Genomic DNA, 1,051,941 nt, shown 5'->3' with positions numbered 1-1,051,941 from the left:
CCAGATTCTTTGTTGCAGGAAGCCGTTTTGTGCATCGTAAGATGTTTAACAGCATCCATGGCCTCTTATTTCTCAATGCCAGTACCGGCCCAGCTATTGTAACAACCACAAATATCTCCAGACTTTGCCAAATGTCTCCTAGGGGACAAAATTGCCCACAGTTAAAAATGACTGCTCTAGATTGATGGGAGTCTCCAGGAAGTAATCACTACCACCACCACATTCACCCACCCCAGGCCCACAACCATGAGGACTGGTATGGGTTACAGAAGACTGCCTTAAAGGGGCAGATGACTCCAGTGTGGCTTATGCTCCAAAGTTCCTTAAGGGATCAGGTCAAGAGTAGATTTTCCCTGAGCCCACATCCGCACTCAGCTTTTCCCCTTTCCCTGTCCTTCACTTCCTCCTTTACAGGTTTCTGCTTAGTAACACCCCACAATAAATCACATGCATCCAAATCCTTGTCTCAGGCTCTGCTTCTAGGGAGTAGGTCTAGGGCACCTAAACTCTGTACACATTTTAAGGAACCTCTTAACATTCCTTATGCTCCTGCAAAACTGCTGGAGAAAAGTATCTACAACATCCAAGGCGAATACATGACAAGTTTTTATGTTACTTTTTTTAAAGTTCTTATAATCTGATTATCCTTAACATAAATAATCTTTTTTTTAATTCACATTACTATATATAAAACAGATTAAACAAAAAGGACCTACCATACAGCACAGGGAACTCTATTCAATATCTTCTAATAACCTATAATGGAACAAAGTCTGAAAGAGAATACACACACACACACACACACACACACACACATCTATATCTAAATCACTTTGCTGTACACCAGAAACTAACACAGCATTATGAATCAACTATACTTCAATTTTAAAAAATAGTGAAAAGTTAAAAAAAATCCCAAAACCAGATACCCTCTGCCTTTCGAAGTGATAAAACCACTCAGATAAGAGAGTTACCTAAGAACTTCTATGTGTCAAAAGAAAATAAAGCCAATCCAGAAGAGTTCATACTAGATGGTTAATGCAGGTTACAAAGCCCCACCTCCCTGCCTCAGATAGGACAACTCTGCAAACCATCCCAGCTCCAAAGCTCCCTGTAGTACTGGTGGAGGCTTTGGGTGCCAGTGCCACTTCCTCTTGGGAGGTGTATCTCCCAAGAGCATCCCCCACAAAACCATCTGCACTCAATAGTCCTTCTTAGAGTCTGTTTCCAGGAGCCCCAGTCTAAGATGCCATCCATGCTACAGGTCTACCCTTCTAAATAGACTAGAATACCTGTCTTGCTTCCAATATTGAAATGCCCAAAATTAACTCTACAGCCTCCTAATTTTTCTGCAGTGTCATTTCCGGGCATTTCTAAACCAAGGGGGCTTAAATCCATGATTTTGCCTGTATTTTTTTTAAAGCTATTGTCAGGATTCTATCTTCCTGAATGCCTTTTGATTTTTGCAGCCACTCAGAAGAAAACCAACCTTGTAGAGAAAATACTCAACAAAACTATGAGGTCTAAGGAGGAGAAAAATAGGTCCCTTTGCAATTTGAAACAATTTCTGTTGATTATGTGTATTGTAAACTCATTATAAGTACTTCTCTCTAAAGTTGAAATAAAATTTGGGAGTGGGGGGTTGAAATGCAGTAATGGATAAATGGAATAGCAGTGAAAGACAGTAGAGTGTAGGAATTAAGTCAGAGAGATCCAAAGATAGACAAATGATGGTTGGGGAGGGTTGGAACAATTAGAAAAATCTCATCTCTGTTAAGTCTGGGGCCTGAGCAAAGGCTCACAGGAAAAAAAGTACAGATAAGTGGAGTGAAACCAGTTTACCTTATCTGATATGGAAGATACAAGAAATAAAGCAACAAGCAATGGGATTGGAAAAGAGTCTAGGGCAAACTGGTGAGCGTGATGAATGCCAAGGGAAAGAATTCTGCATCTGAACAGGATTATAAAAACCATCTAGTACAACCAACTTTTTCTTTAAAGATAAAGAAATTAAAACCCAGAGAAATGGAGTGATTTGGGGATGGTCACATAGCAGGTGGGTGGCAAAAGTTAATACTCGAGGCTAAGACTTAGTTTCTTATCTCCAGGAACCCCCAGTTGGTTAAAGAAATAGAATCACCATTCCATGTCTAAATCTAGATAAGCTTTCTCCTTTGGCATCAAAAATACCATGATATGTACACCCTAAATATCTGGGCAGATACTATGGTGTTTAAAGCCAGATTCTTTCCTTCGGAGAAAACTTGTCACTTCTGTCCAGATAGCATTCTCTCTCTGTCTCTTCTGATGTGCTTATCCTGATTAGAGAGGGCCACCTGGCAAGCATGGAGGGCAGCCTCTGGCCAAAAGTCAGCAAAGACCAGAAACCCTCAGTCCAATGACCTGAAAGAAACCAGTCCTTCTAACAAGCATGTGAGTGAGCTTAGAACCAGACCCTCCACCAGTTGAATCTTCAGATGAGACCACCAGATGTGGGCCAACATTTTGATTACAGCCTTTTGTGAGCCTGTGAAACAGAGGATCCAGCTAAACTGTGCTGGATTCTTGACTCACAGGAAGCATGAGACTCTGTATGTATTATCTTAAACCACCAAATTTGGGGGTAGTTTGTTATGCAACCATAGATAACTAACAGATGAAGTGAAGAAAACGGAAATTGAGGATAGCTTCTATCTGATTTCTGGCTTGAGCAACTGACTATCTAGATGTGTCAAAATTCCAGGGGGAGAAATAGATTTCTGGGGTAGGGGACACATAAGCCAGAATTTGGTATATTAGACACCCAAGTGAGAAATTGGGTGAATCATAGATATGGTATCCGGAACCCTTTTTCCATGATGTTAGATACCACAGTAGTAACCAAAACATGAGTTTGGACTCAGGGGAAAGAGGTAAATCAGGCCTTTCCTTTGCTTCAGCAAAGTTTAAGAACACAGAGTCCTCTGTTGAGTCAAACCTAGCTGTCCCAAGTTACCCTTTGGTGTTTGAGGTCAAAACCCTGGCTACTAATCAAGTGTTACTTTACCTTATTTTATCCTTGTTGCATGTGTCTCCTTGAGGAAGAGGGGAGGTGGCAAGACAGAGTTTGGGAATTCTTGCTTGACTGGGCCATATAACAGCATAATAATGGCCATTTCTAAACTTGGAAGGTCAGAATATCAGGCCTTAGCCAGTGTTTCTCCACCAGGCCCCCAAGTTGGCAGTTGGTCCAGGACAATTCTTTGTAGTGCTGGAGTGTCCAGAGCATTGTAGGAGGTCTAGCAGACGCCAGCAGAACCTGCCAGTTATTGTCACAACCCAAACATCCTTCCCACAATTCCAAGTGCATCCTAGTGGGACGGTACCTCGCCCTCAGTGAGAATTAATGGATTTTTTTTTTTTGTGCTAGCTCACCTACAGCACCTGCCATTACACTTGAGCCTGCACCCTGACAGTTCCTAGGTGCCTGCTTGGTGAAAGGTTTGTGGCATTTAAATATTCTCATTCTTAGAACTTTAAATACGTAATGCTAAGAATTAAAACGTAATGCTAATATGAGAACAATTTGGAATTTTAGATGATTTATACGGCAACATGGAATCTTGCAGAAAATCAGAAACATTGTCATAACTGGTGTTCTTTGTTTCGTGGCTATGCTCAAAAGAGAGTCAATAGAATGCCACTGCCAGTTCATGGTGAATAATAAGAGGAGGTGTCCTTATGCTTCAGATTTATGACTGAGGATGCTCTGGAAGAATACTTCGGAAATTCTGGAAACTTGATCTGATGATTGTGGCTGTTAAAGTCTCAGGAGAATCTATTTCTACACTGGCTGGTGAAGTTATTATCTCAAATCTATGTCAGAAAGAAAAAAATGTGCACTTACCATATATATGACAAGCTATGTTTTATTGTCCTATTATGACAGAGCTTTTATTGGGCACCAATTATGAACCAGGCACCATGCTAGTTTCTTTGAATGCTTTGTTTAATGTAATGCCCACAAACCGTCTCTGTGGAGAGCAGCAATATAATCCCAGTTTGCTAACTGAAGGCAGAAGAAAGTTGCTCAACTTGCTCAGGACCACCTAGCCTGTGAGTGGCAGAGTCAGATTTCAAACCTGGACTAAAGTTCACTTTAACTTGTTTAGACTACATGGATCTGGAGTGACGTTATCCTACAGATATCACCAAGTGCTAGGCCCTGCACGGGGCAAACGAGGTGGAGATGTCCCTGACTGATTGGGTGTATGGATAGGTGCGTGAGTGCGTGGATAGATGGATAAAAATAAATGATGGGGACATGGCAAGGAATAATGAGGGAATCTGATGAAGAGGGGATGGAATGGGACCCTAAGTGAATCAAAGACTGAATTGAGGAAATAAACTAGGGAATGGAAAGGAGTGGGGGAGAATGAATGAATGAATAAAGGAATGAATGAATGCATGCATGCATGAATTAGAGGTTTTGAGGCTGGAGCGCCTGGCGGCTGGCGGGTGGGCAGACGGGCGGCTACTCCACACAGTACGGTAGGCGCGGGCTGCTCCTCCTCAGGCCCCGCTCACGCCTCCCCCTCCCTCCCCCTCTTCCTCCTCGGTTGCCCGCCCGTCGGCCGCCCGGACCCCAGTCCTCCGCGGGCGGGCGGAGGAGGCGGCCGCCGCGCGCCGCTGCCCTCTCCCCGCCGCCGCCCGGCGCGCCGCGATGCGCAGAGGGGCCGCGCCGCCCGGGGGCCGCTGCCGCCGCGCCGCACCATGAAGCTCCGCAACAAGGCGGCGGCGCTGCTCCTGCTCGCGCTGGCCGGGCTGCTGCTCGTGCTGCTGTCCCTGCGCGCCGGCCGCGCCGCACCCCCCGCGCCACTCGCGCGCCCCGCGTCTGCCCCGCCGCGCCGCCCAGCGCCGGCCCTCGCGCGCCTACCCGGCCCCGGAGCCCTCCCGGGGGCCGGCCAGGGTGCTCGTCGGCGCCGGCCCCCGCGTCCGCGCCCCAGAGCCGGGCGTCGGGGCGCCGCGAGCCTGAAGAAGTTGTCAAGGTGAGTCGTGGCGGCTTCAGAATCCGTCTGCGGACCCATGTCTCCCTCCCTCCCCCCGTGTCAAGTCCAGGAGGCTTTGGGCTGGAGGGACAAACTCCAGGTTCACCCACGAGCTGCCCACTTCTATTTCTTACCCTGCTAGAAATGAACCGACTTCGTGGAGTCCTCTTAACAGCGGGTGCTGATTATCACACACCTCTTTGAAAGAGAAGTGTCAGGCAAAGTGTTTGCATAGTACGTTTTTAACTGTCAGGGCAAAGCGTGTTTTTGCATTCTTGCAAACATGCGCCCTTTGTTTAATTTCTCAAAAGCCATCACGATGCTTTATCTAATTCTCATGTTTCACTGGAGTTTTTGTTTGTTTGTTTGTTTGTTTGTTTACCAAAAACTCAGATATGACTGAGTTGGAAAAGTTAGATGTTTACTCAGGAGTGGCTGTCTCTCATCGAACCTCGAATGGCCCTGTGCTTAGAACAGAAGAGGCACTCGACCTAAGTTTATTAAAAGGAAGTTTTCTCCTTGGGAGGAACGATGCGTGGCACGGGGAAGACAGAAGGGGGTTACCCTGCTTCTCCCCCTGTTTCAGACTCATGTATGGTCAGAGTCCCGCAAGGAAAACATCTTAGGCTTCGACATGAGGTTTGATATCCTCCTTCTCTACTCGAAGCTTAACCCGCCACAGTTTTTCGTCAGTGTTTCATCTTTGGCCTTAGGGTTGCTGGAACGCCTGCAGGTTAGGGATTTACGTTCATTTCCTTTGTTGTGGAGATTTTTTTAACAATCCGCTTGTCTTGTAGCTGGTCTGTTTCCTCTACTCTTTCGAAGTTGTTGATGTTTCTAACTGCCAGTTGCAACGTCCACGTTTGCTAAGCTCCTTAATTACTCGAAAGGAGTGGAAGAATTCTTTTTGACCGTAATGACTAAATCTGGTTTGGCGCTTTTACTGTAAGAGAAAAGTCAGGAAACGTTAGTAAGTAGCTGTGTCAGCGTTTGTTTCTCTTCTGCCTGGTAATAAATGTACAGCTGGGTACGGACTAGTTTTAGGGAAACCCCCCTAGCAATGATCTATATAATTGCTTTTAAGTATTTAGAACCATCTACAACATCTTATGAATGTATTCACTCTGTAAAATAAGGGTATTTCTGTTAGGAACTTAATAGGGTTTTCCCTCCTATGTACTGAAGTTTCTTGTAATGGATTCTATTACGATGTTATCAACCCATTTGTTGTGATTTGTAAATTGGTGGGACAATGTTAAAGATAATAATAATGGATGCCATTTATCATAGCTAACTTTTCACCAGGCATAGTGTTAAGGGCAGTGCATTAACATACTCATTGTTAACACTTAGGTTACATTTATTAACTACGCCATTAGCACCATAACCCTAAGATGGTGCTTCTCATAAAGTGCTCTTTGAACCAGAAGCACCAGCATTACCTGGGGCTTTGTTAGAAATGCAGAGTCTCAGCCCTCCCCTCCCCTCCTCATCCCTACCAAATCAGAAATCAGGAGGGTGAGGTCAGTCATCTGTGTTTTAACAAGCCCTCCTATTGTTTCTGAGCCACATCCAAACTTTGAGAGCCTGCTCTGTGATAAGTACTAAATAAGCACTAATATTATCCCCATTTTACAGATGAGGAAAATATTACACAAGGTTTAGCAATTTGTCCAAGGTTCATAGATAAGGATACAAATCCAGGCTGTCTGGTCCCAGGTGGAACCCTTCCCTGCTATGCAGACGTCATACACTAGGCTTGCCTGCATTTCATAATTTTACTGAAATTCTTCTAAAGAAACATCAGTTTTTGGTTTTTTTTTTTGAACTGTCTTCATTCTTCAAGGTGTTGGGAACATTGGGGCAGCATCTTCTTGTCTCTAGTTGAACAAATTGGCTCTGACTAGGGAGAGATCATGAACAGAATCCAAATGGATGTTTTAGGGAAGGATTATTTCCATGAGCCATTTTTCTTTTGAACATATCTCTTAGATTATCGTGGAAATCATGGCCAACACCAAGAATAAAAAACAAAATTTTCAAACTCAGGGAAGAGCGAGAAGCAAAAATGCCATCAGAAGTCACAGGCTCAAATGCATAAACATGAAAGTCTAGCATCCTCTGGAGAAGTTGACATTTTCAAGGACTTATTAATGTTTCTTTTGCTACCTGGACAGAAATGGCAACAGAAGATTCTGAGGCAGTAAGAGAGCAGGGGGACGATCTCTGCATGGACTTCTTTATTGCTTTCCTAATCCTGCCTGGGTTAAATTTTTGTGGTTTAGGAGGAATTTCATTTGAGGGAGGGAAAAGAAAGCCTCATGTTTTCAGAAAATGAGTGCTTTAATCTCTTAACGTGGCTCAAATCCAGAGGAGATGATGGCTATGTAAACTCTCTTATCTCGGGCGTGGGGAGTCATCAGCAGGACGCGTGGAGCTGGATGAGACACAGACCACCACCTGCTGACCATCCATAGACCGGGCTGCCTTGCTTCCCCTAGGGTCCTGCTGTAAGTGAAACCCTGCCACGTCAGCGCAGGAAAACATGGCACTCTCCTTCCACATCTTGTTTTCATTTCGGAGAAGTTTCCAGGGACTTGCCTAGTTAGCAGGCAGACCCTCCAATTTTATAACTAGTCATTTGTATGCAATCTGTCCTGTGGTGGCCTCCCCTTTCTATAAATATGAGGCTGGGAGGTAAAGTCTGAGCTTTTAGGTCAAGGGTGGGATCTGAAAATGGACACCACACTATAAGTAGTGGTTCCAGTGGACAAGAAAAATGAAATCTTCCTTCTATTTTGGTTTATTGGTGATTTACACCTGGCTGACTTCCAAAAAAAAATTTGAGACAACTTACAGTGAAAGACACATATACAATAAGGCCATTGAAATACTTATAAAAAATGAAAAGTCATAAAGAGTAGGGGGAAATAAGTACCTTTTGTCCAAAGCTAAGGCTGCAATTGTTATGAGGATTAAGTGTTAAATTTAGTTTAAGCTTCCTGGCAGCCATGTCAAAAAGGGAACCATAATGGACTCCCTTATTTTCTTTGAATGATAAGAGAAGTTTATCAAGAGAAGTGATTTGTTTTTCATGGAACTGAATTCTAAAATGAGAATTTTACATTAGAATCAACTTCAGACTTCAGAAGACTATCTCTCCAGCTTGTTTCTGAAAACTCCTCTTTGAACCTATATACAGAAAAGGCAGTTTAATATAACTTCCCAATCAGCATAATATAAAAAAAGAATTTGGCGTCTGGAGTCTAGAGAAGTGGGTTCTAGTCCTGAGCCATGTCACCTTAATTTCCTACTCTGTAAAAATGAGTGAGTCGATCCAAAAATTGTCTAAGATCTCTTCCAGCTCTGACGTTTGATGGTCCTGTGATGAGATCATCAAGTTTAGCTGCAAAATCCCAACAAAGACTATTGCTTAGCCCTTTGTGCTGTCTCTTGCAAAATTATTGCATTTCTCATTTGTTGGCTCTAGCCTAGAACTCTTACCGATTACTCAATGTCGATCCTCTCCTGAACTTTATTCTTTTTCTTCTGTGTTAGCCTGGGTATTGCTGTTTTCTCTTAAAATCTGGTTTCTAAGGGAGACTTAGGCTACCTCTAAGCCCCTCTGTCATTTTCTTCCACAGTCATTCAGCAAATGTTTACTGCACATGTATTCTGGGCCAGGTATTCATTGTGCAGTGGTGAATGGAGTTGCTTTCCTCCCAGAATTTGGGGGAGGGGAGGAGGGGAGACAATGCAGAAACACAGCACACACTTGGCAGCCTCCCCAGCTGCCCCAGTGAGAGGAAGCGTGCCTATTTGCTCATCAGGAGACAGCACTTCCTGCAGTTCCCTTTGGTCTCTGAGATAAGTCTTCTCAGCTCCCTGAATAAAGAAAGGGCTCACTAAAGAGGGACGATGTTGTAAAGCAGAATGCCAAGCCGGGGACCATCCTATAATTAGCTGGTAGCCCCAGAGCGCATTAAAGATCTCTAGGTCTCGGGGACCATCTGTGATATTTTGTCACTATGAGTCTTGACCCTAATCACTTTCTTTTTTGTTGGTCGGACCATGAGACCCCTCTTTCACCTTCACCACATTTCAGTTAGTAAACTCTACTGGTTTTGTCTCAAAATATAACCCCAATCCCACCATTTCACCACTTCCATGGTTACCACCAGGCTTCACACCTTAGTTTGGCACCTGGACACTGTCGCCCCTGACTATCTAGTTTGGGGTTTCCACTCTATCGCCCTCTACAGTCCATTTTCTGTGCAGCTGCTGGAATAATCTTAACTGTTTAGCCGAGATCCAGTCACTTTGCTGGTTCCAGTGACTCATTTCCCATCACACAGTATAAAACTCAATTTCTTAGTGTGGCCTTTGAACCCTTGCCTGGATCTCAACTCATTTACCTCTCTGAGCTTGTCCCCTCCCCCTCCCCACTTCCCTCACTCTGCTTCAGCCACACTGGCCTTCAGATACATTCATTCCTACCTCAGCACGGCTTACTTGCTCCTTGCTGGAATGTTCTTCGCTCACATCCTTGTGTGGCTAACTCCCTCACTTCTTTCAAGTATGTGTTTTCTGACCCCCTCAGAGGGGGTCTTCCCAGCTTCCCTAGAAGAAAGGACCCTGCCCATCATCCTCTGCCTCCCTACCCTAGGATTTTTTTAAAAACTTTTTTTTTTACTGCATTTTAGTCATTTTACAATGTTGTGTCAAATTCCAGTGTAGAGCACAATTTTTCAGTTATACATGAACATGCATATATTCATTGTCACATTCTTTTTTTCGCTGTGCCTATCCTAGGATTTTTAATACCACTCATCATTATATGAAAATTCCACTGTGTTTGCTCCTCCCCCCTTCATGCACACTTCATGTCTTCTTTAAATCATTGTACTGCAGGCCCCTAGAACAGAGATGATCTCACAGTAGGTACTCAAGAAATATTTGTCAAAGGAACTAATGAATGAATTCAGCACCCTCCTTATGCCAGCACTATGCTAAGACTTATATTATTAAATTGCATGTTATCTAATCTTCAAAACAATCCCACACCCTCTGGGAGAATAGTGAGGATCTTTAATAGTAACATCCTGACAAGAGAGGGAGTATTTTTCTTTTTAGTAGGTTTTACTTTTTAGAACACTTTTGAATTTATGGGAAAATTGGAAAGTAGATAATGCAGAGAGTTTCCATATACCCTGCAACCAGTTTCCTCTATGATTAAAATCTTACACTTATAGATTTGTTATAACTTATCAAGTAATACTGATATATTATTACTAATATTTAGTCTATTAGGTTTCCTTAGTTTTTATCTAATGCTCTTTTTCTGTTCCAGGATTCTGTTCATGATACCAAATTACATTTAACTGTCATGTCTCTTTAAGCTCCTCTAGGCTTTGGCAGTTTCTCAGTCTTTCCTCTTTTCCGATGACCTTGTGAGTTTTGAAGAGCGCTGGTCAGATATTTTGTAAGATGCTCCACTATTGGAATGTGTCTGGCATTTTAATTGATGATGCTGGTGTTATAGGTTATTGGGAGGGAAACTGTAGGGTAAAGTGCTATTTTCATCACCTTATATCCAGTGTACATACTGTTGACCTGGTTTCATGTTGGCCTTGGTCACCTGGCTGAGGGAGTGTTTGTCAGGTGTCTCCACTCTAAACTTTCCCCTCCTCACCTACTGTACACATTAGCAGGAAGTCACTGCGCAGCCCACACTTAAGGGCTACAAAGTTCTGTTCTCCCTCCATGAAAGTGGAGTATCTCTGTATAAATTATTTGAAATTATTTGAAATTCTTCTGCATGGGAAATGTTTCTTCTCCTCCATTTATTGATTTATTCAGCCACAAACCAGTATGAACCCATCGATATTTATTTCGTAGTTTGAGTTACGATCCAATATGACTATTTTGTTGCTGAAAGGGTTCCGTTTCGGTCAGTAGTAGGTCTTTCAGTTGGCTGCTGTGCTCCTTTGACAGACCCCCATCAATGTGTTTTTGGTTTTCGTTTTCATCTTTGTTTTTCTGAGCACTTCCTTACTCTCCGGCACTACAAGATGCTCCGGGCTCATCTTGTAGATTTCCTGCTCCAGTCCTAGAATTGGCCGTTTCTTCAAGGAACCCTGATTTCTCTTACTGGAATATGATTTTAAAGACCAAGATTTGAGCAAGGCCTGCTTATGGGTGCTAGGGTGTCATTTCTTTTAGCTTTCACAGCTGACAGAGCAAAACATATACGTGTGTATACTAACCTGTGTACATATACATATCTATAAATATTTCCATATGTAACCATCTCTGTCTATGTAAAGTTAAACGTGGGTTTATACTGATGTCTCCAACTGTAACCCATTACCAGATAGATCATTCTAGCCTCTTTTCCTTGCTTCTTTTGGAGAGGGAATGTTTGTATTTGCTAGAAGCCCCAGCAAAGGTGTTCTCCCATCTCACTGGCTTGGTTGGTTTAATGCCTACAGTATGGATGAGGAAGTGGGAAGGAATAGAGGGGTGGGATGGGATCAGCTAATTGACATGAACCCAGAAAGGCCCACCCCTTGAGTAAGGGATGAGGCCAAGACCACCCAAACCACTGAGTTGGGGGGAGGGTGATGTAATAGATGTTGTGGCTGGCCCCTGACGTCTATTCTTTCACCCCTTCCCCCAGTTTGTCAGTGGACTGTACCTCCAAGAAACCATCTGAGCCTGCCATGATAGTCCTATCCCTTTCATAGTGTAAACTTTGTATATCCAGGTCTAAGACATTCGATGATTTTGTTTCCCTGACAACAGTTACTGGTCCACAGGTGTTACATGACCCAAGCTGGCCCAGTCAGCCAGAAGGGAAGGACTTATTTTACATTACTGGACAAAAGACTTTATCTTCTAGATAGGAACAGAGAAATAAATAGTACCAGTTGTCACCATGATCCTTAGAGAACCAGCTGTCGCTGAAGTCATCACCACAGTCAGTAGCGTAGAGACCTTGAGGACCTGCTGAGCCCTGGGATGAACAAATCCAGAGACCTGCCCCATCTGGGGCCCACCTGTTCCATCCTCATTGGGGTTGAGGTTTCTGTTATTTTCATCCAAAATCCTCTTAACAGAACCAGATGGTTCTTTAAATCAGAACCTGAGTGCTGCTGTTGGAGAGAAAGGGGAATGGTTGCAGGGGACACACAGGAAATGAAGGTCCGTTGTACCCTGGAGCAGCCATTCTGTGTGCTTGACTGTGTCCCAGGCAGCAGATGATTCAGGGATAGATTCCTGAGCCAAGTTAGAGACTTCTTAGGGGTTTTAAAAATTGGCATCAGAGACAGTATAAGAAACTACTTCTAGTGGCTGAAACTAAAAGATATGAAATTCAGGAATTGGCAGCCATGTCTCAGCCAGGTGGGGAAAACTGGACTCGAGACTATGTGGAGGGATGAGAAGCAATGCAGGGCAGCTGGGGTAGGGGTAGGTCCTAGGGTTGTTCCCAAGGCCAGCTTCTGCCCTTGCCGGCTATGCTGTTCCATCCCTGTCCGAGCTTCCGTGAATTGAGTTTCTGTCACTCACCACTGAAGAGTTCTGACTGATTTGGATAAGTAGCACCTGCATTTAGCACCTTTAGAAAGTTCAGAATATTGCAGCCATGTTGACACACATCACCCTACAAAATCACAAGTGAGATTACTTAGAAGAAAACTTAAGAACAGATTTGTTTTCCTTGGAAATACTTCTCTTCTTGTAATAATTCACTGTAAGAGAAAAAGAGATAAAGTTTTATGTTATATCTATTTAACCACCATTTAAAGTATTAAAGAAGAAGAAAAGAAGAGGCTTCAGTTGAAGACAGAATTCATTTTATGTTCCTCTTAAAATCTCCCCCAGCACTTGATTTATTTCATATTATGAAAAAGGAGTTTCTTGACTTGATGCTCTTATTGGGATTCTGTAATTTTTTTTGTATTTATATATTTTTATTGAAGTATAGTCAGTTTACAATGTTGTATCAATTTCTGATATACAGCATACTGTTTCAGTCGTACATGAACATACATATATTCATTTTCATATTCTTTTTCACTATAAGTTACAAGATACTGAATATAGTTCCCTGTACAATACAGTATGAACTTGTTATTTATCCATTTTATATATATTAGTTAGTATCTGCAAATATCAAACTCCCAATTTATCCCTTCCCACCCCTTCCCTCCAACCCTGGTAATCATAAGTTTGTTTTCAATGTCTGTGAGTCTGTTTCTGTTTTGTAAATAAGTTCGTTTGTCGTTTTTTTTTTTTTTTTTGGATTCCATGTGTGAGTGATATCATACGGTTTTTTTTTTTCTTTCTGGCTTACTTCACTTAGAATGACAATCTCCAGGTCCATCCATGTTGCTGCAAATGGCATTATTTTATTCTTTTTTATGGCTGAGTAGTATTGCATTGTATAAATATACCACAACTTCTTTATCCTGTCATCTGTTGATGGACATTTAGGTTGTTTCCATGTCTTGGCTATTGTATATAGTGCTGCTGTAAACATTGGGGTGCATGTATTTTTTTTAATTAGAATTCCCTCCAGATATATATATCCAGAAGTGGGATTGCTGGATCATATGGTAGGTCTATTTCTAGTTTTTTGAGAAATCTCCATGCTGTTTTCCATAATGGCTACACCAAACCACATTCTCACCAGCAGTGTAGGAGGATTCTCTTATAATCATGGCCATTCTGACTGGTTGAAGTGATAATTCATTGTAGTTTTGGTTTACATTTCTCTAATAATTAGCAGTACTGAGCATTTTTTTCATGTTCCTATTGGCCATTTGTATGTCTTCACTGGAGAATTGCTTGTTTAGGTCTTCTGCCCATTTTTGGATTGGATTTTTTATTATTATTATTATTAAGTGGTATGAGCTGTTTATATATTCTGGAAATTAAACCCTTATCAGTCTCATCTTTTGCAAATGTTTTCTCCCATTCTGCAGGTTGTCTTTTGTTTTGCTTTATGGTTTCCTTTGCTGTGTAAAAGCTTGTAAGTTTAATTGGGTGTGATTTGTTTATTTTTGCTTTTATTTCTATTGCCTGGGTAGACTGCCCTAGGAGAACACTGCTAAGATTTATGTCAGATAATGTTTTGCCTATGTTTTCTTCTAAGAGGTTTATAGTGTCTTGTCTTATGTTTAAGTGTTTAAGCCATGTTGTTTATTTTTGTGTATGGTGTGAGGGAGTGTTCTAACTTCACTGATTTACATGCTGCTGTCCAGTTTTCCCAATACCACTTGCTGAAGAGAATGTCTTTTCTCCATTGTGTATTCTTGCCTCCTTTGTCAAAGATTAATAGAACAAAAGTTTGTGGGTTTATTTCTGGGCTCTCTATTCTATGCCATTAATTCATATTTCTGTTTTTATACCAAAACCATGCTGTTTTGATGACTATAGCTCTGTGGGATTCCATGACTTTTTGACAGTCAAGAATGACTATGATGTACTTGAGGGTTATGTTTTGATGCCCACCCATGCCCCCTTCCCCTGACCTTTTTTTGCAAAATGGAAGACTGTAATCTTCTGGTAAAAATTCATCATGGTACAATTTAGAATCCAAGCTTTACAGAAGTAAGAGGTGATACAGAACACATAATCAAAGATGTGGTTTCCTTTTATAGGAGAGGAAACATGTCCAAAGAGCTAAAATAATACTGATGCACATAAAGCACCACACATAGGGCTAGCTCACAATGATCACTCAGCAAATGATTAGCTGTTCTGAATACTGTTACAGTCCATGGTTGCTTTGTTATTTAGGAACTGAATCCTAAGTAGATCCAGCTGACTGGCTGTGCGGCTTTGAATGAGTCAGGACTCCTCAGCCAATCTAGGCTTTCTCATAAGTTCAAGGAGGAAATGAAACAGTGCGAGTCAAATGCTGGCACAGCCCGTGCAGCACGAGAAGCTCTCAGCCTGTGTTAGCAGTGGCCACGATGCGGATTCAGGCCGGCCTTTCGCTGGATTGTGTCCTGAGGAAATGATGGCTCAGCTTCCGTGTATAATGAATGCTGCCCCAACCCCAGTGTCCTGGTCCTCAATAAAAGCTGGAGGAATCGATGAGACAGGACCCTTTTCACTGCCTCTGGTAGAGCTGGGCGATGGTTCTGGAGACTTTCAGCCGTGGAAGTCGGGCTATCTGTAGCTTTGATTTTTACTCAAGGGCAGAGAGCTTTTTCCCAGCTTAGAAAAGCAGAGAGTGAGCAAGGAGTTTGCGGGAATTAGGGCATGTCCTCAGGGACCAAAATGCAGAATTTTGTTCACAGACAGTGCTCTTTAGGGGCCTGTGCCTCTGGTTGGCCTTGAAGCCTCACTCTGCATTTCCTTTCTCCCAGTTTTGTAGGAATTACTAGAACCCCCATCGTCTGACCACTGGTCCCAAAGTAACAAGCCTTAGTGTTCAAGTATCAAATTTTATCCTTCAGGAGGAGTGGGTTAACAGACAGAGATGTTAAAGTCTGAAGTTTAAAAAGTGCACAAAAACTTCACGTCTTAAAATAACAAGTTTTTTGTTTCTTTGCGTAGCCCATTTTGGGCATACATAGAAAATATTTGGAGAAAAATGAAGGCTTCTGATGCATCTAAGTTAATATTTAATAATAATAATGATGATAACAACTAATATTTAATGATGACTTAAAACATGCCCAGTTCTGTGTAAAGCACTTCACTGCATTATTTCATTTAATCTTCATAACAACATAAGAGGTGGGTACTGTTAATAGACAGGTCAGATTCTTCCAGTTGCATATGATAGAATCTCAGCTCATAGGCTTACATCACTTAATCATAAAAAGGGATTTACTAGCCTGTAAAGCTGTGAAGTGCAAAGGAGAGAAAGCTTCAGTCACAGGGCTGCCCAGGATTTCTAACCATCTTGCCTTCATCTTCGTGCTCGGCTTCCTTCTGTGTGGGCCACACTCTCAGGGAAGTTTTCTCCCTGTGAAAGTTCCAACAGGTCTGGGCTTTCGTCTTCCTCCTTCAGTTACCTTGAAGGAAAAGACTTCATCTAGCAAGAGTCCCAGGGCTGCCTCTGTTGCCCTGACTTGGCTCACACGCACACCCAGTCACTGATGGGCACAGCTGAGGGAGGATGATTCAGCCCCTCCCAAAACCTCATGGACTGAGAACAGTGGTTTCCCCTAAAGGAAACTGAAGTGCTCTTACCAGAAACTCCTGGAAATGGATGCTAGTAAGAAATACCAGAACCAAAAGCAGATAGCCACTACAATCAATAAGCCCATTTTGCAGATGGGGAAACTGAGGGTTAGAGGTGGTTAAAGCATTTACCCACGAAGGGACAGCCAAGTGGCCGACTTAGAATTTGAAGCCAGGTCCATGTGCATATAGAGCCTACAACCGCACTGTACTTGGGAACAAATCTTGAAATTTGAACTGTTTGATTTTTTTCTAGAATCTCTTTGAAGATGATTCCTTTAATAAAATCTGTTTTTTTGATTTGAAAATTGACATATCTGTAAGGGAAAAACATTATAAAATTTTTATCCCATTCTTTAAAAGTGTTTATATATTTACATATTTATATGGACACACACATATATTAGGTATAATTCTAGAAGACGGTATACCAAAATGTTAACAGAGTTTATGAAACTGGGTGCCCCCCACTTGCTTGTCTGTATTTTATGTTTTTTTCTATGATAAAGATATGCATTATGTGTGTAGTTTACAAAACAAGTTAAAGTATATAAATTATCATAAAAACTAAAGATCCCTTATTGGCCTGAGGCGTAAGAGGATGGAAATTAGTTGGGGAGATCATTTTTCCTCCCTTTAAAGTTGATAAATCATACATGCTCTTTTTCTGGAAATGAGATAGACCTGCCCATTTGCAGAACATATAATCCTTGTACTTCTCCCTCATATGTCACCAGACATTTATTTCAAACTAGCACTGCTGGTTCATATTTTTAAAATCCCAATAACATCTTAATTTGAAAAGAAGAGGGAGATGGAGAAATAGAATCCTCTATGTATCAGGAACAATCATAAGGGGAAAAATGAAATGAGAATTAGTCCAGACAGCATCCCAGCATTTGGGAAGGAGAAGAGTTATAAATGCAATTGTGCATGACCTCAGCTTGGGGCGAATGGATGGATTACGGAGGTAAGGTTGGTGCAGGTGTGCTGTGGGAGTCGCACCTGGCAAGGCTGTGGGAGGGGAGGCTGAAATCCAGTCCACACTTGAATCACTGAGTCAGGAGCTCTGAGTAGAGATAAAGGCTTCGTCTGTCTAGAGGGGGTTCCTTTTCTGAGTCGTCTGTGACCCCAAATATAGTTTAATAAGTAAAAGGAGGGCCACAAGTACAATTCCCTGAGTTTGAATCCTTGCTCTGCTACTTACTAATCATAGAGCATGTGTCTGTGTACAGTGATGGCTCAAAGCTGACACACACGCATACACATAGACTTCAGGCATCGAACACCTACTGTGCATTAGATCTTGACTTGTTTAGAAGCACAGCCATGTGTCCCATCATGATCCAAACTAAATACAAACTATTAATAATTGAATGCACTTATCAAATAGTTTTATTCAGCCTACCCCTCGTGGCAGAATTTTTGGCATTCTGTTAACACTATTCATAAAATATCGGGACTTCAAGGCAAATGTCAGCTTTTCTGTCTGTCTTGGAAGATTAACGACAGTTGGTTTAACTCCAAACCATGGGTCATTAAAAGTGATTTAACTGTTAGCACAGTCCTTAGCGTCATGTCTGGGTTTCTAAGTGAAGGCTCGACTCACAGCTTCAGTGGGGAAATTTTTTGTCAAAGGTTTCATGTGTTCCCAAACCTGCGGTTTGCAGGGAACTTCATTAGCGCCTCTCGCTGCCAGCACTTACCGTGGATATAATCACCCATCACCAGACTCTGCTCCTACAGGCTGAATCAGGGTGTTTCCACTTCTTAAACGGCCATTCTGACCTCATTTACAAACCTCTCCACGTTCAAATAGCCATTGCTTCATCTTGTAAAAGATTCCACTAGGGAAGGACATTCTGCTAATCTAGTCTTCCCCTAAGGTAAACGTATTCAGTCTCTTAAAATTTATCTTCTGCCATTTTCCTCCAATATTTCTGTGCTTCCTTCTCTATTAAAACTAGTCACCAGCAGCACTGTTTCAGGCTATCTTTAAAGAACTGTGATTTTCCATCAGGCTCACACTGCCTGCCCAGATCGGAGCATCAGGTTTACCTGAGTTAATTTAGCCTGTCAGTTAAGGAGAAGCCCTGATAAGAGGTAGCGGGAGACGATGGAAAAGAGGGTCTGAGAAGAACCAATTACTCGCTTTAATAATTCAGTGTGTTTTGCAGTAATAGGCTCCAGAGTAAATAGCACTACACATAAATGCCATATTGCATTATTTATACACTCCAGAAATTGAAGTTTAATTAAGTCACACACTTGAGACTTTTAAGCAATTAAGGAGACGCTTCATCTCAGGCAGCATGGAAGTGGTGAGGCTGCTTCTGCTTTGAGCCTTCTCTGTTATTCTGAGCATCATTTCTCATCCGAGCACAGGGCGAGTTTAAGCCAGGACAGCTGGGGCAGCGTTTTCCAAACCTCAGTCATTCCCATGTCAGCGTCCTAAGTCTTATAATATGACCACACTACCATTGCTAACTTTAAGAGAAAAAAATTTAAATCTATTCTTGTTATTAAAAAAAGTGCCTTTTATTGATTTAATAACAGCTTTATTGCAATATAATTCAAATAGCCTTGAAAGGTGTACAGTGCAGTGGTTTTTATTTTGTTCACAGAGTGGTGCAGCCATTTCCACTCTCTAATTTCAGGACATTTTCATCCCCCGAAAAGGAAACCCTATACCCATGAAGCAATCACTCCCCATTTGCCCCTTCTGTGAGTCCCAGGTAACCATTAATCTGCCTATGTCTCCATGGCTTTTCCTATCCTGGGCTTTTCCTATATATGGAATTATAAAATATGTGGTCTTTTATATTTTCACAAGGTTCATAGTTCATGGTTTTAAAGGTTGATACATTTTGTAGCATGTATCAATCCTTCCTTCCTTTTTATTGCCAAATAATATTCCATGGTATGGATGTACCGCATTTTGTTTATCTGCTCATCAGTTGATGGACATTTGGGTTGGAATTCTGGGCTATTGTGAATAATGCTGCTATGAGCATTTCTAAATGTACAAGTTTTTGTGAGGACACATGTTCTCATTTTTCTTGGGTGTACACCTAGGAGTGGAATTGCTGGGTCATATAGTAGTTCTGTATTTAAAATTTTGAGGAAATGAAGAACTCTTTTCCAAAGTGGCTGCATCATTTTAATCCCACCAGCAATGTTTGAGGTTGCTAATTTCTCCACATCCTAAGTATATTGATTTTTAAAGGAAACTTGATGTCATTGCCATAATTGTCAGCAATAACATAAATAGAAGGTAATTGTCAAATCAAACACTAAGAAAATGAAAGAAACAATGTTCATTTCTAACTTGGTACTCCTGCCCACTGAAGGTTCTATATCTGAGGTGTGCTGTCTTTTCAGTTGAAAGGGAGGATTAGGCAACATTAGGAAGGCATTAAAGACATACTAGCACCAGCCGAGACTTTCTTATTGACATTATTGAAAAAGAACTGAAAATGGAGTAACTTCCTCACTATGAGACTCAATGTTATTTGATGCAGTATGTAAGTGATAACGAATTACTGCTTTGGAACACAAGGAATTTGGAGTCACTGATGCCGTATGCAAACCTGTTTCGTCTTGTTTCAGCAGCCAGCTCCACGGTTACCTCATTCCAGGAGCTCAGACGTGGCTGGGCTAGTGTTTGTTATATGTTTTATTTTTCTTTTCATGGCCTGGTGTTTTCCAAGAACTCTTGGGTAAATTTGAAAAACTATCACATTCTTGACAGGATAACAGCTATTAACCTGGTATATCCATTTCAGGAACTTTAGTGTAAGGAAATTATGCAAAAGAAGAAAAAATGTGTATCAGCCCACACAGGTTTAGTATAAGATTTTTTTAAATAACTGAGAACAATTGGACACAACCAACAAAAAAGAAATGATGATAAGCGATGGTGTTTTAAGTGGACAGATTGGTAGATAGCCAGTTAAAATGATGGTCATGAAGACTTAGAAGTAACAAGAAAAATAAAAGAATCAGATGAAAAAAGGAGAATATAAAATTATATGTCCACCGTTAGCACAGCTGTGAAAGTATATGTTCAATGGAATAAAGACTAGAATGTAGCATGCAAAATTTTTTTCACGTACCAACTTTACTATTTCAACACATAATGTTTTATATTTTTAAATTGAAAATTTAAACTGAAATGTATTGATTGTAAGTAATGTTGTATACTAGATATAAATTACAATGAAAGAATATGTAATCAGCAGCTGAGGTAAGTTTTTGGTAGGAAATAAACTAAGACTATGACAGAATAAGAAGGAGAGTTCTCCTTCAATGAGGTGGTCAGGGAGGCCCATTCTGCTGTCCCAAGAGAAGGATGTAGCTGTGCAAAGAGCTAGGGAAGAACATTCCAGTTTGTGTGACAGTTCAGGATATGAGCACAGCCCCCGATGTGTCTCAGAAAGTGAGAAGGAAAAGGTGGAGGGTGTTCAGCTGACAAAACTAAAGGGTCAGGATGCTGGAACCATCTTCTAAACAGCAGTCAAAGTCCCTAAGAATGATGACAGGAACTGGGGTGGGGAGGGGCACTGTGAGCAAGAATGAATGTGACTCTTCAGTGAATGAGGAGGAGTAACTAGGAGGTGACACCAACAAGGAAGTTGGAATAGTTGCGTCCACAGACTTCACCGTGAAGACGTGTCCTGAGTCTGGGTGTGGCAGTGAGGGGCAGTGAGGACACCAGCCCCATGCACTGCCCCTGAGGCTCCTGGGACAGGGGAGGAAAGGCAGCCTCCACTTGAGGGATCTGCTGGGGAGGAGGCATCCTCCCAAGGCAGCCATGTTTTCATTGAGTCAAGAGGTGAAGAGAAGACCCTTAGAAAAGGCTGAGGACAGGGTGGACATTCCTGAGGCCACGGGGGAAGAGTTTGGGAGAGAGACGGGAGGTGAGAGGACAGCTCAGATGATTAGTTCCTGGCTGGAGATGAACTATGGGTGGTTTTCATACAAGTGTGTTCCAGGGCCTCACCCAAGACCCACTGAATCAGAATCTCTGTGGGCTGGGGGTTCCCATGTGAACAGACACCTCCGGGCGTCATGAGATGCAGCCAGGTTGGGAGCCTCCTGCACTAGAAGGTACCTGTGAAACTAGTAGAATGATGGGGATTTGGATCAGGGTCCCAGCACTGAGCAACAGGAAAGGAATGGATTCCACGAGCATTTTAAGGATGACTCAAGGCAAGGCTGAGAGGCAGAGTGAGTCAAAGGTGATTGGAAGCCTATTGTAAAGACCTAAGTTATGACTCTGTTTTGATTGCTAAGTTGTAACTGCATTTCAAACTGACTTATGCAAAGGAGAATTTATTGACTTGATAAATGAACTGTCCAAGGTGAAGGTCAGGGAAACTGGGTTCAGGTGCTCTAGTGTTGCCACCTGAGATCTGACCCGCCACCTTTTGGCTCTGATTTCTACTCCCTTGACTCCCATTCAGTCTCTACCAGTATGGTGGCCAAGGTGGTTGCCATCAGCTCCAGCCTTAGCAACAGGTCCTTAAAAGTCCTGGACAGCAAATGTCTACTCCAGTCTTCTTTTATAAAAGATAAATGAGAACATAGTTAGCCATCGGTCAGAGCAGGGGAAGTACAATTCCCCATCATCCATTCCCCTCCAAAGCCTGGTCATTCACGGGGTAAAGGAGTCTTCGGTTCATTGACTGGACTTCCCTTGATCCTTGCAGAGTCTTCAGGTGACATTTGAGAGGGGCTGAGTGTGGCACTGGTAGGAGTTGGTGAAAGGCACACCACTTCAGCGCCCTTAAACTTGATTATTCATTGTGACCACACAACACAAACGCTTACTACCTGAAGCCTGAGACTTTGAGTGTAACGTGAGAGGAAATAGAGTGAGGGCGCAGAGGTCTCGCTAAACCCCAGCCACTGATACTTTAACTGCCACCAGGAGAGGCTTTTCTTTTTCTTTTTTTAAGTACCTGTCACCAGACACCAAAAAAGATTGCGGGCCCCAGCCCCTGCTCTTTGTACCATGCAGTCCCAAATCACTGAAGCCTGCAGAGAAGAGAAGTGGCCTGCTGTGCCGCAGGGAAGGGCAAGCTTTTTTAATTAAAAAGAGAAAGAGCCATGAGGGTATAGCTCAGTGATAGAGTGCATGCTAAGTTCAATTACTTAGTACCCGGGTCCAATTCCCAGTACCTCCATTTAAAAAATAAATAAACCTAATTACCTCCCCCCACCAAAAAAGAAAAAAAGTATTTGTCAAATAGTTGGATACACAAATAATACCAACAATTACATCATAATTTCTCTGTATCCTGCACTCATCTTAAGAAATAGAAACATATGTCCCCAGAGATATCCATTGCCCTGCCTTTGATGGTTCTCATCCTCATGCAAGATTACTTCATACATCTTGGAACAACACGCAGGGCTATTTTGCTGGTTTTTAAGCTTCATCAAAATAGTATCATCAATCACTGTCCTTCTACAAATTGCTATTTTTCCTCTGTCGTTAGGTTGATACGTGACTTTCTGGTTTGTTCATTTTTCACTGCTATGTAGTATTCCGCTTAAACCTGTCAGATATATTCATGATTCTCCTATGCCTGGACAGGAAAGTTATTTCCAACTTTTCAGTTTTTATAAACAGGGCTGCTGTGAACGTTCTTGCCTGGGTCCTGTGCAAATGTGCAAGAGCTTCTTCAGGTCATATGTGCAGGAGTGGAACTGGAAGAGTGATGGTGTATATATATATATATCTTCACTCCTGCTCAATGTTGTCAAACGGCTCTCCAAAGTGTGTGGGGCAACTTACACCACTTCCAGCAGTGTCTGAGCTTTCCCTCCAGATGCACTCCATAACACACATGGTCCATCTTTTATTTCTAAATTTTTGACAATCCGAAAATAAAATGGAACCTCTTTATTGTTTTAGTTACTGAGGTTCACACTTTTTATTCATAAATTGTGCTCTACACTGGAATTTGACACGACATTGTAAAATGATTATAAATCAATAAAAAATGTTAAAAAAAAAGATAAATATAAACTAAAAAAAAAACTTTTTATTCATGTAGAAGCCCAGTATGTAAAGCTAAACTAGGCAGAGTTATTCAACTTGGGGGTAGGGTAATGGCTTACATTTAAAATAGCTAAGATATTGCATTATTTATTTTAGTACCTTTTGATACCTATATTCCTAAATATTGAGCATAATTTTAAGCAAATGAGCTTGCATTAAATCTCTTTTGTAGCATGTTTTGGCTGATATTTTGAGTGTCATTCTTTTTAATTGACTGTGATTTTAGCATTATTTGAGACACATCTTTCCCTTCCCTTCACATAAGTTAATTGGCTTTAATAGTGGGTTATGAAAACCCAGCCATGAAGCTGAGGGAGAGAAAGCATCTGAGTCCTGAAGGCAGGGGTCCTCAGTTTCACCAGGCATGCTCCTGATTTAGCGCCTTGGCTCTGACTGTTCTCCTGCATGGAACCCTCCACACGCAAAAATGCACGTGACTCATTCCCTCCCAACTTTCAGACTGTCGTCCAATCTCACCTTCTTAGTGAGGACTTTCCTAACTTTGCACTGTATAATATGTTCCAGCCCATCAGTCGCTCCAGGATCCTTCCTGGCTCAACTCTGTATTTCCTCCTAGCACTTATCACTGGATAACTTTCTATGTAAAGTTTCTTAGTTATATGCTTTGACTGTTAATTATTTCTTGGTCTTTCCCCCACCACCTGTAAAATGTGACTTCTGCAAGGGCAGGCATGTTGGTCTGTTTTGTTCACTACTGTCTTCCTGGCACCTGCAACAGTGCCTGGCACATAGTAGGTCCTCAGTATAGAGTTGTTGGCTAATAAATGGGCTGGAATTAGCAAGGAAAAGAGAGAAGAGAAGAGCATTTCTGAGAGAGAGACAGTACATGTGCCAAGACCTGGAGACAACCCAGCCTGGTCTCATGACTAGAAATGAGATGGTGAATATGAATGTAGGTGTGACTATGACAGTGGTTATGAATGAATGTCCAGCCAGGCTGGGGGTGTGGGAGGCAGTTAAAGGAGATCTAAGTAAGAGCCACAATCAGCAGTTTGGACTTGATCTTGTAAGTAGGAAGCCCTTACATGATTTTTATCAAGGGAATAACACGATCCTTTTTGCATTTAAGAAGAATACCACTCTGGCAGCAACAAGAAGAAATCATAGGGTGGGGGCTAAGGACAAGACTGGAGACAGGTGGACCATCCAGGGGCTATCACGATGATCCAGGTGAGGGAAGATGGTGGCCTCATCAAGTAGCAGCAGCGGGGTGACAAGAAGTGGACAATTTCGGGAGATACATAGGACGTCTCTACTGTCTGAGTAACTGCATCTGGGCCTAACTAAGCCAAGAGGCCATGCTTCTACTAAGCATGCTCTTAAGTAATCAAACTGGAAGCTATCCAAAGTGCTCCACCCACATCTTCAACTTTTCTCTTGGTGAAAGAAATCTGGAGCAAGACTGCCTTTATTCAACAGAGCAGTGAATAATGGAGCAGCACGCTGATTGAACTCGAAGTTTTTGGAAGGAAGGTAGCATTCCACGTCCAAGTTCCCCTGGTCTCCAGATCTTTTGTGCAAGTAAATTAGTTTCATTTGTCTCAGGGCACCTTTTCCAGGCCAACTTCTTCCAACTTGCCTGCAAATGTTTCTCAGTGGTGTGTTTGAGGCTTGGCTGTGTCTCCTTGTCTGGAACAAATCTTTTATTACGAGGAAATAGCTGGATGATGATTCTGGACTCTTGGACCCTGTTCCCCTCTCAGCTGTTGACTGGGTATTTGATACCTTGGTAATTTTCAGCTTAACCTGCCCCCTCTCCTGCCTGCTTCTCATTAAGAGGAATTTCATACTGGAAGCTGAATTTCATACCTGCCAGCTCAGCAGTCTTGAGTGAGACTGTTAGGATTAACACCTGTTTCTTCAAGACTCTCCCAGGATGTAATGGAGGCCCATGGGTTGTTTTCTTTGCTCACCTCCCGGGTTTGCATGGTTTTCCTTTGGTCCAGTGGTCATGCATTCCACTGCAACCTAAAACCAACCAGATGATGGGAGTATCGTGTTGCTTGTTTCACATGGGAAAGCCACCGCCCACCCTCCTCTTGTTCAAGTTGCATTCAAATCTAATTTCCATGGCCTGTGTGAGTGGGAGCGCCACAGCCCTGTGTCAGCTGTCAGAGTTTAGCAATCCCATTTCCAAACATGGGCCAGGAGGCAGCCAGCAGGCACTAGACAGCTGAATGCTGGCAGAAAAAAGCCTCAGACACCTATAGTAGGCCAAACAGTGACTCATCCTGCTATTGCCAGGATAAATATGGGAATAAATGGTATTTTTCTCCAAGCAGGAAGAATTGTCAAAATGCTTATCACTTTATAAAATATAACAGATTGTGCCTGTTCGTGTCTTGAAATGTTCCAACCATACACTAGCTGGGTTTTTTAATATATATATATAATGAGTTTAGAAATAGCTTTAACCTGTTCCTCTTCTTTCTAGGAGGCCCGGGGAACCCAGGAGTTTCCAAGCTGTGCTGCCACCCGAGCTCTGGATCCACCTTGCTGTGGTGGCCTGTGGCAATCGGCTGGAGGAGACACTGGTCATGCTCAAATCGGCCGTGCTCTTTAGCCACAGGAAGATGCAGTTTCACATCTTCACGGAAGACTCTCTGAAGCCTGAGTTTGACAAGCAGGTGAGTGTGCAGAAACTGTGGCCCGGTATTTACTGAGTGCAGACAGACCGCATTGTGGAAGATGCATATCCTGTTTCCCACTGGAGTTTGCCACATACTCAGCTGTGTGCTGGTGAACCCTTGACCCCGAGCCTTTCTGTTCTCCTCTATACTGTATGGGGATAATGACACCTCCCTTAGAGAGAGATGGTGAGGATGAAATGAGATGATGCACTTAAAGCACTTGACCCAGGGCCCCATCCCTCCTGGTGTAACTGACATTGTTCTCAGTGGGAGTCAGGCAGCTTATTTTTATCTCCGTATGTGTGTTTTCTGCATGACAAATAACACATGCTCATCAAAATAAATTCAAACAGTACAGAAGGTATAAATTAAAAGGTAGAAGTCCTTGTTACCCTTCTTTCCCACACCAGAAACTATCACAGTCAACACTTTTGAGTGATTCTTCTACATATAGAGGTGTGTGTGTTTACATATCTGTGTGATTGCATATGTATGTATGTATACATGTATATTTAAGTAGACATACGTGTATAACACATACGTGCATTATTCTAATATATATTTGTAAATATATGTAATAAATATATTATACATTTATTAAAACATATTTCTTTTCCAAAATCAGGATTATTCTCTATGTGTTATTCTGGAACTTGCTTTTCCTCACTTAAAAGCTTATCATCAGCATCGTTCCAGGTCAGGACTCACACATTCTCACCTTGTCCCTTTTTGTTGACTGTATAATCTTTTATTCTGTGGCTGGGTCATCGTTTATTCGCCTCTTCCTATCCTGAGGAACAAGCAATGGTTTCCTACCAGGGCAGGAGAAGAGCTCCAGAAGTGCCTCTTCTCTCCAGGCTTGGTACACAAGTGACTGCAGACTGAGCTTTGTTCTCCTTGAGAGTCTTCTCCTGCCACCAGGATAGTCATGCTAGTGAGAAAAGGCACAGAAGCATGTTGGGCAGAGGAAGACTGATAACAGAAAGCTAGAAGATGTGTTATGTTTTCTAAAGGAAAAAATCACCTTGACATCCTCACTAAGAGAAGCCAAGAAGTAAACAGTCTTGGGGCTTTGAAATTGATTGGAAAATGCCTGGAAAAAGATCTGAATCAGGAATGGGCAAGGAAAAACATTGCAACACACATAGGTAGCTGTTCTGAAGCTGTGGTGTAAGGGGAATTATAATTAATAATCATAAGAGTAGTCGTCATAATAGTAATAATTGAAAAAGTAAAATAGCCTTTATAAAGGACTTACTTATGGTTTATGATTTACTCTTATTTAATCCTCACCGCAGTCCTTTGAAGATGGTAACAACCATGTCCCTATTTCACTGAGATCATGAGGCTCTCTAAAGAGCCTTAGTAATTAGCTAATCAGGTGTCAGTTCAAGGTTACTGACTCAAACCTCCACGAACTCAACCACTCTATCGTACTACCTCTCGACCTAGTAGACAGAACACTCGAATTCAGAGCTCAACTCCCCCGTTCACTTGCTGTGTGATCTCTGGCAAAGCGTGTGGGCTTTTTGGGTGTTGGTTTCCCTGTCTGCAGCTTGGGGCCAGCAGGAGTGATAAAGGAGATAGTGATAAAGGAGATAGTCAAGATAGGCTAGGTCAGGCTGCAGTCACTACTCCCAGAAAGCTCAGAGACTTTCCACACACCTGCTGCATGTTTGGAGGCACCAGGGTCCCTGTCCACATGGCAACCCCCAGGTCTGGGACTGCAGTTGACAGAAACCGTCAACTGCACCTCCTGGAACATTTGGCCCCTACAGTTCTTGAGATGCCACTACAGGAAAGAGAGGGACTGTCAATCACCACTGTGCTTTTCACTCCCTTGCCTAGACAGTGACATTTCTGCTCATATTTAACTGTCCAGAAGCAGTCACAAGGCCCTTTCTTGGGCTGCCTCCCCCTGGAACAGTGAGGAAGTGAGGAAGTCCAAACTAGCCCATCCGAAGAGGCCCACACAGAGAGGAGCTGAGGTCCCCAGCCGGTAACTAGCCTCCACCACCAGTCTTGTGAGAAGGAGCCTTCTGATGACCCAGCCTCCAGCCTCCAGCCTTTCAGGCTTCCAGCTGAGGCTCCAGACAGCGTGGGGCAGAGTCATGCCGTCCTTTCTGTGCCTTGTCTGAATTCCCGGTCCATGGCATATGTGAGCATAATAAATGGTCATTTTAGAGTACTAAGTTTTGGGGTGATTCGTTATGAGCCATAGTACCTGAGACATTATGAATTAGGAGCTAAAGGATGGGGGAATTATTGTAGATACTTGTGAAGTTGTGCCACGTTTTGCATTGCTCTGATGACTTTATCTCTGATGGCTTATTTCCTCGGGTCTTTATTAGACCAATGAAGCTCACTGACAACGGAAATTATGGTAGGGTGTTAAAAATCTCAGTAGGGTGTATGGTTTCACCCCTTGTCCATGCTGGGATCATAGTGCCAGTTTAGATGTAAAACACTGGCTCTTAGATACGTCACAGAACTTCTCTCAGCCCCAATTTCGTCAACTGTACCAAGCAAAAACCTGAAGTAGATACACAAAAGGGATAAATGATTCTTGCTCTGCTTGCTGCAGAATATAATTGTGAGGCTGCATCAGATCATCTATTTATTCCTCCATTTCACAAAGATTCCCTGGAACATCTCCCTATGGTGGGCACTGTGCTATCCCTCAAGCAGCAGATCAGCAGCTGTGGGTTCCCGTGCAGCCACATGAGATGCTAGTGTGGAGGGACAGGTTATTCCACCTTTCTCAAGGCTGTCGGTTTCAACACTGAGGCATTGTGGGAATATCCAGAGTTTCTTGTGATAACTTCCTGGGAGGTTCAGAACCGCATACCTCAGGGTCAAAACAAAACAAAACAAAACAAAATACTAATCGCCATCATGATCCCTCTGGACACTGCATTGTGGGCAAGTTCTGTCAGATTTAAGGAAAATTTTTTAAAAGCTGTCTGAGTACAATATGTCTGGTGATATTTTCCATCTACATTGTTGATATTTCGTATTTGAAAGTTTTCATTTATTTTTGTCATCTCCCAATATAGAAGCTGAACATGCCAGCTGGTTGATTTCCTAACCTCTCCAGGTAGTTCATAGTCAAACATGTGATTTAAGTTTGGCTAATCTGTATTCCTGCCGCAGACTCAGAATCAGGAAATAGTAGGGCACAGAAGTGGGAATGGCCACCCATCCCTTCTGGAGTTAGGTGGCACCTATGAGGCTTCAATATCGTGTGTGTCTGTGTGTGTGTCTCTGTGTGTGTGTGTGTGTGTGTGTGTGTGTGTGTGTGTGTGTGTGTGTAGCTCTGCCATGGGAAGGAGTGTCAAGAGGAATTTCCAATGGCTGGAGTCAGTATACTGTTCAAACATAGGCAGAGGAACAAATGTAAATGGACTGAAAATTCCATTTAAAAGACATAGATTGGCAAGGGCGTATAAATCTTACTGGAAGATAGGATTTTTTTTTTTTTTTTGCAATTGTTGACATTTTAAAGCAAACAAACAGGATCAAAGAGTCAAGGAAATCCTATAAAATACGTAAGCGTGTATTTTCCCATGTAAGATAGAATCATATTATAAATTTCTTTTTGCTCTTTACTTTTTCCAAAATCTCACTATATATCATAAACATTTTTTCATGCCAGGACATATAGATCTACTTAATTTTAACTGTACATTAGTCCATTGTGTAGTTATATCATAATGCATTTTCCCGTTTCTTTATTATTGATCATTTAATTTGTTCCAAAGTTTTTTGTTTTTTTTTAAATTACAAACTAGGTTTTGGTGGAAGTCCTTGTACCTCTGTCTTAGAGTTTGTTGTTACCAGTTTCTAAATTGTCCTCTTGGAAGTTTGTTCAAATTTACCCTTACAGTGTTTAGGTGCCAGTTTTCCATCATCCTTGCCAACTCTGGATGTTATTTTTAAAAATCTTAGCAATGATCTTCCATTCAGTGAGCATGGTAGTGGCAATAAAGTTAGACTTTCTGTGTAAGCTGCCTGAATAATTCCCACCTGAACACCCAGAAGCTTTAGGTGTTTTCCGTATTTCTGGTGTCTAATCACCCTCCTCTTACCTTCCATGTTTTTCAGCTACGACAGTGGCCTGACTCTTACACAAAGAAGTTTGAGCACAGAATCTACCCTATCACATTTTCAGTTGGAAACCCTCAGGAATGGAAGAAATTATTCAAACCCTGTGCTGCCCAGAGACTTTTTCTTCCGGTAAAAACACCTGCTTTTAATAAGATGCTGCTTGGGAGAGACTTGCTCTTGGAAACATCATGGAATTAACTGGGGTATATTTAGAGAACTTTGACTTACAGTTGAAAATATGTTCCTCTTGGATTCTGTAGTTGATGCTCTTAGTTTTCAGGGTGTAGAGAAAGTATCCTTGTGTTTGAGAAGCTGTCTTTCCCAAGGATTGAGGGACAGAGAACATCCAAAGCATGTCTTGGATTATGGGTCTTTGTGACTATGGCTCCACCATTTACTAGGTGTGTGAACCTCATTAAATCTCCCAACTTCTCTAAGCCTCAGTTTTCTCCATAAGCTTGGCATGTAATTGGCCCTCAATAAGTGTTGGCTTAGATTATTATTTTTCTTACAACAATAACTACTACTGAATGAAGCCGTGCTAGGGGATGATTCAGAAAAGGTCCAGAGTTCTGGTGAGCCTTTTCAGTTCTGAATTTTCATATTGAATGTTTTTGTTTCCTTTGGTAAAATAACCCTAAATAAAAATATCACTGAAGATATAACGAAAGTGAGAATACCACTGAACAAAGATGGCAGCTTTGAATTGTGAATTGCAACCTTGACATTTGTGAGAGCTCATGCCTTCAGTAAACATTTACTGAGTGCCCATTAGGTGCTAAGCCCTGGCTTAGTGATGGTGATAAGGCGGTGAACAAAACAGCTATGGTCCTGCCCCCTTGGAGTTTGAGTCTAGCAAGGCATTGAACAGGTAGAAGTGGGATCCGTGCTGAGGTGGAGAACAGAGTCTCATGGATGTGTATACCATGGGGTTCCACTCCATCTGGACATGTATAGGTTCTCTTGAGGCATGGCTTTTATGCTGAGATGTGAATGAAGGAGTAGTAGGGGTCACTGAGTGACAAGGACATGGAAGGTAATGAGAGAGAAGAGGGTTTCCAGGCAGACAGAATAGTAAGTACAAAGGCTCTGAGACAGGAAGGAACATGTTTGAGAAAAAAGAAGGTCACAGTAACCAGAAGGTAGAGTGTGGTGGGACAAAGACGTCAGCAGGGGCTGGAGCTTGCCAAGCCCCGCAGGCCATGTTGGAGTGTCTGGTCTTTGTGTTAAGGGCAGTAAAAAGCCATGGAATGAATTCTAGCGTGGAAGTGAGATGACTGGACTTGGGTTTTAAAGAGGACTCACAGGTTCACTGCAGTGTGGACGGTGGAATTGCTGAGGCCAGTTTATGATGACTTCAGCTCTGGTGGTTGCCTTAGAGATGGATGCAGAACATGCCTGAGAAATAGAATTACCAGTCCTCGTGATTGGCTGGCTGTAGAGTTGAAGGGAAGTGGAGGTGATAAAGATTTCACCTCGGTTTCTGACCTGAACAACTATTAAGGTTGATCTGTTTGAAATTGCCAATATTTAGCTATTTATGACCTACAAAAAAAAGGCGGTTTCTTATAGTTCAACCTACGGAATGGATGGCAGTGCTATTCAAAGATGGAGAAGACTGAACACATTATTTGTAAGTGAGGAGTTGAGCTTAATTTGAGACATATTTTGATTTTGAGGTACCTGAGAAGCATCCACATAGGGAAGTCTTACCATCTGTTGGTCTGAAACCCCAAATGGGAAGTGGCATTTTTAGCATTGCCTACAAAGAACCTGTGAAAAAAACAAGGATGTATTATCGGTGCTGATTTGGTTCACAAGCCCACTCACTATTAAATGACCTACTTTTCACCAGCCACAGACTTTCATACATGTCGTGAGATGAGATTCATTGTGTAAAAACGGGGGTAAGAAAAGACTACCTCAGATCAGAACTAAAATCTCTAGATATAGAAACTAATTACCATTTAAGGAGAGGACAGAAAAATCTCAGATTTCTGCTTCTCATCTCTGTTTTAGGGGAAAAAAAAATTAGAAAGCCCAAGTTATTGTTGGAAAATTATCACCCCGCCCCCAGCCCATCCAGAAAAGTGTTAGCAACCCAGGAGAACACAATTTGAATTTTCCCTGACCTTGAATTGTGACTTCATTGCCACTGTTTAAAAAAAACACATGATGGTTTTCATTCATTAATCCCCAGCTAAACAAGTATATTCCATTTTGAATGACAAATGAGTGCTGGCATTCCTTATCTGCTTTTGATAATGGAAACTAGCCCTCCTTAAAAATAATAAAGAGAGATTGCCGTTGACAGGACATTTACCTTCTCTGAGTTGTATATCATAATGGCAGATTATAAACATGGAGTTTCTGGACATCAGTGAGATATATTGATCCTCAGGGTAATTTGAAATAAAGTCTAAGTGACATTTCTCCTGAAATTCGTCTCTATAAAACCAAACCAGGGGTGGTGCTGAAGCACCACAGAGAGGATGGAGATTCTCAACTACAGATATTCGAGCCCTGGTCAGTCAGTTGACTGAGAATCAAAGTCTTACCTTTTTATATGAGAGGGTGGCATCTACCCCAAACCTGGAGATGAAACCCTTTCTCAGGTAAGATTTTATTAATCAGAATAAGGTCAAAGCACAAGCCTTTGCGACTCAAGCTTACTAGGTTCTCAAGTACAGTTAGTGGAATTCAGATCTCACCGACCCAAGATTTCCAAAGTCCTGAAAATCAGTGGATGTTTACATTTCTGTATCTGTGAATAGTGGATCTAAGAGCAGGACCATTATTAGTGCAAACCAAACGGCAGATGGCTCGATTAAGCTTTCTAGGCTGCATACTGCTTTCAGGTAGAAGCTCAAAGTACTGAAAATAATATGCCAATCACGAAGAAGTCAGATCTGTCCATTAAAACTGATCCTGAAGGACTTTCCCCTTTTTCCTTAGTAAAGGCCAGAAAGCCTTTACTTCTGTAAGAATAACTGAGTTTCATGAATTCACATCATCTTTCCCTCATTTAATAGGAATCAATGAAATTTTATAATGGATCTCTGTATTTTGTTATACACTGTGCCTTTTTGATTATAAAGACCTATGTCCTCAATAATGTGATCCTCTGGAGATCCTGGAAGTGTTTAAAATATGACAAGGGGTCCCTGGATTGCAGGATCTTCAGGGACTTTATTGACAAGTAGCACTGAACATGGTAATATGAGGTAAGTTACGGTGCGATCCAGGCTTCACCCAGAAAAAGGTTTTTTTAACCGAGATTTAATAAGTTGCAAGATTGTAATAATGTCTAATGTCTTTCTTGCTCAAAACACTTGCCATAAGCATCTACATTCAAGGAAGGAGTTATGGAGGAATATCGTCAAGAGAGACAGGGATAACACTGCTTACAGTCTTAACTTGTAAATAAGTCCTGAGAGTTTTTGTAACTCTGTATTTCTAACAAGTTTGTCCTCTTCTTTAATATTTCAAAGTAATACCATACCAAATAAACAAAAATCTTACTTAACTAGATTTTCTATGTCGCATCAAGGGCAACAACATATAATCTTCCCCATTTCCACTTCTAATTTGTTAAAGAGGTCTTTAACTGGTTCCAATACTTGGAAAACCGTATGCTTATCCGAAATGCCGGAGGCTGATGGAACAGAGAAGTTTACGTGATACACTAAAATTTTTTATAATTAAGATCAGGCTTCTGTTTTATTAGTAGTATTATACCTCAGAACCAGCGATTAACATTGAGACTTCCTTGGAAACAACCCTTTGAATATCAACAAATATTGACAGGTGAATAGGAATATATTAAAAATCCTTGTTAAGAGGACCTTCAACTAGAAGGACCATAAATGATGTCTATTTATTTTATCAAGCACTCAGAGGCCTTAAATTATCAGGATGACATTAGCTTCCTAAAAGATCACATGAAAATGACTCTGGATACCAATTTTGTTGAACAAGCTTTCCACAGTACTTATCATTTACTCACACATTATTTAAAAGTTTGACATTCAGGATATTAGTTACAACTCTTGGTTACATGTGAGAGAAACTCAATTTCAACTAGCTAAGCAAAGAAGGAAATGTATTCACTTATCTGACTGTGGAGTCCAGATGATAGGGCTAATCTCAAGCATGGCTAGATCCAAAGGCTCCTATAATGTCACCAGGGCTCCGTCTGTCTCTCTCCCGGTCAGAATGATGATTGCTTGAAGCAGCCTGAGATCTACGTTCTAGAAGCTTAGCTACTGCAGCAGAAAAAGAGCCTGGCAGGGTGGTGACATCTAAAACGGTGGCATAAGAAGCTCTGTGAATTTCTCCCCCATGGAACAAGCATCCTTGGTAAAAATTATTTTTAAAACATCTAGAGTTTTTGGAAATTGTCCAAAGGGCCTAAGCAAATGAAGAAACAGATTTCTTTCTCATGAAAATCTACTATAGCTCAGTGAAGAGTGAGAATCTGTGATGTTTGAACCATGACCTACTCCTACCCCACCCTGCTCCCCTTATACCTCCGCGTCATGGAAACCCATCTCTAGACAACTCAGTCAAGGACGCTGGGATCCTTTCCTCCACAGCTCCCAGTTGAGGGATGTGATGTTTCCTTGGGAAAAGGCAGGTCATTAGTGTTTCTCATCTCTACTAGCTATGTGTCGCAAAGCTTAAATTCCAGAGGCAAGTGTGGCCATGGGTTCAGAGGCTCCCTACATTAAGAGGAAGCTGGTAACTTCATGAGAGCAACAAGCTAAACTCTAGTCCAGTTAGTTTACAAGGGAAGCACCAAGGAAAGAGGCAAATAAAAAGTGCCCTCCTAGTCTCAGAACAAAGCCCAAACGCTGTCCTCCAGAAAGCTCCCTGCAGGTGGGCCTGCCTTTAATTGGACCAGACTGCAGGGCGATTTGTGCCTCAGGTCAGGCCATTGTCAAAAACAATAGAGCCATCAGCTGGCAATTAGTGGAGGCTAATAGCTGGGTGTAATACCAACAGAGGTGGACAGCTTAAGAGAATGATTCGCGGAAGAGTCAGTCAGAGAGAGCCCTGATAAATCCACTGTCATCCCGGGTGACTGTGGGCATGCGCCGAATTGCACCCACTGAGGAACAACATCATAGGTTTCACACAGTGGGTGAAGTGGACTTCACTGAAGTACTCCGGTCAACATACTAAACAAATGAGCAAGCAAAGACCAACAAGCCCTGCAGGTTGGGTTGGGGTGTGCAGTGGGGGGGGAGAGGATCGGTATCCAGAGTTGCTACTATATATTATCTAAAACATCCTAAAGTAGTACTATCATGCTACAATATGGTTTTCAACAACAACAAAAAAAAAAATGAGGCATACAAACAAACAGGAAGATGTGATTCGTTCACAGGAAGAAATGCAGGCCGTGGAACTGCCTGGTGAGAGGACCCAGCTGACAGATTTGGTAGAAAAAGACTTTAAAAGCCGCCATTATAAATATGTTCAGGCAACAAAAGGAACCTGTGCTTAAAGAAGTAAAATAAAATATGATGACAGTTTCATAAAATCAAGACTATCAATAAGGAATTATTTTTTATTTTAAAAAGAGCCTTATGGAAGTTCTGGGGTTGAAAAGTAAAATAACTGAAAAGGAAAAATCATTAGGGGGGCGCACTGTATGTCTGAATTTAAAGTAGAAAGAGTCAGTAAACTTGAAGATAATCAATAGAGATTATATAACCTGAAGAACAGAGAAAAATAGTGAATAAAATTGAACAGAGACTCAGAGATGTGAAACACTATCAGACCCACCAGAACCTGCATGATGGGAACATCAGAAGGAGAGGAGAGAAAAGAGAATAGAAAAAATTTTGAAGAAATAATGGTTGAAAATTTGCAAATTTGATGCAAAACAATTTACATATCAAACATGAATGAACCAAGTAAGATTAACTCAAAGAGATCCACACACAGATAAATCATAGTAAAAATCCTGAAAGACAAAGTCTTATAAGCAGCAAGAGAAAAATAACTTGCCATATATAAGGAAACTCCAATAACATTAATAGCTGACTTCTCATTAGAAACTGTGGAGGACATAAGACCATGGGATGACATTATTTAAAGTGCTGAAAGGTGGAGGGGAACTGTCAATCAAAAATCTTATATCCAGTAAACTTATTTTTTAAATGAAGGTAAAATAAAGTCACTCCTAGATAAGTAGAATCTGAGACAATTCATTTATAGCAGAACCCACAATAATAAAGGAAGTTCTTTAGGCTGAAAGGAAGTGACTCCAGACAGTAACTCAAAATTACACTTAAAAAAAAGAGCACTAGTAAAGGCATTTATGCAAAAGACAATATAAATGAACATTTCTTACTCTTTCTTCTTTTGATTTCTTTTAAAAAACAGTTGTACAAGATGACCAACAGGCACGTGAAAAGATGTTCAACATTGCTAATTATTAGAGAAATGTAAATCAAAACTACAATGAGGTATCACTTCACATCAGTCAGAATGGCCATCATCAAAAAGTCTACAAATAATAAATATTGGAGAGGGTATGGAGCTAAGGGAACCCTTCTAACAACTGTTGGTAGGAATGTAAATTGGTGCAGCCACTATGGAGAACAGCTTAGAGTTTCCTTAAAAAATTAAAAATAGAGTTACCATATGATCCAGCGATCACACTCCTGAGTATATATCCAGAGAAAACTCTAACTCAAAAAGATATATGCATCCCAATGTTCATAGCAGCATTATTTACTATAGCCAAAACACAGAAGCAACCTAAATGTCCATTGACAGATGAATAAATAAAGAAGTTGTGGTAGATTTATACAATGGAATATTACTCAGCCATTAAAAATAATGAAATAATGCCATTTGCAGCAACATGGATGGACCTAGAGATTATCATGCTAAATGAAGTCAGACAGAGAAAAATAAATATTATATAATATCACTTATATTTGGAATCTAAAAAAATTATACAAATGAACTTATTTACAAACCAGAAATAGACTCACAGAAGTAGAAAATAAACTTATGGTTACCAAAGGGGAAGGAGGAAGAGAGAAAAATTTGGGACTAACAGATACACACTATTATATATAAAATGAACAAGAAGGACCTGTTTTACAGCACAGGGAACTATATTCAATATCTTGTAATAACCTATAATGGAAAAGAATCTGAAAAAAGAATACATTTATGTGTGTGTGGAGGGGGGTGTATATACACATATCTACACTTATAACTGAATCACTTAGCTGTATACCGGAAACATTGTAAAGCAACTATACTTCAATAAAAAAATTAAAAAATAAAAAGCAATTGTATAAGACATGTATATAATTACATGTTGGGCCTATACCGTATTTAACAATAATAGCACAAAGGAGGTTGGAATGGAGAAAAATTATGTGAAATAAGAAAATGACATGAGATAGTAACTTGAATTCACAGGAAAAAATGGAGAAAACAAAAAATGGTATATGAGAAAGTTAATGTAACAAACTCCATAAACATATACTTGCTCGTCTTCCTCTCTCAGCTTCTTTAAAACACATTAAGTTGTATGAAGTAGCAATTATATTGTTGGGTAACAGTATAGATGTAATATGTACAACAGTGATGTCATGAAATGGAGAAGACGGAATAGAGTTATAGGATTAACATTAGTGTATTTCACTGGAATTAAGCTAGTATAAATCTGAAGTGTTTTCTGATAAGATGTATGTGGCAATCCTTAGACCAGTCATGAGGAAACAGCTCAAAAAATATATGAAAAAAATGTATTAAAATGCTACGTTAGAAAATACTCAGTGCAAAGAAAGCAGTAACAGAAGACTAGAGGAATGAAAAAGATGTGAGTCATATTGAAAACAACCAGCGAAGCAGCAGACATAAACTGAACTGTATAATAACATTAAATGAAGGATAAAAGATCCAATCAAAAGACAGAGATAGATGATAAAGAATACAATCCAACTATGTGCTGTTTACAGGAGATACACTTAAGGTTCACAATATATTGGTTGGAAGCAAAGAGATGGAAAAAGATATGTCAATCAAACAGCAACCACAAGAAAGCTGGAGAGGCTGTACTAATATCAGATAAAATAGATTTTAAATGGAAACATTACTGGAGAAAAACAGGCACATTTTATAATGAAAAATGTGTTAATCCAAAAAGAAAATATAAGAGTTACAAACACACAGGCACCTAAAAAATGGAGCCCCCAAAATACATGAAGCAAAAACTGACAGAATTGGAGGCTTCTGTGCCCCACATTCAATGGTGGGTTAAACAGTAGACAGAACATCAAAGAAATGGGAGACTTGAACAATGCTGTAAACCAGCTGGACCAACAGACATCTCTAAAACACTCCACCCAACACCAGCAGACTACGCTTTCTTCTGAGTGCATATTGGGCATTCTCCAGGACAGACCATCTATTTGGCCATAAAAACTCCTTAATAAACTTAAAATGATTTAAGTCATTCAAAGTATATTCTCCAACCACAATGGAATGATATTAGAAGTCAATAACAGAAAGAAATTTGGGAAGTTCACAAATATGTGAAAATTAAACAACACACTCCTAAACAATCAATAGGGAAAAGGAAAAATTACAAAGGAAATTATAAAATACTTTCAAATGAATGAAAATGAAGACATAACATACCAAAACTTATTAGAAGTAGCTAAGGCAGTATTTAGAGTGAAATGTATCATTGTAAACTGCTACTTTACAAATGAAAAAAGATTTCAAATTAATAAACTTCTACAAGCAAAAGCTCAGAACTAGGTGGCTTTATTGATGAATTCTACGAAACATTTAAAGAATTAATATCAATTCTTCCCAGTCTCTTTCAAAAAAAAAAAAAAAACGGAAGAGACAGGAACATTTCTCAACTCATTCTTTGAGGCCAGATTTTAACCTGATACAAAAACCAGACAATGACATCACAAGAAAAGAAAACTACAGACCATTACTCATGAATGTAGATGGAAAATTTTTCAACAAAAAGTAGCAAATAGAATCCAAAAAGATTATAAACCATTACCAAGTTAAGTTCTAGACCAGGAATGCAAAGTTGATTTAACATCTGAAAATCCATTAATATAATACAGTACATAAGTAAAATACAGAAACCACATGATCATCTCAATATGCAAGAAAAAAATTTGACAAAATTCAGTTTCCTTTCATGATAAAAACATGCAACAAACTAGAAATAAAAGGGAACTTTTTTAACCTGATGGAAGTCATCTACAAAACCCCCACAATTAACATCATACCTAATAGTAAAAGACTGAATGTTTTCCCTCTAAGATCAAGAAAAGGAAAAAGATATATGATCTCACAATTTCTGTTCAGCATTGTACTGGAGGGTCTAGCCAGGGCAATTAGGCAAAAAAAATGAAATAAAATAAACTCTGACTTGAAAGAGAGAAGTAAAACTGTCTCTATCTTCAGATGACGTCATCTCATATATGAAAAATCCTAAAAGGCGTCCAGTTTAAAAATGTTTAGAACTAATAAACAAATTCAGTAAGATTACAAGATTTAAGACACAGAAACAGTTGGACTTCTAAACACTTGCAGTGAACAACCCAAAAGTAAAATTGAGGAAACAATTCCATTTACAATAACATGAAAATAATAAAATAGTTAAAAATAAGTTTAACAAAACAAGTGCAAAACCCGTAATATGAAAAGTACAAAAGACGCTGGAAGAAATTAAAGAGTTCAATAACGGAAAGACACCCTTGTTTATGGGTTGGTAGACTTAATATTGCTAAGCTGGCAGTAGTCCACAAAATGACCTACACATTCAGTGCATTCCCTAGCAAATCTCTGCTGGCTTCGTTGAAGAAATTGACAAGCTAATTATAAAATCCATGTGGAAATTCAAGGGCCTATAAAATCAATAAACCTCCAGCCAGGTTACAAATAAACAAGAGAGAACATCATTACCAGTATCAGAAATGAAAGAAGGCATCACTGCAGATTCCTTTTAATGGACATTGAAAGTATGATTAAAAAAAAAATGACTGTGAACAACTCTATGATCACAAATTTGGTAACCTAAATGAAATGGATCAATTCCTTGAAAGACACAAATCTGTCAAAAGTCACACAAGAAGAAATAGATGATCTTAATAGGTCTATATCTACTAAGGAAATTGAATCAATAATTAATAACCTTCCAAATAGAAAGCACCAGGCTTTGCTGGTTAATTCTGCCAAACATTTAAGAAATAAGTTATACTGGTTCTTATTTAAGAAATAAGTGACACCAGTTCTCTACAATCTCTTTCAGAGGATAGAAGACAAGGGAATACTTCTTAACTCATTCTATGTAGCCAGCATTACCCTAATACCAAAATCAGACAAAGACATAAGAAAAGTAGACCCATGTTTTTAATGAACATAGATGCCAAAATCCTCAAAAAAAAAAAATAGCAAATAAAATTTTTAAAAAGCGTAAAAAAATTTTTTAACATTTTTTATTGATTTATAATCATTTTACAATGTTGTGTCAAATTCCAGTGTTCAGCACAATTTTTCAGTTATTCATGGACATATACACACTCATTGTCACATTTTTTTCTCTGTGAGTTATCATTAAAAAAGCATAAAAAATTTAATCCATGACCAAGTGAGATTTATCCTAGGTATGCAAGTTTCAATATTTAAAAATCAGTTAATGTAATTTATTACATCAACAATCTAACAGAGAAAAATCACATGATTATGGCAAAGTTGCAGGGTACAAGATTAATATACAAAAGTTAATCACTTTCCTATATGCCAGCAATGAACAAGCAGAATTTGAAATTTAAAAACACAGTACCATTTATACTAGTACTCCCCAAAATGAAATACTTAGACCTAAATCTAACAAAATATCTACAAGATATATAGGTGGAAAACTACAAAATTCTGATGAACAAAATCAAAGAAGAACCAAGTAAATGAAGAAATCTTACATGTTCATGGATAGGAAGACCCAATATTGTTAAGATGTCAGTTCTTCCCAACTTGAACTACAGATGCAATGCAATCCTAATCACAATCCCAGTAAGTTTGTTTTATGAATATTAACAAACTGATTCTAAAGTGTATATGGAGAGGCTTAGGACTCAGAATAGCCAACACAACATTGAAGAAGAACGAAGTTGGAGGACTGATACTACCCAACTTCAAAACTTACTATAAAGCCTTAGTAATTAAGAATTCTGAGTGATATTGGAGAAAGAATAGATTAATGGAACAGAATAGAGGGACCAGAAATAGACCCCCATAAATATAGCCAACTGATCGTTGACAGAGGAGAAAAGGTAGTACAATTGAGCAAAGATACTCTCTTCAACAAATGGTGCTGGATATCCATGGACGAAGTAATGAATATAGACACAGATCTTACACACTTTACAAAAATTAACTCAAAGTGGATCACAGACTGAAATGTAGAATCCAAAACTGTAAAACTCCTAGAAGATAACATAGGAGAAAACCTAAATGACCTTGTGTATGGTGATGTCTTGTTAGATATAACACCAAGGACACGATCCATGAGAGAAATGATTGATAAACTCGACTTGATTATGATTAAAAATTTCTGCTCTGTGAAAGACAATATCAAGAGATTGAGAAGACAAGCTACAGACTGCGACAAAATATTTACAAAAGACACGCCTGATAAAGGACTGTTACCTAAAATACACAAAGAACTCTCAGCAATAAGAAAGCAAATAACTTGATTTTAAAATGGGCAAAAGACCTTAACAGACACATCATCAAAGGAGATATACAGGTGGCAATTAAGTGTAGGAAAAGATGCTCCACATCATATATCATCAGGGAAATACAAATTAAAACAACAGGGAGATACCACTCCATATTTATCAGAATGACCACAGTCTGGAACACTGACAACACCAAATGCTGTCAAGGTTGTGGGCCAACAGGCATTGTCATACGTTGCTGGTGGGAATGCAAAATAGTACACCCACTTTGGAAGACAGTTTGGCAGTTCCTTACAAAACTGAATATATGCTTACCATATGACCCAGCAGTTGTGCTCCTTGGTGTTTATCCAAAGGAGCTGAAAACTTATGTCTACACAGTAACCTGCACTCGGATCTTTATAGCAGCTTTATTTATAATTGTGAAAACTCAGATGCAACTAAGATATCCCTCAGTGGGTGAATGGTTAAATAAACTGTGGTGCATCCAGACAGTGGAATATTATTCAGTGCTAAAATGAAATGAGCTATTGGACCATAAAGAGTCACGGAGGAATCTTAAATGCATATTACTAAGTAAAAGAAGCCAGTTTGAAAACGCTGCATACTCTGTGATTCCAACTAGATAACATTCTGGAAAAGGCACATCTACGGAGACAGTAAAAAGTGTTTGCCTGGATTTGGGAGAGGGGAATGGATTTATAGGCATTGCACAGAGGATTTTTAAGGCAGTGATAATACTCTGTATGAAGTTATAATGGTGGGTATATGTCATTATACATTTGTCCAAACCCATAGAATGTGTAACACTAAGAGTGAACTCTAATATAAAGTATGAACTTTGGGTGATTATGATGTGTCGATGTAGGTTCATCCTTGGTAACAAATATACCACTCTGGTGAGTGATGTTCATAACAGGGGAGATTATGCACATATGGAGGCGCAGGGTGTATGGGAAATCTCTGTACCTTCCTCTCAACTTTATTGTGAACCCAACACCGCTAAAAATAAAGTCTTAAGAAAAAATTCAAGACACCCACAATATCCAAAACAATCTTGAAAAGGAAGAACAAAGTTGGAAGACTGTCACATCCAGATTTCAGAATTTACAGCAAAGTTATAGTCACCAAGCCAGTGTAGTATTGCCATAAAGATAGAGGTATAGATTAATGGGAGAAAGCTGAGAGCTCTTATATTAAGTCTTTTATCCATCTGAGTTAATTTCTATATACAATATACAGTATGGCTAGCCAGTTGTTCCAACACCATTTGTTGAAAACATTACTCTTTCCCCAGTTGAATTGCCTTGGCACCCGTGTCTAAAATAAATGAACTGAGAATATGAGGGTTTTCTCCTGCATTTGTAGAAAATATTCCCCAAATGCCTCCTTTTGAAGATTCCCCTGAACCTTCCATTCTTCATCTGTTAAATGGGTATAAAAATAGCACACATGTCTTTGTTCAGACTCACTTGATCAGTGAGGCTGTTGTATGTAAAATTGCTCCTCTCCTTCACTTTATTTTTTCTTCTAGCCTACTATCTTCAAAGTTAGAATACTACCTAATTTACTTATTGGTTTTATTTTTTAGTTTCTCCCACTAGCATGTAGTCCTCTCAGGGGAAAGGTCATTGATCTTCAACACCTAGAGAAGTGCACTACACGTATTAACAGAAGGCACTCTGTAAAACTATTTGGATGGTTGGATAATAAGGAAGGAAGGAAGGAAGGAAGGAAGGAAGGAAGGAAGGAAGGAAGGAAGGGGGGTGATGGATGAATGGACGCATGAATGAATGGACTTATAGCAAGGGCTTTACCAAGTTCATCAAAGGGCAGTAGAGAGGATTCGAAGATTTAACACTTATAAAGTGCCCAGACTTGAACCCAGTATACACTCTGTAAATGTTAGTTGGATTTGATTCTCAAATACAAGAAGAAGGACAACATTCTTTGAAAACCAATCCAGTTAGAGTGAAGAGCTACAGCTCCTTGTGGCCCATTGATCCTGTTTCCAGCAACTCCCTAGCAGAGAGCACGTTCTCTGGAGAGGCACCATCAGACTAAGAAATTGGACTCTGCTTTAAATGACAGTTGCCATGGCTAACAGAATGTCTACAGCCAACAGGAGAAGATAGTGTGTATTTGCTGGCTGGGATTGCAACATCTGATAAGAGGAGGAAGCAAGCCAAAAGGGGTGGAAGCAGATGGAAGATCTAAGAGAGCCATTATCCCAGAGCACGCCAGAGACACCAGACACCTTCAGTAACGCAAGTCCTGTGGAAAATGTTCTGCGTGCAGCTATAACAGTTGGCCCCACAGCTGAGATGATGAAGTCAACGACCAAACACAAGCTCGATGAGCCAGAATTTTAGGAAAACTGTCCCGAACAAAGCCATCATTGATTTACCCAACTCACTGGCAATCTGAATCTTATTTGCATGGAAATCAAAGATTACACTGATCGGAAGAGTCTACTTCGTTGATGGAACAGGGGTGAATGTAGCCATGACATGGGTACAATCCGCTCTTTGTTAAAACGTCACAAAAATGAATATGTAAGTTATACGTCATTCCACAAGAGGGCACAATAGAAGCAAAAATAAAGACTGATATACTTTAATTTTTTCCTGTGCCACTGCATTTTAAGCTAACAATTTCATGACTCTTAAAATCTCAAAACAGTTTAAATGGTGGGTCCTAATCAAGAGTGGATATTTACTTTTGTACACATTCTCAATGTATTTAAGAAAAAAAAAAAACAGGAAAAAAACACTATATAGGAGTAATACTTTTCAAGTGTTAATAATTCCCCTGTCTTAAACAATTTTAACATTATAAAGGATACTTGAGAATATATAGCATCGAACAGAAAGTTCCTTGTTCTCTGCACATCCAAAACGAAAGGAAAATATCTCAAAGTTAGGTGATTAGAAAGTACGTATAGGTGAATCTATTGGTATTTTTAAAAATCCAAAAGTGTATACATTTGTGTGTGTGTGTGTATACACAGAAACATTCATATACACAAACATTCATTCAACACTGCTTTTTGAACGAGGAGGGGATAGCTCAGTGGTAGAGTGCTCGCCCAACTTGTACAAGGTCCTGGGTTCAATCCCCAGTCCCTCCATGAAAATAAATAAATACCTAATTACCTCCCCCCAAACAAAAAAACAACAAAAAACAAAGAACCAAAAAATTTAAATAAATTACTTCCCCTGGCCAAAAAAAAGGGGGAAAAAAAGGAAATAAGTAAAAATAAATCTAACTACCACCACTCCCCTCCCCCCAAAAAACAATGTTTATTGAGCCCCAGCTATGTGACTGGCCCTAGAAATATAATTGCGAACAAGATATCCAAATTTCCTGCTTTCATGGAGCTTATATCCAAGTCAGGAAAGAATGACATAAATACTTAAATTATTAGTTAATTTCCCTTACTAATAAGAATGATGGGAAAAAAAAACGAACGTTTAGAGAGTGATGAGTGGAGCTCTCTGAGGAGGTAGCAGCTGAGGAGATCTGAATTCCTGGCCATATAGAAATCACACATAAAGATAAATGTGTACAAACAATCTGGGGTGATTTTCACTAAACTGTTAAGGTTGGTTAACTCTAAAAAGAGGTGAGAGGGTTGCGGGAGCTTGGAGTCATGGTGTGGTGGGGATAGGCACAAAAACAACAATTTGAATTTCTTATTCTCTGCATTGCTGAATTTGTACTTTTATAACACCCAAGCATGAATTTGTGTATTGTGTAATTTAGACAATTTTTTAATGGCAAAGCAATAAGAAAGAAAAAATAAGAGCATTAAAGCTTTTCGTAATGTGTGAAAACTGTCTATTCCCGTTTACAATGACATAGAGGCAGGCCAGAATTACAGAGAATTAGGGAAGGTATTGGCCTCTTTCTGGCCAGGTATTCTGGTTCTCAGTGTATTTACATTAATACAAACAGTAAACATGGCAATGATAATAGAGAAAAGGATGATTGTACTGATCTACTTACTTATCTGTCTGCCATCTGCGTCCCTTCCCTCCTGCATGCCACTCCTGGAGTTTTGGTTTTTGAATGCTAGTCTCGTGTGGATTTTCAGCCCAGAGCCTTCCTAGACTCCCTGTTGTCTTGTAGGATCAAGCCGAAACCCCTCAGCCTGGTGTTCACGACCCTTTGCATTCTGAGTTCACCCATTAACTTTTTAGCATTATTCTAAATCATGAATTCCCATTCCACCAGGCTGGTCTGCCATTGTCCTTCCAAGATGCTGTGCATATTACCCTACTCCATACTGTTGCTTGAGGACCAAGCTTGTCCCCTCCCCCTCTTCCAGCCTCACTTATTAAAATCATGCCCAGTAATTCAAAACTCAGCCCAATAATCTAAGCTCAAAATTGTCTTTCCCTTTAACCAATTGCTTCTCATAGACACACACATAGGTTTCTGAGATCAGATATCGATGTGAATTCATGTTTTTTTAAGTAGATAGATAGATAGATAGATAGATAAATAGATAGATAAATTCTAGATCTGTATGTATGCATTGGTGAATATCCATACATGTATTTCCTAGCAATCCACTGAGAGAGGCTAGAAGCAGTGACATCCCAGTAGCAATGAGCATACCTTGCACTCAGATCTTGGCTTCTAAATTCCATCCTTGAATAAAAGGAACCAGGGCTCCTTGGAGAACTTGTTGATTCTAGAGCTGAAGGCAGGGAAAGTGCAAAACAAATCTGAAGTGTCTTGCGGTGCTAGAAAGTAAGGATGTGCAAAAAAAAAAAAAGAAATAAAAGGACGGGCATACATATTGAAAGAGCACAGGAGCCAGTCTAAAAGAGCTCCTAATGACCAGAGTTGAAACAGCTTGAGTAACAAGATAAATAATGATAGTATCAAATTATAATCCCCCAAATAAAATAATTTTCACAAGTCCATACTAATAAAAATAAATAGATGAACAAATAAATGAATGGGAAGAAATGACAACTCTTTTCTTACAGAAGAATTCAATTACTACATGTAGAAAGAAATGTGGGGAGAAAAAAAAGAAGTGTGGGAAATAGGAAACCACCATTAGAACCCCACAGTACTAATTACTGCAGGTAAGATCTACCAGTGAATACTAAAATTAGGGGGTTTAAGTTTAACCAGAAATAGGATATTTTCATGGTTTCAAAGGTCCTCCATTACAATATTTCATAATTACAAAGGGTACTGTGAAGAATACTGGCACCTTAGCCAAGTGATCGAGGGTCACATCACTACTAAGACCTACCAGTGTGATGCCCACCCAGAGAAGGGTGCACACGGAGAAGGACACTTCACCTCTGCAGTATTTTTCCTGACAGTGCATGACTTCAGTCTAACCATAAGAAAATACCCAGATTGAGAGGCTTTGTACAAAATAGCTGACCAGTATTCTTCAAAGGAGTCAAGCTCGTGAATAGGCAAGGAAAGATTAAGGAATTGTCACAGATTGGAGGAGAGTAAGGATTTAGGACAGTTCAATGCAATGTGATATCCTTGGTTGGATTTTGAAACAGAAAAAAAGACATTAGTGGGAAAACTGGTAAAATCAGAGTCATTCTATAATTAACAGTATTGTGCCAAGGTTAGTTTATTAGTTTTAATAAATGTGGGATTGCTATGTAAGATATGAACAGAAGAGAGTCTCGGTGAAGAGTACATGGGAACTCTCTGGACCTTATGCAACTCTTCTGTAAGCCTAAAGTAATCTCAGAATAAAAAATTTAAACACACACACATACATACTTACATGCACATTCCAGGGGCCCATGTCAGACCTAATAATTCAGAATCTGGAGGTAGGGCCTGGGAATCTGTATCTTAAACAAACTTCTTAGATGATGTTCAAGTTAGAGTAATTGTTCTCTAACACCAGCTTCGTCCATCATTCCCGTTGTTAACATGTACAGTTACTGCTTTTGTTAGATGAAAACAACATGGTAAAGCGAAATGAGTGTGGGCTTTGGTGTCAGGGAGCGCTCATTTCACCCAGGTGCTGCCATTTACTAGTGCCAACCTTAGGTAAGCTATTTAAGCTCATCTGTTAAATATGAGTAATAATACCACCCTGGCCGAGTTGTTGAGGCACATACAATAATGCAGCGTGTGTATGAAATGGCCAGGATGATGCTTAGTGCTTAACAGGTGCTAAATAAACAAAAGGATTATTATTCCTTTATATTTGTAAGTTACTTTATTGACAAAAATATCTGCTGATTGAATATTTAGTATAGCTGTGTGACTTTGGACGAGTAACTTAACCTTTCTGTGTTTCCTCATCCATAAAATGGGGGCCATAATAGTACTACCTCATTAGATTGTTGTGAGGATTAAATGAACTAATGTGGGAAAGCTTGTTGAGCAGTACCTAGAACAAATTAAATGCTATGTAAGTGGTTAGAATTATTATAATTATTTAGTCAAATAGAATCTTATCTGTCTAATTATTTTATGAGATTATTGCTTACATTGAAGTCTTAGGCTGTTGCCTCTTTTAATTAGTTTTGATTCTTTCAGATTTCCACCTCTGTTTACTAGAGGATCTCTCAGAGGCCACTTAGCTATCAGTGGAAATGTTTAATATTATCTGGCTTTCTCCCTTTCCTCAGTAATTATTTTCTCTGTAATAGCTTGAAGATAGGTCCAGTGTGTATTTTTTGAAAAAGAATGTAACAGAATGGTGGTGGAAATTGATCAAATTGTAGTATGTAATAAAATGTGGAATTTCCCTTTTGTTCTGATTTTGGCTTGAAGGCTTAGGAATTTTGGTCCCAAGGGATAAAGTTCAACTAGCCCTAGAAATCCTCCTATTCCATCCAGTTCATCTTTGTGAAGAATGGGAAGGGGTGGGGGATTCCAACATATTCCCCAGAATCTACCCCCTTAGGAGAGAGCTCTCTGTTACAGAGAAGGAGGCAGGTAGCGGAGGGGACATTGTCTGTGCTCCTTCCTTGGCAAAAGTGGGCTTGGTCAGCTTTGAAAGACATCTCACCTGGAGAAGTGTATGCTCTAGGAACGAATCATCCTCCAAAACAGGAAAAGAAAGAAAAAGGACAGGGACCTGATAGAATTGTGAAAATTACAGATTATCTTACAGTAACTCCTAGAAGGTATTTTGTTTAGGGAAATAAAAATTCACAAAGGTAGAAATAGGTGCATGAACACCAATGAGTACATTGTGTAAAACCACTTTATTTGAGATGAAAAATATAATAATGGTATACATACTTAATTTTTCCCATTTTTATTGTGGTAAGATATGCATAACATGAAATGTATTAGCCATTTTTAATTGGACAGCTCACCAGCACTAAGTACATTCACGTTGTTGTGCATACCACCGCCACCATCCATCTCCAGAACTTTTTCATCTTCCCAAACTGAAGCAGTATCTGTAGTTCTTGTGTCTTTCCATGGGGACAGTCATTTCTTCAGCCATAATCTGATTCAGTGTATATGGAGACCGGGACTTTATGACTGTAGAGATGAATGATTGCTATTCTAGGTATATTCAACTTTCTTTGTTTTTTCTGTATATAGGAGATGTCTTCACTTGGCAAAAAAAAAAAGTTTCTTTTTTTTAAGTTCTTGAAATCTGTACTTTCTTCCTCTCTGTTTCCACCTCCTGCTCTAACCCTCTTTAAATATTTCTTCCTTCTCCTGATGATCACTAATGTCATTTAGCAAAGATCCCTGCTCTGGAATTCAGTCCTACTTGAATCTAAATGGCTTTTTTGTCTTTGCTCCTGTTCTGTCCTTTCCCTCCTCCAGCTCCCTTTCCATTCCTTCAGTTTTTAGGTAAAGAGATGGAGTGATATACATAATTAGCAACTTAGCTGTGCCATCAAGAGAAGCCTGGAGGCTGAGGGACTGGACCATACCAGCAAACAAATGACGTTCAGTGTAGTAAGGTGTTATGTTGGTTTTCTCTTCAGAAACTTGGGTCTTCTATTTTTCAGTTATTCACAGACCTTCTTGTTTCTCAGGACCTGTCCTTTCTTCTATGATTAGCCTTGAAGCGTGTCTGAAGTTACATTGATTCTGAGATAGTTCAGCAGTTGAATTCCCTACTTTGAGTAAATATTTAGTGGGTGCCTAACTCATCTACTTGGCATTGCACGAGGCACATAAACGTTAAGAGTTTAAGTAGACACAGAGGGGCCCTGTCCTCATGGAGCCTCTATTCTAATTAGGTAAGGCAAACAATAGACAAGAAAATAATTTAACAAGAGGCTACTGGTCGTGGACAGAGATAACTAGGGTGGTGTGATGGAGAGACTGGAGAGAGAGAGGAAGGAGGCTCTTGGGGAAGCCTTTCTGAGGAGGTAACACCTCAGCTCAGGTCTGCACGATGGGTTAAGGCTGGACGTTCAAGAATGGTCAGTGGAGAGCTCTGCCTCACATCTGGGAAGCCATTGGTAGCACTTCACCGAGAGGCCTGGGAAGTTGCTTGTCATGTATCCCAGGAGCTCTCAGGAGCTTCATCTCCAGACCCAAGGAACAGGGAGAGATGTGAAGTTACGGCTACTTGATTTCTATCAGCAGATATGATTTCAGGACATCATTAATTTTCACCCTAATCATAGTTCTTGATAATTTCAGCAGTTATCTAAAGTGATAACTCACAAGCCTTGAAACTGACTAAACCATCAGGGCTGCACATGTATTTCATAATCAGTAAATATTACTGTTTTTCAGAAAATTTGAGTACCTTATCTTCTTCATCTTAGATGCACTGAACCTAGGGAATGAAGTGAAAGAGAACATCCCAAAAGACTAATCCTTTGTTAAATAAGAGAGCTTTAACTTTTATCTTTTCTTTCTGAATGGGGAGACAGGGGGACTTACGTGTTAGTTTCTACCTAAGCAAAGACTTAAGAGCATCTCTGACAGAGGAAGCCCTGGCCATTGGCAAGAAGAGAGGTGAGAGATCATTGGCTCCCTACTAAGTTTATTTTGCTCCCTGCCCTCTGTTGACTTTGACAGTAACTGAGCCATAATGAAAAGTTGGAGGTCCTGAAGCCAAGAAAAACCTTAGGCTGTGCTAGGAGGTAAAAGATCACCACTGATAGGAACTTGGTCCCCCTTAGAGACAGAATGTGTCCATCCTACAGAGCTTTTTACGGATCACGGTTCATGTGTAATAAAATTGCAGTGAAAAGTCTTAAAGAGGTTTAAAGATGAAAATGGCATCCTCTAATGTAAGTTTTTTTAAAAGCTCTCTGGATGTATCATCATGATTAAGGCTCAATCCATCAGAAGGATATATCCACTCTAAATGAGTATGTACCTAGTAACAGAGCTTTCAAATCTACAAAGCAAAACCATGATTAGACAAATAGAGAAACAGACAAATCCACCATCAGAGTTGGAGACATCAGTGCTCCTCTTTTAAAATTGTCTATTAGTCTGAAAATTAATGATGGCTCCCAAATAATACATGTTGATGTAAATGAATCTGCAGTAACTTCATATTTCTCCCCTCCTTCTTTGTGTCTGAAGATAAAACTCCATAAAGCTCCTGTGGTTATAATAAACAAACAGAAAGTCAGTTAGGACCCAGAAACCCTTGACAGCACTGTCAACCAGGTGACCTAATTGGCAGCTATAGAATTTATAGAATGTTCCACCCAACAACTGCAGAATAAACATTCAGCATTCACCAAGATAGACCATATGCTGGGCCATAAAGCAAGTGTCAGTGAATTTGAGAGGATTGGAATCACGCAGAGTATGCTTCCTGACTACAAGGAAATGAAATTAGAAATAAATAATAAAAAGACATCTGGAAAATCCCAAATTTTTGGAAATTAAACAACACTCTTGTAAATATCCCATGGGCCAAAGAAGAAATCACACTGGAGATTGAAAATCCCTCTGGCTGCTCTGTGAGGAATAGATTGGAGGTGGTGAGTGTGTATACAGGGAGGCCAGTGAATGGACCATCCAGAACTCTAGGGGAGCTGTAATGGTGCCTTAGACTCAGGGTGAGGCAGTGGAAAGGGAGAGAAATGGGAAGATTCAGATGTATTTTGGAGGAAGAGCTTTTGGGACTTGCTGCCGATTGGATGTGAGTGATGTGGGTAGGAGAGAGAGCATCAGACCTCAAGGTTCATAGTTCAAATCATTTCACAGCTCCCCAAAGTTCTTGGGATCAAGTCCAAATCTGTCAGCACAGCTGACGGGGCTCCTGCCCACTTGGCCAGCCTAATCTCTCACCAGCCCTGGCTCTCCGCATGTAAGCTCCAGCCCCACCAACCAACTTGCCATCCTCCCCCGTGTGTTGCTGTCTCCTGGTCACTGGGCCTTTTCACATGCTGTTCCATTTATCTTCAACACTCATTGCCCTGCTCTCCACTTACTTACCTTTTGGCTTAGATGTTGCTTCCTCTGGGAAGCCTTCCCTGATTTCACTCTAGACTGGTTCAGGAGCCCTGCTGTGTGCTTCTGTGCTACCCCTACCATCACCCACGCCTTACTTTGCTTTGCCTCTTGTCTGTCTCCCTGACTAAAGCTCCTTGAGAACAGAGAACATGTCTCATTCTTTTACTATGACTACAACTATGACTAGTACTTCAGCCACCGCCACCACCACCACAGGCAGTTACTGGGCTCAGAGAGTGAGACAATAAGAATGTCACATAGCAGTTACTGAGTCCTCACTGTGTGTGCCGGGGGCTTCACACGCATTATCTCATTTGATCATCCTGGTAGCCCTCCAAAGCACATGACCAATCCCTCTTACAAAATGAAGAAACTAAGGCTTAGAAGGCTTCAAGCAGCTTGCCCAAGACCGCACGGTTAGAAGTGGAAACAGAATCTGAACACAGGTGGTTTGATTTCAAACCCCAGACTTTCAACCACCAGGTTGTACTGTCAGAGTCAGAACAAAGTTGAAGCAAAATGAACTTAAGGGAGAGCCAGCGGCCCCTGATCACCTTGCTGCCCGTGGCCAGCCTTGGGTCCTTCCCCAGCGCAAAGAGCCAGCGGAGTTCCCGGAGGCAGCTACCCAGGTTGGGGTGGTGAAGGGAGTGAAGGCAACATCGGGGACAAACAGCTATTGTGCGCTGCCTCTTTTTCCCTTTCTCTGTGAAAACAAAGGCCTCGTTTCTAGTGCTGAGTAATTTCCATAAGGGAATTAGAATGGCTAATTTTATATCCCTTTGGTAAATATTCCTCTGTCCATTATAACGTGGCCACAATGATCCTCTTCAAATTAATGCCAGCAATAACTGCTGCAGAATTAGCCTCCAGAGACACGATGCTATAGAAAGAGTTGGTTTTTTTCTCCTGGTCTTTTGTTTTTTCAGATAAAGAGTAAAAACGCCTTATGCTCTTGTTTGCAGTCAAGGTAATAAGTGGATTATGATATTAGAAAGGTTCAAAAACTTCAACTCTTCTCTGCTTGACTTTGACTATATAAAAGACGATTTGTGGTCGACACATGCTTTGACGTTCGGTTGCTCATTGATGCAAATGGCAACTAATTACACTTTACAAGGAAAAACACAGAGACTGATTACAGTAGCAACATGGCTATTTACTGAGTACTGACTGTGCACCAGCCACTGTACTGACTTTCTTGTGTGTTTTATTTCACTGGATGATTGTGACCACTTGGGAACTAGGATGGTGGTGGTGGTCTTGCTTCCCACTTTACACAAATGGGAAGCTGGGAACTAGAAACAAAGGAACTTGTCCAAAGTCAACAGCTCATGATGCCAGGATTTGAACTCAGGAATGCCAGACTTAACATTCCTAAGGACTATCCTCTACCTGATCTCTGAGATGTACCATTAGGGCTACTTTTGTGTGTCTGTTTTAAAATATGATTTACATACAAAAAGAGCACACCCTAGCGGGGAGCGTATAGTTCAAGTGGTAGAGCACGTGCTTAGCATGCGTGAGGTCCTAGGTTCAATCCCCAGTACTTTCATTTTAAAAAGTAATAATAATAATTAAATAAATAAACCTAATTACTCCTCCCCCCCCCAAAATAGCCCATCCAGACACTATGTGTGTAGTTTAACAAGCTCACACCTGTGTAACCACTATTGTGGTCAAGAACTAGGCATACAACTGTCACCCTGGAAAGCTGCTGTCAATGCTTCCCTTCCCAGGACCACCACAGGCATCTTTATATTTCAGGGAGGACAGCTGCAGAGAAAGAGGGAGGGAGCTAGGCTTCAGCAGCTGCAAACTCCAATACATATGTGCAAGGGCCAGACAGGTGACTAGGGAACGACACACATTGGGTGCAGTCTCAGTTAAAGGTGACTCCATCTTACCTGTTGCTTAGGTTAAAATCCTTGCGGCTGCCCTTGACTCTTCTGTTACTCTCACATCCCAAATCCAGTCTGCTGGGGAAATCCTATTAGCTGTATTTCAAGCCATATTAAGGATTCAGCCTCTTCTCACTCCCTGGGTTGTTACCACCTGAGCCAAGCCAGCACCGATCTCCCCTGAATTATTGAAATAGCATCCTAACTGGTCTCCCTGCTTCCCCTGGGTGCCCCAGTCGTCTGTTCTCAGCGCAGCATCCAAAGTGATTCTTTAATCTTAGTCAGACCTAGTCACTCCTCTGGTAAAAGCATTTCAATGGATTCTGTCTAAAAACTGAAATTCTTCCAAGGGCAGACAAAGCCCTCAGTGAAGTGACTGGCCCACTCACCTGTCCTCATCTCTGGCTCTTCTCTTGGTAGCTCACTGTGGTCCAGCCGCCCCAGCCCTCTGATGTTCTGAGAGTGGGCCAGCCATTCCCCCACTATGTATACTTACCACCTCCTTCTCAATGAGGCCTTCCCAATGGCCCCACTTAAAATTGCAAACCCCACCCCATGTGGGTCCCCTGTCCCTTTCCCTGCTTTATTTTTAACCTGCTTATATGCTATAGAATCAATATATTTATCTTGCTTATTATCTGACTCCCTCATGAGGACAGAGATTGTCTGTCTTTGTCACTGCTGGTCACATCTAGTACCTAGTGGACCCTAGAATGCAGTGAGGGGCGGCTGAGGCCAAGCACCAGCAGATTTTTCCCATATAGGATGTAGGCTGTTCTTGCCTGAGCTGTAGATTTTTCAAAAGAAGACAGAAATTCAATTATTTTTGTGATATCGCAGTTTTTTTTAAATGTGGCAACCAATTCAAAAATTTTAAATAACTACATATTTTAAAAATCCATCCATGGGCTGAATTTGACCTGCAGGCCCCACTCTGCGTTCCCTAGTTTAGACTGAACTGGATTTGCCACCTTAACTAAAGATTTGCAAGCTTACTAAAAGCAGTAGCTGTAAATTTACTGATAAGTTTTTCTTCCTTGTCCTTCAATCCCAGTCCAGAAAATGTGTCTCAGAGTCAAACCACAGGGACCCAGGGTATAGCTCAGTGGTAAAGCGCATGCTTAGCATGCAAGAGGTCCTGGGTTCAATCCCCATTACCTCCAGTAAAAAAATAAATAAACCTAATTACTGCTCCCCCACCAAAAAAAATAAATTAATTAAATAAAAATAAAATAGTTGGACAAAAAAAAAAAAAAAAGAAACCGCATCAGAGGAGGGATGAGGGGTGGTTCTGGAGAAGGACTGTGCAGGGGGGGCCTCCCACCCCTGAGGAGACCAATCAGGGGCCTGTGTGGTTGCACCTGGTGGGATCCAGGCTGTTATTCACGTGTCCCTCAATGCTTATTGCTTGTCTTCCAGACATTTGTCACCTCCTGCCACAGTGCTAGCTCCCAGGCCAGCCCCCCAGGGTGAGACTAGCAGGAAATTAGGAATGAAAATGAGCTGTTAGACCAGGACCCTGTGAAGTGCACCTCCTCCTCCGCCAGCCGAGCCCCTGCAGTCTGATCATGCGCTGTGCTGGTGAGGATGAGGGGAAGGAGGCGCCCTCTTACCTTGCTGGCAGGAGCCTGAATGTATCCACTTCTAGGCATGTCGTTTGGGAATAGCTATCAAATTTCCAAATGCACGTATTCTTTGACCAAGGAATTATATTTTAATTAATTTATTCTATAGAGACACTCATGTGTGCTGAAATGAATTAAGATGAGGATTTTTTCACTGTAACATTGTTTATAATAACAAAAGCTTGATAAAAGCCTAAATGTTCTACAGTAGGTGACATAAATTATGCTAGATCCATGCAATGAAGCATGAATGAAATGCACAGACATAAAAAATAATAAACAAAATCTGTGCGTGCCCTCCCACATTTATTGATTTGGTTATTTAAAAAGCACTCAGGCTGGTGACACGGTGTGTGCTATGCTATCATTAGGTTTTTTGTTTGTTAGTTTGTTTTTTATTGAATGTTACAATGTGTCAATTTCTGGTTTACAGCACAATGTCCAGTCATTATGCTATCATTTGTGACATAAAAGAGGAAGTTGTACATGTGTGGCTACTTTTTCTTTTGTTTTTTTCTTCTCCTCACCTTTTTATTTTATTTTATTTTTTAATTGACTATAGTCAGTTTACAATGTTGCATCAATTTCTGGTGTACAGCATAATGTTTCAGTCATACTTATAAATACATGTATTCATTTTCAGATTCTTTTTCATTATGGATTACTACAAGATACTGAATACAGTTCCCTGTGCTGCACAGAAGAAACTTGTGGCTATTTTTTCTTACGTGCATAAAATATCTCTGGCATAACAGAGAGTAATCCAGTAATGTGGTTAGGAAGTGGTGGAAGGGAAGTGGTGACGAAAGTACAAGGAGGAATAACTTGTCAATGAGTTTACTTTAATATGTTTTTATTTTTGAACCATGTAAATATTTACTAAATTTAAAGGAGAAAGAAATGCCATATTATGTGCTTAGAAATTTCTCTGAAAATACACCCATGGTAGTGTTGTTTACAACATTAAAAAACGAAAAAAAGTGGGAGCAATTCACATGTCAAATAATAGGATACTGGTTAAATAAAAATTTAGGTGAATTTAAGATTTTTCTGATTTTAAAAATTTCTGATACAGTTTTCATTTGCCTCTTTCTCTCCTGATTAAAGATACTGCCTGTAGCTTCATGATGGAATGCCTCCATCCTTCAGATCTTTTTAGTTTTCCCTTTTCAGACCTTCAAGCCTTTTTGTTTTTTGTTTGTTTGTTTTGACAAAGTGGTAACACTTTTATTTTACTGAAGTGATGATAACTTTAACAATAATATTTATCTAAGACCAAGAAAAGGACTAAAGTAATCAGTGAGCTTGAATTTGGGGGCTAGATATATACATAACCCTTAATCGATTAAAACATTAATATTATATGATTTTATTCAGGCCTTAATAGACAATCAGCCATGAAGAGAAATCTGCTCTCTTTCAGGTGAATTTGAAGTAGCTTTCTCTGCCTCTCTGATTCTGTAGTTCTGAAGTAGCTTTTTAGTGGAACACTGTGCGGTCTCTTATTTCCTTAAACACATTCTAGAAAGTGACTTTATTGTGTGGTAACCTTGTTAGCCAAAATCCAACAAGTTTATCATTATTTGAAACATTAACTTAGATGGAACCCTTTTCTGTGCGTTAGTTTTCCTTCCCAGTAAAATAAGATTTTTGCACGAGATACATCTTATGCCGTAATTGTATAGTTTACTCATTCTTTTGTGGAGGGTTTGCCCTTCCTCCAATGTACCCTGGAGCTGTGATTTAAAACATAAAATCAGCAGGCTAGTGCTCATCTGTGGTGCAGCTTTTACCTTTCCATGGCTAAATAAGAAAAAAATAAGTATAATGTGGTAGATTATTATAAATGTATTCAATTTAAAGAATTCATCCTAATTCTGAAATTAGGATCTTCAAATTGCTAAATGGATGTCAAGATAATCTTCTTTTATGAAGTGGTAGGTGATCATTATCTTTAATTTTATTTTATTGATTTGTAAATTTATTCCTCCAGCAGATGAGGAAGGAAAGATAAATCCAGCTGATCATGTAAGTTTTGAAATTATTCAAGACTGAAATCTCCATGATGCTTGTATCATACAGTGCCCAGTTATTGAGTTTTAAATACTAGGATCCCAATGGAGTGTTGTCTTGGTTTGCCATAACAAAATACCATAACTGGGTGGCTAAGACCACAGAAATTTATTTTCTCATAGCTCTGGAGGCTAGAGGTCTGAGATCAGGGAGACAGTATGGTTGGGTTCTGGTGAGAACCCTCTCCCTGACGTGCAGACTGCTGCCTTCTCACTGTCTCCTCGTATGGCAGAGAGAGAAACCTGGTGTCTCTTCAAATAAGGACAAGAATCTCATCTCGAGAGTTTCACCCTCAGGACCTCTTCTAACCCTAATTACCTCCCAAAGACCCCCATCTCCAAAAACCATCACATTGGGGGTTAGGGCTTCAACATAATGAATTTTGGAAAGACACATTCAGTCCATAACAAGTGTTGTTATGGGGTCAGGATGATGATCCTTCCTTGGTTAAACTACCTCTAAATTTGGAAAACGATGCCAAAACAAAGCAAGTAACACGATTACTAACTACAGCTTTGAAGTCTCAAACTCAGGGCAAAATTCTGGTAAACTAAGCACTTAGCCAAGGAGAACTTAAGATGGCTGGCTTGAATGATCTACAACAGAGGTTGACAATGCCTGAGTCAAGAATGGTTTTTACTTTTCAAATGGTTGAAAAAAATCAAAAGAATAAGGCTCTCTGATATCTGAAATGTATATGAAATTCGAATTTTAGTGTCCCTAAATAAAGTTTTATTGGAACCCTGCCATGCTCATTTGTTTATATGTTGTCCGTGGCTGCTTTTATGCTACAACAGCAGAGTTGAGTAGTTGCAACAGAGCCTAAAATATTTACTCTCTGACCCTTTAGAGAAAAACAGTTGCCAATCCCTGCAGGCAAAGCTGGCCAATAACTTGCTTTGCCTATTCCCAAGTCTAAATCTTAGCTGAAAATATGGTTTCAAAAAGATGCAGAACCTTACCCATCATCACTAGAAGAAATGGATCCAGGGACAGAGTATCTACCATAAAGCCTGCCGTGAGCTCGTCTAGAGGTTGCCCACTTCAAGCAGTCTAATGCTGCCCTAGCTGTTCCAAGGAAAAACTAAGAGTGAAAGACAGAAGGCCTTATTGGAAGGTGGAAGAAGAAGAAAGCCAGAAAAATTTGCTGATGTCTTCGTTCCTTGGGAGGTCCAACCCCAGCCAAACAGAATCCAGGATCCTGGAATTGGACCAGTCTGGATCAAGACTGGTCTTCCTTTGAGTTTCTACCCTTTATTGACACTTGTCCCTCAAGCCCAAGGAGAAGGTAGGAATGGGAGCTAAGAATGGTACCCTTTCTAGAATTAACATTAACCAATGAAATTGGTGGTGGTGTTGATCTATCAGGCCACTTCCTTTGTTTCTGACTTACTGTTTTGTGTTCTCCCTCCTTGCCCAATACACACAAAGGTGATTTTAAAGGATGTGGACTCCCTTCTCTACGTGGACACCGATGTTCTCTTTCTGAGACCTGTCGATGACATCTGGAAGCTTCTGAGGCAGTTTAATTCCACGCAACTTGCAGCCATGGCCCCCGAGCATGAAATCCCCAAGATAGGCTGGTACAGCCGCTTCGCTCGGCACCCTTTCTATGGCTCCGCAGGAGTGAACTCAGGAGTCATGCTAATGAACTTAACTCGGATAAGAAGCACCCAGTTCAAGGTAAGGAAGTATTTTGAATATCCTTGTTTAAACATCAGGACTTTGTCTTCTCAACAGTGACTTTCCTGGAGTGTTAGTGTAATATTTTGGAAGCAGGTGGCTTGTCGGTGAGGATGGAAGAAGCCATTAAAGAGGAATGTATTTGGAAAGTGATGGAATATTTGTTGGTTAAGGAAAATCCCAGGAGATTATGGAATTTAAAGATATTCAGCTGAGTTACTATTCAGGAATATTATGTTGCACTTCTGAATTACATATTTGAACCCTGTGTGTATCCCAAGCTTCAAAAACCATGGAAAACTTCTTGGAATTACCCTACGGATATATTTACATAAGTATACAGAGAAAAATGTACAAGTCTGTTCATGGCCTCATCTTTTATCCCAGCGAAGACCTGGGAGAACCTAAATGAACGTCAGTAAAGAACAAGTCAAAAAAAAAATTATCCTCCAATTAAAAAGAATTAGGTAAATCTATAAGTGAGATAAACAAGATCTCTACAAAAATATTAGATGGAAAAAATTAAAATGCATTGAAGGCTGATACTACAGAGTGTGATCCCTTTTATGCCTTAGAAATTCCCAGAAGAATGCCTAAGAGCCTGGTAACTAATAGTGGATACATCTAGGGAAGGTAGAAATAGGAACTGAGGGAGGCCGGAGGAAAAATACTTTTACATTTTTTTTTCCCACATCTTTGTATGCTGTTTGACTATTTAGTCTGAATATGTTGCTTTTATCTTAAATAATTACTGTAAGATAAGGAAAGGGTATTTTTCCTTAAGATACCTTAATTCTGCTGTCTGTCTTTTGTTCCTTCACTTCCAAGGTAAGAGTTAAGCATACCAAAGGGAAGTTCAAACTGAGGCATGTTTTTCAGGGTAGAAACCACAGACCCAACCAGTTCCTGGTCCATTGTATCCATGTGTACATCTGTCATCTATAGCCCTAGTTTTGCTTTGTCCTATGCCTTGAGGCTAGCAGGACTCTCCTCTTATTTATTTCATTTTCATTCTGGGGTCAGGGGTGCAGGGGAGAACCAGTCCATCTACACTGATTCTCAGTGGACAGGATGTGTTTTCTGTGCCTCAGCTGCTCTCATGTTTTTTCTCTTTTCCAGAACAGCATGATTCCAACAGGCTTGGCTTGGGAGGACATGCTGTACCCTCTGTACCAGAAGTACAAGAATGCCATCACGTGGGGAGACCAGGACTTATTAAATATTATTTTTTATTTCAACCCAGGTAGGTTCTCTTTCGAAAATGCCATTTGTGTAGGAATCCACCCACATCGCCCAACAGAGCACATTCCAGCCTGGCTGGCCACTGATGAAGCTTGAATTGTGCCTGTGTCCCCTGCAAAGTGTGCCCTTTCATCCACCCCCAGTGTTTCACGGAGGCGGTCCTCGTGCTGCTGACACAAAAGGCCAAATGTTGAAACCTCCAACACTGGACTCCATTTTTCAAGAATATCTTTGAGATTTTGTCACACCATTCTTCTAAGAAGTACTGGCAGAATCAATGGGTGGCACAGAACTAAAGGAAAACATTATAATCTAGGCACGAGGCCCTGCATAGCCTGAACAATTGCTAGACTGAAGGGAATTGGTTCTTGGGATCCTTATAGTTAAGTGAGTTGTTGGGGGTTAAAAGGGTATAGAATAAGGATTCTGATTCCACATTCCTCTTTCTTTTCATCCAAGGCAAAAGTCTTCTTATGTTGTTAAGTCAGTGATATGATAGAGTTGGGGGAGGAAGGGAGGTGGAAATTTCTGGTCTGTTTTTATATTGACACCTAAAGCTAAACATTTTCCTTCTTTTCTTTCATCCTTGCTAAAACCTTGTTTAATGTTGTTAAAATCAAAACCATGTTTTCTCTTTAAGAAAGATCTTTGGACAAAAAAAAAAAAGCACACCTCACTCCAACTACTCAGGCCTCTCCTTTGTCTTTAAATATCCTGAAATAGACTCCTGTTTATAAAGACTTCTGCCTGTGGAATCCTGTCACCCTAGAAGCACCTACTATATACCTTTATTTGCTTGTTAACAAAATTCTGAAATGAAACTTAATCCCATATGCCTTTGGATTAAAAAGGAGCAATCCTGGGGAGAAAAAAAAAAAAGCAGGTTGAGATGGAGTTTGTTGCTGGGAAAGATTCCCCAATACTCACTCATTAGATGAAGAGGATGCCTTGGCTGTTTGCTCGTGGCATGTTTTAATCCATTTCAGTCTGATCGCAACAGGGATTTTAAAGTCTGCCCCTCCTGCTTTTTCTTCTTAATCACACTGCATCTTTTTTTCTAGGTGTAGTTGTTATTCATTAGGACTCTTGGTTGCAAATAAAAGATCCCTGGAGTTGGCCTAAGCACAAAGGATACTTTTTTGGTAAGCAAACAGGTGTCACATAGAAACCGAGGGCAGGAAGGCCAGCAGGCCAGGACCCGAAGCAGGAAAGGGAAAAGGATGAGGACCCCAGGTTGGACTTCCCTTTTCCCACTGAGGCTGTTTGTTCCTCTCTCAGAAGATTCTCATTCTCTGCTCAAAGCAAAGTACCAAGGTTTCATCCTCCAGGTCCAGCCACACAGAAGGAGAAGGCAGATGTTGAGAGCATGGGTCTGCTAGGCCAGGAGTGTGGAGCTAGGGAGTAGTGCCTGACGTTGATTATTTACTAAGGGCCAAATGCTGTTCTGAGTGTTCTCTTGTTTAATCCTCACAACAACCCTAAGAATAAAGTCCCCATTTTATAGACAGAGGTACTAAGGGAAAGAGAGTTAAACAATTTGCGGCAGAGCTAATAAGTGCCAGAGCAGGGATCCAAGTCCAGGCCACGCCCACTCCAGCCTGCACATTTTGGGGAAAGAGGAAATTTCAGAGGGAGAATCCTCGAGAGCTGGGCAGGTGTCCCAGAATGTGTCTCTCTCTCCTGCATTATTTCTGACCTTTAAATATTACATTTTTTCTCTCTGTTGTGTGGCTCAAACTATCTTCCATCAGTCTATTGTCCATATTCCCAGACTGAGGAATTCAAAAGGTTCGCCCAGTTGCCTCCCCAGAAATCCTCTCAGCCTGTTGCAGATTGTCTGAGGACGTGATCAGTGAGTAAATAACACTCAAAGGCAGTCACAAGCAGCTCTGCAATTAGGCGCTAGCCCCTGGTCTCTAATTAGGGCTGAAAACCACCTGAGTTCAGTGGCTTCCCACTGCCCCTCTCAGATCCCTTGAGCACAAGGATATTAGAAAATAATGATGAAGTTGTTCTGACTGCTGAATCTGAGCAGCAGCGAGTAAATACCCGAGTTTCCTAACTTGAGGTCAGTATTAGGTAACTCCTCGGTTGTTCTTTGTATGCCCTTCCTTTGATCTTGCATACTTCATCCAGGTACTTTATCAAACATGAGAGCTTTGACCTGCAATCCAGTGATAATCATTGCATTGAAAGGTTTTCTTTGTTTATATTGATTGTGAGCACTTTCTATACACCAGAACAAACTATATTTGAAAAAAAAAGTTGTCACCTTTATCCTTGGAAAGGAGAGAAGGAGAGATTGGCCCCAGCCCAGGAGGTAAACATGCTTATTTGTTATGATTCTGTGTGTTGCCATGGGTGAAGCAGTGCACACAAACCTGGGCACATACCTACGTTGTTTTCATTTTTATAGCCTCCCCTAGCCAATAACAGGGCTTTTAAAATGTGTTTAAAAGTCATTAGCTAAAAAATGTTGTAGAACTCTTGCTATAATTAGATCGTAAATGCTTGCAGGTATGTAATTGCTGTGCTGGGTAATAGACTGACTCAGGAAAAGGCAGCTGAGGCCCAGGGTGGCCCTGCAGGTAGCTCATCCCATGGGACATTTCCTTGCAGGTGAGCCAAGGTAGCTTCTTCAAGAGATGGAAGACTGAACTCATCTTTACAGGTGAATCTGAGTCAAGAACAGAGTGCTGTAGAAAGGGTAAATTTGGCAAGGGTGAAAAGAGAACCCTAGGCAGAAAAATGTGCTTGGATGAACGCACTTAGGTTGCAGGGAGTAAAACTCCACTCACACCAGTTACATCAGGGGCCAGGTACCAGTTGCATGAACACGTGGATCAGATCATGCCAGGCCTCATGAGAAGTAGCTCTGAGCAGCTGCTAAGGGCCAAAGCTGAACTTTTTCATCCCTCAGAGGCCTCATGGTGTCTGTCGCATTTTTTCTCTCCACGCCCATTCAATTCCATACCATCTCTTAGATGGTATTCTCTACTAGCACGTGGCCCAGCCTCGAGTCAACACAACCTCACAAGCCCGTACCAATGATGATGGGTTTTCTGTATTTCCTAATTCAAATTCTTGAAGGGAAAAAGAGACAGAGAGAGATTGGCCTGGCCTGGCCTGGCCTGTGAACGTATTCCCAGCCCTGCTGTGTAGCGGTTCTCTTTGCATAGGGAGAGGAGCAAGATCAAGTGGCATTTTCCTCTCTCAAACATGGCCACCTAAGTCTGTCCCTTGTTCTGAAGCAATTTCTAGAAAAGTAGGCTGCGGGCAGGGAAGGAAATGAAACCTGCCAAGTACAGATGACAGGGCAGGGCGTCCAGCCGGAGTGGAAGCAGTGGAGTCCTGTCCCCGAAGAGGAAGAAGTGCTGAAACGCCCATGAAATGTCTGTAGATTGTCCGTGAGTTGAATGTGTTACTAGGAAGTCAGGAGAGTCTGCTGGGGCCACATCATCACATGGAACAAGCCTCTGCAGTGGCCCTGTCAGGCTGTGTTCCTGAGTGTGCAACCACGCTGTGTACTCACCCCACCAAAAGCACCCAGAAACTGGCAGTTATGAGTGTGTTTTGGAGTGGACAGGCCCAGTTATTTAGCTTTATGACTGTCCTGGAAAACTGGTAACAAGTCATTGTTTGAGGAGGCTGGGAAGCTCACGAGCTCTGATACTAAGCCCAGAAATGAACATCATGGGGTCTTTGTGAGAAGGAGTTGTGTCTACCTTTTGTCTTTCATTAAGTGCTTCCCATGTGCAGCTTAGTTAAGCTTTAACTGGAGTTGGTCTTCAGGTATGTTGGCTGGTTGGATGGATGGGATTCAGAGAGTGGAGGGAAAGAGGGAAAGAGATAAAAGAGAAAGATCCTAGCAAGGAAAGTGAGAGGAAAGGAGGGTGGGGAGAAGGGAGAGGGAGAAAGCAGGAGAAAGATGCAGATGGTAGAGGAAGGTGCACGCTTTTGTCCTCTTGTTCATTCTGCAGATGTCTTTTGAGCACCTGCTAGGTGCCAGCTGCAGGGCTAGGCATTGGGGATATGGCAGCAGACAGGGGACAGAGTTCCTACTTTCATGAAACCCCCCTTTTATTGGAAGAGGTAAACTTCCAAAGAATAGCAACTAGTCGTTCAAAATCACAAATTGTGGAAAAGTGCTGTGAAAGAAACAAATGAGGGGTTAGAGAGAGTCTGTCAAAACTAAGGAGAGAATCGCTTCTTTAGATTGTGTGATCAGAGACGTTTTCTTGAGGAATGAGTTGCCCTTTCCTGGAACAAGATACATTCTGGAAGAAGGAAGAAGAGGAGGCGGGGAAAGCTGAGTTCCAGAATGAGACATGAAAAAAAGCAAAAGGGAACAAACAAAACGCTATGAATAGGGCAAACAGCCTCCATTCTGTTGATACAGTATAGTAAGTAGCAAATCTATTTTACCTTGAAGTTAAAATGATCAGGCATAAGCTAGTCCATAATCTTAAAGTCCCCAAGAATATGAAGTGATCAGAAATGGAAGCAGCAATCAGTTCACACAGTACTTTGCAAGTAGTTAGGAGGCTCTGGAAATAAATGTAGACTCCTGAAGGGATCACTAAGGGATTTCAGTCTCATAAATAATCAGTTAATGAGCTTCTTTTTGTATGCAGAATGAAGAGAAAAATTGGAAAGACCCAGGGTTGGAAGAGAGGTTGGCTTGGAAAAAAAAAATTTTTTTTTAAATAAATTGCAGCGGTTTGAGGCTTTGGAGATTTGGAATTTAAAAACCATTCACTGTATTATTTCTTCAGCAGTGGAAAAAAATAACTGGCACATTTCACCATGCTGTCATTTTTAAACATTACATTTTGACGGCCGTCATCATCTTCCTTAAACTAGATCCATTTCGGAATAATTATTGATCATGTACCACATAAACACCATTAACCCCCTCTACGTGTTCATCAGCTGATCTACAGAGGTTTTCCATCCTCAGCCCACTCCAGGATGCTGGTGTAGCCCCTCTCCTCCTCCTTCCCCTGTTAACCACATGGAGATTTCAAAATGTAACCCAGGCAAGGTGTATCTGTGCAGAAAAAGGCACCTCTGTTATTTTGACCTGTGCACTCTTGATTTCCCTTCCTTTTAGTAACAGCACCCAGGTTTCTCAGGGGAATTGCTCTTGCCCCATTTCATGCAATCTCAGAGTCCCGCCCACCCCTGACTCGCACTGAACCAGTCAGACTATCTCCTGGGAACCTGTGTCTGGGAGTCCAAGAGCAGGAAGTAGCCACAGCTGGTTCGTCCTGGCGGCAGTGCCGGGAAGCTGACATGAATTCATCCCCATACGCAGCTCCCAGGCACAGCCCTTGTTCCGCCCACCAATTCAGCTTTCCCTCTGATTTTATGAACTACCTCCTCTCTTTCCAAAGGAAAAAAAAAATTTTTTTTCTCACTAGCTAGAATCACAGTTAGTTACTTGCAACCTAATATATATTCAGATTTCTTGAATATTTTAGGTCAAAGCAGTCTTTTTATGTGACAGCTTTCCTACCATTATCTTACCCTTTGAAGAAATCGAGTTTGCCCCAGAAAAATTAAATAACTGATCTTTTCTAAAACACACTCTAATTTCCAAACTCCTCACCTTGATCAGACCATTTTCTCCTCCTCAAATGCTCGTCCAGGCTTCTATTTCTAACTGTCAATCAAATCCTATCCTCACTATGTAAGTCTAAGTTTAAATAAAGCTTAACTGAAATGCCGTCCTTTCTGTGAACTCTGACGAAACGTGTTCATTTTGATGACGCTAGACTATCTCCCTTACGAGAGTATAAATTTCCTGAGGGAAAAGCAGTGCCTTATCACTCAGTGGCACCAGTGCCTGGCACTGTGATGAACAAATATTTACTTCAACTATATTCTCAATGTAGTTTGTGTTTCTTCCTCTGGAAAATTCTGCAGGGAAGGTTAGCATGTGAACTGAATTCTGTCCGGAACCCAGTTTCACATGTGACATTTAATAGCTGGGGTTCTTAGCAGGTTTTGAGGAGATCTACAAACCCCTAAACTTGTAAGCAAATATTCTTTCTTCATACATTTTTCCAAAGACAGAATCTAAAGCTTTCATTAGATTCCCAGAGAGATCTGTGACTCATAAAAAGTTAAGAATGACTGGCCACCTGTATGTCTAGTGGCAATTTGGAGTAAAACATTTACCACCGAAGTACTATGTGTCAGAAACTATGCTAGGCTCGTTCAATTTAAGTTATCTTGTTTCACCCTTCTAGCAGCCTAATGCAACAGTTCTCGTTGTAGCAATAACAATGATAAGAGTAATCATGACGGCTTAGATTTACTGTGTGCCTTCTATGTGCCAAGCACTGTTCCAAGTTCTTATACATGTATATGAACTCAGTTAATACTTCCCACAATCCTGCTGGACAAGTGATATTTACAATTCTTCCCCCTTTTACAGATGATGAAACTGAGGCCCAGAAAACAATTGTGTCATTTGCTTGCGTTCCTGCAGCTAGTGGCAGAGTTGTGTATTCAGACACAACAGGTTGACTCCTCGCCAGGTGTGCAGAGGAGAGCTGGCACTGACTGTGCACACGTCTTTATCTTGTCACCACCAGAGTGTCTCTACGTGTTCCCCTGCCAGTGGAACTACCGTCCTGATCACTGCATGTACGGAAGCAACTGCAAAGAGGCAGAGCGGGAAGGTGTGTCTGTCCTGCACGGGAACCGTGGCGTCTACCATGACGAGAAGCAGCCGACGTTCAAAGCTCTCTATGAAGCCATCCGGGATGTAAGTGTGTGCTCGCCACCATTCAGCCAGCGAAAGGCAGTGCCGGTGATTTGGTCACGGGTCCTTTTCAAGGTCAAATAATCCCCCAGAAGCACTGAGTTACACCACTTCTCCCCAGCCTCAGTCACTCTCAGTCACTCCATCCACTTGCCACCTGATACTCTACTCTCTCCACTCTTTACTTCATAGTTCCAAGTAAGTCACTCATTTTTTCCCCCTTAAATAAATTCACAGAGGGAGGCAATTTCCTGTCAGAGAGAGAAACCCTGTGCCATTTGCCATAGCAAAGGGTCGTGGATTAAGGTATAGATAGTACAATGAAAATAAAATTGTATTATTCAGCACGAACTAGGTGTGTTGCCTCGTTGACAGCTCCACCCTGTTAAACAAGCAGGTGTCAAGGTGGTCAGTTAGGACAGGGGCCAAACCAAAATAGCAATCATGTCTTTGTTTTATGGATGTATAGTTGATTTTTAATATTTTGTTAGTTTTAAGTATACAGCAAAGTGATTCAGTTAGGTATAGGTATAGATGTTCTTTTTCAGATTCTTTTTCATTATAGGTTATTATAAGATATTGAGATATTGAATGTAGTTCCCTGTGCTATACAGTAGGTCCCTGTTTATCTTATTTTATGTATAATAGTATATTTATATCTGTTAATCCCAAACTCCTAATTTATCCCTCTCCCCTCCTTTTCCTCTTTGGTAATCATAGTTTGTTTTCTATGTCGATCAAGTCTTTATTTATATACTGTGACAGTGCAAGCAAGAGGCAAAAAGAGGCCCCAGCTCCCAGTGGTCTATTGTTTGTGCACCAAAGTGTGCTGGGCGAGGGTCAGGTCCATACAGCACAGAGGCAGGAATATCTCCTGAACAAGAGGCTCCTGCATCTTTATGGACCCATGAACCGTGGGAAGAGAGAGGGGAGGAGAGGAAAGGCACACCCCCCCACCCTACCCCCAGTACCTCGAAAAGGAGTCCTGTGAATGGAGGTGCCTGGGGCAGGGATGCAGATGTGCATATGAGCCAGGCTGGCCTGGGACGGGGGCCTGAGTCCTCGACTGCAGCTGTCGGGAAAACTAAGCTCACTGCCCGTGCACCAAGTCCAAGGTTTGGGAAGGGCAGTTTCCATGAGATCTGCCAGGCAGCCTTTTAATTGCCTCTAGTTGAGTGTGAAGATGACACTAGGATTTTGTCCTGGAGCTGAGGCTCCCTCTTACTACCCTGTAGAAATTGAGTTGCAATGTTAAGGAGGAGTTGAAGACGAAAGTGAACTGTCCTCTTGCAGTAAATGGGAAGGTCGAAAGGACCTTGCTTTGCAGTTCACCACCTAAAATCCTGTCCAGGACTGCCTGCTCTTGCTTCCGTCCCACACTTCAGGAAATGCTGCTTTCCACATTGCCTTTTACCTTGACATTGCTGAGGGGAAGCCAGCAACAGCTGCTTTCAGAGATTTCCTTTTTGAAATGATATTTCCAAAACAGCAGAGGTCAGCCAACTTAAGCCAAGTCTGGGTTGCTGCCTGTTTTTGTAAGATGTGTGGGGTAAGGATGGTTTCTTAAATAGTTGGGGGGAAAAAATGAAAAGAAGAGTATTCTATGACATGAGGAAATTTTATGAAATTCAGATCTCACCATTCATAAACACAGTCTTATCAGGACCTGAGGACAGCCTTTCATGTATGTACTGTCTGTGGCCACTTTTATGCTACAGCAGCAGAGATGTGGCTGTGACAGACTGTATATATGGCCCACAAAATCTAGAATATTCACTATCTAGCCCTTTACAGAAAAAGTTTGCCTAACCCTGGCATAGAGCATGTAAATGTTATTAGAGAGTTTTTTCTTGAGGATCTGGGAACTTTCATGATTCATGAATGAGTTTTGACAGGAGTGAGGTGGGGGTGAATCCTGCAATATAGTAATACATTCTTGCACATATGAAAATATGCATTTTGCTAAGGAGAATCCCAGAGAATTCCAATTCTGGAATTCCCAGAATTGTCTCCTGTGTAGGGAAAGAGATTTGCAAGCTTTTAAACTAACATCTCTTTCTTCCCCTGCGTTTCCCTGCTGCTGGTTCTCAAAGGCCAAGTGATTTAATTACAAAGAAAACCTGTTCTGTACTTAGCGATATCATCACATTTAGATATTCCAACACCGACTCTAGGGGTAAACCCACTCAGGAGTACAAATGGAAGTTCAGTAAGATTGCAGCAGACTGTGTACATCAGAGCCACGCTTGGATTCTTCTGTGATCTGCCCCCCTGTTCTGGGATTGAGCAACTGCAGTTCTTGAGTCACAGTTCATCCTGTTTGCTTTCTGGGTAGATCAGAAAGAAGGCCGAATAACTGTTTCATAAATGATCCTGCCCAATACACTCAATGATTTTCCCCAGTTGGGCCTAAAAAGACCATTTTTAATTTTCATTCAGGCACTTCTATCAGGACTATCACTAACCCCACCCTGAAACGTGAGTAAATACAGTCAGACTCCATCATCAGAGGTGCATTTCCCACTCTCCACTGTGCACCCTAGCGTAGCAGGGTCAAGGCTTGGCTTTGGGCATCGACTGACCTGGGTTCGAGTCCCAATTTTGTCACTTTCTGGCAATTAGTCATTAACTCTGTGTTCTTGCCTTACTGGGCCTCAGTTTCCTCACCTGTGAAATGGTCATAATATTATTTACCACATAGAAAGTATTGTGAGAATTCAGCAAAATGATGGGTTTTGAACTTGTAGTTCAGCACCTGACATAGAGTTGTGCTCAGTAATTAGTAGAAGTTGTTGTGATGATAACAGTGTCACACTTACCTCTTTCCCTACCTTGTGCACATTTTCTCTCCTGCTCTCTCTCTTCCTCTCTGTAAATAGTTTCTCTGTCTCACTGCATTTCTCTTTGTCCCTGTGTGTCTCTCTGAAAGTGTCTTCCCTCTCTCTCCCTCTTCCTTTTTCCCTCCCCTTCTCCATCTCTTCCCTCTCCTCCCCTCCTGTCTTCTCTCTCTCTCATGTGCTCGCACACTTCAGCCCTGTGTGTAGTTTGTGTGAAGGGGAAGTGTGATCCCCCTCGTCCTGACCCAAGGCAAATCACCTCCCAGGCAGACATTCTTTCTATCATTCTTTCAGCAATCATCTATGAAGAGCCTATTTTATGCAGGAACAATTCGAGGTTCTGGGAACTCAGAAGTCAACAAAGCTGAAGCCCAGCCCTCGTGAAGTGTATATTCTGGGTGAAGGCAGCCTGACAGTACTCACAGAATCCGAGGGATGATCCAAGTCCTATTAGACAGTGAAAGGTTAGAGGGGAAACAGAGCAGGGTGATGGGGCTAGAGTCCTGGGTGGAGAGGAGTGTTCCCGAGCTCAGGTCCTCAGGGAGGCCTCTGTGAGCCTGAGCCTTGATCCACTGAGGCAGCCCTGGGAAATCTGAGGGGGAGCAGGGGGATCCTGCTACGCAGAAGACAGAACCCAGGAAAGGTCCCTGAGGCAGGAATAAGTTTGTGTGCCCGCAGGACAGAGAAGAGACCACGGTGACCAGAATGACCAGAGAAAGGGAGAGAGGAGGAGATGAGGTGGAGAGTTCAAGGTCACATGAGCTTTTGGGGTGAGAGAGGCTTGCAATCTTATTCTGATTGCAGTGGGAAGCCCCTGCAGGGAAATGATGTGCTCTGATTTATCCTTTAAAAAGATCACCTCGGTAACTCAGGGAAAGGAGTGCAAGAGTGAAAACCCGAAGGCTGTTTATGAGACTTACTGCAGCCATCCAGGTGAGAGATGGGATGGGCATGCGCTCGTGTGGTATCAGGAGGATGCGAGGAAGTAGCTGTGTTGCGGATACGTCGTAGAGATGGAGTCTACAGCACTTGCTGATGGACTGGGTGAAGAATGTGGGGGAAACAGGATTCCAGGATGGCTCCAATGTTTTCACCTGCTCTGCTCCTGTCACTGAGGATACAGTGGTGAAAAGGATTTTGTCAATGGTCTAAACTGTGCTATGAAAGGAAAAATGTCCCCAACGTGGTCTCGGACAGAACCTTTTTACATTACCTAGCATATAATCTCCTTCTGGGAAGAAATTCACATTTCTGGTAAACATGCTTAAGCAATATTTCTGGTGAACTTTAAAGGGGTTAGGACTTGTAGGAAAATAAGCACACACCCACTCCGCTGTCAGGCAATAGTACACTGACTTTTCATCATTCTTATTTTCCTTTTTTTTCCCTCTAGTCTTTGTTTGAAATGTCCTTGCCAACAATGAATCCTTGATTTGAACCTACTGGAGGCCTTTCCCTTTCGACAAAATTGTGATAAAACTTTGACTCGTGCTCATAACTAGGTGGTCTGAAAGACGTATTTTGGAAAATACAGACACATCCCATAGGAAAACAATATATTTTTTTAAGCCCAATATTAAGTGGGAAAAAAACAGCAACCAATATTCGGTACCTGAATTATTAAAATAAAGTTCACTGATGATACATTTTACTGGTAGTTGTTAAACTCTGGGCTTCATGGGATTACCATAGTTGCTTCGTTAAGACTGCTACAAAGGCAAAAAATAAGAATTCAGTGTTTCATTCTGTTAGATTTCAAGTGTCTGCTCAGCAAGAGCATACTATATGTAGAATATCCTATCCTGGGAGATATACCTCACTCTTAGATTTTAGGAGCTTTTAACCCAAATAAAAAAAAAATTTTTTTAAGAAGGGAAGAAACTGGGGCCAAGAGAGGGTAAGTGATTGCCTGGAATTGCACAGAATGGAATCAGGATTTGAACCTGGGTCCTCGGAAGTCATTTCCATATATCTAGGAATGTACCAATCTGCCTGTGGGCTTCCAGTCATTGCCTGTGTCATTTCTCAGTAAAAGTGATTTGCATTTTAAATGGCCTTTCAGTAACTAAAGTAAACTTTTTCTTTCTTTCTTTCTTTTTTTAATCATCTTTCAGTTTCCCTTTGAAGACAATCTCTTTCAATCCATGTATTACCCTCTTCAGCTGAAGTTTTTAGAAACTGTGCACACTCTATGTGGACGAATCCCACAAGTTTTTCTGAAGCAAATTGAGAAAACAATGAAAAGGGCTTATGAGAAACATGTCATCATCCGTGTCGGCCCCAACCAGATGCACTGAGGGTTTCACATTGTTGCCAATCAATTAGGCTTCTCATGAACGAGGAGACATCCGTCTGCAAGCCGCCTAGGTCTCTTTTATGTGAATATTTAGTGGTGCTCTAAGACAATTGAGTTTAAAAAGCCTTGTTAAATGTTGCTAAATTAATTGCCCCTCAAAGGAAATATGCTTTAATTTTTCCTAAAATGCTATTTGTCTCTCTGTTGTTGCTTTTTTTTTTTTTTTTAAGTGGTGTTATTGCTCATTGAACATTGTTGCAGCAGTGAGCTGGCTGTGGAAAGTTCTGTGAGCCTTCCAATTCCTAAGTGTCTGAGACAATGTCAGTGGCATCCAAAGTGACAGCTTTTATCCACTTTTTCTGAGACTCTTTCAATGCAGTTGTTTCCCCCATCCCTTGTTATCAAAGTAATACGTGCTTCTGGTAAATCAAACAAATTTTTAAAATGTATAGAGAATATATAGGCAAGTGGACCAAAGTCAGAATGAGACTAGCCATAATCCTATCAACCAGGGGAAAAGATTTTGATTTTAGAGTAGTCCTAAGTCTTTTTCCCTACTTCTGTATTTATTTGCTGGTTGTCTTTTCCATCGTAACACATATCTAAAACCGGTAGTCTAAATAAAAGTTGGCCCTTATGCTGAGATTTTTATGTAGGAGACTAAAAATTTAGGCAAAATGATTATGTTTATGGTGCTCTGCTTAAAAATCCACCTGGGAGAAGCATTCAGATTTTAGCTAATTGGGCAGGTGGTAAAGGATGAAGCGTAACTGGGGTTTTTTTTAAGAAAAATTATTTAGATTTTCCAAATCATAAGAAATGTCTATGCAGCCACAGCTTCCGAAAGGAAATTCAGTAATTGAGTTAAACCTAAGAGGTTTACTTAGCAAAGAGATGTGATTTTGTGTTTACCCACAGACAAAAGCAGTTTATCTCTTACGTTAGTAGATGTGGTCTTCTCTCTTTAAACTTGTGGGCAGTAGGTGGAAATTAAAGGCCAACTTGGAAGATAATGGGTACAAATAAATAGTTCAGCTGATTCCATTGGCAAAAAAATGCAACTTCCTACCAGCCTTAGAAAGTTCTCGCAAACGTTCATTTTTCTTTTCTAGGGTTATCCAACTATTAGCCAAGGAACCGGGCAGGTCTTCTCACCTGGCTACAGTAGAGGAAGTTCTATATTCTTTCCCCAAAGGGATCTAACTTAATCCCTAGTTACTCAAGTAGCTGGTATTAGCATGAGGGAGTTTTGCATGATGCTTTATTTATCTCAAAATAACTTGTGCATAAATGATCTCTTTGATGTCTGCAACAGCCTAATGAACTTAGTGGGAGCCTGTGTCATCTCCACTGGGCAAATCACGCAATTGTAACACAAAGAAACAAACACGTTCAATGTAATTCCTGTTCTCTGAGACATACAGATGTGTATAAAATGCAACGTATTTTACAGAGAAATTTTTGGAAACAAATATATTAAATACTTTTCAACATATATAGACAGCGATCTGAAAATATAAAATGAAAGTTTTTTATTTTGGTAATGCAAACGTAGTATCCTACATACCGGAATCCAGTAGGATATTAGAGGTTCAGAAGAAAGTCTTACCCTGAAAAAAAAATACATGAAAATGTCAGCATTACCAAAAAATATATGTATGTCAATCAATCTTAGTGTGCAGCATCTTTATGGCAGTAACAAATTTAAATCTAAAATGGTTGAGTAATAACCCATACTTTTCCTTTGATAAGTCAAGTGGCCTGTGGTTTGTTATTTTTGTTTTAAGGGAAATTACCATGATGATGTGAAACTCTTATCTTTGCTGGTATAGTTTATGTTTCCTCATTTTGCCACCCAAGGTGACATTGTCTGATATTTTATATCTGAATATAAAGTGAGGACATTTCTAGACTGTCTCTTGGATGGGGAAGATGTGCCCTGTATACCCACAAATGGGGTTTTGGTGAAGGAGCCAAGCTGTGAAGACGACTCCCTGACTTCCATTCCAGTTTTCTTTCTGCTTGTTCAGCACAGTCAATAAACGCCACAAACGTCACTCAGGTTTGTTAGTGGCTCACAGATCTAAAGAAGTTCCTTTCATCCTTTGACAAGTCCCACCAAAAAAAAAAAAAAAAAAAAAAATCTGCTTGTGAAGACTTGGACTACAGCAGTGTCTTTTCTTTTGTGACAGCCAGGTTTACCCACAACCCTCAATTATTGGTTCCAGGCTGAATGTGCAAAAGAGGATTTCCATTAACGGTTAATGACAAAACTCTAGAACATTCTAGAACGATGCATTATAAGATTGTGAAAACTTAGAATTTGGTGCGATCTTCTGCCTTGGAGTTCCTCTGCTGTATCTTGAAGTGTTAGTTTGGTGGAAAATTCAGAACAAAATTGATCTTCCAGTTCCCACTGCCTGAAAGTGCTAATTATTTTCTATGGTTAGGCTGTTACCATGAGGCAGTATTTTCTCTGCTTTTGATAATTTCCAGAAAACTATTACATTAGCGCCTTTGAAATATGATAACCACATATTGTAATTCAGTGGACTCCTAAAACATTGCGGTGTGTGGTCTGAAGTTTGCCAAAGGTTATGTTGCCCCATACGGCACGTTGAATTTGTATGGGACAAGCGTGAGACTGGGTCGCTTCTGTCTTCCTGTCTGGTCCTGTCCTCTCCCTTTTCCTTTAAACTTCTGTTTAATGCATGGCTATGGAGTTCCATTGCAGAATGAAAGAACACTTTCTAAGAGCAAAATGTGATCATGTTTTTGTGTATGTGGATATTGAGACTTCCAATGGCAGGGGCAGTCACTAGGTATGCTGCCCATGTTTTTCTTGCTGTTTTTTTTCCCCCAATATAAATCTCCAAAATTGTGACCTACATTGGAAATTTCAGTCTTTGAAAATTTTAACTGGCTAGAAACTCTGTTTAAGTTTTCCTTCCACTTCCAAAATAACTATTTATTTGAAACGTCTTTTACATACTCAGTGCTTCCATTGCAAATTGTTGTGACTTTTACTGAATTTATTATTGAAACAATATTTATACGGATTCGTAGAGGTTTGTATTTATTTCATTGCAATTACGGTGTTTATAAAACGAGCAAACCATATAAAACCTTTTTCACAGTCACAAAATAGTGATCCAGTAATGGAATAATCACTTCAACCCACCCTGAAGACAGCACAACATTCATACAAATTTAGGGTTGTATATAAATATTGCCTGGTACTTACACAGAAAAAAATTGCCTAAGTTGGATAAGTCAAAATGAGCATGATTTCACGACTGAATTCAGAAATATGTTGTGTTCAGAAGTATGTTTAATGCCACATGAGTACAGATCATTATATTCTCATTTATTAGTATGGTAAGCAAGCTTTCTTATGTTTTTCTGTTTCTCTCCTACTTCTTCATCTTCCTTTTGTTCATTTTTGCCTTTCCCTTCCCGTCTTTGATGTTAGCTTCTGAGTAGTAACAAGAGGCTTGGCGTTAGTGACAGAGCCATGGCACTTGGGTTCCCTGTGCAGGCAGAACTAAGTTCTAATCCTTAGATCAAATCTTTATGATGAGAATTTTCCAAAAGTTAAAAAAAAATTCACACAGTACTTGTATACACACACACGCACGGGCGCACACCTTTTAAACAAAGACCCAGCGTTTCTTGTGCTCTGTGAATTGAAAAATCGTAGATAGTGACACCTTAGGTGAAATCGCTTCACAGTTGCAGTGCTAGTCTTTAAAGCTGATGAGATTTCTCTGGCAAACAGAGATTTTCACAGGTCGAAACTGGAAATACTCTCTTGAGTCTTCAAGATGAAGCACTTGTGTTTGTATCACCATATGCATGACCTTGTAAGAATCAGGTGCAATTTCTGCTTCATTGGTTTTACATGTTTGTGTTGTCACTAAAAAGTGTCCCCATTGTTGATAGCTCCCAAGGAGAACCTGAGTGCATTTTTTTTATGTTGGAAAACTAATTTTTTAGTGATTTTTTTTCTTTGGGATGAAATGAGCATAAGAAGGAACTCTCCAAAGAAAAGGAATTATTATAGCAAATTAAAAAGAACATAAGTATTATGACTTAACTACTATATTGTCTTTTTAAATGCCATTTCCTGTTTTACTTTTTTTTAATTAAAAGCCTTTTTACAAAGTTCTGTCTTTTGGTGTTATTTTGGAAGTGTGTTTCTTTTGTTTTATAAGATTTCAAGGTTAAGATTTTATCATCTTAAATAGTAATATTTAGGTCATTCCAACTATTAAAGAAATGCTTGGTTTAACGAGTAGCTTAGCCTATTTTTAAAAATCATTAAAAATCTTTGTTTATAAAAATACCACACTATAAATTATGTTATTTGGTCTTAAAGATGTTTGGTGTTTGAGATGCAAAGAAGAAAATTTAGAAAATGTGAAATTAGTTCTTGTGTTCCTACATTTTATTTAGCATAACTAAACCTGACTTGTTAGCTAGTAACATGTCAAAAATAGCATACCAAGAGTTTTGAGTTGATATAAAGTTGATTTGAGTTTTGAGTTGATTTTCCTCCAATCCCTAAGACTCTTTTTAAAGCCAGCACAAGGTATTCAGTTCATCTACGGAGTTCTGTCTTTATGTTTTAAAACATTTTAAAATGCTAAGGTATTTGTGTATGGTTTTCTGGAATAACTGGGAACCCACATCAAATGATTATGTGAAATATAAGATTCAGGTACTATTTAAACAGCATTGCGTTTAAGTCCTAGTCCTGCCGGTTTCTGACTGTGTGTGACCCAGACAAGCTTTTTGATAGTCTTCACGCTTCAGACTTTTCACTGACTAGAACAGGGCCAACGATTCCTCACAGACTCTTGTGAGGAATAAAGACAAAACCATGAAATTTCAAAGTTCTTAGAATTCCTTGTTTGTGACCCCCTTACCTCCGCTAATAAATAAATGGCTAATGGCTTTTTTTTTTTTTTTTGCTAATGGTTTTTTAAAGCGTTATCAGATTGAAAAAGTGGTATTTTATTTATTACTCTGCCATTGTGTCAGATGTTTACTTACCAGAGGGTCACATGCTAAAGTCTGCCTTCTTTGTTTTTTTAGAGGGACAAAGGTGGAAGTTTGAGAGTCTCTCGTTTCAGTTTTACCATTCTGAAAGCAATCCTGTTTCTGTCTGGTTCCTATATGTCCTTTAGGTCTTCTGTTGCTCAGAAGTAGCCCTCCTGTCCTTCATCATGATCTCATAACGTTCCCCTTCCTTCTCCTCCTTCATTGTCCCATAAGTCAGTAAATGTCACCAACATCCTACCCCTGTCTTACCCTAGAAGCCTGGTCATTACTGGTCTCCTCCCCCTCTCTGTTTTCACATCCTCTTCATCGCTAAATCATTACATCCCCACTGAGACACCCCACTCCTGGTACCAGTTTCTCTAAATCTTTTCAACTGCAAGTGACAGCACAAACAACTCAAACTCATATGGAAAACAGAGAGTATTGCTTTTCCCTCCAGAATGTTCACTGAGTCAACTTCCTCTGTTTATCTTCACTGTTGTCTCCACTCCACCCATTACTCTCTGGGTTCCTGTCCTGTCCTGCCTGGATTGTTCTAATGTCTTTCTAATTTCTCTGCACTCAGTGCCCCCAGACCATAACCCACCCTCACGCTGTACAAAGCTCCTCAGTGTTTCCTCTTTGCTCCTGGAATAGCATCCAAGCTCCTTTCCAAAGTTCTCAGAAGGTGCCTGTGTGATCTACCCCCTACCTAGCTCTCTGGCTTCTTTTGAGTTCTTCCTCCCTCGCTAATGTCGCTTATGCTGGCTTGTTTTCTGTTCCTTTAAGAAGCCAGGCTTTTTCTCATCCAGGGGCTTTGCACATGCTTGGAATCATCTACCCTACAAATTCACCTGGCAAATTCTCCTACCTTTCAGGTATCGATTCAATTCAGGTATCGATTCAAGTATCATTTCCTTGTGGAAGCCTCTTTGGATCCCCCACGCAAAAGCAGTTCTCTCTCTTACATTCCCTCACGTAATCCTACACTTCTTCTTTGCAGTATGTGTTGTAACAGCAACAATACTTATTTGGGTAAAACTGTTGGTTTTTTGACTGCCTTCCCACTTAGATACAAAGTTCTTCGAGGGTTTAGTCCTTGCTCATCTCGCTCCGTGCTCTCTGTGCACCTCACTCAATGATTAATATATTTCTGCTGCTCAAAAAATATCTGCTGAGAGTAAATGAATTGATTCTGCTGCACCATGAATTGGGTCCAGTTCCTATCAGTGAAGCTTTGTAACACACTTTTGAGTAATGTTTTCAAAAACTACTTCTGCAAATAAATGTTCAGAGTGCTGGGTTGTAATAACTTATTCTCTAACGTCTCATTCACTGAAAGTATATTGATCTATTGAATTTCTTGGAGATTTATTTACTTGTCCATAAAATGACTTGGTTGGGTCAGATGATGTTTAAGTTCTTTTCTACTTGGATGCTCTGTGTTTCCATAACCTCTTTTTAATGTCTCTGTTGTGGGATATTGGTGGGATTTTGGCTGCCTGGAAATAACCCCAATCTTGATACCAATTTCTGTATTAGTTGAAACTCTTTCGATTGCAAGTGACAAGAAACACAACTCAAACTAATACAGGGGGAGAGAGGGAGAGAGAATGTATTGGCTCATGTAAATGAAAAATCTAGAAATAGCTCTGGACTCAAAGGCTTAAACAGTGCCAAGGGAAATGTGTCAATCTAACAATGCTTTTTTTTAATTAATGTTTTATTGAAAACCACACATCCTTCTAGGATTCCAGCCATAGAATTTTCATGTCATTTCAATGGAATCATTCCATCTTTGGAAAAAATACATTGTCTTTGTGTCCAGCTGAAAAATGGTACTGTCAGCTTGGGTCAAAACATCAAGAAAATTGTTCTTTTGGTGTGTATTTTAAAGTAACTATAATATATCTTCTCCCCTCATTGAGAACTACCATTAATGAAATAAAGCCTTCTACCAGGAATGATTCACAATCTAATAAGAATGGATGGTTTGGGGTGTTTTTTGGCAGGGAGGGAGCGGGTATGATGCATTCTCACAAACTGTTGGACAAGAGGAATTTATCACCATTCCTCCACTCCAGTGTCCCAATAGACTTGTGCAGGTGATAAGCAAAATCATGAGTGTAAATGTATCTTCTTAGGCTATGACTATAAAGAGACCCCTGGGAATGCCTGTGCCTGTCACTTTACTGAGCATTTAGGTCTTATCAAAATAATAGCACTTCCTTTTTTACGATTGCTACTTTGGGTCTAGTGACAGAGTGAGTCTAAATATCATACTAGGAAATTGAGTTCTCTTACATCTAAATTATTGATATTAGAAATGATGGCAAGCACACAGAGTTGAAGGCAAAATGAAAGGGCTGATACCAGCTTTGGTATATTAAATGTTTAGAACTTGATAGTTATTTCTAATGGTTCCCCTGATTGTCTGCTACTATTCACATTTGCATGGTGGTTTAGGAGAAAGCTGACATAAAATTAAGAGGTCCTGTTCAAATGAGAGGAAGGTGGATAAGGTCAAGAACTGATTAAGAAAATAACTGGTGTATTACATGTTGAGATTTAAGCTTCTTAAGGTTACCATCTATTTAGATGCCACGGTATCTGGCATGCAAAGGATGACCATCAGAGCATGCCCTGCCTTATTTCTTTAACACACATTATTTCCACAAATGCCAGCTCAAAATCTATTTTCCAGCCCCTGTATCTCTGTCTGAAGAGTCTTTTTCCACTGCTGCCTGCTCTGCTTGCCTATGGGCAGGCTGGAGTGTTGGAAAATTAAAATGTCTGGGAGTAGCCCTCAATCACTGACTGACAAATATTGGTGGGTAAATACCCCAGCTCCCTCTCCTCTCAACTCTTTGTTGTCTATTCTAGAATTCCATCCCAGGATTCTACCATGGGAGCAGACTCAAACTGCCCACACTAGTAAATTCCTTGATATTATGTTCTTTATTGGCTTCCTTCCTTCTCTATCTCACTTATGCACCCTTCTACCAGCATTTCCTTGGATTTGGGCCCCAAATAAACCACTTGTACTCAAATCTATGTTTCATCATCTGCAACTGATAATTTTCTGACATCAGTAAAAAAACTGAATTTAAATAATACTTAATGGTTTTAGTTATTATGAGAATTCTTCCTCCTCCTCTCCTTCTCCTCTTCTTTTCCTTCTCCTCTTCCTCCTCCCCCCTCCTCCCCCTCCTCTCCTTCCTCTCCTTCTCCTCCTTCTTCTCCTTCTCCTCCTTCTTCTCTTTCTCCTTCTTTTTCTTCTTCTTTTCCTTCTCCTCCGTCTCCTCTTTCTTTTCCATCTTCATTTCCTTTTTGGAAAATTTGACTTAACTCCCAGCAAAAAATATTTGGAAATTTGCATTCTCATACATCCTCCTATTTACACTTCTCCCATCACTAGATTTTTATTAACTATTATTATCTGATGTATTCAAAGTTTATAACATTTACACTCCAGTCTGTAGCATGGCTACTATTTTAATTCTATTATGAATGACACCATAGTTGAGTGATCTAGTTTTTAGATCTCCAAAGATCCGCAAAAGCTCTTATCCTTTATTTTCCTTTTTAAGGTATGCCTTTTAAATGCATTTTATTTTAGACCAGGATTTTTTTTTTGTTTTTGCATTTATGACTTGTGTTTAACTTGTCACTAATATTGTTATACAACTTTGTTAAGGTATAATTGAAAATACCATAAACTAATCACTTTTAAATTTTCAATTTATTTTTATGGAAGTATAGTTGGTTTAAAATGTATTAATTTCTGATGTACAACATAGTGATTCATTTATACGTATATATATTCCTTTTTTTATTAGTAGACTTTATTTTTTTAGAGCAATTTCAGGTTCATAGCAGAATTGAGCAGAAATACAGAAATAAACTACTCATATTTAAAAGTACAATTTGATTGGTTGCAACTTATGTATGCTCCCTTGAAACTATTTCCACAATCACCGTAACAAATATTTCCACCACCCGTAATAGTCTCTTCATGCCCCTTTCAATCCATCCCTTCTCTTACCCCTGTCCCCAGTTAACCATTAATCCACTTCCTTTTACTATGCATGAGTTTTACTACACATGAGCACATTCTAGGATTTATATAAATGGAATCATACATTATGTACTCTATTTTACTTGGCTGTATCACTCAGCATAATTGAGATTCATCCAGATTGTTGCATGTATCAATAATTCATTCTTTCTTATTGTTGAGTAATATTTCCTTCTTTGGATTAACCTTAGCTGGTTTATTCATCTTCCTGTTGATGGATTTGCTTGTCTCCAGTTTTTGGCCATTAAAAATAAAGCTATTATGGACGTTCATGAACACATCTTGGACATATTTTTCCATTTCTTTGGGTAAGATCTAGGACTGGAATGACTGGGCTCTATGGTAAATGTATGTTTAACTTTTCAAGAAATTGCTAAACTGTTTTCCTAGTTGGTTGTACCACTTACATTCCCACTAGCAGTTCATGTTGCTCTATATCCTTGCCAAGATTATACGAACAGTCTTTTTAGTTTTAGCCAATCTAGCGAGTATGAAATGGTATCTCATTGTGGTTTTCAGCTGCCTTTTCCTAGTGACTAATGATGTTGAACATCCTCTCATTTGCTCATTTGACATTCATATGTTTTCACTGGTGAAATATCTATTCAGACCTTTTGCCCATTTTATTAAAAATTGGATTGTTCATAGCTTATTCTTAAATTTTAGGAGTCATTACATATTCTGGATATAAATCCTTTGATGTACATGTTGCTAATATTTTTCATTAGTCTGCCTCTTGCCTTCTCTTTTTCTCAATTTGTCTTTCCAAGATCAAAAGATTTTATGATGGTAAGGTTCAATTTCTCAACTTTTTGGGGGTTTGTTTTATGCTTTGTGTTTTAAGAAATGATTGGCTGTCTCAAGTTGCAAAGATTTTTTTCCAGAAATTTTATAGTTTTAGGTTTTATACTGTTATAGACTGAATATTTGTGTCCCACCAGAATTCATATGTTGAAATCCTAAACCCCTATGATTGCACTTGGAGGTGGGGCCTTTGGGAGGTTATTAGGTCATGAGGGTAGATTAATGCCTTTATAAGAAGAAACACGAGAGACATTATTTTTCAGCCATGTGAGGACACACAATCCATTTTGAGTTAATTTTTATGTTCGGCAAGAGATAAGGGTTGACATTCATTGATTTCTGTATGTTTATCAGTTGATTCAACAGTTGACCCAACTGACTTGTGTCTAGCTGAATATTAATGTGTGGATCAATACTGAATAAGGGCAATTAAAGGCAATAGGCCTTTGTATCCATTCATTCACTCATTGATTCACTTAATATCTACCAACTAACTATTAAGTGCTAAAGTCCCTAGTAGGCTTTGAGATGCATGATGAATAAGATACAATGCCAACCTTCAAATAGATATACTTTAATTCAGGAGATAAATATAAAAATAATTATAGTGTGGTATGAGAAAGGTATACTAGAGCTGTGTTTCATACTACAATTTAAAAAGTCACAGCCAGCTTTTGAGGGGAGGGTAGAGCTCAATGGTAGAGTGCGTGCCTACCATGCACAAAGCCCTGGGTTCAATCCCCAGTACCTCCATTAAAAAAGTAAATAAATAAGTAAACCTATTCACCTCCCTCTGCAAAAACAACAACGACAAAACAAACAATAACCTAAGAAAAAATGTTCCAACTAACATCTTGGAAATGAAAATCAAAACAATACAGAGATATTATTTTTTTTTTCTCATCAGATTGACAAAAATTACTGAGTCCACAAGAGTGTGTGCATGCACATAATTTTGGAAGGTGACAGTGCTGTTTGAGGAAGTCGATTGCCAGGGTCGATGAAAAATGTGCCCATCCAAGAACTGCTCTCCTGGAAAAATGGTCACATAGTCACAGAGACACTTGCAGTAGGAGCACAGGTAATAATAATAGCGTAAAGGGGGTGGGGGTATAGCTCAGTTGGTAGAGCGCATGCTGAGCATGCATGAAGTACTTGGTTCAATTCCCAGTACCTCCATTTGAAAAAAAAAAAAAAAAGAAACCAAAATGAATAAAAACAGCATAAAAACATAATCAAAGATTTGCCAGGCACTACTCTGGATCTCTTTTAATCCTCAGTCTTTTATGAAGTGAATACTGTCTCTAGTTTATAAAAGAGGACACTGAGATTTGACTTATGCGAGGCTTGTTTTTAACAGAGAAAAAAAATGGATAGCCCTCTATGTCATTCACAGGCGACTGGTTAAATAATAATATTCCATCCATACTTCAAAGTACTAAGCAAACTAATAATTTAATTAGTATCTCTAAAAATAAAACAGAAAGATCCCAAGACATATTGTTAAGTAGAAAACCAAAAATCAAATTGCAGAAGAATATGTTCCCCTTTGAGAGAAAGAGAGAAATTTAAGCCCAAAATGACTGATTTCAATATATGTTTATGCAACAAATAGGCACTTATCGAGCCCCCCAACAGTATACAGACACTGCACAAGGCTTCAAGGCACTTGGGAAAAACTAGTGAACAAAACGATTTTCTGTCCTTGGGTGTTTATGTTCTAGTAATGCAGACATAGGCAATAAACATATTTTAAAAAGGAAATGACAATATGTTACGAGATGAACAGGGCCATGAGCAAAAGAAACAAACAGAGCAGGGTATGGGGTTGGGGGTGGGTCAGGGGTGCAGGAGAAGGTGAGGGTGCCAAGTCACTAAGTGTGGCCTGAGTAGGAGACATCATTGAGAGGCTGGGACTCAAGCAGATGAAGAGGTCCTGTGGATATCCTGGGGAAAAGGGATCCAGGCAGGAGGAGGAGCTAGGGCATCTTCTAGGTGGGGCGCATACTCACAGCTTAAGGATCCACCCTGGAGGCCAATGAGCAGCTTGAAGAAGGGTTGCAGAGAGGGGCGGTGGTAGGAGATGAAGTTGGGGGAGGGGAGTGGCACACTGTGTCTGTAGGACCAAAGTATGGCCACGGTAAGGACTGTGGCTTTTATTCTGAGCGAAATGAGGAGTAAGTGCAGGGTTGGAGCAGAGGCACGGCATGATCTGATCTCCTTATTAAAAATCCGTGTTGAAAATCAATTATGGGAAGGCAAGGATAGAAGGCAGAACAGTTGGAGGCTGCTGTGGTAATACAGGTGAGACACGTAAACCCCTAACAAACATCTGGAAAGACTCCACAAACTCATAAAGCTCCAGCTAGCAGTGGTGGGTATCGGGTTGGGGGACAGCATCTCAAGAGGCTTTTGTTTGCTCTGTATTCTTTGAATTGCTTTATAAAACATTTTTTATCAGTTATTTGGAAAATTTAAAATTATTATTATTGTTATTATAAATACTAATCATTTTTACCCTTCCTTCTGGAATAATTCAGTCTCAAACCAGTTAAGTGTGGCCAAGAAAAGTAGGAATCTGCAAGGGAGGGTGGAGAAGGTGGCCTGGTGCTGAGTGTCAGAGCCCAAGAGAGATGTGAAGGGCAGCTGTTAAAAAGGGACTGGCAGTGGTGACAGGTCGCATGTGCACCCAGGAGGTTGATAGAATAAATGTATATATTGAGGAGAATGGCAGCCAGATTGTTTAATGTTGGAGAGTTTTATATATATATGGAAAGGGAGAAAGCTGGAATGAATCCTCTAGTGTTGGACTGGAACTGGAAGCTGTGAACTCAGAGTTTATATGTATATAAAAAAAAAATCTATATATATTTATATAGACAGATACAGAAATAAATATATGCATGGATATATCTGTCTGCCAATAGGGCCTGGGAGCAATGCTACCCCAATGGCGATGAACACCCTAGCAGCCTCACCTACATTCCTGTATAGCATTCCTCACCTAAAAGGACGTCTTGAAGAAATGGCTAATTCCAGGCTGGGAAAGGAAGATACAAGATGAGCCTGGAATAACCTTTTAGTACCAGAAAATAAAGAAGTGCTCCATGTGTGATGCGGACATGTCAAAAGGATGCAGAAGTCAGCTTGAAGAAGGTCTCACTGGCCAAATTTAGGAAAATTGAGGTATCAAAACAAGCAATGATCTCAATGAATCCTAACCCATTGAATAAAATAGGAATCAGTGAGTCTAAATTATTTATAAATAAAAAATGAATAAATGAGAGAAGATGACACTTCCCTTATGGTAGGATGTAAAAGGTATGATGGCGTTAGAAGACACCTTTGGCAACCATCATAGTAATAATTAATTCAACCAAGCAACATCAATGGATGTGAAAACTCCAAGAGTGAAAATTTAATGAGAAATGGGATATTTACAAAGTTTCAAAGTCCCTTCCCACAAAACACTTTTAATTACTATAGTGGGCTGGATGGTAGCTCTCGGAATGGTATGTCCACATCCTAATCCCTGGAACCAATGACTGTTGCCTTCTCCGGAAAAAGAGTGTTTGTAGATGTGATTTATGTTAAGAATCTTGAGCCGAGGAGATCAGCCTGGATCATCCAGATGGGCTATTAATCCAGCATCTAATGTCCTTTTAAGGGTAAGATCAAGGGAAATTTGACAGACAAGGCTGTGTGACGGCAGGGGCAGAGACTGGTGTGATGCACGCGTAAGTCAAGGAATGCAGAAGCTGGGAGAAGTAAAGAACGCACTCTCCCCTAGAGCCCCCAGGGAGGGTGTGGCCCTCCTGACATCTTCGTGTCCAACCCTGGCCTCCAGGACTGCCAGAGAACAGATCTCTCTGTTGTTTTAAGCTGCCCATTTTGTGTAACTTGTTAAAGCAGCCACAGGAAACCAATACAATTACAAAGGGGAAAAGCGTGATCTGAAGAGAAATCTGGCAGGCACTGCCTTTGTTACATGTTCAAAGTGAACATCACTGGTAATGGGACAAGGTAAAGAAAGTCAAGGGAAGACAGGAATCCTCTCAGCCTGGAGGAGACCAAAGCAATGTAACTACTGAATGCAACCTGCGACCCAGGACTGGATCCTTCTCATAGAAAGGATATTATTGAGTCAATTGGTACAACTTAAATAGGTCTGAGGATCAGACAGAGGTAACATATCAATGCTAATTTCCTTATCTTGCTAGAATTGTGGTCAAGTAGCAGAGCATCCCCAGATTTGCATACTAAAAGAGCATGAAATTTTGGGGATTTCACGATATGTATTCAATAACTTGAACTCTCAAATGGCTCAGAAAAAAAATGTTCTTTGTGCTGTACTTGCAACTTTTGGGGGGAAGTTTGAAATTATTTCCAAAAAAAAAAAAAGTAAACCAAATCACAAATATTATTTTGATTTTATTCTTGACCTAAGTAACAACAATAGTTAATTTTGGTCGAGTCAGATGACTTGCTTAATTCTCATGCAAACCTAGGAGTCAAGTACCACTATTAATTCCAATCTGCAGATGAGGAAACTAGGGCATTTTGATGTTAATCATTCACCAGAGTTCACACAGCTAGGGCATGATAAGCCAGGGATTAAATCCAGATCTGTTTGATTTTAGACTTTTTTCTCTTAAGCAGTACTATTCAATTTTGCCATATTCAGTTATTAAATATTGTGGGTGTACATGTATGTGTCCATATATGTGTATATATATGTATTTGTCAGGATTTGGCAGAGAAACAGAATAGAGAGAGAGAGAGAGTATGTGTGTGCCTGTGTGCATAGGTATGCATTTATTATAAAGAATTGGCTTATAATAATCAGTGATTATGGAGGCTGGCAAGCCCCAAGATCTGCAGGGTCAGTCTGCAAGCTGGAGGCCCGGGGGAATCAATAGTTTAATTTCAGTCCGAGTCTAAAGCCCCAGGAGAGCTAATGCTGTAGTTCTAGTCTGAAGGCCAGTAGCCTGGAGACCCAGGAAGAGCCAAAGTTTCCATTTGAGTCCGAAGGCAGGCAAAAAAGCCAATGTCCCAGTTTGAAAGCCATCAGGTGGGAAGAATTCTCTCACAGTCAGGGAGAGGGGATGTCAGACTTTTGTTCTATTCAGGCCTTCAACTGATTGGATGAGGCTCACCCATGTTAAGGAGAGCACTTTGCTTTACTTACTTTACTGATTTAAAAGTTACTCATTTGAATGTACTGATTTAAATGTAGCTCAAAGAACACCAAGAATAATGTTTGACTGTGACTGAATATCTGGGCACTCTATGGCCCAGTCAAGTTGACACATATAATTAACCATAATGGTTTATATTTGCGTCTTTGTCTATGAGTCTGTGTATAGAGAGAGACCAGGCTAAAAATGGATATCTGATAGCGAAGAATTAAGTGCTACCCAGTCTTGCCTGAGGGAGAGCGAGAAATGGTGTTTCTTGCACACTCTGGAAGAGTGGAGGAGTGTACTCCTCACAAGGAGTGTGTGTGTCTGTTTGTGTGTGTGTGTCTGTGTGTGGATGGATTTGGGATGGTGTTTGCAAACAACACCCACAGTCTGGATGAACTGTCTCTCAGATTAGTCATTTGGTTGAACTCCATATGGCACCATCTGGCCTCCTGTGTGAGTTGGTTTGGGCCAGTCAGGCCTTGTTGTACTCATCTTTTGGGGGTCCCTGGTCACTGCTCCTCCTCCTTCTCTGGAAACTCTCCAGTGCCTGGCCTCTCTGTCCCCACATCCACGGCCAGAGTACTCAAGTTCACCCTGGGAGACTCTGTGTTCCAGGCCACAGTTGAGTGGACACTTGGTCCAAGTTGGGTCAGATAGTCTGGTTGTGACTGAGAGATGCTGATCAGCTGTCTTAGCAAGTCATTGGAAACAACATCTACCTGTGAGCAGTAAACAGTGATTCAGAGAGAGAGAGAGAGAAATGTGCCCGGCTGAAGAGAAGGACTATTGGGTTCACGAGAGTCCTGGATCTCATGGAGCACCCTACTCTCCTCATAAATTCCCATTTTCTTTCACACGGTTTGAAGTGAGCCCCCTGACTGCAGTAAAACTTAATGAAGGCCTCCACCTAGGCAGAACTGACTACTCTTTGCAGCCTCCTCTCCAACTCTGCTCTTCGACCCCGCATCGCCGCCAGCAGCAGCCACACCGCAGTGGCACCACAGAAAACAACCCCGGGTCTTTTGGAGCAGACCTTTGGTTGCCCTTATTTCCAGTAAAAAACTATTAGCTTTTGGAAACCTCTGGAAAAAAAAAAATTTACACAGTTGATATGTGAAGCTACCCTTTCATTTGTTTAGAAAATTGTATTCACCTTAATTTGTCCACTTTCCTACCTCAGCTTCCTCCTGGTACCTGTTGCGATTACAGATAAGGACTCAAAAGCATGAATTAAAGACCATGAATCTCAAAAGAGCCTCCAAGTCTTTCTGTAGGTGTTTTAACTCAGCCTATTCCATGTTCTTCAGCCCTTGTAGACGGTGTGTGGGTCTTCCTAGACCTTTCCTCAATCCTTCTTCCTGCCCCTTCCCACAGACTCATCTCAGAGTGATGGCCCAGCTCTGGTCATTCTCCCTGGGGTTACAAGAAGATCCTTGCATATTTCTTCTGACATAGTCCCAGCTCGTTTCTCTTTCCCCCTTTCTTTCTGTCTGCATTGTCTACTTCCTACTCTCCGTCTTCAAGCTTTTCCCCTCCTGCCCACCCTGAGAGCAATGGGCTGGTCTTCTTGCAAGTCCACATTTGTTTAAGGTCCATCTCCTCCATTACACCATGACTCTGTGGGGGAAAGAGATCCCAGACTTGTCTTGTCCCCACACCAAGAAGGCCCTCATGGACTGTTTGCCTGGTAAATACCATTTCCTCTGCCTGGAAGCCTCTTCTCTTTCGGTGCAAATCTTTTCCAGTCTTTAAGTGAGTTCCTTCCAAAAAGCAACTTCCATCCTAGCCTAGAAGAGATTTCACTGGCCTCTGACCACCCGCTTTGCATACTTGCCTTCTACTTTGCATTGGAGTCTATACTTATGTCTTATCTCTCCTGGTGGTTTGCAAACTTCTTGAGGACATGAAAAAGCCTGGGGCTCTGATATCAGTTTAGGTTTGAATCATGGATCTGTCACTTGCCTGTGTAGTTGTGTGACCTTGGACAAGTTAGTTCACTTCTTTACATCTCAGTTTCCTCTTCTTTTAAGTGGGGATAATAATATCCCTTATCTCATAGGCTATTTGCAAGGATTAAATTGGATATTTTTATAAAGTGCTTAGAAGAAGGCTAGACACATGGAGAATACTTAATAAATCCTAGCTGTTACAATTAGTATTCTCATTTGTTGCATTAGTTACCTATTGCTGTGTAACAAATTATCTCAGAATTTAGAAGCTGAGCACAATTATAAACATTTGTCATTTTCATAGTTTCTGTGCATCAGGAATTGAGCCGCAGCTTAGAGCAGTGGTTTTGGCTTGGGATCCCTTATAAAGGTGTAGTCCAAATGCCAGTTGGGGCTGCGGCCATCCGAAGGATTTCCTGGGGCTGGAGCACCCATGTTAAAGGCATCAATTCTCCCTTTGGGCAATTCCCCAGGACTGCTCCGATGTTCTCGTGACATGGCAGCTGGCTTCGTCTAGAGAGAGCAGTCCAAGAGCCCAGAGCAGAAGCCTCAGCACCTTTTATGACTTAACCTCAGAAGTCAAGTGTCATCCCTTCTACCATGCTTATTGTTCACACAGACCTGCTCTGGTTCACATGAAAGGAAACTACACTGGTGTATGAACCCCAGGAGGCAAGGATGATTGAGGGCAATCATGGAGCCTGGAGGTCATATTGTATTCTGTTTTGCTCTAAGGGAACTTGTACCAGTAGGAGGCTCTAGCAATCGCAGACATTGGGTTGCATGCTGGCTAGAAAAGAATTCCAAGGCAGAAGGAAGAAACGAACCAAACAAAATAATTCTTCAGCCTTATCCCTTGCCTCTTCTCATGGTGCACTCTTAAGCCAGGTTGAATTTCTTGTGGCTCTTCAGAAGCCACTTGGCTCTGCTCTCTCATTTCAAGGCCGGTGCACTTACAGTTTTTCTCTTTGAAAGATTCTCCTCTTCAGTTGGCTACTTTCTTCTCTTAATTCAGGTCTCAGTTGAAACGCTACTACTTCCTCTAGGGAAACTTTCCCTGATTCCCTTGGGCTGCCACTACTGTGTGTACTTTGTCTCCTTTCATGGACCTTATCCAGTTTCCAGAAGTCGACGCATCTCCAAGTGAGGGGAACTGCTGACGAAAAAGGACAAAGCAAGGTGTGGAAGAAATGGGGATGGTATGGTCTCTAATGGAGAATTTCGAAAGAACTTTTGGCGATCATGGAATTTTCTCTCTGTGGGCTGTACAATATGAAAGTCACTAGCCATGTGGGGCTACTGAGTGCAGGAAATGTGGCTAGTGTGACTGAGAGCGGAATTTTATTGAAGGACTCAGGAACTGAATTTTTAATTTATTTGATTTTAATTAGTTCAGAATTAAACACCCATACATGGCTAGTAGTAACTGTATTGTCCCCCACAGTTCTTACAGGAAGACACCTGCCAGAAGAAACTACAGGGTGGCATAGAGAGTGGAGGCCAAGCTTTGCTATGTAGAGGACAGGCCCCTTCGGACTGGAAGGGACAACAATAAACTAAATGCAGTGGGAAGAAAGTGCTGGCCAGGTGTGATGATACCACCCTTATACATCCCCCTGTAAGGCTATTTGTAATTGAGTGGGATGCTTGGACTAATGAAAGGGTCTAAAGACACTAGGGACTGGTCCTCTAATGGCAAAATTGAGAAAAGTATTTTGGGCTGGTGGGGGCTTTTGCCTACACCTCCCACCTAGGGTCAAGGTCAGAGCCACTGTCTTGTAAGAGGGTCAGTAGTTGAGATGACTGTATCCAAATTTGCACCTTCTAACACCAGTCAAGGAGAAGTCTACTGTGCTCCTCCTACCCTTTCTCCCTTCCTTTCATGGCTTTAAGCTAAGCTTTGAGAAGAGAAGGTGGAACAATTCAGTATCTTTTCCTTGAAAAGTTCACAGACAAGGAAAGCTAATAAAAATGTCCACACACTAGCTGGTTGCCAGGTGTTTTGGGTTCTGCTGCTGTTTTGTCAGACTAGTTCTCTACGGCTCAGCGATACCACTTGTAGTGTCAGGGCGGGAGAGGACTTCTGAGGTCTCCGCCCTCTCTAACTTCCTGGGCGCTTATGTAATGTAATCAAAATCATAATGATAATAAAAACAGCAGCCACCATAACAGAATGCTTACGAGTTCTAGGCACTGCGCTCAAGGCTTCATCGTCACCATTTCACTTAAGCCTAGGGGCTGTTTTGCAAACTGCCATTTCGTAGATGAGGAAACTGAGGCTAGGTGAGTTTTAAGTAACTAGGTCACCTAGGGAGTAGTTGAGTTGGGCTTTAAATCCAGCTGGTTCCATTACCTAAGCTTTTAATCCCTTTGCTGTGTGCATTGTTTCTCTTCAAGGGTGGGTCAGTGACGAGCTTTGGGTTCAGGCAGTGAGGTATTTTAGCTACAATTATTAATAATATTGAGAGTCTTTTAATGCATACTGTAAGCGCTATGCGTACACACAATTTTCACAGCAACTATATAGGGTGGTCCACCCTAGTGCCCTTATTCTACAGATGGGGAAAGGGAGGCTCAGAGAGACTCCGTAAATTGCTCAAGGTCACACAAGTAGCAAATGACACGGATTCACATCCAGGGGGCCTGGCCCCACCCCCTGCCTGGGCCACTCTTCCTCCAGCTCCGCGCAGGCACCTCCAGCCACCCCCCAGGGGAGAGGCGGGGCGGCTGCGCCTGGCGGGTCAGGGGCGGGCCCGGACGGCACGCCTCCGCCGCGCACGCGCTCTCGGGCTCCGGGTAGGGGCGAGCCGCGGGCGCGAGGACGGTGGCGGGGAGCGTGCGCGCGGTGACGTGCCGGGCGCCATGTTGGAGGGCTGGTGGTAGCGGCTCCGGGAGGTGCTCGCTCTCTCGGTCTCGCTCTCTCGCTCGCTTCCCCCGGCTCCCTTCGGTGCCCCCCCCGGTCGCCTGCGTGCCGGAGTGTGTGCAAGGGAGGGGGAGGGCGGCGGGGGGGTGGGGGGAGGCCATCCGGTCCCCGGGAGACCCACGGAAGGAGGCGGAGGCTGCGAGGGACTTCGGGAAGCCATGGACGTCGAGAGGCTGCAGGAGGCGCTGAAAGGTGGGGGTAGCTGCCCTCACTCCCTTCCTCACCCGCCGCGGTCCTCCTCTCTCTTCGGGGCGGGTGGCTCCGCGGGCCCAGGCCGGGCCGGGCTGTGGGGGGCGGCGCGCTTCTCCAGCTCCCATCCCCCTCCCACCTCCCCAGGGGCGGGGAGACCCGTGGGCAGCTCCCTCCCGCCCGGCTCTGGGCTTTGTGTCGGCCGCCGGCGTCTGGGCTGGGGGAGGGGAGCCAGGAAGCTCTCGTAGGGGCCCCGGCCTCTCCCCCCCCCCCCCCCCGGGGTCAGGTTGTGGGCCCGCAGCCCCCTCCCAGGCAGGTTTCGTTCTCCTTCAGGCACCCGCACGCCGACCTCGGGGGGAGAGAAAAAGTCAAAGGTTTCGGGAGGAGACTGAGTGGCAAAGCAACTTACTTGAAAGTGTCTCAGGAAGCCTTTTTCAGTGCTTCTGAAGTCTCTCCACGCGACCTGATTCTAAGGTGGTCGCCTTCCAAGCAACAGGCTTTGAGACCAGTGGTTCTCAAACTTAGCGTAGCATGATTTCAGCGGTTTGAGAATTAGGCTTTGACACCCAGGATCACTGGGGACTGTTACAAGACTGTTGGCTGGTGTTTCTTAAAACGCAGATTTATGAACCTAACGTAAAAAAACAATTGGTAGGAATCAGGGCCTGGGATTTGTTAACTGGTCTCGCTGATGAATCTGGTCCTGGTGTTCCCCCGGACCACACTTTGAGAAGCAGTGCAGTAAGGATGGTTTGTAGAGAAGTTGAGTATCCTCTTTAGAAGGATTCTTGTTACCTGTGACGAGAGTGACTTTCGAAGTCGAACATAGAGAGTCAGAGGTGGATAGTTGGTTGAAAGACTGATTTTTAAATTTTTTGTTTTTTATTTGCTGGATATGAGGAAGGACTGGGGGGAAAGTTTGTTTTTGGAGGGCATTGGAAATGGTTGGTGGACTTTGAGAAATACTGATAACTTTTCTTTCTTCCCTTATCTAGATTTTGAGAAGAGGGGGAAAAAAGAAGTTTGTCCGGTCCTGGATCAGTTTCTTTGTCATGTTGCCAAGACTGGAGAAACAATGTGAGTTGAAAATTTGTAATCGTTGTTACAGACTTGTGTATCCTTCGTAATTGCTTAGGAACTGGACAAAAGTGTATTCAGAAGCATTGAATGATCCATCTGTCTAAACCCTACAAGCCCTGGTGATTTAAAGCATTTACTAAATGTGTGGTTTTATTTACTTCATACATGCACTGAAATGAGTTTTAAAAATTTGTTAAGGTTTTATTTTTATGTATGCTTTTGCACATTTAGAATTTATTAGTCTGGAAGAGCCAGAGAAAGGAAGAATGCATGTTCCATTATGACCCTTTTTGGCCCTGACAAACAGGCCTGTTTCCAGAATTTTGTGGCTTAGATTCTGTTTCAGATTCTTTTGTTAGTGTTATTTTCTCATATTGTCCTGTATCCAACCTTTTGTTGTCATATTTATATATGTGGGTGCTTGAAGTGTCACTTCTGTTTATTCTCTTGAGAACTCAGGATGATTATCTGACAAATTCCAGATGCTGCAGTTTTGACTGTCCTGTAAACTTTCTAGGATAGCTGACTTGTTAACATATGCTCAGCATTTTATTAGGCTTGTTTCCAAACCTTGTGAATCTGAAACTTAAACTATGAAGTTAGAACTGTTTTCAAAGGAACATTTCAGTTCATTGTTGTGTGTGTAGTTTGTTTGGCAGGAATTGTTTCCACTCAGGCTAAGTTTATTTGTAGAGGGCAGTACAGATTTGGTGACTTAGTGTGGTCTTTGTGTAGGGAGTAGGGAGCAGGAAGGGGAGAGGCTTCTTTATGGGTAGTGTTAAAAGGTGGGCTTTCTTTTGGCTCCTCTACTTCAGGCCTAGTTTGTAAAATTCTTTTTGAGGCCCAATAAAGGAGTGTAAGCTTCAGCAAGTGATGTATACTTTCTTTGGCTTTATTAACAAATGTTCATTTCTCAAAAGATTTGCTTATGGTTGTAGCATAGCCTTTTGATGACTAGCTCGATTTTAGAAAGGAGAAAAAAAAAACTCTTCAATGGTTGTGCAAACAAGCTGGAACTCCTTAGTGCTTATTAAAATTACCAGCTAACTTTATGACTGTGATGTCTTCAATCTTAAATTTCTATTTAGTACACTTAAAAGGTGGGACCCTTTAGGGAAAAAAGGTCATTTCTGCCTCTGAATTATAGTCTCTTAGAACATCTTGATTGTTCAAAAATTTATGCAAAGTAATTTGTGCTTAAATTGATTGCTGGTTTGTCCAAACTTATACCTCTCTACAGTATCAAGAGGAAAAGCATTTTACTTTCAGAGTTTTGGTAAAAAAGATTTTTTGGAGTTAAATACTTAAAACCTCTTACCAAGCCTGTGCAAACTGCCCTCCCATTTTGATAAAATACATTGGCTGTAAATGTATAAATAGTTAAAAGTTTCTGCAAGAAAGCTTTTTAATATCCTGTCTGACTGGATCACCAGGTGGCTAGGGAAATTTAACCTGATTTTTCTGGACAGTAACTTGTCCTGATAGAGGACTTTGAGAAAAGGTCGTCAATTGTTCCCCTCCCTCTCCCCCTTCGGTTTTTGTACACTTACTAAGAATAGTTTGTATTAAAATGATTGGTTGTCAGTTCTTTATGAAGTTTGGAAAATATTTTTAAATTTATGATTCAAACAGCTGGTGTTTTCACATTTACCTTTATTTAGCCTGTTTGTTTTTTTTTTTTTTTAATCAACATGGGCATGCCTTAACTTTGGTGCTGAAATTTATAGTTTCTGTAATTATTTTTGGCTAAACTGAGCTTTAACTGCTTAGATTGTAAACATGGGGATGAAAATCTGAAGAATAGCTGTTTAGATCTTTTTGGTGTTTTAGAATGGATAGCTTTCTTAAGATGAGAATTCCATAGTTCTCTTTCTATTTTCATTGATGCAATATAGTAAAGTATCACTAAGAAGAAATATGGAAACCTTTGTGGATGAAAATCAGTGACAGCTTAGGGTGTTTATCTTTTATTTGAAAAAACAACTGATTTGACACTTGTGTTTTTAGCTTTAGAGGGTTTCTAGAATTATAGGTTCTTATTCAGGAGGAGGTTATAGGGAAAATTAAGAGCACTGGAACAATTTTCTTTTTTAGTCTATTAAAAATTACCTGTAAACGTCTAATATAGGAAATTTGGAGAGATGCCAAGACATGGGTTACTAAGCTGTTACGAAGGAGATTATTTGAAACAGTTAATCCCCAAATTAGTTGTTTTTGGCCACTTGAAAAAATTATCTTTGTGTTGGCAAGGTTACTTTCTCCTAAAAATGGGAATTTTCCTTGAGCAACAGTTTCCTGAAGGTAACAGTTTCTTTCTTAATGTCAAGTATAAATTATGTGCTGAATAAATGGAAACATATGCGGTAGGTTTCAATCATAAATTTGAACATTTGATGGGTTTTGGTTGTAATTATTCTTCTTGATGGTCAAATTGCCTCATCTTTGGCCAGTGGGAGCCTCTTCCAGTTGTTTCCCAGAGTCCTTTTGGCTTGATCCTAGTAGGCTTTGATGGCATCCTTATTCTCTGTTATGAGAATATATTCTAAGCTCACTCCTGTCCCTGACCTGAAATCAAACCATTTTTCAAGAAGCCGTGTCTTTTTTTAGTGGGTTATGGTGTTCAAAGACTACAACCTGGGTACTAGAGAAACTTATTACTGAGTTGGTCATTGTTTCTAGCTTCTTCAGGGGGCAGAACTAGATAAAATATTTCATGATTCATACTGATACTTCCAGTTCAAAATCAGGACTATAGGGTCTTTAACTTAACTTCTTCCACATCCAAAATTCTGGCTCTCAGGGACTCAGGGGTTGGTAGAATTAGAGTATCCTGTAATTGTTGATTATATTTAACAGTACACACCAAAAAGTCTGAGAATCAGGATACCTGATTAGTAAGAACATAAAATTTTTTTACTTATCTCCCGATTTCTAGTTCCCATTTAAAAAAACTACTTGCGTCTACGTTATCTGAGCATATAGCTGTTATATAACTCTCCCTTTTAACTGTCATTTAGTCTTAGTTTTGCAGTAGCTAAGTAGCTAATACCACCAGTCCTTTTGTCAGTGTCCTTTAGTCAGTTTGGTTGCCTGAAGCTCATTCTTTCATAGATTGTTTTGGCAGGGCTCGTGGGAACAATATTCCTTGAGTTCTTGTATGGTGTTAACAGTTTGTTTCCTTTATTCTTGAAGGTCAGTTTGGCTGGAAATAAAATCTGAAGATCTGCTTTTTGTCACTGTAGATGAATTTCTGTGTTCTAGAATTTTATATAAATGGAATCATACAGTGTGAATTCTTTGCCTTTTTTTTCCCTCAGTATAATTTGAGGTTGACTCATGTTGTTCACTTATCAACAATTCATTCCTTTTTATTTCTGAGTAGTATTCATTACATGAATATCCTACAATTTTTAATACATTTCACCTGTTGATGGAAATTTGAGTTATTTTCATTTTTTCCTTTATTTAAAAAAAAGCTGCTATGAACATTTGTGTACGTGTCTTTGTATAGACATATGCATTCTTTTCTCTTGGATAAAAACCCAGCAGTGGAATGGTTGGATCATATGGTGAGTGTATGTTTAACTTAAGAAACTGCCAAACTGTTTTTCCAGAATGATTGTACCAGTTTGCTTTTCCACCAGTATTAAGGGAGTTTAGATCAGTTTCTCCACATCCTTTCCAATGCTTAGTATGGTCAGTCTTTCTCACTTTAGGTAGTCTAATAGGTGCATATTGCATAGTGGTTTTAATTTGTATTTGCCTAATGTTTAATGATGAGGATCTTCTCGTGTCTTGATTTGCCATTTGTATATCTATAGTAAATTGATTCCTCACAGTCTGCCCATTTTAAAATGAGGTTTTCTTATTGGGTTTTGAGAGTTCGATGGATACAGTTTCTTTATCTAATGTGGTTTGCAAATGCTTGTTACCACTGTGTAGCTTATCTTTTCATTCTCTTAATGGTGTCTTTCAAAGTGAAATTTTAAATTTAATTCCATTTTGACTTTTAAAAATTTCCTCCTTTTAAAGACTTCCTGCACTATCATTGTGATCATTTGTTCTTGTGTGCTTCCTAGATTAGTCTTTATTTCCTGAAATTATTTTTTCTCTTTTAATTCTTTGCTGAATTCTGTTGCTTCATTTTCTGAGTTTCTTCAATTCTGACTTATATAATTTTTCTCAACGTCTTTAGCTCTTTTGAACTGGTACATGGTTTTGATCTGTTTTTAAGCAAGTCTTTCTAGCTTCCCTTCACTATCTTTAGGGATTTTACTTTGCTCCTTATTCTCATTTTCTCTTAAGACGATTTCCTATTAGATTTGACCTTGATATTTTTCTGTTGTGCATTTTTATGTGAAATTAATTTTCCCGAACTTTGAAGAGGAGACATGGTTCAGAGTAGCTGTTCTAATTTCACAGAGCTTGTTGTTTTTGCGAAGTGATAAGAACATGGAGCTTGCTTTCTGAAATTTCTAGGCTCTGTTCTCCACTGTTACTTTTATTTTGACCTTGTCTTTTCCTTCATCTCTGTTCTCCCTTCCTCTTGTCTGTGGGGTCTCCTCTGGATGGGACTTGATGGGTTACCTTCAAGAGCTGGTGGGAGCATGACTCCTTCTCCCTTTCAGCTCTCTGGAGGTCTCTGATTCACTTAGTACTGGAGTGGCAGTGGCAAAACCCATCTCAGTTTCAGTTGCTGCTGTCAGATTGATCTGTTATGATTTCTTATGAATACCTGTTGGCTATTTTGTGGTTTTCCTATTCTTAGGCCCTTTGGGTGCACTATGACTTCTTTTTTCTCTTGTATACGTTCTGATAATTTACAGGTCGTGTGACCATCAGTCTGTCCTCATCCACTTATTTTTTGAGGTTTATGAGACAACCTTATCAGCTAGTTTTGTTGTAAATTTTTTTTTTTTTAATTGGCTTTGGGTTTTTCTGTCTAGTTATGTCTGACGTATGGGGTTTTGGAGAGATGAAAAACTACCACCTCTGCCGTGCTCTCAGAATTTCACTTTTTAGGAGAACTTTTTAAGTCAGTCCCTATTAAGTTAGTTTCATCATCTATAAAATAGGGATGGTAATAGTACCTCATAGTATGAGTACATAGTACATGGGAAGCTTAGGGCAGTGCGTGGTAAACAGTAAATGCTCAGTAAATAGTAGTTGTTATTGTGTTGATAATGCTTATATTGAGTCTACTTTTTTTCCCCTGTGGTTTCTGTGTTCAACAATTTTGACGTATCAGTAAAAAAAGAAAAGTTAAGTTACTTAAAAAGTAGTAGTAATCAACAACTGAGATCTGCATTATTTTAAATGAAGTCTCCTGAAGTCTTTCTGTTAGATCCTTCTGTGGTTTTCGTTAGGGATGAATTTTGTTTTATCTAACAGTATGTATTGAACACTTGAACATTATTTCTAAAATGTCATTTCACATACTACTTTCATGATTTTTGCCACAACCTTCTAACATCTGTATAATTCTTTCCTTAATGCTCTTTTTTAGGTCAGCTTACTTTTTTTGTTCATTTTTTTTTAAGATGGAAAAACACTACAGATAGAGGTTAATCTCTCATTTTACCCCTCCCTAGAGGTATAATCAATATGTTAATTTTTCCCCTTATTCTTGTGAGAAGTAGGTCTGAAACCATTGGTTTGTTTCATTAGTTGTATCTTTCTACATCATTTTAAAATCTGTAAATACCAAAATAATTAATATAAATTATCCATGTGTTACCTAAATTTCTCTCATGTACTATTATCACAATGTACGCAAAGGAAGCACAGTAGATTTTCAGAAAATTTTAAAGTAACTGCATATAAATATTTTAGTAACTGCAGTGATTAAGATGGGAACATGAAGAAAATTATAGTTGCTTTCTTTTGTTTCATCACATGCTGTAAACCTGATGTGTCTTGTATGCTGCACAAAATCTACTGAATGATGCACTGGAAGCTAGACATGCCAGCTTTGTTTTCTGACTGGAATTAACTTCAAGTCTTCAATCTTTTTAGTGTGCAAGTGAGTTCATATTTTCCATGTTCAGTCCAGATTTTTACCAGTAGTTGGCCAGTTCCCTAATTTTATGAAAGTTAGCATGTGGTAATGTCATTCTTGGAAGGCGCATGGCTTGATTCTGAATTTAGCTTGGCAGCTTCTCTGTGTGAATTAGGGCAAATCACTTGTGAGCTTGGTTCCTCACTTGAAAAATGGGGTTTATACTGGGTAGTTGCCTCAGGTATTGTGAGGATTTAAATAAATGAAAATAAACTTTGGGAGAGAATAAATATTAGAATTGTCTCTGTGTTGGGCATACATAGAATGCCTTTACCTTGTGAAAGAAGTTTGAAGTACTTAATCTTATGGAAAGAGCTCTGGTTTGAGAGTTAGGAGAGCCCCAAGACTGACCAGGGTTTGAATTACCAGCTCTACCACCTAGTTATTCTGTCACCAAGGCTAACTTCTGTGTGCCTTAATTTCCTAATCTATAAAATATGGGTAATAAAGTAAATCTTCCTCAAGGGATGTGATGGGGATTCACTGAGTTTGTACTTTATAAGCGCATAACACAATAACTATAGTGCATAGAGACCCACCCCCAGCTCCTATTTTGGTCTCCATTATTAAGTCACTGAAATTACTGTGGGCCACGTTTCCCTCAGGTACTAAATGAGGAGCTTGTAAAAGATGATTTCCAAGTTCCATTCCAGCTCAAAAGCCCAGAGGAGTCTGTAATTACCAGGGGGTGTTAGTGCAGCAGCAGTGATTAAGGGTGGGGCACAGTGATGGTGGTGGTTGTTAAAAATGTCTGCTGATGGTGAAGATGTTAATTATTGGAACTCTGTTGCATGAGTGAGTGGTTTGGAGACATTCAAAAAAAAATTGAGAATCATTTGTCTATACTTGGACAAGAGAGACCAGTCAGTGTTAACTACTAACTCATGAGAGCCGCAAAGAGTTTCTGCAAATGCTGATCATTGTTACCTGTATGTGTATGTGTGGCTTTTATCTACATCCAGAGATCCTCTTTGTGCCTGCCAATGAGTGTGAGTTCACTGTGCTTATGGACTATTACTGGAAACCTATCACCAACTTCATGTTGTTTCAAAACATCTTATTACTAAGAAGATAAAGAATTTATGGTCCTTGTGGGAGGTTATATAGCTCAGTGGTAAAGTGCATACTTAGCATACACAAGGTCCTAGGTTCAATCTCTAGTACCCTCATTTTAAATAAATGAATGAATGAATCTATAATAACACCTCCCTCAAAAAAAAGAATTTATGGTTCATAATTTAAAAACGGTTTCCCTCTGTTCTGTGGACTGTAGGTCTTTTACCTTTCTGATATGAAAGTTTGCTTTTGGGGTGGGTAGGTGAGTGAATGAATGTGTGTATTTATGTCTGTCTACATAAATCAGTTTTCATTGTCGATAGCAAAAAAAAAAAAACTTTAATCAAAGACTGAAACTGAGTATACACTGTTGAAGAAGAGAATGTTGAATCAGGCTGCCTGGGTTTGACACTGCTTGTATGGAATCTACCTTGTGTAAAAGGCACTTTTGTAACCACCCTCCAAACTCCATTCCTGCCAAAATACGTTGAATATTATTGAGAACTTACACCACTGAATGTAAACTGTATAATAGCTAATTTAAGTCTCAGATTAATAGATATAAAATAATAGTGACCCATTGCTTTTAAAAGTTGTGCTGTGTATGTGACAGTTCAAGTAGGTCTTTTTTGTTATCACTTACCAGTTTGACTTTGTGGGGAGGGGAAATGTTTTATTGAGTATCTGCTGTAGAGTGAACACTCACTTGGAGTTGTTTATGTCAGAATATCTCCGTTGGCTCTGCTTACAATCTGCTTGATCCTAAGTTAGCAGGCAATCCTGGTTATAACCTATCTTAATGACTGTGACGGAACAAGTTAGTCACCTAAGCCCTCTTTCTTTGTCCCCCAACTGAAAATGTAACACCTAGGTCACTATATAGCAGACATTCAGCAAATCTTAGATTCCTTACTTTGTTTACACACTGTGATATGAAAAATAAAAATTAGTAGTAAGAATAATTTTTAATACCACTGATTTTGATATCTAAAAGTTTTACAGTTTACTAATCCTAAGAATGAAAACACACTGACCACTAAGAGTGATCTGTCTCCAGGTCCAGGAGTTCCGTAATCTCATCAAGCTTCTTTATACTTACAACTGAGCTAGCCCTTCATTTTGCTTGCCGAAACTTTGGTTCACCTGTTAACATTTTCCTTCTTTCTTATAACGATGTCTGACTTAGACTCAGATGTGCGGTGCCTGTACTTGTACTACCTCCTTGTGATTTGTCTGGTCCCTGCGGGGGCTGGGGCCCCTTGATGATTCTTGACTCTTTAAGTCTTATTCTCCTAATGTTATTTTTTGTTGTCTGTGGTTCTTGTCAGTACTCCTACCTAGAGTCTTTGGTTGATTTTAAAATGATTAGCCAGAGATCTTTAAGGGACTAGGATTTTCGCACAAGAACTTCAGTTTTGAGTTACCATCGTTCTTTTTCTTCCTGAAAGGCAAACTTTTAAAGAACATTTTTTTTTTTTTGCCAGACAGTAGCAAATGTTTCATATGCCTATCCGATTTTAATCTTCACTACTACTCTGAAGTAGATACCTCTCCTTTTTAAAAAAAGGGTACTGAGGCTTGCAGAACTTAAAAAAGTTGAAGATTGTGCAACTGGTGAGTGACAGAATTGAGATTTAAACTCAAGCATTCTGATTTCAGATACTCCCATAACCTGTACTTTATACCACTTGTTACTTTTTCAGTTGTCTTCTCACATTCTTTCCTCTTTACTGTAGCTATCTGAGAATCCTTTAGAACTGCTTAGAATTTGAAGCTACACATCTGGTAGGGATCTGTCATCACTGTTGTTTTTTGTAATTTCTGAGACTTTGATGCTGCTTACCTAAGCCAGACCCCACGTACCTGTCCAGCCCTCCTTTCCTTGTGGTACATCATAATATGACCTTCTGAGCACTGATACCACAGATAGTTTCCTTGGTAAAGGGATTGTGGCAGGTATGGGAGGGTTGGGTCTGGTGGTTTGTGATTTAAGAAAGACTATGTTAAGGGATATTTACTGAAAGGGTAGGTAACTTGATGTACCCTAACTATTGTAATTTTGACCATTTTCTGGTGACCGCAAAGATGGAAAACTTTCAATAATTGTAATTTTGCAGAGGTATAAATTTGAAGCATATAGGTGGTGAAACCGATGTATTTTAGCTGGAATGTGTAAACCTCTTTAATATATGCATCTTGGATTTATTCTCAGTCACCCAAAAATCTTGGCTCTGCATTGTCGGGAGGTAGATAATAATATTTACTGGTGATGAAACTGGAGAAAATATATGCAGTAGAAAGATTTGAAATTTGAGCAATGTAGAAGTTCTTACAAGTGTTTTTGTAATTTTTGCACTATTGTGTATTGCTGGGAAGGAGGGTGCTTTTTGTTAACAAAATATTTCTATTCAGAATTGTTTGTACTAAAGTGAATTTAGTATTTTTGGAGATTGTTTTTATACTGGTCTTATTTTAAGACTAGTGTCCATGAGGACTTCAGGGTAACTTTTGAGATTGTGGCTATTTTTGTCTCAAAGTGGTTCTTTAATTGGAGACTAGTCCACCTTTTGTAGGGCCTTTGTGCACTAACGTAGTTCTGCAAGGCATAATATTTTTTTTGTTGTTTAATTGAAGTACAGTCAGTTACAGTGTTTCAGTTTCTGGTGTACAGCATAATGTCCCAGTCATACACATACATACGTATATTTGTTTTCATATTCTTTTTCGTTAAAAGATTATTATAAGATTTTGAACATAATTCCCTGTGCTATACAGAAGAAACTTTTTAAAAATCTATTTTTGTATATAGTGGTTAACATTTGTAAATCTCAAACTCCCAAATTTATCCCTCCTCACCCCCTTTCCCTGGTAACCATAAGATTGTTTACTATGTCTGCAAGTCTGTTTCTGTAGATGAGTTCATAATGTCCTTTTTTTTTTCTTTTTTTCCCCCTTAGATTCCTCATATAAGTGATATATGGTATTTTTCTTAATGTTTCTGGCTTACTTAGAATGACAATCTCCAGGCCTATCCATGTTGCTGCAAATGGCATTATTTTATGGCTGAGTAGTATTCCATTGTATAAATATACCACAACTGCTTTATCCAGTCATCAGTTGATGGGCATTTAGGTTGCTTTCATGTCTTGGCTATTATATATAGTGTTGCTGTGAACATTGGGGTGCATGTATCTTTTCGAATTGGAGTTCTCTCCAGATACATACCCAAGAGTGGGATTACTGGTAAGTGGGATTTTATGGTAAGTCTTTTTTCAGTTTTTTGAGGAATCTCCATACTGTTTTCCATAATGGCTGTACCAGACTACATTCCCACCAGCAGTGTGGGAGGGTTTCCTTTTCTCCACGTGCTTTCCAGCATTTAGCATTCGTGGACTTCTGATGATGGCCATTCTGATTGGTGTGAGGTGAGACTTCATTGCAGTTTTGATTTACATTTCTCTGATAATTAGTGATATTGAGCATCTTTTCATGTGCCTGTTGGCCATCTGTATGTCTTCATTGGAGAATTGCTTGTTTAGGCCATCTGCCCATTTTTGGATTGGGTTGTATTTTTTTGTTATTAAGTTGTATGAGCTGTTTTATATATTCTGGAAATTAAGTCCTTGTCAGTCACATCATTTGCAAATATTTTCTCCCATTCCATAGTTGGTCTTGCATTTTGTTTTGCTTATGGTTTCCTTTGCTGTTCAAAAGCTTGTAAGTTTAATTAGGTCCCATTTGTTTATTTTTGCTTAATTTCTGTTGTCTGGGTAGACTGCCGTAGGAGAACGTTGCTAAGATTTATGTCAGAATGTTTTGCCTATGTTTTCTTTGAGGAGATTTATTGTTGTCTTGTCTTAAATTTAAGTCTTTAAGTCATTTTGAGTTTATTTTTGTGTATGGAGTGAGGGAGTGTTCTAACTTCATTGATTTACATGCTGCTATCCAGTTTTCCCAACGCCAGTTGCTGAAGAGACTGTCTTTTCTCCATTGTATATTCTTGTGTGAGGCGTAATCTTGAATATGGGTAGAATGTGATCTGTTCTCTCCTGGTGAGAATTGTTGGTGAACTCCGGGTTTTCATGTTCATAGGCTGTTAGACAAGTTGTCTTTCTCTTCTTCCTGTATAGATGTTAATACTTCTCTAATCTTGAGAAGGTTCATGGGGATAATACCTTATCACCTTGCCATCCACTTTTCTTGTAAATGTTGTTCATAGCATTCGGTTTTGCCATCTTAGTTGCTCTAGCATATGGCAGAAGTGAATGCCATAGCTAGGATGTGGCCAGTTTGAAAAAATTTCAAAATTTATTAGGTGAGTATATGGACAGATGGTAAATATTAAGTACTTGTTTTAGAGCTTTCAGTCTTTCTTAAAGTATCTTTAAGATGGAGAATACCATATACATGTTTTTAAATTTCTTTCTCCATATTGGTTAACAAGAAGTTGGGTGAGAATAACTGCATTTTGAGTTTAGTGGATCACATAAACTAAATAATTATTATTGTGTCCGTAATATGAAAAAACTCGTATACAAAGATTATAGAAATTAATTTAAAAAGTTTTTGTATTATAAAAGTGCTCATAGGAAAAAAGAATTCAAGCTTTACTGTTAACCAATTCTGTGTATATTCTTAATAGAATTTATGCATATATGTGTATATATGTTAATTTTTTAAAAAAAATATAGTATCAAACTGCAGTTTGCCTTTGATTACCTGAACATCTTGTCAAAATACATCAATTTTGGGGGGTTGCATAGTATTCCATTGTTTCGAGTATATTGTAAGTTATTTAACCTGTCCTCTTTGATGGTCTTTGTTATTTACAGGTAGAACAATTGAAATAATGCTTATGTGTACCTGATTATGTCGGCATAGGTGCAAGGATGGGATTTATGGGTTGAAGTTTATGTGCATTATCATCTTGACAGATAATGCCAGCTGGCCTTAAAAATTTTTTTTCAACATATACCAACAGTATATGAAAGTTACCTGTCCGATGTCAGTAATGAGCATTATTAGGCTTTTAAATCTGAAAATCTGATATATGAAAAATACTATCTCATTTTAATTTGCTTTCTTTTGTTCTATGCCAGCATCTTTCCATTTGTTTATAGTCATTTGTAGTTTTCTTCCCCCCTCATTTATTAAGCTATGATTCTTTCCTTTTTGAGTTTTTTTTGCTAGATTTTTATTGATAAAAATAATAGAGTAGCTTGATAAAGTTACTAAATAAATTATTCTTTTGTTGTGTTAAGAATAATTTGAGTTTAAGACAATCTCAGGCAAGCAAGTTATTTAAAAAGGATGGTCTTGACTGTATAGCAAAGGACAATCTTTGTAATGATGGGTGAATTGAATTGTTACTTCTGGCATGTATCTTTCTTCGCTCACATTCCAGAGACAGGTAGTTGTATGTATTTGAAGTTTTTCTTACTGATAAAAAGTATGAGTAATGTCTTTAATTTCTGTGACTGTATATGAAATTTTGTCCTGCTAATTTCTTTTTTTGCAGTGTGGTCCTGATCTATTTATTTATAAATAGGTCAAAACAAGCATAGTTTGAGAGAAAAAAACCCCCACAAAACTACATTCTGCCCTTAGGTTGACTGAATACTGAGAACATGCTGAGATCTCACAAATGTCATAAAGTCCTAATTAAGCAGAAGAAGTGAAAACACTACCCACAAAAATATCTTGACACGTCTTTTGATTGTTCTCTACTATCTTAAAATTAGCTCTCAATAAATACATACTTTATTTAAATGTAAGTAAAATACTTGACTTACAGTGTATATTTAAACAATAAGCCTTGGTGGTAAACTGGAAATAAAAGTAATCAAAGATGTGCAAGATTTTTGAGATGTGGGACTTATCTTCAAATTTGCATTTAATTCTATATTTGTTTTTACTTTCCTTTTCAGCACTTAATAACAGTGGTCCTCAACCAAGGGTAACAACATCTGGAGACATTTTTGGTTGTTTGGCGGGGGGGGGGGGGGGGGGGGTGCAACTAGCGTGTAGTTTGTGGCCAAAAATGCTACTAACAACCTGCATTACACAGGATAACCCATAACAGCAAAGGGTTGTCAGACCCAAAATGACAGTAGTGCTGAGATTGGGAGGTTTTCTGCTTCATAGGAAAAGGAATACTTTAAGCTTTAAAAAGTGTTTTGTAGTTGTGTTCCGTGATCTGTGAAGTGAAACACTGATGGGTATAAGACCATCAAGGTCTTTAACCAAAGCTTCTAGTTTTACCTTTCACAGTTCTATTTGAGAACTTAGGAAAGTCTAATTTTGAGAAATAAATACTACTTGTCAAAGATTGATAGTTTAATTAAAGTGTTCCCTTTCTAGTTTTCAGTTAAGGTGAAAGTTCCAAATGTTTTGCCTTTTATCTAATCAAATATTGTGTAGAAATCTTTTTCTCCTTGATGCTCACACTCAACATCACTTCTGATACTACATTGTGGGGAGGGTTTTTCCACACCAAGCAATTCTGTGACATCACCTGAGTGTCCTACAATTCAGTTCTGACATTTTTCTGTCAGATCTCAGAAGTTAAGGGCTTAGTCCCACAATACTGCCCCTTGACCCCCTTTAGATGCCAGTCACAAGTCCAAGTTGTTACCGTGCTTCTGACCAATAGGCTACAAATCAGAGGTTTCTAGGACCCCTTCCTCGGGTTCTTGTTAATTTGCTAAAATGGCTCACAAAGCTCAGGAAAACAGTTTACTTTCTAGATTACTGGTTTATTACACAGGGTATTAAAGATTATGAATAAACAGCTAGATGAAGAGATTTGTAGGGCAAGGTCTGGAAGGGTTCGAGCATAGACACCTCTGACCTTGAGGAGTTTGGGGTGCACCACTCTCAGCATGTGGATACATTCTGGTTTACTGACCTCGAAGTTCTCTGAGCCCCTACTTTACAGATTTTTATGGAGGCTTCATCATGTTGGCATGATGGGTTAACTCTGCTTATAGCCTCTCTCCAGCGAATGGCAGTGGGAAGTGGGGCTGAAAGTTCCAAGCTTCTAATGGTGATGTGGTCTTTCTGGTGACCAGCCCCTATCTAGGAGCTTGCCAAGAGGGCCTTCATTAGAATAAAAGACATTTCTATCACCCAGGAAATTGCAAGGCATTTAGTAGCTGTGTATCAGGAACTTGGGATAGGGACTAAATATTAAAACAAAAGATTGTCCTGGCACTTTTGTTTTCAAGGATTTTAGGAGCTCTCTTAGGACCTGGGAGCAGAAAGCAAATGCATATTTCTTATTACTTGACAAATATATCCATCAGCTTGCTTCATTGGATCATTCTTATGCATAGGAGAGAGAGAACCTTTAATTCCTCATTTCATTGATGGACTGATAGCTTTATGTTTTCATTAACTGCTCTGCATATACCTAATCTATGATTACCCATGAACTCTACTGACTGGTAGCTTAGCAGCTATGTGTATCTCACAAAGTCACAGGCCACTACATACACATTTGGCCAGTATGCCATTGGAACATTATTGGCAGCAATGTTGACCACTTCTACTCCAGAGGAGTTAGCTGCCTTAGCCACCCCGTGCATACTGTCTTTGAAAGGGAAGGGTTAGATAAATTGAGCCTGGAATGGGTGAGACAGAGATTGGCTATTTCTGTCATCTTTCAGATTTAACTGCATGTTAAACTGAGGACTCTCTTCATTGCACTGCATATCATGAACAATCTGACAAGATCATAGAAATTGGAAGTACAAAGTAGAGAGCTCCACCAAACCTGCATATTTTATTGTAATTATTGATAACACTTAATTAAGTATGATACACATGGTAACTGGGTAGAACACCAGGAACAGATGTAGACCAGTAGGAAGTATGGTCGCTCTACTCTGTTTCCTTTGAAGTTTCCCTGGTATAGCATTACTAGTTTGTATCATTCTTATGCTTTTATCCTATTAGTGAAGCAAATACTGTTTTATTCTCTAAAATTAATACTTGATCTGGATTCTTTTTACCTTTCCAGCTTTGTCTCTTGCCACCGTATGTAACTTTGCCACGACTTGTAGTTCACTGAATATTCAGTTCTCTGTTTTGCTAGTATTAAATTCTAATAGCATCTTTCTGTTGGTTGCCTCTGACGTTTTTCCTTATGGGATAACTTGAGCTTGTCTTTTAAGACTGTTCAGACAGCTCCATTCAAATGCATACTAATCTACTGAAAAGCCCTCTTGGATCCAATCCTTTTCTCCATAGAAACTGCCATATTTCTGACATGCATTGATCATGTTTTCTGTTAGTCTGTTTCTACTTGTGATTCTGTAAGCTTTGAGGGGACTGAAATTGCCTTGCTGAAAATACGGTGCAAAGTAGGAGCTGGATTAAATGTGTAAATGGGAGAAAAACAAATCAAAACCTTGCCTTCATCTATTAAATATTTTAACTTTAGAAAATAATAGAAAATATTATTGATATCAGAATTTTGAGCTTTGTGTGTGTGAAAATTGATTGCTTTCTTCCCTTTCAGTTTCCGTATGTGCAGGTTGTACTTACCCTTTCTCACAAAACAGTAATCTTGCCTTTCTAAAGTTTTCATTTTACCATTTTCTATTCTGTGTGGGTATTTTAATATAAATACCACTTTTCTTACCAAGCTAGGCCCTTAGAGTGCATGATTTGTTTTTTGATCAATGTACTCTGTATCATGTGTTTGTTCTTTGAAATAGTAGACTTGCTGTCTTAGCTTGGGCTACTATAAGAAAATATGGTAGACTGGGTGGCTTAAACAACAGAAATTATTTCCTTACAGTTATGGATGCTGGAAATCTGAGATCACAGTGCTGGCATGGTTGGATTCTGTTGAGAACTCTCTTCCTGGCTTGCAGAATGCCACCTTCTTGCTGTGTCCTTATGGAGGGGATAGGGGCTTGGGGATTGCTCTCCTGCCTGCCCTCCCTCTTATTTCTAATAAAAGTAGTAGTCCCATTGTGGGTTTAGAGGCTTCGACATAAGAAATTTGGGTGGACACAAACACAATCCATAACATTTGGCAGTGAATTGTATGTCTTTTTATATTTACTGATTACATTCAGCTATGGGTTGTTTTATGCAGATACATTCATAAAGTTTGATATTAATTGAGTTCTGTGAAGTAAACATTTTAGGTGTACACTGTTTAAAAGAAAATGGGAAGAAGAGGCTGGGATTTATTGAATGAATACTATGTGATAGTAAATGCGTATTATGTGACATTTTATGTAAAAAATGCTGGTGTGAAAGTTTTCTGAATACAGAGATTCCCTTGTTATGCAGTGTTCGCCAAGTTAGATTTTGTGTAGTTTCTGTGCATTGTTTGCTTAAGTTCTTTCACATCTTTATTGAGATGACAACAAATACTTGCTGTGCATATATTTTGTGCCAGTTACTGTGCTAGGTACCTTTGGATGCAGTGACCACACAACCACAGTCCCTTAGAGTATTTATTATTTTAAAAGTGTTATATTGTATTTAATATTTTGCTCACTGCTTTTGTCAGTATTTGCCTGTATCAACTATGTTAACTTCATATTTTAAATTAGGACAGGGGAACCTTAACAATGTAATTCTTTAAGAGTAATACTTTTTTCCAGTTGTTCCTTAAGTCAGCATATGCTGTGAGCCTAAGACTAGTCAGACATAGAAGAGATCAACCAATAATAATTATTATTTTTGATATACATTTCTGTTTTTAAATTTTGGGTGGGGAGGTGAAAGCTTTAGTGTCTAATACAGCTTCATAATGTATGAAGTGGGATATAGCTTGGTTAGATTAGGTGGGAATAAAATTGAAATTGCTTTAAATTTTTACTACTTGAATTTTTCTGCTTATGTATGTATAAATTCCAGATATTCCCAAAATTTTGACATAATTACAAATTTTATTAAAATAAAGGTTTAACTGTAGAATTTCTTTGCTACCCGGAAAGACATTTTAAAATTAAACTTCTATAAATATTCCTCACCAGTGTGTTTTTTTCTTGTTTTAATGTCTCTGAAATTCAGTGTCTTTCAAACATCAGTAGTGTCCTAGAATTCTTAAAAAAGTAATGGAGAGACTTACAGTTGATACTGAGTTAGATTTGATGAATATAGTGTTGTTAGCTCTTTAAAGTTTAGGAAAAGCACATATTTAAGTGTTAGATGGCTAGTACAGGCATTTTGGAAGAATTATTTTGAAAGAAAGGCTTCTGAATATACAGTGTAAGACTGATTTAAGTGTTGGTGCATTTCAAGTAAGAAAAGGTTTTAAACATTTTTGTATTCCTTTTATATTTAGTTGGTAGGCTTTAAAAGTTAAGGTTGATATGAGGATTTGTGGGTACAATCATAAAATTGTATTTTTTTTAAAGTTTTTTTTGGGGGTAATTAGGTTTATTTATTTATTTATTTTTTAGAGGAGGCACTGGGGGATTGAACCCAGGACCTCCTGCATGCTAAGCATGGGCTCTACCACTTTGAGCCGTACCCTCCCCCTTTAAAGTCGTATCCTAATTTGCGATTTGCAGGTTTTGCTTTTAAAACATTTTTAGTTGAACTACAAAAATTTCAAATTACAGAGTCACATTAATGGGATCAAGTTTTCTTAAGTGTGCTCATTTTTAAGATTATTAAATTTAGTCTTTAAAAAAATTTTTATTGAAGTGTAGTTGATTTACAATGTTAGTTTCAGGTGTACAGCAAAGTGATTCAGTTATATATATACATACATATAGACATTTTCTTTACAGATTCCTTTCCATTATATGTTATTACAAGAAATTGAATATAGTTCCCTGTGCTATACAGTAGGTCCTTGTTTATTTTTTTCATTTTTCAGTTTTATTAGGTAGAATTGTTAGTTTGACTACACATACATAATGTATTGCATGTAAATACATATACACAATATACTGCACATATTTTTAAAATTTACATATATGTACTGTCCATTGTTTCTAAGAACATTTAGAGCTTTAGCTTTTTAAACTTACATAGTTATCAAAGGAATAAAGCCAACCACAAAATAAGAATTAATTAAAAAAGATACATACACCCCACTATTAACAGCAACATTATTTATAATTGCCAAGATATAGAAGCATCCTAAGTGTGCATCAATAGATGAATAGATAAAGGAGATGTCGCATATATGTAATGGAATACAACTCATCCATAAGAAAGAAGGATATTTTGCCATTTGAGGCCCTTCATTCACTTTTTTTTTTCCACTTCAAAAACCAGAATTTTATAACTGGCATAAACATTTCCATTGCATCAAAAACAACAAAATACCTAGAAATAAACTTAACCGAGGAGGTTACCTGTACTATGAAAATTGTAAAACACTGATGAAGGAAATTGAAGATGATACAAAGAAATGGAAAGATATCTTGTGCTCTTGGATTGGAAGAATCAACCTTATCAAAATGGCCGTACTACCCAAAGCACTCTACAGATCCAGTGTAACCTCTGTGAAAATACTCACGACATTCATCACAGAACTAGAACAAACAGTTCCAGGATTTTATGGAACCTAAAAAACCCCAAACTGCCATAGTATTCATGTGTAGGTCTTTTTTTTCCCCTCTTTTTGTTCTCTTTTCTTATAGTTTGATGACTAGAGAAGTTCCTTTAACATTTGTTGTAAAGCTGGTGGTGCTGAAAATTTTATCTTTTGTTTATCTGTGAAGCTTTTGATTTCTCCATCAGATTTGGTCTTGATGTGATAATTAAGAAATGTGGCTGAGTTTTTAAATGTATTTTTTAATTATAAGAGTAGGATATTATACCTTATTCAGAACAGTTTGAACAGTGCACTATTTCATAAAAGAAGTAACAGTCACTCCCATTCCTGTGCCCCCAAATTTATTTAATATTTATATGCTCTCAGTAAAATAAAAAGGGAAGTGAGAATTTAGTTAGTAACTAGCTTTAAAAAAAAGTCTTCAGAAAAAGCTAAAGTATACTTGATCAAACCTTTGTGTTCTAAGGAATTAAGTTCAGATTTTTCAGGCATACTTGAAAAAAAAAATGCCAGTAGCTCTTTACAAATATAATTGGATCAACTTTGCTTTTTAGAATTCAGTTTGAATGCTTTTTCTTCCTGAATTACAAAGTTTCACCATTTGTAGCTTAATTTTTCTAAATTTGTAATTTCACTGACTTTAGGCAATTAATTACCTTTTTTCCACTTTTAAAAGGTGAGGAAAATTCACATTAAAAAGAAACTTCATAGATATGATTGGTTGAAATGTACAGTCTTTAGTCTTTCAACTTTATAAATAACATACATTTTATAAATTCAAATCTCATTTGTAATGTAGGAACATCAAGCTTTAGGGCTGATGCAGGAGCATTTATGTATTTTGAAGGGCCAAGGTATTTATACTGGAAAAAAAGATAAAATTCACTGAACTATAGTCAAGGATAGAGTTCTCATAAAGAAGAAGATGGCCATTAAGTGATACGTCGTAAAAGAGATTATCAGTGTGTATGCACAATCTTTGACATACCTGCAGAGAGATTTAAAACCCCAATTCTCTGAATACTGTGAGTATTCTGCTAGACCAAATATTCAAATGGCTCACTTGTGAAGGTGCACTCAGACTTGAATTAATTTACTAGTGTCACAGCATTTTAAATACTAAAATATAAGAAACTTTTAAGTTGTTTTTGAATTTTTTTTTTTAAGGAAAAGCAAATTTGATACCCAGAAGAGACTTTTTTCACAGCTCAGATTTCTGCTTGAACTAGAGCATTAAAGATTTAATCCTGAAAGAATCTTTAGCTTTTTGGAAGCATCAAATTAATTGAAAACTTTTGCTTGCAAGAATCACAAACTGCTTTTAGTTCATGTAAGCCCAAAAGAAAATAAGAGAAAGATTTTTTAGAAGGATATTGAGACAGTGCTTAGAATCAAAGATTAAGCTATACCACCAAGCCAGGGATATGAGGATGGGGTATTTCAGGGCATCAGCAGTAGAAGTTGCTTTCCTCCCTCCCTCCCTCCCTCCCTTCCTCCCTCCCTCCCTCCCTCCCTTCCTTCCCCCCTCCCTTCCTCCCTTCCTTCCCCCCTCCCTTCCTTCCTTCCCTCCCTCCCTCCCTCCCTCCCTTCCTTCCTTCCTTCCTTCCTTCCTTCCTTCCTTCCATCCTTCCTTCCATCCTTCCTTCCATCCTTCCTTACTTCCCCTGCCAAAGGGGTAACTTAGCTCCAATAAATTCCTGTCTCTGGGCTATCCCTATTTCATATTTTGGGGGGAGAATGTCTAATTGGCCTAACCCAGGATTAATTCAGTTTTAGCAGGGGAGTAGATGGTGTGGTCAGGGAAACATCTGGCTACTGTAGGCCCATCCTTGTATTATATCCTTTTCCAGGAAAGTGAAAACCATGAGCTGGGGAGCCAACTCATTGATATATGTTGTAATCACCACTTACGCATATACAGTACCCCCAGTTCATCATACAGGTAGTGTATTCAAGTTGTCTTAAAACTGCTGTGAAGTTACAACTGTGACTTATATGTCAGCAGGAAATTACCTTGACCTATATAAGGATCTAGATAAAGTTGGTGTGAACCCCTGTTTTGTTATTGTGAGAAATTCGGTGTTCTTACCAACCTCTCTGAATTGCTGAAATGCTTAATCATGATTTAAAGCTGTAGCTTTTGTTAAATTAGTATCAGAGTGTTTTCATGACAAAGACAGTTCCCTCCCAAAAGAGAAATTTTGTAGCATGATTCTTAGCCTCCTAAGATTCCTAACCTGATCTTGTAAGGAAAAAAAAAGACACAGAACTAGTAACTTTAATTATGGTCTGGGGCAAAAAATACAATTGTTGTTTCAAAATGCTTTGGGAGCATTAGAGTAAGAAGCTGATTTCCGGCTGGGAGGATTAGGGGGAGCTTTGTAGTGTGAGAGACACGCTTAGTCCATCTAAAAGGAACAGTGAGCAAAGAAATAGTCAGGAGAAATGTAGGGCTATGAAGGTAAATTTGGGATAGATCAGAGTTAATACATAGGGTTTTGCATTTAGAAAGACTTGACAAGTTATTGATGATTTTTGAGCGAGAGAGAGTGAGAGAGAGCGAGAGAGCGAGAGAGCGAGAGCGAGAGCGAGAGCGAGAGCGAGAGCGAGAGCGAGAGAGAGAGAGAGAGAGAGAGAGAGAGAGAGAGAAATGCGAGCTTTGCCCTGAGGGGCTTGAGTCTAATTCAGAGGCGTTAGGGCAGTCACTCAGTAGGCTATTACAGGAGTTTAAGCTTTACAGATGGCTTCACTGTACTCACAAATCAACCTTACTGGGTAAAACACAACCCCCACCAAATCTGTGCCTATACAGCAGCGTACATGGGTACAAAAGTTATAGAAAAATGCACTGCCATGCTGGCTGGTCTCAAGTACACAACTAATGCTACCAAATTAATAGTTTATTTCCCTAGTTTATTCACTCCCAGACTCTTACAGATTTCCCATTTTCTCTCTCCTCAAACCCCCATTGAGTTCTTCCTCACTCTCACTATTAATGACCTTGAATTTCCAGAGTCCCACATTTACTAGTATGCTCATGCACACACTCTGAATTCCCACCTATTATAAACTATTCATGCATCTATTTACATTCCAGATTCTCCATTTGTGTACCTCCTCAGACACGTTATTGGTACTTGAGATATATATTGCTCACACATATTTGTTCACCAATATATCACAAGTACCAATAATATGTCTGACATATTGTGCATAAGTGCTCAATAATTATTTGGTGAATATCCTGAACCTTACTTTGGATCTCAACCCAGGCATTTTGGCTTCAGAATCCACATTCATAGTTAAGTCAATAAATTTAATTATAGGAAAAGTATAAGCCCCCCTCCATCAAAAAAAGCCAATGCAGTTATGCATCTCTAAGCTATTCTGTAGTAGGAAAAGATAAAAAGAGAGTCTACTTGCCTTCAGGGAATTCACAATCTAAACAAAAAATAACAAAATATACATATAATGATAGAAGCAATCATGAAATATTTTAAGTGGGCACACCTACCCCAGAGTCAGAAAGTTTTCCTGACCCTTAGTATGTATGTTAAAAGATGAACACAAAGGAAAACAAAGGTCCTTGTTCTAGGGAGAGGAAACAACATATGCCTGGGTACTAAGATGAGGGAGTGTGATCCACCACTTTAGTTCATCCACTTTTTCCTTTGTATGACCTAAGAGAGAGAACTCTAGTCTCCCTGTGTTTCCCATCTGTGAAAATGGGGTAACACTGAACTATGAGGATTACATTAGTGTAAGCAGACGGCTGACACCTAGTAAGCACTCAGTGGCTGTTTGTCCTCAAGAAACTCAGGATGTGGAGAAAATCTGAGTAATGCCGTATATATGCTGAGAGCTTTACAGATCGCTTTCCAGGTGTTAAGAAAGAACTGAAACTGTGAGAAAGCCCTCCGTTAGATAAGATGGTTGGGTTTATCTTATGTACTGTCATGTAACAGATAAGTAACAACTTGAGGCAATCTCTCCAGCCTAAGAGCACTTCTAGAACGTCTCTATTCCCTTTTGCAGAGAAAGGAAAAAATTAATTTACCCAATATCCCTTCTTCACCCATTCACAAAACTTACTTCCTTTAATAAAAAATAAAGAAATGCAGTATTTTAGCTAACAGATAAGAATAGAGGAAAGGAAAAAACAACTATACATCACTCAGCTTTGTCAAACCTTACCTAGTCTTTATATATATATATATATATATATATATATATATACATAGTTCTGGATGAACTAGAAGATATTTAAGTGTATTGCACTTACCCTAAAAATTCTTTGACTCTACCAGGATCTCCAGTCCATTGATCCTATCACCTTTTTACTGTTCCTCACCACCTTCATTATTCAGACTAATCATAATAATCATCAGTGACCCCCTTGCATTGATGATAAAAAGGATGAAATAATACTACCTAACTCATGGGGTTGTTGTGAGGACTGAGTATAAAATGCTTAGAACAGTGTCTGTCATTAGTGGTAATGTGTTTGCTGCTATCACTCTTATGTGTTGTAGTTCAAATATGAATCTATGCTCCTATTGCTAAAACAGTTGCTTGTATGTACTTCCTAGATCTGCTTGGAAAGTGCGCAGCCCCTGGCAACTACCATTGTACTTCTCTGTCTCTGTGAACTTGGCATATTTCACTTAGCATAACATTTTTGAGATTCATCCATATTATAGTATGTGTCAGAATTTCCTTTTTTAAGGCTGAACATTTATTTTATATATATGTATACACACACATAAACATGTATATACACATCCCATTTTGTTTATCCATTCATCTGTAAATGGACATTTGGATTGTTTCCACTTTTTGGCTATTGTAGATAGATCATGTTGCTTTGAACATTGGTGATCAAGTATCTGAGTCCTTGCTCCAGTTCTTTTGGGTGTATACTTGGGAGTGGAGTTGCTGGATTTTACTGTATTTCTGTGTTTTAACTATTTGAGGCACTGTTACAAGTGGCTGTACCATTTTACATTTCCACTAACAGTGCTCAAAGGCTTCCAGTTTCTCTACATCCTTGCCAGTGGTTGTTATTTTCTGTTTTGGGAAATGTTTCTGATTTAAAGTAATTGGTGATTCTTTCTCCATTTTCTACATCCTTATCTGTTTGAACTCTGGTCATTTAGACCTTGAACTTCTCATGCTACCCTGATTTGCTGATTGCTTGCTTCTTTTCTGTTTCTTAAAGAGTATACCCTCTTTTCTAAAAAGTGTGCTAAATGGTGCCATTATTGAATCAGTACTTTTGTGCAGAATTATGCAGATACTGAGAAGATTTAGTAGACATTTCTGTTCCTCTAATTGTTTCATCTTAAAAAAAAAATCCTAATCCTACTTGATAACTGTCACTAGTTTTTTTCTCCCTGAAACATTAACCGTTTTATTGAGCTCAGTGCATTCCTTTTTTCCCCTCAAGCTTTGTTAAGGTATCATTGACAAATCAAATTTTAAGATAGTTGAAGTGTATGTTGTGGTTTGATATTCATATATATTGTATATTTTGATGTATATTTGATATACTATATAGTATATATTGTATATTTGATATACATATATATTGTGAAAGGATTCCTTCTATTTAGTTAATTAGCACATCTGCAATCTCACATTTGTATATTTACTTATTTTGGATGAGAATTGTTAAGCTCTACTCTCAGCAAATCTCAGTTATATAATAGTGTTATGAACTGTAGTCATCTTGTCATATATGAGATCCTCAGACTTTCTTCATCTCAGAGTTTCACATTTGTACCCTTTACCTGCCTCTCCCTGTTTCCCTAACTGCCAGCCCCTGGCCACCACTTTTCTGCTCTCTGTTTCTATGAGTTTGATTTTTTTTTTAAGATTGCACATACAAGTGATGCCATTGATGACTTAAAAAATGCAAAATGTTAAAGTTGAGAGTTATGTTTTATTCTGCGAACATTTCTGAGGACTTAAGCATGGGATATAGCCTCTCTGATATCTCTGAGAGACTGCTTCAGAGAGGGGAGAGGATGCCAGGGGAGGAGCCAGGATATATAGGAGTTTTTGCAGCAAAGGCCAGGTAGTTGTAACATTAAAAAGAATACTGTTTAATAAAGAAAACTAGATATCTCAAGTTAAGGAATTTAGTGCTTTTCTATGTGTAGGAAGGTACAAAAGTTTGGGCTCATTGATATCATTCCTTTGACATCCACTAGCTGTCTAGGTGGGTATGCTAGCCAGTATCCCTAGCCCATCAGTTCTTTACCATCCTGAGTTCCCTCATGGTTCACTGTTGCGGGTGGCAGCAGAGGCCAGGCTGTCTGCTTGTCTCTATTCTGAGTTCCCAGTAGCTGATGACTTGATGGCTGCAGCATCCTTTGTTTACTGATATGGCAGGCAATATTTTTCTTTGTTTTTTTTTTTTAAATTATTTTATTTATTTTGTGGGAGTGGTAGTTAGGTTTATTTATTTAATTTTAGAGGAGATACTGGGGGTTGAACCCAGGACCTCACGCATGCTAAGCAAGCATGCATTTTACCAGTTGAGCTATACCCTCCCCCCCAATATTTTTCACTCACACCTTGCAGTATTTGTCTTTCTCTGCCTGGCTTATTTCACTTAGAATAGAATAATGCCCTCCAGGTTCATTCATGTTGTAGCAAATGACAGAATTCTGTCTTTTTAAAAGCTGAATAATATTCCATTATTTACATACACTACATTTCTTGATCCATTCTTCTATTGTCTTGGTAGTTCTATTTTTAATATTTTGAGATCTTCCTACCAATTAAAACAAAAAGTTCAAGAAATAGTGTGTTCTGATTAACTTGATTTATGCTTAACTCTTAGCTAACTTTTGACCCTTTATTGAAAATCATTCTCAAGTTTATTAATACCAACATGAACCCTTCCCTTCCGCATAGACGGCTGAACCAAACAAAGATGAACCAAAGATACATCTCCTCTAATAGTATGACTCAAGCTGAAGACAGCCAATTTAGAATTCAAGGGTCCTGGTTTTATTTTAATTGGTAGAGAGAGATGGATTGAGTGGAGGAATGTAACTTGACTCTTCAGACATGTTAGAATCCTTATCATCAGTATACAAGTTGCTCAAGAAGAAACCCAGGTTTACAGTGCAGTTACTATCTGAATGTTAGTGTTACCTGTTGAAGCTTTCTTTTTCATCTGATTGGATCCTTTATGTGTACAATCATCAGATATTTTAGCACTCTTAATTTGAAAAATTCACTTTTAGTGGCAGATACTTTCCCTTCAGAATTTGTGTCATAATTTTACTGCTTTGGAGCAGGTACCATGCCATCCTCAGATAGGAGTCTCTGAGCAAGGAAATGTATAACATTTCAAAGATAATTTCAAAATAGGAACAATTAGATAGATGTTTCAGTGTCACTTCAACCTTTATATAAAAACAATAATTTTTATTTTTGCAGCAGTCGGTACAAAATGAGAACCTGAAAGTTATGTTCATACCTGTGTTAGTAGTAATTTTTGTTTTTCCATGATACCTTGAGGGTAAGAAAAAGACCATTTTAAAGGGGTGGAGTAGGGCAGTGGTTTTTAACTGGGGATGCTGTTTGTCTCCCAGGGGAACATTTATAGACGTTTATTATTGCCACAACCTTTTGCGGAGTGAGGGTTGGCCACTACTGATTTCTAGGTAGAGATCAGGGGTGCCATTCAACTTTCTATATACAGTTCACGGGACATCACCCTCTGACAGAATTACCAGGCTTACAACGTCAGTGGTGCCAAAATTGAGGAACCCCAGAATAAGGGATTGCAAAGGACCTATTCAAAACCAAAAGAAGTGTCTTGTGGCCAGTAAACATAGGTAAAAATAATCAGTTTCGCTAGCAATGAATGAAAGGCAAATTAAAGTGTTTTTGTACTATTAAATATACAAGAGTTTTGAAAGCACGTAATAGTGGAATGAAATAGGTATTTCTATAATGATAGCACTATGAAGTGGTATAGCATTTCTTGAGGGGCTTTTGAAAATATGTATCAAAAGTCTTAATATTTATACTTCTTACGTTTGCCTCAGTAGTTGTACTTACAGGACACTATCCTAAGATAATAAACAGATGTCTACAAAGTTTATTATTGAGATATTAACCACAGTTATTTCTAATTGTAATGAACAGGAAGCAAGCCTACATTCTTTTTTAAGATAGTGGTTATTAAATAATGGCATAATATGTGATACACATTTTTAAAATCTTACTTTCAAAGACTCCTTTCCCATGACAAAATACACACAGTGAATGAGGTGGGGAAACGTAGGGAATTAATCTAGGATGCCAAATTTTAATTAATAAATATACATTAATGAAAAATGTACCAGAAAATGGACTTTAGTAATGATTACTGGGCACATTGTGGACAGTTCTCATTTTGTTTCTGTGTTTTGTAATTTTTATAATGACTATCCTAATTATATAACTAGAAAAGGAAAAAACAGACATCTTTAAAATTTTTAAACTCTAATGAAGTTTGGTAGTAGTACTACTGTCATTTCTTGGACTATCTACTGAAAAGTCTATCCTTTCTCATATATCAAGTTTCTATTTATGTATGGGTCTTTTTCTGGGCTCTCTTTTCCACTGATACATTTTAATGTTTGCTCAGTTAATTGATAAAATACAGTATGATGTATTATAAGGTATTTTTACACAAAAGGAATGTCCTGATTGGGACCTCACTTGTAGAGGTTTTCTAAGCTAGTAATTTGTATTTTAAAGTTAGTTCTTAAATATGTTGTCATGATTTTATGTAATCAATTGTATTCTTATTTTTGCCCATCTTTCACTTCACCATTCAGGTTAAATTTACTTGTCTTTGCTCTAGTCACATAGCTAAGACTGAATTCTGTGACACAGTCTCCTGATTCAACGCCTGTCACCTTCTGTCAACAGTCAGCCCCATTAAATGTCTTTTTGTTTTTATTAATTCATTGTTTCCATATTCCCCCTTGTTTACAAATGGTGCAGTATCTGCTATCCCTTAGGGCCCTACTGTGTTAGTTTCTCGCACTGATTTTATGTGGAAAGCAATGAAGCTGAGTAGAAAGTAATCTTAATAGAATTTGGAACTGTAAGAGGCAACAAGTTGAGATTGTGGCTATTGGCCACTAAAATGTTTTAGAACCAGCTGGGAAATAAGGGATGGGTTTTCTGCCCTTGAGCCTCTGAAAATACCTTTAACCTGATAATTGTCAGGGAAACATGTTTGTTTTAATGTGAACTTCTGAGTTCCTATGGAGAAAAAAGGTCAGTACGGTGTTTAGTAGGAGGATATATTTATTAGTGATAGGAATTGTTTTGCCTTCCTAGAGGATAAACTGCGTAAATTGGAAAATGGAAGGGAAAGAGAAGAAAAAAGCGAAGGGAAGTGAAGTTAACTTTAAAAAAAAATTAATGGGTAATGAATTTCAGTAAATTCTTGTTAATTTTAGCAAAGCAGATTTAAAGTCTGACTATGTATTTTAATTGGGGAGGAAGTTTTAACGTGGAGGAATTGATCCTTAAGTTGAAAACGTTTTTGTTTCATGAGCATCTGTTCAGAGTAATTTAATTTTCATTTGAAAAATAAGGGGTTTTTTGGTTTTCTTCCTTGTTTCTATTCATCCAATGAGTACATTCATAGGAAAATTATTTTTGTTGCCAAATTTTTAGTTGGTTTACTCATGGCTTGTTTTTGTGTTCAAATTACATAATTTTCAGGGAAGTTTTTTGCTTTTGTTTTTACCAAATAGTTGTGTTGTATCAGAAAGCATTATCTTTTGACATTTTATAGAAGTGTGTTTTTCTTCAATCATACATATGACATAGTAATTTTCAAATTACATCTCTTAGATCTGATTTAGAGTAACTACTTGATACTTTTAAACTTAAAAATATAAATTGTACACAATTCATTTCATTTTATGGGACTTAATTCCTGTCTGACCTGAAGCTAGTTGACCTAGATAGAGTCTGAAGCTCCCCCTAGTTTGCTTTACCTAGTTTCCATCACTTCTTGTCTCACCATTCCCATTAGTATGTTGTTGTTTGGATGTCACGGGTGGATTTGCAAGCAGTTAATGGAAAGATGGGTTTAAAAAAAAAAAACCTCTGTGTATGTGGAAATCCTAATTAGTAAAACGGGTTACGACTTAGTGGGTGATTATTAAAACTACAAGAAGAATTCTTAATTTAAGAAATCAAAAGTGTAAGACTCCTATTACATTAATTTTCCCTGATGTGTTTATGTATTAAATGCCTGTAGGGAGTCTAGTGAAGTCTAAAGATAAATTTTAGTAACCATTGACAATTGTATATTACTTAAACTAATATTAGGCATGTCATAAATTATAATGTGCTGCCTCTGCTTGTTAAACATTAAATCCCCTTCCCATAATAGACTAGGGAAAGGAGGGAAAAGGTAATCATGCACATAGCTTTAATTAATCACCCTCACCCAATTTTAAAAATAATAGTAATAAAATTTATTTGCCTTATAATTTACTCATTTAACAGAATGCAATAGTATCATACACATCAATTCTTTTTTAACTTTTTGAGGAACTGCCAACCCAAACTATTTTCCAAAATGGCTACATCTTTCTGCATTCCCATCAACAATGTATAGGTTTCCAGTTGCCCTACATCCTCCCCAACACTTGTTACTGTCTGTCATTTTTTATTAGAACCTTCATGGGTGTGAAATGGTGTCTTGTGGTTTTGATGTGCATTTGTCTAATGGCTAAATGACTAACAGTGTTAACCATTTTTTTATGGACTTATTGGCCATTTATATGTTTTCTGAAACTCTGTACCCATTAAACATCTCACGCATCCCTTCTCCAAGCCCCTGGCAAGAGCCTTTCTGCTCTTTGGATTTGACTATTCCAAGTATCTCATACAAATAGAATCACAATATTCGTTCTTTTGTGTCTGCCTTATTTCATTTAGCATAATGTGTTCAAGATTAATCATTGTTGTAGTATGTGTCAGAATTTCCTTTCTCTTTAAGGCTACATCCCATTGTGTATATATAGATACAGATATATCTGTATATCTCTACCACATTTTGTGTATCCATTTATCTGTTGATGGACATTGAGGTAGTTCCCACCATTGCATATAAGTATTTGATTGAGTTTCTATTTTCACATCTTTTGGGTATCCAGGAATGGAATTGCTAGATCATATAGTAATTCTTTGATTTTTTTTTCTTTTTTTGAGGATCCTGCATACTGTTTTCTACAGTGGCCCCACCATTTTATGTTCCCACAAGCAATACATGAGGGTTTCAGTTTCTCTATATCCTTTCCAGCCAGTAGTGGTTTGGTTTGGTTTGGTTTTGGGGTTTTTTCGGGGGTAGGGGGTGGATAACCATCAATTTAATGGATGTGGAGTTCTATCTTATTGTGATTTTGATACTCATTTCCCTAATGATTAGTGATGTTGAACGTATTTCCATTTGCTTGTTGGCCACATGTATATCTTTGAAGAAATGTCTATTTATGTACCTTGCCCATTTTTAAACAGGGTTGTTTCGTTTGTTTGTTGTGGGAGTTCTTTATGTATGCTGGATATTTAACATCTTACCAGATAGATGATTTGTAAATAGTTTCTCCCACTCTTGGGGTTGCCTTTTCACTCTTTGCTGATAGTGTACTTTGATACACAAGTTTTTTATTTTGATGAAGTTCTGTTTCTTTTCTTCCCTGTACTTTTTTGGGGAGGGGTCACGCAGTATCTTTTATATCAACAATGATAGGTTTTAAAATGTGTTGGAAATTTATGAGGAACCTTTCAGGTTCACGGTGAGGAGTAAACATTGCTAGACTTCAAATTTTTTATTTTGAAGTTCAAATTTTATCAGTGGCCACAAATATTTCAGTCGATTTTCTTGAAGTGATAGACTCACTTATTCATATTTGATCAAATGTCTACCAAATTCTCCTGGTCTACCAAATTCTCCTTTTCTGAATTAGCGTTATTTGTGTGACATTTTTTTCAAGTGAAGATGGCTTTCTATGAAAAATAGCTGGCAGCAATATTTAACTTATAATTACATGAGATGTCCGTAGTATTTTGTTATGCAGCAGAAGTCCTTTAGATGTACATCTCATCTTGTTACACAGGCTATTAAAGTAGTGTTTGTATTCAAAGGTCGAGATTTAATTAAATTAGTAAATTTGTTTTGTTCTATTTAACTTTCAAGTGACACAGGTTTTTAAAAACTGAGTTTGTGGTGATAAAGAAGGCAATAATGACTACTATATAGTTTGGTACTGCTGCCTTGATTTATGCAGAAGTGTCATCGTTTTTACCCACTGCTGTTTTTGCACCTACAGTCTTTGCAAATGTCAACTCGGTGAAAAAGTCAACTCTGTTCTTAGGAAGATAGCTTTGATCTCTTGAGCCACACTTTGAGAACTGCTGCCTTAGTTTTTATAGGGTTGCTGGATGGGATGGAAGAGTGATTGCAGATGAGCAGTCTTATCTTGCTTAGGTAGTTTTCCTCTGTAAGAGATCTGCTCCCACTAACAAGTGTAGTGTTTAGAGAAATGGCATTCTTGAATTTAGGCTATTCAGGCAGGTATCACAAAATGTTATGTTAGTGGTAAAATATGAGGAGACAGGGTTAAAAAGATGTTTATATTGAGTTCATGAACATATATGAAAATACCTAAGGATGTTATGTATTTTTACTTTGCAAGATATATCTTGGGTAGATCCTATGATATATACCTTTTAAATGACAAAATACTAAAAATTTTAGTTGAAAGTAAAAGAAAAAGGAGAGATTGAAGTTTATTTTGCTTAAAGATAAAGACAAGAAACATTTACTAGTCTACATAAGTATTATAGCTTGGATATTAAGAGCTTAGGGTATGAAGTCATTCTGATTTGTCCCCTTAAAATTATAAAAATAAAGTTGGGCCAGTTTCTAATAACATGTTTTTAAATGTGGGCAGTAACACATTCCCTGGTTAGGTTTGTTGTGAAGGACAGAGTCAAAACAAAATAATGTTTTAAATATATGGAAAATGGCATTTAGTAAACTTTCTGCCAGAGTAGTTAATTTTAAAGATTTTAGTCTGAGATTTAGGTTTTGTTTGGGTCAGGTGTTGGGAGAATTGGATAGAACCAGCTTGGAACTTGTGAGTCAGATTGATCACGTGTGGTGCAGGCTGCTGAACAAAGATATTTTCACTACTACTTTTCCAGATCTTAATTTTGTTAGTGTAGTTTCATGGTAAATTCTGTATTTTTGTGCTTTATGCTGAAGAATTGTAAAGCTACATGGTATATTAAAAAAAATTTTTTTTTGCTTATAGGATTCAGTGGTCCCAATTCAAAGGCTATTTTATTTTCAAACTGGAGAAAGTGATGGATGATTTCAGAACTTCAGCTCCTGAACCAAGAGGTCCTCCCAACCCTAATGTCGAATATATTCCCTTTGATGAAATGAAGGAAAGAATACTGAAAATTGTCACTGGATTTAATGGGTATGCATTTAATACTACTTTAAAGGTTTAATTTTTAGCAGAGTATTACAGATTTTTCTGTTTTGATGTGTCTTGTTTGATAACTGATTATCCATTAGAATAAGTTCTATGTCTTGTATATTGATTTCCAACTTACAAGTATTCAAAAATACATATGGCTTAAAAAATTTTTTTTTTAAACTTGAACCACCTATATGGCTCAGTGGCATTTAGACTTTAAATGTGTATAACAATGGAAACTTGAATCAGAAAATATTTTTTAAATTTTCTTTCCATTTTATGTTTGATATTATACATCTTTATATTTTGTTTAGAACCTGTATATTGTTGATATAAATAACTTTTTTTTTAATGAAAAATAACAATTTATGAAAGGATTCTACTTAATGACTCTTTATTTAAAAACTTTTTTTTGGAGTACCTTTTTCCTCCAACAAGAAACCATTTTAATCCTTTGTAAAGCATTGCACAGAAAAGTTTCTCTCCACAAAAATGGAACTGACCTTTGAAAACATATTGCTGTGTGTCATACTCTGTTATTTTAAATACTTTCTTAAGACTGTGTTTTTAGGGTTCCCTTTATTGAAGGGAAGAACTATTCGTGAAGTTGTTCAGTATTTAGATTGGCATTAAAAATTTGTAGTGTTGGGTGACTATCTAATTTAATGAATTGTGGATATGTTAACATGAATTCACATTTAGGGGAAGTTTTTATTTGTGAATATTTTTAGGTAGCATAAATGGTCTCATTTTTTTCTTCAGCTACTTAATCACATGGGATTTGCAACAAGATAGTGTAATTCAGTTAACCTTTTGTTACATGCCACATTCCCCTGCTTTTATAAACAGTTTGGCTTAAAATATCAAATCTTTAAGCTTTGGTTTTAGGTATGTTGCTGAAATACTTTTATTTGGGGACAGTTTAAAGCCTTACCTTTGACCTGCCCTGGGACACTTGGGATGGGTAGGAGACTTATTTTCACTGTGTACTCTGTTGTGCTGTTGAAAATTATTTAACCATATTGCATATATTTTCTTATCAATACTAATTTTTTTTAAAGCCCGTGCCTAGATGAAGCCATGTGCTGTGTATTAGAAGTATGTTACTTATGTTAATAATTACTGTTGAATTGAATTTGCATTAAGAATACTTGGGGGTATTTCTAAACAGTGCAGAGGTAGATACTTAGATGTTATGGTAACTCTTCTTTTATTTCAGTAAATTATGACTGTCATTTAAAAGTAAGACTTACAGTGAAATAAGGCAAACTGTACTACTGCTTTGTGAATGTGAAGCTACTTCACTGGTGATTCTGAATTACTAATGCCATTTCCATTTCTTTCAAATTAAGTTGGATGAAACATAGTTATGTAGGTGTTAAATCTAAATATTCATAATTTCTTAATTTGTAAAACAAGTAATTGACCTACCGCTGAAATGACTTGAACGATAATTAAATGCCTAAATACTTAAACATAATCACTTGTAAAACATTTTTCATCTTTGAACTATAGATATTTTGAATTTATGTTTTTTAATTTGATTTTTCAGAGGTAGTTTTTGAATTATTTTCCTTAAGCAGAATCCAAGTCTTAATCAGTGATAAATTAATATTTTTAATTTACTCATTTTTGTCTATCATTATATAGTGATACATGGTACTTTGAAACATGTCTATAGTATTTTTCAGTTTTACTGTTGTATTTTGAATATACATAAATTGCATTTGAAAAAATGTTTTGTGAAGAGTGATGAGTAGAAGTAGCATTTTGTTCTTTTTCAGTTCTAATTTGAGGGTTTCTCCTTGGGAGTATACCTCTCCCGCTATTTGTAATAGATCATCTTTTAAATTGTAAAAGTGACATAAGTACATTTGTAGTTTTAAAAAGATCCCCAACTGTCCTAGGTATATATATAAAGAAGAGAAAGTAGGATAATGTTATATGCTACTTGTATTTTACCTTTAGAAGAGCTTTGAAATCTTTATATCGGTACATGTATAGCTTTGTCTTTTCTTTGTCTATTTATTTGAAATGGCTACATTATTTTCTGTTATATGAACAGATTATATAATTCATTTTCTCTGTTCCCACTGGTGGTGGGCGTTTATTTTTTTGGCTGTTACAAGTTGTGCTTGTAGTGAGCATCTTTGTACATACCTTCTTGTGTTGATAAATGTCATATGTTGAATATGGGTATAGATTGCCTTCTTTTTTTTTTAATTTGAAAAAAAGGAGTTGCTAGGTCATAGTGTATGCATACGTTACTGCCAAATTGACCTCACAAAATGTGTTCATTTGTGCTTCTGTGTGTATCTAAATGCAGGTAGTTTATTTTTTCAATATTTTTCTGGGTATGTACGTGAATTTCTCTGATTGCAAGTGAAATTGAACATCCATTTTCTTATTGGCTCTTTTATGAATTGTGGTTTCGTATCTTTGGTTTTCTTTTGGTGATTTTGGTAAGTTCATTTAGTTTTTGTTTTTGCTTTTAATTAGTGAAAGCTCTATATTAAATGCTTCATAGTATTCTAGCATGAAAAGCTTTCTGTTTCCTAAAATTAGAATTGTCAGCATATAAATTTTCTTTCTTTGAAGTGGAAATTGTTCATTCGTTTGCTTGATTTCCTGAACTGTAAGATTTTGGAGAGCAGGGGTGACTTTTCCTTACCAGGCCTACAACAGTGAATGCCTGAACACAGTAGGTTCTCAAACAGGTATTGAATGAGTGAATGAAAGGAATAAAACCACATTTCTGTATCTATTTTTGGTTTAATGGGGCATGGTAAGTAGATAGAATTACATTGTTGAATACTTAAGTTCTTTCTAAAAAATTTTATGTTTTCTTGTCCTTTAAAAATTATTTTTGAACTTTAAAGTTTTATAGAAGATGGATTATAGCTACTCTCCAGAACTAAAGTTATACTTTCTTAGGTGAGAAACACCAAAAATTGAAAATTAACGAAATTAGAAACTTTGATGAATTGTCATTTAAAAGGCATTTGTTGCCCTCAATGTGGGATTATAATGAACAAAAGTTTATGGGCTTACTCAAACTGGGGCCATTTATGAAAATCCTTTTTCTGTCATAGACAACATGAATATACTTCAGAAACCAATTGTAGCTAGTAGTTCATTCCTGTAATGGTACACAAAGAGATTCTGAGAAGTAGAGAGAATATAACTTAACATTCCTTGTAGTTTTAAAAAAATCATTTTATATCCTCTGAATTTTTGAAATCGGAAAATAATGAATGTAAATTACTTAAGTCTTTCTGCTCTTTTGACAGTGCTATTAGACCCAAGACCTTTGTAAAATAAGCAGTACGTTTCACTTATTGTGGGTAGTTGACCACAATGGCATGGCTCTGTATTTATGAGGGGATCTAGGAAAGGTGCAGAACCATTTGGTACCTAAAAATCTTTCACTGTTAACATTTCTAAGGCAGATACAGTCAGTCACAACTGAGGAGTGCTTATCTTTTGGCATGATAGTCTGGCCAGTTATTTTAATGTGCATAAGTAACTGGATTTTGCTCAGTCCTGGAAACTTTACTTGATTGTTTTGTCTGCACGTGTGCACAAATGCAGGTGTTTTTAAAGTTTCTACACCTGAGACTTTACCATTTAATACTGTTAAAAAAGAGGATCATATACAAGGTTTTTTAAATACTTTTAAATCTATAAAACATTTACTCCTTTTTTGATTTTGTGTTGTGTGCAGTTAGCTCGACGTTATTCGGGGATAAGAGAATGGATTCTAACCTTTTGTTACTTTGTTCTTTTACTCCTTTGACCCATTTTATTGCTAGCTGGACTTTCTGCTCCTCTGTTGGGGAAAATAGAATTTTTGCATGTTTTGTTAATTATTAGTGTCAGTATTTTTTGAGCATACTGAATCAGCTGAAAGATGTTTTGTTTTTCTCACTCCTTTTTCTTAGCACAACTAGTTGAGAATCAGGAATTATTTAGTAACCTTCCCTCCGTATTCTGCTTTCGCCTTTCCTTGTCTGGGGGTAATACGGTTTGATGTGATGTTCTTTCTAATAAAATTAGATAATTGAAAGAGAGGAAATAGCAGAAATCTAATTAACCTTAGTATTTTTATTTGATGCAAGTAAAATAATTCAGGTATTACAGAAGGTGGTTAACTTAATTAAAAATGTTGACAATTGCTGTAGATTTGTTCTAGAGAAGGGAATATGGTACAGATACTAATTTAGGGCTACTTACCATTATTGGAAGAGCCTAATTCTTCCATTTTCTTAATTTTTTCTACTCATCATTTTCCAGTGCTGTTTTCAGTAAATCTCAGAATTTCTTAACGTTTGATTTGAGGTGTAAAATACATGCATATGAATATTTATGATATGTATATTTATACAAATGTTAAATAAAACTTGATACAGAAAGATCATATTGCTCTAAGTAATATCACAAGGTTCCAGTGCTATTTCTGACTTCTGTAAGACTTGAGTAAATAAAATTCCATCCATTTAACCTTTGATATATAAGAGAAATTTCCGTTAGTTTCCACTTGAATAGTTCATGTCAAACTCAAGTAATTCTGTAAACAACTAAGACATAGTATAATTGTGGCCATTAATAGTCAGAAAATAAAAACATAATAAAAATCACATCTTTATACATAAACAAAAGTGAACTGGCTATTTTAGCATTTTTTAAATAGAATGATTTTATGGTTATCTCTTTTGGCCTTTTACTTTAATGGCCTTTCATTTCTATTTTATACTCCTTTTATCATTTTTTTATAAGAAACATTGCTTACATAACAGAGGTAAGGTATAGGTTTTCTGATTTTTAAAAAAAAATCTTAGACTCTAAATGAAATGTGCATTTCTTCTTTTCCTTCTTCCTCCTTCTTCATGCCTTCTTTCCAGCTGAATACCTTACTTTATATCTAGAATTACTGGCACATCTTGATCACATCTTTAAACAGATAAGATAAATTAAAAACATAATAAAATTTTAAGTCACTATAATCCTTCTTGGGTTAAAATACAAAATGTAGGAAATTGTACCTTTAGGGCTTTATTTTTTAAAATTTCTTTCTCTGATTTTCAGCTTTCTTTGTATTTGAATTCCCATAGCTCTTAGGTATGCAAGATGATTTTTGTTTTTTTAATCAGTAGATGGGGACAGATTGCAGTCAGATTCAGACAAATAACTAATGTAAAAATTCGTGATGCTGTTTCATTAGGGTTAACTACTTTCCTTGGAATTGAATATTTTTTAAAAGATTTTTTTGTTTGTTTTGTTTCATTGTAGTTGGTCTTTCAGGGGTTTGTGCCTTCTCACAGTCTACATTAAACATCAGATGGGATCAGGATGATGAGAGGAACTAAGATTTATCGAACACTTTATAAAATGTTTCAGGCCCTAAGTGATTTATATGCATGATTTATATGTATTTAGTGCTTGTGATAACCACATGAGAAGTGCGCTTTCAGAATCCCTGTTTCCCAGAAAAGGACATGGAGACTTAAGGGAGGTAAACTTGGGGGAGGTCTCCCAGTGGGCTAGCTAGTATTAGCGCACTACCTCGTAGGTGACGTGTGCATTAAAAGTGGACTCATTGACTGTGTGCTGTAGTGTTTCTGAGTAAGACCATTTGAAATACTTAATTTTTTTAAAAAAATTTTATTGGATATTGTAGACATACTTTCTTGTTTGCTTATATCCTTTAAAAAAATTTTTTTCAGTTGCTTATGTGATCTCAGTTTTCATCTTACAGTGTGGGCAGATAAGGTAATGTATAGGTAATATATTGCAGAGTACCTCAATGCATTTTATTTGAAATAAACAAAAATATTTTTCTACTAAATTACTTTACTGTACACATGCTAATGAACATCTCCCCCACCCCCTAGCCATTCTCCAAAATTTAAGGGTTCTGGTTCACATTTTTTATTGAGAGTTAGTAGCATGCTTTTTTTTTTTTTTTTTCTTAGCACATGTCTTAATTTAGCTAGTGATGTTTTTGGGGGGAAACATTAACATTTTCAGGAGTTAGAATAAACTATCTTGTGTGCTTAATGTGTAACTGAAGAGTAACAGAAAGCAGACCTTTCATATAGTTATACCAAGTATTCATTTCAGATTTATCTGGTTTATTCTTAAACCTGTTTTAAAGACCCACCTCAGATTAAGTGTTCCCACGTTTATGCTTGATTCCCTGGCACACAGTTTTTTCTGTCTCCATAGCCCTGTATACACAACTTTATTAACATTTATTATTGTAATTGGGTTTTTTATTCTAATTATTTACATGTCTGTCAGGTCTGCTATTGAGTAAATATTTCTAGCTTACAGTAGGCTCTCACGTTTATTTAAAAGGTTAAAAAGTACAAACTGTATGAAGACGCCTTCAATCCAGTTGTCAAAATTAAAACGTTTCCAGTGGATCCTTTCACTTATAAGAAATGCTTGCATTTTAAGCCTATTCACTTGAGGACGGGGAGAGTTGTATAACATTTTGGTGCCATCTGTTGGACACTTGGTAAAATGACTTTAAAAGCTTCTGAAAGTGTCTTAAGAATGTAAACTCATTTTATCATAGGCTATTATTGCTGACATTGTTATCCAAACATAATACATTTTTCCTCCTAAAGCAGTGTTAATATTCACCTGCACGTACAATGTTAATAATTGACTACAATTCTACCTACCTTCCTAAAGAAAATTAGCCAAAACACTTAGTGTAAAAACACTGTTAAGCTGAAATTTGGAAGATACTTATGTTTTAAAGTTAATTTTAAGATAAAATACTAGTTATTGGTGTGTGAGAGAAATTAGTTGAAGGAAAAGACATAACAAGACAGTATCTGTTTTAAGTATCTATTAAATATTTGTGCTTAACATGGGTGCTATTTTGCTTATTTGTTTTGATTACACTATCAGCCTGAGATCATTAATGAGAGAATAGCATTGGAGAGAGTGTGTGTGTGTGTGATTTGTAAAGTAGTTAACTCAAAAGAGGGTCTAAGGTGCAGGTATACCATGAATACTCTGAAATCCATGATGGCGCTGCATTTCAGTTGTAGGTGTATATAAATTGTATATTGAGTATCGTGTGTGAAGAGATCCTGCCATTAAGAAGCTTTTAGTCAAATATGAAAAAAGATACAATTTGGAGAAACAAAGATACTAGTTATGGCAGCATCCTTTATTTTGAATTTCGAGTAAAAAGTACCAAAAAGTATTATTCTTTCTCAAAAACAGAAGAACTTTCCTTATAGCAGTTACGATGAATATCAGAAGTTTGTATTTCTATCTGCTTCTGAATATTCAGAATATCAGACACACATTTTGTCTTTTAGTTAATGCCTAGTCTTTAGGCAGAACTGTAGTTTTCTGACCTTTAGGCTTTGATACTACTTGAGAGAAGATTGATTCTTGGCCTCTCAAATAGCTAACATGTTTGTTTATGAGAACTAAACATCGTTTGTCCAGTTAGAAAATAGTATTTTAAGTATGTGTGTTATAATAGTAGAGAGGGCGTGGGATTTGCAGTTAGAGAAACCGAATTTGAGTCCTGCACTATTAATCAGTAGCTGCCTTACCTTGTGGGCAAGAGGGAATTTTGTGTAGAACTGCCTGTAAACTATAAATAACTTTGTGAATGATAACTATTAATTTGAGACTTTGTAATTGTATTTTATGAGGAGAATAAATAGATTTATATGGCAAATACTGAAGTCTGAAGTTTTGTTTGCACTTTTTAGCTGCATTTGTCATGTCTATGCTCAGATGTTTGCTATTCATATTGTAATTCTGAGGAATGCTCGTAGTATGAGAGATCAAAACTTTATTTTGCATGTATAAAATGATCTCAGGTTCAATTTATGTCAGTTTTGTATTTGCTATGATCAAGTGAAAATTTGATTCTGGTTGAAGTATTTGGTAAAGTTAACAAGTACTTAACAAAATACAGAGTGTATTTGTACAAAATATATGTGTTTTAAGTTTGATGAAACATGTTGGTCGTATATAAAATTATAATTATGGAGCAGAACCGTATTTATAATAACTTTTTCAGTGGAATCGTTTGTCTTATAATGTCTGATAACAAAACATTTGTAATTTGAACACTGTAAAGAAGAAATCTTTGTGTGCAAAAGAATACTTGAGAAAGTTTCTGTATTCAAATAAAGTCTGATTTGATTATTATTTGTGTTGCCTGTCTTGTAAACTTAAAACTGAATTACTAGAATTAAGAATTAAAGTTTTTTCTAAGTTTTGAAGCTTTCTGTTAACTTTGGATGTTTTTTTAAATTGCTTTTTAAGGTAAGAGAGGGACATTGTTTTCTTGTTAAGAGGACAGGTGTGCCTATTGTCTCTTCTGTTTTTAAGTGATTTATTCCACTGTGGTAGCATTTTCTTTTGTAGTTTAACACACGAATGACTAGATAAAACTTTAACTAGCAAGAGTAATAATGTTCCTAATTTTCTTGATAATGAATCACCTCAAACTATAAAATTATATTCTTTTGCAGTATACCTTTTACTATTCAGCGACTATGTGAATTGCTGACAGATCCAAGGAGAAACTATACAGGAACAGACAAATTTCTCAGAGGAGTAGAAAAGGTATTTATTTTATTATTGGAATTCTATTAAACTGTAGCATAATAGGTTTCAGAAAAGAGCATTGAGTGGGCTCTGTTTCAGGCACCTTTTCTTGAAATCGGTTTCTCAGTCTACCTGAAGTTTTTCCAAAATGATTTTTGAGTTGTGTTTGAAGTTTCAGAGAAAGGTTTCATAAGAGAGAGAGAGAGAGGAATGCTTGAGATTAATTAAGTTTGGGAAAAGCAATTTATTACTGTCCCTTGGAAATTCTTAGTATACCTCAACATATTAACAGTTCTGAGAAGTTCTATAATCGATATCTTAATAATAGAGGGTTTTGCAAACTTGTTAGCAGAATTTATTTTTTCATTTCTGGAGTTCAGGAGTACACAACTTGGAAAAATTGCTGACAAAAAGCATTTAAGTTAGATGTTGAGAAAGATGTAGATCATGTTTAAGAATGAGAGAAGCATTAAGTTTTTTTGTGGGATAGAGAATGCTAAAAGGGGAGGCCATGCTGGACAGAGGAAACTGTGGGAAACAAAGATGTTAAAATGTTTGAAGGAAGGAAAAGCAAGAAATTGACTTGTCTGGAGTGAAGAATGAATGGAGGAGCCCTGTGGGAACCCAGATTGGACCATTGGTTTTGTAAATTCCTTTGGTGATTGATTCTAGAACATAGTCCAGTGTTCACTTTTAGGTTCTAATTCAAATTCAGTTTCCTTTATACTTGGAAAAGAAATCCAAAATCATTACTTAGTGATTTACAATGGATCTTTAGGACTGGATTAATACGTTTTATTGAGCTTCTGTGCCTTCAAGTTAGTAAGATTCCTGAAGGACAGGAAACAGATTATTCTTCACCACTTATTTTCAGCTCACAGACTTTTAAATGGCAATCTTTGGATGAAGAGGCAGTGCCATAATAGTCATAGTTGTGTGACCGTGGACCAGTTACATAACCTAAGTCTCAAGTTTCCTCATCTGTGAAGTGTGAATCATATCAGGGCTGTGAGGAGAATTCAATGTAAAGCATTTACTTTGGCTCAGTAAATTTTCAATGAGCGCTGACTATTAACAAAGTTATTATTACCAGGAAGATTAATACTAGTAAAAAGGTTTGATTCTCTTAGGTATATGATGCTGCATATCACACTTGATTGGACTACTTTATAAGAAAATTCATTATAGCTGGCCTAAATAAATCTCTGAATATCTTGGTATGATTCTATTTTAAATAAGAGAGTATAGTTTCATTGTATCCTAAATAATACATAAAATAATGTCAGGACTCCAAAGTAACTAGAGTGAAGTTAAAAGAAAAAAAACCCAAAACAAAATGAATAGTTCAGGTATTAGATTTTTGGTCTTTTGCTATTTTAGTTTTTTTTTTTTTTTTTTTTTTTGCTGTTTGATTTTCATTTTTAACCATTTCCTTTATTAGTAAAATTGGAATAAATGTTAACTTAATACCAAGGTGATTTTGAGAAATTGAAAACAAATAATTACACTTGCACGTTATAGTACTTTTCCTCATATCAATCACCAGTTTTTGTTATTGCAGAATGTGATGGTTGTTAGCTGTGTTTATCCTTCTTCAGAGTAAGTATAGAGATTTTTCTGTTTCTCTATTTCTATTATATTCTAATTATATCATTTCTAATATATTAAGCTTAAAAATAGGTTGCATTTATTTTATATGTAATTAAGCATTAACATTTATTAATACTTGTGAACCTACCGGCCAGTCCCCAAAGTAGAATGTTACCAACAACCTTACCTGTATGTTTTTCCAGTGAAGAGATTCGGATTAAAGAGCTTCATGATTTACTACAGTCTTAACATTGTTGTGTTATGTACTGTCAGGGCACTCAGTGCCCTGGGATCCCATGCTAGCTACCTTTACAGGGCATTTCAAGGGCATAACTCCTAGGTTTGTAATAGCTACTTGATAACAACGTGATGTCATGATGGAAAAAGTATTTCCAGTTGTCAAGGTTTCTATAGTAAATTAAGGTAGCACTTTAGGGCACACTCCTTGGCACTACTGATACTTTATTATGAGTGAATGTCCTGGGATTACAGGAGGTTTGGCAGTGGCTTTGGCTTCCACGGAAAGCCAGTAATGTCCCCCAGTTGCCCCCAAAATGTCTTCAGACATTGCTAAATGTCCCCTGGGGATGTGGCCTGAGGTAAGGGGGGTTGTAGGAGGATGTTGCCCCCTGTTGAGAAACATTCGTTTAATGGTTAATATATCTCTGATTTGATAGAAAAGTAATGATGAATTTGTTTTTAGACTTGTATTAAATAAGATACTAAGATAATCCTGTAATTATGTTATTTCTGTTAGAAGTCTTTCATTTGGTTTTGTGACAGGTCTTAACAAAAGATCATTTAGACCCATGATTCTCATCGGAATTAAAGAACTGAACTATCCATAAAAGTGTTTTTTTTTTCTTTTCTCATAGGAAGAACAATTCCAATAGTTTAAATCGAATGAATGGTGTTATGTTTCCTGGAAATTCACCAAGTTACACTGAGAGGTGAGATTGTTGATTTTTATTATTCAAAGAGTTTGTGGTTTCTTAATTTTGAGTAGGAAGTTCAATATACTTTTTTAAAAAATTGGGCATTTGATGGAGGATATGTGATTTACCAAACAAAATTAATTAACTTGGTAAACCCATGGTTCTGAAAGTCAAAACTATAGCAGATAGTTCTGTGTTGTGTTCATATAAACAACCTTTGGGAGGGATGACTTTTTACAAACATGGGAAAACGATGTTCATTTATTTTACCATAGGTCTAATATAAATGGACCTGGAACACCCAGGCCACTTAATCGACCAAAGGTTTCTTTGTCAGTCCCCATGACAACAAATGGCTTGCCTGAGAGCACAGACAGCAAAGAGTCAAACTTAAAGCAAAATGAGGACAAAAATCACAGGTTTGTATGTGATTTATATTTAAAAACAAAAAATGTTTTCATGAACAGTTAACATTTATTGATGGGGTTTTTTTAGCACTCATTTACTTACAATTTACTGTTTTGAGGGATGGAAAAGGAGTTAAAGGAGCTGAGGCTTCTGTTTGCAGCATTAGCACATGCTGACGATGGTCAGAGGAAAGGCTTAAAACGGCTGGTTTGAGCGGTTCTATTTATAATAGGGTCTTAAGAAAGTAAAGTGGTCATGATACCTTTTTTCCCTTATTTTTGAAAGTTACTTAAAAAGAGAAGATATTTGTAAGTGAGTTGAAATTTTGGGAATAATTTTTTAATTTATATCCCATCTCAAATTTTCTGCATCACATTAAGAGAAAGAAAACTGAGTGAGAGGACTTAGAGTATGTCCCTATGGACGACTTGTAGTTTTATTATAGGAGGACATTTAACTTACTTGGAGAATTGACCAGAAAGGTTGTGTAACTTACTGACTAGCTCCTAGTGAGAAATACTTATTTAACAGTTTAGGTCTCCTTGAAATTATTCTCTTGTGTTTTTCTTTGCCCAGATGTTATTATTTAACTTTGATACTGAAATACAGTTAAAACTTTATTAGTCCTTAAAAATGAAAATGTAGAAGATGAAGAAAGCAATCATTAATGACACTTTAAAAAAACATTTACAGTGACTCTTCAACATCTGAATCAGAAGGTTCCTCAGTGAGCCCTATAAAAAATAAACATCCAGACGAAGATGCTGTGGAAGCTGAGGGACACGAAGTAAAAAGACTCAGGTTTGACAAAGAAAGTGAAGTCAGAGAGATGGCCAGTCAGACATCTTCCAGTGAAATTTCTTCAGTTACGGTAGAGCAAACAGCAGCTCCGTCTTCATCTCAGGACAAAGACAAAGAAAGCAGTTGTTCCAGGCAGCACCGTACAGAAGAGGAGGAAGAGGAGGAGGAAGAGGAGGAAGAAGGTATTTAGAGGCCATCTGTAAAAGGGTGGAGTAAGGAGATCCTCACATTCTTGTACTTCATTTTGCCTGAGAGAGTGTGACGTAGTGGAACTCCTTATGAGGCTGATGTCGGGCTTTTCTCCCACCTGTGTGTAGTTGCTGCTGTTTCAGGGGATGTTATTTGAACTGTAGAATATCAGAGTTCGTGAAACTTAACTGTGGAGGTATTTTGAAAATCAAATTTAACTACAACAACGTTTGCTTATTTTTAGAGTCTTTTATGACATCAAGAGAAATGATCCCAGAAAGGAAAAATCAAGAAAAAGAATCTGATGATGCCTTAACTGTGAATGAAGAGACTTCTGAGGAAAATAATCAAATGGAGGAATCTGATCTGACTCAAGTTGAGAGAGATTTACATTCTGAAGGTAGTGAAAATACAGGCCCTGTAAGTAGTGGTTCCGACTGCCATGAAGCAGAGGAATTAGTAGGATCCAATTCCAGTAAAACTGGAGAGATTCTCTCAGAATCATCCATGGAAAATGACGAAGCCCCGGAAGTCACAGATGAACCAATGGAACAAGACTAACTATTTAGAAACATTTAGATGCAGTATTTTACATACAGTTCTGGTTTTACACTGTATAAAACTTTTATGTAATAAAGTGGACCTTTAGTTTTACAAGAGAAGCAGGTTGTAAAATAAAGTACTTTATGGGGTAAATCCTGAAAGAGTTGTACATGTAAGAACTGTGAATATCAGCTCCTCTGGGTCCTGCTTACCGCTGACTTTTTTTTTTTTGGTCTGGTCAAATCAGTGGTTTGTGTATAGATTTTTTTTTTTTAATTTAGAATTAAAAATTTTAAACTGGAAGATAATTATAATTTTGAAAACTTTTTTGAAGATTATCATATTTAGTTAATACATATGCAAGAAAGCTTTTTGTCTTGTCTCTTTCTGACAGCTCTAGCAGTTTTCATATTTTGGTCATAGTTTCCACATTTTAACATGTGAATTATAGGGTTTCATGTTGGTTTCCAGATTTTATTGTTTGACTATGTACAATGGAACTTTAAGTCATATATACATATAAATATATATTATTCTAAGGGGGGAAATGTTCTATTTTTCTGTTTCTATAAGAGATGAATACAGTGGATACTTTTTCTATTGGTAATTGAGTTCACCTCTTTCAGAAGACAGTTTCTTTCTCTCCTGAGTAATTCAGATAAAATCTGGCCCTTGTGAAACCCTGGAAATCTTAAGTCTGTTGAAATACCAGGTTAAACACATTCCAAGAGATCTGTTCAAACTAAAATTCTTTTGTATACTTCTGAGGTGCCTGAGAAAAAGACTTCATTATTTATGAGAAAATGTGCTTTATCTTGGAAATTGTGTTCAAACATTAGCTCACTGTTTTGTAGAATGAATGCTTATAAAGCTGACATGAGACCATCTCAGAAGAACCGGGCAGGTTCCTTTACCTTTTGCTTGCTTTTCTGAACATTGTGAATATTACACATTTCTTTCTAAATTATTCTAGAGTATGCAAATGTCAATGGTATGAAACACCACTGTACTGGAAGAATTAATATATTACTTTAGTAATGTACCGGAGCTAAATGACTAAAGCTTTAGAGGTGCATAGAAACCACCATAATTTGTATGACATTTTGAAGTGAATTAAATATTTTTGAACATGCTTCTTCGACAGCCAGTGTTATATTTTTCAGATCAACACAAAGCACAATGATTACTCCTAAACTCAATATTTTCAAATTCACATATTTAAAGTCATGCAAGCTGCAACTTCCCTGTCTAAATTACTGGCTGCCAAATTTATACCTGTTTCTTCAGCTGTACCTTTTGATATTTAGAATTTTTAAATTTCTGTAAAGTAGGTTTTGTAGAATGTAATGTGTTCACTGCCTTTGTGAAGCGGTATATAATTGTATAATTTCCTGTGTGTAAACTGAATGCTTGGGCTTTCAATACAGTATTCATATAAAGCAATAAATATTAATGTTATGAAATATTTGAGTACATTTTTATCAAAATATACAAGAATCCCTTTTTTAATTTCAGATACCTGAAGTACACAGATGAACTTATAAAAACTGATGCAAACATTTTCTGACACTGTATCATATGCTCTGGGGTGATTTGGGCAGCAGCCACAAGTTTTGCATTTTGACTACTTCAATTGCTATGACTAAAAATACCAAAATGGGTTGGCTCCATTTCTGTCTCTAGGGTATTAATACTACTGACTGACTTGACTGTCAGGTTCACAGCAGCTAGGTGATATATTTGTGAATATGTCTAATAGTTGAAGTAAAACTGTATCCAAGAGAGGAAAGAAATCACATGTTGTAAATTTTTTAAAAAATTTTACAGAAATGTTAAAATGAAGCAAATTTTAAATGTGACATTCATTTGTAGTGACCTAGTCTTTTATTTTGTTGAGGGATTTTTGCCAATAAGAACAGATTTTAAACATTTTAAGTTTAGAAATTTTGAAATTTTCTTTAGACTATTTATGAAATTATTGTCAATAAACCTGTTCTTTAAGATCCTGTGACCTTTTGATATTTTTTATTTTAATTGTGCCATGGACCATTTGTAAACGGATTTACTTTTTGTTGGATATAAGTTGAAGATTTAGCATCATGACTTTGAGGTCTGTGGTTTTATTTGTAAACTTGCAATTGCTATTTTTGCAAGAGCAAATGTATTTCTTTATTAAATAAAGTACAATGATGAATGTACCAAAATGCCATCACTCAACTCTATGAGAGATCTGCATTTTAATCTATAGTTTAATAGTTTTAATATTTATTAGATATTATGTTGATCATAGATCAGACTTGTTGCTGTTTATACAGATAATGTAGAATGCTCATGGAATATTTTCTTTAGGATAGGTGGAGTACTTCGGTAGTTAAACTGGGAAACCTTGTTCAGCTGGTTTAAGATGTTGATGCCCGTTGGGAAGTAAATTTCCTTAAGTATGCATAGGTGCACTTACACAGACTGTGCTTCTTGAAAATGTCAGTTCTAATAGTAACTGATTCAGATGTGTATTTTTAAAAGGCTAATTTTAGGCACATTTTCTTAACACACATACAAAGTCATGTTAAAAAATCTAAAGGAAGAATTGACCTCAATAATTAAAAATAACTGTTTTCTTTCTTGGCCTTGAGCAGATTGGTTTACCTGTTAGACTTTAGACTCTGAACCCAACATGTAAAAAGAACTTGAAATGCTGATGAGGAAAGAGAAATCATATGTAATGTGTTTTTCGCACTTTTCCCTTTTAAGAAAATGAAAACAACCTTGTACATTTAAAAGTATATAAATCTTTTCAGTTCTGAAAATGTAGGAGAACAGAAATGAGTAGTGGAAAATGTCATATTTTAAATGTTGATTACTAGATAAATTTAATCCACTTAGGGTTTATTGTAACTCCACCTTTCAAAAGTATGGATGGAGCAATGGAATTGCTCGTCAGAGCTGTAAACTCTGACTTGGAAAGGTAGCCCAGAAATCCTGGGTCAGAGATGTAGCCTATTAAAGCATGGAGGTTCAGAGTATTTTGTTTTGCTGGTGTAGATAGGCATGTACTAATGCATTTTTGCATTTGTAAAATCAGCAATTTTTCAAATAATGTAATTGTAATATGCTAGTTTACTTATAAAGGTACTTGGGGCAGAACCTAAAGCTGCTAAGATGTTTGATTATGAGAAATGTAACTTGTAAGGATGAAAATGCAACTTGTAGAACCAAAGGAAATAAAAATTTTGGATAGTGTTTCAAAATGTCTTAAACAGGAGTTTCTTAATTACATTGGTTTTGATTAAGTGAAGCTCAGTTCTCTCTTGAGATTTGTGCTTATCATAAAATGGATGAATGCAAAAACACCTTGTAATTTCATATGCAATTATGATTAGGTTTACTGGATTATTGGCCTAATAATGCTAGTATGTATTGGTTAGAATACATCTAATATTTCACATTTAAAAAATAATCAGTACACTTTCTTCAGAATTTTATTTCAACCTGGAGCCTAGATTACTTTGCCAAATAAATGTATTATTTTCATAATGCAATAAAATATAAATTAGAAGAATACTTTTATGTGTGGAATTACTTTATTTGCCATGACAGTTCACACCCCCTCCCTCCACCGTCCCCTCCTCGCCTTAGGTCCGGATCCACAAGCATTTCCTGATCTATAGGGAGAAGAGCTTAATGCATGACTTCATTACATCTCTGTTGAAGTGGTAACAGGGTATTTCTGCAGAGATAGTGCATCATTGTTCTTTGCTGGGCAACTCAAACCTGATACTGAGAAATCCAGATTTATCAAGGAAAAATTCCTCTTGGCACAACTGGGCATTAGCTGGCGTGCACAGGTGTACAACATTTGTATTAGATTCATTTTAGAAGTGTCAGTTTCAGAGAACTACATGGTAAGAAGTGTAGAGTTGCCCTAAGAGAAGAGGATGGATTTCATTTTCTGGGTTCCCATGTCTTCATGCATGTTGCTGCATAGTAGGTGATGGTAAATAGTGACACCTTAGGCTGTGAACTCAGGAGTACTGATCAGCATATTTCTGAATTTAAATATTTTTTGAGTTTCAACTTGCTCATATTTGATCTTTACCTCACTTCATTATTTATGAAATGTATAGTTAGTGCAGAGTTTTCAGTTAATGATAGACTGATTCTTCCAGTGACTAGGAATAAGATGCGTCATCTCTGGCCACTTGCGCATCTAGAATAAAGAGTACACTATTATATTTTAACAGTGATAGAGCCACGGATTTGTCGGGGTTTTTTGTTTTGTTTAAAGTTTAAAATACAGCAGTAGAGTATGTGGTCTTTGGACTTACTTGTAAGCTTTCTGTTTTCCTTCCCAAAGGCAGTGCATTTTTGTAAACTAAAAGTAATGACAAATACACAAAAATGCCAGCAGTTGCCTCTGCCCTAGTGCATATACTCGACTGTTCTACTCACTTCAATAATCTCAGCTGGTCCTATGCTTGGCAAGTGATAACAGTTCAAATCAGGTGGGCTTTGTGATAACGTGTACACAGACACTTGGTTCCTGGGAACACTTTCTGCCCACTTCAAGGGTTCCAAGTCCATCCCTGAAGCTTTCCATTGCTGCTAGGTTTGTGGAGTTGGGAGCAGTACACATCCTGGATGTCCTTGCCAGGGAGTCCCTGGGCAGTTAAGATTGTGAATCACAGAAAATGTGCATCCCAGTAACAGACTTCTGACTGTATGACCAGCTCCCCCTGGCCCATAGAAAGGCACAATACCACACCCTTGCCTGATAGGAGGCAGGTGTTTCTGAAAGTGGGAAGTTGTGTCATTAAACTAGTGAAGTCCCTCTTTAATGTGGTACAATGGGACTTGATACTCGGTCAATAATGCTTTGCTTCAAGAAATCTTTGCAGTTGAGGTTTGCAAGTCTTTTAATGGTATCTATGTTTGCTGAGACTTTGAGGGATAAATACATGGTCAGTATTTCACTGTCTTCATTTTGGATTGTTTTCCTTTCCATTGCTTGCAGTGCTACAGAATGGAAGAGTAAGCTTAATTGATGGTGACTAACAATTCCCATACGCATTTAGGGATGCACAGGATATATCCCACTTTGAATCTGGGCACCTAGAATTCTCAGGTGGCAACTTGTATGAATTGCTGTGTATTTGGAGGGGGCTACAAGAGTAGACTCAGTCTACTGAGTCATCTGGAGAACAATTAACTATGCAAGTTTTTAGCTCAAGGTGGCTTGTGACTTGAAGAGATGCACAGGACATACAGGAGTGCCGTCGTGGCAGTCCGGGGAGGCTTCTCAGATGAGGTGGGATTCATTCTGGCCTTGAGAGGTGAGCAGAACAATCAGGGAGGTAGCATGGTATAATGGGCAGAGTACAGAGGCGTGGGAGCTGGCGATATGGGTTAAGTCACAACTTCACCATCCCCACTTGAGGTTCCTGGGTAAGTTACAGTAATTCTTTGAGCCTCAGTTTCCTCATTTATAAGAGAAAATGATAGTATCTACCTGGTAGGATTGTTGGGAGCATTCAAGGTAATTATGGGTAGAAAGCTAGATCTAGTCCAGGACCTGACATTTTTTTAAGGAGGAAAGTCATGGAGGGGGAAAATATGGATTGTCCCTGGGGAATGCAACAGCTTTACTGGAATCAAATTCAAGGTTTCAATCCTGGTCAATACCTGGGGTAATAACAGCAAGCACCAACTGATCACTTCATATTCCACGTATCCTTAGCACATGGGATGCATTCTCATGTAACCCATCAACCCTGTGAGATGCTTAATATCATCCCCATTTTACAGATGAAGTATTAGATGTAAAGAAAGGCAACTTGCCCTGGGACTCTTTGAAAGTAGACAGTCAAAACTCCAAAGCTCAATGGTTTTTATCCATTATGCTTAGGTGCCGTCTAGTCTTGGAAGGCCTGTAGACTTAGTGTGAGGGCAGGAGAGGAAGCCATTCCAGGTATCTGAAGGTTCTCAGAGAATCTGGCCTGATTTCCCTGGCCTACCCAAAGGTGTCCTGCTAAATGCACGTGTGCTCCTTGCTTTTTTCACTTTATCGATCCTGGTGCGCGCCCCATGCTTGACACCGAGATCGTCCTCCTCTTCACTGCATCCCGGAGGGCAATGGACCCTTGTTTCCAGTCTTTTTTTCCTTCTACCATAATGCCTCAGTGAATCACCTTGCAAATAAGCCATCTGATTCATGCCCAGCGGTGTCTGAGAGGTGGATTCCCAGAAGTGGGATCTTGAGTCAAATGGTAACTGTGTGGAAATTTGGGTAGTTCCCGGCAAGTTCCCCTCCCCAGGGCTTATGCCCTTCCGTCCTCTCACCAGCAGTGAGGGACGGAATCCGCTTCCCAAGGCCTCCCCAACCATGTGGGTTTCTTATGTGTTCTCTGACACCCGTTCTCCCATTTTCCTATGGGGTGGTTGGTCTTCTTTCTTTTTTCCTTTTTTTTTTTTTTTTTGAATCTCCAGAATCTCTTTATATATTATGGGAATTAAGCCTTACTCTAATGATACGAGTTACAATCTCTTTTTTATTTTGCCCCCAAGTTTATCTTTTTCCTTTGATCTCTGCTTGGAAAAAAAAAATCGTAAGCCAAACATTGTTTTACGCAGCTGAATTTATGAGTTTTTTTCTTTTAATATTTTCTGGATTTAAACTCTTTCAAAATTGATTTTTAGAAAGGCTTCCCCCATTGGAAGTTACATGGCTTCATTTCTTACATGGAGTATTTGGTCCACCTGGTGTTTATACTGGTGTGCTGCGTGAAGTCTGAATCTGAGTGTGTCTTCATGGCCTCACGTCATGTATCAAAACGTTCACCTTTATCACATTGATTTGATATGCTGCCTTTATCACATAGTAAATCCCTGGGTGCATTTGGGTGTATTTCTGGACCTTCGCTTTGTTCTGTCTGTCCACATGTGAGCCGATACCACGTTGGCTTAACTGCTGATATTTGTAGTGTATTTTACTTTCTAGAAAAGCTGATTCCTCCTCACTGCTCTTTTCCTGGGTTTTCCAGACCTAATCTTGCTTGTTTGTTTTTTCATGTGAACTTAATTTTTTTCCCAAGCTTTACTGAGATACAACTGACGTATGACATTGTGGATGTTTAAGGTGTACAGTGTGTTGATTTAATACATTTACATATTGCAAAAATGAAATGATTATCACCGTAGTGTATTAGCTAACATCTCATTACCACGTCTTTTTTTGTGGTGAGAACATTCGTGATCTACTCTCTTAGCAACTTTCCAGTATACAACACAGTATTTTCAGCTACATCGTATGAACTTCAGAATCAGGTTGTATAATTCCAGAAAAATAATCTGTTGGTATTTTAATTTGATCATAATACATTTTTAAATTAACTATGGAAGAATGGGCATCTTTATGATGTTGAATCTTTCTAATCAAGTACATGATATCTCTCTGTTCAACTTTACTTTTGTGACTTCAAAATTTAAAAAAATTTCCTCATGTGGGTTTTGCATGTTTTTCTTGTTAAGTTTGCTTCTGAATGCATTATCTGTTTTGTTTTTCTAACCCAGGGGTGGGCAGACCTCAAGCCCACTGCCTGTTTTGGTGTGTCCCGTGAGGTAAAAATAGTTTTTACATTTTAAATGGTTGGGGGGAAAAAACAGAAAGAAAAGCAATATTTTGTGATGCATGAAATATTACTTGAAATGCAACAAAGGGCCATAAAGACACACTTAGATCCAGTTTCAGTGTCTGTAATAAAGTTTTGCTGGAACACAGCCACACCCCTTCTTTTATGTCCTGGCTCCTGTCTTGCAGAGTTACGACTAAGACCATATGGCCCACTGAGCCCGAAATAGTTACCCTTTGACCCTCTACAGAGAACGTCTGCCAAGCTCTGTTCTGTGTAAACGTCTGTCTTCCAAGTTTGTAATCACTCATGACTAGCCCAATCCTACATTGAAGACAATTAATAACCTAACCGAAGTTGAAGAAAAAATTGCAGAAAAACAGCCTTGAAGGGCTACAATGGATAACTGAAACACTTAGAATGTATCCAGTGGAGAAATAATTTCTACAACCATTGACAAAAGATTTAAAGTCTATTTTCTCTTCCAAGTGAAATTTGCTTTCTTCCTTTACATGGGATTCCTTCTTGTGAGAGGTACAGTCAGTCTTCTTTGGGGAAAGAGATGAGGGTCAAACTACCTGGTCACAGAAGAGAAATGACAACTCACCCCCTAGGACCTACCATCCCACCGTGGTTTCCCGGGGCCCCCGTGGAGGTGGAGCCATCCCAGTTGGCATCAGATGCCTCGAGTCAGGGGTTCCCATCCTGGGAGGACCAGCTCTGTGTCTTCACTCTCTGTCAAGACTTTGCCCAGTCACTCTCCCCTTTGTGAAGGCCTTTGGACTTGGGTGAGCGACAGCTGGCTGCTCTGTGTCCTTCTTCTCATTCAGAAGTTGGAAGCCCAGGTCCCAGCCTGGTTTCTATTAAAAGAATATCAATCATGCTGTGGAACAGGAACAGACAGATGCATTAGTTTGGCTCAGTAAGGTACATCCCCACTTACGACAGCTCGTGAATAAGTCTGGAATAAGACTTAATTCCACTAGGATTTATTCCATGGTCACGAGAATGAATGGATCTGGAAAAAAAAATATTTTTCTGTGTCATGTCTCCAAAAACCACAGGTTCCTTAGTGTTGTGGCTTCCAGGTCTCCCTTCAGAGACACAGGGCAGCCCCTCCTCACACCGTTTCCAGGATGGGCGCCAACCTGTGTGGAAGTTTTCACTGGGTTTTGAAGAAATGCAGAAACTCAGGATGGTGTGGAGAATTTCTCACCTAAGTGCGTGGAGGCAATGTATGGAGCAGATCATTATTCTGATATTGTCTTTCCTCCTTTTAAAGTGTTCAGATCTCTCTTTTATGGAATGATGGGGATAGCAGGTGAGAGTTGGTTCTGTGTCAGTGTCTTTAGTTGATAAGTACAATAATGGAAACCTTTGGAGACTTGGTCAGTCTGTGGATGGGTACACACAAAGCCATGACCATCCACCTCCCCCTTGTCTGCCTTTACTGTGGAGGCTGGAAAGGTGACTCCTGGCTCCCAGGTCCCAGGAGCAGCCGCATCATACAGCTCTGGCCAGTGATGTGAAGGCAGAAGTCTGCAGGGAGCATTTCCTCACTAGGAGAATGGCTTTGTTCTTTGCCTCTGTACCCTTTGCCCTTTGTCCTTTTCTTCCCTCCCCCGGGCTCCTCTTCCTACATGTAACTCAGACCCATGTCTTGAAGAGAACAGTCGTATTCTCCTTTGAGGCTGAGGCCAGCGTGAGGGTGAAAACCAACACGTGAGGCATGGCTGAACAGAAATCAGAAATGACCTAGTTAATAAAACCCCAAAGTCTGGGAACCCCATCTTGGTGTTTGCTAAGTAGCATCTCATAAGCCTTGGTTACAAACTCTTACGGTCGCTAGAAACCTAAAATTAAAGTTTGCTGCTGTGATCGTCCAGTGAACTCTTCAGGTGTCTGTTGTTATTGAAACTCCTGTCTTCTTTATGAAGAGAGACTCCTTTAAAACAGAGTGTGGGCTTTCTGAGTTCCCGCCTTCCCTGCTCCTCCCCCCACCCTCCCATTCCGCACCCCGCCCCAACTTTGTGCTAAGCAGGCTTTTGATGTTCTGTGAAACCCTTGTCATTCAAATGCTTTCTAAAGTATTTTGAAGACGGTTTTATTTCAGTCATTGACCAGATGTTGTTGTCAAAAAGATCTAAAAGTAGGTCCTTAAATACCTCTCTATCTGCTGTGGTAGGAAGGTCTGAAACAAATGGCAGTTATCAAGGAGTGGTAGTATTCAGACGGTGGGTATAGCTCAGTGGCAGAGTGCATGCTTAGCGTGAACAATGTCCTGGGTTCAACCCCCAGTGCTTCCATTAAAAAAAAAAGTGACAATTTTCATGAATTTTTTTTGAATTTAAAAGTCCTGATATCTTTCCTGGTACCTTGTGTTGAATTTCAAAGGGGACCCAATTCATAACCCATAGCCACATAGACATGCTTCTTTTATGGCCGCCCGGAGATAGCATATTTCCAGCCATACCACCTGTCCAGACTGAGCATGTGAAATAAACAGTAATTTAGCATAGCCTTTCGGCATCCGTTATGCATCAGGTAATTTAGATTTACTTTTTCTGACCCTCACAACCTGGCTCATTGTTTTGTTGTAGAAATTAAAAAAAAAAATGTTGGCTCAGAGAGGCTAATTAATCTCTCTAATGACACACAGTTAAATATCAAAAGGGGTTCTCTAATGTCAGTTTTTCCTTTTGCCTCAACCCTATGTCAGGGCATCTGATAACGTCTACTTGCATATTTAAAACCTTTTCCCATCCCCTCCTTCTCCTCACTTCTTCCAAATCCATGAAACCATCCTGTTTACAGAATCACTGAAGGTCAGAAGTTCCCTGTGAGGGTGTTACTATCTAAGAAATAGATGGAGGAGGATTGGCCCTCTTCATGATAAGATTGTTCAGGTCCCCTTTATCCTTTTCAACTACTCTATCAGTCTTGTTTGGAGATTCTATCATGGAGGAAATTTTCGTGAAGGCTGTAATTTACAGGAGTTTCAGATTTCTTTGCCTTACACTTCTAGCTGTTGCTCTGTGTGCTTTCACTCAACCCTGCTAAAAGAACTTAGGAGCATATTCGAGTAAATATGGTACTTTTAATTTCCTATTATCTGGATGAAGTTCTGCAGTTTGTTGTTATTGTTATTAATGTTGACCCAGTATTTAGTTTTCCAAGCCTGCTCCCCGAAGGGTGTATTATCACTGAGAGATGCCTATCTTGGAATGAAGAAAGATTAGGAATAAGGGTCCCTGTGTTTCACACCGTCGTCCCCACCGTCTCTCAATTTTCCATTTGGTTTACACGAAGCAAAGCACGGCCTCAGGGGGCCCTCTTGTGGTCATGTGTTTAGTTGCAGTACAGTGATGGAGTTTTTCTTAAAAATTAAAATAAAGAAAAAAGAGAAGGAAAAAAGAGGTCCTGCATATGTTTTTAGTCAGCAGTAAGTTTTGAGATGTGACAGTCCTGTCAAAACAGAACAATTCAACAAACTTCAAAGTAACCACAACAGTAGATATGTAGACACATGGAGGGAGGCTTGGTGACAGAGCCTGGCAGTGAAACGTGCCAAAAACTTTTTGAAGGACAAATTATAAGATCTGAAAGGGCAGTGGGGTAAGTCACACTTAGGTGTGTGAGAATTAGGACAGGGACCCAAAAGAACACTCGCTGAGAAGCAGAGGCAGGGCCTCAGTGAAAAGGCAGAGCAGAACTTCAATTTCCAATTTTCTGGCGCTGGAAGCTAAGTTTGCTGCCTGTTTTTAAAGAACACAAGTTCTCCGGTTCCTTTATTTATTCATCTCTCCAGTTGTGAACAGGACAGGGTCCTTGTCTTCATGGAGCTTACACTTGTGGAGTGGGGTGTGGTGGGGAGACAAGATAAACACGTAAAGAAACAAGATAATTTCAGAAAACAAAAAGTCGTTTGGAGAAAATAAAACTGCATGTTGAGATGACAATAGAAATTGAGACTGATGAAAAGAAATGGGAGAGAGAGAGGGAGAGGAAAGCTCTCAAAGAAAGAAGGGGTGAAATAATGGGTACGTCTAGAAGGTGGGCCTGACAAGGTTTGTCGACAGGTTGGCTATGGATGGTGAGAAAAAAATGAGCCAGGGTGATGCCAACGTTTTTGACTTGAGCAACGACCGTCTCCTGAGATGGGGACAGTCCAGATGGGGCCGCCCTAGGGAGGCAGGTCCTAGGGACACTGAATTTGCAGTACCTGCTGGACAGGTGTGCAAGTTGTGTTGAGCAGTGCGGTGGGGCAGACAGTGATTACCTGAGCTGCGCTCCACCTCCTGGCTCACCTGTGCGCACTGAGTGGTGAAACCAGTCACGGAGCTAAATCCTTCCTGTTAAAGGAGAGACTTGGGAAGGCCCCGTCTCCAGGGCAGGCGGAGGTGAGAGACAATAGCCCATTTAAGAGCTTCACGGAAAACAAAGAGCTCCTTGGTGAGTTTAGACCAAGTCCCTTCAGGGGACTGAGCTTTGAGCCTGAAGATCTTGGAGCTAGAAGCCTCTTGGCAGGAGGGAAGTCCCCGGGCTGCTGGTTCTGGACCAGGGACCGGCAGTGTAGGAGGGTGAGCAGGGTTGCGGGGGTGTCATTTCAAAACAAGCCTTCTGCTCTCTGCTCTGCAGTCTCCGAAGGGCCACACGCCTGCAGAGGGGTTTGCTGCATAGCTGACACAGAGGCCTTCCTGCTGACCCTCCCCAAGGTCACACAGGAGGAAAGAGCACCTCTATCAGCCAAGGGAGGCTGAAGAGGGATTTGAGGAGGTGAGCAGCCCAACTGGAAGAAAGTGCGAGGAGCCGGCATACTGCCTGAGGAGCGGACATGGAGCAAAACAGCACTTTATTGCAGTACAAGCAGGTGGCGCACGTGCTAAGGTGTATGCACTTGTCCTTTGCTAATGCCCGAGTATGTGTAGCGTTCATAATGCTGACTCATGCTGCTGGCGCATGCGAACATTTATTTCTTACCTCATATACATGCAAATTACTGTGAACTTTGACCTGGGTCCTATGACCTACTCACTTAAGACTGCCTCCTTCCTGGAAGCCATGACTCCAGGTGCCACACCCTGTCCTGGGCCCTGGGGAGGCGAGGTCTGAATAGCAGGTTCTATTGGTTTCCAGGGGAGGCTTAATGGTTCAGGCTGTTGCATGGAGTTGGGTTTAATTGCATTGGATTGGATTAATTAAAGACCTACCATGAGCCCACTGCTGTGCGTGGTCCTGGGGGAACTGGGTGCAAAGCCGGAGCCATGCCCTGTGGGAGCCCACATTCTCAAGAATAGGAGCATCAGGGTGGAGGCCACTGTGCCCACTTGGGCAAGTTCCTCACGTCGCCAAGCCGCAGCTTCCCAATCTCTAAGATGGGTAGGGAAGCAGAACCTACTTTTGAAAGGATTAAATGACAAGAGGCATGAAAACAACAGCTGGTGAGGCACCGGCTGCATATAAACCTCAGTGCATGTTAATGTCAGTGAGCCATCAGTTAAACGGGAATAAGAATAGTTTCTACTTCCCAGGGTTGATCTGATGCTTAAATACGTTACTCTCAGATACGTTCAACCCAGAATCTCACAGGTACCCTTAGCTCTTAGGGGCCCAGAGGCAGCAGCCATGTTGTGCCTTAGTTCTGCCTGAGCCCAGCCAAATCAGGTGTCTGCTCAAGGTCTCTATTTCTCAATCTATGAAGTGGGCACAATCACAGTTTTGCCCCTTGTGAGGATTCAAAGAGGCAAAGTGTATTGGAATAGCGCGGCCTGCCCCCAAGGTCTAGTGGCCTTTATCATTCCAGCCTCAAAGTGTGTTACTGTTGTTCATTTATTTTAAACAACTCAGCCTGATAAACTGACAGTGTGAGAGAACACGATGATGCAGAGGAAAGTTGCTTTAAGGAATTCCTGGGGAGGCTGCTGGGTTGGGAGGTCCCACCTGTGAGTCGCTGCCCCAACCCTGTCATCATCTGTTGGGTCACTTGCTCCCTGGTCTTGGTTTCCCAGCGGTAGGATGCAGGGGGTTAGACCAGAGCAGCGGTTTTTACCCAGGGGTGGGCATCAGACTCACTAGGAGAGCTTTGAATACACATGCCCAGGCCCCAGCCTGGGGGTTCTGAGGCTCTTGTGGGGGTTCCTGGGAATGTGAATTTTAAATAAGGGTCCTGGGGACTCTGATGCTGATGACAGTCATAGAAGCACTGGACCAGGGCGTCTCCAGGGTCCCTCCCACCATCCCCACCCAGCAATCCCTGCAACTCAACTTCTGGACTGGAGCACAGGCTCCAGAAGAAACCTTGCCACGTGACCTGCCCGTGGTTGGCCTGTTCTCGCCACGTGGGGACGCGGAAGGTTATTATTTCTGCTCCTCATGTTGTGGGTCTGGGAGAGGGAAGGAGAAATGCTGGTGAACCTGGACAGTCTTGGATCTGAGGCCATGACTTCCACTTGAAGAGCAGAAATAACAACCCTCCAGCAGGTCTGGAGCGGAGGGAAGCGGGTAGAGAGCTGCACAGAGCAAGTCCCTCCCCCGCCCCTGCCCCCTCCCCGCAGTTAAGTTAGACTAATAATTTAAAAAACACACGAAAAGCCCTCACGTGTTTAGAAATGTAAAACTGTCTCTAAGTAACTTACGGGCCAAAGAAGAAATCACAATGGAAACGTCAGAGCTTAGCACCTCACTGAAGTGCTTGGCAAGACCCAGAGCAGATCTGTCTCTAAGCTGAGGGGAGGAGTGGGTGTCTGCTTTTGGAGGGGGTTGAAGGGGCCTCCAGCCAGTTACTCACAAGCCGAGCTCTATGCCCCTTGAGGCCTGGGGAGGCAGGCAAATAGGGCTGCCAGGGAAAACACAGGACCAAGTGGAATTTCACAGACACAATAACTTTTTAGTGTATGTCTCATGCACTGTTTGGGATATACTTAAGCTAAAAGAATTTTGTTGTGTATCTGACATGCACATTGAACTGGGCATGCTGTACGTGTACGCGTGCGCGTGCGTGTGTATGTGCGCAGTTTTTACTCGGTCACCCTAGCAGGACACCGCACAGGTGTGACAGAGGGATGCAGAGGGGGTCTGAGCCACTTCGGCCCCAGGCAGCCCTGGGGGCCCAGGCGGAGGGGGCTGTTTTTCCCAGGCCTTCCCTCCTGCTTCCAATCAGCCTCGCCGTGAGCCACAGCGCTCAGGAGGCCCACCTGTGCGGCAGAGGGCGGAGGGCGGAGGGCAGGGCCCGCCCCTTCCCAGGGGCCTGCGGGGCTGTGTGCCCCGCGTGCTCCAGACCGCGGCCGCCGAGCAGACCCAGCCTCCTGCCCAGACGTCGGGGGCCTGCGACTCCTCCCCGCTGCTCCCCCTCCCCCGGGGCCGACCCCGGCCTGGAGCCTCGACTGTGGGGGCCCTTCCCTGCTGCTCCCCGCCCTTCCCCACCCCGGGGCGACCTCGGCCTGCTGCTCCCCCTCAGCCCCGGGGGGCCGACCGGGCCTGGAGCCCGACCGTGAGGACCGCTCCCTGCTGCTCCCCGCCCCCCTCCTCGGGGCGACCCCGGCCTGGCGCGACTCATGGGGAGCTGGGAAGACTCCAGACAGGAAACTGTAGTCACCTGGCTTGAAGCCGCACCTTCTGTTTTGGAAAACAGCCTGGACTCCCGGAATCCCGTGTGCCCTCAGGTAAATCGAGCCACTTTTTGGACTTTGGTTTTCTTGTCTGTGAAGTGGGGATCACTGTACACGCTCATGGATGCATTAGGAGGTCAGGTGAGGGGCCCATACCTGGGCCAAGAAATGGCGTCTGTCTGGGTTTGATTTACTGCTGGCTTGGAGGGTCTTCAGGGGGCATTCTAGGGGCTGGGCCTTGAAGCCGCCCTTACACTGGACTTCACATGAACTAGAAAGTGTCATTTTTAAAGAATGGTGGTGGAGTGAGATGCTTATGAAAACTTTGAGAGCCCCAAACTTCCTTTTGTCTCTGCCACTGATACTGTTGAAACTTTTCTGCGCCTGGGAGTCCTCATGTAAAGTAAAAAGGACTTCCTCACAGGAGTTAAATGAGAACGAACCTAAGCTTTTGCTGCTACCCTGACTGACTTAGGGCGGGAACTTGCTGTTCCTGATGCTGTTCGGATGGCTGTTGCCGCCCCTTCTCTTCTCAGGTGGCCTGGGAACCCTGCAGGGCTTTTCTCAGAGCTGGATGGATGGAAACAAGCTGGGGAAACAACCTTTTTCTCTAAAACCTCCCCTCTGGGCGCATGAGATCCACAGGAGGGAAGCAAAGGGAATTATTTGATCAGAGAGGTTGCCTGCACAGAGTTCCAGAGTTCGAGAGGGCTCTGATGGACAATTGCTTTGGTGGCTTTGAACGGTCTTTTCAAGTCTTTATCTGTTTAACTACTGGGGATTTGAAGTTTTTCTTGAACATTTGAACCACCTGTCTGTCTAGATTGCAGTCACTTAACCTTCTACCCTACTCCTTGCAAATCCTACCTTTTTTTCCCCTAGTCTAGTGTTATTTTTCATCCTGTGAAGTTTTATAACATGTACAGGTAAATTCAGCCGCTTCCAAATCTGGCTGAGCCTTAGACTCTCCTGGAGGAATTTGTTTCCAAAAATGCGGATATTTGGGCTCTACCCTCAGCTTTAGGTGGTCACAGGCCTGGGACTATGTATTTCAGGAAACTGAAGGCAGGGGTGTAATTCTGACGAGTAACCACGCCTGGGAACCGCAGGTCCAATCTCACTTCTCTGTAATTTCTTCCTTTGCTGAAAAGGGAGTAGCTTTTCCTATTGTCATAGAGTGGCGTTCTCTGTGTGGGGCTGTGTGGTCCCTGGGCTCGCAGCATCAGTGTCACCTGGGAACTTGTTAGACCTGCAGGCGCTCAGGTCTCACTGCAGACCTGCCCAGTCAGAAACTTGGGGTGGGGCTCAGGACACGTGTTTTCACAAGCCCTCCAGGTGGTGCTGATACTCGCCTAATGTTTGGGAACCTCTGCAGCTGACTGAATAGTTGGTCCTTTAAATCGAGTTGTTTAATTCACCTGGAGTTTAGTTTCTGCGCATTTCTAGTCATTTCTCCCAGTTGTTAGGACTTTATCCCCAAATGATTTATTGAATGATTCTTCCTATTCCTGAGCTTTGGAAGCATTTATTGAGCACCCATTGCAGGCCAGGCTGGTCCAGGTGTAGGGGCTCAAATGTTCAAAACCTAGGGGCAGAGAAGGCCTGTCTGAGTCCTAAAATCAGCCAGAGAAAACTAGCAGCAGCTCCATGGGGGAAATATAGGAGAGAGAGAGGGAAAGGCTTCTCTGAAGGGCCTTTGGGCTCCACCTGACATGGGAAAAATGCCTGTGGAAGGGACTGGATCACCTTAAACTAATGAGATCCAGAGGAGGAGGAAACTGCTCCCCTCCCCATTCCCCATCCTGCCCCCTTGAAGTAGCCATCTCAGCTCTATGTAGACTACTGTTTTTAAAAAAAAATTTTTTTTTTTAAATTGAAGTAAGTCAATTACAATGTGTCTATCTCTGGTATACAGCACAATGTCCCAGTCTTGCATATACACACACATTAATTTTCATATTCTTCTTCATTAAAGGTTATTACAATATACTGAACACAGTTCCCTGTGCTATACAGAAGAAACTGATATATGGTATTTTTCTTTCTCTTTCTGGCTTACTTCACTTACAGTGATGACCTCCAAGTCCATCCATGTTGCTGTAAATGGCATTATTTTATTCTTTTTTATGGCTGAGTAGTATTCCATTGTATAAATATACCACAACTTCTTTATCCAGTCATCAATTGATGGACATTTAGGTTACTTCCATGTCTTGGCTATTGTATATAGGGTTGCTATGAACATTGGGGTGCATTTATCTTTTTGAATTAGAGTTCTCTCCAGATATATACCCAGGAGTGGGATTGCTGGATTATATGGTTAAGTCTGTTTTTAGTTTTTTGAGGAATCTCCATACTGTTTTCCATAATGGCTGCATCAAACTACATTCCCACCAGCAGTGTAGGAGGGTTCCCTTTTCTTCACACCCTCTCCAGCATTTATTGTTTGTGGACTTTTTTTTCTTTTAACAGTTTTTACTTTTATAAGTTTTTAAATGTCAGTTTCCACTTACAGTTATTAAAAAATATTGTTATATTCTCCGTGTTGTACAATACATTCTTGAGCCTATCTTACACCCAATAGTTTATACCTCCCACTTCCCCAAAACTATATTGCCTCTCCCCACCCACTGGAAAGCACTAGTTTGTTTTCTGTGAGTCTGCTTCTTTTTTGTTATATTCACTGGTTTGTTGTACTTTTCAGATTCCACATGTAAGTGATATCATACAGTATTTGTATTTCTCTGATTTATTTCACTTGGCAAAATACCGTCCAAGTCCATCCATATTGCTGCAAATGGCAAAATTTCATTCTTTTTATGGCTGGGTAGTATTCCTTTGTGTATATATACCAAATCTTATTTATCTGTTCATCCACTGATGGACATTTAGGTTGTTTTCAAATCTTGGCAACTGTAAGTAATGCCACTATGAACATTGGGGTGCATGTATCTTTTCAAATTACTGGATTTTTTTCATATATATGCCCAGGAGTGGGATTGCTTGGCTATATGGTAATTCTATTTTTAGTTTTTTTGAGAAACATCCATACTGCTTTCCACAATGATTGCACCGATTTACATTCCCATCAACAGTGTACAAGGGTTCCCTTTTCTCCACATCCTCACCAACACTTGTTATTTGTGTTCTTTTTGATGATGACCATACAGACTGGTGTGAGGTGATACCTCATTGTGGTTTTGATTTGCATTTCTCTGATAATTAGTGATATTGAGCATTTTTTCATAAGCTGATTGGCCATTTGTGTATCTTCATTGGAGAACTTCTTGTTGAGGTCCGTCTTCTGCCCATTTTTGGATTGGGTTTTTTTTGTTGTTGTTATTAAGTTGTATGAGCTGTTTATGTATTCTGGAAATTAAGCCTTCGTCAGTTGCACCATTTGCAAATATTTTCTCCCATTCCATAGGTTGTCATTTTGTTTTGCTAATGGTTTTCTTTGCTGTGCAAAAGCTTATGAATTAATTAGGTCCCATTTGTTTATTTTTGCTTTTATTTCTATTTCCTGGGTAGACTGCCCTAGGAGAACATTGCTAAGATTTATGTCGGAGAATGTTTTGCCTATGTTTTTTTCTAGGAGATTTATTGTGTCTTGTCTTATATTTAAGTCTTTAAGCCATTTTGAGTTTATTTTTGTGTATGGAGTGAGGGAGTGTTCTACCTTCGTTGATTTACAAGCTGCTGTCCAGTTTTCCCAACAGCACTTGTTGAAGGGACTGTCTTTTCTCCATTGTATATTCTTGCCTCCTTTGTTGAAGATTAATTGACCATAGGTCTGTGGATTTATTTCTGGACTCTCTGTGTCGTTCCATTGATCCACATTTCTGTTTTTATGCCAATACCATGCTGTTTTGACAACTGTAGCTCAGCAATATTGTCTGAAGTCTGGGAGGGTTATTCCTCCAGCTTCATTCTTTTTCTTCAATATTGCTTTGGCAATTCTGGGTCTTCTGTGATTCCATATAAATCTTAGGATCATTTGTTCCAGTTCTGTAAAAACAAAAACAAAACAATGTCCTGGGTAATTTGATAGGGACCACATTAAATCTGTAGATTGCCTTGGGCAGTATGGCCATTTTAACAATATTGTATTTTGCAATCCAAGAGCATGGGATATCTTCCTATTTCTTTAATTCTTCTTTAATTTCCTTAATCAGTGCTGTGTAGTTATTCATGTATAAGTCTTTCACCTCCTTGGTCATATTTATTCCTAAGTATTTTATTGTTTGGATACAATTTTAAAAGGGATTGTTTCTTTACTTTCTTTTCTGTTGATTCATTGTTAGTGTAAAGAAATGCAACTAATTTTTTGTACATTAATCTTGTATTCTGCTACCTTGCTGAATTCTTTTATTAGCACTAGTATTTTTTTTGTGGAGCTTTTAGGGTTTTCTATATATGGTATCATATGTCCACATACAGTGACAATTTTACCTCTTCTTTTATGATTGGATCCCTTTTATTTCTTTTTCTTGCCTTTTTGCTGTGGCTAGGACTTCCAAGACTATGTTGAATAGAAATGGTGAGAGTGGGCAACCTTGTTCCAGATTTTAGTGGGAAGGTTTTCAGTTTTTCACTGTTGAGTACTATGCTGGCTGTAGGTTTGTCATAAATAGCTTTTATTATGTTGAGATACATCACCTCTATACCCACTTTGGTAAGGATTTTTATCGTAAACGGGTGTTGAATTTTATCAAATGCTTTTTCTGCATCTATTGAGATGATCATGTAGTTTTTGTCCTTTCTTTTGTGGATGTGGTGTATCACATTGATTGATTGGCATATGTTGAATCATCCTTGTGTCCCTGGGATGAATCCAGTTTGGTAATGGTGTATGATCTTTTTTATGTGCTGTTGGATTCTGTTTGCTAATATTTTGTTGAGGATTTTTGCATCTATGTTCATCAGTGATGTTGGCCCGTAATTTTCTGTTTTTTGTAGTGTCTTTGGTTTTGGTTATCAGGGTGAGTTTGGGAGTACTCCCTCCTTTTCAATCTTTTGGAAAAGTGAGGAGGACCAGTATGAGTTCTTTGTATGTTTGGTAGAATTCCCCAGTGAAGCCCTCTGGTCCTGGACTTTTGTCTTCTGTTTGCAGGGAGGTTTTTTTTTAATCACTAGTTCTATTTTTTTAAAATATATTTTTATTGAAGTATAGTCAGTTTACAATGTTGTGTCAATTTCTGTTGTCCAGCACAATACTTCAGTCATATAGGAACATACATATATTTGTTTTCATATTCTTTTTCACCATAAGTTACTACAAGATATTGAACATGGTTCCCTGTGCTATACAGTATAAACTTGTTCATCTATTTTATATATATTGGTTAGTATTTGCAGCTAAATTCTATTTCATTTCTAGTGATCCACCTGTTCAAGTGATCTGTTTCTTCTTGATTCAGTCTTGGTGGACTGTATGTTTCCAGAAACTTGTCCATTTCTTCTAGTTTATCCAGTTTGTTTCCATATAGTTGTTCATAGTATTCTCTTATGATATTTTGTATTTCTGTGGCATTGGTTGTAACATGTATCCTACTGTTGTTTGTACAAATACATCACAAACATAGATGCCCACTTACGGCAGGTCCTGCGCAGAACTCCACAGCTTTTCTCCCTCAGTACATAGCCACCCTGCACATGATCAGTGGACAGAGTTTACACTCATTTCTTCTAATAGTACAGAGTTGTTCAGAGAGTGGAAGACATACTTGAGTCAGCTGGTCTCCCCTTGATGGACTTCAGACACGTGTCTAGTTTTTGGACGCTTAGAATGAACAAGGGGGAATTTCGATAGGTAGGGATGATGAGGAGTTGGAAGGAGTCTAGCTATTGTTCAGAACAGGGTAAGAAAGAGAACTGGGCATTTTTCAACTTTACCAGCAGAAAACCCATATCAAGAAGGTGGGGAGAGGTACTGATTTCTGGTTGGGAAACAAATGCACATTTAGCAAGTTGTTAAGAGGAGTGAACTGGGTGGGGTTTTTCTGTGATCTGACTTCCAGCAATGCTGGAGCCTCCTCTGCACCACACCCCCAATTCAAACAGTCTAGAATCTGCCTTTGAGTGGATGGTCCAGGCAACCATTGCTCAGCCACCATCTGTCTCCTGCTTGGCAGGACCCAGCCCCAGCTTTCTGCCCCAAGCCTCAATTTCCCTTCATTCTCCGCCCAGGTGAATTTCCAGGGAAATCACCTCCACGTAGTTCCATGAGTTTGCACCAGTCATCAAAAGGGATTGCGTAAAAAATGTTGGCGGCCCAACGAAGCTCTGAGCCCTTCAGATCTGGTCTTTGCAACAGGAAGCCCTTTCTTTTCAGCATAAACAAACCTGAATCCTCCCCCTACACCCCCTACCCCTCAAGGTTCAAGTCGGCTTTGACATTCACAGCAATACATTTGATTTGAGGTGTGGCCTCATCTTGGCAACAGCCTTAATTGCCATTATCTCAAGAGTGTGTCCCCATTACCCTCCATCCTCTCACTTATAACTTAATAAAAGACCCATGTGAGAGGAGATTATCCTTCATTCAGCTGGAGCAAAAGGTCTTTTCTGTGTCCCCAAGGCCAGTTCCCGTAGTTTCCTGGGAGCAGGCGCTTGAGGTGTGAGTGGTGTGGATACTAGTGTTGCAGTTTGAGTAATGACCACCAGAGGGAGCACTATGCCTTGAAAACTACGTGGTTCCTCTTTTCCATTCTGGAAAAAGGGAGGCCTTTTTGCTACCCACCCTGTGTAACAGAGGAGTTGTCACCTGACTTCCATTCATGGAGCAGCTAATGAGATAAGGCGAGAGGCTTCTTGCTGGGAGTTTGAGAATTCAAGGAGAGACACGTCCAATAATGCAAATATTAAGCTCTGTAAATAATTCGCAGCACTGGGCAGCCCGTGGGTGTGGACTCACTGGCTGTTCTCATCGGCATTTACAGCTCTACGAAACGGTGGATAGAAGCTTGTTTCCTGCCTTAATGAGTAAGTCAGAACCTGCCTTGGAGGCCCTGTTAGTTTTTGAAGACACATCTTTGAGCAGTTGTAAACAAGTGACAGTTAACAATACTTTGGTCCCCGGAACCTGTTTGATAATTACCTTCAACTGTCCATCTCAGCCATAAAGAGACCTGTGCTGTACCTGTTCGGGGTAAAATTATGGATCTGGAAGTTCAGGGAGGAACGGAAGGCAGCAGCAGAGCCTGATGTCTCTGGCTTTGCTCTGGAAAGACTCCTCTGCTTCCCTGGATACTTGCTGTGCCCGGTACTGGGCTCAGGTTCACAGGCGGCATCTCCCTTCACCCTAGTGACAACCTAGTGCAGTGGGAGCTTTTCTCATACCTGCTAAAAAAATAAAAGGAACTGACTTAGAATACTTAACCGTTTATGCCAGGTTGTGGCCCAGCTGGAATTTGAACCCAGGGCTGTGTGACTCCACTCTTTCATTCATTCATTCATCAGACACACACTGTGTGCTCTTTGGTCTAGGCAGTGGGCTGAGTGATGGGGATGTAAGAAGGAAGAAGGACTATGAGAGCCTTGCCTTTTTTTTTTTTTAACTGAAGTATGGTCAGTTATAATGTGTCAGTTTCTGGTGTACAGCATAATGTCCCAGTCATACATATACATACATACGTACGTTTGTTTTCATACTCTTTTCATTAAAAGGTTATTACAAGATATTGAATATAGTTCCTTGTGCTATACAGAAGAAACTTGTTTATTTTTGTATATAATAGTTAATATTTGCAAATCTCAAACTCCCACTTTATCCCTTCCCACTCTGCTTCCCCAACCCCATAACCATAAAATTGTTTACTATGTCTGAGAGTCTGTTTCTGTTTTATAGACGAATTCATTAGTGTCTTCTTTTTTCTTTTTTTAGATTCCACATATGGGTGGTATCATACGGTATTTTTCTTTTTCTCTCTGGCTTGCTTCACTTAGAATGATGATCTCCAGGTCCATCTATATTGCTGCAAATGGCATTGTTTTATTCTTTTCTATGGCTGAGTAGTATTCCTTCGTATACATATACCACAGCTTCATTGTCCAGTCATCTGTTGATAGACATTTAGGTGCTGCTATGAACCTGGGGGTGCATGTATCTTTTCAAATTTGAGATCCCTATTGAGATCCTTGTCTTCATAGAGATTACATTCTAGAAGGACTATAGACCCTAAACAAGTCAAACAAAACACAAGATGCTTTTGATGGGTGCTCTGGAGAACATCAAGAGGAAGATTTGATAGACAGTCCTGGGGGTGGTGCTGGGATGAAGGACTGCTTTTGTTTTACTTTCTTTCTTTTGTTTTTAATGGAGTTCAGTCCCCAGTACCTTGTGCATGCTAAGCATGTGCTCTACTACTGAACTGTTTTCCCCCCACCTTTTTTTTTTAATGGAGGTATTGGGGGTTGAACCCAGGACCCTGTGTGTGCTAAGCATGCATTCTACCACTGAGATATCCCCACCCCTCAGGAAGGACTACTTTAAGCAGGATGTTTGGTGGTGGCTTCCTGGAGAGAGGACAGAGGAACAAAACCTGAATGGTGAGAAGTTTCCATCCAGGGGAAGATACGGGGAGGAGCATTCCATGAGGAGGGCCCAGCCAGTGCAGAGGTCCTTGGATGGGCCCGGTGGAGTCGGGTAAGAGCCAAGAGGCCAGGGAGGCTGGAGCACAGTAAGCATGGGTGAGAGATGGGGGACGAGGTGGGCAGGAGGGCTGGGCCTGTAGATCCTGTTTCTCAGCCCCACAGCATGGCTCCCCTGAACTCTCCCTCTGAGAGTCCAGCTCCTGGACATATGTGCTGCTGTCAAATGCGAGACGAGCCTGTGGCTGGATTCCAGCTCATTTCACCTTTTTTTTTTTTTTTTTTGGTTTAACATTTAATTCATCCTTACTGGCCTCCCTGATTCCCACAGGAAGACCCAGCTGCCAGTTCCCTCTTTATTCTAATATCTCTCTGGGTTCCACCATCTGCTTTGGGTCAGGGTAGAAACTGCCAGCTTTGCCCCTGCCAAAACAAGCCCGACATCTTTTTTAACCCAACTGGCTCTCAGATGCCAAACCTTCAGAGCAAGGGCAAGCCAGGCCTCTGGGACGACCAAAGAGTTGACGAGATGAGAATTCAGCCGTGCTGAGCTGGAAGGGAAAATCCGGGGTGATGTTCGCTCCAGGATGGTCATTGTGGTTTGTCTACAAAAGGAGGAAAATTGTAACAACGTAGCTGTCTATCAACAGAAGCTGTCTGTCAACTAAATTTTGGCCTCTTAATAAAATGGTCTGCTCAGCTGCCACTTAGATAATGCCGCAGAGCCACTTTCATTGACCTAAAATGATGACCACCCCAGAATGTGAAGAGGGAAAAGCAAACTAGGATAGGGACTGTGTGGTCTGGTTCCCCACCTGGAAGGGTTGTAAGTCTGTGCTTGTGAACACAGGTGCCTGGACAAAAGTTCTCAAGGAACCACAGCAGGGCATTGACAGTTGTCATGTCCGATGATGGGATTCGGGTGGTTTTATACTTTCATTCTCTTGTTGAAAACCCTTCAGTGGTGCTCACTCTTCCAAGGCTGAAGTTTTCCAGTCCTGACACAACACGCTCACAATACCTTGCATTGTTTGACCCCATCCCACCTGCCTGATCTGTTCTCTCGTGGAGCCCACAGGCCGTCTCTCCTTTCGTCCAGCCAGCTTTGTCCCCTCCTGCCCCAGGACCTTTGCACAGACTTCTTAACTTTCCAAGAATCTTCTTTCCTGGTGGCCAGCCCCACTCACTTTGCAGCCTCTGCTTCCTTCACCAGCTTAATCTTCCCTTCCCTAGAGACCCTGCCTTGCCCTGCCTCCCCCAGGCCAGGCTGCCCTCGCTGCCTCCCTCCTAGGGATGGGGTGCCTGCCTTTCTCTCCTGCCAGGATATCAGTTCCAGGAAGGCAGGCGTGGTGTCTGTCACTCCTCTCTGCTGTATGTTCCTTGCAGCCGCTGCTCAGAATGAATGACATAAAAACCCTTCTGTACTTTGTGCGTTTATTTTTTATTTTTAAAAATTTATTTAGTGGTTTTTTTGTGGGGGGAGTGGTTAGGTTTTTTTTAAATTTTTTTTTTTTAATGGAGGTACTGGGGATTGAACCTAAGATCTCATGCATGCTAGTCGTGCACTGTAACACTGAGCTATAGCCTCCTGCCACTTTGTGCATTTCTATAACTAGCTTTTTTCCTATATTTGGGGAAAAATAATGAAAAATAAACAAAATTTTCTGACAATACATGCTCATTCCAAGAACGTGAGATAATTTAGAGAATGTTAAATTACCTCAATTATATCATGTTTTTGAATCAGAATGCAAACTATTATCATTTGTGGGGGAGGGAGAAAGGAAAGATGTGGCAGTAAAACATTTCGATATCTCTTTTTCTCTTGAAAAGTGTGGTGTAAGTTGAATGTGGCTTCTGGAATCAGACTGCCTAAAATCAATACCTACCCAGCACCAGTCTTGACTGGCTGTGTGACTTTGGGCAAGAGGCTGTGCCTCTCTGAGTCTTAATTGACATCTATTAAAGGGAGAAAATAGTAATGCTTGCCTAGGGTTGTTGTAAAGATTCAGTACAGTCGTGGATGTGAAGTGCTTAGTACGGCAGTTCAATAGTGAATATGCACCCAGCCCCATCCATCTCTCCTTGGCTAACCTGGAGCCCAAAGTGGGTCATTTGAAAGCTCCAGAAAGACAGGTTTTCCTTCCTGCCATAACCCCAGTCCTAGGATGGCACATAACACATCATAAAAGTTCAATCAATATTTTTGAATGAATATGAAGTTGTTCAGGAGCCTCATGAGATGCTTGTCAGCATGACTCAGTTTTCTTAGGCTGCAGAATTGGTAAAAACCACTCCTGTTGGTTTTCTCTGCTTCTCTGAGATGTAGCAACCTCCGGAGGTCACAAAGCGTGAAAGCAGAAAGTGAACTTTGGGACTTGAGGTTTGGAGAGCAGGGCCTTGATGGTAAAGAGCGTAAATCACCCCAGGTTGTTTGCCTGGAGTGATGCTCCCTGTGGCCCCTTGGGATGAAGCCTCATTTGACCGGTGCTTGGGTGTTGCTAAGGCCCGTTCTCCTGTTGTTCAAGGCCAGGGCACGGAGCTTGGCTGCTGTGTTGTGGCCAGATCCCTGGGAGTTCATCCGATCCCACTGGCTGTGAGTAGACCTCATAGGGGGACCTTGTCTCATTCTCTTTGCGTAATGAGTTCGATTTAAAATCTTCGTTGAAAGTCTCCCTCCTTAGTTTCCTCTCTTTGGCTTCTCTTTGCGCATCTAGAGATCATTCCAAGGGGAATCCATACACATCTTTTATGGAGAATGTGGAGAATGAACATGTAGGTGAAGGGCTCCAACCAGAATTCTGAATACACAGTCACTGGCTAGTCTCCTCTTTGTCTTTTAAAGTGACAATCAGGTTCTAAGTTTTTTCTTGTTCATCAGGCAAAGTTCACTGTCCTTTGCTTTGCTTTGTAGACCAAGGTAAGGCCATAGCTCTTAAATTTCCTAAATTGTGCCCAGGGGAACTAGGTTTCTGCAAGATGTTGTATTAAACCAGGTAAGTAATTTAAAACTGTGTGTGTACATACATGGAACATTTACTGAATCTGCTCTAAGTGACATAAGGCACAACTGAATTTGCTTTACCTCTGTTAACTCAGTGGATCCCCATCAACACCTCTGTGAATGTGGTCAGTTTTCCCTTTTGTCAGTGAAGACCAGAGAGTGACTAACTTCTGAGATGTCACACAGCCAAGGGCTGAGTCAGGATGTGAACCCAGACACTGGTTCTAGAGGTTCACTTAACCTCTGTGGTCTGCCACCTCTTAACATAGGTCTGGGGTTTGGGACAGCCTGGGTTACACAGCAGGATTTTGTGTCAGGAGGTCTGGGGTGGGGCCTTGGAATGTGCATTTTTAACAAGGTCCCAGGTGCTGCTGCTAATGCCGGTCCAGGGGCCACACTTGCAGAATCACTGTTGTAAGAAGAGCCTCTTGGTCGGAGTCCTTGGTTTAAACTCCCAGCTCTGCTATTTAAAAAAAATATGGAGGAGAAATTCACCTTTTTAAAAAGTGAATGATTCAGTGGCATTTGGTTTATTTACAATGATTTGCAATCACTGCTTCTACCTTTTTTTTTTTTTCTTTTTAAATGATTTAACTCATCTACAAAACAGAAACAGACTTGCAGACATAGTAAACAACCTTACAGTTTTACAGGGGGAAGGGGGTGGAAAGGGATAAATTCGGCAGTTTGAGATTTGTGAATGTTAACCGCTGCTTCTATCTCTTTTCAAAACATTTCTGTCATTCCATACTAAATCTTGTACTCATTATGAAATTTCTCCCATTCCCTTCCTCCCCACCGCCCCTGGCAATTACTGATTTCAATTGGAGTTTTGTTCCTCTGGATTCATTTCTTCTGGGTATTTCATATAAATGGAATTGTACTATATGTGGCCTTTTCACTTAGCATGATGTTTTTGAGGTTCAGCATGTTGTAGCATGTATCAGTACTCCATTCCTTTTTCTGGCTGAATAATACTCCATTTTGTGGATCTAGTACAGTTTGTTCATCTGCTGATGTCTGCCATTTTTTGAGCTGTGTATTGTTGAATAAGTTACTTAACCTCTCTGAGCCTCAGCTTTTTATCTGATCACCATAACAGTAGTTCCTACTTTGTGGAATTATTGTGAAGGTGGGTGAGACATTGCACATAAGCTGTCTGACACAATTCCAGGCACATATTTGAAGCCTGTGAATGGAATGGACACTATTATTAATAGCCTTTGTCTTAATTTGTTATTTCTCACATCTTGTGATAGGGATTTGAGTGCAAGTAGCTTACTTGGGAGGTAATCCCAAGAAACATCTTGAGGGGGAGTTGAGAAGAGAGACAGGGCAGGGCAAGAGTCATTCTAAATTGTGCTATCACGCCGGCTGCCACTGTGGGCACCTGGGACTTAATCCTGCTGGAATCTCTGAGAATGATATAGGGCACACTTGCAGCATGAGCCCACCACGGGGCAAGGGAGCTGGAGCATTGATAACACCAGCTCCTGCCAGCCACCCAGGAATTCTCCAGCATTTTGGGCCAGAGATAGGTGTGGTAATCAAAGAGAGCTCCAGGGAAAGAGATGCAGGTGCTGGCCACTGGCGGTCCAGTCTGTGTGCACTGAAGTGGTGAGATCGAGAGGATGTGGGCTGGTCCTGGCAGCATCCTTCCTCCTCTTCTGCGTGGATGGTTCCCGGGACTTCTCTCCCACCTTCCTTGTCACCCGAGCCCATCTATGTGTGCTCCATGTCCCCTGTGAGATAGATGGGCAGTGCTGTTAGGAGGATCTAAATTGCACTTGTATCTGAATTTCTCAGAGCCTAGCGTGGTGCTTGCTCAGTAAAAGTTCTCACAAGTGACCCAGTTAACATCCCCATCAGTTGATGGTGTTCATCCCTCAGTAAATTGTTCTAAGTGGGGCCCTTGACTTGTCTGCTGGGCACTTCTCAGCTGACGGAGCTGAATGTCTTCACCCCCCCCAACCCCTCTCACCCCCTTGGACCAGATTAGGTCCCCAACCTGTTTATGTCGGTTGTGTTGTAATTGAGAATAAATCAATTCAATAAAATGGATTAACTAATAAAGAAATGAATTAAACTGAATAGCATGTAATCCAATTAGATAAAAGTGAAAAAGTGGTCATTTCTATGAAACCTAAGATGAACGTTTTGGAAAGATAATTTGTTGGAAAAAATGCTGTTGAATTTGTTGGAAAAAATGCTGTTGAACTAGATATGTGCAAGCAAACTAGAAAATACTGAAAAAGTTTTGTTAAAATCTAGAAGTCTGCATTCAGATGGCTTTGAAATGCTGATAGGTTTTCTCTCTTCCGGCAGACACTGTTGACTGGGTACCTCAACATCTGTTTCCAGCCTTGTTCTTCCTGGTCTGCCTCTCTGTGCTATGAATTATTTTTTGTTTTTCAGTGTCCTCACTTGGACAGACTCTCGATTAACTCACCAAGTACCAGCCTTTCAAAATGAGACGTGAGGGCTTTGACTGCCCTGGGGGGAATTCACTCATGCTTCCTCCCTTGGTGCCATGGGAAGATTTTACAAGTGACTTTCTCTCCCTTCCTGATCTGTACTTCTCAGCCACCCTATCATAGGGCTGCTCATGGTTTCAAATTTTTTTAAATATTCATTTTAATACATGAATTTATATTATTATTTTAAATTTATGGCTTATATGTGGAATCTAAAAAAGTGAGACAAATGAACTTATTTACAAAATAGAAACAGACTCTCAGACATAGAAAACAAACTTGTGGTTACCAGAGGGGGAAAGGAGGGGTGGAGGGATAAATTGGGAGCTCGGGATTTGAAGATACCAACTAATATATATAGAATAGATAAACTGCGGGGTCCTACTGGAACACAGGGGACTATATTCAATACCTTGTAATAGCCTACCATGAAAAATAATGTAAAGGGGAATATATATATGTATAGCTGAATCATTATGCTGTATGTCAGAAATTAACGCAACATTGTGAACCGACTATACCTCAATAAGAAAAAATTATGTGTTTCACTAATTTGTAACAGTTATTTTTACTAATCCAATGTTACATATTTTGTTTTTCTATTTTTGTTGTATTGTGCTGGAACAGCAGATGAACATTGCAGTCAGAGGTGACGTCTGCTGACCTGCAGTGATTGGTTTAGGGATAAGTGCAGGGCTCAGGATGTCTCTGGCTTTCCTGGGAATGATGCCCTGTCTTTTGGCTGGGGATGCTCAGCTGATGGATGTCTGCCTGGAGCGAGTGACATCTGTGCCATCATTGGTGCAGAGCCCTGCACAGCAACGAGCCCAGAGGAAAGCAGAGCCCACACTTAGAGACGAGCCTTGCTGGCGTTGCTCGAGCCACTGGGATCCAGCCATGTTCAAATCCCTGGACTTTTCCATTTAACGAGCCAATGAATTTCCTTGTTCTCTTCTTAAAGCCACCTGGAGTTGGATTTCTATTTCTGTCACTTGCAACGGCAGGAGATTTGTTGAAACAGTAGCTGTCCCTGTTCCTCTGATTTACAGTTCTGTCCTTTTCCTCTGCCCTCCCACAGTCCTTAGCATGCAGCCATCCACTGCCTTGTCTTGCCCAATATTCCTAACTCAGTGGGGTTAGCATCCTTGCGCTGCCCCTTCATAGCTGTGAGCACGTTAAACTGGGGTGAACTCCTTACCTTTTCAGAGCCTCAGTGTCTGTAAAATGGGAATAAAAACCCAGCCTGAAAGGCTTGTTGGAAGAACAAAATGGGGCAACACCTGTGAGGCATTAATAAGGTTCCACATTAAATATTTAAAGGTTAGTTATTTTTATCTTAAATGGGAAGGTTATACAGGTAGCAATCCTATCTTATTTTTCTTTGGATCTTCCACCGTACCTGGCATATATTTGAAGGCTAAAAAAATTAAAAAATTGTTAAGGACCTCTGTGCTGGTTGCTAGGAATGTTACTGAGTCCAAACTCGTTCTGCTTGCTGCATCACAGGCCAGTACATCGGGAGATGAGGTGTTGGGGCAAATAACGACTTTATTTGGAAAGCCGGCAGACCGAGAAGATGGCAGACTAATGTCCTGGAGAACCATCTTCCCCAAGTCAGAATTCAGGCTCCTTTTATATTAAAAAGGGAAGGAATGTGGCTGGTTGTTGCAAACTTCTTGGTGTAGGAATTCTTTGTTCTTGCAGCTGTCCATGTGGGTCAGGTCATGGTGTCCCTGTAAACCTCCAACAAAACAAATGTTGTTTTCTATTCTGCAACTTTTAATTTTTATATGAATGGAAAAGCCTTAATAGTCGGAGCCTTGAGAATAGGCTATTTTGTATATTTCAGGCTCTAGGCAACATTCTTTTACAAAAGGTGAGAACCAGCATGACTGAGCACAGGAAAAGAGCCCAGGGTTAGAGCTAAAGAAACAGGTCTAATATGGAGTCAAACTTAGTCTTCCTTATTACAGGAATAAAAAGATGAGTAAGACACAGTCTGTCCTGTTTAGTTCTTCAAGGCTCGTGAGAGCCATAGCTTGGGGGAATGCGGATCAAGAACCAAGAGGGAACATACTTAAGTTACCACGGGGTCAGTTCACTACAGCAGCACAAATTTACAGTGCTGGGCTCTGTGCTAGCAGAGCAGCTGTGAAGGGAGACAGGTGAGCCGCTGCTCCCATGGGGGGCTGGTGAGAGGGATGGAGAACGCGCCCAGTTTTCAGAACAGGTGAAGAGGTACAGCCTACACAGCCTACGCTCCTGAGTCTGGAGTCCACTTGTCCAGGAAGGATCTAAATCTTATAGAATGTTGGATAGATGGCCCCAAAGTAAAGCTTTCTCAAAACACAGGATGGGTCACTACAAAAGAAACAGACTCACTGTAAATAATCTTATGGTTACCGGGGAAAAGGGGTGGGAAGGGATAATTTTGGGAGTTTGAGATTTGCAAATATTAGCCATTATAGATAAAAAAACAAATTTGTTTTGTCCACAATGAAAAAAGAAGTGGCCTAAAATTCATGATTCCTGTGCTCAATTCTGGCTGGCCCAACTACCTCCAAATAACCTTGTGTATTTCAGTCTATCAAAGAGCTAGCCATACTTAATGACAGAAAATATATCATGGTAACAAACGGTGTAGTCACATATAACAGAAATATGTAGTACCCTTAAACTCCAAAAACAAAGAAACAAACAAACCAAAAAACTAGGATGAGTCATATGTCCTCTCTCATACAGGTAGCTGCCATTTTTAAATTTAAATGAAAGAAACTGGCACCAAACTTGTCATGATTTAAAAAAATATATATTAAAAATATGTATTTTTTAATTGAAGTACCATCAGTTACAATGTGTCAATTTCTGGTATGCAGCACAATGTTCCAGTCATACATATACATACATGTATTTGTTAAAAGAAATTATTGATGCAGGATTTTGTAAATATGAATACAGAGAAAAACAATGTCTCTTGCCACCCCTTCTAGAACTTGCCTAAACGTGGGTTTCTTTTTGCCTCTGTTCTTTCTGAAACAAAATCACTTAAGCCAAATTTAAGCCATTTCAGAATTGCAGACGTGCAAAAATCTTTATGAGAAACGTTTGACTTGATTTGTTTTGCTCATTAACAAAGAACCCTCCCCTGAATGGCATGTTTCACCCGACAGCACATTTTTAATCAAGGCATAAATTGTAGCAAAGCAAGGTTTCAGAGAAAACGATGAAAGGCCACCTCGCACCGGAAGGACGGGAGCGCGTAGCGCATCGCAGCAATAACACAGCGGGAACCTGGATGAAAGGGGCGGGGAGGTAATTTGTGGTGGGAATGAATAGTCTGCGATGGAATAACAGCTTCCTGCCCGCTCTTGACATGCGGCGAACGGCCACGAGGAGACGGTGGGGGAAGTCTCCCATTGTAGTTCACGGTGAGGTCCAGCTGTGTCATCAGAGGGCTGATAGATAACGTCCGTTGGCATCCGGAACAGTCAAAGGAGAAATAATTCGGAGGAAAAAAGACACCAAGAAGTGCATTTCCATGTGAGCAATAGTATTTGGACCACATACCCGCCCTGCCTCGTCCAAGGCTGAGCAGTTAAAAGTGCTAGGGTTGTAGAGAGAGACGTCACTGTTGTCCCCGGGGAACTGAGGTGCTGCAGAGCTGTGTGCTCTGCGTGGGGCTCAGCCGAACCCTGGTGCCGGAGAGTGGATTGCGACAGACTGCAGGGGAAGCTGACCAGCCTCATGCTGTAGACGTGGGAGGCTGATCCAGGTATACAGTCCCCACCCTGGCATTTAGAGAGAGGCTGCATCTGGTTTTCAGGGTGTTTATATTTTGAGGTGTTGCTGTGTTTCATTTCAAACTTTAAAAAGTTAGCCTTTGATTATTCCTGTTTATACAGTAGTTGAAAATAACCTTCTAGGGCTCACTGTGGTTAACATCCTGCATTAAAGGAGGAACTGAGTTTCTCTCTTTCTCTCTCAGTCTCTCCCTTTTCTTCTCCTTTCTCCCTTCCTTTCCAAGAGAAGTTGTCACTGGAATCCTTAAATCTCAATGACAGCTAAAATGTTATGAAGTAGATTAAGAAAACACAGTACATCCTATTGACAGAAATTCAATCATTATAGAAATACAAAACCTCAAAAATGAATGCCTCTCTTGATCCCGTTTCTCAAGGAAAACGACTTAGCACAGGGTGGTGTATGTTCTTCCAAATTTATTTTTAATGTAAAAATGAACCTATCTGGTTGTTTTAACAGAAATGGGACCATTCATACATCTTTGCTCACTGTTGGGGGCTGTTTGTATCGTGGCTGCCCGATAGCTTTGAATGCCCTCATGATGTTTCGCCAGTTTTCTCCATGCTGGTCTGCTTTGCTTGCTTAATAATCTGTCATGGAGATTCTTCCATGTTGGGACTTAATGATGCACTGCTTCACTGCTGCCTTTGTTTAATGACTATGGCTGCGTGGTATCCCATTCTGTGGATGGATCACTGGTGGACTGGAGCAGAATGTATGAATTTGGAAACTCTGTCTCTACACATATGCACACAGCCAGTTGGAGTTTATAGCACTTCTCCATAGGGTTAAGGAAGAGAAAAATAAGATTGATGTGTGTATGTGCATATTGGTACCTACATGCGGGATCTTTATACCCATGTGTGTATTCAGAGGCAATGGAATCTCTCTGTGTATGAATTACTTATATACGATTATGTATATTGCATGGGCGATGAGAAAGTTGTGCCAGTGGAGATGGTGAAGATTCTGTTCTTCCTACAAAGCCTTGATAAATAAGAAAGAGACTAGCCTGCAGATGCATGCTTTGAGCTACGCAGGTTGCTAGATGTGCAAAGAATGTCAGATCCCTGCTTGGAAAAGAGAAGCAGAGTGGCCACAAAACCCTGATACTGAAGACCAGTGCATAGAAATGGGATGTTAATAAATAATGTTTCAACTGTGGCAACATCCCAGGGACTTTAGCTATGGAGGAAGACAGATGCCAAGAGAGAAAGCACTGTTATTCTGAAGTATTTTGAAAGGCAAGTTGGATAGAGATAAAAAATGAAAAACAGGCTTAAAGTCAAAAGAATGAGGGTTGATGCTCCCTTGTCTAGGAATTCTGGGGGTAAAAGTAACAAGCACGTAGCACTCTATGGTAACTTTTATGTACTTTGCCCATGCGGACATTGTGAATCAGTGACAGCATCCTTTTCCCTTTGAGCCCAAGGCAGTTTCAAAAGTCTCTCTGTGTTGTTTTTGACCGGTCTGCGGCAGAGTTGAACAGCAAGATGCAATCTGTTTGGCAGCCCAAATCTAAAGGGACCTTGTCTATGTGAGAGGCTGGGTGTCTGGGTAGTGGGGCTTAGCAATGCCCTCAATGGATTTTCCTGCTGTCTCCAAACCTTTTTCATCCCAGAAGGAAAACAATAACAAAAACCTCAGTATGGAATAGTGGGACAAACTAGGACTTTGGAGTTATTCAGAACAGAAGTAAAGCCACTTGTTAATTTGGGAACCTTGGATATGTTAGTTAATTTATCTTTGACTTAGTTTCTTCACTTGTAAAGAATAACTACCCGTCAAGACCGTAAGAGACATTAAACAGTGAATGGTGCAGTATTTGAAACAATGTAAGTGCTTGATAAGCATTGTCATTTCTTTATCATCTTCTTGTTTTTATCTCTTCTGTAATTACGTTTCTTAGAGATTAGGTTAATTCACACCCTGGTGGGGCTGCAGAGCTCACAGTGGCCGGTTCGTGCTGGTTTCCTCCTCCTGTCGCTCCTCTGGGCCTTTTGATCTGAAGGGCAGAACTGTACCTCTCAGACCAGAGTCACTGGTGGAAGGGTGTGTCCTAACCCAAGTGGGCCAAAGTATCCCTTCCCCTCCCTGCCTGCTGTGATTGGTCCATGAGAGAACATAGCCCCCAAGCTGGTCCAATCAGAGTCCTTCCCTGGGCTTTCTTCCATTGGAGCCGGGAAGGAAAAGCCCCAGTTCTCTTTGGCTAAGGATACAGGGATGTGAGTCTGGAAGTTGTGTGTCGTGTCCCTGTGACTCTGGCATGTGACACAGACAGGTTTATGGGAAGAGGGGCTAAACAGATGTGCAGAGACAGGAGTGGGTGGGCAGTCTGAGAGTGCCTCCCTTTGTGACTTCAGCCATCTCAGTGGCCCTGTGGTTGGGAATATGAGCTAGAAAATCTCCCCTTTTGCCTGAGCTGTTTGGGTCAAGGTTTCTACATTTGTAACCAAGGGAGTGCTGCTAATAGAATGGCCAAGGTGCCGATCTCTGTTTTGTTTTGGTTTTTTTTTTAAGTTCGTCTCTGTGTTTGAATGTAGTTGTTGGGGCAGGGCTGAGCCAGGGGTTTGGTCCTGAACCCACTGCCCCTGCCTGCTGCTTCTGCCCACTTGTGAAGGCCACACTGGCACCAGCCCAATGCAGGGCAGGAATGAGTGGAGACACTGCCCCTTCCAGAAAGTGCCTGAGTGGGGAGGAAGAGGCCTCAGACCTCGGAGGTTATGTCTCTTCTCAGGTTATGTTCTCTTTAAGGGTCTACCCAAGAGAAAACATCCCCCATGAATTCTACTGGGAGTGTGTAGGCTATAAACAATAGATTCAGTTTACCACAAAGAGAGGATTTTTTGTAAAGGTAAAAGCACACTGCCCAGCGCTTGACATGGGTTATGTAATGTGGTCCTTGCAGCTGCAGTCATCCCATTTAACAGATGGGGAAATTGAGGCCCAGAGAGGGTGAGGAGCTTTCCCAAGAGTATGCAGCCTGTCAGAGAAACTCTTTTTAAAGTGGCTACTCTCTCTCCTCCTTACTTGTAGCTGACAGGGTCATACTTGGGGAAATCTTTGCCCATTTGTATCTCTCGGCTCCCTTCCTTTTCTGTCCAAGTCAGGGTTTGGTGGGCGTGTTAGTTTTCCAGGGCTGCTGTAACAGTACCACAGGCGGGGTAGCTTAACGCAACAGAAGTTTAATTTTCATTGTTCTGAAGGCTCGGAGTCTGAGATCAAGGTGTTGGCAGAGAGCAAGGCCTCTCTCCTTGGCTTGTAGATGGCTGTCTTCTCCCTGTGTCTTCTCATGGTCTTTCTTCTGTGTGTATCTGTGTCCTAGTCTCCTCTTCTTATAAGGACAACAGTCATGTTGGGTTGGGGCCCACCCTAATGGCCTCATTTTAATTTAGTGACCTCTTTAAAGAACCCTTGTCTCCAAATATGGTCACACTCTAAGGGACTGGGGATTAAGACTTCAACATATGAATTTCTCAACTCTGGGAAGTGTAATGCCTTCAATGGTGGTGGGGCAAGGGGACAGTTCAGCCCAAGCTGTGGCGGAAAAGAGAAATCACTCTCGGTACCATAAACAGGTAGGGGAACAGGTACTTACAAAGCACAGGAAGGGGTGAAGGAGCAGGCTCCAGGAATGACTCCCTTAGAACTCTGCAAAACCCACCCACCAAGGGAGCTGCCACCTCCTCCAGTCAGGGAAGAGGTGACTGGGGACCCTGTCATTGGAACTGTAGATTCTGGCATTACTACCATGGGGGCTGCTCTGTGTGCTGGCTCCAGAGCCACACTCTGCACCAGAAGAAGCAGATGCCCACGAGACTTCAGCTCACTGGGACTGGCTGCACTGGAGCCCAACCCCATCTTCACCATCATGCTTGCCTGCCACATGGCAGGAACATCTGCATCATTTTTCACATGGACCTGACTGGTGGAATGTAGTTTATATGACTAGTCCTCACTACCGGGCACTCTGGGAAGGACAGTGCCTTCAAGGGGAAGGCATGCTGGCAAGAGGGCAGAGTGCATGCTGCGCACCAACTCTGTCTCTCGAGCGCATTTTTTTTTTTTTTGGTATATGTATTTTTTTTTATTGAGCATAGGGAACTATACTCAATATCTTGTAGTAACTTATGGTGAAGAAGAATATGGAAATGAATATATGTATGTTCATGTCTGATTCCAGCACATTCTTTATATGCCTGTTGGAGCAGCTCCTTGTGCTAACTCAGTTTCTGCTCCTTCATAACCTCAGCTTATAAACAACCTTGGCTAGTCATTCCTTCATGCAGCTTTCACGGCTCTGTTTCCGTGTTTCTCAGGTCACCTGTGTGTACAGATGAGTCTGTTGGCTCTGCTCAGGCTCACGTGCTAGGCCATGTCACTGATCACTGGGCAACTCCTGGGTTGACTGGCGGCCCTTGGGTGTAGCGTCCCTTCTTCATCCCGTCAATTTAGTCCAGGAAAGGAGGGCAGGTGGTGGGGGGTAGAGTGTGGCTGCCTGGACTCCCGTGGCTGTGGGTGGAGGGTTTCCCTTGGGAAGGTGTGTGAGCGTGAGGGGCAGTCACTGGTGGTTCCAGCACATTTGACATTCATGATTCAGCTCAGGTCCAACCTCTCCTGTGACTTGAGCGCTGCAGCTTCTTTTTCTGACTCCTGGGTGTCACGTTCCAGTTTCCGTGGCCCTTGCTTCAGCTTTAGCACCTCTGTTTTGTCGTACATGTCTCCCCTGACCGTCTTACCCAAAGTGCCCCCTCCCATCCCTCTCTGCACCCTCACCAAGTTTTGTTTCCGTTACATCACTGTATATCTGACAGGTTTTCACCTGTCTTTTTCTCTCTCTCTACGTCCCACTAGAATGTCGACTCCACAAGGGGAGGGACTGGTTTTGCTTTCTGCTGCATCCGCAGGACCTCAGACTGTGCTCAGTGTGTATTTCTGACTGTATTGAATGTTTACTGCTGTCGAGGGCAGAAGGGATGAGTGGCCTAGTCTAGGGGGGTGACACACAAGCAGTGTGGCAGGGTGATCAGGAGCACACACTTGAAATGAGGCAGAACTGGGCTTAAAGCACATTTCCACTAAATTCTAGCCATGCATCTTGGGGCAGTTATTTTTACTCTGAGCCTCAGTGGTCTTTTCTGTAAAATGGGGCAAATAGTGACTGGAGATGTCTTCAGTACAGCCAGGGCTAACCTCTAAATATGTAGAGGTTTCTTCATGGGGACAGTGATGGATGAGCACGATGAACTGGACAGTACTTGCCTGGCTAAAGCAGTCGCCTCGGCTCAGTTCCTACAGATCATGTAAAAAAAATGACCTTGTATGGTTAGTCCTTCAAATATTTTTGGAGATGCTGGAAATCTGGATTTTTAATTGTTGGATCCATGAAAAGAAAATCACTCTGGGCCAATGAAAAGTTTTGCCCACTCCTACACTGTTGGACTGTTTGGTTGGAGAGTTTGTGACTTTTGATAAAAGTAAATAGGCAGCCTTTATCAAATTTGTGAGTGATCCCAAAGCCTCTTGTTTTCCTATCTTCTCTTTGGCTTTGCCATTTAAAAGGAATCACCAACCAAAAGTGCAAGCAACATAAGAAAAATTAAATGAACTGAAATGAACTGTTTTCATCAAAACAAAAATAATTTTGGTTCAAAAGATACCATCAAGAAACTGAAAAGGAGTTCACAGGCTGGGAGGAAGTATTTGCAAATCATACATTTCATAAAGGACTGGTATCTAGAATAAATAAAAACTCTTGCAATTCAACCATAAAGACAACTCAATAAATGGGCAAAATTTATGGTTAGACATTTCTCCAAGAGACATATAAATGGCCAGTAAGCACATGAAAGATGTTTAACAAATCAAAACCACAGTGTGTCACCACTCCACATCCACCAGGATGTCGATAATAAAACAGGTGAATAACAAGTATTAGTGCGAATGTGGAGAAATGGGAACTCATACACTGCTGGTGGGAATGTAAAATGGTGCAGATACATTGAAAAACAGCCTGTAATTGCCTCAGACAGTTAAACATTAGAGTTGCCACATGACCCAGAAATTCCACTCCAGGTATATGCACAACAGTATTAGAAACATGTGTGCACACAAAAGCTTGTACATGAATTTTCATAGCAGCATTATTCATAGTAGCCAAAACATAGAAGCAACCCAAATGTCCATCAGTTGATGAACAGGTAAACAAAACATGGTATATACATGCAGTGGAATATTATTCAGCTATAAAAAGGAATTAACTTCTTTTACATGGATGCATCTTAAAAACTTTATGCTAAGTGAAAGAAGCCAGACACAGAAGGCGATATATTGTATGATTCCATTTATGTTAAATGCCCAATTGGCAAATCTCTGGAGACACATTGTAGATAGATGGTTGCCAGGGGCTGGAGGAGGGGGAGGTGGGCACCAACAATGTTATCATTTGTCCTTTTATCCACCTTTGAGCCTGTGTCCTAGAATCCATTTCTAACGAGGTTGATATTGTCAACTGTAATCTCTTAGCTTCCCCACATGCCATCAATCCTATGCTATGATGACTCCACTTTCTTTGATTAATGGCCTTCAGGAAGGATTTTGCTCCTTCTGGATGTTGACAAATTATGGGATGGACTGAGGCCACAAAACCTGTTTTCTCTTGTGGCTTCAGTGAGGTTTGAATCCAGGTCTCCAGAGATGAAAAATTACTTCTTTAACCCACTACATCAGGAGCGTCCCCTTAATCTGATTCCATTGGGGGCCTGATGCAAGCTGGCCACACCGCCGTTGTGACGATCGGCTATTAATCAGAACGCCTGCAAATGGAGGGAGAGCCGCTCTGAGCTGCTGAAAAGACTCAGTTGGCTCAGCTGTGCCATGTCAATAAGCCATGTGATCAATGAAGGAATGGCCGTAAAGCATCCTTTTGAAAGCTTGGAAGGAATGGGACATTTACAACAGTGAAATGGGATGTTGGGTATCAAAGGATCAGTCACTACAGCCATTAAAATAAAGCTTCAGGGATTTATGACGGCTCTTTAGTTACTCCCTCCGATTGCTGAGGGGTGAAGTTTGACTTATGGCCTTTCCTGTTGTTAAAACCCACAGGTCAAATGTTATAAATTGTCTTCTCCCTCCAGGAGGAGTGATAAAGCAAGGGGCTTCTGTATTCAAAGAAAGAATGAGAGAGTTTGTTACGTCTGCGTGACACTGTTGTTGAGAACAGGCACCACTCTAAATGCTTTACAGGTGCATCCATTCAGTCTGAACAGCAGCCCTACGAGACGGGTGATGTTATTATCCCCATTTTACAGATGAAGACACTGACGCACAGAGGGGTTAAGTGACTTACTCAAGGCTACACAGGTAATGGTAGAGTCAGGATATAAACTGAGCCTGCACTTGACTCTGCTGTACTGACTTGCAGTGAAGTGCTGGGTTATTCCCACTTAGGGAGGTTTCTGTGCTTCTCGTTTTTCAGAACTTTTAATATGGTAGTAAGCATTATAAATCTTTAATATCTGGGTGTAGGATATGGCATTTTTCACATTAATTAATTCCCCAAAGTCAGGACGTTTGTAATTTTGCTGAAGAGCTGAATTCAAGCCCATACAATCTGGTTCCAGGGTCCAAATGTTTATTAAACCATTCTGTCACACTGTCTCTTAATGTGGCCTACTTTCTCAAAGCTGTTTTCCCCTAAAATGATAAAAATAAGAATTGTGAACTCTACATCTATTTTAGAAGCTGATCATCACCCTAGTGTAACTAAACCTGTTTATCTTGGCAGAGGACATCTGTCATTTTTGTCTGGCTAGCATCCATTATCCTTTCTTTTTTCTTGTACCGCACTTTTCCTCTCTCACTGCATGCAGTCAAGGTGTCCCGCTGTTTCCCGCAAAGAGATGAGCACAGGAGTCAAGCTAAGGCAGGCAGACATTCGCCTGGGAATTTGAATCTTTTGTATTTGAGCCAAAGGACTCAAGGACAAAAAATGATGGGAGCAGCTGTGTCCCTGTATTGCGGGAGTCTTGGTGTAGCTGGGCCGCCTACATCTCTCAGTTACCTTGAGTGTGTCTTTTCTGAGGCTTGGCTATTGCTTGTTATCCATTGCGATTACAATGCTGCATGACAAACAGCCACTCCACCTTCAGTGGCACCCAGCAATAAGCCTTAGTCCTGTGCATGGCTGGAGTCAGCTGACATTTGGCTCTACTGTGAGCCTGGGTTGCTCACATGGCTGAGGAATGGCTGCCTGTTGGCCCATCTAGGATGGCTTGGCTGGGGCGAATGGGGTGACTGACTCAGCTCTGCATGTCTCTCATCCTACAGCAAGCCTGGCGTGCTAATCCTCGCATGTTTTTATGGCGATGGTGTAGACATAAGAGAGAAAGTCCTATACACGAGTCCATTTAAAAACAAAATTCTAAATTTTTTTTTTTTTACTGTTAAAAAGAACTATTTTGAGGTGATTATAGATTCACACGAAGTTGTAAGATCCCATGTACCCTTTCCCAATTTCCTTCAGTGACGATGACTTGCAAAACTACAGTATCACAACTAGGAGGCTGACATTGGTATAACCCACTGATCGTGTTTAGATTTTCCCAGTTTACTTGCACTCACTTATGTGTGTGCGTATATATGTAGTTCTCTGCAATTTTATCACATGTATGGATTTGAGTATCTACCATTACATCAAGATACAGTACAGTTCCATCACCACAATGATCTCTTCCTGTAACCACACTTTCCTTTCTTTATCCCCGACCCCCAACCCTACACCCTAACCCCTGAAAACCACTGATCTTGTATCCATTTCTATAATTTTGCGATTTCAAGAGTATTATATAAATGGAATCATACCGTATATAATTTGGGGGATTGGCTTTTTCACAGCATAATTCTATGGGCATGTATCCCAATTGTTGAGATTTCAGTGGTTTGTTCTTTTTTGTTTCTGAGTAGTATTTCACAGTGTTTGTTGATGTACCATTCACTGACAGAGAAATACCTGGTTTGTTTCTAGCTTTGGGCTGTTATGGGCAAAGCTGCTATTAACAGTTGCTTTTTTGTTGTGTACAAGTTTTTGTGTGACTCTAAGTTGCCATTTCTCTGGATAAATGCCTAAAAGTGCAAATTGCTAGAGGCAAATTGTAGTTGCATGTTTAGTTAAACGATTGACCTTTGAACAATGTCAGGATTAGGGGTGCTGACCTTCATAGTTGAAAATCTGCCAATAACTTTATAGTTGGTTCTCTGTATCTGTGGTTCATGGTTTCTGTGATTCGGCCAACCACAGATGGTGTCGTGCCTTACTATTTACTGTTGAAGAAAAAATCCATGTTTAAGTGGACTAGAGCAGTTCAAACCCATGTTGTTCAAGGTCAACTGTATAAGAGACTACCAAACTCAGTGTGGCTTTATTGTGGCATTCCCATTAGCATCATATGACTGATATAGTTTCTCTGCATCATTTGTTTTTTGCTATTTTTTCTTTTCACAGTTTTGATAGGTGTACAGTGATATCTCATTGAGGTGTTAATTTGCATTTTCCTAATGGCTTAATAAAGTTGAAAATCTTTCAGTGCCCTAACTTGCCACCTGTATATTATCTTCAGTGAAATGTCTATTCATATCTTTTGCTCATTTTTGAATTGGATTGCTTTTTTACTGTTGAGAGTTCTCTGAATATGCTATATATCTTTTGTTGGAGGTGTTGTCTCCTACTGTCTCCTGCAGCTTGTCTTTCTATACTCTTAACAAGGTCTTCTGAAGAGCAGAAGGTTTTAATTTTGACGCTGTCCAATTTCTCAATTTTTCCTAGTGTGCATTGTGCTTTTGGTGTTAAATCTGTATATTCTTTTCCTAGCCTAAAGGACCTAAACATTTTCTCCTATGTTTGTTTTAAATGTTTTATAGTTTTACATTTTGCTTTTATGTTCCTGATTCATTTTGAGTTGATTTTTGCATAATGTGTAAGGTTTTAAGTCCTGGCTTATTTTTAGCCTATGGATGTTCATTTGCTCCGTTGCCAGTTGTTGAAAAGGCCATCTGTCATTGAAATGCTTTTGTACCTTTGTGAAAAATAAGTTGGACACATTTGTGTGTCTCTTTCTGGGTTCCTTATTCTGCTCTATTCATCAATGTGTCTCTCCCTCCACCAATACCATATTGTCTTGATCACTGTAGTCATGTGGTAAGCCTTAATATCAAGTACAGTGAATCCTCACACTTCATTCTTTTTCAAGACTATTTTAGCTATTTTAAGTCTTACGCCTTTCTATGTAAATATTGGAATAAGATTGTCTATATCTATAAAAAGCTTTATTGGGATTTTGATAGAGATGACATAAAACCTATACATCAGTTTGGAAAGAATAGACATCATTAGTGTGTTGAATCTGAAAATCCTTGAATGTTGTATAGCTCTCCAATTATTTAGGTCTCCTTTGGTTTCTTTAATCAGAATTTTGTGATTTTCAGCATATAGATCCTATGTCTATTTTGTTGTATTTATATTTGAGCATTTTATTTCCTTTTGTCCAATTGTAAATACTACCATGCTTTTAATTTCAGTTACCACATGTTCATTTTTAATGTATAGAAGAAATGTGATTGATTTTTTGTGTGTTGGTTTACTCTGTTTCCTGATACCTTGCTGAACTTACCTATTAGAAGTTTGTTTTTTTCCCCCTAATTTTTTTTTGGTAGATACCTTGAGGTTTTCTTTGTAGATGGTTATAGTATCTGCAAATAGGGACAGTTTTATTCCTTCCTTTACAATCTGTATATCTTTCACTTCCTTTTCTTGCTTTATTGCAGTGGCTAGAAATTTCAGTACTGTGTTAAATAATAATTGTGAGAGAGGACACCTTACCCTTTTCCAGTATTAGGGGGGATGCAGTCAACTTTTTCATCATGAAGTATGACATTAGCTGTAGGTTTTTTTTTTTATCAAGTGGAGGAATTCCACTCTATTCCCGGGTTGCTGAAGGTTTTCTTTTTTTGGTTTTAATCATAAATAAGTGTTGGATTTTGTCTAATACTTTTATTGCAATCAGTTGACGTGGTCATATGATTTTTGTCCTGTAGCCTTTCGATATGGTGGATTACATTGAGAGATTTTCAAATGTTGAGCCAACCTTGTATACCTAGAATAAATCTCACTTAATTGTAGTGTATAATTCTTTCTGTACATTATTAGATTCTATTTGTAATATGTTGTTAGAGATTTTTGCATCTAGGTTGTATGAGAGATACTCTGTAATTTTCCTTTTTTAGTTCTGTCTTTTTCTGGTTTTAGTATCAAGGTAATACTGGCCTCATAAAATGAATAGAGAAGCATCTCCTCCTCCTCTATTTTCTGGAAGAAGAGATTGTGTAAAGTTGGTGTTCATTCTTCTTTAAAATCTCCAGTGAAGCTGTCTAGTCCAGATTATTTCTTTTGTAGGTAGCTTTTAAATTATATATTCAGTTTCTTTAATGATTATAGGAGTATTCAAGTTACCTGTTTTATCTTGGTTGGTTTTATTAGTTTGTGGTTTGGAAGAAATTGATCCATTTCTTCTAAGTTGTTGGATTTATGTGTCAAGTTGTTTTTACTATACTTATGATTCTCCTTTTTATGGCTTCTGAATCTGTACTGATTTACCTGTTGCATTCCTGATACTGGTGGTTTGTATCTTTTTTCTTTTCTTTTTGGTCAGTGCTGCTTGAGTTTTATTAATTTTGTTGATTTTTTCCCCTCCAGGTAACCAGTTTCAGTTTCACTGATTTTCTCTGTTCTTTTCACTTTCAGTTTCATTGATCTTTGCACTTATTATTTCCTTCTTCCTGCATGCCTTGGCTTTATTTTTCTTTTCTTTTTCTAGTTTTTTGATGTAGTAACTTAGATGATTACTTTGAGACTTTTTCTCTTTTCTAATGTAAGCAGTTCGTGTTATAAAATTTTGTCTCAGTATTGCTTTAACTGTGCCCCACATATTTAGAAATGTTATGAGTTAGTTTTCATTCAGTTCTTGTCTTTAAAATATTTCCTCTGAGGCTTTCCATTTGACCCATGAATTGTTTAGAAGCATGCTATTTAATCTCCAAGTGTTTGAAGATTTTCCTTTTGCCTTTCTGTTACTGATTTCTAGTGTGATTTCATTTTGGTTGAAAAACAAACTGCATGATTTTAATTCTTTTAACTTTGTTGGGGTTTGTTTTATGTTCCTGGAAATGATTTAAGTTGGTAAATGTTCCATGGGCATTTGAAAAATACATTCTGCTGTTGTTGAGTGTTCTATAAATATCAATTAGTTCCTATTGGTTGATGGCATTATTTAATTATTCTATATTTTTGCCTAATTTCTATCTAATAGATATATCCATTATTCAGGGTAGAGTGTTGACATCCCCAGTGATCATTGTAAACTTATCTATTTCTCCTTTCAGTTTTTGTTTCATGTGTTTTGAAGCTTTGCTTTTTGGTGCATCCACATTTAGGTTCACATATGGCTTCTTAATGAATTGGTTGTTTTGTCATTATGTAATATCCTTCTTAATTAATTGGTTGTTTTGTCATTATGTAGTATCCTTCTTTGTTCCCTGCAATTTTCTTCACTCTGAAGTCTACTTGAAATTAATATAGCCAGTTCTGCTTCTTATAATTATTTGTTAGCATGATAGATGCTTTTCTGTTCTTGTACTTTCAAACTGTGCCATTTGTTTGAAGTGAATTTCTTGTAGGTCATGTATCTTTATCCGTTCTGTGAATCCCTATCTTTCAATTGGTATATTAGCTACTTACATTTATAATTATTGATATGTTAGGGCTTGAGTCTGTCATTTTATTATTTTCTGTTTGTTTCCTCTGTTTCTCATTTCTCTGTTCCTCTTTTTCCTTCCTATGATTACTTGAATATTTTCAATTATTTTCAATAATTCTTTTTGTAAATTATATTTCTGTTTTGTTGTTTGTACTATCTTTTATATTGTAACTTGTGTGTATGCTTTAATGGTCGCCCTAGATAGTACAGTGCATGTCTGGAGTTTATCACTGTCCATACCTGTCACTGGTATTGATGTTTTGTCGTGTTGAATGAAGTATTGGAACCTTCGTTCTGTGTAGGTCTCTGTACCCTCCCTACTTTTTAAATACCAATGTTTCAAGTATTTCCTCTGCGTACATTAAACATCACAACACATCATGTTATAGTGTTTGCTTCAACCATAAAATATGGTTTAAACAATTTATAAGTATGAGAATGGTCTATTATTTTAACCTATTCCTTTGTTCACTTTTTTCCCATGAAGTTCTAATCCTTCTGTTATCATTGTCATTCTGATCTGAGAACTTCCTTTAGCCATTTTTTAAGGTTACGTCTGCTAGCAATAAATTCTCAGTTTTTTCTCATTTGGAAATGTCTTTATTTTCCTTTTCTTCTTGAACAAGTTTCACCAAATCCAGAACTCATGATTGACATGTGTTCTTTTATCTGTTGAAAAATGTGCCTCTTTTTTCTGGCCCCTGTGGTTTCTGATGAGAAATAAATGGTTAAAATTGGCATTCCCTTGTAAGTAATGTTAAGTAACCAGTTTCTTTCTGGTTACTTTTAGGATTTTTCTTTGTCTTTAGTTTTCAAGAGTTTAATTTTAATGTGTCTTTTTGTTGATTACTTTATCATATTTGCAGTTTACTCAACTCTTTGAATCTGTAGATTTATCTTTTGTAAAATTTGGGAAGTTTTCAGCCATTATTACTTTTTTTTGTTTTGTTTTTTGCTCCATGCTCCTTTCTTTCAGGGATTCCAAAGATAGAAATGTTTGCTACTGTCCCATAGGTCCCTGAGGTGCTGTTCACATTTTTCTTTCCATTTTCTCTCTTTTGCTCAGGTTGAACAAATTCTGTTTATCTCTCCTCAAGTTAACTATGTCTTTTGTCATTTCCATGCTCCTCTTGAGCTCATGCATTTAATTTTTAATTTCAGCTACTATATTTTCCAGTTCTGTAATTCCCATTTAAAACGTTTTATTTGCTGAAGTTTGAATTTAAGAATATTTTACTTAAGAGAATTCATAATTGTTGAAGCAGCTTTATGACAGCTGCTTCAAAATCTTTGCCAGATAGTTCCAACGTCTGATTAATCTCAGTATTGTTACCAGTCGATTGTCTTTTCTCATTCAAGTTGAGATTCTCCTGGTTCTTAATCCTGCTCAAGTCTTCTTAATTTCAGCAGGTAGTCATTTTGGTTTAGTGTGCAGGTTCTGGCCTACTTCTGAGGGCTGTAGTTTCAGTGACAGTTTAGTTTCCCCCGTCTTTGCAGTGCTGCTCTGCTTTGCTTTGTTCTTCTGGCTCCCTCCTGGTGCCGCCCAGGGTTGGGGGATTGAAGGTGGGTCCTTGGCTGGGCCATCTGGTGTTGCTTGGTGGGACCTGACGGTTTCTGGACCTACAGGACAGAGGGTGTTTGTCCTGGTCTGTTCTTTGGCCACCTGGTGCAAGGGGGCTTCTCACTCCATCTCTGCCAGTGCCTCTGTGGAAGGAAAGTGCCCACCTAGGCCCTTTATAGCTGGGGGGATGGCCCAGAGTTGCAAGCTCTGATGGTTCTCTGCTGCTGGGTGGGGAACCAGGAGGCTCTGGGCCTAGTTCACCTGCTGCTGCTGGGTGAAGGACCGGCAGTGCCAGATCTAGGTTGCCTTTTGCGTGGAGTGCCAGAGATGCTGGTTCTGCTGGGGTGCCCTGGTGCGGGACGTGGGATGATTCCACCTAGCCAGGTTTATCTGCTGTTGATGCTGTGGGAAGATTAAAATGGCTTGTTCCCTGGGCTCTGCTCGTGCTGATGTTGCAGATCCACTAGGTTATCACTGTCACTGGATACGGGTCTCCTTTCTAGTTCCCTGATGGGGACTTGGGCCAGAGTACAGCAGACTTTCTTGCGGCTTTTGTTTTTGTTCTTTTTTTTTAAATGCCTGTTGGTGGTTCTGGGTTATAGGCTGTCTGATAACCTGGTCTGGGATATGTGGGAGATAAAAAGAAAATCCTGCGAACTCACTGTGGTTTTGTTCCTCAAGTTCCTGAGGTCCCTAACCAGTCCACCTGTTATGGTCATCTGTTGAATTTTTTCCATGGTATTTAGTTGTACTTAGAGGGCAGGTATGAGAAAAGAGTTGATACCATCTTACTGCCCCCGAGTCCATTTTTGGCCTCTGTTTATATCACGTATGCTAACATCCCTTTGACCAAAGTAAATTACACAGTTGAGCCTACTGTCAAAGGGAGGAGCAAGTCAGCCATCTATGCTAGGTGGGCACTGCAAGGTTACATACAGAGTGCATGGAGATTGGGAGGGTAAGAAATTAGGGCTGCCTTTGCAAACTGCCACTGTTGTCGTTCAAATTAACTCTTCTTTCCGTTGGAGTTTGTCCTGCTGGTAGGCAAAGAACATAGATCATGCAGTTTTCCATGTTAGGTAAAAAGTTGATGTGTCTGTGGGCTGTGAAGCCTCATGGGGTTTGGGACCATGTCCCCAGTTAGGTGCTCTGTCCTCAGTGTCTAGGGGAGGCATTTCAGCAAAGTACGTTGAATCAGGCAGCACTGGGGTGTGGCAACAATCATCTCTTTCAGGATGCACAGTCCACGTGATGCAGCTTTGGTCTTCTTCACTGTAGGTGTCTTGCTGGGTGTCTCCAAGCCCAGACTTGGACCCAGATAGCCCATGGGGCCGTATTTTAATGGCCAGGCAGTAATTGTGGTCCAGATGTATGCTTCTTTCTTTACTGTGTAGTATTGTTGAGTGTGTTGGTGTTGCAGTTTCTGTTAAAATTGCTACCACAGACCCTGGATCCCAGTGCTGAGAAGTCTGGTAAACTGGGCCGGTGCATGGAGAGTTCCCTATTCCTCTTAGGTCATTTGGACCCATATCAAAGAAGATGAAGAGTCTTAATTTGATCTCTCCAGCACCCTAGACTTGGATTTCACAGCTCTCCAGGCAGCTGCATAGAGAGAAGACAGAAGAGAGAACTGCGTCACAAGTTCCTAACACACAGTGACCCTCCTGAAAGGGGCTGTGCCTGTGGAAAGGGAGTATGGTTGGTGGACGTTTTGCCGTGCTGCTGGGCCAGGCACGTGGAAGTACTGTGTATGTTAGCTTCTTTTATTATTGTTTTATTGTCTGCATTTTAAACTTCCTCAGTAATGAAGCTGATACTGCTGTGAGTAGTAATGATAGCAACTAACATTTATTTATTTATGCAACAAATATTTATACAAACTTATTAGGTCATAATAACCACCCTAACAAGTAGGCACTATAACTCTTCCCATTTTACAGGTGAGGAAACTGAGGCCCAGAGAATGTAGGTCATTTGAATACATAAATTTGTACCTAGTGAGGAGTGGAGGCTGAAAAATGCTCTCCTAGTTCCCTGCTGCTCCATATAACCTGAGTCTTTAGAGAGGAGGGTGACAGGCGACTGAATTCTCAGAGAAATGACTGCTTCTTTTGGTGCTGAGGGACCCACACCCAGCATTTTTTCTTCTCTAGCAGTTCACAAGATCAGAGGGTGGCCTCTGGTTTATCTGGTGTATCTAAATGCCAATTCTGAGCTGCGTATCAATTTCCTCGTAAGTTTTGCTTTTACCACACGCTCTCAGTGCACAGCCTGTCCCCTATAAGTCACTGTCATCCACCTGTCCCTTTAATCAGTACCCCACCCAGTCCTAATGGGGAAGTGGAAGTGGTCACAGAGCAGCTGTGCCGTTACTGTTGGGAGTGCTGAGGAAATTAATTGAGAAGCAAATATTTGCCTACTCCAGAGTGATTTATCACAATTAAAAGGAATAATTATTTGCCCTTTGGGTCAAGTCAGAGATTCCAAGGGTTTGACTGCTGTAACGTGTAAATAAATCAAGCTGCAGTAGAAGAGTCTCCCGGATTTGTTAGGCACAGCAGAACTTTCCAGTTGCGATGCTCATGGGTGCTCAGAGGAGTTAATTCTTGCACCAAGGAAGATTCTAAAGGCAGTGCATCAGGAGTATGTGGAGGGCCATCCAAATAATTTATGAAAATTCTTCAGGAAGGCCCTGTTTTGGAAACCGAGGTTCCATCTCACAGTGAATCCAACATGGTGAACTTCTCTCCCTGAACTGGAACTCACTGTGGTTTCTTCAGTTGAGACCAGATGTCATTAAGAGTTGGCTCAGGCTTAGAATGACTGTGAGGACAGCTGAGTCATATTCCCAGTCTCATGTTCTCTGTAGGACATATGCTCATCAAGTGGATGGAGGGCGAAGTTGTGTGTACTATTTCCATTATTTTCCTTTCCCTGTCTTTTTTTTTTTTTTTTTTTGACCAGTGCATGTAATTGAATTTGCAAAAGCCAAACCCACAAACATATAGCTTACCCTAGCCAGTTACCAAGAAGCTGTGACTCTGTAAAATCAGAAAGCCCTTTGGTGGCAGTTCTGCAAGAGTCCATCCTAGAAGCCGTGATGACAGCTGGAATTAATTAACTTTCAGTAATGGTTTCAGTCAAGCCCCAGGCTGGACCGTGTGATCAAAGCATGCGTAGGAGTTAAAAAGTCACCATGTCTTGATGGTGTAGACTTGTGTGTTTGATGAGGCTCTGACAGATCAACTTTTATGGACGTTATTTTATTAAGCAGGAAAAAGTTGGGTTGTGCTGAAGCTTTTTCAGTGAGAAGGGGCTTTTCCTCATGTGTGCCCATGAGGCATAAAGCTGCCCAGATGAACTGTTTAGAGGCAAGAGCTTGCAGCTCCAGGATGTCACAGGCTTGTGGAGAGCGGAGGGGGTTTGATTCTGAGGGAACTGGGGTGCGTGCACAGCGGTCTGTGTGTCTAGAGGGGGCTGGTCTCTGCAAATTAACACAAACAGCTCTCACCTGCCTTCAGGCTCTCAAGGCCTTTTCCATCACGGTAACCTGAGCTTCGGCCGCTTCTCCTCCCCTGGGGACAGCTGGATGGCGCTTTCTCCAGTCTGAGCGCAAAGGGAACCGCCAGCAGCTGCCCTCGGATGCCCTGAGCCATGGAGGGCCACAGTCTTGTCATTTTCTTCCTGACTTGTTCCCTTTTCTGTTTTCATAACTGAGGCTACCTTTTGGACCAGCCATTTCTTAATGCCGCCTGTAATTGAGACTCAAATCGTCAGATATACATAACTGGCCGTTTTACCCAGTCATCATTTATGAATATAGCTCGATTAATTTGTTTAGTCAAATGTAGAGGAGCAATAAAAAGTGATTGACTAAAAACAATTAAAACAGTAAAAGTAAATTGTTTGTGTCCATTAAAACCTGCTGAGGCCATCAGTTGAAAATTGTGGGCCTCAATGTGAAAATTAAAACTATTGATTTTCCCCCTGTATGTATGTGAAGATCAGAGTTCTAATTTGTTTTGCTTTTACTAGCTGAAAGCCCCTGAGGTGAAAAGGAAGGTGGGCTTTCAATAAGCTCTTTTGGTGGAGTTCATAAAGATTTGGAACACAAATATGATAAGAAATGGCCGAGATGTTTTAGGGGAGAATTATGTGTCTGATCGGCACCCAGTTGCCCTGCTGCATGCTAATACTTTGTAATTTATTACATTTTGGAGGAGAAAATGGAAAATCAACTGCAAAATATACAATATTCATAGTTTGACTTTTTAGGGCTTTGCCTTAATTTATGTGAGCGAGATGGATTTTTTTTTTTATTATTGTCATTTTATTTTTTTTATGTGCTACACTAAATCTTGTATTTCATGAACTATTATTTTTTAGTGTTCAATTAAAATACTGACATAAAAGGAATTTTGCATGGACAGATCGTGACTCGTAAGAAGAAAAACTTGGGGGGAAAAACCCTTTGGATCAGATGAGGTTTTCAGTCAAGATGTAAAACTGTGTAACATGCTTGGAGTCCGAAGTATTAGGCCATGTATCATTGTACCAGGTTGCGTGTGAGTTAGTATCAGGTTTATATTCTTAATAAATCATTTACTGAGAATGCAAACTGTTATATTTGGTAATTAAGTTAATGATCAGTAAATAAGTCAGACTTTTAATCTTTATAAGTCAGGCATGTGTTTTGAAGAAGGGTTTATAAGGCTAGAGCTTCAGCCCTTTGAATATAGCATTTAAAAAGCTATTATAAATGTGGTATTCTCTGAATTTGAGTCTCACAATCTAATTTTTAGAGGAAAAAGATTTACATAGCTAATTTTCCCTTCTTGGGGAAATTTTGTTTCATTCTCCACCCCCATCCCACCCTGCAGAGTTTTCTAATTCTTCGTCATTCTTCTGAATCATCCTTTTTTTTAAAAAATTTTTTCCAGCATTATTGAGGTATTCTTGATAAATAAGAAATGGATATGTTTAGGGTGTAAAAAGTGATGGTTTGATATCCATATACATTTGAAATGATTACCACAATCAAGCTAATTAATGCATCCACCACCATAAGTAGTTAACTATTTTTTGTGTATGGTAATAACGCTTAAAATCTGCTCTTAGCAAATTTTAAGCATACAATGCAATATTTTTAACTGTAGTCACTGTGCTATACATTAACTCTCCAGAACTTACTCATCTTGCATAACTGAAACTTTGTGCCCTTTGCCCAGCATCTCTCCACCCCCTGTCCACCTCCCAACTCCTACCCAGGCCCTGGTAGCCACCATTCTACTCTCTGCTTCTCTGATTGGACTTCTTTTCAGATTCCACATAAAACAAGATCATTCAGTATTTATCTTTCTGTGTCTGGCTTGTTTCATTTAGCATCATATCCTCCAGGAAGGTGGGATCGAATACTATTCCATTGTCTGTATAAACCACATTGTGTTTACCATTTATCTGGTAACAAACACGTAGGTTGTTTCCCTGCTGCAGCATTAGTCACAGTATCCAAGACACAGAGACAACCTAAATACTTCTCGTAGCAGTGACTCTAAAGTGTGAGCCAGCTGGAGACCCCTCTTTGTTTTACTGGCAGATCCCCTAGGCACTGCTTGCAGATAGTGTGTTGCAAGAGGTCACCAGGTGGTCGGAATATGCATTTTTAAAAAATGTTCCAATGGCCCTGATATGGAAAGTCTTGGGAACACACTTGGAGTTGCATGCTCTGGAACAACGATGCTTAAATCTTTTGGGGTCAGAAATCCTTAAGAATCTTCTTAGAGCAATACACATCATTTTTTTCCCCCTGAGAATGCCTGAATTTTATGGTCTTATATTACGAACTTCTGCTACAAATTTTTTTTTATGAGGTAGGTAAATAGTTGTACCAGGAAGAATTGTGCAGAGGAATTCGCAGGCTTTGGTTGGTTTTTATTCTAGGTCATCTCGTGGTCCTCAAGGGTTTACTTGTCTGTGAGCTGAGGGTCTTGTGATTTGGTGGCTTCTGGCTGGTGTCTGGATGCCAGAGATGCCAGGTGACTGGTGCCAGGTATGCAGTCTGTGTCCTCGTCAGTCCCTCTCCTTACTATGCAGGTACTCCTGTGGCCATATTTCTGAAGTTATCTAGGAAAACTAAATCCTGTGCAGTTTAAGTTGGTGAATGGTGAATAGAGGTTGGGGCGTGCTTGGCATGGAGGGGTTTATCCCATGCCCAGTGCAGAGACCACACCACATGAACTGGCCCAGCTCTTTCTTGGTGCCAGCAAGGGGGCCACACAGAAGGACTGGGCTGGTCCTGCTGAGTCACAGGGTTGTGCTGGATGCACAATAGCTTTTGCTACAGATTAACTACAAACTTTGCAACATTTAATGTCACCTTTTCTTAAAAACAGAAGCTGAAAGCCTTCTTGCTAAATTCAAGAACAAGCTAAGGATGCCCACGTTCACCCCTTATATCTCAACATAATGCTGGAAGTCCCAGCCACAGCACTCAGACAAGAAGAAGAAATAAAAGATGCTCATATTGGAAAGGAAGAGGTAAAACTGTCACTATCTGCAGATGACATGATACTCAATATAGAGAACCCTAAAGTCTCCACACAAAAAAACTTAGAGCTAACAAATGAATTTAGCAAGGTAGCAGGATACAAGACTAATACATAAAAATCTGTTGTATGTCTTTACACTAATAATGAAATAACAGAAAGAGAAAGTAAAAAAACCAAAATTCCCACTTAAAATCATGTCAAAAAAAACCCCTAGGAATAAACTTAACTAAGGAGGTGAAAGACTTATATACTGAAAACTATAAAACATCGGTAAAGGAAACTGAAGATAATTCAAAGAAATGGAAGGATATCCCATGCTCTTGGATTGCAAGAATTAATATTGTTAAAATGACCACACTACCCAAAGCAACCTATAGATGTAATGTGATCCCTGTCAAAACATCCATGGCATTTTTCACAAAACTACAACAAATAATCCTAAAATTTATATGGAGCTACAAAAGACCCAGAATTGCCAAAGCAAACCTCAGGAAAAAGAACCGAGTTGGAGGCATAACTCTTCCAGACTTAAGACTATACTACAAAGCTAGAGTAGTCAAGACAGTGCACTATTAGCACAAAAAAGACGTGTAAATCAATGGAATAGAACAGAGAGCCCAGAAATAAACCCATGCACCTATGGTCAGTTAATCTTTGACAAAGGAGACAAGAATATACAATTGAGAAAAAACAATCTCTTTAACAAGTGGTGTTGGGAAAGCTGGACTACTACATATAAATCCATAAAATTAGAACACACCCTCATATGGTATACAAAAATAAACTCAAAATGATTTAAAGACCAAAATATAAGCATAACATCATAAAATTCCTAGAAGAGAACATAGACAAAACATTCTGTGACATAAATCGTAGCAGTATTTTCTTAGCTCTATCTTCCAAGGAAAAAGAAATAAAAGCAAAAATAAACAAATGGGACTTAATCAAACTTAAAAGGCACAGCAAAGGAAAACCATGAACAAAATGAGAAGACAGCCTGTGGAATAGAAGATACTTGCAAATGATGTGACTGACAGGGTTAATATCCAAAATACACAAACAGCTCATACAATTCAATATTGAAAAAACAACCCAATCAAAAAATGAGAAGAGGACCTAAACACAATTTTCCAAAGAAGACATACAGCCAACAGGCACATGAAAAGATGCTCAACATCACTAATTTAGAGAAATATAAGTCAAAACCACAATAAGGTATCACCTCACATTGGTCAGAATGGCCATCATCAAAAAGTCTATGAATAATAAATAGTGGAGAAGATGTGGAGAACAGAGAACCCTTGTACTCTGTTGATGGGGGTGTAAATTGGTGCAGCCACCGTGGAGAACAGTACAGAGGACCCTTAGCCGACCAAAAACACAGCTGCCGTATGATCCAGCAGTCCCACTCATGGGTATACATCCAGGAAAAAAAGAAAACTCTAGTTCAAAAAGATACACGCACCTCGGTGTTCATACTAGTACTCTTTACGTTAACCAAGACATGGAAACATCCCAAGTTCCCATCACCAGGTGATTGGCTTAAGAGGTGATACGTATGTAAAGGATGATGACTCAGACGTAAAAAAGTATGAAATATTACCATTTGCACCATCACGGACGGAAATATTACCATTTGCACCATCACGGACGAAACAAGAGAATACTATACTTCGTGAAGTAAGTCAGAGGAAGACAGATATTACATAGTATCACTTATGTGGAATCTAAAAAATATAAATCAGATAAATCTATATACAAAACAGAAACAGAGTCACAGACATAGAAAACAAACTTATGGTTACCAAAAGGGAGAGGGAGGGGCGAGGAATAAGTTAGGAGCGTGGGATTAACAGATACAAACTGCTACGCATGAAATAGATGAGCAACAAGGATTTACTGTATAGCACAGGGAATTGTATTCAGCATCTTGTAATAACCTATAATGGAAAATAATTAGAAATATATATGTGTGTGTGTATATATATAAAACTGAATCACTTGGCTGTACACCTGAAATTAACACAATATTGTAAATCACCTATACTTCAATGAAATAAGTAAAACTGAATTTAATGATTTAGGTAGGCAGTACAGTTCCAAGTTTCATGACTTTAAAAGTATAAAAGATAGCACAATGAGTAATCGTCTTCCATCACATGTGTCTAGTTTGTTGTGTGACTTAGGGGAAATTTTATGCAAATGAGAGCAGATATATATGTATATGTAATTATCCTCCTTTTTGTTTTAACACAAATGGTAGTGGATGAAACACATTGTTTTTTATTTCAAAAATCTATGTCTGTATTCTTTTCTGGAGCAAAATTTAGAAAGAGAATGTGGTAATGTCTGTGTAAATTTTATTGCTCCTTTTCTCATACTAAGCACTGCATAATCCCAGACAGATGTGGAGCGGGTACCAATAACAGCTTTTTTCTTGAGGGCAGACTCTTCAGTGTGGAGCCATGCTCTGGGGTAAGGCCAGAGACATTGGATTGTATAACATGCTGCATTTTAAGTATCCACCAAGGATTCAGTGGGTAGGGGTGGTTGTAACAGTTAATAATAAGGAGGGGTATCTGGCTATGACTGGCACAAAGTCCCCTCAAATGGGTGCTTTGTGCTTCTGGTTCCCAGGATGGCCCCAGGGGCAGAGGTGTTTGGGTAGCTAACATCCCCCCCAGAAGAGCACTCAGTGGGTAATCAGGGCTGAGGGATATGGGCATGTCCCTTTGTTTCCCTCATCCTGAAGATGAAGTTTTTGTGGTTCTCAAATCCAATGCTTGCCAGAACCCCGTGGGGGCTTTTTAACAGCATGAATGCCAGAGTCTGCCTCTGGGAGTTGGGCAGTGGTCCTGGTATGGGGGCCTAGGACGGTGCATGATTAACAAGCCCCCCAACCAGGTGATTCTGATGCAGGTGGTCCAAATCTTGCCAACCTTAAATTGAAGTAATTCCATCAGTATCTGTAAGAATTTGTCTTACCTGGATCAGTAAGAGTTAACGTAGATTTGACTACCCACCTTCAGGCTGAATCTGCAACAGATCCATTGTAGTCAACTGTCTTAGACTAAACAGAACTCCCTAAACCATGAACCACAGAGTCCAAAACTTTCCGACCAATTAACTGCACCAGCTGTGGTTCAGACGCCCCTCCTTTCCTCGTAGCAACAGATCTAATCCTGACCAGCCATCTTATAAACAACGCCGATCACTCCTGGGAATCCCACACTAGCACATACATAGATGTTCTGGGGGTGTGTGTGTGAGAGAGAGAGAGAGAGATTTAGGAGCAGACAGGGTTCGCATCTTGTCCATCTTCACCCCACAGTCCTGATATCTCCCCTGCCAGCTGCCTGGGAGAAGCATTTCTAACATCAACATCATTTTCTTTTGAAGACACAGTGTCATGGTTAAACCCTAAGGTATTTATTACAGTATGTTTTGGGACCATCAGCTTCAGAATCACCTGGGGAGCGTGTTACAACAGGCAGGTTTCTAGGTCTCAGCGAAGCCCATTGAATCTGAGTGTCTGGTGGCAGGGCTGTGGAATTGGAACTTTAACATGTTCTGGAGGGGACAGTCACAGCACCAGGGCCAGCACTTCACACAGGCTAGATCCTGTTCTGCTGTGATAGGCCAGTGACTGGAGACTCCTGAAGCTTAGCTTTCTGATCATTTTAATCAAGGGCTCCTTGCGAACCAGATGAACAGCCATTTCTCGCTATTGGATTTGTTGCTGATGAAACGTTTACTGTGAGACTGATTTCCTAGCACAGTATTCCTCAAACTTCACAATGCTTGTGAATCCCTTGGGGATTGTAAAAATGCACATTCTGATGCAGTAGGTCTAGGGTGAGGCCTGAGACCCTGCATCTCTCAGAGGCTGCCACGTGGTGCTGACACACTGGCGGTCCCTGGATGACCCTGGGAGTCACTCCATTAGCAGGCAGCGGTCTCCCCCCTCTGACTAGGGTGCCATCCCTCCTGGTGAAGGTGCGTTAATTTCATAGAGCTCAGGCTTGTCACATGCAGCTGCCAGGTCACCTGAGTGTCCTGGTACCGCCTCTGAACTCCTCTGGTTTTATTCTTTTTGTAAATGAAGGAACCCCTAGGAGAGGGGCCTGGCTCTGTCCTCACCCACCTGTACCTGCGGGGAAGAAGGCAGTCCCTGCCATCAGGAGCCAAAGGGCCTGTTGAGCTGGTGCAGTGAGACTAGGATTGAATTGGAAACATCTGGCTCCTGTGTTTCAAAGAGAACCTCCGCAGAGCAGAGACCTTTGCTTTAGTTTATTTTGTAATTAAGGGGAAAGGAGCCCAATCTAAAACCTTGCTTGAGGGCCCTGGCTTTTAAATTTATGTCATTGAACAGCCTATAAATCAAGGCACTCCTGGTGAAGCTGTCACTTCTGATAGCAGTTTAGTTTTCTCAGTGGCTTTATGCAAATGCTTTGAGCTCTCTGGGTGTTAAGCTTAGTGGAGAGGCCAGACCCAGCCTGGCCTAAACTGGATGTGTGTCACTGGCTGTGCACTGGTGTCTGATTGTGGAATTCTTCCCACTTTGTCTCCTCAGCCTGGGATGTGAAGGTGACATCACTTACTTCAGAGGCCTGTTCTAGGGCAGTGACTTGGAAGTTCTTAGAAGTGTGCAGATTTATAAGCCTTAAGTCAGGCCCCTGGACAAAGCAATTTCACGTCAGTAAAAACATTTCTTGTGCCATTTTTTTTTCCTTTTAGAGATCAACAAAGTCAAATAACTCTAAAAGATACCTTAGTTAAAACATATAAAATGGTTGGTTCCTTTGTGTGGTGTATTAAGTTCAGTGATGGAGGGTTTGCTTTTATCATCTGAATGATGGCTCACTTAGTCCTTCTTAATTTGTCACCTACCAAGTTCTAGGCATTTTGCTGAGCCCTGGAAACAACAGCAAAAAACTGGTCAAGACACTGTTGAGCCATTACAGGATTTATAGCAATCGTAGGCATGCCTTTCTGTTTACAAAGCAATTTTGTGAGATTTAAATGTTGTTTTTGGGGATAGACATTTGGAGATTCTGGTGTTGTGATTGAATTGTTTGGTCTCGTGTGTGCAAACATAGGTAAACTGATTCCAAGTGAGTGCAGGTGTTGGATGTGCAGCCCAGATGTCAGCTGCTTGCTCTTTGAAGGTCTGATTAACCCTGACAAGGACGTTTAATTTCTCAGCCTTCTGAAAGTCTAGAGCCTTGCTCACTCTTCCCTAGAGACCTAAAACTTCCTGGACCTTTTATCTCATTGCTTCTCTCCGTCCTCCATTCCAGTTTTCCAAGTGTTCTGCTTTAGTTTATGTGTGTGTTTATTTAGTCTTTGCAACGAGACTATCGGGAATTTGAGATCAGAAACTGCGGCTACTTCCAGGGAATTGCTCCCAGTTCTTAGGCCAGTGTGTGTTGTGCAGTCCCTCCCGAGCTGGACGGAGGAGGCACGGCTGCGTCGAGACTCTCAGAGCTCATGACTTCACCTCTGTTGCCCCAAGGCCAGCAGTAAGGGGTCCTGAGTTCTGTTCAAAACCCCTGGTGGTTGGGGTCATGGGGCAGAGCTCTTGCCCCTGCCTTTCAAAGTCACTTCTCTGTTCGCTGCCTCTTCCTTTGCCTTCTCTGTTTTATTGTGCCGAGTGAAACCGAGTGGTTATTTTACCATTTTGTAATTTCTGAGATCAAAGGACGTTAAGTAGTCGTTTCTGCTCTTACTAATTAGTCTTTTCTTTCTCCAATTAGTTTTCCATTGATCTTCTCAGTGGATAAATGTAATGTCATTTATTCCTCTCCATGAAGGCCATTTTAATTCTTAGCGGATTTAGCTTTTAATGTAATCTTCAATTTTAAATAAGAAAAATAGGGAAAAAATGTGAATGTAAGTTAGAACAGATATGTTTAAAAGGACACGTAAGCTACTTTCCTCCTCTTGTGTTCTCATCTGTCTTTAGCAAGCATGCTGTGCAAACGCTCGAGAATTAGGCCTTATGGTACCTCCGTGTCCCACCTGTAGTTTGTCGTTGGGGGCTGGAGAGGACAGCCCGGCCAGGTAGTGAAATAATTAAATCTAATGATTTTCTAATCTTCGTGGCAGATGTTCTAATGGTGTGTTTATTCTAGTGAGTAGTGCTTTATCCCAGAAAATTTTTTGGCAGTCTTAAGCTTCAGAACCTCAGGTGTTTCCATTATCACAGAAGGCACCTACTTTTAGGGAAACAAAAGCTCTGGGGAGGTCCCCAGAAGTGTCACACTCCCGAGTGGGGACTGAGGCATTCACAGCTCCAGCTCCGGGGGGACCCATGGAAAGGCACCATCGTAGCAGAGTCTGAGCACTTGTGAGCCTCAGTTATGTTCTCGGACTGTGCTGGGCAGCTTCACCAAAGCCGGAGCCAATGTTACCTCTGGTTTTGGAAGAAAAATGTTCTGCTTTGCTTTCCCATAAACAGGATTGGCGGGCAGGCCCATATATCAAGGGGAGGGTGGTTTGCATGGCTTTCTAATCTTATTAGTTTACCTGCTAATTAGAAATTTGAAAACCTGGGACTCCCTTGAACATGAATAAATAAACCTCTCAGGTCAGAATGGGAAAGTTGTCACACTGCATGTTACATGAAAGTCTTCTTCAGCTGTTTGGGGTTCGCTTCTGTAGTTAAAACAATGCTTGAAAAAGTTGAGAACGTTCAGTGGTATCAACATGCAAATATTTGTAGGAAAACAGCAGGCCGTATCTTCAAGAACTTGAAAGGATGCTTGGCAGGTGTTATACTCCCAGGAGCTAAAGGCTTACAGCCAAGCAGGGCAGAACCTCCCGGTCTGAGCCACCACCTCCTCTTGGAAGAGGCTCACAACAACAAATGTGTCCAGATTCTTATTTTCCCTTTGATTTTTTTTAACTGCAGTTTTGATTAATGACAAACATATTGATGTTTGGCTATGAGGTGTAGCTGCTTCTCTGCTCTTTCTCAGTGAAAGCTGGACCACGATGGCAAACAAAATTTAATTAGTCCTTTTGAAGTCCCCTCCAAACTCTGTTTCTTTCCAAGCCACTCCCTTTGATAGTCTGACATTAAGTGTGTGGTCCCTTCTGGTGTGTGAGTTTTCATTATTTATGTGCTTAAAAGCAGTTTGCATGCTGCACATATGGAAATATTTAAGGGAAAATATACTTGCATCTGCAGCCTTCTTTGAAATAAATAAAAAAATTAAGATGGATTGATGGAGGACTAGAGCAGTGGACAGATACGTGATAAAACAAGAACAGCAAAATGTGGATTGTAGAATTATATAGTGGACATATAGAGATTCATTATAAAATTCAACTTTTAGGTATGGATGAAAATTTTTCTAAGAAAATACTGGGAGGGAAAATGATCAAGGTGCTGGTGGATCCTGTGACTGGTGAGCATTCTCTTCCTGGTTCGTGAGCAGCTGCCTTTTGCTGTGTCCCCACATGGCCTTTCCTCTGTGCATCGTGGAAGGAGAGATCGCTGGTGTCTCTTCCTCTTCTTATAAAGACACCAGCCCTAAAGGATCAAGGTCCTACCCTTACGACCTTACTTAACCTTTACTGCCTCTTTACAGGCACTAATTCTAAATGCAGCGACATTAGGCTTAAGGCTTCAACATATGAATTTTGGGGGGCAACAATTCAGTCCGTAACAGTAGACATTAAAGTTGTTTCAAATTTGGGGCTACTGTGAGCAAATCTGAAATGAATTTACATGTACAATGGAAGTGGAGTTGCTGGCTTATAGATTAGACACACTGAACGGGTTGTGCTAATTTACCTGTTTGAACTAACTTCTGTGATCATTTCTGTGTTTTCTGCACATTGCCCACAGCCTCATCTACCCAGATCAGTCTTTTCAATACGTGTCAGTGTGATAAGTGAAATACATTGTGTTCTTTGGTTTTTCTTGGATAATTAGTGATTACACATTATTATATGTAACTGTCTTTTGTTTTCTTCTGGACTTCCCTGTTCATATCTTTAAGTATGTTTCTACAGGGTCATCTGACTTTTTTTTTTATTGATTTAAAAGATTCTCCACATTAAAGAATGAACTCTGTATTGGTAACAAAGTTTGCAGGCATTTCTCTTCAAGTTCTGTTTTTGTTTTTTTTTTTGGTTTTTTTTGTCTTTTAATCTTGTTTTTATACTTTCTTATACTAAAGCCTGTTCATCTTCTTCAGGCAATTTTAGTGTATTTATCAGAATACAATTTTGCTTTTTTGTAAATTGACAATGTCCATTTGTCTGACTGCGTCTCCACCTCATCCTCTGTAATGGGGTGAATTGTGCTCCCTCAAATTCCTGTGTGGAAGCTTTAACTTTCAGGACCTCAGAAAGTGACTGTTTTTGGAGATAAGGCCTTTAGGGAAGTCATTAAGGAAGAGTGAGGTCTTTAGGGTGGGCCCTAATCCAAATGACTGGTGTCCTTACAAGGAGATTAGGACACAGACAACCTAGGCTAAGGGGTGAAAGGGTAAGGACACAGTGAGATGGGAACCATCTGCAAGCCAAGGAGAGAGGCCTCAGAAGAAATCAACCCTGCTACACTTTGATCTTGGATTTCCAGCATTCAGGACTGTGAGAAAATAAGTCTTTGTTGTTTCGGTCTGTTATTTGTCAGGGCAGCCCTAGCAGACTCACACCCAGCCCTCACCACTAATTATCTCCTACATTAGGGCAAGGATTCCTTCTCTCATTCTTTCCCCCTCCCTTCCTCTCCCTAACTACCTGGAACAAGGTCTGACACATAGTCAGTACCCAGATATTTGCTAAATGAATGAAGAGAATTTGAGCCCTTCTATTTTGGTTTTAATGTAAGAATGTGTGCTAGGGTATACCTAAGTTATGGTATCAAAGAGGCATAAACAGGACAAAGTTTATCTCTCAAGTAGCGACTTCTAGTAGAGAAGTTCTATTTTACTTGATATATTCTTCCATTTCTGATTCATAGTGGCTGCTCTTGCTCCTGCCATCACATCTGCATCCTAACCAGTAGGAAGAAGGGAATGACTATTAAAGTTTCATTTGTATCTTTTAAAAATACAATGTGAGTTGGCATGCATAATTTCCCATCACATTCTATTTGTCGGACCTTGTAAAACTGTGAGAGAGGCTGGGAAATGTAGTTTGGGGGCAAGTGGCTGAGCTAAAACTAGTAAAGGAAGGAGGAGATTATGGGTACTGGACAGTTAGCTACTCTGTCATGGGGAGCATAGAAAGAAATTACATTTCAAGTTGTCTAAATGCTGCCTTTTAAAATATTTTACTTGAAAAATTGAAAGAAATGATAACAAAAGTTACTTTCCTGTGCATCTCTGAGTTTTAGGGGATGAGAGGATTTTGTCCATATTCCAGAAACAGTATTCCTAAAATTTTTAAGGTTATATTCCAATTTAATGTGTGGATTTCTTTTTATTTGTTGATGAGAAAAAAATGGATATATATAAGGAATAAAAAATATTAGTAAATTACACATGTTAGTAACCACTAGAAGAACTAGAAATAAAATAGTTTAAAATGGTTGCCTTTGGGAGTAAAAGAGATGTGACATAGAATATTTTATTATGTGCCCTTCTTTACTGTGACTTTTTAAAAAATCATTTGCCTGAACTGTTTTAATTCAAAACGTTTAAAGAATGAGATTTTATAAAAATAAAGACTGAAAGTATAAATTAAGGCAATGAGTAGGGTACTTTAAATCAATAAAATGACAAGTTCAAAAAGTCTGTTATTCACTTTGCTTTTTCTACCTTTGCCTTGGTTTTAAGGAGAAAAAAAAAAAAGCCTACAGGCAGCGCTAAGAACCAGAGGCTTTTAATAAAAGATGTGCCGTGGGGACTATGAATGTCACATTATGAATGTAGTTCATTCCTGTGGTAGCTAAGCCAGGGTAGACTTTCTCAGGGAGCTGGGAGCTGGAGCTACTTTTGTTCATAGCAACTTTCAAAAGGTTTCTATACCCATTTCCTCCATTTTAAGAGTTATGCATGGAAAAATAAATCAGTGTGTGACATCTTCCTTTTTGACAAAGTAGTTAGATCAAAGTGATAAGGTACTTCGAATTTAAGAACTTGATCTTGGTCACATGTCAGCCAGAAAATCAAATGTGTTCGTAAGCAGGCATGGTAGTGGGTAATTGTAAATTCGTTCCTGTAGGCTGGTGACGTCTGCTCCCTACTGTAAGCCCTTTGCATCGTTGACTCATTCTGAGGTCAATGTCATGATATTCCAAGGTCAAGAGCAGCCTATCTTTTAGTTTGTTCATGGAACAGAGCCTTCATTAAATGTGTTTTTTTGTGGGGAGACACAGGAACATGTGGTTTTAGATCCTAAGCATGAATCAAGGCCTTTAGGATGCTGCACTAGCCAGGTTTTTATTTTTCTTTCACATAAAAGTTGAGACCCCATTCAGGTATTTCTAGTCAGCCACCTAATTCGGGTTCTCGTCATTTCTTCAGTGGTAAATTAGATCTAATAGCACAAATTTTCCATTGGCGAAATGAGTGACTTTTTTGAGCCTGGTCAGATATTTCTAGTCAGCCACCTAATTCAGATTCTCGTCATTTCTCCAGTGGTAAATTAGATCTAATAGCACAAATTTGCCATTGGTGAAATGAGTGACTTTTTTGAGCCTGGATTGGATGGAAGTACCACTTTGGCACTCCTGCCTTGTGTTAACAGGCTATTACAAGGGTTGGCAAACTTTTCTGTAAAGGGTCAGGTAGTAACTGTTTTAGGGCTGTACAGTTCATGTTGCAACTATTCAACTCTACTGTGATAGCGTGAGGGTCGCCACAGACAACATGTAAATGGCTGTGTTCTCAACGTTTTCATGACGTGAGGTTACCCGTCCCTGGTGTAGAAAACTCTAGCAAACTCAGGATCGTGTTCACTCTGGACCAGCCAAAACCGGTGATTTTCTCTGTCCCTGTGCACAGCCTTAAGCATGGGATTCTGTCCTGTGATCTCAGACTAGAAGGGTGTCTGTAGAAGATTGTTGCATTTTCCATGAGCGTAATTTTCCTCTGAGGACAGAACTGGGACCTCTCTCTTTGAGTGAACAATAGCAAGTTGTAGGACTGTGGGTGGTGGTGGTTCCTCCCAGTGCACCGTGTAATGACAAAGACTGCAGAGGAGAGCAGACTTCTCTCCTGTTTAATTATCCGAATCTGCCGCCATCTGCCAAAAAGAACACCATGAGCGCCAGTGACCCAGTTGGCTTTAGTCTCAAAGCCAAGCTGACATGGCATTCATCTAAGCTTGTCCTCAAGCTGGCCTCCCTCCATTCATCCTACATGGATTAAAAGTTCTTTAAATTATATATGAAACATTGTGCATGTGTATGTGTGTTTACATATATAACAAAAATGACTATTTTACTTTTTCATTTTTAATTGTGGTCAAATGTACACAACATAAAATTTACTGTCTTAACCATTCTAAGTGTGCAATTCAGTAGTTTTAAGTATATTTACACTGTTGTGCAATCGATCTCCAGAACTTTATCATCTTGCAAAACTGGAACTCTGTGCCTATGACACACTAACTCCTCATTCTCCCCTCCCTCCAGCTCCTGGCAGTGACCATTCTACTTCCTGTTTCCATGTATCTGACTGCTCTAGGTACTCAGATAAGTGGAATTATGCAGTATTTGTCTTTTTGTGACTGAAATATTTCCCTTAGCATGTCTTCAGGGTCCATCCACATCAAAGCATGTGTCAGAATCTCCATCCTCTTTAAGGCTGAATAATATTCCTTTGTGTGTATTTGGGTATCATCTTTTGTTTATCGACTCATTTGTGCACAGTCATTTGGGTTGTTTCTACCTTTTGACTGTTGTGAATAATGCTCCTATGAATATTGCTGATCAAGTATCTGTCTCAGTGGCTGCTTTCCATACTTTTGGGTGTATTCCCAAAAGTAGAATTGCTGGATCATATGGTAATTCTATGTTTAAACTTTTGAGGAACCACCATATTTTTTTCTGTAGTGGCCACATCATTTTTTTAAAAACTTTTTTTTAATTGAGTTATAGTCATTTTACAATGTTGTGTCAAATTCCAGTGTAGAGCATAATTTTTCAGTTATATATGAACATACATACATTCATTGTCACATTCTCTTTTGTTGTGAGAGTGGTCACATCATTTTACTTTCCCACCGGTAATGCACAAGGGTTCCAATTTCTCCCAATTTCTCCACCTTCTCTCCAACACTTATTATTTTCTTTATTTTTCTTTTTTCTTTCTTTTCTTTTTTTTTTTTTTTGCTTTGTTTTATTTTGCTTGATGATAGCCTTCCTAATGTGTATGAAGTGGTATCTGAAGCAGTTGTGATTTGCATTTACCTTTTCCCTAATGACTGAAGAGTTTGAGGATCTTTTCATGTGCTTAGTTACCATCTGTATATCTTCTTGAAAGAACCATCTATTTAAGTGCTTTGCCCATTTTTTAACTGGATTTTTTGTATCATGGAGTTGTAGGAGTTCTACATGGATTTTGAACTCTGGTTCCCAGGTGTGTTCCTTGGAACACTGGTTCTGCAGGTCTTTGGAGGGGGGCGCTTTGAGTAAAAAGGATTTTGGGGCCAAATACTTATGGTGTACTATGGGTTAAAGTTTAAATTGGTTTCTCACTAATGTGTACAGTGAGTCTCCAAGTGGGGAGAGTATAAAATATTTCTCAAACTTAATGACCACAGAACCCTTTTTGTGTAGGACATTTGGCAGGTTTCAAGTTTTGGAGAACACGGTCTAGGGAATGCTGTCTTAGCTGATCCACGGTTACCAATTTTGTAAATTTCCTTCTTTAACCTTATGGCTACATTATATTCTCTCTCACCATCTGTTTGCTTATGACTTCCCAGTCTCCTCTCCCCACCTTTTCTCACTCCTTTTAGTAAAGGGGCAGAAAATCTTGTTGACCCTTCCTCCCTAATGGTGTCTTTAATCCCCCAACTTGACTGTTCCCCAGTCCTCAGTATCGGTTGCTTGGACTTCTGCAAAAGTCCAAACTGGTCCTGCTTTACATCAGGCTATCAGGATGACCTTTTAAAAATGTAAATTAGGTAAAGTCATGCCCCTACTTAAATTCTATATTAACAGTTAGCAGGGGTGTGTCACAGTCATTTTGGGCTGTGTTGGAAAATGTTATTCAGATACCACATTTGGTGGTATCTACTTAAAAAAAATAAACTAGAACAGAGTCAGTTATCTCTGATCCTTTACTCTCAGTCATTTGCATTCCTCTTCAAAAGAGACAGAACAAGCCTTTTGTTGAGGGGCAGTTAGAGGCGGGTGATATAAATTGTACATGGTCCACAAACTAATATCTCTACCCCACAGTAACCAACTGCTCCTGCTGTATAGTGTATATTTTGTGGCAGTTGTGTATTGCAGTGATTTATTTCTTCTTGGCATTTCTTTAGTTTTGTCAAAATGTGATTATACTTCCTGCGTCTTAGGAGAAACTTTAAGTAAATCTGACTTATCAGTGGTTCTCAACAGAGGTGGTATTCCTTCCAGTCCTGGGGGGTTTGAAAATGTGTATAGGAGCTGGGGATGTCATCATTACAGGGGGTGCCATGGCCATTGAGTGTCTACTTCCCAGGGTGTTAACTATCCTGCAATGTATTGAACAGATCCACATGCAAAGAATTGTCCCACCCCAAACGTCCTCATTATGAAACACCGTTGGTCATCAAAGCACAAACTTTAGCCGTAGATGTGGCACCTCATCCAACCTAGCCCCTGACTGTATTTTCAGCCTAACACACACACCCTCCACTTCTGCTCCCTGTTCTCTAACACACGCTCACTTACTGGGGAAATGAACCGTTTATGTGTTGATTCCTTGACTGATTAATCAGCTCTTGTTACTTAGCATTTGTTTCTCTGCAGAGCCAGCTCTGATCCTTTGTACTCAGAGGGGAAGTTAGTTGCCCTTTCCTCTGTGACCTCATAGCAGCTGGCATATCTCTGGTAGTCCCTGGGAATGTTCATAAATATTGTATATCCCCTAGTCTGGGTACATGGCACCATTATATTTCCCTGTCCCTCCTTAAACTTTAGCACAGTCAAATGAATGTGTAACTTCCAGGCAGAAGCTTCAAGGGGCATGGCTTACCATTTTCTCTTTATTTCTGCTGTAACAAACAGAGAAGTAAACTAGTTGGTGGCTGCTCTGACTCTAGGTCCTGGGTCTAGGATGGCAGGGGCTCCACCACAATTGACATGTCACCCGAACAAGGAACAAGCTGTGTCATTTTAAGCCCCTGAAATGTTTAGGTTGCTTGTTACTACAGCATAACATGCTCATACTGACAGATACCTCTCTGCTATGGCTCTCATCACTGGTGGTGTTATTTTTGGTTTTACCCAGCTGAATCATCACAGTCAATCGTGGAGATTTGCTCTGGTAGAGGTGATGTTGTTTTGCTCCTGTGTTGCTGAAATTCTGCAAAGTAACCAGCTGTATTAGTTATTTATGGCCACATGACAAATTCTCCCCAAACTTAGTAGCTTAGTACAACAATTATCCTCCTGTTTCCTGTGGGTGGTTCTGGCTCAGAGTCACTGGATGAGGTTGTGGTCAAGATGTCAGTGGGGCTCCTGTCCTCTGAAGGCTGGACGGGGCCTCAAGGATCCAAGGTTGCCCTCTCACATGGCTGGCAGGCTGGTGCCCATTGTTGTGAAAGGCTTCAGCTCTTGGCCGCCGGGGCCTCTCCACTGGCTGTTTAATGTCCTCCCAGCATGGCAGCTGGCAGAGCAGTGCTCCAAGAGCCCGTGAGAGGGAAGTGATAATGTCTTTTATGACTTAGCCTCAGAAGTCACACACAATCACACCTGTCACATTCTGTTGGTTAGAAGTGATTTCTAAGTCCAGCCACGATCCAGAGAGGGAGAATTAGGTTCTATTTTTCAAAGGGAAGAGTGTTGCTAAGGTCTGAACATGTGTGCCTCCCCAAATTCATGCACTGAAATTCTGACCCCTGCAGATTGTGGGATTAGGGTGTGGGGCCTTTGGGAAGTGATCAGGTCGTGAGGGTGAAGCCCCCAAGAATGGGATTCGTGCTCTTATAAGAGACCCCGCTGAGATCCCTTGCCCCTTCCGCCATGTGAGAGTTGGGTGAGAGGCTTCAGCCATGAACCAGGAAGAGGGTGCTCAGTGCTGCTCCCTTCACAGTGGACTTTCTAGTCTACAGGACTGTAAGAAATAAATTTCTGTTTATGCCAAATTAAGCTAAGCAGCAGTAGATTTAGGTGATCTGTTGCTTTTAGGTGGTGTGACAGTATAGTGTAAGGGTTAAGGGTACAGATTCTCCCCAGCTCTGACTGGGAGTGCGTCCTGGCTCTACCTTTTAATAGTTATGTGACCTGGGGACATAGCATCCTCATTTACAAAAGACAGGACCCACTGAAGAAGTTGGGGGGAGTGAGGGCTAGCTACTCTCCCGTAACAGCTTTATTAGGGTTTACTGTATAACAAAATGGACTCAGACAAAACTCCACCACGTATACAGCCATTTGTTGGTTAGACAGTAACGAGTGAAGAGAAAGCATCCATACCCCCTGTTTTGTAAGTGTGAGCCCTGCTCTGTCATTTTTAGCTGTTCTGGCCAGCACCTTTCCTGCAAGGTGGACTGGAGGCACTCCTATAGGTAGCATCAAGCAGATTCTATAACAGTGCACAAACACAGGACCATTTAGGAATTGAGATTTGGGTGCTATTCCCAGGGATGCAGGTCGTAGACCTTGCTAGATTCTTACACCCTGTTGAAGGGGGGAGGATATCCTGAAAGTATTTTAATCAGACTTCCTTGATGTTGCCTGTAAGAGTCTTTCTTGAACATTTATCATGCTGTTTAGAAAGCCATTAATTTCGCCAATAAAAGTCTATTTCTGACATTAATGATGCTAATTAACCCAACCTTGAGTGTTGATGGAAATATAGATAACAGAAACTTAGTAGTTGCTGCCTCTGGAGTGTGGTCCTTCTATGACAGTAGTTCATCATTCTGAAGTATTGACTTTTTATTAGCGCAGTGAATTGGCCTTAGTGTTTGAGCTTAGACCTAGCTAGGGCATATTTATGTGGGAGCATTTTAGAGTAAATTACAGACCTGGTACCACCTGTTGGGGGGGGTGTTGTAATGCTTAAATGAGTTACTATATGTGAAGTGCTCAGAAGAGTTCAAGCTACATCGTATGTGCTATATAAGTACAGTTGACCCTTGAACAACCTGGGTTTGAACTGCATAGGTCCAGTTATATGCGGGTTTTTTTTTTCCAATAGTAAATGCTACAGTTCTGCATGGTCTGCAGTTGGTTACATCTGCAGGCAAGGAGGATCCACCAGAAGTTATATGTGGATTTTCAACTGTGGAGAGTTTGAGCCCCTAACCCTCACATTATTCAAAGGTCAACTGTGTTGGCAGTACTGTAATTATTAGTAGTAGCATTTGAAGTGCTTTGACCTATGTTACCACTTTGGGATCCTCACATGGTCATGTATCTTATTTTCCCACCAATTATCTGGGCTCCCATATAGCCGACTGGATAAAAAAAGTACAATGTAGTCCATCCTCAATATTCATGAACTGTGTGTTTGCAAGTTCACCTACTTGCTAAAATGTGCTGGTAACTCCCAAATCAACACAGCAGCACTTTTGGGTGTCTGTGAGCACGCACAGAGTGGCGAAAAGTGAGTCTTCCAGCGTGCACGTTCCCAGGTGGGATGGAACGAACTGAGGCTCTGTCTCCCCCTTTCAGCTTTCACGCTGTAAACAACTGTCCTCCTCATGGGCCATTCAGAGGCAAGTTTTTGCAGTTTTGCATTTGTTGTTTTTGATGGATGATTTCAGTGTTGAAAACAACTCCCACACATAGTGCTGAAGTATTGTCTAGTGTTCCTAAGCGCAAGAAGGCTGTCAAGGGTCTTACGAAGAAAATATACATGTTAGATAAGCTTCATTCAGGCATGAGGTACAGTGATTTTGGCCATAAGTTCGATGTTAATGAATCGACAGTGTATTTTAAATAAGATGTCTTTAAGCAGAAATGCACATAATACATTGATCCGTTGATGAAAATGTTGTGACCAGAAGTGCACAGGAACCCAAGCCTGTATTTCTCCTAGGAGCATGGTTCAGGATTCACTAACTCAGTGTGCGTGGCAACTTGATAGAACATAACTACCGTGAGTAGTGAGAATTGACTGTACCACCTTCTTGAGACATCCCGCTTCCCTTCAGTAGCGCTCCTCTGCAATTATTCAAGAACCTCCCGGGCAAGACTAGTTCCCAAAATTTGTGGGCTCAGTGTGAGATAAAAATGCAAGACCTCTGGTTGAAAATTCAAGAATTTCAAGATGAGCTTTAAACCAAGTAAGCTGAGCATCTAGGGTCCTCTATGATGACTGCACACCTCACAGGCCCACAGAGATGGCCCTGCTCATGAGCTTACTTGATCTGAAAGACTGAACCTCTCAGCATCTGGTAGGGAGAGAAGGGGCAATTCTGACGAGCCCACAATGGCTATTGCTTTTGGTGGCCGGTGTTGAAGGCGTCACAGTTGAAAGTGGAGGCTCACAGTTCAATGCACATGGCTTGTCCACTAGTGTATGATGTTCTTCCTGGTCCAGGCCCTGCCCAGCGTGCTGTGTTCCTATTCTGAAAGCTGCCATTACGTGATGAGTTACCCGTCCCCGAAGCACAAATACCACGGGAGGCAGCCAGCTCTTGGCAGAGTGTGGAGCGAAGCCCAGACATCTCCCGCCTTTTTCTGAAGCTCCCTTTGGAGGACGTAGTTGGCAGCTCATCCCAGGCCACCCTGAAGGTTTTCTAAAATTTTGATTTTGAGGGAGTAGAAGTTCTTAGTATTTTTACCCAGGAAGTTCCTAGAACTTGATGCTGATTGGACTTTTCTTACCCCAGACGTCTGCCCAGCAAGGGGAAGAGGGGACAGCTTTGCTCAATTGAAGGACCAACAGATTCCTCCTCTCAGAGTGTGAAAGCCTAGAGCCCATGGCCACGTAGGAGGGGGCCACTCAAGTTCCCCTACGCAGAGCAGTGACAGTTTGCTCCAAGGGACCGTCGGGGCCTGCCTTTGGAGCAGCAGCAAAGAATGGACACAAAGAGGTCATATTTGTTTATTTGGTTTGGCCTGCCAAGAGTTTGTGACATTTCAAACAAGTTGTGAATATTTAAATCAGAAAATTTTGCAAAGAAATTGATTGTAGAATCTCTAGGGGGAAAACCTGTGTGTTTGAAAACACGTGGCTTACATTCTCACATCTGTCACTGTTTAGAGCTCATAGCAGCTTCCCCCGCACAGCAAGCCTGAGCTTTCCTCTTCCACAGCCCAGTTTGCCCACGCCTTTCCTTAACCTGCCTGGGCCCATCTGGGCAGCGCTGCTGTTGGCTGATGGGGCCTGTTCTGAATGCATTGGTACCCAGGTGGTTACCAGTTGTTAAATATTTTGAATATCACCCATGCCTGCAGCCATTTGAGTTGCTAACCTTGCATTGCAGAGAAGCAGCTGTCAGCTTCTTGCTAAAAAAGTGAATTTAAATTCTGACTCCAGGGTCACTCAGTTACACTGATTAATCTGTTAGATTGTCAGTGTTCTTCACTATTTCATTTATCGGGAGCAGAGCTTCTGGTTGCGTCTAAGAGGAATTCAGAAGGTCTGGCCTTGTCTGTGCTGATGGAGAGGGCACCCTGGGAAGCCAATTTGCATGAGGGCTGAGACCCTTCCTAGGGGATAATTCATCCTGATGAAATGAGGAGCCAGGTAGGGAGAACCTGACCCTGTTACAGGAAGCTCAGTTGTCAGATAACGGTGTGGAGTCTGACATCTTGATTTCTCTCTGCATCCGGCCCTCACTGGCTCCCGTCTGCATCCTTGGAGAGCTGAGCAACAAGCAAGAAAAGGGACAGTGTTTCTCTACAAACTCTGGAGTATCCCTCTAACAGAGTTGAACATAAAAGGGATAAAGAGACATTCTCCCATCACTTCCCCATGGGCACTTTCAACGCTGAACACACCTATACACCTGGAGACACCGTGCTGTGTGGGAGAAGACATATGCGTCCCTGATGGTGGTTTGGGGTTTTGACTAACCATCCTCACCCCCTTCCAGGCCCTTAAACTGTTGCAGACAGACAGAAGGAGCCAAATGGTTTCAAATCAGAAATTAAGAATATTACAGGGTGGTTATATTGTCTGTAATTTACTTAAAATCTTTCAGTGTAGTTGGTGCTGTGTGGGTGCATGTTGAATTCCATATATACCCTAGGAACTGTTGGCTAACATTTCAGTTATTCTTAGTCTGGTTACCTATTGCTGCCTAACCCGCCCCCAAACTTCCTAGGTTAGCAAGTGGTATATTAGTGTTGCTCATGGTTCTGTGGTTGGACTGGTGTAGGGTGGGCATTTCTCACTTGGAGCTTTTCACATGGCTGCAGCCTGATGGCAGCTGGGACTGGAGTCATCTGGAGTCTTATTTGGGCTGGATGTCAAGACAGTTTCTTGCCTCCCACCTGGGCTGGGACACCTGGAACAGCTGGGGCCTGGCTGAGCATCTCCTCCGTGTGGCCCCTCCATGTGGCTCGCTTGGGCTTATGGCGTCTCAGGGTAGCTAGACTTCCACGAGACCCTGCAAGGGTTCTTGTCACTTATCCTCGGATGCCATGCTACATCACTTCTGTCACCAAAGCTGGCTGTGATGGTCCACTCTGTGTCAGCTTGGCTAGCCTGTGGTACCTGGGTGCTTGGCTAAACATCATTCTTGATGTTTCTGTGAAGGTTTCTTTTTAAAGATAATTTTAAATCAGTAGACTCTGAGTAAAGCAGATTCTCTTGCTTAATGTGGGCGGGTCTCATACCATCAGTTGAAGGTCCTACTACAGAAAGACTGTCCTCCCACGAAGAAGAGGGAATTCTGTCAGCAGACAGTCTGTGGACTCTAGCTTCAACACCAACTTTTCCCTGGGTCTCCAGCCTACTCTGCAGATTCGGGATTGGCTAGCCATCGCAGAAAGAAAGAGAAAACGATGAATTGTGAGCCAATTCTTTAAAATCTCTTTCTCTCTAGATATAACTATTTGTAAGTATAGGTGTGGATTGATAGATTTACATCTTTCTGTGTCTGTATGGAGAGAACCAGTAGGATGTCTCCTTCCAAGCCCAGACAAACACATCACACACCTCTTGGTTCTCTTTCACACCCTTGACTGATGCGCTGTCCCGGTTTCAGAGCAAGGGGGACGGCTTAGACTCTGAATGAGAGAAGCATTCGAAAAGCTTTTCAGCCATCTCTGATTTCTCACAGTTCTTATCTGAAATTCCCATGCTAGGGGTGGCTAGTTATCTCCACAGGTGACTGTGCATTAGCTTCAAATATCATGATCTGAAATCTCCAAGGGAGGGTTTTTTCCCATTAGTCTAAGGAATGTGCAGAAGTCATAATTTCTCATTGGTGGAATGAATGGTGTTAAAAATACTTGATTGGCTAAAGAAAGGGTCTTCAGGCAACCCCACTCCTTAGACAAGGAGATGTAAGAACCTGGCAAGCACATGCCTGGTGTCTAGAAAGTCACTTAGCCTTGTGCCTCCACTTAGCAGAGCCATCTGTAGCTTGGTCTAATGAGAAGGTGGCTGATGACAAATGAATGCAATTCTCTTATAAGCTTGTGGGGGAACCCAAGGGTGGAGAACCAGATGTCCCTGAGCCTTAAGAAATGATTGCATGAATGGAAACATTGGATGTGAAGACTTGCTTTTGTTATGGCATGCTGTTGAGCAGTGAGCCGTGGGGGAGCAACCACATAGCTCCCACCTCCCTTCAGTTGTTGGCTGTGACTGAGATTGGCCCCCTACGTCTGTCGATGTTGAGTAGCCAAATGCGTGGAGGTCGGTTTGCACCAGGAACTATTCTCTCCCTCTCTAAACCTCGACCTTGGGTTTCACATGACTTTGATTTGCATATTGAGTTGCAGGCTGAAAAACTGAGAAATTGCAGACTTGGCTAGCCTGGACGATGGCAGCCTTGCTTCATCTGCTGTCTGGCAGGGGCAAGTGACACAAACACCATGCTTCAAAAGAGCAGGCAGCTCTTGCTGTCCTTTCTGAGTGCTGTGGCCCTGCCCCAGGTGAAGGTGGCCCAGTGGATGTCAGCTGGCCGCATCTCACCCATCACATTGGTTACTCCTTCCAAGGTGAGGCTCTAAGGAGGGCTGCAGGAACTCACTCTGCTGCTTCTCCCTTCCAGGGAACGAGGGAGAGGTCTCCTTGTGGAAATAGGACACAGAAAGGGATACCCCAACCAAGATGTTAAGACTCTGGCTGATCCGAGACACAACTGCAGGAACAGTGATGGGGTCCCGCGTGAGCAGTGTGGTCAGGAGCCACTGGCATCCATCGAGGTAGTTGTGATGCTGTCTTCCAGCTGGTGATGGCTAGGGAGAGCCCGATTCCATCCATGGGCATTAGTTTTTCCCTAGGTAGACACGAGGCTCATGTCTAATATTTCTTATGAGCTGCTCTTTCTTCAGCCACTTAAAGCAGTATGGTGCTCTGACCACAGTACTGGTTCAGTTAATGAGCCCAGCAATAAGCAGCCAGGGCAGACTGTGGGTGGGTCTGGCATAAACATTAGGAAGGTTCCAGGTCATCGTTTATAAACTTAAATAACGTACAGATGGGCAAGCTCCATATATTTTAAAAATGATTTATTTAAAAATGAAATTATATAATGATTTGATACACATAGTAGAATGATTCCTATCATCCGGCTAATTAACACATCATCTCCTCACATAGTTACCATTGGTGCGTGTGTGTGGTGAGAGCACCTGAAATCTTTTAGCAAATGTCCATCATTCAACATGGTATTACAAACTAGAGTCACCATGTACATGAGATCTCTAGACTCATTTCTCCTATGTACCTCCAACTTTGTACCCTTTGACCCACATGTCCCCATTTCCCCCACCTCCCCGTCACTGGTACCAGCATTCCCTACTCATATGTATTCAGCTTTTTTGGATTCCATCTCTAAGTGAGATCTTGCAGGTTTTCTTCTTTCTGTGTCTGGCTTATCTCACTCCACTTAACAATCTCCTTCAAGTTCATCTGCATTATTTTCAATCACACAGAGGAAACTCCTAAACAGAAGACAACTTACGACTTTTAGAGTTGATTTAACAGCTTTATGTTTATCTTAAACTCTCTGAATTAGGGATAGTGTGGTGGATCCTTTCTTTTTGCCTTCTAGGCATGCACAGCCCTCCTCTCCACTCTGCGTCCCTGGAGGCTGACCTGTGTGAACCACAGCACTGGGCTCCCTTGACTTAACGGCCTCTGGTTGGGTTCAGCTTGGGGGTGAGGGGGCCCACAGTGAATTCTGGGTGTTTATTTCTGATGGCACCCTGTGCCTGTGGCTCTCAGCTTCTGACAGGACGCCCTCGTTACAGGGTTTGTGACCCCCTCATCTTTCTCCCCTTTCCCCATGTCGCCCCTCTTACCCCCACTATGTGCTGCTCTCTTACTTTGCCCCTTTAGTCCTTGGGTAAAGGCCCTTCCCTGCCCGCTCCCCGCACCTTTGTGAACAGTTTTCACATCAGACTCCTCTTGCATCATCCAGTCTGTGTATATTGTCTTTTTTTCTGCCTGGAGCCTGATTCATACTCAAGGCCAGTGGTTCTCAACTGAGGACCACTTTGTCCTTCAGGGGACATTTGGGATGTCTGGACACATTTTTGGCTGTCACAGTTTATGGAGGGATGCCATTGACATTGACTGGGTAGATGCTAGGGATGCTCTTCAACATCCTATGACGCACAGGATGGCCCCATGATAGAGACTTACCTGGCCCTCAATGTCAGTGTGGAGGCTGGGAAACTACACTCCAGGTGGTAACTCACACGTCTGCTATACAACTATAAAACAAACAGAAATTTACAAACCGCATATGAATAAAGTTATAAAATCAATGAAAGTCAAATTAATATTGTTAACTGAAAGTTAAAGATGTCGTCATTTTGCTGGAATTAAACTGCTGTCACAGCATGAGGTGGTCCTGACTGCTTAGTGTGTTGGTCTTGGGTGAGTTTGGCAGATACAGATTCCTAAACTGGGGTGATTGCTTTCTCTCAGGATGCCTTTGCTCCTAGGGCACAGAGGGCTTTTGTTATTTGGTGCCAATATAATTTTCATCTAAAGTCCACCGTTATTATTTCCCTCATTAACGTGTGTCAGTGGAAGTTATGCTACTTGATACCAATATAAACATGACTTCAAAGGAGAACCTTATGGCAATACTCAATCCTTCAGGTGCTTTTAAAGATATCATAGAAATTAAGGCAGGAGACTGAAATAGAATGTTTACAGAGAACACGTGGAACCCTGAGAAGCTATCCTTAGAGTCCTGTGAGAGAAACACTCTTCTGGTATTCAGTGGAGAATGGAAACAGACCCCTGTTCCTTCTCATGGTTTGATGATGGAAAAACAGAAAGCTTCCACTGTGGGCGGAAGGCTTTGCTAATGGACAACTACAGCTTTCCTCTTGGCTCTTTTTGCAGTGCCTCAGAGATAAAGTAAGGGCTTTCTAATGAAAGCTTTATCCCCGGGCCTCACAGTGGGAAGTTCTCACACATTCCAATCAACGTGTTTTGCTTTCTCAGCTCAGGTTCTGCAAATGGACTTCCCGTGTGACGGGAGGAATAGCGACGTGAGATCTTTTCTCTTCATGAAAGAGATTTGTTGCATTTCCTCCTTTCTCCCCTGGCTGGGGAAGCGTGTAAACTTCTGAGGGCTGTTGAGTTTGCAGTGTATAGACCGGCTCTGTAAAGAGCCTGTATCCTAAATTCCACCCGGACCACGCAAGCCTTATTCCTGTATCTTTAATAACGCATCCGGCCGACCACATCAATCACGAACTCTTGTGTTGCTCTTTATTTTGTTCATGTGTTAGCGCCTTTTGCAAATCTGAAACAATTATGAAACCATTTAAAAACAATAATGCTTAAATGCAAATACTTACATGTTATTAAACTGTTAGCATCTTGCTGAATGATTTCCTTATGGTTAATTACTTCATTTCTTTATAGCTAGCCATGATTGATTGCTGGTTAGAGCTGTTTCTACTCTGTAACAAAATACAGTATGTGCATTGAAACTGTTAGGGATGCCCAGCACCACTTTCAAAACCATCTCAAAGCGCACACACACACACACACACATACACATACACACACATATATATATGTGTGTGTGTGTGTGTGTGTATGTATATATATATATATATATTTTGGCCATGGGACTTCTTCATTTTAATTTAGTTTTTATTTTTAAATAAATATTTAGCTACAGTGATTTTGATGAAAAGCTCTTTACTAGCTTAATGAAGGATTTTTATGGGTCTATATAACATCAGTGCCTTAATTACTACAAATGGATAATAAACCCTTTCTCATATATGGGAATGGGAAACACTCAGTGAGCGCCATTAGGAACAATTGGATTTTCACTTGATAATTCAGTAAAAAAAAAAAAAAAAAGTAAATACTGCAAATAACAGCCCCAAGGGGTAGTCTTCACAGCTCTGCCAGAAACCGTAAGCATAACCAATTTTTACAGAGATTTTCTCCGTGTTTTTTGGGCTGTGACAAAAGCAAAACATAAATTCATGCAGGGAATGAAATAGTTCTTCATTTGGTGGGTGCTAATTAATTTCTCTCTGTATGCTGGAGACATTTAATTCCTCACCATAAAAGGTCCTTGGATTTAGGAGGACTCCCAGAGAGGAACCCAGTAGCTGCAGTTTACTAGGAGGAGGCGTGTGGGTTCTTACAAATGCGTGTGTGGCTTTAAGAAATTCACTTGATTTTAGAAGCTGTCACTTACTGCTGATGGAGAGTGGTCTTTGCTTGGTTAGCAGAAGGCCAGTCGGAAAATAAACTCAGAGGTAGTAGTGTCAGTCCTTCAGATGAGAAAATGAAGAACCATTTAGTAGATCTTGAATGAACTATTGAATTATCTCAGTCTTGTTTTTTTTGCTACTATTGTTGCATTTGTTAATATAATGTATAATCACAAATAGCTATAATGATATTCTATTGGAAGAGATATTTACTCAATAAGCATTATATGCAAAGCACCGTTCTAGGTGGTGAACATTTAGGAGGGGAAGAAACACATATCTTTTCCCTCAGGACTTTTTATTTAGTAAATTGTATCATATAGTAGTATTCTTGCCAGTTTTTGAATAGATAGATATTATCTCACTTAATTCCTTAATCAGAGATTTTCGGAGCATGTCTGTGAAGATCTGGGAGCTGTCCTCCAAGATACTGATTAAGCAGGTTTGAGTGAAGTCTAGGGACCTTTTATTTATATGGATCTCATGAATGGACCGTGTTTTGACCACACTGGTTTCCTTTGGGAGGTTAAATATTCCTCTTGAAATTACTCCTTCTAATTTTCCCCCCATTACATAAAATTACTTACTTTTACTCAGTCCCTAATGAAATGGGCCCAAATTTCAAGTTAAAAATCTTAAAGCCTGCCTATATACAGAAGGTGTATTCCTCCCACTCCCTTCCTTGGCCATCCAGTGTGTTTATGGTCTTTGGTTTATAGCAGTCTGGAGATTGTTCTAGAAAATGGAAAAAAGTCTCTGAAAATTGAGGTATATAACTGTCTCTCTCTCTCTCCCTTTTGTCATAGCTCTGGTTTGAATTAAGTTAGGGGCCTAGGGATTCCACAGTCCGGGTCTGAAGAAAGATTATGCCCCCAGTTCCAAAAACCTAATTTGTAGGCATTTTATAACAAGATTTTGGTTGTACCTATGTTTACAGTGATATTTGGTTAAGGATTTATCACTTGAATTTTAGCATTTATTTCCAATAGTTTAGAACATTTCCTTTGTCCTACACCCACCCCCACCCTCAATTCTAATTTCTCAGTGTTCTGTAATGCCTTGTTTATTTTCAAATGAACTGGTTACAAAACCAGAACATTTGCCTCTTCTTAAATTTTAGGATCTAGAAAAGATTCCTTTGAAGAAATGGGTCCACCATATCTAACCCAAGAGGACCACTTGGGTCCTAGGTCATTCTTAAAGTTCACTTGTCAGTTCAAACACTGAGGCTTAAGTTTTGATTAAAAAAGTAACAGCCAATTCTTAAAAGACTTTAAAAGTACAAAGGAGAACATTAAAGTTGCTTAATTGTGCTATGCTGATGTAACTGGGTTAGTAACTGGCCTAGTTGATGTTCTGTCTTCCAAGTCTGGATTTTGGTTAGAGTTTACATTTTATAGTACTCTGAGAAATTGATGAAAAACCCCTGACCTGTATTGTCATATTTTGTCTTGTGTTTCAGAGCATCTCCTAAGAGGAGAGAGAATACACCGTGGGCTTCTTGGAGATATTTCGCAGGCTCCTTTCCAAACTGGTTCTGTCTTCTAATCCTCTTGGAGTTTATGAGGTCCAATTTGAGGACCAGTGGTAAAAATTTCTCTATTCCTCCACGTCCTGCCTTCTCCCCGCTCCTTGCTTTCCTCAGCTGGCCCATGGCTGGGTGCAAACACAAAGCTTCCCATGGGGGTCTAATTAATCAATATCCACATGACACACTAGAGAGGTAGGTTTTTCTCTCTGTTGTGACTGCTGTAATTTGATATTTGCCATGCCAGTAGCCACCACGTGCTTTCTTGTGGTTAAATGACATTTATTTGACAGCCTTTGTCACATGAGTAATCTTTATCCTATACAGCCCATTTATCTTCTTCCAGTCATTTGGCGACAGTCTTTGTTCATGTAATAACAGTGTCATGTACCCGTCAGTTGACCGTTTACAGCATGCCGGGTGCTGGGGTGAGTGCTTAAAATGGACCTACTCATGGAATCCTTGCACCCCTGTCTGAGCCCAGTGGTGGCATCATGATTTGACAGGTAAGGCAGTGAAGCTCGGAGAGTTAAGGAATTTGCCTTGGCGTGGCAGAGCCCAGCCCTGGTTCCTTCCTGCTCAAGTCAGTGAGTTACTCAGATGTGTTCCCAACAGTGGAAGGAACTTTACAGAATGGCGTTAAGATGTCTGCTGGATGAGTGACCTCATAGAACAGAATAGATTCATTCCACCAGGAGGTCTAGTGAAATGAAAAGAATCCCCTAGACTCACAGATCGTTTCTCATGGAGTTACTTTCTCTCAAGGTCCTGACCACCAAGTTTCTCACAGTCAGGGTTCACTCTTGATGCTCTGTCTGCACTCAGTGTTGCCTAAGGCTCTAACCTGACGTCTTGAACAGAGCCCTTGAGGACTCCACAGTACAGGGTTTCTTGTTACAGCCGTAGGAAGTCTTACCAGGAACTGTTGTCTGACGGAGTGAGTCATGAAGCAGACAAGACCGGGTAGGTTATGAAGACGCACCGTCTGCCTGAGAGGGTAGTCCTGGAATGAGAACTGGTGACGTGAGACCTGGTGTCTGTCTCACATGGAGAGAGGATGAGTCTTTAGGCAAAGGAAGGTGAGAACTGAGTTGGAGTCTGGAAAGTCCATCCTGGGAGGCAGGACATGGATGCCGTTGGTACCTCAGAATAAGCACCACTAGGTGACCCTCAAACCCTGTCAGACCTGAGTTTGCTTTCAGTCAAATTCAGGAGATAGTTTCTCGAGGAAAAAAAAAAATCAAGAATCCAAGCTTCTGTTCAGGTTATTTGGAGACTGATGGTGGAGGGGAAAAAACGGAATGTTTTTTTCCTTCAATAAAGACTTACCTGTGGAACCACCTATTGTATCTGACCTTCCCTTCTCTGTGCAACAGAATTATTTTTGTAACAGAAAATGAAACAGATAATAGTAATGGATAGAAAAGAAATGCGGACAGCCCAATAAAATTTCTTGACTTAATATATAATCCTGGTATTAAAAAATAGAAATATTACTGCACCAAAGAGGGAAAAAGTAGTAGATTAAAATGTTAGATTATATTGATGCATTTTTTTCATAAAAGGGAGAGAATCCTCATATTCTTCTGCAGTAATAATTACAAAATTTCTTTTTAAGGCTTCTGTGAATTTGTCAATTACTTCAGCAAAGTTAATTTTCACATATTCAGATTCAGTGGATGATATAGACAGTGTTTTCAATCTATCTTTGCTCATGGTTGATTGAAGAATGGTTTTTTAAAATTAATTTTAAGACATTTCTTTCACATGAAACAACAGATACACAAGTAGTTGGGAAAAGTCTTAAACATATGGCTAAATTGGACAGGGAGCCACAAAAATCTTGTTTCACCACAAAATCCAGCAGTCACAACACTGTTTATTCAGGATGGATTCCAGTGGCTTTCAAATGTCTTTGTAGTTGGACAAATTTAAGCACACACACCCAAGTGGTCACACTGAATGATGCAATTGAAGTGACTCAAATTCTGTTTCTTGGTTTTTAGGACCACGGTGTTGTCTCTTTTTATTTTGAAGCTCCTGTTTAAACAGAGATACGTTGTACTAGAGGGATTGGAATTAGGGACTGTACCCCATACCAGCTCAAACTGTTAAGAACTTAGTGTTGAAACCAACACGTGCAGCTGAGCCCCAGTGTGTTGGCCAACTGTACAGTTCTTAGAATCTACTTTCATGTAGAATATGATGTTTCTTAAAGGATCAATAGCAAAACCATGTTAATTTGAAGGTTACATATATATTACTAAAGCCAACTTGAGTAACTAGTAATTGATTAGAACCTTGACCAATGAAAGTGTTTTTTCCCCTCTTAGGGAGAGGTTGTTCTTTTTTTTTCCATCAGCTTTCTTCAGAATCAACAGCTTAATACACGGAGACTGATGACTAGGCGGTATTAATTCTGTTTTAAAATTCTATACAATCAGTGCACTTCCTTATTTCCTGTACTTGGGGAGAATCACACCGTTCACCTCACCCCCTGGTGCACTCCTGCTTGAAAGATTGCTTTGGCTTCAGGTGTGCTTTGAGCTATTTCTAACCATTTCTTGATTCTCTTTTCCCATCATTTTTCTCAAATGAAAGATCCTGGTGGACAGTCTGGGCCAGGGTTAGTATTCTTTGATGGAGGACATCACTAGTCCTGAGTATGTGAGTCCACTGACCCACCACCATGAAAACAGAAGCATGGCATTGCTCACTGGCGGGGTGAGTTTGCCTCAGTCATTGGCATGCTCACTCTCAGTCCCCAGGGAGACCCCTGACCAGGTGTCTCACCATGGCTGGAATGCCCCATGACCCTGGTACAGAGAGAAAATCAGGGGTCTGCATCGAGACTGAATGTCTTTCTAACTTGTCTTCTTTAGGAGGGTGCTCAGGTATACCAGTTCTCCCCATTTCTACTAGAGGTGGAAGGAGTACCAACCTAGCTCTCTGGGCTATACCAACCAGTTGTGTTCACCAGCTGTGTTTACCCCCCTCCCCTAGTTACGTTTTCTTTTTAAATGGCTGCTTAACAGCACAATGCAATCTTGATCAGCTAATCCCATTAGGAGATGGTCCCTTTGCAGGACAATCTTGTCAGAAATTCCCCTGGAGAAAAATTATATTAAATTTGGTCGAGGGAATCCTAATTCCATCCAATGCAGCCTCTGTAAAATATATCCCTCTTGCGATGAGACCAGAAAGGCCTATGCATTCGTCCTTATTTTGCTGGTACTTGCTTCTTAGAGATTTTATTTACTAGCAGATACAGCAAGTGTGTTCCATTTGACTTTCAGTGTGAGATAAAATACTTACTGAGATAAGGAGTGTTGGGAGCCTCTGAGACTAGTAAGTCTGTAGAACGTTTGGAGGGGAGGCCAAGAAAATGTTTTTGTTGGTTTTTGTTGGCGGGAGACTTGGGTTGTAGGAGGTAGATGACTGACAGTGATTTTCTCATTTGGAAAGATGGAACATGATTAGGCCTGGAGGTTCCCAAGAAGCTATGAATCACGTGAACCAAAGCCTATTTTAGCTTTGTGTGTGAGAGTGTGTTTGCCAGTTTTGAGACTGTTGGCCTGGGATCCAGTCTGTGGGAGGAGGGGTTGCCCCCCGTAGGTTCCCGTATCAGCTGACTCAGTTGGGCCAATGGGATGGGGAGGGAGGGGTAAGCCAGGGTACGTTTCCTCCCATCCCCCGCTTTCTGCCTTGAGCAGTGGCTCTGGCAGCAGCTGTGATGCCCCTGTGTCTCACGCATGCAGGCAGCAGCTTCTGCTGGTGGCCCCATCCCTGTGCTTGGATAAGCCTAATCCTTCCCTCTGCTGCTTCACAGCTGTAATGACTTTCTGCTGTTGCCTGTTTCTGGGACTGCCTCACTGTCCCTTACTGGCTTCTTAGCTCTTTCCTCCTGTGAGTAATCCGTTCCCTGCTTTAAATTTCGTGTGCTTCAAATACAGAGGCGTTTCCATTTTTCTGGCAGGATCGTGAAGGGCACAATATGAATTCTTTTGTTTCTAGAAGTAGCCCCATGAGAACTGCACATGAGGCAGATGTTTGGTTTAGTCTTTATTTCTAGATGTTCCTGTCCTTCTCATTTTCCTCCTTGGATTCCATCAAGGACCAGACCTAGATTGTTCTAGACTTTTATCTCTGCTGATCTGAGCACTGTTGGAAAAGCATGTTGGTTTCATACTGGTAAAGTTAATTGATTCGATGGATTTTGGGGGTTCAGTAAATTGGCTGAATGCTACAGCCCCAGAGTTGGGAGTAGGTAGGAAGCTCAGCACAGCCCTGATCTTAGAAACACTCCAACTGCCAACACCATTGCTGACCTCTTACCCGACTTTCCGTCCTGGTGACTCTGGAGACTCAGGGTCCTGGTGGAGAGAATGCTGTTGGCTCAGCTGATGTCCCGAGGCCCCCTCCATCTGTAGTAGAGGACATGGGAATGGGGAGGAAGGAGGTCCATGCTTAGACTTCCATCATGGGCATGATTCTCTGCAGTTATCATCCCACTAAGACCACACACAAAGGAGAAGAGATGACTCCCCAGGGGGAACTGGGCCATTACTGGGAAGGGGGGTATGGAAGCTGGGCAGCCTCAGTGGGGCAGATATTCACCGCATGCTCAATGAAGGATCGTTCTTGTTGGTTTCTGTTCTTATTCTGGCTTCCCTCAGAGGAGAAATTACCATTTTTGACATTCAGCTAAAAGCATCATCTGATTTGTCAGTTTACAGGGAAGAAAAGTGGCCCAGGATGCTGAAGTAAATGCCAAAGGGCACATGACTGGAAAAGTAGCACAGCTGGGTTCTGGTTCAGGTGTGTCTGCACACAAAGCTGAGGGTGGCACTCATGAAGCCTCCTGCTAGAGAAGCCAGTTATGTTCACCCTCCCCATCTGGCCATTTTACACCTGGGATGATTCCAGCTCTCGGAGAGTCACTTGCTCAAGGGCATACATGGTAGGAAATAGAGATGGAGGCTGTATCCCGTGTCTTTGTGCTTCCAGAGACTTTCCTTTATTCTCTCATTTCCCAAGGTATTTTCTTGAGAACCCTAGTCTTGTGAGGCATTCTGCAGAAAAGAAACAAACAAAAGACTTGTGTGGTTGCATCCACCTAGAAGGGGCTCCGTAGGATTATCCCCCTTCAAGGACTCATGGTATACCGTGTCCTGGAGGCTTTGAGAAGTCCTGAGAGGATAAACCCTGTACAGCTTTGTTCAACTTGGAGTTTACTAGCTTAATTTGACCTTGGAACACATTATACTCATTAAGATCTCTATTCGGTAGGATTCTTCAGAGAACCAGAACCAGGAGGATACGTATACTAAGCTGGAGATGCAGGGAAGAAAGTGGTGTAATTCCAGTTTGAATCTGAAGGCCTGAGAATCAGGGGAGCCGATGGTGTGAGTCCCTGTCCAATGACAGGAGGAGGTGAGATGTCCCAGCTCTGGCAGGCAGGAAGGAAAAGGGGCCAATTCCTCCCTCCTCATCGTTTGTTCTATTTAGGCCCTCAATGAATTGAGTCCAGCCTACATTGGACATTACTGAATCCACCAAGTCAAATGCTAATCTCACCTGGAAAGACCTTTGTAGACAAACCTAGAAATAATGTCTATCCTGGGTACCCCATGGCCAGTCAAGGCGGCACATGAAATCAAGCACCACAGAGGAAAATTTGACTGCACTGCTGTCTTCCTTTCTAAGTGAATCGATGAGGATGCTCCTGGCTGAGGATGACCAGCCCAGGGGCTGCAGCTGTTTTGAGGTTATGGGGGGAGAGATCCCTGTAACTCGATGTGCCTTGCCACACCAGTGGGGGCCATGCTGTGCAGTTTCAGTGCCAGTCCAGAAATTCTGAACTTTTTCTTCTCCTCCCCAAATACACAGGCATGCCACCTTGCTATGCCACCTCCTAAAATTGTTAAAATGGATTTAACTAGCTTTGGGGACTGATAGAACATCAGTTAAGGTAACTATAGGTCTCCTAGCTATTTCAAAATTGCATTTGGAGACAGTGCTGATTTCAGTGTTTAGTTAATAGATTGTTGTATTGTGGGATTTGAGGCACTGAAGCCGTCTAGTCTTTCCCCAACAAAGAAAGACACATAGGAAAAAGGATTCTATCATCTCATTGATGCATTTTTATTAGAAATGAACATCACAGCGATCTTTGCAAATGGAATTTGCTAGCATGCACAGTTGTGGGTGTTAACGGTGGCAGCAGTGGTGGTCATTCCGTGGTATCCTGATTAATTAAAGGGTAAGGTCTCTGCACAATTACAGTGACTGTATTTGAACTGTCAGCCATCTTCCCAAGATACATTGCAGCTTGCATCTTTTGGCTGTAAAGCTGCAATGCTATAAATCTGGAAAGAGACAGGCAAATTACAAATTAGGCATATTGTGCTATTAGCTGCAGATTTCATGATAAATTCTGCACATAAAATTTTCCCTGCAATGCTTCTATCTATGAGAATTTGTATTCCATATATATCTTTCAAAAAGAAGATCAATGAATAATGGTTTGGCCAAGCAATAAATACATAATGAAGCATCACCTTTGATCTTTCTTGCTTTCTATGAGGTCAAAGTTGGGATGGGTTATAAATCATGATTTATGCCTTTAAATCTCTAGTGTTTTGTTTCTTTTTAAAGTAGCCTTCCTCCCACAACCCCTGCACTGGCTTGATTTTGAGTTGTTTAATTATTCATCGACCTGCAGCCCCTGCACTTCCTCAATGTTAGGTATATTTGTTTAGTTTTGGATACAGTTTGGTTTTCTAGATATGTCTTTGTTTTTCCGTCTCCATTCAATGCCTTTGTTTTTAATCTGTTGTATTTTAATAACAGTGTGAGGATTTAGTTGCAGTAAATAAAAACCTAAGACACGTCTGTCTCCCCATGGGATCAACTGCAATGGAAGGGAGAGATTTTTAAATAGCATTTTTAGGCATTTTGTTTACAAATCTCTTTTAAAAATTTTCTTCAAAATTCATAGGAACTGTGCAGACTCAAAAACATTAAATACTTCACACAGAATTATAATAAACTTTAAAATACGGCTCAACTTGATGGTGTAGACATTGGATGAGAAATAATTTTTAAAAAATGATATTCCTTTATAAGATAATTGGTTAATAGTAAGAGAAAACTTGAGGTGGTTTTACAATCCTGGGGAAGGGAGGTAGGGGAGGTACCCATTCTTTCCAAACTAGAAAGATAGCATGCAAATTCCTTTTTATCTTAGTGACTGTTTTAAATTTTAGCGTTGATGGATGGACAAGGCTGGACTGTATCTAGCCCCTACACTCTCTGCTATCTGATGTTAATCAACCTTTTAGCATAACTGGATGCTCTAGTTGGAGACTGGCAAAAGCTTATTTCATACATTACTTCTGTTAATTTCTTTTTATGTCCCAGTTAAATTTCCCTGCCACTTAGTACCTCATGGGGGAAGAAACAGTTGGCAACCTATTTAAGAAAAAACCCCGGAGTGCCTCGCAGACAGGGTGAAGTATCTCTTTTCTCCCTGGTATTGTCTTTGTACCTTGAGAGTGAGTTCTCTTGACGATGCGATTGTTGAAACAGCACAGAATATTTTAGAGAAACCAGCATCACCTCATTAAGCATCCTTAGCAAGGATTGCATGTGGCCTTGTGGCCACTCTGGTGAATAAAGTCCCCGCACTAAAAAACATTTATCGCCACCATTAAAAAAGGAACTTTTAAAATGAGTTTGAAAGAAAGCCATTACCTCCTTAACTACCAAATAAACTCAGTGGTCTATGCAGATTATGATGAAATATCTCCGGTGCTTCCATCTTACTCTCTTTGTTCCATGAGCTGTAATTCATGCTGCGTTTTGCTGGCAGTCGGGGAGCTCTGCTCTCCGGGTTCCAACCCACTCCTGCCAGCGGCCTTTGCTCATGTACGGTTTTTGCTTTGTTTGCTTTATGCTCTTCTTTTCATCTTGGAATAAACTTAGTAATTCCTTATTTTCTTTGTAGGGGTGTGTGTGTATAGCCTAAGGCATAGAAACTTTAAAGAAAACTTTGTCGCTTTGGGAGGTGGTAGAAGCGGGCTATTACTATTACGGCAGTGTTACTTTCAGATTTCTGGGACTGCTTCTTGCAAACACTGTACTGATAAGTAAAGTCTGCAGCATAGTTGGGAAAACTTAAATGACTTGGCCTAGATCATCAGGAATAGAGAAGTGCTCGGTTTCTCTGCCATCAAAGTGACCAAATTCAGTTTCTGGAAAGCTCCGTGAATCCTAAGAAGACACACACACTCTATACTTTTCCATTCCGAGGGGGTACAGCACAAAAGCTTTTTCTTCTCCCCGTTTTCTCCTGCCTGCCTTGCAGCGCCTCCTGAATGTGGCTGTGCTCTGTCTCTAACCACGATACAGGAGTGGAGTTGGGCCACGTCTGTCATAGGAGCAATATAGTCCCGGGACTGGGAGGTGGGGGCTGGTGGTGTCTCAACCAATATGCCAGTCAGCCATCTTCTTAGCCTTATTCCTAACATTTTCCCAGTGACATCCAAGGTGCTTTGGGCAAGAGTTGGCTACATCTTCCTCTTGAACTGGCCATTCTTTAAGGATTCATTGCCAATCATTGGTACCATTTTTTTGTTTGTTTAAAGTTGAGAGTTCGGTTTTATTCATCAGACTTTCTGAGGACTCGACCCCAGGGTGGGCAGCCACTCAGGTTACTCTGAAAGACTGTTCTTTTGTACCATTTTATGCCTGGTGGTTTCCTGAAATTAAACCCAAGTCTTCCAGTGAAACAGGGGGTTACAAAAACAGTTAACTGACAAGCGAACAAACACCATAATCAAAGTGTGTGAATGTCCCAGTTTATTTTAAGCTGGTGATCTCTATAGTAGGGCTGAGGCTCCAGACTGTGAATTCCCACCCACTACTTCTGGGGCTGGCGGGGACGACAAGGGACGGAAGCCGTGGTGGTTGCAGAACGGCATGTGGGGTAGGGAACAAGCCAGGAGGCCTGGTTCTCATTCCCTCCCTCCCTCCCTCCCTTCTTCCTTCCTAGATGTTGCATTACACCCCTCTAAGGTTCACTTTCTCATCTCGGAAGTCAGCACAAGGCAAAGGTTGTGAGATCAAACAAAATAACAGATGTGGAAATACTTGTTAATAACACAGATTTCTTAATGACTTTTATTTGGCTTGATTTGTGGCAGGACCAGTGTCCTGGGATCGTGACCAACGCAGTCCCACCGGACTTGTGCTCAGAAGGGCCCCGAGCTTGGTTTAAGGCTTTCCTGTTGCCATCTTAAAATTCTTTGCCATTTTTGAATAAGGGTCCCACATTTTCATCTTGTGCTGGGTCCCCCAGTTATGTAGCCAGTCCTGATTGTGGGCCCACAGGTGGTCTGTACCATTGGATTTGTTCACCCGGTGGATGTTACTGGGCCCTGCTCTGGGCAAGTGTGATTCTTGGTCTCATGTGTGTCTCTAGCCTCACACCAATGCAGAGAGAGGTTGAACGGGAAGCCAATGGTACTGAAGCCTCCGGGCCCCTCCCTTGCAGGTCCCCCTCCAAGGCTTTGGGAGGACTTTGGAAATTTTAAAAGTGTATTTATGTGAAGTTGTATGACCTTCCACTGTATCCCTAGACCCACCTCTGGTGTCAGGGGGCGCTGTTCTGAGACTCGTGGGAGTGTTTCTGGTTGTCACAGTAATTGGAAGGAGGCCAACACTGGCCCTTGGTGGGCAGGGTGAAGGAACTCTTGACTTCCTGGCCTGCACAGACAGCCCACATGCTGGAGGATTTCTCTCCTTCCTGCATGACACTCCACGTGACATTCAAATGGCTTGACATTCTTGTTGGGCTTCCATGTATAGAAGGCAGGATCTTAATGCCATTTTCTACATAAGGACGATAAATTTTTTGCAAGGTTTTAATATACACTGAATCATCCAGGAATACAAGTGGAGTGAAAACAGAGAGTGTATTATAGTGTGTTTCGTCCAGAGCTTCACTAAGAACTATTCCCCAGTTTTGAAGGCACTGAGGGCAACAATGCTAGTGGTACTTAACCTCTGGTACAGTAGTCTTGTGTGAGCCTACACTGGCTGAAGCATTCAGGGGCTTTGACGCACATGTATACTCATTGAGGCTTTATCTCAACGTGGCCAGTGCAGACCTACTGAGGATAAGTAGTTCAAGCATGTGACCTCTCGTCACAGGTCTAGTTAGTGTAGAGGTCAGCAAACTGGGTCTCTTGGGCCAAGTCCATCCTGTGGCCTGTTTTTGTATAGCCCATGTGCTAAGATTGATTCTTACCTTTTTAAAGGGGTGTGTGTTTGTGTGTGTATGTGTGTGTGTGTGTAATTTTTTTTTATGTGTATGTAACAGACTCTATGTGGCCCACAAAGCCTTCATTGTTTACTAAATGATCATTTACAGGAAAAGTTTGCTGACTCCTCAGCTACCTTAGTAATGCTCAAGTTGCTATGTATCAAAGCACATAGTTCATTTTAATTATTTTCTTTCTTAAATTTTTCCTTTAGATTCAAGTAGGGACAATATATTGATTTAAGCAGTTTGTCAGCTGGCATGATATTGACTGCTTTCTTTTGGAACAGTAAATGGTGTTATCAGAGACTTATTCATCTCTGGGCTCGAGGTGACCTTCGTTCTCAAGCTGGCTTTTCCTATTTGGGAGCAATGCTTGGTATCTTCCCATTCCTCCTGCTTTCAGAGAAGCAGGAACTTCTATTCCCCTCTCTTGACCTTTACAAGGGAGAAAGAACAACGTCTAATGATGTTTGGGAAAAGGAACGGGGCACGTACAAGTCAGTGGCCTTCTCTTTTTTGGGCTGATCTGTCTTCAAGATGCTCATATTATGGACCATTCATGTGGTAAGCTTACCAGGGCAGGCCCTGCCCCTGTAAGGCAGATGCCTGCAGTTTTTAAGGGTGAAGTTAGGGAGCACAATGGTGACTTTGAGTCAAGCTTCATGCTCCAGTAATAAAGCTGATACTGTTTACCTCTATCATTCTGACTTCTGTGTCAATCACTCTTAATTAGTTGTATATTAAAGTAGAGAAAGAGTGACATTTGAACATCAACTTCCAAACCCCATCAAAGACCACAATTTGGGGTTTCATCTCACCAGCTTAACAACCCAGTAAGAGAAGTTTCCTTTCTCTGTATTGTGTTAGCAGAAGTCTCTGTCTGACCCTCATGGGGCAGGCCTGAGTCACATGTCTAACCTTGAACCAGTCTTTATTACAGACTGGCCTTGCCTGCTGAGGGTCAGCCCCACTGGGGTCACATAGACAGTGAGCAGAGAATGGATAGGTGTCTTAAAACAGTGCTTCCCAAACTAGAACATACAAACCGATTACGCAGGGATCTTTTAAAAATGCAGATTTTGATTCCGTGGGCTCCTAGGGTGTGGCCTGAGATTCTGCATTTTCTGACAAGCTCCCAGGTGATGCTGATGCTGCCGGTCCCTGGACCATCCCTTGAGTAACAAGATCTTTAGGGACATTTTAGTGTGGTGGCCATAGTGGTCATGATGCTGAGCAGGGGAGAGAAAACACGGATGGTCATCGTGCTTCTTTTCTGTCCACCTCTTCTGCTCAGTGAACGCAAGTCCCAAATTTCCCATGAATCTTTCCTCAGCGACTACAATCCACAGGGGTCTGTTCCCCATTCTTCTCTTTCACTTTTCCTGTATGAAGTTAATCCAGTAGTTTATGATGGGAAGGCATACAGGCATGAAAAAAATCCTTGAGGAGAAATACATCCTTGAAAACCCAAAGGAAAGGAGGAAACATTGTTCTCCGTGTTGGGGGACCATCCTGTAGAGCTCTTACTAGAAGGCCATCCATTCCATGGGGAGACTGGGAGCGAGAGGCTTCCGTGGCCTGACCCACAGAATAGGTAACTTGCTGGAGAAAATTGGTTCTATATTCCAAGTTGATAATTTGTAAAACCAGTCATCTGGGACAAAATGTTGGGTTGAGCAGGTTTTTCCTTTGCTTGGGAATAAGCAAGAAATCCACTTACCACTTGAGAGGAGTACATGCCAACGTGGTAACAGTGGTTTCTCTGAAGTTGATGAGGTTGTTCATTGGTTACCTAATGCTGGATAACAAACCATTCTGAAAATGTAGTGGCTCAAAACAACAAGCTTTTTTTTTTTTTTTTTTTTTTTAATTCAGGAGCCTGCGATCTGGGCAGGGTTTGGCAAGGATAACTCTTCTTTGTTCTACTTGGCATCGGTTGGTGGGGATAGAAGGCTGGAATCATGTGAAGAGACGCTTGTAGGTCTGGGGGAGACTCAAACAGCTGGGGGCTGCACAGCTGGAGCATGGGGGGTATCTTCTGTTTGATGTGATATCTTCAGCCTGGAGACTTCCTTCGTGTTGGTACAGGGCTCCCAAAGCCCATGGTGAGAGAGACCGAAAGGGGAGAGAGATGGGAAGCCAAGATGAAGCCACATCATCTTTTATGACCAATCCTTGGAAATTATACTGCATCACTTCCATTGAATTCTAGTTGGTCAATGCAATTTCAAAGACGCACATAGTTTCAAAGGGAGGAAGCACGGATTCTCAACATAGAACGTCTGTATCACAGTGTAAGAAGAACTTGAGGGTGTGTGTTTGTGTGCGCGCGCGCGCGTGTGTGTGTGTGTATAACCATCTTTAGAAAACAAGAACTTCCACAGGGGCTATGGGTGACATTATAGCCTTAAAAATATATATACCTTTTTGATTTTTTTTCAAGGACAACATATTGTTTTCATAACCAGAAAAAATGACAGTAGAGCAACTTTGAGGAAAAGGATTTTGTACAGCATTGTAGAACCACAGACTGGACTGCTGTCTAGCGTGTTCCTTGGCCCTCCTCTGGCCACTCTGATCACTGGTTATGACTGAATCAAGTCTGTTCGACACAGAACAAGGCATTGGTACCCTGGCTGGCCAAATCACAAGCAGATTGACTTCTTCTCAATACTTCTTGATAGTTCAGACCAGCAGCAAGTGAAAAGCTGAGGATTCTCCAGGTCAGATTAGAGACACCCCCTGAAGGGAGCGCCAGTGCTTTCTGGCGAGTGGAGCTGGGTACTCGCCGAGAACACTGCTGGGCCCAGCAGCAACCCTCGCTCCGGGCGTGGCGGCAGACGGCGCTTGGCCTCCAGTCAGCTCCGACTCCCCATCGCAGCCAAGCCTGTCGCCGCATAAGGAGAGCAACAGTGACACTCCCAGAATGAAAGCATCCATCAAAGGCTGACAGACCTCTGACATAGATTTTCTTTATGTTACTGAGGGAGCTAGTTAAATGTGATGGAACTGCTAATAAAAATTCTTTGATGGGCCTAGTGAAACAGCTTTGTATGCCCCCATCTCCTTTCTTGCTCGGTGAGCAGGGGGGCATCATTAGAATTCACAGTGTCTGAGGAAACAGCAGGCAACCAGACCAGTGCGGCTCCACTCAGTTGTCTTTTGGAATTGGTGATCACTGAGCGGTGAGTTGTTTTAACGGTGGTCTTCTCCACTGAGGGGCTTGCTTTGTCATCGTAGCCCGAGAGGAGATGCTTCAAAGCCAGAAGGTGAGGGGGACAGGGTCCGCTTTTTCCTCGGTGCTTGTAACATGTTGCTTTTTGCTAACATCAAAGATGGTCCCTTGAGGCGAGTGAGCTATTTCTTCTAGGACTCAACAGGAACGAGAGGGATCTGTTGCTCCCTGCTGGAGGGAAAACTGGTTGCAGAGGAATCAGTGAGTAAGATACTTTAGTTGCAACATGGTGCCTCGGCCATTCTTAGGTTGTGTCCCCTTCTCACCCGAACTTCACTGACCCTGAAACACCTGCAGTGAAGAGTACTGCCCTGGTCCACGTTGATTACTCCCTGTTTTCCGGTGTCCACTGCCAGAACCTTTGATTCTGGTGTCTCCCTCCTTTCCTGCCACTTAAGGGGGTGGCGTCTTTGGCCAAGTAAGAGACCGGAAGTCTGTGGGCTCCTGACCTCCTGTGCTCTACACAGCCATCCCCTCTGAGAGCTGACCACCTGCCAGAGCACAGTCAAGGAGCAGGGACTACCCACTGCAATACAGAGTGTGATTCTTCTCAAGCCCCAAAGACCCCAGGTGTCTTCCCAGTCTGGGGGAGTTCCTCCTCGTCTTCCTTCTCCTTCTTTTCCAAAGCCATTCATGGAATTGGGCTTTTACAAAACACAGAGAAGTTGACAACATCAGCCTGCTTCTCCTTTCTCCCCTGTGAAAAAAACCCTGAAGCAGTGTGGAAGGTACTGTCTACCTTGCAGGAGGGGAAAACAGGGGCAAAAACATATAAAGCTTCTTCTTAAAAACATCCTTCGGTATTACCAATTTTGGCCTGGCATGCTGATTCTGCAGGTGAACAAACCAAGGTCTGGGCAGAAGAAGGGATGTGGACACAGTGACGTCATTAAAGGCTGATCTAGGCCAGCGTGCTGCCAGCTGAAGTCTGGTATGTCTGAGAAGGTCTCCATCAGTTGGAACCCATTCTGCTCGTCAAGTAGGTGATATATTTCTGAGGGTTTATTCTGGGCACAGTGATGACTTCTGTTCTCTAGACAGATCGGGAGACTGTCACAGCACCTTGGAATTCCAGCTTTCAAGCTACCGTGGCTCTGTGATCTTGGGCAAGTCACCAGACTTTCCTTGATCTCCAATTTTTAAAATCTCAAAAGCTTGCTTGCTCAACTTCACAAGATGGGGAGGTTTAGATGAAAATACTGGAAGTCTGCAGTGCGTTACAAGCACCACACGGATGGAATGGAAATGGTCATGATAGCTCTGATCTGCTTTTACTTGCCTCAGCCTTCAAAGGATCATATCCTCCGCCTCTTCTAGTCTTGAAACTCTCCACGGGGTCATGACGTCACAGTGTGCATTAGAGGGCTTTATTTGCCTGTTATGGTTTTTTATGACCTGTGAGTATCTCTTGTCTCACTGGGATTTAACTCCTCCTGCACATGAGTAGTTTGGAATGTCATCATGTTGACAGAAGTCACTGAACAATTAACCTGTGTCCTTAACAGTTTGTTACAAGTCTCTTTGCTTGGCTGATGTGTGGCCCCGGGCATCTCAATTAACCATTGTTCCTCCTTGGTCTGTTGTGAAAGGAGTTGACTGTGCTGTAGGGCAGTTCTGTCGTGGAGGAAGTTCTCCTGCTCTAAAATAAAAGGCTCCTCTCACATCTGCTTTGCAAATGCAGCCCCTTCCATTGCTCAAGACCTGTAGGTCTTAGGTGCCAAGTAAAGCAGAATGGTGCTACTGTAGTTCATTGTTACCATCTGCATAATGGAACTCTTGTTTATGTAACTGACTTCTTCTGTGACCAGACTGAGTTGCCAGGGGTCAGGGCCCTTCCATTCCTTATGGTATCACCAACACCATGTAGTGAGACACTTCGAATATTATATTGGCCAGATGAAGCTTGTTTGAGTTGAATTTTACTACTGAGTTGCCTTCTCTAAAGAGAGTGGCTGGTAGACTGTTACGGGCTGTTGGTGTTCATACAGCAAGTTTATTTTTGGGTAAATTGCTTGTTTAACTGCAGGGAGTGAGCACAGAGACTCATCTTGTGCCACGTATGATTGTACCAAACAGTATGCAGAAGCAGGTGAAATCATGGCTTTGGCAGGCCCGAATGTCTTACTACTGCAGCTGCCAGAATGCCTCTGATTTTTTCGGAAATTGCCTTGAAAACCAGCAGGTTCTGAATTTAGGAAGGTTATGAGACCAGAATGTATATACACTGGGGTTGAGAGGCGTGTTGAAAAATACATGTGTCTAGGTCCTGCCGTGAGAGATCAGTATCCAATGGGTTTAAGGCGGGGCCTAGGAATCTGTATATTTGACAACCCCAGCTGTTCAGGTGAAGGTGATCCTCAGAAGATCCTACTTTCTCCCAATCCCTTAACAGAAAGAAAACTGAACTTTAGAGGCTTTGGTGGCATTGAGATTTCCGAAATACTGGAAAGTTTCGTGACTCAAGATATCAGAGAAGGATGAAATCCTTAGAATTCAACTTGGGCAAAAGACAGGTGAAGTCCAAGTGTGCAGTATTGATGTTCTGGTTATCTGTTTCTGGCTAGACAACTATCTAATTTGTAGCTTAAAATCACCCTTTTATTTTGCTTTCAGTCTTTTGGATCAGGAATTTGATTTTGTTTCTAATTTATTCTTTTGCCCCTTTATGGAGACACTGGGGATTGAACCCAGGGCCTCATGCATGCCAATCACATGCTCTACCACTGAGCTACACCTGCCACTCCCTGGATCAGGAACTTGGGAAGGACTTGGTGGGGCATTTGGAGTCTGACTCACAGGCCATCAGCTGGGCCCATGGAGCCAAATGGTCCACTCCCAAGATGGCCTTTTCAGTTACATGTCTGGTGCCAACGTGCTCCTTGGCTTCCCTCTGTCTGTATCCTGCAGGGCCTCTCTGTCCATATCCTGCAAGACCTGTCTTGTGTGGCTCGGCTTTTCTGAGCATAATTGAACCTTTTCGTGGTGGCTGACTTTCAAGGAGCAGAAACTGGGAACCACCAGGCCAGTGAAGCTCTGAGTGTGTAATTGGTGTGGTGTTGCCTCCCCTGCATTGCACTGGTAAAAGTGTTCCTGGGCCTGCCCAGGTTTAAGGGGACAAAGGAATAAACTCCACCACACGATAGGGTGTTGGGAGGTCTCATTGCAAAAAGAGCCCGTGGGATGGGGGATGCTACTGACGCCATCCTTGGGAAACACAGTCTGCCACGGGTAACTGCGGGTTTAGGCAAAGCAGAGGTCTTCTGGAGGACGTGTGCTTAGGGAGGGGGTCCTCTGATGTGTATCATTTAGAAATAAGTGCGTGTATTCGTGATGAAAACGGTGGTGGTAGACTATCCTAGCACGTGCTTAATAATCCCCATCTTTATAGAATGTTGACTCTATTTCTTTGCACATTTTCTGGGCACTTTTGAAAAATGTGAATTCCCACCACAAACACATTTTCACATTTGTTCTCTTTGTCCCGCATACCTTCTTGAAGAGTGAGACTCCACGTATGTGCCTCTAACTTCCAGCATGGCTTTGGAATGTTCACATGTACTCATGGGTCAGTTTTAAACTGATATATCCTCTGACCTGTTTTTAGCTAAGAAAATTCATACCCTGATGTCTTTGCTCCTTAGTGATATTTCCTCTTTCCCAGTAATACTTTAAAATCCAATTTCATTGCTCCATTAGATGCGGTTCTTCTATTTTGATTTCTGCTTTTCCACTCTTTTGCAATTGGTGCCATCATATCAATGACACTAACTAGTGGTTTCATTACACTTGAGTGCAAAAGAATTTCATTTCCTCTACTTTTATCAGTGTTGCAGCCACATTTGGGCTGTGCATAGATTTCACTGAAATGCTCTGAACTTGTTAGTTGTTCCACAAATAGCTCCCCTCTATGTATTCATGATAATACTTTATGCTGAACAACAATTTCACACTTAGAACTGTCCCTGTTGGTTTGTCTGTTTTAAATGTCATCTGCTCATATTTATAAATGTGGAATGAGCTTGCTTAAATTGGATTTCTTGGGTCCAAGACACTTTTGATTTTCCTAATGACCAAATAACCAAAAAGCAGAACAGATTAAGAAGAAAAAAGAAATCTCGGGCATACACAATTTACAAGCAGTCAGGGTTTGTTTAAAGCTGCTTTGTTCGGCAGGAATGGCTAATAAAAGAAACATTTCCCCAAAGAATTGTTGTGGTCTTTAATTAAACCCCTTTCCCATAGGTTTGTAATATAGCGTTGAACAATATTTGGTCAGTTTCTCTGCCTCTCTCAGTCACAGGCTGAACTTTATTGGATCCCAGGTCCTGAGGGAACATTAGGAACAGAGAGAGGCAGCCTGCATCGGATGAAAAGTTAATTGTGTTTAAGCTGCACTGGAAACCAGCCTCCTGTGTGCCTTAGCCGAGAGCCAAGCTCCAGGGACAGGTACTCTGGCTCTCAGGCTGGGTCCACAGTGGAGAGGTCACCTGACACAGAGACAGCGTAGCAGCACAGAGGAGAGGGACCCTGGAAAAGGCCAGTCCTGAACCTCACCTTTCAGCCCCCATGGGCTCTGGGACAGTGGACAAAGAGGCAATTCATTCTGCTGGTGAGGCTGGCAATTGGGGTTTTTTCTGAGAAAAGAGTGCTCTTGGGCAGCTGTTCCCACCTATAGTTCATTAAGACTCAGAACTGTCTCAGGAAAATTGCTCAACATGGTCTGGAAGCTAATCACTGTTGGATTGTGGAAGAACTGTTCTGTCTGGCTTTCTTCCTGCCCTTGAGTTGAGAATCACCGTATCAGAGCAGGCATGTGGAGTGGTGTGCCCAGCGTACCTGTAGCAGGCCACTTTGTAGCAGAAGTGCCCCCTTTCTTTCTTGTCTGCTCCTAGGGTGGACCACTCCCGTCTCCCCCAGCCTTGGGACATCCCTGGGCAGGGATGCTCAGAAGTCTTCTGGGGCACTGTGCGCATTCTGTTTCTTCATCTGGATGGTGATGTCATACCTACACATTTTGTGACGACTTATTCAACAATTTACATGGTTTTCTTACATTAGGGTATGAATTAAGTTAAAATATAAAGTTACTGATAGTTGATTATTTTTCAATTCTTAAAAGGCAATTTTATAAGGTTTAATATATTTTACAAGAAAATCATAAAATAAGATAGTATAAATACTATCAGATTATTGATCACGAGACGTGTATATAGGCCCAAAAGAGGCATTTTCTGCCATCTAGGTGCTGGTGGTAATTAAAGAAGCTTTTCCGTTAAATAATGGTCCCTATTTTCTTTTGCTCTGAGAGAAAATGTGGTGTGGTGTCTCCATGGGCACAGTGCAGACTGGCCTCTAAGGCCAGACGTGCTTGGGTTTGTTCCTCTGCTCTGTTGTCTGTCAGCTGGTTGGCCTTGGGGAAAGTTCCAGGCCCCAGAAGCTGGTAATCGTACCTACTTCCTAGGGTTGCTAAGCAGATCACCTTAAATAATGCAGGCGATCCTTGGACCACTGGGGTTGGCACTGTGTGGGTCTGCTCATGTGCAGACCGTGTTCAGCGAGTACATGCTGTGGTTCTAGGTGATCCAAGGCTGATTGGATCCGCTGTGGGTTTAAATCACAGATGCGGGGGCTGACTGTCAAGTTATACTGGGATTTTCCATGGTACGGGGTTCGGGCCTTGAATCCCTGTGCTGTTCAAGGGTCACTTGTACCTTTCTTGCCAGTTGCATCTCCCACCCCATCCCTTTGGCATTTGATGCTCTTGAGGCTCTGGGCTGCATTTCGTTTGGGTCTGCTGGACCTTCCCTTGTGCCAGTGAATCTCTGCATGGGCTGTTGTTCTGCTCTCTGAATGTTCTTCTCCCATGCCTTTGCCTACATGATTCCCCCTCCTGCTTGAGATCTCAGCTCACTTCTTAGTGAATTTTTCTTAGCTTCTTCCCTTGACATCTCTGACTAGGTCGTGATGATTGACTCCTAAGCTCTCGTGGAACCCTGCAGCTTTCCTTTGTCCTACCAATGACAGCTGTGATTTCAGAGTAAGATATGTGATAGTTTGACCCATCTGTGATCCTCATTTGACTGTGACCTCTCCATCTGGGCAGGAAACGAGATGTTTTTGCTCATTGTGGCACTCTAGGGGTAGTGGCTTGTAGTTGGGTTTCCAGAAACACTTAATTGAATGAAGGGGTTTACATTCTAGCAATTCTTACTATTTAAGATTGTCTGATATTTCTGATAAAATCATGGAAAACTGTGCACATAAGCCTTGTGTATATATGTTTGCATAACAATAATTAATCAACCCAGCAGCTTTCAAAAAGTCACTCTTGACATTTTGTGCAAAGTATTAGTTGGGCAGTGAAGTGCAAGGTTTAAGAGCAAAGCCTTTGTCAGAAGTCTAGGTTCAAGCTTAATCCATCATTTGTGTGCTCTGTGATCTTGGAAAAGACACTTTTTCTGAAACTCAATTTTTTAAATCTGTAGGTAGTACCTATGGGCTGCAAGTTGAATTATGTCCCCTCAAAATTTGTATGTTGAAGTCCTAACCCCCAGCTATCTCAGCATGTGACCTTATTTGGAGGCAGGGTCTTTACAGAGGCCATCAGGCAAGGTCGTTAGGGTGGGCCCTAATCCAGTATGACTGGTGTCCTTATAAAAAGGGGAAAATTGGACATAGAAACACAGAGGGAGCATGATTAAAGAGATACAGACAGAAGATGGCCATCTATGAGCTAAGGAGAGAGGCCCCATAGCCTTCAGATGGAGCCAATCCCATCAACCCCTTGAACTGGGACTTCTAGTCACCAGAAGTGTGAGATGATAAACTTGTTATTCAAGCTACCTAATTTGTGGTCCTTAGTTTGCTCAGGCTACTGAAACAAACACACTGAATGAGTTTAATATACAGTAATGCTGTGTGTTGAACAATCCACAAATCTCAGTGACGTGTAGCAGAGAACATTGGAGTTTTTTTGCTTGTCGATCTGTGGGTGGGTTGCAGTTCACCCAAACTCTAGACTAGTTGGGTTCAGATCCTTGTGCATTTATCGTTCTGACTGGCAGCTCCCTGGGGTGTGTTCTTTCATGGAAGAAGCTAAGAGAAATGCCCACCACAGATGATGCAAACCCACCAGAAGTCTTCTGTGGCGTCATCATGCTGGCAGCATTCCACTGGCCAAAGCAAAGCACCCGGCTAAACCTACTGCAAGTCGGTAGAAATATTTACACTCTGTCTGCTGTCGTGGGAAGCATTGAAAGTCACACAGAAAAGGGAGAGAGGGAATAATCTGATTGACCACAGTACCTACACATCACAGGGTTGTCTTCAATAAACAAGATTTTGCAGGTAAAGCTCTTAGCATGGTGCCTGCCACCTGGTCGGTTCTTGATGAATGATCTTTGCTATTGTTGCTGTTCTTATTCTTGAATGGATTCTAGTGTTCCTCTTCAGTTGCAAGTCTACATGGACATCTTCCTTTCAAATACGTAGAATTAGCTGAGTAAATTGCATTAATACTTGGTTAAGTAAAAGTCTCTGTAGACCGCCTTCTTGCAGCTGTGATTAATTCTTTAAAATTGCATGTCTGCTTGAGTGGATTGAAACAGAGATATGACTTCAAGCTTATGTTTCTCATTAGGACATTGAGGCCACAATTAAACGTCCTCTCCTTCTTTGAGAAAATCAAAGACTCTTAAAATGGATTGTGGTGGAAGGACACATAAATATGTTTTAATCAATAGCTGAATTCTCCAAAGCACCATCAAGACAACGTGTTACATGTTCTGATTAAATTTGTGATTGGTTAAGCTAGAAATCCATAGAGTTGCATGTCACACAATATTTAATAAATTGTGTGTAGAGTATCTTAATTGTACCCATTTATCACTTCCCTCTGTTTCTAACTGCATAAAGTTATCAAAATCTGGATACTCAGACATTTTTATTTCCACTTGCTTGGTTGGGCTTTGTTCTCTGTATTTCTTGCTGTATTGGGTCTGGTTTTGAGTTAAATATTTCTGACATAACCTTCATGACTCATTTACATTTAAATAGTAACAGGAAATCTCTTTGCCAAGAAAGCTGTTGGAATCAAATTGTACACCAGATCTTTTCTTTTATAGATGTTATTATCGATTATTTTGTACATCAAAGTGCTTTTCTTGCTTTCCTTTTTGTAAATCTAAGTGTTAGAGGCTGTGTACAAGTTTTTCATTTTTCATCATGATGATTGCTTCTGATGCTCATAATTTATGCCAGTTGCTATAATATTAATAATTAGAAATGGACTTTTGAGATGTTCATTGTTACTGAAGTTTCGTTAAAGAGAGTTTAAAGTATAATGCGTGCCCTTGAACTTGTTATTTCATGTTGAATGAGATCTGCTTAGAGGATGGGGGGTGTATAATTATAGGAAAGGTGATGAAATCAAATAGATTCCTAATCAGCAAATTGAGGTGTGATTTACAGACATCCAAACGATGAGAAGATTTAATGGAACCTGATGTTAGTTGGAGATGATCAAGAGTAAATCTCTCTGGCTGGGAAAACAAGCATCTTCAATAGAGGATCAGAGAACAGAAATTCCCAGGCTTCTAAATGGATTTTGGCTATGTCATATCCCCAGGAATTCTTTTAAGGAGGTATTAGATTCACAAGAAGGCTTCCAAGCTTGTAAACCAATGTCAGTGGCATCAGCTTCATTAGACGTTGTTATTCTAGTCTGTAGGAGGAAGAACCAATTCATTGTGCTGAGATCTTATCATGATTCTCCCTAAGTTACATTTTTAAAGAAGGCTAAGTAAAGCCTTGTTTAATAAAAACTTAAATTCATTGCTTGCTTACTCTGTACCAGGCATTGAATCTTAAATGTATCTGTTTGTCTTCTTCCTCCTCAAAGTCTTTTGTTTTTCTTTCTTTCTTCTTTTTTTTTTTTTTTTTTTTTTTTGGAGCCAATGGGTATGTTTGTTACCTTGATTACAGTAATGGTTTCATGGGTGTAAGTCCATGTCCACATTTATCAAATTGTATGCATTAAATATGTGCAGTTTTTAAATATATCACTTACCCCTCAGTAAAGCTAAAATAAAGTGAGAAGTTACAGATTTCTAGAGCTTGACAATCTCCTTCTTTTCCTGCTGCACTTTATTAAGAAGGAGAACTTTGATGCCCACTTTTCTCCACTGTACATACTCCTTCATTCAGAATTCAGCAGAAATCTTGTGGGAAATCCTCGTGTCTCAGACTTACTGGGACAGGCAGGAGTTGGGGGTGTGTCCTCCCCAAAGTGTTTTCAAGTAGGTTGTATTATTCCCATTTTCAGAAGACAAAACTGAGGTCTCAGGAGGACGGGCAGCACGCCACATGGTGGACTCGGGGTAGCACCTTGGCTGTCGACCTGGAGTGCCCCCAGTCCTAATGACCATGCCTGCCCTCAAAACCTCTTGCTGCCCTTCCTGCAGCTCCCCCGTCTTCCCCTCCAGTATTTATGTAGACACTCTGTACACCGTGCTCTGTTCTGGGCACTGGGGATGAGATATATTTACAAGAGAAGTGATGCTTGTCTTCGAGGAGTTGATAGTCTACTGGGGGAAACAGACAACGAACAAGTAGGCAAATAAATAAAAAGTCAAATAGGAAAATAAATACATACTGCGGTTTCAGATTGGGCAAAATGCTATGGAAATAAAGCCAAGTGTGGGGCTAGAAATGCTGGGGAGGAGAGGTGCTGTCATAAAGATGCGGACTGACATTTGAGAGATTTCCAGCAAAGGTTCTCAAGATGCTGAAAAAGTCATTGACTCTCTTGTTGGAAAGGGAAGAAGCCCCCTGTTACCGGTGTAACTAAGGCCGTGACCTGGGAGGTCCAGGAGGCTCTTCGTGGGTCTTTCACCGTACTGGACCACAGATGGAGCCTGTAGGCAGCATTTCTAATGATCTCAGGACGAATCTGGGACTTATTTATTTTGCCCTACTCACTGCCCTTCTCCCCGCTTTGATCCCCAGGATCTCCCCTTTGAAAATCCAGGCTAGAAGCAGCAGCAAATCAACTGTTTTCCCTTAATTGGGAAGGCACCACAACTGGAACTGTTCTCTATGTTATAGACCTAATTGGGGAGTATTGCCATTTAAGAAGATTAGTTGAGGGATTTTAAAAAAATTGTAGAGTGAACGTTGGAAACTTAGGGTCAGAGTATAAATGTTGAAAAATACGACATAAAAACAGCCCCTAACTGCCTGCTTATTACTTCCTTTCTTCATTTAACCACGTCAGTTCATGTTGAGGACTACTGGTGTCCTGGGATGGGGATGAACTAGAAGAGGAACCAGCAGTAGGCTGCATCTCAAGTGCCTGCTCTGACCCTTACTGGAGGCGTCAATGGAGCGCAGTGTTGAGAAGGATTCTGAGGTTACCATTGGGCTTGGTGGTAAGAATGCCATAGCCAGGAGTGTTATCTGCAGGGCACCCAGGTGGGAGGAGTGGTTCTGTCTGTGCAGAGCGGTGTCGGAACCAGGCTGTGGAAACCATTGTTCTCTGACTTATGTGTCCTGATTAAGGTTAAGAAACACAGTGAGGAAATACAGTGGGTGGATGTTAATTAAGGTTGACTTCCTTCTTCCCTCCCCCCTTTCCTTCCTTCCTTCCTTCTCCTCCCCACCCCTCTCTTCCCTCTCCTCCTCCCCTCCCCCCTTCTCCTTCTCAGCCAAACAGCGCAATGTGACAGAGCCTACAGTAACGAAGATCCCAGGTTCTGCAGCTGGACCCCGACTACTAAGTCTGGTTCCATCACCTACTTGTGTGACCTTGTACAAGGCACTTCCACTTCCTCAGCTGCGATCTGAAGGAATGACGCCTCCTTCCTCCCAGCTCATTTTTGGTCTTTTGTAATACCACTTTGAGGACTGTTTCTCAGTATGTGACACACACACCCAAATTGGTGGTCTACTTGAGATGATTTCAGGTGTTTTGTAGACAAGATGTTAAATACTGCTGTCTTACCGAGGGAGAAGTTAGTCCTCTTTTGCTTCTCTTTGAAGCCTTCTAAGAGCTCAAGGATAAAGTCACTGTGGAGTTCTTTCCTCTAACGCTTTTCTAACACTTGCTCATCTGCCTTATTCGCCAAGAGAGCAGACCTGAGGCTCAGAGCTTTCTGTTGGGACCATCTCTAGCCTGAAATTAATAATGTTACTTGCACTGGATTGCATTTTGGAGTTCCATTTCTTCTTGACAAGGGATAACTAGCTTTCTGCTGAGGGAGAGGTCACAAAATTTCTGTTTACATTTTTGTGCAAATAGAAAGTCTCCTTAAAGAAAAAAATTCCAGATATACAGAATGGGATAAAGTCATGACTGCAGTGTGACATGCAAATGACTCATCTTCTGGGGTGTGCAATGGGGTACATGGAGGAAAACAGAGGTGGGGCAGCCAGTCGGGACTAAGTTTGCACAGGGTTCTCTGTGCAAGTCAAGTCACACTAGCCTCCCCTCTGTCCTGCCACCAGCTCTTTATAGGCCACTTTATTCCCCCTGCCCCTCTTTCTACTCCTCTTCTCCTGGTATTTTTAATCTTTCAGATTTCTGCTCATTTATCACATTCTCTAAAAAAACCTTCCTTGATTCCCCAAGCAGGGCCATATTCTTTGTTATTTGTCCTCCTAAAAGGGTGTTCAGCTCTTGTGACCACACATCTCCAGCTAACTGTGTATTTAATAGCAGATTGTGTGGGTGCTGTCTGCCTGTGCTGTTGAATTATAGGCTTTATGTGGACAGGGTTCATGTCTGTCTTAGCTCATCCATTATCCCCAGGACCTACTGGCATATAGAAGTTATATCTCTTGTTTACTGTAAATACATCAACATTGATAATTTGATACGTTTCTCTGTGGGGGAGGGTATAAGTCAGCTTTAAATTCTACTTAAGGGGTAGTTAACATGTGGATTAATCTAAGCCTGGACCCACACTCCAGGGCTGCCATCAGATCTCTCTGTCTGAATCTTCACTCTAGGGTCTGCTAATTTACATAAAGGATGTTAGAAATAAATTTTATTGGTGAAATAAATGGTGTTCAAGATATCCAATTGGTTAGAATCTGTTCTGGCACAAATGAGGTTGTTGAAGAAAACGTTATGACATTGGTTACAGATGGTAAGGCAGGCTTTATTCAGGACCATCATGGGGGGTGGTGGCAGATATTAGGGTGATCAGTTATTGAAGGTGTGTATGGGGAGGGGGTGGTTCTGATTAAACTGAGTCAGCAAGATTCTTGCTAAAACTGGATCTTATGAGAAAGTGCCCAGAGGAGCCTAGAGAAGGATCAGGAGCCTGACTAATGTGTGGTCAATATAGAGGCTTTGTTTGGGTTTAAGAATAAATTTAACACAAGTCTAGAACTTGGGAAGGTTCTAGTCCTCTGCTCAAGGGAGAATTTTTCTGCCTGAATTAATTACATGGGAGTTGAACGTGCTGTTAAAACACTGTTGTATTTAGCTCAGGCTGAATCTATGCAAAGTGCTTTATAAAGCACCTGAAAAGCTGGAGAATAGGGACTCAGTTTGCTCTGCATTGGCTCAGGTGGCTTGCTTCTCTGGGGACCTGCTTGCTCATAAACAGTTGTAGGTGTGGTGGAATTTAGCATGAGATTTGCTTTAATTATGACCTATCATCTGGGTGGGAACAGGTGGTTGAGGAGACTTACAGCTCTCAATCATCTCTAAACACTGGAGGTTCACCATAGTCACTGAGAGCCTGGCAACACTGAATGGCCAATTGGCTTTGGTCATCCTTCAGCAAGACAGCAATAGAGCATTGTTGAAGGAAGACCTGAATGGCAGAGACGGCGGTGGGTTGAACAATGTTGAGATGGAGTCAAGAGCTATTGATGACTGATTTACGTGGATACAAGGAGGAGGCGAAGATGACTGAGTCGCTGGTCCTGGGAGCAGGTTTCGAGGTGTGGGTTGGTTGAAGGAGGGTTATTATTCCATCTTGTAAACTGGGCTGGTCCCTGGCTCTAATAGGAAGCAGACAATGTTGGTCTTTGATAACCTCTCACCTGTCTTTCACTGTGGCCCATTGTGACGTATTTCTTCCCCCAGCACTCTGTCTTAAATAACATCTTACCTGTCTGCAGTGCTGTGACGGCAGGCTCCCAGTCTCTGTTTCCCAGAAAAGGCCCTCTGGAGTCATCTGTTTACCCAGTCTGTGTTGTGATGATTATGGCTGGCGATTCCATGGGACTCCAGCCCATGTAAATAAATCTATGGTTTCAGAAAAATCTTTTATCTTCAACTCATTTTAGATTTACTGAAAAGTTGCAAAAATACTATGGAGAACTCTCTCATATTACTCACTTCCTTTGCCCTAATCATAACGTCTTGTAGAACCACACTGTTATTATCAAGAATAAGATTTTGATGTCGGTGTGGTTTTATTTACTAAACTGCAGACCTGATTGGAAATTCACCAACTTTTCTTCTAATGCTCTCGTTCTATTTCAGGAGCCTGTCTAGTGTCCCCTGTTGCATTTAGTTGTTATTTCTCCTTAGTTTCCTCCAGTCTGGGACATTTCCTTGATCCTTCCTTGTCCTCATGGCCTTGACATTTTTGCAGAGTGTTGGTCAGTTATTTTATAAATAGACCTCAGTTTGGGTTTGTTCGATGTTTTCTCCTGGTTGAATTGAGGTTATGCATTTTGGGCACGAACTTAACAAAGATATTGTGCCCTTCTCAGTGAATTAGATGCAGGGGTTCATGATGTTAATATACCTTGTTACAGGTGATACTCTCCTTCATCACAACTTGGGATGTTAGTGTTTGCCAAATTTCTTCCATGTAAAGTTACTGTCTCTCCTTTTGTAATTGACAGGCACATCTGTGATTTTAAACCTGGTAGCAAACCAGTGAGGGCAGTGAAACTGTGGGCAGGAGAAATGGTCCTCGTCCCCTCAACCTTCATTTAAAAAACATTCACTTGAACACTGGCTCGTCCTGGAAACCTCACGCAGAAGGGTTAATATCGCTCAAATAAAGCAGTTTTTTGGCGGCTTTGGTGGCAATTTTTAAAGTTGTAAATGGTGACACTTCCTTTCTCCCTACCTGCCATCAGTGTAAAACTTATCTTAGGTTATCTTTCTTTCCTGATTAGAAATGTTTGGTGGGTTCCAAATGACTACAGGAAAATGCTCTGACTTCCCAGTGTGCCCCCAGGACCCTCCACAATAGGACTGCAGCCTACTTTTCCATTTTCTTTCTTACTGTCTCTCTCCTCTGCCCTCCATGGCCACAAATCCCATATGTCAGCCACGTTCAACCAATAACTGTCTCCAGGTCTCTGTGGTTAAGCTGTTCTCTCAGCCAGAATGTCTCTTCTTTTCTCACCGCTACCTCTTAAAACCCTTGTTCTGTGTAGATAAACATAATTACATCATTAGTAATTAAGCTGTTGTCTTTCAGCTCCAAACCCACCTTTCTATGCTCTGCATTGTGAGGCTTGGGGTACTACAAAGCATTTTCCGCGTATGCCAGCTGCTTCCTAGAAGGCTCTGCCGGCATGGGGGTGCTGGAGGGCGCTACAAGACATTTTATTCCTGCAGCGTCACCCCAGTCATGATTCTTCATCTGGGTAGTGGATTTCCTTCTCGTAGCAGCACTGGAATTCATCTGCCATTTTCCCAGCATCATCAAAATCAGCCACTGTGCCTTCTCAGACACTGGGGCTAGCTAGCCAGTACCCTCTCCTTGGAGATCTGAGTCCCAGCCCCAGGGAAGTCCCTCCTCTAAGTGCAGAGTTAACAGCACCAGCCTGGCCGTACCTCCTCCTCAGAGGTCTGCATTTCAGCTCTATAAGGAACCTTCCCTAAGTTCTTAAGTTCTCATAATTCCAACCTCTTCCCTTTGTTCTGGCAGTTGTAGGAGTGGTAGCTTTCTCCTTAAGTGATAGCTCAATGTTTTCTTTTTGCTCTCTATACAGTTAACAATTTTATCCTTAGGTGATAATATTTTTATTAAATTCTCTGTTATAAAACCAACCAGCCAAACACTGGCATAGTTTCTGTCCCCTGAATGATACGAACGTTGGTACCAGGAGCAGTCCTATGAAACTGTTGCCCCAAGATGGGTTTGGGGATTTGTTTCATGGGACCCCAAGGTTTGAGCATGGCCGAGTCTTGCCAATGGAAAATGTGGTGCTGGGACTGCCAGTGGCATCATGATAAATCAGGTTTGTGGCGCCCACTGAAGCAAGGATTGGGGTTCCAGTGACTCCTGCCCTTGACTGTGATGGCAGTCATGGTGACTGTTCAGGTGACAAACTCAGGTATTTAAGCTCTCAGCTCATGTCATAGTCAGAGAACCAGAGAGCTTCCCTGGCAGTCTTAAAACAAAACAAAACAAAACTTACTTGAAGCTGTAGTTGGGGATGATGATGGGGGTGATTATCATCAGCATCTTGTCTCCCTGGTTTGAGAGAAGGGGAAAGAATATGAACAAACCCAGCTTGGCTCAGAAGTCTTCCCCAGTGCAGTCGGCTGTGGCCAGGCAGGAAATGCCACACAATGGGAATAGGGCTGCCGCCTCTGGGCAGCTGTTTCCCCCAGCAGAGGGCGGGGGCAATATACCAATAGTTGTCTTTTTAAGAAATTGAGATATAATTGACATGTAACATTGTGTAAGTTTAAGGGGTTCAACATACTGATCTGATACACTTACCTTGCAGTATGATTGCCGCTGTAGCGACAGCTAACACCTCTGTCATGTCACCTAATTATCATTTCTTCTAGTAATGAAAACAGTTAAGATCTGGCCTCTGAGGAAGTTTAATATTTTGTTGTCTATGATCACTATACTCTGTATTCAGTCTCCAGGATTTACTTGTCTACCAGTTGCAAGTATGTACCCTTAAACAACATCTCCCCAGTTTCCCTGCCCCGCAGCCCCTGGTAACCCATTCTTCTCTCTGCTTTTTTTTTTAGATTCCACATATATGAGATATACAGTATTTGTCTTTCTCTGCTTGACAGATCTCACTTAGCATAATGTCCTTTCGGTCCATCCATCCATATTGTTGCAAACGATGGGATCTCCTCTGTCATGGCTGAGTTACATTCCATTGTGTATATATACCACGTCTTCTTGATCCTATTCATCAGTTGATAGGCACTTAGGTTGTTTACATATCTTGGCTATTGTAAATGATGCTTCAGTAAACTTCAGAGTGCTTGTATCTCTTTGATAACCTATTCTTATTTCCCTTGGATATATATGTAGAAGAAGAGTTGTTGAGTTGTATGGTGGTTCTGTTTTTAGTTTTTCGAGGAGCCTCCACACCGTTCTCCGTTGTGGCTGCACCAGTTGACATCCCCACTACCAGATGTTGTCTTTGAAATACGCATGAGGGTGTAGACCATGGCCCAGGGGTGGTAATCTAGTGCCTGGTCACCTTGAGGGTGGAGAGAATTCTTTTCCAGCTCGGTCTCAAATTCAAAGCCTGACCTTTAAACTCGCAGGGCATCTGGCAGATACCTGAAGTAGTTGTCTTCCTGGACTTTGAGGTTGAGGGCAGAAGCTTGCTACTCTGCACGTTGGTAACAGAGCAGGACTCAGAGTGAGGGAAAGGGACACTCTTTTTCTGCATGGAACTCAGTGTGGCTTCAGGACAGCAAAGACCCAGGGGTGCTCAGTGCTGTGTGCACCTTGAAAACTGTGCGGGTTTCATCTTTGGGAGCCTTAGGGTGACTGCACCCCCGGTAGAGAGAAAAGCCTCCTCGAAGAGGGGAAGTGGTGGACACCATGGGGCTTTTTCACCCAGCAGGTGCCAACCAGGATGCCAGAGAGAAAGATACATCAAAAGGGCTCCCCTAAATGGTGAGAGCTTTTCAAGTGGGGGCTGCAGCGCCAGTGTCACTCAGATAGAAATGTAATTTCATTTGTGCTCTCATGCTGGTGAGACTCGGCATTACTCAGGTTACATTAAAACCTGCCTAAATGACTTCAAAAAAAACAAAACAAAACACCACCAAACAGAACAGTATTGTTATTCTGTACCCTTAGCCTATGCCAGGCTCTTTTCTTCCTGAAGACTTAAGCATTTGAAACTCAGGCCAAGAGAATGACAAAGAAAGCCATGGACATTAATCCCCTGGTTTCCATTCACATGTCTTTTTCACTGACTTCTTTTCAGGATTTCCAGGAGAATGAAGCTGACTGGCCAGGGGCTTTGGAGACTGTCAGTTCCCCAGAGGCAGTTTGGGGCTTGTCAGTTAGCAGACCTGGCCAAGCACACTTTGAAATAACTCATTACTTGTTCAACCTGTTGTTTTGAAAGGGCAGCTTTGAGACACGTTGAATTTTTGCTGTGGGGGTTTTAGCAGAACATATTTCAATTGAGGGGCGGACATAACAAACAGTGGGAAAGAGCGAAAGATTTTCCTATGAAGGATGGCCAGTTAGGACACATGTGTATGTTGCTTGTGGATGTAAATTGGAATATTTGGAGACTCCGTGGTATTATTTCGGAAGCCCTTTACTTATTATTCATGGTTTCATTAGAGCCCCTTTTTATTCACACACACGCGCGCGCACACACACACACACACACACACACACACACACATCTGGGAGCAGGGTAAGGGAAGGGGCAGGTGCTGGGGTTAGCCTTAAAAAAATATAAAACTAAACATAAAACTTGCCATATATTTTAGAGTTATAGGTGCATGCATTTTTTTTTCCTCCCATCAAATCTTGCTTTTCCATTTTACCACATAAATGGTTGTCATAGTGACATTTGCTTCCAGCCTCTGTGGCTTTGATATGGAGCAGAGAGCTCAGATAGTATCCAGTGCCCATAAATTCAGTTCTCACCGTCCCCTTAGCTCTCAGAAACTAATCAGAAATGAGGTCTGCCAGTGAGGTCTCCTGCTATCCCAGAACAAGTGGAAATTATGTTGAAATTAGGCTACAACAAACCCTTTGTCTGAGTTAGTCAGAATGGTGTTATTCATTTTTAGGGAGAAGTTTGCAAGTACAGCATTTCAGAGAACATTTAGGCAGCAAAAGCCATGATTTCTGTGATCCGGCGGTCAAGTAGGACGTTTAATTCCTTCTAACAGTCTGCATATCTTGGGTCTGGAGTTGACTCTGGAAAGTTGTGAGATGGTTCAAAGAAAAACTCTTCAAAATTTCTTCAAGCAGACTTCAGACTCTCCTTTTTTTGTAATAGTTGCTAATGTTATTTTATAATGTTATTGCTATTTTGTATATATTCAGACTGAGTATCATCTTTAAAGACGCTTTCTTAAGAATTTTTTTTTAGTTGAAAGATTTGACTATAATCCAGAGGCAAAGACTACAAGCTGAATTTGGCAGTTGGAGGTTGGAAGTTGTTGAGCAGACTGTGTAAGACCACAGAGGTGGAACTAATTGGCAGCAGAGGGGGAAGGAAAAGTAACTTCCTGGTCTTCATTTAGGATGAGGGTCCATGGAGGACTGGGTGTTTACCCCAAGCCCTTCGTGGCAGTCATGTGGGCCTCTTGCTGTAGCCAGTCTAACGTCCATCAGAGAAGGGCACACAGCTTTCATCAGCGGCACAAAATATGGGGAAAAAAAAGGCAACACTAACCTGGGGTAATAAGTCATTTGGCATGCTTTTGGCGCAGGAAAGAATATAGTACCTAAAAGTGGCTTAATTAGTTTGGACTTAAGTTTCTTCTTATAACAAGAAGTCAGGAGGTAGAGAATTCCTGGGTTGATTCAGCAGATCCATAATGCTGTGGGTCTTGGTCATGGTCTCTGCAGTTATCTTACCCTCCCCCTCCTGCTGCCACTTCAGATTCACACCCTAAATTGGCATCATCCCATGTTGAAGGAGGGGGAAGACAAGCACACTCTCCTTCCTCTCCTCTCTCCCCCTCTCTCTTTCTCACTCTTTTTCAATCTGAGATACCTCCCTACTCTTGCAGATGTCCACTTCTGTTTCACTGGTAAATAGAACCAAATCATGTGAACTCCCTCCCCCTGTTGCCAGGAAGGCTGGGGAAGTGAATATCTGGCATTTTCTGTCTCTCTTGGGGGAGATAGAGTAGAAGGGAGACGCGAACAGTTGGGTTGAGTGTTGACAAGCAATAACGTCAGCTGTAGATGGAGTTTGGAAACTGAAAAAACAAAATCGCTTTGCAACCTCTAGCCTTACTTAGTGTGGAAACTGGCACCAGAAGAGAGTAGATGACCTGCCCACACAGCGTGGGGTCAGATCCAAAATTTGAGTCTAGGTCTTCTGGCTTGCAACGTAGAACTGAGGTTGACAGTGACTAACATCTGCCTTGCATATTCCAGCTGGCCCAGCGAGGGCTTTGTTCAGCCTTGCTTCATTTCCGCCTTTAGCACTGGGGGGCCTGCAGGCTTCTTGGAGCAGAGGGCACATGTGCTGCTGCGTTTCTCTTCTCCTGCTGAAACGTGGCCAATCATTGCGTCCTAATTAAAGATCAAACATTACTTCAGATGGTCCCCTTCCTAAGATGTCACGAGAGATGTTGCTTGTATCTGTCATTGGCACTGATCATGTTGTCATTCTTGGCAACTAATTCCTGGGATGAATAATAAAATTATAATAATCTCGCACTGGAGGAAGGATGACCAATTTGTAAAGTCCATTAAGAATTGAGCAAAGGATTGTCCTCTAATGAGACAGAGCGCGTCAGGGAGACCGTACATCAAGCTGCTCTGTCACCAGTGCACAAAGGGACCCTGGAGGGAGGGGCTCCTATAATGCCGCAGACGGGGCAGGTTGTCTTGGATGCACATTTGCATATTGTCATTGATCAGCTGCTGGAGAAGGGATGACAAGCAGAACACCAGGGTTCTCCATTGTGAGGCCTGGGGAGGGTTGATGCCACCGGTGATTCATTCCCCACAGGGCAAGAAGCATTACTCACCATTTCCTCATGTGCCAGAAAGAGAAATGGAACCATCAGGCGTATCATCTCCTTGTTGGCAAGTGACAGCTCCCTTATTATAAATCCCCAATAAACTGATGGAAGGGCCATTCAAGCTTCATAGATATAAATGTTTCCTGGGATTAATGGGAAGTCACTCCTAAAAACGACTGACAGTTTAGGAGCCAATCTTTGAATTTTGAGGTATTGTATTTTGGTTTTGTTTTTCCTCCAGACGTCGCGATACTTACTGCTCAAAGCAGCTGAGCACAGACGACAGCGTTTTTCCATTTACTCCATTCTTGTATCCCTCATTTCTCCACTTCCTGTTACCAAACATTTATAGCTTAAGGAAAGTTACATTACACCTGCCTTTTGGTTTTTAATTTTGTTTGTTTGTTTTTATTTTGGGGGGGAGTTCATTATGTTTACTTATTTATTTCAATGGAGGTACCGGGGATTGAACCGAGTACCTCATGTGTGCTAGACATGTACTCTGTCCTCCCCCCTTCACACACCTGCCTTTTGGAGGAACTCATCTTTCTTTTGAAACTCTTCTGTAGGGGAATTTAAAAACTACAGATCTACTTGAGAGGATTAACCCCTACCTGGTAGCATGGAATCTAGGCTACTGCTTGCTTTTGTATTTGGGAAAGTTAAAGCATTTTATTCAATAGATACCTTAGCATTTTTGCTTTCTAGTGTCCTTTGTAAACCAGGATATTAAGTCACTTGACTGTCACATTGGGAGGGGATTATGCCAACAATGGCTTGTTTTCCGAATCATCAGAGTTCTTCAATGTGGCCAGCTAAGGGTCATTTTGGGACTGTCCCTTTGTATTGATATTAACATTGATACTCTTTTTAAGTGAGTACTTTTTACAAATGGATGTGGATATTTTGTCCAGCGCCAGGAGCATGTGGGCACTTAATAAGTACTGATCAATAGCTTTTGCTGATATTGACATGGAGACCCATCCACTTCCCAGATGGCTCCACGGGGAGAGATGCATTGACAGCTTGTGGTTTTTTCTAAAGAAGGATGTTAAGGGCCTCCCACGATACTGCCTCTGTTGAACCTACGTGGGGTCTGACGTTTACGTGGGTGATGCCGTTTCTGTCTGCTGTTGGCTGGGGAGCTGGGACTCCAGTTGCTCTCCCACCTGACTTGCTGTATTTCTGATTTGACCCAGGGCAGCTCTCTTAGGGGTGAGGGTGTTGTCTGTAAGCCTGCCAGCCTTCTGAATGGCCTTGAGCCCACACCTCAGCCTCCTCCCTAGGTTTCCAAGGAGTCAGAGGGGGCCATTCCACACTTAATCTCGCTTCTCCAAAGCTGGTAGAATTCCGGTGACTACTGTCTTTTTGCTATTTCTACAGGAATTGATTAATTCCACCTCTTCTATCCCCTACTGAAGTCCCAAAATCCCAATACTGTATGGATGTTGTGTAGAACAGCGTTCCACAGTGTCTGAGGATAATGGAGCCAGAGAAGAGCATGGGGAACAAGTTAAATCTGAGAAGTAGATGTCACTTTTTTTGTTATCCAGTGCCTTGCTTTCCCTCACTAGAGGACCCCACTAATGGTCTTGAGTCCTCACTTTCTGGGCTCCCACTCTGCTTCTGCCCCTTCTCTCCCCTTTGCTTATTCATTCAACAAACTTGGAATATCTACTCTGTGTCAGGTGCTAGACCAGATGCTTGGACACAGAACAGTAAATGCAAAACAGACACCAGCCATGATGAGAAGGGGCTCTTAGTCCACGGCAGAGGGTTAGAGAGTGAAGGAGAGGCTGGCCACACAACACACAAGTAAATTCTAGCTGAGATAAACTGTGATAGGGGCTGAAGGAAGAGCTGGGCTCTGGGTGCTGATGGGACTTGGTTATTTCTCCCTCTGAGCCCCTAATGAGCAGCCCTGGGCTCACAAGCTCTGGCATTCAGTGAGACTTACAGAACTGTTCAGTTTTGTTTCGTTTTACTATCTTATTTTAAAGGTTGCCTTCTACCTCTGCCAGTTGACTCCAAGTTTAAGAGAAATTATATATAGTGGATAAATATATTGGGGTTAGTAGTACCGGAATGTAACAAAATCATGGAGCTGACCAGGTTGTCTACAGCTTGAATGTCCTTAGTACCGTGCGTCAGCAGAGGAGGCGGTAGGCAAACTGAGCAAGTGTGGAGAAGGATGCTGGGTTAGAGGCAGAAGACCCGGAGCGAGTCCGAGTTTTGCCCACCTTGTCTCCGTGGCCTTCGCTCAGGTCACTCTTCTCTCTCAGCTTCAGTTTCCTCTCCTTGCAAATGAGGATGTCAGGCTGCTGTGAGGATTAAGTGGGAAAAAGCTTGAGGAAATTCTTGGCCTGGTGTCTGGCGAGTAGTTGATGTAGAATAAATGTTTGTTTTTAAGGGGGAATTGCAGCATTTTATTAAGAACTAATTATTAAAAAAACTTATAAAGTCATCATTATGGAAAGCTGCCAGATTCCAGGTCCGGGGTTGCCAGTGATGGAGAAGGCGGATGGGGACCCATGCTCACGGAACCTCAGTGAGGTGAGACAGACAAGGCACATTTCACAGTGATTCTTGAGATGAGAGTTGTGACCATATCGAGGAAGAAGAGAGAGGTGAGTGCTACAGGACTGTCTGACAAGCAGGCCTCACATTTACTAGGGGATGGGAAAGGTGTAGCAGAACAACAGTGACAAGAAATTGCTTAAACTGAGACACTCAAAATGTGTAGATGTCAGCCAGACAAAGAGGGCAAGAGAAGAATGTTTTAAAAAAATTCTATTTTGACCTTTTTTTTTTTTTTAAATGGAAGTACTGGGGATTGAACCCAGGACCTCACAGTGTGTAAACCCGTACTCTGCCACTCAGCTACACCCCCACCCTCGAGAGGATAACACTTCAGATGATCAGCCAGCTCTCACTTCTTCCTGAGAAGCTCACTCTGACCGATGTGCAAGGAGCAGATAAACTCATCCCATAGGCAAGCTCAGTTTATGGCCCCCATAAAAGGGTTTCATCCATCCCCTGTTCTCAAGGCAGTCCCTTCACAGGGGTGATCTGTCTTCCTGTTTTATATTACTACCAAAGCTGTTCCTTTTCCAAATTGCCTGGCAGCCTGGGGAGTTTTACACATACTTGGGTCTCTAGAAACAAGCCATGGTTGCAAGTCCTCGATTTCTCCACCCCCACTGGCCTGTAACACTCATCTTCTACAGGCACCTCTTGTCCTCCAATGAGCTCATTCTGTGATCACGGATTTTCAGTTTTCCCGAAGGTCTTCTTTGATGAGGACAAGAAGACCAGGTTAAATGCTGTGTGAGATGACATCTCCCTTTATATTTCTGGTTTGCTTCAAAAGGAGGGCCTGTGTCACTGTTCACCACCGTATGCCCTGTAAAGAGAAGAGCATGTCAGAAGCCAGGCTTGAATTAGGATGCAGGGAATTCAAATGTTCCTATTTATTGTCTAAAAAAAATCCCTCTTCCTGTAAAGGCAACTTGACCAGAAAGGAGTGATTTCAGTGGCTTTCTGCTTCTCACTTGCTTCTTATTCTAAGACGGGGACTCCTTCTGGTTATGCAGGTTCGCATTTCTACTTTCATTGCTGTAAAACACAGCTCCAGTTTCGTCTAGTCTAATGTCATCTCTTGCTGCTAAGCCTCGGCTGCACCACACTTTTTAGTTTCTCGAGTAATCCTTGTCCCTACTCACCTCTTGGATTTGCTCACAAAGCACCTGTTTTCTCAAAGCTTCCTCTGACTGTAACACTGCCCGCCACCCCCTGTTCACCTGGGCGGCTCCTTCTGGTCTCAGCTGCCAGTAAAACGCTGGGGACCTCTCTCTGAAAGTGCAAGATGAGGTTGGAGCCCCTTCCCTCCACATATTATCATATGAGACCCTATAATTCTCCTACTGGGGCACTGATGGTGACTGACGCTATTAGCCTGATTACTTACTAGTTTAACCCCCACTTTCTGTTGGGGTTTGGACAAGCCACCATGTTTGCACCTGTATCCCCCAAGTCCAGCAAAATCCCCTGTTGGTGTTTAATATACATTTAAACGAATGAATGAATAAAGTAATGGGTGAATACTCCGAGTGTTATCATAGCAGCTTGGTTTTGAATTCAAAACCATTAAAAGTCAGTATTCTCCCCAGTCCCTTGATATGTTTATTTTCTCCCAAGACCATATCCCTTTTAAAAATATGTTAAAGGTAAAATACTAGCTTGGGTTTCGTATCATCTCCATCACTCAAGGCAGTCCTTTTAGAGTATTGTATACTCTAAATATAAATATAAAATAAACGTAAAATTCCTGTTTTATATTAGAGCTGTCCTAATTCAAAGCAGCAGTGCAGGAGTGCTTGTCTCATAGACTCCCAGTAGTCGATTTAGTGGCTGAAGCAGGAATTTTGAGGGTAGAAAAAAATGAGTCCAACCCTGACTTAGCACTGGCCAAGTGACTTATTATGTCTTGAATTCTTGGTTCCTCATCTGCAAAATGGGGGTATTTGTAGAGCCCACTTTAAAGAATTGGCATGAAGAGTGCTATCTGAACGAAGCGTGACTGACAGAGGCAGAAGTGACTGCACACTGGTCCCTGCAGCAATGGCCTTTCTCAGCAGCGCATGTCGTGTGTCACACAGTAACTAAAAGCTCACGTTAATTTTAAACATCTGGGATACAACGCCAGGCCCTGGGCGAGTCCCCAGTAAACAGGAGCTGCTACGGTGGTGCTCATTCGTACTAGCTTATGAATACATGTCAGTGCTTGTCTCGACATGGAGTACCCTGGAAAGTGAAAGGGGGTTCCAGACTTATGAGAGTGGAAGCAAACGAGCCCTCACCTCTGTCATCTTGAGAAGTCCTCGTCAAAAGATATTTCAAGCATCTCGCAGATCAGCCTCCCTGTCACCATCACCTCTTTCCCTCTTGCATATGGTAACCCCAGTGACTAAAGTCGCCCTGTAACGGGGAAGATGGTGACAGGTGGCAAATGACTGTGAAGCAAAACTCTTGGGTAGAGGTTGAAGATTAACGCGTGCTTTATGAATTTCCCTAGAGGCACTCATCAGGGAGTTTCAGCCAGCTGACATTATTCATGATCTAGTGTGAAAAACTGGTACTGAAGCCACTTTGAGCTTTTTATTTTCTTCTGTGGACTTCAGAAACTGACCACTGTAGGGATGATTTGAATGACAAGGCTAGCCTCTTTCACCCCCAAAGCAGTGTTCATTCAACCAAACAATCAGATTGTTTTGGTTAATTAAATACTGCTGACATTTTTTTGCTGCTGCAGTAGAAGGGGCTTGTGTGATTTCGGAGCAGTGGATGACACAGTGGTTTTTGGTGGAAGTGATGATCTCGGTGACCAGCAAGTGGAGACATCTTTTTGGACATCACCTTCAGACTTAATAAAATGGTTTTATGCTTAATTTTCATGGACTTGGGCTCACATTAGCATTTGATACTTCTGTCTAATATGCTCTTCTGCCTTGAAGTAGAGGACAGCATACCTGGAATATCTTTTCTGCCTCTGTAGATGAGAGTATACCTAGAATTTCTGGGATTTGACCAGATTTGGATTAATAATAAATCTGGAGTTGGTATAACTTAATTATAACCATCACAGTGATGGGTGTGAAAGGGAGACTAAAGCTGTTTTAGTGTGCATGTTTGTATTTATATCTCTATGTGAACGTGTTTGTATTCTGAGATATATGTGTATGTAGGTACACACACATGTGTACATACACAGGCAGACTTGCAATTCAGAGCTTTGAAACACCTGTCACTTGCCAAGATATATACGTGACGTAGAACAACCCTTTCAACTTGTAAATTATGCTTGGGACTGATAGTAATGTGAATGTGATCAGCCATTTTTACCTGTCCCATTCTCCCCCAGTTGATGGATCAGTCTATCATGACATCACCCTTGAGACAGTCACAGCCTTGCAAATCATTCTATCACTACACTCTGTGTGTTATTTACAGTGGTGTGATTTTAAAAATTGAATTATTGGCAGGACTTCCAGATATGGCTGAATAAGGAAGTTAGTAAGTCCTTTCCGCCAAAAGCATCTATAAAGCTGGCCGAAATTGACAAAGCAAGCATTTCAGCATTCTGGAAATTAACGAGTGGCATACAGCAGTCTAAGAAGTGTTTGTGCCCGAAACATTGCTGAAATTCAGTAAGAACATTGGGAGAGTGTGAGGCGTGCTGGTCTGGAGCTGCTCCCCTTCCCGGCTCCGTTGGTGCTGCTGCAGTAGGAGGGGCTTGTGTGATTTGGAGCAGTGGGTAACCTTGTGGTTTTTTGGTGAAAGTGATGATCTTGGTGACCAGCAAGTGGAGAGAATCAGTAGCTCTCCTACTGATGTTTGGAGCAAGTTCTGAGGTTGTGTATGTGTACAGCTGAGACCAGAGAGAGTGTAAGCTGTTTACATGTGTAACTTCATGTGTAACACATGTCCACAGAATACATGAAAGGGCCTAGCAGGATGCAGAAGCTGGGGTAGACTTAAGAATAGCCTGACCTTCTAATGTCGACTTCTATCCTCTACCATCAGCAGAGGATAGTAGACTTATTGGTTCAGGTGTTTGAGTACAACCTCTTTCCACTCACCTGACTGCTGAGCTCTGCTGATACAGGAGCAGCCCGTACGAAGCCAGGCTTAAAAGTAAGATCAAATACTTAAAATCACCCGAGCAGAGACATCAGCCGCTACACACTATGCAGGAGACAGTTTTCGAAGTTTAGTCAAGGAAAGTTTCTAGATAAATAGAATCAATGAAATAGAAACAATTGCCATCAAGGAGGAAAAGAAATCAGAATCTAGAGTTGCTACAATATGTTACCCAGAATGTTCAGTGTTTGACAAAGCATATGAGACATACAAAAAAGCAGGAAAATATGACCTGTAACTGGAAGAAACTGCATTTGATAGAATTTTCTCTGAATGTCCCCAGATGTTGGATTTATCAGACAAAGCTTTCAAAACAGCTATTATAAATATGTTCAAGGAACTAAAAGAACGTGTATTAATCGTGGTTCTCCAAAGAAACAGGACCACTAGGATTTTATATCTGTATATAAATTATGTACATACACACAAACAAAGGAGAAGGGAGTGGGGCCAACCTGGGGAAAAATTTCTATATTTTATCAGGATCATATTAGTATTAATCTGAAGTAGGTTGCAATAAACTAAGACACACATTGTAATCCCTAGAGTAGCCAGTAAGAAGAGAACAACATTAAAATAACAGTGGTATTAAAATGATACACTAAGGAGTATTTAATACAGGAGAAGGCAATCAAGGAGGGACAAAGGAACAAAAAGATGTAGAAAACAAAATGAAAAATGTAAATCTAACCGTATCAATAATTCCAGTAACCGAGAATGATCTAAATGTTCTAATCGGAAAGCAGAGGGTATGAAACTAGATTTTTTAAGAAGCAAGATAATCCCTGAGAGACAACATAAAGAGCACCATCTGAAAAAGAAAAAAAACTACACATTTGTGTAATCAACACGAAAAATTAAAAAAATGCCCACTTAGGATAAACAGAAAAAAACCTTTTAGCCGAGAGATGCCACATCTTCAAGGAATGACGAAATGGAAGTTACTGTGTGTTTACCTCCACAGGGGTTTTCTGTGACATCCACATCTGGCACAGAATCGGGTAGTGTCCCTGTTTCTAACAAAGCCTCCCAACTCCCACCCCTGCTTAATGACTGAGGGGTGGGGTCATAATGCTTATACTTTACAAAGATAAGCATCTAGTCTTTGAATCCTCAGTGATACCACGTTGGCTTCCTTGTGTCAAGTCTTGTACCCCCACTGGAAGGGTGCACCACATTGCAGCTGGGGTGATATTTTAAAATGGATGTTCTGATAGTATCAATTCCCTGTTTTAAACCTTTTGAAGACTCCCCCTTACCCTCAGGATAATAACCAAATATCACTAATATGAACTGCAACGCCCTACCTGCCCATCCTTCCTCATCCTTCGCTGCTCCCTGCTCCCCCCATTCTAGCCTTTGTACATGTGTTTTCTTCTGCTTGGACCATTTTCTTACTGATCCCACACCCATCCCACTGCTGTTAAATACAGACACATGGTAGGTAACTCTTCCTCATTTTCAAGTCTCTGTTTACATTTCTGGGAGACTCCCCTCTCCTCTTACTGCTCAAAGGTGACTGAGGTGCCTCTCCCAAGTGTTTCCTTAGCATTTCCTAAATCGTGCTTTCTTGCACTTACCACACTTAATGGCTGCTACTGCTAATTACCTCCCTAGTATCCATTCTACCTTTCTTATTCCCAGAACCCTGGTGTTTCTCAGGGTAACAATGTGCCCAGTTGAAAATACTTAGCCTCCCAGGCTCCCTTGCAGACGTGTGTGGTCGTGTGACCCCGTAATAGCCAGTGAGATGGAAGGGCAAGTCCCCTGGAGAAAATTTCCAGGCAGTCGTTTCCATTTAAAAGAGAGATCAGCTTAACTGGTCTGTAGTATTTCGCCCTTGTCCTTCGCTAGGTCTCCTCTGTCCATTTGGAATTCAGCTTTGAGCCATGAGAAGAGTAGGCTTCTTGTGAGAACAGAAACGAGGCAAAACATTGAGGAGGGCAGAGCAGGAGAATGGACTGTGGCGTGGTCTTTGTCACCAGAGGGACTGCCTGCTCGTGGATTTCTTCTCACGTGACAACCTATCTGGCCAAGTCAAGTCCTTGTTTAAGTATTACATCCTTCCTAACTGACAGCATAGTCTTTTAATGGCTCTTTACTTACCTGGTTTTATTTCTAGGGGGTAACTTCCACAGAAGGCTGGAAGCCGTTCTCGTTCATTTCTGTATTCCCAGTGACTTGCTAATGATACTTGGCACAGAGTAGGTGTTTAGTAAAAGTTTGTTGACCAGATAATTGATTGAATGAATGAGGCAGGTGAAAGTTGTATGGATCTCCCCATAATTTGTATTACTTTCATAGGGTCTATTCTCATACGGAACAGGGTCTCCATATTCAGTAAGAATTTTCAGTAAGAATTTGCTCCCTAGAGCAGGATTTCTCAGCCTTGACACAGATGACATTTTGGGCCGATAGTTCTTCATTGTGGGAACCCGTACTGGGCAGGTTTAAAAGCATCCCTGGCCTCTGCCCACTAGATTTTGGCAGTACCCAGCCCTCTCCAGCTGTGGCAACCAACAGTGACTCCAGACATGGCCCGGTGTCCCCTGGAGGGCAAAGTTGCCACCGGTGTGGAGAAGGGATTCTGAAGTTGAGTTCTGTGAAGTACTGGGTAGCATGTGCATGTGTGAAGCCCATAAAGAACACAAAATTTGTTACGTGCATGTGTGCATTGCTTTGGGGAGAAGGTCTGCACCTTTTATATATCCTCAAGAGGACCAACGGTCCAGCAAAGATGAGAGCCATTGCTCTAGAATTTTCAAGCTGTTTCTAAACTTTCCACCATGTTCTTTTAACCTCCTTTACACCATTGAACTTAATAGGTCAAGAGGCTGATTAAGCCCCCTGCTTAATGACTATGCAAATTTGAATCACATGTTAAAGTCTAATAAACTGGAATGGCTTTGGGACCCACCAAACAAGCCATTGGAAATATTCTGGAGAGCTGCTATAAATATGGAACTCGAGGACAGCATTCTTGTGCTTTATAACATAATGGTCAGTCCACTTAACAGAGGAGAATCAAATTACAGTTCTGAAACTCTAAATGCAGCAGTAATTGGATAAAAAGTAAGAAGAGGAACTCTCATAAACAGATTACTTAAAAATGGTCTCAGGTGAATATATACTGGCCGGAAAATTTAAATAATAAAAAAGAAATAAGATGGATGTAAGCATAACTGAACTGAATTTAATGGTTGGTGTTCTTGCTTACTTAATCACATAATGCCACTACTTGGGACTCTATTACTGAAGCAAATCATTTGTTGCATCCAAAGGGAGCTGTAATAATGCAAAATGTGCCATGAAATACCCAATTAAATTATTTTAACACGTTGGAGATGGTGGGCTGGTGCACGTGTCCTAGTCATTCCTCTGCCTGACAGTCTGGAGAGTATGATCTGTGTTTAATATCTGATTTGTATTTCTTCGCTCTGGCATGTGTGTGTGTGTGCGTGTCTGTGTGTGTCTGTGTGTGTAGGCACTGCTCTCCTCTAGCTATGAAAATGTTAGAGCACAGCACAGCCAGAAACAGAAGGAATAAAAATAATCTGTAAATAAGACAGTTGCCTCCCAGAGCACTCCTAGGGGAAGCTGGGGATGTGACATACCAGGAACTTGGAAATGAGGTTTCCTAAACTTCATAGCACGACAGAAACTTATTGCAGTGAATGTGCCAGAGGCACGTTCCTTGCTAACTGATAAAATAGAGTTATTGGCTGGGAACATCAGCTTCACTTGCTTGCCTTGGTTTTGGGGAGTTGGAGTGTAGAGACTGCACAGAACTCCCCTTTCCACCTGTAAAATGTTCTTATAAATGTAACTTTTCATCGTTCAAGTTATTTTTGACTGTAACTAAGCAAGTAGATGACCCATGTATAGTTTAAATATATATTCTGTGTATAAAAGCTATAGAAAAGGATAAAAAAGAAAATGAGAATTTCCATATTACCACTGAAAGACAACTGCTCAGTATATTTCCTTTTCAAGTGTATCAAAATCTAAAGAGCTTTTTTAGAAGAAATATTAATACACAAATTGGGGAAATAGCCTGTAATACTTGGGCCCAGAGATAGCAGTTGCTCATTTTTGCGTATAAATGTTTCATTTTCTTCCCCCAAAGACTCTTGCACCCACATATTTCCATAGATGTTACCGACCGAACAGTCCATCATAAGTATCTTTCCAAGCCAATAGATCTACGTTGCACATAAAGCTTTATTGTTTTTATACAAAAAGATGCGTTCTGGGGGATAGGAGGAGAGGGGAACTATAGAAAGGTTCAGAAAAGAGAGTAATAATACCCCAAGCCCACCATCCTGATAAAACTTACGTTAATGTGGGTGGACATTTAAAAACACTTAACCGTCCATTTACTCAGCTTTACATCATATTCTAGGAAGCAGCTCTCATCTACAAAGTGCTTTTGTGCAAACTGTAGAAGGTGCTCCCTTCCTGATGGGTACAGCTCCCGTTCGTCCTGTTGGGTACGTAGAGGGCTCAAAGTGCCCCAACACAGGGGGCAAACCTGGATTCTTTGGCTCAGCAGTATGCGTGTGTATTACCACACCGAGATGTACCACCACCACAGCAGCATCCCCTCTAAGAGACTGAACCCCACGTACAGTGCCTACTGCATCCCAGCGCTCTTCTGGAGGAATGTCACAGGTTACCACCCTGTGTCACCCTTTAGCAGCTGCATAGTAGGTGCTCTCATTTTCTCCATTTTGTTGATGAGAAAATGAGGCACAGAGACATTAAACCACTTGTCCGGAGCCATCCAGCTAGTGAGTGGCTGGGCTGGGATTTGAACACTGCTAGTCTGCTCCCTAAGCCTGTGCTTTAACCACTCTGCCATTCTAATGAATCTCTTGTTGGCAATTATCTCTTCTTCTTTTCTTTTTTTTTCCCTATTAAAACAATGTTGCAGTGAACATTTTAATATAATTATTTCCTTAGGATATTTTTCTGCCTCATTTTTGTTTAATACACCATTAAATAACAGTAAATGCCTGGCAGTATTCTAAACATTTTACAAAAATTAACTCACTTGATTGTCCTCCTAAGCCTAGGAGTCAGCATTTATTATAAACTTCATATCATAGGTGAGGCAGAGAGAGATTAACTTAAGTGAGAGCTGGGATTCCACCCCAGGCAATCTGGCTCCAGGTTCCTTAACCATGAAGTTGTGTAGACTCTTCAGGAAGCAAGCAAGCATCTTGGGCCACAAATTGGCTTCAGTACTACCCGATTGCACTGAGTAGAGAACATCCCAATGGATGATTCCCATATTAGGGAATTTTATTCTAACCACCTATTTAAATGCACATCAGAATAGAATTTAGATTATACTGTATATCCAAATTTATCCAGTAGTTGATTTTTATTAAAAGAAATTTAGAAAACCAAAAATATAAATAAAAGATTAAATTTGCCGAGGACAAACCATGCAGAGATAATCATTGACATGTGCTACATATAGGCTATAGTCTTTTTTAAATGGAAGTACAACTACACATATTAAAAATAAAATTGCTATCCTCTTTTTGCAATGAAAGTGATTTTTTAAAAATTGAATACCGTCATTTACAATGTATCAGTTTCTGGTGTGCAGCACAATGTCCCAGTCTTGCATATATAGACATATTTTCGTATGAAAATGATTTTTCACATGAATAGTTTTTAGTTTAGTTTTTTTTTTTTTTGGTGGGGCAGGTAATTGGGTTTATTTATTTATTTGTAGAGGCAGTACTGGGAACTGAACCCAGGACTTTGTGTGTGCTAAGCATGCGCTCTACCACCTAAGCAGTATATCCTCCCCCTGGCATGAAAAATTTTTTAAACTAGTTTTTATTGCTTGTATCACAGTGAATTGTAAAAATGTAGTATAATATATTTAACAAGTCTTTTATTGAAACAGATGACATCAAATTTTGGGGTTTTTGCAGGAAAAAGATCACATTGATGAACATCTTCTTGTTATTCTTGGTGTGATTTTCTGTCCTCTCACGATAGGTTCCCAGGAGAGGAATAATTAAGTAACTGAAATTTTTAAGGCTTTATAGATACACTTTTAGCTAACTTGTAACAGGCACTTTTCTAAGTTACAAAAAACTGTTCATAAGGACCCTTTCACTCTGTGAGTAATGTGCAGTTATATACCGAGACCATACTTAACCATTTCAGTCTAGCCTGATGACGCCTATTTAGAGTGGTGTTATTCAACCATTTAAAGTCGTCTTTTGGTAAACATTAATACCTCAAACCTCTAGAAATGCAATTGTTAGACAATTTTAGGAATCATTGACAATTTTAGAAATAAAATTCCATTTTGATTTTGCAAAGTTAATTTTCCTTTAATCTGAAAAATCTTTTAACATTTCTTTGAGTTCAGGTCTGATAGTGACCAATTCTTTTACTTTTCTTTCATCTGAAAATGTTTTTAGTTTTGCTTTCCTTCTGAAGGACATTTTAGTGTCGTATAGAATTCCCTCAACGTGACGTTTCTCTTCAGGACTTTACAGATGTTGTTCCCTATCTTCTGGTCTCCACAGTTTCTGATCAGAAGTCTGTGATGATTTAAATGATTGCTCCCTTGAATTTAACTTCTCATTTTTCTGTAGCTGCTTCTAAGATTTTTTGTTTACTTTTAGCTTTCATCCATTTGGCTATGATTTGCTAGGCATGATTTTCTTTACCTTTATTCTGCTTGAGGTTGGGTGACTTTTGTAAATCTATAAATGTGAGGTTTTTTTTTTTTTACTAAATTGTAGAAATCTTGGATTTTATATATTCAAATATTTTTCTGCTCTTCTCTCTTCCTTATAGGACAACAGTTATATAAAAGCTAGTCCATATATCACCCCAAAGTTCTCTGATGCTCTGTATGTTTTTCTCAATCTTTTCTTTCTTTTGTATTAGATTTGGTAACTTCTATTTGTTTAGCTTCAATTTTACTTTATTTTTTTTCTGTCATCTCCATTCTTCTGCTAAGCTCATCCTCTGACTTAAATTTCAGATATTTAAATTTTCAGTTTGAAAGTTTCCATTGGGGCCTTTTTTCATAGTTTCTATTTCTCTTCTCTTTCACCATGAGAAATTTTAAAGTTTGCTTTATTAAACATTAGTTGGAGCAGCTGTTTCAAAAGCCAACATTGGATCATTTTAGAATCAGTCTCTATTTATGGTCTCTAGTCTTGTAACTTTGTCACAGATTTTGGTTCTTTGAACATGGAGTATTTTTGGATTGTAGCCACAATATTGTGAGTTAAATTGTAGCAACTCTGAAGTCCACGTTATCCCTCTGAAGAGTATTGATGTGTTTGTTTTATCAGGCAGTGGACTTGGTTAAACTCAAATGGTAAACTATGATTTTTGAGCAGCAGAAGTTCTTTTAACTTTAGCTGAACTGCTTTGAAGTCTGCCAGACACTGGGGCAGAGATCATATGTAGAAATTAGAGTTCTCTCCCTTTGGCTTTCTCTCTCTCTCTCCTTCTCTCTAGTGGCAGTGGTTGACCCAGACTCTACCCTCTTGGTCTTTAGGTCAGAAAGACTGGAGTGTCTTGCAGAGGTTCAGTCACCCCATATGGAGCTGGCTTCAGTCTGCCTTCAGGCTTCAAGCTATAGAGACAGGTAACTCATTGTATGCCTTTCTTCAAGGTTTTGACTGCCCTTCAGAATGTCTTCTTTTGTTCACGCTCTAGTACCTTCGGGTGTTTGTGTGTGTGTGTATTTTGTCCAGAGTGTAGAGCTATCATGTGTGGGACCCCTGGGCTCTGTAGGCACCTCCTTGGCTGTACCAGAAGCTGGACTTAGCCAGATGTTCTAAAGATGCAGTAATCATCTGTTTCAACAGTTGAACATCAAAGACAGTTACACCCACTCCCAAGTTAAATAGCACCTTTGGGGTGGTACTTAACGATATTTGTTATTAAACAACTATTTGCATACTTATTTGTTTAACGTTTCTTTTCCATGAAAGCACATGGCCTGTGATCTTAGCACGTAGGCCTGGTCCATAGTAGCACCTCCTGAAATATTTGTTGAACAACCAAGGCACAGGCACTGAGGTTAGAGAGAATAGGGTTATGTAAGAGAAACCTCGTGGGCAGCTTTCAGGGAAGGATTTGCTTATTGGCTAGATTGGTGGGGAGAGTTGTGGAAGATGGAGGAGTTTAGGTAAAACCTCAAGGCCTCTAGCTGGGATTACCTGGTGGATGATTACGTAGGGCCAGTGGATGGGCGGTTCGACGGAGACTGGACTTCTGAGCATTGATAAAAATGATTCTTTGGTCTTTGCATGTTGATGGTCAATCCTAATGTTTGATTAGCATTTATCTTGCCCTTGGCTCATCCTTGACTGGAACAGAGATTAAAGAAGGAGCTATAGCCAAATTTCTAATTCTTTAGTCCTGTTCAGGTGCCCCTGGCTCTGCTGAGGGAGAAACGAGCAAATCTGGAACCCAGGGCATCTCTAAGGAAGGGTGTTTCTCCGTGATAAGAAGCTGAGTGTTGAAATGTAACCCTCTAGGCCCCTGCCTCCCCAGGACCCCACTGAATTGTTTCCATGAGCGTGGTTGCGCCGAGATACCCAAAGAGCAAGGGAAATATTAGAAAGCCTGCAAATGAGGGGAGAGCTGTTGGAGGCTGTGGCTCAGTCATGATTTAGGAGCCTCGCTAAATTCTTAAGTGGAAATGTCTGACAGCCTCGGAACCTGAAATCTTTCATCTTCCTGGTGGAATATGAGTTCGCTTGTGCAGTAAAATGAAAACTGGTGGTGAGCACTGCAGTCAAGTTCATGTTCCCTTAGTAACAGGGTTTGGGATGAGAGTATAATTACATGGAGAAGTGCCCTGGGGTTCCTTTTCTGCATTTAGCCACGATAAAGGCTGCGCACACGATAAAGGCAGCGTCTATTACCTGATTCCAGGGCAACCTGCACTTCCCGGAGGTTTCTCATTAGCACCTCTGATTTCATCTCGAGTCACAGGCCTTCAGCTAATCCTTCAGTGGAGAGCGGCTGTTCTTGCCAGCCTCAGTCAAGGCATTTAGCACCAGGAATGCCTCTCCTGATGGACTCCCCCTGCAATTAAGAAAAACAAGTTTCCAAGGGGAGGAACTTGTGGAGGGCTGTGGCTTTCAGCAGGGTTTCTGTTGCTAGTTCTGTTTGGAGGCGGGGCTCGCCAGGATGCCTGGTTCTCTGCCATCCCCACAGGCCATGCACTGGGGGACTGATTACCTCGTCCTTGTTGTCAGGGGGAGTTTTATGCTCTTGTTGTCCTGCAGCGGAGACTGGGAGCTGATGAAGGTAGAAGCAAGCCCAGTGATTGGACGGGACTTGCAGAAATACAGCTTTGAGTGCATTCATGGTATTTGCACAACAGAACACCATTGCTAACCAAATGTCAATGACCTTCATCTGTGGGCTCCCTCCCACACAAGCCCCAGTGGCTAATTCTGGGGGACCCCAGGGCTGTCTTGCGAGTACTCAAAACACATCTCCTCTATTTTTCATGGCATCCCACTGCCCTGAAGCTGCATGGCCATGCCTCCACGGCACCAGCTTGGTCCAGCTGCACTGATGCTGCTGCCACTGTGCTCCAGCGTCCCTTTGCTGCTTCCTTTGCATGTTAATTTCCCCATCGCTGCCTGCCTAAGGCCACAGGGTCCTAAGGCCGGCCTGGGGTGGTGGGTGAAGGGCTCCCTCTCAGTTCCCTCCAGGGAATGAGTGAGCTTGTGTGTGTCCAGAGCTTCATGATAATCTTCTGGAAAACAGCCCTTGCGTTTCTTCCCTGCTATCCCTCTGTCTGCAGCTGTGGGTCTCACCTCTGGCTGCACAGTGGAGTCACCCATGCAGCTTTTGATAGATGCTTTTGTCCAGATCCCAGCCCAGAGCTTTGAAATTTGGCATTTCATGTGGTGAGTCCTGATGCTGTTGTTTGTAAGTTCCCCAGGGGACCAGTGTGCTGCTGGGGCTGAGAACCACAGCTCTGCAGGAAGCAGGAGAGAACCTGACCTCAGTCTGGGCTGACCCAAGGATTGCTATCCATGGCTCTGTCTCCTCCTCCCCTGCCTGGGAGGCCTGCAGGCCTGTCTCCCTCTGCACGGATAGATGTCTGTCCTTGGAGTGCACTGCCGGTGGCCCACCAGTTTGGCTAGAAGCCAGGCTTTGGATCCCAGTTCACTCTTCAACATTTTTAAGTAGTCGTTTCAAATACTACTTTTGCTTAGCTCACATAAATCTGATCTGAATCTGGGGGCTCAGCGTCATGTAGATGGGGAAAAAAATGTGTGGTAGGAGGCTTCAGGTAGCCACAGAATCCATTTGTATCTTTGTGATCTTCAACAAGTGACTCAGACTCTCTGAATCTTAGTTTCCCTACCTGTGAAATGGAAATAGAAGCTACCTGTGGAGTTGTTGCTGTGTACAAATTAGATGATGTGTGTGAAAGCATCTTGTAAGAGTAAGGCCCTCTGGGAAAGCAACGCCTTGATATGTGACGATTAACCAGCCATCTTGCCGTGAGCGTGAGAGGTTCAAAGGAGATTCAGTACCACTGTTGGGAAAGCCATTCTAAGCACACATTCTGGGGGTGAAAACTTGATGTCTTACAGTTGCTCCCCATTTACAAGAGGATCACTATGTTTTAATTCTGTGATCCTCTGTAAAGAGTATCACTTCCTAGGGCAGATTTATCCATTTTTCCCAGTACTGGGAATTCTGGCCCTGAAATATTTTGACATTTTTAGAATGATCCCTTGTAGCCCAGAGGTTCTTAAATATTAGAGGCTTCAGAATCACCTGGAAGGCTTGTTAAAACTGATTGCCAGGCGCTACTGCCACCCCAAGTTTTTAATTCACTAGGTCTGGGGTGGGATTCAAGAATTTGCATTTCTAACAAGCCGCCAGGTGATGCTTCTGGTTCCGAGAGCACATCTGGAGAACCACTGGGCAGACTTCTACAGTGTCACAGCGTCTCCTCTAGAGCTGTGGTTCTGATCCTTAACTGTGCATTAGAATTAGGGAACTTTAAAAAATATTGATCCCTGGGCTCCACCCCACAGCACCTGAATTGGTCTCCGTGGGTGGGGCCAGGGTATTATTATTTAAAAAATGCTCTGTGTGTCATTCTCGTCCGCAGCCAGAGGTGAGAACCACTGGCTTGGCTTAAATCCCGTTTCTCTGCTGCCTGTCTTATGTCCTATAACACATTCGCTGCTCATCAGCAGAGCCCAAGATACAAATCAGATTATCTCACAGCATTTCTCTGCTTAAAACCCCTCACTTACTCTTCCACTGTGCTTAGGAGAAAGTCCTGACTCTGTACCACACCTCCAAAGCCCGCCAGACCTGCTCCCTCCGGGGTCCACCACCTCACGCTGCCGTTTCCACATCTCACCCGCGGGCCAGCACACACTCTTCCTTTTTTTCCTCTGATGCACCAAGCCCTGCCCTGTCCCAGGGCCTGGCTCCTGTCCTCCGGCTGCGATGCCCACCCCCAACTCCCAGCACTGCTGTCTCCTTTTACCCTGCCCGCCTCAGCTGCAGAGTCCCTTCCTCCCACAGGCCTGCCTTGGCCATGCTGTTAACAGCTAATGGTGGTGCCATCACTTAAATAAGTCCTTTCCGGTCCCCCAGTTCATGCGCTCCTATCTGCTTGACCCTGTTTTAGTATCTTACTGATTTATGTGATCGCTTCTATATCATTTGTCTCTAGAAATCGTTTTCATGAGGGCAGGGACCTTGTCCACTTTGTTCACAGCTGTTTCAGGTGCTTGCCAGGTAGAAGGGCCGTAGATATATTTATCAAATGAATGAATGAAACCTCCGAATTATGGGCTATAGGAACCTACTCTGTTCTCGACTGTCACTACAAGACACCATCAACTCCAGGCGAATGGACAGTAGACTCTTCCAGACTGCTGAGCTACAGTTGGCTTCTCTGGAGGCTGTGTGCCCGGCGTGTCGTCTCTTGAGCTGGGTGACTGCTCACTGACTGCCCGGCACAGCGTAGCTCAGACGGGGGTGAAGAGGCCGGGGCAGACCAGCACCGCATCTGCATCTGGCAGGGAGATTGAGGGGCTTGGAATCCTTCACAGCACGGTTCCCTTACAGAGGGGTGGAGCTGTGCAAGTGTCAGTAATCGGTAAGTGCCTGTTTTATATGGACGGTTTATAGGCTAATCTCAATTAATTGTTTCTGGAAGAGTAGTAAAATGAGGCAGGGAGGCCATCGGCGATGATGGCCTGTGAGGGGCGGCTGCACAGACAGGCTATTAGCATTGCGGAGGGCAGAGCAGGCTCTAAGTCAAGGGCATCCTGCGTCCGGAATGACATATCCTAGGCCGAAGTGAGATCTTCCCGGGAGCTTAAATGGCCCCTAAAAGGTTCAGCTTCCTGCAGAAGAAAAGGCTGAGAGGACAGTCTGTGCTGTGGAGCAGGGAGGTCAAGTCGAGAAGGGTCAGATGGAAAATCTGGTGATCAGAGCAGGCAGATCTCTGTCTGAAGTTGTGGTTATTTTTTTTTCCTCCTTATACATGGAAGGTTTTCATAGTCAGTGCAACTCCCTAATCTGTTTGCAGCTGCAATATTTTCTCCTCATACAAAATGATGCAAAGTGTGCAATTCCTCATGATACTGAGATGAGGTGTGGGAAATAATTGTGCTTTTTGAATTCCAGGATAATTGGCAGGGTAGTCCAAAATGTAGCCACTCTTACTTTGTATCAGTGAGAGGGTGTTAGGCATATGTGTGTGTGTTTATCCTTAAAAAATGTAATAATGTAGGAGAAGATCTGTAACCAGACATCATACCTCTGTGCTTTCCTTTGTATCGTGGTTTGAAGTCATTCATACAAATCAATTTAGCTTAAAATGTAAGAGTTGGTTTTGAAGAAAACTATTAAGGAGCTATCAAGAAGAAGTAAGGAGATAAAGCAACAATTATTTGGGGTTTGAGAATTCCTGGGAACCAGGACCAAGGTACCCAGATCTAAGCGAATGATTAAGCAAATTTTTTCTTTGTTTATTGGATAGAAATGTGAGAAAAATTGGCTTTGCTCATCATCATCAGCATAAGCATTTGAGGAGAAGAGCAAGGTGAACCAGCACCTTTGACCACCTATTTATTCGTTGTCTGAGCTGGAAGTTCCCAAGGTGGGCCCGCTGCGCAGAGGAGGAGTATGAGGAGACAGAATTTAGCTGCATTCGCCAGATTTGTGTTGTTTTTTTTTAGTCAGTGGAAGGTGGACGCTGCCATCAGATGATGCTAGCTTCCTCCAGAAACTTGCACTGGCTCTGGACACGAGAACTCATCAATCTTTTCTAGCAGCCCTTGACCCCAGCAGGAAGATAAAGTCGGGCAAGGCTTAGCAAACTTGGATCTCTTCCTGACTCAATTACTAGAGAGGGACCAGTTTGCATTGCTGGCCACACTAAAATACCAAAAATTGCCTGTCTTGTGGGAATGCCCTGAGCACCAAATTTAGCACGGCAGTATTTTTAGGTGATTAAAATGTGGGTTTTCCACTGTCAACCGCTGCTAGTCATTTTGGACACATCAGTAGGTGCTGACAACTGCTCTTAACCCCTTTCTCTTGATGATTTTATTCTAATTGAAAAGAGGCTTGGGTGGGAAAATTTCTAAATATGTAAGCACTTTGTTATTGTTAGTCTGCACTGTCCACTATGGTAAGCACTAGCCACTGGGGCCATTTAAATCTACCTTAATTAAAATTAAATACAATTTAAAATTCACTTTCAATGTAAAGAGTTAAAGTTCAGCTTAGAAGTCGCCTTGGCACTTGCCGTATTCCCAATGCTTTGCAGCATGAATGGCTGTTAATACTGGGTATCATATTGAATAGCACAAGTATACGGATTATTCATTCAGGACAGAAAGTTCTTTGGACAGTGTCACATGATGAATCCTTTCTGAAACTTTGGATCAAATCAGTCTCTTTTCAAGGAGGATCATGCCACCCTGGGGGATTTAGATGTGTGGGGATGGGGTGGAGGGTGGCAATCGGCCATTAGTGACATTTTTTCAATGTTCCAATTCTTAGCCATTTCTTAGTGTACTTGCATCACCCCAGGATGTGCCTCTTGTCAACATACCTGCCCTATCTGAGGTTGATTGGCTTCTCCACATGAGTGTGTTGTCTATTCCGGGCTTACTATTTCAAAGGATTTCTTGCCATTTCTGGAGAGAGTTAATAGGCGGTGAATCAAGAAGGAAGAGTCACAAATAAATCCATTCTTAAGAATTTCACTCTCTTGATTGTCTTGCCCTTAAGGTGGTGAAATGGTCCATGGACAACACTTAATCTTTTTGGTAGAGAGTATGTTTAAAAAGAATAAGCAAAGGGGTGATCTGGAGGTGGGAGGAAATTTATTTTGGAATTTCTCTAGGTGGAGTCGGGACGTTAGCTTTTCTAAAAGCCAGAACTGGATGTCAAAAACTCTGGGTGTTTTTGTTGAGTGAGTCTTGTCCCCTGCAGCACAGACTCCCTGCTGCCCTTTGAGTGATGCAGAAGAGACATCGATTGAGCCTCTGCTAAGAAAACAAGTGTCTCCCCTCGATTCGAGAAAATACAATGTGTCACACACTTAGTGAAAATCAATAATGCAGGGAAATTTATTGGCTGCTGTTCAAATCTCCATTCCTCTAATTGTAAGGGCTGGCAAAGTCCTTGGTTTTTGAGGTTTAGAGGTTTCGCAGTAAGTACCAATCACTTGCTCTTTGGGTGACCTGAAAAGAGTCCCAGTTGAGTTGTTTTTTGTGATAAATGACATGGGAAGCAGGTGGAGGAGGCTGACGACACAGACTAGATGCGCCTGTACTTAGAGTGGCTCCTGAGGGCCGGATGCTCACTGGTGGGAAAGGGTGAGAAAACCATGCTTCTGGTGGGGCTTCTTAAAGCAGGGATCCTCACCGGACTCCCTTCACCCACTTATGTTGTCTGCCTGGCACTGGTTGGGGAAACCTGCTTTAGGGAAACCTAGACTTTGCTTATAAAGCGATGGGTTTGAAGGCAAAGAGGGAAGGGAAGGGGAGATCTCAAAGAGACCTGCAATTGAGGAGTTGTCTGTTGTGGTCAGCACTGACGCAAATGTCACTTACCATGCTCCATCCATTCCACCACAAAAAGAAATTTAGAAACAGAATCAGAGAGTTGCAGATAGAATGCAGGGTCGGGGAGGGCTGGAAGATGCAGATGCAGAAGGACCGAGGAGAAATTGGAACAGAGTATTGAACTGTCGGCAGTAATATGGTGAATTATAGCCCCATGCCTTGAATGATGGCTGGAAGTCATCAAGTCTCTGGATTTTACTAAGTTGTCATTCGCATGTTATATTAGCTGCAACGGTAACGACTGCCTCCCTCTCGGGAGGGGAAGTGGCTCTCCATCCTGTAACCACCTCCGTGGTATTGATTTTGTGTGGGTGGGCAGTGATTCATGGGACCCTCCCGCCACCTTTTTTTTTCCCCCAGCTCCAGATTTTCAAGAGTCTTGTGTGAATTGCACTAGCCTCCTAGTCAACCTAGCAGGAAATCTCATTGAATTTGCAGGAGAGAGGAGGACAAGTGAAACAGTCACCCAATATAAGGTGAAATCATTAAGGCCAGGAACCAGGTGACATTTAAAGAGCTATCAGGGACAGAAGGGAACAGTTCTCCTTGAAGTTCTCACCCTTTAACTCTGTGGCATCCCTGGGGAAGAAGAGAGGGGAAGGTAAATATTTGGACTATTGCTGTTTCTATGTTTTATTAACAGTTCCCAAACCACTCACTCCCTTTTATTGCTGAAAAAAATTTCCCAAAGCTCTGCCCCAGACAAAAGAAGAATTAAATGTTTATGAAGACAGTAGGTGACGGCTCTCAGTGAGACAGAACCAGTTTTGCCCATCTGTGGTACTTAGGTTCTTTTCTGCCTCTCCATTCTCAGCTGGGATTTGGGATCCGAAGTAGGCTTCTGCTGACTCTCAGTGTTCATCCAGACACGGCTCTGGAGCCTTGATTCCATTCCCCACCATGCCTTGCCCCCAAACTTGGCCAAGGTCAAAGGGTGACGTTCAGTCTTAAAATCTGAAGGTTTTTTTTTTTTTTTTCCTGCATGAGTGATGCTTTGACCTTGATCTTTGACCTAAAAATCCACAGCTTCATTCTGGGTATATTTTCACTATAATTCTGTTCTGTTTCATTCCATTCTGTGTCCTTGATTTTAGGAAACATATAGCTGGTATTTCTCATGTGAGATATAATATAATACTGAAAATATATATTATACTTTTAGTAATGTACTACATACTAGTTAAACCAACATGTGCTAATTGTTATAATTGTATATATAATTTTTTATTACTGTTGCTATAATAATTTTTTCTTTGTCACTGCTAACATTTATTGAGCTCTTACTATGAGTCAGGTGATGTGCTTGGTACTTTTCATGTATTATCTGATTTAATCTTCACAAAAACTTGTAGGTGAGTTTTCAGTCATTTTACTCAGTTCATAGATGAGGGAGCTGAGACAGAATTTAAGAGACCTGTCCCAGGACACATAGCAAGATGATGGCAGAGTTAGGCATTCTGCCTCCTTTGTCCTCATTTGTCACCCCTGTAAACACTGCTCTGTGATTTGGTGTGGCAAGACAGGTGCCTCCAGGCCCAGGTGTCTGGCCCTCCTTCAAGCCTCTGTTCTCAGAATGATGGAGAAGCCAATTTCAGCCTCCAGGAAGATGTCATTTTCCAGTGAACTGATGATGGCCCCAAGCCCCATTAGTTGGCTGGTGTGGTAGTTTCAAGGCGGCTGTTTAATGGATCGCGGGGCTGGTTCACTTCTGGGTCACCCCATCCTCGCTGACCCCTGGTGATGTGTCGGTGGATGGGTGTGGGGCTCCATCCAGCAGTGGGTGCATTCTGCAGGGTGCAGCCCGGCGGGCAGTGCAGCAAATCTGATCTGTAGATGAGCAGGATCTCTCCTCCCACTGCTGGCTGCCTCCTCTAAGTAATGTGTGGGGAGCAGTGCAGGGAGCCGTGTGATGATGAATTACAGCCAGCCACGGGGCTGGGAAGTGGGCGAAAGCCACCCCGTCTTGTCTTTGTTCTCATTGACAAGAATAACAGATCCCAGCTGCTGAAGGTGGAACCTTCCACCCCATCCCATGCAATGAAAAGGGCCTGAGTTTATCATTCATTCTGCTCTGGGGTACCCGAATCAGGGCACAGTGCTGGTTTGGGCAGTCGCAGGCTGGTATCTATCTTGGGAGCACCAAGAAACAAGCTTCTGTAATTTGTCCTGTCAAAATACCAGGGAATTTACAGCAGTGTTGTCCTTGCAGCCCGTCCTGGGGGCTCCCGGCTGGTCCAAAGGCCCACCTCATGGATCTTCCTGCTAGAGAACATTGCGGAGAGGCCGTGTGTCTTGGTGGCGCGGGGCTGCCTGCGACAGTCACAGTTCACACCTATCGTCCTAGAATAATTATTAGTAGTTCCCCTTTCACTCTCAAAAGTTCCTGTTGGAACATAAATTATATGGTCATTTTATGACCTTGTATAGAACGAGGGCACTGGAGTCCACAGCCTAAGTGAGAATCTTGGGTTTTCATATCACAGCCCTGTGGCCTTGGACAGTTAGCTTTCTGAGCTTCAACTGCTTCATCTCTAAGATGGGAGAATAATGGCGAGTGGTTCTGACGATTAAATGAGATAATCCCTGTGAGGGGCTTAGTGTGATGGGCCTACATGTTAAGCTTTCAGGGCAAACTGCATCTTTTTAACAGGGCGTATGTGAGTCTTGTACATTCTGGAATGTCAGTTGAATTTCTGGTTTGGACCTTCTTCTTCTTCTTCTTTCTTTTTTTTTTTTTTGAGGCTGGCAACAGCAACCTATGAGCCTCTGCTCAGATTTTGACCCTGCTGGTTGTTAGCTGCACGCCCTGCGTAGACTAACCTGCACTTCCTCACTCAGTATCCTCTTCTGTAAGTTGAGCTTATGGTTTCAGCTTGAAGTCTGAGACCCTGGATGCTGAAGCCAAGGGTCTGCTTTCAAATCCTGGCTCTTGTACCCATGGCTGTGTGACCTAAGGGGACTTCCCTCAGCATTTTGTTTCTGTTTCCCGTCTATATTATGGGGGTAGAATCTACCCCTATACAGTGCTGGGAAGATTAAAGCTGTGAGCACAGGTAAGCCTCTTTGAACTGTGTCCATCTAATAGTGAGCACTCAGTCAATGTTAAATACAGTGTTATTTTCCAGGGAAATGTGAAGAAAAAAAATTTGTATCTTGTAATTTCATCATCTAGAGATAATTCAGTGTATTTTCTTTCATTATATTTTCATACATAATTAAAAAAAAATAGAGTAATGATACTTAGACATTACTTGGTTCTGCTTTTCCTTTACTATGTGTCAGTTATTCCCCCATTTCATTGGTCTTAAGCTCAATTTTTTTTAGCAGCATTATATTCCATCATATGATGAAAATTATTTTTTATTCTCCTGCTCTTATATATTCACATGATTTCTGACTTTGTTCTGTACCAAGTAATTGTTCATCAGATAGCTTGAATGAAAAAGGCATAAGTTTCTGGACCACATCTTTCGTTACTGCCTTTGGATACAATCCTCTCTGCAGAAATACTGGGCTGAAGAATATTGATTGTTTTTAAGGTTCTTGATCTATATTGTCAAGTTACCCTCTAGAAATGTACCAAATTTATGTTCTCAACAGTAGAGTGTAACAGTGGCATTTTATCACACCGTTACCAGCTGTGAGTATTCTTTTTTCTTTGTCTTCCTCACTCATTGGCTTTTGTAAACAGTCTACTCTGTTACCTCTAGACCAGTGCTGTGTCACAGAAAGAACTTTCTGGGATGGTGGAAATTGTTCCATGTCAGCACTGTCCAGTATGGTAGCCACTAATCTCATGGGGCCATTGAGCCCATGAAGTGTGGCTAGTAACCAAGGAAGTGAATTTAAATAGCCACACGTGGCTGGTGCCTGTGGTGTTGGGACATGCAGTTCTGAACTCCACCATGATCACGGCAGAACACAGGGTGCATTATCACCCTGGAGCTCATTTCGTGTTCTCTTCTGGTCCACACGGAGGGCAGGTTACTCACCAGACTGTTGAGAGTGTTGGGGAAACAATCTGCTTTTCCTTCCATGTCACTCAGCAGCCTTCCCAGAAGGCCACCAGCCCCAAGAGTTGAGGATACTACTCCCATTAAAGGAGGTCCAAGTTGTGTACCAAATCGTTGGCCATTTTCTTTTCCCTTTTGTCCGAGGTTGCTGCCTCTCCAACCCTGTTATTTCTAGACCTATTTCCAGGGTGATCTAGAGGCCCCGGGGTAGTCGTCTCTCTGCTGCTTTGGTACCGGCTCATATTGGTTTGGAAAGTGATGCGTTGGTTCTCTGCTTCCTGCTGCCCCTTCCACAGAAGACGCCTGTCATGGCTCAGAATTGAGGGTTTCAGTTTCTCACTCCTCAAAACGTCTTTCTTTATTGTTTGTCCCAGTCGTGTGAGTAGGAACACGGCGCGGTTCACTGCAGGCCTGAGCTCAGGACCTCTGTGATGGAGAGACAGCCGGGCCCCCTGCGATGTGTGACTCCGTCTGCCCAGCTCTGACCAGTGGGGCCAGAGTCGAACGAGTCCAAACCGCCCAAGGAAGCAGCTGCCAAATGGCTCTTGGCAGATGTGGAGATGCCCTATGGCTTCCTCCTGCCCACATCAGAAGAGAAATTAATGTCATGCCGTACCTTCTCGTTGTTTGATTCTTGGCAAGCCCCCGCTACAGATAATCTCATTTGTAAATAGATGGACTCATATTTCAAAACCCTAAAAGGAATAAGCAGCAGGAAGTGGTTAAAAAAAAAAGTCTTAAAAATCTGCTTTTAAGTAACACTGTCCACTGTTCTCAGGTAAGGGTTCACTTTCAAGATTCCCCTGGGTCTGTCTTTGCCTTTTATTTTTTAATTGTAACTTCTAATTCCACTAATGGAAGCAAAGACCAGGACTTTACACAGGTAAACTATTATATATGAATTCTCTCCAAGGCAAATTCTTTCCAAAATAGCTGGGATGGGAAGAGACAGCCCTTTTAGATTGTGCCTATGTGTTTGCTGAGTGTCGGGCACATGCTCCATGCTTCATGAGGATTCTTGCATTTAATCCTTACATTATCCTCCTAGAGGCAGTGACATTTTCAATTCCCATTTGCAGATGAAGCAGTTTTAAGAGTAGAGAGGGTAGACAGCTTGCCTCATATTATCCGTTTAGTAGGTGCTAATGCTGGGATTGCAGTCCAAGCAAATGGGCTCAAGGTTCTGTCTTCCTACTCTTGGTAAATCATATTTACCATGTGGAACATGTGTGCTAGGCATTTGATGAGGATTCTTCTTTGTCTATTTTTTTTTTTTTAAACTTTCACAACAATCTTACAGGCTGTGGTTACTACTCTTGCCCCCAATGTACAGATGAGCAAACAGGCTTACAGACTTCAGGGAGGGGGACTCAGGTCACATAGGAAGGAAAGTGGTGGAACCAGGATGGACCATAGGTTGGCTCTCCCGAGACCCCATGTTCTCAGCTACCTGGTTGTGTTCCCACCTTACCACTTGGAAGATTTGTCCTGGGAGTTGGCCAGTGTCATTTCTTAGAGATTTCCAACTGATAACAGTTTCCTGCTTTTCAATTAAACTAGGTCTGTGGTGATTGGTGGGAGAGGTTTAACGGTACAGATTATTACTTCTTAAGCTAGTCGTCATGGTGACGGACCAGGCTTCGAGAAAATTTCCAATCCATCATGATCCCACTGTGCATGGATAATGATGGAGCCTGGGCCACACACAATTTGCTAGGGAGCTGGAAAGACCCAAAGTTCAGAGAGACTGGACCATGGACCTATGCTTGGATGTCAGCATTGTCAAATTGCTATAAAGTTTTCTCAATTCTCATTCTCAATTTCTGTCATTGCAGAAAGGCAACAAAGAGTTCGTGGATCAATGTTGGCTGTGAACCACACTTTGAGAATCATTACCAAAAATGGTATTTCAGGCTCAGACTTCAGAAATTACTCATTCTAGCTCTGCTTCTACCTTGCTGTGTGGCCCTAGGAAAGACCCTAGAGAAACTCATCTCTCTGAGTTTAGCTCAGTGGATAGATTTGGAGCAAATACAAGATCCCCACCAGATCCAGGGCACTGTGATTCTATGTGGATTTTAAGGGTTTTCTGTACTAGAGAGACCAGCGATCAAAAAAGTAAGAACAACACCCTTTTAGAATGTACTGAAAACGGTCTGTTTCTTAACAGTGCCTGGCAGAGGCAACTTGGGAGCTTTGCCTAATAAAGGGCTCTTGTGATTTACAGTCCGACATCCCTTTGTTTGACAAATGAATTTCAAGGGCATGGGAGTAGGTTGAATTTGCTGAAAATCAAAGCATGCCCAGCGTGCCCAAATGAGTTGTATGTGGTAAATCTTTGAGTTTAATTACAGTGATAGTTAAAATAACAGGAAATATAATGAGGTTTGTAAAGTACAGTTCCCTTGCTGGTTGTTAAATTTGGTTTCTTTCAACATCAGTCAAGAAGCTGGAGCCGGTGTCCTGGGTTTCTTTATCAAAAGTATTTTAGAAAGTGAGTCCAGGGCCTCTGTGTATAATGTAGCTTCAGCAAGATTCCTTTGTTCTGTGTTTTCTAAATCCTCGCCATCGTGTCGTGTGGTCCACGGAGCAGCAGCCTCGACATCTCCTAGGAGCTTGTTAGAAATGCAGGGTCTCGGGTCTTACCCCAGACTGAATGAGTCAGAATCTGCTTCCCAGCAGGATCCCCAAGTGAACCTTATGTGTTAAAGTGTGAGAAGGGAAGCCAGAGGGCCCCGGAATTAGTCTTGAAAAGGGGGAAATGAAAGACCTAAGTTGTTCAGTAAGGAGCGCACTCGGTGGCCCACTGGATGGCAGGCCCTCTCCCGGGCACTGGAGTGGCATTTAAAGGGGACATATCTGGTCTCCTTCTCACAGAGAGACAACCACACAGTCATGCATGTCACACTGAACTCCGCTCTGTTAGGGCCCGAGAATGGGTCCAGATGCGTACAGAGGCGAGATGCCCACCCAGCCCATGGAGGGCAGGGAAGCCTTCCTGGGGGTGTAGCCAAGACAAGAAAGTGTAACTAAAAATAATGGGGGAAATGCTACTGTTTCTAGTTAAGGCAGAGAAGCTCACTTTGCTTTCTGTCCTGGAAGGCTCCTGATGGCCCCAGACCTGGTGATTCTGATGCGCAGAAAGTTAGAGACACACTGCCTCAGACCCCAGTCCCCTGTGCTTTGGGACTTTTCACATAATCATGTCCCCTCCCGAGACCCGGAGGTCCTTGTGTGCCTGGCTCCTTCTGTCCTCCAGACTCCAGCTCAGATGGTGCCCTTCAGAAAGCCCTTCCCTGAACCAGTCTAAAGGGGACTCCTTGGCCAGGCTGTCTCATCACCTGTTCCTGTATTTCTCATGGCACACACTCTCTTTCCTCCTCTTACTATCCACCAGCCCCCTTTGCAACCTGCGAAGACATTCTCTCTTTGCTTCAGTTTTCTCATCTGTAAAATGGGGATGCTGACAGTACCAATGCTGTCAGGTTCTTGTGGGGAGTAAGTCAGTGAATGTGTGGGTGTTAGCGTAAGAGATGCCCCCAGGGCTCTCTAGAAGGACCCTGGGTTCCTCAACAGGAGTCACTTGCCATAGTGAGTAAGCGGGTCTCGGTTTTGGAACCCACATCTGCTGGACTTGGAATTAAAGTTACTTTCACTGGGCTCCCTGGTTCTCTGTTCCGTAACTGGACCAGTGGAATGTGGAGCTGACGAAGCTCGGAGATCATCAGTTCTACCCCTCTTGTTTACAAGGGAGCCGGACCCTGGTAGTCAGTCCTGTCTGCTCTCTAGCTGTGGAATGCTAACTAAGTGCTTTATGTGTCTTGTCTCTTTAGTCCTCACAACCGCTCCTCCTTACCCCCAAGTTGGGGTGAAATAGTCTTGGCTCAAAGAATGTCACTAAGTTGGCTAAGATCATAGCTGGAAAAAAAACAGTGCCTCAGCCGCAGAGGTCTGTGTTCTTAACAGATTCATCAACTTGTCCTTTAGGGTCACAAGCAAGCATGACTTCCAACTCTGGTGGCTTCTTTGGAGGTGGCATTTTTCTGGAAGAGTGGGATCGCAGCTCCCAGTGTTGACATAGAACTCGCCGGCACCCCGACTGCTCTCTGCTGGCGTGGCTTTGACGGTCTCTTCTCCACCGACACGCGATCCAGGGAAGTCTGGATGGAGGAGGCGCCAATCAGACCAGGTAGGCTCCTTTCCCTTATATGCTTCGCTTCTTTCATGATGTTTGAGGTTGTCGGCACTGAACTCAGCACTGCTGGAGTAGCCTTTCGCACTTCAGCAACCAGTGAGCATGAGATCTGGTTAGAGGTGGGGTGTTGGGGACAAAAAAAAAAAAAGACACTACGTGGGAAATTAAGTTGTCAGGGTTACTTACAAAGGTAAGGACAGTAAAATATCCACTTACCTGCAGGAAAGTTCCCCTGTGATGTCTGCGGAAAAATACTAACATGCAATGAAGAATTGCTGGTAAAAAACAAATACGTACTTTCTGATACTTTGTATGTTTTAAGGGAGAGGCCCTTTGAAATGAGGCAGGCATATGCCAGGTCCTCCTTGTTCAAAGAATTAAACCATAATAAGGGATGCTGGCTTCCCCAGACAGCTCAGTTCAGGACTTCACAATTACTTTCATCCTGATAACATCCCAGGCCAGGATATTTTTATTGCTTGCAAAGGAGAAGTGCCCTCAAGTTATCTAAGAAAAAGCCAGTCAAAGGCACGTTTATAAAGGTGTTGACCTTAAGATCGTAATAAAGTGTGTGGTTGAGGGAGTGTGGAAGCATATTGGGTTTGTGCGGGATTCTGAGGGAACGGGGTTGTCACTGGGGAGTGGAAGTGTGAGAGAGCTGGAGAGCTGGAAGCTAACAGGTGATGGACATGTGTTGAGAGTCTTTTATTTCATTCTGCCTTGGAGAGGCCAGAAGTAGTGAGAAAACGTAGAGAACCATGGTGCCTGTGAGCCTCTGCTTCTCTTGAGGCAGTTTCCATGTTTAGAAAGTGCAGGAGGAAAAGAAAGGGATTTAAAGTTAAAAACACTCTTTGAGGGCTGACATCTGAGATACCCGGAGTACAGCTCAGTAATCAGAGCTGAAGTCCGGATTTGGGGGAAGTGCTGTGGAACACAGAAAGCCTCTTTCCTCTTCCTCTGAAATAATATTGTGAAAATTGAGCCAGCTCTGGTCCTCGAATGTGGACATGAGCCCACATTGTAGGATCCAGATGCTCAAAACATTTCTGAGTCCTGCTCCAAGATCGTAACCCAAGATGGCAGGCAGCTTGCCTTCTCTGAAAAATGGATTTATCGATAGGAGGTGACTGAAGGGCTGAGTTGAGGAGAATTCTGTGCTTACATCTGGCCTCAGTGAGAAATGGTGCCACGACTAATGAGCAATGTTTGCCAAGGGGATGAGAGAGGGGTGTGGTTTCCTGTGTGCCAAGCAGTGGATGTCACTGTGTTAGTGTTCACCTAAGACGCTGTCCCAGAGAGACATTGTGCTGTGCAAACGTATTATACAGGTGGAGCAATAGCCACACACTCTCTCTTTTTTTAAACTATTTTTTTTATTGAAATGTAGTTGATTTACAATGTTAGTTTCAGGTATACAGCAAAGCAATTCAGTTATACATATATACATATGTATTTTTTCTTTTCGTATTGTTTTCCATTATATGTTATCACAGGAAATTGAATGTAGTTCCCTGTGCTATATAGTAGGCCCTTGCTGTTTATCTATTTTATGTATAGTAATGTGTATCTGTTAATTCCAAACTCCTAATTTATCCCTCCCCTGACCTTTCCCCTTTGGTAATCATAATTTGTTTTCTATGTCCATGAGTCTTTTTTTGGTTTGTAAACAGAATTTGTATCATTTTTTTCTAAGTTCCATATGTAAGTGATATCATATGATATTTGTCTTTGTCTGACGTATTTCACTTAATATGGTTATCTCTTGGTCCATCCATGTTGCTGCAAATGAGATTATTTCATTCTCTTTTTAATGGCTGAGTAATATTCCATTGTGTCTGTCTGTCTGCCTATCTATCTATCTATCTATCTATCTAACTATCTATCTATCTACACACCACAAATTCTTTATCCATTCACCTTTTGATGGACATTTAGGTTGTTTCCATGTGTTGGCTATTGTAAGTAGTGCTGCTTTGAACATTGGAGTGTTGATGGACAGGTTGCTTCCATGTCTTAGCTGTTGTACATAGTGCTGCTGTGAACATTGAGGTGCGTGTGTCTTTTCGAATTACAGTTTTCTCTGGATGTATGCCTAGGAGTGGGATTGCTGGATCACATGGTAATGCTATTTTTAGTTTTCTAAGGAACCTCCATATTGTCCTCTATAGTGGCTGCACCAATTTACATTCCTACCAACAATGTAGGAGTGTAAAGACAATTTTTTAAGAGCAGTTTAAGTTTACAGAAAAATTGAGAGGAAGGTATGGAGATTTCCCATAATGTCCTGTCCCCAAAAAGGCATAGCCGCCTCTGTTATTAACAACCCCCCTCCCACACCAGAGGGGTACATTTGTTACAGTTAATAAATCTACACTGTCATGATGTTATCATTCAAACTCAGTAGTTGACATGAGGGTCCGCTCAGTGTATATTCTGCAGATCTGGGTAAGTGCCTAACGGCATTTGTATCGTGTGCCCATCCTGCAGTATCACACGGAACACTTTTACTGCCCTAAACATCTTCTGTGCTCTGCCTTGTTATCCCTCCTCACCCTCTGGCAACCACTGATCTTCTTATTGTCTCCATACTGTCTCCTTTTCCAGAATGTCTTAGAGCTGGAGTCACACAAGCCTTTTCAGATTGAATAACCACATTCTCAATGAGTGATTTGGAGGCATTTAATAAACAGATAGGTTTATTGATTATGTTCCACAGGTGGATATGTTCAGTTTTTCTGGTGGCTCATGTGACATTGTAAAGTAAGAGTTGGTAAAGTTTTTCTGTAAAGGCCAGATAGAAACTGTTTTAGGATTGATGGGTCCAGGGGCAACATGGAGGATATTATGCTGATGTTGATATAACCATTTAAAATACAGCGATTTAAAAATGTAAAAGCCATTCTTAGCTCATGAGCCATACAAAAATAGACAGTGTGCTGAATTTGGCCCATGGGCTAAATTTTGCTGACCTCTGATACTGTAGATTTAGAGAGAGAGAGAGAGAGACCTCACCATCCAGCCAGCCATCCTCTCTTGAGTTTCTCAAGACCAATCTCTTCCCATAAACTGGTTGCTTCCATTATTTACCTAGCTGACCTGTTTAGGTAAGTTTGCAACTCCTGGGCTGTAGGAATGAACTCTAAAGCCTGAAATTGTCCCTCAAATACTTTATATGTCATGCCTTCAAAGAGCTGATGTCAGTGTTGATGTGGGTGTGAGGGGGGCCAGGAGGGGCAGTTGAGGGTGGGACAGTGTTATGCGCTAAGGGAATGAGGGCTAGTGGGCTCCTATGGAGGGCTCTCTTGGGTTGGTGTAAATCATTAGAACAAAGGCCAGGCCTGGCTCTGCCATCTACAAGCTGTCTGGCCTTGGACCAGCCACCTCTCCGAGCCTCAGTGTCTTCATCCATAAGCTTGGATGATGCTACCTGTCTACTGGCTGAATAGGCTTCTTGCAAGACTCACGTCATATTCTTTTATTATGTGAAGCTGTGTTGGAGAGTGTAGTGTTTAGTATTTCTTTCTCTCCTGTATTTAATAGTTTTGACTTTGGATCATGGAAGATTGAATGAAGGTGAGCTTGAAGGGTGGTTTGATGGGCCTGGGAACCAGTCTAAGAGACGAGAATTGGAGACTCTTGAATGGTTTCATTTTAGATATGAGAGGAGGAAATGTCACCATTTGGCAGACGATTCTTGAGTAGCTCCTACTGTGTAAAGCCCGATGAATGGGAAGTATGCATTTAGAGACTTAATCAGGACAAATATAGTAACTCTCTTTGGTCCAGATGCTAGCCCTTAGCCTGGTGGCGTCGGACACATGACTGTCCCCATTGTCGTGACCATGTTCATCTCTCAGGGAAGGACGCAGCCTGGGCAGACTTCCGTCACCAGTGCCCTAGGACCAGACTATTAATTTATTCATTTCTAGTGAAAAGTTCAAGAGCCAAAGGGATCAAAATGCTGATGCCTGGTCTTCACCTGCTTCTCTCCCTCTTGGCAGCACCATGTGGGAAGCGCAGCCTTACCCAGAAGGTTGCTTGGGGAGTGGGCCCGGGGTACCAGGGATGGAGTGAAGTGAGTCCACAGATCCGAGGCAGGGGCAGATGCTTGTGTCATCTCCCAAGGACCCGTGGATGGCTTTGCCCAGGAGACTGGAAAACTCAGTCTTTTGCCTGAAATTTCCTGTATTTTGCTACATAAAGATGTATCTGTCTCTGATGACAACACCATTTGGAAAGTGCAGGGACACACACAAAATAAAATAGCCATCATCTGTAATCCCATCACTCAGTTCTAACCACAGTTAATATGTAATGGTAAGTTTCTTTCTGTGTAGATACACATTTTTAATAAGAATGTCGTTATCTAATATAATACTGAATTAGTCAGGGTTCTCAAGAACAAATGTGGGGAGGGGAGAGGAATACACAGGGAACTGGCTCTGGCTCACATGATTATGGAGGCTGAGAAGTCCCAAGATCTGGGTCACCAGACTGCAGACCCAGGAGAGCTGATGACGTAGTTCCAGTCCCAAAGCCAGCAGCCCCAAGACCCAGGAAGAGCCGATGTTTCAGTTCTAACCTGAGAGCAGGGCAAGACTGATGCCCCAGCTCATGGCAGTCAGGCAGGAGCGTCCTCTTATTCTAGGGAAGGTCAGCCTTTCTGCGTATTCAGGCCTTCAGGGCACTGGGTGGGGTCACCCACCTCAGGGAGGGCCATCTGCTTTGCTCAGTCCATGGGTTCAAGTGTAAACTTATCTGGAAAACACCCTCATGGCCCACTCAGAATAACATTTCGCCAAATATTTGGACACCCCATGGCCCAGTCAGGTAGACATATAGAAGTTATCTATGACAAATACTGCTCTAGAAACTACCTTTTCCGTTTAATATATTGGGAACATTGTCCCATTTCTTTACATAATCTTCCATGACACCTTTCTAATGATACCACGTTTTAATGAACCATTTCATCATCATTGTACATTTACATGACATTCCTAGGTTTTGATGCACTTCCAGAAAATCTTTTTGAAACAAGAATGGTATAAATACAGATGTAGTATACTATATAAATAAAAGGGTAATATAGTTGACCCTTTAACAACACGGGAGTTAGGGGCATCGATCCTCCACACATTCAGAAATCCACACATAAATTCTGGTAAGCCCTCTGTATCCTTGGTTCCTCTGAATCCAAAGATCCCCATCTGCAGATTCAAGCAACCTAGAACCGTGTAGTAGTGTAATATTTACTGTTGAAAAAAATCCACATGTAAGTGGATCCACGCAGTTCAAACCTGTGTTGTTCAAAGTCAACAGTATACATCATAGGGGATAAAATGCCTCCCCAGGAAATGATTTGTTGTGCCACCATCAAAGATGGCCCGTGGGTCTGGCTCAGTACAACTGTTGCATTGCCTGAAAGCCCTTTACGTAGATTTGATGTTTAATTTTTCCCTTTACTCTCTGGTCAGCATTTCCCCACCCTTTCCCCAATGGTGAGCGCAGTTCCTGGCATATAGTTGGTGTATGCCTCCGTGTTTCTTGTCTAAAATCATCTCCCCAACCCCTTTTCTGTTCTGCTATTGTAACCTTCGTAGCATCTACCTCTGTCTAAAATATTCTTGTTTATTTGTTTCTTATTTATACGTCTTCCCAACTAGAATGGAAACTCTCTGAGCACAGCTACTGTTGTATCCTGTGCACTTGAAACATAGGCACATAGTAAGTGTTCAATGATGTCTGCTAAAAGAAAGATGAATTTGTGGGTAACTCTTCTATGAAACATCTCTGAATTTCCAGAATCTAATTCGTTGGTCTGGGAGGAAAAGGTATACGATTCTCTTCTATAGTTAAAAATGGGGCAGATGTAAACCATGTATTGGTCAGCTTTTGCCACAATTAGACTGGGAAATTTTGATCATTTTCATGGTCTACTTTAAGACACTGGCCTTTATTTCTGGTGGTATCCTCTCAAATCAGATTTTGAGAAGCATGTCCTCCAGGGTTGTCCCTTCCTTCAGTTTTGTCACTTGGCATCTCCATTGGTTAAGCTTCTCCATCCCCAGGAAAAGACTATCCCTGAAGAGCTGGCAGATAGTGTTTGGAACACCCATGAGTCCATTCACCCATGGAAGGCATGGGCCTTGCTAACGCCACCTGCTGGGGGTGTGTGTCTGTGTGTGTGTGTCTGTGTGTGTGTGTGAGAGAGAGAGGTGTGTGTGTGTGTGTGTGTGTGTGTGTGTGTGTCTGTGTCTGTGTGTGTGTCTGTGTGTGTGTGAGAGAGAGAGCAGTGACAGGAAAGGGGAGGAGATGTGTACCTGGTTCAGAAAGAGCTTCTAGGCCTTCTCACCTTTGACCTCCATGCAGCCTCCTGATTCCAGTAAGCAGGAGCCTTATTGCATGTCAGGGGCCAAAATGTAGCCTGCAGAATAGCAGGCATGGTTGCATAAGGCTGTGCCATCATCACGGCACAGAAGGCGGCCAGGTGGGCTTGGTATCTGCTACACTTGGTATCTGTCTGCAATGGACATGATCAGTTGTGGATTTCGGTCTCCTGTGATACAGAGCTGAGCTCTACTTCTCTAATTAACCAGGGTATTATAATGCATTAGGGGTCAGCCAACTTTTTCCGGTAAAGGGTCAGATAGTAGGTTGGTTTGGTTTTGTGAGCCATGTGGTCTTGGCTCCCACGACTCAGCTTTCCTGCTGTAGCATGAAAGCAGCCCTGGACAGTACATGTGTGAATGGCATGGCTGTATTCTAATAAAACTTTGTTTACAGAAACAGGCAGCAGGCCGGGTTTGGCCCGTGGGCCATAGTTTGTGCACCCCTGCCTTTTAGCATGTGATTGCAGGTGTGGATTCTGGAATCCAATGTGCCTGGTTTCAGAAGCCAGCCCGTGTGACCTGGGGGAGGACAGCTAACTACCTTGCATTCCGTCTCCTTGTTAGGGGAGCTGTGGTTAGAAGAGGGCTCGGCACAGGGCCTTCATATTAGTTTTATTTTCCTCAAAGAAATTACATCAGGAACGTTTTACCTTTTGTTTAGAATTTATTCAGCAGGAAAGAAAAAAAAAAACCCCTCCATTCTAAGGCAAAAATGAGACCCTTCTTTACTTTGGCAGAATATGATTCTGTGACCACCTGAGGCACCCAGTAGCTAAGGGCATCAGAAAGGAAACTGAGCCTCTAAAGAACCTTTGGCTTTTAGAGGCATAGAATAAGCCAGACCACTACTGGCATCCTTTAAAGATGTTAACCTTTTTTTCCCTAGGAAAAAGAAAAATAGGTTTCTAAAATCAAATTTTCCTTACAAATGTACTTAGAATAGTTGGAGCGGTCCCAACTTGCCTGTGAGACCCCCTCCACGGGGTCCAGCCGGAGCTGCCCAGCCTCTCCCGGCAGTGGCTGCTCAGCGAAATCCAGGGGGGCTGCTTAATGAGGGGTGAAGACAATATGGACTCAGGGATGCGGCCAGTTGCTTTTTCACAGTTGGTAGGCAGTGTTGCAGGTGCGGGCTCTTAATGAGGGTTAATTTGTCTCATATTTTAATCTGACAGAATCTGGCCATGTTGCTGCGTATTCCTCGGAGGTGACCTGGTTGCTTTTTGGTTGGCATAAAGAGAGAAAAATGGAGTGTAATTTGGGGGTTACTCGAATGATAAAGCAGAAAACTGGAATTTGTAAGAAATCCTGCCTTTTGGGGGCCCAGAGTAACAATTACATGGAGGAAGAGCATTTTGGCAGAAACGGCCAATACAGAGGAGGCCTGAATTATGTTTCTGGAAGTCTCCAGTTTGTAATGGCTCGCTCGCTGTACAATGAACTGAATCAGCAAATGAACCAGAGGCGTATTGTGCACTACGTGTGCAAATTTCCCGGTTTCAGTTATTGCTACCTGTGGGGTATTCAGTGGCTGCTGCTCAAAGATGAACACAGATTCTTCTCTGCCTTAACTGGAGGCAAAGGTGTTTCTGAAGAACACTATGCTTTCACTAAAAGAAGGAAATTACAAAAGAAATAGGTACCTATGGAAAAAATTAAAGTAAGTGAATAAAATGGAACTTTTTTTTTTTTAATCTATGTTAAATTTCAATCATGGATTTTCAGACATGCCGTGAAACTGCTTGGATGTGTTTTGAATTGGGTGGGCAGGCTTACAAAAGCATGCTTGTATACACTGATGGTATTTGGGAGAGTTCTTTAATTTGCACGTGACAGAAAGCATACTCAGGCTGGCTTCCGCCAAAAGTGAAATGAATAGCTGTGTTATTGGGAAGCTCAGGAGTGGGTCCAGATTCCAGTATGACTGGATCTGGGGATTCATTTGAAATCTTCCCTCCTCCCTTCTCTCCCTTTCTCGTTTTCCATCATCCAGTACTTTGCTCTTCATGCCAATCCACTCCGGGTAGATCTCCTTCCCTTGACAGGAAAGATGCTCACCTGTAACCACAGGCTTATAACACACCAGCTCAGTGACCCCCTTAAAAAGGGGAACTTCTTCATTCCTGGACTATAGATCAGCCCCAGGGAAGGATGGTGACGGCTCTGCGAGGGCCAGTCCTGTGGACAGTGGGGGCTATAATCGGACACGGTCCCCTCTGTCTTTGTGACCAAGAGGGAGGTGTTATTATTTCACACTGCAAATGACAGAACCACAGGAACTCAAAGCAGAGGGAGTTTCTGATACCAGAAAAAGCTGGTGTGCCAGCTAAGTAAACACATATGTATGTGTGTGCACACACACATGCGCATCTTAATTTAAACACCAAAAAGGGGAATAGAGAATCCTTGTTCTCCTATAGCTGTATTTTTCACTTGGTGTATACCTTTGTGTGTGTGTATGTGTGTCCTAGCTTTCTTTTTAAAAGTTAAATGATTCGTAACTGGCATGCATTCTATGTTACTAAAGCCAAAGGAATAGTCATTTAATGAAAAACAATCATAGCACATCCATCTTCGAGCTCATCACAATTTATATTTCGGTATTTCCTTGTGTGTCTTCGACAGTGATCCCCAAACTCCTAATTTCATTAAATAGATTTAAAACCAGAAAGACGGCATATTATGTGTAGGACTGGCCTTTCTCAGCAGGAAAGAAAGCAGAGATTTCTGAGTCTTCAGAGAAGCCCCTGATTTGTTCCTTATTGCCTGGCATTTTACTTCTGCAGCACCTTTTGGCCTGAAAAGCCAAAACCTTAGTCCTGGAGGGGTGATGATTTTAGCAATGAATCGTTTTTAACCCCTTAAGGTAAATGAATTTGTCAGAGACTTTCTCTGCATAGAGGGTTTTTTTTTTTTTTTTTGAAGTATAGTCAGTTTACAGTGAGTCAATTTCTGGTGTACAGCACAATGCTTCAACTGTGCATAGAGGTTTTGATTGGAGACGAGAGGGAATCCTGGACTCCTGGGAGCTAGTATTCCTTGGGCTGGTAGACTGTACAGGGAAGAGGTGGGGAGAGAAATAGAGGGGTGGGAATGACACGAGATACATGGGTGCTTCTGGGGACATGTCATTGCTCAGTGCATCATTAGATAGAAGATGGAAAACTCCCACCCCTTGGGGATTTGGCTCCATATTTGCCAAGATCTGGAAGAGTAAGGGGTCACCCCACCTCCATTTCTGCCTGTGTCCTTCTCTGTAAGCCCCCACCTGTGTGTGCCTCTTCAATTCCACCCTTGTTAGTATCTGAACAAAGCCCAGGCCCTTCCTGGTTTGTACAAAACACCTACTTACACCCCAACCATATTGAAATCTTTGGGGAATTCATGGAAAGGAATAACATCAGACTTCGTGTGACTCTTTCTACCACTCGTGACAGCAACATGTTTTTTTCTTTATTGCTGTCTGCCTTTCTGGGATAAAAGGAAATTTGTCCCATGCTTCCTATAGAATAGTTCCATGTGAAGTTCTGGAATTCTTATAAGCCCAGCACTTCTCAAGACATCAAATACTGTTCTCCACCTGATGGAAACAGTGTAGGAGAAAGAACAGATGTGTTGGAATCAGGCAGCTTAATTTCACATTCTTGCCCTTCTGCTTACTGACTGTGTAACCTTGGGCCGGTCAATGGAACCTCTCCAGGCTCAGTTTCCTCCACTGCCAGTGGCGGTAATAGCACGCCCACCTGAAAGCATTGCTGTGAGCATGAAATGGTGCTGCCCAGGCAGAAAGCCCAGCTGCCTGGATGCTTGTGGGGCAGGAGGGTAGGGACAGGCAGCTCTGTAAGAGGTGGGGCTGAAAAGATGAGCAGAGGCTGCATCATGGAACCTTCTAAATGTCAACCCAGTTTTTGACTTTATTTTAAACCCAGTTGGGAGCCATTAAAGGTAAGTTAATAGAGCTGGACCTTAGGGATATGATTCTGGGAGCACGGAGGAAGATGGGTGGTCCAGGAAGGCACAGGAAGCACTGGTGGCGCTAGGATGACAGCAGATTTGAGCCATGTTTGAGGTGGTGTCAACAGAATTTGATAACTTACTATTGTCTACCTTGGAGTCAACTTCCATTCATCCCTTTCCCTCTGTGTTGAGTTTTGTGATTGGCTCTTACTCATTCATTATGCATGTTATGGATTTTTCTAATCATTTACTTTAATTTTTCTGATGGCAGCCAAGAGAATGCCTTGCAAGACGTGTAGCCTTTGTAGCCTCTGGTTCCCAAGCATGGCAGCTACTTCTTGTACCATGGTGCCCTGGAGAACTTGGCACGCAGCACAGTGGGGTCCTTCAGTAAATAGTAAATGAGCCATCGTCTTTGTACATGTTCGCAGTGGAAGCATGAATTGTAGGGGTCTTTGATGGACAATTTGAAAGGAAAAGGCTCTCCCAGGCAAAATGGCAAACACTTCTCTACAAATGGTATTGTCAGTGCTTATGAGTATCGTCCAAAGGATACATCCCCACAGAATTCTGTTGCTGCAGTGTTAGACCAGGTCCTCAGCGCAGGCGTGAGAGATGGTGCTTTAGGCATCTCTGATGCTGTTCTCTGGGTGGGATGGGTGAAGGAGAGGCAGCGGGGCTATCCGAGGGAAAGGGATAGGACAATACCCCAGGGAATCTATGTATTCAGACAAAGCAAAAAGCTGTCGGTAATGAGATGTTTCCTGTGCTGGCAAAGCCACAAGGGCTTCAGAATTTCCCCACATCTCAAGTGTGGAAGCTAAAATTACCACTAGGCTGTTTCAACTAAATTGCATGATTGGTGATTCTTTGATAAAACCAAGTCTCTGAAGGCTTGGCAGCCAGTAAGGCTGATCTTTTCATAAGGTTGAACAGTTCTCAAGCAACTTCCCTGGCATTTGAGGCATGAACCAGGCTTTCCCCCACCTCCACCCCAGTCCTACTGGTGATGCCTCCCATCTTGTTCTCCTCGTGGGTTTATTTACCGTGGGATAGGTGTAGCCTGAAATTCCCAATTTGTTTACGTCTGACATGTGCCATGTTTATCAGGCGCATCTCTCCTTGATTATGAAACACTGCGATGGACCTTTGAAATGGAAGCCAAATCTTATTAAAGACTTAATCATAGGTCTTCAAGCTGTATAATTGCTTGTGATCTCTCTCTCAGTCCCTCTTAAACAAATTGAGTTTGATATCTAAATTTCTGAAAGATCATTGAGCTAGAAGAGGCTGCATCCAGTAAAAGTCTATCCAAAGTGTACAGAAAATTGTGCGTGTGTGTAGGGAGAATGGATTCTTGTTACGTATACTGCTTGTTCACTTAGTCTTTTTAGATGCGTGTCCTTGTTACTGCATCTAAAATCATGTTGTCTCCCCTGGCTGAGCCCTGGAAAAGGGAGGCTTGCAAGCCAGATTTGCTCAGCAGAATGATCAGCCTTGATTCATGGCCTGAATCACTGAGGGCTACCTGAAAGTCTGGTGCTGGAGCCTATGTCTGGATTTTTCTTTCAGTAGGATCTAGGAGCCTTCAAATCTCACTCCCAGAGGTCCATGAAACAAGAATTAAGAAACTTCTCTGAGTTAGATAACGTTTGGGTGTGCCTGAAGGGACGAGAAAACAGTGGGAGACCTTGCTTATTGAACAGAGCTGCCCATCTGCAGTTCACCCAACCAAGGCTGAAATCAAATGGGTAAAAAAAAGTGAAACGGGAGACTCTGCTTACTTTTGTTTCATTTCTTGCCTGCTGTGACCAGAACTTTCCATCGCCCATTTGCTGGATAATATGCAAGTTACCCCCTGTTATCCTCAGCTCTACTTTATAGCTCTTGAAAAATCAAACTGCCCTTTATTTTGACTGTTTTTCATCAAATACGAATGCTTACAAATACACCAAGGCATAAGGTCAGAAATCAATTCCATCTTCCTAAAATTACTTGCGTGCGGGAGACGGCTGCTCCAGGGAACCTAGTTCAATATCTCATATTTTACTCTTAGAGATTACTTGTTTAGCTTCCTAATATCTGGGACATGCTATGGGACATTTTCTCTTATTTTCTTTTAAAGCAAAGAATTCAAAAGTGCTTGATGAAAGGAGACTAGCTAGAGGAGGAGGGGGCAGCATTTAAAACCCAGCACGCGGCAGTGCTGGAGAAGCAGTTGGTCCGGGCATACTGAGTGGTGGCTCCGCTGGGTCCTCGAGCAGCTGAGGGTAGTGTTTTGTCATGAGGGTCAAGGAGTCCCTACCCCCACCCCCACCCCCGCCCCGAATTTTATTAGAGCACCTCATTAGTGGTATTATTTCTTCTCAAAGTGGGTAGGCATGTCTTCTCATGAAAAAATTGAAACATTTGTCATAAAGATTCTTTTGTCCTACCAATAGATGAATCTCCATCCATTGTGAACTGTCTTGCAAGTAATTTGATCCTCGTGGTTATGTAATATATCAAAGCCCTTCAGTTATAAATTATTTTTCAAAGGAAATCAGTGTTTTCAAGGTCATTTCTCTTATAGCACCTCTCACACCTGAGTCCTGACAGTTTTCTTGAGTGGGACAAAAAGGAGTGGAGTTACATTCATTAAAACTTGCATGTATCCTTCCATCTTTCCTACTGTCTGTCTGTCCATCCATCCAGTGCTCACCAAACACTGCTCTGTGCTAGGCACTGTCATAGGAGCTTGGGACAAGCGGTGAACAAGGAAGACAGGATTCCTAACCTCATTCAGCTCTTAATTTATTGAGAGAAACAGAATAAAAAGGTGAATGAAATAATAATAAAAATAATTTAAAAAAATAAAACAATTCAGATAGTAGTAACTGCCATGAAAGAAATGAAAGAGAGAGAGAGTGTGGTAGAGGAACCGAGATGGAGCAGAGCTCTGCACGTGAGATGCTCAGGGGACATTTTCCTGGGGACTCAACGTTTGAGCCCAGACTTGACTCATTAGAAATGTTGTCCATGCCAAAATCTGGGGAAGAGCATCTTAAGAAGAGGGAACAGCCAGCGCAAAGGCCATGACGTGGGAATGAACGTGATTGATTGGAAGAACAGACAAGGAGGCTAGGAGGGAGGAATATGAGGTAAGGAGAGGCAACACGGGGTTGTGTTACAATAGCGTGGACTTGTGAGCCGTGTCTGCTTCACTGGGGTGCCTGTTGCCTCACTTATTAGCTGTACAGCCAGTAATAAGTTTCTTAACCTCTTGACTGGTGCCTAGTTATTGCAGTTAATTCCAAAGACACAAATCTACAATGTCTTGGTTTAAAAAAAAAAAAAGGTTGAATTGTGGACCTCATTTAATACCCTCCTTTTGGAGAAGAAACTGAACCTTATTTGCAGATTTCATTTAAATGATTTCTTAAGTATAGTATGTAGGATTGTGTTCTTGTTATAAGATGTTCATACAAAGCTGCCAAAGTTAAATTCTGCTCTATCCTCACCCTTAATCCTGGGCCCTTCCCTGGAGGTCAGTATTTGGTCCTCTCTGACATTTATCTCTACATTTATGTGCTTAAGTCATAAGTATGAAAAAACATGCTTTTGTTTTTGTAGATGATAGTAAGAACATTTTTTTTTAATGTGACAAGATACATGCCACATAAAATTTACCATCTGAAACATTTTTAAGCACACAGTTCAGTGACATTAAACACATTCCCATTGTTGGGCTGGAATATCTTGTTTTTAAACTTGTCTATTGTGGATTTCACTTTGAATTTTAAATTTTTTTCTACTTAGCACATCTTAAAGATTTTTCTTCAACATTTTGTAGCTTTTCCTCATTCCTTTTAACCTCAGCTCAGCATTTCACGATGTTGTAAATAGTTCTTTGAAACCTTTCCATATTAGCAGACATAAAATTGCTTTCAAGTTTTTGCAGTTGCAGGAAAACTGAGTCTTTAAAATATCTCCCCTCTTTCCTGCTAAATAATAAAACACAGTCCAGAGCCCTATTGGGTAAAAGCAGAACTTTCCAATATTTCCTCATTGGTTATAAAGCAGAATGACCTCTTCCTGTTTGGCAGAAAGACATCTTTAAGTCAAAAAGCCAGTGATGGACAGTCACTTTGTAATGATTATCTAAGATTCCAAGCTGGTCCAAGTGGAGCTTTAGCTAATGAACTATGGGGGTGAGGTGCCTTTTAAATAAAGCCCTGCCAGAGAGAATTGCAGTCTGCTTTGTCTGCTATTTGTTTTCCTCCCTTCGTAATTTGAGCGCTGCTCAGATGCAGCCTGGTAAATAATGGCAGTGTGATTTGTAATCAGACACCTGTCCATCCCATCACAACTGTCAGGATTCACAAGGGTCCTGTCACATATGTGGCGGTGCTGGCAGCTCCATGCAGAGCTGAGCAACCCTTTAATGGCTGAGAGAGTGTCAGAAGGCTGGGCTTTCCAGCAGGTGCCAGCTGCTGAATCCCGGGACTGAAGCTCTCAGTCCCCCATTATCCCCACCCCTCTGTGGGTTGGTAATCATTCCCCAGAATTTCTCTCTTGGCCCAACTTGGGAGTGGAGTGTCCTGTGTGATGTTGTCAAGGATCAGTTGTGAGGCTGCATTTGCATAGCTAGGATTGCTGCAAAGAAGGTACATGAAATAGATGAAATTAAACTAGTAAGGGTTTTATTTTCCCACCATGCTGTACGTTACATCTCCAGGACTTACTTGTCTTATAACTGGAAGTTTGTACCTTTTGCAAACCTTTAACCATTTTGCCCAGCCTACCACCTCACTTCTGGCAAGTACCAATCTGTTCTCTGTATCTATGTATCTGTGAATCCTCTGTGTGTGTGTGTGTGTGTGTGTGTGTGTGTTAAAATTTCACATATAAGTGAGATCATGCAGTATTTGTCTTTTTCTGTCTGATTTAGTTCACTTAGCATGGTGCCCTCTAAGTTCATCCATGTTGGTGCAAATGGCAGGATTTCTTCCTTTTTTATGGCTGAATAATATTCCATTGCGTGTGCGTGTGTGTATGTGTGTATGACATCTTTTTTATCCGTTTATCCACTGACGACTAGCCAGTGTCTTTGGCTGTTGTCAGTAGGGTTGCACTGAATGTGGGGGTGTATTTATCTTTTCAAGGTAGTGTTCATGCTTCCTTCAGATAAGTACCCAGAAGTGGAATTGCTGAATTATGTGGTAGTCTTATTTTTAATTTTTTGAGGAAATCCCATACTGTTTTCCATAGTGGCTGCACCAAAAAAAAAGTGAGGGTTTGAAAAGATGCTTTTATTCACATTCTGTATAATATTTATAGATGTCGATTGTCCACATCCAGCACTATCATTGTTGCTCTCTTGTTGTTACTACCTTTATTACTACTTCCTGGAGTGGCTTTGGGAAGAGGAGAGATTATTCAAAGAGTCTCAAGCCTCTGTTGAAATAATCCCTCTGCAGAGCTGCTCTTGCCTTCACCCTTGCCTGTTTGTTTGCAAGTGATTCTCTCTCTGCCACTGGTTTCTAGTAAGGAGGGTTCATGGATCAGATTTCCACAAACTGCTCCCTCTGACCTACTTCCTCAGATCAGCTAATCATCTTAATGTTAGCACATCTTGAAATAGTAGAGTTTAGTCTTGAAAGGTTTTTTTTTTTTTTAAGTCATGAATTTCTCTGCCTGACACTAATGTTTTGTGGGTATTATATTAAAGAATGAAATTGTTTGGGCATCTTAAAGAGTCAGGGAAGTCATGGTATGTATGCAGTAGGGTTCACCTGTCTCATTAATACTGTGATAAGCTGGATTTTGCTATACTCTTTCTAAGAAAAAAAAAAAAAAGAGAACAAAACAAACTAATGTTACCAACAAAAATAGAAAAACAGCCCCAAGCACCCCTATCCTAAAGAACAAACTGAAATAGACCTTTTCGGTGAAACAGGGAATGGAATCTGGCTGATGAGGCTATTTTGGTATTTTGAGTGGAGTGTGCACAGTTTGGTATATGAGGAACTCCACGTTGCCCCTAAGAGTGGAGGAACAGAAAGGTCCAGAGCTCAAGGGACTTTTGTCACCTTCATCACCTGCAGACCGTTAACATCCCCAGTGATGATTTGTGCTATCTGCTGGGGGCATATACCATGTACTTTGTCACTGGCCAGTTTCAGAGGGTCTAAGGGAAAGTGTTACATATCATGGACCCCCAGACTCCCTTTCATTCAGGGATGTTAAGTCATCCATTGCCATGGCATTTGGGTGAAAGTCTCCAACACCAGTGGTGCCAACTGGCAGAGTCTTTGTCCAGGTCTCGTGCGGAGACTGGTGTCCCGGCATTGCTAGTAAGAAAGTGGCCTTGGCGCTCAGGTTCAATCTGGTTAATGGGTTTGTGCCTAGTGAGACTCGGCATTCATTGAGCATTTACTACGTGCCAGACCTTGTGATGAGTTCTTTACATACTTTAGATCATTTAATCTTTACAGCACCTCCAGGAGGTGGGTGGTATTATGATCCCATTTAAAGCTAAGGAAACTGACACTTAGAGGGGTTAGCGTACCCAAGGTCACATAACAGGCGTCGCTCCGAAGCTGTCACTCTTAATCAGGGCTCAGCCAACTGTAGCTTAGAGGCCACATTTGGAGGGCTCACATCTAAGAATAGTTTTTATGTTTTTGACATGGCTTGAAAAAAATCAAACGAAGCATATTTGGTGACAGGTGACAGTTACATGAAATTCAAATCTTGGTGACCAAAAGCAAAGTTTTAGAAGAACAAAACCTCCGTCGTTCCTTTACTTACTGTCAAGGGCAGCTTTTGCTAGATGGTAGCCAGGCTGAGGAGTTGAGACAGAAACCACATGGCTTGCAAAGCCTAAGGTGTCTGCTCTTTGGCCATTTTCAGAAAAAGCCTGACCCTCCCCCCCCCTTAATCATCACACAATCCCCACTGCTGATCATCACTGACAATACTAGTCCCACTTCTGTCACGCTTCTGTGTACCAGGCACTCCTTTTGAATCTGATGTCATCATTACCCCCTGTTCACACGTGAGGAAACTGAGGCCTCAAGAAGCATGTTCTAGGCACTTGACATCTGAACACAGATCTGTGCCTGTATTTGACAGTGGAGGAAAATGTGAGATAGAAAAGTTGAGTGGCTTCTCCTCGGTTGCCCAGGATGCTGGGGGCAGACGTGTTCCAGCCCCATGCTCCTGAACTCGGTGGTCAGAGCACAGCAGGGCTGCCGCAGTTTTACAGAGCTGCCATTGCCCCGTGTCCCACAGGTGGGGTTGTGGCCGTCAGTGACCCTGAAGGTCTGTTTCAGGCTTCCTGCGCTGTCTTTCATCCTTTGAGAGCTGGCTCCCCTCCCCTGCTCTGCACCTTCCATCCCATCCATCCATCCTGGCTCATCCGAGCCTCAGTAATGATCTCATTTACATCTGGGAGGGAAGGGAAGATTTAGTTCAAAACCGCATGGGCAAAGGCGTATTCCAGTTGTGCGCCTTTTAAGCTGCGCGCTGAAGCAGGGCTTGGTAATTCCTTCTATACCTTCTCTCCTGGGAACCAGAGGATTCAAATCCCAGCAGGCCAGCAGCAGCCCCTTCTCCTTTCAAGTCGGCTAAGTGGAGGCTCACGTGGCATCCGTGGGAATGGTTTTGATGGTCTCACAAGGTGGGAGCCTTTCCCTTTCCTTTGAAGGCATTGCTTTCTAGGCGTTACTGCTGAGTCCCTGTTAGAATAAATGTATGTGGTTATTTCTTGCAAGCTCCTGTGCTCACAGCGCAGATGCGTAAGTAGGGCATCTCTTTTGGACGTGTGAGAAGAGAAAGGTATTCTTTATGTCCTTAAAACAGCTTTCCTTCCAGGTCTCTTTCCATCTCATGCTAAACCACCCTCCTCTGCCCCCACTTCCACACACACACACGCATGCACGCACGCACACACACACATACACACAGCTTGCATCGTTTCCAAGAAAATACTCATTAAGCACCCCACGCCAAAAACAACCTTGTTTAGTTTTTTTTGTGATTTGTGTTTATTCTGAGAAATATTCATCTCCTTTAAAAAACTGAACAAAACAGAGAATGGCACAGGTATCTGAATTTACTGTGAGAAAACTCGTGTGTGTGTGAAGGCGTGGGCGACAGGGAGGAGAGAGACACGTGCATTTAAAATAGAAAACAAAATATTTTAATTATTTCAATATTTTAAAATCCACAAGGGAGAGTATGAAGTAACACAGTTTATGCTGACCGACATCAGCTCGTGAGTGTGAGACCCACTCACAGTGTGTGGCTGGGACAGTTTTAGAATGCTCCCTGGTCGCGGTAGGATTTGAAATCAGCTCTGCAGTGAGAATAAGATTTACAGAAGAATGTCGGTGGTGGATTAGCAACAGGAAATGGGCAACATCATTCCAGAAGTGGGAGGAAAAGAAACATGCTTGAATTCGTTAACGTAGCCACAGAAAGCACAGGCCAAGGACTGGCGAACTACATCCCGGGGGCCAAACCTGGTCCACTGCCTGTTTTTGTAAATAAAGTTTTTCTGGGGCACAGCTCTCCCCATCTGTTTGCATCTCATTTCTGATTGCTTTGGCCATGCCACGGCGGAGTGGACTAGTTACACCAGGATCGAATGGCCGTGCAAAGCCTAGAATATTTACTACCAGTCCTTTCACGAAAAAGGAAGATGTTCTAGGTAAATAGAATGGAAGAAAAGGGAGATAAAGAGGAATGTTTAGAAGAAGAGTAAGGGAAAAAAGTAAAGTAGATGGGGAGAGGCAGAAGGCAAGAGCATATGAGGTTTTCTTAGTGTGAATGTGAACCTCTCGTTCAACCAAATGTTCACCGTATTTGTCAGCGCCGCTCCCTGTGGGACTGTGGAATCACAGTGTAATCACTATTGGCCAAAGGAGCCTTGCGATAACCACTTTCCCTGAAGAGTTCAGTGTCACATAAAATCTGAAAGTAAAAATTCAAATCGCCAGAGAGCTCTAGGATTCGTGGGTAAGAGCCACATGAGGCCTGAAGGCAAAAGCATTAATACCCTGCTTTAGAAGTTCCACTCTAAATATGACAACCAGAGCAGCTCACCAGGGTGAATGTAGCATTTCCCTCATTTCTAGAACATTCTCAATGGTATTACATGTTTGGTCAGATTAGTTAGGGAAATGCTGGGTGAAATACAATGAAGCATATTTACTTGCTGCAGGACTTCTCAGAGCCTTTAATATGTCTCATGAAGCTCTGGGAGCAGAAGAAAAGGTATAGTGCTTCCCAAATGTATTTGATGTCTGACTTTTAAAATAAAGCCCATTTTGGGATGCAATGGCCTAGGCATTATTTTGAGATTAATATGTTCTTATACAGACAGAATCTTAAAGGTCATGTAGCGTCATATCTTCATTATAATGTTATGGATCTTCTTCCCAGAAACTTTATAAAATCAAATTTAGGCCTGAGAGTCTGTGCTATTGATTTTAATATTGCTCTTGGAAATTTGTTTATGATGTTTGTGTTAAGAGATTTCTGTAATTGCGATTTCTAATCAAATTCCAACCTCAGTTGATACTTTCCTCTTAGCCCTTGAATTCTCTCCTTCCTGAGGTGGTAATGGTCAAAGGTGGGGGGGCTGCTGAAAATTATAAAACTTTGTAATTGGACACTTAAAGGTCAGTCACTGGAAGAAAATGAGCCAGCATGTTGCCTCAGTGGTGTGGTTGATGAGTTTTGGGTTAAAAAAAAATCCTGTATTTCAAATACGGCACAGAATCAGCCCTAATTGCCCGAACTGTGGGCTTCCAAATGAGTGTCTGGAAATTGGCAATCAGCACAGTCCACATCTGCCGTGATCAACTCCTGACTCCACTGTGTCCTCGGTCACGTGAAGTAGCCTTACTCATTTTCCCAGTAATGCCCTCACCTCAATGCAGATTTTGCTTCCTCTGTGACTTGCTTTACAAACAAGGGAGGGCCACCCTGGGAGCTCGTGGAAGTGTGCAGGGTTTACACAAATCTCTAGGATAAACTCAGTGTATTTTCTTTGAGAGTCTTCTAAAGTAACTTTTTACTGAAGCATAATAAATACACACACACAGAAAAGTACACATGTCTGGATGGTATAACCCAGATTTTCAGCATTTGAACATATCCATATAGCCAACACTCCTGGAGTATCAGTTTTAATCACATATTTTATATTAAATCAAGTATGGATACACTATCAAGTCATATACCTGATATTAAAAAATGAAACATAAGATATGAGGTTTCAAATAACTTTGAGAGCTGTGCATGGATCCCTTCAGGCTCTGTCCTCAGAAGAGCTGGTGTCCACTCCTCTAAGGGAACATATGGATTTTGCTTTGTTGTTTGGTATAAAAGTTTAGTTGCTGTTTGGTGAAAAAGTTCCAGAAGTGACTAGGCAGGTATCAGAAGTAGTCAGCATTACACTGAGTCCTCACCCTCTGTTAAACATTGGACGTGTGTTTTCGTAAATGTTCACACCATGCCTAGAGTGCACAGCACACTTGAACCAGCTGAAGCTTCAAGGCACAGTGTGAGTTCCAGAGCCAGGATCCCAGATCCGTCCGACCCTGAACGTCCATTCTCTTAATCGCTCTGTTCAACTGCCTCTGTGACATTTCCCTGTTTCCTTTTGTTTGGAGCCAAGGGATCATACAAAGGAATATTGTTATCATTTTTTCTTAATGAATTGAACATCCTGACGTCTTCTTGTAGCACGCTGGAAGCAGAAAACTCATTTTTAGGATGGAGACACACACCGATGGTCTTGTAACGTAGCCCCCTGTCAGTTTTAGAGGAAAAGCAATCCAAGTCGAATTTGGAATGAATTACCTTCAAATGGCCATGCTTTGCAATGTACTACTGTAATCGGGGATATTGCAAGGCAGCTTAATGGGCTGGGTGATGACACGTATGACCATTATGTGGCTCTCCCTCATTGAATGCGTTGGGCGCAACCCAAATCATAAATCTGCCAGCAGACAAAACATAAAATTTACATGCAAGATCAAATCTCCTCTGTCCTGATTTTTACACAAGGGTCACTAGTGGGTAGTAAATTAAGATTCAGAATAAAAGTTACCTGCAGGTGCTAAATCACCAGACCATGTCAGGATCATAGAATTTTCTTTTGTTAATAACATCACTGTTTGTTATCAGACCCTGTGCTTACAGAAAGCACGGGTCACTGTTTGTAGAAGGAAAGGTGCCCTTTGTCCCTCAGAGATTTTGGATTTCTTTTGTCAGATGTCCTCACATTGTTCCCTCGAACAGCAGGATATCTGGTACCAGGATCTGGGTTTGAAAGCTAAACGTAGGAGAGCAGACATGCTTGAACGGTCTGTCATACTAATAAATCTCTGGTTGCCAAGAAATTACACATATATTTTAATTTCATTAGCTTTCAAGAAATATTTATTGAGCACCTGCTGCCAGATACTGTGTTTGGCCCTGAGTGTGCAAATGTGAGTAAGACAGTTCCTCTGAGAAATGGTCAATCGGGGATCAGTGCAAGAAAATACCACCCTAGGTATTTTAAGCTGATAGAGATTTAATGTTGGAAGGCAGATGCTTAGAAAATTGCAGGAAGCATTGAAGGAGTACCTTCAGCTCTGGTCTCCAGGAATGATTCCCTGAATACCTCCAGTCAGCAGGAAGGAGGTACCAGGAACCCATTGTCACCAGCACTGCCACTTCAACTACCCCTTGCCACCTAAAGAGTGACGAAGGCAGGCTGACTGCTGCTATGCAAAAACCTCTCATGTCTGAGCCTTTACGTGGTAACACGAAGCATCCTGCAAAGGCAGGAACATGGTCTCTGCCTCACTTCTGCCTTCCAAAGCTTTCATGAGTGCAGTTAAGTTGCTGAGTCTAAGTTATATCCAGCTGCAAAGGAGTCTGGGAAAAGTCACTCAAAACTCTCCCACTGGGAGAAAGATGGCCCGGAGAACAGAAGAGTGGGTCTATCTATAGTATCTCCCACTGGAAGTAGGGCAGGGGACAGATGTAAACAAGCGTAATTTCAAAATACTCTGTTAAGAATAGTCAGTGTCCTTTGCATCACGTGTTGCAGGAATAGAGGGGACCAATGCTTATCTTAGGCTGAGTGATGTCTGACCCTCTCAGGGTGAGTAAGAGTAATCCAGGTGGAGAGGTAAAGGGACAGCCATGGGGACGGCAGGAGCAAAAGTGGAGGGGTGTGTGTGTGTGCACACATGCGTGTCTGCCTCTGCCTACACACATGCAAACCGCAGAAAATTCAGGGTTGATAAACAGTAAAGTATGAAGTGGGTTTTACTAGGAGATGAGGTTGCAGAGAGATAGACGAAGGAGTGGTTTAAAGCCTTGTTTCCCGTACCAAGGAACATGGGTAATCTGTAAAATGAGAATATGTTACAAACATTTATTGTTTTTGCATTGTTATTTCTTCCCTATACCTTGTGGACTATCCCTTAATTCTGCTGGGGGACTTCTCCCCAGTCTCAGTCAACATGGCTCAAATGAGGTTGACCCTACCTCCTGACCGCAGCGGAAGGCGTGAGGCCCAGGCCTGCCCAGTGAGGATACAGTCGATTCCCTGCCGTGTGAATAGAAGATTTCGGTCTAGTCAGAGACAATAGGCATCAGATCTTAGACTCTTCCTGCATTTATTAGTAAACAGAAGCGTTTTAAAACCCTCTTGGAGGTGCTCAGTTGAGGTGCTAAGTTTCCTTGGGAGGATAGCTGAGACTGAGATCAACAGACAGGAAAGCAGAGTCCAGAGATGGAGAGAGACCAGCTGCTAGTGATTCTTTCTGGACCTGTGAACCTCTGGCCATGCTGGTAACCGGCCTAACGGCCTCCCCAGTTCCCTGAGCCAGTAAACTCCCCATTTCCATTCCAGCCATTGTGCATTTGTTGTTACTTTCAATGGAAGGATTCTTGAGGATTACTCAGGACCACTGATAGGTTTTAAGACAGGTATCAATATGATCAGACAGAATTAATGGGTCTAAGACTGGAAGCAGGAAGACAAGTCTGGAGGCCTCTGTACTTGTCTCAAGGGAATACTGTGCAAGCTGGGCTTGGTAGGGGGCAGTGGTGGAAGGGACAGATTTGAGAAATGGTTAGGAGCTGAAGTCAGCAGTGCCTACGATTGCTAATTTTATCTGGGCTAATGGCCACATTCCACGGCCTGACTTGCTGCTTGGATAGTCATGTGACTTGTAGCCCATGGGACGTGTGCAGAAGTGATCTGTCCAACACCCTGGTCATGTCTTTGCAACGAAGCTGCTTATCCTCTACTTCTGCGTGTCCTCCCCTTCCTCGTCCTGCCCTCTGATGGACTGAAATGCGGACCTGGGGATCGTAGGCACGCTCAGTCACGCAGATCAGACCAGTGCGCTAAGAATGGCAGGGCTGCAAGACCCTGGATTCCGGTGGCCTCATGGAGCAAAACTTCCTGTACCACTCACCACTTTTACCTGTTACCGAGAGGGAAAGGAAATGTCTTTCTTGTTTAAGTCCCTGGCTCTTAGTCTGTCAAGGCAGCCGACCCGTTATGCTAACTAATATTTGTATTTAAATACAGAGCATGAGGGCGAGGAAAGAATCCAGGGGGAATGCTTTCTAGGCAGGTTTGTGTTTTAGAAAGATTGCTCTGCTGGAGGGTAGATTTGGAGGATGGCATCCACTGAGGACATGGACGCCAGTGCAGTTGCCCAAACGGGGAGAGAATGATGTTTGGGACCAGGGGGTTAGTGGTGGAACAGAAGAAGAGAAATGGATGGACTAAATATATATTTAAGAGCTGGAACCAACAGGACATGATGGATGACTGACTATGAGGGTGAGAGGAAAGAAAGAATCAAAGCACCTTAGGCTGTTGGGTAGAAGATGGTACCACTTGTTGAGTTTGGACAGGTTTGCAGGGAGAGAGAAGGAAGTCAGGTTGGGGCATGCTGAGTTTGAAGTGTGACACCCAAGAGGGGATGTCTAGTAGGTTGTAGTGTACAGAGGCCTAAAGGTGAGTAGAGAAGGTGGGACTAGAGGTAAAGATCTGAAACTCAGCAGTAGATAAATGGTCTTGAATTCATAAGAATGGATGGAGCTGCCCGAGAAGGGAACAAGGTCTAGAACAGAATTCCAGGGGTGTGATATTCATGAAAAGGAAGAGAAGAGTCCATGGAAGAGGCAGAGAAGGAGCGCTCAGAGAGGAGGAGAGGTGGGGATAGGAAGGGGTGGGTGTTGAGAGGAGGAGGGTTAGAGGAGAGGGCTGCTGAGAGGCTGGAAGAGGAAAGGTTCTGGAAAGTGTCTATTGGCTTGGTGACAGATAGGTTGATGACCTTGACAAGGGAAGTTCTGGGGGAGAAGTTGGGGCAGAAACTAACTGGGAAGGATTTGAAGAGTGAGTGGGAGTAAGGTAGGGAAGATGGGGTGCAGACAACTCCTTCAAGAAATCAGTTATAAAGGAAAAGCCAGGATTCTGTGGCATTTGGAGAATGACATTAGACTCAATGTGATACTGTATTTGTGACTTCTTCCTTCCTTGCTTCTAACTCACAGCAGTCTGTGAATTAGTGGGTCTGCATAAAGGATGTCTCAGTTTTCCTGAAAAGACTTGGAAATGACTTATTTCAGTTTCTAAATACATATAACAGGGCCATGTTAAGGTCTTTGCATCTGCCAGTGGGCCCATAATGTGCATAATGGACACACTCTGTGTTTTCAGCCAGATGGCCTTTATTGAGTACCTACTATGTGCTTAGCACTGTACTAAATGCTGCAAGGGCTGCAGAAGGCTTGTAAGATACAATTTCTGTTCTCCAGGGGTTTGCAGTCATCACATCGGGCCCAGCATTTTAAAATAAAACGACAAAGTGCTCTTGAATACATTTTCTCATCATGAGCCTGATAAATGGACACTGGACGTGTGAAGTCCTGGTACCCACGGGGGCAGAGCAGCAGTAAGGGATCCACGTGTTCCCTCTCCCCAGCCGTCAGACCACCTCCTCTTCACCGGCAGCGTTTCCCACCTCCTGCAACATGGACCCCAGAATGGAGAGTCGGTGGGAAACGGAGCCCTCCCCTTCCACACCCTGTTGCCCAGCCTTCTGGAAGGACATCCAGCCTGTGCACAGGATGAGTGGTGTGCTGGCAGAGGGACACGTCAGGGGAAAGAAGTTTGTCGTTCAGGGCCCTAGAGGTGGGTTGAGGTGGCTTTGGGTGACAGAGGACCCTGGGACTGTGCATTTCATCGTCCTGTGCTTGTCAGCCTCCCTAAATCAACCTTTCGTAGCTGGAAGGCTCTTTCCCGTTCCGAGGAACAGTGATGCGCTGTCTTCCTCAGGAGATGTTAAGGTGGAGGGAGGGGAGGGCATGGCTGGGAAGAAGTCAGGTAAGGACAGAGTGTAAGGAATAGAGGAACATTTGGCCTGGTCCCAGGAGTCCAAGGTCGCCGTGGAGAACACAGCACGAGTTCTGTGTCCGATTAGGGCTCCCAGGACAATAATAATGATATATAATCATAAGCAAAGCCACTAATAGTTACTGAGCTTATTGCATTTTAGGCACTGTTGCTAAGACCTGTATATAATTACCTTTTTTTGTTTAGTTTCTTTATAAAATTTCATTTTTGAATAGATAATAGAGTCACAATTCAGTAAAGCATACAAGGGTCTTCCTGTTCCCGGGACAACGATGCTGTTAATAATTTTGGTCCACCCTTTCAGAGATTCTTCATGTATATGTAGCAGATATGTCTATTTATTCTTTACCCTTATCTTAAGTTTTTTTTTTTTTTAACACAAACAGAAGCTTTCTGTACACCTGTTCCATACTCAGCATTTTCACTTAAAAATACTCTATAACTTGTGATTCTTTCCAGGTCAGAAATAAAAGAGCCCATTTATTTTTTTGTTTATTTGGAGAAAAACAGCATTATATCCCATTGTTAGGATTAATATAGTTTGTTTAGTCCTGTATTAAGTTGTTTCCATTCATTTGCAAATATAAATAATGCTGCAATGAAAAACCTTGCGTCTAAGTCATTTTCCACGCAAGTATGTATCTGGAGGGTAAATGCCTAGAGCTGTAATTGACACGTCAAGGGATATGTGCCTTTGCAGTTTTGGTAGATGATCTCTAAGTGCCCTGCGTGGTCATCACATCTATTCACACAGCCTGCAGCCCTGTGTCTGTTCCCCACAGCACAAAGGGTTATTCAGCTTTTGCATTGTCGTCGAAAAGCTCGGTAAAAATACCATCTTGGTGTAGTTACAGTAGACATTGCTCTTACTGTGAGTGAGCATCTTTCTGTGTTTGGCCATTTGCTGTTTGGGTGTATGTGTTGTTTCTCTTTTGGGTTCTCTGACTGCCATTTCTAGACATTCTTATATATGGAAAAGATTAATTTTTTTGTCTGTGATGTGAGTTGCTGGTATCCGCACCCCCCACCCCAATTTGTCAGTTGGTCTTTTCAACTTTATGTATGTGGTTTTGGCATGCTGATTAAAAACCTTTTTGTCTAACTGGATTTATCAGTCTTCTGTGTTTTGTACTGTATCAGAAGGGTGTCGCCATTGTGATGTTATAAAAACATACTCCCACATTTTTTCCCCAGGACTTCTGTGGCTTGATTTTCATATTTCTGTCTTTGACCCACTACAGTTTACTCTGGTGTAAGATGTAGGTATGTGGTATTGCTCTGTGTATTTCTGATGGCTACCTTGTTATCCCAGCACCATTTATTGAAAACCCATCTTTTCTTGCTGATTTGAGATGCTTCATTAAAAAAATTTTTTTTAATTTTATTGAAGTATAGTTGATTTATAATGTTGTATTTCAGGTTGTGTACAGCAAACTGATTCAGTTATATATATATATATTCTTTTTCAGATTCTTTTCTATTATAGGTTTTTATGATATAGAATATAGTTCCCTATATTATTCAGTAGGTCTTTGTTGTTTATTTGATATATAGTGGTGTATATATGTTAATTCCAAACTCCTGATTTATCCCTCCCCTCCCCCCTCTTCCTGGTTTGTAAATAAATTAATTTGTATCATTTTTAAAAGATTCTACATATAAGTGATATCATATGATATTTGTCTTTGTCTGTCTGACTTCACTTAATATGATTACTCTCTAGGTCTATCCAAATTGCTGCAAATGGCATTATTTTATTCTTTTTTATGGCTGAGTAATATTCCATTATATGTATACACCAAGGATGTTTCATTTTTCATATGCCATATTTCATTCAATTCTCATCACAGTCCTTTGAAGTTAGTGTTGTGCTCCTGTTTTACAGATTTGGAAACTTAGGCTGGGGTGAGGCTACATAACTTGAGTCACACATCTAGAAGCAGTCACCAGGGTTTGAGCCCAAGTTGCTGCTCCCCTGTATTGTTCCTCAAAACAGCAATTGTAGAAGTTTCTGGGTCAGGAGCTTGTGCCTCTGCTTGACCTCTGTGCCCTCATGTCATTGTGGCTCTGTGCTTATCTGTCTCTGTTCCTGCTGTCCCTGCCACCATCTCCGGAAGTCCTATTTCTGCAGCTTTTGGGCCCAAATGCTTTAAAGAGGAGACTGACTGTGTCAGCCTCCAGCATCTACTCTTGGTGGGCATGGCTCTCAGGCAAGACTGCCTTCTTGGCCATGACCAGTTGGCTGTTTGTAGATCCACTACCCACTCCATTGGTAGCCACAGCCAAGGTCAAGGGGCCAAACTATGTAGTGTCAGCCACTGACAGTGGAGGTGTCCTTCAGCCTGCAGCTTTCCCAAATGGAGTGCTATGCTTGGCTGTCTGCATGAGCAGTATGAGCAGTCTTCAACCTTCTTGGTGCAAATGAAGTCTTGTCCCCTCTGTACAGATTGGGACTCTTTGGGACTCTTTGGGTTGTGACAGAAACCCAACTTGAACTAATTTAGGCAAAAGACAAGTTTCTCTTTTAATCATACCACAGAAAAGGCTGTGATCTTGCTGGCCTGGGATGCCAGGATTTAGGAACATTAAAGCCATCAAGTATCTATCTGTCTTCTCACCTTGTCCCGCCTTCTCTTTCTATGACTCCATAATTCCAGAAGAGGCACTTTAGAGCTTACAACACTCACGAAGCCACAGGGGAAGATTCTGATTGGCTGGCCTTGGGTCACAGGTCCTTCCTGAAACAATCACTATGGCCAGGTAATGGAGGCATGGGATTTATGACTGGCTCAGCTGGCCAGGTGACCACCACCTGGGTGAGGGTAGATGGGTACAGTCACCGGAAGAGCCAGTAGTCATGTGGTTGGAAAGGAGAGGGTCAGGAAGGGGCTGACTTGCCTGAAGGCCACCAAGCAGAGCAGAAGAACAGACTGGCTCCATTTTATTCTGCCCTTTGGGTCAGAGCCAAAGCAAAGTACTTTGCCTGATGTGATCTCATTTTGGCACCAAATACTGCCTCCTTTTCTCCCTCCGATTTCTGGAAAGAGGCTCATTCTACTTAGAGGTTCCCATACATTTTAAATGAACAATTCTCTTCTTGGTTTGTGGCTGCTAATCAGTTTGCCTCAGATAAGTGTATTCACCTATTTACAGATTCTCTCACCCCACAAACATTTATTGAATTCTCCTCTGTGCTGGTGGATCTGCTCTGTCCCCATTAATGTGGGATTGGAGAGTCAAGATCTATAAGTGTTCAGTATTGGCGATATTAGGAGAAAAAGAAATCCCCAGGAACTAGCTCAGGCAGAATGGTGGGACTCCATGAAGGTACACTTTTGACCAAAACTGCAGCAAGGGAGCAGAAGCAGGCCTAGAAAGCATTCAGGAGTTCTGCGCGCCTCCTGTGTGCTTCTGCCCAGAGCTTCCTCCTCGGGCTCAGCTCACTGACTCTGCCACTGGCCACGTGTCCCCTCCGGCCCCCGTCTCTGGAGTCTAGGCCTTGTAGTTTGGGACACCCACAGAGACCAGTTCTATCAGTTTGCTGGGGCTGCCGTAATGAAGTATCATAAACTGGGGGCTTAAACAACAGAGAGGTATCATCTCACAGTTCTGGAGGCTAGACGTCCAAAGCCAAGGTGTTCGCAGGGCGGGTTCCTTCTGACAGCCGAGAGGGAGGAAGTGTGCCAGGCCTCGCTCCTGGCTTCCGTGGCTTGCTGGCAGCCTGTGTGTTCTGTGGCTTGTAGAAGCATCACTCCAATCTCTGTCTTCCTTTTAACCTGCTGGTGTCCTGTGTGTCATGCCCGTGTGCCCAGATTCCCCTTTTTTATAAGGACACCAGTCCTATTGGATTAGGGCCCACCCTGATGACCTCGTTTTACCATTTACATCTGCAGTGGCCCTAATTCCAGTAACGAACGTTCTGAGGTACTGGGGTTAGGACTTCAACGAGTGAATCGGGGGAGGAGATGGCAGTTCGACCCATAACAACAATTGATTTTCTGTCCATATGCTGAACCTTTAGAAGAAGAGAGCTGACGGCCCCATCTGGAGTCAGGTGGCAGGTGTCCACCCCTAATAGAATCACTGTGGTGGTTTAGGGCATTGGTAGGTGGCACCTACCCCCATGGATTGGGGAGGTTTCCAGAAGGCACCACAGAAAAGGGTCTTGTCTGTTAGCTCTATGTACTGACATCTCTCATCCACTTCTGAACTGCAAATGCCCCTCAGTGCTCACTCATTATTGGGGGACGTCTTGGTGATGAACTAGCAGAGAGCTGTTAAGACTGTCCCTGTCAATCTGGTAACCAAAATCAGGCTGGCCCTGGCCAAACTGGGGCCCCCGCCACATGCCCTGAGCTTTGTCATGCCTGGAAAAATGTGCTTCATTTATTCAAATATCTGTTTTCTTTGGGAAAGAAAGGAATGTACTTTGTTTCAGGTTATAATTTTTTTTTAAGAAAAATGGGTAACACAGAATCTTAAGAAGAAAGTAGGAAGCACTGCCCATCCCTCCTGCCTGAAGTAAACACTGCTAATAGTTTAAACCTTCTTCCAGACGGTGATTTGCCATTTACAAATAGATGCATATACAAACGCATACACATGTGTGTTGATATGCTCATGGGACTGCAGTATATATACATTTACCTTTTTTACTAAAATGTTGTTAGTGCCATTCCATGATCTGTATGGACCTACAGCAGCTTCGTCACATAGCTGCAAAGCATTTCATAAGATGTTTACTCCATCTGTTAATGGATATTTTAGGTTATTTTCAAATTTCTGTTAGTGATCATCCTTATCCGTATGTCTTTATGAATTCCTGGAAGGAGAATTGCCAGGTCAGAGGGGGGTGCTCTGCCTTAGATGGAAAAATGGTAGAACAGGAATGCTAGTAGCCTGATAATCACCGCCCTCCCTGACTCCTGAAACACACACAGGCGTTTAGAGAAAAATGTGCCTCAGAGTAGCGTCTAGTGTCTGAGAGGACGTGGTTTTCCTGGTAGCATTCTCTCTTGGCTGGAGCCTGCATCAGGCTGCTTACATTACTGGGCACGGTTTCCTTTGCTCTCATGTGTCGGTTTCCAGCCCCAAGCCCTGGACTCGCTTCTGCGGCAGCGGGCGGAGACCCAGTGACCAGGCCCCCTCCCACCAGAGAGCGTGCTGGTGAGTTTTCCTGTTCCATTCACAATCTCGTTGTGGATGTCTTCTCTTCCTGTGTCTGGGTTGAAATCTTGCCTGTGAGATGGCTTGATGCCTGCTGAGCCTAAACTGGATGCCAAGCAGAGCAGGTGGTGGGCCTGCTGTGGCCACAGAGGCTGGGGAGGACGGGTGTTGTGTTGACTGGAGTGGCCAGGTGGTTTCCTCCTTTACGCCACCCATGAACCTACAAAACAGCAATCAGAAACAAGTCAAGTGGCCCCTTGCTCTCCAGGAAAACGTCTTGGTGTCCCCCCGATTTTCAAGGCCTCTGGGTTAAACAGAGGGCTTGCTGTGTGGCCTTTTATTTAAGCTGGTGTTACTCATTATACTGCCAGTCTGTTTTCAAAGCACCTGCACATGACAGATTGTTAAAAATCAGGCCGCGAGGGCATCTGGATTGAGAGACAGTCCCCTGTAGGCCTTTGTCTCCTGGGATGTTTATAGACCTCTAATTCTCAGCTTGTTTGTCTTGGGGTTTTTGGAGCCTGCCGAGGAAGTCTGCAGGGATGGCAGGGGACACCCCCCCCCCACACACACACAGACTGTTAGTGCGTCAGGAGAGTTCCACCGGGCATGGTTGCACAGCTTCTTGAAAGCTTCACACAAAAACACATTTTTAAAACTTGCCTCCTCGCTCACGCATTGTACTCCTTGTAATTCATCCTGACTTTATTGCGATTACTGGCAGGTTTTGTTTTATAACAACTATTCATCAGCCCATGGCCCACAGTGACAGTGCTGCGGTGGAGTGATGGAGAAGGACCGAAGGAGATGTGGGTCCATCAGACACTGGACACAGGGTCTGAGGTGGATGAGGAAGTGCTAGCTTGTTTTTAAGGAAACTTGTGACATAGGATGTGACATAAGAGAAATAGGTGAAGAGAATCCAGAGATTCTTAAAAATGCACATCCAAGGTGTGTTTGGAGAGATCAGACTGTGCTAATTGTATAGTCTGTAACATAAATGATATCCATACCCAGAGCTTACTACGCATCAGGCACCAGTGCAGAATATGTTACAGACTCATTTAATTAAATACCCATAAAAACAATCTGTGCATTATTATTATGCCCATTTTACAGACGGGCAAGCCGAGTCTGGGAGAAGTTACATCATGAGCCCAGGATCACACAGTGAACGCACAGCCCAGCTGTGATTTCACCCCCATCTCTCAGATTTCAGAGCCCCCTGTGCCCTCAGGCACAGTCCTATATGGTCCCACAAATTCACGTGCAACTTTTGGTTTTGGGGAGAATGGTTTTCTGAGACAATAAATGAAATCGAAGGGGCTGTCATCTCATCAGCAACATAATTCCTTTCAACACTGGGAAGAGGGTTCTTTCCTTCCTGGGATGAAGTGATAACAATAATTATTTATAATAATAGTTTGAGTTGACTGAGCATGGACTGGGGGCCAGCTGTTGCACTAAGGCCTGGACATGGATTATATGCTTTAATCCCTTAGAATAACCCTGTGAAGTAGATACAGTTATGATCCCACAATTTCCAGAAACATTGCCTATTTACTTCTGTTTTGTTCCGATCCCCTCTCTGCAAGTAGAGTCTGAGCTTCATGAGGGAAGGGGCCTTTTCTGCTGGTTCTCCTGGTAGTCTCTGGTATCTAACCCGGCACCAAGCACATGATTAGGACTCAGTAAATCATCATCAAATCTGAGAATAAGTCAGCATTACAGGGGCAGTATAGTGAAGCTGGAGAGGTTGGGTGACTCGCCCAAGCTGCAGGGCCGGCTAGTGAGCAGGATGCCAGGACCACTTTGGCGGGTCGTCTACTCCAAGTTAGAGTTAAGGACTTTACTTGCTACAGGAGGACGATACAGATGGTTATCATTATGGGAAATCAGAATTTTCGGCAAGTTTTTAGAAAGTAAAAATCCGACCCATTCCACCTTGGGTAGGCAGTACAAGTCAGCCGTGAAGATCTTCCTAGCCAAAGGCCCTTCCAGAGAGCCTGGCTACCCACCTGTGGGCACGGTGGCCTCCCGAGGTCCATGCTGCCTATGGTCGGGGTACCAGGATCCCAGCCAAGGAGTTAGAACAAGCTGCACTTTAAAATTCTTTATCCAAATAGGGGAACATCAAGGCTCCTCTGTGGAAACTGTATAAACTTTTTGGAAGAAGGGCCCAGCGTCCCTGGCACTTTTTGCTCTGAAGTTGGTCTTCATGGAAAATCGTGCCTGAGGCTCTACAGGTGAGAGCACTGTGTCCCAGGCACTTCTTTTTCCAAAGCCAGCAGGGGAAACCTCAAGGATGGCATGTTTAACAAGAAGCTACTGACTTACTGCAACATGGAGCCCAGAGACAGGTCTGTTTCCACTGCTGAGGCCTGAGCAGTTACCTGGCTTCTGGACACAGGCTGCTGAGACTAGTCCAGGGAGGGCCACGAAGACACTAAGCTGGGCTTCAAAAAAAGAAACAGCTCGTTTGCAAATAAGTACCAGTTTCTTTTTTCCTCGTCTATTTTAGTCATTTTTTTTTAACCTAAACATCTTAAGCCCTCACTGAGTTCTTTCTCTGATCTTCGATGTGGTGCTAAGTCAGAATTTCTCAGCCTGGGCACGCTTGGCAGTTGGGCTGGAACATTCTGTGCTGTGGGGCTGCCCTGAGTACTAGAGAACCTGTAGCAGCATCCTTGGTCCCTCACGAGAGGCTAACAGCATCGCCGGGGAGAGCCACCGTGCTGAGTGATTCACGTACACTGTCGCTCTTACTCCCAGTTCTGCAGGGTTGGAGTCTGAGATGCAGGGAAGTTAAATGTTGCGCCCAGCGTCTGGGCCCTGGAGGGCAGGAATGTCTTTGCCCAGAGCTGAGGTTGGTTTGTTTACTTATTGACGTACAGTTGATTTACAATAGTGTGTTAGTTTCAGGTGTGCAGCATAGTGATTCAGTACTTTTGCAGAGTGTATTCCATTATAGGTTCTTACAGAATAGTGGCTGTAATTCCCTGTGCTATACAGTATATCCTTGTGGCTTATTTATTTTATACACAGTAGTTTGTATCTGTTAATCCCATACACCTAATTTGTTCCCCCCTCTTCCATCTCTTTCATTGTAACCACAAATTTGTGTTCTATATCTATGAGTCTGTTTCTGTTTTACATATACATTGATTTGTAGTATTTTTTAGATTTTCAGCTGTGATGTTCTCTGTCGCCTGAGAAGTGCAGTGGGGTCTTACTAGAAACCCAGATTGCCTACCTGAGCTGAGCAATTTCTGTTGAAGAAAAGGCCTCTGACTGGTTCCTTCATTTGTTGAGCACATATTTTTTGGAGGACCTGCAACGTGGCAGCACCACTCTTGGTGCCAGATGGGATACGGCAGTGAATGAAATCCTACACACCCCTGCCTAGTGGGGTTTAGAATGTACAGAAATGCAGCATCTCATTGAGTGCAGGGTGCTCACCTCATCGTGTAGGTGGTACCTTAGCATCTTGCTTTTTTCCCTATTATTATTACTGATGTCATTTTACTAATAGTGGCCTCAGTTTAAGAGCTTTATTCCAGCCAAGATGTGAATTCCTGAGCACTGCAATTCACCTTTTAAAACTAAACTCTACACGGCTTTAGTTGAAATTGAAATAAGGCTCAGGATCAGAAAGTATATGTATTTTTGATGTGGTTTTGCAAAGTAGCTCCTCAATATTTTTTTTCCAAGTCCAATCAGTTAAATTTTTTTCTGACTTCTCTCCCTTCCTGGCTAGATGATGAGGTTTTGATGTCCTTGTGAGTCATTTAATAAAAAAAGGCGTCTTATCTCGTCCATTCAGACCCCCTTGTAATGGGCTCGACTTGAGGTTGTCATTTTTTTTCTCCAAAAAGGAGAATTTTGTTTCATTTTAGGTTCAGTGTGAATTCTTACCATAAGAGCACAGACATAAGTTTCTAACAGTTATGGAAGTTTTCTGATAAATGGTACCATAAACACGGGCAATTTTCTGCATCATGTTCATAGGCTTTCGAAATTTACAAGGTTTCTCTTTAACGCAATTGTCTCTGCCAGCTAACAGGCAGTTTTGTGGCCTGTCCATATGTATCATTAGAAAAAAAAAAATACCCTCACCTTAGATTCTTTATTCTCACAGGAACATAAATAATCCCAAATAACCAGCAATATCTGGGCCACAATTTGATTTGGTAGCTCTGGGGGAAATAGCTCCTATTTTGCTAACTATTAAACCTCTTTTCTACCGCCTGCATTTGAGTTTTGAAAGGCCTGGGCGAATTCTAAAATGTGTGCTATGCATCTGATTAATGTATGTACAAAAATGTCAAAATGTGGTTTTGAAACAATAGTCATGTGATTGCTTGAAATTCCTGAGAACCCTTTTCACACCTTTATCTTATTCTACTTTAGGAAAGGGCAGAGAAATGTGTTTAGAGTGGGCAGAAACTTTCAGGTGCCATTTGAAACTTTCACAGCTCAAAATTTACAGGATTGTTCAAAGTCAGTGATGTTTCTATTATTTTGGTCCAGTCAGTCAAACAGTTTGTCATCCTATTAAGTGATAAGATCAAATCAATTTTTCCTCCCAGATGCATAAATTAACCTGTTTCACTAGTTCTTAATAGTTATTTTAGAAATAGATTTTGGCCCCTACTCTATATACATCTAACTAACTGCTACAAACACGTTATAAAAATGTAACTAGAGTAGTGTGTGTGTAGCAGGAGATACATTGTATCTTAGGTATATAAAAAATGATCTTTCCTTATTTGCTGTTATTTATTGTCTATTGCTCACCAGCCACTGTTATCAAGATGGTTTCAGCTGTATACTACTACAGCAGATAAAGGGAAAATGACAGAGAATTAAACAAAATTAACCTTTTCCCCCCATAAAAACAAGTCTGGAGGTAGGAGATGGAGGGCTGCTAGGGCAGCACCCCAATGTCATAAGTTGTGATGACTGCTTCTGGCCATTTGTTCTTCTTCCTTAGAGTGTGACCATTGACTCATGGTCCAGAATAGTTGCTGGGGTACCAGGCATCACAGCTAGGTTCTAGGCGGCCGAATAGAGGAAGGAGAGAAGTCTTTGCTCACATCCTTTTAAGGAGACTTTGTGGGAATCTCATACAACATTCTATTTATATCTTATTAGCCCAAACTTAATTACATGGTTACATCTACTTGGAAGGGGCAGGGAGGGTGGGAAATAGATTTTTTTAGTCCATTAGCAATGTACACAGCTGAAAATCAGGATCCTCCTACTGAGAAAGTTGGACAAAAAACCCACACGTTCATTCTGCTAGGAGAGAGAAACTTAGTCTTGCCGACTAAAAGGAGTTAGGACTTTCCCTGTTTAAGCTCTCTCTCCTGTTTCTCCTTCTCTTCTCCCTGGGTTGAGAAGTTTCACCGCCTCGCAGGAGGACAGTAGGGTGGAAAGAGGGGACTCCTGTTTGTGCTGACCCTCTGGGCCTGAATGGCTCCTGCTGTGTGTGGCAGTATGGCCCAGGACATCAGGCCGGCAAGTGCTACCCTGTGCTGGGTCTTGTTCTGTCTCGGGGGGGGTTGCACTGGCCCCCTGTCGCTGCTGACCACAGACATGGTCATACGTTCTGTTCACGAGGTCTCTCCTGGCCTCTCCTGATCTCTCAGAACCTCCACAGCCATGTCCTGGAGCACCCGGGAGCTTTCCATCTTAGTACACGAGGCAGAGGGGAGCCTGGGCCAGGGGGTCAGGCCCATGTCTTTTACCTGAAATGTCATCTTACCTCACATGCTTATCTCAAAATGGGTGCGGCCTCCCCACAGCTCTTCTAGGGAAGGAGGATGCCAACCCCCAGATTTCTACCATCTCCTTCTCTCAAGGCCCAACCCTGCTGGTGGAGGACAGAGAAAATAGGAGGCTCTGAGGTCTTAGGTCTTTGTACTGTTTTTCTCTTTTCTTACGTCCTCCCTGCTCTGTGGATTTAATTTTTGGGGGGTAGACTGCCTTTTCCTTTCCCAGTAAGCTTCCTGGCCAAGCCTCAGTGGTGAAGGAACTGCAGGGGAATTAAAAAGAAAAACAAAATTATCATTAAGGGAAAATACTTTATGAAATGTTTTTTGACACATGGCAAAAGCTGTTTATTTTCTGGGTTAAGTCAGAAACAGCACTGCAGTATCCTGTGTTCATGTGTGTGTTTTATTGTGGATGGCATAAAACCGCCTTTAATCCTGCCCCGGTCCAATTATCAACAGCATCACGTTAACGAGAATCCTAGTCACAAGTTGTTTATAATACTATGAATATGTGATAAGACTAGAATATACACCATCTGAATGAATATCGAGTGATTTGGACTTTTAAAAAAGGTATTATTATTATTTTTTACTACTCTGAGTGTTTCCAGTTCCTGGCATGTCTTTGTTGAATGAATGAATAAATGAATGAATGAACAACAGATACATCTGAAATTAAATGCATACGGAAAAAAAAAACTGAAAAGAGTTCTTGGTTTTCAAGCTTAATTTTTTATTTTAACTTTAGATATCCTTTCCCCTTTGGCATGTTGATTGTCTTAATTCAAACTCAGATGCCCCTCGGCACATTTTTTATCCAGCTCAGAGGCAATATGAAATTTACGCTGTCTGTCACGGGCAGTAATTGCTTTAGGGAGCCTCATCAACACACGCCTCCCTCCAGCCCCCTGCTTGGGGCTGTACCTCCCGCCACACATCAGCTTATCTCTGTCGAAATGCATGGCACCCACATTAAGAACATGTTTTATTCTGCCTCCCTTAGTCACTGACGCTGAGAAAGGAGGATCGTTACCAAGCTGCGAGGGGAGCACCACTGTTTCTAAAGCAATAAACATTTTCTCTCTCTTTTTCCCTTCTTTCATGTTGGTGGCTATTAATTGTGAACTTTCATGATACCAGGAGCAGTAAAAAGGGCAATAAAATTGTTCCTGTGAATTGTGGGGCTTTGGGTCTGTGGCGTTTATTTATTTAGATATTTATTTATTACTTAAAATAGTTTTCTTTTCTTTAAAGATCTAATAAGTCTGCTTGAGAGACCCAGGGTAGCCACTTTTTTTTTTAATAAGGTGACCATATATTAATCTAAAGATTAATAAAGTTCTGCCGGTTTCCTGGGGCTATACAAGGTACTATGACTTTTGGTCATACTTACCTTTCTTTCTTTGCTTTTTTTTTTTTTTTTTTCATTCCTTTGAGAGATGAAAATGCCTTATGATTTCAGGGGGACTTTATTGAACTGTAAGTGGAAGTATGAGGCTTTGTAATTTATCTAAGAGAAACGGCCATCTCTTTGTTACTGGTATATCTGCGGGGTGTTTTATTCCTGGCAAACGTTTGCTTTGGAAGGAGACGGCAGATTTTTCATTCCCCTCAGTGGGATATTGGAATGATTCCTCTGGGTCAACTTGCATTTTTTGCGAAATTTAAACCAGTGAAATCCCAAAGTCCTAAACCACGTTCTGAAGCAAAACCTAAAGAGATAGCAGCATGGGTTTCTCAGCACTCCTGTGGCACATGGGAGGCTGTCTGCTTCACCTACATGGAGGGAAAAGCTGCCCCCTATCCCTGGTCCCCATCACTGGTCCCCTGAAAACTAAGCTAAGTATTTATGTCTCTTTTCTCTTGTGGCCAAATAGTACTGAAACATACACACGTACAAAATCAAATAATACAGAAATAGAAGAAGCAGACAGTGCAAGTCTCTGGGTAAACCACTTTTAGAAATAACTATTACTTGGTGCATAAATTACATAGGCTCTAAAAGACGGCAAGCATAGGAAACGAGGCAAAGCAGAGGAAATGTGGCCATGACAGAGATGCCCAGTCATACCCTGTTGCCCATCTGAGGAGGAGGTATCACCAATTTCTAGTGAGATGGGAAATAAGAATTAGGTAAGTTCTAGTCCTCCTACTTTTTTGTGATGTTTAAGTATCACTAGTGCAATAGTAATAGATGTTAGTTAACATTACTTTCTTAAGTTCTTTCTCGAAGTTATAGATTGGGTTGTTAATTTTGTATTTGCTATACAGGAACTATAAATATATAGTCTCCCACTCTGGCCCCGAGACAGCAGACTTGGCCACGTGACTTGCTTTGGCTATTCCACTGGCCAGCTGTGTCATTTCCTACCAGAATCTGAGAGAGACAGTGTATGCTTCTCCATTATTCTCCTTCTTCTATAATGTATGATCTCCTCCATCTTCCTGGGTCTCAGGGTGAAGGTGACATGGAGCAGGGTGGCAGGCAGTTCATACTGGGCATGTTGAATGGGGAGGAAATAAAACTTTGTTGCTCGAGCCACAGAGATTTGGGGCTGCTTGTTACTGTAGCATGACTTTGCCTAAGCAAACAAATACACTTGCCAAAATTAAACATAGTCATCCCTTAGGGACTCACCATGTGTTTAAAATTTTATGTCTTTGAACTTCAAGCATCTGGACCTCGTTGCTGTATGTTAAAATAAAATGGTAGGTAGCAAATTTGACTATTACTGTAGGTTTATGCTGTCTAATACAATGGCCACTAGCTACATGTAGCTACTGAATACTTGAAATGTGGCTAATCTGAATTAAGATGTGGTAGAAGTGTGACCTACACACTGATTTCAAAAACAGTACAAAAGAATGTGAAGAATCTTAGTTTTTTTTTTTTTAGTATTGATTACATATTGAAATGATAATGTTCTGAATCTGTTGGGTTAGAATCAAATATAGCTGTAGCATTAAATTTGCCTCTTTTTATTTTATTTTGTTAATTAATTTTTTTTCTTTCTACTTTTTTAATGTGGCTACTACTAAAGATTTTGAAATTGCGTGTGCGTCACGTTAGCTTTTTACAGACACCTCTGCTCTAGGTTATGGAGTGAGACAGACCTTGGTTTCTATACTAGCTCTGCCAGGGTCCTCCGGTGAGACCTTGTAGAAGTTGCTTCATTTCTGATACTTCCCATCTGTAAACAGGGAGAACATCTGTCTATCGAGGGTGTTATGAGGACCAAGTAAGATAGTGAACATAGTAAATGGCCGCCTTCTCTCTTCTGCCTTTCTCAACAGGGTATCTTTTTAGAGGCTTCCTTGTGCATTACAACTTGCTCATATTTTCTTGGTGAGGGTGGGGCAGTTAATGTCATAACTTCCAAGTGCTTCTAGAATTTGGAACCTTGGAATAATGAGCGAGATGAACTGGTTGGGCCAAAGTTTTGCTCTCGGTAACATGAGCGAGGCCTTCTCCTTCTGTTTGCATGCTTTGGCTTCTCTGGAGGGTGGAGAATTGTCTTGGATTACTGTTCACCCAGATTTCATTATTCATCTCTTTAGAAAATGCAGATGGCCTGGGCACTCTAATGGATTATATTGGGATGTTCATCTTGAAATCATTCATCTTTATTGATTCTTTTGATACAATACATTTGAGGGGTATGAAAAGCAAATTCCCTGTGGGCTACAAATTAATTTCATTCATCAATCTGCTCAAAGAAGCCAGGTTAGTGTATTTATCCTGATGGCTTAGCCATGAGACAGGTTGAGTCATTGGAAAAATACTAGTATTACTGGTTTAAACATTTTTATAAAAAGACTTTCCTATATTTTAGTTAGATATTCAAAGTAACTTATATATATATATTTGTTTTACAAATATCTGGAATCCTTTTGAGAGTCTTTTGCACATTTGTATAGCCATCTGCAATAGTTTTAAAGCTTCATTAGTATTATGGACCTGTTGATCAAAGAGCCTTGTGATGAGTTGCTCGGTGCTGTGAATAGCAAATTATGAAGCTGGAAACTTGACGCTTTATGACCAAAGTGTCAGGCATCATGCTTCTTTGTGGACCTCATGCTAATTTCCAAAAAGGGTTTCTCCTTATTTCTATCAGCAAGCCCTGGGTTAGAAGAGTGGAGATTGGATCCAGCCTCGTGGAAGCAGATAAAAGATCCGGGGTTGAGGCACTGTGACTGACATTCCCTGTACCATCGCCACCATCAGCAGCCTGCGCTGCTGGGTTCTGATATACACCAGGCATCATACTGAGGGTTTTCCTGAGCTTCTAATCTCCCATGATCCTTGTTAGCCTGCCTCATTGCTTAGGCAACCGTTCTGTCCAGAAAGGGATTCTAGGTCTCCTTAATCATCTTGATTATTGAACTTCAGGTTCAGCTACAAATGAGGGATGACTCAAAATAACAGTGATTTAAATAAGATTAAAGTTTATTTCTCTCCTATGTAAACAAAGACTTGAATTAGGCATCCAGGGCTGCTAGTGTGACCTTCCAAATTCCCAGGGACTCAGCATCCTTCTATCCTGCTGCTCTGCCATTCTCCACCTCATTGTCCAGAATGGCCACTCGGACTCCTGCCATCATGCCCACCTGCCACTCAGCAGAAAAGGATGAATAAAAGGGTCCACACATAGCCTTTTAAGATGGATTTCTACAAGTTACACATAACACTTCTGCTTACATAAGATTGGCCAATACTTAGTCACTTGCTGCCAGGGAGAATGGGCGATCCTGTCTGGATTCTGAGCCACCAGTGTCCCTGGTAAAAATTAGTTTTATTAATAAGGAAGAAGGGGAGAGAAGAATTGAGGTAAAGAACCTGTATTCGCTTATCATCTTTCATTTAATAATCCTTAAAGAATTTTGTGGATTCTATTTTATAACACCTGATTAGTCCTTGCTCCCAGCCAAATGAAGGAAGTGGAATTACCTCCATTTTTTCAGATAAGAAATTAAAGTTCAGAAAGTTTGCCTTTCTATTATATTAAGGTCACAATAATAATGGCTACTGTTCTTACTGTGAGCAGTTTATGTGCGTTACTGCCATTAATAAACCCAATGAGTTGGCTCTTTTATACCACAGTTGTACATAGGAAGAAGTGCTGGATAACTCGTCCAAGGTCACAGGATACTCAGTAAAAGGAGAACTGGTAGAACACAGCTATCTGCTTCAAACTTTTGTACATCTTTTTTTCAGTTTCTTTTTTTTTTTTTTCCAATTGAGATATAATCAGTTTACAATGTTGTGTCAATTTCTGGTGTACAGCATAATTCTTCCATCATACCTGAATATACATGTATTCATTTTCATATTCTTAGTTTTCTATTGCTATCATAAAAAATTACCACAAATTTAGGGGCTTGAAGCTACACTCACTTTTGACCTCACAGTTCTATAGGTCTGAAGTCCAGTGGGCTTGGCTGGTTTCTCGGTTCCAGGTCCCACAAGTCTGAAATTACTGGGCCCCATAATCTGGGAAAATCTCCTAATTTTAAGAGCCACTGAGTAGTAATTTAAATTCCATCTGTAAAATTCTTTTGCCTTGTAATGTCACCTATTCACAAATTTAGGGGGTTAGGGCCTGGAATCTTTGGGGGTGGGCATTATTCAGCCAACCACAGACTGTAACCCATAATAAAACGTACCTTTTACTCTGCACCCCAGCATATACACGTTATAGAGAGCGGAGATGAATTTCACCCACAGTACTGACACATTCATTTCTTTTACTTCAGTATTAAGAAAGTGGAGCACAGCCCAGCAAATTGTTTTCATGAACCACAGTTTGAAAAACAGTGCCTAAGCTCCTCCCATTTCCAAGGCCATTCCTCTGTCTGCTCACCTGCCTCTTTAGTCTGGACCGTCAGGAGCAGGAGCCTCCCAGGTGCTCTCCGTGCTTCTTGGCCTCCCCCTTCCAGAGAACCCACCCCGCCCAGCACTTTGACCCTCACTGCTCGTGTGCTGCTCTCACCCAGATGCCTGCATTGCCCACCACGACCAAGCTAAGAACCCCGGTGGGCATTTCTAAGAGGGTCCCCGAGTGAGGTGATTGCTGATTTTCCTAACCAGGGCCTTGGAAAACACTATAACCTCAGCAATTGCAAATGAGTTTAAATTTGATCTGTTTGTAATGCCTAAGAGTGGAGCGAGGTGAAGAGCACTGTGAAGTCTCGCGAAGCACCGGCAGAGAGCACTGGAATCAATCAGGGATGTCCGCTGTGGACATAGGAGGGGAGAGAGATGGCTTAACGGCCAGGCATTTGCTGTCTCTGGGGTTAGCGGATGTCTGTCACACTGTCCTTCCAATCAGCAAAACCGAAATAAACAATCCTTCGAAAAACAAAACCAAAATGAAAGAGGAGGAACTTTAAGCAGGACTAGACCTGAATTTTAAGAAGAAAAATGTCTCCTGTGTTTGTATGGAGCACAAGATAAGTAAGATAGAGCAATTTGTTGGAGGCTGGGGATTGTAATTTTTGTAATTTGGGCGTGTAGAGCAGGGAAGGATACAAATCACTCTCTTAGGCTGAAAGAATTCTTAGTTTATTAAAGCCTATTGCTGCTTTTACAACCATCTTTGCATCATAAATCTGCACTTTGTCAGTTTGAGAGGTCTTTGTATTTTCCTTGGTGGTTTTTCTGTCTCCCCGAACCAGAGGCCAGAGCTTCACGGCCTTCATAGGAGACATTTGAAGCCAACGTCATGACCTGATTCAGAGCCCTACTCTGGAGCCAGGCTGCCTGGGTTCAAATCCCAGCTCTGCCACTGACAGCGAGCTGGAATTTCAGCACGTTGCTTAACTTCCTGGGGCCTCAGTTTGTCTTTTTATGCTGTTGACAACCAGGGTTGCTGGGAAAGAGAGTGGCAATTGCTGACTGATAGTCTGTGGATCAAGCGTCCTGCCCGTAGGAAGCTTTCGTGGAATAAACCAGAACGTGAAGCCTGTCGTCTGTGGCTGATAAATGGCAGTTATTTTTGTTGCTTGGTTGGAGCTGATGGCTCTTGTTTGTACCATTGCTTAGCCATGTTTTAGTCATTTATGTCCCTGCTTCTTTGCCCTGGAGAGGCTCCATCAAAGGCAGCATCATCTTCTGTCCCTCTTAGTCTCTAACAGAATGGGCTGAATTTCAGTCATGTTCTGTGTCCACACTTGGTCCCCACAGACCCCTCTTCCCACAGTGGCCAGATGGCTGTTGAGGACACCTGCATCTGATCCTGCGTCCCCTGGTCAGACTCTCCGATGGCTCCAGTGGTCTGCTGGGTCGTCGTGATCTTCTCCCTCCACCTGTACCTCTCTAACCTCATCACCTGTCCTGCCTCATTCCAGGCCAGCACATGGGCTCCCTATGTTCCTTGCACATGCCAAGCAGGTGCCCACCTTCACTGTTGTACTGGCTGTTTCTGCCTTCTTGAACATCCTTCCCATAGAGATCTTCATGGCTGTGCTTTTTTTTTTTTTTTTTAAGTATAGTTGATTTGCAATATTATGTTAGTTTCAGGTTTATAGCAAAGTGATTCAGGTAGATAGATAGATAGATAGATAGATAGATAGATAGATAGATAGATAGATAGTTTTCCATTACAGGTTATCATAAAATATGAAATATAGTTCCCGTGTGCTGTACAGTAAATCCTTGTTGCTTATCTATTTTGTGTGTAGTAGTTTGTATTAGTTAATCCCATACTCCTAATTTATCCCTTCCCTCTCCTGAAATTGGTCCCACTGATGCCTTTTTATCCCCCCTCCATTTTTACCATTGATGGAGCACTTACCAGGTGTTGGCATCTCACCGTGAGCTTTGCCTACATTCTCTTATTTAACCCTTTCATCATTCCCTTGAAATGGGTTTTATTATTTCCCCTTATTTTCAAATGAGAAAACTGAGGGTCAGCGAGGGTAAGTAAGGTTACTAAGATCACACAGCTTCTCAGTGGCAAAGTCTAAGTAGCTACACTTTTGGCTGCACTCCGAGGAGCTGTCCAGAGATAGAGGCAGGAACGGGAGAGGGGAGAGTGCGGAGGGTGTAACCCAGGGATTCTCCAGCTTTAGTGGGCATGCAAATCACATGCAGATTTTGGTAAAATGTAACTGCTGATTCAGGAGGTCTGGACTGGGGCCCTGGAATCTGCATTTCTAAAGCATCCAGGCTGTGCCACTGGGTCTAGCCCCAGATCCCACTGTGATGAGCGTGGGTGTGGAAGACTTGAGAAGGGAGGTAAAACCACCGAGGGGACCCTCTGGCCCCAACCCCCGCCATGTTACAACGTGTGGGAGATGAGGTTTCTTGGAGCAGTGAGTGCTGGGAAAGCTATAAAAGGACCGGCACGCGGGAGTTTCACCGCATTTTGGAAGCAGTTAGCCAATGGCTCTGGTGTAATCATCACAGGAAAACACAAACAGAAAGGGGAAGGCACGTAGCCCTCACCCACCGCATTGTGTTTCAGGCTGCCAGACCTTTGGACGCTGGGTTTTTGCTGATACCACATGAAGGATTTACATGTGGAATAAATATTCTTGAATCTTCATAAGATGCCTAAAATATTTATGGTTGTTTTAGTTTCGTTTGCATGCCATATTGTGCTCTTACATTAAGCAGTTTTTATACCATTGAGCTCTCCCATTAATCATTTCGGGCCTGTTCCCAGCTTTCTTAACCGAGGGGAGATCTATTACATTCCACAACCAGAGCCAAATGATCTAATTTCTCCTTTGGCTGTTTCATCGAATGGTTCATAAACCGATGGCTATTATTGTGTTAGGAAGACACATTGTGGTCCTTGAGTGTCATGTTGACATGTTTACATTTCTTTTTCTTAGGAGAAATCATGATTAAAACAGAATATTCTTTCACAGGAGGACGTTTTATAACAATTTCAGTCTGATGAAATTAAAAAATGGGGACCATTCAGTCTCCACCAGATGCTGAATTGCTCATATGGTTGTTGTTGGAAGATCACAACAGCCGCCCTCCTCTCCCTTCAGTACACAGAACTCATCCAGTGGGGCTTTAAAGAAGAGAGAGATTTGCTGGGCGAGGACGACTGCTGTCCTGGGAAGACAGAAGTGGTGGTGGTATTTTTTAGGAGGAGACCTGGGGGCTTGGGATGGGAGCACGTGATGGTCTCACTACTTCCCTGTCAACTGGGTGTTTATATATTCTTGAAAAATTATTTTCTATCGGATATCTGGGTGTCTGCTTTGACTTCTGTGAAATTGGTCTTATAATAGGTAAGAGCTGAGGATGACAAATGCCATCTTATTTCTTTTCGTTGAAATATATACAGTTACTGTACGATATTGCATAAGTTACAGCACAATATAGTGATTCACAGTCTTTCAAGGTTATACTCAACTTACACAGTTACTATAAAATGTTGGCTACATAGACAAATGCCACTCAAAATTTAATGTTAAAGAATAGAGAAAGCAAAAGTGCCTCAGCCAGTTAAATTTGGTTTCCATTTATTTCTTTGGGATTTGTGTGTACATGTGCTTTATTTAAAAAAAAAATTCTTTTTAAATTTTATTTAGTGGAAGTACTGGGGATTGAACCGAGGACTTCATGCATGCTAAGCAGGCACTCTACCACTGAGCCAGTACCGTCCCCACTGTGCACTTCATTTTTGAATGGAGGATAAATGGACATGATCTTCTTGCACCTAAGCCATATTTGGACATCTTTATAGTCACACTAATGTTAAACAAGCACCACCAGAAAAATAAACCATTGGCCTAACCTCTTAAATTGTTGGATAGATTTTTTAGGAGAGAAAGCAAAGCCTGCAGTCTATTTAAGTTATAAAATTGCTTTCAGTTTTTAAACTTCCCTGTTGTATGAATATACACATCCAAAGTTAGAGTGCTCTGAAAAGAAATGTGTTATTTTTTGCTCCCTCAATAAGAGAGTTTATAGATAAAATATGTGGAAGTTCAAATATCATTTTTGTTAACAGTGCCTCTCATTCACTAAGTCATCATTCACAGAAGATGACACTCCGGCTGCCACATTCTTTTGACAACCACACTCCCTGTCAGCAGTTCCCACAAGGGTCCCTCTTTGCTTTTGGCTGTCATTTTGCCTGTTTCACAGACAGATATGAACTACCCGTGTCACTATCTGCCATGTCAACCTGATTAATTTGCTGCAGAGTCCAAAACTACACACGGCAGTCAGGGAGGGAAAGTCACATGTCATCAAAACCAGCCCAAAGCCTCCATTCATGAGCTGAACCACAAACCCCTGAGACCCTCACCCATCCATCCACGATCACGGCCGCTTTTGTGAAGTAAGCTGTAAGATTCAGTGTTTCTCTTGTTTTGCATACAACTTATCATTTCTTTAATAATTCTTGCTGGAGTAGTACACTGATCAGGAGAACTGACAAAGGGTGAGAATTCAGTATTGTTGACCAGGATTCAAAACCTAACCTGAGTTTTGTGTGCAGGTTGACGGTCTCCAACAGTCCATTAAAAATACATGAATGCAGATGGCTGTACGCAGGAAAGTCACAGCTGTTCAGCCCAGCGCGAGTCACATGCACGTGCTCTCAGCCGAGGTGTTTAAAGCGTTAAGCGCAAAGGCACAGTAGGGGGTGTCCCTGTTTTGATATAATCACCTCTTTCCTCTGTCCTTGCTTGCTCCCCACCCCCACCTCCAGCATTATGAGCCCTGAAACACAGCCAGGCTCCCTGAGCCCCACGGGGCCATGATTATTTCATGACAACAACGCTCCCTGGAGTGGTCTTATTGGTATTATAAAAAGTGTTTATTGTGGAGAAAGCCTATATTTTCCGTGCCGGCAGTAAAGGCTGTTGCGCTGTAAGCACATCTGTGGTTAAGATTCGAACTGATAAATCTCATGCTTTTGACATCTCATTAGCCAATCAAAGTCATGCTGAAATAAGAAGGGAACTGGTAGAGCGAGGCAGAGCACTTGGAGCACGAGGCTGTCACTCTCCCTGCTGCAAATGGCAGCCACACTGCTCACCCCACGCAGGAGAAGCACTGCATATCCTCCCCTCCCACAAGCAAATTTAGGCGTCTCACTGGCTCTCTCAGTATTTCCTAAGCCATGAGGTATGGGTCATTTTTTATGCTCTGAGAGATTTGGAGCTAAATAATTGGGGGTCGAAAGTCACTTGAAGACTGCTATAGGTGAGGGGATATTTGCACCCTGACAGCTGGGGGGATAGGGGGCAGTGGCAGTTCTCGGGCTTTCTGGAGGGAATGGAACATGTCACTTGTCCAGTCATCACCATCATAATCACAGCCGGGTGGAGTCCGCAGTGTAGGTTGTGGAAAGGGATCTCACGGGAGACCTCGTGTCTTGCTGTTGGAGGGCGAGCACGTGCTACCTGACATGCCAAAACTGGTGCAGCACAGGCCCAGATGGGCAGGGAGGGGTGACCTTGGAGCCTCCAGGGTTGGGGTGAAGGTAGAGGCATTTGGTTCTCTCAAGCATGAGAATAGCTTAAAAACCCCACTTGGGTCTGTCTTCAAAACGCAGCCTTATTCTCCGGCCTCAGTGGCCAAAACCTCATTGTATGATGCTAGCAGAGACTCAAGGAGCATTTTACTAGGGGCTGTTTACTGAGCATCTGTTGTGTGCGCTCTGCTGTGTTTGGGTGTCGGGGCAGTGGGTGGGATCTTAAAGGTGCATGAGGCCAGGGCTGTGCCCTGGGGTCAAGGAGCTCAGAGTCTGGGCCTTAGGGGTACTTCTTAAGCAGTTGTAGGCTGTGACCCCTTTTACCCATCTGGTGAAACTTCAGGCTCCCTTCTCAAAATATTGTTTTTAAATTCAGTGAATAAGTAATATAGGATCACAAAGGACATCAGTGATACTGAGTTAATAAAAATATTTTTAAATATCTGTAATATAGTTCTAAATATGGCTCTTTGTGAGTGCATTATGTAACCACAGCTGGCAGTGGGTCTAATAAGAAACTTATAGCTGGGAATCTGAAGTAGAATAATAACTATGACGTGATTTGGAAATATTTGCGTTTTCTATGAACGGCAAACTCATGGGTACTTGTCGCCTTAATAATTGAAGGATAAGCACAGTTTCAGGGAGATGTCAGTGAAAATGGAGGTGTGGGTTTTTTTCCTTGTGGAAGTTCAGGGACAGTTGAGTTCTCTCCTAAGGACCCAGGTTAAAAGCTGAGACCAGGGTCGGGACGGAAGTTCACCTACGGCAGTCCCATGTGATGTGCCCTGGGTGGTGGCAGCAGGGAGAGGGGAGATTACCTGTCTGAGGGAGTCCGGAAACCTTGTGGAGGCGCTAATGTTTGGGTGAAGCACAGAGCTTCCCAGGAATGGGAGTGAGGAGGGGACGGAGGGAAACTCCTGGCCGGTCTGGGATCCTCTTCCAGCAAAAACCCCTTCTTTCTGAGTCTCAGAGCTTCAGCCTCCTGAGGGTCCACAGCCCAGATGCTGCCCCTCTGTAGTCCCATGCCCAGGGCAGACGTAACCAGTCACTCGGAGCCCTAAACACAGGTGTGGTCCCACAGATCTGAAGAAGAGTTTCAAATAGCTTTGCCAATTCATGTGCATTCTGAGAGTATACACATTGGCCATTTCAGCCCTAAGCACAATAGTGTCCTAAGCAATGTTATTTAGACGGATGACAGTTTATAAGACCATAAACCGAGTACCTGCTCCGGCTGTGCTGAGCTCATGCGCAGTCTGGTGGCTTGGTCTTCCTGTGTTCCCTCCATTCATGAGACTTCCGCTCAATGAAATGAATGTCGGTCGCCCTCAGCAGGGCTACCGACTAGAGTGTTAGGGTTTGTCTTTTTTCCTGTATCCGCTTGCCACCGCTGCCATGATTTACATCCTATTTTTGAAATTTCACTTTAAAAACTTCAAGGAGCATACACAACAAGAAAACTTCAATTTGAAACTGTAACTAGACAGTAGAAGTTAAGTGCCACGAACAGGAGGTGATTGTGAAGGGAAGTACTGTGTCATGGAAAGCAAACACTGATCTTCAGTTCCATTTAAATACTGTTGCCTTGACGGCTCTGAGCGCAAGGCCTCTCCTCTGCCTGGTCGCAGAAGAAGTAAATATTACAGAAGTTTTACAGACCCGTTTTACCAATATGAGGTGTTCTCTTAAGAAGTAGTGAAAGAAAATCTAAGAGGAAATAGCTTTCTCTCTGTTTTTTAAAATCTTATGTTACTTGAAGCCCCAGACAGAGGGACCTGTGTTCCAACCTCCCTTGTCCTACGAAGGAAATCAGAGGGATGAGGTATCTGTTTCCATGGGATTAGAGAGGAAGCTCATTTCACAGGATGGGAGGAAACGGTTTATTCCAGCCAACTCATCCCCACTGACATGTGGATGAGCACTTCCCACATTTCATCACCTACTTCCGTTGTTATTTCCAGAGCCTGATTTGAGTGGGTCTTGAAGAGGCAGCTGGCATGGTTGGGGGTGGGGCTGCTCATTACCGAGGCAGTCCTTTGCCTTCATCAGTCTCCAGTGCGTATCCCTGGGATGGAGCCGAGCACAGCCTCACAATCAGCCCCACAGGTACAAGCAGTCAGCTGCCAGGTCCCCCAGGAGCACGTCGTTTGATGAGGAAACAGCACGACAGAGTTGTGGTTGTTTATGGGACTGGTTCCCGTGGCTTTGTCACCATAGTTGCCTGGACTGCTTCCCCACTGCCTTCCTGTGCTGAAGCAGGGAGTTCTGTTGTTCTGCAGCAGGGTTTCTCAGCATCAGCCATGATTGACATTTTAGGTGGGATGATTCTTTTGTGTGCATGTGTGTGTTACGGGGCTGTCTTGTGTATTGTAGGATGTTCAGCAGCATCCTTGGTTTCCTTCCCACTAGGTGACAGTAGCACCTCCCCCTTCCCATCCTCTGTGACACCAAAAATATCTCTAGACGTTGCCCAATATTCCTTAGGGGGCAAAACCCACCGCCTACCCCTGTTGAGAATCACTGGCTTAAAGGCATAGAATTTCTTGGTACACTTTGGGATATAAACAGACCAAGCACTGAGGGACTCAACACCTCCTTGGTGTTCTCCCCATTCAGATGTTTCCAGTCCCCTCTAACACTACCTAGCTGCTGGATGGGCACTGTGGGGGAGTGGGTGATGGCTGGTGAGGAGACACGGTGTGGTGTTGCTCTGAAACTCCAGCACATGACGTAGCCCATGGCTGATAATCGCACTCTGCTTGTGGGATGAACGGGTCTGACAGGCTGCAAGAACCATTTTTGGTACTCAGGACATTAGTGGTTTTAAAGATCCAATGTCATGTTGTCTACAAGAGACACTTTAGCTTTAAAGACACACATATCTTAGAGTGAAGGGATGGAAAAAGATTTTCTAAGTAAACAGTTATCAAAGAAAGCAGAGGTAGCTATACATACATCAGACAAAATGGACTTTAAAATGGTTACAAGAGACAGAGATCATTATATAGTGATAAAGCGGTCAATTCATCAAGAAGATATGATATTTGTAAATATTTAAGCATCCCACCATCAGAACATGTAAATATATAAGCAAATACTAACAGAACTAATAGTTGGGGACTTTAACACCCCGCTCTCAACGACGGATAGATCACCCAGGCAGACAGCCGACAAGGAGACAGTGAATTGGAACACTTGAGACCAAGCAGATCTTACAGACGCGTACAGAGCATTTCATCCATCAGCAGCTGAATGTTTCTAAAGCACAACATGCAACACTTTCTAGGATAGATCGTATGTTAAGCCACAAAACAAGCCTCGAATTCAAGAAGAGAGAAATTATATCAAGTACCTTTTTGGGTCAGAATGATATGAAACTGGAAATGAGTAAGAGGAAGAAAGAAAGTTCACAAACATGTGGAAATTAAACAGACTTCTGAACAAAGAAGAAATCAGAAGGGAAATAAAATATCTTCAGACAGGTGAACGTAGAAACATATCAACACTTATGAAAAGTAGCAAAAGCAAAAACACATACATCAAGGAAAAAGAATGATCTTAAACAACCTAACATTACACCTCAAGAAACTAGAAAAAGACAAACTAAGCCCAAATGTAGCAGAAGAAAGGAAATAATTAAGATTAGAGTAGAAATAAATAAAATATAGAATAGGGAGACAGTAGAAAAGATTAACGAAAGTGAGAGTTCTTTGAGACGATAAACGAATGACAAATCTCTAGCTGTAGTCACCCACCACGGGAAGAAAGAGAATGGACTCCAATAAAATTATGAATTAAAGAGGAAACATTAAGCGACATCACAGAGATACAAAGAATAGTAAGAGCCAACCACAAGCAATTCTATGCCAGCATGTTGGTCAATCTAGAAGGAATGGATACATTTCTAGAAACGTACAGCCACTGGGACTGAATCATTAAGACCGAAAATCTGAAAAGAATCAGTAATGAGTAAGGAGGCTACATCAGTAACCAAAACTTCCCCAGCACAGAAATGCCCAAAGAAAAGACGGTTTCACTGGTGAATGCTACCAAATACTTAAAGAAGAATTAACATCATTTCTTCTCAAACTCCTTCAAAAAATTGAAGAAGAGAAACCACCACCAAACTCACTTTATGAGGCCAGTATTACACTGACCAAAGCCACATAAGGACACTACAAGAAAAGCAAATGGCAGGCCAATATCCCTGATGAATACAGATGCAAAAGTGTTCAAGAAAATACTAGCAAACTAAATTCAACAGGGCACTGAAAACATCATACACCACGATCAAGTGGGATTCATCACTGAGATGCAAGGCATCGTTCAGCATATGCCAATCAATATATATGATATATCGCGTTAATAGAATGAAAGATAAAATATCACGTGATCGTCTTAATAAATGCATAAAAAGTTTTGACAACATTCAATATCCTTTCATGATGAAAACTCTAAATAAACTGGGTGTACAAAAAACATACCTCAATATGAGAAAGGCCATTATGTGACAAGCTCACAGATGACATCATATGCAGTGGTGAAAGTTTGAAAAGTTCTTCTCTAACCAGAAATAAGACAGGGGTGCCCACTTACACTGCTTCTAATCAGCATAGTACTGGAATTCCTAGCCAGAGCAACCATGAAAGAAAAAGAAAAGGCATCTGATTTGGAAAGAAAGAAGTAAAATACTCTTTGTTTTCAGATGACATAATTTGATACATAGAAAACCTTAAAGACTCCACCGAAAACAGTTAAAACTGATTAACAAATTCAGTAACATTGCAGGGCACAAAAGTAACATATAAAAATTAGTTGCATTTCTATACACTAACAGCAAACTATCTGAAAAAGAAATTTTTAAAATGCCATTCATAGTATCATCAAACATAATAAAATACTTAGGGATAAATTTAAGGAAGTTAAAGATTGCTACACTGAAAACTGTAAGATATTGATGGAAGAAACTGAAGAAGACATGAATAAATGGAAAGTTATCTCACGGCCATGGATTGGAAGAATTAATATTGTTAAAATGTCTATGCTATCTAAAGCCATCTATAGGTTAAATGCAGCTCCTATCAAAATTCTAATATTTGTCACGGAAATAGAAAAATCTTAGAATTCACAAACCCACAAAGGACCCTGAGTAGCTGAAACAATTCTAACGAAGAAATCCCCCAAAGGTATCACACTTCCTGATTTCAAACTATACTAAAAAGCTAGAGCAATGAAGACAACATGAGACCAGCATCAAAACAGACACACAAACCAATGGAACAGAATTGAGAGCCCAAAATAAACCCACGTATTTACAGTCAACTAATATTTGATAAGGTACCATGAATACTCAATGGGGAAAAGATAGTGTTTTCCAGAAATGGTGTTAGGAAAATTGGGTAGCCACATGTAAAAGAATGAAATGGGACCTCTCTTTCATTAATTTTTAATCTAAGAAAAAAAATCAACTCATAGAAACAGAGAATAAATTGGTGGTTGCTAGGGGTGGAAGGGTGGGAGAAATGGGTGAAGGTGATCAAAAGGTACAAACTTCCAGTTATAAGATGAATGAGTTCTGGGGATCTAATGTGCAGGGTGGTGACTATAATTAACATCACTGTATTGTATATTTGAAAGTTGCTAAGAGGGTGGATCTTAAAAGTTCTCACCACACACAAACACACACACACACACACACAACTGTGTATATAGATCAGGTGATGATACCATCATGTACTCTGGGCCAGGCACCACGATATGGTTTTATGTCTTTTCTGTCTTTTGATCATGATGACAACTGTATTAAGCAGGTGTTATCTAGATGAGAACCTTGTAGGTTAACTAATTCACCTAAAGTCAAAAAGGTCCATTCTCCACCACCAAGAAGCTGTGTGACCTTTAGGAGGCCACACTTCCTGTTCCTCTTTCCCCTCATTTCTAAAAACAGGCAACTAGAGCAGCTGTTTTGAGCTGTAAAACTCTACCACAAACCGGGTGGCCTAAAACAGCAGATGTGTAATCTTTCACAGTTCTGGAGGCTCGAAGCCCAAACTCAAGGTGTCAGCGGGGCCACACTCCCTCCACACGCTCTAGGGGCAAACCCTGTGTTGCTTCTTGTCGCTTCTCATGGCTCCAAGGCATTCCTTGTCCAGTCTCTGTCTCCATCATCACATGGCCTTCTCCTCGTCTCTCTGTTCTTCTTTCTGTCTCTAATAAGGTTGCTTATTGGATTTAGGGCCTTCCTGGATAATTTATAATGATCTCGTCTTGAGACCCTTAATGACAACCTTGAGGACTCTTTTTCTAGGTAAGGTCACAATCACTGGTTTGGAGGGTTGGACACGGATACATTTTTGAGGGGCCTACCTTTCACCCCACCCCACCGGGTCCCTGTCTCCCCATTGGAAAAGGAAGAAACTCAACAACACGGAGGATTCCAGTCAGTCCTGAGATGTTGCAACCCTCTGCCCTGCAGTGAAGTGGTGGCAGTGGGAAAGGTGGGAGAGAAAGAAATCTGAGAGACCCCAACATGTAGGAAAGAACCTGTCTCAGTCGTGGCTTTAACAGTCATGCACTTTCCCTGACTACATTTAGGGACGGTCCCCAAGCCAAGTCACCGGATGGCCCGCCTGCCTTTTGTGGCCAGGGGACAAGAGTTTCTTAGGAAAGCTACCCTGGAACTGCTCTGACACATGGCTCACCCCACAGCCTGAGAATCCTCCTCAGGTTTTTCAGCTGTGTCCCAGGAAGGTCCGTGCCTCCAAAATGAACCAAGCTATCATTCAGAGGAGGCCTGCTGCTGTCCTCAAATTTGCATACCCCAGCTGAGGCTGCAAAGCCATTTATCTCTCGAGAGCAGCCTGCTGTGGTCCCTTTTATTTTTTTTATGGGATTGTCCTTAAATGGCTGATTAGTTTGAGGTGATTTATAAATGCTTCAAGCCTAGCAATTTCCTCCTTAATGGCCGGACAGATTTGTGTCTGGCTTTAAGCAGCCTTGGTTTTTTGTTGTTTTAGCTTGTCTCCCACTGCCCGCCACCCGCTACCTACCACTCCCATTCTGAGTCGACTTCAGTCTAAGGCAGCTTTATCTTTCACCAAGTTTTCCCAGCATTGAAAACTGGCCCTGTCTTTGCTCATCTAATTTTTGGCAAGGGAGGCCACCAGGTACAAGTAGTTTCTTCTCCTCCTGCTCTTCTATTCAGGCACCAGAGAGCATTGCCCTGACCTTGGATTACTTATCTTTTTTGAGCCTTGGTAACTTACTGGAAAATGGGAAAATGATAGAATCTTGTTCTACCTCAGGGGTTGTTTGAGAATGGAATTAGCTAATGTTTGGAAACTGCTTAGCACTGTTTTCTGTTCACAGTTAGCCCTTGATAAATGTTAGCTGCTACTTTTACTGTTACAGTATGGCAGGAGGCAGGCATGAAGAGAGAGGACACTTAGAGCTTTATCCTCTTAAATGCATCTCGTCTTTTCACAATTATTTACGCTTGGTCTCTTCCCAGTGAAACTTAGCAACGGTGAGTCCTGCTTTCCACCTCTTTGTGATAATAGCCCCTCACTTGTTCAGTAACTCCTCTATGTTTTGCCTTTTTTCTATTTATAATTTAATTTTTGGTCTTACTCAAGTAATACTGTGTACACCAGAAGTCACTTTCCCATTCCTGGGTCTCTTTCTCTGGAGTCAAACCACGTCCATCTCTTTTAGCTCTCTCTTATGCTGGTTACTTTTATGTTTTTAAGAAATATGTTTATATCGCTATTTCTTGACTTATGTATTTTAGATGATTTATAGTCTTCCTAAAATGGAAGATGATCGATTCACTTTCTCATGTACTCTCCTGCAGAGACACAAACCCCTATACAGATTTCCCCTTTGCACATTTCTTCCATTATTGCTGTCGTAAGTTTTGGTTAAATTAGTGTTCTCTAATCATACTATTTTTATTATATAAATATTGTTCACTACTGAACCATGAAGTATACTATGTAGTTAATTTTTCCTTCCCTACACCGACTTTCGTTTTTCCCAGAGTTAATAATTGCTTTGATTATTTCAGTTTGCTTAATTTTCTATATACTTGTCACTCATTTTTTCTCAAATATTCTGATAAAATTGTAAGTCTCTTCTGAGTATAGACTAGCACCTCAGGTAAGTCATAGTTTCATTTCCTGCGTGGCATTCCTTCTGTATTACCCTGAGCTGGTTGTCCTGTAGGCCAGCTGCACCACTGTCTTCCTAGGATTTCCCTTCACCATCAAACAGACTTTCCTTTTCTTGTGACTGGTGTTCTGTTTTGCTGCATCTCTCAGGAATTATTCTTGGTCTGCTCAGTCATTTAACTGACACAAATCCCTAGTAACTTGCCGAGAAAGGATACATGGAATCCTGAAAAAAAATGAAGATTGTACATGTCTGAAAATAGAAAGACATTTTATTATTACATCTGACTAATTTATTTGGATGTGTAATTCTGAGTTGGAAGTAATTATTTCTCAGAACATTTCTCAGAATAGAAGGCTCTATTGCCTTCTAGTTTTCAGGTTTGCTGTTAAGGAATCTAATGCTCATTCCTGATCTTTTCCAGGTGGTGTGCTGTGTAGATTTGCCTCTCAGGAAGCCCTTAGCTCTCTGTTCATAGAGTTCTGACATGTTCTAAGGATCACAGTAGACTTTTAACAGTTGCCTCTGCTGGACATCTGCTGGGTCGTTTCATTCTAGAAATTCATTTTCTGGGGCTCTGGCACTTCTGAGCCTTCCATTTTGGACTCAGGATTAGGCCTATAATTTTGTCTAGTTCTCTTGTACTTTCCATGTGTTTTGTCTTTTTGTTATACAGAAGATAGATTTATTCAACTATTTCTACTGTTACTTGAACAGATTTTTTTCCAGTATCATCTTTTAAACTTCTAGATGCTCTTTCTTACTTTCCAGATGTTTCCTTTTGTGGAAGTTTAATTTTATTTCATGGATGCAATATCTTTTTATCTCTCTAATAATTGTGATTATGCAGTTTAGAAATTTTATTCTGTTCCCTGTATTATCTTATTTTTTTTTTCAATTCTGAACTCTCCTCCTTGCCCAAACTCAGCCCAATCTATTATTTATTTATTTATTTATTTGGTCTTTTACTTCAGAAGATTTATTTAACTATCTGGTTGTCTTTGCCCATTTATACTTTAAGAATCAGGTGGAAAGCTGCTTGAAAGTTGAGTGTGAATGTTTGGAGTATGTGTATATATGTTTGAAATGCGCTTGTCTGAGATACTTGTGTAGTGTTAGGTGTCTGTGGTGTGTGTGTATGATATGCGTGTAAGTGTGTTTGGGATGTGGGTTTGTATGTATTTGGGACATGTATGTATATATATCTCTGGGATGTGTATGTGTGTGTCTGAGATACGTGTATATAAGTCTTTGGGATACGTGTGTGGGGTCAAGTATTTGCATGGAGTATATGTGTCTGGAGTGTGTGTATGTGTGTGCATACATGCTTTTCTGTTTGGAGTGGGTAAGTTTGGTGGGAGGAGATTGATGGCTTCAGCTGTCAGATAAGCAGGTGCATTCCAGCCATTTTGTCATGATATTCCTTAAATGGCAGTATCTGGATACTGGATAAATCAGTTTCACAAGCTAGAATCTTTCATCTCTTGCCTCCCAGGATGGTGCTAGGAGTTACAACAGACAGAAGGGGCCAGGTTCTCACTTTGGTATACAGACTTTTACCACATCCCCATTTTCAGTTTGATGCCTCACTTGAATCTTTACTCTGCCTTGAATTTTCATGTTTGGCAAACGTGTCTGGTTTGATATCTCCAGCTTTAAAAATCTCACCAACTCTTAGGGTCAGGAAAGGTTCTGACCTAGCTGTGTGGTGTTAGGGGAGGGCTCCTGGTGGTTTAAATACCCCTGTCATGGACTTTGAGCCTCTTCTCTTTTTAGCCGTATCCGTTGCCCCCTCCCTTTAAAGATACCTGGTGCCTCTGATTCCCAGATCTTTCTGTGGTTTGTTCAGTAGCACAAGTTGGCATCCTCTTCACCTTCCCCCCACCCACGCGCACTTAGGGGCCAGCTTTCTTTGTTTAGAGAGACTGTGCTGATGTCTTTCAACTATTGGCATCTTACATGCTATTCTCTTTGTTTCTTTGTGAGTTGATGCCTTTTTGTACCTTTATAGTATTTAGTGGGATTTTTGGAAAGAAGCAGAGCCAACTCCATGTGTTCCGTCAGTCAGGGCTTTCCAGGAATCTCAGGTCTTTTTGCTGGCGTATCATAAGGTCCCTACATCTATGAGCAGTGTGATGGAAAGTGGGAGTGACACACACAGACACACATATATTTACATCTATATGTACATGTTTCCCAGGATAGGTTCTGTGCATTATGCTGTACAAATCCATCTGGCCAGGCAGTGGTGGGTGGGTGGGGACGCACAGGCCAACAGACATCTCTGGGGAAACTTGTCTTCTAGGTGGCAGTAGGAGTCAGGCTACGAAAAATGGGCAAAGTCAGCATTGTCAGCTGGTCTTAAGAGAGAGAGGTGAGTGCGGGAAAGGTACGAGGGGCCTAGTTTAGACGGGGTGGTAATAAGACATTTGAAGTGACCTCTGCGTGACCAGAGGGAGCCAGCTCTGCCGCGGCCAGGGAGGGGGCAGCAGAAACATGGGGAGCAGCTGGAGCAGAAGCTCGAGGTGAAAACTGATGTCACCCGGCAGCATAAGGAAGGATGGATGGTTGGGGCCCCCTGAGTGACGGGCGAGCAGTTTGGAAGAGGTTGGAGACTCAGCGGGATGGGACTGTGGGGTCCTCCGGGTCAGGTGAGGTGGCAGAGTCTTATCCTAGGTGCCGTGGGGAGCCTTTGGCCAGGTTTCATCTCTGCGAGGGGGGAGTAGGCGGGGGCGGCGTGATCTGCTGACAGCTTTGTCCGCCCACTCTGGATGCTCATTCTGGGGTGGAAGGAAAGATAGGATGGGGCCACAGAGCCTGCTGGAAACCCCCAGATGCTGATGTCACATGGCGGGACGGGGCTGAGAGGGGCTGTGTTCTGGCAGCTGAGGCGGCAGGCCGTGCAGCTGAACTGGATGTGGGAAGGAAATAATGAAGGATGATGTCAGGGCTTGGGGTTTCTGTGGGAGAGTCTGTGGAGCAAGTTAAAGGAAACGAGCAGCTGAGAGCATGGCTCCAGGATGTTAATTTGAGAAGAAAACACTTAATTAAAAAATTATTTATTTATTTTATTTAAAAAATATTTATTATTGTATTATTTAATTACTTTTATTTTGGCAGGGGGGGGGTAATTAGGTTTATTTATTTTTAGAGGCGGTACTAGGGATTGAACCCAGGACCTTGTGCATGCTAAGCATGTGCTCTACCACTTGAGCTATACCCTCCCCCTGTTAATTTTTTTTAATTGAATTATAATCAGTTTACAATGTTGTGTCAATTTCTGGAGTGCAGCATAATGTTGCAGTCATACATATACATACATACATTCCTTTTCACATTCTTTTTCATCATAGTTACCACAAGATATTGAATATAGTTCCCTGTGCTCTACAGTAGAAACTTGTTTATTTTATACATAGTAGGTAGTATCTGTAAATCTCCAACTCCCAATTTATCCCTTCCCACCCCCTTCCCCCATCCTCCCACCATCCGGTAGCCATAAGCTTGTTTTCTGTCAGAGAAGACACTTTTTACTTCTGTATAAGCTCCATACAGAAAAACAAAACCGTCATCCGGGAAGAAGTTTTACCACATGAGTACATTCACGTAAGCACCGTGGAGATCAAGACAGAGCCTTCTCACCCCTTCCCGGTGTGCTGCGATTTGGATGTCTTCCATGCACAAGCAGTGAGATAAGTAGATGTCTGGAGGACAGGGTACAGGTAAAAGTCTGGGAGCCACTGGTGTACAAATGAGACTTAAATCCATGGAAGTGGATGACATGAACTAGAAGAGAGTATGGGAGGATACAGAAGGTCTTTCTGCTGCCACAGCATGGGTCGTGTGGGCTCACACTGGGAGCCCCAGGTGTGGGATGACCTTGGGACACTGAGCAGCTGTCAGGTAGGACAGACAGGGGACCATGATGGGCTGGATATCAGGAGACGGTCTAACGGAGTGCACGGTCGGATACACGGAAAGGTGCTGAGAGATTGGGGAAAATGAGGTCCGACGTGAGTTCTCTGCTCTGGTTAGCATGAGGGGGGGCCCTGTGATGCTGAGGGCTAGTTTCACTCATGGGGACGGATGTCCAGCTGGAGTCAGTGCAGAAGGAAACAGGCTTTGAGGAAGTAGAAACAGCACGTGGACACAGAATGAGATCACTGATGTGGAGGGAAACAGTGAGATGCTGTGGTGTCTGCAGGGGGTCCCAGGATGAAGCAGGAGGATTTTTCTTTTAAGACGAGAGATGGTTTTTTTTTTTTTTTTTTTTTTTTTTGAAGATATGTGCTCTTGGGAACGATGCAGTAGCAGAGAAATAATGATGGCACAGGAAAGAGCGAGTCTAAGCTCTAAGGAATGGAAGGTGTCCAGAAGATAGTTTATTTGAGGAATAACAGTATTTCCCTGATTAGAACAGAAATGGCAAGCAGAAAAGGGCATGTCCTTGCAGGTCAGGCGGTAGACATCATGGTGGATTTCTCCCCATACTGCTGCTCCCAGTTTCCTGCTGCCACATCAGGGAAGGAGATCCTAGAAAGGGCAGTGAGGAGACAAGTACGGGAGTCAGAGGAAACTGAAGAAGATGCGTGTCATCGAGCATCCGGGGAAGTAAACTCAGCAGAGGGGTGCAGTTGGTCTGGAAATTTTCAGTGCCTTCTGAGATTCGTGAGCGTGAATCGTAGATGCGGTCAGCCAGCCCTGTGGCAACTTTATTTCCTGCTACCACATTAAAATGTTGAGGTGCCAGCATGGACTAGGGGTGGTGCGCCATCAGTGCCATCACTTCGTCCTGCAACAACCCCACAAGGGGTGAGGTGAGCTGCCCATTGACGACAGCTTGTCAGTGCTGGAGCCAGAGCCTCTCTGACTCTCTACGCGGTGTTGCTTTGTCCTGCAGAGCCACTGTCAGGGTGTGGACACAGACGGCAAGAGGGGAGGGGAAATGGGGACTTCCTCAAGTTGGGTGCTTTGGGGTTTTTAACCTGAGGAGGGGCCCTCGTGATTTCCGCATCCCCAGGGCTCCTGGTGCGGGTTCCTCACCCACTGCACTTTGAGCACATGCAGCACCCAGGGTGCGGGGAGACCCGGAGAACCTGCTTTGCCACCTACTAACACCTCAGTCAGTGTTAGTGGTGAGGATGATAATGAGGGCTTATAATAATTGTTCCTCAGGCGCCACTAGTAATTACTGTGCTGAGCCCATTGCCGACAACCTTCCTTACTCAGAAAAGGGACAGGAATTGGAAGAGCAGGTAGTGTCTGTGGCATCCACTCAAGGAGAGAGGGGATACCTGCGTGACCCTGGGCAGCCAGTTCCCATGGTTCAGTGTCTGTGGGCGAGACAAGAACACTGGGGTTTAAACAAAGGAAAAGAGTCAGTAGTGCGTGCCATTGGACCCTGAGCATCCCGGAAAGGGGGTGCTGGGTGCCTTACCAGCCAGCCCGAGTAGGGACAGCCACTCTACCCTGCCAATGTGCTGGGGTTGCTCTTAGCACAATATTTATCTCACCACGTAAACCAATCTAGCTGGTTAGAAAAACAAGTTTTATTGCATTCTTAGGCAGTGCACTTAGCTGGCTGGTCTCCTATAAAGCCATCTGTGTCTGACAGTAGAAATAACTTATCAGCATAAAGGCTGGGTAAATTGGATTAAGAAATCACTGTGTGCTGAGACAGTGGACAGAATAAATTTAGAAATGGAAAAAGAGGAGAACCAGAAAGAAAAAATCAGGGAGGAAGAATGGACCTGGTGGCTAAGCCAAGCTGCAGAGCTGGATTGCCTGCGTTCAAATCACAGCTCCTCTACCAGCTGTGTGACCAGGGGCCAGTTACTTGGCTTCTCTGTGTCTCCGTTGACACACACAATGGGGAATTCAATGAGCCAATGTATGTATTAACAAAGTCCTTTGAGCAGTGCTTGGTAATATCAAGTTATAACAGAGCAGAGCTCTGGAAAAGTTGGGATGTGGGCTCCACGAGGCTCAGACGAGGTTGTGGAGTATGAAGACATCACTTGCCGTATAAAATTTTAGGAGTGCCCAAAGCTCAGCAACCACGATGTAAATAGTACTGTGGTGTAATATTTTTAGAACATCAAAATCCATGATTAAAAAAAAAAATCAAAATTAAAAAATAAAGACAGGATGTGACCCTGCAGTTGTTCCCTCCTGACTCGCTTCCCTTACTGTAACCCTGGCCCTGGACTTACGTTAAAACTTCATCTATAAAAATCGGGGCCAGAGGTTGACTCCTAGATCTTTTTTTTTTTTTTTTTTGGAAAGACTGCATTAAAATCGTATTTATCCTTATTATTGAGGGTTTTGACCCCCCCCCCCTTAAATTTTGCACCCAAGGTCAGTGCCTCACCCTGGTCCCAAATCTGGATTTTCCTCAGAGACTCTCAGGGAAATTCTACATCTTGCACTGACCTCAGAGCTCTCAGGGCCAAATGGGAGATCCCCCCACTTGGCTGGACGCCGCAGACAATTAATTGATGACAGGTGTGTGGCAGGCACTTTGCAGTGGAGTGAGGCTGTAGGAACTGCGCTGAGGTCACCTTAAGGTTGAACTGCAGATCCAGAAAGAAGAAAAAAAATCTGATTTTGCATATTTTCCTTCTGCCCACAGAAGATATTTTTGAGATTAAACTAAATGTGTGGGTGGAGGGAGAGGGGAGGGAAGGGCCACAGCAGGGGGAAGGCTGGCTGACGACTTCCAGGGCCAGGAGCAGGCTGCCTTTCTCTTTGCTGTTGTAACCTTCTTGGCACTCTTCAAAAGGAGGCGTTTGTCAGCGCCGCCATCGACTTTAGTGCCCTCTGTGTTTATAGCTTTGAATTTAATAGAAAGGACATAAACATATACTTTTCATCCATTTTCACTGTTACCCGCTCAGCTCAGACAACAGTGGGGATTATCATAGCCCTTTGGAGGGAGCTGTTATGGGCCTGTGGTTTATCCCGGCCGAGCACAGCCATAAAGATGGTGCCTCCGTGCGCAGAGACACACCGTTAATGCCGCCCCGTCATCGACAGGGCCCCCCTCCCCACCACCACATTTCTTAGGACGAATCCCCTCTTTTTAAGGCTTAAAGTCAACCAGCGTTTAGCTCTCCCCTGACGGTCGCTAGGATGCTCAGATGTTACAGTGGATGTGTGTAAAACACAGGTTGTGCACTGACCTTTCTCGAGGGCACATAACTTAGCGTTTGAAGTTTTTGCTGCTTTGACCCACCAGCTAGAGCGGCGGCGCTTGTGCGGCATCCAGACCTATGATGCTGCCAACACAGCCACGCACTCCCGGGAGCCCGGGAGGGGATGTGCTTTCTCGCTGCCCTAGCTGCGGGCTGCCGGTGCCATGTGAGCCAGGCCGCTTAACTGGGGGCCCTGCGGGTGGAAGCCGAGGGGGTGAGGGGGTGCTGCGTCAACCCGGGGGAGAGCAGGGCCGGTGGCAGGCGGTGGTGTGAATGCCACATCCCCAATCCGGAGCGTGGCAGTTGTGATTTTTGTAGCTTTTTAAAAAAACTTCTTTTTAACTAATTAATTTAATTTGCAGGGATTTTTGTTTGTTTTTAGAGGGGAGGTAGTTAGGTTTGTTTGTTAATTTATTTATTGATGGAGGTACTGGGATGTGAACCCAGGACCTCGTGCATGCTAAGCACACACTCTACCACTGAGCTATACCCTCCCTACTGTAGCCTTTTTTTTTTTTTTTAAACTTCCTTTACTAGTGGTCAAAGAAATGGAAATTAAGGTAACTGGATAACTAATATTTTAAAATTATAATAATCTTTGCTGCTGAGCGTATGAAGAGGGAGTTTCTTATGCTCTGCTGGTCAGATTTTGTAGCTTTGCAGAGAATCCAGCCATGGAAAGCATCCTTCAACTATTTGGACTGATGTGACGCAAAATGCATAAGAAATCACTCAAAAGAAATCAAAATGTGTACGCACGCACACAATACCAAGCAAACATCCAGTTCTAGTGAGGAAATCCTGACACAGCAAAAGGAGGAGTAATCTTTTATCCTTTCAATACCAATCTTTGGCTTGGGGGCAGGAGGTTGTTTCTTTGTGTGAATGTGAGTTTTGTGATATCGTGGATGATATAAAAACTAGTAGTTCTTAGAAACATTCAGTTTGTTACAGTCATACTCTAATTTTTCCTCAAACTTTTGATTCCAGTTTCTAAATCTCATTATCTTATTTATAAATTTCACATTTCAGCAATCTCATTAAAGGAGATTCTGTTTATTATTTGAGACAAATCATTATTAAACTTAGTTAATTAAGCCTTTTAAAATATTTTACATTTATTAGCTGACCGTATTTAATTTCCTTTTTAAGGACTTAAGTCTATTCAATTGTGTGTTTCCAAAACTTAGCAAGTACTTAAGTTATTCAGATAATTCTAATAAATTAAACTTATGTAAATGTGGTGAGTCTTAAGGTCGCTTAAGTGCTGCAATATTTTTTTAAAAGTAGATTGTAGCTTAATGATTGCAAGCTTATGTCAGGTACTCAAGAATATATCTCAAATGGGAATTTGTAAGGGTGATTAACTCCATCATACCAATTTCTCGTAAAAATATATAAGAAAAGAAATGAGCACAGATTCTCTAATGAAAAAAGATGGTATGGGTTTGTTGTCACAAACATTCTTTTACTTCTAGATCTTTATGTAGAAGATTCTTACCCAGGATACATGTCATTTCCAAAACTTGGGGACTACCTTTTTCCATGTAGATTTGAATCCATTTTCTCAGATTGCTAGTTTCCTAATGACCCAGGTTACCAGCTGGAATGTAGGTGAGACTCATGTCATGCCTCTGGTGGGCACCATCTGCTTACCTGTTAGACTATATGAGGGTCTCCGTAACTCAGCCCAGTGACTGTTGGATTTTGCAGTTCTCTGATCGTAAAGATATTTGAACTTAGTACAGCTCTGCACTTAAAATCATACATATTTTTCTGGTTTGTTGAGTCAAATCGTTACCCATATTAAAGTTATATCTGATTGGCTTCTGTACATCACGAGGCTGTATTGGACTCATGAATACTGTCATGGGTTGAATTGTGTCCCCCACAAAAGACAGGCTGAAGTCCTAACTCCCAGTATATCAGAATGTGACCTTATCTGGAGAGAGGGTCTTTACAGAGGTAATCAAGGCAAACTGAGGTCACTGGGGTGGGCTCTCAGCCTATACAACGGGTGTCCTTTCCCTCATTGGGAAATTAGGACAGAGAGACAGACATGCACACAGGGAACGCCATATGAAGATGCTCATGTGACACTGGTGTCGATGGGGGTGATGCATCTCCAAGCCAGGAAACACCTGGGGCTTCCAGGAGAGGCATGAAACGTCTTCCCTGGAGCCTTCACAGGGAGCAAGGTGTGCCCTCTCCTGGAATTCAAGCTTCCAGTCTCCACAACTATAAGACACAAAATGACTTGTTTTATGCCACTCAAGTTTGTGGTACGTTATTATAATGGCCCTGGGAAACTAGTCCACATACCAAGGATGTCGTTTGATTTCAGCCAGTTGGAAAGGTTTATCTCATCGCTAGAGTAGGTTGACTCCATCTCATTTTTATTCAGACCACCTCTGCTTTGCCCTGGCCTCTGTTCTTGTTGCCAGCTCCTCACACGTCACCTCCTCCGAGAGGCCTTCTCTGACCCCCTTGTCGGAAGTGTTAGTCTATTGGTGTCGTGGAAATGGACATTATTTCCAAAGTCATTTCATTAAATATGAAAACTTTAATTTTCGCTGTGATGTGTACTTACCTAAATTTAAATTGAGCTCATCACAAAGAAGAACATGCCTTCAGACAGAGGCTCTGTAAGTCAGAGGGAGCCACAGCCGTTGCCCTGGTGATGGAAAAGATCCTAATGTGATTTTTTAGGGGAATTCTTTGATATATGTCTTGCACATGGTCAGCTATAGGGCTTTCGTTCATTCATGGAAAGGGGAAATGTTTGAGTATTTTGAGCTTCTATGAAATATGATTAATTAAACCAAGATAGTCAATTACTCAAACAACAAACAAACAAACAAACAAACAAACCCTCATTCTTCACTACTTACCTGTGTTACAGGCTTCTTCAGCCCAAAGTTGTCCTGGAGAGGAGGAGCGACCAGGGAGAGAGGCAAGGATTCTAGAAAACAAAACAGTGTGTGCCAAGGTCCTGATTGGGAAAGAATGCTCTGCCCTGGAAGAAACAAAAGAAGGCAAGTGTGGCTGGAACACCAGTCAGGCTGGAGAGGGAGGCTGGGGGGGTCATGCTCAGGATCCAGGGGCTTTTCATAAGATCATTGAGAAGTGTAGGAGATAGGCGAAGGGGAGACGTGATCAAATTTGTATTTAAAAGAGATCATTTTGACTATGTTGCAGAAGCACACGTGGGGCGGGCAGGACTGCATTGGGGAGACCAGTTAAAAGACGATAGTCATGACCCTGATGACAAATACTGGTGGCCGTTTGTGGGGATGCCGTTTCTCTGGTCGTATAGCGAGGGGATCGGCTACCACACTCCACACAGCTGGGCAGTGGGGGCGCTGGCACAGCCTTCCTGGAAGCAGTGTCTCTCAGAATGAAAAAGGATATTGCAGTTGCACTTGTGGGATTGCTGAATAATGAAACAGTGGAACAGAGGTGCAGAGATGGTTCCGCTAGCAAGTGTACCTGCAGAGCTGGTTCGGAGAGTTAGATGTTGGTGACAGTGTGAAAGTCCCGTCTCAGTGGCCTGATTGAAGACGTATGTGTGTACCCATGTGATGGCCCACCATACACTTATGAAAGCAAAGATGCAGGTGGTTATTCATTGACATGGGAACATGTCTACAGTGTCTTTTTAAGGGGAAAAAGAAGGTTACAGAAATTATCCTGCTTTTGTAAATAAGCAGACAAGTGTGCTCCAGCAGTGTGGAAAAGCCTCTTTGAGTATTTTCTTGTGCAAAACTCTGCAGGCTTGCTCTCACTCAGACATGAGAAAAAGAAAAGACTGGGGAAGGGTTTTGGTGGTCACTTGTGGAGACATGTGGACAGAGCCAAAGTGACCTCGGGGGGGTCACTGTCATTCAGGCTACTGGTTTTATGACTGTCCTTGCACTTTACAAGACATCCTGAAAACATATTCTTGTTTATGTAGAGTGGTGCTGTGGATTTCATGAGCACTCAGAGGGCCATGTGCAGCGGTTAAGAGTGCTGGCCCTGGAGTGAGCCCTGAGGGTGCCCCTGCTGCTTGCCGCAAGCATGGCTTTGAACAGATCACTGCGCCTTGTGGAAGGCTGGCATCCTCACTGATACAAAGGCACATATTTCAGGGGTTTTTCTAAGAGCCAGTTGAGATTTAAGAGCTTAGCTCAGCACCTGGCACACAGTAGGTGCTCAATAAATATTAGGAACTTGTTACTGCTGCTCTTTGATAGCACCTGCCTGCTCCCAGACACCTGACAGGCTCTCCTCAATGTTACTTGAATTCTGCGGTTCTTGGGGACACAGTAAAAAGCAGATGATCTAGTGATAAAGGTGCTGAAGTGTAAACACGAAGCCTGAGGTTTTCTACTCTTGGGTTTCCAGGAACCCAGTAGGGGACCTTTGGTACCACTCAGTCCCACTGAGCTAAGTTTCTTTACGTTTGAAGTGAGAAGGTTAGACTGAGAAAGCTTCCAGTTCTCTAATTCTGTGACCCTGTAGCCTGCAGATAAGACCTGTTTGACTGGCTTGTTGAGGCTTCCAGGTGGAGGCAGCTATCAGTGTGCCCCGGGCTAGAAGGGGCCTCTCGCAGACCAACAGCAAAGAATTCAGCGTGGTTGCTTTCTGACGCCTGCAGGCGGCTGTTATCAACGGTGTATGGTCACCTCCGAGCCTTGCCCTTATCAGCAAAGCTAATCACATTTTAAGCTTTTTGAGTTTTTCTGCTTGGAGTGATTGCTGGCTTTTTCTGCCTAGCAGATCTTTAAATGATAGTTTGACTCATTAGTGCAGGAGAAACGGAGGATGGTTCTTACAAACTCCAGCTCTTTCTGCCCGAAGTAGGGACTTACGAGGGGAAACCGGCAGAGACAGACTCTTCCTCTCTCTGCAGGGGTGTCTGCTGCTTGTCTGGAGGCCTGACACGACCAGTCTCCACCCCATCCTTGTGCCGCATGTTGACCCAGGGGTGATGCCTCTACCCAGCTCTTTGGAGACTAGCTCTGATTTTACATAGCACCAGCAGCCTCACATACTTTGGACCTAGCATTCATTTAATGCTTACAGAGCATCAGTCAGGTTTGCTTAAATCATCTCATCAAATCCCACTTCCCTGTAGACACCTGCAAGGCTCCTCTCAGATGCCTCTCTTCACCTTTCTGACCAAATCTCCTGTCATTTCCCTCTAGTTTTCCTGTTCCAGCCTGCAGGTGTTGTTTACTTAAGAGGAATCCAGTGTCAGGAAGGCAGGCAGAGGCCGATAGAAAAATCAACGGCAAATGCATCTGCTGCCTCTTAAGCAGAAGCTCTTACACATCAAAGTCAGGGCATGCCATGTGCTGGGAGCTGATGGATTGTTGAGGGAGCTCCTCAGAGCAATTAGGGTAGGAAATACAGAAGGGCTTGTACTGGGCAAAAGTCAGAGAGAAAGCCTGAAGACATTTCTGTATGTACTCTCCACTCAGAAAGTTGTTTTCCAACCAGGGATTGAAGGAAGGGGGCTTTGGGGAAGGGGAATGCCCCTTAGGGATTCTAGGAGACACACGTGTGCCTGAGGATGGCTTGGATGCAGGCAACTGTGGCATCACTAGGGACATTTTGGGTCCCCGTTGGACAAAGCCAGCCCCTCCACCTGCATTATGGAGCTGTAACTGCCCAGATACTATACCTGGCCACACACACTCTCAGAGTCTTAGAAAAGAAAGCAGGTTGTGTTGTATTCATGGCACTTTTCCAGGATGCTTGTTGGCAGCTGGGGCTGCAGGGAGGGAGAGGGAGGCTTGATATTTTGAAACTGTGGTCCCATGAGGAGTCCTAAAATTTGGATGGTGATGGTCTGTGATGGTCAACTTTATGTGCTAACTTGCCTGGCCATGGGGTGCCCAGTTATTTGTTCAAACCTTATACTGGGTATTCCTGTGAAGGTGTTTTTGGATGAGATAAACATTGAAATCAATAGACTGAATAAAGCAAATTGCTCTCCCCAGTGTGGGTGGGCCTTGTCTAATCAGTTGATGTCCTGAAGAGAACAGAAAGATTGCTATGCTTTCCAAGTAAGAGCAAGTTCTTTCTGCCTGATGGCCTTTGGACCGGCACATCAGCTTTCTTCCTGCCTTTGGACTCGAATGGAAACAGTGATTCCTGGGTCCTGCTGGCCTTCAGATTGGAACAACACCATTGGCTCTCATGGGTCTCCAGCTTGCTGACTCACTGGCACATCTTGGGACTTGCCTGCCTCCATAACTGTGTGAGAGCCAGTTCCTTGTTATAAATGCCCTTCTGTCTACATACATACAATCATACATACATATGCATGTGTACACACACACACACACACACACAGAGTGGTTCTCTTTCTCTAGAGAATCTTGACTAATACAGGGTCTAAGCTAGAAGTTAGCCAACCCAGGCCCATGAGTTAAATCCAGTCTGCCACCTGGTTTTGTACAGCCTATGAGCAAAGAATGGCTTTTACTGATGAATATATGTAATCAGTTTGATGATAGGAAAATTTAACTTTGATTCCCAAGTAAGCAAACTGTTACCCACCCCTAGATTCTAGTCTTCTCATTAGTACACTATTATTACTAAAAATTGTACTCAAGGACTTGGAAATTCATAAAAAGAAGAGCTGTGGAAATTTTTTTCTGTCTCTTCTTGTACAAGTACCTAACATCCTAAAATACTTACTGTAAAGTTTGTTGGCCTGTCATTTAAGTTCTGACTGTCTGCTCTTAGTGAAAAAAATATTGTGGGTGTCTTAAAGACATGTACAGCACATTTTTCCCCTTTTATGATTTTAAAAAATATCTGTGTTAATATTCTGCAGGTATTTTTTGACATTAAAAGACAAAAGGAAAATTTCCCAGTGGATGTAATTAGAGCAAAGACTGCATCTTTTTTTCTGGATGAGGCTAGAGGCAGGGGAGGAGGACAGCCCCTCTGGCCAGCTGGCTTTGTGCGCTCTGCGGGCCAGAACCTGCTCTTCACAGTGTCGTGAGTATCAGCCTAGACTTGGCCTCCACCCCCGCCTCTGGCTGCAGGCGCCCTGAGTCACTGCGCTTGTCTTTGTCATTGCCTCCTTTCATTTGCTGCTGTTCATCTCCTTTTTATGAAGCCATCTTGAATTTGTCCTGGAGCATTCTTTGTTTATTGCCTTGAAATGATGAGGACTAGGCTCACTTCAGAATACATCACAGAAAGTCACACGACCCAGGGGTCTCCTGCCTTGCTCACTGGGTGCACCTGGGAGCCCCTTTGTCTAAGATCACCGAGAGTTCATCCTGATGGGAGAGCCAGCCAGGCTCTGTAAATGATGGTCTCAGCTGCATTGGTGGTTTTACATGCACAGCCAAACAAGAAAGGCAGGCAGCTGTGCTCACAGAGAGGGTAGGTTTTCACCTGCTAGTTAAGCTAAGAGGAGACCTACCTTTGTGTTCCTTGAGAATATAAGACTTTGGATCCCAGTGTCAGAGATGGGAAAGCTGCAAAGCATGGCCGGTCAGTCAGTCTGATGCCAAGAAAGTTTTTTCCTACCCCAGGGCTTTTGCACTTGTACTTCTAGTTGGCTTGGAACGTTCTTCCCCACAACTCTGCATGGCTATCTCTTTCTCAAACTAGATGTCAGCTTAGATATTTAGAGTGGTCTTTGCTGATAACCCAGTTTAATTTACAGTAGCCCAATTGACTGTTCATTCAACATATTTTATAAAGTGCCTATTATGTCTAGGAACTGTTGTAAGAATTAGGGGTCAAAACAAACACCCACAACCAAAACAGTCAAAGTTTGTTTATTTGCAGTATTTCTCAAACTTTGGCATGCATCTAAGTCATCTGGAGGGCGTGGTAACACAGACTGCTTGAGTCCTGAGTGTCTGAATCAGTTGGTCTGGGGTGGGGTGGGGTCCAAGAAATTTGCATTTCCAACAATATCCCAGATGATGCTGGAGTTGCTGGTCGAGGGACCCCAGTTTGAGAACCTCTGGTTTGGTGGGTCATGCCTCTCAGACCTGTGCTTGTTTCCTGAACGTGATTTGCAAGTCTTCTTTGTTTACTTGTCCTTCTTTTTCTTTCTCCCCCTATCAGAATGGGTACTCTTTGAGGGGCGATTGTCTCTGCCTGGTCTCCAGTGTGTCCTTGGTCCCTGCAGAGTGATCAGCACATAGTAGATACCTGACAGCCAAGAAGGGGTGAGGGCTAGCAGACAGCAGTGAGGAGCATCTCTTTGCTACAAGGAGAACCTGGATTTGCTTCTTATCCCCAGTGAAAACCTCTCGTATTCAATCAGATTACCAAAGCGAAAACAAGGCATTAAGCCACGAGAGGGTAAGACTGGAGCAGGCGAGCGAACAGAAGAGAGCATGCGAGTGAGAGAGAGTCCATCCTGGAGGGTGTCCGCACGGCTGGGCGGGGCGGGCGGGGCAGGATGAGGGAGGCCACTGCAATCAGATGTTTAAGTAACCAGTTTGTTCAGAGTTCCCAGAATTTGGGCAGTGAGATAACTCTTGTTGAGGGCTATCTTCATGCCTCTGTTTTTTAGATTAGAGAGGACTCTATGCTATATCTCCCCGTAAAGGCAACAAGGGGCAAGCCAGTCAGCTGGCCGTCGTGCATTGACTATACGCAAAATTTTGTGCTGTTCTCTGGCACTGTACAGGTGTTTCTTTGTTTAAAAAAAAAAAAAGAACAAGGAAGCATTTTGGTATAACATGAGTCACATGCTGATTGCTGTGTTGGTTCGACTGCTGACATCTTCCCAAGCATTACCTTGAGAGGCAGGTGTCCTGGCTGACCACGTGGCGAGGTCTTGAACGTGCTCACTGAGCCGGCTAGTGGATCTCTCATCCTGGCAGGTCTTTTCTCCTTATATAGGCTGAGTAGTCCCTGACCTCTCATGGGTTTTAGGAAACATTTAATATTTGGTCTTGTTTCGAAACATAAAATTACACACCAACGTGTATACTTCTTTTGGAATTATGCTTGATGCTACCTGAAGGAATGAATTCCAGGCTTGGATTACAAGTTGTCCTTGTTGTTCCTAAGGAAAATCAGATCATGGTGCCTTAGGCAGGTATTAAAGAAGTGACTGATAAGGAAGAAGGCAAAAGCAAAAGGGTCAGGGGAGTAGCGAACAGAAGCAGGTCACATTCCTGAAAAGACTGGGTTAAAAAGAGATGGAAGATGTAAAAGTCAGTTAAAAATTGGCCAGATATAAGTCTCCCTCGAAAGTACCACCTAAATTGTTGGCTTGGAACTCAGTGAGTGGCTGTGTCCATCTACTTAAGGTAACAAAGTCCATAAAGACTGGCAACAGGGCTCAAGTCCTACCAAAAGTGGTTCTTAGAAACTCATTTTTCTGTCAGCACCCAGTACCACTCGTCTCTAAGATGCAGCTGTAAAACCATATGTGCAGGTTTTGTTTGTCCATTGTGGGTAAATGTTAGGCATTTGCAAAGTCCACATTCCTTGTCTTAAATGCTCTGCTTCTTAGAAAATGGAAAAGCTTAAATCATATTTAATTAGGGTTTATTTAGCTCCTGTGTGCTTCCAGTCCATCGGCACCAGGACACTTCTTTATGGAAGTGGATGTTTAGTTGCCTTTGGAACCTTGTGTCCTCTCCTCACAACACTTTGGAGATCGTTTACGGAAGAGCTGATTGGGTGGCAGCAGGGGTTGGAAAACCTCCCTCTTGCACTGGAGTCACCGACATTAGTTTACACAGCAGGGGGCCACTCAGGAGAGGTGTTTCAGAAGGCTGGCTAATTAGAGAAGCGGTGTGGCCCTAAAAGTAAACTGCCTTCTTCAATATGCATTTGCTGGGACTGTTTCATCAGATCAGGTACTCCTCTGGATGGTGGTAAAAACTGGTAGGAAAAGCTCTAGCTGGAAGGGAAGGGAGGAGGAAACTCACTTAAGCTCCTCATCCGGGTATTCATGATGGGTGATGGAAGATGGAGCCTTGGAGAGAGAGATGTGTTCTAGCCAGAGGTCACTGTCCACTTTGTGGAAGTGAATTGACCGAGCTTCTTAAGTTGATCATCTGCGGAGTCATAGAAGTGGGTAGCGACAAGGTTATAAGCAGGTTTATCGCTGAGCTGGAAAAAGGCAGGGCATGAAATGGGGGGCAGGTTACCTAGACTCGTAATGACTAAGTGTTGTGTTCCCCCAAATTCCTATGTTGAAGCCCTAACGCTCAAATGTGATTGTATCTGGAGGTGGGACAGTTGGGAGGTTGTTAGGTTTAGATGCAGTCATGGGGGTGGGGCCCCAAGAATGGGATTAGTATAGTTGAAAGAAGAGAGAGACCAGAGCTTTCTCTCTCTCTGCCCTGTGAACAAGAGAGCCACCTACAAGCCAGAGCGTTGTCACCACCACCCAGCCGGGCCAGTACCCTGACCTTGGACTTTGTCTCCAGGAGTGTGAGAAGGCAGTTGATGTTGCTTAAACCCCTCAGTCGACGTGCTTTTGTTATGGTAGCTTGAGCCAGGACGCAGCCCCCTGGTCCTGGAGACACTGCTCCCCAGCACAGTGGTTAAGTGTGGGTGGAAGAAGCAGGTCTCTCTTTGCTTTTTGGCCTGTCCAGCCCTTTCACTTGGAGTGAATTGCTTCCCTAAGTCATCTTTGTTTTCTTATCTGCAAAATAAGGATACTGAATCCACCCATCTCATAGGCTATTTATGGTTAAGCAAGTTAGTACATGTAAAATATTTAGCATAGTTTCTAGCATAATTATTGGGTGCTCAGTAAATGTTTGCCATATTGAATGTGGATTTATGGTCCAGTATTTGGCTCCTTCCTGTCTCCCCACTCTTACCACACACCATCCTCTCTTCCATTGCTTTATGAGCTCAAGCCACACTGGTTATCTTTTCAGTTCGTTTTAAGTAAACCATGTCTCTCCCAACTCAGGGCCTTTGCATGTACTGTTTCCTCTGCCTGGAGTAAAACTCCTGTCTGTGCCTAGTTACATTCATCCGTTGGCTCTCAGCCAGAACTGTTTTGAGAGACCCTCCTTGAAATTGGTGGCACTAGCTCTCCTGTCCACCCCTGACTCTAACCTTGTTGACATTTTAAAAGTATTTGTGTGAAGACTGGATTTTAATTGTCTTTCCCACTAGACTGTAAGCTCCATGAGAATTCATTATGGCCCTAAACCCAGTAGGCACAAAAGCCTCTGGCTGAACAAATGCAGTCTGCCTTCTGACACAGCTCTTAGAGCATAGAAGTGGTAATGATTCCTCAGACCTGGAAGTGCTAAATCAAACCCATAGTGTCTGGGATGGCAGTTAAGGAGGAGGAATGAATGCATGAGTCAACGTAATATATTTTTGAGAGACCCTGATGTCTAGGGAGTTTCATTTGGCTTTTGAGGATTTTGATAAGAACCACTGAATCGGTAAGCAAGTTTAACTTTGCAATAGCCGCACTGAAGTAAGGATCATTAATTCCTCATTTTTCATTTTAAAAAGATGCTGAGTGCACTCAGGTCAGCGCTCCACCATTGAAAGGCAAAACCGTGTTAACAACAAATCACATGCCCCCATGGACTGTGTCCTTTCAGGATTAGTTGAAACTGGGAGCTGAAGAAAAATGGATCATTTAAGCAGAAAAACTCATCTGAATGAAACCCAAAGAACCTCACTTTGTTTTGTAACTGCTTTAGGGAATTCACATTTAATCACAATAGAAGAGTTCAGCATTTTCCATGAGAATTCTCACATCTTATCTCCATTTCAGTGATTTCTTTTTGATTAGTTGATGCTCTGCAGAAATCCTAACATGCCTAATATGGCCAGAAAATAGAAATGACAGTGGGAATTGCAGTTGCTTCTGGAATAAATTTGTTTGCTTCCTTGGTTTTGAGCTATCTTGCTAACAAGTAACCTGTAACCTTCGCAGGCTACAACTAGATAATTATTTGGTTAGTTTTCATTTTAGTTTATAATCCAAATTAGTTCTCCAACTAGTATTCCCTAGGCGATGTGTAGTCCAACTTCACAAGTGTGATTCTTGGTTTTCAATCTCCTGTTTTCATTTTTTAAAATATATTTTTATAGGAATATAGTCCATTTACAATACTGTGTCAATTTCTGGTGTATGGCACAATATTTCAGTCATATAGGAACATACATATATTCATTTTCATATTCCTTTTAACCATAAGTTACTACAAGATATTGAATATACTTCCCTGTGCTGTACAGTATAAACTTGTTTATCTATTTTATATATAGTAGTCAGTATCTGCAAATTTTGACCTCCCAATTTATCCCTTCCCACCCACTTTCTCTCCTGGTAACCTTAAGTTTGTTTTCTACGTCTGTCATTCTGTTTCTCTTTTGTAAATAAGTTTATCTTTTTTTTTTTTTTTTGATTCCACATATAAGTGGTATCATGTGGTATTTTTCTTTCTCTTACTGGGTTACTTTACTTAGAATGACATTCTCCAGATCCATCCATATGGCTGCAAATGGCGTTATTGTAGTGTTTTGTATGGCTGAGTAGTATTCCATTGTGTGTATGTATACATATATTTGCATCTTCTTTATCCAGTCATCTGTCAGTGGACATTTAGTTTGTTTCTATGTGTTGGCTGTTGTAAACAGTGCCACTATGAACATAGGGGTGCATATATCTTTTTCAATTAAGGTTCCCTCTGGATATATGCCCAGTAGTGGGTTTGCTGGATCATATGGTAAGTATATTTTTAGTTTTGAGGAATCTCCATACTGTTTTCCCTAACAGCTGCACCAAACTACATTCCCACCAGCAGTGCAGGAGGGTTCCTGTTTTTCCACAGCCTCTCCAGCATTTATTGTTCATGGACTTCTGAATGACGGCCATCCTGACTGGTGTGAGGTGATACCGCATTGTAGTTTTGATTTGCATTTCTCTGATCATTAGTGATATTGAGCATTTTTTCACATGCCTATTGGCCATTTGTCTTCACTGGAGAATTGCTTGTTTAGGTCTTCTGCCCATTTTCAGATTGGGTTGTTTCTGTTTTCATTTAAAAGATGTAAAGCTTAATTTGTGCCCCAAATTCCTGTATTTTTATACGTTGTCATGTTTTTGCCAGGAGAGTTACAATACTCTGTCATTTAAAACTCAAAGGGAACTGAGTGAAATACCTGTCACTTTGAAGCAGTTTATTTTGTCATAGTCATGACTAGGTTACAAATAGTAGCGTAACGTGAACAGAGTTAGCATTACTTCTTCAGAAGTCCGTGCAGGCATAGTGGTGAGAGGTAAAGGGCTTGGTGTCAAGTTGATGCAAATTCAGATCACATCTCTGCACTCATCTGGACGAGGTCCTTCATCTGAATCTGAACTGTCTATGAGGCCATCTGCCCAGCAGAACTGCCTTTTAGATTTGGTGAGATCATGAGGTCAAATGTTTCACACATACATGCCTGACAGTCTCTGTATTCGTGCTACCCAGTAGGAATAAAGTGTGCATCACATGTGTGATTTAAATGTTTCTAGTAGCTACATTAAAAAGTAAAAAGGTGAAATTTATTGTAACTGGTTTACTTAATCCAAGACATGCACTTTCCTTTTTTTTAAGTACCAAGTCTTTGAGATCTATTTTCTCAGAACACTTCAGTTTAGACTAACAAACTGTTTAACAGCCAGATGTGGCTGGTGGCTACTGTATTGGACAGTGTAGCCTGGATGGTCAGTATATTCTCATTTCTTTTCCTTTATGTTTTTGGAATATGGTGCTGTCATCCATCCAGCAGAGGGGCTGTTATGGAGAATCAGAAATCAGTCCTCGTAGTTCCAAAATTTATTTAGTTATGGGAGAAACAACCATTAGCATAATGACTGGAAGAGTGTAAGTGTCAGTGGTTTGTTGAATTTCAGTGGCTTTATTAGGGTTCTAATGGGGAAAAATGTATTCTTTGATATTTAAAATAATCACTGAAATCAAAGAGTGCTAGAAAATGCAACTGGAAAAATAGTTTGAAAAATAAGAGCACTGTTCAATTCAGCTGGTCTAAGCTTGTATTTCTTTGCACCTTTAGGGGAGATCCATGAATAGACTTGGGAGGCACAGAAAGTCTCCAAAATTATATGCCATGTATTTGTGTTGTTTATTATACATATGTTTTCCTGTGGAGAGAATCCATAGCTTCCATCAGAATCTTAAATGGACCCAAAAATTAAAAATGTGCAAGCAGCTGTGGCAGCAGAAAGGCCTGTTGGGTACAGGGGTCTTTCTGTTTACAGGGGAACTAGGGTTTCACATCTGGGAGAACAGAAGTTATAAATTGTCTCCTGTCACCATTGCCCAGGAAAATTCTCCAGCTCGGCCACCGGCTGGAAAATGCCTGCACTCAGAGGCACTCGGGAGCTCAGGCTCAATGAAAAATGGCAAATTCATGTCTCCTAGCTTGTGTTCACTCCAGGGCATCCACTGGTGAAATGTGTTTATGTTTCGGTTGAGGGCACAGGACTGAGTGCGCCTGAGTTAAGTGTGTACACTGACAGTGACCTCTCTCCTCTGTGGATGTGGTGATGAGAGCTGTGGAGAGCAGGTTCTAAATTCATATCCTAGTTTGTTTATTAATGAGACAAATTTGTCTCCTTGAGTCTCCTGCTCATTGACAAATGGATGATTTCCAAGGTCTCTTGCAATACCTTTTAGGAGTTGATCTGCCAAATTTGATTTGGGAAATCTTGTATTACATTGCACATTATGACTAAGTGTATCCATATGGAAAAGTGATCTAAAAAATAAGTTGTAATTGACGGATCTGGAATTGGATTTGAACGTATGTTACTGTTTAAATTCCCCTCCACTTTTTCACACATGGCACAGGCTGACCCCTAAATTCACAGGTGCCCGGGGAGCGCTGATTAGAAACCTTCTCAGCTTAACTCTGATGTCACCTCGACTGTTTAGGTTGGAGTTGTTTGTTCTTGTGGCCACGTGCACCCCTCTGGCCTTTCATGAGAACACAAGGTAGGTGAGCTATTTCGCCAAAGAAACCCACATACTTACATGGAACCTGTGTATGTCTTGCAGCAATTTGTATTTCATGTGAGTGGTGTTTGTTCTCGGTGACACATTAACAAGAAGGGCTGTGAGGTGAGAGAGCTGGAGATGGGGAGCTGCTCCTGGGAGCCAAGGATCCAATTCTGTTGGATGGTGACCTTGGAGAGAATTGGAAAACCGTGGCGCTAATAGTCCACCTTTTGTAAAAATGAATGTAGCAGGTTTAATTATCTTTGCAATGCCTGGTCTGGAAGAGGTAATGAACAGAAATATTAGTAGTGAGGAATAACTATACCCGTGTCTTCATTAAGTTGTCGCATTGGCAGCATGACTGCTAGTTAGGCTCAAGATTTGGGCCACAAGGGAGGAATTCTGGTTTGAATAGGTTGAGTGGGAGGAATGTATGTCTGAGGTGCCAAAACACCTGGTCATTTCAATCAAAATTTCAGTGAGAAACCAGACATCTAGGATCATGGCAAATGAAAATGATGTCCTTCCTGATCATTCATTCACTTATGTGGGTATGAGGTGTTTCAGTAGATGTTAAAGCCGAGATTTGTGTGATCAGGGAACAATCTGCAGCAAATTCATTCTGTAGGATTCTGCGGGTTGTTGGAGTCTGAAAGATACCAGTTTTGAAGCTCTTCCACTTTGGTGATCCTTGTTATTCTATGAAAATACTGCGGAGTCTCGAGGTGCATCTTAGACATGGAAAATTGGGCCGGGCCACTCAGATGTTAGGTATTACTGATAGGAATGGTTGCAATGAACCAAAGAGGTCTCATTGCAAACATGATGTTGGTTGATACACTTGCTCAGTTATTCTAGTGTATAGGATGTTGGGCCAAGTTGAGGCTTTCTGCAAGACAGAGTCAGAATCCAAGATTAAACGGTGAGTTCAGTTTTTTTCCCCCCAATAGACTGTGGTTTTACAGCTCTCTTTGGGTTCCTGGCAGAATGAAGGCACTGGATGATGTGAAAGACTCAAATTCTTCTAAGGTGGCAGGTAATACAATGAAGGAAAAAATACACTGCAAAAGGCTTTTATTTTATAGGCACTGCAAAAAGAGGAATCACTTCAAAACATATCAAATAGAAAATAATAATTTATTTTAACTTCATTTTACTTCATGTATGCAACTAATCATGATTTCATGAATCTGCTTGTAAAAGTCTGTCCCCTCAAATCTACAAAGCAAAGGTTTACTACAATGAGCACTTAAAACTCCACAAACCGTCTCCATCCACAACTTTCCTGTACATGCAAATTCTTCCAACAGGTTGCAGTATCTGCAAACATGCTTTAAACTTCCACAAAGCTGCATGATATTTTGCTTTCTGTTAAAACCCTTCCACTCTGGGGAACTTTAACCAGAAAAAAAATGTTTAAATGTGTATCCCAGTTCTAAAAACTGCTGGTTTGATTATTGGTGTATTAAGTCGTTAACCACTGAGTTTGGTGGTTTTGAGTTGAAACTTTGACCTAAGTATGAAACACATTTAGCAAAGTAACATTATAAAATAGGGTTCCATTAAAAATGCACACTGGCAGTTGTATCTGTTTTCGGCAGGAAAAGAAAAGCGTGTGTAACTCTCATATATGAATATAGTTTAAACAAATTATTCTGTGAAAGTATGCTTAAAAACACTTTATGTAAAAGGTAACGAGTAAAAAAGTACCATTGCTATCTGAAAAAAAAGCTCTGTTAATATTGCCTTCCAAGATAGTTTAAGGGTGGGTTTTTTTCCCCACTTAAAATACCTCCCCAACGTCCACCTCCAAATAACAGAGTTGTAAGGGTCGCCAATTTCGACTATGAACATGAAGACGGTATTTATCTTATATACAAAAACTTGCCGCATTGAACGAGGCAGGAATTTCTACCCCAATGGTAGTGGTGGTCTCTTTTCTGTACATAACGCACAAGTGAAAATTATACAGTAGTCACCGAGAGGAACGAATTGTATACTCTAGTGCCGTCGGGGGATTTCGTGCCGTGGGTTAAGAGTTCTTGGATGGTCATCCAGTTATCGAAGATCTTTTTATTCCTCTTCTTCATCATCTTTTTGTGGCTGAGTTCGAGGATGTTCATCTCCTTCCTGTCGTCGGCCCCCTGCTGCTCCTTCAGGCAGTCGAGCCGGCTCTGCATCATGAACTCGCGCCTCCGCCTCTGCTCCTTGGCCTTCACCACGTGCTGCTTCCTCTCCTCCTTGCTCCAGTACCGGCCCAGCTTCAGCTCGCTGACCGCGTCGTCGTCCGTGGTCATGCCGCTGCGCTCCTCGCGGATCTTGAGCGCGCGCTCCCGCAGCAGGCGGTCCCGCACCGGCCGCTTGGTGATGTAGCGCGTCCCGTCGCTCCGGATCTTCACTTTCCACTCCATTCGGGGCTCCGCCTGGTTGGCCGAGGTCAGGTCCTTGCACATGCTCACCAGGCTCATCTGGCTCTGCGCGTACTCCACGGCCGACTTCTGCTGGATCAGCTGCATGTAGCTCTGGTAGTGCTGCGCGTGCGCCGGGATGTGGGCGTGCTTGTAGGGCGAGTGCGGGAAGGGCGCCAGGTAGGAGCCGCCCGGCTTCGGGCTGGCCGTGGGGCTGCCGCCGCCGTCGCTGGCTCTCCGCTCCTTGCTCTCCGGGGCCTGGCTGGGGTCCGGCTCTTTAGGACTGTAGTTCGGGGCGCCCACTTCGGGATCTTCCGTGATGGCGAGCAGATTCTTTGGGGATGGCGCGTAAGCTTCCGCGGGCCCCGTGGCGCCTTCGCCGCCAGGACCGCCGCCCTCGGCCGCTCTCCTCAGGGAGTTATCGGGGGACAGCTCCAAGGTGAGCGGGGTGCTCCGGCAGCTCTCCCCGGTGTTGTAGGCGCTCGAGCTGTCCTTGTCGGACTTCTCGGGCAGCTCGGTGATGTCGGAGAGCTCGTGCCTGCGCACGTCCACGCTGGTGTTGTAGTTGCGGAAGCCGCTGTTGTGCAGCATCCAGGACTCGCGGTACTGCTCCCTGAGCTGCTGCATCTTGTGCGCGCGCACGATGCTCAGGCACTCCAGCTCGATGCTGCGCAGCTCCTCGTTCAGCAGCTCCAGCTCCTTGTCCACGCTCTCGGGGTCGCTCTTGCCGGCGTCCAGGGGCCCGCTGGGGTAGCACAGGCCGTAGGGGCCCGCGCTCTTCACCTGGCACTTGAGCTCCAGCAGCTCCCGGAAGCGCTCGCACTCGTCCGCCGGGATGCCCAGGTAGTCGGCGTCGGCGCAGTCGGCCGAGATGAAGGACTCGTTGCTGAAGGGCAGGTCCCCGCTGCCCAGCGTGTCCTGGCTGCACGTGAGCTTCCGCTGCCCCGCCAGCGGCGGGGGCGCCGCGGGCGCGTCGTCGCCGTTGTTCTCCTGCTCCGAGCTCTCGTCGTTGCGCGTGCTCTCGTCCGTCCGCCCCACGCCGCTGTCCTTCTCATGCTGGTTGGACAGGATGGTGGCCGTGTCCGTCGTTCCCCCGTCTTCCTCGTGCTTCTTCTAGACGACAGGAAACAAGAACAGACGCGCAGAGTGAGGGAGGCTGGAGGGGTAGCTCCCAGGAGTGACCCTTCCTCTAGGACCAGGGTCTGGGAATCAGCTCCCAGCCAGCTACCTGGGCAGCCGCTTAACCTCGTTCTCATCCTGTGTCCCCATGTAAGAAATGAGGGTAACAGTCACCTTCCCTCAGTGGATGGGTCTAGGTGTTCCAGGACCCCATGCAGGGGAAGCAGGAGGCACAGAGGGCTTCCTTTAGCTCATAAAGAACTCAACAGTGGGTCATTCATGGAGGGGAGCAAAAGGGTGCCAGGCAGCTCAGGTTAGACAGAAGGACTTGGTTTACTTTTGGAAACAGGGCTGTATTTTCTCTGATCTACATTACTCCTGGCACTTGTGTTTTCCAAACAGGCATCAGGTGGTTGGTCAGTGGGACCTCGGCATTACTGCTGTTTAGTAGGTCAAGGCGCACTCTCTTGGCCTGGGAGAATATCAGCGTGCGTTTCACTCGTGGGCAAAGAGAAAAAAACACGTAGCTCATTTTCCCTGCCATCTTCCAGGAGGGGAGGTTTCTCACGGTCTAGCATCATGATGGGAGAGGCAGGGAGCGGATGGCCCCACCGCTCAGAGGGGCCACGGCATTACCTGCTGCAGCACGCAGGCTGTGAACTGCATGGCCTGGTGGTGTTGCTCCTCCAGCATGTCCATGTGCAGGTCGTCCAGAAAGTCATTTCTGTCGTCATCCATCCAGCCCTCGTCCAGCTGGGAAGAGAAAGCCACCAACACATGTTTCGTAACGGTTTGCTTTTGTTTTCGTTTCATTCATTTCTAAGAAAGGACAGTATCTTGGAGGAAAAGATTTCTAGGGTTCCTTCTAGGAGCCATCAAAATGCAACCTGCCCATTGTTTGGCTGTAATCCTTGCAGTAACCACAAGCCCAGCCTACACCACACTTCTGGGGACGTGTTGTGTTGTCTGGTTTTTGCAGGGATGAAGCAATTTGAGCCATGATAGCGGCTTTCAGTGAAGGAGGCTACTGAGTAGGGGGTCAGGGACACTAAGCCCTGCCTCTTCCTTGTCCCCCCACCCGCAAGTTCAGCATGCCCCAAAGAGAAAGTGTATTGTGTGTTAGATGTGCATCATGATGATGATGTACATATACACAGTGAAGTGGTTAGTCAAGCTAACATGCCATCTCCACACAGAGTTACTATTTTTTTGGTTGATGAGAGCACCGTAAATTTACTTCTAGCACATTTCCAATAGAGTAGTCAATATGGTATCATTAATACAGTCTGTGCGCTGTGCAGGCCTTGCATTTATAAATGAGACCCACACAGATCTAGGCCGGAATATTTGTCAGGCCTTAGGAAGTCACACATCTTGCTGGGCATAACCCTGGTCGTGTTTACTCCTCTTTTCCTTCATGATGATCCCTGCAGTGTAACTGCCCGGGTGGATGGCAGCAGCATCCTGAAAGGATCAAAAATTCAATAGATTCGAAGTCACAGGCAAATCAGATGAACTTCTCAGGGTACGCTGGCCTTCATGTTCAGAGTCCACGCCTAGGCAGTGTTCTGCAGGGCGAGTGACTCGGTCACTGACTCAGACCTACGGACCCAGCTTCACAGGGTGCTGACTCACCTGGAGTTCCGGCCTTGCAATTAGCAAAGAAAAGTTCTTGTTTTCTTCACTGGTTAGAAGAGCCACAGCCTCCTCGCGGTTCTGTACCTCTATCCCATTAATCTTAAAAGAAAAAAAAGGAAAGGACGTGGTGGAGGGGTGGGCAACAGCATGATTAGAGGGTGGACAATCATCCTCCACTGCTTCTGGTTGGCACCTGTCACCCACTTACACCTGGAAAACAGGCCTTACGTACAGCTTGAAAAGAACTCTGACTTTCAGAAGGAAAGGCCTTGCTCCAGCTGATGCAACGTCTCGGTCTAGGAGCCAGCCTCCGTGGGTGTGGTGCACAAGATGAAGCTATGTGAGCTGCAGTGGCTGGGACTCCAGCAGGTGGCACTGAGAACCACCACAGTGGTGTGAAGAGGGAAAACAGAAGCAATCCAAGCAGACATAACTCAGTATATTGAGGCGGGAGCATAGGGGGAATATACTGAAGCATTACTCTAGGTATTTTTGAATAACAGGGGAGAAAAAGAGGCAGTGTGGGTCTGATGTGAAGATTATGGAACTAGACAGGGTGTTCTTCGTCCCCAGTTTGACACTGTATAATTTCTTTAGGTGGGACAGAATGTCAAATGGGACCGACTCGCTCCCTGTCACACCTGGTAACTGTCAGGATTTTTGCTCCCCGCCTTGGCGGCTTCAAGCTTTGCTGGTCTGGAGGTCTCTGCTCTGGGGACACAGCAGTGACCCCCGCCAAGCTGGAAGGTGAGTCTTCTGTCTGACTCTCTATGTCAGTGGAGCAACAGGCAGCAAAGGGGGTGGTGCTCCTCGCCCGGGTGATGGGGCTGGGTTACCTCGGGGAAGTGGGGTTCCCACGACACAGTGAGGGCCAGGCAAGGAACCCAGGACTTGCGTGCACAATGGTAGGTGCTCCTGGAAAACTGAAGCAACAAAAGTGGCACTACTGCTGGGCAGGCAGACCCTGTGGGGATGAAGGTGGGGGCTGAGGGCTGGGGAAGTGCAGAACCAGCAGTGGAAAATGAACAGTACTACTCATGGGGAGGTTGTAAGGGTAGCTGTAAACACAGCAGACTAGGAATGAGAAGACACCAATGAGACGAGGTCGGTAAGCCGTTTACCCACGAACCAAACAATCTCAGCTTCTGTGAGACTAAGAAAGACGGCAGCCCAGAGAGAACCCAGTGGTCTCATCTTGACTCGAAAGAGCAACAAGCAGTAAAGATAAACTGACTACTTCTAAGAGCCATTCTGTGCCTAGTAGTTAAATGATGAGCCCTGAAGTGTAAAAGACTTTTCTTAACTTGAAACGCTCGGTCTGAAGTGAATCTGTCAGAGAAAGCTAAAAGGAGCATTATTATTTCACAAGACCTGGTCTGATTTGGCCCACTGACGTGTCGTCTCTGCGTCTGTGGCCCAAAGAGAATGAAAGGAAACTGAAGGGAAATGAGGCGAGCTGACTCACCTCCTGGCAGGTGCTGGGCAGCTGTTCTCTTTGGATGGGGCGTCCTCTCTCCAGTTTGTCACAGTCCTCACGACTCCCTGTCACCTGCTATTTTCCTAGTGTGCGCTTCAGTCATTAATTGAACTCATCTGGTCTCGCTGCATATCTGAGTTTGTAATCCCGGATCGTAAACCTCTGCCTTTTCAGCCCTAGAGCTATTGTTAGCACCAGCCTGTTCTTCAGTGACAGGCAGAGAAGGAGGCTGCTGGTGGGGAGGCGACCTACCTGGATAATGCGGTCTCCTTCACGGATGCGCCCATCTTTGGCCGCGATGCTGTTGGGGTCGATCTGAAACACACAGCAGACACCTCGGCTCTGAGTTGGTAACTCAGACATGCGTGAAAGTAAACAACCGCCCTGTCCCAAGTCTGTCTCTAACATTCAGTCGTGCTCACGCCTCTGTTTTTCATTTTGCACAGAAATAAACAAGACTGACTTTCATGCAAGGAGAGACAAATGTAGACTCATCTGTTTCCAAGCCCTTTCCAGGCCGTGTTCCTGGATCCTACGTGGCAACCCTGCTGACCTGAGGGGATGGGGAGGCACAGCTGAAGTGTGCTCCACACACAGGAGTGAAAATCCAGTGTGATGTACAACAGGTTAAGAGGTACCCTTCGTCATGTTGACTAGCAACCATGTCTCAATTATTTTACCAAATGTGTATATTACATTTTGGAAAATAACTTTAAAAGTGAAATGCCCTTGAGATAAATGGGACTGAATATGAGAGAGTAATGATGGACCAACTGAAGGTTGGTGGACGACGTACACCCAAAGGGATAATCATTAAGTCTAGCAGGCACAGCCCTTGGTTTATCCCAGCAAAGTAGTAGGTTTTATTTCCTGACCAAATTGGGTTTCTGTGCTTGCAAAGATGGGAGAGCAAGGTAAAGTATCCACACTGAACTCAGCCCTCTGCACCGTCTTCTCTGGGAAGATCAAACTAGCGTCCATCTTGGAATTGCACATTCCACCGAAAGGAAAAAGCAAAAAAATCAGAAAGTGTAAATGACTCCCTCCACCATGCCGTTCAGTGACACGAGCTGGGAAATGTGTCTGCTCTTCCCTGGGGGTTGAACACACAGAACCATGTAAACGGCTCCCTTTTATGGCCGATTTGCAGGCTTCTGAAGGGTAATTTTGCCTTTTGTGCTCACATTAGAACTTAACCCCTGTGTAAAGACAGAACTCCACGGTGTGTGATAAAGGGGACCAAGAAGCTTGTGTCTTTCCAAAGACATCTCAGTGAGCCAGAGGTAAGGTTGGTTAACACACAGAAGCAAGAGAAGAGACTCTGGGTCTTGCTTTGGCTGTTACAAAAAAATGAGCCTCAGTACCTCGCTTATGTAAATCCCAATGTCCTCCTCGTCGTCCGTCCGGTAGCACACCGTGAGGCCCAGCTTGTCCTGGCTGTTGACCCTGTAGAGGTCCACCTCCTAGACAGAGAAGGGGCAGTCCCAGTGAAAACGTTTTCTTTAAATGATGAACTGGACTGCTTTGCATCTGGCTGTGCAGAGAGGTTAACTTACTAAACAAAAAGTGATGATGGACATGGGATCAATGCTCAGGGCATTTCTGACCTTTCAGTCAATATAAAGTCATTTAGAAAATAGTTATTTTATTGATTCCTCCCCAAAGAAAAATGACCCATATTTCACTCGGCATCAAGACTTCTGGGGTAGGGCTTTTAAAAAGTATTCTTTCCAGTGTCTGCCACAAACAAGAATATTTCCAAACCCCAAACCATCCAGCCATTTCAGTACAAATGTTTCCAATGTGCTGGGTGAGATTATTTCACGTTGTGTTCCCTTAATATGCACAGTAAGAGAACATGCAAACAGATTACACAGAAATGGATCCAAGAACAGAGGGTAACGTGATAGCACACAGTTAATGCTTTCCACAACAGCTGTGATATTTACAGTCGAGAAGTTAGTTTCAGCCGCTATTACAGCAAAGTAAATAAGATAAAAGCAAAGTGAGTCCAAATGTGAGACACATGAGCACAGAGAACACCACACTGTATTTGCCAGTGAGTCTGCGTTTCGGAATGAAGTCAGAACTTTGAAAATTGTTGGAGCCTTGGGAGGAAGAGGTGTGTGTCTCTGGAAGTGCCCTTGCGTCAAGTCTCCCCTTCTACCCACACTGCCCACCACCCACATGAGACTCTGCCGCAGTGAACTACTGGTCTGATTGACGGGTCCCCTGAGGGTGAGTTCTCAGGCAGGTCCCCTGGTCTGGTGGTTAGTGTTATCTGCTTGCCAACCCGGAGGGCAGAGGGGCTCTGAGATGGGATCTGTCTCTGGGACCATTCCCCCTCTTCTGGCTCTTCTTGGATGGTGGTGAGGACAAGTGTTTCTGTGGTGAAGCTCAGAGCAATACTGGAGCCGATACTTCGTGACCCCTCCCCTGGGAGCAGCAGAGCACCTAACACCATGGACACTTTCAGGCAGAAGAACAGCAGGCGCAAAAGGTCCTGGGCCAACAGGGCCCAAGCCCTATGAGCAAGGAAAAGAGAGGTGGGCTGAGCGTGGCCAGGCCGTGGGGCCCACAGGCCAGCATGGGGAGTTCGGATTTTATTTCAACTTCATGGGAACCTTTGGGAAACTTTCAAGAGAGGACTGCCGTGATCTGGTTGATGGCTTCAGCAGTCTCTCTGGCTGATGTGGAGGATAAGGTGGTGGGGAAGAGTTTGGGCTTGGAGGACAGGCAGACCCCAACCCCAGCTCTTTCTAGCAGCTTCCACATGGGGTTTCATGGGCTCGTTACTAAGTCTCAGCCTGTTTCCTCACCGCTTGGACAGGCTGAACAGTCCCTGAGATGAGGCCTGCAGAGCTCCCAGCACTGCGCTGGGCCCCGGAAAAGGCCACTACAAATGGTACTGTCCTAACTATGTGCAGGTACGGTTACTTGCCTGAAGTCACAGAAGTTGTTTGTAGCCAAATGCGTGTCTCTCTTTCACACCTCCCTTCCTCCCCAGAAGATAACTTAATTTTCTGAACATTGATATGTTAATTAATTCAGTGACTTCCTAATGATAGCTTTAGCAATCTGGCATATTTTTCTTCAATCAAATCCCATGAATTGCTGACAATTTAGTTGAGTTGGATGAAAATTTCTCATCTCCTATAACGGAGGGAGCAGTTTACCCACAAGGGCAGATGCTTTCCAAACACTTGGGAATAACCCATTTGCAGACCACCGGTATACTAGTCCCACATCACCCTGTGTCACACACAGCCGCAAGTCTCTGTCTCAGGTGCCACGTCACCTGGGCACGGGCGGAAGGGAAGACTCTCTGGGGTTCGGCGCTTCCTCACAGGAAGTGTGACTCTGGGATTTTGTGATTACTTGTTTGGGTCTAATGCCCTGGCTTTAGGGGGGAAGCCGGCTGGTTCTAGATCAGATTCACATGCATCCAAAGCAGAGAAAAGGATAATTGGAGAGGTTGTTGGGAGAAAAAAGGAGACGACAGTAAATGTTGTGAGATGACTTTTCCCAGAAGAGAAATAGTAACACAGGTCAGTTTTCTCTGCATGAGTGGCCGCCAAGGTGAGTATCTCTTTAAAAAGTTCAGAAGCTGTCACAGCTCCACTGGGCTTCATTCTAACACCAAAGCCTGCTTCAAGGTCACGATGAGGTAAGTGCAGAAACTGACAGGTGTGTTGAGAAACTTGTACAGTAATTAGACAGTGCTGTGCTAACTAACCAACACGATGAGCAGACCTGTCTAACTGGCCGAGGCGTGGACGGGCTGAGGCAGTACGGAACTGAAGTGGCCAGGGGTGTGCTATAGCGTCACTGTGCAGAGGACAATCTTGTACTGGTCAGTGCCATGTTAAATATTACACCAACTGGCCCACCTGGTCTCCATGGTCTTTCAGAGTGAGAAGTGTGACCCTGTAATACACACCTAGAGCTGAGGACTACATTTAAGTACCCAGGGAAGTGAAAGGTCTGGAAATCATGCTATTCAGGTAGGAAAGAGGAGGGTTCACAGGAATGTGGTGGCTGAAGGGCTGATGTATAAAAAAAAAGATTACACTGATTTGGCCTTGTACCAAAAATGTAAGTAGTCCGGTATCTCCAATCAACATGATTTAAAGCATTTCTACTGTATTTGGGGGTCACTATTCTGACTAACAGGTATGTGGAGAACTACTCAGCGATTAAAGTAGACATTAGTTCATGTGGGATGATTTTTCTTCCCCTGTACTTTTTCCCTTCTGAATTTTCTAATTTCTTCCAATGGATCTGTTACTTTTTACAACTAGGGAGAAAACTTTCTGAGAACAAAATGACAGGTTGGCATTTGTTGCTTCAAAATATTTTCACCGGAATCACTGATAATTAATCTAGGACCATATCTTACACTTTTCCATACTTAACCACTTTAGATACTGCCATCAACCCACATGTGGTTAGCAAATTAGTCAGAGATTCCCCATATTGCTTGGAATTACGTTACATACAACACATGATGGCGAACAGATGTTTTTGCTTGGTCGAGGAGAGGTTCTGTTACTAAGATGCTGAGAATGATGCTTCCTCACTGTAGCGGAATGCTACAGAGCCCAGCGCGGCACTGAGCCACTGAAAAATTTCCCACAACAGGCTGTCATTCTCACTTTGGCTAGACTAGATTTAAAAACTACAAAGGCCAAGTTCTGTCCTTGATCTGAGAAGCCCAGGCCTGGCTGCACACTGTGTCAGGGCACGGGAGGAGCGGACTCCCATCTGGAACACTTGCCTGAGGAGGTCAGAGCTCTCTCCTCCTCCTCCACCTCCAATTCCAGCTGGTTGTGAAGCACAACTTCAGGACTTGATCTTTTAAAACAGACTCAAGAAGGAGGGTGTGATTCTAGTTTAAGGGCAGTCCTCTGGGGGTCACTTCCTATCCTGGAAACGGTCTGCTTCTAAAAAGGATGAGTAGTACTGAATGAACACATGCTGGCAAAGCATACTGCAAGTAATGAGAAAGCCCAGGGCATTCTGGGGTTGACTCTAGGTGTGTCCTGGACATTGCTGTTGGATGGGATGGCGTGGGCGGTAATACTTCCTTGTTCCCTGGATTTTCTTAGGAACACTAAACAAAAGCTGGAAAAATTGTGATTTAGAAAAGCACATGATAGACTTAGCTGTGGTCACTCCATCTCCAGGGGGTGGTTCGACATCACAGAGAAGAGCCCCGTTGCTAACAGTTAAGCAGACTGAACCATGAGAGGTTTTCAGTTCTTGAAACACAACAGTGTAAGAGCTGCAACTGTCTTGGGATCTGCATAGATGTGGGTTTTACCTTGGCTGCTCAGAAGGAAGATTACAGTAACGCAGCGGTAGCTGAATACTGAATTGTGCAGCGAAAGCAGCATCTAGCCATATATACTGTGCACGGTAGGCACTCAATAAAATGGACTGAATTAGTGTGAGATTCCAAGGCCGACTAAAGATCCAAAGGACAGATAAGCTTGGCTCTGCCAATGACCAGCCAGGTTGCCCTGGGAAACTCACTTCACTTCTCTGAAACTTCTCAGTTGTTCTACAGTTTTATAACCAGAGACAGTTTGGGGGCTCAGTGGAAACTGCAGTTCCTCTAACTTACTGGGGTGGTTTGTAAATTCTCAATATTTCATTCTGACCCTGAGCTACAGGTAGAGCCTTACACGCTGGCGCCCGTCACCGGAAGTATAGAAGTTACCAGCACATAGCTGCCTGTGACGAGGGACACAGGACTGCAGAGAAGACCATTCATCAGACTGGTAGGAATAATGTACTAGCATTATCTGGATGACGGCTCCCCCACCGCTGGTGTCCTGTTGCTTACTGGTCTATCTAGATGGACTGCGGGATAAAAATGAACCACGCGGTCTGACATTGTAGATGAGACTGAAACGCAAGCTCAATTAACAGAATTAAGGGGGCCGCTCCACCGTGGTGAGTCGAGCTTTCTGTTTCAATGACAGCCACTTTAATCAGAGGGGATCCCAAAGACTAATTCAGAGGCTTATTCACCTCTAGCAAGACTGGTCACTGAAGCATAACTCTTAAGACCTGGTCGATCCAGAAGTGCTGGGCGCATTTGTCTGTGCCTGGTGCTGTGGGTGGGGGAGGGAGAGATGCCTCTAAAATGACGGCATTTTCCTTCAGGGACCTTACATTTGAGATTGGGTGACAAGGCATTTATTCCTTCATTCAACAAGTGTTTCGTGGTTCACTACTGTATGCCAGGCACCGTCTGGGCAGGAGTGTAAGTAGGAAATGGCCCCGCTGGCGTCAGGGTGCTTTAGACAGAGCGGGAGGGGAGCTTCTCTGCTGAGGACCAGTGGACAAAGGATTGAGCTAGGCTGGGATCTGGGCGAGTGCTGTACAGGCCAGGAGAAGAGCAGAGGGAAGGACAAGACGTCAGGTGCTGGTGAAACAGGGCGAGTGTGAGGAGGCTGACTCAGTGAGGGCGCGGCGGACCCAGGAAGGCTCCCAGGAGGAGCCCTGGGGCTGTGGCTTAAAGGCTAAGAAAAATGTAAAGGCTGGTGGGGGCAGCCGGCAGCATCTCCAGGACAGTCTCAGTTCCCTAGTGTCTACCGAGGTCACGCTACGAAGCCAGGTGTGGGGATCATTCCAGTCTCCCTGCGCAAACTGTGGCTTTCCTTTCCTTTCTGGTCTCAGTTACATCATCAGGACACAACACAGGTGACAGCAGCGTGACAGCCTGGGGAGGATACTACTGATGAATCAACTGGGAAATTAAGGAAACAGACTAAGAAAAAAAGCCGTCTTCAGACGTCTGTTGTCTTTCATAATTGCCTACAGGAGGATCTAGAGCAGGTGTTCAGTACCTGAAAATCTACGGGTAATTATTTGGCGGCTCAACCCTTGGGTATGCTTGGGTGTAATCCTTTTAACTCTAAGCAGTTTCACAATAACAGGGATTTGACACTTACCTAAATATGATCATTTTGTGTGCTTTAAAGGAGAGAACATCTGTTTTTCTCTGTGCGTTTGCTTCCATAATATCCCCAAACACTCCTGTACTTTCCTCCTATGTAATATCCCCGGAACTAGCGATTTTTCAAAAGGTGCAGACGTTGATCTGCTCAGCTGATGAGCGGTGTGCTGAGACGGGCCCCCTTACACAAAACACGCTGACGGGGCCTCGCAGAGACAGGCTGTTGACTATTCTAAGAAATCTTGGGAGGAGGCAGGGAAGATGGGGACGTGCCATTCCCCCCCAAAACCGGGGCTGCCTTAGAGGGCCACTGTTCATTAAGCTTCTCGAACTGACCAAAACCGGGCATTCCTGGAGGTGCTCACACTGGTCTCCCCAGGGAGATCCCTCCTGGTGAGTGGCCGCGGGCAGCACTGGGAAGAATCTGCCCGACTTAGGAGAAGCCATTCATCCAAAAACACCAGGTTCACTTTAGGAACAGTTAACAGAAATACCCTGGTGACATCTCAGCTGCTGTGAACAGAAGTCCAAAGGTAAAGCAGCCTTCCTGAGTGGTGTGCACCCACCGTACTTCGTGATAACCGCCCAAAGGAGCTACAGGTGGAGAATGGCCACAGTTTGGTTTTCTAGGGGCTGAGAAGCTCATGTCTAAGCTGATGGCTTATGAACCAAAAGGAATATGGGCTCCTTAAGGGGGCAGGCAGGGTGCTGACTTCCTGATTTTGTATTTCTAGTGCTTAACAGGATTTTTACTGTAACAGATGCTCAGGAAAAGCAAGGGGGTAGACGTGAATATAAGCATGCAGGTAGAGAGTCTCTGATTTCTATTTGTGAAAGGAAGATGTCTAAACAGAGTCTTGAAGCCCCACAAAGGGCTTAATCATTCCTAGTCCGTGTGACTTCACTCTGCACGGACAGTGGGGGTGATACCGGAGGCTCAGAGTCACAGCTCCACACTCCAGCGAAGGAAACGCACGAAGCCTCGCTGGTGGGACGCAGGATGAGAACTGATGGAAGCTTGGACTTCCTTACCTGGGCTTGTGGCCTCCAGGTCGGGGCTTCTAGGACTTTAGTGTGTGCACTGAAGCACCCAGGGGTCTGGGTAAAATGCAGATTCTGGCTTTGTAGATCTGGGGGCTGCATTCTCACCATCTCCCAGGGGATGCTGCTTCAGTCCTGGTACTGCACCTTGAATAACAAGGTTCTAGGAAAGCCTTTCAGAGTGACGCGCTTCTACCAAAAGCAAGATGCTCTTAGATGGGTCACAAGGAGAAAGGGACTTCCTTTAGGAAGGAAGACTCAGTTTGGGCTAGTCTAACACTTCTTAAACACTAGCCCATCTCCTCAGAGAAAGAGGGAGCAGGAGGTAGTGGAGGGAGTGGGCCCCTAGCCCTCAGCAGGCAACATGGACAAGCACTGGGACCTAGTAACACGGCCTTGTGTCCTCTGCATTTACTGTGTGGCACTGTCTGTCCATGGCGATTGACACTGCTTTCTGCCCAAGCCACTGGAACAGCATTTCCTTTAAAATAAATTTACCGTAATTTGGATGAGTTAAAGGGAAAGTAATAATGTTTTGGGTAGTGTTCAGATGTAAGAAATAACTGGGCAGATATTCTGGGAGCCCATGACCTTCCAGAAATTATATGGAAGCTCTTAAGACAGTGGAGCATTTTTCCAGGAAGAGACCACAACTTCCATCAGATTCTCAGAGGTGTCAGACACTAAGATAAAACTAAGGTCCACTCGCATAAAGTTAAGTTTAACTAAATACCAAAGACTTGTTGACACCCTACTCCCTAAATCTAGCTCCTGACATACTTGATAGCTTTTTCAAGACCTCTACTTTGTCACGGTTACAATGATCATCAACAAGTGGTAGTATCCTTAGAATCCCTCACACCACACAGGAACATGAACTCAAAATGGCTTCAACATAAGATAAGCCACTATAAACCTCTTACGAGAAAACACAGGCAAAACGTTCTCTGACATAAATCTCAGCAATGTTCCCCTAGGGCAGTCTGCCCAGGCAATAGAAATAAAAGCAAAAGTAAACAAATGGGACCTAATTAAGCTTATAAGCGTCTGCAAAGCAAAGGAAACCATAAGCAAAAAGACAACCTATGAAATGGGAGAAAATATTTGTAAAAGATGAGACTAACAAGGACTTAATTTCCAGAATATATAAACAGCTCATACAACTTAACAAGAAAAAAACCACCCAATCCAAAAATGGGCAGAAGACCTCAACAAGCAATTCTCCAATGAAAACATACAAATGGCTAACAGGCACAGGAAAAAAATGCTCATTATCACCAATTATCAGAGAAAGGCAAATCAGAATTACAATGAGGTATCACCTCACACCAGTCAGAACGGTCATCATTCAAAAGTCCACAAATGATAAATGCTGGAGAGGGTGTGGAGAAAAGGGAGCCCTCCTACACTGTTGGTGGGAATGGAGTTTGGTGCAGCCGTTATGGAAAACAGTATGGAGATTCCTCAAAAGACTGAAAATAGACTTACCTTATGATCCAGCAATCCCACTCCTGGGTATATTTCCAGAGGGAACCTTCATTTAAAAAGATACATGCACCCCAATGTTCACAGCAGCACTATTTGTAATAGCCAGCACAGGTAAACAACCTAAATGTCCATGGACAGATGACCGGATAAAGAAGCTATGGTGTATTTATACATTGGAATACTACTCAGCCATAAAAAATAATGAAATAATGCCATTTGCAGCCACATGGATGGACCTGGAGATTGCCATTCTAAGTGAAGTAAGCCAGAAAGAGAAAGAAAAATACCATATGATATCACTTATATGTGGAATCTAAAAAAAAAAAAAAAAAGACAAACTTGCTTACAAAACAGAAACAGACTCACAGACATAGACAACAAACTTACAGTTACCAGCAGGGGAAGGGGGTGGGAAAGAATACATTGGGAGTTCAAGATTCACAGATACTACCTAATATATGTAAAATAGATAAACAAGTTCATACTGTATAGTATTTAGTATCTCGTAGTAACGTATGGTTAAAAAGAATATGAAAACAAATATATGTATGTTCATGTATGACTGAAGCATTGTGCTGTACACCAGAAACTGACACACTGCTAAGTGACTATACTTCAATTAAAAAATTAAAAATACATACATAAATAGCACCGTTGTCCTATAAACATTATTAAATAGCCATTCTCCTTGCAAAGCAGTGTTCCAGAGAACTTACGAATCTTAATAATGACTGTTAGAAAGAGACCAGGACGGTCCTCATACCTCCAGCTCCAGTTCCTCCCTGTCCATCTCCTGATGGATGCCTCCCATGTAGTCATTTGGATCGTAGTACTCGTGGGCTGAGGGATGCCTGCGAGAGATGAAAGATCTTTAAGGCCCAGCTTCCAGTGAAAAATACCTCTTCTCATCACCCATCACAAGGCCTGCTTTTAGAGCCTAAGGTTCTAAGTTCTCTTCTCTCCAGTGGTGCTTCCCAGCACAGTCAGACCTCCCTTCTAACAGTTCCATCATTTTCACCAAAGTCCTTTCCCTGGAAGAAGGAGTTAAGATGCCGGGTGAGAATGGGGCTAGTTCTTCGAGTCTATATGACTAATTTCTAGCTCAGTCTCTAGGAAGGAGACAGACTCCTGTTACTACGCATGCCTTGAGTGTTAGATTGTTCTCTCTGGGGAGAAAAAGGCTCTACTTTAGGCAACACGTAAAGATGGGTGCTGGCCTCTGAGACAGGTTCAGAGGGCTGTGACTGCCACTGGTATGCTATCATGTAGGAGAGTGTCTTTCCTGAATTTTTTGTCTCTTAGCAAGAAATATGTCTGACATCACAACCCAGTATGCATGTATGTGTAGGTAATATATGTGCATACGTGCATAAAATGCGTGTGTTTGTGTGTATGGCACACCACACACAGACACATTGCTAGGAGAATAGAAGCCTGCCATTTCTCTAGGTTAACATGTGTAAAACACAGTTCACAGAACCCACCACCTCTTTGGAAACACCATTAATGGAATCCCTAGGAGCAAAGGCAGTGGGAATGTAACACGCTTGGTCAGGTCAGCAGCTCTGAAAGGTGCCAGATGCAGACGGAAAACTTCAGCCTGACTGTTGGCTTGGGACCCAAACCTTCACGTTCTCAAAGCTCAGTGCAGCAATCCACAGGCCCTGGTCTTCCCAGCCAGGCACTTAATTTTGAAACAGCAGACCGTATATGAGTGGTCACTGAAACGGGGGATGGCTTTCAATTTACTGGACCCATTGGGCAAACACACAGCCTGCACTTAAGGGGCTGTGAGCACAGCAGAGGCTGCTGGAAGGCCTGGGCTCACGGTAACACTCTACGTTCAGTCTGGATGTGCGCCCCTGCGATCCTCTGACCCTGCAGCCAGGACCCAGACGGGGCTGACCTCTGGGGTCTTCTGACATTTCTCAAATCGCCCCCTGGGGCTGAGTCATGTCATATTAACTAGACTGAAGAGGAAATGGAAGGGTTTGGCTTCTAAAAAGCCTGTCACCATGACAGTTCAACATTTTAGAGTCAGGAGTAGCTTTAAAGGCCTCATCTATATGAGCCGCAGTTTGGGTCTACAACGTCAAGTAACTGGTTTGAATGACCGTAGCCAGTGAACTGTCTGGTGGTTTTGTAGCGACTGGGATGCTACAGAGTACTGCAGTGAGGATCTGTGAGTTGAGATGAGGCAGACCTGCATTCAGTCCAGCTGCCAACCTGTGCTGAGCAGCGCCGCTGAGCCTGCAGGTCCTGGTTGCACAGAAGGGATAGTCGTGAGAAATGGCTAAGAGGACAGAGCCTGCACACAGCCTTGTGCCTTCTGAGTGTCAGACGGGTACCCTTCCTCTACTGTTACACGCTGTCATCTGCAGCCAAATTCACTTTGTCAAGCCTGGGGGTTTGCCCCGGGTTCTGCTAACAGCAAACCATCAATCCATCAAACCATGGGATGAAAGGCCAGCCTCTGTCTGGAGTCTGACAGAACAATGGGAAATGTGCACTCACTCCAGCTACTGAGTTACTAATAGAAATCCGACAGGTATCACCCAGCTTTTCTCTAGAAGAGGTGAGAAGCCCACTGAAATAAGGTATCAGGGCAATGATCTGAACCAGGAGCAAGACAGGAAGAGACAGGAGGGACTCTAACGTCAGCTAGAGAGGCTAAGCTGGGGAAGCAGACCCCCTGCCCACAGATGTGCAAAATCACCTGCCAACAGCCACGTTCAGCTGGACATCTTTTAAGCCACTGGTCCGCCTTAGAAAATTTCTTGCTCTTCATTTTTTTCCCCTACATATTTTACATCAGGCACTAAGCTAATGATGGTTACTGCTGTCATTTTCAAGTGCTTGCCATATGCCAGGCTGAGAACTTTCCATATGCATTTCATTCAGTCCTTCAACAACCCAGCGAGATAAGTATTCTTACTATGGCTAGCCCTATTTTAATATATGGAAAAGTAAGCTCAGAGAAATAAAGTAAATGACCCAAGCTGCACAGCTAGAGATTAGTTTGAGAGTCAGGTTTGTCCACCTTGAAGGCTCTGAACTACTCGATGTCTCCGCTCGATCACACAGGTGAGAGGAGAGTCGCATGTGAAGCAGGGGACGTGGTGCACGGGATCAGGCTGCTACTGACTCGGGAAGTGCTGTACTTAGGAGGCAAGCGTGGACTTACTGCACGGAGCTAGGCTGCGAAACAAGACCAAAGAAAGCCGGCGCTCAACCTCCAGGGCTCTTTCCTCACAACTTACCTTGTTGTCTGTTTAAAAGAACCATCAGTGTTCCCTCGCGTCATAACCACCCAACCTCCCCACTGCCATTTGTGGTGATTAAATTTCATTCTGAAACAACTTTTACGACATTTGTAAGTAATTTTGTTCTTAGAATATAATTTGAGAAACTCCGCTCCAGGGTTGTAATAAAGTAATTAATATGTCGGAGCGGTTTTGAGCAGGATTCAATTTATTGCCTCCATAAACAATAAAGTGGAACACGGGCAACTTGGAGGGAAATTGTAAGATGTGTTCATTTTGTTTTCACCACGTGGAACGGGAAAAAAGCCAACTTCCCCGTACTTCTGTGCCCCACTTAAGACATTCCCCACGCACCAGACTGTTACTTACTCCTCAGGCAGGAGGTAGGGGTCCAGCACAGGCGGGGTGGGCGACGACATCTTAGTAAGAGCCATGATGTGCTCAAAGGTGATGTCGGTCTGGGTTCCCGTGTCCACCATCTGTGACTCTGATGGAGCCGTGAACATTTTGGTTCGAGGCGTTCTCCTCAACACCTGTACCACGATGGGTTCTTTGGCCGTCTTGAAAGCTTCCACAGCCTGGTCATGAGTTGCTCTGGATAAGTCTTTGCCGTTGACCTGTGCAAAAATATTTAGAGTGACAGAGGATTATAGTTAAGCAGAAGTGGAAAGAAGTTTTCGTGTGCAAGTAGCAGAAAGGAAAACTTGGGGGTGTCAGAGAATTTCACTTCTTTCTCTGAGGTTTCCCAAGGATTGCCTGGTGGGGAGTGGGTGAGTCTGGGGGAGCAGATCTGACATGAAATAATAAATCATGGTGGGGAAGTCTTGGCTTCCTACTGGAATGTCTGAAACAACTTCATCACCCCCTCATCTTGTCTGCGAGAGAACAGAGCAGCCTCAGGCTCAAAGCCTTCATCAGGCAGTAAGTGCTGGCCAGAACTTAATGACGTTGCTGTGCTTTAATGGTGTGTATTTTCCTGGTTCGTGTCAGGTGACATTAGTTTTCCTTCTATGGAAGAGACATGATGTTTCCTTCTAAAATGAATGCCTTTGCTTTTCGTTAAATAAGTCAGTGGAAAACACGAAGTAAATGATCACACAGGCCATAGGTGGACAGGGCAGGCGGACAGGAGGAACTCACATGCCCGCCATGTTGGCCGCTGTTTGGGAAACAACCTCTAGCTTCACTGCTGTGCTGTTTCCCACCGCGTGTGGTGAGTTCCTTGCCACTGCTGTGCCCCCGGTGCCTGTACTGACTGCCCACTGCCCACTCGTGACTTAAATCATGATACCTCTTAAGAGTTCTCTCATCACAGTCCTGGGAAGTCAGCGGGGCCACGAGCGCATTCATCTCCCTCCCCTCCCAGCCACAAATAAACCACATGAGATCACCCTGCTAGTTACTGGTGGGTCAGAATATTGGATGCTGCATCCAGGATTCTTTCCAATGGTAGACTCCAAGCTAACTGAACACAGCTATCTTTAGAATGGCTTACACAAGAGGAAATAGAAGGCAGAACCTTATTTCTAGACAAGGAAGTCATTCCAAGCAACACGGAAGCCCAACTATATAATTTACCTTTCCTGTCCCATCTCCCACAGCAAAGGAACATGACATGGTGTTCCAATAGCTTGATGGTGTCTAATGATTGCACTTGCTTGAGAGTTACCAGGCTGTGAAATATTTTCATATTATTCCCCACGTGGTGGGTCTACTTTTTAAAGTCAAATACAAAATGATGGTATAGGAATCATATTCTGCACAATGTATGTTTGCTGAAGTTCCTCAGCTTCTCAAATCTTCTCTGGACAGGCACAATGACAAAATCATGTCATTTGCTTATAAATGCCAAAGCGAATACTGACCCTTTTCCTGTCTGGCATCTACATTTCCCGCCTTAGCATCGTGTACTTTGAAGCACACTGACGATTTGGTCCATCCACTGAGGTAGGGCACTTCTGTCCAAGCAGAACCCAAGTACTGATTATGCAGCTGTATCTCTATTTTTTCTAAACCCTTTCACTCTGGCCCTACAGGGACAAGCACTCTCAGGTTGGAGTGCCTTGTAAACTACTGTCGGGTTGAGGAATAGATGTCAGATTCTTTCCTTGTAAGGAGGCCTGAATGAATCATGCCAGCGGAGATTATTAATGATCTGGATTCCATCCACTTAAGTAATTTACTGTCATCATGAAGGAGTTAGGCAGAACAAGAACTCTGGGCTGCAAACCGACTCAAGTGTGCCAGTTAATAAGTGAGTGGCTGAACCATCAAACTCTTAAAATTGCTCACCCAGGAGGACTGGGAACACCAGGATTCAACACCACCGCTGTCTTCCCTTTCCTTCCATTGAGGAAAGAATGAAAGGACACAAAGGAATTCTTTTCTAGCTGTCCAAATCAGCTGAGCATCCTGACTTCTTCCCTGCCCAGAGCCTAGAGCGCTGAGGGCTTGAGAATGAGGTGGGGACAAGGCAACGGAGCACAAGATGGAGCGCAGTGAGTTCACGCTGCGGCCGAGCTACCTGAGCCTGACTTTCTATTACTGCGTCTCCCCAAGAGTCATACCCTATAGGAATTCATGATGCAACAGTAAATTTCTCCCTGGATTAAATTAATGCTACAGATAGCATCCTTAGGGGATGTCAGTTTGGCCAATGCCAGGTCATCACTCTCGGAATGGCTTGCACTAAAGGTAGGTTTACCCACAGTGAACTCAGACACGAAGACTTTTGAATCGGTTGTGTCAAATCTGTGTTTTCTTTCTATAAATACAAGGCCTTTTGCAAAAAGGGAGTGAACATGGGATTTTCCTCTAGGAGTCTTTTAACAATTGTGTCTAAAAAAAAAAAAAATCCATCCTAGGAGTCTCTCCTTTTATCCACACAATTAGGTCTTGGAAATATCACAGCAGAAAGGTCAGCTGCCGGATAAAAAGCTTCCCTCCTCGTTCCTCCTGCTTCCTCTCTGCTAAGTAAGAGAGCTTGGATTTTGTTTTCTTTCCACCAAACCAGAGAGCGTTCCCTCTGGGGGAGACCCGAGGTATGGATTTAACTGGCTTTCGCCTCTCACGGCGGTCTGGTTTCTATCACTCAGCGATCAATTTAGGCGTGGCTGTGCGCCGTACTTCTGGTGGACAGGAAGGGGCATATGTCAGATTTGTTCATTCTTAACAGGACACGAGATACGACTGGCCCTTCTCTGCCTCTGGGCAAGCTGTCTGCGTGTGTTGCTTGGACTCACAGGAGCATCTTGGTACCATGTTGGGAGCCGGGTCTCTGAGGCCAGGTTAATACACAGAGGGATGCGGGGCAGAAAACTGGAGAACTGGGGTCTCTTGATGATTATCACTGAGCAGATGAACTGACTATGCTTAGAACCTCTTAACCCCAAACTTCTTGTCACATTTGGTAATACAATCTGCAATACTTTAGGCCACTGTAACTTGGATCTTAACTGCCTGTAGCCCAAAACATCCTGACAGGTGTAGGCATCACACAGATGTAAAGTTAGGCAGGAATGTATTATTTGTTTCTATAGACACTGATCTGTAAAAAAACGAGTGAAAATGCTTTTTTGACTAGGAGTATATCTTACCTATTGCTTTACTTGTAAAGGTGTTACAACCAATGCTAGAACCACTGAGATGCTCATATGGTACCTAGAAAATTAAACAGCAAGGACCTGCCTGCATCAGTCTAAGCTGAGATGATTCTCAAGGGCAGAGGCTCCCCTGTGTCTTGGTGCACACAATTACGAACGCAGGACTGCTTTTCTGAATCAGTCCAACTGTGGGAACTGTTACTAAAAGACGTCAACGCGGCAATATCCATAACATCCCTATGGCCTCAGATGCAGAGACAGAGTAGAGGGAAACCCAAGAGGAGGCCCGAGACTTCAGGGAGGCTGTGAAATGCCTGCCAAACCCCCGCCAGAACATCAACCCTGCTTAAGGTTCCACAGGAAGGCATATCTGACTGTTGGGCCCGAGGGAGCAATTTCAGAAGCCCAGTGCCACATGCATGTTAATCAGACCCGTTCAGACATGCCCCTCCACGGGCCAGGTGACCTCCTCCTTTCTTACAGCTCAGGAGTGGAGTGCCCAGGGGCTGCTACAGTGATCAGACCACTGTTCGTTTTGGGCCATTTATTCTCCGAGTCTCAAGTTTCCTCATGTGCAAAATAAATGTAATTATAGTGTCAGGCCTCTTAGGGTTATTATAAAGTTTAATGAGATAATCTACTTTATAGCCTAGCATGCAAATAATAAGGATTTACTAAGATACCAGTGCCACTGGGGCTCCTACCCCAAAATAGTCACATTTTCCCAGGAGAAGACAGTCTCCACATCAAAGAAGCAAAATGCAGCCTAGTTATGTGGTCTTAAGAGACATTTGCGCACTGAAAGGTGTCTTTTATTTCTCAGGGAGGTTCCCAGCCCAAATGTTCCTGGGCGACCTACCAACATATACATTACTATTTTCAGCCCGCAGGTTGGGATTCTCCGAGGGGGGTGCAATAGATAAATTTTCCGGGACTTGACCCCTGCCACACAAGCTTCTTGACAAGGTATTTTAGGCATCATTACATTCTCTTAAAAGATGATGAGACAAAGCAAGGAGTTTACTATCCAGACAATCCATTTTTGCAGCCAAATTTGTTTTGAATTACCTTGTGCACATAACACTTATTACACTGTCATCCTGGAATCACATCACTGAGAGAGTTAGCGAGGTGATGACTCCGGTGCACGCCGTCAGCCAGCCGAGAATGACAACCTTTATTCCCGGGATTAGCATTACATGTACATTACACAAAACGGCGCTGATGATGGCTGCAATTACAGGAGGGATGTTCATCCCGTGACGTTTGGCCCAGTCAAATTAAATATCATTAACTCGCCCAATTGAGCAGATTGCTTTTAAAACAGTTTATGCAGCTCTAAAACCAAGTAAATGGAATGTTTTGGAAGAAGAAATGCTGATTGCAAACTTTATTATAAATTAAATGCTTTAGTTATTCACCTAAGGCTCTGGATGGTCCCCTGGGACGTAGGTGCAATTAGGGTGGAAAATCCAACCAGTTTGTCTCAGGGCACACATCGCTGCTGCAAATATGACTGGACACTAAAGAAGTCCTTTAGTGTAAGGTCTGCAGTGACAAGACAGACCATGATGCTGAGGGCGTGGACTGATTCCTTCCTGGTTGTCTTTAAGCCTGGGTACCAGGACTGTGGCTCTTTGTATGAAGTGCTCATGACGACGTTTTCCACAGTCCTGAGAACTAAGCAAAGCTTGTGTGTTTTTCCACTTTGGGGTAGATTTCATTGAACATCCATCTGTCCATCTTTCACTCATTCACCATTTACTGAGGTTATTTAGTGAGACTTATTCCCCTCCTGGCTGATGAGATGCCACTTGGAAACATTTCTTGGGGAAAAAATGAGGCCATAGCACGTGGGAGCCACTTAAGAAATGGTCAGATGGAGCGCACTGTGGGTAGCACTTCACTGGGGCATCTTACTGAGGGATTTGATAGGGTCAAGGAGGCCAGGTTGATCTGAGACTGTGCACACTGGAACACTAATTGAGCCCATGACCTAGAAACAGTCTTGGTTTTCACTGTCTACCAATAAATTCCATTGATAAAACTATTGTCATACACTTAAAAAAAAATCTCCTTTCGGAACAAGAGCCAGAAAGCTTTTAAAATTCCCTACAACATAATTGTAAGCAGTTCAGGATATTTTAAAATATAGTTGGAAAAGTCATACCATACTCTCTCCGTATTAGAAAGCAAGTTTCTGTTTATGGGAAGACGAGGATCAGCGTACCACCATCACCTCGATTTCTATTACATGTGCAAATGACCTCGGTATGAAGTGCTAATGCAATTTTAAAACCAGCCTACTATAAATTATGCCCCAGGCTAAAACCCAACTTTTATAGGGTTCATTTAATTAAATACAGGGGCAGTGATTTCATTCTGTAAAATATCACACCTCTGTTTTCAAACTTATTAAAACTTAGATTCCACTGGAAGCAATAGACGATACTAAACCACATACGGAAAAGTGAAAGGTTTCAAGCCCTGACTTAGGCTGGATTTTAAAAAGATCTTTTTTCATTCAGGGAACTCCTGTCTGTCTTAATTTATCTCAAATTCATAGTCTGCTCTGGGCCTTATAAAGGGAAGGCCAGCCTGCCTAAAATGCAGGTATTATGGCACTTAGGAAGGAATATGAGTCTTAATGAATGAATGTATCTCAAATTAATGTCCTTCTGCAGAAAGCGCTCACTGTAGAGATCTGTATGGATAAACAGACTCTGCTCACATAGACCTGAAATCCTACGTGGTAAAACTTCCATCTGTACGGGTGCGCTTGGTTTGCAGTAGGGACCGCGGTGGGGTTTGTCCACAGTCATTTCTAAACAGGTCCTGATGTTATGTCCCTAGGTTTAGTGTTTCTTTAACTGGAAGATTCCCCCCTAATTACACTCTGAGCATCCTGCATGGATGAATTTAGAGCCTGGGAAATTGTCGTATTAGAGAAGTCTTCCTTGTGTCTAACTGAAACCAGTCAGGTTTTAAAGTCCTTTACTTATTTTCCCTAAATCCTGGTGTCCCAGTGATGAAAGAGACGACATGTCTTAAAGACAGAGGCTAAAAATCATGTATGTATTCAGATTAAAAAATACTAGTCATGAAATATTGTAAGATGCTTAAGGTAAAAATCCTACCTTTATCAACAAAATCTTGCTTATCTATGTCGGAAGCCTTGATAGCATCACCCTCAAATCCCACTGTAAACGAGAGTGCAGAAATCCATCAAATTATAGTATATTTGAACCACTTCTGGTGGGGTGAGACACACAGGGGTCTGAATCCCTGCTCTACCAATTTACCAGGTATGTGACTTCAGGTAAATTATTCTACCCTGTGTGCCCCAGTGTCCTCCGCTGGAAATGGGGGATATTAAAGGAATTACCTCCTTTTGTGACAATTAAAGATCTTAGCACAGGGCCCAGTGTTAGCTGTGGTTACAGCCCTATGAACCTGGACCAGCTACCCACCTCGCCTTGTCTCTCATCTATAAGTGGAGGTGTGAAGACGGGTTGAAAGGACTTAGAAAGGAGTTGGGTTCATAGTCACCACTTTTCCAGGAGATGCTGGCCCACATGTGGCTCCTAAAAATCCCAGCTGCCAAATTTCCATAAAAACTTTACTGCAAATAAATCACATAAGAATACCCATAAAAAAGATTCTATAGTCTACTCATTTATGGGGAAAAGGAGGCCTTTTCAGGACCCCGGCATCCATCTCAAGGATGTCACACACTGAACTCTAAGTACTGGGTGTCAGCGCTGGGCCAGGCACTGTGCTCAGTACTTTTTTTTTTTTTTTAAATTGAAGTATAGTCAGTTTAAAATGTTTTGTTAACTTCTGGTGTACAGCATAGTGATTCATTTATGTGTATATCTTCATTTTAATATTCTTTTTCATTCCAGGTTATTACAAGATATTGAATAAAGGTCCCTGTGCTATACAGTAGAACCTTGTTATTTAAATATTTTATATATGCTAAGTATTTTATATGGACAGTCTCATCCCATTTCACAATAAGAAGGTCACTGGTGAGGTAAGTGGTATTACCTCTCCTTTTACAGACAAAGAAATAAAAGCCCGGTGAGGAGTTTAAGCAGCTTCCTACAAGTTGTGCAGCTCACGAGCAGGAGAGGTGGGACTGGAACCAGGTCTGCCCACCTGCGCATGCGCGCTCTCACCCCTGGGCAGCACAGCTGGCGTGCTCTGACCTGGCCTCAGCCCCACAGCAGAGGAAGTGTGAACAGCTGATTACGCTGATCCCAAGAAGGGAGGGTGGGGTGAAAAAGCGTCATCAGCAAGAGTGGGGTGGACCCCAGACAAGGACAGTGAGTCTCCAGTGGGAAGAACACAGATCCTCCCCAGAGGAGGACACTCACTGGACGTGCCCTGGGGGTATGGCGCTGCTGGAGGGGTGGGCCTCCGTCAGCTGAGCTTACCCAGGAGCTCACCGTGGTGTTGGGACCATGCTTAATGAGCAGAGAGGAAAGAACACTAGTTTTAGATGTTCACTAACCCACCCCCTTCCTAATTACTTGCAGAGAAGCTGAAAGCAGAGGGGAACCTATTTCTTCTCTTAATCCCTTTCTTACTAACATGTCTCATCAAATTTTAGCACATCTCGTCCTACGAACATGAACATCCACGTCCCAGGGCATTTTGTGAAGTCCTGGCAGTGGAACACTATTTGAAATAGTCCAATTAGGGCAAAAGGAGTCTTTTGTTAAAAGAGAAAACTCGAGCAGTAATGAAATCTGTAGCATCAGGCTTTTGGAAGCTTTTGAATCTTAAAGAGGAGTCAGGCCAAGAAAGCTAATTTTGAAAAATGCTTACTGGCCTTAATGGCCGCCCCTTTATTTGCTTCTCTTAACAGGATTGTGAAATTTCCTGACTATCTCTACACAACACAAAGGTCAGGTAACAAACTAGTGAACGTCAGAAAGAAAATTAAAGCTAAAGTTGATTTCACTTCAAATAGAATTTCCTGGCGCTCATGGACCTGTGTAGCCTCAAATAGTGGTTGGGAATCTCTCTTTGTTCTTTTTTTGTTTTCCATTTTCTATCCAAAGACATAAAATTATGATGTGTATCACTTAGACGAAAACTAATTCTGACTCCTGCATCGCCAGCTATAGTTCATCTAGTGAGTTTCAGACAGATTAGTAAAATTTCCATTAAAGTGACAGTGACAGGCTCCTCGAATAAAACGACATAAAGATTAAATGTAGTCTTAGGGGTTTAAAAAAAATCAACTGGAAAGGGCCTGGTGTCAGAATAAAAATAAAACTACCACCGAATGTGGAGAGAATGGCTAGTTTTTCTTTTGTCTCCCTACTGTAGTAATTATTAGTTGACTTGTCCACAATCACCCTTCTAAATAAATTATGATCTATCTTCTCAAATACCTCCAATTTCCAAAGAAGCATATTTAGAAGTTCTACATTGGCGGAAAACTAGAAAGTATGGCTGGAATTCAAAGTGTCATGCAAAGACCACAGCTAGGGGGGAGGGTCTAGCTCAAGTGGTAGAGCATATGCTTAGCATGCACGAGGTCCTGGGTTCAATCCCCAGTACCTCCTCTAAAGTAAATAAATACATAAGTAAACCTAATCACCCCCAACAACAAAAACAACAAAAAAACAAAGACCACAGCTACTTGACAGTACACATCCTTTTACTTCTTTGAGCGATAAATGTCTAATACTTCTGATTATTTTCTCTGGACCACACACCATGGGTAGGCAATGTACATTCAATCACTCATTTGTGTGCATTCAGCACATGAATAATAAATACTGAGAATGACTATGTTGCCCAATACCATTATTGAAACCTCACTGCATTAGTGAGCAAAACCAGTAATGGGAGCTGCCCCCAGGAAGTTCCTAGTCTGGTTAAAGAGACATGCTGACAATCCCCTAACTCAGGGAAGGAAATAGAACCTGGCAGAGATAGAGGGGCAGGTGTTAGGAAGAGGGAGCTCCACTGAGGAAGACATGTTGAAGACAAATCAGAAGACATGTTAAAGATAAATCAGGATTTATGTGGGGAGGAAGAGAGGAGAGAGTATTCCAGACAGAGGGAGCATCATGTGCAAAGGCCCTGTGGCAGGAAGAAACCTGGTCCACATGAGCGTCAGGACAGGAGGAACAGAGATGCTTATGTGATGAGACTGGAGGGGTGGGCAGGCACAGACCATGCTGACTCTCAGGGGCTATAGGTAGGACTTTGGTTTTGAGATGACTTAAGAGGGGGTAGAGAATTGACAGGAAAGGATACGTGTTCAGATTTGCATCTGAGAGACACAGTCACAGCACTGGCTGCTGTGTGAAGAATGGACTGGAAGAGGCTAGGAAGAAAGTGGCGGAAGTGGCCCAAGCAGACCAAAGAGATACTTAGGAATGGAGCCCTCCCCACCCCCATGTTATTTCCATTTTGACAGGAAGCTGAGACTCTAAGGGACTTGCCTCAGGGTTCCAGAGCTATTAACTCATTTCAAAAACTTGAAATGAGTAAGGACCTAGGCAGGTTCTGGGTTTCTAGAGAACTTGTGCGGTTCTGCTGCTGGATTCCTCCCTAAACACAGGCTCCCTGTAATGGCCAGGGCCCTAAGTCCCCACTCCTTCTTGGGGGCTTTCCTCACAAGTTCCTGTGGATGTTCACTACTTGCTGTCCTTGCCCCGACCTCAGCTACCCATCATTGCTGGACACTTTGCTTCCTAAGACTCTGGAATCCTACATCTCCACCCCTTTGCTGGAAAACCACAACAAGGTTAGATTACAGGAGGAAGAATGGTTTATTGTGATGGCTGATTAATAAAGCTACTCAGTCTCCTATCCCAACAGTCCCCTGCGAAATGTGACACGTTCCTCACCTTCAAAGAGGGCAGCTCCACCCACTGGCTCCTGAAACTCTGTTCTTCGCATAAAGTATCCCACATTATTGGTGTTTAAGAACTGTATTAAAAACCCAAACCATGTCCACTTACAGATTTCCTGGATTCTTAGTTTTGACCCTTCTTGGGCATCAGGAGTTCCAAGTGGTATTATGCTGGGTAATTGTTGGCATTTACATTATGAAATTTTCTCTAATCTGCTCATGATCAGAACTAGGAAGGAAAAGAAAAATTGCAGAATTGGAGCCTGCGGTTAGCAGGGCAGCCCTTGTTGCTCAGATGTGCTCAGAGTGGGAGCAGGTCTCCATATTTCATTCTGACACCATCACTGTGGACAGTGATGCTGTGTGGCTGGGGACAGGCACCATTTCACTGCTTATCTAGTTGACATAATTAAAGCACAGAAACTAACCTTGTATTCATCCTGAGCCTTGACAAAATTCTAAATTTTTAATTGCAAACTGCTGCTCAGCTTGTTGCAGAAATGTAGGTTAGAGGAGAAAATAGTTGCCTCTTTTCTGTGGGGCTGAAATCTATTTCTAAATTTGAATCAAATGTCCAAAAAAAAGCCAACCTTCTATATATAAGATCTTATGGTAGCCCACAGAGAAAAAAATGTGACAATGAATATATATATGTTCATGTATAACTGACAAATTGTGCTCTATACTGGAATTTGACACAACATTGTAAAATTATTATAAATCAATAAAAAAATGTTAAAAAAAAAAAGCCAACCTTCACCCCACCAGCTCATGTTCCATCTGTAAGACGCATAAATATCCCCTCTAGGAGTGCTTTCAAGCAATAATGAATCCAGACCTAACTTTACTGGATTGACAAAATGTTCATACTTTGCTGAGACCCTCTCTTACAACTGGAGACCAGGAACAACTTTACATCAATAGATTGTATAAATTCTAAGTTCTTGCCACTCGGATATGCAGTTACCTGACAGTGGCTGTGAGGAATTAATGCAGACTTCTGAAAATGCTGGGTTTGAAAGAAGAACCAATGAAAATAAGTGAGAATAACTGACTCTGGAGGCATCTACGGTGGAAGAAACAGAAACCGGGAAGATTTAGAACCTTTATGAATCAAAAATAAACTTATGTTGGGACTTCTTTCTCAAAGATTTATAACTGTGATTTATAAATGGCACAAAAAGAATAATGATGACATCCTTGGATATTAATCAGCTCTAAAATAGGAAATAAAATGACTCACCCTCTTGACTTCACAGGCACCGAAGGGCTTAAAATATGACCACATTATAATAATTGATCCTCGCTTTTTTGGTGATTAAACTCTGGGAAATAAGAATGGCCAAATAATCGTGTATGTCAGCTGCACAGGACACCTAGCATATAGGAGGCCTGTGATAAGTTTGTGGAACCGAAGAGAAATAAAAAATAAAATTCAAGATAATCGTAGAAACTATGAACTGGATTAAAAACACTAAATCACAAACACATGAATTTTGTAACTGGTAGATGATGGGACAGTAAGATAAAGTAGACAAAATATAATACTTTTTTCAAAAGAAACCATGAGTCCTTTCTGGGCTTCAGTTTCCTCAACTGTAAAAGGGGGGCTTAAAAGGGGGGCTTACTCTAGACTGATGATGATTTATACTGCTGGGTGAATCTCACGGGACCCTGAGGTCCTCCTTGATCATTTCAGATTGCCCATCACCTGGCTGGGTGCCTGCCTGCCTCTCTAGACACAGTTCCACTGTCCCCTGCTCCAACAATCCTGTCACATCCCGGGAGCAAGACTTGTGCCCCCAAATACTTTCACATCCTCTGGATACTCAGTTAAAACCTCTTGATTTCATTTTCCTGCTGTCTGTTTTGATTACACAGAACTATCCCATCAGGGTAGCAGGTCCTTTCAAACATCCCCCCAACTCTCAGGTCCAGCAGGGGGCAGAGAGGAGATGAACTCCTCTGCCTACGGCCACCTGGAGAAACTGTTTAGATGACAAAATGACCTTGAGTATGTTCCAGCACAGAGAGCAGTGGAGTTCTCCAGCGAGGGGCTGGCCAGCGCCCCCTTCTGAAATCTCTCCTCTGCTGTTACATCGGTAGAGAGTTTTAATAACGAAACAGAAGATGGTAATTTTCTGAGAGGAGGGCGAATACAACTATTTGCAGGGGCACAGGAATTGGTGTGAGGACTCTAGTCCCCAGGACGGAGAAGAACGTGCAGCATTTTCTAAGATGATTTATGAGACGTGGGCGGAACTTGCTAGAAACCTACTAGGAGCAAATCACTTGGGAAGGAATTAATGAAGCAAACAAAACACTTGATAATGCAATGAGAATAGGAGGAAATGTAGGGTTTTTCCAGAGAGAGAGAAAGGCCAGTCTGTGTACATGATTTTGATTATGTCAAATTAGAGCTGGAAGTAATAATATGGGCTCCTATTTATTGATATGAGTGTGTAACTCTAAAAGCCTTTTAAAAAATCTGTAATTACAAAACACATATCCCCTCACTCCTGGCATTAGCTTTTTAGTTTGGCAGGGATATGGCTAACATTTTTAATGCCTTCCCTGAACATTTCTTCTTTCAAACACATGTTGTAGAATCACACCACCACCGAAACAGCACTTTTATGCTTTTGAAAGTGTTTTCACTGGCTGCAGTTCAACGAGCATGTCTCCAACTTGACACAGCACCCTGGAAACAAAGCCCTCTCCGGGTACGAGAGCATATGGGACGCATGCACACACAAGTATTACTAATGAAAGGCTTTTCCTAGAAACCCCGGGATCCTCCTGCCCCAGAGCCTCTGCCTGGCTTCTGCCGATGGCCCCACGCTCCCATGACCAGGAGGCTCGGCCTGGCCGCCCCGTGACTGGGTCCTAACCCAGGGCCCCTAGTGCTTGCAACCGGCCACCACAGTGCTGGCCACAGGGGCGCTTTCACCCGAGCAGCAACCTGGTGACATCCTCCTCCATCTCTGGGTGGTAAGAACTGTGAGGACCAGGAACATTTTAATTTGCAACCACTGCAGCACGGCCAGTGGCTGTCCTCACTTGGCACCCTGTAGGTGTTCAAAACATACTCGACGGTACCTTAAAGCCAAAAACTTAGAAGTGAGTCACAAAAACTAAATAAAATCCAAGATAATACAAAGGAAAAGTACCAAACCACGAAAGGAAGAAGAAAGGAACAAAGAGGAAATACCAAATCAACTGCAAAAATAAGTTTAAAATGGCAATAAACACATATATATCATTAATTACTGTCAATGTTAATACACTAAATGCTCCAATCAAAAGACACAGAGTGGCAGACTGGATAATAAAGCAAGAACCTTCAATATGCTGCATACAAAAGACCCACTTTAGGGAGAAGGACACATATAGATTGAGAGTGAAAGGATGGAAAAGGATATTCCATGCAAATGGAAAAGCCAAAAAAGCAGGTTTAGCAGTACTGATTTCAGACAAAATAGACTTTAAAACAAAGGCCATAAAGAAAGATAAAGAAGGACATTTTATACTGATTAAAGGAATAATACAAGATGAGGATATTACACTTGTTAATATATATGCACCCAATATAGAAACACCTAAGTACATAAAAGAATTACTAACAGAGATACAGGGGGATATTGATGGGAATACAATCACTGTTGGAGATTTTAACACCACATTAACATCACTAGACAGATCTTCCAGAAAGAAAATAAATAAGGCAACAGAGAAATTAAATGATACAATAGAAAAATTAGATTTGGTGGATATTTTCAGAGCATTACACCCCCCTAGAATAAGATATACATTCTTTTCAAGTGCACTGGAACATTTTCTAGGATTGATCATGTACTTGGGCACAAAAGAAGCCTGAACAATTTTAGGAAGAAAGAAATTATCTCAAGCATCTTACTGACCACAATGCCATGAAACTAGAAATCAACTATAGAGAAACAAAGGAGAAAAAAAGGAAAGCATGGAGATTAAATGACATGCTATTAAAAAACCAATGGGTCAATGATGAAATCAAAACTGAAATTAAAAAATACCTTGAGACAAATGAAAATGAAAACACAACCACAGAAAAATTTATGGGACGCAGCAAAGGCAGTACTAAGAGGGAAGTTTATAGTGCTACAGGTCTTCCTCAAAAAAGAAGAACAATCTCAAACAATCTAACCCACCAGCTAAAAGAATTAGAAAAAGAAGAGCAAAAAACCCCAAAAAGTCAGCAGAAGGAAAGAAATAATAAAGATCAGGGAGGAAATAAAATAGAGATTAAAAAAAAAAAAAAAAAACAGAAAAAAAATCAATCAAACCAAAAGCTGTTTTTTTAAAAAAGCAAATAAAATCGACAAGCCTCTGTCACAAAGAAGAAAAAAGAGCACAAATAAGCAAAATAAGAAAGGAAAAATGGAGAAATTATAACAAATAACATAGAAATACAGAATATCATATGAGAAGATTATGAAAAACTATATGGAAGCAAAATGGATAACCTAGAGGAGATGGACAAGTTTCTGGAAACATACAGTCCACCAAGACTGAATCAAGAAGAAACTGACCACTTGAACAAACAGATCACCAGAAATGAAATCGAATTAGCAATAAAAAACCTCCCTACAAATAAAAGTCCAGGACCAGACGGCTTCACTGGGGAATTCTACCAAACATACAAAGAAGAACTCATATCAGTCCTTCTCAAACTCTTCCAGAAGATTGAAAATGAGGGAATACTCCCAAACCCATTCTATGAAGCCACCATCACCCTGATACCAAAACCAGGCAAAGACACCACCAAAAAAGAGAATTACAGACCACTATCACTGATGAACATAGATGCAAAAATCCTAACCAAAATATTATCAAATAGAATCCAACAGTACATACAAAGATTATATATCACGATCAAGTGGGGTTCATCCCAGGGACACAAGGGTGGTTCAACATACGCAAATCAATCAATGTAATACATCATGTCAACAAGAGAAAGGACAAAAACCACATGATCATCTCAAAAGATGCAGAAAAAGCATCTGATAAAGTTCAACACCCATTTATGATAAAAAAAGTCTCACCAAAGTGGGTATAGAGGGAACATATCTCAACATAATAAAAGCTATATATGACAAACATACAGCCAGCATAGTACTCAACGGTGAAAAACTCAAAAGCTTCCCACTAAAATCTGGGACAAGACAAGGCTGCCCACTATCACCACTTGTATTCAACATAGTCTTGGAAGTCCTAGCCACAGCAATCAGGCAAGAGAGAAATAAAAGAGATCCAAATTGGAAAAGAAGAGGTAAAAGTGTCACTATATGCAGATGACATGATACCATATATAGAAAACCCTAAAAGGTCTGCACAAAAACTACTAGAAGTAATCGAAGAATTCAGCAACGTAGCAGGTTACAAGATTAACGTTCAAAAGTCAGTTGCATTTCTTTACACTAATGATGAATCAACAGAAAAAGAAAATAAAGAAACAATCCCCTTTAAAATAGCACCCAAAGTAATAAAATACCTAGGAATAAATCTAACCAAGGAGGTGAAAGACTTATACATGGAAAACTATAAACCATTGATGAAGGAAATTAAAGAAGACTTTAAAAAGTGGAAAGACATCCCATGCTCCTGGATTGGAAGAATCAATACTGTTAAAATGGTCACACTGCCCAAGGCAATTTACAGCTTAAATGCAATCCCTATCAGATTACCGAGGACATATTTCACAGAACTAGAACAAATCACAGTAAAATTTATATGGAACCTCAAAAGACCTAGAATTGCCAAAGCATTACTGAAGAAAAAGAAATAGGCTGGAGGAATAACTCTCCCAGACTTCAGACAATACTATAGAGCTACAGTCATCAAGACAGCATGGTATTGGTACAAAAACAGACATATGGACCAATGGAACAGAGCAGAGAGCCCCGAAATGAACCCACAAACTTTCGGTCAACTAATCTTCGACAAAGGAGGCAAGAACATACAAATGGTGTTGGGAAAACTGGACAGCAGCATGTAAAGCAATGAAGCTAGAGCACTCCCTTACACCATACAGAAAAATAAACTCAAAATGGATCAAAGACTTAAACATAAGACAAGATACAGTAAACCTTCTAGAAGAAAATATAGGCAAAACATTATCTCACATACATCTCAAAAATGTTCTCCTAGGGCAGTCTACCCAAGCAATAGAAATAAAAGCAAGAATAAACAAGTGGGACCTAAAACTTACAAGCTTCTGCACAGCAAAGGAAATCATAAGTAAAACAAAACTACAATGCAGTGGGAGAAAATTTTTGCAAACGATGAAACCGACAAAGGCTTGATCTCCAGAATATATAAGCAGCTCATAATAAGAAAAAAAAACCAAACAACCCAATCCAAAAATGTGCAGAAGACCTAAACAAGCAATTCTTCAAGGAAGAAATACAAATGATCAATAGGCACATGAAAAAATGCTCAACATCACTAATTATCAGAGAAATGCAAATCAAAACTACAATGAGGTATCACCTCACACCAGCCAGAATGGCCATCATTCAAAAGTCCACAAATGACAAATGCTGGAGAGGCTATGGAGAAAAGGGGACCCTCCTACACTGCTGGTGGGAATGCAGTTTGGTGCAGCCACTATGGAAAACAGGATGGAGATTCCTCAAAAGACTAGGAATAGACTTACCATATGACCCAGGAATCCCGCTCCTGGGCATATATCCAGAAGGAACCCTACTTCAGGATGACACCTGCACCCCAATGTTCATAGCAGCACTATTTACTATAGCCAAAACATGGAAACAGCCTAAATGTCCATCAACAGGTGACTGGATAAAGAAGTGGTATATTTATACAATGAAATACTATTCAGCCATAGAAAAGACAACATAACACCATTTGCAGCAACACTGATGTCCCTGGAGAATGTCATTCTATGTGAAGTAAGCCAGAAAGAGAAAGAAAAATACCATATGAGATCACTCATATGTGGAATCTAAAAAAAAGAAAAAAAATGAACATAAATACAAAACAGAAACAGACTCATAGACACAGAATTACAAACTTGTGGTTGCCAAGGTGGGTGGGAAGGGACAGACTGGGATTTCAAAATTTGTAGATACTGACAGGCATATGCAGAATAGATAAACAAGATTATACTGTATAGCACAGGGAAATATATACAAGATCTTGGGGTAGCTCACAGCAAAAAAAAAAAATGTGACAATGAATATATGTTATGTTCATGCATAACTGAAAAACTGTGCTCTACACTGGAATTTGACACAACACTGTAAAATAGCTAAAACTCAATAAAAAATGTAAAAAAAAAAAACAAAAAAAACCCTATGGAACAAAGGACCGAATCTGAGCATCTCCTCCAAACATACTGTGTAGTTCCACTTCTGTGTATTATTCTGGGGAAGCCTTGACTTTACATGTATCTTTTAAAAACCTCAATCTCCACTGTTCCTTTAACAGACATTTCGTAGCAACAACGGTACCCAAGGATGTCTAGGGAAGTTGGCTTTTCTGGCTCCATTCCCCCGGAGACCTACGACTCATAATGACAATCCTCTTTGACCCAATTCTGGAGACCTGGCTGCCCCCAGCTCCTCTAGAAATGCCAGCTTTCTCCCTTGGTCCCTTACCACCTTTCATTGGCTCGCTTGACAACGTGTAACAGCATTCAGTGCAGTATCGTGCCATTTGTGTTCCAGGCATGCACTCTGACATCTCAGAGCTCACCAGCACACTCCCAACACCCTAGGAGGAGGAGGAGTTTGCATTCCTGTGCTTCAGAGGATGAGTCTAAGGCTCAGAGAGGCTCAGAGAACTTTCCACATCACAAAGCTACTTGCGGCACAGCCATGAGCCTCCCCCTTTCATACACTGACCCTGAGGAAAAGGAGGTCTCCGCTTTGTCTCCTCAAATGAACGCTGTGAGCACAGGGGCTGTTTTCAGTCTTTCAGCCTGTGGCCCAGAGAACACAGTCGGCACTCAATAAATGCTGGCCTCAGGACAACCAGAGGGTGACTCTCATGTGGGATAACGTGCAGATGGAATCTCTCTCCTACCTTAATAAAACAAGGTGAACTCCCACCTGGGGAACACATGCTACATCTTGTCACCTCTACCTCTGTAGACCTACCTCACTTGACAGAGGAGAAAAGCAAGCACGGTTTCCCGGTCAGGTCTTTCTATGATGCTGTTGTACGAGACCCACGTTCCTTTGCAGTTTACCTTACACTGTAACCGTAAGCTCACTGGTGTAAGATTTAGTTTCCGACTCCCCTTCCCTCTCTTCCTCACGCATGCCAGCCCCACAGGGCAGGGACTCTGCTTCCATCGTGGCGAGATGCCAGATACTCAGCACGATACCTGGACCACAGAGGGACGTCTAAGTGTGTGTGGCAGGAATGAGAGCGGGACCTGCCCACTGTCAGGCCTGTGCCTGAGTCAGACAGTCCTGCGTTGGGATAACCGGCCGTGCTCCCCCTTACCACCTGACTGATGCCAGGCAAGTCAGTGAGCACCTCCAACGAACCCTCAGTTCTCTCACCTGGAAAGTGGAAACAGCAGTAGTACCTGGACTATAAGGGGCGATGTGAGAGTTCCACGTGTATAACACATGGACAGAGACCACGAGCACAGGAAATACACTCAATAAGGTAGTCGTCACTGCTATTCTTAGCTTAGCTTATGCTAATAAACATACAGCTCCAAATCACTGGAATAGATTAACCCTGGGCCTTTACTGCTAACTCAAGGATAAATAATACAATGCTGGAATGCCTCCTCCTTTGTCTGGACATTACTTCACTGTGGCTGGATACGGAATAGAGTTGCTTCTCAAACTTCATGGCCAAGTGCGAAAAAAGATGCACTAACTCTTCACATTGATTTCCCCACGGTGCCTGCCTCCCTCCCTTCACTCTTAGGGTGACAACCACTGGCTCCCAGGCCCCACTCTTGCACAGAAACTTCATCGGAGTGGGACAGATCAGACAGGCCAAACAACCTCAACTTTAATTCCTGTGAAGTCTCCAGATACCTAGCCCTATACGACAAATCTTAGGCTGAGGAAGTTGCTAGAGTGAGAACTAGAGAGGGGAAAATGCCAGGCTGGGGGAAGACAGGTACCTCCGGCTAAGGAACTACTCCATCCGGGACCACGTCAGTACACACAGGTAAGTGCAGCCTGGGGTAGCTGGTATCTAAGGTGGAAAGGATGTGCTTTTCACCTCCTGATGCCAAATGCTATACTGTTATGAAGGATGGTAATTTCCCTTGAGGTTTTTCCGACTCCCCAAATAGTAAACAGCCCCCTGATAACAGAAAATCGGTCCCTATCCTTTAGAATTTTTTATTAAAATGCACGTCACTTTTAATGTCATGGGCCCCAACCACTGACACTTTGAGCAGGTGAGGGGAATAATTAATTGCCACGTATGGCAAAACAGGAATGTATCTGGTAATTTTATGGTAAATTGCTTAACACACGGTAAGGAAATTGTCATCTTCCCAGATGTCTGGCACATTAACTCTTTTTTCATTGGTTTAATGCTTTGAATAGTAAGTGTCTGCATTATTTGGTTTATGCACTGTTTGTTCACAAAAAGGGCCAACATTTTTGCTGAAGACTTCTTTATACAGAAACATGCAGACGTGCACACTGTCAGGAAACGTGTTTATAAAGACGCTAGCGCTAACTCTAGTCTTACAGATATTTTCTCTTCTGTTACAACAAATGTTACGAGTTAAGAAGATTCTTCTGTGGATGCAGAATGTTTAATGTTAAGAAAAAAATAAAGCAGTATTCTACACTTTATAAAGATCTTTATAGCTTATCAACTGCTTCTCCCCCATTACTATTTGTGACTTCCTTTCCTTCCAAATTGGGGGAAGGGAGAGGCTTTAAAATATTTCTTCTTGGGTCTTCTATTAATATTTTAATTTTTATTAAATATTGAATTTAAAAATATGTAAGATATATGTAGTTACAAACAATGCTACAATGAACACGTGTGAATTCACCACCCACTTTGAGAAGACCACCACCAACATGTCACCTTGACAAGCTGAACATCCATGTCCATGAGTGACCAGAGCACCATAGACAGCCAAGAAGAATGCACCAAGGAGGCTCTGGGAAGGGCCCTGCTCTGCCAGGGACCGAGAATTACTGCACACTAGAGCAAGAGATATTAGACGCCCTCAGTGCCATTCTGGTGCTGGGAGAATAAATGGACGAGAACAGAACAGCCAGGAACAGTCCCAACCACACAGGAAAACTGGCCCTGCCCCTGCTTGGGGAAGAGATGGGCTTTTCTGCAAGTGGTACTGGAAAATCCATATGACAAAATGAAGTTGGACTCCAGCCTTACACCATATATAAAAAAGGTAACTGTGAAAGGCAAAGCCTACATAAAACTTTTAGAAGAAAACACAGGAGAGAAGCTCTATGACTTGAAGGTAAAGATCATACTCCCCAGCAAAGACTAAAAGCACAAACCATAATAAAAGACTGATATGCTCAATGACATTCAGTTAAGGGATCTGGCTCATCAAGACACTGTAAAGAAGAGGGAAAGGGAAGTCACCAGCTGGAAGAAAATGTAACTCGTAACTGATGAGGAACTTGTATGCAGACTATCATTTTAAAAATCCTACAAACCAAGAAAAGAAGAAGAAAAATCCGATAGAGAACTGGGCAAACCCTCAACAGGCACTTCACACGCACAAAAAGAAACTCAAATACGAGGAGTATATATGTTGAGTATTACACAGAGAGGCTTATTTGGGGGGTAATTTTGCAAGACTTAGTGAGAACTCTACAAATGCTGATCCTCTGACAAACAAAGAGAGATGTATCCTGAAAGAATTGTTTAAGTATTATCAAATGGCCAGTGATGTTGTATAACAGACAGAACAGTCAGATGGAGCCCTGCCACCGTGACGTCCCTCAAAACCAAGGCCTGCATGGCATGAGCTGTCATTACGGTGACAGTTACATGGCTCATCCCAAAGACGTCTCTGATCCAACTTCCTGAAAATCCTGAACATTAGGATTCGCTTGGGTGACAAGGTCCTTTCTAAAAACACATTCTCTTCTGGCAGGAGGTTCACATTATTCAGAATTACTTTTATTAGATTATTTTCCCATTTACTGTTGAGAAGGGAGTGCGAGTGTCTGTAGAACAGGACAGTAAGTAGTTTAGGAGGACACAGGATAGTTTTGGAATCTGGGGTGATTCTGAGAAGGACAGCCGTTGGAAAAAAAAAAACAAAACTGATGGTCAGTGCAGTTTTATCTGTAAAAGATACACACATACACACACACACCCCCGCGGTGTATCTTCTACAGACAAAACTTTACTAACCTACAGTTTTTCACTTGCAAACTAGACAGCACACAACAGTTTACTTGAAAACTCTGCTTAAGCAAAATAAAATAATGTCTTTGGTATTAACTAACAGATGGTGAGTTTCTGATCTGCATATAAGTGTCTGAAATAAGAGCCTGTTTTGCCACCTACTCATCTAAAGGAAGACTTAAGAAAACCTGCCAGAAAGTTTAGGTAGCCTGTGGGTCCTCCCTCTTCCAGGATTTTCAGTTTAAACTAGAAAAGAGGTTCTCAAACTTGAATGTGCACCACACTCATCCAGAGAGCTTGTTAAACACAGACTGCAGGCACCACTTAGATTCTGGCTCAGCAGGGCTGGAGGAAATGCCCTTCTAACTAGCTCCCAGCTGGTGGGGATGGTGCTGGACCAGGCCCACACTCCGAGAACAAATGACTTAGAAGAAACTTCGGGAGATGCTTCAATTGTCAGAGAATCTCTCCTTGATCCCTCCTGCCACTCAGGTCAAGACCCGTGTTCTCCACAACTGAACATCGGTGCCACTAACTTTCTTTCACTTCTCCACTATTTCAAATTATTCTTTATTACAAGCTGATGAGTCTTGTCAAACGGATTGGAAAAAAACATGATCTTGCCAGGCAGGGGACCAGAAGACTGGGAAAGGGACCCCTTCTCCAAAGTTCCCCAACAGACACACACAATATGCCCTTGGTGAAGAAACAGGAAAGCCAGCCATTCAGAGCAGACAAAGTCACTCTTGACCATTTCGTGCCTGCCTCTTGGCCTGGCGGCATCTCACTGATATGACGACACTGGCCATCGCACCGCAGGTGACGCTGCCAGGAACACGGCTTTTTGGGCCCCTGAGAGTGGATGCTGTGTCTTCCGCTGCTTCCCACACCGCTGAGACTGCAGGGGCACTATTTTGGCTCTGCTGGGTGTGCTCCCGGAGCTGCTGACAGTATTCTTTTGTGCCTCCCCCTCCTCATTTTAGCCATGGCCTCTCCCCGTGTTATTGATGTGCATAAGAAAAGTCATTTATTAAAGCTATATTTTTTCCACTGTTCTGTGTGTTTGTTTCTGCCTGCTGTGGCAGGCAAGTGACAGGAGCTCAGAGACGGGGTGGTCCCCTCCCTGTGACTCCGTCCCGCCTGCCTCACGGCGACATGCATCTGTATCTGTGGGAGCCATGGGAGTCCTGGGACCCAGGCTCATCTGTCATCATGTAAACCCTCCCAGACCAAAGTGGGGCCCACGTGGTCCATTCGTCATGCGGAAGTTACTTTAGTAAGCATGTCCTGATTAGTTACTGGTTATGCGTCAGGACCAGCGGCGCCACAGAGAACAAGGCGAAGTGCCCACCTTCACGTTTTCCTGGGGGTTGGGGGCTGGAGACAGACGGCAAGCAAGGTAGTAAGTGCTTGATTTGTGATAAGAGCAAGGAAGGAATAAACTGCACAGAGAGGTCACTGCTTGTGGGGGTGGGGGAACTCTAAGATTGGGGGGCTCTCTAGGGAGCAGGATGTTGAAGCTGAGTTCTCCAAACTGAGTTAGTGCAGGGGAACGGTAGTGTGGAAGTCTTTGGAGGGAAGGAGTCAGGTAGGTTCCGGGTACCGAAAGAAGCCCTGAGGGACCAGGGCAGATGAGGAGGAGGGAAATGTGCAGCATGGGGCCATGGAGAGGTACGAGGAGGCCAGATCACACAGGGCCCTGCAGCTAGAGTTAAACGGTTCCTTTTATTCTAAGGGCATGGGGGAGCCAGTGAGCCAGGTGCTGAGATGCTCAGGTCTCAGCTGTAGTTGGCTGGCTGAACGTGCTAGGTGCATGAAGGAAAAATAAATGTCTCGTAAATCCTCTGTTCTCCCTCCCTCACCTCCTTGGTTCAAATCACGGTCATCTAATCCAGCAGCTAGTTCTCTGTTGGGGTTCCTAACTGGTTTCTTTTCTTGCTCGTCACCCCCCAAAGACACATACAAAATCCAACATGTTCTACCAGCCATGTGCTGAGGGTGAGTGTGGTGAAGAGACCTCTCAGGCGGTCAGTGTAATAGAGGAGGCGGAGTGAACAGAGGACATGGAAATGAGGTAGGAGAAACTACAGGGACACAGGGATGTGCACGGTATTAAAGGAAGGCTCAGTGCAGGGGTCCAGGGGTGCACAGGGGATCATGGGAAGGCTCAGTGCAGGGGTCCAGGGGCGTGTAGGGCATCATGGGAAGGCTCAGAAGGGCATCTAACTTGGGTGGTAGCTAACTGGCCTCAGTCCTGGGAAAAGCAGGTAAATTTTTTGGACACCCTCCCCCAAAAGCTTTGTACCTAAAGAGACAGGTAGAAAAGGGGGAGTAAGCCTTGGTCTAACCCTAAGCTATTCCTTCTCATTTCTTAACATAAAAGTGGCTTATGAACCATCATCAATTGAAGAGAAATCAACAGTGATGACAGTAAATGTTCATGTTGAAAACAGTGACTAAAACAAAGCTTTTAGAATCTATCGATAGATTGTTTAAGTAAACACAATCCCACTTGCAGAAGGATGCCAGGCTCAACACTGCTGTGTAGAGGTCAAGTTTGTGTTCATCTAATTAACCACCATTAACTCTGTCCATATGTAACTGTACCATGACTGCACTGATTCTCAGCAGACTCATAGTTGCTTTGCTCTAAAGAAGTAAACTCATCTAATTGAGTTTTGCATGTAGCTAACTCAATATGAAAATAAGATTGTGTACTGTCAGGTTTCCAGGATATTCCTTAAACTTGTTGATTCTGATTAGCATTTATTGTAGAAATCTGTATTTTTCTAGCCCACTGTCTAATTAATAGGTTGATGTAGAAAGGGTCACAAATTCAATTCTCTCCAGTTTTCTGGCAAATTACAGTTACTGGGTGACGTTTTTGCTTTTCAAAACCAACAACATTGCGGGGGTGGGTACTGCTCAGTGGTTCAATCCCTAGCACCTCCATTAAGAAAAAAATGCCTAAAACAAAAGCAAAACTTAAAACACTAAAGGGCATAAAAAGGCACAAGTTTCTCTTGGTTGATTTTTTTTTTGTTATTCAGAGGCAAAAGAACATGAGCTTTCTCAAATCATCCATTCTCACAGCTGCCTGTGAGGTTAATGGGAACTCTGTACACCTCTCCAGCCCATTTGTCTCCCCAGAACAGACAGCAGGCACCAGAGGCTCTCCAGAAACCCCACTCATTTGTAAGAGAACCGAGACAAGTAACAGCAGACTAACAGAGGGGCCAAGAGGCACGTGGCCCTGTTTGAGAATGTGGCGTCTGCATGTTACTCTCACAAAGGCAAGGGCAAATTTGAAAAACCAACCCAAGTGTTCCATATAACATGGTGATCTAGTCACTGACATAGATGTAAGTCATTTACACAGGAGAAAAATTCACCAACTGTGGAATTACAGCGCCGGTGTGGCTCCCAGCCAGATTGGTAATCCCTTTGTGTTTCAGTTCCTACATCTCTGAAATGGGGATACTAACATCACCTGTCTCTTGGTGCTGCTGGGGGGATGTGATACGGAAATGCACCGTCACATAGTAACTGCTCAATAAATAATACTGTAGTTGTTGAAAAGCATGCAGATTTTCGTGAATGTGTTAGTTGTTGTAATTTCTTGTTTGAAGCCTGCGTCCCATCCAGAATTAGTTCCGTTGCATAATCAAATCAGCAAAGGTTACTGTTCTACCAAGAGTCTCTGGCCGACCTCAGAGGAGGTGGAAGGAATGAATGAGACTGCCCACTGTGTCACTCACTCCTTGACCCTCCGCCAGGGCTTCCATCCATGAGAGACCCTTCTCAAAGTATCCACAGGCTGGCTGTCCCCTGGTTTTGAAGGGACATAACTGGGTGCAGGGCTGGTCCTGGGCCTACGATGGGGTCACCGGCAGCAATCCAGCTGAGCCACCGACCCCCCCCTCCCCGCACACGTCCCCTCCCTTCCCCCACAGAGGTGACCAGCTGGAAGCTGGATTCCAGCCACAGCTCTAGAGCAGTTCGGCTCCCTCTCTAATTGCCCTGGGAATATGAGATCTCCCGGGCCGATGACTTTAGCCAAGTAGAAGACTGCGGCCCTTGATAAGCTGAAAGCATCTTCATTTCCTACGTCCCCATCCTTTCATTTTAACAGTGCTCCTGAATAGTCTAAGTCACCCGAGATGACAGAAAGCTTTCCAAAGTATGAAGCAGCTGCTAAGTTAAATATTAAACCTCTTACAGGCACCGGCCCTGTCGTCATGCTCCGCAGGCCACTACAGTCACCAGAAAAGCACCAAGAACTACTGTAACTCAACCCCAGGGTGGGCAGGAAGACAATCTTATGCTCTCCCTAGAAGGATTCCATTTATCCCCCAAGAGCTCAGCGCACCCTGGAACAGACGGCGCACATCACTGGGATGTGCGCACTCTCCGCAGAGTCCCGTAACGACCAGGCACCTTTGTGTGCTGTCGGTGTTTTTCCATTGTGATTAAAGGTACAATAAGGTATGTGTGCAACAAGAGGCAAAGCCATTGTTCTGCATCATTAAGCTCCCAGCAGCCCCCCAAAAGAAACTGCAGGCAGCTTGCCAAAGGCCCTAATGAAGAGCATCGCTTTGAATTATCTTTGGATGAGGGACGGATCAAGTCTGAGCCCCAGAATATTTGATCCTCTTTGTGCTGCGGGTACAAGGGCTTACTGAAGCCAGACACACCGGACCTTCTGGAACTGTAATTTATGGAAACCTTAATTTCTCTGCTCTAATAAGGCTTTGCATAATAAGAGCGGGAGTGCGATGATTAATTCCTCCAAGTGTTTTGTGAATTCCTTTATGTTACGGTTCAGGACTCTCGAAGAATAGGAGAAAGGGGGATTTTACTTAGTTGGCACAAGGGTAATGGGTCTGAAAAGTAGTCTGAGTTCCCTGAAAATAAATCTGCATGGCTTTCTAAATTGCTGACAAAAGTATATTCCAGATGGAAGTCATTTATCAGCTATTTACTGTACGATGCTTTGGCCAGAAATATTTCCATATAAATTTGCGTAGTAAAAAACAAACAAACAAAACTGAGATTTCCTCTTTTTGGGGAGCTGAGGTGGGGAGGAGCCTAAATAATACAGCTGGATAAAGCCCAAGTTAACGCAGATTTCCAGGCAATGTGGTAGGGTCACCTTTTGGAGGATGACAGTTTAATTATTACAACTACAGCAGTGAATGCGAAATAATATTTCCATGCATGCATAGTTAAAAGGAAAACCTGCCAGCAAGTTATTAAAACACTTTTACGCACAGTGTTTATTTTATACGCAGTGGTGAGAGTCTGTGTACACCTGCCGTGGTGCTGGCTTTGTGGTATTGCTTCCTTCACTTCTGAGTGCCTGACCCACTGAGAAGTGGGGCTTGATGCACACGATAACTTGGCAAATTTAGGATTACAACGTCACCATATGGTCACGTAAGGGATAGAGGCCAGATCTCCGGTGGCAATGGCACTTCTGCCCAGACCTCCAATGTGCCCACAGATGCTGTGAAAGGATGAGGAGTCTAGCAGAGTCCTGAGCGTGAAGTCATAAGTCAGAAGTGTTATTTCTAATACCTATTTAAGATGCTTGTTTTCTGTAAGGTATGTGCCATCTGCACAAGGAGGATGGTGGGGGTGCCTAGGCCCCAACATATTTGTTTTGACCCTCTCTGTGCCTTATGGCAGACACACACACACAGAGCCCCTTTTATTCACCCAGGCACTCTATCATTAGATTGTCCACAGAGGCAAACTCACCAGCACAGCTGCCTCGCTGTATTTTTAATGCTAAACGCCCTCTGCTGGCTTGTGCGAAAATGGCACCCAACTGACAGCTACTCAAATTCCTTTTTAAGCCAAGTGTAGCCCCTTTAAAGAATGTATTAATATACCATTTATAGTGATAAATTAAGGAAGAAACACCTTTTTTTCCTTCACTGTAACAACCTTCTTCTAGTTTGCTAATGTTAAAATTCCTTTTTTGACAGGATTACAATTTTTTGATTACTGGAGAAAAATTTGAAGGAGTTTGAATGATCTAAGGGGAAAATCTTTAACTGCCAGAAACAGCAGTGTGGACATGTTCTAGTTCAGGATAAGTCTTGAATATTTAAAAATAAAATGCCCCACACAAATGTATGATTAAGTTTTCTGGGTCATACCTTAAAAAAAACCCATTTCACCTCCAGTGAAATTTCCTGTTAGTAATGCTGCAGAAGTTTAGAGAAGTCATCAACTGTGGGTGACAGAACCTGAGATCAAGCCTCTTGCTCTGGAAGTTCTTAACATTTTCTCAGGGGGAAGCACAGAAATGGCAAGTGCGAAGCCTAAATCTGAACCACATGTCCTGTTACAAGAAGTTGCTGAGAGACTGAAGTCTGTACTGGACACTGTGCTCTCCTGAAAGGAGCGCCTTACAACTACTTGTAAACAGAGACAAAACCATGCCAGCATTAATCATCGTCCATGTCTTCTCCAACTTGTTCAAAGGCTGTGTGACCAGAAGCTGACCCTGCCTAGGACACTCATCAGCTACTCTGGGGAGAGTGGGCAGGTTATGTAAAGGAGCTTTGTGACGTTACTGCTTGAAATGCACTTTATGATCCTCACCTTCTGTTGAAATATTCAAACACAGGCACCTAAGTGCCACTGTAAGGGAAATCACCTAAGAGGCTTAAAAGGACATGTACAGAAATGTCAGAAAGGTTGTCTCATTCCAGATAAAATATGCACAGAAATCCCCACTGCCTTTGCCAGTAGTTAAGCTCAGCCAGGTGAGTGCCCGGCCACTCCCCCAGGATAAAACGCGGCTCGTTACCTGACAAACTTCGTAGAGTAATTTGTACTGCTCCTCTTGCTTCTGCAGGCTGCACAGACTGCATCCCATGTTTGGAGAGCCGGCAGAGAAAGGCTGCGGACTCGCCAGCGCCCAAGAGGAGCAGCGCCCTCAGTGTGCCGGCATGAAGGTGTCCTCAAAGCGCCCCAGGTGCTGCGACACTTCACTCCGGCGCTGCTCCCAGAGGCTGCAAACAACTCTCCCGCTTCCTTCCACGCTCCCCTTCCTTCCCTCGCAGCATGCATGCGCGAGCACACAGACACACATACACACACACCGCTCCCTCCTCTGAGTGACTCTGGCAGCTGGATTGTGGTCCAATGCACACGCTATATATACTGCCGCTCATGCATATTAATCAGCTCTCATTGACTATTCATACCAGACAATGATACAGAAGCTATAATTGCCAACTATGACAGTTGAAATTTCTCTAATTAACAAGCAAGTTCTCCAGTGGTAGGGAATAATAAAAGACACTGACAATTTTGCAAGCCATTTTCTGGCAGTTACAAGTAAATATGACTGCATTTTCAGCCAGCTCTCTTAGGATAATCCCTAATGCATTTAAGCTAAGCAGAAATTCATTTTTTAATATATCATAAAATTCCTGATGACATAAAATGTATTTAATGCTGCAGATAATGACGGCATATAAACGGGTTTTATGGAATGGACATGTTTTGAATAACGTTCATATAATATTTAGTGCTTTACTAAACTGCAGGAAAAATCCTCCACATATGAATAAAATATAAAAATTTAAATTGCAAGATATATGTGTGCATATGTAAAATAACCAGGGGGTGTAAGGAGAGAGGCTGCCCTAAAGGTAAGCAAGCAGATAATCATCGCTAAGGTGCATTTTCAATTCCCAAAGCACAAAGTGATTTGTGAAAGGGCTGCTGGGCTCTCTGGAAGGAAGAGCAGCAGGCAGCCTCGCAGCCCATCTCAGAGCCCAGGCCACTGAGCGACGTGTCACTGGCTCCTACACATCTATTCCCAATATTCTGTACCTGCCAAGACCTTCCTAGCTTTACCCTGTGTTGAGTGTCAAAGAAGCAGGGAGTTGCAATTAGCCACAGAAGGTGAGCGCAGACAGGACTGAAGAATTCTGGTCTGTGCTGCATTGCTTCTGGCCTCCCTTTCATTCAGCCTCTGTACTGCCAAGTAAGTTTGATGGCTTAAAACCCCACCGCTAGAACAAAATGCACAGGTACCATCTTCTCAACCCAAATGGTTGATGTTTAGAATTCTCCCAACTGCTTCCACAGCCTTGGCTCCATTTTATAAAGGTTGAACTGTTTCTCAGTAGGACTCCCACGTCTCCTGTCAAGGGGCATCACGGGCCTGAAGAATAATGCTCCCTTTCTCTGGGAACCAAGACACACCTGCACCATGAGTAAACCTGTCCCAATAAACTTGGGTGTGGGCTGGCGGCCAGAGGCCACAGCTGGTCCCATTTCTTGGACCTAAAAGAGGAGGCATGGTGGCGGGGCTGGGGTCAGCTAATGGTCCTGGCTCCTTAGAGGGGGAGGAAGGGAGCCACTGTCTCAGGCCCTCACCTGGAATCACCACCTGGGCTGGAGCAGAGTGCTGACATGTGCCACGGGGGAAAGGAAGACACACAGGGAGTCTAGTAGAGGCAGTGACCTCTGACTTGCTGTGATGCTGGAAAGGGCCCAGTGGACCCATGAGTGAGTTACTGAGACCTCAGTTTCCTCATCTTCAAATGGGTATGATGCTAACTACCTTGCAGAGTTTTGTCGCCATGATGTGAGGAAACAGGTGGTTCAAGCCAAAACCAGAGGCTGAGTTTGTCAGCTCGCCAAGCCTCAGTCCCGGAGCCTTCGGTCAGTAAGACTGCTCTCTCCTACTCCAGACGAGATCTCAGATCTGCTCGCTGCTCTGGGGCCACTGGCTCTCACCTGGACGACGTCAGGAGCCTCCTGACACTCTCTGTACTGCACCTCCTCTCGTCTACCCACTGACTCCCACTCCCCCTCGTCCTCGAGCCAGGCTGTTCTTTACCAAGCAGAAATCAGGTAACTCCTTTGACTTGCTTAAAGACCCTCCAATGACATCTCGTCACAATTGGATTAAACTCACCATCTCCACCAGAGCCTCCAATGTCCTGTAAAGTCTGTTCCTCAACCAACGATTCCCCCACACCCATCACTACCCCCTTCACTCCCCTCAAGCCACATCCTTCCTTGGGGCCTCTGCGGTCCCCTCTGTCAGAGCTGCCCCTTCCCTTGTCCTTCCTCCCCACTCAGCACCCATCTCATCTCAAATGAAGACTCCTTAGAAAAGCTTTGGCTAGGCACCTTGTCTGAATTTATTTCTCAGTCTTCCAAATTGCTATGTCATTTCAACCCATTCATTTCCTCGGCATCAGTCTTCAAAATGAGTAATGAGCCTGTCCCTCCATGCTTTTTTGTTTACTGCCTGTCTCCTTGTCTAGGAATTTCATCATCTAGAGGGCAGGTACTGGCTCTGAATTTCCTCCACGGTCCAGCCCCGTGAAGGTGCTCGGGAAACACAAATCCTTGGGACTGAATGAATAGATAAAGCTGGCCCGGCAGTCTCACCACTCATCAGTCACAGTGCACACAGGAAGAGATACCTAAGTGCGCCTGGGTCCCCACAAGGGCATCATGGTTGGTTTCCCTCCCCCCAGTGTTGTGGGCCTTTAAGTTTTTTTTTTTCCCCAGCAAGGTTTTGTGTTTAACAGTTAGCTTTTCTCACCTTTTCCCTGCACATCGCCAAATCAGTGTAGAAATGGGCCCTGATGAAATGGAGAGGGAACTTAAACCCGTCCTTCTCCTCTTTGCTAGAAAACTTTCAAATCTCAACCACAACCCACGAGAGTTTTACTGCATATTGTCCTGTACTGCAGAGCAGTGGTTTCTCAAACTTGGAGGCTTACGAGCCCTTCACACTCCTAAAAATCACCCAGAACCCCCCTCAAAGGGCCATTATACGTGGATTATGTCTACTGGTATTTATCATGTTACAAGTAACCAGAAATTCAGAAATGTTTATTCCCTAATTCATTAAAAATAGCAGTAACAAACCCACTGCATGTTAATATGAATAATTTTTTAATGAAAAGTGACCGTATTTTCCAAAACAAAAGTTTTCAAGAAGAATGGCCCTGTTTTATATTTTTGCAAAACTCATGTCTCGCTTGATTGGAGACAGCTGTGGCTGCCACAGTGGCATCTGCATTCAATCCTTTGTGATACCCATAGAGGAGATTCTAGAAAATTCCACCATACTATACACGCATAGAAGAATGAGAGTGAAAGAAAGAGGAAGATAACATCTTGGTATTTTTATGAAAATAGTTTTGAACTCGCAGATGCCCTGAGACAGTGTCAAGGACCCTCTCTGGGGCCGGGTCATTCTGGGAACTGCTGCTCTAGAAAGATGCACCCGTGAGTTGGGTGTCAGCCTCCTGCTGGGAGGGAAGAGCAAAGAAGGAAAAAAAAAAGAAAAAGAAAACAAAACAAAACAGGTCAGGTCCTTTAAAGTTGAATTCTCCACATTTTGGGGTATTACTGGCTCTCATCTAAAATTCATTCAATATGCTTTTATAGCTCTATCTGAAAAAAATTAAAAATTTCCATGACACAATTAAAACATAAATATACTCTCCTTTAAAAAGCCCTGACCAATAAATTTAAACTCCTTGTACTTCAAAAAAAAAAAAAAAAAAAAAAAGGAGGATACTCATTCAGGTTCAACTCCTGGTTAGTTTTCCACTTGCTCTTGTGATGATGTAGCATTTGGAATCAACAATGCAAAATCCTCATGTACGCATTACATCCAAAACAAGACTTTCCAAAGTGATTATCTGCCTGAAAACTACTCTTTGGAAAATCACCTGGTGCATCTAGAATACAGTCCCACTTTGAAAGGGTTGCTTTCACAGAGTACGTACGAAACACAGCTGTGTAAAATGAGGTTCACCCAACTTGGGCTCTACACGAGGCACTCCACGCCGCAGATGCAAGAAGACACAAGTTATTTACAACAGAACTGTTTTTCAGACAACAGCTATCCCAGGAAAAATGAAAACCACTGGCTGCACACCGTTTGCGGAAGACACCGAACATCCTTTTCAAGTTAGTTATCACATCATTGGGACGTCCTTCAGAAGCTCACCAAAGCCAGAGCCCACGGCACTCACTTCCGTGTGTGTCAGGCCCCTGCCTTCGTGGAAGTGAACACGACAGTGCAAAACAGGGTCACCGAGGAATACACCCTGAGATGGAGGATAGAAGGGGCACAGAGAGTGGGGGCTGAAGGTGCCCGGGGCACATCCTTTACAACCATCCTCTCAACTTCCGTAAGTCACCCGGGATGCCACAAGTCAGCAGATGCAGACTCCAGCTCATGTGCACTCAGCTGTGGAATCGTCTATCTAATTCAAGCCTATTATTTTCAGCACACAGGCTGGGTGTCTATCTGACACCTGGAATATGACCTTCTCGTCTTTCCCCGTGTGTGATAAGCACAGGTCTCATCCAACTAGACGCTCAGCAGAACTCTGTGTTCTCCTGGGAAGAGCCATGGTGACAAAGAGGAAGGTCGGTGGGGCCAAGGAGGAAACAAGTCCACATGGAGCAAAGAAGTCCCTGCAGGACCAGCACCAGCCAGTCAGGGGATGAAGCCCGTCTCCCCCAGGTCTCTGAGAGAACTGCCCACTGGCTCTGCCTTGTCTTGAGCTTTTAGCAGCGTTTTTCCCGCATCACACTGATTCACCAGCTTGGCTTCTTCCTGGTTTGAAACTCATCCCTACCGTACACGGCAGCTAGAATAATTCTCCACACACAGCTCATATACTCACCCCCCTCAAGACGCAGTCCAAGCCCCGAGTGTGGATCTGTCCTCGACCTCCTCTGTCCCCTCTCTGCTGTCCGGCACACTTCCTGCACGATGTCCCTGCACATCTCCGTGTCTGCATATGCTGGGCCCTTGGCCTGGACTGCCCACTCCACTGCCTTCAATGTGCTCCTTACATCTCCCCACCTGTGTCCCCAGCCACAGGGACCCTCCTCAGCCCGCACTGTGCTTCTGCTGCCTCCCAACGGCAGGTGTCACACTATGTGGTCCTTTTGTGTCTGTGTCCCTCTTGTCCTCACTGGAGAAGGCTCTTCCAGGGCAAGGACCAGGCCTACCCAGCGATGTGTGCCCATCTCCCTCCCCCAAACATAGATGCTCAACAAATACCTGATGAATAAATTCAGTATCTGATCTTTACCGAGAGCCTGCTGTGTGCCTGACAGTCTCCTGTCTTCTGAGAATGTAACAGTGACCCAAGCAGACAAAGAAGTCTGCTCTCACCTGAAAAAAGATCAAGGCCATAAACCTGGAAAAAGCACTTTTCATGCTTGCTAGGGTCTGAGTGTCTGTCTTCCCCCCAAATTCACATGTTGAAATCCTAATGCCACAGGTGTTAGAAGGTGGAGCCTTGGGGAGGTGCTGAGGTCATGAGGGTGGAGCCCTCCTGAATGGGATTAGTGCCCTTATAAAAGTGACCCCATAGAGCTCCCAGTCCCCTCCACCAAGGGATGATGCAACTCGAAGTCTGTGACCCAGAAGCAAGCCCTCACCCATCATGCTAGTTCCCTGATCTTGGACTTCCAGTCTCCAGGACTATGAGCAAAAAATGTCTGCTGCTTATAAGCCACAGAGTCTAGGCTGCCCTGACACAGGAGCCTGAAGAGACTAAGATAGCAACCCTTCTAGGCATGGCCAGAGGTTCAAAACCTCAATCTGTTGAGAAAATGGGTTAGTACCTTCCAGGTAACCCTCATCTTTGTCAATGTGACTCTTCCAAGCTTGTCTGAACCGCGTTTAGTGAGTTCTCCAACTGAACAGAGAGTAAGACTTGCTAGAAAGCCAATTGCGGGTGAAAACGGCACCACTGCAGCAAAGAGGAAAAGCAACTTCAAAGATGTCAGAACACACACACAAAAAATGTCAGATGAGTTGAAAAAATACAGCTGCTCGGAGTGCTGTTTCATTTCTGAACAGTGACAGAAGCTCAGAACATCTGCTCAGGACCTCAAATCTTATTTTTCACGATGAAAGGGTATGATTCCCTTGGTAAGCTGGTGAGGTGCTGCTGTCCTGAGGGCACTCTGTCTGGGTTCCAGGTACCTGATGAGCACCCCGGCTGCTGCAGACGGAGAGCTCACTGTTCCACTCAGAGCGATGGAGGGGATGGAGGGGAAGGCGCCCGCCGAGCCCCTGCGGGGGGAGTGGAGGAGGTGGGTGGAGGAGGGCAGTGGTCATGATCTCTGAGAGTTGCTCAATGAACCACAAAACAAGCTGCCGGACACGAGTGCAACAAAAGCAACAGGGACCGGCCACGGGGAGGCCGGCACACAGGCATTGAGGTTGAAGGCAGCAGAAAACTCAATTATTCTGATGAGCCTGAAGCCCCAGAGATGCCCCTGGGGATGCTCTTATTCCCTGGAGGCCTCACTGCACGCTGTGTGTTTCTGGGAGTGCCACTGTCTCCATTTATCCAACTCGTTTTGTAATTCCTGGAGAATGGATTCCTGAATGCGTCATCTCTGGGACCCCCTCAAATGCCTAGAATGACACTGACCTCCGGGAGGCTTTCTCTTAGCATTTGGGATCAGCCAGGGTGAGCTCCTCCCAGAGAGAAGGGAGCACCAGGGCCCTGGCTTGGGATCTGAGCGGGATAGGGAAGGGCAGCAGGGCAACTCGGTCCAGCCCAGCAGAACCACCCTCTGACTCTGGAAAGTTCACAGCCTCCCGGGACCCGATTTCCCCACTGTACAGGGTGGTGTCCCTTAGACTTCTCGGGGAGGGATTATTAACAGCGGTAAAGCCTGTAGAAGTTCTTGGAACGCAGCCTGCATGAGGTGTGCAATAAACCAAAAGCAAGTGACAAACTAGGGGGACCCAAAGGCCCTTCCAGCAGGTCCCAGTGTGGGGGTTGGCAAACTTACATCATACAGGGCCAGAGAGTAAGTATTTTACCTTTTGTGGGCCCAGAGGCAAAAATCAAGAATACCACATAGGAACTTATATAAAGCCATTAAAAATGTAAAAAAAAAAATTCTTAGTTTGCAGACTGTACCAAAAATAGGGTATGGGCCGGATCTGGCCTTTAGATCGGAGTTTGCTGACCAGACTGTAACAGACTCAACGAGGTCCTTGATGCTCCAAGATGATGAGGCAGTGGCCTCTCTTATCCCTGTTTTATGCCGGGGGACTGAGGCTCGGGCTGCAGAAGGGATTCACCTAGGAGCACACAGCCAGCAAACGGCAGAGATGCGATCAGAATTCAGAGCCGGCGACCGCAAAGCAAGTCAAAGGCCGCGTATCTATTTGCTTCCTAACACCTTACACTCGCACTCGGGACACTGGTGCCTGAAAACAGGCTTTAAAAGCTGCTCCTATTGAGAAATGGCAGGAGGTGCAAAAGAAAACCACCTAAGAAAACACCACGTACTCATGATACTCTTGGTCAAGATGTTCAATCTCCAAATAATTCATCTGCTGACCAGGACAAGGTGGGGCTTGCTGATACTCTGCTGTGTTCCTATTTCCTTCTGGATATTATTTTCCCTTTTCATATTTACAGTCACCCAGCAGCCTGACCCAGGGGTCCTTGCTGAGCCTGGGGGTCACTAAGTGTCTCACCCACACAGTAATCTCTTTGCTCACATGAATGCGATGGATGCATCAAAGGCTTCACTCTGAAAGGCGTGTGGAAGTGATGAATGTTGTAGCCCTGTGACCCTGACCAGACTCCCAGCGACCCTGGTGGTTACCTCTGTCCTGCCAGGACCCTTGTGGGTCTGCTCCAGCCACTGCATGTGAGACCCCACCTGACAGCAGCAAAGAAGATTTGAGGCCAGGAGTCCAGGCAGGAGAGATGGAAGACAAGGAGATGTGACAGAGATGTGTGGACACGGAGATGGAGGGGAAAGGACAATGCCCAGAAAGGGTGTCAGGACAAAAGAAGGGGAATGAGGATGGAATCACGCACATCCTTCAGTCTGGATGGCTCAAACCCTCGCTTAGCTGCGAGGACAGAGACTCGCACAAGAGAGAAGGAAAGGAAGTGACAGCAGATAATAGCCAGGACCAAGGCAACTCGGGGGGAGGAAAAGGGGAGAGATTCGGAACTGGAGCTGAGGGACACAGTGAAAATAGCCTTCCTCGTGCCATTCTGGATTCAGAGAAATGACTAGAATCACAGGCTGGAAAAAACTGCACATAAAGGGAAAACTGAACATTACAAAACCTTAGAGGAACAGGAGAGGAGATATGATCTCATAGAGTTAAAAATTTCTAAATTAAGTTGGAGTTTGCCACTTGCCTGCTGGACCAGTGTGGCTTCTCCAACATTTTGGATCAGGTCTCATTCAGTCTATCATGAGCTTTCACCTAAATGTGGAGAGCTTTTGTTTCTTTTCCTACATCTTTAGATAAATTTCCTAGATGTGACACACAGGGCCTTGCATCCCCATGTGACAAACACAAGCAGGTGAAGAGTCAAGGCTGTGGCCTTGAGACGGGCGGTGTGGCCCCTGTGTCTCTCCTGGGCCTCCTCACCAGCAGTTTAAGCGGGAGTGCACAAGGCGCCCTGGTCCCTGGGGTGTTGGCTCAAACTATAAAACCTAAGTGTCTCGGTGGAGGACCACAGGCGGATACTGCAGGCCTGGCCGCTTGGCCCACCCTCTCCTCCATCTGGGGAGGCTGTGCTGACCAAGGCTGGCTCTCCCCACGCTCACTCCAGGAGTGGGTGTGGGAATCGGGCTGCTCCCAGCTCAGCAGCTCCAGCCCAGTGGTGGTGGGAGGACAGTAGAGGCAGGAGTCACTGCCATGAGTGGAAATAAAAGTCTCACTTCTTATCTTCCACCTACTGATTCATTACCTCCTTATTAACCGCCTCCTGGGAGCTGGCACTGCCCTTGAGTAATAAACAAAACACAAAATCCCTGCCCTCGTGGAACAGCCATCTTGCACTTGACTGTGGCCTCCCCAGGACTACAGCTGCTTCGAGTTCACTGACGGCTTCCCGGCTGCCAAACTGCAACCATCCCTTAGTCCCTGGCCTGGGTAACCTTTCTGCAGTAACTTTCCACTTGGGCATCTTCCCGTGTCTGTATCTGCACGTTCCAAAATTCCAGGGAGCTGGAAGGGAGCTGCCATGATTCAGAGCTATAAGCCTCAACACTATTTACTTGAAACTTTTTTAAAGCGACTCACTTGGTCTTATTTACATACACGCATTTTAAAGTGAAATCTAATGCTGATTGTAAATGGGGAACCATTATCATTGGCTATGTAAAAAAAATTTACAATAAAAACTGTCACATAAATTTCAAAATTAAAAAGGGGTTCATTCCCATGCCACAAATTCTTCTGCTACCCCACCATGTTTACCACATTGTCTGGAATGTACATCCATTTGGTGCTCAATTTCAGCCTCACTGCGCCCTTTCCCACTCCTATCTTGCCAGCCTTCTCTACCTCCTCTTAACCCCCAGTCTTTCCACTCCATTATGCTTTCATTATGCCTGGTTGCTCCAACTAGAATACCCTCTGCACAATCCTTTGCTGGTCGATTTTGAACTCCATCCTTCAAATTCCATTCACATTAGAGGCCAACTCCAATTTCCCCATCCAAAGTCCTCTCTAGCTCCTGGGTGCTCTGCCCAGAGCATCTGCTGCATTCCGCACTGTGCTGGCTTCTTGGGGCCACAGCTGTCTGTTTTCCCCAGCGCTTCATTCAAACTGGCAAATGTTATGCTAAGTGTCTGGAGCAGAATGGTAATCGTGACCACCTTCTCCCTCCTAAGAGGAAAGCTACAAACTCCTGGAGACATAAACGCCTCTGTGTTTTATGACCAATGAATAGCTTCATTACAGTGATTAATCAATAAGCAAGCATTTACTGAGCATCTGTGCCCCACCTTGCATCAGCTGAGGGGACACAGAAAAACTGTCAACCTTGTCTCTCTACTTAGGGAGCTACAGCCGCCTCTGGAAGACAGGACTGAACTGTGAAGTGGGGGAAAGGGGAAATCAGGGCTGCAGACAAGAGACTGAAGAACATTTCTGCTGAGGATCCACTGAGACAACTACAACGAAGACCCCCGGGACTGTGCTTCCAGGTTGGCTTTGATCACTGTGGCCTCTCGGCGGAGCAGCTGCGATCTGAGCTGGCTGCTGTAGGACAGGGGAATGTGGACGTGAACAATCCAGGCCGGAGTGTGCACACATGGGGAGCACGTCTTGCTGGCTGTGAAACTGGGTGCCCGGGAAAGGTAAGCCGATAGGAATGGTGGACTTGTAGGCAATGGAATCCTGGGACACAAGTGACATCTGAGAACGTGGCCAGGGATGGTGTGCACATTGGTGTGAAGGGGGGACAGTATAAGATGGCACAAGGGTATAACACTAGGGGAGAGCAGGGAGCCAAGAGAAGAAGCTCACGTCTGAACTCAGAACTAGGGTCCCAACTGGCCAGTTACCTTCGTACTTTGCCTGGCAGATGTCAGCTTGAACCCCAGCCCGAAGCGGATTTGAGTAACGCAGCTTCTCCTGTTCAATCCCAGCCAAATCCTAGGACTCAGGACATGCCCCTGTCATAGACTGTTCTGACAGCCTGTAATTGAGTTACAGGCTACCCGACTATTCACATCGGAAGGAATGTGGAGGACAGCAGAAACATGGCCTGGATGGATGACTCGGGCACTAAGCAGAAGCTTGCTCCATATTTTAAAATCACTCAGAAGATAAACAAGGAGTTGTGACCAAGATACTTACTGGAGGGGGAAAAAAAGCATTGCAAAGTGAGGCTTCATAATTCACGTGAACCTATAAGGTTCATGTGCCATCAAGTCTGAAATTACTTACCAAGCTTCTATTCCGGATTTACTTTCTTTATAAAACAGCACTTCGGAGAATAAGTAAGTAAACACTATTATGACCAATGGTTGGTTTTAAGAGAAGAATGCTCTCACCAATGGCAATACTAATTTTTTTTTAACATTCTCAAGGAAAATATAACAACTCGATATACTTGAGAACTGGGTAAGAACTACTGACGTTGTACTTAATCTTTAAAACTGATGTATGTGTGTCCAAAAGCTAATAAAGTTCCCTCTAATATAAATTGGGGGAGAAGTAAAACACTAGATCACAGGCAGCACTCATGCTTCGGAGTCTGGTCTTATGGGCAGAGCCCAAGGGCAGGGAAAATTGAAGTGATTTAAAATAGTCCCCGATAGGATATATCTGATATTAGTGGGTTTGCTGAAGCGCAACAGTAATAGCAGAGAAAGGCACAGGCGTAAAACCCATTAATGTGCGTCCGTATGTTTTGATGGCTGGACCACCACATCTTTCAGGGGATCCGCCCACGGGATAGGCAGCCTTGTGCTAGGTCATAGCAGCGAGAAAGCCGGTAAGTGGGTGCTCTGAAATGACGATTTATTTTATGGGAATAAGCGAGAAGCGCTAACCACTTCTTTTGCTTTGCACCTTTCAGTGCAGAGGTGTCCCCGTCAGCATTCTGAGTTCTGCCCATCTTGTTTTTGTGTCCATCCACCATAACCTACCTTGAGGCAAGGCATTTATTACAGAAAAGGAACAAATACATGGTAACATAGACACTGAGCGTTCTTTCAAAGCTTTGCTTGACCTAGCCACACTTTGGTCTCACTCTGCACACCAGCTCATCCTTAATTGTACAGTGTACACCACAGACCAACACTTCTCCAACACTGAGAGTGCAGGGACCAGTAAAATTAAAGGAGCAAAATATCTAAGGCCCAAGAGAGCGGCCAAATACATATTGTCTTGTAAGGACCTTGAAAAAAAATTCATTTGTTAGTACTTTAATTGGGGAAAAAAACCCCAAAGAATCATCGGACTTAATATAAGAATTTTAAAAATAGAATACATTTGTATTTCCAAAAGACCACACTGTCACAGATGACTCTCTTGATGACAGGTATTTGGTCATGGAAGGCACAGACAGCCTACATTCCAGGGACGCTGGAGAAGAACACGGAAATCAGGCTGCTTCTGGTGACAGGGAATTTCCCTGACTTTAGGAAGAAGGGTTAACAAGGGCGCACAAAAGGACAGAGGATGGAGCACATTTTCTGCTCAAGTCCTTCTTTCAAATACTGAACTGTAATGCGCCACGCCTGTCAGTGTCATCTGTCCTGCCATCTGGACTGGGGCATTTAGCGTCCCCCACCTCCCCAGTGTCCGGCGGGCTGACTCCCACCGCTCCTGCTCCCGCTCCCAGACTGCTCCACCCTCTGCGGCCAGTCTGAGAACAGCACAGAAGGATTCCTGACCAAATCAGACTGATGTGGGCAGACTCTTCCCTGCTTCTTTCTAACTCCTTAAAATACACGTATTTAGCAATCCATGTATTTATCTGTTACCTCCCTTCCCCCAATTATTTCCACTGGGGGAGAAACAAACTTTTTGCATCTTCTCTAAATGCACATCTTTGCCCTACCCACCCTTCTGCTGTTCCTCTCCCATCGCTGGTACAGGAAACGGAGGCCTCTCTCCCTCTGAGCTCAGGCTCTCCGTGCTTACAGCCACAGTGTCCCAGACTGTGATTCCTGCCACTGTGCTGTCTAGTCCAGCGCCTGCTACCCTGCCTCTCCCCTCTCTAGGCCTGCAGAAGTCTCCCCTCTCTAAAGACCTTTAAATCTGCCACACTTCATCTCCTTCTCCTGTTCGCTGCCACACTTCTTGACAGCAATAGGCTACAAGGATCGCCTCTTCTCACCTCAACACTGGGTGGTTTGGTTTGCCCTCCCTACTCTTCCTCCCACAGCCAGCACATTCTACTAAAACTGTCCCATCTTGGGTCACAATGACTTCTCAACTGTCACAGCTGAGAACCTTTTGCAAGTCCTAGATTCGTACTATCTGAGCAGGAGGACTCAGAGAGCCACAGTCCAAGTTTCACCTCCACCAACGTTAAAGATACTTAAGTTGCTGTCCAAAAAGACTGGGGACCTGAGGCCAAGGTCACCCAGCTACTTAGTGGTAGAACTGGGACGTGACCTCAGCCTTTCGGCCATGTTAGTATTGTTTTTTCCTAAAGACCACCACCTGCCCGGTCTTCTCTAGTAAGGTCTGACCCTGCAGACCAGCCACTCTTTCTTAACTCCTCCTTAGTCCTCCCGACAGCATATTCCTGGTCTCCATGGAGCCCTCTGGTGACTTGTGCTGGTTCCTCTTCCTCCTCCAATCTCATAAATAAATGTAGATACATTTGAAAGTCATGGCCTCTCCAGGGGTAAGCAGAACATCGAGCACAGACACTCATTTCCTCTTACATCTACAAATATCCTTCCCTCTCATCACTTGTAAGCATGCATGGACCGAATGAGGTTCAGCAGAGAGGAGTGTAGAGTCAGGGCTCAGGGCTCAGACCTGCCACATTTGTAATCCCAGCTCAGCCTTTAACTTTGCACAGACATAGGGACTTGGCAAATTTCTTCCTAAGCCTCCATTTCCTTGACTGACACACAGGATTGTTGTGAAGACTAACAATAAAACTTTTTTTGATTTACTCAGTAGAGTGGCTGGCTCACAGCATTCATGGCTAAGTTCTCGGTAGATTTTGTTTTCTCCTTTTTATTTGAATTTTCATTAGTAATGTCTGCCAGAGACGATGCTAAACCTGAGTTCCTTCTCTCCAGTAGCTCAGTGTCTTTTAAGGCCTACAGATGCGTCAACTAAATGGTGCGATCCATTCAGATATGCTATGACAGGTGTGTGCAGAGGCGGTGTGGGGACAAGGGAGAAAAGTTAATTCTACTGAGGGCATCAGAAAAAGCTTCACTCGAACACTTGAGCACTAATCCGAATCTTGTTTTCTATGCTGGGAATTAAGCTCCTTTGTGGACCACATACAGATGTCATAAGAAAGGAAGCTTTGCAAAAGAGAAATAATATCATGGCAAGGAAACACCTCCAAAGCATTTAGAGCAGAATTACTCAGGCTTTGGGGTGCATCAGAATCCTCCCTCTTGGGAGGTGAGGTGCTGGTGGTCCTAAATCATATGCTGAGTGTGCTGATCGTGGGGAAGAGTGGAAGCAATGAGAGACATGAACCAGAGTCACTTCTGAGGATCATTACCTACTTTGGTCTCTTTGGAGGAGTGAGCTCTGTGGCTTGGGTGGCAAACACGCATTCCTTTTTCAGAAGGAAAAAGCTGAATTTCGCAAATGTCACGGTTTAGTAAACAGCAAACTAGTTTGATGGTTCATCCCATGTAATGGTTTGGGAAGTGGGAGGAAACCCTGTGGCCTTCCAGTCCCTGGTCTCTTCTTCAGAAGGAAACCAGTTTACAATTTCCTGCTTCATTTTAGCTGCCAGCGTTGGGCAGAAAACACAGGCCAGTATAATTCACGGCCACCCCCTGGGGGCATTCACAGTAACTAACACTTCAAGCCAGAGAAACCATGGAATCACTTGGAAGGACAGATCCACACCTGCAGCACCAAAATCAGAACAGGGTCTTTATATTCAAAACCAGTCACCATGACTACCACAACGCAGTTTCCAATGCTGTTAAGACCCTTCGTTTTCTCGCTGCATTGTGGTGGGTAGTGTTGTTGGGGTCATAAGGCTGATTTTCATGGGCCTTTGAACCTCCAATTCTTGTGTGTTTCTTTGAGTTTCATTTAGAGCCTGGTCTGTGAGAGATCGGGGGAAGAAATCATGGATAATTAAAGCTTAAAATATTCTCACTTCGTGGTGAGGCTAACAAGTGAAACTACCAGTAATGATGTAATCTGACTTGTCAAAAAGGGAAATGAAAAGAGGAGACAGAAGGCAGGTCAGAGCCCTGGGACCCGGCGGGCCATGTCATCTTCTAATTAACTAACTGATACTTTAAACTGTCAAACTCAGAGAGGAACTCCCTGGCTTGGCGTCTGATTAATATTCATATTTGGGCACTGGATGCTCTGATTTAGGTCCCAGTGGTTGTAGTTAAACATCAGTCTTTCTACAAAAGAAAATGAGAGGAATAAAAACCTGCCTGGCCAGCCAAAGTCTCCAGGTCTCACATTCACAGGGAAATGAGGGGAGGCCACCCCGGTGCCTGTAATCCCCAACGAGCACCAGTCCTCCACGGATGCACATTGATTTCTGAATCATGATGAGGACTTGTATATTGAAAAAATAATTATTTTGCTTCTTCCTCCTGGCAGCCACATTGTTAATCACACTCTCTGTCTCACTGGTAGGTAAGGGAACAACATGTGTAAAATTACACGGCATTTGGTAATATAATCAGGCATTTAATTTTCAAACAAAAATAATTGAATATGTAATTTAATCATAGCAAGCTAGACTCGATCATTTCAGTCTACACTAAACTACAGTAAGTGGCAACCTGGACTTTTATGCTTAAGGCACAGGCTGCAGAAGAACAGAGTCCCTCCCTTGGACACTGACGGCTCTTGATTAGAAGATATTTCAGTCTAGGGTATGAGAAGTGCCTGTTCTAATCACATGCTTTTTGTGGAAAAGGCAGTTGGTTTAAAAAAAAAAAAATAAAACCAGCAGCCCAGATGGTGTCTGAGTCCAGTGCCTGTGTTCAGCCACCAACAGCCGGGAGGACACCCATGGTTTGGTCCTCTGGAAGATGGTGACTTGAGGAAGAGTCCTTCAGAAGCACTGGACGGACCAGGCATTTCCCTTTACTTTCAATTCACAATTTATGAGTTAAAGACCTCCAAGGGAAGAATAGAATTCAATCCAGTTCCATGCAAGTTCTAACAGCACTGGCTTTTAGAAAGTATTTCCCGATTTATAATTTGAGCCTCAGCTCTCACGGTGTAATCTGCCCCACGTTACCCTAACGTGGACTGAGATGCCACATATCCCATCAGCCTTCCCCCCATGGCCATTTGTCTTTATCCTGTGGAGCTCATTAAATATTCTTTAGCCCTTGCTAAACCTACTACTGAGCTATTTCCACTCATATTAAAGATGGGTGACACTGCTAATGAATGCACAAATTGGGATCAGAATTCCCATGCATATGGAATACAAGCAGATCAATTCAACCAACAGACACTGAGGCCTACCATGTCATCAGACACATTAACACGTCACAATCCAGCTCCTTTTTGGGGGAGAGGGAAGAGGACATGTCATGTATACAATCAATACAGTTTTAATAGAGGAATAGCCTCCTCTTAGTAAATAAAAGTAGACATTCCAAATGACTTGTAGGGTTTTCCAGACTGAGAAGAAACTCATGGTCAAGCTGGTTCAAGGTACAAGTTCACATTCCAGGAGGCAGTCGTATTCCTGTGAGAGTAGGAGAAGGATGGAAACCATCTCCCGGCACCAAGCTGGGTCAGGCCCACCTGTGAAAGATGGAAACTAAAAAGCTAAAGAGGAAAAAGTTTGGCCCACCAGGAGCCTCAGTTCTTTTGGCCCCTCTGGATAAGATCATCAAAATTAATGGTCAACAACCTTCTTCCTCTTAATTATTGTTTCTAGGATGACTTGGAACATTTCTCATGCTCTTGGGAATAAAAAAAAAAGCTGAGACACTCCCGATTCACACACGCTCACCTCTAGGTGGCATCTGGACCACTGGGGAAACCCACCACCACCGCCAAGCCTGACCTGTGCGTCCTGTGTTGGAGAAGCCCAACATCGAGGCAGGGAGAGTCTTAACGTCTCACTTCGAAAGCCAATGCACAGCGTCGCGCTTGGACTGCCAGGCAACATCCTGAGTGGTGTCCCTCGGAGTTGCAAATACTCCTTCGGGTGGGGAGCCGGCGTGACGGACACCGAAACTGGCTCCAATCCACAGGCAGTAAAGTAATTAGTGGTGTCTTTCGGGGCAAGCGCAGTAAAAAATAATTGCTCTCAAATTTTTACTGCTAATGAGTGATTGGGACAGTCAATATTTGTGTTGTTGGGAGTGGAGACGTGAGAGAGAGGACCCCAGGAGGAAAGGAATGTCTTGGAGGCGAATGCCCAAACCAGTTCATCAGCCTGAGTAACCACGCTGAACCACCAGACCGCGAATGCTGAATATGTTGACTTCAGACGTCTATGGGGAACATGTGGCACGGATCAAAGAACACATTGATTAATCCAACAGAGACCAAAGCCTGTCACTTTGGTCATGATACAAAGAGGCACCAAACAGGGTCACTAAAGGGAGTTAACGAATGGGCGAAAAATACCAAAGCAAAACTGGGTTCAAAGAGGGCTGAACTGCCTACTACCTGTCTACATGCGACTTGATTAGGCAAACCTCTTTCCTGCCCTAGCACACCTGCCCACTTCTGTTAGAAATAAAGAAGGGAAAGTGCTGTTTTAACACCTTTTTTGTGGCATGATTCCTGTGCAGAAAACTACACATTTCAGATGTACAACTTGATGAATTTTGATAGATGTATACACCCATGAAACCACCACCAAAATCTAGAAAGCTAACATCTCCATCACTCCCCAAGAGGTGCAAATTTCAAATTCCCAATTTATCCCTTCCCACTCCCTTTACACCCCTGGTAACCGTAAGTTTGTTCTCTACGTCTGTGAGTCTGTTTCTGTTTTGTGGATAAGTTCATGTGTCCTTTTTTTTTTTTTTTTTTAAAGATTCCACGTATATACAATGGAATACGACTCAGACATAACAAAGGCTACAATAATCCCCTGAAAACAACAACCAGCTGGACGATGCCAGGTAAGCCTCGCTCATGCCCTAGTCATTTACTATCACATTAGGTCATCCGCCTTCCCTGCTGAATCCCCCACACGCGAGCTTCTCTCTCATCCTACACACAGCCCTGTCAACATAGATTTCAAGATAACTCTGCTCACATTCTTTACTGGGAAGTCAGTTCTCATAAGTAACAAGGAATCCATCCAAGGATGAGCAGTGAACACAGAAAGTTGTGAGAGCCTAACCCGACTGGGGCTCTCCCAGTTCGTCTAAGAAATAAGCTGCCATGTTTTTATGCGCCAGGTTGCAGGGCTGGTTGGAACACGGATGCAGCTGAGGTCACAGGGATGAGCTCTGAATCCCATGTGACAAGGACAAATGTCCTTACGGCTACAGAATGAATCCTCCAACTCCACCCATCATCCCACAAACATACACTCTTGGGGTGGGGGTGATGAACACGACTAAAACAAAGCCAACGGGGAGATTAGTGGTGGGGTCTCAAGTAGAGGAGTGGCAGGAGGTGGGGGGTAGATTTAGATTTGAGCAACAAACACATTTCTTTTCTGTGCTACCAACATGATGACATCATTTGTTATTTTTCTCCCCAAAAGACCACTAAATGTCTGCCACAGAGAGTTCTCCAAAATTGATACAGGAATATACACTTTGGGTAATTCTATTTAAATTTTCTCCCCTCTAACTTCACGGAAGGCAGGGCCATGTGGCAGGAGCTCCATGCTCACTGGGAACAAAATGTAAGAACCTGGGCCAGGCTTCTAGGACCATCTCACCGCCACCCCCATTTGGTGCTGTTATTCATGCATTGATTTAATACTTGGAATTCCAGAGCACACTCTCTTTTGAGGGCATCATATTTTATCTGGTTTCAAGTTTTGAGTTCCTCCAATGCCATCCCCAACACCATGTGGAACACTTTACTAAAAGGACACAGTGGGATCAATTTCTGTTATTCATGAAGTCACAACTGGTGTCGACCAAGCGCGCTTTCCACAGGAAATTCTTTTACACTGCCCCATAGTTGTTTTCTTGAAAGTCCACTGCAGTTGTCCTTAACTTGTGCCTCTGCGTAATTTATCGGGCAGCTGTCAAACATACATGTTCTCTCGTCTCATATCTGACATTTGTACGGAGAGGAATGACATTGGAACCGGGTGACAAACAAAAGGACACTCTGAGATTGACTAAAGGAGAAAGAAAATCAGTGTCATGATGAGAGAAAACAGTTGGGAGAAAGTATGCTACTTCCTTCTGCAGCAGGGCAGGCCTGTGGCCACCTTCACTGTGATTCTGGAAGAGTCCACGGAAAGGGACTTCACCTTCAGAGAAGCATTTATTTCACAATGGCTTTTTTTTTTTAAAGCATAGTAATTTCAATACATATAAAGCTATTTTCTCCCCATTTTAAGTACATATAAATCTCTATACACATAGCTTTATATAATCTTATAATTTTGTACAATGATTTTCTAAAGTTAACAATCTTGATGTTATAATGAAAAACAGTTTGAAAAACCCTCTTAAATTTCTCAGACGAGAATGCCCAATTCCACCAAGTGGGCCCAGTACTGCAACTCTGAAAAACCTCATGTGCGCGGACAACGGATCTCCCTGTTAACCTACGAAGCATTGTTACTAAGCTAACATTCATTCTTTTTGATCTCTTTCCATTTCCTGCATTGTATTCAGTGTCTCTTATCCCTGTCCAACATCAACAGGTCATATCACAGAGCGGTCAGAGTTGGCCAATATAAATAACCATTATAAAACCTCTAGCATGCTTTAAGTCAACATCCAAAGTGGCCTACACTGTTTAAAGAATAAATTCCAAATATTTCCATGGCAGAGCATAGCCAAGGCCTGTGAAAAGGACAGGTACAGATTATAGTTAAGTCATCAGTACTCAGCGAGCTATTCTAGGACAAGCTTCCCTATTTTTAAACCAGCTTGAAAACACATGTAGATGACAGTGCCCCTTGGGCAGGACTATAAACCTGGGCTCCGTACCACAGGTAGGTATGTTTCAGGAGAGTTTCATGCACCTGGCTGAAATGCCCGCCACACACATAAACACAAGGGGTCTCAGCCAAACCTATTAAGAGCCAGTTAATTAGAGCCCAGACAACTCAGAGCAGGGAGAGACAGTGAGTCTTTTAGTCTCTACCTGCCTCTTTCGTGTGTCCCCTGCAACACCCATTAGCAAAGACCCTCCCAACACACACAACTGAGCAAGGTGACGCATTCCAACATCAATGTGGTACCAAACTCTCCTTAGAAAGAGGTGAAAGAAAGGCGCTGATGTGAATAGTCCAAGAGTCATTGCTTTATGGCTTTGGAAAGCACTGCGTGCATCCTGACTCCATCCTGATTCTGTCCGCTTTCCCTAGGTTGTTATTGGAATTACATGCCTTACCTAAGAACACAGTCATTAAGCTTGGTGGAGTAGTATCTATGAACACTGAAGACCAAGCAGGCCAAGAGTAATAGTGACCATGACCAGGCTGAAGAGCTACGTTTATTGCCATAGAGAGATGGCTAGACCATGGTGCTGACTGAGAAACAGGAGGTTCTAGAATGGTGCATGAATGCTGTGGAATTATTTTACATCGAACTAAATAGGTGGATTAAAAAATGCTCGAGGGATCCAAATTGGAAAAGAAGAGGTAAAAGTGTCATTATATGCTGATGACATGTTACTATATATAGAAAACCCTAAAAGGTCCACACAAAAACTACTAGAGCTGATTGAAGAATTCAGCAAGGTAGCAGGTTACAAAATCAACGTTCAAAAATCAGTTGCATTTCTTTACACTATCGATAAATCAACAGAAGAAGAAAGTAAGGAAACAATCCCCTTTAAAATAGCACCCAAAGTAATAAAATATCTGGGAATAAATCTAACCAAGGAGGTGAAAGAATTATACACAGAAAACTATAAACCACTGATGAAGGAAATTAAAGAAGACTTTAAAAAATGGAAAGATATTCCATGCTTTTGGATTGGAAGAATCAATATTGTTAAAATGGTCACACTGCCCAAGGCAATCTACAGATTTAATGCAATCCCTATCCAATTACCCAGGACGTATTTCACAGAACTAGAACAAATCATAATAAAATTTATATGGAACCATTAAAGACCTAGAATTGCCAAAGCATTACTGAAGAGAAAGAAAGAGGCTGGAGGAATAACTCTCCCAGACTTCAGACAATATTATAGAGCTACAGTCATCAAGACAGCATGGTATTGGTACCAAAACAGACATATGGACCAATGGAACAGAATACAGAGCCCAGAAATGAACCCGCAAACTTTTGGTCAACTCATCTTCGACAAAGGAGGCAAGAATATACAATGGAATAAAGACAGTCTATTCAGCAAATGGTGTTGGGAAAACTGGACAGCAGCATGTAAAACAATGAAGCTAGAACACTCCCTTACACCATATACAAAAATCAACTCAAAATGGATTAAAGACTTAAACATAAGACAAGATACAATAAACCTCCTAGAGGAAAACATAAGCAAAACATTATCTGACATACATTTCAAAAATTTTCTCCTAGAAATAAAAGCAAGAATAAACAAATGGGACCTAATGAAACTTACAAGCTTCTGCACAGCAAGGGAAACCAAAAGTAAAAGAAGAAGAAAACCTACGGAATGGGAGAAAATTTTTGCAAGTGAAACCGACAAAGGCTTGATCTCCAGAATATATAAGCAGCTCATACGACTCAATAAGAAAAAAATAAACAACCCAATCCAAAAATGGGCAGAAGACCTAAACAAGCAATTCTCCAAGGAAGACATACAAATGATCAAAAAGCACATGAAAAAATGCTCAATATCACTAATTATCAGAGAAATGCAAATCAAAACTACAATGAGGTATCACCTCACACCAGTCAGAATGGCCGTCATTCAAAAATCTACAAATGACAAATGCTGGAGAGGCTGTGGAGAAAGGGGAACCCTCCTACACTGCTGGTGGGAATGCAGTTTGGTGCAGCCACTATGGAAAACAGTGTGGAGATTCCTCAAAAGACTAGGAATAGACTTACCATATGACCCAGGAATCCCACTCCTGGGCTTGTATCCAGAAGGAACCCTACTTCAGGATGACATCTGCACCCCAATGTTCACAGAAGCACTATTTACAATAGCCAAAACATGGAAACAGCCTAAATGTCCATCAACAGGTGACTGGATAAAGAAGATGTGGTATATTTATACAATGGAATACTACTCAGCCATAAAAACCGACAACATAATGCCAATTGCAGCAACATGGATGCTCCTGGAGAATGTCATTCTAAGTGAAGTAAGCCAGAAAGAGAAAGAAAAATACCATATGAGATTGCTCATATGTGGAATCTAAAAAACAAAAACAAAAACAAACAAAAACAAAGCGTAAATACAGGACAGAAATAGACTCACAGACAGAGAATACAGACTTGTGGTTACCAGGGGGGTGGAGGGTGGGAAGGGATAGACTGGGATTTCAAAATTGTAGAATAGATAAACAAGATTACACTGTATAGCACAGGGAAATATACACAAAATGTTATGATAACTCACAGAGAAAAAAATGTGACAATGAGTGTGTATATGTCCATGAATGACTGAAAAATTGTGCTTAACACTGGAATTTGACACAACATTGTAAAATGATTATAAATCAATAAAAAATGTTACAAAAAAATGCTCGAATAAGTAAATGAATATATAACATCTAGAGGATGTTTATATGTTTATTCAAATCTCATCTCTGTGTCCTGGAGTAACAGCTGACGTTAAGTCTTTTCATTACTACTATGATGATAATGATAGTGTTATTTATTGGTGCATTGATGTTTTTTCAGTCTGACTGACTTATCCCTAGGAGATATGTCTGAATTCCTACACGTTCTTGTGCAGTGGCTGGTTTCTCCAGGAGTTCCATCCAATTTTGCACTTCCTGTTTCAAGCTGTTGTTTAGGTATGTGCGCATACTCCTACTGGCTTGAACCCTTATCCTTTGCGAGTACCCCTCTAACTTTTCACAGTAAGTTTAAAGTTTTTATAATTGGGAGAAAAGCTGTTTTCATATTAGAGAAACAATCACCATGAGTAATGACCAAAGACTTCTCAAATCACCAACATCATCGATACAATTTAAAAATTACTCTGTACCACGGTGTTATTTTATTGAATCCTTAGAGTAACTCCACAACGTAGAGACTCTTGCCTAGAATATTCTTTCTAGTTTGTGGACAAAAAAGGTGAGGTCAGGAAGGTTAGGTAACTTATTCAGAATCACACAGTAAGTGCTGGAACCACAATTACACTTCGGTTGATCCAACCATAGAACTTTTGTTCTTAATGATGACACGATGCTGTGCTGACATTAAGAAACAGCTACATTCTTATCCCCACAGTTGCAGAAAAAGACATTTCAGATCCAAGAAGTCAAGCCATAGGCTACCACATGCCATCTACAGAAATCTGCTTTCTTAGCCTGGAGAGACTTTCAGCAGCAAGGCATGTATCATTTCTCAGCTTCTATTTTTCTCACCTGCAAAACAGGTATTATAATAAATCTTGTCCTAAAGATGAAAAAGCCTTATTTGTTTCCAAAAATCCTCTGAGAGGGTGGGATGCATTATGCCAGTTTAAACAATGATGGATCGTTTTTTTCCAGTATTGAGTAAACAAAAGCATAAAACTGCATTTAGGTTTTTCAAACACAGATTCAGACAAGTCAAAACATACATCCTCTTCACAAGGCCAACTGTCCTCCTCTGACCCTCTGCTAATTTTCCTGATGATGTCTGAACAGAGCAGGCTGATTTGGGTAACTCCATGTCTGTGCTCAAAATTAATCGATGACATCAGCATAGTTATGGGAATTAGACTTATTAGTTAATTACAGAACCAGCAGAGGGAGCACAAAGCCTGCATAAATAATAACCATTTCTTCTGAGCTTCTTAAAAAGCAGGAGTAAGGACAGTAGTGAGAAGAACATTTAAAACTCCACTGTCAGTAGTCAGAAGATGGTCTTTGCTTTATTGGAACAGTGTTAGGTCAAAAATTCAATACAGTGTCCATAAAGGCAGCATAAACATTGGCTTCCTTGTTAACCTAAGAGGAAGAAATCTCTGAGTGTGTGTGTGTTTCCCGAGTGTGTGTGTGTTTCCCTTGGTATCATGGTGATACCCTCGCCACTGGTGCTGGTCAGATAGTGAGATTTGCCTAAAGGTAGCAAATATTTACTTCACCCTGGTATCTGAGCAGCTTTCATTTTAGCTTTGTTCATCCTAACAGAGTCCTAAGTGAACAGGTTTACATTTATAGTTGAATAAATATTTGACCCAGGTAAAGCAAAATGATGTCTATTGGTTAAAAAAAAAAGATAATTAGATTTTTAAAAATATCTGCCTTAATTACTGCTAACACTGTAAACAAATGTTTTTGATTTTGAATTTGAAGCAAATGATAGTGACCTTTTCCTCTGGAAGAATACTGACAGGCAGTAAAGAGACAGACTTTCAACCAAAATAATGCTCTCATGTATACATGAAGTTAAGAGAAAGGGCATCCATTTATCCAGCCTTTGATAGGTTAGGCTGATTGCTTTCAAGACTGTTATGTCCATCAAACTACTACCACACAGCAGACGTAAAATTTAGTCACAGAGATGAGAAAATAAAGGACTTGGTTTCTATGCCATGAATTTCTTTTGTTGATTGAGAAGATGATCATTTTTGAGAAATGAAAAAGGAAATAATGGTAATTATATACTAACGTTTAAGTTATATGCATCACAATAGCACACTAAAAGTGCTTATCTTGAAGAAGGCTCTGGGGAGGAGGGTGGTGGGCAGAAATGTCAGCTTTAGCTCATATTCAGAGATAGCCAGGGCTCCCAAGTGGAGAAACGGTGCTGGTGAAAGCCCCCAGCCAGGCCTGCCTGGCTCAAACCAGAAGCAACTCAGGGGTGTGGGGACAGTCATGCCGTCAGACCGCCTGCTCTTCCCGTGCGTCCCCTTGGGGTCTGCTGACCTCGTCTTCCACGTCAGGCCCCTGTCCTGTGGGCACCATGACCCTTCATCCTGCTAAGCCAGCGCCTGCCGGCCCAGGGACGTGCCATGAACACCGGGGAGGCAACTCAGGTGCAGAGACCTGGGGTTTGGGTACCAATGTGGAAGATCACATTGCGCCCTTGCTTTTTATCCTTTTTCTTGGTTGAAGGTCTCCCCACACAGCGGATACTCCTGATGTAGCCCTCATCCACCAGCTGCTGTTTACCTCGGTGGAGGGGCTTTGCTTTATCAACATAATCAGAAAACAGGAGGCACCAGCTGGTCCTAGCAGGTGGATTCACCCCTGTGCCCACTGGGTGTCCATAACTGCTGTTACCTGATGGCTCCCAAATCAGAGGTGAACACCTCTCCTTCAGAGATGGCCACCTCGAAGGGTTAGTTTCATTCACCGCTTTGAGAAAATTCAAATGAGTTTATCTTACAGGGTCAGGTAACTCCCTATGCCTCGGTGCTGATACTTTGAAATCTTTTTTCCATTTAAAGTAATTCTCCTCCACCTTTTGTGCATATGTGAGGTTTGAATATAAACCTAGGATGTCCTGGACACCCATCATACCCGAGCACAGTGTTAGACTCTTGGCTATGTGACCGCACTCAGTCCTCATAATAACTTTATGACTTAAGTACTCTCTGCTATTTCAAGTTCATAGATGGGGAACGGGCTCGAAGCAGTGAAGTAACTTGCCCAAGGCCACCCTGCCAGTATGGGGTGGTCAGGAGTCATGTCCAGATGTCTGTCTGTGAATTCCATCCCTGCCTTTTCTCCCGGAGCTCCCACATCTCCTATTTCAAGTGACAGAAGGAAATGACAATGTTTATGGAAGATGGTAAAATCTATTATTAAAATTCTCATACATACTTTGTGGGGCTTTTGAGGTTGTTTTATACAACTGAAAGTTTGCTGGTTTTGAGAATTTATAGCAAAAGAATCTTGTCACAGGAAACAATACCAATTGGTGAGAGAACAATGACTGGGACAATAATGAGCAAGCTAACATTCTCTCCTGTGAGCCTCGGTTCTCTGCCTTTTGCGTTGTGTTCACCACAGGAAGGAGCTTTTTGAAATTTCCATCCTGAGTGGTTGAAGGTCATGAAAGACCCAATCAGCAAGCCAACTAGCCCCTCATCTGTCAGAGTCATTAAGACCGAAATAAATGGGACCAACAGTCTGAGGCCTCAAATTCTGATTTATCCTGACAATCCACTGGAAACTAGGTTTCTTATGAATTAAATTTTTTAATTCTCTTCCAGGAGCATATTAGAAATCTGGCAAGTATAGCCCAATTGTTCTGTTTATGATGCCACACTTTCTACATGAAGAGTTTTAGCACTGGATGGGATATGAGTGTACTCCTAGTAAGCTTTCGTAATCGATCAAGAACAAAGAAATAAATTAACAAAGCTTATTTTCATCCAGGAAATGGGGTTAGCACAGCTCGTCCATGGATTAGACATGAATACAAGGATTCAAGTTGTATTTCCTCTTACTTGTTATAATTTGTGTCCACTGGTCTCAGAATGAATGAATCAACAGACACCAGCACTGGGTCTCACCCGATCATGTTAGCAAATGGTTGAAAATCTAAACCCTGTAATTTATTTCAGTGAAAAAAGCCGAGGCTTAAAAAGAGCTAACTGTTCCATCAGGCCTATGGCATGTGTGTATGCTTTTATTTTTAATATCTTACACCCACTCTCAGCCAATTTTGCAGACAATGCAGGAAGCTGTATATCTTAGGGTATAGTTGCATGAATCTGGAGACCCCAGAAATCTTAAAGGGAATCCTTTGGACACTCTCCCCTCCACCATTTAACTGAATAAACACCAGAAAGATCCTTGTGAGTGGAACCCATCTTAGGAATATGTGAAGCCTTGATCACAACAAGTGTGTTTATGTTAAAAATCGGTGGTTTTCTTCATTCATCTGTTTAGAGACATTGGCTCCTTGCCCCACCTTGGCACCCCCAAGCATAAAGTTTCTATGCTAAACTGGAAAAGAAACCCCAAACTTTTCACTTAGATTACTGATTTGCATTTTCAAAGAGAGATCTGGAGATGGTATTAAGTCATCTGGATGGTTGTGAAGCCAGTGGACATATCCTGTCACGGCCATGTCACACAAGCGTGAGAAAGTACATGTCACCGCAGCTGCCAAGCCATCGACAGCCCGAGGTTCCCCAAGGACAGGGGTTCAGCCCTGGGTTGGCCAGAGAAAGGGCCATGATTCATGCTGGCAGGGCCAGGGCCTGGACAGAGCTGTCTTTAATTGCCTGGTTGTCATCTCTGAGATACTCTTGGGTGACATTGTGGCTAGAGTAATGAAGAAAATAAAAACACAGGATCCAATATATTGCAGGATCCTGCAATGCTTTATTTATTTGCTCAATATTCATTAACAAGGAAAAAAAATTAGAGTTCATCTTTCACGTTTCACATCGATACCGTATATCATTTTTGCTCGAGCGTAAACCAGGATGTGTGTTCTTTCAATTACATAAAAAGCAAGGTGTCAAAATAGATGATGCACTTGAAATGATGCTGTCTTTATCCTTGCATTTTTTATTGTGAAGGTCTGTCGTTGGAAGGCAAGGGTAATTAGCTCAGAACAATCTGAAGGGTACATTTGCTCGAGAGGTGGAAAATCATAATTCCGTCACTAAAGTGTCACCTGGCTTGTGAACCTTTAAAAAGGAACCTGATTCCATTTAAGATGTAGAAGTTTTCCACCTATTGTGTAATGTAGGGAGAAGTCAAGCATTTCAGTTTGGGTATAATGCATGTCAAGGGAAAACCGAGCTCTTGTATGTGCCCCTCTGCATGTGCCATCAGGGGGAGCCCCATTCTCTCAGGGCAGCAGCCACAGATGTTTTCAGTGGCCACCACCAGATACCAGGTCCCGTGCTAAGCACTTTGCACACTTCATTGCAAACTTCTGATAAGCAATGCTGGTCACGCTTATACAAACAAGAACACGAGGTTCAAAGGGACTAAACATTATGCCCCAAATCAGGATTCACATCCAGGTCTGTCCTGCTTCCTAGCCTGTGTTCCCGACCACCGAAATACTCCATCGCCTTTAGTTGCTCCGCTTGCTCTGAGACTACTCACTGTTGAGAACACCAACGACGGAAAGGAAAAGGCCAAGAGAGGTGTGAGGATGAAGTTTTAGCCTTGCAAGGAAGCTCTGCACACATGAAAGGAGAAGGCAAACAGCAAAAAGAGGTGGTCATCCTACTGGGGGAGCCGCGGGCAGAATCCCTGCTCCCCTGGGACTCCCCGCCCTGTGACCTCAAGCAGAGCCCAGCCTTACCCTGTCAGACTTGGGAAGGAAAGGACTAGCCAAATCAGGAAGCAGACAGCTGAGACCCTCAGACAGCAGAGGATGATTCCTATCACATTTGGGAGCTGGGCAGTTACTGTGTCAAGACGCTCCAGGAGACTAAGAAGCATGGGAAGCCGTGTTCTCATCCATGGGATTCTACTTACTACAGATAGTCCTCATTCTTGGAAACTTTCTACACAGATGTTTATGCTAAGAGGATTTTGAACTTAGAAATAGGTGGTGGTTTTCTTTTTTTTTTTTTTTAAACTATGGAACCAGATTCTGCTCTACTAGATTTTAGACACTCGTGGCTAAGCTGTTCCTGGGTTGATTGCCTATAATGTAATGAGTTTAATTATCCTAGGACAGAGCACACCTCCCCGCTTTCCCTGGTGGAACAGAGATGCTCGCTGGACGGATTGCTGCAGTCTTCACTGCTTCACCCCCAAGCCTAGCCTGGCACCTGGTACATACTAGGTACTCACTGAGTATCTGATGAATGATGAAGTGCACTTTCTCTTGTTTTTTCGTTTTTGCATTTTGAATCTGATCTTCTCCTCTTTTTCCTTCTATTTCCCTTCCTTCACTTCAGATCACTCATCCTCCTTCTAAAACAAATCGCCTTCCTTAGGTGTGATGGTTGAAGATGTGGTCCCAACACCCACTGAGTGACTTGTTTCCAGGCTGCAAAATGCAAGGAGATTTGGAAAACCAAACCCAAAATAAAACAAAATATCCCTTTCTGATTCCTTAAGGGAAACCTCTAAAGGGCCTGGAGTTGATGAACAAGACCACACCTCTATATGAGGAGGAAGCAAAGCACTGAGGATTAGGGAATGGCTCCCTGGGAAGTCACGGTTATTGTCACACATTATTTGTGTTCAGTGCCAGAGAAACGATTTTCCTTTTGCAATATCTTTGTCCCAATAAAATTAAGAACTTAGTGCTGGATCCAAATTCCCCCCAAAGGAGTCAGCAGGCAAAAATTTACTAGCCCTACTGCCACAGAGATTGATGGTTTCTTTTTTAACAGTTACAGTCTGATATGCCATAAGTTTCTTGGGTCACGAGGTAGATTCATTTATCTTTCTTTTGAACCTTTAAAGCACATTCTGGCCCGCAAATTGACTGAATTTTACATGGAGGAATAAATGGTAGAAATGGGGCTGGAACATGTCTCCAAAGCAAGAAGACCTTCAAATAAAAACAGATACTGAAGTCTGTATCTTCCTGATTGTCAGTCAAGCTAATTACGCCCTACTCCGAAGCTTTGTCTATCAGGCAAGAAAGGAAAAGGCAACTGGGGGCTCTCTGCCTGCACAGCCTGATGGCTGGGAACATAGCACCAGTTTATTCACAGCAGGAACCTGCTGTTAATTGGCAGCTCTGTTTCCTCCTACTAGACGGTAATTCTCTAGTGAAGAAAACACAATGTTAACAAGATTTTACAAATTTGACATATGGTATCTTATCTGCAATGACCAACAAAAGCTCCTTCTCTCCCTAAGCAAATGGTTATCGCTGGTTAGGATTACAAGAGACTGTGTGATGAAAGGAAGTAAAGGCCCCTGGAGTTCTTTTAGGGGGGACAGTATCGCAAGAAAAAGGCCAATTAATAACAAAAGGCGAGACACTCAGGGTGGCTGTGTCTCTGAGAGTGGGAGATGACATGACAGTGAAAACCTCACCTGGATTCATTAATGACATCTGATCATGCCTAAGGCACTCAAGAAAAGGATCTGGACCCAGGACAGAATCCTTAGGGAGGCCATTACGGCGGGGTTGAGCAGGACTGGTCCACCAAGTGAGTAAGAGCAGGTTCTAAAAGATGCACCAGGCCTAGCAACAGCTCTTGTCTTATTTTCATCCCCGCCCTAAACATACAGAAATATTGGAATAAACTTTTAGGGAGGGTCAAATTGCTCTGATGTGACTCCAAAAACTTAGTCACAACATTAATTCTTATTTAAAATCATACACCTCCAATGAAGTCTCTGTACTTTGTTTTTGTTTTAACTAACAAAGAAATGGAAGAAAGAATATTCTAGTACAATAGAAAAAAATAGGCAGAAATGTATGTAGACTTTCCAGGAAAAGAGGAACAAGAATTTTTCCCTTTCCTCTCGAGCCTGTTAAGTGATGCATCATTTCATTCTTTCTTGGTAGGACATTGGGTAGATTCTAAAGAAGGGCAGAAATGGGTCCCCAAGAAGTTATCCTGGATTCACTAACGTACCCACAGTTTATTGCCTACAGCCAGACCCCATCTGATGTTCCATCTGACCCCAGCTGCAGAGAGGGTACACAGACTGCAGATTCATTTTAAGGCTGGTGAGCGCAAGGGGATTACACGAAGGGATTAATGAGCAGCTTCCAAGCACCAGGTACTTGGAGAAAAGGCACAGAGTCAGGCCAAGCCCTAATTTTCATGGGGAATTAAACTGCCTTTTCTTACCTCCCAGTGACACGTAATTGACAATCAACCGGGATGTGCCCAGGTGAAGGAAGGTGGGATGGGAGGGCCCCTCTTTGGCTTCAGTGTACCCAATGGCACAGACACTCCAAATACGCCAACAATAGTATTTGCTTCTTCACTGAGATCATCTGCCCATTTCTTCTCCCCTCCCTGGATGTTCTACAGTGGTGATTCCTAGTACCTGAACTATTTTTAAGCAGTCCAGGGACAAGCCTGGAATTAACACTGAATCACGTAACAAGAAAGTTTTGCTTTCCCAAATGCTTTGCTATACCCCAGATTACGAAAATGTGAGAGTCTCGGCTTGGTGCCAATACATCCTGTATCTCACTAATGCCTGCTAATCTCAGAGACAAGAATATCACAGTGTCTAACACAGAGCAGAACCCAGTTAACATCTAATAATGGGCTATTTCAAGGACCTACTGCTTAAGACACTGAATATATTTAATACCTTGTTATAGCCTATAATGAAAAAGAATCTCTATGCTGTACACCACAGAGTGACACAACATTATGAACCAACTATACTTAAGTTAAAAAATCAAAAAAAAATCAATGAAAGAAATGGCCCAGGCCAATAATGATTAAAAATAATGGGCTGTTTTCACTGTATTCACTTTAGGATTATTCCTTCTTTTATCACAACTGTTACTGATTTTCCATGACCATAGAAGTTAGAGAAAATTTTCATTTAAAATACAATTAAGTGAAATAAGCCAGGCACAAAAAGACAACTATTGTATGACTGTACTTACATGAAGTATCTAAAATAGTCAAAATAGAAACTAGGATGGTGGATGCCAGCAGCTGTGGGAATGAGGAGTTAGCTAACGAGTACAGAGTTTCAGTTTTGCACGATGAAAGGGTCCTGAAGACTGGTTGCACAACCATGTGAGTATATGTCACACTACTGAACCGCACTTGTAAAAATGGTTGAAATGGTAAATTTTCTGTTATGTGTATTTTATTGCAACAGAATAAAAAGTGGAAGACAGAGGTAGAGGAAGAATTGGCTACAGAAGAGAGATGTAACACTGCTGGCTATGAACATGGAACAAGGGGCCATGAGCCAAGGGGAGCAGGCAGCCTGTAGCAGCAGGAAAAGGCAGGGAAACAGATTCTCCTCTAGAGCCTCCAGAAAGGAATGCAGCTCTGCCAACACCTGGATTATAACCCAGCAAGACACAGTTCAGACTTCTGGCTACCAGAACTGTAAGATAATAAATGTGCGTTGCTTTAAGGGCCCCTTCTCTCCCCATCACCATGAAAAATACCACTACTCAATGTTTCTTACTTGAAATCAATGAAAACATTTGGAAATGATGGTGATGAGGTACATGCTTATGGGAAAACCATGAAGATGGCAATGTGAACACCTGGTATTTGGTGAAAGCATCCCCTATCCTCTGGGCTGTAAAAGGCGAACCGACTTTCCCAAGACTTATTATACATAACAGGCATCATGACCGTCGAAATGGATTGAAAACAGGTGTCTAACATTCCTGACATACAACTCAATGGCAGGCAGAGGTCTTGAATTATTTACAGCCACCCCTTCCCAAACTCTATTACTGCGGTGATTGATGCAAATATGAACCCGGAGTTAAGCTGGTGATCTGGAGGCAGCAATCCTAGATTCAACTCTGGCTTTGACACTGCATAAACTTGAACTTGTCAACCTCATCTCAGAGCCTCAGTTTCTGCAACTATAAAATGGGATAATAAGTACTTCCCTCAAGAGGTGCTGTGAGAATCAAATAAGGAGGCATGTCAACTCTTGGCTGAGGCCAGATTCCTATTATGATTGTCATTACCAGCTGTTATGATTCTACCAAATATTATCTTTCTGGAAAAAAAATAGGATTCAGCCCTTTTATATAAATTAAGTCTGAGCAACTCCAGCCTTCTGATATTGTGAAGGTCATGGTATTTGGAGGCATGGTGTCCTTGGATTCCTCCAGCACGTTGGGGCAGGTGTGTTCTCAGGGATGGCTCTACAGTTTGGTGGGCTCTGAGTGAAACTCACCACTGCTGTCTGCTTGCTTACAGTGCAATCGCAGAGAATGCAGGGGCCAGCCCCAAAGCCTTAGCCATTTAGTGTGAAAAGCCTGGCCTGAGCGCCAGGTTCACCCACTGCTGTCATTTATCAGCACCACAATACCCCCAGGGGTATGTATTCATCAAATGCTTATTGACTTGAGCTGCAAGGTTTTTTATTTTTCTTCCTTTCATAACATTAGAAAATATTGCTTCTGATTTAAATAGTTTTCTTTGCTGGATGGAAACAAAAAACAAAGTGCTATTACATAGCACCCATGTTCTGACTGGAGGTGCTGATTGAAGGTGAGCACTTACTTATGAAAATTCGTCGGGGGCTTAAGGCAGGGTTTCTCAGGCTTGGCACTACAGGCATCTTGGGCCAGACAATTCTATGTGGGAGGGGCCGTCCTGCACTTTGCAGGATGCTTAGCAGCACCTTTTGCCTCTACCTATGAAATGCCTGTCGTACTGCACCCCTGGCTTTGACAACCCAAAATGTCCCCAGACAGGGCTAAATGGCCCCTGGTGACAAAAATCCCCTTCAGCTGAGAACCACTGTATTGCAGTATGATATCAGCGCTGAGATTCCTAACTGCTCCTGTTGGCTAAAAAGATAACTAAAATATTTAACGTCGGAAGAGTCAATTATCGCTACCAGTTGTGAATCATTTAAAAGAAGCATTTTTGTATTTTTAATAGTGTCCATCCATTTAATAAATAGAAATTAAATGTAATAATACATAAAACTGCATTATAAATATACTGTATAGTGTCAGTGATTATTACTGTCATCTTGGTGTGCCTTGGGACTCAACAAAGGATGGGCTGCTTGAGGAACTAACTCTGTATTAATTAAGCCTGTGCTATGTGCTAAGTGCTCTGCTCATACCATCTCATCTGAGCTGCATTCTCTGGTTTTTATGGATGAGGGAACATGGCCAAAGTCATTCAGCAATAATAGGACCAAGGTCACTCAGCTGATAAGAGCGGTGGCAGGAAGTGAATATAGGTCTGTAACTCCCCAGACTCACGCACTCCTATGCCACCAACCGCCTGCTGTACATTGTGGATGCCACTCAGAAACAGGAGGGAGATACTCATGTGCTCTCTGACAAGCCTTTCTGGAAGCAAGGCACCTGATTCTAGGGAACCCAGCAGCGCAGAGTGAATGTGTAACCCGGAGCTAAAGCCATCTGAACTGCTTAACTTTGGGTTAAATTCAGGACCCAAGACTCTGTGAGCCAATCATCCAAACCGATTTGTCACAAACTGACATTTTGAGGGTCAATTGTTAAACTTGCTATTCGTTCTTTCTCCCTTAAATATCCAGAAAAATTCAGCTTCAATGGAAATACCTAGGAGAAATAAATTCCAAACTGGCCTAGATAACAAGATGAATCTAGATTCTGTCTTGCAATTTATACACTTAGTACTGATAACAGGCTGCAATGTGTTCTCTAAAAAAGATTATGTTGAACTCCTAATTCCAAGACTGGGAAAGAGGGTCTTTTCACAGATAATCAAGTTAAAATGAGGTCACCGGAGTGGGCCCTATTCCAATATGACTGGTGTCTTTATGACAAAGGGAAATTTGGACAGAGAGGGAAGACAGTGTGGAGAGACACAGGGAGGAACACCTGGCGAAGACAGAGGATTGGAAGGATGCTTCTACGAGTCATGGAAAGCCAAAGACGGCAGGCAGACCACCAGAAACCAGAAAGAGGCAAGGAGGAGTCGCCTACAGCTTTCTCAGAGGGAGCACGGCCCTGCCAGCACTTTGATTTCTGACTAACAGCCTCCAGAACTTTGAGTCCATCAATTTCTCTTTTTTAAGTCACCTGGTATGTGACTTGACAGAAAAAGGGCACAGATGCTTTAGCAGCCGTTGGAAACTTTATAACAGAGTGTTTATGTTTCACAAATTAATCCACCGACAGACGTGGGGAAATGCCTATGGCGGGTTTGGGGGGTTGGCGGTTCTAGAATACTGTATTCCTAATGAAAGTAAAATAGACTGAGTTTTCTGAGGTGGCTTGTCACTGAGTTGTGCTCGCCATATGCACGTGTTGGCCCCCTGCCCTGTGGTCACAGGGCCCTCCCCGTGCCAGGCAGCAGCTGGGCCCCATCAGCCTTCCCCTTGGGTTTTACTCCCGAGGAGGCGGGGACTCCCTCTATCACTGGCTTCCTGACATCTTCTGCCCACATCCTCAAGATGTGTCTTCTAAGTCCCAGGCAAAATGGTCTTCTGGCTTTAGCCCCAAAGGTTTAGAAAAATGAACTCTAAGGGATCTGTAAAAATAACATCTTACAGTAAAACTTCTATTATATGGCAGCTATATAAATAGGTTCAGAGAAAAAGGAAGCCTATTTAATAAAGACGGAAACACAAGGGGCATCTGTGGGCACGTGGGCAAAAACAGGGATCATTATACGGGCTACAGGGAAGGAAAAAACCAAAAAAGCTTTTCTCAGGTTTTCTTGAACTGGAGCATAACACAAATCTGTTGTCTCTGAGAGTGTTGGGGAGGGAAAACTATGGGGAAAGTTAAGAAGCTCACATCTGGCATTAGTGAGCGATGCATAAAGCAACACAGCTCCTCGCTGTGGTGGGTGAGGCCGGGGCGGTTATTGAATTATTTTGGTTCCAGCTTTGTCGGGGCTGCCAGCACTGGCTTTGTTTATAGGTGGCCTTTTCTTCAAATCTGCCCGCAGGGGCTCACCCACATCATTTGTCAGGGGCTAAACAGCCCGAGGCCAGGAGTAGACATTTACTTACAGCATCTTCAGACTCCTCTAAATAGGCCTTTGGGATGTTGCCGCTGACCACTCTGTAGCCTGCGGCTTTGGGATGCCTGGAGCTGGGCGTTTCTTTTAATTGACTCACCTCAGTGGTGTGGCTCAAAACTGCTGTAACCCACACATGCCCTCGGTCTGAAGCTTCTAACGACCTTGCTCTGGCCCTCAACACATATGGCTGAGACAATGCAAACATCATTTGGAAGATGAGTAAATTCAATAACGCAATTACAGCTACACCAAAGCACCATTTATCAAACTCGGACCACAGCATTTTGTCTCTCTTAGCCCTCTGGTTTTCCACAGCCAGGCATTTGGGGGAAAGTCACTAATCAATTTAGCAATGATTAAATTGGAATTTGTAACACTTCCCATTATTAAACCTTCAATCTTCATTACGGCAACTTAATGATTACATCACGGCAGAGAAAAACAAATTATGGGTAGCTGGCATCATTCAGAAAGCTGCAGTAGCAAGAAAATTGTCAAAAACACCAAATGTCTGCTACATGTGGGTACATAAGCGATGGTTTGATGTGTGCAAGGAACACCAAACTGCTATTCGCTCTAGATAAAAATATGCATTAAAATGGGACATACGACATTGGCCTTTACTGCAGTCTTGCTCTTTTTATATAGTTTGAGTTGATATACCTGGAGTGAATGGGTGGGAGGCGGGAACGTCACAGAATCCTACGCCAAGCTGCATGTGTGCACGTGAGCTTTATTCCAGGAAGAAGGTCCAAAGATCTTATCAGATCCTTAAAGGGACCCATGAATGGAGATGGTCTCTGCGAGTAAGGAGAGGCATGTTCTAGTTTTTCACTATTACTTCCCTTCTATGTCCCTTGTCCTCTTTTTCGCAAACTCCAGGATTAGTTTTCTGACAAAAACTCTTTGGCAGAAAATTTCTTCTCATATTTTAACAACATGGCCAACGTTCTATATAGGTTCTCTGCAGATTACTCCGTTAACCATGCCCTCCAGGTTCTGATAGCCGGCAAAGACTCATCAGACTTTAGGGACTGATGTTCTGGTGGGTTCTCACCATGACCAGCCAAGAAAGAGTGTGAAATTTAAGGAAGTGGGAGGATTATTCATGGCAAAGAATTAAAACAAACAAACAAACAAAAAAACAAGAAACCGCCAGAAATTGGAGATACATGGGCCCATTTAAACCCTGGAGAAATTCATAGGGTAGAAATTGACGATGATGATGATGAAAAAGATAAGTAATAATGAGAGTTTACTGGCAGTTCGATGATGGACTAAACATTTTCATTAAAATTCAATCTTTACTATAATCCTTGGAAGTAAATCTTACTTTTCATTTTACTGATGAAGAAATGGAGGCTCAGAGAAGTTAGGACACTGGCCAGGGGCCCCAGTGGGCTGTCTGGTATTCAGTCCTGTAGTCCTCTCCTGTCAAGTACCAGGGCTGGTCTGTGTGATCAACAGAATATGGCAGAAGTGATTGGATGTCCCTGCAAGATGAGGGCATAAAAGATACCAAGGCATCTGTCTTAGGCACTCTGTCTCTCTCTCTCTTTCTTGGGTTACCTGCTCTCCAGGAAGCCGGCTGTAACATCACGAGCAGACCCAGTGATAAGGAACTGAGGCTTCTTGCCAGAAGCCACGGGTGTGAACTCAGAGGTGGAACCTCCAGCCCCAGCCAAGTCTCAGATGTCTGCTGCTCTTGCCAACCAACTGACTCCAGCTCGAACCAGAGCCACTCAGACCTAAGCCACTGTTCCTGACGTTCAGAAACTGTGTGACATAACAAAGTTTGTTGGTTGAAGCTGCTAGGCGTGGGGGCAATTTAGTACTGCCCGGTCACATACCTACTAAGCAGCTGAGCCCACATTCAAACCCAAGCCTGCCTGGCTCTCAAGCTCCAGCTCTTCACCACGATGCTACCCTGTCTCCTCAGAGCTTCTAAATCATATGTTTATGCACCAAGTACCTCTTTTAGGGGAAAACAAACTTCACTTCCGCTTTTGCTGCCACCTTAGAAGGCACTTTTAAGATGTAGCTATGGTCTACCCCAGCCTGCCAGTCACCAAAGAAAAAGGTCAAAGGTAACAGCTTGTCATCCAGTCAGATGGGAGAAATCCCAGTGCTTTGCAGGTGTGCCCTGTCCCTGGTTCTATCAGCTTTGCAAGTTTATTTTGTACACACCGGATTTCTAAGGCAGACTGCTATCCATGGTGTTCAATGGGAAAATATAATCGCATCTCATAATTACCTTATTTATGAAAAAAGGTGGAACAGATTACAGTCACCAAATACCACCTTCCGCCATGGAGTTTACACGAGAGTAAATTTACAGAATAATAAGGTCATCCTCTTGTGTTCCATCTTCATTTAAAATCTGCCTACATTAAAACACCACAGGTCCATAATTTCTTTGCAATCCAAACTTCATTTATGGTGAGAGCACAGAGCAAATGCTACTATTATGGTGATGATGTCCACTTTTAAGCTCAGAGAATAGAGGGGCATTAAACAAAAGAGGACCAGCAGGAGACCCATCCATTTCAAGCCCTGGAAAAGATCCCTCTCGCCAAGTGAAGGGGGGGAAAATGAGCTGTAAGGCATGAAGAAAGGAGCAAGCTGTGAAATGAACCAAGGGTAGACGGTGCGGTTCATGACCCTGAAGCCTCGTAATACAGTCCTGCAGCCGTGGGGTCGCTAATGAAGCACCATGCCTGGAAATTAACGGAGTGATGTCGGGTGTGAGGGTGAAAATGGGAGCATGGCGATTTTTCCAGTCCTTTCTGCTCAAAGAGTCAGGGCGGAATGGTTATTAAAGCTTCCAGCACTTTGGTAAGTTAATATTTCACCATTATGCTATCAGAATGAACACGCCCAGGCTTCGAGCATTCAAGCATCTTCTTTTTGAACGACAGAAGGGAGCACTAGCCCTAGAAAGAAGAAAGAGAATAAAGACAAGCCCGTCTGATTCCAAGCCCTGATGTTCTGATGAGGCAAGAGGCTTTCCCTATTGTTTTAACTCAAAAGGCCCCTTCAGCCCAGCGGATCCTGTGAAAACCCACTACTGGAGCTCACACCCTCATCATGTCCTTCCAAAGCCTCCCAAATAGATATTTATTGCAAATACACAACACCGAGTGTGCTGACTTATGAAAGGCGATTTGTTCCATCTGTGAATTGAGACCTGAAACCTTTCTACTTTCATGTGAGCTGTCATTTTTCTCCTACAAATGAAATGAATAATTCCTCCTCATGGCAGTCAATTTCAAATTCACAGGGTTTTTCCCCCGCTCTGAACCCATTATATTTTGTTGCATAAAACCCATCTCATAAAATAAACCTCTCAAAGTTGTAAATTAAAAAATAAACATTCTTGAGAAAATGTCAAATGCAGGCCTGAGAGAAAGGCCAAAAAATCCATTTAAGGGAATACTGCAGTGAATCCATCCTCAGAAAACTGGGGTGAAACACTCTGACCGGTGATTGAATATAAATTCACTGCCTTCAGCCAGTTTGTAATGAAATGAACCTTTAGCTAGGGGTTGCTATATACTTTTAGAACTGACTGTAAGATGAGCTGTGCCTGCAGAGGATGGAGATAAAAAAAAAAAAAAACCGTACCAGAATATTAAAATAAAAGCTAGGGTGAACGAATGGCACAGGGACAAACACAAGTGTCTGGCACTATCTTTGGGTATGCAAATAACAAGTTACAGAAAATACTCCCTGCACATGCATGGGGTTTGCACTGAACCTATAAAAGCTACCCATATACCAAATGGTCAGGCTTGTTGTCCTTCAGTGGCCAATGCTGAATTCCAGGGAAGTTTTCCTCGGGTCTCTGGTCAACTTTCCACCTTCATAGTTTGGCAAGTGATTTACTATGGTACTTAAAAATACACAAGCATCACTGTGGCAGTCACCCTGCACGGTGGCCCGAATCATCCCTGCCTTGTGGTATTCACACCCCTGGAGCGTCCCCCTCCCACATCATGCCAGACTTGTTTTGTGTGACTAACAGAATATGCTAGAAGTGATGGTTTGTCAATTCCAAGACTGGGTGAGAAAAGACACTGCACTTACTTTTTTGTTCACTCTCTCTCGTTCTCTTTCTCAACATTTGCTCTAGAGGGAGCCACCTGGCCTGTCTGGAGTAGTCTTCTGGGGAAGCCCAGATGCTGCTGAGGGAATGAGGCCTCCTGCCCACAGCCGGTTAAGACCTAAGGAAGCCTCACCAACAGCCCCATAAGAGAACCACTGTGGACATGGACCCTTAGTTGAGCCTTCAGATGACCACTGTCCATGTTGACATCTGGACTACAACCTCGCGGGAGACCCTGAACCTGAAACACCTGGCTAAGTTTCCCCCAGATTCTTGACCCTCAGAAACTATGTGAGATAATGTTTTTGTTTCTTATTTAAGCAGTAAATTTGGGGGCAATTTGTTATAGAGCAGAAGATAACTATTACAACCACCAGCGACATCATGTATTTGAATTGTCGTAAGGTACCAGGCAGTATGTGAAAGGTTTTCCATGAGCCATCTGACTCAACAGTACATCACACCCTAAGATGCAGGTCCCATTTTATTATTCACAGGTATACCTCGTGGAGTTGCCGTGAGGATTCAGTAAAGCGCTCAGAACAGTGCCTGGCACATAGCAAGCACTTACTCAATGTTAGCTATCAAGATTGTTATTATTCCCATTAGACAGAGGAGGAAATCAAGGCCTGGCAAGAGAAAGTGCTCTGTTCTAGGCCATACAGCTGAGAGGCAGCAAACATGGTTAGATTTCAAATCTCTCTCATTCCAAGGCCCGTATTCTTAACCCAGGTTGCTGCTGCTAACTGAGCAGTCTTTGATAAACAAAATAAAATGCGTACTAAAAGCCAAAGTAAGCAATTCCTGGACTGTCTACAGTCTTGGATTATTCACACTAAAACCCCCTTCATGGAGGCCACTGACGGAGCCAATAGTTTTCCTAATGCTCCAAAAGTATTCTCAAACAGTAAGAAAACTATGAAAACAAGGACACACCAAAAAAAGAAAAAAAGCCTGTAACAAACGAACGTTTTTATTTGGTGTAAAAACTGATTGAAAACCCATGATATTCAGTGCATGGAATTGGCTGAAGGCTGCTGTGAGTCACTAAATTAAGGCTCTCTTTAAGATGAATCAAAGCACAGAGAGTTGGACACTCAGTACTCTGGCCACATCCCGAACCTGCAGAGAAACTGAAACCTGCAGAGCTTCTGTTACCGGGTTCAGCAGGAGAGGCAGAATTTTAAATGGCCAAAGACAGGTCCAGCCCTCTGATCAGTGTTGCCTTTTTCCTTCAGTGCATCCCAGGTGGGGTTATAATCACTACAGATTAACAGAATTAAGAGAAACTGCTGCTGATTTTGTTTCATAATCTCACTTGGACAAAGTCTTCCAGAACTGACTAATCAATGGACAGTGTGTATCCTTACAGCAAAACATTAGATTCTGTATAATTCACCACTGGATGAGCATCTGTTTATTATGGAGACTTACTTGTCATCAGCATTTGTGGAGTCAAAAAAGAAATGTAGCCTGAATCCTACTCAACCTTCAAGAATTCTCTGCTCCTTGGAGCTCAGGCAGCTTGAAAAAGGCCCTGGCTTTTTAAGATCTCATTTCTTTATGAAATGATCATCCTCAAGGAAGTCACCCAGCAAATTCAAATAAAACCGCTGCTCAGAGAGCACCAGAGCTCTTTCGGGCCCCCAAGGAGGAGCTCAAGTCCTTCTGTTTACCAATGATTTCAACTTGGGGAGGGAGCAATTAGCAGAACCCAAAGACGAGTGAGAGCCTCTCCTTCGCGGAGGGACTCCTTTCTGCCAGCAGACACTTCCCCACAGCTGACGCCTGAGCTCCCTTTCCACTGCGAATCCACAGCTCAGCCAAATGCAGGGGCTCTCTGCAACCACCGCAGGAGAGTCATCGCTCAGCCTGCCACAGCCCAGGGTAGACAGACACCTGTTGGAACCGTTCAAACCCTAGATCTGAGATCCGTGCATGGGCTCCTTTGGAGAAGCGGATCCCCATCTGTGTGGCCACCAGGGAGTGCTCTGAAACTCTCTTTTTGATGAGAACTTGGACCAGCAGGGCCAGCCCTTTCCCTTTCCCCTCCTCACCCAGCATCACCGGGTGGCACCACCCAAAGCAACCCTGTCTCCCCTCCCTCAATCTGCCCTGCACCCAAGCTCCTGGGTCATTATGTGGGGAGCTCAACTCAAGATTCACAAATGTTGCGGACTCTCACATATTCGCTCAAAAACCAGAGCTGAGATTCATACCTGGCTGTGCGCGGCATTACTGGGCCACTCTTGAGGGACTTCCTGAGCAGGAGGGGGAGAGTGAGGGGCTGAAGCGAAGGAAATCAGGTTAGGTGCGAGGGACAGCGCAGCGCGTGCAATACAATTTTCAACAGCGATGCTGGCACCAGGTGTTCCAGTAAACCCTTTGTTTGTAATGTGATTTTACTGGGGGCAATCCAATTACTGAGAAGTTCAAACTACCATCCTTGGGGTGAGACCTGAGGCCAGTGTCTAAGTATTAATAACCCTATTAATACTCCTCCTCACCAAACCATGTCTGCCCTTGGCCACTATGACTGCCCATCAGAGAGTGTCCTGTCCTTGAAATCATTGGGGCATGAAGGCCAGCCTGAGGTCTGGCAGGACTGCAGCCACTGCTGCCAAAACTGTGGCCAACCGGCTCTCAGGTCTGGAAGCATCTCAACCTCCCGGAGCTGAGCAGTGGGTGAGCCCTTGGTGACCTGGTGTTTACTAGCAGCCCGCACCCCACTTGGCCCTCCCTCTTCTGCCTCTGTCAGAATGGTGTCGAGCTGAGCTGCAGGCAAAGCAGGCTACAGGCTTCGGTCCTCGGCATGTGTGGGGCTCTCTGCTCCAAAAGGCTTCCAGATGTCAGTGCGACTTCTTTGTCCAGCTCCCTTCTGAACCACAAATAAAGCATCCTCTCTGTTCTCTCCAGGAACCTGTTTCTAGTCAACTTTTCAAGTCTGATGGGAAAACTCTCCCTAGACCTCCTTGCCACCCTGTTATGCAAGGTGGCTTCTGTAAGAGCACTGGGTTCCCTGTGAAGGAAGGTGCTATTTCCACTTCTTTCCCCTCTGCACTGTGTGGTCCTTTAGAGTGGGCATTCTTCCTTCATCCATCTGCACGCCCTGCACCCTGCACAGCAGGGCACCCAGACCGAGGATCAGCCTGCAGGACCCCTGTCGGAGGGCACGCCCCTGCCCCTAGCTCAGGTGTGTCTAGTGGCTGCTTCCCCTGGACACACACTGCTTTCTTAACCTCACAGGCATTTTTCTCCCCATCACGAAAAGATGACAAGCAGCTCCGGCACCTCACTTTCTCGGGGTCACTGATTGCTTATCTACACGTACCAGCTCACTCACCTCTAACACGCCTGGGGATCAGGTACTTGTATTCTTATTGATTTACAGCTGGGTAACAGGTTGTGGGTAAGTGACCTGCCTAAGGTCACAACAGTCTAGTAATGGCGGAGCTGGGATTTGGCCCCAGTCTGTCCCGACCTTGAAACCTGTCCCATTCACCACTATGTCGACAGAGCTGTTGTTTGTACAGGGCTTCTTCCCAGCTTCCGAACCCTCTGACACTGACTGCGTGTGGTGATTAGACGTGCCAGAGGCTAAGCAAATCATGGTGCCCACCCAGGAGTTTGTCACTTTGGGGAATAACCTTCTCCTCTTTCCTTAAAATAACAAAGGACAAAGAGAATACAATTAATTAAACTTAACAAAAAGGTCTGATTGATAGGAGTCTATCTCCTAAAAGACACATGGACACCCACTGAGCTCGGGAGCAGCAAACTGCTTCCTATTTCTCATCCTTGGAAAAAAGGGAGTAAAATATTCAAATTTATGAACAGATTGTTCATAAAATTTAGAGTATAATTTTTAAAATATATAGGATATTAGAGATTATCCAACCCACCTCACTCACTATATAGAGAACAGAAACGCCCAAGAAAAGTATAAAAGATGACCAAAACCACAAAGCTAGCTAGTGGGAGCCTCAGGGACATACACAGGTGTCCTGAATCCCAGCCCAGTGTTCATTCTAACCTCCAAGCATGGCAAAAATGTTTTCAACATAAGGGCATCGCTGCCTGACTGCCAGTGGCTACAATGGGCTCTGAGGATAAGAAGGTGGTGATTGACTAGTCATGCCTGATGCAGGTATGGGCTGAGGACACAGAAGAGGAGGCTGTTCACTTCTCAAGTTCATTTGTCAAAGACATGTCTCTATTTAATTGCAGTAAATTCATAATTTATCTCAAGAGCTATTGTACTAATACCATCACAAGTCTAGTTCACTAGATTGTTACAACTCTGCTTCCAAGAGAATACATTTACTGAGTTGCAACCCAGACTCCCAGAGCCATTCTTAGAGGCAAGCCATCAGAAAGGGAGATGAAGCTGAAACTCACTGGAGATTAATCCACTGGAGAGTATCAACTCCTCATTCTCTTAAAAAAAAAAAAAAGGTGACTACTTTAGATAGATACACCCTTTCCCATGTGGCTACAGGGCTGGCCAACACTCATCTAGGCTGTGTTATAATGGCCAAATAACACACTTACCAGCTAGTTCTTTAAAGCATTTGAAATTTCTTTAATAACATCTCTGTCACTTTTTGACTCCTTTTTAAAAAACATCATGCATCCTGAAGTACTCATGGAACATGCTAAGAGAAGACTTGTGAATTTTGGGATTGCCTCAGGCAAGTTCAATTAAGTACCTACAAACACCCCAGGGAGTGGGGCAGTACACTGAGATACCCACAGGGCTAGTCTGGGAAGCCCTTCAACAGTAAGAATAAAGGACCCTGGGTTGCCACCAGATATCATTACATAGTAATCCAGCATTTAAGGGGTCTTGAATTTACACAGTTTCTAAGGACAGACTATATCCTGTCTCTTTACAGGATAGATTCAGAAGCTATCCTACATACCCTGGGTCAATTCAAAATAAGCACCATTCTTCAACTTTCCTCATTACACCTGCATGATTTTTCTCTGGACACCACAGGGCCTAGAGAATTGCCATTGATGGTTTCTTGTTTTATAGTAAATTAAGCTCTGCTGCATCAGAGAACAGACCAAACATGCACACCTTGCCTTCGCACCATAACTCAGAGTGGAAGATGAAACTCTCTCTCGACTTGAGAGCAGGCCAATGAAAGAAGAAAAGATGACTCTGTCACAGAGACATCTGGCAACTGAGAGACTGCTCAGAGCCCTCTGAAGAAAGAATGTCACCAGGAAAAATCTACTATGAATAAGGGAAGAGCCTCATTTGGAAGCGGTCCTGAGAAACCAGAGATGTTGTGTCTTCTTGAACCCACTTCTTCCCTGCATGGACAGTCAACACAGTGAAGATGCGAAAAAGAGCAGTTAACATAAAGCATTTCAGCTAGGTGCATGTTTGCAAGCAGCATGCTCTGTCAACCGTGTCTTCACCACGCTGTCAGTTGTCCTAGGGAAGAAATACGCCCCGGGTTCACGATGCTGAAGTGTTTATAGAGTAGGAGAAATTGACTTTTACTTCACCAGATGCTATCATGCTAGCTATCACGATGCTATTTCAAGGTTCCTGCCACTGTCTCTTGACCAGACAGTGCAGGTGCTGTGTAATGAAGCCAATATGTACCTATTCTCTAACAGGCAAATGTGGAGCTGATGTAAGTTAAATGCATATGCTATAAACTAAGGGTGATAATCTGGTTGATCATGTTATTCACAACACAGAGCCATTTAAAAGAACCATGTGGGAGGATTTAGGAGGAAGCTACAAATCTAACTGTTTACTAACCACTGGGGTCTGCTGACTCAGAACAATGGCCTAATCAATAATCTGGTGGAAAAGGTAACAGCAAATGCTATTTGCAAACTATGACCCACGAATGCTTCAGTTATCAGTGAAACAACTCTCCGTTGCTGCTTTTCCCTGATTTGTTTTTGGAGAATGGACAGAGAGTCAAATCTCTTAGTCCCTTTTCTAGAAATGCAAAGTGCAACCCCATCGGCTGAAAGACGAGCTGGATACCTAGATGGAGAAGACAGTGGATACAAAGGCAGGGAAGCAGGACATTCTGGAGACACAGGACGGCAGGTGTGGAAGGTTTGGTTGGAGCAGCTAGAGAGGTACGTAGGGGCTGAGAGAGGCAGGGGGAGGGCCCTGGAGGGCAGACTAAGTAACTGGATCTCCATGGCAGCCAGTAAAACTTTTTTTTCAAAAGGAAAAGATACGTCACATAAGGCTTTTAGAAAAATTTTAACACTTGGAGGTAGCACATTAAAAAAAAAAAAGAACTGGAGGAAGGAGAAGAGAGAGGGGAGGGAGGAAAAAAGGAAAGAGGTATAGCAGACCCCACAAAGGTGATGGGGGGGGTGCTGGGCTGAACATGGAGAGGAGGAGACAGAGATGAGACATAATGTGAAGTTAGAACTGGCAGGAACTGACAAGCGGGTGAGCAAAGAGAGCCCAGAATATCTCCCAAATTTCTACCTTTAGCAGCTGGGTGGACGATGGTGATGTTATGTAAGACTGGGGAGGCGAGGAGGAGGAGGAGGAGGAGGAGGAGGAGGAGGAGGAGGAGGAGGAGGAGGAGGAAGAGGAAGAGGAGGAGAGGAGGAGAGAGCAGAAGGGTCTGGATTTATATACTTGAAGTTCAAGGTACATGGACATTTGAGCAGAGATGTCCCAGAGACAAGTGGAAATCGAGACATGGGTTCTGGAGACAGGGCTCGGTTGATCTAAGCTGTCTTAGTCATGACTGCCCAGAGCACACACAAGAGAGGTGAGGTCAGAGGATCATCTTCCAATGAAGGAGAACGGTTGGTCAGATGCCCCAGAGGGCCCAGCGTACGGTAAGAAGTGACAGGACTTGCTGGGTATGATGCCAGAAAGGCCTAGCAATGTCCTTTGCCAGAAAAACTTCCACAGATTGCTGGAGGAAGACCCAGGTTGTGACACAGGAAGTCAGGAAGGCAGGTGGGGATCGACTGTCTTCTCAAGATGGCTGGGAAGTAAACAGAGAGAGCGAGGGGGAGAGGAGGCAGGGCCTCCCAGGGGAGGAAGGTGTGGCCGGCAAGGGAGTGAAGCTCAGAGCCCTGCTGTGTGAGGTATGGTCCCTGCAGCAGCGGCAGCAGCAGCCACCATGAGCTTCTTAGAAACGCAGCATCTCAGGCCCCTCTCCAAAGTGAATCGGAATCAGCACTTCAGCAAGATCCTTGGTTGACATGTTGGCATATTAAAGACTAAGAAGTGAATATAAAGGAAGCTTGGGCTTTCTTTGTGAGCAGAATGGGAGGTACCTGGGAAGAGGGAGCACAAACGTTCTCTTAGAGGAATGGAGATAAGGCTATAGGAGTAGGAGTGAATTTTAACCTTAAAATGAAGCCAGAAGGGGCATATATTCTAACCTTTCTTCCTTTTCTCAGTTTCCAACAAATACACATGAGAGGTGAAGATAAGCTTTTCCCTGTGACTTATAAAACAAGGACGATGAAGAATTATTTAATCTAATGATCAAATTTTGAACATCATCATGGAATGAGAAACACTTTTCTCAAACTCTCAACCTCTTTGCAGAATCAGACTCTTATGGAATTTAAACCAATGCCAGAAGGATGTCTCAGTGGTTCAGATGCTGCTCATGACTCAGATCCTTCATAGGAGAAGTCATTTTCCTACCACTATTACCTACTAACCATCTGGCAGCTTCAAAGTCAAATATAGTTTGACTGCATCACAAAGAATTAGACTCTAATTTTAGGATAGGTGGTAGTATTTTAAATCTTCCACCAACTTCCTGAATAAGATCTTTATCAAGTCCAAACTTACAAGCAGGAAATGTTTGTTCATTTTAGGTATAAGCCCATGAAAAATGTTTTTTTTTCCAAGGCAGCCACTCAAAGAAACATAGCTAGTGTGCAAAGGATGACAATTAAATAAGTTAAGTCAATTTCAGGGAAATTAGCACATAATCCGATGTGTGTTATTAACCTATCTGTCTCCACTTGTACTCTTCAGAAAGAAATGTGGAAAAACTTACAGGCAAGGCAGGGATGATAAAAAAAAAAACACTGTAATTACAACCAAAAGGCAGCCCCTGTAGCATCTCTGTCAGGTAATTAACAACATGTCTGGCAATGATTGCCCATGACTCACTGTTTCCAATTTCTTTAAGTGAATTTTAAAGCTATTACCAATGCCCTTGCCAACACACAGCATGCGATGTGGCCGAGCAGCTTTTGTGCAAAAAAACTTTATCTTCATCAGCGGAAGGTAAGTGGATCAAGCTGACAGGAAGCTGGGAAACAGCACACCACAAGGACAGACGAGCACGGCAAGGGAAACGGAAAAATAATACGCACATCACCAGACGGTGAGGTCTGGGAGATGCCAGTGGCTGGGAATGGCTTGCTTTTAGGTCAACAGCTTGAATCTGACTCTGGTGAGCAATAACTCCAAATTCTATGGCCTGTGTAAGGGCTCGTGGATGCGAGAGGTGGGATTACAATCCAGGCGCAAGTATACAGCTGGGAATTTCCAGGGCTTGAGAGTTGGCAAGGCACTCAGACTGGGGAGGAGCATGAGGTAAAAGACAAAAGATCACTGGGCCAATCGATACATTGTTTCAAAATCCACAAACAACCCTATTAAACCAAACAACAAATAAAGCCATCCATTTACTTATTGGTTACAGAGTTTCTATTTGGGGTAATGGGAGTGGGAAATAGTGGTGATACTTGTACAACACTGGGAGTCTAATTTAGGTCACTGAATTGTACATTTAAACATGGTTAAAATGGTAAGCCTTAAGTTGTATTTGGCCACAATAAAAAAAGAAGAAAAAGCCACACATTTTATTTGTCTAGTCCTTGGAAGTTTCCTCAGTGTAGCACTGGCTCAGTTGGGGGGCAGATCTGGGAGATACTTTGTTTTGTGACTATCTGTCAGGTTGCCAGAAGCAGACTGTGACAGGGGTAACATCTAAGCATGATGATGCGACATGTCCGAGGGCTGCTGCTTCATTTCATAACAGGCAAATTAAATATTCTGAAGGAAAGATAGGAATAAACCAACCTAAGAAATAGCCTTAAATCTATTATAAGCTAAATGTGCCTTGCCTGGTTAAAATGATTTTTGCTCCACAGTTGGTGGCCGTTGTTTTTTATACTATGGCCCCCTCCCCATAAATTGGTCAAAACATACAAATTTAAAAATTTTCCTTCTAGAGGGGAATCAAATGGATTTTCATACTGAATATAATACACAAATTCTACAATAGTAATTGACTTTCAAAAGCTAGAAATCTACATGTCAACTTGCTATGCTTTTCCCCCAATAACTTCAGTATCTCTAAATTTATAGAGATCTTTCCTAAGTTTCAGATTTTAAAAATGAAAGCAATTTAATTTTTTAACTGAATTTAAGTAGTGTTTAATTCTCTTATTATTAGAAGGTCATGTTCTTCCTAAAAAAGGAAATGATTTTTTTTAAACCACTGGGAAAATATTGCCAATACAATAAATACTTAAACTAATAAATTGCAGTAGAGGGACCAAAATTGTCATTTTATGAATTCTCTGTACAACTCCCAGGAGGAGGCTGTCTTCTCTTTCTATGTTTTCTGAGAGGTGAGCTAATCAGTTCATTATAAGACACAGGATGAAGACATCACAATGACCTGATCTCAGCTAATTACTGCTCATTCTGTCTGGGCCATTTCAGAGCCCTGCTCTCCTGTGACATAAGCTTTCTGAATGAAAACAAAAGTTTTTTTTTTTTTGGGGTGCAAATCCAGAACAAATGTGTCCCAATAAATAGCCAAAACATTCGCTATCCTGAATTCTGCAAGTGTCTAAAAACAGCTCTTGTGTAAGCAGAGTCCTTTCTGTGTTGCTGTTTGAGGCAAGTGCAGACCATTTTTGGAAATCATCTGACTCTCCTTTATGGCCAGCAGTGGGGCTTTTTACTGCTCACTACTTAAAACATTCACCTTTGAGGCCATTTCACAATAGGGTAAGGCTCCCCCAGAAATATCACCTAATGAGAACCCTAGAAATCATTTTCTTATCTGACAGCAGTGCATAGAAAAAACCCCATCAGATACACAGCAGATACTACTCCTCCCTGCCTCTGCTGCTCACCTCCATCCTTGGTAGGGACTGAGCAAAAGGACGGGTGGAGTCAGGCATGTGTGCCTGTGACATCTTGGGGCAGAGCATGCTGGTGGCTGTCTCTGCCTCAGGCTCCACGGTATGTTTAGGGGGCCAAGCACGCCATGGCATGTTTGTTGTAATACTCGTAGGGCTCATCCACCTCAGTGTGGATTTGGGCTGCAGGTTTATGTGATGGGGAGGATGCTTGGCTCATCCCCTCCCATTCTCCCGCCCCCAGCAGAGAAAGTGTACCGGGCAGGTGACTGCAGGGAGGGGACCCAGCTGGTGACTGTGCATGTGCCATGTGGCAGGGCAAGGCCTCAAGAGGCTTGGGAGGGTCTGCACTGCACTTGGCCCACCAGTAGCTCCACATAAGAGGGAGTACAGCATTAAACAGCAAATAAAAACATCAGGACAGGCTGACAGAGACCGTGGAAGAAAAGACAAAGCTTCATGTTTTACTATTTCTAGTGACCCTTTATTCCCCCTGAACAGTGGGGCCCCACATTTTCACTCTGCACTGGTCTCTGCAAATTATGAGGCTGATCCTGTTTACCACAGTCTCCCAGTCCTCTAGCCCAGAGGAAATCCTCAAGCTTCTGTTGAATAAAACTCTACCCCATTCTGTTACAGGGGGTGAGAGGACTTTCATGGAGGTTTACTACATAAGAGCAAATACAGTGTCTGAGGTTGTAAATACAGCATCTGAGGTTACTCCAGCTGGGCTTGGGGCAGTTTCCAATATTCCTACTGGCACCTGAGGCGGCAATGGTTCAGACTGTGTCCCCAGTATCTAAACACACAAATCTGATTACAAGGTAATGATCCGACTTCCTGAGCAGCGTGTGGAATCAGCCACGTTACTCATAATCACATCTCCTCATATGTGAACCTAGGGACTGACTAAAAATTGTTTGATGAACAGATTTTAATTGGCACTGTCTGCCCTGCAGAACCTTACAGACTATTTTTTTTCCCAAACAACTAATTTCAACTTCCTGCCCCAGCACACCTGCAGCCCTAGGGGGGCAAAGCCCCCCTTCCCGGAGGATGCACAGGCAGCAAAGCCTGTCTTCCTCCCCTGGGCTTGAAGGGAGAGGCCCACGGAAGGCGCTGTGTGGCTGAAGTAACCCATCTCAGGGCCACTCTCACCACTGCACACACACTCCCCAGGCCCTCCAACCCACTCAGGAGAGAGAAAACACCAGGCCCTGCTGGATTCTTGCTGTTCAGGGACAACCGTCATATCTTGAAGGTTTTCAGTTCCCCGCTAGGCTCGGCTAAGAGACTCCAAGCCTCTCCCATTACTGCAAGACTGGCTCTTGCTTCTTTGGGCCTGAGCACCTGGGTCCTCCAAAGAGGCCGGTGTGGGAAAACCCTCATTGTCACATTTGCACCACTGGCTGAACAAGGTGTTTTCCCTTCACCCTGTGAGCAGAACCAGCAAAAACTGGGGACGCGTCTTTATTGCTGAATCACCATGAAATACCACTTAAGTGGGGAAATGGGGATGTGACGCTACATTCAGACCAAAATGACCTTCCAGTGAAGGACGAGCTCCCTGGCAGGCAAGCCACCGCAGAGCCCAGGCCTGCCTCTCTGAGGAAGGGATGCAGGCGGTGGCTGCTGTTCTCTGGACCCCTGAACTTTTAAAGGAATCCAAGTCACATGCCCCAGCTGGCTGCCAAAGAAAACAGTGTCTGAGGACCTCTTGCCAGAGGTAACTGCGGGTACGGCAGTCCTTAAATGCACAGGATCTCTCTTTCCTGCCCCTCTTAGGCTGAAACTGCAGTATCAGGAGTCAATAAAAACCTGCCAGGGAAACCTTCCAAGTTCAGAGTAAGTTCAGCAAACTCCAGGAAAGCTCAAGGAGGCGGCTGGGATTCCCAACAGCCCGTTTTGCTCATGCTCACATACGATGACCCTCTGGCCTCCTGGCAGGCAGGCTGCATCCGCTGGTGCGCCATGCGGGCTCCTGCTCATACAGAAACTCATAATTTCAAGCAGTGAAATGATCTCTGAGGTGCTTAGGAGGAAATTCCTGCAGTCCATGCCATTCTCTACTAAGATTAGCCTATAAATGACTCAATGGTTCACAGGGGCCTCTCTCCCAGGCTCCCCCATGGAACGAGCAGCAGGGAGAGGGATGGTGATGTCTGAACGCCTTTCACCCCATGCCCAGTGCAGAGCTGCTTCTCCCTGCCACACACTTGCTTCTCGGAGCCTGTTCACGAGGATGCAAGGTGATACTGCTGGTTGGGCTTGACACTAGTTGCTCCAACACAGATTTAAAGTGTGAGTGTGAGGTCATGAGGGAAGTGTGGTATGTGTGTGTGTCTGTGTCAGGGTGTGTGTGTTAATTCAGATGAGGAGACTTTCCAGTCACTGGAAAGAACGAAAGAAGACTCTCACATGGAAGATTCTTGAATGGACCAGAGGTCCAGTGTTCCAAGTGTCTCGCAAGAGGCGCTGCCACTCTAGCAGCAAAGGAATCTGAGGACCCCTGCATCCACTCTGCGCTTCTCCAGAACCCTGCCCACCAAAGAAACCTACACAAACCACTGAAAAGAAGTCTTCAAGACTGCAGTGAAGAAACCTTCAGCCGGCGTTTCTCACACTCACGACTCCTAGAATCCCCATCCCAGGCCCTGTCAGGCCCCTATACCAATTTTAAAAATTGGTTTCTAACACTGTATCACCAAAATATCTCAGCAGAAAAGTCCAGTTTCTCTTTTCTCTTGCAAAAGCCTAGAAGCACATGCAGCCAGACTCACATCTCCTCGTGGTGGTCACTGGCCAGCTCTGAACAGTGGCTTCTGTCCGAGGCCGGGCTGTGTGCCCACCAGCACCCTCCCTGTCACCAGCACCCTTCTGCCCTCACCACTGCCCTGTGCCTCCCAGGTAGAAGGCATGTATGTTTATGGACCTTGTCTAATCTGACAAATGTGGATTTACCGTGTGTCCAGAGCCCGAGTGAAGGATCCTCACTGAGCCCCTATATACACCGTTCTTAGTGATCTGAGACTGCAGAAGTGTTGAAGGAAGCTCCCCTCCAAGGGGCTTAGAGCAAGGTGAAAGGATGAATGGACTTAAGAACAGAGCACTGAGGATGCAGTGTGGGCCTGAGACTCTGCTGCCCACACTCAGCCAGCCACCTGGCCTTTCTCAGTCTCCTTAACACTGAGCATTTCCCTTTCTTTTTAACTTAAATTTTGAAACAAACTTCTCATGCCAAATTATACACAGGATGAAAGCTGAAAGGAATGGGTGAGGGTATGTCTGGGGCCCCCATCACCTTGGCCTTTCCTTCGTACTTCTCCTCCTTGACCTTAGAGGGATCTCGATACTGGAATTCAAGGCTCCTGAAAGCCCAGGTTGGGCCTCAATGCCTGCATAATGCCTGGGGTCTCTCCACAGCCTCCGGTTCTGCTGGTCTTTCACTGAAGCCCCACGGAAGTGCACGGGTGAGAGTGACATGGGAGAATTCCCAAGAACGTGATGGAAGAAACTAACTGGGAAGAGAGACAGTGACAGCACTCATGACCTCGCATACACAGAGCACGTGACCCTGAACCTGTAACATGAAAGGTCAAGTACCATCTCAGCAGCGCCTCCAAACCTGGTGGAGTGGGACTCAGGACACCACTCAAAAACAGCACCCTGCTAGATGAAGGGTGTGTGTGCGTGTGTGTGTGCGCGCATACACAGAGACACATGTACACACAAGAATATGAGCCCTTGGAGAAATAGATGCCGACTGCAGAACCAGGAGCTAGCATCTCTGGAACACACATCTCTCTCTGTACACACGTGTCCACTCTTGGTAAGAGCTCCTCAGTTTTCCCTCAGGCAACTATCTCTCCTCCTTTTCTCAACACGGTTCAGCTGAAGTGGACTCTATCACTCATTTCAGTGATGAGCATGTGCCTGAGGCCTGCAAACCTTGGGCATCAGTGACTGGTTCAGGGATGGCACTTGACCTAACCTGGGGCAATGAGAAACTACCCTAGGATTCTTATGGGAATTCTCAAGAAAAGAACGTGCTGGGTTGCTGGGTTGCTAGGACTGATGTTGGCGATGCGGAGGGCCACTCTGACCACGTGTGGGAAACACACAGCCCAAAATGAAGCCAACGGAGTTAGGCACAGCTAAGAAATGCAAAGAGGTCCATGTTGGATGACAAGATTGGAACAGCCAGATGGAGCTTAGCTGAGAGCTAAAGGTGCTTGTATTTTTCCATCGCTTGAGTCAATGACCTGCCCTTTGTTCTTGGTTTTGTTTTGCTTACTGCTATGGCCAGCTTGGGCTGGGGTTCTGACATGTGCATTCCAAAGAATCCTGACCAGTATACGCTTTCATCACTGACCACCACTGTACTTTAAGCTATGTTAATACCTTAAATGCACACCAAGGCTTCCTTACAGTAAAACCAAAAGATCAAATCAGAGAAGTAAACAGTATAAGGCTATTCTTGTTATCTCTAACATTACTTACAAGAAAACTAATTTTGACCAGATGTCCAAATCCAACCCTTCCCTAAAATAACATACTTTCCTTGGTTAACTCTGAGGCTGAGAACAGGATAGTCCTGACACAATGACTTAAAGCTACTCGTGGGAAGATGTGTCAGTAAAATCCATGTCTGCCTTATGCAAGGTCATTCGCTCTCATCTAGACACCAACAAAGGAACTCAAATACCTCATGGAACACTTTTCCATGGAAATATTTATAACCTATGAAACAGTATTTGCAAAAAGTTTCATGGCAACTGTAAGTTGTACTACTGAAATGCAGTATTTAAAAGCTGTTGGTTTTGGACATAATTCTTTAGCTTCTTTAAGAAGCTTAATTTATAAAGTAACTTTTGCCTGTCCATGACCTTTTCTTCTGGACCATTTTTAAGAACACTTATGTAACCTCATGTATTTACTTAGTTCTATGCACCATTCAGTGCCCAAAGGCAACATCTAAAGCGTACAATAGATTTTTTTTTAATGAAGAACACGATTTCTGGTTCCTTAGTATGCCACAATATAGAAGATACAGCTTACTTTTCTAAAGTCAAACAAAAATCCAGTATTATGAAACAAGCAAAGAAAATCAATCCCTTTAGACGGGGGAGGTAATTACATTGATTGACTGACTGGTTGACTGATTTAAATGGCAGGACTGGGGACTGAACCCAGGACCTCATGCATGCTAAGCACGCATTCTACCACTGATTTATACACACTCCTGCCTCAGAGAAATCTTTTCAATGCGAGATGCACTTAGCAAGCGGCCTGCCTTTCACATAATTTTTAATTGTAGAAGTAATACACAATTAGACTTGTAAAAGAACTAAAGCATGCCCAATATAGCTAAAATTCCTCTGATCATTTCCAAGAAGGAACCACAGTCACCTGGCTGGGTATGCCCTCCCTGAGTATCTTACTTACAGATCTATATTGGTACATATGCTCCTTTCCATAAACGCTATCAAGCATTGTGTAGTATTTTGTAACTTCATTTTTCTCTCTCATTAGTATTTCTTCGAGATCTTTCCCTGTTAGCACACATATGTTTATTTCATTATTTTTAACTCCATACTTTAACAATTCTGTTGTTCGTGGACATTCAAGATGTCTCTGTGTTTTTGCCCTATTACCTACAACACCGCAACGCACAGCCAGGTATGAATCTCTGAACACAAGGCAAGGGCTTCTCTCGGGCTGCTGCACTCACTTCTTCAAGTGGAGGCTGTTACAGTCAAACAAGACAGACTTTGCGAAAGTACTGACAACCAACAAAAACCAGCTCTAAAGAAAGACTATCATGAACCAAAGTTCAGATTTTTCCCCCTAGTTTTTAAGGATCAGTTCACTTTCTTTTGCTTTTCAAAAACTGTTGTAGCTTTAAGAAAAACTGCCCAATTCAGACAGAAACCACAGCCGGTACTCAAAAGCAGTTGTTTTCGTGATCAAATACCCTGTTCTGTCCCCTCCCAAGAATTTCAGGACTGTATATCCACTTTTAGTGGACGTGTTAATTGTAAGGACTGTTGTTTCATCAAAATACAGTCCTCAAGGCTTTCACTAAGTCACAGTCAAGATACGTATTTGAAAAAAGAAAACTTTTCCACACAGATCAACTCCATTTTAAAGACGGATTGTATAATACATACAAGGTAATGTGCACAGTGTATGTAGTCCAAACGGTAGTCAATTAAATAGCCGGGTCCCCACCATTCATCTAAACAACATTCTCCCAACCGTTGATGCCTCCTGAGGATTCCAAACCAATTTCCCTATTCTACTTCTTCCTAGGGTAAACATTATTCTGATTTTTTTTCTGTTTATCCTTCCCTTGTTTTGTTATTAACTTTTTATTGTGGAAATCTTTAAATAAATGCAAATTGAAAGAGACTAACTTAACGAACCCTAATGTATCCAAGACAACTTGAATGATTATCAACTTTTTGACACTTCTGTTTCCTCTATTCAACTCCTCCTGCCCCATTTTTTTTTTTAAATTTCCTGGGAATTTTTAAAGCAGATCCCAGAGAACAAGTTATTTCATACATAAATACTTCATAATGCCATCTCTAAATAAAGAGTAACTAAAATAAAAACTACCGTGCCAATATCACACCCAACACAACAGTACTTTCCTAATTTTATCGAACATCCACCCATATTCACACTTTCTCAACACACAAAGGTATCTTAGTAAAAAAGTTAGGATCCAAATGAAATAACACTCCCCATCACTCGTAAACATTTTACTTCAAGCAACTAACTAAATGGCCAATCTTTCCTTCAAATTAACATGCAACAATGAGGTCTTACTGTATAATCAACAACTCAGTGCACATCACCGAGTATATTCAAGGAAGCAAAGCAAGGAGATCGCCCTCCCTGCGCCCCTGGCCCATATCCGCCCCAGTACGCTGCAGAGTCATTAACGTAAGGGCCAAGCAGTTGGTAGAGTTTTAAGATTCACCAGTGTATTGATGCGGGTAACAAATGACTAAATTATATGGTGACTACAGTGTTACAGTGTGACCATTATACACTCTGGGCCTTATTTTCCAAGCTTAAAAATAATTGGGTAGATACCACAGAGTATTTGGGTCAGGAGCTTGTTTATTTTGCTTCCTTTAAGGCAGCATATGATTAATTTAAACATGGCTATTCAGAAACATTTGCTTCCCTGTTCTGTTGGCTCTTTGTATGCAAAACAACAAAAAAGTATGTTTGGAAAGCAGTCACATACATGCATTTGACAAGAAAACTGTCAGGGGAAATGTTGAAACTGCTTCTGTGGGGTTTGGGTCCTGCCTTCTTTGGTGTATTTATCAACAATGAGGAAATACATGAAAATCCATCTTTAAACTGAATGACAGAATTTTGTACATTCAGCTATTTTTCTAAAGCAAATGTTTCGTTTTCACTCCTGATATTATACATGCATCTTGATTTAAGAAAACTCAAAAGCCAAAAGGCGCAAGAGGGTGGGTGATTACTCATGTTACAAAAAATATTTTATAAACCTGTGGATGTGGGGGCCACCGACTGTATTTACTAAAAAGAAATCTGTGTCTGTGTGGACCCACGAGCTCAAACCCGTATTGTTCAGGGGTCACCTGTACCTCCTAGACCCGTACCCCTATCTCTATCCCCCTGACCCCACTATTTCTTTCTTTCGGGTCCATCAATGGGTGACTCCATCTGTAGCCTAGCTTGAAAAGAGCCTCATCTTTGTGGCTGGGCTTAGTTTGGCCAGGGCAGCTGGGAGGACACTGTTCCAGACTTCTTACTGGCATCAAGGTATCAACTGAGAACACAGGAGTTTAAACACTGTTCTCACTCAAAACTTAAATAACAAAACCTAGCTGTTGGAGAAGTGGGTGAGAATGTGTGAGTACTTTTTCCTAATTGCTACATCTCAAACAATGAATGATCTGCTCTTAACTTGAACCCAACTCTCTACCTTTCCACGTCAGCAGTAGAAAGGGAGTGGGTCAAATGCTCCCAAACTGTCATGATTCAAACAACTTTTTTTTTTTTTTTTTGACAGTACATACTGGGTAGGGCCAGATGCTGGTCATGTGACTCACCAGTCAGGCTTGCTCTTTTCTGAGGCAAAAGCGCTGCCTCTGACATCACGGAAACCCTGCCTGCTCCTGTATGAGGAGGAGGGGCCACAAGCAGGCAACTCCTAGGGGCCCTTGACACCACATGAAGGGGATGAATGACCACATGGCTGACTCTTATGCTCAGTAAGACTGAGCTTTCTGGACCCCTTTAAGTAACCCGCCAATGGCACACTTGCTGCCTTACTCGCTTCAACATCTCCCAGGTCCCAGGCGCTGTTCCAGGCACTGGAAGAGAGCCGTGGAGAAGACTGATGCTCCCTGATCTCATGGAACTTGCCTTCAAAACCTCCAGAGTCTGATGAGGTACCACTCATAACCACAACCAAGGCATGGACCTACCCAGCCCAGGACCGCCCAAGAGATGCTGGGGCTGCCCCCCTCCATAGGCTACTGTTTCCACCTGGAACCTGAGCCACAAGCCACCATCCTCCCGGGCCCAGGCCTGACCTGCAGTCACAGCCTCCCTGCTGCATCCTCATGCCAACTCTTCCCCTAACACATTCCGGAGGCATCTATTACTATTAGCTTAAGGCTCTGGGGTGGGTGCCAGAGATATGAATGACAAGTGTTAGATTTTCTGGATGTATCCTAATTCCAACGACTATGGATGGTAAGAAACCACTGAAATTTCAACATCGTGGCGTCCAAGTGACCTCCTTCAAAACGCCTGTGCCTGGGATGGGGTAGGATGAAGGGCAGAGATCTTCTGTTCAATTACAAAATGAAGCAGGGGATCTGGGAAGGCTGCCTCACTCATATTTGGGTTCGCTACTTATTAGCTGCATCTTCTTGGGCAAATTACAGAACCTTCAATATCACAGATTTCTTTGCCTGTAAAATGAACATCATGACAACATCTACCTCTATGTTGTTGTGATGCTTAAATGAATTAATACATGTTCGGTGCCTAGACAGACTCAGCCACATAGCAAGCTGGATGGGTATCAACTAACATGTTGTGACTGTTATTAACTATCAGAGATTTCTTTTCCTGTTTGGAAAACCCAGTCTCCATAGGGTGTGGAGTTACAAACAATACCAGGGGAAGCCCTAGCTTTTTCCCAAGCCTGTTACTAAGACTGAACTTGCACTTGGCTGGGTAAATTTGTTTCTATCCCCTCCACATTTCCACAGAAGGTGTGCCACCCTTCAGTTTGGTCCCTGAATACCTCTGAGCTGGATTACTAGGACTGTGGAACGTTAATCACTGTGGCTCCAGCCTCTCCCAGTGCCACTGCTGGAGTAATCCTCCTAAAACACAGCCTTGACCTGCTCTTCCCAGCCCACAATAGTTCCCTGTTGTAGCCTGGATTAAGGGCTGGCTCCTCAGCCTTTTATTCCGACATCTTACTAACCCTGCCCAGCCCACCTGCCAGATCCCCCCTGCACCCACAGTGGGCCACTCCCTTTACATGACCTACGTGTGTCCCAGGCCACACCTACCTCTATCCGCCACAGCCACAGCTTCTCCATTTCTCCTCCTCTAAGTCTATCCTCATGCTTTGCTTTCTTCCTGACATCTCACCTACCCACGTAGCCCTTGAGAATCTCGCCATCGTCTCTTCTGCTCATTTTGAGTGTGTCATTTCTTTTTTGGCTGAGTGTAGTTGGGTTTTGCCTCCTTGATGCAAGTCTGGTCTCCCAAGACAGACTAAATTTCGCCAGAACAAGCTTGGTGTCATGCATTCTTTTTGTATTCCCACAAAAGTCCAGGCAGGTGATTCAGAAATCTTGTAATCCTTGAAACTATCTGAACGGGTTCTCATTACAAACTCCCATTGAAACTCTGCTATGACTTCATGAACCTGATTCGAGTTGCAAAATCCAAACACAAAACCACAGCTGCCTTGGTTTCCCTTGGGGCTTTTCATAAGCGGACTCATTTCTCCACTTGATTTCCATCTCTGATTGAAATCATGCCAATTCCTGTCCTGAGCTAAGGGTATCTTTCCAAGTCCTTTCCACTCTCAACTGGGAAGTGGATTTCGGAGGTGATGCCCTCTCTCAAGGTCCCACCTACTCTTTTTTTTTTTAAATTTATTTATTTTATTTTGTGGGGGAGGTAATTAGGATTTTATTTACTTATCCTTAAGGGAGGTACTGAGGATTGAACCCAGGACCTTGTGCATGCTAGGCACCCACCCTGCCGCTGAGTTAGCCCCTCCCCCACCATCTATTCTTAATAAATATATTTCTCTCCTTTGTTTCTGGGCTGTATGCAATCTGCCTCCCAAACAGGGCTCATCCATCCTGTCTCCAGCTTCCCCAACAATTCTCCATACAGGCCATCATCACTGCTCCCTTGATGACTGCAGAAGACTCTCGACTATCCCCTCTACCTCGTCTCATCCACTTCTATTCCAGCAGTAATTCATTCAAACCTATCCATTTTGTGCCTCTTATATAAAGAGCAGAAACAATGACAGCGGAAACAGAGAAGGCTACGGCCCTAGGCTTGCAGGGTGTCAAAAGGAAGCCTTGTTAAATTTGACCCTTGGGTTCCACATTTACTGGGAACAAAGTGGGTGACACTGTCCTCTAAACTGCAAAACAAGCCTTCAGAAAATGAAGTTCTTTGAATTGTCTCCAGCTCTTAGAATAAAGGAGACCCTTTTCTTAGAGCTGTGATATTAAGCAAAGAGAAAAACACAACAGCCGGCAATATGAGAGAAATAAGGGGCGACTGCGCAGGGGTCTTGACTTAATTGGCCCATGAATGCAGAGAATCAAGTGTAAAACCTATTGTCTGTGGTAATTACTATATTTTCAGTCAAAATTACAACTTGGTTGTGGCCCAAATGATAGGTTTTTACAGAGAAGATTCCATTTCCATAATGGTGCTCTTTAGTGTCTAAATAAATGGCTTCCCATAAGAGAGAATGTCAGATGGATCAAAAATGAGAAAAAGATGGTGCTTTGTTCTTCCTAAGTTGAGGCCCCCAATGAATAAAATTATTTTCTTCAATATTTATCAGTTCTATTAATATTCATCTTTCTGAACGTTCTTTTATCTCCCTCCACACATACATATATGTAAGGCTGCTTGATCAGAGTTCCTATTCTGTGGTATATTACGGTCTGGAACTGACATCGTGAAACCAGGAAAATGTAAGAAATGACAACTTTCAATGTACAACTACAGAGAAGGCAGCTTGGTCAAGGAGTGGTCAGAGGGAAGGAAAATCCCTTAGGGATCCAGGTATTTCTAAAGATAAGCTATGTGGCATCTTACAGAAAATCCTGAAGTGTGGTGTGTATATATTGACGGCGAGTCCTCAGAGGAAAGGATGCCTGCAGAGGTGTGGTATCATAGCGCCACCTTCTGGCAGAGCTGTGCCAATGTTTCGCACACAACATTTCCTAAAGGACAGTCATATTCATTCTGTTTAAAATTTTAAAAGAAGAAAAAAAGAAACTCTTCCTATGAGCAGAGGAGGCAGACACAAAAACACAACTGTGGTTTTAGCATTATCGGGGCTGGGTGTATGGCTGTTATCGGTCAGAGAACATTACACTACCAGGGCTACCTGTTCTGTCATTTCAGGTAAGGCAATTTTATTCCAATGTTTTCTTGATCTCAACTTTAAAACTTTACCATTTTATTATAAACATAGACTATCACTATGAAGAACTTTGGTAACTCAGTCTTATTAAAAAGAAACTGAACAAGTTTTACATAGCTGTGTTTCCTTCCTAGGCTAAATCTAAACTTATTTTAATGTTTCCTTCAAATATTTTTCTAGTAGGTGCTACTTTTACAAGCAAATGTGCAAGTAGTCTATTATTTACCTAAAAGATTCCACCGAGGTCATAAATCTGATGTTAGTTCCATTTACAAGTGACAGACACGTTAAACATGTGGGACTGCATAACCAAATTCTAACATTGCACATGGATAATTCTTTATTCTTAAACCTCAAGGAAGTATGATTTCATAGGTTAAATACCAGACTTGAAAAGAACCAAAAAAGCAGTTTCTTCATTTTAAGTCAATCTTTTATCCATAACACTTTATTCTAAATATTATTCCCACTGTGGTCTACTCAGCCCCAGCCAATGAACAATGAAAAATCCTTCTTTTGCTTAGTTTGGTAGTTTTTGATTATAGAGGACATCATCTAATGCTTTCCCCCCACACACTTTGCAAAGTCTTAAATGACAGAATACATGTCCAAAAATATAACGCAACATTTATTGTGTCTGAACTCAACTGTCTCTGTGCAACCCTCAATGTGTCTCGAGAAACTTGGTCAAAAAGCTTTGAACTTCTTTGGGGCAGAAAGGCATCCCAGACTGAAATTAAAAACCTTCAATTAAAGCTTTTCTACAAAATTTATATGTAGATCAAGTTTTGCTCTCTGACACACAAGCAAAAAAGCAAGGCGAGTAGCAAGAGAGCCTGGACAGATGCGTTTTTGTATTATGTAGACAACCCCCACATATGAAGCAGAACTCAGTGAAAAGAAACCCCAGCTGTGTTATTCCTCTTCCAAGGAGAATGGAGATGCAAACACGGTATCCCCAAGTCATAGCACATAGGCTAGATGTTCACTTACTCACGCATTGGAAAGATACACGCACCTCAACGTTCACAGGAGCGTAATTTACAGTAGCCTTATTACATGGAAATTAATATTACACTACTGGCTGTGTACATGAATCTCTCTTTCGTGGGTACATTATTATTCTCTCCAGATGACCACCCAATGCCCCTCATTCTCACCATTAATTTAAACAGTTATATGGTTCAACACAGGAATATGCCAGTACTTAGCAAGTGCTGTGTAACAAATGAATTCACATAAAATTTACATGGGATTTAATTAGCTGATAATGGGTCATTAATTGGAGGGCCAAAGAAAGGAAACATATTCTTTTGGACACATAAAGGCGCCATTCAGGAAGAATAGGTTTGTTTTTACTCAGCCTTCTCAGCTAAGAGAACCACCTGTACAAATATAGGGCTCAAGGCAGATGACAAGCCGAGTTTTTACGGTACCAGGAAGATTTCCATCTCCATGACGACTTTCCTGGTTCCAAACAGAGAACGTTGTTTGTGGAGTCAACATCTCAGCCATGCTAGAGGACACAGTTTGGGACTGGAGTGCATCTGAACCCTCTTTCTTGGGCAGCCATTACGAACTGGGGCTGCTTCTGCCAAATCATTATCGGTGGGTGATTACAGAGCTGACCTGTTTTATAATGACTCCTGTTTTACGACTTTCTGAGTACCTCATTGTCAAGGAATGAAGTAATGCTCTGACCCAACAACTCCACTGGAACTACAAACCACTTTCCCATCTCCACAGAGTATGCCCACTTAGTATTAGGTAGTTCTATACCCATGTAAGTCATTAGGTTTCAAATATAAAGATCACTGTGTTAGTATCACTTACGTGCATGCATGTAAGTTAATTGTTCAGACAGTAATTAACATGACTGGCTGATATGTGGGTGGGTGGGAATACACAAAAAGGCTTTTTGGGAAATTCTTTCAAAGCAAGTACAGTAAAAATCAAAACCACCATGTTCTTATAGGACTGTGCTTGTGATGCAAAAGGCCAGTTTTTGCAGCAACTCCAATGAGCACTCGTGGCTCTCTGGAAATGCCAATCTCTTAAGTTTTTTATTTTCAGCCAAATCTCATTCCTATTCTAAAACAGCCCCACACACCACGGAGGTAGAAGAGTTTCAGATTATAGAACTGAGAGCCAGAAGTTTACTCTTTTCATTAAGGGCCACAATGTCGTTTTATGTACCTAGTTGTCTGTAAGTCATCATTTTGGGCACTTTGGGTAGGAAGTTCCTCTCTGACAGCTCTTTTCTAATAAACCCAGGTCCCTTAAAATTATAGCCTTTGATTCAGGATTCAAGGCATAGATTTTGGCTCAGAATTAAAAGTTACAGAATTTAATCCATGTAACTGCCATCTCTGTTTCAGGCAAGCTGTTGTTGGTTTTAATAGAATTGGACAATGATGCACTGGGTAGCAACAGCATCACACAAAAACCAACCAAACAAAAATTTCAGAACACCGATTAACCAGATTAGAAACACATATCATATTGGCCACACCAGGAGACCTAACAGCCTAACAATCAGAGTTTTCAAATTGTTCATCTTGTGAAAGATAGTCTATAAAACTGATCAAATAATTGAAGCTTGGAACTTTATGTATTAACATATTATTTATTAAATAAACAACTTGTTTATTAACTAAAGGCTGTTTAGTTGTAACTCTCAAATCTCAGGAAAAGGCACACCAAATGGGAATAAAAGTTTGCAACCCAGATACAAACGTTGCCATCTCTCCTATGAATGAAGCTTGATTCTACATCAACAGGATAAAAGATGACCATTCCAACCAGAACCCATGGAAGGCAACAAACCTTGCACCAAAGATGAAATAAAACTGGCTAATGAAGAAATGGAACAAGGTCCAACCCAATTAGATGTAAAACAAATACTAATTTAAACAACAAGGTGTTCTTTTTCACGTGTCCCATAGCAAAAGTTAAAAATGACCCAGTACTGGGGGGTACAGCTCACAGGGAGACCATGCTCTTGGCATGCACAAGGTCCTGGGTTCAACCCCTAGTGCCTCCATTAAGGAGGGGATAAAAGACCCAGTACTAGCGAAAAGGACTGGGAAAAGACCTGCTCAGACACCACCTGTGAGGAAATAGCAGTCTCCATATTTCTAAGGAAATCTCTACAATGGCACAAACACTTCAAATTCTGGAAACTTTTTAAAAAAATATATATAAGCATCTTCAATATAGCACTGTTCATAATGGTAAAAATGACAATAACAACATGTAAAGGAAATTACAGTACAGCCACATGTTGAAAACTACACAGCCATTGAAAGCACAGAGGCCAAAAACTATCCAATGATAAAGGATATTGTTTATGGTACGCTGCTAAGTAAAAACAGGCTACAGTCCTCCAGGAAAAAGACCATCTCTTAAAAATTCTGTGTGTGTATATAAACACACATTTTTAGCCTCCCTTTCTAACATACTTACACATACACACCCACACCATCAGGTATAAAGAAGGCATAAAGTAAAAGAGTAACAGCTTTTTTTCCTGCATTATTAGACAACAGGTGACTTCTTCTTACTCTTGGTTTTTCGGTGCTTTTTAGAAGCAAGTTTGTATTACCTCAGTAACTAGGAGACATTACGGAGTTTGATAATGTCAGGTCTAAACAGAATCAGCCAAATGAGAAACCACTACTGACGGACGAACCCTTGGCAAAGGAAAGATGGATTTGAAGGAAGCTTTAACCAATTTCGAAAACTGTATACGGGAAGGAGGGCTCAGGCATTTGCAATGTAAGTCAGACTTTAACAGAATTTTGTAATTAAATTGCAGCTATTGCTTGTCCCATTCTTCATTCTGAACGCGTGTGGCTATCAATTAGACACTTGCTTGAAAAAACCTCTCTTCCCCTGCATGCTGGACACTCCAGCTGAGCAGCAGTCACCTCCAAACAAGGCCTCTCATCACGCAGCCTCTGACAGGTAAGGCCTTGGACAGAGTAACTGCCCAGGAAGGCTTCCCTCTCACAGGTTATAAGAGCCTTGAGCATAAAACCAGCCTTGCATCATCTCTAGGGCTCAGAGGACAGCAGCACAGAAGGAAAGGAAAAACCATGGGAATGAAAGCAGAAAAGGCAACCAGCCTCTCCGTGCAGAAGTCTGTCACTGTGGTGGCCAATTTCACCTCTGAGCAACCCAAGAGGCTGATGGTGCTTCCAACAGTGACCCACCCCATCTCCCAGCTTCTTTTGAACGAGACCATCCATGACCCATGGAACCACTAGGGGGCGATCGAGGAGCGAACAGTTTTCCATCCTTAGGACAGACCAGCAAGAGAGCCTCTAATTTCCAACCATGAGTCTCTTGAAGGGAATTAACTCCCAGGTGAGGCTGGTTTTAAATTTTAATTATAAATACAAGCAAAGTCTTTCTTCTTAATGTCTCTGGAAATGTAAGCATAAAGGGCTTTGTGCTACAGACTGGAGGAAAGCAGAGCGAACGGCACACAAAATTGGTAAGTTCAGAAATAAGTTATTTTTTTTTCCTCTCCCCTGTCTACTTCCGGAAGCCATACCCAAAGCTTCCTCTTCCAAAAGACAAAACAAATAAATAAGCCTCTGGCAACGGAGCCTCTAGTGTCCCTTTGAGGTTCTATTTCTATATAACGACTGTGGTTTATACAGACTTGCAAACATTCTTTGGCAGTAAAGATAACTCTACCCCCGCCCTCAGCACGTGTGATCTGTGAGCCTCAAGCGGCCCTGCTACTAGCGTTTAACGCTCGTAAGCTGCTTCAAATCCTTTGTGGAAGGAGGCAGGGTATAAATAGTAATTTTAAGAACAGGCGGGCTTACTCCGCCGTTTACATTTTTTATGCGTTTGACTTTTTCTTTTTCTCCAAGACTTGAGAAGTGAGGAAGTGACTTCGCCTTCATCTGCACGTCAGCAACCAGCCACCCCCTGCACGACGCGAGGATGAAACGGACACTAAACACCTACCTCGTGAGAGGCGCTGGATGGGTGCTGGAGGTGGGTCCAGCAGGACACAGGTCCCGGTGGGGTGGTCCCCGTCCTCGGAAAGCGGAGGAGCTGGCCCTCTGCACTGTCTGTCTCCTGACTCCTCCAACGTGTGTGAACCAGGCTGGTCATTTCACTCCCTGTGCCTCAGTTTCCTCCTCTGTCATATCCAAGTGGTTGAACTAGATGACACCTCATGTCCCTTCTGGCTCCCCCAAAGCTAACGGCATCTGTCAATAAACTTGCTGATAAACCGGGCTTTGAATATCTCATCGGGATAGTCACCGCAAAATTCTTTTTAGTTGGTGTCTCAGGCTTTGAGGCCTTCGGAGGAAAATCGACGTCTTCCCTCAAGGCCTAAGCAACTGCAACCAGCCACTTTTGGCTCTGGCTGAATAACCAATGCGCCGGAAGATGCCCGAATAAATAGCAAACAGACAACTTCCGGCGCTGAGTTGTGACGCAAGGCGGCGCTAGTCTATGACGTCACGGCAAACGGCTGCAAACGTTTCCACCTGGGGGAACGACGGGCCGGGGCCTCCTGCCTCCTGTTCCTTGAAAGCAATAGTTGAAAATGTTTTGAAAACGACACATGATCTTGAAAGAAGCAGCAGCAGCAACAAAAAGCCATTTGTTTCTTCCACCGGGACAGATTCATCTGTTGTACAATGGGGGGTATGGGTGGGGAGGAGAGGCCCGCCACCACGTTTCCTACCAGAGGCAACTATTTAAACTGTAAGGAAAACACCAGGTAGATGTGGCAGCAGCCTGGTAACCTGAACCTGAGGATTCCATAGCATCCCTCCTGCATTTTTTCCATCTCCTGCCTCTGTCCATTTTCTTGTTGCTTAATGCACTGGCTGAAAATCAAGCGCGACAATAAGTGGACTGAGTGGGACATAAAGTTAGCGTCTCGCCCACAATGTTGAAAGTCTGGTCTTGCTCAGGAACCACAACTCCATTCCTAGGACTCCACCACAGAAGAAATGCCAGCATGTGTGCCCTAGGAAAAATGTGCAAGAAAGCCCACGGCAGCATTGCTGAGAAAAGCAAAAATACAACATCCAGTAATAGGGGAATAGATAAAGTGTGTGCTCTAGGCTAGTGAAGAGGCTTGAACCAAAGGGAAATCTAAAAGGCCCAGAAGTAGAAAATACAGCTGGAAAGAACACATATTAAATTCACATTGGGGACTGCCATCTGCACTGAGGAGGGGTCCAGCTTGGGAGGGGGGTGGTTAGACCTAAGGAGGGCTTTAGCTGTATAGGTAACATCCTACAACTCTAACGTGAGAATACGAAGGAAGCTATATTCCAGTATTCCCCATATATAAACAAGAAGGAAAAAAACCTCTGAAAGCTGGTGTGGCGAATGGGGCTGCTTGGAGGTGGCCAGAGTACAGGTGACTCAATTTCTCCTTTGTGCTTTTCTCGATTTTTCCCCCATTCACTGCCCTCGATAAAAAACAAACAGGCCTTTCTCCTTCTGTGGCCTCCTGGACGCCACCATTAGGGAGAATAATGTCTGCAGTGCAAAAACGCAGGGCCAAAGCAGGAAGCAGGTACCACTCTCATTCCTTGTGGTTTGTGCCAGAAAAATGGTCCTGCTTTCCAAACCCCACCCATCCCCACCCTGGATTCCCTGTACCCCCTTCCGCAGCCAGGGGCCCCCAGAGCTGGCTTTCAGTTGGGTAATCTGGTTGGATTCCAAACTCCGTCTTGCTTCTGTCTCTGGACATTCTTTGTGGGGCAAATTCTCCATTCTCACGTTCCTAGTGCTCCAAGAGGCAACGGCTTTGCTGCCGGCCCGGGGCAGCTCAGGGTTGGAAGGGCAGAATGGCAGGCGTTCGCAGCACCCTGAAGGCCCGTCTGCCGCTTCGGCACACAAAGCAGGGCATGTTGTAAAAAAGCAGTTCTCCTGGCACAGGGAAAACAAATCCATGGAGTATTTGGACCAAGGCTTGGCGGCTGCATCTAAAACAGACATCTCATTGTGCTCGGTTTTAAAAGGAGCCCTTCCGAAGCAGGGGCCTTTCGGGCTGACAGTTAAATCACAACGGCCGGTATTTACACAAACGGCTTCCAACTGTCTGAGCGAATACATAATATTTCTATTTCACAGAAACCAGGGATGATTAACAACACAGAAGCTGGAGCGGCCATAAAGTAAACCTCTGATTAGTAAGAATGTGTGTAAGAACCAGACCTTACATACCTGCAGGAGTTAACACACTCCTCTTGTAAACAAGTTTGTTGTTGTTGTTGATTTAAATCAAGTGACAAATGGAATAGATCAGAATACACCCATACATGCATGTCTAAAGACGGCTTTACGCTCATTAAATCAAGTCTGTTCCTGGGAGCGCTTTTAGCCATCCGGGCATTAGCAGGGAAGCTGTGTGATGCTGAGTTTCTTATTAAAAAGCTAGGAAAGCACAGCCCCTTGGCCAGCCCAGAGCAGCAGCTAACCACTCCAAATGCAGACAGGAAACACCTGGAACTCTCTGCGCCACTCGGCCCGCACTTTACATTTCAAAACAGAGGATTCTGAATTGTTCATAAATATTTGTCTTGTTTCAATAAAACACTCTTCAACCAGTTGCATAAACCCTTGGTTCAGGAGGCTAAAACGTACACGCTACCAGCCATCCACATTCCTTTAACATTGCATATATTTATGTGGACAATATCCTGGAACCATAAAACCCAAAGGAAGGCATTTAATAGCGTCATAAGGGAATTTCAGGGGTTTTTTTTTTTGGGGGGGGGACAACTCCCCCCATAGATAAAGCCCAAATCATGCTTGCTTTCTAACAAGATTCAAAAATACGGAATTGAAACATAAATTAAACCCAAGTTTCCCTAACTTGCCTATTATAGTAAATAAGACCCAGGGAAACTTTTCTAGAGACTTAGAAAAGCTTTAATATAATTGATCATTAACCCTCCAGCTATAGGGTAGTCATACCAAAGGCCCTGTAGCCAAATTCATTCCTGCACATACCTGGACATGTTGAACCCTTTAAAGGGTTTTAAAAAGCTGCTTTTAGACACTGAAATGAAAATTAGCTCAGCTTTCTTGTTGAAAATTAGATCTTTGAAAACTATTTTCTTCATATTTTTAGACTCTTCCTGATTTTCCACCAAGTACATGGACACGTATTACTTTCATTTATTAAAACAGATACTTTGATAGTCAGAAAAATGAAAATGTCACACACACATTTCGACACACAAAGAGGGAAGGAGGAAGGAGAAAAGAAAAAAGATGGGACTTGTTCAGAGCAGCTTTGGCAGGCTGTGTGTCCCCTGAGGGAGGCTGGAGTGCTGAGATCGCCTGTGAAAATGACCAGGGCTGGTTCCAGCAGGGACTCTGCCAGGAGCACAGCCAACGCTTGGAGCAGAGGGGTGTGAGATGCGGCTCCGATGAGGCACCAGCCTGAGCCTCGAACCCAGCCGGCTTGCCAGGGCACCCTGACTTTTCCCACTAACACAGTCCTCCAAAGTCCAAAAGAAAAAGGAGAGACCCAGGGTTATGAAGAGTTAAGTGGAAAAGTAGGTCATGAGAATATGAACTTCTAAGCATGGTCCAAGGACTGCAATGAGTGAGCTGCTGTTCTTTCTTTTTCTTTTCTTTCTCTCTTTCTTTTTTCTCTAAGCAGTTGTGATTAAAAATTCTTCAGGAGGCCATAAACTGCTTACTCGGGTCCAACTCAGAAATATCAGCGCGCTGCCCCTCAGTTAATGAAGATTAGGCTTGGTGGTGATAAGAGATTTCATAGAAGCTCTTCGGAACCATAAAAGGCAGTAGTTAGAGGTAATGATAAACTAATTCTGAATGCAGGGGGCAGCAGACGCTCAGGCCCAGGTTAACCATTAACATGCTGGACTCTGGCCAGTTAAGAAGTTGTTTAACCAGCGCCCCTGAGAAGCAAACCTGTTAACATTCACGTGTCCGTTAACGACAGCCACTATTTTTTCCCTCCATCTACACAGAGCTGAACTGAAAGGGAGTTTTCACGTTTCCCTGCCTCTAACCAGGACATTTAGCATCCAGGTCCTGAACTAAGACCCGAGAAGGAGGCATCTGCAGTTTTCTAGGATCCCTACACCTTGACTGAAAAAAATCCACTGAAGTCTTGGTCTCCCCTTAAAAATTATTCTGACCCACAGTTGAATGGTAACTGGTAACAGCTTAATTGTTGTTCTTCAATGAACTAATCTGTATTACTCCTAAAAATGGACACCCACAAAATTTAGGCATGTGGGTGAGATTATATTTAAGATAAAGGATGGCAAAGAAGAATCCCCTTTGTTTCTACATACAAAACTTCCCTGACCTTCTTGTTGGTACTTTCACAGAGGCCAACCCATACTGAAGGGTCAGATTGCCTCTGTCAACACAAGGGAACTATTTAGGGACATTTAATCTAATTTTAGGAATAACGCATCTGAAGAGGGTGATTAGTGATGCAAATGAAAAATCACTGTTGGCTGGGGATAAGCAGGACAAACAAAGGATTCTTAGAAGACGGGTGCTGTCTTCTGGGGCAGGGAATGCGCTTTGATCATGTTGAAAGGCAGACTGAAAAAAAGACTGAAGAGCTCAGGTCTCCAGGGTTGGAGGTCTGGGGTCTGTCTGTCTGACTTAGTTCAAGTTGGAATTAATGCACTGAAAGGTTTGGGATGACCCTGAACTACTCTTCCTCTGGGCAGGCCTGAGGCGAGCGGTTGATTTAGGCAAATAAACAATAATGAAAATCTGGGTAAGCATGTAACAATGAAATATGGTCCTTTCAAGATTCTGGCTGAAAAAAGATAGGACCAAAGGGGGAGGCTGGAAGACTGGTGTGGCTGGGGAGAAGGGGGTGATGGTACTTAGGAGTTTACTTAGGCCGTTTGTATCTGGGCAAATTCTCTGGTCTTGATTTGGGGTATGAGGGTCATGAAGACACATTATACTGGCATTCCTACACTTCCGCTAAGTCTCTGACCTAAAAAATGTCAACCAACAGGTCTGGACTGGGTATATTCTGCACTTCACATCTGTAACTAGCCAACAGTTCTCAGTTCTGGTCCTCTGACCTGCTCTCCTGGTTATCGGGGCTGGTCTGCAATCCAATTAACAAACTGTCAGACTCCCAAGCCAATGACCTCTCTGAACCCATTTGGGCAGAACTGTACAAACTCTTGAGTTAAGATTGTAGAGCTCTGGTTCTCCAGTAATGACAGGAACCAACAAAGGCTAGCTGGATGCGGCCACATGCAGCATTTCACCTCTATTATCCTGCTGAATGCTTAACAATTCCGCAAGCCAGTCATCACTCACAAACCCATTTTACAGATGAGGAGACAAGCTCTGCTCGGTTACAAAGTGAGAAAGCAATGGAAGCCCATTTACATCTGGTGTATCTGCCTGTAAAGCAAAATCCCCCCATATGTTTCCCAACATGAAAAATCAACCCCTCAGAACAGAGTCTACCCCTACATGCTCATTAGTGGTCTGGCACAGAAAGATACAACAGCCTTGGTGTTCTTTTCTGTTTGGGCAATCTAGTGAGCCTCTTTTTCTACCAAAAATCAGCCCTGCTTAAAGCCTAGAGCAAATGTGCTTTCCTCCCACCCTAGAAAAGTTTCTATAAGGAAATGACCTCACCTCTACATTCTGTTTCCAATGTAACTCCATCCAAGATTTTTAAAAAATGGATTTTCACAGAAGAGCAGAGCCCAGGATATATGCAGATCATAGTCTACTTTGGAAAATAGCTCAGCCCCCAAATAGATATCCTTGTATTTTTTTCTCCCCAAAGAATAGCTCTGGACAATTGTATTGCATTGATTAGATCAAGACAAAGCTAATTTTGGTTATCTATGTGTTAGAACCATTTTCAAATGGATTTCAATCAAATTTTATTTTTTTAAAAATAAACAGACTATATTGCGGAAAACTTTTTTTTTTTTTTTTTACAAAATATAAAATGAAAACCCAAAAGCTTACCCACATCCCTAAAACAGTAGTCCCCAAACTTTAACTGCTGGTAATAATTTCTCGGGTATCCTTTTAGGTAAAAGCATATATGTACAAACAGCAGGCCTTCCATATCCGCCAGTTTCACATCTGCAGATTCAACCGATTATGGATTTTCAACCACGCAATTTTGGCCAGCAGATATGAAGTGCCTACTGGATTCATTGTACCATGCCGCTTTCATAAGGGACTCGAGCACCTGTGGATGTTGGTATCCGAGGGGAATCCTGGAACCAATCCCCTTGGGGACACTGTACCAGTATGTAGGTACCATTTTAAGAAATGATCTATACAAATACTTGATGTTTCACTTGATGACAAAGCTTGAAAATCTGTCAGATTGAACACTTGCAAATCTACTTCATTCTTTTTAATAGTGATTGTCATTAATGTAATATCCAGCTTGTCTGTAGTTTGGGAGGAAGGGCTATCTTGTTTGTGGTGTTGCTTTTCCATTTCATAATGTTACAAGCAGCATCTCTGCCTATGTGAGTATGCACGTGTGCGCATGCACACAAATCTTGGCATACTCTTGTGATTGTATCCACAGTATAGATGCCTAATAACGGAATTTACGAGCCAGCTGGAATGCATAGTTTAATAGATATTGCCAAAATCTGCACCAATTTAAACTCCCACCAACAGTTTATGAGTGCTGATGTCAACACCCTCATCAATGCTGCATGTTATCAGACCATTCCATCTCTGCCAACATCATCTCGTTTTGCGTTTTCTTAATTGTGAATGAAGTTGAGCCCCTTTTCATACGTTTATTGATGGCACTGTTGGCTCACTTTTCCACTGAGTATAGTCTGTCTTGGTCCTATGGACATGTAGGAGCACATCAGGGAAACAGGAAATCAGCCCGTCATTTGCTCCTGCCAGGTTAGTTTTTATTCTATTTCTGCCACCGTATGTAAGCTCTATGTTTTATACAGTCAAATTATCAGTCTTTTTCTTTATGGCTTCTGGGTTAAAAAAAACAGATTTAGATTCAGACCTATAAATAGGTACCCGTGAAAAATGTAAAACCAAGCCTGGCCAAAATTATCCTTGAGTTCTGACATTTAAAACAAACACTCCAGAAAGAGGTCTACACTTGTTACAGTACGAAGAGTTCTGGACACCTGCCCAACCCTTCCAGAGCAGAGCTCTAAAAATCCATTTATGGTCTTGACCTGCTGCTGGTTGTGCTCATTTGCCTACAGACTTTGAAGATTCTTTCAGGTCAAAGCAAACACCACAAACTATAGGTAACTGGGCTCAGGTTGCTGAGCTGAGCTGTTGCTGCAGCTGTGCTGGGGTTCTTGTAGTTCTTCCATCCATCCTGGTTCCTCAAATTCCATCCCCATGGGAAAGATACCAAGGACTTATTTTATTTAATATTTGTGAGCAATATTCATTGGCTGCCGCAAAGGAGGTGCTGAAGGAGTCCAGATGTCTGAGGGGAGGGGTTATGTGTTTGTCTTCTATCACAGGTGGTATTTGTGGAAAAACAGAAAATGTGGATGTAGGGAAGAGACCAGATTTAAGATCTGTAACCTCCATTTATTAGCTGTGACTTCAGGTAACTTAGGTTTTAACCTCTCTGAATCTCAATTTCCTTATCTAGTAAATGAAGATGATAATTCTATTATCTTTCAGGGTTATGAAAGCAATAAAAACATCTGAAATGCAGGTTTAACTGCTAACTGCTTGGGCTAAGGTAAGTTCTTAATAAGTGTTACCTGCTATCATTATATAAAATAATTCACTTGTGACTAACTTTTGGCAGAGGTATAATACAATTCCAAACAAATCACAGCTTCTGTTAAATTTATAATAAATTTATAATCTTGGTGTACCAAGGATTTTCCAAATAGGTATCTTTCCTACATGAAAAGAATTCTTAACCTGACCACTATATAACATGCTATTACAGGTACCTAAAATTTAGTTATTAAATAATAGATATTAGATAGATAATCAAAAAAAAAAAACAAAAACCCAAACTTAATATCACAGCTAAATTTAGGTGCAAGAGGATGCTGAGAGACTCTGTATAAGACTGGACAGGTTGGACGATTGAGGAGAATACAAGAGGATACTCCCAAATCGACAGGGAGGAAACTTAGAGAATATCTGTCGAATCTGTAGCCATGGCAATCAAAATACTCAATATGCCATATAATTGAATCCATATCTGTAATTTACACATCTGCTTTGAAAATTGGCTTCACATTTCACAAGCAAGATGATGTAAAGTTTCTGCAATGCACTTTGCTAAAACTTTCTGTGGACCAAAATATTTGCCAGCATCAAAATGATAAATGGGTTATGACAAAAGCAGTTGACCTCAAAGATGTGACTAAAATAAGTTTCTTTGATGTGGGATACCATATAGATACAGAAACTATAAGAGTCAGCTTTTCAGGTCAAAGCAAATAAAATAAATAAGTGAAGATGAAAATAGTAGAGTGGATCCTCAAAAAATTAGAAATAGAATTGCCATATGATCTGGCAATCCTACTTCTGGCTACACAACCAAAAGAACTGAAAGCACAGTCTTGAAAAGATTCTCGTAGATCCATGTTCATAGCAGCATTATTCACAATAGCCAAAAGGTGGAAGCAACCCTAGTGTCCACTGGTGGATGAATGGATAAATGGAATGCAGTATGTAAGTACAATGGAATATTACTCAGCCTGAAAAAAGAAGGAAATTCTGACATGTCCTACAACATGGATGAACCCTGAGGACATGATGCTAAGTGAAAGAAGCCAGTCAGAAAAGGACAAATAATACGGTATGATTCCACTTCTATAAAGTATCTAGAGTAGTCAAAATCACAGAGACAGAAAGTAGAACAGTGGCTGCCAGTGGCTTGGGTGTGGAGGGACAGGAAATTGATGTTTAATGAGTTTCAGTTTGGGATGATGAAAAACTTCTGGAGATGGACAGTGGTGATAGCTGTAAAACAGCATGAAACTCACTTAATGCCATTGAATTGCACTTAAAAATGGTTAAGATGGTAAATCTTACGCTATGTAAATTTTGCCACAATTAAAAGAAAAATAGAGTGAGGTCTACGTGTGCAGTAAGGTTCCCAGCAGAAAAAGGATGACATACTTAAGACAAACCAGGTTGACCTGAAGAGTAGGTATGAGGGACCAAAGGACCAACAGCAGTGACTCGGTCCAAAGGAGAGCACATCCTATGGGACAGAGCATGCCTGGAGAGATGCAGGGAGCTGCCCTCTACAGCTGTAGCCAGCCTGATCACCTCGCACAGGGAGGGTGAGGAATGAGTCCCCTACCCCATTTTCCTTCCTCACTCTGACATCCCGCAGAGCTCCCCATGGCCAAACCCACCTAGAATCCAGGGAGCACTGGAACTATTGAAAGCGGTCCCTGATCAGAGAGGGGGGTTGGGATGGGGGGAGAAGGGTTGATAAGAGACATCTGGGGTGGAGATGAGGGGCAGTCAAAGGGACTTTAGACTGATGCGTATTGTTTCCAAAATATTCAGAAAGAATGGGAGCATGTGCTACTGGTACAGTTCAACACTAATATGAAAGTAGGTAAATGTCATCATTTAACTTGATTTTATAAAATGGAGATACCTCTAGCTCTTACAAAACTGAACTAGGCAGCCCATACCCAGGCATGTCCTTGAAGCCCTGAGTGAGTGAAGTGTTATAAGAGAAAAAGTTCTGAGTCAGGTTAAGCTGTGTCTGTATCAGTGGTTCTCAAAGTGTGGTTCCTGGACAAGTAGCATCATGTTACCTAGGAACCTAACAGAAAGACTTTTCAGACTTGACCCCAGACCTACTGCATCAGAAACTTTGGGGTTGGGTTTCAGGGAGAGAGTTGTATGGCATGTGGTAAGACAGGAGTTCAGGAATAGACGCTGCTGGACCCTGTGAACCAGAGCTGCCATGTACAGTAGTATGAGCTGTACACTGCACAACTGAAGGAGATGCTATTCACACAGACTAGGATGAGAGTGGTGCCTCCTTGGGCTGTGCAGTAAGAAACCTGCATGCCATGTGTGGCAATACTCAGAATGGTGGAAACCCCACAGAAGGGTTTTAAACAGAGGGAAGACACGATCAGGTGTACATTTGAAGAGGTACTACTACTGGAACTGGAGTTGTACAGGAGACAGGCAGTGGGGGAGCTACATTTAGCCACTTGGTCCCGTGTATATCATTAGGGCTGTTCATGAGCTGCATTAAGAGTGAACTAAAGTAAATGACCCCTTAAATGGAATTCAACTTGCCTTTATAGCCAAACCTCAAAATCAGACTACCAGGTACTTGGGTCTAGATTAGCAGAGGGAGACGGGAAGGAAAGAGGAAGACTATGAAAGACTTGCAGGTTAATTTAGCAGAGAGAGAGAGAGAGAGACATGCAGGGGTGAAAAATGGGTGGAGAGAGTTAGGGGAAGGAGGGGAAAGAGGGAAAGGAAGGAAGAATGAGGGAGAGAGAGAAAGAAATAGGGGTAGAGAAGAGGCAAATGGGTCTTGGTGAGGAAGACATGAGCTATTGGATAGGCAGTTTCGGGAAGAAGCCAGAAGCTGGGGTGCAGGGCAGGGGTTTGGGGGGCAGGTCTAGCTGGAGATATTGATCTGAAAGCCATCAGCACCCAGATGGAAGTGAAACTCCAAGCAAAGATCGATCACTCGCAGGGCATCTGTGAACACTGGAAAAGCTGTGCTGGGGATGGAGCCCTGGAGACCCTCTACACTTAAGAAGAATAGGGGCTGGTGAAGGAGCGTGTTGCACTTGGTCTGGAAGCTAGGGGACTGGAAAAAGTCAGCAGGGACACAACCAAAGGACTTCTGATATGGAAAAGTCAAGAACTTAATTCAAATGAGACGTGTCAACAAGAATACAAAGGAGGAGACAAACGCAGGGCAGTAGTGTCCACATACTTTGTCCCTTCGGAGCATTCTGCCACAGTGGAATCTCAAACCCGTCAGTGTGCATGCAACTCCAACAGGCCCCCTCAGCCCTGTTCAGTCTCCAGGAAGACTTCGTGCTTTTGGACCATCTCTTCTGGGGCCCATGCATACACTTCATTCTCCATTAATTCTCATTTTTGAGGAGCCAGATCAGCTGAGGAAAGCTTCGCCAGGCTTCAGAGCATCAAAATGTGCATCTGAGAAGGGTGGAGGGCAGATGGCACTGGATTAGAAAGACACTGCGTTCACTCACTGCTCTGCAGTCTCCAAATGGCCCCCAGCACAGCGGTGTGGAATCAGGAACTCTAGCATATGACCTAAAAACATGCATGTCTCTCCAAAAAGACTTCACGTGCCCTACAAGGCACCGAGGGGGAAGTCGAGCAGTTCCAGAGGGTCTGGGATTCTCTAAAGCCCACGGTTCACCAGGAGCTTGCAGGAATCCATGATCATGTGCATACTCTGTTGTTAAGTCAGAAGTAGTTTGCATATTGCGTTGCCACTGTTCACATTTTACCACTTCTACCCTGCTGCCCTACCCTTCTCTCCAACCAGACTATAAACTCTTTGGAAACAAAGATCGTCTTACTCATCTCTGTATCCTTACTGCCCAAGTCCTGGCTGCTATGCAGTAGTCGACCCTCAAAAAGGTCTGCTAAATAAAGGTGACAGGAAGAACGCTTTGGAGAAGCGCTGAGCGAATGTACACCCCTTCATTTATCCAAGGTTTTAAGACTGAAGTGTATAGAGCAGGGCTGACAGATTATATAGCCTATGAGCCAACTTCGGCCCATGTGTTATTTTTGTAAAGCTTTCAAGCTTTTAAATGATTGGGGAAAAAAACTTTTTGTGATGTATGAAATTACATGTAATTGAAATTTTTGGGCCATCAATAAAATTTTATTGGTATAACAGCCTTTTGTACTGTCAACAGCTGCTGTGGGGCTATTTCAGTATCATTAAATAGTTGCTACAGAAACGGCATGGCCCAAAAGGCCTGAAATATTTACTCTCTGGCTCTTCATAGAAAAAGTTTGCTGACCTCAGATATCAAGTAACACTAAATGAAGAGATAAACATAATATATTCATCAGAATATGATCTTCTTCACAAGTAGAGTTCTTTTTACTTTGGGACTTTCCAGTCGCTGGTATGAAAAAAAAAAAAAGACCTTTAATATCGGGCCTGAACATCAAAATAGCTTAGCAGTGTGAGGCATTAGCCTCTGGACTCGGAAGGGCCTGCACTTAAACACTATGTTATGAGAATGTTTAACAGGTTACCTTCTTTCTAAATCTCAGTCTCCTCCACAGCAGAACAGGCACAATAAGACCTTTTCTCAGAAAGTTGTTGAAGAATCTAATGCAGCATATTCTTATCTGTTGACCTGGTATCTAACATTTAGTAAGCATCTGATAAAAGGAACTATAATAATTCTCCTCATTGTCTCTGGAGGAATGTTTCACTTTGTGGAAGATATGCTCTTTGATATTCATCTCTGAAGTGAATTATTTATATCAGACTGCACTTTTATGTTTAATGATAAAAATGTTAATTACTACTCTAGGACTTAGTTGCTAACTGAGTTCACAAAAACCTCATGTGCCTAAATAAAAAGATTCTTATGACAGGGTAAGATGTTCTAGCCAATGAAATATGACAAGAAAAAAGCAATAAAAGGCAATAGATTCTTTGAAAGAGAGAAAGGATTTTCATTATTTAGAGATGACATGGTAGATGATCTCAAAAAAGCCTTAGAATAAACTATAATACTATATAAATAGTTTTATATAGTATGTTACATAAACAAATGCTATTATGTCTGTATATGTGGATACATATGCATATGCATGTGTATAGACATGCATACAGATATGCATACTTACACACATAGAAACATTATAAAATATCAAACAGCGAAAGACAAAAGATGTGTAGTAATTCTCTGCAAAAACAAAAAACACAATGTTTTCCTGAGGCAGACAAAAGAATGTTATGGAAGAATATGGATTATAACACTTGAAACAAGTGAAAAATAAGACCACAAGAAACAGAACAGTTGGTTAAAGGTCCAAAGTGAAATCTGGTGGCATATCTACAGGGATAAATCGGGCTTAAAACAAACCTCAACCTCAGGATTACACAGCGGGACAACACACAGCCCTCCCATTGCTCAGATGTTGGCCAGTGCTTCCTTGAAGCTGCTTTCATTTAGGAGTGAGCAGATGCAACTGGCAGAAGGGAAGCAGGAGGCTTTTCAAAAAGCAGCAGGAAATGAACAAGCAGGGAACACATTCCCTGAGATTCTGGCAAAGGATCCAACGTGTTCTGTAAGATGAGTTTGGAGCCTGTGAGTTGATTCACTGGATTTACAAATCAGGAAGGAATTTCAGTATTGTGGAACAGTTCTTACATGCAGATACCAGAGGGCATGCTTACCCTTCCCTGGCACCTCCTGGTTCACCAGACACTTGTATTTTGGGTGTCTGGGAAACATTTTTGGACTAGAAGGGCTGATTTTTACTTTAACATAAAATACTGCAGAAGGAAGACAGGGCTGGATACCACCAACCTTTCTTATAGACAAGGATGCAAATGTATCAAAAAATTTGGAAAGTAGAAAACAGTCAAGTTGGGTGACCTAAAAAAATGGAAATTTAATTTCAGTAAAAGTAGAAGTATGTATATATTTTAACTTCTTGGAAAATAGAACTTCCTTCTACGGGTATTCAAAATCACTCTTTCAAAAAAGCTTAAAAGCTGCAGTGATGCATAGCACCGCCAGTAGCCTAAAAGAAATCAGAAGGAGATTTCAAGTTTTCTCTGATTAACAAATTAGCCCCTCTAAACACATCAAGTTCAGAGAAAGCAGTGACCTTTGAAAGTAGGCTACTATGACCTCCACGGGCCACTCATCGCAGGCTGCCAGTGCTGGAAGCAGTGTGGTCAGGTTTGCCCTGGGAGATCAGAAAACCTCTTCATTAAAAATGAAACAGAACTTGATCTTTTCTTGCTGCTTTGATGTGAGATCAACAATTTCTAATAAAAAGTATTTTTTTTTCCCGGATAGATCTACAGAACCGAAATCTATATTTAGAAGGGTATGTTTTCACTGGCAAGCTCTAGTTTAATTAATTTCAATTTATAAAGGAATAGCAGAGGTGAGCGATCCTGTTACCCAGGCATGCAAATTGAAAGTGAACATAATCCTAGTTTACATTTTGGGAAAATGGCCAGCGTGTCTTGGGAGGTGAAACGTACCACAGAGGGACAAGAGATAATGTGATTTTTGTTCAATTAAAAAAAATTTTTTAAACAAATGTTGCCTCCTGAGGCAATATCAAAAGGTATGGGTAGGCACTAGCAGAAAGGTTTTTCGTGAAACCTTTTTGGTGGTCTGCATGATGTCACTCTGTTAAAAGCAGAGCAAATAAATTAGCATTCATTAATTTTATGCATAGCATATTTAAGCATTTACAATTACTGTGTTCTTTCGAGGACCTCCTGGCTCAGAGTTATGACTCTGTTAAATCTTTTTTGTTTTTTAAGAAAAAGAATGTATATAAAGGCAGAGGAACATCATGTTTTATGAACACACGTCAGGTTCTAAGGAACCAGACCCCATAAAAGACCACTAAGGAAATATTTGGAGGCCTAACTTCAAAACTTCTTCCTTCTGTTTCCCCACATTTGGAAGAAGGGAGGGGACTGTGAAATGTGGTCAGTTATAGGCATTCATGAAAAGGTCGAATCTCTTTCATGTTTATAAAATCGAACATACATAATAAAAAGAGAGAAAATACTAAAGCCACAGAGGCAGCTGCAGGATCTTTTTTCAACAGATTGCAAATAGATTTTAACCTCCAAGTATTCTTTACCAATAACATCGGTAACTCACTTTGAGCTGCTTCTCTGTGTGAGCCCTTGGTATCCAGAGTTTTCCCACTTCTAGACTTAATGTTCCCTCCTCTGCTCCCTACTTGTCACTTGGCTAACTGCAATTCACTTCGAGATTTAGACTTAAACGACACCCCCTCAGAGAGACCTTCCCAGATTTGCCCATCTCACTTAGCTCCCCTGCAAATCTCCTTCCTCTCAGGCTATTTCTTCATGGTGCTGAGCAGAGTGTGTTGCCTTTATGTTCACTTAATTTCATCCTTTCTCTATGGGACTCTGGGCTTCCTGAGGGCAGAGACCCTCTATGCCAGGAGAGCACAAATATTATTATGTCATGGTTACAATGCAGCTTTTAGACATGGACTGTTGGGTTACAATCCCAACTCCACCATGCACTAGCTGTGCAACCTCACCAAGTTACTTCGCCTCTCTGGGCGATGCTTTCTTCCTCTTATGTGGAGGTAGGGTTAAGAGGACCTACTGCATGTTTCCGATGGTTAAAATCAAATGTGACTGTAAAGCTCTTAAAATGACTCCTCGCACACAATAAGCACTTTACAAATGCCAAACACAGCTCTCACACTAAAAGATGCTGAAGAAATACCTCCCAAATTGATATACTTTAATATAATCATATCAGAGTATTCTCACAACAACCCATGAAGTTTTTCTAGACCTACTTCACAGATGAGGGACTGCAGAGATTGCTAATGCCTTCCTCGAAGTCTCACAGCACTCGGAAACTTCAGTTCCCTGAGCCCCAGCCCAACCAGCATAAACTGAGGACATGATTTCCACTACCTTTCTCCTGAGCGGGGTTCACGTCAACTTGCTGTGGGCAGGAGTGGTCGGAAACAAAGTCCATATACAGTTACTCCAGTAAGAACACATCTATGCTCATGACACAAGGCTGATTTGAGCATAAATATGGTGTGACGTGGATGTTCTCCTGCCCAGTCCTATGAATCCTTTGAGTCTCAGTTTGAACCTTCTGTGAAATGGGGATAATGAAGATGAAAGGAGGTAATATATGCAGAAGGCCTTGCATAGGGCTTGGTAGTAAACAGGTGTTCAAAAGGGGGCAGCTTCTGTTACTCACTTCCTTCTCCTTTCCAGAGAATGTGAACCGGGAAATTATTTTTAAGGCTGTTAAGTTACACTTTTTTCTTGGATCTCATTAATTCAATGTTGAGAAACCATTAGCTATTTTCCTTTCAAAGCACAGGGCAGCTAGAATGCTGAGGTCCTTGAATTTGCAAATTGCAACAGATGCTATATGATGATTGGCCACTCTTCCTATAAGCTTCTAAATTCTCTTCAGACACAATATGAAGAATCAAAAACCCCACCTCTAGGCCATGACAAAAAAATCAAACATTCTGAGACAGTCCTAGAATTCTCAGACTCATGAATGAAGTTGATCCAGGGAAGGTGGCTGTCTTTCTTTGAGCTATTTAAAGAATCTGCCCACTCCTAATATTAGAAAGATTCATTTACCAGAATGCTAGTTAGTGAGGCCTCAGCACTGGTGCAAAAAGGACAAGGGAAATCCTAAAAAACCATGTTTCCGGTCAGCTTCCAGACCATCCAAAAAGACCACCTGACCTAAAAACCAAATGAGGGAAATAAACTCCTGTTGCCATGGACTGTTCCCCCATGATGAGCGGATGGCTGAGCCTCCACTCCTGAGCCCTCCCTGCAGGCAGGGTCCAAAGCCCACAGGCTGATGTCCACACACAATGGACTTGGACAAATCACTCATGCTGACGCTCAGAGCTCTGAAGGTCAAGGTCAAAGGGCAGCGGGCTCTGGGGTCAAGAGCCACCCACCACAGATGAGAGAGGCTGAGGAGCAAGATCACTCCTAATTAGTGATGTCGCCTTGGATCCCTCTTGGTCTGGACTTGCCTGACAGTCGAGTATTCCCTTGCAGCTGGTTTAAAACCCTGCTGGTTAATTCTGCAAATGCCCATTCCTGTCTTTCTCCAGTGTGTTGAGAAGGTTAAACTAAATGACCTCCCTTCTGAAGGTCAGGGAAACTTGTTGGAAGTTTTAAGACTACTGCTGTACAGAAAAATATTTCAATGGGAGTATTGGCCAAAAGCAACCAATTACCAATGAGGATGAGAGAAATAAAATATGCAGCGGAGCTCTGTTACAGTCAGATGAACACCACAAAGAGACAGCGTCACCCCCATTTTCACCCAAAGAAGAGCAGAAGCTCTTGGAGTCAGGAATAAACAGATGACTCCGAAAGCTGACTATCTTTTACATGTAATTATGAAGTAATGTGGATGACTGCAAATCCTGCTGACTTAAACATTACATGCCATTCCTCACTCTCTTTCTGGCTTATATTCATAGCATAAGAGGGCCATGTAGCAAGAATCAAAACAGAAAAAGTAACAGAACGAACCCACTGTCACAGGCTAGTGAAACAGCATGAAACAGAAGGAGGATTTCACACGGGACTGGGGACCGTAAAAGGATTTTGTCTTGCACATGATCTAACGTTGAGGTCTGTGCATTGGTGCGTCCTGGGAGAGAGAAGGGGGATGGCCACTAGAAAGAGTGGGTATTTTTAGACTCAAGAAACTTTGAGGAAAAAAAATAGCTAATAGAAACTGCTTTAAAACCTTGAAAGAACGAAATAGCAAAGGGAGATCAAAATTGGTGACCAACCTATGTTCACTAAAAGAGCTCTGGGAAGAGTAATATACACTTATAAATATATAAGAGGTTTTTGTTTTGTTTTATGACCCTATGGCTAGGGCTGAGGAATGAGGATATGGAGCTGGGGTCTGTGAGTGCAAACACAAATCAAGCACCTCTGCTGGGATGAATTTTACACCCTTGGCCTCTTTACGTAAGCTGGGCTTCATTCATTACCTTATGAAAGGAGGACGTATGAAAGGAGGACGTGGAAACCTCAAACACATGACCTGACAGGGCAGGCGGCTGCGAGCTCTGACTCCTTGTTCAGGATCTGTAAGGCAGAGACCTTGGAAGTGCTCTGATGGTCCCTCTGGCCCTCACCATCAGCAGGTCAAAGTGCTCAGCCAAGACACGAAGGTGAAACGGATCCGCGGCCGGGGATGCAGACAGCTGGCTCGTGGTCTCTGCTTCATGCTCTTCACGACACCAGGGTCCCCACCTCTCCCTGTTATTTCACACCCTGGTCACCTGCACTGCCACCTCTGGTGCCCGTCCGCTCTTCCTTCACCCAGTATGGCCCAGATTGTCCATTTCCAATTCAAGCCAGCAAATGCCGACTCTGTCATCTGCAAAGCACTTTGTTAATAAGCAAGAGGGCTTCAGGGTGGGCAGTGGGAGAGGAAGATACAGAAACAGTAAGACAGAGCCTGTCCTCAAGGGGATGGCAAGGTGTTAGCCAGGAAAATAAGAAACCTTTCTTTTTAAAAATGCCTGGGTCTGACTGTATCATCCTGATGGTCTTATTCATTCTCAAAAAAAAAAAAAAAAAAAAAAAAGAAAGAAAGAAAGAAAGAAAAAGAAAAGGAGGGAGAAAAGTGGAAAGGAAAAAGCAAGAAATGAAATAAACAAATAAATGGGGCCTGACTTAGCCTTTCCTTAGGAAACCTGGGCTGCTTCCTGGTGATCACTTCACTCTTTTCTTGAGGCAGCTGGTCTGCCTTCCTGTCTGCGTCAAGGGAAAAATCAGAAGCAGGAAGAGAGAGGAAGGGAAGAGGGAGATTTGCACTCAAAATCCAACAGTAGGGAGAAGACTGAAAAAGACACAAAACAGAAAACCGTAGACCTGGGAGCTCCCAAGTACAGGGTGGGGCTCTAAAGTGTCAAAGAGAAGCGCCTGATGCATAAACTCCGGCAGAAGAACAGCATCGCCACTGTCCTTCCCGGGGGCTTGCAGTCCTCGAGAAAGGTGTGCGTTATACCTGCTCTCTGCTCTTCAAGTCAACAGGAAGTGCTAACATACTATGTAAAGAGCTTCATCAAACTGTCAGGTTTCAATGTACTCTGGGAGGAAGTTTCCGTTAATTTGCTGACAGTACAATAATGGCCATACTGCCCCAAGAACCATCAGGCCAGAGTAAATTAACCAACAGGTAAAAAGAAATGTTTCCCTTCATGTGTTGCTTTTCTCCAGCTGCTCTTAACAGGAGACACAGGAGTTAAGAACACCAGCCAGGCTGGGTTGTGTAAATTCTGCTGCTTCACTAAATGCACTTCATCTGCCTGTGCCTCGGGCTCTTATGTGTAAACAGGAGAGAGTAATGATATCCTCCTCATAGGACTGTTGTAGAAACTAAGTGAATTCATGCCCAGAAAGCCCTTACACCAAAGTCTGGCACATGCAGGCACTGTGTAAATGTTAGCTGTCAACATCACCATCGTCATTATTAGTGTGATTTTACCTCTTACCCATTCACTTAACCATAATTCCTTAAATGTCTGATAACTACTGTAAAAGCCTAATGCAAAGCTGCCAAACACAGCTTCTCTTTACGCTCTGGGGGTCAAATTTTGGCCTCAATGCAGTGGTTCTGCTCAACCACACCCCCTCCCTACCAGCTTGAAGTCAACTTGGGAATGCTGGAACAATGACCACAAAGATGTCTAGAGAGGTCTGGTTCTTTTACCGGGCACAGTGTAGACACTTTTTACGACTTAATACTCACGCAGTAAAAATTAAGTGGTTACATAAGACCACTACCAAATGACAAAAACACGATGATGTATTGGTTCACTACAAAATCCTTCAGAGAATGTTGTGTCAAATTCCAGTGTTCAGCACAATTTTTCAGTTATTCATGGACATATACACACTCATTGTCACATTTTTGTTAAAAAAAAAAAAAATCCTTCAGAGAAGTGGATGCTTTAATTGAGAACTAGTTACTAAGATCAATAACCTCCAGATGAACGCCAACATATTCATGTTTTTATGAAAACCAAGGTAATTCTAGGTTCCTTAAGAATTAAAAAAAAAAAAAAAAGCAAAGTAATCGTCAAAGGGATCGTGTAGAATGTCCCAATATACCAAGTTCCGCAAAATCTGGGTCAAATGCAAGAATCAAATGGGCTACAAACTTGTAGCTGTCATTCAGAGCAGAATATAGCCCCTTAAATTGTAGTGAGAACAATACAGATTAGATGTTATTTTAAATGAATTTCAGCCAGAAGTTTTGAATTTATTTCTTGGGGAAAAAAATCATCAATATCGTTGGTTTATATTTATTTCTTATGTACCTCAAAATGTAATCAATCAAAACTTTGGAATTTCAAGGAAGAAATGTCACAAATTTACTGACTGGATGGTGCATCAACTGACAACTCTTTCGTCACCTTATTGTGAAAAATTTGGCAGGTTGTGATGAAGACCAGATAAGGGATATAGCTTTGAAGAGAAACAAGCCAGGGAAATGCAAGTTTTCATTCCTGGACTATAATTTTTAGTTATCCTAACTTGCTCAAGAGTGCTGATTCTGTCCCAGAATACGTTTGTTAATGAACTATCCTGTTTGTTTTGGATCAACTGAATCCTGCCATTTCTCCTGGTGTCTTCATTCTAAGTCGTATTCCCTATTCTCTTCATGGTATTGCTATAATTTCCCCCACCCATGATCTCTACCATTACTACGAGTGCCTCTGTTATACTGAGGATGACTTGGGTGGGTATCTATCACCCACCTAATGGCTGGTTGCCTGACCGAGTGTGCCAGCCCCCTTCCTGAAAGCTATTCTGATTAGCTGAGGCAAAGCTGCACTGTCAGTCAGATAGCCTCCCTGGAAGGAGGTACCTCTCTTCCTCAGTCAGGAGTGTGCCAGGGATCACCATTCCTTGCTGGAGCCAAACACATCTCAAGGCCCATATCTAGCCTCCAAACTTCTCAAAGCCACACACAGAAAATACACACACTGGCTCACTGAGTCCAATCAGCCTAATTTCTAGACTGGGTGATGTTAACACTCAAGGGCCCCTCGGGGAGCAGACAGAAACAAGAAGGAGAGAAGGGAGGTCGGTGCACACACTCTCCCTGAGGGAAGCGACCACCCCTCAGCTCCCGCTCATTGCTGCCCAGGCAGGGAAGAGCGGGCGGAGTACCCTGTTGCCAGACAGTCTCGATTTTCAAGTAAAGCAGAAAGCCAGACTTCTCTATAAAAATATCTTGATTTTTCAACATTGGCAACAAATTCCAAACATTTTAAAACACAGTGGTCATTCAACCAAACGCTTGTTTTAGCCACGTCGCGCCTACAGGCTGCCAATTATGGAGATGACTCCCCTGAAAGGTCAGGCAGCCTAAGTAATGCTTTCCATCTGCATGGTGTTTGCAAAAGACCAATAATGAGCACCTACCCCAGGCCAGGCACTGTGCTAACTGCTTTCTGTGAGTCATCTCATTTTGATCCTCATTACGAACGGACTGTAATATCGTTACCCAGGTTGAAGAGATAAAGACAGGCTCTCCGGAGAGTCCAGACCTTGTCTGAGTTTGGATAGCCAGGTCGCAGCAGGATTTGAACTTGTCTGACTGACTTTCAGTCCCACCTCTGTCTGACTTTCAATCCCACCTGTTTGCCACTAACCCACAGGACCCACCTAGAAACAAGAGGAGGAGAAAGCAGACCTTGCAGGAGGGGCTTGTTACATCCTGGGAAAAGAGCTGAGGTGGCACACAATCTCCTGTTATTTGTTGGGTATACCTGCCATTTGGGGTCAGTAGTTTCACGCGGTCACTATATAGTGAGAAATAACAGTGTATCTGACCACGTTTCAAATTTATGATTCAGCCCTTCAGTTTGATGACTGCTAGCTGGTGTGCTACCTGCCAGGAGAGGCCAGAGATCAGGCCACTAACTGTATTTGTAAGTGACATTGCTCTCAAAAATAACAAGAGCAACAAGAACAATGGTAACTTTTAAAAGGGCAAACTGGAAACTTTTTTTAGAAGCCTTGACTCAATGCATTTTCCCTACATCTATAGGTTTCACATTTAACAAGTTGATTTTAATCTTCTTATTTCAACATCAAAGAGAGAGAAAAAAGGTTCAAGATCAAATGGATCAGAAATGCAGTATTTTACAAAACCGTTCCAATAACTTCATCCAGCACTCCTTCCTAATTAAGTTAACTTAATCAAGTTTCCATAATCCTTGATACTTATTTTTGGCAAAAATTAAAGCAAAAGCAAAAGCAACCAAATCCAAAGTTACTGCACAGGCCAGTTGTGATTTTTATTCACCTTAATGTGACTTGACAACAGAGCTATTGTGAAGGCTGCAGCTTCCTCACAAGTCTTCCACCTACACCCTCCAACTCTAAGCATTCTCAGAACACACTTCTAATTATTTACATAGGGCTGCATGGCTATTTCAATCCATTACCTATCTGCAACTCCAAACCCCCCAAAATTAAATGACAAAACATCTATCCATGAGAGTATAAGCTTAAAGGGCAATTTTTCACTTAAAAAAACAGAACCTGGAATTGCATGGGCTACATTTCTGCATGTCTGTAACAGGAGTGGCTGACCGGAACTGTCGAGGTGACATACACCAAGTAGCAGAGAGAACAGGCAAGAAACATCCACGGGGACCACAGCTTTCTCCATGAGAGGCATGGCTGCCTCTGCACGAGAGGATGGAAGTCCTGATAAAGGTGTAAGACACAAAGTGAGAACCCCAGGCTAGAGACAGCCAAGGAAACCAGCTATGGATGGAAGGTACTGCTGGGTGTTCCACTCCGTACTTTCTGTTCCCTCGCCCTGGAACACCCATCATCAAATATCACCTTCATTTATTTCCCCCAGCTCTCTGCTCCATGTTACCTCATGGAGGTGGCCTAACCTGCCTGCCCTGTTTCAAACCCCCACTCCCAATCCCCTGACCCCACTCACCTTCATGTCTGTCATAGCACTTAGCACCACCTCGTATTTTATGTATCAATTCACAGTTTATGTACTGTTACCTCCAGGAGAATAGGATGGCCATGATGGCTGGGCCTCTGCCTGTCTCATATACTGGTGAGTCCACAGTGTCTAAGCCTTAATAGATATCTTTTCAAATAAGGTAATTAATATACAAGTGATAGATCATTAACAACCACACTCACTAGAATGTAATTTGGTGCAGCCACTATGGAAAACAGCATGCAAGTTCCTTAAAAAAACTGAAAATAGACTTAACATATGATCCAGGAATCCTATTCCAGGACATACATCCAGAGGAAATGCTAACTAGAAAAGATACATTCACTGTTCACAGCAGCACTATTTACAATAGCCAAGACATGGAAGCAACCTAAATGTCCACTGCAGACAATTATATAAAGTTGTTTGTATACAAATACAAAGGAATATTACTCAACCATAAAAAATGAAATAATGCCATTTGTAGCAACATGGATGGACCTAGAGATTATCACACTAAGTGAAGCAGTAGACAGAGAAAGGCTAACATCCTATATCACTAATACACAGAATGTAAAAATATGCCACAAATGAACTTATTTACAAAACAGAAACAGACTTACAAACACAGAAAACAAACTGGTTACCAAAGGGGGAAGGGGAAGGATACATTGCGAGTATGGGGTTAGCAGATAGACTCTACTCTATATAAAACAGATTAACAACAAGGTACTACTGTATAGCACAGGGAACTATATTCAGTAAATTGAAATAACTTATACTGAAAAAGAATATGAGAAAGAATATATACATGCATAACTGAATTACTATACACCAGAACTAACACAATATTGTAACTCAACTATAATTCAATTAAAAATAAAAAAACCCCAATCACACCCACTAAAATGTAAATGCTCCCAAAGCAGTGCTCCTGTTTGTCTTTGTCCCTCTAGCAGCAGCTTCCCCAATACCTACAGCAATGTCTGGCACATAGTAGCCAATGCCTGAATCAGTGCATGGATGAATGGCACTCCTTAGTTCATTGTGCAGCTAAGCCAGTCTCACAGGCCAGGCTGCCATATTCTTCCAAGTTCAGCCAAGTCTCCAGTGGAGGTTCAAGGTCTGTTTCTCCTTTTTTGGATTCCTGGCGGTGAATTCTGCAGCTAGTTAATCTGATCTCTTATGGACTCATTTTTATTATTTTAACTCTTCAAAGAGCACTGGTAAAAGGATCAAACTGACTCCCATGGCCTCACGAGAAGGGATGCTTTGGGAAAGGTATATGTTTATGGGAACCAAGGAGAAACGACAGACGCAGGTGGTTCAGAAAATCTGGGTCCAGATTTACAGGGAGTCTGTGAACCACCAAGCAGGCGCTCTGAGGCCCTCTCTTGTAAGCTCCCACCCACCACACCTCTCAGTTGTCTGCTATTGTTCTCTCACTTCTTAGAGGGAACAACTTTGGAGAGCGGAGATTCTTAGTCGCCTTACGGCAGTGAGGATCAGCAAAGAGCGATGATTCCATCTCTGTCTTTCCCATGTCAGTCAGTCCCACTGGCCAGTACGAGACAAAGGGCAGCACTGAGAAAATCGAGTTTGCCTTGCCCAGTGGAGTAGGCTCTATTATTGCTCAGAATTTCTGCTGCCCTTGCTTGTGGCAGGATTACACTTCCCTGTCCTGGTGATGGCAGACTTGCTCCTGTCACTTCCTGTCGTGTGGCTGAGAGCGAGCGTGCCTCTTCTAAGCAGAAGACTAAGGACCATCACCACGTTCTGCCCTGGGGTCTTTCCCTTCTCCCTTGAGGGCGGCCGTGTCCCAGGTTGGCGGCCACTCCTTCAGCCGGCTTTCTGGAAGGCTGATGAAATGGACACAGAGTGGTTGGGGGGCCGAGAGGACATGCAACAAGAGTATGAAATAAACCACTGCTGCTATAAGCGACTGAGATTCTCAAAGGTCGTTATGTAGCAGAACTCAGCCTAAGCAGAAGGATGTACATTTAAGGGTTTCACAGTAATAATTCATTTCCTCGCACTCCAATCCCTTATTATGACACGTAAATAAGGACTCGGTAATGCCTTAACAGTAACCAGGCTCTCTCTCTACATGGAAGCAAGACCAACAGAAGCATCAGTAACGCACATGCCCAGTAACAGCAAAGACCCACATAGTCACAGACTCTCTGTGTCCCAACTCCACTCCCAGTGCTTAAAATAAGTGTGCTCAGAAAAATAACAACAGGCACACATCCATACAGCTGGCTTTGTGGGAGAGAGTGTCTTGTGAAAGTTTCACTTGCCAATTCACATGGGCAGACGGTTCCAGGTCAGTCCACAATTAGAGTAATTGCACGCTCATAATCTGTATTTCCTAAACTGTCATCTGTTACATGCGGTGAAGCCCTCACACCTAATGGACACCTTGAAGGTGATTACGGAAGAGTATTTACTGTGCACCCACATGTGTGGGGCAGGGCACAAACAAGCAAAGCAGACTCCAGCTACGCCCTGGAGTAACTCCATTTAGGACTTAACTGTAGGTACAGGGAGAATTTACAAGGATATGGACAGGGGGGTTCTCCATAATTGTGTATTATGTAACATCAATGTAAAAGGAAAAATTATATGATCTAGACAGACTCCTTTAAACACACACACAATTTAATAAATGTGACTGAGAAATAAAAGCTAAAAATTTCTGATGCTAATTTGACTTGAAAAACATGCAAGGAAAGTCAATGTAATTTCTTTCTTGGGGTTCACAACTTTTGCTCACGGTAACCAATATAAATGTATCCATCACTGCACTTCACAGTAAGCCACTTCTGACAGATCACGGCATCTTCTATTTTTAACGACTCACAGGCACCGAGTGTGTGTCCTGTGGATGTTGAAAGTTTCGTTAAAGCGAACTGGTTAATACAATCTCAGGATCCAGTGCACCCTGTCAAATTCTGCTGGAGTCCTTTTGCTGTGCTTGCAAGCACAGCTGACTGGATGGAAATGGAGGAGCGGTTTCCACGACGGGACCACAGAAGTGAACTCTGGTGGTCCAGAGCCGCTGGGACAGCCGGGCATCACTGCTGCTGGGACAGACACCCTGAGGATGTGGCTTTGCCGATATGACAGACATGTGTGTCATTTCGGCTCATCTGCCATGCCCGCTGAAAAAATACTCAGACACATCTGAAACCTCTGCCCTTTTACAAAGATTTCCAGCTGCTTCTAATCCTGAGCACTGAGAACTTATTTTCAGAGACAAAGGTTTCTTTAAGCCAATATCCATAATTTAGAGACAGGAAGGAGGTCTGTGTCTAGAATGTCACATGTGTTCTTCAGCTGTCCCTGTCCTTAAATCCCTCACAATGGCAGGTCTCTATACAAGGAAAACATGTTTTCCACACTCAAGAACCACTGCATCGGAGACAAGAAAGGGAATGTATTCGGAGGGAAACAGGACCATGTGGCCCTGCTTCCGCTGGGTGGCAAGGGTAGTGGACGTGGGGGTCTGGATCGCTCCAGGAAACATATTATGCTTACAGAGACTTTCTCCTGTATTGTAAGAGTCATTTTCATTGCATATCCTCCCAGGACCATTGGAGAGGCCCCCCGTTGTTGGTGCTAAGACTGGTAACTACATCTGAAAGCCTCTGGTGCAATGACCCTCCCCCTAGTCCACAGCTGGAAAGGCAGGGCCAGGGCTGCCAGTGCTCCCTGACGTTGCCCATGCCCTCAGCTCACCACTCCTGGCACCCTCTCCTGCAGTTACCTGAGGTCATGTAACAGAGGCCTGGGCAGCAGAGTGTGAGAAGTCATGAGCATCACCTCCTGAGTCTGGCCCATTGACACCCACCCTGTCCCATCCTCACCCGCTTTCCCAGGGGAGAGATTCGTGGGTCCTAGAGAAGGTGGGGCTACAAGACAGGAGAAGCTTGAGCCCCTGAACCACTGCAAAGAACAGAGTCCCTAGTCCCTGCCAAGCTGCATCTGGCCCCTCACTTGAGTAAGTAATACATAATTATTGTGTGGACCCTCTAAAGTTTTGGTGTGGTCTGTTTCAACAGCCATCTATGTGAATACAGTGATAAATTTGCTTTAATTGGCCAAATTGCTTTAATTGGCCAACCAACAATGCTGAACTGGCTAATATTTGGAAATGTGTTGGTACTTGGCACCAACACACCTCGGTGCTGGTCTTGACTTTCCATCTTCTAGAGCACTGTGGAATCTGGACAGGACTAGTCAAAGGATGGCCAACAGTACCCAACTCTTCCCTTCTCCCAGAGATGTCAGGAGGCCCTTCTTTCATGTTCTCCTTGTGGAGTGACTTGGTTTAAGGAAACTTTGTCTCTTAATGTGTTCAACATCAGCACCCAATTCACTCTTCTAACCAGGGCTTCTGGACCAGAATGACTTCCTAACGTTCCAACACATCTCAAGGGAGCATGGGATCCATGAAGCACACAGGTGGAAATGCGCACACTGTCAGATGTCCCAGGCCTGGGCCGTTACCTGAACATCTACGACAGGCAGTGATGCTACCAACTTTAATTTTCCAGTGTCATGTTACTCTTCAGACTTCCAGGAGTCTTGCATCTGTTTTCCACTGGCCACAAAAGACATCCTCTAACTACTTCTGAGTGAAAAGCGGAGACTTTTAATTTCCTTGCAGAGAATGCGCATGTATCACACATGCTTCTAGCACAATGTGGGGTGTCTCCTTTTCAGTAAATACAGTGCTTCATCTCATGGCAACGAAGGGCGTTTTCAAATCAAAATAATACTCCTAAGAAAAGCAATCTAGTTTTCTTAAGGTCCTCAAAATGAGCTTAGTCAGAACACCAGGGACTCCAATTACATATATTTACCTGATGTTCTTTTACAGGAAACATAATTCAAAAATTGCAGCCTGCCTTTTACACTCTGTTCTATGCATTTTAAAAATGTACTTATGATGTCGAGCCCTTTCTTTTGTGGTTTCTTGATGCTACCATTCATTCAGAGCAGTTTCCTGGTCTTTCCTTATGTGAGGCAATGCAGTTAATCTCCAGCAATATAAAGCACTTAAGGGTTTTACAAGCCTTGTTTTGCATCCATTTTTCTCTTGCATGGAACATTTGCTTTTTCATCTGGTTTTAATCTCATACAACGATGTAGGTAGAGGCAAACTCCAAGACCTGGTAATTAGGCCCTCACGGCGGCCCAGCAGATGCCCAGGAGATGTTCGCTAGCTGGAGGGACACAATGGCTTTACTCCTCTGAAGGGCTCACCGTGTTTCTTAAGATCTGTGCAAAGTTCCTTATCTTGTTACTTCCACAAAGACACACAATGGCCAAACTGCTCCCTAGTAACAAAGCATATTCTCAAAGAGATGCTATTTTTATAAAATATTTCCATGGGCTTTGACAATAATAGTATACAGCTTTTTTCTTCTATGGGAACACCACCATGTCCCCAAATCTGCCCCATCCTTCAAGGCTAAGAATGGACTTGTATTTGGCTAAGGGTCGGCTTCACTGACTACCATACTGAGTAAAATAAAACATAAGGGACTTATTCCTCAGATGAGCAGTCTCATCACATTTGGGTCCTCAGACAGGTTGTCCTATTATAGGTCACTCTCTCAACTACTTAGTTTTGAGCCACAAAACAAAGTTTAGGGAAGATACACTGGCTTGAAACATTTTTGATCAAAGGAACTGTGGGACGACCACAGGGTCACTAGAGAGAAAAATGAGGGTGTGCATCAGACTGTCACTAAAATTCATAAATAAATTGTTCCATATTTAAGAATGGGATTCTATATAGTAATGATCAGGAATCATTTATAACTACATATGGCAATAGAAGTGATTCTCACAAACAGAATGTTGAGTGATACAAGCTATATTCAAAAGGGTTTATCCTCTCTGACTCTATCCTATTACAGCACAAGCACAGGCGAAACATTGTCAGTGCGGCTGCAAGTAGGGGTGGCGGTCATCCTTGTGGAAGTGTTGGCAACAGGAAGAAAACACACAATGTTGACCATGTTCTGTCTCTTTATCTGGGTGCCATTTACATGAGTCTGTTCAGTTCGTGAAAATACAGCAGGCGGTATAGTTATTAGGCGTGCACTTTTCCGTATGCGTCTCACACTTCGATAAAAGGTAAACCAACCCCCCCCTCCAAAATGAGGGTGTGGTGGGTTAAAAATAAAATGGTCACACATTCCCCAAGAAGTGGAACCGACTTCTTCCCTTCAAATCTGGGCTGGCTTTCTGCCTAATTCTGACCAGTCGAAAGCTGGGGAGATGACACGGGGCAACTTCTGAGTGAGGTCTCCTGGACCTCTTGCCTTCTACTCTTCCCTCCCGCTGCTCCAAGTCTAACATACCAAGAAGCCTGCGTTAGCCTCATGGAGCAGGAGAGCCTACATGGAGAGAGGGGCCCAACCAACGCCCAGCACAAAGGGCTGGACACGTGGGTGGGAACATCTTAGACAACCCAGCTGTCACGTGAGTGACTGCAAGTGAGACCTAGCCGAAGAATAGGCCACTTAATTGAAAGAACCACGAGGAATTATGAATCATTGCTCTAACAACGAATCTGGAGATGGTTTGATACACAGCAACAGATAAATGAAATCAAAGGGAAAAAAATGGACAGACTTTTTATTTATTCCTGGTGGAATATACTGTATCTATATAAATTCCAAGTGTCAGATGTCACTGGAAAGAAGTCTTGTAAAGATTAATTTGAAAGATATCAACAAGGGGTTAACTGTGGAGAGCACAAATATACTGTTATAGGAGGAATGGGAAAATAAGCTGAAATGCTGCGGGGTTGAGGATTTATGCCTTGGGAAGAAACTTCCTGGGACACACTCATCATACAGGAAATGCTGTGCCTCCAGTAAAAGTGAGGATGGTGTGCTTTGAAAAACTGCTGGATGAAAAAAACTGGCATTAAATATGCAAGTGAAGCTTTAATAAAACTGCTTTAGGAAATATGACAGTAAAAACGCAGTATTTCTAATTTAGCACACTGCTTTATATTTGAGATTCATCCCAAATCCTAAATATATATAGCAGAAAAAATGTGTATTATTAGTTGACATTTGACTATTTCAACTGCATCTATAAAAGTTTACATATTGCTGTTGGCCTCATCCAAAGCAACACAAAACAGGTTTTTGAATTTTCTCATTGGGGAAATGAGGGACTCGTCCTATACGTGGGTGCATATGGTATTTAATAAAATGATAAAGCACAAAAGTCTAATAAATGACTGGAGACGACACTGTGGCAAAAGCTACTTTGAGGAGGTACAAAAACTATGTATATTTTCTGGAAAAAATTGCAGCTAATTAAATTACTGACTGAGATGCCTTTGTATCCAACTCTGAAAATAGACTTTACCATTACAAGTGATAAATGGAATGAAACAGTTTATCCTGATGTACACGAAGACTTCCTGAGAAGAAAGAGGTTCTGGGAACTTGTGGGAAACTTTTAATTCCATTTATGGAGGTTAAAAAGGAATGTGAGTTGAATGTTAGCAAAAACTGTTGCCTACCCTAATGAAAATATGCTCTAAATGGCTTTTTAGTCATCTAAATATGACTCACCTGTGGTATACATGTTTAAAACCCTACCAAGAGGCCCTACTTTAAATACATTTTTCTTCTATGAAAGGCACACGTGTTCACTGAATAAGAACGAAATACCATCATAATCTCATCATTCTAATATGCCCAATTAGCTAATACTAGCTAAACAATCAGCTGAATGATCACTGTAGGTCAGTGGTCTAAATTCGTTACATACATTAATTTATTTGTCTGCCTACGCCTTTGAGTTATGTACCAGAATGATCCCCTTTTTACAAAAGAGGAAACTGAGGCAGAGACAGAGGTTAAGAAGCTTTAGGCACGTGGTCCGAGAGCCAGTAAAAGGAAGACCTGGGTGTTCTGGCTCAAGACTGAGGCTCTGAACCAGCACATGCGCTCTTGCCGCTGGGCTGTCATTCTACTACTTTCAGTCTCTGTCCTACATTTTTTCTATGATGTACACACACTGGACTTGTATCGAGATTTTTGTTGTTGTTGAGACACCCAATAAACATCATACAAAGTCCCTTTTGCAGCAGAGGCTTTCCAGGTGTCTCCAAACCCACACTGATTTCTCCTCCGTGGCTAATGAAGCTATTTCACCCAGCTAGTATTTTCGTGGCATTTAGTTCAATGCGTCCCGCAGGTCAGTGAGTGCAGGGACCACATCTTACTGTATTCTCATCTCCCAACTCTTTGATACCATCTAAAATTATGTAAATGCTAGAAACACTTGGGTGCTCGACATATTTCCGGCAGAGAGGTATCCCAGAAGGGTAGTATTTGAGGAAATAATTTTCAAAACCCCTTTGGAAATATTCTAGATCCTAAGCTACTGATGAAAGAGATGCCATCAGAAACTCATGTTGAGGGAAAAACAAATAGAAGATAAGAATAATCTACAGTTTCTCTGGAGCAGGAACTATTAACAATGGGGTCAGTGTCAGAACAAGTCTTCCAAGTTTTATAAATGACCTGGGGAAACAAGTACAAATAAAATTCCCACCTTGATAGCATTATTAAATAATTATGAACAGAGAAATGCAAAGCAAGAGAGACATCAGCAAAAATATTGTCCAGGTCTCTCTGGATGACCAGATAGCAGTGGGTCAGTAGTGTCTGGGCAGGAACACACTGGTGTGTTTGTGTTGCTAACAGCAACAGCCCCGCCATCACACCATCACTGCCTGGGTTTCAGTCCCAGCCCAATCACACCGTATAAGTCAATCTCCAGCAACCAATTTTTCTAGCAGATTTGTGAGTTAAATGTAAACCAATCTTTCATTAGATCAAGGCACAGTAAAAGGACCTAAGATTTCCTTGCTGATGACCACTATGTAAAAACACACAAACATACTAACTTAGTACCGTTATGTGCAACGTCATCAAAACTGGTACTTCATGAACCCCACACACTCACGTGACTTGCCAAACAAAACTGAAGTCAGCCACAGAAAATGATGCCTTCCTGCTCTGTGCCCTACAAGTGTCTAGCACTTTTGGCCACACCGAGTTCTCTGTGGGGATTCCTATTCTACCTGTAATAAATGCAAATATGCACAGTTCATAGTCATGGACAGCTGTCAGGAGGGAAAGAGGCCATCCGGAAAGAATCTCCAAAGGCTCAGAGCTGCTTTCCACTTCCAGCCATCTCTAGCAGCGGTGTGCCGGAACAAACAGCGTCCAGAGCTGAGGGGGGACCAGGCATCTGACTTCAGTGCACAAGCAAGTTCACAGCCCCACACCTGGGAGGCCAGCACCCAGCCTGTGGCATCTCCCAGGAGCCCCTCGTAGGCCCAGAAGGGCAGCTTTTGCAGTGAGACGGGTGCAGAGTCTAAGAAGGGAGAGAGTTTCTTCTGCCACAAACTAGGCAAAACTGAATCCTGCATTGAAAAGAAAAGATGCATCTCATCCAGACTGAAGATTTTTCTCACAACCTTCCAGATGCTGTTTGGCTATATTTACATATATATATATACATACACATTTTTTTTTCAGTCTTCACTGAAATGGAGGCATTTCTGACAGATAACAGATATAGTCTTACCTTCCAGCTTTTTGCTTCCTCCACAGTTATTTCCAGGGGAAGCTCTCAAAGCAGCTGGCACTGGGAGATGCCACCTGTGTATTTCATAAAAGCAGATCCACTATTCAACTTAGAAATGAAGTTGACTGTAGGGAGCGGGCTCAGTATAGTCAGTCCTTGTGGCTGTAACACAGGATTTCTGACACTTTCACTTCTAAAAGAGACTATTCAAACCTGGAGACCAACGAGCACACAGAAAGGAAAGAGCATTCACCTGACCAACTCAGACTCCGTACTTTTGGTTGTTATTATCAAAACACACACATTTATTATCTTAAAATTGGAAGAATAAAGCATGTATAATGAACGAGTCCATTTCCTACGCTCACCCACCGCAACCTCCGACCAGCAGTTAACCATGTGCTCCTCCAAACTGCTGTTCTCACCACCCACCTCGATGTGTGTTACCATTTTACACAGAGAAGGCACTCACACCTGCTGAACTAATGAGCAAATCAGTGAATGGATGACACTGGGCAAAATTCATTGGATGAGCATGAACTTTTATTTCTCCATGTGAAATGACACTACTGAGAGATCCAGGGGAATTAAAGGGACAATGTGTATAGTGCTCCTTTAACTGTAAACCTGAGGTCGGACCTATTACTGGGGAATAAGGACCAGCTGGAGGTAGAGCAGAATGAAGCACATCACATCCACGCTCATGTAACTGGTGGTCCCAACTATCTAGCAAATTTCAAGCCAGTGGAAGGTACCCTCGCAATGGACTGACAGTTGCCTGTCCTCGGATCACAAAGGTGCTGGCTTATTCACTTTGAGAAATAACTAACCAGGTAAACCCAACATACTTGTACCCTGTCCTTCCACCCTTGAGGAAACAGCTCCGGCACAAGCATTCTTGGTCATGGTTTTCCCCACTGTGGGATTTCAGGTGAAGCTCCAATTTCAAGGTTTCCACAAGCTGGAATTCTGACTCTTTTTCCCACTTGCCTAAAACATTCTACAACTGCTGTTAAATATTTTAAAAATTCTTCTGAGAATGGTTCTTCCACATATGCACACACCAAATGGATACGTATATATTTAATTAGATTGTCTCTGTGTTGGAGCGAAGCAGGGACGTGATCAAATTCTACAAACTGGGAGACGAAGCATCCTTCCGCAGGTGCGTATCTTTGGACTCGATGTCATTTACGCATGAGTGGATGACTGTGATCACACTGTATGCGTCCACATGAAGAAATAAACACACTTTGGAAAGAGCCTGAGTGCAGCAGCTGGAAGGCGGGGTGAGAACACCCGGGCCCAGCTCTGCTCCCCACTCCCTGCCTCTGCATTTCCAAGCGCCTGGGTTTTGGCCCCGGAAAGGCCCGGCGCCATCCTGAATCAGGGAAACAAGCCAGGATGTGCACAGACAAGGGCAGAATTCCTTCCACCCCTCTCACGACAACAGCCCAGGTGAGGAATCCTGAGCTCTCGAACAGCTTTCCAGTAATTCATCATCTTCAGGGTTGAAGAGAAAAATTCCCCACCGCCTCACACTAACCAAACTCTGGAAACAGGTTGACTCATTTCACTTCTGTGGTTTTAGAGTAAAAGCTCTGGAGTCTTCATGGCAGTGAGGAGTTTTGTCCTTAAAGCTTATAAGCCTTTCTTGATGAGGAAAAGTGAAACACTCGAAACTGTCATAAAATGACGGCACGGCTGCCCTGCAGCCTGGTTTACAGCTGTGGGTGCTTCTGCCACCATCCCGGCAAAAAGACAGCAGTCCCTGGTGCAGAGTAAACCGCCTGGTAAGAATCTGTAGTCCAGAAGAGTCTGAGAGCTGTAACTTGGGGAGTGGTGAGTGGATGGAGGTGGGGAATCGCTGACAGAAACTGCACAGTGCTGCTGGTCCACACAGCGGCCATCAGCTCTCCTCTCTGCCCTTCCCCACCCCGGGGCTGGAGGGAAGGGGCTCGGCTGCAGAACAACTGTGAATAGACAATCAGCTGCCTCCACGAGAAGCTGGGGGTGAGACCAAACTCACTGCCACGTGGGGTGTCAGTGGGATGACGGCCACTGCCCTGGCACCCTAGAAACGGGGGGAGAGGCTTTTCTGTTGTTGCTGAAGCTGTGCTAAAGTCTGGTGGGTCAGACCAGAGACAGAGTCAACCCTCAAGCTTGGTTTTATTTATTCTTGGCAAGTCCCAACTTCCTGGTTCTAAGGGGATAAAGGGGTGGGGGCGGGGCGGGGAGTTAAAAGTCTCATAAAAAGGCTCCAAATGCTTCTTGGACACCAAAGAGCTCTTACAAAACTACATTTTGATGAGCTACATGTAAATGAATCAGAAACATATGGATTTCATTTCCTTCATAATACACAGGGGTTTGGGAATGAAGAGGTGGGGGAGTACTTGGCAAGATGAGTCCGGGCTCTGGCGAACTGTTACAGAAAGGGGGGCTTCAGACATTCGCTAAATCTAAATTAAGACTAGAGCGACAATCACCCCACCCCTTCCTCTGTGGGCCTTTGGTACCCACCAGACAACCTTAGATGCTAGTGAGAGAGGAAAAGGACTGCACACCCCAAAGTGACAAGCACTGGGGTCTGGGGCACTCTCTGATGATGGCGGGGACTTGGAAGGGTTTTGTAACCAGCTGAAAAACACTGGATATTTTGGGATTGCTGGGAATCTTGAAGCAGAACAGAGAAACGTTTTATGTCCCTAGGAGCCCACTAAGGGGAATGCAGGCGGTGATTCCCTAAGAGGTGTATCATCAAGGTACCGCGGCAGAGAAGGAATCCTACTTTTGAACACTCACCAATTCCAACCTGAGGCTCTTCACGGCACCACATCTTGGCTATCCTGCAGGGAGCTCGAACCCCTCAAATCCCCGGGATGGAGGCAGGGGAGGGGGTGGGCTGACATCCACACTGCAGAGCCAGGCTTCCCGCCGCTGCCTTTCACACGTGCGTTTTATGAAGCTAATGAATTATGAGGGGGTCATAAAGAAGCCAGGAGTAAATGAGGTTTCTGGAGGGAGCCACTTGATAGGGTCAATCACTCAACACCTGTTTTGGCTAAAAATTCAATGGACTGTTTTAATTTTACCTGTCAGAACCCTAGTGGTGCGTCCAAGTGGAGAAAAGTGAGCCTCGCTAAAGAAGAAAAGTAAGTAAGCAAAACAAAAAAAGCAGGAAAGCAGATGCAGGTGAAGGAGGACATACAGGCAGATGTTAGAGACAGTCCCGAGAACCGATGAGAAAAAACTTCAAAACATCTGGAAAAGAGAGAAAAATGGGATGGAAAATAGCACCTGCCCTCCCCCACCCCCTCCCCGCGGCAGGCCCAGAGCTGGCTGTCTGGGGGTGTAGCAGACATCCCCAGAACCATTCACTTGCGGAGGTCACATGCCTGGTGGCTTATCTCTTCTCGCCTCTGAACACAAGTACAATCACTTTCTGTTGATAATAATGTTCAGCTTAATTACACAGAGGTTGCACTTGGACATTTCCTTCCTCGAGGCTGAAGTGATGCCATTATTTTTCATTTAATCACAGAATAAGGGGCGCTCTGTTCGTGCCGTCCAGGAACTGCTCCCACAACAATGGTGAATGCCACGGCGGCGCACAACTTCCAATTGCATGATTACTATTAATTAAGGGTCTGTCCAAGGGACAGAATGGGCTCTTTTCTTCTCTCTCGGCCGGCATAGCACTTTCCCTGAGAGAAGCTGCACGGCAGGGAGGGAGGGTGAGTCAGGCCCCACCATCGCTTGGGTTCAAAGCCCAGTCAATTCCACCAGGCCGAGGAGACAGACACGTCAGCTGCTTTAACAGGTTCGCTCTTCCATCAAGGTCCGGTGAAGACAAATGGGAGGCGACGCAGCCAGCGCACTCCGGGGACAGGGTAGAGACCTGAACACCTAGAACACCGGACGTTTCATTGCAGGCTGTTCACTACAGACTGAGGGCAGTGTTTGGAAAAAGGAAACAGGGGAAGTCCTAAAAACTGGATAAAGAGAAACTTACGATGTCCACCTAAATCAGAAATACACATGTCTAGCCGTAGACGGTACATTCTGCAGCTAAAATGTCCTCTTTTGGGGGCCAAGTACCATGCTTTTATTCAGCTCTGCCCTTCTGTGCCATTTCACACTGTCGACAGAACATTAGAATTGTTTCCATTTCATCTTTTCCCAAGCTCTATGTCTCAGTAAAGCTGGGGAATTTGCCAGCCTGTGCAATGATTCTACAGACGCCTGCAACCTTTTCTATTAAAAAAAAACTTGGACTCTTCCTCTAATCCAGCTCCTTTTAGATCCTGGGTCTCAAGTTGCCTGCTAGTGAGCATACTGGTTTAAAGAAAAAAATCGAATGGCCCAGCTCCCCTAAGAACAGGGAAATATATTTTAATGGTTGTGCCTAGAGCGGCAGTTTTAACTAAAGCAATGCTGGGTATGTGGGTTGGCATCCCTCCTCTTTTTTTCTGTAACAGAATCATATAAAGCTCTTGGAAAGAGCCCTCTAGGCCAGAGGTTCTCAAAGTGGGTTCCTAGAACCAACACATCAGCAATGTCCAGGAACCTGTAAGAAATGCAGACTCTCGGGCCCCACCTCAGACCTACTGCACGAGAAATTCTGGGGGTGTGTCCTGGCTGTTTTCACAAGCTGTTCAGGACATTCTGCTGTGCATTCAAGTTTGAGAATCGCTGCTCTGGGGTGCTGGTCTCCATCCTGGCTGTGCATTATAAACACCCAGAGTGCTTTTAAAACCATCAATACTTGATCCCACCCCAGATCAATTAAACCAGAAATCTCTGAAGATGGGGCCTGAGCTTTAGTCTTCAAAAGTTCCCCAGCTAATTCAGTGCACGGTCAAAAGCAAAACCCACCATTGCTGGTGAGCACATGTGCCCCGTGCAGTTTCAAGGTAAATCTCACTGCAGCAGACATTTCAGTGACACCAACGCAACTTTATTTTTGTGGATTAAGTACTGCCTTCTATAAATTAAGGCCCATTTATGTACTTTGACTTCTACCCAAACATATCTTTCTCTAATATCAAGTTTGTGCATCAGAACGAAATACAAGCACCAGGGATCAGGGCAAGGAGGGGATGGATGAACGAATGTTCAGGAAAATAAATGACCTCTGGGCCTCCATTAGAAGTGCAAAGACTTGTCAGGACAACAGTCATACGCACAGTGATGCTCCCAACTGTCCCTGCCCTGGGGAAGCAGAATGTTACAGAATGTTCTTTTTAATGTTTATAATAAGAGTATCAGAAAGAAAACTAGTGAAGGCTGAATAGGTCAGAAAACAGTTCTGGATGCTCTCAAGGAAATACATTTTATTTCTCTGCATCTGTCATCATCCCGGTTCACGTTGAAAGTGACAAATGGTAACGTCATTCACTTAAGTTCAAGTGAAAGCAGATGACTTGGGACGACTAAGCCGGTCAGACATCACTGAGTGTGCGGCGTTTCCATCCGGCTGCCACTTTCAGAGAGGTTGGTTCATGCTGAGTCTCGGGCAGCTGAGAGCAGACAGGGCTCCAGCCACGCCCCACCTGCTCAGGGGCGCACAGCGGGAGTGTCCCTGGTGCAGCGGGCTGCACGTTAGTTACAACCCACGCCGGTCACAACCCAGGAAGGAAGTGCTCCAGTCTGACTCTGCCTCCTCGTCTGTACACTGGGATGTCCACCTCATTTCACGCTCCCTTCAAGAAGATCATGCATGGGAAGCCCTGCTCCATGCAGTAAAGTTTTCATCTTCAAATTGTTTCAAAATGAAAAAGGTTCAAGTATGCACTTCCGCATAACAGCTCCTTCCCTTATTTCTCAATATTGCTCTTTACCAATGCCCCCGGCTCCATGCTGAATATTCCACTCCCATAAACATACTGTATTTTCTAGATTGCAGATAGTAAACTTGCCACTATGCACTCTTCAGCCTGAGTTCCAGTATAATGTTCATCCCAACGTGACAGTTCCCAAGGGGGAGAAATAGCACCGCACTGTACCTGGAACACAGACTCTTAAGTCAGACCCACAGGGCCCCACACTCCACTTACAAGCTTTGTAACCTTACTCAAGACCATTCTGACTTGAAGTCTCAGTTCCTGCATCTGTAAATGGGGAAAGTAATGTTCCCTACCTGAGGGTAATTCTAAGGAATTAAAGAATCTGTTTTTCACATCTGATTCTTCATCTAAGAAAACATCTGTCTTAATTCCAGGAGTAGTATCTAAAATTCAAAGTCAAACACCAACTTTACAAGAGTCCTTATATACCTGGGGAGGGAAGGGCTGGGATCAACCAGAACTGGAAATTGAGTGTTATCTTCCTCCACAGTATTTACCCCTCAAAAAAACCTCCAAGGCACTAAGGTAAAGTGTCAGCAATTATTAGATTATGTCCACAATGATACTTCAGTCACTCTTCACTGAATTTGAGTATATTTAAATCTTGAGTATAAAATCTGATGAAAAATAAATTTAAGGAAAGCAAGCAAACCCCAAAGCATGCACAAATCCTTTATATTTGAACACACACACACAAAACCACTAACTCATAAAATATACAGAAATTATGTTTTTAATTATTTTCCAAACTGACGGTATTGCCAATTTTCAGCTTAGGTTTAATTCTGTCACTTGCATTGTGGCTAGGTGAGGAAATGTTTATGTGTCCCTAGAGATGGGTATTCAAGTATACATTTCAGAAGAGAAAGAAAAAAGAGGGAAGGAGGGAGGGAAGGAAGAAGGAAGTAAAGAAAAGCAAATGTTGCAAAAACCACAATCTGTGCTGGATGTAAGTAACAGTTCCAGCTGTTCTTACAGTTGTGCAGTGTTCCTTTGGCTACATTTGAAACTTACATCATTATTTTTCCTAACTCTAATATTAGAAACCCACAGATAAAATCCTGAAAGTGGTAAAGGAACATATTTTTGGGGTGCTGCAACCATGAAGCTGTAGACTAAAAATTTTTCTGTTATGCATTATATTCTGATTTTTCATGGCGACACAATGGCCATTCTCTTTACCTGGATGCACCGGGGAAGAACCTGAGGCCCAGAGATGGTTGGTTAGTAACTCGCTGAAGGCCAACTGCTAGCAGGAAGCTGAGCTGAAAACCCATCCATGTCTGAGAGACCCCTGATGCCTGTGGTCTTCCAGGCCCCTTCCCTGCCACCCCTTCCTGCGGACTGTCCCCTCTACTTCAGTTCAGGGACAATGTCTGCAAAGGGAAGCACTCCAGTCCCCGGAGCACAGTCACTTTCTGACTTCCTTCTCACGCCTCCTCTTCTGTTCCCATAGCCACCCATATACTCTAGACTTCGGTGTCCTTATCTAAATAAACACTGCCTCTTGGACTTCTTGAAGGAATTAAAGGAGTAAATGTGTGCATATATACCTACAAGCCGCAGTGCAGTCCTTGAACATAGGAAGTGCTATATAATCACTATTATATTCACGACGAGGTACTAGTTGCCCCAGTAACTTCCCACCATTCAAAATTCCCCCCCCATGAGGTATCTTAATGACTAACTTTAATTGGATAATAACTGTATCTAGATAGGAGGCTTATTGAGAAATTTACAGTTATCTCACTTATTCCTCATGCTCCTATAAAGTTAGGGTATTTTCTTCCCAGGTTAAAATATGAACTCTAAAGAGCAGGTATTTTTGGTGTGTGTGCGTGTATGTGCATGCATGATGGTTTTCAAAAGGACAGCTCACTTTGTTATCAACTAGATTCTGCAGAAACTAAGAGAAAGATTATATAAAAGATTACTGCCAAGACATCACTATTTGTGTCGTCTGGCAAATTCTAATTGGGCTGATCTACATGTGTTCCTGTGGACTATCTGCCCAGAGAAAATAGGTGCAATTGCCTGGAAGAAGTCTGACTGATAAACTGTTTGGAATCTGAAGATACTCAGCTATGGTAGCTGGAAACCAGCGCTTCAGAATTAAGGTAAATGTTTCTGTTCTTGGATAAACACAGCGCAGTCCTGCAGAGCACAGTCGCTCAGCACGATTCACGCATTCTCAGCAACGCGCTACTCAGGAATAAACAAACTCTCCTCACTGTTCACCACTCTGGTGGAAAGAGAAGTATCCGGTGACCCTACCCGAGTAATCTAAAGAGGCAAAACTAACATGCAAAGTAGGATAATTTAGGACTAAGGCAGAGGCTACAAACAGAGGAAGGCATTCAGAGAATGTAAATGGTGGTGAGAAGACATTCGGCATTCTTTACGATAGTATCTCATTTATTCTTAACGACTGAAGTAGTAAGATACTCTCCCCATTTTATAGATGAGGAAGCTAAAGATCAGCAAACCTAAGTTACCCAGATCCAGTATTTGAATCCAGGCCCTCTGATTTCACAGTTCTCACACTAAAGCTTTCCAGCATATGCTTTTAGGACACAGAATGAGAAACGTCTGTACAGGCTGGAGTGGCTGGCTGGCAAAGGTGACACTGAAGATGGAGGAGACCATCTTCAGTCTGGCAGAGGACTGGCAGAACGCGGGCAAATGAGAAGGGCGTGGACCAGGGTGAGGAGCGATGCAGAAATATGCAAGGCACACACGTGATGGGAGCTCATTCCGACCACAGCCTGTACCAGGGTTATAAGGAAAATGACAAGGAGAAAGAATGGAGCTGGAGGGCAAGCAGCCTACAACTGTACGCAGGTGCCTCACTGGCAGCTGGAGATGCAAAGCAGAGGCTAATGAAGCCCAGAAACCTGGGCAGCACAGGCACAGAGCTGCTGCCTAGAGCATACGGAGGTTTGAGACGGAAGAACAGCGTCAACGTCTGGGTCTGAGTAATGGCATCGTTAGGGCGGGAGAAAAAATCAGGGAAGAGGAACACGTATTTTAACGGGTTTATGTACGCCCGTAAGGTTCTACCTGTATCAAATCCCAGCTAGGAAACTTACTAGCTCTGTTACCTTGGTCAAGTTAGAAAACTTCTCTGGGCCTAATTTTACTCAAACATAAAATGAGAATAGTAAGTACTTATCTCACAGGATTGTTGTGAGGACACACACACACACCCAGTGACAAATAACAAGGCTGGGCACATAGTAAGTAGTTCCTAAGTGTCTGCTCATTGTTGTTGTTACTGTTGTCATCATCATCACTGTTCAGACAAGCATGGTCTGTAGCACTGCGAATTATATGGAGAAAGCAGAAACAACCTTAATGCACATTCACTGAGAAATGGCTGCCCCATGAAATACCAGGCAGCAGTTTAAAAACTGGAGAACAGTTCTGTATATCCCAACCTGGAAAGGCCTTCAGGATGTAAAGTAACAGAAATAAGTAAGCCAGATTCCACACTTCCCATCCACATTCACTAACTGTGATAAGGCAGTGATCATGATGTCTGTCGTACAAATATCTCAGTAATTTTTCAGTACACTCTTTGCAGACCTGTGTGGTGGGGAGAGCAGTCTTCTATACAGATGCATTTAGCAGGGCCAAGCACACTACTGTGACGCCTGAGCCAAAGCCCTCAGTGGCAGGGAAAGAACGAGATTCCAACAAGCCTGACTGGCTGTCTCCCGCTTGAATCACCAGACGAAGCAGATAAGTTGCACAGGGGACAGAAAAATTAAGCATGTCTGTTTTTGCTTCTTAGACACAATTAGGGATTTATAGCCAAAGTGTTGTAATTTTTTGGATCACAGCCAATGATTTTTTTTTCTTTCAAGGAAGATGATTGTACCATAATCATTGACATTTTAAAGGAACATTTTAGAGTCACCACTTTATTCCCCTAGAATGAGCACTAGTTACTAAAACCTAGCCATGTCCCTTGGGACAATGAAGCATATTTCTGAGTATGAGATTTTGGAAAAGCTCTTAGAAGGAGCACCTTTGTTCTCAGAGTAAAACAACAAAACAGCTGCAATGGTTACTGAAAGGCAGAGCCAAACTCTGGATCCACAAACCCACAGAGAGAAGACTAATTTGCAGAGATTCCTACAGTCCAGGATATTTAGAAACAATTCAATTCTCTAAAGTAATTAAAATTTTCCCACTGACATTTTGTAAAAATGATTGTTCTCCTTGGCATTGCCTTTGCTTATGAAAAATAAGAGGTGTCTTCAGACTGGCTTTGGCATGATGACCTCCAGTCCCATATTACATGAGTCTGAATCAGTGCCACATCTCAAAGTCCTAAACTTTGGAAAGATAAGACTGACAGAAAATAGACACAGTGAGTTTACATCCTAGGAGAAGGGGAAACTGTATGACAAGAACAAGGTTCAGGATGTGGAGAGATGACAGGGAGGGGGTGATGGTAACTCTGGTTCTCCATTTCTGAATGTAAAGCAACTATTGTTTAAAACGTATAAAGGCAAAAAGAATAGGCTTAAACTCAAGACTGGTTCTAGCTGGATCTATGTTTTCCTTTCATGTCCTTACCCATAACTAAACACATACATAAATTCAAACATAAACCTGATACTTAACACATGCAGGGAGCTGTGCTAATTACTGAAGAGGGCAAAGAGATTCTGCAAAGACCATATTTACAAAAAAGGATTCATAAGAGAAATTTTCTCAAAATGCCCCCAACTGCCCAATTTTCTTTCTCAAGTCTACCACTGATTTGAGAAATTCTTTCAGCTTTCAAAATCCTTATCTTAAAAAGATCATAATCATTATAAACTCACTCTTTACTGTTTGAAATTTTTATAATGACATCAAGGAAATCTCAGATATAATAAGAAATAATCAGTCACAATCTATGTTTATCATGTCAAAAAAATCTGAATAAAAAGGTAAGACTTTGCTAAACATCATTTCAGACATTAATAATATAAAACATAAAATAACATAGCATTATTTTAGAATAATGTAAAATTATATGAAAATATAATAAATATCTAATATAAGGAATACTATAATTTTGTCCTTTTCCTGTTGGTGAATGTAATGCTATGCCACCGAAAAAGAGCTTTCAAAATTTACATAAATATTTTCATCAAGAGATTTTAGGTATTTAAATTAAGCAGAGAGGTAAATGATCAGTCAAAAGGTCTTTTTTTTTTTTTTCTTCCCCTATGACAAATATTTACACCAGGCTTCTGGTGGACCAGGGATGGTTCCTGGTGCTGGGGATAAACCAGTTGTCAAAATAGAGAGAAGATGACGGTAATCAAATAACCCTGATAGAACTACAAACTGCGCTTGGAGACAATTTTGTGCCAGGAATCAAAGGCAACCCTAAAGAAATGAGATCTGAGAGGCTCTCCAAGGAACGCTGAGGTCACAAGGCAGGTTTGTGGAAGCAGCCCAGAAACTGGGGAAACGTCCAGCCCCAAGGGTCTTCCCCACTCGACCCCATGGAGGATGCTGGGGGCAGGGATTCAAGTGCCACGTGTGGACCGCACTGTGGACGTGTGTGAGGACTAGCTGCCCAAGGACCCGCGCCCTCCTCCCCTCGGACTCTGCCCCCTGCTTCTCTTCCCCAAGGGCCTGCCGGGCTGCTCTCCATGCTGCTCCTCACACACAGATGTGTGGGGCACGGCTGATGGTGGTGAGACCCAGAAAGGGGGCTGGTGTTGTCAAGGTGAGAACTGGACAGAGGGAAGGAGGGCTTGTCTGCCCCTCTTCCCTCTGGTCCCCTTGCTGCGGGGGGGGGGGGGGGACCCTGGACAGGACGGTGGATGCCTGCTCCCTCTCCCCTCCCTTCCTCCCAGCTCCTTCACCAGGAAAACATCCAGAGCCTGGGGTTTCTGAACTCAAAAACAGCTCAACGATGGGAGGCCAGCTGCTTTTAAAAAGAAACAACACAAGTATTCTTTGTTTTACAAGATCTTTTCCATTTCCGGGGGGAATAAAAGGAGCATATTAAAGACAACAGCTGCTTCAAGTTAATAAAATCTGAATTATCTTTGCTTGGAAACTCATCACTAGTTTTCAGTTAGGAAGCTAGATTTCTGTGACTGTTTCTCATCTTGTGATTTGAGTCCTTCGTTCTTGTGGTGGTAATAAAATCGAATGTGTGGTGATCCTTTATTCTTAATTTAGGTTCATAATGATACATTTTACGTCTAAGGCCTCATATTAGAAACTATGCAATCAAACTAGTGGTGGTAAATGAAAGTAATTACAAATCTGGAATGTATCTCAGCATTGTTAATCAATCTCTTTGGCTATTTTCTTCTATTTAACATTTAAATGTCACATCTTATGTCTAAAGATTAACATTATACTTCTGAAGAATATTTAAAGATACAAGGGACTATGCTGTCATAATGATTCAAATGGCAGGCAATTTAATAAGGTTTTAAAACATCATTTCCAATCATTTAATTAACTCTCTAAGTACTGAGTTGTAGAACATGAGCACCACTTACTTCAACTTGTGTCCTGCACACAAGCAGGAACAAAAATAAGAAAACTCAGTAAGTTACTGGTTTAATCTCAGCTTTTTAAATGCATAAAAATAAAGAGTAGAGGAAGCACCAAAATGTTAACAGTGTTTATCTCTAGTTGGCGGGATATCACCCTGTCACATATTTTTCCGTATGTTCTATAAAATGAAAAGATATTTCTTTCATAATTTGAAAAAAGAAGTCTCTATTTTTCATGTGTTTTTTGTCTTTAGGACTGAAGAAGTCAAATACAGAGACTGCTTCCAAAAATAGCCCTCTGCAATGTAACCATGATTTTTATATAATAAAAATAAAATCCATGGCTAGCTGTGTAATAGAGGAAAGCTCCATGGGTAAAAACCCAATCAACCAACCAAGAAACCCTCCACGAGCGTATCCGGAAAGCTAGGAGGCAGATTATTTTAAAAAGTAACTACGAAATATTAGTTTAAATGCCCTAATTTTTTCACAGTATGACAGATCTTTCTAAGATATAAGCATCACAGCACAACACTTCAAAAATGTTATTATTTTGAAAACGAATGTTTTTACTGTAGGATTCTCAGTTTACAATGCTGTGTCAGTTTCTGGTGTACAGTGTAATGTTTCCGTCATACACACACATACATATATTCCCTTTTATATTCTTTTTCATTATGGGTTACAAGATATTGAATATAGCGCTCCTTGTGCTATACAGTATGAACTTGTTTATCTATTTTATATATATTAGTATCTGCAAATCTTGAACTCCCAATGTATCCCTCCCCACCCTGTTTCCCCACTAGTAACCATGTTTGTTTTCTATGTCTGTGAGTCTGTTTCTGTTTTATAAATAAGATCATTTGTCATTTTTTAAGATTCCACATATAAGTGATATCATACGGTATTTTTCTTTCTCTTTCTGGCTTCCTTTACTTAGTATGACAATCTCCAGATCCATCCATGTTCCTGCAAATGGCATTATTTTATTCTGAAAACTAATTTTTTTTTCACTCTAACACACGAAAACCCCCCACCCCCCAAATATAATACACTTAGAGTATTGACTCAATCAAAACAGAAAAATAGGCAAAAATAAACGAAATGCTTCATCCCTCATTGGCCTTTGCCCAGTCTGAGGCACATCCAGCACCCAGGCTCAGAACTGTGAACATGCAGACTCTCCTTACTGTTGCTTTTCCTGTCCAACCTCCCTCTTGGTCAGGGGCTGCCACCCCAGGACTGATAAGATGGGGTGAGAGGTAGGTGGCTCCAAGCCTGCAGAGTTTCCATTCCACGACCCCTGTAAATGGCAGGGAGGGGTAGGCTTAACTTGTAATCATGGTGGCAGCTTTCCATTAGCCTCTTACATCGTGCATGCTGTGAGCCTTGAGTTGCATCCCTGCTCCCTCAAGCCAGGAATACCTGAGATCCCTACTGTTTGCAGCCTCTGCCAGAGGAACACTAAAGCTTCCAAGGACAGGGGTCTGATATGCTCAGCAGGCTGCCAGATGCTCCCAGTTTACCCAACTACTGACCACGGAGTCCACAGTATGCACGGCACCAGGTGTAGAATACAAAAGAAAAGCTACACTTGTGTCGAGACAGGGCTCCTGTCCTCAGGAAGTGCCCAGGTACCCCCAGCCATCAGGACACCCAGGTGACCTCTGTATAGGGCAGTTTTCCGGCTCATGTCTTTCAGTGGATTTGGATTTGCTACATTCTGCCTGGTTGACAAGATCCTTTCCAATCTGAGGCGTAACGGAGGAAGAGCTACTCAGATCTGTGTTTCTTAAAAGGACAGGTGCAGCCCAGCAACATGCTGAACCTTGTTTCCAGGGGAGGAAGGAAAGGGAACCCCTCATGATAATGGAGTTAACAAAAGAAGAAGGGACAGCATTAAATGGGGTCTAATCTACAAAATACGTTGACACAGGAATCCAAACAAAAAACCCTCAGAACTTGTCTGAGGAGTTCACATTAAGGAGAAACTCTCTGACGCTAACACATCTGAAACATCTCTCTCACCCACTTGTTAATTTCCTTTTGCATCAGGGTCACAGGCCTTAAACTTGGTGCCTTCGGCTGATCTGAAGACACTGTTTTCCCCTGCACATTAAAGCACATTCTAGTGATTGCATGTGGTAGTTGTCCACTTATGTAAGAAGACTGTTTCCTTTTAAAATAAATTCACATTTTTAAAGAGTGAACTTAAATAAAAATATTAAACAAATAACAACATGGATCACAGAAGAACTGATGGTGGTATCCGGATGACTGAAGTCTCGCCAAGGCTGGGGTTCAGTTTCAATGTGCATGCAATTAAATAAAACAAAACAAAACCCTAAACAACTAGAAAATTACCCCGGCACAATATTATTTTAGTCCTTCCTTAGAATCAATATTTATACTTACAGAGAGTACATGAGCATCCAGTTCATTTAGAAATCACAGATAATATTTTCTGTCGAGGGCAGAGGCAGCAGCACTGCCCGCAGTCCCTAATATGATCTAATTAGCACGGGCAATGTTAAAACTTCTCTGTGCATGGGGCATCTCCCCAGAGTCTGCACGAGACAGTCAAGATAACTAACACACTGTAGATATTTACATGGCTTTAATCCAAGAAGGCTTAAAATCTTGTTCCTTGAAGCTTTGAGATGTTTTCCCTTAAGGCCTCAAGAAAGCCTCTTTTATGTGCCCAGTGCTATGCTACGCAATTTATACATAACTTCCTAATTTGATTATCACAAGGATCCTATTACTTATCATTAGTAATGTACCCATTTTACAGATGAAAAAACAGAGATAACAAAGATGGAATAACTAGAATAATCTTGAAGCTGAGTATTCTCCTTCTCCCCAACCCCTTCCATAAAAGGATGTGTTTGAGAATACAATCTCCAGAGTCTGGTTTATACACACATATTGAGAAACAGGATACTTGTATAAAACATGGATTTTGTCTGACAACTGACTTCTCTGCAAGCAGGATCACGTTTAGTTTTTACATCTGCTCAACTACTCTCTCGGAGCTGTTTCAAAAGTGGCAAACATTCTGAAAGTGGTCCACCTTTGAACTAGGAGGGTTAATCCCCATATAGACAAGCTCCTACACCTTCTCTCAGCTTCTTACCTGCTGTGACCGGTGCGGGTGGCCCTCTGTCCAGTGGCTGCGACAGAGGGAGTGTCCTGGCTCTGATCACTCAGCCTTCCCAGAAGGAAAGGCTGCTGCACACACCAGAGGCAAGGGCTTCCCAGACAACAGACACTGCTTCTATTCACTGACAGAGACCACCCCCCACCACGTGTGTCCTTAAATGTGTGGGTGCTGAGGCTGAAAGTTTCCTTTCTCCGCATCTGACATGACTATCCTGCTCCCTTGCCAGGACACCAGTGTTCTTTGAGAAGCACTGAATTGAACGGGTGCTGAAAACCACTGCTGTTCCCATCCCGGACCCGGGGGAGGCAGCTGTGGTCAGTCTTCACACGCAGAGCCTGGTGCACATGTTAGCTACCACGTGGGAGGGCTGCGTTTGGGAAATGTCACCCCGAACTCAAGGCCTGTGTCTCCATTCCTAGACAAACTTTTAAAAAGAGTTCTCTTTCCTCATTTCTTGGTGTGATTGTAAACAAATAACCATAACTTGGTACAGTTAATAGCTCACAGCAACCCAAATTATCTTTTATGTTGGAAAAACAGAAAAACTCTTTTTTTTTTTTTTCTCATTAGGAATCCATCTGAGCCTGCTGGATTTCAAGAAGATATACTCTGCCCAACTCCACTGCCAATATCCTCTGGGAGAATTATAAATTTTGGTAAAAAACAAACAAACAAACAAACAAAACAACCCTTCTGATCTGAGTGGATCTCTAATCCCAAAGCAGCACAGGAAAGCCTGCATCCTTGTGACTCGAACAATCACAGGGATACACGGTCCCTCCTGTCTCTGGACGCTGCGCAGAGTAGGAGCTGACTGACACTTAATAAATTAATGTCAAACTGACACAAAATGGCAAGAGAACTTCATTATAACACTCAGGGTTAAACTAATAAAATAAGTCTAACAGGTGATGTAATGCAGGGTGTATGTGAACATAGGACACCCTGTTACAGGAAGATTATGAGATGCGATTCTTATAAAACACCGACCCCAGAAAGCCCTGATGTTAGGAGGTGTTTCATTAGATTGAAATTAGCCATGGTTTCCAGAGTCTCTTTGAAAAAGTAAACAAAAAAGGCCCCATTCCTTGTCAACTACAGACAAAACGTGTCATTACTCAGACCTCAATTTGCTTTTGGAGAACCATGTTACAAAACCATCCTCCAGCCCCACAAGCCCCTGTGCACCCAGGTCAGCCCCATCCCAGGCGCTCTGTGTACCTTTTCTGGCCTCCATTTAGTGCAATAGCAACTAAAATGTACAAAATCCATCTGGGGGCAGAATGGATACACATGGGCCTTTTTTTTCCCTCCCCCAAATCAGAGCTCAAATAGACAGCACCATGAAACAGCTTTTTGTGCTTTTTAAAAAACTTTTCTCCTCTTTTTAACTTGAAGAGGGGAAGAAAATTCTTTGGCAAAGGTTGCTAGATACACCTCTCACCTTCAGAATGAAGTGTCATCTCCTTTAAGTGGCACTGTTAGCATACAACATTTCCAAGGAAGCTGAATTCCTTTTTCTATAAATGGAAAACATGTTTTTAGACTTTTATGCTTATCCTTACTTAGCCAAAGGCAGCAATGTGCCAAATTATATTTCTATTTAAAAAAGGTAGATGAGCCGGATAAACCAAAAGCAGTGTTTAGGAGAAAGCTGAAGAGACCTGCAGAAAGAACATGCTTTCTATCACATTTACACAGACTATGGGGTGTGTGCCACAGGGAGCTGGACCCCAACCCCAGCCCCGTCTACACTCCATCAGCTCCCCCGAGCCCCTGCAGCCGACTTCTCATGTCAAAGCTTGAACCCCTGGTTGAAGTTTCCCCTCTACCCTGCCCTTCCTCTGGTGGGGTGAAAAGGAGTTCTAGTTTCAACCTGATCTGAACAGCACCCTGTGCCCACTGGGTGATCTGGTCTTTCCTAGGGCTGGTCATGCCTGAAGCCATGCAGAACCTTTCTCAGAGTCATAACCATCACCCCGTTCCCTGCCATGATTCATGGTAAACCTCTTCATTAAGAACCCACACTCTAAAACCAGCCAAATATGGGCTGGACTCCTACCTCTGCTACTTACCAGCTGTGTGACACTGGGCTAGTCTAACCTACAAACTGCATGCTTTTCATTTGTAAATGGGAATAACATGCTTATTGTGAGACTGGACTGAGATCACACCAGTAGAGCTGTATGCACGCTGCCTAGTACACAGTAAGTGCTCAATAACCATTAAGTAGGTGCCACCTTGGTTTTATTATTCTCATCATCACTACTACTGCCACTCCCAATTGCTCATTTTACAACAAATATCGAAGTTACCCAAGTAAAGAATTGTTAAAGTAACTGTATATACAGCCTGATACAGTATCGTATGTGCTCTGTGTTCTCTGGGGCTAGAAGGAAATAATGTATCCCTCAAAATTAACAGGGGTGAACAAGTCAGTTAATCTCGTTAAGCCTTATTTCCTCAACTGGAAAGGAGAAAAGCTGGATGCACTGACAGTTCATGTTTGTGAATGGTGTCTCTAAGAATAAGGCTGATAAACCTGTATGCTGATTTCAACTCCCACAATGCCCCATGAAGACAGGACCAATCCCACAGGTTTCCGAACTGGCGCTGTTTGTTGAAAACTATGTTTCCAGTGAAAAGCATCCCTGTTCTCATAAAAGCCAGGTTTGTCTTCACTCCTCAACCCATTTCCTGAAGCTTACCCTGTGAGATAAGGATTTTTATGTCAAAGAAGTAAGCGACATCTGAGAAAATGAAAAATAAACTCGATACCTTTCCTCAACTTCAGAATAGTCAAACATTTGAAAGCCTAAATGTTCCAAGTATTAACACAATTAGGGGAAAAGGCAAGGAAGGGAGTACAAGCCTGAAATTTCCAGAGACCACATGATGACTGTTCGACAACTGTGAGCTGTATTATAATTTTTTATTGTAAGAGAGAGACGAAGGGAGGGTTTGACTCTGCAACTCTGCAGTCAGACTTACTCGATCCAACTTCCTTTTCTGGTTTACACAAAATGAAATCTTTTCTAGGACAAGGAATGCAGTAAAACCTCCGTTGGTAAACAGCATGCTCACCGAACACATCTGGATGAAAATGCTATTTTAAAATCTCACTGGAAGAGTCACATGACCTGTGAGCACAGCATTCATCTCACAAGAGAAAATAATGCAAGAGTAGCTTTCACTGCAGAATTCCCAGGAGGAAACTCCAATGTGAAGGTAGGAATGCTCCACCCAAAGAACTGCCACTTTGTTTCCCATCTGTAAAATGTTTATTATCAGAGAGCAATAAACACACCCATGCAGGGAGCTTCCAGGATAAATCTGGAATGGCAGTGACCACTCACTGCCTGTTCATCTCTTTCTCACCTTTTCTTTGACAGAACAGTCCATGTTTTAATCACCCTCAGAGAAAGTGAATAGATCACACCTAATTCAAGTCTCAGAACTGGGTTAGGGGTGTGACCCATTCTGTCCAGCAAGCCACTGTCAAGGTGCAGTCTCCTCTTGAGCTTCGAGGAAAGCATCTTTCACACTTATACAGAGAGACAAGGAAATTTTGTCTTGCTGCTGTCTCTGGAGGCTGTCATGTCTAGATGTGATGCCAGGATGGCCAAGAAGAACCCAGGACCTTGACAAGATCACTGAGCTGCTCAACTCACTGGCCTGGGAATTACCCAGTCCTCATATCTAAGACGATATGTTTAAGCTGTTTTGATTTGAAAGTTCCACAAAGTTCAGCTATAGCTGAAAATACCTAAAGTAATAGAGTTGGACTAGTGGAAAAATATGAGACAAAAATCTAGTTGTTCATTAGACACGTTCTCCACCAGTCATCCAGAACTGGATTGTTCTGCCTCACCCAAATGGCAAGATGTAAAAGGAACAAGTTTTAAGAATCAGGTAGTTAGAACAACGTGGACACCTATCATTGAGGAGGGAGTTTTCCTCAGCTTACCTGGATCCTTCCATATCGGATGAACAATGCCTGAATCATGTGCTGGACTCTTCGATCTTTAAGACAAATATTTATGAATAAGCCTTCTAAACTACATGCAGATATGCTAAAGGTCAAAAACCAATCAGTAACTATATAATCTGTAAAAAATTGCCAGGTACAATTGCTATTAGAAATATAAGTTCAAGATGATGGCCTGGGTTTCCAACGTTTAAAAATTCCTCAGGTGTTTAAAGCAAAACTGATGATTAACAGATTTTATCAATTCTACTCAAGTATAGCAAGCATTGCAACTTCTTCTAACTTGAAGTCCGTTGTATTAAAAAAAAAAAAATCCCCCGAAGCAAGTCTTATGTATCTACCAGACATTATTCAGAAACCTACACATATTAAAATCTAAACCTGGTTCATTTGTGAAAATATGCTTTCATAACAATTTTCACACTTCACTCAACCTTCCATCAGTCTGCTTTCTGCCTTTTGAACATAAACATTCAACGAACAGCTTAGCCTTTAAAAACCTCAGCTATTTCCCTCCTCAATTAAATATTAACAAAGGGCCTCCCTCACAGGTGTCAGGCACTGGACTGGGGCAGCAAGTACAAAGATGGAAGCCTGGCCTTTACAGAATGCATGTTTTTACGGTGGAGACAGACTAATAAACTCAATTAAATCATAAACGCTAAAAACAAACTAAAAGAAAGAAATAAAATTCATGCTCGTGACTGATGCCAGTGAAGGAAGAAGAGGCGAAAGGAGACAAGGAGTGGGAAGGCAATATTACTTGCAATGAGAATTAAACAAGGTCTCTTGGACAGGCAACATCCAGGCTGAGATCTTAGAGAGAAGAAACCATCCAAGGAAAGAGCCAAGCGAAGCCAGGCATCCAAGAGAAATGGACGCTGGTCCTAAAGCCACAGACCTCAGTGATCTCATCTGTAAAATGGTACAGATCATCAGTAACCTGCCTATCTCCTGGGAGCTGATTGTGAGTACTGGAAAAAAAAAAGTCTTCCTTTTAAATTCTGGGTTAAAAGTCTTACAAGCAATAAAGCATCCTTAATATTAATCTTTCCCTGGAAAGGCATGAGGTTTTTTTTGCTCTAAAATACACTCATTGCTGTCTTAAGTTTCACAGTGCATCTCTGAAAGCATCACATTTAAACCAGTTTTGACCTGAGAAGTTTTATAGCTTCTGAGATACCCAAGCATCCACAGGGCTCCCTGCATGCTGAGATACGAATCACTCTCCTACAGAACTCTGGTAAATGCACATCATTACTATAATGAGCAACACCATTACACTGCAGAGCTGCCTTCCACACAGTCACCCAAGTGAGCGAGAGCCATCAACGGCAGGCGGTGTGTCCCTGGGCAACTCACTGGATGTAGTAACATGTGGCAGCAAAGGCAGCTTGGAATTTGCTGGCGGAAGACCAGACCCTGTGTGCGGCGTACTCTCTTTATAGCCCTACCTCCTAACGCATGATGTTTGCCATGCAATTACATAAAAATTAAATCATCAGCCACAGCGCTGAGTGGAAGTAAAATCCTATGATTAAAATGAGTGACAAAACTATTAACAAGCACAGAGCATTATGCTGAGACTGTTCCTATTTGATTAGGGTAAGCTAGACCTGCAGTTTTTAAAAGATTTTAATCTATAATGGAAAAGAATAGGAAAAGGAATATATGTATATATATGTATCACTGAAGCATTATGCTGTACACCAGAAACTGACACACTGTAACTGACTATACTCCAATAAAACAAAACAAAGAAAAAGAGATTTGCACTGCCACGGGGGAAAGGTAACGGCAATTAGAGAGCACTGCTGGAATTCCTGTTCAGCCCCCAGATCCCTGAGGATGTAGGTATCATTATTCCCACTTCCAGATGAAAACGTGAGATCCTGCGAAGTAAAAGAATTTGCCCAAGGTATGTGCTGTGGCTGAGTCAAGCTCATTTCTGATTCCAAATCACGGGCCATTTTTCATTGTCACGTTTCCTCACCTGGTAAATTGTGTTCAAGTTTTCTTTATTCCTTGATTAATCAGGAGTAAGAAGTTTTTTTGCAGGTCCTTCATAAAAATTTCAGTCCCTCAAGATGAACAAGAGGAACCTGGAGAACGTTTTATGAAGGCTGAGTTTCTCTCAAAACAGCCTCTGGTTAACATCAGAACAAGCAGGTTACTGGTTCTTCGTGCAGAGGGAGGGGCTGTGTGAGCACCTCATACCTGTCTGATGGGACATACGCCTGCCTCTTGGATGTCACACTTTTTCAAGCCTCTTGGCTTCTACCCTGACAAGTCCTGCTGCTCAAAATACAGTGCCTTGTAAATACAACTTTTTGGAAGACAGCAGAGAAATTTTATGAGCATGTGCCTATTAACCAAAACAGATGCCAAACAGTTATAGTTGTACTGAACAGGTAACCACTTGACCTTATCCATGTCAGAGATCCATGGCTTCCTGCCTCTGGTGTTTCAAGTGCGGGTCTTCTGAAGACAAGTTCGCGAGGTTTTCCCCTAGTGCTACTTGCTGGCTTTACACCTTGGGCGATTTACTCTTCTCTTCTCTGCTTTCTACCAAGACTGGTCCCTCTTCAGTGAAGCCTTCTAAGTGCCCCCGCTCCCCCAGGGGCCACCATACTCGGGAACAGACCCCACCCAGCACTGCAGCCTGGGGCCCACAGTGCTCAGGCTAGGACCCTCACAGCATGGTGGCAGTGTCCCAGCGGCCATCCTCACTGGGCTGGGACGTCTACAGGCAGGACCTGAGATTCCCTTTCTTTTCCTGCCTACCACTGAGCATGGTGCCCTTGAGCACCAAGTTCCAACTGATACTCATTGAGCCGTCACCTGCCAAGTGGGCCCAGAGACGGCTGGGGGTGGCAGTGATGCAGATGAGGGACTCTGAGAGATTGAGAGAAGTGTCTCTGGGTGAACTGACATCTACCCTCTGGGTCACCTCACTCACCTCTTCAACACTGTGCCCTGGTTTCCTCATCTGGAAAAGGGATGACAGAGCTGCAGTCAGGGTGACAAGCAGAGAAGGTTGGGAGTCACTGTCTCCTGGAGGGGCTGAGGATATAACGGACACTATCTTAGCCTCCTGTCACTTTCTGTCCCCCTACCCACCTTGCTTCATTTACTTCCAGGCACTTAAGACCCAGCGGACATGTTATTTGTCTGGCTCTGCCCACTGCCAGGCTCCGCCTGACGAGGATGGAAGCCCCTGGAGGACAGGACTCCGGTTGTCTTCTCCACTGGGCACCAAGGACAGGAGAGACAGGTAGAAGGACTCAAGTATTTCTTGAATGAATGAGCAAATGAACAACTGAATGAAAGACTAGACAAATACTAACTAACCAGCTCATGGAGCATATACTGTCTAAAAGAGACGAGGAACGTTAACACAACGGGAAGAGACTGAAGCGATATTTTATGGCAATAATTACAGGGCTATTTCCGCCTTTGTGTTAGTCACAAAGTAAAGGCTGCACACGCATTAAATTCTTAGAAATGAACCGATGGTTGATTTTATGTGACGTGGCACAGGAGACCTCACACCTGTACCTCACCTGTCCTGGACTCTCCATTATATAACGAATGCTGCATGAACCCACGCACTCATTTCCAACAGAATGATGCTTTAACAAAGCACTCTGGAAAGAATGAGTCCTCTGTCAGAAAACCTCCTGCTCCGGGAGGCCACCTGCTTACACTCAGGTTTCCTCAGAGGCTAGTCTTTGAATGACCAGATCCTTTCTGTCCACAAGGAAGCACCACTGGGGCCCAGCAGGAGCCTCCATCCACCCCAGGGGCCATGGGATCAGGCTCCACCAGCACCGGGAATGGAGGAGGAAGAGCAAGAGGAAGGACAGGGGCTGAGGATGCCCAGGAAAGAGGACCTCAAGCTCCAGAACCCCTCTCTAGACTCACACCTGCCAAGACGTTCCTAAAAAGTCTTTCAAGATCTTTGCTTCATTCTCACCTTCAACATCTTATAAATGCCCATGTGCCTGTTTTTCCAGATCCGTGTGGCTGTGGGCAGTCAGAAAACTTATGCAGAAGATCAAGACAAAGGTCCTGATTTTTATCATCATCACAGTTACCTGTTCAACTTGCACGAAAGCCCTAAATTAAAAAGCATCATTGCCTCCATCCAGCACTGAGTTCTCCAAGATACCATGTGATAAAAGTGGATCCTAACTATCCCTTTCCTCACGTTTCACTTAACAACGTGCATACACACAATCTCAGTTCTCCCGCAAACTTTCTACACTACATCATGTGCAAACTAAAATACTCTGGAGTGCTTTTACTTCTCCCATTTTTAAAAGGTCTCTGTATCCCTTTCTTAATATCCAATGGTGAGAAAAGTGATTTATCACCTGCCACGGTAACTATTCAGCATTCCCACCATAAATTGTACCTTTGGGACAAAACCCTTATCTTCAAAAACAGATAGCATCAACCATTACTGCTTTCGGTGTCAATGTCCTTATATTTAAGAACAACTCTGTTTTCCTTCTAAAGCCTTAAACATATTAGTAGAAGACTCACTCGGAGCAAATGCCTTCGGTGAGGGGCAAGCCAGCTGAAGCAGCCTTCTCACTTCTGAGCAAGGGCAGGATCCCTGAGTAAACACGTTCCGCAGGGGCTGTGCCCAAGTGCATTTTTCAAAGACCACTGCCATTTGGCTGAAGTCAGCTCTGGAGGGCTGCATACCTTTTCAATCAAAGCCACAGGTGCCGGAGCGAGAGCCCTGCCCTGGGAGAGGGCCCCGAGAAGCCTCTCTCCACGAGCAGGCGGGCCTCACCTCATCAAAGACTCTGCCCCCAGAGTTCATCTCTGCTCAGGACCCAGAGAGCAGGGGGAGCGCTGGGAAAGCTGAGAGGGTCACACAGGCTTCCCAGAAAGACAGTAATGGACCGTCCTGGACTGAGACAAAGAACAGCACAGGGCGTTAGGCTGGGGGAAAGTGTCCCAGGCAGTATGGTGCCTAAAGTGAGCAAGGGACAGCCAGATGGCTTTCAGAAAATTAATCAGGTTTCTGTCAACAGAATTTGGACTCATACCAAAAAGTGATCTCGAAAATCACCTCATTTAGTGTCTTCCTTCTGCAGGGAAGCGAGCTGGGGTGCTGAGCTAGGGTTTGGGCCTCTCAAGTCATTCTTTCCAAACCCAATAATAAAATAAATAAACGAAACACCAAATCTGTTTGCTCACAGCTGTGCGTCTTCTAACTGTTGTGACCCAGTTTAAAGGGTCACGTGGCTTACCTTCCTCGACCTCTTACCCCACCTTCAAAGATTTTAATCAGTTCTTCCCAGGAATCAAAGTTCACGTGGTCAAACTGCTAGTTTTGCTAACTCCTAACTCTGCTGGGTGGGAATCCAATGCTATGTTCTATTCTAGGAGACTGGTTATTAGAGAAAAGAAATGAAGCCCTGGATCAATTCATTACAATAGGGAGAAATACCACAAGCGTTCCTCTGTTCCTTGGAGTGTGTTCCTCTTCCAGGGCCTCAAGACTTTGCATGGATGTCAGGGAATCAAGCTATCTGGTGATCTCTGTGTGAACAACCCCTATAAATCATGCTGTACATTCCAGCTGTCACAGTGCATTTAACTCAACCACAGCTGGCTAAGTCCCAGTTACAGGCACACCTGAGTCACTGTAAGCAGTGGGACACCAGTACTAAATGGAACCACTAGCCGGGTGTAATGAAAACAATCACACCAATCCGAGGGGGCTGGGCAAAGAGCGAGAAGCTTGATTTTGCAAAAGACCCCCTCCCCAGCTTTCTAATACAAAACACACTTTCCTCCCTGCATTTGAGGAAACAATATGGATATTTCACTACTGGATTTCAATAGTTTAAGGAGAAACTTGGAAAAAACTTCTGGAGTTTTAGAAAGACAGTTACTGGAGCGGTCATCCTGGAGACCTTGTATCAACCAAGCAAAAGGGAGATGTTTCAGCTCTCCTTCGGCATCCCACAGTGTGCCCTGGGACTGTGGCTTATCTCAAAGCCTGCAGTAAGATACGGGGCTTGCTGATAGTTGGCTGGAAACCAGCGGCGGCTTGTACAAACGCTGAGCTGTCTCACTTGCCCCAAAGGCCTCTCTGAGGTTCAAAGGTGACCATCTCTGGCAGTACAAGGGCCCAGAGCAGACAACTAGGCATGATCTCCACGGCCTTCAGTTGCCAGGGAAGGACAGAGTGTGTACCATGCACCCCAGGACTGACTGCTTTTATTACAAGGTGCAGCAAATGACAATCTGGAAAGTCGGTGCCCTGGAGGACCGGAGAGCATTTAAGGGACAGACTGGCTTCTGAGATGAAATTGAGCCCCTAAGCCAGACCTATAAATCAGAAGTACTTTCTAGCAGAGTTTGGCAAACCACAGCCTGCAAGCCAAATTTGGCCCATCACCTGTTTCGTTTTTTTATAAATAAAGTTTTATTGAAACATAGCCATGCTCATTGGTTTACATACTGTTGATGGCTGTTTAAACACTACAATGGCAGTACTGATTAGTTGCAACAGACACTAGATAGCCCCCAAAGCTGAAAATATTTACTATCTGGCCCTTCACAGAGTGTAAACCCCTGTTCAATGGTGAAATGTCAGTGTTATTGGCCATTTTCACTTCCAAATCTACATAAGCCCTCCAAAAACACCTTTTATAAGGCTTTAAAAAGAGCCAAAAATATATGTCTAATTTACCCCTTCCTCCCCTGAGGGCTGTTACCACAGTAGGTCCTAAAATTAACCTGTGCTGTAACACGTTCAGAACATCACGGGAAACATCGAAGGGTGTTTCCACCCCACTCAAGACAAGCTGTTCACTTCTGCTTTGCCACAAATGCAAATTTTCAGCTGCCCGGAAGAGTATGTAGCTGGACTCTTAGCACATCCTCCAGACATGAGGGTGCAATGACAGGCAGGAAGGCCTGAAATTAAAAGGGCAAATACCCTTTACTCTAATATCACAGAGAAGTAACAGTTGTCAGGATTAATGGGCTGGCCCTAACCCTGTCCGATACTTGACACTCAGCCCGTAAAGGAAAAAATGTCCAACATTAATTACGTTCTGGGCTTAGGGGCTGCCCTCTAAGTACATTCTAACCCCCTGCACTCAGAGCCTCTTGACTGCTAATCTCACCATCAAGAAAACCCGCCCCAGGGGAGAAGCGCCTTCTCGGCCAAGGCTGCATAAAGCTGCTTCTAAAACCCAACTGAGCATGTACTTGACCGTGAGAATGAGGCAGTGGGAGCCTGGGGAGCTGACAAATCCTTCTTAGCTCAGCCTCCTTCCCCAGCACTTCTCTAAGAACAGAAATGAAATCAGTGGTTTCAGTTAAAAAAGCACACTTATTGCTGCAAAACAGCCAAAAGGGAAAAACCAACATCAACTCAACATGAAAGACAGGAAGGTGATTTTTAAAACAAATTCAGGTTTTTCCTCCTCATGGAGCCCGTTTCTATCTCTGGCAGTTCTGTCCTGGGCTGAACAGTCGCTTCATCTACAACACAAGTCCGACTAGGGCAGACTGTCAAACACAACTGAGTTTCCCACCTCTCAGCTTCCCAAAAAGCTGTGATAAGTTCTCACTCCTTTGAAGTGGGGTATACAAAAGCAAAGTGATGGTTTTTAAAAGAGAAAACATTATTAAGTTAACACAGAAAATCTCCAAGCTCTGGAGGATTTCATCTTGTTTGCACAAACTAGTACTCCTGCAATTCAACATGATCGCCTCTAAAAACAATGATCACCAACAGCACTGCACTCTACTTACAAGGAAGAACAGGGGTTTATAATTACGCAGCTAATTCTTGAGCTAGCTCACAAACCACTACAGGGCAAACACAACATGTCTGCTGCTCACAGATCACAAAGGTGCCTGGAACCTTCTGGAAAAGCCATCCCTGCAAGACCTTACAGTTCTATGACAGCTTGGAGATCCCATCTCTAAGGCAAGCTGTCTTTCCAAACTAACATCTGTGACAAGCTCAGGGAAATGCCACGCAAGAGAAAGTGGCTCCTAGAATGTTCATCTTACCTTTTTCTCCCAGAAATCTAACCGAGTGACTTTCTCAAGCAGAAACCTGAGAAATGGCAGTCAGGTCAAATGGAAAACTAATGCTCAAACTTGACAATGTTGACAGTGGAACCAAAAATGGGACGTGCGTTTAAAAGACAAAATGCCTAGAGAAGCATAAGAACTTCATAAGAAGTTCAGAAAGAAGAAACACATAAGCTCTTGACAAAATACACACTGTGTCGTAGGTGTGCACCTTGGCCGTGAAGCCTGATTCTGTCCCAGCTCTGCCAGCCATCAGATGACAGGGCGGGAACAGGTCTCCAGCGCGACGTGTCCCTGCTTTCTCACCACATCAGCAGGAGACAGAGTGAACTGATCTCTAAAGATCATGCAACTGCTTCCACAATTCTCCACTTATGTTGATCAAAATCAATTTTTGTATTATAATTCAGCGGTAACCCTGTTAAGCAAATCTACATTTGACTGCCAAGAGGGGCAGCAGGAGGAGGAAGAAAGGAAGGGAGGGAAGAAAAGGAGAGAAAATGCATGTGTGCACAACCGCATACACATAAACACAAGGATATACATTGAAGTAGGGGGCTGCCTATTTCCTGCCAAAATCTTTCCTCTAGCCTTCTCCACTCCAAACTAGGCACTGAGCTTTATTGGGTGATATGGATGGGTGAACAGAGTCCAAACAAAATGATTAAAATAATGCAGTTAACATGCCTGACAAGAGGTGTTACCAGAGCCAATGAAAAATAAAGCCAATCTAAAAAGACAGTCACCTGCCTAAGTAAGCGACAGAGGCTGAACCAAACTCAAGATCTGAGCTGCATTCTGCCCCCATCCCACCGCGGCCAGAAAAGACAGCTGCATTTTTTTTTCCAGCTGCAGTGAGCCCAACAAGGATGCCACAGCCCCGACTTCTGGTGCAGACTTCTCATGTGCCTTTCTCTGGATGTAAAAATGAATAAATGATCTAAACTACAAAAATGCAGAGAAACAAGTTTTCAGGGTGATACAAGGAGAATTCTAAGGCTCCCCCCACCAAACACTAAGAAAATTAATTTTTTGAAGATGATTTGTCAGAAGACAAGCACTGACACCAAACACAGGTTCCCTGAAAAGCCTGCTGAAATCATCAACCTTTAGCATTTTACTGTTTTGCTTGATTAAACTCAATGACTTGTTAATAGAAACCAATACCTGTTTATTCTGGTTCCTGCAAAAGGGGACTTAACAAAATTGCCATCTTATTGGTGTGGGTTACTATGCATTTAGAGTGATAGCTTTCAGCACCATAAATAAAGAAGTCAAGGTCCTAGAGATAAGTAAAATTTCTAGAGAAGCAATCATGGAACTGAATTGTGAATAAAAACAAAAATCAGGAGGGAGAGGGGCAATATAAGAGTAGTGGGGGAAAAGGTACAAACTGTTATGTATAAAATAAGCTAAAAGGATATATTGTACAACCCAGGGAACAGACCCAAAGTTTTATAATAACTATAAATGGAGTATAACCTTTAAAATTATGAATCACTTGTATACCTGTAATTTATATAATATTGTACATCAACTATACCTCAATAAAAATAAATTAAAAATGTTAAAAAGAGAACCAAACACAACATACATTCTCAAGGCACCTATATTCAATGCATCTATGTGTGAGGATTGCAAGGTTATCAAGACATTCATTTTGCTGGCCTCACTTTAAAGTATGATGTGATGCTTTGGGACGTGACTCAATACATCCCTTAAATGGAAGCACTTGCTCACGCGCTGGTGAGGCTTCATTCTATAAAAGGCCAATTTTCATTCATTCATTCTGGCAAACACGGTTTCCCTGCTTTCAAATCCCAACTGAGAGCTTAGTATAACGTCTTTCCAAAAACATCCTTGCCGAAAGAAAATTCTGGAGGAACACGTGATGGGCCCAAGGGGTTAGAAGCCATTACATGACAAACCTCTGCACTGAGTAGGTCTCTGTGGAGCATTTTGCTCATTCTCTCTTTACTCACTCTTTAGACTGTCAAGTGAAAGGATTCATGTAAACCCTACATGTCATCAGAGATGCCGATGTCTATGATGTCCTGGATTGATAAACAACAACAGGAAAACAATGTTTACAGAGCCCTTGGTGCTGGAGGCATCCAGGCCAAGTGCGGTGGGTGCCATATTCCATTAACTCCACCTGCCAGAGCTGCCTTTTCCCACCCTGCTCTTTGCTCCCAGAGAGGACACGCTTTACCGAACAGGCCAATGGGCTCCCTTACTTGGCTGGCTTCTAGCTGGTTTCAGTCACAGGGGTACACCAGAGGAGAAGCAAAAGACAGAGGAGAAACGAGACCTGGATATTTCTCCCCCAGCTCCCTCCTTGTGCACTGGCTTAGTGACACCAGAGTCCTTCCAGAAACCATGGCTCCAGTCTGGGCACTCCGCTCCACAGCGCCCCCTCCTGGTAACTCCTTCTTACCCTTCAAGCCAAAAGCGGTCATAGCACTGCTCCTAGTCCAGGTTACCACCCCAGCACTACACTAGGGGTGGACGAACCATAGCCCATGAGCCAGACCCAGCCCAAAGCCTGTTTCTGTTATAAGTTTTATTGGAAGCCACGTCTGTTCATGTATGTGATCTCCACAGCTGCTTTCACACTAGCACAGCAGAGTTAAGCACCTAAAACAGAGGCCAAGTGGCCCCAAAGCTGAAAATACATACTACCTGGCCCTTTATGGAAAAAGTTTGCTCACCCCTGCCCTACACTCTTCCCAAACCCTTGAAAAGACTTCTTTTACTAACCTCTCCTATTAATCCTCCTGCAGGTGTGCCACTGTTCACTTCTGGGACCCTGAATGACACAGTCCTCAACTGCTCCTAGGAAGTACCTTTGGTCACTACCATCATTCCCATTTCAGAGAGGACAAGGGAACGTAAGATTCCCTTAGGAGGGAATATCTAGGTGAAAAGAGAGAATGACTTGCCAAAAAAAGACAAAAATGAACAAACAAACAAACAAAGCAAGCCAAAAAGAAGTTCACAGAGAGAGAGAGAGTGATTGACTGATTGGTAAAGTGGGAAAAAGATGTCAATTCTTTAAGGATCTGGAGGATTTTTCTCTCTTATTTAAAAGACAACATAATAGTAGCCAAGAATCCAAGCTGCTGTGGCGACTGATGAGAAGCCTGCCTCCCCTGCCATCTTTTGCGCTTTCTACTTGGAGAGAACTGTGAGCACTGCAGCGAGGAAAAGGGAAGAGTCTGCTCAGAATTCTGCCTTCACCCATGAACGGTGGGAAACAGCTGCAGGGCAAACAGAGAACGCACAGTTAAACACAGTTCCTCTTAGCCAGTCTCTGCTTCCTGGATCTTGCAAATTAACTGAGGAATATCTGAGTCACCTCTGAAGACCAAAATCCTCCGAGGCACACTGATTCTGGAAGGTCCCATTCTGTGGGGTCTGAGACCAATCAACAGCTACTACCAGATAATAATAAAATGATCATCAATTCCAGTTGTCAGTTAGATGTGCCAAGATCTATGCCAAGAATTTTGGTTCTTTTTTTTTTCTCCCTATTTACTGACTCCAACAAACGTATTTTTAAAAGCACTACTGTAACTTTATTTTTTTGGATGAGAAAATGAAGGTGAACAGGGATTGAAAACTGCCCCAAATTTATACAGAGCCTAAACTCTCACCCGCCTTCCTGAATGAGGCACGCAGAAGACTGCCCCAGGGCAGCATGAGAGTAACTGTCACTCCTCAGAAATAAGCTACCTGCCACTGACGTTCTGACTCCAATCAGAGCACAACTCAAATGTTATTTCATCAATCGCTGCACCACTGCTCTTGGTGCTCCTGGTGTTTTGAAACTATTACTGTGGTCTCAGCCCTAAATGGACAGGTAGGATGTTTGGCTCATGGGATCTATGCTATTAGGTGGAAAGTGTGTGTGTGGGGGTGGGCATGTTTACATCATCATATTAGACTAAGTTCCTTCAGACCCACACAAAAAATGTTACGTGTCAGACCCCACCAGAGGAGCAATGATGAACTCATTCCAAGAAAGGAAGGTCTTTTCCTTCGCTCTAAGTCACCATCTACCACACTGCATGCGAAGTGGCCCCTCAATACCCCCAAGCCCACATTTTGGGAAGGGCTCTTGTGCATGTTCATTTCTCCAGCTGGAAAATGGAAAGATCTTTTGAGGATTGAGGTGATTGTGGTTGATGGAGAATGATTTTCAGAGCCTGTCTTGAATCCTGCAAACTTAAGAATCCCCAACAGGAGGTCCGTGTACGGGTCCCAAGGAGCCTCTGCGTCCCGTCCCGTGAAACTGCATGTGTGCACATGTAGGGGAGGGAGAGGGAATGAGAGAAGATGAGAGGATGGGTTTTTTGGCAAGACCCAGAATTCTCATCAGATCCTTGCGGAGAGCGGGGCTCATCTCCCCAAACCACAAAGAACCGCGGAGATGAGGACTAAGGCGGGCCCCTCCTCTTCACGCCCTTGGCTCTCACAGCCGCAGGGGCTCAGGCAGAGGCAGGCGGGGCAGCATCAGCTTGTTCCTCTCCTCGGAGCCTACGGCGCCGCTGTCCATCGCTGTGGACTCGGCCTTCCTGACCGTGGCTCAGCGGGAGCCTCTGACGTCACCAGTTCCTGCGGAGTGCAATTCGAGCAAAGAGGAGATGGCTGGACGGGACCCCATCCAGAGGGTGGAGTGACTCAAGTAACACCGAGGTCTCTCCTGTGGCTGTTCACCTGGGAGGCAGTTTCTTGACATTCAGCCTGAGACTCCAAATAGGGCTTTTCTTTCATCCAGACCTCAGTCTGATGACCAAAAATGCACATGGACCTCCTCGAATCCCATCTCTGTGGTTTGGTAATTCTCCATAAATGACTATGTTCTGTTACGGTTGTTATTTTTCCAGAGACTGGCTTGAATTATACTTTGCCTCATAACAGTAAAATTTACCTCAAATGAATTCTGAAATACAATACATCCACCTTTACAGCATCCAGTCAACAACTTCCACGTAATTCACCAGAAACAACCAGTGACTGTTTTGATTTTAGTAAAATGCCTTTTTCTGTGTGTGTGGAAAGGTGATGAATTCTGCAGTTGAGGTTTACTCAAGTATAAAATGTCAAGGTTCAATGTCTACAGAAGAACAGACCTATGCAAAAACATAAGCAACGTTCCTTCTGGGTTCTTCTTCATAGAAAGAACCACAGTGTATATGCTCCTGAGTATGAGTGAGAGAGAGAGAGAGAGAGAGAGAGAGAGAGAGAGAGAGAGACTGAGACTGTCTCCCAGGCAGTGGAGGAGGCAAAGAGAACTGATGGTTTGCTCAGTGTGTTTACTGTTTTCCCCCTATTTTAAATTAAAAAAAAAACTCCCCGTGCCAGGACCATGTCCTTAAATATTATCTTTTACTACAGGACCCCACAATATCACCAGTGAACACCCAACTACGTTACATCAGTCTTTGAATTAATGTGACTCGGCTTTTGGAAGCTACATCTTCCCACACCAGCCATGAAGTGTGTGAATGTGTCCACAGCTGGTTCCACATACTTCATGTGAAATTTTACCTCTGATTACAGAGAAACATTTGCTCATTGTGGAAAATAAAATTTGAAAAATTGTATGAACGGACAATACACACTCAGCTTCTTGGAGTCCAAGAATCAGGTCCAAAGGGAATCTTCACAGGGATGTTACGACAGCAATGTCAAAAATGCAAAATGACTGGAGGCTGTGGCATCAAATAAGCTGGGGTCACACCCATGTGATGGAACTAGTATGCACTTACTAAAACCGGTGAGTTGTATCTTTACCTGCCAGAAGCACACGTATAACACTACAGTTAAAGAAAGCAAGTCAGAGAATGACTCCAGTATCGTCCCACTGTGTAAAGACAACACGTCTGACGTCCCACACGTGTGCATGTGTTTCTACGTCCAACTACTCACATTCTGAAGGATGCATTCTAGGCGGAAACACTGCTTACCTCCAAACACAGGAGGGAACGGGGAGGATAGTAGGTGGAAATCTGCCTTTTTTGTTTTAAAACTTCTGTTTCAATGATTGTGGCAACTACACAGAACTTTACAACCTGGGCGGCGGTACAAGAAACAAAAGATGCTTAAAAAAAAAAAAAAAAGAGAGAGATAACTGTATGTTATAATACATTTAAAGGTCTCAGAACACAATCCCTCCCACCCTTCAAGTAAGGTCACTGTTGGCAACTTGCTGTGTGCAAATTCCTATTATTTCCTATACCTACATTACCTAAAATAACTTTTCAAAGTAAAATATAAGTACTGTACATGTATATATAACACACACACACACACACACACACACACACAAACAGTTTCGTAGTGTGCTTGTTCACATCTTAAGGCTTCTACCCTCTTTCCAGGGGCATGGGTCTGGCTGGATAGAAACGTGACCTGGTATGAAGGAGAGCACGCAGAGAGGCAGACTAGGGACTTGTACCATGTCATCCTCAATTTCCAGCTGTGAGACCCCAGACCAGGCCCTTAACCCGAGTCTCAATGGTGTCAGTTCTCCAGGGGGAACAAAGCTACCAGCTATTGCAGGGTTGTGGCAAGAATTTTATGAAATAACACATCTGGATAATGTAGGTCCCTGCTTGACACACAGTAGCTACTCAACAAATAGAAATCACCACTAAGAATGATGCAGTATTAAAAATGTCACTGAATACTTGCTATGCACTAAAAACTCTCCTAATAGCTTCTAAAATCTTGAGACATATTAACTCATTTAATCTGCACACGACTCATGAGAGATGCTATCATCCTCATTGTTCAGACGAGAAAACAAAGGTCCAGAGAAGCTAGGTAACTAGCCCAAGGCTGCACAGCTAGCAGTATCAGAGCTGGGATTCCAACCCCAGCAGCTGGCTTCCTCTTATTCACTCCACACACTGCTGCTCAGTACTGTGACCGTGGCGGGAGCTGATGGAAGTTAGTTCTTCTCTGGGAGCATGTTTGTGGACCATGTCACAACAGATGAAACATACAAGCTAAAACAGCCTCAGGCTTGCCGGTGATTTCCTCAGCACTGCTTCCCCGACTTTCCCATTTGGGGACATATGTGCACACTCACCCTGACATCACAAAGTAGCCCACCTAAGATGTTTAGCACCCTCTCCCTGTCTCTCCCTGCCATGTGTCTGTCCGGTTACACTCTGCAAAGGAAACTCATCACCCAGGAGATTCTCTCTCCCCCACTGGTACTCCAGCACCCCAAAGAAATTTAACCAAAGGAAGGGAAAAATGGCACATGGTAAAAAGGACAAAGTGGCCTCAAGTCTGCACCCACCCAAAACGTGGTCCTTCACTGGGTCACCCCAGAAGCCTGCACCTCAAGCAGGCAGCCCAGGACTGTGAACATCTATCTCATCAGCTGATGATGGAGTGAAGGGTCCCGCGAGGCTCTAATCAGGGGAATCCCATGGTTGGCTTATTAAACACACAGGTGACCCTAATGTCATGCAGAAATAACTTATTCCCAATTTACAGAAACCAGAGACATTTAGCAGTGTGTCTACCACTTCTAGTACTCTCCTAAATTAAATCAAAATGGCATTTCTGCTCCTTAAAGGTCAAAAAGCCTTCAAAAGCTCGAGCTTCGTCTCAAAGGTGGTCTGCAACATTACGACCATTAACAATTAGCTTTATGCTTTCACTTCCAATGCCACAGTAGCTCTTTTCTCTCTCTGACAAGGCCGGGACATTCCCTCTGTCTGATGTGGCAAATGAGAGAAGAAAGAAAGAAAAAGAAAAGAGCAGGCCATTTATAACCCAAGAGTTTGCTTCAAAGCTGTTAATGGGCAGAATCCGCATCCTTGATACAGAAGCATCTTCTGTGATGGCTACTGATCCTCACATGCTGTGGGGTGAAGCGAGGAAGGAGGGAAAAAAGAAGGAACAGAGAAAAAGAGCCACTTCTGCCCAGGGAACAAGATAATGGCAGACAGACTCTTTCCAGTTTGGAGTTGAACTTGAGTGCTAACAACATGTTTTGCTCTATTAAGACAACAGCTACACTTTTAGCAGCAGAAGTTACCAATTTTGATTTCTTACTTGGATGCTCCATTGAATAGTGTGTGTCTGTTGTGTGTGTGTGTATTCGTAAGGAAATAATGAAAATTGGTTTAGGAATAGAAAAAACTATTACTAAGAAAACAACCTCGTTTTAAAAAATATCTTCTTACAGTTCCTTGAAACACCTATTTTGGTTCCACTAGAGTTATTTTGGTTTGGATTCTAGTGTTACTTATGGGATGTCCTTTTGAAGAAAAGCATGTCACCGCCATTTCTTTAAAGTAAATGCAAACATTGTATTGCATTTTTATTAATATTGTTTATTCTTGTCTGGGTACTGAGCTAAGCAGAATGTCACACTAACCGCATTCAAAATCACTGACACATGTTAACAAAAGCAGCGAATTATGCTTAAGCTTCCCACCATCCTTGCAACTTCTGTAACAGAAAGAGCACTGATTTTTTCAAATGTCCACTGAATGAATTCCGCTATCCCACAAATTGAAAGGCGAGAGAAAATGCACTGTTTTTGTTTTATCTCATCCTTTTGACAACTTAAACAAAATAATTTTTTTTTTCAAAAGAAACTTCTTTTAAAGAAAGAAACACTTCCAGTTTGGAGCGGGCTGCCACAGAGAACACAGAAGCCAATGCCCAACTCTGAATCATTTTCTTTTCCTTTCTTGGCTCAAGTGTTTAAAGGAAAAATCAAGATACTGGTTGTTTATCAGTCTTCCCATTTGAGAGCTTAGGAATTCTAGTTTCAAAGTTTGTGTTAGCAAACGGTATTAGAAAACAGAGCAGGAATTGCCTGTGGGGTTATTTCTACCTGACTGCTTCCTTTTTATTCACATCTGCATTGCTTTTAGCTTAATATTAATTCTATGACGACATTCATCTCTTTTCAGCTTGTCACCTTTTCTAAGACAGCAGAGACTCTCAAACATCTGAGCAGAAAGTTAACAGTAAAAAGGTAAAATGAATCTGTTTACTATGTTAGGCTGTATACATCATCCCATGCATCATCTGGGGTGTGATCTGGGGGGCAGGAGGCAGTGAAGACCTTTCCCCAAGGCCACTGTTTAATGCTCTAATTTGCGTCCCCTCTCCAAAGAAGCCCTCAGAAAGTTCTACCAAGGTTTATGGCTTCACTGACAACTGGGTTTGATAAAGCAATGGAGGCAACAGAATTCTTTCCTGGAACATGTATAAAAGCTCCATGGCAACAACAGTGGCTAAACTTACATCTAAAAAAATGACATGTTCAAAATAAAAAGGAGTGAAGGCATCTCCCAGAACTCAGCTGTCATTGATTTAACGTTGCTAAAACTGGGCCTACAGGTGCTAAGATTGAAGTCAGTGGGAGGACAGAGGTGACCAATGCTAAATATTTTCCAAATATGGTGGCAAAGCCTGTAGCTTCCTGAGCAAAGAACACAACTGCGAAAGGAAATTCATACTCTATCTCCCATAAACAGAGTTAACCAGAGAGCACACAATTTCCTATATAGTATTGCTAAACATGACTAAGAATAATATTTACTTAAAATATAAAGCCTGGAATTTATAAATGTAGCAGACTTTTTGTTCCTTTTTAAAGTTTAGTTCATAACACCCAAAGTGGTATACCAAAAACTGAGCTCCAGATTTTCTTATGAAACTATTATATTTATCTTTTTTTAAAAAGCAAAAAAAAGCAAAAATGAGGCTTCCTCACACAGTGATTTCTGATAGACCCATTTACTCCCTTGCTTCCAAATAAAGGAACTCCACTCCTGAATCCCTCGGCACTGGGAGACAGGTCTATTTTAAGCCGATGCTATTCCTGTATGGACAGCTGGCAGATTCCACCTGTCTCCAGGAGGTGTTGTCAAAGGATCAAATGTCCCCAAGACCTCATGACACACTGTCACCTGCCTGTACGACTTCTAATGTTAGACTTCCTGCCGTTTCACACTCAGAAGCTGGTCATGTGATTTGAACATCTTTCCCCCAGTCATCGGGCGCCATGCCAGGTCCTGAGAACACTGCAAATACAGAGCTCAGCCAAGGCACCCCTGCTCTCAGGAGCTTACGCTCAAGCAGGCCCCTCATTAGTCCTGCCTTAGCGAACTGCCAATTCCACAGGGAGACCTCCTCCCCTGCAGGGTCCAACAGATGTTGAACTCAGAAGCCTGTGTGGATCTAACTCACAAGCTCTCCCAAAGACTCTGGAAGTCAGTCACAACACAGGGCGCACACAGCACCCACACCAAACATCAGGCAGACACACATTTCCTCAACGAGAGAAGAGTTCTTCCTGCACACCAAAGTTTTACGCATAGAAACAAGTTCAGCTTCCAAAGGCTGGACACAGTTTCCCTCTGTAGCTAGTCCGTTATGATACACATGACTGCTAACTAATGCCCTCCCATCTGCTGGTGGCCTGCAGAGTCCATGAACTTCACCTCAGGCAAGAAGTTCCTAAGTGGAAAGGTGACAGGTAGTGGAGCTCAGTTTTTGTAAATACGCTCATATATTCTGATGCATCTGACTTGCTTCTTTGGCAAGAGGCTGGGACTTCGGTGTACCATCAGCAGATCCAACAGACTCCGTGGTGTAATATCAGAAACAGACATCTGCTGTCAACATGGAAGGTACAGCTCTTTCCTTCAAAGCAGAATGTTTCCAAACTGTTGGCCACCGCCTTTTAGTGAGCCATGAAGTCAACTCAGTGGGTGGCAAACAGCATTGAAAGAAAATGAATAAAACAGAAAGACTAGAATGCTCTGCATGTAGTAAGAAAATATCTCTCATGAACCATTTTTTTTTCAAGTTTTATATATATATACCAGGGCCCGCTCACATCAGTGAGTGCTGCACTGGGCTGCATATAAAACGTATTTCTTACCAAAAAAAGTTTGCAAAGTGCTGTTTCAAAGGGCAGTGTAGCAGGAGGAGCTATTGGAATGGCACTTACATATCTATGTTTGGGCTGCATCAATTAACAAATACGCATACTATAAACAGCTACAACTGGCATGCATAAAGATAGCAGAGTTTTTCAAAAATTTATGAAAACAAAACCTTATCAAAGATGGATTCTCTGATGTCTCGCCTATTACGCTAAGAGTCACCTTTTTGTCTCTGAAATTCGTTAACAGTGATGGAATCTTTCCTCTCTTTGGTGGACTCTACTCTCTAAAAGCACATTCATTCCTCCATCAACCCAACTCAAGTGCCCTCACAAAATGCTTAGTTCAGACTGGCACAGGGCAGCAGCGGGCAAGATGAAGTCCGGGCACGTGACTTACTGGCGGTGGTGCTGGGCTATGCTGGCAAAGGACCTGGATGACATGATGAGCAAGTCACTCCACTGTGACTCTCCAACCTGTCTGACTGCATCTGGGGGGCAGAGTCAATTCAGGCCTAAGAGTGTGCAACATGGTTTTGTAAGAGAAATGCTGTCTACATGTAACATATGTATAGGAAGGGACTAAATCTTCAGCATGCATCTTGATGCATTTTCACAGCAGCAGCACACTGGCTGGCCATTAAGAACAGAAGAGGGACCAGCATTCCAGAAGCTCTCCAAGGGCCTAGGGCTCCCAGTCACCATCCTTACTTCTAATCCTGCAGAATAATTTTGCTCTTAAACAAAGAGAAAACAAGGCTCAGGATGGGAGTCTTCAGCGAGCAACAGCATCTGGATGGTTTTTGCCAACTCTATACTTCCACTGTGTTGATTTTCACTGTTACTTTCCACTTACAGCAAGTGAAAATGGCTTTCTACTTGCAAGCATGGCATACAATTTCCTTCTAAAGTAAATCTAGGTGAAACAAAACACTGCTGCTTCAAGAAAAAAATGTTAACTGTTTAACCAAACAGGTGGTGTACATAAGGCAGAAACTGAGCAGGTCGCATACGACGGACTGGTTTGAGAAGCGCGTGTTTATGTTGGCACATCAGCCTGAAATGCTAAACTGGCTTAACTGACTATCCTGCACTCTGATTTTCCAAGGATGATGGTGGACCCTCTCTCCTGCCCCAGTGTGTGTCAGAAGGACTCATTTCCTCTCTTGCTATTTTCATGTCTTTCTGGCTGATAATTCTCACAGGCATCATGCTTCAACAACAAAAGACACCTGCACCCCAATGTTCACAGAAGCACTATTTACAGTAGCCAACACATGGAAACAACCTAAATGTCCACCAACAGATGACTGGATAAAGAAGCTATGGTATATTTATACAGTGGAATACTACTCAGCTGTAAAAAAAAAAAAAAAAGAATAAAATAGTCCCATTTGCAGCAACATGGATGGACCCGGAGAATGTCATTCTAAGTGAAGCAAGCCAGAAAGAGAAAGAAAAATATCATATGATATCACTTATATGTGGAATCTAAAAAAAGACAGATGAACTTACTTACAAAACAGAAACAGATTCACAGACATAGAAAACAAACTTGTGGTTATGGGGGAAGGGGGTGGGAAGGGATACACTGGGAGTCCGAGAAATTTGCAGATACTAACTAATCTATATAAAATAGATAAACAACTTTCTACTGTATAGCACAAGGAACTATAGTCAATATCTTGTAGTGACCTATGGTGAAAAAGAATATGAAAATGAATATATGTATGTTCATGATGACTGAAGCATTATGCTGTACACCAGAAATTGACACAATGTTGTAAATGGACTATACTTCAATAAAAATATATATACATTAAAAAATAAAAAGATTGGAACAAGCTGATTCTGAATGAAAAACACATCCCTCTTTCTCTTCTTAAATCTCTACTATTTTAAGTTTTAAAAGATCACTTAGAACTGGGATCAATTTTAACAGAAGGTTACAAACAGATCATACTGAATGCCTTTAATGTTCTAACTGTGGCAAAAAAACAACAAACCCTTACTTGGCCTTAACTTTCAATCAAACTGAAGGAGAAAGAAAAATATCACTTCAATAGAATTAGTAACTTCCTTCCTTGTCTTACTCTCTCTGAATTAGTGTAATTCCCTGTATGGTCTGTTAAATCTAGGAAGTTTAGCAGATGAGACTTTCCACATTTCACTTCTAAGATGTACTTAACATAACAAGCAAATTATCTAAACTCACCTATGAATAGGCTTTGCAGGCAATTAAGTAACCTTGTCAAAACAAAGATTTCCCTGCCTGCACTTTACATAACACCACCTGCCCAAAGGAGTCTCCTTTCATCTCTCACAACTTATAAATAGAGGTTATTAAACAGGGACTATGTTCAAAACAGCTTAACACTTCATCTAATTTGTCTTCAGTTTCCAATGAGCAACTCATACAAAATAAAAGCAAAATCTCACAAGTTACTAATGTGCAGTCATTGAGGGGCTTATGCATTCAGGCATATACATTCACTCTCATGTTCATATATAGGTATATTTATACATTGAGTCATACATATATGTAGTTTTTACAAGCTCTTTAGGCAATCCTAAAAAAAATCTTGTATGTCAAAACACAGAAAATGAAAGGTCTGTGGCTAATAAAAGTTAAAATGTGGTTTAAAACTTGATTAAAATGCAGATACCAAGGTCAAGGGAACATTTCTCTGTAAAGGATTCAGCCAAATGTGGCATTTAATGTCCTGCCTCTGATCATGTTTCCCTCTGCTGTTTCCTACACCAAAGGCAATTAGCCCTTCAGATACCAAGATGCTGATGTGGACAGCTGAACGAAGAAATTGTAAACCTCACCAACTTTGTTACCATTATCATTAGTCCTTTAAAAAGAAAGGGGAAAGTAGTTCTCTATTCTGGTTTTTCAATCTTACCTTTTAGCCACCAAAGAAAATTAGGACGTTGCTCCACTGATAGTATAAGTGTCGAGCTTTCAATAAAAACATGACATATTTTTTTCTTGATTCCCTCTCATCTAAAATTCCTTTATCATGAGCAGTTCGATTCCAACTCTCTGACATATGTTAGTATCACCTCACCCATGGTTCCTATAAGCGTATCTGACTCTCAGATATTTCAGAGAGTGATACAAAGTATTAGAACCCAGTAACATGGTTGCAAAAATCATACTTCATCCTATTTCTCTTGTGCTCCTCCCATTTCATTTCAGCTAGAGTTTAGAACAAGTGATGAAAAGACGACGTCTTCCACATGCAATTTCCACACCTCATCAGATTCCAGCACACAGGCCACTGTACCCAGTGACTGAGCAAACTGATTAAATTTTTTTGGCAAAATAATGTTTATGATCAGTAAGGTTTTCTATTTTCATCTTTACTCCTTTTTGGATTTTTTTTCCAATTTTTCTACATTGGTGTACTGCATGCATATCTAGATATAAAAATGTTACCTTGCAAAGAATTCAATGTAACTTGCAATCTTAAGGGAAGATTTTGTTCAAAGAAATACAAACTCCACAATTTAAAGAAAATCCCAACACTCCTCATGAGTCAATAAAAAAAAGGGAAATCTTCATCTGTTCAGGCACTTTCAAAATAGCTGATAGTGAACATGCAATTGTTTTACTTTATTTTTAGAACACGGAAGTCAGCACATATGCAATGAATTACCAGGCTGTTCACACTAAGATGTAAACTAATAATTATTCCTGATTGATCAATTACTGTGATTTATATGGCATTAGGAAGGGACAGTTCTTTCTTAATCCAGATTCAAAGGGTCACTAATTAAAAAAAAAACTAAACCAAATTAAAATGATCTATTCAGAACTGTAATTTCAGGTTTATGAAGCTGAGTCATACAAACGTTATCAAAGCACTGGCTTGCTGGAAGGTCCCTCCTGCCCATCCTCTACAGAACTACAGGAAACAACACAGCAAAGCTAACCACCAGGGGAGTGTTTATTCTGGAGCCAAAGTTACAGTTTTCAGACACATGCATTATACTGTTTATTGCAGCAACCTCATGGTATCCGTACAGGCAGGCCTCGCTCTATTGCGCTTTGAGGACTATTGCATTTTTTCACAAATGGAAGGTTCGTGGCAACCCCGTGTCGGGGAAGTCTATCAGCCCCATCTTCAACAGCATTTGCTAGCTTTGTGTTTCTGTGTCACATTTTGATAATCCTCTCAATTTTTCGAATTTTTTCATGAATATTGTATTTGTCATGGTGATTTGTAATCAGTGATGTTTGGCATTTATTTTAGTAATGAAGTATTTTTTGATTAAGGTATGTCCACTGGTTTTTTAGACATAATGCTATTGCACACTTAATAGACTACAGTACAGGATAAACATAACATTCATATGCACTGGGAAATCAAAAAAATTCACGTGGCTCGCTTTATTGCAATATTTGCTTTACTGCAGTGGTCTGAAACTGGACCCGCAGTTATCTCCAAGGTATGTCTAAATGGGGACCATATTTTACAGAAGAAAGCAATGCTCATAGATGAGAAGAGGCTTCTCCAAGGTCGCAAGGCTAGCAATGACAGAATCAGACTTCAATATCTGGTCTGACTCCAGAGTCCATGACTCTCAACAACTCTATACTCTGACTGCCTTTCTGAGGACCCCAGGATCAGTTACGTGCCTCTGTACATAGATCTTACGTGGAAACTCCCCAGAGCAGGGACCACGTGTTAGCTAAGCAACCTGAGCTATCTATCCCACATGAGGGGCTACATAGCGCACCTCCAACAAGTGAACATACGCCTGCTGATGGTCTCTCTTCCACTGCTGGTCTAAAAACTCACACAATGCAAAGATTTTCAACAAGCCATGACCAGGAGATCATTCTCTGTAATTCACCCCCCTCCCAATTTTTAAAATCAACACCTAATAATGAGTTGCACGTGTCTGGAAACATGAATGTCTTAGCAACAGTCATTCCAGGTCAAGAACAAAACCTGTCTCCTTTGATTACTGACTGCCAGTATCTTCCATTCAACCCCAGAGTTTCTACAGATATTTAAAAAATAAATATATTCACCTCATTTTAAAAAAAACTGTCTGGCATGTCTCTTTTGGGAAGTGGGGGAGTGGCTAAGAAACCAAACACTGCTAGGCTTCTGGTTCTTTCGTTCCCCGAGAGCTGTCAAATGACCCACGGACTAGCAGGAGAACAGGAAGTGATGAAACATGGAAATTAAGAGAATCAAAAGAGCCAAAAAGGAAGTGGGGAGTGCCCCCTACAGGAGAAAAGGGGCAGGACCCAGACTCTCTATGTTGATAGTCATTTGACCTGCAAAGACCAACAAAGAGAAAAGCTCAAGGTCTTCCTGGAGGAGCGTGGTGCTGGGTGTGGCAGGGAACTCCATTCCCGCTGCCCTCCTGGGAGGGCATCGTACTTACACGAAGTCTTGCTGCTACACCTGCTCACCCGGGGGGACTCAGAGTTTTCAGTCAAAGTGGCATAACTGCAAATCAGTGCTTGCAGCCACCAATCTGCCCTGAGTCTTCCATGGGCAGCGTGCACTGAAATTCCTCATTCCCCTCCCCCTGCTCACAGCACCCTCAGCCACATGCCCTGGGCTGAGTTTTTGTTTCCAAAATGATGTTGACATACTGCTTTGAAGGCTTCCCCCAGGGCCCTTCCCACAAAGCTGATTTCACATACACTTCAGGGTAGATCACTTAAGCCAGCCCATCACAAATGCACCTTCCAAATTCGCTAAAAGTGCACCTAGCTTTGTGTCTTCTCCTAATAGACTGAAAGACAAAAACAATTTTTAAAATAAGTTGCTATGGGTTATGGTTCTCAAAACCTCCATACTCAAAGAGAAATGTCTAGATAAGACGTATAAAGAAGATAACTCAATATAAAATGCATCTTTTCTGTACTGTTGTCCAGGATTTGCAGTTTTGTTGTTCTCAGGAAATTGCCAAGATTACATTTTTTGGCCCTAATCTTTATTTGAAAAAAATTAATGGGGACACGAGTCCCTTCTGATTTATTCTTGATTTTAAAACTCTCTGTGGATGATCTAATTAACCCTTTTTATGAAGGGATGACCACAAGGGATAGTTTAAAAACCTCTGTGGAGCCAGAATGCCCACAAAAGTACACAGTGTCAACAGAAGTGAACTCTGCTAAGATGGGCAGAGAACAGAAGGGAGGTGCTCTGTGCTTCACTAAATGGAGTTAGAGCTACTTGGAAAAACAGCTGATTCTAGGCCTGGGGGCAAGGAATGAACAAGATGAGCCTGGACCATATTGTGTTGCCAGAAAGAAAGTGCTCAAAAAGTGATGGAAACATGTAAAAAAGACAGAGGCACCAGTTTGCAAGAGCTGCTTCTGGTGAACACTGGCCAGTGTGACCACCAAATTATAAGAATCCAAGAGTCCCTACTGAAAGGGACAGACAGACTGCTAAGTAGAAAAAACAGGAAGGAAAGGAACACTTTTCCTTATAGGCAACTAATAAACAGAGAAGGAATGTAGTTAGTAAATCACCATTTGTCAACCCTCACCATAATAATCAATTCAAGTAAAATCTGTAAGTGGACGCTAAAACCAGTGGATGAAAGTTTGAGTCCCAGTAGGATATTTACACAGCCTCAAAGCATGTCCCCTACAAGATACAAGACAAAGAAGAAAACAGTCACTTTATTATAGCAGAGAAACCTGGCAGACAGGACTTCGACCAAGGGGTCCAAATCATCAATAAGGAGACAAAGGGACATCATGTGACGCCCAACAGGGTACACTGAGAAGGACACACTATCTTTCCTCTGGTATTCCTGCCCAAAATGTGGGACCTGAACCCACACTCGAGGAAACATCAAACTCAAATTGAAAGATGTGATACAAAAGACTTGGTTTGTACTCTTCAAAAATTTCAGGAGCCTGTGAGACAAAACCTGAAGACTTGCTCTAAAGGAAAGGAAACTAAAGAAATATGACAACTAAATAAAACCTATGGTCTGGGATTTTCCCTTGCTATCAAAGATATTACAGGGATTATTAGAAATCTGAATAATTTCTGTACATGAGATAATGGTGCCCTACTGATGTTAATATCCTGGTTTAGATCAACTGGACTGTAGCTATGGAAGAATGTCTTATTCTTAAAAAAAAACCCTGATAGATTTAGGAAAAGGGAGTACAGAGAGGCAAGAATAAAGTAAACAAAGTAGATGTTAATATTGGGGGAATCTAGGTAAAGACTGCAGAAATTCATTAACTCTGAAATTGTGTCAAAATGAAAAGTTAGGAAAAAAGAGCCTTCTTTTTTCTAAAAAATAAATCCTTTTCCAGGAGAATTCACATGCTATTCTGCGATTTTAATTGGTCTGAGAACATTTCTCTTCCTGCCTAACACTAAGAAATAGTGAAATCTCACTTGACCAGGCAGCCTGGCTCTGGAAGGGAAGGCACTGTTAATCTACTCTAGCCAACCCTGTAACTCAGTCTTTTCAGCAATGACAGATCAACTAAACCTAGAGCAAACAAAACAGAGAATGATTTACACAAAAGCCGCCGAGGTTACACAGCTTCTGTGACCACATCCTTGGGTCTTCAAATCCTAACACTCCCAAGATGAACACGTATTTACAGAAGACTGCCCAAAATAACGGTGATTGCCAACAGAGGGCTTAAGTCCCCCACTCTCACTGCACTTGGAGAATCACGTTTACTACCTCAAAGCAGAACAGGATGTTGCATTTAACTCAGGCGACTGTTACAGAAATTCCCTTACCGCCAAGCAGAAGACACAAAGCACTACAGAGCTCAACACCAACCCAGGAAACTTGAAGCCTGGCAAAAACGTAAGTGTGGATGGCCTCTAGAAGTCTTTGACAACGAACCTCAGTGCAGTGGTATCACATGGTCGTTCAAGTTATATGCAAGCCATGTGAGTTAAAAAAAAAAAAAAAAAAACAAACAAGGTTCAAGAGAGAAATTAACATACGGTTAGCACATGTCTCAACAGGATTTTGGTTTCTTAGTAGGCCTTGGTTTCCCTGTGCTCTCCTTGTATTTCGCCAAGTGAGGTATTTGCATGACAAGTCCTATAGCTCCTGGGGCAGTGAGCAGAGGCGCCAGTGAGGGGCTCCAGTGCTGGGGAGCCAGCTGGCTGGACAGGAGGAGAGATGCTATGGTCCCCACATGGCACCTCCCAAAGGGATCTTTCAGGGTAATAGTGACCGTATGTGATTTTTCACCTTTGGTTCTCTCTTAAATGACTTACAGTAGGACAGAGCAGAATGTGATTTGTCCAAAAGAGACTCTAAAGTTCACAGGAAAAGGTGTTATATTTGTGATGAAACCTGCTTCTGTGGGTGACTCCACACCCTGGGGACACTGGGAAGATCTTTCCAAAGATTTCAAACTGTCAGGAAGAACACAGCACAGTTCCTTTAAAAATCTGGTGGTGAGTGTGAAGGTCTAGGAGCCTTGTGCTCTGTTCACGAGGGAGATTAGAAAGCAGGTTCTGAGGCAGAAAAACTAAAACCGCTGGGGTATTTATGGTTTAGAATGAATAGAAAAGGTACTGCGGAGAGAAATCGAATTTTGTTTTCTACAAAGGAGCTGAGTCTAATCAGCCAGAGGTGGGATCAGAGCAAAGAGCCTGGGGGTGCCTGTAAGAAAGGGCAGGGAGGAGACAGGAAAACTCAGGGGTGGACACTACGTCTCAGCACCAGATGACGGAGGACGGGCAAGACAGTCTTTATGTCCCAATCCGGGCAGGTGGGGGACACGAGAGGCCAGAGGAGAGCGTGGCCTCCAGGGTCAGCTGGGCAGCAAAGCTGCAGCCACGTGGGCTGGCAGGGCACGTGACCTAGGAGGGTCCAGGACTCCCAGGCCCAGCACCAGGAGGGGCCGCTCGGGCTTCTTATCAAGCCCTTGGAGCCCGTGGCCGGGAAGCCAGCTCTCTCTCTTCCAGTCAAGCTGGAAGGGGAAGTGTTGAACAACTCCGTTTCTGAACCAGCCACCCTGCAGCATTGGTTTGGGAATAAGACCAATCTCGACCCCAGTAGTTCTCCCTGGGGTCCCTGTTACATGCCGAGGTAGTGCTGGAAATCTACAGGAGCATTCTTCATTGTCACAAGGGCTGTGGTGGGGACCAGGGGTGCCAGAAGTCCTGCAATGCAGAGTCCCATGCAATAAAGAATTATTCTGGGAGGAGGGTGTAGCTCAGTGGTAGAGCACATGCTTAGCATGCATGAGGTCCTGGGTTCAATCCCTAGTACCTCCTCTAAAAATAAATAAATCTAATTATGCACCCCTCCAAGAAAAAAAAGAATTATTCTGCACCCATCACAACTTTCATAGACACTGTCAGACATGAGTAAAGGTGAAATAACAAACTTTTTTTTTATAATTACCTAACTATAGACCCTAATTCTGTTTTATATATAAACACTAAGGATTTGAGGGGGCGGTTTAAATTTATACAGATTACACACCCATGTTCACAGCAGCATTATTCACCACAGCCTAAAAGTGGAAGTAACTCAAGCATTCATCAATGGATGAATGGATAAACAAAGTGTGGTACATACCTCTATACATACATGGGACTAGTATTCAGCTTTAAAAAGGAAGGAATTCTGCAGAGAGGGCACAGCTCAGTGGTAGAGTGCAGTGCTTAGCATGCACAAGGTCCTGGGTTCAATCCCCGGTACCTCCATTAAAAAATAAAAACAGTAATAAGTAAATGAACATAATTACCTTCCCCCAAAATAAAAAATAAAAAGGAAGGAATTCTGACACATGCTACAACACATGATCCCGGAGGATGGCGCGTTAAATGAAATGAGCCAGACAAAAAAAGGTAAATATCACTTAGATGGGGTACCTGGAGTAGTCAAACTCACAGAGACAGAAAGTAGAAGAGTGACAGCCAGGAGCTGGAAGAGGAGGAGGGGGAGCAGGAAGGGAGCTTGTTTAATGGCTTCAGTTTCAGTTTGGGAAGATGAACAGTGTCTGTAGACAGATAGTGGGGATGGTTGCACAGCAATGTACAGTGGACTTCACGCCACAAAAAAAGTACACTCAAAATGGTTAAAATGGTAAATCTTATGCTATGTATGTTTCACCACAATTAAAAATACACACGCACACAGACATGTGTAAATCAAAGGAAGACTGGACTCTGCTGTGTCATAGCTTAATCACAATCTGTTCACCACCGCGGAAAATCCAATCATGGACGATGATGCTATTCACAGTGCCTGAGTCCACAGCACCACCCTCCTGTGCCTGGCAGCACCTGCAGCTGGTCCACAGGGAGGTACAAGTACCTGGCAATAAACATCAAGGCACCAAGGCATCTTCTAATGTCCCTGTGCCCAAGCATTTACATACCGATAGTTTATTCCAAATTCTCTTCCTTTTATCTTTCTACTACTTTCTAGTATATAGATCTTACAATTAGGGGTGTACATACATAAATATTTATGAATTTCGTTTCACGACACTATTGATGACATTTCAAAATATCTGTTACAAAAACGAGGCGAGGGGGCCTGATTCTGATATTGGTGGGAGCTACGGCTCAGGTCTCAGGGAACAAAGAGCAGTAGGAACTGAGTTACTGATGCAGATTCTGCACTGAGGACAGGACTTGCTCAGCTGCTATGGATTTAACAGAAGCATCCTTCTGCCAGAATTCAAGTTCTTCTGGTGAAAGTCTGGGGGTAGTTGGCCCACTCCTCTGGAAAGGGAGAAATCTGGGGGAAAACTAGAAAGCCCCTGACTCCTCTTGGTGATGAAACCCACACGCCACTTAAAATAATCAAATTCATGCCTGGTAATAAACTCAGACACAGACGAGGTGAACTGGAGAATACAGTTCCCAGTCGAGGGAATCACTGTATTATGTCAAAAGAGATTAGAATTTGACTGAGAAGGGCACGGGGTGTCAATTGTAATCACACATGTATTGTTTTCTATTCTGAGCATCCTTCATTCCATCTCAACCCTGGGACATGATTAATATTTTACACACTGTCCAAAGGGGAATGTGACTTACCAGAAACCGTACTGAATGTTTCAAATACAGATCACTCTTTGCCAAGAGAAAATCCTGCCCAGCTGTACATTTCTCATTTGCAAAACATAAGAGCGATGAAATTCCATTACTGAGAGAAACTGGCTGTTCCACCAAACCCTTGGCAACGGAAGCTCTACTTATCTTTTTGAACAATAGTCTCAGAAAGTGTATTCTCCCTCTCTTAAAAAAAAGGCAAGTATGCATTTGAGCCCTTGAAAATGTGCTCTTGCCCAAGCAAATTCCTGGTAGGGAAAATCCACTCCCCTGACCTGGGAAGTACAAAGAGTGACCCTAAAATATGAAGCAAAAAAGAGCTCCCAGTTTAAGAACCCTTCAAAAACTGAAGGGGGAATGTAACAACATTAATAATGTCCTTAAAACAAAATCAAGCATCCTTTTCATAGGTAAGTAGCCATCCTGCCCCCATTTCTTCAGGAAAGTCACTCTGACACCCTAACTCGCTCAGTGTGTTTTCCTGGGGAGACAGAACCGTCTATCTTCCCGAGGATGTAAATTAACCTGAAGTGTACTGCTTTGCACATTGCAGAATTCATCCAAACGAGACTAGAAAAGCAAGATTTTGTCCTCCGTCTTCCCAAAGCTCCTTTCCCCAGAAGCACATGGCCACATTCGAGTGGGTTATGCGAACTTCCTCGTGGCTCATCTCACGGTCAGAGTTCCCCCTTGGTCCAGGGTTTGAAATAGGCCATGAATATACTCAAGAAATACAGACAGCTATTGCAAATGCGTTTGGAGCAAAAAACATCCAGAGGTAACAGCGCCATTTTTCCAGTTTCCCATTTAACGTGCTCTATCATGGTAACAGCCCATGGCTGTTTCCTGTGGGATTCAACATATCACATTGGATATCACGTTTAATGTTTTTCCTCCTAAGAGATCTAACAAATTGAAGCCCATGTATTTACCCATTAAAAGCCATTAAAATGGTCAAGACGGCCAGCAAAAAAGAGTCATTTGTATCAAACTTTGCAACAAGAGCCCATACAAGGAAGTCAGGAACAATTCTTTCTCTTTCAGCATCTGGGAGCCTGCTAGGACACTGTGTGATCCTCTCCCAAAGAGTCCTAGGGTGAGGCTGAGGGCGCTACCTCCCCCAGCGGAAATCAGTAAACCTCCTAGATGGAAATTTTAAATGACGAGTGAAGAACTGAAACTGAAGTCGGCGATGAGATGAGTGACCATCCTGAATATCGACCTTTGCCAGCACATCCCTGGACAGTCCACTGGTCCTACTGACCACAGGCGAAGACAGACATAAAAGAGGGAACAACACATTTGCAGAAATAATTGTGTGCTGTGAGCTCCAAGGACATTAGAATGCTTCCAAGGCTGACACACTTCTACACTGGTCCCCAGTCTGAACAGACTCACCATTTGCACACCAGGGACCACTCATCTGGTTCTAACTAGTGTACAACTCACCAATGGTTCTCACACAAAGCTATGACTAAAGCATACAAAACAGATGCAGGGCCGCATGGAAAGAGCCAAATCGTGAACAAATCACTCATAATTTGGCTTCTCTATATTTAATATAAACAAAAACTTAACACCAAGTCAATCAACATCCAATCTGGTCGCATACAGTCGGCGAATTCTGCCTCCTGCCCAAGTACCCACCAGTTGAGGCCTCCCTCCCCCACCAAGCATCTTGCCTTGAGCCGGATGAAAACGGGACGGCATTCAGCCCGCACAAGACACTGGCAGTGTTCACATACCTCAATAATCCTGTCATGAATCTGCAGGCCTCCGTCCTTGGCTGCCGGCCCACTGTCAACTATTTTGGACACAAAGATTCCTTCACTGGACGATCCATCTTGGTTGTCCTTTGGGTTAAAAAAACACATGCGTGAATGCTAGGCATTAAGTTGGTCATGAAAATAAAGCCCACACTCTTAAAACAGTAATGGACTCATGCTGGGGTCACAAGTGGCAACAGGCTAAAAGCCAGCTGCTTCCCCTAATTTCTGTTTTAAACTAAAATTAACATGTGGTAAAATAATGCAAGGCCTGCCAAAAGGTATACAATGCTAAGCCCCTGCCACCTCTAATCCACTGTCCTTCCACCCCTTGGTAGCACTTATCTGCCGCACAGGCATCCTTTCCAAAACGTTTTAGTGCATCCCCTTCCTAAGCACGTATCTCTTCCTTTTTACACACAGAAGTGAAATTATGCTTCCCGCGTTCTTGGGTACCTTGCCCCTTTCACTTAACTTTAACAATTGTGGAGATGTTTTACCACCCAGCCCACTGCCTGCTTCACTTCCTTAAGTGCCTGGATGGCATCCCCGCAAAGGGATAATCAGCACTGTTTCCAGCTGTTTTTACTAGAAATGGTGTTGCTTCTAATACCTTCCTATCTATATTTTGAAGTATCTTTGCTAGTATATATGGGGGCAAATCCCTAGCAATGAAACTGTTGGGTCAAAGGGTACACATAATTGATTGGTATTGCCAAATTACCCTTCAGAGAGTTTCCACTAACAGCTCTTTAGACAGAGTGTTTTCTCACATCCTCAGAAGCACAGAGTATTATCAAACTTTTAAACATGCCATAATCTGATGATAAAAATAGGCATTTTATTTTTGTTCTGATTTGCATCAGAAAAGCCCACCATGACCGCTCCCACCACAATCCTAATAAATTCTGATCTCCAATCTCCTTGAATCCCTTCAGATCTTTCAAAGTCTAGACTGAAACTTTCTAGAAAGGAAGGCAGCTCACTGCTCAAACTCCTTCCTTTATTTAAAATCAAAAGGCTCCAACAAGCTCATAAAAACCCTCACTGCTTGTTCATGAACTTCTTTCCAAACAGCGCTGGGATGAATGCTTTCCAAGTGTGTGGATTAAATTTCTCGTGATTAACAGATGGATTTATAAATGAAATGGCAAAAGCATGTGTTGTTTCTAAACAAAAGCATTTGAAAAGTAGGTTCAGGATGTTCCACAAAAACTCCAGAATCTACCATCGTGGTAATTACCCTGCCATAATGCCGTAAGATTTGTTTCAATAATAATTTTTCTACATACAAATACATCAGAGTTCCACTTGTTAAAAAATAACTAGGAAAAAAACATTTTCCTCTTTAAACTGCAACCACCCTCCCTCCGAATTCTAAAGAGGGAAACATGATTGAACGCGGTTCAACCTATCCCTTGAAGCACAACTGCAGTGACCATGGTCGGGGGACAATGCACACTCCCCATCACTTCTCCCTCTCTCCCCCTGCCCCTTCTCACAAAGACACACCCACACTATGTAGTGTTGTAAGTATGATTCAAAAGAAACCAAGATCATAATCTAAAACAAGCATTAAGTGTTCTTCCCAACGTTTATCACCACATGACAAAGCTGGGTCTCTAAATGTCATCTGGATTCTATCAACACTCTTCCAAGAGAAAACGGTCAGCAGGGCTGTGGGTGCTGGGCTACATCAGCTGTCCCCCAAAGGCACCTCTGCCCAGCTCCCCAGCACTCTGCTCAGGCCGACTGCACACCAATCCTTTCCCGCCTGAATGTCTCTATGCCTCCTTTCTCTCTCCCGGCCACCATACTAATAATGCACTAACCCCAGCACATCCGTGTAGTTCCCTTATCCCAGGTGTAAGTACAAAGCAGTGTGACAGCTTCCACGTACTGAACACATACTGGGTACCACGTATGCAGCAAGTGCTCTTTGCCCACCATTTAATCTTCAAATAACCACAAGTGGTAAGTACTATTAGTATCCATTTCGTTGATGAAAAACCTGAGACAGAGAGGTTAAGTACCTTACTCAAGGTCACACAGCCAAAAAGTGGCATAGGTCAGTTTCAAACTAAGGATAGGTTGTCTCTTACACAAGCTCTAGTGCAATGTTGTCTCCCACTGAAACAATCTCAAAAATATACAATAATTTATAAATCGAACATTCCATTCTATAGAATATTAACTTAAAGACTCTCAATGGACCACAAAGCATTTATGGACAGGCCTGAGTTCCCTAAAAGGTGATGTCAACATATTGAATGAAAAGAAATCTGTGTTTACTCTGACTTAATTGCTTTGCATTTCTTGGCTGGGGAGGAAGGGGTAAATGAGGGCTGGGATTTGGATTTTGGTTCATGTTTCAGAATAACACATCGTATGCAAGTAGTTTTTCTTAAGGAACATCAGACAGTCCAAGCAAAAATCAGAGAGGAGAAGGCAAGAGCAAATACCACTGTTTAGGTTACCTGAGGACAGTGGTAGGTGATGGGAACAGAATGCCAAAACGACAGCACAAGGTCAAAGAAACCCAAATCAAGTCCATCTCTGATAGCTAGACTCTTCTCTTAAAAGACATCTCTTTCTTCTTTGCTGGCTCATCTCCTAACACATTTTAAGGTAGAGCTATTAATCAAGGTGAACCAACATGACTTAGGATTTGTCTTGTTTTGCCAGCTTAAGAAACAGAAAAATGAAAGGGATTATTTTCATCCCAGGGGTGCCTGACAATGAACTACACTTGCCAAAGGCTGAAGTGAAAGGTCTGATACATGAAACTGGCTGCTGTTTCTTTAAGTTGATGAGCACTGATGAATGGGAGATGTGATTCTGCTGAGAGCATTACGAACTGCATCATGCAATGAAAGGCCTTATGTCAGAGGCCCCTGGCTGGGCTTATGTCATAACCCAAGCAAGCAACCAACACAGGAACTCCGTGGGAAACACACACGTCATTTGCACTGTGCTCCACTTTCAGTAACTAACAATGAGTGTGCACTGTTGCTCATCTTGGCTTTTTAGTGTGTTCTCAACGACCTGCCAAATTTCCAGGCAACAGTGTAGAATCTTTAGGTTTCATTATGCTACTTCTACTCAGCAGGACAAGGCTTTGAAAACACCATAGCAAACACAGGCATATGGAATTTAAGTTTCCTCCCCAGGGACATGCATGTAGTTCTTGCAAAAAGACCACATGCACTGAGAATGCCTGTGAACGCTACAAAATTCAGTCCAGTTTGTGCTTAAGCCATTTTTTTTTAAGGAAAAAGAAAATAACCTAAAACAAGTTCTTTGATAAGTATAAGAACAAAACTGTATTCTAGTGAGGCTGCAAGTATCCTTTCAGCCCTGGGGGGCTACAGAATCTAAACACCATCTTTGCTGGTGGCCCAACAACTGCTAAGCCATAGCACGCCTCTCTGTTTCAGGCCTTTTTCAAACATTAGGTTCCCTTTTCCTATGTACGTGTGGGTGTGCAGAGAACAGATCTTCCCAGTTTGGGCTCTATGGGCTGTAGAAGCTTCTAGAACATCTAACAGCAAAGTGTGTCTTCCTTTACTGTAGCTGTTGCTTGAAACTGGTAAGGATGGGTAGGGAGGGGAGGAATAATAATCATGACTGTAAACCAAGTGCAGCTAACTCCATTATTTGTGACAAACGGCAAAACGCGTTCTCCACTGGGAAATTAGAGAATTTGGGTCGGTCCAGTCCTGGTGTTTCCTGGGACAATGACTGAGACCGTCAAGCCCCAGCTGGCTCCCTCCCAGAGCTGGAGAGCACTGACCCCGGCGGCAAGGACTAAATCAGAGCAGCACGATGACATGCAGTCCAGGATCTCCAGGAAAAGCAAAAAAAAAAGTACCAACCTGACCTAATCTGAGTTTCTTGAGAATCCCACTGGGGCAACGGGAGAAACACAGCACATCCCCAGCAGCTCGGCCAGGCGGGCGGGCCCCTTGCCCCCACTCACCTTCACTCTCCTACTTTCACCTCATCGTCTCCAAGTGCTCTTTTTTATGTATGTTTTGTAAGGCAGATAATGCACTAGTTCATCATTTTCATGACGACGTATCACCTACAACTAAGCTGTCACTTCTTGCAATAAACCATGTTCATCTGTTTTGGAAACTGCAGCTTTGGCCAAAAGCAAAGGGAATTTTAATCATAACCCTCCTCACGTTACGTCCCTGTCTTCTTCTCCAACCTCTTTCTGGCCACTTCCTGCCCACCTCTCAACTTGAGCCATAGTCTGCAACTTGCAGTTCCCCAATACCCAATTCTGTCCCTGTCCTTGGCCTTATCTGGGCTTTCCTGGGCCTGTCCACTTTCTTTTAGCTCAGAGGTCTTCACAGATGGGTACACGCAATGCAATGCACTGGAATGATGAAAGAGCACATTAGACACTTACTCATATTTTAATTTCATCATTTAAAATGTCTCTTTGCATGTAACTTTTGTAAGACAGGTAACATTAGTTCAGTAGTATATATACATTATAATTTATATCTAAAAATGCTCAATTGTTTTTTTCCAGTTAAGAGTGCTCAACTAAATATGTTCTATATGGGCCTCTGATCTAGCAAACTCCTACACATCCTTCATAACCCAACTCCAATGTACCTGCCCCCAGGACGCCTCTTTCCCTAGGGTTAACTGCCTCCCAAAGCATCTTCAGCTGGACCCAGGCACAGAATATCAATGAGAACAGGGCTTTCCTCTCCTAACCTGTGCGTCTCCCCATCACTCCGTGAGCTCCATGGATGCAGGGCAAACATTAGCCACATCTGGATGGCTGACATCTTATCCTTTGGGATTCAGCTCAATAGCTCCTTCTCTCTTTCCTGATTATGCTAGCCAATGATGACCCTTGCTTCTTGGTCCTACCATATGCCATCCTCCCACTTTTTTTCCTTCGTCACAGTTCTCCCAACCTGTAATTATTACACTCTCTTGTTTCTTGTCTGATGGTCCCCAGGACATAAACTCAGTGACCACAAGGACTCAGTCTCCCTGGCCTACACCATATCTCCCGACCCCCAGCCAACAGCCTGTGTTCAGCACTTATTTGTTGAATGAGTGAATTTGATTCTCCTTTTTCTTTGACGACTTTCCTTTTAAGCTAACAGATAAGGAAAGAGTCAGCAGAAGAAAACAGCAAGAGATGATACATATTCAGGTAATCCTGCTTGAAAGGTGAGACCCCACCACCATCTTCTGCCAGATCCCCAGAGCCCTATCAGCAGACTGTTTCCTCACAGTTAAACTGACAGATGTGAAGTCGGCCTTTCTTTTCTGGAGGTGGGGGATCATGATGAATGGGGTGGACCAAGAGCTGCAGTGGGAGGAAAAAGCAAAGGCTGCACCAGCCCCACGAATAAGGGACTCGCCCCTGACTGATGCACGGCGTACGGGGCAGAACTCTAGATCAGACCGCCAGTCTCGGAGCCCATGTGACTGCACAGTCACTCAGCTCCTTAAGATGTGACTGCACAGTCACTCAGCTCACGTAAGATGCACACATCTTACGTGACTCTCTTCAGCTCAGCTGCTCCACAGCCAGACATGCACCCCCAAAGTGAAATGGCTTGGATTAGCTGTTGTATTACTAGGCAATAATGTATTAGGAGACCACAGCTAAATAAAAATCCCAGTGTGAAGACATTAGACACACAACAAACTCTTTAATCAGAGCAGGATAAGGTGAACAAGGGTTCCTACCCTTCACCCCCCAAACCCTGACCCCTCTTCTGGCTCTATTAGGGACAAAAAAACACATTTCAGCAATGAACGTACCACACATGGCCGGCCACCAATAATATTGAATCCCAGTGAGCCAGAGTCTCGGTGCAGGACAAGAGTCAAGCTTTTTGTTTCTTCACCCTGTAGGGAACAAATGAGTTCGAAATTTTATTTATAAACACGAAAAAAGATGGGAGAAATTTTCTTTCTGTGGACTCCTGGCCTGCTGAGCTGAACATTAAAAATTCCATGTCTCTCGGGGAAGTTTAACCCAGGAAACTCTGTCATGTGTTGAGGAGGTTACAGATGTTTCAAGATACCATCTTACCCTGGAGTGACCACATAAGAATGTTCAGAGATGTCCAGACAGGCTTAATGAACATTTTCTCTCAGTGATAATGTGGTCTGCAAATGCATCTTTCCTCTGCCCAACCCATCGAAGGCCTGGCTGTCTAGACAGCTACTCTCTGTCTGTTTCTCAACCATTCCAAACAGCAGACTTCACGTTATGTCAAGGAAAGTTCAAACAGCAAAACTGTCAGGAAGTCTGAATGGATGCCGTACGGTCTGTCAGTGGTCATCTGTGTTTGTGAGACTTGGGGAAAGGCAGCACTTGAAAAGTCAGATGCAAACACGGGTGGGAAAAAGAAAAATCCTGAATTTTACTGACAGGAGGCGGCGGGGGCATTTTCACAAAGTAATTACTGTCCAGTCTTGAGGAGATGCAGAGCTGTTCCACAGAAAACACTCTGTCTAAGGTAGGTGGGTCCCTGTGAATTCCTTTAAATCAAACAAGTAGAAGTCACCCAGGCAGGACTGAGAGGCGTGATGTTCAACAGTCAAACGGGCTGCGGGTGCCAGGGCACCTCAAGTAACACTGTCAAGTAACAGACAATGAATAAAAATAGCTTTAACCTTATGTGCAAACTATCACTTAATAGGCTCTGACATAAATATGAAACTTGCTGATGCATCTCTGAAATGGTTCCAACTACAGGGATGGTATGCACCACCTCACGTGTTCTGGCCACAAATTTGCTAGTGCTTTACTCACGTTTTCCGTTCAAACATGGTATCATCCTAATGCGGTATTTTTAAAAAATATGAAATACTTCATTACCAGCTTTCTCAAAAAAAGCATTGACACCTTCTACTTTTACTGGGGAAATAAATGGCAACATTTCACTGATACAAATGCAAATTATCTGACTGGACCACACTGGCAAAGAAAACCAATCTTTCAGACCTGCAGTGCCCAGTGGTTTTTTGGAAGCACTGCTTTCATTTACGGCTAGTGTTGTTGATGTAAAATGCTGTTTCATATTTGGCCAGGAACAGAGTCACACACACACACATATGTTAAAGACTAATAGGTCTCAATGTATAAAATTATCTCCATGCTTAAAGTTCTTAGTAACCACAGCTGTTTCTCTTGACCAGTTAGTATACAGTAGAATTCAAAATACTTTCAAAAATTTCATGTAATCCTTAGTATCAATTACTAAGACCCTAGAAAAGCAAAAATGATAATCTGTCATTAGAAGAAAGCAGTTTCTGATGAAAGAATTAGGCATCCTCTAAGAACACCACATCAAAGTCTTCATTCCTACAGGGTCACTTACTTGATACAGAAGACAGAGTATTTAAATATAAACGGGAAGCAAATCTCTATCAAGCTACTGTGCTTAACAAAAAACAGTAGACTCTCATGAATGACAATTTATCAACATTAAAAAAATAATGTCCAATTCATAGCATCTATCCATGCTATCAACCTTTATCATTAATCTCACCTGCAAGAAACTAACAGGCAACAGCTTTCACGGATGTAAGAGAATAAAAATTCAGAATTTACCACATTGTTTTGAGATATAAACACAATGATGTGCAAACTGAAACAGTGTATATCTTTCTGCCTTGGAAATGGGAAACACTGGTTAAGTCCATTTCTTGCTTTGTTATCTTAGAAAGGTGAAAAAATTAGAGATACATGGGAATTGGAGCAAGTCATCACACATGTCTTACATTTCTGGCTTTCATAACTTATCAGTGTTGGAAACTGCACACTTACATAGACATCCAAGGCAGATGGCTCTGGTTTGACAATCTCAAATGATGAGTAAAGGAGAATGCACAGCCAAATGATTAAAATAGACTAGTTTTAAATCTACTGTGTGATAACCATTTATTCTTTTAAAAATGAAAGAAAAATAAAGAACTCTTACTGCATTAACAATGATGACAGCTAACATTTATCGTGCCAGAAATTATACTGAGCATTTAAGTGCTTTATTTGATAAGACAATCCAACCAATCTTATCAACTGGCACTATTACCATCCTCAAGACACAGGTGGGAAGACTGGGAGAGAATGTTTAAGAAAGTTGTCCCATTTCAAGGAGCTAGTAAGAGCTCAAGCTGGGATTTAAACCCGTGATCTCCAATTCTAGACCTTAATGACTCTCTATTACTCCTCTTTTTCAGTGTGGAACGTAGAAACGGGTGCTGTGTAGCCCAGAATCTTAGGTCCCTCTGAAGATGGTTCACTTGCTAGAGCTGCAAAAAGTTCCATAAAGGAACTTATCATAGGAGGTCTTACCCAGGAAACCAGTGTTAGAACAAAACTCCAAACTGTTTACTGAACTACTTATCTCCAAAAGACCCAACCTGAGATGCCCAAAGACATGTAGGTCTGGTCCCAAACTCAGCGATCTCCTTCAAGTGACAATGAGACAAACTGGGCCAACACCCGAAACAACATTCCTCAGCCAAAGAGCAATTTACAAAGAACGCTTTGGAACAATCAAGTTGACTGTCTACACCTCCTTGCCAGATGCACTCAATCACAGGGGAGAAAGAAAGGGTGTTCTCATTTTCTGGAAGCACTGGGACCTAGTCTTATCCAGAAGGTCTAGATGTTGGCTTCAGGTGGCAGTGCCTATTTTAGGACTATTTACAGGACTGAGACACCAGATGGAAGATTCAACACAAAACACTGGGAGTGATGGTGTAAGAGAAGACAAAAGCTCTTTCTAGGCTGAATTCCTTTCATTTCCCCATCTAACTACCAAGGGTCATCTCTTTTTCTCTGACACCCTGAGCTTGATTCTGATTTTTCCTTTCCACTCTCCTCCCCTCAAGCAAACTTAACTCTTTCCTTTAATTTTTCATTCTCAGGAGAAATACTAATACAGAATTTAAACACTCGGCTTCACCTTCACACAGCACGTCTAACATGTTAACCACCCTAATTTCTGCTTAACCATGTAACTTGTTTCTGGTCTTAAAATTCATCTGGATAGAGGTCATTTAAATGATTCTCATTCAATCATTTTCCACCAGGTGAAGAGATATATGAATGGAATAAAGGCAAAGGCTCCCATTAGTGCTGCAATCCTGGCTGTTCACAGACAGTGTTAACAAGCGACGTTGTTCATCTAAAGAAAAACTTAACCAATATCGGTCTGTTTGGTAGTTTATCATAACTCATGGATGGAAGTTTTCTCAATGGCTTGGTATAATAAAACAAAGAAGGGAAAGAGCTCTTTGTTTCACATAAACAAGTGAATAACCAAAACATCAGCCTTTTGAAGCAGGTATGCTATCAATCCTTATACCTGAGAAACCGAGGCTCTGAGAAATTCTTCCACTGGCTTAAGATCACATAGCTGCGAGGGTGGGGGGGGGGCAGGACTGGAACCCAGGTCCACGGGACTCCAACACCCATGCTCTTTGTGCTACACTGGTAAACTCGTGCACCCTACCCTACACCCCTCTGCCTCAAAAGAGAAGCCTCCACATGAAAATGTCATGAGGGATTAGACATCTAATTGGTTTTGTAATTAGAGTTTTAAGCAAGGCTTTTTAGACTATGTAGCAATAGTGGCAAAGATTAATCCTGTCTGTTGTATCCCGAAGAATGTCATAAGGATACTATGACCTTGATAGGAGTAGGGTAATGGCGAAGATCTGGGACTTCAGAGTCAGAACCTGAGTTCAGTCTCCTCGTTTGTAGAACAGGGATAACACTGGGTTCCTCTTACGTCACAGTTACTATGAAGCATGAATGAGATGAACCATCACTGCCCTGCGTCTCCACACTGTGCCTGGCCAAGAGCAAGGGCTCCCAATACAAGCAGAGCACAGGGTGCGATGGACACCAGCACAGCTCAGCATGGAGGCCATGGAACTCTTCCACCACGTAAATGACTCTGCTGCAAAATCCAAGAAATGGAGAATGTCGAATCCTCAATCTAAAGCAAGTTTGGGAGAGCAGAGGCCTGCAGTTACTAAGCACAGAAAGATCGTGACGTGTTCATCATGACACCCGGCCATCTGATGGGAGCTACTTCTGCGTGCATGTTTCTCCTCTTCCCAAGTCTAGAGAAAGACTGGCATTTTCTGGAAGGACTGCTGAAGTCCCAGGAGACAGTTCTGATCCTGGAGGTGGTGGGAGAGACACGAAAGAAACGAGGGGAGAAGCTTGGCCTGGACCTGCAGCATCCCAGAGATGGGATGGGCAAATGGTACCGACTAGGGGGCTGCGAGGCACGAGGAGGAGAAATCAGACATATGACATCCCAGGCTTGGCGGGAGACGGGGGAGCAGGGAGCATATGTTGGCTCACAACAGGATGGGAGAAACGGCAAGTCCAAGTAAGTGTGGACTTGAGTTGGATACAGACAGTGGAGGGAGGAGCTGGGCGTACAGGCTGCTTGGGGATTGCTGAGACCTGGGACCGTTCCAACTTCTGTCAGAGGAGTGAGTAGTGACCGCCTGGGAAGAAAAGAAAGGTGAAGAAGAGCGGGAAAACCAACAACAAAAGTGGAAATGAGATGATACCTCCCTGACAGCCTTACCTCGAGCTGCCCCCATTCTGTCACTCTTTCTCAATGGCAGGGTCCCCTACCTTCCCCAGCCAGGACTCAGGAGGGGAGGAGCTCTCACCAAGAGCTGGGGTGGGGGATGGAGGAGGAAGACGCCTGCAGCTTCGGGACTTGGGGACGGCACTGACTCCCTGGGGGCGGGGCGTGAAGCACTATCAGATGCTCAGCACCCTTTCTCCCCCCTGGAACCCACCTCAGGTGGGGAGCTTGGCCCCTAGTGCAGTGGAGGGTCTACTCGGGAGGTGCTTAGGTCTTTAGGATTGAGGAAGGGCAGAGATACAGTAACCCTGGAGGAGGGAGCAGGCATGAGCCATCCACAGCCAGGAAGTCATCATCAGCAATGGAAGCTCTGTGTTCAGGAACAGACAGTCCGTTCTGCCTAAAATAGGCTTGGCATCCGTATTCGAATGTGTAACTACAGGATCAATGTTACCATCATCCCCCACCTCGACTCATCATCTGTTCAACTCAAGGGCTAACTGGACAAGAATCTGGGGGAGGAAATAAAAGTCACAGCGAAAAACCAAAAGTCAAATGTACTTTTTCAAAAAGACACCTCATGGTGTGAGTGTCTAGGAAAGAATGCAAACTGTCCTCTTCGGACAGAGTCCCTCTTCCTCGTAGCATTACTCTGTAATTGTTCTCCTCCAAACAGTCTGGCCTCAGAAGCTTGGATGCCGGCCATCTCTTAATCACCGTGACGGCCCCCGAAGTCCATCCATACCACTGTCAATGTGGATTCTTTCTACAAACCCCTTTCCGCTCAATGACGGGTGTTCCTTGATTATCGCTGTTGTGGGACTGGCAGCCGAGAACTGGCTAGACTGGCAAGCTGCCCAGTGGGTTTTGAGAACTGTAATTGACTGACCGCTAGTCTGGGGTGACACAACACCTCTCAGCCTCAGATTATGCAAAGCTCCCAGAGACTCACACAGCTGGGAAACAGCTCTGTCTGTTGACTAGTGACAAGAAAGCGCAAAAAAAATGTGGAGGGGTGGGGGCTGCGGGGGAGGGGGCCAGGAGGCAGAGCTGGCTGCCAGAAATCATGTAGTAAAGACATGAGGATGTCTTCACTCCCTGCACCAAGATGTTTCTGTCCTTTTCGTCAGTCAAACTATGTTTTTAATGGAGAGGCAGCTTGGATCAACCCCTTCCTGTAATTCCCCCTTCAGTTCTAAAGAAGGGATTCTTGGAGGAAGAACGGAAGGGGAAACTGATCAAGGCGAAGACTGAAGACAGTTGTGGGGGTGATGCTTGAACATGGATTGGAAATGGATGAGACCGTCAACGGAAGTATTAGCAGCGTGTATCTGTCACCAAAACAGATGTAGAGAGGATGAAAAGAGACAAAGGGCATGGGAAAACAGGTGGAAAGAAGCAAAGATGTAGCATTTCCAGACCCATAATATCCAGAGGGTAGTATATATTCATCCATTAGCCAAATAAGATGCTTCTGAAAAATGACATAACATAATGAATTAGGTAAAGACTGTCAGTGTTACCCTAAGCCAAAATATTTATATATATTTAGTCTGTTACTATATTTAAATAACACACGAAATCCCTAAATGTCTACGCCTGTATTTTCGTGAGTTTGATTTCAAGTCTGTACCTCTAATTTTTATCATACAGCCATCTGCTTTTCTGGTGAACATCCACAAGCAACGCTTTCACCAACAAACAACAACAAACTTATTTAAACTTCTACAGTGTTTTTACATTTCCACTTGTTGGATTACAAGGTTTTTGAAATGTGCACATCCAATTACCCAGTCTGGAGAATTTCCCTCTCCAAATCAGAAAGAAAGCAAAGGCTACCCTGCTGTAAGTCCCTAAATTCTCACTTATAGGAGGGGAGGAGCTTTGCCTCGCTTTGTTAATTTCAGTGGGCCAAATACAAATATACCCCACAACCCAGTAACCTCCTCTCATTCACAGCTTTAGCCTCGTCATTTACATCGCAGCCCAGAGCTGCCACCCAGATGCAGTGAAACTGACTTGAACATCCCTATTTCACAAAGTTTCCACCCCTGACAAGCAGAGAACAGAAATCCAGAGACCGTGTCACTCAGGGGCAGCCCCAGGCTCACAATACACCTGTGACCCTTTTGAGTAAAAATCGTTTCCTTCTTCTCCATTAAACCATTTCGAATTTCTAGTGCTTCTCCAGCCGTTGATTTGAAAAAGATCTTAAAACCTACAGGCACTTAATAAATGTTCACTTAACATATGTTCAGTAAATGCTTGGTAAGCCTTCCTGTGCCCTTTATGTACATCAGATCCTTTAATCCTAATGCCCATCCTATCAGCAAGCATATCATTATCTCATTGTGGAGATGAGGCTACTAAGGCTTAGAGGAGGTTAGAAAACCTTCCCAGAGACCCTCAGCAATGAGGCAGAAGGAGCACATGACCCTGGGTACCTCCGATTCCAGGGTCTGATACACATCATACAACAGCTCAATTCAGGGTACCCTGGAGATGCTGGTGACATAGTCCTGCATCCAACCTTGACCCACAACATGAAAGACACTGTACCCTTTCCTGATCAATGTACAGCAAAGACACGGGGCACTTGAAAACAGCTTCTAGCAAAATTCTGCGGGTGACCTCTCTGTCCAGGACTCATTTCTGCATGCCTGCTGCCCTCTGCCAGGGGAAAAGCTTATCCCCCAATCCACTCCCAGAGAAAGGGCTGCTACAGGGCTCAGGCACACACAGTCTGCACCATGGCTCTACCCAAGTCCCTGTAAACAGACATACAGAATCGGGGGAGAAGGCACCATTCCATCCAGGACACCATCTCTTTCTTTTCTTTATATTTATTTTGTGTAACTCTCTTTTACAACCAGGACCCTGTTCTGTTTTATATGCCATGTGCCCCACGCCAGACCTCTGAAACTGGGCATTACAGCATGGGATGAACAGACCTCACTGCCATGGACCAGAAGCCATCACATTGACTACATGGAGCCAGAAGATGATGCTGGGGAAGTTATTTAACCTTCCAAGTCTCTGTTTTCCCATCTGTAACAGGAAGGGTAATGGGTTGTGGGTACCTACCTCCCAGGATCTTTCTGAAGATGCACCTACGTCTCTAATCCACATAGTGCTTCCAGGTATAGTAATCATCCATTGGAAACCTGTGTAAGACTTTGGAGGGGACACTGCCTCAGGAGAAAATACTTTTATTTTGGTAACAGCCTGGAGTCAGGTGCTGGGTTCAAATCTCAGCTCTACACTTAGAATCCATGTAACTTTTGGCCTTAACCAAGCTGTTTTACAATTTTTTTTTTCAGAATCTGCCTCTCTTACCAAAAAAAGAGGGTCTTCCTAATGAAAAGGATGCAGAAGCTAATGTGTGCACACACATAATGTGCCCTAAGTATACACCACCCAGTAAAACTCAGTATTATTTCCTTTCAAGCTCCTTGGTCCACAACCAACACACAACCACCTTATGAATAGGCTCCCTCTTATTAAATATTTTTACAGAGAGGCTAGCATCATTTCTGAACTCAGAAAAGAACCACTTACACATAAATGGCAACTGAATTCCCAATTCAAGCTATTCACTTATGATCATTTAAGCCAGTGTAGCTGGGTAACATCTTTTTAAGACAAATCCTAATTTTCTTTACAAATTACTGAAATGAAATGGGTGTTAGCAGCCCAAATTTCCTTTAGCTGAACTGGGCTGTTCTGTTAAATACACTATGGAAAGGCTATCTGTCGAAGCTTTTCAGAAACAGAATACATGGAACAGTGAACACTGACAGACACATCTCAAAGTGCCTGGACATCTGCAGCACCTTTTGATACAACTGTCTATTAGATTCACTCATTTCCAGGAGTTCTAAAACAGACAAAATCATTTCTGGGATTTGGAGTTTTATACAATTTGATCGGGTGGATCTCCTGGACCAAAAAAACCACCTCCCCACAAACCTGGGAACAATTTTGTTAACTTGCAGGTCAAGGAAAAATTCATTCTTTTTAAAGAGTGAACTAACGAACTCACTCTTGGTTAGCAATCTGAAAAGTTTCCATGGCTGACAAGACAGCCCTTTCAATTCTGAATTTATTCACTGAACAAATACACATCGAAGAGTTTATAGGGCACCTGATAATCACACTGGTGCTGGGACACAGCCTGGAAGAACACACATGGTCCCTCCTGGGGAGACAGACAAAAAACAGCCCTTCCCATGATTCAGTTACAGCTGTGATGAAGGCCATGCAGGCCGAGCACCAAAGTGAGTGTCCTGGACATCAGACCTAGTCGAGGTCAGAGAGGGCTTCCTGGAGGCAGTGATGCTAGAGAGCTGGGGTGGAAAGGATAGAAAGGTTATCTAGTAATGAGCAAACCCTAAGTGCTGACAGAAAGGCAGGAGGAAGTAGGGGAGAACTGGAAAACTTGTTGGTTACTTAGCTATGAGTAACCAGAAAGACTACTCCAACTAGAAAAAAGAACAAGTGCAAAGGCCCAGGGGCAGGAAGGAGCTCAGAGGCATAGACACAGAACTGCCAGAGATCAGAGACCCTGGGAATAGAGACTAAAGAGGGGAAGAGTATAGGCAGGTGGAGGCCAGCAGGATCCAGAGTGACCTTATATCCACCCAAGAGAAATTCAAGGCATAGCAGGGTTTAAGGAAGAGTGGTATCAGATTTACATTTCTAAGAGGTTATTCCCAGCACTAAGTAATTGGAGGGGAGCAAGAAAATATGTGGAGGGAGCAGCTGTGGTCTAGGCAAGAGATGACGGAGGTTTGGATCAAGGCTGATTTCGTCCTGCAGGTGACAGTGGCAGTGTGGAGATTTCTGTGACTGTCACATCATGGGAGGCGCTTCTGGCATCCAATAGGTAGAGGTTAGGGATGCTGCCAAACATCCCATAATGCACACAACATCCTCCCCACAACACACACATACACAACCAAGAATTACCCAGTCCAATATGTTAACAGTGCTGTGGTCAGGAAACCCTGGTTTGGACCAAGGTGATCATCTGATGGGGCTGGAGAGCAAGCAGTGAACAGATTCAGGAAGTGTTCAGGAGGTAAAATCAACAAGATTTAATGACAGACTAGATGTAGGGATAAAAGAGCAGAAGCGATCAAGGCTGGGTCGCAAATTTCTCAACAATTCCAAGGAAAGTTCTGCCCAGAACTTTCCCTTTCCCAGAAAGCCAGGTAAGTTTTTTGCTATGAAATGCTTTTGTTCTCAGAATCAGGTGGAAAAGTCAGGATGGGAAACTGAGGCTGGAAGGAAAACTCTTTAACATATTCAAAATAGCGTCACCAAGTGTGCTGTAGCCTGGGTGGGGCTTCAGATGGGTTAAAGATGGCCTTTCTGGGCTGTAGTTACCTATAACATGACTGCTGGGCAGGCTGGTTTTAGAACTTTGCCCTGGGCTTTCCTAAAATGTTCAGGAAGGGATGTTTAGACAACAGTCAGTAAAATCGTAACTGTGTGGAGAAGACCAACACGTGTTTGTCTACGTCTGTGCTTGAGCCTAAACTCTTTGTCTAGCTGAGGAGCTACCCAAAATGTGACAGGCGGCCCAGCATCACCTGGAGCTTGTTAGAAATGCAGACTCTCACGCCCCACACCAGCCCCCAAAAGGTCAGAATCCGTAAGGGTAAGAGTCAGGAATCCGTGGTTTAACAAGCTCTCCAGGTGATTCCAATCATGTGTGAAAAGACCTGTTCCAGCTCCCATTTTAGAACAAGATTAGCAATGCCTGTGTAGGTACAAGCCCTGAATGCTCAGTTGGTATCAAAAACCCGAAACCTAAGATTTTTTTTTAATTTTAATTTTTTTCTATTTTAAACAGTTTTTTATTGAGTTATAGCCATTCTACAATGTTGTGTCAAATTCCAAGATTATTTAAATAAGGCCACATCACTGTATGGAACAAGGTCTAGGACTTGAAGACGGGGTATCGAAAATCTCCTGAATGTTTCCTATCTACTTTAGCCAGTAACAGAGAGGTAAACGTTAGGGTTTTTTTTTAAAAAGTAATAAAAGTGTTGTGCCTATGAGTTTCCAAGCAATGTAAATCCTTCTGCCTTGTAGAATAAACAGTACCCAGCGGGAGCAGAGAGTCCATCCAATGAAATAAACAAGTTCTTAAACAGCTTGCAGTGGGAGGGGCCTGTCTGGCAGATGCAGGAGCAGCAAAAGCTTTCTGCAAGGGCAACTGAGGGTTAAATTCGAGAAAAAAGTAGGGAGCTTCCCTAAGGCCTGTGCTGAGGCCGGCCAGGGTCTGAGGCCAGAGAAATGAACTAGTGCAGCTTTCAGGCCAGGCCATTCTTGGCTGTCCTCAAGCTCAGCTCTGAGGTCCATAAAAGTCCCGAGCAGGGCTCCAACTCCAGAAGGAAACTTTTTCTGTAAGCTCAAAAAGCAACATCTTGTTCCTAAGCTTAATACCCCTGATTATCCTACTGACTCACCCAAAAGAGCTTCAAAAACATCCACAGTTTTGATTCAAGTATCATATTTTTGATTCTGAGAGAGAGTTTACCCAAACACTCCAGAAAGAAAACAGAAAGGCAAGAAGAAATAATAAACTAGCTTAACAATGAATGATGTATAAACTCTGGGGGACTGAGTGGCTTATTTATAAATAAGCATCACTTAAAACTACGCAGGAAGTCCAGATGACAGCATACATGGGAGAAGCGCCGGGAACTCCTTTGCCCCCAATCCCGGCGCCTGCTAGCAGACCAAGCTCTGCCCTCTTTCTACTCTGGTGACTCGCAGGCTCACGCCAGGCTTTTGTACGCCTGTGCGGTCCCGGGTGAGCCTCAGAGCTGTAAATATTTGCCCTTCGCCCAGAGCCGGCCAGCTGCTGAGGCTGCAGCTGACAGACAGGCCGGGAGGCCAGGATGGGGTGGAGGCGGGGAGGGGAGTCGGAAAACTTGCAGGTCTGGCGTGCACTGTGGAAGAGGGGGCTGGGAGAGGGCAGGGAGCGGCAAGGCAGGCAAGCAGACACAGGCCCCTGGGGGCCCCTCAGGCACACATATGCGCCTCTGCTGCGCAGTGCTGAACCACAGAGCGGTGGTAGCGTGGCCAGTGCCCTCCCCAGTTGTTGAAAATGTGGCCTTTGCAATCAGGGAAACCCTGGTTCCCTGAGAGTGATTTTGCCCACTCAGGGAACACTTGACAAAATGTGAAGTCACTGGGGGAGTGCTTGCTACGGGCATCCAGGGGGAGAGGCCAGAGATGTTGCTGAACATCGTCCAATGCACACGATAGCCTCCCATAACCAAGAATTTGGGGGCCCAAAATGTCACAACATCCCAAGGTGGACAACTGAGGCAGACCCTGAATCCCAGCTCTGTCCCAAGTCACTGTTTGACTTGGGACAAGTTCTGTGACCTGAGCCCGCTTCCTCATCTCGGAGGATCAAATAGATACTGCATCTGTAGTGCTTGCCACAGTTGCTGGCACCTAATAAACCCTCAGTAAGTGGCACTTGCGGTTACACTGAGCGGCAACACAACAGTGGTTAAGAGCTTGGGCTGGAGAGACCAACACATGTGAACCAACTCAGGCACTAAAAGCCGTGATTCAGGCACATGACTGCCCCTTGCTGGGCCTGTTTTCTTCATCTACAAAATGAGAAGCATCACACCTCCCTTACTAGATTAAAAGGGAAACAACTGAGAAGTGCTGAGAATAGGGCCTAGAGCAAAGGAAGCCTCCTGAAGTAGCTGTTAGAATGACATAAACAATCAGGACCAGGGGCTGGCTTACAAGGGGAGGATGTTAAAGATAACTGCAGCCAACGAGCATCTACTCTCCACCAGGCACCGTGCCAGGTGATTTTCACATATTCTCTCCCTGAAGGGTGATAACCTATTTTACATTGAGGGAAACCAAGGCACCTGGAGGTCAGTTAAGCCACGAAGTGGTGAGCCAAAAGCCCAGATTCTCGAACAGTTCTAATTCCAGAGAACTCTCTTTCAGTTATTGTTATATTTGATGGCGGTTCCTTGAATTCTTTCTGGAATTCTTTCAATCCCGGGTGGAATACCACAGAGGGGGCCTCCTGTGTTCTATCCCCTGTGTCACGTCTCCAGGGCCATACTTTCCAACTTTAGAGCTTAAGCGGCTTGCTCAAGGTCAGCAAGATAGTTGGCAGCAAAGCCCACATTTGAATCCAGTTTTTACTCCAGAGGCCTCTCCTCTGGCAACTGTCTTCGCTTACTCTACACTGACTGTGGGTTCTTTTTATTCTTTCTGGAGCTCCTGAGGGTGCGTGGCTCTAGTCCACAACGTGTGTTAGTATCTGCTCCTGTGTCACGTGTATAGGGACCATGTTTCCCAACCTTCAGAGAGGTTAAGCGATTCCCCAAGATCACACAGCTGGTCTGCAGCAAAGCCTCGGTAGTTCTGACTCCACAGTCACACTCATTTTTACTCAGTGGATCGCAGATTCCCTTTAGCCTTTCCAGAACCCCTGAGGCTGCTAGAGCTATATTCCACCCTGAGTCTAATCTGTAGGGATCACGTTTTCCAAGTTTAGACTGATTCCCCGACCTGCTCACGGTGATATATCTGGAAAGCAGTGTCAGAAGAAAGAGGCAGGGATGCTCCTGGCAAGCTCCCGGTATCCCTGGGCCCCATGGGACTGGGAGGTGCCCTGGGTACCCTGGGGCCCGGCAGGGGGTCGGGGCGGGCGACGGGCGCCTACCTTGCCGCCGGGCGGCGTGGCCACGCAGCGGCTGAGCGAGTCGAGGCGCGCGCTGTACTCGGTGAACTTCTTCTGGTAGCGCAGAGCGGTCATCTGCAGCTCCAGCTGTGCGGCGGCCAGCTGCGCCACCAGCGACTTTTCGCGCTTGCCCGCGCGCAGCGCCTCCTTCTTGAGCGCCTTGTGCAGCGCGCCCAGGCGGGCCTGCAGCGCGCCGTTGTGCGCCCGCAGGGCTCGCGCGCAGCAGTGGCCGCCCGCCCGCTGCTCGCCGTGCGTCAGGGGCAGCCCGCAGCCTTCCTGGCAGCGGCCCACCGGCCGCGCATCGCACGCATCGCGCATGTGCGCCTCCACGTCGCGCCGCAGCAGCACCTGGCCGCAGCCCGCGTGGCGGCAGCGCGCGGGCGCGAACTCGCAGCGCTCGAGGTGCTCGGGCAGCTGCTGCAGCTTGACCACCTGGCCGCAGCCGCGCGCCGCGTGAGCGCACTTGATGTCCAGCTTGAGAATCAGGCGTTTGAGCGGCAGGACGTGGTTGAGCTCCTTGGCCGAGAGGCGACCGCGGCAACGCGCGGGGCAACTGCCCTCCTGTACCACCCAGGGCAGCACGCAGCCGGCGCAGAAGACGTGGCCGCACGGCGTGGTCAGAGGGTCCTCCAGGACCTTGTGGCACAGCGCGCACTTCAGGTCCGGGTCCACGTCCCCGTCGAAGCGGTCCAGCTCGAAGCCCATGGTGGCGGCCGGGGCCCGGAGTCGCCGCCGGGCGGCCGGCCGCCCCCTCCCTCCCAGCGAGGCTGCCCAGACGCGCCGGCTGCGCCGCCCGCTCGCTCGCTGGCTGGCTCTCCCCGGACTGAGCCTAATTGCTCCAGACTTCCTCGGAAAAAGCCCGAGGAACAGAACTCCTCCTGCCGTATTTGCGCGAGCGCGTGCGCACCAACATCCTAACTCGGTTGCTTCCCGCTGGTCCCCTGCCAAAAAGAGGAGGTCGAGAGGCAGAGGCGGGTGGGGAGACCCAGAGGCTTGCCGAGGGGACTGGCTCGCCCAGGATGGCAGCCTGAGTCTTGCACTCCGGAAACTCCTCTCCGCTCCCTTGCAGTTTTCGCTGTAAGAGATAAACGCCAGCCGAGAAAAGCTAAATTAGGAGCTGAAGCTGCTGCTGTCGCCCAAACGGGTTTTCCTGGAGCCTGTTACAGTTTTCACTCTCCAATTCTGCCACCTCTTTTCCTGGCTGATTGTTGAGAGCGAAAAATATCTTGGGGTCCGCTATCTCAGCACTTACGGCCTTCGTTTATTTATTTAATTTTGCAGGGAAAGTTACAGAGCCTTCGGGACTCTCCTGCAACTACAGTTCCGACCAGAGGTTCCGCGGACCCCGAGGTTTGCCAGGACAAGGTTTCCAGGTCCCGGGGGAGAATTTGCGGGGACAAGAACTGCTCGCTGGCTGCCGAGGCGGGAGACTGCCGGGCTGGCTCCGTCCACTTCACCTAACACCTCTGAAGTGGCTGCAGTGCGGTGTGGCATACGTTGTGCTGGGCCCTGCCAAATCGGTCCCTTTAAAAACCATCAGTAAGATATTGTGAGAGAGTGTTAGCTGTATTTTAAAATTATTTGCCCCCATTACAAAAGAAGTAACGCTGGTCGTACAGTGTTACATAAAAAAAAAAAAAAACTGCACAGGTATAGACGTTGGAGAAGTTCCCCATAATCCCCTGCAATCATGTGAATTGCGATCCTTCAGTTTTGTTTTTCCATATGTGTGCACTCTGTTATATTTCCATTTTCCAATTGAGGAAACTCAGGCTGAGAGGAGACAAAAAATGAAATAAAATACTCTTGCAAGGCCCTGTAGAGCAATTTTTCTCAAATTTTCATGTGGGTGCAGATTCTAATCCGGTAGGTCTAGGGTGGAACCTGAGAATCTCCGTGTTGAAAGAGCCTCCGAGTGGTGCCTGCTGATGCCACTGGTCCATGAGTTTCCACTTGACTCGGAAGTGGCCACCCATGAATCTGGACTTTTTTCTTCTGCTGAGGGGCAGATTTTCAAGTAGGGCACTTTTCAGCAAAACTTCTGATTGTTGAAGGAGTACTTTGAGATTCCAGTCTAAGTGATCAATTCATAGCATCATCCATGGATTTGGTGATTATTTCTCTTTTTTTCTCCCCAAACTATAGACATTGCTAAGAAACACAATAGCCAGTATTGGTAGGAAAAACAACAACAACAACAACAACCCAAGCTATGGAATTCTCCTTTGGAATATGCTGCCGGTTCCTGAATAGTAAAGAGGAAAAGTTGGATCTCTGTGTTGAGTGTGGCTCTGAGGCCTGGAAACTGGGATTACAACATCCATTTTGTCTAATTGCTTTTACTTCTCTCCTTTTTGTGGCTGCGAAAGCCCTGTGACCTTCAGTGCTTAACTGCTTCACCAGTGAAAGGGTTGCCTTGATGTCCACAAGGATTACTTGTTTTGAACTGACCTTTAGAAAGCTGTCACTGCCTAGATTTTTCAGTGCCTTGTTGGGGTCACTGGACAGTGTTCTTTCATCAGTGTTGGTGGCATTTGTTGTCTGTTTGTGGTAGGGACTTTCTTTTAATTGCTTTAATCAATTAATGCATTTCTTTCCTAGTACGTGGGGTGGAATATAATTGGCCTTTGTTCAGATAAGCATGTGCCAGAAATCCTCCATCAGTATATTAAGCTGCTCACAGGTTCTCAGATAATGGGCAAGAAACACAGTCTTTCAACAAAGGTGTGTAGGCTTGTCAGTTTCACAGGGTGGGCTAGTGTCAACAGGGTGATGATAATCTTCAAACCAAACTGGTTTTGAGAAATAGAGAGAGCTCGTCATATGCCATAAACGGGAAAGGAGGGCTTACTTTGGGTGTATGCTTCTCTCAAAAGCTGTCCCACCCCCACCCCACTGCCGACTGAGAAATTGCTGATGAAATGCTACAGCTGAGGCCACACAGAAGCTCTAGCCGACCGTGGGTCAGTCTCTGTAGGCAAAAGAAAAGTTTGAGCCATTCCTAGCTTAATTTTACAATCAAAATTCTTGGAGGTCAGGAAAAAAACAAAAAACCCTCCTAGAATGTCACAGTTGATGGATCATGCATATTATTTAGCAACTGAATTTAACAGACAGGGGCGTTGAGAACCAGAAAGGTTAAAAAAAGAAAAGAGTTTAGGGCAGGGTTTCTCAATTTCTATTTCCAGTCAAATAATTTTTTTGTTGTGGGAGCTTGCCCTGTGCATTGTGGGGTTTATAGCAGCATCTCTGGTTACTACCCACTAGATGCCAGTGGGACTCTCCCCACCCAGTTGTGACAACCAGACATTGCAAGTGTCCTGGTGGGATGGGGGAGGAGATTGAGAGACACTGGTTTAGGGCAACCTTTCATTCATTGCTAACATCAGGCAGTGCTGGCAGCCCGCATCCAATGCTGGCTGTGGAATGACCTAGAGAATGCAGCCGAGCGAGAGAAAGGTATTCAGTTGAAAAGCTGAGGTACCACGTTAGTAAACACGAGTACAAACTAGGAAGGTGAATGTTTGGCAGACAAGTCATCTGAGAAAAGTCTCTGGTTGTTCCAACATGGATTAGATACTTAAGCATCTTGGAAGCATCTGAATGTTTGAAGGGTGGATTCCTTGTAGACAGGAGCACTGGTCACTTTGCAAACAATTCTTACGGCTTCCACCATCTCTGCCATCACTCCTTCCTTTTACAGTCTGATTTTGCACTTTCTAATCAAAACCTAAGAATCTGATTCTGCATTTCTAATCGAAGCCTAAGAGAAATGCGATATTCACCATCACTTTGATTTAGATTCTGTTCTTATTGTCCTTTCCATCAACATGTTTAATCAGATGAGGATGACAATAATTATCTACCGCTTTTGAGCTGCTACTCAGTGCCAAACATTGTGTTCACCAGTTGATTTTCATTATTTCATGAATCCTCAAAGCACATCAAAATGTAGATATGTTGTTAGCCCCATTTTACAGATGAAGAAACCGAGGTTTACAGAGGTTATATCAGTTATCAAGATGGCAGTCAAGAATGTAGATAGGAGGATTCCACAACACCCACTCTTAACCTCTATGAGCATATACTTCCTCCTCCACAACCCCTAACTCAGGAGTTATGACCTTACAAATGCTGTCATCACTCCACACCTCCAACATTGCTTTCCCTCTATCAGTCCTCAGCTTCCCCTAGGCTTTAGATAATCTGTGGGTTTTGTACTGGAGAAAGCAAAACAAACAAACAAACAAAACCAAGATTTTTCTTGTTTTTGGTGGCTTCCCTTAAATATTTGTACTTTGCTAGCTGAAATAGCCCCAGACAGTAAGATTAACAAGCTTTTTTTTTTTTTAAAACCAAATAGAAATATCACCTCACAGCAGTCAGAATGGCCATCATTAAAAAGTCTATAAATGTTGGCAAGGATGTGGAGAAAAGGGAATCCTCCTACACTGTTGGTAGGAATGTGAGTTGGTACAGCCCCTAAGGAGAACAATATGGAGGTTCCTTAAGAGTTACTATATGATGCAGCAATCCCACCCCTGGGCATATATCCAAAGGAAATGCTAACTCGAAAAGATACATGCACCCCAATGTTCATAGCAGCACTATTTACAATAGCCAAGACATGGAAGCAACCTAAATGTCCATTGACAGATGACTGGATAAAGAGGTTGTGATATACATATACAATGGAATATTACTTCGCCATAAAAAAGAATGAAATAATGCCATTTGAAGCCACATGGATGGCCCTAGAGATTATCATATTAAGTGAACTAAGTCAGAGACAAAGATAAGTATCATTTGATATCTCTTATATGTGGAATCTAAAAAAATGATACAAATAAACTTATTTATAAACTAGAAATAGACTCACAGACATAGAAAATAAACTGGTTACCAAAGGGGAACGGGGTGGGGGAGGGATAAACTAGCAGTTTGGGATAAATATATATACACTACTATACATAAAACCAACAAAGACCTACTGTATAGCACAGGGAACTATATGCAGTATCTTGTAATAACCTATAATGGAAAAGAATCTGAAAAATAATATGTGTAATTGAATTGCTTTGTATACATATCACTGAATCACTTTGCTATACACCTGCAACTAACACAACACTGTAAATCAACTATAGTTCAATAAAAAAGAAAGAAATAGTGCCAGAGAGTAATAAGGCATAGCTGTCATCCACAAACAAGTGTGAAATGTCTCAGTCAGATTGCTTGCCTCCTACCATAACTCGTGTCAGCTGTCCTGGGGCCAGGGAGATCCATTTGGCCTTGGATGGGGAGAAGAATAGGGCCTTTTTCACCCTGGAAGACTTGGGTAAGTCAGGAGGAGCTCCCCCAGTGGGAGCACTGGATGAGAACAGCAAGAGGTGGGAAAATGCTTCTTACAAGTTTATGCAAAAGTGTGGTGTTCGATGTGGGCAAGGCCTCCATCCCTGTCTCTCCAGGTGGGATTAGCTTCTACTGCACCACGCATGGACCCTTGTGTAACACTCATCGCACTTGAGATGTCTACATTTACCCAGTAAGTATTTATAGAGTAGACATGTATGCTAGGAAGGTGCCATTCTAGCACTGGGACTACAGAGGGGAACACGATGGGCGATGCTGCCTTACTGAGCCCTCCTTCCAGGGTGAGGAGAGACAAGCATCCAGAAACAAACAGTCAGGAGACAATGTGGCATGGGATAAGTTCTCTAAAGCAGGGCTGCTCCAAGTGTAGTCAGAGTCACGGGTATAACCTGGGAGCTTGTTGGAAATACACAACCTCAGGCCTCACCCTGGACCGACTGAGTCAGGACCTGCATTTTAACAATATCCCCAAGGGATTGGTGTGCAGTTAAAGCCTGATAAGCACTGCTATAAAGACTATAAACCAAGCCGATGTGCTGCAGAGAAATTAGAGGAGCCCATACCACAGAGGGGAGTTAGATGAGAAGAAATGAGTGGTTGCTGGAAGGATGAGAATGGGCCAGCAATAGTCAGCAGGAGAGGATTCCAGGCAGAGAAGCAGCAGACAGTGCAGCGGGCTGGAGGCAGTCCAGTGCTTGGTTTATGTCAGTTGGACAGAGTATGCCTAGAACTTACAGCTGGGTGAAAAATGAGGAGAACAGAATCAAACAAGAGTAGAAAAATATGCAGCAGTGAGACATCCAGGGCCTTGCAGGACATAGATTGTAAGGAGTGTGAACTGCTTTTGCGAGTGCTGAATGGATGGCACTGAAGGGTTTTGGGCAGTGAAGGGGAATCAGTGTCTAGTTCTCACCCAACAATCTATTAGAGAGTCAGGGCCTCATGTCCACATTATATCTCAAGTGTAACACTTGGTAGAGACCTAATTTATGTTGAACTTGGTAGAGACCTAATGCATGTTGGACAAAAAAGTGTTCCCTCTCTCTGCTCCAGGGAAGTTCCTGCTTCTAGGATCCTAAGCACAGGTCAAATGCTTAGAGCATGGCTTATCTATGTCACAGTAGGGGTTAACCAGGCCTCTGCGACCTATTTGGAGTACAAGCCATCATTTAGAACATGGTTGCCAGAACAAAATATATTCTGAATTGGAAACAACCAACTCCCTTAGGAAAAGCTAGATCACTGGTTGTGAATTGGCAGACTTTGTGCAGAAAAAAGTGTGTTTGTGACAAATGTGCTTCTGAAGACTCATAGCATTGTAGACATTTGGAGCTGACAGAGGACTTCTCTTTTATTCTACAAATACTTACGGAACCACTATCATCTTAGAAAGTAAGAATATGAAAAAAGACACAAGACCTAACTCTTAACCTTTAGAGAGCTTACAGGGCTCCCAAGGTTGCCGACTGAGTGAAAGTACAAATAGTTATAATACAAAAACAAATGTGTTAAGTATCTTATCAGGAAATGGAAGCTCAAAGAAGAGAGATGACCTTTGAAATAGTTATGATGAAAAATCCTATAATATTGGTACACCCAGATACCCTGCAACTCAGTACAGTAGAGAAAGGACTGGACTAAATGTCAGGAGGTGTGTGTGACACTGTTCGCTGAGTGAACTTGGGTAAATTATGTGATTGTATGTAAATATGAATGAGTATGTATATGCAACTTAATTAGGGGAAGCAAACTCCAACTTCGCAGAGACCTAACCATAAGGAATGTTTTTTTCACTCTTGTCCCCTGGTGTGGGTATCCATGGGGTCACCCCAAGCCTGGGCTCCTTCTGCCTCCTGGCTCTGCCCTCCTCAAGTCCTCTCCTCAAGTCATCTCAATTTAGTTAGTGGATGGGGAAAAAGAATGAAAGACAGTTCCACTGACCAGGCCTGGGAATGGCCTACATTACTTCCAGTACATTCTTCTGGCTATAGTCCAGTCACAGAGCCCCACTGATAGAAGGGAATCTGGGAGATGTGGTCTAGCTTTGTTCTCAGGACAAAGAAGAAGTAGACTTGGTGAGCATCTAGCCAATATATCTGTATGTGTGTGTATGTATGTGTGCACGCCCATGTATGTACATATGTAGTTACGTGTGTACATATACACATATGTACGTACACACATACATACGTATGTGAAAAAAGATAATGTTTAGCTAATATAACAGAACATCTAAATAACCATGGAATAAACAGCTAGAAATGGATTTCTCTCTTAAGTAAAAACATATGGTTCATAGTTAGCAGCTCAAGGCTGATACAGTGGCTTCGAAGGCACAAGGACTCAGGACTCATTTATCTTCCTGCTCTGCCATCTATAGGACCTGGTCTCTACACTGACTTCATGGACCAGGATACCTGCGGCAGAGCCAACAATTCAAGGCAGAAAATGGAGGAAGGAAGGAAAGGCCAAAACTTACTGGCTCTAAACTTAGCCTTCTTTAAGAGCTTTTCTGGAAGCCCCATCCAACTACTTTCTCTTACAGCTTAACAGCAACCCCTAAATGCAAGGAAGGGAATTTGTGAGAGTGTTTTATGAGGGCACATTGGAATTTTTAATCATGGAATGTTAATCAGGTTCTACCACAAGATATCAAGTCACACTCAGTAGGATGGCTAATGTCAAAAAGACAGATCATAACAAGGGTTTGCAAGGATATGGAGAAAGTGCAACCCTCATATATTGCTAGTGGGATTGTAAAATGGGACAGCCACTTTGGAAAAGTTGGACAGTTTCCGAAAATGTCAAACATTGAGTGACCATGTGACCTAGCAATTCCACTCCTAGGTATATACCCAAGAGAACTGAAAACATATGTCAACACAAAAACTTACACACGAATGTTCACAGCAGCATCCTGTGATAGGCAAAATGTTTAAACAACCCAAATATCCATCAACTGATAAACATATAAACAAACTATGGTATATCCATACGATAGAATATCCTTTGCCAGGCAGAGGAATGAAGTATTGATTCGTGCTATCATATGGATTGACAATGAAAACATTATTCTAAGTGAAAGAAGCCAAACACAAAAGGCCACATATTGTATGATTCCATTTATATGATATCTATGAAGACAGAAATTAGCTTAGTGCTTGTCATAAGCCAGAGGAAGAAGGGGGAGTTTCTGTAATAGATACGGGATTTCTCTTTGAGGTGATGAAAATGTTCTAAAATTAATCATGCTGATGGTTATGTAACTATGACTATACTAAAAGGTACTGAGTTGTATAATTTAGAAGGCTGAATTTCAGGTATCTGAATAATATCTCAATAAAGCTATTATAAAAACACAAAAATATTAATAGAGTTCTGTTAATAAGGGGGAAGGGAATGATGGATATTAGATACACAGATAGCATTCTGCTTGTATCCATCAAACATATGAGCTCTCTTTTTCAAAATTACATCTATTAAACTAGGGTTTCTTTTCTTGTTCATGCCAAAGGCTATATTTTAAAAAATAATTGATTTGAATTGCATTAGAACTCTTTTTGCCTGCAAGTTTCTGACATCAAATTTAAAGTGACTCTGGCATTTGGAAAAACAAAAACAAAAAGACAATAATAAAAAAAACCATTAGGCCACATCACTGAAAAGTCCAGGAGGTAAAAATGGCTTCAGGCATGGCTGAATCCAGGTGTTCACATGAACACATGACGAATCTGCCCTGCATTCCTCTGGGTTGGCTTGCTTTTCAGGCAGGCTCTTCCCACGTGGTTATACAGACAGCCCCTGCAGTCCAGGTTTGCATCTCACAAGCTTATCAACCCCAGCAGAAGGAGCATCCTTTTCCTAATAGTTCCAGTAAATGTCCTAGGCATGATTCTTGGCCTGCCTCAGGACACAGTGCTCATTCCTGAATCAGTGAGTAGGGAGAATCATACTCAGACCACAAGAAATGAAGGTAGGAGAGGGAGTGGTTTCCCAGAGAGATGCTGGAAAGGCAAAAAATGTATGTACACTACAGTCTTATTACAGAAGTCATCACCAGCCCTAAAGGGGCAAGAAGCATTTCCTGTAAAATATATGTATACCTGTTGTCTAGGAATGAAATTTAAAAACACCATCGGCCTCCCTAACACCCTGATTTGAAGCAATCATCTGGGAAGGGAAGGCTGATACACGTAATAAGGCAACGTCATGTTCTTTTTAATACATTCAAGTACATTCAAAATGAGGTGTTTTTTTTTTTTCAACAGTAAACCCTTTCCTTCAGCTAAAATCACATGAAGACCGAGTTTCTACAGTCAAATTTAAACTCTTAAAGTTTAAAAGCTACCTGTCTCATCAGCCAGTGCTGGATCCCTGGGCTCCGGGGCGGCGTTCAGCTCACAGTCGACACTCTCTTCACATGTTGATTGCCTCTGTAACTTGCTCAGATATTTACTGGTCCAAACATTTTTTTCTGGTTTCTAAAATCTTGATTATTCCTAAAGAGTGAAAAATCAAGGAATGCAATTTGAAGAATGAGACCTACAATTACATGGAATCCCCCATCAAAAATAAGATCACCCACCAATGTATGGGGAGATATAAAATCATACAAGAAATACCCAGGAAAAAAAAACAGAACCCCAGCACTGGTTTTATTGAGAAATAGGACTGCTTAAAAAAATGTGGACAATCTTCTCCAATGATTTAAGTTTCACTTTAAGGAGTGTTCTTTAAAATGAGCAGGCTCTTTATAGTCCTTGCAGCTCAGGCCTGTGATCTAGGAACTCATTAATTTTAATTTTTCTCCTGGCACCTCCAATAATCTCACCTACACTGTCTGTAAAATTATGATAATAATAATCCATGCTTACCTAACATGCGGTAATAATTGCTAATTAACTAATTTTTATATATAGAAACCTGTGAAGAATTTATACAGGTGTTAAGCATTATTATTTTAGGCTGAGGGAGAAGACAGGGCTTTCTGTTGTCAAGAAGGCTGTCCACCCCGCAGGGGTGGACTACCATCAGCTGCTTCCATGTGTCGTCCGTGGCTGATGAATTTGACAAGCAAAACCCTGCCGCCTGATATTCCTTTCTCTCGTCACAGAGGACCTCAAATAGCCAGAGCTGTGCTTGGTGTTTCATTAGTGGGGGCCTCTTTGCAGCAAAATATAAACCACTTTGGGAATGGCAGCAATCAACAGAGGTCTGAGCTCAAATGATGCAGAGAAGCAGCTCTCAAACTAGTAGATTAGAAATCTACTAGTCCCCTCTCCCCCATAACGTGTAACAAGCAATCGCTTTCATTTAAATACCATTCGATTACATTAACAAAGAGGCTTGCCCATGGTTTGGGGATTTTTTTTTCCTTGTCTTTTCTTTTTATAATTTTTACAACCAAAGAATAACTTCTTTTCTTCTGGGAGGGCTTCACGCAAAACATTTCTGAGATGTCAGTCAACCAAGAGAAATATGACATCACTGTTCTTTGAACTCTTGTCCTGAAACTGTGGTTTTGGTACCCAGATCAAGCGGGCACTTGGCAATGAAAAAGCTAAAACAAAACAAGAAGGAAAGTAGTCCTATGATAGTATGGTGTTTCTAGGATAATCATTTCTTATATTTTAACAATCAAAAGTCACGTTAACCTTTCATTTCATTTTTTTGTCACTGCACAGGAATAGACACGAAGCATTTCACAAAGCTGGCCCTGGGCTGCTTTTTACAGGGGCAAAAAGCAATCATGGAAAAAACCTCAGCAATGGTAACATTTTTTGATACAGGTAAAATGGAAAATATGTCCCAATCCTGGCGGACTCTCTGTCATGTTGGCAAACAGCACGCTCCGTTTTGACAGAATATAAAGAGGCTTAGAAGTGGAATCCAGACAGATGAAAGGACTTGGAGGACAGTGAGTCAGTTTGCCATTGGTGGGAATCTTTGTCATAATGTATAATTTCTCTGTGGGTTGTGCAAGCTTGAAGATGAAGATAAAGCTGGAGCCAAAGAGCTCATACTGGTTTTCTTTCTATTCCAGAACTGCTGGGTGTCTGATGGTTCTGTAAATTGTAGCAGACAAGTCAAAATGTGCTTCTAACTTCTGTATGACGTGCTTTGTTTTTATTTTTGTTTTCCAGAAGGGCGGCAATCAATCAGCCAGGATGGGCGCTACCCAGTTTGTCAATGGAATCGTGGGGTGATGGTCTCAGAAGTGCACACCATTCCAGACAGCAGCAAAAACTTAGGAGTGCCTTTTGGGAAAAATCAAAAGATGTTCCACATTTCACAGCCTAATTGGGAATGGTGCATTTTCTTCTCCATACAGAAGTCCTCCATGAATGGGACTTCTGATCTTTTTTGTTGCGGGGGAGGGCATTTGATAAAAATGTACTGAATTGAACAAATAATATATACATGCGAATTTACCAGTTAAACTGACCCTAAGCCATTGAATACCACCAGTCTGTTAGAAAGAATTTATTCAAAGAAACAATATCCGTGATTGTGCTCTGAATCAGGGTTTGGCAAAATTTTTTTTGTCAAGAACCACATAGTAAATATTTCAGCTTTGTGGGCCACATTATCTCTGTCACAACTATTCATCTCTAACACTGGGGCACAAAAGCAGCCCTAGACAACATGTGAATGAATGACTACAGCTGTGTTTTGATACAGCTGTGCTTTCAAAGGGGCTGGACTGGGCCCATGGGCCTTCGTTTGCCGACCGCTGTCGTATACGAATACACTTCCTTTTTGATGAGACAAAATCAGCTGAACTGGAGACCATCAAGACCATTGTGGTGAGACACCCATATCCTCAGAGTGATGTGGAGGTTATGATACACACCTGCTCGATGAATAATAATGTGAACAAAGGAGATAGTGGAGTATCATGAACTTGGGAGTCAGAGAAACCAATTTCAAATCCTGGGTCTCCCACGTATTGGCTGTATGACATTTGCAAGTTCCCTCACCTGTAAAAGGGAGAGGTTATTAGTGCCTACTTCATAATTGATGTAGATTAAATAGGATAACATTTAAATTAGGAAACCCACATGAAGTGAAGTGCTTGGCACAGGGCCAGGTGTACAGTGAACCAAACGACATTCCATCTGAATTAATGGCCACAAGCGGGGTGAGCGCTGTAGTGGCCTGGCGTGGCTTATGCTTGAAGTTATCACCTATGGACGGAGCCCAGGCTCTCCGCCCTAGAGCCCTGGAATTCCAGGATCCTAATGCATTTGTAGACAGACTATGGATATAGGGCGACAGATGAAGTGACACTAAGAAGCAATCTGCCAGCCAACATCATCAGGAAGGAGTTAGAGGAAGAAGAGACTGCACTGGAACCACCCATGAATCATCTCCTTCTTTTGAAGTTATTTATTATTCTGCGAATTAGCTGGTTAGTCACCGTAACAATGCTGACAAATCAAAAACGCAAAGCAAGACAGGAAGAATGGGATGTCCTGTCTATTTAGGGGAAAAAAAATGATGCTGGCAGTCATTCACAGAATTCCTTGAAAGTGAACTACTGAGTGACTCTGTCATTTGAAGTCAAATGTGTCCACCAAGCTAAGTGTAAAAACCAAAGGATTTTTTTTCAGGAGTTCTATAGTTTAGATGGCCAGTAAAGATGCCTTCATCACTGGAAACCCATTTTAAACAAATGAGGGAAATATTTACTCATCCTTTGTTTACAGGGACTGGAAGCAGAAACTGGAGAGTTGTTGAGTTGAGGAAGTCACAAGGTCATTTCGTATTCACCTCTATTTCCCCAGGATTGAGCATGGTCCTTGGCATACAGTAGGTGCTAAGTAGATGCCCATAGCATTGCTGACTGGAAGAAGGGTACCATGGCTTTCTCAGGCTTCCGATGGCAAAGGTTCACAGGTCTGGAACATTCTCCTATTCAAAGCCCTTGCACTGCACCGCAGGGCACTGGAGACAGAAACTGATTGCATCATATTATATGCTTGGCATAATTATACTGTGGGCTTTTGTCTCCTTTGGTGCCAGCCAGTCTCAAAAGACATGCTGTTTCCTTGCTTTGCTTATGTCAAGCTCTCGGGTTGCCCACTCACTGTATTTGGGGCTTGTGAACGCTGTGTCCACATCCTGAGTGATTTCAGCCCAGAGTCTCATACTTGGGAGAACCAGGATGGCTTTTTTCCAGAAAAGATGATGAACAATGGGCATGAGGGTCCCGAAGGAAAAAGGAAAGTAGCAGACAAGGACCAGCTGGGGCTGGGTCAGATGCCCACAGTGCACAATGGTGACCGAGTCTTCTTTTCTGTTTTAAAAACTTATTAACAATGAAACTGCTTTTTCTTAATTCCTAAAAAGGGAGTTTAATCTCTAGGTTTAATCTCTCTTCTCTAAACTCTCTCCCATCCATTTACTTCACGTCTTCATCACCATCCACATTCAAGCCACCATCTCTCTGACCCGGATGATAGCAATATTTTCCACAGTCCTTTCCCCACATCCCTGCGTACCGCTTCCATTTCCACAATGCTGCCAGAATGATCTTTTTAAAATAGAAAGAAGGTGCTGAACCACTGCTACTTAAAAACATTCAATAGCTTCCTGTTTCTCTTCAGAGAAGAACGGTAATCTTACACTTCACTTAACCTCTACGGCTGGCGTGAGCTCGCTCTGACTCTCTTGCCAGCCTCACTTTGTGCTTCTCTCTTAGCTCTCTGCTTCAGCAATGGAAGAACTGCCAATTGTCCTCCGGTATCCATTCTCCCTTGAGTTTACAAAAAAAACCCTGAGGCTCCCCCAGGTCCATGATTACACAGCCAAGAACTGCACTTCTAGCCTTTCGAGTTCTGGACAATAGGATGTGATCAGAAGTCATGCAGTCCCTCGAAAGGAAATAAACACCCCCCTTCCCCCTGGTCAGCATGCAGACCAAACACAAGTGACCAGGCAGGGGCCAAAGCTCCATACCACAGGCTAAACACAGTTCATCACGTTTATGTCAATAAAGTTTGACCGGAGCACGGCCACCCATTCACTAAGGCATTATCTGTGGCTGCTTTTATACAGTGTCAGAGTTGAAAAGTTGTAACAGACACCACGGGACCTGCAAAGCCAACATATTGCCAGTCTGGTCCTTCATGGAGAAGTTTGCCAACTTGTGCCCTAGAGGACACAGGACAACAAGGGAGAAGGAGCCTGGGTTCATGGCACTCTAGAGCTGCTCAGATCAGCCGCCCTGGTCCATTCGGGCTGTTAAATATTAAAAAATAAACCTATCTGGTTTAAACCTGTGTTTGGACCTTCCATTGAATGGTTTCTCAACCTTGACATTAATGACGTTTGGGGTGAGTTAAGTTTTTGTTCGTGGGGGCTGTGCTGTGCATCGGAGGATGGTAAACCGTATCCCTGGCAATCTGCTCATTAGATGTCAGTAGCCTCCACCCGCCAAGCAGTGATGGGTAAAAATATCTGTGGACATTGCCAACTATCTCCTGGGGGACAGAATTACTCCCGGTTGAGAACCACTGTGTTTGGGCAGCTTACGCATCTACGCTAAGCATTTCTCTCCTCTTCAATGTGTCAGGACCTCTCCCTCATTGCTAGGGACATGCACGTGCTGTTTCTTCTTGCTCTTACCCGTCCTCACTTTGTTACCCGTATTTAACTTTCACGTGCCAACTTCTGCACCACCTCCGCAAGGAAACCTCCACTAATCCTCCTGCAAAATAAATGCTCTGATAGTCACCTGTAGTTTTCCTGAGCAGCAATAGTGTGATTATTGATCGTTGTTCACCATTCAGAGACTCAAAAAATAGTTCCTGACTGGCTTAGTAATGTGACGTTGGAATTTTGAGGGGAAAGCAAGAGACTTGTGATGCTAAAGAAGGCAAACATGGGTCTTGCTATGGTCCTGATGGGGCAGAGGGGTCCATATGGCTGATTATAGAAGGATGGAGAAGCAGCCAGCAAGAATTGAGGACTCCTTACCTCCCGACCTCGTAACCAATTCCTGTAAACCAAGAAACCTGCCTTCCTTCCACAGCAGCCAAAACATCTGCTAAAGTGGGCGCTTTTCTGTACTTCAGAGCAACATATGGATTTGTACTTTGTCTTTGGTTTTGAAATTGGTTGCATTTTAACTCTGTACTTTTCAGGCTAAGTTGGATGTGATAGGATTTACTAACCCTGCACTACCCTCTTTGAAGTAAAGGTAAAAATAATCCCTCGGATCACATTTTAAATTCATACACACATAACTCTGTGCTCCCTCCGCTGTCCAGCCCCACCATGATCTGAACTAAGAGGCTAAACATTCAGACCCGTCTAGATGCTTCCTTCGTGCAAGGCCATAAAGGGAGATGTGTGTGGTCTACTTAATTCCTCTAGTTTTCTCTCTGATGAGTCTGTCTTCTCTTCAGTCCCTCTCTTTACATTTCTATACCTTGAAAGCCAAAATCTCCTCAAGATTCATAGCATTCAGCAAGTGAACCTAGGTATGTTTCTGATAAAGGCACCCTTCATACCCTCCCACAGTCAATCATACACGAGGTGTGTGCACGCGTGTGCACGTGCGTAATGGCTGCAAGAGATATTTTACTAACAGACCAAGAGCATGTACTCTGCTGTCAGATACGGTGTTAAGACTTAGTTCAACCAATTACTAGGATGCTGTGATGACTGTGAGCAACTGCATCATCTCTCTGAGCCTTAGTTTGTTCCCCTTTATAAAAGGACTAATAACGCTTACTCAGGGTAACGTTGTGTGGACTGAGTAATACAAACACAAAACCTTGCAGATAACAGCCATTTGATGAATGTTTCTGTGATCCATTTACCTAGTCTTTCCTAGGACCCCCACGATAGGTCACAGACCTTCCTGAGATGACCAGCTGATGCACGGGACAGACAGTGACCATGTTCTGCTAATCATCCAAAGGGGACTTCACCAATTCTCTTTGACCCAGCCCGACCTGTGACATAGCTTCTGGAAGACATTACAAAGGACAGAATATCTTTCTCATTTTAATTCCAGGACACATGAGGTGAGCAAGACCCTCCTGTCCTGACACTTGCACTGGGGCAGAGCTTCACTGGATGCATGTGTGTGTCCACAAGTACATGTGGGCAAGCTCATGTCCATGCTTGTGTGCACACAAAATACCACCTGCACCATCCCACCCCAGAACCTTCGTGTCCTACTCAACTAACCTTTACCTTGTGACTTTTCTGGGGAAAACACTGTGCTAAGCTCTATCAGTTTTTAAAAGATCTGCCCAGCTTCACATTTGGGCTCCTCTTTCTCTCCCTCTCCCCACCCCCCGCTCCTCATCCCTCCCCTAAGGTGTGTAGCATCATGGATCTGTGGTTGCAAGGTGTCCATAATTGCTTAGGAGAGCCTTGAATAAGAAGAGGGCAGGACAGAGTATGATTTCCCATGAGTGAGGATGGTCTGGGAAGACAAGAAGAAGAAGACAGTGTCAAGACAGATTAAACTTAAGTTATCAAGCTAAGTAGAACTAAGCATCCAGAAATTTTCTCCTCACTTGGATCATAATAATAAGAGCTGTCACTCACTTTGCACTTACTCTAGGACAAAAGCTTAACAAAGAAGATATGAATGACTTCATTTAATGCTCACAAGCATCCTACTGTGGTAGCTACTCTCACCTGCATTTGACAGATGAGGAAAATGAGGCCCTGACTTGCCAAGAATTCCTGCAGACTTGCGAGTGACCCAGCCAGAATTTCAAGCTCCTGGGTGCTTGATGCCAGACCTTAACTCACTGTGCCACAGAGTGGGGTCCCTGGGATTCCACATAGTGGGAAGGATGAAGATTTCTGGGGTGGAGGATGCAGGTGGCCACCCCAAGTCCATTCTCCCCACCTACAGCATGATGATGCTCCTTTGCCACAGCTGCCTGGGCAGGGACAGCACGTGTCCCCCTCCTTGCAGGGAGGTGTACCCTGTAACTCACATTCACTGATGGAGCATGGAGCAGGTGCCACTGCAGACCCGATGCTTTTAAGAGGCAGGCAGGCCTCTCCCAAGTTGGTTTTCCCTTTCCACTGGCTGGATTCACAAGACCACCAAGAACTAAACTACAATTGAACTTGGAGATGAAAGGAACCTGGGTCTCTGAATTAATGTGCAGAAGTGAGTAAGGCTCATTAGCAACACTCTGTGGGGACACTTGCACGAGGAAGACATGAACTGTGATTGGGATGATGCCATCATCATTTTTAGGTCTTCTCTGTTACAGCCATCAGGCTACCCTAACTGATACAACTTCCCTCTCTGCTTTAAGGAACAAAAATGGTGCCTTACTTGTCTAGCCAGCTAAAAGGATGCCCCCACCACCCCCGCCCCCAACAGCACAAGTGGAAAATGAATTGCAACTCCATAAAATAAACATCTCCATAATTTGGAGACAAAATTAATTCAAACATGACTTATTTGACATAATTATTATTTAAAACTGTTTATATCCTATCTCCTCCCTTTCAAGTAAAGCAAGACAGCAGTTTGATAGACAAAATGGGAAAAGGCAATGCTAATAATATTTCACACTCTGAAAAGTGTTCTGACTATTAAATTATTTCAAATTAATAACAGGAGAAGAGAATAAAGGAGAAAGCAATTTCTTTCTTTCTTTTTCCTTTTTTCTTTTTTTTTTTTTAAGTATTAGCTTCTTTTTCCTTTGGCCTGGAATTGTCTCTCCTCATTTTCTTCAGTCACACTTGATTCAGTTGAGTGTCTGGCTTTCTGAGCCAGCTTGTCTTTTATGAATTTTCCAGGTGCTTTGAAACCTTGAGTAATTAAGTGACTTCTGCAAGGTTACAAAGAGCTGTCAGATCTGTAGCCTGCTTCCCTCACCTCTAGCAACCCTCCTCGGCATCTTCCTTCCCGTCTCCATGCCCAGAACCAAACAGAAATGAGTTGCTTTTCTTAAGAAAGGGCCATAAAAGCCTCTTTTCACCTTAAAATGAACTTACCTACTTACCATTTCTAAACCAGTGCATTTTATGTTTGGGAAGTCATATTTGAGATGCCAAATCTGGAAACCATAAAGATTTAGAACTATCTTTGCTGACGTTGGTGCCTGATGGATATTCCCAGACAATTGGAGACCAACTCTCCGCTTTTCTCTCTGCTCTGTACTTGGTGCTTTCATGGAAAAAGGGAAAGCGCCTGGAATTAAAAGGCAGACGTGGTCCCCAGTTACAACCCCCTGTGGTCTGGCTTTCTGCTTTTAGACAACAGGCTCGGAACAGAGACAATACCTGGTTCATAAGCCTAATTACTTTGTGTGCGCAACTTGCAAGCTGCAGTCGGGACCTGGGTCTGATTTAGAGTTTCTGAATAGAACACTGAGGGGACGGCTCAGGCTCATCACCGCCTTTGTGGTTTCCAAGCTGTCACACACCCACGCAGAAAGCTCGGGTCAGGCTCCACGTCTAAGAGCTACAAATATTTCACCTGGCTTCACACCCTCTCCCGCCAAGTTTAGAAATGGGTCTGGAAGCTTTGTCTTGTAACCTTACCCCTGAGGTACCTTCCTCACATACAAAAGTTTCTTATTAGGTCCCTGGCCCCTGACCCTGATAGAATTCCCAGCTATCAGCCTCGGGGTAAGGGAAACACGGAAAGGTGGCTTTACCTAACATGATGTCACCCAGTTCCTGTTGGACTCCTGAATCTGGCCACTTCCACAAACAGCCACCTTCATTTCTGTGACTTCCCCTGTATCTGTCCATTTGGATTCTTATTTTTGAGGGTAGGAATGTGACCTTTTTATTTTGACCTCTTAATTTTGGAATCATCTTGTAACAGCCCATCCCAAACCTACCCCCAGCTACCTCCAGAGTTTGGCACATAACGGCCACGCACTAAAGGTCAGGCGACTTTTATGTCAATTGCCTGTTGGAACAAACAGAAATTTTCAGATGCTTCCATGTCGTCAGTGTATTTGAGAGACAGAAGTGATCTCTAAGCATGGCTGTTTTTCCTGGCCCAGAATCAGTATTCTTTTCTTCTGGAAGTGACACTCTGAGTTTTCCTTTGAGGTATTACACCTACACCTCCTGTTTTCAGGCCAGGTTGTTGCCCACATCTCTTGGATCTAGATGTGGGCAGGGGACCTAGTTTGGCCAAACAGCATCTTCTGGGCACAGTGATTCGCCATGAGATTGGACACATGACCCAAATACCACAGACCAAATGTTCGTGTCCCCCACTAAATCCATGTTAAATACTTATATCCAGTGTGACAGAATTAGGAGCTGGGGCCTTTGGAAGGTGAAGAGGTCAGAAGGGCAGAGCCCTCATGAATGGGATTAGTAAAAAGGCCCAAGAGAGCACCCTTGTCCCTTGTGCCATATGAGGTTATAGCAAAAAGATGGCTGCCTAGGAAGCTGGCCTTCATCAGACGCCAAATCTGCCAGTGCCATGATCTAGGACTTCTCAGCCTCCGGAACTGTGAGAAGTAAATGTTTGTTGTTTATAAGCCACACAGTTTGTGGTATTTTGTTGTAGCAACCCAAATGGACTAAGACATCAAGGTAGTACAATCAGAAGAAATCCACACATTTTTCTAGAACTATTAGAATAGAAAGCTCTCTTTAACTTTGGTTTGCTAATAGAAGAACTCAAGTCTGGCCCCGTGGCACACCATGAAGAGAGATCTGGCCTGGAATGAAGCCAACACAGAGAAAAAGAGAGCCAAGAAATAATAAGTGACTAAGTCTTGGTGATGTATATGATCTCCTGGATCCAACTGTGCCTGAAGGCAAACTGGAATACTAGGGTTGAACAAATTTGAACCTTTCTTGCTTAATATGACTTGATGGGCGTTTCTGTCACGGGTCACCAAAAGAGTTGATTATTATAAAGCCAATGTAACTATATTCAATAAGTGTCAACATGTGGCTGTGGAGAGACTTCAAATTGCTAAGTCTCCTTTCTCAAGTCTTTCTATGTTGCCTCACTTGCTCACTTGACTTGAAGTATCTTTCATACTGTACTGACTCCAACATTTATATGTGCTGCCCACATTTCTCCTTGGTGCCCCAGTTTATCTAAATTGTTTTTTAATGTGTTTACCAGGACACTCAGAATCCCCTCAAATGTTACGTTTCTGAACTCTTGATTTCTTCTCCCAGACACACTCTTCCCTTGGTGGCTCTCACATCAGTAAGGGCCATCGCCATCTATTCAGTTGTCCAGGTCAGAAACTGGAGACACAGCTTTGATTCCTCCCTCTCCATCATCTCCCACCTGCAAGCCATCAGCATGTCCTGTGTGATCTACCTCCTGAATCTATCTCCAGTCTGCAGACTTCGCTCCATCCTTACTATCTCCGCTCCAGTTCAAGGATCACCAGCTCTCCCCAGGGTTACAGCCTAAGTCTGTTTTCAGATTCTTGTACAGTCACTTTCAAATCCATTCTCCACATGACAGTCATTCAAAATAGATTTCATTGTATCATGGCGTACCCCTGCCTAAAGCACGGTACTTCACGGTGCAGGTAGGATTAACTTCTCACCATGGCCTAAAGCAGCTCTGTGTACTCTGACTCCACCTGCAGCTCTGACATCATTTTGTACCAACTCGTTTACCATGTACCAGCCCTGCAAGGCTCTTCTCACTGATGAGGACATCTGCAGGGTCAGCTCCAGGTGTTGTCCCCTCTACTAAGCATGCTCGCCCTTCGCTGCCAGCTCTTCCCCTGAATGTGACTTTTTGTCCTTCAGGAGACTCTCTGTGCAGGTCATTCTCCATCTGAAACTCCTTTCATTTCCTTCACATACTTCCACATCGTGAAGCCACATATTTATTGGTTTACCTGTTTACTATCTGTCTCGCCACTAGACCAAACTCCATGCGGGCACGTGGTGAGCACCTGATAAACAGAATTGAAGGAAAAGGAGTTCTGTGAGTCCATGTGCAGACAAGGCACTTTCCACGGACAGAATAAATAACATATGTTGCCCATACACAGGCTCTTTGTAAAATGTTTGCAGATGCTATCGTGTGTACCAAAACACAAGTTCGTTTACAACATTAATGAATTCATGTTTTCTTTTTGTCTTTAGGTATTTTCTTAATCCAGGCTTTCTTTACATGGTATTTCCCCCAGTTCCACCTCCTGACTACCAGGCACTGGTAATTTGTTCAGGCCTATCCCCTAGTATTCCCCCCACCCCTCTTTTAATGTTAAAAATTGGTCCTTATTAGGGTCTTCAGGCTGAGAAATTCTAATTTTGGATTTTACAAAAATGAGGGAGATGTATCCTTGGGAAATTAAAAAAAATATATAGATTCGATGTAAGAGTATGATAGGCCATAAACCTGAGTGGAGGCTATGGGATGTTTCAGCACTAATGCAATTACATCCCTCCCCACTGCCTTCGGCAGGTGGTGGGACTTATTCAAAGATATGAATAAGAAAAGCATCAACATGAAGCTTATGTATAAAAATACAGGCAACAAAGTTATATATTATCTCTCTCTCTCTTTCTCAAGGTAACAAGAAGAAATACACAAAATATGACAGAAACCATCTCAAAGGAATTATATACAATACCATCTCACTAAGAAAATATTTTACATAAAAGATACAAAGATTCAAAGAAGAGGCTATAAGGCAATTGAAGACGACAAAAGTGAGTTGGCAAAGCTGGGGAAAGAAATGAAAGAGGAAAAAAAAAACAAAGTGAATTTCATAATTGAACGAACAGAAAGATCATTACTCCATATAACTCCAAACTGATAACAGACTTGAAGAAATCCTGAAAAACACAATGAAGACTAATAAAGATATAAAAATGATTGCAGAAGAGATGATAGGTATGGAAGGTAAACAAAACTGGTACAACTTATGTACAACTGGGGTTGCTAAAAGCGACAATGCAGCAGCAGATTATGTTCAAGGAGAAAATGGAGGAGAGTTTCTTGAAATACACACTTTAACTTGAAGAGTGAGGGCCACACCACATTCTTGGAAAAAGTGATGTATTACAATGAGCAAAGCTTATCTCCTGGAAGAGGTTAATGTCATTTCATTTTTAAAAAAGACTATTTTGAATATTCCTCAGAAAGAACATTCTCTTGTTGTTTTTGGTTTTTTGTTTGTTTTTTTTAGACAAGAAGAATGGAGAATTCAGGGGGATAATCAAATAACCTACAAGGGGGAAAGATGTTTCAGTTGGGATGCTCTTGCCTCTAAGAAACTCTGACTCAGGTTGGCTCACAACCTCCTACTCCAGATGGGATCCCTCAGCAGTAGCATCATCTCACCTGGGAGCTTGTTAGACATGCAGAGTCTCAGGACTTTTTTCAGACTAACTGAATCAGAACTCCGTATTTTAACAAGATCCCATAGTGATTCAGATGTATGTTACAGTTTGAGAGACACTGGCTTAAACGACAGGATTTATTTTTAGCAGTGTTCTTATCTTGGCTATACATTAGAATTTCCTTAGTAGCTTTAAGCAATCTTGCCACAGAGGCTATACCTCATACTGATTCAATTAAAAAATATGGGATTCAGGCTACTATATTTTATGTTATTTTTTAACATTCCAGGAAATTCCAGGGTAAAGCCATAGTTGAGAACTACTGCACTGGAAGTCTAGAAGTAGGCAGGATTTTAAGGTTGGCCAATTCCACAGTTCAGCAGAATCGTGATGGATCTAGGATCTTTCTATATCTCTGCTTTGCCATCGTCAGGACTGGCTTTCAAATGTTTTGTCTCCTTCCCTCCTTCCTGCTTTAATTTTCTCCATTTTCCCTGTCCTTCTGCTTTCCTGTCCTCCTTTTCTCCTTAGACACTTAGAGTAATTTTGAATGCAATTATCAACAAATGTTAAGATGGTTATTTCTTGGAATTGTGAGTGATTCGAGGTATAACTTAAAATTTTTTTATGTAACTATATTATATTCCTCAAAATTATTTTTTTAACGTGGGCTGAGTCCCCACCATTAAACATATTGAGAACCGTTGGCTTAGTCCAACAGTTCTCATCTTCCAGATGAGGCAACAGGCCCTGGGGCACAGCATCAGGTACATCAGGGGAGGGAAATTGAGGAGAGTCCTTGTGCTGCTCTGTATAGTCCACGATTATCAGTAATGTCCATGGTGTCAGGGATGCCTCTTGGGATTAAGTGGTTCTTCCAATCTTCTAAGCATCTGGGGTCAGGGGAGGAAAGGGGTTGGGAAGGGAAGGATGGGGTCTAGAATAGGATTTAGCCAATGACTGGTGCCTTGGTGAGGCACAACTCCTGACAGGTTGCCAGAAAGAAAAAGAGAGGCTTCTGTTTCCATGGCATCTTGAGCTGGCTAACAGTTAGCAAGAAAAAACCACACCACTGAAATCACAAATGACAGGGAGGAAGATGTTTGTGTGCCAAGCCATGCAGAGTTGTGACAGTGTGGGGTGGTCACCTCTCTGAAGAGGTGACGTGAGAGTCGACACGTAAATGAGGTGAAGAGGTGAGATTTAAGGGTCCCTTTCAGGCAAGTTATACCAGACTCAGAGCTTTCATTTGTTGGTTATTTGTTCATATATCTGGATGGGTGAAAGAAAGACAAACTTTTCCACTATTAAAGAACAGAACTGCTTCCTATGTCTATAATATATATATAGCTAATATTGACTTCTTTTGACCATTTTGCTATGTTTCTAAAAATTGCAATTTTTTTCCCCTGTGCATTTGGGAACGTGTAAACCGTGCAAGCAAACTTCTCTGACATTGTAATTTTAGTCACATGAAATATATTGTTATTACTTAAAATGCTGCTGTCCAAAATGCTGGCCACTAGCCACGTCCACCTCTTAAGCCCTTTAAATGTATCTAGACTGAAATTAGATGTGCTGTTAGTACAAAACACACATTTCATTTTGAAGACAATATAAAAGTCTCAGCAATAATTTCCTTTACAATGATTACACATCAAAATTATATTTTAGATATATTTGCTTACAGAAAAAAGAATTGTTAATTGATCACACCCATTTTTACTTTTTAAAACATGATCACTAGAAAATTTTAACTTAACACACGTGGCTTGCACTGTATTTATGGCTTGCTTTGTATTTCTGTTGGACAGTGCGGTTCTCTTTTGGACACATTCCAAAGCTCAAGTCACTTCCCAATAGCAACAGGTGACCGCTGGTATTTTACATGGGTGCAAGATTATTGTGCACCCTTTAGGGCCTAGTCTGTTACCAGAATGACCAAGGCACAGGCAGATGGCAATAACAGTATCAGTTCTCACTAGAGGCCCTTGCTATTACTCTGTTGCTACTGCACACCCTCTCACTCTGCAATTACTGGCGTCTGTTATAACTGCCACTGCCACGCAAGCTCTTGTTTTGAGAGTTTCAGATACAGAGGCAGGTCCTCTTTACACACGTTCTTTCTGATCCTCACAGCAGCCTGCAAGTATAATCAGTTTTCTCATCATCAACAGAGGAGGAAACAGAGGTTCAAAGAGATGAGCTCCCTTCCCCAGGATACAGGGATTCTGTGGCACAACAGGGAATCAAACCCACGTCAGCACTCTCCACCTTCTCCCTGACAGCCGCCTCCCCGATACTGGGCTTGGCGCCATCCACAGTCTCCCATTGTTGAGGGTGGTTTGCCCAGAGTTAGTCTCACAGGCCACACCTGTTAACTCCAGTTAACAGTGGTCATGCAGCCAGGGTGAACCAGCTGAGCTTTTCCAGAGGACCCTCCAAGAATAAGAAAAATGCTGGATATTTCGGTCAAAGGCCCAGGCTGGTGGGGTGATAGAAATGTTTGTCTAAGCACTATTGACAGCCCTGAAATTCTATCTCAAATACCATCATCTGCTCTGCTTCCAAAAAGGTTGGCTCCTATATATAGGCCACCTGAAACCAGATTTCTGAATTCTACTTTCCCTGTGAAGGGTGGCCTTCAGGTTCTGGTTCCTGAAGTACATTTTCTCACCACCCCCAGACCCCCTTAGTTCTCACTTAGTGTCCTCCTGTCCGCAGCCTTCTCTGCTCTACAGAAGGCCCATTCTGAGTCTCCCTTGTTCATGTTATTCAAAGCAATTACAGCCATTATAATTAGTTTCTTTTCTCTTGTTCATCCTCCTGTTCAAAGTTAAGTTCCAGGAGGAGCTCACTGTCATATCTAGAGCCTTTATCCCAGCACCTGAAACAAAGTAGGAGCTTGGTAAAGATTTGTCATATGAATAAAGGATTTTAACGCATTTCATTTTTAAGAAATTTTTTTCCTTTGACTAAAAGAGAGACTATATTTTTATCTGAGAAAATACCCTATGGCAATTTAATTTTTTTAATTTATTTTTCAGTGGAGGTCCTGGGGGTTGAACCCTGGAGCAATTGAATTTTAAATAATGGTCATTCACAGTAATTTGGGGACTCCAGGGTTCCTACCCTAGGTGCAGGAGGACCAGGCTCTGTTAATTCCCATCCGTGTGACTTTGGGTAAACTGTTTACCCTCTCTGACCGTTGGTTTCTTCACCTGTATGATGAAGGTAATCATATTAGTTTGAAGGATTACATAGATACTGCTCTAAAAGCATTTGGAAAACTCTTTTCAGCTCTGCAAAGGAACAGGTTTCTATTGCAACATACCGTGTACCAGAAGGCAGAACTGAGGATGCTTGTTGTAACCCATGGCTAAAGTGGGTTCCCAGTAGTGGAGCCTTAGATGAGGATTTGCGTGGTAGCGATTTACTAGGAAGTATTCCTGGGAAAAATGAGTGGCTGAGAAGGAGGGTGAACCAGAGAAGAGAAGGAGATCAAGCAAGGATGCTCTGTCTTACTGACGGTGACTCAGTCCCACGGGGGAGGACACAGCAAGCCTCATGCTGCAGGTGTCCCAAGCAGGAGCGAAGGAGCAGGAGTGTTTAGAGCCCTACAACCATCAGTCATTGGTTAAGAGCTGCTCCCAGCGGTGGGGGTGTATGAATTCCCAGGTACTTCTATTTCAGGGGGACAAAGCCGGCTCCGGTAGCCCCAGGGCAGCCCTCTGACAGAGAATCACGTGCGCTGGCTATTGGGCAGGATAGTATTCCAAGAGCTAGTGTGCACAGAAACAGTAAAGGGATGGATTAAAGGGAGAGGAATCAAGGACAGAGCATCCATCAGGAAATTCCTGTCTCAATCAGAGATGATTATACTTGGCAATAGGGTTCAAGTTGAATTAAGATTAGCTTTGAGTTCCCTACTACCTTGTCTTTAGGTAGCATTTCTCTTTTCTCTTTGAAGTGCTTCTCCATGTAACTCACGCGAAAGGACTGCTGAGAGCAGACGGGGTTGGATCATGTGTGAACCATAAAAAAGCACATTTTCTGGGGCAATAGGTTAAATAAAGGAAAGAGGTTCACTGGTTTTACAGCCATGAGTGGTTTCTATTTTTCAATAAGTCAAACCCCTTAGAAGACATGGCTGAATGGGCAAAGAGCCCTCTCGGGGAAATGCATGCTTTTACAGTTTGATTTTCTTTGGGGGAAAGGGGAAAATGCAAGCCATGGTTCAGAACAATTTATTTCATCATGATCCTGAAAAAAAGTTTGCGGTATTTTTGTGACAGACAGAACGTTTGATAAAATGTGCTCTAAAAGTATTACTTTTACATTTTAAGTGTTGCTTTTCACAATCAACGCTTTCTTTCCACCCACCAGGATGCTCCAACTTTACTGACTGTCAAGAGCCGACCTGCAGGGACGCCATGGGCCAGGAGGGAGCTGTCACTGTATTAGCCTCTGGCTTGTCCCTGGCGTGGGAGAGCCCTTCTCTTTTTCCTCTCTCTGTTTGGAAGCTTCACGGCTCAGTGGAAGGAGACCCGCTTTGGAATCAGACACCGTTTGGTGATGTGACCTAGGCCAAGGGTTGGCAAACAATGACCTGTGGAGAAATCCCGCCTGCTGCCTGCTTTTGCTTGGCCCATGAACAAATACATCTTCTACGTTTAAATGGTTGAAAAGAAGTCAAAAGAAGAAGTGTAATCCGTGTCATATGAAAACGATGTGAAATTCACACTTCGGTGTCTATACGGAACATTTTATTGGAACACAGCCGCCCCACCATTCCTTTGTGTCATGTCTATGACTGCTTTGTGCTACAAGAGAAGAGTTACAAAGTGGCGACAGAGGTAAAGATGCTCACTAGCTAGCCACTCACTTGTCTGAGCCTCACTTTCCTCACCTGGAAAATGGGATAATAATGGTACCTACCTCCCAGGCTGGCAGCTTGATGAGGCAAAATAATGCATAGGCAAGAAGAGACATTTCGAGGCTAAGTAACGAGGTAATTTCGGGAAAGCAACCACCTCTCAGTGCCTCAGTTTCTGTTTCTAATGGGTATAATGGAGCCTCTGCCTCCTCGTTATGAGTTTATCACGCATGAATCACCTGGAAGAGTACCCGGCACAGACTAAGCGGTCTGAGTGATGTTAGCTATTGCTTCCCTTACAGGGTTGCGGTGGAAGGAAACTTTCACGTTCATTAAAAAGAAGAAAAGAAAAGTCATCTTCTTTGTTCAGCCGGCCCAGCAGGTGCTCATCTCACAGTAAAGACCCTCGCCTTGGCGGCCAGAGATCAAGGACTATGCAGGCAGGCTGCCTGAGTGTAAACCCGGCTCCTGCACTCACTAGCCATGTGACCTGGAGCACGTTCATTACTCTTTCTGGGCCTGTCGGGTTTTATCACCTGTAAACGGTGGGTAACAACAGTAATAATCATGATCACCTCCTTGGATTTTTGTGAGGATTAAATGAATTGGAATGTATGAAAAGGACTTGGAACAGAGTAAGAAAATTTTCCTTTTCAGTTCATATTTCTGAATATCATGAGCATATATGCAGAATAATGGGGGGAAAGTCTACTCAGTGGCCACCTAAAAAAAATCCCCTCTCACGCACTAACAGTGCCTGCACCACGTTTTGGGAAAATGAACCTGCTGACAGATGGATGGTAGAAATTTGGGGAGGCAAAGGGGAGCAGGTAACAACTTGCCTCTGCCCTTCTGAGCATCAGGATTTATCCCCAAATACCTGCGAACAGGAGAAGCACTACATGTAAGCATGGGTTACCTGCCTCCAGATTTTGGCCTCCAGTGTATCCCATTCACTGCAGTGACCCACTGGTCCCTGATTATCTTTCTTGGTTATCTGGCCTGACTGCAAACCACTTCTCCCATTTCTCAGCTACTGTCAATGCTGATTCATTCATTCATCCTGGGGAAGACTCTCTGGCTTACCTTCTGCCCTCTCTCAGACACAATCCTGGCCCTGGACCCAGCCTGCTGGCCAGAGGGAGTGGACCTCTGACATTCTGGCTACATGACATCTGAATATTCTATTTGGAGGGATCCCAAGATAAGAGCAAAACAAAGCCCGCCTCTCACTACAAAACCTAAGAGGGTTGGATCCGTGTTCCCTCTCCTGCTCCCCGGCAGCAGAGTCCCCAGGGTACCGAAGCCCAGGCCTCTGAATCTCGGTGGAGGGACACAAAGGCAAGGATCAGATAGAAGGGATGTGCTGTAGCACTGAGAGCCCAGGGCCACGCACGGAGCCATCGGGGCAATGGCTCCATGCCACAGTGGCCCTGGGGGAGCACACTAAGTGGATCATTCCTGTGGCTAAACTTGGCTTTGTAGTGCCTGCCCTGGTTCCTGCCTGAGCTCAGCCTCTGCTTTCACTGATTCTATGTGCTATATCTGATGTATTTCCAATAAATTTCTTCTCTCAATAAACCAATCAGGGATGTTTCCATTGTTTATAACCAAAACCCTGACCAGTGCACCAGGGTCGGGGGGTACTGGATTGCAATTGACCATCTATGTTTACACTCAAGCCCAGCCTGGTGGCTCTCCCATCACTGAGCCAGAATCTCTCCTGGGAGGCTCCCCATGGAGTGCAGACAATGATCTACATTTCTTCTCTAGCTGTCTTATTGTTTTAGTATCATCATTGCCACATGAATCATTTTCTGCTATTTGCCATGCTTTTCAGGCATGCCGCATTCTTTTCTGACCATACAGCTTTCATCTGGTTTATGAAATCTAAAAATATTGGAAGACTAGGAATAAACCAGCAAGAAGGGGGAAAAACTTTTATTAAAAGTATAAGTCAAACTTCTTCAGATGAAGCCAAGTAACAATACTGGGAAAGAGTCCTGTCCTATTTTCTTTATTGAATTTTCAGTGATTTGGTCACATTGTGTCATCTCTTCCATGCAGGGTTTTTAACTTTTAATTTTCATTATTGTCAGATTTTTAAAACTGCACGCAGAAAGCACATTCTTTGTGGCTCTTGAGGGTGATATCTGGAGAAGACATGAGGATAAAGCTCTTGTCTCATGAAATATTGAAGCAACACCAAGAAAATACAAAATATGCACAGATCAACTTCCTCACATCAAGTGGTTTAGACTCTTCACCTAACTCCAAAGGACAGACGCAAGTGCATCCTAGTGTGACCCAATCATTTAGATTTCTTTCTTTCCAATGGCTTCTCCTACTGGGTGTATTTAGAGCCTAACTTATGTCCTCTTTCAACATAGATATTTGCTTAGCAAATATTTTTCACGAGCCCGTCCTCTTCCAGGCACATAAAGACATGAAGAGAAAACATCTTTCCTTTTTATTTTTGTTTTCCCAGATGAAGATCTCACTGAGAAAAACCCATGGTCCATGTCTTACTCATCTGCCTATCCCTGTGTTTGGTACATAGCAAGTGTTCACAAAATGTTCACTGAATAAATGAATAATCCCACTCTTGGAGAACTCATGACATGGTGGCATAGACCAATGTGTACGGGTGCAATGCTGCACCAGGGGATGGGTGGCATTAATGGAGGCAGAAAAATAAAGTACTGGGTATACAAGAGAGGGGGATACTGGTCTCTTTAGGGGGGTCAGGACCAATATCTTATTATTTCTGCATCTCAATGTAATGCAATCATCCTACCACTTTCGAATAGCCCTTTTAAAGTAAATTGATGGAAAAGAGGGGGGTCTCCTGCTGTGGCCTCTCTGTATAGCCTCTGGTCTTGTCTTTCCACACTGCCATCCCTCTCACCACCTCTATCCTGGACTGGACAGCCATGACATTCCATGATGGGAAACACCCTTGCAGATCACTTAGTTCCACACCTTCTCCTTCCTTTCCCCAAAGCACTGTTAACAAATGTTACAGGGAGCAGTAGCTTTTACTGAATTTTTGGGTCATCGTAGACCACAGCCAGGTATGACTGATGTCAGATTCAGGGTTTGACATCCCTGTTCCTACAGTCAAGTGGACCACTCCTCAGTCCCAGGACTTTTCTTCCTGCTCATCAGCACACACCCCATCCCACCACCGACTTCCCAGCTGCTCACAAATTTTGGTGAGTTTTTCATGATGAGCAGGTTAGCTTTTCTTCACCTACTCCTGACTCATCCCTTGGCATTTCCAAGTCGCCTTGGCACTGCCCTGCTACACAAGGACCATCAACACTGGTGTCCAGCCTTAGCACTCCCAAGAGCAGGACGGCGCTCCGGACTTAGAGGTCTCACAGTCAAGCAGGAAGCCCTTCCCCACGGATCGGAACGAGAGTGCTGGGTGAGGATGGAGAGGTGCGTTTCCTGTTGCCCACCCTAGCATGCTGTCCACCAGGAAGAGGCACCCCGAGGGGTTTAATAGCAGCATGAATGGAATGGGAAGGAGACAGAAAGAGTGGGTGACTAGGGAGGCGAGTTCCCAGAGGAGTTAAGCACAGAAAAACACAGGCTCTCAGGTTAGTCCTGGCAAAGAAAGGGGAATGATCTTTCTCAGAAACAAACCAAGGCGGGGAGGGTATAGCTGAAGTGGTAGAGAGCATGCTTAGCAGGCACGAGGTCCTGGGTTCAATCCCCAGTACTGCCTCTAAATATAAAGGAATAAATAAACCTAATTACCTCCCACCTCCTCCAAAAAAGGAAATACCCACCTAAATAAATAAACAAGTCAGCATACAAAAACAAACAAAAAACAAGGCAAGAAAGACAGGAGAGGTAAGATACAAAATTAAATAAATCGTGGTGTGGTTCCCCCTTGATTTCGTATGAACTAGACATGAATGGGAAAGGACTGGGGAGCATTTTCAACTCTTGAGATTTGTCCCCAGCCTCTTCCACTGGGAGTAGGACATGTGACCTGTCCAGGAAAGGAACTTTAAATTTGGGAAAAGAGATCAAGGGAAACAAAGAGTTTGGCTCTGTGGACTCAGCTTTAAGTGTGCCTTACAGAACTCTAGGTGCCCTTCTGTTGAATCTATAGGAGTTATTTCTCTTTAAAAAAGTCAGCAAGCCTGGCTCTTATTTCCTCCCTTTGGCTTGTCTGGGGTGCCCTTCTAATCTCCATCAGTTCCAGGGATGGCTCACACACGGGGTAAAGAGCGACAGGATCCCAGCCCACGCTGGTACTGTCTGCTACCTTCCCAGATACACAGATGCACAGAATTTTCCAGCTTTACAACTGAGAAAAGAAAAGGAAAGAGAAACAATAACAAACCACACCCTGTTGTCCTCCCAGGACATTCTGACTTTGAAAAGGGATTGTCTGACGCTGAAGTAATGGACAGTGTGTCATGGGATACAGAAACCAATCCTCGCTCTCCCTCATTTGCCCCAGCTTGAAACAAGTAAAATGCAATGTGACTGTGTGTTTTTATTCCCTTTTACCCATATGAACGGTCATAGGTAATGAGTTACTTTTCAATTCTTTAAACCTCATAGTTGATGAAATTTCATGATAGGAGAGACCCTTGTAGATCACTTAGTTCCACACCTTATTGGCATTCGAGTCCTGTCACAAAGCCTCCGCCAAACAGGTGTTCCCCTTACCTGTGCCAACCTCCAGTGTGGAAAACTCATCATCTTTAAAGACACCTCATTCCTTCCTTTGCCAGATATGACTGCTGGAAAATCCTTTTTATACAGCATCCCAGCCAACCCACCACCAGTCCTTTTTCTACCCTATGAGGACAAAGAGTAAACAGAATCTTCACTTATCTAGTTGCTCAGGTCACAAATCTGAGAGTTACTCTTCACTCTTTCCCGTCTTTTATACTTGCTATTCAGTCCGTCCGCAAACTCCATCAGATCTACCCTCTAGTCTATACCAAGCTTCATCGCTTTTCATCTGGACTTCCACGATCCTATTGTGAGTCCCATCATTTTCCAGCCTGGACTACGACAAAAATTTGCTAACTCCTTTCCATGCTCTTATATTTGCCTGCCTTCCTCTGTTGTCTATACAATCACCTACAGGGGATGCTTTTTTAAAAAACACATTCGATCATGTTAACTCCCTTGGTCAAAACTTGCTGGCAACTCTACAAAGCATCTATACTGTAACCATACAGAACTCGATGTGATCAGACCCCTGGCTCTCTTTCTCTCGTTCTGATCTATTCTCCTGCCTCTTTCCCTCATTCCCTGCTCCCTACCCATTCCCGCCCATCCCCTGAAGAAACACGAGGCCTTTCCATCTGCTGTTCCCTCTGCCCAGAACACTCTGCCTTCAGGTGGCCCTGCAAATGGCTCCTTCACTTCATTTCTGCTCACGTGTTACCACCTCAGGCTCAGATGTGACCCCCAGTCTTCACAGTATTTGCCATCTCCTGTCATTTGTTCTATTCATTTCTAAAATGTCTTTACTGTCTGTTAGCCCTAACTAGACCGCGAGCTCCCTGAGAACACAGACACTACGTTCGTTCACTTCTGTGACCCCAGAGCCTGAGACAGTGCAACAAAGTTGTGTTGTGAGAAGGATTCTATCTTCTAACAAAACCTTTCAGTTTTATGTCTCCTGCACCCTCCAGGGGAGCAGAAACAAGAGAAAGTGTGTACGAAATTCTTTGCAAATATGCAGCACAGCTTGTGCTTGATTCCCTTTTTTCCTAGTTTCAGGACCATGAGATGAAATAATGCCACGTGCCTTCCCAAGGCAAGCGAATTTAACTACACGCCTAGAAAGAATATGTGGGTTTTTTCCATTAGCATACTCTTCTAGATAGCTGCAAGGAATTTATGTTTTAAACAGACAGCAATCTAGTTCTTAAACCACATGGGTATATGTTCTCCATCTGGTAAGTCTGACCTTGGCTGGCTTCAAAAGCAACAGCCAGCGCTATTTCAGAGCAAATGTAATTTACATTATCTGATTGTCAACAATGCAGTATCTCTCCTCTACATGGTCATGGTCATGGAGATAGCTACAATAAAGACTTTATATGAATAGCTCTGGTTAGCGATTTAGGGTAATGTTATTTACATAACTTCGGCTTCTTCCGTGGAAACCATGCAGAGCACTGAGATTCTGTGAAGAAGATACTAATAACACATGCCTCCTGGGTGTACATCTTTCACCTTTTTACAAATTTACTTAGATGCCAAACAAAACTCCTTAGCGCTACTGTTCTTTTGACAGGAATTGAATCTACTTCACCATACTGAAACAAAATAACGACGTATTCACGTACAAAGATACTATACATCCACGTGCTTTAAGCCATGGTCCACACACCTAGGTGCCTCGTGTTGTCTGATACTAATGTTATCATTTTACATTTTATTTCCTGTGGCATTATAAATGTTCATGCCTTTCCTATTAATCCTTCATATTTTACATTTATTATGTTTATATGAGGGAAGTAAATGCCTTTTTTGTTCTGTTCAAAAATGAACATTTCCAAGTCACCAAACCATTGGATTATAGTTTTTTGGCCTTCCAAATCCAGGCGTCTCTAAAGCATGTTGTGAGGCCTTTGAAAAGTGATTAAGGGTCTTTGTCCCTCAAACCAGCCCTTGGTCCACAAAGGAAGATGATCACAGCCATAACTAAGGTTTAATGGAATAAGGCAGAGTGAACAGCTGAAAGCAACAGCGACTGCTTAGGGCAAATGCCAAACGTTAGTAGATAATTTTCTTCAAATTCCGTAGGTCTGATTAAGCTAAATTTCTGCTATTCTTAAACATTCCCTGGGCCCTTTGAGGGCGCTCTGGTTTTAATCCTCTGGAGATAAGAAATGTTCAGTTGTGACAGGAGGCATTTTCAGGGAAGAGCGTGTATGTTACAGCAGAGGGCCGGAGAGGATGGTGAGCTCTGCTGAGCTGGGGCCAGGAGGCTTCTAAACAAAGACCTTTGAAAGTGAGAGTCCCCTGTGGAGAGACATGGTGTTTCCACGTTAGTTCCCCCTCCTTGGGCAGGCAAGGGATTCCACATCTTCTCGGAGCTTTGATGTTCTGAATGCTAATTGGAAAATGTAAACCTGAGAATCCTTCTCTCTCATCTATTTATTATTTGTACTTGGATGAATTCTGACCTCACAAGGCAAACTCATGATCTTTGGTGTAAGATTCTTTCTATGGGCAATGTTTTTACTTTTTCCTCCATGCTATTTTTTTAAACATCCCGAGGCCAGATTCCATTATTTCATCTCTCTCTTCTGACTTCACAAGGCACATGATAATTCTAGTAACTGGCCTCCTCCTTTATTTTCATTTTTTTATCCGTAAGAGGTGATCAAAACCTGCATAAGTTTCTGTAGGAGACCCAAGTGAACCTACAAGGTGAATATATGCATGAAATGTTGTAAGTACTTAAAGCAGAACACAGTTCCAATAACATGACTTCATGACTTGGTATCTGGAAAGCAAATACAGGCTGGAATTCAAGGCTAGAGTATGAACGAGGTGGAGGAAAATATAGGCTGAGGGGTTACGTAGTAAGACTTTGCCATCTCCTTTAGTGGCGGGATCTCAAAGCTCAGGATACCTTAGGGAATTTAGTGCTGATCATGCAGTCTTGTGAATGGCCTTAGGTCATCGTGGACGGCTCTTATCTCAGGGCCTGTGTTGTATCAGCCTCTGATTCACTCTTCCACGCAGCTGAGGATCTTCAGAGCCTTGGGGGCTGCACTGGGGAATGTCACATGTATCATAACAAACGACCTTCCTGGCAGGGAGGCAGATGCAAAGTGCACATCATAGCATGAAGGACCCTGCTTTGCACATCTTATTTCGTATCATGTGCGCGAAAGTGATCTGCTTTTGGGTTTGTGTGATGAGATGACTTAACTTTGCTGACTCTGTCTGGTTGAATTGCAGAGCCTACTGGCATTTAAAACACGCTACACTATGCTAAGTTCTAGCACATCATTTAGCTAAAAAGGGAGAAGGGCCAGGGTGCTCAAATGCCTCCAGATGAGGGAATAGAGTTGAGGTACACTTTTGGCAGCCAAGCCAACAAGATTAAAGTTTAACAACAAAAACGAAAAGGTGTTGATGTTATAAACGTCTCCCATCAGCAAGGTGGCGTCTTCTCAAGCCGGGGGAGTGCTCGTGGGACCACACTGGTGGGAACAGTAGGCTGTTCAGGAGATTTTTAACTCTTATCCTGACAGCTTTCAGACCTGTAGTCTAATGACCAAGCCGAATGAGTGCTCTCCAGAGCCGGTTTCAGGCTGATCAAGGTCACCCGCAGCCAACCTTGTGGATGGGGTCAGAGGAAGATCCCAACTTGCAGCTGTGACCCAAAGCTACCCATGACAGCAGTTATTGACAGCTGCCCTTTTGTCCTGACTTGGTGGCAGTCAGCTGACAATAAACATAAGCTGAATGAAGAGGCTAACATTGGAATGGATATGTGAATACATGCTTGTTAAGAGGAGAAAGCAGAAAAAAACCCAAACATTTGTTAAATGGTTCTTTTTAAAGCCCCAACGTTGTCTCGACTAGAGAGGGTGGCATTTAAATATTTCAAGTCATTTCTTCTTTATTGCACTTTACTTTATTTGGCCTTTGGAAAATATTAAAAAGATGAATTTTATTGTTGTTACTGATGATTAAATTCCATAATTAATTTTAAACTCAACATGACCTACTACTATTTCTTTAATTTAACTAATGAGACTTCTTGGAATTTACATTAACCAATTAATCAATATGACTATGGGGAATATACTATGGCTGCATGTTCTCATGGCCATAAAGTCAACAGTCCATTCAAATTTAGAAACCTCAGAGACCCAAGCTTATTTTATCCCCACCTACATCGACTTTAATTATGTCTACAAAGTGCATTGAGCTACCATTACTTTTCTTTAATTTCTTTAGCTTGTTCTGATGATGAAGCTGAAGATGTCACATGGTTTTGAGATAATGAGCTCCTTTTGTAGTAGCCCCATGACAGGCTTTTGTGTTTGCTCCATTAAAAAAAAAAAAAAAAGCTAGGTTGGCCATTCTTAAATGAAAAATGATTCTCCAAGTCTGTGCGACGCTTTGGGTTAACAAGTCTATAATCCTGCATTAAAATGCAAATAGAACCCTAAAAATGTCTCACTTCCCACCAATCCATTTTTCTTCAGAAACAACTGAAACACAACCTGAAGCTTTTCAAATCACATCTGCTTTGCACCGTATTTTGCTGTCTGGGTTTTTGCTAACAACGGAGTATTCCCATTTGACAAAATGAATGAAAAAGGAAGGAAGGAGAATAAATTTCTTTCAAAAACAAGATAACAGAATCAAACGAAACTCTCTTTTTATCAGGATAAAAACTTTAAGCCTGTTTTCATGTGTAAAGCACAACGGGGGCCTCAGAGAGGCACTGGCCAGCAGGCAAATATATTTGTTTTAATTTGTGTGCTCAATTGGTCTTAGAATCCACTTTAAAAATACATAAATATTTTCCTTGGAAATGCAGATACTTCCTGCATTTATGAAGGGAAAAATAAATGAAAGCTCTGTTTGTTTTGCATGACCAGATGTGGGCTGCATACAAAGTGAGATGGAGGAAAAAAAAAAAAAAAAAAAAAGGGCCCCACATTGTCACCAACTACGACCTTGGGTGAGTCCCGTACTCCCTTCCCCCAGCCCAGCCTCAGGGACAACTGTAAAATGTCAATCAAATAGTGAAGTGAAGGCTAAGGTTTCTTTTAGTTCTACAGTTTGTCACCACCCGGAACCACATGCTTTTCTTTTTTCATTTCTGCATTTTCAATAATTTCAGGGGGATTCTTAAAATTTGAAACTTTGTTCAGGATTTTTTCTATATTCTCACTTCTCCCCCATTAAATTTTTCTTTCTTTTACCCTCTGGTGCACCTCAAGGCAAAACATCTTTCCAGAGAGATTTAATTAGAGGTTTATTGATTTTCCTCACATTGGTCCATTGTCTTTTGGTTTTCTGGTTGTTTATAAACACACAAACTTGTATTTAAGTGTTTATAGGCACCGATTATGTAAACTATTATTGTAGAATCAAGAAACCATATAATCACAGAATGAGTTGGTTGTTGATACATTTTAAATGTTTGACGTTTCTCTTGGAAGAACAAAAAACAGGGTGAAGAAATGTGGACAGCCTGAAGCCTGCGTATATATTATATAAACTTAGACCTAGTCTAATCCATCCATCCATCCACTCTTCCTTCTTCCGAGCAGGAAACTCTGTGTATGTAGTAGAACGGCATCATCACTCATCTTGGGAATAATCTGAACTTCAATACTGTAAATGTTAGATATAATTTCACTGTTTCACTGAGTAATGACACTTTCCTCTATCAAACCAGTGAACTGAACATACTCCAAGCATTAAGACACAATTTTGAAACGCCCAATAAGCTACATATTTGACAGAACTGTCCCAGGTTTCAGGAATGATTTCCTCAAGTCCCTCGTAAATTATTCTAACATCACCCTCATATTTCCTTGCAGAGCTGCAAGCATTTTTCTGACTTTAACTTAATTTTCCCTTAGGAAAATGAAGCTTCACAGGAATTGATCACTGCAAAGTGTTAATCAAAGTACATTTTTTTCTTTCCTCTGAATAGTTAATGTTCTCATGGGATGGGATAAAACTTTGAAATATATTACTAGAAGATACAATTAAAACTTTCATAGACATAAAAAGACAAATATTGTACGATTTCCACTTATATGAGGTATTTACATGAGTCAAATTTATAGAGACAGAAATTAGAATGGTGATTGTAGGAGGCTGGAGGAAGGGGAAATTAGGAGTTAGTGTTTCATGGGTACAGATTTTCGTTTTGGAACCCCTGTCAACCAGTGATCTTTTCATTGTCTCTACAGTTTTGCTTTTTCACAATATCACAGAGTTGGAGTCATACAGTATGTTGCCTTCTCAGACTGACTTTATCATCTAGTCATATGCATTTAAGTTCCCTCTGTATCTATTCATGGCTTGATAGCTTATTTCTTTTTAGTACTGAATAATATTCCATTGGCTGGATGTCCCACACTTATCTATCCATTCATCTTCTGAAGGACATCTTGGTTGCATCCAAGTTTCGGCAATTATGCATAAAGCTACCATGAAAATCTCTGTGCAGGTTTTTGTGTGGACATAAGTTTCCAACTTCTCTGTGTAAATACCAAGGGGCACAATTGTCGGATTACGTGGTAAGAGTGTGTTTAGTTTGTAGGAAACCGCTGAGCTGTTCTCCAAAGTGGCTGTATGTATCACTTTGCACTTCCACCAGCAGCGTCTGAGAGTTCCTGTTGCTCCAGGTCCTCACTAGTACTTGGTGGTGTCAGTTCTGGCCGTTCTCATAGGTGTGCACTGGTATCTCCTCGCTTTCATTTGCATTTCCCTGAAGACATATGATGTGGAGCATCTTTTCCTATGCTTATTTGACATCTGTGTATTTCCTTTGGTAAAGTATCTGTTAAGGTCTTTGGTCCATTTTAATAAGAAGAAAACAAACAACCTGATTTTTAAGTTTTAAGAGTTCTTGGTATCTTTTAGACAACAATCTTTTATCAGATGTGTCTTTTGCAAATATATTTTCCTACTCTACAGCTTGTCTTCTAATTCTCTTTCAAAGAGCAGAAGTTTTTAATTTTAATGAAGTCCAGCTTTCAGTTATTTCTTTCACGGGTCATGTCTTCAGTCTTTTATCTAAAAAGGCATAACTATACCCAAGGTCATTTAGGTTTTCTCCTATGTTACCTTCTATGAGTTTTACAGGTTTGCCTTTTACACATTTATGTCTCTGACTCATTTTGAATTCTTTTTTTGTAAAAGGTATAAGCTCTGTGTCTACTATGTCTAGATTTATTTTTTTGCACATGGATATCTCATTCTAGCACCACTGGTTAAAGAGACTGTATTTGCTCCGCTATATTGCCTTTGCTCCTTTGTCAAAGGTCACTCGACTTCATTTATGCAGGACTATTTCTGGGATTTCTATTTTGTCACATTAATCTATTTGTTCATTCTTTCACCAATACCACACTCTCTTAAGCCAGAAAATATAGGGAAGAAAAAGAAACAAAAGGCAGTCAAATTGGAAAGGAAGCAGTGAAACTGTTATTATTTGAAGATGACATTATATTATATATAGAAAACCTTAAAACTCTACATCTTTTTAGAATGAATGAGTTCAGTAAAGTTGCAGGATATAAAAATCAATATACAAGTATCAGTTGCATTTCTATATACTAACAACAAACTATCAGAAAGAGAAGTTAAGGACATGATCTTATTTACAATTGCATTGAAAAGAATAAAATACCTAAGAATGAATTTAACCAAGGGGATGAAACATCTGTACAATAAAAACTAGAAGACACTGATGAAAGAAATTTTAAAAAGGCAATAAAAATATACTCTGTGCTCCTGGATTGCAAGAATTAAGATTGTTAAAATGTCCATGTTATCCAAAGAAATCTACTGGTTCAATGCACTCCCTATCAAAATTCTAGTAACAGTTTTCACAGAAATAGAACACACAATCTTAAAATTAGTATGAAACCTCACAAGATCCCTAATAGCCAAAGCAATCTTGAAAAAGAAGCACAAACTAGAGGCATCACATGCCAATTTCAAACTGCAATAGAAAGCTATAATAATCAAAAGTGTGTAATTGGCATAAAAACAGACATACAGATCAATGGAACAGAATGGAGAGCCCAGAAATAAACCCATGCATACATGGTGAGTTAATTGACAACAAAAGAGGCAAGAACATACAATGGGGAAAGGACAGTCTCTTCAATAAATGATCTTGGGAAAACTGGACAATCACATTTTAAAGAATGAAACTATTATTTTACACCATACACAAAAATTAACTTAGAATGGAATTAAAAACTTGACTGTAAGGCCTGAAATCACAAAACTCCAGGAAAAAAATGTAGATGGTAAGCTCCTTGACATCAGTCTTAGCAATATTGTTTTGGATCTCACTGCAAAAGCAACTGAAATGAAATAAAAAATAAACAAATGGTACTACATCAAACTAAAAAGCCTCTGCACAATAAAGGAAACCATCAACAAAATAAAAAGGTAAGCTACTGAATGGGAGAAGATAACATATATCCAGTAAGGGAGTTAATATCTAAATAGAAGAACTCATACAACTTAATTAACAGCAACAACAAAACCCAATCTGATTAAAAAATGGTCAGAATATCTAAATAGACATTTTCCAAAGGAGACATAAAGATGGCCATCAGGTACATGAAAAGACACTCAATATCAAAATCATTAGATAAATACAAATCAAAATCACAAAGAATATATGTATATTCATCTATGACTGAAAAATTGTGCTCTACACCAAACACTGACACATTATAAACTGACTATAACTCAAAAATTATATATATACATATATAAAAACCAGGAAGAATGGAAACAATGAGCAAACTGATTCTCTAATCCAACTCCATCACGACTGTTGACCCAACTCAGCACCAATTCTTATCCCCAACTCCACCCATTGAAATCCTATGACAGCAATAACAACCATAATGACAATGACAGCTAATATTTGTTGAATGACTGCTTGGTGCCAGGTACTGTTCTAACTAAGGCACAAACCTTCCGTTTCCTTATTTACCATGTTGCTGAGCAGCCGCTGTCTCCTCTGGGCGAGGCCCACTCCCCACAGAGCCTGCCAGGTGCCATTGTCCTTCCCACGCCAAAGGGCCAGCGGCCATTTGTCACTGAGTTTGCGCAAGCGCCTTACACAGAAGAAATCTCTGTATCCGTGACTCAGAAATGTGAAAACAAATACAGATGACCACATCTTTCAAGAAAGATAGGAAAGAGCATATTTCTTAGAAGTAAAGAACACTTCTATGTGTTTAATGTGGAAATATCTGACCTGTTTCACTAATTTATATTCTATTGGCATTCCCATGAGCATCAGAGTGTGAGGTTCTATTTCTGGAGGCAAGACAGTCCCCTCAACGAATAGTGAAATAAAAGACAATCAGTTTCATAGTAAAAAATCTGCTGTCCATAGGAAGTCCACAGTTTTAAAATGGGTCCAAAAATGTTCACATCAGCATGGGAACTTGGTATGCAACAAAATAGTTGTGAGGCAGGCTCTCTGTACAGGAGTTTGGATCAATTAGGATGAAGGGAAGATAAAGAGAGACCTGATTTTGTTCCTTCTGCCAGTTGCCCTTACATCTCATCTCTTTGGAAGCAATCCTATTTATCGGAATTTCAGGTTAAGAAAGATGAGAAACAGGAAATAAGGGAAAACAAAAGTAAGATGAAAGATATTTCAAATTTGGCAAGACCAGTAATTCTGTGTTTATTTGGAGATCCATTTATTTTTGTAAAGTTCACCTGTGCTCAACTTGGAGGAAACGTATACTTAGGGAGAAGCAATATTTATGGCTCAAGTTTAAAATTTGTTTTTTAAGGACAGATAAAATGTACATATGGAAGGGAAGCAAGAGCACACATGAGAACACTTGTAAAGATTACATATCATGCTTCTTATAGGAACCAGTGTTCACTGAAGAACTCTATAGCTTGAGACACTTCAGGGACACAAAACAACTTGTTAATTACATAGATAAAATGTGAGTATGTGCGTGTATATATCCATGCAGAGAAGGGGGATTAACCAAATGATGCTTTCTTAGAATTTATTTGGCTTGCCTCTACAGAACATCCAAAAGGCGAATAGTCTTTCTCTTCTCCAGAAAGATTTGAATTACATCAACATTATTTTCATATTAACGATAAGCCCAGTTGTTTGCTGAGGGTAACATAAGGAACGTGGCTTTAGAATAACCAACCATCCCTACCTTTACTAGTAAACAACTTTAGTGAACTCAGTTTTCTCTAATTCATGTCAGCCTGTTTAAATGACTGTTCTTTGGCTAGCATTATTTCATAGGGATTTAATTGTGCCTGTAAACTGAGTTTCTTTCAAATTCACCTCTTTATTCACTTTATTTCCCTCCCCCATGTCTCATTTTGCATATGCTCCAAAACATATCAATAATTTATGCCACAAAGCCTTGTTTTCATCTTTGTAACAACACATATGTTCTGCATTGTGTAGTGATGTCAAAGGAAATGTGTACATTGTGCAAAGGTCTTGAATTTTTCATGAAAGCTGGTGGGGGCCAAATGGCTATATGTAGCTCTTCGGGAGAAGGACAAATTCTAGTTTTTGAAAGGGTTTCAGAATTGAGTAAGAGCACCGAAGATAATATTTGCTGAGCATTTTTTTCATTAACAAACCTAAGAATTTACACACTCTATCTAATCCTAATAACTACATTGAAAGGAGAGTGTGTCTTATTATCTCCATTTTACAGATCAGGAAAGTGAAGCTCAGTCATAAGAAGTCACTGGCTCAACATCACACAGCCAGGGAGGGACAGAAGAGGGACTTAAACTCAGGCGTTCTGGACCTCAAAGCCCAAGTGGTCTTCTCATAAAGTCACAAAGTCAGTTATGTAACTTTCTTATATTGGGACCACCAGAGTTCAGACAGATTGGTTTTGCTTTAGTTCCAGATCTAAAACTTGAATCCCCAAGTCTTCTTTTCTTAAAAAAAAAAAAAAGTTTGTTTTTTTGTTTCTTCATCTTATCTGTCCCACTCTCTTCTGGTTGCCTCTTAACTGACCACTGAATCAAGTGAACAAAGCCTGATGGAATTTTCAGCAGAAGTCAAGGGAATGACATCACCTCCACTGATGTCTGTAGGGCACAGACAGTATGAGGTCATCCTGAGCTGATATTAAGTTGATGTAGAATAGTCACTATTCAGTATTTAATGAACTTCAACTACGTGCTAGATCAGGGGTCAGCAAACTGTGGCCCATGAAGCAATATACCCTGCCTCCTGTCATCACGAGCAAAGTTTTCTTGGAACACAGCCATACCCATTCAGTATACATGGTCTACAGCTACTTTTGTGTTACGGTAGCAGCATTAGTTGCGACGGAAACTGTATGTCCTATAATGATGAGAATATTTACTCTTGCCCTTTTCAGAAAACGTTTGTTGATCTTGTGCCAGATAATGATCACAACAGACACAAGCTATACTCTTAAGAAATTTCTTATCTCATGAGACACATTAATCAAAGAATCACTGTACTATTAAAAACGGTGATACGTGCTATGGGAGCAAGCATAGTAGAGTGGGCAGTGGGTTTTATGTGTGCTCATCACTGGCCATTGGTTCTTGCTATTCAATTATTTGCGCCTTACTCTTTGACAAGAAAAAGTACTTCTTGCCTGGGCTGACCAAAAATGTCATTCATTTATTCAAATTCAATGTATATGTACCGAACGCTAGCCAGTTCCTGGACACTGTGTTTTGTTCCTGGATATTGGAATGAACAAACGTTGAGAGTTGGGTCTTCCATTTGGCCTTCATCCTCACTTGGCACAGGACTCAGGAAATGAAGAGGAGTTCTATCTATTGGACCCCATCAGCGCCCCAACAGAGTCCTCTCTGAGATCTGGCTCCTTCTGATCCCTGAATTCTCTGAAATGGCCTTGTGTCCTTTTAGTACATTCTTTTTTTTAAAACTGAAGCTACTCTGAGTGGGTTTCCATTACCTAGATCTGCCAGTATTTGGGGTTTTGTGACCAAGTCAGCTGGGTGAGCACTTGGCCTCACAGACTCCACGGTGGCAGGAAGCAGTGGAATGTGGTGTTGGCGTGGCCTCTGTTGACAACCGTGTCTGTGGCAGCTCTATTCCTGGCTTTCATTTCTTCCTTCCCTCTGTCATTCTTATTCATTTCAGCCTTGAGGCCTTAAATTACCACAGCTCTCCCAGCGGCTTCCAGGCCATGGCTCTGTCTCGAGTCCTCTTTTCCAGATGCCTGCCGCTCAACTGGACTGGAACGTCCCACTGGTCCCTCAAACCTAACAGGACACACCAAATTCCTCCATCCCTCTCTCTTTGTTCATCATCTTGACTACACCCTTGGAGATAAACCTGGATCATAGAAACAGCTGAAACCACAAGCACATGTCACACCCCACTGGGGAAACAGCTGCAGGCTGAGGTGGAGGCCATGCTGGTAGGAACATCCAGGTGAACTGTGTCTCCTTCTCCTGAGCCAGGCTCAGTTTACCATCTTGAAAACATGCTTTCCTGTCCTTCCTCACTTGGACCTCTGTCTCTCCTGAATTTTCACTTAGTTCTTCAATTCTCAGACCTGAGTTCCTGAACTTGATCTTGTATTTTCCAGTTCTGTGTCATCCTTGACCTTTGAATACTTACGGGATATTCAATATGTTACATACATTATCTAATAAAATCCTTAAAAAATTTTGTGAGAAAGGTAGAATTATTATTATAATCTATTCCCAGATGAGGAGGCTGGCCACCAACAGGTTGAAGTGATCTGTCCAAGGTTACACAAGGTTACACAAGATGTAAGTGTTTGAAGCTAGAATTCCAACCACACCTATTGTGCTCCAAAGTACACACTACCCTAAATTCTGTCTTCTTATTACTGGGAATTGATTTCTGTTCCCTTTTTCCTTAATTATACTACTTAGGGAGTCCTTATCTTATAACTGAGTTTAACATCTCTACCTGGGGTTAGCAAACTTTTCCTATAAAGGGCTAGACAGTAAATATTGTTGGTTTTGCAGGACATACAGTGTTTGTCACAACTATTTAGCTCTGCCACAGACAATGGCATAGACACTGCCATGTTTAGTGTGGCCAGAGGTCACACATGAATGATGGGTGTGGCTCTGTTCAAATGCAATCCTATTTTGGACACTGAAATTTGAATTTTGTATAATTTTCACATGTTGCTAAGTATTCTTATTCTCTCTCTTGTGTTTTTTTTTTTGGAAAAAGAATGTAAAACTATTCTTAGCTTGTGAGCCAGACAACAGTAGGCAGTGGCCTATACTAGGCCCCTGGGCCGTAGTTTACCACCTCCTGTTCGATATCCCATTACTTGGATTGATAATTTTTCTGAACCCCTCACCCATTAGTAACCATTTATGGTGAACTTAATATTTACCAGTGTTCTAAGTAGTTCACAGATATTCACTAACGTATGTGAAATACGTAGATACTCCCTAGCTACCCTATGAGGAAAGTGCTATTACCACCTCAGTTGTACACTAGGAAACAGTGGAGTTGAGACTGGAACCCAGGTGGTCCCACCCCAGGGCTGGCATCTTAAGCACGAACCTTTGCTTCCTCTCTGGTGCCTATGAGATAATATACTACACAGAGTTTTGAAAACTCTAAAGGGTTATATAAATATAAGTTAATAACCATCCCTAATTATTAGTGTTACATCTTTATCTAGGTTTCTGAAGGGACTGGATAGCAATCAAATTGATGCTAATCAAAACAAAAACACTCAGGCATGTGGTGGGATGGTATCTATTTTTCTGTCCATCTTAGCAGTAAACATTTGTAAGCTTTGAATTCCCATCTCAAATAAACAATGGAGGAGACTTCTCATGTGTACTTCACTCTTTGCTCCCATCTCCCCTGAACTTGGCATTATGCCTCAGTCCTGATTAAAACCAAAACGAAGCTGCATATATGAGAGAAGTTGCCTATCAATAAGGATTGTGATTAAGTGTTCCCCCTCCACCCACAACGCTTTCATTTCTTTCAGGTTCTTAAATTAGATAGCAGGAGAGACATGACTTAATTATTGAGAATACTTTGGAGCCAAATGGAAAATTATACTACTACTTACTCAGATGCCAGGGTAATTAGAGCCCAATTATTCCTCTCATTTGGCACTAATGAATGAAGATCAATTAAAAAAATAATGTAACTGTGAACTGCTTTTATTGAGCAGAGAACTCTAAGCAGCTGAAACTGTCTGCTCTCTAATTGAAAATACTAAATGAAGGCAACCCCAAATGTGATTGTCTCCATGTAATTTTAGAGCAGTTTGATTTTCAAAATTCATGCAGATGTCCAAAGCCTTGTATTAGCATCATTTCCTGGGTACAGCATGCTGCTCTTTCTTCCATAAGGAGAGTCTAAAACAGGGCTCAAGAAATTCCTATTTCCCTCGTGATAACATCAGGTTTGCTGGCAGGACTTTATTGTTGCTCCTGGGCTGGTCGTGCTTGCGCTGAGATGGAATGTCTGATTTGCTTGGCTATTTCACTATTCTCCTGATTACTATATCCATTTCATCAAATGTATTAAGAAAACAGCATTTATTTTACTGTAAAAATCTGATTGAAAAAGGCATCTCCTTGATTAAAATTTGAGACTCAGTTTATGTGGCTATGAATTTACCTGCTCAAAGATCACCTTGGAGTTGTTTGCCTTTTAGCATAATGGTTAAGCAGCATCCACTTAAAAAAAAAAAAACAACCCACAACAAGACTGTGCTGTTGTATGTTACTTTACCTAGCATATAGTTTTTTTGAGGGGGTGGTGTAAGAAATTCTTGAAGTTTGTTTGTGGTCTGAATAAACATTCCCATAAAGGAATAAGAGGGCAGTCTTAGGAGCTGCATTCTATGGATAAAGGAATGGAGTCATTTATAACAAAGGGATTCTTCTTGTGCAGAGGTAGCTAGTCAGTTGCCTATTACCCATTCCCAGCACACACATCACACATGCTCTAAAGAACTTTGCAATTCATGAGGGGTTTGCCTCTACTGGTTCATTACTCTCTCCAACAACTTTAGGAATAAGGCAGGTTTTTATTCTCCATTTACAAAGGAAAAAGATAAAGCTTCAGAGAGCATGAAGATCACCAAAGCATTATAACCAGAGCCATTGAGTCCCACTGTGGTCTCTGGGAATGGTGACCCCAGGGTTGTGCAGTATGTAACCTGCATACTCTACTGGCACCCTGGTTTGACCCCTCGTTCGGCTTTAGAGAAAGTGCAAAAGAAAAGCAAAAGAAAATCCTATGACGCTTGAGTCACAATGAAGGCGAACCTGAGAACATCTGTGCCCTGAGTGTTTCCCCAATGAAAAAGGACTGGGTATGACCAAAGTTTGACTCAGCTTCTGTCATCTGGGCTTGGCTACTTGGCTGAGCAAAGGGGAACTCAGAAGAATCAATCCTCTTTATCCAAGAATGCAGTCAGACGGTACCCACGTGCCATGTTAGAGTTGTGGAGTTACACAGGCACAGAAGGATGGCGATTCTGAACTCAACCATCAAGGTTTGGCTTTTGACTTTCTGGGAGCCCCAGCTGTCATGCTCTTCCTGGTTAAGTTCACTCCAGCACTTCCATATCCTCCCACGAGGCGGGGAGCAGGTGCAGGGGAGCTGCTTAGCCTCCCAGCAACCAGGGACCTCAGGTTCCCGCTGCCGAATGAGGTCACGCACGTGGTCCCAGCAGGGTAGTGACAGGATTAGAAGAAGATGCCATTTTTGTGTAACAGCATCTCCTTACCTGAAGTTCATTATGAATTACCATTTTCTTTTTTTAATAATCTCATTATCACCTTGTAAATAGTACTCTTATAGCTCACTGTGGTTCAGTGTGTCTTGGATGTTACAAGTGAACACATTTAAAATGTTCCACAATTTTTTCATCCCATTTTGACATGTCTTCTTAAAAACAAAACAAACAATATCAAGAGCTTAAAAAATAGGAAATAATCTCCCCCCCCCCCCAACTATGAGACACTTGTTCAGTGTCTTGGGGATAAAGGAGGGATGCAGAGAGACTAGAGTGTAACTGAGGAAAGATCGCTTTGGACCAATTCTGGCTCTTTCACATCTAGGCCTTTCACATCTAGGAGTTATGCAAAAACTCCTTGCATAAACTCCTCCTTTTTAAATCTGAGTTTCTTCATCATTAGAAGGAGGACAATTAAAATTAAGTTCCTCACAGCATTGTTCTGAGAATTAATGAGATCTTGCAGGTCAAGGGCTTGGCATAATACCTGCCACACAGAGATGCTCACTAAATGTGAGATCTAATTATTTTTCTCTTTAACTAAGATGCACACACCTAACTGTGGGGAGATTCCTGTTGAGTGGTGTATCTTCCCGAAGGCACGGAGAAGCGGCGGGGGGAGGGAGGAGGGATCTGAGGGTGCTGCAGCAAAAGCAGATGCTAGGTGGTAAATTAATTAATTCAACAAACGTTTACCAAGTTCTACTAAGGGGAGATCCCTACAAGGCACGGGAGATACAGTAGTGAACCAAACAACTGTCTGCCCTCCCAAAGCAGCATCCTAGTGAGGAAAACAGATAAACAGCTCTTAAACACGTAGTATGTGCTACAAACAAGGGGGAATCAAGGTCATGGTAGGGAAAGGGAATGATTAGGTTTGGGCACAGCAGGTGTGAGTTCTGAGGGCGCTATGCTGTTTAACTCGTATGGACAAGGAACTCCTCTCTGATGAGGTGACATCTGAACAAAGCCCTGGAGAAAGGGAGAAAGTCAGTCACGTGAGTAAGGGGGGAGTTGATTTCCAGGAAGAGGGAAGAACACGTGCAAAGTCCCTGAGGCATGAATAAACAGCCTATTCAAGCAGTAAGACATCTGAATGTCTAGAGCAGAGGTAGCGCACTGGTTGTAGGCAGTGGTAGGGATGAGGTCAATAAAAGCAGGCAAGGCACAGAGATCTATGTGGACCAAGTTAACGACTTTGGATTTTGTTTTGGGGATGTGGTGAAAAACAAATGGGTCAGATGCAAGAGAGAAATCATCTGATTTGTACTTTTGAAAGATCTCTTTGATTTCTGGATAAGTATTGAGCCTAGGAGACACGAGAAGAAGCAGAGAAGATAGGAGGCTACTGTAGTTGTCTGAAAGAAATGATGGTGGTTTAGAAATGAGTAGCTGCCAAGAAGGGTATGAGGGGTGGACCAATTAAAGATAAACTTGGAAAGTTTCATGGAAGGATTTTCCATTGGACTGGATATGGGTGTGAGGCAAAAAGAAGAGTCAATGATTTATGACTTCAAGATTTCTGGCCTGAACGAACAGGTGCATAATGATATTCTTTACCAATGTGGCGAAGACTGGATCACAAGTGGGTATGGATGATGAATTCAAGAATTCTGTCTGAGACACCTTACTCAAATGATGTCAAGTAGACAGTTGGATATATGAGTCTGAAGTTTAGAGGTGGTTCTGATCTGGTGATATTAATTTGGGAGTCATTAGTTTGCAGTTGGTGTTCCAGGTTCCATAATATATCTTAATCCTTATTAACTCAAACATGAAGGTTCACCATGAGTATCTTTTCTCATATATTCAGTCACTGTGATTTTTATAGCTCAAAATCATCTAGGAGGGTTTATAAAAACCGCAATTTGCTCAAAGCTGTATTTTTAGAAAATTATACCTGCAATAATGACTTTATCAGTTTCAGTTTTGTGTAATAAAGGTACACTATGTCTACTTTCCATTCTCTTCCCTGCCTCTTCCAACATTTGAGAACAGGACTTATAGTAATGATGGCTATCCACATTGAGCACATTCCATACACCAGCCCTTAATTCTCAGAACAATAAGAAGAATTTCAGGGGGACAGACAGGGGTGGGGGATCTGGTTACCAACCCAGAATCCTGCCTGTGTCATGCCTAGCAGAGCACTCTCTACGTAGTAACCACTCAATAAAGGTTACAATTCCTCCTCCTCCTCTGCATCGTTACTGCTCTTATTTAGGCTAAAGTGGACTCACAGTGAGTGACAAAATGCACATAAGGTCGACTGAAGACATTTTATTATTTGCTTAGGCTCAAAAGGATTGTGTCTTGCCTAGAAATCCAGTTTGGGGGGTGGCTAATTGTTTGGCTTTGGGTACAGAAAGTCTGAGTTATTTTATCTGGGACCAGGTAAGCCTAATGGTTAACCTTCCTGAGCCTCAGTTTCCCCATAGGGTGGTGAGTAATAGCACAAATAATCCATCTGCCATGCTTAGCACAGTGCCTGGACCTTGTGAGAATTCAACAAATAAATAATAACAGTAATAATATCTACTATTATTATTTTATAGCAGTTTCTGCAAGGCAACCTTGGGCCTCATGAAGAGAAGGGTTCTGACAGACAGAGCTTCCCTTGAGGACGATGCAACAGTCATGTGGTCAACCTTCTCCACCACATGGATTATCCCCCTGAGTCATCCCCATTCTAGTCGGCTTGAGTGTGATATCTGAGTGGATTCGCCTGCTGGGTGCCTCTCAAGGAGGGGTACCTTGACTCTAGTCCCTGGATGATTTATTTAGCAATGTCTGGGGGCAGAGAGACAGAATGTTCTGAACAGTCAGTGTGTGCACCTTGTCCCAGGGTGATTTCATGACTGTTCATTTGCTGTTTACAGGCTTAACTCTCTAATTTATAGACTCAGAGAGTGCCAGTGAAAGCAACAAACTAGCTTTGGATCGTCAAATATAGTTTATAGTGCAATCATAAATTTGGAACCATTTATGGAACATTATGACTTGCAAACATCTCCCCCAGTTTTATGACTCAGGAAAAAAAATGTGGAGCTCACAATTGCTCCAAAAACTGTAAAAGCATTAAAAAAAAAAAAAAAAAAAACAAAAACCTTCAAATGGCACTTACAGACTACCCAGTGCTGAATGCAAGCTTTTATCTTGAGTCGTAGATGGAAAGCCCAATTTTTTACTAAAATGTCAGCTTGTTTCAAAACACACAAGATGACTGGCTTGAAATCCTTACTGAAAAGAACCTGTCTTTGCTCTTTCCTCTTTCAAAAAGGAAAAAAAAAATCGTGCTGTGCTTAAGGAGGAATTTAGCAATTAGGTGATTGCTGTAAAATAGCAATTGACATGTGCCCTATTTTTTTTCCCTACCATCAAAGAAGTTTAATTTGAATAAAAGCTTTCTCCTCCACAATATGACATTCTCCCTGAGTTTTATCTTTCTCTAAGTCATTATCTTACAATTAGGTCTGAACTTAGGGATAAAACAGCAATAACACAGACCAGGAACTTCAACACAGAGATCTCACTTGGGCTGCTGTTGGTGATGCTATCTGGGTTAAGCTCTTTTTATCCCCCTGGTGTTTAAAGGGAAAGGTCTCTGTTCTATTGCCTTCCACCCCTGCCCCCCACACTATCATTCTTTTCAGTCAAACCTGCTGAGTAGTCCCAGGCCTGTGTGTGTCAGGGCTAGATACGCTTATCATCAAAATGAACATGGAGGTCATGCGTTTATCTTTGTCTGTTTTTCTCCCCTGCAGGATCCAGAGAAAGAAAAATTATGGATGAGGTGCTTTTATCCAAGCAAAGTTCAGATAGAGATAAACAGTTGGTGTGGCAAGCAAAGAGAAACAGAGCTGGGCTAGGGAGGGTCTTGCGGGATAAGATTTTGGGCCACTGAGTCCTGAAGTTGGTGCCGCGGAAGGGACCTTGGAGACCATCCAGTGTGACTCCAGTAAGGCCCACAAAGCCGTGCAGCCTGGGAGGTTTGGGAAAGTGTAAATTCCTTCTGTGTTCTTGTTACATTAGGAATTTAAGGGTCCAAGAGGGTACAGGTTAAGTGTATGGGGTTTAGGGTCAGACAGTTTGGACTGAATCTTGCCTGAGTCACTCTTGGCTCTGGATGGGCAAGAAATATAACTTGTCTAAGGTGAGGTGTGGGTCACGTGCAACTTCTCATGACAACAGGCTAGAAGGCAAAGGGAAGAAATAGTGTGACAGTAAGTGTAACTGACACTCATTAGCAGGAGAAGCCAGAGGCGCTGCTACCTGATAGTGGCAGTGAGACGTAAGCCTGAGACCCAGGGCGTTCGGCAGGGTGTCCCTTGCTGGTTCATGTCTGTTGATAATGGTACATGGGGAAGTGTGAGAACCACAGCCCCACAATGGCAAGGAAACCAAGGCTCAGACCTTCAGAAAGTGAATATCTGAATCATTACTAGGCAAGCATCTCAGCTGACATGTGAGCCAAGGGTGAAGGGAATCTAGAACGGTTGGTGGTAGAGAGGCCTCTGGAACAGCAGTGACAGTCTCAGGACTGGCTGCAGTCACTTAGCCTGGTTCACTCACCCCCTTACATTAAGTCTTTGCACAGACAGTGGCGGCGGCTACGTTACAGATACTGTGTAACTGTTTGGACGGAGAGGGCAAAAGCACAGCTGAGTAGACCAAAGAGCAGCCTGTACCACACACCTTAGGTACCACCTCAGAGCTCTTATCTGCTCTTATCTTCACCTCTTATTCTAGCCAGCCTGAAAGAACTGGCTCCACTCGTCCTTTAACCAGCTTCATGCAGGTGCAACCCCAACAGTGCTTTATCTCAGGATTCCACTGCACATCTCCTGCTTTCTGCTGTAGGATTTCTCTCATGTAGAGTGTGGGATGCCCTTGGGAATCCATGTGGCGCTCCCTTAGGCACACAGTCCATGGGGCAACAACTGATCCAGAGAATAGGAGCCAGTGGTAAGAGCTTCCTCCTTCGTTCCTCTGGGCTGGACAGACCTGAGAAGCATTGCATTCATCTAACTTCTCTGAAAGTCTCAGGGCATTCAGCATCCAGGCTTCTCTTGCACTTATCAACCCTAAAATGTATCTGTGTATTTGGTCTCAGTACCTCCCTGGGTTGAGCTATCTGACATAGCAAGCAAACTACTTGCACGTAAGTCTTTTCCTTAGGGGTTGCTTTTGGGGAAGCCTACAACTAATCAAAACTGAAGCTGATTAGGAAAAATAATTTTTATATGGGGACAGTGAACATTTTCTCAAAGAATAAATGCTGGAAAGGGTGTGGAGAAAAGGAAACCCTCCTACACTATTAATGGGAATGTAGTTTGGTGTAGCCATTCTGGAAAATGGTATGGAGATTCCTCAAAAAACTAAAAATAGACTTTGTATGATCCAGCAATCCTACTCCTGGGCATACATCCAGAAAGAACCTTAATTCAAAAAGATATATGCACCCCAATATTCACTGCAGCACTATTTACAATAGCCAAGACATGGAAGCAACCTAAAAATCCATCAACAGATGACTGGATACAGAAGTTGTGGTATAGTTATACAATGGAATACTACTCAGCCATAAACAATAATAAACTAATGCCATTTACAGCAACATGGATGGACCTGGAGATCACTATTCTAAGTGAAGTAAGCCAGAAAGAGAAATAAAAATACTATATATTATTCATATGTGAAGTCTAAATAAAACGCACAAATGAACTTATTTACAAAACAGAAACAGACTCACAGACATAGAAAATAAACGTAAGGTTACCAAGAGGGAAAGAGGGTAGTAAGGGATAAATTGGGAGTTTGAGACATTCAGATAGTAACTATTATATATAAATCAGATAAACAACAAGTTCATACTGTATAGAACAGGGAACTATATTCAATATCTTGCAGTAATCTATAATGAAGAAGAATATGAATAGGAATATATGTATGTATATGTATGACTGAAGCTGTACACCAGAAATTGACACAACACTGTAAACTCACTATACTTCAATTAAAAAAAAGAATAAAAGCATCTTAGGAATCTTTGTCATTTGACCATCACATATAATTATTAATAGTGCCAAGGGTCCTATGCAGACACAGAACCAAGATGAGTCCTCTTACAAACAGACTGTAACCCCTTTAAGGAATTTTCAAGCTGCCATTCCTGACATGGGGGAAGCAAGCACAAAAAGTATTGCCATTTTAGAGCCACTGAGAGCAGGGCTGGGGGAAGGGGGGGTGGTCTGCAATTGGATGGTGGAGGTGGTTGCCATTTCTACAAGTGCATTACCATTCTCCTACTCTGTGTCTCATGTTCTCACTAGTTATGTTTCAGTTTGGTACTGAAGACAATGACCCTTGTGCTTCCTTAGAAATTCACCCAAGATATTTCATTAAAAATGCGTTGCTTTTTCAGAATGTGTGTGTTCCAATGATCTATTTATCTATAAGAAGCCACCTCAAATATAGTGGTTTAAAACAACAAAATCATTTGGCTCCTGAGTTGGCAATTTAGGCAGGGTAGAGTGGGGACATCTTGTCTCTGCCCCACCTGGTGTGAACTGGGGTGACTCAAAGGCTGGAATCCTCAGAAGGCTCCCATGTCTCAAGTTGAAAGCTCGCGGTCCGCTGTGGCTGTGGTGACTGGCCGACGCAGCCACATGTGGGCTTTCCGTGCGGCCTGGGCTTCCTCACAGCATGGTGGCTGGAGTTTCAAGGTGAGCATTTCAGGAGAGAGCGAGCCAAGCAGAAGCCCTGTCAGCTTTTCTAACATAACATTTTCAGAAATTCCACAGCTTCACTTCCGTCTCTCTCTACTTAACAGAAGCAAGTCACTAGTGGCCCATGTTCAAGAAGAGGGGAATTAGAGTCCATATTTTCATGGTCAGAGTGTTAATGACATGCTTTAAAATCACCACAGTGTGCGTGAGAAATAACAGCCCCTGTTGCTAATGATCTAGCTGTGACACTATTTTTCCTGGGAAGCACTTACTCCATGATGCTGGAGGCTATTTTGTAGAGCCACACTGTCCAACAGAACTTTCTGTGATAAGGTGAATGTTTTTTATTTGCTCTGTCCAATACAACAGTCAGTAGCTACATGTGGCTACTGCGCACCGGTAATATGGCTCATGAGAGTGAATTTTAAATTTTACTTAATTCTAATTAATTTAAATTTAAATGGGTGCCTGAGTATAGTAGCTACTCTATTGGGCAGCTCAGCTCTAGAAAAAGAAGAAAAGGAATAAGAGTTCATATTCCAGCTGTGATGTAAGTGTCGGGCAGGCTTTCTAGGACAACCCTAGCACATTCCAATTACAAGCGAAATGCTTCCAGGCCTGACTGAATTCAAAGATACCAGTGGAGATGATCTGGCCTAGGATGTCCTAGAGAGGAGAAATTTCCTAATGTGTGGGTGTGGAAAAGCAGAATAATCGCTGGTGAGAAGAGTTGGGACAACTCCTCAGGTGGGCAAGATGCTGGAATCGTTAAGACACGCAGAGCCTTGCTCAACAATCCATCTCTTCACACGGAGATGCTAGCCAACTTATTTTGGCATGAAGTGTGAACACTGTTCATGGCTGGATCTCACAGGATGATGACTTCTGAAATTCCTGTGTGCACCCGTCTCCCATGCCCACTTCCCTTGGCCTCTCTGCCCTCCTTCCCTGCATACTTCCTGATCCTTCGTCTTGAAACTTGTGATTTTTGAAGTCACAATGTTGAGAAGATCATCACTACCCCATCCAAATAAGGAGCAATCATTATCCAAAAAGATTTCTTGCTCATCTCCTGTGTGTCAGGCTCTTTGCTAGGAAAGTTAAGAAAAATGACTCCCCACCTTTGGAATGCTCTTCTCCAGTTAGTAAGATTTAATAGAACAACTAATATTTATAGAGAGCTTACTGTGTGCCAAATACCATGGTAATATTCTTCTGAATATGATCTCATTTATCGTTTTAAAACCCTATGACACAGAAACTTCTTAACCCATACTTTACAGATGAAGAAACTGATGTCCAGTGCAGTTAAAATAGCTCATCCAAAGTGAAAAATCTATTAAGTGGCTGAGTAAAATTGAACCCAGGCTGAGTGAACGCCAAAACCCGTGCTCGTAGCTACTGAACTATGCTTACATCCCATTATTCTGAACGGCATTTCACACTTCTTTGGGGACTGATGTTTGACAAAGCTAAGTCACTAACAGTTGGGGAGATTTAGCAGAGTTACTGAAAGATGGCGAAATATTGATCTCTGGGGCACACCAAAGAGCGAAGGTGGTAAAATTTGCTCATCTATTCCAAAGACATGATAATAGGTTGAGGAAAGAGCGAGACAGGCTGTGAGAAAATTTTGTTTTTAGCATTTGCCATTGGAAGAAAACATTTTTAGAACAACAATGAAGTAACTGGGAAGGGATAGTTTGAGAGGCTTTTTTTTTTTTTTTTTTTTTTTGGACAATCACGGCCTTTCTATGAAAAGGTGAGTCCTGCCAACTTACTCTACCTGGGAAGGAATGTGACATTGGGTATGCAGGTTTCAACTTACTTAGCTCATCCGAAAGCCTGGAGGAATTGCATTCAAATGCCAGTGAACGGATCCATATCACTAGGAAATCCAATTTGAAGGACTTTGATTAGCTATAGGGAGGGGGAAATATCTCTGCTGAGCACACACAGGAAGATCAAGAATTTAATGGGATGATCATTTGTCTAAAACTAAGTATGTGATAGAGATTACCTGCTGAAGCCCTGGATTCAGAGACTTGGGAGTCCAGTCCCAGCTCTGTCATTTACTAGCTAAGTAACCCTGGATAATATACTAAACTTCTGTCTGTATTCCTTGTTAGAAAAGTATGCACAAGAACAACAATGATCTTGCAGTTCAGTTGTGAGAATTAGATGAAATAATTTATGTAAAATGCTTAGCATAGTGCCTGGCACATAATAAAAGTTCATTAAAAGGTAGCTGCTCTGAGCTTAAAAAGGTCTGTGCAGAACAGTATGGATTTTGGAGCTGCACCACTTGGGTGTGAATCCCAATTCTACTGTGACATAATAAACAAAGAACCCTGGGCAGGTTATTTTCTCTCTCTGTGCCTCAGTTTCCTCACTTCCAAAATGGATGGAGATAAAAATAGCCCCTCATGCCTCATACCCATTAAGATGGCTATTATTTAAAAAAAAAAAAAAACAAAATAAATATTGGCGAGGATGTGGAGAAACTGGAACGCTTGTGCACTGTCTGTGGGAATGTAAAATGGTGCAGACACTATGGAAAACAGAATGGTGGTTCTTTAAAGCATTATACATAGAATTATTATATGATCAATCAGTTCTATTTCTGAGTAAATACTCAAAATAATTGTAATCAGGGACCTGAAAAGACAATTTTACACCCATGTTCATAGCAGCATTACTCACAATAGCCAAAAAGTGAAAGCAACATCTGTCCGTTGACAGATGAATGGATAAACAAAACGTGGTGCATACATACGATGTAATGTTATTTGGCCTTAAAAATTAAGTGACTTTTGGCACATGCTACAACATGGACAAATCCTGAGGACGTTATGCTAAGTGAAAATAAGCCAGTCACGAAAGACAAATACTGTTTGATTCCTCTTATATATGGTTTCTAGAGTAGCCAAATTTGTGGAGACAGGAAGGAGAATGGTAGTTGCTAGGGGGCGGGGGAGGGAGGAATGGGGAGTCAGTGTTTCATGGGTACAGGATTTCAGTTTGAGAAGATGCAGAAGTCCTGAAGGTAGATGGTGGTGATTGTTGCACCACAGTGTGAACGTATTCAGTGCTATGGAGCTGTACACTTAGAAGTGGTGAAGATGATGAATTTTACATTATGTGCATTTCATCACAATAGAAAAGAGTTAATGCATCTCCAGTGCGTGCAGTGCCAGCTGGCACTTAGTAGAAGGCTTTGCGATGATGAAGATGACAATGACAATGATGGCTATCAGTATTATTTATTTTACATCTTTGTGCACGAGCCCGGTGTAATGCTGCATAAATTAGGACTCCCTTTCTGTCTCCATATGACAAAGATAATAATCAGCCAAGAGAGAAACAGAAGTTTAGCACTCAGCTTGATCTACCTGCCAGATTCCTCAGAACACTGATTTTTTTAATGTATGAGAAAAAAAGAATATTAACGACTTTTGATTTCTTTCTTTTATCTTCACAACCAACCTTGCAGTACCAAAGTAAAGACGATACGGACACAGGAAGACTAAACTTATGAGGTTTTTTTTGTTCCTAGTAACAATTTTGTAAATTCAGGTGTCTGATTCTTCAGAGGGTGCAGGGGGAAATCTGAACACAAATGAAATGTGTCATCCCACCATGAGTTAAAAGATTAAAAACAAACTCTGCAAACTGGGAGGCTGGAAGAAATTGCTCACGTGCTACAACTAATAATGGTAATTTTCAAATGCCAAACCAGCTGAACCGTCAACTTCTGGGAAACAGTGCGTTTGCACTGACAGTAATTCCTAATGCTGAGGAATAAAAGGAAACTATGTGACAGGCTTGTTCAACTTGGCTCATTTCAAGGGCTGAGACTTGTTTCTGGGATGTGTCTGAGGACCAGGGGCGCTGTGGCCAAAGCTACCGCTCAAGACAGTCCCTGAGATTCAGTTTCCTAACCCAAAAGTGACGATAATAGCTCCTGCCTCAGAGTTGTTGTGATATTAGATACTACATAGATGATTAATAATTAGATAATATTAGACAATAATTTTGTTTATCAAAAATTATTAGACAATGAATTAAATAAGGACTGATAAACAGACAAGTAGCTAATAAAGAAATAAGATAATACATGTAAATGTTCAATAAACATTTGTGGCAGTGGTGGTGACAATGGTGAGGTTGACAAAGAAGCCCAGGACTGTTCATCTCACTTCAGTTCTGTCACAAACTCCTGTCCTCTGGGTAGAACACTAAACCATACTTTATCAGAAGTGATTTTACCAACGACTAAGAGAAAAACCCAACTTAAACTGGCCTACAACATAAGTAAAAGTTTGCGAAGAAAGGTTTGTGCTCACAGTGGCTCTGAGCCTCAGTGATCTAAGAGCCAGCTTATCTGTGAGTCCCTTGGTCCTTTTTTTCATTCTGATTACCGCATAGTCACAAAATAGTTGCAGCAGCCCCAGACACCATGCCTGAATGCCAGCAGGAACCATGGCCGATGTGTGGCACCAGATGTTTATGTCCTCTTTCACCAGGAAAGCAAACATTTACCCAGAAACACTAGCACAACTTTGCCTACATCCTATTGAACAGAACTATGACAAAGGCGATTTCTTGCAACAAGTAAACCTAGGAAGTAAGTCCTGAGCTGGGCACATCCTTGCTTTGAACAAAGTGGGATTATGATTGCAAGGAAGGAGGAAGCAGATCGAATCATCACACTGGCACTTGCTCTCATGTTTTCCCTCTAAAAAGGGGGTGAGATGCCGGATGCTAACTTACAGGATTTTTCTATGAGAATTACATTAGAAAGTAGACAATAATGACAGCACAGACCTTGGTTTCAGTGCATATTAGGCTGTAGTTGTTATCCTGTCACTCTTCCAGATCAGGGTTGGCCACTTATACCACATGGGCCAAATCCAACACGTGGGCTGTTTCTGTAAGGACCCTGAGTTAAAAGGATAGAGGGTACATCCCTAAAGGGTTGCAAAAGCAAACAAGCAAACAAACAAGAAAGCCTATGCCACAAATATGCTAAGTGATGAAGCTTACATCTATTTACTTTCTGGCCCTTTACAGGAAACCTCTGCTGATGCTACCTGGTCTGGGGACAACTTGAGAGCATCACTGTCAATCTCTTTATCTTTGGGTCTCTCTGACAGGGTCTGGCATGCATGAGGTGCTCAATGGAAGTCCGATAAATGAATGAAGAGTGTCAGGAATGACTGAATAAACTACACCCATACTTCATCGAGTGTTTTAGATGAATAAAGAGCTTCCCCATAATTTCACGTAATCTTTATCATAGCCCTGCTGATGCCTAAGTTTCTTCAGCTAAGGAAGCCTGCCCAGGACTTCAAACCATGAGCGCCTTCTCTCCCACCGCTCTCCTGGGACCTGGTATCATACAGGGACATCTGACCTTGAATCATCTTGTGTACTTATTTCCCTTGTTTACATTCACTCTGTAAGCCCTATGAGGGCAGGGCTCCGGTCTGTCTTATTCACAGAATCCTCAGTCTCAAAAATTACTTGTCCAATAAATGAGTAAATGAATTTGAGACACACTAGAAAATGCAGAATCATGTTTTAACATGCTCATCATAATCTTTGTCCTCATTGGTCTGTTTTCCTAAGGAGAGAATTCTTCCTCATATTCTTTATGCTGTGTGGACTCATTCATCTCTGAATGCCCATTCACAGCTCAGGCCACTGGGAACCACATTCCCTAATTCTTATGGGAAATATACACATGGCACAAGAGTTCTATTTCCGCCGGGTATACAGAGGTATCTGATCTTCTATCTCCTGCAAGACTCCTCTCATATAAATGCCAGCTAGTTAATTCATGAACTCACCCATCATCAAACGGAGTTCGAGTCCCCACTGTGTCAGGCAAGGTGCTGGGGTTCATTGGTTCCCGCCTGAGAAAGACGCACAGTCTAGATGGGGAGACAGAGGACAGACAAATGCATAACAAGTGGTTCTACGTATATAGACTATGAGGTGACATTCTGAGGCTGAGTTTTGTTTGTGTCTTTCTTTTGAATGGCACCTTGTGTAAGGAGGTGGTGTCCACAGGGAGCCAGTTCTTTTCTGAAGAAGCTGATCAGGATAAAATAATTTGGTAAAACAAACCAACCATTGCCTTAGGAGTGTCGATCACAGGGCATTTTATTGCTTTGCTAATTGGCTTTGTTTTCCTGGTTAGACACCTGCTTGATCTCGGTATCTAAGAAGAGGCAGTGGAGATGGGGAGAGCGGAATGTTAGCTCTCAAAGTCATTGGTGCCTTGGGTGGAGGGTGTGAAGGGAAAGACTGGGATTTCAAAATTGTAGAATAGATAAACAAGATTATACTGTATAGCAGAGGGAAATATATACAAGATCTTATGGTAGCTCACAGAGAAAAAAATGTGACAATGAATATATACATGTTCATCTATAACTGAAAAATTGTGCTCTACACTGGAGTTTGATACAACATTGTAAAGTGATTATAAATCAATAAAAAATGTTAAAAAAAAAAGTCATTGGTGCCCGAGTCTGTACACTCAAGTCTGTACATGCATCATTAAACTCATAGAATCTAACGTGGGTGACACTCTTCAATTTTTAAATTATGCTTTCTATTTTCAGATAATGTCAGATTTACAGAAAAGATGCAAAGACAGTAAGTTCCAGTGTAGCCTTTATATAGTTCTCCTAACATTAACCTCTGATCTAACTGTGGCACGTTTGTCAAAACTAGGAAATTAACATTAGTATGTTACTATTAACTAAACTCCAGATGATGTTAAGATTTCTCCAGTTTTCCTACTAAGGTCTTTTTCCCATGTCAGAACTAAATATTGTATTTAATGTTCTTCATTTTGGGGATAAAGACTGATAGATAGAAGTGCTTTTTTCCATTTAAAGTGTATAAGCACACGAGGTTACATTTTGAAATTGCTTTGTCTCTGTATAAATTTGTATTAAAACAGTAAAATATAGCCATTAATTTAAAATTGGCTGTAGGTTCATGAGAACCAATGCAGGTCAAAATAATTCATCATATTTCACATAAAGACTGACAAACACAGACAAATTATTTAGAAAAATTAAAGGCACAAACTTTTCGGTAGTAATCACTAAAGGAGTTGAAGTACATTTCAATAAACTATTCCAGCAAAGGGTAGTATTTGCCTACTGAAATATGTACCTAAAACACAAAAAGTGCCTTATGAAGACTATTTTTAAGTGATTAACTTAATTTAGAAAAAAAAATCTTCAAATTCTGCTGCATGAAACTCTCTCTTCTGTAAATTCCCAAACATGATATATAATTAGGATTTCCTGTAAAAACATTTTCCACCTAACAGCCTGTGATTTTCTTTGCTAGTTTTAGCCAATAATTAATTTTTATGGACAAATCAGGGAAATGCTGACAGGTTTGCGATGTCTGAATGGTCTCTCTCTACTGAATTATATATTTTTTTCTATCTTTTTAAATTGAAGTATAGTTGGTTTACAATGTTGTGTTAACTTCTGGTATACAGCAGTTATATTTCAGTGTACTGACCCTACATGGCCATGACACATCCCTACACTTCAGCTACTTCATATCCGAAAGCTGCTCCTTCTTGGAAAGGAAGTTCGCCTTACCTTGCACACATTCCAGAGGCATAATTACCTTCAAACCAAAGTGCAAGAGATTTCCATGCTGCACTTGGCCCTGAGATTAGCAACGAGATTAACACTGACTATTTAAAACTATGAGAAGAGACGCATTTGGTATTTGTAAAGATGTTAGACATCATGCATTAGTGTCTTCAATTTAGCCATAAGGAAGCCTGAGTCTATTTAGTGTATCTCAAAAGGTATTTCTCAAGAAGAGACAGTGGAGTGGAGGGCTGAAATACAGCTGTTGAAATTAGGCAATGTTTCAAATCTGAGCTCTGCCACTAACCATGTGGCCACGAACCAAATTACTTCACATTTTTGACCTTCGGTTTATCACTCTGTAAAATGAGAATAGTAACGACCTCCTAAGGCTTTGGGGGGAGTGTGATGATGTTTAAAGCATGTAACACAGTTTCTGGCACGTAGTTAGCATCCCATAATGTTAAATGCCATTATTATTATCACTATGCTGTCGTATGTTAATAAGTCTTCCTAGAGAAAAGTTTGGGAAGCAGTGGGTTTCAGAGTTCAAAATGGTTCTTTGGTGCAATATTTCTTATGGGATAGTATGAAGGATTTCCTAAACTTATCTGATCAAGACACCTGTTTTCTATAAGCTACTTGTATTAGTTTTCTCTTGCTGCTGTAACAAATGATCATAAACTTAGTGACTCAAAACAACACAAACGTATTCTTAACAGTTTTGGAAGTCAGAGTCTGTAATGAGTCTTACGAGTCATATTATCAAGGTGTTTGCAAGGCTTCATTCCTTCTGGAGGCTCTAGGGGAGAATCTGTTCCCTTGCCTTTTCCAGTTTCCATAGACGGCTACACTCCTTGGTTCATAGGCCCTTTCCCCATCTTCAAAGCCAACGGCATCACATCCTCAAATCTCTCTTCCTCTACTTTTCCTTGTCATATCTCCCTCTTGGCTTTTGATCCTCTGGTCTTCCTTTCATAAGGACCCTTGTGATTAGATTAAGCTCTTGGGGAGAGTCCAGATCTCTTCACGGCAAGATCTTTGAGGTCAGCAAAGCCTTTTTTGCCACAAAAGGTAACGTATTTACAGGTTCTGGGGATGAGGATGTGGACACCTTTGCGAGACCATTATTTTGTCACACTGCTCTTAAGAGGTCTAGGGTTCTGAGGATATAATTACGACAAACAGGACTGCGTTTTTGAACAATTTAGGGGATGGGAGGCAGGCAGGGAAGGATAAAAAAAAAAGAATATAACAGGGACATTTCATTTGTATTGATTTTAAATTAATATGGATGACATTGGATCCTGTCAGGGTCCCAAAAGACGGTGGATAACACAGGGGGTTCGGATGAGTGAAGGAAGGCTAAATAAAGAATAAAGTATCAAAAGGTGTGTGCCGGGATAGGGGAGAGTAGTCCTTCAATCTGCCCTCCACGTGATCTCCTGCTGGGGCTTCCCATTGACTAAGCCCAACCACAAAGCCAAAGAACAGGAGGACTTTCAATATAGACCAGAGGATCTCAAACTTGAGCACGCGTCAGAAATGGCGGGAAGGCTTCCTGAAGCATGGACTGCGGCAGCCCATCCCGAGTCTCTGGTTCAGCAGGTTCCCAGGTGAGTCTGATGCTGCAGTCTTGGGTTACATGTTGAGAACTGCTAGAGTAGACTGAACAGGTCAGACTCCAGGGGCACAGAGCAGGTGGCAGAGGGATGAAGAATGGACCTGGAGGGACAAACTGAAGATATCTGGCCCAGGAGGCACAAGAACAACAGGTTCTGAACTAAAAAGTGTCGATCCCAAGTGCAACAGGAGTCCTGGCAGAGTTAAAGCCAGAAGGGCTGGAGGAATTGAGGAAGGTTTCGTGGAGGTGGGATTTCATTGAAGAGATGATCAGGATTTCAAAAGGAGGAGAGGAGAGAGCAGGGCACTCAGGTGATGAGAAGCCCACGGACTAGGGTACATTGGTATGGTGCCTTTTAGGAGATTCAGCTGCCTAAAGAAAGCAATCTTGTTTATTGAGAAAGTCAGTATTTAACAGCATTTGGAAAATAGATGGATAACAGCACCTAAGATTGACGGGAGTGGCAAAACGGAGTCAGTGAAGGTTCTTGAGGGAGGGAATAATGTTATGAATGACCAGGATGACTGGAAGGGAAGAGGGGAGTGACTTGGTGACATCAGTTAAGAAAGTTGTTAAAATACTTGCATTGTAGTAAAGACAAACACACACACATAAACAAACAAACAAACAAACAAACTCCAGTAGGTTTGGGAACGAGAGACCAGGTTTCTAGTTCTAGCTCTGTTATTAACTAAGCTGGGTAAGTTTGGTTCAACTACTGAATCACTCTGAAAGGAGTGGTTTTATTGTATCACAAGAGTGAGTTTATTGCTAGTAGAGGAAAGAGCACATAGGAGAGAAATTTCAACTGCTACCCACATCCACACCTAGAAAACCACGCTACCTGACAACTAGGCTGAAAACTCTGTCGATCTTTGGTAAAAACAAACTACTCCTTGCTGGTGGTGACTTGTTGCTGACCATGGGAGGAACATGGCTCATACTTCAAGGAGATGAAACATTGTTAATTTGAAAAGAAAAAGAAACAAATTATGCCACTGAACTTAATTTACTTTGATTGACTGATTTGATGGATACGACTGATAAATGAATGAATTGCTGCTATACATGAGCACACCATGCCCTGAGGACTCTGAGGATGTGCCTCAGTACATAATAGCTCCTGATGGAGAAATTTACTCTCTTCAGAGGAATAAACATTGACATTAGCCATCTGCTCTCCTGTGATGTTGGGGGTTTTGTATATGCACCAAGCAAGGTGTCCACACTGTTGAAAGGAGTATTATTTTCTTGAAACAATTTTTATTACTATTCAAACATTTTTTCCCCCCAGATTTATTTGCTTCTGCATTGTACTCTATGCCTTTCTTCCTTGGAATGTTTGGGAAACAGAGCTTTTTAAGATAATCCAGCTTAAAAAGATAAAGTTTTGACATATTTCAGAATCATACACACACATACACACAAAGAAAAGCATCAAAATTTTTTTTTTTTCTGAAAAGAGTGGCAATACCAGATGTGAAAAAGAAATGAGGTTTGCCTTCAGTGATACGATCTATAATAACTTAAACCCATAGAGTGTTTACTATGTGCCAAGTAAGAAAGTTCATGGGAATTCTGTCTTTTAATCTACACAATAATGGTTTGAAGTAGTTACTATGACTTTGAGAACATAGGAAAAAGAAGGAATAAAATCTTAGAGATGTTAAGGGTTTGCCTGAGGTCACACAGCATTCACACAGGTGTGTGCGTGCTGGGTTTCAAATCCATGTTTGATTTATTTTAAAAGTCCATGCTCTCACCTTGTGCTGTTCTCTTCCAATACCCACCCCACCAGCTGCCATCTCTCCCTCTCCCTATTTCTTTAGATTCTGCTGCTTTATACTCAAGGTCTCTATTTTTCCTACTGTAGAACTTATCTATTGCTGCATAACAAATTACCCCAACGCTTAGCAGATTAAAACAGCAAATATACATTATCTCTCAGTTTCTCTGGGTCAGAAACTCAGGAATGGCTTAGCTGGGTGATTCTGCCCCAGGGTCTCCTGTGTCAGCTGGGCTACAGTCATCTAAACACTTGACTGGGGCTGCAGGATCTACTTTCAAGGTGGCCCACTCATGTGTCTACTACCAGGGGGACTCAGTTCCCTACTGGCCGATGGCAAGAGGCCTCAGTCCCTCGCCACATGGACCTCTCATAGTACTTCTTGAGTGGCCTCATGTCACGGCAGCTGGGTTACCCAGAGTGAACGATCTAACAGAGCAAGACAGAAGCCAGAATGCCTTTTATGACCGATCTGTGAAAGTTACACTCATTATTTCAGCAATATCCTGTCGGTTACACAGGCCAACTCTGCCCAGCAATGGAGGGAACCGGGTGAGGGTGTGCATACGAGAAGGTGAGAATACTTGGAGCCCACCTACCACACTCACTATTTGGGAAGTTGGCTACCACACTACTATTCCCTTTTTTCTTAACTCTCAGCACTTTAATTTTTCTTCTCCTTGCTTGGGTTTTTAGAGACTTCCTCCCAACAGACTTTATCATCTCCTTCTTAATTATAATATTTTAAAAAAATTTTTGGCTGGATTTAATAATCCCTCCTCATCCTCTACTTCTTTTCTTGGTTTTCATTGAGATCTAGTGCTTAGCACAGCCCCGGGCACACACGGGGGCCACTTCACATCTACTTGTTACGTGAGTGAACACATGCACTGAATGAACCTTTGATTTCCTTCCCCTGCAGCTCTGCTCCCTCTTCACTACAGCTGTCGAAGTCTGGGCATATTTGGGCCAACGGATGTGTTTTATTTGGCTCGTACACACATTTAATAATTGAGCCAACATCTGAAAGTGAGGAGGTTTCACACAAAAATATGAGTTTCTGCTTTTCTTGAAACATGAGCTCTGGCACGGAAATAGTTACTGCAGCTAAGACAAGAGGTTCCCATTACAGATGGCAGGTGCCCTTGGTTCCCCAATGTCCCCAGCATTCCTCCTTCTCTCTTCCTGACAATGAGATTCTTGCAGCTTGTCATTTATTACTGTGCTTACAGTGTTATTTTCTTAGAGTACAGAAGGGTCCCTAAAACTTAGGCCTCTATCAAAGTGGGAAAATGAAAGATAATCCAAGCACTCATGTGACTTTTTCTTATACCCACCTGGCTGAAGGAGGCAACAGAGTTTCTGACCTATGTTCTCTGCTCCCTAGTTCAGGAAAGTAACCTCATCCTGTATTTTCTTCATCAGGACTCCTGCATCTTTGTCTTTGGTATCTTTCCTTTCCTGTTAGTCCAGTTTTGAAACGGAGAGTGAAATCCATGCTCAACTGCAAGAAAAACTAACTTTTCTATTAGTACTTGGTGGATAGAAACTGCCATGGAGAGAAGCCACTGCCTTCCTTGTCTTGCAGTAAAACTACATCTCCACAAGCTAGAATCATTTTGTTTTGCTCTAGAAATGCATTTGACCATGGCTTCATTTCTACTCTTTGAAACCGTTCTCCAGTTTCTACTTACCTCCCTGTTTAAGACATCCTAGCATGTCTAGATCAGAGCCCAGGTTTCTATGTGCATATATGTGGAGGAATGGAAGAATGGAAAGAGGAGGGTGCCTTATTCAATGGGCAAAGTTGTAGGTAACTGAAAGATGCTCATTTCCCCAAAGGCAAAGTGAAGTCTAGGCTGAACAGAAGGACCAGTTTGTCACCACAGAGACAGGGGATGGAAAGGGAGACAAACTAGTTCCAGTGTCTGTTGGCAGATCCGCAGGAAAGTAAATGAAAATTCAGAAGATCTTCAAGTTTACTTATTTGAAATATTAGTTGGGAATTGCTTTTTGCTCTCAATAATAGAGACCCAACAAAGTGACTCAAATTAATTAGGGATTTACTTTCTCTCATGTAAAAGAACATTGAGGACATTCATCCAAGACTGCTATGGGGGCTCCTTAGAATCCTTGTGGATGCAGCTTTCTACTGTCTTTTTGTTCTGCCAGCCTCAATGCATGGCTTCCAACCTTAGGTCACTAGACGGCTGCTGGAGTTCCAGTCATCATGTCAGCTTGCTGGTAGGAGGGAGGAGGAGAATAAGGGTGAAAGGGCTCTCCCAGATACCCCAAGTCCAATATTTCTGTATATATCTCATTGGCCAACCCTATGTGTAAGGGAGGGTGGAACTGTAGCTCAGCTGGACACATTGCTTACAGTTCTGGTACTAAGGACCAAAGAATGAAAAAATGTCAGAAACTATGCCAAATCTATTTAAGAAAAAAAATCATCATTTGCTGACCATCTAATATGTGCTGGCACCATGCTATAGTCTTATTAGATAGTCAAACAACCGTATTAAATAAGAAGTAGTATGTCATATTGTGTTATAGATAAGGGAACTGAGGTTCAGAGAGGTTAAGTAACTTGCCTAAGGTCACAGAGTAAGTTGGTTAGCATTTCCATAAGCTGTTGATTTGTCCTTGGAAATTTGTAAGAGATGAGATATCCTTCCTTGGTAAACTCTTGGAGTTTCCCATTTCTCTCAGTGTAGGTAGATTTCCTAGCAATATGAACTCCTACCATGAACTGTCCTGCTCTTTATTATTGAGATTTAAAGCCATAATAAAACAGCAGTTAAAAGCCTTTTAGAACATTAAGGAAGTGATAAGCTATCCTGAGATTTTCTCCATTCCTGGATATTTAACGATTACTGAAGCCCTGCAATGGACAAGGTGTTTTCCTTGAAGCTGTGTTCCCATACACATATTTTGCCCATGAAAATCAAGATTTCCCAGGTGAATATTCCTTGCTCCTGTTGATGCATTTTGTCATCTCAGGATGAGAAATAAGCTGTATTATTCTACTCAAAGCAGGTATAAATTTTGAACAAAATCGTGAATTGTGAATTGCCTACTGTCAAAATCAGAACATAGTTCCATTGTCCTAATACACCAGTTGTTATTCATAGTTAAACTCAGCGATTTATGAGTGAGTTTTTCAAAGAAAGCATATTACTCATAAAGTTCATGATGGGAAATGTGGAAGTCTAGCTAGACTAAGCACAGTGTCATGGGCTTTGTTTTCTAGAGAGAACAAAAGAGGGGATTTTCTCAAACTCAGGAAGGAAATAAGTCGCACCTCACAGACTGAGCAGTGGATCAAATGTTCAAAGCTTGGATCACATAATATAAGTCACTGTCCTCTCAACTGTGCTCCAAATGCTGTGATTGCCAGCTCCTCCAGTATCTTTCTCAGTCTCTTCCAGAAAGAAAATTCTAAGCTTGCTGTGTAAGCATATCTTTTGAGGAGCCTGAATGGCAGTTGGCAGAAAATACTAGGACTGAAACTTTCCAGGGGCAGTGATCATGGTTTCCTTGTTCACTGTGTATCTGCTGCACCAAGCACACAGTAGACACACATATTTCCTCCATCAATGGGTGAAAGAGTATCAAATTTCTTAGTTCCACTCAAAGTTTGAGGATCTGATTAGGATCACGCCTGCATCTTCCAGACCTAGACGCCACCTCCACTGCTACCTCACTACTTCTACTCTTTTGATGTCTGGCCTCTATCTACTTTGGTCTCATGAAAGGGTCTTGAAAACCAGCTTCGTGTTACTCATCAGCTCCTCTAACCTTCTTTCCATCCTCTTTCTAGCTGGTCCATCAACAGCGTTGGTCAAGGTTGGCTTGATCTTGGCGTGGTCTCAGACCTCTCTTAGTTTCTGTGATGCTACATGATCTTGACTCTCCTTTTCTCTCTGTGACCTTATCTCTGTCACTCTGTGAATTTTCTTCCATTGTTGTATGAAAAGTCACTGATACTCCGTTGTGTACTTAGATCTCCTCATATGTTTCTAAATCCTCTCTGTGGGGATCATGTTTCTATATTTGTCCTCAAATATTCTCTGCAGTTTACCCCTAAACTCATTTCTCTGCCTTGCTTTTTCTCTATGCTCACCTAACACTTTCGTTATCCAGCTGTCTGGAGGACTCTGGTGCCCATGTCTAGAGGGGGAGAGAATACCTAGTCTCTCATACACACACACACTCTCTCTCTCTCACTCAAACACCCGCACCATCATGCACACTCATATATACACTCACTGTGATGGTTAATTTCATGTATCAACTCAACTGAGGCATGGGGTGCCCAGCTTTTTGGCTAAACATTATTCTGGGATTGTTTGTGAGGGTGTTTTTGGCTGGGGTTAATGTGGAATCTGTAAACTATATAAAGCAAAGTGCCCTCCCCTGGGTGGTAAGGTATCACTCAATCCCTTGAGGGCTTAATTAGAATAAAAGGCTGAGTGAGAAAGAATGCTCTCTCTACTTGATGGTCTTGGAGCCGGATTAACATTTTACACAACCACTGTATGATCATCACAGCTAGGAAATCTGCATTAGTACATAGCACTGACTCAACTACAAGCTTTATTCAAATTTCACTGGTTCCCCCTCCTCCCCTTTTTGTTTTCAGTTCCAGAATCCTATATTACATTTAGTTGTCATTTTTTGTTAAGTTTCCTCCAATCTGTGAAAATGGCAATATTCATCTTAATCACTTGGATAATATGACATCTTTGGGGCTTCTTCACTGTAAACTTACTACCCTTTGTAATCAATAAATATCTTGAAGGAGATGCTATGAGACTGTACAGATATACCATTTCTCCTCAGGCTTTTTGCCCAGTAACTTTAGCATTTATAGTTCGGTATTGGATGGAATAATTATTGAGGTGGTGTTCTAATGATGATTTTCTATTTTCTTCCTTCTTTTGACCTTTATTAATTCATTCCATTTCATTTGAAATTAAAAATATTAGCAACAGTCACTAATAGTATTTGGGGTATTTGCTTTGTGCCAGGTGTTGGATAAAGCACTTAACATTCACTGTGTCATTTAAGGCTCATGGTAACCCAGGTATAGTCTTTTGAATCAGGTCTAGTCTTACATTTTAAGTTGACCACTGCAAATAGAATGGGGCCAGGATGCCACCTATGTTCATCTGATGCTAAAACCTGTTCTCCCATAATGCTGTTGTGACTTTAGTTCACGTGCTCGTTTCATTACAACCTCTAGGAGAGGGCTCCCTGCCGCCAGAAGCTTCCCCTCTGGTGGGTCCCACTCACATCCTTAAACCATAATTCTAGTGTAGCATTTATTCTTCTCCTCCACATACTTCAGTTTCTCCCAGAAAAGATAAGATGAGGTCTGAAATTTGTAACCTGCACTGATGGCATCTAACATTTGACCCCAAGCTGAACTTCCACTCCCTGCCTGTATCTATCTTCCACCCCAGTCAAATTTTCTCCTTACAATTACCTGCCCATTCACTGTGTTTCTCTCTCTTTGCTTTGCCTCGTAGTTCGTCAGCACGGAATGCTCTTTCTCCTTCTCTTCCTGCTAATCCTGCCCATCTCTAAAAGCTCACGTCCCATGTGAGGCACACGTGCTCTGTCTTCCAAACATGCTCAGAATCTGGTTCAGTCCCCCTTCCCCTGCTAATCCCTAGGTCCCAGCGTCCATCCCCTCACCTTTGCATCTCTGCAGCAACTGCCTTACTGTTTTACTTTCCACTGTTCTCCCCGCTGCACCCTACCGTCCACACAGCAGCTAGAGGGACCTTCTAACATGCACATTCAGAGAGGTCACTCCTCTGCCAGACCCTATGATGCCTCCACTTCATAAAGCTTATAAATCAAAGTGCTCAGGAACCCCCCCCAACAACAGGATCTGCTCTGCCTCCCCCCTGGCACCCCCGCCCTTTCAACCTGATCTCTTCCTGCTTTCATCTTGGCTCACTCCCCTCCAGCTACACTGACGTCTGTGTTGTTGCTGGAATATTCCAGGCACAGTGAGGCTGCAGGGCCTTAGGCTCGGCTGGGTCCTCTGCCAGTAATGCTCTTTCCCCATTCATGTGGCAAATTCTCTCAGCCCCTTCAAGTGTTTACCTAAATGTCACCTTCTCAAGGATGCCCAGTCTACTCTTGAAGAATCTCCATCCTCCCTTATCTGACCCTGCTTTCCCTGCTTCCACAGTACCCATCCCCTCCTGGTAAACTCTTCTCCTTTACATCTATGATACACTGTCTCTCTGGAATGGGAGGACCAGGAAAGCAGGAGTCTTTGTCTGTTTTGCTCACTGACCTATTCTGAGCACTGAGGAGAGAGCCTCGATCACAGAAGGTCTTCAGAACGTCTGTGTGGACTGACTGGAGTGGCTCATTCACCATGACCTCCCGCTGCTGGGACGTCCTATGACACATACAATGTCCAAACCATTCTTTTGGCTGGTATCATGTATGTGCTCCCTCACTGCATTTCTGTACCCATGACCTGTCTCCCTGGCTAGCTTCTAAGTATGGAGATGTGACATCTCTGATTTTGTCTTGCTGGGTATCCAGCCCACCTTCCTTGGTTTAGCACTCTATTTTCCCCTGTGAAAGCTATCTTTTCCCCAGCTATCAATCTAAGCGGTTCTGGGTGGGCTAACATTACTCCCCACCTCAGAGATGGATGTGTGACCCATACCCACCTAAGGAGAACATGGCATTGTCCTAGCAACACAGACTGGCTTGAGGATGTCTACTGACTCAAGCCAGGTACTGCTGGGGAAAAATTTCAGGTACCATTTCTGTTGAGATGGCCAGAAACTACCAGTGTTTCTCTTTGCCACTATTTTTTTTCAGTTCCTGCCTGAAAATAAAACCTATACAGAGGAAAAAAGAGTCCAGAGATGGAGAATGGCAGATCTGTGGCATCATTCTCCAAGCACCTAGATCTGGTTGTGTCTGAAATCCAACACTAGAGTTTCCCAGTTACACTAGCCAACATGTCCTTTTTCACTCAAACCAACTTTACTAAAGTCAATAGTACAGTGCCCTATAATATTTACTTATTCCTAATCTTCTTTCACAGAGGATTTAAAGAGGCTTACAAAGATATAACAGTAAGATTAAAAATATTTCAGGAAACAAGACAAAAAAGCAAACAAGTAGACCAAAAAAAAAAAAAAAAAAAGAGAGAGAGAGGGAACAAAAGGTAAACATGTAAGAGCTTAGTCCATAAACATCTACCAGAACATCTTGTACATTTTTAGTAATTGGTCACACATTTACCTCTGGTCTTTGTAGAGCCAAGGTGTAAAGGAAAATACAAGAATCGATTATGAGCGACAGTGTATGTAAGCTAAAGGACATGAAATCGTGAGGTTTCAGAGTAGAGCAACTGATCTTAGTCATCACCTGTTTCTGGAACTTTGTTTAGCGAAAGCACTGAATAAAATAATGCAAACAAGTTGTACAAAGATGCCCAGCTAGTCCTGCTATTGAGGCTACAGGGAATGATCTGTAATAATCTATCCTAATACTGAGTTTCATACAATTACTCAGAATCACAAAAATCACCCATCCAGGCTCCTTCTATGGTTGTAAACATTATACAGATACAAATATTTATGGATACTTTTTGCCCCCAAGTGAAGAAAACAACCCTTCAATTTTTATTCAGTTTAAAGCTATGTTTTATTCAAAAAATGTGCTGTTGACAAAAGCGGATTCCGTTTGCCCTTAGAAACTATTTTTTATGCCCTGACATTTATATGTTCCTTGAGGCAAGGAGATAAACCTTATTTGTTTTCCTCTTTTGTACACAGCTTTGAAATTGTAGGTGATTACTGGTTATACACTGAATGATAACCTCTCTTTACTTGAGTATTTTGTCCTTGTCAGCGTCCATCAGCTCTGTGATGTAGCCAACACATGGCCCCTCTGTTCATTGACCTCTTCACTCCCCCCTGAATCTTCTCTGCTGTCTCACCTCAGCCAACCCACTCCAAGCCCAACACTAGAACTGTGTCATCATCACCAAGAACGATACTTCCTCCTCGTCTTCCAATTCACTCCCCAAGTGCAACAACCCATCCACCCTTGCCAGACTTCCAAGCTTGACTTTGCCACCCTGTCTCCCACTGAGAATGCTCACACCCTCCCTCCTTACCCAGGTGAATGTCCACGATCTGTCGTTAGACTACTCTCTTGTATATATTATCCTCAGACTCCTCACCCTTCACCAGGCACAATTCATTCTTGGTTATACCCCAAGCCCAACCCTCTGCCTACTCCATGCTTGGTCCCCAGCAGGGAAATATAACTTGGGGAAACACGTAATGACACTGATGGGCTTCGCATTACCTTCAGAGCCGTGAGTATCAAGTGGGACGCAGCATAGCTCTGCAACTTGGTTACATTTCCTTAGTTTATTCTCTTACTCATCTAGGTGACTCTTCCATGCTCATTAAACTTTTATCTTTCCCTGATACTGATGTGGCAGAGAATTCTCCAGTCTTCCTCCTCACTGCATCTGTGTCCTCATGCTCAGTCTCAGTCTCAGCCTGTCATCCTGTTCCTATTCAGGCTGATCCTCCACCTGCGTGTTGGGTCCTTTCCCTTCCCACCTACTCAAGCGCTTTGAGACTGCAGTTGACTCTGCTCTTTGCTGCATAATCAGTTTCTCCCTCTCTCCTGGATCATCCCTACCAGAATGAACGCTCTCCCTTCTTTAAAAACCCTCCTAAGTTTCCACTTCGATTTTCTGTTATTATCTCCTTTATCTTCTCTTTTACTCAGACTGCTCATTGGAACAGTGATCTCTACTCACTGTGTTTCCTCCTTCTCACACCACTTTTCCCTCCCCTATTCCAGTTGGGTTTCCCTTACCAACACTTCATTGAAGCTGCTCTTGTCAAGGGACCTCCGTTTTGCCAACTCCAAGGTCAATTCTCAGTCTGTCTTACTTGATCACTGAACACAGCTGAACACCCCTTCCTTCTGGAAACACTTGTCTGCTGGCTCCTCCTTCTCTTCCGATCATTAAAGTGCTGGAACCTCAGGGCTCAGCCTTTGATCCTCTCTTTTTCTCTCTGCATGCACATCCTAGATGGTCTTAGCTTTGGGCAGTCTCTCCACTGATGATTCCCCAATTTATATTCCAGCATGGACCTCTCCTTTAAGTTTCAGACTTGCAGAGTCACTCAAAATCCCCACTTGGAAGTCTAATGGCAGCCCACGACTTGTACCAAGTAGAACTAATCATGTCCTGCTCCTCCCGATCTTAGCAAATATGACCCCCACTCATTAAGAAAAATGTAACTATAAATTATCCTTGATTTCTTCCTTTATTTCACACTTTATATTCAATTTAACAGCAACTACAGTTGGATCTACTTTCAAAATGTATCTCAAATCTCATCACTTATTTCATTTACCATCAGCATCCTAGTCTAAATATCATCACTCTGTGTCTGGAAGACTGCAGTTGCCTCTGCCTGGTCTCCTCACTTCTGTTATTTCCTCCAACACAATCTTTAAACACACACACAGATACACACACACACACACACACACACACACACACACACACACACACGTTTCCCCAATCAAAACCCTTCAGGATTCTCCCATCACACTGAAGATAAAATCCAAACTCCCTACCATCCTTTTAAGGCTCCACAGGAGCCTTCCTGTTACCTCTCTGATTCTACCATCAACCATTCTCCCTTTAAATCACTTGCTTCTAGCCACCCTGGACTTCTTGTGCTATCGTGAAAATGCCAAGCCTATTCCTGCCTCAGGACCTTTGTACTTACTTGCTACCTGAATTCTTCCTTCTCAAAATCTTCACATGCCTTGCTCACTTATTTCATTCATTTTTCTACAAATGTCTTCCTCAGGGAGGCCTTCCCTGACACCCTACCTGGTTACCTCTTACCTCCATGACTCTCTGACCTCCTATCCTGCTTTCATTTCCTTCCTAGCACTTACGGACCAGTTGAAATCATTTTTAGAAAGGTGTTTCTTCCATAACTCCCTACTAGAATGGAAACTGAGCACATGAAAATTCTTTGTCTTATTCACTGTGGAATTCCTAGTGTCTAGAACAGTTTTGAATGCAGTGGATGCTAAGTAAATACTAGCTGAACGAATGGATAGAGCTGACCGTTTATTGGAATATGTCTCTGTTCCAGACATATTGGTGTTATGAAGAAAATGTGGGTGAGACAATTCCTGTTCTGAAGAAGCTCATAGCTGGTACAGTAAGCGCTTCTTGACATGTCCTCCTTGGACCAGCAGCCCCAGTACCATCTAGGAACTTATCGGAGAGGCAGATTCTCAGGACCCACCTGGTGCTAGTGAATTCACAGCGCTTGGGGTGGGCAGCCGTCTGCGTTTCAGCAAGTCCTCCCGGCAATTCTGATGTGCTGTGGAGTTCCAGGGAGGAACTCCGTCCTAAACAAGTGATTATGGTTTAGTGGGGGCCAGGGCCGTTCACAGACGCTTGACATTTTAGAGAAATTCTTTGTTGCCAGCAAGACTGCTGTGTGCCAGGACAAATAAATCCCCCCAATCTACTTGTCACTTTCCATCTTCTTATCCTTTTCATGTCTCTAAAGGGAGTGAACTTAAACTCCAAACAGAGGGGAAAGAAAAACAAAAACAAAAATAAAACACAAACAGCAAGTCTCAGACCAGGGAGCCATAGCCTTGTTTAACCAGTTTTCTAAATCCAGTTAAACGAGGCTCTGACCCTCGGGGCTGGCCCACGCTCTGTGTTGTTTCAAGGACAGAATCTCCAAGCAAATTGGAACAACAGGGCCAGTGTTGCCTGGTGTGAGCCAGCAGAACACCCAGACAATAGAAGTCACTCACAAAACAAGGAATTCATACAGAGCGGAGGATCCAAACCTCAGTGGAAAGTTAGCCTTGGTCCAAGAAAGTGGGCCAGCCTGATTTCGGGCCCCCTCTGTCTCCACTGACCACTGCTGGAGCGTCTCAAGATTTCTGTCTGCCCATGAGAGCTGTTGTCAGTACCGTTTTTAGTGAACACCAGTGGGCAGTTTCCTTACCACCCAGACAAACTCCAATCAAACTCCTCCGCAGCTCCCTCTGATTTTAGCTCCAGATAAAAGAAGACCCCCCCCAAGACCTTTCCATCTCCCATTTATGCATGGAGCAATACTTTGTGAGCCAGTTTAATTGGCCTGAATACCACAGACTTGCTATCAGCTGATAAATCAGCAGGAGACACTTAGAAAATTAGCTAGGCCTTAATCTTATTTTAAAACTTGGAATTGTAGCAAAAAAAGAAAAGAAAAAGATAGTTTGACTAGGTTTTGATGCAGTGGAACTATTGGCCATTTCAAATTTTCTAAGATGTCAGCTGAAGCCCATATGAAAACAGTTAAATGCTATTCTAAGAGAATCCAATATGCTAGGAATATGATAGGGGACATTGAATGGAAAATTCTGTAATTACTATGTTCATATTTCATGGTAAAATATATTCAAGATCAACTGTATTCTAATGGAACAGTACATGTATCCAAAACATTTGGGGGCAGCTTGGTTGGTGGGGAAGGAGGAATAATTTAATGAGGCCACAGATAAGTTTTCGTAGAATTCTCTGTTGTACAGAACCTGTTTTGAATTTCTTCTTTCACAACTTTGAGCCACAGGTCATGTAAGCGGCATTGTTAGGAAATAAAGCTGGTGAGCAGCCTGATCTCAGCATTGCAAGGGGCGGGGCTGTACTGGATGCGGCGGGAGTGGGGAGGGTCAGGACAGATGTTCAGGGTACGGTGCGTATACATCAAGCCCTGTATGGGTTTCACAGTCGTCCACTGACTTTGGAAACCAGTCAGTTTTTTTCTGAAAATATATACAACGTTAAACCACAGGCTGAGTTTTCAGTATGTTGTAAACATTCTCCCAGCAAGAGCAAAAATAGCCCACTTTGATTCATGGCCTGCCAGCATTTGCTCTTAAGAGTGGCCAAGAGGAGCAGAGAAGTTGGGAAAGGGAAAAAACCGAAAGAGACAGAGACACAGAGAGAGACAAGAGCGAGGAGGGAGGAAGGAGTGCAGGACTGAGAGAGAGACATACAGAGAGAGAGAGACAGAGAGAAAGATACAGAGAGAAAGGAGAGATTTCAAAGTAAACCAGTAGTTCCTACTACCCCAGAATTTTCAACTTGCTAAAAACTTCAGTTGAACAATTCAAGGGCAAACCTGACTTGGAGGCTCCTTGGGTAATAATTAGGCACCTTGATTGTGTGCGGGTAGCTGGCGTTTGCAGAGCCGTTGTCTGCCTGCACCTGTGAATTTAGAACTTCACTTCGATTTTGGATTCATGAAAACATGAGCACAGAAGGAGACAGTCTCCACTGACATCCAGAATGAATTTCTCCACAGGGCTCATCAGTACATTATTATTGTGAAGCAATCAGGGGTTTTCCAGCCTGTCCCAATTTTCCACGTATCTTGCACTTAGAGACAAAATAATAACCAGAGTCCATTCATAGATTGCAGAGAGAGGGGAAAAAAATGCAAGGAGAAATGGTGTTCATGAGATTTATAGTAGCACAGAGAAAAGGCTATTCAAAAGAAACAATGCTGATTATGTTAATATTTTACAGGTTTTTAAAAATTTAATGTTATTTTTGTTTCATTGTTCTCTATATATTTCATCACAAATTCACAGTTTTTAACAGTCAGTTTTTTAATAGGGACGTTTAACTGAGTTTTAAAAATTGTAATACCTATTTGGACTCACTGCACTTTCACGTCATGCAAAGGAGCTGGCTCCTGGATCTCACTGACTCTGTTTCAGGACTGATGTTCACCATTTCGTCCCACAGTGTTGGCTCAATTTAATGATATATCTGATTCCAGTGACTTTATAGATTACCAAGAAAGCTCCAGTTTTCTGCTTTAGCCAGATACTGGCATTCAAATCCCAATTTTACAACTTAATTGTGTAACTGTGGCCGAGTTAAATATTTCCTCAGTAATTCAGTTTCTTTATTAGTAAAATGGAGATAATAATAATACGTACTACATAGGGTTGTTGTGGAAGTTAAATGGGTTGATATAAATTAAACATTTAACTCACAGACATAGAAAACAAACTTACGGTTACCAGGGGGGAAAGGGGTGGGGAGGGATAAATTGGGAGTTAAGGATTTGCAGCTACTAATTACTATACATAAAATAAAAACAAGTTCCTACTGTACAGCACAGGGAACTATATTCAATACCTCGTAATAACCTATAATGATATTTATTCTCATATCCAATTTTTACTGACCAACTCCTCTGTGCCATACTTCCTCCGAACACCGAGTCTTTGCAACTATAGTCCCCTTTGCCTGGAATGTTTTTCTCCTTTTTATTTGATTAAACCTTATCAATCTTTCAGATCTTAGCTCAAATGTCAATTTCTGTTGGAAGCTTTCCCTGAACCTCCAGAAGAGATCAGATTCTTAATGTCCTGAGTTCCCTTCCTTCATAGCATTGATCAGAGTTTGTAATATGCTTTTGGCTTTTATTACATGATTACTGTATGCCTTTTACTAGGCCATGTATTCCTTAAAGGCATGGACCATGCAGAATTTTGTTCATCATTATGTTCTCAATGAGGAGCAGAGAGATGCTCACTAAGTGATGGTGGCCTGAACCGGTGGGTAGGGGTGCCACCGCTGTGCTGAGCATTAATAATGAGAGTATCAACAGTCCCTGCCGTCAAGGAGCCAACAGTCAACTGTTGGAGACTGGAGGCCAGTCTGGAATCAATGTCAACTGTCCAAGTGTATATGAGCAAGGCCTGACCAAAGGCAGCAACAAGGTACTGGCTTGACTTGGCTCACAGGCCTAGTTACCTGCGCTGGCAGCCTCCAGAGCAACTGAGGACACGGTCCCAAGGACCAATGAGAATCTTGCTAGTAAAGCAGAATAATGTGTCCCTTCAGAAAGCTGCATTTGGGAATTCTCAATTCATATTTACTCTCTGCTCAGTTGCTAGCTGGAAACTCCAAGAAGCTTCTCTTTATTTTTGTGTCCAGATAACTAACAGTATTTCTGCAAAACTTTCTTCTTGCAAAGTAATTTTACATTTTAGTTGTGTGTTCAGCACTATTTGTGATTCTCCAAGGCCTACTCTTTTTGGAATCTGGCCTGAGTCTACTGTTCTATGCATACCGCGTGACTGTATCTCCAAACCAAGCTTGGTGTTTCACTTCCAGGCATACTCAATCCATCTATGTAGGATGGAGGGAAATAGAGACGGAAGGACTTCACCTAAGTCAGCTGAGCCTGTATCTTTATTTCTACTTTTTTTTTTTTTAACTTTTAAGAACAATAGCTTTACAGTGATAAACACTGTCAACATGCATTTACTAATGACTTCTGACTATCTTTGTGGGCTCTGAAATAGAGGACTTAAGGTTTTAGACTTTAGAACCTCTGTCACCAGCTGGCAATCTGACCTTGGGTTAATTAATTTCTTAATGTATTGAACCATAGCTTTCTCTCTGTACTCTGGGCATGGTTTTAATACCTGCATCATCAGACTTCTACGAAGTTTAACTGTGGTCATTCATGTGACATGCTTAGAATCATGCATGTATAGAATCAGTGCATAATAATGGTAGAAATAAAGATACTGATGTTGATGACATGCTCCTCAATTGTGAAGTTCATTATTACTCAATCTAGGAATTCAAGGTTTTCCTGGACTGACAATGTATCTAGATATGCGGTAGAGGCAACTTGATTTATCTCTGGAGGAAGGCAGTTTCAACTTAAGGCATATATAATTCCTACAAACACTTTTTGAGGACAATGACTAACATATAGTTAAAAATGATCAAGCACACAAGGAAACAAGGCAGCAGGAATGAGAACCAGCAGAAACAACAAAAAGCAAAAACAAAATTAAAAAGACTTCAGATACTGAACTCATCAATAAAGTATTATAAAATGACAATTTTGAAATGTTTAAATAAATAAAAGGCAAGCTTCAGAATGTCTACAAGTTACTATATACACCTACAGAAAATGGCAGAGATGAACTCTGAGTATCTTTTCTTTAGCTGCCCCATTCACCTTGGCCATCTAATCAGCCTGTTCTGCCAAGTTCTAATTTTAGGTCTAGGCCTGGCCTTGAACACTAGTCCTTATGGACCGGGGTCCTAAAACATGCTCTTTGGTATTTGCCTTTCCTTGAGGAGGAGGGTTGATTCTACTTCCTGTACTTCCTAGACAGAGTTGGAAATCTTCCCATGAAGCGACAGATGTCCTGGGACCTCAGCTTGTTTTACGGTAGTAGCAAATCTCATTCCCTGCCTGCAGTCCACTTAGGTTCCTATTTCACAGAAAACATGCCTCCAACTGGTTACAAACATAAAGGAATGTATTATTTCACTTAACATAAAATCAAAAGGGAGTCTAGGCTTCAGGGTGCGTCAAGTAGCAGTTCAGCAACAGATCCAGGTTCTTTCTTTCTGCCTCACTATCCAAACCGCTGGCTTCATTCTATAGCTAGTTCTACTCATCATCTCAGGATGACTGTCAAAGGCAACCAGACTTATGTGTGTGTTTGTTCAAGCCCCATCAGAGAGTGTAAAAAAGGCTCTTTCCTAAGCCAGTGGATAAAAGTCTTCCCTACGGTCTGATTGGGCCAACACAGAACATAAAAACCCAAGGGTCTAAAAAGATTTATTGATTGGCTTAACTCGGAACTCCTGAACCAATCACTGGCAAGGAAGAATTCATTTACATAAACTGTTAGCCCATTGACTGGTCCGTGGCTCTCCAAGGGGCTGAAACTAGCTCTGTGAGGAAATGTAAGGGGCTCTTCTTGTCTTCATGATGATCTGAGGGGAACAAGTGGATGAGAAGCTAAAGGTCTTGGAAAGCATAAAGAGGACTGTGATATAGCTTCACACAATGCATTGTCCTCTGATCTGTAGGACATTAAAAGATAGCTTTATTGAGATATAATTCATATACCACAGAACTCACCTATTTAAAGCATACAACCCTTTTTTTGGTAGCTTATTCAAAGTTGTGCAACTATGACCAAAACCAATTTCAGACCCCATGGCAATCACTCAGCCTCATTCCCACCTGCACCCCAAACACACACAACCTAGAAACCTAATCTATCTTCTGTCTCTCTAGATTTGCCTATTCTGGATATTTTATATAAATGGAATAAAACAGTATGTGGCCTTTGGTGACTGACTTCTTTCACTTAGTATAATGTTTTCAAATTTCGTCCACGTTGTACCATGCATCAGTACTTCTTTTTTTTTTTTTAAGTGCAAAAAATACTTCATGATACAGATATACCACATTTTATTTATCCATATGCCAGTTGATGGACGTGTTGGTTCCACTCTTTGACTGTCATCAGTAATGCTGCTTTGGGCATTCATGTATGTGTTTTTGCCTGAACACAGGTTTACATTTCTCTTGGTCATTTCCCTAGGAAGGGAATTGCTGGATCATATGGTAACTCTTTGTTTAAACTTTTGAAGAATTGCCAGATTGTCCAAAGCATTTTATACTTTACCTTATCTGCAGATGGAAATGTCTCTGTTCCTAATTATTTGAGTACATTATATGACCCTGATTTACACGTAAACATAAAGCATTATTTCGCAAGGTACTTCTGTACACTGAATTTTCTAAAAATGCAGCCCTTGTGTGAACTGAGGGGATGAATTCACTATGCTTTCTTTGGACTTTTACTAGGAGTTGGTTACCATTTCAGAAAAATCACTTCACTGACAACTACACCGTTTGTTATATTTGAGTTACCAACCCAACACACCTTTTATCAGTCTACACCAGTGGTTCTTAACCAGAGGCGATCTCGCCCACTGCCCCAGGGGTCAGCGGTAACCACTGGAGACATTTTTGGTTGTCTGCGAGATGGGCGAGAGGTGCTACTGGCATCTAGTGGGGAGAGTCCAGGGATACTGCTAAACATACTGTTGTGGGCAGCCCCACAACAAAGAATTGTGCAGCCCAAAATGTCAACAGTGCTGAGGTTGAGAAACCCTGGTGAACACTCACAGTTCTCAAATTCACAGTGTGTCTTCCCTCAAGCACAACCTTCCCACTGCTTATTATGTACTTTAGTGGAGACTTGCCTGGGCATTTTCTGATTGAAATGCATATCATTTTATTATACAAAATATTTATGTATCTGCTGTGTGTCAGTTGGGGAGTTATATTAATTTTATAAAATATGCATATCTGAATTTCATTTCATGATGCCACAAATTACATCAATCTGCTAAATTAGGAGCCAGTGGTTTGGACCTCACTGAAAGCTGGGCTGGACTTTCTCTGTGACCACTGGGCCCTGGGAGAGAGGGATGGACATCAAGGGGCACTGGAACTTGATGAGGAAGGAGGAAGAGAATTCTAGGAAGACAGTCAGCCGTGGGCACTGCAGTTTCCAGTGTTTGCCAAGATTCTGGTTTTAGATCTCTGGGAAGACTGAATGTATCCTGAATGCTTAAGATACCCTGATCATTTCATAACTCCTTTTCTGTTTTTGCTTAAATTCATTTCAGTAGATTCCATTATTTGCAACCAAAAAAGGCCAGAAGTAAAACAAAGGCAGGTGGGAAAGCATAACTGGGAAAACACTGTACAGCATTCTCAGAAGCATGAAGAGGAACTGTCATTGATATGATTTAAACCTGGTTTTCCCAACGGGTCTTATCAACAGCAGATGTTGCTGAGGAACGTCTCCATCTACGAATAAGACCAGAGATGGAGAAACTGAACTTTGATACTGAGAATGGTGCAAAGCCTACATGTGGTCAGCAGCGACCCCATGACAAAGGATCTGTCATGGGATGGATAAGAATTGAACATATTTCCTGCCCAAGGGGAGTGGGCACTCTGAAACTTTCTGCTACTCAGCAGTCAAGCCACACATTTCTCAGCTGATCTCTGAAGAACGAGGTAGTTCTGTGGTTGACTCATTAACCTTTTCCTTGCAGTTAAAGAATTTAGTGTCTGTGAGAATCTCAGCGTGTGGTGCACATGCCTGTACATGCTTGCTTTGGTTAAAAATCAGATTCCTGGATTCCGCCCTGAAAGATCATTATCTTGGTAGGCCTGGTGGGCCCCTAGGAACCTGCATTTTAAATAAGATGCTTTCCTTCCCTTTGACTCCAGCTCTGAGACTACTGCTGTAGACATAATGATTCTGGTCTTCGTTCTTGTCTGAGGCAAAAGCTGAGAAAGAAAACATTGCCAGAGTTTTTCCTGCTGCACGGAGCTTACTCAGCAACGTTTGTCAGCCTGGCTGTTTGGCCATGTACAGAGGGCTAGAGAGTCTCTTCTGGGGCTGCCTGACACTCCCGCTGCAATGGAATTTCCTTTGCTGCACAACCTGTGGCCTGCCTCACGCTGTGTGCAGATTTTGCTGCTACACAGTAAGATTTCCCTGAAGTGCCCTCAATCCACCAATGGTCAGGAATGGGGCCTGTGGGGCCCCGGGGTCACATGATGCTCATGCCTGGTTTGGCCATAGAGGGGGAAGTGCCCATTGTCACCCCTCAAGGAGCTGGCCACTGATGATGTCAACTGCCTTATGAAATATGCTACTCATGCCTTGTGCAGGACTTACTCCTGATAAAGACCAGGGTTACAGGAATGGATAGACGTATTTCTGTACGTACACAACCCCTGATGGGCTGAGGTTTCTGTGTTTCCCATGGACTCTGATGTGGAGGAGAAAATACATTTCAGCAAGAAATTCTTGTTGGAGAGAAGTCTGCATGCCCTCCCCCCACCTTCCAAAGGCTCCCGAATCAAGACAGAAAGCAGGCCCCAAGGAGGTGAAGGGCTGAAGTGCTGTGGAAAATGGTCATTTCAGTGGTGGGGGTGGAGCGATGACTCATTCATGAAAGAGAATCAAAGAGAGGCTGGAAAGGAGAAATGTATTTGGTAGCATATGGTTGTTTTGCCTTTTTCTTTCATGGAATGGGAGCAGGGGCTTCAAGAAGAGGGAGCGCAGGACATAGAGTTGTATTTGGGTAAGTGTCTCCTGCCAAGGCCAAGCATGTCCTTAAAAAGAATTACAGACCATCTTGGTAACAGAAGTGGTTCCAGCTCTTTGTGAATAGAAAATGCCAGGCACTCATGTCACCACTCCTGCCTGTGACAGACACTGCCAATGGGTCACTGCACACAGTCTCATTCGAGGCAGCCATTAGTAATCAGTTAGTAGATGAGCTAGAAGATAATTAAATATTCCCCCAAGGAAGATCTAAGAGAATATCTCACACTAGATAAGAAGTAGGAACAAGACTAATGTCCAGGTTCCAAAGCTTCCTGAATCTTGGAAGAATCCTCTGACTCCCTTCTAAGGACTGTGGGAACCCTGGGATAGTTTAAATCAATGATACTAAGAACAACCGTTACTTATTAACCCTTTCCAATGTACACTGAACTATTTTTCTGTCATTTCATCCTCACATCAGTGCTGTGAGACGGTGGCATTCTCATTTTGTAGACGAGGGAACTGAGGCTCAGAGAAGTTAGTAAACTTGCCTGAAGTCACACAGCTAGGAAATGACTGAGCTGATATTCAGATACAAGACATCTGAGCACAGAGTATCACCTTTAAGCTGACACTCAAAATCCAGAGCCCTTGTGTCCCAGATGATCTCCCTCGGTCTGGGTGAAGATGGGGTGTTACAAAGGCACAGCCCAAGACAGACTTTTGGCCAGCTCCTTCAGATCTGTTTATCTCCAAAATCACCTGTGTAGAGATCTCTGCCATTCACCAGCACTCTTCCCTGTGGCAGGCGGGCCCTTAGGAAGGAGAAGCATGCAGAGATTGTAAGCTGACACCTCGCCCCGGTCATTTCCATGACTTATGAGCACAGAGCCAACACGCAGTTGCCAAACACTCTTGCGAGATACTAATTTTCCTCGGGTCCCAGCTGCCTGTGAGTCCAGAAAGAAAGCTGGGGCCAGCCCCAGGGTCAGCTGAAGGAACAGATGGGATGAGCAGAGGTGACACCCGATCACTCCTCGGCATCTGCTGGGCGGGTGGTGGCTGCTTCGCCTGGCCGATGCCTTGACCCAGCTAAGCCTCTTGGTCAGCCTGGTGCCGGCTGTGTGGTGTCACTCATCCCAGCCCTTGGGGTGACTTCTGCTTGCAGAGGGTTTCCTTCAGAAAGTCAAGCTGAGGGTGCTTCAATTTTGACCGTGTGTTGGCCTTGAGCAGGCAAACCCCCTGGGCTAAAGGAGCATCCAAGATGCCCAATCCCAGGCGGTTTCCTGCTAGCACCAGTCTATCTCCAGGTACTTCCTTTCTGGACGTTTGTCATCTGACACCAACAAAACTTATATACTCACTATGGCTGGTGAGCTTTTTTAGAATATCATGCTAAAAGAATGAAGGAAACTGGCCTGTTTGGATCCAGGGCCATGTATCTCATTCATCGTCAATCTTGCCAATAGTTACTGAGCACCTATTATGTGCCAGTCAACCTTACTGGGGCATCGTCAAATCAGCGATGAAAAAGTCAGCTTCATGAGCACCACTGTGGAATTTCCAGTCTCCTGGAAGAGGTGGAACCATACGCTAGTGAGAAACAGGTTGGTATAATTATGATTCGAGCAGAGCTAGAAAGGAAAAGAGCCTTTCCGAGACTGATGTGTGAAGACCCAGAAGCAGGAAAAAGCTTGGCTTGTTCTAGAAACGGAAAGGTGGCCACGGGGTTCTGGAGTGTAGTGGGCAGTGGGGGTGGGTGGGAGGCCCGACTGGGAGAGACAGGGACGGTTAGACGGTGCAGTGTCATGCTAGGGAGTTTCAATTTTATTTGAGGTTCACAGGAACCCACTGAAGGGTTTTAAGCAGGAAAACAGAAAAATCTGGGCAATGTTTTAAAATAAACTTTGTCTGTAATGTAGAGGATACTTTGGACAAAGCTAGAGCAGAAGAAGTAATGCAATTTAGGAGACTATCCCAATGGCCTTGGGCTAGCTAAGATGTCTGTCATGGGAATGGAGAAAAGTTGGCGATCTCTCCAACCAATTGATTCTTGCTGGTCATGAGGGAACAAAACGACAATAGGTGTACAGCCTGGGTGATTTGACTTCTCCCTTCAGAGTTTAAAAATTCTTAAACTAAAACCTAATTAAACTTGCACATCTAATAATGTATTACGTGGAAGTAATCAGCAATAGGACACAGATTTTCTACAAGAACGTCCACCACAACACTGTTTATAGTAGCAAAAAATTTTAGTCTGAATGTCCCAAATATTCAGCCCAGGAATTTGTTTAACATATCATAATTCATCTATAGAATGAAATTTATGAAACAATTATCACATATATAAAAAAAATCTATTTAACGATGAGGACAGATGTCCATAGTGGAGAAATTGAGTGAATAAGGCATATCTGAGATCAACATAAACAAAAGGATGCCATTTTGGGGTCACATGTGCAAAGAAAAAAAAATCTCTCAAATAACTTCCAAGCAAATATTAACAATGATGAACATTAGGTGCTAGACATTATGGGCCATGATAAATTTTTTTTCTCATGTAATTTTCTGTTTATTCTACTATATATTAGAGTAGTATTTTATATGATTTTAAGAAGGCAATTTAAATAATTTCCTATATGTAGGTAGTGGATTGGTGGGTAATAAACTTCATGTAAAACTATGTTTGTACATTACAGTGTTATAGCTAAACACATGGATTTACTCACTGAGCCTTGGCACGTGACTTATATCTTATTTTCTCTTCGATCTTGCTTAGAATGTCCATTTCCTGCCTTCTGGAATATCCTTCCCACTCTCCCTTCTTTGTATCTAAATTCCCTCTTCCATAAATAGGGTGACATCAAAATTTCTCATATAAACTAGGACACTTTTGAGAATGAAAGGGGTCAGTATTATTCCAGGACAAGGGGTATGAACTAGAGTTGTCACAGCCAAATCAGTACATGTGGTCAACCTCTTACAAGTCCTTGTTCATTTTGCATCTCTTCTGTAATACTCTCTTTCCCATTTTGAACTCTCATCATTTACTTCATCCTCTGGCAAGAGTTACACGCATACCATTGGTTTTATGTTATTTTCTATAGAGTTCTTTACATCTGCGATTGTTATTGACCATTTCACCTGCTTGTTTTGTCCTTCTCAACTGGACACTGAGATCAGTGATGGCAGGCACTGCACTGTCCAGCCACCCTCCCTCACTTCAATACTAGTACAGTGTCTCATGCCTAATAAATGCTCAATAAATGTTTTCTTTATTTAATAGTAAAGTTATTACATCATTCCAGGCAAAGGGGAAAAAAATTTACTCAGGTCAGAAAGAGAGTGAAGGCAACCCTCTTGGGAAGGTGCAGCTAGCAGACACACTGCCAAATCAAACCAAGTTTCTAGTTTTCCAAGAGTCGGGGAGCCCTATCGAGGTACTCTAACCCAAACTGTGGAAATTGGGAACAAATGCTTTTGGAGACTTCACATGTTTGGGGGTGGGAGATGCTTTGCAGGCTTGTTGGCCACATGGCAGTTTCAAGTTTTGGTACACAAGGCTTGGGAGTGAAAGTCAGATGTGATTAAAAATACAAGTCTTACAGATGTCTGGATGCTGTTCAAATTCCCAAATGTGTGATAGAAAACCCAGTTGCTTTCCAGATTTTTAGGATGGAAAAAAAGGCCATTGTGGCCCCTTTGTCTCTTTATTGAATGGGAATGTTCAAGTGACGTTTTAAATTTGTAGTGTTATGTCAGCTGCTTGTTTACGTTTTTAGCGGCCCTGCTCACTGCCTTGAAACCGAAAGCAAGGTAATTGGAGGAACATGTGACATGTCCCAGGAGATGAAAAGTCCTTATTATTTTTAGCATATGTTAAGCAAGCCTAGGTAAGTGCAACACACATATAAACATAATTTATGAAAGTGAAAAAAATATAAAATCCTGGATATTGCCTCCTTCGTACCAAAACAGAGCAAAATTATTTTCTTTCAACATTTTCCTATATTCCCGTTTTTTATAAAAGAGAATTTAAATTTTATTTATTCTACATATTTTTTTTAACAAACATTCTCTAACCATGTCCAGCTGTGTGGCTTTGTTTATCATAACCTGTTTACTCATCATCCATTTAAACATACTATTTGGATGGCTGTCTCCTTCTTCCCCAGCTGATTTGCTTTCAGTCTTCATTTTAGCTTGAACTTGAAGTCCACCTCTTTTTCTCTGGGGCTCAAAGGAGTTGCAAAGACCCTAGAGATGTTTCCTTGCAGTGGGTTTGAGAGAGATGTCTAATTTAAAAATTCACACCCTGCCCCCCCCCCCAAAGAAGAGAAGGAAAAAAAATTGGTCTTTGTTCCACAGGCAGAGAACAAAATGGGAAAGAAAGGCACTCTGTTTTGCCAGACAAAGACAGGCTATCGATTTTCATAAATCTGCATTCCCAAGACAACTGCTCATGTCTGGTAAGAGGTCTATTTCTTTGAACTTACATACCAGAAAGTATTTTCTCCCTTGTCTCAGAAACTGAAGAATACAGTTAATAATAGTAAAAACTTAAGTAATGTAATGTAGATAATTTTGTTAATTTCAACAAGCCTATTTTATAAGGATGGGAGTCCTGGGGGTGGGAAAGTGGCCCCTCGTCAAATAGAAAACATCATAAACACAACTTCTGCAAATATCCTTTCTGGTTTTCTAGGAAGCATTACTTGCAACCATAATATATGTATGTGTTTATGTATCATTTTGCTAATTATAAGATGGATATTTAAATGTTTTAATTAAACAGTGAGAATCTGGAACATCTCAAACAGGACTGATAATCTATGATTAAAACTATTTTGCATCATAAAGTCAACTATTACCAACTTTTACTGGTTTTCAAGTCTAATGTTTTTTCTTGTTCTGTTCTTTCTTCTCCTCCAGTTTCAACCACCAACCAACATTCCTGTACAAATAAAACCCTAGCCATATACACATACCAACACCAAGCAGCCCTAGGGACAGTTTCTGTTAATTTTAATCCATTTCTTAGTGCAGTTTTATAGCTGGCTCTTTGAGACAGACTGGACTTACGTTACTAAAATTGCTTAATCTACACACACCCCTTATAGAATGAGGTCCCATGAATCATGAAGCAGAAATGGCATGGATCAGTTCAAACAACACACCGAAAGAGGCCAAGACTTCACGTTTAAAAGCTGACAGTTATTCTTGTACATTCATAGACTGACAGAGTCCCAGGGTTGAAGTTTTGGGGTCACCTCGTCCAGGAATTCCAACCCGGCCGATGATCTGTCACTTTACATGTCTGATAGACATTTAATATTCTTGACCTCTCTTCTAGAGATTTTGACTCAGCAGGATTGGGTGATTCCTGGGGGTGCATTTTTATTGGTGCTTCAATAATCCTTGTGATGGGGCAACACAGACAACACTCTAGACTCCACTGCTCAGAGTGTGGTCCATGGAACGGCAGCATTAGCATCACCGGGAAGCTGGTTAGAAGCATAGAATTCCAGGTGTCACCCCAGGGTCACCAAGTCAGCATCTGTGGTTTAGCAACATCCCTAAATGATTCACGTGCACACTGAACATTTGAGAAGCACAGTGTAGCCACTTCATCATATTTCTGCAGCCCCAAACACGATTTCATTTTGTTTTATTTTTATTGAACTTTTGGGCAGCTAAATATGTCCTATGAGTTTGTGTTTTAAATCTCAGTTCAAGGGGCTGTCATTTCATGATGCTGAACTTACTGGCTGAACTAATGAGTCTGGTCAAGTGCGTGGTTAGTCCTGTTGCAAAAAATGGGCTCTCATAAACCTCCCCCCAAATCATTAGCCAAGACAATTATTCATTACAGTGTCAACCAAAATACCTACTTGTGTGATGGAATTACTCCCGTTGTAAAGCCATGTTCAGATGGGAAGCTGGGTTGACTTGCAGTGACTTAAGAGCCGGCTGCGCCTCTTACATCTTCACTGAAGTCATGGTGCATTGGGTAAAAGCCTGGGTTTTGGAAAGAAAAAGAACTGGATTTGAGTCCCGGTTCTTCTGCTTATTACCGAAATGTTCTTGGGCATTATTTTTTTAACTCTTTGAACCTCAGTTTCCTCCTGGGTTAAATGAAAATAATTAAGAGGCCCTCCCTGTAGTGCATCTGATGGAACGGCTTTAGGGAGTAGTTATTTTTGTTTTCTTTTTAATTGAGATACATACAACACATCTATTATAGAATTCACTTTTTAAAAATGTGTTGGGAATAGTTTTGTTTTGGGGCTGGTTTTGTTGGATTTTGAGGACTGTGTTGGTAGGTTTTTTTGTTTCGTTTTTTATTGAAGTATAGCTGATTCACAGTTTTGCACTGATTTCTGGTGTACAGCATAGTGACTCACTAACACACATACATATATATTCTTTTTCATATTCTTCTCCATTGTGGTTTATTACAAGCTCTTGAAAAGAGTTCCCTGTGCTATACAGTAGGACTTGTTGTTTGTTTATTTTGTATATAGTGGTATGTATCTGCAAATTCTAAACCCCTAATTCATCCCTCCTCCCTAACCTCCCAAGGGCCAGGAAACTTTACCAATGGGCAGTCTATGTACATACAAGCAAATTAAGAAGACTTAAGTGGATCTCATTAATTTCCAGATCCTTGTGGTCCTATTAGAGATACCAAGGACATTAGTCATGCATATGTGTTTCGTTTAGAATGAATCCTCTTTGCTTCAACTCTGAAGCTGGTTCTTGTATACCTGACTTCATTTAGTACTCATTATTGAGCTTCCAAGAGCCACAGGACTTTTGAGTGACATTGGCTTTCTCCGAAAATCATTTATTGAACAAGGCCAGTCCAAGGGGGATTGGAGTAGGTGGCAAATCACAGTGTAGGTGGCCTTGCCTCCAGCCCAACATTTTAATTCAGTGATTTCAGGTTAAAACAAAATTTTAGGGCAGGGGCATAAAAGTCACCAAAAACTAAACACATAGCCTGGAGTTTAGTAGTTGGGGGAGAAGGAGCATGGATGGTTCCTTTGGGGACTGGTTAACTACGCACGTGAGTCTTACATCCTGTTCAATTCCACCCCATCTTATGTCTTCACCTACTGCTCCCAGAGGCATTGCCCACTGCTTGGTGTCCTCAGTATCAAAAAAAATCCCACTGGTATTTGCTCAAGCACTGATCTGCTAATTATATACAAGCCAATTCACAGCAAATATTCACAGCAAAATTATTTTTCCTCCAATAGTAACTTGCATTAGCAATAAAAGAAATTGATAATAGTAACATTTTCTTCATTTACCCAAAGAGTTAATTTTTTGGAATGATTATATTCAGCGTTGGGTGTTTCTATCAATCACTTGCTCTTAATTTCTGCTGTTAAGAGTAGAAATAAATTTGACAGTACATAGTGAGAAACTTCAAATATTTCTATTTTTTTGAACATGGTATTTGGACTGTCAACCCTTAGGTGGAATACAAAAACATTATTTAAAAATCCTTACTTCTACCTAACAGATTTTCTTTTTCCCATGGAGTTGTGGGTTAGCAATTTTGAAACTGCTTTCTGTGTAAACTAAGATTGAGCAAATAAGTAAACAGATTGTGGATAGTAGTAGCCATGTTTCTGATTATTGGAGAACGTGGTTACACACATGAAAAAGGGTTAGAAGAAATACCATTCTGTTTAATTAGATTTGGAGGTCATTCCAACTAGAGGTCATAATACACTCATTATTTTAATATATATAGCTATGAATACAGTTATAGATATGGATACAAACAGAGATGGGTGTATGTATATACGTATTTGGATTCTCTAGCTCTGTAGGTTGAGAGGATCTAGAAGCAATAACACGTTGGTAGCCACAAGCACACCTATTCAAAATACCATTTCCCTCTTAAAGCAATTGGGGCCCTTCTGAGAAATAGCCGACTTCAGGAGAGAGGCAAAAACAAACACAAACAAAACCAACATGGACCTGGAACTTCGTATTTTTCAATAAAGTATGAAGTGCTCCAAGAATTTGGGGACGTGCCAGGAGAACACAGGAGCCAACGTGAAGGAGTCCCCACTGGCTAAATGTGAGCATCAAAATAGTGATAACAACAGATTATGAGCTACTGAATAAAACAGGAAACCACAAGTCCATATGGATATAAGTAAGTTAATGAGTAAAAGAAAAGCGAAGTTTCTCCTTACAGGAGAATGAGCGTAACAAATGCAGAAGGAATGATGGAATTGGAAAATCATTTGGCAACCATCACAATAACTATTCAAGCTACAATAGTCAACAGTCAATAACACCAGAGGGTCAAAGGCTGATGAGTAATGTGATACTTACAAGCTTTTACAAAATACATATTAATTATAAAGGGGGAAAAGGTATCTTTATAGCAAAGAAATTGGCAGATAACACCTTAACCAAGTGATCAAAGTCAACATCATGAGTCATGGGGCCTTAGGAAGAAAACAGTATCATATCCAGAGTATTCCTGTCCCAAATGAATAATCTGAAATTACTCATGAGGACATATCCAAGAAACCCAAAGCAAAGGACATCTTATAACATAACTGTCCTTTACTTTTCAAAGATGTCAATGTCATGAAAGACAAAGAACCTTTGAGGATTGTTCTAGTTTATAGAAAAACCAGAGACACATGATAACTGAAAACAACATATAATGCAGAATTTTCTTTTGCTGTAAAGATTATTGTTAGGACAATTGGAGGAATCTGCATAAACTCTGTAGATTAGGTAATATATACTCCCAGTGTTAATTTTCTACCTTAATTCTTACACATGGTTATGTAGGAGAATATCCTTAATTGTATGAAGTATGTAAAGATGTCTCATGTCTGCAAGAAATTCTACAATGCGAGAGGGAGAGAGAGGGAAGGAGGGAGAGTGTATCATAAAGCAAATGGAGTGAAGTGTTAAAATTCGGGAAATCTAGGTGAAAGCATATATGGTAATTTTTTATACTATCCTTCCAACTTGTCTATAAGTTTTAAACTAGGTCAAAATAAACAGTTTAAAAAATGTACCATGGCTAGATAATTGCACTTACAAAAAATCTCTCTTAGGGATATAAGAGTACAGATTACTATTTATGTACAGATATGTTTATCAAAGCATTAATTACAATAATGAAAAATTAGAGAAAGGTACATGTTGAATAGGAAGAGAATGACTAACTTATTATACATAGCAGTTCAAAATATGTAGCTAGTAAAGTGGAGTTTTTCAAATTGATATAACTGGGAAATGCTGTAATAATAATTATAAATATGAACTCAATTATACAAAATACATATAAAGAGGAAGCACACTAATGTGTTAGTGGATTATTTCTTTAAAGAGACGTGAAGAGGTAAAGTTTTTTTCTTAGTTTGTGTTAATTTGTTCACATCTAATGTATTTCTAGTGAAAAAGGAAAAAAATTGTCTTATTTTTATATCTCCTAATTAGAGAGTCTCTTTAATTTATGCAACAGCTAGGTTTTCAGTAAGAGAATTTCTTAGTCAAAAAGGAGAAAAACTATTTCACCCACAAAATTATTTAAACTGTTGGGCACTTTAGAGACCTCAATTTATAAACAATTAGTATGCAAATTATGAATTGCAAATGGTCAACACTTTGGTGGTTTAATGAGTTTTTTACTGACTGTATTTCAAAGTAATATGATTACACTTATATGTCCTGAAATATGCATTTATTCTAGTTCAGATTTGCCCTTCTTCTAATAAACGCAAATTCTACACATCATACACTCTTCCAAAACGTGAGTGCTGACCATGGGAGGTGGCTTCTGGTAAACCAGCAGGTGCTTTCTGTAGAGAAAGGAAGACAGCACCAGAGGGGTGGGAGCAATGACTTCCCTCTCATTTAAAGAGTTTATAAAATGTTGTCAAGGCAAGAACTTGACTGAAGATGACATAAGAATATTTTAAATTGTTGATAATCATGGGTAGTTGTATACATTTTTTTAACATAAAAATCTCCATGGTTATATGAATGCCTAGAGAAGATCCACTGGTAATTTGAAACTTTAACAAGGGACGTGAAGGATGCTGTACCAACGTTTCTGTGGTGGAGAGTCTTCTTTGGAATCAGACACACATGGTGTTTACTGAGGATTTCTCTTTTGGAGACGGTTGGTTTAGGGACCTTGACATTTTTGAAATAACGGAGATTGTGCAGAATATACCTTCTTACTGAAAGAAGGTATCAGAAGAAGAATTCACATAGGAAACATCTGTTAAGCAAAATTTAAAAAATTCTTGAAGTTGGGGTGTACCAAAACCAAGATTGTAAATGAAAGCCAGTAATCAATGAGTATTTATTGAGCATCTTCTGTTTGCTTAGTCCTTGCCTGCCCTTTATTGCTAGTTTCTAAACTGGAAAGCCTGAAAAATACAAAAATAAACGTTGTCTTGCAATGCCTTAGTATCATCTTCTAGGCTTAGTGTCCCAACTGCTCAAGGAAGACAGCTCAGGTGATTTGTTTATGAGAGATAGGAATTGAGTTTGAGCAAGAAATCCCGGAAGCTGGGCTGCAGGTAAGCTGGAGGGCTTGGCAAAGGCAGATATGAGACAATGTTTCCATTAGGGATGATTGGAAAAAGAAAGAGGCTGGAAAGGAAATATGCATGTGCTGTTGGATTGCCAAGAAGAACATGACTCACCAATGAGAGATTTGTTATCTGAGCCTCTAAGTCCCTTCTTGAAAAGTGATACTTTTCCTGAGGTGGACTGGATTCAGGAAGAATGAGATGTGGGAACCTGGATGGGTTCCATTCCGAGGGGGAGGGATACGAGACTGCACTCTGCTGCCAGTACCTCAGAGGTAAGATATTGAGTTTCCCCTGGACCGCATTACAGACATAGAAGCCTGATGGGCAGTTGGAGCTCAGGAGCCCAACCAACTCAAACTAGCAAATCTCTTGCACTGAGCCTGCAATCTATCATTTCTTCCTTCTCCTCCTCCTCCACATTTTCCCCACATGTTGAAATTCTGCTTTACTTTAAAGGTTAAGGCATAAACAGTCTCCACTGAGGAATCTTCCCTGATCTTTTAAGTAGGAACGAATTGCTCCCTTATTGGTGCTTTCATAGAACTTCGTTTCTTCTTCTTTTTGTCAGATCATGTCTTGGGTTGTCATACCATGCCTTCTACTGAAGCAACTGGTATAGATGTTGGTCTTCTCTGCTACTGTGAAAGTTCTTTGAGAGCAGGGACCAAGTTTTATCTTGTTGTCCCAAGACTTTCACTAAATGCTTTACCCAAAGAGAAGATCAGTAAGTATTTATTTTTGGGGTTGCACGGAAGAGGTCTCTCTGTGTGAGGTGCATGCATATAGTGAAGACTGTGAGAAGACAGTAAGAGCTCTAATTGGGTGGGGGGTGTAGGTGGATGTGATGCAGGAGAGAAGGGATCCGGAGTTGTCAGAAAGCAAAGTCAGCTCTATCCTTTACTTTTTCTTCTGAAATGAACCTGTGTATTGATCTGAAGTCAATAACGATGCTCAAGGCACTGAAGATGAAAGTGAGGGCAGCATGGTGCTGCTGGAAGAATGCCGATTCAGGCTCTGGATGTCTACCCATGTGACTTGAAAACTCCATTTAACCTCCATGCAACTTAGTTTCCTCCCCTGAGAAACTGAGACAAAACAATTGCCCGCCCTCTCCACTGGTTCATTGTCAAGATCCATGAGGTCACTGTGAAAATGAGGTCACGGTGAAAATGACTTCTCTGTGAAAAGGACTCCTTATGATTACTGGACCAGTATCACTGGCATCAGCTGGGAGCTGGTGAGAAATGCAGAATCTCAGGCCCCACCCTAGACTTCTGAATCAGAATTTACATTTTAACAAGGTCTCAGGCAATTTGTATGCACCTAAACAGTTTCAGAATACGATTCTAAAGGGCTATAGAATATAAGTGTGATTGTTACAAAGTTCATGTGTGTCACGGAAAAGAAACATGGGCTCAGTCCTGAGGACTCAGGATTGGAAGGGGAACCAGACTGGTGAGTGAAAGGATGCTGGCATGCTTGGGTCCTACCAGTCAGGCAGGAGGCAAGGGTCTTCCTCTGGTGCATATAAAGTGGTCGATTTGACAATCCCTCAGACATGTGTTCCTCAGATGCCACCTTTGCTTAGTACATTTTCCTATCCTTTTCCCTCAAGAAAACTCATTTGTCCTATATTTATCTTTCTCAAGAATCCTTGCCGTAAGAGCTGCAGGTAACCTAAAGAACTGATTCAGCATTAATGAGTGCTAAGTTTGTATCTCAGATATTTGCATTATATTAGAGACCTTCCCAGGACAGTATTTTTATCCCAAAGAGTTGAGTATATGGTGGAACATGTGGAGCATCAAGTAGGACCCAAGGGGCTCATTAAATAACACCATGTAGATCATGGCGGCTAGTGATGACCGTAACTTTGCATATCCCTGAGTGGCAGGGCTATCGCAGGACTACAGACGTTGCATTCATCTTTGCTCTGTAAGATACTTGCCAAGAGGCTAGAAAAAGGTTGGAAATAGTAATGAAAGCTACTATACATGAAGCACTTACTGTGTGCCAGGTATCATGTTGGACATTCTAACTCTATAGATATCATCCCATCCATTCCACACTTCATAATTATACTATTTTATAAGCACAGCAAGTGAGTTAATGAAACTTGCGCGAGGTCACACAGTATACAACGGAGCTGATACTGGAACCCAAGTTGGAGCAATGGCAGAGCTATCTACTGAAAAGAATGCAAGACATAGAAAACAGACTTATGGCTACTGGGGGTAAAGGGGGTGGGGAGGGACAAATTGGGAGTTCAGGATTTGTAGGTACTAACTAATATATATAAAATAGATAAACAACAAGGTCGATTGTATAGCATAGAGAACTATACTCAATATCTTCTAATAGTCTATAATGAAAAAGAATATGAAAAGAAATATATATAGTATGTATAAATGGATCACTATGCTATACACCAGAAATTAACACAACATTGTAAACTGACTCTACTTCAATTAAAAAAAAAAAACAACACAACGGAAAATAAAAAGTACCTGCAGATATCTTAACTTTTAATGCTATAAAAAAGATGTTATAAAATTTAGGGGAACTCGTTAGAACACAAAAAAGAATTTATCTCTTCATAATTTACTTCTGATGGAGATAATATGTTATCCTGTAAGTCAAGACTTTGGATAGTAACTAGAATATTCTTTAAACTTTATCCTCAATTTTATACTTGGAAAATTAAACAAAAAAATGCTCACCACTTTAATTACATCTTTATTTTGCTTGTTGCTAAATTGCAAACAGTTTTAATATGAGAACATGATGAAGGTACATCTTTATTTTGCTTGTTGCTAAATTGCAAACAGTTTTAATACGAGAACATGATGAAGGTTAATTGAATTTGACCTGGAACAAATTCCACATGTTACTGTGGAAAGATGAGAAATTTTGTGCCCAAATTATATATTCTTCCTTTATATTTTTCAACAATAGATTCTAAAGGACAAATAATTTTAAAGATATTTTTGAGCTTATACAGTTAAGAAAGGACAGAGTGAGTATTAGTATATATTTTCTATTGAATTTTTTAAGAAAATCACAATTTTGTGCTCTTGTCTAGGTAAACAGTCCCCTGGTCCTGGGGCAAGGTCCCCCTCTTTCCCCCCGATACCAAAATCTGAAGACGCTTAAGTTCTTTACAGATGGAATGATAAATCTGATCCATGTTTTGCTGAATCCACAGATGCAGAATAAGTGGCTATGGAGGCTCACTGTATACACATTCTACCAGACACGGAATATCACAATTTTAATTTCAGAAGACCAGGACTTTGTAATGATATAATATTAATACAGTTCATAATAATGGTCCCTGAATTGATCCTACTTCTTTTCTATTAGTTATAATGTTTCGGGCTGAAACACAAGTGATGGGGTCCTTCTCAGACATTTGGGAACACAGATGTTTAACTGCTAACTAAAAGAAGTCATTTAAAAAAAAAATAGCTGGACCACAACAACAAAAAACCTTTTTGCAAATATGTAATATTAGTGCATCTGTTCTAAGGATGCCATGGAATTCTCTCTAGCTCTATGCTGACATGAAGGCAGAGAAGACTTAAACGTACAGGGAAGCAGGAGGCTGTCGGGGGTTAGAAGCATGGGTCTGATGTCAGTCATGGCTTCAAGTGCAGCCTCTACCACTTTCTGTGCGAATGTGAACAGGTTTTTAACCCCTAGTTCACAGTTTTCCAATAAAAAGATGATACAAGCCATATCTGCAGGATGTAGACAGGATTATTGGGAGAACCGGATGGGATAATCCATGTTAACCTTGAGCACAGGACCTGCCATACTGCAGTTAAGAGAAAGCTATTGTTATTGCAACTCACAAATGTTACCTCTCATTATTTACAAAAAGAAAAGGGTTTCTGATTTCAGTTATACATGGGGGCTCTGGATGAAACTGGGGTGAATTTGAATTGAAATTGTTGGAATTTGCTTTAGATCTTGGCCATTCCTGTCCCCTTCCTGTCTTCTGCTAAACTGCCAAGAACTGTGGCTTCACAACGGGTCCTGTGATTTAAGTCCCAGAAGACAACAGTTTGGACTCCTTAAGAAAATGGAGTCCTGGTGGACATATGTATTTGTGTTTGTGCCAGGCCCCTTAAGATGCCCTAAAATTGTGCCAGGCATTGGGTTTTCAGAGTCCTACCAGATCTGAGAATTTGAAAACCAATGTCTAGTACATGATGGAGAATTTGATAAGTAGACCAATGTGCACTAGATAATATTCCCCAAAGATCAGCAAAGAACTCTTAGTTCAGGCTGTGGTTGACACTTCTGTTCTTAATCGAAATGTTTCTCTAAAGGCTAGAGAGGGTCTTTGCTAGAGACTGAAAGAGTATCTTGAGGGAAAATAATAAATTACATGTGAACTTTTTCATTTTTACGTGATTATGGTTTAAATTTTATTGTTGATGTGTAACAGTGTGGATGAAATTCTCAGCAGCTGGTTTGAGGATTTTGTTAACTGAGGAAATGTAGCCTTTGCTGAGAAGTGACAATCAGCTAGCTGTGGGATTGGAGAGAGTGTTGGATGGGAAGTTCTCATGGAGAAGAAGGTAATGATTTGATAAGAATCAGAGGCTGGAGTGGAGACAAGGGGCTAATGGAGATTGACCTGCTACATGAGGAAAGAGAGAAGATAGAGAAACCCACTGGTTTCTTGGAAAATAGCCCTGATACAAGAGAATGTCCTGTGGAGACCTTGTTGACATCAACATTGTGGGCTCTGAGAAAGCATCCTCTTTCTCTTACTTAGAAGCTTCCACAGAATTTAAATGGCTCAGCAGAGCTTATGGTTTCAGATTCGTTCTGAAAAAGGAAGAAAGGTGCTGAGCCCGCCCCACGCTAGGCATGAGGAACAAGTCAAGACTGTGTGGGAGAAAACCAACAGATGGTCCACACAAGTGGCGCATGCTAACTGTGGAAAAGTGAGAAAATGTGGGTGAGCAAGAGGAAGGAAAGAAGCCATCCAGATTTATATCACCCCAAGATAGCTGTTGGTAATGCACTGATGCCTTCTGGCCCTTGTTCTAGATTATTGTGCCAACTTGTGTTGTTCCCTTATCCTTTTTTTTCTTCCTAAAGAAAGTAGGATCCACATAGTATATGCTGCTTTGTAAGTTTTTTCATTTGTTAAACCACATGGGGCCATCTCTCTACCTGTAAGATGTTACTGGTGGGAGCTATGTAGAATACTGATACTAGAGACACCGATTTCCTGGCTTTTGCTATTATAATTACAGCTCTGATAAATATCCTGAGAGCTAAATCTTGCACACTTATCTGGTTATTTCCTTCAGATAAATTTTCCCCCCTCCCTTCCTTCCTCCCTCTTACCCTTTCATTTATCTGCTGATCAGCAAATAGTTGCTGTTTTAGTGTGGGCTGCTATACCAAATTATATTATAGACTGGGTGGCTTAAACAACAGACATTTATTCCACAGTTCCGGAGACTGGGAAATTCAGAATCAAAGTGATGGCACGTTCAGTTCTTGGTGAGCGCCCTCTTCCAGATTTGCACATAAGCATCTTCTCTCTGTGTCCTCACATGGCAGAGAGAGGAGGTGGGGAGGGAGGAAGCTGTCCTTCCTCCGCTTATCAGGACACTAATCCCATCATGGGGACCCCACTTTCTTGACCTCATCAAATCTAGTTATCTCCCAAAGGACTCACCCCAAAATACCATCACATTATGGGGTAGAGTTTTAACACGTGAACTTCAGGAGGGACACAAAACATTCAGTCCATAACAATTGCTGAATGTTTCCTCAGCATTGGGGGATTTTGATGAGATTCTGGAGACACAGATCTGTTGACCTTCATGCGAAAGATACAGGCATTAATCAAACAGCCCTATGGAAAAAATATTCAATAACTACTGAAGCAAGGGTGAGGCCAAGGTGATTCATGGTTCCATGGAGACCTAGAGTAGAGATTTGGCTAACTGAGGGAAGTCATGGAAGACTTTACTGAAAAGGTTAACACTTGAGATGGAATATGAAAAATGAATGGGAATTAATCAGGGCAAGAGAGAACGGAAGAAGATCACAGGGAGAGGGAAGAGTAGGTGCAGAGGCTTCAGAGCAGAAAGGAATACTCTAGAACAAAGGATTAAAGGAAGATCAGTATTATGAAAGTTGATGTAGCCAGGAGGCTGCAAGGAACTGCTAACTGAAAAGAATATGGTATTTCCAGGCCTTATTTTAAGTCAAATTGCTGAGTGAACCTAAGAGAATTTGAAAAAAAAGCATATAAGAAATACCACTTTCATAGTGTTTGTGACTCTTTTCAACAGCCCATATACCTGAATGCTCACCTGGGCTGGGCGCGAAGAAGACGCACACATCACCAGCACAACACATCAGCAGAGAAATGAGGTGGGCCCAATCACATTGGGTAGGCTCCATCAAAGGACCACTTCCCCAGTCACTAATCCTGGGCCCTATCTTTTCTCACCCAGGAGAAGTATGGTATCTACAGAGCAGAACAACGTGGACTCAAGGCAAGAATGCTATTGCTCCATGATATTCTTGGACAAGGAACAGAATTAGAACACAATTTCATGAAAATGTGCAACATTTTCCCACATGCCTATTTGTAGCTAACACTGGTGAGGCTTCGAAGGAAAGGCGCATTTATGACCCAAATGTGATATTTGGCAATCACTTCTGCTTCATTTCCCCCCTCGCCTGGGTACCTCTGTGTCTGCTGCAATCAACAAGACCGTGCCAGTGGTCCTGCTTTGCCTGATGCTCATTCTGATGCAAGACAAGGTGGTGAGGTTGCATGTCTCATCTTGAATTTGGTGATTTTTCACAGGAAAAGTGAAAAATGAAAAAAAAAAAAAAAACAGGAAAAGAAAAAAAAATTGAAAATCTACTCTTGTTTTATTTGCTTTCCCAATATTTGATCCAATATGTAACCTGGCCTTATTTTCATACTGATGAAAATTAGACCACATTGCATAATTGGTGTCTTTTTTCCACAGGGAAACTTGGCAAATTTTATCCATCTTTAGTTATGTTTAAGGAGATGGTTCATTTTAAAATCTGTTCTTGTCTTAAAATATTCACTTACACTATGCTATAACTTTTCTAACTTCTCTTTCAGAGGATTTTCTTGCTTTTGTTCTCTTTATTAGTGGTCTAGAAGGACCCCAGTTTAAAGCTCTTAATTTATACTTTCAGAAGGACCAAGCTGGTAGCAGTTTAAAGTGAATATGCTTAGTTTCAAAGCATGTTTTTTTCATTTAAAACACAAATGATTTAATTGCTAAAGAACTGAGGGGAAACAAACAAAGTGGATTGCTAGGAAAGTGCTCCCCTCAAACCACTACACCCAGTGAAAATAATTACAGTAATACCCCTTATTCACAGGGAATATGTCCCAAGACCTCACAGTAGATGCCTGAAACCATGTATAGAACCAAATTCTCTATATACCAGGTTTTTCCCTATACATACATAACTATGATAAAGTTTAATTATAAACTAGACAGAGTAAGAGATTAACAACCAAAATAATAAAACAGAACAATTATAACAGTATACTATAATGAAAGTTATGTAAATGTGGTCTCTCTCTCTCTCTCAAAATATCTTATTGTACAAATTTAATGCCTTTTCCATCTTAACTAAGCACTCAGCAGGCAATGTGGCCATAACTTTTGCAGTTTGAGGTAAAAAAAAGCACAATTAGCATGAGTTTCTTTTTCCTTCTTCACAATTTTATGGGTAGAAAATTCATTCTTACTACAGATTTCAGCAACAGCAGCATACAAGTTTTTTCTATCATTATTAAGTCAAGAACTTTCACCTTTTCACTTAAAGTAAGCACGTTATGCCTTCTCTTTGGCATATCCAACTTACCAACGTCACAACTTTTGTGCTTTGGGTCACTCTTAAGTAAAGCAAGCTTACTTGAACACAAGCACTGTGATACTATGACAGTAAATCTGATAACCAAGATGGTTGGATTATCAGGCCAACCAAGACCATCCTGGGTGGGACAGAGTGGGACGGCAAGAGATTTCATCACCCTACTCAGAAAGGCGTACATTTCACAACTTATAAACTCTGTATTTCTGGAATTTTCCATTTAATATTTTAAGACCATGGTTGACTACGGGTAAATGAAAACTGGAAAGCAAAACTGGACATAAGGGGGGGACTACTGTAATGGCAATAGAGAGTGCTCCATCGAATCCCTTTTATTTCTAAATTGTCCTTTTTAAGTACATATTCAGTATGCCAAATATTGACCCATTTAGGCCAACCATTACATGGAGCCTGGCACCTACTTTTTAACAATGGTTCAATAAAACACAGCTAACTGGCTCTGTGCAATCGGAATATGTGGATAAGATCTCAAAAATTTTCCAACAAACACAATTCCATGGAAGCTTAGTCCACTCAAGGGTTTCTTTTGAGGTCTTAGATGCTACTTGAATCACTTTTTAGCAACTGAAATTTCTATTCTCCTCTATTTATAACATTGTCTTTTCCACTTAGAGGAAACATGATCTTGTTCTTTCAAATCCATCTTCAAGATAAACAGAACGAGATTTCTGTCTCACAGTGTGCCAAGCTTCATTGGGAATAAAAACAAAGAAAGAGAGAAAGAAAAATAAATATAGCGACAATTATTCAAAGCAGGATGAATGAAATACATGAAGCAAACTGTGTCAGAGGCGCTGCCAGTGGCAGACTAGGGTAGCTCTTAAGTGTCACCGAGAATTAGGGTTCATCAATAATTTCACCCCAGATACACCTTGTCTCCTATCTTTTTCCAGAAATTGTGATTATGAGGCCACATTGATAGGATATTCCACCCCTGAGAGTTGCTTTATTCAAATTTCTTTTTCTTTTTGTAGTTTAGTGGCAAGTGAAGCAGGTTGGGTTAGGAAATTTGGGGTTTTGGCCCAGCTCTGCCATTAGTCAGCTGTTGTCTTAATTATGTCGCAAAACAAAACACCCCCAATCTCGGTGGAATGCAACAAGAAATGTTTATTTCTTGCTCAACGGACCGTGGGTTGCCAGGTGCGGCTCTGTTCTGGTTATGAGTCCACAGGGAAGTTACTGATCTACTCCAGGTTGGGCCGACTTCAAGGACTGCTCGTGCCTGGGTCAGGGTGAAGGGGCAGCAGCTACCTGGGGAATATTTCTCTCATGGAGGAGGTGAGGAACTCCTGAAGGGCAACTGGAAACATGTAATTCCTCTGAAGGCCTACACTGTCACTCCTATCCTCATCGACCTTCCTTCCTTCATTGGCCAAATGAAGTCACCTGGCCAAACCTAAGATCAAACAAGGGGGAAGGAATGAGAGAAGAATATTCCTCCCGGGGAGAGGGCTGAGGACTGGATTTTGGCCGAAGGGTAATAGAATTTACCACAACCTGATTTCAAGGAAGAATTGTATTTCTGTTTTTTAAATTTGTAAAATAAGGCTTTGGACCACATAGGCAGAGAGAAATCTACTCTACCAAAGATCCAATCAGGAAATAACAGCTATTAACAACCCTTTTTAAAAGTTGTAATTAAATAAACTTAATGGTTTCCAGAAAAAATACAATTTAGGCTGAGTATATTTTTAAACATTAGAATGGCAATGAGAAAGCTGCCATTGCTTTTTAGCCTCCTGAATTTGTCTATTCCAGCCTATTGGAGAAGTAGCCACACTCAGGCTAATGAACAGAGCTGGCCACGTTGTACAGGGCAATCTCCCAACTCCACCCCAGGGCTTTTGTTTCTGGGTTAAATCAGGGGTTAAAAACTATGGCCCATAAGTCACATCTGGCCCCCTGTTTCTGTATAGCCTGTGACCTCAGGATGGTCATTTTTATATTTATAAATGTTTGTCAAAAATAAAATAAAATAATATTTTTATAACATGTGAAAATACATGAAATTCAAATTTCAATGGCCATGAAAAAGCTTTATTAGATCAGCCACACCCATTTGTTTACGTATGCTGTCTGACTGTTTTGGTGCGATCCCAGTGGGGTCAAGCAGTTGCCATAGAGACCACATGGCCTGAAAAGCTGAAAATATTTGCTGTATCTTTACTGGCTTATTATAAGAGACTCTTGCCAACCCCTGGACTAAATGATTCACCCAGATATAAAATACTGTAATTCTGTATGGTTCTTAAACATACAGTTTGAAGCCTATTCTTAAACAGGTTTGAAGCCTAACAGTTCTGTCCCATGAGACAGAAAGGTGAGCACAGCATCTGATGGGTCCATCTGTGCCCTTGAGTCTACAGGACTTTGAGAAAGCAGGAAATCCAGATGTAGTGGTCCCTGACGCTCCCCTCTGACTCTCCACAGAAGGCAACTTGGAGCCACCACTTTCTGTAATGACGGAGGCAATATCACGCTTCTGCAGCTTAGGCAAAATTCCGTATTTCTCTCCGTATTAGGTGTGTCTTAACACTGGCCAACGTTAAATATCCAGCTATTCAAGGGTTGACTGAGCGTAAGTCCACGTCATCTTGCTACACGTTTCATATTGCATTCTCAGTGATGCTAAAAATAGCCCCTCCGTTAGCAATGATTTACATTTCATGCTGGCTTATGTGACAATGTTTTCTGCTGACTGCTTTTCCCACACATTTTTTAAAAAACCTTCTTCAGTTTAGATTTTGATTTAATTTTTGTTTTATAAAAAGAAATGTCATCCCACAAGGGGAGACAGCTCTTGTTATAAACACACGTGCGTAGGATTGTAAAACTTAATGAAATTCACAACCGAACATTATAATAAAATGGCCTCAGGACAGAACAATCTAATCAGCCTCCAGTGAGTCACAGATGATTGGCTGGAATTGTACACAGGTGGCTGAGGGCACAAGGCAGCTGGCGTCTTGCCTCACAACACACAGGGGACGTGCGTTTTATGACCCAACTCTGCGTGCCCTGTCGTGCTTTATTGTTCACATATTTCTGTCCAAACCTGCCCTGGCAATGTAGCTGCATAGAAATGACAGTCTGCGAACCACACTCATTAGGAGAAGTTAGCGAATGTTGCACCAGCTGAGAAAGGACCAGTACCTTTCAGGGCAGCATCCAGATGAAGTAACTCAAGCTTTTGAGGACCTGGCTGAGATTTGCAGCTTTGAAAAGGATCACAAAGGACTACCTCCCCACTTCTCCTGACTAGTCTGGAAGTCTCCTGTTGATAATTCTGTGGGAGAATAGAAAATATGTTCTACAGTTTGTACTACAGGCTTTACTGAGTTGAGCAGAATCATTGAGAAAGGTGGCATGGCTCTTACTTAATACAGTGTAAACACCTGAGCAGCTCTGAGCAGTATGAAGACAGCTTTCCAATCTTTCACTCCAGAATTAAATTGTGAGCTCTGTCACCAGTCTTAGTAGGTGTTGCGAGATCACTGAAATCACCCAGGCAGCCACTGGCCACACTTGGTTGTGTACTGATGCCAAGCAAGGCAGGTGGGGAGCACGAGTCTGTTCCAAGAAAGACAATGCATACCTTGTCATGGCATTGACTGATGCTAATAAGAGAAAAATGCATATGGGGTCATCCAACTATATGAGGCTACCGGTGACGTAGAAAAAAAATCTATCCAATTTGAAAATAAATGAGTAAATATTATTTCATTATTGTGAGAACAAATCATACCAGCCATAGCACCAGCACTAGCAGTAACCACTGCCAAGGATATCTGCAGTCCTTTTTTGATGGCATTTATATGGGAGAGTGGTCACGAGCAGGCTGTGGAACCAGACCACCAGCAGTGAGTCCTGGCCTGTCATGTACAAGCTCTATAACCTTCAGCCACTTAGTCAATATCTCTGTGCCTGTCTCTCCCCTGTAGAAAGTGACTGGGGTAATAAAAGTACTTACCCACAGGGTTATTATGCTGATGTTATGAGTTAATTCATGAAAAAAAGCACAGTGCCTGGCACATGAGTAAGTGCTTCATTGATATCAGTGATTATTAGTGAAATTATTTGGTATATATATGTTCATACATTCACTCAGGACTCTCCAATTATAGTTATTTAAGAAGAAGGAGGCATGAAAATGAACATTTGTTGCATACCATGTGCTAGCTAGGTCTTGGCTGATGGCTCCCTATTTATTACCTTCTTTAATTTTTCTAATCTTAGAGTGGCAGATACTATCTCCAGGGAATCATAAAATTCTAAAAAGGCTACCAGGTCATGAAGTGCCCATCAGCTATAGTAGAGCTATTGTCAGCTCTTTACTTATAAATCCACACCTGGTTAAAGAGCTGGGATTTGGGGCTTAATTCCTGCCTGTCTCTCTTACTAACTGTGATCTTGGGCAATTTAACCTCTTTAAATTTCATTTTCCTCCCTGCAAAAAGTACATAATGATAGAAACTACCTCCCAGGTATAGCAGAAACACTAAATGACATATTAATATCTAGAAATGTTTAGCACAGTACTCAGTACTTGAAAGATAGTGATCAGTAACCATTAGTCATTATAAGATCCATATGTGCCTGTGGCTCTGTGTTGCCTCCATCACTATATTTACTGTGTTGTTAACCCACTCAGCACCATGATTAAAGAGTGAGCTGTCTGACAGGGGTTACTCCCCTACTACTGATCACTGTGTTGTCTTCTGCTTCTGCTACGAAGATTTTGGCACACATCAGGTATTCAATAAATACAAAAATAGTTGCAGAATGGCTAAATAAATCCATTTCTATATTTAAGTCATCCCTTCTTGTGTTTTCACTGCATGTATAAAAAGAAGACAATGCATTGACAGTGGAGTATTATTCATCCTTCAAAATGAAGGAAATTCTGCCATATGAGCCAACAAGGATGAACATGGGGAAAATAATCCTAACCGAAATAAATAAGTCACAGAAGGACAAAGACTGGATGATACACTTATATGACGAATCTAAAATAGTCAAACTCAGGAGCTGGGAGTAGAATGGGCATTTCCAGGGGCTGGGGTGGGGGCGGGCAAATGCGGAGCTGCTGTTCCATGGGTATAAACTTTTAGTTATGCCAGATGGTTAAGTTCAAGGGATCTGCTTACAACACCGTGCCTACTGTTGATAACTGTACTGCACACTTAAAAATTTGTTAAGAGACTAGATCTCATGTAGTCTTAACACAATATTTAAAGACACAGAAAGAGAGAGAGAGGACTAGAACTGAAATTTTTGAAATAGTTCTCATCTTAATTTCCAGGGAACTTTGCCCAGGAAATTTGTTCTGATTCTTTCCTTAATTTGGCTTGAAGAACTGATATCTTCTGAACAACACTAAGGGGCCCTTTTGCTCTTCAAAGAAAGAGAAATAGCAATTGAAATAAGAAGTGATCACGGCCACCTAGCACTCGAAAGACTCTGCCCAGTGACACGACACCAACGCCATCACTCTCCTACCAACTTTAGCTCTTTCTCTGGGCTGAAAACTGCACCAAGAACTTTTAAACAGTATCTCATTAACCTTCCCATCAAATCTATGACAGAGAACATTCATTCCTATTTTCTCAGTGGGACAGAAAAAAACCTCATGTCCAGAGAAGTTAAGTGACTTGCTCAAGGTCACACAGCAGCCATGTGTCAGACTCAAGGCTGACACATGGCTCACTCTGACATCAGAGCCTTGCTGTCTCCCTTTATTCACTGGGTCTAAAAATATATATTGAGTATCTACCACTAAGTGAGTAAATATTTTTAAAGAGTTCAAAACGGTGCCAGATACAAAATAGGTGCCGTGTGGGCATGATAAGTAAATACGTAAATTTTTGGCCCGCTTCGAATATATACATCAGTGAACAAAGCACACTATAATTCCTGCTCTCGCGAGGCTTATCCATAACAGAGGGGACAGGTGAACACAGTAAACAGTAGAGTATGGGAGGTCATACATGCAATGGAGAAACAGAGGAGGGAAGGGCGATGGGGCAGGAATGTTCATGCAGGTGGTGGGTTGCATTTCAACGTGGTGATCAGGGCAGGACTTACGGAGAAGATATACTGAGTGAAAAGCTGTGGCTCTCTCTGGGAAGGTTACTCCTGACAGGGAACGGCTAGAGCAAGGGCCCAAGCGTGACTGAGGAAGAGTCACATGTCTGGAGTGGAGTGAACAAGGGCCAGAGGAACAGGAAATGAGGTCAGAGTCATGATGGGATGAGGGGTGGTGGACGCTGTGTGGGTTGCCCGCTCTGAGCAGCTAGATTAGGATCCCCCACACTGACCCCTAGAGGCTAGTCTATTATTTGCAATTCCTGCTTGGGGACAATTAGAGGGTCTCAGGAACCCCTTTCCAATGCTTGACATTTCAGGGCTGAGAGAGTTAAGGTAGAATGCTCAGGCGCCAGCTGGTCAGCAGGGTCTGCTCAACCCATGAACATTAGATCCTGCAAAGGGCAAGGGTTATTTGAGGGGCGGAAACCTACAACATCTGTTAACCATGCACAGATAAAGGGGCCAAAAATAATATGAACAAAATGAATGTGCAGCTAAGGGAAGGGCCCTCTGGGGAGAATAAGACTGAGCCATGACAAGAAATCTAAAGGTGTGTGTACATGAATATACATGTATATGTATATATGTGTGTATATTTAATTCAATTAAATCACTGTAATAATTGCCCACTGTGTGTAAGTGACAGTAGGGAAGACAAGAGATTTTTATAACATGCAGTGAATTTTCAGGCATCTTGAAATAACTGGAAAGAGCTTTGATATGTGAAGTCAAGAGCAAGGGCTGACAAACTTTTCCTCTGAAGGGCTGGAGAGTAAATATTTCAGGCTTTGTGAGCCTTACTGTCTCTGTTGTAACTACTCCATCCTGCTGTTGTAGAGTGAAAGCAGCCCAGACACCTGTAAACAAATGGGCGTGGCTATATCCCAATTATTCTTTATTTACACGCACAGGGAGCAGTCTGGATTTGGCTCATGGGCAATGACTTGCTGTCCCCTCAGCTAGAGACTTATATTTCCACTAGTTCTGCAGAAGTTGCTATCTGCGGAGTGTCCCTATTCAATGCCAGAACCAGGCTAGGTGCCTCTCCTCGTAAACATAATTATTATAGCCTGAATATTATTATCCCTATTTTGTAGATGAAGAAATTGTGTCTCTGCTCAGAGAGGGTAAGTACATCGCCTAGGGTCACACAGCAATTAAGTGGCAGAACTAAGAAGCAAATTGTGGAACACAAATCCACATGGCATGTTCCATCACAACATGCTGAACCTCAGAGAAGAGAAATGCAGATAATATAAGATGTTTAGCTCTTTGCCCAAAGCATGAAAAACCAACTGGAATTAAAGTGAGACTTTAGTCACTGTGTATTCCTACGTTTATTTAGTCACTGTGTATTCCTATGTCCATTTCAGCTTTGGGGAAGGGAAAACAAAAAAGATATGTTTCCACTTTGTCTTCTTTGGCTTATACATGAACTTCTCTCTAGGGATTTCAAAGCTGCCTATTCCTTGGTTTCTGCATTTCTGTTGGAAACAGTCTGTGCCTTTATGAATGATGGGGGCTGGGGGTTAGGCGATGGAGAATAAATGAACTTTCCCCTTGTTCTATGAAATGGATTGGCAAACTCAAGGATGAAGTGAGCAGAGTGAAATGCAAAAATATTTTTTGGGTCACGTGCAAACCTACAACATGTCCAGAAATAAGGCCACCACCACACCATGTTCCTTCCATTCCTCCACACCCTCCTCCCGTGATGCTCTGACCAGGTCAGCATTCTTCTGTCCACAAGGAGAAAAACCAACTGCTAGTCCTGACTCATGGCCCCCTGGACTTGTTCCATCTGCTTGGAATGCTCTGCCCAAGATTCTCACAGGGCTGCTGTTTCTCATTTCTCAGGTCTGCGTTCCAAACTCCTATTTCTACCGGAACTTCTCGGAGCTCCTTGTTTAAATTTTCAAAGCACAGGTCTTTATTTATCACATTAACCTCTGTTCAATCTTGGCATTGGAACCCTTCCTATCTTGCTCACTTATTCATTTACTTTTTATCTTTTGTTTCCTCGGATGAGGTCACAGGCTCCATGGAAGCAAAGACCTTGTCTATTTTGTTCATCACTGCCCATGGTGCTCAGGACAGCACTGAGCACAAAAAAGGCATTCAGAGAACATTTGTTGCATGACTACATGATCTACAGTAGCAGAAAAACACATATATTGAGAGCTTATTATCTGACAGGAACGGTGCTGAGCACTTATATACATTCCCTTACTCAGCAGTTTAACAATGCAACTTCTTCAAGGAATGCTGATTATTCCCAATTTACAGATGATACAAAGGAACCTAGGAAAGGTCAGCCCCACAATGGCACTGCTGCACAACTGATATGCAACAGGGCCGACATTCCCACCCAACCCATCAGACTTAAAGCCACTTCTGCAAGATAAGGGGGAGCTGGAAGACTGAACCACACATTTACTACCCTGAAAGTTAAGGAAAATGTTCTAACCAAGGGGCAAAGAGCCAGGGCAAGAAAGATAGAACTATTCCAGCCTCACCAGCTCAGAATGGAAGGAACTGTCATCTGTGTCCAATTCAAAGCAGCGCTGGAGAAGGTGGGGGAGGGGCGGGCCATCCACACGTGTTCAGGCACGTCCAGGAAGGGCCTTGTTCTGGTATCCCCGGGGAAGTGGCCCTTTTGTCACTTGTCTTTGCGGCATTTTCAAGGTGAGTTATTACAGAAAGAGCCTTAAGGGGAGACTGGTGATCTCAGTGGGGAGCCCAGGTCTCTGCTCAGCCTGGCACGCCTCAGTTCTGCTGTGGGTGTGATGGTCATCACCTCTGCCCGTTTCATAGGCTGTATGAAGAAGTGACACTTAATAAAGGCTTCTCCAATTCAGCCAATTCCATTTGGGCTTTTGGCACATTTGCTTTGAGTTTCTGGCTTTGATGCTGGGCCTCGTTCCTCTGGCTCTGGGCATTGGGTCGTGTTAAGCTTCTGGAAGTGAGAGGACGGCCTCGTGTTTGAACTGGTATGTGACTGATTAACCCTTTCTGCAACTTATCTGGTGAATAATAGATGGCTGGGCAAAGCAGGCTCCAGATGGCCAAAGGATGCAGGCCACAATTCCTGAGATTCTGATTTCAGAGGTTGTGATATCTGGTCACAGACTGAGTTTGACACGTGGCCACGCTGACATGCGAGCCCGGGGAAGACTGGCTGTCTGGACTGCCTCTAAGGATTTTGGGAGTGGAGATTTCATTCTCTGAGCAAATTTTAATCTTAGGGTGGCCTTCATCCCCTTGTGGCAAACAAACCAATCCAAGTGGAAGGGATACAAATAAACTCAAAACAAAGCATGTTTACAACTTATTTTGGTCTTGATTTTTTTGTTTTCTATTTTGTAAACTCCACTGTCAACTTCTAAGCTTTAAATACAACTGGGAAGAAAGAAAGAAAGGAAAAAAAAATGGAAGGAAGGAAGGAAGGAGGGAGGGAGGAAACTATAATAATAATTTTAAATAACTGACCTTCTTAAGAAGTTTAGAAACATAATCCTATTGCTCCAACATTCAGCAAGTAAAGCAGTATTTTAATTTCTGGAACACCATTTAATATTTAAAAAAAAAACAGATCCTTGCTTCTTTTCCATTTACTCCATTATTTCAAAAAAAAAATCTTCTTCTGAGGGAAAGTCAAAATAAGTCAGCTCTGTTCTCTTGCTTAAGTGAAAAAGAAGTGAGTGTTTACAAACATGGTTTTAATCAGACTTTTAAATTTTTATTTATTTATTTTTGCCATTTACCAAACGTGGTGCTAGTTTTCAAGAAAGAGAAAGTACCATGTGAAACATGATTCACTTCTCTCTGCTGCTCTACCCACAGGTCCAGCCTGTACAGTTACTGTTTCTGAGGGTGGGGAGACTTGGTCGTCCGCCATCATGAAACCAGTGTGTAACTTGGGGACTGACTGCAGCAGTGGGGCCAAGCTCCACGCACAATCTCAGAAACCAGACCAAAAAATCAGAACCCACACACCCTGTTCCATTTCTTAAGTATGTTTGTAGTGGGAAACTAGATGCAAACACACAGAATGGTTCAATATTGATTTGGGCATACATTTTAAAAAAAGCCAGTAAGACAAGGTGCCAGTTGTTAACAGTAACTCAAGTCATGCCATTCAATCAAAGCACATTCAGACTCGGCTACTGGATATGTGGGTTTTAGCCAGCTCATTTCCTCTGATTAGTGCCACAGAGAAATTGTTATGTACTTTAGACCTGGGCAAACAAACTTTGTTGTTAGAATGGGGCCAGCCAATAGATGGACATCAGCTCCCTCCATCTCTCACCCATGGCAGACATCACTATTCGATTACAGCTCTCTTCATCACTGAGTCACGAGGCCTCAGAATCCTATCTAAATGAGGTGCCAGGTAGTCAGAACAGCAGTGTTGGAATTGGCATCACTGCAAAAACTCACTGGGGCTGTCTCCACATGGCACAAATGTGTCTTGCCGCTTTGATAGTTTTCTACCATCGCAAGTGTCCCTGCTGGTATTTGTACCCTTGTGTAATTCCCTCCCTACAAGTATGGACTGGACCTAGCGATTCACTTCTAGTGAATAAAGTTTACAAAAGTGACGATGGGACGGCACTCTTAGGATGAGGTTACAGAAGACGGTGAATTCTATCTGGCTGGTACCTGCTCTTAACCTCTCACTCTGAGGACACCGGTGGCTGTGTTGTGACCTGCTCCATGGAGAGGCCCACATGGCAAGGAACTGAGGGAGGCCTTTGTTCAACAGCTTGTGAAGAACCAATGCCCCCAACTCAAAAGAAAGCCAGGGACTGAATTCTGCCAACAAACCACGTGAATGACTTTGGAAGTGGATCCTTCCCCAGCCAGGCCTTGAGATGAGTGTGCCTGGAGAAAGACCATGAGCCAGAGGACCCAGACTTCAAACTCACAGCAACTATGAGATGATACTGTTGCTTTAAGGTCACTGAATATTGGGATAATTTGTTACGCAGCCACAGATAATAACATGGCAAGATTTTAGCAGACTCCCAGAAAGAAAAAAGGCAAGGAGAGAGGAGACATGTTAGAATAAGCAAACTCAGTCTCTGAAAGGGGAATTCAAATTTCCTCTGGGATGAAAAAACTTAAAATCAAGTCACAGCTCTAGGACGGCCTCCTTGGTACTGAGATCTGATCATTCCTATCAAACATTTATTGCACGTGGAGCCTAAGTATGGGCTTATCCTTGAGATCTTGCAAAGACAAAGATGCAAGCCATGGTCTCTATCCTTCAATACTGTAGGGTTAGGAAACAGACACTATACGCTAAAGTTAACAAGGCAAAATCAATGGAGTGAACATTGATTGTTTTCATCTGCCCAGCAACTATCCTTGTTCTTTTTTAGTTTCAACAGGCTAACTTTTCTTCAGGAAACCATCTCAACATCTGCTAGGCCCATTTGGTCTGGGTGGAAATGACAGCATCTCAGGTTGGGCCTGACACTGAGCTTGCTAACCTGGTAGAACATAAGCTTGAGGACATTGGTGACCATTTTCACTTCTACTTGGAGTGAGTCAGTTTGAATTATATGAAACAGAGGAAAGCAAAGCTGAGAGAAGGAAAGAAGAACATTCCTGACAAAATCTTTCCAGCCCCTTTCTCCAACGGCCCTGGTACTGGCATTTTCAATTCTATTAAGCCAATAAATACTTCCCTGCCTCCCAGCACACTGTTTTTACTTTCTTCACTCTATACCTGTTTGAATTGGGTTTCTGCAACTTACAACTGCAAGAGGAATGACGTGAAAGTGTAGGAATCTGAAAAACCTAGCACCCCATAAAGTTGGCCTTGAGATGGGCCTGGATCAGCAGGAGGAGGGGGTCACAAGCAGGTTTCTAGGTCATTAAGTCCTTTGGAGATGACTCAGATGTAAACAAGGGCATCACTACTGACACGAATTCTGTGGGTGACTCTTGGTCCACCTGGACTCACATGAGAAAATAAGCCAGGACGGTAATCATGTTCATTCACTCAGCAAGTATCTACTACACACTGGCTCTGTGCTGGGAACTGTTTTGGACTGCTGAGAATACAATGACAAAACAAAATGTCTCTGCTCATTGGGTGTATGAGTCTAGTCTCTTCCCGGGAGGAAGATGATAAAGAAGTCTATCAGTGTACGACAGGGCTGGTGGTGGTAAGTGCCAGGAGAGACAGAGCAAGTTAGGGCTGGGTAGGGTGATGGGGGCTAAGGAGTGTGGGTGCTATTTTAGATGTGGTGGCCAGGAAAGGCCTTACAGTAGAGTGAAAATGCAGGCAGAGGTAGAAGTGCAACATAGAAGTGCAACACGGGATGCTTCACACAGACATCTGGTGTTAAGTGTTCTTAAGCAGAGGAAGGGTGAGTACAAAGACCTTCAGTTGGAATGGAATATTTGGTAGATTTTAGGACAGTAACAGGGTCAGTGAGTCAGGGAGAAGTGAGAAAAAAGAAGAGAAAAAGACTATGAAGTCAGGGAGAGGTCAGATCTTATAGTGCCTTATAGGATGTTAGCTTTTACCCTGAGAGCCATGGGCAGCCAAAGGAGTGCCATGATATGACTGGTTAGGCTGTCTCAAGGGACGTGGGTATAGACGACCAATTTAGAGGCTACTGCAGAAGTCTTGGTAAGAACTGATGGTGGTTAACAGTTGGGGTTGGATTGTGGATACACTTTGAAGATACAAACTATGCGATTTGCTGACCCACTGGATACAGAACATGAAAGAAACTATGGTCTAGGAGGAGTAGATGGAAGGGCGGGGCTGTCCTTAACCAAGATGAGGAAAACTGGGGAGAAGAGTTTGGCTTGAACCTGCTCAGTGTATGATGCCTGTTAGACACTGGAGCGATGGATCAGGTGGGTGGTTGGACATATGGGTCCTGAGTACAACGAAGATGTCTGGGTTGGAGACGAACATTTGAGAAACACAGTGGACAGAGCTATTGAAAGCTGAGACTGGATGGGATCACATAGGAAGTGAGTATAGACAACACAGAAGACATTCAATGGAATCTTAAGCTACTCCATCATTTAGAGGTCAGGAAGAGAAGGAAGTTGCTGGAAAAGACAGTGAGATGAAAAGTTCGAGCCACAGTACTTTGTAACCAGGTAGAAAACAGAAGAATCCATCTCTGTGCTTCTGCTTTTCCTCTGTTTTACATAATGTCACTTCCCTTTCACTTAGTACAATACTTTCTCTGTGTCCTGGGCTAGAAGGACACAGAATCACTATGGCAGACTTTTCTTGCTCAGAGATAAATTTAAATCAAGGCATAGGACACCAGACTTAAAGAAGAAACAGAGTCTCTGATGAAGTGAATTGTGGATGCAGGAAGAAGGAAGGGCAGGTGCTGGGGAAAGGAGTCCAGTGGCTATTAGAGCCAGAGAAGAAGTCAAAATCACAAAGGCAGACAAAGCAGAAATGAACGGCTCCCCAGTGCTGGGTCAGGGGACACAGTGGGCAAGAAGGATATTTGATGAGGGTCCAGGTTCATGACCCTGAAACCAGAGAGGGGAGGTCCAAATTCAGGTACCTGATAAATACTCAGACCTTGGGCTTTGGAGGCAGCTGACTTTTAAACTTTTTTTTTTTTTAAATGGCTGAAACACCTTTTATTCTGCATTTTAGGGCCTACTTGACACCATGGAAATTGGCAAATTCTAAAGCCTGGCAGTATCACTCACTCACCTAGAATGCTAATTTGCTCACCTATAAATAGGAACAAAGCCCACTGTGAATAATAATAATAACAACTACTAACATGTCAAAGTGCCTTCCATGCGTCTGACACTGGTTTCAAGCTTCATTTTATCCTTATGATCTTCCCATTTTACAGATGAAGAAATTGAGACTTAGCAGTTAAGTGATGTGCCTAAGTTCCCACAGCTAGTGAGTAAGAAAGCTACAACTGAAACCTAGAGCTTTGTGACACCATCCTGACAGTGTCAGAGATGTGTGGGCTCAGGGTAAGTAAGTGCAAGATGAAGTGGGGTGAGATGCACCTCGGTTTGAATGACGAGCTCTTGGCTATGGGGACCAAAGGAGGTGTTGAGAAAAAGTGACGACAGGGATCCTTTGGAACACATCCCCTGAATGCATACCACGGTCTGCCATCTTGGGACAGAAGATCTACCTAGCAAAAGTGTCCTGGAGATTTGGATGCATCTATGGAACTACGGTATGGTGTTTTTTTCCTGGGCTCAGGGTCTGTGATCAATGGCCTCAGTCCTCTAGAGAAAGAAGGTGGGGAACACACATTTTCTGAGAATCTGTTCATCTAAGGTGCCAAGGAACTAGGCACTTCTGATGTGTGACTTTAGAACCTTCTTTGAGTAATTCAGTAGGGTAGGAGTTGCTTCCCTTATGTTACAGATGGAGAAACTAGGACTCCAGTGAGTGACCTACAGAGACTTGTCCCGGAGGGAAAGAGACAAGTTTGCACCAGGTTGTGATTAATTCCAAAGTTCATGCTCTTCCTCATACTACTGGGGAAAAGGTATTCTTTCCTGTCCCCAAAGGTACATGTGTCTTTTCTTGCCACTTTAATGTCTTTTGTAATAGTTTTGTCTTTTCTGCCTCAATCACACCAGAACAGTTCTGGGGAGCTATGAGTAACAGAGACCAATACTCCTTTCTTTCCTTCCTCTTTGAGTCTCGTCAGCACATTTAAAACTTTGTCTTCATTCCCTTCCCCCAAAGTGAAAGTTGCTCTCTTTCGGTTGACTCAGAACTGCAGGGATAAATTCTTGGGGAAGTCATGTGCTTTTTATTATTATGTTGTTTATTCACAGACTTGAAACACATTTATACTGGTAGGCTATTCATGGAATAAAACATTCAGAGGAAAAAAACAAACCAGCGAGTTTGGTAGTCCTCTTGAGGAAACAAAGAGAACCTCCTATAGAGAAGCCTGTTTAACTCTTCTAGTCTCATGTCCTAATTTGGGAACCCACTGGGCCATCACCATGGTTGACAGCAGTCCTAGACTCTCCGACTGAGCATCACCAGGGTAGAGACTTGGTGTTTGCTGTCATTATCACAAAGGAAACAAGTTGCCCAGAGCTGACTAGAATCCCCAGCAAAGTGAGCGAAGTCAGTGCTATCGCTACCTGCCTCCAACATTCCATTTTTAAACTCCTTGTTGGCGGGTGTATGTTTCTATGGAGGGTAGGACTGGGAAACTAACATCTATTAAGTCCTGTGATCAAGCATTCTGAGCCTTGCTACTCAAAGTGTGGTCCAGGGACCAGTAGCATTGGCACACTTGGCAACGTGTCAGAAATGCATAATTTCAGATCTTACCTCAGCCCTACTCAATCAGAATCAGAATTTCATAAGATTCCTGGGAAGATTTTCTTACACATTAAAGTCTGAGAAGCACCATTCTGTCAGGCATTTTATTTAGGCATTTCATATGTTTAGGGAACAGGTAGTTATAGCAATGTTACTTAAATGAGAAACAAAAGATCAGAATGGTTAAGTAACTTGGCCAAATTCTTGGCTACCCTGTGTCAGGGCCAGTATTTGAACCTTGCTGGGTCTGACTTCAAAGCCGGTCTATTTTCTACTGTCTCGTGTTACCTTCATCTTTTCCTGAAGCTTAGGTTGCAATGGGCCGCTTTCATTTCAATGAGAGGAAACATGAGACCTGAATTTCCACAAGGGGAGACTCAGTGAAGCAAGAATTATAGGCCCCAATAATGGTGGACCAAAGGAAGCACTGGGCAAGTCAACTGAAGATAGGCTCTCATGTGTGGGGTGAGAAGGGTGCGGCCGGAGAGTCTGGGCTCTTCCCTGTGTGTACACCGGCCGTTGTAGTATGGCCTGGGAAATCATGTGTGCTGCTGGAACCTTGCATCCATGACTCCCTTTTCCTCTCCCCAACCCCCACTCCAACCTCTGAATGAGTGGAAGAAAAATCAGCATTTCCCCCTCTAAGTCCTCTAAATTACAGCTTATAAGGAATGACCTTGAGGGCTTAATTTATCCCACAGATGGGCATTATTTGGCCTACACGATGTTGGCCCAGATAATGTTTTAAAACTCTGCTAAAATGTGAACACATTTAAAAACTTTTCATGAAAGTATAATATACATACAGAAAAATGCATATATATTTAAGTGCCCAGCCTGATAGATTTTCATAAAGAACACGCCTGTATAATTAGCACCAAGATCATAAATAGAACATTACAAGCACCCCAAAATTCTACTTGTACTTTCAACATGAGGGGTGCCAATATTCTGACTTCTAATTGCATAGATTAGTTTACTTGTCAACATTCAAACATTACACGATTTAACAGAAAAATCTGAGATTTCCAGCTTGTCTTAAAAAAAAAATGGAAGCATCTAGCAACAGTGGGCTCATGTTCTCACAGAACAACAATCAACTGGGTTCGAGGAGGGACTAGACTACTCTCTTCAGTAAGGCATGCCCTCTCCAATTTGCCATAGTCTCCACCACTCCCTACTACCCTACCACTACTTAGAGCTGGTGACAATGCTCTTTAACCAATGTACTTGCAGTTAAAATATAATTAAGAATTAAAATAGAATTAAGTAAAAACATTTCTTCTATTCTCTTGCTTCCCTAATTTACATTGTCTGCTCAGCCCCTATAGGGATTTGGATTTGAATTTGAAATTCCTGTTCCAAGCCTGAGGACTCCCTGTATCATTGCGAACCTCAGAGGGTGTCGCAAATATTTCTTAAGAATGGACTTATGACAGTCCTTTCTTATCCTCATGATTTGGCTTTGGGGATGCTAAGTAAGTGGTTAAACATACTTGTCAAAGTTAGTCCAAAGGAAAGAAGCTTCAGCTTCTTGACAGATTGTTTTTCTTTTCCCCTGTCTGGCACAGCAAGGTGTTTCTGCAGTGGGGTGGGGTGCGGCGCGACCAAGCCCAGGAGGGAAGCTGAGCACACAGCCTGGGCAGGGATGCCGGGATGACCACATTAGCAGGGCTGTTCTTTGGCTATGCCGAAAGAGTCAGCCACTGTTGCTTAATCTGCTCCAATTCGTAAACTGGAGGAAAAAATATTCTCATGGAATAGGTGTTGCTCCAGAAAACCAGAAGAGAAAGGAAAGTACATGAGGAACTGGATAGGAAGGAGCTTTCCAAATGAGGAAAGAATACAAACAACAACAGCAATGCAACTACATCACTTCTGAGGTGGAAGGGTGAGGTCTAAGGATGGCAAAGCCAAAGCCAAGATGAATGTAGGACCCCTACATCCTCTGTGGAGGAAAGCCCCAGCACACCTTAAGAAAGCCACTTTGATTGCAATGAAAAGAAGTGTGCATTTCCTGCGGGATAACACAGTTATGGAATGACCCTCTGGGGTGATACAAGTTGAAAGTAAGTTTAAGAAAAGTTTTGTAGAATGGCTCTAGGCTAATAAGAAGTTATGGGCCAAAGTTTTCAGCCTTGAGGTTGGTGTCAGTGAGGACGGGGCTTGCCCTACCTTAAAGTTCAAGGTATTGAGAGATTAAACTTGGGCTCAATTATCTTCAACAAATGGTGTTGGGAATTGTATAACCACATGCATATGAGTGAAAATGGACCCTTACATTCCACTATACACAACTATCAACTAAAAATGGATTAAAGATTTAAATATAAGACTTGGAACTGTAAAACTACTAGAAGAAAACACAGAGGAAAAGCTTTATGGTATCAATCTTGGCAATAATTTCCTGGATATGACACCAAAAGCACAGGCAACAAAAGCAAAAACAGACAAGTGGGACTACATCAAACTAAAGAGCTTGATGGAAACAATTACAAAGTGAAAGGTCAAAGGAGACAATTCACAGTGTAAAGGCAACCTATAGGATAGAGAAAACATTTGCAAACCTCGTTATCTGATGGGTTAATACCCAAAACATATAAAGAACTCAAAACTCATTAGCAAACAACAACAACAACAAAAACCCTAAACCCAAAACCCAAATAACCTGATTAAAAAAATGGGCAAGACTTGAGTTGACATTTCTCCAAAGAAGATATACAGACAGCCAACATATATATGAAAAGGTGCTCAACATCACTAATCATCAGGGAAATGCAAATCCAAAGCACAGTGAGATATCGCCTCACACCTGTTAAGATGGCTATTACAAAACAAAACAAAAATACAAGTGTTACCAAGGATATGGAGGAATTGGAACTCTTATATATAATTACTGGGAATGTCAAATAGTATAGCTAGTGTGGAAAACAGTATGGAGGCTCCTCAAAAAATTAAAAACAGAACTACCATATGATCCAATAATCCCACTACTGGGTATTTATCCAAAAGAGCTGAAATCAGGATCTTAAGAGAGATTTGCATTATTCACAAAATATGGGAACAACCTAAGTGTCCTTTGTTGGATGAATGGGAAAGAATTTGTGGTGAAGATACACAATGGAATATTATTCAGCCTTAAGAAAGAAGACTGTCCTTCCATATAACAGCATGCCTGAATCTTCAGGATATTTTGCTAACTGAAAGAAACCAATCACAGAAGGACAAATATTGCATGATACCATCTGTATGAGGTCTACAAAATAATCACGTGCCAAGAGTAGAATGGTGGTTTCCAGGGCTCAGGGGGAGCGGAAAAGGGGAGTTGCGATTCATCCAGGATAAAGTTTCAGTTACGCAAAATGATTCAATCCCACAGCTCTATATTGTGCCTACAGATGACAATAATACATTGTACACTTTAAAATTTGTCAGGAAGATAACAAATGGTAAGTATTCTTTCCACAATAAAAAAAAAAAATTGGGAGGGCTATATCCACCATTTGTTCTTATAGAAATGTAAAAGAAATCCCTTGGTGAGAGGAGAGTGATCACCCCTCAGGCTCTGCAATATGCTAATCAGGTTGTGTGACATCAGATTGGAGCCACAACTAACCATCAAATGCTTCCTGTGTGTGTTAAGTTCTGTGTTAGGCACCCAGCTGACAGAACTCACATCACTTCCAAACTGACGCTGTGAAGTGAACATGGTGCAATTTCACATTTTACAGAGGAGGAAATTGAGGCTACGAAGAGTCAAGTATCATGGCCAAGTTGCGAGGCTTGGGCTCTGAAGTGCATAGTCTAATGCCCAAACCCTCTGCTTTAAAACAAAACGAAACAAAACACTCCTGTTGGCTCATAACCATGAAAGCAAGGGTTTGGAGTTGACCCCTGGTGCCAGGGCCCCTCCCTCAACTTTCTAACTGGGATGATAAAGAGATCAAGTGTCAAGTGGGTGAGCATTCAGCCTGGCTCCAGTTCTCCTTTTGTCAAATGGCATCATGTGGGAAGTATGAGGTGTTGTCACAGGAATAACCAGCCACCTGGGAGGGAGACGGGGAGCCACTCTGCTTGTGAAAGTCCTGGAGGGCTCCTCTAGATCCTCTTGGTAACTCTTTACGAGGAAGTGTCTAGGGTACATTTTCTATTCCAGAAGGACTGCCGCTAAAATTATCCAGGTTAGGAGAGTGACAGAGATCCGGCTCCCAAGCATTTGGTCTGCAAATAAACAGCAGAGCTGATGATCTCTAGTCAAGCTTAAATAAAACCGTATGAGGAGCTCTGCCAACCCCTCCCCCACCCTTCCCATCTCATCTCTTAGGAAAGACCGACGATTTTTGGAACATGTATTACAACAGAGCCTTTTCTTGCCTTTTTCTTTCTCCCCCTCCGTTGAAAGCCCTTTCCTCCCAGCTGTGTGCTGCGAATCAGCAATACCTCCAACTCTTTTCTGAATGTCTAGAGGCTACAGAAACCTCAAACATACTTCCCCCAAACCGCCTCCGCCTGAAATTTCAAAAGTGTGTATGTACATTTTCAAAAATGTAATCGGGATGAGTAGGATTCATGTGGGCTTTGCTCAGGAAAGTTGTATTTTGCAAGAGCCATTTGATGTCAAGTAAGTTTTTGGTTTTTTTTTTTTTAAGTCTTCTCCCTGCTTCCATCCCCCACAAGTCTTTTATCTTAGAACCAGGAAGTCACATTTTGCCAGCCAACTCTGAACTGTAACCACAAGAAGCTGGAGATGAGTTCAAAGCTCAGGACTCACGAGGCTTGAATTTACTTTAACCTTGGCAGAAGGCACTCCTCACTCATTTGGGGGGAATGCGCATCCCTGGGGGTGGATGGGGGCAGCTGTGTTGTTGGTGACATAGTTGGTGGGTTGTCCCCCTGTCTGAGGGAAGTGTGAGCAGAACAGCCTTGTTCTGGGAGGTACTGTACAGGCTGGAAGGGGAGTTAGTTTCATTTTCCACTTGGACGCAGTTGTGGAAAGAATCTGTCAGGAACCGCTCCCTCTTTCTTTGCTCCCCCTCTCCCAGCTCAGCTGTACAAAGATGATTCTCTTCGACTAGGAAAAGAAAAGCTAAGCTATCATGAGTGTTCACTCTAACGCTCAAAATCCAGGGAGTGATTTTCTCTCCTCAGTTTCATCTCCTTCCATCTAACCTCCTTTGCCCCCAGGTCTTTATCCTTTCACAATATAGAACAGCTCGGGGTCCCGGAGCATAACTTGTCTGATTTTCCATCTTCCTTAAGTCTTTGATGTGGCTCTTTGTAGACCTTTCTCCTCCCCTCAGGTCTTCCTAAAAGCACCTCAATCCTCCTCAGACTACTCCTTGAGTATCATCTTTTGTGTAAATGCTTTCATTAAACTGATAATTCTAAAAAAAAAAAAAAAAACAACTGATAATTCTATCTCTACATCTTTGATACTGCTGGAAAGAATTCATCACTTCCTTGTTTGTTTCACCTCCCTGTTTTGTAGCTTGGTCTTTGAAAGAGCTTTTGAGCCTGATTATAAACTTCTGTGAGTCTGTTTGGCCTTTCAGACCAATGTTGTTCAATATAGCTTTCTGCAATGATGGAAATGTTCTCTGATATGCTAACTACTAATCACATATTGGCTATCAAGCATTTGAAACGTGGCCAGGCCACCCCGGGAGCTGAATTTTTAATTTTACTTAATTTTATTTAATTCAAATTTAAATCGCTGCACACGGCTGGAGGACACTGTATTGGACAACACAGCTGTAGACTATGACCTTCTCTAGCATAAGGTCGGTGTAGTGCTTACTCCCTGGGCTTGACATAATGCCTGGTGCGTAGCAGAGGCTCAGTCAACATTTTCTGACTTCAACTATTGTATGACACTCATAATAATAATCCCATGAGGCAGATATGAACAACTCAAGTAATTTCATCCCTGTAGATGCAAACAAAAACCAAACCAAACCAAAATGTGGCTCAGAGGAGTTAAGTGATGGAGTCAGTATCTGAACCATAATCTATTTACAATAAATCCCCCACCCTTCCTGTCTCCATTGGCAGTGCTCTGGTGCTTCATGAGTAAATTTGGATGTGAGTGGTTACACAAAAGAGGTAAGTGGAAGCAACATTTTATAGAACAGTTAATGTCTTTATACACGTAGATATACAAAGACATGCTTGTCATAAAAGCCAAGAGGAAGAGAAAAAAAAACGCAGGTTGGCACACTGCTTATGCATCTTTAAAGGATTGTATCGGCTAACTAGATCTCTTTTAAAAGAAGAGTGTATCATAAAAGAAAGGTTACAACAGCCAACAAATGGGGCAGCTGGGACACGATTTGTGACTGTTAGCTTTCAAAAGATGATAGCCTCAGAGTTTGGCAGATGAAGATCAAAATGGTGGAGGTAATGCTGCCACCTACTGGTAGCCATTCACACTTAACTGGTGTTTCAAGATTTAAAAAAGAATCAGATGTTGGGGTTAATCATAGTTACCTATTCTTTTCATTTGCTATGACCTGGCCTTACATACTAAAAACAGTTTTAAAATTATTCTAAATTTAAAGAAAAAAATTAGCTACTTCAAAAAAAATTTGTTTTGCAAATAAATATAGACATATGGATTATTTCAACTCTCTCTCCCCTTCCCCAACCTCCTCCAGTCCTCCTCCCATTTCTCTTTTTCCTCTTTCCCCTCCTGTGGCTGAATTGCTTACTGAAATTGGACCGTAGTTTTAGTTGGCTTTTCTTTGATTCACATTCTATCTCCTGACAAATGACTGCATCAGGCTGTATTCCAATGAGACTACACATAATCATGGATTCCAATCAGTTCCAGAGTTTTTTCCTCTCTATATCGAATCAGTTTCTAGATCAGTGTTGAAGGCTGCACCTGAAGATACGCAGTTGGGCCAAACTTTGGGATTTGTTGACAGTGCTGCGTTAGATACTCCCAAACTAAAGAAATCTTAAAGAAAGTTTCAGTTATAACCAATGTAGGTAGATTAACCAATACTATCTGTCAGAAATTAGAACTCATGCTGCCATCTTGATCAGCCAGAAGTGCCCACAAGGCAACATGGGACATAGCTCTGATATTCTACGAGATGAGCTCTCTGCAGAGTGACCTAAACTAGAGCTGGTGATTTTATAGTGAGAACCACATTGCCCATCTCTCTGTCCTTACATGTTCAGGCACTTGGGAGTGAGGGAAGCAATATGAGCCTTGCAAAAATGATTGAAAAAAAGGGAAAAGCAGCATTTCTAGTTTGGTTCATAGAGAGGTTGTTTAATTATATTATAGAGCACTCATTTAACTACCGCTGAGATCAAGGACTTACACCACTGTGTACCCCAGAAGACTTCCCTCTAGCCCCTTCCAATCCATACCTTCCTTCCTCCCCAGAGGTAACTAATGCCTGACTTCTGACACCATGGTGTTTGTATGTGGTTTTGAACTCTGTATAATAGAATAATACCACATGTACTCTTTGTGTCTGGCCTCCCTCATTCAACGTTAAGTTCCTAAGATTCATATATGTCATCTGTAGCTTGACATACACTTGTTAGCTTGTTAATCTGCATTGCTGTATAGTATTAATTGCACAGATTTACTTATCTTTTGTAGTCAGTGGGCATTTGATTATTTTCAGTTTACAGCAATTACAAATTACATTGCTAAAGACATTCTCATACATGTTTCTTGTATCAATAAATTTCTTGGACATACACCGAAGGGTGGAAATGTAGGTCACAGATATTGAACTTCAGTGGGTAACACCAAATAGTTTTCTAAAATCGCTAAAGCAATTTAAGTCCCCACCTGCAGTTTACGAAACTTCTCCATCCTCTGCATTACGTGGTACGATTAATCTTTCTAACTTGAATCATTGTGGTAGGTGTAATGCTGTTCCACTGTGATTTTAATTTGCATTTCCCTGATGACTAATGATGTTGAGCAACTTTTCATATGTTTATTGGCCATATCCCCAGTACAACTTATCAGATGGCCACGTCTTGGAATGTATTTTAGGGTTAAGCCCCCTAAGGATGCATGCATATGATTTCCAAAGATAGTGCAGTCTTTTTTTTTTTTTTTTTTGATTCCCAAATTCATGGTTTTCATTATTTCTCTTAAGATAGACGCCCTCTAGATTTGTGAGGCTCTGTTCTTTCTCAGGAAGTGGCTCTCTTGGGGCAAACTCTGTATGTGGAGTTGGTTCAATGACTGTAGAAAATCAAGGACAGACTGAGAGTAAAGCGACTGTGGCCCTTGGCTGGGTCACTAATGGTCTCTTAGACGTCGTTTGGTGAATGCTGGCCTTGACAATATTTGTATTTTCCCACACATTCACTGGTAGAAGTCTCAACGGACATGTTACTGTGAATTTATGATGCTCTTTGAGGGCTTTGGGTTAGTTCTGTAATAAAAATTCTGGCACATGGAGACGGACGTCTGGTTCCCACACATTTAAGGCTAGAGAGAGCACAGCTACATTTTCCTAGGTCAGCTTACTGATGTCTCTAAAGATAAAAGGCACCTTCTGATTGAAGGATTGCTCTGAAAATATTTTTGGCCAAGGATTTCCAAGTTTCACTCTCCTGGGATGACCAAATTGAGTTCTGATTTGTCTGTTGTTTTGATAAACTCACTCTGGCAGGGAAGAGGGTTTATTGCAAGCCCTTCTGCTTTGATTTTAAGGTTTTATAATCAGAGGCAAGAAGATAGTTGTAATCAATGAAAACCATTCACTCAGAATACAGAGCAGTGTACAAATATACAACAGAAACCAGTAAAAGAAATTACAGTCTTACTTCGGGGTTTTGCCAAAGGTTCCTTACACTTAGAGGTTTTCAATCAGGTTAAGTCCCTAACGCCTACTATTTTCAGCCTTATCCCATGATACATGGATAAGATTCTAGCCTATTGTATCAATGTCACAATGTGCCCAGTCCCCCAAATATATAGATATCAACTACCCACAACCTTTTGAACAAAGACCCTTTGTTTTAGCCAGGATTTTGGTTGTAGGCAACAGTCCCTGACTACAGTTATCCTAAGGAAGGGAGAATTTATTTAAAGACTATCAGAGGCTTGCAGACCAGTGGCGAGCTGGGAGGAAGACCTGGGAAATGAATCAGAATCCAGAGAGCTGTAGAGGGCTGGCATCCGAGACCAGAGCAATGGCCACGTGGCAGGAAGTTCAGTCTGTCAGGAGCTGGTCCCACTGAAATCTCTCCTCTGGAAAATGCATCTCAAGAAGAGACAGATGAACATGGGTCTTGGAGTTGATTTATCTCATGGTAACACCTGTGTGAATAAATGCTCCTTGACTTCTACAAACTACAGGCTGGAGCTGTCCTGATTCTCATCTTTTCCTGTGCATAGTTGTTCATCTTTTCTGTGGATTCAGTGAATTACTTTGTATTCTTCCAATAAATGACTTCTATGGCTGTTGGCTGGAGTATTCTCTTACACTGCAATCCAAGAACTCTAACAGAGACACTGATGGTAGATGTAGCCCAGGCTTGTGTTCTGCTCCAAGAAGGATGAGGGAGAAAATATCTTTACTCTTTCAGTAGAGCCAGAAGGCTCATGCAGTCCAAGGAGAGGTTCCATGATTCACTCATGCATTCATATAAGACGACCCTGGAAAGCAAAGTTCTTTGGGCACGGTGGGCCCTCAAAAGGTATTTGCTGTGTTGGGCAGTAAGTTTAAAAGTTGGTTTAGAGACTTAGGTGAATTCCAAGAGACAGTGTGGAAGGAATTTCCTTTGCCACCATCTTTATTCAGAGCCCTTCTGCAATTATCATTTTTATACAAGGGGATTCCACAAGATTTAAGAGACTCTAAAAAGTCCTCTGCATTTCAAAAGCACTGCACTAAATGGTCATTTTCCATTAACACTTTATTTTGATTCATTTATTATTTTCTTTAGAGAAGAAAAATTTATACTGACTGGGTTTCATTGTGAGTTGCAGGCACTGGACCACCTTTTCACCTATGTAATCTCATTTCAATATTACAATCACCAATAAAGTGACCTGTTGAACCATTATCCATTCATCACATTTACCAATAGTCTCCTCCTTTTTCTTTCTCATAAATTTTGCCATAAGTTTTTGTCTATTTTATTAACTTTTCAAAATGGTGGGAATTAGGTTGAGTTGATCATCAATCCTAAGAATTTTTTTCTTGAGTGTTGCTCTTATTTTTATTATTTCCTCCCTGCTGGTCGCTTGTTTTTTGTTATTCTTTTTCCAGGGTCTTGAGCTGAACACTTACCTCACTGACTTTTTAAATTTTTATTGATTAGCTCATTGACTTTTAACTTTTCTTTCTTTGATATATGTTTTTAAGGTGATACCTTCCCTTCCAAATAGAACATTTAGTCTGTTATACATACGGGGTTTTTGGTCAGTTATTTCTACATAATTTTATTTGCTTTCATCTTTTACTAGTTTTTAATGACATAAGGTTTTACAATTTCTAAATGTATATATTTGGGAAGATGATTATCTTTTCATTGAGTTCTGCTTTATTGTACTCTTGTCGGAGAACACAGTTTGTACGATCTGGATTCTTTGATATCTGTTGTCTCATACAAGTTGAATTGTTAAAAATCTATGTTCCACATATTTTTGAAAAGAATTAAAATTATTACATCACTGGATGTAGAATTCTAATCAAGCATTAGATCAAATTTGTTAATTATGTTCATACCATATATAGCCTTATTTTTAGCTCTTGAAAGAGTGCTTTCTGAGGCAGATGTATTAAACTTTCCTCAATGACTGTAAACTGGATAATTTCTCTTCTCAGTTCTATCAATTTTGGACATATATTCTGAAATTCTGTTAGATGCACACAGGTTCAGAACATTTCCATCTTCCTTTTATTATAACAACATACTTGTTCAGTCTTAATGATTCTTTTATCCTTGTCTATATAATGTGATATTCATATTGTCCACAAGAGCTTTCTTTTAATTACTGTTGGCCCTGTAGGGATGTATATATTGCTTTAGTTTCAACTTCTCTGTATCATTATGTTTTACATGTGTTTCTTTTAAACATAAATTTTATTTTTATCTAAATCTGAGCCCCTGTGTCTTTTAACTGACAGATCTTATTCATGTATGTTATTATGATTACTAATGTATCTGGATGTATTTTCTCACCTTTCTTAGAACATTCTCTTTACCATGATTTTTTATTGTTTGTTTCTTTCATGGCTTCTGTTAGGCTGGTTGAGAATATATAGGCTTGTAACAGAAGTGGAATTTGTTTGCTTCATGTTGCTGGAGTAAGGTCCCCTTACTTGAGTGAGTGTCAGTCATTATGCAGGGATGGGGATAAGTGGCTCCTCTCCAGTGACTCTTGTACTTCCCTGCACAACCTTTCCAACCTGTGACAGGAGGGTTATTTCATTTAGTTGTTTTTTCATTCATTCATTCATTCCACTGACACTAAGGGCCTGCTATGTACTAAGCTCTATACCCAATACTGGATGATATATATTGAATAAAAAAGATGTAGTTCCTCCCTTCATAGGGCTTATGGTCTAGGAGGGGAGTGACTCAATGCATATACATGTACCTGATTAAAAATTCTGTTATGTGCTACAAAGGAAATAATTTGAGTGCAGTCAGAGAAAACAATGGAAAGGGGTTTACTCCTACCTGACACCTGGGCTTTGTGAGAAGGACAAATTTAAGTTAAAGCATGTGCAGGGTGGAGGATATGGAAGAATCTGAAAATTACCTCCCAGTATATATTCTTCCCTTCTTTAGCAATATAATTCCAAACTTCAGATGGGCAGAGAGACCACTCAGAATAAACCTATCTGACAGGCTTCCTTGCAGCTGGGTATGACCCTGGGGCCTGATCCTGGTTACAGGCACATAAATGGAAGCAGAGTGTGCGACTTCTGGGAAGTGTCTTTAAGGAAGTGTCATGATCTTTTCCTTTTTCTCCTTCTTGTGGCTTAGAATCCTTCCTGTGGCTTAGAATGAAGCCATGACAGCTAAAACTGAAGTAGGTATCTCAGATCATGATATAAATTGGAGAATGGAGGCCAAGAATGGCAGAGCAAAGTAGTAGGAGTCTGAGTTGTTGGAAAAGTAGAATTCCATTCCAGTCCTGGATTACCTACCAGGACTTTTTCATGAAAAAGAAGTAGATTTTCACATTTTAAACCATTGCTATTCTGTGTTATGGTAAACTCACAGCTAAAAGCACAGAGCACTGCAGGTTCAGAAAAACAGAATTCTTTAGCGTGATGACTCTCAGACTTTAGCACTCAAAAACATCACTTGGAGAGCTTGTTAAAACAGAGACTTCTGGATCCCAACCCCAGAAATTCTGACTTGGTAGGTCAGGGGTAGAACATGAGAATTTGCATTTCCTATAACCCTTCAGATGATACAGAAGACCCTTGGACTACACTTGGACAAGTGCTGTTCTAAGGTTTTTAGGCAGAAGATGTTATGTACATTCAAAGAACTGAATCAAGGCTAGTTTTAGAGAATACTAGGAGGCATGGAATAAGGATGGAGAGGTAGGCAGAGGGCCAGATCATGCAGGGCTCTGTAAACCAGAAAAAGGAATGATTTTCTTCTAAGTGCAGTCGGAAACCACTGAAGACTACTGAGCAGGGGAATGACCAGATCTGATTCAAGTTTATAAGGTCATTCTCTGCTACAGAAGAATGGACGGCAAAGGACTAGCATACTGTATCAGTAGTCAAGACCAGAGATGATGGTGGTTTGGTCCAGGTTGGTAGCAGTGGAGATGGAGTCAAGATAAATTTTGGAAGTAAGAATAACAAGTAGTTTGCTTGCTGATGGATTCAATGTGTGGCATAAAGGAGGAGTAACCAAAGATGATTCTCATGCTCTTGTCTTGAACAAATGGGTGGAAGCTTCGTGAGATACAGTAAGCAGATTCCTGTGTGACCAACCACAAGCCAGAATTTTCAAGGATAGTAATCCACCTCTCCCATTTGTGGCCAACCTTTTGGATTACCCCTGCACCCCAAACTATGCACTATACAATTGCCCAATAACCGTCTGGGTGGGTGAGTTCCACCCACTTGACATCGCTTCTAAGCACTTGTGCCTTAGATGTGGTTTAGAATTATTTTGTCTGTTTTCCAGAAATGATCTCCAAGGTTTTGTTTTTGTGTGTTTGTGTATGTTTGTCTTCCCTTTGGCAGGATACACTGTGATTCTTCAGTCTCAGGGCACAATGAGTTCTCAGTATCCTACAGTTTTAGAGGTGTCTGGATGTCTTGGCCAATACGTACAAACAACCTGTCTTCCAGCAAATTTCAAATATAATTGACCTCATTATGGAATGAATATCACAAGAAGAGTCATTAAACTTTCTTTGGTCTTCCCTCCTGTAACTTCCTGTTGCTCGTAGAATAATGTCCTAAATCCTTACCCAGACCCTGTCTGATCTGACTCCTACCTACTCCTCCAGGCTCATCTTGGCTACTCTTTCCCCAATTTCTTCCACTTGAGCTTCTCTCAGTTTACACACTCACTGTGCTTTCTTCTGCCTTGGGGCCTTTGTACAAGCTATTTGTTACTTATAGAAAGCCTTTCTCCATTGGTAACCTAGCCAACTCCCAATTATCCAGGATCAATCTTGAATAAATGACACTTCCTCAAGGTTACTTCAATAAATGACACTTCCAAAGGTTACTTTTCTGTGTCTTACCCATCCCTTTTCCCAATCCACTAGATTGGAGAGACCTCCTTATTAAATGCTCCTGAGGCGTCCTTAACAGTATTTTGCAAATTTACCATAATTTAGTTAATTATCTATAGGTACTTATCTTGTTATTACCTTTCTCCTATAGTGGACTATAAGTGCTGTGAGGACAAGGATTGCACCTGCTTGGCTTCCCTTGGTGTGTCCCCAGTGCCTGGCATATAGCAAGTTCTGAGTATTTATTAATTAATTGACTGATTTCAACACTTTAACTCTTTATTCTTTAACTCTAGGAATAACCAGCGTAGGCTTTTAACAGCTCAGATTGTTGTCAACTCCAAAACCACGCACTGGTTCTATTTGCATTCCAGTGCATTTGGTGGGCAATATAATACAACTTCCCAAATTTCCATCATGCTGCTTTTGTCTTTTATTTCCAACAACTACAAACTTAGGCTTCCCTTAAAAATTTATCTGTAGACAAATTATTTTCTTTGTTTTGTTTCTTAGTCCATCTCAATAGAGGGTTCCCTTCTGTTAAAAATTTCTTTCCCTCCTTCCTATTTTCCTTTCTTTTACCATGAATACTTTTGGGACCTTATTTTGGATTTTGCTCGACAGTCAAATATTGTCAGTTCATAGATAATATCCCCTACTTCAAAAGAACAAGCAGGAACATTCTCTCCAAGATACCCACCCATCCTGTGGTTGTTTTTGAGTTTCCTAGATTAAGGTTAACTGCCTCTATCTTTAGATGTAAAATTTCTCTAGCTGGGAGGTTTTCTGCTCTTGGAACTTTTATGACATTTTGTAAGCATTAATGATATGCTACAACATTTTTGCAGAGTTCTATAACAGAGAATTATATATTAGAGAAAAATTAAGGCCATCAAGCCTGTAATCAGGCCTTAGGAGAACTGCTGAATATTTCAAGTGCATGTTGGACTTTTATAAAATTTGGTTTGACATTTATATGGGGTTCCAAATACTTTTTCTCTCTCTCATTTTAATAATCACCCCAACTCATGTATTGTGGTTTCCCATTTTGCAGGAGAAATCAGCAAAAGAAATTCACAGATCAAGTCAGAACTGGTAAAGCCAAGAATAGATTTTTTTTTTGCTTTCTCAGTCTGTTTTTAAAGTGAAGAGAAGTTCCCTTATACCCAATCTTCCCAAATGATTAGCTTGATTGAAATGTAAATATCAACTAATATTCCAAACACAAAACAAACAAAGAGCTAAAGTAAGTTAATGTGTTAAAAAGCTAGGCAGTGACAAGTCCTCTGATTGGCCCTTAGTACATGTTTTGAGTTAATGCTTACAACATTCCTGAAGAAGAGAGATGATCTCTGTGTGAAAAGTGAGGAAACAGGTTCAACAATTATGTAACTTGCTCCAAGTCTTCTAGTTAGAAAACTGTGAGGCTGAGATATAAACCTAGATCCGAAAATTTCATAATTTGTATTCTTAACAAGACATGAATAATTGAGACCAGGTGTCTACTTTCCTGGAGCTAATATTTTGGGAGTGGAGGGGGAATAGGAGGGTAAACCCATCCACGGACAAGATGGTTTGAGAGGCCTAAGTAACTGGGGAAAACATCAAATGGGACAAAGCAGAGTGACCTAGTGTGGGTGTGAGACTGGGGCAGGGGTAGTATTTTATATTCACTCCAATTCTTCTAATATTAATTGTATTTATAGATACTTCATGACATATTTCCAAAAGATAACCTTTTTTTCCCTTTTTATACGAAAGCACCATTACTACACTTGAAGAGAAGTTAATAATTTGTGATATGAGTTTAGATTTTAGGTTTGAGGGAAGGCCTTGGGGAGGAGGCATATTTTGATGAGATCCAAGTGAAAAAAGGAGCCAACCCTGAGAAGACATGGGGATAGTACCAAACTTGTATTGATTTATATTTGTTTTCATTTTTTAAAACAAATTGAAAGTTTGTTAGCTAGGGGGAAAAATGATTCCTCAAACTCAATTCTTGTTCCCTGTTACACATGAAGCTACACAGAGAATTTCCTACTATGGAACAGAAAATCTATGCTCTTGGTATAAGGTAAGTTGGGTTTGTTTCTTTCTTTAGATGACAGATGGATACAGCTGAATCCGTGAATCTAGTACTTGCACCAAATGTGCAGCATGACCTCAAAAGACTCACAAGCAATACGGGAACAAGGCCAGCTGAGCCCCAATGCATCTTCTCTGTAGAATCCTACAACCGAAATAGCAGTGAGGTCTTTCAGCTACCATGTTGTTCCACAGCTGCCCAGACACCAGACTGTAAATGCTGCCACCTTACTTTTCCATTATTTCTCCCTTGAACGTCCACTTAACTGATCCCTTCTGGAACCAAGAGACCAAAATACTCTTTAAAAAAAGTTGGATTACCTCCTACCACTTTGAGAAGCATCTCTGTGCTTATTTGTTCTTTCCCTGGATGAAGATCAGCCCAACACAGAAGCAGCATTAATGTTCCTTTGCTGGCGGTTCCATCCAACGTCTCTGGGCAGGCGTTTCGCCAAGCCCTCCTCTGCCCATCTGACATTCAAATCCCTTGAATAAGCCTCAGTGCCACCTTTGTCCAAAAACCTCAAAAGCCCCAGTCCATGTTGATCTGCCTTGAAATTATAAAGGGGCATATTCCTGTGTAGGAAGATAAACTGTGTTGAAATAACATCCAGGGTGGTTGTTAAATAAATTCAGGAAAACCAAGACATTCACTGTTAAACTAAAACTCTGTCCTCAACTCACCTCGTAGGCAAGAAGTGGGCAGAGAAGCCACACACTGGGGGCTGACACTTGAACTACCGACAGATTTTAAGCTCTTCAACGGCTATTTTACTTAAAAAGAATGCAGCTTGCCAACCTCTAGTCGTCTCTAACCTAGTCCAGGCATCTAAAAAGGTGTACATAAATCTTGAGTGTAAGAAAATTTTACTTAAGATGGGAGAAACTTGGGTTTGTTTCCTAGCTGAGTGATTTTATTGCTTTATGACCCTGGAAAATCACAGAATCATCTGGAACTTTAGTTGTCATATCCACAAAATGGGAATGCTCAGATTTGGATTACAGAAGATCAAATAAGAGGCAGGGGCAGGTGCTTTGAGAACTAAAAGGTCCAATGTAATGGAAGCTTTGAAAATCAGAAATACTCTGAGGAGCAATACAGTTGTGCTTTGTGACTGATGAGGATTTGTTTGAAGCCTGTGGGCCAACTGAATGTGCAAGGAATTTATCAGGCACCTGCTCTGCATTTAGGATGATTTTCCTGTTGCCAAAGAACTTGTGTGGGTGGCAGTGGGGGTGGTGGGCAGACAAGAAACACACCAACAAAATGATTTCATAGTAACACATCACACTACCCGTCTCTGAGCAAGGTTAACCTAAGCCCCCATTTCCTTATGAATAAACGGGGAAAATAAGAAGACCCATCTAATTCAATTCTTGCTATGATTAAAAGAGAGAAAATGGGCAAAGCATTTAGCACAGTGTCTGGCACACAGGAAGCTCCACAAATTCTGTCTCCTTTTCAAGACTAAATTTCTATTCTGTGAGAAAGGCAGTAAAATCTTTTCCCCCCATCAGCTTGAAGAAGAGTGCATTTTTTTCTTTTTTTCTTTCTGTAATGGAAGCCATGAACGTTTCTGAACAGGAGTAGTTGTGCAAGATTAACCTGGCAGCTGGTGTGGGAGGGAATGGGATGAGGTAAGGTGGTAGTGAGGAGGCCTACTAAGATGTTATTTTAATGATTTCCATGGAAAATGTGATTGAGAAGGAGAAATGGTGGAGTCTGGGCTCTGAGGAGGCAAAAGAACCTGGACCAAGAACACAAGACTTAGCAGTATCCACCCGGCCACCTTTTCCATCCTGCTCCCGTCTGTGGGTCAGGGCGGACCGCATCACTCGCTCAGGGGTAGCTCCCCACTGAGCCAGCACAGTAGGAGCCCTTGCCACTGGCTCACACTTGGCAAACCCACGTGCTCTCCAGAGAGGGAGGAGTTAGTCTCCGAAAGGAAGAGTGTGACTTTTCCAGACAGGAGCTAAGGATGACAGAGAGGGTGAATACAGAAAGTGATCTCCTGATGTAAATGTCTGGATAATCTCAACTGCCTGTTCCATGTAGGAACCTGACTTACGATCAGAGCTCACAGGACAGCAATGGGTTAAGGACAGTAGGGGGCTGGGGGAATGGAGCAGAGAGAAGATTGAAACCAGTCTGCAGAATAATGGTGGCAAAAGTTTGTTCTGAGCAGCCACTGCAAGCCAAGCACTCTGTTAAGCCCTTCTCTTGTCTTTTCTCATTTAATCCTTCCAATGACTTGGTGGAAGTTAGTCATATGATGACCTCTTTTTTGGAGATGAGAAAACTAAGGTTAAGTAGCCAAAATTATTCAGCTGGTAAGTGGCAAAACTAAGATTTGAAGTCAAGCAGGATGACACTGGAGCCCAAGGACTACGTTAAACTGAGTATTTTGAATGTACTAAGGAAACAAGAAAAAACAGATAAAACCCCATGAGTGAAGAAGTACAGTGGTTTCTGCATTTGCACATGGGACGTTTTTTAGTCTCAAAGGTATGTTTTTATGGCAATCGAAAGTAGGGAAAACTGGAGCCACTTCTTTGACACAAACTAGGGACAAAGGCTTTAGAACTATCCTTGTTTGGAAAGGAAAAAGAATAGTTCTGTGTGTGTGTAAGGGAGAACTGATTGGAAAGGCTACAATGAAAAGGTTTTTTCAATAATATCCTCCTTAAAGTTATCTGCTGATTGTTGACACGTGGGAAGAACAATAGAATCCATTTGTGTGTATGTTCATGGAAACCTACCTGTCTGTATTATGTGGTTTAGTTATTCCGCTAAATGCAACTGGAAATTACAGAAAGAATCAATCATCTAACCAGAAAACAGCTAAGCGATTGCTTAGAAAGGTTTGGTTGTCATATCATATTCCTTTGATTCATTCTAATTTTTCGCTTTCAAGTTTCATCCTAATAACCCATTTAGTGGTGCTTCATAGTGGAGCTTATCTATTCCTCATAAAATAGAAGGACTTTGTAATCAGATGTGATTTTTAACGTAGGAATGTATTAGATGTTGAAAAGAAACACAGCTAGGGCAGTATCACTCTACACCCATGTTTCTACTAAATAAGACTATTTACTGATGATGGCAGCTTTCAAAAGCATTCCTTTCCCTGTTCAACAGTGCATAACATTCATGCAGTTAAATGCTTATTTGTTATATAATTCATGCCTTTGAGGATTCATTTTTTGTTTCATGTTTCTTATCAGTGTCGATTGCAATCAATTACTTGTATAAAATGAAGGAATACCTAATTTATGACATGGTGACACGCAGTAGATACAGCATTTCTATTTAGAAATGAACAAAACACTTGTATTAGTTTTCTGGGAGTGCCAAGGAAAGGCTCAAGGGAGAGACGCAAGACCAATACAGTATATTTTTTTTCTTCTTAGCCCCCTTGCCTAACGAGTTCAACTTTTAGAAATAACACTGGCTAGCCAATAAAAACACTTCTTTGATAAAGGCTAAGAATTTAAGATAAAAAACAGCTGGGCAGGTTTTGTCTTTATACAAAAGGAAACAACTTTGAACTACATAGACAATGTCGTTTAAACCCAAACAGATGTGGCTTAATCTTGTTTTTGATCCTCTTGTAGATTTTTCTCAAAATGTCTGCATATGCATAGAAATGATGACTTTCAGATGTTTGAACATAATTTGTCTCTGTTAGAATATCACCTTGGTACATAGATCATGTACACCAAATACTCACAGCCTTTGAACACGGACAGCGGGGTACCAGGAGAATTTATCTTGGTCTTTTGGTTTTGCCCACCAATTCTGTAAGAAACCCAAAGGGGAGGGAAAAAAGCAATGGTATCTGCATGCTGTCATTTTCAAAACAAGACTCACATGTGTTCTCCATGACTTCAGTAAATCATGGCGATGGTTTCAGATCCTAACACTTCGAAATGTTTTTAAGAGGAATCATATCAGAGGAACACTCTAAAAATAAGACACACACTTGATTTCTACATCACCCTGTGTCTCTGCTGATTATTACCCACTTATTCTACGATATCCTCATGTATTAAGGTTTTCCATCCATCGCTAGGAGAAGAAACCACTGGGGAAGAACTATTTTAAGACATGAAATGTCATCAGTCAGACTGTAAAGGTACTTACTAAAATATACCCAAATCCACTTGAATTTCAAAGGCCATTAGAGTTGTTATCTCAGGCATAAGCCAAAAGATGGAAGGAAGGGTTGTACAGATAGACATTATACTCAGTTTTCTCTTTTTCTTTGCCCCTCCTCCTCCCACTTGAATGAGTATCATGGTGAAGGGTTGGAGAGGTGGGGGGAGAGTGTGTAAAACACGTGGAGAGATTTAAAATCACTAGTAGGAATCAAAAGGAAAGAGAACTCTGGGGGCCAAGGGCACTGCGTAATTAACACCCAGACACTTAGATGACGTTGTGGAAGTTTACAGAGAGCGTTGCTCCAATTTAGCTTTTGCTCCAGGTGTCTCCTCCTTAGTTTTTAGAATTCTCTTCACAGTCTTAGTCCTGCAGAGTACTTAAAAGACCACAACTAGAGAAAGAGGAAATGGGATGCATAAATTTGTCAGCAAAATTTTGAAAAGAGCATTGAGTGTGTGTGTCTGTGTGAGAGAGACGTGGGGGGAGTGGAGAGACGGAGAGATGGAGAGATGGGGGTGATGTGGACTGATGGTGGCAGAGGATGTGTGTTTGATCATTGGGGAACGAGCCCAATGGATCCTCTCGAAACACAAAAGAAGGGTCTGATTTATAAGGGAGCAAACATTTTCTAAAACTCTGTTGGCTTTCTGGCAACCAACTATTGTTCTGAGTAATGTCTCACCCCATCAAAACCCTCCTCGGGGCGTAAGTGCCATGTGAGGTCACTGTGAACCACGATCTAATCTGCAACAACAATCTGGCATTTATATGCGAATGCTTATTATTTTAAAAATGCAGTTCTGTTTATACTGTTGGAGTCTCTTAAGTCCTCTTCATTATCCATTTGTGCTGTCTATCTGGATCTATTTCCTGGTCTTTGTGTGAGGAAGGTGCCTCTCTCCACATGACTCAAAAATAAAATATTAGACTCTGACGCCGTGTGTTGTCATGATTCTCATGCCAGGGGCTTCATGAATGATCTTTCCTACCAGGAATTACAGTAGCTGCCAAGGATGGAGGAGGTGGGCACTGGCCCAACTACAGAGCAGTGAGTCAGAGCTCCAGAGGCTTCTTGGAAATCCAGCTGACTTGGGGGAGTGGGGAAGGGGCAAGAGACTGCAGAGGAAACAAAGGGAAGAATCATGCCACATTTATCAAGGATGCTTGAACCCTGAGCCAAGAGGTCGAGGAACTCAAGGTGGCTGCGCTTCTCCATGGAGAACGGTTTCAGGAATGGAAGAGGGAGAAAGGAGAGTGAAAGTGTTACAAGTGACATAATAGAAGGCAGTCGAACGAGATGGAGAAGTCACTGGATTAGAAAGCCTCAGAATTGGTTCTAGTACTACAACTTGTGTACTTTTAGGCAGTCGACCACTTTCTCACAGACCTTGTGTAAAGTGAAAAAGATTGGATAAGATGTCTTCAAAAGATCCTTCCAACTAGAAAATGTCCTGAGCATAACAGGTTTTGTCACTGCTCATGATTCGATTAACGCACACATTTAATTCATACCATTTTCCCTAAAAAAGAAAAGGGGTGGGGGAATGGCCAGGGAGAGAGAGAGAAAGACCGAGACAGAAGGAACACAGAGAGGAACAGTGACCCTACTTCTGACAGGCCTTCAAGTCTCTGAGGGCACGTCTGGAGTGACTCAGAAGAGATGGGAATCTTCATCTACATTTGGTCTCAGATCCCAAGAACCTCTCATCCTATGAGAATCTCACTCTGTTAAGAAACATTCTAACATTGACACAGACTAGTGTTCAACATGATAATGCTTTAAATTTTTATTATTGTTTTTGGTACAGTATAGACTCTAACACAAGTCAAATACTCCGTCTGATACTCAACCAAAGAATTGTTGATCTGTTGTGATGTTGGAGTAAAACCTGGCAGCAGAAACTGTCCTCCTAAGGAATCTTCAAGGGTCACTCAAACTATCTGTGATTTTGCACCTCACATAATGGCTTTAGAAAAGTTGAAATGCCACACCACTTGCCTATACTTCTTGGTGTTGTGGCAATCTATCTAGATTGTAACTTGGGGAGCATATAAAGGAGATCCACCAAGAGGCGGGTGAGATCATTAAGTCAACCATCATCTTAAGAGTCCTGGTGTTGAAGGTACTGACAACAATACAAATACCTAACTGTACTGGCCCTTCCATGCACCAGATGCCCTGTGGAACATTTTACACATATTCTTTTCTTTTTCACAATAATCTCATGGTTCATTCAACAGCTAACTCATTTTACTGCCCGCCTACTAAATGCCAAAAAACTCTGCTGGACTCCAGAGGGATAATAGCAAACAAAACCAAATAAAGATTTTGCTCTCACGAGGCTGAATTCTGGTTGTGGAGAGAGATGATAAATAAATACATATGATGTCAAGTGGTAGTAAGAACTTGGGTGAAAGAGAAAGCAGGGTAATGCCAGAACAGCGATGCCCGGACAGCTGGGTGCTATTTAAACAGGCTGGTCAGAAAGGCCTCTCTGGTGAAGTCAAAGGAGCCAGGGAGAGAGCCCAGTGGTCCAGCAGAGAAGGCGGTCCTATTTCTCCTCCTACGGAGGAGATGGGGAAATGGAGCTTCCCACAGTCTCTTATTTAATAAACTGTGATGATCCCACTACATCCCGACATAGCAACTCCTTGACATTATAAAAGGGTGTAAGTTACAAGAGGGCCGTGACAACACGAGGCCAGCAAGTCTGGCATTAAAAACTGCACGAGCCTCTTAACAACACACCGCTTTGTCCCCATCATGTGTGATCAGGCTGGTTTCTTTCTACACTATGGAATTAATAGAACTGTCAAATTGCACTGGTGTTACATAGAAAAGGCATGTGTTTTCCTGGATGTTTTTCCCCCTTCTCTCTCCTATTCTTGAACCTCAGGCCATGAACAAAGAGTCAGCATGGTTATCAGATAGTGTTCACAGAGTGATGAGGGCTCCCCAAAGAGGCCTTGAGGACTTCACTGGGAGATGACAAGGAGGGTCCGTCGTTAGAGCTCCAGGTGGCCAACCCCTACTTTAACCAGAGCCATGGTGATTCCATCTATCTTGTGTGCTGTGGCTCTGAAAATGAGATGTGTGGGACTAGCACAAAGGATGAAAAAATGAGAAAGCAATGGCTCCTTGTAAATAGAAAATAAAGATGTTCTTTGAGCCATCTTAAAAGTTTGGCATTAAATGCAAAGTTTCTTAAAATGTTCTCGGTGGAATTAAAACTCTAGGGGGTAGCTTTAAAGTTCTGAGAAATAAATGGTGTGTGCAAGTAGGCTATTGGAGAAGAACGCCTGCGGATCCAACGAACTGTTGAGCAACTCTGATCAAAGATCTGGAGAACCCATGGGGGGCGATCATTGTGTAACTGCACTTTTTTCTCTCCTCTTTCCCCATGGTTATGACACACTCTGTACACACACACACACACACACACACACACACACACACACACACACACACGTATGGCATGAGCTTTAGTTTTCTTTCAGGACAGTTTTGTTTGTTTGTTTTTGGAGTTTGGTTTGTTTTTTTTTTTTTAAGATAAAAATCCCATGAAGAGGGATTTCTTCCACTCTCAGCATTTCAGAAAATGTGTAACTTCTACCCTGATAAAATGAGTCTTGCCTGTCAGGTGAAGGAAGAGTTGGAAAGAGATTTTGAGAGTCAGAGTTTGGTGTGTAATCCACATTTGATAGATTGTTTCCTCGTGATTTCACTATGTGTAGCTATTTGGTTCAAAAAAAAAAAAAAAAAAAAGGGAACATCCAAGGGCTTATAGATTGATGGCTCTGGCTGGGGGTGGTTGTGATGGTGTGTTTGTGAGAGTGTGTGTGTTTGTGTGTGTGGTCTCTGAGAAGTAAGATCTTACTGTCTCCCGATATTTTCTGCAAGGCCTGTTGTTCAGGCAGGGTATAGGGCCCGCTCTCCAGTGCATAGGCGCTCTGGCCTACTGTTAGTCATGGAGTCTTATGGATTCTCGGCGGGTCCCATGGCTGCCAACCAGAAATGTTACAAAAGCTTCTGAGCAGCTCAGTGAGGCCTTGTGACTAAGCCACCACTAGTGTAGTCAGAGCAGAAGTAAGGGGCGTACCTTCCAGACACCTCTTTAAATGCAATTTGTTTCCTCTTCATTTTTTCTCTTCTCCCCTTACATGGGCTGGACCTTGGTTTGTGTGAAGTGAGCCACCTTTCACCAAATGGGTGAGAAATCACACTAGAGGTTGACAGAGCCATGCAAGAGAAGGAAGAAGGTTGGATGCTTGGATGGTTTTTTGGATGGGAGCTCCCTGCAACCTGGACCATGTGCTGGCCTCTGGAATATTTCAGGAAAGAAGAATAAACCTCTGTTTTGTTTGAGCTACTTTATTTTTGTTGTGGTTATGGCTTTGTTTCTTTGTTTTAGCTGTTTAGCATATACCCCACCCATAACCAAATGGATGTAAGAAAAAATTAAAAGTTGACTTGGATCCAGATTACTGAATTTGTGAATCCTGTCCTTAACCAACCACCCACTATTCCTGTGGATCCACAAGGGAATTACATTCTGGATGAGGGTTTGGCCTCAAACCTTAGTACTCAGCTGAGCTCATCTGGATCATGGAGAGGAGACGTTACAGACTCAGATGCCAATCGGGGCCAGGCAGCTAGATGCAAAGATGCAAAACTTACTGGGTAGAGATGGGCCCAGTGGACAATGTGTGATCACTGAAAGGACTGTCATTCAGAAACATGGCCTCAGTCTTTCCTAATATTTTTGGCTATTTAAAAAAAAGTGAAATCCAGAGTTCTAAAAGCTGACATCCATAGATTTTAATGAATAGGCTAATTAAAAATACTTAAGAGAAAATACTGTGTGTACCAAAGAAAGTATTTCTGTATAATAGGGACATAAGGCCTAAGAGAAATTCCCCGTTGCCTGGGCTGGAAGTTAGTCTGGGATCTAGAACCAAAGCTATGTGGTTTGGTGGACTTTTTTTGATAAATTCTCTGAAGTCCCACACCAAAACCCTGGAAATCCAATCAGATAACTATGGGTAAGCTTAAAACAGGCCATGCATATAGAGAAAGCAAAAAGATGGGAGCCCAAAAGCAAGTGAGGGAGCCTAACGCCTTGAGTGGACATGATGTGGGCCATTCGGTCAAACATTTTGGGGTCAAGCTAATCAAGCTGGAGCCTATTTTCTCTTGCCAATCAGTTAAATTTCCTCAGTAACAAGCAAAATAATTATTGTTAATAAGCAAAATTAATAACTAATTGGAAAGTCTCAATTAAACAACTGGGAGTTTGAAAAGAATAGGAACCAATGAAACTCCTGGAACCTTGGTTCTTGCCAATGTGTAGACACAACATTAAGTATCTTATGACTCTGTCTTTGATATCTTTGCTGAAGGTCTACATCCACAAACAATGACTGCTAAGTGGATCCAAAAAAGGGACCACTTAACTATATCATGGAACACACAGTCAATGACTAGGCTGAAAGCCCCTAGAAACAATGTGGTAGATCTGTTTCCTACATAGGATAGTCGAGCACCATGTTCGATAGTCACAGAGTTGGCCAGAGAAGTTTCACAAAAGAAAACCAGGGTGCTACTGCTTGTCAAGAACAAAGCCAGAGCAGGAAAAGCTGACGTTAGTGGCCCCATCAACTGCTAATGATGAATTCTTACAAATAAAGTGAAGGTTGAGGTTATTCACATGGTATCCTCTATACTAAATCGATGAGTGATATTCCAAGAAATCACAAGTTTTGAAAGAAAAATAAGCTCTTATATTGGCAATTTCTACATAGGATTCTGTGTAGAGCTATTAGTCTTACTAGAATATTCCATTATTCAAAAACCACTCAATTATGTCCCCAGACATTTTCCAGTGTTTGGTATTCAACCTAGACTACAGTTCTTTGTGAATATTACCAAACTTAAATATCTTTCTTACTAAACAATTTTTTGGTATTCCTAAGGCTGAGTTAAGTATAGGAAGAACTTTGGAGGTATTTTAATAATAATTTATGGTTGAAGGTATTTCAGGCAATTCCAATCTTTTTTTTTTCCAGTTTCCTTAACATTAATATCTGTCTGGAGTTTGGAAATGAATTCTATCTGGTGCAGGGAGGAGGGACTGTCCAAAGAGAGCAGAAGAGGGGAGAGAAGGGAAGGAGGCCCTTTTGAGGCTTCTCAGGATGTAGAGCTGAGATGGGTCTTCCACTGTCACAGCCCTGAGAAGCAGAGAGACCCTCAGGAGGGAAAACCAAAGGAGAACCTGACCTTTTCTTGAGTGTTCAATATTGGAGGGTTGTGCAAAGGAGGCTCTGGGAGCTCCAACTGGGCTGAGCTGACAAGGGCCAGGTGGATCCAAGGGCACCCCTTTCCCCATTGGGACTTTCAGTGACTTACAAGATACACTGAATGAACTTGTGGCTATACAGATAGAATGCAGACGGAACGTGATAGGCTGAAACAATGAACCGAATCTAATGATGGCAGCTTTCGTATAGACAAGTGTCAGGTCCTGGCCTTAGGTCAAAACACTGTGCAAATAAAAGAAGCAAAAAGACTTCAGAACTGAAATAAACAGGAAACTCAGTGTGAATGAAGAGTGGACAACGCTGTCCAAAAATCTAGCATTGTATTTAATGAGGGAACAATATACCACATGCTCAATAAATGTTAGGTACTGTGATCATTATGGCTACTCTCAGACTTGGATCAGGTACCAAGGTTAAATCTTTCCTACCTTTTAGGCCCATGTCAAAAGTTTTATATGGATTATGTGATTGAATCCTACGAACAACCCCCATAATTAGAAATTACAGTTTCTCCATTTTCCAGGTAATACACTGAGGCTCAGGAAGCGACTCTGCCAATGTTACAGGGCTAACAGGAGGCAGAACTGGGACTTAAACCTACATCTTTACACCATTCTGGATGGCTTCTATCTGTGACGATAGACCCCACTGTTAGCAGATCCAATTTTCTGGATCTACAGCAGGGATAGTGGGAGACGGTGGCAAAAATGGGGGTCATGGAAGGGTTTTGGGGGGCTGTAGATGGGGAGAGGAGTAAAGAGGATTAAATAAGCCATTAATATGTGTACATCCCACTTCTAAACTATTCAAAATCTTTGTTCCCCTCAGGGTGGCTCAACAAAATTGTCTTTGCCTTTAGATCCAAAAAAGTGGTTGGTTTTGGGATTTCTAATCTTCCCACAGACTCTGATCGGTCAGATGAAATACTTACAATTTTAAGTGACCTTACAAGAAAAACTGAGTTGTGAAATCAGTTGGTAGGTTTTTATTTTCCTTTCAACTCAACCCAGACAAAGCTATCATACTCAATTTAGGATTAAAAAAAAAAGTTTATAGGAAGAAAAAAAGCCCTTTCTTTGGAGGTAAAAATAGAATCTCCTCCTGAGCGCAAGTCAGCAGCCATAGAAAATTACTTCTATCCTATCTCTGACCCTTTTTAAAGCTTGTGGGTCACCTTTCTGTGTAATCATTTTTGCCATGATGATTGAAAACTACCACGATTTTAGCATCCATGATTTCAGTAGCACCTGCACGTGTGGATTATTTTACTCATCTTTAAAGTTTCCCCAAATTACACAGCAGAGCAATTTTAGGAGATCTTCACCCTCTTTGCAACCTTTTACCCTCAAAAGAGTAGCTATAATTCTAGAAGAAAAAGTTCCCCAATTGTCAATGACTTCACTTACATCACAAAACTTCAGCAGATTCTCGGGGTCTGAATTAAGCCACTAATTCCCAAAACCACGTTGGAAAAGCAATCAAGTCTGGGGAGCTATCTTTGTTTTCTCTTCAAATATTATATTTTATAGTAAGTTATACTTGGGGGCACAAGGAAGAATATATACTTAAAATGTTATTTTTTTTTCCACTTCCAGAAAAATTTTCTGGTACCCAGTGGACTTGGGGTAGACAGAAAAAAACTTACTATTAACTAAAATTTGAGAACTCTGTAGTGTAGTAACTTTGAAATGGCTCTTTGTTGTGGTCTGAATTCTAGGATGGAAGCGAAAGCTGTCAGCAACCTTGGGGAATTACTTAACTTTTCTTGCATTTGTTCCTCACCAATTGAGGACACTGCTCTCTTCAGTATTGAGAACAGTGAAGCATAGTTTAAAAATAAAGACAGATGCTAACTATTATATATAAAATAAACAACAAGTTTTACTGTATAGCACAGGGAGCTATATTCAGTATCTTGTAATAACATAATATGAAAAATAATATGAAAAAGAATATATGTATATGTATGTATGACTGAAACATTATGCTGTACACCAGAAATTGACAACACTGAAAACTGACTATACTTCAAAAAAAAAAAAAAAAAAAAAAAGATAGTTTTTCTCTTCCTTTTAATTCTCTTACCCTTGGGAAGAAGGAACCAGCTTCTAAACAGAACTTTGTATCCTTGGAGACCGAAACAAACAAACAAACAAAAAAACCCACCTCCTGATGCCAGGGGAAAAACAGGCAAGAAAGGATGACAAACAACAAAAAAGGAAACTGGGAAAAGCCCAATTCTCACCATTAGCACACAGAGGTCAGAAGATTAACAATTATTTATGAGGTGGCCAAGTTGTAAATTATTAACTATGACCCTCCCAGTGATGGTACTTTATCAGTGCTATGTTTATGTTAGCAAAGACTTCTCACACTATATTAAGAGTGAACACTTAACAGAACTCTACCAAAGTATCTTTGTCAGTGTGTTTGTCATTTAGTATCTTAGAAGAAAAAGAGGGCGTTGTCCTCATGCATTGAAAACTCTCACATGCAGCCTGGAGGAAGCCAGGACGTAGGGTAGGGTTCATATCAGCACTGAGAGGGGAAAGGAGGGCAGAATGGATGGGTGTCTGCTTTGTAGGCCCAGAAGCCTTGTGAGAACCTGATGGCTGGGAGCACATCAGAACAGAGCAGCTTTGCACCTTTCTGGGCTGTTTAATTCCAAATTGCCTTGAGGCAACTGAAAACCAGTATCATGGATTAGAGAGTGGAATCATTTAGATAGACTGCATCTCGCAAGGTGAACCTGGCCAGTCACCTGTCGTTGGGCAGGATGTACATAAAGGACACAGGAAAGCTAATGTCTCCCTTAAAAAGGTGACATTTAAGCTGAACGAAATATTTAAACTGAACTTTCAGTTCAAAACCTAAAAAATAAAAATGATAAAATTCTGGGTCATGTTTCACTTTTTGGATATAAAAATTCAGTGACACAGTTCCATAAGACATATTTTAAAATTCTGTTGTTTTCACTGATGTATAATCTTTTTTATGTGCTGTTGGATTCTATTTGCTAATATTTTGGTAAGGATTTTGGCATCTATGTTCATCAGTGATATTGGCCTATAATTCTCTTTTTTGGTGGTGTCTTTGCCTGTTTTTGGTATCAGGGTGATGGTGGCTTCATAGAATGAGTTTGGGAGTAATTCCCTCCTTTTCAATCTTCTGGAAGAGCTTGAGAAGGACTGGTATGAGTTCTTCTTCTTATGTTTGGTAGAATTCCCCGGTGAAGCCGTCCAGTGCTGAATTTTTATTTGTAGAGAGGCTTTTCATTGCTAATTCAATTTCATTTCTAGTGATTGGTTTGTTCAAGTGGTTAGTTTTTTCTTGATTCAGTCTTGGTGGACTGTATGTTTCATCCCAGGGACACAAGGGTGGTTCAACATATGCAAATCAATCAATGTAATGTATCACATCAACAAGAGAAAGGACAAAAACCACATGATCATCTCAATAGATGCAGAAGAAGCATTTGATAAAATTCAACACCCATTTATGATAAAAACTCTCACCAAAGTAGGTATAGAGGGAACATAACTCAACATGATAAAAGCTATATATGACAAACCCACAGCTAGCATAGTACTCAACAGTGAAAAACTCAAAAGTCCCACTAAAATCTGGGACAAGACAAGGATGCCCACTATCACCACTCCTATTCAACATAGTCTTGGAAGTCCTAGCCACAGCAGTCAGGCAAGAGAGACAAATAAAAAGAGATCCAAATTGGAAAAGAAGAGGTAAAAGTGTCACTATATGCAGATGACATGATACTACATATAGAAAACCCTAAAAGGTCCACACAAAAACTACTAGAACTAATCGAAGAATTCAGCAAGGTAGCAGGTTACAAGATTAACGTACAAAAATCAATTGCATTTCTTTACAATAATGATGAATCAACAGGAAAAGAAAATAAAAACAATTCTGTTGTTCTTCTCAGTTGACCAACCAAGAGCAAGAGCATCCTTTTGAGGCTAAAAGCATTCCACACTTGGCATGCCTATGAACTCTTTCTGCCTTATGGTTTTAATTAGTTTTCAAAATTGATCGTTAGAATCAATACTATTGCTTTCCATTTTGCACTTATTTGAAAACAGAAGCTTAATATCTAAATCCAATAAAGCATTTCAAGCTTTAAATAAGCTCTATTTTACAGGCGAAGTTGGTGATACTAGAGCTCTGTGAACCAAAAAGTAAGTCAGAGTATTTCCAACACTTGTTCAGTCAACATATCGAAGTATATATTTGGCTCTTGAGTGCTTTCAGGTAATCAACGTGTGAATGCATTGATTGTATGTTGGAGGACCACCTGCAGGCAGTATGACTATATTTACAAGATACGTGTACTTCTTTGAAATACTGATAGACTCTTAGGAAAGTATTCTCTCTCTCTGAGAATGGACATTTGAAAGAACATGCATGTATCAAAGGACAAAATGAGGAGAATGAAACAGCTTTGATAACTGTAATGATTGTGGCATCAGAAACTGGGGTGCAAATTTCTGTTTTGAATGTGGAAAAATTATTTTTCTTAAGAATGCAATGTTTACCCAATTTAGGTGACAGAGGCTTCATTTCCAACTTTCTATTTTTCTCTCTTTATAAAACTACTTGATAACTTGGTGATAACTCTTGTACTTCAAAGCACATGGAAGATCATTTCTTCCCTTTTAAATTTACATGTAACAAAATAGGCTAAACACAATTTAAAAAGCATGTAAACAAGTGCTCTAGAATGCCTGTGAATGGGAACTCTGATTGGGGCAGGCCTGAGGTGGACCCTGCCCCTGTCACTTTCTAGCTGTGTGACAGTGGGCAAACCACAAAAATTTTGTGCCTCAGTTTCTTCATCTGTAAGATGGGAGATGGCAGTACTTGTACACAGTTATTGGGATAATTAAAGAATTGGCTGCTTGTATATATTTTGGAACAGGACCTGACTCAGAAAATATGTTAATATTTAGTTGAATTCACATATATTAGTACTTAATTATTATTTTTTCCATCTCAGTCATTGTCTTACTTATCAACCACAGAATTTTATTTATTTTATATATACTCTGACTGCTTTAAGAATTACTTCAGTCATAGGCCCACATACCTATGGACTATTAATCTATGACAAAGGAAGCAAGAATATACTATGAAGAAAAGACTTGAATAAGTGATGCTGGGAAAGCTGGACAGCTACGTGTAGAAGAATAAGATTAGAATATTTCCTCACACCACATAAAAAATAAACTCAAAATGGTGTAACACCTAAATATAAGACCTGAAACCATAAAATTCCTAGAAGGGAACATAGGCAGAAGTCTTTGACAACAATTGTAGCAGTATCTTTTTGGATCTGTCTCCTAAGGCAAAAGAAGTAAAAGCAAGAATAAGCAAATGTGACCTAATTAAACTTAAAACCTCTTACACAGCAAAAGAAACCATCAGCAGAATGAAAATACAATCTATGAACCAGGAGAAAATATTTGTAAATAATAGGACTGACCAGGGGTAGTATCCAAAATATATGAACAGCTTGTACAACTCAGTATCAAAAAACTGACCCAATCAAAAATGGGCAGAAGGACCTGAATTGATACTTTTCCAAAAAAGACATCCAGATGGCTAACAGGTACATGAAAAGATGCTCAATATTGCTATTAAAGAAATGCAAATCAAAACAGCGATGAAGTACCACCTCACACCTGTCAGAATGGCTATTATCAAAAAGCCTACAGATAACAAATGTTGGCAAGAATGTGAAGAAAAGAGAACCCTTGTATACTGTTGTTAGGGTTGTAAATTGGTGAAGACAGCATGCTGGTTCCTCAAAAAACTAAAAATAAAACTATCATATGATCCAGCAATTCCACTTCTGAGTATTTAACTGGAAAAAATTAAAACACTAATTCAAAAAGATAAATGCACCCCAATGTTCACAGTAACACTATTTACAATACCCAAGATACGGAGGCAAACCAAGTTGCCATCAACAGACAAATAGATAAAGAAGATGTGATACATACACAAAGGAGTATTACTCAGCCATAAAAAGAATGAAATTCTGCTATTTGTAGTGGTACTAATGGACTTGGAGAGTATTATGCTTAGAGAAATAAGTCAGACATAGAAAGACAAATACTGTATGATATCACTTATATGGGGAATCTAAAAAATGAAACAAATGGATATACATAGTAAGAGTAACTTTAGTTGGTTCAGAAAAAAACTGAGATATGATAAGACCAATCAATTAATAGAAAAGACAGAAATCTGCCAGAGAAATGCATAAATTCTAATGAGAATTCCTGGTTGAAGAAAGACACAGAAATGAACATAAAACGTAGCTCTGAGACTCCTAGCAGCCAGGGAAGGGAGGGAGAGACAACGGATTGAACACTGGATTATATTACCAGCTAGAAGAAAGCAGTCTGGTTTGTTTTGGTTAACAACAGCTGCATAACAAACCACCCCAAAACTTGTGGCTTAAGCCATGATGATTTATAATTTTTTAGGATTCTGTGGGTTGCCTGAGTGATTCTTCTACTGCTCTTGCTTGGGGTCACACATGTACCTACATGTAGCTGGAAGATTACTAGAATCTGGGATTGGTTGGGGCTGGTTATTGGGATATCTTGGTTTATCCCTTCATGGTCAACTTGAGCTTACTCACAGCATGACAGTCTCAAGGTAGTGGTCCAGGAAGGTGTTCCAATAGGACAAACCCCAGTATGCAAGCACATATCAAGTCTCTACTTGTGTCTTGCTTACTAATGTCCCATTGATGAAATGAAGTCACATCGCCAAGCCCAGAGTAGTGTTACGTGGGAATGCCAGGAGGCATGGTTCATGGGGTCCACAATCTGCCAGTTTCTTACGACAGTCCAAGTCAGAGATCTTGGACTCACTGTCACCCGTAACTTAAAAAAAAAAAAAAGTTGTCTTCATGGTTCATATCCTTTTTACTATTAAATCGTGCTTCTACATGTTACATTTATTTTTCATTTTTTTCCTGTACTGAGATCACCAGTCCTGGACTTATCAGCTCCTATCAGCTGGGCCACAAAGGCTTTATCGGGCTTCTGTCTCTGGCAACCCTGGAATCACTTTCTCTGTTTGTGACATCTCAGCCCTTCTTTGCTAAAACAAGTTCAGCATGAGTCCTGTACATGTATTTTGTGCATGGATTCAAGTGCTTCAGCAGATCTCCTTGAGCTGTGCTGAAGGACTGGAAAGAGCTTTCCAGTTGTAGGAGGTGTGAATTAGATGAACTGGGGGAACATCCACAACACAGAGTTCAAGGCCTGTCCAAATGTACTCTACCAAGAGCTGACAGTAGATGGGGCATTTTATGAGTACACTTAAAGCCTATACCTGCCTGCCCTTCTGCCTTCTGACACTAATTTTTCTTTCAGTGTTTTATTGACTTATCCCTGGCCTATATTGCCACTATGTACAGGAGAAGGGGCAAAACAGTGAAAGGTACAACTGGACAGCTTTGGGTTCAATTTCCCTTTCTATCTCTTTTTATAACTGCATGATTTGGGATAAATCACTTCTCTAGCGTCTGTTTCTTTACGGGTTAAATGGAGATAATATTTCCTGCCTCATATTATTATTATAAAGACTAAATGAGATGATACAGGTAAAGTGCAGTGCCTGAGCAAAGAAAGAATCCATTATTACTGTTGTGACTACTGTTACTAATACTACTATTACTACAACTACAACTACTACTGCTGCAACTAATACTACCATCACTACTACTACTACTCACTACTGCTACTATTACTACCACTTCCTATGGTGCTTTAGGTTGTGCTTAAGAATCAATGCAGAGGAAAACAGACTTGACAGATGAAGGAGCTACTCAATTCCTGTTGACATTGCTTGAACACCTGGATCCAGCTGTGCCTGAAGCTATTTCCTTGTTGGACTTTTTAATTCTTAGAGTCAACTGATTCCCTTTTTGCTTTAAGCCAGATGGAATTAGATGCCTGTCATTTGCAATGGCAAGGTCCTGACTTATGTAGGACCCAAACCTGCTCTGTAACAGTTTTATCTAATGAATGTGGTTAAAATACAGACTCCTGTTCCTACACCTGGAGATTCTGTTTTTGTCACAGGGTAGGGCCTGGGAATCTGTAATTTTAGAGCCCTTGAAATGACTCAGATGTCACCAGCCTACACATCAGCTTTAGGGAACTACTTCCTTAAATATTGAGCTCCTTATTTGGCAGTCCCTACAGGACCTTGTAAGCTGTCTTATACATAGAAGGCCCATCAAATATTTGTTGAACTGAACACACATTCCAAGAACTTGAGTAATGAGACAGGACAGATTGTCTTGATTGGCTAATTATATGAAGTTGGCAGGATAGTTAAAAAGATTCAGATTACTTCCAGAAATTTCTAGCATCTTGGGGTAGCTACCTTGCTTGAATTAATTTAATACCAATTTAAAACACTACTTGATTTTCTCTTTCTAGCTTTAATGTTTTGGTTTTGCGACCAATTCATCATATGGCCTTGGGCCTGTTTCCTGACATAATTTAATGCTGCATTTTGGGCTTTTTTGTTTCAAATTAAGACCTCTTTGTTACGTATAAAGATTTCATGTTAGGGTTGCCCTTTATGATAAATTTTATTTCAGCTGAATGATTGTCTAATAGAAGTTTCAGTCTCATTCCAACCACATCAAGGGATTCCCAGAGAAAACGGCTTCATACATCTAGAATCCTGACAAATGGGGTGGAAATCCTCCTTTATGAAAGGCAGGCAGTAAAAGGTGCTACTGACGAAAGCATTAACAGCACATGCTATCAGTGGGAGAGAAATCAGAGCCCACCTGGAAGAAAACTTTGCTTCATTCATGCAATATGGCGATTTCATGCTCTTGGCCCCATGATTATTACAATGGCTCCTTTGGAAAAATGCATCTGAAGGCCTGTCTGGATGGATTTTTCAGAGTTATAGACTAGAACTGACAACGTGACCACAGAAAAAGACTTCGTCCCAGACTGTCAAAGGCAACCACCCATCATCGGCACCGAGAGAGAGTCAGTTTGGATGTGAGTTCTGAAAGATTATTTTTAAAAGCAGCACTGCATTGATGGTTTGGATTATAAATCTGAAGGAGGCCAAAGATAACTAAATTCGAACCACTGGAATTATATTAGAACCTAGAAATTCATAAGCCAGACCCCAAAATGCATGCACTGCATATCAGATCTCCCTCTGATTAGATACACCATAGTGTATCAGGGTGAGAGGCACCGCCTCACTGTAGACATCACGACAAAACCCACACCCCCAAGAATATCATTCTGAGTGATCATCATCAATTACTACGTCAGAGCTGTGGCTTCCCTAAGAGGAAGAAGGGCTGGGGATCCTCAATGGGAATAAAAATACCCTATTCCTCCTGCTAAAATGAGACATATTGTTGGATGGAAGAAACCTTTGGAATCATATAGCCCAGAGATCCTTAACTTTGATTTCAAGGATCTGTTGCAGGGAGGAAGGGGTTAGTGTCTGAGGTCTATAGCACCACCAGAAATCATGAAACTCGTAAATAAGATGTTGCATCTGTGCGTATATGAGATTTTATAGGGCAGAAGTACCTCAGAAAGATTAAGAATCATCAGTGTTCTCCCACTTAACCCATTTTACAGATGTGAGTACTAAGGACATCACTTACATACCCAACATCACACAACAAGGAACTCAAAGAACCAGCTCTAAATCTCTGGGTTACAGCTGACAGATAAGAATCTGACTGTGAACTTGAGACAGAGGACACAGAAGTTGCAAACTAAAAACTCTTGAGTGAACTTGACCCACAGTCTTTTAATCTTTTAAGAAAAGTCACAAATATCCAGCTTCTTTGGAAAAGCTGCAAGATTTGGCAAGAGGGAGACCATGTTTCTTTGGCAAGTGTCCACCAGCTTGAGCCAGTCCCTTCCACTCTCTGCAACTGTATGCTTATTTTAGCTTTGCTTATTTACCCTGGCCCTGTAACACGAGTTCATGATTCTGCATGTAGAGAGTCCTGGCACCAGCTAGGTTCCTTGGGAGGTATACAAAGCTCCTTTGGGTCTGGCTCTGTATCAGTCACAAAACAAAAACTCAAACCACAAGGGCTTAGGATAACAGACGTTTCATTCCTGCTCAGTCTGCATGTCCATCAGGGTTGGGACAGGTGCTCTGCTAGCTTAGTCACTCGGCAGTACAAACTGATTGAGACGCTACCACCTCAAACATCACCAGCAAGAGCTATGGATGGTCTCATGCTGACAACGAAATGCTCTGGGCTCAAAGTGACACAGGTGGCATTTGCTTAAGGTCATGGGTCAGCACTCATCACAAAGCCCCACCCTTTCTCTGGGGGCTTGGAGATATCATCCTGTAATGGGTGCAGAACAGAGAGGCTGAGGAGTATTTCATGAATGCCACTGGTTCCTTCTGTAAGTCTAGCTGGGGGAATCTGCTCTGGGTCAGGGACAGCGGGGTGTAATTTGTAGAAGTGCTGACGGCTTTGGGTTTCCTGTGGATCCCTTTCCCGTGACGACAAAGCACTGTGTGTGTGAGGTACACGCTGTCATCACAGTCTACCTGAAGTGCAGGATGTCCTATTTTGCCCTGGATTAGGTTCTCAGATTTGTTTACTATGTGCTATTGGTAAAGGGTGCCATTTATCTGAGCCTCAATTTCCTCACCTCTAATTGGAGTAAGAATACCATCCTATGGGTCTGTGGAGATCATTACATTAAGTGAACTCAGATAGCCTGTGTAAAGTCCAACATCTCCATCAATGTAGCTCCTATTTTTGGAGGTGGTACATCTAGGCTGTAAAAATGAGCCAGCAAGTAGCTGTGTGACTGTAGCAAAGTCACCAACCCTTCCTGAGCCTCGATTTCCTTGTCTTAAAAATGGGAACATGCAACGCCTGCTCCTATGATGATTCAACAGGTTATGTATGAAAAGCACTTCAGACAAATTAATCACTCAAGAAATACAGTCTCTTAGTATTTTTAAAAATATTGTTATGTGGATGAGCATGCAGATGGCCAAAGGCTTTCAATACTTTTTTAAAAAATGAAAAAAAAAAACAAACCCCAACACTAACGATACTTCTTGCCCTGCTGACCAATATCACTATCACTTGATTTGAGTCTGGTTTTGGCATAACATGCTCTTACTTTATGAGCTTTTTGGATATAAACCACTCTTCGGTGGGGGCTCCAGGCCTCCTTGGTGTTTCCTGATGAGGATGAACTCCACTCGGAGTATTTGGCAGCTCTGCTCATTCTTGGTCAGTGTGATCCATTTGCATAGCAGTCAAAAAAAATCACAGTGCGGTTCAGGGAACTGCTGCTGGTATTGATCAGTGTCGAATTGCTTAGACAAAATTATGAGGAACTTTCCACGTTGTCTACTTAAATCCTCCCCTAAGAACCTAAGGAACAAATTGAAGCCAGGAAATCAAGCAGATTACTTTTGCTCCAGATCTTCTTATGAGGATCCTGGACAAATACAGGAAAAATAGAAGATACTGGACACAAACAAACAAACAAATCAAGAAATCCAGAGATGGTTCCTCAAGTGTCAGCCTTCAATACAGACACTGAAGGATGAGAAAGCCCATCTTCTGGGGACTCCTAAGTACTTTCTTTTTGATTTAATTCTCTAGACAATATCTTGTGAGATGGTTCTACTTTCTCCATTTTATAGATGAGGAAACTGAGGCCCAGAGAGGTTAAGCAATTGTTCAAGGTCACACAGGACATACGGCAGATCTCACATTTAAACAACAACGGAGTAGTTCTTTCTCTCTGAGGAGACAACTTCTCTTGCCAGGGAAAAGTTAGCTCCAAAATGTCAGCTTTAGAGTGCCTTCAAAACGTGGCTTAGAGAGGTTAATGAGTTTCCCGGAGATTAAATCAACTGCTGAAGATCTCACAGCTGCTCAGTGGGAAAAGACTCCAAAGCCCATGTTCTCTCCCTGACTCCACACAGCCTCCCAAACCAGGCAGATGCTGCATCCAAAACTGATTCTCTGATTTTCCCCATCAGCAGGAATCTTAGAGATCACTCAGGAATCTCCTCACCTCAACAGAAAACGAAAAGAAGTCCTTCAGATACATGTGAAGCCTGGCCAGTTTCTGCTGGCTTTGGAATAAAGGGCGGTGGTGGAGACCCATGCTCCCATCTCTCACGTGGGGATCACAGAAAAATGATCCAAAGGCACCAAACATTTTGAAGCCATCTGTCAGCCAAAGATCACTTTAAATTTTCATCTGCCTTTAACAGGCAACTTCCACTTCCCAGCTCTGACTGACACAAGATACCAGTCCTGCCAAGGCAAGCTGCTTCAAGTGAACTGGAAGTGAGCAACCCTGGATTCTGGGCCAAGGGGAGAGAGATGAGGCTAGCACGTCAGTTTTCAGCCCCTCAGATTTCCTTACAGATGAGGGAAGGATGCCCTAAAGATTCCATCTCCCCTACACTGGGCATGTCTGAGTCCTTCAGTATGAAGTTGGCTGAGGCTCTGAGGGCTTCTGAGCAGTTTTCCAAAGTGAAGGGGAATTTGTTTCGGAGGTGTCAAGAGATCTAAACCAGGTCTGACACTTTAAACCCCAGCTGGTTCTCAACTGAAGCTAGCGGGTGTGGGGGTGGGAGCTGGGGGTGGAGACCGGAATTGGTGGTTCCCAGGGTAGAGGAAACATGTAGTTGCTAAGTACAGGATTATATAGGGTCCTGGAAGAGTCTTGGGCAGAGCTTCCTTAGGTTTTGGAAGCCTCTAAATTCAAGTCTCCAGAGTGTCCATTGCACAGACAATCTTTAAGGGCCCAGATAGCAAGAATAAACAGCACTGTTCCATTAATAAGAAAAATGAGGGTGGTAGTGAGGAGAGAATGAAGTTGGGAGATGAAATAATCCTTCTTGACTCCTGACCATACCTTCCTATGCAGGACATGTAACTGACAGATGGGTTTGCTCTTTGCCCCTTGACTGCCTTTACTCCAATGACCTGTAGAAACTTATATGATTGGAAAACTTGAGAAAAGTAACTCTTTCCTTTTGTCTTTCCAAGTGTGAACCTGTCAGCAGAAATGTGCATTCCTTCCAGCTCCCCTGTGCTGTCAGTCTTGCCTGGCAGCACTGCCCAGGCTGCTTGTGTTCACCTAGCTGGCAGAAGGGGGTGGGGCAGGGGTCCCTAATTCTACTGCACCCACTTGCCTACAAACATAAACCCCAGCTTCCATCCTAGCCTTTGCTTGTCATCTGAGTTACAGTTGGATTTTCCAATCTTTTACTTCTCTATTTGTTCAAAATCCAGGTGGAGAAGGGGGTCATATTTATGGGGTCCCTGAGACGGTTAATTTTGTATGTCAGCTTGGCTAGTCTGTGGTGCCCAGGTTGATGGGTCAAACAGCAGTCTAGATGTTGTTGTGAAGGTATTTTTTAGATGTGATCAATATTTAAACCAGTGACTTCAAGTAAAGTAGATTAGCCGCCATAATGTGGGTGGGCCTCATCTAATCAGTCGAAGGCCTTAAGAGCAAAGACTGACTTTTCCAGAAGCAGCAATTCTACCTCAAGACTGAAACACAGAAATCCTGCCTGAATTTCCAGCTTTCAGACTCAAGACTGCAACAAATCTTGCCTGAATTTCCAGCCTACCAGCTTGCTCTACAGATTTCATACCCACCAACCCCCTACAATTACATAAGCCAATTTCTTAAAATAATTATCCTTCTTTCTCTGTCTCTATCTTGCTGCCTTCCCTACACAAACACACACACACCCCTCATTGGTTGTGTTTCTCTAGAGAACTCTAATACCAAAACTTAAATCCCAACAGATAATAACTAGTAACAGTGTCTGACATCATTGAGTCCTCACTTAATCCTTATAATTACTCACAAGGGAAGCAACTGCATTCTTGCCATTTTAAAGATAGGGAAGCTGAGGTTTAGGGCAGTTAAGTAACATGCTCAAAGCCATGCAGGTAGTAAGTGGAGATGCAGCAGCTGAATTCAAAGTTTCCTGAAACAGTAGCTGATATTAGTAATCATCATACCACACTGTCTCCAGACTGGGGCGGGGGGTGCGGAGGCATACTCAGAGTTATGATATGGTACGTCATTAAGGGTAAGGTAGGTATACCTGTTTGATTGTGGTCAAGTGAGGAAAAGCTTTATCCATTAATTGTCTTGTGCTGAGTGAACAACATCATGAAATAAAGGAATCTTCACTGATAATTTCACCTGAGGATTTATGCATATGTTCATCTACTCACTCATTTACCTGAGAGTCAACCAGAAAGATTTACTGACAATGATGCTGTGCATGTATTTTACTTCATTCATTGATTCAAAAATAATTATGGAACTCTTACTACACGTTCTCTCTTGCTATGTGGATTCTCTCAACTTTCTATTTCTTTTTCACACGAATTAATGTCCACACTCTGCCATGACACTAAAGGACCCCCTTCCTACTCTGACATTTTCGTATCTTCTTCTTGAAGATGTATGTGACTTGTATCCATTTTAAGGGTACCTGTTCCCTCAGAGCCTTGGTCTCTGTTTTTCATGATGATACTTAATTTGATAAACGAATAAAGAGAAAGAGATTAATGGATATTGAATGGGGCAAAGATTACGCCTTCCAAGTAATGCATATTCATTTTAAGAAAGACCTTTTATAAGAACACCATCTTGATGGAGGGAATGGCATTCACAATGAATGTTTCAGGCAATGTATTATGAGTGGTCTTGGTCAGATGAGCCTTCTCAGTGTCCTCTTAAATTTCACGACCTGTGTCGAGGGTAACACTATCATTTTATGAGAAGTCAGTGATATGTCACCTTGTATGACATCCTTTTACTTGTGAAGGGGATCATTTGGTCATAAAGTAATGAGAACCAAATAAACATCTGCATTAAGAAAAATAATTTGTGAAATATTTATATAAGGTAATGGTTAAAAGAAGCTAATAGGTTTCAAAGTGTCTCCTATCCAGTTTCATGAAAATTTTACTTTACCCATGAGACGGACTGAAGCTGCTTGATCAATATCCACCCTCCTTGTATTTTTGTAATTGAACCAATATTGTGGTAGGATGGCAAAAGTGTCTAGTTAAAAGACTGCATTTCGCAGCCTCCATGCATCTAGCCAGTAGTATGTTTACTGGTTATGGTAACCAGTAGTGTATTTCTCCTAGGAAGGTCCTCCAAGTAGAGCTGACTCAACTAGGAGGTGTTTGCCTTTCACTTCCCCGCTTTCTCCTGCCTAGAAGTCAGACATAAAGGCAACAGCTACAGTAGCCATTTTGGAACATGAGACAGCAGGGAGATTTAGAGCCACTTTGTGATAGCACTGTGGAGCATAAAGACGGAGAGTGCTTAGGTGAGTAGGGAACTCTCCTCTACATATCAGACTACCTACATCCAGAATTCTATTCTGTAAGAAGGATATAAATTTCTACCTCATTCAAACTACTCAAATTTGTTTTCTTTGTGTGTGTGTGCATGCGTGTCTTACGTAGCTAAACCTAACTGTAATTAAAACACTCTTCAGGCTTATTACTAAAATCTATAAACTGTATTATTCCAGAAATGTTTTACTCATGGATTCAATCTGGGATCTTGAGTTTATTCATAGCCGAATGATCCAGCGAGTTTGTGTGAGCAGAAACCGAGTTCCCGAACATTGTACTCCTGGCTCCTGGTTTCTTACCTTGAACAGATATCCTCAATTTTAGTTACTACATTACTATTGCTGTTCATGGATGGTCCAGCATATTTAAAAAAAAGTCACTGCCCGGAGAATGTAACTTCCGCTTACAAGTTAAAAGCTGCTTCCTACTCTCCCCTTTCTTTCCCCTCTAAATTTGGGTAAAATTATGCCTGGTGTAATTTATTTTAACTCCTCCCTTGCCCTTTTCTCTACACCATGTCTGTCTTGGAGATTTTAACACCTGTAAAAGGTTTGTTACTCTCCCTTGTCCTAATCAGCAGTTGAATCAAAAGACATTTTGAAATCTTGGAAAGATTGAGGGCTTTTGAACTTTAGCTGATCTGTTAAACCAGTTAGTTGAGCAAGACCGGATGAGCCCTCAGGAAAAATCCTGAAAACTAAACTGAACACAAAAAAGCAATTTGCCAGCAGTGAACCTAATTCACAATTTGCCTCCTCCGGAGAAGAGCATTCTGCCTTGGCCACGTGCCAACAAGAGCTCCCTGTGATAATCTATAGGATTGCACAATTCCTCTTAGGACAGTTATAAAAGGCAAAATAACATTTGCTCTGCCAAAGTATGTGGACTTGCTGACATTTGCTGAAATACAGATATCATCTGAGTGAAAAGTGAACAGGATGTTATCCTTAAGGTGCTTTACAGAGCAAGTATGTTACACATCTTTTCCACACATACATAAGGCAGCTTGAATTTCTGGTAATTGTGAGGGCTTGACTCTTGCAACTGTTTCCACCAGACCCCTGGTGGCTTTGGGGTTTTGGGGAGATCATCCTATGATACACTCAGCCTGGTGAGAAACTCTTCTTTGTGATTTTCTGTAACGTTTGTCTATTTCTCCCCCTTCCCCCTTGGAATAGTGATTTAAGGGGATAGAATCTGGCATTGTTAATGAGGAAGGGAGTCAGCACACTTTGAATCAAGTGTAACTGTCATATAACTTGTCTGATTATAAACTGAACAAAAGAAGCATGCTGGGAAAGAATGGGGTAAAAGATGCAGATATTATATTATCTGATGGAGAAAGTCGGGGAGGATTTTTAAATGATGGAGATTACCACCAATTCATACTAGACGCTTTCATGACAGAAGGCTCTGGGCATAGATTTGAGCAAAATAAGATCTATTCGACATCTAATGGCGAATCTGGAGAGTCTTCATACAATAACATTTAAATTATTTATATTTAAGATATTTAAGTATTTTTGTTATTTCTGGGCATTTCACTGTTGAAAGATTCAGATCCAAAGGAGGCTTGGAAGTAGGAAACAGAACTGGCTCTGGCTAAAGAACACAGCAGAAATTGAGTATAATCCAAAATTCAATAGAGATGAGTAGAACTATGCACACGGTAAAAGCATCTCAGGATGAAATGTGGTCGATAGCTCAGAAGCACAATATATAAGCAGTAATGGACAAACTGTCCAGTAAGAGTCCAGAAGGACTTGGCCAACAGTCATCAAAATATTACAAGCTCAAAAATAATCCACAGGAATTAGGAGATGTGTTTCAGTAATATCTATCCTCCTATGCTCTAGGGATGACAGATACACACGTACATGCACATGTGTCTGTGTTCCACATGTATGGAAACTTATGTTTGGGAAATAACTGTAGATTTCATGTAGACATTGCTTATACTTGATGGCTTCAAATTCACTTTAAAAATTCTTTTATTTACTAGTAAATAAAAGAACCCAGTTTAGACTGTTGACCTGTAATGTTGAAAACAGTAGCCCTCTCTAATATGGGAACCACAGTTTGAAGATCATTTATAGCTGGGAGTGGGATCAGCTGGAGGGTAAGAAACCATTACTAAGTGAACATGTCATGTTAGAAAGGGCCTTTGATATCACAGTGATGTAAAATTGTATAGTTTAGCTGGACTGTTGCAGTTGTACAGCACATTGTGGGCAGGTGGAGTGGTTAATGAGATTAAAGATATTGTCAGTGAATCAAATGCAGTTTAACTCACATTTGTAAATATACAAGGCCCACCTTACGCAAGGTACTGTGTCACTTGCTCTGAAGCCAAAAGTGAATAAATTAGAGCACCTGTCTCTAAAAAACTTACAGTCCGTTGAAAGACAGAAAGACCGTATAGAAGATATAAACAATAAGCTGGAAGGTGACGTGCTAGAGCATACATCACAAGACATACACAATTCTAGGACATGTACAAAGCACAGAAGTAATAACATGAGGGAACAAGCTGCACTGATGTGTGTGTGTGTGTGTGTGTGTGTGTTTGTGTGTGTGTGTGTGTGTGTGTGTGTGTATTTTTCTTGAGGAAAACAACGTTTTAGGGAGGACTTTCCACAGGAGTTTTTCAAAAATGAAGAAGAACAAGTCAGAGACATTCAAGAATGGAGAACAGGAAATAACTTGGGAGCAATAATGTGTATATTTTGCTATTTTGAAAGAGAGAGCGAGCTGGATCATCCATTAGTATCTCTTCCACATCCGTTATTGAAAATCTAGAATATCATGGCTCTGATTCAAATTTTAGGTATTCATAATCATCTCATTCATTTGTATAAGCATTTTTGACAGACATGAACGGAAAAATTCATGTCATGCTTAAAGTTTAAAGGAGCTTTGAGATCATCTTTGGTTTCCCCGTACCACTTATTCATTCAATTCAACAAAAATTCACTGGGAATATACAATGTGCCAGGCTGTCAGGCACTATTCTGAACACTTAGAATACGTCAATAAATAAGAGACTGATGTCCTTGCCCTCATGGAGCTTATGTTCTAAGAGGGAGAGGCAGATAGTAACTAAAACACATAATAAATATGCCAAAAGGCAATAAATGCTAAGAGGAAAAGAAATCAGAGCAGGTTGGGTCTATGTCCACTTGCCCAAGGCAGGCTTGGTTTACTCATTGTCCCAACATAACCATTAATAGCACCTCCTTAACTCTGAAAGATGTCCCAGTCTGGATCAGACACTATAAACAGCTAACCACAGTTAAAGGGAATCAGGAATGCGTGTGTGCGCTCACACATGCATGCGCAGGGCCACATGACAATATTTAATGTGGTGATCTAGGTAAGCCTCACTGAGAATGAGGCTTCTGAGCAAAAAACTGAAGCAAGTGAGAGTCAGACACCTAAGTGTCTTTGTGAGGATTGTTCCAGGGCAAAGGTCCTATGATTTCCAAGGGATGCGAGGCATGCAGGGCCTGGAAGTAGAGTGGATGGAGGGAAGAGCCATTGGAGACGCCAGCAGGGAGGAAAGGAGCAGGGAGCTGGAGAGGGTGGGCCCGAGGCCATTGAAAGGGCAATGACTTCTCTTCTGAGTCCAGTGGGAAGCCACTGAGGGGTCTTACATAGGAAAGACATAATCTGATTCATATTAAAAAATCATAACTTTGTGAGTTCTTCGTGCAGTCTATTCTTTGTGAGGAGGAGACTCCAGGGGGTGAAAGGAAAGGCAGGCTGTCTAGGTTGGGGGCTCCCACAGCGGACTAAGTGGGAGATGGTCATGGCTGAGAGCAGGATGGTGGCATGGAGGTGGCAAGCAGTGGTCAGATTCTGAATGTGTTATAAACCAGCCAGATTTCCTGATGAACAAAAGATGAAGGGATAAGTTTCTCATGTCTTGCAGTAGTCAAAAAAGGATTCCTTAAACTTAAGTTTAACAACTCTTGGGTTTTACTCCTGACTGAGCTCTTAAAAAAAGAACCACTTCTACTTTGCTTCAAAGCCTTGCCTTCCTTTTTGAAGCATTTGCTTTGGAACAGTAAACCCCATAGAAGTTTAGTTGCACAAAGAGAAGATTCTGTCTGGTAAATATTAAGGATGGCTCCAATATGGGTAGTTCTGATTCACTGCAATATGGTGTCTGCACTACACTGAAAGAGAGAATTTTGCCAAAGATGGGGCCTTCCAGACAGCAGCAAATAGGTAACCATATGTGGAGTGGTAGGTTTACATTTTGAAATGGTGACTAGTGTCGATGGTAGGATGCCAAGTGGTGACACATTATTGTGAGTGGTGGAGCAGAGAATCAGGAGCTCTGTCTGTGCCACCAACTGTGACTGTCACCACATCCCGTAACCTGTCTGAGACGAATGCCCTCCCCTTGGTTGTAAATGGAAACTTTTGCTTTGATTACAGCTCTGGATTTTGGTGTTCACTGTGTTTTCAGCTCTCACATTCTGTGACTATGTAAATACTTGGAAATCAGGTAACAGGAATGAGGCTATAGACAATTAGGCCCCTAAGCTCTTGTATCACTTTGTAATGTTTTATGGTTATCTCAATCCTCTTATTTGTGTATGTGTGCAACCTGAGGTGAAGGACTGCCATGTTTTCTAACACTGTGTTATGTTCATGAGCCAAAATTCAGAGAAGCCAGTATCATCATTAAGAACGCAAGTATGTTTCTAAATTGGAAAAAATACTAACTACATCCTAGAAGTACTGTGTTATGATATAAAAATTAGAGTGATAATAGCCATTATTATCATTAATGTTAATGTTAATGGAAAGTTCACCACGAGTAAGCACTATCTTAAACATTTTACACAATCTTTTATTTAATTCTAAACAGAAGCCAAACAAGATTCTATTTCTATCCCCACTTTAGAGAGAAGCAGAGCCAGAGAGACCTGAATGACTTCCCCAAAGTTATTCATACCTTGGCATTTGGCCTCCAGATTCTGCACCATCTTAACCACAACACCCTACTCTCTCCTCAGTACACAGAGAAGGTTAGCACAGTTTCTGGCAATGATGAAAAGTCAATAAATGGAAGCTATTATGATGATGGTTACTATAGCAGTGGGAATTCAATAGCTGCTGGGTCACTGAATGAATCCACGCGTCATCTACACTGAGGCATGGAGGTGATAAATGAAATTGGGAGGAAATGAGCTCATCCGAGGGGAGAGGGCAGAGAAAGGCTGAGGACTGAAATGTGAAGGACGGATAACCACATGCCCTCATGCACACTTGGATGATGTTCAACCCGCAAGTAACCGTTCTCCTAACCTACAGCAGAAACAAATGTTCCCTCCAGGACTGGTTGAATGACTCTTGGATTTTGGCTCTAACTCTAAAACTGTTTCTCTCATTTTGCTTCAAAGCCTTGTCCTTCCCTTTCAAAACATTTGCAAAATGGCAAATCCCACCTCCAAAGAGTCCATGGAAGTTTAGTCACAAACATAACTGCTTCTGTCTGGTAAGGATTAATGATGTTTCTGATACAGATATTTCTGATTAATTGCTGTTGAAACTCTAGAGGTGAATGTCAAAGCTGGAAAATGAACTCTTAAATGGACTCAAAAGACAAGAGGTCCCTGTAGCCTTGAACATAATCTAATCAAAGAGACTGCAAAAGAAAACACAAGAGACAGTATTAGATTCATGGTGACATGAAAGATCTTTGTTCTGTTTGTTAAAAAAAAAAAAAAAACCCACCAGATCATCATTCTTTAAGAGACTGTCCTTTGATATTGACCTCCCTAAAATGTTAAAAAAAAAAAAAAAAAAAAAACCTTTCTAAAACACAACTCCTGACTTCACTCATTAAACATACATCAGTCCTCCAAAAATTCTGGCTGCGAGTCTTGATGTTTAAAGTCATGTTAAGAGAACCAAATAAAAGAAAATGCAGCCAAGAAAATAGGAGCGTTTAACTGTCTATACTGTGGACAGTTAAGGGAAGTAATAGTTTGTAACATTTCCTGGCAAACTTTCATCCTATTGAGGCTGAGACTTGATCTTATGAAAATTGTCCCAAAGGAACAGTGAGGTCCCAATCCAGGACTCTGCCACATAAGTATTATTGGATGGTGATATCATAATCAGGCAGAACTAACGTAAATCAGTTGTTCATGAAGCTTGACCAGGATTAAGTTGAATGGTGCTAAAGCATGTTACTTAAAAAAAAACTCTACCAGCACCATCAGTTCTTTCATCCTAACTAACTACTATGACAATTAAAGTTACCAGTGATACCAGTGCAGGGAGTAGGTTAAGTTTTTCCCATATGATCTAGTGAGGGACATCAAATTTTGAATGCTTCCCACAGGTTCTTCCTGTCCCTCTTTGCTCACCACAATGTTAGGTAAAATGGGGTTCATCCTGCACCAGAATCACCTGGGAATCCACTGAAAATGTAAATTTCTGGGCCTCCACACTAGAAATATTGAGTTAGAATCTCTAGAAGGTGGGGATAAGAATCTGCATTTTTAACAAAAAGAGAATCTTCTGTTGATTCTCAGGCACACTAAGTTTGAAAACCATTGGTCAGTGTGCAGAGATATGTGCTTAAGTTCAAGCTTTGCTTCTAAACATCCCTGTGACCTTGGACGAGTCACTTAATGTTTCAAAATCTCGTTTCAGTCTTGTATAAAATGAGGAGATTAATACCAGTCCTGTTTACAACAAAGTTGCGTACAGGTTGAAATGAGGTTACAGATGTGAAACTGCTTTGTAGACTACAAAGCATGGCATATGTGTAGTGTAATATTACTGCTGTGGTTTTCGTACAGCCATTCCCCTCCTCCTCATCCATTCAGTTGGCTTATGATGCCACGTACAGCAGTTAAAAGTGAAACATGCGGCAGAGAATTGCAGAGGTGTTTGATGTCTTGACTCTAGAAGTCTGTTTTAAGCTCATAATTGTAGACTACTTAAAGGGTTGCATCTGTCTTCAACCCTTTCTATGAGTGCTGGCTTATAAAACTGTTCTTTATGATGTAGTCTGTGTTTTGAAAATGCTCTATTTATTCACTTACTATGTGGAAAATCAGACAGAAGTTTTCAGATGAAAATTCATCTGCTCTCATCCAGCCGTGATTAACTGCAGTCAGGAGCAATAGCTCTTTTAAAATAGGAAAATATGTCTGCTTCATGTACACATGGCTTAGAACTGGTAAATAAGAATAATTTATTTCTTGACTTTAAAATAATATTGATTGATAAACATCTTTGGTTCAGTAACATCTCTTAGGGAAAATACATACATGGACAACTATATATATTTTATATAGATTATTTTAATTTGAAGACTCTCAACAAAGTGGGTATCTAGAGACCATACCTCAACAAATGAAGGCCATATATGCCAAGCCCACAGCTCACATCATACTCAACAGTGAAAAACTGAAAGCTTTTCCTCTAATATCAGGAATAAGACAAGGATGCCCACTCTCACCACTTTTATTCAATGTAGTACTGGAGACCTAGCCAGAGAAATTAGGCAAGAAAAACAACTAAAAGTCATCCAAATCAGAACAGAAGGAAAACTATCTCTATTTGCAGATGACATGATATTACATATAGAAAACCTTAAGGACTCCACCAAAAAACTGTTGAATAAATAAATTTAGTACAGTTGCATGATAAAAAAAATCAGTATAATAACCAGTTGCATTTTATAAAATGAAAAATCATCAGAAAAAATAAGGAAACATTCCCATTTACAACTGCATCAGAAGTAATAAGATACTTTGGGATAAATTTAACTAAGGACACAAAAGATGTATACACTGTAAATTATAAAACAGTTATAAAAGAAATTGAAGAAGATACAACTAAATAGAAAGATATTCCATTCTTATGGCTTGGAAGAATTAATATTGTTAAAAATTTCCATACCATCCAAAGAATTCTATAGTTTAAATGCAATCCTTATCAAAATTTCAATGGCATTTTTCATAGAAATAGAATAAACAATTGACGAATTTGTGTGGAACCAGAGAAAAACCCCAAATAGCCAAAGCAACCTTGAGAAGAAGAACAGAGTTGGAGACAGCATACTTCTTGATTTCAAACAATGTTACAAAGCTACTGTAACCAAAACCGGTATGGTGCTGGCATAAAAATAGATATATAGATAAATGGAACAGAATAAAGAACCAAGAAATAAACCGATGCATATATAGTCAATTAATTTATGAGAAAGGAGTCAACAATATAAAGTGGGGAAGGATAGTCTCTTCAATAAGTGGTGTTGTGAAAACTGGATGCCATATGCAAAAGAATGAAACTGGACCATTATCTTACATCACACACAAAAAATCAGCTCAAGATGGATTAGACTTGAACCTAAAACCTAAAACCATAAAACTCCTAGAAGAAAACATAGGGTGTCAAGCTTCTTTGGCTTTGGTAGTGATTTTCTACACATGACCGCAAAAGCAAAAATAATCATGTGAGACTACATGAAACTAAAAAGCTTCTATACAGCAAAGGAAACCATCAACAAAATGAAAAGTCATCCTATGGAATGGGAGAAAATGTTGGCAAATCATATATCTGGAATAAGAATATCTAAAATATATTTTTAAACAACTCATACAACTCAGTAGAAACCCAAACAATCTAACTAGAAAATCAGCAGAGGATCTGAATAGGCATTTTTCCAAACAGGACATAAAGATGGCCAACAGGTACATGAAAAGGAGCGCAACATACTAATCATCAGGGAAATGCAAATCAAAACCACAGAGAGATATCACTTCACACCTTTTAGGATGACTATTATCAAAGAGAAGAAATAACAAGTGTTGGCAAGGACGCGGAGAAAAGGGAATCCTTGTGATTGTTGGTGGGAATATAAATTGATGCAGCCACTAAGGAAAACAGTATAGAGGCTCCTCAAAAATTAAAAATACAGCTAACGTACGATTTAGAAATTCAATTCTGGGCATTTATACAAAGGAAAAAAAATCACTGTCATGAAAAGATATTTGCAACCCCACGTTCACTGCAGCATTATTTACGATAGCCAAGACATGCAAGACGTGGAAACAACCTAGCCAAGGTATGCAAAACATGGAAACAACCTAAGTGTCCATCAGTGGATGACTGGACAAAGAAATGTGATATGTGCGTGTGCGTGTGTACATCTTCCTTCCTTCCTTAAAAAAAGGAAATCCTGCCATTTGTAACAACATGGATGGACCATGAGGACATTATGTTATCCTCTTGCAGTTCTGTGCTTTCAGCTGGAACTATTCTCTGCAGCCAAAGAACTTCCTTTACAATTTCTTGAAGTGGAAGTCTTCTGGTGACAAATTCTAGAGCTTTTGTGTGTTTAACATTATCTTGATTTAACATTAGTATATGAAGGATGTTCTTCTTGGATATGAAACTCAAGGCTGATTTTTCTTTCTGTAAACACTTTAAAGATTATATTCCATTTTCTTCTAGATTCTACAGTTTCTGCTGAAAATTCAGCTTTTGGACTTATTGTTTCTCTTTTGAAAATAGCAAGTCTTTTTTCTCTGGATGCTTTTAAGATTTTCTCTTTTCCTTTGGTTTTCAAAAGCTTAACAATTACGTGTCCTGATGTGATTTTCTTTATTTATCCTTCATGGGAATCCGAGTTTATGGAATCTCTGAATTGGTGTCTTTCAGGATAAGGTCAGTATAAACACTTTGTAACTGTCTCCGAGAACTAATGTTCCCATGAAAACCATAAGCCAATCTCCAAACTTGAGAATTATTAAAAAAAAAAAAAATACACTGAGAGTTAATCAAAAATTGAAAACTTCTCTTCAAAGGACACCTTGAAAACATGAAAAGGCAAACCACAAACAGGGGATAAAATATTCCCAATACATGTATCTGACAAAGAATTCATATCTGGGATACATAAAGAACTCCGACAACTCAAAAGTAAGAAGACAAAAAATCTAACTTAAAAAAATGAGAGATTTTAAGCAGATAAATAAATGACCAATAAGCACATTAAAAAGTGTTCCATGTCATTATTTAGCAGTAGAAATGCAAGTTAAAACCACACTGGGAGACCACAACATATTCACCAGAATGGCTAAAATTTAAAAGTCTAAAACCACCCAGTGTTGGCCACGGTGTGGAGCCACTTGGACTCTCATACACAGCCGGTGAGAATATAAAGTGGTATTCCCACCTTGGAAAAAGGGAAACAAATGCGCAGGAGAGGCAATTGCATGAGAAACGCCAAAATGAAACTGTGAAGTTATGTGGGTAGAGAGGGACAGGAGAGAATATAATAGGAAGATGGGAACTGCTGGGGGTGGGGAGCAGCAGAATGACTTCCCAGAGGCTGTGATGACCAGGCTGACACCTGGAGAATGATTGGGAGGTAGTCTTAGCTGCAACCTAAGATTATTGACACTCTCTTACTATGCATAGGGGCTACAGATGGAGCACATCGAAATCTCTCTTTGGATTCCCAGATAAAATACCTTAATGTATACAACCAGTGTCTAAGACAAGCTGGCCTTTTCTTAGAATCCGTACCTCAGTGAGGTTCTTCTGGATTAACGATGATGACTATTTCTGGCTGCACTGTTCCCCTGTAGGAGCTGAAGACTCATCTTGGAGATACAGATGCTCACAAATGAATAAAACAATTTAGCTCTATAGCTTGCAGATGTTATTGTAAAAATGAACTTTAAAAAAGTTTAAGAGCAGTTCTCTTCCACGTTCTGTGATTTGGTTGGTGCTCCATTCTCCCTGCCCCAGTATCTGCCCTCATCCTCCATACCACTCAATCCTCTATAACAACATAGTTTCTTTGAGTGTAAAACAAAATAAACAAAAGCAATCATTAATTTAAAAAAGGAGGGGTTGAAAATTCCTTTGTACGCTAAAATAATCTATGTATTAAAGAATATATTGGTGTATCTTTACATTATTGTTTTAAAGGTAATGTATGTGTAGGTTAAAGAAAAGTAGTTAACAAAAATTATTACTGAAAGTTTGGGAATTCCTAACACATTCGGTGTTTCTGGGTAATATGAGAACAGAGGAAATGAGCTGCCCTTTGTGATGATGTCACGGGGTCAATGGTTCATCTGACTAAGTTATTAATTTTAAGGTGACACTTCTAATTACCTTACAGATCATCCAGGTCATCCTCTCAGAACTGACCTACTTTGATAGGGCAGACTGAGCCCTCATTCACTTTTAGTGGTTCTTAAATCTTTAGCTGCTTCCTGTCAGGTACTGTGGACCTTGCCTTATTTCTCACCATGCTCTGTTTTACTCTGGGTGCTTTTGAGATGCCAGAGGTTAAGCCCCACAGTGAGACCAGCCACTCTGTGTGACAATTTATAGTCATAGCTTAATAAGTGATCAGATTTCATTAAGATAAAACTGAAACAAGACTTTATACTTAAATATTGTGGAAACAAAGACTACCTAAATGAGAACAAGCAAAGGCTATTTATTCGGCGCATGCCACAGCAAGGGAGTCGGCCACCATCACTTGTGTTTTGGCAGAGACTCAAAGGCAGGCAGGGAAGTGGGAAAGCTTATAATGGAAAAAGAGAAGGCTTGAGGTTTGCCTTGATTGGAGGCTGGTGGCATGAGAAGCAGAAGCCAGGAAAACTAGAAGCACAGCATCCTGTATGATTGGTTAGGGGTGCGTATTTGGCTTTCTCTGGTTGGTCCTAACTTGGAAGCAGGGCTAAACTGTTAGTAATAACAAGAATAATTACTGTAATCAAGTCCTCAGCATTTGGGGGGCCAAAGTTAAAGAGGTTATTGTTTGGCTTCCTGGATTGTTACTGGTGATAGTAGTCTGATTACTACAAGACCAACTTTTAAAGAGCCAGCTGATTTCCTGGGCTGGTGGCTGCAGATTATGGGATTAGAATCTTATTATTATATGTGGCATGGCCTCTTTATGTTTGCATATTCAGTCTTACACTATTTTTACTGTGCTCTGTTTTACAAGTTTTACATCTCAGGTACTGTGTGTGTGTGTTTTCTGCACTGCAATCTGAACATTTGGATTTGCTATACCTCTGGCTTTTGCAAATTTCCTGAGTACCTTCTTATCACACGGCTTAGGGAGGTATTTTAAGAGGTAGTGTAATAATGACTACAGTATAAAACTCAATTATTTAACCATATCTAGGCATAGGCCGGCATAGCTAATTTACAGTAGGATGGTAAAGACTGAAACCTTAAAACTAACCTGGGCTTAGGGCAGATCAGTTACTGTTGGGGTAAGAAGGAAAAGAAAGTAGGTTCAGGAATCTAATTCGTGATAAAGATCTGGGATGAAGTCTAGTCTTAGAAGCTGGGGAAAAAAAATCAATGGTTACATTTATTTACTATTATTAAATACACTTTTACTACATGGTAACTGCTCTGTTAAGCATCTTTCCTTCCTTACTTTGTGTATTCCTTATTAAAATTCTACAATAGTCAGTTTTTAGACTATCCTTTTTTATAGATGGGAAAATTAAGGCTCAGCAAAATGAAGAGCTTTGCCCAAGTCCCTGCAGCCAGTGGGGAGGAGACTTGGTACTGGAGACCAGCAGGCTGACTCCAGAGCCAGATTCAGGTTCTATCCCTTTCCCCTGCCTCCTCGGCGCCTACTCCCAGTGGCCCAACCCGCATCCTCCAGGCAGCCCTTTTGGGGACAACAGCAAAGTGGCTCATGCTGTGAAGATTAAATGATATGCCACCTTTCTCCTAAATTTCTCTCTCTTGAACAGAAAGAACGGAAAGAAATTTCAAGTTCCCTGTCTAAGCAAATATCCAACCAGAGTAGGAAATTTCGGTCTGCCCCTCATTTCATACATTCCTTTTCTCTATGAGCAAATGTCTCAAAATCTTCCTTCTCACTTGCATGGAAATGGGGGTGCTGAAGATGTTTCTAGGGAAAAGAAAATGGAAAGGGCTGGATTGTTGGAGAAAGGCTGTGGCACCTGAGTTTTACTTCCTTTTCTGCCTCCTTCCTGTTATGACTTTGTTAAACGAACAGTTGTTAAGTGGAGCACAAGGTGCCACACGGTAAGCTGTAGTTCAACAACAGATGACAGGAGAAAACTGGGAAAGAGAGGTTTATGACCCACTGGTCCTGGAGCAGGTACACAACATGCCTTGAGGGGCTACACAGGGAGGTCAAGGCACAGGGCAGAGAAAGAGTTCGGAGAGGCAGGACCTGGGCCACATTCCTTTATTAGGATCTGGAGGTGGAGTGCTTTGGGGTTCCCAGGCTAGGGCCAGATTGGTCCATGCAAACCAGAAAGAGCAGGGTTTAGGTAAGACCCATGGTGGGTCTTAAGACATAGAGATGCAGGGAGGCAGGGGAGACTGCTGATGGGAAAGTCATATCAGAAACTTAATTTGCTTATTATTCTGTAGGCTGATATCTGGGATGTATGCTTGCATGAGGGGGTTAGTGTTAGTTTAACGTCTTTGCAGGCCCTTTGGCCAAACAAAATGGATGCCAAGGCAGCAATACCATGGAGTAACTTAGCTCAACTCGACATTTCTCCTCCTTAGTAACCAGTTTATGTGCATGGGAGAAGAGCAGGTTGAGTTGACCGATTGTGAGAGGGACTTCCCACATAATTAGAGGAAATCCTGGGGTGTAAGGTGCTGGCCCCAACTATTGGTAGCTCTCTTTAGACCGTGCAATACTTCGTGCCTGTTTTCACCTGTTTTAATAGGACGATATAATGAAGGTGAGCACAAAGAGGTATACACAGGTGGGCAGACAGGAATGGTACCCTCTTTAATTTGGAAGCCTTAGTTATGAGAAGATGCCTGCATCAATCTTAGGAAGTGTATTAAGCAGCAAAAGAAGACTGGAGAAACGCATGTGCAGCACAAAGGAGGGAATAAGCAAAAGCCAAGAGGACTGAATAAACAGAAAGACTGTCCAGGTGAGAGGATTGTGCACAATCTGGAGTTTATTAGAGTCAAAAACATGAGGTGGGTGGTAATATCAAACTAGAGGTGCTTAAACATCCCATACTTGAATTAAGGATTTTTTGGATGGAAACATGGGTATTCAGAATGCAAAGAAAGTCAAATGGTCCCAAGCATTGTCAAAGGAATCTGCAGAGACTACTAGCATCAAAATTCAGTGGCCATCAGCTTTCCACTTAAAATAGCAAACACTCCTCCAGTCAGACTTCTTCAGTGGAGGGAAAATTCTTAAATAAAAACTTATTTCCAGGTGCTTCATCAAGATCAAGGATCACGTCCTTCCTTGCTTGAGATACTTTTCTTGTTGTCTTTATAAACTCAGATTTTTTTTTTTGTCATTTGATGAAAAATGAGGACAGTAACCATGTTTGGCCTGTTCATTATTGTATTTCCAACCAGTACCAAGGATAATACCTGGAATACTGGAGATTTGGAAGGAAAAAGTTGAAAGAGTGATTAATGACTCTAGTTCTCCAAAAGAAAAAAATAGTGCTGATGTCATTTGATTAATCATAAAATTACTTTACAAATCTAATATGTAGTTCTTTTTTAAAAGGTGTAGCTATTTATTCATTCACCTATTGTGACATGTGAGTTGTTTCCAGTTTGAGGCCATTAGGAATAAAGCTTCTAAGAACACTCATGCCTATGTTTTGTGTAGACATACATTTTCATTTCTCTTGGGTAAAGGCCTAGGAGTAGAAGTACTCAGTGCATGTTTACTTTTAAAAGAAATCTCCAAACCTTTTCTTAAAGTGGTTGTACTGTTTTACACTCCCACCAATTATACATGAGTTCAAGTGGCTCCAAGTTGTTATCCATCTGGTGGTGTTTATCTCACAATTCAGTCATTCTGCTGGACATGTGATGATTAAGACACTATAGTTTTTACTTGAATCTCCATGATGAATAATGATGTTGAATATTTTTTTCATGTGCTTATCAGTCATTCTAATATCTGTTCAAAAATTTTCCCCACTTAAAGTGGGGTTGTCTTCTTATACTGAATATAAATTCTGGATATTAATATTTTGTCAGCTATATTTATTGGGAATATTTTTTCCTAGTCTGTGGTTTCTTTTTGACTTGTTTTTCAGAGTCTTCTGAAGAGCAGAAGTTTTAAATTTTTTATTATAGACAAATTTATCATTGTTTTTCCTTTATAATTCTCAATTTTTGAAGTTGACTTGAGGCACTGAAGATGGGGGACACTCTCAGAGACAGTTGCAAGGTGTTTACTTACCCTAACCTTCTGGCCCCTCAAATTTTAGGCAATGAAGTGAATGCTTTCACTTCCAGGCAGGATGCAGTAACTCAAAGCAGGCCAGCTCTCCCTCTCCAAGTACCAGAAAAGCCAGACAAGTTACCAAAGACATACGTTTGGAGATATTGAGAGGAAGAAATATAAAAAGGACTAGATACGCTGGAACTCAGGGTAGAAATGAGGGAACTTCAAATTTGAGTGAGAATCACCAGTGTTTTTTTTCCCTGGGATACTTACTGACGTGGGTTGCAGACAGGCTAAGGCTTGATCCAAACAGAGCAACTCTACTCAAGGAAAGAGAAAACTTGAAAAATTTTTTGTAGGTACTTGGTCCTGGTTGATCGAGAAGAAATTTGAGAAGGCCCTAAATGCAATAAGTTTTCTCCACAAGACATTTAGTAAGTTCTGGGGTGTCCATGGGGAGGTGCAAGGCTAGACAACTGGATCCTAAAACTGGAGTGAAATTTCCAGTAATACTGACATGCTTACAAGACTAACTGGAGAAAGGGGGCTTTCTTCGAAACACACAACCACTTTCTCTTTTAAAACATTTGCTAAATTTTGAATCTTTGGAGGCAGAATGTTAAAAGAGCTAAGCTCAAAATCCCCCAAGAGTAGTCTTGAATCTCCTGTAATTTTTCAGGACTAAAAAGTCAGGCTTGGAAACAAACATGAGAAGGTCACATGCAAGGAACAGAAGGAAGCAAAGAAGGACCAGATCTTACTGAAAGTACAATTTAACCTTGAGCTAGCTCAGCCTCTGCTTGCGCTGAGACAACAGGCTTCTCTCCTTGCTTCCACACAGAGCGAAGCGTTCTCTCTGGGGAAAACATCACTTGTAACTTCTACAGTTCTTTAAATATAATGTCTGATACATAGTCAGCAAGTACTAGACACCTAGACCCATGATGTGGAATAAAAATGTGGCTGGCGATAAAGAAATACACAACAGAAGCAGACCCACAGATGGTTCAGATATGGGAGTTAATGACGATTTTAAAAGTGCCATGATGAATGAAAAGAAGATGGATAAAATAGATGGAAGATTAAGAATTTCGATAGAAAATTTGAATCTATGAATATCATCAAATATCTTGGAAATTAAAATATTTGACGTTACACATGAATAGGTTTAATAGCATACTGCAGACAGCAAACAATAAGAATAGTGAACTTGAAGATGACTCAATAGAAATTATCCAGACTGAAGCAGAGAGAAGAGAGAATTTTAAAAAACTAAGAGGCATGAGGGACACTGCCCAAAGTCTACATTTATTTGTAGTATTTGTAGTATTACAAGGACAGACAATAATGGATTAGAAACACAACTGAAGAGATGACAAAGAATTTTCAAAACTCATAAAGAACCACATCTCAGAGATTCTACGAGCTCAATGATTCCCACAAAGGATAAATAAGGAGTATGCTAGGACCTAGTACCATCAAATTACTGAAAACCAAGATAAAAAAGAAAACCTTAAAAGTAGCCAATAAAAAAATTTAAAAAAAATCATCACAGTGCTTTTGAAAAACAAGTAATAAAACTCAGAACTATCTTTTCAATAGATACTGTGTCATCGTAAGAGGGAGAAACTGATCAGCAGTATTTTAATTTGGCAATATTTCTCAAGTTAAAGAGGTTCACACCTTTCTACTGAGCAATTCCATCTAGGTTATTTATATATATATATATATATATGTATTATATATATATAGTTTTAAAATATCAAAATCGTTTATAATGTTTCTCAAGAAAAAATATTTAGTATAATTGTAAAAACATACATGGACCAATGTATTTCACAGGGTGGACTCAATTATATTTTGTTCAATTCTTCAAAATAATGAAAAAATGAAATAACTTGACAAGTTTGTTTCGTGATGTATATAAGTCAAATAATTCTGCTGTACATTTTAAACTTATACAGTGCTATATATCAATTATATTTCAATAAAACTGTAAGAAAAATAAGTAAATAAGTGAAAAAATAATCAAGAACCCTTAGGACTTGGAGAAAAGTAAACATATAGTGGTTCCAGGGATTTTTTTTTTTAACGAAAATTCTGTTGGTGGAAGGGAATGGTGTAATTTGGGGAATTTCTAGTTATTCTTAATGCCATCCTAAGCTCAGAGCATAGCCTGTTCAGTGGAGTTACGCAGACAAGTGGATTTGGCTGCAAAGCAGAAAATGGTGTTTCTATTTTCATTTGATCTAGAAAGTCAGCAAAACTTGTGAAGTGCTCAGCTGACAAGGAAAAGAAATCTCTTCAAAGGGACCTCTGGAAAACTTTGAGTTTATTTATTTATTTACATCATTTCTGAGTCGAGTTGCCTTTTCCTTTGGGGTCTTTGTTCTGGAAAGAAACTGCTTCTCTTAGTACTGGGTGACAAAGCTTATCAGCCGATGCCCTCTCTGCTCAGAAACTTTCAGGTATTATGAGAAAAGAAGGCTTGCTAGGTGTCGTAAAATCTATTTCAGATGTGCTGCTTCCAGATGCCTCAGCTTAATCTGACTGTCTGGGACCGTTCAGCTTGACGGACGGCACCCTCTGACATCTGCAGGCGGCAATGATTATCCACAGTTACGGTCAGAACCAAACCCCGCGCCAAAAAATAAGTAACTTGTATTCATGAAAGTGGTTTTACTTCTTGCACAAACAGCCAACAAGCTGTTATGTTAAAACGTTTGTGTATAAACTCATCAAGGGGAAAAGGTCACTCAAAAAAAAGAAGAAAAGCCACCAACTTAGAAATACAAGTATGAGGTAGAAGCAAGGACTGAAATACTTTCTAAATCAAGCAGTTTTTGAATTTCCATTCCCTGATAATCATTTCTACATGCTCCTTTTATTAATAGGTTCTCCAAAGTTTAAATGATTACTTCTGAAAGTTTTCAGTGAAAGGGTTGCTAGATTACCTGTTTTAAATGGGCAGAGAGAAGTTTTATCCCTCATTTGTGATGACTCAGTGACGGAGATTAGATAAAAATTTTAATGATCTAAACAGAGAAATCAGATTAGATTACGCTGCATTTATCACACTTCACAGCCAAAAAAGCCTGGAGGCACTTACTTTTTCTTTCCTCCTCTTTTTCTCTGCCTGGGGAGACAATTTTATAGTGAAAATTTATGGGTAAAGACATAAAGCTGCAACCTAAGCAGATGGTGTGATAGTTTGACCTGAACTTTCATTTTAAATCAAGCTCAAATCACTTGAATTCCAAAAAAAGAGTAAATTGCATTTTTCCCCCTGATCTTTATACCAAGTCACACATATATCTTGGAATAGTATCATTTCCTTGGGACACAATGTATGTACTATTTCCTTCTTGACTTGGGATCGAAATGGATGGCATTCTTTGTTATCATGAAAAGATCACTGCAAAATGTCACGAAAAATCCATTAGAGAGGCAATCGTTACCTCATTGGGCCAACCAAGCACTTCTTTTCCTTAACTAATAACTAGTTGGACAATAAACCTAGGGAAAAGACCCAGTGGACCTTATCAAACCAAAGGTAGATTTCATAAAAGCAACAATGGGCTCTTTAAATGATAACTCAATTGATGATACCATTTGAGGGAAAGATGAAGGAAAAATCTTTTAGCAATTGTTGCTTAAAGATACAAAATTCCTAATAAAAATTTTGCTACAGGGACTTGAAAGATGCCTGTGCCAGTAACAGGCCCTGAAATTTAAGCTTCATGGTATATCCAATTTTGCTCAAAAGCTTTAAAACATGGATACCCTTTGACCCAGCAATGTAATTCTCAACTGTATTAAAAAGAACTGTTTTAATAAATGTGCCAAGCTATACATTCAAAGATTACTTTTGCAGCACTGATTACGATACTGAAAGATTTGGATCAATCTGAGTATCTACCAGTAGAAGATGAGTTAAGTAAATGTTTGCACAGCCATCTAATAGAATATCATTGTTATAAAAATAATGTAGATCTATATTTTAAACTGCTAAATGCATAGAACTAGGTTTCATAAAGGATGAAAGCAAGTCAAATGTGATTCCATTCTTGTAAATATTTATCCTCTGTGCAAAATGATGGGAACAATGATTTTGACTTAAATAGTTCAAAGAAGAAACAGTCTAAGTAACTAGAGCAAAATCTGTGTAGGATTAGCTACCCACATGGGATCAGAGGAATCTTGACCAGCACTTCACACCAAACACAAAAATCAATTCTGGACTGACTGTGGATCCAAATGTGTAAGATAAAACAATTAAGCTTTTAGAAAGATAGAATAAGAGACTATCTTCTTGACCTAGGGTAGGTAAAGATTTGTTAAGAAGAACACAAAAAGCGCTTTTACAAAAGAAAAACATTAAGGTGCCTTACATTTAAACAACTTCTATTTATCAAAAAATACCATTTAGAGGGTGAAAATGCAACTCCAAAAGTGGAGGAAGATATTCAGAGAACATAACTAAGAGAAAAGATGAGGAACCAGAACATACAAAAGGCACTGAAGAATCAGTAAGGGAAAAAGCAGATGACCTAAGAGAAAATTGAGTGAATGACATAAACAGACCATTGATCAAAAAAAAAAAAAAAAAAAAAAGGGGGGGGGGGAGAGATTCAAACATAAAAAAGGGTGCAGAGCTTCATTATTTATCAGGGAAGTGCAATTAAACCTTAGTAAGGTATTATTACACACCACCGAACTGGCTAAATTAAAAAGATAGAGCATGCTACCTGTTGGAAAGGGTATGAAATCACTGAAGTTTCATGTAGTGTTGGTAGGAGTGCATATAAATACAATTACTTTGAAAACTTTGTCAATATTTACTAAAGCTAAACATAAGCCTGCCCTATGACCTAGTGATCCACTTCTAGCTATGCAACTGCAAGAAATGTGTAAACTTGCACATGGAAAGACTTGTGCTAAATGTTCTGAGCAGCATTATTCATCATAGTCCTTACCTGGAAGCCATCCAAATGTCCTTTAATAGAATGGATACACAGTGCTGTAGCTGTACAATAGAATCCAAGAAAGCAGTGAGACTAAATGAATGTAAAGACATGGGAGAATCTTGACATAATACTGAGGAAAAGAAGCCAACTCCAAAGAACACAAATTGTAGGTGTCTGTTTATGATGAGTTCAAAAACAGGTGAAATAAACCTCTGGTGTTCGAAATCACTGGTTACTTGTTGCAAGAAAGCAGGTTTAAATGAGCTTGATCAGGTATTCTGGTGCTGGGAATGTCTTATCTTTTGATCTGTGTGCTGGTGACATGATTATGCCCATTTTGTTAAAAAAAATTGATCCCTATATTTAGGGATCTGTGCTGTGTGTACTTTTCTCGTATATATGCTATACCCCTATAAAATGTTTATTTTAAAAATTGGCATAAGACATTGAAATGCTGCGTTGAAATACTGCTTTCACAAACTAAAGTATTGCTGGTCTTTGAAATAGTAGATGATGTAGCTTATATGTTAAGACACATTAATTCAAAGAAAGCCAATGTATCGTTTTAAAAAATAAAAAAAACCAGATGACTGTTTCTACTCTAAATTCTTCCTATTGAGGAGTTTGTTGACAATGAGATCTAATAGCGGTTCTCATTCTTTTCTTTTGTCAACTGGAAGCTCATTTGAATGTTTTCCAGCTTTCTACCTTTTTTTTTCCCCCACAAATCTTTCTCATTCCAATAAATATTTGACTACATTTAAGATGACTTCATTAGTTGGGGAGTATCAGAGAACAAAGAACTACCAAAGAAACAGAACGAGATTAGTGCCTCTCACCACATTCTGGATTTCTTACATTTCTACATTTCGTTGCAGTTTTCAAGGGTGAGGTACAGTATCTCAGAGGCAGTGTCTGAAACCAGATACTCTACTCAATGATTAGCTGAATTAATTATTGGCTTGTATCAATATACCAATGAGCACCAGAGGAAGCCATTGTGGTCCATCACATCAAGGGTCCAAGTGCTGAGGAGTCTGAGAATGCAATTACACAGTGGATAATTCCATCCAGTGGAGAGGGCCAAGGATCTCTAATCTGACATATAATAACAAAACTGCAGACAGGGATCTTCAATTTGCCAAAATGAATAAATAATATTATACTTCCCAAAATGACCCAATTTAGCCCTGTAGAGAAACTGCTGGTGCACAGACATTTCAAGTCATTTCTTCTTCTTCTGCAACATCTTTGGCTGTGAGCAGTCAGCAAAGAGGCTGGTTATTCAAACTAGTATGTTTTGGAGTCATCAGTTAGAAATATCTAGCTGAGTTAATGGTTCATAAGGAGCCAAGTGGTATTTCAGGAGTCTGCGGGTCTGACCAACACTTCAAAGCACAGACCTCCTTTTTCACAAGATTATATTAGAGGGGAAAATAAGAAAAAACTTCAAATAAACACAGACTCATAATAAAGTGTTATTTTTTTAAGGGTCAGCAAATAATTCCTTCACTTAGCTGGTATCTCATGTGCCTCTGATACATAGGAATTTAACATATACAGGGATGGCTTTAAGTCTAGATGTATAGCTATGCCACAAGGGTATTTACAATAGCTATTTTAAAAGCATCTACTATGGTCCAGGTTCTTTATATGTAGATTTCACTTACTTCTCAAACAGCCCTGAAACTAATGACAGAAGCAGGAACAGCCTTAAAATGATCGCGCTGCTCCCAATGTTCATAGCAGCACTATTTACAGTAGCCAAGACTTGGAAGCAACCTACATGTCCATTGACAGATGACTGGATAAAGAAGTTGTGGTATATTTATACAATGGAATACTACTCAGCCATAAAAAAGAATAAACTAATGCTATTTGCAGCAACATGGATGGACCGAGAGACTGTCATTCCAAATGAGGTAAGCCACAAAGAAACAAAAATACCATATGATATCACTCATCTGTGAAATCTAAAAAAAAAAAAAAAGGACACTATGGAACTCATCTACAAAACAGAAACAGACTCACAGACATAGTAAACAATCTTATGGTTACCTGGGGAAAGGGGGTGGGAAGCAATAAATCTGGGAGTTTGAGATTTACAAATGTTAGCTATATGTATAAAAAATAGATTCAAAAAAAAGTTTCTTCTGCATAGCACAGGGAACTATATTCAATATCATGTAATTGTCTTTAATGAAAAAGAATATGAAAATGAATGTATGTATACATGTCACTGGGACATTGTGCTGTACATGAAACATTGACACTTTGTAACTGACTGTATATTAATAAAAAAAATTTTTTTTAAATGACTGTGCCACATTACTGAGTGCTGATGATTTGCCTGGCACTGCACTGATGGTATAATTTAATACACTCTCAAGGTGTGATATCTGATTTTCAGAGGAGAATATATTGGCTTTCCATCATTAACGTATTTAACTACCATGAATTAAACCACAGTCCCTTGGCAACAGAAGAGAGAAAGAAAGAGAAACCGAGGGACAGGGACAGGGAGAGGAATGACTCTCCAATTACGGGTGAGTTGGCTCTGAGTTCTACAGAAGAATCTTATGTCCAGGAGTTGGTGTGAAAGGAAGATGCAGACTTGTTTCTTCCTCTCAACTATGACCACTAAAAGCAAAAAGTCTTAATTTACAGTGGAAAAAGCAGAAATCTTTCAATGCTGGGCAACTGAAATGATATTCAGTTTCAAGAGTAATTTTAAATAGCCTTGATTTTTGTTTTACATTCTTACTTTAAAATTCCCCCTTCACCATCACCTCACCCCCAATCCACTCCTACCCTCCTAGCATGAAGACGCTACTCCATTCACCAGACAGAGTTAAAATGCCCAAGTTTAGAAAGTTGCTAAGTAGTGCTATTGGGATTCTAACTGAAATCTGTTGACTTCAAATTCTGCATGTATCTCACACTGCATCTCTAGTACAGGGTCCTAACCTACTTCGGAGCTATCACAACTGAAGGCAACTTGAGGGCAGTAGTTCTCCAATTTCTTGGACAGCCTAGGTGTTGGTTAAAGAGACATGATTCAAGGTCTGGGAGGTGGGGAAGCATCCTAACAAGTGCTCAGATCAAACTGGAGCAAAGGATAAAAATGGTGTAGTTTGAGGAACATGGAATTAAAAGAAGACTCCAGAAGAAAGTTTCTTAAGCAAACAAAAAGTATCTCCTTATCTATGAAATGCAAAATTATACTTTAGAATATGTTCATTCAAACTATAATTGCACCACCCTCCACAAAGATTATAAAAGTAAAAGACAAAAGATGTATTCAATCTGAAGAGAAACCAGAATATCCACAAATATTCTGATTTTTCCTCCCCACCTCCTGGGGGCAAGGTCTGAACAGAATCTCTGTTCTGCAGTCTTCTTTTCCTTATAGATTCAAAACAAAATTTCTTCCTATTCGTCTAGTGAAGCTATAATTTTTGACACTGTCATTTAAGGCAACGGTGCTAAGGAAAAATTCCTTCTGATTTGTTAAATCCTTCCATTAAAAAGATGTGAGCTGTTAAACAAAGGAGGCATGTCTCTGGTTTTCACGTTTTATTTACTGTAATGTACCAAGAGGTATTTAAAGGTGGTGGAGAGATTCAAGTTGAAAAGCTTCCCAGAACAAGTAAAAGCCTAAATAGAACTTGAAGGTTTTTAGTAGAATTTTGACCCTTAGATTTCTATTTAGTGACAATAATTAACCTTATAGGCTTATTCTGAGCATAAAGAGACAGATTTCATATAAAGCAATTCATACACAACCTGTTATATAGTGTTTAAAACCTATTTGCAGTAATTATTAAATGTTGCTTTTCCAAGACCTGCCAAAGAAAGAAGCCAAATTGCTACTAACATTCGTTTTCCTGACCAGAATTTTGTCCCTGATATATTTGAAAGGAAACTAAAGAGAGGGAAATAATTTAACACACAAAATGGTTTGCATAAATCCTTCTGAAAGTTGTCAATCACTTCACAAGATAAATAGAAGATGACATTTATGCTAGAATATTCTGCCACCTGCAGGTAATCAAGGGGTGCTACAAATCTCACGAAAACTGGCTGCATCTGTTAAGATGGATGAAATGACTTTTGATGCAGGAGCCCTTGCGCAGAATCTGGGAGGACCCCATCAATAGTTGTTGCCTTTTTGTTAATACACTGTTGTTAGAAGACGTTAGTAGAAAACAAAACAAAACAAAACAAAGCAAAATAAAACACCACTCCTTTAGATAAAACATTAAAAGATATTTGTGCTTTACTACATGCTCCCGAATTGTGAACTTCAGAAAAGACACTCAGATTCAGCTCTTAATAGTATATCATTGAAAATCAGTGGTTTCCAAAGTATTATTCCTAGATGAGCAGTAGGACCTGGAACCTTGTTAGAAATGCAAATACACAGGCCCCACCCCAGAATTATCCATCAGAAATGCTACGTGGAGGAGGGTTCAGAAATCTGTGTTGTAACAGGATTGCTGGGTGGTTCTGATGTGTGCTAAAGTTTGAGAACCAGGGGTCTGTACTGGCAACATTATGACTTCAATCCTTTTTTTCTAGCTAGACACGTAGATTTTTTTCTATCAAGGCTTGAAAAATAAAGGAAGTGTTGGCTTAGATGTTCTATTTTCTTATACGTTAAAGTCATTTATGAGATTAAACTAAATCCCTTAAGTAACTAAGATTTTAATCACACGCAAAGCTAAAAGCCAAACTGAAAGTACTTTACAGTAAAGAGTCATGCTATTCCACCTTGCTTCATTTAAAATCAGCAACAAATAATAAAAGTAGGCGATTATTATCAAATATTGTAAAGTACACTAGGATAGGAGAATACTGTTACTTGCAAATCTGGATTTGAAATCAAGTTATGTCCTCTTTAAGCTATTTCAGGATCTCAGGTTTTTTTTGTAATACAAAATAATATATTTGGGCTTTTAAGTTTCTTCAGCTAAAAAGCATCATACAAAGGGTAAAAAAACGCCTTCAGCAAATTCGGAGGGCTAGTGAAAGATACACGAAGCAGTTGTGATAGGGAAAGAAAAAAGAGCACCACAAGGACACGTCTCTTACCTGGTAACACATCCTGTGTGGCTGAGGGCGACAGAACTCAATTTAGTGACACTGACTTGCTTTCTCCTAAAGAAGGCAGGAGAGGATGTCAGGACTTCAAAGTCAGATTGCTCAGGTTGGAGTTGCGTTTTTACCACCCACTTGCTGACTGAGAGACTCAAGTACATGCTTAACCCACCCTTAATCTCAGTTTCTCCCTCTGAAAAATGTGGCAACAACAAACCGACCTCACGAAGAGGGTGAAGCTTCTCATACTTGATGGCACATTAGCATCACCTGGAGTTCTTTAAAAACGACTATGGGGTGTTATTAGCATAACACGCCCAATAGAATCGTGAACTCCATCGGTGATTACTGCTGCCACCTGCGAGGTATTATGCTCCACGGTGGCTGCAAGCCAGGGTGCATATTAAAATCTCCTGGGAAATACAGAAACCAGGCTCCACTTGGAGCATCCTGATCTACTTAACCTGCACTAGGGACATGGACATTTTTTCGAACTCCCTCGTGACTTGAATGTGGAGGCCTAGGGGAGAACAGAATTGCCGGACCGTTTACTGAAAGATGGACAAATTAGGAGTCTTCTTAACGGCTCCACAATTTCATAAGGGAGACAGACCAACCACAGCAGACTGCGATAACAACTGTCTAAGACTTGAGTGCTTAACTAGGTTCTAGGTACTAGCATTATCTGCAGTACAAAGAAAAGTTCATTTCTCCATTACTTTCTAAGAAGCAGAAGAGTCTCTTGTTTCACAGAAATGGGAGATAAGTTCCAAATTTTGTGGATGGATGCCAGAATCACAGGCAGAGTAAGCGTCTCTGCATAATCAAGGCTGAGGCATTTAAAAGGTCTGAGAGAAGAAATCCGAAACAGAGGGGCTGAAGTGCTGACTGAGGGGGTGGGGGAGGGGAAGACGGCCTTAGCAAGGGGGGAGAACTCTGAAGGTGTATTTGTATGTGTGTGTGTGTGTCTACACTTATATACATATGAACACACAAGTTAAAGTAAAATAGGTGTTCAATTAAAAAGTATGAATGTAAAACATATGATGTGACTGGATTACTTGTAGAAACCAGTATGTGAACTAGGTGATGAGGACAATCAATTTCTAAGGATGAGGGGACAGGTGACAGACTCATTAGAGAGGTGAGGAAGCTGAGGTCTAACAGGTTAAAGAAGTCGCTGAGTGTCAAGCACTAGATCAAGATGGAATTGACTCCCAGGACTGACTTCTCCACGGCACTCTATGGGGTAGACTGCGGCAGGCGCTGCATTACAATATTACGGAAGGACATCTTCTCCCAGAGAATTCAGGAAGGTCTGTAATTCGAAGGTGGAGGATGACTTGCTTTAGACAAGAAGGGATTGGAGAGAGCAATCTGCTTAGAGAGAGCTACTGGGCGAAAATGTCGCCCTGGGAAGTACAGAGCATGTGTAGGCAACACAAGGCCACCTTAGGGGGCTGAGGGCTAAACCCGATGTCAGTAGATGCTGGAAAATCAGGGGGGAAAAGGATGCTTGAGTCAAATTTCAGAGTTCTGCATTTTTTGAAGCTTGGACTCAAATTCGTAGGACAGTGGGGAGCCATTGTAGGTTTTTGAGCAGGGAAATAACACAATAAGGGAAATGACTACATTTTAACAACATGTCTTAGCAGCAGTGAGTTTTCTTACTAAAAATCCAACCATAACAATTTTGAACTTAGAGACTCTAAAGTTTGTCTGTCAGTTTCAGTTCAGTGACCCATGGGCCAGACACAGTTCAAACATATTTTTGTTTGGTTTGGTCCTCGTAGTGTGTCTTATTTTTTCTTTTCTTTTCTCTCTCTCTTTTTCAACATTTTAAGCCAGAACACGCACCCTCAGATTTGTAGTTTCTTCTCATGGTGGGTCAGTTAAACTTCATTGAATGGCCAGGCGGAGCTAGGAGACAGAACCCTTTGCCAAATAAACTTAACGTTCCAACCAAAGGAAAAGTGTTATTGTGTTTCATCCCATTCCAAATTTTATTTCAAAGGTAGCTTCTAGTTATTTATGTGTTTGTTTGTTTATTGTTTATTTATTTATTTTAAACAACCATGAATCTTGTGTAACTATGGTCAGTGAGAACTCCCACTCTGAGAACTTGCACATTGACCCAGAACCATCTTCAAAACCAGAAGATTTGAGTCACTGAAATTGATGTGTTTTTGAGCCAGACTTTGGCCATTTATATCCGGCCATCCTTTGCTGATGATGCACTTTGAACAGGAGATGCCGAGATTCCCAGGCCTCTTTGTAATTACGCCAATTGATTAGTATTGGCATGTTCTCATTCCCCAAGACAGGGCTGACTTTCTCACTAGAATTTCCTACGTTTATGAGGATGCAAAGCCTGGAAGAATTGGTTTAAATTTAATTAAATATATTTATTTGGTTGTCTCCTTTCCTGAGTCCTTGCCACACCTTGTCCTCTTCCTGTTCTTAAGTGACTCACAGACTAATTAACTGGTATTTGCATGTATAACCCTTCCATTTCAGAGCACAGAGTACTTTGAAGGGGGAAAAATAATTGTTCACATTTTTGAATTGAAAGCATCATCTTAATGATTCTTCCATGGTCAGGGATTGAAACCCACAACTTATTCATGTGGAGCAAAGTTGTTTTTGTCTTTTTGGTTTTTGTTTTTAAAGTTTTTTATATCAGGTTTCTTGACCTCAGCACTATTATCATTTTGGGCCAGCACATAACTCTGTTGTGGAGACGGTCCTGTGCTTTGCAGAATGTTTAGCAGCATAAAGCTCTCTACCCTCTGGATGCCAGTAGCACCAACACTCCCAGTCTTGACATCTAGAAACATCTCCTGTCATTACCAAATGTCACCCTGGTTGGGCTAAATCTCCCTCGACTGAGAACCCCTGGTTTATAGCAATCTTAATTTTGTTTTCCTGTTTTTCACCACAAACTTTCTAGACAGCACAGTTAACAGAAGTATTAAATTTGGCAATAGGTGAATTAAATGATAACATCAAACACATTTTAACCTTTTAAAATTAAAATTTTAAGAGCATCAAATAAACAATCCAGAAGTTGTAAACAGATGAAGAAACTTATTAAAAGAATCCCTAGATATTCAGAGGAGCTGGAAGGGAAAAGGAAGGCTAAAGAAAAGATTTTAAAATTTGGCAACTGAGTCCCTCTCTAAAGGAATTAATGGTTATTTTTACTGTTACTTTGGTATGAATGCAATATGTGTGAGCTATAACACATCTTTTCTGCCTTGCCTGGAGTAATTACACTGGGACCTCTAAACATAAATCTGAAGGAGGTTTCTAAGCTTGATGTAGGAACTAGTAACTAATAAGATGCAAAAAGGAAATACAAAAGTGACAAAGTCTGTGTATATTTTTTCTTTCACAATGATTCTTTTGGAATAAGCAAAATGAAATTCATCTCCAAGTTCTCCAAGGCTATTAAAGAGAAGGTACAGAAATAAACAGTTTAGGTTCTCATTTGCTGTATTTCATCATGTTTTAATGTGCAGTAGTTGTATTTTGAGCATATAATATTCATATAGTAGCTGTCTACCCATTTAAGTTAGAGTGGTGTAAAAGTTCATGATTTCAGAATCAGGTCACTGTCATACCGACAGAACCTTAGGGAATACTTTGTCCAGTGGGTCTTTGGCCTAGTTATGGATTTCAAATACCTGAAGAGTTTAAAAAAAAAAAAAATATATATATATATATCTAGATATATATATATATCTAGGCCCTATGGCCAGATTATCTGACTTAACTGTTACGGAAGGAGGCTTCACTATTATTTTTAAATACTCCCAAGGTGATGCTAATGTTAAGAACCACTGGTCTAATCAATGGGTTACAAACCTAAATGGTTACAGGGACCAGGAAATGAATGCAAGTTAATTAGGTGATCTCAGTATGAGACAACAGGGCATAGTGGAGACTATAGTGAATTGGATAGTGGATGCCCTGTCTAAAAACCTTCTGCTGCTCAGTTATAGCCATCTGAAGATGCTGCCCCCGTTTTAATCAGGAACCGGGCATCTAGGTATTCTAGAGAAATTTCTCCAATTTTTTTGAGCACCGTTAAGGGGCCAGATGAAGCACATCTCTAGGCTGACATCTTGCAACCCTAAATCCAGTCTAACAGCTTTCTTCACCAATGAGGAAATGGAGAACCAGAAATTTTACAACTGCCCACAAAGACATGATGACACAGTTACTGGCAGGATAGAGACTGGATTCAGAACCTGGCTCCAGCTGCAGTCTTTGATTTTTCCAATTATCCTACATTGCTGTGCTGCAACTGTTCATCAGAATGCGACCATTTATTTAGTACCAACAGGGAGCCCGGCATTGTACTAAGTGAAACATACATACTGTCTTTTTTAAACTTTTTAGGGAATCTGTGGAATAGGGATTAATATCTTCCCTATCTTACAGAAGAGGAGAGAGGCTGAGAGACATTGACCCACAGAAGTCCAGTAGAGCAATGAATTCAAGTCACCTAACTTCAAAGCTTGTGCTGTTAACTCTTTGTTACCCTGCTTTCCTGAGTGCTTCTTTCCATGTTATGTAAGGAGTCTCTCTGAATTCTATTTGGAAAAAGTGCACAGAGTCTAGTCCTTGAGGCATAAATCCAGGTCCAGCCCAGCACTGCTCTTCCTTTGCCCATCTTCGGTGTTGATTATTAAAGTTGACCCTGCTTGAGGTAGGAGGTCAGCTCTTCACCAGGTCTGCCAGAAGCCCAGGAAAAACGACAGCTCTAATGAAATGCACTCTCAGTGAGACCCTGTCGGGCTTGCCGTGGTTATGCACAATTTGCCTGCTTCAGAAGAGATGGAATAAACTGACCATTGGCCTCTGTGTCTCTCCCTGGACTCTGAGTCAGACTGCATACAAAGACAAAAGGCTTCCACTGAAAGGCACCAGTAAGGACAAGCCTGCTTTGCAATGGGAAAAAAATGTGTTTAAGAAGAATGTGGAAGATAAATGAAGACAGTTTACCATTAAATGTTAGTCAGAATCAATGAGCATATTTGCATAACTGACTCAGCAGCTACCTCTCTTCTTTTTGACCTCAAGCTAACATTATTTCAATGACTGACAATCCCCAAGTGTACAAATACCCTTCAGACTTTCTCCAAATTTTGTATAAGGACTAAAAAATTCATCATCCTCACTTCAACACACAGATGTTCAAATTAAAAACAGAAACTGAAAGTTCATTCATTTAGTATCTACTCCTCACTCTGCAGAGCCCTGTGCTCAGGGGTGAGAAGCTGACACCTAAGGGCATCATGTGATTCGACCCGAAGGAACTTTGGGTGAATCAGTAGTAAGGCAACAGTGGTCACAGTTAGTGCTGAGTTCAGAACTGCTATCTTCACTTTTTAACTGTTTTTATTTCACCAGATAGACAGTTAGTTAAAGGGGAAAAAAAACCTAACAAATAGAGATAAAAAGCTCAAAAATTCTCCATTATCCCTCTTCCCCAGAAATACCTGCCATGATCAATTTGGCAAGAGTTTTCTGTATTTTTTCTTTCTTTTTTTTAATTTATTTTTTAATTGAAGTTTAGCTGATTTATAATGTTGTATTAGTTTCTGGTATACAGCGTAATAATTCAGTTATATATATTCTTTTTCTTTATAAGTTAGTACAAGATATTAAATGTAGTGCCCTCTGCTATATATTAGGACCTTGTTGTTTATCTATTTTATATATAGTGATTCTATACTTATTCATACACATATAAGTGGGCTTCTTTTTTAATGCAAGTAGGGTCATACAGTGAACAGTTTCGTAATTTGCCTTGCTCTCCATTAGCACTGCATAAAGAACTGGGAAAGGAGGAGCAGAGGAGAGTAAGATGCTTCCTTGCCTGTGGCTACTTCTCAAGGAAGAAGTTAAATTAGCAGCCCTTTTGTTCAGGCTGGAGCCAAAAATACAGCACTGGGTGCGTGCAGAACGTAGTCAAGCTGCATGGGGAACCAGGAGCCTGGGTTCTGGATACAACACAGAATGGGGCAGTAACTATCATGTCCGCCGCCTTCTGCCCTTACTTTAGTGGAGATGTGCGAAGTTTAGACTAAACTCACCATTCCACTTTAGATCCCGAACGCCAGTTAGATCAATAATGGATCGACATCTAAACTGACAAACAGCAGCCAACTTGGCTTTTGTTATTTACCTTTACTTTCATTATCCTAGACTCCTCTCACATAAACACATCTGCAGTGCCTTCGCTCACAGCTTTCATCATTTACAGATCCATCCACCCATGGGCCCATCCACATCCATCCATCCATCTACCCCAACATTCAACAGACCTGCTGAGAATCAACAGTAAACCAGGCTCTGGTGAGATGATAGAAAACAGGAGACAATTTTTGGCTTCAAGAAGCCTGTAGTCCAGGTTAGGAGAAAGCAAGGCAGCAACTGTCGTACAGAAGGACTGGAGTTATCCTAAGAGAAGGAAGTAGATAGAACGGGAGAGCAAAGGAGGGAAGGTAAGACAGCATCAGGTACTCAGGGAAGCCTTCAGGGAGGAACGATGCCTAACTGTGATTAGCAGGAACCTCTTCTAATTGAGCCATCTATAAAATACTTTGAAAGAGACACTAGCTTACTGTTTAAAAGCAGGGCTTTAGAGTCAGACGTGAGTTCGGATCACATGTTTAAATAGTTGGAACCTCACATTGCTACTGGATCATGCCTCTAAGTCTAGTTTCCAATTTGTAATGGGACCACCTAATCCTTGTGCTCCATCTGCCTGAGGTGTATATTGCAAATACAGTTTCCCCTCGGTTCCTTCCTCCCACCATTTTCCCAACATACTCAGTATGGTTTCCACCCTCAGGTCCCCGGGCTGCCTACTGCGCTTCTGATGACTACTTCCTCCCTTGCTTCTCTTGCATAAAAGCATCCCAACGATGCAGGTCATCCCCTCAGGTCGCAGTGAACTTGGAATTCCTTCCCAATGCTGTTGGGCCTAAGATGCTACAGCCACTAAATAAACATTTAGTGACTGCCTGGAGAGATACTTGAAAAGGAAGGACATTTTATGCAAGTCTCTTAAACTGAATAGTTGCTTAATGGCTGCATTTTTCACTCAAAAATGATTTCTTGAAATTCCAGCATTACCATTTATTACTGCTTGACTGCTCATGAAATGGCATCTCCCCAAAGGCAGACTCTTGGTATTTTTCTTGCCTGCTCCTACAGAAATTAAACAATGCAAACTTGTACTAGTGAAAAGCCTCTGACTATCTTAACAGATCATGAAAATATTTGCTTCTTAACAAACCTCCAATTTTATGATGGTCAGCCCTAGAAGAGGTTCACATTCAACGCATCAGGTCACTGGCCCTAAAATTCTTTCTTGATTATGTGGTGGGTATGTCCCAGAAGAAACCACCTTTGCTTAAACATGAGTACAGAGGCACAGAACAAAAATGAAAAAGAGGTAGGACAAAGGACAAGAGACCTAATAAGGCAGTTGTGACTTGTAGAGAAAAACTAAAGATTCAGAACTGTAAGAGTTTCTTCATTTTTGAAGGCAGATTAGAGTTCAAATTGATGTGTAGCAAGACTTTTGGAAGCAAAAGGGAGAGAAATTTGGGCTTACTACAATGGTGGGTCCCACTGGAATGGTCTTAAAGAACTATGCTTCTGAACGATATGTATCATAAGTCATACGTAATACTCTTAATTAGGCACAGAAGGTTACATACCTTGACAAGGTATGAGCTGACTGAACAGACTGATGTGCTGAGTATTTTAAATACATTATTTTATTTATTATCCATGGGGTAGTAATATTTTAAGATTTGTAAAAAAGAAAATTAAGACCTAAATGGATTAATCATACACTAGTGAAAGAACCAGGATTCAAATGTAAATCTGAATTTATAGCTTATTTCATTTTCATCTGAGAACTTCCAGACACAGTTTGCAGAAAAAAAATACTAGCTTACTATTTAGAGAGCTTGTGTTTTATCTTTATCATTCAATCCTCACAACTACACAATTTTTTACTTCTATTTTAAAGGTAGGGAAACTGACCATTGGGGACACAGATCTCACGATTGTCAAAGGTCTCACAAAGCTACGAAGAGGAGAGTCAAGTACCTACCCAGGTATGTCTGATCTTGGTTTCCAGATATGCTTAAACTCTTAATCTGCTCATTTTTGCTGCTTTTTCTTTTTTGTTGTTGTTGTTCTACTTGCTTCTGCATTGAGCTCGGGGCTTATGCTCTATTTCCTAAGTATCAGTGAGACAGCTGTTGCACCAAGGAAGTGAAATAAAAGGTGAAACCCAGCTCCCACTGCTTACAGGCATCTTTAGATTTTAAATTAAGAGAGAATCTTATAAAAAACTTCAACAAATCTGCTTCCTTCTCTTTTAAGCTTTTTATTCTGGTACTTCTTTGATAAATGCAACTTTGGGTGGGATGTTTGCCAATAGCCTTAGTTGGGAATAAGAGATGTTAACGTTCTTGAAAGGGAACAGTGAAGCCTGGAAACAGTCATACACCACAGATACCCCAGAGAATCTGGAGATGCCAACCCACATCAGCTGACATAATGGCCTCTTCCATGTCAGTATCTCACAGACCTTCAAAATAGACTGTTGATTAAGCAAAGCTATGCATATGAGACCTACTCCCATAACAGACACGCCACCATGGCAGAGTCTAGTAGTGTTTCAGAATGGGGAAGTTAGGAAAGGGTCTTTATAATGTTCTGGGCCTCACTTCTGAGGTGGGTCTTACAAGATGGGGGATGGCTGGAATGGGGCACATTTTATGACATAGTCCCTTGTCATTGGTAGGCACAGAGAGGATAAGGTCTTCAATTTAGTCTTAGTGAACAAACTTGAAGTCTTGATAAATAAGCTGTTTTAATCAGCAGGCATTCCTATCTTCCATAAGAAAGTACCTTCCAGGAACAGGTATGTATTTTTACCTGTTCTCAGTATTAACATTTGCATGGGAAAATATGCCCAATCTCAGAATTGTTTAACCAGGGACAAGAAATTAGGCTGGTTTCAGTTCTCAGAAAAAATGTATCAGGACTGTCTAAAAGTAGGTCAAGGCTATATTGGCCTGTATCACTCACAGTCCTCCTTACAGGAGAGTCCTTCTTGCAATAACTGCCTGATGATTAGGCAAGTCCCAACTGCCCCTGGTTTTCCCAAGGGTTTTTCTTATAATGTAAGCATTTCTAAGCTAAAGAGATAACAAAACTGAAAGCAGCGATCTTCATCCTCTTCTATGAGCACTTACTGTCAAACTGGTTTGCATGAGAATTCGTCAGGGAATCTCTTATACATGAAAATACTGGCCCCTACCCACGCATGGTTGTAAGGTAGGACCTAAGACTACAAATTGTAAACGAGCATCTCCTCACTTGTCCCCAGCCAACACTACCCTTATCACGTGATGCTTGTGCAGCGGTCCCAGGACCATGTTTTAAGAAACACTGGGAACTTCAAGTTTTCCTGGGTAGAGTTGAGTCTGGAATTGCCATCTGCAGTTGGTAGGTGATCTCTAGTCTCTCTGGAGTTTCCTGTTGGTCCACTGACATCTCCGGGCATTTCAACATGGCCATGTGTTAAGGAATTAATTGGATTTACCTTAGCTCTCGTAGATTATATGAGAGACTGGTGTCCTAGAATCTACATGATTTGTTTAGAAAGGCAACTCATTTTGTTTATTCTGTTGATTATATTAACTCCTCAACTCTCTTCTGATGCTTCAGTGAAAGATTATCACACAGCAGGTGATCTCTAATGGGAATTTTTTTCATTTGCGTATTTGGAGGAATACAATCTCCCTTCTTTTTTAAAATACAATTATTTGTTTACAGTTTTTTTTTTAACAGAGAAGTATAAAGAAGCATGTAGGAAACACCTAAAATTCTACCTTTTAGGTCTCTTAACATTTGTGTTAAGACTTTGAGACTTTTTTTCTCTGCAAACATGAAAGTTTTAAAAATCTTTGATCATGCTATCATACTTTTTTTTTGCTTTTTTAAATAACCTATGTCATGAACATTGTTTTCAGTTAATAAATCTAGTTGAATACTTATCTAGTTTTCTTTTTCATTATGAGGAATATGCCCCAGGGGATCTTCCTGTACACATATTTTGGCACAGTTTTTATAATTATTGCTTATGTCAAATTACTACAGGTACAATTGCTGGGTCACATTTAAGATTTAAACACAGAATATCAAACTGTCCCCAGGGCAAGCTTACAACTGTGTCTTCTACCTTCTCAAATGTTGACTACTCAGAGAAGACCTCCATGTTGATACCCTCCTAAATAAAACTGCATCACCCCGCCCCAATGCTCTTAATCCTATTACCTCATTCACTGTACTTATCACCATTTGACATATCAGGTATTTCTTTCTTTGCTTATATTTTTTCTCTCCTAGTGAACTATATGCCTCAGGAATGGAGAGACCTTGTTTCTTTTCTTTTTCGTATCTCCAGTTCTTAGAAGAGTGCTTGGCAGATAGGTGCTCAATACATTTTTGTTGATTGAATTAATGATCTGTTTCTAAAATGAGATAGTATCTTTTTCAGCCTCCTTTGTAAAGAGCTATATTCCAGTTGAAGAGGAATGTGAAGCACAGTCACACGAGGGTAATGTTTCTGTTATACCTGCTTCCCATCTGTTCCGCCAGCTCGTCTTCAAAAGTTCCAGATTTGCTTACTTCAACTACGAAAACATTATCACTGTCAGGATGACAACATTTTTTATCCCACTCTTGTAGTGGAAATACCCTTAGATCTGGGGTTGGCAAACTTTTCTGTGAAGAGGCAGATAATAAACATTTTAAGCTTTCTTGGCCAGATGATCTTCACAACACTCACCTCCAGTTGTCACATGAGACGAGCCATAGACAACAGGTAAACAAGTGAGTGTGACTGTGTCCCAATGAACCATGATTTTTAAAAACAGGTGGCAGCTAGATCTGGCTTATAAGCTATAGTTTGTTGTCCCCTCCTTTAATGTCAAACTCTTAATTACTTTTCATTGATCCCATGTTGTATGGAATCCAGAACAACTCTATACAATAAAAACGTAACGTGAGCCACAGATGTGAGCCGGATATATAACTGTAAATTTTCTAGCAGCCACATGACAATAAGTAAAAAGGGGTGAAATTAATTTTAATCATACATTTTATTCAGCAACATACATTCAAAATATTGCTGCAATGTGTGAATACATGGCTGTGAGAGTTGACATTTTTATATGAAGTTTTGGGGTTCTGGTGTGGATTTGACACTTACAGCACATCCCAATTCAGTCACATTAGTAGGGCTACTAATTATTATAGGTATGGGTATTATTATATAGTAGGGTTACTATATTGCCTGGCGGTCACACTATTTGAACAGTGCAGATATACCGCAGGTTTTCTCAACCGTGGCACTACTGACATTTTGAAGAGGAACAAACTTGGTTCCGGGGGAGCTGTAACAATACATGATTGGATGTCATCCTTGCCTCTACTCACTAGATTCTAGTAGTACCTTTCCAATTGTGACAATCAAAAATGTCTCCATACATCACTAAAATGATCCCAGAAGGACAAAATCACTCCAGTTGAAAATCACTGATCTAGAATTAGCGCTGTAAAATTAGGTCAATGTATCCCCTGGAACTGATCATGACATTTAGTGCCTATGTGCTCAGAAGCATTTTGGGGCACAGGTCATAAAGGAGGAAGGAAAGGGTCTATAGCTTTCTATAGTTTCCCAAAGGTCCCTGTGACCCCAAATAGATTAAAATCACTGATTTAGTGGAAAGAGATGTTAAATTATGCAATTAGGTGCATACCCCTCAATAAATTAATGCCACACACCCAAACTCTTGCCTTCAAAATGAAATCCATTCCCAAGATGAACCTAAATATATCAGTCTTAAGCTGTACCACTGCTCCGCGCTCTTCATCCCTTAGTTTTGAGATATTCATTTTGAACATTTCATTTCTAGCATTAAATAGCAAGAAAGTCCATGAAGAAGTAGATTCCAGTCAAAATACTACAACCATAGAGAGAGATTATAGGTAACATTCTAGCAACCAGAGAATCATTGTTATTAAGCCTTCAAATTAGCAAAATGGAAAGGTGAAGAGATCAGAAGTTAAATTTATATGCTCTCAATAGCTATGGGACCTTCATCTGAGCAGGACTGGTCCATGTGCTTGCTCAGATTGTATGAAAAGAAAATGAGATAAGTGATGTAGAGGGTATTAAGGTAATCATCTCCTTAAAATAGAAGTTCTGCACTTCCTCACTCCATAAACAAAAATAAACTCAAAATGGCTTAAAGACCAGTATAAGACAAGACACGATAAATCTAGAAGAAAACATAGGCAAAACATTCTCTGACATAAATCTTAGCGATGTTCTCCTAGGGCAGTATACCCAGGCAATAGAAATAAGAGTAAAAATAAACAAATGGGATCTAATTAAACTCATAAGCTTTTGCACAGCAAAGGAAAACCATAAAGAAAACAAAATGACAATCTACAGAATGGGAGAAAATATTTGCAAATGACATGACTGACAAAGGCTTGATTTCCAGAATATATAAACAGCTCATACAACTTAATAACAAAAAAACAAACAACCCAATCCAAAAATGGGGACAGGACCTACACAAGCAATTCTCCAATGAAGACATACAAATGGTCAACAGGCACATGAAAAACTGCTCAACATCGCAAATTATCAGAGAAATGCAAATCAAAACTACCATGAGGTATCACCTCACACCAGCCAGAATGGCCATCATCCAGAAGTCCTTGAATGATAAATGTTGGAGAGGGTGTGGAGAAAAGGGAACCCTCCTACACTGCTGGTGGAAATGTAGTTTGGTGCAGCCATTGTGGAAAACAGTATGGCGATTCCTCAAAAAACTGAAAATAGACCTACCATATGATCCATCAATCCTACTTCTGGGTTATGTATCTGGAGGGAATTCTAATTCAAAAAGATACATGCACCCCAATGTTCACAGCAACACTGTTTACAACAGCCAAGACATGAACGCAACCTGAATGTCCACTGACAGATTACTGGATAAAGAAGCAGTGGTGTATTTATACAATAGACTACTACTCAGCCATACAAAAGAATAAAATAATGCTGTTTGCAGCAACATGGATGGACCTAGAGATTGTCATTCTAAGTGACATAAGCCAGAAAGAGAAAGAAGAATACCATATGATATCACTCATATGTGGAATCTAAAAAAAAAGGACACTATGAACTCATCTACAAAACAGAAGTAGACTCACAGACATGGTAAACAGTCTTACGGTTACGAGGGAAAGGGGGTGAGAAGGGATAAATTTGGGAGTTTGAGACTTAACGAACATTAGCCACTATATATAAAAAAAAAGATTTTAAAAAAGTTTCTTCTGTATAGCACAGGGAACTATGTTCAATACCTTGTAATAACCTTTAATTAAAAAATGAAAACAAATTTATGTATGTATATGCATGATTAGGACATTGTGCTGTGCACCAGAAATTGACACATTGTAACAGACTGTACTTCAATTAAAAAAAAAACAAAAAAACGGAAGTTCTGATTTATACTCAAACTCTGCTCGACTGCTTATAGAGTGAAGTTGGCCTATAATGCCAAGCTAATGAAGGTACAAAATACTTAGAATTTTAGAAGCAAGAAAAAAGTTTACTACAGTTCTGCTAACTCTATCTTGGCATTTCTTTATGTTTTAGAATACCAAGATACTTGAGAAGACAGGTGCCTTAGGCCTCTTGATGTCTGACAGGCTTGTCCACTCCCTCAAGTCCAAAAGGAAGTGAAGGCAAGGACATTTCCTTAAGAAGACCCCCCAAGGAAGGGGAGGAGAGCCAGTGGGAGGTCAGAATGGACACAGACAGGACCCAGAGACATTCTGAGGTAGTCGAGGCAAAGACTTTAAAGTAAGAAGGGAAATATATGATTCAGAGGGTGACTAGGAAATCTAAAGCCAGACATTTGTCATGTGAACACAAGGCCATCAGTTTCCTCACGGAACACCCACATCAGCAGGCAGGATGGTTTGCCTCTAGCGAGAAGCAAAAAGTTTGTACCCAATGTGAGGACCTGCTCATTCCAGAAGGGTGATTCCATCAAAGCAAAAGGAGGTATCATAAAAGACTGTGTAGAAGGGAGATCAATTAACCTGAAGGTTCTCAAATGCCTTTCCTAATATCGTCCTGCTAAGTCAGTTGAAATTGAAGTTGAAACTGAGCACCTGTGGCTCTCAGCCTTTTGCCCTCCTGAGACGACCTGACTTTAAAAGGCAAACAAGCAGCCTCCTTCATTAGCATCTTACAACAGCCATACAATATAAAACAAAGTCTGATCTAAAAACTTTGTGGTTTTATTCCTAATTATTTGACTCTCAAAAGATTTGGGGTCATCTGTCCAAAAAACCTGAGGCTGGAAACAGAAGCCACTTTGAATTTGACTAAAAGATGCTTCACGTTCTGCCACTGGAGGGCACCAGTTGACAATATTACTCTCCCATCATCATGCTTGTCTTAGTTTCCCTGCTAACGCGATCAAAGACTCAAGTCCTGTCCTGATTCAGAGATTAAACTGGAGCTGCTTTATCCTTCATCATTCATAATTTCAAAGACCAATTTCTTAGAATAATTGGAAATCACAACACTTCACACTGATTTCTGGAATCAGTATTTTTAGCTCAGTTCCTACTAACCTAAGAGATTCACTCTCTAAAGAAACAACAGGGAAATATTTACTCATAATCATTCAGAAATTATTGTTTATTATAAGAGTAGATCTGCCTGATCTGAAGACTGAAAGTGTTCAGCAAAATCATATTTAAAGGACGATCAAATCCAATATAAATATTTACATTCATTTTTTAAAATATTATTTTCAGCTTGTTTCAGAAATACTTTTAGAGACCTTGAAGTAGATATTTGAACAGACATTTCCCCCCTCAATTTTAGCATCCTACTGCATCATTCATGTGCATTAATGTTCTTACAGGAATAACCATCAATTAATAATAAGGCTCTATATCACATCTCATGGTTCTTTTACTATCAAATGGCTACTGAGATTAATGCGTGTGAACCAAGGAAAAATAACTTCCATGGGGAAAGCTGTCTTTCAGAATCCTACGTTGAACCAGAAGAATTTATTCAGAACATCTGCTGTAGAAAGGTAGCTTTATCACCCCCTTTTGAAGTTCAAGTTATACAGATTTGGTTTTATCCTTACTTCATGTGGCACTCTCACGCCATTTCTAAGAAACCCATCTGCTTGTCTGCTGTTATTACAATCATCATTGTTCTGCTGATTATTTCAGTTTACTGGTCTTCTTGGCTTAGGCTAGTTTTCACTCCTCACTCCAGTCTGAACTTATATAAAACTTGGACACACTGAAATTGCACACTGGGATTTCATTCTCGTGAGCTGGCCCACATGGGAGTATTAACTGGCAAAGGTGGCTGAAGACAAGGATTTGGGTATTATTGGAAGAGTGGTCCACATGCATGCTGTCGGCGAAGATTTTCTGATAACTTAGGCTCCAGTATAATTCAGTTTTCTTCTATGTGAAATATTTCTTTGGATCTACACTCAAGAACTGTGTCTTCAAAGGAAAAAAGATGATATCGTCTCTCAAACACCTCGCAGGGATGTTTGACATTAAATGAATTATGTTAAAAAATCAGTGTCAGCCTAGTGCCAGACAGAGAGAGGCTTAATAAATAATGACTTTTAGTTCTACGTTCCTACTTCCTAGAGCCTAGAGCCACATTTTATATCACAGCAACTGGATTGACCAATTTGGTAACTGATTTGTTTTCCTCCTCTTCTCTCAAGCTTGCTATTTTACTATAGAGACATACCTGGTTTTATCGCACTTTGAAGATATGACATTTGCAGTTTTTACAAGTGGAAGGTTTGTGGCAATCCTACATCAAACAAGTCTATCTATTGGTGCCATTTTTCCAACAGCATTTGCTCACTTCATGCCTTTGTATCACATTTTGGTAATTCTCACAATATTTCAAACTTTTTCAATATTATTATTGTTTGTCATGGTGATCTGTGATCAGGGATCTTTGATGTTACTATTGTAATTGTTTTGAGGCCCCTAAGAACCGCATCCATGTAAGATGGTGAACTTAATCAACGCATGTTGTGTGTGCTCTGACCGCTTAATGACCAGCTGCTTCCTATCTCTCTCTCACTCCTCTGGCCTCCCTATTCCCTGAGACACAATATTATTGAAATTAAGTCAATTAATAACCCTACAGTGGCTTCTATGTGTGCAAGTGAAAGGAAGAGTCAACTGATAAGGCAAACTTAATTGCTGTCTTATTTTAAGAAATTGTCACAGCCAACCTAGCTTTCAGCAACCACCATCCTGATCAGTCAGCAGCCAACAATACAGAGGGAAAACCCTCCGCCTGCAAAAAGATTATGACTCGTTGAAGTTTTAATGATGGTTGGCATTTTTTAGCAAAAAAAAATTTTAATTTAGGTATGTACACAGTTTATTTGGACATAATGCTACTGCACACTTAATATACTAAAGCATAGTGTAAATATAACTTTTATATGCACTAGGAAACCAAAAAATTCATGTGACTTGTTTTGTTGGGATATTCGCTTTATTGCAGGGGCCTGCAACCCAATCCACACTATTTCCAAGGTATGCCTGTGTATGTCTTTCTTTCCAAATGCCTTTTTTAAAAAATGAGGTGGGCCTAAATCTTTTTAAAAAGTTATCTAGATGACTTGGGGCAGAAATGAGTATCTGAGAAAGGAATATAGAAGTTCCTCCCAGGCTGTGATATTTCTGAATAACCCTCAACATTAGAGATGTTTAATCAGAGACTGGGTTACCACTTACTCATATTCTTTTAGGGAGATTTATGTTTTTGAATTAGAGCAAAGCCAGCATATTGTGGTTGAAAATATATGAGCTCATAGTAGCACAGTCCTGAGTTCAAATTCTTGCTCTGGCATTTGTAAGCTGGGTAAATTTGGTTAGGAGACAATTAAGAATTTTGGAATTTCTTTCTCTCAGCTATAAAACAGAGAATGAGAATCCTTAGCTGATGGTATTGCTATGAAGATTAAATAAGATAATCAAAATAAATGTATCTGATATCATCATTTCTGTTGCTGTTGTTCCTCAATGACATGGTTCCTAAAGGATCCCCTGATTCTGGAGACGTTATAAGCTGGAGTGCATAAAATAATTGGTTTCTGTCTGTGATGCCTTAACACAGTCCCCCTGCTTCACCCTACTGCTCATCTCCCTGGCCATCCACACTGTACACAGCTTACACCATTCCTTTGCATTAGAACCTGCCTAACAATCATCTCACCTCTTATCTGTCCTTCAAGGTCTAAATCACATCACTCTTCAATGAAGCATCCTTGGCCCAGACCGAGAGGACCTGATTTCTGCCTCCCCCAAATCCTTCTCATTCTTACTATTTCCTTCTTGCTGGGTACAGCCTCCCTGGTTCCCTAAGAGCTAGGGTGGTTATTTTACTGGTTTTTTACTTGACTCCAGCGAAGCTCTTATCACAAGACTGAACTCCTTGAGGGTAGAGCCTCTATCCCAAATGCCTAACTTAATGCCTAGCCGGTTGTCCCTCATCAAATACTGCAAGAATGAGTTAAGGGAACCACTAATTTGGTACTGTTGTGATATTTTTGTATATATTTATTTTATGCTCCTTTAAGAGTCTTAAAATTCTCTGAAGTCAAGGACCTACACAGAACACTGATGTTGAAAAACAAATTTGGGGGAGAGGAAAAAAAAAAAGATAGGCATTATGAGCCTCCAGATGGAAGAATGCACCACCACCTCTAAAGAATTCTTGTCAAAAGCATTGAATCTGAACCTGATAAAGCCTTTAGATCCAATCACAATTTATAGGAAATACAAAGAGTAGAGGAACATGTTGATGACAACATGAACTTGCGATGAGCAAAATCCAGACTGTGAGACAGTCTCTCACAGTAATCAGTGAGCTACAGCTGGTTCTTTGCCTGTTTGGGTACACCCTCAAGGTAAGAATGGTTTTACATTTTAAAAAGATTAGGAAAAAACAAAGAAGAAAATGCAACACAGATGCCTGCTCTAGAGGACTTAGGACCCAGTTTTTTCCAAAAATAAAGTGCAAATAGAGAGATTAAAAGAGACTGAAGTGGATTAAGTTATGGATAAAATAAGATCATCCATGAGTTGGTAATTGTTGTCACTGGAGAAGTGATTCATGAGGATTACTCTACTCCTCTATTTTAAAATATGATTGAAATTTTTTATAATAAAAAGTTAAAGAGAAAAACAGATTTTCGAGTTCTATCCAGGGCTAATTCTAGTCAAAAGGCCTCTCTCAAAGCACTCAGCTTTTCTGATTTCAGTTTCCATATGTAAAATGGAGATTAAAATAATGCCTACTTCATGGGGTTGTGGTGAAAATCATGGGAGCTAATGCATCTGCAGAGCTTAATTAATTCCTTGCACATAAAATGAAGCATTCACTTATTGCCACATAGCGTTCTACTGTGGTTGCTGTTTTCCCCCTCATTATGTGGTGACGTTTGTGGGCATTAGCGGATGAGATGGAAGAGGACAGCATTGACAATAGACGCCTGTGTTGGTACAGGGATCAGGTGGGCGTGGAGGGCAGTGGGGATGACAGAGCCTCCAGTAACCTGTGGTAGCAATGGCTACTCCGGACTGAGTTATGCTAGACCTTGTCATGGTGTTGAGACAGGAAAGAAGAGGGCAGGGCACAGACATTCAAGAAATGACACAGCAATTAACACTAAGATGGCAGAAAATTCAACTCCCAAAAGGCCTTGAGGCCCAGCATGGCAGGAAATTTGACTCCTAGACCTTGAGCTTCATTATACGCTCACTGTAATACATTAACATGGGAGATGACACCCCCGTGTCATGACAATTTTGAGGCTGCTCGCAAAAGGTCAAAAAGTGGGTGGTAACCAATTCCTGAGACTCCCAGCCCCTTCCCCCAAAAGCAGTTGGGATAATCTTCCCATTTGTTAGCATACGAAGCTACCGAGCCCATAAAAACTAGCAATACTCTGCCTCATAACCTCTCACTCGCTCACCTACACCTTGTCTATGGAGTGTGGGACACAGCTACCCTCTGGCCCCACATGCATTTTTCCTGTATCAGTGTGATGTCCGTACAGGCCATCTGGCTGGGCACTGAGCTCTTCCACTTGGGAATACTATCTTGGAATTGGAAGATCAGGGAGCAAGTAATATAATCCACCCTGAAACTCAAGCTCAAAGCAATTTCTGAAGCGATTGTTTTGCTGTAATCTTGTCACTGATGAGAGGTGTTTTGCTAGAAGAAACACAGCTTAATACAGGCTTAAGAGGAAAAACAACTCGCAAAGTATTGATCTATCAAATCCTCATTGAATATCACCGCTTCGTGGAGGCAGCACAGCACAGTGACCTAGAGCATCCCCATCGCACAGAGCTGGTCTTTGAAGGGATAAATAATTGGTCCCAGAGTGAAAATCCACACGCTGCTTCTTCCATTGAAAAAGGCATTCAAAATAAATAAACAGTATGCTTAGTGACGTGGTTAATTCTTATTTTGGTACAAGTTTCTTACGTTTGCTCTCTGGTAACTAGTGGGTAGTCCACATTTTTGAGTAAGACTAGTTTAGAGAAGTGGTTCTTAACTGGGGGCAGTTTTGCCTCCCAGGGGCATTTGGCCATGTCTGGAGACAATTTTCGGTTTTCACTCCTGAGTTGGGGGGTTGCTAGTGGCACTGAGTGGGTAGAAACCAGGGAGGCTGCTAAATATCCCAGTGTACAGCACAGCCACCACCCCCCTCCCCAACCCTGGGAAGACTTACCCAGACCAAAATGACAATCGGGAAGCGGCTGAGAAACTTTTCTAGAACACGGTTTTAGAATCAGACAGTGGTGGGACTCAAACCCCTGCTCTGCCACTTAATAAAGGGTGACTGTGAGCAAAATGCTTGTCTCTGTAGGTACCAGTTTCGTCTCCCACCCACCGTTGAACTGGCTGGGTTGTTTGCAAATGAAGTGAGCAAATTCAAGTTGACTCTTTCCTTTCTTTCAGCTGAATTGAGATATGACTGCCATACATCACTGTGTAAGTTTAAGGTGTCCAGTATAGTGATGTGACTTACATATATTATGACATGATTACCGCATCTCCTAGAGATTCCAAATAAAGGAAAAAGAAACTTTTTTCTTGTTGATAAGAATTCTTCAGATTTACTCTGTTAACAACATTCCTACATAATACAGAGCAATGTTCATCAGATTGACTCTTAAACACAGAAAAAGCAAGTGCTCAATGTAAAGCAGACATTAGACATGACTCTCATCCTGGTGGCCCCTGGATTGTCCAAGGACTCACTCAATTAAGGGCAAAGACAGTTTCCATTTTCCTTCCTTCCCTCCCTTCTTCTTTTCTTGGATAACAAATTACAATGACTTATTTGCAGTCATTTACTTTGAAGACCTAAAAATGTAAATGCATTTCATGCCTCACTGAAGATGAATGTAAAACAAAATAAAACAAAACCCTGAGTTTGATTCCTTAAGAGAGAAACTTTATGGTCAGAAAGAGCCACTTGGCAGACAGAGCTGGGAAATTTGATTGAAATTCCTCTTCTGTCCCTTAGGATGAAGTATGATGCATGCACGGGAGCTTAATGGTTTACAAGTTGGGACTCCTACTGTGTCTTTTTTTGCTGGTGATTTTATGATTCTTCTACACACAACATGATGGATTCCTGAGTATCTCAAGCTTTGAATCAGTACTTTTTTTTTCTTTTGCAGCTTGAGTGAAATCCTTCAGGCAGAGCTGTGAAGACGTGGTTCTTAAATAAAATATTTTTCTACTGTGCTAATAATTCACACATTCTCCACATTTCTCTTCTATACTCAGGGTCAGTGGGATACATCCATTTTTCTTAATTCTATCTGGCCTGTTTTTCTCTGGCTTCCAACAGCTTTTTTATGAAAGCACAGCATGGCTTATACAGGTACTGGTGTTTGGGGAGTGGGGAGGATTATGGAGGGGGAGGGGACACTTTCTTACTCTTTTCCCATCACTTTATTAACAATGGATTTTTAATGATTTGAAAACACTTTGTAAGTGACCTAGTGTGAAATATTGCATTACAAACCCATACAGGAGACACAATTCAAAGAATAAAAGCAATAACACACTTTCATCCTGCTTTTAAGTTTTAATGGAGTGTATTTTATTGAGAGCCAGGATACTTTTTTCTCCACCTGAGAAGCCATTTACTTGCTGGTTTGCTAACTCTCTATAGAGTTGACACTCTTCCTTTGAAGAATTGGATGTTTGGATTTCTGGGTCAGGTGGAAAGATTTCAGTGTCAAAAGTGAAAATGTTACAAATTTCAAGAGTGAGTGTATGACCTCACTTCTGTAGATGTGGCACCATGGTCTATGGGGCAGGATGGGTGGTCAGTACACAGTGACACCTATTTAAGATTCCTGCTTCCCACGAGACCTTTGCACAATATGCTGCGGCCCACCTCATATTACTTCCTAAGCAAAATACAAAAATTGCATTTGAGTAAATGAGCAACTAACAGTACAGAACTGGCACATTTAAAAAATTTTACTTTGGAGACTCCAGGCATACAGGATCTCTAAAGGTGATCTAAAGCCCATTTTTCTTAGCATATGTCTCGTTTCTTAAAACTCTTGACATTAAAACTACAGGAAGTTGGGAGAATTCTGTGTTCTTCCTTCTGTACTCTCACCTATTGTGGTGAAGTGCTTTGGTTCTGTTCTTACGGCCCATGTGTCTGGGTGTCCTTTGGCAAGGAGGACCCTTCTTTTCTTCCTGTGTTTCTGGCCATTGCATTGGAAACTCACCACGGCCATGCTCTCTACTCTGCCAGGGAGGCCTCTGCGAGGCCAGCTGCTGTGTCTGTGACTGGTTGGGCCCCATTAATTCCAGAGATCTTGTTGTAGGAAACCCCAATTTGGCCTTCGATCCAAATGACTTTTCCAATCTAGTTTTACCACTAATAAGGATAATTATCTATCTATTGCTGGGTCAATTTCTCAACTGAATCAGAATTTGAAAGAGAGTAATGATGACTGGTTAGGTTCCCTACAAATCACAACATCTCTTAAAAATCTTAGTACAGTTTCTCTCTGATGCCATAGATTGCCAAGTCTTGTCATACAGTCAAAAATCAATACTTTTCATTCATCACCATGTATTATAATTACCTACGAGGACTAACTAAGGCCAAGACAATCTGTTGAATCATCCAGGATAAGATGTATAAGTCATGGATGAAATAGTCAAAAAACTTCAATCTACTAAGGTATTTAAAAAATAAATGTTGTTAGAAAGAATGCAAAATAAAAAATAAATTGAGAGGTATATATAAAATGCCAAGAAGACATCACAAAAGGGGCCATAACTTCTAGCTGGGAAGGCCTACAAGTCTTTTAGAGAGAGAAAGGATTTATGTTGGACTCTGAATGATGGGTAAAAATTAGATATGCAGATAAAGAAATCACTTCTATTTTTAAAAAGGCTTTTGAAATAGAGGGAAGAGTGAGCATGCATGTATGAAGGAAGACATTAAAGAGAAAACCCCGGGGATTTTATTAAATAGCTCATTTAAAAAACTTGCAGTCCATTTTACTAAAAAAATTATTCTAGGGTGGGAAGGATGTTTAGACGGTTCTCTGGGTACAATGAATTCCCCCTAGACCTTGGTTATTGGTCACTAACACTCAGAATAGGCTGGAATATGCTGCAGTAATAGCAACTCCCAAATCTCAGTGGCTCAAGAAAACAAAGATTTATTTCTTATTCACACTAGAGCCTACTGAAGCTGAAGAAAGAGGTTCTGTTTGGCAGAGGAATTTCAGAGAACTGAGTATTGTCCATGAGATGTTTCCATGTAGAAGAGGTCACCTTGGTCACAGTCTACTAGCCAGAGCAAACTTCTTAGACCCGCCTCACTTCAAGAGGGCAAGACAATACAATCCTTTTGTAGGCTTAAACAATGGAGAATGGTTTTAACATCTACTGCAATCTCCTTGGGTGGTTATCACAAGAATACATCCTCATTTTAGTACTAGGACTCATACCTCTCTAGAATATTCCCAAAGATTATTTCATTTGTTGGGTGTTGAATCTGTGTCAGGTACTGGCTGAGCTTTTTATATCAACTTTTTTCTTCGAATTCCTACAAAAATTCTCTGATGTTGGTTTCAGCATCTTCCTGGCTGGTCAGGTCCTGGCAACTTTGCTCTTCCTTACAGGTTATATATAGGCTGACTGGGAACAGCTGGTCATTAGACACAGGTTTTCAGGAGCTTCTGATGGATTACTGGATGAGCAAGGGAGGATGGAGACTGGACCTCCAGCTGCTGTTGCTGCTACCCCCATGGTCCCCATCTGCATACTCATGAACCCTCATATTTACCACATATTCTCCATAGGCCAGACACTGTGCTCCGCACCTGCGAGACGGGTACTATTATTTTCCCTATTTTATAAACGAGAAACCAAAGTTCAGAGAGAGAACATTACAGACCAAAATTACACCTAGGAAGTGTCAAGAGATGGTGTTGAGCCTGAGGCCAGTTTACACCAGAGCTGGTATTCTTAACAACCATGCTGTACTACTGGAGGGGTTGGGTAGGAAGAGAGAAGAGATGAAAATTTGGGTGATGGTTACGAGGTTTAGGATGGATGGAAATGAAAATAAAAAACACTAGGGAAATGAATGCCAATCTAGAGGATGAGGTTTGGGATTGGGGGGGTTCGGTTGAAACATTCTATAAATATAGAATTTAAAAGACTATGGAAACTGATAAGAGTGCAAGTAAAAGAGAGGAAATGAAAATGATCCCAAATATTGGTGTGACACTTATAGCTGGGGAAAAAAAATCAAAAGGAAGATCTGACTTAAAGGTACAGGTGAGGAAATAAATTCAGGGTTGGTTTTACTGAATTTTTCTATACAAATGGAGTATTTGTGCAAATCAGTTATTCATTTATCCAGCATATAAAGAACACAGATCTATGGTAGGTATTAGAGATACATGATAAGTAAAACCTAGTTTCATATATGTTTAGAAATACACAGATCTGAAAGATATAGATTTTGGCTTCATTCATTTACTCATTAAAACATATATTTAGGATGTTCCAAGTATGCGACAGATAAAGCAGAAGGAATAGAGGAATTCAGGAAAATAAATGTGTTTATCAAGGGAAACAGTTAAAGAGATGAGATCCCAGTCTTGAGAGAGTGCCAATATTAAGGAATATGGGAGGGAGGAAGAGAAATTTGAAAAGAAGTGGTTGTCAAGGAGTGAAGAGATCAGAACAACATAAGGTCCCAGAACTTGATGTATAAGTAAGATTTTAGGAAGAAAATCATGAAGGCTCACTATGGCCAAATACCATGGAGATGTCAAGAATGGTTAGACATATTTACAGATGTGTTTTGGACAGGTCAGAGATCGATGAATGTAGAAAAAGCATGTGTATTTATTCTTTTAGGAAGCTTGGCGGGAGGAAGAGAGAAAAGAATGTGGCCCTTTAAAAGTAGAAGGGCCATGGGGAGGTTTATTGAGGGTAATTTTACAAAAAGCATTAGTGAAGAGGGGACAGTTCTAGATGTGAGGAGTGGGATTGGGGGGAGCAGGTATTTTACTGGAGTAAGATGGTGTATTAGGTGGAAAAAAATGGGGTGAAGGCCAAGGACAGTGCCTCCGTGAGACTTTTTCCAGCAAGATTTTCAGATTAAGAGAATCAGTAGCAAAAATTGGAAAAGACACAGGATTGGGGCTCGGTATCATGGCCGATAAGGCGGGGAGGGACGCCAGGGCTAGTGTGTTTGTTTCCTAGGGCTGCCCTAATAAGGTTCCAAAACAAGGTAGAACAAAACAACAGATATGTATTCCCTCAAGGTGCTGGAGGCTGAAGCCTGAAATCAAGGTGTTAGCGCAGCCAGGCTCCCTCTGAAAACTCCAGGGGAGAATCCTTCCCTGTCTCTTCCTCGCTTCTGGTGGTTGCCAGCAATCCTTAGCATCCCTTGGTTTGTGGCATCACAACTCCAATCTCTGTTCACATGGCCCTCTTTCCTGTTTATCTGCTTGTGTCTCTGGCTTCTTTTTCTTATAAGAGTATCAGTCTTTGGATTTATGGTCCACCCTAATCCACTAGGGCTTAATCTTGACTTGATACTGTCTATAAAGACTTTCTTTCTCAGTAAGGTCCCATTCTGAGATTCTGAATGCAAATGGATTTTAGGGGGATAATATTCAACACAGTACAACTAGTATGAGCATCTTTGAAATGATGGCTGTGGAATAGACTGAATAGTCAAGAACCAACAAAAGTGGTGACGAATAATAACCCAGTGTGGCTAAGGGACCAAAGAGGAGTCCAAGGTTAAAATGAAAAGAATCAAGACAGTGAAAGTTTTAGTCACGGAAGGAAATTTTATAATTGGACACTTTGGGGTTAGGTATTTAGTCAAAGGTAGAGAGTACAAGGACTTAAGTTCTTCATGGATTCCTACAGGTTCCTTCTCCTACTCTACAGAAAGATAACACTTAAAGGCCAAAAACAAATGAAGAAGAAACAAAACAGGTCAGAATGTTCACTTATGGGTTAACCACTATTCATATGTTCATTCATTCAACAAATATGAATTGCTTACCATTCACCATGAACTGTTTCATGTTTTAGGGATACAGCAGTAAAACAAACAAACAACAAACATCTTTATGAATATTCTCCTGCATTGTGTATTTGACAGCTGTCACCACTGCTCTGTTGGTGATGAGGACATTGGCTTAAGAGATGGAGTAAGTGTCCTCGGGCCACACAGGTAACACATTTAAGAGTCATCCCATTCCTGGGCATATATTCAGAGGGAACCTTAATTCAAAAAGACACCTGCACCCCAATGTTCATAACAGCACTATTTACAATAGCTAAGACATGGAAACAACATAAACAGTCCATCAACAGATGACTAGATAAAGAAGCTGTGGTTTATTTATACAATGGAGTACTATTCAGTCATACAAAAGAATAAAATAATAACATTTACAACCACATGGATGGACCTACAGATTGTCATTGTAAGTGAAGTAAGCCAGAAAAAGAAAGAAAAATACCATATGATATCACTTATATGTGGAGTCCAAAAAAAAAAAAAAAAGACAAACGAACTTATTTACAAAATGGAAACAGACTCATAGATACAGAAAACAAATTTATGGTTATGGGGCAGGGAATAAAATGGGAGTTCGAGATTTGTAGATACTAACATACACAAAATAAACAAGTTTATACTGTATAGCACAGGGAACTATATTCAATATCTTGTAGTAACTTTTGGTGAAAAAGAATATGAAGATGAATATATGTATGTTCCTATATGACTGAAGTACTGTGCTGTACACCAGAAATTGATACAACATTGTAAACTGACTATACTTCAATAATAAAAAAAAATTAAAAAGAGTCAGATCTTCTTGAATGCAGACCAGTGTACTCTCAAATATTCTTTTCATTACCTTAGGACTGGCCAGGACAAACTGAGTAGACTAAAGGTTACAGGGTTTGCTATTGAGAAGAACACCAAGGAGGCCAGAGACAACCTTTCCCCATAACATCGCTCACCTGGAGTAAACCTATAGTTACGCAGTTAGGCTCTACTCAAAAGGCTAACTGAAAGGAAAAGCTGTTTCAAAGTCTTCCTATAGGAAGTGGCAGAGGGCTCATTAATAAGAACATGCACCATTTGTTGAACGGAACAAATGAACAGATTTTTGGCAAAGAAATTTACTTCCGAGAAGAAAAGAAGTGCCTGCAGTGTTGGGATGGGAGTCAGGGAGCAGACTGCTGACACACAGATGTGAAAACAAGATGCTTGTAGCAGCTGCGCACTAAAGAAAGTTAGCGCCACTATCAATTTTCTATTTTTCTTTTAGCAATTTATCAGTTAGACTTATCAAACTGAGATGGCCTCATGATAGGTACTGCGGTTTTGAAAATGCAAGAACCAGCGTTAACGAATGTTCCTAAGATGCACACAGGCTCACAAGCAATGTGGGGAGAGAAGCCGAAAGAGGAACAAAGCCAGCTCTTGTCCTGTGCATCTTTGGGCCCCTATTACCTTGGCTTCAAATTATGCCTGTTCATGGAGAACAGGTGTTTGAAATAAAATCAAGGGGAAAACCACTATGAATTCAGCCCCTCTAAAGTCACTGCAAGAATTTCTAAAATTACTCTTCTTAGACAAATTGCTCCCACAGGCCTGGATGATTTTTTATCTTGAGGGTGCACAGGGGATACTAAATCTTCCAGCTGACACAAACTCGTTTTCAGACGGCCCGGAGATCCCATTCATCATGCATGCAGGGCTCAGGGTGCTGGCGTCACATTAAAGGTTAAAGCTGAGAAAGGCGAGGAGGTTCTGCCCTGGACTAGCGTGGGGAGGCTGTGTCCGTAGCTGCTGGAGGACTTTTCCTTTCGGCAACACACAAGGATGGGTAAGCTCATTACTGGCTTAAATTAAAGAAAGTGAAAAATATTTAAATTCATTTGTGTAAACAGAATCTTTCAAGATGAAGAGATTAAAGGATTGACGTGTTAGTGAGCTCCAAAGGAGTGGAGAAAGTGTGTGTGTGTGTGTGTGTGTGTGTGTAAGTATGTATGTATACATTTACTGATATATTTATCTAATTTTTTTAAGTGAGAGATACACAAGCAATTAGATAATCCAAAACTGTAGAAACATTTTTCAATGGCTTCTCAACCAAACCTATAATTTAACAAATATATTTCTAGTGCCAAATACTAGTGGTTGCCACCTGCTTCGGCCGATATCAAGTTTGCTTTGGGGAATGAAATTTTCTTTGAAGCCAAAAGAATTCTCTCTGACAGAAAATCTATCCCAGTTCTTCAAAACTAGGGCAACAGACTTTCTTGCTGGACCAAGGAGAGCAGAATAAGGCAGACATCAAAGAAGAAAGCCAAGTTGACTCATGAGCAACTTGATAAACACTTCGTTTAACTGGCAAATTTATAGCTAACGTTGTGTCACAAAAACTTGAGAAGTGTGTTCTTTCCCCCCAATTAGAGCCTGTGTCATTCGTCCTAGCCTTCACCTGATGAGATGGGAGAATGTTATCAACTGCTCAAACCTAGCTTTAGTCAAATCTAGATAAAATAAATTATGGGATAGAGACATCATCCTAGATTACCTTTCAAAAATTGACAATCAAGACAGGAAAGATTAGAATTTTATCTACCAAATTAGTTGCATTCATCTCTTGAACTGATGCTGCCGAGTGTCAGAAATCAAAAAGATCACAGCCAAGAAATACTGAAAAAAGTAAGACCTGAGGGGAAATGAAAATGCATTCAGCCAAAGTAGCAAATAGAAATAATAATGGAAAGAGACATCTTTTAGTTAATTCCTAGTAGGGTACTGGTTCTTTGTTGAGGTGCTAGGGACATGCACATTTGTGCCAAGTCTGAACAACTTAAGAATTCTAAATTCAGGGCTACTGAATGCTCAGTCCATTTGGTGTGGACAGAACAGAATTTTAGTGTAGGGTCAGAATCTATAAGTGGTGGTTCATCTTACTTCCACTCAAGGAAGGCAATGGAGATAGTTACAATTTCTATCCTTATACTAAGATGTAATCAGGAAAGGAATTTAGAACTCAGGAAAACGGATAAATGGTTTATCACCTGGTTTCTGCCTAACTCAAGCCAGCCATCTTTAGCAGAACACAAACTGTTCTTCAATTCTTAATTTTAATTCTTCTACATGAAGCTAATTTTAAAAGATTGAGACACTATTCCACTGTAAATTGTCAACTATATCATGATTATGTCACACGTTTTGCTTATTTCTAGCCACAAGGACCAATGAATTTCACTTACTTTACTGTTCTTGCCTGAATCGAAGCCACTTCATTGGCTGGAGTGAGGGAGAGTCTAGCCTCAGAAAGTGATGACCATAGTAAATTCTACTGGGCACAATTCATAGTGGATTAGAACAAGGTTTAGGTGATTCTGGCCCATTTCCTAGAGGATGCCCATGGACATGGCAAAGAGAAAGTGTTAGGAGTAGAAGGAAGGGAAGTTTGATAAAGAGAGAGAGACCAAAGGTGAACATGTGGGAAATAAACCAATGTTATTGACCTATGTAATTTGTCTGCTTGGGCTTCCATAACAATATACCCTAAACTGAGTGGTTTAAAAAACAGAAATTTATCACCTCACAATTCTGGAGTCTAGAAGTCCAAGATTAAGGTGTTGACAGATTATGTCCCTTCTGAGGGCTGTGAGAGAAGGATATGTTCCAGTCCTCCCTCTTGGCTTACAGGTGGCCCTCACCCTGTGTCTCTTCACATTGTCTTCCCTTTATGCCAATCTCTGTGTCCAAAGTTCCCACTTTTATAAGGACACCAGTCATTTGGATTCCACCCCCTCTCCCAATGATCTCATGTTAACTTGATTACTTCTGTAAAGATTCTATCTCCAAGTATGGTCACACTCTTAGGAACTGGGGTTAGGACTTCCACATATGATCTTTGAGGTGACATAATTCAACTCATAAACCTACTACATACATGTCTAGTTTTTGTATATATTTTTTTTATCAAACACAATCTCAAGTTCTCAGAACAATTCAACAAAGCTGGTATCATTGCCTTCTTTTTAGTCTTTGCTTTAGGCTCAGAGAGCAAGAGAAAATCCCTTCCAGTTACTAAGACAACAAGTGAAGGAGTAAGTATTTGAAGCCAAGTCTTAATAATTCTAAGACCTCACTCTTTCCACTCTATGATACTGCTGAAGGAATAGTCACTGAACACCAGTGAGTGTTGGACACCGCAATAAGCACTAAAGAATTCAGAGACCATCAAAAGCTTTTTTCACCTTTGAGGTTCACTCATTCTCACCAGGAAATATCTTATGCCATGAAAGCTCTAGGAGTAATGCAATTCTTCCATAAAATATGAATCATAAAGCATGCAAACACCACAGGGCATTTTTGGCAGACCAAGATGTTTGATGTTTTTAATGTCAGCCCCATTGCTAAGAAACAGTTAAAAAGAGTAGAAACCCACTGGAACACACAGACATTCCAGGGCAGATTACAAGATTGGCAAAAATGGCAGGTATATGTTATAAGAACTTTAAAACAGAAGTATCCAAGGAAAGATAAAGATTTAGTTTTGATAAACCTATCAAAAATTTTACAAACTTACAATAAGAAAATCTGGAATTAATTTATTTTTAATTTCAATATATAGGAATGCTTTGCATTTATGGTATAGTATTTTTTAATGTACTGTTTTCAGTGTTTAAGGCCTCAAACACTCAGTCAAAAGCTCTGGGGAACTCCTTTTCTCCTTCCATTTCTACTTCCAAATGCCAACATCATGGAGGCTGAGTGAGTATTGTTTTTATGAATAGATGCAATGAATTAGAAACAATGAATTGGTAACAATGACTTGCATCTAGTGACTTTTTCATTCTTTTTGTTCATGACATAAACCACTGTGTATATAGTATCACCCTTATTCTTTCCTGTTATTAAATTTCTTGTCAAAATCTTCCTTAAACCACAGAGACAAAGATGGATTCACTCTCTGTGAGTCTGAGCAGTTAAATTTACTTCTCTGACACACTGCAAGTTGATTTAGAGCTAATCTGTCTGCTTTTTATTGGCTTCGTGTAAAACATTGCTTTTCTTTGTTTTTCTTTCATTCTGTATTGTCTTGTAGAAATATGTAATTTCAATTTAGACCATAAGAAATTAGTCTCTCTGAGAAAAATCAAGGAAGACTTTGGTAGCAAAAGAAAAATATACATTACTCATATGCTTTTTCCCCTGTGTAACAACAGACTGGAGTGTGGACAATCTGAGGGCAGAGAAAGGTGATAATCAATACTTGGAAGGTAACACTAATGAAACATAAACACCATGATCCAGACACAATTAGCAACATGACAAACTGTTGCTTCTACTATTTATCTCTGCTAAAGTCTGACCTTACTTTCTACCAAAGGCTAAGAATATTTGACGTAGATTCATGATACCACAATCAATTCCCCTATTTATTTTATTAATGAACAGATACGTTGTGGACATTTAGGAACAGAAGAAAAGAAACACATCAGTAATCTGTGAAAATCAATATTGATTTACTAAGTACCAGTCCCAGAAATGAATTTCATTTTTCAATATTTGCTAAGTTTGAGATGTGGGCAAATGACAGCCCATTTCAGTGACACTTCAGCCTTAGGCTTCTAGTATATCCATTTGGAGACATTTGGATTGGGTCATAGAACAGTTAGGTAGATTGCCACCTCTTTGGACAACTGTATTTAAAGTTGATTGATTAATTAGTACCAATTTAGAAGAATTCTAGTAGCACGATCTCAGAATTCGAAGACAGTTTTTTCTTATTCAACATTTTTTCATTCAATAAATATTTATTGATAGCTTTCCACATGCCAGGTGCTTGGGCTACACATTGGGGATGTCACAGGTATCAAGACATGGTCTCACCTTCAAGGAACTGGTACTTTTATGGGGAAACCCAAGGAAGAAGAGAGCACTAACACTAGAGAGTGACACATCATGTACATACTATAAGTACAATGAAAGGATTAGGGTTCTGTCTGGTGCTAGAGAGGTGTTGAAGAGAGAAGAGAGGGTAATAGAATCTTAGGGAAGGGATTATGGGGGAAAGTACCATCTTGAATGAAAGCTGAAATGTAACTAAAACTGAATTAGGTAAAGTTCAAGCATGAGTGTGGGAGAACATCTTCAGGCAAAGATGTTCCAGGGAGAAGGAAAAGCATATTCAAAAGCCTTGAGTTTCATCAATGACTTGAATAAGGATTGAAGAGACCAGCGTAGTGGATGCTGGTGTTGTCTCCCTAATATTCACTGTACATTAACTCCACAGTGAAAGACTAAGTGGTTTAGACACTGATGACATTGTATTCGATTAGTTAAATCAATCCTAACCATCCCATATTCTTTGCCAATGACTTGTTTGGAGTCTGCGTTTAAGGCATTCAGTTCATGGTGCTTTCTGACATGAGAATTTGGGAAGGTGGGCCAGTGTGGTAGAAGGGGACATTTTACGGGAGCTTCCGGGAAATTGTCAGTAGAAAGGAAGGTGTATCCTCTCTTATATGTGACTGTGGAAGGATGTACCCCAGAACACTCTGGCAGTCATCTTATAAGGAGGAACAGTAAGCCTTTGGATGAAGCTGACACTATTGCTGAATGAAGAGTGAAAAACCCCTGAGTCCTTGATAACATAGCATGGCTGAAATATCCAACTCCAAAGTATGGTTTACCCCTATACTTTTGTTATATGAGCCAACAGTCTCCTTTGTTGTTTAAACAAGTTTGATTTAGACTTTTGTTTCTTTTTTTTTACTGAAGTATAGTTGATTTATAATATTACATTAGTTTCAAGTGTATAGCATAGTGATTCAGTATTTTTATAGACTATACTCCATTAAAAGTAACTACAAAATAATGGCTATAATTTCTTGTGCTGTAAATTATATCCTTATTGCTTACTTCTTCCATACATAGTAGTTTGTATCTCTTAATCCTGTACACTTATCTTATCTTTCTTCCCTCCCCTTTCACTGCTGGTTACCACTAGTTTATTCTCTATATCTGTGAGTCTGTTTCTGTTTTGCTATATACATTCGTTTTACCTTTTAGATACCATGTATATGCAACATCCCACAGTATTTGTATTTCTCTGTCTGACTTATTTCACTAAGCATAATATTCTCTAGGTCCATCCACATTGCAGCAAATGGCATAATTTCATTCTTTTTTATGACTGAGTAATTTTCACTATATACATATATATATACACACACACACACATACATACACACACCAAATTTTCTTTATCCATTCATCTATTGATGGACACTTGAGTTGCTTCCATATCTTGGCCATTGTAAATAGTGCTGCTATGAACACTGGAGTGCATATATCTTTCTGGATTGACATTTTAATTTTTTTCGGGATATACACCCAGGAGTGGAATTTCTGGATGATATGGTAGTTCTATTTTTAGTTTTTTGAGGAACCCCCAAACTGTTTTTCCATAGTGGATGCAATAATCTACATTCTTACTAACATTGTACAAGAGTTTCCTTTTCACCACATCCTCACGAGTATTTGTTATTTGTAGACTTTTTGATGATGGTCATTCTGACAGGATTATGGTAGTATCTCCTGTCATAGTGTTTTGATTTGCACTTCTCTAACACTTAGCAATGCTGAATGAACATCTTTTCATGTGTCTGTTAGCCTCTGTATGTCTTCTTTGGAAAAATGTCTGTTTAAGCCTTCTGCCCGTTTTTTGACAGAGCTGTTTGGTTTTATTTTGACACTGAAATGTTTAAGATGTATATATATTTTGGATATTAACCCCTTGCCAGTCATACGATTTGCAAATATTTTATCCCATTTAGTAGGCTGTCTTCATTTTATTGATGGTTTCCTTTGCTGTGCAAAAGCTTTTAAATTTAATTAAGTCTCATATGTTTATCTTTGCTTTTATTTCATTTGCCTTAGGAGACAGATCCAAAAAAATTACTGCTATGATGTAAATCAAAGATTGTTCTGCCTATGTTCTTTCATATGAGGTTTTATGGTTTCAGGTCTTACATTTAGATCTTTCATGTGTTGCTTTTCTATATAATAACAATGAACTATCAGAAAAATAAAGTTAAAAATCTTTCATTTAAAGTCACATTAAAAAGACTAAAATACCTAGGAATAAACTTAACCAAGGAGGTGAAAGAACTATACTCTGAAAACCATAAAACACTGATGAAGGAAACTGAAGATGGTACAGAAAAATGGAAAGATATTCCATGCTTTTGGATGGGAAAAATTAATAATGTTAAAATGGCCATACTACCCAAAGCAATCTATAGATTTAATGTGATCCCTATCAAAATGCCTATGACATTTTTCATAGAACTAGAACAAATAATCCCAAAATCTATATGGAACCACAAAAGCCCCTGAAATGCCAAAGCAATACTGAGAAAAAGGAACAAAGTTGGAAGTATTATCCTTCTAGGCTTCAGATTATACCACAAAGCTACAGTAATCAAAACAGCACAGTACGGGCACAAAAACAGACCACAGATCAATGGAATAAAATTGAAAGCCCAGAAATAAACCTATGCACTTATGGTCAATTAAACTATGACAAAGGAGGTAAGAATATATAATAGAGGACAGACAGTCTCTTCAAAAAGTGGTGCTGGGAAAACTGGACATGTGAAAGAATGAGATTAGAACATTTACTCACACCATATTCAAAAGTAAACTCAAAATGGATATTAGACTTCTGTTTGCAGCTTGAACATCTTAAATGATAATGATTGATAATCAAATTGACAGATGGTATAATATTAGGAAAGGCTGCAAATAACTTAGAAGAAAATAATAGGACTCAAAGAGATTAACGGGCTATGTGATGGGCTTGAATAAACCAAAGGAGATTTAAAAATGATAAGTATAAAACTTAGTGATTGTATATATAATATATTACAATATGTATAAATAATATAAAATAAAATAATATATGTATTTTTAATCATACAAAACAGAGGCATGGAGGAAATGCAGATGCCCTCTGTGATTTGTGTGAAGAGTCTCCAGGGATGCTGTGGTACTACAAGTTTTACACGAATTAACTGAATGGCATGGGTATGAATATACACAACTGAGGTTGATTTAGCATAATAATTTCCAAAAATCATAGTCCCGTTTTATTCCATGAGATGTTCATACTACATATAGACTCCACATTCTTGGAACCATATTTGAAAAGGCTCAGTGATAAACTGGGGAAATAAAGAAAAGTCAGGTTCAGAAAGGAAGTTGTTGAAGGGACAGTAGCTTGTTGAGTAGCACAGGAATTACACATGATGGTACACATGCAACCCTTCCCCTCTTTTGCCTTCATGGCAGACATAAGACTTGAATCATGGGGTTCTTTCCCAATGAACCTGGTTATCTATTTGACATTTTTCTTAAGTTCACTTCCCAGGCATAAAGTCTCAAATATAACCCAGTTGGCGTACAAGATAAACTTACATACAATCTCTAATTTTCCCAGAAAAGATATGTATTGAGCAGAAGATTGCAAATTGAAATGCCTTTGGAAGCCAGGCAGGAACCCAAAAGAAGGACGTCACTGGGTAAAACCTACAATGTGGTGGAAACTGGAACAGAGAATGCTTGGTCTGAAAGTATTCAAGCTCAAAATTCAAGAAGAGCAACAACTAAATTGTTCAGCCTAACTAAAACCTATCTGCAGACCTAATCTAGCTTTTAAGTACTGTATAATCTCTGACTTAGGAGACCATAAAAACATTCTTCAAATATTCTAAGGACTGACATATAAAAGAATGATTATTATACGTCTCTTTCAAGAAGAGAAAGGATGAATGATTGAAGTTGACTTAATGATTGAAGACTAGAGTATAAGTAATTTTATAATCACTGAAACTATCAAATAATATTTTTTTTCTATTATGAAAAGCACTAGTGACAAATCTAGATAGTCAACTCTCAGAGTTGTTGTAGACTAGAATTTTTTAAAGCTGGACCCACAAATTCTTCAAAATTACATATAAAAGGATATGATTACATGCCATTTTTCTAGAGAAAAGTTACATGGCTTACTCTAGATTATTTAAAAGTTCAGTTCCAACTGTTTCGGTAGTTGTGGTGAACTATGGCAAGTGTTTACTAATACTCTGCTTTCACTTCCCCCCTGGCACAGAAGAGAACTGTATTTCTCCATCTCCTCTGCAGTTAAGCGGGCCTGTGTGACTGAGTCCTGGATAGAGGAATGTGGGTCCTGTCCAGGCACAGTCCCTAAAACTTCCCACTCTCTTCTCCATGCTCTCTCTTTTCCCTTGTTTTGAAGACACAAACCATTTCCCAAGCCCCTAAGATTTGGGGTTGTTTGTTACAGAAGTTAGCCTCTCTTGACCAATTCAAAAATAATAATTTGGACAGCAAGTTTGAATAGACAATTCATCAAGTTTGTAATTGTACTGCACAAATCAAAACACCTTAAGTATTTTGAAACAAATCAGGTTTTAAATAGCAATTCTTTAACATGTATTTCAAAATGGACATGGACATATTTTGGGCTTTTAAGATCTTCAGGATTAATGAATTAAAACTACAAATAACAATATATATTTTATATTTTTGCAAATAATTTCTAAAGAAAAGTTCAAGTTCCAAATTTTCATTGGATCAAGTTCTATACATTAAGGACATATTTACACAAGTCTTTTATAAAGATCATTTATATTGACAAACCAATTTCCTTCCATATTTATGTTTTGAATGGATTTGTGAATGGTATGCTGTACTATTGGTTTGCTCTAAAATCTCCAATTCTCCCTAATAAAGTGCAGAAGCATTTCTATGAACCCTGCCTGCATTTTAGAATAATTTGAAGAAAAAATTAAAAACAGACGTTTTACCCTACCCATAGTTAATTCTGATCTAACTGGTCATTAATATTTTCGAATCTAACATGTAGCCCAGTAAAGAAGACTGGTCTATAGGATCAAGTTTAATCTCCTAGCATGGTATTCACTGCTTTTCCAAACAGGTTCAGTTCAATCTAGCTTCAGAACTCACCACTCTCCATCAATCTTATTCTGTATATTTTATGCTATATTGTTACTTTTAAAAATCTCTTTGCATTTCTTAATATCATGAGAAATTCTCACAGTTTCCCTTTAGATTCTGAAAAAGGAACAAATTGAAAATACAGAAGTTTGCTCCAAAGTCATTCATAATCCTATTCACCTTTGTTTGGTGATAACGCTCAGACACAAAAGCCAAAATACTCTATTTCATGACTGATGGAGATTTGAATTGGCCAGGTGATATCATTTTTGCTAATGAGGTCAAAATTCCTGGGAGGATTTTCTGTTTTGAAATAAAGGCAAAATCTGGACTACAGAAAAAAAAAATTACCTATGTCTCTTCACACATTCTCTTCCTGCCTGAACACAGATAAGAAGCAAGTAGAACAGCAGCCACTTTGTGATCATGAGGTAAACAATGTGAAGATGAAGGCCTACAGGTTACAGCTGGAAAAACAGAAAAGTCTATAACCCTGTTAAATTACTGAACTGCTACATCACTTCTAAACCATCAACCCACCACTATTTCAAAGCAGTTTTAAGGCCACTATAGTAGGTTATTCTGTGATCTGCAAAAAACATGTTCCTAAATAAAATTACTGTTTAGATATATTTTGAATTATCTGACCCATGAGATTACTAAAAAATAAATCCAATCACTTTAAAAAGTAGGGACTTTCCAAGGCAATTATGGTTTCAGAACTGAAGAAAAACAATATACTGCAACACTTTATAATGTGCAGAAGTCATACTTTTCAAGTGGGTAGGGGAAATAGTGAGATCATAATTTGGGGATGTCCAGAAAAATGTTCTTTGCTTGTTTATGGCTTTAGAAACATGCTTTTTCTTTAGGGTCTGTATTTTTTAAATTTTTGCCACATTTCTATCAACCTTTTTATTCATTCATTTTATTTATGAAATCAATGTGGCACCTCAGATCTACAAAATGGCTGGTGGTTATATCTAAATAATTCATTCAGGATTAATAAGCCCTTTAAATGAACACAATTTTGGTTATTCATGGGTTGCATAAATTCATAATGGGGTACAAGGTCTTTCTTGCAAAGGATGCACATTCTGTTTGTCATTCAGGAATGTTCCTTTGATGAATTCAGTTAAAATTTACTCAGCTGTCAGGGCCTACTGAATAATGAGAAAAATGATCCCAGAAAATGTAGATATTGGTTGTAGAATACTGTATATTTAAAATGTGTCCTTCATTATGCATATCCACTTATAAAATCAAATAGCTGAATTCTATTATCAGATGGATTTTGGAATCCGAGTATGCTTTTTTTTTTTTTTTTTTGGTAATGAAAACGGTCTATAAAGCATTTACGACAAAGTTCAAAATCTAAGGTTAATACAAAAGGGTTTGAAAGCAATCAGCAGGTAAGTAGAAATTTAGCATTGGAAATGAAAGGCAAAGATGGGGAAATAAAATGAAGAGAAGCAGTGGGCAGAAAGGGATTTGAAAGGAACATTAATACTTTGCATAATGAAAAAGAATATAGGTAGATGAAACTGAATATGGTAATGGTGAGGAATAACGGATGGAGTTACTTCAGTCTACACTAGAGAAAATTGATAATAAATAAAAGTCAGTTGGCAGATCTGTGGGTGTTCTGGACTTTTAAAACACCAATAAATCAAGTGCTTGTAATGTAAGTTTCAGGATGAGAAAAGCACGTGGGACCTGCATCTAATTTCCCTGGCTTCAGGAAAATGCATGTCATGTCTATTGCCAAACAAAAACAAATCCAGGAGAGCTATTTAACATACACCAGTGAAAATAAAGATCAACAGAAACTGCCTTCTAAAAATATTTTTAGAGGAATTTAAAAGCGATGAGGCCCTCATTATTTCCATTTCTCTACAGACTTGCCAGTGTGCCTCTATTCTCTTACTGCTCTTTTCCTTTCAGTAAATGCTAATGAGAAAATGATCTGCATATGCATAATCTGGGCACAGCTACATATGTGAGATGATGCTCTGTGCATTAATTTGCCAGCTTCATTCCTGTCAGCTTCACATATTTGAAGAGTGGGTAGAAAGTTCTGGAGGAGGAGATTTTTTACCCACTCACTATGAGTACTCAAGAAGTCAGGTCATTTTTCATGATAATTACTACCACAAAATGATGGAACTGGCTGGGACTCTGAAAACCTGCTCATTCTTCTCTTACTAATCACCCCACTCTCAAAAACCAACATTGTTTTTGGTCAGGTCTTTGTATGTTAGCTGGGGTACGTGTTCTCCTGTCATTATCTCTGAGACTTATGCCTGTTCATTGCACACATAAAAAGGAAACATCCTGAGTAACAACTTCCAATGCATCAATGTGACAAAACCCATTAAAGAGAGAAAAAAGAAGTCCCTGAGATAACACTGGACAAATAGCTTGGCAAGTAAATTTGGCTAAAATTCTATGGAATAAATCACAAAAGTTAATGAATTTCATTTTTGAACTTACCCAGTATTGATACAACTTGGTATCAATTAATTAAAAAAATTCTTTGCATGCATTATTTTTCAAGGTAAGTTCTTTGGACAACGTGGGTCCAAATCTTCCAGATCTACCACTTACTAGATATCTGACTTTGGGCAAGTGAATTAACCAAGAGTTTTCTGTTTTATGAAATGGAGATAATAATACCTAGTTCAAAGCACTGCTGTATGATTTGAATAAGATAATGAATGTACGCCTCTTGTACTTTGATGTTTTCCAGTATACCCAGATCACTTACTTTTAGGTCATAAAATACAGATTAGGTGATTGGGAAGAGAAGACAGGCTATACCTGTCAATGACAGGACAGAGTAGATTGTATTTGTTCTTTATTATATTTAGCTTCATAGACTCATATAAGATTAGAATCAGGTATGGGTGAAGTTACGCCTTATCACAGATGTCCGGGAGTGACTAGTTCATGAGGAGAGAATCTATGAGATCCCGAAGGGGGAAGAGCACAGGACCATAAGAGATTAGGGAGAATCTAAGACCATGGGACCTCAAGGGCATCGGATTGTTTAGGTCATCTCAGTTTTAACATTTCACTTGTTTTTGCTACCTTTCTAGCATACTAAGAGTGACAAAGACAGTGAAGTTTTTGGGTTCAGGACACAGTCTTGCTTATATCACAAATAACTGTCCCAGTTAAATGTGTTTTCTATCACATGATAGGTCAGTTGGAATGTCCCAGATAAAGAATTGGCTTAAGACCTTTAACGGTATGAGCTAAAAGGGAATGAGGAAATTTAGGCAAAGTTTTAGAAAAATCAGTCTAGAATCTGAGAGGTTCTGCTCTAGTTATTTCTGCCAAATGGTGAAAACTCGGTTGCCCAGAGTTTCTGGAACCATCGCTAACATCATAGGTGTTTTTAGAATTGTACGCAATGTAGGTCTATGACTAGCCACGTGAGTCAGAATTCCATTGTGTGTAGAAGAATTTTCTGCAACTTCTAAAAATCTTTCTGTAGTATGTTTTATCAGGCAGTTCCACTTGTTAAGTAGATTCTTACTTGTTAAATTTGCAAAAGCTGTGTTGTAGAAGAAAAAGGAGAATATTTCTAATGATAGTCCCGCAATAACAACTGTAGGTTCGGACACTGGAATTTAGGATTGCTACCGCTGTGTGAGTGGTTTTAGTGCTCTGAGCAATCTAATCTGCTGTGGAAGTGAAGGCATACAGAGAGCCACTGTGTCAACAAATAAAGTATACTGCTGTTCATTTTTATTTGTAAATCATTCACTTCAAGAATTTAAGAAAGGATCAGAATTATTCAGTTCTAATATTTCTCTTGGGGCAGCGATAAACAGATTTTGAACATTTCTCCCTTTGTTTTCAACCAATCAGTGATATTGGCTCTTCCAATGACTCTTTTGTTTGTAATATCTACAATATCCTTATTTATAGATTTTTTGATTCTTACAGAACATAGAACCCTCTGTCTATGTTTTTATTTTGGGGGACCAGTTATTAGAGATCTTCTAAATTGGTATTTTCCACTCCAATTATTTTTCTGAGAATGTCATTTCAGGCCTCCATTTTCAGTCCTTTATAAAAGAGAGAACAAAGCTTCTTTGACTTTTACTATCGAATCTACTCCAGAACATTGTTACCTAAAGTCTATTTTAAAGTCTCCTATTTATTCACCTTTATTTTTGCTTACAGTTTGGATTCTTTGACCAATCCACTTTTAAAAGAAAGACTTTGGGGGCTTATGTACTGCATTTCTATTTTTCCTGCCATTATAAGGCCATTTTTCAAACTGTGTACATTTGGAGTATTTAAATATTGTCCTCATCTTTCTTTCCCTGATGTTTTCAACAGTTCTCCCCGACTTGGGAGCTTACAATTTTGTGAATGGGTTTGTTCAGATATAGTAGTTCAGGATAGTAAATAATCTTACAAAATCTGGAATTCCATGATAATGTTTTCTTCTGTCTTCATGAAGTGTAGAAATTATGACCCTTGACTCAGCTCTGAACTGGGGTTTAAATTCAACCTATACAGATCTACATTCTGGTTTAGCAATTTTAAGGGGAAATTATACAAAAAGTCCAGATTCCTTCTTCTATCATGGACTGATTAGTTGGTATTTCTTCAGGAGCACCAAGTAGAATTCGGCCACAGTCTTGCCATGGTGAGTTAGTGTCTAGGATGTGAGCAATCGTGACATTTTCCCCAAAGTATATTCTTATTTCTTGGAACATTCATAAATTCTCTATTTCTTGGCAAGCTTAAATTATCTCAAATTTTGTCAGTTTAAAAAGATAAAAATGATCTGTTAATGAACAAAATTAGATTTTCTAATTTAAGAATTTCATACCCAACCACAATCCCTTATTCAAGAGGCATTATCTGTTTCTGTTCCTGGAGTAAAACTGTAAGGGGTTGAGGGCAAATCAATTTTCTTCCTTGCTTATCTCAATGATGATCTCTTTTCTGAAAAGATTTCCAGGCTAATATTGATGATGGGCAATGGGAGTGAAAAAATTTTTTAAAAATCTATAAACAATAAATCTTTGTGAAAATCAATAAAATTAATCTAAAGTATATGTCAAGGTTTTAAATAATTGTTAAAATATACAATCATAAAAGTGGTTAAAATCTGCTGGTCACTTTCGCCTCCAGATCTCTGGATACCTTTACAGAGGTGGAAAGAAAAACAGGTGACTTGAGCTGAATCACCTCAAGGGGGCTTCAAGTTTGAAAGCATTTGACTTACGGTATTAGGGCTCTGATTTTTAATAATAGTTTTCAGGAAAATGGGTTTTACTCATAGGTTCCTTCTAGGGATTTATGACTCCTGAAATCTGCATTAGTATGAGCATAACTTTTCGCTTCATTTCTCCTCTTCCCCTTTCTCCTTTTATGATACAGCCATTCAGAAATCAGAATTCCTCAGACACAGTTTCCTCCATCTAAGACTTCAAATGTGTTGTTCCCCTTTTTGGAATATATTCCCTTTCCCTCCTTCTATTACTCCATTGGCCTGATTAATGTAGGTCAACTGTCAGGTGTCATCATAAACAGTACCTTCTCCCGTTTAATACTTTTTTTCCCTCTACTAAAACTATAAGAAACTCATTAGATTTGTTCTCTACTCTCTCCGCAGTGATAATCCAGCACATGGTGCATAATGAGTGCTCAAAAAATATGTGCTGAATAAATAGCTTATACTCTATGTAATGGGTTCTAAGGCAATAAAGAGAAATCAGAAGATTACCTGTGGATACTGCAACATTAAAATTTTTGACAGAGAGGGTTCAAGATGGCAGCATAGGAAGATCCTATACTCACTTCCGCCTATGGACACAAGATATCGAACACTGCACGTGCAATTATTCTCTTGTGAAAGGAACTGAAAAATTGGATGAACAGAGCCTCCACCATAAAGGGTAGAAGCACAGCTCCAAGATGGTTAGGAGAGGCAGAGAGAGACAGGTTTTCCAAGGAAAAAACCCACACCCTACCTGTTGAGACCCGCAACTGGGAGGAAACACAAAGGTATGAGTCTTTACCCTGAGAAGCAAGGAATCCAAGCTCCACATTGGGCAACCCAGCCCCTAGATCCTGCACAGGAGTGACTAGCCTCCAAAACACCTGGCTTTGGAAACCAACAGGAAATATGCCCAGAAAACCTATAGTACTGCAGGGAAAGGGAAATCTACTCTCAAAGGATTCACAGGGAAATTTACTCAACCCATAAAACAGTGCAAAAATAACACCAGATTAAAAAGCACATGGGCCACAGGGAAGGAAACCCACGTACTAATCTTGAAGCTTCTGCCATAGAGGTAGGAACAAGTTGGGACACTCCCCAGTGTTTCAGTCACTGGCAGGAGCCATTTACGTGATCTCAGGCTACCTTGCTAATACTGGTGCTGGTGGGAGTCATTTTGGAATTCTCCATCTAACCTCTTAGTGCCAGTAGGCACTCTCTACTGACAGCCCTGCCTACCCTCACACCTTGACTGGGCCTCACAGCCAGCTAAGCTATAGCCCCACTCACTAGCATCCTGTGGTGGCCACCACCAGGCTCTGTAGCCAGTATGGACAGAGCTGGCTGGCCTTGCAGTCTGTCCAGAGGCCAGCCCTGCCCATCAGCACATTAAGGCAACCATGGCCCTGCCACAACAGGAGGGCATATGCATCCCACATAGAGGATTTCCCTTGAGTGCCTGGCTCTGGTGACAGGTGAGACTGTGCTTCTGACACCACAGGATACCTCCTAAATAAGCCCTCACCTTCAAGATGGGGAAAGATAGCTGGTATACTTAATATATTTTAAAAAATGGAGAATTGGGCAAAACGAGGAGACAGAAGAGTATGTTCCAACTGAAAGAATAAGACAAAACCTCAGAAAGAGAACTAAACAAAAAAGAAGTAAGCAATGTAGCTTATAAAGAGTTTAAAGTGATGGTCATAAAACTCGCTAAACTTAGGAGAAAAATGGATGAACACAGTGAGAACTTCAATAAAAAGATAGAAAACATAAGAAATTACCAAACAGAGATATTACTGAACTGAAAAATACACTAAAGGGTTTCAACAGCAGAGTTGAGGAGGTAGAAGAATAAATCAGTGAGCTGGAAGACAAAACAATGGAACTTATCCAGATAGAGCAGAACAATGAAGAAAGAATTTTGAATAGTAAAGATACCTTAAGGGACATTTGGGACAGTATCAAGTAGACTATTATTCTACTTTAGGGGTCTCAAGAGAAGAGAGAGAGAGCCAGAAAAATTATTTGAAGAAATAGTGGCTGAAAACATCTGTAATCAGGGAAAGGATACAGATATCCAAGTTCAGGAAGCCCAGAGTTCCAAATAAGATGACTCTGAATGGAACCACAAAAGATCCTAAACAGCCGAAACAATCTTGAGGAAGAAGAACAAAACTGGAAGTATCACGCTCTCTGATTTTAAAATACGCTACAAAGCTATAGTAATCAAAACAGTATGGTTCTGGTACAACACAGACACACAGATCAATGGAACACCTATATAGACAATTAATTTACAACAAAGGAGGAAAGAACATACAATGCAGAAAGGATAGTCCCTTCAGTAAATGGTGTTGGAAAAACTGGATAGTCACATGAAAAATAATGAAACTGTACCACTATCTTACACCATACACAAAAATTAACTCAAAATGTGTTAATGACTTAAATGTAAGACCTGAAACCATAAAACTTCTAAAAAAACAGGTAGTAACCTCACTGACATTGATCTTAACAATGTTTTCCTATATCTGACTCCAAAGGCAAGGAAACAAAGGAAAAATAAATAAATAGGATTACACCAAACTAAAAAGCTGCTGCACAATGAAGGAAATTACCATCAAAATGAAAAGGCAATTTAGTAAATGGGAAAAGATATTTACAAATCACATATTTAGTAAGAGAATAAGGGGTTAATGTCCAAAATATATGAGGAACTCATATAACTCAAACAAATAAAACTTAACCCAAATAAAAATTGTGCAGAGGAACTGTGTATTTTTTCCAAAGGCATATAGATGGTCCACAGGCACAGGAAAAAATGTTTAACATCATTAATTATTAGAGATGTGCAAATAAAAACCATAATGAGATATCACCTCACATCTATTAGAATGGCTATTATCATAAAGACAAGAAATAACAAAATATGAAGATCATGTGGAGAAAAGGGAAACCTCTTACATTTTGGATGGGACTATAAATTGGTGCAGCCACTATGGAAAACAGTATGAAGATTCCTTGTAAAATTAAGACTAGAACTACCATATAATGCTGCTATTCCACTTGTGTATTTATCTAAAGAACAAGGAAACACTAGTTCAAAAAGATATATGTACTTTCATGTTCACTGCAGCATTACTTACAACAGGTAAGATAAGGAAACAATCTACATGTCCACTGATGCATGAAAAGATAAAAAAAGGTGTGTGTGTGTGTGTACACACACATACCCATAACAGAATATTACTCAGCCATAAAAAACAATGAAATCCTGCCATTTGCAATAACGTGACTGGACCTTGAAAAGTAGAATGCTAAGTGAAATAAGTTATATGGAGAGATAGTTACTATATGATTTCACTCATATATGGAATCTAAAACAAAACAAATGATCAAAATAAAACAAGAACAAACTGATAGATACAAAGAACAGATTAGTGGTTACCAGAGGGAAGAGAGCGGAGGGGTGAGTGAAATGGGTAAAAGGGGTCCATTGTAAGGTGATGGATGGCAACTAGCCTTGTGGTGGTGATCACTCAGTAGTATATACAGATGTCAAATTATAACATTGTACACCTGAAACTTACAAAACAAAGAATTGTCAACTGCAAAATACCGGTCAAATAGTTTTGAAAGGAAGAATGTCACACCATACTGTCACCAAATTGAATAGCATATTACCAAGTAGATTCTAATATGTTATGTGTATATTCAAGGGAGTGAGTTAGTACATAGGTTAGGGGATGATTATAGGAACTTTAATTAGTTTCTCCCTATTTAAAACAGGAGGGCATAATTTTAAAATTTACCTATGATTATTTGTGGAGCACAATTTATTTATATAATACCACAGTCAATGAACTAGAATAATTCAATACATATTTACACACATTTGAGTGCTCACCATGTGCCAGACATTTTGTAAGGACTGGAGACAGAGTGGTGGATGGATGACTTCAGCGAATAATTCAGCAACTACATACTATTTAAACATTTTTACCTGTACCACCCTCCACCACCCATCAACTGATTTGGGCAGCAAGTATAAGTCAGAGACCACAAACCAAGAAGTTTAAGAATCGGGAATATTTTTAGTTTCTAGAACTTAATATCTATTACAAGATTCTAATTTTCTAAGTGGTAAAAAATTAATTTCAATGAATTCAGGGATCTGCTATTCTCTCCCTCTCTAGGTTTATGTCTAAATTCTAGTGGGTTTATGTAATATCAGGGCATATTAGCTTGAAGTGGGGGTGAACACAATCTTGTTTGAGTCAACACTGTCTATCGACATTGGCATTGCTAACAAGTTCTCATTCCTATCTAGACTTGGTCATCAGTTCATGTGGCTTCTGCAATCCTCCCTTCTTTACAACTGCTAGACGTGTTTAGATCTTTCTGCTGTCATTTGGGGACATGTGGTAAATCATCCTCCATTCCTGTACTATGCTGAATAGTAGGCATCCAGTACCATGCTTCTTGTCCCTCCCAAACTCTGCTATAGCCATGGAAACACCCCACCCTGAGAAGGTCTCAGTTGTCTTACCTGCCTAAGTCTTGCAGAAATTTCTTCTATACCCACATCATGTTGGCTAGGGAAAACCAGCATGTGGCCATCTTTCTGACTTTATGTAGCATATCAGGATAATAATCAAGCTTTTTTTTTTTATCAGACATCAAAATAACTTCACTTGAGTAAGACAGTTTATCTCTTCCTTACGAAAAAATATGGGATGGCGGCTCTGTGCTCATATAGTGCTTTCAAACCTAGCTGCACAGAAGGCCAGGAAATACACTCTTTTGCTTGGGAGGCCAGGTGGCAATTAAATCATGCAAGTTCTATTACTAAAGAGAAGACAAAATGAATATGGTGTATGTATAGGGTAACCAGGAAAATCTGCTGCACCAGAGACAGACAGTCCTGTTCACTCTGTTCTAGGTTTTCCATTGTCCCCACCTTGGGACTAAATCTAAGGGTTCAGGGCTCTTTCTGCCCACTCATGTCCAAGTTCTTTTTTTGTTCCTCTTAGTTCTTTCTTTCCTTTTCAGGACTCATGGTATTATTGTTGTGATGGGAGTTTGGGAGGAAAGAGGAGTGATGAAGCCTCCTCTCATGAAGCAGTCATCTTTTGCCATAACAATGTTTACCTTCTTAAAAATCGAAAGCCAAAAACTGATTGTTCTGCACTCTTTTGGTTCATTTTTCTGAGGTTTTGAGCATAAAACACTCAAGCAAGGGCCTTAATGGGGCAAGGCTATGAAGCAATGATCAATATTAGAAACTAAAAACACATTAATTAAAATATCAAAACGTTATTTGACTAAATACGAATTACCTGGACTCTAATTTTAAAAAATCTGCATTCTACATTTTGGTCCTTTTGCTCTCACTTACCTTTGACAAAATTCAGAGTTTCACTATTTTCTTAGGTAATTGTCTATATAAACAAAGGATAGGGGGACTAGTAAAAAATTAAGCATGCTTTATGAGAGAAAAACAAACTACAGAAAAGAAATTTCTTGCAAAGAGTTTCACTAGGAGACACATTTTATCCCCATGGACTGATAGCTTTTCTTCAGAGAACAGGCAATGCTGAATTCTGGATTAAAAATTAAACTTTCATAGTAGGCATATAATTTGAAACACTTCTATTAGTTTATATATTAATATGTCTCAGAGAAATTTTTCTTACACATGTTTTATGAAAACTCCTTGAGTAGATGGAATATGTATAGCAGAATACATGTAACTCAAGTATGGTTTTATCACTACATTATGGGCCTGGTAGGGTTAAGTTCCCAGTGCTTGCAGAAAATAATCAGAAATCATACTTTTTAATATTCCTCTTGTGTTTATTGTGAATGGAATTTCAAATATTCCCCATAAATTCGATTATTTAAAAGTATTGTAAATAGTTAATTTTTCTAACATGTCCTCAAATTAAACCCTTGGCCATAAATGGTAGCTGTTTTTTTAATAAAAAATGATTATAAGCCTAATCTCACAGACAACAGGCTTTTGACTCAAGGGTAATTTAATAAAGATATTTCTCTATTTGCCGACTGTGCAGTGAATTGTGCCCGACATGTTAGTCCTATCTTTTTATTTAAGAATTGCTGTAGAGGGACAACTCATAAAAATAGAATCTCATTTGTATTAATCTTAATAATTCACTTAGCAAGCTCATATGCCCAATTCTGTCTGCCTATTCTCCATGTCACAAAAATGGCTTCCTAGCTCTGATTTTCATAATGAAGCTTTAACCAAATCATCTTCCAGTTAGATTATTCTGCAAACAGAATGGGATTTAACGTATTTAGAATGAACATGATACTATTGGAAGGTGAACTAGTGATTTAAAAGTCCCACCTACTGGTTTTACAGATGATAAAACAATTTATGTGACTAGTTCAAGGTTATACAGCTACGCAATGTGTTTCAAATTCAGCTATAAGGAAAATAAGTAGGTATGTATCAGTAAGTACAAATGTCCAAAGCTTAGATTTAGAGTAATACCATAAATATGATGGTGTTGCATCTCCCTTGGGTGTTACAGCATTAGACGTTAGGTAAGATGACATTACCATTTAATGACCATTTAATGGTAAGGGTCAAATCACCACTATCTTGCACCTGACTTAACATTGTACTCAGTGGAGTGCTTGGTACCATAGCTGGTCCTGTTCTATATATTCTTGGTAGCACAGATGCAAGATTTGCTGTGGCCACGTTTATGCATCACACTGGAAACTGATAAGGAATTTCTCGACAAATTCAGCACAGCTTTCCACCAACACTAAAAAAACCTTAATTTCTTCATTCGTGTACCAGATGATAAAGGTGACTCAAGCTGAGGGGCTATAGTGTATGAACAATGCACACAAAGAGTCCCCAGATTCATACTCAGCATACTATGAGTTCCCATAGGAACTAAAACATACTTGGGGCACAGGAGTCTCATATCTCTCTCTCATGCTCACTCACATGAATGCATGTGTTTCTTGGGTGGAATTATTTGTATCATTTAATTTATTCCTCTCTTTTGTTTTGTTTTTCTCCTCCAGGAGAAGTGAAAAAATTGAAGCTCATAAAATTAAATGAGATGGTGCACCTCCAGTGTATATTTGTATAATCACAGTATTATTGGCCATGCTCTATTCAATTTAATAAACATTTATTAAGGTCCTGCTATATATGTTTGCAAGCATGAGACAATTATATAAAATCTTAAGACCAGTTAGGAAAGACTCGTGAGAAAGTACTGCATCAGATACAAGACTTTACCTTTCTGCCTCTGATTCTCATACCTAACCCTTCCATCCTTTGGGTTAAATAAGAAAATAATGTTTTGTTTGAAGGACATTGATGCTGACTGTGAAGGTAAAAGGACAGTTCCTTTAATGAAGGTGTAGAAGACCAACAGTCTTTCCTTTATGTCTTATACTAGATTATATTCAGTCATGTGTATTTTTTCACTGTTGTGACATAGATTCTTCTGTTCATTTTCTTACAGGACACTGTCAGTAAGCCAAGCTGAGACTTAGACCCTGTAACAGACAGAGATGTGTTATATCTCTTTTAACATATTCAGGAATATGGAACTCAGATACTGCTGAGTGGAGATTCCTCAAAACTACACAGGAGCAAGGACGCCTTCTGGAGTGGGAGATGAGCAAGGATCTTTTAAGAATTTACACTAATTCACAGCAAAGGATCAGATAAATTCAAATGGCTCTGGCCACTATGGCTAAATAGTAGAAAAGTGCAAAGAGGATTACGAAAAATAATTCATAGAAGGAGATGGGATTAGTGAACTCACTTCCCCTAAAACTACTGAATATGGAAGTGAAATGTTGGTGCTTAGTCAGAGAAACTGTTTTCTAACCCTGTCATCCTACAGAAAAGGCTATGTCAATCACTAAAAAGTCATATTATTGGAAGTTATAACATTTGGCAATGATCATCCTTTACTGAATATAATTTCACCTATATGTGGCATCAAGAGGTGGAGAAACAGTAACAGTAGCAATAACATCCAGTTTCTGAGATTACATCAGTGACAGTGATTATCTTTTGGCCTCACAGGGTCATATCTTAGCAATACAATAATACTAGGAGACTTCAATACCCCATTTGCAACAACGAATAGATTATCCTGATAGAAAATCAGTAAGGAAACAGCAGATTTCATCGACACTACAGACTAAATGGACCTAACAACTTATACAAAAAAATTCCATCTGAAACAGATAGAATTCTTCTCCAGCACACACAGAACTTTCTCCAGGTTAGATCACATGTTAGGCCATAAAACAAGTCTTAACAAAGTTAAAAAGACTGAAATACTATCAAGTGTCTTTTCCAACCACAATAGCATGTAATTAGAAATCAGCAACAAGAGGAAAACTGGCAAATTCACAAATATGTGGAAACTAAAAAACACATTCCTGAAAAACCAATAGGTAAAGTAAAAACTCAAAAGAGAAATTAAAAAATAAACAATTAAAAAATTTGAAACAAAAATGCAAAACTTACAAGAGACAGCAAAAGAAGCTCTGAGACAGAAGTTTATAATGATAAACATCTATGTTAAGAAGCAAGATAGATCTCAAATAAATAACCCAATTTTATACTTCAAAGAACTAGAAAAAGAACAAATCACCCAAAGTGAGAGGAAGAAAGGAAATAAATATCAAATGAGAAGTAAACAAATACAGACTAGAAACACAATAGGAAAGATTAATGAAGCTAAGAGTTGGTTTACTGAAAAGATAAACAAAATTGGCAAGACTTTAGCTAGACTAAGATGAGGAGAACAGACTTAAATAACTAAAATTACAAATGAAAAATGAAACATTATAACTGATATCACAGAAATACAAGGATCATAAGCAATTATCAGATACAATTATACACAAACAATTTGGATAACCTAGAAGAAATGGATAAATTCTTTCAAGTGTACCACTTAACAAGACTAAGTCATGTGCAAATAGAAAATCTGAACAGACCAAGTACTAATAATGAAACTGAATTAATAATCATAATAATAAACTCCAAACAACAAAAAAGTCCAGGACTTGATTGCTTCATTGGTGAATACTATTAAACACTTAAAGAATTAATACCAATCCATTTAAAATTCTTCCAAAAAAGCGAATAGGAGGCGACACTTCCAAACTCCTTTACCAAAGCCATATAAGGGCACTAGAAGAAAAAAAAATCAGGCTAATATCTCCGGTGAATACAGATGCAAAATCCTCAACAAAATAACTAGCAGGTGAGATTCAACATTACAATTACAGGACCATACACCATGATCAAGCGGGATTTACCCCAGAGATGCAAAGATGTTTCAATATACACAAGTCAATAAATGTAATAAATCTCATTAATAGAATGCAGGGTAAAAATCATATGGTCATCTTAATAGATGCAGAAAAAGCATTTGACAAAAATTCAGTATCTTTTCATGATTAAAAAAAAAAAAACTTCTAACAAATTAGGAACAGAAGGAACATACCTGAGCAGAATGAAGTCCATTTATGACAAGCTCACAGTGAGCATCATAGTCAATGGTGAAAAGATAAAAGTTTTCCAAGATCAGGAAACAAATCTTGTCTTCATGAACTGAAAGAATTGATATTGTTAAGATGGTTATGATAACAAAAGTGATCTACAGATTCAATGCAATCCCTATCAAAATTCTAACAACATTTTCCACAGAAATAGAAAGAAAACAATTCTATAATTCATACAGAATCACAAAAGACCCTAAATATTTAAAGCAATCTTGATAAAGAATAAAGTTGGAGACATCACACTATCTGATTTCTAAACACACTACAAAGCTACAGTAGTCAAGACAAGTATGCTACTGGCATAAAAACAAACATACAGCCCAATGGAACAGAAAAGAGAAGCTAGAAATAAACCCATGCATTCATAGTTAATTGATCTCCTACAAAAGTGCCAGTGGCACACAATGAGGAAAGGAAAGTGTCTTCACTAAACAAAGATGGGAAAACTAGATAGCCACATGCTTGAGAATAAAACTGAACCCTTATCTCTTATCATATAAAAACCTATTCAAAATATACTAAGAACTTAAACATAAGACCTAGAACTATAAAACTACTAGAAGAAAACATAGAGGAAAAGCTTCCTGACATTGATCTGGGCACAGAGTTTTTTGGATATGACCCCCAAAGTACAGGCAAAAGAAAAAGTAGACAAATGGAAATGCATCAAACCACAAAGCTTCAGTACAACCATCAAGACAATGGAGAGACAACATACGGAATGAGAGAAAGTAACTGCAAACCATAGATGTTAACCATACGGGGTTAACATCTAAAATCTATAAGGAGCTCAAACAACTCAATAGCAAGAAAACAAATAACATGATTTAAAAATGGTCAAATGACTTGAATAGACATTTCTTAAAAGGAGATACACAGGTGACCAACAGGTATACAAAAATATGCTCAACATCACCAGTTGTCAGGAAATCCATGTCAAAGCCACGAGATATCACCTAACACCTGTTAGAATGGCTATTATCAAAAAGACAAAAAATAGTAACTGTCAAGAATCTGGAAAAAAGAAAACCACTGTACGCTGTTGGTGGGAATGTAAATTGGTTATCGGTATTATCAAAATTAGTGTGGAGATTGACCAAAAATTAAAAACAGAACTGTCACGTGATCCAGCAATCTCACTTCTGGAGATAAATCCAAATGAAATAACAAAGAGATGTCCGCACTCCCATGTTCCCTGCAGCCTTAGTCACAAATGCCAAGGTGTGGAAATAATGCAAACATCTATCAATGGATGAAAGCATAAAGAAAATGTGTTATATATAATGAAAATATTATTCAGCCTTAAAAAAGAAGGAAATACTGCCATTTGTGACAACATTGATGAACTTGGAGGACTTTATGCCAAGTGAAATGAGCAAGGCAAGAATGGTAAGTGCTGCATGTCCTCCCTCACATGTGGAATCTAAAAAAATTGAACTCAAACTCATAGAAGCAGAACTGAATGGTGGCTGCCAGGAGCTAGGGGAGATATTGGTTAAAGGGTACAAAGTTTCAGTTATGCATGATGAGTAACTTGTGGAGATCTAATGTACAGCATGGTTACTATAGCTAATTATACTGTATTGTATTCTTGAAATTTGATGAGAATAGATCTTAAATACACTCACCACACACAAAAGTAGGTAACCATGTGATACGATGGATATGTGAATTAGTTTGATTGTGGTAGTCATTTCATGATGTGTATCAAAATAACATGTAAACTTTAGATATATACAATTTTTATTTGCCAGTTATACCTCAACAATATCAAAAAGGGGTTGTGTCTCAATTCTGATTTACTTGATAAGAGCACATAGCAGCTAGAACAGATTTTTGAACCTGACTAAGCCACATTTATACTCTTTCACATGGTCTCTGGGAAAAAAGTCAAAGGAAAATAATGGATTCCCTCTGATCATGTGGGGGATGTCAATGTGGGAAATCTCAAGTTATTGGAAAGGCAAATGTTGATTATGTTTTTTACGGAGAAGATATTTATGGTGCTTGTCCATCTCTTTAGACTGAAAGCTGTGTGAGGGCAGGGGCTGTGTTTTCTAATTTCCCAGCATTCATTCGAGTTCTAGGTAGGCAGTACAGAGACATTTGATAAACTTTTGAGAAATGTATAAATGACAGAATGGCTGTATGCTTGAGTCCACAATTAGACTATGAAGTCTTAAATTCAAAGACAATGACTAATGCCTCTCTTCCATGGTGTATTATTTCCCTTAGGGCTTGGCACAAAGTGAAACACTTGGCAGACACTTCATAAAGGCATCTTGGATGGGTTACTGGAGGTAGGACATCTCTCCTTTGGAGCTTCAATTGTTTTTATGTTTCTCCTTTTTGTTCTATAACATCTTTAGGTCAATAAGGATTTTTCTTCTATTTTTCATCTATTTTTCCCTGAACTGACCTCCAAGTATTGCTGGCTTTCTCTCTTGACTTCTCATTGCCTGGTGTCTCTTAGAAAACACCCAATCTTCTAGTTCCATTTACAACCTAATGACTACTTCTCACTTGGTTCTCACAATTCAAGCAATAGATTGATGTATCTTTTGTTTGGACAAAGAAGCAACTTATACAAAGTAGTGCTCAAATATAATGTTTTCCTACTCTTAAAGCATCCTATTACATCTCCAACTCACAATTCTTTAGCAATAACATAAGGTCTAGAAAAGGTAATAATTTTACAGCAAAAGGGATAGTTCATCTCTCTAGAGAATAAAACTGTCATTGATCTTTATGACAAATTGAATCCGAGGGTCTGAAAATACAGACCTTGCTTTCCTTCTTTTATTTTTTTTCTCATTATAAGATGACCTTGCCTCTATTGTAAATCAAAAGTAACTAGGGCTTTGTGACTTCTATATAGTTACAAGAAACAAATAGGGTCCATGGCACTGGTCTCTTATGATGCACCCTCATCTGGAAGACTTCATACATATGTCCTTTAGTTTACGGGTGTTGAGATTTGCTCTTCAACCACCTGATTTAAGAGAGGGGACACAAAAACTGAATGTCTCCATTGTGAGGGAACAATTCTCTCAGGAAAATTTCATGGCTCTAAAAGACAAAAACAAAAAGCAGTGGTAATAGCTCGATCAAATCTTGATTTTTCTTTTTAAATCTTTTTTATTTTAATGTAACAAGGATCTCAAAAGAGAAGGGAAAAATACCAGATTTAATTTCCATTTGCTAATTGAAATAAGCAAAGTGGAGAACATAATAAAATTTACTTTGTAACATTTAATTATATTTTTCCATTTAAGGGTAGAACTTAAAAGGCAGGAGACGATATAGTTGACTCTTGAACAACATGGGTTTGACTGCATGGGTCCACTGACATGTGGATTTTTTCAGTAAATACATAGTACAGAACTATATGATCCATGGTTGATCTGAACTGGGGGATAACGTCATGTGTATTGGGCAACAAGAGAGTTGAAGAAGTGTGAAGTGTGGATTTTGTGTACGTTAACATTAAAAACCGGAAGATCATCTGCCAGATGACTGCAACAGACTATGAAAATCTAGAGAAACAGGGAGCAAGATCAGTTGCTGGAGACAAAGCGTCAAAGAAGATTATGAATCCTCCCAGGCTTAAGACAAATTGGAAAGTCTTCAACTCTTTACATTTAGGATGTGCAAAAGAACGTCAATCAAGAATACATAAAATTGTATGCTAATAACTCAAACAGTATTAATCCTTTTATAAACCAGCATAGCAGACTGAGAGTGCAGCTATTCTAGAGATGGAATTAATGATCATATTCTAGAACTGTTCAATTAAAACGGTGTTTAGTTACAAAGACTGATTTGGTTGCATGCCCCCCATAATGCCAACAAACTTTCAGTGAGGATGCCAAAACCTCTTAACCCTCTACTTTTTTTTTAATAACAAAGGGCTAATAAATCATATGCATATTTATAGTAAAACTAACGAGTCAATCACTCTGCAGGCTCCTATTAAGTGAGTCTTCATCTAGCAAGCCTGTTAAAGCAACAGATTGTGATAATCTCATTTCTCATAAGCCTGCTTATCTCAAGATATACTTTTAAAATAATTGGAATACATTGGAAATCTTTAGGGAAAAAAACATAAAATTTTGAGTACATCTGGGGGTAACGTGGATGTCTAGGTAGACACTGAATAGCCTGTGACATTAAGGTCGGTGTAAGAACAGACTCAATAGACCCTACATGAGACTATCAGCCACTCTATGGATTGTACAATGTCTGCTTATTGAAACTCATTTAAATTTAAGTATATAGTAACATTTTAAAATTAGCCAATTAAAACATTATATAAAATTCAGGGTTTCTTTAAATGAAAAATTCCAACTACTGTAATAATAGTTTCATGCTATTTTCTGTATTTAAAAATACTGTTTTATGCACTTAAGATCATCAATATGCATAGTTTGGAGTTCTGAAAATAGTTATAGATTGAATTAATAAATAGATGTGATGAAGCATAAAAATCAATAATAAAAATAAATGAAATCAGTGGCTTATAAGAGCACATGGGCCTGGACTGACTATCACATGTTAGTGTGAAGCAACCTTTTTTTGTTGAATCTTTGATCACAGTTGGGTACAATACAATTAAGCTAGCACTGGAATAATCAGTCTGAGATCCAATCAAGTTTGGATCGGTAATCCACGGCTTTATGAGGATTGGCTACTCTTGGGTCAAAGAGAGCTGACACCACTAACTGAGAGAGACTTCAAACATCAGGCCTGAAATCAATTATGACCTCAAAACATCCTGGTTCTTTGAAAAGCTTTTCCTATTGAAGGAAAGGGACAAAGAAAATTCTAAATTTTAGGGCAGAAGGAAGTAGAGAAGAATAGACACACAACATTTGCTTAGGAAATATTTACACTTTTACAAGAAAACAACTTTCCTGGTTGTTACTGTTCATTGAATGCTAGGTCTGCTTTTTGCTGAGAGCTAATGTTTCTCAGTGTATACTATCTTATTTATTCTTCGTGGTGCCCATGAGATGTGAGAATTATTAGTTTACGCTTTAGAGAAGAAACCAGCAATAAGAGAGGGGAAGGAAGTTGGCCAAGGCCACAAAGCCAAAATGTGGTGGTGCAGAGACTTAAAACCCTGTCGCCTAGACTCCAAGACCACTCTTAATCACTACTCTATACTTCCTTCCAGCCTTAGGTATCCTTGCTGCATTCACTTCACATTCAGAAGTAAAACAATTTATTAAAAAACATGTACTTTTGATCTTGAAGTATTTTCTGCATAGGGTGTTAAATTCATTCCAGAAACAAAACAATTTATTACAAACAGTGGATTTTGCTTTTGAAGAATTTTCTGCTTAGGACTTTAAATTCATTAATACTGCTTTATAGTCTACTACACAAACTGGGGCTGGCTGAAATCTTAGATTTTCTTTAAACTACACTTTTGTGTGTGTGTGAATTTCGTAAGTAAAAAGAGAAACTGAAAGCTGAGTTCAACCAGATTAAATCATGATACTCTATAATTTCTAAACTCTTTAGTGTTTCTTTTCTCTCGGGGGAAAATAACAAATGATAGATTGTTAGGGAGGCTAGCCATGAAAGGTTTCCTGGGAGGAAAACTAAAAAAATATATAAATAATAATAATTAAAAAAAATTAAGCTATGTTTTAATGGAAGTGAGTCAGTCTCCCATACAGCAGGAAGAACTTTATTTTCAGGTACAACTTTTATCAATAAGATGGTATTTCTGCTGAAAAGAATCTATCTCTACAATAAATATGAAGTCTCACTTAGACAGAAGGACTCTGGAATGTACGGGTGAAGAGGAAATATTTCAGGACCAAACAAAACTGTATTTGAGACTCAGGTCTACCACTTTCCAGCTATGGGATCTGTTATATAAAATTGAAATCAAATAGTATCTACCGAATAGAGTAATCATGAGTATTTAATAGAATAATGCATGTGAAGTGCTCGGCACAGTTTCTGGATCTGCTGACACTCAATAAATACTAGGAAATCGCGGTGATGGTGATGGTATTGGTGGAAAACATCAGAGGTATCTTTTAGGGCAGGCCTTCACAACTTCAGTGTGTTTACATTCACCTGGAGATCTTGCTAAACTACAGATTCTAATTCAGTAGGTCTGGAGTGGGGCCCAAGAAGTTTCACCTCTAACAAAGTCTGAGGTGACGCTGATGCTGTTGGCCTGAGGACCACACTTGGAGACACTGTATGTAGACCATACACATAAAAAATACTGGAAAACACAATTAAGATCATTCTTCCACTGAAGTGGCTAGAGTGTAGGGACTTTTGTAGGAATCACATTCTTTGGAAATGATTTTTGCTTTCCACTCTTGTGCTTTGACCACTGGACTGTTATAACATTTAGTTCAGTGAGTTTTTTTGAGCAGTTACTCCCTGACCTCCACAGTGGCAGATGGATATGCAGATGTGGGTCCTTCTTGTGAGGAATTTACAATTTACCTACAATGACAAGACTCACATGAATAATACATTCAGATGGCAATACAAGGATAAATAAAATAAAGTGCAAAAAAAGTACAGAATGAAAAATAGAAGCTTCTTCAGGAAGGAAAGTGGGGAGAAGCTGCTTTCAGTTGCCCACGGTGATTGTTTCAGAGGCTTTTTTTTTTTTTTAATCTTCTTAGAGACTGGCTACTACAGAGAGAATGACCCATCTCAAAGATCCTAGACAAGCAACTCTTCCCAATGATGGTGAGAATTAAGAGACTACCTCCCACCCCCACAAGACATGCAAACTTGAAATTCCATAGGAAAGGACACCAGAGATCCCTGGTACAGATGAAAACAAAGTTGAAAATAGAAGGAAATAATGCCCCTGGTGGTAGTCTAGGCACCCCAAATTCAGTACCTCTCATTAGGGTGGGAAAGCTGCTATCACTGGTCATCAAAATAGGAACTGGGTTCTAGCATATATTCAAAGCTTGAAAATGCAGGTCTATCCAAGCCCCAAATAGTGAGCTATTCTTAATATAGTTTGGGGATGGGATGATGGTGAGAGAGGTTACAAAATGTCTTAGAAATTGTTACCTCTCAAATGTTAGAGTTTCAAGAAAAGTAACATTGAACTCAGTGCTAAAAATACACCTCAAATCAGAAGCTGAAAACCATATATGGTGAAAATATTTATATCATGTACAATACATATTTGCTTTGCTTCTCTTTTCAAGATTGTTATTGGGCAAAGTCAACAGAAGAGTAGCACTTTTAGATTCAGACCCAGATGTATATATATATACACACAGACTCACACACAAACTTACAGACTTTGACAAAGTCCCAAAGGCAAAAATACTTTATTATTTCACAAAAATTAATTAATGCAAGTGAAGAATGGAATCAATTAGAGGTAAAGTGCTGCGTAATATAAAATATGCTGCGTAATATAAAATACTTTCTAATCATTGCATCTAATTAAAAGGAAGAGAAAATCATGACTTTTAAAGGGCCTTCATTATTAGAGAAGAAAATTAATTAGCAGAAATCTCAGCTGGACATTCAGGGATGTCTTTGGACAAAAGGAATATCCAACTAAGGAGACTTGGCAGGCCAAAAAAGATCAATGGAATTTCTGAGACTAGAAGCCTTGAGAACTCTGAATAATACAAGCTTGTTTGCTAATCAGCGGCACGTTCACTACATATACTAGGATCCCAGAAGAAGATACACTATAAACTTGGTAGAATAGGCTATGGGGACCTCTAGTAAATTATCTAGACTTGTTTTTATCTTGAGTATGAGAAGTGGACGAGTTTTCAAAGGATTAGCTTGGTGAATCAATCTGTGTTCAACAATCTGAAGGTGCTTCAAGGTCTTCCAGTGGCCTCAAGGTTTTCATTATAAACATGAATTATTTCCTCCAATGATGGAGTACAATCTGTTGGTCATTATTCTTCTGGTTAATAACATGATGGATATCAGCCTTGCCTCGTTTAATTCAACTTTCTCAATCTCATATTCTTTGTTTTAGGGTGGTATCTTTCTTCTTAGAATATTTATTTTATTTTCTAATTATATGAACAACACTGGCTCACTGAAGTTCCTGTAGAAAACTGAGTGAATGCTCAAAAAGAAACAAGGGAAAATTAGGTCATTTCATTTGGATTTTATTGGGACTTTACTGGATTTTAAGGTCAAGAAGTGGTCATCAAGAAAGAAAGTTTGCTTCTTGAATGTTGTTTCTGTCATTTATTTGACATTTTTATTATATAATTTATATATACTGTTGTTGTTTCGAGAAAAATTTGAGATTGGTTTCAAATGACATGACAGTGCTAATGAAGACAGTTATACTGACAACTTGTTTTAGCTGTTGAGAAAAAAGATATTCTTGACATAAATTCATCATATCCTTCATAGCTTCTGGTTTACAGAAATGAATATGGAGAGCATCAAGTTAAACTAAAGATTGGCATATTTTACCATTTCTATTCTTACAAAAACAAAGGAGAAAACTACCTGAAGGAAGAACTTGGCTATGCCTATTTATAAATTAGGGACAGAATTACATAGGATGCATATATATTTTTAAAGACAATGCAAAGTGGCAGAGGTGGGGAAGTAAGTGGGACTGGCCTCCTTGGGGCTGGCAGCACTGAGAATTTTGTTATTTTCTAATAGAAATCCAGGATATTTTTAGATTGAGGTTTTGGGGTAGTACTGAGGATGGGGAGAAAAGATAAGTACCAAACTGGATAAGTAAGTATCAGAAAGCACTGTAGTAACTATTTTTTTAAAAAGTTAAAAAAACAAAACTTTCTAACTTAAAGATAAGCTAAACTTAGTTTTAAAAAATTTTTTAGAGTTGAAGTATAGTTGATTTCACAATGAGGGTTAGTTTCAGGTGTACAGCAAAGTGATTCAGTTATACACACACACATATATATACATATATACATATACACATATACACATACACACACATATAAATTCTTTTTCAGATCCATTTCCATTATAGGCTATTACAAGATACTGAATATAATTCCCTGTGCTATATAGCAGAACCTTGTTGTTTACTTATTTTATATACAGTAGTAGACATATTTTAATCCCAAACTCTGAATTTATCCCTCCCCCTAGCCTTTCTCCTTAAGCTTACCTTCATTTTTATATGCCTATCCATTTATTAGGAATTAGGGAAAGAAGATGAGTAGAATGCGCAGGAGTGAGAAATTTCAGGGTTACTTGTCCCAAAATAAGAGTTAAGTTGGATGAAACTGGCCACAGTTCCAAGCCAGTCTAGCCTGCACAATTTTTTTCTTCATTCATTGCAACTGCTATCACAATTTTAATGCCTAAGTAGTTTTGTACCTTTATACATGCCAAAGTAAACCAAGTAACAATTATTAAGCATGTATTAGGGAAATGGGGACTGAGGCAGATTTAGACTGGAAGTAGAAGAAACAAAAGTTATCCTCCCTGCCTGTGAGGATTAGGTATGTTAAATGCTTTTAAATTGTTCCAAGACTAAATTTCATTTTCAAAAATATTTTGTAGCCGTTCAAGCACATTCATGAGCAACACGTAGCCGCATCCAATTAATTTGTACATGACCAATTTGAAATTTGGATATAGGATTTGGAATGGAGTTTGTTCTTTTACCTTCAGTTTGGCAAAGAAAGCAGGTAATAAGTGGACCTCATTTACTGAACAGTGAACTCAACAGGACACCAGCATAAAATTGTCTAATTTTGTCCAATAACTGCCTTCAACCTTATACTGTCAAATAGTTCCTGTCCTTCAAGGACATCTTCAACAGAATTCATAACATCTTCCTGTGGATGATGTCTAGCCAAGGACCACCCTGAACAGAGCTGAAGTTGACAAGCTGGGGTCTTACTTGGTTCAGTGAGGGAGAACACAGGCCATGGGGAAGTGTGGGACGTCTCCACTGGAGGGTGGTAGAACTGACTGGTTATTGGTTGTGGGCTTGTGTTAGGTGACTTTAGGAAGGGTTTCAGGAAGTGGGGCTTTGCTGTGGACTGGGGGCTGTCAGGAGGTGGAGGTAATGCTATGATCAGGTATTTTACTGAATCTCTCTAGAGGGCGTGTAGACCTGAGCTGGGGAAAAGCTGTAATTGGTCTAGAAGCAGCGGTCACTCCTGTTAGCCAGGAGAGCTGTTGTTTGGAACTCTGTGGTTTGCACAGTGATCTTGCTTTTGTCTCTGCTTAGAAAAAATTATGAAGTGGTTTTGTTTTGACTCACTTCATGGTTGTAGAGTGGCCTTGTCTGATGCTGATGGTCTATGGGTTTGTTCTTATGAGCAAAAGGAGAATCTGAAGCCCAAGCTCTGAGGGACAGGGCAGCTCCTCACCACAGCAATGCCTAAATGGCGAAACAAGGCCAGCTCTTGGCTGTCAGCAAATGTTTCTTTCTTTCTCAGGCATCACTTTAGCTCTTATCAAGTCTAGCCTGTAGAGTGTATCTCCTTTCCTTCCTGACTGAGGCTTGATGTCTCATTTAAGGGCTGTTGTAGAAATGGGGCCTTGCCCAGGGCTGGCGCTCCCCTGGAGTACACGTATTAGACAGCTGTGGGCCCTGCAAATGTTGCTCAAGTTTTAATTCCTTGACACAGAAGATGGAATTCCTGCTAGAATTCTTACACCACCCCCTTCCTTTCTCCCCACATTGGCTCACCTCATGCACTGAGATTCCTTTTCTCCACTTTATCATTACTCTTTGATTCTCTTCTTTGTCTACATAAGCCCAGGGCAGGTCAGGAAATCCTTGGCCTAAGCAGAAGCTGGAGGGAGCTTTCTCCTCTTTCTGCAGCCCTCCTGATTTCTGAGCATGGTTCCCTTGAAAGAGCAGCCCCATTCTCCCACAGATATGGAAGGAAGATGTGCAGCATCCTCCATCAGGCCCAAGGTGTATCACTTCCTGTCAAGATGAATGCTTATGTGGACCATTGGAGGTGGGATGGCTAGATTTTTGAGGGGCTATCAGAGCCTATTTGGCTGCTGTTTTAGGAGTCCTAGAGGGGGCATCCGTTCTTAAGTTTGTCTGCAAACTTCAGAACTATGTTTCTTTTTGGTCCTAGCTTTGGATCCTAGTCTATAATTTCAGACAAGTGGAAGAAGTCATGCTCAGAATCTCTTTCTATAGGATTGCAAGGAAGAGTTCTAAATCTCTTTAAAGACTCAACTATTTAGGTTCACTTATACTTGTATCATCATGTTAATTACAAATATTTCCCCCAAATTGATAAAGGCATTTCCACTTGACCTAGAATGGAAACCAATCTTTCCCTTGACCTAGAATGGAATCCAATCTTTGGTTTTACCTGCCTCACATACGCTTCTGAGAAAGATTCAAATGCTTGGGGAAGAGTGCCATGATTGATTAACAATGTCTGTCATGTGTATGGACTAGGAAAGTGGAGGTGTGTTTGCTAAGCTTATGCTGACCCTACAGTATGCAATACATGTTTACAGTAGTAGCAGTATTGAATGTTGCTGAGAGCAACAAACTACCGTGGAACATTTTTATAATGTTCACATTTTTATTAATACAATTTGAATTCCTCTGCCAATAGAAGTGAACTAAGGAAACAGTTTATATAGGCAAATAAAAATAATAAGTTACACAGTAATAGAAAAATGTTGAATGAAAATACAGAAATCATACATAAACCTCAGTTACAACTAGATATTCTATATGCCATTTTTTTAGTCACAAAATATGCTGGACCTCCTGAAAGGGTTTATTCAGGTTATTTATAAAAATTTCCCTTAAAAGTGATTTTTAAATATATCATCTTTCTTATAGTGATTGAAAGAAGTAAGCCTAACTAAGCAGTGAATTCACTGAACAAGCAGAGATTCAGAACTGACACTGGGAAGTAATTAGATGAGGGAATCTGGGAATTTAAATGGCACATACAACAATGAAAACTGCTAGGAAAATATGATAAAAAAAATTCCTTCCCTGTTAGAAGGAGAAATTATCAATGCAATAAGCACCCAGAGAAAACTATTCTGAGAGCTGAATCTAGTCACAGTAAAAATGGAGACAAAATATACTACCATCAGCACTTTCACCCATGTTATTTTAACATCATAAATATCCTCCTGTCTTATTGGCCACTGGGGAATAACCAGTATGTTCAGGAAATTGTTGCGTTTTATCCACATACACTTTTGCAAAAACCAAAAGGAGCACTGACATTTACAATACTTTAGCTGACAAAAATAAATGAATGGAAACTTCAACAAGGATACTCATATTGGTTACTAGAATTAATCTATTATCCATTCTGGGTCAGTAAAGCAGTTGCAAATGGTGGGCAAGTAAAGAGAATGTTGCCAGAAGATGAGCCTGTAAATACATATGTAACATTGTCAATTTAAGAATAAAACTGATAGGAAATGAAATTTCATGGTGCCTTGGTTACTGTCACGGAAATCATTTAAATTTAAATTATAGCAAACAAACTCGAGAAAAACCCATTTAAAATCCAAAGTTATCATTAAACAATACCAGAATACTTCATATTTGAGACTTGGAAATTTGGACTTCGTTGCAGCTAGTTGTGTGCAGAGGGAGGTGAATGAACAAACCTACTCATTTTCAATTAGACCCAGAACTGAGGTTGAGACAGTCCTGAATTTTTGGTTCAGGTCTTTTCCCGAAGTAACCAAATTCATAGCTTCAATTCTTTACTTTGTTCTCATGAAGTAAATGACCAAATGCAGTATTAACCAGCAAATTATATTTGCTTTCACTTTTTTCCTACTTGCAAAGTTTCACTTGAAGATATGTAATGAGTTGTTTAGAAGTGAAGTGCATATAACGTGTAGGCAAGCTGACTTGACTTTGTGTCCATGCACCATCAGCATCTGTGTGACCAATGTGGAGCAATTTCATAAACTTTCTATGCCTCAGATTCTTTATATGTACAGTGGGGATAATAATGCTACCTAAAACAGGATTTTTATGAGATAATTGGGATCATACTTATGAAACATCAAGCATAGTTTGTAACACATAGTAAGCATCCAACAAATATTAGGTGCTCTACTAAACCATCAAAATCTGTATTTTTGACATACCTGGTTAACAAAGTAATAGACTATGACATGTACACCATCATTCAAATTTTTTACACTGTGGTATTACCAGTTTAGTCCACAGTAAATTATCCACAGTAATTGTTTTTAAGAATAGCAATGTTATATAAGCCATCAAAAAAATGGCACATCAGCATTAGAAAATAGCACTTCATATCTATTAGGATAATTTTATTAAAAAAATAATACGTCTTCATTGGAGAATTGCTTATTTAGGTCTTCTGCCCATTTTTAGATTGGGTTGTTTGTTTTTTTGTTATTAAGTTGTATGAGTTGTTTATATATTCTGGAAATTAAACCTTTGTTGGTTGCATAATTTGCAAATATTTTCTCCCATTCCACAGGTTGTTGTTTTGTTTTGCTTATGGTTTCCTTTGCTGTGCAAAAGCTTATATGTTTAATTAGATACCTTTTGTTAATTTTTGCTTTTATTTCTATTGCCTGGGCAGACTGCCCTACGAGAACATTGCTAAGATTTATGCCAGAGAGTGTTTTGCCTATGTTTTCTTCTAGTAGTTTTATCATTTCTTGTCTTATATTTAAGTCTTCAAGCCATTTTGAGTTTATTTTTGTGTATGGAATGAGGGAGTGTTCTAACTTCATTAGATTTACATGCTTCTATCCAGTTTTCCAAACAACACTTGCTAAAGAGACTGTCTTTTCTCCATTGTGTATTCTTGCCTCCTTTGTCAAAGATTAATTGACCATAGGTCTGTGGGTTTATTTCTGGGCTCTCTATTCTGTTCCACTGACCCACATGTCTCTTTTTATGCCAGTACCACACCGTTTTGATTATGTAGCTCTGTTGTATTGTCTGAAGTCTGGGAGGGTTATTCCTCCAGCTTCATTCTTTTTCTTCAGTATTGCTTTGGCAATTATGGACCTTGTGTGATTCCATATAAATTTTAGGATTATTTGTTCTAGTTCTCTGAAAAATGTCATGGGTAGTTTTATAGGGATCACATTAAATCTGTAGATTGCCTTGGGCAGTATGGACATTTTAACAATATTGATTCTTCCAATCCAGGAGCATGGGATATCTTTCTATTAAGTCATCTTTAATTTCCTTAATCAATGTTTTGTAGTTCTCCATGGTATAAGTCTTTCACTTTCTTGGTCAGATTTTTTTCCTAAGTATTTTATTGTTTTGGATGAGATTTTAAAAGGGATTGTTTCTTTACTTTCTTTTCCTGCTATTTTATTGTTAGTATAAAGAAATGTAACTGATTTCTGTATGTTAATCTTGTATCCTGCTACCTGCCGAATTCTTTTATCAGCTCTAATAGTTTTTGTGTGGAGCTTTTAGGGTTTTCTATATACAGTATCAAGCAATCCTCCAATGAAGACATACACATGGCTAACAGACACATGAAAAAATGTTCAATATCACTAATTATCAGAGAAATGCAAGTCAAAACTACAATGAGGTATCACCCCATACCAGTCAGAATGGCCATCACTTAAAAGTCCATAAACAATAAATGCTGGAGAGGCTCTGGAGAAAAGGGAACCATCCTACACTGTTGGTAGGAATATAGTTTGGTGCAGCCATTATGAAAAACAGTATGGAGATTCCTCAAAAATAAAAACAGACTAACCATATGATTTAGCAATCCCACTCCTGGGCATATATCCAGAAGGAATTCTAATTTAAAAGATACATGCACCCCAATGTTTATAGCAGCACTATTTACAATAGCCAAGACATGGAAGCAACCTAAATGTCCATCAACGGATGACTGGATAAAGAAGCTGTGGTATATTTATACCATAGAATACTACTCAGCCATAAAAAAAAATAAAATAATGCCATTTTCAGCAACAAGAATGGACCTGGAGATTGTCATTCTAAGTGAAGTAAGCCAGAAAGAGAAAGAAAAACACCATATGATATCACTCATATGTGGAATCTAAAAAAAAAAAAAAAAAAAAAAAAAGGACAGTAATGAACTCATCTACAAAATAGAAACAGACTCACAGACATAGTGATAATCTTATGGTTACTAGGGGAAAGGAGGTGGGAGGGACAAATATGGGAGTTTGAGATTTGCCAGATTTAGCCACCATATATAAAAATACATAAAAACCAAAACAAAATAAATTTCTTCTGTATATCACAGGGAACTATATTCAATATCTTATAATAACCTTTAACAAAAAAGAATACAAAAACAAATGTATGTATGTATATGTGTGACTAGGACATTGTGTTGTACACCAGAAACTGATACACTGTAACTGACTATACTTCAATAAAAAATAAATTAAAATATAAAAAGATAATATGGAGAAATTGGACAAGCCAAATTTGCATCACCTGATGAATGTATAAATAAACTGTATTATATCTAGACAATGGAATATTATTAAGCAATAGAAATGGAGTAATACAGAGATACATGCTACAACATGAACAAATAATGAAAACATTACACTAAGTATAGTGAAGTCATAAGTGAAAGAAGCCAGTCACTAGAGACCAGATATCGAATGATTCTATTTATATAAAGTCCCAGAATAGGTCAATCTATAGAGAAAGAAAGTAGATTAACAGTTGCCTAGAACTGGAGGGTGAGGGTAGGGGTGTTCAGGCATGACTGCTAATGGGTATGTGGTTTCTTTCTGCAATGATGAAAATATTCTGAAATTGACTGTGATGAGAGTTACACAACTCTGTGAATACACTAAAAGTCAATTTAATTGTACACTTAAAAATAATAGTAGAAGTAGCAACCTCAGAAATTCTGACACTTCATGGGTAACAACCTAATCATACCTTCACCATAAGCTGTTGCCAATACCCAGAATTAGAGAATGCTTAATTCCCATCACAGGATGCAATTCTCTCAAAAGGCAAGCAGCCCTGTTGTGGATAACAGATTAAATGTCACGAAATATCAACCCCTTCTTGGAAGGCAGTTATCCCTTTGGAGGTTGACAGACTGTAAGCAGGTCAGTCTCATTTTGGCCAAAGGGTCTAGAACAGCGGGAAGACTGTCTAGGCTCATTGGCATATCGGCTGATAGATGTTCTTAAGGACTACCACTTGGATGAATGGACCTGAGAGATAATGGGGCAGCCTGAGGCTGACGCCTTACATCATGAAATGTCTGAGCAGTGTTCCTCCACTGGCTATACATTACAGTCATCTAAGTATCTAAAAACATAGATCAGGACCCACACGTAGAGGTCCTAAGTGCTCAAGGACCCCAGGCTAGGGTAAGTCTGATTGGTTAGAGCTGGAGTTCCATGCAATTCATCACACAGAGCACTCAGTGTTCACTGGGCTAACCCAGGGGTGGAGGGCATGAAAAACCAGGAGTTCTAATGGAGGAAAATAATTTGACTCGGGAGACTAAGGTCACTCTTCAAGGGATTTATCGTTCCCAAAGGGCCTGGGAAAATGGACACAATATAGAGAAACTCAGTCTCTTGTGCTTTACAGAAGCTCCCTACTAGGGACTAAGGCACACAGTAGAGGGTACAGCACCCTCCCATTCCCCACTGTGCTCCAACTATCTGGCCAGGCTGAAAAATGCGCCAGCCCCCATCCATGTCCCTCCTACTGAGTTAGAGAAAGGGATATTCCAAAAGTGGTCCCTCTGTGGCATCCTCCCCACTCACTTGACAGAATGATTTACTCTCTTCCATTGCTAGGGCTATTTCAGCGCTTCAGTATTGTTTCCAACAACATGACACAGCTATCAACTTCCTCCAGGGGTAAAATTAAATGCTGCAACTCACCCGAGCAATTAAAGGAAAAGGAGAGAGTGGCAATTTGCACAAGTCTTGTGAAATCAGCTTTCTTCGCTGTTTCTTTCATTCTTTTTGGAATACATGTATGTAGGACTTGCTTCCCCAAACTCTAGCTTGGGTCCTGCTCAGGTGGTTAAATGAACAAATGCCCCTGATCTTCCAAGGGCACCCATGAATTAAGCATTTTATTACAGACCTAAGAATATTTTGGCAAAATTATAAAAATATGTAATCATTTATCTCTAGTAGATTATTTATAGGCACATCTAGCTCCTTTTCACGCCTATCATTCTTGTCCCCTTTTCCTGACAAAATGACTGATTAGAAAGGTTTCCACTTCTATACCTTTCATTTATCTTCAGTGTCTCTCATAAATGTTGAATTAAGCAGGTTTTATGAAAGTTATCATAAATTGTAGTTTTCATCGAAAGTGACTGTGACAGAGTAGATTTCTATAAGCTCAACTTCAATAACAGTAACTCAGGGTTTCTAGGCTTTAAACTGGGAAGTTCCCATGCTATAAAAATTGTGTATTAGTCCGCAAATAGAGCTGTTGGGGTGTCTTTTCAGTTCTGCATCTCCCATTCAGTAGAATTCAGCAAACTTGAGGGGAAAGCCAGGACACAAATGTTTTCAATAAATTGGAACAAGTAAGAACTGTTTTTCCCACTATAGGCATAAAGACATTATGTTATTCCTAAAACTAACACAATATTGTAAATCAGTTGTACCTGAATTAAAAACAAATTGACACTGTGTTATTTTTCAAAAGGTGTTTTTGAAAATTAACACTTATTGGGACCTTACCATGTATCAGTTACTTTAAATGTTTCATATCATTTAATTCTTAAGATAACCCTAAGAAGCAGGTACTATCATCATTTCCACTTTATAGATGAAAACTGTGGCAAAGTTAGTTGTACCTTATCAAGTAAATGGAAGCAATGTTATTTTATACTAAAGTAGCCTAATTAAAATTACACACACACATATATTCATATGAATATATATACACACACACACCCACAAATATATTAATATAACAATGTATTTGTGGAAAAACAAGAACTAGAATTAGTACCTCTCTCTTATTTTACCACTATCACCTCCGTAACTTCCCCCACCAGCATCATTGCTACTTTTATTACATGCTGCACACTTGACATAGACTATCTCATTTAAATGTCTCTAAACCCCATGACTTAGGCACTTTTATTGCCTCATTTTACAGGTGAGGAAACCAACTCTAAGTATCTAATCAAGGTCACACAGCAGGTAAGTTAGAGCATGTCCAACTCCAGAAACTCAACTCTAAACCACTGAACCATACCACAGCATGATGCCAAACACAAAGAAGAGTTTTCTCTCGTGGGTCATGGAGAACCACAGAGGAATTTAAAGCAGGGGCTTCACAAGATCCAAGGACGCCGAGTGGGCTTTGGCAGGCACATTCTAGAAATCGTTAACTGAATTGTTGAAAATGTTCTGTCCCTCTTTTAATATGCCTGGTTGCTGACAGCTGGTGCCCTCATTAGGGGATTTGTTAATACATCATTGAGCTTGGCAAAGTGCGGGTGCTTGTTGGATGGAAGCCAGTTGAAGTTTTGCCATTATACGTATGGAAGGCAGTTCATTATTTACATAATCTGCTTTTTCTAATCAATAGTGCACGATTTGAGACAGGGATATTTCCTTATCTACGTCTGCATGCCAGGCCTCAGGAATACCAGGCAGAGTTACGTGCTCTGTAAATGTGTGGAAATTAAAGAATTAAAAGGATGTAGAATTCCTTCTTAGGTGACAAGTGGAGAGAAACAACACTTTCTGGGCATCTGTTGGTAATGTGGTCAGATGCACATGCCTTTTGAAGAGCAGCATTTACCTACTTGCCACACTGCAGATTTTTCATTTATTTTGGAATCCTGGGAAACACATGCCACCTCTCTTGTTTTTCAGCATCACTATAGAAATAAGGCCATGCTCTGATAAAAAGGGTGGAGATTTTTTTCTTAGCGAAATCTAAGTGGACCTGATTTATGTCAGGCCACCCTTTACAGATGCATCAACGTCACTGCCTCCCTAAACAACCCAATTAAAGGGTTGGAAAAGGGCAATCAAGGTGGCTGTCACATTCCAGGGAGCAGAAGTCAGGGCAACAACTGTTCTGCCTGCTGTTTTAGAAGTCACTGGAACATTGTATCACCTGGGAATTAAATTTCTACTTTTTTATTTCTTATTGGTGGAGACTGTGTGTAAGAATCGCAATTTCTTTGTAAGGATATTCTTGCCTAAGTGTAAAGAGGAGACTAGTGACTTGCACAGAGTAAACCTGTAAGAAAACGCTCCTCCTGTCACTGCCATGAGTTAAACCATATCCACATTTTTACATTGGCAAAAATAAAGTTATAAAACTCAAATGCAAAGATCATACTTTTATTTTTTATGTGTAGCTTGCATTTTCTTGCCTCTTTCCTCCTCCTTAACTTCTCCCCATATTGTATCATTTCTGTTTTCTTGAACAATGGGTAACTCTTGGACACTTTTATTTACTTTTCTTTCTTAGGATATGAAAGGATCAATAACTTAGTCCATCAGTGTTCATTGAATATCTATTTTGTGTCAAGTTCTAAGGAAGCCGTAAGGCATACAGCCATTAAAGTGGACCCTTAAGGAGTTCACAGTCAAATGGCGAGGGAAGCCGTGGAAACAAGTAGTAACAAGAGAATGTATTAGTGCCCAAAACTGATTTTGTGTATTTGTTTTTTGTTAAGCAAAGGGAGAGAATATTCTGGGTCACTGGGAGAGATTTCCCAAAGGAGGTTAAAAAGTTATTTTAGGCTTCAAATGATGAGATGGGGCATTTAAGGCAAAAAGAACTGTAAGCAAGGTATGCAGTGTGATCGGATGTGCTCAGGAACAGTGCTTATTTGAGCTTCCCCAACTATGTTCTGGGGAATTCTAGCGTGAATCAGAATTCCAGGGGAGAGGAATTTCCATGGTTAAGCAACTGTGAGAAATGCTAGGCAAAAGAAATTAGAGAGCCTTCTAACCTTGAGAAGCTCACCAATATGGTAATATCCTCCCAAAGAGGAGAATACACACGATGCAAGGTTCATCAACCTCTTTCTTGCAGAGAAAGGAGGATATTAATCTTTGCTTTAGTGGACTATGCACATGAAGTCAGTTAATGCAGTTAAAGTTCCTGCTCAGCACAGTTCACCGCACAGAAATGTATTCAGTAAATATTTGCCATTCTTTTTCATTTCACAATAAAATTATCTTGAAACAACATAATGCTTAAATAAAGTATTTATATTTTTGGATGAGATGACCATTCAGTGGGGTTTGACACTGTGTCAAATTTTGGACCATAAATCATCCCTTCTGGTAGAAAAATAAGAAACGCTGGCTCCAAATCAGATATGGTGGACCAAATGAAAGTATCACCCCCAACCTGGCCCCGCTCGACCTTTCTTTTTAAAGACATTTTTTTAAAATACTAGAAAAGTTTTTAAAAAATTGACATCATTCATAATCACAAGAGTAGATAATGAAGTTGAAAAAGGCTTTCTACGAAGCCAAGTCTGTATGAAGGCCTTCATGGCAATACAAGGAACAGAGGGACAAACTCACTGTGTGAAACTGTTGGGTTCAGTGCTGGGGAGACCTTTCAGCATCACCTCTTTGGATGAACAGTATGATGTAAAGAATTATGGCAATAATTTCCTCTGCCAGGAGACCTTTCAAATCCTAGCATGAGGATTGCACTGCAGAGCCATTAATCCTTGCAATACTTCAGAGGAGGGGAGTGATGATAATTTACCCTTCCCTTGTATATAGATCAGGGTGGGAAAGGTCAGTGTCTGAACCTGGAAGAGAACTGAAGCTATCTCATGCTACAGCAGACCCCAAGCTCGCAGCCACTTGTCTAAAGCGAGATTCTGACAAGGCCTCTATTCTTTGGGGACATTTTTAATTTTTCTCCCTTCGGTAGTTCTTTATGCCATTTCTCACTTTCAATAAAACCAATTTACAAAATTCAATCTGCAAAAGTCAAGGCCGATTCTCATTAATTGGCAGGAGGTGCTCCTCTGAAAATTGCCAATTTAACACAGTAGGAAGCAACAGGAAAGGGAAAAAAATGTTTCCACCAGGTCTATGGGACATGACATGAGGGTCACTTGACACATCCCTGCTTGGTTAAAAAGTGATGTGATTAAATGATAGAAACGAATCATTGAGAGAGCTGTATGTTTGACAGGACACTAGAATTCAGGCCCTGATGCCTATAGCTGTGGCCCCATTAACTGTTTGAATTGCTCTAACAATGAATGTGAAAATACCACTATGCTGTTCTAGAAAAGGAGAGAAACCAGCATGCTCACTTCTCTTTAACAAGCCTGCATATAATCATCAGGCTACATTTTACAGCCTGCCTGCGGCATCATTTTGACAAGGCGGTAAAGGCTACCCTTGATGCTCCAGTCTCTGCCTTCTGCCCTAGTCCCTCCACCCTAACGACTGCCATGCCAGGAACACAATTCTTCAAAATCTCAGTGTTTTGGAGAATCTGCTAGGCTTGAACAAATCCCAATTAACAACCAGTCAATCTGGGCAGTTTACCACGGTGCCAATTTTAAGGAAGTGATAAACTATCACTGGAAAAGTAAAGGCATGGGAAAAAAAAAAAAACTATATTCACTAGAACTTCTCTGGAGGAAGTTCTATATGTCAGAGTTGCAGATTTAAATACCTCCAGGAGCAGTGAGGTCTGGAGAAGAGAGAAGCAGGTAGGCAGTTGGTGAGAATACACAGGCTTGGCTATGGGGCCCCTAGGGGATGCTGCTACTCAGATTGGGCTCCCCTAGGTTGTTGTTATGCAGAAATATTGCCCCGGGGTTGGGGCATCTTTTGGTTTTCAAAAGAAGATAGAAACAATGAGTTCTGTGTTAAAATCTCAGGGGATTTTTTTGTTTTGTTTTTTGTTTTTAAAGCCAGCATCTAATTCAAATTTCTTCACAGACTAGTGAGCAACTCTGACACACTGCATTCAGGTCACAAGTTTTAAACCTCAATTGAATGTGGTTGAGGGGAAAATTCTGATAAACTAGACACTGTGAGTACATGTGGTTTTTAGGGGAGGTGGTAAGAATGATCAAATACAGCCAAGGGGTATGGTTGAGTCACTGTAACTGACAATAACAACTGGCTTCAATAAATTACCTTCTTAGAAGGACTGGTTCCTTTGTTAGATTGTGGAGGATGCAAATTTGGGACCAGAGTTGAATTGCCTGGTGTTACATAAGAGACTCAGAACTTGGAGAGAAGTAACTAGAGCTCTCAAATCCTCCCTTACGCAGTATTTTAGCCCTTCCTTTAAGTGAATGTTGGACAAATATTTGGAAGCTATTGATTTATATAAATGCCAAAATATTAGCCAATTTTCAGTGTCTATGTATTTGGTGATGTCTTAGATTTATATCCGGGGCAGAAGAGCAGAAAATGTTGACAGCAGCAATAGATACACAGAGAGAGAGAGAGAGAGAGAGAGGGAGAGGGAGAGGCAGAGGCAGAGGCAGAAACAGAGCCAGAGAGCCAATAAATGATGTAGCAAATGTCAAAGGTGATGAACGTGAGTAAGGGTATATTGGAGCTCTCCATCAAATTCTTGCAAATATTCTGCAAGTTTTAAATTTATTTCAAGTAAAAAGTTTTTAAAATATGGCTGCAAATGGTCCTCGGTGCACGTAACATTTCTTCTCGAGATCCATGCTACAAGAAAGACTTAAAGATATAAGGCGGCACTTTCAAATCCTTAGGTATGTATTAGGATGACTGTTGTCAAATTGTACCCAGAAAAATGGAGAAAGTCACACATCTGGTGTCAAGAGAAGCTGAGATATAACAAAAAGTGAATCTGGCAAATTTTATTTCCTGGAATGATAGAAATTGTTCCTAATGCATGGATCAAATCTATTTTTTGACTGAACATAATGGATTGCCTTCTATTGCCCCCTCCCAATATGTGTCAAATTTATAACAAGGAAATTAAGAAGATAGCCCACTTTCTGTGTCTACCTTCACAAAAGTCAGCATGTTCTTTTCTTTTAAAGGTACTTTTTGTGTCTTGTGCAATCTCAACCTTTCCATCATATGTTGTTTTGGAAGAACATTCATATATACAGACTCTCATTCAATTCAGGACAATAGAAGAAGAGACTGGTAAGTGTATCGAGGTCAGAATAATTGGGTAAAAAGACTCGGGATGTTTAATTTGGCCTCTCCTCCCCTCCCCGGCTATCCAACAATAAGGCATGGGGCAAAGCCTTTAAAAGGATCATTAAATTCAAGTGTGCATATCTGGCTTTGTGTTCTTTCTTCCTGCTGATCTGGGCATCATTGGAGCCTCTTAGAGCTCCCAATAATATGATCTCTACCAGAGGCTGCATCCCCTAAGGCTAACAGGGTGCAGGCAGGTATCTATAAGAATAAAGCTAGTGTGGTGTTGTAAACAGGGTACTTGTTACTCTGCTTTGGTGACTGTAGCCAGATGCGATGTAGGTATTTGGGCCTAGTGTCTTTAACTGTGCTCAACAGAGAAATCTGGTAGGTGGAAAGAGTCTGACTTTTTATTGTTAAAAATTAATTTAGAAGAGTTCAGATCACTATGTGGGCGAAAATTATGGACACACGTAAATTTTATTTGGGGGCTGGATAGGGCTATGGGCCACCTGTTACTCATCTCTGCCCTGAGGTCTTAAGGACTGAGCTGTGTCTTTGCAAATTCATATGCTGAAGTCCTAACCACCCAATATGACTGTATTTGCACAAAGGAACTTTTGAGAAAATGATTTCGATTAAATGAAATCCTAAGCATGGGGCCTGATCTGATAGGACTGGTATCCATTTAAAAAGTGGAAGAGACACCAGATGTCTCTGGGAGTAGAGCAAAGGCCATGTGAGGAAACAGCAAGAAAGTGGGTGTCTATGAGCCAGGAAGAGAGGTCTCCCCAGAAATCAACCCTGCTGGCACCTTGATGTGGGACTTCTGGCCTCCAAAATTATGAGAAAAATACATTTCTGTTGCTTAGGCCAACCAGTCTGGTATCCTGTTGTGGCAACCAGAGCGGACAAATATATAGGTCCTTTGTCTTTTTCTCTTGCCTGAAGTAAGTATTTCGGTACAGGGCTATTAGTTCATACTTGATGTCTATCCGAACTATTGATTGTGACAGTCTCTATCATGGCTTTATAGCTGCCCGTGTCTAAACAGGGGTTCTTAACCAGGGGTCCACACCTCCGCAGGTTCATGGTGAGAATCCAGCGCCTGTGAACTAATAAGCCAGGCAAAAATGGCATCTCCTTGTTCACTAACTTTTCACTGAAATGCAGCATTTCTATGTTGATAACAAACCACAGTAGGATAAGCAGTACCTGTGACTTTGTCACTAATGGAAGCCACAGTATTTTTTCCAATCATGTTGCAATGATTGCAAATATCTCAAATCATCATTTCTGCTCCACACTATTCTGAAATCATGGTAATTATCACGTCTTCAGTTTGTTCTTGTTATCTTAGTCATTGAAAAGAAGCCCATATGATATTACAAATGTGTGTTTAATATTTTGATAACTTTATTTTAATATAATTGGATTCCTTTTCCATTTTCTATATTTTATTTCAGTTATTCCAAAACTTTCTTCTAAGGGGGATTCAGAGGCATCACAAAGCTGCAAAGCACCCACAGCACAGAAAATTTAAAGCTCTCTCTGTTCTAAACTCTTATCTCCAGGTTACTGTGAATGGCCTGGCTGTTGTCATAGGGTAAACTGAACTCGGTCCTCCAAGCACAAGGTCTTATAATGAATAAATTAATTTGAGTTGTATGAGCAAGTTTATTTGATAATCCTGTGTTGCCAATATTAGTTTCTGGCACAGTGCCCCTGATGGGCACAGCCCCAACCAGGAGAGTCACCAAGATAGAGCATTTTCCATTCAAGTAGCTCAACACACCCTCTAGCCATCCCTTCACAAACACATGCAAGAGCCTCCCAGCTATCAACGTTTCCCAGCTGGATCATCAGCTCTAAGGATGATGTAAAAATGAGGCTGCATTCTCTGTGGCAGAACCACACTGCACAGCAGAGTTCCTGGAACTCAGCAGGCGCTTATAAATGTCGACATGAAGGTGAGAACATGAAAAACCACAGCACAGCCGAGCCTGTCCCTGAACCCAGCAGAGCACCTGCTTGCCTGAACCCTGTTCACCCTGAGCTCATGTCCACATCTGTTTCCTCATCCAACACCACGATTGTCAGCTCTTCCCTGCCTCTCCTGTCTGATTACACTTCATATATGGTTCTAGGCCACATCCTACTTCTTACCACAATATGGTGTAATTTGATTTTACCGAAAATGTGTTGCTCATTATTTGTCAAATGCTGTGCTAAAGTCTTGCCTATAACACCTCACTGAATTCTCCTAGTAAGCCTGTGATGTAAGTATTATGATTATACCCATTTTCCAGAGGAGAAAACTGAGACTTGAAAGACTACCTAATTTGCTCAAAATAATATATTTCACAAACTGCAGAAAGAGGAATCTACCCTAGCTCTCTCCACCTCCAGAGCCCATGCCCTCCACTCCCCGGAGGGCAAATATCCAACTCTGAATCTTGAAATCATCACCTATTAAAAGGATTACTGGATGATTTATTGGGTAATAGTCAATAGTCTATAGGTTCTATGATATCACTTATACGTGGAATCCAAAAAAAAAAAAAAGAGAACAAACTTATTTACAAAACAGACAGACTCACAGACAGAAAACAAACTTATGGTTACCAGGGGGAAAAGGGGATGGGAAGGGATAAATTGGGAGATCAAGATTTGCAGATACTAATTAATATATATAAAATAGATAAACAACAAGTTTATACTGTATTGTACAGAGAACTATATTCAATACCTTGTATTAACTTATGGTGAAAAAGAATATGAAAATAAATATGAGATATATGTATGCTCATGTATGATGGAAGCCTTGTGCCATACACCAGAAATTGACACAACACTGTAAACTGACTATACTTCTAAACTGACTATACTATATGTATATACATATACATATATACACACATACACACACACACATACAAAAAATAGTCTAGGTTCTAATGGGGAGATAGGTTATATTTTGTAATAACTTCCATATGTAAGCATTTTGAGGTTTTTTTGCTTGTTTGTTTAACTCATAACAACATGATGAGTTGGATATTAGCTGCGGAAACGGGTTCAGAAAGATCAAGTGACTTTCCTTAGATTGTACAACTTATAAGCAAAAGAATTACAATCCTTACCCACCTCTAACCTTCACCCGCTATACTTGGGTTCCTTTATGGTGCCACCAGCCTCCCTTCATCCATACCAGGCACAGGATTGATGCAAATAAGCAAATGAACCAAAAGAGATTTTCCAATTTGCTCTAATCTCCCGCTTCACTTTAGCAGTGGAAAACCAGCCTTGCTGGGCTAATGTTTATAACTTTAGGGAAATGGAGTGGTTTCACCATCATTTGCTATATTGGAATATCTAATATACCAAATTGGAGTATATTGGAATATCCAATATAGCAAAATATAATATTTGCTTCAACTCTGTCCTGGGCTCTGTGCAGATTCTCCCAGAAAAAGACACATGGACACAATCTGTAACTAATTCGGTTTTCCCATCCCCCACTTGACTTGAGTTAATAAGACTGAAAATCTGGTTGAAGCAACTCTTTCATGAATGCATGCTTTCTACGTCTTCCCCAGGACTTAGTCCCTTGGCTTTCATCGGGCATGTCCTCAGTTTGAAAAACCTGACCACCACCGGGGTGATTTGGGACCGCTACTGTACCGTAGCCTCTGAGCCTTCTTTGAGAATATCTGGAGTTTATTAACAACGTCTGTCAAGCAAAACAATAGAAGGATGACAACGTTTTGATTGCACTCTTCATTAAGGGATCTTTGAGAAACCAGAGCAATTATCACTTTTAAAAGTTATCTAATCCCAGCAGGATTTTATCCATAAGATCTTAACTGGCATCAGAATAGAAGTTAAATAATTATAACCATTATTTTTGGAGTGAAGAGGAGTCTAAGGAAATGCTTTATTTTCCTAAGGTTGGCAGGCCTTTAAGAAAGCATCCATCTTTCCTCTATAGAAAAAATCTATAAAAATCTTGTCAGGGAGAGCATTTCGCATCCTTTTTGGCAATACTCATGGTTTGAAGAGGTGGGTAGGGATTTAGATGTGAAATTCCCCCACATTTTAAGGTCAGTTGTTGCAGCTACACAGTGAGAACTACTTACAAAACCTGGTGTCGGATACCTTTGAAATAAAGGGCATTGTTTTTCAGCACCATTCCCCCTTGTCACTTTAATTAAACTAAATAACAGACATGTTCAAAAAAATGAAATGCAATTGGCAGTTTCACCCATTCTGTATATTTCCCAATTTCTCAAAGGGTTTTGAAAGAGCAAAAACTTTAAAGTGACATTCTGTGATCCAGGCACTGCTCTTTGAGGATTTGTCCCGCACTCTCATGAGATCCTCAGGGCACATAAAAGCAACACACCCATCTCGTTTCCCCTGATGTCTCATACAGCCTGGTCTGGAGTGAGGCAGGTACAAGTGAGCAGGGAAGTTTGGAACAGAAAATGACCTTGGTCGTCAGGCAGATACTGAGGCTGTGTTCTGGGGCCTGCTTAACAGCAGGATCAATGAGGGTCTTTCTTGGAACTAAAAAGGGGTCTTGTAAATGGCAGGCAGCCTTACCCTGGCTGCCCAAGGCTGAGTGTGTCAATACAAAGTGCACGTTCATTACGGCAGTGTAGACTACTGCTTAGTAACGGGCACTGGGGCCAGGCAGATCCAGCTTCCGTATCTGCTCTGCCCCCAACAAGCTGCATGACCTTGGACAAAGCCCCTGATGGCTACAATTCTCAGTGTCTTCATCTGTTTTGCCAAGATCCTTACAGCCCCTCCATAAAAGTGCTGCTGTGCAGAACATAAACTCCATAAAATCATCCCAGTTTTATTTACTGGTATATCCTGGTGCCCAGCACAGGGTGGTGGCACATAGTGCCCAATAAATATTTATGTATTTAGAACAAAGAATAAATTATTTTGTATCAATTTTAGTTAATGAATAAAATATTTAATCAATATAATTTAATCAAAACATTAAAATATTAGTGATAATTTGATTAAAACATTTAATAATAAATAAGTAATATTTATTTATTTATAATGAATAAATATTTTTACCTAGAATAAATGAGATGATAAAATTTTTAGTATATTTGCAGTCTATTAAGGCCCAACAAATAGTTGCTATTATTATTTTTTAGTCCCAGGTCTTTCAAATTGGCCTCATACAGACTAAACAGTATGCATGATTGACACCCCTTTCCTTCTTTTACCTAGAGCTTAATTTTCTCTATTTTCAAGTCTCTGTGAGCTATATTTCAGTGACAAATATTAAATACTTCTTGAGCATAATCATCATGTTCAACGTCAGCTATGTAAAAATTTTTCATAAAAATGTATTTGTAATTTAAATGGAAAAATAGATGCTGACACTATTCACCTTGCAAAGCTTTGATGATTCAAATAATTTCTTTGGTTGGGTTTTAACAGCTAAAGTGACGGAAGGCTGTAAGGATTCTTTGAATAAATTTCCTACTCCAATTCACCAATTTTCTAATACTGTTTCACTTACTTCCTACTTAATTAATTTATGTAAAGTTTGTGAAACTTTGTTGAAATTTAAGGGGAGTTCCCCCTCTTTAATTAGACACAACTCAGATCTTTATGGGGTTTTCACATTCTCTGATCATCTGCTATATTTTATTTAAATAAGTTCTACTTTCAGTTTACAGAGGAATGAGTCTGTACTGAAATAGCAGTCTTCTGTTAACTACTATGACCAGAAGTGAGTCGAGGGCAAGGTGACAGCTGGTAGAAGAGGAGAGGGTTAGGGATGGAAGTAGCAGAGAGACAAGTGGAGAGACTGTCTTCAGTCTGGCCCTCTCCTCTCCAGAGAGATGCAATAGGATTGAGCCAAGTTTAAGAAACCAGGGCACTCTTTCTTAAAGTATATTAGAAAGAGTCCACACATCAAGTATCTCCTAACACTGCAGCTACCTGAACCATAAAACAGATATTTTGGGATAGAGGACAAAAATTTGTATTTTTAAAGTCTTCACGTGGACACCCTTAGCACCAAAGCACACAAACCAGGACATCCCACATGAGCAATGAGAGCTGGGCTGTAAATTCATCAGACCCCAAAATCGTTTTTATAGGTAATATTTTATAACACTTCCTCGAATCTCTTAGATCATTAATAGAAAAAGTAACCTACCTATGCATAGTGCTGAAAAAAATCCATATACTTTCCTAAATGTAATAAAAACCAGAAATAAAAAGCAATTTATAATGAATATACATTTGATACGTAAGTGTTCATATTCAACTACACTAGAAGACAACGAATCAGGTCATGCTTGTACTCAGATGTTATTACCGTGAATATAACAGCTAGGAAAAACGCTGCTCCAGGTGTTTTGTGTTGGCAACTCAAAAACTAAAGCACCACTGCCATTAGTGATATAATTTTCCACAATGCTGAACAATTCTTAGTAAAATTTTGAACAAAAGACCATTTTCCTTTCAATTACATTGTATTTGCATTTTTGGCAAAATCAATTACAAATAAAAATGATGCTGGGAATATTCTGTCTTTGTAGATCATATGGAGTTAGTTTCTTAGCTCAAATAATTACAAACAGGCTACAGGAATGTCCAGTAAGATGTTCAACTCTCATGCCAAATGCAGGATGGAGAACAATTCATTGTGCAATTTTTTTCTCTTCTGTGCAGGAATTCCAACACCCCTAATCCACACCCTCCAAATGCAAGGAAGATTCCCTTTGATACACCAATTGCTGCAACAACTAAAAACAATCCTTTCCTCATTTTGTACTATTCTTCCATTTAGAACCATTGCACTAGAGAGCAAGGAACCAGTGAGAGACATCAGAGAGCAGAACCTATAGAACACCTGTCATGCGGTCACTGAGCCATGACCGAACAGTCTCTGTTCATTTGCTATGAACCCCCAGAAATTCTTTACCTCCAGTATGTGATCTCATTGCCATAAAAACCCTTTGAAATAAGTTTATATCCCTCACTTCACATATAAAGAAATCAACGTTTGGGGTTATGTGGCCTGTCCAAGGTCCCTAAGTGGCATGGCTGACATATGAACCAAAGTGTCTGATGGCCAAGGCATGGTCTTCCCACGGCACCTGACACCCCAGAATAAGAGGACAGTGCTGATCATCAGCAGTGCCAGTCTATGGTGAAATAGCCCATAGGAAAAAGGGAAAAGTTTAGGTGTAACTTGCAGCAGTGAATTTAATAGTATTTAAGGCTGGAAATGAACACACTTGAACTTCTATTGGTGGGGTTCAATCAGGTTAGTCAGGAGTGGACCTCAGTTTAGCATTTACTTTCACTGTGGCTGCCCTTACCCACCCAAGTGTCCAGACTCCTCCAGCATCACTTTGGATTTAGGGTAGGCAGTGGTTTGCCAGAGGGTCTTCTCGGTGTCTGCTCCACACTCATCTTGAGAGATCTCTTGCTGCTGTGCCTCAGAGGGCTCTTTCTCTATGCTCGTGCTCTGGCTGCAACTGTAGACTCTTACTTGTTACTTGACTCTTGCTAGCAAGATGGCAGGGGCAGAGGAAGGGCGTATCTCACCTCTTCAGGTTAGCCTCAGACTAAGCAGACGCTGTGTCTCTAGGTGACAGGGGTGAGGTCTTCTTAGTTACCCAGCTCCTTTTTTCAGGGATTTCTAATTATCTGGGCGCAGAGTGTACTCCTCCCTCTTCCTCTGGGTTACAAGTCTTTTGTTTTATCTCCTTCTCTCTTCCCTAGCTTGAGTGAGTCTCCACCTACACACTGAGGGTGACAAGTCTTGTTGCTTTTCCCCTCAGTGGTTTCAGGCTTTTGTCCCATAGGAAGACAAGGTACAGGATCAGGGGGCTTTGTATGTTTCCCTGACAGGCAGCTGCTCCCCTTTCTCAAGCCTCCTCCAGGAAGGAGGCTTCCCCCCGCCTCCTGTTCTGGCTTCAGTCTTTCCTATAAGCACATCGCAGCGTCTATGGGTGTCTTGCAAGTTTATGCAAATTCCCCTGTGGCTCCCCAGGCTTCTAGACTTGCCGGGCCATAGTTGTTCTTTGCTGACCTTCTCAATGGCTTGCTTACTTTCCACATCTGCCACAGCTAAGTAAGTGGTCAGATCCCATATCTTCTTGAAAATGCTTGTCTTCCTTCAGGTTTCAGATTAGTTACAGCTCTCCGATGGGTTCAAGAAAAGTTGTGAAGTGGATAGAGTATTTGGTCTGTTTTGGTATAGTTGTCAAGTTGGAAGGGGCACTTTTTTCAGCTTTATACATCCCAAGTGGAGGCTCAGAATTCCTTTATGAAAAACATTAAATATTTCAAATGAACATATGAACGTTGTTAGAACTTGAAATGGTGCATAAGGATTTAGTGTGGGAAAAAGAAGTTCTTTGGCCACCCTTCATCCTTCACATGCTATAACCCAGAAGGAATTATTTTAATTTATTTAACTTTCTGGTTTTATTTCTTCTACAATTTAATTAGTTTTATTGCTCAATATGTGAATACACAGCTATTTCTTGATTAATCAATTTTAGACCTTATCTATTGATTACATGATATGACAGATGAGGACTTAGCTCAGTAATATAATCTTCTACCTCCCTTTTCTAGAATATAATCATATTTCTATATTTAGTTTCTATCTTGGTAATATTTGTCATTTTAAGCTTTGTATTTTCATCCTACTTTTATTTATCATTTCATTCACTGTAAATTACATTTGATCTCCCTGTTTACCTTCAAGTTTCTCATTATCTCTACTTTTTCTTCCTACTTTCATCCAATCCTTCTATTTTTATCAATTTATCTGGACCCATTTAAATTTATTTTACTCTGTGTTTTTCAGAACCATAATGAAGACTTTCTTGCTTTACAGATAGCATGAATCCAACCATTGTAAATCAATGAGCAGGGGTTACATTATTACGATGCTGCAAATATTGACTACACAGCCAATTCGTGTGCTGATTATATTTTATTTCCTTTAAAGGTTTTGATTTTTTATTTTTTGTCTTTCTTTTTTTTTTTTCATGCATCATCAGCTTTTAATGCATCCTTATGTTCTTACGGCATCTCATGAGGAGTATCAAGCTAATGGCTGCCTTTCTCCTGGATTTCCTGAATATTCAGTTACATGACTGGCTCTCCAGGCCTGCTGCTGACTGTCATCCGGGATTTCTACCTTCACTGTTGGGTTGGAATCACTCTTGTCAGGATTCCTCTTCTTTCTTGACTTATTCTCCCATTTTGTTAGTGCACACCCTCATATACTATCCTGAGCCTATGGGTTGCTCAAATCACCACAAACCGAGTAGCTTAAAACAGTAGCAATTTCTTTTCTCAAGTGTGGGGTCCACAAGCCCAAATCAAGGTATTGGCATTGCTGTGCTCCCTCTAGACACTCTGGGGAGGATCCTTCCTTGCCTCTTCCAGTTTCTGGTAGCTCCAAGCAGTTCTAGGGTTATTGGCTGCATCACTCCAATCTCTGCCTGTGTGGTCACGTTGCCTCCTCCTCTTCTGTGCCTTTTCCTCTTCTGTCTGCTAAAGACATTTGTCGTTGTATTTAGGTCCCACTCAGATAACAGAGGGTGATTTCATCTTGAGATCCTTAACTTAGTTATATATGCAGAGAACTTCTTTTCCCAAATATCACATCCACAGTTTCTGGGGCTTAGGACACGGACAAATCTTTTTGGAGGTCACCATTCAACCCACTTCATGAAGGAAACTAAATTCTGTATGTCTGAAAATATCTGTTTTTTTCTACCTTTGTTTGATAGTTTTTCAGAGTACAGAATTCTAGATTTAAAATAATTTCCCTTAGGTTACTGAAGGCATTGCTTTTGTCTCCTGTAAGGTCTATGAGGAGTCAGATGCCCGTATGGGACATGCTCCTTAAAACAATTTATTTATAATTTCTTGAATCAACTGAGATTTCCTTTTTATCTGTGGTCTTCTTACATTTCACAGTCATCTGTCTAGTTAAGAGTGTATTCTACTCAAAAGCTTGAATATTTCTGGACTCTATTCATTTTTTAAAAAATATTTGCAATCCTTTTGTGAGTTACCTTAAACTTTGGCAATTATTTTTACTTTAAAATAATTCCTTATTATTTCCTGGCTGTTCCTTCTCAGTTGTACTCTGTTCTAGCTTGGTGGTTCCAATGGCCTCTTGATAGCACTGAGGGCTTTCTAAGCTGCTTCTTATTTTCTTTTTGCATTATCCCAGTTTCCTCTGTTTATCTTGATTTTCCCTTTCATGTGGCAAACTCTCATCAACTAGCTCAAGCTTCTTGACTGTCTAGTCTAACTTAAGGATGAGGCAGTAGTACATCAGCAGGCAGGCTCTCTGACCAGAAGACTTTCCTGTAGCCTGAATACAAAAGGAGCCTGACTTCTTCTGTGGAATTCCCAAACACCAGAGTGCACAGACAGCAACACCCACACTGATGAACCTAGCTCTCTTTAGATCTTTTTTTAGAGTGATCCTCCATGTTCCAAAAAGTAAATAAATCCCTGGCTGGCAAGCATTTCTCATGCATGTGTGGAGGTGGTTTGACTCAACCTATTTCTACCCTTCTCATCTTACTTCCCTAGTCTTGGACCTACCACTTCTGAGTTTCCCTCTTCTCCAGCACTCTCCAGATTCACTATCTCTCATTCCACAGTCACGGCCCCTTTTCAAGTCTCTGTAATTCCTCCAATCTGCATCCCCCATCACTGCTCTTCTCTTCACTGCTATTTATCTTCCAGAAATATGCCCAAGTATCTTGTCCATTTGTGAATCTTTTAATATTCTCATCACTGTAGTTTTAATTTCTTTATCACAGTTTTTCATGTAGTCTTGGGAAGAAGAACACATAAATGCATAAAGTCAGTCATCCTGAATCATGCACTGTAGTCCCATTTCATGAGACTGTCTGGTCGGTATCCCGAGGGAAAAGCAGAGGAGTGTTTGTGTTATGAGACAGAGCTGCTCTGAAACTGTGCTATGAATTAGACAAAGGTACATGTGACCAGACTGGTAAGAAATATAAAGAAATGATGTTTCCTAACTTTAGTTTCAGCATTCTTAAAAATCTGTACTTATTGTCCACACAAGAAGAGGCAACATAGACTGTCTGCTGATTGAGTCTTAAAGGAGATCGAGAAAGGTGTATGCACCATTCAATCTAGATGCATAAAAGCTAATGGAAACAAGAAAAGGCCCATAAACAGGGAGCACATAGTTCACCATCAGACCTAATCATCCCATCAAGATTGATGAGATAAATCTTGAGAGCAGAGAGGTAATATTTTGCACAAATTTTTCTATTGAATTAAATGACAAATTTATAAGCCCTTCTTACCTCAATCATACCCAGCTCCTGAGTTCATCTAGTGCCATTAACGGTCACTGGAAGCAAATTGATCCCTTCAGAAAAATAGGTGAGTAGGAACAGATTTACCAGCCAAGGGGACACAGAGGGTCATGCTGTGGGGCTCATTCTCTACTTTCACATTCAGAAGATGTTTATTGAACAACTACTTTGTTCTCTATCACATCCTATTATGATAGCCTTGAGCTAGTTAAATTCTCATTGAGTGTCTTAATTGCTTTTCTGTGAAACGGGGATAAAAATAGTGTCTACTTCATAGAACTGATATGTGAATTAAGTAAATTAATGCACATGAAGTGCTCAGGAAAGTGTCTGAAGTGACTAAATGCTTAGCTAAATTTATTAAGATCAACCAAAATATCTGTCCTTGAGGATCTCAAGTTGGAGAGAAATATACATGTATACGAATATTGACATTAAAATATCAAATAGGAGCTAGGAATACAAAACAGTTGAGTTAAATAGAAAACAATAATAAGTTGGTAGACATAAGTCTAAATACGCTGCTAATTATATTAAATATAACAAAAGACAAAGATTGCCCAACTAGATTAAACTAGAAATTCAACTATGTAATTCAAGAGAAAACCTTAAATATAAAAGACGCAGATGGGCTAAAAATAAGAGGATGCAAAAAGGGGTACCATAAAAACACTAACAGAAAGAAAGCTTGTGGATGGAAGATGATTCCCTTCTGCGCATATACGAAGGTAAGTGCAAAGGAGCTGGGAGAATGGCTCTGCTCTCATGATCCCTTGTCCCAAACTGGATTTTTCAGTTATTATCAATTCCTAGCCATGGGAAAGAAGAAGGAAGTGTGAGACGTGCACACCCACCATTTTCAGGTGCAAGGCTCAGAACTGCACCCATTACTTTTGCTCAAATTCCACCAGCCACAACTTAATCTTATGACTATCACTAGTGCTTGGAAGGCCAAAAGATAGTCAGTCTTTCAGTAGCTAGGACCAAGACGAACTTGGGGTGAGGGGCAATTCTCTTAATAAATGAAGACCTTTATTTTTTTCTTTAACTATAGAAAGAAGGAGGATGGATATTTCAATGTCCCATATTACAGGAGAAGAAGTTGCATTTCAGAGAAGTTCAACATGGCCACTCTCACATAGCTAATAAGCAGAAGGCTTCAAATTCTTGGCTGTCAGAGTCCAGGCCCTTGCCCCTCAGCAGTTGTTACACGGGCCCTGCAACTCCTTTTCACATCCATTCCTCTGTTCATCTGTCCATTTATCATCAGGTCTGGGAGTAGACTTGAAAAGCAGGGCAGCAGGAGAGCCCACCTAGGCCTAAGAAAGAGCCACCTTACCACACACTGCTCACCAAGCACACTACGGGCAGTTGCACTGAGCAAGGCCATAGGAATCCCAAGGGGATCCCAGATTGGGCAACATTTTTTGGGGCAACACAAATCCAGCACAGACAAAGAGCCATGTGTACTCCACTCTCCATTTTTTGTGGGGGAGAAATTGTGGAGAAATGCAGCAAAGAGTCAAATAGGAAATGCTGCTTTCTTATTTCACTATTAATATACCAAATTTTGCATTTTTTTTCAGAATCACTATCATTTTGAAAGCATGAGATAAAAGAATCTGTTCACCCAGAAAGAGCATGTTAAATTAGTACAGTCTAGATAAAGTCCCCAAATTTTGAAAAATCTGGAAACCATCAAGTAATTCCAGCATAGTTAATAAAAGTGAAGGAAAGGGGCAGCGAAGAGAAAGAAAAAAGAGGCAAGGTGGTGGGCTGGTGGGAGAGGGGGGCAAAGGGAGAGAGTAGGAGAGGGGAAGGGAGGGGAGGAGAGACTGTCTCCCCAGCATATTCTTGATTTTAGACTGTCTCGATGTGGTATGCCAAATCAAAATTATTAAGTTTCTCTTCAGAGTTTTGCCATAGTGGTGCCTTTATTTCAATGCTCCAAAAATGTCCCTAATCCTGAAAAGACCCCATGGGTTAATTTCAGTTGCCAGGGAAGCTGCCTAGACTTGAATGGCTCTCACTGATTCCTGACGGCGATCCCTGGGAGATGGGAGGCCCACAAGAGTTCTGGTCTCCAAAGGCCACAGCCCTGCACGGTCAGCTCTCACTCTCTTTCCAGATCCAGTCTGTGCCTCTCATAGTCTCTGAATTCTGAGCTGTTCCCGGGAGGGGGGAGCACACACCCCAAGTCCTGTTTTATGGCATGTTAATTTTAGTAATACAAGGGTCTTGAACACTAAGGAGTCTTGTGTCATCTTTTTCACTTTCAGTTGGATTTATTTTGTACTTTTTAAAGCACATGACTTTATTACTGAGAGAGAGTCTGAGAGGATAAAACTAAGGTGGATGATTGAAGTGGTAACTATTTTGTAACTCTATGTCCTCTAAGAATGACATATCTATTCACTATTTTTTCATCATTCATTTTAATAGCTTTAAAGTCTGTTCTTAAAGTCAGCCATAGAATACGATAGATTAGAGGAAAGTGATGACCTAATGAAGTGACAAAGTGCAGATAGGATATGGTTACTGATCGGTAGGTCTAGCTAGTTAAAAACAAAGCCAATATCCATGAAGGCCCTCTTGAGGGAGAAAAATTAAAACTAATGGTACATACTTATGCTTAAATTCTACTTATGTGAAATTCTCCAGATGTTGGTTTTGAAGGAGCAACGAAGAGAGAGAAGAACATTTTATTCCTTTGAGCCTGTTCTATAAAGTCTAAGATGGAAAATGGTAAAAATGACATGGGTTAATAAAATCAGGTAAAGGCAATGTGGCCCCAAATATTTTATCATTTAACCCTCTAAGGGAGTCCATTCCCTCATCAGTGATAGGTGGAAGAAAAATTACCTTTCTAAGTCTTTTTTAGTCTGAAATAATATGATGTTATTCAGTTATCAGGGAAAATGACATTCTGGAAGCAACCCTTCAACCCAAACACGGCTGCTATTCTTTGCTCTGACACTTGCCCTTCTTCTAACTGCACTAGTTTTTAGCTTTCTTTCTGGGTGATTGCTCTGAAACACTCATTTAAGGTGCATCTGGTGGATTTGTCTGAAGCTTCCCTAGGACCTGAAGTGAGGAGTGGCTCAGTCCCACCAAATGGAACATTGCAAACTTATCTCCACAATGATTGGTTCAGGGAAGGTCATATAATCCAACAGAGCCAATAACAGGCATAGAAACTTTCATAGGTGGTGTTTTAAGGAGCCATGCTGTAGCTTCCTTTCCCTTATAAGAGAATTTTTAGAGTTGTCATGGGTCTCCACATAGAAAATGAGAATGCAATTGGCTTGACAATATGAAGAGATTATTTTGTTTGAGTCCTGAACCCAATAATGTGAGTTCTACTCTGGGACTTTTTAGTTACATGAGCCAATACATTCTCCTTGGTCAGTTGTTGGCTTCTTTGGTCTCTTTGGTCTCTAAGTCAATTTGATCTTTTTGGTCTTTCTGGTTTTTAAGTCAATTTGGGTCAGATTTTCTACTACATGAATCAGCAAGAACTTCAGATGATGAAACTGATCAGGACCCTGCTGTGTCCCCTGCCTCCTGTTTGTAAAAATAAAGCTTTAGCCTCCCAGGCCTTCCCCAAGTCCCAAAGAGCAAGTTTAATCAGAGAAATGAGAAAATGCAGAAACAAAGGAAAATAGTCAAGCAAGACAAAATACTAACAGTTTAGCCATTAAACAAAGTCCAAGACCTTGAGTTCCTCCTCAAGGTGTATATACAATACCCTGAGTTATATCCTTAGTTTGTTTTGCAGATACTGAAACCCCCACCAGGAGAAAGAAGTTAACTGCATGCTGACCACAAGCAAATAGACTACAGACAGGTTGAAACCAGAAGGTTAATGATGTTGACTCCGAGTTACCTTACCACCAACCAATCAGGAGAATGTTCACAAGCTGATCAAGTACCCTGCAACCCTCTCCCTCACCATGCCTTTAAAAACCTTTCCCTAAACACCATCAGGGAGATTTGGTCTTCTAAGAATTAGCTTCTAGTACTCCTTGCTTGGCCTTGCAATAAATGCTGTACTTACCTTCACCACAACCCAGTGTCAGCAGACTGGCTTTACTGCACATAGGCTAGTGGATACAAGTTTGGTTCTGTAACAATGATGGGCATAAAATGCATCAAATCTAAGCACTGGAGGAGCAAGATGGAACACTGAAATGAACCAAGTCTACAGTATTTGGTATTCTAGAGTCTAACAGAAATTTATTCACTGCAAGAATACTAAGAGGATGATCAATTTAATGTATTTGGGAATGAAGCTGATCACAAATGAAGGCAAAATTCCCTCCTAGATATTCTTTCCTCTTTCATTGAGCAAATATAGTTATTGACTTGGCTAGCTCCTCGGCCTGGCCTTGTCCCATGTGTTGTGATGGATCTAGCTTCTTTGTGGGGAAACCTACGGTTCCTCATTGATGAGCCTACTCAGATTCATATCCTGGGGACAGTAATGCCATTCCTAAATGTTATGACTAGAAAAGACCCTAGGAATAACCTGGTCTTTCTTCTCAGACCCCAGTTTAGGGAATTTGAGCCCCCAAACATTAAGAGACTTGTTCAGTAATAGAGAACTAGAAACAACCAAGATCTGGACTAGAATTTGGTTCTCTGGCTGCCTGATCAGGAAATCACATCCAGATAAGCAGGTTTACAGAATGTCAGAATTATTATATCCATAAATCAGCTTTGACAAAAAAGAAGAACTATGGTTTCCGGTACTTCTCAAGTCATCTTGCTGAGCTCAATGAGCAAGAGAAATTCAAAATGTCAAGATAACCTTTAAATAATTTCAAGTAAATATCCTACCATGAATGCTCATCTGAACGCCTCAGTCTCTAAATGGCAAATCATAAGAGCAAATACACTTTAGGCTTTAGTTTCTCTAACTTCGTTAAGTTTTCACTTCTTTATTTGTAATATAATAATAATACTTCCCCATAGACTTTTGTGAAGACAACATGAGATAATATAAGTCAGCTGCTCAGCACACATCTTACACATGATCACTCTACTATTATGAGCACCATTATCACTACTATTTCTAATGGTATTACTGCTCTATGACTAAACCGGGGAAAATGTCCTTGAATAAACAACGCCAAAGTACATGTTCTTTACTTTAACAATAACTAAACATGATTTTCTTTCCATTGGTTTAACTAGTTAAACTCTTATCAGAAAAATGTTCTTGTATAAATGTCAGGATGCCCAGAAACTCTGTTGAATTGCATCTTTAAGCTTGATTTAATCACCTGTGTGAACTAGCTCCCTAAGCCAATCTAACCATCTTCTCTCAGAATTGCATTGATAAAAGATAAGGATTTTCACAACATTTTTGTATCTTTACAATTCAGTAAGTTTATTCTGTTGACTTGCTTTTTGTAAAAATGTTTTCTTATATGCTGTCTAGTCACTAAGCAAAGAGGAAATAAAATGAAAATGGAATAGTTAAGTTTCTTAACAAGATTGAAAGGAAAGTGTGTCTAACAAGCTTGGAGCCCCAGAAGCATCAATGAAAAACACATCTGGTGATAAACACACTCAGTTATTCTTGAATAACAAGAGGATTGCACAATTTAATAGGAAGCATTCAGTCCACAGTTTAAGTGCTATATTCTTAGACACCACAAACCATCAAAATGGTCCCTCTTGACCCAGGTAGGAAGAATTAGGTAGGAAATAGCAGATCCTTTTTGGTGTAAAACCAAAAGTCAGTGTCTTTACTTGTGTCATCGAGAGAATGTACCAACATAGCAAAGCATTCATCTTGTTTAGCCAGCACTTAAACAACATGGCCTTGACAGGAAGAGTCTAAGTCCTTAACCCATGAAAATATCTTCTGAAAAACCAATAGTAATATATTTTCCTCTGTGTTCTCAGTGGAACATAGAGGAAGAGAAAGAAAGGAAGGAACAGAAAGCTATTCTCTAAAAGGAAATGAAGCAGAGATCTATAAAAATGCAAAATCCCACAGACATATCCAAGTCGGTTCTGGTAAGAATTCAGTGATTTGGCCCTTTGATTCTTGAGATTCTAAGTCATGACACTTCCTCTCCCCTTGATTAGAAAAATTATGCAGAAAACTTGAAAGGTTTAAGCATGCACCACCCACCCAAGATAATCAGTGTGATTATTTTGGAATATGCCCTTTAAAGAATTTTTTTCCAGGTCTACAAAATCATGACAAAACTTCGTAATTATTATTTTTTTGCTTGCTTTTAAATAATTATCATGTTATCATGATAATAATTCTCCTACAATGTGGTTTTTAATGATTTCTCACCACCCCCATTGCTATCATGATTATTCAAAGTACCATCATCTGTCATGGATTATGGGGAATCTCCCAAATGGTCTCCCAGCTTCTGCTCTTTCTCCTTTCAGATTATATCTCAAGAGATAGCACTTAAACCTATGTCAGACAGGCTGCTCTTTGCTTCAAATATTCCAGTGACAATAGCTTCACATTACACTCAGAGTAGAAGACAAAATTTAATATGTCTCCCCAAACATCCTCAGTATTTTTTTTTTCTGACCTCATATCTTACTCACTCTGCCTGAGCTACACTGACTGCTGTCCAGGGAACATACCAGGTATCCTCCTGTCTCGGAGCTTAGCCTGTAATTGTTTCTTCTGCATGTGTTTTCCTTCCAGGCACCACAGATCTGGCTCCTTTGTTTCCAGCTGGATTTCATACCTGCCTCTCTCTCATTGTGACTTTCATGGGCCATCTTATCTAAAATTACAGTACACCCCCTTCCATACTTTCTTTTTTTTGGTTCCAGTTGTATATTTGAAGGTAACCCCAAGAAATGCTGAGCGGGAATGGGAAAGTGAGACAAGGAAGGGTGACGACCTTAAAGAATATGTTAGAAGACCACTACCATAGGCAACTGGGATGAATCTACTGGTGAGTCCTTGAGATACTTCATGGAATATGCTACTGAAATGTCTTCCGGAGGTGCAAGGATGCTGAGGTATTTATCTAATCACCCACGTGGCCCAGTGTGTGCTCTCAACAGAGAGACACACAGGAAGGCATTAGCATGTATGGGGACTGTCTGCAGCGATCTCAGGGCATGGGGGTGTGGTGTGCTTGGCAGCAGTATGACACAATTAACACCTCCCAACTGGCTGTCCTACGTCTAGTCTTACCCTCTCCCTCCCACCCCCAATTGCTGCTCCCAAACTGATCCTTCTTGAACACCAAAAAGATCAAGCTATTCACACGTCTGAAATCTGTCAATGCTCCTCCCTGCTTTCAGAATAAAATCCAAATTTTGCCATTTCACTCTTAACCACTCTTCAAGCTTCATCTTTTACTCAAATGAGGCTCCAGGCAACGATGCTAACTCTAGATTCTCTCTTAAACCACACTCTTGAGGTCCTCATATACAGCTATCCTCCCGTCTGAAGGCCACTCATATATATTTAACAGACGGTTTACAACTGGCTACTCTATGCCAGGCACTGTGCTAGACACTGCTGATACACTGAGGACTAAATCACAGCTCCTGTCTTCTAGGAGCTCACTGTCTCACATCCACCTGATGCTTTTTCTCCTTTCCTGTCTCACTTTTCCCCTAAGCACTTTATTATTTAACATATTTATTTTAGTTATTTGTCTTGTCTATTGATCTTCTGTCTCACTATATTACGGTTTTGCAAACACAAGAGATTTTTATTTGTTCCCTTGAATCTCCAGGGTCCAGGATGGCACATGGTATGTAACAGGAGAGGAGCCCAATAAATATTTGTTGAATGAGTTCTTTATTAAAACTACTTAATGAATGGCTTCATAGTATTCTTTTGTTTTCAGGTAACATATTTTACCAATCAGCTTTTTGGCCTCTTACTTTGCTTCCATTTATCTTTTTTCAATAAATGACACTTAGGTGAACCTCTGTGAACATACATACATCTTTGCCCATATTTATAATTATTTCCTTAAGTTCAATTCCTAGAAGGAAAATTGCTGGATTAAACCAGTTTATAATTCTACATCAATTGTATGTCAGTCCTGCTATATATGTAAGACAGTATTTTCTTTTTCACACTCTGACCCTGAATATAATCATTCTTTTAGCCAATCTGATAGGTATTTCATTGTGGTTTTAATTTGCATAGTTCTGCAAGTTGCATCACTTTTTGAAAAGTTTTGCTGCGGCCTGTCCTATTTCACGTTATTTTCTAAGATGGCATGGAGAATCAATTACTAAAAGAACCACACTGAAGTCTACTTGGTCCTCTCTTGATCTCTACTCATTTTCTATTAAAATACGACAATAAAAAGATGTCATACTTAGAGATGATGGGATACTTGGATGACTGATGATGTTTTATCTCAAAAGGACACCACACCATTTTGGTCATAGACCCAACTGAACAGATAAACCTTTGGATAAACTACCGTAAGAAGGCACAGTTTCTGGGACATCTCCCACTTTGGACTTTGGTGAGAAGCTCTCAGTACCCCCAATACTGGGCCATCTGCTTTTGAGCTCAGAAAGCCACTTAGAACACCTATCACCTGCAATAAACTCCATCTTTCAGTATTCACAAGCAAACCAAGAACCCACCAGAAATCCAAGGTATTGGATCCTCTTCTTTCCTCCTACTCTGTTTTTGTTCCCAGTGTAAATAAAGGCAGGCAGAGTGAGAAATGTTAAATCAACTTGAAAGAAGTCTCTACCTATTAACTTTGAGCTAAAACTGACTGTACATGGATATCTAAGACTTCAACACAGTGTTTCAAAATTCAAGCCCTCCGCACAGATTAGTCCTGTTCTGGAAGAATCGAAACCTTCAGGCATCTTGGCTAGACAGTGGATCCCTGGACACACTATTCATGCCTAACACAGCCCTCAGTGGCTCCAGTGTATGTTTTCAATGAATCATATCAGGATCTTGACCAAGAAACCCAGAGTTGGTGCTCATTTTGGGAAGCCAATTTCTCTTTCCAGCTTAAAAATTTATTAGCAAAAGAACATCATCAAAGAGTCTACTGCTATGATATCATTAGCATAAGGAATCTACAAGAGGGGAATTTTTCTTTAATTGTTTTCTCAGAATTCCTCCCTTTTATGAATTTGCTTGAAAAGGTAGGTTATATTCAAAAGCCTCCTTTAGGAAAACATATCTTCCTTTTCTTATATTGTTAGTCTTTTTAAGCAGACCCTTAATTTTTAGATCTTTTTGAAGAACTAGTTTTCCCCTGGATCACAGGGGAAATAACCTCTCCCTTCCATTTCTAGTTTAGCTAAATTTGAGGCTGGGGCTTATCAAAGTCATCTGTAGGGAAATAAAGAAGCTGTCCCTGGTCTCTGTGCCAAACTCATCATGCTTAACCTCCTCTGATGCTAATGAGAATTCGTAGTTGACTACTCCCAAAGGAATGCCACAAGAAGCTGAACTGTGTTCCTTCTGCATTTGAAAGGACATTAAAATGAAACCTGCAGCTGCTTAGAAAGTGGTCAGGAAGACTTCCCAGGGACTTTTTCTCAGAATGCTGGGGCAGATATAATGAGAGGTCTAGGTCTAAGCTTTAGGGGAAAGAGATCAAACCACAGGAATCTCAACCTTTGTTCTTCCAGAAAAGTGAGAGAAATGTTCAGAATATAAACTGTAAAGTGCACCTTGGATCAGTGAGGACTCACAGCTTTGAGCACTTTATTTGCTGCATTTATCCATCCCTTCATGAGATGAACACGAGTTTTAAGTAAATGCAATGTTTCAGATATGAAATGAGATGCCCTAGGGAATATGCCTAACGTGTTACTGAAGAAGATACCCCAAAGGGAAATAAAAAGGACCCTTTAAAATCAGCACTCAGTGGCAGGTGTATAGAAGGAAATGAAAGAGGTGCTTTCATTTCTTTGGTAACTTTAGAGCACCAGATGCTCCTGGTAACCTGCCATTCTAAGGCTTAGAAGACAACTCTGGACAAAGGGTTATTAGAGCCCTTCCCCTTCTGCATAAGAACTTAACCTTTCAATTAATTCTCTAGTTCTGTTCCCCTGATAATCAGATAAGGGTAATATGTCAACTGTTGCTAGGCAATGTTGTAAATGATAAAATGACTCCACAAGGGAAGATAACATATAGACTGGGAGAAGTGCATCTACCTGATGGGAAGTCATAGCTATGAACTGTCCTGAGAGGGGTAAGTACTCATATCTGGGCATGGCCCTTGTGTGGACCTCGGAAACTCTGCCTATGCTGCTATTACAAAAGATACTGATTCTAGGTGGGCCCAGGGTGCTCACACACCTGCCTAATGTAGCTTCCTTGCACTCGAGCTATCATCTCAAGAAACACGCTCTGATAACCATGAGACCTGTCCCATGGACACTACAAGGATTTCCAGATTTCCACAGGAGAAGAATGCCTGCTGCTGCCCTCCTGGGAGTTTTGGATTCTGAATTCCAGCCTTTTTAGTGGACTGTGGCCTTGGTAGCTCTTGAGTTGGAATATTCATTCGAACCTAAGAAAACCCCTGGTAGGCGCTGCCCAGCAATACTTAGTGGAATTGAGAGTGGTGGAGCCCTAAGAATTTTGGGCACAAAAGTCAAATGCAGAGTGACGGCCCTGAGTTAGGAGGATAGCAACGAAATTCCTCTTCACCTGAAGCTTACTCCTCTTCCTGCTGCCTGCAGAGCCTCCTCTTCTCTCCTCTTCTCATTGATTCTATTACCAGCCATTTGGCAAGGCTGACAAAGAAGATATTGAAACATTGACTAGCCTCTGCTCTGGTCTGTAATTCCAAGTCTCCTGGATTTCACAGCACAATCAATATTAAAAAATAATGAAGGAGCAAACACCAAGTTTTGTCAAATTTTATTCTGCCAACTAAGAGTATGAATATTGCAGCAATAGCAAACACCCTCAACTCTTAATGTCATTTCTAAGAGAAGTGAAATCTCAACACAAATGTTGGAAGGAGAAAATTCTTACATTGAATAAATTTAGCTTTATGAAGCTCTACTTTAAAACCCTCAACCAGCTTGTTGTGATTTTTTTTTTCTTTTTGTTGGTAATTAGGGAAAAAAAATTCATCACAAGCTGACACTGGCCCATGGCCCATGGCCAGTGTCTGGGAACTCCTGCATCAGACATTGTCAAAGCTGCCTTCCAGCTCTGAAATTTTCCAATTCACATCTTGCCCACTCTACAAAGTCCATTTCCATCAAACAGCGTTCTGCAATGGCCCCAGTCAAATCTCTCTTCTCTGAATTATTTATATATATGCAATCAATGCTGTGCAAACTTGACATTTGTTCAATTCTATCTTATATCATTAACTAAAATAAATATCTCCTCTGTGATCAACTTCCCAGTCTAGAAAGATGACACGCTCCTTAAGGCAAAGGAGGCACTCTTTCCCCTTTCTTACATATTACTTAGCAAAGTTCTAGGCTGAAGGTTGGCAAGCTTTTTTCTGGAAAAGGCCAGATAGTAAGCATTTTCAGGCTTATGGGCCAAGTGGTCCTTGCTGTAATGACTCAACTCTGCTGGTAGAGGGCAAAAGTAGCCATTGACAATATGTAAACAGATTGGTGTGGCTGTTTCCCAATAAAACTATACACAAAAGCAAGAGGCAGGCTAGATTTGCGTCATAGTTTGCTAACCAGTCTTGGCAAAAAAGACAGACACTCTTTGCCTAGCTGCAAAAGGACCAAGGATTCCAGCTAAACTACTGATGTCCCACGGGTGCTGCTTAGTACACAACTGATTTACGAGCTGTTCACTTCTACATGGGAAAGTCATTTTCTCAGCCGAGTTCCAGATGTTAGAACTAGAGAGAGAAAGAATACCCACTCAGTAAGCAGACTGACAAAATTAACCGGGTTAGGACCTCAGGGAAAACTTCCCCCTATTAATTTGTAGCTGAGCGTAGAAGAGTCTTTTAATAGATTCTGAAGGTTAGACAGTAAATCTAGTTTTTTTTTTTAATTTTTATTATTACTTTTTTAATGGAGGTACTGGGGATTGAAGCCAGGACCTCGTGCACGCTAAGCATGCGCTCTACCACTGAGATTTACCCTCCTCCCGAAACCTAGTTCTTTATGGCACTGAGGATGTCTTCCACCAGGAACACTAAGAGGCAGAGGTAGAAAGGTAAGGAGCAACCGATGAAGATGAGGAAAGGGAAGAAAAAGAGGAGGAAGAGCAGAAAAAGGGTCTGACTTCTTATTCTGGAGGATTATTTTAAACTGTACTATTTTGCTTACTTTTCTATAATCTCTAAAAAGAAAAAAACACTATGATGAGAGAATGCTGGAGGTGACAAGTTCTCATAATGTCTTTCTCTGAAATGAGACTGATTCCCACTAGAATAAAGATTCATGTGCATAAAAGGGTTGACGAGGGGTTTGGTCTTCACGGAGTTTATCCCGTTTTGTAAAGCACTCTAGACAGCAATTGTTGAGGAATACAATGTAAATTCTGGGGACTGACTGATTGATGGATTGATCTGGGGGCTGCCCTACTATTTTTTAAAACATTTTAAATTGCCAGCAGTGGTTCTGACCCACCATGCAGAAATTAGGAGGCAGGTACATGCTTCCATTCTTAAATGACAGCCTGATGCAAGCCTATTGTTTTAAGGTATTTTTCTTTATGGGAATTTGATAAGAATTGATGGCCAGACAGCCAGTAACAGCCAACTCTGTTTACCCGTGTGGGAGTCACAAGAGAGCACACCTTTCACAGCCCCTGCCTCACAGTTCAAGTTCAAAGAAATGGCATGCAATCAGTTCATCACAATGTATATTTGAAATAATGTGTTCCACTGCAAGGCATTTATTAATAGAACAGCAAAAGGTAGTGTTTTGTTCCTACTGTTTGACACAATAGCAGTGTAGTTCTTTTCCCTAACCATTATGTCCTCACACAAAAGGCAGTGTGGCCACAACTTTTAGCATATTTGTTTCGTTTAAGGCAACTACTCAGATTGTCTTAGCAAATCTGAGCAAACAGTCTCCAATGAGAAATATGTTCTCTCACCCAATTAATGACAAACATATGAATAAACTAACATCACCACTGCACACTTAAAAGTTAACTGTATGAAATGAAATCAGAAAATGGACCCCAGGGACACAAATTTTGGGGCAAACCAACACTCACGCCTCCTTGTGGAAAACTGCAATCCCACTCTTACATACATCCATTGCTTTTTTGGTGAGATTTCCATTCAAGAGCCCTTGTCCTCCCTTCTGCTAAAGGCCAACCCAAATTAAGCCAGAGAATTGATCTTCTGGAATCTGAGTCTTTGGGAAGTTGTACAAAGATGGAAAACCCACAGAAGGTCTTTCATCACAACGCTCATGCCTGGAAATGCTATCAGTTAGGGTCTGAGACTCACATCCTTGGGGCCATGAAGGCTCCTGTTTCCACTCAGTGTCTCTAGCCTTCTTTGGATTCTGTGAGCTGCCCTTCATACTTCTAATACATTCCTTTTCTGCCTAAATTAACCAGAATCCAGTTCTGTTACTCACAACCAAAGGACCCTAACTGAGGCAAGGGGTGAATAAGCATTTTAAGGAAAATAACAGAGTTTATAGTTCACCCTTTATTTTCTTTCCTATCCTGAAAGATCTATAACTATAAGGTGGAATTGACCTTTTCAAGTGTGAAAAGATAATAAAAATGTTACAGGCTGCTAAAAAACCCTGAGGATTCAGTAGGTTTTAAAAATCAACATCTTTTTAAAAATAATAAAATAAATAATAAAGTTTATCCTCATAGCATCCGCTGCATATGGTCATGCATTTGGCGAACATATGGAAAGGCACATTTGCTTTAAAATAAGAGTGTAATTATTGTGAAAACCACAAAGACCAGCATCAATATGTTTCTATGGCCCCATTTTATGGGAAAGTTGGACAGATAGGAAGTTGAGTGACTTGCTGTCATAAGAAATCTTCAGTGGATGTGGGAAAAGAAATCAGGTTTTATAACTCCCTGTTCAGGCATCGTTCTTAAAATACTCTTGCTACTGAGCGATCAAGTCACTTGTGAGTGAGTTATTACCAATTTTGAGTCCTATGGCTTTGTTTAACTGTAACCTTTACCTCCAAGTTCCTGTCATTTTTATTTTCTTTTGAACTCTTATTTCAACTAGCTGGAGCATGCACCTCTTCTTTTGCTATTTTTCTGTTCAGTATGACTTGAAGTGGATTCAATTTTCCAAAAATATCTCTCTGGTTCAACAGTTTCTACACTGAATATGGTAATGTGACTCTTAATGAAAGCATTTCTCTCTCTTATTCTGGTGAATCCTTATCTCTGCTGAAAAATGATTAAATAACCGAATCATGATGCCTCTCTTTAGGTGAAAATGAGATCTGCCTTCATAATTTAAATATATGGGCCTGGAAATGTACTTCTCCACTTGCTGTGCACCGCATTCTACGCAGAGTAATTATATGCTTTTGCTGTTCAACTGCAATGAACTTGTAAGGCAATAATACTCTAATCAATGTCTCATGCTTATATTCAGCCAGACTATCACTCCCTTTAATGTGCAGTGCACTGACTTCTCAGAAGAGCATCAAAGAATGACAGCCTGTTTTCTTTCTTAACTGTAATTGTGTATTTACCTTGAACCCTAGGATGTGATCGTAACAGAGGCTGAGTTGCTCCTTGTGCTTCAGTGGGGCTTTGCGTCCCTGGGTAAGATGCCTAATTGAAGGTGTATTTGGCCACCTGAACTCACAAAGATTAAGCAATTTAGAACTAAGAGCAGCCACCATGGTGCTTTATAGGGGCTATTACAGCAGTAGCAGTTTAATTTTCTGAACCAGACACCCAATTACAACACAATCTTTAGCTAATATGTTTTCAAAGAGAGAGAGGGAGAGAAGAAGTGGGGTAGACTAAACACTCTGCCAAACATTAAGAGAAGTGAATTCTAGTTCTGCCACTAACTAGTCTGTGATCTGGGGCAAATTCTCTCACAACTTTCAGCCTAAAATTTATCTGTGAAGTAAACATAACAAAATATGCATTACATAGCCCCAAGAATTATTAGTGGATTCATATATAATAATATATATCATGATAAAATCTTAGAAAAATATAAAGCACTGGGGAAATATTAAAGCATTCTAGCTAAGAGCTAGGTTGCCATGGCACCAGGAATCAGTTTTATGTATCACTGGATTCTGACTTGGATTCTGGCTTCTTCCTCTACCCACTGAGTAGCAGCCATGTCATTTGAGTGAGACTGATTAGCTCCCAAGCTGGCACTATGCAACAGGCACAAGTCCATCTCTCCTGCCAAAGCGTTAGTTCAGGGATGAATACCCAAGCACAAGGCATTCCTGAGCCACTGACATTATATTGGTTCAGGGCAGACACATGATTCAATGGCCCAAAGAGAGAGAAATTCAGGACTTCGCATCTAATGAATTATAACCCTTTTCCAGAGGGTGTGGTGTGTAGATGTGAGGTAGGGATTGCTTCAGCCATTATGATACCATAAAGAAGACCAATCAGAAAATGGCAGAAGTTAAAAGGCTACAGGGAAACAAACCCAATGGTACCTAATGCCTGCCCATCTTCAGGACTGTTTCAATCATGGGAGCCAAAAACTTTCTTTTACTGTTCAAGCCAGCTTAAACTAGATTTCTTGATATTTGAGCTAAAAGCATTCTGATTTATACATCACCTCAAGGACATAATATGGAGTAAGGATTAAGAAGCCATCAAAGAAATGCCAATTAAGTGAGAGGAAAAAATAGAACAGCTTTAGAAGAGAGGAGAAGGATATTCCTTCATCTTCCTCCTCTTTTTTTCTTTCCTCAAGATTCATGATTGGGTTTCCTGAAAAGAAGTACATAGGACGAAGAAATAACTAGATCTTGGATTAATTAAGGTAACTCTTCAAATATCAATGACTTAAGAGAATGTTAACTTAGAATCCTATTTCTTATGGGGAGTGGGGAGGGGAATTTGGCACCTGGCATTTATACAAGAACCCAGGTTGATGGAGTCTTGGCACTTTTGCACGAGTAGCTTCCAAGATTACTCAGGTTGTTGATATCTAGCCACTGGATGCAGGAAGAAAAAGAAAAGTTGGTCACACCCCTCTTCCGTTAGATAAAACTTAACTGACATAGCAAAGCCAACTCCAAAGACACTGGAAAATGTAGTTTAGCTGCTGTGCTCAGAAAAAGCAAGTAAATGGGTGTGTTAACAGCTGTCTGGTCTTTGCCTCACACTTACAAGGGCTATGGTTTTTTCCTTTTGGGTTTGGTCAGAAATGGTTTATGCTATAAATTTTAACATGTGTCAGAGCCAGGCAGAGAGAGTACTGAAACCATCCAGGCAGAATATAGTAAAGAATGGCAAAGATTTGGTCAATACAGAGATTGAGTCATTTTGACCGAAGGAGGGAGCTGTTGATGACTCAGCCAAATATCATCACAAATTTAAGAACATCCCAGAGCCAGGTAGATAACACAGAGTAGTGAAAGCAGCCAGGCAGAATACAGTGAAAAAGAGCAGTGATTTGGTCAATACAGCGATTTAGTCATTTTGTCTAAAGGAGAAAGCCAGTGGTCACTCAGGAGCTGTTGTCACACAGGAATCTCAATTCAGTGTTCCTGGGTCCTCTCACTTCCCAAGATCAACTGGAAATCTAGATTTTTATGTGTAATAATTTGATCCTTAAATGTTGGAAAACATATTTTTTAAGTCACCAAGACAACCAAAAGAGCCTCGTTTCTGATACCCAGCTCCATTTACCGACCGCCAGCTTACGATACACACTGTAGACTTCTTAGTCTCTCAAGTAGTTTCTTTGACCATACAGCTCTAATACTCAGGTGCATATATTAATTAAAATCATACAAATAATCCACCTGTATTTCAAATATGACTAAATGTTAATTTCTAATCATTTGGATATAAAAGTAAATTAAACTTAACATTTGTCCCCACACTCTAAGGGATTAGGATACAGTCATCATATGTTGAGATAATAGTTCTCATAGTCCGCTATTTTTCTTTTGACATTTAAATTTTTCTTTAGAAATTTTTGTTCTCTAAAATCTTTATTATGTATATTCATCTATATAAACTTAAACTGATTAGACTTCCCATGATGTCCATCAATAATTTTCTCTTAGTGATCTCAGGCCAACAATGACACTGACAGTTTTGTAGCACTGTCTGAGGCCCATTTCCCCCTCATGTCAAAGGGTTGCAGTTCACCCCACGTTCTGAGATGACACTCTAAGGGGTTTTTTTCTTATTCTTCTTTTAATCTCAAAGTCTTCATACATATTTTTACTATTTATAGAAAGCCACTTCTGACTGTGATAATATATGGAATTTCAATGATGGTATGTTTTATAAACTTGAAGATCTATGAATATGTTTACCAAGAAGAATATTTATAAAATATACTCAGTAGATAAATATCATATAATACTCATTCAAAACATAATATTCAGGCTTGGAAAGACGCTTGTTGATAGTTTCCTTTTCTGTAGACCCTAAACATTTTTATGAAGTATATATTTTTTGCATTTACTTAATTTAACAGCATTTTTCATCGAGTAGATTCTTTCCACCTTAACCTGAGTTCTGTGTAATCTAGAATGATATAAGAGAACCAAAAGTCAGCAATGGGTAGACACTGTAATTAAATACTATCCCTTGGGCCTGTTTATGGACTTGATTATAAAAAGGAAAGTAGTAGGAAAGGTCTAAAAGAGTGCTTTCATATCAGTTAGTCTTTGAATTAGATACCTGAGAGAAATGCACGCATACGTTCAGGTCAAAAAAAGTACGGATATGTCTGGGTCATTGAGATCAATGTGAACAGTGAGGGCTAAAGACCTACTACTAATGATTGTTCAAAGCACTAAAGGGCAGCTTTTGTCATTTCCTTTTGTTTCTTTAATTTTACTTTCACCTAATGTTAGTCAAAGAGATGTCTTTAAACCTGAGATTGTGGAGATCGTGACTTTTTTTTTTTTAATAACAGCTTTACAGAGATTTAATTCATGTGCCATATGACCAACTCACTAAAGTGTGAAATTCAGTGGTTTTTAGTATACTCAGAGTTTAGCTGCATAACGATCACTGCAATTTCAGAACATTTTCATCATTCCAAAAAGAAAGCCCATGTCATCAGCACTCATTCCCACTTCTCCTCAAGCCCCTCAGACCCAGGCAACCACAGACCCACTTTCTACCTTTATAGAAAGCCCAGTAAGTAGGCTATTTGTAGAAGTATGGGTGAGAGAAGAGGCTGGCTTGGATTACAGGGTAGCAGGCTGGAGGGTTTGGATGAGGATTTGAGGAATGCTTTATAAATTACACACCACAAAAATATGAGTAGAGGAAGGATACCTGAAGGATGAGCATAATGTCCACAGGCAGAGAGAGTGTGAGAAGAAGAAAGTCAGAGGAGAGAATTTCACTTTGAAGATTAAAGGACACATGAAAGGGAAGAACAGGCAGCTGAGTTACAGACTAGAGCAGCAGTCATCAAAATGGAGTTCCCTTACCACTATCGGCAATATCATCTGGGAACTAATTAAAAGTGCAAGCTCCAAGGCCTCACCCAGACCTCCTGAATCAGAAACTCTGGGAGTGGGACCCAGAAATCTGTGTTTTAACAAGGCCTGCAGTTGACAGCGGTGCACACCAAAGTTTGGGAGCCACCTTTTAGAGAGTCGAGTTGAAGCAGTGTGAGAAAGGGCTGGAAAGGTAAGTGGGTACCAGTAGGGTGAGGGGCTCTATTGAATCTGGTAGCTCATGGAGCGGTCACGAGAGCTTTAAAAGCAGAAGAGATTAATCAGACTGCCAATTCAGAAGTAGTAAGTTGATAGCCCTGCAAGGTGAAATTGCCTAAATGAAATTCAGGTAATTATAAACATCTAACATATTTATAATTGGAGCACAGAACCTGGGATAAGAGTTTTGTTTCCTCCAATCTTAACTAAAATAAAATGAAAAAAAAAAAGCATTTTCAGATTCTTATAACTGGAAAATCATTCCATTGGCGTGGGTAAGAAATCGAAATAAGCTGACAGTGTACTAACAACACCTATAATCTTATCAGGAGGAAAATAAGAGACTGCATATGGAAAGAAAGTAAATAATCATCAAAGACCTCTTTATCATTTGGATAGGGCTGTTGTGTTGCACAGCTTCATAGAGCACTGTTCAAATCAGAGTTCATGTGAATCATGCCCCCTAGAGGTGTGTAAGTGCACAGCTACTACTACTAACTGCCACCTGCATCTGTGGTTGTCACAGGGCTCTAAATGATATATACCCAAAAAAGGTTTAATCTCTAAATCTCTTTCATCACAAGATATATTGCTAAGTAAAATAAGCCAGTTTGAACAAGCTACATACTGTAAGATTCCAAATATATGACTTTCTGGAAAAGGCAAATCTATGGAGACAGTAGAGAGATCACTGGCTGCCAGGGGTTCAGGGGATGGAGGGGAAGGGGAATAGGTAGAGCACTATATAAGGGTGGTGAAAGTACTCCGTAAGATACTGCAATGGTGGACACATGACATTAGGTGTTTGTCAAAACCCATAAAACTGTACCACACACACAGTGAACTCTAATGTAAAATATAGACTTTAGTTAATAATATATTAGTTTCATCAGCTATAACAAATGTACCACATGAATGCAAGATGTTATTAATAGGAGAAACTGGGGGATGGGGTCGGGCATATGGAAACTCTCTGTACTTTCTAGGCATTTGTTCTATAAAACTAAGACTGCTATAAAAATAATCTCTTAAATTAAAAAAAAATCCATGGGAGAAAAATAGATAACTTGATAAAGGAGATAAGACTGACCTCAACTGGGTCATAAAGAATAGGTTAGAAACATCAAACATCAAACTATAACATCAGAAGTTTAAAAAATGGATTTATTTAAGTAAAAGCAAAATTAAGAGCCACTTTAAGAACTAGATACTCCAAAGTAATTGCAATTCTCTAAAAATTAAATATTCTGCCATGCTTCTCTGCCTTTGCACGCACTGCTCTTTTCCCCAGAACACCTTTCTTCTCCTCTCCAGTGGGAACATTTTAGTCATCTCTTTTATGACTGCTTTTCTGACTCCCTAGAAAAACACTTTTTGTCACTTTGTACGAATCTGTCCTGCAGCACTTTCAGACTGTCTTGTGTAAAGACGATACTGGATTCTTTTTAAGTGATTTTTATCTTTTTGTTAAGTAATAAAGTAAATCATGGTAAACTTGTTCCTTTACCTATTAGCTACTGTGAACAATGCCATTATGAAAATGGCATGTATGTACATAGATGTACAAATATCTCTTCAAAATCCTGCTTTCAGTTCTTTGGGATATGTAATCAGTTCAACTACTATTATATGGTAATTCTATTTTTAGTTTTTTGTGGACATGCTATACTATTTTCCATAATAGTTGAACCATTTTATATTCCCAACAGGAAAGCACAAGGGTTCTAAAAATCTCCACATCCTCTCCAATACTTACTATTTTCCATTTTGTTCTGTTTTGTTTTTGATAGTTATCATCCCAAGTATTCACTGACAGACGAATGGAAAAAATGTGGTATATACACAGAATGGAATATTATTCAGCCTTAGAAAGGATGGAAATCCTACCACAATACGGATGAATTTTGAGGACCATATGCTAAGTGAAATGAGCCCGTCACAAAACGACAGATACTACATGATTCCACTTATACAAGGTATCTATTTTAGAGATACCCCTCTAGGAATCAAATCTATACAAAGAGAAAGTATAATGGTGGCTGCCAGGGGCTGGGAAGAAGGAAAAATGGGGAGCTGTTTCATGGGCACAGAGTTTTAGTTTGGCAAGCTGAAAAAGTTCTGGAGTTCTGTTGCACAACAATGTGAGTATATTTAAGACTACTGAACTTATTAAGTGGTTTAGATGGTAAGTTTTATGTTAGTGTTTTTTTATCACAATCCAAAATAATAAAAAAAAAAAACAACAACCAGAAACTCTGAGTGTGTTACTGTTTTTAGCAGATCAACCAAGTTCAGGGGTAATTTCACAGCCACCCTTGACTATGTTGTTGCTAGAAAGTCAGGAAGTACTTACTCTATTCCATCAACAAGCTGCTTTACAAACTTGGTTGCAACCCTCAGATCACAGCCCCTCCTACAAGAGCGAAATAAAAATATTCCGTTTCTATCTGGAGCCACTGGGGTCTCTAATCATCTCTAATTGCTTGGACTACTGCAAATTTCATGCATAAAATATGCTCCCTTTCTCATGTTTCCTCTTATAAATTTATAATATTGTTAGAGTGAGTTTTCATTATCTTAAAAATGATCCCCGTTTTAGGTATTTTTATAGTTAAGTACTGAATTTGTTCTCAGTATGTCTGCGTCATGCTGCCTTCTCTCAAAAGGAGTGTAATTTCTTATTTCTACAGCTAAACATGTTTAGTTGAAAAAGAAAATATTATGCATAATACAGCTGATAACACTTTTTCTGTTTATCCTTTCTGTTCTTTTCTCTGTGAACGGATCTTTTTAAAATCCAAATCATACATTCTACATCCTAGAGCTAACCTGCTTTTTTTTTTCTTGTTACTATTACGCATCTTTATAAATAATACTGCCTTGAAAATACTAGTTCCTAAATCAAAGCACTAAGCTTTGAAACTTCCCTAGGATTTATTTCTGTAGGTGAAATTACTGAGCTAAATAAGTTGTATATTTTCAGAGCTTAGCTATAAATTGTCAAATTATCTTCCTCTTTAGAACTCCATCACAAAAGTGCCTCCTGCACTGTATCTTTGCTAAGACTGTGTACAATTGCTATTTTCAATATTTTATAAGCTGATGCTTGACTAAACCAATTATTTTATTGATTTAATGTACGTTTATCTGATTTCTTGGGAGAAGAAATACATTTTTAAAAGTTTATTAGTTATTTCATTTCTTCTTTTTATTGTCTATTAATTTTCTTTCCTTACTCTTAAACACTGTATTTCTTATTAAGATGTAAGAACTCTTTATATATTAGAGTCAGTGATCTTTTGTCATATATGTTCTCATGTTTTCTTGACTTGTGGCTTGCCTCCTAATTTCATTTATGGTGCTTTGAGGGAAGTAAAGTGGCTTCAGTATTTATGAAGTGAAATTTATCAATGTTTTATGAGAAAGTTCTTCAAGAAGTGTACCCTGATTTTGATTCACATTTTTGTCAGTATTGGGAAAAGATGCATTTTTGGTACAGCACAGAAATTGTTCCTTAAGGCCTAGAAATCAGACAGGCCTACAGAGATTGGCATTTTATTTGCTTTGGAGTGTGTTACTTAACTTCTCATATCAAGCTGCCTTATCTATAACATGAGGTTATTATAAACATTAAAGTTAAATGTCTTTAGCTCTTAGCTTAGTGGATGGTTTATAATAAACATCTAGCAGCTCTAAGGATGATGATGATGGTTATTTAAATCTCTGACTTTTATCTTCACGAACTACTTGGCTTTCTCAGAACTAGATCCAGGTATATATTCTTATTCCTCAGAGATTTAGCTTTGCTCCATCACTCAAACTCTTTTTAAAGCTAAAAACATCTATTCTAGGTTATTCTATATCCCAATTTCCAGAATTGGGTGATCAATATGGTGCCTATAACTTCTCACAAATGACAAGTGGTTTTGGTTTAAAATATTTGCTGCATAGTCTTAAGGAAAAAGGTAAAGGCTACAACAGTGCCAGTAGCATGGTGATACCATAAAATTTAATAAACATTAGATGAACTTCCGTGGTTACTGGTTCGAGAAGCAACACTTCCCTCCTGTTCTCACCTAGTCTAAATGTGGAAGTGATTGACTTTCTGCCCTTCCTTAAAACTCTTAGTCCTTGTGTTGTAAGATTCCCCTTCACCTTCAAAAAGGCTTCTTGCCCCAGGATATGAGACTGACCAGGCAGCTGAGGCAAAACAATGTCAGATGTTTGCATTTCAGAGAATCTTCCACCCAGGCTCTCCTACCTCTGTGAGCTCAGTTCCCTCGGGGACACTCCCCTTTGGGCACAGTCATTCAAGCGCAGTTTTTTGTGTATCTCTTGAAGCAGATGCTTCTTTACATTGTGTTCACTGGGCCCAGTGCTCTGAAGACAAGGTTCCCACTTCTGAACTTCTTCCCAGTCACAGGTTCTTCTGTCTGTGTCTTGCCTCCTCGTGTTCTCCGAGCACTTTCACACATGAGAATGGATTTCTCTGACAAGGAAACCCCAGCAAGTTCACTTCGGAAGTAATAAAACAGATCCCGAAGCTTCAGCGACTTTTCAATGAAATAATGAAAATAATTGAAAAATTTTTATTCTCATCTTATCCCTCACTGCTCCCTTTCTAAATTCTTAAGTTTATAAGGGTTTCAATTAGAGAACAGATTATTTAAGGTATATGTTAAGAGCTTTACTAACTCAAAAAAAAAAAAAACCCAAAAAACAATACTTTACTTAGATAAAGTTTTTTAAATTGTAGATGCTGTTTAATGTGGGTATTCATATCTCTCTGTCCATCAGTTTTGAAAAGGTGTGCAGTAGTTCTCATATTTCAGTGTGCATGAGGATTCTTCTTGGGATTCCCAGGCCCTTTGCGAAGATTTTGATGCTCAACTTAGGGACCTATGTTCTTGGCACTCTAGAGCATATGATCCTTGTACAATCTCTTCTGCTCCTCGGGATGGTAGCAAAACAAAGACTGTCCATCCCACCCACCCTCTCTGGTACTTTCATTTGTGTACTAAACTGCAGTGAATGATTGCTCTGGTCAGGCAGACACATGCTCAAATCCAGGCATTCACCTTTACTTCCTGGGTAAATTTGAGCAAAACATTTTTCTGCTTACTCAAGCCTCAGTGTTGAGATCTCTAAAATGGGACAATAATATAAATAGATTGACCTCATAGAATTGTTGTGTGGATTAAATGAGAGGGCACATAAAGAGCTCAGTATCTACTAGGTATTATTAAAACTGGAGCCATAGGCATGACACTGGCTATTGTATGGATTACTGAGCAGTCTTCAGTCAATTCAAAGCTGTACCTGAAGTACATAATCCACTGTGCCACTGTGATGGAAAATTCCTCCATCATTAGATGCCTGGGTCTCATTTCAAGGCATTGTTTCTGAATTCTATACAGGAATGTCAGCCTCTCAAGAAAGACTGCCAAGACAGAGATTTTCTTTTTCTTTCCTGTTCCTTACTCATAACCCAAAGAAAACTTACAAGCTACTTTTCAGCCACATACACAGTTCCCCACAAACATGCCTTGGAAGCATTTTAATTGGCATCAGTTTCCTGAGCTTCCCAGCACCACACTTGAGTTTGCACAGGAACCCAATCTGTAAAAGCTGACAGACAACCACAAGAGATAGTCTGCTGATCACTCCCTCCAATCCTTCCCTGGTGATGTTCTTCCTTAACGCTCATTTTAGTACTGTCAATAGCTTTTCCAAGACACCCTGGGGAGGAAGCCTCTGTGGTTATTCTTTCAGTGTCATGAATGAATTATTCATGTATGTCACCGCGATTCATAAAAAAAAGTGAAAGCAGCTCCAAATATTCTCACAAGTGTAGTTTTAACATGCAAGGTACACGTCCTACTGATACATGCTTCAGTGCTTTACAACCTTTGATGACTCAAAATTAAGTGACATATTTTCAGCAGCTGAAATGGTGTGGAGATGAGTGAGAGTACTGTGTTATGTAACTCTGCCTTATATTTCTGTACTTTGGAAAACTCTTTAATAACTATGCAGACTTCTCCAAAGTCCTTAGGAACCCTTTCTAAAGCCCACCTGTATGCAACTGAGACCACTTCGAAAACAGTCAAATTCTCAACAGGCTCAGAATATATTTCTAAGAAAAATCCTTTTGCAGACAATCAAAAGAGCTCTGCTGAAATTTCATGCAATTCTTCCAGTGGCTTATGTCTCTCGGTAACATCTCAACTGCACAGCTAACAAGCCAAATCAAGCATAGTAAAAAATAAGAGGTAACCACAGAGAAAGTTAATGGCCCTTCTTGTCATTACGTGACTACAAATTGAGTTCCCAGCAGACTCCTTGGTTCTGGAACACCTATCACGGTTAGCAAGAAAGTGAAATTCCTCATGTGTCTTTGGTTACACAAAGTTGAGGAACTGATCTGAAGAAAGACATGAACATTCTTGCCGCATGAAGTTTTCCCCAAGAAGCATCAAAAAGAAATCATGACTCTAAGGTAGCAACATTCTGTCAGGAATTTGAAATCCAGCTCAGCCCTTAAATCAAGATGTCCCAATGGCAGGACCTCATCATACTTCCATTTTCTAGCTGACAATTGAGAATATGGTATGTTATCTTTTCTCCAGTTGTGTCCCATAGTTTGAAAGAATTCTGCCTACTAAATAGCAATGATATTGATGATCTTCTGCATTATTAAGCATATTATTATGTACCAGGTATCTGCTAGGCCTTTTACATAGTTAACTCATTTAATCCTCAAGTCAGTCTTATATTCCCATTTTACAGATGAAGAAACTGAGGCAGAGAAGTAATACCTAGTAAGAGGAACAGTTGTAATTCAAACCCACTTACTTAAAGTTAAAGGCAGTCCTCTTAACTACTCCATGAATCATCCTTTCATATCATATCATTTTCAATGTTTTAGAACAAAGAAATATATAATTGCAAATATGATATTTTAGACATTATATAATCAGCTTTAGCAGACAGAGGGTAGAATTCTAGATAAAGCAAAATATTTGAAGTTTTTATCAATCTACAAATAAATTTTATTTTCTAATATAAGCTTTCATTGGATATATTTTGAAATACTGAAAATAAATGAGAAATCTTTATTTTCATCTCCTCCCCCATTACTGCCTTTCTAAATTCTTACGTTTATAAGGGCTTCAGTTACAGAAGAGATTATTTAAGGTATGTGTTAAGAGCATTTCTAACTCAAAAAAATGAACAAAACTCAATGTTTTACTTTAAAAGTTTTTCAAATTGTTGATGCATTTTAACATGGTTATTCATATACCTCTGTCCATCAGTTTTAAAGGGGTGCACAGTAGTTCTCAAATTTCAGTGTGTGTGAGGATTCTTCTTGGGATTCCCAGGCCCTTTCTGAAGATTTTGATGCTTAACTTAGGGACCTATATTCTTACACCTAGACAACTGCATTCTCAACCAGCCTCCGACAAGATTCTGGAGCAGATAATCCCCAAATTAGAACTCCTTACTCCCTAGTCAGAATGTCCTCATTTTCTCCCATGCCTGCACAATTCATTGTCCACATGGCATCAGGAGTGATCATTGGGGTACCTTGTTTAAAAGCTTCCTTTGGCTTCCTAATACATTTAGAGAACATTCAAACTTGCTAGCTTGGCCCACATGGCTGTACTTCTCTGGCCTCTACGTACCTCCTGAGTTCATCTCTTGTCACTTTCCTCAATCTCACTCTGACTGAGCACCTTTGCCTTCTCCCATGGCTCAAAAAGGCCTGACTTGGTCTGGTTCTAGGTCTGTGCACTGGCTGTACTGACCGCTCTGCAAAGCTAGTTCCTTCTTGTCATGCAGGACTCACTAAAATGTCATATCCTGTCAGGAAAGTTCCCTGACCACCTCTACTCCAGCACCTCACTCCAAACTCTCTTAATGTTATCTCCTTGTTTGATCATCTCCATCAGGCTTGGCCTGACCATTCACAGGGCAGGGGTAAGAATTCAAATGAAGGACCCCCATTTCTCTATTCCTCCTTGGTCTGTCCCTTCCCAACTGAGAGTCTCACAAATATGTGTGGATGGAAAATCACACAATTCCACACATATCCAAGATCCAGTCCCCACAACAATGCCCCTTGGCTATCCCTCAGGTTTAGGGGTTCCTGCATGCTTCAGCTGCACCCGCAGGATAGGAAAAAGGTACTGGAGGGTTCCAGAAGTGGCCAGAGCCATTAGACGGGGAATTCTGGGGATCTGAATATCTGGAGCACATTTCCATGGCCCACAAAATCCTCACCTTCTAGGAAGAGGTGGAGGTGTGGCCAGAGGATGGCCAGGACAGGGTCTTCTGAACCACATGGCCCAGGGCTGGGGCGGGGGTGGGGGTGTGCAGGGGCTCTGACAGATGACAGAAACAGGTCTATCACTTTCATAATCTATAACAACAGCTACTCCTTCCTTGATTGCTTTCACATTTTCAAACCACATGCATTATATAAATTCGTAAAGGCAGGTATCTTGTCTGTCCCATCTGCAGCTGCATCTCCAGCGTGTATGACAAAGCCTGGCATAGAGAATTTGCTAAATTAAAATCTGTTGAATGATGAATGATTAAATCATAATCGCTTACAAATATGCATAAAGAAAACAAACGTCAAACACACGTCAATCACAACCACCACGACAAACATGCCAGGAGCCCTTCTATGTGCTTCTCATACAAGACCCTCTTTGTTCCTTAAGACAATCAACCGAAGTAGGTAGGAGGAAAATCTCCCCCTTTACAGATGGTACAGAAAAGTCAAGCAATTTGACTAATACACGGCTAGTAACAGGCTCAAGAGGCTGTTTTCTTTTTCAAGATGAAAAACTGAATGAATGAAGCGTAGGAATAAATAAGTGAGTGTGTAAGGGTGGGGGGGGTAAAGAAATGATGAGTGAATGAATGATCATCAGTACACCAAACTGAAAAAAAGAAATACCTTCTTCAATCATATTTAAAGAAAACAGGGCAAAATTTACATTCGAATACAGTTCAAAAGTGTATCATGTGAAAGAACTCACAAACATACAGCTCTTCCTCCATGAATGAATTTCCCAAAAATGTGGGGAATGGGCCACAGTGCAAGATGGTGGAAGAGAGCATCGTCTTGCTCTCATAGACAGTGACTTATCAATAACGGCCATCTGAAAGGGTCCAAACAAGCATCCTTCTAGCTGTGAAAAGAAGATCCTGCCTTTGGAGACCACCAGGGCTTTGGAAACTTGAGAGCAAGAAAGATTTGAGCATATGGCAGAAGATTATTAGCACGGCAACCTCTGGCTCCCTCCGTCCACATAGTACTGAGAGTCCATCAGACTCAAAGCTTATGAGTGTATCTTCTTCAAAAAGCTAGAATAACTCATTTTTTATTTTACCTTGAGAAACAGCAGAAGATGGGTTCCTAATGTGCTGCGTAATTCTATTTCAATATGGAAAGAATTCTGTTATGTTTCACATTTGAATGAAATTTTTAATATTTTAAAATATCAATTTTTCTTCTCATCAGTGAAGAAAATAAGCTAATTTGGAAAGAGCTAAATTCTTTGTGTTTGAGAGTGTGTACCGTATGTTATTTTCTTAATACCTTAGTTTTAACATTAAAAAAGAGACAGACATTTTGGCCCTGAAGTGATAGGGTCATTCTATTCCTGATACTGAATATACTGCAGAGAGAGGCCATTTGAGCAAACAACATGAAATCATAGAAATGATGTAAACTATTATTAGTATCACACAAGAGTGTTTTCATATTAACTCTCACTTCAAAAGTGTTCTTTGAACAATTTTTTTTGAAAGCCAGCTTACTTCAGGGTAGAAAAGCAGAATCTTATATTTCTTCTCTCAGTCTATGTCATCATTTGTACCATTTTGTTTTTTAATCTGAATCAAAGCAGGATTGCTTACCATGCAATTTTCTTGGCAAATAAAATACCTTAAGATTGGCATCAAGATGCAAATCCTTTTCTCTGCAAAATAAAGCCCATCCTCGCTACGCATGGGTTGTTGGACTCCCAACAGGACTGATCTCATGGTACACACTTTCTAGTCTTTCTCATAGATCACAAAAAAAAGAACTGTAAACCTACAAACACATCTCTTTTCCTAGAGCCTGGATAAACAGACTAAAACTTGTCAAGCACTTCTCCTTTGTTTCTGTACTGCACTTACGCCAGGAGCAGCTAATTCATACTCTCTGCATTAGGAGCATCACCCATGTCTACAGTGAGAGATCTACAAACAGATGCACAAGAGTGTAATTGCTCTTCCACAATGTATGCCACTGATATCTTGCAACATCCATAAGTGTTATTTGATAAGGGATTTTGCCAATAGCTCATTCTGCTTTCCCTGTGATCATACTATTTGTCATTAACATGGCAGCTGCTTTTATTAGCTTCTTGGCACTAGTGTGACTTGTACCTGTGTTTTGGCAAGATGAATGCAATCTTGAAATACGCTTCTGTAGTTTTGGTCTTTTTTTCCACCAGTGACAACAAAAGGCATCAATTTTGCATCAGAAAGCATTATTTTGAGCTTGTTGAGGAAAAAGAGGTCACTCTTCTTTGAAGATAATGTGAACAGTTCTATGGCTTTATTCCAATATTGGACACGTTTTATAGTGAAGTTTCTTGATAGCTTGCTAGTCTAAATTCACGCACTCTTTAAGATATTCATGAAATATCTTAAGACTCATTTTTCTTAGAACAATACCTATTCACATTATGGATAAGCACTAGAGTCCCAGCCACTGTTTAAATTTGTGATGTGTTCTGAGTTGTAGCATGTATATCCCAATTTAATCACCACTTTTATGCACCAATGAACTCCTCTCTGTGATTTGCACAGTTTTCAATAAGCATAACATTCAATAGGAACAAAAACACAAATTTAACAGTTAACTGCGTGTTAGCTGAGATAAACTGACCATCAGTCTTGGTCAAACATACACAACTCTAAAATGCAAAGAGAATTCTGTGACTAATGCAAAAAGGCTTATAACCCCATTCTGTGAAATGCATGTAAAAAACCGTGTTTATTGGCCTCACCCCATAATCTCTGAACAATCTGTGACGGTCACTGCAGAAACCCCTGGGTAGGAAACTAGAAGGGCTGGGGAAACCCCACTTTGAGAAACACGTTGCAGGGCAGTGATTGGTTCCTTTCATAGACCTGTTTTTACCTTAAGAGACTTGCCATCTTTGGGAGAAGACCCCACCAATACACAAGTGGAAGGCCGTGAGGGACACTGCAAGGTGATGACAGTCCCTGTTCTTCTGCTCGCTCTGCTTCCTGTATTTCCACCTTTCCCTGTGTTTTGCCATTCTGACAATAAGGTCTCTTGAGTACCATTTCCTGGACACCTGAGTCTGAATTTATATAAAAAGGTATGTCTCTCATACTGACTCTGAAAGTTTGTATTAAGCCTACCTTTGAGAAAAGGAAATGGAAACTCAGAAAGTTTATTAACTTGTCCCCTAATCACTTACCAGTGAGTGGCAGGGTTGGGCGTAAACCCAGGCCTTTTGGGCTCTAAATCTGGTGCCATTGGCCTGCATGCTCACTGTCTTGTTAGAATGCACATAAAATCTGTTTTTATTTCCTTGTTCTAAAATCTTCAATGATTTGCCACTCCCTACAGAAAGAGGACAGTGTGGCCTTTACATGCTCGTCCTGCCCTGACTCCCACAGCTGACCACTTCCCAAGAGCACCATGTCCACCTCTGCTCTCATGATTAAGTTCAGAATCATCCCCCCTCACTTGTCGTCCATCCCTGGCTTTGTCTACTTATCAAAATTCAGCCCACCCTGATCCCCCTCAGATACCAACTATTCCATGGGAGGCACTAGCAGAGCATGACAGTGACGCCTGAAATGACATATTCACATCACAGTTGTCTGGCCTAGTGATTGCCATCATGTGGTCAACCAGTCATCAACAAAGGAACCACTGTCATCCATCGGGTGGCCATTTCAGTGGCTAAGGGAATCTTTCCTACATCAGTTACTTGCAAAGCTTAATGTACAGAGTCATTTGGGTAGTATATTTAAAATTCAGATCTTCAAACTATACTCAGGAAAGAGTTTTCAGCAGGAAATGACCTAACTTGATGCACTTTTAAAACCAGATCACTCTGGCTGCTGTGTAAGAGGGATGGATGCAGGGAGACTAGTTAGATGGCTACAGTCAAGAAATACGTGACATTGGTTTGGATTGGGGTGGCAGGGCCATGGCAATAAGTAGGTGGATTTAAAAGTTATTCTGATTAAAAGCAAAAGGGACATGGGAGAAAATGCACGTTGCGGGTGAGGATGAGTTGAGTTTTGAGGGCCTATAGTTATACAGACAGAACAACTGGGAAATTGAAAAGTTTGGAACTTAGGATACAGAGGTGGGCTAGACAGGATTCTCAGAAAATCTCGCACATTTTGGGAGGGAGGGTTTAATGATCAATGCAGATGAGACTTTCCAAAAGCAGGTTATTGCAAGGAAAGAAGAAATATCTTTAGAGGCATTTGCTGGTGAAACACTTACATTATCCTGTTCTTATCATCCTTGTAACTAACACTTACGGGACACTTACTGTGTTCCAAACACAATACCAAGCACTTTTTAATCTCAGAAAATATTTCAAATATCCAGAAACTCCAACACCAATCCAATGTGGATTTAACAAATATTTACATCTTGCCAGTCTTTTGTCAGATTGTTTTAAAGAATACAGTTGAGACTAAATATTTGACGTGCACTGCCTCATATATTCCTCAAGACTATGTGGTGTGGTGGGTATGTGTACCACCTCCTGTCCTCAGTCTGTCCCTCCAGCAGCATTCTCTAGTGTTCCCTGTGTCCCCTGACCTCCATGGAATGCACTCAGCGTTCTCTTGGCTTTTGGCTTTCAGTTGATTTACCACAAGAGGGAGCATCCACTGGAGATTGGAGGCAGGGAGGAGGGCAAGTCAGAGTCTGTCTCACCATGAGGTCACCTTATGATGATTCTATCCATGGCCAGAAGGCCACTGCTCCTCTCAGAGTACCTTGTGCTCCCTCTCTTCAGGTTCCAGTATCCTCTCCCTATCTTGTCCCTTGGGGTCGAGAGGTAGGAACAGTTCAGCTGCTGCTCACCCTGAGATCTGGGATGGCATCTCCCGCCTTCCTCTATGCACCACCTCTCCACTTTGTAATTAACCCCTTGGCAAGTAAAGCTCCTCAAATTTACCTGATTTGGATATGTCTTCTGTTTCTTGTTAGACCCCTTCCAGTGCAATCCTATGTTACAGTGGAGGAACCTGAGGTTCACAGAAGAGGCAGTAGCAGAATCAAGACTTCATCATGAGCCATCAGACTCCAGAACATGTTGTGTTCTTATCCCCTCTGTAATATTGCCTCCCTGTGTCAGGGGGAGGAAGGTAAAATGAGGATGTACAGAAAAAGCCAAGCTGGCCATTGTGGAAGGAATGTTTTAGTTTCCTGAACAAGCTAAGCTTGGACCTAATTCTGGGTCTTGTTTTTACTCTTCCCTTTGTGTATGGTTCTCTTCTGAACCCACTCTTTATCATCATTTCTCTCTGAACATATATTCTGATAGCAGCTTCCTCAAGTTCCTAATTTGTGGTACTCACCCCCTGTTACCCAGCAACTTCATCATATCACCATGTTTTATCTTCTTTAGAGCACTTATATTCTCTGGATTTACCCTCTTCATTTATTCATTAACTTGCTGATTAGTATTTTTCCTACCTCTCACCCTCTGGCAGATAGAAGGTCTACGAGGCCAGGGAACACACAGGTGGTGTTTGCACTCCCATTCCCGCTGATGATGACATGGCCTGATACACGCAAGTAAATGCTCAACAGTAATCAATGAATGCACACATAAACAAGGAAGGAAGGAAAAAGTGAAAGCAATTACATAATTTTAAGGCAAACTCAGATAACAGTGAAGGGGTGACTGGTGGCCATCTAGGAAAGAAAGTAAACACAAATTATTCTTTCTAGATGTTTGACATTGAAGGGAGAAGGGGGCACAATAGCATGGAGCCCTAGTATCTCAGCTGAAGAGATGGTTCCAAGAAAACAAAATCCATGCTTCTGATGTTCTATTAATTAAAAGGATCACTTGACTAGGAGTATATGATACTTTAACCTTTGCAATGACAGAACCAAAATAAATGCCTTAAAATAAGAATCAAAAGAAACTGGATTATATTTCTACTGGTTTCCACATCATATTGATATATCCCTCACTTGGGAAGATATTTCCCCTCTTTTTTCTTATTATGAAATGGCCAGCTTGTTGCATTTCTGTTGCTGCTGCAAGAAAACAAAAGGACACCAATGAAATGGCTCATTTCAGAATCACTGTCCTTGTAAATCTTTGTCTTTTGAAATTCAAAGGTCAATGATACTTTCTATATGCAAATGTCGTTGTTAAATGTATTGCAAAGGACAAGTCCTGGTGATTAGGGAAAACTAGAAATTTATCATAGAGATGGCTTCAGGAATGTGGGGATCACCATGCACACAGTATGACAACTAATGACAGTCTTTTTAATTCTCTCCTTTCTGTGGCCTCTTCCACATACACACAAAGCCAACATTTACTTTGCTCATGTGTCAAAACCAAATTCAATATCTTTTTAGACACTGTAATAGATGGTAATCCTTCATTCTGCTAAAGATTAAGCTGAACTTCTGCCCTTTAATAAAAACTTTAATAAAAATTCTCCTGGCAAATTTCATGTGGTCAAGTCTTATTTTTAGTTTTGATTTGGATGCTTTATATTGAAACTAAACAATCTGAAATGACAGGAACCACTGTTATTGTAATATCTTGAATTTGATATGATTCTTTTCTCCAAGGAGCTTAAAATGCTTTCACATACAGTGGTTTATTTTTCAAAATGTCAGTCAAAAAGGGAGATGTTGGTTTCCACTTTGCATTCTTTCTTGCTCGAAAATGTCTGAACTACTCTCACAGATGTATTAATTTGTGAAAAATTAGAGAGAGAGAAGGAGAGATGGTGGCATCATGGATTCCTAGAATTTGGGCATAAAAGATAGATAATCCATTATTCTGGGTTGCATAGTAAGAGGATGTGGAATGTTGTTTTAAGTCAATGAGACTTGGGGGGGGGGTTTATTACTGCAGCATTGACTCACCTATCCTGATCATCCAGTATGAATAGAGTCACCTGTATTAAAAAATTCTTTGTATCATCTATGAAAATCACATTTAGTAACAATTCTGTGCCCCAACCCTATATCTAACACCTACCTACTGTGTAGCTACAGTAAAGCAGAGATCCTTTCTGAGTCTCAATTTCTGTTTCTATGTAATAAAACCAAAACTGCCTACACCTCACATGGTTGTTGTAAGAATTAATGGAAAACTCCGCCCAGTGACTGAAATCTATTAAGAATGTATTAAATGGAAGCCATAAAATCCACAATTTCAGTGTAATGAGTTATTGACTAGCACTAAAATAGGTCAGATTGGCAAGTCATACATCCTGCTGTATTCTTCAATTTTGCTTCTGTCTCCAGAAATTCTAAGCCTTCAATTGTAGCAGCTTCTACTAAGCTGCTGTTGCCTCAGTCATGTTGGTTTTCCTAATTTGTTAACTACACTGAGTGGTAACTAGGAGCTGTACTATTACTTTACCTTGATCTGGGCTTTCCCAGCCTTAAGTTTCTGGTTTTCTCTTTGGAGACAGCAGACAAAGCTCCTTCCTTATCGTATCTTTAGATGACTATCTAACATCAGTCAAGTCTTCAAAGTGCTCATTCTAGTCTAGTGATGATTTGGTTTGTCTCATTACTTGGGAAAGATGCCTCCATTTATCTCTCTATAGTCCTGCGTGTCTTACTCCAGCTTTCCTTTCAATATTGATTGGTGTCTTCCACTACGTAACACTGAGAAATCAATGGTAGCTTTGCATCTTAAGAACTTCTAAAATAATTTTTGTTATACTTTTTTATTAGTTGTCTGAAAAAAATCATGTCCTTTTCTATTTAAAAACAGTATGTTGTTTCAAAGGTGAAAGACTGAAAGCTTCTCTCCTAAGATCAGACGCCAGACAGGGAAGCCCACCTCACCACTAGTTTTCAACTCTCTACTAGAAGTTCTAGTCAGAGCAATTTGGCAATAAAAAAAAGACAAAAGGCATCATGTTGGAAAGGAAGAAGTACAACTATTGTTTTTCACAGGTGACATGATTCTATATAAAGAAAATCCTAAAGAATTTGCATACTCACACACACAAAAAAACCTATTAAAGATAACAAATTCAGCAAAGTTGAAGGGTACAAAATTAATATGTAAAAATCAGTTGTATCTCTATGAACTAGTGATGAACAATCTGAAAAGGAAATTAAGAAAATAATTCCATTACAATAGCATCAGAAAGAATAGACTACTTAGGAATAAATTTAACCAAGAAGGTGCAAGATTGCACACTGAAAACTAAAAGAAAGCCACTGCTGAAAGAAATTCAAGGAGCCACGAGTAAGTGAAAATTTCCCTGAAATTTTACATAACACATAGTTTCACTATTACAGGTTGGGTATATATTATTTTAGACTTTTTTTCTATTCAATATCAACCATGATTCTTGGCTGGAAGCAATGGAAACTGTCATACTGTATGACATTTGGTAAGCAACATCACCTCTCCGAGTTTCACTTTATGCATCTGGTAAATGAAGATAGTATCAGGACCTACTGCATTTAGTTACTGCGAGGATTAAAGGAGCTACAACATATAAAATTTATAAAACAGCACCTATTACGAAGAAAGAGTCATCCATGTTTCTTATTATATTAACATTTTAATTGGTTTTGTTATAATTGGGCTTTGAAATCTACTGTAGCTTATTATTTAAAATGCTCCATTATACCTGGCCTTCCCTTACGGCCTAACTTACCACTCTCAAGCCAAAAAATTATTTTCCTCTAAGATTTGTTTCCTTATTTTTTGATTCATCATGGCTTGTTAATTTTCTTCTCCTATACTTTAACTTACCAAGACATTTTTCTCTTAAGTGGCACTTCCTTCTATCAGCAAGTCCAACCCAGAAATTTATATAAAATCTACTCAAGTCTCAGCTCTTCTCTGATTACTATGACCCTTGATATACATCTCATGGGAATAATATGTGTGTTAGGTTGCATTATTCTTAAAAGTATTTGTCTTTCAGGATGAGACCCCTCTCCACAGGAGACTTTTCTAACCAAGGCTATATGACTTGCTTGAGACAATGGAAAGCAAGTGGAAGCGACATTCACTATTGATTCTGGTGATGGTTTCATAACTTTGTGAACATATTAAAAACTGTGAATTATATATATTAAATGAATCAATTGCATGTGAATTATATTCAACAAATCTTTTACAAATATACAAGTATATAATACTCAAATGCAATAAAATTTAATATACACAAAATGGAATTAAAGGGAAGAGATGATAAATATTTTCAATTATTAAAAAAATGTGATCTATTTCAACGAAGAAAAGCCACTGGGAAGGCATAATTAACGTTTGTGAATAGTGAACTTTCTGAGATACTCATTACAATTTCTGTGAGTTATAAAGAAAACTTTTTGTCAATTTAATAGTTGATATTCAACATATCATATCAATATAACAGTATCAGTTTAGATTAACTTCATCTATAAATGACAGAAATCTCCCAATAATGATTGTATAAACAGTATTGAAATACACACTTCTCTGAAATAAATGTAGGTAGACCAGGACAGGTAAGATGGCAAAAGAGCACCAGGAAGCCAGGTGCCTTTTCATTTATTGCTTCACAATCAACTCTTGCCTTCTACTCATGCTGCAAGATGGCTGCTCCAACTCAAGCCATCATACCCACAGTTTGGCCCCAATGAAACAAGAAAGGACAGGAGAGGGGCATGCCTCCTTATTTAATGTTGTTACCCAAAAGCTACATATACCTCTTCTACTTACTTACATTACCATGCCAAACTGAAAGAGATACTTGGAGTTTTTATTTTGCTCAGCAATAAGCCCAGCTCGCTTTAGGGGTTTTATTCTAGAGAAAACAAGGGAGAATTCGTGTTTGGTGACAACCTCTGGTTTCTGCTCAACCAAAAGGCAGAATGACCAGAACTGCCCCACAAATACTTTCATTATGTTCTAGGGCAAAGGTCATTTACAGAAACCCTGCTCTTTATATTAGCCTCTATTGCAAATACTTTGTGAACATTAGTGAACCTCATTTAGAGAGAACAAGCAGCCTAATGCAGGGTCATGAATAAAACAAGGAACAGGCAGAAATATGAAGTGTTATGGGCTAGGTAACACTAAATTTGGTATGCGGCAGGCAAGTGAAATGGAGGGGGTGTGGGAAATTGACAAGCACTGCCCTGCTGAACGTGACAACTGGGTCACAGCGCCCATTTATTAAAACATGTAGACTCCTGAGTCTACAGTTAAAGACTTTCCAAATATTTAAGAGAAGCCAGATATCTGAATTCTTACTGAAATTTGGATTTTATAGGAAATCTTTTTTTTTCTTAATTTTGTTTTTAATATTTAACAACTATGTGCAGCTTGCCTGTGGACCACTGACTTGAGACAGCTGGCTGAGAACAGTAAGACAATGTATCAGCTACTTAAAAATGGATGGCCCAACAGACTCAGAAACCTTTATGCTGAAAATTATTATACAGGGTGGTAGAAATAAGGCAGGACTCATCATAGTTACTGACTTACGGAGTAACAGAATGTCACCTGTGTTGAACATTTCCTGTTAGCAGGTATTATACTTAAGCCTTTTTACATTCATTATCTTGTCTCTCTTCACAAAAATCTTGTATTTTTTTTTTAAAGGGGAGTGTATAAAAATTGTGGGCCAGAAGGCTTTAGTGACAAGTCTAGGGTCACACAGCTGGTAAGTGATAGAGTTAGGATTTAAACCTGGCCCTGTCCAATATCCAAAGCCATGTTTGTAATCCTCATCTAAAATCACATGCAATTTCTATGCCTTTTCTGGAATAAGGTAGGGTAAGTTTGCCACAATATAAAAAGAAGAATATAGTAAAAAGGGATGCAGAATCTCAACACTTAACTGGAAGCACACAGTTCACCCCATTAGAAACACAGCATGAAGGATACAAGTTGGAGGATTAACCAAAGTCCAAAAAGTCTCCAGAGAACCTCTCTGTTCAAAATATAATACATTATCTTTAAACAACATCTGGAGGCCCCTCACATCATTTATCCCATTAAATAAGAAAGAGATTTTGATGGTAACCATTTTGTGGCTTTAAACCCACAGTGGAGCTCTGTCACTTACTTAGCACAGGTGTTTAATTGTGATAAATTGGAGAAAGTCCCAGTATTCAGTGCCCTCAAACTCCCACTACCATCTGGGTAGAGTAGGGTAGTGGCTTCCTGTCAACAAACTTGCTTGTAAAATTTCAAGGGCAGTGGCCTATGGGAGAGCCACAGGGATAGATCAGGAGGTTGGGTGGGCATGGCAGGGCAGAGCATTTACAGGATAACAAAATATGGGGGATAAACAGAAAGCTTTTCTGCATATCACCCTTTTGATAAGCTACTTCTTTTTCAATGGAATATTAAATATCAAAACACTTGAGTATCTTGGTGAGCGACAGATTACACTGCCATTTTGTGTGTTAAGGGAAATTTATGTTGACGGCTTTTGGCAAATCTTTCTGCTTCCAGAGAGAGTGCACAAATGTTTCTGTGGTCTGCCACAAGAAATCAGTGCATGTTTTAGTTAATCAAAAATGGATTAAGAGGGGAACTTCTGTCTCCAGCTGATAGGAAGTAACAGGGGCTAGATTTATCTTCTCACCCGAAATAATGGAAAAATCAGATAAAATACGTGAACCAATGCTTTTCAAGACACTGAAATGAACATCAGGCAATGAAGGAAAGTGATTTCTGAAAGACAGAAAAAAGTGAGGTGAGGCCTACAACTGAGCTAGGTAACTGACTTAAGAGCTTCCAGGCCACAATACGAGGACGAGAACTGAGGCAGGCTCCTAAGGTGAAGACACAGAGCTGAGAGTCTGGGGAGACCAGGACTGCTGGAGTCGGCAGAGTACTGAAGAGGAGGGCTACACACACACAAGGTCTTCCAGAGAACTGCAGAAAATCTCTCTCAGTCAGTAGAGGAATGATCTATGTGGTGTGGGAGGAAACTACCAGAAACCCAGCAAGGACCACCTGAAATGTAGGTGCATGGCACCTTTATAGTGCACAGACCCAGGCAGGACCAAGAATGGAGTCTATCCTCTCCAGCCAGGTTGGAAAACCTTAAAATTCACCGGGCATTGGGTATTCAGAAGAGTCTTGCCTTAGTAGTGGTTAATAATTAGCCCTGAGTAAAAAGTGCTCTGCTTCTACCTAACAAATCTTTTAAAAGGAAACTGAAAAAAATAAAATTAAATTAAACACTTTCAAAACGATTGAACTGCATGCTAAAACAAAACTCAAGAATATTTATAAGAATAGAAAACATCCAATACCCAACAAGATAAAATTAACAATGCCTGGTATCTTATCAAAAATTATCAGAATGCAAAGATGTAGGAAAATAAGATAATAATGAGGAGAAAAATCAAATGACCAAAACTGAACCAGAAATGATACAGATGTTGGTATTAGCAGACAAAAACATTAGAACAGTTAGTATAATTGCAAATTAGTATAATTTCAAATTCCCTGTATTTGAAAAGTTAGGTAATACATTAAATACTGAAAACCTTAAGTCTAACTTCTTGAAGTGTAAATTATAGTATCTGAGATGAAAAGTATACTGAATGGTATTAGTGGACAATTCATCATTGCTGGAGAAAAGTATACTTTAATATATAGCAATACAAAGTATTTAAAATGAAATGCACAAAGAAAACTTAACAGAGCATTATTAAGCTGTGGGACAAATTTAAGCAGTCTAATATTCATGTACCTGGGGTCCTTAAAAAGAGAAAGGCAAGAGGGGAAAATATTTAAAAAATAACTTCCTAAAGTTTCCAAATTTGTTGAAAATAATAAAACCATAAATCCAAGAGACTGAACAAATACTCAATGCAAGGAATATGAAAATAGAAAAATCACACCAAGGCACATCATAAACAAGTTGCTTAAAAGTAGGGAATAAAAAGAAAAAATCTAAAAGCTGCCAGAGAAAAAAGATGTATTATATACAGAGAAACAGAATGAGGAAACGGCATATTTTGTACTGAAAATAATACAAATGAAAAACAGTAGAGTACTATCTACAAAGTACCAAAAAAGAAAAGAAAAAAACTGTCAACCTAGAATGTAAAACTATATCCAGTAAAAATATCTTTTAAAAATGAAAGGGCAATAGAGACTTTTCAGGCATACAAAAGCTGAAATAATTCACTATCATCAGACTTGCATCACAAGTAATGTTACAGGAAGACCATTAGGTAGAAGGAAAAAGATACCCTTTGGAAATAGGGATGTACAAAAAGGAATAAAGAGTGCTGGAAATGCTAACCACATGGATAAATAAACAAGCTTTTTTTTTCTTTATAATTTAAACCACTTTAAATGATAATTAAGTGTTCAAACAAAAATAATCACAATAGGCGTGGGGTTTATAACATTTGTAAAAGAAAAATATACAACAACAATAACACAGAGGCAAACAGAAGAGAAATTGAAACGTATAATTATAAGGTTTTTAATATGCAAAGTGGAGCACCATCACTTGAAGTTAAACAGTGGCAAGTTACAAGTACATATTATAAAGCCTAAAGCAGCTAGTAAATAGCCACCCAAAATTTTAAGCTAATAAGGTGATAAAAGAGGCAAAGTACAATATAGATCCAAAAGAAGGAAGAAAATGTGGGAAAGGAAACAAAAGCCAGATATTTCAAATAGAAAATTAATAGCAAGATAAAAAATTAAAATGTTGTTCTATCCAATGTCAAAATGTGCTTAATCTCCACTTAAAATGCAGAGATTGTCAAATTGGTGAAAAATGCAAGCAACCAATCATGACATGCTCAAAAGAAATGCAGTTTAAATATATAAACACAGAGAGGTTAAAATTAAAAGGTGGTGAAAGATATACCACACTAACACTAATCAAGGAGGTGGAGGGGGCCGTACTACTATCAGACAAACTAGCTTTCAGAGCAAAGAATACTTCCAGGGATAAAGAATACCATTTCATTATGATAAAGGGGTCAATTCATCAAGCAGGCAAAATAATCGAAAATGTTTATGCACCTAATATCAGAGCTTCAAAGCAAGAATGACAGAACTGCAAGGAAAAAAACAGACAAATTCACAGCAGCAATGAGAGATTTTAACTTTTAATACCATTCTCTTGATAACTGAAAATCGCAATCAAAATCCCAGGAGGCTTTTCTGACACTGGCAAAATTATTCTAAAATGTGTATGGAAATGCAAAGGGCCTAGACGAGCCAAAACAACTTTGAAAAAGAAGATGTTGGGGACTAATAGTACCTGATTTAAACACTGAAAAGTGACAGTAATTGAGACATTGTAGTATTAGCATCGAGTTAGACAAACAGATCAATGGCACAGAGTAGAGATTTCAGAAATGAATCCATGCATATAAGGACAATTGATTTTGACAAAAATGCAAGACAAATTCAGAAGAGAAGTAAGAGTTTTTCAACAAATAATACTGAAACTGAAATAAGGAAAATTACTTACCTTCCACCATATAAAAATATTAATTCAGAGAACTAAGATGCTAAACCTAACACTATAAAATGTCTAGAAGAAAGCATGGGAGAAAATATTTGTGTCCTTGCGCTAGGCAAGTATTTCTTAGCTATAACATCAAAAGAGATTCACAAAGAACAAACTGATAAAGCAGACATCATCAGAATTAAAGTGTTTTCAAAAGACACTGTTAAGGGAATGAAAAGACAAGCCACAGTCTGGGAGAAAATATTTACAAAGCACATATCTGATAAAGGATATGTAGCCAAAACAAATAAAACAATTCTCAAAAAACAAAATCTAATTTAAAATATGGGCAAAAATTATGAACAGACTCTTCACAAAAGAAAATACATAATGGCAAGTAAGAACATGAAATGATACGACATCATTAGTCACTAGTGAAATGCAAATTAAACCCACGGTAATATAACATACATACCTTTTAGAATGGCTAACATTAAAAGGTCTTATCATTGCAAGTAAATAAGGCAACTGGAATTCTCATCCACTGCTAGTGAGAATGTAAAATTAAGCAACTTTGCAAAATATTTTGGCAGTATCTTAAAATGTCAAACATACAGCTACCAAATGACCCAGCCATTCTACTCCTAGATATTTACCCAAGAGATATCAAAGCATATGTTCACACTCCCATGCTCACAGCAGCTTTCTTAGTAATGGCCAAAAATTGGAAACAATCTAAATGCTCATCAGTGAGTGAATGAATAAATTGTTCACATGAAATACAACTTAGCAATAATAAGCAATGAACTATTGATAAACGCAATAAATTTATTACAGATGAGTATCAAATAGTTATGCTGAGTGAAAGACAAAGTACATACCCTTTTCAATAAATGATGTGTGGAAAATAATATCCACATGCAAAAGAATGAAACTGTTGTCTTATACCACGTACAAAAATTAACTCAAAATGCATCAAAGATCTAAACATAAGAGTTAAAACTACTAACTCACAAGAAAATGTGAGGAAAGTTTCATAATACTAAATTTGGCAGTGGCTTCTTGGGTATGACACTAAAAGCCCAGTCAACAATCAACAAAAGAAAAAAATAAACTAGACTTCATCAAAAATAAAGACTTTTGTGCATCAGAAGACACTATCAACACACGGAAAAACAACACATAAACTGGAGAAAAATATTGGCAAATATTTCTGATAAGGGATTAATAACCCAAATACATAAAGAACTTCTACAATCAAAAACAAACAAGATTAAAAAATGAGCAAAGGATTTGAATAGACATTTATCCAAAGAAGATACACAAACGGCCAATAAGCACATGAAAAGATGCTCAACATTTGTAATCATTAATAAAACGCAAATCAAAATTGTAATGAGATACCAGTTTACACCCCTTAGGGTGGTTATTATTTAAAAAAAAAGAAAAACAAAAAATAGAAAATAATAAATGTTGGTGAGGATGTAGAGAAACTGGAACCCTTGTGTATTGCTGGCAGGAATGTAAAATGATGCAGCCACTATGGAAAACATTACGAAGCTTTCCCAATAAATTAAACATAGAAATATCATACTATCTAACAATTCTACTTCTGGATATAAAACCAAAAGAAATGGAAGCAGAGACTTGAACAGATATTTGTACACTTAGGTTCACAATAGCATTATTCACAATAGCCAAAAGTTGGAAGAAACCCAAGTGTTCGTCAACAGATGAACAGATAAACAAAATGTGATGTATCCATGCAATGGAATATTATTTAGTCTTTAAAAGGAACGAAATTTGAGACATACTACAAAATGGGTGAACCTAGAAGACATTAAGATACATTAAATAAGCCAGTCACAAAAGGACAAATACTTTATGATTCCACTTATAAGAGGTATCTAGAGTAGTCAAATTCATAGAAAGAGAAAGTAGAATGGTAGCCAGGGACTGAAGGAAAAGAGAAATCAGAAATTACTGTTTAATGGGTACAGAGCTTCAGTTAGGGAAGGTGAAGTTAACTCCAGAGATGGATGGTGGTGATAGTTAAACACCAATACGAATGTACCTGATGCCACAAAACTGTATACTTTAAAATTGTTAAAATGGCAACTTAATATCATCCATATTTTACCACATTAAAAAAAGTATATATTGTATGATTCTATTTGCATAGAATTCTAAAAAAAAAATAAATTAACCTATAGTTATATAAAGTAGAACAGTGATGGCCTGGAAATGGAGGATGGGGAAATAAGGAAGACAAGGTTTACAAAAGGGTTCATGAGGGCTCTTTTGGGGTTGATGGGTATGTTTCTTACCTTGAAGTGGTGATGGGTTCATGGATATATACATACGTATGCATATGTCTAAACTTATGCAATTGTACACATTAAATGTACATATAGTTTCTTATATATAAATCATACCCTAACAGAGCTTTTAAAAATGGATTAAGCATAGATAAATAGACCTTGAATCAAAGACCTAAATGTAAAAGCTCAAACTATAAAACTGCAGTAATTCATCATGGCTTTGGTGTTGGCAAAGCGTTTTAGATATGACACCAAAATATTAGCAATACAAGAAAAAATGTAGATAACTGAATATCATCAAAATTAAAAACTTTTTTGCTTCAAAGGAGACCATCAAGAAAGTGAAAAGATCAAATGGGAGGATATAATTGCCAGTCATACAATTAATAGGGACTCATATCCAGTATCTACAAAGAATTCTCATAGCTCAATAATAAAAAAACAAATAACCTAATTAAAAATCGACAAAGGATTTCAGCTGACATGCCTCCAAGATACACAAGTGGCTTAGAAGCAAATAAAATACTACTCACATCCAGTAGGAAGGCTGGAATCAAAACTCAGAGAGTAACAAATGTTAGAGAGGATGTGAAGTGGTGCAGCCACTTCAGTTAACAGTCTGGCAGTTCCTCAAATGATGAAACATAGAATTATCTTTGGGCCCAGTCATTCTACTCTTATGTATAGACTCAAGAGAAATGAAAACACAGATCCACCCAAAAACTTATACATAAAAATTTGTATCAACATTAGTCATAATAGCATGTATGTAGAAATGTAGAAACAACACAAATGTCCATCAATGAGCCAACAGATAAATAAAATGTGGTATATCCATATGAAGTACTATTATTCCACCATAAAAAGTAATGAAATGTTGACACCTGCCACAATGAATGAATCTCGAAAACATCATACTAAACGAAAGAAGCCAAACACAAAAGACTATATACTACATGATTCCATCCATATAAAATATGCAGAACATGCAAATCTATAGAAACAGAAGACAGACTAGTGGTTTCTTATGGTAACCAAAGTGTGATGCTTGATGATACTAAAGGGTACAGGATTTCTTCACGAGGTGATGAAACATTCTAGAATTGACTGTGGTGATGATTGCACACAACCATGAATATACTAAAAACTCATTGAATTGCATGCTATAAATGGGTGAATTGTATGGTATGTGAATTACATCTAAATAAAGTCATTTTTTTCAAAAAAACTGTAAGTAGACTGGTATGCTAACATATTTAGGATAAAATTTGATTCCATCTCTTCCCATCTCTTTAATAAAATGATTAGAATTATAATTTCATCAGTCAGGACATGCTAGTTTATGCTATAGTAACAAACAATCCTCAAATCTCAGCGGCTTAAAACAATAAAGATCTATTTTTCACTCATGTGTCCATCACTAGTTGGCAGGAGCTCAGCTCTTGCATTCATATTCCAGGATCCAGGCTGTCGAAAGAAAATGAGAACTCTGTAGGGTCTCATATAGTAACCAAACGCTGTGCCTGAAAGTTAGTCTTATCCCTTGTACACACAACCTATTGGCCAAAAATAGTCATGGCCTCTGACAACTGCAAGGGACCAGGATATTCAACCGGACTTTTTCCTCAAATGCAAAGAGCTGGAACTATTTGACAAGTAGCCCTAATATCGACCACACAGCTAATACTCATTCAGGGCTCACTGTGTATCAAGAGCTGTTTAAAACTCTTGCATGTATCATCTCAGTTAATACTCACCACAAAAATAAATAAACCTTCTGAGGCTGATGCTATTAGCATCTTCAACACCAGTATCTCATACAGGAGAGAACTGGGGCATAGGAGATGTTCCTAAGGTCAGTCAAGTAAATACTAATTGGGATTTCAATCCAGACGAGGCACCAGAGTCTATGTTCTTGACCTCCACCCAATATTGCCACCTGGCATTTACACAGTCCACTTTCCCTTACTCAGACTGAAATCTATCACAAAATCCAAAAGAGTGTAAGAAAGCTGTAGTAATGTGTATTGTTAAATGAAAACAGGTTAGAATTTAGGTCTCCAGGCTTCCATCTGGCGTCTTTTCAGGACATGGACGGTTTGCCTACTGTCCTTGCCTACTGTCCTTGTTTCTCAGCTCATCTCAGCCTTGCTGAGGCTTCTGGAAGCTTCAGACAGAGCAGCTCTATTTTACTCTTTCTGATTCCACATATTCCATTTATTTCTTGGCTGATGAAAAGCAAGCTGGGACAATTGTATCGTCCCACTAATCCCCCATCCCTATTAAGAGATAAACCCTAAACAAGAATAGCTTCAAGCCAATGGATACATCAGGCTCCTTTTCTATTTCTCTGGTTAAAAGCACTTTCTTCTATGTCACAGTAAGGGCAAATGTTTTGAAAAACACTATCATTTATGTGAAGCATGGACTAAACCAGATCCTGGCTTGGAAAAAATTATGATACATAAATCATAAAAAGGCATCATTAAGTATAGGAGTCAGCAGTGAGAGACAGTAACAAGGACCTAGTTCAAGAATACCAGGACTTGGTGGTTAAGGAATAGTGGCTTTGATCTTTCAATGCAGCCTATTATTCAAATTCAGGGCTCACTGCATTAGTGCTAAATGACCATATGCGAGGCCCAGCACAGTGCTAACCTCATGGAAGATGTTTAATGATACTTGTTGAATATTTGAGGGAATGAGTTGAAACTGGGGAATAATTGGAAGGAAGCATTCCAGGACAGCCAGGAATAGAAATAAATTGGGTGGATAGGACACCAACCAAGCATAATACAAAAGACATTACACAATCCTTGTGTTTCTTTGTTGTCTCCTACAATATAGTTTCTGTTAATATTTACAAAGAGAGCAGACATTTGAACAGATTAATATCAAACAAGAAATTTGGACTGCATTTTTGGCATCAATTGGTAGAGTGAGGACCCACTGGGAGAAAAAATGGGGAGTCTTCCCAAAACGGCATGTAAGAAATAAACATCTTTTTCAAGTTTGTGCTCTTAAATCTTGCGTTAGCAGTAGGAACTAGTCTAATGTGGTAATAATCTCTCTCTGGGGTGGTATCTTAAAAGGGAACAAGCTTCACAATTCCGTGACCTTTCAGAAGAGGGATCCCAGCAGGGATTGGGCATCTTGGCAAACACCCTCCAGCACTAAGAAATCTTTGAAGACACCCAGCTTTGAAGAGTGCCTACCATTATTGTGAGCATGCATACACAATCAGAGAGAAAACCACCCAACTCTGATTTTCAGAACCCATTTGAACTTTCCCCTAAATCTCCTTTTTGATAGAAGGCGACCAAACCCCCTCGGAGATTGTTCAGAGGCAGTGAGGAGCCACAGGAGAAAGCACATTTTCATCAAGCTGTTATTATGGGAATGCTGCCAACAGGAAAAATAATGGGCAAAGGAAGAAAATTCTGATTATCCCACCAAGAGTCTTGAAGCATCTGTGGCTTAAGGCCAAGAGATGGAAGGGAAATTAAATGACAAATCAAAGATGTCGTCACCCTACAATGTGTTCGAAAGGGCAGAAGGCTGCCTGCTTGTGCTGCCCAAGGTTTTCCCTAAGTAACATATTTAGAGTTGATTTTTAGCTCATTATTGCAATTTTCTTTCAAGAGATTTAACAATCACAATTCAATTCAATGTCTCCCTCTCTGTCTTTTATTTTTGGGGGGGTCAGCAGTAAATCAAGCATTCTGTATGGGTCCTATCTATGGTTTTCTGTTACCTTGGAGACTTTTCCCTTGACAAAGATAAAAAAGGAAGACTTCAAAAGATTTTAGAATCAAAGGGATGTCACCTTTCATATAGGAAGGAGGAGGAGTTCAAAGATGGGTTAGTACAGGGCTGTCCATGGGAATTACTAGTAACATAGTCATCAACACTGAGCACATGGGAAAACCATAATAATTTATTAAAACTACAAACATTTCTCAAACATTTCTCTGTTGCAGGTACTCTACATAATCTATATTCATAATCTCACTTAATTGGGATGAGAAACATGGTGGTCTGCTTTCCAAAGGATATCATTTAATTGAATGTCTTTCCAACCAGGAAGTACTCTGGAAATTATTTTATGGTTTACAGATGTTACTTATTAATGTGATGTGCACATCATGGGGTCATATTTTAATATATCAACCAATGTGTTTTTCATCCCCAGTAACTCCTTTTCATCCTCTAGCCATTCTCCATGTAAGCAAGATTAGAGAGTGCTCATTGCATCGAAGAATAGTTAGTACAGCAGAAAGGTAGAGAAAACTCATTCCTTTCTTTTCTTCTTTGTTGGTTTTTTTTTTTTTTTTTTTTGGCTTTTTGGCTTTTTGAGCTTCAAAAGCTCTGCAGAGCTCACAACATAAACAAAAAATCTGGGAGAAGAATGATGGTAAGAAGTATCTTTTCAACCTCCAGGCCAGAAGTAGGACAGCTTTCTTCAGCGCCCCTGAGAAGTGGTCCTGGATTTAACCTCTTGGTAGGGTGCAGTAGAAACCTCAGGTTAACCTGGAGGAATCTGAGAATTCAGAAGACCTGCACTTCCTTCCCCAGTCCACCCTGGGGAGGTGACACCTATCACTCCCTCCCCATGAGAACCATGGGGGAGTTTAAAGTGGAGGTGGCTGCAGAGGTTCTCCAGGCGGATAAGATTGATGCATCATCAGAGATTTTCCGGGTTTCATTTGGCTCCAGGAGAAGCCAAATGTTTCTCTGATCTCTGAATGATCATGGAAGGAGCTGAAGCCAAACTGAAAGGCACCAAGGTTAGGATGGGGGAAAAGGAAGTGCAGCGATGAACTGATGTCTCCCAGACTTCACAGTCATGCAGACCCTTCACACAAATCAATGTGGGTGGGTGACAACACCGTGACGATATTCCTTGGCATATCCTACTCCTCCTCACCCAGTGTGTAGGCACAATTCAGGGAGAGAAATGCATTGTAATGACCCTCAATAGACTGAAATTAATTATCTGCCTCTTGGAAGAGTGAGTGCTCGAAATAACAATTAAGCTGAGTTGTACAAAAATAAGGAAAGCTGTGTTTCTGCAGGTATCCCTGATTTCCACATTGTCCCAGTGCTCAGGGCTGATGTATGAGAAAGGATTTAGGTACCTCATCCAGTGACCCCTGGGGAAATCTAGGCTAATCATACTACCTTTCTGAATTTCAATACCCTCATCTATTGAGCAAGACAATTGGGCTGAAAAAAAAACTATGTTTTGTGGAAGTACCTCAGGGGCTGCCTAGAAAAGTAAGAGGAGGTCATTTCATGGGAACTTCTTCAAGATTCCCCTGCACCAACCTTCAACTTGGGCAGCTCGATTTTACACTGATTTCTCTTTTTCTTTATGTATTGGAACCAAAGTTCTGAGGGAAGAGCTGATCATTTTCCTCTTTTCACGGCAAATGGCCATCATGGCATCGTTCCTGACCTTTTCTTATGTCACTTTTTTTCTCCCCAGTCTCCACTCCTGTTTTTCACAGTAATATGGGCTACCTCACCTATTTACAAAAGCTCCCTTTTTACTTTTTTTTTATATTGAGGATTTAAACAAGATTTACTTTGCAGGAAAAAAAAAAGGATTAACTCCAGTTCTATGTAAAGAAGTTTAAATACCACTCGATTAGTTAACTACTTCTAAGGTCCTCCCTACTTTCTATATCCTGGAAGATATTTAGAGGTAAACTGTAAACATCTTCTCAAAAGACATATTGAAGCCCTAACTCTCAGTCTCAGTACCTTAGAATTCAACCTTAATTGAAATTCAGGTCTTCGCAGATGTAATTAGTCAAGATGACGTCAGGCGGGAATAGGGTGTCCCTGACTCCAAGGAAACTGATGCCCTTGTAAGAAGACAGCCATGTGAAGACAAGGACAACAAGGAGAATGCCATGTGATAACAACGTCAGAGACTGGAGCTGTGCAGCTGTAAGTCAGCCAACACCAAAACCTATCAGCAAACTCCTAGAAGATGTCAACAGTCAAGGAAGGATTTCATTACAGGTTTTAGAGGGACCCTGACCCTGCTGACACCTTGATACCTTAATTTCAGACTTCCAGACTCCAGAACTGTGAAACAATAAATTTCTATTTTTGAACCACCCAAGATGTGGTATTTGTTATGGCAGCCCTAGGAAGCTCAAACTGAAGAGAAACAGGAAAGAGTAATTTATGGGTGTAATAATTCTGCTTCTCTGTTACTGGATGATTAGGAAGTATTCCAATATGTCCCTCTCCCCTTTCTACAATTTGGTACCTACAGTTTATCATTCTCTCTACTCTTCCTAGTTTTTTACAGCCCACACTATAAGATGGATTGCCAGAAGATAGAAGAAGCCATTTCAGTTTTTTTTTTTTAAACTTTTCTCCTAGTACGAGACCAGCCTACTAGGGAACTGCATCTATAAATGTGCACACTCCCACACAGAAGAGGTTGTCTCATTCTCCAGACATGTTTTGCAGTCAGCCCCAAGAGCAGGATTCCAGAATTCTATCAAGTCCTGCTAGCTTAGCAACTGTTTCATGATGATTTCTGCTTTGGTGACATCACATGTTTGATTGCTGCCCTGTAGAGATACAAATGTATCTGTGCTGGAATGCTTCTGTTTGGAAAGCCCTAGTTCTGTGTAGAAGAAACAGCACTAGAATGAAAGCACCATGGTTCTGGGATGTTGCCATGATCTGCTTTCTTGCATTGATTATTTATGAGGCAGGGCAGACGGAGGACCCGTTTTCAGAATGCATGTCACTCCACTCCAGGTTTGCTCAGGGAATGCTTATCTAGTCCCAGCACTCAAGTGCGTTAAGATATTTGATGTAGATGATTCATTTATGCACATATATAACCATACACACAAACAGATTTATTGAATCCCTGCAATGTGTGGGGCTCTGTGCCAGAGATATAACAGTAAATAAGACTGAAAAACCCCTGTCCTAGTGGAGCACATACTGATGGATGGAGTGAGACAATACACAAATTAAAGATACATACGACTTTAGAAAATGATGGTTATAAGGGAAAAATGATGCAAGGAAAAGGAACAACTAGCGCTTAAAGGAAGTGAGTGGTTTATAATTTTAAACAAGGTGGTTGGGGAAGACCTCACTGAGAAGGGGACATTTTGAGGCAAGAAGCCTGCTGTTTCCCATGGGGCAGTAGAAATAGTAATGAACTTGGAGTAGAAAACCAGTATTCAACTCTTGCTACAAACTGAATTATGCTGCTCGCCCAAATTCATATGTTGAGGCCCTAACCTTCAGTACCTCAGACTATGACTGTATCTGGAGATAAGGTCTTTAAAGCGGTGAGTTAAAATGAGGTCGTGAGGGTGAACTCTAATCCAATATAACTGATGTCATAGGAAGAAGACTGGGACAGGGACACACATACCTGTCCTTTGTGAGGTCACAGCAAGAAGGGCAAGCCAGGGAGAGGCCTTAGCGGAAACCCAACCAGCTGACACTTTGGTTTTGAACTTCCAGCCTCCAGAACTGTGAGAAATAAATTTCTGTTGTTTAAGCCACCCAGTCTGTGGCACTTTGTTAGGGCAGTTCAAGCTCACTAATCCAACTCTGAACTCTGACACCTGCCAGATTGCCCTCTTGACCTCTACACTTGGACGTCTGACCTTTCAGACTTAAAGCACACAAAAATGAGCTCTTCATCTCCACCCTCATCAATCCCGCTCCAGCCACAGACTTTCCCACCTCTAATGATTTCAGCTCCAACCTCAGTTTCTCAGACCAAAAACCTTACAGTTACCTACAGTTTCACTCTTCTGACAAACCCTAAACTCACAATGCCTGTGGGTGCTACCTCCAAAGCATGTCCAGCTCTAGTGACAGCTCATCACCTCTGGTGCTGCCATTCTGCTTGAGTCACCATCATCTCTGACATGAACTTCTGCAGTGGACGCCTAATGGCTCTCCCAGCTTCCACCCATGCCTTTTTATGGTCCACTTTTGCAGTAGCCAGAGCCAACTTTTTAGCTCACCTGCAGCTTCCCCATGCTGACAGCCTCCAATCAGGACACACCTGAAGTCTTCCCTTTTTTCCACTGCAACACTTTCCTACTCTTCTGTCTGCCTTTGAGTCTTTGTCAAATAGGAGTGACTGGAGTAAACCGCCCCACCCCCAGCTCCCGACTGGAGGAAACTCTGAATAAAGAAAGTGACTTTGCTTGTTCCCATTTGGGTGGCTTTCATGTATTTCTATAAAAAATTTGATAATAATTCAGACTCATTTTAAGGACCACAGTGAATATTTTTAAACTTTATCTTTACTCCATAAAGCACTTATTTTGCAGATTGCTTCTGAATCGAAATAGAAAGAACATTAAGTACAGATAACTAAGCCATTATTGGATTAGACAGAACTGTGTGAGCTTCTCTTGTGCTGTTCTCTACCATAGGATCATACTTAAACCACCTCCAGCATTCTCTAAAAATCTGAGATGTACCTAAGCACTTTAACCATTTCAGTGTTTCACTCTGATGACATTCTCTTTCTTTTCTATTCATCATGATTTTCATTTTGTTGCTGTTCATATCCTTTCGTTCTTTCATATCCTTCTTGGACCAACAGCATGCCCTTTTCCTGGCAAACGGCAGGAGATCAAGAGGGCGATTCCAAACATTTCAAGCCTCTGCTCCCATCTTGTCTGTTAATGGTCCACTGGCTAAAGCAGTCAGTGAACAAGCTCAAAGTCAAAGGGAGAAAAGATCACTCTAACTATGGACATGGAGCGGCAGTGAAGGGTTGCTGAGTAATGATCTCCACTGCAGACAGACTGATCTGCATTAGAAAGTCATCCCTTTCTAAGGAATTTCCTTTTAATGTGCAAACTCTAGTGGAAACGAAAAACATAAAGCCTCTCCATTAACAACCCACCATAACTTTGTTCAGTTGGCTGGTATGCAGTGTCCATGGGTAACTAAGAAGAATTTCTGGAATGAAACAGATGGATTCATGTTAACAAGGGGGATTGGGGTTTCGGAGAAACAGAAGCCTGTGTTCATATCACATCATGGAAAGGCACATGGGAATCCAAGTGAGTCAGATGCTCCAGGGCTAAGGGAAAACATAAATTTCACCTAACACCCAGGTGCCCCTCTATGCAATAGGGGGGAGGGAAATAAAAGGAGTTTACAGATCCTTTAGGTTTACAGCCTATATCAATTCAGGGCTTACGCAGAATGTCTCCAATATCATTTTTATTGCCCTGTGCTCTGCTATAGCTACACTGTCAATCTGGAGTTAACTGTTATACAAAAGGTGGCTTAAAGTCCTGTCCATGGGAGAGCTGAATAAACAGTTTTTTGATTCTGATTCTGGGAAAGCATACTCCTCTTGGTCACATCTGGTTTTTAATTTCTCAATTGTATTTTAGATGAGGTCATCAGAGCTTCCAGACAGGGTCATGTCATGAAATACACATACCTTGTAAGGCTGTGAGGTCTAAGGAAACTTCCAAGGAGTGTTAATTATTGTTATTAGTTGGGCTTCAAAGGAATGAGAGAAGTAGAGAAGCCATGGGCAAAACTGAAGTTTAAATTTGCCTACAAATGTTAAAATGTGAACATAGGTGAGAGTTTGCTGAGTGTGAAGGCAGGGGAGTGGTTCCTTATAATCCTGTTTGGATATTTACAAGGATGTAATTGGAACAGAAAATAGCCACATTTGGACAGAGCACAATTCCTCTCCCCAATTCATCAGCCTCCTTTAACTATACTCTCATGCAAATTAGCTTAAAATATGTCTTAAAATCCAACTGCTCTTGGAATAAAGGGTGTTTTCCCCAAGCCCATTTTAAACAAAATGAATGGCATATACACTCATAAAGGGAGATGACTGACATTACGTACGCTGTAAAATTTTTCTTTTCAAAATCATGACATTTTCTAACATAAAGAGATAGTGAATATATTATACATTCCCCAAACTTAAAAAAAAAAAAACGCTACTGGGAAAACAGAAATAATATGTCCTACAAAGAATGCAATTAGGCAGAACTAGATTAGACAATCCACAGAGGATAAACCACAGGCCTGATTATCTTGAATTTAATTTGCTGCTTTTGGTATTTTCCTCCTGCATTTAAGTGATTCCACAGAGATCAGCCTGCAACAGCTTCATTTTTCAATTGGTCTATTTAATTTTTTTTTCTTTTGCATTAGGCATAGTAAAATATAACTATCCAGACCTATTATCAGTTTTCCAGCTACCTTGTCAGTTCCAGTGGGAAAGTGACAATAAGGTACTTGACATGTAAATCATCTCCCCTGAGGTCGGTAGAGTCCAAATTTCTTTTAAATGGGGCCGCTTGAAATTTTATAAATACAGGGATCTGCTGAGAATGGACCCAAACCTGGTGGATGAAATAAAAGATTCTCTGTGTCTTCTCTGCCTCTTGAAATGCCAGCGTTTCAATGAAACTGCCAAGAAGCTATAAACAATCAAGAGGTGTCATTTTTTTTCACAGAATAGCCAGGAATTCTTATAAGCGGCAAGAGATGTAAATTTATAACTATTTAATTCTGTATATAACTCATAAATTCCACTGCCTCCTCCTCTAAGTGTATGGACTCAGCCTGCCCCATGCCCAATGGTATGTAGATTTTAGCTTCTTTAAATATTTTCCTCAAGAAATTTCATCACATTCGCGATATTGTGAATATTTTGTTGCCTCTACTACAAATTTAGCAGGGAAGATGGGGCATTCTTCCTACATGCAGTCCCTACTCTTGCAATGCAACTGCCTACATTCTCAACAGTTTAAATTTCTCCAAAGTTCAAGTGGTTCTTCCCCTGCACCCTTTTCTACATCATTCAGACTTGCCTCTCTTTATTCAAACAATTGAGCTCTGAATTCTACAAATCTCAGTGTTCAGTAAAACAGAAACATACTATATTGAGTTTGGCAACTGATTCTTGCTACTTGAGGAAGCCCCTTTTGGTTTTTCCATGCTACTAAATCCAATTCCACAAGTTCTTGCTCTAATCACAAAGAGTCATGCTCCAGGAAGTGAATTAGTAATGCAATATCACCTAACTTTTTTTTCTTTCTTTTTTTTTTAAATTGAGTTATAGTCAGTTTACAATGTTGTGTCAATTTCCAGTGTACAGTGCAATTTTTCAGTCATACATGAATATATGTATATTCATTTTCATATTCTTTTTCACCATGAGCTACTACAAGATCTTGTATATATTTCCCCTGTGCTATACAGTATAAACTTGTTTATCTATTCTATATATACCTGTCAGTATCTACAAATCTCAAACTCCCAGTCTGTCCTTTCCACCCCTCTCCCCTCTGGCAACCACAAATTTGTATTCTATGTCTGTGAGTCTGATTCTGTTTCATATTTAAGTTCATTTGTCTTTTTTTTTTTTAGAGTCCACATATGAGTTATCACCTAACTTTTATTAAGTACTTCTTTCTTCTGCTTTTTTGGCTTGGAAAAGAGACTGTAATAATGTTATTATTTGGGAGGGGGACTTGGAGTTCCATGAGTGGAATTCTAATTTAAGATGCTAGTAAGCAGTGCATTTTCTCTTCTCTTGGCTATCAAAAACTGTAGAACTTTAAATAACAGTAGGTAAAACAGACAAGAAAATCTGGTTCTGATCATTCTACTGGTGACCTTTTTCTTGCAATATTGTATCCTATGTGCAAAGTGACTTAAGACTTCCAAGGGAAAGTCACAAGGCTAATTTAACACCATCGATACTTGACCCTGAAGGAAATAAATTGTATTTTTTTTACTATGGTTACTTCTAGCCCAAAGGTAAACTAGAAAGGTAATCTAGAAAATAATTTGACTCTATTATAGCCAGACACTACATAGAAGGCAATCCTAAGGATAAGGTGAATTTGCTTTTTTCAATGATGTGTTTATTTTTTAAAAGTTCTCAACTATTTGTCTACCTGTGATTTTTAAATGACTACCTTATGCATATTTAAATTGCTTCTATAATGTACATGTTGATTTTACATTATTGCTTTCATACGTTCACATTTTATAAAACAAGTTTACTCAGGCTCTGCCTAATGGTCTTTAACACTAGTGTCTTTGACATCATTACACCTTCATTCTTAGTCATCTAAAGTGGTTCTCTAATGACTTCATTTTTCTCTAAGTTCTCCAAGACTTTTAAAATCTATGTATGAAGCTGTCCCTAGAGATTTTTATCCCAAACTACAGTATTCATTTGCAGAATCTGAGAAGATTTGGTTTCTTATTCATCCTATAGGCATAGTCATGCCCTCTAATTACTGGGTGGTCTTTTAAGGGATCTGAAAAAGCTTGTTTACAACAGGCACCCAATGCTTGCCATTATGAGGTCACACATGACAGAGTAATTACCAAACTCCTGTTAAAATGTTCAGGTCTTGACTCTTTTGTTAACAATTGTACTATTTGACCCCTGTGAGCTTTTCCAACAAGCACTGATTGAGGGCATCTCTGGTTAATGCAGATCTTCAAACAGTTCTTTATTTGATAAAAAAAAAAAAAACAAAAAAAAGTAATTGAGAGATGTGGTAAACAGAGTAACACCCAGTCCTCCAAAGATGTCTGTGTCCTAATCCCCAAAATTTGTGAATATGTCCGTTTATATGGCAAAAGAGAATCAGTCTGCAGATGAATTAAAATTGCTAATCAGTTGATCTCAAAATAGATGATTGTGGATTATGAAAGTAGGCTCAAAATAATCACACTGATCCTTAAAAATGAAGGCATGAGGATGAAGGATTAGTCAGAGAGAGGAAATGACGAAAGAGGAGGCTGGGAAGATTAGAAACATGAGAGGTACTCTGAACTGCTCTCTCTGCCTTTGAAGACATAGGAAGGTGGTCAACAGCCAAGGCATGAGGGCAGCTTCTAGAAGCCAACAGCCAGCAAGGAAACAGGGACCTCAGGCCCATAACCACAGTCGCATAATCCCTAAATCTGTGGTAATTTGTTGTGGCAACAATAGGAAATGTATAATAGAGAATACTTTTAATTTTAGAGATTTTGTCAGGACTTGAGTACCAGGTAACATTTGTTTTTTAGAGGAACAATTTACACAGAGAAATTATGCCTTACTTTTAGCATATGCAGTATATCACGGTGGGATGTGATTCTATCATACAATTATTACATCGGTAATACATAGAGAACACATGACTAGAATGCATGGCCCATTCCCTAATGTTACAGTGAATAACACTCACTTCATTTCCTTAAATGTCAAAAAAAGAATTTTTTAAGTCTTAGGGTAAACATTTCTAGAGTTAACCAAAGATTATTATTTGCAGCAACAAAAAGTTTTGAGACAAAGGGGGATATATTCATTTTATTACTGTCTCATTGTTCCACTACCCAAGAAATTGGAGCCACATTAGTGAACTTCAAAGTTTTTGTCAAACTGTTGCCTCTACCTAAGAATAATATACTTTCACATCACTTTAAGACATTAAAGTGAAGAAAATGCCAGGTATGTGGAGGAGAGGCCAGTGGATGTGCACACTGCAAGTGCACTGATCATATTTGTTAAAGTTCATAGAAACCAAAAATAAGGGATTTGATTTAACAAGTAACAGGAAAAAGTAATCAAATCCTTTTCAACTTTTGGAAACTAAGAAATGAGTTCCTATTTATGGAGCACTATTTAGGCTGTGCTACATTCAACACCATCCTTACTGCTGACAGAAAGGGATGATGCTATTCTCCCATTTTACTGGAGGAAAACAGAGGCCCAGAGAGGTAAAGTGATGTGCCCAAGGTTACTCAGGAAGTGAGGACATAGTCAGGGTTTGAGTCTAGGAATTTCTGTCTCAAAGTTCCTAACCTCTGTGTCACACTGCCTCAAGTCTGAGAAGGAGGCAGGTAAAGGAAACATGAAAGAAAGTCAATATTAAGTAACTTCGTGGTGATTTACAAGATCACTTATGACAGCGCCTACACTTCCAGCATAAACTCGAGTTAATTGATTTCCTTGAATATACTCAAGGGAGTACATGAATCGAGGAAATTGCATTTTTCTAGAGAAACTTTTCCCAATTTTTGTCAGATTCTGAAAGACGTACATGACCCTAAACATACAAAAGCCATCACACCAAAAGAAGAGATTCTTCCCTGAGCCTGGTTCTCCTGCCATCCTTGGAGTCTCCATGCTGGTAACCCAGTGCGAACTGTAGGTAATAATAATTACTTATGGACCAGAATCAAGGTGGCTCTACCCTACCTCCAGGTAGACGTTCTCCAGAACAATGCTCCTGTGTCGTACACCTTGGATCTTCCTTCCTCCAGTATCTTCTCGCATGTTCACTCCTTCCTGATCTGAGGGATTCCTTGGTAAAACAGGAAAAAAAAAAAACCAGAGTAATTTTGTTTGCATACAAATAAAGTTATGCTATCAAATACAGTCCATGTTTGTAGAAGTGCTACTGTTTTAGCTGCTTTGCTATAAAATATCTGAAAGACGTGGGTCTGCTAGGTGACAGACCATAAAAAACAGCACGACGCTGGAAGGAGTGGAAGGGATGAAAGCGAGATGAGAAGAGGGGAGGGAAGAAGGACAAATTGATAAAGGACTCCCGGGGCCCACCAGTGATGGATTTCGCAGGGTCCAAATGGTGTCCCCTTGAAGGGAAAATAGTACCAAATGTGTTCCATCCTCCTCTGGACTCTGTGACCCAGGAGGTAAGACAGCTTTTTTTTATGGCATGGACTGCACCTGACAATACTGCAGAAGAATCACAGTATTTAAGATTCCAGGAACCAACAAATTCATTCTGGAGCTCAGCTTCATTGGTTCAAAGGCACACAAAGTTCAAAAACAGTAAGTTTCTCTTTGCCATTGGAAACTCCTAAGAAAGCCTATTTTAGACCCTGTTAAGGTACAACAGTTTTTTTTTTCTTCTTCTTGTTTTGATTACTTCAAAAGGCCACCAACTTTACAGGCAGCTCTTAAACTTGATCTATTAACTCTCCCAGGGAGCACAATGGCCCAGTAAACAGCACCTCAGACAGCTTGCTTTCCTCCGAACGCAGTGGCTGGTCAAAGGGGACCCTTGGGACTGGGGATTCATACGAGAAGAAAGAAAGAGAGGCTTCCAACAGGCTACTTTGAAAAGACAATAAGGAAAATGTCAGGTGCTGAATTTTATTTGTGTATCAATCATTTCTTAAGCAGGTTCCATTATTCCTGTTCACTCCCCAACCCTTTCTTGAATGGTCGCTACTTTTTTTTTTTTTTTTTTTTTACCATATACGCAATTTCCTTTGCCCCCAGGTGGAGAGGCATTTTAATTTCTAACTCCATTTTGCCTCCAATTTACCAAGTATGGCTTAAGATCTGACAAATAAAATTGTAGTAGTTTTATGCCATTAACTTCAGAGCTAGCATGCCTAAGACGGAAAGGTTTACAAAAAAGGAAGGTTCTCCAAGCATGCATTTAAAAGATTTCCTTTGTTCAACGGCATGAAGAATTGTTCACCAGTTGCTTGTTGCCTATTTTCAAGAATCCAACTTAGATATTTAGTTTTAGAAGTAGAATGAGTCTTAGAGATCATCTTGTCCACAAGGGTCAAATATGTTTCATCTCCAGGGCCAATCCTCATTGCCTGGGCACCGTCACCAGAAATATTGTGTTAAGTTGGATTCTGATGCTTAGTTTGGATTCAGAGCAAACTGAGCCATGATTAACTTCTACTAAGTGCAGAAGCAGGGCAGAGCTCATAGAGATATCTGTGATTCTGGCTCTAGCCTAACCCATTAATTTACAGATGACAAAATTAACTCCCAGAAAGGTAAAATGATTTAACTCAAGGTCATGCCCAGACTTAACAGCAGAACTAGAGAGAGAATTTAAGTGCAGACCTGAGTTCCTCACACAACCGCAGTAAGTCCATAGGATAAGACGAAACTGTATGTATTTTTTGATTAACCTATTCTAGTTTCCCATCTTTGCTAATTTCAGCTTATCCACGATTAATTTCTTCTTTTGGCATATAACTCTCATTTAAATATTCTGAGAGTGGAAACATTTCACACCTTCTTTGTATCTTTACATGAGTTACTTTCCCAGATAATTTGCTAGGATAGCATAAAAGAGAATGAGAGAAAGGCCTCTCCGGGTGAAGGGGGTACACTGATGACTTAGTAATATTGCCTCTAATTAGATATAGAAGGGAGACAGAAAAATGCATGGCTTGGTAAGTAGGGGGTGTGGTGTTGTGATATTATTTGCTGCCTTTGTCTCCCTTGAACCCCCAGAGTTCTTCAGCCTCCTGGCTTAGCCCTTCTTCTGCCTAAAGAACTGTCCCCTTAAACATTGCCAGGCCTCATGCCTTCACTTCTTTTACAACTCCACATTGAAACGTCATCTTATCAGATTGATCCTCTCCCATACTTTATAAAAATAGCACATCTCACCCTGTCCCTCTGTCCCTGTACCCTAACAATGTTTTATTCACAGCATGTATCACTTGACCATTATAAATTATTTATGGCTATTATAAACATACCGTCTGATGCAGAATGTATTTTACCTTTGTAATATACAATGTGCTAGCTTTTCTCCCTCACAGCTAGATTGTAAGCCCCAATGGTAAGCATAGTCTGTTTCATTCCTGGTGTTTCTCAGAATGTGGAACAGCCTCTGAGGCCTAAGCTATCCCCTATCTGGTCCTTGATAAAGAAAATACACTGACCCCTACTACATAGCATTAATAGGGATGAAACTAGTCAACGGTTGGCCACAGTTATCTTTCTGAAATTGACTGAGATGGTCTGCCCAGGAGATAAGGGATGGTGAAATCAATTATTGCTCAGCATCAACTCCCCAGACCTTGAGCAGGCCTCAAGATGCAAACCTCTGAGCAAATTCTGGATTCATTCCACAAATGTTTCTTGTGTACTTACTACATGTCTGTCTTATTCAGAGACTCCGTGATACATCACTGAACAAAAGCAAAAGTCCTTGCCCCTTGAAAATGTACATTGTGGCAGCAGAGACAGATGATAATGAATGAAAACACTAAAGAAGTGAAGTACATAGTGCATTAGAAGTGCTCTGGATGTTGAAAGGGGGCGGGATAAGGGGTGTTGAGACCGCCTGCAGAAGGAAGAAGTCTATCGTTTTATATAACACGTGGGATACACTGAGAAGAAAACCTTTAAGCCAACACGTGAAAAAAGTGATGGAGCAGCCATCGGGATCACCTAGGGGAGAAGATGGACGGCAAATAGAACAGCTGCTGCAAAGAGCCCGGGGCAGAAGTGAGCCTGCTGGTTTGAGGAAGAGCCAGGAAGCCCCTGTGAATGAAGGGAAGGATGGGCATGGAGTGGGTGTCCACAGACAGATTACACTGTTATAATCAGAAACTCTAATCGGGAGGGACATACTCCCTGGGCATTTAATTTTGTCAAGTAAGATGCTGTAGAATATTGTTAAACTGAGTACATTTTATTGTCTCAAATTAACTGGCTCTCCCCAAATTTCCAAATGCCAGACTTTGCCTCACTTACTTGGAGTCTCTACATTGAGAGAACCTTTGACCTTTGGACTTCTATGTCTCTGATCCTAGAATTCCCTCAAGAAGGAAACACCCACCGTGAGGAACAGTACAGTCTCTGCAGTCAGAAAGCCAGTGGCTGAGTGCCAGCAGTTCCTCCAAGAAAGAACCTTTCTTTTGGAGCCTCAGTTTCCTCATCAATGAAATGGACAAAGTAACAATGCCTGTCTCCTAGGTGAACACTGGATGACATAAGTCAGCACTTAGTTCAATCCTGTAAGCATTTAAATACATGCTAGCAGTTATTATTACATACCCTGTCTGTTCTCTGCTTGGACTCCTCTGCTGATGAGCTGATGAAGGCAGGGAATTGATTCTCTCCTGATGTAGCTCCTTGCTTATTTGGGCAGGCCTGGCTGATAGGCTATTGAACCCAAATCCACTTGCCTGCAATTTGCATCTACTAGCGCTGGGTTCTAGCCCTTCAAGTCAAATAGATTTCATCCATCTTCCACCTGAAAGCCCTTCAGTGACTAAAGGTAATCAATCACTACATCCCTCTCAAGTCTGTTCTTTCAGTCAAGCCTTTACTCTGTTTCCTTTCCCTCACACAGTAGCTTTGTCCTTTGACCTTGCTCCCTGGCCTTACATCTGTCTTAAATTACACTTACACTTCTTCCCAACTTCTTTCCCCTTGCCCACCTTCCGATTTAATTAAGTACACTGCTACTTCTACATGTCCAGGTTTGTAAATATGTGTTCTAACTCCAACCCAGATTCTTGCAGTTGGTTAGCTTTACTGCATATTTTTCTTTACTGCAAACATCTGAGCTCTGGTTTGACCAGCATGAGGGCTGAGAATGTGAACCAGTCTTCCGCTCTTGATCCTAACACATGAACAGCTCAGTTTTTGTTGGACCCCTAACTCATCGTGAACTGAAGGTCAACATATTTCCCACAATTCACTTCACACATCTTGCTTCTCAATTGCTTGTGCCTGATTTTTTGTTTGCACCATTTTTGTAAAATGGTCTTTTGACCCCAAACCAGATCTTACTGTCTTCCCTGCTAAAATGGACTACATCAGCTTTTGTTTGTCTTTCCTTAATTTATCGTGATCTTTTGGTATCACTGGTAACTTAGATCAGTATGAAAATTTCAATGGCATGGTTTCAAGATCCTTAGTCAAGTTATTGATTAAAATATTGGGCTTCCCAGGACTACAGACAGAGCCTTGTGATGTACTCCTAGAAAGCTTCCAGAACTTCAATAAGATTCCACATGTAAGATAATTCAACCGACTGTAACTCACATGGACTTCATGATACAGTCTTGATTTGCCCTTCTGACCATGAGGTTATTACGAGGAATTTTTTCCAATTCTTTGCTCTACTCTAGATACACAACATCTAGTAGCATCCTATGATTTATTAGTCAGTCATATATTAACCTGGTATAAAAGGAAAATGATATAGTTCTGATGAGGCTCTTGTTATTTACATACAGCCCATTTAGAAAATCAGATGATGTCTCTTGCTTAAAACCACTCATTGCCTTCTCTGGCAGAAACAGTAATGACCACCAAATATCCGATGTGCTCCTTTACATTCTAGAGATCTCTTGCCATTAGCAAGTCCTTGTAACTAGTTCTGGCAAGGAAATATGAATGAAGTGATGTGTCACTCTCTGGCTGAATGAGTGATAATTCCATGTACAATTCTGTGGTATCGCTTACCCCTGTCTTGGTGGCTAAGGATGACTGGTGCTCCAGATGGTGTAGCTACTCGATGGAGGAGCCTCCACTGCCTGTATCCCTGAATTACTCCATGGAGAAGAGTCCCTGTTTACCCACCTGGGTAGTGCATACGGCACACCACTTCCACCTCACTTCTTCCTCTCCAGCCACCCTGACATTGTCATTAGTCCTAGAGGATGCCACATCCTTTCCAGACTGGAAGCTTTCATGCATGCTTGGCCCTGGGAATCCAAGTTTCCTCTCCCGCAAATGCTCTTCTTTGTTCTCTGGACTTATTTTGACTACTTTTCCTTCAGGTCCAATACCACTCCCTCAGGAAACATTTCTTTACACTCCCAAAAATCTGTTTGCATTCCTATTATCATATGCTTTCACAGTATCCTGTCTCTCTCCTTCCTAGCGCTCTGCAATCTTGCAATTATAAAATGTGCAATACTTTAATTCTATTTTCTTTGCTAGAATGTAAGTTCCTCAAAGTAGGGGCTTTGTTTAATTTCCCACTGTAACCCCAACACCTTGCATGATGCTGGAACAAAACCCTCCAATTACTGACAACTACTGGATATTCCCATGAATTTGAAAAAAGACAAACCCAATAGACTTTACACTTGTTCTTGAATTCCTCTAGTCCAGTTATCTGATTTCTTTTGATCTCTAAAGGCCAAGACACTTAATATTATGCTTGAAATAGAATTACCTTCTTCTTTAAATTTAGTTTATCAGCTCTCCATATGATGAGTCAAACAGAGGCATAAAATGGGTGAAAAGGGCAAAGATGATGAAACTTGGCACCCAGCTGTGCAACAGTCACCAGAAGACTGAACACTGGAACAGCAGATGAGCTATGGAGCTTATGCATACTGGAGATGGGCAGTTTTGTCTGACCCAACAGAGCTGAAAGGAAGGATGATATTTAAAGGCAGTCACAGGTACCAAGAGCAGTTACGGCGTTTCCTGGGACCAAACACAAACTACAGATTAACCTTTTAGTGACAGCCATGTGCAGACCACACTCAGTTCAAGTTCATCACCTATGAAACCCAATAACTGCTCCTACAGCGCCTAGCTTGGTGATGGGCATAAAGGCTTTGAACAAATCATAACTGAATCTTTGATTCTGCTCTTCTGAGTCATAAACAAGTTTTTAAAATCATTGGGTACAGTTATTATCCTAATTTGAAATGTCTCAATCAAACCTAACTTAAGCATCTCCAGGGTGGGAAAGTTTCAAGACTAACAGTGGCTTTTGCGTACACTATTTAATTCGGCTAGTGTCTGAACATGTGTCTGCCTCTGTCAGGAATGGGAATATTTGCTTTTGTTTCTAGCGCCACATACTAAATGACACATAACATGAGACTTAACGCAGTTTTACATATACTTTCAACATCTGGGTACGTATATATGGATATATGTATGTGTGTATACATGTGTATGTTTGTATACTTTTTAAGCATTTTAAGAGCCAGAAAATATTCTAAGCATTAACTTTCAAGACAAAAAAAAGCTACTTTGTATCTGTATTTCCCACTGAATTGAATGTTCTGGAATAAATCTATCAGTTGCTGCTCTTCTTTCTCAACCTGAAGGAGCACACTCTAGTCAAGACCATCAATGCTGCAAAGACTTGGCGACAGGCGCCAGCCGCTGAGGACTTGTAGGCAGGATGAAATGGGAAGTCAGTGGGGATTGGGGGTTCCCATCTTTTCTCCATCCACAGTCCCTTCATCTAATTTTACTGGGACAAAAGCTCTAGTGTTAGTTATTTCACTTCTTTACTCTTCAGCATTTATCACATGCCTATGGCACACATAACACTTGTTTTTGGTACAAAAGGAAGTTGTGGTAAGTAAAATTCTAAAATACCTTCCAATGACCCTCACCACTCTATAATCCCATTAAGTGTGGGGGAACCTGTGACTGAGATGAGCTATCACTCCAGGAACCAGATTCTACCACAACATGATCGAGCTTTGAAGTAAATTCTTCCCCAGAGCTCCCAGATGAGAGCCTGAGGTATCCACCACCTTGACTGCCCACGTAATAATCCCAGTCTAGTTCTGCTGAATCTCTGACCTATGGAACTGTAAGATCATAAGCCGCAAATTATTTTAAGCTGTGGTAATCTGTTATACAGCAGTAGCAAACTAATACAGAAGTAAATGAAAATTAGAAATTTTGATTCAAATTTCAGAAGTTTACTCTCCAGTTGGAAAAATAGGGTTTGCATTCTCTACATGTTCACTCCTACCCACCACGCCCCCCAGAATAAAGAAAGCAAACTACATTATTGTTTTTGGAAATGTAAAGTCAGTGTCAACCTTGCATACTTCTCTAATGTTTTACAAGTTCCTTCTATGCACCAGATACTGTGCTGGAACCTGAGATCCAGAAATAGACTCAGTGTCTATTCTCAGGAGGGTTCTAGACTGGAAGCTTGAACACAACCCCAGGACAGGTGCATAGGCTGAGTAACCACAGGAACACTGGGATGTGCATGACTGGTTTTACCCAATACAGGCAAAAAAAGCTTCTTGAAGGAGGTGACAACAAAAATTAATCCTCAACTTCAAAAGTCTCAAATGTCTTACAAAATTAGGTTCAAACGTGTCTTGTAGTATTTTCAGACAATTTCACCCAATGATTGTACTTTAAATTATGTATTGTTCAATGGACATAGTGATGCATTTAACTGCCTTCTTAGAAATTGCGATGCCACTTATGTAAAATAAAAGTCGATATTGTCTCTGTTAGGTAATACCTACCATTGCCCCTGAAGTCATTTAACTTGATTCCTTAGATAGCAAAATCTCAACAGTTGAGGAATTTGACAAGTACTTGTTGATGAAAATTAAAATGCATTTCTCTCCTTTCCTCTTAAATACATTTGCACAGGATTCGAGAAAATAGACTTTCGAAGAGAGAGGAAGTATTTACATTTCCCAAACTGTAACTTTGTAGTGAGATGATAATGAGAATCAAAGAGAAACTCAGTGTTATAACCTTTAACAATCATTTTTAAGAGTCAAGAAGAACAGTGGAACGTCTGTGTATATATAAATAGAGGTACAAGTCAGATTCTCATTTGAAACCTCTGTCCTTCAGAAGAAAATGGAACAAGTACATTTGCTCTCTAATTTTCTCTATTTTAAATGTAATTCTATATTTCTCTTTTTTGGAGAATTGCAAATTGCCCTTGAATTTTACGAAGCTTTTAACACAAGGGCAAAAAATGAAAGGGAATTGTCCTACAAAGATCATTTTTGTGCAAAATATATGTGTATCCCCATGCACGTACATGCTTCTCATTCTCAGAACAAACTGGAATCTGGAATTTTGACAGAGGATATCTTCCCAGGTTTCTTATGTCTAAGATGCAAGAATAATGACTATTGATCTTTGGTCTACATTTTAAAAAGAAACGCACTTTATCCGTTGGTTCATGATTAACAGCTCTCACAAAATAATAGGCAGCATAATTCAAAGTGCAAATTGATATTAAAAGGGCAAGAACAGAAGACCATAAAATATAATTACAACCACTGAAATGAAAGAAAGCACACCTACTGAATGAGAGGTAGAGAGGAGGAAGGGAGAAGGCAGTGCCTATTCAATGTGAGGCTTTATTTTATAAATACAGCAGAAAAATTTGACTGAAGACACAGGAGAGTTTGGAAGGGGGCAGTTCAAAGGATCACACTATTTGTATGTTACTTAGCTGCTCTTTATAAGCCAGTTTAGCAAGTTGGGATCACTGGCTGATAGCAGTCAAATGACTACACACACACACACACACACACACACCCCTACCCTGATTCACATCTCTTACTTGAAATTCTCACCATTAGCATCCCTCTTCAGGTAATCTTGGTGTCATTTACTGTCAAACCTGGCTAAAGATTAAGGTAGTATGTTTCTTAAGGAGTACACATGTTAACTAAGTAATACAATACCAAAGGTGAGTTTATTTAATTCGCTTTAGCACTTTCAAGCACCTAGCAGATAACACAGCTCCAAGGAAATGAGACTTGAAAGAGGTCAGTTTTGTTGAGGACCTAAAGATCTGGCGGGGCTAGACGCACTGTGCGATATTGGCGGTGGATCTCATGCAGGCAGCAGACCCTGAAGACCCTGAGATGCTGGCGCAGAGAGGGGATCAGGGATGAGGCAAAGCGGCAGTACTGACAGTATCATTTGCCATATATTCTTCTAAGCTCTTTAGATGTATCAACTCATTTAGTTCCCAAAACTAGGCGGCAGGAACACTTATCCCCATTTATCTAAGAAGACACCAAAAGTCACCTCCAAGAAGCAGTGCCACTGGTGCCAAGAAATGCCAACAAGTGTCTCTAGTCCCACTGGGACTGACCCCTGAAGTCTGGCCCATGCTCTTGGCTTGGAATCTCCAGGAGGAGGTGGTGTAGGCAGTGGCTGAGAAGACCTAGACACTCCTGTGTTCAATCCTAGATTTGCTATGAATTAACTACATGACTGTGGTCACTTGTTGACCTTTTTCAATTTCCATTTTCTTATCAGTAAATTGGAAATAATGATAGTACCTCCCCTCATGGCTTAGTTATGAAGATTAAATGACATGTCACGTGTAAGGTGCTATCTGGCACAGGGACTTCTACCTAGGATATGCTCGGTAAATCCCTAGTAATAACAATGTGAAGAGCAAAGAGGCTGTGTATCAATGATGGTTTGATCAGAGAACCGTAGCTTCTGTGAATGCTATAGAATAAGGGATTTGTTATGGAGTTAGTCCTTGCATGACTGTGGGAGCTGATAGGGAAATCTATGCAGACTGTGGCTAGTGGTGAGCTCAGCACCACTGGAGGTGAGGCAGACTGTCAGGAAGGAAAGCTGGATGTGGATGAGCAAAAGGATGTGGAACTCACGCGGACAAGGAGAACTTGTGCTTGTCTCAGTGCCTCCCACCTTGACATGGTGTTGAGATGCCTAAGAAGCTGGCTGCTTCTATATCTGGCCCAGGGTTCAGAGAAGCTGGCGGAGGACCTGTGGCCCACATGCTGCCCCAGGCCAACAGCGTGTACCAGCAACAATACATGCAAGCTCCATGGCATCCTGTACCCTACCCCAACCTTCAGAGTATAAAGATATGGCTGCCACATTGCATCCAGCTTCCAAATACTGGGCAAAATTTCCCCTGTGGCTAATACTACGGTTTACAATACAGGGAAGGGAATTCTGGGAAAACTAGGTCCAGTTAAGCCAAACTGACACTGTACAAAGCCAACACATTCAGGGACACATGTTCTAGTCTCAATACTGGCTAATTTCTTTATATTTTAAAATATAAATAGAGATGCCATCTCTAAACAACAGCCTGACTCTCACTAGGAACCACTTTCTGATGGACAACAATAAATTCGGGCCTATACCTGTCCTCATCTGGGCTTAACCTGAATCCAAGACCATGCTTCTCACCAGCTTTGGAGCAGTAGCTGCTGCCTGTATGCCAGCTTCTGCAGGGCTGGTCATATCATAGTGCTAACCTACCAGGCTTACTAAGCACTCCTGGTTACAAAGCTCCGTAGACTCCTATTACAAGAGAATCAAAAGCAAACTCCCTAAGCTGTCCTCCCTGTCTAGTCTCACGCAGCTTTTATTTTACTAACTTTGTGCCCCTATATCATTCTGATCTACTTTTTAAAAATTTAGCTATAGTTGATTTACAATGTTGAGTTAGTTTCAGGTACAGCAAAGTGATTCAATTATATATATACATGCACATATATTCTTCTCAAGATTGTTTTTCATTATAGGTTATTACAAGATATTCTCATCTACTTTTAATGCAGCCCCTCCAGATCATATTGTAATTGGAAGTCGGTCTCCCACTAGACAATAAGCTACTGTGGGTAGTGGCTGGCTCAGTAAATGGTTAAGTGTATGAATGCATAAAAGAACAAACTTTTTCTCTATTTTCCATTCACATATATTATTCATTCAGTTATCTTACAAGTTTATATTGATGGGCTTCTGTGTGCCAGAAAGTCTATCCAGTATTTATAAAAAGGACCAAAACAGTCATGATCCCAGTCCTTCTGGAGCCAACATTTTACTCAGGAGTCAGAGATTAAATAAAAAGGTGTGTGAATCAACGTACAATCAGTCATTGTGATAAGGGCTGGGAGTGAAAATAAAATGATTGTTCTTTTTATTAAATAAATTCATTTTCAAAATGACTGATTGAGTCAAGGTACTTAATTTGTGGACATCAGAGAGCAACATGAATTAGCCCAATGGAGAGTGGACAAACAAATAAATTTGTCTTGTCAGTACAATGCTCCAAATAACTGAAGGAGGCAATTCAATTCATCATTTATTAGTTGCAAAGCGGTCTGCTAGGCTGCTAGGCATTGAGTGAGTGCGGATCCTCCCTCAAAAATTGCCCAAAGTCTGAGAAAATGCCAGCATACACTTCAAATGGCTGTGTTATCTGCCTGAGATATGTTGCCCTTAGAGAGTGCTTTGAAGGGAAAATCAGCTCTTGGAGATCTGGACCATATTATAAGATTTGGGACAGTTCTTACCAGACTAAAGACTCTCACTAAGCTGTATGAGATATCAACCTCCTTAGACAAAAATCTGGTAAAACAACAGTTGAGTTTAGGGTATTATATTTTAATAATGGAATGTTAATCATTTATTTTGTAGCCAGCACATCAAATTCCCAGATGTCAACTCCAGTGCCAAAAATGGACATGTGGAGAACAGCAGGTACGAAACGATAAATCTTGTGATTTATATGCCTTGCTTGCTGAAAGTCTCTAATGATTCATTTCATCACCATGGAGCAATTTCCCAAACAAAATGTGTCCTTCCCATCCCTTAATCCAAGCTACTCATTTACCATTCAATTTGTTTGTCTTTTGGCTTGGTCTTTGTCAAAACATTTGCTTCTTAAGAATTTCCTCCTTATAAACACTGTGCCTTTGATCATCTCCAAACCATGCAAAGGACTATGAGAGGTAAGAACAAAGAGAAACTATTTAAAACCTTCCCAGCCATATGATCTCTTTGTTGATTACATCTGTTTGGGAATTTTTTTCATGTCATATTTTTGTTTCAGCTTGTCACAGGTGAGATGCAATATTAAAAATGCATGTGAACATTCACTCAGCAGAAGTTTTGATATATTATGCCATGTTTAGTAACATAAGTTGGTTTCAATTAATTTAACGGAAAATACAGTTTGAATACAAAGGAGTCTTTGTTTACTCATCTATTCCTTTATTCTTTCATCCATACATTTATTCTATAAAGATATATCCAACATATTTAGGTGCCAGATATCAGCTATCTAGAGATGAGCAGGATAGACATGGTACCTGCCATAAGAGTGGTAAGTTATAAAGAAATTAACACAGTTTAATACAATAAACTGTGTGCCTCTGTGTATGTGTGTGTGCACATGTGTGCACACATACATGTATGTGTTGGGGACACAAGAACACATGTTTAATGTCCTGCCTCTGAGAGTGTGACATGACATTAGAACTACAATTTAAGTGAAGAGCAGAAGTCAGCCTGCAAAAGTTCGGGAAAAGATTGTTCCAGTCTGGAGAAGGGATAAGTAAAAAGGCCATGGACAAGAATGCATTTGGCATGCTTGCAGAACCCAAAGAAATCCAAAGTGGATTAAGTAGAGAGAGGCTTGCAAAACATGGTACAAGATGAAAGTGGAAACAGAGGTGGGGCTAGATTACAGAGGGTCTGTTTCTATCAAGAGCTTTTCGTCTTGGTATTACAGGCCTAAGGATTCCAACGATTTACAAAACCCTTAATTTTAGAAGTAAATTTTTTTGTTATGCATCTCTGCATTTCTAAGGTAGTCTGTGACTCAAGGAAGTCTAAGAATTAGGACCTGGTCTATTGTAGTTTTCATCAAGTCTAAGAACTGTCCTAATTTGTTTTAATTAAAATGTTGGGTAGGTACATCATAAACTCGTGATTAGCATTTTTCAAAGTTTCATGACACCTTCTATCAGTGATCATAAAATCTTAGTACTTACATGTTCTAATTCTAAATGGTTCAGCTAGCTGCTGTTTCAGGTTTTGTTCTTTTCAGGTAAGAAAATGGAAGTGTTTCGTTAAATAATGCCAAGGGTCATAGAATTCAACTTTTTTGAGAAGAAGGATAAAACTGGATTAGGAGTTGTTTTATTCTTCTAGAACTCTACATTATGTCAACACTTTCTGAAATTGATACCATAGGTAATTTTTAGCCCTTGATAATAACTAAAAAAAAAAATGTAAACCCCTTTCATCATCATTTTTCACCAGTGTTTGATAACTATTGTGTGAGAACAATGGAGGCAGATATATGATACTATATTCAATATCCCAAAGAGATGATGAATGATCACACTTATAGTTTAAAAGAAAAATGGCCCAATTTCAAGTGTCCTTTCTGGAAGTTCTATGACTGTTTTGGGAAAACTTGTTAAAAATACTAAGGCAGTAGAAACAAGAACAAAAAGAGTGAAATATAGTCTCCATTCTTTTTTTTATGTTCTTAAGGATACTGTTTAACATACATCATTTTGACAAAGCTGACTTATTTATTAGATAAAACTTACGATCATTAAATAGCTTTCCAGATGCTGTGTCCATGAATAGTGAGTGCTGAGAAAGTTCATTATGTGAACCAAAACATTGAAAAATACCATTTTTAACGTGATAAATGTCTTTGTCTGCTTTACCTCGTAACTTCAATGGAAACAACCTGACACGTGAATAAATATTTATATCAGCTTTTACACTAAAAAAGAAAAGCCTGCTTGAAAATGTTAGGTTGCAGCTACTCATGGGTTGCCTGATGATTATCAATTTGTCTCCAGTATAGGACATATTCTAAAATCAGCAGAATCTAGCATAGAACCATCATGACACATTATTCAATTCACAACTGATTGTAAGGGGACAAGTCAGACAAACCTCTATTAGTCTGCATAGCTCTGAATACTTGGTTTGGTTTTCCCACTGAAGTGACTAGTTTTAGTTTTGTAAAATACCCAATTGTTGTGGTTGTGGGGTTACAATGACAGGTATCTTTATGTTGGCTGTTGGAAACTTATCCTAAATATTTTCTCTAGTTTGTAGACTCAGGGACAAGTCTGGAGTGCTTGGAGAGATACAGGAGGACCACCTAGAAGGAAGAAAGGCAGTGAAGTAGCAGTGATAAGGACAGACGGGACATATCATAACAGACTCCATATCAGAAGATGGAGTGAGAACTTTATCTGTGTGCATAGAAGAGCCACTGAGAATTTTTAATCAGAGGGATAACTTAGTGACATTGACTTTTCAAAATGATTTATCTGAGCAGACTCTGCAAGATAGGCCTGTATAAGTGTAATAGGGAAGAACAAATCTGACTCAGTATTAGAGCTGTTCCTTTAGCTCTAATCCTGTGCTTTGTTTCCTTTGCTTAGCCATGCTGGTTCAGCACTTTTTGTAAAAGAATTCTGCCTATAGCCTGAAATGTACAGGATAGCCCATTCTCGAAGCTCTGGCCTTAAAGGGTATATAACACTTTTCCATTCATATAGAACTAAAAAGTTGCAGAACAGAGAATAACATTTGTCTTGTTGGAGGTTTACAGGAACATCATGATCTGACCTATGTGGACAGCTGCAAGAACAAAGGACTCCAACACCAAGAAGCCTGCAACAACCAACCGCGCCCCCTCCCCTTTGCAGCATAAAATAAGCCTGAATTCTGACTTGGGGAAGATGGTTCCCTAGGACGTTCGTTAATACTCCATCTTCTTGGTCTGCTGGCTTTCCGAATACGGTCGTTATTCCTTGCCCCAACGCACTGTTTCCCAATTTATTGGCCTCTCGTTTGGCAAGCAGAAGGAGCTGGAATTCATTAACATAAGGCACCGCTTTTCCCTTTACAGTGCAAATATGACCTCCAGCAATTCCTTCTAGCAAGAGGTGGAGTCTATTTCTTCTCCCCTTGACTCTGAGTTGGCTATGACTTGCTTTGACCAAAAGGTCAATGAATAAGTGTTACTCCAAAAGAAGCCAAGAAGCTTCCTCTTATGCCACTTTGGAGCCCAGGTGTCACGCTGTAAGATTATAAATGCTATCCTCCAGCACGTGGGGGTGCTCTGGGCAAAGAGGCAGCAGTAGAATCTAAGCAGTAGACGAAGGTATGGCACAGAACTTAGGGTTGCCCCACGTACCAAACAACTCTAAGACCCAAAACACGGGAGAAGCTTTCTTGGACCCCAGTTCACTTGCCAACTAAATGCAACTGACCAAGAAGACCAGCAGATGGATCACTCAGTCTACTGACAGAACTCTGAGAAGTAGCAAATCATTGCTGTTTTAAGCCATTAAGTTAGCAGGAGTTTAATTGCATAGCAATAGAAAACCAAAATAGCATGTCGCAAAGTGTTTTTTTCATAATCAAACTCAGGAAAGATTCATTGGGTCAGAAGCATGGAAGCTGGTTTAGAATATTTTAGCAAGGTTAGCCTGGGGGAAAGAGAACATGGCCCAAGTGAAAAGATAGGGGCTTAACTGTGCTCACATATCTTCCTCTCATCAGGAAAGAAGCTGTATAACAGGTTAAAATGTTTAGAAATCACACAAAAATGGGCTCTGAGTCTGGCTTTAGCACTTAAACATTTCTTTCCCTAAGACTAGGTTTTCTCACCTAAAACACAGAGCTAATAATAGCCCCCACATAAGAAACTCATTATGAAGATAACTGAGGGCGTGTGTGAAATTACTGACCACAGAGATTTGCATATACTAAGTTCACAATGAGGAGCCAAGATAGTATTTGGAAACATGACCAGTTGTTCCCCCATTTCCAAAGTCTCCTCTTTACCTTCCTGAGTTCTGTCTTCAGTACCCCCAAAGGAGTATCAAGGAAGAAATGCACAGAGAACAGAAAAAAACACTTTTTTGGGGGTGGCTGATTTGCAGTATTATATTAGTTTCAGTTGTATAACATAATGACTCAATATTCTTATAGATGATACTCCATTTAAAGTTATTATAGGGATATTACTCAGCCATAAAAAGGAATGAAATAATGCCACTTGCAGCAACATGGATAGACCTAGAGATTATCACAGTAAGTGAAGTAAATCAGACAGAGAAAGACAAATATCATATGATATCACTTACGTGTGTAATCTAAAAACATGATACAAATGATCTTATTTATAAAATAGAACTAGTCTCACAGACACAGAAAACAAACTTATGGTTACCAAAGGGGAAGTGGGGGGGGGGGATAAATTAGAAGTTTGGGATTAACATATACACATTACTATATATAAAATAGATAACCAGCAAGGACCTACTGTATAGCACAGGGAACTACATTCAGTATCTTGTAGTTATAAGGGAAAAGAATCTGAAAAAGAATAGGTTTATATATATACATACATACATACCAGAATCACTGTGCTGTATACCTGAAACAATGTAAATGAACTAAGCTTCAATAAAAAATGAATAAAAGAAATAGAATTAAAAAAATGTTATTACCAAATACTGGCTCTATTACCTGTGCTATATATTACATCCTTGTATCTTATTTATTTCACATGAAGTAGTTTGTACCTCTTAATCTTCTACCCTTATCTTGCCCCTTTCCCCATCCCTCTCACTGGGAACCACTAGTTTGTTCTCTATGAGTCTGTTTCTGTTTTGCTATATACATTCCTTCATTTTATTTTTTAGATTCCAACAATTCTTGACTGCTGAGTTTCAAAAGCTTAGAGACTTTGTGTTTCAAAAGGCTCTGCCCTGAGGCCAGTCTCTGGATGTGGAGAGAGTCAGAAACCTCCCCCTGACTTCTTCCTCTATCAGACGAAAAGGGGAGAAGGGAGCTTAGACACTGGATTCAGGTGTATCGCCCATAAGAAGGGGTCTGCTCCCTGTCTTTAGAACCCTCTCCCCAAGCCAGGTAGTCTAAATCCCAAGACAGAAAGAACTATGGAACTTGGATGAATCCGAGACATCGGAGACTGGTGTCCCCTTTACCATTTTAAGGGAAAGCTATCAGTCCTTAAGGTTCCTCTGCGCCCAGAAGCCCTGCTTCTATAAGCAAAAGTTGGGAGATGCTTTGAATTGGTTTAAAAAAAGATTTCTAGATATCCTTCTGGGTTATCTCTGCCTTCTATTGTCTTTGAGCTATTTTACAGGCCCACAAGTTTAGAACTGATACTAATACAAATACTTCGTAACTAAAGAAATGCAAATGGTATCCAGTTAAATGAATTGATGATTGGCCTGTGTATACTGACCAATTTGGTGTATATTTGTAAATTCTTTTCACCAATCCTGATGTCCCATAAGGGTGTCTCTGCTTTTGGATTGTCACTGGAACCAGCTAAAACCTTTTGTTCATTTTACATGTCAACAAGAGTCATGATTACACCTCCATATAAGTTTGCCAAGGCCAACGTAATGAAGCCCCACAGACAGGGTGACTTAACCAACAGGAATTTGTTGTCTCATGATTCTGGGAGCTGAAAGTCCTAGATCAAGGTATCTGCAAGATTGGTTTCTTCTGAGACCCTCTTCTCGGCTTGCAGATGGCAGTGTTTTCCTCTTTGTCATCACAATGCCTTCCGCTTGTACCTGTCTGTGTCCTATTCTGTTCTTACAGGGACACCACTCATTTTGGATTAGAGCCCACTCATATAACCTCATTTTACCTTAATTCCCTTTGTTAAATACCTGTCTCCAAATATAGTACATTCTAAGTTACTGAGGGCTGGGACTTAAACATGAATTTGGGGGAATACGGTTCAGCTGGTAACTACATCTTTTTAAAAAAAAAAAATTGTTCTTTAATACTTCTCAAGTGAGAATTTCCCCTAAATGGACTCGTAAAGGAATACTGAAAACGTCCTAAGTGAGCTAACTTTATGACTAAAGATTATGGGCTCCCTTTCTACCACACACACCAGCGCACACACTCTACTATTTCTGATTACTTTAGTGTAAACGTCTTCTTTTTATTATTAGGGTACATTTATAGTATTATTTTCAAATTCAATCAAACATATGACCAAGCGAGGGGTCTGATTCTTCACCTTCTCTCATCCCTGAGCTATTCTGTATGCACACATTTTCAAAGGTGTGCAGAATTAAGAAAATTCTGCTGAACAAAATTCGAGATAAGGTAAACTGAAGATTTCAAAGAGTGTTACAAAAGTAACAAAAGGTTAAACTTTGAAAAAATTCAATTTTACCCAGAGTAAATCAAACATCAACTTCCACTGTCCAATTTACCCAGCACTGAGCTATAGATAAAATGAAGTTGAAAGCAACATCAAGGGCAACGTCAAAGGATATGAAAGTGAAAACCCAAGGCACCAACAAATTCTTCTAAATTCCTTTGGTAAACTCTCCTGGCGTACTGGAATGAGTCTGCCTTTGGGTGTTGAAGACTTTTCTGGCAGTGTGGCAAACAGATATGGGAAATCTGGGGTGAAATTTCATCCACATGACTGGGTAAACACAAATGGCTCTCATTCATTGACTTTTTTTTTCCCCCCATATTTACTGCCTGCTTCCCCAACTGACCTAAGAATGTGAGCTCTTAGGAGACAGAGACCTGGTCCTTCTTGCTCATTGCTATATCCCTAGATTAAAAAAAAAAAAGAGGCTGCAACATGATAGGTGTTCAATACATACAGTTGAATGGAATGAGTGAAAATCATTGAATCTCTTTCGATTTCACTTTGCTTGTACCTGAAGCAGGTGGGTGATAATACTCACTGCACAGTGTTATTGTAAGGAATAAATGTGAGGTATGCGCAAAGTTCCTAATTACAGCGGGACCTTAGCAGGAGTTTCCTGCTAGAATACCTGCCCCCAGTTCCTCTGTGCATTGACTGCAGACTGGCCACTAGTCTGTGAAACATGCCCACATGTTTCATTCCCAGTTTATGTTCCAGCTTGAGCCCCAGCACAGTGCCTGCCATGTACAATGAGTCTACATTCCCTTCTTAATAAACAGGGAGGCAAAATGACCTCAGACTCCCTTACTCAAAGACATCTTTTCTAGTGCTTCTCGTGGTATTGACCTTTAATTTCTACTCAATAAATATTTATTGAAGGAAACAATGGCCTTCACTCACAAAGCCTTTACCCTCTTCCTCCCTCCCTGACATTTCAGAAACATTCTTTTCATGGATTCTTGCCATGATGACAGGTATTAATTCTATTTTGAATCTGGCTGAGGGATGACTCTAGATTTGGGGGGGAAAAAAAGGCTTAGTGTCCAAATAGGACTTAGAGATTTATAACAATTTACCAAAAACCTAACAGCTCCAGGAAAATTCTAGGTCAGATTTCAGGGTGACCTCTAGTCACCCTGTGATGTCATTAGTCCTGATAGCGGCTGGCAGGTTCATGTTGGTGTCAATGTCTGGAGGGAGAGCCAGGGCCTCCCTTCTCACTCACCTGAAGTGCTCAGCCAGCTTTCACCTGACAATTTCAGCTGCAGACGAATTCTACAGACAGCCACAACAATGAAGAGAAAATGGAAAACTACTTAAAACAAAAAATAACCCTCTGTGGGGTACAAAGTGTTTTCTTTTTAAGTGTCTTTATGTTAGAAGCACTCAGAGTCCAGCAGCATTGGTGCTGAGTATCTTTTGTTACACTTATTGCAGGTACTGCCACCTTCTTTCACACACACACACATACACACACACACACACACACTCGGGACACAGGCATAGAGCCCCCCAACTAGAAATTGAGAGAGGAAGAGAGACAGAGACAGAAAGAGCATCTGAAAATCTCCACCACTCCCCACCCCCGCCCCAATCTGAAACACCTTCACAAAACTCAAGGTCCTTCTTGTTTTAATTAACTATTTCTTCTGCCTCAGAATTACCCTCAGGAGGAACTTATAAACCTCAGACTTCAGAATGTGCAGATTCCCTTCAAGCCCCTACTGCCATTTTTCATTTGGTACCAAATATGATCACACTCTCCAAAATGTTGAGCAGGAAATTTTTTTAAGTAAAAGAATCCCTAAAAGGCAGCCATTGCTCACACAGATGAGGCTTTTGTCTCTTTAAAAGGATTAGCAGTTGAACCAATTGACAAAAGGGACTACTAGTGCCTTACTACTCCCTGAGAACAAGCAAGGATCTTTGGAAATTGCTTTAACTCTTTCTGGTGAGGCTCAGGCACTGACCCTCATGCTTCTGTGTTAGCTTAATCAGATGGCAGTATTTGTAGGTAGCCCGGAGATTTCAAAAGATCACAGGAATATTTAAGGTTTCTGTTGGTGTTACTCTCAGTGACATCTGAGATGCAGCTCATTATTTTTCTTCTAAAATTACTTCTTTACTTTGTAAGAAAGTCCTTTTCTTCACGGAGACAAAGGGAAAGGCTTTTGCTTTTGGATTGGGGGTCAATTCCAGACAATGAAGTGAAAAAGAATAATATTTTGAAATCGTGTGAGGTATATATCCAGGTTCTAGCTTATGACAGGATCAAGTTGTCAAATTGGCAGGTAAATACCAGATGGCGTCCCATCAAAATGACACTTAAAGACTCCTTAGAAAGAGGAAATACTAGAAATCCACCTACCATCACCTAGTTCAGATTAGCTTTTGAACATATATGCATGCATGCATGTATGTATGTATGTATGTATGTATGTATGTATGTATGTACGTATGTATTTAAAGGTAGCCTGGATTTGTTTTAATCAGGTATAGTCAGACATACAGACATGGAACTGACTTTCATGAAGGAAGGAACTTACCCACAGTTTCCTAGAAACAGGAGGCAGGGCACACCAGACAGGGCCAGAAGGAGAAGCACCAGGGTCGCTCAGGAGGGGCATGAGCCTTTACAGTGGGTTCACAGTGAAAGAAGGGGTGAGGCAGGGTATGCAGGTTTAGGATTGTTTACTGTGAATAATCTCAGTGGGCTCTGGGGCAGAGGGCCCCCTTCCCTTGTTGTCTGGTATCTGGTGCTGGGATGATTAAGGCAGTTGGACAATGGCCCAGAATAACAGCCCAATAAAGGAAGTGGTTGGAAGTACAGGCTCTGGGTTGCTTTGTTTGCATATGAAAGATGTATTCTCAGGCAAGCCCTTCACTGTTTCCAGGAATTAGCTAACCCTGAGAGGGTCAATGTCTCCAGGATCAGCAAGCTCTCAAGATGTCAAGATGTCAAAACATCAAAACCACAAAATAAAAGGACCAAAAAAACAAAATAGAAGGACATGCGATATATCTCTATCTCTATCTGCCTATCTATCTACCTATCTATCTCTGGATATAGCATCTATCTATGTATCTGTCCTCTTACTGATTCCATGCCCATCAGACAAGTTTTGGATTTTCCTTTGGGTGCATTTGTTTCTTGGCTCTACCCAGAATCCAATACCGACCTATTATGCATGTTGTTTGTGGGGGAGAGGCATCAAAGTTCTGTTCCCTGACTAAAGGGAGGGCTTTTGACACAAGCTGTGGTAAGCTCTCTCTGCCAGAAGTTGAAAGTTGCACACAGCTTCCCTTATGCTTTCTCAATTCATTTTTAATATAAGCTATGCAGTTTTAATTTCTGTTGCTTACAGCCCAAGGAACTGCAATGAAGGCTGTAAATATAGAAAGTGCTGGTGATTTACACTTCTTAGTATTGCTTCCCTCTTTACAGTGTTTTGACTAAGTTTTCTTCTGATTATGAATTTTGTTACCTATAGCTTAGAAAAAGAATGTAATAATCATGTAAATACAGGGACTGCAGTTTGACAGTGTCTCCCCCTCCCCCACTGTGTGCTAATAAGTCAGCATCCTGTTTTCTCCCACAGTCTTCTGCATTATAGTTAGCATAACTACACAGGGTCACTGACAAGAGCCAGACTCTGAAACCTCTAAGTGGAAGGCCAGTCACCTTTTAGACCCCATCATTCACTGAAGACCAGTAACAGATATAAGCTCTTATCATCCTCTACTGAGTTTTAGAGTCTCAATGACACTTCAGGGACTGAGGTGGACAGGTTAACATAAAATTACTTTCTGCAGCTTGTGGTCATAGCAGCTAGAAGAGAGCTACATCACTGTCTGCTTTGACAGCTGCCAGAACTATCTGCTTACTGTTCCTTGGCATTAGAGCTGTTCAGGCCTTCTTAACTAGTCCCATCTGGCCTGTCAGCCCTTGTGGATTTCAGCTCATTGATCTGTAACTAGGTATGTTCACTCTCTATACATTCACACAAAGGCCATGTCATCTGGTCAGACAATGGCTAAGTTGGGTCTCAGGGCAGAGGGGTTTTGACAGCTTGGATATACCCAAAAATGATGTTACGGCAACTAAGAGCATTTGAAGATACATTTAGTTGTGCTGTCTTCTGCTCTTTTATTACTTCTTGGAAAACTGAATATTTTCTCACACAGAGGGTCAGTCAAGGAGGAGTTGGTGGAATTGTGCCTTGAAGAAGTAACAAGTAATTGTAAACTCAAGTTTAGAGATGGTCTTTTTCAGAACACAGTGTTGTTGAAAGATGAATGCAAATGTATTAGAAACAGATACCGTCTGAAGGCCTCTGGTCGCAGGAAAGGAGAGAATGATTTGACATATATTTTCCTTAATCTCTGAGCTAGCATATAACATTTCCAAAGAAAACGTGTATCAAAGGACATATCATAGAAACAAGAATATGAATCTTGAAATCCCACATTTCAGGGAAGTTAAGTAAGGAATTTCGGGTGATGGCAATCTACCAGTAGCATCAGTTGGAGCTGACTGTGTGCCACTGGCTGGTTGCCTGGAGGCAGACTTCAGGGTATTTTTTACAGAAATAAAGAAGGTTTCGCTGAAGGATAATTAGTAACAGACAACACCGGGAAGGCCTTTCATCTGATTCATCAAGCTCATAAACAAGATAGTCCCAGCATGCCACAGTTCCATGAAATGAAAAGATATTTGTTAACCTGAATTACAGTCAACAGCTCTCCAACAGAAGCCTCTGTGGACTAAAGAGTCCAGAATGCTTGATTGTTCTTTGCCAAGGTCCATTTGGTTTAATCTTTTGTTCCCTTTTCCTTCACATAGGACATCCATGGCTAAACAATACAGGCCAAACCTTTTAATCTACCAGCTATTAAGGGCTCAATATATTCCAGGGACTACTGAACACTTCACAAGCATTACCTCATTTAACCTTCCACCACCACCTGTCCCATCCCATTTTGTAGGTGGGGAAACTGAGATCAGGTGATCTCTATTCTGGGAACAGCAGTAGCCTCCAGTATGTTTAAATGAAAACTCTCAACATCTCGTGGTGGCTAGTAAGGTCCTATAGAAACTAGCCTCTGCCTACCCTTCTGACATTATTTCATGATAAGCTCATTTGAACAGATTTCCCTTATTCTATTCTTTGAACTCACTGGGTCTATCCTTGCTTCATACCCTTTCCTCTGGCTGTTCCCTTCGCCTGCAATGCTGTTTGGCCAGCTGTTCATAATCGGCTTCTTTTTAATGTTTAGGTCTTGGATGTAATGTCACACAGAGAGTCCTTTCCTGATCAACTTTCTAAAAGACTTCTCCTTATCTATTCCTTTCTTTTACCTTTTCCTTAATAGCATGTATCCCCGTGTGAGGCTACCTTGTTATGTAATTTATTTTTCTATCATACCTGCCTGATTAGAATGGAATCTCCATGTCAGATACCTCAGTGTTGTCCATCACCCTCTCTATTCACTCGCTTGTGACATTTAGTTTAGGTCCACAGTACACATCTGTTGATTAAAAGCATGTACGAATGAATGAAAGAGCTTGGGGATGCACAGGTGACTCAACAAAGGTCATGTAACTGTTAAGTAACAGAGACAGATCACTCTAATTCCAGAACTCAAATTCTTAATCACTATCCTACATTGTTTCTCTCTGGATCTTAAGAAATACCAACTTTCATCCTTTGATTGAGCTGAGATAAATGGGGTTCCAATGAATTGGGGGACTGAGATCATAACCAACCATGTGAAAATATGTAGGGCTGACGTTCAACTTGTACATCATAGCATGGCCATAATGATGTTAAAATATTAAAGTGCTTCTGTAGTTACTGGTGTGCAGCCATTGCTACAAACTCTCCAAGTGAGAGGATTCTCTCCAGTCCCTCCTGTGAGATCTCTTCAAGATTTGGAAACTTCTCCAGAATCTCTACTTGATCCAGCAACTAAAAGACTTATACCTGGCATATCAGTGGGTTTCTAGGACCAATTTCATCCATTTTGATTGGTCATCCCACTGGCCATCACTTCCATCACTTGTGGAAAAGCACTGAAGGCAGCCATTGTTAAAGCCAAGTTCTTAACTTGGTCTAGCCTTTCTCAAGATATAAAACGTAAGCCATATCAGCTCACTGCAGTGTGAAAAGGGAGAAAGTCCTTTTCCCTCTTATCTCATCAAATGCTTATTATAAATTTTAACTTAATAAAAAAAGAAAAGGACAGGCAATAGTGGAGTGTAATTGTGAACTACTAATTGAACTGGCAAACCTAAAGTGTCCTGAAGGAGATTTAGGGCCCTATACGGGACCATAATAATCATTTATTCTTCAACTTTAGCTTTTAATTCTCTTTTTGTCCCAGGCCTCCCATTTGTATCGACTGCTTAAGAGTAACCTGATGAACAAGCCAGCGTGAAAACTATTTTCTGGAAACAGGAATGGCCAGCGTTTACTGAATATTTACCATATGTTGGGAAATATGCTAAATAGATTATAAATGCATCATTCATTTATTCAAATTTCCTAGTTTTCAGATATCATCCTCAATTTTGTAAGGTAGACAATATTATTCTTCTTTCACAGATCAGAGAACAGAGCATTACAGACATTTGTAACTTGCCCTAGACTGTTTAACTACTAAGTGTTGGAGTCCAAATTTCAACCATGGTCTCAGTGATTATAGAGTGAGATCTGTAAGGCACATTGCAGAACTGCGTCAAAAAAAAAAAAAAAAAAAAAAAAAAGTCAAACTTGACTGGTTTTTCCAAGTTTCTAGTTAACATCTCAGCCAAGAGAACCAAAAGAAACTAGTCAGTTTGCCTGTAACTTCCTGTTAAAATGAAATGATTAACTCTTTTGAATTTAAGCAAGCAACACAGCAATGGTTATGTTTTTGCTTTAAAATTTTTCCATATGTTTCTCTTCTACTGGCATATGGTAATGTTGAATTTAAGAGCACCCTTCAGTTCCCAGGGGAAAGAAAGCAAGCCTCTGTTTGAATCTAAACCCTAACACATGCCTGCAGTCCATTTCACTAAAGATGCTGTTCCTGGTGCATTTGTCAGTCCAACAGCTAAAAGGCTATATTAATTGCATCTGGGGTTCTGAGTTAATCTCTGCTTTCTCTGACTTAACAACTACCATTAACAGACTTAATGCAGGAGTGGCATAGGCAGAAGAAATCCTAGCTAATAAAAAACATGAAATAAAGTCATAGGAGGGCTTGAGATGGGGAAAGCAAGCCCTTAAGTATTATTGATTAACTAATTTGTCAATGTTTATATACAGTCTTAACAATTAGTCTCACTATATATATTTTAAGGATCCTTTTATTGATAACTAGGCCATACAGAATGTACTCCTCTTTTTGCTACTAGAGGGGTGTGTGAATGGGATGGAAAGAAGCACTGAATGGTAAAAAGCCTTGTGATAAAAGTATAGTATTACCTGGTTACCTATTCATCTTCCTATATTTAAAACACTTAAAGTACTTAATCTATCAAGAAAAACAATGAAACTACACCTGTTTTCAATTATTGTGAGACTAATCATCTGGCCTGAGGATGACCTAGGTCTTCAATCATCTTTCATAGCTTTAATTGGGTTTTAAATTTTTTACCATTCATTGGCAATTTATGAGAATGTAGCTATAGTTAGGATAATGGGAATGAGATGAAACTCCACATCTTTTCTTTCAGTCCAATCCCTCTGCCTTTCCACTTGGCCACACAATTTTTGTTTGTCTTCTCTGTGCTAGGTTCTTGACTTGGCATCATTTTAGGAGTCAGCTTGGAAGCCAACGTAAATTGTGACTGTTGCCTCAGTCATACACAATAATGATAAAGCAAACCAGACTGCTAAATACTAAAACAGAGGAACTTGCACACACAAAGAAGCAAACGTAGAAAAAGAAAGGAGATGGGTTGGCATGGAAAGGCAGGAAGCTAATGGTTACTCAACACTGTTTTAGACCTCTCATTTTTGTAATCTTACTTAATCTTTGGCATAATCATATGTGATGGACATTACCTTGTACTAGTTTATGGCCACTCTGAGGTTCAGACTGATCAACTGATTTGCTCAAATCCTGTGGTTTGTAAGTGACAAAGCCGAGACTAAAGAGTCCAAGTCTTTGGTCTCCAAGTCTATCATCTTTCCCCTCTGTAAGAAGATACCCAAAGAAAGATCTGCTTTTCTTCTGGTTCTGAGAAGACCTCAGGGAGAAGGTGAAAATTATGCAAATTCATGAAAGGTGGGGTTGCACCTGAATAGGCAGAGGAAGAGTGTGCTTGTTTCAAGATAAATAATTTGTTCAAAGGACCAGGGTATAAGGAGGGTGTGGTACAGAGTTGAAAAGGTAGACTGGGGTCAGATCTTGAAAGACCTTGAATATTTGTTTTTGAATTATCTATGTGATACATTTTACATGACCTCAAAGAAGACAAAGCTGATACACTAGTGACCATGTTGAAATGAAATTCATGGGGGAGAAGGCTTGCTCTCTAGGGGATTTTATGTGAGAGCTGCTATGGACTGAATTGTGTCCCTCCAAAAATTCACATGCTAAAGTCCTAACCTTAGAATGTGACCATATTTGGAGATAGAGACTTCACAGAATTCTAAATCAAAATAAGGTCACGTGGGTGAGCCCAATCCAATATGACTGGTATCCTTTTAAGAAGAGGAAATTTGGACACAGACATGGACCAAGAGAAGATGATGTGAAGACACAAGGAGAAGATGGCCACGTAGAAGCCAAGGAGAAAGATGTAGAAAGATCCTACCTCACAGCCCTTGGCTGGAAACAATTCCGACAATTTGATCTTAGACTTCTAGGCTCCAGAACTGTGAGAAGATAAATTTCTGTTGTTTAGGCCACGTACTCTGAGATACTTTGCTAGGGCAGCCCTGGAAAACTAACACAAAGGACTGGTGCCTAACTTTCCAGGTCTCATATTTAACACTTTAAAACTCTTCACAACCCTGGTATCAAAACCCTCATTCTATCAAAAAAGGAATGAATCAAGGCATATTACAGGATCTCAATATTTTATATAAAATTAGTCACCTTTCTTTTGTCCTTTATTCACTTTCTTCCTTATTTTTTCCTTCCTTTAGTTTCAACCTCAACCACACCGCTTTAACCTGCTCTTCCTAAAATTAGGAGGATGCTTCTAGGACAATCAACTCCATGGAATAAGCAAAGATGATGCACACATAGCCTGTGAGTTCATGAGGAAGTTAAAACATATTTTTGGCAAGTCCAGAGTCACAGAGATTTCTCCCTGTCCTTAATATCATTAATATTACAATACAACTATGTGATATAATTAGAGGCCTGCAGAAATGTGCAATTAAAGAATAAAACCCCATCAATTTGTGTCTTTTTAAAGGTACTGAGCTCAGTGAAGATCTCAGGACTACAAACTGGGGTCAGGTTTACATAGTTCAACAATTAAGTGTATTTTTCAGCAATGTGTATCAATAAATTAAGTTCATCTTGTTTTATTTTTATATTGCTCTCCTGAAATTGAAATGTTTATTGCCTGTCTTCCTACAATACATTGGAAGCTGTAAGTGTTGGGATCTTGTCGGTGTTATTCACTGTGGTATTCCCTGAAACTAAAGTAGCTCTTGGTCAGTTGAAGATATTCCATAAATTTCTGTTACATGAAAAAAAAAAAGTTTGCCTATCACTTTGAATGATGGAAATCTAGTAATATTTATTAATGGAAACAGATTAATGGATGGAATTTGGGGTTATATTTAGGAATGTATCTGTAAGTGCTTGTGATTTGTCTACATTAAATCACTTGAATCAGTGGAGGTTGGAGTAACACCAGCACCTTAGAAAATCAAAATATGTAGAAATACTAGGCTGAAGCCTCAAAGGAGAGCAATTTTGACTCAACAAAAGAATAATGAAATTTATGAATTTAAATCTTATTAAAAACAAGACAACAGGCCCCAAATAGAGTCATTTAGGCTAAGCCCCCTGCCACCAAAATGAGACTTAATTACGGTTTTGGCTCTTCCAAAATGGAATCTTAAAACAGTCAATGAGGAATCACCTGACCAGCACTGGTTAGGTTATTTCCCTGAAAGCAAAGTAAACTTGCAATAACCAATCTGCTTTTTAGTCTAGTACAACTTCCTTGTTCCTGCTCCCTTCTGCCTATAAAGGTCTTTCATTTTGCACGGCTTCTCAGAGCTCCTATTTGCCAAATGGGACCCTGATCAATTCATGAATCATCAAATGTAGCCGGTAGGATTTTTAAAACTTCAGTTGAATTTTGTTTTTTTTAGCAATTTAAACAAAAATGTAATAGCCTGTCCTCCTAGAGAGCCAGAGTGGGTAAAGACAGTGAGTACTCACATATTAATCATTTTGTCCCTGTTATACTGGGACTTTAAAATAAATGGTTTTCATTGAATCACTGAATAGTATGCATTTAACATGATAATATTGCTCTTAAAAAAAGCAATGGGTAAAGTCAAAATACATACATGTCTTGGGAACACTCATGAGGGAGGGAGTTCTTATATGGATCCAAAGAGATGAGTAGGTGGTGTACTGGAGCCATCAAAAACATCACCAGCTGGATACCCACTTAAAGGGACACTGACAACCCCACAACCCCAGCTGCTGAAATGGCCATATTCTGAAGTACATTCACAAACTTATCAGGGTCCATTGGACCTAGTGCAAGAGTAGAGCCAAAGACAATCTCATTTTAGTCTCACTCATGTGCATGAACCAATGTGTTCTTCTCTTCTGAGCACCTAATCTTGAAAATATCAAGCAAATGAGGCAAATAACTATGACATCAAGGCCAACGGTTCTTGGCTGAGATACTATAAAAGACCGAGTATGAGCTCAAAGTGTTCAGAAGCAGATATAATTTGAAAGCAAAAATGCTGAAATTGAAAAAAGATATTTTCAGACTTTCAAGTTAAAATTGCCCTTTCTTGAGACCTCAGCCTATGGTGTCTACATATGGTGTCTATTTTGATTTCTAAAGTTCTGTCACTTATGCCCATCTTTAATAAGCATAAACTGGGCTGCTAGTAGAGGACACTGAATTCTCTGGGTTCCTGGTCCTACCTACGTCTAACCTTGTGATAAACCCCATCATCTCTGGAGGAACATGAATGAGTCTTTCTCAGTAATCAAAGGCAACTATGCAGAACCCAGTGTGAGGTCCACATGGTTTCCTTCTCTAACACACTCATACACAAATCTGAATAGTCACTAGAAGACAACAAAACCTATTTCTGAGCAGAGATTCACACATCACTTGCTTTTCCTTAGACCATTTTGAATAAGACCCCCATCATGTCCTCCTGTGCTCTATAACTGTTCTCTTTTCCTATTTATGGCATAATTTTTATTCATGCTCTTGACTGGTTAAGTTGTTTATTTTTTCCCATCTTAAACAGGTAGGCCACACACCCCAGACACAAAAAGCCCTAACCTAATATAAGAACTTATAGCCAGGAAAAAAATGCAATAGGGATGCCAAAATAAATAATACCGAGAGAAATCACTTGACTGTTCCGGAAATTCAATGTTCTATTTATTCTTAATAGTTTCTTTGTTTGGGTAGATAAGGTATCTCCCGACTTTTCCAGAGTCTCCTCAATAAACAGCCCAATGCACTGTACAGGTTGGGGATGGAATAAACAGATGAGAGAAAGAGACAGAGTAAATCTCTCCTTGTATTTGTCACTATTTGTTGTCTCTTGTTGAATTGCTGGTGAATTGCTTTATGGATATTTGTCTCATGGCAAAAGTAAAAGACACATAATGGATCCTTTTAAAGGAAGGAACTAAGAGTCTTTTTCTGTTCATTTAGATACAGTGTTCATGGTCACATTCTAATATAAAAGATAGGAAGTGGGAAGGGAGTGTGGCCATTTTATAGAAAATTATTGATCTTGTTGCTTATTCAGGTTTTATTATTGTTTATAAAGTTGGTAATTTAATATGTAAAAAGAATCCTTTATATGTGTAATTTCTGGGGAAAGAAAACCAGACAGCCTAAATTGCATTCCTATTTGAGAAAGGAAATCTAAATGAGTATTTGGATACTCTCTCTACAGTGAGATCATTGATTTTGTGTGCTTGGAGGCAAAGCTAAATTACAGCATCTCAAAAATTATTCCTGCAGTGAAAAACTGAAAACATGGGACTTCATGGGCAATACTGCAGTCATGTTTGTTACACAGCTTATCCCGACTTGGCCAGACCCTGACTCTACACACACCTGGCTCTGGACTTAATTAATGCCTAACTCCCAGCCCCACCTGCCTCTAAGTACTCTGTATTTCAGTGGGGTGCAATGCCAGCCTTGTTGCTTTCGTTTGGTATTTTGTAGTAAGCAGGGGGAAAAAATTCTTTACTTTTGTCCTGTTTGTTTGGATTTTGTTTATGTTCCTTGGTACAGGGGCTCCTGGGGGAGATGGAAATGGTGACAAGAACAATATGGTACTAAGTGGATCGCCTCTTGTCCCCGTGTCCCTCCTCATGGACATCTTTTGAGTCCTGGTGGAAAAACGGACTATAGGTAGAGGCTCCAAGAGGCTAGTTTATGAAAGTCTGTAAGATTCTCAGCACCAGCGGGGTTACTTCAGGATCCAGGTGAAGGTCAAGGTCCATGAGGGGCAGGAAGGCATTTCCCCCATTTCCTGGTAAGTTCCCAGCAGCAGCCCCCATGGGCACAGTGAGCACAGGAGAGCAGCATCACTGCCCCCCTGAGCCAGGCAGAGTGGCCCTGGGGGTGTGTTCAGCTCACCAGGACCAGTGATTCTCCTAAACACATCTCCCAGCTTGCACAGGCTGGGAGAATGCGAGTGGATTTCCTGAATGACAGGCAGCCCAAAGGACCTTCCTGGGTATTTATGGAGACAAGGCTCAGACAGGAAGTGAACAGGAAGCCTGGTCCTCTAGTCAAAGAGGAGCTCAGCTCTGGGGATAATCAGGACTGATGCTGATGTGACCCCAGTTGTACTTTACAGGCTATGGATGCCTTTGGGTTACTTATGACAACACAAAAACCCCAAGCTGAGAAAACCCCAAAACTGCAACTCTCCCTGGGGAAAACTGTGTGGTAGAGAAGACTGTTTGCAGACCATCCCATTCCCTGACTTCAGTTTCCATTTTAGTGTCATCTTCTCTTCATTCAGCGGTTCATCATCCTTTAGTTCTCAGTAATTTCACTGAATAAGACCCAGACCCTTTACTCTGATAATCCAGCGAGCTCTGCTACAAGTTTTACTTGACTTTTCCAACTTCTTTCCATTCCTTCCCTAATTTACTGTCCTAAGTCAGTGAACAGAAGTCAGAGTTTAGAATTAGACCCAAATACATATGGCAAACTGGCTACAGTGTTTGATAAAGTAGGTGCAGCTTGTCAGGGAGGAGAAATGGATATGCTTGGAAATAATAACTGTATCCCTCACTTATTGCCTTCAACAAGATAAATTCCAGAAGGATCAACAATTAGACATAAAAAGACACAAGCATTTTTCTAGAATAAAACATGGAAAAATATTTAATACCCCAAAATTGGTTATATCTGATTTCAAAACACTAACAATATTCTATGTAGGAAAAAATTATGAATGAAGTCCAAAGGCAATTTTTGGTAAATAATATTTGCAATAGAAATCATCAAAGGTTTAACTTTTCTTCATATAAAAATAACTATTGCAAATCAAAAATTAAAAGGCTAACAACCCAGGAGGAAAAAAATTTGTAAGAGATATGAAGGGAAAACTCACAGGTAAGGAAAAGGTAGCATTTAAATATATATTTTTTAAAAAGCTCAACCTCAATTATAAGAAAAAAAACAAACGAAAAGTTAAAGAATTGTCACTTACACCTACTAGATTGACAAATACAGCAGCCAAGTAACACTCTGCTGGTGAGTTCTGTGGACAGAGATAACCTTACCAAGTTTTGCTAGAAACTTAAACTGGCACAATTTGTACTCAGGGCAATTTAGGAATATCTTTCAAGATCACAAATGTTGGTATCATTTGACCCAATAATTCCACTTCAAAGAATGGATTTTCCAGACAATCTTAAATGTGTTAAAAGATGACTATGTAAGAAAAGTCTTTGTAGAAGTTGTCCTAGCAAAAGATTGGAAACAACCTATCTACCTTTCACTGTGGACCTCATTATATAAATGATGATACAGCCACATAAAAGATTATTATCATGTCATTAAAAGATCCAGTTTATGCATGTACGATGTGGGAAAATGTCCAATACATATTATTAAGTTAAAAGAAAGCCCACTGCAGAACAGCATGTACACTACAGTATACCACTCTGTGTAAATCCCCCTAAGAGAAACATACACGGATCTGCATATGCCTTTAGCCTCTCTTGAATAACCCTCAATAAAGAGGTAACTAGTTTGTTGTACATGAAACTGGATTGCTGGGGATAGGAGAGATTTTATTCTCACTGCTGACTGACTTATCGTACCATTTGAATATTGTACCTCGTGCTTTTTTTTTTTTAACCTATTCAAAGGGAATACATTATTTTAAACACTATCCTATTAGTTCTGTTTCTATACCCAGAAGGCTGTTACAAGGGAACTGACTTCATCATGTCCCATCCAGCACTCAGTAAGTCGTCACTATTTGCTAAATGGATGCATGAGTAGCTAGCCTTTTCTCAATAGTTCCTTGAATGGCTAGCTCATCCGAAGACGGCATGCGCTCTCAGTCAAGCAGGTGAATGGGACTTCATTTGCCTCACCCTGGTCCAGGCACTATAACACCACCTCCATGACCATGTTTATTTCCATCCTGGCAACTATGGTTCTGTAACTGCCTATTCATACGTTCACTTGTTATTGTCTGTTTCCCCCATTAAGACTATAAACTCCATGAGGGCAGAGACCTCATTTGTCTTTGTATGTCCTGTACCTCCAGTATTCAAAAATTACTCATTTCCATCTGTCATTTAGACACCAAATGAGAATTGTGGGATGAATGACTGAATGGAAGCATATGCAAGTTGTTATCTATTTTTCCTCATAATACAGTTAACTTTATTAAAAAAAAAAACCTACAAGACTCATTTTTTCCAGTGAATTATTTGCTCTCTATATACTCCGAGTCTTATAAAACAAGCAATGAGAGGAACACACAACAGGGGCTCTAAATCCTACCAGTACATCAGACTCACTTGCTCATAGGACCCAGAATTTGATGCCCAAACCCTACCTTGGACATATTGAAGAAGAATTCCTAGCTGTAAGGACTCAGTATCTCTGTATTTTTCTAAAGCATCTAGATGACTTGGACAGATCAGCAGGTTTGAAAATTTCTGATCTAAGAATAGACAATCACACCACGTATCCTTACACCGCTTCATTCAAGAGGGAAATAAGATGCCCACAAAACCAAGACCTAAAGACAAAAACATAATAGCTAGGAATAAGGTACTTAAATTTGAACTGCATCAAGAGTTCCCACTTAACAGTAATAATACTTGCATGCTACCTGGAGTCATCTGGAAAGAAAATTGTGAAGTATAGAATGGATAGATGCCTCACTCACAAATCTTTTGGCTACGAGTAACAGTGAGTCCTATGAAACTGGCTTAAACAGTGAAGGATGTTTATTTACTTAAAATTAAAAGACAGTCCTGGTTTCAGGCAAGACTTGATCCAATCACTCAGCTAATGTTATTAAGGGTGCACTTTTCTATCTCTCTCCCTTCCTCCTTGGTGTCAATTCTATCCTCAGGCCTCACACAATAAATGTTTCTGCAGAAGAATTCAGGCTATCCCGTCATTGTGGCAAAAGGCTGCCACTGTTCCAGACATTATATTCACACTCCCACATTACCCAGTGGAAGAGGGATGCTTTCTTTTGGTTGTTCTTGGGGAATACAGACAACATTATTTTCTACAGGCTCCACTAAATATAAATATATCCCTGAATCCCTTCACTTGCATTGGATAACTTTCTTATGCCCCAAACCAATAAAAATCTTCAAGATTTCTGAATATGCTGATTAGCCTCAGTCAGTAAGACACCATCCCTTGAGCAGGGGGAGATCCAGTGGTGATCTGGCCCTGGTTTGTACTATTTCACAAGGGCAAATTATTAAATTATCAGGAATTTTGCAAACTGTTTGTTTAACACAGATATTATTTAACATTAAAATATGTAAACGTATATAATTTTAAAAACAAAGGTAATAAATACCCAAAACTCACGTCTCAATTTTTTTTAAGCTATATTTTACCATTATCTATGCCAGAGGTCAGGAGATCACAGCTCTCAGGTCAAATCCAGCCTGCTTCTGATTTCTGGAAATAGTTTTCTGGGAATAGTTTTACTGGAACACAGTCATGGCCATGCATGGATATGTGATCTCAGGCTGCTTTCACACTATGTTGGCAGAGTAGAAGAGTTGTGACTGAGATCTTATGGCTCACAAATCTAAAGTTCTGGCTATCCAGCTTTTTACAGAAACACTTCGTATACTTCTGAGAGACACTCTTGGGATTATTTATGTCTAGTGTGTCTGTATGATGGAAATATTAGAAAATGCTGTGCTACTGTATGTTTCTTCCCCACACTGCATTCGGTGACTCCTAGCTTAACCCTGGGAAGATTTACACCGTGGACACCAGCAAATATTACAAATTGGGGCTTTAGTCCTTTCTCTACACCCAAGAGCATTTGTTCATTGTTTACCAGTACGTGACTGCTTATAATTAACCTCATTCAAAATATATGGCTGCGGATGGAGAGAGAATGACTTTCTAGAGGGGAATGGATGTTGGGTGATGCCCTCTGCAATTAGCATCTCCGTTGTGTGGTTTATTGCATTTAGTCTAATGACCCTACAATGGAAGATCCTCTAGCCCTTCCAGGCTGAAGGAACTTAAAAGAGCTTGAATACAGAAGATAGAAATTGTCAAAGGGAGAGGAAAGGTGAACTGTAATAATGGGCTCTGTGAAAAAGTGACACAATCTGGATGAGTCTAAGATGAGAAGAAGGAAAAGGAATACAACAAAACAGAAAACAAAGGGATACACTGTATGCTGCCAACAGCCTCAGAACAAAATCTATTTAGAAGGTGAACATGAGAAAAAATTGAAAGAGCTTAAAACAAGATTGTGTCAGGAAACAAAGGAATGGACAGCATCTTAAATGAAGGAGCTCAAGTTTGTCCATGGTCAGACTGTGGGCGGCAGCCAATCAGCTGCTGAGTAGTTGAGTAGCAGGATTTCGGTTTCCCAGAGTCAATACCACATTTGGGGGATTGCTTCATTTCCTGGTCCATCAAAATCTGATTGGATTTTCTGCTTTCAAAGTTGAAGGGTAGAGGGGTGCCCGTGGAAAAAATCTTACTTATTGAGCACAGGTAATTCATAAAGCTCTTCTTAAGAGCACGGGGCTGAAGGACTAGTTACTACAGAATGACTTTAACCCAGTCACGTGTCCAGTGCAGCTGGTGGACTTCCTGGTGGGCTCAAGGAGAGGGTATGGAGGCAGTATCTGCCCATGCCAGTGACTGCAATTTAAAACATTAACAATAACAACAAAAAAAAAGTCACATGAATTTTCTCATGTGGCCAACAAGCAGCTCTTGTCAAAATCACAGGATGCTTTGTACCTGGTGTCAAAAGGGGGAGGAAAAATGTGCATCTTTTGGCAGTAGAGTTTTCCACAACAAGGAACCTAGGGGACACAGACACCAACACATCAAAGGGTTGGGCGTAACGATCTTTTCAAACAGAGCAAAGCGGCACTTAATGTCTTCCCGTGATACGTACTTTCTTTAGAACAGAGACATGAAAGTAATATTCTCAACAAATGAACCAGGATATAATTTAGTGGAGTGAAAAGAAAGAAATAATTTCAATATATGTATGGGAGGATTTATTTTATCTCTATAATTTACAAAATACTGATATTACTGAAAAGCAATTAAAAAGATAAGAAAACTTATCTTTTTCAAGGTCTCTTTTGTATTACAGTTTGTTATAAGGCAAACTCGGCAGTTATTAAGAGCGAGGGTTACTACTTTCCTTTTTGACAAATCAACCTCCTGAACATTCTCCAATGCCCATCACTTGTAAAATTCAGTTTTATCAAGAACCCTAATAAGTCAGTTTAACCAGAACCCCCAACTCTTGGTATCTCTTCACCTTCCATATCTGATCGGGTTCCTCATCCCCCACCATTGCCTAGGTGACATTTGATCATCCCAGCATGTCTTCAGCAAGCATCCTGTTAGGTTGGTTTAGCCAGATTCCCCCCTTATCCATGATGTGTTTGCTTAATAATCTTCTGTCTACTGACCCCTCCCTAGCTCCATGGCTATAAACTCACATTGGCCCACGCTGTATTTGGAATTGAGCCCAGTTCTGTGCTGAGCTCTTTTACCCCTATTGCAATAGTCCTGAATAAAATCTGTTTTTACCACTTCAACTACTGCTCAGCTCTGGCTTTGCTTTGACATTCTTAACAGTCTGCTTTATTCCCTGACACTGAACAGCCACGGATTTTGAAGTATGTGCCAGGTATGTACATGTGCCTTGGATTTAGAAAGCCTCCTCCAGTTTGCAGCAACACCCTTTACAATTAGTAGCCCCATGTGGAAATATGAGGTTCAAACTCAGGAATCCACAGACTGAATTTGTTTCATTCTAAAGCTGCTTAGTCAATTTATCAGGGACCAAAGGAATACATTGTAGAAATATATACCAGACTGGAAGCTGGGAAACAAATTTCTTTTGATCAAATAAATTTAATCAATAAGTATTTACTGAGATTTCATTTTGTGACTTGCTTGGCTTGGAGATAAAACTGAGAATTTAACATCTAGGGTGGCAGAGAGGCAAGAAAAAAAATTTTAAGTAATAACGACAGTGTATAACAAAAGTTATTATAAAATAAACAGGGTGCCAGAGACTAATAAAAAGATAATTCTAAATTCATTTAGTTGTATAAATGACTGGCAATGGGAATAATAATCATTCCCACCGATGTTTCCTTTGCAATCAGGCTAAAATCTGTAATGGGAAGCAACAATATTTTTATTGTTCAGTTGCCCCTAAAATTGTTCATGTGTTGGACCACCTGGAAGTTGTAGTGTTCCCTTCAGAGCTTAATGAAATATTATTACCATGTAATGGTATCATGAATGTGGTTAGCACAAACTTACATAATTTGGTTAAGTTCATGGTATTTAGGGTTATTCAATTTAATTAAATATTAATATTTAACTAATATTTATATCCATGTTACAAAACAAAGTCTAAAAAAACTCACAACGATAAACAAAAATTTTCCTAAGAAACAAAACCACTGCTCTGCATTAAGCCTACAATTTTAAGTTCATCCACCAATATTCATTAGCGGCAATTAAATCATAGACACAAAAGATTTAAGAAAAGTTTATGGGAGTAAAAAAAAAAAAGCACCGTAAAATTCTATCCATTTGTCTTAATTCTACTGCTGTGTTCTACATCTTCACAGATTTTGAGACTAATTCCTGCCCAACGCTAATTCTTAAAACACTGACTTACAGTAGAATCTTCAGTTATAAAACAGTTTTTTGCACTCCAAAAATCATATAATTAACTCAGTCATATCAGTAGTTAAATTCTGCTGGTACACAAACAATTCTGTAACATTGCTTTACTTAAGTGTATACATTTTAAGTATAGAGAGTTAAGAAATGACAATCATCAGAATGTGAATTCAGACATATTTTAAGAAAGAAAGCAATTTTTGAGTTTGAATTCTAAAATAAAACATTTTGACAATGTAGTTAAGCATTTCAGAGGCTGATTATTATAAAATATCTCAAAAAACAGAGCAAGTTTCTTTGAACCTCCCTTGTTTATTTCCTTTGACACACAATGAAATGCTTCTAATAAGCTGCTTCTTTCAATGAGTATACTTACAGAGCCTAGAAATACTGCCTTTTTTGCCATATTAAGTATATGTTAATTAGTTCAAATTTATTAATGATATTACTTAAATCCTCTGAAATCTATGTTAGGTTTAGTCTGTTTTATCTGTCATGGGATCTCAGAATTGAGTTAAGATTTTCTAATACGATGTTCTTTTTTTTTCTTCCATTTCCTTCAGTGCATACCTTAATAGACTGCTTTGTACAATTCCAAAATCATGAGCTGCCACCCCCCATAAAAAGGTAAACTGGACTTCATCAAAATTAAAAACTTGTGTGCTTTAAAGTATACCACCAAGAGAGTGAAAAAATAGCCCATAGAATGGGGGAAGATATTCGCAAACTTGCAAACCACATTGCATAGTCTTCCTGTCCTCTTCAGAGTAAAATTTAAAGGTTTCTAAGAGCCTTCTTATAGCTTTCAGGAATAGCTCTAACCTATCCCCTTACTTTGTTCTGTATTGATATTTGTAGAGAAATGAAAGGCTCCCCAGCAGGCTACGTGGTTCATTTAGACCAGGCTTCTCTGTGGTGCCCTGCGACCTAGTGCCTCTGTTGCTGGTGGCTGTGCTGTGGGGCCTCTAGAGTTTGATTCTTCCACCCACCTCTCTTCAGTGAGCCATCAAGGAAACCTCATAATTGGAAAAGGAAGCATTCTTTCATGACTAAACAAAGATGAGACATAAGAGAAAGAGTCACATCCCATGGGGAAAAGGAAGAGGAAATACAATGAACTCAGCTCAAGTCACAGAATGTTCAGCCAATCTACTGGCTGAAAAAAAAAAAAAAGGCATTTCTTCTTTATTCAGGAAGAATCATGTGAGAACCTTAATGAGAAATTCACACATTTGTACAGGAGCCCTGGAGCCCTGTCAGAATCATTAATTATTTTCCTTCAACCAGTTAGTAGAGATTATGGGACTGATTCAATGTTCCTTTGCTTGGGCAAAACTATCACTTCAAGGAAGGGCACAGTAGCCTGTCTTTTTGTGCACGTGTATGATATTAAAATGACTATTCATCCAACCCTCATCCAACCTATATTTCTCCCCATCCTCCCCTGCCTGAAAAGGAACAAGCAACCATTTCAGGCATTAAGAATTATTTAGAAGCAGTCTTACCCACTATCCACAGGGAAAACTTCTGCACTGCTGCTGCTTGAAATAATAATTACTGTGAAAAAATTACCTAGCAAGTCATTTTCTCTAGAAGAAGCATTTCAATGCAAGAATGCTCATGATTTGGATTCACTGGTGTTAATCTCTCATTCATATGAAGAGTTCTTCCTGAGAGAATTACTTTTCAAAGTAATATTACAAGAGACCAGGTTAATGGACAAAGTGTTTAAGTTCAAGTGAAAGAAAGTGGTGAGTTTTAAATATCTCTTTTCTCCTTTGCATGTGAACATTTCTTGCTCTGCCAAGGTAAACAAGGATTAATTAGTACTAGCACATGGCCGCTTTGCCCTGAGGGTCAGAATATTTCCAATTTTATCCCAGCTCATAAATGTTTACTTCTATCTCTTTGCAATCCCAGGATCTTGTGCAAAAGAAGATCATATCCTGGGTTTGATTTCCTGTTTTCAATAATGGGCCATTAACATGCAATATAGGTCTTTTGCTTCTGTCTGAGAATGGTTAAGTTTTGGCTTTTAAAGCGAAGTTCCATGAGAGAAAAGCATATGTAGGCTGATATAAACTTCTTTTTCTTCCTCCCCATCTTTTTCTTCTCTCCGTCCCACCTTCCTCCCCTCTACCCACTTCCTTGGATAGCTATAGTAATCCAGTTGGTGGCTAACACTTAGTGAGACAAGTGCTATATCCAGGCCCTTTAAAAACATTTTCTTCATTATTAGCCCATAGTAAGTCCAACGGGTGTTATATCATCTCCATTTTTAAATCATGGAACAGGCTGAGGGTTTAGGTAACCCAAGTCCCTATGACAGAGCTGAGATTTGCGTGGTGTATCTGACCCACCTCGGTTCTACATTTGCTCCATGTTGATATGTACAACACTTCTTTGACCCTCCTGATCTCCTGACACATTCCAAACTAAAAAAAAAAAAAAAATGAACTCAGATACTACTTATACTGCACCTTAATGAAATAATAATGCTATTGACTCATTGTGCATGTGAAGGCCTGCCTTCCTTAACTCTGCAGAGGACAGGAAGACTGAGCACTGTGATTGGCAAATATTTCCCCCATTCTGTGGGCTATCTTTCACTTTCTTGGTGGTATACGTTAAAACACAAAAGTGTTTAATTTTGATTAAGTTCAATTTATCTTTTTTTTGGGAAGCTCATGATTTTTGAATTGTACAAAGCAGTAAAAGAAATCAAAGTATACACTAAAAGAAATGAAAGGACAAAAAAGAAACACATCATATTAGAAAATATTAACTCAGTTCTGAGACCCCATGAGAGATAAAACATACTAAACCTACCACAGGTTTCATAGGAGTTGAGTAATATCACCAATCAAAGTGAACTAATTAACACATACTTAATATGTTAACATTTTAATATGAACTAACAGACATATATCTAATATTTAATATATATTTAAACTTTTAACAGAACATACATATTCATTTAATGACTAAATAATATGACCACCAGAAAAATTTCAAATTCTAGAAGGTAAAAAATATAAAGAATTCATTCTTTGACATCAATATAATAAAAATAGAAATAAGTAAGAAAATACTACAAGAAAAGTGAGCAAAAAAAAAAATTAGCTCTTGGAAGAACTCTCTCAAGCAGCTCTTAAACTAAAGAATTCAAAGTTGAAAATACCATGTCTCTTAAAAAAAATTATGATAGAAGTACATTGTATCAGACTTAGGATATATGGCTAATGCTGTATTCAGAAGAAAATTTATAGCATCAAACATGTAAATATTCAAGGAAATACAAAAATAAGTGAATTAAATATTTAACTCAAGAGGGAAAAAAAGGACACACAAGTCTTAAAACAAGATGACAGGAAAGTGAAAAGATGACAAGAAAGTGAAAAGAAAGCAGAAAATATTGAAACAAAAAAGCAATAAAAATTACTTTAAAATGTCAGTGAGTTGTTATATTCACATAACAATAAAATAGTAGAATCAATCCCTAGTTATAATCAAGAACAAAAAAGGACAATTCAAAAAAAGATGGAAATGATCACAAATAAAAATGAAAGTAAACGAATTATAGGAGTAATTTTTCAAAACCCTAACAAAGTAGTACACTTGAAAACCTGAATGAAGTTAAATTTTTTTTAACATAACAATATGGATTCTAATGATAGAGAAAAGAGAAAAAAATCCGAAAACACTAATAGTTCATTTCAGAGAGTCCCAGGCCATATCCTAGTACCTTTTTAAACATTTTCACATAACCTAAATCTGACACTTTTTAAACCGCTGTAGAGAATGATAAAAGGAAAACTTCGAAATGCTTTTTAACACACCCTATGTGCTTCAAAACCTGACAAAGATAGTTTCCTGTGTTAGCATGTGTTAGTTAGTTCTAATTCATTAATGATATAACTCAAATCCTCACCTAGGTTTAGTATGTTTTATCTGTCATGGGCTCTTAGAATTGAGTTATTGCCATATCAAATCACCAGAATTAGTGCCTTAAATCAACAGATGTTTATTATCTCACATTTCTATTGCTCAGAAGTCTGACGTGGGTCTCATCAGACCAAAATTAAGATGTTGGCAGGGCTTTGTTCCTTTCCAGAGGCTTTAGGAAGCCATTTGTTCCCTTGCTTACCGGGGATGTTGACATAATCAGTTCCCTGTGGTTATGGTCCTGTTTCCTTGCTGGGTGTCAGCAGAGCGCTATTCCCAGCTTCCAGAAGTGACTCGTAGCTCTGTTCCTTCACATGCAAAGCTGGTAACTAGGTCAAGTTTCTCTCACACTTCAAAGCTCTCCCCAGTTTTCTTCCATTACTTCTCTCTGCATTCAACTGAGGAAGTTTCTCTGCTCTTAAGGATGTGTGGGATTAGATCAGACCCACACAGAGAATTCAGGATAATCTCCCCAATTCAAGCCAAATAACCTTAACTACATGTGCAAAGACCCTTCTGCTATGAAAAGCAACATATTCACAGGTTCTGAAATTTGGGTATCTTCGTGGCAAGTCATTATTTGGCCCACCCTACCACTACCAAAAAACCAAAGAAAAAAATATTGACTAATCTCATTTTTGAACGTTTATACAGCACTAATAACTTAAATAAAACATTAGTGAGTAAACTCTAAGAGTATATTGAAAGCAAAAGAACTACACCTTTGGCTAAGAGTGATTCATCCTAAAAGTTTGTGTGTGATTTAAAAATGCAACTTATGTATTAAAAAACACACCATTCAATGAATGATCAATAAACTAACATATATCTTTGTTCAACATTTTAAAAAAATCTCTTTCCAACCTCAAGAAAATATTAAGGAAAAGGAGAAGAAAGTGCCTGGAAGAGGTCACTCTCTAAAACCTAGAAACCTCATCTTTGGACCTTTTCACTCCAGTGGGTCATGATATCAAAAAAACTCAGAGCATTAACACTTGATCAATCACCTTACAACTCGATAAGGTAGGCAATAGTATTGCACCATTTCATACAAGAAACTAGGCTTCATTCATGATATAACTTGCCCAAGTAGCCTCAGGTAGAGGCTCTCCCTCCATTATTTTTTCTTCCTTCCTACCTTGCCGTGGATGGGCAGCCATATGCAACTACTACCGCAGCTGGATCTGCAAATGGGCACTCAACTTCTAAAAGCCCTGGGGACTCTTGATCAGGATGGAAGAATAAATAAATAGCTCAATTTCCTAGAGTTAAAAGAGCCTTTTAAATTCTCTCCTCCAACCCTCTGTTTTTACAAAATAGAAGAAGATTTAAGATCCAGGAAGGACTTAAGATCTTGCATTTATTTTGAAACATCATCTGGAACAGAATCCAGACACCCAGGTTTCTTCCTCCTTTAGGCTGCTTTTATCATCCTTGGGGAGGCAAGGGCAAGAAACATAAAGCAATTGCTTACCTCCAAAATTAGCTATGTTTAAAGCAACATGAGAGTCTGACAACCTTTGTGGTTGCTTTGGTGTTTTTGGAACTTAGGATGTTTGAATGTGCCTTTTTCCTTTCTTTCAATGATGGGCTAACCCAATCCTGCTTCACTCATCTCTACTGCCTGTCCTGCTCCTTGTCTTTTGGTTATTGTGCTACATGTAAGTCCATCATTAGAATCTGGGAAAGAAGATAAAACTAAATTCATGACTCTGGTAATCGTTTTAATCATTGAGGAGTTCAAACTCTACAGAAGAGCAGTCTTCTTCCTGGGTCTTTACATCGTTTTCCCTTTCAGCCTCAGCATGTAATTCAAGATTCACTCCTCAAATTCAAGTTTTGCATCTTGACTTTCCAGGGTACCATATGATAGTGCTCCTCTCAGTCCTATTTACTTAACACCTACTATGTGCCACATATTGAGTCAAAGGCTTTCAAATACCCTCATTTGTAGAATCTCAGAACATTCTGCTAGAGAATTGTTAATTTTAAGATGAGGAGATAAGAAAGCTAGGAAGGATCATAATATTAAGAAGACCACAATCATAGTGATTACCACATATTGAGAATATACCATGGACCAAAAGTTGTACTATAGGTTTTTCATGTATTAACTCCTGAAACTCTCAGATAATCTCATAACATACTACTACCATTGTTCCCATTTCCCAGATGAGAAAACTGAGCCATATGGAGGTCAAGAAACATGCCCAAGGACACACACTCAGTAAGTAGCAGCATCAGATTTTGAAGTCAGGCAGTTGAATACAGAGCCTGGATCCTAATCCCAGTGATTATTTCTCCAGGTTCACACAACAGATAAAAATAGTATTAGAGAAACAACCCAAACATCCATCAACTGAGAACAGATAAACAAAATATGGCATATTTATACAACAGAATATTATTTGCAACAAAAAGAAATAAAATATTGATGCAGACTACAACATCTAAGTGATCAAAGCCAGTCAGAAAAGAATATATATTATTTGAATCCATTCATATGAAATGCTCAGAATAGGCAAATCTATAAATATAGAAAAGAAAATAGTGGTGACCTTAGGCTGAGAAGGGAGGGGTGTCTGAAGGAAAATGGGGAATGACTGTTAAATAAGTACAAGATGCTTTTTGCAGGGGGATAAAATGCCCAAAATTGATTGCGGTTATAGTTGCACAACTCTGTAAATTTACTAAAAATCACTACATTGTGCACTTCAAGTGGGAAAATTGTATAGTATGTGCATTACATCTCAATACATTTATTTTTTTTTACATAAGGCTAGAAAGTCAACCCCAGACTTTTAGATTTCTATCCTGTGCTTGTTCCAGGCTATCCTGTGCTGGCCATCACCTCTTTGGCCTCCTCTTATATCACTAGTTAATCATTTCCTTATTGGTTCATCTTCTCTTCATAACTAGTCTAACAGACTACTGCAAGAACAGTTTGGTAATTATCTTTGTTGCATCAAATCCCAAAAGGCATGTTCTGGTGGTGTTATTCCCAAAGTCAGCTCAATACATCTTCTATTTGTTAAATGATGAAAATAAAACACTTCCAACTGAGGTGATTCTAGACTTACAGAACAGGACTGTTCCTGAAAAGTTAAGTGAGACTTTAATTTTATATTGAATGTTTAAATATTCTGATGTACTCAACATTAAGAAGAATTCATCACTATGTCACTTAGCTGTGTCTTAGAATGAGTGGCCATCTGCCTCATTTTTATTTTTGGAAATCTGATTTGGGGGGGGGGGCATAATCTCACCAAGATTTCCTTACAGAAGGTACATTTTAAATCTTCCTGTCTCTTCCAAGCTAATTTGGTTCATTGGTACAACACTGGAGATTCTATATGTAGGAAAATTCAAACGTGTCATAAGTGTTTTTGACATTCAGTGTCATAATACTCTAAGTGGTTTCACTTCAACATTTCCATTAGCTAGTGGTAATAACTTGTAATAAAAATACCAAATAATTGGAACATTAAAAAGGCAGATAAACAACTGTAACGACGCATGTGTGTGTGACTCTGCAGCAGTTCCCACGGATTTGTGCTGTCAAAGAATCACATATATTAGAATGTAGTAAAATAGTATTCTTAAGTATTATTTGTTCTTACTGCCCTTCCCCAGCCACTGCTAAATCTCTCAATCAGACCATAAGGGCTTTCGTTACCTTTCCCTCTGCCTCCCCTCCTTCTTGGCTCCAGCGACACACGAATTCTCCCCTGAGGATGACGTGAGTCACTTATTGTGACACAGAAGATTGTTATACATACTTGGAGATGATAGATAAAAGAAAGAGGGCTGAAGAAAAGGGAATGGAGGGAGGGAGAGATGATTCTGACTGGAGAAGGATGAAAAACTTCCACTAAGAGCACAAGGATGCCACTCCTCCTGTTACTGTCTACATAAGACTGTCCATCAGCTCCCTGAGTACCAAGTTTGACAAAATGGCTCAAGTCCCTGCCCCCAGAGATTCTACTCCATACATCCTTCCCCTGCCCCTTTCACGGTAGGTGGACCCACAGAAAATAATAACAAATCTTAAGACCCTTCCTTTGTTTGTAGGCACCATTTTCTAGAATACAAACCACTCTCACACAGCCTCACACTTTATGGAGAATTTAACTTGCACAAATTTGAATATATGCATTCAGTTGTAAGGACACGGTGGGTGGGGAGGTCAATGAATGGAGTGATTGAGACGTAGATCATGTGAACCTCGTGGCCTTTCTAAAGTTCTCTAATCCCTTGCTTTTTGGGTGCAAATATTAGGCCACATTAAGTTACAAACTTTGTAACAAAATGGTCCCCAAAAGCAACTCAACTTCACCTGGTAGTCAGTCAAAGAAAGAATGATAGTGAGAATGCTGCTGGAAAAATCTGGCTGGACTGAATTTACCAGGAGACAACATATTACCCTCTAAAGGTTTGCTCAAGAATAACAAGTATTAGTGGTGGCTGCAGTCCACATTACCTATAGAAGACTTTCATTATTTTCTGCATCACTTTATTGAGTTGGCCAAAATATGCTTTCTGCACTCACATTTTTAGTAGTATTTATATTACTTATATAACTAAAATGTACTTTTAAAATGTGAGCAGATAACATACGTGATCAAAAACTTACGTGCAAATACATGAAGAATGCTGGTAACTCATTAATAATAAAACAAAAAATAGTTTAAAATTTCACCTCCATGGCATTCTTCCCCAAAACTCATAACACTATCCTAATCATGGGGGAAAATATCAGACAAATCTAGACTGAGAGACTTTCTACAGGCCAGTATTGGCCAGTACTCCATAAGGTCAAGGTTATGAAAAACAGTGAAAGACTGAAACTGTCAAAGATCAGAACAGACTAAGAGACAAGCAACTAAATGCAGTGCAGTGTCCTAGGCTGACTACTGAATAGTAAGGGGAAATTAATGCAAAATTAAAAGTCTGGAGTTTAGTGAATAGAAGTGTATCAGTGTCAGTTTCTTAGTTGTAACAAATATACCATGTTAGCATAGCTGTTAATGTTGGGGGAATCTGAGTAAGAGGTATACAATAATCTTCTGTACTATCTTTGTAACTTTTTTGTAAATCTAAAATTATTCCAAAATAGAAGGTTTTTTTTTTAAATGGGTAAAATATTTGAATAAACATTTCACCAGAGAAGATATACTAATGGTCTAACACAAGAAAAGATGCTCAACATTAGGGAGTTAGTTATTAGGGAAACACAAATTAAAACCACAGTTGGATATACTGCACACATATTCAAAGAGCTAAAATTAAAAAAAAAAAAAAAGTAACAACACCTAATGCTGGTAAGGATGCAGAGAAACTGGCATACTCATACGTTGCTGGTGGGAATGGTAAAATAGTAAAGCCCCTGCAGAAAACTGTTTTGTTTTTTTTATAATATTGAGTATAAATTTACAATATGATTTAGCAATTCCACTCCTAGTTATCAATCCAAGAGAAATGAAAATATGTTCATGGTAGTATAGTTCATAGCAGCCAAAAAATGGAAACAACTAAATGCCCATCAACTGATGAACTGACACACAAAATATGGGTTATCTATACAGTGGGATATTAGTCAGCCACAAAAAGAAAGAGGTACTGTTACACCCTAAAAGCAGAAGCAGTTTGCTGAATGAAAGAAGACAGACACCAAAACCACATACTGTGATTTCATTTATATGAACTGTCCAGAAAAGGTAAATGCAGAGAGACAGTAAATAATTGGTTCCCAGGATTAGGGGTGGGAAGTGGGAGTAACTACAAATATATACACAGTTTCTCTTGGGCATGACAGAAATGCTCTAAAGAGGATTTGTGATGATGATGGTATAATATTTGTAAATGTATTTTAAACCATTCAATTGTTCTCTTAAAATATATGGATTTGTTTCATAGAATTTATACATGAATAAAACTGAAAAAGCATGATTTTTGTATAAAATTTAGATTCTGAAAAAAAGTATAAAGAGAAAAGACTCATTACTGATAATTCTATCACTTAAAAAATGTATTTTGGTATGTATCCCTGCAGTTTTATTGTTTCTGATTAATTTTAATTTTAAGCCAAGGCAAGTCTTAAAGAAATTTATATTCTCAGTTGATGTATATTAACTTGAGAGTTAACGAGTTAGTTTATATCCTGGGAATTCTGTTTACAGAATACAACTATCCCTTTATACCACCTAGTTAAGTCCTCAGTGATGTGACTGCCAGGTGGCACTGACTGCTGGTCAAACCAGCCTGGAAAGTCTCACTGCATCCTTGCTCTCCAGTAAAGCAGGAGCCATAGCTGCTCTTCTAATCCAATCAGAAACAAAAAGCTCTATTTCCAAAAAAGCAACTTAGGAGATCAGGAAGGTTGTACACTTGATTTTGGCTTTTCAGAACAGGAGGGAGAGGGCACTTTTCTTGTCACAGGAAGAGATGAGGATGGCAGACACTGTCTGTGACCTTTGGTGGCCACGCTGCGCAGGCAGCTGCCTGCAGGTCTAAGAATGTTCAAACTGAAACCAAGGTTGTTGGGGAGATTTTTTGCTTTGTTTCATTTTCTTCTTTTTTATTGTTTTTGTTTTTCCAAGTGGAAAGAGAAAGCTCAGATATTTCTAAAATGAATAATAAGATCTTTTATCACAGAGTAAATAACCATCCAAAATACTTTTTAGCTGATCCTGAACAAAATTTTTAGCATATCCCATAGATGCAACTAGCTTTACCCTGTGCCTATAAGATACAAGAACAAGTTTGCAGAACAAAAGGACCTTGCAGGAAACCTACACACACAAATGTGACTTAAATTATTTCATTCAAATCACCTGCCCTCCTACACGGACTGTTTTCTTAGATAGGATAGTATAGGTAAGTCTCTGCCCTAACAGATAAAGTAAATGAAATTAGAATATCCCAACAAATCTACATATTTTTACTCTTTGTCAACAAGCAAGAAACACACATAAAATTTCTCCTACTATCTGGGTCTTGATTTTTTCTCTGTCTGCTGTGAAACCATGGGAAGGCATCTTTCTATAAGTCATTAACTTAATTCCACACGCCCTAATTAGAAGATGCGAAGCACCATTAGAAACATGCCCACAAGCACTAGAGGGCAATGCTGGACAAATATTTCTGAGAGCCGAGGAAACACTAGAGAGGATGACTGGATACTCAACTGATTTCACATGAACCGAACTTCAGATGCAATGGTGAATATTCTAACTCTGTGAGCAGGACGCAGTTTCCAGGTATTGCCTTCCAACCTGATTACAGGAACAGACAAAGAAGGTAGGGTTTTCTTGGTAGCAATCAAGTCAGCTTCCTGGCTTCATAAGGGCATTTCACTCATATTGAGACTAGGCCAGTGAAAGAGCAGGTTGGCAGAGTGAGGAGATAATGGCCTATGTCAAATCCAAAAAGTTTCTGGAATCAGAAATCAGAATCAAAGCCTGGAATATGCAGGAAAGAAAAAAAAAAAAAAAGGAAAAAAGTGCTCTCCACTCAGTCGTCTCTCACCATCTCATATGATGTAATGAGGCCCAAGGAACTATGACAGAGTGAGAATTGTTTATGTAAGCTAAAAAAAAATTTTGATTAAAATCTAGAAAACAACTTGCAAAACCATACGATGTTATTTTGTGACAGGTGTTGCAGTGGTGGCTGCTGGCTGCAGCAACAATGCAGGATTAAACTCTCCAGCTTATTTTTCATTTCTCTCTCTTCTGCTGTATCCTTGTGCTATAGAATCATAGTGCTGCTCAATATTTGGATAAAACTCCCCTAGTACAGATTCAACAAGAGCTGTGGTTTTCAAAGTGTGGTCCTTGGAGCTGCAGCATCAGCAGTATCCAGGAACTTCCTAGAAACTGAAATTCTTAGACCTGACCCCCAGACCCCCTGAGTGAGAATTTCTGGGGTGAGGCCCAGAAATATGCATTTCAATAGAATCCATGTGCAAGCTGGAGAACCACTGGACTAGAGTGAGGACAGAACTGGATGTATTTAGGAAATAATAACTATTATAACTTATACATTACAATCATGCAGTATGTTATCTACTATCTCTTTTACACTTGCTTCAGATCATATATGTAAAAAATATTTACATGATAAAAATTATTTGCCAGAATACATAATTTATTTTTATGCCACTGAAGATGTATTTTACATACAATTGATATAAATATTGATGGCTAGATTCTAAAACTAGCCCAGGAATTCTCATTAAATTTCTAATAGTAGTGCTGATGGTAGCACATACAAATGTGTAATACATTAGAAAATAGTCTTCAAATAAAGGATATAATAGACTTAAATAACTTGCTGAAGGGCATGCAATTAGCATTGAGTAGAGGGCCAAGCATGATTTGAATCCAGAACTTGTAACACAAAGATCAGTGTTCCTTCCATGACATCTGTAAATTAAGTACTTTAAATATTCAATGACAGAAAAGTGATACTGTCACCATAGTATGATTAGGCAAAATGTTATTTTCTTAAAATGTGCTGGTAGTTGAGGAAAACCACGTTTCATGAGAGAGAAATAGATGGTGTTTTCTGGAGAGTGGAAGGAAACTTTTGGACAGTTTGCAAGAAATAAAGAGGGAATCCAAGTGTGGAAAAGAGCTTGTGTGGATAAATCTAACTGAGCACTAAGCTGTAAAAATTAAAATCAGGGGGGCATGGAGTGAGTGCTCAGTCCAACAGCAGGGGAAGAAAGGAAATCACGGGATATGTTTCGGTCAGGAAGCTAGTTGCTATGAGAGCTGGAGGATTTAGCACCACTGAGATTGAGCAAGACATGAGAAAGTGGGACTTGCTTGTGACAAATCAAAGTTTATTGAGAAGCAACTACCTGCCAGGTACTGTCCCAGGACTAGGATGAGGTGAGTGAGGAAACTGCTTTGGATTCACAAAATCCAAGAGAGGACAGAAAACACTCGGCAATCCAAGACAAATAATATTTAAATGCAATACTTTTAAAATCATAATAAACACAAGAAATCCATGATGAAGAAAATGGCAAAATTCCCAATAAAGATGGAATCCACTTAATTTTTTCCTTCTGTTTGAGCTTGTCTTTATTTACAATTTTGATACTTTGGGTATCTCGGGTATTTTTGTGTATTAATTCTGATTTTGGAAGATATTGCTGGAAAATATTATTTACCTTGGTTATTGAGTTTTTAACACTTAAATTTTGTACCAGGTGCCTCATTCACTGCACTCTAGCCCTGGCCCTACACTGTGCTGAAATCTTTACATTAATTATTTTGAGGAATCATCACAACTCGTAAAATACACAATTTGTTAGATATGCATATTCAGTGTTTTTTTAATGCAGGAAATAACTTTGTGTTTGAAAATATATACAAGCATACAAAAATACACCTTGACACATAAATATCCTATTCTATTTGAGAGATAGCATGTATCAACTAAATTTCACATGCCAATTTCTCTCTGTAAAAGGAATAGCACACAAACGCACAATTCCATGTGTTTGACTCACTTGTTATATGTCTTTTGGAATTACTGTCCTAATTTTGTATGTGAAACATGCTCAGATTTTATTAGTCCTGTAAATTATAGGAACCATTGAACCACCACTGAAAGAAATGCTTCTCAAAATCTATACTTCAAAATTCTAACCAAAGATTTATACTGGCTGCCTCCTGGGATAGAGAGATCATCTGAGTGAAGGGATGGGGGGAGTGGGACCAGGTAAAAGGAATATGAGAAAGAAGATATGGCAGAAGCACTAAAAAGAAACACAGTCCCCGCTCAAGTAGTTCTTGACTTTCCCCCCTTCATCTCAGAATCACCTAAAGCCTAAGATCTTCTCCCCTGAGTTTCAGATTCAGCTTGTCTGGGTTGGAGCCCCAGTATCCCAGAGAATGCTACTGCGCATACTTGAGAACCACTATACGCTAGGGAGCCCAGGGACTCAGCCTAGACTGAGTCAGTGTGAGTGGGACTCTCCAAGGTCCTGATGCTTAGTGTTGGCATCTTCTATGCTCTTGTTGGGTTGTGAATGGGTTTGTAAACTGAGGGAACTGAACTATTCCAGGGAATAGAAGGGATTTTTAAAAGAGGTGTGTGGTCACACAAGGCAAAGTGAAGTTGAGAGAGCTGAGAAAGGGGTTTTCAACACTTCTGTGGTGTGTACTGCGGTATATCAGTCCTCCTCTCCATGTACCCACATAATCTTCAGCAAAACATTTATTTCTCATGCTGGCCTTTGGCAAAGGCTATAGGAGTTGATGTTAAATGGTTAAGGACTTTCCAAGAATGGAGAGGTACAAGAACAGGGACCAACCACAAGAGATCTTTGACTCTTCAGTTACAAAGTTTAATAAGGAAAGAACAAGGAAGGAACCCTGAAAAACAAAGGCTAGAGGATCCCAGCTCCTGAACTTGGAGGGGACCCTGTGCTGCTGCCATCCTCTCTGAATGACCTGGAATTTCACAGGAATGGTGACTGGAAAGCATTTCATCTTTCTGGAATCACACTGTGCATGGGATCTGTACTTAAGGTCTTGGGTACTGGGCTGTTACTACCTATTACAATCTTTTCATAACCTCTTGCTGAGGTGCTTCCTCAGTGTGAAAAACGTGAGGAGTTGGTGTGTTATATTTTTCAAGTTGAGCTCAACAATATGAGTCATCACAACCCCTGCCCGCTCACGTCTAGCTCCTGTGAGGCTTACACACATCTGCCCTTGATCATTTTCTCTCACAAGCAGAGTTAAATGGAATGCATTATAAAAGAATTCTGTGAAATGCCAGACTCATGAGCATCTTAAGGGCAAGGGCAACAGTTACTGTTTTAAGACGGTGTAGGCCAGACATTTGGAGGCAGAACTGACATCCCATAGCTGTATCAGCTTCATTTCTGACCTTAGATAAGAGATCTAGACTTCTGTGCTCAATTAAAGCCATCTTCCCAGTTTTACATATTAAATAAAAAGAGAGATCCTGTGGCATCTGAGAAAAAGTCACAGCAACATTTCTGTTTCACAGGCTGTCTTCCAGAAACTTCTTACATTATTTATTCCTCTCTCCTTGAACCTGGGCATGCTCGTGACTTTTTAGACAAAAGTTTGGCAGAGTTGATGTTATGAGACTTCCCAGACTAGGACACTACTGCTCTCTGGCTGATACATAAGATATTTGGTTGCCCTCAAGTTGCCATGATGAAGAGATCATATGGAGAGAGCCCACAAAGACAGAGAGATACCTGAGGAGCCTCAGCTATTCCAGAGTCTTCCCAAATCAGGTACTAGGTACATGAATGACTGAGTGAGCTTTGGAAGATCCCAGCCCCAACCTAGGAGCTGCCTCATCTGACACGAAGTGGAGCAAAAAGGAGCTGTCCAGCATATGATGCACAAACTACAGATTCATAAGCAAAATACTGTCATTGTTTCAAGACATGTTTTAGGATGGTTTGTTACACAGCATTAGATAACAGAACAGAGGCAGAAAATCTACTGGTGACAATAAAGGCCACCAATGAAAGGACTATTTCCTGACTGTCTATTATCAAATAGTAACCCTCACCTGCCACTCTCTCTACCTCTTACATATTTTATTTCTCTCCATAGTAATTAACACCATCATATATTCACTTTATTGCTTATTTATTTCTCTTTATTTACAATAATAGATTAGGTTCTACTTGGGCAAAAAGGGACTTTGGTTGTTCACTTTTGAGAACCTAGAATGTTTTAACAAGTATGTAGCACTATAGTTAGAATGAGTGAAAGATACTTTATGCAGTAAACATTCCTATCAGAATAGTCAGAAAATATTTTTTATCTATATTTATTTCATACTACTTACGAGATCTGGGTCAAATATTTGACTTGAATATAATATTGTTCAACAAACTTACTTTCATTTTAGCAGAAATGGCTGAATTAAGTTTTCAAGTATTTTCCCACCACTTCAACACCAGGAGAGACAAAACCAGCATTTGAAATGTTGTTTTCCCCCTTTCTTAAAGAAGACTGATGAGCTATGAAACATAGGTATGCCCAAACTTTTCAAGAACCTAATGAATGAAATCTTTACGAAATGGTTAAAGAAATTAAACTTTAGGTGAGATTTGTATCATATCTGTAAGGGCTCTATAACATGACAGTTGATGCTTCCAGAACATTAATCACAACAAATGGTTCAGAGCATTATTCAAGTCTGAAACTCATGGACATAAATCAGCATAATGTATCATAGTGGAAAGATAAAAAAAACTCTAAACAGTATACAACCTTATTCAATGTGGACACAAATCCAACTCTGGTTTTTTTTTTTTTTGGTTCTAATTTCAGATTTCTCAATTTTAAACTCCACATTATCAGATGTTTGGTGAAAAGAATCTAGTAAGTAATGCTATTAAACAGGAAAGGAAAGGTTATTTTGTGTGTTTGTGTGATCCAAATGAGTTGTTTTTAAGCTCCACCCAGAGAAAGTAAATGAAAGGGTCAGGGCTTGATGCAAAGGGTCAGATTTTAAACATGAGCTCTAAAAAGATTAAAAGTGTGGGGATATTTTAATAGAAATAGTTACTTTATTAGAATAGTCTATGACAGCTTCCTAGTGTGTTACTATAAAAATTTCCTTAATTTTTCCTTATTGGGATCTAGCATTACTTAGTAAAACAGTTATAGGAATTGTGTCAGAGAGCACTGAGCATCATACATGTAAACCTTGAGGAAACTAGCATCTTTTAGACACTGTAATTTGATAGCAGAAAACAAACAGAATTAACTCTGTTTTCCAGCCATAGAACCGTGACCCATCCCTGCTTCCCATTAGGAAGTTTTAGGAACACAAACCATCCATCTCCTTAAATGCTGAAACAGCAAAACCAGCTCCTTCATGTGGGATATTAACAACAAGAATACAATAAACAACAACAAAAGCTTCAATGAACAATTAATACATAAAGAGTCGTCTTCAGTCAAATTATTTCCTTAAGGGAAATGAAATTATTGAATCAATAATTAACATGCTTAAATTCTCAAGTGTATTTTCATATTTCTTTTCAGAAAAGCACTGTGCACTGATATTCTATTATCATGATGTTAGAGTATTTACCCAACTCTGCTTTCATCACTATTGAGCATCATGATTTTTAAATCTTTGTCTATTTGCTAAGTGAATAATTTCAATTTCTTTGCTTAATAGTAAGGCTTAGTATTTTAACCTATTGGCCCCAAATTACTTTTTTATAATGGTAAAATATATATAACATAAAATGTACCATTTTACTCATTTTTGAGCATACAGGTCAGTGGTATTAAGTATATTCACAACGTAGTGGGGGAAGTAATTTTTCCACCTTTCTGAATTCTTGGCTGAGTCTGCTATAATAAAGACAGATTAATAAGAGAAAAATTAACAGAATTTAATATGTATACCTCATGTATACATGGGAGAGACCCAGGGAAAAATGAGTAAATCACCCAGGTGGCTTAGAGTGCAGACTTAAAACACCGTCCTAACATGGAAAGAGGAGAAGGGTGGAGGGGCTACACGGACCTTTAATAGGAGAGTAAATGATTTTATGAAAAATGAATGGGTGCTTATTAGAAGAGGAGGCGGGAGATATCATAGTTTGTGACAATTTGAGTATGATGTCAACCCCGAGTCTCCTCCTGTGATAAAAGTCAAAGTTCCCAGGTTGATGAAGCTGCCAGGGAGGGGATTAATTACTGAATTCCTTTTGAAGAATCTTCCTCTAGGCAGATAGGGGAAATTCAAAGAAAGCCTCTCCCCACAGCTCAACAAAAAGCCAGTATGCCAAAGTGGCGTGTTTTAGGGTGGAGTATTCTACCACCCTCCAACAGCGTTGTGCAGCCATCACCACAATTCAACTGCTGAATTACTTCACTGGCCCCAGTATAGGCTCTGTACCATTAAATAATAACTCTCCACTCCTCCTTTCTCCCAGCCCCTAGTAACCTCTCTTCTACTCTCTGTCTCTAGGGATTTGTTTCCTCGAGGTACTTCACATTAGCAAAATCATACAATATTTGTCCTTTTGTGAGTGGTTTATTTCACTTGCATGTTTTTAAAGTTCATCTATGTTATAGCATATATCAGAATTTCATTCCTATTTAAGATGGAATGACATTCCATTGTGCATATAAACATATATATCATATTTTGTTTATCCATAAGCCAAGGTACATCTCATGAGAGGAGAAAGGTTGCTTCCGAGAAGTAAGGAGGAAAATGAACAAAGCAGACCATCTTAGGAGCAGAGAAAGCAAGAGAAACAGAGAAGGCTGGTACCAACATATGGTGAAAGACAAGGTAAATGTCCTGGTTAAAGGATAACCAGTGGGCATTTTATGAATGTGGATATCCAACATTCATTTTTAACTTGACTACCTGTAATGAAATGCCTCTTCCAACTTATTTCCATATCCTCACTAACAGATTCAACACATTACACTCAAAAGTGCACAGGAGGAGTGATGCTATTCACTCATTTATTTATTTATGATTTATTTATTTTCTGGCATCAATTGAGGATGAACTGAATTCTGTGTCTGGTTCTGAAGAACAATTCAGAATCGACCAAAAATGATTAAGTTCCTAGGAACCCACTGAAACATTGGAGAAGGCTTCAGACTCTCGTAGGGCAAGCATGAACTGTCTAATCAATGACATCAAAATTTCAAGGGGCCTAGGCATTCGTCCTATCAGAGAATTGGTCTGGGTATACTTCACTGCATTTTCATTTGATGAAATGCATGAAAATGCAGTGAAGTACACCTAGAACAGTTTGAAAGGAGAAGTTTGAAAAATTGTTCCACCAACCAGACTGAACAACTACCATTCCGTGATGGTGGTAGTAGCGTGGTACTACCTCCCCATCAGTCCTCAGCTCCCCCATCAGTCACATCATCATGAGAGTGAACAACTGACACACTTGAACAATGCTTTGGTACCTAGAACAGGCATTCTGGTTTTCACTTTCAACACAGGATCTCATAAATTATATGAGTGTTTCAATACTTTATCATAAAATAGGCTTTGTGTTAGATGATGTTGCCCATCTATAGGCTAATGTAGGTGTTCTGAGCATGTTTAAGGTAGGCTAGGCTAAGCTATGATGTATTATATGTATTTTGACTTAAGGTATTTTCAGTGTGTGATGGGTTTATCAAGATGTAACCCCACTGTAAGGAAGATCTGTATTTTAAAAAAGCTTTCACCTTAACTCTCAGAAAAAAAAATTCTCCTGTTGGTGTTTACAATCTTTCAATTGAGATATGAGGCTTTCCATTCAATTTCTCTTTGTGCATTTCAATTCCCATCCCCACTCCCCCCAACCCCAGTCCCAGCACATAGAGTTCACTGTCATTCTCTTAACTTTTTGGCTGCTTCTTGCTATGAGTATTCTCAAGTAAGATAATCTTCCTCGTAACATTCCTCTTTTTTGAACAGGGAATAGAAAATCTGTGAAGATACTGATTTGGACATCATTAACAAGCAGTGGTGGCTTCAGTGACTGATACATTTCCTATAATATGTGAATCCTTATCAGCAATCAGCCTGATGAAGGAAAAAGTCACTAGGACAAATAAACGAAGGGCCTCATGACACTATGAGGAAATAGCTTTTCAAGCTCTACTCCCAGCAGGTTTATTACAGGGCCATGTCCCATATTATGTTCATCATTTGCTACTCTGGAATCACTGATTTGGGTTGATGTCACTCCTGCCCTCCCAGACATATCTCTGAATTACAAGAAAGATAAATGGATCAGATAGAGTAATCAAACTCTTTGTCTAGTGTAATTACTTGAACTCATTTTACAGGTATCCTTGTTCATATGACCTTGTTTAATTCCCAGTATACAACTTGATGTTCACCCTTTAATGACATGCACACTGAAGAATTCTAGCACAGGGACTCATGCACACTGCGTGACACTGTGCCTTCTCACTTTCTGCACTGCCTTCTGATACCATGTGGTGAGACAGAGATGAGAGAAGGCAGATTCAAAAAGGCTCAGATCTGCCTTATTTATGTAAATCAAACTTCTGAAAGTGAAATTAATAAATAATTCTCAGTGGGATAGTTTGTTTCTTCTTTTCCTTGTTCAACCAACAAACTAGCCATTCTAAAAATTATCCAGCACATTTCTTTCCCTTGAGTATACTTTTCAGGAAGGACTGACATTTACATGAACACTACAAACAACATGAGTGGAAAAGTGCTATGCCCGAAAGCCTACGCAAAATGCTTCCAGGGCTAGGAGTTGAAGCTGAGCCAATTAAAAAATTCTTCAAATAGACAAGTTCATCTTTCTACATGTCATTCCTATTTACCTTTTTGTTTTATAGCTCTTTATATTTATTATATTCATGACTATAAATATAATGTTGAACAAGACAGACATGGTTTCTCCCAACATGGAGTTTATAACCCAAAGATTACCATACTTTGTCTTAGAGGGACTTTGTGTTTATTAATAATTTCATCAACAACAAAATAGCAGTTCTAAATAATAATGATAGCTAATATTTCTTTGACAATTGGTATGGGCCCTGGCACTGTTCCAAGTGTCACAAATGTATTTAATTCTCACAGCAACTCTGATGTGAGTATTCTTATTATCAGTCCTTTTTATACATGAGAACAAAGACATTAAATAATGTGGTTGTAGTCATGTAACTAGTAAATGGGAGAGTCACGCTGTGAAATGAAACTGCCTTACACCAGACAGTGTTCTGCACTACCCTGCTTGCAAATGTCGGGTGCTAGTGTTATCCTTGAACCCAAGTTCTTGATTTTTCTCCAAGTTCTCTTCTCACTGAAGGAGAGTAAGGGCAAGTGGAGCCAGTGAGAAGTCTGTAAACTGAGAGAACAAAGAGGGTCTTGGGAGGACTAGGAACTCTCAGTACATAAAACAATGCAAGAGGGAAAAGGTGAAGAAGGAGACATTAGGAGAGATTTGAATTTAGACAAAAATCGAAAGATATTCTGCTGTATCTGTAAGCAGTTAATGAAGAACATACATACTCCAAACTTTCCGCCATAAATCAGGGATAGCATTATGAACAGTGACTAATTTATCAAGGATAATCTTAGTTATGTAAAAGTTGGAGGCATTTAATTTCTTATAAACAAGCAGAGGTCTTGAATCCATTGAAAGCATTTTCTATCACTTTCTTTTATAAGGGTTTCCCTGTTACCAGTTTGTCCTCCTTGTAGTAGAACTTCCTCTAGCATTTCCAAACATCTTAATTATGGTAAGCTGGTAGGCACATTTTTAGAAATATATCTAAAATTCAGTGACAAGATGGGGTTGGAGCTTGTTCTCCAGTCAATGCATCCTAGTCTGGTCATCACTCATAACTGTATGGCCAGCAGGTGCAATTGATATGGATCAAGATGAATGGCTATCATTGGAGGAAGCAATGAATCCACCCTGAAATTATTCAGAAAAAAAATTCAATTTTGACTATGAATGTGTGTTAAAACAGAAAGTTGATGCATTTTAAAATATAGGTCATTATTTTCCACTTCTGGGGTGGTTAAGTTGGTTTCTTTTTACTTGCCAAATTTGATGCAAAATTAGAAGCTTTGTGGAGAGTGGGTTGAAAAGAAATATGAGGCAAGAATATGTGAAGATCAATTTGCAATGTCTGCAATAGTTTCTGGAAGGGGTAGCGAGTGTGTGTGTGTGTGTGTGTGTGTGTGTGTGTGTGTGTGTGTGTGTGTGTGTGTGTGTGTGTGTGTGTGTGTGTGTGTGTGTGTGTGTGTGTGTGTGTGTGTGTGTGTGTGTGTGTGTGTGTGTGTGTGTGTGTGGTATTTGCTAAGCCAATTCCGTATCACCATTTCAAAAGAAACTCCCAGCCAAAATATGTTTCTGGACAGAAATGGGAAACAGCACACATTCTGTCCTGCTTCTGTGTCAGAGATGGGAGGACAAATAAAACTGAACATTTATCAAGATGTTTGAGGAGCTAGAAAATTTCAAAATGGTTTCTTTGTGCCTAACTTGCTTATCTCTGAGGCTGAATAAGCATATGGTTTTTTGGTTACTTAGGAAGTCCTCATGGAAGTGAAATTTAGCCTTTTTTTTGGTAGTGGCAGCCGCATCAATAACTGGAATCTATGACTATTCTAAGTATTTTGTTTCTAGATTTTTAAGATTAAATACACATAACGAGTTATCTCAGCTCCCTAAGGAGCCATAGAAAATACAACAAAAGCATTAAAATAACTAAAACTTTCGTAAGGAAGCCCACATTACAAGTCCTATAAAAAGCCAAATAGTAATGCTCGAAGAACTAAAAAGCAATGAGCAAATATTACCTGAATCTTGTTTAGATGTTGGAGCATTATCAAAAAGAAATAAAAAAAAAAACTTGATAGTGTGATTTCAACAATTTCCATTTTATATCACTTCTTTTTACCCACAGAAGACTCTCATTTTCTTGAAAACCTAAAAGGCTTAAAATATGCTGACTTAATGCTTAGGTGAAGAGTGACTGGCGATGTAATTGTGACATTTCTCCAGATCTCTGGCATTTTGTCCATTTATATATCATCACCATGGCTACTGTGATAACATTTAAAATAATTCCAATGTAAATCTGACAGCACCTCATTAGATTTTCTTAGAATCGTGTAATTAGGTAAGAGAAGACCACTGATTGAGGTTAGAGATTGGATTACATTTCACGATTAACAATCACAACATTCCTTCTCAAAAGCCCTCCTTAATTTTAGCAGATGCTCCTTTCAGTTGGGATTCAGGAGACAGTGGTTTTAAAACTTAAAGGTTTAGTGAAGGGAAAAAACAATAACACTGGGAGACCACTTCCTATCTGTGAGGCGTGGCTAACCAGAAAGAGCTGTCACTGCGGTCCTCTTTGCTTTTCAAAGGACTCAGACATGCTTTGATGCCGGTTTCAGAATAGCTTAGAACCCTATAAAGGTTAAGTTCCTGGATCTTAATATCATGATTTCCCATATTTATTTTTCTCAACAAATTGAATATAATTAAGGAAGGTAAAAGTGCCATTAAATCAAGGTTCTCTCAGGATGAAAAGCTGCCTACCAACAGAAATGACACAAATCTGATTCATTTGCTTAATAATCTTTAAATCTATGGCTTAGTCCTGGGCCCAGAGGTGAAGTTGAAGTTAAGCATAATTTTTAAACACATTCTCTATTCTGTAGAAGTGAAAGCTATTTTAACTGCCACCATAGACGCCTTGTCTGCAGAAAGGCATCATAAAGGCTCAGTTTGACATTCTTCACGGTTTTAACTGGGGGAGAATGTTTACACTCTTGAAATTTTCTATAATGAGGAAGAATTTAGACTAATTGGCAAATCTAATAGGAGAGCTGATTAGTTCGTACAAATAGCTCAACTGCATTATTTGACACAGACTGCACAACTGTGGCCTTTCTTAAGAGAGCTCTTCTCAATTTTATAACAGAGAGGGGAAAACAATGCAGACAAAATCAATTTGTTATTGTTTTCAAAAGTGTTGCTGTCCACCATGGAATTGACTTATAAAATTTGTGCTAAGAATCAAATTATCCAATCTGAGAGAGGAATCTATGTAGACGCACCTACCATACCAAGTAAGCGAGTAGGGAGACAGCGGTCCAGAAGTAAACTCCAGGGCAGAGCACCTGCACAATATTGGTTATCATGTGGTGCTGGTGTAAAACTGATGTTAACAGAGAATGGAATCCTCGCTGATAATATGTTATTCTCTCTGCTCTTCCTTAAAATGGAGTATTCCCAACTATTCACCAAATTTAGAAAAGTAAAGGTTGACAACTTTAGCAGTTTACCATTTCACCTGACTTTAAATCAGTGATTACCGATTGGGAGGAGGAACATTTGAATTTCTGAAGACACATTTGGTTGTCACAACTGAAGGTTGTGCTACTGGCATCTAAGGGATAGAGGCCAGGGATGCTGCTAAACATTCTGCGATGCACTGGATGGATTCAAAACATGAACAGTTCAAAATGTCAATGATGCTGAGGTTCAAAAAACCTCCTTAAATAGACTCACTGATTATTTTTTCCTTAACCTAGTGAATAACTAAACATTTCTTTAAAAATCATCGTTTAGCATTCCAAATTTGTTCATTCAGTCTCTTTATGAAAGAGGAGATGCTGATGGGCCTGCAATATGTAAAGAACTCTAAGTCTTTCAAAGCAGTTAACTCTTTTTGTTCCAGAAACAGAGCTTATCATATGGGATGTGACATTTTCTTGTGAAACCACAGGATAGACTCTCTTCACTTTGCTGTTTAACACACATGCCCAAAGGTGGCCTTCTAATCTGAAACTCCGGGAAGAATCAGCAATCTTCCAGGCAAGGATGTTCCTTAGAAAAAGCAGTTTGTGCCATGGTCAGCTTTACTGCTATCCTGAAAGAGGACATGTGCAAAGCCAGTTCTAGGCTAAAAGCCAGAACAGGGGAAAATTCCTTACAATGGTCAAAGATGGGCCCTTGGGTAAATGCCACCAAAAGTAGTGGAACACACAAAACAAATCCAAAAATGTCCTTATTTTTAGACTGAATGAAAACATTGCTGAAAAAGCATATCTGAGCTGCCTGCACAATCATTCCTTCTCCAAGACAGAGATGAAACTGATTTAAACAGAAACACTGAGGGAAATTGATGGTGTACGTTTCACAACAAACATTAAGTCAGAACAAAAGTATTCTTTACATAGCAAGTTCTGTACCAGTGATTAAATGTCTGTTGCCACAGGTCACACTGAATTAACATAAATATGCAAGTATTAAGGTATTTCAAACAGCAAGTCAAAAGCTTTTCTAGAAATAGGCTCTTGGATCATATATCTACCTATCTCACCTAACTCCATGACAAAATGGTTTGGAGTCCACAGGAATTATTGCCCCATAGAGAGAAAGCTTATGAAGTAGGTTTTTAAAATTCAAGACTGCAATTAACTTAGCTCAAGTTAATGTTTCAGGATTTATACCAACACAGAATTCTGGAAAAAGCTGAGATCAGACTGCAGACTGCATTTATTACTCTACTATATGGGGACAATAATTCTGAAAAGACAAAGCATTCCTCTTCAAGCTGTAATCAAAAGGAGATGAATGGTGTGAATCTAGCTGAATTTTGGAGAGATGATTCGATGACATATTGTTGCAAATTCTGCAAAAGATCAAGTGACTTTCAAGTGACTATTAAACTAAAAATGAAACCTGTAGTTTCTGCTATTTAAAAATTAATGGAAAGCCAAAGCTTAGAGATTAGCAAAAGTTTCCAAACTATGCTTTCCATAAGAGTATTCAATTCTCTCAACTTATCTTCACTGGCTTCTCTTGCCACAGCCTCTACAAGTTACGACTTTTCTGATTAAAAAAAAAAAAAAAAAAGGCCAGAATCTTATTGGAAATTTCATTTGGTTAAAGAATTAGCATCCTAAAGATGCATGCAGTCTTGTTTTTATGTATTCCAATTCACTACTCTTTTTAACACAGAATGATTAACAATCATATTTTCTTTACCCATTTATCTGACAATTTCTGGAGCTGTGAGGCAGGTGCCAGTCTGTACATGTAGATAACAAAGAAGGAAAAAGAAAGGGATTTAAAAAGGAAGGAAAAGGAGGTTTCAAAAGCTCTTATAAATCCTACAGCCATCAAAAAATCAAAGGTTTACTTTCTCTCTCTCATCCTATGCCAGAAATACAGAGGAGATTTCACATCCAAATACACATCAGATAGCTTATATTTGTGCTATATAGTGGTTGTTATTCTTTTTCAATGGACTTTATCACTTTAACGGAAAAAAGGTAAAATACTTATAAGTTGAACAAAAACATTACAGCTTATTTTCCCCCCTCTAACAGACACTACATAGTGCCTGGGTTATCTCACACGATGGGGTCTCTGTGCATTTCACTGTCTTTGAGCTATTTTACAACTCTGTAAGCTGTAAAATACTGATAACAACACAAACACAAATGATTCTTGTCCATAGAAATGCAAATTGTTTCCAGCGGAGAAACAGTAGTTGATTATTATTGCCCTATGGATACTGACCGAATTTACATGAAGTAAGCAAATTCCTTTCAGCAATCCTGATTGCCTATATATGTGTCTGCTCTTTGGATTCTCCTTGGAACTAGCTGGAACATCTTATTGTTTTCCTTATAAGTCAATTAAGTAAAATAGTTTATATGTATTCACTGTATATTTGTATAAGTCATAATTATACTCTTTTTTCAATTATACTTTAACATAACCAATGTTTTAAAGTTGGAAGATAATACCAAAAGTCAAGTTCATCATTTTCTCTTCAAACAAAAAATTCTGGCAATTAAAGGTCGGTGTATCTTAATGGTCTCAGTTCTGGAGGAGCAGTGTGGGCACCTTTGGAAGCAGAATGCACACACCTGTTTTCCACAGCCCCATTAGCAATTAAGTTTGCAAACCCTGGTTTTACACATAGTCAGGACATTCCATTCCCTTTTTTAAGTTCTATTTATTGTTTACAAGAAATCCTTTGACCTGAAAGTACACAGAATCAAGCTGCTTACATTTATCAAATCGTGGCACAACAGTCACCATGACTCCAGCCCCTCTTTTTTCTATTCAATGTACATATGTGTCTCCACTGCCAGTTCCCTCCCCTTGCCAGTGCATCCTCTCTAGTGTATTTAAAAATGTTCTTCCAATCCATATTTTATAGATTTATTTAGATATATGGCTCCTCTGAAACATTTATTTAGATCTATGGATTATTGAAAATATACAGTGTTGATCTGTATGTTAAGTTACAAGAATAAGAATTTTACACATATCTCATTCTGCTTCTTTCTTTAGGGAATTTCACTTTTGAGATCCATACAGCCATGGGTAAGTAAAGTTCATTAGTTAAGATTGTTGCAGAACATTCTATTGCATGTATAGGACATGTCTTCATCCTTTCTCCTGATAATAGAACCAAAGTCACCTCCAACTATCTGCTACCACCACAGTGCAGCAAAGACCATCATCCTAGTACTTGCATCCTGTGGATCTGGGAGCCAGACATGAACTTACAGGTCTAGCATCCGTATGCTTGGTTAAGCTCAGCACTGCCACATGGACCACCATTGAATTGCAACTCCTCTCCCACTAGCACTGTGTGAGTCTTCCAGATCCCACAGAACCTCCAATACTAATACAACTCTTAAAGTTCTGCCAAATTTATAGATGGCAGAGTGCTATCTTTGTCCCAAATTATCTTAATTCGCATTTTCTTTCTTATGATTTATTTTTTTCCTGAAGGTGCCCTTAATGTTAAGAAAATCACAGCTACAGAAGAAGAGAGATAACAAATGAAGAGATAAAAGAATCATATTAAAAAAAAATTCCTTTTCCTCCAGTCCACAAGAAATGAAATGAAGAATCACTAATTCCACCTTTTTCAGATCAGATCCTAAAAGATGTGGGCTATTTGATTCAAATATGAAAAACAGACAGAAAAATACACGTATAATCTTAAAAGGGAAACAAACTGATCAAATTTTAAATTTTTTTACAACTAGCAGTTAAAATTTAGAGAAGTCTCCATTTCATATGCTGTGTATATTTACCTAGGATACTATTTATGCCTGTTTCACATGGAGCTGACTTCTTCAGTCACAGGGGACATGGTACTGAGGGCTCACAGTCCTTTTAGGGGCCCACAAAGCCTTTTTATTATATTTATTATTCTCTGTTTTTATGACATCCGTTAATATACATTACATACTTGTGCAGTGTAGTCCTGAATGTGCTCAGAACAACAGGTTCACACTTTGAAACTTTAAAGAATGAACACAGGTAATTTTGTCTTTTATTTTTCTTTTTTGGGGCTATTACTAGAAAGATAAATCATATAGGAGCTCTGTGCCGTTCAGTGTGAGAGTAAGGTCATTCATAAAAAATAGACAGTGAATGCAAATTGTTATGAGGAAGCCAAAGCAGCCATTCAGAGTAACACTAAATGCATTCCAAGTGTCATCTCAGGATACAAATGAGGCTGGGGGAGCTTCAGCACTCTCTCTTTACCACTTACTTCCTTCTTCCTGTCCTCCATCTAGATAATGCTCACACTTCCTCTTTCATCTCAAATAAGATCCTGCATCCATCCTCACCCAGTTACTGCTCTTTCCTGAGCCTTTCTTCTTAAATCTCTCGAAAGAATTGTCTACACTCCGTCTCCACCACCGCAAGGTCACTCTTTCCCTTCTTAAGCCACTTCTATCTGGGTTTCCCTTCATTACTCAACTAATATCATGCAAAAGAAGTACAACAAATAGTTTAAGAATTCCTTTACTTTCGGACATTAGATTGTTTCCTATCTTTAGTCATAAAAAAAAAAAAAAAAAAAAAAAAAAAAACACTGCTATGAAGATGTTTATAGATTCTCTCCATGTACATGCTGGGGGTATTTTTCTGAGATGATTTCCTGGAAATGGAATTGATGGGTCCAAAAACAAAAGTTTTAACAGATACTGCCAAAGGGTCTTCCAAAAGGACCTGAACCAATTAATAACCCCTCTAACGGATCTCTCTGGAGCAAGTGGCATTAGACTATTTTTTTTTGCATGAAACTCTCAACCCTTCAGATTCTCAAATTCAAGTGTGGATGAGCGTAATTCGGGGAGTTAGTCAAAATGTAGATTCCTGGACCTCACTCTTGACCAGAACTTTTAACAAGCTTCCTGGATAACTGATATAGGAGATAAGAATTTAAAGAAACTATCCATGTCCCTTGGCCTTCCGCACAACTCTCTGTATTTTCCATGGAGTTTTTCTTCTATCCTCAGCCCTTAAACAGGCTTATCTCCTCTCCCTCCACATAATGTCCTGCAGTGATACTATTCACTCACATGGTTTAAGTTACCACTGACATGCTGGTGAATCCCCAAAATACATCTCCAACCCTGACTTCTCCCGAGGACATCACAGAACATATCCAACTGTTTGTGGGCTATATCCACCTGGATGTTCCACAAATTCAAAGTCACCCAATTCAAAGTGCATCATCATTCCCCATAAATCTACTCTTTCTATTTTCTGTTGGTGATGATCATGTTAGAAATATCTTTATCTGCTACTTCTCACTCATTTCTCATTTCCTATCTATTATCAGGTCTTGCTGATTACACCACTTAGATACTTCTCCAATTCTTCTGCTACCCTCTGTACCTCATTCTTATTATCATCTCTCTCCTAGACTCTTCCAGCAACTTTCTAACTGGTCTCCAGATCTCCCTCCTTCCATCTTTTCCCTTCTGATCTACTCCCCTCTGAGCCAGAACGAGCTGTCACAAAGACAATGTGACCAAGTTACTGTCTTCCCATAGTCCACCATAAAGATGGGTGTCCAAGGGCTTTTCTGGCTCCATTCTCACCAGGCTTCCCCTCTCAGCTCTCTTCATCCTGCACATCATCCCTCATAAGACAAAACTGCATCTATTTCCATGATGCAATATGCTGCCCATGACTCTATGCTTCCATTATTTCCTTTGCCTAGAAAGCCTGTCCCCTTCTTATTTTATTTTGTCCAGAGAATTTTTAGTCATAGTTTAAGACCTAATTTAGATAAAATTCCTTCTAGGGAGCAGTCTTTGAATTCAGCTCAGATAAAATACATATCCTTTGCATTCCATAATCACACATTCATCTTTTCACGTTTCCTTCAACAAATGCTAACAGAGCGATTCTTATGCATAGGGGTCATAAAAAGCGTTAGGGACACAGTGGAGAAAAAAACAGAACGACTTTGTTCTCACTGAAATGTCGTAAGACATTATATTACAGGAAAATGTGGTTTTATATCTGCCTCTTCAAATAGGCTGTAAGCTCCTTAAAGCTAATGACAACATCTAACTATCTTTGTATCCTGTTTCTTTGGAATAGGTCCTCAATTAATACTTTGGGCAAAAATGGACAGTTTTCACTCAAATGGGATGATTATGACTTAGAAATTACCTGCAACTTCTAACTGGTATTTGAGATGAGTCTTGAGGTCAGTTTTCTAGAATGTTTTAATCTGAGATTGGAAAAAAGTCATTTTCCATAAAATTATCTTAGAGGTAAACAGGCTAATAATGAATTCTAAGGAATCCAGAACTATCCAAATCTGAATGTCTTCAGGGCCTTGGGAGAATTTCCACAACTATAAAAATCTACTTTTAAAAGGGATGTTTCACCTCATTTACTATGTAGTTCAACAGATATTTGTACTTAAAATTTCCTTGTAGAAAAGAAACCATTCAATTAAAATCTACCAGAGGAGATGTGTGCAGTCTGTACCTGCTTTTACTAGTTTGTAAAATATGGTGGCTTACCAGAGATACCCACAAACATCTCGAATGAAACTGAAAGACCACGAGCTCTATTTGAGTGTCAGCAACTCCCTGGACAATGGAAAGGCTTGGTACTTTCATAGCATTTCATTTAGAGGCTTGAGAAGGGTTTGTAAAGTCAGCTCACAGCTTTATCAGGAATACCAGATGCTTCCTTACTATGACAGTATTCAACTCTTGTAAAAGAATATTTCGCTGAATTAGACTTCTATAACATGAGATTTCAGGAATATGACTTTGGGTTCAGGAAAGCAGTATGTGGTCCTCTTGAGGTTTAATTGTTTTTAAGCATAGGTGTTCCCTAAATTGCAAGACATACACAGTGTTTTAAAGGTGTCTACATTCCATTCCAAAGTGAACGCAGAACATACATCATGTCTGTGAATTATAACACTGCTTCACACACTTCTGGCTGAGAGTTTACAATAGTTCTCTAGTTACTAAGAGTGATGTCGCAGACATTAGCACAAAGGAAAGAGCAAATGAGATGTGAATTACAGGGTGACGAGGCTTGTACAGATCTCATTTGTTTAACCATCTGAATGCTACACTCCAGGTATTAAATGACTTAGATACTACTGAACACAACTTTCTGAATAGCCAGGAAGATAGTTTAATGAACTATGCCCACTTGAATGTCCTCATAGCATCTTGCCTTTTCAACTAGCCGTAGCTTAGCTAGCTTTCCTCCCCAGGTCTTTTAAAGAAATGCTCTGGATGATTATGACCTTGTCATTCCATTCTGTAGATAATGTAACATCAGGGATTATTACATGATTAGTAATTCAATTAGCAGGGGTATTAGCAGAGATTCTTTTGCAAATTAAGAACTTACTCTTAATAACCACTCAACATCAAAGGAGTTGGCAGTTTGAGGTGTGCAAATTTAAATCACGCTGCTTCCTCATTCCCACCCTGGCTACTAGAAGCTGTGATAACCCAACTTTCTAAAATGTTACTTGTCTGAAAATAACTTTGCAGTTTTCCCTTGGCTTTCAATTGCTTAATGATGCGATCGTATTAGTGATGCAAAGGTATTGGCCCAGGATAGCTTCTCTTTTTTCTCTTTCCTGTCCCTTCTGAAACCAGGGGAAACCACTTATTCTTGAATAGAGAGTGAGACTATAATTTAGTTTGCCAAGAATAATGGATAGTTCTGCCATTCATTTTTCTCATTCACTGGATGTGTTTCCCTGTTCACAGATGAGAATTTCAGTGAGCTGGTAGGATAAGTTAATTTTAAAGCTCACCCCACAGATCTGCTATTCTCTACCTACTTCTGGGAAATAACTGGACAGGGAGTAACACCTGAAACAGATAATACTTTCATGGCTGCAAAGTCAACAGTGCCAGGAAACTTTTCTGACTTGTAGACAATGTGGGTGTTTTCGTTTTGTTTTGGTTTTTTTTTAATGCTCTAATTAAAAGTAATTTGACTTATGCCATAAATGTCAGGATAGTAAACAATTTTTTTCCTTTTTGTTAACAGTTACATCTGTTTAGGAATGCATAAGCCTTATAGAACCAATGTGAGAAATACAAAAATGATATTTTTTTAAAGATTAACATTAAAATATGGGTGAATCCACATGCTGTACTTTAAGTATTATATCCTGGGACTTGGAGACATATTTCCCCAACATGTACCAATCTATTTTCTGAAATGGAGAATTATCAGTGAAAAAACTCAGGGGTAGAGGACATGATTCACCCTGAATGCCAACTCTGGTCTTGTATGGTGACCACCCAAAGCACTGTGCTGAGGCCAGGCAATGCCATGTGGTGGGAAGAGTCAGAGGGCGGGGCACAGGTGCTATTCTCCCACTCTTCCATGCCTGTGCCACGAATACGACTTTCCTCTCTAATCCAGCCTACTCAACATGACAGTTAATTGTATGTGCCACAGGGTACCCAGATAACTGGTTAACATTATTCTGGGTGTGTCTGCGTGAGGGTGACTCTGGGTGAGATTAACATTTGAATCAGTAGACTGAGTAAAGCAAACTGAACTCTCTTTTGTGGATAGGGCTTATCCAGTCCATTGGAGGCCTGAATACAATAAAAAAAACTAAATAAAAATAAAAAATAAGAGAGATTAGCTCTCTCTGCTAAATCTCTTTTGAGCTGGGACATTGGTCTTCACCAATGGACTTGAACTAGAATTTAGCACTCACTGGCTGGACCATCAGCTTCTCTGGTTTTCAGGCCTTTGGATTAGGACTGGCATTGTACCACTGGGCTTCTTGATGGTAGACTGTGGAACTTCTCAGACTCCATAATTATGTATCATATGAGTCAGTTCTTTATAATCAATAAATAGATAGACGACATAGATACAGATAAAGACATAGAAACAAATGCAGATAGAGATATATCCTATTGGTTCTGCTTTTCTGGAGAACTCTGATTAATATACTCATCTATACATTAGTATGGGTGTCCCAAGACTCCTGGGTAGATTATATGAGACAATGTATATAAAGCAGGTTAGCAAAGCATTGAGCATGTTACTTGGTACAATTAAACTATTACTACTGCTTCATAGAGAACAATGATACTGGCCATGGGCTCAAGGGCACGTGGAGGCAAGTGAGAGGCAAGTGCATAGATGACATGTATTTGTCTTCCTTGATTCAATTTGACAAGACGCATGTTGATCATTGTTTGAAAGTTCTTCAACTACTATTTGAACCAGATTCATATTAATTCTGAGTCTCAGAAACCTATACTGTTACAAATAGATAAGATGATGTCTAATCATCTCTCTTCTTCACTGCATGTATTATAATTGTAATACATCATATTAAATACACAATACCAATAAATAAACTTTTAAATAAAAAATAAATGAGACCTCTTATAGCATTGTTTTTCTAAAACAATACTGCTTTTTTCACACCAGATGTCCCATTATATTTTCATGACTTTTTATCTAACTAATTTAGTTGATCTTATTTTTTTCTTGTTGTTAAATCTATACACTCTAATTTACAATAGAATATTTGCTAACACTGTGTAAATATTTTTGGAAGGGCAAAAATTATTTTAATCAAACTGTGAAACTTTACACTGTGTATAAATCTCACTTTCAAAACCAAACTTTTGTATGAGGCTTTACGCCACAATTTTGTCCTCTTGTTTTGTATCAGCATATCTTGTAGGTCGTTAGGATGGTAGCTGCAGTTGTCACCAATCTAGTCAAGTGTGAATCTTACATGTGGCACTTTCTATGGTTGGGTGTAAAAATGCTGTAAAAAGTTGAAGGTCATTCTTACCGTCTGTTCATTTTTAACTGTAGGAAAATGCATATATTTCTTTGAAAACAGTGCTTGTGTTCTCTGCAAATTAAGTACTGATAGGTTGGCAGCCCACTAGCTTAGAACAGATGTATCTGAGTTCTAACAATTTCAGTGCTTGATATTATCAATTACAATATTCATACTAGAAATTATCAAACTTGTATAGATAGGATCCTTGCCCATTTGCTTAGACTTTATATTTTTGTTCAAATCAACACTGAACTGGGTCATTTTCATTGAGTTCTCCTAGTTTTCAGTGGCACAAGTAAGATCTTTGGTCAGAGGTGGACCTAGATTTCGATCTTAATTTGTGCTCCTACGTCATCATTTGCCTTTTAAGTTCTGTTTTAACATCTATAAAATGGGAAATTAGTATCTACTGCCAAGGGACTTTGTGAGGCTTGAATGAGAGAATTATTTCTTCATTTACTTAAATATTTATGAAGTATCTACTAATCCAAGGCACTCTTCTAGATGCTGAGGGTATAGCAGCAAGGAGCAGTCTCATTTCAATTATAAAACATGCTACATGGTGCTTACCATAAAGTGGATCATCAGTGTTGCCTTCTTTCCCTTTTAAAGTCCAAATTATTTTATATTATATGCTCTTATCCACACCAGATTATGTATAATGCCTTATTTTATTAACTTCCCTTTTCAAATGTTTATGTCCTATGTATCTAATGAGATATTTAAGGACAGGGAGTGTATCTTACAACTTTTTCTGTACTATATAATGCTGGGCAGTTCTATGCATGTAGGTGACAAACAGGAAAGTGCACTGCTGCAATCACCAATGAATGACTGTCATTTCCTCTGAGGAAGATGGAGGGGAGAGGAGGTACAAAGACCAACAGCATCACTCTAGCTCTTAACTTCAAAGGCTCATTCTTTGATGACTTGACTCAACTTCCACATTCTTCTGGATACCGTAAAGTGTGTTTGCTGAAAGACTTACTATTTTTGAGGCATGACTGAGAGAGGAATATCCTCTATGTCATTGGCATTTCTTTGCACACTCTGGCATTAAATATTAATGTTTGATTCCAGGAAAAAATTAAAAGCCTTAGGAAACACAACTATTTTTTAAGTATCAGTCTCATGTATCTCAACATGTTTCATCACCACAGAACTAACTTTTTCTAAATATTTAATTATAAAATTAATTTCCTTTGGATAAGAACTAGAGTAAACTCATTTAAAAATTTTCCTCTCACACTTTCATATGTAAACATTCATGTATACACACACACATATGAGCACTTTCCCTAGATCATAAAATTGAATACTTATTCTTACATTATTTTATTTTAATCCCAGAGAAAGAGACATTATCTTTGCTCAGTATTGTGTGAACTTTGGTTCTAGAATTTTTTGAGTAGAGCATATGGATTTTCAATATATTATGATTGAACCAGCATTTTGGTAGATACGTAAGAACGTCCTCAAGAATGTACTTAACTGTTCTCATAAATGCAGAAGAATGAATCCTCTATTTCCAAATGTACCAGTAAGTTCATGAGAGAATAAAAATTGTTTAAAGGAGAGAATATAAAGGGTCTTCAAAAAAAAGTACTTTCACTTAAACAAAAATGTGACATTCATTTAATTTAAACTCTGTCCATTATGACTACAGAAATCGAATTCCCTATAATGAAAATATACTGGACAAAGGAATTTAATTTATTTCTATAGGCTGAGATGAATGCTTTTTTTCCTGAATAATTTAAGTTTAGAGAGAGGAAAACATGGTTCACTTATAGAACTAACAGGTAGAACTATAAAACACATACATAATTGTATCCAAAATTAGTCTCTTTGAATTACTAGATTTTTGGATTTTCTTTAATGCAATAATCACAAGAAACTAGTTACATTTCATGCAGTTACAAACTAGGTCTTGGAAAACCACACTTGCTCTCAGATGATGTCCTCTATTGTTGATTTACACTTCCAGCTGCCAACAAGACACTGACACTTGGAACATGATTTAATTCTTCATCACTTGCAACCACATCATTTTTTTTTAAATTCACTCTTACTGCATAAACTTCAGAAGTTATGTTTGAATCTTTACTTTTTTTTCCCTATTACATCTCACTGCCCAACTATTGATTTTTCCTTCATAGAATCCTCAGTGTTTTCCTTGCCATTGTCTGACTGGAACCATGTTACTTGATGCCTGTTTGACAGCCAAAATCTTATAACTGGTCTCACTGGTTTATATCTTTTTGTTTAAATCCTTCACTGATTTATACCTTCTGTTTATACTCTTACTGATTTATACCCTTCATTCCAATCCATTCTACACACTGTCACAAAGACTAGATTTTCTAAACAACACTGTAAAAATATCTTTATCTTTTCAATCTGTCTTTGACTTCACAAGGTTATAGAGACCCTCTAAAGTGGTTCTAATGTTCTGCTAAGACCTTATTCTCCTATCTCACTGTCCTGGGTATACTGAAACAATAAATTAACATTAAATGAATGCTTACTACTTATGCCAGTACTGTTATAAGTATTAGTTCCTTAGATCAAAAAAAATTCTTTTACTGACATACTTAGAGAGAAGGGTATATAACTGCAGAGCTTGACAAATTTTCACGTAAAAAGACCCCTGTATAACCTGCATCCAAATTGCATTAGTTCTTTTAACCATTAAAATTATTCTATATGATGTTGTGATCCATCTGTGGGAAGTCAGTTATAAATGAATGAGCTTAAATGTAATCCAATCCCTCAAAATCCAGAGCCTATGCTCTTAATGACATTTTTAAGCATTAACTACATTTGATCCAAACAAATCCATATAATCACTGTCCACCAAAGACATTCTATACTTTTTTGCCTCCATTTTTGTTATTTTTTTTTTATAACCCCCAAACATTCATTTCTCTTCTTTCTCCTTTCTTAACTCTCCCTCCTTCTATCTCCTACTTCGGTTTTAATAATCAGATCAAATCTTACTTCTCATTTCCCGATGTATTTTGTCAGTATGAGGTATAAAACAGAATCCAAGCTTCAAATCCAAATAATTGTGTTCAAATTTCATGTGGGCCCCTTACTAGCATTTATTAAAAGTCTCTGTGCAATTCTTCATGTAAAAAGTAGATTTAACAATAACCATATCAGAGTTTTTCTAAAATGAAAAACATCCAACAGGGAATGCCCAGCACAATGCCTGGCAGGTAATAGATACTCTTTAAAAGATAATCTTTAACAGACATAGAAAATAAACTTATAGTTACCAAAGTGGAAAGGAGGGGAAGGGATAAATTTGAAATGTAGAATTAACAAATACATACTACTATATATAAAACACATAAACAACAAGGACCTTCTGTATATCACAGGGAATTATATTCAATCCTTGAGATAACCTATAATGGAAAAGAATCTAAAAAAGAATATATTTATATATATAAAAAACTGTATCACTTTGCTGTACGCTGGAAACATTGCAAATCAACTATACTGCAATAAAAATTAATAAAATATAATTTTTAATGTTAATAAGCCTTCAGCATCTCACTGTCCCTCCAATAACTCTGTTTCCACTCATTATGTGACTCTTATTTATGCACAGTGGGTGACTTTCTATATATTTGTCCTAGATTATTATTGATTCCTTTTATTCTAATTCAACTTTATTTGTATATATTCACTGTTTCCAAATAGATCATAAGCTTCTTGCAGGTAGAGAAAGCATTTCATGTTTATGTGTACAATTAATTAAAGACATGTTCTGAAGCCAACCTATATGCATATATTGGTTTATAAACATTTCTGTTCATGGCAACCAATGGGTGAAAAATTCCTACCTGACAGATAAAAATAATATCTAAAAGCAACCTGCCACAAATTTAGTATTTTCAACAAAATTATTTCTGCACTTGCATTGATATATACTTATAGGGGAGAAAACAGCTGACATGAATTGTGCTTCTTACTTTAACTTAATTACCTATGCCATCGTAGTTCTGGGAAGAAAAAAAAAGTATAATGCAATTCTAGCTCACTAATTCCATTAAAAGAAAGAAGAATTCAACTCTCTATGAAATAAAACTTCTGCTTTGAAAAATCCACAGGATTCAGTACTATTGTCTTTAAATTAATTATCTAATCCCTTGGCTGTAAGAAGCAGTTACTGTACAGGTGTAAAAAGAAACAGAAGCAGCCATGTAGAGAAGAAATAACTGCATACTTGGAATGGAAAGTAATCAGGCTGGAAATGTAAGAAATCAAGTGGGAAATGAAGGAGAATCTTAACAAATCATCAATAAACCGATTCTTGCCAATTATTTTGAACGTTAAGGCAGGTAGTGAGTGTTATCATTTGGAAAATAATTTCCTTTGAAATTTTTAAAGGAGAAGTAGTTTGAAAGTTGCTTCTATCACAGAGTCAGAGTTTCTAGAAGCTATCCCACTGTTTTTGCTAATAACAATAATCCAGTGACAGAAGGAAAAGATACTAAATTATAAGTGCTTGAAATACCACTCATTGTTTCTGAGAAGGAATCATTCTTGTTCACTTAGTCAGATCCTGAACACTCCTGAGTGGACAGAGTTCAGGTAAGAGGAAATGAAATGAGAAGGGAATTAGCAAGGATGTGTGGCTCTATATAATAAAGAACTTATCCAGAGAGTTTAGAGAAGAGGTTGCAAGGAAGACTAAGAAAGAGAGGTTAGGAACTTTGGAACAAAGCAAGGAAAGATTTAAATCAGCTTCTTTGAGTTTGAGAGCTCATGAAAACAAGAGGGGTGAGGAGAACATTAATTGCTAAAAAGATATGAATATATGACCCCACCTCTTCACCATTTTTGTGAGAGGCAAATATTGTACAAGGGCAGTGGTCAGTGCAAATTTCATGATTTGAGAGCCATACCCTACGTCAGGAAAATAAAAAAAAATAACGTCCTCCTTCTCTCAATATCCCCCTAGCTCTTCTTAGGTATCTGTTTGGGGTTAACTTAGTTTAGTAGCAACAGTAGTCACAACAGCTATTAATATTTATTGAACACTTACAATGCGCCACTGGGAAATAAATGAGAATGAGTCTCAGGGTCATTTTATTTTGTTATCACACAAATATTTTACAGTAAATACTTTTATAATCCACAAATGACAAATAAGAAAACTGAGGATCATAGTAGATAAGTAATTTCCAATAGCACATATACTCAGCTAGTGGTAGGCCCACCCAAGACTCTAAATCCAGAAGTCTTAACTACTACAACATCCTATAAAACAAAAAAGCAAACTGTGTGATACATTTATTGAGTGCCTTTTCAGTGCATCAGAAAGTATATCTGGCATTTTACATGATTTATCTTTTTAAATGTTTATCAGGAAAACAAAATTTAATTAATGTTCCAAAAAGTATATTCTTCTAGCCTCAATCATTAATGCAATTTGATACCTAAAATCTGGAGTTTTGATTAAGTGTTCATGAAAGTCTAAACTGTTTAGTGATATAAGTGTTACTAATTTATAGTTAATGGAGCTCTAATTAAAAACAAAAACAGGAGGAGAGTGGCCAAGATGGCAGAGTACAAGAAGCCCGAGCTCACCTCCTCCCACCAATACACTAAAATCACAACTAACTGCAGAACAATCATCACTAAAAAAGACTGGACGCTACCAGAAAAGATCTTCCATAACTAAAGACATCAAGAAGGAATTACAACAAGGTGGGTAGGAGGGGTGGACTCATGATATAATCAAATCCCATACTCCCTCAGTGGGTGACTCACAATCTTTAGAACAATTATTTTGCAGAAGTTTGCCCACAGGTGTGGGAATTTCGAGCCCCATGTCAAGCTCCCCAGCCCAGAGGCCTGGCACCAGGAAGAGGAGTCCTCGGAGTATTTCATTTTGAAGGCCAGTGGGGCTTAACTGCAAGAGCTCTACAGGATGTGGGGAAATAGAGACTTCACTCTTAAAGGATGCACATAGAATCTTCTCAGATGCACCTCACTTACATCAAGGAAAAGATCATCCAGACAGAAAATCAATAAGAAAACACAAGCCTTAAATGACACATTAGACAAAATGGATTTAATTGATATTTGGAGAGCATTTAATCTGAAAGCAGAAGAATACACATTCTTTTCAAGTGCACGTGGAACATTCTACAGGGTAGATCACATGCTGGCCCACAAAGCAAGCCTCAGTAAATTTAACAAAATTGAATTCATATCAAGCATCTTTTCTAACCATAACACTATGAGATTAGAAATCACCTATAAGAAAAAAAATGCAAAAAACACAAACACAAGAAGGCTAAACAATATGCTACTAAACAACCAATGGATCACTGAAGAAATCAAAGAATAAAATAATAATACCTAGAGATAAATGAAAACAAAAACATGATGATCCAAAACCTATGAGAAGCAGCAAAAGCTGTTCTAAGAGAAAAGTTTATAGTGATTCAGACTTACCTCAGGAAAAATCTGAAAAATCAGAAATAAACAACCTGATCTTTTATCTAAAGCACCCTAGAGAAAGAAGAAAAAACAAAACCCAAATTTAGTAGAAAGAAAGAAATCATAAAGATTAGAGCAGAAACAAATGAAACAGAGACTAATAAAACAGTAGAAAGATCAATGAAACTAAAAGCTAGTTTTTTGAAAAGATAAACAAAATTGACCAACACTTAGCCAGAGTATTTGTCAAAAACCTGCAGACTTACACTAAAAGAATGGCTAAAAGAAATTCTCCAAACAGAAATGCAAGGAAACAAAGAAATAAGCTTGGAACCTCAGGTAGAAAGTGGATGATAATCAAAAGGACGGATAAATATAATAGACTTTCCTTCTTTTCTTGAGTTTTCTAAATTATGTTTGATGTTTCCACAACAAAAAATTATAACATCATCTGATGTTGTTCAAAATGTAATCAGAAGAAATATTTAATAAAATTATGTTATAAATGTGGGAGATGAAGGGGACATAAAGGGAAACAAAATGTCTTTGTTTTACTCTAAATAGTAAACTGATGACACAAGCAGACTGCCAAGAGTTATGTGTATATAATGTACCACCTAGAATAACCATTAAAACCTCTGCAAACAAATACACTGAAAAATACCACAAATAAAAATTAAAATACAACTATAAAAATATTTAAGTAACTCACAGGAAGACAAAAAAACTGAACAGATTTTTTTTTTGGCAGGTTTAAGTCCCATTATCCCAATAATTATATTAAATGTAAATGTAAATAGTTTGCATTCACCAATTAAAAGGCAGAGATTGGCAGTCTGAATTTAAAAACATGACCCAACAGCCTATAAGAAACTCATTTCCAAAATAGTAACATAGGTAGCTGGAGGTAAGAAAATGCAAAAGATTAATCTAAAGACTGCAGAAGTAGCTGTATTAATATCAAGTAAAGTACACTTCACAGAAATGAGTATTACCAGAGACAGGGAAGAACACCGTACAATGTTAGAACGGTTCCAAAAAACATAATACCCTAAATAAGTATGGAGCAAACAAAAGAGATGTAAAATATGTGAAGTAAACACTAGTGGAACTGAAATAAGAAACAGTCAAGTATATAATTACAGTTGTAGACTTCAATGACCCTCCTCAATGAGTGATAAAATAGCAAGCCAAAATATCAGCAAGAATACAGAAGGACTTAACACCATCAACCAGTAGGGCCTAATTGACAATTATAGAATATGCTGCAGAAGAACAGCAGAATACACATGTTTTTAAAGTCACCATGGACATATACCAGGACAGACTGTATATCGGGCTATAAAACAAATTTCAACAAATTTGAAAGAATTGAAACCATGCAGACTATTTTCTCTATGATGTAATCAAACAAATAAAATAACAGAAAGAGGAAAAAAATCTCCAGACGTTTGGAAACTAAACAATACACTTCTAATAATCCATCAGCCAAAGAGAAAATCTAAAATGAAATTTAAAAATACATTGAACTGAATGAAATTGAAACTACAATTATTTCAACACATGTAGGACACAAACAAGTGCTGAGAAAAACATTTATAGCACTAACTGCATATACTAGAAAAGAAAAACTCTCAAATTAATTGTCCAAGATCCTGTCATAAGAACCCATAAAATGAATAGCAAAATAAATCCAAATCAAGCAGAAGAAAGAAAATAATAAAAAGAACAGCTAAAATCAATGAAATTGAAAACAGGAAAATAATTGAGAAAAATCAATGAAGCAAAGAACTAGCTCTTTTCAAAGATCAATAAAATTTGCAAAACTAACAAGACTAACAAATAAAAAAGAAAGAAGACACAAATTTCCAATATCAGAAAAAAAAGTTATGACATGTACTTCAAAAATCAAAAGAATAAAAAGTAAATAGTACAGAAAACTCTGCACACATAAATTTGATAATTTATAAGAGATGGACCAATTTCTCTAAAAACATCAATATACCACATCACGTTTAATATGAAGTAAATCATTTTAATAACTCTATACCTATTAACTAAGTTGAATTCATATTGAAAAACCTCACAAAGAAAACTCCATGCCTAGGTGGTTTAACTAAAGAATTCTACAAAATGTTTAAAGAAGAACATCAATTCTAAAAATACAAGAGAAGGAAACATTCCCCAGTTCATTTCATGAAGCTAGTGTTACTGTGATACCAAAAACGGACAAAGAATAATAAAAAAAAATGACATATCAACATTCCTCATAAACACAGACAAAAAATTATTTAAAAGGTTAGCAAGTAGAATTAAGCAATGTAAAAAGAGGATTATACACCATGACTAAGTGGTATTTATTCCCTAAATGCAAGGCTATTTCAAAATTTGAAAAACAATCAGTATAATCCATCATATTACTAAGTTAGGGAAGAAAAAATTATCAGACCACATGAATCTATACAGAGAAAGGATTTGACATAATTCAATACTCATTTATGATACAAACTGTCAGAAAAATAGTAACAGAGGGGTGCTACAACAATTAAATAAAAAAGCATCTGCAAAAACCTTCAGCTAACATATTTAAAAGTAAAAGAATAAATTCTTTCCCACTGAAATTGTGGACAAGGTAATAATGCCTGTTCTCACAGCTCTGAACACAGTGTTGAAAGTCTTAGGTAGTGCAAATAGGGCAAGAAAAGGAAATAAAAGGGTACAAACTAGAAAGAAGAAATGGAACTGTTTCTTTTCATTTAATTACATTTGACATAATTGTCTATGTAGAATATTTTTAAAAATCTACAAAAAGAAAAAAGGTAGAACTAATGAGGAAATACAACAAAGTCACAGGATATAGAACAAACATACAAAAGTCAATCATATTTTAATGTATTAAAATTAGCACTTGGGCATAAAATTTTTTAAATATAATACCATTTACAATGACTCAAAGAAATGAAATACTTATGTGTAGGTCTAACAAAGCTTATAGGTTGGAAACTATAACACTAATGAAGGAAATCAATGAAGACGTAAATAAATTGAGAAATATAACATTTCTTGGATCAGAAGATTCAACATGGTAAAGCTGATAATTCTCCCCAAATTTATACACATTGATGCAATTCCTATCAAAATGTGGGCACAATTTTTTTTTGTAGATAAAGATTTGGTTATTCTATATTTATATAGAAAGATAAGGGCACTAAAGTAGCTAAAACTGTATAGAAAAAGAGCAGAGTGGAAGGAAATATTTCTTCTAATTTCAAGATTTATTATATATGTATAGTAATACAGACCAAGTGATACTGATGGCAAGATAAATCAATGGAGCAAAATAGAGGATTTGGAAATAGAACTAATTAAATATACAAAATGATTTTTGAGAAAGGTGCAAAGTAATTCAATGAATAAAAGATAGCCTTTTCAATAAATGGTGCTTGAGCAACTGGACAGTCAGAAGTGTTGGAAAAGAACCTCAATCTAAGTCTCATACATTATACAAAAATTAACTCAAAACAATCTTCAAAGTGTTAGGCTTATTAAAGAGTTTTTGGACTGGACACTAAAAACTCAATCATAAGCTGGACTTCATCAAAATTAAAACTTTTACTTTGTAAACAACTCTGTAAAGAGGATGAAATATAACACTGTCAGGAAGAGGGAAAGGCAAGAGAATTCTAAAGGTCACTGTTGCAATATGATATTTTGGAAAATTTTCAATTAAAAAAAAGAAGAAAATAGATATTTTATCTCAGTATTTCAGTTGTCTAAAAGCCTAGAAATTAGTATCTTTGCCTTAAAAAACTTAGCTTCATTCTGTTCAGCTGAACTGCTCAACTTAGAATCACTAGAAAAGTAGAACAGGAAATTATTTTAAGTGACTAATCCTTCCTTACAAATAAACCTTGAGGAACAGAGAAGCCAAGTGACTCCCACTTATTCACTGAGCCAGGACTAGAATCAAGGTTTTCAACTTTCTAATTTGGGGTTCATTCTCCAGTAGTACATTGATGTGATTAGTAGAGTATTTACAATACTTCATCTTCAACACTGCTAGAGACTTTCAAATTGAAGGCAGCCCTTTTTAATCTACTAGTCACAGAAGATTCCTACCACAGACTCCAGAGATTTTAAAAGGTGACTCTAAAAGTTCTCAGGTGCACAGAATGGGAAAAAATATTCACAAACCACATATCTTGTCAGGGACTAGTATTTAGAATATATAAAGAACTCTCAAAACCCAATAGTAAAAGGACACACCATCCAATTCAAAAATGTGCAAAAGATAATGAAGAGACATTTCCCCAAAGAGGATACAGAGATGGCAGATAAGCACATGAAAAGATGTTCAATATTATTAGCCATTAAGGGAAATGAAAATTAAAAGCACAATGAGATATAACTACACTTCTATAAAAAAAGGCTAAAATAGTAGTGAGAACAACAAACGCAAGTTGAGGTGAGGAAGGACTGAGTCACTAAAACATTGCTGACGTGCATGTAAAGTGGTACTACTACTATGGAAAAGTTTGGCATTTTCTTCAAAAACTAAATGTGCAACTGCTCTATGACTCAGTAATTGTACTCTGAAGCATTTACGCCAAGGAAATTGAAACTTATGTTCACACAAATTCTGTACATGAATCTTTACAGCAGTTTTATTCATAATGGCCTCAAACTGGAAAAACCCAGATATCCTTTAATGGTGGATGGTTAAACAAACAGTGATACATCTATACCCTGAAATTCTACTCAGCAGTAAAAGAGAATGAAGTATTGACACATGTAGCAACTTAGATAAATTTCCAGAGAACTATTCTGAGTGAAAAAAGCTAATTCCCCACAATTAAACACTGTATAATTCCACTTAACATTCTTGAAATGGAAAAAAATTCATAGAAATGGAGAAAAGATTTATGGCCACCAGGGATTAAGGGAATGGGTATGGGAAGAAAGTGGCATTGTTATAAAAGTCTACATGAGGAATTTTGTTTTAATCACCCCCCTTCCCGCCATGAGTGAAGGACAGATCCATGCCCTAGGATTATGGGGTTGGCCAAACACCCAACACCCAACCCTGGACAAATGAGAGCAAATGAGTGAGCTTATTACTTACATTCACTTCCAGCCCAGGGAAGGACACTGCACCACACTGGACCACATGGGGGTAGCACGTGGGAACAGAGTGAACATCCAGAGGCTGTGAGAAAGAGGCTCTGTATCAAGAGGAAGGGGTGATCTTGGCTCCAACGCAAAGATATGGTTGCCTTATTCAAATACATCCACTGGCTGCCAGGGAACTGAAGCTCACTGCTCAGAGATAAGCAGGAACTGTGCTGGCCCCCATGTTAAGGAGGGTTTTTTGGCTAACAGACTTTATTTGCTGGAGCAGAATGGAGAGGGAGCTTATGATTAGGTCACTTGAGGACCTCTGTTTTCCCTGATATAAAACACGATATTGGGCCTTACTTTTAGGACCTATAACACAAATCCTCTGAAAAAGGAATCGTTCTATAGCTTGACTGCATCAATGCTAATAAACTAGTGATGAGGTACTACAGTTTTGCTAGATATTACTACCGGAGGAAACAGTGTGAACAGCAGACTGGTGGCTTAAGAGGAGGAAGTATTTTCTATAATCTGGACTTACTCCAGAAAGAGGAGAGTTGGTTCTGAAAAGATTGGTAGGATTTGAATAGACAGCCTCTAGAACAATGTAAGATTGCAAATCTCGAGAATATTAGAGAATTCAACAATTCCTTCTTTTTATGAATTCATATGCTATCTCTATAGTCCATTTTTTTCCCTGCACAATATAGGATGTGCAAAAAAAGGAATGTGTAAACGGAAGGAATGGCCTTCGCTCCTGGGAAGCTCCAGCTTAGTAGTTTTTAAACATATGAATGGATCAGAAAAAATACAAGATAACACAGTCTGGTGTGGTTCTGGTCAGTACAGTCAAAAGTGCTCACTGAGTGTGAGAGTTCAGGTTTGGATGTAGTTATACAGCAGGGAGTGGTAAATGCACTCTCATAATAATACAGTTTGAATATGCAGAAAAGAGAAAAGGACAGCCTTTGAAGTGTAAATAAATACAATTTAAAATGCATAAATATATATATAGTGTGTTCAGCAACAATTAGGCAGCCCAGCCAAAAGAAATTACCTTGCATAGTATTTCTTGGTAGCTAAGACATCACATTCTCTTATTGAACTTCTTCATTCCAGACATTTTACTTTGGGCGAGTTACCTAACCTCTCCGAGCCACATTTCCTCATCCATGAAAAGGCATGAAAATGCCCTTCTTTATATGATGCCTGTGATGTCTAACAGTGGAAATGGGCACAAAGAGTTTGTCATACTGCCTCAGAGGTAATATGCACTTGATCATTTTTAATGATAATTTAAAAGTTGCATAGGTATAACTGGGCCAGATAATGAGGGGTTTAAAATTTCTGGATCAGGACTTTCAAGTTGGTGGGTCCAAGAGGCAATGAGGAGACATGGAAAGTTTCTCAAAAGGGTTTACAACCATTAAATAACATATGTTGATTGGGATGTGTATTAATGTGCTAGAACTCTTCTATGTGCTGCTCTGCACAATCATTCTGTGATATTGGAGCTATCATGTCTGTTTCACAGATGAGGAAAGTGAGGCTGAAAGAGAGTTACTCAAGTACAAACAGCAAGAAAGAGCAGGGCCAGGCTTTCTAACACCTGATCCAAAGCTCCTTTTGTTGGTCAGTGATTTCCATGGACCTGACCCTCCTATGAAAGCGGTAAGTTCCCCATTGGCAGAGAGAATGAGGGGTGCACATGCTAGGAGGTAAGGACGTAGAGTAATTTAAAAGTTCATTATTACAAAGAATGAAAGTAATCATTTAGAAAAATTAATCTTCTAGTGGAAAGAAAGCTGGATAGGGAGGGGCTGAACTGGGTGACCACACTGTCACAATAATCCAAGAATATAACAAAAACCTCTCCCGTGGTGCTGGCAGATGGAATGGACAAACAGCTGGAACATCTAAAGGAGGAGCCTACAGGGAAATCAATGAGTATTTTGAGGCAGATGTTTTAAATCTTGTAACAGTGACCTCTATCCTTTGATATTTTATACTCATTAATTAACCTGTATCCTTTCAAAATGTCCCAAATGAAAAACCATCTTCAATATAATTATGAAGGTACAAAGATCCTAATGTCTTTTTTAAATTGTAATAATTATTGTGAAATGCTACTATTATCTCCCCTTTGGACAGAGGTCCTTGACATATACAATTTTTTTGAGAGGTTTTTTGTTTAATTTTCTAACCACAAATTTACCAGGAGAATGGTAATTATATGGTAAACATTTTGCTTTGCTATTATTGCTAACAGTATTGTAATTTTCTAAGAATAAACCTGAAATTTTCCATGAATTATAAACACAATCAGCTGTCAAAGCCCTTTTTTAATTTACGGAGAATTTTAAAACATTATTCTTGGATTTTTCTCAAGAATAAAAATTAGCATTGTGATAGCTTTGTTCTTCTTTTCAGTCTTTTAATGAATATTGTCTGTAATTTCCAACTCTGAATATTACTGCATGATCACATTTTTCTTGTGTTTTAATTTATAGGTGAATTCTTTTGTTTGACAATTAGAAACACAATTAACTGTAATTTCAAAGCTTAGCTTTGATTTCTAAGAAAAGGAGCTATGCTAAGATTTAGAATAGTACATGAAGTGAAAGTGAAAACAATGTGATAAAATCTAAAGCAGACTGGAAAACAATTTAAGCCCAAAGACCTAATTTAGTTGTCTAACAATCACAGAACTAGTTCCTCATTCTGCCAAAACTTATTTTACTTTTAAATTTCACTGACACATATGCAAAAAAGAATGTGGTTGGTACCTCGGAAATGAAAAACCTAGCCCCAGTGGTGAGAGTTCAGAATTTCTGTATATGTAATGGGACACAAATTAATGGGGGAATATTCAGGCTTTCCACCTTCTCCCAGGCCTCCACAGAGGGTCTCATAATTAGCACAACTATCTTCTTTCCCTTCCTAAAGAGCCAATATTCCATTCTGCTGGAGAGAAGCTAGGTCAATCTACAGGATACAGGAATGAATTGAGAGGGAGCACAGGAAAGATAGAGAAAGCTCTAGATGTTATGGGAATGGGAGAAATCCTGAAAGATATGTGGAAAAAGAAACTGTAGAACACATAACAGAAGTGGGGAGAAGAGATGTTAGATTCTCCACAGAAAATTTTCCTACATCACCTTTTAGTAGGGTTATAGAAAGATATAGGATGTTGTGAGATCGTAGACAATACAAATATTGGTCTCTGCCCACATTCTGGCACAGAACTTCTGAAATTCTTGGAAATTCCCAAGTGACTAGAGCACTAGGAACATCTATTTTTCTAATATGTGGTCTTTGACCCTTATCCTAACTCAGGACTCCTGAAAAGCTTGTAGATTTCTAAGTGATAAGAGGACAAGGAGCATCTTTTGTTCTCTTAAGCAACTCTGGGTGGGTCCCTGAATGACTGACTCCTAGGAGGGGGAAGGTCACCAGAAAGATGAAATCAAGATTAAAAGCTTCGAGTTTTCAGCCCCACCTCCCATTCCTCAGAGAGGTGCAAAGGGCAGGGAATGAGGTTAATCATTGATCATGCCCATCTGAAGAAGACTCCATAAACAGTCCCCAAAGTACTGGGTTTGGAGAGCTTCCAGGTAGGTGAATACATCTGCAAACTGGGAGGGTGACCCACTCCAATGCTACTGGGACAGAAGTTCCTGTGTTTGGGACCCTCCCAGACCTCACCCTATTTATCTCTTCATCTGGCTGTTCATCTGTATCTTTATCACATCCTTTAATAAACTGGTAAACATAAATGTTTCCCTGAGTTCTGTGAGCAGCTCTAGCAAATTAATGGAACCTGAGGAGGAAGTCACAACAACCTGAGATCAATCAGAAGCATAGGTGACAACCTAGACTTGCCACTGGCATCTCTAGTGGGGCAGGAGTGGGCTAATGGTCTTGTGAGACTGAGCCCTTAACCTATGGGAGCTGATGCTATCTTCAGGTAGACAGTATCAGAACTGACCTAAATTGTAGAACTCTCAGCTGGTTCACAAAAATTGCTTGGTGGGGGAACATTCCCCCCAAATGTATTTGATGATGAGAAATATCAGAAGTGAAGTGTTCAGTGTGAACGTTACAGACACAAGGAGAGAAAATTGGGTTTTTCCTAATACCAATGTCCAGTTAAATTTGAATTTCAAATAAATAACAAATAATTTCTCAGCATAAGTATGTCCTAAATGTTGGGTCATCTGGTACTTTCCATCTTTTTTCTTTTCTTTTTTTCTTTTTTTTTCTTCTAAATGTGTCAACCCTGCTTTACATTATCTATTAAGGGATAGATTCTTTTAAAATTACTTTAGCTGTTGGACTAATGTCTTTGATATGGCCCTATTTTGGGATACATTTAGATGGATTTAGACTTTAATGAGTCACATTTCAAACAATAGGCATCATGGTGTCTTGGGAACTTGTTAGAAGTTAGGTAGAACATGAGTCTTGAATACCTTGAATTTGCTGCACTATACCTTTCACATTGAAAGATCTGAGTGTTTCAGCATGAACCAGAGATTAGTAATAATTTAACAAAACCTCAAAAGTTCACAAAATGTAATAATATAATCCGTTAGAGTAAAATTTTTGTTTCCTAGGGGTTTTACTCCATAATGAAAGCAATCATGGAAAGAATCAGATGTATACAGTAAGGTCAGCTTTACTCGAATTATTCACTATCATATTTTTGGTTGGAATTTTTAAACACAAAATTCATTCCCACAGCAGAAGAGAGAAGACATGTGCTATTGCAATTTCACTTACTTATTTAAAATTTAAATTTGGGGAAGAAATTACATACACAAAGCTGTTATTTGGCTGTCTCTTTGAGTACGCAGAAGTGAGACAGAACTCTTCATGTGATAGAGGGCATTCAATTAGGTGCTATAATTAGTCATAAGTTTTTTCATGGTACTGGAAAGTAAAGAATCCACACTATAAGCTCTCAGCTTCAGCTGGCTTTATTTTATTATTCTAGTAAACAGGTATCTGATGAAAATGTAAGTTGAAGGGTTTTTCTCTTCTTCTCTTTCAGTTTTGCTAATGAGTTTCTTCTCTAACCCCCACCCTTAAAGTTTCTGCTATTCTAATATTATGCTTGTAAACTTTCAACAGCCTCTCATAATTTTGGGGTAAGGTTCTATATGCTTTTTATGTCTGAAAAGCCCAAGATACACATGGCCCAGGATATCCTCTCTAGCCCCAAACTCCATGATCTTGACATGATGGTCAACTTTTGTGAGATATTCCCCAGCTCCCCCTCAGTTAAGGAACTTTGCACATGGTGGTCCTTCTGGGTGGAAAACACTCTTCTCCACATCTCCACTTCTACCTGACTAACTCCTACTTATTCTCCTTTTATCAGTCAGCTTAGACACCACTTCTGAGAAGTTCTCCTTAATCAAGATTGACTGCGTGACCATTAACAATAGCAAGTATTACACTCGATTGTAAATGTTTATATATTTGTCATACTATACAGAAAGTTCCTTTAGGATTGATTCTTATTTATTACTTTATCCCCAGTACCTATCACATTCTTCTCACAAAATGGGTCCTCCATAATTGTTGCTGAATGAATGAACAGATAAATGGGCTACTAGGAGTTTAATTTTGCTAGGGTAGATTTTCCAATGGCAAACTGGTTGCATTAGCAAAGCAAACAATAGGCATTCCAATGAGAAACCACTGAAAATTGCTGCAATTTGCAAAAACAGGTGGAATGCAGACATCTGCTTTTAGTACAATCCATTCCCTTTGGAAAACACAGAAAATCAGTTCACTTTAGGTGCAGCCAACTGTGCTCCAATCCTAGGTCACACATCACACATCACATCTTTGAAACTGTATTGCTCTCTAGCATTAGTGAATATGAGTGATACTACTCTCTCTTAAATCCTCCCCTTTGGGAAGTCATGTGGATGGCTCACATCCCCATGCAATCCATCAGTTTTTAATTTCAGTCCATTTTTAATTTCAAGTCATATTCTAACAAAGGCCAGGGCTGCACAGTCAATATTTGACCACTTGAAGCTTTAATTGTTTTCCAGGTTGGTAACTATTCAATTGGTCGATTGCCCAGAAAATAATCCCATTGACTGTCTTAATAATTGAAAAACTTGAAGTCATACTCTAAAATGTTTTTAAAACCTTTTGAAGGCTGAATCAAATAAACCAATTAAAACCTGCTCATTTGCTCAACCATCAACCTAACAACATCAGCCTTATATAACCATATAGCTTCAGACAACAGTGGTGAACTAAGATGAAAAATTTGATGATTTATGTGTATTTCTAAAAAAGGGAAGATAGTAGAACTGGAAATAAGAAGGCTCCAATGTTTGAATCAAACAACAAAACAGAAAAATCAAAAACGTAATTTCAAACTCGCTTTTTAAAACAGAAGAGTATTATTCCTGCCCCTATCCCAATAATGAATAGCTTAGCATACCAGGATAACTTCAAGTATTATATACATACTGGTTAGAAGTAATCCAAGAGTCAGGAGTTACCCTGTAATGCTCTAGTCTAACAGTAGGCATTATACACATAACCATCATTCATGGACAGCTTAGACAATATTGAGCAATTTCAGCAGTTTTCATACTTTACTATATTTGAGGGGCGGGGCAAGATGCAACAGCCAGTGATTACCTTATATTATTGCTTCTCAAATGATTTGGGATTTAATGCCAGAATGAGTTTAAATACCAGCTAGCTACCTTAAAAGTGTCTGGGGAGTTGAAGTAGCTGCATCTCTGAGCATCTGCACCAAAGAGGATCAACCTACTAGATTTGATATAAGCTTTCCAATTTATCCATTTTATTCTGAGTGCTACCCATTTGAAAGCTGTGCCATGTAATTTTAAAGCAGGTTATGAGAAATTTATTAGACACTGATGGAATATGTTGGGCCAGATATAATGGGAAAAAAATACCTAGGCTTCACCTGGGCTATTTTCTTGGGTTTTATAAAAGAAATATAGAATACTTAATGTTGCCTTGGGATTTAGTGTTTCAATCTGGGGAACTCTGGACATAATTGATCCTTACATCTTCATTTGATTTATACTGTCTGCTTTCAGATGAACGAGTCTGTTAAGAAAATACCAAGTACTAATTATAATCTCAATTAATTCATAAATATGGCCTCTGAGCCTTCAAATTTTCAGCCATTTTGCTTCCATGAAACAAAATGCTTTCAACTTGCACTGAGAAAGTGTCATCTTTTCAATCATTTATACCATCTCAGACTCTGACAGATGTATAACACAAAGCATTTAAAAGGAAATGTTTTACTTAAGTAAGTTACGATGCCACAAAATACTGTCAAAAGCCTGCAGAATACTTCCCTTCCAATAACTGACTCAAGAAATTCTAGGATAGATAATTTCCTAACACATCAACTAATCTTTATTTGGGGCTTGTTGGTAATCAACTAGGACACAGCCTTCCTTGGGAGTGATAAAATCCAAAAGAAAATGACCAAAACCTGGCTGGAGATGATCCATTAATATCTACTTTTATTGCCAGTGCAACACTGGCCTGAAGTATTTGAAATGGGATTTCTCTTGGACATTCCAGCTGGAGAAGAGCCCCAGTCTGAAATCTAACTTCTTAACTCTCCCCACTTTCATGATTATTACGTAAAACAGAACAATCAAATGTAAATAAATTTCTCCAAATGGTCAGGGGCCTTCCTTACTTGACTGTGAGCATTACTTGTGTTCAGCAACCATAGACTTCAGGATTAGAGAAACCTCAAGTCTCCACTTTCCTTCAGCTCCAAAATGTAGAAATAACTTAAATGGACCCCCAACCACTTTATTTAAAAACGTAACCCTCCCAATCTAAATCAACCCATCTTTGTGCTAGACTTAATTTTCTCCATCGCATGAAGGACCATCCAATTTATTAAATATTTCACTATATATATCTGTCTCCCCCAAACCTGAATGCAAGCTCTAACAGAGAAGGGACTTTGTTCACTGCTTTATCCCCAGGAATGTACACAGAGGACAGACAGAATAAATGGTTGTTGAATATAAATGAATAAATATATAAACAGATAATAAGAAGCCACTCATTAATCAAGGCTGTCGAATGGAAAACAAATCTGGACTTAGACAAGGAGAGATTTGATTCAAAAATACTATTGCAACGTGGGGAAGGCAATCACTGCAGTTGAGAAACGGGTTATCACTGTACAAGGGTGAGCTTACAAGCTCACAGGTGGGTGAACACTTGGAGATGCTGGGTGAGTAGCACACTTGGGGAGGGCATGGAAGCTCCGAATCCCTTCCCTCATACCTTGTCCTATGCATCTCTTTCATCTGGATGTCTGTCTGTATCCTCTATCATATTCTTTAACAAACTCAGTAAAAAGTGTTTTCGTGAGTTCTGGGAGATGCTCAAGCAAATTAATCAAACTGAAGGAGGGAGTCACTGGAACCTCCAACCTATAGGCAGTTGGTCAGAAGCCCGGGTGATTCCCTGGGCTTTTGAGTGGCAGGAGAGGGGAGCAGTCTTGCAAGACTCAGCCCTTAACCTGTGGGATCTGATGCCATGTCAGAAATGAGATAGATAGTGTCAGAAGTGAGTTGAACTGTAGGACACCCAGCTGGTGTCACAAAGGAATGCTTGGTGTAGGGAAAAACCTCCACACATTTGGTGACTGGAAATGAAGTGTTTTGTATGAGTAGAAAAGGAGACTCGTACAGAGAAATAACATACAAGTCAGGAAGAACTGGGTTTATTCTCTACACAAGTAGAAAAAAAAATTGAGCTTTTTTTTTTTTTTTTTTTTTTTTTTTACTTCCAAGGTGTAGTAAGAGAGTTGCTCAAGCCTTACAAAGGTGACTCTGAATCCAGTAAACTTTCCACTCCTTCATTCAGTCCAGAGAAAAGAAAGTCTCAATGTCGCTAAGATATCTGCTCGAAGGATATTAAAGGATGACCTACAGACAGGAAACAAAATGACCATCCTAATCTTGGTATCCAATCAATGAAGAAGCCTGGGGAAACCAGCAAAGACTGAAGAATGAGGGATGGGTATCTCAGTTTCTGCCCATCAAAAGCTTCTAGAGATGAGGTGAGTCAACTACATGATTTTTTAGTGGATGAGTTCTGTACTTCGAAAGGCAAACATCCTTCTGCAGTTTAGCATTCATGGAAATTCTGCTCCTTTCTTTTCCTGGTCTATTGACATTAACAGGTTTTCATTATTTTGTGTTCTCTTGCTTTCATCTTTAAACGATGTTTGCTCTCTCCACAGTACAGTTTAATAATGGTAGAAACTAAGTTTTTAAAAAGCTTCTAAGCACAACATTTAAATGACTACAACTTCTCCAAAAGTAACACTAAAAAAAAAAAGTAACATCCTACTCACCTATTAACTCCAATAACATTCAGTTACTGTACAAAGTGCCAAGCATCTATTCAAAAGTGTTTTTCCCATTTGGGAAAAGGAGCCATGCTCAGAAGCCTTTCCAGAATCTGTCTTTAATTAAACACCTTTAATCTATAATTCAGAGTAATTCTGGCACTAACTGTACTGATTGGCTCAGAAATGGATGCTGAACCTTCACTGATTAACTGGATATAGCTTGGAAACTTTTACTAGACCTAGGTAGGAAGAGACACTTTCCTCATGACATTTCTGGTATTTCTTTCCATTTATAATACATATGAAAGTCTGATAGACTTATCAGAACTTTATAGCATCAATCTTTGCCTTTCAAGTGAAGAAAAAGAGACAGAGTCCTGACAGGATTTGATCAGCTAGATGCAACCACGCCTGAAGCTGTTACACACATTAACCTCATTTTTGGACTACAGCCAGCTTGAACTTAAGTTTCTGGCAGTTGACTAATTAATACACGTGACATTAAACGGCATGAAGATGCGTGATGTTATTATCCACTACTTAAGATGGATAGTGACACATGGCCCATTTCCTTGAACGTATAACTTCAAAAGGCCGAAAAGAGTCAACTGAAATTACCACAAAGAAGGGTGAGATTTTTAGGTTAGGAAGTGATCTTTGAAGATCTTCAAATTATGACTGGAAAATGGAGACATTTCGCTCATAATTTTCTTTTACCTAATACTTGAAATAGCCACCTTTCTCTATCTGCCATTTTCATTTTCTATGCTCATATTTAACTGAGTAATTCAAGTTTTAAGTTGATACATCTTAATTGTTTATTTTCTTTTGTGAGACTTCATAGAGACTTTTGTTTTTCTTCACTTTTCGCCTATGTCACAAGGGAGAGGAATTACGTTTTAATTGCTCGATAAGGTCACACATTTTATACCTATCATGTCACTTTCTACACTTCCATTAAAAATCTGAAAAGATAGCTTTACTCACTTTCTAAAGCTTGTGTAAATGGAGATTTTTGTCAAACTTAAGTAATTTATCCAAGGTCAAAGCTCATAAACATCAAAATGAGAACTGAAGCCCAGGTTTCCTGTGTTGGTACTCATACATACTCACTAATAAAAATAGTAATAATAGAAATAAAAATTATTAAAAATACTTAATTGTACTATGTTTTAAGCACTTTACATAACCTAACAACACTATGAGGTAGATATGATTTTTACCTCCACCTTAAGGATCAGGCAACTGAAGCACAGAGAGGTTAAGTTTCTCTCTCAAGATCACACAGTAAGTGATGACGTTTCCAGTCCATCCTGGTCAGACATCGGGAAACCATGTTTTTAAATACTCTGCTCTACTGCATCTAATTCAATGATTTTTTTTTTCATTCTTTAGGCCAGGGCAGTGTTTCCTCAGGCATATTTTTATTATCCCATCCCTAAGCTCTTCTTGGAGGTAAAATCCTTCCATGGAGAATGCAAGTTCTAGGGTATATGTTCACTGGGAGAATGGGCTGTGTCTCCTTCATCTGCATCATTTCTGCTAACCCAAAGGAACCTCTATCCTTCATGATCTATCTTTATCTTTGCTCTGTGGTTCTGCATAGCAGGCACTTGGATACTTGAATAAGCAGTGTTCACCCCAAAGCAGAATCTATTTCACAGCCTTGGTCAACAGTACATTTTCAGCAGAAAAAACAAACAGAAATACCACTGCCCAGCCTCCCCAGCCGCACACGCCTATTTCCTAAAGGTGTAAGAAGTTGGCATTTTTAGTTTAAAGTTGTGTTCTACAAGATGTTCCAATGGAGAGCTCGAAAAATTCCTTTTTGGGAACCCTTAACTCAATGGCATTTTCTGGGGAAAAAAATGTATTTCTATTTGTAATGTTGGAATGCAATCTACAATCTAAAGCTTTTCTAAAGAACTTGCTATTGGGCTTTCACAGATTGTGAGAGTGGCCCTTTGTTTGTTTTTGTTTTGTTTTGTTTTTTCCAGACTCTAAAAAATTGCCTCCCAGTTCTCTAAGTAAAAGGAAACTGTTTGAGGGAAGAAGAGTAATTTCTTCTCCACTCACATTTCTTTTCTGCTGTGAAGTTATTTGGTGGTCCTGTGAGAAAACATCTGCTGCTATTTTCTACCTTTGTATCTGTTTTGAAATTAATTTATGACTGATGCAGCCTTTGTTGTGTTTTATGACTACTACTAAAAGATGAATTATGAGTTAATAGGGAATTGTTAATTTCAACACCATCAATAACATCTTTAATAAGTGAGGACTGCCCATAAAGAACCAGTAAGTTATGCTAAGTATTAATAACTTACACTAAACTCAATGAGACCAATATACAAAAAAATATATTGGAAATTTCTCACAAATATCTAGAAATAAACCTATGCTCACCTTAGATCTGAATTATACTTGTTGACTCCAATCCATATGATAACGAGAGCTATTTTCAAGGCCTTAGGAGAAGGTTTTTATGCCAGAGACGAGAGAGTAAATTTAATTGACACTTCCCTGATATTCAGACTTGCCTCATCTGTATAGCCTTCACATGAATTTTCAATTCAATTTCAACTTCAAATGGGAGCTCCCACAAATCCAAACACCTTGTTGAAGCAGCAGAAAATGCATTATGTGGATAACAATATTTCATCAAGCTCGAAACTCAGCCGTGTTATGTCCAAAGCAGTAAAACTGTATAAATAAATTGCTAAGTCACAGTGAAATTGATGACTTGTGTCTCATGTTTTAAAACCAGGATGACTCGTTAAAAAGAGAGAGAAAGAAAAATCATTCCTTTCACTTGGCACATATTATTTTTATTTTCAAGTTCAAATGAATGTTGGACTAAAAACCTATCCTATTAGACCTAAATAACTTCAAATTAACAGTAAGTTCTGTGACTTATGTGTGAGCATTGGGACTTGTTTTTTTCACTAAGATTTTCCTACTCAAAGATTTTAAGAAAAAAATTATGTGATTGCACAATCATTGTGCAGGGGAGCAAAATTTGTTACCCCCAAATTTATTTCTTTGTCATGAGGATGAATCTACGCTGATTATCTTTAAAAAACAGAAGACTCATGAAGTTCTTCTTGTTAGCTATCAACTGCCTGAAAGAATTTAGACTGAAGGCCAGTTCCCATAACAGAGGTACCACTAGAGATCTGCAAATACAGGCTAGATGTGACAGGGAAAACTGGGCGGAGCCTAGAGATCAGAGTCCACTATGTTTTCCATTATCTCTGCAGGGCCAACCATGCATTTGCTTTTTCATCTCCATGTGAATTGCCCCCCTCTCCTTTGAAGTCTCAAAGCCCTACTCCCAACATCCTCTTTTGTCTTTAGCTGAAGATGGTATTTAAGGTGAGCTTTTCAGCCATTTCGGTGAGTTACTCAGTTTTCTAGGGTCTCTCCCATGGAGACATGTTATTAAATGTTGGTTTAATTTTCTCCTGTTACTCTGTCTCATGTCCATTTAACTCTTAGACCAGCCAGAAGAACTTAGAAGGATAGAGAAAAATTTGTTCTACCCAACAACTATTCTATAATGAGCATATTATTTTCAACTGCAGGGATTGGAAAGAGTTTCCTCGACGTTCTTAGGCTGGGTTGGAAAGTTAAATTGACAGATGAACAGGAGAAAAGCATGCAAATGTTATGAATTTTTACATCTACATGGGAACCTTCGCAAGAGAATGGGGGCCTGAAGAAGTGACCAGGGCAGGAAGCTTCTACACCTGTTAGACGGAGAAACAATACATTTGTGAAGAACTGACAAAACAAAAGGGTTTGAGCCAGGGGTGATTGTGGCTAAGAGGTGACCAGGAAGTTAAGGATTATTTTAACAAGGTTTATTGGTATGGACTTCTCACTCCAGATTCCCAGTCTCTAGTGACAAGAATGGTACATCCTCTCCTGGTACAGAGAGGATGCCTTTCACATGGGGATTCTGTGACTTGTTTCAGGGAAGAAGGGCTTAGGGTGGGTATGGGTGATCAGAGTGACCTTCCTGCTTCTGCCATTTTCTCAAACTCCTTCTGCTTAAGACATTCAATATGTCACAGTCCCATATTTTCTAGCTGATGGATCCAAATTCTACCACAGTAAATTGTCAATAAAATTTAAAAAATGTCCATGACTAGAATATCAATTTTGATACACAGGAGAACGCTGGCAAGTTAGGCTTTCTACCACCTGCCGCACATTTTAAGCACCTTTCCCCAGCCAAATTCAAACATCAGTATGAGGAATTTTTTAAAGGGCCAAAGTCAGAGACCCGTGAACAGCAGCTGGCAAACAAACAAAAATCATACTTAACAAGAGATAATAGTAGCACCATCTCCTTCTCTAAGGACCCTGAAAATATTTCCGAACCCTGAGCTGAATCAGAAAGACCAATGGGGAGGGCCACTGCTAGAAATAATCTTCTTAGAAAAAATAACTATTCCTTAGGGAGATGGAGTAAAGAAAAAGGAAAATGAACAGCTTGAAAAGCAATGGAGAAGGAAGGAGAAAGGTATTAACTGTCCCTCTATCTAGAATCTTCACTGAAGCTACAGCTGGAGTGTTTGAGTCTGCACTAGAACTCCTATATCCAGAAACTAGGGTGGGTGTATTACATATTACAAGTCTCATTTAGCCAAAGTACTGCCTTTTTAGGTCCCCTCCACCATATTAAAACATTTCCAGAAGAGAGAGAGAGAGACAGTGTCAACTACTTTCCCTTGAAGGCTACAAGGAGAGCTGGCCTGGGAAGGTAAGGGTTCTCAGAAGGATGCTGAGATTTGAAAGGTGAGGGAGACTAACTTCTATCAGAGATAAGAGAAGGAAACACAGGTCTAGTCAGAAACAGCATGGGAAGTAACTGTCATTTCCTAAAAAGAGCCAAGAATAGCAAGAGTGGCAAGCTCCCTTTCTGAAGTGGAGGGAACTGTTTTCCTTGTTGTTTAAGCAAATTCCATCGAGATCAACATGACCCTTGCTGCTTTGATGCTGGTCTTCATCTAGGCAGCCTTTCCGGCTGGGCTTCGTTGCTCTTAAGTATTGAGGAAGTATTTCTACATTGGGTGGTGCCCAGTACCTGATGATTCTCACTGATTCCTTTATGGACCACACCTACACTAGCCCGTGACCTTCTTATTCAGAGAGGGTATCTATAGCAACATGCTTGTACATACATCCTTATTTAGGATGGATCAGTCCTTCCTATGAAGCTTTACCTTTTTGACAGTCCATAAAATTGGGGGGGATGGGCTGAGGTTAGGGTTAGGTTTGGGTTAGGGTTAGGCCGGCCCTTCACTCACTTTCTATTGCTCTTTGTTTATTCTTTTAGTCATTTCACTGACAACTAGGGATGGTGCACAGAAAGAAGGAAAGGATTTAAGCTACTGTGTTCATTTTACCATCTTTACCCAGAAAACTAGTTGGTTTTTGATTATTTGAAACTGATTCTTTACCATTACATATTTTATTCCTCTTTTAGCTTTTCGACAGAAACTAGAAGTCAAGATAGATAATGTTTTCAGAGACTTGAGATGGTTCTATTTCATTTGGGGATGTAACAATAATAGGTAATATTCACTGAGTGTCTACTATGTGTCAGGAATTGTTCTAAGCTCCAAATATGTACGGATGTAAGTTTACAACAGCTTTGTAAGGGAGGTACTATTATTATCCCAACTTTATAGCTGGGACACCCACCCAAGAGACTTGGTTCCTGAGGCCGGGCTTTTATCACCAAAATGCACTGTCTCCAACTAGGGGAAACTGTGACCAGATCCTTCATGTTTAAATAAAATTCATACATAATTCTTTGTTTTCTTCATCCTGTCCAATTTAATATTAAGTAAAAAAACAACAACAACAAAACAAAACTCTGTACCAGTCTTCTACCCTACCTTGCATTTAGAGAGACTTCATGTTTTCTGAATCATGCCTATTGAAGGTTTTTCCCTTACACGTCAAAGAATGAAACTTGCAATTTCGATATGCTGCACATCAGGGGCAGAGAAGGCAAGACCCAAAACCTCTATCATAGCGTATATAAAATGTCTACTCTAAAAATCAAATTTCTTATTTGCAATGATTTCCCTTTCTTTAACCTGTCACTGGTTTGTAGTCCAACAGTTTTTCTCCTTCAGGAAATGACACCTTGGCCTTAGAGTGGATGGAAGTCATCAGTCCTCAGGTCAAAGTTCTTTTAACAATTGTGTGTACTTATTTTACAGTTCAGTTCTCTCTTTCTCCACATGCATGTGCTTAGATTCTTTTCCCTGCCACATGTTCACCGTCAAAGGACTAAGTTCAAATGCAAGAGAAAAGTATTTCCTGGGATTAGCTCCGTCAGTATTCAGATAGGAGAGACAAATCTCTCAACATCCTTTTGTTATTCCAGATTGCTTCAACTGAAAGTGTCTCTCTAAAGATTTATTTTCCCTGGTCTCTAGAATGCTCGCAAAACGTTATCACTCTCACAGTTAAAACCATTCTACGGCAGGTTGACAACTCCTGGCTGCCACAAGGTTGACATTAGTGCTATTTGGCTTTGCCATTAATGGCTCATGACTGAAAGTCTTCATCCTATGTCATCTTTGGCTGTCTTACTGACTTTGTGGGCTATTTTGTTGCTGTCATAAATCCCACCTTTTTTTTTTTTTAACATTTTTTATTGATTTATAATCATTTTACAATGTTGTGTCAAATTCCAGTGTTCAGCACAATTTTTCAGTTATTCATGGACATATACACACTCATAGTCACATTTTTTTTCTCTGTGAGTTATAACATTTTGTGTATATTTCCCTGTGCTATACAGTGCAGTCTATTCTACAATTTTGAAATCCCAGTCTATCCCTTCCCACCCTCCACCCCCCTGGTAACCACAAGTCTGTATTCTCTGTCTGTGAGTCTATTTCTGTCCTTTATTTACACTTTGTTTTTGTTTGTTTGTTATTGTTTTTTAGATTCCACATATGAGTGATCTCATACGGTATTTTTCTTTCTCTTTCTGGCTTACTTCACTTAGAATGACATTCTCCAGGAGCATCCATGTTGCTGCAAATGGCATTATGTTGTCGGTTTTTATGGCTGAGTAGTATTCCATTGTATAAATATACCACACCTTCTTTATCCAGTCACCTGTTGATGGACATTTAGGCTGTTTCCATGTTTTGGCTATTGTAAATAGTGCTGCTATGAACATTGGGGTGCAGGTGTCATCCTGAAGTAGATTTCCTTCTGGATACAAGCCCAGGAGTGGGATTCCTGGGTCATATGGTAAGTCTATTCCTAGTCTTTTGAGGAATCTCCACACTGTTTTCCATAGTGGCTGCACCAAACTGCATTCCCACCAGCAGTGTAGGAGGGTTCCCCTTTCTCCACAGCCTCTCCAGCATTTGTCATTTGTGGATTTTTGAATGACGGCCATTCTGACTGGTGTGAGGTGATACCTCATTGTAGTTTTGATTTGCATTTCTCTGATAATTAGTGATATGGAGCATTTTTTCATGTGCTTTTTCATCATTTGTATGTCTTCCTTGGAGAATTGCTTGTTTAGGTCTTCTGCCCATTTTTGGATTGGGTTGTTTATTAAATCCCACCTTTTAAGAACTTTAGGTGATCATAATTTTTGATAATCACAAATTGGGAGGGTCACTTTTTTTTTTTTTTTTTTTTGCTAAGGAGATATTCTACAGTCCTTGCACAAACTCACATAATCCAAGTCTCCCTCCGAGCAGTGCTGGCTGGTTCTTGGGCCTCTTGACTCCAGTGCTGCTCTCACATGGCAACAACCTTTGCCCAGTCAATAGGTTACTTAATATGGACATTCTGCAGTTGTGAGAAATTTAAAAATTGTAGACTCACCTTTCTTGAATTTTTGAAATACAGTTAGACTTTATTAATATTTTCATGGTACATGCTTTTAAATGTCAGAATCCAAACCAGAACAAATAAAACCATACTGTATTTTATTTTATCATCTACGTTTATGGAGACAAATAAATCTAAATAAAATTGAATTTTGTTCTTGGCTGTACTCTCCACTACCAAAAATGCAATAGTGAGAGAAGTGAGAAAAGACACTTATTCCTAGCACAGTGAATGGACTATAGCTGGGACTAAATAGTAACTAGTTGTAGGAAAAAAATGAATGACTAAATGAATGAAATCTTACTGCCCCATGAAACTATTTTCTTAATGTGCTCTCCCTGGTCATAGAATAAATTTTTATATTTAAAGCCTTTTAAATTTTTATAGGCATCTCTATTTATTTTCTTGGCATTTGAAATGCTTCATTAGATACATGTTACTTATATCCTTAATATTATTGATTCCAAATGGAATGAGTGTGAGCTGACTGATGTAGGTGCCAACAGAACCCCTTCTCTCTAAGCCTACGTGGGTAACACTAGTTTTCAGAGCAAAGGGGGACAGGTGGAATCTAGCTTTGCCCCACCCAGCTAGCTTTTTGCCCCACCCAGGCTGCATCTGGCCACAGGGCTCCAAAACTACTGACCTCCATTTCCAGAGCACAAGCCACGCCTGAGGCACTGTGCTAAGGGGGCTGAAAAATTATCCTCTTGATTTCCCCACCCGCCTGCATGGAATGCATGGAATACCTCTCATGACTATCATCCATTTTACATATCAATACACAGAAGATGTTTACCCAGGCTTCTCAGCTAATAAATGACAGAGCTCAGATTGAAACTTGAGCTCAGACTGAAACCCCAATGGCATCTTTAGCCACTTTGCTCCACTGCCTCACGATACAGGCTTTCTCAAAGAAATGATCGGAGTGGGAGGGAAATCAAAACACCATTTTTTGAGTAATCAGTATTACTCTGGGAAATTAGTCTGGATGTTTAAATACATGGGAAGACAGGGTAACTATTCTCAACTTTCTGAAAGGCTACCACGCAGTAAAAATTAGCTTAGATTTTTCTATAGAACACCCAGTATTAGATGTTAGGGTTAAGAACGGAAGTTTCAGGGCAAGCAATTCAATCTCAATATATGAGAAACACTAGCAATATCTACACCAAATAAATTACAGGCTGCTTTGGCAGAAATAAAAGCTTTAACCAGAGGCTTGATAATGACTTGCAAAGATGATAAAGAATGGTTTTGTGGATAAACAGCTGCACCGAACGGCCTTAATGTCCCTTTCAAACTAAAGATTTTATGATTTTGTGATTCAATAGAAGCTAATAAAAGGAAGGAGAAGGGTGGAGAAACATTTACTAGCCTCCTAATTAAGAATGCTATGTATCATCTGAATACTCACCATGAGATCAAGACTGTCTAGTAGGTCAAAATCATCATTTCCATCCTATGTACAAGAAAAAGCTGAAATAATACACTCATCTCACAGACATGAAAACTGAGGTTTAGAGTATATAAATGATATGCCCAACAACCACACTGCTGTACAATAACAAACCTTGGCTTGAACTTTGGATCTTTCTGACTCTAAGAAGAGGTACTGAGCAGAAGGAAAAACTGTCAATATATAACTACTAGAAAAGAGAAAGGTGACTGTTGTAGAGAAAAGAATATTTAATGATGCTGGTTACAGAGGATAAGGCAGACTTTATTCAAGACCATCGTGATAGGTATGGGGACCACTGCAATGGGATTTTATAGTTGCAGGGCTAGAGATTGGCCTCAGTGTTGAACACAGCATGGTCAAATGGGGATGACTAGCCAAGGAGCAAGTGTGGAGGTCAATAGATGGGAAATTACTAAGAGAAAACTCCAGCGGTAGGAAATTCTGGCTAAACTGACCTAAAAGAAGTCTTGCTGAAGATCAGCCATGGTAATCAAATATTGCTGGTGGAGGGTGAGGAACCTGATCAGATATCAAGGGTGGGAAGGTCTGATTAAACTGATTCAGCACATTCTTGCCAAAACTTGGTTTTACAAGGAAGTGCACAGTCTGACCTAGGAGAAGGTTCAGGAAACTGGCTCAAGTTAGGTCAAGCAAAGAATCTTTGTTAAGACCAAGTGTAAGACAAATTCAAAGAGATAAACGAAGTCTGAAACTGGTGCAGTCCTTGGAGGAGGAGGCAGGAGCTGCAGAACCTGCCTTTGAGGGAAGGGCTGGCAGTCCATGGGAGTGTGGGACGAGGAGAAAAGGTATGAGATGGACCGGCAGAAAACCTTGCCAGGAGAGCCTCAGTTTCTCTAAGGACTTAATGTTACTGCTTCAAGTATATTTAGTTTTACATTGAAAGCAGAGAAATTTGATGTCTCAAAAGAGATTAGAGCTGGGGTAGGAGGATGATGGATAAATAATTCACATATTTCCAATCTGGGAAATTTACTAGCCACTAGCAAGAAGCACAGTGGCTAGTAAGTGAGTAGTGTTGGCTATGATTGACTTCTTATGGGCAACTTGGAAGACTTAAGGAAAATTTCTGTATATTCATTTCTTCAATGAGGATGTTCTAGATGCTCAGTCTCCATCATTGGGAAAAAAGACATAAACCCCTATCCTCACAGAGCTTTCATTTGGGAGTGGAGGAGTGATCACAAATAAATACATTTTCCAGCATACTGAGAGACATGCTATGAAAGAAACAGAGCATGACCAATGGGTTCAGAGGGAGGGAGGGGGATATACATTTTTAAATCTAGCTGCTGAGAAACAGGCATTGGAGAAAGGCTGGCAGCAGGGGGAGAAATAAGCTGTGTAGACACTTCAGGACCCATCATTCTAGAGAGAGGAATAGCCAAGACAAAGGCCACAAGGAAGAAAACACGGCCAAGTGTTCCAAGAGCAGTGAGGTGTGGCAACCAAGGAAAAAGAGATGAGGTCAGGGACGAGCAGGAGAGGAGCTCGTGTAGGACCCTCTGGTTCACTGCCAAGCCATCTGCTTCTCCTCTGCTAGCCCTGGAGAGCCACCAGAAAGTCCTGAGTGCAGGGGTGGCATCACCTAACTTATATTTTTAAACTACAAAAGAGATACCAAATACTCCATCATGTTCTTGAGAGATGGATAGTCCATTAGAGGTGCCATAAGGAGACAAGAGGATTCCTCCTGCCTATCATGTAGAGGAAATTTATTAAGTTCCCTTCACTGAGCTGATCTTCACTCACCCTAAAGACATCATTCTCTCTGCTAGTAACACCGTCTCTCTCCCCTCTTCCTGACAAAGCTCCAAAACTCTTGCCTACTGTTCTCAGCTCTTGTTTTCAGCTTCTGTACTTCACTTGGCAAAACAAATGTTCTCTATTTAACTTTACGGCAAACTTCGATTTTTTTTCCCCTCAAGCATGCTTGAAAGGATCCACTCCTTACTCCAACCAAACTTAGCAAAATGTTCACCCAAGAAAACCGGGTCCTTCCTTTGGGATAGTTTGGCTGCTAAGAAAATAAAAATTTCTCTATATTGTTACTGTTATGCTGACTATTTTTAAAATACACTAAATGGGGTTTGAAATTTGATTTAGTACACGGACTAAGGTGTGTTTGCCCTCACACTTTATTTCAGAAGAGAATACCATTGTGGGAAGTGGTGAAACAGCAGTAGAACACTGAACATATGGTAAAGAAAAGGAGGTTTCATTTCCACTTCCAAACTGAAGACTAGAACATTCCTGAAATAGCCATCAACAGATCTGCCCACCAGGGGCTGATTAAGAGACTCATGCTGTGGTGTGACTGGAGGAAGACGATGTTGAGACCCAATATATTCAAAATTGTATTCTCCATCAGTTAAAGCCCAGGTTCCAGAAGTAGAGACAGCCTGCAGTGAGGAGGAGGATGGCTGGGCCAGCCGACCAGAAGGAGGAGAGGGAAAGTGCTAAAAGAGGGGGAGGAGGTATGAAAGTCAAGCTTTGCCATTTGGCCCAAGGCTTTCCAAATGGAGATCAGAGGCTGTGAAAACCAGCAGACTCAAGTACATCAAGTTCTTTCTCCCACTCTGCAAAGATGGGACCATCCACAGGGATAACAACTTTCAACAAGTCTTCATTATAATAACAGAACATCCTCCACAGGTCAAATTGATGATCACAGACATCCACAGTGTAAGAGATGTCCACTCTTAATTCCAGATGGGAAGTGACTGACACTAGAAAATTCCCTCATTCACAGTAACTCCAAAAATACAATCTATGCCCCCGAGCCCTGCTACTCAGTGTGAAACTCACACCAGCAACCTCAGCATTAGCTGAAAAGTTCAAAAATGCAGAGTCTTGGATTGCACCCCAGGCCTACTGAGTCAGAATCTGATTTCAACAACATCCTCAAGTGAGTTATATGACCGTTAAAATTATAGAAGTAGCATCTTACAGCAATTACTCTCAAACTGTGCACCTTAGACTCACCTAGAGATATTTTTAAATATCCCTATGTGCAGGTGGTACCTCAGTATCATATCCTTCCCTTGTTGGTATTTTTTTTAAATCCACAAGTGATGCTGATATGCAGACAAGTTTGAGGATCAAGGTCTTAAAGATGGTAACAATATGTGCATTCAAATGGAATATGCCCCAAACTTTGCGTTACTGAATACCACTTAGGTTTTCCTGGTGATTTAGATACGAAAAATATCAATAAATCCTAACACATAAAATTCATGCTTAAATTTCCAAATTCTGATGATTAAATTTAATTTCTAAAATTCTGATGACATTCATTTTAATTTGCAATAGACCCACAACTGACCAATGGTCAGAGAAATCCAGAAAGACTGCTGAGTCTCTCCATCCAGAAATGTTAATGATTCTGTTTTTACGTGCTGTTTATAGTTCAGTTTTCAGATGTAATGATTTCCCCTTTCTTATTTCTCCAATCATTACTTAATAAGAGAGATAAAGAATGCTAACTATGCTCAATATTTCCAAGCATGATGATTATAAATGTTTTACAAGTTAGCTTCAGGAGCTGAAAAGATTTCTCGATGGCAAGTGATACTTTTGTTGAATCAACAAGATTGACTGGTCTCATGGTTGGTGTTTAGTGAGTCAATCATTTTTTCACTGTACAATGGATGACATTGAGAGAAAATTTGATTTTATTCATTGGAAGGCTATTTTGTGATATTAAGAATAAAGAAAATCAACTCTGCAGGGAATCAGAGTCAATCTTCAAAAATGTAACCCATCCATTAGGAGAAAAAAAAAGAAGAAGAATGTCAGATGAGAAACAAATTGGCTAAATTGGTTGAAATATCTCTTTAAAATTAAGTTTATATATTAAAGAAAAGATAAAAAAGAATAAGTACATCATTTTCTAACACACAAATATCTTCTGATTTTCAACTATTTCACACTTCAAATTTTGCCTTCTTACATTTTTAGCACTTTTGTTTATGAGAAGCAGAAAATGAAATTAAATTGACTTTAAAAGAAAGAAGATGAATTTTTTCTGGGTGCACATAACTAAAATATTCAAGGGTATATCTAGCTTCAGGCACGGCTGTATCCAGATGCTCAGAGTATGCCAGAGTTAGTCTTCCTCTATCTTCAGGCCAAACTTTTTATCTGTACTACCTTAATTTTTAGTTAAGTTTTCACTGCATAGTGGGCCATTATAGTCAATAAATTCCCAGTATGTATTTCACTGGCTTTTCTTGCTTCAGTTGAGCATCCCTGAATCAGATTCCTTGGTGAAAGAGATGCTTCTTGGAAATACCTTGGTTCTGTGCTCAATCTATGGAGACAGAGATGGGGCCAACCATGTTTAAACTACAAAAACTGATTAAGATAAGGGTGGAGGTTCCCTGAAGGATAACCAAAGGATTGATGTCAGAAAAGGGACCACAGATTCTGGGGAGGTAAAAATAATACTCCATAAAGGCTCTGGTATTATTTGCCTTTAGAACAAATATATGATATGACAATTATATTTAAGAACTCCAGGAGAAATAGGCTTAGAGAATAATCAATTTCTTCACCTTCGTATTTTGTGGCACAGGCTTTCAACATATGTATGTGGCATTAACTTCACGTGAGGAAAAAGTGTCTGATGTTCCCAACCATGAATCCTGGAAGTACCATAGTCCATAAACAGGGAACCAAGGACAAGGGAGGGTGGGGCAATCAGGCACACTATTAATAAGTGTTTCTTCATTTTATTGGTTGTGCTGCTACATTGTGAAATTCATCTCTTTTGAGCATGGCAAAGTGCTAATTTTTACATGTACTATCTCCTTTACCCTATCTATTGTTGATGTGAAGATACTTACACTCAGGGTTTTTAAGTAACTCGAACAAAGAAAATCAGCTTCCTATGGACAAAAACTCTATTTTCCAAAATGCAATACATTCAGGGATTCAAGGTGGATTCCTAAGATTCAACAGCTATCTGCTCTCTATCAGCATAAACACTAGCTCCCAGAAATTCAGAGTAGTCAAACAATAATTAGTATCAAGGCTACAAAGAACAGAAGCTTTATTTCAGGTGGGGTGGGAGTCTTAGGAATTGCAATTCTGGAGACATAAATTCAAGTAAAAGTGAAAGGATGCTTGGGGGAAGAGAAAGAGTCAGGAGCTTGTAAAGGTAAAGCCACAAAGTTGCTGAAGTTATCTTGCAGGAATTATGATTGGCTATGAAGCAAAAAGGAAATATTTGTCCTTAAGGGATAGCCTGTCACAAATTATTTAGGATAAGGATCTGAAAAATATCTTGAGTTTCTGCAATATCGTGCAGACATTCTGAGTGCCTGCATTAAGATAATACGTGACAGTCATATGGAAAACAGTATGGAGATTCCTTAAAAAAACTGAAAAAAAGTCTTACCATATGATCTAGCAATCCCCCTCCTAGACATTTATCTGGAGGAAACTTTAATTTGAAAAGATACATGCACCCCAATGTTCACAGCAGCACTATGTCCAATAGCCAAGCTATGGAAGCAACCTAAATGTCTATCAACAGATGGCTGGATAAAGGAAGTTTTAATATGTATACACAATGGAATACTATTCAGCCACAGAAAAGAATGAAATAATGCAATTTGCAGCAACACAGATGGACTTAGAGACTGTCATACTAAGTGAAGTAAGCCAGAAAGAGAAAGAAAAATGCTGTATGATATCACTTATATGTGGAATCTAAAAAAAATGACACAAATGAACTTACTTACAAAACCACAACAGACTCACATAGAAAACAAACTTATGGTTACCAGTGGGGAAACAGTGGGGAGGGATAAATTGGGAATTCAGGATTTGCATATACTAATTATTATATATAAAATGGATAAACAACAAGATCCTACTATATAGCCCAGGGAACTATATTCAATATTTCATAATAGGCTATAATGAAAATATGAAAAAGACAGTAAGTGATGAAAAGTTCAGATTCCATCTAGGACTGAGACTTGCATAAGTCTCACTTCCTCAATGACCTCCCAGCTCTATTTTAGGGGGTTCTCTTAGCAATACTATCATTTTGATGTTCTTTTCACAATCCAAAGACAGCAGTTGCATGACTAAAACAGAAACCTTATATATTTCTCAGTCTTACATGGCATGCTTTTTCGTGAGACAAGTAAAAAAGGGAAAACATTTAGAAGACTTAAGTGAATTACATAAAGAGGACTGAAATAGTTAAGAAATATTCAAATATTCTGATGTGGAATGTACATCTTTTGATGACTTACGGGTGTACAGAGTAACATACTAGATAGATGTCTAAATATCTTGTCTATCTTCTGTCCACCCCACACCAAGAATTAGAGTATTCAGACCTGTCAATGTGTCAACCTAGAAGATTCATAGTGTATTATCATTTTAAAACTGGACCACAGTTGCTTTAAAGTACCATCTCACAACCTCAGCACTGTGAACATTTGGAGCCAGACAGCTCACCACTGTGCAGGACACTCTCACGCCCTGGAGCATAATTAGCAGCATCCCTGATTTCTACCTACTAGATGCCAGTAGGAGCCCCCACTCCATTTTTGTAACAACCAAAAACATCTCAGACATTGCCAAATGTCCCCTGGGGTGCAAAACTGTTTCTGCCGTGAGAAATACTGCCTTACAATCTAAAATGAAAAGAGTGAAATGGATAGAATACTTTTTTATCAATATCATGTGAAAGCTGTAATCCACTATAGGAGAGAAAAACTTGCCACCTCAAAATGTGTCCCCTTGATGGGAGGATTATTTTAGGCTGTTTATTTTTAAAAAATGGAGAACTCAGGAGGTCTTTCTTTTTACCTCCTTCTTAACTGCCTATAAGAATTTAGATAAAGGCCCCAGTCCAGGAAAGTACTATCTCCAGAGATACCTACAAAGAGTATGGGCTAGGTGTGGGTAGAGGGAACTCAGAAGGGTCTGGAGACCAAACTTTGCTCTGTGTCCCATTGTCTCTGGCACAGCAAACATTTGCTTACAATACATTTTATTTCCCATCTCCACGTGAATTGACTTCCTCCCCCTTGAAGTCGAAAACATACACCCTCCTCCTTCTCTCACATGACCTACAAGCCTCAATTGCCAAACTTGTCCTTGGGTCTCATTTTTCTTACAGGGGCCCCACAGGCATGTAATTAAACTTGTTTTCTCCTATTAATCTGTCTCATGTCAATTTACTTCTTAGACCAGCCAGAAGAACCTAGAAACAGAGTAAAATGTTTTCCTTCCCCAACAACACCAGAATATAAATACCTTGTCTCTTCTCGTCCCTTAAATTCCAGCATTGTTACAATTATTTCTTTGGAATCAACCACAGACCTATTTTTTAAAAGTTGTGAGAATAAAATCTCAAACTGTAAAATTGAGCTCCCCTCACCACATTAACCTTCAAAGGTAAAAGTAAAGAGAACTGCTGTTTAAAGCAGTGCCAGATGGACATGCTTGTTTAAATGAAGAGTCCTCCTTTCCACTTCCCTTCTGATTTCTGCTGGTCACTATAGCAACGAGAAGAGGAGAGATTTAGAACCAGGACACATGCATTCCAGCATGACAAGTTCAATTTAAATCTAGATCAGCAACATAACCAAAGCAAAAAGCAAAAACCCCCAAATCTCTGGGAAACATAATGAGTGCACTTATACCACCAAGTTGTTGACACTTTGCTGTGGCAATTCCAAGAGTGACACTCAGTTCAAGAACACCCTTGGGACTGAAAGTGGGAAAACCTCAAACATTTTCATTAAGGCATCACTTTGTCAAATGCCTCCTCGGAGTTTTGGATCTCTTGAATCTCAGGCAAGCTTAACATAGTGTCCTTCCTTAGCACTTGGAGATTTTTTTGCCCATAAGGTAGAATGATGATGTGTCCAATGATAGTGAGTGAAGAGAATTTTGGATATTTAAATATAGGCTGGAATACTCATATGTTTAAAGTAAGGAACTAGCACAGTATCACTGAAGGAAAGAAAAACTATTCTCCAAAGGGATGTTTTTTCTTTTCTATTCTATCAAAGTTTTAAAAATATAGTTAGAATAATGTTTAGAGCCAGAAATATCTTTCAAAATTAAAATCCCAGAGTGCAAAACAGAAACAATGAATTGTTTCCTAGTGGGATTAAAAGTCATTATTTGGGATATATTATTTCCTGAATTTTATCATTGCAAACTATTAAAGAAAATGATGCTTAAAGCTTTCTTTTCTTAGACTTTGCTATATAGCTTGGGAATTGAATTTCTTACTCTCATAAACTCAAAGTTCTAAAGGTGACTTTAATATATCTAACTATGGATTAAGTTTTGTGTAGAACCAAATTTAAGATATTTTAAGCAAGTGATGCCATAATTTTAGAAGAAAAAAAAATAAGACAAAATTTATAATTCACCCATTCCTTTCAAGAACGTAGTTTATTCTTATATCTAATTTAATCCCTCACATGCATCTAAAGACCATTCTTTCCCAGCAAATGAAAGAGGCTATGACTGTGCCTGCCCTGCTGTATGACTACCCTTCAAACATGACTGAAAAAGTACTGGAGTTCCTTTTTCTCCAGGTTAGCTTTTATAATTCTAAAAGTATTTCTTAGAATTGGTTTTAAGCTTTAATTTTTTAACTAATTTGCGGTCTTTTGGTTCAGTGTAACTTTGTAAATGTGGATGTACTGAAAAGGAATACAGAGTTCAATAAAAATGCAAAGCAAAGAGAAACTTTTAAATCTGTATTAATGCAATCTGGGTATTATGTTTAAGATATATATATTAAAATATATATTAAAGGAGTAGCCAGGGTTTAAATGATGGAAGACTCTGGCTACTTCTTTAATGTGCATAGATTCTTTGGAATTCTGACCCACAGTTTTTTCCTTAAATTATCTTCATCTACACTGATATAAGTGCTAAGTTAGTTACCTCTTATATGTGATAAAAGTAAGCCCCCTAAGCCCCAAGATCAACAATGACATAGGCAATTTGTGAGAGTTCAGTGGCTGAGGTCTAAGTGTGATGAGGAATAATTAATGGAACAGAAGGATACTGAAGTATGCTCTTTGATGGAAGAGTAACGTAAGCCTGTGGCACTTACCACCAGACAACAATCTGATGTGGGTTTGAAAAGTTTTTCCCCTGAGGAATTTGTAAAGATAAATTTTACAGAAATTTCAAATTAATTTCCTCTTTCATGTTCAGAACGAAAAAAAATGAAAAAGATGGAAGAGTACTTAACGTTTGTTAATATCTCCCCTTTTATATAAAATTCAGTTATATATACAAAAAAAACTCCTGAACATTTAGTTATGTGGAAAATGATACTTTCTTGTCAAATTACAAGACACATATATATATAGATGAATTTTTAAAAAGCCAAATATACGTTTATGTATATTTATTTGGTTCCCTATTAACTTTAGGTTAACTTTGGAAACTGCAATAACTCTAAAGCTAACAATTGACTTAGATGCATATCTCAATGATTTAGCAGTTGTTCAGCAGTTTAAAATCAAAATATAAATAAGTAAACAAACAAACAAGAATCCAGAGTCTTACAAAGCATCTAAGGTCAGAACAAATTATCTTGAGAACAACAGAAATTAGCGTTCCAAAATATGCAGACCCATATTTATTTCATAAAGAAAATGATATGCTAGGCCAAATAATCTGTTTGTAAAATTCCTAAGAGAAAACTATTAAGTCATTTACAGGAAAAAAATCACTTTTAATCAGAGATTAGTTAATTTAGTTTCTTTAATAAAATAACCAATCTGATATTGACATACAGGGTCAGGCATGAGGCCCAGGATGAAACTACTGGGTAAAATGATACTTGGTGTCAATCAGTAGATAAACGAGTTTTCCTCCTGGTTAAGTAATGAAAGTCATATTCCTCTCACACAGGGTGAGGCAAGTGAGGCATCTGCCTTGAGTAAAAGTTTAAGAAGATGCCAAAATTGCCAGTAATCAAGATAAACAATGCTTTCAAGCAATATTTTTAAAAAATCAAAATTAATGCAAAAATCCATGGTGCTGCAAATATCACATATTTAAATAGAGATTTTGTATTGATTCTAAAGTTAATATTGGCAATAGGTGTTAACCATTTGCTGTGTGAAAATTTTTTTTTAAAGATTTCTTTTTCAGATCCACTCTTTCTCCACTCTACATTTGGAGAAAACAGAAATGAGCCTTACATTTTTTTTTTTAATTTGGTCTTTATGTTATGTGGTTAACTAGGAAATATTTTCATTTCAGGCTCATCTATGTCAATATGTAACTTAGAAATATGTTGACTTAGAAATATATTGCTCTCTGACAGTATTTTAGATGCCAGGAGTAGGAGTCACCAAAGAAAATATCCTGTTTGAAAATATGTCAAAGGGGGAGTTAGACTTTAAAAGCTTCTCTTGTATTTCAATTATTTTTAATCTTACATGGACTTAAATATGACAACTAAAGTCTTTTCATACAACAGTATCAAATATTACTCTTTCTTTTAAATTTCTGAGATATGAGGGTCAGATGATATCTGTGAAGCTGATGCCAAATTATAAAGCACTACACAAATGCAAATTGCAGTGAAGCTTTAAAAAATTACCTCTAAAGAACTGAGATCATTTGATTAAACAAAAAATCTTTGAATTTTGAAGTAAGTGTAGGCTCACAGGAAGTTGTAATAACAGCGCAAGGAGTTTCCCTGAATTCTGACCCTAGCTTCCCTAAAGAACACTTTACATAACTGTAGCATTAACAGCAAAACCACAAAATTGATATTGATACAATCCAGAAGCCTTATTCAGATTCCACCAGTTTTTTTATTTCCCTGTGTGTGTTTCTATGTTACTTTATCACATGTATAGATTTGTGTAACATTCTTGACTCTTTTCTTGCCCTTAACCTCATGTTCCAAAAATTGTACCGTTAAGACCCATTTAACCTTTAGAAAAAAAATTTTTGCACCTGCCTTCTGTCTATTCTCACTTCAGCTGCCATAGGTGTCCTATCTGATCTCTATTTTTAATCTTTCCCTGTTCGAATCCATCCTTCCCATTATCATTTCAGAGATGTCTGCACCAGGCAGCTCCTCTTTAAGCACACCTGATAGTTTCATTTAGGCTAGAGCACAGTTCACCTATCATTCAGACATTCTTGGCTCGAGTCCTTAACTAATCTCTACGTTAGTGTTTACAAATATTCACAGCTGTCTCCTTAAGATCCTGGTAAGAATGCTCTTCTGCTGCTTCTTGAATGAAGGTGAGCCTGTGGGGCTTTTCTGACCAATAAAATGAGTAAAAGTGAAACATGCTATTTGGGAAAAAACTCTTCACGACTCAGTTCTAAATTTATTTTATTTTATTTTTTCTGTTACCAAGGTTTCTCCAATGGAAAGCAATGGAAAATTCAGCGACCCTTTATGTTTCTCTCTCCTCTCACCTCTGCTCCCCAAGTACCTGCCATTCTATCTTGTATCTCTCTTTGTTGTCTCTTTCAAGGAGGCTGTTAAACAGCATTGCTGAGTTTATGTACAGAGTGTCTCTGTCTGTGGGTCCCAGTTATCACTCATCATTTAGAGCCATAGGGTCCTGGAACTGCTCACATTTTGACTGTTGCTACCCAGTAAGAAAGCTATGAAGACACAGACAGTCTTTCTTCAGTTTCCTTACCATACCCTGTTCTATAACTTGGTTTTCAAGTCATCTTTCCTCTTTTTCTCTTCTAGGGTTTGACTTTTCTCTTTGATTTAAGGATCTGTGTGTTTTTAATGTAAGTGACCTCCAACCTTTTATAGGAGGAAGTTGGTTATCAGTTACAAAACTAGTGAATCGACTGTTCCTTTCCTACTTTGTATTCCTGAGTCCATTCCACTAATAATCCCCATTCAGTAGCTTCCTTTGCAGTCATTCTTTCTCCTACATGCTTTTCAGACTGTACGATGCTAGGGACCAAAATTGATAAGCACAAATGAATTACTCACGATCAGACATCAGACTTGCACATACAACTGCAATATGCTGGCTTTGCATGAACTATGATTCCATCTGCATATCACAATGCCTTAGATATGTGCATTTGTGACTGACTGCTATCCAAAAAATCTCCCAAAAGATGAGCTACTATTTTTGTGTGTCTGCAGCTATTCAAGAACAAATGAAATAAAAGTCCTACAATAATATAAACAATAGTAGTTTCAAAAAACACTTCTCAGATCAGCACTTTCTCTCAATTGACACTTTCAGGTTAAAATGTGTTTAGTGTACCATTTATCCAAGAGTTACGTGGCCAACAAGTTTTAAGAGATCACTAGGTTGTGATCCTTAAGAGTAGATACTGTGCCCTCCTGATTTTGGTATCTTATGTAGGGTCCATCCCTGAGCACCTACTCATTCCCTGAACAAACATTTACTCAAGACTTCCCATGGATTGGGTACTGTGACTGCACCTTATATACACCAGGTGCTCAACTGACTAACTACTGAATTGAAAGTTAGGGTAACTGCTCTGGTGGTGTCCACTTTCCATCTTTCTTTGCTAATCCCAGTTATGCACCTAAAGCTTATAATCTTTCCATTTTTTTGAAATGGGCTACAGAATATTGTTTATAATATTTTCTATATAAACCTATATGTTAACAGTAGTTGTCTACAGCTCAGGGGTTGACACAGTTTTCTTTTTTATTTCTTCTTTTATATTTTTATATAATAAATGTGAATTGCAGGTATGTATTTAAAAAAAAAAAGGAAAAGTACTTTGAAATAAATCACAGAACATACTCATACCTAGTGTTTAATTTTAATGGGCCAGGATATTTACCCAAGCCAAAATGTAACATCTCCATCATACTTCTAAATGACTTAGCTTAAAATGTTCTCTGATATTCTCAAAAATAAGAATTATCATGCTAAAGTAGATGGTGTCGCCCTGATTTTTTTTCTTTTTAAATTCTTTTCCTTTATATATACAGAAATTAAGAAGAAAAAATTAGATACCCAATTCATGGAAAGATCTACTCTACCTTAGCAATTTATGCTTTTCCAAAGACAGCCATTGCCCCTGCTTGTTACTTGGGGGTAAAGAATATTACTACATAGAGGTGTGAGAAATATATATATATATATATATATATATTTTTTTTTTTTAATTTATACCCCATTCACCCATTTCTCCCACCCCTTCCAACCCCCACCTATGGCAACTAATCTGTACTATCTATGAGCAAGCCCCCCCTTTTTTTTTCTTCCAGATTTCATATATAAGAGATAACATGGTATTTGTGTTTTTCTGTCTGATTTATTTCACTTAGCACAATACACTCAAGGTGTATCCATATTGTCACAAATGGCAAGATTTCACTCTTTTTTATGGCAGAATTTTATATATACATACGTGTGTGTGTGTGTTTGTGTACACATATACATACCACGTTTTATTCATTCATCCATCAATGGATATTTAGTGTTTCCGTGCCTTAGCTATTGTAAAGGGTAAAAACCCAAATATGGAATCCTGGGTCATATGGTAGTTCTATTTATAATTTTCTGAGTACACTTACAGTGGCTGTACCAACTTACATTCTCACCAGTTGTGTACAAGGGTTCCCTTTTGTCCATATTCTAACACTTGTTATTTCTTGTCCTTTTGATAATAGCCACTCTAACAGGTATGAGGTAATATCTCATGCTTTTGATTTGCAGCTTCCTGACAATTAAAGATGTTAACCACCTTTTCATGTTTCTGTTGCCCACCTATATGTCTTCTTTGGAAAAATGTTTATTTAGATCTGACCATTTTTAAATTAGATTGCTTGCTTCTTTACTACTGACTTTTATGAGTTATTTATGTATTTTGGATATTAGCCCCTTACCAGATAAATAATTTGCAAACATTTTCTTCCATTCTGTAGGTTGCCTGCTCACTTTGTTGATGGATTCATTTTTAGTATGATATAGTTCCAGTTGTTTATTTTTGCTTTTTTTTTTTTTTTTTTTTTTTTTTTAGCTTTTGGTCTCAGCCTCAAAAAAATCAGTCAAGACCTTTATCAAGGAGTTACCACCTATGTTTTCTTCTAAGAGTTTTATGATTGCATTTCTTACGTTCAAGTCTTTAATCCATTTCGAGTTAGTTTTGTGTATGGTGTAAGACAGTGATCGAATTGCATTCTTTTGCATGTGGCTGCACAGTTTTCCAAATATTATTGAAGAGACTGTCTTTTCTCCACTGTATAGTGTTGGATCCTTTGCTGTAAATTAAGTTTCCTACATACGTGGGCTTATTTTTGGGCTCTCTATTCATTTCCATTGGTCTATATGTCTGTTTTTATGACAATATCATACTGTTTTGATTAGTATAGCCTTGTACTATAGCTGAAAATCAGGGGAAGTGATGCCTCTGGCTTTGTCCTTTAAGATTGCTTTGGTTATTCAGGATCATTTGTGGTTCCATACAAATTTTAGGATTATTTATTTTATTTCTTTGAAAAATGGCAGTGGAATTTTGATAGGAATTGCACTGAATCTATAGATCACTTCTGGTAGTTCTGACATTTTAACAATATTTATTCTTCCAATCGGTGAACAGAAAATATCTTTCCATTTATTTGTATCTTGGTTCAATTTTTTTCATTAATGTCTTGTAGTTTTCACTCTACAGGTCTTTCACCTCCTTAGTTAAATTTATTCCTAGATACATATTTTTTGATGCAATTGTAAAGAGGACTGTTTTCTTTACTTCTCTTTCTGATAGCTTGCTATGAGTGTATTGAAACACAACAGATTTCTGTGCATTGATTTTGTATCCTGCAACTTTATTAAATTTGTTTATTAGTTCTAACAGTTTTTTGATAAAGTCTTCAGGATTCTCTATATATAATATCATATCACCTACAAATAGTGACAGTTTTACTTCTTCCTTTCCATTTTATGTACCTTTTCTTTCCTAATTGCTCTGCTGGAACTTTTAATACAATGTTGAACACAAGTGGAGAGTGGTCATACTTGTCTGGTTTCTGATCTTAGACGAAAGGCTTTCAGCTTTTGGCTGTTAAGTATGCCAGTGCTCAATTTAGCATGAGCCCCTCTTCTGCTGCAGTGACAGGCTCATGTTCCAGACAGGGGATGTACCATTACCTTCTTTAGATCCCTGAGGAAATTTGAGCCCCTGCAGAACTGAGACTGACCTGTATCATCATCAAAAACAAACCTTACTAGTTTTAAGCCAATAAAGTTTTGCAGTTGTTTGCTAGTACAGCATAACTTTGCCCATCCTGACACAATTCTGTGGTTCTCTCTACACGGAATTTTCCTCTGTGTCTGGTTGGTGAATGCCTATTTAGCCTTTAAAGTCTTGTTCAAATGCTATCACCCTTCTCTGATTTGTCTTTTCTACTGTACAACTAGAATTCTTGTTCCTCTTACCTGTATCTCTTAGAAGTGTGTGTACGTATGTGAGTTTGTCTGTGTTGTGTGCATACCGACACACGCATTATACTATGTTACAAATATTTGTTTATTTAACTATATTCCTTGCTAAACTGTGATACAGTCAAGGACAAATCTGCACTGTAGCAGTAAGACTACTTTTCTCTCCGGCTTCCTTTTCATGACTGAACTATCTCCCTTACATTTCAGAAAGATCCAAGCTGTCCAACTAGAGAGTACATTTCTAAAACTTCCTTTAAGCCAGTGTGAATAGGTTGTTACCAAGGGATTGTGAGGATAACTGATACTTGCAACATCTCTCTCACCTCCTTTAAAGAAAATTATCTGCCCTCCATTTCCTCCTTCCCCCTCTCAATGGGCAAGAACATCAATGTGGTGGAAAGCCAGCATCAACTATGTACAGTAGGACAATATTCTAAAGCATAGGCCGGCAAATTATGGCTCATGAACCAAATCTGGCCTGCGACCTGTTTTTGTAAATAAAGTTTTATTAGAACATAGCCACACCCATTCATTTAGTATTTACCTACGGGTGCTTTTGTATTAACAACTTCAGAGTTGAGTATTGCATCATACACTATAAGGACTTCGATGTGTAAAATAATTTACTCTCTGGTTCTTTATGGAAAAAATTTGCCAGCCCCTACACTAGAGGATGGTGGAGTAACAAGAAAGAAATCACCTGGATCCTGAATGGCCTCAGAAGGGAAACTGCCTCTCCCTGCTGGACAATCTGCCTACTTCTATACAGTTATCAGGGAGAGAAGTAATTGCTCGCTTGTCTAAGTCACTGTATTATCAGGACTAGGACACCCTATATTGTATCTTAGGGCACAGGTTAAATGGTTATAACAAATTAATACATGTACCTAACTCATCTTGTGCCACACAGGTAAGTGTTATGCTGAGCTGAACTTGTTGAAAGAAAAATTTTCCTTACAGTTTGATGATAAAAAGACTATAGATGTAGGACCATAATGTAATAGAGCTGAGCACTACGTGAATGAGCATGGATGGGTTTTTATTCATATGTAAGTAAAATTTTACAATGAAATTAATAATGAATTCTAATCACATACTCTTTGAAATGTGCAATTATTAAATGCAAACTGGAGACAAGAGAGGATGGGTTCAAGTCTGAGGTCGACCTCTACCAGCTACATGTTGTGAATTATCACATGGGTCATCTCTACCAACCTTTCTGAGTTATTGTGGGGATAAATGAGATAACATAAAATACCTAACAAAAAGTAGGGGATTCTTCAGAAATCACTGGAAACAACATCATGTTTGTACTGAAGTCTGACTGCTCTATCCAAAACTAAATAAGAGTGGATTAATCAAATACCGTACCAGAAGTAATCTAGGGCTGCACTGGTGGCACTCCACAGTTGAGGGTGATATAGACTTCTTTATGTTCTGTCAGCTTTGATGGACGGTTTCTGTCCTGTGGTCTGAAGTGGCTGCCCAGATCCTACTGCCATGTTTACCTTTGCAGAACGGGAAGAAGGGGCCATGTTCCTCTGCTTGACGGCACGACTCAGAAGTTGCACCCATGACTTTCTTTCTTAGCCCATTTGGACTGCTATAACAAAACACCACAGGCTGGGAGCTCATATACAACAGAAAACTTATTTCTTACAGTTCTGGAGGCTGGGAAGTCCAAGATCAAGGTGATCAAGTTCTGGTGAGGTCAGGTTCCAGTGAAGGCTTTCTTCCTGGTTCATGGTTAGCATCTTCTCACTGTGTCCTCATAACGCTCTCTGTGGGGTCTCTTTTATAAGAACACTAATCCCATTCATGAAGTCTCATGATCTAAGCATCTCACAAAGGCCCCACATCCTATAATACCATCATCTTTGGGTCTTAGGATTTCAACATATAAATTTTAGGAGGGAGCACAAACATTCAGCCCACTTTGTTTTGCAGACCAGAGCCAGCATTTCTTTGTATGACCATGTCTCTTTGAAAGAGCAGCTAGTAAATATAATGTTTAGCTGGATGGCCCTGTGCCCAGTAACAACTTGGGAGTCCTATTACTAAAGGATAGAATGGATATGTGAGGTAACCAGCATTTTCTGCCATGAGCATTAATGTAGGTAAAAATGTGAATTTTGTATCAATTGACTGTTGGATATTTCTCCATTATCTTTCTTTCTAGATCACTGAGCCACAAAATTACATGCATATGCTGAGAACTATATCACACATGAGATGGTTCAGATGTAAAATCCCCATGAGGACAGCCAAAGGCCGAAGTACTCACTTTCCAGTGAATAGAGCACGTTTGCGATATAAAAATTAACCAATGAATGGCTCCAGCAGAAATTGGTGAATAGGAAACAACTAAGCAGACAACTGCCAATTCAAGGAGTGTGGGCAGAGCGAAAGAAACCTGGTCTGAGGGTATGGGATAGAGAATGTATACTCTTACCATCAGGCTAGGGTGTGGGGCTCCAAAAAGGAAATGGGGGTAGGGGCCAAGAAGAATGCCTTGAGCTGTGGGAACATGGTGTGACCCCGGAAAAGAGAGAAAACACTATTAGGAATTTAAATAGACCTCTTGGAAAACACTGAAAAAAAGTAAGTTATCTGTTCTCAAAAAATATGCAGTCTCATTGGTGTTTGCAGAGTTAACACAGGTGAAAGAATTAAACAACAATGTTCAGGGATAAGATTAAGTACTAAAATCAGCAAAGCTTAATTAAAATATAAGATATTTTTAAAGAATGTCTCTGGCTGATTGATTTGTAAAACGTGAGCCAGCCAGAACACTGATCAACTATATACTGATTCTTATACTAGGCACTGGTTTTAATGCTATTTAAAAAATTCGTAACATCCTCTAAAATACACAGTCTGGGTTTGTGTCCCCAAAGTTCTTATTTTAACCTTTCAACAAAAATCAATTGATGAACCATTTGTTGAATACTAAGTAATACAATCTGCTACGTAGTGTGATCGAGATGCAGCTGTGGTATTTGAGATGCTTGTGAAATGGGGCAGAGGGAGGAGGTCGGCTACTACAAAGGTGGCAACACCACACTGTAACATTTTGCTCACCCTAAGATGCAGCACAAAACAGCATGCTGGACAGAGTTCCCTCTAACTGAGAGCAGATTTTATGGGAAAGGTAGCGTTTGAAAAATGTCTTCAAGGAAGCAAAGATTTAAGAATCATTATCAGTGGAATAGAAAGGCAAGAGCTTGTAGTGGCAACACTATGTATCAAAGAAGGTAAGGAAACAGGCTATATGTGAGAAACAGATGCACGTGTTGAGTTCCACACAATGGTGTGGCATCCATTTATTCCACCAACAATAACATGCCCCAGACTGTGTCTCTATTCTGCCTCTTGTTCCATCTACAATGCCAGCACCACAAGCTAAGCATCCAAGAGTTTGTCATCTTTTATCTGGCAACCATCATGGCCTCCTTGTTGGATTCAACTCTGACCCTTGCAATTCATTCTCCACATGACAGCCAGGCTTCTTTGTAAAAGGCAAATCCTATCCAATCTCTACCCAGCTTAAAACCTTGCAACAGCTTCCTAATGTAAATAGGGGGAAATCTGACATTTTTAACTCAAACTATGAGGCCTCCAAGACTTGGCCTTGTCTAGATGCCCAACAAATCCACCCCAATCTCATCTCTGCTTTTGACGCTCCATTCACCTTGCTCCACTCTGATTTCCTGACTCACAACTCCTGAGCTGTGAGTTTCCACCTCGAGCCTCTAGAATCAATTTTATTGGTCAAATTCTCACTGATCTTTTAGGTGACATCTTAGATGTCACTTTCTCAGGAAAATGTCACCTCCAATCTCAATTGTGTTTCTTTGTTAAAGTCTCTCACTAGTTCCTTATGCCTTTTAGGATGTATCCCAATTTGTAACAGGTGTGATCATTGTCTAATGTTTGTCTTCATTATGGCTGTTAAACTCCATGTGAGTAGAAACCATGCTGATCTTATTAAATGCCTTGTCCTCGGTGACTGCCACTCAAAAGGTATTCACTGAACAAATGCATGCATGAATGAGCAAATAATTAAGGACTTTCACCATAGGTATACCTTAACATTATTTTTAAATCCTCCTGATGTTTTGTCTTTACAATGTATTGAGACCCTTGAAACAATGACATTTCTGTTACAGGGTTTCTAAGGACAAAAGTAAATAAAATTCAGACAGATAAATGAAAATGCAGATTTTTAAGATTGCGCTGCTGATAAAAAGGTAAAAATAATTACAGATAACAATCAAAGCACATACTGTAAGCACTGTCTAAACAAGTTATACATTAACTAACATATGCTCCATACAATGGCAACTAGTACCATCCCCATTTTGTAGACAGGAAAAGTGAGACACAGAGCTGGGAGGTGATTTCCTCTAGACTGCCCAGGTATGAGGATGTGCAAAGCCTGGAAACCAGAGAGTGGCTCTTGGTCATACTGCCTCTTGGTTAGTTTTTCCATTAAGGAAATATACTAAGTTGACAGCACTCTCTCTGACATTTTAGATTTTTACTGTCCAAAGTAATGATTCTTTCAGTATAATTAAAATATAACCTAATCAGTAATAAAAAAAACATAATTATAGACTTTGAATACACCAAGACAATCAAAGCAAAGTATGGGTTATATGCAAAAATATATCCTCTATCATGTAATTCTTTGAAACCACTAAGAATCCCATTGTTTTGGTTTTCTTTAAAGCTCTTAGTGAATTTCTAATTTTTGAAAGCATTTATGTTCTCGTAAAATTATATCATACCTTACCCTGCACAGCAGAACTTAAGACCCCAAATAACAGCACCAGTTTAGAGAGAAAAATATCTGACAGCAGTTTAATAATTGTAACAGATGGATCTTGTTAAATAGAAGTACTTGAAGATTTAACTTTTTTGTAAAGAATATTATGGTAAGATAATTTTATTTTTAATACAGTAACTTGGAATAACTTTCACATTACAAACCATGCTTTTGCCCAATGTATATGAATCTAGAATTTTATAGATAGAATTATCCTCTACTAAATCTTATTCTTACTTTTACTTAGGGCAATACTTCCCATATTACTAAAGAATGAAGGCATATACGTTTAGACTCAATTTGTTTTAAAAGAATCCTAATCAGTATCTTTTAGGTCTCTAAATACTAATTTTTAATAAATGCATCAACTTGTCTCTTTTGAATGGCAATTTATACACTGGTTTAAGTGACCTAAATGGCAATACATTACTATTTTGAACCTTTCTCTGTTAATTAGTTATGCTTCTTAATAGATGTTGAGAAGAGTGTTCCTAAGTTTGCTATACACACACTTACAAACTTCTACAAGTTTAGACATGCAAATGTATATTTCAATTAATGCAATATGCATTCCAATGAATATCTACAGCTTAATGGCTAAAATCAAGAGTTTAAATAAAAGTTACCTGCATTGCAAAACCCTGACTCACCATCTATTAACTCTGTGATTCTGTGGCTTAGTAAATTCATTTATAAAATAGGGATAATACAATTGCATATCAGATAGAGCTTTTGTAAAGATTAAATGTGATCTGACAAGCTTTTAACAGAGGTCTTACTGTAAATGCATTTTCAATAAATGTTAGCCATTGCAATATAATTTTAAAACATTTGAGCCCATTATAATAGAACTTTAGAAATAATTTAATAAAAAGTAAAAAGATTTTCAACCCTGTTATTCTATATAGGACTTTTTTTAAAACTATTTATAAAGAGATTTTGTTTTGTACTGAGAGGTTCATTTAAAGTAGTGCTATTTCTCATGTTCTACTCGATCTCTCATTTTGATTCATTTTTATCTTGTGATGTAGAAGGAAAACAACATTCAACACTCAGTGAATCTATCTAATCTGAATCCATTACTCACCACTCTTAGAAATCAAAATCATTCTAAGAAAACTATACTTACAATGAAGAGTGATACTTTAAGCTTTCAAGAAGGAAAGATTTAAGCAAAAATACAAATCAGTATTCAGTGAAGGGTCTGAGGTTGGGTTTTACCAATTGGCACTCTTGAGCTGAGATTTTGGCATATGGAATTTTCATTTGAGCAAAAAAAAAAAAGCATCTAATTGTGTAATTTGCATCCCTTAATGAATGCATGGAGAAAGCAAGAGTAAATAAAGAACGTTTTAATTTTTGAAGTGAAAAATATGATTGGCCTTTGTGAGGCAGTGCCTTCTAAGAATCTTCTTGGCTTAGAGTATATTAATGAAATTGTAGAGGAAATGAGAAAATAGGGTAAGCTGACAATAGATCATTAAAAGCCAAAGAATTTGGAGATACAGATGCCTTAAATAAATATCTGTAATTTATATATTCTTAAAACTAACTCCCCGAATTTATCTTTCACTATTAAGTTTAATCGTTTAATTTTGAATGAAATGATAATGGAATCACAGAGGGATGCTGGAAGGTTTATTAAATTTTTTCATGCATCCAAATCAGGCAAATACAACATTTACATTTAAATAATGTAAAGAATGTAAAAATCCTGTTACTATCACCATCACTCTTACAGCAAAATGGAAAGTATATCTAAAAGTAATGTTCTGATATTTTCACTTCAAGAATTTCATACAAATATATGCAGTTATTTATTTCTGCATAAATATTTATTGAAATTAGTATTATATATCAGGGACATATCAGGCATATATATGCATACATGTATTTAATAAACTGATATTTCCTCCCTTATTTTTTATGATGAGGCAAAATAATGTAGAAAATAGATTATCTTCACAATAACCATTTTATCCTTCTTCCTTGATTTGACCAATAGCTCACCTTAAAAACTGCATTGTCTTGCATTCACTGCCGATATGGGTGACCATGCAAATAGATTCTAGCCTATGAGATGTAAGAGGAAGTAACTGGATGGGGTCTCTAGAAAAGCTGTTTACAAATAGAGAAGGAATTTATTATGCAAAAGCCTTTGCCCCCTGTCCCAGTCTTGCTACCTACATTCCCTAAGTACCATGAAGACATCTCTATCGAAAGATACAGAAAAGCAAGTATCTGGAGCCTTGTCTCCTAAAGTTTTTGTGTAACGACTATATCAGACTTCAGCTTCTGGACTTGTGACACGGGAGAAAAATACACCCAGTTCTTGTTTAAGCCATCCATATTTAGGTTTTATGTTATGAATATATAAAGACATTCTAAAAATAACATTTGGGGACCTACATTCCCAAATTCATTTTATTAATGAATAGTGTAAGTTATCTAAGTTCTACAAATTCAGTAGGCAGTATAAGATCTTGAAAACATACTCTATGTGTGAGAACATCCAAAGCAAACATTATTCTGAATGGCGAGACACTGAAAGCTTTTCTCTTGAGATTAGGAACAAGACAAGGAGTGTTCACTCTTACCACTTCTATCAACACAGTATTGGAAGTTTTAGTCAGAGACTTTAGGTAAGAGACAGTAATTAAAAGGCATCTAAATTGAAAGGCCAAGAGTAAAATTATCTGTCTACAGGTAACATTATCTTGTATGTAGAAATTCCAAAAGATTATACGCGCATGTGCACACCGCCTACACACACACAGAGGCACAAACTGTTAGAGCTCACAGGCAAACTCAGCAAAGTAGCAGAATAAAAAATGAAAACACAGAAATCAGTTGCATTTTTACACACTATCAATGACCAAGGCAAAAAAGGAAATCAAGAAAACTCCATTTACAGTAGCATCAAAAAGAATAAAATAATTTGGACTATGTCTAATTACAGAGGCAAAAGTTGTACAGTGAAAACTACAAAACACTGCTGAAAGAAATTAAAGACCAAAACACACTCAAAGACACCTAGCATTCATGGATTGGAAGACTTAATATTGCTAAGATGACAATACAACCAAAAACAATCTATAGATTCAATGCAATCTCTATCAAAATTCCATGTTTTTTTTGCAAAAATAGAAAAACCCATCTGAAAAGTCATATGGAATCTCAAGGGACTCCAAATAGCCAAACAATCTTGAAAAAGAATAACAAAGTTGGAGGACTCACAATTTCTAATTTTAAAACTTACCACAATGCTACAGTAATCATAGTTTTGGCATAAGGACAGACATACAGACCAAAACAGTAGAAAAAAATCCCAGAAATAAACTTTCACATATATTGTCAACTGATTTACAACAACAGTATCAAGAATAATAAGCGGGAAAATGTACTCTCTTAAACAGTGCTGGGAAAACTGGATACCCACATGCAAAAAAATAAAGTTGAACCTTTCCTAACACTACATGCAAAAATTAATTCCAAGTAGATCAAAGACCTAAACTTAAAAGCTAAAACTATAGAACTCGCAGAGGAATACACAGGGAAATTTTTCATGAGAATGAATTGGGCAATGATTGCTTGAATATGACACCAGAAACACAGATGACAATAGAAAAACTGATAAACTGGACTACATCAAAATTTTAAAACTTTTGTACATCAAAGGAAACTCTATTAAGAGTGTAAAAGGCAACACAACGAATGGGAGAAAATATTTTCAAGTCATATATCTGATGAGGGATTAATATCTAGAACATACAAAGAATTCCCACAACTCACAACAAGTATAAAATAAACCAAATAATCTAATTCAAAAATGAGCAAAGGACTTGAAGAGACATTTATCCAAAGAAGATTCACAATGACCAACAAGCACATGAAAAGATGCTTAAGATCACTAAGTCATTAAAGACATGCAAACCAAGTCCACAGTGATATATAATTTCACATCCATTAGGATCGCTATTATCAAAAAATAATAATTAATAAATAAAAGATAGAAAATAACAAATGGTGAGGATGTGGAAAAACTGGAATCCTTGTAAGTTGCTGGTAGGAATATAAAATGGTGCAGCCGCTATGGAAAACAGTTTGGTGATTCTTCAAATAGTTAAACAGAATTACCATATAATCCAGCAATCTCACTTCTATGTATATACCCCCAAAAAACTTGAAAACAAGGATTCAATGAGATGTTTGTATTCCAATGTTCATTACAACGTTGTTCAAATAGACAACAGGTGGCAGTAACCCAAATGTTTTATTGACAAATGAATGGACAGACAAAATGCAATACATACGTACAATGAAATATTACTCAGCCTTAAATAGGAAGGAAATTCTAACACATACTACAACATGATGAACCTTGGAAATATGCTCCATGAAATAAATCAGAAAGGGACAAATATTGTATGATTCTGCTTATATGCAGTATCTAGAATAAGTAAATGAATAGAGACAGAAAGTGGAATAGAGCTGTTGGGGGCTTGTTGTTTAAAAAATAAAGTTTCTGTTTGGTATGATAAGAAACTTATAGAAACGGATAGTAATGCTGATTGTACAACACAGTGAATGTACTTAAGGCCACTAAATTACACTCTTAAAATGTTTAAAATGATAAAGTTTGTTATCTGTATTTTATCATGACCTAAAAAAATGTACCATAAGGATTCCATACATTATTTTTCATGGTATAATACATTGGAATAAGTTTAAAATAATTTTTAAATGTAAATATATGTTTATTATACTCATCTAGGAAAATAATCCAAAATGTCATAAAAATAAGAGTAATTTTTCACCCAGAATTTTTAAAAGATTGTTATGAAAAAAAATATCAATTTAATCTTATTACCATGGCATCCATCCTTATGCATTTTAATATCAAATAAAGAATCCAAAGCCATAGAGATTCTATGGTTAAAATCTACGTGAGCAAATCTAACACTAGTAGATGAGTGATTTCAAACTAAAATGAATCAGTTTCCCCAACAACTCTTGTCACCTGCTACAATTTAGGGTATACAAGTGTAAGATGAAAATCTCAGGTAAGAATCTACACACTAATTATGATGTCCAGCCTTGGATTTGTGAGCTAATATAAAATCTATTTTGAAAATAAAAATTTTTTAAACCCACACTGGATTTTCTTCCTAATTTTAAAAGATTTGTCTTTTTCTTCTTTACGAGTTTTACCTTAACAAGAGAGAAAAAGTACAATGGTTTAATGCTTAAAACACAAGCTTTAGCTTCATTATAAAGAATTCTAAAGAGCATTCTATTTTATTTACTTTCTGTAATATGCGTAGGAGGAATACCAGTCATAGCATTTCCAAAATGAAGGAATTAAAAATGTGCAGTGTGACTAACTCTATGATATGCACTCACAATAATTATTTAAAGATTAAGAATATGGTCACTCTGTTCTGGTGACTTTGAATATTAAGCTTCTTTTGTTTGATGGAAAATCTTGCAGTTTATCTCTGAATAGCAAACCACACCTTGCTTTGGGAGACAATGGATGGAGAATGTTTTTTCACAGTAAGATGGGATGGGGCAGAAAGTAATACAAGGATATTTAATCAAAAGTCAGGGGGAAAAAACGAATATCCTCAAAATTTTACTTCCCCAATAGTCCAAATCTGCTTTATAATCAATATCAATTCTGCCAATCTGAACACAAAGTTTCCAAGTCTGAGAACCAAGTGGCCTCACAGCGGAAAAAAAAAAAAAATGTGACAACAAATATATGTATGTTCATGTATAACTGAAAAATTCTGCTCTAGACTAGAATTTGACAGAACATTGTAAAATGACTATAACTCAATAAAAAAAAAAGTTAAAAAAAAAGAGAGAGAGAAAGAGAAGCAAGTGGCTAGAAGATGGATACCATGTTCCTTTCCCACACTGGCTCCAGAGAACTGCAGTCCTCAACAGCCAGATTTCCTTAAGCAGCTTCACTTTCAGCTTTTAGAAGACAAGTTACAAATGAAACGGAAAAGTTTCATTTTACCATTCTGCAAACAGGAGAACACGTCTGCTTTATGGATTAGAGTAAATTAGGAATCATTTATTTTTTGGAGAGTGTTAGGTCACTGGCTTTGGGTACAATCCATATTTATCAGAAATTGTTTATAATGCTCTGATAAAAACACATTTCATTCATTCTAGCTCTTGACTTTCAAAGACAAGGCAATTACAAAAAAGAAAGATTGGCAAAGAAATATTGCAACATTTTGGCATGCCTTGCATTCGTTCAGTGGATGGATAGTTTTAGATTATACAATAACAATTTAAAACCCCCAAACTATGATTGTACCACAGACATGGATTAAAAAGTTAAAAATGAATTCCCAGCTCTAAGGCAATCATGTTAGTCCCATATATTTGCTTACAGATAGGATAGTTCAGATCGAATGTAGCAAAGTAGTTTCTTCAATAGCTAAGGGTCTGAAACTGAAAACCTATACTATTGGCTCATTCATAAATGCTACCTTCAGGATCCCATCACTTGTCTGAAATTGAATCTCAGCCTTATAGTTAGGGTATTAGCTTATTAGATACAATACAGCACCTTGACTGACAATAAATGTTTCGATATTTTGGCCTGAAATATTCAGCTTATTTATATGAAAAACTGTTACCAATTGGAGATCTTGGGCTGATAGTTCACTCATGTACCCTTTCAGAGACCTCTGAGGGTTCCACTTGGGAAAACCAGTTGCTGAATTACCTAAAGTTAATGAAGCCCTAATTGTTACAGCATAAGCTGGTCTGCTTAACTTAGCCAACTTCAGGACAATTACACATCGTTAGTATTATCCACTGATACACTGATTTATAAAATAAGATTTAACACTTCACCCTCAACAACTGTTAGGTATCCAAGAAGAAAATATGTTATGACAACAATATCTTCTAGAAAAATTAAATTCATGAGTTAATAAAAAATAAGAATTCTGATGGCTTTTCAACTAAGTAATGTTCTACATATGAATTCTAAATAACATTCACTGATATTGAGATTCAATATTCAAGCATTCATTTACATAGGAAGGCAATTTTTGTCAAAATTAAGACTTATTTTTAATCAAACTTAAATAGTAGCATCATGACAAACTATGTATTAGTGACTTCCACTCAAAAGTAAAATCATTATCAGGATACCAGAGCTCACACCCCAAACAACTAGAACAGTAATGCAGATGATCTGAGCGACACTTTAAACCTAATTTGACATTCACAGATCACTGCACCAAACAAAAAAAGAATATACATTCTTTGTGAGTCCACAGAGAACATTTGTCACAATAAAGTATGTGACAAGTCATCAAATAAATCTAAACAAATTGCACAGAATTTAATTCATTCAAAATATGGTTTTGGAACATATGGTGATTAATTAATTAAATAGTCCAAGAAAAAATTAACTAGACTATCCTCCAGATTCTTAGAAATTAAGTCATATATTTTTAAATAAAATGTGGGTCAACAAATAAATCACAAAGAAAATCAGGAAATCTATGGAACTAAATGCTAATGAAGGTATAATATATCAAATCTTCTGAGACACAGCTGACCAAGTACTTAGAGGCATGTCTATTGCTTTAAAATGCAGATATTAGAAAATAAAAAAGATTGAGAATAAACTAAGCATCCATCTAAACAAACTAGAAAACTATACTGTAAATTAACGCTAAGAAAGTAAAAGGATATAACAAAGAACAAAAGATATATTTGACAATTTAGATGAAAAGTACATATTTCTTCAAAACTACTATTACCAAACCCAACATAAGAAACTCTAAGTCCAGATGGTTTCAGCAGTGAGTGTTTCCACACATTGAAGGAAGAAAATGTGAATTTCAAAAAAGAAGGGCCACCACCTCCTTGTTTAATGAAATCAGCATAAATTTGATATAAAACCTGATAAGGGCATTACAAGAAAGAAAAAGTATAGACAAATCAATTTCACCGTCATATGTGTAAAAATCCCCATAAAGTGTTATATCAAATCCAGTTACATACAGAAATGAATACACCACATTTAAGTGAGGTTTATTTTCTCCATGCAAAGCTGGTTAACATTTGGGGAAAAGTGTAATTTGACACATTAGCCACAAAAAGAGAGGCAAACCGTATGAATGCAAGTAAAACTTGTGATAAAATTCCACACTCTTCATTAAAAACAAAAATACAAGTACCCTTAGCCAAAGTGGGATAGACAAGAATTTTCTTAATATGATACCGTCTTTTTTAAATGCAGCAAAGATCATACACAATAAATTACTGAATGCTTTCTGCTTGAGACAGAGAATGAAACAAAGATGACAGCTATTAACCTTTCTAGTCAACACTGAACTGGAACTCCTTTACAGTGCAATGAAGGAAGGGGGAAAAAAGAGTTAGCAAGGAAGAAAACATCTGTATTCACAGACAATATGAGAATACCTGTAGAAAATCAGAAATCATCCATAGATGGAATAAAAAAAAAGCCAAACTCTTCTGTGATAAAAAGTCAGGTTAACAATTACTCCCAGGGAGGTGGAAAGACCATGTAATAATATCTTGTTTCTTGATCTCAGTGCTATCTAAACTGATATGTTCACTTTTTGAGAATGTACTGAGCTATACACTAAGGTTTGTATACTTTTCTTTAGGTATGTTCAACTACAAAAACATTTCCATTATATGTTATCAGTAATAGTTATCGAGGCACTGAGATAATCACATTTCAAGCATTATGGCATTTAATATTGAAAACAATTTCAGGAGGTAGATCCTGTTTTTATCTTCATCTTATAAAGAAGTAAGTTCCTGAAGGTTGATGAAACTACTCAACTCTATACAACATAAAGAATCCAAAAGTCTCAACCCAGATCCTTCTGATGAGAAATGCATGTTCTTTATCACTAAATTTAATGTTTTCAACACTTCTTAGTTCATTTATTTTTCAAACTCTCTTGACGGTTCTTTCTGTTCAAGATTCTGGGCAACAAACACAGGTTACTCTCTAATTTAAAATGATCATGAATGCACAACAGCCATGACCTCCAATAATTACATGCCAAAAAAACCCATGCATGCTTAGGGAGATAATATTAAGTGCACAGTGCATTTTACTTATATTCATGCAAAACTAACTCAACCTGTAAAATGTTTAATTAAGCCCAGACTTATGGCCCAAACATATATTAAATCACGTGCACAAACGATTCATAACAAAAGCCAATCTACCAGGCTTGTGCTGGCCGCCATGAACAAATCATGGTTATTTCTCGTATATTGTTAATGATGAGATTACAAAGACAGCAAAGCACAGGAGATGAATGGGTGTTCACAAAATATAAGGCACAGTCTCCAGTAAGACCCAAAGTAATTGAAAGAAATTAGATCATGGTGGTTCTTCTTTCTATTCCATCTAGCTTTTGCAATCTCCCAGCATAAGCTGGTATAAGGAAAGGAAATATTTGCTGGTTGATATACAAGGCAGTGAAACCTTCCCACTTTTGTGCAGATGGAAGCTAGCTTAATCTGGTTCATATGTTCTAAGCACATCTTAAAATAAAAACTGGGGGCTGATTTTGCACCAAGAAAAACTGTGCATAAAGCTGCAGAGGAAGGCAAGCAATTTACATTTCCAATATGTCACTGCAATTTTTTTTTTAACTTCCAAGGGGGTAATAATGCTACCATTTGCACTTCATCATTTGATTCCTTTTGAAACCCACACTTACACTTCAAATATTACGTCTGACCTAATTATTTCAAGAATGTTGAAGTTGCTCTCAAAAATCAATTACAATACCCAGTATGTTTTGTTTCCACTTACAAATTCATTATTTGAACTTGCTGTCAGAATTCATAGCAGTAGAGTTTCCAGTTATAATACATATCTGACGTTGCTATTTTCTCTTGCAAAGTGAAGTCCTGGAGTACTTTGGCAAACTTTGCTAAGAAAATATACAGTCATCATTTATTATCATCCTACGTAAATGGACAGGGCTTATCTAACAACCACCTTTATAACTTGATTGACTTTTTAAATAATGTGCTACTCTTAACAATATATTCAATTTCTTTTTCCAGGGGAAACAGAAAAGCCAAGCACTAAATTTTAGTGAAGTGTTCTGTTAAAGGGTTGGGTCATTTATTTACTCTTTTACAACTAGTTGGCATGTTTTTCACTTTAGAAAAAAAATAAATATAAAAGAAAGGGCATATTGAAAATAATTTTGTATTTCAATCCTTGTTGAATCCACAAGCTCCACGAAGTGCCATGTAGGTCTTAGTCACAAATTTATTCTCAGATTCTAGCACAGTGCCTACTGCATAGTAAGTGTTCGGTAAATATCTATGGAAAGGATGAATGAGTCTGCCATACAAGGTCATCTCTGAAATCTAGGAACAAAGGTACAGAAGATTATACTTCGGTCAAGGGTTCCCAAAGTCCACATCTAGGTTCCATGACTTGCTAGGAGGACTCACAGGACTCAGCGAACAATCAGTTATGATTTATTACAATGAAGGCTACAGAGCAGACTCATAGGGTGAAGACCCTGGGAAAGTGGGCACAAGCTTCCAAAAACCCTTCCCAATGGAGTCATGAAGACATGTTTAATTCCTCAGCAGCTGTGACAATATATGTGAAACGTGCCTCCCAGGGAAGCTCATCAGACTCACAGCCCAGGGTTTAACTAAGGGCCGGTCGCATATGCACCTGCTGCCTAGCATGTACCAAAATTCCAGACTCCTTGAAGGAAAGTAGATGTTCAGCAAAAATCATTGTTTGCATAAACAGTTTAGGCACAGTGAGCCATCATAACCTCTAGGCAAGGTGGGAACTCTTTCAAAATCCCGGTTCCCAGATGTCAGACAAGAGTTAACATCACAAGCAGCTCTCTCTATGGACAGTAGTCTCAGGATGGCTATGCTACTATATTCTATACAAGATTCATTTCAACTCATCATACAAATACAGTGTTGCCCAACTTTTCTATTTGATTCCTTTCTTCCATTGTAATGGAACCTTGTGGGAAATTCCATTTATCCAGTATCATTGATTGTTAGCAAATGTATTTTAACATTAAGCAACATAACTAATAATATGCACCCTCCTTAGTGGAAGTTGTGATGAGAATTATATTACACAGCACAAAACAAATATAAAAAGTTAATTTCCCTATTGGACTTCTATACTGTTATGAGTTATTTTGGTGGGTCCGGGGAGGGGTCATTTTTCCAATTGTGACTCATTCTAAAAGGCAGAGACATCATTTTATTAGTATTTTGTTCCTTAAAGCACTTAGGCTTTCTGTAAATTATCAGCGCCACAAATACTTGTTGAATGAATGAATAAATTTATGAACACATATTTACACATGCTCTTTGAAAGATAAATTTTGCTATTGGCGGAAATTTTAATACTCAAAATTCCTTTAAAAAGATTGCTCTGCTGCCTCCTAAGTAATTTGTTCTAGTTAAGGACATAGATTTTTTTTCCTAATGAATTAATGAAAATAAATCTTAGCTTCAAATGGAAAATGTTTGTTTAAGAAGGGAGTGTGAAGTAAGAAAGTACTGTCTTCTAATGGGAAAGTAGGAGGATTATGGTAAGTTGCCTTAGTGACACCAATTCTTCACTCTCCGAGGACATGCTATTGCCATTTAACTATGCAGGTCCTCCCAACAAAGGGATGAGTATATTGTTCAATCCTTTGAATCTGGATTTGATCATATGACTTGCTCTGATGAACAGTGTGTTATCAGTCATGATGTGAGCAGAAGCTGGAAAATTATTCGTGAGATTGGTTTTAGGCTCTTGTGTTTCTACCACTGACAAGAGAAGGATGTTCCTGGACTGGCCCATCACTCCCAGGGGAGGATGAGAGACACATGGAGCAGAGCTGAGTGTCCCCGTCCAAAAGCCAGTCTGGAGGGCTGACCTCCTGCCAACTCCTGCATTTCTGAGTAAACCAAGCCAAGACTTGCACTGACACAAGAGAAATCAATGTTTATTTTTGTATGCCACCTGACTGCTAATAAAAGTCACGTAAAAGTCATGGAGGCAAATTATAGGATATCTTTTGCCAAGTCACCATGAGGAGCATTTGTAACAACACAAAGCACTTATAGCTGACTAGAGGCAGATGCCAGGCATTTCCTGGAAATGGTATTTACAGTTTCCAAGGATTTTTTTGGATCAGTTAAAACCAAAACATAAGAAGTATTTTGCAAGGGCCATTTTAAGATAGGGCTTGAGTCATTCTAAGTCAAGGATTAAACATTAATTTGGACATTTTATATTCATAGTCTACATAAATCTTGACTCCCTGGTTCTACTCTGTTCTTTAATTAAATTTTTATTTAAACCTTGAACCAGTTTCAGTGTACAATACAATCGCAGGGCAGAGTGAACAGAAAGAGAGGTAAACAGGTCTCAAACTATTCTCAAATTGGCCTTGAGTTTCACCATTAGTAGGGTGAAGAGAAGGAGAAGAAACAAAAGTTGAACCCAAGAATTCTTACCTTCATCTCATTTTACTTCTCTCTAATCAAGGGGCAAATAAAGGCTGGACATGGGGAAAGGAAGTAAGAGCTGTCTTATGCTGGCCGCAAATTCTCAAATTCCCAAAAGGCTTGACCTGCTCAGACACCCCTGCCAGCTCCTAAAAATAAGGCAACCTGCAGCAACAAGTATTTTCTTACAGACCCTAAAGTCAGTTAGGGCCAAGTCCTATTTGATTATATTAATTAGGATTAGTACTATCTACTATAACATATTAATCCACAAATATCAATGGCTTAAAATAGTAAATGTTGATTTATTATTTATGTAATAGTCCAATATGAGACACTTTTGTCTTTGTCATTCTTCAAGGAACCAGGCTGTGTCCATTTTGTGGTTCTACCCTTTCCTAGGGCCTGAGAGTCCAATGCAACCAGCCAAGGCACAGGAAAGAAACAAGAAACAATGAAGAAAGTATACCAACCAGATACTTTAAGGGACCAAAAGTCACATTTTCTCTGATTTTCCACTGGCAAGAACTAGTCACATGGACATGTCATAGGTGAAAACGAGGTTAGGAGATATTCCAGGGTATACAGCAGGCTAGCAAAAACATCACACAATGGAAGTGTGAGCAGGAATTTGAAGCAGATAAGTAACATCCCTGCATGCTTATACAACTGTGGTTTGCCCAGGGAGACTGGCACATCCTTTCAATGTAGCAAGTGAGGCAGGCTGGGATCTGGGACCTGGAATTCTCTGCTGCAGTGTCTGCACCTGACAAATGTGTCCTTGAACAAAAGAATATAAAGAAACTATAAGGGGCTAAAAATAACAGCATACATGTGTAGTTAGGGCAAATTATGAACAAGATACAAAAAGACCAAAAAACCAACTGCCAATTCTGATGTGTCAGGAGCAAAAGCAGGGTACAGAGCATGATCCCTGCACACAGCACCACCAGCAGGGTGGGCGGACCACCTAAGCCACCCCTCTGTCTGGACCCACGGATCCGCCCCTACCTTCACCCCATTTAAGGGACCAGCTTGCTCCCTTGTTTTTGTTCCCTCCTACTGCAGCAGGAGTCCCAGTAAAGGCTTGTCTGAATTTCTCTTCTGGCCTCTTACAGATTTCTATTGATTAAGGGATCCAAGAGCCCTGGTCAGTAAGACAGGGGCTAAATATATGTTGGCAAAATAAGTGAATTAATGAACTATCTGAACTCATGAACCCATTTTGATCCTGTAGTGTTGATACAGTTGTTATCAGTACATTTATAGGCTTTCACCAAATAATTGCTCCAGGCTGATGGCTAAGCTCATTAACACGCTCTTTGAAGTAAGTATTACCAGTATCCCTGTTTTGCTAGGTGTTGAAATCAGAATTTAAGCCTAAGTCTGACTCCACAACTGACACGTTTAAAAGGCATTTAATGACTCCTTCACAGTGCTAGCTCAATCACATGCTGATTTGTAATGTAACATTTTCCATGCACAGACATCTCTTTGCTAGTTATTGCTAGCTCTTGGAGGAGATAATCTAAGTCTTTAATGATTTTTCCCTCATACCCTCCACTCCCTCACAACTAGCATAAATTTAATCTTATAACAATCTATATTGAAATACAAAAAAAGTTGAATCATTTGTTCCATGTTGCAAATTGAGTTTATTTTACTACATCTAAAGAATGTATGATAGTGTGTATATTTTATATCTATATATGTATAATACTGCATACAAACATATTTATATATAAAATAATGTATATAACAGTAGGTAAATACTGTTAAACCGAATCAGTTTCTCATCCTTTCCTGCCCTATAGTCTGATTTCAATTTAAGGTTTAAAAAAATAAATGGAAAATATAAATTGAAATAAGATTCCTGTTCTGTTTGGAGGGGAAGAAACAGATCCAAGTGTTTCAGGGCTACAAGGTGAAAAGAAACCATTAATATAGAGCCAACTTAATTATGTTCTTAAGATATATCTGAAACATCAAAACCACAGGTACTGACTGAATCTATCACTGATAAATTGTAGACTTAATTCTTAGCTCCAGCAGTTAGGAGAGCAAACAGTGAAAGGTTTAAGAAACACAGTATCTCCATTTAATTATTTTGATAAAAAGAAAAGTGGTACTAAATTATTAGTTTTATGGAATTAGAAGTATTTATTTCAAGCACCTGAAGGTTTTTTATGTTGAAGTGAGTGAATGAATTTTCCCATCTTTTACCAAAACTTGGATAAATTGTGAAGGCCTTAAACTGTGGCTGGAGAAACCCAGAACAAATAACAAATATTTGTGAAAATACAGTATTAAATTCTTTGTGAGATCACATTTGAACAGATGTAGTTCTTTACCTATTACAGTTTAGACCAACTTATTCCAAAGATCTTGGGCTGGCAATTTACTAACATTTGTTTTTACCTAACATTTTCATAGGAATGTTTCCATTCTTGAACGAAGCAAGTAGTTTACCTTCATATAAAAGCTGAATAGAAATAGGATCTATGATTTATGTTCTCTGTATTGGTGGATAATATTAGCTACCACATCAGACAAACCTCTAAAAACCATAGTGGCTTCTAGATCCTTTCCTCTGACATAATGAGGTCATAAAGTCTAAAGAGGGTTGGGTGGCCTTCTTTATCTTGTAGCTTCTAAGGCTGTAAACTCAGGGATGAAGAAAAAGAGGCAGGAGACACATCCTCTTAACTGTCCCGGCCCCAGCTGACATGTCTTCTGTCCGTAGTCCACTGGCTGGAACTAGTCATGTGACCACAGCCTCTAACTACAAGGAAGACTGGGAAAGGTAGGGAAACACAGGACTATTTGATAAGCATTGTTTCTGCTACATTCACAGCAAAAACAGGCACCCAACATTCCTGAGAGCTAGTCCAGAGATTTTACCCAGGATTTTAATGCCTGGGCATCCTGTACTGATGGAGCTCTTTTTTCAGCTGTGTTCATCACAGCTATCATTTAAATAAAAAGACATTTCTGAAAGAATTGTGGTGGCAGACATTATCGTAACATTCTCAATCTTGTGGCTGTGAGCTTGAATTTCTTAATGTTTACCTAAGAAATTTATTTTCTAAGCTTCAAATGATTCACAGCTGAAACGAAGTTACCTGAAATGTGATGATTTAGTAGGCTTGCACAGTAGTAGAAGTAGGGATGCATATTTGTAGGGGCAGGTTTGATTTACTAAGGTCCTTTTCATAAAGAATGATATTTTTCCTCTTTGGATATGAATTCTGTTTCTCAAAGTCTTCAACAAAACCAAAGCAGCTTGTGCCAAAAGCTTTCTGCATGTATACACTGCAGGTTTTTTGTTTTCTTGTTTTTTTTTTAAATACTAACTGAAAACATGGAATAAAAGTAATAGCCAGCTATTTTTCTTTTCTTTGATAATACGGATCCTGCAGAAAGCATTACAGTAAAATATGGAAATGAATGTTTTTCAGCTTTAAAAGTTTTTTAAATGAATGCCATGCAAGCTAGAATGGTATCTTCTAGTCCTGTTCCTGAGAAAATAGTGACAGCACTGTAGTTCATAGTAATTTGAATTTGTTATTCATCATGGATCGCTCAAGTATTTTATAAGCACAATATTATTTTTGCAAAGCAGAGCTCCTCCAACTCTGCTCACATTGATTAGTAAAGATTGCCTAAGGGAGTTTTGTAACTCTCCCTAATGTTCTTATATGTTAACCCCATTTCATTGTGATGAAATACAGCCTACTGCTCATATGCACTAGTGGACAAGAGAGGTTATTTTAACGTAGTTCTAAATCATGAGCTCTGGAGAAAACATTGTAACCAGTCACCTACACCAGATTATTCCAAGCATTTCTTACTGTGAAATAAGTTTATCAAAAGTTCCATTAGAATGATATTACACTGTACCTTAACTAATGCTTGTTTTTCCTGACTCAAACACCAGATGATGTTATTAATAGTCACAAAATGACCTCAAAAATAATTCTATTTATATATTATTTGGAGTCTGTATTTTCTAGACTCTAAGGGAAGATTTTAGGAATTTTGATGTCTTATGTTTTGTTTGTGCCTAAAAGGAGGTTCTAGCTGTCTATTTTGAGCAACCTAGAAAATGAGCAGAATTCCATTTCAAAACAAGAAAGGCCATTTCAAACAGTCCATGACAAGTGGCATTCAGCATGGAGAACCCTCTCTTCTTGAAGTCCTAAATATTAGTAAGTGAACTTCTAATATTTATTGGCTGCAAATATATACAGTGGCAAGTGTTTCAAATACGAAAAATTACAAAAGAAAGTTGTCTGTAAAGTTGAATCATACACACAGTTTACTTGGACAAACTAAAGACCTAAAAGCATGAGAAAGTAAAGGAGAACAAATTTTTAGTTAGAATTGGCAATCCTTCTCACTCTTCCCACTCAATAAATGATATGCTGAAATGGTCAGGGGTTTGAAGAAATTAAGGTACTTGTCCCTTGGTCTCAGTTCTCGGTGGACACCTTTCCAGTGTGAGCATCTTCCTGCCCTAACAAAGACTCTAGTGAAGAAGGTTAAGTACCTGTTTACAGCATGCCCTCCTAAACACCCACCAACATCTTCATCCATTTCTCAACCAACAAATCAGCACTGAGGGGAACACACACACGTTGAACCTACTGATGAATAATATGCCTGTACACCATGCTTTATGGGAAATCAAATGGATTTTCAACGGTAATTTTAACAATGCATACTTTTCTCTTTACTATCTAATTAAAGAATCTGAGCATCTGAGAAGTTTGAAGAGAGCATGTTAATTATCACAGTAGGTTTCATATACACATCATTTCTCCCTCCTGGTGGGCAAAAGTATTTTAGTGGACACCTGGCAGATCCTCTGAGGGTTCCTCCAGAGAATGATGACCAAGAGAGTGAAAACAGTAATCTAGAGATTAACACTGAAAAGGCCCAAATCCATGTTTAAAACCCATTGTCATCTGTTGAGATTCAGCCACCTTCTTAGCAAAGCAATTCAATAACTTACGTATAAGACATTCACCTCCATGTGGACAGGGGTAGATAAATCAAAATGAGCACTATTCTCTGATTCAGTCAATGTGCAAACAATAGCATGCAAATTACCCACTACCAGGGTGTAAGCCTTGGAGGAAGAGAGGCAGGGGGACCAAACTCCTTACCTTACACTTAGCACTTGAAAGTTAAATTTGGCAAACTTTTCCTATAAATGCACAGATAAATATTTGTGGGGCAGATGGTTTCTGTTGTGAACCCTCCACTCTGATGGAACACAAAAGCACCCATAGACCATGCAAAAACGGATGGGCGTGGTTGTGCCCTAGTGAAGCTTTATTAGAATGATAGGCAGCAGTCCAGATATGGCCTGAGGGCTGTAGCTTTCCAGCCCCCGGCAAAGGCAGGCCCTAGAAGACATCTTCTACATCTCTGGAAGTCTCCACAAGATCCCAGGGCAGCTGCTGCCTCTGGGGGAAATAAACTAGATGCGTGAAGGATAAGAAACAGATTTACTTTCCATCATCTAACTCTTTATAATCTTGAATTCTTGTACAACGTACCACATTTCAATAATAAATGAATTTACCTTTGGAAATAATCATTGTTCCCATGTAGCAACTTCCCAAGGCACCCACTCTATCTTCCATGGAAAAAGGATGTAATACCGCCTCTCCTTCTTCCACAGGGCCACTGTGGAAATTAAATCAAACACCGGATACAAATGCATTTTATATAAACCTGAAGTATCACCTAAAGGTACAGTGCTGCTTTCATGATTTTCTAACTGTTGCTTACGGGAAGGTAGCACAGCTTAGCGGCTAAGACCCCAGGGATGAAAGACAGGCTGGGGTGAAGGCCAACCAGAGTACTTTCAGTTACCTTTTCCTCTCAGTACCTATGTGCTCAAAAAGCACCCAATTTCAAATCAGTACTAGACTCAAAGTAATTCAGACAGCAAATGTGGCATACTGAAAATTAATACACAAAAATAAGAGTTCTAACTGGGACCCACACTGTTAATAATTTATACTTACCATTTTCTTAAATTGATAGAATTTACTAAGAAAGGAACTGAGATAAGTAATATGTTTCCTTTTTTTTTTTTTTTTTTGACTTTCCAAGTCAATTTTGAAGTCAATCAACTCTGGACCCTGTCCTGTTGACATTCACAGTCTCTGTAACTGTTGTACAATAGGAATTTATCAGGATCAGAATAATGACCCTAGCCACAATAAAATACACAAACATTAGGTAAGATTTAATTATATTATGTAAATATATTATGATAAAGCAAGAAAATAGAAAAATGTATTTTAAAATCACTTTCCACAATAAATCTTAAAACTAAAAGAAACTTCAGATTAAGTGAGTTAAATGAAACAATCTGTTTTTAATTAAATATGGATTTACGGAGATTTATTTCAGAGGCAAAGATTTTTGGATTATATCCTCTCTAGCGATTGTTTATAATTGCTGGAATAGCTAAAAAAAGAGATGGAAACACTTTAAGAGATGTGAAGAAAAACAAGTAAGATCAACATAATGAAATAAAGCACTTACTATTTATAAAAAATATTAGCATAGCACTTTGGTAGTGTGAAATGTGAACAAACAATAATTGGTAAAAGGTACACTATGTAATTGCATTTGAACTATTTAAAAAGTTTGAAAAGTTCCCCACTCCTTTAAAGATACTTTAGCTACAGAATTCACAAAGTAATGAAAGTTGGAGCTGAAATGTGGAGTCTTTTGGGTATTCTTTCCAACAATAAATCCAATATTGAAGTGGAAGATGCCATATATGTCATTGAGTCTTAGACCCTAAGGTAAGGGAGCTTTGAGCAAAAATATAGGTATGCATAATTCTCAACTCAAGAAGTAATAAACTGGATGGGGAAATGGATTTTGAGTAGCAAATTCTCTAGGCAGCCAAAGATGAAAGACTTTCCTGTTTACAAACAGAGGCACCAGAGCAAAGAAAAGCTTCAGCGATGCGAGAGCTAATTAAATCTTTGAGAAATTGTTCCAAGGCATGGAAGATAGAGAGCGAATATCAAAGGGACTAGTTTAAGAGGATGCCCTAAGGATGAAGGAAATAACCAAAATGAAAACTTCTTGGGGAAAAAAAATGGAAAGCAAATAACTATCACTGTGGGCCACATTCTTGCTGGAGTAGGTGGTCGGAGAAGTTGTAATACTGGACATTTCTACTAATAGTTACCAAAGTAATAGTGAAGCGATTTATATTCCAGAAACCAAGTATCTGAAACCAAGTACAGTTACAAACTATCTCATGAGGAACAGAGTCTGCTGAAGTGGTCTCACTAGTCCCAACTGGAGGAAAACCTATAGCAAGTGCCTGAAAACAGAGTCATAGAGCTGAAAGCATGTACAATTTGGGGCTCCTCAATAAATGATAAAAACTTACTAGTAAAAGCTAGTACAACGGGGGATGCTTATTTGGAATGACAAAAGAAATCACAACTGATTGTTAAAAAAGCTAATAAATGACACAGACATCATAAAATCCAGAAAAAAAAACCCTCATAATATTTAATGAATCTTTTTATATTATTTATTTATTTATAATTTTTTAAATAGAGGTACTGGGAATTGAACCAGGACCCCGTACATGCTAATCATGCATTCTACGTCTGAGCTATATCCACCCACTGATGAACTTTTGATATAAATCTGACCCTGCACCTTTTTGTCAAGATGTCAGGGAAAGTGGCAGTTGGAATACCATACATAGAGCTATTTCTAAGTCAGGATGGCTAGCCATAATTTCATAACATAGATACACAGAAGTGACTTTGAGGCACATATTTAGTATATCCCCCCAAGTGAAGCTGAGTGTACCCTCAGGTCCACCTCCTTCAGCAGATCCTATATACAGTCGTGGCCAAAGTCACTCAACAGGAGAAGAAATGTGACAGGAAGCAATTCAGAGGTGAGAGAGACTGGGTATAAATGACTGAAGTCAAAATGTCTTATTTTTACAAATTT

General features: G+C 40.8%; 3 protein-coding genes and 5 long non-coding RNA genes across 11 annotated transcripts; 4 read left to right on the top strand and 4 right to left on the bottom strand.

Annotated features, from left to right (window-relative positions):
- Positions 1 to 4,591: 4,591 nt before the first annotated feature.
- Positions 4,592 to 76,800, top strand: GXYLT2 (glucoside xylosyltransferase 2). Its single transcript, XM_006175219.2, has 7 exons — positions 4,592 to 5,027; positions 25,754 to 25,946; positions 30,054 to 30,185; positions 59,238 to 59,489; positions 60,609 to 60,732; positions 67,334 to 67,506; positions 72,455 to 76,800. Exons 1-7 carry the CDS (start codon positions 4,753 to 4,755, stop codon positions 72,635 to 72,637), a joined length of 1,332 nt encoding a protein of 443 aa, XP_006175281.2. The 5' UTR covers positions 4,592 to 4,752; the 3' UTR covers positions 72,638 to 76,800.
- A 12,936-nt stretch (positions 76,801 to 89,736) lies between these two features.
- On the bottom strand, positions 89,737 to 112,553 carry LOC116657076. Its single transcript, XR_004312010.1, has 3 exons — positions 112,230 to 112,553; positions 93,782 to 93,789; positions 89,737 to 89,747 (listed from the first exon to the last, which is right to left on the bottom strand). It is a non-coding gene; the product is annotated as an uncharacterized LOC116657076 (long non-coding RNA).
- Positions 92,536 to 141,323, top strand: PPP4R2 (protein phosphatase 4 regulatory subunit 2). Its single transcript, XM_032458085.1, has 9 exons — positions 92,536 to 92,811; positions 93,804 to 93,885; positions 125,891 to 126,061; positions 134,578 to 134,671; positions 136,215 to 136,252; positions 137,119 to 137,193; positions 137,454 to 137,597; positions 138,280 to 138,569; positions 138,821 to 141,323. Exons 1-9 carry the CDS (start codon positions 92,778 to 92,780, stop codon positions 139,135 to 139,137), a joined length of 1,245 nt encoding a protein of 414 aa, XP_032313976.1. The 5' UTR covers positions 92,536 to 92,777; the 3' UTR covers positions 139,138 to 141,323.
- Positions 141,324 to 154,395: 13,072 nt separating this feature from the next.
- On the top strand, positions 154,396 to 349,707 carry LOC116657074. Its single transcript, XR_004312008.1, has 3 exons — positions 154,396 to 154,492; positions 282,940 to 283,141; positions 349,578 to 349,707. It is a non-coding gene; the product is annotated as an uncharacterized LOC116657074 (long non-coding RNA).
- Positions 349,708 to 362,763: 13,056 nt separating this feature from the next.
- PDZRN3 (PDZ domain containing ring finger 3) lies at positions 362,764 to 580,124 on the bottom strand. Of its 2 annotated transcripts, XM_006195871.3 has the most exons (10): positions 579,263 to 580,124; positions 565,730 to 565,816; positions 559,907 to 560,014; positions 381,418 to 381,665; positions 378,549 to 378,636; positions 369,654 to 369,752; positions 368,542 to 368,604; positions 366,810 to 366,911; positions 365,811 to 365,927; positions 362,764 to 365,168 (listed from the first exon to the last, which is right to left on the bottom strand). In XM_006195871.3, exons 1-10 carry the CDS (start codon positions 579,983 to 579,985, stop codon positions 363,612 to 363,614), a joined length of 3,192 nt encoding a protein of 1,063 aa, XP_006195933.2. In that variant the 5' UTR covers positions 579,986 to 580,124; the 3' UTR covers positions 362,764 to 363,611. The 2 variants fall into 2 exon arrangements, with proteins under 2 accessions (XP_006195933.2, XP_032313975.1); XM_032458084.1 differs by lacking the exons at positions 559,907 to 560,014; positions 565,730 to 565,816; positions 579,263 to 580,124 and adding an exon at positions 409,736 to 410,062.
- LOC116657073 lies at positions 368,848 to 381,405 on the top strand. Of its 3 annotated transcripts, none has more exons than XR_004312007.1 (4): positions 368,848 to 368,923; positions 373,965 to 374,072; positions 374,977 to 375,160; positions 380,870 to 381,405. It is a non-coding gene; the product is annotated as an uncharacterized LOC116657073 (long non-coding RNA). The 3 variants fall into 3 exon arrangements; XR_004312006.1 differs by lacking the exon at positions 368,848 to 368,923 and adding an exon at positions 370,043 to 370,527 and having other exon boundaries at positions 380,870 to 381,404; XR_004312005.1 differs by lacking the exon at positions 368,848 to 368,923 and having other exon boundaries at positions 373,382 to 374,072; positions 380,870 to 381,404.
- Positions 425,967 to 427,281, bottom strand: LOC116657075. Its single transcript, XR_004312009.1, has 2 exons — positions 426,444 to 427,281; positions 425,967 to 426,178 (listed from the first exon to the last, which is right to left on the bottom strand). It is a non-coding gene; the product is annotated as an uncharacterized LOC116657075 (long non-coding RNA).
- A 429,316-nt stretch (positions 580,125 to 1,009,440) lies between the features above and the next one.
- Positions 1,009,441 to 1,011,186, bottom strand: LOC116657044. The gene is made up of 2 exons (XR_004311969.1): positions 1,011,073 to 1,011,186; positions 1,009,441 to 1,009,613 (listed from the first exon to the last, which is right to left on the bottom strand). It is a non-coding gene; the product is annotated as an uncharacterized LOC116657044 (long non-coding RNA).
- Positions 1,011,187 to 1,051,941: the final 40,755 nt, after the last annotated feature.

The sequence above is a fragment of the Camelus ferus genome, chromosome 17 (genome assembly GCF_009834535.1).
Source record: "Camelus ferus isolate YT-003-E chromosome 17, BCGSAC_Cfer_1.0, whole genome shotgun sequence".
Classification (NCBI taxonomy): Eukaryota; Metazoa; Chordata; class Mammalia; order Artiodactyla; family Camelidae; genus Camelus; species Camelus ferus.
Note: the sequence above shows the minus strand (reverse complement) of the source record. Positions and strands in the feature narration are given on the sequence as shown.

Coding starts and splice junctions, on each gene's coding strand:
- PDZRN3 (XM_006195871.3), bottom strand. CDS start 579,985: ATGGGCTTCGAGCTGGACCGCTTCGACGGGGACGTGGACCCGGACCTG. Junction 560,015..565,729: donor TTGGTGGCCGGCCATGTGTG/GTACGTTCATTG, acceptor TTTAACCCAAAG/GACAACCAAGATGGATCGTC. Junction 368,605..369,653: donor TTGGGATTTACATAAGCGAG/GTACTGAGGCTC, acceptor TGTGTGTTTCAG/ATCGACCCCAACAGCATCGC.
- GXYLT2 (XM_006175219.2), top strand. CDS start 4,753: ATGAAGCTCCGCAACAAGGCGGCGGCGCTGCTCCTGCTCGCGCTGGCC. Junction 5,028..25,753: donor AGCCTGAAGAAGTTGTCAAG/GTGAGTCGTGGC, acceptor TCTTCTTTCTAG/GAGGCCCGGGGAACCCAGGA. Junction 59,490..60,608: donor TAAGAAGCACCCAGTTCAAG/GTAAGGAAGTAT, acceptor TCTCTTTTCCAG/AACAGCATGATTCCAACAGG.
- PPP4R2 (XM_032458085.1), top strand. CDS start 92,778: ATGGACGTCGAGAGGCTGCAGGAGGCGCTGAAAG. Junction 136,253..137,118: donor TGTGTTTATCCTTCTTCAGA/GTAAGTATAGAG, acceptor CTTTTCTCATAG/GAAGAACAATTCCAATAGTT. Junction 137,598..138,279: donor AATGAGGACAAAAATCACAG/GTTTGTATGTGA, acceptor AAACATTTACAG/TGACTCTTCAACATCTGAAT.